Genomic DNA, 1,153,433 nt, shown 5'->3' on the forward strand with positions numbered 1-1,153,433 from the left:
TTTGTCCTAATATTTAAAGACCAGACTAGAGAAGTAATTTTATAAATTCAACTAGTGTCTCAGATTCAACTAGTGTCAGAATTCAACTGTTGGCTCAGATTAAACACACAAATATATTTAATTGACAAGTGATTTTGAACCTTTTATAGGAAACATGAGAATATTGCCATGGTGATGGTTAGTTTATAGAAGTGCGAAAGCAGGGAAAATAAGAATTTTGGCCACTCTCCCAAAGTACTGCAAAACAGGATGAAAAAGCTGAAGGCGTTTTCACTCTTTTAACAAATAAAGGATTTCCCTTTAAAGGATTTGCACCTTCAAAATTAGAACTACAAGCCTTCTCTCTCTCTCTCTCTCTCTCTCTCTCTCTCTGTATGCCTATAGATATGATATAGATATAGATATAGTTATAGATATAGATATAGATATAAACTAGATGATATCACAACTCAATTCTGATGTCATATAAAGCAAAGATATAAAGATAAAATGAATGATGTTAGAAATGATTTTCTGATATCACTATGTTAATGCAACATTCAGATCATGATAATAATGAGAATTCTTATGTGTAATACTGTGGGAGGCTGCCCTTCCCATATGCTGAGCATCCTCTCTCAGCCTTGAGTAAGGGGAGTGTTTGGTCTGACATTGCACACCATGCGCTGAGTGAAGCAAGTGGCCTCCACCTTCACTTGGCAAAGAAATGTGGTATAGCCCTGTACTTGGGACAACCTCCCTTTTGAAACCTTATTCCCTGCCTTATTTGGTGGAGAACTTGTGTGTCCCTCCTGTAAAATAAAGAGATTCCAGGTGCAAGTTCTCTTGCCTTCCATCATGGAAGACAACCCTTGAGGTCACAGAGCAGTCCCACCCTCGGCCTGAGAAATTCATGACCATGCATTGCATGATTTATTCTCTTCGCTGTTTTCTTAGTTTAATGTTGCAGCTGGCTCCTTTGAACCCAATTCATCTCATCAGCAAGGTCAGCTGGCAGGATAATATGTTAGTTTCTAATGATACTGATCATAGAAGATTCATTTTTCTGGTTTTGCAAGGATCTGCTGCTTAGATAAAAGTTAAGGATCAGAACATCTACAGAGCTTTCCCTACACTAATATCTCTCAAGATTCCCACTATGTTTTGGTTCAGTTGCATCTTCAGGAAAATGGCAGAAAACAACTTCTTTCATAGAATCGAGCAGGTTTAGGAGACGTGAATCTACCAAGGATAAATGATGGTGTTCCCATCATCCTAAAATAACGATGATCTTAGGAAAAGCCCTGTCATGCCTACGTCTGACCAGCAAAAGCCTATTTTCTAATGCATGAATGTGGATTTATTTTTGATGATATTCATTAAAATTAAAATTCAAAGCAGCAATAGCTATTCATGAAGCAAGAGGAAGGTAAGCACAAGATTAACTCCTGGAAGCAACAGCAAACTGAAGAAGCAAGGCTTTGGACAATATACAAATCAAGAATATGGGAGAAAACCCAAGGGGAGAGTTATCCATGCATTGTTTTGCATACTGATTATCAGAGCCTAGTGCCTGAGACTCAAAATGATTGTGGCATTTCTTGATATTGAACAAAAGGATGAGCTGAAATTTGTAGCTTGTTTCCCTAATCCAGTGAAGTTCTCTGAAGTCCTTACCATTGTAATTTGTAGTTGTTCTGAACAATTTTTTCCCCTAAAACCTCCTTTTAACAGAGAATTTCCCTAGGCTTTTCTTCCCCTCAAAGGGAAGAGTCACATCCAAACTTAATGTCCCATTGGCTCAAGGGCCTTTGTATTCTGCAGAGCTGGACAACTGACTTCTAGATGCAATTTTTTAAATCTCTAGAACCAAATATCAGGCTGCCTGGCTGCTAAAGTTAAATTATGTTTGGTCTTTCAAATCTCTGCAAGGTATCTCTCACTCTTAGTCTATGAAAAAGGGAGAATATTAGCAGGTGAAGCAGTGTCTTCTACTGTGATATACCTGCAGGCTAGATTCCACTATGACTAAACCTATTCACAATGTTCCATGAGACATCATGTAAATAGGAAATTCCATACCCTTGATGGTGCCTCTGACTCTGAGTTTATCTTGTATCAAGTAACAACCTATATTTCACCTTTGAAAAGATCCACCCAGGTCCAAAGTGTGATATTAGACTACTTTAAATGGGTTTTCCACAAAGAAGGATAAAGGAACACAATGCAAAGATCACATCACACAAAATAGCACACATGACTAGTCCTATTTGGTCGAGTAATTATTTTTCCTAAATTGATCTGAAAAATAAGATAGAAACAGATTTCTGTAAGGGAAACACTCAAATTTCACTAATGTGCAATCTTGAAAAAGTTCACCTTGGTTAAATAAAATAAATCATAAATATCCAATTTACTTAATTTGCTCATTTAGCTCCAATTATATGAAAAGCAGTCTGGTTACTGAAGATAGAGGGCAAGATAATTATAATGATTGAATCTTATATAGTTATTACATTAAGTATTTTAATAAATATTTATATATCCTTTTATATATCTTATATATAATATTATATACATTTATATACATAAACATGGGATGTGCATTTATGTATCTTCTAAAAAATATTCTACAGAATATCCATTTAGCCAAACCATAAAAACAATAAAGAGTAAAGACACCAAAATTATTAACAATAACATTTCTCACATTATTATAGAACTTTTAATTCTGTGTGTTTACCAAATTTCTAGAAATAAACATCCTTTCATTTTAAATTAATAATGTGACTATAATTCTCTTAAAAATAAATCCTATGTTTTTTGGATTTATTTATTTACACCCATCTTTGTGGGTGGTTCATTTGAGTTTGATTATGACAGGATAACCTAGTGGCTAAGCTGGATTAAAATCTCATTTCTGCTTGTTATTGGCTATATAAATTTTGAAAATAAAATTGGCTTCACAGAACCTTTATATTTTTATTTGAGATACAGGAAAATTAAGAACTTAAATATTGAATCTTCAGCCTAAAAAAGATAATTGGTCAAAATTTTCTCATTTAAAAGTAATGGAAATAAAAATATCTAAATTATAGGGCCCTACAGAAGGTTAAATAAGCTAATATACATATAGCAGTTTGTGTCCGACGTATAGTAAACCATCAGTATATGTTAACTGTCATTTTTGTTGACAAGTTTTAGGATCTGTATCAATCTATCATATGTAAAATTTAGATACATATACATGCTCATTTCACATTCAGGAAAATCTAAAAAGCCAAACAACTTGAGCTAAATTTTGATATTAGAACCCTCTCCTTCAGGTTTAATTGCCAGAAGTGAATTTTCCTAGGAGGTTCTCATCTACAGTGCTGTCACAGTGTGACACCGAATAGTCACCGTGATTCAGGTATGTTTAATTCCCTGTGTACTCATAATCATCCTAAAATAAGAGAGGAATCTTTCCTTAATCTTCAAAGAAAAGCTTTTATAACAGCAATAAGTAAGGCCATCTACTGCCCCCCAACACACACACCCAAAAAGAGTCTTGAATATATAGAACCTTAATAAGTATTTTTCAAATGAAAGGAAGCAAAGATTCCTATCTTGGGGCAGGGGATCCTGGGAATTGAACTCAGGAGCATTCAAACACTGAGCAACATCCCCAGCCCTGTTTTGTATTTTATTTAAGAGACTGAATCCCACTGAGTTACTTAGTGCCTCGCTTTTGCTGAGGCTGGCATTGAACTAGCAATCCTCCTGCCTCTGCCTCCCAAGCCACTGGGATTACAGGTGCCACCATGCTTGGCAAAGATTCCGATTTTATTCTTTATTGTTTTAGGATAAATACTCCTAATTAATTTTATAGAAAAGAAAACTTGACACCAGCAATTCACACTTGTTTGTCCAAAGTCAAACAGATATATAGGTGTCAGAGTCTGAATTTGAACTTTATTTCTCTAGTTCTAAACCTGCCCCCCCAAGATTCATGGGTCTTAGTAAAGGATCAGAGATTGTCAATCAGTATTGGTTGGACATTGCTGTAAGATTTTTTATGAGGTGCACATAGCAGAATCCTTTTCTGCTCTAGTAAATTTTAGGGAGAATTTATTTTAGAAGCACAAGCATGCTCTGCTAGTCTGAATTTCAAATTAAGATCAAGGTCCTTAATTCAGAGATAATCATTTTTATTTATTCCATTAAAATAACATTTAATGAGATTATGTATGTTATCCTTGTGAAAGTCTATTATGATGAAAATTTTTAAAAATGTATTTCAAAATACATTTCTTCATACCTTGATGCATTTATCAGAATATTAATGATGAAAAAACTCTTTGTCTAAAACAATCAATTCTAAAAAAAAGTTTACAGAAAATGGCTTTCATATTCAATTGCCTGTCTGTACTCAAAAATACTACTTCAATCACCTGATTTTCTTTTTTTCTTTGCTTCTCATCTGCTCTCTTTTCCATATTCCTGTCTCACTTCTTTATGTAGTGTCAATATACCATTCTCTCTCTTTTTTTTTCTTTTAACTGTCTTTGCTCTTTCTATCTTGCATGATTAGTAAGATCTGCAAACAGGACTGAAATACAAGTGAAAATGACTTAATAAGGATTTCCTATTTGCAAAAAATTTGTCTTCAGTGGTGTTTGATGATTTCTCCTGAGAAAAAGACATTCAAAGTCTTACCCTAATCATCTCAGAGCAAAACATTTCAAATTGGCCAAGCAGCTGCACAAATGAGAGCAACAAACAGACAGGAACAAAAAGATTTCCAGCAGTGGTAAACACAATGATGCTTTTATATTGGTAACACTCTGGGGACAATTTCTGCATTTTTAGCAAAGGCCATTTAAAGTGCAGGTTAACAAAGAGAAATCTAGTTCTTTTAAGACTGCATTCATGAATAAAGCCTTGGATGTATTCATCAATTTAAGATTTTTCTATTTTTAAAATAGACACAATATAGACTATGTTACTGTGTTACTTGAAATTCCTATGCAATACAATGAATTGTCTTAAAAAAGATTAACGAATCTGAAAGGGATTCAAGTTTTATTTCTTATAAGAAGTTCTAATTGATGTATCAGAACAAAATACCTCAAAAATATTTAACAAAATATTCTCCCCACTATTATTCTGGTGAGAAGGAAATGTCTCCCTCTCCAGGGACTTGGTCATGTACCCCTAAATAAATCTTTACTGTTTGCAAGAATGTTTTCTAAATTTATATTAACGATTCAAGTGAATTTGCATTTTATTCCTTAGCCATACTCACATGTAATAAAACTATGTTTTAAATAATTTAGCTTATTTTCTCCACTAATTTTTGAAAAAAAGCTTTTTGCTCAAAAAGGTGTTGTACATCATTTTGTTGCTTGCATTCTTCTGGGATGCCTCTTATACACCAGGTTAAGAGGCTAAAGAACGTTTGTTTTTCCAATTTTTTGTTGGTGCATTATAGTTGTACATATTGATGGGATTTTTTGTTATATATGCATATATGCACATAATATAATAATTTGGCCAATATAACTTCCCAAAATTTCCTGCTTCTTCTTGATTTCCACTGCTTGCTCCTTTTCCTTTACTGATCTTGCTTTGATTTTCAGGAGATCAACCCCATCTTGTTTTTTCCTTATTCCACTCTAGCCTCTGCCTATTAGAGAAGAAAACACAGGAATCTTAAAGTTCTGACTTTGAGTTATTTTATTTAACATGATGGTCTTTAGTTCCATCCATTTTCTTGCAAATGCCATAATTTCATTTTTCTTAATGGGTAAATAAATACATCACATTTTTTATACATTCATTTGCTGATGGATACCTAGGCTGATTCCATAATTTAGCTCTTTTGAGTTGTGTTGTTATAAACATGGGTATGCATGTATCACTGTGATATTTTGACTTTGATTCTTCAGGGTAAATACTGATAAGTGATACAGAAAAAAAGTGGTACAGAAATCTTTTTAAGAAGGCAAAGCCATGTTGTTATTTTAGACAGGATAAAAATTACCCTTTTTTCACTTTTTGGATTGGCAAATATATTTTAAAAGGAATTCCTTCAGTTCCTCAGCATTTATTTATTGAATTCTTACTATGGACTGCAGTCTATGAGTCTGCTGAACAAGACAGTCAATATATTTGCCCTCCTGATGCTTACATTTTTATGGTGACAAAATAGATAAATGAACAAACAAAATAGCCACTCCTCCAACCCACCAAAGCCAATCATTACTGATTCTAAAAGATCATGTAGAAAATAAATGGGCTAATGAGACAAAATGCCAGGAACAAATCAATTTGTTTAATGGAACCCTGAAAAGACTCTTTGAGTTTATGAGAAAGCCAAAACTATGGTGTTAAAGGAAAATGTTACAGCAAATTTATTTAGAGATCAAATCTGCTTTTATATGAGATTCATAATTCTGGGCAACCTCTGTTTTGCAAAATTGAATGGGATCTACTATTGGGCAACAGCAGTTAGAACCAAGGAAATAGTGGATTTTGTAAGGTGGAACAAAGGAAACAGAACGATAGAAAACAAATTGAATTGCCTAACATGAGATTTCTTTGTGTTACTTTTTTGTAAGGATTTAAAGCAGAGAAGACTTTCTTATTAAGGTGAGTTGGTATACTGAAATCTCTAATTCACAATAACTAAACTGAGGAACCAACCTAGATGCCCTTCAGTAGATGAATGGATAAAAATAATGTGGTACATATACACAATGGAATTTTACTCAGCAATAAAAGAGAATAAAATCATGGCACTTTCAGGTAAATGGATGGAGTTAGAGAAGATAATGCTAAGTGAAGTTAGCCAGTCCCCAAAAAACAAATGCCAAATGTTTTCTCTGATATAAGAAGATTCATAGTGGGGTAGGGTGGGAGAGCATAAGAGGAATAGAGGAACTCTAGATAAGGCAGAAGGATGGGAGGGAAAAGGAGGGGGCAGAGGGTTAGCAAGGATGGTGGAATATGATGGACATCATTATCCAAAGTACATATATGAAGACATGAATTGGTGTCAACGTACTTTATATACAAGAGATATGAAAAAAATGTGCTGTATACGTGTAATAAAAATTGTAATGCATTCTGCTGTCATATATAAATTTAAAAATTACATAATAAATAAATAAATAATAAAAAATAAAAATAAAAACCCTCTTCTGTTTGGAGGTCTTCTTTAAAATTTCAGTTCAGTTATGTGACAGACAGTATCAGTGACTTTATTGGTTTGGTCTGGCTTCTTGTGGCTCAGGCAGGAGCTCAATCCAAACCAATGGCCTTCACAAATTTTTTTTAACCATTATAATATCTGAAAGATAGGAAAAATTAAAGTATGAATCCTGATCACATCTTGTAGGTAAAGAAAGAGGAACTGGAAGCTAGAGACAATTTCTAATTAATTGATATTGGATCTCTTACTTCTTGATGTAGAGAAGAGTCAAAAGCTGGTCTGATTGTGGCTATTGTATTCCTGATACCTATATGAAAAACTGGGATTCCTGTTACTTTCACTGCTTAGATTTTTCACACTTCTTGAAGGAATGTCTCTAGGGATAACAGTTCTATACATTCCTTTTTTTTTTTTTTATGTAGATGGACACAACACAATGCTTTTATTTTTATGTGGTGCTGAGAATCAAACCCGGGTCCCGCCAGTCCTAGGAGAGTGCTCTACTGCTGAGCCACAATTCCAGCTCCTCTATACATTCTTTAGAATAGAGTATTGTAATTATCAGTCCCTCCAGCACAGATTTTAGTATAAGCTACCTATTTCAGAAAAACTTTATCCTTCATTTTCCCATATTCAGGTCATTATGAATGGTTTCCCAAACAAAATTTGGATAAACAAAAAACAATGTAGTTTTAGCATCCTAATAAAAGAATCATTTTTTACTCCTACTAGCAAAGAGTTAAGAATGCACACATACATGTACACACATTCCACTTCAGACAAATTTTTTAAATAAAATATCAAATGGAAGATGAATGCTATAAAAATGTTATAACACAACAATTCTGACAGAATCTAAAATTGGAATACAGGTTCCTTCTTAGAGGCCACTTTCTGCTATAGTTCTTTCTCTTCACCTGCTTCCTGCAACAGCTGACTCTGAGCAAACTTACACTTGTAAAAATCTACCTGCAGTTCCTGGGTATGCAATATGGACACTGTTTCCTAATTTAATACAAAGATTCAGAAAAATCTATTCTTCCTTACTCCTATGATTTCAATAGAAAATATCTGTTCAATGTTAGCAGATGCAGCAACATTAATGTCTTGATGGGAATCCAAACTACTACTGTATTCTAATTCTGTTAAGAATTTTAGTAATCCTTTACAGCATAATGTACCATGATATTTTTCCACCTACGTCTTGGGTTGAAACATTCTTTTTTTTTTTTTTCCTTCTATAAAGCTGTAATTCTGGTATTTGTTAGCTTAGAATACCTGATAAAGAAAATCACCCTTCCAAGACATGAAATTATTTCTAATCAGTCTCCTTTCAAGATAAATTTATGACAACCTGTAAAATGTACCATTTGGTTTAAACCAAATGTCCAAAAGTGCTTCTCATCATAATGTTATCAGTAATAATATGTATAAAAACATGATATTAAATATACCTTACAACTTACAAGTCTCTCAAGGTAAAAATTTCTTCCTGGAACTATTTAAGTTCTTTTTAGTTCCATGAATAAATGTTGGGTTTAAAGAAGACAGAAATGTTACCTGTTTCATTACTGTACATTTTCTAAAATTGTCTCTTCTAGGTGGGCAGTTTCACCAACTTCTACTGTTGGGTTCAGTTAGATGATTCGTGAGGTTATTTATGTTATCCATGTAAAACTCTATTATGATAAAAGTATCATATTACATTTTACCAAGTGTCTACAGGGGCTTCAAAAGAACATTTATGTTTAGAGCATCTACACTAACCTGAAATTGCTTATTGGTCTGTTTTATGGTTGTTGAAACTAGTCTTATGGAGGGACAATTATGAACACAAATTACTTTTCCAAAAAGCTGTCTACAGATAATTGTCAGCTTGATTTGTACCTAGGAAAAAGTTAAGAAGGTGCTCTAGAATTAACTTAGTCAATATTGCTTTATGCAAATTGTGTTTCTTTTATGAAAGCTATCTACTGTATGAAGTGAGTATTTTTTTACAATAACCATATTGCAATATAATAATTTGAATCTGATATTTAAAATCCACCACTGAATAATTAGGTCAAATATTAGTTTTCTGTGTTGACCACATACTTTCTTTATTTTGTCATAAAAATATATAAATTTCTTCTGTAGGGCCTTAAGAAGTACCCATGCATATGATTTACAATTGAGTATTTTACAAAGAAGGCTCAGAAAAATTCTACAAGATGAATAGCTTCTTTTTAAAATTGCTTTTCTTTTTCCTCTCAGATTTTCTTTTTATTATTTATTGCATGCAAAATGCTATATCTTATATACAACTAACACAAGCAAAAAAGTTAAAATACTTTCACATATTACTTTGGAAGAGTTTTCCTCCAAAATTTTACTTAGTATTTTCCAAAAAGAAAAAAAGTTGTACAACTGTCCAGTGTTAAAGTAGATAGAAAGAGTACAGTGGAAGAAAAATTCAATGTGTTTTATTCTTAATTTAAAATTCAATAATTTTATTATTATTGTTATTTTTATAGTAATTTATCTTCCAGCTGGTATCTAACTCAAAATTTTTATAGAATTATAGGATTCATGAATTAAATAAAGCCAGTTTAAGAGTTTGCTTTTAGGGAACAGATTGCAGCTCAATCAAGCAACATGAGCTTAATGTCAAAATTTAACAAAAATCAGATTTAAAACCTAATTTAAATCTGATATTATGAAAATGTTCATGGTATTTACTAAATTAAGTACCACGTACATGGTTTATTATTAAACTGAGAGTTTGTAAGACTTTTAATAAGAAACAAACAAACAAACAAACAGAAATTCCTGATCAGTTTATTTTTTACTATTCCTGTTCAGAATATTCCTGGTATATTCCCAAGGTCTTCATTTGCTATTTCATAAACTAGAAAAAGAAAAACACCTATATAATATTCTGAAACTGTATCTAGAATAGATTCATGAAAATAAATTTCTTTTCTTCACGTGTTTAAGACCCACTAAATGACATAGATTTTTAGAATAAATTTGACTCATTTAGAAGCATACACCTATTTCTGTAGGATCACTGAATCTGTTTTCCCAATAGAAAGTCATTTATTTTTAATTAATTAATTAATTAATTAATTTTGTATAAATGGAGTTGGAAGGCAGACAGGCAGTGAAAGGAAGCAGTTTGGAAATACTAAGGTGACAGGAAGCCTCCAGGAAGAGCTCTATTGCACTTTATATGAAATCTTATGACACTCTAGAAATAGACTCCCATCAAATCTATTCTCCTAGCAACAGTTTTAAAATCTTCATCAATGTTTAAATCTGGTTTATTGTTTTGTTTTTCTTTTTTCTTTCTTTCTTCCTCCCTCCCTTCCATCCTTTCTTTCTTTCTTTCTTTCTTTCTTTCTTTCTTTCTTTCTTTCTTTCTTTCTTTCTTTCTTCTTTCTTTCTTTCTTTCTTTCTTTCTTTCTTTCTTTCTTTCTTTCTTTCTTTCTTTCTTTCTTTCTTTCTTCTACACCAAGTGCTTAGAAATTCACAAACATGAATTTCTTTTAAACAGATGTTCTTGTTTTATGTAAAACTATTTGCAAGGATGCTGGCCTGGTACATAGCAAATGGAAAAGCACAAAGGATGTCCAGATAAGAGATTTAAGAAACAGCAACAAAAATTATTTTCTTATTCAAATTCTATTTTTTTATGGCTTATTATGCAGAAAAAGGGGGGCAAAGGATAGGATCACACTCCAAAGAGCCCAATACTTTCTTGTGACTTCCCAACAGGCAATTTTGGAAAAAGATGAAAACAAGTTTCATATATGGAAAAAAATATGAATATAAATGAAGATACCTTTTGAATCTAAAACTAAAATTATAAATTATGCAATTGTATAGGAAGATAAACAGCATACATATTTTCCAAAATATGTGCTTCTATCAATGTTTGGAATATAGATATTTTAGCCTTTAGATGTACTTTGAGAAAACAAAAGTAAATTTGCATTGAACTATTAGGGGTAGGTATATGCATTCTTTATGAAATTGGCTGATCATAAAATCGTGTAGTTCACTTTTTAATGGTAAAAGATTCTGAGAATTCACATAAAGATTGTAGAGTCAGAGATTTATTTAGGATACCTCTTGTAGAGTACTTTTGAGATCTCTTGATACAATATACATTGAGGAGATAAATGTACCTCTCTAGTTGGAAAAATCAACTTCTCTGATAACGAAATTATTATAACAAGTGATCTGTAAATGACTTTTTTTCAACTGTAAACTGAATGTTTAAGGTAAAATATCATATCATACCTCTGAACACCTAATCTTACTTTAATGATTTAATTACTTGGTAGATTTTCAGTAATCACATTCTACATAAAATTTGCAAGTCCGATAACCTACTTGATACTTTATGCTCTTGGTATTTATCTAATTTCCTAGCCTCATCCATTGTTTTATTCCTTTGTTTTCAATATGTTATAGTTACTAGAATCTCCTCAGTACCCTGTATATTCTCAGGAACAAGGGTTCCACCTCAACCAACCCTCTCCTATTCTTTCTCTCTCTCTTTTACACACAAAAACACACAGACAAACAGAGAGAGAGACAGACAGACAGACAGACAGACACACACCCTTATGATATGCTATGGCCATGCCTGGCCCCTCCTTCACAGCTGATTTCAGCAAAAAATAATATATAAAACCTACCATCTATTTTCTGCTTTTCTGCATTCAGTCATTGGGTATTTTGCTTTGTAACTGGAAATAATGAGATTGTGGAGAATAGGCAACAAAGAGAGCAGGGGGAAAAAAGTATACAATAGGTGTGACAGTATTGGTCCAATGCTAAATACATAAGCAATTTTTGAAAAGCACAGAGAAAAGTGATTGGACTGGGAATTGTTAGATAATTCCAGAGGAATTTTATCAGCTTCTAGGATCAAACAAAGCTGCTTTGGGAAATCTGGTAACAAATTGGAACACAAAGTTTTACTCTTTACTCTTTACTCATACATAAAAACAAACACAGACAAATAAACGTCTTTGTAGAAGTCAGCACACTTCTTGCAGCCCAAAGATTGAGAACTTCAGACCTCCAGAGACAGGAGAGGAGAAAACACTTTGACACTTGCACAGCAGGAAGCTTCTGTAAATAGCTTTCCAGAAGAAAGGAAGATAAATGAGAACTGGAACACCAGTTTGAAGGCTTTCACCATGAGAAAAATGAAACTGGCAGATGTGTACACAATATAGCATTCATTTTGGAAATTACAATAAGCAACTTTTTGATGAAGAAGGAGAGTTACTCTCCTGCCTCTATTCGAGTAAGGGCTTATTAGTAAATAAATCATTGGCTTACACAGATTATACATGGTTATCAGACATCAGTTTTTTTCCTTGCCACTTGTTTCATTTTGAGGAAGTAAATATTTAATACTCTCTGATAAATCTAGAGAGTATTGCCCAAACCCTATGTATCATTCAAGTTAGAATCTTTCCTTAATTTTTCCATGTGATATGTATTTCTGAAATACACACACACACACACACACACACACACACACACACACATAAATGAGCAAATACAGCCTCTGAAAATCTCTCCCATGGAAAAAACAGACAGTTTCTTAGAGTAGACTTTATGTCTTACTCATGTCTGCTGCATGATTCAGTATCAAACAAAGCAATTGTCCCTTACAACAGATAAAATGACAACCCAATTGTCTGTCTCATTAGACCTTGCCAGTTTGATGCGCTCCTAAACTTAGAATTACATTGCCTCTTATATTTTACCTAAAAGTTGCATTCTTTTGACAGCATCAGCCTAAAGGGCCAACATGCTACCTTAAAAACTATACAAGTTTACAGGTATTAAAAATCACAGGTTATTTGGACATTTCTTACTCTCTCTGAGCAGAGAACTTACAATGATTCTACACAAAACTGATCATGAAAAGTTAAACCATAGAATTTATGCTTATTATTTTATAATATATTAGTACTCTTTCATAATGCACATTATTACAATGTCTGAATTTTCTCTACATACCATGGGTCAAATTTTGTTATTAGAATATAAATGTCTTTTTGAGCACCAACTCTTAGAGTGGCATATTTTACCTTCTAAAAGTCACATTAAAAATGCATTGCTCATTAATGTATTCAACACAAAGTCTCACCAAATGTGCTCATATTATCAGATATAATACATTAAAAGGATTTTGTGGTTAAAAATGGGTAAATGTTATATGCTAGATTGAATTAAGTTAAACAAGTAGTATTTTTATCATAAGCTTTCTTCAACCTTTAATATAGCAGTGGACTCCATTTAAATTGGAATGATGAAAACACTTTTTAATATTCCCAGACTTAATTTCTGAATAAATGTGTTAGAATTATTATAAATGGACAGATTTTTATGAAGGCTTCCTAAATCTTCTTTGATTTTTTTTCATATTTTCATTCAATTGTATTGTTATGGTATGATTCTATGAAAATTATTTTATGTTGTGTCAACTTGCAGTTATCATAATAAATTTTGCAGGATTCAAGCAATGGAATCTAATTCTCAATTAATTATGTAGTCGTTTGTCTTCTCTGCATACTTTAGGTTGACTATTTTTATGCAATATCTTTTTTTTTAATAGCAAATAAAAATTTTTCATTTAACTCTGAAAGCATTGTTTTAAGACGCCCCTTCACAATTTTTAGCAGCCTGTTAGTAAAGAAGACAGATTATGAGGATTAGTACTCTGGAGGGAGCACAATGACCAAAAATGGAAGCTAGAGGGTATGATAGATCACAGGATTGCAGTTGGTAAGCAAGGGATGGGTAGGACAGAAAGACTAGGAGGACAGCAGAATGTGAAGAGCAAGGGAGATTGTAGGCGCTTTCTTCCCGAAACTTAAGGGTCTATATTTCTTGAAGTGAGCAGAAGGTTAAATTGCTGCTGATAAACTACTCAAGTACTGTGGTGATCAAGCTATCTCAGTGACTGCACAGAATCATTTAAAGGAAATGAGTCTCATTCCAGATTTGTCATGTGTAAGTAACACAAGGAGGTTGGATTATTATGGGTGAAATTTTTTTTTTCAGTGCTATATGTTAAGCTTTTTTACCTTGATGCTCCATCTTTCTTTTAATATTTTAGTTATTCATCTTTTGTCTTCTTTCTATGTCTTTCAGTTATTTTCTCCAATTATGTCTGGACAGATAATTTAAGATATGGGTTCAGTAGGTTTTCAATTAAGATGGCATGATATTTTACCTGTATTTCTGCATTTTCTCTGATTTTTTGACTACCATGCACAGTTAGGCCAACATCTCTAGGGAAATTCCAATAACGAATTTTGACTATAATTTCTGGGTTGTATGTGACAGATCAGTTTATTGTTTTAAGTGAAATGTTGAAATATAGAATACCTTTATGACTGAAATCTACCAGGATGTCCCAAAGATTCCTTTAGTCTCAAAAAATCCTTCCTTGATGTGTGTTCTAGCATCAAATTATACATTTTCCATCCTTCTCTTTAAGAGGAATTTTTGCTTGGCTCAAACATAGTACCCAAAGCATTGTACAGATTCTATACAATTCCAATTAAAATCCCAATGTCATTCCTTTTAGAAATACAAAAAGCAATCATGAAATTCATTTGTAAAAATAAGAGATCTAGAATAGCCAAAGCAATCCTTAGGAAAAAGAGTGAAGCACGAGGCATCATAATACCAGCCCTTAAACTATCCTACAAAGCAATAGTAACAGAAACAGCATGATATTGGAACAAAATCAGACAGGTAGACCTATGGTACAGAGGAGGAAACACAGAGACAAACCCACATAAATAGAGTTATCTGATATTAGACAAAAGTGCCAAAAACGTACGTTGGAGAAAAGATAGCCTCTTCTGCAAATGGTGCTGGGAAAACTGGAAATCCATATGCATCAAAATGAAACTAAACCCCTCTCTCTCACCATGCACTAAACTCAACTCAAAGTGGATCAAGAACCTAGAAATTAGGCCAGAGACCCTTCTCTTAAAGGAAGAAAAATTGAACCCAAATCTTAATCAAGTCAGATTAGGCCCTGACCTCCTTAACAATAAGACTTCTAAAGGGCAAGAAATAAAATCAAAAATTAATAAATGGGATGGACTCAAATGAAAAAGCTTCTCTTCAACAAAAGAAATAATGAGGTGATGAGAGAGCCTACATTTTGGGAGGAGATTTTTGCCACACACACACTTCAGATAGAGCACTAAATTCCAGGATATATAAAAAACTCAAAATTTAACCTAACACAGACACAGACACACACACACACACACACACACACTCACAAAAAAAAAACCTAATCAAAAAATTATTAAGGAACTGAACAGATATTTCTCAGAAGAAGATACACATTTGATCAACAAATATATGAAAAATTTTCAATATCTCTAGTAATTAGAGAAATGCAAATCAAAGCTATTCTAAGATTTCATCTCATGCCAGTCTGATTGGCAGTTATCAAGAATACAGACAACAATAAACATTGGTGAGGATGTAGGGGAAAAGGCACACTCATACATTGCTGGTGAGACTACAAATTGATGCAATCACTCTGGAAAGCAGTATGGAGAGTCCTTAGAAAACTTGGAATAGAACCACCATTTGTCTCAGCTATCCCACTCCTAGGTCTATACCAAAGGACTTAAAATCAGCACACTATAGTAACACAGTTACATTAATTTTCATAACAGTTCAATACAGAATAGCTAAACTGTGGAAGTAACTTAGATGCCCCTCAATAGATGAATGGATAAAGAAAGTACAGTATAGATGCAGAATGAAATATTACTCAGCAATAAAAGATAATAAAATTATGGCATTTGCAGGTAAATGAATGGAGTTGGAGAATATTATGCTAAATGAAGTAAGCCCATCCCAAAAATCCAAAGGCTGAATGTTCTCTCTGATAAGTGGATACTGATCGATAATGGGGTGGAGGAGGCATGGGAAAAATGGAGGAACTGTGATTGGACAAAGGGGAAGGAGAGTGGGGAGGGTGTACGGAGGCAGGAAAGATGGTAGAATCTGATGGACATCATTACCCTAGGTACATGTATGACTACACATATGGTGTGAGACGCTACATGGTGTACAACCACTGAAATGAAAGGTTGTGCTGCAGTTGTGTACAATGAATCAAAATGCATTCTGCTGTCATATATTCCTAACTACAATTAATTAACTAATTAAGAAAGAGGAGCTTTTATTTATTTACACTTGTTTAAATAAATAAAATGAGCCATAAAGAAATAATTCTGCAGTTAAGCTTCCATTTCGCCTTCTCAACATTAGAGAAAATACTCTGAGTGGTATAAGACTAATGGAATTCAATGAGATCCAAAGTCTAATCCTCCACGGATTTTGTAGAAATGTTGCCTCATACAGTAAAAGAGACTTTACTGTATGAGATTTACTATAGTGAAATTAAAGACCTTTAAATTAAGTAATTATTCTGTTTTATTTGGGGGGACAAATTTAAACATAAATCCTTAAGTATAGAGAACTTTCCTGCCTGCCAATAGTCAGAGAGGTAGAGAATGGGGAGTTTTCAAGTCACTGTTGATTTCTTGGTGATGAAGAATGTTTCCATGAGCAGATCAATGAGGAAGACCTCTAGATCCTGGATGTACAAGGAAACAGATTCCCACACAAAACTCCTTGAAAGGAACACAGTCATAGTGACACCTTGAGTTTATACCAACAGGACTCCATCATATTTCTGACCTATAGAACTAAACACGTTTGTGTTGTTTAATCTAGCTCATTTATGGTAATTGGTATAGCAGTAATAGAAAATAATATACTTCCAGAACCATAAACTAGTAAATATTTATTATTTTCTAAAATATAGATGGAAAAGCAGTATCCTCACAACTTTCACAAATGCAAAGCAATACCCATACTTCTGTGCTCCTTCATCCTCATTTCCTTAATATAATATGATATCTAGATATGCAGAACTTGTCCATCTATCTTTGAAAACGGAGTTGTCTATATAAACTGCCTTTTATTGTACATAAAGTGAGAGCAAATTCTTAAAGGTATAGATTGAAATTTGTTTTCATTACGTCTTTTTCTCTGAAAAAAATATAAGGAAAAAAATAGAAATCCTAGTTAATACCTTTAATCTTCTCTCTTTTGCTTAAACATCTTTAAGCAACAAAAGAGCAACCTTTTTTTAAAAAAATCATTCTAATTGCCTTTATGATCCTTGTATTGAGGAAAAACTGGAAAATGTTATAAACATTTAAATATAACTAAAATATTTTATTATTTTGTAAAAGAGATATTAACCAGTATTGACAGGTTAGCTAGTCTTTTTTTTTCATTCCAGTTTGATTGTGATATGGATGAATGAAATTCTGAACTGAGTTTCTAGTCATCAGAAAGTTATTTGCCTTTCTAGAAATGGAAGCATCAAGAAATAGTATAAATAACTGTACTTAAAAAAACATTTCCAAATATTCCTACATGTATTAGCATTTATTATTACCTGCCTGCTCCCTATGTAAGTACACTTGGTTTGCTTGTTTCTCTTATTACATAAATTTAGTTCTTATAAACTTATTGGTTGCCTAATTTCTTTGAATGTTTCATTTAATGGTGAAATAATCTTTAATGGAAGGGAGCATTCTCTTTCTGTTTTCTTCTCCTGAAACAATGAATGCTTTCTATATTGTTGGATAATATTCCAAGGAAAATAAAGTAGAAACCACCTTTCAGGAACCAAAAATTTCCCTGAAACATCAAATACTGCAACTTTGGCATTTATATAGCAACTTTACGTGCAGTATATAAAGCCAATCCATACTGATCAGCAATCACCTATACATATGTTTGGTATGTAATCAGAATGAGGGAACACACCACTTGCATATTTTATTCAACACCCTGAAGAAAACAGAACAGAAAGATCTTTCATATAAGGTTCCCAACTTGAATATGTCATAATCATTTGGAAAATCCAAATTATGCAGATTAAAGCATCTCCAGATTGATAATATAGTATTTTTATTGGTTATTTTTAGTTACATATACTAATAGAATCCCTTTTGATAAAACTGAGCATGCATGTAATATATTTTATCCTAATTAGGTCCTCGGTCTTGTGGATGTACACAATGGGATTCACTGTGGTGTACTCACATAAGAACATAGGATAGGAATAGGAAAGACAGTGTAGAGAATATGGTGTTTATTCTATCTATGGTCAAGGGATCACACTTTGATTACAAGTGAAAAAAAAAGAAATCTGAAAAAAAGAAAAGCAAACTGAGTGAACTGGAGAATTTTCTTCTAGAATTAAGAGGAACAATTAGATAAATCTTATCTAGGAAGCCAGATTTAAACTATGATGGCTAATTTTGGTCTCACTGGTGTTTAGAACAACACCATTCAAACACCTTAAGATATCTTCAATTTCTGCAAAGGATAGCCATGTTCCACATGGTCAGCACAAAGTCTCTTCTTTTACATACGATTGAATACAGCCTTGTCAAGTTTTAAAATATGACCATGGCTGAAAGAGGAAAATATAACTCCTGTAGTTGAAAATATAACTCCTGTAGTTGAAAATATAACTCCTGTAGTTGACATATGAACATGTAAGAGATACTTGGCCATCGCTCTCACCATGCATAAAGAAGCTCACCTGGTAAGGATAGCCAGTAATCAAAGACGGAGTCCATTTTCCTAGGGAATAAGAGAGTGACCAAAACCACCAGTGTTTTTATGTTTGGGCAAAAACCTGATTTGAGGTTTCTGAAAAAGACATGTCAGATCAGAGTCCACAGGAAGAGAGAAACGTGTGTGAACTAAAAGTCACTAATGATTTTTCTTGAAGTATATGTGTTTTCAGACTCAAGTTTAATATATAGACTCATATTCTGGTCAACCAATCTATCCTTGTTCCATTTCTTTTTAGTAACAAAGTACATGCTCTGTAGCAGATTGTTTAAAGTATAATTTTATTTATTGTAAAAACAAAGAATAAAATGTACCAGAGCATTTATCTGGGTGTCTAAACACTTGAAGAATTACCAAAATAGAATTATCCTAAATTTTTATACAAATATACTTTTACAAAAATATATTCAAGGTAACAGAGTAAGTGAAACTGGATTTTTCCCCTCTGTGTTTCATAAGTTTATTAATAGAAGAACAATTTTAAATACGTGGGCATGTGTATAATACATTAATTTAGAACAGGGTTTCTCCTTTAGCTATGCTGATTTCATTTGAGTTTATAGTTACTGCTCATTATGTGCAGCATCTGCTTTATTGAATAAATCAATTAGAACCATAGAGCATGAGCTAGCAAAAGAGAAAACTCCAAAGCTTAGGGACGTGTATATGAATTCTACTGGTTAATTGTAATGTAATTTAGTAGGAAGAGTACTAAATTGGGAGTCAGAGGACCTGAGTTCTTTATTCTAACATCTGTCATCGATTTTGCTTGACAAGTCACTTTCAACTAAAATATGAAACAGTGGTTATGTACAAAAATTTTTATTCGTTTTAGGAAATACTATTCTTTTTCTCCTAAAGAATCAAACTCATGTCTGCTACTTGAATTTAAAAAATGCAGGACAACTCTTCTCTTTGGATCTAGGGGTATGCCTTCTATTTATTGTACTTTACTCCTTCTACTACTCTCCTGCTATGATCTGGGTAGTCATATCCCCCAAACCTCCCATGTTAATGCTGAAATGTTCTAAGGTAAAAATGATTGGATTGTGAGAGTTGTAACCTAATAAGTTCATCCTGGTTTGAATGGACTGGCTGGAAGGTAATTCTAGGAAGGTGACAGTGTGGCTGGAAGAAGAGGGTCACTGGAGGTATGACCTGGAGGGCTTCATTTTCCCTCCATCCCCATCTCTGTGTTTCCCTGTTCAATCTGGAATGGAGCAGTTCTCTTTCACGGTGCCCTCCTACCATGATATTCTTGCTAAAATTGACACAGAGAAATATACTCAACCTATTATGATCTAAATTTCTGAACCCCAAGAACCAAAATAAACTTTTGTTCCTCAGATATTTTGGTCACAGTGATTAAAACCTGACTAACACATCCTTATAAATCCTCAACCCTCACTTTTCAGCATAAAGAAACAACTGGTTTTAACCAATCTAATCCTAGATATTTGAAAATCACCACCATTTTCTAAATGCTTTTGCTTATCTGACTTAAAAATGATTTGAAAAATTAAATAAAGTGTTTGTCTATCTTACATGTTCAGTTGATGCAAATTTATTTATATACCATATTTTTGACCCATCTATCATCTACATATTGATAGGGATACCTTTGCTCCTTAATAGCAGTCCCCCATATTAGAAGAAGGGAAACATTTATTGTGTGTTCACCTCAAGTCTACATTTTCCTTACACTCTTCTAGATAAAGTTAGAAAAGAGATATAAACTGAGTTCATGGTTGATCCTGGAAAAATCTATTCAAAATCCCATATTCAACTCAGTATTTCCCTGCTGATGTGACCTAGACAAAATGGACAAAAATTCAGTGACCATCTTGAAAACATTAAGTGAATTTGAAGATGACTGTGATATACTAATAACTAATAATGTGTGTGTGTGTGTGAATTAACTGGACTAAACTCAGAGGTACTCACTCCACCACTAAGCTACATCCTCAGCCATGTTTATTTTATTTTATTTTTTTTCATTTTGAGACAGGTTCCTGCTAAGTTGCAAAGGCTGGCCTCCAACTTGTTATCCGCCTACCTAAGCTTTCCAGATCACTGAGAACAAATACAGTTTTGTTAACTAAATGCTGAGATGCTTGTTAGAGTCTGTAAACAAGTCTGGATAGCGCCTGGCAAAATGCCAGAGGGAGTGGTTTGTGAAGTAACTCCAGCTAGCCATTAAGTGTGGAGATTCCTTATTGGTTGACTGCTGTATCTATTTTATGCTAATTAAGATAAGCTGTGTGGAATGTATAAATATCGATCCGGTCCTACAATAAACGGATCCCACTCCTGCTGTATCAAGGTACACAAGTTGCTCTCGTCACCCTCCCGGTTATTTTGCTGCAGCCGGACTGCGGCAGATGCTAATCTTAATAACTCATTCATCTTGCTTAGTGAAAATTTTATTATACGTATTTGACAGAAACTGCCATTTCTCACTTTCTTCCACAATTCTCTTCTCTTTCTTTAGCTTGGATATGTAACATAATCAAATAGGTCAAATCATTCAGTATTTATCCTTCTGTTACAACCTTATTTCAGTGAGCATAATAGCCTCTCGATTTATGCATGCTGTCCATACATATATGGAAGGATTTTATTCTTTCTTTACCTTTAATAATATTCCACTGTATTTATATACCATATTTGCTGCAGTCCGGCTGCAGCAAAATAACCAGGGGGTGACGAGCAACTTGTGTACATTGATACAGCAGGAGTGGGAGCCATTTATTGTAGGACAGGAGGGGTATATATACATTCCACACAGCTTATCTTAATTAAATAAACTAGATACAGCAGTCAACCAATAAGGAATCTCTACACATAATGGCTCGCTGGCATTACTTCACAAACCACTTCCTCTGGCAAAATGCCAGGCCAGGCGCCATCCTAACTTGTTTATAGACCCTAATACACATTTTCTTCAGCCATTCAAGTCTTGATGAACATTTAGGTGGGTTCCAAATCTTGCCTATTGTGAATGATACCACAGTGAACATGAGAATGTAGTTATCATTTCAAGATTCTTATTTCATAAAACTAATATTTACTAAGTGGGATGCCATCAAAAGAAAAAGTTTTAGCGTAGCAAAGAGAATGATTATGATCATAAAAAGACTACATAATGAGAGAAAATCTTTGCTACCTACTCCTCTGGCAGGGGATCACCTCTAACATTGTGCAAAATTCCAGTTGGTCCACCCTCTCACTCTCCCAGTACCATTTTTTGAAGAGACTATCCTTTCTCTATTGTGTATACTTGGCAGTCTTCTAGCTTCCTCTCTCCTCTTAATTTAACTTCCTCTACTCTACTGGTGTTCCTTCTATTTATTTGTAAATTGGTGCTTTACAGATATACATAGAGAATTTTGTGGAATTCACTCTGATATATTTATACAAGTACAAGCATAATTTTATCAAAGTAATTAGGGTTTTTTTTTGAGAATTTTAATATTTATTTTTTAGTATTTGGCGGACACAACATCTTTGTCTGTATGTGGTGCTGAGGATCGAACCCGGGCCGCACGCATGCCAGGCGAGCGCGCTACCGCTTGAGCCACATCTCCAGCCCCGGTAATTAGGTTTTTTCACCTTTTTCCCATTCCTCCTCCCTCTCCCTTAATCCCCTTATTCTACTCCACTGATATTCTTTCTATTTTTGTGAGGTACATCCTGCCCGCCCCCCACCATGTATTCCCTTACTTTACTACAGCTTCCACATATGGGAGAAAACCCTTGCCTTTCTGAATCTGGCTTACTTTACTTAGCATTTTATTATCCAGGTCCATTCATTTACTGTCAGATGCTGTCATTTCATTCTTTATAATGACTAATTAAAACTCTGTTGTGTATGTGTATGTGTGTGTGTGTGTGTGTGTGTGTGTGTGTGTATATATATATATATATATATATATATATATATATATATATATATATATTACATTTTCATGAACCATTGGTCTGCTGATGGGAAGATGGAGGATTCCATAGCTTTGCTATTGTGAGTTGTGCTGCTATAAACATTGATGTGACTGTATCACTACAGTATACTGATTTTTAATTCTTTTGAATAAATACCAAGAAGTGGGATAGATGGGTGGTAAGGTGATTCCATTCCTAGCCTTTGAGTAATCTCCATTTTGCTTTACAATTATTTTATCAACTCTTTATTAAAGTTTCAGATATAGAAAGCTTTTATTTCTTGGGTTAAATTTATGCTTAAGGATTTTATTTTTTTCGAATCTTGTATAAATGGAGTTATTTTCTTAATTTTATTATTTGATGAGTTCATTGTTAATGTTTAGAAATGCACATAATTTTGTATGTTGATTTTTGTATACCACTACTTTATCATGTTATTAGTTCTAACAGTGCCTGTGTGTGTGTGTGTGTGTGTCTGTTTGTGTGTGTGTGTGTGAGAGAGAGAGAGAAAGAGAGAGAGAGACAGAGAATGAGAGAGAGAGAGAGAGAGAGAGAGAGAGAGAGAGAGAGAGAGAGAGGAGAGAGGAGAGGAGAGAGATTGATTGATTTTGATTTAGGATTTTCTACCTAGAAGATCATGTCATCTATAAGAGGAATCTTTTTTTTTTTTTTTCTTTAACAGTCTGGATGTCTTTAATTTCTTTTCTGTCCTAATTACTTTGCCTAAAAATTTCAGTATTATGTTGAACAAAAGTAGCAAAAATAGAAGTCATTATTTTGTCCCTGATCTTAAATAAAAGTTTAGAGTTTTTGCTATCGAGAGTGATGTTCACAGCAGATTTTTCAGACATGGTTTCTATTATGTTGAGTTCAGGTTTTTTATACCAAGTTTTTTGAGAGTTTTTAACAAGAAAATGAACATTTTATCAAATGCTTTACCTTCATTTTTAAGAACGTCATTTAATTTTAATCCTTTGTTCTTATAGTATGGTACATCACATTAATTTATTTGTACATGTTGCCCATTCCTTGAATCGCAGGAATAAATACTTCTTGTTCATAGTATATTATCCTTCTAATTGTTCATTGAATCAGTTTGTTGGATTTTTATATCTGCATTCATCAAAGATGTTTGTCATCTGTGTCCTTTATTTGTATTATGTCTGTCTGAATTAGAGTGTGAGGGTGGTTTAGGTGTCATAAAACTAGTGGATATGTGCTCTTTTTGCTTCAATATTTATACACAAAATTTGTAAAGTACTGGTGTGAATTATTATTTTTTAGTAGAATACCCTAGTCTGATTCCAAGACTTGCTTTGTTGAGATTTTTAAACACTAATCAAATTCCTCACTTGTTTATTTAGATGTTCTATTTCCCTATGATTTTCAGTCTTGATAGGTTTAAAGTTTCTAGAAATGTACCCTTGTCTTCTACATTTTAAAATTTTTGTTTTGGTTTCTTCCTTCTCCCAGAAGTTTTTCAAGAGTGTTTCTTGCATATCAACCTTGTTTTGTTGCTGTTGTTGTTTAATTTTCCAATTTTCATCTGTTATTGATTTCTCATTTCATTCCATTTTGGTAACAAAACACAAAATAATGCATAAGTTATGTTACTCTTTCCAATCTCTCAAAGCTTTGAAGCTCTCTGCAAGACCCTTCCTTTGCCTTCTTAGGTGGCCCAGGTGCCCAAACCAGGGTGGTCCCATCACTATTCCAGCCAAGCAAAGACTCAAAATTTCAGAAAGTTGGAGGCTAGTGGCAAGCTCAATCCAATCTTTTTTTTTTTCTTATTGGTGGGAGTAGGAGAGTTGCTGATACTGATGAAGGGAAATTTCCCTTCTTGCCTATTTCAGTGAGACTATTCTTGGTTTTATGCTCATCATAGGTCATCAAAACAATTGTTATAATTTTAAAATTTTAAGGCTTATTTTTTAAACTAATATGTGATTCCCTCATGGAGAATGATGTTTGCACTTGAAAAAATAATGTTCTTACCTTTGTTGTTAAGTGGTATGTTTTATATAAACTTACATGTCTGTTAGGTCTAATTGGTGTCGAGTGTTTTTCAAATTTGGTGTTTAACATCTGAGTGTTCTACCCATTGTTTTAAATGAGCATTTGGAATCTCTTACTATTATTGCATTGCTTTCTCTTTCTTCTTCGTTACTTTCATTTTGTTTTATATATTCAGCTGCTTGGATGTTGAACATATGTGTATTTGTAATTGTTACATCCTCCTGATGGATTGACCCTTTTTTCATTTTAAAATAAGATTCTTTGTCTTTTGTGACAGTTTATGACTTGAAATCTGTTGTTTGCTTGTTTCACATAAGTGGTTATCATTTGCAAGAAATCTTTCCCCATCCCTTCACTTTTGTATGTCCTCAAGGGTAGGATAGAACTCTGTAGGTGTTATATAGCTGGGTCTGGTTTCTGTGTACTTCTAGCTCCTCTATGTTGTTTGTTGTCCTTGCTGTTGCTGCGGTTGTTGTTGTTAACTTTTTCTTTCTTTTTTGAGGTAACACTTCTCTATGTTGCCCAGCCTGACCTTCACCTCCTGTGCTGAATTGATCCTTTTGCTTCAGCTTCCAAATAGCTGGGTCTATAAGCATGGATGATTCTACATTTGATTCTGAGTTTAACTGATTACCTTAAAATAATTACAGGTGTGGACGGATGAACTATTTCTGTTTTGTTGTTATTTGTTTTCTGTTAGTCTCATAGTTCTTCATGATTTCCTCTCTCTGTATCTTACTTTGTGTCTTTTTGGTTTTGTATTCATATACTTTTCTTACTTCTTTCTTGCTGTGTAAGTTCTTGTGGTTAGCTTGAGTCTTATAGGAAATATCTTTAAATGGTCTATCTGAAGAAGAAAATAACTTAATTTAACTCACATACAATTACTTTGTACTTTTTTTCATGTTACTGCTGTCACTATTTTTATCTATTCATGGGTATTTCATTAACTTATTTTAGTTATAATTATTTTTAAAACTTTGTCTTTTAAATTTTGTACTCAAGTTAAAAATGACTTATCTAGTACCATCAGTGCCATATTCAATATTTAAATAATTTACCCCTCCCTACATGCTGCATGATATCTTAGTGTTCTTGTACTATTCAAGTCAACTGTTGTTAAGTGTTCTTTTGTTTAAATTCAAAGAACTACTTTGGCATTTTTGACAGAATGGCCTGGTAAAACTCCCTCAGCTTTTGTTTCTTGGAAAGGCTTCATGTTTCCTTCGTTTTTGAAGGACAGTGGGTTGAACATAGTACAATATTCTTGGTTGACTTTTTTTTTTTTTTCATTCAGCACTTTGAATATATCATCCCACTTCCTTCTGGCCTGCAAAGTTTTTGCTTAGAATATACTGCTAGTCTTTAGGGGGATTTTCTGGTGATGGGTTTCTTTTCTCTCATTCCATTTGGAATTTTGTCTTTGTGTTTGACTTTTTATAGTTTTTTTGAATAATATCTAAGGATTGACTCTTTCTTCTTCCTATTTGCTCTGTTGGGCTTCATAAATCCTAATACCATTTCTATTCTCAGACTTGGGGAGATTTCAGCCTTAAAGTAAGTTTTCTAGACATTTTCCTTTCTTTTAATTCAAGCCCTTCATAATGGGTATATTGTTTCTCAAGCAGTAAATCAATCAGATTTTTTTCACTCCTTTTTTAAAAATTCATTTATCATTTTTGCAACTTTAACTGGATAATTTCAAATAACCTGTCTGAGTTTTCTGACTCTTACTTTGCTTCATTAAGTCTGCTACTGAACCCCTCTCTCACATTTTTCAATCACTTATGTTCTTCAGCTCTAGAATTTCTGTTTGGTTCTTTATATATCTTTGTATATACTCTTGTTTTCTTCATGGTTCCTGATTTTGTTAAGTTGTCCATCTGTGTTTTCACTGTTCTTTTTAAAAATAATTATTTTTTATTGTCAGTAAATTAAAACATCTCTATTTCTTTAGGGTCAGTTATCTAATTAAAGAATGCTACTAGTTTCTTTTTACATTTTTTTCCTTTTTCTTCTCATTTTCGTTCTATTTATTTTTTTTTCCTTTTTCTTTTCCGAATCCCATAATCTCTTGCTCTCTCTGCCACAAAACGAGCTAAAATGTTGGAGTAAAACTGCACTCCTCTTCTATCATCCTTGTAATTCTTTCCAAACTCTCAAAGCTGGGAAGGCCTCAACAATACCCATCCTTTGCTTTTCTTCTTAGCTGACCCAGGTGCACAAAGCAGAGTGGTTCCATCATCATTCCAGCCAAGCCAAGACTGAAGAGTTCAGGAAGTTGGAGGCTGGAGGCCTGCTCACTTCTCTCTGATTTTTTTTTTTTTTTTTTTTTTTGATAGGAGTGCAGGAGTTACTGATATAGATGAAGTAAAATTTTCCTTCTTGCCTATTTCAGTGAGACAATTCCTAGTTTTGTGCTCCTCACAGATTCTGCAGTTTCTTAACAATAATTTTGTCTTCTCTAAACTTATTTTGTTGTCACATTATTGTTAAACCAGTGTTTCTGTATAGGAACAGAGGCTGGGATGCCTTGTTCTTCTATTTTTCTTACTGTCAACTCCTCATGAATTCTAATGGTTCCTTATATGTTGAATATTCTTGAATCCAGGACAGATGTAAATAATGAACAGTCTATACTAAATTACCTCCCATCTGGCTGCCTATGTATTTTATACTTAAACTTTAAAGTCTCTCAAATTTCACTAATTTGATTTAAAGTAATGGTAATTTAGAAGCAGTAAGATGTTATATATGTCAGATTACTAGGCATCAAATTTCTTTATTCTGGGATCTATTTACACTGTAAGCTCTTGCATTGTTTAATAAAAATGAAAAATAGGTGAAGAAATAAGAGGTATCAGTTCATAGAGCTATTTGCAGACAAGGGACTAGGATGAGCAGGTTTGCAACTGAATCTATTCCCTAAATAGAAAGAACTATAATAAAAGATTAGAAAAAAAATAAGTTATAAAACTCAAAATGAACTTATCTGAATAAGGATAAAAAAAGGTGAAGTTCCTCCTTAAACAACAATTTCCCAGATGATTGAGACTCTCTGAATTGTTCATTAATATACCCTCAGCAATTAACATAACACCTAGCAGGTGGAATGTCATCAAAATTTTTTGTGTGGGTGAATGTTCAAAAACGTCACCATTTCCACAATAAGGTTAAATGCCAGGGAGAACCACAGTCTTCTGATTGAAACACTAGTGCTCTTTTGTTTTTATTCCAATGCCTAGCACTCTAACAATGCACTGAGGAACAAATGAACAAATTGAGAAATATTCCACCTTGCTTTTGTAAACATGCTGTAATACAGAAAGAAGACCAGGTGATAAAAACAGCTCAGAGCAGAGAGCCAGCTCTATCCTTTCCTAAGCCCTCAAATTCACTTTCTCTCACCCCAACACCCACACCCAATTCAAGCACAATAAAAATAAATAAATAATCCCCCAATTCAAAAGGGTTGTGCAGGAATGAGAATGAGGCATTTGGCCTTGGTATTTTTATTTTAATATGTGTACTTGCAGAGGACAAAAGAAAGGCTAGAAAGCAAATAATGCAGAAAGTAGTTTTTAAAAAAAAATAATTGTCGGGGAAAACAAAGCTCTCACAGAGGTGACCAAGGAGGAACGAATGTTGAGCAGCTGTTGTCAAGGGAATTCATTTGGACCACAATATCCAGGAGAGTACCGGAGCTGTTTTATGACTAAATCCATGAAACACACACTGAAAGGTATGAAAGTAAATCGGGCATCCTTGCAGGAGTTCTACAATGTGCCCTCTGCTGCTGCCTGAGTCCAACTCACTTTACCACCCAGAAAAGGCGGCAGGATGCTGAAGAAATTGAATGATTTCCGTGCTTGATGGGGTGGGAACAATTCTCTAAGAGGAAGAGGGTTTCTTTTCTTTTTTAGCCAAAACACATCTATGTGGGAGTTCTGTGCAAAACGATCTTGCAAAAGAGAACAAAAATGAAAAGAAAAGGATGGCCCTTGGAAAAGAACACACCAATTCAGAAATTCAGAACAAAGATGAAGCTGTTTCAAACTGAAGCATTGAGCTTGTGGGAAAGTGCAGGTTTTCTCCCTGGAAGAGCTGTCCTCCCTCTCCATCTGTGCCCATGTTCAGTCTCCCACAGGTTCTAAGTCCACTGCACTGCTTCACTAACTGTCTGAAGCTCTAATATAAAGACTATTAAAGAAAGAAAAGAAAAGAAAAAGAGGAGAAGGAAGAAAATTTAGGAAACTCCAAACTCATTTTTTTCCTCCAGTTTTTAATAAACTCTACCTGATATTTTGCCTTAGCTTCACCTTTTATTTAAACAATGATAACTTTTACTTTTTTCTTATTACTATACAATTCATATTCTATAGAAAGGCAAAGTAGAGTTGGGCCAAAAGTTAGCCTGCCTAAACTATTTCTTTCATTGTGCGACATAATGCCCAATGACCCCAACTATGTAATTTTATGTTTCTTGACCTCAGTTCCCTCTGATGTTAAGCAAGCATATTAACAATACCAAATTTATAGTATTGCATTTGGATTAAATGAGTTAATTTATAAAAGAATTTGCAACAATGCCTTGTATAAAATGCAATACTACAATAACAATATTACAAAATTAGAAATAAGTAAGGAATAATAATTATACATGAAATCAAAATGGATAATAATTAAATGTAGCCATTGTAAAATTTTTCCCTGTTGGTTTGTACACATTTTGTAAGTCCCTCTTCCCAATATAAACGCCACTAATACTATTAATTATGGTAACTATAACATTGTCATCATCTCTTTATTAATACCATGCTAGGGGTTAAGATTCGTTATCTTAATAAATGTTCTCTAAATCCTATTAGATTGGAAATATTATTAGCGCAATTTTAGAAATACACATTAAGTATTAGAGTTCTTAATGGGCATAATTTTAAGATGATTCCCAATAACTCACACCCTTTTCTGAATTCCTTCCCTGGATTGGGGGCAGGGATATGATGAGATTTTATTCCTTTGATTAGGTTACTTTATAGGACAATGGTAAAGGAATTTTGCAGATACAATGACACAAATCAGTAGCTTTCATTGAATTAAAAGAAAGATTATTCTGGATGTGCATAAGCTATGTAATAACAATACTCTCTTATTGCCCTTTGGAGAAGTAAAACTGTCATATTTTCTACAGACATACATAGCAGAAAATGAGGAGCACACTCTAGGATTTGGAGGCGGGACTCACTACTACAACTGTTCAAAACTGAATTTTGCCCACCTTCAAGGGACTTGTAGGAGAAACTTAAAGTTTCACATGAGAACACATGTTTTTGAAGCTCTGAGCAAGACTTGGCTATGCTGGGCACAGACCTCTGACTCACAGAAGTCGTCAGATATTGAATGTGTTGTTTTAAGCCACTAAACCTGTGATAGTTGCCCAGTTCACTGACAGTCTAGAAAAGGAATGTATGAAGATTTAAGTACGAACAGCTCAATATGAGCAAGAAATAAGAACAACTCTAGAATGCAGTTCTGACTAATATCAATACAAGTGTCTTTAATAGCTACAAGAAAGGCTTTCACTTAGATGTAATGTATATGTCTTAAATTACCATATCAATTTTGTTTGCTGAGTTTTATACTACTGCTTATGTATTTACTTCTGTCATGAACCAACAGCCTAAAATTGGATATTGTGCCTGTTTATTATTTAGGAAAAATGTTCCAATAAATGCACTCAAACTAAATCATTTCTTGCATTTCCTCAGAAAATCCTACAGAATTCAATTCATCAAGTAGAAATTCTGAATTTAAAAGCATATGAATTTTTAAAACATTTATCCTATTTCTAAAAACATTGATATGATTGATAACCCCACTGGGATCCACATGAGTGTTGAGTTCATTTCCTCTCTAGAATATATTACATACTAAAATAAACATTGTTTGAAAATTCTTAAAAAACTAACTAGAAGAATATAGCTTACGAGAGTCAAGAAAATGTAACCATGATGAACTTTCCACTTCTACACAAAACATGCTTTAAAATAATTCTATGACACAAAATTAAAAAACAAAAACATAATTTTGTCTCTTAAGAAGAATATACCAGTCCCACTACAAAGTATGGCAGCCAATTAAGTAACTTTGATGACTGTGGGGAATTACTTTGTGCAGAAAAGAAATCTGTAGGCACTCTGAAAATACTATTAGAACAAAAAGTCTAATTTCTATGCCCATGATAAGTAAGAGTAGTCAATAGATTTTTCTAAAAACACATTTTATCCAGCCCCTAACCTTTTGGGGCCATCTTTTATTGACTATAATTAAAGAGGAGGGTCATTAGGTTGAAAATCAAGTTGAAATTAGAACAAAAAGGAAGAAGCTTCAAAATGGAAACAGATTATTAACACATGTAGTACCATAAGTATAACCTAGCATGTCTTAATGGGGAATCATTTAAATCAGAGAACTAGAAGCTATTGTGGTTCACTAGGTTGAAAGAATGAGAATTAAAAAATAAAAGGAAGGAAGGAGAGAGGGAGGAAGAGAGAAAACCAAAAGATGTCACATAGAATCCAATGGCAGGAAATACATCAAAAATTTATGTTGAAATAAACATATTAATTGGAAAACCACAGGTCAAAGTTACTCTTGAAGCTGTTCTAATACCTTCACTCCCCTCATCAACTCTCTTTTTGAAGAACTGTTGCCCCTACTTTCATGTACTATGTACAATTACCTCTGAACCAGAACTTTATAATTGCAGATAAAGTTTCTATGACAAATTCACCTGATATGAACCAAATAAAGTTTCTATGACACAATTTCAAATTCATAATAATATTGATTGGTGTGAATTCATGTGCAAAAATGTATCTGTTGTAACAGGTAAGGTCAGGAGATCAAATGTCATGGCTCAATATCCACTGGGCTACAGAGCAGGAACTCTCTCACAGAGAGCAAAAACAAGGAATTCAAAACACATAGCCACACTTCAATCAATGTTGCCACTGGGCAAGGTGGTGCAGGCTTGTAATCCCAGTAGCTCAGGAGGCTGATGCAGGAGGATCTTCAGTGCAAAGCCAGTCTTAGCAAAAGTGAGGTGTTAAACACCTCAATGAGACCCTGTCTCTAAATAAATACAAAACGGGGCTGGAGATGTGGCTCAGTGGTCAACTGTCCCTGAGTTCAACCACTGGTACAAAAAAAATTAATATTGCTTTTAAATAACTTATAAACTCTGCAATTTAGCATTTAAAATGGCTTTATAAGATTGGGGTGGTGTGGTGAAAGAAAACAATAACATTAACTTTAAAAAATTCTATATTCATAGGAAGTTGCAAATAAATGTACAGGGAATACTGTAATTTCTCTTCCAACATCAGAAGATATTAGCATATTATACAACTATAGGGCAATATTAAATAAAACCTGACATTGGTACAATGTATAACGTTTTTTCATGATTCATAAATTATACTTTCACACTTTCATAATTGTTTCTGCATATGTATAGCTTCATGTAATTTTAAAAAGGGGTAGTCATGTATAACGCCCACACCACTCAAGAAACTCAACTATACTGTACCCACAAGACTTTCTGCTCTAATTCCATTTAGCCATAGCCATCTTCAGCAATGGATTTCTTCTGTATTACTCTGACAAAATGATTTCATGAGTATTACAAAAGAAGTGGAATAATATAATATATATTTTGAGATTGGCTTTGTTTATTTAGTATAGTTTTCTTAGGATTAATCTAAATGTCACTGGTAACAAGTTTGGTTCTTATGTTATCAAGTGGCATTTCACTATATGAATTACTAAAATATGTTTAATTATTCATGCATTGTGGCAAATCTGAGTAGTTTCTAAATTGGGGGATTTTATTAAAAAAAGCTGAAATATATATAAAATATATATTATATACATTTATTTTATTTTATTATATATATTCATATTTAAGTTTTGCTTATAAATACTATTTCTATATTGATTGAAGTTTTAGACCACCTTTAGTTTCAGAAGAAACTTCCAACTGTTTTCTGAAGGGACTATACCACTTTATATCTCATTAGTAAGATACAAGTGTGCAAATACTTCTGCATCCTTGCCAGAATTTTCAAAATTTTATTTTATTTCATAGACATATATGGCATCTTATTGCATTTAGAATTTGTATTCTTCCAATGGGAAGTGATGCTAAATGTCTTTTTTCATGTTTGTCTACCATCCATATACCCTCGTTGGTGAAATGTGTGTGTAGGTCTTCTGTTTATATTTATATTTGATGTCGTTTATTTCATCATTGAGTTTTGATAGCCCTTTGATATCCTAGACACATGTTCTTCATTAAATAGAGAGAGAGAGAGATGCTTCACAAATATTTTCTCCAAGATTAAAGCTTCTAATTTCATCTTTTTAACACTGTTAACAGATCAAAATCTTTTTATATCTGATTCAATTTTATCAAGTTTATCACTTTTTGTACTTTTATGGATTATGTTTTTAATGTCAAATGTAGGAACCCTTTATCTAGTCCAAGGCCATGAAAATTTTCTCTTAAGTTATCAACTTCATAAACACCATCGATAAAATACTTACAACTAACTTCACACATAAGGACAAAGAATGAGACCTTTGTCTTCTAGTAGGCAAAGGCTCTCTGGTCTAATGCCTAAGTCTTTAATCTACTTTGACTTGAGTTTTGTGCAGGGTGAGATAAAGGGTTAAATTGTATCTACTAAATATGGATTTCCAATTTCTCAGCACCATTTGTTGAAGAGGCTATATTTTCTCTAGTAGGGGATAACAGATATATATATATATATATATATATATATATATATATATATATATATATATGTATGTATGTTTGTCACAGTGTCTTCTATTCTGTACCATTGGTTTTCATGTCTATTTTGGTACTAATAACATGCTGTTTTTGTTACTAGAGCTCTGTATTATGATTTAATGTCTGCTATTGTGATGCCTTCTCCTTCTCTTTCTTCAGGGTTTTATATATGGCTATTCTTTATTTTTTCAGATGAATTTTTGCCGCAGTCTCTGGCTGGGCACAAATCACGAGTCTCCACACAGCTTGTAGATTCAAACAGCAATTCTTTATTCCCGAACTCACACCGGCCGTCTACAAACACGTTCTGGGGGAATCCACGTTCTCTTTCCAAATCCACACTCTGCCCTAATCCACTCTCTCCCAAATCCACTCCGCATGGGCTTCTGTCTCCCAAAATATACTGTCTGACCCTAAGCACTCAAGAAGAACTCAGCAGCAGGATACGCCCTATTCCAAAAGAGGAACACCCTAATCTCCTATTATACTAAACCGCCCTATTCTAAAGGGGAAACACCCTACTCTCCTATTATGCTAAACTGCCCTATTCTAAAGGGGGAACACCCTAAACACGGATCCTGCCCTGGTCCTTGAGCAAGGTCACCTTTCAGAAGTCCTTCCACTAGACAGCATGGGAGTAAGCTGGCAAGGAATTTGTCATACCTACTTGGCTGATGGCTCCCAGCAAATTTTATAACTGCCTTTTCTATTTCTATGAGAACATCATTGGAACCTTAATAGAAATTGCATTAAATCAATACAGTGCTTTTAGTAGTATGGCAATTTTGACAATATTAATTCAGCCTATCCATGGGAGATCTTTCCACCTTCTAAGGTCTTTTTCAGTTTATTTCTTTAGTGTTCTATAGTTTTCACCATAGAGGTCTTTTAACTATTTGGTAGATTCATTACCAAGTTTTGGGGGGTTTTTTGAGACTATTGTAAATTGGATAGTTTTCTAATTTCTCTTTAAGCTCATTCATCATTATTGTATAGGAATGCAAAAGATTTATGGGTGTTGATTTTAAATCCTGCTACTTTGCTCAGTTTGTTTGAGTTCTAGAAATTTCTAGTGGAGTTTTTGTTTTTGTTTTTGTTTTGTTTTGTTTTGTACTGTGAATTGAACTCAGGAGCACTCCACCACTGAGCCACATACCCAGCACAATTTTGTATTTTATTTAGATACAGGGTCTGATTGAGCTGCTTCCTACCTCACATTTGCTGAGATTTGCTTTGAATTCAAGATCCTCCTGCCTCAGCTTCCTGAGCTGCTGGGATCACAGGAATGTGCTTCTGAGCCAGGCTTCTGGTGGAGTTTAGTGTCTTCTAAATATAGAATCATGTCATCAGCAAATAGAGGCTATTTGAGTTCTTCTTTTCCTATTCATATTCCTTTAATTTCTTTCTTCTGTCTAATTGCTCTGGCTAGGGTTTCAATGACTATGGCCACCTCTCCATCTTGTCAATGTAGGAACCAACTGCCTCAACAAGGCTTCCAAAGTGCAAGAAATAAAATCCAGAATCAATAAACAGGACACTATCAAGTTAAAAAACAGAATGTGAAGAGAGAGCTTACAGAATGGGAAAACATCTTTTCTGTCTGCACCTCAGATAGAGCATTAATCTTCAGGATATACAAAGAAATAAAAAAATTTAACATCCAAAAAATAAATAATCCAATTAATAAAAGGGCAAAGGAAGTAGACAGGCACATCACAGATGAAATAAAATCAGTCAACAAATTTTTGAAAAAATGTTCAATATCTCTGGCAACTAGAGAAACACAAATTAAAACTACTCTGAGATTTCATTTCACTCCAGTTATTTAAAAAAAAGTAACAATTAATGTTAGTAAAGGATGTAAGGAAATATGGGTCACTCTTACCTTGCTGGTGGAACTGCAAGTTGGTGCAACCACTATGTAAACCAATATGAAGTTTCTTCAGAAAACTTGGAATGGAACCACCATTTGATTCAACAATCCAACTCGTCAGTATAGACACAAAGGACCTGAAAACAGAATCTTACACTGACAAGTCACGTCAATGTTTATAGCAGCTGAGTTCAAAATAGCCAAGCTATGGAACCAAACTAAGTGCCCTTCATCAGATGTATAGATAAAGAAACTGTGGTATATAGATACAATAGAATGTTATTCAGCCACAAAGAATCAGAATATGGCATTTGCAGGTAAATGGAAGGAACTGGAGACTATCATGCTAAATGAAATAAGCTAATCCCCCCAAACCAAAAGCTGAACATTTTCTCTTACATGTGGACACTAATCCACAATAAGGGGCGTGGGAAGAAAAGAAGTTCATTGGATTAGACAAAGGGACATGAAGGGAAGGCAAAAGGAATGGGAATAGGAAAGACAGTAAATTGAATTGGACATAGGTCTCTTATCTTCATGTATGAAGACACGACCACTGAACTATCACATCATGTATGATCACAAAAATGAGATCTACATTGGAATGGGTTGCACTCCATGTATGTATAATGTCAAAATACACTCTACTGTCATGTATATCTAAAAAGAGAAAATTAGAAAAGAAAATGAGTGTTTTTGTCTACTATAGGGACATCCAATTCAACTAAGTACTATATATTCTCTTTCCTTCAGTAAGTGAGAAACATAAATAAAATGAAAATGAATAAAATAGATAGCTTATATCTGGAAATGACATGATTAAAGAAAATTTAGTGAATCTAGTAAGCACACAAACAAATTTATAACACATTAATAAGTTCCTAAACACCTCATAGTTCAAAACAACATGAAAAAATCAATTATATATTTATATACTCTATGATACTCTATGGGAAGAGTATAAAATATTTATAATGGAAATCAAAGAAGAACTAAACACTGGAAGAAACAGACCATGTTTGTATTTTGAAAGACACAATGTGCTTAAAATGCCATTCTTTCCTCAAATGATCTATTAGTTTATTTCAATAATTATCAATTGTCAGAAAATTTCTTTTGAGAGAGATAGCTTAGCCTAAAATCTATATGGACAGGAAATGTTCCAGTAATAGAATAATTTTTTGAGAAAACAAATATTAAGTCTCATTCTTCTCAATGCTAAGACATATACATAACCACAATAATTAAGACTTTTCTAATGGCAGAATTATGGGCATACAGAACAGAAGAACAGAATTCAGAATCAGAAATAGATTTTTAAAAAACATAACAAATCATTTTTTTTACAAAGGAACAAAAAGCATTTGAGTTGAGGAGGGGTAGCTTTTTCAGTATTGGTTCAAGAAAAATGTATATCTCATTTTTTTTTTAAAGGAAGAAGTTGGGCTTGGGTTAGGGCTCAACAGTAGAGTGCTTGCCTAGCATGTGCAAGGCCCTGGGTTCAATCCTCAGCACCACATAATAATAAATAAATGAAATAAAGGTATTGTGTCCAACTACAACTAAAAAATAAATATTTTAAAATATATTTTTAGTTACACATGGATACAATATCTTTATTGTGTTTATTTTTACGTGGTGCTGAGGATAGAACCCAAGGTCTCACATGTGCCAGGTGAGCACTCTACTGCTGAGTCACAACTCCAGCCCCCAAAATAAATATTATAAAAAAAGGAAAAAGTTGACCTAAACTTCACATCATATACGAAAATTAACCCAAAATGGATTAAAGTTTTAAGTATTAAATGAAAAAATTTAAATTTTCTGGATGACTTGCTTTTAATCATCAAAATCTAAAATGACTTGCAAGAAGATAAAATTATGAAGTATGACTAGATTACTTTGAGAGTCAGAATATTTGGGCTATTTTGAACAGGTGCATCATTTCTTAAAAATTGTAGAGAATGTTAGTGAACTCCTACATAAAAGAGCAAAAATGGAATAAGTCCAGTCTTTGATACATGAATAATCTAGTCAGAGAAACTTTCTTGATTATGACTCAGGGACAATTCTCCCATTATTTTTCTCAGAATTAGATAGCATGGCAGAAATAGACCAGGGCCCAGACTGTGAATGGCTTGCTTTGCCAAAACAGAGAAAGCTATAAAATACCAGCTCTGCCTTAATAAAATAGCACTAGTATATTGAACAATACCTCACCAGCATTGGGAACACTTTATTTTAATATGTGCTTCTAAAGTATAGATATGGCTAAGACAAATGGGAGGATATCAAAATTCTGTTTCAAATATAAAATTCAACAGTCATTTTTGATTACTTAGTGGTACAAAATAGAGAAAAGATTCTTAAAGTGAGGGTTAAAATTTCAGCTGTGCCATGTGGATATTCTATGATCTTTGGCAAATCATTAATTTATTTTAGACTTAGTTACTCATTGAAAAAATAGATAAATATTATCTTCCTTATATATTTGTGAATAGTAGGTGTTTAAAGGGTCATGTAGGCACTTGATCAATAGAGTTATAAGTCTATAATATTTTTATCACTGGAATTTTTAAAAAATCATATTTTAGATACATTTTTCATGAGAATCTATTAAGGGGCTACCATAAGGCTGAATTTAATTGGCACCTTTTCTCTATCTACTTGCCCTTTAACTGAGTGCTAATTACCCATATGCCTATATCAAGTCTCACTCTGAGACTTCAATTTCTCCCTTTACTGCTCAAGGTATGAGAACTGACAAATATCTGACCTCCTCTAGCGATCAGAAGTCTCTAATGTCATTTTCAGCTTTTGCTCAAATTAATGCACATCAGCTTTTCAAAGCACTGGAGTTCAAGCTTCTGAAAGATTTTGCTCTGATTACCACACAATGCCTGCCCCCAGTGAGAGCGTAGGGACCTGTCTTTATTTCTATTACTATTCACTTACTCACAATTGTTCTTTCAATCAGATGAAGGAAATTGTGTCATAACCTTTGACATATTACTTGACACTATGAACTTTTCATTTTCAAATTACTAATTTGGGGTAATGATTCTGTCTGCTATTCAGAAAAATCTAAAACATGGGGGTATTTTATGTCATCCATTTTTATAATATCATCCTTTCAAATGTTTCACAAATAATTTTACTCAGGATGCATGTTATCAATTGGGTACCTGGTTTCATTCATTCATTTAACAGTCATTCATTGAGAATCAAAATTTATTCAAGGAATGTGTCATATATAATAATATAGCAATCAATATATAAAGATCTCTGGTTTTTATAACATGCGTCTCTCTATCTATATCAATATTTTCACAGACTTTACTTCTTTAGAAAATATGAATTTATTGTCTCAATTTGTATGCATCAGAAGTTTGGACATTATACTTTGTGGTGTCATCTGAAAGTTAAAACCAAATTATTGGTTTCCTCAAGACTTCCATGATGGAAGGTCCACTTTTAAGTAGAGCTGTTGGCAGAACTCAGCTCTCTAGAGGTTACAGGACTGAGGGCTTTAGTTTCTTGCTTGTTGGCATCCCACAGTGCTTTGATTCATGGACGTCTATATAATGCCCTCATAATATAGTTATTCACTTTATTAAATAAAGCAAGGGCAGTGGAACTACTGGCAAAGAAGAAATCACAATTACATATAGCCTCGCCACAGACTTTGTATTCATCACTTTGCCATATTCTATTGGTTACAAGCAATTTACAGGTCCTTCTCACACTCAATAGACAAGATCAAAGGGTAGGAAATTTTAGACCGCAGGAATAAATTTTAGTGGTTATTGCACTGCAAATTAGCCACAATAAATAGTATATATTTTTAAATTGCTAAAATACAATTTTCAATTATTCTTAACATATAAAACATGGTAATATACTTAACCCATAAAATTTTAACATTTTTACCCATTGTGAAATGACAAATATGTCAATTAGCTTGATGGATACTTTTAACAATGTATACATAGATCACACCATCAAAATTTATTCCATTTGATAGCACTATTATCATTGGCCAATTAAAAATGAATAAGTAAACAAAGATGAGCAAGTACAAAATGAAAATATACCAGGGGAAATGAAAACCGAGGACCATGTTAGAATCTGTCAACCACAGAATATGAAATAGAATAGAAATTTCACAAAGTAAACAGATAATCAAAATATAATTTTAGGTACATCCAGTTTAGCATTTTCAATGACCTGGTGTGAAGTACTCTCACTTCATTTAACAGATGAAGCCAATAAGCCTCCTTGTCTCTAAAGCACACAGTTAATAATCAAAGTTAGTGCTACAGTTCCCCTTCACTCTGTTTTTATTTCCTAGGGATTCAGTTTCTGGTAGTTAACCATAGCCTGAAAATTTTAAATGGAAAAGTTCATAAATAAACAATTCATAGGTTTTAAATTATGTGTCATTCTGAGTAATTTTATGAAATCATGTAAAACCCATTCAAAGACCCCTTCAAAACTCATTTGAATAGAAAAAAAATAATCTAGGTAATGAAATCTTACAAGTAAATCTTATAAGGATATTGCACAAGGAAAGAATACAATAAACCAATTTCTTCCAAGCTCAAAAAATTGAGAATTGATCATAAAATGTTACCAAGGTTTAAGTACATTAATATACAAAAGTATAACATATTATAATGAGTAGGTTTATCTAAAAATTGTAACCTGTGCTTAACATTTAAAATCAATCAATGAAATTGATCATATTAACATAATAAAACACACCCTATGGTATTTCAATACACTCAAAAAAAAAGCTTGACAATATTCAATTTCAGTAGTAAAATTTTTGACAAATTGACAAAAGGGGAACTTCTTCGATTTGATAGAGGGCCTTTATAAAACTATCTACAATTAACATTATATTAAATAGTGAAATACAGAACATTTTCCTGCTAAGATTTTGATTAAGGCAGGAATGTCAACTCTTACCACTTCTACTAAACATTATGCAGTGTTTCCTAAGCAGTTCAAAAACTCCAGAAATAGTTGTAAAGTTTAGAAACAAAGTGAGTACATCTTATTTTCAGTTGATACAAATTTGTTGGTAAATAAATAAAAACCACAGAATTACTAAGATAAAGATATTCACCAGTATATCAGAATATAGTAAAATACAGAAATCTACTGTATATTTGCCAATAAACTATTAGAAAGTAATACTCCTAAAAGCTACATGTAAAATAGTATTAAAACATAAAATTCTAGAAATGGTTTTAATAAAAATTGTATAAAACCATGACTGAGAAATATGACAGACAGCAGTTAAATAGACGTAATAAAAGGAGATTCATCATGTTTATGGATTGAAAATATTCAGTATTCTTCAGTTATTAACCATTAACAAAATATTTAGTACTAATGCAATATTAATCAATATCTCAAGGCTTTTTACTAGAAATTATCAAGCTGATTTTAAAAAAACACTACATATTGAAAAATTCAAGGGACTTAAAATGGCTAATAGAATATTTTTTAAAGAGAAGAGTAAATTTGAGAATTTAAGCTGATTGGAAGCTATTAAGACATTTGTATTTGCATGAGAATAGATATATATCAGAGCATAGTCTAGAAATAAATGACACATTTAAAGATAATTCATTTTGACAAAGAAATACACAAAAACAAATCTTTTCAATAAGTTATGCTGAATCAACTGGGCAAACTTATTTGTAAAACAAATTTGGGAGGTGAGAATATAGATTAGTGGTACAGCATCTGCACAGCATGCGTCAGGCTCTGAGTTTATGTCCCAGAACCATAAAAATAAATACATGAATAAACAAAAATTTTGATCATTATTCATACCTACATAAATGATTTTTTTTCGAAGAAATGCTTTATAAACATGAGAGTTTAAACCACAAAACTTCTAGAAGTAAACTAGAGATACTGTGACCTTGGGGTGGGCAAATAAATTTCTGGATTTAAAAAATCACTAACCTAATGAAAAATTAAGAAGAAATAGTTTGAAATATTTTAAAATTTTGAAATATTTGAAATATTTGAAATACACTTTTCACTGTAAAATTTTTATTCATTTAAGAAACTATAAAGTATATGAAAAGGCAAGCTTATGTTGGAAAAAATAATCATGATATATATTTCACACAAAAGGCTTATATCAGCAATGTTTAAATTCAATAAAATAAAATTTAAAAATTCATAACATTTTATTTTTTAATGTTCAAAAACTTGAATGACCACTTCCCAGAACATGAAATACCAAGATCATTAATCATCTGAGATATGACAATGACATTCTGCAACTACTGGAATGGGTAAAATTTTAAAAATAATAAAAAAATATAAGCAATGATGTACATTGAAAAATCCATAGCACAAAAAGAACCCTCAAAAATTGGGAGGTAGAGTAAAATAATTTCAATACTTTGAAAAACTACAGAATAGGATTTTATGGTGGTTGGCACTCTTTATGATACTTCCCAATTATCTTTACTTCCTTGACTTCACATCCTGGTGTAGTTCCCTCACTTTGAGTGTATACTAGATCTACTAACTTGTTTCAAATGAATTAAACACAGCAAAACTGATAAACTTTCATTTCCAAGAGTAGATTCCAATAACACTGACTTCTGTTCTGCTCATTATCTCCACCTTTTTCTCTACTAGAGTATTCACTATGAGGGAAGAAAGCTGCCGATGGAGAGACACATGCATCAAGGAACTGATGTTTCCAACAACAGCCAGCAAAAATAGAGGACCACAACAGCCACATGAGAGACCTTATACCTTCCCCTGGCTGATGGCTCCCAGCACCCTTCTTGAGCCTTAAGATGCTTGCAGTTGTATCTAATTCCAAAATTTCAATCTCATTTCGAATATTTTGTCACAAGCACATCTAGGTTTTTTGTCCACATGAAAGTGTGATATAATTAAAAAATGTATTATTTTAAACCCTTAATTTTTTACTAGTACATTACATTATATTCATTGTGTATATTTATTATGCCATATTTGAATATGCACATATCAAAACATGATCAATCTAAATTGGGCGTGGTGGCCATGCCTGTAATCCCAGCAGCTTAGGAAACTGAAGCAGGATGATTGTGAGTTCAAAGCCAGCCTCAGCAAAAGCAAGGTACTAAGCAACTCAGTGAGATCCTGTTTCTAAATAAAATACAAAATAGGCCTGGAGATATGATTTAGTGGTCAAGTGTACCTGAGTTCAATCCCTGGTACCTGACCCCTGCCAAAAAATAGATTATTCTTCTTCCTCAATGCATTTCATTTCCCACCCCTGATCTATGTGCTATACTTTACTGATCTCCCTTCTATTATTATTATTATTATTATTATTATTATTATTAGTGCATCATAATGACATACAATTGAGATTCATTGTGGTATATTCATACATGAACATTACATAATTTGGCAGATTTTGTGTTCCTCAAATAATTACCCATGTCTTCCCCTGCTTCCTCCCTCTTAATCTCCTTCCCTTACTGTGTTGGTCTTCCTTCAAATTTTCATGAGATCCCTTTTATTCCTTTAGTGTCTTCCCACCTCCTCACCTCCCACACACATATCCTCTATCTATGAGAGAAAACATTCAACTTTGGACTTTCCAGGTCTGGCTTATTTCACTTAGTATGATATTCTCCAGTTGGTAAAATTGATGGCAATTTACTATAAAATTATATTATTTCATATATTTTTGTGGCTGATTAAACACTATTATGTATACATACCACATTTTCTTTACCTATTCATTTGTTGACAGGCATCTAGGCTGGTGACATAGCTTGGTGATTGTGAATTATGTTGCTGTAATCATTGGTATACATTACATGCACCACTACAGTGCACTAGTATGCTGATTTTGCTTTCTTTATTTTTATGGTTTTTTTATACTGTCGTTTTATTTTTTTTGTTTTTTTAATAAATATCAAGGATTTGGGATAGCTGGGTCATATTGTTTTTTCATTCCTAGTCTTTTGAGGAATCTCTATATTGCTTTTGTACTTATTTTCAGTCTTACCAACAATAAGAAAATACAATTTTTCCCATATTTTCTTTAGCAATTATTGTTTGTAGTCTTTATGATCATTATTCTAACCAAAGTGAGATGACATCTCACAGTAGTTTTGATTTGCCTTCCCTGATTGCTTAGGGTGTTGAACATGTTTTCATTTTTTGGCATTTAGTATTTCTTCTTTTGAGAAATATCTGTATGAATCTTTTGCCCTTTGGGGGCGGGCAGGGTACTAGGGATTGAACCCAGAGGTTCTTAACCACTGAGCCACAACCCCAGCCTGTTTTTACTTCTTTTTGAGACAGGGTCTCACTAAGTTGTTTAGGGCCTTGCTGATTTGTTGAACCTGACTTTGAACTTGTGATCCTCTGGCCTCAACCTTCCCTTTTGTGCATTTCTTGGCTGGGTTATTTTTTTACTGCTATTGTTGTTAATTTTTTTTAGTTCTTTATATATGATGAAGATTAATCACCTGTTATAGTGTTACAGATTTTCTCCCAGTCTGTAGGCTCTTCACCCTCTTATTTCCTTTGATGTGCAAAAACTTTTTAATTTAATGTCATTACACTTGTGGATTCTTGGTTTTATTTCTGGAGCTTTAGGAGTATTATTAAGGGAGTTTGTGTCTGTGTCAGTATGCTGGACTCTAGACCATATGTTTTCTTCTAGCAGTTATAATATATTGGGTCTAATTCCTGGGTCTTTGATCCACTTTGAATTGATTTTTTGTGCAGGATGATACTAAGAATCTTTTTCATTCTTCTACATATGGATATTCAGTATTCTTAGAAGCTTTTTTTTTCCCGAAAAGTTTATCTTCTCTCCTATCTGTTTTTAATCACCTTTGTCAGGGACCAAGTGACTATCTATATCTTTGTGTTTTTTCTCTATGTCTTCTATTTTGTACCATTGGTCTATATATCTGGTTTTATTCCAGTATCATGTAGTTTGTTACTATAGCTCTGTAGTGTAATTTAAGGTCTGGTACTGTGATACCTCCAGCTCTAATTACTCAGGAGTTTTTGAGTATTTGGGGTCTTTTATTCTTTCACATGAATTTCAGTCCTGTTTTTATAGTTCTGTGTCAAGGACTATGTTGAATAAGAATGATGACTGTATGCATCCTTGTTGTGTTCCTGATTTTGGAGAAAGTGCTTTCATTTATTCTTCAGTTAATATGATGTTGACTTTGAATTCTTCATAGATAGCCTTTATGATGTTGAGGTAGGTTCCTCTTATCCATATATATATATTTTCATGTTAAACTACTGTTTTAAGGTTATTTATTACATAGCAGTAGATAACTAATAGACTTATAGAGTTAAATATGCATCTAGCCAAGGGTCCAGAGATTTTATTCCTAGAAATTTATTCCAGGACCATAAAGACATACATACCACATATACATACAAACCTTAATTCTTTGTGCAAAACATTCACAGTTGCTTGATTCAGACAAACCAAAAGAATAAGGTGGGGGAAGCAAAACTAAAACAAGTATTCATCAAGAAGAAAATGCCTAGATAATTGTATTCATTAGTATAACTAAGCTAAAATAACATTAGCAATATATGAAATGCAAAAATGGATTAATTAAAATGTATTGATTCATGAGACATCATGTATTTGTGGCAAGGATGTCTGGTATTTTTTAATCAGCACCATCCAGTAGAACTTACGTAAGCAACTCTTCCAAAGAATTGAAGGAACTTTCTGAAGAAAAATGCATAAATTTCCACTATGATATTTCCTAAGTAATTATGGAACTACTCCCAACTACATTCATAGTCAACATCTCCCATATAGTTGCTTACCCATTTATTCATATATTTGTTTATAATGATCAGATGCTTCTCAAAGTAATGGTGCCCTCCTGCCACAAGGATTTTTCATAGGAATCTAAACAATGACTCATGAAAAGTCCTGGTGAAAGGGTATTAGTCAATAAAGTTACAGTAACTAACTAACTACTTGTATATAATTGACATCTGTACTGAGACATACAAAGATGACTGTATGAGATTCTATAAAGGAGAATACTGAATCTAAAGCTACCCTTTCAATAATACCATAATACCACGTAAGCATCATTTAAGTATCCATCTATATTTAGTAGGACCAGAGGGGGGAATGAGATTCTGCATTTATAATATTACTCCAAATTAAATTGATGATGCTTGCCTGAGGACCAAAGTTGATATGCAAAAATCTAACCTGCAATAGCTATTTTTCTTTTGAATTAGCTCTCCAGGACTTTCTAATTCCTGTTCTAAACTATTTATATTTCACCTACTTTTCTAAGTATTGTTTTCCAGGTTGCTTATTTATCAAGTAACTTTTTCATGAATTGTAATTCTGTATCCCGTAGAAACTGTATATAGATATACTAATCAAATGAGGAGGGGTTTATGAAAAAATTAAAAATTGTGTAGACACAAATTTTCAGATCATTCCAATTTCTATGGTTATTTAAGAGTCAGTAAATGAGAAATACTTAAATTTTTGGCTTTGTACTCATGTTATTACAATAGAAAACATCACATTTATAGTCAACCTACATCCATATATTTAAGCAGCTTAATTCACCCAGGAACCAAACATCAACCACATCATAAAAGTAAAAATCAAAATAAGAAGATCTAATAAATATATACATGTATTTTCTTCTGCTTTTCATCCTTACCTATACGTGCACCCAACTGTAAAATAATTGTACTTCAATCATCACTTTAACCCTGTCTCTTGCCTCTGAATATAAAATACTGTGAAATGATCTACTTTGTATTTGAATTTCCTTTTTATCATTGAACTATGCCTTACGCCCACAAGTCCTCTGCAATTCTTTATTTTCATTGCTTATAAAGAGTCTCAAGCTAGTTATGTGCATTACAAGTATTGCTTTAGAAATCCATATACTAAACGTGATTTTTCTTTGTCATAAAATTCAAATTAAACCTAGTGTCCTCCATTTCATTAGCTATATCTGGCAACTTTCCCCTGTGGGACTTGGGGTTATGGGCAACCAATACTAGTAAAGATAAAGATTAACCTGGATTTGACTACTAGAAATGTAGCTCTCCTAGAAAGCCACATACTATAATGAAGTGAACAAAGAGATCAACAGAATGAGTCCGAATTCCACAGAACTTTGTATCACAAACACATGAAAGTATACAGGAACTTTGCATGTTTTCTGATAATATAGATATATACATCCTGAAACACTGAAAAATATAGTCTTTCATAACACTGTATTCATATTAGCTGCACCCCATCTTCAAATGGCTTAGAGTAGTGTTTTAAAGCACGGGAGATCAGATAAACTTAGTTGAATTGTTTTGAAGAGACAGTGAATTCATGTATGCAGCAAATGGGTTTATAAATAAGCTAGAGATTATGTGTTACATCTGTATTTTATGATATATAATATAATGTATGCATAGCAAAAATCATTGAAAGTTACTATTGAATCGTTAGGGTCTATAAACAAGTCAACACGGCACCTGGCATTTTGCCAGAGGGAGTGGTTTGTGAAGTAACACCAGCGAGCCATTAAGTGTGGAGATTCCTTATTGGTTGACTACTGTATCTAGTTTATGTTAATTAAGATAAGCTGTGTGTAATGTATATATACCCCTCCTTCCCTACAATAAACGGCTCCTACTCCTGCTGTATCAATCTACACAAGTTGCTCGTCACCCCCTGGTTATTTTGCTGCAGCCGGACTGTGGCATTGAATTCACAGTAGACTTGTACTTATGGGTGAGTTAAATTATGATGCCATGCATCATCAAACTACTGATTTTCTCTAAAGCATCTGATAATATAATCCATTAAGAAAAAATTTCATGAAGTTATTTACAAAAATAGATAAATGTCTTCAACAGTATAAATATCATCTTTTGGGGGTATAGGTCCGAACAAGACATTAACAATACAGGAAAATGAGAAAAGTAAGGATTCATCTGTACTAATGAGAAGAGATGCATAAAACGGTATTTGTTTTCAAAGGAGCATAAAACAGTAATTTCAGCATAGGAGGCACAGGGTGGAACTGCATCTGTTCTCCATTGCTCTTTCCTTTTATAAGAAGCCCCACTGAAGTGGTCACAGAATGGGAAGAGTAAAGGAAGAATCAAGAGGGTGTTTAGCCTTAAAACTTGCTCCAGTTGTATTCTTACTTAAAAAAAAAAAAAGGAACAGGGACAGACAGCAATCAAAAACAAAGAAGCAGCAAAATCAAAAGGCAACCTTCTTTTAAAAAAGAACAGCACTCCACTGGAAAGACATAAGTGAAATCAATTCTGAGTAGCAGCTGAATTCACTTTGTAGAATACCCAATTGAAAGCCTGGTGTGCAAATAATATCTGACAAATAAAACAAAATGATAAGCCTACTTTATCAAAACTGCCTTCTCTCCATCCAAATCTGAAGAATATATCAATTTACATGTAGCAGGATAGAGGTGTGTGAGGAATTTCTGGCTTTTTAAGGTGCAGTGATAATTCTAGATGAATCTCCAATCTCTCCAGTGAAATGTCATTTGATGTCAGTCAGTCTCTCCAGTCCAGGAGCCAGGAGAGAACACATGGGGTATTTGTGCCTTGGTTCATGTGTGCTTTTCTCAAATAAATAATCTGGATTTGACACTGCTCTTCCCTGAAGCAAGAAAAAGAGGTTATTGAAAATTCTATTATTCCTGTGGCCAGTGACAGGTGTGCCCCGGATCTATGTATAATGATCATTGTAAAACATCCTGATAGAATTGTAACCTCAAAACGGGAGACTGTGAAGACAAGAAAAGAATGATATTCAATCTTGAACTTTGCTTTAAAAAAATCATCCAGGTTTGAATTTATCAAGAAAGGTTACCCAGGTGCTATTTGAAAGCTCTGCCTAACAGAGTATATCAGAAGATCCAAAGCAAGTGAAATCTTGTGAAGTTGTGTTTTTTGAATATTTTAATTAAAAAATTATCTTTTCAACCTGGTAGGTCTATGAGTTTGCTAGGGCTGCTATAACAAAATACCACAGACTGTGTGGAGATATATACATGTATTTTATATATATATATATATATATATATATATATATATATATATAATACATATATATGTATTTTATCACAATTTTAAATATTGTAATTCTAAAATCAAGATGTCCATGAGATTTCTTTCTCCTAAAGTCTCTTTCTTTGGCTCACAGATTATTGCCTTCTTATTCCCTTATGCCATCTTCCCTTTGTGTGTCCAAATTCTATGGCACTAGTTAGACAGGATTCTGCCTATCCTAATAGCCTCATTTTAAATTATTGACCTCTCCTATGACTCTCTCTACAAATGCAGTATTCTGAGGTACAGGGGTGAGGACATCAACATCTGAATTTGGAGGAGACTCTAATTGCTCCATAGTATAAAACCTTAAAAATGCACTTACTATCCTGGGTTTGAAAACAAACTCTAATGATGTCATTTTCTATAGCACTTTCAAAATGATTAGTAGTAGAATTCTGCTTTCAGAAGATACTTATAATTGCAAAGGCAGAGGGAAAAATTGGCCAAAAGTCACTGAATTCTTTTCAAATGCTTATTTCATCCATAGATAAGGATAATCCTGTTACTTAATACCTTTGAACCAAATGTTTCCCCACCTCAAAGTGGGATATTGTAATAGATAAACCTTAAGATATACTGAATATCAGGAATTTCTGACTGGATAAGAGAAAGTCCTTTTTACTTCTCATAATGTAGGCTTTACTGGAACTTATAAATGTGTAATTTAAACTAAAATATATATTTCCATGTTACTTCTATATTCATAACAAAAAGGTTAAAAAAGCTACTGCTTATGAATAAGGTATTATTAATAGGTTTTATATTTTTAAAGCTAGTTTAAAATTAAAGCCTGTATAGTAAGTATCCTGGTATGTAATGTAGTCACATACATTAACCTTGTATTTTAAGAATGGTTCTATGTAAATATGATTCATATAATGTATAATTAGCCTATTTAAAATATACAAAGCCTTTAATATATTTACAGATATGTTCAGATTTATAGCAGTCAATTTCAGCACCTGAAAAATGAAGTTTTGAGAAACGTTCATGTTAGAGATTCTATCAGTACTTTATTGCTTTCTTATGACACATTTATATTATATTGTGTGGCTATACCACATTGTATTTATCAATTTATCTTATGATAGTCATTAGCATATTTTGGTTATTATAAAAGACATTACATAGGGGCTGGGGATGTGGCTCAAGTGGTAGCGCGCTCACCTGGCATGCGTGTGGCCCGGGTTCAATTCTCAGCACCACGTACAAACAAAGATGTTTTGTCTGCCGATAACTAAAAAATAAATATTAAAATTCTCTCTCTCTCTCCTCTCTCACTCTCTCTTTAAAAAAAAATAAAAGACATTGCATAGACATTCACATACAAGTTTATATGTGGAAATATATCTTCATTTTTCTTGGGAATATATCTAAAGTTGAATTACTGAATCTAATGGTGATTTGAGTCTGATCCTTTCAAGAAGTGCTACATTGTTTTCCTAAGTGATTGCACATTTTATATTCCCACCAGCATTAATTGAAGATTTTGACTTCTGCATATATTCCCCAACACTTGTTATTATCTGACCTTTTTACATTTAAGATTACCTAATGAATATGGAGTGGTACTTCATTGTAATTTTGATTGATATTTCTCTGCTGATTAATCATGTTGAGTAGTTTCAGGTATCATTTAGTAATTTGCATACCATCTTTTGAAAATTTTACTCAGACCTCTTAATAGTTGTTTTTTTTTCACTTTTGAGTGTGAATTCTTTTTTGCATACTCTATTTTTCTAATCAGATATTACAATTTGCAAATATTTTTCAGATTTTTTCACTTTGTTGATAGTGTCCTTCAAGCATAGAAATGACTAATTTTTGAGTTCCTGTTCCTATATATATTTTATTGTTGTTGTTGCTAATACTTATGTGTCACATCCTAGAATCCATTGCCATTGCCATATCTGAAGTCAGGAAAATCTAACGGTTTTAATAGTTTTATACTTTTACATTTTACATTTAGATCAAGGGTAAAATTTGAATTAATTTTTTACAGAGAGAGTGAGATAATATTATGCTTTTAGTCTTTTGAATGTGATTATCCAGTTGTCTTAGTACCATTTGTTGAATAGACTGCTTTGAAATTAGTAATGGTCTGGTCACCATCAGTTGACTGTAAATTGACCATGGACTGACCCATGGATTTATCTCTGACCACTCAGTTATATTTGTTTTACTTTTATGTGTGTTGTTATGCAAACTCCAAAGTGCCTTGATCACTACCATCTCCTGGTAAGTTTTGAAATCAGAAATTAGGCGTCTTCCAAGTTGTTTTTGTTTACTGAGTTTGTTTTGGCAATTCTGTAACCCTTGATATTCCATATGAATTTTAAGCTCAGCAGGTAATTTTCTGTCAAGGATCCACTGGGCCTAATTCCTGGATTGATCTTGAGATTACTACTATTTTATCAATTTTAAATATTCAATTTATAAAACTCAGATTTTTTTTCATTTCTTTCAACAATGTATCACAATTGTGAGAGTATAAGTTTATCATTTGTTTGTTAAATTTATTAATTAACATTTTTTTTTACTATTCTGTCCATGGAATTGCATTCTGAATTTTCACTTTCGTATTGCCCATACAAATACATAGAAATAAAAGTGATTTTTATTTATTTACCTTGTTTCAACAAGTTTAGTGATTTGTTAGATTTTATAATGTTTCACAAGGTTCTGTGAGATTTTTCTAATGCATGATCATGTCATCTATGAACAGAGAGAGTCTTGCCTCATCATTCTAGTCTGGATGTATATGTAGTTTTTTCTTCTTGCTTAATTTTCCTACCTAAAGCCTTCAGCTCAGTATGGAACAGAATTGACAAAGTGAACGTTGTCATCTTGACCTCTGGAAGAAAGTATCTTTCACTATTAGGTGAGATGTTGTCGGTTGAATTTTCATAGATTTTTTTAAAAGTCAATTTAAAGAAGTTCCCTGGAATATACAGTTTTTAGAGTTTTTAATGTGAAATGGTATTGAGATTTAAAGAACTTAAAATATTTTGATATGGTCAATTCTTAATTATTTTTATTTTTCCTGTTGATATAGTATAAAACCCTGAAGATATTTTGCATAGCAAAAGAACTGTTGAACTTTTAGTGTATATTTACTTGGTCCTGGTGTTTAAGATTTTAACATGGTTCTGCATGCAAAGCTGACTCTCTTGCTGAACTCTGCACATGTCTGAACACAGAATACCAATCTCCTCTTCAGGCAGGGTGAGTTTTTCACCTGGATCCTTTGGGTCATGGAGATGATCACTTGACCTTGAGTGACTTTGGGCCTAGCTTTGTTTGCAGTTGCAATGTATTCCAGTTGCTTGCACCTGATTATCTTCATAACCAGACCTAACAAAACTGGAATCTGCTTTTCATGTCCCTTTTGGTAGCTGTGTGTTACTATGGGCTGCCACTTGTAATTTTTAAGTTGGGTTCATCACATTGTGTTATATTTTTATGATGGTATGGGAACAGATTCTGTACTGCCTCCTGGGGTTGCTGCTCAGTGGTAGATTGCTGGCCTAGCACTCAGCACCATATAAAAATAAATAAACAAAGGTATAAAGAAAACAAAAATCAAGACAAAAGGAAAAAAAAAATACTCCCCCAAATGAGTCCTTTTGTCTGCATTAAATGGTGTCATTCATGCTACAAAACAAAACAAAATAAATGGCTGGGAATGTTTGCTATCTTTATTTTAATGCAGTCAGCTTTGCTTTCAGATCATTCTTTGCCCAAATAGATTAAAGTCAATCCTATGAGCTGTTATTACAGTAAATGTAATGAATGTGTTCACTAAGTACAGTTAAATACTTCACTCACTGAAATGCTTATATATTTGCTGTAATGAAGTCTAACCAGTTTTTCTCATTTATTTTACTTTGCTGAATTCTACCTGTTTTTTTTGTTTGTTTGTTTTGGTTTTTTTTTTTTTTTTTGAAGTTTTGAGCTTGTTCTGTGTATGCAATTTTTTTTGAAAAAAGTTCTGAGGCTTTTAGTTGTGTGGATAATTTCCCTTTAAAAATAATTGAAGAAATTTCTTCTTAATTTTTTGTTTGATTGTATGGTTGTTTTTTGTTGTTTTTTTTCCAGTGCTGGTTATTGATCTCAGGGTCTGGTGCATGCTAGGCAAACACCCTAGTACTGTGTTACATCCCCAGTCTTTGTCCTTGGTTTTACTATGTAATACAGGAATGTCTTCCAGTGTTTTGGTTCCTATCCTTTCTCTATTAACTGTATGACTATTGTATTAGTATGTCTAATAATATAATTATTATATCATATGTTATATATTATATAATATATACTATATATTATATGTCTAATAAAATAATTCAGTATTATTTTGACATAAGCATATTAATATACTCCTAATAATTGATGAAATAAAACATATCTCTTGAGAATTCCTGGTGTAGAGAAAGGAAAAAAAATAACATGTTTCTGGATCCACTCTTTTAGTATTTGAATTAGGATTTTGGTGTCCATGCTCCTAAGAGGTCTGTAGTTTTATTTAGTCTATAGTTTTATTTCATTGCTTTGTCTTTGTTTGGATTTCGTCAGGGTAATACCTACCTCATAAAATCCTTTGGGAAGTGTTTCCTTTTTTTAAAAAAAAAAAAAAAACTTTTGGAGAGTTTGAGAAAAAACACTAGTAATTATTATTTAAATATTTGTAGAATTCAACTGTGAACATTTCAGATCTGAGGTTTCACATTTGGGGTAGGTATTGACTAGTAATTCAGCCTCTTGCCATAAATTCATTCAGGCTGCTTATTTCTTCTTGTATCACTTTTGGCAGTTTGTGCTTTATAGGAATTCACCAGTGTCATTCAAGTTATCCACTTCTTTGACATGCAGTTATTCTTACTGTTTTTTTGTAATCATTTGTATTTCCATTAAATTAATAATAATGTTTCTCTTTAAGTTCTTGTTCTAGTAATTCGAGAACTATTTCCCCCCTTAGTTACTCTAGCTAATTTTGAAAAATTATATTAAAGTTTTCAAAGAAAGAAATAGACTTTGGTATCACTTTAAGAATTTTTTTCATTAATTTATTCTCCAAACTTTATTATATATTTCCTTCATTCCGCTTCTTGAATTTTAATTTGATTTTTCTATTACCTAATGATCAACTCTTAGCCCGAAGTCTTTTTTACTTTAATAATATAGACTTGCTCCTATTAATTTCCTCTTAAACACTGACTTACTAGATTCCATAAGTTTTATATGTCATGTTTGCATCCACTCATCTCAAAGTCTTATTTCCCTTTTAATTTCTTCAACCTCTTTAATTGTTTAGGAATATGTTGTTGAATTCCACATATTTTCAGTTTTCCAAATTTTATATTGACTTCAAATTTTATTCAGTTGGAGTTAAAAATTATACCCTGCATTGTTTCTTTTTCTTTTCTTTCTTTCTTTTTTTTTTTTTTAATTTACTCAAGTTAATTCTAAGCTAAAATATGTTCCATCTCAGAGAATGTTCTATATTCACTGCAGAAGAGTACATATAAGGGTGTGCTGGTACTCACCTGGTAACTCAAGCTACTCAGGAGGTACGTGAGCAGGATCATGTTTGAGGACAGCTGGCTAGCTTGGGTAACTTAGTGAGCCCCTGTCTCAGGAAAATAAAATTTAAAAAATCCTGGGGATGTAGCTCAGTGGAAATGTACTTGACTAGCATATTTGAGTCCATGGGTTTTATCCCCAGTACTGCAAAAAAGGAAAAAAAGATAAAAGGAATATATATATATATATTCTATGGTTCTTGGGTGATCATTCTATAGATGTATGTTGGGTCTGGTTGGTTCATAATACTGAAAAGTGTGTTCTATTAATATTCTGCCTTATTATTCTATTTTTTTAAAGAATGTGAATGAAAAAATTATTTGCTCATTTATTGCATTTGAAGTGCTCTTCGATGACACCCTTGACCTGAGATTCTCTGCCATAGTCCTTAACGACTACAAAAATGCAACCCACCACTTTATGGTGTTTGCTCTCTCGGTCAATTTTACAGAGGCCTACCCATTATCCTAGTTTCTTGTTGTCATAGACCTTAATTGTTATTCTATCTTTTTTAGAAACTGAAATACGAAAGTCTTTTACAGTTATTTTTGAATGTTCTACTGTTGGCTTCAATAATGTCAGGTTTCACCTCATGCCTGTTAGAATTCTAGTGTTCTTTTCTTTTTTTCCCCTTAAGATTTTGTTCTTAGAGTACTTTCAGATTCATAGAAAAATTAAAGGAATGTATCAAAATTTCCCACAAAACCCCCATCCCTACACATGTATAGCCTCCTCTAATACCAACAATAATTGACACAACTTATAAACCTACATTGACACATGACAATCACCCAAAGTCCATAGTTTACTTTAGGGTTCACTTTTGGTATGGTACCTTCCATTGATCTTGATGACTACCTACTAGTAAATATCCACCATTATAGTAACACATAGCATTTCTGTTAGAGTCTGTAAACAAGTCAAGATGGCGCCTGGCATTTTGTAAGAGGGAGTGGTTTGTGATGTAACAGCCAGTGAGCCATTAAGTGTGGAGATTCCTTATTGGTTGACTGCTGTATCTAGTTTATGTTAATTAAGATAAGCTGTGTGGAATGTATATATACCCCTCCTGTCCTACAATAAACGGCTCCCACTCCTGCTGTATCAATGTACACAAGTTGTTCATCACCCCCCCCCCGTTACATTTCAATGCCCTAAAATTTTTCTTTGATTAGTGTATTCATCCCTCCCCTCACCACATCCCTTGGCCAACACTGATTTTTTTTTTTTTTTTAGTCAGCATAGTTCTGCTTTTTCCATAATGTTAAATAGTGGGAATCACACAGTGTGTGGCCTTTTCACATCAGGTTCTTTTACTGATTCTCATACATGTAAAGCTCCTCACTGTCTTTTCAGAATTGGTTGCTCACTTATTTTTAGCACTGAATCCTATTTCATTGTCTGGATGTATAACAGGTTTTCTACTCACCTACTGACAGACATTTTGGTTGTTTCAAATTTTGGCAATTAGACATAAAGTCACTCTTAATATCTATTTCTGGGTTTCTATGTAGAAGTAAGTTTTCAGTTCCACATCTGTATCTCCAGCTACTAAGGAGGCCAAGCAGGAGGATAACAAGTTTGATGCCAGCTGGGTAATCTTGACATGCAAGGGGCACTGAGTTTCTCACCAGTATCATTAAACCAAAGCAAAAACATAAACAAAAAATAGGAATATGGAAGTAAACACCAAGGAAAACAATTATTGGATCATGGGATAAGTATATTATTTTTTAAGAAGCCTACAAACTGTTTTCCACAGTGGTTTTCACTTTTACATTCTCAAAAGCAATTAATGAGAGACTTCATGTTGATACACATTCTTGTCAGCAATTTTTTTGTTCATGTTCCAGATTTTGACCATAATAATTAGAGTAATTGTAATAATTAGAGTATAGTGCTATTTCATTTTTGTTGTTTTAGTTTGCATTTTCTGATGATAAGTGATGTGGAACATATTTTATATGCTTATTTACCATGTATATTATATAAATATGTATGTATACATATATGTGTGTGTGTGTATATATATATATATATACATATAAATATATGTATGTGTATATATATATATATTTTTAATTAGTTATCAGTTCAGGTTCTTGCCCCATTTTTAATTGGATTATTTGTTTTCTGGTTGTTTAATCTTTTTAGTAGTTTTTGTTAAAATTATTTATCATATGTCTTTTGCAAATATTTTCTCAGTCTATGACTTATCTTCCGTCTCTCTTAATGTTATCTTTCATGAGGCGGAGTTTTTATTTTGATGAAATATGATTTATGAATTATATCTTTAATGGATTTGGCTTTTTGTGTTGTATCACAAAAGCCATCATCATACCCAAGGTCATTATGGTTTTTTATCCACATTAATTTTTGGCACTTTTATATTTTTGAATTTGATATTTAGTTCTATCATAAAGCCGTCTGACCTCTATGAAATAAAATCTGTGCTATTCTTCTGATGTAAAGTGCAGAGATCTTATGATATGCTTGTCTCTGAGTGACACCCTCCTTTAGAAATAGAAGACTTAGTGGCTGAAATCCAGCAGCCCCAGGTTTCCTTGGGTCATCTCTCTTGGCAAGAAACCTGTATCCCATCATTCAGAGCAATAATGATTGAGATCCAAGTGTTCTCAACAGTACTATAGCTCAGGTACTGTCTTTAGCCCTGAGTAGGGGCTTGGGACTAAAAGGAGACCTTGCTCTTGGATGCATTTACCTGAAACTTAGTATCAACGACAGGTAGTAGCAGGCAGGGTGATAAGTACTGATGTCCTCACCTACTGAGGACAGAGCCTCCCAGCTGACAAAGAAGTCCTCTGTTTGATATTCATTGCATCATTCTGAACTGAAGGTTTTACCTCAACAAGATGGGGAAAAGTATTGCGGGTTTGGGTATTATATAAATTTCATGGATTGTGTTAGAGAAGGGACTGAGGACCTCCTAATGTTTTCATGCTGAAATAAGAACCTCTTGTTTTTATTCTTTTGCTTCGGGTTTTTCAAATGAGTTTACAATTACCTTTGATAAAGAAAATAAAGAATAAGAGTAGCAGCAGTAATGATAGTAGGTCATATCTGGAGTACCATTTGCAAAGATTATGCTTATTATTTGTAATTTCATTGTTGCATTACAATTATACATAATAGTTGGGACTATTGTGACATTCATACATGCACATAATTTGCTCAGTTTCACTCCTCAATATCTCCCCTTTCCCTTCTGTCCTCTTTCCCACTCACTCCTTTCTTTTCTCTATGGATCTTCCTTTTATTTTCATGAGATCCCCTTTTCTTCCATTTGTCTTTCTCATTTCTATAAAGGAGTGAAAATATATGCCACTTGCACTACTGAGTCTGGTTTATGCTTAGTTTTTAGTATCACTATTAGTAGTTTTAACTATATTTTTACAGATAAGGAAATCAAGAGACAGAAAGTATTTTAACTGAATTGATTTTAGATTCTATGGCAGAGTCATGTAATTCACTCAAGTCTTTTGTTTAACAGCCATTTCTTACAAAAAAAATCTAATTAACAATACAGTAGGAAAAATGTGAATAATAAACAATTATTGTACCTAAAGTTACCACCCATCAAATAATAAAATTAGATTTTCAATCATGAGATCAGTTTTTGGAAGGTTTGCCAGAGTACTTTCACCTATAGTTGATTTATGTTTAGATGTGTGCTTCTACCTACATACTTAAATATTATAAACTATTTACCTTTTTTTTGGTTGTGAACAAATATTTATTTTAAAACATCACTGAAAGACCAAGAGTAGTTCAGCATAATGCAGCAGATTAGGGATTGCCTGCTACTTTATCTTTAATTGAAATCAGAGTAAGCCACATTACACACTTCAAATTTGCTGGCAGATTTATACATAACATCCTACTTATTTCCTCCCAAAAGTTTGTTGTTCCCTTCTTTTAGAGAAGGGAATGGATTCCTGAAGTATGAAGCTAAGGAATGTTTCTTACAAGACCTACATTGTCATAAGGGCAGGGCCAAAATCTGTCCTATGCAGTAAAAATAATTGTTCATAGTATTAATTTAGTTAGTGTTTTCTCATTTAAATGGAGTTGAATTGAACTGAATACAGCATGTTCAAGTCATACAACTAGGGACTAGATGTAGTTAGAATTCAAACTTAGATGTCTGCTTCTAAAAATTAGACATCATAGCTTGTAAAGTTAATATACCTAAATATATATCATTTTTTCATTTTTATACTTAACAGTGAAGTTAATTTAAAACAGTGAACCAGCCACCAATTCCTAATAAATTTCAAAACTAAACTATAGGAATAAACAAACAAACAAAAGTTAACAGAAACCAAACCCAACCAAACCAAACAATCTAAGTGACAAATAAAAGAACTTATAAGCTAGGAATAAGCTAGGAACAAGAAGATGTGGTATGTAAGTGCACAGTATGGTGGCACTATATCCCAGTAATGTACTTCACATTTCAAAAACCTAGCAAAAAGAATTTTGAAAGTTCACCATCTAGAAATATCAAGTGTTTGAGAAAACAAATATACTTAATCTAATTTAAATGTTACACAAAGTATGTGTATACCAAAGCACAGCACAGTACTCTACCAACTTTTTGATGTTTTTATATAATTGGTATATGTGTACTATCTTGCAAGTAGCAAGAAAAAGTACAAGAAGAACAATTGGTGCTGCATAAGAAATACAGCAGAAGGGTCACAGTTGAAATCCTGATTAAATCAAGCAAAGGATAAATTTAAAAAAGAAAATTAGGAAACAGTGATCACGATTGCTAAAGTAACTCAGATAAAGCATCAAAGTCTGTTTCTTTTCAAAGTGGCATTAAATACATCAACAGAAGTTAAGAACCACATGGATGTCTGGGTTCATTCATTCATTTTATTCATTTAGCAAATATTTATATATGGCTAAATGAATATTTGGAATGCAATGTTCCCTTTTCTAAGGACCCCATCTTCCAAGGAGAATAATGACACGATACAGAATATTTAACACTCAGAGTTGAGAGCTCTAGTTATGTCTACTAACCTGGGAGCAGCAAGCAAACACAGGCAGAACACATGTGGATGAGAGGGAAGCAGAGAAGGGGCATCAGTTGAGATCATGCTCAAATTGATTAGAAGAAGATGGCTGGAGGAGGGATTTTCCAGATTCAGAGAACACAGTTTTAAAAGAAGCAGGCATCTATCAGAGATTGCAGAGTAGGGCATGCATAAATACTTTACTCTGGCTGAAGCAGCAAGTTAAACACAGGTGATACATGCTGAAAAGCTTAGGAGACAAGCCCAGTGTGCAGGTATAGAAAGACCTGGAAATCTGAGCCATCTTGAGGAATGAGCTCAAAGCAGAGGGAATAGTGCCATCTATTGAATCTGCCACATATTTTTAACCTGTTTGAATCTTACAAATTGCATGCAGTTTGACCTTCGCAATCTTCTATAAGCCTAATGGCTTAGAATTATGTTAATTCAGTATAAGTACTTTACTTATGCCATTCTTAATGGCCCATGCTCATGTGACTGTTTTGTGAACTGTCACTTAAGAATGACAGCATATAATGGCTGAAAACCCCATATAAAATTTCACATCAATAGACAATTACACATCTTTTGTATAAGCTACTGAGACTGCTTGCTCTTTTTTGTTTTTCTTTTGTTTGTTTCTTATTGAATTATTTTTAAACAGTGACACAAAAATTCCTACCTTCAGAAAAAATTGTGGGAATGTTTTCAGGTACCTGCTTATTTGTAAACAGGCTTAGGCTTGAGCTTTTAAAACTGTCATGGACACCATCCATTTCCTGTAGCGTTCAGTTATGTTTGCCATCACTCCAATCTCATTTGCATTTTTCCCCTTACTCAATTTGAAAGTGAAATTATTTCTGAAAAACTTGATATTCTTTTTATAGGAAGAAGAGGAAGAGAAAGAGCAAAAGCCAGAGAAAGAGAACTTTATCATCATAACCAGAAACCTCCATGTTCTCTCCTCTCACCTTTTCACTGGTGAATATCCTCTACCACAGCAATGATATCCATTGTATACAAATACAAAAAAGAATATAAGTGGTCATTATTATTTTTATCATCACAATTATATTAATGGCACCGTGGTGGTACTAGATATTATTATACAGAAGTGAAGCCTGATGGTTTTGGAATGAGAATGTAGACATTCTGATGGATAAATGCACACAGGAGAAATGTCACAAGGTAGAAACCACAGAGACACTCTTGTCAATTTGCCACTGTTGAAAGCAGATTTCTGCTAGGCGCAATGGTGCATGCCTGTAATCCCAGTGTCTCCGGAGGCTGAGGCAGGAGGATCACAAGTTCAAAGCCAGTCTCAGCAAAAGTGAGGCACTAAGCAACTCAGTAAGACCCTGTCTCTAAATATAATACAAAATAGGGTTGGGGATGTGATTAGCTGGTCGAGTGCCCATGTACCACCCTCAGAAAATGAAAAAAAAAAAAAAAAATAGAAAAAGAAACAGATTTCTGCTTCACAGTTTCAAGTGGTCACCTAAGGAAAGAATACATTTGACCTAATAAAAGAAATGCAATATTCTTCTCAAATTATCTTTTAAGGCGAAGTTTACTTGTTTTGCATTGTTCTAAAGTATGAAAAGTATATATCAGCACTTAGAGTTTAGATATTACAAGGGTCCTAGCCAACCTATTTATGAATGCACACAAATTTTTGTTACTAAGGTATTTATTCTCTTGATTTTCAATATTGATTGTGAAATATTCTTTGTTGATAGTTTTCCAAAGTGAAATAGTCAATAACTATAAACAAATGTTCAAGGAAGAACATTTTATTTTCTCTTAAAGTTTTCAAAGTAGGCACTTCAAAAAATTAAATTAATATTTTGATTTACATAGATTATTTTTTTAAATTTTAGTGGTAGATGGACAAATGAATTTTTAGTGGTAGATGGACAAATGAATTTTTATTTATTTGCTTTTATATGGTGCTGAGGATTAAGCCCCAGGCCCTGCATGTACTAGGCAAGTGTTCAGCTGAGTCACAACCTCAGCCCCCAATGACCATTATCTCAATAATTACCTCAATGACCATTTCATTGCCTAAAAAACAGATGCTAAAACCTTGTGTGTGTGTGTGTTTGTGTGTGCACATGTGTTTTATTTAGAGATAGGATCTTGCTGAGTTGCTTAGGTCCTTACTGAGTTTCTGAGGCTAGCTTTGAGCTCACAATTCTCCTGCATCGGCCTCCCAAACTGCTACAATCACAGGCATGCGCCACTGTGCCTGGCAGACACTAAAATCTTTACTCAAATTAAGGGCGTAACTCCATGATCTGACTAGCACTAAGTCTTTATTCCTCATGGTTTCCAGAGACTCATCCATGTGTACTTATATGGTATTTCAACTCCCTTTAACCTTATTCTATTTATACCTCTGTCCTACTACTCAAAATGATTTTTCCAAGTGTGTGATCCTTTGTTTGCTTAGCCTCTCTCTTTTTCTCTTCCTCTTCCTCTCTCTCTCTCTCTCTGTCTCTCATCCATCATGTATTTACCTGTATATTAAGTGATGATTCAAGTTTTAGTTCCTCTAGGAATCATTTCTCCTTGTATCCAAGTTACTTTTTTCTTTTTAAATAATCAGATCATTTATTGCTGGTATTTTTATCGCTTCTTGCCCATGACTTTATTCATCAATTAAAAAATTAAAAATAACAAATAATTCCCTAAGTAACAGTTTGTTAAAATATGGAGATAAAACAAGTATGGATTGTGATTTGCTCTCAACACCAGGGGAGTGTTAGAGTCTGTAAACAAGTCAGGATGGCGCCTGGTATTTTGCCAGAGAAATGTTAGAGTCTGTAAACAAGTCAGGATGGCGCCTGGTATTTTGCCAGAGAAATGTTAGAGTCTGTTAACAAGTCTGGATGTCGCCTGGCAAAAATGCCAGAGGGAGTGGTTTGTGAAGTAATGCCATCAAGCCATTAAGTGTGGAGATTCCTTATTGGTTGACTGCTGTATCTATTTTATGCTAATTAAGATAAGCTGTGTGGAATGTATAAGTACCACTCCTGTCCTACAATAAATGGCTTCCACTCCTGCTGTATCAATCTACACAAGTTGTTTGTCACCCCCCGGTTATTTTGCTGCAGCAGGACTGCGGCAGGGGAGCACTACTGTTTTTTATAATGGAAACTCAACATAGTATTTAACACGAAATCTTTAAACATATTAAGCAGCAAGTACATATTATATAGCATTTTTAAAATGATTCTTCTATTATATATTCTGTATAAAAGTCTGAATGTGTTAAATCTTTCAAAATAATATTGCATAATAGTTCTACAAATTGTCATGTTATAGAGATTAATGTGAATCTACTCATAACCAAGGTATGAGTCATGGTATGCTGTGCTGTGGTAACCATAAACAAGCCTAAAATATATATAGTTCAAATTCAAATTAATTAATACCTCACTTGCAACATTCCAAGACAGCTATTCCTGGTCAGAACATGTGAAGAGTAAGGATGGTGTGGACAGTTCTAATTTGTGTGCACATTTAAGGAATTAGTGTAATTTCAGTTTGAACGTTTTTATTATGTTCCTACCTCGGTGGAAGAATCTTTATTCAGGTAAAGCAAATGAGATGCTTAATGGGGAAGTTTGCATGAGCAAGGCCTAAAAATGATATATAGATATCCATTCACAATCCTTGTTCAGAATTGACTTACTTAACTTCAAAAGGGAGGGTAGGGAATGTTCTTTTAAGTGACTAGGAGGAATAGAAACACATTTTGGGGAGACAGTTAAACATGATTTAGGGATCTTTAGAAAATATCTACTATGACCTATTAATACTGTAATGCTTTATGTTATATTTCATACTGTGTGTATAACATTCTATTATAATCATTTACATATATTTTATGACTTATAAGAAAGAGAAAAGAAATAAGAGCAGATAGACCCTGAAATCAAATTCCAGAATTCCTTTATCAATAATATTCAACAGTATTTTATTTTAGAATTCATAAAAGAAACTGTAGTAGTCAATGCTCTCCAGAACAGTGGAATCAATAGAAGGTGTAAATAGAGATACATTCACTTATTTTAAGGAATTCTCTCAGGTGGTTTCAAAGGCTGACACGTCCCAAGATCTACAGATCAAGTCAGCAGGCTGGAGACCTAGAAGAGTCAATGGTGTAACTCTGACACAGGAAGAGAAGATATTTCAATTTGAGTCCAAAGAAGGGAAATGCCAATGCCCTGATTTGAAGACAGACAGGTTAGAGGAGTTCTTTGAGAGACTGTCATTCTATTCTGTTCAAAGTATCAATGACTGGATGAGGGCCACTTACTGTAGGGAAGGCCATCAACTTTTGTCTGTCCCACTTAAATGTAAATCTCACCCTTCCATAACCAAAATAAATAAATAAATAGAACTCTCACAGAAGCACCAGTGTAATGTTTGATCAAACAGCTAGGAATCTCATGGCATCACTGATGCATAAAATTAGCCATCATAGACACTGGAGGATCATGTAACATTCCACACATGTGCCAGTATTAGAGGCAGCGTGGAGTTAAGCATCTTTTATGTCTTAAATGTGCATTTACAGAAAATAAGTCAACGTCATGTTAAGTAGACATGAAAACAAAAACGTTTGAATAACAGAGCTGCTTTGAAAACTCAAAACTAAATAGATCTAACTATCTCTATCTATCTTTCTATTCATCCTTGTTATTATGGTTCTTTTAAATCACTCACAAATCAATGCAGGAAGAATGAAGGAAAAAGAGCTCTAATGATTAATAAGGTTTAAATGTCATCACTCGTACTAACATAATAAAATGAATTATTTACACAAAATATTCTGAAAATCTTTTAACCAATGTTTGTGAAGAGAAATAATTTAAAAAATGTCTCTAGTAGGAAAGTCACAAATATGTTTTTCATTTTTTTTAGTAAGAACAAGGTTTGTCTTGTCCAACTTGCACCTTATTTAAGGGAAAAACATATTTTTGTATGAAAAACTGCTTGTGAGTGTAAATGGAACAGGAATGAAGTTCATAAAGGCATGATAACTGCTGTTATTTGCCTACAGAGTTTGAAAGAAGGCAGGCATTTTCCAAGTCAAGTGTTCATTTTAATTTTCATCAAGTGGTTATTCAATACACACAATCACAAAAGTACTTACTTTGTTGTAGTTTCTTTTTTATCACCAAACTTCCTCTTTGATGATGAAATGAACTGGAGAGTTCTAAGTGTGATCTCCCATTTACACTTGGTAAAGTGCTCATCATGACTGTTATCTAGCATATTTCTTAATAAATCCGTGAGAAAAGACATTTTCTTAAAATTATTAGGCCAAAGTCAGAAATCAGATAAAATAATCAGGGTTAACATCAAATGTTACACTTAGCTTTAAAAGAGAAATGTCAGTATTAAAAAATAAGAATGATGTTTAATTGTAATTAATGTTTTAAAAGAAACCTTTTAAGGATAAAATTAACCACAAAGTTTGTGTGAAAGATTAGTATAGCATAACTGTTATTAAAAGAAACAAGCAAATTATATTTCGTGCTTTCATGATTCTGTCAAAATGAACCCCAATATTGTGTATAACCATAATACACTAATGAAAAAAGAAAAAAAGTACAAGTATTGTTTTAGACAGAAGATTGAATCTTTGCAAAGTGGATCTGGATAGAGATTCATTGTAAAGAAGGTGTGTTAACCTATCTCATGAAATAAAGAATTACCTTCTAAAGAATTCAAGAATAGATTTTATGATAATGTAATATGATTAATATATGTGGCATTCTTCTTTTAGATATCACTAAAACATTTTAAATTAGCCCTGCTATAATAATTAACATTTTGTATTCCAGGCTGTCTTTCCAAGTAATTTGAAAATAAGCTTAGTACTTCCATCCAGGAAAAAGAACAGGTACACTTACTTTCCAATATTATGAAGATAATACTTTGGGTCCTCTAAGTCCAGGATTCTATTCTGTAATACAGCTCTTTAGGGAAATGATTATTTTTCAGTATTGATATCGCTTTGTACAATAAGTTGTTATTAATTGCTGCCTCAGGCAAGGAGTGTCTTCTACCCCTATCAATGATGTCAGGGCAAGTAACTTGCTAGTTTGCAGGTTAGCTTCGAAGTTCTTTATTCCTAACTGTCTAAAATCACATAGCAGTTTCAAAACTCTTTGTTTTAAAAGCAATACTTATTAAAATGTGAAAACCAGTTTTTAAGACACATACAGTGAGTGAAAGTCCAATGTAACTGTTCTGTGAACTTTTTCCTTGAACAATGGAGTTAATACAGAATAAATAATTTAATGAACCCTAATATATAATTTTATAGTATTTTGTACTTGCACAAGATAAAGTATGTTAGTGTGTATACCATTTAAAAATAGATTAAAAGTCTTAACACTACAATAAATAGCTTGTAGAGACAGATTAACATTAATGTAATAGCACTGGGATTGACTAGAGGCAAGCAAGGATGGGGGAGAAAACAGTGGGATCCCTTATCGCAGAGAGTAACTGGGGAAGTGCCTTCTAGGACCATACATCAAATCCAGATTAACTCAGAGCAAACTCAATCTCAATTTGAGCTGTTCTCTGGAATATTGGTTCTGAACTTGGAAGAGACATATGATACATGAAATACAGACTGTTGTCCTCTTTAGGAAAATAAAGTTCAGCGAATGTCCAGAATGTAAATGTTCCAAGAAGAACAAGAAAAAAAAATAACAAAATGAGTCTCAACAATTGGCTTCTGCAAAGGTTCAAAGTACTGAGAATAAGGGGAAAGATTAAAGAGAAAAAAAAGGAGAATATTTTTCTCCACCAATCCTGCTCTTTACAGGGAGGCAATGTACTTTAGAAGTAAGAATCCCTGACCATTATATTATAGATTGCTGTGATCCCAATATTTTTTATGGAATTAGGCATGACATGCAACATATATTTGGACTAATTATTGAAGTTCATTGTTGCAATACTTATGCAACAGATAGAATATTGAATGAACAACTAAAAGAAGTTGTTTCATTCAATTTGTCACCTTAGTGCCTATGCTAATACTTGGCATCAGAACAGACACCATATCTTTTTCTACTGAATTAATTTACATTTGCTTTGAATAAGAGAATTTTATATGGCAATGGATGGAAATTGTTCCATTTATATCAACCCTGCCTGGAGCCAGAGGTATCTTATTTATAACAGAGATGCACATTTTACTATTGTAATAGCAAACATTGGCTTCTCTGCATACCACACAATTCTGCTAGGTAACATTGTCAGTTGAACTCACACATAACCAGATTTCCCAAAAGAAATAGAATTTCATATCCAAAGTGCGGTAAAAACAGATGTATATCACAATTTTGTGAAACCGTCTCTTTGAATATTTACAATATTTATCTATTGTTGACATTTTATACTGATTTTTTCCTTACAAAATCCATTAGCTTACCATGCTATCAGGCAAAAAGAAAATAATAGTCTTTTGGCATTAAAATAACTCATAATATTAAGATGAATATCATTATAGTAAGGGATAAAAATGAAGAAAAGCGGCAATAGAGAAGATGTCCTACAGAGAGTAAGCTTCATTGAAGGCTGTGTACTCTGGGCATATAAATATTTGAGGAGTTTCTTAGTGCTATGAAGTATATATATGCACACATGCAAACACACAAACATCTCAGTTAATATTTTCCAAGATGATGACACCCATCATTTTCTGTTTCTTTGATTAAATGAAATCTTGTGAAGGCATGAATATCTTTCTTTTCTTAATATTAAATAATCATATTTTTTGTAATTCTCAGTCTTTATTTCACTAAGGGATTATATTTTTATTTACATTAAATACACATGGTTTTTCACTTGAAAAGCTTGATGAGAACACTTAACAAAAGCATCAGTGCCACTTATTGGTGGAAATCAATAGTCTGAGCTTGGCAGGCTCATTCTGAATTTTGTTCTATTCATTCTCCTCTTCAGAAGGAGACAGGATATGGATACAGAAACCACAGGAAGTAAGGTATGCATCTGAGGACTTCATCATTTTGCCCTTGGCTGTCACCTTGTAGTATAACTCACTTAATACTTATTTTACAAAGAAGAAACTAAGCCTTAAAGAAATTTAATATATATTCAAAATTATATCTTTGAAAATTAGATAAGCTATGATTTAAAATCCAAGTCTCATGTTCTTTTCACTGGATCAGAACACCTCCACAAAACCTTCATTAAACACTCTGTACTCAGAAAACATGGAGTTAAGAGTCCTCAAACAAAGTATATATTTGATTTTGCTACACCTAAGTTACTGGTTTGTTTTTTAATTAATCATAATTTTAAGAATTCTACAGAGTAAATCTTAAGCAGTACTGAGAATTTTAATAAATTCACAGAAATATTAATATTTTAGATTTCTTCATGTGTTCCAATTGTCCACTAAGGCCATTTTGTTTTTCTTCACTTCTGTATAAAAAAGTATTCTGGTTCAGAGTAGTTTCAATAATTTTATTTTTAACATTTTTCTGTTTTTTGCATATTATGTTTTTGTTAATATTTGGGTAATCTGATAATAGGATGGGGATATGATTTCCTTAAGTAAAATTGTTAGAGTCTGTAAACAAGTCAGGATGGCGCCTGGCATTTTGCCAGAGAAATGTTAGAATCTATAAACAAGTCTGGATGGCTCCTGGCAAAATGCCAAAGGGAGTGGTTTATGAAGTAATGCCAGTGAGCCATTAATTGTGGAGATTCCTTATTGGTTGACTGGTGTATCTAAGATAAGCTGTGTGGAATGTATAACTATCCCTCCGTTCCTACAATAAACAGCTCCCTCTCCTGCTGTATCAACGTACACAAGTTTTTCGTCACCCCCCGGTTATTTTGCTGCAGCCGCACTGCGGCATAAAATAAAAGCAGCAACAATAACCTAATACAACTACACACATACACACAAATAGTATGTCAACAGACTGATTTTTTTTTTTCCTGAACAACAGAAATTTATTTCTTACAGTTCTATAGGCCAGAAGTCCAAGATCAAGGTGTGAGCAGATTTGGTGTCTGATAAAAGCACACTTCTCCATAGACAGCTATCTTCTCACTCTAACATCGTGCAGCAGAAGATTGAGAGATCTCTCTTGGGCCTATTTCTAAGGTTATTCACGGGGGACCCCATCTTCACCATCTAATTCAGATAAATATACATTTTAATTCCAGTAACAATGATTATAACAGGATGATTGCATATGAGAGACTATCTTGCAGAACCAGGGACTAGCCTGAAAGTTTTGAGTGACTTATCCAAAGGTCTCCCAGCTACTCCCACCATCATGAAACCATCATTTCAACTCTGCATATCCAAATGACTTCTTTGTAACATGGTAGTGATCAATGGTTATCTTGATTCCTTCCCACTTTTGCAATGGAATTTCATTAATAAATACAGTGAGGGGTATGGGTGTATTATTATTATGTCTCTTCTATCTACATTAAATAATTTTACCATAAAAAATAATGAATGTTGGAGGTACTCATTATATTAAACCAGATTTAAACTGAACATTGTTTATATGCATTAAAACATCACATGATCCCACTGCAAAGTTTCTAAATATCAGTTTAAAAATTAAGTTCATTTAAATTTTAAAAATACAAAAATAAAATATAAATCAGAGTGACAGCTTAACAAAAACTTAGGAAAATTTTGGAATTGCTTCTGTTGTAATTTAAGGAATATTTTCTTCTAGAGAATATAGGTTCTGAAATGTCAATATCTAAGAACCTTATAGGGCAATATATATCCTACATAGTAATACTTAGAACAGTGATGCATTTCTAACTCTTTAAGAAACTTTATAAATCCTCCTTCCTAGATAATTATTCTGAATAAGCAGTCTGACTTCTCTTCAATAAAAATTTTCAGTTCCCTGCAATTATAATAAGAGATAAAACAAAAGAAAAATACTACTTCAAAATTTACAAAGGAATAAATGCTTGTGGTATACATTATGAACTGCCCAAATTTTGAGAAACACTACTATAGTTTTCCTACCCATTTTATTTATAGAACATGAGAATAATAGATATTATGATATTATCTAATCTGTGATAATGAAAGGTTTTGATTCAATTTTTGGATATAGTTCTTCATAAGCTGCATGATCCTAGTAATTTTTTATTATTCTTGAATATCAATTTCCTCATGTTCACAAAGAAACGTACTTCATAGAATCTCTAAAAGGAAATAAAATACTATAAAAAATGATGGTCATAATAAGTGAAAGCTGTCCCTAGTAGAATATCTAAGCTCTGAGTTAAGAGAGAATCAGTTAATTGACTTGCCAAAGCTCACAGCCTTATTTAGAAGAACTTCGACCCATTACCACATCTGATTCTGTCATTTCTGCTACTAGCTTTATAGATGTTATAAAACTGGCATTGTTTTAGATTTTCTTTTCAACCCTTCGTTCAGTCAGAAGTGAAATTTCATTCAGGCTATACTATTTTCAAATGTGTATTCATTATTTCCCTTGTTTGCAAAGTGCTTCCTCCCACTGATTTTGATACTGGCTGGGCCTATTTGTATTAGCAACCAAACTGGTCTTGCTAATACAAATATTATCTATTTTCCAAGTAAATTTATATGTGGCTGCTAAGTTATTTTTGCTAAAGTGTAGGTTTTACACAAAGTTTCTTGTTAAGACATCATCATCATTTAAATGTGTTCACTTATATCATGTGAGAAAGTATATTTCTTGGCATTGAAGTCCGTCTATAACATGGAGCTATCCCATAAAAGTACATAGCTCACCTTTGCCCATATAACTATCCCCATGTATCAAATGTACTCCTTGCTTTTCTCCTAGGGTGGCCATGCTTATACCAATTGCTTTATTTGTAATTCATACATAAAGTGTTTCATTGATAGAAATACTGTTTTTCAAGGTTGAAGATAAATAATGTCTTTATTATTTCCTCATTTCTGCAGCTGAGTTTTTCATAATGCAGGTATACAACACCTTATTCCTTAGTTTTGTCTTTAATTTTAATTCCAACTTTGTCCCTTACTAACTGGGTGGCCTTGGACAAATCACTTTATTTTCTGAGCCCACTTTCTGTTTAAGGTGAATATACCATACTTCATCCAATTTACAGAAAAATGGTGAGGACCAAGTGGAATAATTATGTGACATTAGGTTCAAATTACTTTGATGTTGGTGTTTTGGCAAGGTAATAAAGAGCTTGGATTTGGAATGATAAGGAGTCTAATGTCCACTGTGGCTGCCCTGTTCTAACCAAGGAAATGGAGACAAATGATGAAACCCTCTAAAGTATAGGGATTTTGCCTGTTCAATACCCATTTTAATATTTAGTGTGTTCAGAACTACAAATTGGATGGACCAATGAAAATGCAGTTTCCATGTAATTAGTGATTATTGAGACCCAGGTTACATAACATCGCTTTCCAGAATAATCATTAATCCCAAGGAAATCACATTATTCATTGGTCCATCCCATTTGTGGTTTTGAACACATTAGATATTGAAACAGATATTGAGCCTGGCATGGTGGCGCATGTCTGCAATCCCAGCGACTCAGGAGGCTGAGGCAAAATGATCAGGAGTTCAAAGCCAGCCTCAGCAAAGCAAGGCACTAAGCAACTCAGTGAGACTCTGTCTCTACATAGAGTACAAAATAGGGCTGAGGATGTGGCTCAGTGGATGAGAGCCCTTGAGTTCAATCCCTGGTTCCCCACCTCCTTCCTAAAAACAAGAGTGAAACAGATATTGAACAGGCAGAATCTCTATACTTTAGAGTGTCTCAACAATCACAGACTTGTCAACAATCATAACAATAACATAGGTTATTTCAAAAGAAATAAAAATTCCTAGTATGTTTGAGGACCTACTTTGTTTCTTCTATTTGAGTTCTAATTTACAGTTATAAAGTTACACAGAATTAGCACAATTTTCACATGTAGTACCTGTGGAATTTGAAATATTAAGGAATTAATATTACTCTTAAAGTTGTCTGTATGTATTTGTAGACTTAGTAAGTGTGAAGTGTGATATTGCTTTATAAAGGCATTAAGATGCCACTGGACATTAGCATTGCAATTATTTTTTATAACCTACTTGACATTATTTAGTTACATTTTAAATAATAAACAGACTGTAGTCTCTTAAATGATTTAAAAATTATTGAGGTAACTAAATGGTGATAGTGGTGACTTGGTTGTTAAGGGTAGAGGTAAACAAGATAGAATGTTGGTCAAAATTTGGCTACCAGTGCCTACCATTTAAATATTTTACTGGGCAAAGACTCTCAAATGTGCCAACTAATGATGATATATTTCAGAGCAATCAAAGATTATGTATGAGGTCTTCTGGATCTTTCTAAAGACAGAACATAGTGATGAAACACTTTTCACATTTGACATAATAAGAATGCTGACTAGATTTTTAAAAGGAATTAGGGTATATTTAGTAAATATAAATAGCACTAAAAGAGTAGAGCAAAATAAAAATTTCAAATAAAAAGTAACCCATGGTTACTTGAAAGAATAAAATGGATTTAAAATTTCCCTCATTCATTGAGAACTACATTTTGCTATCAGAGTGATTGGCAACTTTCTAATAAAACATATTCACTAGGCATAATTCAACCTTAAAAATTTTAAAGAAATGTTAAAATATTTTGGAAAAAATGTAGTTTTTAATCAAAATAAATTACAAGTTAAATATGAAATAATAATACTTCACTCAATGAAAGAAAATAAGAGCAAGGAAATAAAAAACATTTGCATAACTGAAAAATAGAGGAATTGCTGAGATTATAATACCAATTCCTGAGTGTTATATATCATGGTCTGATCACAAGCAAAAGGAAATTTGAATATATTGAATATCTTTCTCTTGATTTTATGTTTCATTATAAGCTATAAGCATTAAAACTTTGAAACACAACTTAAAACATAAGAGACTAGTTTGCAATATGTTAATAATTACAATTTAAATGATAAATTTAAATACTTTATAGTAATTTTCATAATAATTATAGTTAATCATATTAACACATTTTATTATTAAGCATCATAATAAATTATTGATTCACTTATGAATCAATGTGAAACAATTTAAAATAATTCCAGTTGAGATGCTATTCCCTTTGAGATTTTTTAACATATATTTTTTAGTTGTCAATGGATCTTTTTATTTTATTTATTTATTTACTTACTTATTTATGAAGCACTGAGGATCGAACCCAGGGCCTCACACATGCCAGGCAAACACTCTACCACTGAGCCCAACTCCAGCCTATTATATTATTTTTAATAACATAATTATATTATGTTTAATAATAAATTGTGTTAGGGATCTCTAGAAGACCAGAACTCACAGGAAGTATAATCATAATGTTATACTTTATTATAATTAAATATACTTATAATGTATTATAATAAAGGGGAATTTATTAGACTGGCTTTTACAATTAGAAGTTGGATAATCCATAATGGCCATCTGCAAGCTGGAGAACCAGAGGAAAAAATAGCTGCATAGTCCCAAATGCTGAAGTCAAGAGGCAGCAACAAAAAATTTGGTCAAAACTCCCTGAAGAATCACTGGCAGAGTCTGTATGAAAGACTCAAGGAGCCAGAGTCTGATTTCCTCAGGTGACTGAAGCAGCAATCAAAAACCCCCTTCAAAAAGATTTTAGCTTACATCTATTGCTGATTGATTGTTCTTCCAACTTTCATTCCATCCAAGCCTCCAACCTATTGGACCCTGTTGCCCAGGCTTAGGGAGGGTCTCTACTTTAGTTCCCTATCCCATATGCCAATCATTCTTAGACACACCCTCATTGACACACCCAAAGAAGCCTCTTAATCTTCTGCATCTCTTAATCTAGTCAACTTGACAAATCAAATTAACCATTACATAAACATTTTAAAGTTTGTTTTTTCTTAATTGAAGAGAGGTTGTCTAATTTTGCATTATTATTTTATCATAGAAGCTGTACACACATATCATAATTAATGTGTACAATTAACATGCCAATAAAAATGAAAAAAATACAATCATTGATTATCACCACATAATTGAGGACTTTGTTGAAACAAATCAAGAAATATAAATGCTTTTTAATAAACATTTAATAGCCTATTTATTGTGTATTATTGCGAAATTTCATTCAAAATTATTGAAAGTTCTTCAACAGAACACTCACATATGTGTGATTACAGTGTACTTCAGCCATCTTTTGCATTTATACAAATAAAAGCAGACATTATATTTATAGATTTTTAAAATTATATTAATTTTAAAGGAATATTGCCAAGCTAGGAGCACAGAGCTTATTTTATTTCAAAATTCATTAGTATGATTCATACTTTCAAATACGTAAACGATGGTAATGCTATTTGGAATCTTGCCACTGTCTCCAGATTTTAATTGGCAAGCCAATGTTGAGTTAGACCAAATCTCTGGAAAGTCTTCACTATAACAGTCCACCTGACTAAGCACATATAAATTATAAGATACACATTATATAGTGATGTTTTACGAACTTTTACATGTTGTAAAACTATCAGACCTGGATGTGCTTTAGTTTCTGTCTTTGTGATCATTTACTTACACTGCAGCAAGAATTACTCTTCCCAATTTCTGTGCTTTGTGCATAATTTCTTTGTTAATTTGGCCTTAGGTAATATGGTCATTCATATTACCTAACCTTTGTAAGTTAATCATCATACAAAATCAAGCCTGACATGTTTAGGAAGACACAAACCTCTCTTGGTTGCTCTGATATATTTCTTTCATTCTCATTCTGAAGCAATTATATGTGATTATCAGAAATCACAATGTAATCTTGGTTAGAACTTCTGTGTACCAAAAACTCTAGCAATCCAACCAAGATATGATGGTCAAAAGGTGCAAATGTTCAGTTAGAAAATAGATTTTTTAACAATATTTTTTAGTTGTAGATGGACACAAAGCCTTTATTTTATTTATTTTTATTTTTATGTGGTGCTGAGGAACCCAGTGCCTCACATATGCAAAGCAAGCACTCACTGAGCCACAATCTCAGCTGGGGAATAGATTCTTTTAATACCTATTAGAAAGCATGGCAACTACAGTTAACAAAAGTATATTTTTATAGACAAACATCATAACATCACTTTGCACCCCATAAATACAAGTCCTTATAATGTTTAACTTATAATAACAAAGATAAAAATGATTTCCATATTTTATGTAATGCCTTAAGATTTACAAAACATTCATGCCCTCTCTGAACTAGTTCATAAAATTATCTAATGAGGTAGGTAGCATATCCATTTTAGGTTCTTTTCTTTCCTTTTCTTATTGTAGTGAAATATATATAGCATAAAATTTACTGACTTAATCATGTACAAGTACACAGTCTAATGGGTTTGTTACGTGATACTGATGTGCAACCCTTAGTGCTGTCTATGTCTCCAGATACCTTTTCTTCTTGCAAAACTGAAACTCCATATGCAATAAACAATAACACATTCCCTACCTGCATTTCCTCAAAATTATCATTCCACCCTGTCTCTATGATTTTACTGTGAAGTACCTCATATAAGTGATGTCATTTTTGTACCGCTGTAAGTGGTCTTTTTGTGACTGGCTTAATGTCACTTAACATGACATCAAGATTTATCCATCTTGTAGCATATGTCAGAATTTTCTGCCTGTACAAGATTGCACAATGTGCTATTGTAAGAATGTACAGTATTTTGCTTGTCTTTTCATCTATCAGTTAGATGTTCCAGTTGCTTCCATGAAATGTGTTAGCTAATGTCAATAATACTTCCGTAAACACTTATGTACACATAGTTTTGAGACTCTACTCCCAATCATTTTCAGGATATATCTAGACATGGAATTGCTGAATCATATACTAGTAATCCTGTTTTCAATTATATGAAGACCTGACATATTGTTTTACACAACTGCTATGCTACCTTACTTTTCCACCAACCATGAACAAAGATTCCAATCTCCCTGCCTTCTCTCTGAGGTTTTGTTGATATTACTTTTCATAGTATTCGTTCTAATGTGTGATGGTATTTTTCATAATAGATATGATTTGCAATTGCCTAGTGAGTAGTGATATTAAGTATGTCTTCATGTGCTTATTGGCTTTCTTTTTTTTTTTTGATAAGCATGTTGAGGATTTACAATATTAAATGTTTGTTCAGCAAAACTCAGAAGAAGAAATAAAAACAAACATAATCTCTTTCTTTGAATAAGAATTGTTATAATTATAAATTTACTAACACAAGAAGAAGATAATACTTTTAGCAATATTCAACCTTTGACAGTAGTCATTTTCTGGCTTCATTGTTTAAAAATTACTGATTTTATGATATATGTTTCAGTCAATTTCAATGAATATCTTCATATTAAAATGATATCTGAAATTCTAGTGTACATAAAAACTGAGTGAAAAAAAATGTACAGGATGGAAACAAAATCAGAATACTGATATGTACATATAAAACCAAAATGTTCTCGATAAACCTCACATTATCTTATACTAGCCCTTTAAACCCAATTGTTCATAGGTATGCAGATAAACTGATTAATAGATAGACAGACTGACTGATCTAGCCAGTGGTGAACAAGGAGAGCTTGATACCTTTGGTCTTAGTGCTTCTTAAGATAATATCAGTTTTGCTTTCTTCACTGGTACACACCTGAACTATCATATGCTCAGCTGTTCTGTTTCCAGTGGACTTACTTGCTTAAACTCCATAATTCACCCAAGAAGAAACCAACATATATAACTCTTGAACCTTCTCCACAACTCTAAATAGATATGCAATGTAGGAAAACAGTGTAGATCTGAACAAGATGAATATGGATTTAAAATTGCTTCTGTGTCTCTTATCTGACCGCCTCTAAGTTTTCGCATTTATAAACATAGATTGCAATAACCCTTTATTACTACTGTAAAAATTAGAATTTATAACTCAAAGTAACCTACAACAGAATCGGGTCTGTAGTAGATGCTCAGTATTCATTAGCAAACAAAATTTACAAAACCTCCAGTGCATTTTAGAATCTCTATTTCCTTAGATATTTGTCTTTTTGTGCTTTATGTTTTTTGACAGTTATAATGTGCAAAATAAACATCTTCCTAAAGAACTACAAATTACTTATCTTAAATTCTCTCACAGAGTCCAACACAAAAGATTAGAAAAAAATGATGCTTATCGACCTAGTTTAATTTTATCTGTTAGACTGAAGATCTGTGAGCGTGATAACCAGTTTCTGACACAGACTAGACAACCAGTAAATATTTTTTTTTTTTTAGTGATTAGATTTTTTTTTAACTAAGATTATTCTATCATGTTCTTTCAGTTAGAACTAAAACAAAACACTTATTTAAGATATTCATGATATCCAACTTTAATTTTTTACCAAGTAAAATCTCAATTCTATTGAGAATTCAAGAGACTATAAGGATAATAACATGATAACAATGTGAAAACTATTTTTATTTCCATGGAATTTTACTTATATAATATACTTAGAAACTCTTATTTTGATTGTCTCCAACTTTTAGGAAGGGATAAAATCCTAAGATCAAAGAAGGCAGAATGGAATTATAACCCTATTTGTTTCCTTTTTTCCCAACCCACTGGACTGTGGGTTCAGCCTTATGTTTGTCTTCAGGGCAAACTACTGACTGGCCAAACCATAATTGGATGTGTTGCACCAAGGCAGCTTAGAAGAAAAATTCTAAATTCAGACCTTCATATGCAGGCTCACATTCAGAAGAAATGTGTAACACTAAAAATACTAATAAATAAAAATAAAAAATAAAAACTGTGAAAAGTCACTGAATCCATGTCATATCAAGCAAACAGGTAATATCTAGGATCAGAGTATCCATGAAAAGGACTCACCACTCTTCCTTAAGTTTGGATATTAAGAACAATAAACTCTAATTGATTTAGATGATTTATCAATCACACCATGATATAAGGCTAAAGCTTCATCTTGTGTGGTTCTTTTCCCCCCCACATTCTACTGAGGATGATACAGAGATGACTTAGAAGGTTTCTGCATTAATTTTTATGTGCATTTGAGTTGAAGAACACTAAGCTTTGGAGAGAGCTTCCAGCAGACCTTCCTTATGTTTGCGTGGAGAAAGACATCGCCTTCATAACCCTGGGATGTAAGCAACTCTCTAGAGAAAAAGGAGACTTTACCTTTTGGTTATGTAAATAAATTTGTTTCTGACTCAGAATGAAACACTATGTCTCTACTGTCCTCTGCTCAGAAACATTAACAAAATACCAGGCTTATCTCCCGGATTCACAACTACACAGTTTTAGGCAAAACAATTCCTAACTCATTCCAGAAACTTAATATTTAAGATTTTTAAACGATCAGGTGAGTTTACCTGTTTCTCTGCTGTGTTATAGTGATATAAGGAGTGAGTTGGAGTATTGCTTTCAGCAGTTCATAGTATATGTTCAACAATGTTATAAATTTAATCACTGCATTAATTACTATTGATATCTGTCAAGAAGATAGAATCTAAGACTAGGCACTACATAGAAAAAGCGGATTAATGAGAAAGGTACTGTAGTTTATTGGACTTCTATTTCTTAAAAGCTTGTTACACCTGACACTTGACACACTTTTTTTTCCCTCTCACAAGAACTCTTTGAAGTGTGATCCATAACCTCATCTAGGAGATTTTTTTTTAAATGGACAGAAATTAAGTTTATGCAAATTACTTAAATTCGCCTAGCTAGTGAGGGGCATAAAAAAACCCAAATATTTTTGCCCTTAGATTCTATGCTGATCTCAGGTTATCTTACTTGACTAGCTTATATTTGGTGAAGTAATTGAATTGCTTCATTGAACAGCTTTAAAGAAAACACTACAGTTCTGAGTTAAAAAGGAAAGCACTACATTTCTGAATTCAAAGAGCCCAGAATCCATACTAGCAAATGGAAAAAAATCTAAAGTTGAAATGAGAAAATTAATCTGGAACTAAAATTTTGCTGGCTTTAAACCATTCGCTTCACTTCTATAGTTATTTTAAGGAATGAGTTTAAATGTAACCTTGTTTTTTCAATACAGGTTGCATTTTGCTTTAAGAAATTCACTATTTGAATTTTTTTATATTGCCTTACATTTAAGCAGGTACAAAATAATTAATTATTATAGGACTGCACTGCCAGGCTTAAGATATACAAGAGAAACAGAAGATATGTAATTAAAGTTTTAAATACTGTAATGGGGCAGGCCATGTTCTATCTATAAGAAAATGATACTCCAAGATAATTATATTAGTGCTAATGATTTAAACAAATCTACCAAGAAATAGAATTCAAACTGCAAAAATAAATATAAAATTCTTCAGTTAAAGGTGTTTTAACATTCTAAACCTAAATATATAAAGCCTACTATAAATTGAAGTAAAATAGCCTGTTTATATTCTATAAACTCTATTGAGTAATATAAAAGTCAAACAATCTAAGATTGATTTTTTAAAATAAGAGACTGATTTTTTAAAATAAATTTATAACTGATCAATTCATTTAAATGCCTATCAGCTTAAAACAAAAGATCTGTTTTTTTTTATTAACTACATTTTTCTCTCGCCACCTATGTGACTTATAAGAGTATATTATAGATAATATTCATTTCTTGAATAATTTCTGGTATACAGATTATCCTGAATTTACTTTTAGCCAAAATATATGATAACAAAAAGAAGCCACAAGTTTTCTTAAAGTTGAAAAACAAAAGATAGAACTACGCAAATTATTGAAAACAGGTATGAAATAGATTCAGAATGAATAATTTTCCTTTTGACATAAAGACCTATATTTAGTATATTCCTCTTGAAGACTGTATATAGAGAGAATCAAAGCATATTTTAACTTCTGGAATGACAAATGTTGAAAACAGCAAAAATATTTCCAAATTATTTATGTATTTATTTTAAAGAGATGGCAATATTTATTTCTCATACCATTTTTTCCCTTATAATGTGCCAGGCACTTTGCAGTGCTGCATTCTATTCATTAGATTATTTAAAATTCACAAGAATCCAATGAAAGACACATTATTAATAACTTCATCTTTTACAACAAATAAAGAATGAGACTTGGAAAGTTCGAGGAACTTGATCAAGGCCACATAAATAATAACAGCAAACAAGAGAAAAATAAAATCTTAATTTGGAAGGAGATATGTCTGAGTTAATGACCCATTCCTGTAAATACTATGCAATATTTCCTCCTTGAGGAATCAAATTCCCTAGAATGGAAAATGGACAAATATACTATATGTAGGTCAGTGCTTTTACATAATAATAGAATTCAAGGAGCTTCCTTCTTAAGACCTATAGTCTTGAGACAACGGTCCAACAGCACATCATGCTATTAAGAAAAGTTTATGGAGCCTCAAAATAGGTTCTAAAGTTCATTTTCTACCCAGAGATTGTAAAGGAGGCAAAAATGTATCTTTATTTTTATATATTTAAATAGTTCTCTATCTATTTATTTATTGTTGAACTTGAGAATTAAATTCATGTAAGAAAAATATGTATATAAATTTAATAAAAGTTGAGATAACATGAAATCCTTCAAGAAAAAATGAAAACCCAAATGAAATTTTATAATACTAAATAAGATAAAGAATAATTAATGGGGAAAATATGGCAAGGCAAAGGGAGCTGGGCAGAGCAAGTTAACTGGGTGGAGAAGTGGCCAGGAAGATATAAAGTTGAGTTTATTAAAGTTTGTTACAGACTTTCCTCATCTCAGAACCTGGTCCTTCCAGGTTAGAAGACTCCTTTTCTTCCAGCATAAGAAGAACACGTTTCTGGTGGCAATTTCATCTTCTGTTAAAAACCTGAATGAAGATCAGAGTACTCTTCTCAAGTTAGCTGCTTTTCAAGTGCCTTTAACTTAAAATTGTCAACATGCCAGAGTGGCATATTTTGGGGTTGCATATTTCTAAAATTCTTTCAGGACACTCTAGTTTAATTACATTCCCACATTCTTACACATCTCAGCCATTTCCAGAATTCAAACTCTCCCCAAATTAAATAAGACTCAGTAGTTCATTTCTATATTTTTCTTTTCATCTTCCTTTCAGATATATTTCCCTAATCTTCCACTCCAACTCTGTGATCATCTCCTTTGTGGGAAGCAATTTTATTAATATCTTTGGAAGGTTTGTGCCCTTTTTCCCTTTTTAAAACTAGAATATGGCTGGTATTTCAGGCATAACTTTTACTTTTATCCTTTTAAAATGTGGCATGTGTATGTCTTCAAACTTTGTACCTCAGAGATAAGATTGACTTGGTTTCATGTCAAAGCATTCTTTCCTCTCTTTGCTATGAAAATCTTTGCCTCATTTTAAGCAACTGGAGAAAGAAAAGATGAAATTAATTTAATGATATATTTGATTTGTGTCCAAAATATAATTTTAACATGTGAGTAAAATATCTTTAAAAATATCACTATTTTTATTCTAAATCTGTAAAAAGCTGTTACAAAAGTACATTCCAATTTGGATGAACAGCATTCAAGTTTTTAGTTATTGCTGCCAGAGCTGGTCAACACAGCATAAGTGTTGGGGGGATCAGTATTGAGTTTAATAACTTTGGAAATGAGTAGCACTAAAGTAAGTTTCAGCATTTCTGAGCTTAAATACACACCACAACATCCTAAGTTATATTTAACTATCATATATACCAAATGCATCTTGCAATTTTTTTCTTATAATTTAAAAACATGAATGCTCCATGAAGGTAAATATCTGGGTTATCTCTTATTGCCTACAATTAATAAATGGCTAAGCAGAGTGTAATGGCTTAATATGTGCCTATTTACTTCATGTTGAATGATTTGATTTATATTTTGATAAGTTCCCTTATTTAGTTTTATGAAATAGTAGAATAGCTAGAATATAAATGTCACTATCAAGCCCATCTATCACTAAATTTCATTGACAAAAGCCATATATTTTTAAAAGAAAATTGAAGTCACCCTGATATCAAGGTATTAAGACTTTGTCAGTATTTAAAGAACCAGCTGAGTGTAAATATATCCTTAAGGTAAAAATAATATTATGAAGCATATCTTCAGCTATTTATAAAAAATAGAACACAAGGTTCATCCTACATATACCTAGATGTTAGTAGTACAGTCTGGTCCTTTGTAAGTTATAAATTGTCTTAAACTCCCTATCTCAATTCCAGCAGAATGAAAATCCCTTGTAAAGATTTCCAAAATTTCAGGGAAGTGGAATTCTTATGTCACTTTGATGATTAATTCTTACTCAAGCTAAAATCTATCACTTATTCTCTCTTTATATTATATTATTATTAATCTCTTATTATATTTTATTTTCTTTCTCTAAAGAAACACATAAGTGAAACAAATCTCTTTCTTTCATCTTGTTCCAGAAGACATTGATGAATATCTAAGACTTTAGTAAGACTGTGATCATAGGAATTGTATCATATAACAAAAAAATACTCTGGGTTCATTGTTCACATCTCAGGAGATAGGGCAGAGAAGAACTGTTGGAATCTCACACTTATTCATTTTCCTACCCAATAATTCAACTCCAAAGATGGAGAAATACAGCAATCTCCTTCAAACATTCATTCATATTCTCTCTCTCTCTCTCTCTCTCTCTCTCTCTCTCTCTCTCATCCTCTCTCTCTCCCCTCCTGCCTGTCCTATATTTATCATTCTCACTTTATATTACACTTGACAAGATAATGTGAAAAAGATAATTTGAAAAAAATTTTAACAAAAAATAATGTTTGATACTTGATATTTTTATAGTCATACAATAGTTTATTCTCTCCTTCAAATAACAATCAAGCTTCTGGCTTCTGGTTCGCAAGTCATCATTTCATCATAATATCATAGCAAAGCTGAAAAGACTGGAAAAATGTCTGTGCTAGGATTTGCAAGAGAATTGAGAACACAGAGCAAAAACCCTGCCTTCGGGATTGGGAAGCAGAGAAAACGTGAGCACAGAAAGAGGAACACGAGGAGTCATGGCTTACCAGAACAGACAATCTTGAGCATGAGAATCGGTGCCAGGGTAGGAGAACCTGAAGTCTAATTGGTAATTTTCCACTTTCTCAACTGTAAGAGTAACTCACCCATTAGAAGGCCTTCATAATGTTGTGATATTTACCACAAAAATATCTACCTGATTTTCATTATAAATATCAGAGAAAACTTTTTTTTTTTTTTTTTTTTTTTTTGCCTCTGACAGGGAAAGAGGAAAGGGAAGCATTGTAAAATATACCAGAGCACTCTGTTGTTCTTAACAAGGTGTGTTTTACAAAGAAGCTGGTTAATCACAGCCTAACCTTCTGCAGCATTAACAGAGCCCAAGTGACCCAAGAGAAGGAGAATATCAAACCCTAGTAAGTTTTACCCTTCTACATGAAAGAAGGGAAATGCTCTACTCCAGTCTGATTAATCCATCCTCCCCTACCGAGAAGAAATAAATCAAAATATATGTTCACTAAAAAATAGGACATAATCACAACAATATAATGCTTACCTTACCACAACAGTCTAGTATTATATTACTGTTTCTTTTACATAGTACTTCATGTCTAGTTATCAAAAATAAAAACAAGACATACCAAAGGGTAATGAAAATAAATTGAAGACCTAGATCAAGCAACCATAATAAGCATGATGAACAGAGTCATAATAAGCAAACATAGCAGGAATAATGGAATTTTCAGATGAGGAATTTAAAACAATTTCATGGGTCAAGGGAGTGATGGAAAGGGGATTTTTGTGGTAAGAGCATTGCTAGGGGGTTGTTAGAAAGGGTCCTTCTAGGTGTTTTTAAAGATTTCAGTACCAGATAACAATTTTCTTTCTTGTGGTGGTGGAGTGTTTGCATGATAATGGAGTACTGAAGAACTTAGGTCAGGCTGAGTCAGAGTGACCTTGTTCTAAAATGGAAGAATTGTTTCAAAAAAGTGTTGCCTGCATCAAGTTCTTCCTAACAAAGCCAAGTTACAATGGAGGGCCCGGAAAGTAAAAGATGTTGGGAACATGGAATGGCTGCTGAGAAACCTGAAGCTTGTGAACACAACCAGCCTAACTCAGAGGCAATATGGCCTGCAACAAAGATGACATGTGTTAGTACATGGGGGTGAGGTGGGGAGCTGTTCAAGCCCTTTGGGCCCCACATCTCACCACCACATGTTGCAGATGCTGGATATGAAACTACAGGTCTTAATACTTATCTGACAACTCACAACTGTATAGGAGAAAAAAAAAAAAAAAAAAAAATATATATATATATATATATATATATATGGATTTGCCTTTCTGAGTGTAATGGAATTAAATTAGAAATCAATAGCAGAAAGATGGAGGGAAAAATATTCAAAGTGAATTTTAATGACACTCTAAGTAATAACCAAGACAAGGAGAAAATCGCAAGAGAAATTAAAACTATTTGGGATAAATGAAATTACTGCTTATCACAAGTTCTCTGATGCAGTGACAGCAATCCTTATGACAAAATTTATAACGTTGAATGCACATATTAGAAAAGAAGTGCCAAGCACAGTGGCACATGCCTGTAAGCCCAGCAACTCAGAAGATTTAGGGAGGAGGATTACATGTATAAGGCCAGCCTCAGCAATTTATCAAGGCCCTAAGCCTTGATAAATGTGTGAGACCATGTCTCAAAATAATAAATAAAAAAACAAAAAATAAATAAAAAGGGCTGGGGACATGGTTCAGTGGTAAAGCACCTTTAAATTCAATCCCTACTACCTCACTCTCCTGAAAAATGTCAATTAATGTGATCTGCTATATCATAAAGCTTAAAAAGAAAAAAAAAGACATTTATTTTTCAATAGATGCAGAAAAAGAATTTTACAAAATTAAGCACCCTTTTATGATAAAAGCTTCTCCCAATGTTGGGTATAGAGAGGAAATTTATCAGCTTAATAAAGAACATCTACTAAAAAGAATCCTACAGCTAATTCATACTTAATGCCGAAAAACACAAAATATTTCCTGTAAGATCTGGGGAAATGCACAGTTATGCCCTCTCAACACTTCATCACTCCTTTTCAGTGTTGTACTGGACACATGCAACAAGACAAAAAGAAGAGGAAGGAGAAGGAGGAGAAGAAAAAAAGAAAAGAAAGACACACTGATTTCAAATGAAAGAATAAAGCTATATTTTCAGTGGGCAGAATACTTTATGTAGAAAATCAAAAAGAAATCAACAAAAACTTGAGGAATTAATAGGTAATTACAGCAAAGTAGTAGCATATCTCAATACACAAGGTTAATACAAATGCCATACAGAAGTCAGTTTTCCACACGCCAGCAATAAATAAATGACAGTAGAAATTAAAAAGAAATACTATTTATATTAGGACCACCAAATATAAAGATATTTTAATATACACATATAACTCTGAGGTTTTGTTTTATATTTATAACATATAATATGTATATATAACCTATATAATCTATGTTTATACATGTAGCAAAATATATACACAATATGTATAAGAAAAACTACAAAATATGATGAATGAAAGATAAGTAATAAATAGTCTATCCATGTTCATGCATAGACTCAGAATGTTGAGTCTTCTCAGATGGATCTATTTATTCAATGCAGTCCCCATCAAATTTCCAGAAAGATATGTTGTGGATATTGACAAAGAAATTCTAAAGTATATATGGAGAGACAAAAGATACCACAAAGACAACTCAATATTGAAGATGAACAAAATAAAAGGGCTAAAATTCCCTGTTCATGGGACTCATTGTATGATAAACAAGACACTGTGGGGTTGGTGAAAGAACAAACAGACCAAGGGAACATAGTAGGGAGCCTAGAAATAGACCTACATACCCATGGTTAACTGATCTTTGACAAAGAAATAAGGACAATACAATGAAGCAAAATAGAATTCAACAGATGGTGCTGGAACAACTGAATATCCACATGCAAAATGCAAACCAAAAGAATCCAGACACAGACCTTACCCTTGTCATAAAAATAGGACTCAAAATGGGTCACATATCAAAGTATAAAACATAAAAACATAAACATCCTAGAAGGTAATATGAAAGAAAAATCTATGTGACAGTGAGTAGGTAATAAATTTCTGCAGGTATCACCCAAAGCAGGATCCATGCAAAAATTAACTGATCAGCAAGAATTCATTAAAATAACTCCTTCTCTGTGAAAAACAATGTAAAGAGAATGAGATTCATTGTGTACTGGGAAAAATGTTTGCAAAATATATATTTATTAATAGAATATTATCCGAAATATACAAAGAGTACTTAAATCTTGACAGTAAGAATAGAAACAAGAGTAAACAGTGCATCAAAGGCCTAAACATACAACATGCCAAAGAAAATTTGTAAGTGAGAAATAAGAACAGTATGAAAAGATACTCCATATTTAAATTAAAATAACAATAAAATGCAACAGCACTCCTATTATAACGGCAAATATCTAAAACATTAACACCACTACATAAAGGTGAGGATGTATATCAACTGCAACTTTCACTCATTGCTTATGAGAATACAAAATGATACATAGTTTGGGGAAGAGAGTTCAATAATTTCTAATAAAACTGAACATAGTCTTACCTTATCATCCAGCAATACTACTCTCTTGAATTTACTCAAGGAAGTTGAAATTTTATTTCCACACAAAACCTCTACATAGCTGTTTTTAGAAGCTTTACTTATATTTTGCAAAACCTATAATCAACCAAGACATTCTTCAGTATGCGAGTGGATGGATTGTGATGTATTCAGATAATGGAAGAGTAACCAGGACTAAAAAGAAATGAACACTCAGGTCCATGTGAAGACATGGAGGAACATTGAATGGAGATTATTAAATGAAAGTATTCAATCTGGAAACATTGAATTCATGTAATTCCAACTATATAACACTTTAAAAAAAAGACAAAACTCCAAGGACTCCATCAGCCAGGTGTTGGGGGTCAGGGCTGAAGACAGGGGTTCTGAGAGCAGTGAAAATATTCTTACTGTATTGTGATGGTAAAAATATGTCATTATATATTTATACAGTTTCATAGCAAATAGGATGTCCAGAGTGACTCCTCAGGTAAACAGTGTGAAGAATTTCTATAGTGCATGTGTGAGGATAGGTAAATATATGAGAAATCTTGGTACCTTTCTCTTCATATTGCTGTGAATTTAAAACTACTCTACAAGACTTAATAATCAATATAGGTTTTCAAAATTCCCTGTAATTTCTGCGTTTCAAGTTAAACATTTTCCATAATTCAGCAATAATTTTATAGTGATCAGCGGTCTTTCTATTATATCTCTTGGGAGGAAGAATTAATTGTCTTCTTTGATATTCAATGTGGGTTATTTTTACCCTGATATCATTTTGTTTATTTCTATAGTTTTCTAGTTACTAATATGTAGATGTCTTCGACTATGTGTTTTTGATCACATATATTTTCTCATGCATAATAACCAAAATTAATGGTGCCATATGAGGAGGGATCTCTGGACCTGTGAAAATATTGATTAGTGTCTCTAGGTAAAATATCCAGATCTTTAATATGCAAACCAGCTGCACATTGTCATCACACACACAAGAAGAATGTCCATGGTGACGACTAAGGCATATTGGAGTGGAACCTCCATTTCTACACAAGGCACATAATGAATTTCCAAGACTTTTACATCTCAGTTTTAAGGAATAAATTTGTACATCCTATCTAGAACTATTATCCTCAGATGTTCACTCCTTCGGTTTCTCAGAGCAGTTTCCATTCCTAGCTACCTTATTAAAAAAAAAAAAAAAAAAAAAAAAAAACTAAGCTAACTAAAATCAAAATCATGGAATTCTTCAAGTTCTCAATTCAAAACTGTGCATAGCCTGCTAAAATTTTTAACAATCACCAATTAATCATTGTCCAACTATATCCAAGAAGTGATTCTTCAGCTCTCAACAAGGATGCATACTGAGTTTCTTGTGTGTGTGTGTGTGTGTGTGTGTGTGTGTGTGTGTGTGTTGCTGGGGATTAAACCCAGAGCTTTGGGCATGTGAGGCAAGTATTCTACCAACTGAGCCATTTCCCCAACCCCTGCTTATTGAGTTTCTTCAAGATCCCTGAACTATAATAAGTCTTCTGTTGAATTATGTGTGTGTGTGTGTGTGTGTGTGTGTGTGTGTGTGTGTAGAGGACAGAGATACAGATACAGGTTAAGATAAATCATATTACTCCCTGTAACTCAAGTTACTCTTTTTCAACTGAAATCTAGAGATACTTCTAAAGTCAAGACATGATCTCATTCATTGATGCTGATGCTAGTAACTAAGCCTGCATTCATCTGGTTTTTTCCCCCTCAATGAAAGTTGCAACCATAGACTTCTGATTTCTCCAGACAGTTTATGGATTGCAATTCAGTTTTATCAAGAAACACAGAATATGCTAAGCACCAAACAGGGAATCTAGTGGCTTTCATTTACTCTACCTCACTGATTTGAATGTTTTTCCCACATTTTATTCTTTCAGAAATTAGGATGGATTGTTTACTTCTTGTTTCCTGCTCTTTCCAAACTAAGCATTAGTATGTATTTGTTCTACTATATTTATATATTTAGCATTTTAGAGGCTTTACTGATGATCATGTCAGAAAAAAAGGATCATTTACAATTTTGCTTAGAGGCTTTTGAAATTTCATGATTATTTAATTTTTATTTTTTGGTCCAAACAATATTCTTTTCAAAATCCTCATATATGAGAAGTTTTAAAACTTCACTTGGGGAAAAAATGCACTGGTTAACATTCTTCATCAGGCAATCAACTGAGGATGGTAATTTGCATTTCTGAAAACCTCAGAGAGAGCAACACTAAATTTACCAAGCTTATGCCCCAGTATATTCTCTATCCTTATAATTACCCTTTTTGATCTTTCAATTTAGAGCAGTTCTATTTGAGCAAATTTCCTTCTTTAGCATTTTAGATCTTCTGCAGGTTTTTCTATCATTTCTTTCGTGATTTTTTTGTCAGTTAAGAGAATAAAAATTATCACTGAAAGCTGTCATTAAGCAAGACACCCAGCAAACAAGGTACAGAATTTATTTTACAATAGGGGGAAATCGTTTTCAAACTGGTTAAAACACACATACTCTTTTTTGTGTGTATGCAACCTGGCTACATCAGAGAAATATCTAGTTAAGTCACAAATTGTTAATAACTTCTCATTTGGACAGATGGTCAGATTCTTATAAATTGAACTAGTTGCCCAAGGCCATCCTGAATTGACAGGGAAAATTCTTAACAAGTCCCATTTCCCTCTTTCTCAGGCATCAACAGAACAGGGAGAGTTGATTAAGGTATATTGAATTCTGTTTTTTTGCTAGATATTGATTATAATATTTATGTAATATAATCACAATAACTTAACACAATTAATTTGCAAATTTTCTAGAAATTTCAGTTCTAATTCTGGTTTAAATGAGAAAATATAATTACAGCAATAATATATTATAATTATATATTTATTATGTTATATGTACATACATATATATGCATACATAATACAATATGTAATTTACATGATAAATGTATAACTTATAAAAAACAGAAAAGTTTTATAATTTTATTATTCTCACTTTATGGTTATGACAACTGAGTTTTGTAAAATATCAGTTTTCAAATAGTCAGTAAATGTTATTTTTATCCAGGACTATGGGCTGCTAAAATGAACCCAAGGACTGACCTTTACTTTATAAGCAAATGAAACTTGTGTTTTGAGCATAGGAATTTTTGTTTCCTTCTTAGATTAGGCTAGATTAGGCCTTGCCCTTACTTTGTGTGGTAATGAAATCTTCCTCACTGCATCTCATAATCTTTATATCTCTTTAGGTTTAAGCTCTCTACTTTGAAAACCTTCCACATCACTGGTCACCCAAACACCAGAAATTAGTTGGCATTCCATGACCCTCCCTCATCTCTTTCACATAATAGGTGAACTTTATGTTACTTTTTTTTTTTTTTTTTTTTTTTGCTGCTGTCCCTTTAGTGTTATTATTTACCCTTAAAAGGTAAACTTTTAATATAGAAGGTGGGTCTAGAAGAACATATTGAGCTACAATAATGATAACATAACATTGAATGATCTACAGTGTTTCATGCTCTATATTAATTAATTGATATTTAATTTAAATTCATTATAACAATGTATATACCATCATCTAATGCTATATACATGATTATAGTATTAAAAATTAATACAATTAACTTATACATTTTCCAAAAACCTCTATTCTCATTCTGGTTTAAATGACCGATTTTAGTTCTCTGGATACTATTACAAAATCCTTCTTCTCATCCAATTGTATATCTCTATCATATATATATATATATATATATATATATATATATATATATATATATTTTTTTTTTTTTTTTAAGAGAGAGTGAGAGAGAGAGGGGGAGAGAGAGAGAGAATTTTTAATATTTATTTTTTAGTTTTCGGCAGACACAACATCTTTGTTTGTATGTGGTGCTGAGGATCCAACCCAGGCCGCACACATGCCAGGCAAGCGCACTACCGCTTGAGCCACATCCCCAGCCCTCTATCATATATTTTGACCGAAAGGTATGCAGATGTGTGTGTGTGTGTGTGTGTGTGTGTGTATAAGTATATATATATATATATATGAAAGAAAATGTGTGAGTGTAAGAGTATGCGCATATGTCTGTTTGTATGAATCTGTATGTGTGTGTGTCAGAGTGAGATTTTTTCAGCCATGAACTTTTAAAATTATTTCCTTTATTAGGTGCCTATAATTATATTGAAATGCTTTTGCTGACAAGTAGACTATTGGTATTCAAAGTGTGGTTCTTGAAGCACTAGTTTCACATCGACATTCTAGAAATATAGTGTATTAGGGTCAAACTCAAATGTACTGAACGTGAATGTCTATTTTAACAGAATTCCCAGGTAATTTTTGTATAAATTGTATTGTGAGAAGTACTATTTTGGTAACCACTACTCTAACATTGGTTATCTTCATTGCTTTAATCAGTACTTTTCTATTCATTACCTCACATATTTAATGACATCATATTATATTGTCTTGGTGGGGTTTCTTATTTTTTAATTTTTTAATATATTTTATTTTCTTAAATATATGAGAGCAGAATGCATTACAATTCTAACACATATAGAGCAATTTTATTATATTTTTGTATATAAAGTATGTTCATGCCAATTCATGTCTTCATACATGTAGTTTGATTTTTTTTGCATTACAATTCTTATTACACATATATGCCACATTTTTTTTTTATCCATTCATCCACTGAAGGGCATCTAGGTTGGCTCCACAGTTTAGCTATTGTGAATTGTGCTGTTATAAACATTGATGAAGCTGTGTCCCTTTAGTATGCTGTTTTTAAGTCCTTTCTTTAGCCAGTGATATCAAAGTCCTTAGTGATTCCCTGATTATTTGTTTGTTCCATTTTGATTATTAACATGACAAACAGTATTTCTCTTTGGCACTTTACCTTAAAAAGTGAGTCTTCAGATTTCGAAGACCCTCCGCTAAGAGTACTAGATATCTGAGTCAATTCCATTTCTAATTCCTATGCATCATCCTGATCCTTTCAAACTAGATTACTTTTGTCTACCAACTTGCTTCATTTGTTTACCTCAGGACAAGCTATTTATCTGTCTTTCTAACATTTCAGTAAATCCCACTGAAATATAACAAGAAATATGTTCACATTTTGTACAGCTTACTATTGTTATTTTAGTTTTCTAGTTCCTGGAATATGGTAGAAGAAAAGGCCTTGGGACTCAGTTCCCGTTATGCTTTCAAACTAAATAGTCTTTGGCAAGTCACTTAACTTCTCTTAGTGCCAATCTTCAGAATTGGCATAACAATATATTTTGTTGCAAGGAGGAAATGAAGTCTGTAAAGCACCCAGAAAAACACTTTGTATACTGTTGGCTCTCAAACAAAACAGGTCTCCCACCACACGTTTTTTTTTTTTTTTTTTTTTTTCCCTCTCTCCCAATGATTTAGAACAAGAAATAAAATACCTAAGTTTCTTGCATTGCTGACTTACCCTGAACTGCTACCTCCTTGGCAAAGAAAAGGTTTTAAAGCTTCAGTTCTTTGGCTCCCATGTCTAGATTGTAAATGGCTTTTCATGGTCTAAGAACTTCTTTATTCACTGAAAGGTTTCTTCCCAGTTTTCCAGATTTCTGTGAAATGGCAGCTGTGCAAGAAATGAAAAGAAATTTTACTGAGGGACTTAATGAAAATCTGGGAATATGACCAAACAGTATGCTTAAGAGAGTAATGACAAACTTACACATAGTTGCATTTTCTTTTATAGTATATTTTATCAGTTGCTAGAAACCCTAGTGTGCAAGGAATACATTTTTTTTTTGAGACAGATGTGAGCACCTTTAATTTATTTAGCAAAAGACAATAGTTACTGAAAAGGAATTAGAAATACATAATACCAGTGAGTTCATTCATTTGTCTTATCATTACAAACTTTAATAAATATCTGGTAAAAAAAAATTTAGACCCTGTGGACATGGAAGTCATGAAAACTTAGAATCCCTCTCTTCAAGGAGTTTAAATTCAAGTGAAAGAAATTAGAGAACTAACAAATTAAAAGAAAAAATCCATAACTCCAGGGAGTGGTAAAGATTAGAGGAAAATAAGACACAGTGATATGGAGGATATTATATAAAAATTGTCCAAATTCTTCAGCTCCTTCTGCATTGAGGTTCTTTGCATTATGCCTTTGCAGTTCCTTGCACATTTAGGTATGGCTTATTTTCTGACCTTTTAATTTTGGATCGGCTTTGGGATTTGTTTTGGTCCAAGAATGTGACAGAAGTGACAATGTGCCAGTTCTGCGGCTGAGTGTTGAAAGCTCTCATTGGTTTCCAGAAGCTCTTTTGGAACGAGCCTCAGCTAACTTGCTGGATAATGAGAAACATACGGCCCAAACACCAGCATCATTCCATGTAACAGCCATCTAACAACCAGATATGTGAGTTAAGCCCTCCAAGGCTATCTAGCCAACTCTGCAGCCAACTCTTTGGATGATGCTGGAAAGATGCTAGTCAAGATCAGCTAAGCCTGCTTGGTTCAGAGCAGTAGAGATGCTCAAGGGGCCCACAGACTTGTGGGCAATAGTGAAAAATTTCTGTTTTCATAATCTAAATTTTAGGATGGTCTATTACAGTTATGTAGATAATTGATTGGGATGATATACTGGAAAACAGTGAGAAAGAGAGAGAGAGAGGGCGGAAGAGAGTTTGGGTGTTGGGTTCATAAATCAGAGAAGTGATGATACTCAACTGAGAAGTGAATGGTAAGAATATGTCAGCCATGCAGAGATGTGAAAGTTGTCCAGGAAAAATGTATAACAACCCCCAAGACACTTAGGAAAAATTACATGTAGTTTGTAAATAAAAGAGAAGGTCAGTGTATCATCGGAAGCCCAATTAAAGGAAGAATTAACAGAAAAATGTGATGGAAGAGATGTCTAATTGTGTTATTCTAGTCTTCCATGAGGAGTAGTAGACTATTTAGGTTTTAGGGATATGACTAAAGAGGACACACATATTTGAGGTCAATGATATTCTGGGTTTTAATGAAAGCTAACTTGGGAATCTGACTTAGCTTGTGCCATTGTGCCAATAAGAAGGAAAGAATATTTCTTTGTAGTACTACAGAGACATAAAACTTCAGCGGTGCATTTAATTCCAGAGATAAAAGTCTCTGTGGAGTTATAATTTCTTTTGATTAAAAAGACAGCAATTTCCAGAGGCATGCTGTGTGCTACTCCTTCTCCCTGACTTAAAGTTTGGCATCATTAAAATGATCTGGGTGATGTGATTATGGCTGATGATGTGGTTGTTGTGAGACATGGCAGGCAGTCCCCACTGAGAGCTACACTGTCTTATTTCAGGAGGCTGCTTATCCGTCAGCACACTGTGTCTGAACTTAGCTACCTAGATATTAATTTTGACAATTAGAAAAGAATAATTAATGCTTTCTAAATCTGTCATATGACCTGACATCATACAGCTCGTGTGACTTAAAATCTGTATTTAACCAATGTATTTCCATTGTAAAGCTGTATGCAAAGTCACAGCTGGAAATTCAGACTGAGAAGTCAACGTGGGTAGACTACAAAGCAATATGAATGCCTTGTGGTAATGGATCGTTTTGTTTTATGGTCTCAGCACATGCTCAAGATGGAATGAACTGATAAATATGAAAATTAAAATCCCATCTTTAAAGGTTCATTTGGATATTTTGAGTGAAGTTTTCTGATCAGTCATTCAAGAAGTACTTACTGAATATCTACAAAAAGCAAAGTACCAGAAGAAATAACATAAAAACCCATCTCTTCTGAGACTTATTCAGAATAAGCATGTAAACAGGCAATTAAAAAAAAAACTGTACCAAATTATAGTCACAGAAGTACAGATGCAGGTGGCTACCACTTTAGGACAATTATTTTTATTCATTTGTCCCATATTTAAAGTACAACAGAATACATGTATGTATATTTCCAAATTTATGTCTATATGTCTGTTAGTATGATAGTAGATATAATTTTCAGGTTTAGCAAGAGGCTACCAACCAAACCACTCTTTTTTAAAATTAGAATATTTCACCTTTAATCAGTAATATAGAAAATCGGTTCTTCAGATCCTTGACAAAACTTAATCTCCAATTATCCACTCCTCAGTTCTTATCAAATGCTCAGCTGAGGAAAATGATAATTAGGTAAGATAGTTTAAGAGACATGAAATCTATGCCCTAATATAAATGGCCAACATTCTTTGACTTATTACATAATTGGCTTCTACAGAATATTATTCATTGCAATGATGTCTCTGAATACTAATCACCATTTCTCTTTGGAAAAGTATGGATCTCATGAATATATTAGATTGAATTATTAAGCGTTAGCAAATAAGTTGTCAACAGATGAGCCATGAAATACTTGGAAAATGTAGTTTTTCATTTGTTAGAGCTTAATCTTTTGTCATATATTTCCAAATGAATAACTTTAGTGACTAGCTAGAAGGCCCCTTTTAGTAAAACTGGTTTCAGCAGAAAATACAAAATGCCCCACTTGCCTTGCATGCTACACTATTCAATGTTAACATAATGAATATAAATTCCTCTGCTTTCTTTCCTCATTTAACATCAGTTCAGCAGACTTGATGAAAGTGTCTTAGAGCAATGGTGGCTCTCAAAGTTTAACTTTAGATCAGCAGAATAGTGTCACTCAGGAATTTAGAAATGTGCAATTCCAGTCTCCACCTGCTAACTCAAGGTGGAATTTACAATATGTGTACTTACAAACCCTCCCAGGGATTTCTATGCATACTAAAGTTTGACTGCCTTCTGTCGACTCAGCTGAAGAGAAGTAGTGCATATTGGCATCATAGGAGACAGAGAAACAAAAGGCAGAAAAGAATGAGAGATATAATCCAACTGAATATCAGGAAAGCCTTTGGTACTTTTTCAAATTACAGTCCTATCAGCAATATAGGAAAATAAGGTCATGACTCCACAAAAATTAGATAGATTAAGAAATTTGGCAGATAACTATATTTCTAGTGCATAGTTAAAATCAATTCCAGTTTCTTACCTATGATCTTCCCTTATACTGCAAAGAGCTGAGCTGTTTAATTAAATTCCTCAAATAGATTTAAATTTCACCAATTCTATGCCTAATCCAATACTAGAATAAATTTTGGAATTGGCCTGTGTTCTAGATATACAAGTCCACCTGAGTATTTTGCTCTCAGGGTTAGTACATTATCCTCATGATTCAAGAGTTTATCTATTCCCAGTTGACTATGTGCCTTGGAAGAGGCTGGCTGTCTCCAGACTCCTGAATATGTACCTGCCTTTTGCATATCTTCTTGATCTGACTCATTGTATCTACATAACCCTCTCTTCTTAAACATATTTAAGACCCTCTGAGCTATGTTTTCCTTTGTACAGGAGAATAATTGTGGCATCCTTCCCTTGACTATCTGAGTTGCAAAAACTCAATCAATGGTATAAGTGATTAGGTCCTTAAAAATAATTAACACAACAAGCACAACAGTACTGATGGCAATAATAATGGCATTTGTCCTACCTAAATCTCTGTCCACCATACAAAAGTAGGCTTGTGTATGTTCAACTAGGATAAATTTCTATCTTCCCAGTTCCTCATTGTGCTCCTAATGTTTACTTCTTGATCTGTTATGACACATGACCCTGTTCGAGATAATCTTGAAAAATTAGAAAATAAAAGAGATTGATATTGAAACAAATTGAATAATTTTTTTGAATTAAAAAAAAAAAGTTTTCAAGGGAATAAGATGGGCTTGCCAGCAATAACAACTGCAAGGAAGTATGCAGGAAAGAAATGTCAGATTGACTCCAAAATAAATAAATCAGTCCTATGGTGCCATTGTTAAGGCATACAAGCAAATACTGAGAGATAGTTTATACTATCCAATAAAAAAGAACTCCCTGTTGTATTTTGTATCAAACATTATTCAGAAAATATTAAATTTGTACACTTTCATAAATCAACCTAGTGAGCTTTAAGAATACCGTTTATCTTTGTATAATCATCTTCTTTCACCTGTTTACAGTTCTTGAAAGAGGCAAATTCAATAGAGAAGAGAAACAAAGATCTCCCCAGACTTTTTGAGGGAGTACAAGGAAACAGTTTGTCATTTCCTTTTTCACAAACCTTGTGTGTGTGTGTGTGTGTGTGTGTGTGTGTGTGTGTGTGTTTTGCAGGAGATCAAACCCACAGCTTCATACAGGTGAGGGAAGCACTCTGTCACTGAGCCACAACTATTTTCTTTCTAAGAATAAAATAAATATTTGATTGACTTTGTTAGGACTAAGTCCTTGAGTGCAGGGATGGAATACATGAAATCTTAAATTTACTCCAAAGTTTCTAAGATCTTCATTCAGCTAAAGTTTCCTCTTTTTAATTTCTCCTTGTGTGTTATGGTTTGGATATGAGATAGCTTCCAAAAGCTCCTATTAATACAGAAATATTCATAGGTAAATGATTGATTGTAGGATCTATAACCTAATCAGTCCATCCTAGTTTGAATGAACTGGGTGGTAACTGTATGCAGGTGGGGCATAATTGAAGAGGTGGGTCACTGGGCAAATGCCCTGGAAGGCTGCATCTTTCCTGTGGAAAACTTTCCTCATTGTTTTCTCTGTCTCTCTTTCTCACTTTCTCTCACTCTAACTATCCCTCTGTTTCTTTTTTTTTCCAATCCCTAAAAAACAAATACCAAATGTCTTCTTTGATATAATGAGAGCAACTAAGAACAGAGCAGGGAGGAAGAGCAGGAAGAAAAGATTAACATTAAACAGAGACATGAGGTGGGAGGGAAAGGGAGAGAAAAGGGAAATTGCATGGAATTGGAGGGAGACCCTCATTGTTATACAAAATTACATATAAGAGGTTGTGAGGGGAATGGGAAAATAAACAAGGAGAGAAATGAATCACAGTAGATGGGGTAGAGAGAGAAGATGGGAGGGGAGGGGAGGGGAGATAGTAGAGGATAGGAAAGGTAGCAGAATACAACAGTTACTAATAGGGCATTATGTAAAAATGTGGATGTGTAACCGATGTGATTCTGCAGTCTGTATTTGGGGTAAAAATGGGAGTTCATAACCCACTTGAATCTAATGTATAAAATATGATATGTCAAGAGCTTTGTAATGTTTTGAACAACCAATAAAAAAAAAATAAAATATATGCCCCTTCAAAAAAAAAAAAATCCCTCTGTTTCTTCACCTAACCATGAGCTGAGCTGAGTTTTCTTCTGCTGGACCCTTCCCCTATGATATCCAGAGCAATGGAGTCAACCATTTACTTATAACTAGGAACTATGAAACCATGAGCCTCAAATAAACTTTCCCTCTTCTAAATTATTCTTGTTGAGTATTTTGGTCACAGAATAACAAAAGCTAAAATACTGTCTTTTCCTAGTGAAAAATAAAATAAAGCTTAACAAGTAAAATATTTGTGACAGAATTGGTGTGAAAGATTTATGTGTAAAAAAAATAGAATAGAAACTCTTTCTTACATTTAAGGCATTATAATAAAATGTGTTTATTTATTTATAGTACTAAAATGCTGTTTTCTTTATTAAAATTTCATTAGAGCATCATAGTTACACATAGTACCTGGGTTCATCCCAACAAAATCATACATGCATGGAATCTGATCCAATTCTATTTCAGCCCATTCTGCCCTGCTCCCATTTCTCCTTCTACCCCACTGAGCCTCCCCTTGATCATCAATTTATCCATCCTTGACTGGTGTTTTTCACATATACCTATAAGTGAAATTTCCTGTGGTATATTTATATATGTGTACAAAATGATTTTATTAACTTTATTCTGCCTTTTATTTTTGGTCCCATCCTTTTCTCCTTCCTCCCTCTGGATTTCTTTTATTTTATTTATTAATTATTATTATTATTATTTTATGTGTTATGTGTGTGTGTTTGTGTGTATGTGTGTGAGTGTCTGGTGCTAGAGATTGAATCCAGGGCCTTGTGCATTAGAGGCAAACACTCTATCAACTGAGCTATATCCCCAGCCATGGATTTCCTTAGTCTATTCGGCTATCTATATCTTTATGACATTTTTCTCCCCCTATTGTTTCTTCTTTTGTTTTAGTATCCACATATGGAAGAAAAAATTCAACCCTTGATTTTCTGAGCTTGGCTTATTTCATTTAACATAATCTTCTCCAATTCCATTCATTTACCAGAAAATATTATATTTTCATTCTTCTGCATAGCTGAGTAAAACTCTATGGTGGATATATACCACACTGTCTTAATCCATTCATCTACATATGGGCATCCGGGCTGATTTCATAATTTAACTATTGTGAATTGTGCTGCTGTAAACATTGATTGACCATTTCACTATAGTATGCTGATTTTAGATTTGGGGGGAAGTATTGAAGAGTGGGACAGCTGGATCATATGGTAATTCCATTCTTCGTTTTTTAAAGGAATTGCTATACTGATTTCCAGAGTGGTTTTACAAATTTTCATTCCTACCAACAATGGACAAGTGTACCTTTTCCCTACATTCTTACTAGTATTTATTTTTATTCTTGATTAGTATCATTCTTACTGGAGTGATATGAAATCTCAGTGTGGTTTTGATTGCCTTTCCGTGACTCCTAAGGATATTTTACATTTTTCATATATTTGTTGGTCATTTGTATTTTTGTATTTTGATGAAGGTCTGTTGACTTGACTTCTTTTTCCACTTACAATAAAATGCCTATTAGACAGAACCTCAGCCTCAATAAATTGTCATTGTTGCTTATGTTGAAATTCTATTCAATCAATATGAAATTCTTTAAATCATCTAAAAATATTTTTTAAAGAATGACTTTATAATTTTTGCTGGTAAATGGATAAATATGGAGACTATCATGCTAAGTGAAATAAATCAATTCCACCAAACAAAGGTTGAATGTTCTTCTGAGATGTGAATACTCACACACAACAAAAGGAGGAGGAGGAACATAGATGTTAAGTAGACTAAACAAATGGAAATGAAGGAAAGGTAGGAGTATAAGACAGAATGTGAAACTCCACATCATGTGCAACCACATGAATGAAAATCTAATTAGAAAAAGGTATACTTTATGTATGTATACTGGGTGAAGGTACACAGTATTGTCATGTATATCTAAAATAAAAAACAAATTAAAAATAAACAAAAAGAAGATTTTAAAAAATCATTTTAGGGCTGAGGGTATGGCTCAGTGGTAGAGTGCTCGCCTAGCACATGTGAGGCCCTGGGTTCTATCCTTAGCACCACAGAAAAAAATAAATAAATAAAATAAAGTGATTGTGTCCAACTACAGCTAAAAAAAATTTTTTTAAAAAATTAAAAATCATTTTAAAGGCTGGAATCATTTTAAATGTGTTGTTAATTCTGGAAAAATTAAATAGAAATAAACTGGATTTTTCCTTAAGTTCTGAATTATGACTTGAAGCAAATTCTTGTTATGGTTTATTTGTTTATATTTCTAGGACATCAATGTAAAAAAGGCATAGAAGAGATTTTGGTGGGATTTTATGGAAAAGAAGATGGAGTACCACTTGTCAAAATTACTTAAACACAAGCAACTTAATATATTCAGACATAAATCTTTAAAATATTTAAAAGGAGAATAGAATATTTTCTATACTGCTTAGAATTTTGCCAAAAAAATCAAGAGAATGCAAGTTAAATTTCATAATATCTCCTAGCTCTACAGTTCAAAAATGTTAGATAACATTGTTAATATATTTAAAAGCATCAATTGCTTCAAACAATAGAATACAGTCATATGTGTAAAAACATGGTTTAATAAAATTTGATTGGTTTCAGACCTCTGTCTTAGATAGCCATGACTGCAGTCATGAGCTGTGATGTTTTAAAAAGAATCTTTGTTGGACTATTAGAATACAGAAAAAGAAAAGTAACTGGGCCTAGAAAAAAAAAAACTCACACTTGCAAATAATAGTAATAGTCATTCACACATATGGAAAATGTCTAAATAGTGCTGGGAAAAGAAATTGACTGTTAAAACTCCAGATTCAGAGGCAGAGAAAGATGATAGTTGTATAAGATTTCTTAATAATCATCTCCCAGAGACATAACGATTTGAACAGTTACTCATTTATCAGACTCCTGTTAGAGTCTGTAAACAAGTCAGGATGGCACCTGGCATTTTGCCAGAGAAATGTTAGGGTCTGTAAACAAGTCTGGATGGCGCCTGGCAAAATGCCAGAGGGAGTGGTTTGTGAAGTAATGCCAGCGAGCCATTAAGTGTGGAGATTCCTTATTGGTTGACTACTGTATCTATTTTATGCTAATTAGATAAGCTGTGTAAAATGTATAAATACCGCTTCTGTCCTACAATAAACGGCTCCTACTCCTGCTGTATCAATCTACACAAGTTGTTCGTCACCCCCCCCCCCCCCCCCCCCCCCCCCCCCCCCCCCCCGGTTAGTTTGCTGCAGCCGGACTGCGGCAGACTCCCTTCAGAAGATCTAAGGAAACCAAGTGAAAGACCATTGAGATAATAAAAGAAAAGTTAATTGGAAAGGGAAGGAAAGAAAGAGTTATCCATGTCACTCTCCCCTCAATTCAAACACTGCAGTGTGGGGAGAAACACTTCCCATTTGGAGCCATGACAGGGAATTAAGTCTAGGCCTAAGACTGGAAATCTAGTACCAAGTTGTCCATGCCGGTTAGACCCCCGTGGCCCCCACTGCCAAGTCAATACCCATAGCATGCACCCTGGAATTGTTAGGTGTCAAAGAGACACCATCATGAGACCTCACCTGTTGGGGAGCAGGGCACAAAAGCTGGCACAGGACTTTTCTTAGAACTCCGTGCCAGGTCCAACACAAGTTGGACCTTTAGTATGGTGCAGCATGAGAAACCAGGGCCTCATATAGACCAGAGCTCATAGTTGAAGTCTCTGGATCTGTTCCAGCATCAAGCAGATATATTTGTGTTGGTTGGACGGACTCAAGTTTTCATCTACCTCACTGTCATCCTTAGAGTGAACCCAGGACATACTCAACTCTAAAACTGTGTAGGTCCCTGTAGATGTGAGACTCAATTAAGACTCATCTTAATATTAAACCTCAGGGCAGGACTCTCTCCATCACTTATTTCCTAACCTCAGTCAACACACCTATAATCACCCCAGTGCTCACAGACAGAGGTCTAGATCTGCTGCAGCATGAGACAGACATTTGTGCCACACTGGGATGATTTGTTTTTCAAACTGTATCACTGTGAACTATGGTGTGGGCCTTGGTGCAACCTTAAGACTATACAAGCTCCTGCTCCTGTGAGATTCAGCTGAGGCACAGCTTAATAACAGCTCAGATGGCCAAGGTACTGTCTTTATTGATACTTCCCCAAACTTGAACAACATATTGTAGAACAAATCTTTGTTCACTGGGCACAGTACAGGGTAATAATATATGACTTTGCTTTGAACATAGTTCCAGACTGGTGACACTTAACACTGGGAAGATATAAATAGCTTTCACCCACCTGCTGGCCTGGTAACAGAGCCTCTCTAACAGCCTTAGTACCAACACATCTGTTGGACTCCTAGTCACCATAACTGGAGGCCCTGAGTCCACATCAATAGGTGGTCAATAGCAGTGCCAGTTCTTATCCAGTGCTGTGCTAGTGTTTGTGAGCTGTGCACTCAGAGTGTGACAGCTTTGTGGATTGGGTCACCACAGATATGGCATATGAACCTAGGTTTGGTCCATTCATGATGATTCTGCCCACATCCAGGAAGAATCTTTCAGTACCTTCCTAAAGGTTGAATACTGAGGAAAGGGCATGTTGGCTAACCCATGCAGAAAAGACTTGGTATTATATGTTCTTCCTAGGTACTCCCTTGGGCCATTCTAAGGAACACATAAACTGTTTATTTGGCACAAACTTGCACTTAGATTGCCCTCTAGTGACGAAACTGTGACAAAACACCAACAGACAACATGGAAAACCAAGATTTGAGCACCATCCATTACTGACCTAAGAGGAAATGACTAAAGGCTCAGAGAACATTAGATAGCCTGCTTACAATTTAGGAAAGTCAGACACATACAATGCTATATTATTAAAAATGAAATAAAAACCAAATCCTAGCTTGACGCAGTGGTGCACACCTATAATCCCAGCTGCTCAGGAGGCTGAGGCAGGAGGATCATGAGTTCAATGCCAGCTTCAAAAAAAGGAAGGTGCTAAGAAACTCAGTGAGGCCCTGTCTCTAAATATAATACAAAATAGGGCTGGGGATGTGGTTCAGTGGTTGAGTGCCCTGGAGTTAATCCCTGGTACCCCCCCCCCCAAAAAAAAAAAATCACCAACAACAAACAAATTCTTCAATACTCAATTGACATTGGTGACATTGCACTTCTACAAGCATCAGCAGTTTGGGGAAAGCATGGATTACCTGAATAGTAAAAATAAGATGACAGGAATTGACCAGAGATAAAGCCATGTGGGAAAACTCACGAGTGAAAAATTTAAAACAGCTCTTTCAGACATGTAGATCAATGGAATAGGATAAAAGACATAGAAACAAACAAGCATAATGTTAAATTATCCATGACAAAAGTACCAATAGCATACATTTGAGAAACTGGATATTCATGTATAGAAGAACAAAGCCAAACGCTTGTGTCTTACCTTACACAAAGATCAACTCAAAGTGGATCAAAGACTCAGTAATTAGAACAGGAACTTTGCAAATACTAGAAAACATATGTTCAACACTTCAATATATAAATGCATGTAATAATTTCCTCAGTAGAACTCTTAAGGCCCGAGAAATAAAAGCAAGAATTCATTTGAGATGGCATCATATTAAAAACCTCCTGTAAAACAAAGGAAACAAGGGTTTGAAGAGAGACTGTACAGAATGGAAGAAAATCTTAGTCAGCTACTCTTCTGACAGGGGATAAATGATCCAGAATGTATTGAAATTAAAAAAAAATACCCATGAAATAATTAACCTAAGCCATAAATGGGCAAATGAGTTAAGTGGATATTTCTGAAAACAAGAAGTACAAATGGCCAAAAAATAAGTGATAAAATGTTCAATATATTTAGCAATTAAGGAAATACAAATCAAAACTATTCTGAGATTTCATCTCACTCCAATTACAATGGCAATTATCAATAATACAAATATTAATAAATGCTGTTAAGATTTTAAATTAGTGAAATTACTATAGAAATCAGTATGGAGGTTCCTTAAAAAACTTGGAATAGAAATGCCTCATGACCCTATTCTAAAGGGTAATGAGTATTTATTTAGTATCCTTTAGTATTTATCTAAAACACATAAAGTCAACTTTCTGAGTGATATGGGCATATTCATGCTTATATCAGAACGATTCATAATGGCCAAGTAATGGAATGACATTAAGTGTTCATCAACAAATGTAGATAAAGAAAATGTGGTACCACATTTTTACTCAGCCATAAAGAGGAATGAATCATATCATTTGCAGGAAAACGGATAAAACTGGAGAACATCATACTAAGTGAAATAAGCCACTCTTAGAAAGTCAAGGGTCATATGTTTTGTCTAAAATGTGCAAATTAGAGAGTAAAAATCTGGAAAAAGGACCTCAGACAGATAGAAGGGGAACAGATAGAAGATGAGAAAGGGGCCCAGGGGAGGGAGGATTGAAGGTAAAGAGGAGGTACTATGGAATGAAATTGACAAAATTATATTGTGTGCAGATATTAACATAACACAATAGATCCTGCTATTTTGCATAAGCAAGATGAAAAATAAATAATAGGAAAGTAAAACTATGCCATTTATTTTTAGGGAACTCAGTGAGCTTGACGAAAATACAGAAGAATGATTTAATATGGTAACAAAGGAATTTAACACAGAAATGGAAGCATTTTCAAAAACCCAAACAGAAATTCTTAAGCTGAAAACCACAAAAAAAAAACAAAATCTAAAATTTGATAGAAGACATCAATAACAGAATAGACCACACAGAAGAATTAATAAGCTCAAAGACATACTATTTGAGCCAAGATAATCAGGAGAAAATTAAAAAAAAATAATGAAGACTAATGAAGAAAACTTACAGAAACTTTGATACAATATTGGAAGAGCTAATCTTTGGGTTATTGTGATGCAAGAGGAGCTTGAGGAGGCCAAAGTATTAGAAAATGTATTAAAGAAAAAAGAGAAAACTTCTAAACCTTCAGAAGGATAAAAATGTGTAGATACAGACAGAATAAAGGTCATGAAGCAGATTTAACAAAACCAAGTCTACTACCCAAGGTAGACAGTCTCTTAAAGGTAAAAAATCAATAGAAGATTCACAAGATAGCAAGAGAAAATTAGAAACAAAAACAAAAGTAAAATATAAAGGTGACCCAATTCCCCTGAAAGCAAACTTCTAAGCAGGAAAACCAACCATGAGAGAGTGACATGAGATTTTCACAGTACCAAAGAGGGAAAAAAATAAAACAAAAGCTAAAAGCTGCCAACCAAGAATGCCGTACCCAACAAAGTGATCCTTTACAAATTCAGAAGAGACAGATTCCCAGTAAAAAAGGAAAACAAATCCAAAAAAAATATGTTTCAACCAGACCTGATCTATAGGAAATTCTTCCAAATGTAAGACAGCGATATTTTAAAGAACAAAACATGAAAGGGCATAAAGCTCACAGGTAATGGTAACTAGATAGAAAAAATAGGAATACTCTATATTGTATATATGATGAGGAAACCATTCATTTTAAAAGACTAAAAATGAAAATATCTACATTAAAATGCTAATAAATAATATTGATACAAGGCGGAATAGAATAACATTTAAAATTTGGGAGGAATCAAAGAGAAGTGCAGTGCTTTATTATCGTATTTTCTCTTTTCATTGTTCTTTTCTGTATGATCTTGTTAGATTTCTATTATCTCAAATAGCTTATTATAGTCAAAAGATTTTTTGGAAGCCTCTTATAGTCAAAAAGCAAAAATCTATAACAGACAAACCAAAAATAATAAGACTGAAGACACTGTACTAGAGTAAATAATCACATAGAAAGACTAAAATATTGAGAGATAAAGAAACTATAATACAACTAGAAAATAAGTTACAAAAGGACTGTAGTAATATCTTACCTATCAATAACTATTCTCAATGTAAATGGATTAGATTCTCAAATAAAAGTCAGAGTGAATGAATGGATTTTAAAATAATAAACAAACAAACAAACCAGTCCCAATTATATGTTGCTTACAAGAAATTCATTTTCCCCCTAAGGAAATGAATAAATTAAAAGTGAAGTGATAAAATGAAATATCCCATGCAAATAGAATCCAAAAGAAGACAGGGATATGCATGAGATGAAGCTGATTTCAATCCAGAAACAGAAGAGACTAAAAAAAATAATCACTACATAATGACAAAGGGATTAATTCAGCAAGAAGACAGAACAATTCTTAAGAGATATGGACCAGATACTGGACCATTCAAGTATATAAAGAATATGTTAGTATTCTTAAAGAGAGAAATAGACACCAATGTAATACTAGTAAGGGACTTTACAATCCCTCTTTTAGCCATAGACATATTATTCATCCTGAAAATCAACTTAGAAACAGTAGAGTTAAATTATGGACATAATGGGCATCTATAGAGCATTACATCGAATGACCAGAATACACATTTTTCTCATAAACTCATGGAACATTCTCCAGAATTAATTAGGTGACCTGGAAAAAATACATCTCAATGAATTTTTAAAAATTGAAATCATATTGAGCATTATTTCCAACCACAATTGATGAAACTAGAAAAAAGTTATAAGAAAAACTTTGTAAACTGTACAAATATATGAAAATTAGATAACTTACTTTTGAAGCAACCAATGAATGAAAGAAGGAATCAAAAAGAAAAAAATCTAGATACAAATGAAAATGGAGACTAAACATTAAAACCAATGGAATACAGAAAACAGCAAAACAGTACTAAAAATGGAAATATATATCAACTAAGGCTGACATCACTCTCAAAAAAAAAAAAAAAAGAAAAAGAAAGAAAGAGACCCCATCCCTTCTGCTCAAATTATTAGGAAAAACAAATCCAAAATAAATATAAGGGAATAACAAACATCATATCTGAAGTAAGTGAAATACATACTAAACACATTCACATGCATACAAGTCAATGAAATAAAAAGGTGGTTTTTTGAAAAGACTAATGAAAAAGACACATCTTCAGCTAGAAAAATTATGAATAAAGGAAAAAGTATTCAAATCAATAAAAACAGATTTAAAAAGACACATTATAACTGCCATCACAGAAATACAAAGGAATATAAAAGATTATTATAAGCAACAATTTCCCAAGAAATTTAATAATCTAGAAGAAATAAATAAATTCTCAGATAAATATCTCTTGTCAAGAAATGTGAAAAACAAACAGATCAATAATAAGAAACAAGACTGTGTAAGTAATAGAAAGACTTTTATCAGGGCTGGAAGTATAGTGCAGGGTAGAGTGCTTGCCTAGCAAGCACAAAGCCTTTGGTTTGATCTCTACTACTGTAAAAATAAACACACAAACAAATAAATAAATAATAGCATTTCCCATCAAAGGAAAGTCCAGGATCAGACAACCTAACTTCTCAGTTTTTCCAAAAATGTAAAGAAGTATTAATAATTATTTTATTTAAGTTATTGCAAAAATAAAACAGAAAGAAAGAGAAATGAAAAGAAGGAATGCAAAAATATAAATGAATAAAAAAAAATAAAAGGTAAGAAATTATTCCAAGTACATTCTATGAAGACAGCATTGCCCTGGTACTTAAGCCAATTAAAGATGTGCACAGGTGAGTGTGTGCACAAGCACACACACACACACACACAGACACACACACACATAATTACAGACCAATTTTCTTGATGAACACAAATTCAAAAATCCTCAACTCAAATACTAGCACATTTAATTCAACAACACATTCACCATGATCATGTGGGTTTTGGCCTAAGGATACAAGGATAGTTCAACATAGAAAAATCAAAAAATACAATGCAGCACATTTAGAGAATGAAGGGAAAAATCCATATGATCATGTCAGTACATATGTAAAATTAATTTTGATAAAATTCTACATCCTTCCATGATAAAAATTCCTAACAAATTGGGTTAGAAGAAATATATCTCAATATAATAAGGGCAATTTACTATAAGCAATAAATAGACCAAACATTATATGATTGAGTCAAAACTAAAACTTTCTTTCTCTAATGTACCACAAGATAAGGATGTTCACTTTTGCCACTTTTACTCAACAGTGTAGTGGCAATTCTAGCGAGGGCAACCAGGCAACAGAAAGAAATAAAGATCATCAAATTAGAAATTCTCAATGAAAGACAAAAATTCTTAAAACTAACACATTAATTCAACACATTTATAGGATTAGAAAAGAGCATGTAAAGACAAATAGCATTACTATATGCCAATCACAAATTAACTGAGACAGCTATCAAGAAGGAGACCCCATCCCATTTACAACATGTACAAATACGTACCTAAGAATAAATGTAACCAAACAAGTGGAAAATTTCCATAATGTAATTCATAACATTCTAATGAAAGAAATTGCAAAGGACACATTAAAATTGAAAGATACACAATGGATTGCAAGAGTCAATATAGATAATATAGCTGTATTACACAAAGCAATGCATAGAGTCAATGAAATCTCTATCAAAACATTCTTCAAAAAAATTAGGACAAAACTTCGAAAGTTAAATGGAACTGGAAAAAAATAGCCAAAGCGATTCTACACAAAAAGAACAATTCAGAAGGCATTATACCACCTGATTTTCAAATATACTCCAAAGTTATAGTAATCAAAACAGCATAATACTGCCATAAAGACAGACACATAGACTCATGTTACAGAATAGAGAGCTTAGAAGTAAATCTACAGCTGATTTTTGACAACAGTGCTAAGAAATTTCATTGAAGAAAGGACAAAAATTCCAATAAATGGTCCTGGGAAAATTGAATAGCCACAGGCAGAAAAAGGAAACCAGGTTCCTATTTCCACTGGTTACCAAAATTTTACTCAAAATAAATTAAATACTTTTGTGTAAGTCCTGAAACTATGAAACTACTAGAAAAATAATGTAAGGTAAATGATTTAGGACATTGGAATAGGCAAGGATATTTTTAGACAAGAATTCAACACAAGTACAGGAAACAAAACCAAAACCAGACTAATAGGATTACATAAAACTAAGAAACTTCTGCAGAGAAAATGAAACAGTCTATAGAGTAGAGATAATCTACACAAGGGATATAATATTTTCAAACTATATATCTGATGATTCAATTTGAAGAAATAGAACTCCAAAAACTTATTAGCAGCCAATTAAAAATGGGAGGTAGAAATTCAGAGACATTTATCAGAAGGAGACATAAAAATGACTAACAGGTACTTGAAAAAAATGCTCAAATACTACTACTACTAATAATAATAATACTTATTATCATTATTATTATTATTATTATTAGGCACCAGGGAAATGCAAATCAAACCACAGTGAAATTCCACTAAGAATGCCTATTATTAAAAAGACGTAGGATGAGAAATGTTAGCAAGTTTTAGAGAATAAGGAATACTTGCACATTCTTGGTGGAAATGCATATATATAAAGAACATGAAATCAGTTTATCAAAGACACATATATATTCCATATTCATTGCAGCATTATTTCCAATGGCCAAGAAATGTCAGCAACTTAATTGTCCATCAACTGATAAATGGATAAAGAAAATGTGTTGCATATAGAAAATACAATACTGTCCAGAATATGAAAATGAAATCCTGTCATCTGTGATAAAATGAATTGTATAGAACCAGAGATCATTATATTAAGTGGAATAAGCCAGGTACAGAAAGACAAGTATGAAATCATCTCATGTGGAATTTAGAAAGGTTGATATCATAGAAATTGGGAGTAGAATGATGGTCACCAGAAGATGAGTTTTATAAGGATATGTGGGAGGGACAAAGCTGATCAATCTTCAGTAAGTTAGGCAAAAGAAATTTTTATTTGACTTTGCACAGTAGGTTCACCATATATCACAATATATTTCAAAAAGCTAGAAGAAAGGATTTCCATGTTTTTCACCATGAAAATATGATAATTCTTTAAGAGGACAGATATGCTTAACCTGCTGGAAACATTACACAATATATACAAGCATCCATACATTGCATGGTACTCTATTTATATGTATAATTTTTGTTTTATGTATTAGCCAAAAATGAATTTAATTTTTTAAAATGTTATTTATTTTTATCAAAACATTCAATGTATTATAAAGTAGTAAGATATATTGTACTGTATATTTATAACAAGAATCCTTAGAAAAGGAACTGACATTTACTTTATACAGTAACTAATATTACATATTCTATTACAAAAAAAAAATCAATACATCCTCACCTAGACCTTTAGCCACCATTCATTTCCTTGTAGGGATGAAATACCTTACACTCCACAAATATACTCCTTGGTATTTTACTCTTATTGGTTTAATTATTGTTGCAAGTATCCAAAATATTCCCTGGAAACCAATATAGCCATATGTTAAATCATAGTGTGGTTGTGAGCATTTCATTGCACTCCACTATAGCAGCATCTATTAGGTAGGCTCCATCTTCTACAATGAAGCAACAATTAAAGTGGAAATTGTTGGCAGTATATAAAGTCAGATTGTATAATTTGATCTTCAAACTCATTTTCCTGTAAACAGTTTTTCATAGACTTTATTTTTTATGAAAATTACAAGATTTAAAAATACACTTATATATAATAAGTGAATTTAAATTGCTCTGTTTCCTATATAATTTGAATTATTTCAGTGTATCTTTCAATCATCTGTTGGCTAAATCCTTGTCTAGCCCATGAATTCAAGCGAAAATTAACCCTATTTATTTAAAATAAGGTATTTTTCATATCTTAAGTAGGTTTTCCCTGGTTAATTTGTAATCTAGTTACATGTGAATCTATTATTATAGTGATACTTGGTGTATTTGACAGGAAAGCTAATGCAAATTTTCTTGGGAAGATAAATTTGGAGTATGTAAAAAGAAAGTGAGAAAACAAGAGACAGGTGAGAGAGAAATGAAGGATGGAGACCAGGCAGAGTTCACACAAAAGTTTATTTGTTAAAGCTGACAAATAAAGGCCATCCCTCTATAGAGAGGAGAGAGATGTTCATGTTCTGAGTGTTTAGCTTTTGTGAGGTAGGGGTTTGGAGTTGGAGTTGTGGTGCTTTGGGATAGGCTTGGGGGTACTTGCATCAGAGTTAGGAGGGTGGGGAATAGCATGGGATTGGCTTAGGTTGATGGAACCATGGGCCCTTCCAGAGTCAAGGGGTAGTGTCCTTCTGGGATTGGCTTTGGGTTTGGTACCATGGGGTAGGTCAGTAATGGGGGTGAGGGGAGTTTGGGTAAGAGAAAGTACAGGAAAGTGAAACATCTCATAAGATGGCGGTTAACGTTTAAAATGGCTGCTCAGATGTTAAATGAAGACCCTATAGTAGGTATCTCTCAAAAGTCTAGATGGTGTGAGTAAATTCATCAACTAAAATTGTCTCCTACAACTTGAGTTTCCTCTGTTGCATTGGTCTTCATCTATTTTCAGCACCCCAGTACATAACTTTCCTTTTCTGTTTCACATAAATGTCAGCTGGAAGCTTCTCTTCATCATAAAAGAAGAAAAGATTCTGATCCAGAACTCAAATGCAAGGCTTGGTTCTTGCTCATTCCGTAGATGGAGTATTACAATTTGAGAACAAGAATTCTCTATGAAAGCATTTATGGTAACATGGAACTGACACTGTGTACAGAAGAATAGTAGTCAATTATTCCAACACCACAAGTAAATGATGGATGATTTCTTGGGTATTATGGTTTCGATCAAAAATGTTCCCCAAAGGCTCATATGCTGATGGCGTGCTCCTCAGTCCAGCAGTGTTCACACTTGTGACTTACAGGAAGTGATTGGATCACGAGGGCTCTGATCTTTTCAATGGATTAGTCCATAGTTGATGGCATTAATGGAAGTTAGTGAAACTTTAGGAGAAGAGACCTCGGTTTGGGAACTGGGTCACTGCGTGCACCAGAGATATATACCTCAAAATACTTTTTCATAGACCTCAAGATTCCTTAGAAATGTGCTCTGGAAAATCATATCATTCTTGACTTTACTCTCTCTCTCCCCCTCTTTCTGCTAATCTGGCTACCATGGGGTAAGCAGATATTCATTGCCCTGCCCTTCAGATTTGATGTTCTATCTTGCCTCAGTCCCAAAGCAATGGAACCAATTGACTATGTGCTGAAACTTCTAAAAACATTAGTCAAAATAAATATTACATCCCTTAAGTTGTTTTCCTTTGGTACTTTAGCATAGTGAGAAAAATGCTAACACACTGGAATTCACTAATATTGCATGCTATTTTACACACAAAAGAAAAAAACCAATATTGCAGAATTTCAGCAGGTTAAAACAACATACATTTATTTTCTAACAATTCGACATGCCAGATATTCAGATAGGAATCTCAGAGTACTCTCATTAGGGTATTGTGAATCCAAAGTCAGAGTATTAACTACCTCATGTTCCTATCTGGAGGCTTTCTGTAAGACATTATTCATTTTTTCTATGGCTTAGGGTATGTTACCATGGTATTATATATACATATATATATATATATAATTTATATATATACACATTTATATATACTTATATATATATATATATATATATATATATATATATATTGTATTTTCTTTATCAATATTTCTGTAGAGAGGCATGTAGGATGAGGCCATATCTTGCCTACTGTGAATAATGCCACAGTATAAAAGGATATACAGATGTCTCTCTTGCGTGCTGACTTCACTTCCTTCACATAAAGACCCAAGAGTGGGGTAGCTGGATTATATGGTAGTAGAGCTTTATGGATTTTGAGGAATTACCATGACATTTTCCATAGTGGCTATACTAAATTACATTCCCATCAACAAGTATATATAAGTGTTCCTTTTCTCCAGATACTTGCCAGATTGGCTTTTTCTTTTGTTTCATTTTGGGTCTTGTTTTATTTATTTATTGGTACCACTATTGAGCCACGTCCTTAGCCTCTTTTACTTTTTATTTTGAAACAAAGTCTCGCTAAATTGTTTATAGAGTCTTGCTAAGTTGTTGAGGCTGGTTTTGAATTTGCAATCCTCCTGCCTCAGCTTCCCAAGTTCTAGGATTATAGACATGTGCCACCACACCTGGCTTTATTTTGTTTTTGATAATAGGCATTCTTATTGGAATGAGATCAAATTTCAAGAAAAAAATTAATTATATGTCTATAAACCACATAATTTTGGTACCATTTTTCTTATCAACTCCACATATTACAGTTTTGCAGTCAGAAATTGGGAGGATAAAAGTAAGAAATTTTCTATTAATTTTCAAAAGTTTCTGAATAAGTAAATCATACCACATCCTTAGAAACTTTTTTAGCTTTTACAATAAAATAATTCACTTACCTATAATTTGATTGTCTCTTGTAATAATTTAAGTCTGATTTGCTTAATAGGCGGACCTCTGATTAATACAGGACAAGTTAATTGAAGTTTAGAATAACTAGAGAAGTAAAAGAGCTGAGTTGTATTCTGCGCTCGATTCTACTGAAAAGAAAAGCACACTCATGTTAATTTATATCTGAACACACTTACATTACTTTGAACTGAGTGACATATTCAAAGGTATGGTACCCTCTTTAGTTTATAGATATGTAGGAATGTGTGGTGTGCAAATATTCTTAGGGGATGATGTTTACACACATAGCTGTTGAACCTCAGTTTCTTGATATAATTTAACTTTTTGATGTGGTTAAATAGACTTTCTACCAAAAAAAAAAAAAATCTTCAACTGAAGATAAGAGGACAAAATACAGCTTTCAGAAATTAAAACTAGTCACATTAAAAGAACTTTATTTAACTTTTAGCTAATGGAGCTCTGTGAATAAAAAGCCTCAAAAAATAGTTGTCATTATTGTCGAGATGCTAGATGTCAGTTAGAGGTTCATTGCTAGATGTGGCTTTGGACTGAAAAATATTCATATAAGAAGTGGATACAGCAGCAAGAGCACTGTATTTCGTCCAGTTTCTTTGGTGCTCCTAATTGGGACAGCTGTGTCAAGTTCTGGTGGTTAAGAGATACAACCCACCTTTCTATGTGAGCAAGAATGTAGGTAAGGAATGTGATCATTAATTCTGTTACAGAAGAGCACATTATATTCTAGATAGCTACTTTCTCTGCTACCTATTATAATCTAAATATCCAGGAGTTTTCAAGTCAGGTAGTGAATTTTGCAAGCACATAGGCTAATTTACATAAAGAGTAAAAGACACAAACATACACACATACACACACACACACACACACACAGAGTCGCCACTTACTGAATAAAGTTATCTCCCCTGGGTATTAGTCAGGTGATACAGCTGGGTTGTAGAGGTCCAGATAGAGATAAACTGTGCATTCCAAGCTTTGCTACATATTAGAAAAGGTGCTGTTAAGAATTTCATTGCTATCATTGAACTCCATGCCATTTAAGTCAAAATGTCTGGGAATGGAAACCATTATATATATATATATATATATATATATATATATATATATATATATATATATATATATATGTACTTGATTACAATGTACTACCATACTTGGGACCCACTGTGGTAAATGTGCAAATCTGAGTAACCATGGTAACTCCCCTGGGTATATTCTTCTTAGGATTTGCAAAACTACAGGTGCTTGTAAATAAAAATTATAGTTGATTTGAAATGGAAAATTAATCAGAGGATGGTTAATGTTCATGCCTCTAACACTTTGGAAGATATTAACATATTTTGTCAGGTGTCAGCATAGGTAAATTGCCTTGGGAAAGAAATTTCTGGAGTGTAGCATGGAGAAACTAAAAGTACTGGGTTCCATCTTCTTTACTTCATAAGCAAGTGAGGCTAATATTTGTGAATGATCTTGTATTGGGTTATATTTACAGTACTTGTAATATCTATATGTGGAATAGGACTCATCTTAAATAAAAAGACTATTCTAAGGGTTATGATAGAGGACTTATCATACAATAATTTAATAGTTTGTTAGATGTTCAATTAACCTTTACTGAATAGAAACTACTCTCAAATCAAATTGCTTCAAATAACAACTGGTTATATAACTCATAATTCTGTTGATTGGCTAAAATATTTTTTGTTTTTTTGTTTTAAATCTGGATTAATTTAGCTAGTCTACCCTAGATTCTTCATGAATTTGGGGGTATCTTGTAGGATGTGTACAAACCTACCTGTGGTTGAATGTCTCTAAGACCCCGCTCACCTATCCAGTATTTGGAAGGCTATTGACCAGGATGAAAGGGCTTTCTTCACTATGTGTCTGTTTTCAAACTTCAGACAATCCAAGATATATTCATGTAGATTCTACAGCTTTCAGGGAACATGTGCACATTCTGTAAAGCCTCATGAAGTCTAGGCCAAAACTGTGACATTCTCAATTCCTCCCAATTTCATTGAATGAAATAAGGCAGGTTCAAATTTAAAGGATGAAGAATACATTCTACCATTTAATTCATAGAGCTTCACATTCACATTGCACATACATAAGCACCTAGTAATTAAAAAACGTTGGTGTCATTATTTATACTACATCATTATAGGTAAGATGTTTTTGTTCACACTTGTTACATTATTCTTGTTAGTGCAGGAATATTCAGAGGTAGAATGAACACATTGTGAGAACTATGACCTAATTTGTCCATCCTATTTTGAATAGACTGACTGAATGATAACCGTAGCAGGTGGTTTGTGACTAGAGGAGGTGGGTCACTGGGTATATGTCTTGGAAGGATTTTTCTTCCTGTGGCTCCTTCTTTGTCTCTGTCACTGTCTCTCATGAGAGAATACTACCCGATTTTATGTAAGTACCTTCTTCCAAAGATCTATGTCAGGATATATAAGAAGATTGATATTAAACATTCAGAATTTATCATACCCAAGAAATATTGTTATTTCTTTCAACAAGTTCCTCAGATTGTGAAAGGAATGGTGGATTTCTGTATTGTAATTTGTAGGTCTAAAGCTGGCAAGCAAAAAATATTATCATAATTGTTAAATAAGTTTAGGAGTCTATGAACACCATTAAACCTCAGCTCCCTCAATTGTAACATAGATTTGAAATAAATCCATATGAAACATTTATAAATGAGAACAATACATAATATGTAAAATAAATCACAAGTATATACTATGCAGAAGTAATGTTTGATATATTTGAAATGTAGAAGAAGTTACTGCTTTTTAGATAAATTGAGAAGAAAAGTCTTTACTATAGATAAGAACAAGAAAGATGGGAGAAATAAATCACTTAACTAGGTGAAGAATGCCCTCTTCAAAGACTGAACTTCAGACTGTCTATAAATTTCCTAAAATTGTGTGTAGAATTGCATTCTTAGGTATTGGTGGGAAACCAAGTGAGTGTGGGTGGGTGACTGTGCATTTTTCAAGGAAAAAATGTACATCATTGTCTTCTGAGACTCAATATACTCACAGCCAAAAGAATGCTAAGGTATCCCTCTTTGAAAGATTTCCTGGAAAACTTCTATGTCTGGGAGTATTGTAAATCACATTCCTCAGTTATTCTTCTCATGTAAATAATCTAGATAAATAATATCTTATAGCTGGATAAATAACAAAAACTATGTTTTATATGGAAATATAAGAAGATATAAAAACAATAAACAAAAAGTTAGAAACTACAAGAAAGATGAATCTATACATTTATTTTCCAAAGACATGCTGAAGAATATTTAAAATAGTATTTTTTGAAATAAACATAAACTAGAAATCACCCAAGTGATCACAAATAATGGAAATAAAACTTATTTTATTATATATACATTAAAATATGATTATAAACAAAAAACCCAGATTGTCCAACGTATAAGTTTAGAAACTGATATAACCTTTGACCATAATAATTCTTTAAAGATCAAGAGAGTTGTTATCTTCTGAGAGGGATCCCTGGGGCAGGTGTTCTAGAGTGCTATCATCTTTATAATAGCCAGATTTTAAAACTGAGGGGTGTTTTTTAGGTTTATCAAGTTTAGAATATATGTTATAATTCTTGTACTATATGTGTTTTATTCTCCAAGCCTTGTTTTCTTTTTTTCTCTTTCTTTTGGGTAGTGGGGAGGTTTAGGTTAGTAGGGAATAAGACAAAATTGAAAAGAGATAACAAACTGAAAGGTAGCCCTAATTAATTATTCATGTTAAAGGGAAAAGAGAAAATTTACTGGAAAAAAATAAAAGGAATTCTAATTAAAACCAATTACAAATTTGAAAGGAAGAGAAAAAAAGACACAAAGTTAATATTTGGAGAAGTAATGGCGGAGGATTTTCCAGGAGACACCTAAGCAGGAATACTCAGTTTTAGGAAATTCCATGAATTCTAAGCTGAGTACATAAATTAGGATTCCATATCTAGATACATCAAAGAGGTGCTTTATTAAGGTAATGAATAAATTAATTATGTTTTGTTGACATGTTAGAAAAAAATCATGACAATCTTGGAATGGGCCAGGGTAGGTAAAACAAGTAATAACTGGCAAGTCTGAAGGACACTGGAAACATCTTTCTAAAGCACCAGAGTTGCTGTTGTCAAAAGCTCCTCTAGAAAAGAACCCTTAAAGAAGCTGCATCTCTCAGCAATCTGAGATAATCCCTAAGAACTTTTAAAACAGAGTTCTTAACCACTTTCTCATCTTTCTTAACTTCATACACTGCCCAAGGGTCCTTCATCCATATAGGAAATGAAATTCTCAGAAATCTTTTTTTTTTATTTTAGAGAAGACATTAAAATTAAAAGAGAGTGATGACAAGTTAATATTAAACATTCCAAGAAACTATTCATAATTCTACCATTTTTGGAAGATAAGGAAAGGGAATTATCTTCATGATCTTAGAAAGTTGATGTTAAAACATAAAAAATGAGCCCCCAAAATGTTCTATCATTTATAATGACAAAATTTTTTCAGTAGCAATATATACCAAAAACTGAAAAGTTGCTCCAAGATTTGAAATAAGGTATTGAAACACTTGTCTTTGGAAAAGAAGTAGTACTGAAATTAGAAAAGAATTCCTTTGATCCATGAAGAAAATTCTAAATACCAGTCTTAAAACAATGGGAAAATATTTGAAAAAACAACTCATTTTGGAGAAGACCTAAGTACCAATATACATATAAAATACTGTCAGTCTCATCTTTTAAATAATTACCAAAAAAATCAAAACAAAATACTATCTTATACTTAATGGCTTGCCAAAAATTGTCAAATTACACAAATTCTGATCAAAATAAGTGGAGAATTTATGCACTGTTTGGGGAATAAAAATTGGCAAAAATTTCTAAAAAGTGAAAGATTCGTCAATAATGAGATGAATGAATGATGTTACACATAACCATGCCATGAATAACCATTCTGTATCAGAAATCCAATACAATAACTATTTCCAACAATACCTGAGTAGTGAGGTTTCAGTTAATTTGCTTTGATTTTTCATTCTTCAAAATTTCCTTTAAGGTGGCTCTATTACTCTATCAATTCAAATTAGTCTCTGAAAAATATTGTCCAGTATGGTATAGCTTTGTCTATGGACTACTTGCCCAATCAGAGTAAATTAACTATTCAAAAGAAAGAGCAATACCTAGACTGAGATAGGAGACACAACTCAGACTATTATTACATACCAGAGGCTACAAAGTTTAAACAACAGATATTTATTACTTATGTTTCTGAAAGACAGAAAATCTAAGATCAGGGTACTAGTGTGGTTGGGCTTACAGAAGATTGCCTTCTTGCTATAGCCTCATATGTTGTGCACACACACACACAGATACAGAAAGGGCATACTCTCTGCTATTTTCTTACAAGAGCACTAATCTCATCATGAGGACCCCATCCTCAGGCTTCATTTAAACTGACTCACTTCTCAAAGGCTCTGTCTTCAAATATTATTATATTGTGGATTAGGGTTTTAACATAAAATATGGTGGGAACACAATCCATAATATCACCTTAAATTTGTATAACATTCTGTAAAATGTAAAACAAGATCAAAGAAAACAATATAAGTACAATGTAAACTGTACAGCACCGGATCTGGATGTTAAGACATTTTGAGAAGAAACAATTTATATTATCTAGATATTATATATCTAACCAAGATATACCATCTTGGTTCATTATGTTATATAATCATAAATAGTTCTTGAACAACTAATATGTAACCATGTGTCAGGCAAGGTAGTAATGACAGATATAAATAAGGAAGAAATAGGATATGAAGTTCTGTTTGACTATAGGTCTACTTTGACTATAGCAACAGGAGTATGAATGGATACTTGGAAGCAAAAACAGTTTGGAGATCTAGTATACAAAAGGCTGCTTAGGGTCAATTTCAGTCTCTTAATCTCCCTGCCTAGATCCATGGCACTGTTTCACATGTACTTCCTCTTTAGCAGACACTTCATAATTAGTGGTTCCGGCAATCTGGAGCATTGTGTTCTTCTATCACAAGCATTTCATGTCCCTTTCCTGCACCTGATGTCCTCTAGCATTAAGTGTAACCATTAAAATCAGGAACTTAGAAATTTCCCCTCTCAGGTCCACTCTTCTTTCCCATGTCAACATATCTAAGCATCACCTCTAAACTTTCCAGCTCTCTTAAAGTCAGGACATTATTTTAATTGATTATTTATATATTTAAAAAGAGGTCTATCTTCTACCTGCCTTTGTCAGCACTATCCTTTCTTGAAGCCCCACTTTAACTGCCAACTATTCTAAGGCAGCTTTCCAAATTGTTTTAGACTGGAGTTAAATCCCTTCTCTGAAACCTGTAATATTTAACTGGAACACTTGAGAACCAAGACACTTTCTGTTTCTTTCACCTCCATAGAAATCTTGTTGAATAAATCATGTCCAGTTAACCAGAATCAAATAGAATCAAACAGAATTGGATTGTATCAAAAACAAATGGTTCTTTTAATATTTGGGCACCAGGCAGACCATAAGGAAAGGAATTTATTTTCTTATATTTTTTCAGATACTGGAATAGAAAAGCTGTACTGAATATTCTACAGAAAATCAGTAGAAAAGTTTGAGATGATTCAGCACTAATAGCCATATTCATGTACAGATACTAACATTGTCAAGTGAGTTTCATCTTCGACTATGAAAAAAAAGAGAATTCTTTAATTCTATTGTTAAAAAATAGGATATATTTAAAGCTGGACTAATAGGCTCTGTTTATAATGGGACAACTTGTATTCAAAGTTAATTGGATATTGGAAATTCCAGCTTATATTTAATATGTACCATTTTTCAGAAATCCCAAGATAAAGCTGCTAACTATTTTAAAAATGACAAAACTATACATTTCCCAAAGCATGGATTGCTGCAATCCTCATTCTTGTAATAAAGCCTTCTTTTGAAAAATTTCATCCCTATTTAGCTTATAGACAATGCTGTTCTTTCTTGTGTAATCGACTTAAGCATACTGCGATTTAGCGAATCCATCACTTTTTAATACCTGACCATTATAGAGTAAGGAATATTTGCAAAGACACATTAAACAGAAAATTAAAGGATAGACACTTGGCTTGGAGAAATTTGCTTAGTTCTTTTCCAATTCAAAGATTATACATGATATATCATCTTGGTTCATTTGTAAACAAAAGTAAAACAATAAAGTCTTTATGCCACAGACATCATTAACACTCATTTTTTCCCTCAACTTCCATTTATTAATATTAAGCTTGCAACAGCAGAATAAAAATAAGCTTTCCCATCATTACAGGCAATAGTACATGTGAATCAATAGAGTAAGCAATATTTGCTCAGCATTTTTTTATACAGATTTCTTTCTAAAAGCTAGGTTCCCATTATTACTCTCCTTGCTCATTTAAAAGACTCACAGACAGGCATACATACATAAGTACACAGTAACCCCTTGATCAAAAACTTTTACAAATACACAAATCAGTTTTTTTGTTGTAAAAAAGAACTTAAATTTGTATTCTTCGAGGCTTAATTTGATAAAATGAATGCAGTAGCTGGAGAGGGTTAAAGAAAAGGCACCTATCTATCATGGTTCACTATGTGTGTTTGCTTCATTAGATCTGCTTTTTTGAGTGCTTTCCTTTCAGGGTTTTTCTGACATTAACTAAATTAATTCTCAAAAGATCTTCACGTCGTCATACCCATTGATCAGACTAAGGTTTGGGATGAAAATTCATTTGCCCAAGTTCCCATGGTCTGTGATAGCATGCACCTAAGAAAACAAAGCCAAGATCCTCTGTGCTCCATAATCAGCAGCAAAGGAATGAGGTTCTAAATCTCCTGACTGCAAATCTCAAGCTGAACAACTGTCAGAGTTTCTGTTCAAGCTTTGGCTTCTACACTGTCCATTTAGTGAGATTCATACAGTTGCTATTGGCTAAGTTTGTCATTTCTAACATTTCAGATTCTCATGGTACACTGAAAACTATGTCGACCAAATACTGCATGAGTTTTCTTTGTCTTTCTTTTCTTTAGTGCCTCTCTTCCTTCCCTCTTTCTTTCCTAGCTTCTTTCCTTCCCTTCTTCCTCTCCCTTCCCTCTGTCATCTGTTTTGTTCAAGCATTGCCATTCCCACCTTATTCTAACTCATTCTTAGATCTTTTCCAATCATTGAATCAGATAATTTTAGAAATACAGCTCGCTCATGTTATCCAAATGAGGCACTGAGAAGACTTTTCAGTGTTTAAAATTCAGAGAGAAAACCTAAAGTTGTCAGTGTTATTTATATCCCTTTTCTACAACTGAGATTATGTAACAATGCCTGAGGGAAATCTGTATTCATTACATTCAATCTTCTTTAAAATTTTTTCCTTACCATGAATATTTACTTCTAAACATCATGCAGTCGGAGGAACTTTAGCTTTTAGTGGGCTTCTAACAGGTTATTTTGTACCATTATTACTCTTTAGTTCTAAACAAATGTTTTAAAATCCAAGCCTCTATGTGCATGTGAATATGCTCACACACGTGTGTATGGTAGTCTATAATTTATGGTTTCATTTTTTCATTTATTTGGTGCTAGAGATTGAGTAGGTCTTTTTGCAAGCACATGGTCTACCACTGAGCCATATCCACAACCCCTGTGCTTTAAAGATAAATTAGAATGTTCTTAATTATATAATCCAAATCACTTTTCATTAAATAAACCCCTTTTGCCATTGAATGTTCTTCATTCTATTGATGGGGTAGGAATTCAAGGACAGGTCCAGAGGTTTTAACCTTTAACCATTTCTCAGAAGACAGAAGCCTAGACAAAACAAGTCAATGACAGCCACACAAGAGCATTTTTGTAACTTCATATCTTTATAAGCTTTCAAATATTTTAGGTAGTCTAGTATTTAAATATTCTTTTATACTTCCATGCAGACTCATTATTTTGGTTTCCAAGACTTCTTATTTTTTCAGGTTATTTATGTTCCTGATTGTTTCACTGACTGTCAAGGCACTACCAATGTCAAACAAGGCACCAGGCTCCACAATGGAACAGAGTGAGTTCAGGGCAGGGACCATAGTTCCAAGGGCTCATTAGGATACTGTGGATATCTGCCACCTCTATGGTCAACAGTCACACAGTGGCCTGAACTTCTTTTCCTTGTTTGTAATGTGTGACTATGACTTTTGACGGCAGCCTCCCTGATGCCACAAACACTGTTGTGAGCAAACAATGGTAGTTACACCAGGAAGTCAGAAAAAATGCTCAGAGAAAACAAACAAACAAAATCAACATTTTTATGTAGGTTTTTTTAATCTTCACAATATTAAAACTAGGCCATCAGAGTTTCTACACAGGGCCACCTATAGGCAGATGATTGACTTTTACTGGTGAGCCCTAACTTTCTTAGAAATCATTCTCCAGAAGACCCCAAGACTCCATGTTCTCAACTCCAGGGTTGTGTGCCACAGTAGGTCCTCATGTGTAAGATATTTCCTCAATTAAATAAAATTTAGTTTGTATCTCAAAAAACAAACTGTTATGTTACACATAAAAGCAGTCACCAGAAATGAAAGAAAGTTAAAGTCTCCAGTCAACATGTGAAAAAACATTTTAAGGTTCTTATATAATCAACTTTTTTTTCGGTGTTCTGAATTACTTTGAGTAAAAAAATCCATTATCTTAATACTCAGTTTAAAGATGGAGATAATCCTAATCAAAGTGAGTATGTAACACAGAAAGATATTAAAATAGAACAAAATTAATATTGTTTCAGAAGTGCCAGGGAGATTTAATATCAGTGAATTGGCACTTAACCCAATGTCTAGCTTCTATTAAGCACTCAACAAATTTCAAGCTGTCATTAATGTTATTACCATCTCTGTATATACTATATCATATATAAATCAAAGGAGGATATTCAGAGGATTATCTCACTGAAAGACTTCAAAAATTCAAACTTTCTTTAATAAAAACTTTCAGTGAATTTCTTAACACTTCAAAATATTTATTTTAAATTAATGTAAACATAATTTAAAACAAAGCATTTCTTTTAAAATAACAACATCATTACCACATATCCTTATTGGCCTGAGAGCTATATCAGTATAACTCAAAGGGAAAAAGTAGTTTGTTTAGTAGGAAGAGATAACAGTTTCCTTTATATTTATAAATATGTAAATTCAGTAAGATATCTGGCTAAAATTATGCAAAAATGAAAGTCTTCTATTTTCCATATTTTAAAAATGAATATCCATAAAAACTGTCAAATTATAAATGTGTGTACATTAGTTTTATAGCACATATTGAGACCCTTTATGATGATTATTTTTAACACCACAGAAAATTACAAATAATTTTTGAGAAAATTATAATTTATGCTTTTGCTGGTAGAAAATTTAAATAGCATAAATTATCATCTCTCTCAGAATCTTAGTTTATAAAAAAATATATTTACAGCTAAAATTTTATTTACCTTACTATATATATTTAAGTCATCACAGTGAATGAATTTTCATGAATTTGCAAGAAATGTTCAAATTAATACTGTAGAGAAAATACTACATTGTGAATATTTGAAAAACATAAATAAATTATAATGCAAAGTAATAAAAACCTGATAAAGGTAGAATTATGTTTAGGACATCAACAGATATTTGAATGTACACACACACACACACACACACACACACACATTCAGATATATGAGTGGTTTTTATGAATATAAATGAAGAGGATGTTACAATACAAGATAAACCTAGAGTTTAATTTAATAATTACATTTACATATCAAAAAATATAATGTATAACATTTCTAATACACATAGAATACCAAAATTATAATTATAGGTGCTGAATAAAAAAAATGGTTGAAAGGTGTTTCTGTTATTAGGGTCACAATAGAAAATAAATGCATCTAAAAATTAAGATAATTCAACAGGGCTATAACCAAAGCATTTTTTTTAACAAAATTCTGGGCAAAGGATAGATGAATTAACTCTAGGCATTCTAAGAGCTGACAATCTAACATAGACATTAATTAGTGATGAGGAGAGAAATTGCAGGAATTCTAAGAAGTCAGAGCATGCATAGCCCACTGACTACATTTATTTGATATAAACTGTAAAGTTACAGAAGTTCAAGACACTCTTGGGTTTGATAATTCTTTAAAAATTTTCATAGACTCTCCAAAAGATGTGGTATAGACAGCCATTCACCACAGCAAGATGGTGGAGATTATAATCTGCCAATTTGTTCTAGAATGAGGCAAAACTATACATGACACTCCCAAACTAAACAAAATAGATCTACTGTACCCCTTTCAATATTTCTAGGAAACTCTCAGTGAAAATGAAATGCTATTAGGTATTATTATAATATTCTTATTGCTTATTAATTTATTGATAAAAATTGTTCTATTTTAATATTATCTCACTTATAAGATATACACATAGAAGTTTTTTGTTTGTTTGGTTTTGGTACCAGGGATTGAACTCTGGGATACTTGGCCACTGAGCAACATACTCAGCTCTATTTTGTATTTTATTTAGAGACAGGGTCTCACTGAGTTGCTTAGCACCTGGTTTTTGCTGAGGCTGGCTTTGAACTCGCGATTCTCCTATTTCAGCCTCCCTAGGTGCTGGGATTACAGGCATGCGCCACCATGCCCAGCCATATAGAAGTTTTAACAATAAAATCTCATGTCTGGTTTGCTTAATGTATTTCATAGGCATTCATATATAATTTTTAACTAAAACAAAATAAATTAGGCAATATTATACAACCTAATGGAAACATGAATACAGATAGACACAGATGTATGTCTGTAAATAAGAAATGCTTTCAATCCTAGAAAAGTTTTTACAATAATAATTTTGTTTTTCAGATCATATATACAATGTTGAGATAATAGCATTCAATATCATAAACTATGAAATAAAACGAGTTCTCTGTATTTTGCAAGTTGAGAAAAACCTATCATAAACTTTCTGGAAAAAAGTGTTGAATATGAAAAAAAGAAAAAAATAAGCATATGCTTTGATTCAGTAATTCCATTTTAATTTACTTATCCTAAAGAATTTAGCAGATAGAGGACTAAAAATACTTCATTCTTTCCTTTCTTCAGTCATTAATTTAATAATGATAATGAAGTATTATATGTCAGTTGCCAGATGTTGAACACTACCATAAAAACTTCTGCTGAGAAGATGGTGGAAAGGACCTAGGTAGCTATTCCTAATGCCCTCATCAAACAGAAAGAAGCCAGATAAGAGACGACAGATATGAAAGAACATTGTACAAGTTTATATCTAGACTAGAGAATTGTGAAGAATACTCTCAATAAGTTTTTCACATTCTATAAGGTTGAATGATATGTGGATTAGCTCTGAAGTGAGCACAGAAAATAAGAGTCAGTAATATCTGTCAAGTGGACCTGATATTGGTATCAACAGAGGCCACACACTTAGCTAAACTATAATGATATCATATAATATCAATACCTAGATATTAACCCAAACCAGGGTTCATAAGGCAAAAATGTTCACCAAGTAGTCTCTTGCTTAAAGGAATAGGCAATAACTATCCCAATAGATGAGAAGGCATACAAGCAATATGAAAAACAAAGGGAAAACACATCAAATAGTCCATTACACTTCAACAAAAATGGATTCCATTGATACCACAGTGGAAGAAATGTCTGAGAAAGAATTCAGAAAATGCATAGTTAAGATGCTCAGTGAGCTAATAGAAGACATACAGAGTGAAATTAGAGATAAGATGCAGGAAGTGAAAGATCATAACAACAATGAGATAAAGGTCCTGAAAAGAAGCAAACAGAAAACCTGAAAATAAAAGACTCACAAAACCAAATAAAAAATTCAATGGAAAGCTTCACCATCAGAAAAGACCACTTTGAATATATATTTTCAGGCCTTGAAGACAAAGATATAAATCATGAAGACTAAAGTTCAACATAAAGAAAACAATGTAAAGAGACCATGACCTGAATATTCAAGAAATCTGAAATAACATCAAGAGACCAAATATAAAAATTACTGGAGTAGATGATGGTACTGAAATACATACTGAAGGGATGCACAATATTTTTAATCAGATAATATTAGAAAAAATTTCAAATTTTTGGATTAAGATGGAAATTTAAATACAAGAGGCATATGGGATTCCAAACATACAAAAATCACAATAAATCTAATGGACATAAAATAATAAAAATGACTAATATAAATAAAGATAGAATTGTGAAAGTCACAAGATAGAAATGGCTGATGACCTTCAGATGTAAGCCAATTCTGTTTCTAACTGATTTTTCAACTCTGACCCTACACGCCAGGAGGGCTTGATATAAAATATACCAAGTTGTAAACATAATGACTGCCAACCAAGATGATTATAACCAGAAAAATCAAGCTTAATAAATGAAAATAAAATAAAAACCTTCCACAAATAACAGAAACTAAAAGAATTCACACTCGAAAAGCCTGCATTACAGAACATACTCAATAAACAGTTTCATGAAAAAGAAATGAAATATAAAAATGAAAACCTGCTTAGGGATCGATTACACTAGAAGAGTAGTCAATTATAGAGTAATTAAATTTGAATTAAACATCAGAAATAAATCAAAATGGCAGGAAATACAAATCATTTCTCCATAATAACATTGAATGTAAATGGTCAAAACTCATTAATCAAAAAACATAGATTGGAAGATTGAATTAAAAAAAAAAAAAGGTCCAATGATATGTTGTTAGCAAAAGAATCCCCTAAGAGGCAAAGACATCCACATACTAAAGGTTAAAGGATGGGAAATGATATTCCATGCAAATTGTACCTGTAAACAAGCAAAGGTAGAAATTCTCATATCAGACAAAGCGGACAAAGCCAAATTAATCAGAAGAGACTAAGAAGATCACTTCTACCAACAGGAAGGGAAGCATACAACAGCAAGTTATTTATGTCCCGAATAATGGTTCATCCACAAACATAAACTATTCTCAATATTATGAATCAAACAGACCACTATACAGTAATACTGGGTGACTTCAACACACCTCCCTCACCACTAGATATATCATTCTTATATAAATTAAGTTAATATTATTTGGATCTAAAAATATTAATCAGATGAACCTAACAGACATCTATAGATTATTTCATCCATCAATGCCTGAACTGTCTCAGCAGCACATGGAAAATTTTCTAAAATAAATCATATTTTAGGTCACAATACAAATTTTGGCAAACACATACAAAATAGAGATATTTTTACATTCCATCAGATTATAATATAGCGAGAAATTAGAAATCAAAGACAAAATAAAAACAGAAAACAATTCTAATGCCTGGAGACTAAATAAGACACTTTCAAATGATGAATGAATATCAGAAGAAATCAGGAGAGAAATAAAGAAAAATTCTTATAAACTAATGAAAAGAGTGATATAACATATTAAAACCTCTGGGGAAGCAAGAAGGCATTTGTAAGAGAAAAATGTATAGCACTGAGTTCATACATGAAAAGAATAGAAAGATAACAAAAAATAATCTAACATTACACATCAAGATCCATATAAAAGAAGAAAAACCTAACACCAAAGTCAGTGGAACACAGTAAATAATTAAAATCAGAGCCAAAATCAATGAAATGCAGGATTAAAAAAAATACAAAGGATCAATGAAACACGGAGATGGTTTCTTGAAAGGATAAACAATATTAATAAACTATTAGCCAAATTAATCAAAATAGAGAGGGAGAAGACTCTAATATATAAAATCAGAAATTAAAATGGACATATCACCAGAGACACCACTGAAATACAGAGGATTAACAAAAACTATTTTGAAAATACATAGTCCAATAAGCTAGGAAATATTGAAGATATTGAGAAATCCCTAGAGTCATATGACCTACATCAATTGAGCCAGGATGATACAGAGAACATAAACATATTCATATCAGTAATGAAATTGAAGCAGCTGTCAAAAGCCTTCCAAAAGAGAAAAGTCCAGGACTGGATGGATTCTCAGTTGAGTTCTACCCGACCTTTAAAGAGTCTTTCTCAAATTATTCCATAAAATATAAAAGAAGGGATCACTAACAAATTCATTTTATGAGCTAAAATCAACCAGATACTAAAAGCAGATGAAGATACATGGAGGAAAGAAAACTTCCAATCAATATCTTTGATATCCTTGATGGATACATAGATGCAAAAATTTTGAGTAAAATACTAGCAAACTGCATTAAAAAACACATTAAAATGATGTGTGCAACATGATCAAGTGTGTTTCATTCCAGGGATACAACATTTGTTCAAAATACATGAATCAATAAATGAAATTCACCACAATGATTGATTTTAGGATAAGAATCACAGGATTTTCTCAATAGATGCAGAAACAGCATTTGCAAAGCGTAACACCCACTCATCTTTAAAACATAGAGAAACTAGGGTGAGAAAAAACTTACCTCAACATTGTAATGGCTATATATGACAAAACCAAGGCCAATGTCATACTGAATGAAAAACACTGAAAGTATTTCCCCTAAAGACAAGAACAAGACACAAATGCTTATTGTCATCACTCCTATTCACCATAGTCCTTGAAACTCTAGCCAGAACAGCCAGGCAAGAGAAGGAAATTAAAAGAATACAAATAAGAAAGAAAACTTTGACATATATCTGTTTGCTAATGTTATAATTCTATTCTTAGAAAACCAAAAAAAAAAAAAAAAGTCTACCAGAAGACTTTAGAGCTGATACAAAATCATCATACAAAAATCAATCATATTCTTATACTTCAATGACAAACCTTCTGCTAAAGAAATCAGGGAAGGTATTTCATTCACAATAACCTAATAAAACAAAATACTTTGAAATAAATCTTACAAAGGATTTTAAGGAACTCTTCAATAAAAAATACAGAATTCTAAAGGAAGAAGTTGAGGGAAACCTTCAAAGAGGGAAAGACCTCGTATGTTCTTGGATAGGCAGCTTTAATATTATAAAAATGGCCACACTATCAAAACCCTTATACCAATTCAATGCAATTTCAGTCAAAATAGCAATGAAATTCTTCACATAGCTAGAAAAAAAAAAACAATTCTAAAACTTATTTGGAGAAATAAGAGACAAAGAATAGCCAGAACATATGAGGAAAATGAGTGATGCTATAGGCATCATAAAACCAGACCTCAAAATGTACTTCAAACTGACACTAGGATTGCTATATGTATACACATGGATGTATAACCTCTGTGATCCTGCAATTTATACACATGGAAAAATTTGAATCGAATGTATGATATGTCAAGATCATTGTATTGTCTTGAGCAACTAATAATAAAAAAAGGCATAGTAACAGCACCAAAACAGACATCAAAACTAATGGAAAAGAATAGAAGACATACAAATAAAAACCACATATCTACAATTATCTGATACTAGACAAAGTTGCCAAAAATATTCACTGAGAAAAGATAGTCTTTTCAACAAATGATGGTGGGAAAACTGGACATCTATAGGCAGTAGAACAAAACTATCTCCCACTCTGCATAAGTCAATTAAAATGAATTAAAGATCTAGGAATTAGACCAGAAACTCCATAATGGCTAGAAGAAAATATGGGCTCAATATTCTAACAGGTTGGCACAGGTACCAACTGCCTTTAAAAGATTCCTAAAGCACAAGAGATAAGACCAAAATCAGGAAACGGAGTGACGGAGTGAGGACGTCAAATTTTAAAGCTTCTGCATAGCAAAGAAATCAATTAAGTGTGTGAAGATAGAGCCTACAGAATAGAAGTTTTTTGCTACCTGCTCCTTATATAGGATGGTAATTTCCAGAATATTAAAGAACTCCTAAAACTTCTCACACACACACACACACACACACACACGCACACTAACCCCATTTAACCCAATTAAAAATGAGCAAAAAAATAAGCTGACACTTAAAAAAATTTTTTTTAGTTGTTGATGAATCTTTATTTTTTAATTTATATGTGGTGCTGATAATTGAATCCAGTGCCTCAAACATGCTAGGCAAGGGTTCTACCACTGAGCCACAAACTCAGCCTTAAAATGACACTTTTGAAAAGATGAACTACATTTGGCCAACAAATATGTAAAAAAAGATCAACATCTCTAGCAACCAAGGAAATGCAAATTAAATCTACATTGCAATTTCATCTCACTCCAGTCAGAATGGCAATTATCAAGAATACAAAAACACTAAGTGGTCTGGGGTTGTGGCTCAGTGGTCGAGCACTTGCCATGTACATGTGAGACCCTGGATTCAATCCTCAGCACCACATAAAAATAAATAAGTGAAGTAAAGGTATAAAAATTATTTAAAAAAAAACAGTAGTGATGAGAATGTGCAGGAGAAGATACACTCATACATTGTTGGTGGGACTGCAATATAGTACACTCTGAGAAGCAGTATGGAGATTTCTCAAAAATCTAGGAACAGAATTACCATATGATTCCGCTATCCCATTCCTCCATTCCTTAGTATATATCCAAAAAGATATATATTTATATATCCAAAAAATATACAGCCACATTGATGTTTATAGTAGCAAATTCACAGTAGCCAAACTATTGGAACCATTAAAGAGGACCTTTAACCAATGGAGAAATAGATAAAGAAAAAGTAACCTTATACATAATGGACGCTATAAGGAAGAATGAATTTATGTGATTTGATGGTAAATGGATAGAACTGGAGATGAAATAAGCAAGTGAAATAAGCTGAATGAAATAAGCAAGACTCAGAAAGCAAAATGTCAAATATTTTCTCTGATTTTCAGAAGCTAGTCCAAAATAATGGGCAGGGGGCAGGAGTGGGGGTATTAAAGAGCAAGAGATTAAAAAAAAAGTAGGGATATTTCATCAAAATAGAAGATCAGTGAAGAAGGGGAGTGAGGGGTAAGAGGAAGAGACAGGATAAGGGAAGAACAAGAGATCCAATTTTTCTATGCTATATATGTATGAGTATACAACAGTAAAGCTCACCATCCTGTATACCACAGATAGTAACTACAAAAACCAACAACAACAACAACAAAAAAAAAAAAACAAACAAAAAACCCCTAAAAGTAAATAGCAGAAAGATAGGTAGAGTAAAGGTAAGAGAACAAGGGGAACAAGTGGGGAGAGAAAGGGAAAATGACACTGACTGAAATAGAGTAAATTATATTCCACACTGTTATGATTATGTCAAAGAATATCTTAATGTTATATATAAGGAAAAAGAACCAAAAAAATAAAAAATAAAATAATACAGCTAAAAAATATAGCAGAAATTTCCAGAAGCTCTTTAGGTATGTTATTATTTTAAACATTAGGTGTTAAGAATAATATGTGATAGGGAAAATCAGAGGAATGAATCTGACCAATATGAATAAACCACAGTGAATATCACCATCATATGTATCGACAAGACTGGGACCCTAATTATAAAAATATAGACTTCATGTTTGTATCAATATGTAAAAATTGATTCTACTGTTATGTAAAACTAATAAGAACAAACAAACAAACAAAAATACTAACGTACAAAATTTTTTAAAAAGATCACAAAGCCTGGATTCAGACCTCCTGCCTAAAAATCTTGGCTGTACCACCACACAGTTGTGTGATCTCAGGGAAATCACTTAATCTCCCTCTGCTTCAAGCCTCTCATCTGTAAAATGGGGATAATGATCGTATGTATTCTGTACAGCTGTTGCAGGATTTCATGGATTATTTTATGCCAAGTGCTTCAAATGGCTAATAATAAGAGATAAAAGAATGTCAGTTATTATCTAAATTATTGTGTACCACTTTTGTATATATTAAAACTATCAACTCCCAGAGACCTAAGGTAATTTCTCAAAAAAAAAAAAAAAAACCCAAAAGAATAATAGGTGCTATATGAGATGGTAAACATATTATATATTGAAGTACATACCCCCGGAGGGGGCTAATACTGAATATGTTTATAAAATATTTCTGCTAATGTCAAGAAAAAGATTGAAAATGTCCCTGTGACTTGAGAAGTTTACATTCTAATTGATTTTCCAAAAACTAATTAAAATGTTATTATAAAATTTCAAATCAAATATATCAATGAAATTACTATATTATCATAATATGGTATTAATTATTTCCAAACAAAATAAAGAGTAAATAATGCATGGTTAATTAAAGCACAGCATGTATTATGACATTTTGTTAAATTAAAATTAGGAAATACTGAAATCACATATATTAAGGGCTTTATAGTAATTATTAGTAAGTGTTAAAATTATTGGAAAATATTGGTTTTTCTTCTCATAATTTTCAGAGTTTTTTTACAATGAGTATAATTAAAGCAACATTTATAATTAGAAATAAAATGAAATCTATATTTAAAAATAATTTTTCCTAAATAAAGAGACTTTATATTCCTTTAATAACAATGTAAAACTGCAATATTAACAGTCTCTTCCCATAAATAAATCTTGAATGGTGAGAATTGCCAAAGTAGTTATTTGAGAAAGTCAAATAGCTCTTATAATTACACTTACAAAGTTAAAATGTACTCTGATATAATATCAACAATATGCATTTTGGACAGAACAAGTTTAGTATTAAATTTGCTCATTTCTGTATGACCTTTGACAAGTTAATTCACCTGGCTTTGCTTAATTTATGCATCTATAATACAAGACTAATTTTAACTGCTTAAAAGCTTTGTTCTGAAGGCTAATGAAATAACATTCCTGGCACAAAGGATTTTAATTACTTACTTTGAAGGAAATTACAAAAGAGATATTTTAAGGGGCACATAATGTTTGGACATATTTGTGAGATATATTATGATAATTTCACACATGTATACTATATATATTGCTCAAACAAGAGTAATTAATATTCGCATGTTTTCTATTATTTATCATTTCTATGTGCTGAGAATCCTGAATTCTTCCAGTTATTTTCATATATAATATATAATGAATTTTTGCATACTATAGCTACCCTGTTTTTCTATAACATGTTACAATTTTCATAACTCTTATATAACCTCTCTCCATTTCAGTCTTCCTTCTTTCCTACTTGGTCTGTAGTGATGAATATTCTTTTTTTTCCTTTTTGTTTGTTTTAATTAGTTATACAAGATGGTAGAATGCATCTTGGCAAATTATACATATATAAAATATAACTTCTCACTCTTCTGCTTGTACATGATGTGGAATTACACTAGTTGTACAATCATATATGCACATAGGATAGTACTATCGGGTTCATTCTACTATCTTTCCTATTTCCATTCTTCCTCCCTTCCCTACATTCCTCTTTGTCTAATCCAAAGTACTTCTATACTTCCCTAACACTCCCCCTTATTGTAAATTAGCATCAACATATCAAAGAAAACCTTCAGCCTTTGATTTTTCGGAATTGGGGTATTTCACTTAGCACGATATTCGTCTGTTCCATCAATTATCAGCAAATGCCAAAGTTTCAGTCTTCTTTATGGCTGAGTAATATTACCTTGTGTATATAAACCACATTTCTTTATCCATTAATCTGTTGTAGAGCACCTATGTTGGGTTCCATAATTTAGCTATTATGAATCAAGCTGCTATAAAAATTAATGTGGCTGCATCACTGTACTATGCTTCTTTTAAATCCTTTGGGTATAAACCAAGGTCAAATGGTTCCATTCCAAGTTTTCCGAGGAAACTCCATATTGCTTTCCATAATGTTTGCACCAATTTGTAGTCTCACCAGCAATGTATGAGTAAACATTTTCCCCTACATCCTCACCAATATTTACTCTTGTTTGTATTTTGATAATTGCCATTCTGACTGGAGTGAGATGAAATCTCAGTGGAATTTTCATTTGTATTTCTCTAATAACTAGAGATGTTGAATATTTTTCATATATTTACTGACTGATCATATTTATTCTTCTGTAAAATGTTTGTTCATTTCCTTTACTCAATTATTAATTGGGTTATTTATTTTTATGGTGTTAAGTTTTTTGTGTTCTTTATATGTCCTGGAGATTAATGCTCTCTCCGAGGTGCATGTGGTAAAGATTTTCTCCCATTTTGTAGGCTTTCTCTTCACCTTCTTGATCATTTCCTTTGTTGTGAAGAAGCCTTTTAATTTGATTCCTTCCCATTTATTGATTCTTGATTTTGCTTCTTGCACTTTAGGAGACTTGTTAAGGAAGTCAGCTCCAAAGGTGACATGATGAAGATTTGGGCCTCCTTTTTCTTCTATTAGGCATAAGATCTGTGGACTAATTCCTAGGTCCTTGATCCACTTTCAGTTGAGTTTTGCTCAGGGTGAAAGGGGTTTAATTTTATTTTGCTACTTACAGATTTTCTGTTTCCCCAGCACCATTCTTTGAAGAGACCATCTTTTCTCCAATGTATGTTTTTGGCACCTTTGTTTACTGTGAGATAAGTGTATTTATGTGGGTTTGTCTCTGTGTCTTCTATTCTGTTCCATTGTGTGTCTTTGTGCCAATACCATGACATTTTTGTTGCTATGGCTCTATAGTACATTTTAAAATCTGGTATTGTGAGGCCTCCCGCTTCAAACTTCTTCCTAAGGATTGCTTTGGCTATTTTGGGTCTCTTATTTTTCCAAATGAATTTCATGATTGCTTTTTCTATTTCTATGAAAAATGTAATTGGAATTTTAATGTGAGTTGCATTAAATCTGTATAGCCATTTGGTAGTATTGTCATTTTGACAATGTTAATTCTGCCTATCCAAGAACATTGGAGGTCATTCAATCTTCTAAGGTCTTCTTTAATTTCCTTCTTTAGTGTTCTGTGGTTTTCATTTAAGAGGTCTTTCAATTCTCTTTTTATGTTTATTCCTAAATATTTTATTTTTTAAGGCTATTGTTCCTAATTGTTCTCTCAATATATTCATCACTGATATACAGAAACACATTTGATTTATGGGTGTTAATTTCATTCTATAAATTTTCTTGTAGAATTTTTTTTGTGTCTTCTAATATAGAAGTATGTTATTGGCAAATAAGGATAGTTTGTGTTTTTCTTTTTCTATCACTTTAATTTCTTTCTTCTTTATAGTTAAAGATGAGGTTGAATAAAAATGGTGAAAGAGGGCATTCTTGCCTTCTCAAATTTTAGAGGGAATGCTTTCAATTTTTCTCTGTTAAGAATGATGTTGGGGACTGGGGATGTGGCTCAAGCGGTCGCGTGATCGCCTGGCATGCATGCGGCCCAGGTTCAATCCTCAGCACCACATACAAACAAAGACGTTGGTTCCGCCGAAAAAACTAAAAAAAAAATAATAAATATTAAAAAAATTCTCTCTCTCTCTCTCTCTTTCTCTCTAAAAAAAAAAGAAGAATGATGTTGGTCTTGGGTTAGTATATATAGCTTTTGCAATGTTGAGTATGTTCCTACTATCCCTATTTTTTCATATTTTGAACATGGAGGGTGCTGAGTTTTGTCAAACTTTTTTCCAGCATCTATTGAGATAATCATATAATTCTTGTCCTTAAATATATTGATGTGATGGATTTATTTATTTAGGTATGTTGAACCAACCTTGCAGCCCTAGGATAAACCCCACTTGATCACGGTGCACTATCTTTTTAATATGCTTTTGTATGTGATTTGCCAGAACTTTATTGAGAATTTTCCCATCTATGTTCATTAGGGATAGTTTTCTGAAGTTTCCTTTTCTTGATATGTCTTTGTTTGGTTTTTGATCAGGGTGACACTAGCTCATGGTATGAGTTTGAAAGCATTTCCTCTTCTATTTTATGGAATAATTTGAGGAGTATTGGTAATAATTTTTCTTTGACAGTCTCATAGAATTAGGATAAATCCATCTGGTCTTAGGCCTTCCTGAGTTAGTAGGCTTTAGATGGTATCTTATATTTCATTGCTTGAATTGGACCTTTTTAAATTGTGTATGTCCTCATGATTGAGTTTGATTCTCTCTAAAAATTGGTTGATGTTATCAAGATTTTCTATTTTATTGGTATATAAATTTTCAAATATTTTCTGATTATTGTCTGTATTGTAGTAGTTTCTGTTGTGATATATCTTTTTTTGACATAAATTTTAGTATTTAAATGTCTTCTCTCTTTTTGTTAGTTTGATGAAGGGCTTATTAATTTTATTTATTTTTTCAAAAAAACACCTTTCTGTTTTTTCAATTTTTTGAATTGTTTCTTTAGTTTTCATTTCACTGATCTTAGCTCTGATTTCAATTATTTCCTCTATTCTACTGGTTTTGGTGTTGCTTTATTCTTATTTTCCTAGGGTTTTGAGGTGTCATGTTGGATTATTTATTTGGCATTTTCTATTCTTTTAATAAATTAGCTCAAGGCAATGGACTTTCCTCTTAGAACCACCTTCTTCATGTCTCAAAAAATTTTATATGTTGTGTTGCTATTCTCATTTACTTCTAAGCATTTTTTTAATTTCATCACTGATTTCTCCTGCTATCCATTGGTCATTCAATAGCATATTATTTCGTCTTCAGGTGCTAAAGTGGCTTGTGTATTTTATTTCATTATTGATTCCTACTTTCATTCCATTAATAGGATGCAGGTAGTATCTCTCTCTCTCTCTCTTTTTTTTTTTTTGTATTTGCTAAGAGTTACTCTGTGGAATAAGATATGGTCTATTTTAGAGAAGCATCTATGTGTTGCTGAGAAGAAAGTATATTTGATCATTGATGAATGAAATACTCCATATATGTGTGTTAAGTCTAAATTATTCATTGTATTATTGAGTTCTATAGTTTCTTTTTATAGTTTTTCTTTGGAGGATCTACCCAGTGGTGAGAGAGGTGTATTAAAGTCATCCAGTATTATTGTATTGTGCTCTATTGATTCTTCAAATCAAAAGAGCTTGTTTGATGTACATAGATGCTCCATTTTGGGGGTCACAAATATTTTTGATTGTTATGTCTTATTGACATATCATTCCTTTAAGCAGCATTAAATGTCCATTTTTGTCCCTTTTGATTAACTTTGGCTTGAAGTCTACCTTATCTGATATGAGGATAGAAACCCTACTTGTATACGAAACCCAGGTGAGTGATAGGTTGTTTTTTTTCCCCCATCTTTTCACCTTCAATCCGTATATGTCTTTGTCAGTGAGGTGAGTCTCTTGAAGATATAATATTTTGGGGTCTTTTTTTAAATCCAATCTGCCAGTCTTTTGATTGATGAGTTTAGGCCATTTATGTACAAGGTTATTATTGAGATATGATTTATATTCCCAGTCATTTTGGTTCCTTTCTGGTTATTAATTTGTATTGGTTTCTCCTTTGATTATTATTCTTTAGTGTAATTTCTCCATTTGTTGGTTTCCATTTTTTTTTTATTTCATGGAATATTTTTCTGATAGTGTTCTATAGTGTAGGCTTTCTAGCTATGACTTCTTTTAACCTTTGTTTAACATGGATTGTTTTTATTTCATCTTCAAATCTGTGCTTGATTTTCCTGGGTATGGAATTAGTGATTGGCATCCATTTTCTTTCAGAGCTTGGCATATATTATTCCAAGACCTTTTAGATTTGAGGGTCTGGGTTGAGAAATCAGCCAAGATATGAACTGGTTTCCCCCTAAACATGATCTGATATTTTTTCTGACAGTCTTTAAAATTCTATTCTTATTCTCTATGTTAGCCATTTTCATAACAAGTTACCTTGGTGTGGAACTGTTTTAATTTTGTACATGTGGAGTCCTGTAAGCCTCATGTATTTGATTTTCCATTACATTCTAATATGTTTGGTAAATTTTATGATATTATTTCTTTAAAATGTTTGTGCATTCCTTTAGTTTGTATCTCTGTGCCTTCATCTATCCCCCCAAATCTTAAATTTGGTCTTTTCATTTTATCCCACATTTCTAGAAATACTATTCATGTTCTCTTAACATATTTCCTCCATGGTCAACTTAATTTTCAAGATTATATATTTTGACTTCATTGCTTGAATTTCTGTCATTCAAGTGGTGTAGTCCACTGGAGATTCTTTCCATTGTATTTTCAATTTGTTTAACTGAGTCCTTCAAGGATTTCTGGTTGATTTCTTTTCAGAATCTCTATCTCTTTATTGAAGCTATCTTTCACCTCCTGAATTTTATCTCTAATTTCATTCCTTAAATCATCTTTTATGTCATGGATCAGTTTAACTATGTACATTCTAAACTCTTCTGAGACATTTCTTCCACTGTGGTGTCTTTAGATTCTATTATTGATGTACCTTGGTTGTTTGTGCCAATTTGTTCCCCTGTTTTGTTTTGTTGTTTAATTGTTTGTTCTTGTTTTTTTGTTTTGTTTTATGGCTATTTTTTTGTCTCTACTCATCTAGTAGTATGGATCTGAGGCAGTACAATTTCTACCCTACAGACTTATAATTTCCCTGAAGGTTTTCAGTACCTCGCCTTTAAGTGGAAGACAAATAATAACAGCAACCAATGCAAACAATATAAAGCCTTAGACCAAATAGCTGCTACTGTGATGTCTACATTCTGTTGTGATAAATTTCCTCCAATAAAAACAGTAAGTTTGCAAAAGGGTTTACAATTTCAAATGGTGAACAAAGACAGGACAGAATTGGTGTAGGATGGAATGATTATGTGAAAAGAATATAGAAGATAAAAATAACAAAAATTATAGAAAAATGTAAGAGGGGATAGTAGAGGTTGGCTGTTAGAAGGGAAAAAAATGAGAGAAAAAGAATCAAGGGAAAAAGATCTGTGAGAAAAGTAAAAAGTAAAAATAAAAGAATACAAAACAAACTGAAATATACTATTCAGATATCTCAGTGCTAAACAAACTGATTCGTGCAAAATAATTACTTCAAAAATGATAGAAATATGAGAGAAAAAAGAAAAAAACTCTATGGAAAATTGAACAACTGTTTCAAAATTTCATTGGAGTTCAAAAGTTTCTCAGCTTTTTTTTCTCAGAGGTTAGGTGGTGTTGTCTGGAGTTTGATGCTACTTAACCTCAGGGTGGGTGTGGTGGCCAGGGTGAGCAGGTTAATTCTGGAGGCTCAACTCCTAGAGACAGTATATAGTTTTAGGTATGCTCCAGTCTCTTCTTTAAATGCCAATTGGTCTGAAGATTTTAAGAATTGCATCTCCAAGGCCCAGCAATTTCTGGTCCATGCTGGAAGACAGCACCCCAGAAATCTACTTTGGGTTCCACTCATGTGGTATAGGAGCATTTTTTTTTAGCCAACTATATCACCTGCAGACCCCATGATTTCTGGTATCTGATTCAATCTCCAAACTCAATGTTTCCTGTCCCTGCCCCTTTGAATTTTGGGTCAGGCATTTCATTCCCAGAAGGACTGGCAAACAAGTGAATTAGAAGAAGAGGGGAAAGCTACATGTGTTTCCCAACCAGTATTCCGCTGTATAAACTTCTATCCAGGCTTGATTTTCTCCTGAACACTTAGGCGTACTCTCTGTCACATAGTATGTATTTGCCTGGCATGTTTTTCCACCCAGACTAGGTTTGCCAGAAATCAGCTCCTCCAGCTTCTGCCCCTATGCCATGCCTGACAAATGGTTCTTCCTGCTGCCTTCTGCCCACTACAAGGAGAGGTGGTGGCTTCTTTTCTGTACAAGGACATTGTGCTATGCAGCTTACAGTTTATTTGGGCAGTGACTCTGATCTCTAAACTCTCCGTATTCTGCCAGGCTTCTATCCTCCAGAAAATAGAAGTTCCTTTAGTTCCCTTATTTATTTACTGTGTTCATGGATGGACCCTTCTGGCTTATGCCTCCAGCTGCTGCCCCAGCTGTGGGGCTGGGGATTTTCTCCTTATTTTAATTTATTCAATCTCTGGAGTCCATGATCTGTTTTGAGTGTCCAGTAGTAAATTCCAGTAAAGTTCCCATTAATTTTTGTTCATTAACTTACCTTGATGAAAAGCTGCCTCTCTTTTTTTCTTGGTTTCACACCATACAGCCTCCAGAAAGAGACCTCTCTATTCCACTATCCTGCTCATCTAGTGACCAAAATTCTGTTTTCTAGTTCTACAAGATCAATTTGTTTGGCTTCCACAATTGAGAACATTCAGTGTTTGTCTTTCTGAACCTGGAATATTTTACTTACACAATATCCTCTAACTCCATTCATATAGCTACAATTGACTGGGTTTCATTCTTTGTATGGCTAATATTTCATTGTGTACATACAGAACATTTTCTGTATCCATCAATTCATTAATGGACATCTTGGCTGTTTTCATGTCTTAACTATTGTACATACTGCTACAACAAACTCAGAAGTTCAACTATCTCTGACATGATTTTATTTCCTTTGGCTAGTGAGAGTCTGGACAGGCGGGTCCTACATTGCTGTTGGGAATATAACTTAGTACATCCATTATGAACGACAGTATGGAGGGAAGTCCCTCCATGAATTGAAAATAGATCAACCATATAATCAAAATTCCACCACTGGGTTTATATTAAAAAAAAAAGTTATATTTATTTCTATTACCTGACTCATGTTAGCAATCTTAATTATTTAGTGTCTTTGCTGAATCTTTTTCATTAATCAAATCTACATTCAAAATGCTGAATTAGGGCTGGAGATGTGGCTCAGGTGGTGGCGCGCTCGCCTGGCATACGTGCGGCCCGGGTTCGATTCTCAGCACCACGTACAAACAGGGATGTTGTGTCCGCCAAAAACTAAAAGAATGAATATTGAAGTTCTCTCTCTCTCTCTCTCTCTCTCTCTCTCTCTCCTCTCTCACTCTCTCTTAAAAAAAATGCTGAATTAGCTCTTTAAAAGCCATAGACTTATTTCTATATTCAGTTCTACATGACTATAATATTTTTTTACTGCAGTTAAATTAATATCAATTCATTTGACCCACTATTCACATTGATATCCTATTTACCTTTATGCTTTCTGGAGTTTATTATTAGATTTTTATAAAACATGAACAACATTTACCACTACTGAAGAAAGAATAGTGTTCACTGGAGGGTAGGAAACATAAGAAAAGGGGGGATAAAATTTGGAAAACAGGTACAAAATCAAATAAGAAGATTAAGTCTACCTATTGTTCATAGCACAGTAGGGTAACTGCAGTATACAACATCATAGTGTATGTTATATGTGGGAATAACGAGAACAGTTCAAGGACCCCGAGCACATGGAAATGTTTCTCCACACCTAAAAAGTGATTTGTATACTTAACCAATGTTAGAGGGAAGCATGTCTCTACAAAATGGTCCAAGACATGCACTTCCTGCTTTCTTTTGCATCCAGATGGTCCTGTCACAGTTCTATTTCCAAGCTGAAAAATCTAAACAAGATTCTAATTTCCATGAACTTATGAGTTAAATATTTCTTTTAAATTAAATGCTCTTTCCAAGAACTCAGATTGACCCTCTTGATCTTATTCCTTTAACTCAGGAAATGAAATGGTTTTCTCTTTGGAGACATGTCTCCTGATCCCAAAGGGGAAAGATAGAAATAATACCACCTCCACTCCCCTTTTCTGAGTAAGAACTAACTGGAGCATTTCTTGTGCAGATTGTGATGATATGAAAAGGAAAAGTGAAAGATAAGGACTTAAATAAAACAGTCACAAAATAAAAATTAAATAAGAATATATATGCTTAAGTGTCTTTACTACATCTAATGATTTATGTAGCCTATGTAATATACTAATGGCTTATGCAATATAATTATGATAATAGAAGGTATATATCATTATAAAAAAACTATTAACAAATAGTAGTAATAACAACAGGAAAGCCTTTATTTGAACGAAATTGGTTATAAGATTCTTGCAGGAACCATTTAGTAAATGATAAGAGGAAATTAAAGACTTGAACTCTGTTCATGGTCTTAAAAAGGGAACAAAATCAAAGCACATCACACATGGTGTTTGGTCTTTTCTGTTCATACAAACCAATTGAGGACTAGTTTTAGTATTAAATACAAGTCATGTTGGAATCTCAGTGAGCAGAGCATAGCAATTCTTTTCTTATCTGATCTTTGTTTACTCTCTGACTCAGTATACAATACCTAGATGGAGTAAGAAAGTTTAATTGAAGTTAAGCAAGGAGACTAGAAACACTTGCTTCACATAGAAAAAATATTATATTTTTTCTAAGAATTCTTGGATTAATTCTTTGATAATCTAGATTGAAACAATTTTGATGTTTACTCTTATATTGGAGTATATAGGCAGAAAACTAAAGAAATCAAAATAGTCATCAAAAGTTGTTAGCGGACAAGAACAGTATAAATATCAATGAATTTTCCACTTTCAAGCTCCCATTTCTAAAAACATGATAAAGATAATTAACTCAGAATAAAGAATAATTAACTCTTTTGCTCCTGTAATTTCTCAGTGATGTCATTGTGAACACTCGCACTTCATTAATAATTTCTGCTATTTTTATGCTGTGTCTGTCCCTCAGATCTGAGAAATTCTAAACACCAGATTTACACAAGAGAAAGCTAACTAGAAACTCATCTCATTTTCGTACCAGAATTTCAAACCCAGAAAGATTTAAAACGTGAAATATAAGTAGGTCAGCGTTTTCTTTGACCTATGAGAAGTGAGGACATTCCATCATCACAGGCAGTAAATGCTCAGCTCAATAATGGCTTCATTACACCTGAAAAAAGCAACCACTAGCCAAGCCTGCCTTCTTCTTTTGCTTAGAATAATCATGAAAACTCACAGAGATATTCAGTGACTGATGATGAAATGATCATGAAAACTCACTGGCATATTCAGTGACTGGTATTTTGTTTTCTCTTTGAACAGTACAGTGTTCAATGTAGTATTTTTAAGAAGAGGAAACAAAATACCAGTCACTGCAAGCTAAACAACAACAATCCATGACTACCTTATATTTGTAAATCGTTTTAAAATCACAAATATTTAATGTGTCTCTGAAGCACCTCACATTTCAACAAATAAGCCACAGAGGGCCAATGGTGGTGTTTTGTTGTGGTTTTAGGCAGAACAGAAACATTTCTTTCATATTACTCTCTTCCCTTAAATTTTATTCTGAGAAACTTGCACAGAGAGCATACTACCTATCTCTTGAATATTGCTGAATGAATGAACTTAGAGAATGAGATGCAGTGTTAAAATAAGAATGGAAATGTCCTAACAACCAGTTTAGTTTTGTAACAGGCTCATTACTGGTGATTAACAAACAAATGTAGGGAGGAAGGAGAAGAGAGAGGGAGAAAAGAAAGGAGAAACAGAATACGTGGGGAAAAGGTGGACAGTAATTAAGATGATAGAGAAAACTGGAGATTCAACAGAGGTGTTAGAAGAAAAGAGTGTTCCCACAAAAACAAAATACTATATCAAAATGTACAGGAAATTACATCAATTTTTAAAAAAATCATCCAAAATCACAAATAAAAGTAGAGAAATGATTATTTAGGAGGAAATGCATATTAGTTTTCTTGATCAGAGGAACCTTCAACATTCACATTTATAATTTCTCATTTTTTTAAATATCCTTGGTAAGAATGATTCTTTTCTCTCCAGGAGTCTACTCCCATAGTTTTACATCACATCCTCCATTTAAAAAAAAAAGCTGTGATATCATAATCTTCTTTTCTTTCAGCTCACTTATTTTAATTCCTGACATGTCTTCTTGTCTATTTGTTTTTTCTGTCTCAGGCATGTTCAGTTTGTGCTCAAAGACTATCAATTGTTGCCTTGCGTTTCCCAGTACCATGGAAGTTAAGTAGATGGTGTGATTGGTTCTTAGCAAATTGGTGATACACTACTTTCTGCCTGACACACTTCTGAGTTCCTGTTCCACTGTCATGGCAAACTTGCAGCCTGGTGATGATATGGCAGTACTCTCTTACCTTTGAGGATTCAACAAATCAAGACATCTCCCCATTTGTCTCTTTGATTGGATGAAAAATAAACTTTGATTTTGTGAAGCCACTGAAATTGTAATGTGTGTATATTACTGCAACAAATCCAAGACTAATTATCTTAATGTAACACCCTTCCTTTGGTACTCCACAGAGACTGCCAGAAAAAAAGTATATAAATAAAAACAGCATCTTATTATACACTTACTGAAAATATTATTTTTTCATTAAATTTGGATAAAATTCAAATATGTGCTGTGTCTTTTAGGGCTCCTACCCTCTATCCTCTGTCAGAATTACCTCCTTGTATTCATTGCTTCACTTTCATTCTTTTCCTCAGTTATGACAATCCTTTGTCTTTTCTGCACTTTCTGCTTGCAATGCTCACTTGCAAGATCTTCGCATTTCAGATTCAAGTTTAAATACTCAAGCATTTGAGGCCCAATTAGTTGAATAACTATTCTCAAATATGACATACTCTTAGGGTTCCATTTATAGTTATCATTTCTAATTTTCATACTTAACCCCTAAATTACTTAGTTTTTCTCATATTTGTCATACTTATATAATTTGGAGTTCCCTAATGGCTGTGACAGTATTGTTTAACCCCTGTTGTTTGGAATCACAGAACATTATCTATTACATAGTGGTCACTCAACATATATTTCATAATGGTCAATGATTCGATAATTTTTCACAAAAATTCGTATATGAAAACTATAAATCGAGAGTAAGTAAATTTGAGGTGATAATTAAATTCTGAGTTATCACAAACTTATAATGTTATGGTGGTCAAAGATTCCAGTGAGAGTTGATAATAATTGAAAAGTCCTGGAGGCTGGAATCAACAGTGTTTTCCTGGAAGACAAAATCAATGACAACAGGGAATAGGGAAGAGCATTGTATTCTTGACTCAAAGTTGTTCCTTTGCTGGGAAGAGATCTGGTCCTCTCCAAAGAACTGATAGCAGTTATATAATTAATACCCACACATCTAGCCTAGGATGAGGGCACAAATGTTCCCTGCCCATGACTTTTTGGCTAACAATACAAACTGGCCCTAAGCCCAGAAACTTTTACATACTACCTCAGCAAAAGATGTTCTCAGATATATTATTGTTATTAAAAAATGGATATCATAAAAACATATTTATCCTCAATATTTAAACAAGACTTTTGAACATAAATTTTTTAAAATATAGTTTCAGAACAGGTTTATCAATAAGAGTATCTTCAGGAAGAAAGTAGAATACTTACCTCATGCCCTGCTTTTCCAACCATTGTGATAAGTAATACCAAATATGAACACATTAGTCAGTAGGTATCAGAAGAACTAGGAATTCCATAGAAGTCATAAACATGTTTTAATGTAGATAGAAAATTAAGAAAAAAATCTTTAGTTTGAAGTTGTAATTTTGTTGACTCATATGAGTAAGATAGTATGTATGAGAAATAATACCACTTAAACCCATAATGTAAAGACTAGAGATGCATAAAAAGTGAATCTATACAAATAAGTTTTATTCATTAATTGGTGAGGGCACAACTGCACTACAGAGGTTGGCTATTGCCGGTTTGTGAAATTTGGGCTTTTTCTCAGGACACTAGGACTATTTAGAGCTACCTTCAATTATGCAGTGTCAATGGCTCCTGTGCTTTTAATTTTTCTCTTCACTTTTTGTTTTGGACATGATTATTTCAGTCAGCTTTTTTGCCACTGTGAGTTTAAGACACTGCCTGCACAATGATAAAAGAGGAAAAGTTTATTTGGGGGCTCACAGTTTCAGTCCATAGACAGTAGGCTCCATTCTTCTTGGCTCAAGGTGAGAGAGGACAACATGGTGGAAGGGTGTGGTCAAGGAAAGAAGCTCACATAATCATCAATAAGAAGAGAGAGGGGTCTTTATTTGCCAGATACAAATATATCCGCCAAAGCTATGCCCTCAATTGCCACCCCCTCCAGCCATACCTTATCACCTCAGTTACCACTCAGTTAATTCCTATCAGGGGATTAGTTCACTGAATGGGTTAAGACTCTTAAAATCCAATCATTTCTCTTCAGAACCTTCTTGCATTGTCTCACATGTGAGTTTTTGGGGATACCTCACATCCAAAGTACAACAACAATATTGGTGTCTAAAATCAGTTTTAGGTCTAATGCCTTGAGATCTACATTTTAGTATATCAACTTGCTTAAGATCTGGTTTTAGCAGTTTGTGGAATTTTATTTTATTTTGAGTAGTATTAAACTCTGGCAAAATTATTTGTATTAACTAATCTCTCAGAAGACTTGTTTCAACTAGTATAGCAACTGATTACTTTTCACTTGGAAATCAGCCAATTGGACCAAAATATAATGTCAGCTGGTAAGACAATTCTGTATTCCTTGAGATGAGAGCACAATGAGAAACACAAAACGAAAGCCAAATGATAGATAAAATATCTGGGTAAGGGGTGTTCAAAGACTGGAATAAATTAGTTACCATGAGCCTGAGAAAAATGAATCTACTTCTTCTAGAATCTAATCTTCTAAAAATATAAGCTTGCCATGTTGATGATTTTTTTTATTTCTATGGTCAGAAAGCCTCAGGGAGTCTCATCTAGAAGCCAACCTGACAAATTTGCACTTTCCAATTTTTTTACATTTATTTATTTATTTTGCTTAACACTGACAAGAATTTTCTCCAATGCCTTCTTATTCATTGTATATATGGACTTTGGTTTTTAATTTGCCCAATCTGGAAAAATTTGCTATAGCTTTTGTATTGGGAGATTTCTAATTGTATTTGTATATTTCTCATAAAACAGACTTCTTATTGATTAGGGAGGCATTTTAATTTAATATCAAGCTATCTTCAAGCTTACACAGAATGGGTTATTCAGGGGACTAGTATGAGCTCAACTGTGCAGATTTTTTCTAACTTCAAAATAAGAAGATACAATTGAGGAATATCAACATATAGCTTAGTCTCTATTTGACATGTGTTTATTAATACACTCAACTGTCATTTATAGCTCAGTCCACTATTTGCCAAATTTGAATAGGTTGACTGTATTATTTCTCTTCCACAAAATAAATCTGTTGAGAAATCAACCAGGAAAAGCAAACATAAACCCGTATTGTCCATGAAAAATCAGGAAGAAACAATTTTGTTAGATGCTGGGAACACAAAACAATAATTAAAACTAAAGAGAATTGAGGCATATCAGGATGAGCCAGATGTGACCTTTTTTGATCAAGGATCCAGAAAAACAGTACTAGATGCATATTCAAGGTTTCTATACATGTCTGTCTTTACTTTTATGCACTCCATATTTTTGAACTATGTTCATTATTTTTAATGATTTTTCTTTCAGAGACATTATGGCCTCAATAAGTACTCCATACCTGGGAATATTTATTATTCTATTATTAAGAGAATAGAACTTCAGATTCAACAATGGGCATTCTTATACTCAAATAATCAAAAGAAGAGTGAATGAGAAATTGTCGTTTGATTTCACTTTGAAATTTCTTTTCAGAAGAAAAAATATTAAGGGATAATCAAAGTCAGTTTTTGGAATGTTAAGATTATGATTATTAATTTTATATTTACTTTAATTAGAAAGTTTAGACCCCAGTTTTTCTGTGATGCTTCTTAAGATGATCCTATTGAACTATGCTCCTGAAGAAAGAGAGCTTACATATGTCTTCAATTAATTATTTCTCTTCTCACCTCATGAATAAATTTTCTTTGCAGAACACAACCTTTATTGTTTACTTTGCAGTTTCTGGTATGGCAATGATAAAAGATCAAGTAGCCCTTTTGATTTTATTGGAATTTACTAAATTAATCTCTAACAGTATGGAACATAGCTTTGTATTCTATAAATACTCAATAAAAATGTACTCACTGTATCCACTCCTTTGAAAAAAAGAGAATTTGCATCAGGAACACTCATAATTCTTGATTACACAAAACTGTTATATTTAATGTCATTATTTTAGCATCTGATCTAGATACAACCACTTCCACTCTCAAATGCATTCTATTCTGGACCATGAATATTAGATCTTTCAATCCAAAACTTCTGTATTTACACAGCTAAAGTCTTTTCCTTCAATTGTGTTTTGAACCATTCAATTCAATATGGCATAAGGTAAGAATGCTTTCAATTGTCCTCTCACATTAACGTCCAGTTGTTCATATTGCATACTCTATTCATTCATACATTCATTCAAGCTTTGTACATATCTTCAATGTAATGGAGAACAAGGAACACTTGTGGCTGTCTGATGGTTAAGGTTAAGCCTACGGAACACAAAAGAAAACTATACTACTAACTCTAAGAAAGTAATTTCCCAGCCTCAGTCAAGTTCTCTATCATGCAAGAGAAAGAAAACCTTGTTCTCCAGGTTAGGAGAGAGGCTAACTATTTCCATTCTAATGGACTAAAATCATCTCAATATCCTGTACCTTCCAGAGCAGAATTTCATTTTATCCCCTCACAGACCAATTACTGAATACTGGATTTTAGAACTGTAATATGGCTTCTAAAGTGTGAGAAAGACAGAATTTCATTTTTCAATCTGGATAAGGTAATAATTGAAGAATATTTTAGTGATTTCCTTTTAGACCTTGAAATTCATTCCTGAATAGTTACTACCAATCAGGGCATATGTGATACGTTGTTCTGCCAACCCTCTGGTTCTGTGAGCCATTATGGGCTGTCATAATTTATGAATTTGTAATAACCTTTAGTGAGTAGGCTGACAGAGGAAGTAATGTAGGGTACTGAGATGAGTAGACAGAATGTGTGGGGAAATTGTTGGCCTGAGAAAGGCACCTTTGTGTAACAGGTCTAAAATGTTGAGTTACAGTTTATGTCACTTAAAAAAGGAAAAAAAAAATTACCAGGTACAGTGGTGCACAATCATAATCCCAGTGACCTGGGAGGCTGAAGCAGGGGAATCATAAGTTCAAGGCCTGCCTAGACAATTTAGTAAGATCCTGCCTTAAATTACAAATTAAAGAGGTCTGGAGATAGAGATGTAATTCAGTGGTAAAGTGTCCCTGTGTTTAAGCCCCATTAGGAAAAAAAAAAAAGATATAGAAAAATTTTTTAAAAATACAGCTCTCTACTTCTTTTTTTCCCTTTAAAATATTTCCCATCTAAAATTTAAAAATACGCAAAAGAGTTGTCAAAATGAGGCAATTTGATGCAAATAACATGAAATTTTACTGTGCCCAACTCAGTGGCCACACTGATTCTTCCTTGAATTCTTCAGCTGGAATTGATATAGGTTTATGAAGTTCTGACCAGCTTACTTAACATTTTAGACTCATTTTGATTTGCATAATAGATAAATGTTCTTATTCAGATCTAAATGAATCTTTAATTTTGCATAAATTTTATTAAATCTACAGTGGATTCATTCAACCATTATAAAACATGCATCGAGGTCTATATTGCATTGAAGAAATAAATGCTTCCGCTGATTTTGCTTATGATACAAATTGCAAATGAATAGCAGTAAAAAAAACTACTGTGAAATTAATGACATTTTGTCACTGAAAATATTCAAGTAGAAGACAGAATATAATTTGTTAAAATGACACTTAACTTATAGTAAATGACACTTAACTTATAGTAAATTTTGAGATTCTCTACACTGATTGGAAAGATATTGTAAATACAAGATGAACAGTTAAATTTTAAATCTTAAAATCTTTAATATTTAAATAGATTAATGGCACTCTTACCATCTCCATTTTAAGACACACACATATACTCAAATCTAATACAGAAACATTTGAATGGGTGTAGAGAATTTATTAGAATTTGATAGACCATAGTTCAGCAATATACCAAAGGAATTTTCTCCTACTCTTCCTAAGTCATCCAACAGACACTGAAGTAGATCTTCAAATTTACAGAAGATAGAAAGATCTTCAATAATTACATGAAAATATTTCAGACTGAATTATAATCTATACATTGTTAAGTCATTGTCAATACTTTCTAGCTTAAAGACTGATTAATTATAACTTTCTTTTATAAGACTGTCATAATTTAGCCATTACAAAGATTCATATTCCACTGTTACTAATATCTGTACCACTTCCATAGTTTATATTTTTTCAACTATTTTTGTCATTTCTGGCCAAAATACATTGATTTAGGGATCTTATGTATTATGTCCATTTTAAAGATAAGAAAATTGAGGCATAGACCATATATATATTGTGTGACTATATATAAAGTTATAATTTACAAATATGATGATAATCTTCAGCATTTGGTTTTCTCTCACTTGCAGACCTAAGGACATGAAACAAACTTTTTTCAGTATTAAATACGTATCCTGTCTTTCTTTAGAATTATTTTTCAGACTAGTGAAAACATAACCAGAGATTGAAAATGACAATCATAATAATAATGATTAATCATGACTGACATTTTGAGTGCTGTTGTCTTAAAATAAAACTGCATCAACAAGATTTCCTGCAGTTTAATTTCTGCTGCTAAAGGGAAGTTCCCTAATTTGTATTTCCTGCAGGCAAAGCTTGCAGAAGGCTGTCTGCAAATCCCAGCCTCCAGACACAGCAGTGCCCTATCTGTGGTTTTCATGCAAATGTCTCAATGTACTCAACCAAAATTACAAATTGATTACAAGTCACATAAACAGGGATCATCTTAGTCATTGCAGAAGTTTAACTGCCTCTGGGCTAAAGCATGGCAGCTGTTTAATCACAAGGCACTGTCCCCATTCAATAGTGCAGGACACTGTGAAAAATGGTCTGATTCATAAAGCCTGCATTCTCCTTTGTAGTGGAATACATGTCAAAACAGGGTAAATATATTAAACACTACCCCCCAAAAGAAAGATTAAAAAGTAGTGAAGTGATGAGTTAGCAAGCTGATATTCAAAGAAATACTAAAATGAAAATGAAATGGAATGAGAGGCAGAATTAAAATGTAATAGGATCCAAGCAGATGACTCCAGGACTCCATTAGCCCGGTGAGCGTGGGAAGATCACAGAAACATTGCGAAGCTCAGCTCTCTCAGGAAGGTACTGAGACTACATTAACTTGGATCATGTCCATAACAAGAATAGGGTTCTTTAGTCATAACATGGAGCTCTCTAATTGCTTCTCTTTATAATTTAATCCATCTTTTGAAAAATAATGCAAAAACAGAACAGAGATCTATAGATAAATCTAATAATGCTATGACAAAATTTGAAAAATTCCCATGCTCTATTATGTGAATTATTAATCTCTGTAAGTGTCCACATCTTCTATTTTTTTTAAGATGGTCAAATTATTTCCAGCTGTTTTTAAATATAGACTGTTCCTCAATAAGCTGGTTTTCCCCTGAGAAGTAAAAAATGTAGTCAATATCAAGTGGCTAACCAAAATTTCAAAGTGACCACTGTGAGTCTAGTATTAAAAAAAAAATGAAAAATCAGTGAAATAAAAATTATACTTCTGCCAAAAATAAGTGAATAAATAGTCAAATGCCTTTTGAAAGTCAATATATAGGCAAAGCCCTAAATGAGACTTCTAAGAAAAGTTGACAATACTTATGCTCAGTAAAATTTTTCAAATTATAAAAGGAGACTTCTGTCGCAGTTTTCTTTCCTGATCGTTAAAAATGGATCGTATTCATTTAAAAAAACAAAAATTTAGACATCTTTCTAAATTGTGATAAAGAAAAAATTGCACCAGCCAATGTTAAACAAGGAAGGGAGACTTTATTTTCAATAGGGAAAAAGTTCAATTTATATTAAATTTTCCTGAAATGAATGTTGAAAGAGTTTTGAAAAATGGGTGGATGGGATCTTAGGCCATCTGTGTTTATTAATTGGCCTTAACCAAAGTGAACTTTCTCCAGTCTTCCAGGCAGAGATAGTTTTATAACTAGGAGAGAGAAACTTTTATAACTAGGAGAGTGAAACTTATCTGAGCGAGCTTCTCCTTTCTCATCAAATAACAAACATTTATTTTCTCTCGTTTCTGGAGGCTAAAAGTCCAAAACCCAAGTTGTCAGTAGTACCGCTTTCCCTCTAGAGACTTTAGGGAAGATTCTTTTCCTGTCTCTTTCAACTTCTGATGTCTTCTGTCACTCTTAGGCTTGAGGTCTCCTCACCAATCTCTGCCTGAATCTTCCATCCTCCTTCGTCCAGATATATGAGGGTAATCTCATTTCAGACGTTTTAGCTTGCTTATATTCACAGAGATTGTTAAAATAAGGTAAGACTTACAAATTCTAGGAAATAGCATTTAACATCTTTCATTGTCCTTCATGTACTTTAACCTCAATCCATGCATAATTTATATACAAAACATCAATGGGATTAGTCCATATACAGTGGGTTGTTTTAATTTCTTAATATAAAACACATTTTATTTATTTATTTATTCTTTTTTCAGACAGGGTCTTGTCACGTTCCTGAGGGTCTTTCTAAGTTGCTGAGGATGGCCTGGAACTTGGAATTTTACCTCTGCCTCCAAAATCACTGGAATGACAGGCGTGTGCCACTGCATCTCACATGAAACATATTTATAATAACTAGGGACATAGGGACTTTTCTTTGTAGAAGTATATGGAAGACAAATGGTAACAAATTGGAATTGGTCTTTGAATAGACTCCACCAGATTCTCATTGCTGTAGCATTTGCCACAATTTGGAGGACTTCTCTATACCACATCATTAAGAGTTGCTATAATATTTTAGCCAAATACATAAAAATAAATAATATTTAGTGAACTAAAACTATCAAGTTCTAAGATAATGTCAGTGAAAACAATGAACATGAGTATTAGCATTTCTATTTTGGAAAATTATAAAGTAATTTTATAATTATACAACGCTATATTGTTTTAGTTGCATTTTGGCTTTCATAAGTAACATTTTTTTTGTATTTCACTCAATTGACCATATTATTACAATTATAGGAATTCTTAAAATATAACAGCTATTAAGTACCTAGGCTTTGGATTTAGATATATCCCAGTATGAATCCTATCTGCTCCTCAAAATTTTTGTTAACAGAGTAATCTAAAATTCTTCTAAGTTCATAATGCTACTTATACTTTTAAGAATTACTAAGTTTTTGAGATACTGCATGCTAAATGTTTGATACATAAACATCCAATAATGAATCTTGGATTAAGTCTGGAGATGAGCTATCTAATTTCACATCCAGATTCCACTCTTTACTTTTGTGATGTATAATTAGATCACCTGTCTTCCGGAATCCTTATGAGGATTAAACGATTTTAGTTATATGAAGCATACTCTGGCACATGCAAAATCCTCAGTGAAGATTATCACCATTGGAATCATAATTATCATCATTTATATTTATACAAAGATGATTTCTCAACAAAACTTAGAATTTTCAAATTTAGGACAATCTAAATTTAACTTTGATGTCAGAAAAATATTATGTGTGTTTTAATAAAGGATGATAAAGATGCTTGTAAAAAAAGATGTCTGCGCATACAATGCCTATGTTAAAATAAATGAAAGAAAATCTGCTAAGAGGAAACTCAAGGAAATGAATCATATCTGCTTTGATGACTAGAAAATTTAGAGATAACACAATTAACAAGTAAATATCTGAGAAAATGAAGGTCATTGTTAAAGCTATCAGAAACAAAAAACTTCAAAGGAAGGCAAACTTTTCGGGTAGAACTAATCAGAACATAAATGCATAGCATTTTTCAAGATGTGATAACAATTCAAGAACACCTGGGGAGAAAATTATACGCCAGGATGCATTAAAGAAGATGAGGAATTTTAGGAAAGCTTCCCATCATAATTAGACAACTTGTATACTATAGTGTTCTACCATGAGTTGATTTAGGGATTTGATCATTTATCTCTGATAAGATAAAATGATAGCTCTAAAATCCAAAAATGGTAGTTCACAAATGATTGTATATATGTGTTATTTTTATAAATTTAGAATCCTGCACCCAATGATGTTTATTCAAAGCCTACTTCCATGAGTTACACGATTAGAAAAATAATTATATGCACAAATAACTGTAATTTGTGGTTGTAAAACTTAATGGTTTAAGGTAAAAATAATATCTTTAATTGTGAGTTTGGTACAAGAAAGAAAAGGCAGTATTTAGGAGAGTTTCCATTGGTTCTGGTTTTGATAAGTACATGGATCATGACTGGAATACATGAATGATACTTCTGTATTTATTAAGAAATCATAAATTTAAAAATATGAACAATTGAAAAATGAAGATGAGTCCCTTGAATCTTGGTCAACATGGTTCTATTAATGAGAGATGGATATTAAGTGGAAGAAACAGGCAGGAACACAGTGTAATTCTGAACACGTTGACTTCAGTACTTGGGGGGAAAAAGGAATCTGAATTCAAGACAACATTTAGTAAGTTTTAAACGTTGAGATGATATAAAATTAATAGAAAAAATTCATCTAGGAATGCTAGTGAATTCCTACTCCACCTCAGGGAGAAGTCACAAAAATGAATGATAAGTAAGTCATCAATTTGGAGTCAAAATCAGGAGGACTGAAAAAAAAAAAAAAACCTATATTGTCTGACTTAAGAGAACTTGTTTTGCTGTTAAAATATATTTCCCAAGAGCAAAAGAAAGTGTAGCTCTCTCTCTTATACCCACTGTTTTCTAATTCTACCATGTGAAAGTCACTGAGAAATTGTAATGATCCTTCCTTCCCTTAATCCTTCACAGGAACAGTCACTGTTTTTTTCTTTATTTGTGGCTTCATATTCTTTGTGCCTAGCCAAGAATCCAAAATATTATGAATAGTCCATAAATATCTATTAAATATTTGCATATTTGCAGGCAGCGACCATAACTGTATAAAATCTTTCCTTCCCTGGGTTGTTTCTGTATATGGCCTTATTATTCCTCTCATCTTACCCAAATGCATGTCCATATGAAGACTATTAATTTCTCAGAGTCCTGCAGGTTGTAGGATTTTTCAGTTAGACCATTATGCTTTCCTGATCTTCTGTCTCTGGAGGGATCAATAGGCATGGAGTTATCACAGAATCACAGGGGATTAAATCACCTCCATAATAGATCCCTTTCTCTGTCTATGATAATCCTTCTAACTATAGCGGTCTAAGTTTCCTGGTATAATTATATCCATTTGGTAATGAAGAAGTCCATTTTCTTCAGGAATTATTACACTAAACTAATATACATCTCCACTCTCCTGCCACAGGAAAAGAAGTTGTGTAAAGGATGAGGCTTATAGAAATTAATATTTGAGGTATGGAGGGAAAAATACATGAAGGAATTGTTGACTCCATAGATAGAGCTGTGCCTAAATCAATTTCAACCCTGGGACTCATATGAGAACAAAGAAATACCTACATTTTCCAAGTTGTATTTGGTGAACATCCTATCATCTTTAATTAAAAAATGAATCAAGAAATTTGGCACCCAAAACAACAAATTAATTCAAAGTGGGGTCTGATCTAAAAGTAGCTTTAATTAGATAAAAATGTAAACAATACTTACCTGCCATTATTATTTGCTAATTGGCAATCATTAGCTTCTTTCCATTTAGTCACAGTGATGCCATATGCATTCACAGAAGAAAGATATTCAGGTGATGAATGATAGATAAAACAAGACAATTAATTACATATTACTTTGATATGATTAACATAAACAAATACTTTTCCTTTGTAAAAGAATAATTCAAACTTGCTACACCTTACTCAATGTTTGCAAACTGCATTCAACAAAATCTTTACTAACAAAATAACAGATGCACTTTTAATTAATTTTGTAGACCAGCAGATGAATTTGAATAATGAAATGGATAAATCCAAGGAAAGGCCATTTTTTTGTAAACCAATAAGGTAGTGAGTGATCTTTGGTGGAGTGGTATTTTATCAATAGATATGTGCAGGTCCTGGGGGAAAAATGTCTTTTGTGGGAAATGTGCTAAACAATGATGCCTTAGTAGAATTGTTGTAGTAAACCTAAAGAGTGCCCAAAATTATGAGGCATTTTAATTTGAAAATAAATGAAAATGTCAGAATAAGCAGGGGATTTTTTTCTTCTCAAAGTTAGATTACATTTTCTTTTTTCTTAAGCTTCAAACTGCTTCTTGAGCTTTTCATTTCATTCTAATTGTCATCTTAAAAAACAACTTTAATGAAATTGCTGAAAGCGTTAGAAAAATATATGGAGAAAAGCAAGGTGCTAAAATCATCCATTATTATGAGACTGTGAACTGTAAACATCATACAGGGCACCCATCACTGCAGAAGCAAATTGAAAGCTGAAAGAGGTTTGCTTTATTGTCTCTCTGATTTAAAATTGATTGAAATGCATATACAAATGGAAAAGCTGTCAAAAGCTGCCCATGGTAAGTTGATAGCTCATCTTTTCCTCCTGACCCACAGATTTAATGGAATTCCTTTCAGGTGGGGAAGGAAGAAGGTAGGTTTTGAACCTGTCATATAGAAGTATGAACTGAGATCTAGACATTGGAGACAAGCATTTCCTGGTGCTTTGTTGATCACACTGATCATGTGTGCCCAGGTTGATGAAATCACTGCTTACGCTACATTGGCTGAATTGTGTGGTATTTTTTCTTGTTGTTTGCACAAAAGAAAATGTTCTCAAGTCTGAAGGATATCCAAATGTCATATGAAAATAGGTTGACGATTTCAAAAAGGCAACTCTAAGAAAACATTGTTCACTATCTTCTTTCTTTTTTTCCTATTCAAACCCTGGTAAGAAATGTCTCTCTCCACCTCTGGCCTCATCTTTATTTTTAAACCACATTTCTATGTAAATGTATTATTTCCTCTAAACTAGACTAATATTTTGAAGGGATTAATTTTATTTATTTATTTATTTAGGTACCAGGGATTGAATTCAGGGGCACTCGACCACTGAGCCACATCCCCAGCCTTATTTTGTATTTTATTTAGAGACAGGATCTCACTGAGTTGTTAAGCATCTCACTTTTGCTGAGGCTGGCTCTGAACTTTCGATCCTCCTGCCTTAGCCTCCTGAGCCACTGGAATTACAGATGCGGACCACCCTGCTTGGCGTAATTTATTCTTATCAATTATGAACCCCCAAATATTTCAAGCACTCTCAAATGTCAATATCTTAAATAAAAATCACAGTGCTTCAAGAAGACATTCAGTGTTCCCAGCAACCCAGCTTTACATTCCTACATGGTGAACACTTAACAGTCCCCTAAAATTTCCCATAAAGATGGAGCTAGCTCCCCTTCCAAAACATTCCAACCTTCAGACAGCTATGATCCCTCAGAATTCACTCCAGTTCATTTCTAAAGCTTTTTGTGAAATATTTTTCTCATATTAAGAACCTATTCTGATTCTCATAGTATTTATAAATTGTATTCATTTTTGAGACTTTCATTCAAATCTGAATGTCTTTATGATTAATATGTTCCAGGAAGTATGCAGTTGTTTCTGTTGGAATAAGTTCTTAGCATAGAAAAATTGTCACTATTATAATAACAAGAACAAGTAAGATATAAGTTGCTTGTACCAGAGACAATACATAAAAAATTCAACGGTTTATATTTTTGTAGTTTTTCTTTTGTATGCACATGCATACACACATACACAAACAAAAACAAAACAAAACTCTCAGCTCTTTCAACATACATTCAGTGTTACCAAAGATTTTTGGTAAACAAAATTTAAATCTGTATAATTGTGCTTATGATATTGTTAAAATAAAGCTGCTATCTAACACACAGAAATGCTGGCTCTCAGAGAATATTTTATTAATATGCTGCTATTAACATAGTTACAAATGCATTAAAAGAGCAAACACCTATAAAAATGCAATTAGAACATTTTGCTATAAGAACAGAGAAAAGATATATTAATTTGAAAGCTGAGAATATTTGAATTCTTCACCTCAGATGGTTTCAAATATTTCTGTTCTCATAATTTTTCTGGTGATTATTTGTACCAAGAGTACTTAAATGTAATTATTTAAAAAGAAAAAAAGTTCTTTTTATTATTTGCATTTTAAAGTAATCTATCGCATTAGATGTAAAAAAATGCAACAAAAAATGCCTTGAAATTTGAAAATAATGTAAGAAAAGACACACACACACACACACACAAAAAAAAAACAACCATGAGGCCTTTAAAATTATGAACCAACACTGTATGTTTCATAGAGAAATAGCACTTGTTAAGGAAACATTTGATAGAAGTATTGCAAGATAATATCATTACTAACTGTATTTTTATTTAAGTTTTAAGGTAAATAATTTTAAGTACATTTTGTTCAGTTATTTGTAACCCTATCAAAAGTGAATTAAAATTATATTCATGCTGAATATATGATGTATTCTTGTGGAATTTTAAAATATAAGAATTTCAAGAAATAATTTAAAATGCTCCCCTTAAGCTCTAGATTTATAGAAAAAAGTTCCATATTTTGCTGCTGTTAATAACCTATATGAGTCAACATCACAAAGGATAAATAGTACCAGTATTAAAAAGAAGCTTAAGGCTGGACAAGTAGGCACATGCCTGTAGTCCCAGTGGTTTGGAAGACTAAGACAGGAGAATGGTGAGTTCTAAGCCAGCTTCAGCAATGGCAAGGAGCTAAGCAACTCAGTGAGATTCTGTCTTAAAATTTTAAAAAATGCAAAACAGGGCTGGGGATGTGGCTCAGTGGCCAAGTGCTTCTGAGTTGAGTCCCCAGTAATCTGCCCCCCTCAAAAAAAAAAAAAAAAAGCTTAAGGTTTAATTTCAAACGCTTAGAAAAAAATAATTTTGATTATGTTGAAATATTAAACTTTTAATTAAAAAGACAAGAAGGTAGGTAATTTTATGACATTTTTGAAAGATTTCTAAGTCATGAGTATGTTTGAAAATGTTTTTCTCGAACAATGTAAATTTCAGTTAGTGAAGAAGTATTTTCAGATTCAATATTAACCAATTAAGGGAAGCAAGTGCTGGTTACATATAGATGAAGTAGTGATTTAATTTAAAAAATAAAAATCACAGCTTGTCAAACTTCCCAAAGAATTTGATTGGCAAGTTCAGCAAGATAACACATAAATGTCTAAAAACCAGTTGCAAGTACTTATCTGTATAAATCAAGGATTTCTGTGCAATGAAAGACAAAATGAGAAATAAATTAAAAGCTGAAACTGAATTAAACATGAAATAACTTGTACCAACAAGAGTCTTGTGATTCTGCTTTACAGATTAGTATTCTGTGTAAGGACTCATTTGATAAAAGTGTGTCTGTTGTTAAAAGTATGAAACTGAGCTGGGGATATATCTCAGTTGGTAAAGTGCTTGCCTTGCATTTATAAGTCCCTGGGTTCACTCCCCAGCACCATGGGGGTAAGAAATGCATGAAACTACTAAACAAGAATGTCACCAAGGATACAGGACAGATGGAGAGGCAATACAAAAGTAGGGTGAGTTTTGTTTTTCTATAAAAGAAAGTGAAGAGTGTGATTGCCAAATTGATTTTATCACCAAACCAAGCCTAATGATATGTGTATCTAGATATTTACATAAATGAATGGGCAGTGTAAATGATTGTTAAAAGGTATTTACTATAAACAATTAAATATCTGTTCATATTGGTGAAATATGAACAGATATTTAATTGTCTTTGTTGATCACACGGATCATGTGTGCCCAAGTTGATGAAATCACTGCTTACGCTACATTGGCTGAATTGTGTGGTATTTTTTCTTGTTGTTTGCACAAAAGAAAATGTTCTCAAGTCTGAAGGATATCCAAATGTCATATGAAAATAGGTTGACGATTTTAAAAAGGCAACTCTAAGAAAACATTGTTCACTATCTTCTTTCTTTTTTTCCTATTCAAACCCTGGTAAGAATTTTCTCTCTCCACCTCTGGCCTATAGTTTTGTTTTTCTATAAAAGAAAGTGAAGAGTGTGATTGCCAAATTGTTGTATAGTCTAGTTGTATAGTCTAGTTTTTCTTTTGAATTGATGCATAGTTGTTTATCTATTTATCCAATATCTCAGGGTACAATGTTTCTATATTACTCTTTTTTATTAATGTGGTAAATGCTCTGAATAAGAAACTTATAAATTTTTTTTCTATTTTAATTCCAAGTTATTCTCTAAAAATAGGCCCAAATGACTCAAGAAATTTTTGTTTTGAAAATAGATTTTATTGTCCTATTAATGTCTATGAATTCTTTTCTTCATTGCGTACCATACTTGCATAAAAAGATCCTCTACTCTTTCTTTTTCCCTTTTTAAGTTCACAGGGGGAAAAAAAATCCTGAAATTGTCTCCCTTCCCAAGATATGGGCAACAATATCCATTCTCAGAAGACTTTATATACATTGATATGGCAAGCTCAATCCTTCATCCACTCTGGCTGCTATAACACACAATACCATAAACTGGGAAGCTTAACAACAACTGTTTTTGTTTTGTTTTATTGGTTTGTTTGTTTTCCTTCTGAAAGTTCTGGAGACTGGCTGGCCAAGATCAATGTTCTGGCATATTTAGTGTCTCCTGAAATTTAGTTTCTGTTTCCTTCTGGGAAGATAGACATCTTTTCTTTGTGTTCTCATCTGATAAACAGATGAGCTACCTCTCAGTTGTCTCTTACAAGTGTACAAATTCATTCACGTGGGTTCTACCATCATATCCAAATCACTGTCCAAAGTCTGTGCCTCTTAACTCCATCAATTTTAGTGATTATATTTCAACACATAAATTTTGGTGGATGGGCACACACATTCAGACTGTAGTACATGTCTACTGATATACAATGTTTTAATTTATTATTATCGTTATTATTACTATTGTTATTATTATTATTACTATTATTATCATTTTGGAGGTAATGGGTATTTAACTCAGGGTGTTCTACCACTGAGTTATACTTTCAACTTTTATTATTTAATTTATTTATTTATTTTGAGACAAGATCTCCCTAAGTTTTCCAGGCTGGCCTCAAACTTGGAATTGTCCTGCTTCATTCCCCAGACTATCTGGAATTATAGGTTTGTGTCATGATGCCTAGAAACCTTCTAAATTATTTTCTGTGAATAAATACCTATGAAACAAACTTAGATTTCATCAGGTGGCCCAGTTATTTTGCTCCATTATCAAACTTTCTGCATCATCATGGTTGGGAGGAAAACTCACATTGGAGTTTCCAAAAAACTGTGTTACAACTTCTGTTGAAGAAAGTAGTATTTAAAATCCAATTTTAAAACTTAGGTGTATTAATATTTTAACATTGAGTTTAGGCAGGCAAGTTTTTAGGATGCTGATCAAATATAAATACTATTTTAGATTAATTTTTTCCTGTTAACTGAAAACAAAAATCAGAATGATAATTGCTTTCATCACCCATATTTCTTAAGTTGATGAAGATCATCCAAATCTTTGCTTACTAACTAATGAGTGTATGTGGGGAAAAACAAGCAAGCAAGCAAGCAAACAAACAAAAACCCATATGACTGCAAACCAGATGAGTTTTTGTAACATAATGTAATATATTAGATGGTAACCTTCAGACTACTACCAATGAGTCTGGCTGTCTTACAATTAACTGAGCAGCTAATTAAAATGCACAGGTGTGAACATCTTGCTATGAGATTCAAATTTAGTAGATTAAAGGGTGAAGTTTATGCATATATGTTTTTTTTTGGCATGATTTCCAAGAAATTCTAATTCACCATTGGAAATGGAAATCATTAAGTAATTACCCCTATCTTTCCAAAGGAAATTTATACCATTACATTTCATTTGAAAAATGTTATGTTTGGTTATTTTCAAGCCTTTGTCCATTTGGTCAGCTGCAACAATAGAAAAGCAAATCTGAGCACTTGTTCAACAAGGAATTCACTTTTATTTAAGACGTATTATGTATCTACCACAGTGATAAATTTTATAGAGATTATTTCAAACTTATAGCAACACTTTCAGAAAGATTCTATTAATGCTCTCTTTAAAACATAAGGCCACATTCTGAAAAAAAAATGTTAAATATCTTACGCAAAGCCAAGAATAATACCTTAGTTTCCAAAACCCTTCCAAACAGTACCATGATTATAACTATACTTAAGAAATAGATGTTCAGGGCCAAAATATGAAACTTCAAAGTTATTCAACACAACAGAAAATCAAAGAAACACTGTGGTTGCCATGGTCTCCTTATTATGTTCTCAAGCATTCGGAACTTCACTTTGCAATCAAATGCATGTCAGTCTTTCAGTGGAACAGAATTCCATCAATTCATCTCTTTAAAATTGCAATAGCTTTAAACATGCTGCAAATTCATTCTTAGATGCATGCCTTTGAAAGGAAGAATCTATGTCCTTCCCTTTCATTTCAGGTGTGATTCTCCTTGAGTCAACCAGTAGAGTAATAAAAATATGTCACTGTGTAACCACAGAGACAAGAAACTAGATTGTTACAGAGCAGGGTTATCTGCAGAGTCAAAGCAATGGTAGATGTCCTTAGTTTCTGTTTCTTGTGATCATGTCAGAAAGATTTCAGACAAGGCACTCAGAGTTGTGAGCATAAGTTTATTAGATATTACAAAGTACAGGAAAACAAGAAAAGGGGACACTCTTAATCGAAAGAATGGTCCTATCAGGAGAGTAATGGAGCACCTTTGTTGCCCTCCTATTTTATTGTGTGGTCCCAGAGAGGTTTCCAGAGAGTCCAACTCAGATCCACCTCTTTATTTTGACTGACAGCAGGATTGCATCAGACTAATTCATCTACACTGAACATGATCTTACTCTGTGGAGCGGAGATTTTACTACTTTAATCACATGCTAAATGTTCAAAGCAACTCTGGATCGCTTTATACTACATGGAACAGATAAAATTGAAACTTATTCTTACAGATTTTATGGTTAGGGGCCTTTGATTTAATGATCATGTCTTCCTGAGTTCTGGAATCTAGTATGTGTAAAGGTCACAAAATGCCCAACTTTCAGGATAACCTGTGTTCTTATAGGCAAGAAGGAGTCTTTTTATCTGCATTTCTCCTGAAGATAGAAAGTTCTTTGCTGAGGCTGAGCAATGTAACATATTCTTTTGACTTAAACCAGGCAGTGACAAAGGAAATTGGTTTTCAAAGAAAGCATGGGGCGTGGTCAGTACAGTAGGCCTAATTTATGGAATCATCCTCTTAACCTCATGTTCCCACTGCTTAAGTCTGCCTGTCACCTATCAAGATCATAAAGAGATATATAGTTTCTATCTTGTTCACAGGCACATTGAACTGCAATATAAGAAGTCCAATACACTGTAGCTGCTACACTGGAAAAGTCACATATAGGAAACCTGGGTGAGAATTTCAGCTGAGATCAATGTTCCAGCAATCTTGTCAAAGTACAAACAGGTGAATGGAGATCACATTTTGGATATGGATCCTTGAGTCCAGTCCATTGTCTTCTCGGCACATGTCTTGGTCTTATGGAGTAGATGCAGACCATTTTTGCTCTGTCCTATTTTAAGTTTTGGTACACGAAGTCATTAACTAAAATGAAACAGTCATTGTTTAGTCAAATTAATTTTGCTATGGTTGCAACATTGCATGCGATAGCTAGTTGAAACAGGAATGGAAATTAGCTTGATTTGACTTTAGAGCTTGATTCCATTGTTCCCACTTGGCAGTCCAGTAGGCCCCTGCTTCACATGAATTGACATCCCAAATATTAACTGGTGCTTTACTTCACTGAGATCTTCCAAGGGAAAGATTTACCTAATTAGTCACATCCTATTTTATTACTCTCTTCTGCCCACTCAAGACCCAAATGGTCACTATTGCTAAGCCCAGGAGATCAGGTCTTAGATTCTGCATACAAATAAGAAAATATTCCTTCAGAATAATAGGGCTTGTTTCCAGGTTTTTCTTTTTATGTTTTTTTTTTTTTTTAACTAATTCAAATTAAAGAGTTCAATTAAAACTTTCCCCATAACAATGATGTTTAGACAGGATTTTTTTGGTGTCTATGTCCCTGATCTCCAGGTCATTCTGGCCTTTACATAATCCAGAAAGCCTAACCATGGGAATCCTCTTGTCTTCCCCTTTCTTGGATCATTTACTTAAAGCAACTTGTAATTGTAAATTCTTTACCCCTCAAAATGCAAATATTTTAATGAGGTCTTTCCAGGTTTACAGCTCAGGAATGTCTTTCTCAAGGCTCTGGACAGAAGTTCTTGCAAATGCAATATTCAAGGAAGATAGCACCACTGTGGCCCAGTCTTAGTGGGAGGATAGGAGTCTAACTTGAGTGAGTGCTTTTCTCCCAGTTTTAAAACTACCTTCGGATTTTATGATAGGAATTTACTTATTTAAACTTTGGGTGAACAGCATATCAAAACATGGTATGGTAAGTGAAGCACAGAATTCATCCTGAAATTAAATCACCTACCGGTATTTATGAGCTCAATGACACCAACAATCTATTAAAACTCCCTTTTATATTCATTTCCTTACATTTAAAAGGGAAGAATGTGATGGTTAATAATATAGCTCATATAAAATTATTAATATAATTTGTAAAGTAATAGAACTTAATAGGTATTAAAACTCTTTGTCTTTAGGTGTGTCAAATTTATGACTGGTTTTGAGAATCCTTGAAGAGGAACATCAACTGTAACAGAAGAATTCTCTAGGGGAGGCATTTTTTTTCTTAAACTGAAGATTGAACCTGAATAAGAGTAGATCAAGGTTAAGCAATGGACCCCTTTAAGATCTTATTCGAAGGCAGCTACCAACACCTGGAGGCTAATAAGTAGAAATATTGATGGGCACCATCAAGGTATATTTAAAATGTAAAAGACTATAAGTCTCACCTTTGGGAAAACTCTTAAGCCAGCTCCTTTGTCCCAGAGAGGAAGGAAAATGGAAGGTGTGGCTATAAGCCTTGATGGCAATAACAGGAAAGATTAAAACTTAAGGTAAAGCAAAGAGCCAATATTTTTCAATGACTGTTTAACATAGATTTTGATCAATTCTAATACTCCAAACCTATATAAGTCCCTAAGCTAACACACCAAAATGGGATCTCCTGCTGTTGTAACAGTGGTTCACTTTATGCTTTGAATACAACACTTGCTACTTTGCTACTCTTTCTTCCAATCCCCTTGGGAAGACGTTTTCTAAAAGTTATTTTCTTCCCCTCCATTCCCAAGATTTCCCCTATTTTGTGAAAATTAACAAGCCATTTTCACAAAATATCTAATTTCTACAGTCAGTTCTCAGAGATGCCTCCTCTTCTCCTCTGCTCAAAAAACTCACATATCTATCTTAAAAGAAATGCCCATGCTGTCCCTCGAAGTTAAGGTTCCCTTTGATGTGATGAAAAGGAAATAGTCTCAGAGACTAGGAGATGGAGGTGCTCTTGGATGTCCTGTCTTTCTTCCCAGTTTACCTCCTTTCCCCCTAATAAAAATTTTTCACAAATCCTGTGTTTCCTGAAAATGGAGATTTGAGACAGAAAACATCTCCTCTATTTTTCTCAGTGCTGGCTTTGAATAAACCTGGTTTCCTCTAAAAACAGTACTCTCTCTCTCAGCTTTGGTTAAGCAGGGAGCAGGAAAACCTTTGATCCTAGCAACTTTACTGCCCTGAAGCATAGTGTAGAACATTCCAAGTGTCAGAAGAAAAATAACTATTTATTAAAGGAGAAATAAAAGAAAAAGTTTTCTGGTGGTGATTTACTAGCTCCAGGAAAGTAGAATGAGCGCAGAGTGAATGTCATTGCCTTAATATTTTACACAGAAACTTAGGGAGACCAAAAAATAATGACCAGAAGCTCCAAGTGGATCTTTAATTTTATGATGATAAATATATTCTTCATCCAGAAATAAAATCTATGGCTCACTGAAACAATCATTTACAATATCTAATTAAATCATTTAGTAATTTTATTTCCGCTTTCCTTGGAAAATACAGTAGATTAAGTTGAGAGCATTTTTGAAAATGTGATAAAGATGTAAAAAAAAAAGTGAGAAAATAATGGAAATAGCACAGTTGAAGTATTATTTAAATTATTTGTGTGTGTATATACATTAAAATTTGCTGTAAGTTGTTGAAAGCCAGAAAAAATAAGGAGACTAAAATTATCATGTCTTGAATTGGTGTTATGTGCTAGGCCACTGCCTAGATATTTGTATACGTTAATTCAATTCAAACTGACAACAAAGATTATAGAGTAGCTTCAGTAGTCTCCATTTTGTTGATGAGAAAACTGAGAATCTGTGCAGTTTTGTAAATTGTCTTTGCTCACGTGGCGCTGGAAGGACATTATCAGCTTCTCTCATTACAAGGACACAAAAGCATTAAAAGGCACACCCCTTTTTGCTCTGATACTCTTTCTGTGTTGCAAGTCGAGGTGATTGAAGAGGCACACTTTCCAATTCATGAATTTCAATCTAGACATGAGAACTTTTCCATGTTCACTCTCCTTTCCACGTTCACTTAGAGACAACATATTCCAGATGGTACAGCGAGAAAACCACTGTAGCCCCTCTATTAGACTGGAATGATGTATGTCTACATGGACAATGCTCTGAGAAGTTACTCTACTCTCCAGGTGAACTTGCATTAACAAGAAATCTATCTTGGATACATTCAGGATAATGAGAGTGCACATTTGTTACTATTTTCCTATATTTTCTCACTTCAAAAACTATAGTTGCAGTCCTTAAATTGTATTGAGATTGTAAATTAGGTGATTCAGTTTGGGGAGGATCATGGGCAGGAGGATGTTTAGGCAAAAACATAAAGATGTTGTTTGGTCTCAGGCTGTTTACCATCATTTAATTGAGAAAAATAAGTCATTTTATGTTGCTATAGGAAAGAGACTTGTCATTTACCTTATTTATCCTATAGGAAACCACTCAAGGAATACATATGAAATTTTTTTTTAGTGGCAGATGGACACAATACCTTAATTTTATTTGTTTTTATTTTTATGTGTTCCCAAGGATTGAACCCAGTGCCTCATGCATGCTAGGCAAGTGCTCTACCACTGAACCACCACCCCAGCCCACATATGCATTTTTTGAAACCATTTTCTGAACAGTTGATATTCAGCTAAATGAAATTATTGTTAGTTCAAGGCTATCTAAGTCCTTTGATCTGTCAATAAGGGAGTGGATGACAGTGAAAGGTTTCTTTTATCCCTGAGTATTTCCACAACTAACTAAGAACAGCTTATAAGACTGATTTTGAAAAATTCCTGGTTGCAAACAGCAAAGCTGCAATAAATAATTCAGCCTATAAATATAGACTGGATTCCTTAAAGGCAAAGAGTGAATTTAGTCAGCATATTAATGCTTTTCAGATTTTGTTTTGTGAGATGCTTAGCAATTTCAAATGCATTCATAAGTGCTTTTATTTGAGAACTTTGAGCATTACATTTTTTTTCAGCATATCGAATGAAATACAGGACATGAATACAGATGTTGATCTTTGAGTTAAAAATATTCCATATTTTAATAATGCCTCCAGGGCTCTAAAGTACCTGGGGGTCTATAAACCTGAATCAAATCTCTGTTATGTTTTTCTGTTTGAACTTTTAAAAGTCACACATTATCCTGGAATTTGTATTTCTATTTGTAAAATGGGACTAAAATGTATCAAAGTATGGTGATTTCAGTAAATAATGTAGAGAAAAGACAAAAGGGAAGCATATTGAATGCATATTGCATGCACTGCTCTAGACAGGTGAATTAAAGTTAATTTTATAGTGCTTGTTATGACTGACACTATGCTAATAGTTCTTATTGTACATGTTCTTCTTAAGCAAGATACAATATTTGGGACTATAACAATTAAGAGTCCATCTACCTTCTCTGATTACTTAATAGGACTGTGCCCGTATAATGGAAGCAGATGCTTCTAGTATAAAAATCTTGAGACAAGAAGTCAGTGAAGAGCGGTCTGTGCGTTTTTGCACAAGAATAAAATAAGGACCTGCTTGAGGGAGAAAAGCCCTCTTCAGGCCATGGGGCTACATTGTTAGCAGGATACATTTTGTCTGAGTAATATTATTAGCCCCAATCCTTTTTGGGTTTCTTGGCAGTATCGGGTCAAAGGTTTTGGCAGTGGGTCAATAAGTCCTTTCCAATCTTGCATTAATCTTTTCCATTCTAAGGGGCAAAAGTCTAAATAAAAAGATGTCTGTCATGAGTACTAGAAATGGAAAATTAGGAGAAAATGCCACCACGTTCCCCTCTTAGCATTATGTTATGTTTGCTCAATTTTATTGTTTACATGAGTGTGTGATTTTGTATTCCTTTATCTGCCTAAAATGGAAATTTAAAATGAGCATGTATAATAGACCTAGAAATCCAGTCTCTGGGTTGAGTTGAAAGTAGAAAACACATTTGGCATAGAAAAAAGCTGCAAGTCCATTTTCAAGCTTGAACTAACAATTGCAAAGGCAAAAGTAGAGAAGATACTAACAAAAGCCCATGTAAATCACTTGGATACTTTCATTTCATAGATCCATTCAATCCTCACCACACCCATGAATTTTCTCTTTCAGAAGAAATAGTTCCTCCACAATCCTTATATTTTGTTTCCAACTCATAATTAGGACATATATCCAGATTAGGACAAATAGTGAGAAGGGGAGGGGAGAGGTGAGAGTTCATATGTAAATAATGGTGCATTTCCATGGCTCAACTTAATACCAGGTGATTGATATGTCACTGGATTGCCTGGTTTAGAGACACAAGGCTGATATGGACTTAACCTTTGTTTAGTAGTTTGTTCCTGATGATAAAAGCAGCCTGGATCTGTAATGAGGCTCTTGGCTGTACAATGAGTAAGTGAACCAATGAACCATTGAACCAGATAATGAATCTATGTTGAGCCTGATTACATTTTAAATGCATATTAACCATTTAACCTCGATTGGAAGTACTATTGAGAAAGAGTCTAAAATAATTTACAAGTGTGACTTAAATAAACTAAAATCTTTAAAATCTAAGCCAAAGAAGATAGCTTCTGCAAAATACAAAGCCAAATGAAGAACAATAGGTGTCTAATGAATCCTAGTTCCCTCCTACAAATTCCTGACCAAATTGGACATTCTGCTATGTAATAATAGTCATGTGTGCAAGATCCATGGCTGCATTTTGCTTACAAATGATCCAAATGTGCAGTCTTAAAAGATCATCAAAACTTGTATCACTTAAATTTTCAACATGCTGTCCTGTAAAGACACTGGAATCTTAATCCACATTTTAATGAAACAAATTTAATATTCAGGTTATTTCAATTTAAATAGTCAACAATTTTGATAAGACATATCTGAGTTTATTGATTACCATCAGTAATAAGAATATCACACCAGCAGAAATTTGATAGTGTTCCCGAGGAGAAAAAAAGGACAGAATTTATTGAGAATTAGGTAAGATATGGATTGATCAAAGAGAGACATTTTTTAAATTGAGTGTGTCAGAAAAAAAAAAAGTTTTCAAAAAGAAAGTAAGAATAATTATAAGGAATTGGTTAAAAAGATGTAGAGTTAATTCTCACTCAGGTATTACGAACTCAGTTAAGATTGGAAAAGTATCATGAAACATTTTGGCAGGGAGGGTAAAAAGAAGGACAAAATTTTGAAGCATAGGATTCTATCAAATTTCATTGAAGATTCAGGTTTCAAACAAGTTTCAGTAATGAATAATTAGGACATTTACCCACGCATAAGACTCCAATAAAATAATAGCAAATCAGGATGATATAGTTTCAGTTTTGAATGACTAGGCTGAGGGTTGAGATTAAAGATTTTGTTTCTCTTCAGAATTCTCATTTGTGTGTTCCTATGCAGGGAATAACACCTTAATAGAATTCCATTTCTTATTTAGCATCTTGCAGATTCATGAAGGTTTAAAGAGTAAAAACACTCATCTACTAATGGTTACAAACAGTAATTTAGTTACACAATAAAAGAACAAAAAATTCAAATAAAACTTTACTAAGAAATAAGAATAAGGATTTCTCTGAAATTAATATTTCAGCTTATTTTTGAAGGACAAGTAGAAGTAACAGAAAGTTCAAGAGGAATGGAAGGTAATATTCTAGGGAGAAGAAAGAGTAGGTGCAAACATAGACATGGAAAAGCTCCAGGAACTCAGAAATTTGTTTTTGCTTATGTTATATGCTTTATTTAAATAGGGAAGAAAGTTGAATCATGAAGAACTGATTCAACTTTCTTCCCTATTGGCTTTACAAGTAAGTAAAGAGATATAATTGTAGGAAAAACTGAAATTAAAAAGAACAAATTTTGAGTTTTATTCTTTAGTCCTAGAGCAGTTGGAATGAAGAATCACTGAAGGACATATGGACCTCAATATGATTTTTTTTTTAACATTTTACATAGTACTGTTTGTGTTTGTTTCAAAGCAGGCTGAGAATCTGTTCAGAGTAACAATAGTAATATAACAGTTACACTTGAACATAATGGATTTGACAAGTCTCCCATGGAGTTCATTCAGAAATAAGAGAATAATAGACTATCAGATTACAAAGGCTTGAGGAGACATTTTACTTATTTTGGAGTACTTCAAGATTAAATTCAAAAGGAAATAAGCAATAAGGGACAAGAAAAAAAGAAGTAAAACAGAATATAATACTATGATGAGAAACAACGTTTAAAAGTTGATTTTATTGACTTGAGATATATTTATTAAATAAGGTATTAATTCACTCAACAATGCTCATCAGGTACTTTCTGTGTTCCAAGGACTCTTGCAAAAATTGGGCAAATAATCATGAATAAATACACAATTGTTGCCTCGATGAATCTTATAGTCTTCAAATAGTAACAAAGAATCAAAAGCCAGTTATAAAGCATCTTCAACATTATGTGTATATCCCTACTGCCTGTGCATTAGATCCAATAATACATTAGGATCGAAAGCAAGCCTATGACAGGCAAGCAGAAAGTTAACATGGTCTACTGGAGGTATGAGAAAGATCAAAAATATTTTAATATTTAAGACTCTCAATGTTCTTAAATTTGATAAAATTGAAGAAGAATGTGATCTAGGGGAATAAGTAAGAGATGGATTGGTCAAAGATAGACATTTTTTAAATTGAGTGTGTCAGAAAGAAATGTTTTCAAAAAGAAAGAATAATGATAGGGAATTGGTTAAAGAGATGTAGAGTTAATTCTCATTTAGGTAAAGAATGAAGGAAATAAAAAATAGGATTGACATATAAATGAAAATAGAAGATTAAGTGTGTTGCAAAGTGATAATGACAATTCATTACCAAGCAAAGGATATTTAGGTCTGAACTTCTCAACCTGGAAATATACCAGCAATCTTTGTTACAGTAAGCCTAAGTTTTGAGGAATGGGAACACATAGGGTGTGATCTGATATTCAACTTATTTATTTATTTATTGGTTTACCTGTCTATTTTATATTGAATCATAATAAGTCCCAGGGGCTTGTTCTTTGAATATATAACTAAAGTATAGACAGTAATTATTACTGAGACAGTAACCATGTAGACTGTGAGGGTTTTCAAATTTCCAAATAGTTATTGTTTATTGTTTTCTTGATTCTGCCGTTAATCACTAAGCTTTCACTGTCCCCATTGAAATAAATATGCCTTAATTACTTGAATTTTTATCATCAAGGAAAAAAAAATAGCTGGGAATTGTGGCAAACTCCTATAATCCCAGAGATTCAATAGGCTAAGGTAGGAGGATCAGCAATAATTTAGCAAGACCCTGTTTCAAAAGGAAAAGACTAGGGTATGGTTCTCAGTGGAAAGTGTCCATGGGTTCAATCCCCAGCACACACACACACACACACACACACACACACACACACATGAGAGAGAGAGAGAGAGAGAGAGAGAGAACAAGAGCAAAAAGAAATACAAGACTGTGTTTTGGAATAGGTCATCCACTATAACATTTATGTCACCAAATATGATGGTAGGACTCAAAATAGGAAAAGAACAGGGATATAGGTCACAAAGTCTTCTTAAATTAAGAAATGGTTATCAACTTAACAGTGGATGACAAGAAGGAGACAGAATACAGAAATATAACCATAGAAGCGATTCCTTTCTTCATTTTTTAAAATCATTTAGAGGGAGTAGTGATGGAGCCTGAAGTATATGTGAGAACTTCCTGATCTCACTTCAAGTACTTAAGAGAATGTAGTGAAAGTGCATTCATCAGGGAGACTCATGTTTTAGTGAGTTCAGGTAGATTCAAGGAATATAGAAGATTCCAGAAATTCCAGGAAGCAGAAGAAAGGGTGAAGGGAAGGTTGAATTAAATAAAAACGAAGTTCAACTCAGATTTTTCAAATATTACTAATTACGGGCTCTAATCTTATAGTTAGTGACTAAACACACATTTTTTTTTTTTCAAAAGAGTTAACAATAGCAGCCACCTAATGCAGAGAGATAGGCAAGGGTTAGTGCTCAAACCTCTCAAAATAGGTCAGCTGGATCTTTTGTGGATTCTACTTTTGTACACAACCGCTCAGGTGAGCAAGCTGGAAATGCAAGTTCCAATTCCTGACCATTCCTCTATTTCTAGAGAAAGAAGATTCTTCTTTGGAAAGAGACAGCAGAGCTTCAGGGAGAGGTGGAAATGCAGGTGGCTGGGGAATGGGAAATGGGCTCTTTTGAATGTGAGTTTAACTTATCAGTGTGATATTGAAAAATATCTGTAAAAGTTAAAGCATGTCAGTCTCAACATTTTAAAAAAGCTATGTCTAGCAGAGGACACACATTTGCAAGGCAACATTTTTAAGTGAAAAATTGGAATTATGACAATGAAAAGTACCAACATGGAGAGAGAAGAAGAGTAGAAGGAAATGGAAAATGGGAAGAGGGGAAATTTGTTCTCCTATAATCAAGGAGATGGTTTCAAGAAGCAAAATATTAGCACTGTGAAACATCAGGACAATCATTTGGAATGAGATAACGGTCTTGACAAGAGTATTTTACACAAGTATTACATAAAACAATACCAGGTCTAGCTTTGTCTATCAGGCTTTATACACCAATGGGCTTCCTATACTGTGATGACATATGACAATGATTTAACTCCACAGGCAGGTAGCACTGAAACGATTAATAGGGTGTCCCATACTGAGTGAATATAAAGACACCTCTGTTGTTTATATGTTCTGTAGCTGCTCAAGCAGCATTATATTTGAGCTTCACAGCTTCATTTTTCTTTTTATTCAGTAAGCATTTATTGAATTTTTTTGTATGCACAAGACATAGGCTGGTCACTGTGTTTATGAAAATACTCTCTCTAAAATGAAGAGTTTTTTTTTTAACTTTTTGAGGATAATATAGGTGTTGTAGTTTCTTGTTTGATTTTGCCTATAACAATATTCATTATTGAAATCATTATTGAAATTAGTTGAATATTGAAGGTGTGTTTAAGTTATTTTTTTAATCTAGTTTCATCTAATTTCATGAAACTACCTTGATATATATCCCAATGTTACCTGGATGACCCTTATTTTGTTTATATTGGGCCATGTTTGTTTGCATTTTTGACAGGGAATAAATTTTAGCAAATAATAGCTTTTGGATAATTATTTTAAGGACTCTTGATTATTATTTAATGTATTTACTTAAATAATGAACTAGAATGTGGGAATGAAACATGCTCCAAAATTTTTGAGTATATAAAATATCCAAATAAAACTCAAATGATGTGTTGATGGAAACAAATCCCCCTGTCAAGATTAATTGCTTAGATTAGTATTTTCCATAATTTATTCTGCAGAACATTAAGAAGCAGGATACTAATTCATGAATGTTCTTCTGGTAAAGCAAGTTTTTAAAATGTGGGATTAAATTTCTCTGCTGCACGACTTCTCAAAGCTTTTAATTTGATAATTTCTTCATTTGCATTATGATCTTCAATCAAGGGACAGAATAGAGTTTTTTGACCTGAAAACCCAATCAAGTACTTCGGTGGAGGTAGTGTTTCATGGAATATAGTTTTGAGAAACCCTATCTCCATAAAAATGATGAACTTATAAAGTCACCTCTATAAGTTTTGAAAGAAATAGTTTATACACATACATACAACTGGAAATGGTTAATCATTTAACTTGTTTCTCAGTTAAAATTAATAAATTACACAAAAACCCTCTTGTAACCTAAAAGAGCAGGTTAAAATGTGATTTCAATAGCATATGATGTATGTTTCAAGTGGCTAAAATATGATTTACTAAAATTCAATTAAAAATAGTAGGTAATAGTACACTCTGATTGAGGGCATATATTAGGCAGATAAAAAAAAAATACACCTGTCAACAAATTGTGATTTGAGTGTATACTACTTCTAAACTTGGGTCGGTTTCAAAATCTTTTTATTCCTCAGTTCTCACAATTGGGAAACAGGATGTGGTGGTAGATAACTTTACACTGTTGATAAACATGAAATACAGTATCTTCTTGAATAATAAATGTTATAGATTTTATTATTATACACAAGGGTATTCCATTAAGCTGTATACTTGGGGAATACTATCAGTATAAATGTAAAAGTTTAATACAGAAAAGTGGTGTGTAAAATAAGTTAGTTTTCACATTTGGATACTTCTAATGTACTAAGACTGAAGAATTTGATGTATTGTTTACTTCAAATCATTTATATGAAAACATATATTATTTAAATAAATGAAATTTCAGCTGAAACTTAATGTTATTTCTTAATAAAAATGGATAAATTACTCCAAGTTTCTTACTTCTTTAAGCTCAATTTACAAATTAAGAAGATTAATATTCATATATGAAAGTGAAAAACGACATATTCATCAGCTTATCTGAAAGACGCAAGCACAATGCTTCATATGTTAAAATAAAAACACAAAGAGGGTAAGATTTACAGAACTCCAATTAGAAAATGTAAGATTTCAAAGTGAGTACATTGAACTACTTTTTATGATATGAAATGATATTTGTAATGCAAAAAGTTATACTAAAATTTTCAGGGGTAAATTCAGCATTACTAGGAGGAGGAGAAAGTCCTTTGCTTGGGGCCAGAGACTGAAAGTTCAGTAATGTGTGATCAAAACATTCTTTATGATACTCTTTTTTACATTTATCAACATTCAACACAAGGTCATAAGACTTTAGCTCATTTAAATTACAGATGAGATTCAAAACAATGAATGGCTTGAAAAATGTAGAGGCTAATTGGTTAAGTCTCCAGGTGCTACCTTGGAAAATTTAGGAGTCAGGGTCCCCTGGGAAAATCTCATCCAGCTGCCTTTGATTAGGGAATAGAGCAATCAAATTGCAAACCATCCAAAATGCATTCATGCTTCCTGACTTGTGAATAATTAGTCAATTTGGTTTTTGATGGTTGATATCCAGTAATAAGTTACAGAGAACAAAAGAAGGACAATTAGCACAGATACACCAGAAAGAATGATGGACTCTTTCTCAACTATATGGCCTTGAACAAGTCTCTGGTAGTACTGATCTTAATCCTAAGTACAAGTTCCATTAACCCGTTTTATATTAATATGATTTTTGAATACTTTTAACATTTTTACATAGTCTGAAATTGCCAGACTGTTACATATCTGTGCAAAAATAAGAGCATGATAGGCCGAATGCTTGTGGTTAAGACATGATATAGGAATACTTCTGTATCCATTTATTTCTTCCAATATACTATTAGTTTTCCTGCAAGGCTAGCATTTGATTTCAAATTGTTCCGGACTTGGAATAATTCATTTTACAAATTTTCAGTTTTATTATGTTGGGAAAAACAAGATAAATTAAGTATACATGGTACTTCGAATTTTGATCTTTTCCTGAACTAGCCATATATATAGTACAATACTCTCTTGTGATTCTGGGCAGAAACAGCCAACTGCAGCTCCCAGGAGTCATGCAGTCACAAAGCTGTGCAACTGATACTCCATAAAGTACAATGTTGCTCAGCTATGATGCCAGAAGATTATATTTTGACATAATATTTTTAACTTATGGTAGATTTACCAGGATGTAACCCCCTTATAAGTTAGGAAGTATATGTAATAATTTGCAAATGTAAAACATTTTTTTAATGTATTTTAGAGGGCTGAGGTTGTAGCTCAGTGGTGGAGCACTTGCCTGGCATGTGTGAGGCCCTGGGTTTGGTCCCAAGCACCACATAAAACTAAATAAACAAAATGAAGCATTGTGTCCATCTAAAACTATTTTTTTAAAAATATGTATTTTAGAGTTGTGGTTAACAAGATTTCTTTCTGTTTAAACTAATTTATTTCTTGCTAGCTAAATCCTAATATAGATGTGATCAGTAATTCAGGTTTTGGAAATATATTTTAATTTGTAATCACACCCTTTGTTTATTTACAAATTATTGAAGATCTTTACTAGGAATTCAATCTCTTTAATTCTATGATATTTGCCACACAATCACATTCAGATAATGGTGGCTAATTGTTAGAGTCTGTAAACAAGTCAAGATGGCGCCTGGCATTTTGCCAGAGGGAGTGGTTTGTGAAGTAATGACAGCAAGTCATTAAGTGTGGAGATTCCTTATTGGTTGACTGCTGTATCTAGTTTATATTAATTAAGATAAGCTGTGTGGAATGTATATATATACCCCTCCTGTCCTACAATAAACGGCTCCCACTCCAGCTGTATCAATCTACACAAGTTCCTCATCACCCCCAGGTTAGTTTGCCCAGCCAGCTGGGCTGCAGCACCTAATTCATTCTAGACTATTCAGCGGATAATAACATAACATATGTCTTTGAGGGAAGAAAGCCTTCATGTAAGGCTAATCATAATTAATAAATTAAGAGTATTTAATAAAAAGCTGGATGAGATCTATGAACTTCTTTACAAAACATCTTCTCCTATTTTAGCTGCTTTTGCTTTACCACTTCCACTGCTTTCTTTTAATTAAACACTCAGTTCATTATTCAATCTTCAAATTAAATATCTGTGTACTTTGGGCAGAACATTAGAGTTGTAGCAATTTATTCAGCAGAAATAGTGCACATATGTAGTAGTTAAGTGTCTGATTATCAATGAAGACTTGTCTATAACAGTAAAAAGATGGAAAATATCTAATGCCTACTTATTATTATTGTCATCTATATAATGGAGCTTTATAAAGCTAATTAAAGGAAAAGATACCTAAATCAACTAATATGGAAAAAGGAGTAAAAATGGTACTAGGTGAGGAAAAAAGAAAAACATAATATATAATGCATGTCAATATATATATATATGTATATATATATATATATATGTAATGTACATATTCCATACATATGATTATCTCTTTACAAAAAATATACATAAATTACAACTTTATATTTGCTTAATCCACATATTAGTTTATGGTTATCTCTGTGAAAATATTGGTTTTCAAGGACTTTCAAATCATACTGTATTTCTTCACTTGATTTTTTTAATATATCATTTTTTTAAGTCACATTATAAATTCAGAAAAAAATGATTAGAATAGGTGTTTTGAATTATATTCTTACAGTTAACATTTATTTTAAACATACATAGGGAATTCTTCTTTTATGCTTATAAAATATGTGCATTTTATTCTCCTTGACATAATAATGCTATGAAACATAATGATACATATTGGATAAAAATATTTACCTGTGGAATAAGTAGAGAATAATGTTTTTGATAGAGATAGATGTTGTGTATATGTAGATATATATATACAAATTTGTGCATATATGTGTGTGGATGAGATTATACATGTGTGTGTGCACATTATAATTTATTTCTGAAGTAAATAAGCATAGTTATCTACACTTTTTCCTAATCCTAATATTTATATGGCTCAGTTTCCCTTTAGGCCTGAGGTAACTACTTACCACTTACAACACTGATCAATTTTGAAGGCCTGTTGATGACATGTTAGACATACCCCAAGGAATCCAATAGCAACCTATAAGGACTTTCAGTCTGAGTACTCTTCTGATTCCAAAAATCACTTCTACAAATATATTTCTTGGCATCAAAGAATTTTTGAATGATTTAAAATATTTGTTACTGATGTGTTTCAAAAAGCTTCATCAGTGAGAAAGCCTGAAACTAAATTCTTTACTTAGAGGGGGAAAAAAATAATAATACTCTCTATTGAAGTATCACTCTGCTCTGTTAAACAGCCGCAGCCAGGCCTGAGGAGTTCAGCAACTCAAATAAATTAATTAGTGGAACCGGCAATTAATTTGCAGCCCATTTATCAGAAAAGCTTAATGACTCTGACATAAGCCCATATCTCATTTCACAACACGCTGTACCACCCCTACTCCCTGCAGCTGTTCCTTGTTGTTCTGTGGAACACCAACATACCCACAGAACCCTTGCCAGAATCAGTGTCCCCGGGTCCTCCACACCTCTGGGGCAGGAGCCTGGCAGAGAGCTGGGCCAGCTGATGTGGCTATGATGCCAGACATTTCTCCTCTGCCCAGTCCTTTTGGCCTGTTTACATGATAGTAGCAGATGGTTTCCTATTCTCAGATGTTTTGTAAATCTCAATAAATAAATAAATAAAAGTTTTATTGCTGTCATTCCATTTTTCATATTGAAGGAAGGTGAGATCTAGAGTGAGAGGTCCAAGGATATCAATGTGAACTTCAGTGAAAAGTGGTAAAGCATCAATCTTTACTTCATTAAGAGAGAGAGAGAGAGATAGAATGAATAGTGCACTAGGTAGTTTTTGCATATCATTTGTCTAGGCTGTATTTTTAGTTTGGTGCATCTTGGTTATTTTAGCATGCATATAGGTGAAAGCACATGCAAGCATTGCCTCCTTTGCAAATGCTTGTTTATATCGAAGCAGTTCATTTTCTTTAGGGACAAAATAAAACTCCAAAAGGAAACTCTAAAAGGAGGGGCTGAAGATGTAATTCAGTGGTACAGCCTTTGCCTAGCATGCATGGCAAAGCATGCATGAAGGCCTGCACCCAATCATCAGGGGGAAAACTGTAAAAGAAAAAACTAAGAGAAAGATGCATGCAACTTTAGCACTTTTTCTAATTAGGAAAAAATATTAATGTCAACCTTCTATACATTTTTCTTTCCAATTTCCTGTCTTTGCTCCTATGATTTCCAGCACAAACATGAATTTTGAATGTCAATTGCCAATCTGTAATATTCAAATTTAAAATTGGCACTTGTTTTCTTTATGTGGATTCACCTTAATGTTTTGAAGAATTGTAAATTTCAGGTCTAAAGAAAACCAAATTGCTAATGGTCGATTATAATTAAACTGATTTTCTGCATGAGTTGCTTAGAAGTGAAAGTTATGTTTTATATATCAACAAGGTAAGGATTTTTTTTTTTTTATTACAGTCATAGTTTTATCTGGTCCAAGAGAAATAAATCAAATTTATCCATTATATATAAGAGAAAAAAGGCAACACAGAATCAAAAACTAAGCATTCAGATAAATAAGAATGACTGTGTGTGTATAAGAGATAGAATGAGGAAAAATAAAAATAAATGCTGGCAAGAATTTTTGGGGAAAGGTACACTAGTATATCATTGGTTGGACTGCATGGTTTAGTAAATTTTTTTGCCACTCTGACCACAAAGACCTGACATGAACAATTACAGGAGGAAAAGTTTTGGGGGGAGCTCATGAGTTTCAAAAGTCTCAGTCCATAGATAATATAACCCCATTGCTCTGGGCTCCACATGAGGCAGAACATCATGGTAGAGAAAAGGAGCACAGAAAATGGCACCAGGAAACACTGACAAAAATCTTTCCTCAACATGGACAAACTGTAACCCCCAAAGTTATGTTCCCAGTGACCCACCACCTCATGCTATACCCTCCCTACCTATAGTTACCATGCAGTTAATCCTATCAGTGAATGAATGCACTGATTAGGTTAAGGCTCTTCTAATCCAATCATTTCTCTTCTAAATCTTCATGTATTTTTTCACACATGAGCTTTGGAGAACATCTAATATTTAAACCATAACACTGAATATTAGTACAACACTCTTGAAGGCAGCAAGGAGATTCTTCAAATATCTAGGAATGGACTCAGCTATCACCCTCCTTGTTATTCATCAAAAATTACTAAATCAGCAAATTATAGTGATACAGGCATATCAGTGTTTACAGCGATGCTGCAATTTATACTACCCCAGTGTGGAACCAGCCCACTGCCAATAAATGAATTAATGAGTAGAGTACGTGATACATATATACACATACACACACATACATACACACACAATGAAATTTTACTCACTTATAAAGAAGAATTAAATGAAAATTTAGAACTGAACAAAATCATGTTAAGTGTAATATACTGGACTCAGAAAGTTGAGGATTGAACGTTTTCTCTAATATCCACAAGCTAGAGCAAAATGAGGAAGAAAAGGGGAATCCCATGAAAATAGAAGAGAATTCAGTGGGGTGGAGAAAGGGGATTTAGGGGGCAGGAGTAGGGATAGGAAAAGGGAGGAACTGCAAAATGAAATTCAGCAAATTATGATATGTATATGTATAAATACACCACAGTGAATTGCACATATATATGTATAAAACAATAATTAATTTAAAAATACAATAAATAGAGGGAAAACCAGTATAGTAGAAGAATAGAAGAATAGGGATGGAGGTAGGAGGAAATGAGGAGAAAAGGATGTATTGGGGACTCAAATGGAGCAAATTATACTCAATGCATGTATGGTTCTCTCAAAATGAGCCTCACTATTATGGATTACTATAACACACTAAGAAAAAATATTTAAACAAAAAGAAAGCCAAGAGGTTTATAGTATGGCTCTAGCTGTTGCCAAATCCTTTTTGAAAGGGCTGAGAAATGAGAGAAACTTAACTGAACTTTCATCAACTAAAGGTGGTAGGGGTTTTGTTCAGATTGGTCAATGAGTACAACCTGTTCAGCTAATATTCATGAAGCAAAGAATTGGAATTTATAGGATCTGAATCCAGCCTTTATAGAGGTAAATAAATGGACTGTCTATGAATTTTAAGTAAGTACTATGGAAAAGAATTATCCCTTGCAATAATCTTTTCTGGAAACACAAAAGTGTGTGTGTGTGTGTGTGTGTGTGTGTATGGGGGCGGGTGTTTAACTGCTGCTATTGTCTCAGAGAAACTAAGGGAAAACTTGACACTGGTAGTATGATATTGTAGAAGTTTGTCTGTCCTACTCATGGGATGCCCAGTACCTGGGAGAGTGCCCAACTTAAAATTAACTTTCAATACTTTGTTGTTGTTGTTGTTGTTAGGGATAAAGTTAAAAGTAAGTGAAATTAACTGGGATAGATCTAGATAATCAAGGGATTCTAGTTCAAGGAGAATAAGTGTGATTTGGGGACTAGAGAATGAAGCAAAGGACCTGAGAAGGAAGAAGACTATAGTTCTAGTGAGTAAAGAGAATTGCTTCCTTTAGGGTTTTCTTAAGTTGATACTTAGGCAAACTTCTTTTAAAATGAATGTGTTAGTATACCTGAATCTGTCAAGTAGAAGTAACAAGTGTCAAGCTGATCAGCATCATAATCTCCTTCTGAAAATGTGTTGGGAAGGGAATTTGAATAGACTCGGATTTTTTTTTTTTCTCTCCAGAACTCTATTTTCTCCCTTGCTATAATGGGGTAAAGTGTCAGTAATAACACTTGATAATTCATAGTCACTTGTATACTTCAAAATATTTACAGAAACATTATCTTTTATGGTTTTAACGTGTGTGTGTGTGTGTGTGTGTGTGTGTGTGTGTGTTGCTGAGGATTGAACCCAGGGCCTTGTGCATGTGAGGCAAGCACTCTATCAACTGAGCTATATCCCCAGCCCAGGTTTTAACCTTATAATGTAAATAATAAAGTTTTCATCATGAGTGAATTCAATATAAGAAATGGACCCAAGGAAAAGTAATGTTTGCATGTCTAATGGGTATTTAGGGGATAAAACTAGTATTCTAAAAAAAATAATCTCAGCTAAAAGACAAAAATATGTAATCAAAGATGCCTATCTACTCTCCTAAACACAGTAAGGACAGGGATATTTATTCCATGTCCCATATGCTTTCTAGCACCAAGGCAGAAGACCTGACATTACAATTGTTTTTAGACAACATTTGTTAAATAGCTGATAATTGCCTGAGTAAATAATGATGTATGTCTCCTACATTTAAATAATAGGTTTTTCTTTCTTTTATTGTTAATTAGGGAATTTGTGATTCCTAATGGAAGAGAGGAGTACATAAAAAACAGAATGAAATGCCAAACATTTGTAGTTCTACATTAAATTGATGATAAAGATCTCCTTTAATGATGTTGTTTTGCCAGAAATGCCAACTTATCAATTCTTTATTCACCAGGTCAGAAGCTTTAGCTTTATAGATAAAATTCAGGGAGCCTAATTAGCATCAGAATAGTCTTTATCACTGGAGGTTTAATGTTCTCACAAGGAAATGATTCCCTTATAGGTTAGAAATAGGCATTATAAAACAATCTGCATATTTCCCTTTAACCATACTGAATTTTGACATATAACCTACCTGTAAGAGGAATAAAGTTCACAAAGCAGTTTCTGTGAACATAAAATGGCCAAGCTTGCAAGCTTCATTCCTGGAAAAACAGAAAACTAGAGAAAGACTTTGTGACATTCTAAGCCAGCTATGTACTACAAATAGGGGAAGAATAGAGAGTGACTTTGATTGTTTTATAGATTTAAAACACTGGTCCCAAAAGAATAAGATAGAGATTTTTATGCTCTTAGAAATAATAAACACAATAGCAGGTAACATTGCTTGTTCAAATTGTCATGTTCATGTCATTCTAGATGACTTTCCCTTTCTTTGGATAGTTCAAATAAAAGAGGAGAAAGAGAGTGAAAGAATTCTTTCTTACTCCAGTCCCACATGCAGAGCACAGCAGAAGAATCTGTACAAAACTGCAAACGGAATTTATGGAGAAAAAAGACTTTCCACCTAGAAACTGTCAGATAAACAGGCACCTTGAGTTGTAATTCAATGCCATAGTCAAAGCAATTTGAGTTGCAAGCGACAGAAAAATCAATAGAACTAGTTTTATAAAGAAGGGTAATTTATTGGAAGAATGTTGGGGTATCACTTGTAATTGAAGAAATGGTTGAAAACCAAAGAGCAAGAAGAGGAACAAATTGAATACAATACCACCAAGACTTATTCTACCCATTGGATATGTCTGCCTTTCACATCTCAGGAACATATCTCATGGTTGCATGTTTTCTGCTTCATGGCAGGCCACTGGACAGCACCCAGGGTCATCACTGATGAAACATGAAATGTATATTCCAATGAATTTTATGAAACCATTAGTTCTCTTTGCCCAACTTTGGCCTTGTTGTGATGAATTCATTGGGAGTGAAGAATAGAATGTGCACATTAGATGAGAAACTGGAACCACATAACTGCAGAAGTAGAATCCTGCAACCATCAATACGATGTGTGTGTAAATTACCTGGACAGATCAACTAACACAGGGTTAGAACAGAATTGCCTTTCTTGTAACATTGATACTAAAATGTAAGAGAGTATGAATATGCATATAATTATGGAGATAAAAAATTGAAAAAAACAATGAATGAATTGAAAATGAGATTATGGAAATAAGTGTTCAATTAATAGCAATTAATTGAAGGTTTCTTTTTATTGTGTTCTCTTGGAGTATGTGTTGATGTTAAAAATCATTCACTGCTGAGTTCAGGAACTTGGAACAAGGTAGTGTGAACAGTTGCCATCCATGGTTGCCAATAGAAGTGAGCATCCTAAGTATACTGGGCACCATCCTATTATTAATAGGATGTGGAACAAGAAGGATGTGGAACAAGTTTTCACTATAGAACCCCTAAATACCTGATGTATTTTCCCTAGATTTATTTTTCTCTCTAGAAAGTGTGCATTTGATTTACTCTTTAGGAACCCAAAACTAAATCACAAATTATTAAACCAAGAGAGTAGGAGCAGTTGTCAATAAAAGCAGAAACATTTAGTCTCTAGTGAATCAGAAGCCATGGCAAGGGCATCCTTGGTGGAATAGTTCTGGGCTGCAAAGGAAGCTCTATGTCTGGCTACTCCTTAGTTTTCTTCATTTTTGCTCAAGTTCTAAGGCTCAGTTTCCAGGCTTCAACATTTCCTGGCACTGCTCAATATTCTTTTAATAAACTGGTTTTCTGCTTAAGTAAGTTAGAATTGAGTTTTGATATGTGTGACCTAGACCTCTGCCTGGTATTTAAGGACTTTTAAATAAGTCTTAGGAACTACAACCTTCTAAAAATAAATTGCATGTGATGATAAATCCTCTTGTAATTTATTCTGTAGTCGATGAGAAAATAGGATATGACGTATGTGTAAGTTGTCAGAATTACAGTACTGCACAAAATGTGCCTGTATTTAGTCTTTCTGAATGCTATTAAAGAATCCTTGGGATGCAAGAGAGAAGACACATGTTGGTCACATTTTCTAGTCTTTCAGTATTTTACTTAAGCTAATTTTAGGTGCATCTTATAAATTAATAATGGGTTAGGAACTTAGTTAAATTACAGAAATATTCTCTTTCTTTCTCTTTCATTGTTAATGATAACACAAGCCTTACTTGCAATTTTAATTACAACTGAATAGAAGCATCAAAGAAATACTAAGAAAAACATGATATATTAAATGAGGAATTAAGCTCATGTCTGCAAAATCCAAGTAGGTTGCATTTATTATGTGGCCTGATCTAATCAGATAGACAAAGTTTAAAGTCAATACTCCTCCAAAGACTTCTGGGAGTTATTTAATTAATGCAAATGTTCATAACCTTGGTTTTAATATGATCTCAAATTGCTGTCCAGAGCCATATTGTTCAATGTCAGACCATAATTTTCCACATAACATTTACAAGCTACTCTACCTAATATTTCTGCTCATTAGAAGTTTACTTTTTATTTAATTCATAGACCTCGTAAAAAATTTACAATTGGATCTCCAATTTCAATATAAATTTTTAAGAATATATTCTTTGTATAAAACATGTAAAACAAAACATGAATAAAGTTATTTGAAAATATTCAAACAGCCTAGCTTGGTGAAGCCCTAGGTATCTTTGTCAGACCTCATCTCAAAACAAAAAATTTAAAAGGGCTGGCAAATGTATGAAATATGATATGTCAAGAGCTATGTAATGTTTTAAACAACTAATAATAAAAAAAATAAAAAATAAAAGGGCTGGGTATTTATTTCAGTTTAAGGCACCCCTGGGTTCAATCTCAGGTATCTATAAATTAATTAATTAATTAATTAATCAATCAATCAATAAAATCCAAAGAAGATTTTATTGCTTACCTTTTAAAAACTCTGTTCATGTCTTAATTTTAATACTTTATTTTTATTAATATTCAACAATTCTAGTAATCTTAATGTTTAGAGCTATAAACAGTCACAACTTATTGAATTCACTATATAATTCACTATACAATTTATTTAAAAGAAAAAAATACAATGAACAGTACAATTATACACTGGAAAATACATGATATATTCTAGTGAAGACTGAGATGTTCACAAGAGATTCTTTGTAAATCCAAAGGAAATTATATATCATTCATAGTACAGGACATGCGAAGGAAAATGTTAGAGAACCATTTATTGAGCTCTTCTTTGGGAATTTTATGTGCTGCTCATTTTGATCTTAACAATAGTTTAAGAAAAGAAAGATTATCCCTATTTCATAAATTTCTAACAAAAGAAGTTCAGAATTTTAAGTAACTGGTCCATCTCCTATAACTAGTAATTAGAAGAGTTTAAATCCTGACTATGATTTGTGAGAATTAAATATAACTTCACTCTTTTGACAGTTATTTCACTTGCAGTATACTAAGGTCTAGTGGGCATTCAGTATATAGTTCTTGAATAAATATTTAAAAGATTTAAATAATTTTAAAATGATTCTTCTTCCAATATATGTATTAATAACTTATCTCTAAATACTCCTAAAGATTAAAGATATTTCAAAAATACATATAAAAATTTTATAGTTCTTCTGGCTTGCCGATTCTTTTTGTTGTTGCTCTTCCTCTTTTTAGTTGTTCATGACATTAGAATTTTGACATATCATATATACATGGAGTATAACTTTCCATACTTGTGGTTGTACAGCATGTGGAGTTACACTAGTCATAGATTCATATATGAATATAGGAAAGTAATATCTGATTCCCATTCTACCATCTTTCTCATTGTGAGTCAGCCTACACATATCAGAGAGAACATTGCCTTTGTTTTTTGGTGATAGACTTATTTCACTTAGCATGAGTTCCATCCATTTACCAACAAATGCCTGTCTTGTTTATTCTGAGTTTACTGCTCTCTAAACATTTCATATAGCCAATCATGCAATCTTTATCAACATAATATTGGGCACTTATACTCTGATTTCACTATTTTTCACCTTTTGTTTTCTCTGTCATAAGTGGGATTATTTCTTTGATAATCTCTTTATCAACATAATATTGGGCACTTATACTCTGATTTCACTATTTTTCACCTTTTGTTTTCTCTGTCATAAGTGGGATTATTTCTTTGATAATCTCTTCTCTCTGATGATTCTTGAACTCATATCTGGATATTTAATTTTCCTCAAAATTTTTTTCTTTTTAAATATTTTTGTGTGGTTTCTTTTCCTTTTGCTTTAGTTTCTAGGTAATTTCTACAATATTAATTTCAAAACTGATTTTTTCCACCATTCCTATCATATTCCAGATTAGCAATCATAATTTTTTTACTACTTGAAAATTTAAAATATTATCTAATGTAATAAATTACTCTCTTTTTCTTCCTTGGTTAGTTAATAATTGTTTTGTGATATTTTTTCCTTGTTTTATAAACTTAACCTCTCTCCAAGTTGTTTCTTTCTTTCCATGACTGTCTTTTATTCCTATTTTTTATAATAGATGGTTTTCAAAGTACCTAAATGTGTAGTGAACCTTTGATTTTTGTTTACATTTTAAAATAAAGTATCAAAGCTTTGATACTTTATTTTAAAATGTATTTATTTGGAAGCTCTGAACCTATAGAGGAAAAATTTATAACTGTCCTCTATAAGGAAATCTGGCTGTGACAGTTTGTTGGCATTCTCTGATATTAGAATAAAATATTTTCCTTGATTGACTTTCTCATAGTACTTCCAGTTTTATTCCATCTTTATTAGAAAACAAATACCTAATCAGAAGTCTGGGAACTGAGTGGGAGTCTAATTCTGAATGCACCCCACATTTTCCCACCCACCTAAATACAGTTCACCTCTCAGTTCAGACACATTTTACCTGTCTCAAGAGTAAACCTTATCACTTTTCCAGAGAATGGGACATCCTCTTAAATTTTCAAAATTGGTGATATGTTTTAGAGATTCTACTTTTTAAGCAAATTTTTATGAACTGAATTGTGGCCTCCAAAGTTTATAGGTTGAATCCTTGTCCATGAAGCTGTAATGAGTGATAGAGTATTTAAGATGTAATTAAGGCTAAATGAGGTCATAATGATGAGAAGAGACATTAAATAGCTCATTTTCCCTGTCTCGCTGCCATGTGAGAGCACAGAGAAAGGTAGCCAACTTGGAACCCAAGAAAGGATCCCTTACTGGACATTGACCCTATAGGTAACCTGATCTTGAACTTCAAGTCCTCAGAAGTGTGAAAAAAAAAATGCATTTTGCTTGTTTAAGTCGCATAGTCTACCATATTTTGTTATGGTAATATAAACCAAAGAAGACAGAATTTAACAATGAGATGTGGGGAACTGGTATAATAAATTCCTAAACATGTGGAAGTGACTTTCAAACTAGATAATGTGTATAGTCTGGAAAGCATTCTTGAGATGCATGTTACAAACGATCTAGACTGATATAAAGAGAGTGTTGGAAGAAAAATAAACATTAAAGAAATTCTAGCAAAGTTTCAGAGAAGAGTTGAAAACAAAGCCTCTATATTCTTGGAAAAAACACATTAATAATGGTGATCAAAACTCTTGTAGAAATATGAATTTTAAGGGTCATTCTCTTGAGATCTCAGAAATGAGAAATTAAGCTCTAGACCTGTGATCAGAGAATAGTCTCAAATATCTCTTAAATGTCTTCTGGGTCATTGTACCATTGTCTGTATGAATACAGCCTGACTTCCATAAAAATGGTTAATTCATTCTAATCTCCTTATCAAACCAGAGGTTGGCGCAATTATTTTTTTCTTCCAAAATTGCTTGCTCATTCCTTTTAATATAATTAGGTTAAGCATTTCCTAACTTTTACTTTCTGCTTTCCTTTTGATTAAATATTTTATCTTTAAGTCATTTCTCTTTTTGTGCATTTTCCTATGTAAAAATCAGGCAACACTTTCACCATTTTTCTTAGAAAATTCTTCAGTAGAATATCCAGTTTCATAGTTCCCAAATTGTGCCTTCCAAACAATATAAAAGAAACAGAACACACTGAAGTTATTTGATAATTTATAACAAGGATAATTTTCACCTAGTTTCTAGTAGCATATTCCTTGTTTTTGCATGAGATCCTATGCGAATGGCCTTTACCATCCATGTTTTAACCAACATTCTCATGATAATATTTGCCTTTTCTAATACTTACGCTTTCTCTACAATTTCTCTTCTCCTTATAAGTCCTGGCTAGAACTCCCTGAACAGGGCATTTAGAGTCAGATAGGTGTTTAGAAAACAGGCACTAGAAGCAGGGACTTTAAAATTTATCCAGTCTCTCTACCTACTACCTGATAGGGAACAGATAGATCTGTGTGCTAGCAACATGAAGTTTAGAGAGTAATTCTATAAACTACACACACTGTGCTGACCTCCACATGCTTTCATTTAAAAAAAAAATAATTTAGCTGCAGCCCTGCCTGGCTTAAGTGGGTAGAATATGTTGCATTCTTCAGCAAACAGTATATTTTCTGCAGGATAATGCAGACCCCACAGGCTTCTCCCTGCCTCTTCCTTGCTGATGAGACCACAAGTTACCCTGTCTGAAGCTGGGGACTTTTGTGATCCTTACACAGACTAGATTCAAAAATTGCAAGGAGATACATAATCACAATCAGTCAACGTGGACCCAAGTGACCAAAGTTTCCCTTGACCTTCATCAGATATAGATGGGACTTGGAAGACTAATATAATCCTAATGTGAGTCAAAAGTCAGGAAGTAGATCTTGGCTGGACTCTGAAAACTTCCTTGTGGAATAACCTCTCACATCATTAAAATTGGAGAACAAAAAGGGTGTATCAAACCACTCTGAGTGGACCCACTCTTTTCCTGAGAGTGTCCCCTTTTTCCCTTTTGTTATCCATTCAAATAAACTCACACCTGCCACTCTAGGGAATATGTCTGAGTTCTTTCTGGCATGAAAGCAAGAGCTAATGAAAGAGGACCACTGTGGCTGCCTCAGCTCCGTGGTAGGCCCTTGCTCTGTAGCATTACCCAGTTTCAAAGCAGTATCTGCATTTTAGATCTTGTTACAGCAGCACCTGCCTCAAATCTCGGCAACAATTTTGCCTAAGTTCAAGTTAATATAACAAAAGTCTCTAAAAGGGCTAGTTTATAAATAATAAAGATTTCTCACAATTCTGGGGACAGAAAAGCAAGTTTAAGGTGACAACAGATTTAATAACTAATGAGGGTCCATCTCTCTCTTTCAAAGGCTGAGGCCTCTTTTCCTTGGAGGGCCTTGGTACAAATCACTCAGTGTCCCAGGGGCAATGCCCTGTCGAAATGGAGCCTCCAAACAGAGCTGTGATGATGACACTATCACTTACTGCACGTGTAGTGCAGGGCATCAAATCAAGGAAGACTATTCTCTAGCCTTAATATTCAATGAAATTTGTCTAATTAGGTGTTGGATTGCTTGGAATCTGTCATGCCTTCTTTCTAATTTCTTCTTTATGGAATGGAAATGTCTATACTCTGCTTGTCCCATTGATGTATTTTGGAAGCCCATAAATTGTCTAGTTTCACAGGTTCACAACTGCAAATGCATTTTTCCCTCTAGATAAATTACACTTCACATGTCATTCACATCTGATTTGGAAAATGTTTAGACAAGACTTTGGACTTTTGAATTAATTGTTGATACTCAGACATTGAGGCTGATGAAATAGAAGCAATTAATGCATTTGCACACAAGAATATAATGAATTGTGGGTGTCAGTTTCAGATTTCTATCTTCTGAACTATGTTATTTCCAAAATCCACATGTTAAATCCCTTACTACAAAATGTCTACATTTAGAGACAGAGGCTTTAGGAGATAGTTGTGTTTAAATACATCCATAAGGATGGGCTGATCTACTAGGATTAGTGTCATAAAAAGACACTAGAAAGACCATTTTCACTCTGCCATGTGAAAATACAGCAAGAAGGTGGTCATCTGCAGCCCAAGAAGAGAGTCCTCACCAGACACAATTTTATAGTCACCTTAATTTTGGACTTCCATGCTCCTAAATGTAAGAAAATAACATTTGGGTTTTAAACTACACAGTTCATGATATTTTGTTTAGGTAGCTTAAATATAATAAGACTCAAGTTTAAACCAAACCCTTATTTTTGACCAAGTAGTTATTCTCTTTTCAAAAAAAAATAAAAAATAAAAATGGGACTCCTTATGCTGAGATTTCAGTGAATTCTGTGATTTAAGCTATGTTCTTTCTTTCCCATCTTTTAAGTTAAAACTATATTTCTTAGCTAAAACACGCCTCTGTTTTATATTTTAAAACAAATAAAGTATTTCTTTTTACCCTCCCATTTTTTATTAACCTCTGTGATGTTAAATTACTTTCCTTGGATGGTAGGATTTTGGAACAGACTGCAGATATAAATGCATTTCTCTAATCTAACATTCTAACTATAAGATTTCTCATTTTGTGAATAAAATTAATAGGGTGAATCCTTTGTCTCAGCATATAAACAAAACTCAAACTTACATAACCACCGAAAATGCTCTGTTCCTATCTGTGGCAATTGTATCTGTGGCTCTGAGCATCTTTTCCCAGGCTCACAAATTCCACTCCAAAACTAATTGAACTACAGTCCGCATTCATAAACTTAATGTGCAACTTATGCATGGATTTCCCAAACTTCTATACAGATACCTTCAGTCAAACATTTTACTACCAAAATGTACTGAATTTGGCTGGGACTAGACTTCTTCCACTCATGGAATCAGTATGGTTCCAGTCCTCCTCCTCCAAACCCATGTATTTTAGCCTTCTTACTCTTTATCTCTAAGATGATATTCTTATCAGACCACTTGCTATCCAGGACAATTTAATTTTTTCACATCAAAGCAGGAGAGCCAATATTTGTTAATAAGGTTGATATCCTTAGGGAATATTTTAATGTGTTACTTATTGCCATATCAATGAGGAAAATACTAATATTTGGTGAGGTATGACCATATCAGATATTCTGCAATGAACTCAACATGGTGAAGGATGTCTTGCACACTTCATAATTTGTAAACAATGACAAATATTCACTTAGGTTGTGTGTTGATGGAACACTGGGTCTGATTTGTTCAGAACTTCGCCAGAAACATTGTATCATCAAAAACAGCATTTTTTGGAATATTTCTGTGGCAATTACCACACAATTATATTAGTATGCATTTGTATATGTGGTTTTAGCCACTGATTAATTTGTGCAATCTTTTAATAAAGCAATGCAAATATGTGCATATCACTTTATAATAAATAAATTTAATTTTCTCTATTTATTTTAATTATTTTGAATTGACTTTTAATTACATGTTAGGTGATTTATATTATCTGTGAATTTCTATTCAGGATAGCATAAGAGGTATAAAATTATTTTAAGTATATTATGACTCTCAGGGTATTGAGAATCAAAAGGCTTTGTCCTAAGGCAACCTCAAGGACTGAGTTCTATATATCCTCTTTAAATATAGAAGCAACATATACTTTTATTATTTATGAGAAGCTTCCAGGAAAGAAGTGAAGAAGTTAATTTCTTAATAAGGTTATTCTGCTTCATTAAATCGCTAATAACCACACTGCAATAATATTTAAAGGCAGATGTCTTTTAAAGTTAATATATTTACTAATTCAGCAAAAATTGATTGGATAACTATTAACTATCAGATAGTTGCATTTTTTAAAATATTTGAATCACTCTATCATGACTCAGTCTGCTTTCTTCTTCCTTTCCACGATCCCTTTCTTACTTCCTACGATTTATTTTGAATATTATGTGAGGTAAGTACATTCTTCATTAAAAAAAAATCAATAGCAAGCTTTACAGAGAGAAACACAATCCTGTTTAGCATTCTTCTCTTCCCCAGTTGTATTTTTTTTCTATCAGAATCTAATCAGTATTCTTTCTCTAGTATTACATATGTATATGTGTGTACCTGTTTTAATCACCTTTTTCTCTGCTGTGACCAAAGATCTGGCAAGAACAATATAACAAGAGAAAAAATTAATCTGGAGGCTTATGGTTTCATAGATCTCAGTCCATGAAAGGCTGGTTTCCTTCCTTGAGGCTGGAGGTGAGGCTGAACATCAGGGCAGAAGAGTGTGGCAGAAGGAAGTGGCAGACTTCACTGGTCAGGTACAAAATATATACCCCAAACGCACACCCCCAATGACCCACCTCCTCCAGTCACTCCCTAGCTGCCTTCAGTTACCACTCAGTTAATCCCCTTAGGGGATTCATTCAGTGATGGAGTTAAGGCTCTCACATCACAGTCAATTCACCTCTGAATGTCCCTGCGTTGTCTCACACATGCACTTTGGGAGGACACCTATTTTCTAAACCATAACAGTACCAGTAAGAAATATGTGTTTGTAATGTGGCGGGAAGGGTGTGATGTATTTATATGGTATGTGGGGGAGGGAATGTTAATATGTTATTTCATGCTGATGATATTTTGCTCTAAGTTCCTCCTTATGATTTGTCTCCTGCATCTTATTCCACAGTATTAGCATATTAGTCTTCCTAAAATATCAGCTAAATCACAGGTAACAGAGTCTCACTCTCATACCTAAACTAGAAAGGTACAGAGAAGGTGTCCCTGAAGGAGACTGAATTATATATTAAGGAAAGGGTCTGTGGTGTATTGAAAACTGGTTGGGAATAAACCATGGAAGCCTCCTACATTTAATTCCTGAAATGTCATTGCATGACATGTAAAGATGAGGTAGGCAGGTAATTGGATAGAAGAGAGAAAGGGGGTCAAAATGAAGAAACAAAAGAGAAAGAAAAAATTGCAGTTGGTGGACTGTCTTTTATATTTATATATCTGTGTAATGTATAGCAACACTGTGGCCTAAAGTCTTCTCTCCAGAAATAATTATGCATAATATTCTTTAGAGAGCACAAAAATGTCCAATTCTCAGACCAGAAGTCGATAATTTAAGACTCTCACTTGTACCTTAATAAGAATACATTTCCCTCTGGAATCTGTCCCTTCCGATAATATCAAAGACTAGAGTTGGTGACAGTTGAGCTTTCTTAAACAGAAGGCATAATGTGCTTAGCAGAGTTTATATGTTTCTTGACTGAAGAAAGTATAGTAATCCTAGGTAGATCTTTAGCTGGAAAGGAACCTACTATCAGCCATAGGACAGTCTATTTTCTCATTTAGTTGGAAATTCATTTTAAGTTCACCTAACCTAAATCAAAATTGCTATGAATTCTAAAAAGAAGAGAAACCAAAAAAATTAAAAAAAAAAACAAAATAAAATATTCCTATTTCTGGAAAAGTGCTCAGCTACCTTATATCTTTATGATTTCAGTTTTTAAAAAATTAAGACTAAAACTACCAACGCAAGGAACAGAAGTTTAAAAAGAAAATCAGAAACACTGGCATCATTATCATCATGTCACCTCTATAGCAACATGTACAGATTTTTAAATGGGAATTTTCTTTGATAAAAAATAAAACAATTCAACAGTATCATTCAATGTTTTGTAAATCATTATTTTAAGTCTCAGCAAGATGAAACTTCTTTAATTTATTCAGCCCTTCGACATGGTAATCTGAATAGCATTATCCATAATAATGGAATTTTACTTTCTTAATTTATCTTCCAGACTTACTCTATCCTTATTCTGTCTCCAAAGCTTTTACCATGGTGATTATCTAATGCAGAAGCAAAGCCACAGGATTCATGAGGAGAGAGATTTTTTTTTTTTTTATGATTTTAGCTGCTTATGTTTTATCAGCCTTTTTGGTGATTTGTATTATAATAACCCTAATACATTTCCCAGTGTCCTTTCTCTCTCTAATTCTGTTTGTCAAAATGTGAATCGTGATCCATGCATGCAACCTTTTCCCAGATAGAAAGATCATTTAAACCTGAACAGGTAAAAGTGAAAAATGATTCAGTAGGACTTTAACCATTCATGATTTTATCTTAGCAAAATTTAATTTTAAAAGGAGAGGGACATGCTATTTTTCAACAGAAGTTTTAGTGAATATCTAATATCTAATGTCTAATATCTACTATGCTTTTACATAATAACGTTACCAATTTCTGAAAAAAATTTGCTAATGTGGTAACTGTTGTGCTAATGTAATATAGATTTATATAGATTTATATTAGACCAAAAAGTTAAATAAAAGAAAAAATGAGTAATTTCACCTTTATAGCCTCCAAATTATCAAAAATTAATTATTCCCTGCTAGCATCATATTAACAATCATGCAATAATAAAGTAGAAATGATAATGTTTTCACTATTGAAGAAGGTATAATGGCTTAGTTATTATTTCCATTCTAATTGAGTGATCTCACTCTATATAGCATATTTTATAATTGTAAATATTTACACACATAACTGTAGGCAATTTGAAAAAATCTTGTTTGGTTTTGCTGTGAAAAGATTCTACTCATGTTATCTTAAATTCACAGATTACACTATCTTTATACAAGTTGTCACCAAGTTCTATAATATGTAAAAGGTCTTTATTTATCAACTTCATTCATCAAACACATTAACAAGCTCAGATTATTTTACAGAAATGATACTCAACTCTGGATACAAGGAAACATAATACAGATTACCTCGCATGTCTAGATTTCTCATCATACAGTTGGAAAAAGAAACGTTAAATGTCTTAAATATGACTAAAATGAGAAACAAAGCATCTAAGATATACTCTTAGAGATCTTGTGAGATAGAAAATACATAAAAAATAACACCGAAAATTAAAAAATCAATAATTGTGAATTACACTAGGCAAGAAACCATTTTATTTTTAAAAAGAGTAATGTGACATAGTAATATTTATATCAGTTCAAATATAGTTTAGGGAAGAAATTACATAGCACACATTTAATGAACATTTATAATGAGCAAAATATTGTGCTATCCATATAGAAAGACGGAAATCAAAGGTTCAACATATAGAACATACAGTGTTGCAGATGACTGAGTTCTAAAGAGAAACAAGAAGTGTGAAATAAAGATGAAGAAACAAGTTTCTGGCTCTTGTGTACTTGATATTTTAAATATGGTAGCCAGGAAGACTTCACTGTTAAAGTGATTTTTTGTTTTATTTTGTTTTGGTTTTGGTACTGAGGATTGAACTCTGAGGCACTTAAACCACTGCGCCACATCCACAGCCCTATTTTGTATTTTATTTAGAGACACGGGTTGCTTAGTGCCCTGATGTTGCTGAGGCTGGCGCTGAACTCACCATCCTGCTGCCTCAGCTTTCAGAGATGCTGGGGATTACAGGTGAATACCAGCGCACTTGGCTTGCAAAAGTTGACTATTAAGAAAGATCTGAGGGAGTGTTGAGGAAAAGATATATATATATATATATATATATATATATATATATATATATATATGTGTGTGTGTGTGTCTCAGAGAAGAGTATCTAGATAAGGGAAACACCAATTTGTTTTTAATAATCAAATTATGTTACAATATGTAGAATTGTCTTTTAGTAGATTGAATTTATATTCCTGTTGTGATGCTTTCAATATTGCTGCAACAAATAATATTTCAATGAACTTCTGACATATCTCTTTGTACATTTGAAGAAAGATTTCCCTTGGATTCAAAATTGCTAGACCACAGAGCATATGCATACCAAATGCAGAAAGTCCTTTGCTTATACTTCAAAAGGGGCTTCACCCATTAATATTTCTGCAGTAGAATGAGAAGGAGGACATCTGGTTATCATGTGACTTTTTAGTTCACTTAAATAAGAAAATGTATTAAAAGTTTTCCATTTTAATATTTTTAGTACTTGTCAAATATCTACTAGATATATGAGTTTCCTTTACTTTAAGTTATTGATTTATATCCTCCTTCTTAATATTGCTATGAGGTTTCTCCTAATAGAAAATAATGACAATAAAATTGTTCATTGCTTCACACACATGTTTACAGATGGAAGCTTTGTAGCAAGTCATTCTAAAGTAACGTAGGAAGTTTTTAACATTTTTGGTTTTTTTTAACATTTCAAACTGCAGAGTTTATTTCAATTTTAGTTTCTGAAATTTTTTTAAAAAAAGTTTTAGATCTTATGAATTCGTGGGGTTTTTCCTTGTTGTTTTTGCTTATGATTTTTTTCTCTTGTTAATGTATCAGAGTCTTTTGAGTATTCTAGATGTTTTTTACTTAGTTATGTTGCAAGTAAACTGCAAATCCTATAAAAATTCTTCATCTCATTTTCAGAGTCTTCACAGAGCAAAAATATTTAATTTTAAGGAATCATATTAAGCATTTTTTTGCTTCATATTTTGTGATTTGGAAAGGTTTTATTTAAGGAATCTTTCTTAATCTTTAAGGATTTAAGTCATGAATTCATTTGGATTTTTTAAAGTATCCTATTTAAATTGCACATTATCTATAAATAATGAGAATTTTCTTCCCTTAAATACCTTGTTTTCTGTTCATATTACTTTTTACACAGTTCTCTGTTAAGTACCTTGAACAATAAAAGTAGTAGAAGTATCTTTATACATAAGATTGAGTAATTGTTATTCTAGAAAAAATATCTATCTGTTTCTTTATTCTTTTCTATTATTTGCAAATCTTTAATCAATTACTTGAGTTCTTCTAAGCTGTATCTGAAGTTATTTTCCTGTCATTAGTATTTTATATGTATACCTCTAGAAGACTGCATCCAATTTATTTGTACTCTAAAAATTTACTTTAAAATATTTTATAGTTCAATATTATCTGTTAGTTCAGTTAATTCTGCTCAAAACTCTTACAAATTCCCCCACATTTCTTCCTTTATTCTTATTTATTTTATTTTTTATTTATATATATATTTTTAAATTCATCATATTTAATTACTATCTTATTTATTTTACTTTTTTCTCTTTTAGTAATAAAGTATAAGAAGATATGAATATTTATTTAAGTAACAATTTAGCTGTCTTTTATAGGTTCATTTTTATTATTTTGTTCCTTTGTATGTTATTTTGGTTTCTTCTTAGAACCAAGAACTAAAAGTTACATTTGTTTGCTTAATTTCCAAATAAATTATTTGCATTAAAATTGATATCTACTTTTGCAAAATCATGATTAGGTAATGATGTCTGATACATCCCACATTTGTAATTGATCATATTATTTGTTTTGGCCCATGGTGATTATGTAGTTGTTGATAATGTTTCATAGGTATCTTAAAATAATGATTTGATGGTTATAAAATTTACCTACTTGATTCATTAAGTTATTTGGATCTTCCATATTGTAAAATATTTTCTCTATTTAATTTCTTCTGAACTGAGAAAGTAAATTAAAATTTGTTCTTGCATACTGAAATGTTCTTTTTTCTTCAATATCTTGTGATATGTACTCTTTTTGATGCTAAAATTTACCAAATATTATGTACTCAAATGATATATTCATTAGGTCCTTTATTAGGTCATCAGTTTTCCTTTTTCTTATTTAGTTTTTGCCTAATAATTTATCTTTTGACATTAAGATATTGATTTCTCTTTAATTTATACTTATTTATTTCCCAACATGTCTTTATGCTTTCATTTTGTTTATTTCTTTATCTCTTGATTATCATGGAATTTTCTCCCTAACAATGATTGTTTTCTTACATATTTTGAAATGTATTAGTTGTTTTATTCATTGTTTATTTTTGTTTGCCTTCTAAGCTAAAAGCCCCCCCCCCCCGCCACCAAAGATAGATATTTTTCCTCAGAACTAGAACAATGAAGATTTTATAGTACATATAAAATATCTGTGGACTCATAAATGACATATATGATAAATAAAGTGGAATCACACTGTTGAGGGCAATGGAGATTTCTATAATATAGCTAGAAAACTAAGACTAGAACTAGAAAAAGTTTTCATTGCTGCAATAATTAACCAAACAGAAATGATTACTTATTGTAGCAGTGAAAAATAAGATAGAAAGTGATCTGTGCAGAAATCCTGGTTGACTAGAGGATCTGCATCTTTTTAAAGGTTTTCTTTATAAGAGAAATATACTGCAAAAGAGAGTGGTACTAAATTTGGAATATTTTAAGCAGATTTAAATATAAAACTAAAAATTAAAGCACTCATGAATTAATTTTGATAATATGACCACAATTATTGTGAAACAGCTCTCACTTAATGTTGTACTTATGTTCTAAGATATACTGTATTGTGTCAGAACACTAACTTATAACCTTCCTTTGGTTGCTATTCTTGATGGAGTAGACATGTTTAGCATATAATGATCATATGACTTGATTATTTTAATACCTCATCAAACGCTTTAATCTCTGCTATGTATCAATTTTATTTTCTTTGCTATAGTTTTTAAGAAAAGATGCCAATTCCCTATTATTGTGAATCCCTTGCTAAAAATGTGTTACAGAATTATCATATCTAAAATTGATGTTTGCCTCTGGTATCACAATTTACTATTCTCAAGTTGCTACCAATTGGTAGGAAATACTTCTGTTCCAGTATTGTTCTAACAAGCATAACCTCTGTGTACAGTTTGGAATTTTGTCAATTTGAACGGCAACGAAAGACCATTTAAGCAGCTTACAGGTTGAAGCATTTCATTAATTTGGTTTTTTTATGACTTTTGTTTCCCTTTAAACTGTGGGGAAATTGTAATCCCAAGTCTATTGAGGTGAGTTTATAATGACAGATAAAGCATGTCACTGTGCGAAATAGGTAAGCAAACTAGCAAACTGCAGTAAAATCTACTTCCAATAACTAGAGTTGTCTATGTCTTTGCTTCAAATATTAATCGTTGAGTTAACGCACATAAATGAAATATTTTTACATAAAACACTATTTATTTGTTCAAACATAATTAAAAAAAACTTAATGAAGAGGTTTCCAGGGGATGTAAGTGCTGATAATAAGGGGAAAAAAATGAGACATCCTAGAATTGCTTTGTGTTTTGTGCTTTTCTTTTCTGAGTGATGCTCAATGTTTAGCATCACTTTTCCATCTTTGTGAGTCAGTCTCCACTATTGCGGTAGCTTATTTTTCAAACACTGGCACATATCTCACTTATTTATTCAACTAAAATTTATTAAACATCTACAAAGTGCAAGGCATCAGCTCAAACACTAAAGACTTCAATTAACAGAAATAATAGTGAGTTACACAAGCTCAGTAAACATTTTAATCCAAAATGATGCTTCCTTCATATCAGAAACCAGAATAGCAAAACTCTTCTCCTTTTAGGAACTGATGAGGTTTACCTTTGTAACTATAAGAAAATTCTGTACCCATATATAGAGATTAGTACAGTTATCTGAACTGTGTAACTCTATAATTAGAGTTATACTGTTTTAAGAGGGAGAGGAGTTGTTGATGTATCTTTGTTATTTCAGCATTTGAACATTATCTCAGTCACCAATTAAAATGGTATTAATCATGACCAGAGCATATGAGTCGAGTCAAGAGGAATTCATCCTGAATGACACAAATATTTGGACTGCCAAAAGTCAAACATCTTCAATGTTGACAATTAAAGCACTTGTGAATGATATGCTGTTCATGCCAATGAAATTAACTTTATGAACAAGCCCCAAAGTTCCTAAAATGGAAAACTGTGTGATAGAAACTATACTATTCTAAAAGTCTGTAGGTTCATGAATGATTTTATTTATACAAGTATATTACACAAGACTATTAGTGTATGAGTATTACTACTGCTATCAGGATTCACATTTCATGTAGGTAACAAGAATTTGTAACCTTGTAGATGCTGCCATTAGTTGTTGCCATTCTCTTAATCCATACAGTAGTTGACTTTTCTGATGAGATATTTAAAATCAGATTTTAAATAAAAGTCATCTGACATTGCCAATCAAGATAATCCTAAATGAATTCTTCCTTCTATTTTAATATTATACTATTACTTTCTGAGGAAAGTAAATATTAAATAGACAAGAATTTTTTTCTGCCATCTAAAGTAAATCTCCTTTTAAATATAAGCATCCCATTTATACATTTCCTCTACTTTTTAGTAAACTACTCAGTAATGTCACACATAATTTTTTTAGAAATATTTTTTTACAATGAGAAGAACCTTTAAGTTTAGGTAAAAAGTCAGATAAAATTAAACAATATTGTAAATTATGGAAGATAAGAAATCAGAAAGTGTGTATGGTGTTTCAAAATGTTCTGTACAAATGTGGAATGTGTATTTTATTCCCTTCCATAAACTTGATGATATGCTGTGTTTTATTTGGTCTTTAATCTTTGTTATTGTCTCCCTTAGAATTTCTATCAATGTGGTCAACAAATACTTATCTATCTGATGAATTAACACTTACTGTTGGAAGTAGCAACTCTCAGGTTTATCTTTATACCTATCAATTTCTCTTTTGTATCATCTTTTATTCTACTTACAGAAATGTGAGAAAAGTATAAATTTTTTCTTATGAATTTAAATATTTTGCTATCAAGTCTTTTTTTCCTAAATATGAGACTATTTTCCTTACATAACATATTTATATAGTGCTGACACACTATATTTAAAAAGTATACTATTGTGTACTTTTCTAAAGTCATGTGTTTGAACAAAGTCCTGATCAGCTATCCACAAATTCTCACCTCAAATTTTATTTATTGATTTGTTTGTTTATTTGTTTTCTTGCTAATTTTCTGGAAATACTACAATTTGCCCATTGACCTCTCAAGTGAAATGCAATATCAGATATAATATTCATAATATTGAGGGTTTTTCCTTTTCTTATTTCTGCTTCTTTAAATGAGACCAAATGGGTGATCTAAATGTACAAAGACAAGTTTCTCATCAGTTTGAATTATGCCTTGGGTCACATTTGTTTTATCTGTTGCATTGGCCCTATTATAAGATACCACTCTTGGTAAATATTTCTATAAGACTTTCTAAATACTTCACAAATGTTTCCAAAATTTGGATAAAGCATTTTACCAATTAGCAATTTTCTTAAGAGTAGTGAGAGGGTAGCCTCTGACAGGATAACCTGAATTATATTTAGGAAACTATAATTTCACCAAATAACTATGCCTCTATACCCAGAGGCATGCCAGTTTCTGAAGTAATATTACAAATTAATTTCTTTGAAGGTACTTTGACTGGATTGTCTTCTGTGTTTCCAATGTACTATTCTGTAAAACTTCTGCCATTGACAATTAAGCCTGTGGATTGTGGAACTGGGATTATGGCTCAAAAAGTGTGTGAGGCACTGGTTTGATTCTCAGCACCACATTAAAAAAAAAAAAAAGTAACGATATTGTGTCCATCTACAACTATAAAAAAGTCTGTGGATTGTACCCCAGACTGAAGTTCCAAATACATGAACTCATTTATAGCTCTCCTAACTATGCTATGGTCTTGTTTATTATTTCACTGCTTTGGATTTCAGTACATCATCTGCAAAATGAGAGCATTGAAACAAATCATTTCCATAGTTTTCCATATTTAAGTTTAATGCTTGTAAGATGATGCTACAAATATCTGACAAAAATAGCCCAGACAACCTGAGTACTGTGTACTCTGATAAATGGCCACTTCAAAACATGAATACAGAATAGATTTGTAAGATAAAAGAAAATGTAAGCACACTTAACCATTGCACCCTTGAAATATCTCCCTGGAAATTCTACAGGTGTGCCCAATAGTGGACACAACACTGCTTCAATTTTCTTTAATGTCTTTTATTCTGAAGTTTTGTGCTTATATGAACAAAATCTTCAAATCTTCACAAACTTTGCATGCATGCAGGTAGAAACCATTGAACTTATTTGAAACAACATCATTTTTTTCCCTTATTCATGAGAAAGTCCACAGTCCATCATTTCAATTTTACACTTGTCAGTACCATAGCTTTCCATATCTGTTTCTTCTTTTAGTTTTCATATGAGCAAGATTCTCAAACCAGATAAGTCTATCTATTTTATTCCAGATCTATTGCATTCAGAACCAAAATAACTACGCTCCATTGGAAAAAGTCACACAAAGTGCAGATTGGTTCCACTTCAGATTTGTGATTGCCAAGCACAAATGCAATTTCAAAGAGGCCCAGCAATTCTTCTGTATTTCTCAGGTCTATTTGCTGTATCACAATTCACAACCATTTCAGACTTTTACAACTTTTTAAAAAATCCTGACTTCTGCAATTCCCTAGTTTATGCCAGTAGATGTAAGAATCTTGTAAGTAGCTATGTAAGTATCTTGAATTCCATTTTTCTCTACTCATGACCTCTATAGTGCTGGTTGTTCAGGCTTTCTTATATATTCACCGTCTTTCAATTGTATCCCTTTCACCCCACATTTGCCTCAATCACTGCCTTACTTCTTCTTCCATTCATAGCTATACCTCATGACACTATCTGCACTGTATTTATTTTCTCATCTCCTTTTCAGATAGCAGACCACAGTCCCTGAACTCACATTTTCTTTAGGAAGATTTCTCCCTACATCCACGCAGCATTTTTTCCCAATCCTCAACTTGTTGAATTTATAGCAGCATTTGGTATTACTGGTAACTCTTTGCTTTTGTTTTCCCCCGACTCGTGTTTTTTATTCCATAGCAATACTGTTCCTCTCTCTATTACTTTTCTGGTTAAAATTCCTTGTGATTCAGTTTAGGCTCTCTTCTGTTCTCACACTATATTCTTTCTTTAAGCAATATCATCTACTGTTGGCTTTAAGTTGCTTTCATGTGATGATGTACGGTAAATTATTAGCTTCTATTCTACTCATTTCTCATTTTTTCTTGGTTGGTTCAAGGCATATTGACATCATTATTCTCAGACTTAACTGATGGAATTGCACTTCTAATCTGATATTATGTGAGTGTTAACATTTCTTGAATGGGTCAGGTACATATTCAAACACAAAACTCAGAAAACTGAGTTTTTCAATCACTTTCTCATTCAATGTATAAAACACGGTGGGAAGGCTTTACTAAATCCCTCCACAGTTTGCATATTTTTATCCATCCAATTGTCCTTACTGCAGAACAAAGTATCATCATTTCTCATCTGGGGTACTTCAATAGCTTTGCATGAGTCACCTTCCAATCTATGGTTCTTGATTGCAGACAGTGAAATTCCAAAACAAAAACATCATGTCATCTCCCTTTCAAATAGCACTGACTTTCTATTGTATTTAAATTAAAGACTTTTTTAAAGACACGATTTTTTGATTCTTGCGTAACCTCCAAGGTTTCGGCTTTTGCTTTCTTCTTCCCAGTACCAGTAAATTTTTCTGTTTCTTAAATGTAGCATGCTACAGCACTTAGACTTACATTTTCATGTGTTTCTTCTCTGCATGCAGTGTTTTTCACCTTCCTTTAGACTCACTCACAGTTTTTCTTGTGAACATATTATTCTACAAGACTGCTTAACAGTGAAACCTCCATGTCATGGTCTCATTTTCCATACTGTTGAAATTTTTTATTATGTGCTCTGAGACTATTTTATTCACTATCTTAGAATCTTAAATAATCTTGATACATAATCTATTTTCTTGTTGAATAAAGGACCACATGATAAATAAATTTGAGAGCTGTGAAGATAGTTTTCCATAAAATTCCTATTCTCACATAAAGTTCACAACTCTTAAACACGAGGAAATCTGAATATGCCTAGAGAGTTCTAAAACTGCTGATAAATGTCTTTAGTGCTGCTTTGTTACATTCTCTTATGAGAATACACAGTCTGATATCAACCCAAATTTTCCCTGAGGGATGATCCCAACTATCAGGGCACACCTTAGGTCTATAATCCCTTTAATTAGATGGCCCACAACTTCTCCACAAAGGCAAATGCTCTCATTTTATGTATTCTTCCCATTTCAAACTTGCTATTTCTTCCTTCAATGATTATTACCCTATTTATCCATTCATGGAAATGCATTTATCCATTTATCTTAATGAAAATTTGCTCTCATTTTACATTTCTTACATTCTTTTTTTGACTAGGATAAGTAGTTAACCCTCACTACTCTCCTCATTTCCCACACTGGACCTTTATATTTTTTCCTATGTCAAAGTAACTGACAATGAACACCAAGATTTCTGGTGCAATTCCCAAATTATCCTTCTTTAAAAAGGAAAAAGAATTTGAAGAATTTACTACACTTTGAATATGTGAGTGTGTTGATTCCCTGCAGGATTAGGAACTTCTACCTCATGAATTTCCATATGAAATTTATTTTCTCAAGGTGTGTGCATATAGAACACATACATAAAAAATTCAAACTCTGTTATTTAGAGACTTGCTTGAATTGTTTTCATAGAGAAAAACAAATGGAAAACGTAAACACAAGTTTATACCAACACTAAGAAAAATTTTTTAGCCTTTTCTATGTAAACAGTATCCAACACTAGGCTTTCAATCCATTTTATAAACAAAAGATCCTAATTTTGCTTAAACTTTTTAACATCAGGAATAAAAAAACATTGAACTCCTTATTATTCCAAAGTTTCTATGTATTAAGAGTAAATACCAATGTCAGACTTCACAGAAATGGACAAAAAGTACTCATGGAATTCATATGGAACCATTAGTGATCCTGAATATCCAAAACAATCTTGAAAAATGGAACAAAGCTAGAGGAATCACACTATGTGTCTTCAAAGTGTACTGTAAAGCTGTTATAATTTAAACAGCATGGCATTGACATAAAACAGATATGCAGAACAAAGGAACAGAAAAAGAACCAAGAAATAATTCCATACATATATAGCCAACTTATTTATTGATTTAGTTGGTAGTGAGAATTAAACCACTGAGCCACAGCTCAGCCCTTTGTGTTTTTATTTAGAGACAAGGTCTCACTATGTTTCTTAGGGCCTTGCTAAGTTGCTGAGACTTGCCTGAACTTTCGATCTTCCTGAGTCAGCCTTCCAAGTTGCCAGGGATTACAGGTGAGTGTCATCATGCTTGTTCAACCAATTAATTTTTGACAGAGCAAACAAAAGCCAACAATGCAGGAAGAATACTCCTTTTAATAAATAGTGCAGATAAAACTGGATATACATATGCAGAGAATGCAACTAGATCCCTATTATTCAATAGTTACAAATATTGTCTCAAAATAAGTTATAGACATCAGTAGAAGGCTGAAAATTTGAAAGTACTAGAAGAAAATGGGTTAAATCATTCAAGACACTGGCATGAATCAATAATATATGCATATCTGTGTATGTGAAGATAGATAGATAGATAGATAGATAGATAGATAGATAGATAGATAGATAGATAGATGATAGATCCCAGAAACACAGGAAACAAAAGCAAAAATTGACAAATGGAATGATCTCAAACTAAAAAACCCTCATAGCAAAATAATCAGCATTGTTAAGAGACAATCTAGAAAATTAGAGTAAAATTTTTCAAATTCTAAATCTAACAAAGGGTTGGCAGTCAAAATTTATAAGGAAATCAAGCAATTCAATATTAAGAAAACAATAGTATGATTTTAAAATGTGATAAAGACATGAATAGACATGTCTCAAAAGAAGACACATAGTTTATATATGTGAAAAAATGCTCAACATCAATAACACTCAAGAAACGAATAACACAATCACAACAGCATATCTCCTCACCCCAGTTAAAATGGCTATTACCAAAAAGACAAAAAAATAAATGCTGACAAATATGCAGAGAATTAAGAACTTGCAAAGAAGAACTGTTTGCAGGAAATGTGAATTACTATAGGTATTATAGAAAAGAATATGTAGCTTCCTGATAAATTAAAAGGATAATACCATGAAATCTAGCAACCTCATAACTTACAAAAGAAATGAAGTCCTATGATAAAGAGATACCTGCCTTCTCATGTTTACTGTAATAGCATTCCAAATAACCAGGATATGGAATCAACTCAAATGTTCATTAATGGGTGAAAGGAGACATAAAAGATCACTCACACACACACACTTACACACACACACACACACTCTCTCTCTCTCTCTCTCACACACACACACACACACACACACACAAATTTGAATACTACACAGTTGCAAAAGGGAAGAAATCCTATCATTCAAAAATGTTGATGGAACTGGAAGACATCATATTAAGTGAGATGAGTCTGGTACAGGAAGACAAACATCATATGACTTTACTCATGGTGTCTGAAAAGGGTGATCTCACAGAAGTTGAGAGTAGAACAGGAGGTATCAGAGATTGGGGACAGTAGGGATAGTGAGGATGGGAGCAGTTGGTCAACAGACACAATCATACAATTAGGTAAAAGGAAGTTCTAAAGGTTTTTGGCACAATAAGGTGAATATAGTCAGCAAGAATGTATTCTATAACTCAAGTTAGTTTCAAGAGAGGACTTTAAATGTACTCACCATAAAGAAATGATAAATTTAAAATAATAGACAAGTTAATTACCTTGATTGGACTATTATTCAACATACACATTGATCAAAGCAACACATGGAACCTAATAAATTGGTACAACAATTATGTCCATTAAAAAATAAAAATAATGAATATAAAAATAAAACATTTCTTGTATTGTCTGCCTAATTGAAAGATGATGTTGAAGTGAACTCTTGATATTTCATTAGACTTTAAAATTTATTCAGAATTTAAAAATAAAATGAAGTGATATATAAACACTTTTGTAAACATAAACCTAAAAAAAGAATGAATGCATATTTGAGTTAAACAAAAAGTGAAATTTTTCCTTCATATTCTTTCAAATATGAAAAAAATAGGATGCATTGTTTCCTAATGCTAACTAGCACATTTGAATATCAATTTTTCACTTTTCTGCACTGAATGTATTTTAATCACTCCGACACTTTCTTATTTATACTTATAAGTGAACTTTAAGAACACGCAACATGTTCAGGAGTACTCAAATTATAAGGATACAGCTGGATATATTTTTTGATGAGCTTCATTTGTAATAATAGCCCAGTCATTAATGAGCTCCAGAATACCTCCTTTCATTGACTAAAGTATTTTAATATTGATAGTCTCAGTCTTTCTTTGTGACAACTCTTTCACTTATAACATTTTTAATTATAAGTTTTTATATATATTATTTTCAGCCTAGAAATTTTTAATTTAGTCCTTCATTTTACTCACTAATAAAAAACAAACAAGCTCAAAGAGTAATATAATACATATATAAAATAATGGAAGTCAATAATAAATAAGAAATGGTGACCCAGATAAGAATTGGAAATATACCAGGAATCAAACATTTCTTCCCACAGGAGCCAAGAAGAATCTTACCCTCTTTATTTTTGTGGTCTGGGGAATGAAATCCTGGCCTATAGGACAGGAATGCTAAGTAAATCCATTTGTTTCTTTTATTTTCTTTTTTTAAGTTAATAAAAATATGAATTTATTTAAATTTATATATTTTAATTCTTTTATTTTCATTTAACAAAAATTTCTTCCTAGTAGCTATTTCAGCAATTTGCTATTCATTATATTTAATAGCATTATATATGTAAAAAAGAAAATTGGGAGAATTTTGTTAGTGCAAAGCTAATGGTATTTATAGGTAAATATTTTTTGTGTATTTTTATTCAGTTCCTGATATAGATCAAAAGCTTAAGGAAATATATACTTTTAGGCATCATTGAAGATTATGAATGACTTAGCTCACAACTATAGATCTTTCTCAATCTTGGATTATCACTGAAAATAACTCTGCAATTCAACAAACACTAATTCACAATAGCCCTTTTAACTGCAATTCTTCATGTGAAACCAACTGGAAAAATCTTCTCATAAGAATTGTCTGTGGTGGGTTAATTATACAGGGTGGCATAAGCAGCAGCTTATTAGCCTGCATAGGAAAGAAAACTCTCTCAGCCAATATCGAAGAGTGTATTAAAATGTGGAAAATTATTTTCTCTTAACTTGCTTCTTTTAAATAAAACTATAGGTATTATTATCTTTCAAGAAGTCTCATTCAGGGCTGGGGTTGTGGCTCAGCAGTAGAGCACTCGCCTAGCATGTGTGAGGCCCTGAGTTTGATCCTCAACACTACATAAAATAAATAAAATAAAAGTATTATATCCATTTACAACTAAAAAAAATATTTCTTAAAAAAAGTTTCATTCATTATCTCTCTAAAGGCTGTAGCATTTAATTTTTCCTGTTTTTTTTTCACAATAAAAATAGGGATACTAAATTTCCAACATTTTTTTTTTCAACCAACAGCACAAACTGAAAAGAGAGGAAAGGAAATTTCCAAGAGATATAATCTTCACTTTTCCATTCAACAACTTTAAAGAGAATTCTCTAAAACACATAGTGTACAACAATTCATTTTAGAAAGGAAAAGTAAAGAAACTCAATTAAAAAAATAATCAGATCTGTCCTCACATCATTAAAAAAAAAATTGTCTAAACTGCTCCACTTAGGAAACTCCATTTGATAATGTACAACTCATTTACCTCCAACAATCTTCACCAACAGAGAGTTTTCTTTTTCTTTTTTTTTTTTTTTTGTCACAAATGACCCAAGAAACAAGGGAGCATTAGTGATAGAAGATAATGCATTCCATACTTTTTCATTAAGATAGTACTGAATTTTGTAAAGTCCTAAGACGACTCCTAATAAAGAGAAGGGGGCAGTGAAGAAGAGAAGTGGGACTGGTGTGGGGGTCACTTGGGAACAGCTACCACAATCATTCAGTATTTCTGCTAGAATTTTCTTTGAAATGTTGGGAGAAGCATTGTATGAGATTCCATAGCTACTATAACAAACTATAACATACTTTGTGACTTAAAACAGCACTGACTTATTTTCTTGCAATAGGCTAGAGTGGGAAATCAGTTCAACTAGGCAAAATCAAGGTATAAATAAAATTGTATTTACTTTAATTACTTAAAAAGGTAGTCTGTTTCTTGCCTCCTCATGAGTTCCTGGTAGCTGCAGTCAATCCTTCACTGCCTAAGTGAACACAGTATCTTTTCTACTTCTGTCTTAACAAATCTCACTCTCACATCTCTTATAAGGACTTTTGGTTGCATTGGAGGTCCAGCTAGGTAATCTGAGATCATTGCCAATCGCAAGATTCTTAGTCATAAATGAAATGACCCTTCTCAGTAGAAGACAACATTCAGAGTTTCCAGGCTTTATAAGGTAACAGTTCTTTGAAGGACATTAGCCAGTTTACTACAGATAGAGATTAGGCAAGAGGTTGAAAATGTAAAGATTTCAAGGTCAACAGCTGGCTATATATGATGACTCCTGAGGTAACAAAAAAGAAACATTTTAAAAAATGAAAATTTACATTTGCAAGTGATTCAAGGGTAGAAAAATGAAAGAATTCTGCCTTCCCCTCAAGTTCACCATAAAAAAATTAGCCATTCAAATTTAGAAGCAGGTAGGAATGATAATATTTCACTTTCTTTCACATATAATTACAATTACAATGTTTGAAGTACATTTTTTATCTCATTTTGTTCTTTTAGAAATTCTTTGAAGTAGATAGAACAATTAAAATTCCCATTTTGCAAGCAGAACAACCAAGGTTATTGAGAATATGAGTGGTATACTCAAAACAAGGCCACTGGTAAACTTCACCAAGTCTCCTGACCAAGTTCAACACTATTTCTCTTACACTCTACCACATGCAGTTTACATACCCCCGTGTTGTCCACCTTCCCAAACATGTTTCCCTCTCTAAAGAATGAAGTATCAAATCTGCCTAATATCAAATCTGTGACTCAGCAATTTTGAGGCACAAAGCCAATGCTATGGATCACCTATGAGATCCAGATTTGTTCAGTCTTCAGTAGGATAAGAAGGACTGACTGCTTTCTCACAGTTTAGAGAACTAAGTTCTTCTTGGAGTTGAGAAACCATAACCCCATCTGCATCTGCGGAGAAGGAAATGTCTGGCAGTAGTGAAGTTGTTGGTCCCTCTCAATTTCTCAGGACACATCATTCTTACTTCGCATGTTCCTGACCCTTTAAAGGAAGTACACATGTACCTTACACAAATGCCATGCTTTCTGAAAAATGAGAATGATTTCAGAGGCAAAAGATAGAATCCTGCATTTTCTTTGTAATGAAGGTAAAATAATATCTTAAAATAGATAATTTTCAAAATGATTTTTTAAAGCAAATGAAAGACATGGGAAATAGGTCATCCATACATAAAAAATGTCATTTCTGCTTAATACATTCTGCCTCTTGTCTTTGAGCATTTTGTTTCTGTCTATTAACTTAGGAATTAAAAGCACAATAGCACAGTAGACACGGTGGCTAATGTATTATTCTTCCATCATTTTCTATAACTGATTAACAGGAGAAAAGTAAAAGGTTAATTTTCTAATTACATACTCCCTTGAGGTAAATTATGCATGTTATCGCATTCATTGACACACTATAATGGGCACTTTATGGAAAGTGATTTTCTCTGCAGCTATGAACAATCAAAAGTGTATTTTTAGGGAGCAAGTAGGCAGCAAGCATACCAGCAAAAAGACCTGCCTCTATCAAAAATGTGTTCATGAGCAGCTTTGCCTTCAAAGAAAGCTCTGGTGTTTCCAGGTCACTCAATCCAATTACAAAAATCAAGAGCAAGAGTCAGTTCTAGGTTTGACTCCTGGTTCCTCCATCTATACAATTTATTTTCATATATCTAAGAATTGTTTTTTTTTTCATTGACAAATGGAACTAACCATGGTAAAGGTATAATTAAATGCAGAAGTATGGTGATATATGTATAGCAACTAATGCAGTGTCTGTCACATATCAGATTCTCAATACATTACAACTGTGATAATGAGTCATGAGAGAAGTTACAAATGGGGAGTTGATTTTATGTGTTAAGTACATCCATAATTAGAAGTGTCTGTGTAAACAGTGTCTTCCTAAACCATCTTCCCGTTTGTTTTATCCTTTGTGAGGAAAGAGTACAAGTTTTAGAGATAAAAATAATTTTCTGTGGTATTTTATTTCTGAGGTCATAGCATCCATTTTTAACCTTGATTGAAATGTCCTCGACATGCTTATATTTAATGTATACATTTTTATGAGTTTTAACATATATATGTGTGTATATATTTATTTTTGTGATAGCATCACTTTAGTCATGGTACTAAACCTATTCATCACTTCCAACATTTTGTATATATTCTTTTGTGTATATGTATGTTTTGTTAGCTTCTCTGTTTTTGACAAATATATGCTTAAAATGACTAAGACCACTTAAGAAAGATCTCTTCTTAAAGCAGAGAATACCACTTTGTAGAATATATGTCCTATGCTGTATAGCAAATTTCTAGAAGTTTCTCAATTGATTTAAATGTAACTTTATACTCATTAAGCAAAGATTCCCCATTTGCTTCTCTGCCCAGATCCTGGCAACTACCACAATTCTCTGTGTCTATGAGTTGGTCTATTTTAAGTACTTCATATAAGTGGAAAAGCTTCTTGACATTGGTCTTGGCAATGATTTCTTGGATTTGACACCAAAAGCACAAGCAGCAAAGCCAAAAATAGACACACGGGATGTCATCCAACTGAAAACCTTCTTCACAGCAAAGAAAACAATCAATCAAGTGAAAAAGCAACCCGTAGAATGGGAGAAAATATTTGCAAACCATCTATCTGATACGAAACTATTATCCAAAATAAAATAGGAATCTACTGAAATTCAACAGAAAAAAAAAATAACTGATTTTTTTTTTAATGAGCAAATAGGTGAAAGAAAATTTCCACAGAAAACATACAAATAGCCAACAGGTGTATGAAAGGCTGCTCAAAATCACTAATCATCACAAAATGCAAATTAAAGCCACAATGAGGTTTTGCTTCCTACCAGTTAGGATAGCTACTATGGAAAAGGGAAGAGAAAACAGAGTTGTTAGGGGTTTGAAGAAAGTGGAGCATTTATACACTACTGACAGGGCATAGAATGGAGTGGTCACTCTGCTCTACTGAGATCCCTCAAAAGGTAAAAGTAGGAATAACATGGTACAACAGTCCAACAATTCTCTCTCTATTTTTCTCTAAATGTGCACATGCACATGAGTGTGTGTGTGTGTGTGTGTGTGTGTGTGTGTGTGTAAAAGAATTAAAATCAGGATCTTGAAGAAATATCTATATCCCCATTCTCATTGCTACATTATTCACAAAAGCCACAAATATGGAAACAACCCAAATGTCAAATAGGAAATGAATGAATAAATTAAAAGTAGTGTATCCCTTTAGAACCCATTTTTTGGAGACAGTTATCACTCAAATTTACCAGTGTCCATTATTCTTGAGAAAACAAATGGTAAAGAGTCAAATAAGGCTACCTAGGAGATGCTGGTTTGGTGAAAAAGTAGAGTTTGAGACTATAGAAGTTGCAGTGTCTGAAATATATTTTTGTACTCCTATTTCAAGCTACAAGAAGACCACTCCAATGGATGTTTTAAATATTATAGCAACTTCACACCACTATCATTTAAAATATTTACATTGTTATCAATGTAATTTTATATGGCATTAACAGTTAAGAGAGGAATACTTTGGATAGGATTGCTTTTTCATTTCAAGAGAAAACAATTTTACTCTAAAAAAAATTGCTATAATTTCCTTGCAATTTCAGACAGCAAATTTATCTTTAGCAGAAATAATGTAAAGTCATTAAAATAATCTGGGATTTAGAATAAGATCAGGGTTCAAACTTTACTTTCTTTGTAATCACAGAGATGTTTCCTTTCTTTTGAAGTGGAGATAATATCAACAATACTGGAAGACTGTTAGGATTAGATATTAGCAGGAGTAATGTACCTGGCCCAATGACTAAACAATCGCAATCAATCAATAAATAGAGTTCTGAGTAAATGAATAAAGTGATGTTTGGTTCATCTTCCACTCACCCTATTAGTGAAGGACATATTCCTGCTGTAGTTTTATGGTGAAGTCCCAACTTACCTGGTAAGACAGAAAAATGTTCACAGATATCTTTAGTTGCTTATACTCACAAACTACAGGAGAGCACTCCATGTCAGGCGGAAGACCATAGGGGTGGTAGAAGGGAGCAGAGTGAACAATCAGTGAACAAAATCTTTATGATCCCTCTATACCTATTCCCTGCCATTTACACAAAACTTTGGGCTATGTCTGAATGTGTCTGTATTTGGTGGGAATGGCATGTGCATCTGAAAAGCAGAGGGATGCTTAGGCCACAGACATCACAGAAGACAACATTGAACAGTGACCTGAGCTTTCAGAGTCAACCTAAATCAAGTCCAGAATGAACAGCAGGTATCTGATGATGCAAAATGTCCCTTTGCCAGTGTGTGGACAACAGGATCTTCACCTCCCCTTACCATTGCAAAAGATTGTAAAAAGAAATACTGTTGAATCAGTGCACTTTAAACAAAAACTCAAACTTTTAAACTCAGGAAAGGGACAGTTCACCTTTAAGTTGCAGGACTGGGTTGCTTTTACTGAGTGAAAATTGAAGATCAATCTTACTAACTTTTTTAAGGCATTTATTTTGTACTTTTCATTAATGACTATAATCCACTACCTGCATAATGTTTTTAAAATATTATATTCTCCTTTAAGTTAGACCCATACATATACAAATATCCCATTCCTGAAATATTTTCACTTACATATAGCCATATAACTTGTATTTGATGCTTTCTCCTGAAACAGTATATCATGTTTCGAGTACTTGTTGCTTTGTGATTGAATGGATGACAGTGCAGGCTAATAGCTCTTCATAGTGTTGAGATAAATGAAATGTATTCTAGTAAGCATATCAGCTCTTCTCAAATTAAAACACCATATAATAATATATGATAAGAGTATGTTATGAGCCTTTCAATATGACAGGCACATTTGAGTACTTTACTGATATCTCCTTATTTGTTCTTTACAATAAAAAATATTAAAAAGTATAATTTTGTCTTTTACAGATGAGAAAATGAGGTGCATTATATTTAGCAATTTTCTAAATAATACTATTGAGTATAGTTTCTTGAACTCTCATGGCATTACCTTCCCAGTACAACATGCATTCTTATTAATGTTAATTAAAAGCATTTAGTTGTATTAGTAGATTCCAAAGGAGAACTGACCATATATAAGGGATACGATTTAATTTATCAAAATAAGGTACATGAATCTTTCATAATGAATGCTGTTGAATATATCTTGAAAATAATTGTAAAACCAGTGATAACAACTTGCCATTTTTTTATTAGAATCTGAGACCTATAAAGAAAAAATGGTGATTAATGCATTTATTTAATTTAGTAGTGATAATACTAAATAAAAATTTAAATCACCTTAACACTGATTTCTTGATTTTTACCATATTTGATTTTCTGCCATCAGTTATGACCTGCTAATATATAAGTATTTAATAAAATCCTTATCTGAGTTCATGAGCATAAACATCCACATGGAGAGGATATATATACCCCCCCCACACACACACACACAGATTTTCAGTAAGCTGTCATGTGCAACAAATACTCTCAGAGTGACATATATAAATGATGGGAAGAATTGTCAGATTTCTGCTGATATAATCCAAAATAACATTCCAGAGTATGGCAGGAATGGTTACTGTGGTAGGTTGTTAACAGTCAATTCATTCCCTCTGGATGCGCTCTAGCCAAATCAGTTGCAGAAAATTGGAATATTTATTTAAGATGTCCATCTGTAGCTCGTACTGAGCAATTCTCCCATTACTGCTGTTGCCTTAGTTACTATTTTTTCCCAGCATGTTTTATTTTTAGATGGTCTCCATCTTCACATACTTTTGTTTTCTTATATTCACTACAGGCAGTGCCCAGTTAAAATATAATTGTGTTCTTGGAGCCCTGTTCTTAAAGTAGATCAGTCAGGAAAAATCCAGAATTCAAAGGCTCTGACTGTGGTAGTGTTGTTAAATTCCTCTGATCAAAAACTGGTGGTAGTTACTGAGCAATGTATAAAGGTAGGAGAACTGAAGTGCAGGCTGCTTTTGATTTAGCAAAGCAGGGTAAATGAAGCTATCTGAATTTGTACTAGAGAGCAAACCCAGGTCCCTCTTTTCATAACAGAATTCTGTTGCTTTAGTTTTGACTGTGATAAAACAAGGTTGAAAGAGTCTGGTTTAGACCTTATTCTCTAGCCACCATAGTACTTATGCCTCATATTTATTTTTCCTCTAGAAGACAGAAATCTTAGCTTTCAAAGACAGAAATTTACTTTATATGAGTGAACCTAGCTGTTACCATATGGAGATGAGAAAAATTGTAAACTCACAAAATGATGAGGAAATATGTACTTGCTTTTTAAAAAAATACATACTAGGTTGAAGAAAATAAAAAAAGTATACAAAAAAATTAAATAAATTCCTTAACTATCCCATCCCTAACCCTCAGCAAAGAAAAAAAAAGTAGACAGAACAAATAAGTGCAAAATATTTTGGCAGAAATAGACCAAAGTTATAAATAGATAAGTAGGTGTAACACATGTAAATAAATAAATAAACTGAAATAATCATTCTCAATTTGAATTGAATAATTTAGTGAAAGTCATGATAAATATTTCATTAAGTATGGTAGTTGTGAAATGCTAGAAGAATTATTTTCATAATTAGTAATAAGACAAAATACTACATAATAATCAAGTTACACCTAATTCCAAATGGCAAAGATGGTAGAGTTTAAGTAAGGTAAGTCCTGTCATAATCTTTTTGAAGTTCCAAACAATTATTTTGTGAAAAAAGAGAATGATGTTACTATAGATTTAATGAACTATACTGTGTCCCTGGAGGCTTGCTGGCCTATCATTCATGGACCATGGATGCATTTGGTGCTATTTAGAACATCTTGAAGCTCAGATGGCAAAGGCAATGCTTCTGGGTATTGTGGCTGATTGTGACTATGGAGATAGAATAAAAATCCCAATAATCTGGTAAATGAGATATAATATTATTAGTCCAATGAGTCTACAGAGAACTCAAAGATCACAGTTTGCTTTCCTTTCCTTTCTAGTGATAGGGTTGTTTGTATTTCTTTATAAGGACCTGGTCCCTCTTTATTCCTCCCATTCTAAATATATATATATATATATATATATATATATATATATAGAGAGAGAGAGAGAGAGAGAGAGAGAGAGAGAGAAGATTTTGCAGAAAAAAGTAGACAATAGTTAAATCTCAGAAACATTTATCTTTAAATTTACATCATTACTAATTATTAACAATAAATGATTTGTCATATTTTTGTATGATTTTCTCTAATGAGCAAAAAAAATATGAACTATTTATACTAAAACCAAATTTTATTAAAAATACATGTTATATGTGACAGACCTAGACATTTTCTTAATCTGATAAGGACTATTCAAATTCTCTAGCCAATATGACTTTAATATATACTGAAATGTATAAAATATTATTTTCAAAATCAGGGGTTCCTTTATTCAACATATCACAGAAATCTTAGCCACTAAAACATGTAAGAAAAAATAATAATTTATTGTTCTTGCAAAGGAAGATTATAGATTTAATTTTCATGGTTTCATTATCAACTGCATAGAAAGTTTAACTTCAAACAATACCATGTTCAGAATATTAAAATATGTAAAGAGTTTTTAATAAGGAAGTTGAAGAAAGGATAAAAATGTGTTAACCACATTTTTATATCAGCAATAGACAGAAAATTATTAATTAGAATATATCTCATTTAACAGCAATAAAAATAAACAAGAGAAAATACTTAATAAAAATGGGATAACTTGAGAACAACTAACTGCAGTAGACATACAAGGTTTTCAACTATTTACAGCTATTTTCTTTGTTCAGACATTTAAGATGATTGCATTTTCTGAATATGTGATTTAATTTGACTAGTGAAATTGGAGCAATAATAATTTGTATCATTTCCAAGGGAAGCATTTAAAATCCAAGGTGTGTGTCTCTGTGTTTTTTCTTCACCATCATAAGCGAGAAAAATTTCTAATGAGGTGGCAATATAATAAGTAGGTAGAGTCAACATATATCTTCAAGAAACTACAATAAACAGAAATAGTTTGGAAAATATATTATAACTCCTCGAAGGCATGGATAATTTGGTGTATTACCAAAGCATAACCTAATCCCCAAGCATAATATTCACAATTATAATCTTTCCCAGCCCAGTTCAGTTCATGTACTTTCACTTGTTATTGAATGCTGCATAGACTAAGACATCTTCTCATCTATGAAGCAACTTTGCTAATCCACTTCAAGTTCATCAACTACAGTCACCATGACAACTCAAGTTTCATACCTCTCTTGTGAGGTCAGGGAAGGGGAAGAAGAATTCATTCTCTTTAGAAATTATATATACATATTCACACTCAAAAACTCTTTTGAGGTCTTGTATCCAGGTGAATTCAAGAATTGTTGGTATCTTTTCAGTGGTGATATATAAATCCTACTTGACAAACAATGGAAAAGAAAAGACTTCATTTCTACTAACTTTTATTAATCACAAAAGAGACTGGAATGCAAAAAGGAACAAAAAAATCATATAACATTTATTTTAAGTAGGTGTTTTAAGAAGGGCATATTCACATCTGATGTAAAATTGTACTGTTAAGGTAGATGACTCCAGATCATTCCAATTCCACTATGTGCGCATTTGTATGTGTGTGTGCATATATGTGTGTATGTGTGTATAAACCAGAATTATTGAATATTCAAGTTTCTTACGTAAAACAATAGTATTTGTGTACACCATACTCCCACATACTTTAATTCATATACAGATTACTTATGATATTTAATACAATGGAATGTTGTGTAAATAGTTATTAATGTCTGTACATATTTGGTACTAATGTTTTATATTCATGCTTGGTTGAATTTGTGAATGTGGAATCTGTTAATACAGAGGGTCTACTAGATATAAAAGGGATGGTTGTTGAGAAGGAGCAGGAGGAAGTGGAGGAGAAGGAGAAAGCTGAGGAGGACGAGAGAAAGCAAGGGAATTTTTTTTTTCTTTCTGAAAACAGGGACATCTGTAAGAGTCTCATCACTTACAGCATGTTTTGTAATTCAGTTGCATAAAATGAGACTTGATGCTTCAATATATGATGTTTCCTATAATAATGCAGATGCAATCAATAACTGATAAAATAAATAGAAATATAGACTTATTTCAACATAACTGTTGTCATTATGAAGAGATAATATAATGACAGTGATAGAATGAAAAGTGACAAAAGAGGGAGAAATTAGGTATATGCAGTTATAAGCCAATGCCAAAGATAACTGGGAACATCATAAACTGAAATTACCATAACTGGTTTCTAAAGAGTTTCCTAAAATAATATTCAAAACAAAAATTAATGGTAGAAAGATAAAATATATTAGGTAAAATAGTTTAGTAGACTTTGCTTTTGAAGACAGAACGCCTGATCCTCTATCATGGTTGTTTGACACCACTCTAATAACTCTGAATAGTGGAAACGCATAATGGATATTGGGAAGAATTCGACATTTCTAATGAAACCGTAAGGTTAACTTTCAATTGTGATCTTTATCATCTTTTTGCTGTTATAGGGTGAATTGCATCCTTCAAATAGATGTGTTGAAGTACTTCTGCAAATATGTCTGCATGTGAATCTATTTGGAAACAGGTTTATTATAGATGATGAGGTCCTACTGGAATAGGTGAGCTTCTATTGTGGACTAAATGTTTGTGTACCCCTAAAATGTTATATTGAAATCCTAATTTTCAGTGTGATGATAAATAGGAGACAAGACCTTCTGGATATAATTAGTTCATAAGAATGGAGCCCTCATAAAGGGGATTAGTGCCTTTTGAAGATGAGACCCTAGAGATGATTTTTTCTTTGGATCATATGAGGAGGTGTTTCTGCAAACCAGAAATTGTGCCTTCCCCAGACCTCATATCGCCTGACAACTCATTTTGGACATTCCAACCCAATCTCCAGAACAGTGAAAAAAAAAATGTTTGTCCTTTAAGTCACCATTTATGATATTCTATTATAAAATTTTGAATTACTAAGATTTATTTCAACATAATTGCTGTCATTATAAGGAGATAATATAATGACAGTGATAGAATGTAATGTGAAAACAGAGAGAGTAATAAGGTATATGCAGTTGCAAGCCAAAGAATGCCAAATATTACTGGCAGCATCAGAAATGGAAATTACCATAACCGGCTTCCAAATAGTTTCCTAAAAATAATATTCAAAACAAAAATTAATGGTTGAAAGATAAAATATATTAAGTAAATTTGTTTAGTGAATTTTATTTATCTGCTTTGTTGTATGAAGACTAGTAAAAGTTATTTAAACCAAATCAAATCTTATTGCTTATGAAATACAGAAACATATATAAAAATCTCAATCTACTCTGTCTTTAAATAATTTTTCTGAGTTTTCTTTCTTTTTTTTTTTTTGGTCTATTGTTGACTATCTACTAATGTTAGTTACAGAGGAGAGTATAGAGAAAATCTTAATTATTGAAGGATCTTTAAGATAATGATAAAGGCTAAGTTATTGTATTGATAGGTGATCATTATTTTCTTCACTAAAGACAAAGGGGACTATATATGCCAAATAACAACCACAATAACAACAAAAAAAAGACCCATTTGGGCAAAATATGTTATTTTTACCAAATATTGTAGAAATATATGGTGGGACTATCATGAGATACTGTATATTTTTAAATGGAATAATGAGTCCTCTTCTTTAATAAATCTCCAAATCCAGAAATTATATAATCCATATGTGTGGTGCCTGCCTGTAATCCCACAAGGCTGAGACAGGAGGATCACAAGTTCAAAGCCAGCCTCAGCAATAGCGAGGTGCTAAGCAACTCAATGAGATATGTGTCTCTAAATAAAATACAAAATAGGACTGGGAATGTGGCTTAGTGGTCTATTGACCCTGAGCACAATCCCTAGTACCAAAAAGAAATAAAAGAAATTATATAGATGTGTATATTGGTACCTCCTAAACATCAATTTTTTCCCCTGAATTTCCTTATATTTACAATGTCTTACTTGGCAGTTTTCAAGCAAAAGAAGTGATATTTAATTACTACTCTTAAATGACATGTATTTGTAAAACCTTGACATATTACAAAATTTCTCTCATATCTTTTTTTTTCCTTACCAAAATCCCATGAGTTGAATTTTATGATTACTGCCATGTATGCATTGGTTAAAAAACAACAATTATCTCCAAAACAAGTTTGGACCCCAAACACAATTAATCAGCTAGACATCCCATATATTCAAATTGCCTTGGCAATATAAAATAGTAAATCATCTAAAAGTGATGGGCTATTAAAAGGCAACCCTCAATTGGTCCTTTACAGTTTTTCAGGTCTTCTGTGTGCTTCCCCTCCCCCCAGCAAGGATATGTGAACAACAAAAGCAGTGGAAGATAGAAAAATTATCTCCAGTCACAGGGAAAACTTGTGTTCTGAATAGGATAATAAAAATGATATTAGTGTGCCACTCAAATATTTGTTAAGTTAGTTAGCAGTCCATTTCAAAGATGGGTTCATCTAAAGACATTGTTTTTATATGCTATGTTTACAGCATTCCTCTGGGTCTCTCTGTATCATCCTCAAGGAACTTTGGACCAAAGAGAATCAGTGTGAACATGAAGCTTATGTTTCCTGCCTCACTGTGAATAATAAAGTCCATTGTCTCTGATACAGGAGCCTCGTGTCTTTCACAAGCAACCATGACATTCTGGCAGTCTAGCTTGTCAGTTTTGATATGCTATAAAATAACAGGTTCTTCACAGGTTCTGAAGTGCACTACAGAAAAGGAGAATTTCACCTCAGATTCCCTGTAAATTCTAATTAAACTAGGGAAAATAAAGTCATCAAATTAAAATTGAGAGTTATTATAAATATTACAAACTCTTGACCCTAATCACTTAATTTCTGGGAATTTATCTTGAAGAAAGTACAAAATATTCATAGATGTAGGTACAAGGATGTCTTTATACTTCCTCCAGATGGTTCTCATCAAGGCAGTGAGTAAAAAAATTCCTGGCTTGGGCAAATTGTGATTCATTCAAGATCTACCTGATACAGGCTACTTTCTAAGATATTTTAATGCACCTACATGATGCTCTTTCTCATACTACTCTTCTTAAGTATTAATCTTAGCGCAGATACAATATTTAATTACACATTATAATATCCTTGAAGTTACAAGTTTGCCCTATAATAATTTGCTTTAGTTTAGATATGGCTAGACGATATACTTTTGCTAGTTTCAGAAGAAGACCTTAATAAACTTTAAGTCCTACATTTCATACCACCAGTGAAAACCCTTAATAATTTCTGAATTAGAAACATTTAATTTCCATGTACACAGTGAATAATTTAATACTTGTTGGCTTTTCAAAATCAAAATTTTATATTTGCAATGAGTTGGAAAACAACTTTCTTCAATCTTTAAATCCAGCATTCTTCAAATTGTAGTTTTCTTGTTCTTAAGAGTTACATATAGAAATTAACATAATTTTTCTGACTTAAGTTAAAGATGTTCCTTAAATTTTGGACTAGCTCCTTCTTAATGAACATGGTTTTTTTTAACATGCCAATGATACTGCACAGCAAAGAAAACAACCAACATAGTGTAAGGACAACTTACAGAGTGGAGAAAATATTAGACAACTATATATCTGATAAGGAATTGACATCCAGTATATATGAGAAACTCAAAAAATTAATACCAAATAAGTAATCTGATTTAACAATGGGCAGTAAATCTAAATATTCATTTCTCAAAAGAAGACATAGAAATTGCCAAGAAGTACATGAAAAAGAACAAAAAAAAAGATCAACAGTGCAAGCCGCAGTGAAATGCAAATCAAAAGCACAACAGGATATCAACTCATCCCCCAAAGAAGGGCTATTATAAAAAAAAATAATAACAAGTACTGGTTGAGGTAGGCAAAAGGGAACCTTTGTACACTGTTGGTAGAAATCTTGTTAATGTAATAATTATGGAAAACAGTATGGAGATTTCTCAAAATATTAAAAATAAAACTATCACGTGGTCCACTAATCCTTCTACTGAATATATATTTTTAAAAAATGAAATCACTGCATTGGAGAGACCGTTCCATTTCCATGTTCTATTCACAAGAGCCTAAAAAAAGAAACAACTTAGTGTCTATCAACTAATTAATGGGTAAAGAAAATTGGTGCACATGTAAAATGTAATACTACTTAGACTAAAATGGAATAAAACCATGTTATTTGCAGCAAGGATAGAAATAGTGATCATTATGTTAAGTGAAAAAGGCTGGGAACAGAAGGACAGGTACTGCAGGATCTCACGCATTAAATAGAAGCAAAATAGTTGATTTAATAGAAGTTGAAAGTAGAATGGTTATTAATGGTTACTACAGTTTGGAAAGTATTGGTGGGGGTAGGGAGTAGTCCAGTGAGGGAAGGTTGATAGATAGCACCAAGTGAGAGTCATATAGAAACAAGAGATCCTGTTGTATTATGGCACAATAGGATGACTATAAAAAATGATAATGCACTGTAATTTTCAGAAAGCTAGAAGAATTTTGAATGCTTTCAACACTAAGAAATGATCAAAGTTTGAGACAACATATATTGAACATAATTTAATCACTATGAAGTGTATGCAGTTATCAAAACCTTACATGGTACACTATTAATCTGTATAATTTTTAATATTTTATGAACCAGTTGAAATATAAATTTAAAAGAAAAATCATCTAAAGTCTCCATAAATTTCTCAAGTAAAAAATATGTCTTCTAAAAAACCAGTGAGTATGTTAAAATATACTTTTTATCTAGCATCTCACATTAAAATTTTTCAGCAGTCCTACTATAACTACATTTATAATACTATTATTTATCATGCTATTCTCTTAACACACACATATGATATTATTTTCTCAATTGTTGAATGTATGTATCTCATTTACATCAGAAGGCTTTTTAAAATTTCTAACTCAAATTTCCTTCATTAATTTCTGTTGTTAGAGATTTTGTTAGAGAATATACCACCCAAAAGTCCTAATTTATAAAGTACAGCATACTATGTAAATGCCTTTATATAACACTATCATAAATGAGAATCATATGGGTGAAATGGTTTAATAGTTTTGGTTTAAATTAAACAGTACAATTTTTATATTAGTTTGAGCAAAATAGAGACTCTATTTATGGATTATGTAGCCAACCAAAAAAAATATTAGTTATTTGTCATTTAGCTGCACATGAATATCTCTTAAATCTTTTAACATTTTACCAATTAGATATCCTTTAAATCTGGAATTTTTGACAACAAGTCTAGATCTTGGTGTCAAATGATAGAAAGGATAGAAATAGAAAGGATAGATCTATAGATCTAATAGAAAACAAACCACTTGTCTTGAACACCCTCTGATTCTTCCATTTTTCCCAATGCATTGACTTTTACTTCTTCTTTTACGTTACAAATGAATTTCCAGGATCAATTTGATTTGCTTCATTTCCTTATTCCAAAAATCATTTTGTTTGTCTAATACTTTATTAATAATCTCTACTATCTCCTTCCCTCTCCCTGCACTTTTTTCATGTACAGTAGATTTACTGAATGTTATGAGTTTTGGGGTTATAAACATGCATGAATCTTTGATTATTTATTTATTTTAAATTATTAGAAAGTTTAACAAAAATAAGGTTTACTTATCTCCAAAAAGAAAATTATTCTTGCACTACACTGTAAGCAGGTTTTTCATGAGCCATGTGTTATCACTTGTTAACATAACTGAATGATATCATTTTTCTGTGTTTTTCGTGTACTTGTTAGTATAGTTTTGTAATAAATAACGTATCTTCAGATGTTCTAAAGAACAATATACTTAAAACCACCACTCTTCTAATTTTCTTTTCTTGTCCCTTTATTTTTTTATTTAGAATTTTCAGTACTTGAATTTTGGAACTGATTCTAAGAATATTTGTAACACCTCTTAGTGTATATTTTTATTGCAATGCTGAGAATTTCAATGTTGCAAATAATAATATGAAAAAAAATAAACTCTCCCTTTGCATTTTTGAAACCCACCATACATTATTAACTTGATCAGGATAAGATCATATGCTATCAATCTATCTCTGCCTTTGAATGAGCATTTACTGAAAGTCTGTAGAAATTTTGAATTCTTATAACTTTTTTAAAAATAGTGACAAAAATTCTAAGAAAACATATCTATAAATTTGTGTTTGTCTCTCACATTAACATAGAGAAAGGAGGAAAGCTTATGTTTATGTTTACATATTTCAGTGAAAGGAACACATGATTGGAGATGTTATGTTATCTATCAACCATAACCCAGTAAGGTGTTTACAAGAGTAAATTTTACAAGACTCTAGAATGTTTGAAGTAGAACAGTAAAACTGAATCACTCATGAAGCCATGCCAGATGTTATTCATATCAGAAGCTGATTAATGTGTACACTTCATTTAACAGAACTTAATATTGAATTATTAATATGGGAGACTGTCAGTTTCAGAAATGATTTATGAGTGGACATATTTATGAGATAGGTTTGAGGAAGTATCTAAAATATTTCTTGCAGTATTTGTATAGTGAGAAAGCTACCAGTTTGCTTTTATTATTTACCAAAATTATGGTGGGTACCTACTATAGCCAAGTTTCAAAGATAGGTACTGTCATCTCTTCTGAGATAGGTACCAATTCAGAGCCAAATGAATTATGATCTATGCTGATGCGAGTCTAGATAAATTCATAACTGTGTAAGAATAAATTAAATAATTACTATAGGGAAAATAAACTGTTACAACTAGCAATATAACATTCCTTGGATCAATTGGTATTTAAATTTAGTCTTCTAAGATTTGGTGTTTTAGTACTTAGTCATATGCAACATGAATATTCTAGATAAATGATGATACTGAATTAAGGTGCATAATAGGATCCAAACACTTTTTTTATTGTTTCTGCATTGTGACATGGGTAAAGTTTGGACTTGGAGAATTAGATGGTTAAATGAGACAGTAGATGTCACATCAGAGAGATATCTGAATGATAAACTCAGAGGTTCAAATTTGACTTCATTAACAGTGGGGGTGGGGTACAAAAGACTTTTCAGATTGAAAGAACATATACAAATCTAAGATTTTCTAAAACTTCCACTGGAAAATACAGATACAAGGAAAACCAGATATGATCTTATCAGGGTTATTGAGAGTGGTGGTGTGTCTTGTTATACTCACTAAATTTGCATGTTCTAATTTATTTTCAAGCTACTATCTTTGTCTCCTCAAAACTAGGGTGGGGACTGGGGATGTGGCTCAAGCAGTAGCGCGCTTGCCTGGCATGCGAGCAGTCCAGGTTCGATCCTCAGCACCACATACAAACAAAGATGTTGTGTCCCCAAAAAAACTAAAAAATAAATATTAAAAAATCTCTCTCCCTCTCTCTCTCTCTCTCTTTAAAAAAAAAAAACACCCTAAAAACTAGGGTGGTTTAGAATATAAAGTGATAGGTATTTAGCAAATTTTCAACAGAATTTTTATGGCTTGATTAATATTTTTGGATGAAATTGCAATTGAGTTGACCTAGAATTGAAGAACTCTTCTGTGAGATTTGTTTTACAATAAGACCTTAATAAAAGTTTGATACTAATATAATACCTCTAGATATAATAGGGCTTATTGTCATTTGCATTCAATTGAAAACTGATATCATGAATATACAACTTTCAAAGGACTAGTTTTTAAATTTTTAGGAAAAAAATACACAAAATAGAACTTGGTTCAGTTTGCATTTCAGTATGTAAGCTCCAAATGTTTTAAGTATATCAGCAAAGAAGTCAAAATTGACATAAAATGATAAAAAAAAAATCCCTATTTTCCCAGTCTGAGTTCTGAAGTTAAACTATATAATTCATGCCTTCAAACCAAGAAGGAAATGTCCAGTTTGCCTTTAAATATAGCTAAAATTCTCATGGCTTCAACCCTGTCAAGTGCCTGCTTCCTGGCATTGGAAATAAGAGCCAGATGGCCACCCAGCATTCTCTGCACCCCACAGTGAAGAACAAGTGAGAATTTGTTGGGTGATCAAACATAATTTAAAGTCTTTTAACCTTAGAAATTCAAGACATAATAGCAACAGATTCCATCATATTTCTAAAAGTACAAACAATTACTTCCTTTGCCCCCTGCCTCTTCTCCACTGACACTAAATTTTGTAACTCACATTGTTCAGGTCTAAAATATTGCATGTTTCAGGTATATAGTGCTTTGTTACATATACTAAATGAGAAAAATGACACCCAGGGCATAGACAGGCAGATAAATAAAAACTCATGTGGTTCAGAAGAAAATACAAGTTATTGTCACCTACAAAATATTACAAACTTCAGAGTCCCTATATAGAGTTAGTTGAGTTTCTCATAAGGTATCAAAGTAATTTAATGGGGACAAAGTAATGTTTCCAATAAATGGTGTAAATATATTTGGATATCCTTTAAAAAAAATAAGCCTTGACTTATTCCTCACATTATATAAGTATATTATATGACATAGATCTTATATTTGAATTTATATTCAAATTTCTATTTGAATTTATATATATTTCATATATTTATATATAATATAAAGAAATCATATTGAGCTACAATGATATAAATTCTTGTGAAAACATTGGAAAAAATCCTATATCTTTAAACTAGGCAAAGATCACTTATAACATGCAAAGTCCATAAAAACTAACAAACTACAAGAAAACCATAAATAAGTCCAGGTGTTAATAGATTTATGACTCCTTCCGGGGCACTTTCTTCAGAGATCCAACACAGCTCATTTTATTCTATATCATAGTTCTAATGAAGCTTTTTGATTTGCTAAAATACAAGATCTCTTAGCATAGAAACAATCCATTAGACCTCTCGGCATTTTGCCATATGTTATACTATCCATCACTTTAAAAATAACTAGTAAATGTTACTAATAATCTAATACACTAAACTTTTATAAATTAGTTTTATTGTTGTTACTACAGAATACTGAATCATAATAAAATATGTGTGTATATATTTAGTGATTGACTTTTTAATTCATTTACCTGTAACTTGTTTATACCTGTATTACTCCCTATGTATCTATTGTCATCATCATCATCATCATCATCAAGGGACCCCATTGGAATCAAGGAGGGCATTACTTTCCCTTTATGCCCTATGTCCAATGTTTTCTTTGATATAACCAGGCTGATTCATAGTGGCATAGAGAGCTGGAGCATTTTTTTAAATTATTATAGCACATTTTGATTACACAGCCCTTTATGTATATGATGTTCAATTTCCTTATACAAATAAATATTCACACAAGAGCATGTGCATATAAAATTGTTTTGTTCTACCACATCCTATACCTATAGATTCACACAGCTAGAAAAGTATCACCTTCAGTACCAAGATAATCAGTCTTTATAAATTTTCAAATGTTAAATTCATAAATTCCTGACAAAATCTGCTTTCCTATAGAAGATACTGGAAATAATTTGATCCACTTATTCATAACACTAGTTTATCACTACCCATATTTTCTGTGCTGACTTCAAGAGCAGCAAGAAATGTAGATACACCTGGTGGAAGAAAGGTCATCAAGAGTCTTTCAATCAGGTCCCGTCTCAGAAGTAGATAATCACAGCAAACACTCACACTACTCATCTCAAAACACATTTTAAGTTTAAAATAAGCATAGAGCCTCTAAGAATCTCACAGGAGATGTCAACAAAAGAGTAAGATACACTCCAGAGACAGACAAATTCTTTCTTTTGCAAAGTTATTAAATTATTAAAGTTTCATGGTGTGTTATTGCAAGAACAAACTTGTCCCTGTAAACTGAATTAGAAGGATGTCACCTTCAAGATTTCTCTCATTATTATTTGATGTGTGTTGAACACCAACAGAGAGCTTTGATAGCTTTCAAGATCTTTCTGAATCGTCAATATCGAAGACGAAGAGAAGGCAAAAAAAAATTTCATGGACTCGCATACAAAACTGAACTAGCTGGTCCTCTAGACTCTATTGGATCTGCGGTAGTTTATACCAAGGATTTGATGAAGCTTTGCCCATGTTGTATAACACTTACACAAGTACACTGGAGAGACCTGACCTTGAACTAACCAACAAGGATACTAACAGTCTAAATGCTCTCTCAAGAGTTTATACACTACAGTTAGAAAACTATGTTTCCCACGATACTATTGCTTCCAAATTCCAAATCTGTAATATACTTATCCCTATCACTAAAGACGTTTGACTACTAAATCAGTACATTCCTCTGAACATCTTTCTAGTGAGATTCACCAACTTCCTGAAGGAAGACATTTGGCTCCTAGACTACTGCCCAGAAGTTTTATTCTGCTCTTTACTTTTTATATTTTGTCTGCTATACTGAAGTCCTTCCTGCATTTCTCCTGTTCCAGCTTGATATTTATATCTATATTAAAGAATGGATGATAGATACATAAATTAATAGATGATGCAGGTGTTTCCTCTTAATACACATGAAAGTTAGTGATTACTACCAGATATGTTGGTCTTTTTTCTTTGCTTCAAACATATTGTTTATTCTCATTTGTTTTCTCCTACTACTACCTCCTTGTTATAAACAATTGAATATTGTTTCTGCTTACTTTATAGGTTTTAGCTCAGCAGTCATTTCCTCAGATTCCTTTTAGAATCACCTAATCTAAAGATGTATTCACTTTCTAAGGATATATTAAATCTTTCCCAGCATAGCAGTATTGCCTTACATTATGTAGGCATGTATGATCTCAGCTTCTCCACCAAGCCCCTGTCCACACAATGCCATCTATAAGAGTAGAACCCTCATTAGCCTGCTCATATATATCAATTCTAGAGTTTAGGAGAACATCTAACACACACATTTATAAACATTTATTAACTGAAAAAATGATAAAACCTTATAAAATTTGGATTTTTATGATAATATACCATTTGTGGGAAAATACATTGCTGATATCATTTTTTTCTCAGAAAAGCCAATAATAAACATAATTAAAGTAAATAGTTAAGGCATCCTTATACTGCAAAAATCAATGCAACACTTCAAAAGACACCATCCACAAATCCTGAATTTCATGAGGATAGTGCAGTAAATTGAGAAGATGATATGGGTTAATAAGTGACTATAACATAATGTATTAAAAGAGAAATATGTATAAAATCCATGAGATTTGAGAAGTGGGTGAATTCACCTATGGTTGGAGGAAGCAAAGAGGCCCCATGTAAGGAAACTTCAAATGTACTCCAAAATAATGGAAAAGTGATTATAAAGATGATCCAGACAAAGAAAACTGGACACCTGAGAGTCAGTCAGGCTTAGCAGCCCTAAACAAGGCTTGGATACAGGAAAATATGAATTCCATTGAAGGTCAGGATAAAAGGTAAACTTTAGTCTACAGGCCAGTGTTTTTCAACTTGAAATAGCTGTATTCTTTGATTGACAGGATATGAGAGGAGAGAAATTTAAAAAGCAATTATGTAATTATGGTCAGCAAAATAATGCCCACAGGTAAAATCTAGCCTACTCTGTTTTGTAAATAATTTTTACTGGGGTATAATATATGTCTGCTTAATTTAGATGTTGCCTCTGGCTGATTTTGGACCACAATGGCAGATTTGAGCATCTATGTCAGAGACCACACAGATCATTAAGTAAAAATTGCTACTTCCTATCCCTTCACAGAAAGTGCCTGCAAGTCTCTGCTATGAGAAGTGGAAAGCCAGTTATTATTTTTCAGTGAGAGTAAAACAAAATCATACTCATGTTTTGGAGAATTTTATATTGTAGAAAATGTAAGGCAATATAAAACAAATACATTTTGGAAGCAAGGCAACAATTTAGAGAGAAATGAAAGGGGTGAGCAGATAGGAAAAATATTGCTACAATATAATTACATACCAAATAAATAATGGCATGAAGAAAATCAAAGGTGATTGAGACCTGGACCCTTGGTTAAAAGCTAACTGATGGCAATCAAAGTAGAGAATTCAGAATTAAAGATTCATATCGAAAAACAAACAAAAGGAAGTGGATGTTTCATTAAACCTTTCAGCAGGTCATTCTTATGGTCATATCCAATGAACTTTTACCTGCGCTAAAAATTAGAACAAAAAAGTAAATGTTCAATCAAAAATAGTTTATGTTAATATATTGGTAATATCTCTGGGAGTTGCTAAGAAAGAATTTGTAGAGAAAAAGGAAGAAGAAAATATTGACCTGGGCATCTACACCTACCACTGATCCTTTAGTTAACCCTCCAAAGAGAGGGTTCATTCCTCAATTTGTTTCTGGAACCTGGTATAGCTTATACCTTAGTGGACATAAAACACTAAAAAGAGAATCAAGACTTTTTTTCTATCAAAAGATAATATTATGGTATTAAATAATGCAAGATTTAATTATTTAAAACTCTTAGATCTAAATAAAGAAGTAACTTTTCTTAACATAGGAAAAAGAATATGCTATTTCTCATGCACTGAAATAGTATGAAGATGAAGCACAGAACATTGAAAGAAGAGAATAATCTCCTTCCAGATTTAGCAAATATCCAGCAGATATTTTATAGGGCATATGGAAGAGAGATGATCTTCATGAAAATTCACAATAAACAAAAGAGGAAAAGATTTCCTCAAATAGAATAATGTCCCCAAGAAAAGGGAACAATCTATTTCATTGTGGACTAAATTGTGCAAGAACAATCTGGAATACAAATCAGTGGAATATGGAAAAAATAGAAATTGAGCCAGAAAAGCAACACCTAACAGCAATAGCAAGAACCAGAAAATTTCTCATCAACTACTTTTGTTATATTCTTATCAGTTTACCAAAGAAATCAGAATTTTATAATAAAGTAATATAATATTTATAGTTTGTGAAACATATTTAGAATGAATTCTGGAATTACATTTGTGTCGTTCTCACTCCTGGTATAGATTTAGCTGCCATCACTTAAGCTTTTAGTTACTTTATACAGTTCAAAATTAAAGAAACCCTTTTTTTCCAGCAAAATATATCTAGCTGGAATAGATAAACCCAAACTGACAATTTTGGTATAGATATCCTATTCAGGATGGAAACCAGAAAAGTGGTACCAAGAGCAGTTTTAATGAGGATCTTTTCCTCTGTGTATCCTGTATGTTCAGTTGGCACAATCGTTTCTTATCACCCACCTACTCAATGGCACAAAGATTCTTCTGTAAAGAGAACTTAGGCTTTGAATGTTAGGAATAGCAAAAAGTATCATTGTGAAAAACACAAAAGGAGTCTGTAACAATAAGAAAATGTGTTTGCTAAGTTTGTTACCTTTTACAGAAATGTTTCAATCAATCCTGCTGCAACACCCTAGGTTTGTAAGGAGTTACTGGTTTTGTATTGCATATACAGAAAGGGAAGACCTCACCTAAAGATTTTGCACAGATAATAACCTTAACTTTTGTTTTGTTTTGTTTTTTACTTTGAAATGTATTTGAGGGGACACTTGACTTTCTTGTATTTCACTGCACACTATATTCATTTGTATTTTTCTAATATATATTTCAGCTAATTTCCTCCAGTTTGTATGAAACAATAACCTATGGAGATTCATGTATTTCTAAGAGTCACCCCCAGTCATGCTGATTCTCTGGGAAAGAAATGAAGACAGTATGCAATGTACCTATTAGTGTGAAATATGTGAGCCCAAACACTTGAGTTTGAGAAGATAAGATTAATATTTTAATTTTGACATGAAATGCAATGTTCCCATGTCATAATTGACCACAAATAACTCAAAATGCAACAATGTGGCAAACTGACATTAGATGTAGCTCATGATCAGCTCAATCCTGCTGGTAGTCCATTCTGAATCATAGTAGTGTTGATGTGAAGGTATAAATGCATAAATACACTCTAATTTTTATACTGCTTTTGAAATCTGTAGATTTTGGAAAAGGGGGTAAAATCAAGAAAAGAATAAATGGAATGAATGATATATACACACTTCCAATTGTATTTTCAAAGCAAGCAAAATCATCAGTCCTTTCCTTCCATTTCATTACTCAGCCCAAATGCCATCATGCTAAGTTGAGTGGGAATCACATACAGGAATGGAATTACCATGGCAACCAACTTAAAATTTTTTTCCCTGCTAAGAATTTAACTCACTGGGTAATATTTTGTTTTTACCTTTCTGGAAAATTAGATGGAAGATAATTTTGGAAACATAGATAAACCATCTCTAGGTTCAAGCTATACTTGGTTATTTTGCCTCGGATGGATATTAAAAAGTTGTGCTCCCTTACAAAACAAAATACAGAAATTTGAGGGATCTAAACATCTAATCTATTTAGATCTAAGTCACCAATGTCTAGACAATTTGTCTCATGCTGTTTTTCATCTATTGGTGTCCTCAAATTTTAAGGATCAGGGCACAAGTTAGGGAGCATGACTCTGACACACCTTATGGCTACAATAAAACATTTATAAACATCAAAAATAAAACTTTAAAAAGTATCTTGATGAAGAGTTTCACTGTAACTAGACAAAAATTTTACTGTAACAACTAAAATTAAAAGCAAAACAAACACAAAACATAATACATGAGATGACATTTCTCCTCATTTCAGCTTTGAAATCTAATCTGCAATATTTGAACTAAGGCAATTGTATAAGGATTGTGATCAACCACTTATTTCATGTTCACAGTTAAAAGGCAGGAGAAATTTTTTAAAAAGAGAGAAAAAAGAAAAGTAAGGAAGAAAGGGTAGAAAGAAGGAAGGGAAGGGAAGAGATAGAAAGACATGTTTGAGTTTATCTTATCAATTACTTTTACACTGAGACACCAATCTTGTAGGGAGATGTTTTGTTTAGGATAATGAGAGAAAGAAATTCAATTGTATAGATCTACATATCTTGTTTTTTGGTAAGGTAGTAAAGAATGTAGACATCTGAATAGTATATATATATATATATATATATATATATATATATATATATATATATATATATATAACTCTTAAGGTAAACATATATATATATATATATATATATATATATATATATATATATATATATATATTATATATAAACATATATATATATATTTACCTTAAGAGTTCTCAGACATTTAAGAGGAGACTAAGAAAAATTTATTACTAATTCACATGTCATGCATATGACTTCAGTTAAGTTTAAAGTTAATGAAAAGATATGAGATTGAGCAACTTAAAACGAATCATTATGAAAAAAATTGAGTAGTTTCAGACCTTGCATTCCTTTATTTCTCATTCAAAAAAAAATCCCGATTTAATTTATAAACCAGATATTATTGCTAGCCCATTACTCCTTAAGGACATAGTCTTATTAAACATAAATATATAACTCTGCAAACTATTTTACTTCACAATTTACATCAACCTCTATCATTTCCTGAGCGTATAATCAAATGACATACTAGGACAAGAAAAGATATTTTGAAACAATTAATGGACACACTAAAAATTAGTTTATACTGACATAGACTAATCCAAAGTGTTATATAGATTTACAGAACAGTGGTTAAAAAAAGTGAGATAGCTGCTTAAAGAGAAAGAAAGAAAAGAAAAAGAAGGAAAGCTAAGAGAAATCATGCAAAATTTACTAAATTTATAAGCAAAGAATAAAACATGAATTATTTCAATGTTACATTTATTTACCATTTTCATGTATTCTATAATCTTTAACTTGGGATGCAAACAAAGTATTGTCACATTAAGTGGAAAAGAAGTGCTGAAGAATTTCAGGAATTATTTAAAATTCTTCTTGCTCACATATGATCTCCCCCATACATACAAATCCATGTTTAACTTACAGTCACCATAGTTTAGGACAGCAACTAGACTGATACATGATACAAAAAGTCCTCTATCCAGAGTGGCTCTAATAAATATATATAAATTTACAATTGAAGAAACTCTCATTATTTATGGAGTCAAAACTTCAGGTAAAAGTGGATTTTATAATTATAAAAACTAAAATGAATTGTTTTTAAAATAATGAAAATAAGCTAGGAAGCCTACTGTTAATAGCAGTATATTAGTAGTTTCTTTAAACTAGCTATCATAGTTATCATGTCAGTTGGCTATTATGTAATCTTGTTATGAAAATCTGATGTATGCCTATACACATGTGTGTGATATATACACAAAATATGCATATATATGTACATCAAACAAATTTATATTGATTTATTGTTCATTTAGTTACTATTACATTTTTATAATAATTCAAAAATACTCATCCATTGTCTCAGTTTATAATTGATTTTAGATTACATTTAATTAATTTTTACATCTTCAAAATTTAGTGTTTTCTCTGTAGTCATATGGCCTATACTTAAAGAATTGACTATATTTATAATTATGAATATTTTTTAAATTTTAATCCTACCTTATTTTTACATATTTTTGAAGTACCAATATATACTTTTATTATCCAATCATTTTTTCTTTCAAAACTCTCCAAAGTGTATACTAGAGTAAGTCTCCATGTTTCTTTTGTGAAAGATCAAACACTTGGTAATCCTTACCTTCAAGGAATTTATTTAAATTACAAAGTGTGGTAGAGATGGTGCAATCTAGCTGAGTTAGAATGAGTGAAAATTTTTCTAATGAAATATAGTTTTGTGATATGATGTCATTAATAATTACTGGATGGGGGATGGGGTATGTTTAGAATGTGTACAATATCCGAGCATTAGAATAGCTGAAGGCTCTGGAAGCTTGCCAGTTAAACAACTCAAATTAAGTTTACCTCATCTTATAGTAACATAAAACTTTAAATAAAAACTATTTATACCTAATTTCACATTATTTAAATTCTATAATGTATTTATAGCTTTCCATTTATTTATCTGTGTAAACAGTCAATCTCTTCTATATTCCTAGTGGAATAAGTGATTTTAACTCTTAATTTCATGGATTTTAGAATTATGTTTCCTAAAGATATAATCAACATCAACGTGGCTGTATAATCAATGTGATCCTGCAATCTGTTTCTGTGGAAAAATAAGAATTCATACCGCATTTGAATCAAATGTATGATATGTCAAGATCATTGTAATGTTTTGAGCAACTAATAAAAAAAAGAGAAAAAAGTTGTTCCAAATACCCTTTGATGAGATAACAAAAATGCTATTTAATATTATACATATTAAGCACACTGAACAAAAGAGAGGCCTATACTATACTTTTTTAAGTTACCGAATTTATTGATGTAGCTCCATTGCTAAACCCACTTATTTATTTCTAAACTTCCATTTAAGTTTGTGATTAAATTTGAGACAAATTTAATTTTAGGACCTCCCTTCAAAAAAACCCCATAAAATAGAAAATTAATAAAGCATACCATTTGAATCAATTGTTTTCTTTCTGAAAATTTTACAACAAAGACAAGCATGCAGTATTCTCTTGAAAATACATTCTTCTCTGTGAAGGAGTTATGGAATTATTAAAATGTTTACATGAAATCTAGCTGAGGAATGAAATTTTTGAGTAGGTGGAAAAGAACTGGTCTCAGGATTAGAATTTATCTAATCTAAGTTGCATAATTAGGTTTTTCCATCACCAGCCATGGACTTCAGATATATTTCTAGCAGACTCAGATGCTTAAGTTTGCCCAAGTGATATTATTGGCCAGTTACCAAAAATTAACTCTGATTTGTCTTGAACAGATAAGACACACACACACACACACACACACACACACACACACACACACAAATATCTGTTTGGGAGGCACTCAAAGTAAGACTGGAAGACCTGTGCCACACAAACATCATGGAAGCTGGGGACATTCTAGTTGATCTCCCAGTACTGCCATAGCAGTGACAGCTAATCACTTCTTCCCATGTTCTTGCACCAGTTGCACATGGGATTTTTGAAGCCAATGGTGTGGAAGATTCAGAATCCCCCACATTTCTTTCATCAGGATTACATAAAATGAATTGTCCAAAATGGATATCATATATATTGTCAGAAGAAAGATGAAGATTGGGGTTTGTTTCCTCATCAATAAAATTTTAACAGTGTTTATCAGTGAAGAACATTACAGATAATGCTAAAAGCACACAGTCAGTACAAAAACTGGCATATAATTTTCTGGAGTCTGTTTCAATTGATGGAAAAAATGAGAGATTTTTAAAAATTTGATAGCAAAGAAATAGTCACTTTATTAAAGAAACACTTGGAAGACCAAAACTTGGTGAATAACAAGGAAGGGATCTGATCTTCTCCCAAGTGTGTAGGCTTACCTTTAAATCAAAGGGAAATGCAAACACAGGGAGATTTGATTATCACAGAATAATATGCTGGATCTGAAGCTCTTGTGTCAAGCCATTATTTATGAGGCATTTTTTCAAAGCAAATTTGAATGCCTCTTCATCAAATGGAAAGAGAATGTCAAAAGCACACAAGGTCACCATTAGAAAAGGAGATTCTACTGTCACATACAAAGTCTTCCTGTTGACAATGGCCAAATATGTAATCCTGTGACAAGGAAAGGAAATGCATCTGTTTGTCTCAGAGCTTATGTTTATATGGTGTGGCTTGATTCTGAAGGCATTCCTTGAGCTCATTTGAGATCTCAAGTAGGAATAAATGTCACCAAGTGCTGAGATCATGTAAATGAAATTTAATGTTTATTTATAAACACGACAGGCGGAAACTTGTGTACATTCTCTAACGAATTCTCAGAAATGTAATTATTTCAACCATAATACATTCCCATTTATTTAAATTGCCATGGTGTAAGGGGCATTATTCAGGAAGATGGTCAGAGTGTTCTTTATGGATTATCTAATTGCAGATCTTCTGATTAAATCTCAAAAATTGCATTGGGCCTCTTTATTTCATTGTAATGAAAATTAGAAGCTGGAAAACAGGCTCTTCTCAAAGATAACTATTTTATGTGCTTATTTGGTTGTTCACTGTTTCTCTGCATCTTTAGATCTCATACTAGTAGTTGGCAACTCCTTTTCCGGAATATAATATAATGAAAAGCCACTAAAACTGCTGAATAATGCCTTGATATTAGGGTATATTAGAGTCATGTGCATTGATAACTGGAGAGTTGATATTTTGTTTAGGATTTTTTTTTTATAGTCTCTCGCCCTTGTGTTATACTTGTTGCTTCAATAGATATAAAACCAAGTGATAAGTAATAGGGCAAATAAGTAGAAGTTGTAAAGATATAAAGCTCGCAAATAATTTAATTGGGTATTAGTATCCAGGGACATATTTCATCTCCCTATGTCCTTAATAAGTTAAATAAAAAAAAAAAGCAGAGTACTTGGATCTTTTAAGAGCAAAAGAGAACAGAATAATAGAATTGAATAAAAATTTATGGATAGTTGTTTTGAGTTGTGTATATTTAGATATTCCAATGCTGATTAAATTATGAAGAACTAAGTCATGAAGTAGGTTTTAGATTAAATTTCAAGTTATCCAAGTGTTTTCCTTTGCTTTAAACCATGAATTAAAAGCCTCATTAAAAAAGCTGAGTGTGATTATTGTTAAGACTCAAGCAACAATGAAATGCATTCATCTTTCTAACATTTAAGTTTAGTCTCATTTACTAAGGACTACAAATTACATGTGATCAATGCACAGTGAATTAGCTAAACAGATAATTGTTTTGTGGTTTGAGATAGAGAAGAAAAGCAGATTCTTGAAGATTATAACCTTCCTCCTAAATCTTATATCCAACTTGAAATTTTGTCTTCTCAATAACAAAGAAGCTGAGATTTTGTGGAACATGAATTGAAATGTAAATTTTGGGTGCAGAAAAGTGTAATAAATAATAGTTTTAGGGAGCTTATTTTAATATATATTCCTAAAAGAATATAAGCTTTTGTACTGATGTATAAAATAATCAATGTTTAATATTATTTGTCTTATTTGTAACCAATACCCTGCAACATAATTCAAGAATAGAAGAAAAGTAGTTTGTTTCATTTTGTTTTGTTATCATGCTTTCTCTTAGAAAAGGGACAGTAACCTACTTCTATTTATTTTCCTAACTCTTCAGTTTGGTTATATATTCACTTGACTATAACTATACATTTAAGGTATACATTTGCAAGGCTAAATTTAAAAAAAAAATGTGTGGCATATAAAAAATCAAGTGTCAGTTGACTACCACAGCAGAAAAGAATAGGAAAATAATAAGGAAAGATTAAAAGAAGAAGCTTTATCATCCTTTTATTGATGTCCTAATTTTAATATATCTCTTTTTGAGGTGTTGCCCTCATAATAGGAAACCCTGATAGAAGGTCACATCTAAAATAAATATTTTAAAATTTAACATTTTATTGTAAGGTTCAAAAAATACATTATCATTTAAGAACTATTGCATCATATTCTATTAATGTTAGAAGCACTTCGCAAATCTATGTCATTTTTGTTAAAGAAGCTACCATTTTTTTCTTCTGCATACATTACTTGTGGATAATATTGTCTCTGTGTTCTGCAATTTATGTATATAAAGAGTTTAAATGTATTTAACTGAGATTTAGTAGGAACTAGCAAATATAAAATGGTGACATATTTTGTCTTTCAGTTCATGTTGGTTTTAAATGAGATCAACTACTCAGTTGAAGTCAACTTACATCAGCAAAAAAGTATTGGTTTAATCATAATCAGTATATCAGATAAATCAACCATTCTTTCAACATGTATTAAATACTATGTAAAAAGATATGCCTATAGCTAATTGCCCTTTTATAAGAGATATTAAGGAAACAACTATGTAAAATGCATTAAAATTAGTTCTTGTTTAAAAATCATTTTATAATTTAACTACAGCATTTTTATGGTTACTATTTAGAGGTTAGGCATTATCAGAGAAATAAATAGAAGAAAATTTTCAAATGTCTTCTAGAAAAAATAAACCATATTGGATATGTGGATTCCATCTGTAGTCAGTGTTAGCATCTATGGAAGTTATTTCTAGATAACATTTATTAAAAGTATTCTTCACATTCCACTTGATTATATTATCAAGTAAAACAAAAAATCCTAGATTTGTTAAATTAACTTCTTTGTTCAAGGTGTATCTATCAGTGTACTGACACATTTGGACCTTTGGCTTCAGATGTACTGAAATAAATAAGCAGTTATAATAAATAGTCCTTCTGATGTATAGGGCTGAGCAATCATTGCATTGGCAATGTAATATGCATCAAACATGAGAAATGCTACAATAGCAGGAAAGGAACACAAACACACATAAGAGCTTGGATCAAGATGGTAACTGTAACCAGGGTGGAGATCCCCTCAAATGCTAAATAATGTTCACCAATTCTTCCCTGAGGAATCTTCTCAGAGAGACACTGCATGAGAGCACAGACATTCACCAAAAATCTCTCAAAAGATTTTTCTTTCACAGACCCCTGTGACTTTTTATGTCATTCAATGTTAATAATGAGTAATAATAAATATTTTATTCATGTTAGGCAAGTACAGTTGCACATCATTTAATTAACACATTACTGTATTATATGTACAATAGTTATTTTATAGATAAAGTAAAATGTAGAAAAGATAAGTAACTTATCTCAAACCCCATGGCATTTAAACTGAGGAGATATAATTTGAATATAGATACAATTTGAAGTCAGGTATGTATGGCCTCTGGATTTCTAACACCTCCCTGTGATACTTCTTCTTTTAACAAAGGCAAAGTGTCTGTTATGGGGTTTGAATGGTGATATGTAATTAATGTTTTATTACTTTCTTTTTTGCTATGTTTCAAGTAGTCTATATTATTTGTGAAATTTGTGAAAGCCTTATAACCCTATACTGATGTTTTAAAGAAATGACAACAGAATATTTTAAAGAAAGCATATAAGAATCATAGGATGAATATGTGTCAAGGTGTTGGTAAAGAGTGTAAATAGTGGACACAATCTAGACTGGCTATTCTGCATAAAGGAGGTTATACACAAGACACACTGAAGATTCCCATGAAAACTTAGGAGGTGTTTGAGAGGGGCTAACTTTAAGTTATGTAAGTATTTGAGAAGCTAACCTCTCATAGTTATTGCAGTAGTAGCTGGCATGTATCAAAAATTATCTACATACAAGCTATCATTCATACATTTATAATTGTTATTGTTTTTATTGCTAATATACTGGATTTGTGCTGTTTTTTATACATTCAAGAAAAGGGTTACCATGTAAAATTGGAAAACTTAAAAAATACATTATACATAGTGTAGATTTTCACAAATAACACCAGCCAAATTCCCCATTTTTGACTTAAACAAGTTGCAAATATGTATCTCATTGGCAATAAAAGCTTGAAAGGAATGAGAAAAATGATCAAAGTTAAAATTGTAACCATAACTTTACCACATCTGAGCCTTGTGAAAATAAATAAATAAATAAATTCTTGAAACCTCAGTTTCTTTTTCATGAGCATACCATGAAAATTAGATTCATTTACAAAACAATATTCACCCATGAATTAGTTATTCATTAAAAATCAATAATTTTTACCATAGCATTCCTTGAAGTATAAGAGATAGGACTGTAAACAATGTAGACAATGTCTGCCCCACTGGAGCTTTTATTCTAATATGGACAAAATAGAGAAACATGAGTAAGAATAAGTTAATAAACAAAATAATTACAAACTGTGGTAGTGTTTAGAAGAAAATAAAGCTAGGTGCTGTGGCTCACTCCTGCATCCCAACAGCTCAGGAGGTTGAGGGAAGAGGACTATGAGTTCAAAGTCAGCCTCAGCAAAAGTGAGGAGCAAAGCAACCCAGTGACACTCTGTCTTTAATTAAAATACAAAGTAGAGCTGGGGATGTGGCTCAGTGGTTGGGTGCCCTGAGAACAATCCTGGTACCACCCCACCCTTCCCCCCAAAAACGAAGAAGAAAATAAAGGACAATTTTCTGCTCAAATGGATTTCAAAAGTCACCCTTCTCTAAGGAGGAGGTATTTGAGCAGAAATTTGAAGGAAAAGGCAAACACCCAGGCAGAAAATCAGGAAGTACAGAAGCTTTAAATATGGGAAGCAATGACCTATTCGAGTATCAACAGTGAAATAATTATTGTTGAATGAAGGAAATAACACAAGGGAAGAGATAAAAGTAGAAATAAAATGGATCAGACAGGAGACTTGTATACTGTTTAACAGTCTAAGTTCAAGGGGAACCACCAAAGAACTTAATGAGGGCATCAGTAGAAAAGATATTTGATAAGTTTTAAAAATCACAGGGTCAACTCACCTTTAAATTTAACAAGGGTCAAAGAGAAGTTTTTAAGTAAAATTTTTAAAAGTTTTTGAAAATTATATGAATGTACCTTAAAATTTATAGGATACAGCAAAAACTCATTTTTAGTGGGATCATTATATTGAAGGAGAATAAATTAAATCCCAAGTATTCCAGTGAAAAGAAATAATAAAATATAAGCGGAAACAAATGCAATTCAAAATAGGAAATCAATAAAGGAAACCAAAAGCTGTCTTTTTTGGAAAGATTCATCATACAGAGCAGGCAAACCAAGAAAATGAAGAAAGAGTAAGAGGACTTAAATTACAGAGACCGGGTACTATAACTATAGATTCTGAAGACACTAAAAACATAATAAAAATAAGTTGTTGAACAATTTGGCACCCACTAATTTGATAACTTAGGTAAGTGGATCAATTTCTTAAAAGACATGATCTGCCAAAACTCACACAAGTAGAAATAGACAAGCTGAATAGGCCCGTATATTTTAAATAAAGTGAATTCATTTTAAATAGCATTTCCAAATATAAAATAGGAGCTGGCCTGGAAGAGTTCACTGGTGAATCCTACTAAATGTGCAAAAATGATTCTTATAAGTTCTTTATAATCTTTGAGAGGGTTACCGAGTGAATACTTGGTAATTCATTCTGTGATGATAGCATTGCCCAAATGATAAAAACAAAGCACCCACATTACAAGAAACAAAAACTTCAGTCTAATGTCCCTCATAAACTTGGATAGAAATTCTCAAGAAAATACCAACAAATCAAATCTAACAATGTATACAATTAATTATACACTATGATCAAATAGGGTTTATTCCAGGTTTGCAAGGCTAGGTTAATACAGTGAACCTGACCTAAATTTCATATATACATATGTGTGTATATATACACACATATATATATATATATATATATATATATATATATATATATAAAATTACATATATAATATATGTAATTTCATGTATAATATATAATTTCATATAAAATATAATTTCATATGTATGAATATTCCACAATGAATATCACCATTTTGTACATCCACAAGAAAGACACTAATTAAGAAAATAAAACTATTAGCAAATAGCAGAAAGATCAGGAGAATAGAGGGAAGGGAATAGAAGGAGAGAGGAAGAGACAGGAAACGGAAATACTGAGGACTGAATTAGAAGAAATTGTATTCCATGCTTTTATAATTATGTCAAAATTCTACTGTAAATAACTAAAAAGAACCAATAAAAAAGAAAAAAAAGTTTTTAAAAAAAGATTTGAAAGTTAATTAATGAACCTACCATATCAACAGGATAAAGAAGAAAACTATAAGATCACACTAGTAGATGCCGAAAAAGCATTTGGCAGAATTCAATATCCATTAATGATGAAAACTCTCAGCAGGATAGAAATAGTGGGGTACTTCAACACAAAAAAGAGTATCTTCAGACACCCTACAGTTAACATTGTACTTAATGGTGAGAAACTTGATTTTCCAAATAAGATCAGGGTCATGGAAAATACTATTTTTAAACTTTTGCTAGAAGTCCTAACTAATGTAAGACACTCAATGAAATAAAAGATACCATTGTGGAATGAAGAAAAATAGTGTCTATATTATTTCTGGTAATATGATAATCTATGTAGAATATCTGAAAGAATCAATATAAAGTCTTGTTAAACTAATAATTAGAGAAATTTTGTGATTATAATATTAATATAAAAAGATAATCACTTCATGTAAAACAGGAATGACAAATAAATTTTGAAATTAAAAATTCATTACCATTATATTAGCATTCTAAAAATTAAATACTTAGTTATGAATCTATTAAAATATGTAAAATGTATATGTCAAAACTATTAAACTTTGATAAAAGATATCAAAGAAAAACTAAATAAATAGATACTCCCTGTTCGTGGATAGAAAGACTCAATATTGTCAAGATAACAATTATGTCCAATTTGTTTTATAAATTCAAGACATTTTCAATCAATATCATTGTAAAGTATTTTGGGATATCAAAATATGATGTAAAAAAATTGTATCAAAAGGAAAATGAGCATTCAACATCAAAGAAGCTGAAGAAAGAGTACTGACGCTACCTGCTTTCAAGGATTATTATAAAGCTACAATAATGAAGATGATGTGGTACTGAAATACAGTAAGAGAAAAGATTACTCTATATAATAGAGAGTGTAGAAATAAACCTATATATAGTTAAATGATCTTCGGAAAATTAACAAGGAAATGTAATGGAGCAAATACAATGAAGGAAAATCATTACAAATTGTACTGGGATGTTCAAACATCCATATGCCAAAAGATCAATTTATATAAAGGCTTACACTTTTCACTAAAATGAACTCAAAATAGATCAGAGACAAAAATATAGAATAAACACAATGATGAAACTCCTAGAAGTAAGCAGAGAGAATAATATAGGTGAATTAGGATTTTGCAATGGTGTTTCAGATACAACCCCAAAGTATGATTCATGTAAGAAGTACTGCTAAGTTCGGTTTCATTCAAATTAAAAACTTCTGTCCTGTGAAAAACAATGTTAGGAGAAGGAGATGATATTTGAAAAGATATGTCTCATAAACAAAAGCACAATTCACAATATCTAAATCATGGAGCCAACCTAAAGACCTTCAGTAGATGAATGAATAAAGAAACTGTGGTTTATATATTCAGTGGAATATCACTCAACATTAAAATAAAATCTTGGCATTTTCAGGTAAATGGATAAAGCTGGAGAATATTATGCTAAGTGAAGTAAGCCAATCCTAAAAATCCAAATGCTGAATGTTTTTTCTGATATGAGGATGCTGATCCATAATGGGGACAGGGTGGGCAGGGAGAATGGGAGGAAACTTTATATAGGGGAAAGGGGAGGGAGATGAAAGGAGGGGGTAGAAAAGAGGATGAAATGAGATGAACATCGTTACCCTAAGTACCTGTATGAAGACATGAATGGTGTGTGACTCTATTTTGTGTACAATCAGACATAAAAAATTGTGCTATGTGTACTATGAATTGCAATGCATTCTGCTGTCCTATATAACAGAATAAAAAGACAAAACTTAGAGAATTGCTTTCAAAATATACAAAGAATGCTTAAAACACAAAATTAAGTAAAGGAACAGTCTCATTTTAAAAATGAACCACATAGGGCTGGGGATGTGGCTCAAGCGGTGGCGGGCTCACCTGGCATGTGTGGGGTGCTGGGTTTAATCCTCCGCACCACATATAAATAAAAATAAATATGTTGTGTTCACTGAAAACTAAAAATAAACATTAAAAATTTTTTTCTCTCTCTCTCACTCTCTCTCTCTTTCTCTCTCTCTCTTTAAAAAAAATGGACCACATAACTGAGCATGCAACTCTTAACAAAGAATACATACATATATATATATATATATATATATATATATATATATATATATATATATATATATGGAAGGAAGCATAAGGAAACATGCCCAATACCAGATAACATTAGGGGATTGCAAATCAAAATAACAATAACACATTACCTCATACCTATGAGAATGCCCATCATCAGTTCACTGAAAATATCAAATACTATTGAGCTTTTGGTACAACATCAGCTCTCATTTATTAATAGTGAAAATACACACTGGTATAGGCATTTTGGAACAAAGCATCACCGTTCTTTAAAAATGTAATATATCTACATAAGATCTGGCAATCATGGTCCTTGGTATTTACTCCAATGAACTTAAAAAATTTAAAGCCCACACAAAAACCTGAGATGGACCCCAACAACAGCTTTATTCATAATTGTCAAAACATATAAGCAAACAGGATGATCTTCAGTGGGTGACTACATGAATAAACATTGTATATCCAGACAACAGAACATTTTCAGCACTAACATGAAATGACTTATCCATCCATGAAAAGATATGGAAGAAACTTAAATTCATATTACTAAGTAAAACAAGCCAATATAGAATGATACACACTGTAAAATTCAAGATATATGATCGCCTAGAAAAGACAAAGCTTAGTAGATAATGAATCAATCACTGGCTGTCCAAAGCTGGAGGGGTGGAAGATATGAGTAGGAAAAAGATGAAAAATTTTTAAGGTAGAGGGGCTGTTGTATATGTTACTGCAATAGTGAACATACATTATTATCTATATTTTTTATAACTCACAAAATTGACAAACTAATGTAAATTTTGGACAATGATGTGTCAGTATAGGATCATTGATTGTAACAATTTTACCACTGTTGGGCAGGATGGGCAAGGTTTTAGTTTTGTATAGACAGCAGCTACATGGAAACTTGCTGTGATTCTAAATCTGTTTTAAAATCAGTCTGATATATTTTTTTTAAAATCACTAGTTATTATGAGGAGAATGTATTGTTAAAAGACCCAAAAGCAGGGAGTATCGGAAATATTTTGATACTAAACATTCATGTAGCAGCACTAGATATCAAGAAAAATAAAAGGAAACAATCTATATTCTGGAGGTAGACAACAGGAATAGATGATTACATGTGAAATTAGAAAGAGAAAACAAAGATGACTCAAGTTTCTTTAGTTTTTAGTCTAGATGCAATGATGATACCATTGACTAAAATGAAGAGATCCGTGGAAGGAATACATTTTGCTTTTTATATTTAGTTTTAGTGAAAGATGGGGGGTGGTGAAAACATTGACACATTATATTCATGGTGTTAGACTTCAAAAAGAAGTTAAATATTGCACTGAGAGCAACCTAAGGAATGTGACTTACATTTGAGAGTCAATAGTAAGCACATAACTGATATTATAAATTATAGAAGAAGATAAAATTGAAGAAAATGTATCAATAAAATTATATGATTGAACTCTGGAGGATTCCAAAATGTAGGCATCAAATCAAGAAAAAGAGGACAAAGAAGAAACAGATTAAATAAGAAAAATTATAAATATGTTACATGCCAACAGTTAGAAGTTTTTCCAGAAAGTTTGTGTAAGACAAATGAAAAAGTACAACATAGAGTTTTAAGATGATAGATTGCAACCCACACACCTGGATTCTAAGCCAAACTCCCCCATGAACTAGGTACCTGATCATGAGAAATTTGCAGTACTCACTTTATCTGTGATTTTGTGATAATACTATTACCAATGTCAGAGTGTTATTATTGTGAAAGTTAAATGCACTGCTATACTTAAATCACCCAGAGCAAGTGTGATATGGAGGAGATGTGATATGAGGGGCTACTCCTAAGGAATAAATGATGTGCTTCTTTAATTGCTACTGAGAGATTTAGAGGAGGGTCTGATTTCTAAACTATTGGTTTTGCCAACTATTGGTACTTGTTCTTGCATTCATGAGATGGTTACAGATGAGCAATGGGATGGGAATCAAATTGAAGTGGGTTAAAAACTGAGCAAGAGGACACCACCTGAAGATACTTTGTGTAGACAATTTTGTTGAGAAGGGATGTGTGTGTGTGTGTGTGTGTGTGTGTGAGAGAGAGAGAGAGAGAGAGAGAGAGAGAGAGAGAGAGAGAGAGACAGAGAGAGACAGAGAGAAGAGGGTCCATGTAAATAGAAACAAATCACAGGAAATGGGTCCAGATTGAGGAATAAAGAGGACTTTTTGTTAAATGCTGGCACTAAAACAGAAAATATGAATTCCTGAAGAAGAAAACAGGATTGAAATGTCCATTAAATAGTGGTGTTTTGGTGAAGTGAACCTAATTTTTTCATCAATATGTTAGTACCATTAACTACCAAATCATTCTTGATTAAGCCAGTACACTTCCAGTGAAAGTTCAAGAAAAAAATGGATACGATATCAAATTAGTAAGAAAGAAGAGGTTATCTCACACATCTGAATTCTGAGAAGAACCAGCTTTATCTATGAATACAAGGCCACAAATAATGTCACTAGAACTCTTTCTCTTCCAAAACTGCTCACGTATAGTACTCTTCAAGTAGTCTATGTGATGTGATCAAGAGTCAAACATTCTACTACTTGGAAGAACATGGAGGGGAAAATGAGCTGTCTTTAAAAATAGTTCAGGCATAGACCTGCTAAAATCTCTGGTCCCTACACACAGTCAAGAACATAGAATCTTTAATTTGTTTCGTACTGCATTGAGTGAGCTTTTCTGGGATTTAGCTTAGGTGAAACCAACATCAACCTTAATAACACACTAACTTTTCAATTCTACAAATATTTCAACCACATAAGTAGGTGCATTAAAACAGGTAACTCTTTGTTGCTCAATTTAATTTTGTATAGATGTTTCACATCTGGAACAATGAGACAAAATGGGCTTCAATTACAAAATGTGTTTACTTTAGAAGAGAGAGAATTGTTTTCTATGCAGGGACTGACATAGCAAACAAAGCAGAATAATAAAAAAAAAAAAAAATGTCTATTCTTGTCATCCCATAATGACCAGTTGGTTGATTGACCTGACTTTGCATTCATATCCTCTTAAACACAGTCTGTGATTTTTTTTGTCCTTTCTTGTGCTAAGAATATGACAACACATTCTGTATTTATTCTATCGTTATTATCTATGGCTTTGTTGCCCTGGCTATAAATCACTGTGCATTTGAATTCTCTTTTGTAATAAACAATATTTTTTTGCCAAACTGAATTTTTATTGCCTTCATCATACTTTCTTCTTATTCATTTATGTAGTAACGGCTTCACTCAATACCCTGTTTTGGGTTCCATTCCAGGGAAGCTGTATTTATTATGTTCTCCTTGCTTCCTGCCCCCTTCACTGCTGGCTTCCTTTTCATTACATTTTCTATGGCCTATTTACTTGTAAACAGAGGTACCAAGTCATATCCATGGTTTTCTGCCCAACCATTTCGTCGGATCAGTGAATAATTCTCTCTACATGAGAACATGTTTTTGTATTTGTGCTTCCAAAATAAATTACACATTTTGAACATAAAAATCTGATTTCTTGGTTAAAGGCCTCCAAGAGAAGGAAACACCCACACCGAATTTTAAGGAAATCGCTTTTAGTAGATAAAAAATTCTTTCAAATTGTAGTTTATATTTTCCTCATATTTTAAGTTCTGCTTTAACATTATTTAAAAGTTACCTGGTATGCTTTCAATGCCCAAGCAAAAAAAAAGCTTATCATGTTTTGCTGAATATGCAAAGGATTCATATACATTTTCTTCTCCTCAATATTACAGATTATTCTTCCTATACGAGAAATGATGGTGAGTGCAAATGGACACAGGCTTGATCTTAAACTTTCAACTTTCTCTCTGCCTCTTGACTCAGACCATTTCCATTAAAACGACTAAGTACTATGACTATAAAGCAAAATGCTCAAAAATAAGTGTATATTTTAAAAACACACAATTTTGAAAAATATATCCAGCTATAACTTTACATTCTTCAAAAGAGGCAACAGCATTTTTATGATTTTTTTAAATATACATCTTGTGATCATTTCTGACTTGTGAGCAAATCATGTTCCTTTAGAGCACAGATGTCAGAAATATTGAACTGATTCTTCACTGGAGGTGTTTTTAGTAAGTATGGCTTCAGTATCAAACTAAGACTGAGAGAATTTATTCAGAATTCTTTGAATACTTAAATTCTGGCTGGATAGGGTGGTTTATGCCTGTAATCCCAGAAACTCCAGAGGCTGAGGCAGGAGAATCAGAAGTTCAAAGACAACCTTAGCAACTTAGCAAGGTCCTAAAGAACTTAGAGAGACCCTGTCTCAAAATAAAAAATTAGATTTAAAAAAGGGCCAAGGATGTGGCTCAGTAGTTAAGTGTTCCTGGGTTCAATACCTGGTCCAAAAAAAAAAAAAAAAAAAAAAAAAAAGAAAGAAAAGAAATCTTTACCTTCAAATAGTACTTATGTATTTCTGGAGAAGAAAGGAAAAGAAGACATTGTTTTAAAGTATTTTATGGAAAAGAAGAGAGAAAGAAATATTCAAAATCACTTGATGATTTACACATCTTTTAGTTCTGTCAATAACATCTTCTGTATGTTCAAAAGAACCTGCCCAGATTATTATCACATTATAACAATTAAAACAACAATAACAAAAAAAAAAAAACCTTTTAAGCCCTATATACATTATTGCTTCTTTCCACCTTTAAAAGTAAAGGGAACTATGGAGATCAGAGTACAACACACAATTTTTGAGGTGGGGGGCACATCTGGGAGTTTGGGGATACTTTAATTAAAATTTAAGAGGCATATTATTTACATTTTACAACTTAAAATCCATTCAAACATATAAATTTGGAGGGATTTAAGATTGCATTAAACATTTGATTTTATTGATTATTTTTTTATGTTGTTGTTTGTGCTTTTAGCTCAATGTGGTTTCACTTACTTATTTTTGCTTTTGCTCACTGTGTTTTAGGTCAAATTGCCTAAACATGGGACAAGAATCACTTCCCCTGTGATTTCTTCTAGGTACTTTATGTCTTCACTTCTCATGTTAGAGTCGTTAGTGCATATTTACTAGTTTATACGAAAGGTGTACGTTGTATCATTTTAGTTATTATTGTTGCATATGGTTTTCTCACTAACATTCATAGAAGAGATGGTCTTTTCCCTTACAGTGGATTCTTGGCAACTTGCGAAAATTAGCCCACGTTGTAGGCGTGGGCTTATTTCTAGGTTCTCAGGTCTGCTTTGTTTTTGTTTTCCCGTTTCTGTTTTGTTACTATGACTTTATATTACAGTTTGAAATCATGAAGTGTGGTAACTCCAGCTTTGCTATTCTTTCTGAAGAGTGATTTCATTATTGGGAATCTTCTATGGCTTCCTGTGAATGTTATGATTATATATATATATATGCTAAGAGTTAATATGCAAAATTTGTAAGGAGTCTAGACAAATCGACAGCCACCACCATCACCACAACAACAAAAACAAAAGCAAAACAAAAAACAAGATAAACAAACAAACAACAAAAACCCACCAATAATCTCACTTAAGTTTAAGCAAAGGACTTGAATGGATATTTCTTCCAAAGAAGACATACAAATTACCAAAAAGTACATGAAAAGATGTTCAACATAATTTATCATCAGGTAAATGCAAATCAAAACTACAGTAAGATATTGCCTCACACCTTTCAGGATGGCTAATATTAAAAAGATGGGTTATAAGAGATATTATTGAGGACATGAAGGAAAAAGGAATGTAAAATTGGTGCAGCCATGATGGAAAACTGTAGAGAATAGTGATTAAGCCATGGCCTCTGACTCTTTCATGGTTGCATTTACAATGGGAGCTGCATGAGTGAAGATGCAGGTCCAGCCCCAGTTTCTATGGTGACGCTGGTCTGAGAAGGCTCTCCAAAAGCGCAGAGCTGTTATCATTTGAGTCCTTGAGCTCAGACACCAAATTCCAGGGATAAAGAATTCTGAGCAAAACTAGATGACCCTAATGTCCCACCAGTCCTGCATCCTTCATATTGCATGCTTTGCTGAAACATTCCCACAAATAACCTTTTGATGTAGTTTATATAATAAATACACCGAGGGGGATCCAACATGGCGGCCGGCGAGGAAGCTGCACTTTCAATATCTCCACATTAATGGGATCAGAAACACCAATTAAAACAGCTACATTCTACCTACTGAGGATCTTCTAGCAAAATTCCGTTGAAAGGAGACCTGCCGAGAATTAGTAAGTTTATTAGACGTGACAGTTTGCCCCAAACAAGTGAAACTTGACTGGCAGCGCGGGCTCAGAGTCCAATCCCGCGGCCACCCGCCGCTTCTGCAAGCGGCAGGCGGCCCAGAGCAGCGCGGCAGAAGGGTCCCCGCCCAGCCAGCAGACAGCGCCCGCCATCCCGGCTACCCTGGCGGCCCTGCTTTCGCCCGGCGAACAGCCACCCCACCCGGCTGGTTCTTAGCCACGCCGCTGCAGACACCCGGCTTTACAAGCACCCCCGGCGGCCCTGCTCGGCGAGAAGGGTCCCCGCCCTGCCGGCAGACAGCTCCCGCCATTCCGCTCTTGTTCTGCAAACAGCTAGCCCGCCCGCTTGGTTCTTAGCCACGAGGCTGCAGCCGCCCGGCTTTACAAGCGCCCCCGGCGACCCTGCTCGGCGAGAAGGGTCCCCGCCCTGCCGGCAGACAGCTCCCGCCATTCCGCTCTTGTTCTGCAAGCAGCCACCCCGCCCGCTTGGTTCTTAGCCACGAGGCTGCAGCCGCCCGGCTTTACAAGCGCCCCCGGCGACCCTGCTCGGCGAGAAGGGTCCCCGCCCTGCTGGCAGACAGCTCCCGCCATTCCGCTCTTGTTCTGCAAGCAGCCACCCCGCCCGCTTGGTTCTTAGCCACGAGGCTGCAGCCGCCCGGCTTTACAAGCGCCCCCGGCGACCCTGCTCAGCGAGAAGGGTCCCCGCCCTGCCGGCAGACAGCTCCCGCCATTCCGCTCTTGTTCTGCAAACAGCTAGCCCGCCCGCTTGGTTCTTAGCCACGAGGCTGCAGCCGCCCGGCTTTACAAGCGCCCCCGGCGACCCTCCTCGGCAAGAAGGGTCCCCGCCCTGCTGGCAGACAGCTCCCGCCATTCCGCTCTTGTTCTGCAAACAGCCACCCCGCCCGCTTGGTTCTTAGCCACGAGGCTGCAGCCGCCCGGCTTTACAAGCGCCCCCGGCGACCCTGCTCGGCGAGAAGGGTCCCTGCCCGGCCAACAGACAGTTTCCGCCATCCCGGCTACCCTGCCGGTCCCGCTCTTGCCCTGCAAACAGCCACCCCGCCCGCCTGGGTCTTAGACACGCGGCGGCAGCCACCCGGCTTTACAAGCGCCCCCGGCGGCCCTGCTCGGCGAGAAGGGTCCCCGCCCTGCCGGCAGACAGCTCCCGCCATTCCGCTCTTGTTCTGCAAACAGCCAGCCCGCCCGCTTGGTTCTTAGCCACGAGGCTGCAGCCACCCGGCTTTACAAGCGCCCCCGGCGACCCTCCTCGGCGAGAAGGGTCCCCGCCCTGCCGGCAGACAGCTCCCGCCATTCCGCTCTCGTTCTGCAAACAGCCACCCCGCCCGCTTGGTTCTTAGCCACGAGGCTGCAGCCGCCCGGCTTTACAAGCGCCCCCGGCAACCCTGCTCGGCGAGAAGGGTCCCTGCCCGGCCAACAGACAGTTTCCGCCATCCCGGCTACCCTGCCGGTCCCGCTCTTGCCCTGCAAACAGCCACCCCGCCCGCCTGGGTCTTAGACACGCGGCGGCAGCCGCCCGGCTTTACAAGCGCCCCCAGCGGCCCTGCTCGTCGAGAAGGGTCCCTGCCCGGCCGGCAGACAGCTCCCACCATCCCGGCACTCCTGGCGGCCCGCCCGCTCTGCGAAGGGTTACCCCACCCGGCTCTTAGCCACGCGGGCGCCATCTGCCTGGCGCTGAGGGAGCCCCCGGCGGCCCAGCGCAGCCAGAAGGGTCCCCGCCTGGCCCGACAGAAGGCACGTGCCCTTCCGGCTCTGCTAACGGCCCTGCCCACCCAGGAAAGGGCTCCCCACCTTGAGAGGATGGGAAGGAAATCTAACCAAGCCTCTATGAATTAGCGAACTGGGATCTAAAACCAGAGATTATATCAGACCAGAGACAAGCCAGTTCCACCTCTCCCTTCGGTCACTCCTGCAAGGAGCCAGGGGCCCGCCATAGCAGAGAGGGGAAGTCACCAAAGATCGGCCAAAGAGATTCCTTCCCAGCGGACTCTAAATTAGCAGGAGCGGCGAGGGAGCCGGACGGAGCTGGCGGGAACCGCGGCAGCGGCACGGGAACCGGCGGGAGCTGAGGCGGTGCTGACGCAGGAGCCGGCGGGAGCCGCGCGGCGCGGGTCTCCCAGCTACAGCCCCCACCAGTGCTGACAACTGAGGTCTCTTGCACCAGATACGGGGGCGTGGCTACCAGAAGAACGAAACGCGATCAGTATGAAAAGACAAGGAAAGAAAGGACCACAAGCAATGCAGGTCAACTCAACTTTAGAAGGGGTAATATCTGCAGCAGATGGAATGTCAGATAAAGAATTCAGGATATACATGCTTCAGATGATCTGGAGTCTCAAGGAAGACATTAGACAGCAAAATCAGACAATGAAAGACCACTTCGACCACTTCGACAATAAATTACACAAACAAATCCAAGAAGCAAAAGATCAATTATACAGGGAGATAGAGGTTATAAAAAACAAACAAACAGAAATCCTGGAAATGCAGGAAACAATAAACCAACTTAAAAACTCAATTGAGAATACTACCAGCAGAGTAGAACACTTAGAAGATAGAACATCAGACAATGAAGACAAAGTATTTCAACTGGAGAAGAACATAGACAGCTCAGCAAAGCTGTTAAGAAACCATGAGCAGAACATTCAAGAAATATGGGATAACATAAAGAGACCCAACTTAAGGGTCATGGGGATACAGGAAGGTATTGAGGTCCAAACCAAAGGAATGACCAATCTATTCAACGAAATAATACGAGAAAACTTCCCAGACTTGAAGAATGAGACAGAATCCCAAATCCTAGAAGCCTACAGGACGCCGAATGTGCAAAATCATAAGAGAGCCACACCTAGACACATTATAATGAAGATGCCCAACATACAGAATAAGGAGAGAATTTTAAAAGCTACAAGAGAAAGGAAGCAGATTACATTTAGGGGTAAACCAATCAGGATAACAGCTGATCTTTCAACACAGACTCTGAAAGCTAGAAGATCCTGGAATAACATATTTCAAACGTTGAAAGAAAAGGGGTTCCAACCAAGAATTGTGTATCCCGCGAAATTAAGCTTCAGGATGGAAGATGAAATTAAAACCTTCCATGATAAACAAAAGTTAAAAGAATTTGCAGCTAGAAAACCAGCTCTTCAAAACATCTTCGGCAAAATATTACAGGAAGAGGAAATGGAAAATATCAATGAAAACCAACAGCGGGAGGTAGTACAGTAAAGGTGGGGGGGAATAATCAAAGAGGAAAACAAACCATGTTTAGTAACATAAATAAACAAATATGGCTGGAAGAACAAACCATATCTCAATAATAACTCTAAATGTTAATGGCTTAAACTCACCAATTAAGAGACACAGGCTAGCAGAATGGATCACTAAACAAGACCCAACAATATGCTGCCTTCAGGAGACACATCTGATAGGAAAAGACATACATAGACTGAAGGTGAAAGGTTGGGAAAAATCATATCACTCATATGGACTTCGCAAACAAGCAGGAGTGTCCATACTCATTTCAAATAAAATAGATTTCAAGCCAAAGTTAATCAAAAGGGATGAAGAGGGACACTACATACTTCTCAAGGGAACCATACACCAACAAGACATAACAATTATAAATATATATGCCCCAAACAATGGTGCAGCTATGTTCATCAAACAAACTCTTCTCAAGTTCAAGAGTCTAATAGACCACCATACAATAATCATGGGAGACTTCAACACACCTCTCTCACCACTGGACAGATCTTCCAAACAAAAGTTGAATAAGGAAACTATAGAGCTCAATAACACAATTAATAACCTAGACTTAATTGACATATATAGAATATACCACCCAACATCAAGCAGTTACACTTTTTTCTCAGCAGCACATGGATCCTTCTCAAAAATAGATCATATATTATGTCACAGGGCAACTATTAGACAATATAAAGGAGTAGAGATAATACCATGCATATTATCTGATCATAATGGAATGAAATTGAAAATCAACAATAAAAGAAGTAAGGAAAAATCATGCATCACTTGGAGAATGAACAATAGGTTACTGAATGATCAATGGGTTATAGAAGACATCAAGGAGGAAATTAAAAAATTCTTAGAGATAAATGAAAACACAGACACAACATATCGGAATCTATGGGACACATTGAAAGCAGTTCTAAGAGGAAAATTTATTGCTTGGAGTTCATTCCTTAAAAAAAGAAAAAACCAACAAATAAATGATCTAATACTTCAACTCAAAATCCTAGAAAAAGAAGAGCAAAAAAACAGCAAAAGAAGTAGAAGACAAGAAATAATTAAAATCAGAGCTGAAATTAATGAAATCGAAACGAAAGAAACAATTGAAAAAATTGACAAAACTAAAAGTTGGTTCTTTGAAAAAATAAATAAAATCGACAGACCCTTAGCCACGCTAACAAAGAGAAGAAGAGAGAGAACTCAAATTACCAGCATACGGGATGAAAAAGGCAATATCACAACAGACACTTCAGAAATACAGAAGATTATCAGAAATTATTTTGAATCCTTATACTCCAATAAAATAGAAGATAGTGAAGGCATCGATAAATTTCTTAAGTCATATGATTTGCCCAGATTGAGCCAAGAGGATATTGACAACCTAAACAGACCAATATCAATTGAGGAAATAGAAGATACCATCAAAAGACTACCAACTAAGAAAAGCCCAGGACCGGATGGGTATACAGCAGAGTTTTTCAAAACCTTTAAAGAGGAATTAACACCAATACTTTTCAAGCTATTTAAGGAAATAGAAAAAGAGGGAGAACTTCCAAATTCATTCTATGAGGCCAACATCACCCTGATTCCTAAACCAGACAAAGACACTTCAAAGAAAGAAAACTACAGACCAATATCTCTAATGAACCTAGATGCAAAAATCCTCAATAAACTTCTTGCGAACCGGATACAAAAACATATCAAAAAAATTGTGCACCATGATCAGGTAGGATTTATCCCTGGGATGCAAGGTTGGTTCAATATACGGAAATCAATAAATGTTATTCACCACATCAACAGGCTTAAAAATAAGAACCATATGGTCATCTCGATAGATGCGGAAAAAGCATTCGACAAAGTACAGCATCCCTTTATGTTCAAAACTCTAGAAAAACTAGGGATAACAGGAACATACCTCAACATTGTAAAAGCAATCTATGCTAAGCCTCAGGCTAGCATCATTCTGAATGGAGAAAAACTGAAGGCGTTCCCTCTAAAATCTGGAACAAGACAGGGATGCCCTCTCTCACCACTTCTGTTCAACATAGTTCTCGAATCACTGGCCAGAGCAATTAGACAGACGAAAGAAATTAAAGGCATAAAAATAGGAAAAGAAGAACTCAAATTATCACTATTTGCAGATGACATGATTCTATACCTAGCAGACCCAAAAGGGTCTACAAAGAAACTATTAGAGCTAATAAATGAATTCAGCAAAGTGGCAGGCTATAAGATCAACACGCATAAATCAAAGGCATTCCTGTATATCAGCAACAAATCCTCTGAAATGGAAATGAGGACAACCACCCCATTCACAATATCCTCAAAGAAAATAAAATACTTGGGAATCAACCTAACAAAAGAGGTGAAAGACTTATACAATGAAAACTACAGAACCCTAAAGAGAGAAATAGAAGAAGATCTTAGAAGATGGAAAAATATACCCTGTTCATGGATAGGTAGAAGTAACATCATCAAAATGGCGATATTACCAAAAGTTCTCTATAGGTTTAATGCAATGCCAATCAAAATCCCAACGGCATTTCTTGTAGAAATAGAGAAAGCAATCATGAAATTCATATGGAAAAATAAAAGACCCAGAATAGCAAAAACAATTCTAAGCAGGAAATGTGAATCAGGCGGCATAGCTATACCAGACTTCAAACTATACTACAGAGCAATAGTAACAAAAACAGCATGGTACTGGTACCAAAACAGGCAGGTGGACCAATGGTACAGAATAGAGGACACAGAAACCAATCCACAAAACTACAACTATCTTATATTTGATAAAGGGGCTAAAAGCATGAAATGGAAGAAGGATAGCATCTTCAACAAATGGTGTTGGGAAAACTGGAAATCCATATGCAACAAAATGAAACTGAATCCCTTTCTCTCGCCATGCACAAAAGTTAACTCAAAGTGGATCAAGGAACTTGATATCAAATCAGAGACATGGCGTCTGATAGAAGAAAAAGTTGGCTATGATCTACATACTGTGGGGTCGGGCTCCAAATTCCTCAATAGGACACCCATAGCACAACAGTTAATAACTAGAATCAACAAATGGGACTTACTAAAACTAAAAAGTTTTTTCTCAGCAAAAGAAACAATAAGAGAGGTGAATAGGGAGCCTACGTCCTGGGAACAAATCTTTACTCCTCACACTTCAGACAGAGCCCTAATATCCAGAATATACAAAGAACTAAAAAAATTAGACAATGAGATAACGAATAACCCAATCAACAAATGGGCCAAGGACCTGAACAGAAATTTCTCAGAGGAGGACATACAATCAATCAACAAGTATATGAAAAAATGCTCACCATCTCTAGCAGTCAGAGAAATGCAAATCAAAACCACCCTAAGATACCATCTCACTCCAGTAAGATTGGCAGCCATTAGGAAGTCAAACAGCAACAAGTGCTGGCGAGGAAGTGGAGAAAAGGGTACTCTTGTACATTGCTGGTGGGACTGCAAATTGGTGCGGCCAATTTGGAAAGCAGTATGGAGATTTCTTGGAAAGCTCGGAATGGAACCACCATTTGATCCAGCTATTCCACTACTCGGTCTATTCCCTAAAGACCTAAAAAGAGCACACTATAGGGACACTGCTACATCCATGTTCATAGCAGCACAATTCACAATAGCAAGACTGTGGAACCAACCTAGATGCCCTTCAATAGACGAATGGATAAAAAAAATGTGGCATTTATACACAATGGAGTATTACTCTGCATTAAGAAATGACAAAATCATAGAATTTGGAGGGAAATGGATGGCATTAGAGCAGATTATGCTAAGTGAAGCTAGCCAATCCCTTAAAAACAAATGCCAAATGTCTTCTTTGATATAAGGAGAGTTACTAAGAACAGAGTAGGGAAGAAGAGCATGAGAAGAAGATTAACATTAAACAGGGATGAGAGGTGGGAGGGAAAGGGAGAGAGAAGGGAAATTGCATGTAAATGGAAGGAGACCCTCAGGGGTATACAAAATTACATACAAGAGGAAGTGAGGGGAAAGGAGGGAAAATATAAGGGGGAGAAATGAATTACAGTAGAGGGGGTAGAGAGAGAAGAGGGGAGGGGAGGGGGGAGGGGGGATAGCGGAGGATGGGAAAGGCAGCAGAATACAACAGACTCCACAATGGCAATATGTAAATCAATGTGCAACTGATGTGATTCTGCAATCTGTATATGGGGTAAAAATGGGAGTTCATATCCCACTTGAATCAAAGTGTGAATTATGATATATCAAAAACTATGTAATGTTTTGAACAACCTACAATAAAAATTAATTAAAAAAAATAAATAAATAAATAAATAAATAAATAAATAAATACACCGACCTACTTCTGGCATCAGTCTTCCCCCTTCTGGGATTGGCTGAACCATCAGCTCCCACATTTTTCTCTATATGTGTTTCTGTTTGCTTTTTCTTCATCTCCCATGCCCCCTTGTCTGGTTTCTGAATTAACAGCCCAGTCATGAGGCCTTGGAAGAAAACAGTTTTTGAGTTTCCTCAAAAAATAAAATAAAACTCAGCCATCTCACTTCTCACTGTATACACAAAGGGTATAACTTCACCATCCTGAAGAAATATATATACTTTCATGTTCATTGCAACATTACAACAGTCAATATATGGACACAACATAAATACTGTCAAAGAATGGAGGAAAATACTGTGTGTGTGTGTGTGTATGTGTGTGTGTATGTGTGTGTGTTTATAAATAGTTTTAAAATGATATCCAGATATTTGCAACAATGTTAATAAGCTTGTGGACATTATATAAGTCATGAAAGCTGGATATATAAATAAAAAAATATATTGTTCTTTATGAATTCACTTACATGAGGAATCTTTAAAAATAAAAAGTCATACTCACTATAAAGATAGTAGAGTGGTGGTTATTAGAGGCCAAGAAGTGAGAGAAAAGTTTAGTTATTGATCAAAGGATATAAATCTTCAGTTATAAGATCAATAATTACTGGTTGCATGATGTTTATAGTGAGAAAAATATAGAATCCATACTTGAAATTTACTAAGAGCATGTATTTGAAGTGTTCTCACCACAGGAAACAGATGGTTAGTATGTGAGGTGATAGACATTTTAATGAGTTCGATCGGTGGTGGTTTCATTTCACAATTTGTACATACATTTATTGAAACATCACATACATCCAAAATACATTCAATTTTTGTCACTCAAACTTCAATAGAAGTGAAAAAGAAATTAAAGAAAAATGTATACAAAGATTTTACTTCTGTCATCTTTTTTATGTATACAAATATGAATGATGATAAATATATTTTAAATAAACCTAAAACAATTGTTTTCATGAGAATAAAAAAATTACAAGTGATCAAATTTTCTTTCATAGTCTAATTATGGCAATTCTTTCTCTTTCACTAGTCCTTAAAGTAATAATGTAGCATGTCAAAAGTTTCAAATTTTGACTCTGCAGTGACTGCAAAATTAAACCATCACTGCCTAGCATTGTGACACATGCCTGTAATACCAGTGACTCAGAGGGCTGAGGCAGGAGGATCACAAGTTTGAGACCCTTCACAACAGCTTAGTGAGGTCCTAAGCAACCTAATGAGAACTTGTCTTGAAATAAAAAATAAAAAGACCTGAGGATGTAATTCAGTGGCAAAGCTTCCAGGGGTTCAATTTCCAATATTATTGATAGTTATATTTTTAATTTTCAAGAATACCTTTTTAATTTGTAATTCTATGGTTTATTTTTTCGTAATAATCTATTCTTGTTATGACTACAATATTGCCTCAAGATTTGCTTGAGAATTTTCTTTTTTAAATTAAAAAAAAAAACACTGTATTATTACTGTTTTCTCAAGGATACATTGTTTGACCCTAATATTTATTAATTTTGACCCTTATATTTTCGTTTTCATTTCCACAAATATCTTGTTAATTCATGTTTAGGATGTAAATATTAGGTTTATTCAAACAGTTACCTCTTGATACAGGTAGAATAATGACTTCTGAAAAGTATCCAGGTACTACTTCAAAAAACATTGAATATGTTATATAAAAAGCAAAGAAAAATTAAAATAACAAAAAGAGTTAAGAATGCTAATAACTGAGTTTAAAACAGAGAGATATTACTAAATTATCAGATGGGCCCAAATGTAACTATAACGGTGTGTAAATGTAGAAAAGGGAGGCAGAAAATTACCTGAGTGATGCAGTGTGAGAAAGATTTAGCTTTCCATCACTGACTCTTAATCTGGAAGGAATACCAGCAATCTCTATAACTCTGGGTTGTGGTTGGGAAGAATAGCAGCACCAATAAGTAAAAAAAAAAAACAAAAACAAGGAAATATTAGTTATTATCTTAGAACCTTTAGCAAGAATGTAGATCTGTTAATTCTGCTGACATAATACTTGATTTTGGCCCAGTGAGACCCATTTTAGCCTAGACCCATTATCATACCTAGAATTGTTTGATAATAATAAAATTATTTTCTTATAAGCCACTGTGTGTGTGTTGGGGGGAAATTCAGCAGAAGCAACAGAGATGGAGCACAGCTCTTTGCTAGTTGTTCCTGTAGTTTTTCTTTACTGTTCTATACATCTTTTGTTGAAGGCACTTAATGAGCTATTGTAACTTCAGGATGAATAGAAACAAAGTTAACTTTAGGTGTAATAAAATATGAGTGATTTTATTCTAAGGAACTAAAATCTATACTAGAAGCTGATATCCTAGACCAGGCTCATCGTTCAGTTTTTAAATTGCTAATTTTAAACTGATGGTAAATGCTGACAGTGAATTGAAGAGGGGAAAATAGCCCAGTTAAAAGCCATGTGGCACATATATTATGTAGATGCTGGCTAGCTGTAATCTCTGTTTAATCTTTTATATGTTCCATCTGCTTTTGTTTTCAGAAGTCACCAAAATCTCTGATATTCTGAGGTTCCACTCTCTAATCATATTCTTAAAGTTTTGCTCCTTTGTGTAAATTTTTGCTATAATTCAGTGGGATTTTGAATTGAGAGATAATACCTTGTCATCTGACTTGAATTGGAAATGAAATTTATTTAGTAAGTTCTTTTTTCTTTCTAGAGGTAACCATGTCTATTATGAAAACTAAGAGTTAGTTGAAAGAACTTAGGAACTGGCAGATCCTTTGTGTCCAGATGCAGTGGTCTCCGTTATCCAAGTTGCACTTCCCTTGGATTCAGTTATCCACAAGTATAGTCCAAAAACATTAAATGGAAAATGCCAGAAAGAGTTCATAAGTTTTAAATCATACATTGTTTTACAGTGATGAAATCTCACACCATGTAGCTCCCTTCTGCCCATGACATGGGACTTAAACCATGTCTGCATTCAGGCTGCCCACACTCTATACCCTTACTACCTGCTACTCGCACAACAATCTCTTGATCATCAGATCAGCTATTGTAGTAGTGGTGGTTGTGTTCAAGTAAATATTATTTTACTTATTAATGATCCCAAAGTGCAAGAATAATAATGTTCCCAATTAGGACATACCAGAAAGAAGCCATAATATGCTTTAAATAAAAAGGTAAAGCTTAATAAGGTATTTTGCAAAAGATAGGGAAAAAAGTTCACTCACATAAGTTTTATTACAGTATATTCTTATAAGTACTCTATTTTATTTTATTATTAGTTTTTGTTGCTAATCTCTTGTCATGCCCAAGTTATAAATTAAACTTTATCACAGATATGTGTAAGAGAAATCATAATTGTATATATTGAGTTAGGTGTTATACACAATTTCAAGCATGCACTTGAAATCTTAAGGGTATGTCCCTTATAGATAAGAGTAGACTATTATACTCTTTAACTTTCAGAAAATAACTTAAAGGGCTTTTTCTAGGTTTACTAATCTAGCAAAAATTTTGGACAATATTGTTTCTTATTATCTTTAATTACAACCAGAATTGCCTCTAAAACAGAAATAGTCATTACTGCCTAATTGTTACTGAAAGTGAAAATTAATGCTTAGAGTTTTCTAGGGATTACTGTATTTCCAGAAAGAAAAAAATTAAACAAATAAATCTTGATGTTAAGTTTAATTTAAAATAACACAATGGTCCACATTTGTCTTCATAGAATCAGTTCCATGAGAACTAGAGAATGTTATTATCAAAGAAACTTACCATAAAATGCAGGCATGAAGAAAACAGTTTGTGGTTTCTCTTGTCTTCAAAGTCTCTTTGGGTGAAACTAATACAGTTTCTCTCATGTTTGAAATTTCACAAGGAGCATGGAATGCTCTGCTGGATTATTGTCTATTTCCAATCTCTTCCACATTCCTGTAGATTTACACTGCCACCTCACAACTTAAACATCTTCATCTTGCATGTGTCTCCTGGATTCATGGTGACTGACTTTGTCTACTTCTCTTCTGCTTGTGATTCTAATGTTTAATCCTTCCTGAGGAGAAGCAGTGATCCTCCCAAAGCATTTCTAGCTGGCTGACTTCACTTCACTAATAATAACTGATCCATAGGTGGCAAGACAACATTAATGCAGACATTCTTTAAAACTACCAATAAAACCTTATTTGTATCAAATCTCATATGATACCTGAGTCTAAATCCTATACCTGTGAACAAAATATTTTACTTCAAAATTATGGAGGGATAAAACATTTATAACAGAACATAAGACCATTCTAACAGAACTGCTAGAGATTTTACATATAAAAACCAAACATGAATTACATTTGATCATTTTATTAAGGTTATTTAGATAAAATTCTCTTTCATTTGTCATATTGTTCCCCATCTTTATGAACTCTGAATAATAAATATATTTGCCTGAGAGTATTATCTGTCAAAAGCCAGTTTATTTTCCAAAAGACCATAAGGTCAAATTCTAGAATAAATTTATTCAAATATGTATTGGGACATCTGAAATTTATGTTTTATATAAATATATCTCACGTGACTTGATTATACTTGGAAAAATAATTATTATTTTCCTCAATCATATGAGTACTAATACTCATAAACAGATAAGATTTACCCTCCAAATAAACCAGCTACTTTGGTCAACTCAAACATTTAAAGAGCAAATTCTTGATGTCTGACTCTGTAAAACTTGACAGATTAAGTCTGCCTTCCTGTCAGAAAGCAACCTGAAATATCAGAACAATACTTCTGAGATGTGCCTTACATGTGGGAGTGCATTGATATTCAAGCTAGTTAATAAAATAACAGATATGCTACTTCCAACACACACACACACAAAAATGGCATTGCTAATTAGTCTCTGAAGTCAAACTACTTTAAATGCTGTAATATATGTGCATCTTTTCTGCAAAGTCTTGCTTGTAGAGTGGAAGATCACTGTCTAAGGACTCCAACATATGGTAAAGGCACAAACAATATGCTGGCACCTTACTTTTAGAATGCAAAAGAGTGAGAGACCACTGCATACATAAGAAAAAAGAATACATAAGAAAAAAGAAAAGGAATACTAATTGGATAAGGATCTAATGGAGCACACCTGACTGGCAGCAGTAGGGAAGGATGTTCCTGCTGTTCAGACATAGAACCTAATAACAGAATCATCTCTTCCACTCAGTCACTCGGAGAAAATGAATAAATGAGTCTCTTGGAAGAAATACCAGTGTAATTTACATTGAGGTTCCCAATAAGTAACTTATAATCAGGATGAGATCCCAGGTGCATGTAATAGATAATAAGAATCTCCACAACATAGTAGAAAATGGCAATGAATTTGCCTTTTAGGGTATAGAATTGTAATGATTTGGAGCAGAAGACAGAAAACAAGACAGTGTATGTGATGTGTAAATATCAAGGAAACAGAAAGGGGAAAAAAAAGACAATGGAGAGGGGGCAGGAAAGAGACAGTGGAGCAGAGAAATAGTGGCAAAGTTAGAGAAAAGAAATTAAGAAAAAGAAGATAAGTGAGTGGGTTTTTTTGTTTTGTTTTGTTTTTTCTTTCTTTTTTTTTTTTGTAATTTTTTTTTTTTTTTTTTTTATGCAGTGCTGGGATCCTGCATGCCAGGCAAATGTTCTATCACTGAGTTACATCTCCAGCTCAGAAAGTAGGTGGAACATGCCTGAGATCAAAATAACCTTAAACTATATCCAAGAACTGAAAGAAGATTGCCAAGCAGTACCAATTTTTTTGGGGGTGGGGTGGGGGATATGCTACACTAATCTACTTCTAGGCTTTAAACTTGGTTCCTAATGAATATCTATAGAAGTAAAAAAAAAAAAAAAAAAAAAAAAACTAGCATGAGGGAGAAATATCAGGGAAAGAGAATGCTCCACTGAAGACAAGAAATGAGTTTCTAACACCCATAGAAGAAAGAAGAAACAGTAGTTTCCTTTAATAAGACGTTAGCTCCATAAGAAGTTAAAACTACAGCAGCTGTGCCTCCATGTGTGCCAAACACTGACCAGTAATGGCTGAGCAAACATGTCATTTGTGTGGCTATGCTATCTGGATGAGCACATGTTATGTAGAATCAATAATTTTTAAATGAGTACACTGAAACTGACACAGCTGTACATAAATTTCTTAAATAATAGTGCTTATGGTGTTTTCCAGAAAAAGCCTTAAAATCCACTGAAGGAGAGTTTGAAAATGACTTTTCAAGAATGAATATGAACAGAAGTCAGATTTTCCAATCCATGTTCTTGTGATATAAAAATCTCAAAACCATGCTAAACATGAGCCTGTGTGTGTGGGGAAACATTAAGCCTGTGAAGATGTAGATGAGCACCTGCATCTGCACAAGAGATCCCAAAACTCCTCTCCCTACTCAAACAACAAGTAGCTTCTCCCCTCTCCCTTCCTATAAATTTCCTCTGAAAACAATTGTTCAGGGAGACAAACCTGAGCATGTACTTCTTGGCTTCCTTGTCAGTTAACCATGCAGTAAAATTCTTTGCTGTTGTTTTTAAAAAACCAGTACCATGGTATTGGCTTCTGTGCACATTGGACCATTACTCAATATCAATACTGTGCCCATAATAATTAAGTCAATTGTGTCTCTTCAATCACAGAGTGTTTTATTTAGACTAAGAGTATCCTTTCTCACAGAATGGATTCTATGGAGAAAAATCAGAAGTGTCGTGTTAAATTGAACACAATTAACATCAATTTTTTTTTTGGTCTGGAAATATAGTATTTATCAGAAAACTCTAAGCATTAGTTGTCTCACTTTCTGTGACAATTAGGCAATAATGATTAGGCTTGCAGTGAAACAATTTTGGTTGTGGTTAAAAGGTGACAAGCAGTATAATTGGGTTAGTTTGTTCATGGAATTATTTTACCAACAGGTTTTCTCTTATTTAACTTGTTTAAGAGTTTAATTTTTTTCTTTGCCAACGAAGATTTGATCTTATCCTTTGTCTTGAGGGTAGTCTGTGACTTTTAGAGCATGACAGCTTTATCAAAGTTGCTCAAATTTTAGTGTTTTTTTTTCTTGTTTTCAAAAGCAGGGCATTCTTATTTCTAAGTTGAAGTAAAGCTCTGTACTAATGTACTGTATTTGGCATAGTAGACTTTGGGATCTCTCTATAGCTAAAAATCTGTCCTCTTGTTCATTGCCTGACAGATATAAATACTGGCATTAGATATCTTATTTTTGGAAATAAAAAAGAATATGCTCAAAGACTAAATCTAGAATGGATTTGAGAAAGATTAGGTGCTCAAGATATTGTAATATAATTAGAAATAGATGCATTAAGTTTGTTCTCAGATCCTGATATGCAGTTCCTTAAATACTAGTAACTGCCTAAGTGATAAGAAGATAGGAGCATCTTTTTGTAAACTATTTGGTCTCAATCCAGTAACTTGCAAGAATAATAAACAAAATCCAAGATGTCATTTTAGTATGACTAATTAATAAACTGGGAGGAAGGTGAAGAAACTTAGGAACAGTTTTGGCATTTGAGTTTTAAAGTCCCTTGAAATAGAAAGTTATAATAATGTATTTGTATGCTGCTGAGATGATTTGGTGGCTTGGTTGCTATGTAGATTCAGCAAAGGGGCTGGTCACCAATAGAGGAAGGCATGGTTAGAAAGTTGGACTATGCTCTCAGCCTTTAGGAGGGGCTGGGAATAATTGCTAATGACCTATGATTTAATGGATTATGCCTAGATAAGGATGTCTCATGTGAATTCCTAAATGATGTGCCTCAGAGTTCTTCTGGGCTCATAAATGCATCGACCTGCTACAAGGGTGGTATGCCTGGAGAAGGCACAGGAACTGTTTACCCATCTTCCTTGCTCTATGTATCTCTTCCATTTGGCTGTTCCTAAGTTTCTTCACCTTCCTCCCATTTTATTAATCAGTCATACTAAAATGACATCTTGGATTTTGTTTATTATTCTTGCAAGTTACTGAATCTGGGAGTCATGGGAACCCCTGATGTATAACTGGTAGGTCAAAAGTACAAGAAGGAGAAGGGTTACTCAATTAGTATCTGAAACTAGAGCAATCTCTTGGGATTGAGCCCTTTAGCCTCAGAGCTGAGCTAATGCCAGATAGATTGTGTCAGAAATTAATTGAATTGTAGGACAAGTTGATGTCCAGAGAATTGAAGAATTGGTTAGCATAAAGAAAAAAAAAAGAATACACACGAGCTGATCCTTCGTAACATAAATGATCGATTGTAAAACTATTTTAATTCACGTGTAAAATGTTGCAGAATATACCACATGGAACTAAATCGGATCCTGAGGGACTTCCAACTCAGTGAACTTGTCTTGCTTTTCTTCTCTAAACCCTGAGGGCCCTGTTATAGAAATGTACTTCCCAGTCCAGAATCCTCTTTTCATTTGATAATTATCAATGTACTAGTGCAGTTAGGGGTTAATAAGCCTGAGATTTTTCGAATATTCCAAAAGTCTTCAGTGTTAGGTGGACAGGCAGTCATGAGCAGGTGGGTAAGGGAAGGGCGATAAAGGGCAGAATCTCACATGAAGCACATCATAAGTATACAACAAAGAGTCTCAGTACTGTCACAGGACTTGGAGATAACAAGGAAACCTTATCAATATAAAAAAGTAATGAGAAAATGGGCCTCATATATCAGCTATCCCCAAGCCACGATTAATTGTAACTCCTTGAGGAAATTACTTAAAGACCATATTACCTGCAACCAGGTCATCAAGGACTTCTGACGTCACTAAGTCATCACAACTCCCAAAAAGAAAGTTTGCTGAGGACTATTCAAAGGGTAATATAACCATCTGAGGAGGTATGTAGAATCTGGAGCAAGAACAAAGAAACCCAAATCTCTTGAAGCCCAGACTATGGAAAAAAAAAAAAAATGCTGCTCTTTCCAAAGGGGTAAAGTACCCTGTATTGTGTGTTTTTATCTCAATCATTTCTAATAAACTTCTGCCTGTTTCTCTCAACAATTCCATCCAATTTTTTTTTTTTTCCTGTGGAGTCTCACGAACTGGTCCCTGCCTTGCAACATTCAGGAGAAGTCCTTGACTAGATCTTGGGAGATAAACTAAGCTATAGAATCCTCACTGAAAAGACTATCTCTGTATGTACCTAGGGATTGATGCCATAACATATAGTTAATGCTAAGGTTGTATTGGTATGTTTCTTTATCCTGTTGGGGGTCCTGGGTCATGCTACTGCAGCTGAACTTCACAAGGGTCTTAAGAGGCAGTAGCCTATATGAGTAATTCAGGTGACGCATTGTGATTCTATCAGTGACAACTTCTAGAAGATTTTACCCCATTTTCTTTTGGTCAATGCACACTTGTCCTTTATTGAACTTAAGCTACATCTTTGTTTTGTAGTAAAACATAACCTTGCGTATAACACCTTTGAGTTCTGAGTTATAATAGACTGTCAATTCTGGGGGTTATCTTAAGGACCCCCAACACATATTATTTCCAAAAAGAAGATCTTGGCCATGCCCACCACAGTTTCTCTAATACTGGATCTCATGGAAAAATCAGGTTGTATATCACCCTTTCTTCCCAAAATGTCCCAAGCTCATTATTCTATTGGAATATCCCTTCAAACAGATGTCCAAGGATAGGAACAAAGTAGACACAGAAAAGAAAAATGTCATCTTAGTCTTTTCCAAGGAAAAGTGTTGATCATATACTTTGTGTTGAAATACAGGGGGAAAGATGCCCAAATTTGTTTTCCATACACACACACGCACACACACACACACACACACACACACACACACACATATATACTGAAGTTATCTCTTATGGCTACCTGTAAAATTGGCTAGATATTTTTTTCAAATAATGAAATTTTATTCTATATTAATTTTTTCAGAATATTAAAGATAACTTAATTCATAATTCACTGTAGATCCTTCCTTCCCTCCTATATCTTCTCTCTCCCCTAGATTTATACAAGTCAAATCACTGAATTCTTTTCCTGGCATAACCTAATCTTTTAAACATCCTTTGATGTATGATTTATATAGAATTTGCTGTTAAGTTCTAGAATACAACTTAAATCATATAGATATGATTCTCAAAGTTTAAGGAGACCCATTATTCACAAATTACTGCAGAGTTATGGACTGTCCCAAATCATACATGGTTTTTGTGATTGTTCCACCAGAGGCCAGTTTTTTTCTTTCATCTATGTACCAGCTCTATACAGGTATTCATTTCTCTGTAATAAATTACTCCAAAGTTAGCAGTGTAGATAAAAGCATTCATTATTGTATCTGTGCTTCAGATGTGGCTTAGCTGCATCCTCTGGACCACAGCCTCTCAAGCTGCAGTGAAATTTTTGGCCAGAAGTGCAGACATCTCAAGCCTCAACAAGAGTAGGTTTTGTTTCCAAGCAACCTCATGTAGTTGTTAGCAGGATCAATTCCTGTGAGGTGTTAGACTGAGAGCTTCAGTTACTTAGTGAAAATTAGAAAGAGTTTATCCTAATTCATGTTCTGTGTGGTCCTCAAAATATGGCAGCTGGGTTCACCAGACTGAGTCAGTAGTAAAAGAAAGAGGGAAATATAAGGAGAGAGAAAGAGGGAGACAAACGTCATAATCTTGTTAACATAATCTAGATAATGATGTCCCATACTATTACATTGTTTAGAAGCACGTCACTAGACCAAGCCCACTATACTCAACAGGGAAAGCTTTACATAAATATGTAACTGTCATGAGATAGGGGTCACAAGGGTCCCTTTTAGAACCTGCCTATCATGCAGTAACAAAGTTTCTTAACATTATTCCTCTTCCTTGAAAATTACCACAATTGACTCTACTTTTAGGGTTACACTCTCATCAAATTTTTCCTTTCTCAGTTGTGAAAGCACATGTACATTTATTCATTCAGATCATGTTATTCATCAAACATCTTTTAGGTTTCAAGCTTGGATGTGAATGTTCAGAAGACAAACATGAATGTGACCCATTTCTTGCCTCAGAGAAAGCAAACTAGTTATATATACACAATAAAAATTAAACATGAGAAATGGTTTGCAAAGATTTTGAAACAAGTTTTTGCAGCTTGTCAGTTTGTTTTCCTTTTGAGTTGGTATTTGAACCCCAACACAAGACTCCATTCAATCAATCAACTACCCTGTAAACATTTTCTTGTTTTTTCTGAAAAGAGAGATAAATAAAAATTAAAATTCCACAGTTCTTGATGCAGTTTGTTTATCATTAGCCTTAAATATTTATGTTTTAGTAGATTTTGGTATATACTTCTCATCCCTTTAAAGCTATACATTAGTTTAAGACAGTATATACTATATGTAAAAAGTGGAAATGATATAAGCACCCATCAATGGGTGAATGGATAAGTTGTGATACTTGCATGTAATAGAATGTTCCTCAGTCTTAAAATTATGCAGTATTGATAAATGGTACACTGTGGATGAAGCTCTAAACTTTAATCTGTTCGAAATAAATCACATTCTAAAGGCTGTACATTATATAATTCCATTGAACTAGTGGTTTGGTGTTTGATTAGGATCAGTTTCCTGGTTCAGTGATGGTGCTTTCGTTCTGTGTCTTCATGTAGTGGGATAATACAAGTTGGTTCACTCAGGTTTCCTTCATAAGGGCAATACTCTTTCTTCATGACCCAATCACCTTCCAAAAGCCCCACTTCATAATGCTGTCACTTTGAGGGCTAAGATTCCAAAATATGAGACTTGGGAATTCACGGACGTTAACATCATAGCAAATAGATAACATCTGTGGGGATAAAAAGCATCATTGGTTGTTGCCAGGGGGAAAGGGAATGTGAAATACTGTTGGATCAGTATAAATTTTATTTTGTATTGACGAATATGTTTAGAAAGTAGGCCAAGCAGTGATTGCATAACACTGTGAATGTACAAAATGCCATTGAATTATACTCTAAAGATAGTTGACTCTGTTCATGTGAAATTTAGCTAAATTAAAAATATGGAAGAAAAAAAACAGTAGAAAAACAAAACTTCATAGGACCTGATTCTCAAAAGAAGCAGCAATCATGCCTACCATTGTATTTCTTCTTTTCTTCAACTGAATAATTTGTCCATTCTGACATCATAATAGCAAGATAGAGCATATCTCAATCCTCAATACGTAAAAGAGTTAAAATGCTTTATTTTAACAAATTATGGACTTTTTCTTCTTAATTCAATCTTCAGTAAGATGTGACTAGTTCCTTAGCCTCCTGCCACTAACTTCAATTCATCTTCTGATAACTATGACACTCAATTAATTCCACTTATATCATGCTTAATAATCATTTCATATTTATTAACTTATTCATTAGTCAAATTTAAAAAATATTAACAAATGTCCTAATATCTATGCATGAAGTAGTTAACAAAAGGGAATCCTGTTCTCAGCTGTAAGAGTACATTGGAAGAATAAGCAAATAAGCAAAAAAAAAAAAAAAAAAACCAAGTAAATTGGTTATCTTTAGAAAAGAACCCATGGAACTTTAAAATAGATTATTGAAAGAAAATTTGTGTTAAACAACATTCAATAGAGTGGTTGACCCAGTCTCTCTGGACAGATTATATTTGATGGGAAAGACGAAAAATAATTAAATATGCAAAGATCCAGAGGGTGAGCATTCTGGCCTGCAGAAGAGTAAATTTAAATATGCCAAGAGAGGATTGAGCTTGCCATGTAGTAGGAATAGAAAGGAGGACAGAGCGACCAGAAACTAGTGACAGAGGAACAAAGTAGAAAGCAAAGATGGAGAATGAACAGAAGTCAGATCTTGCAGACCATGCTTAAAGGGTGATCTTGAATCGAAGTGTTAACGTTTCCATGAAAACTGAATGCAATGTTGTGGATTAATTACTAAACCTAATCATTATTCTGGGCCCTGTATGGTCTTGAGAAGAAAATTATATGAGGCAAGGAATAACATACTTTTAATACCTTCTTGTGCATAAACAGTGTGAAATTTATGATTGGCTATTAATTAATAATTTAGGGGAGGAGAAATATAAACTGATTTCAATATCAAGGATTTATTTTTCTTCTTTCATGTAACTTCCTTTTACGGTACCCTCCCTTTTGGAGGACCTTATATGTTCTATTTAATTTTCCACTGTGAGATGCCATGCTGCGATTCTGTTAAACTCCCTTGGAAACAGGTATTTGATTGCTGTTGCTTCATTCAGACGATTTCAGAGAATGAAAGACAGATCATTTAAGAGAACAGCTGTTAAGTTTTGCACCAGCTAAAGGACTGTTTTTTTTTCCAAGTGGATGCTCTTATCAGAAAGTTCAAGTCCTCTGTTTTCAGCCAGATCAAGGAAATGGTCATTAGATGTAGGACCATTCTTATCACTTCTCAAGTGCACATTTTACTCTCCAACCACTTCACCAGAAATCTCCATTTCAGCCACTCACAGTAAGTAAACACTTACCAAAATATTCAGTGCAAGTGACCTATGTGTGACACATGAAGGAGAGTCTTTGAAGATAAATTAGCATGCTGCATAACCATCAACTATATCTTTGATTTGGGGACACTGGATCATTTTTCTCAAACTAGGCAAAATCACACATTTATTTTTTTTAAACAGTGCATCATAGTGTGTTTTCAAAATGGATTTTAAAGTTCCTGTGAGGAGACCACCTTGACAGTATATGACTGATAAAGACATTGTCAGTTTGAGGTTTTTATTTCAATACAGGTCAGTTCTAATTTCATTGCATTTGCAATTTAGGGAATCACATAGCTCCTGTATATTTAATTTATATTCATTGTCAAAAGAAATACACTGCATGTTTCCTGTTAATTATGAAATAATTCAAACACTAGGCAAGTTCATAGATTTTAGAATTAAAGACTATATTCTCTTCACATTGATCGCCCTCCTGTCCTTTTACAATGGTATCAATTAATTTATTTGATGTTACTAGATGTTTCACATGCACATTACCATTTAAATACACATTCAATTACACCAGAAAACACACACACACACACACACACATGCATACCACACATATATGTTTTATTTATTACTTTTGAACATAAATAAGAAAAGTTATTTCAAACCATATTACATAGATATGTCTATGAAAGTAAATATAAAACTAACTCATTATTTCAAAAATTTGTTTAAATTTTTAGGTATAGATGTCTTAAAGATTCAATCTGTTATTGACTAAACTTCTATAGATAGACAAAAATACTGTTTTAATATTTTCTTCTGGAAAGATGTTTCTCATCATACATTCACAAAATTTAACTCCCAACAAGTAACATACAACCTTGAATACAATCTTCTCACTATAACCATACTTAGAATTTTCCTCTAAATATACAATTAAAACGATATAAAATGAGTCTATAACTCATACAAATTTCACAAAACAAGAAAACAATATCTCAATCTTGCTGCTTATATGATTAAATATAAAATACCAAACATAGAAATTCTATATTTAGATTATTTTAATTCTTTTATAAACAAGCTTATAAATACATTTCACTAATATTTTTCAGATATAATGACTTATGCTGAAAATAATACCTATTCATCTTTTACAGGAGAGTTAATTATTATCTGTTACCCTAATATTCAGGTGATGGGAGATACTGGACAATGAATAAGATGAGCAAACATCTTGTTCAATTTGGAAACAAATGGAAAGCTTACACTAAGAATTTGCTGGGTCCTATGTCAGTGCAATAAATAAAACAAATTAATTGTAAAAGGAAGAAGCTTAAGAAATTAATAAACCAGAATGCTAAACCTCCATAATACATTCACTTATCACTAGAAGAATAATATTACGGATTTTGTTTGCAAATATTTGGCATATGGTGATCTAATCTGGTGCAAAGAAAAAGCATTAATAAATATATGGTCAACTTTTGATAACAATAATAAAATTAATTTTAATTAGAAACATTTTATAGCTTTTATTAGATGATTAAAATAAATAGATGAAATGTTTTATAACTGCCCTTCTCAATTTAAGGGGTTGTATGTTTTCAAATTAAATATCAGAAAAACATTCAAATTATTTTCAAAAGTACATTAAAGTAAACAATGTAAAATAAAAGATAAATACATTGATCGCTCTACCCACCCCCAGAATCTCTTTGCCAAAATATATCACCAATAGGTATATTTGTTTATTCTTTAAGAACATTTAGTAGCATGGAAAGCATATCCACTCAGACACACAAAATATATATTTAAATATGTATTGTGTGTATGTATGTATAGAGTCCTTTAGTTGGCAAAAAATTATTATATTTTACATGGAGAACATAAAATACTTTAATGCATTATCTGAGAGCTCCTTTCAAGAATTAAATTGCATGAATTCTAAGAGTACAGCTCAGCCATTTTTTGTAATAATTTTGCAATTATCCAGATAATTCTAAGTTAGATTTTCTCAACCACCAAAAATTTTACCTAGCCCCTCTGCACTAATGTTTCCTCAAATTCAGTCACAGATTTGACTTGAGACATCCATTTTGCTTTCCTTGAACCCCATGTAACAGGATCATCTTGCCAGGATCTTTTTGTGTGTGTCTTTCATTCTTGGTTCATTAGATTCTGAGATTCCTCTATATTCTTATATGTACCAGGAATTTGTTCATTTTTGCATTTCATGTACGATTGTCTGACACAATTTTTTTAACTTCACTATGATGAAAATGATACGTATGTTTAGTAGAATCAATACTTCATATTTTAAACTGGGAATCTTTTCCTGGGCTAGGAATATTTGGTGTGATACTTTCTCATGATGCTGACCCAGCAAGCTGCAGGTCCGAGTCAGTCATGCAATGAAGAGAGTGAACAACTGATATCTTACAGTGCACTGTGCTGCTAGCATGTGATAGTTGGTGAAACAGGCATATTTAATGCATTTTCAGCAAAGGTTGTTTTGATTAGAATAACTTAGATGGTATACAATCATATCTACCATTAAGGAACATCTGTATTATTATTTTATAAAACATACTAATACATATGTATATATTTTAATAGTATTAAACATTAGGGTTTATCTTAGTCCATTTGGGTGGGCTGCTATATAAAAATACCTTAGACTGGATGATTTGTAAACAACAGAAAAGTATTGTTCACAGTTCTAAAATCTGAGAAGCTCTTTATCAGGTTAGTCTCCAGTAAGGACTCACTCTTTGTTTAAAATATAACACTCTGTTTACATGTCTTCAAATAGCAGAAGAAACAAACACTGGTGATCATAATTGGTAGATGAGGGCAAAGTTGATCTTTCAACCACTTTTATAAGCATGATAAAAATTTTAAGAAGGGAAAAGTCATCATGGCTTAATCACGTAGTCACATCATGACTCCATCTCTTAATACCACCAAAATGAGAGCTAAGTTTCAACTTAAATGTTGGAGGGGACCCATTCAGAACATAGCAACATTATTCCTGTTACTTAATTATCATCAGTGAAACTACTCTTTCTCTATTTTGTTTGTCAATTATGTTTAAATATAAACAAGATTTTTTTTTATTCATTAAATAAGCATATGCTTAACTGGAGGAAGTATGGGCAGGTCTCCAAATCAATGAGAGTCATTCACATTAACTTCAGGAATGCATGGATTCACTGCACGTCTATACTAGTACTGGGTATTCTTTTTTTAATATTTATTTTTTAGTTATAGGCAGACACAATATCTTTATTTTATTTTTATGTGGTGCTGAGGATGAAACCCAGTTCCTCACAGATGTTAGGCGAGTACTCTAACTCTGAGCCACAACCCCCACCCCAGTAATGGATATTCTTAATTTTTAAGTTTTAGTCATGGCAAATGGGTGGGTATGTAGCAGAATGTTCCCCCCGGTATCCCAAGGGAATGGGATTTTGGAACCACCTTCCACCTCAGAAAGGATACTAAATTTCACTAGAAGTTCAAATTCCTTTTAATCTCCTCAGGGTGTGGTATTTGCACATGATATAGACATTTTTAAAGGATAAGATCATTTAAATCATCTCAAGATTACTAAATATATCTAAAATAATGTAAATACTAGGCAACTAGTTGCATTGTTTAAGGAATCATGAGAAGAAAAAATGTCTGTACATATTCAGTTTCTATTCAAATGTTTTTTTATCTGTATTTGGTTGAATGCATGAATATGGAACCCACAATATGGAGGGCCTACTATGTTATCTTATTACAGTTTTAATTTACATCTCCAATAATAAATGAATAAATATGTTCAATGATTTCTCATATGGTTATTAACTAACTTTTCCATGTCTGCTCAAGTTTTGGCACAATTTGTATTAGATTTTATGTCTGTTTCTTATTGCCTTCTTAGAATTCTTATCTATTTTTTAAGGAAGTCCCTTGTTGAATATATGTAAAAGAAATAAATCTTTCCTTCTCTGGCTTACTTTTTTTATGCTCACAATGTTGCCTTTTAAAAGATACATACTATTTTTTTTTCATTCTAGTCATATATTTTATATATATTTCCAAGCAGAAATAATATATCTTCAAATATATCTTCACTAGGTTAGGTTTTACAGTTCACAGTGTATACCTCTCCATACAGATTCCCTCATTCTATACTGGGAAATACGCAAATGTGTATTTTCCGGCCTTTTAATTGTTTTCCGGCCTTTTCATTGTTCCTTTAATTTACTTATTTATTCTCAGGAGACTGGCGAACAATTCTTACAAACAATCCTCCCCTACTGAGCAATGCCAGTATTAATTTCAGCAACCAACAATGCTTCCAGAAGAGGGACTAGCCAATGTACTGAACTTTCTTGTATAGAAAAAGTCCAATCATTAGTCTCCATCCTCCAAATTCACTCTGAAAGGAATGCATAACATAAACACCCCTAGTAAACAAAACAGATGTAAATCCAAAGCTCTGACCACCACAACCGGGCTTATTCTTTGTGCTACTCATCAGTTCAGGAGGTGTCAAAGGATCCGCCACAACTAAAATTCATCAAAAAGCTTTCTAATGACAGCCCCAGAGAACTCCAGGGAGATTGGAATGATATAGTGTATGCAGAGACCCATCCTCAAGATTCTGTTCCTTTGGAAACTATTTCTAATATGAGAAAGAGCTTGGGTGAACATGCTCAAAACATCTTTCCTTCTGGCTCACTGTCTAACAGAACAGCTCCCTTGATGTCCATATACCAGCTGAAGTATCTAATATTCTCTTGAAAGATATATATATATATATATATATATATATTCTTAAAATCTAAATAATAATCTTTTCTTCATCCTATTTTTGTGAGCAGTTTGTAAATATTTTACTCCGTCCAATATCATGAAGCTATATTCCTATGTTTTTGCATAATTTTATTTGTCATTTATGTCTATAATAATTCTTAAATTTATATGCTTGTATGGCAGGAACCAATTCTTTTTTTTTCTGTGTGGATATCCAATTTGAACCATAATTAGTTTTTTTTTTTAAATTAATCCCAAAGGTATATTTATCATAAATCAGGTGACCATGTACATGTGGAATTCTATCTGAATTCTATTTCACTTAGTCTTTTTAATTCATACCATTACTGCACCATTTTAACACATCTTTGTAATAAGCCTTGACATATGGTGGTGTATATTGTCAAAATCAAAGAAATTTTGCACAGTAAAATCTTGAAACTTATTTATGACTGTGGTATTTTCATTTGTCTTATTTAATTGCTATCCTCAGTATTTTATAGATTTTAAGGTCTAAATGTCAGGCTTATTTCAATGATCAATCCCCAGTATTTGTCTCTTTTTATGATACTATAATTTTGTTTTACTATAAATGCATTTGTTTTAATTTTCACCTTATTTTTAATTAAAATTATGCAGTTTATCAATTTGATGATTTTGTTTTGAAGAACCACACTTTTATTTCATTGATTTTTGTCTGTCCATTTTCTATTGATTTTGTGATTTTTTTCTTTCCTTCTAATTGTTTTGGACTTGATTTGTTTTTCTGTTTCCTTGTTTTATAAGATGAATACTAAAATCATTAACTGTAGATCTGCTTTTCAAATTATATGTTTAAAACTATAAACATTCTACTTATCACTGATTTTGCATGCCATGAATTTAGATGTTGCTTTTGTTTACAGTCAGTTGAAAATAATTTCTAATTTCCCTTGAGATGTTTTCCTCCTGATTCATGAGTTACTAATAAATGTGTTGTTTAATTTCTTCATACTTGGGGATTTCCATATTTTTCTTCTTTGGTTAATTAGTTTCATTGATTTTTAGAGAACATGCTTTATTTGATTTCAATTGTTTTTAAATTATAGGGATTTGCTTTATTCATAAAATATTGTTTATTCTATTTCATGCATGCTTGAAAAAAATGTGTATTTTGTTGTTGTAGATGGAATATTCTATTTATGTTAGGTTCATTTGGTTTATAGCATTATACAAGTCTTCTATATCCTTAGTGAATATCTGTCTGGTTTTTCTATCAATAACTGAAAAGGGGGTATTGAAGTTTCCATCTACAGTTATTGAATCATTTATTCCTTCTTTTAATTCCATCAAATTATTGTGGAGATAAACCACTCATTCACTGCCAAATAATTCTTCTTCACAGCATAAATTTAAAAAGATATATATTTTCTAATAAGCTTGCTGCTTTTTACAGAACTAAATGGTGAGGTTTCTGTTTCCTTACTTGTTATTTCTGGCTGTAGATGGATATAATATCTTTATTTTATTTATTTCTATGTAGTACTGAGGATTGAACCCAATGCCTCACACACTCTAGGTAAGCACTCTACCACTGAGCCATAACCACAACCCCCTTGTTATTTCTCCACTGCAAGAAAGATGAGAGGGGTACGGAAGTGTAGGGAAGAGATACTTATTATTGTAAGCCCTCTATGAGAGAAAAGGAATAGCAAATTTCACTATTCCTTGCAGTCTCAAATGTCCCTATTTTTCACTTGAAAGAAATAAATTCTAGGGCTAAAGTCATTTTTCCTTCAGTAGATATAATATTGACACTTGGCAGAAAATAATTGACTTAGATGAATCTAACAAAGGATTCACAACAATCAAATATTTAAAAAAAGTGAAACAATATAAAAACAGAAACAGAGTCTTTAAAAGTGAGTAAAAGAGAGGGTAGAAGCATTTCCAGGAAAAAAAAAAATATGTACACATGTTCCAAAGGAAAGTTAAAAACTCTGAGTACTAAGAGACAGGAGCTTATTTTATTTCCCATTTTGTAAGTCATGAAACCAAATTAATATCTTTGCTATGTAATAAAAACACTATTATTAAGTTAATTTCTGAGTGCTTGGAATATGTCTGCTTTATTCATTTGAATAAATAAAGTGATTATTATCTTTTATTAGTATGTTTGTCTTTTAATATGCATCTCTCTTAAGGTTTTAATATTCTGAAGGTTTCATTTCTGTTGTAATTCACATTTAAATCAAAGTGCTTCCTAAACACTGATATTCAGAGGAGACATTCTGGAAAAATGATTCTTGTCTATGTTTAAAACTCTTTCATCAACATTTCTGGTTTAATAGATAGAAAACTATGTGAATTGAAAAAAAAAAAAAAAAGACTAGAAACAGGGAAAGAAACCCAGGGTTAATAGTGGTCAGAAAATTAAAGCTTGTCATGCTGATGAGTACATGAAATACAATCAGCAACAGCAAACCAAGGGAAGGCAATTTTACATATGTTATCAACCTATCAATAACTGGATGATGGACACAAAATAAAGTACCATGTAATCAAAAGAATGAAGAATTTTGCTTGCCTTTTTGTGTGTGTTCTTTGTTTTTTGTTGTTGTGCTGTGTATATTTTCTAATGTCACCTTACTTCCAAAATTTTTGGATGTAAGAAAATTTTCCAAGGTTGAGAGTAATATTTTTTTTTACTTTGTCTTAATTTAAAGATCCATTTCTATTAATAATGAACCAGGTAGAGATGTAGGGGAGAGACAGATGTCATTCTCAGTCACTACCATCTACTCAGACTGGTGTATTCTGTAATGAGTCATGTCTTTTAATCAAAATTCTGTCTATCTACATCAATAATTGTGGCAATCTAGATTTAATCTGGTATTTAATCATTAGGTTTTAATAATCTTTGACCTCAGACTCCTTAAACCTGGATTACTCCTAGGTGCTCAGTGTTTTCACTGAACTTACAGGTACCATCATTCAATACTCCAGTGGATGTGATGCTTGGGTGTCTAGATTGTCCATCTCTGTCCTTTTGCTCTTAAATCAAGCTGTGCATGTGGGTATTCTGTGGGACCAGCCACTTAGCTGTTTCTCCCAGGTTCTCTATTTTAAATTCCAAACTCATTTGGAATTTCTACCATCACTCTCCACTTCTTATCCTGCCTTAGTTGAAAAATAGGGCACATGATCCACTTTTTCTTACATTACTTATCCTTGAATCTCCTTAATGAATGAAAAAAAATGGGTCAGGTAGTCTTAGATATGTTATTAAAGATATAAATATCCTGGAAATTAATGCTCTATTTGAGGTACAGGTGACAAAGATTTTCTCCCATTCTGTAGGCTCTCTCTTCATGTTCTTGATTGTTTCATTTGCTGGGAAGAAGCTTTTTAATTTGATACCACCCCATTTATGGATTCTTGATTTTACTTCTTGCAATTTAGGAGTGGTGTTGAGAAATTCAATTTCTAAACTGACATGATGGAGTCTTGAGATTACATTTTCTTCTACTAGGTTCAGGGTATCTGATATAATGCCTATGTTTTTGATCCACTTTGAGTGGACTTTTGTGCTGGGTAAGAAATAAGGGTTAAATTTCATTCTACTACATATGGATTTCCAGTTTTTCCAGAACCATTTGTGGAAAAGGCTACATTTACTCCAATGTATAATGTATGTTTATGGCATCTTTGTCTAGAATGAGAAAACTGTATTAAAACTTAACACCAAAAATGGGCAGTAACAGAACAGACATATCACAGAAGAAATAAAAATTGTCAATAAAAATATGAAAAAAAAGTTGGAAATCTCTAGCAATTACAGAAATGCAAATTAAAACTACACTGAGATTTCATCTCACTGTAGTCAGAATGGCATTTATTAAGAATAAAAGTAATAATAAATGTTGGCAAGGATGTGAGGGAAAAGGGTACACTCATACACTGCTGGTAAGATTGCAAATTAGTGCAACCACTCTGGGAAGTAGTATGGACATTCCTTAAAAAACTCGGAATGGAATCACCATTTGATCCAATTATCCCACTCCTCCATATATACCCGAAGGACTTAAAACCAACATACTACAGCAATGCAGCCACATCAAAGTTTATAGCTACTCAATTCAGAATACCTAAGCTATGGAACCAACTTAGGTACCCTTCAACAGATAAACAGATAAAGAAAAAATCACACACACTTGAATATTACTCAGCCATTAAAAACAGGACATTATGTTATTTGCCAGAAAATGTATGGATCTGGAGACTACTATGCTAAGCAAAATAAGTCAATGCTTAAAATAAAATAAAGGTTGATAGGTCTCTCTGATATGCAGATGCTAACACACAACAAGTAGGCTGAGGGGAGAATAGCAGTTTAGTACATTAGACAAAGGGGAATGAAGGGCAGGGAATTGAGACAGGAATAGGAAAGACAGTGGAATGAATCTGACACAATTTTCATAGGTACGTATATAAATACACCACAGTGAATCCCCACATCATGCATAACCATGGGCTGTGAATCTAATTAGAATAAGATGTGTTCCATGTTTATATAAATATGTCAAAATATACTGTCATGTTTAACTAAAAAGAACAAATTTAAAAAATAATCAAGCACTTTTTTATAAAAAAAAATTGTTCATGTTGTATTCTTACTGTACTAACAAGAATAGATAATATAAAAATGCAGTCTAAATATAATGTTCAGGATTTGGGAACATAAATCCTAATACTTTAAAATTTTGAATTTTAATTACTTTTTTCTCTCAAAACTATTGTTTTAGCATTAACATCAAAAGTCAATCTGAAACACAGCCTATAAATTCAAGGATATGCACTTTTCGCAAAACTCATGACACTACACACTCCAAAAAGAGGTAGTATATTATATGTCATTTATAGTTTAATAATGTTGCTTAAATCTATGAGAGAATACAAAATTTAATAAATAATTCCTCATTTGCTTCTTTCTTCTCTTCTCAGAAGCACCCTAATTAGCAGCTATTACCCTAAGGACTGTCCCAAATATGAAATGTAATAACTTAAATAAGAGGATGCAAGAAGGAGGAAGACTGCAAGCACCATTTTATGAAATAAGGGCAATGGTAGTGGTCATGAACATTAACACAGAGGTTTCTACTGTGTGTCAGGAACTGGATTTGTCTATAAATTTCCACTGTAATTTTATAAAATGGGTCTGGGAATAAATATACTTCATAACAAAGACAGAGAAAGTTTGGAACATTAAGAATAATAAATTTATACAGCTGTGGCAGAAGATGGTTTAAAAGCAAACAATCTAATATCATCACACTTAACAGTGGTCCTATACCAACATTTAAATATAATCTTTTGTACTCAAAACGACAAAGCTCATGCAATTTAAACTTACAATGATGAGGTCATCATGGTGGTATTTGTGATGGAGGTGACTTGAGGTAGACATGCAGATACTGCTATTTTTAAAAAATTATATCAGGTATTTATAGTGCTGCTATGCATGTAACCATTACTTCCACCAATAGAATTATGACAATGTTATTATTACTATTCCCATAATTCAAATGAGAAAACCTAGATTCAGAGACAAACAACATGTGTACAATCATAGTTCAAATGTATTACAAGTTACATAAGTCTGTAAGTTTGATTGACTTGAGAGCTCCCTCATTCTCTGGTTTATTTTTTTCCAGTTCTTTTTTTCTTTTATTTATTTATTTTTTATTTATATATGACAGCAGAATGTATTATAATTCTTATTACACATATAGAGCACAATTTTTCATATTTCTGATCCTGTATTCACACCAATCCATGTCTTCATACTTGCACTTTGGGTAATAATGATCATCACGTTCCACCATCATTTCTAACCCCATGCTGGGCCTCTGTTCCCCTCCAAACCCATTCCCTATCTAGAGTTCATCTCTTCCTCCCATGCTCCCACTATGAATAAACCTCCTTATGCCAAAGAAAACATTCATCCTTTGGTGTTTTGGGATTGGCTAACTTCATTTAGCATTATCTCCTCTACTCTATCAATTTACCTGAAAATTCCATTATTTTATTCTCTTTTATTGCTGAGAAATATTTCATTGTTTATACCTCTCACATATCAGATAGAACAAACTAATCTCTAGAGTATATAAAGAACTGAAAAACTTAAACACCAAAAAAAAAACAACAACAAATAACCCAATCAATAAATGGGCCAAGGACCTGAAAAGACACTTCTCAGATGATGATATACAATCAATCAACAAAATATATGAAAAAAGTTCATCATTTCTAGCAATTAGAGAGATGCAGATCAAAACCATTCTCAGATTTCATCTCACTGTAGTCAGAATGGCAGCTATTATGAAGACAAACAACAATAAGTGTTGGCAACTATGTGGGGAAAAAGGTACACTCATACTCTGCTGGTAGGACTGGAAAATGGTGCAGCCAATATGGAAAGCAGTATGGAGATTTCTTGGAAAATTGGGAATGGAACCACCATTTGACCCACCTATCCCTCTCCTTGGTCTATACCCAAAGGACTTAAAAACAGCATACTACAGAGACACAGCTATATCAACGTTTATGGAAGCACAATTCACAATAGCTAAACTATAGAACCAACCTAGATGCCCCTCAATAGATGAATGGATAAAAAAAAATGTGGCATATATCATCCTCTGATTTAAACTTGGTTAAAATAGCTTGATTTCTCTCTTTTTAATATAAGCACATCACTTCTATTGTTACCATCTTTGGATCCTTATACTGAGTAACTGAACAGTATACTATTATTTTTATTCACTTGAGATCATTAACTATATAACAAATGTTATTACTTTCTCAAGAAAAATACATGCTGTCATCTAGTACATAGCTGGGGGCTAATGAAATAGAAAAAAAGATAGAACTACTTTTTGAACTTTGATTCATATCAATATATTTAAATCTTGTAAAAATCCTGATATTTGTCCACCTATCCCATATCTCCTTTCATCAATAAATTTGTTTAGATAATAGAACATTGATTTTTGGCATCTACAGGTCAAGATAGGATAGAAAGACAATTAAGAATTACAATATTTATAGGCTTGTTTCTTTCTGTTTTCTACAAATTAAAATTTTAAATATTATAATTATTTTTTTGATAGCACAAATACACATAAACTCACAAGCAATGCTTTGCTAGTCTACAATGGGTTCCTAATACTGCAAAAATAAACAACCTTGAAATTCATAAAGGTTAGGCAAAAAGAAATGTGATGTATAGAAAATAACTTCAGCCATGAAGTCCAGACACTTGCATGGAGTAATCATTCTTGTAGCAAAGGAACTTTGGCAAATGTTTGAAGGTCATAATGATTTGAAGAAAATAGTAGTCAGTAACAATATGAACTTCAGGTTGGGTGTGTATATTTGGTACTTAGGAATTAGGGATCCCTTGAAGGCAGACCAAGGCAAAAAAAGAAAGCTCAATAAATACAAGATGAGCTTTGATGATCTCCAGTCAGGCATAAAGTTAGAGGCAGTGGAAAAGTACCATTTAAAAGTTGTATTTTTGGAGCTATTTTCTTCAATACTGCTTAACACTGTAATTTTATTAGCCACTGGACTGAGACAAAGATAACTTCAGCAACTAGCTTACTATAAACTGAACATGTTTTAGCAACTCCCTGAAAAGTCACTGCTTTCTAAATGACACACTGTCACAAACAGCATCAGAAAGAAAAATAGTTTTGCTTTAAGGGGAAATTCATGCTCACACAAGAATATTTAATATTTACATATTATGGGAGATGTCATCATCACCACCTCAAAGGTAAAAAGGCTTTATCTGTCCATTAGTTTATAAAAATTGATAACCTCAAAACTGTTTCAACAATTTAATTTTACTTAAAATGAGAAAGCCTTCAGTTTTAATTTTTTTCCCAACTACTGCTAATAGTATAGAATGAATCAAATATATGGGGAACAGAAATTTGCATGTCCAAATTAATATTAATAAACTTATTTACCTAGGAAAGCTATTTCTATTCAAGAACCTAAGAAAAGCAGATTTGCAAAGATGAATGAATTTAAGTATTAGTTGAAACAACAGTAAGTTGAATATTTTATTCCAAACATAGAAATTAGACAGTCTCCTGCAACCTTTATATTTTACTACATGAGGCTTATGAATTTAAAACCACATCCAGAATAAATTAGAACTATAGGCTTATGAAAATCCATATTATTTAATTAACAAAGCTATCAGTGCAATAACTATATATGAGAAGCAGGGAGAAGCAACCTGGGAATTGAGACAAAGAATAGAGACATTATGAGTGCCCAGTTCTATTTACTGAATTGGCCTTAGAATGACCACCAGGTAGAAGTGGCAAAAGGAACATATGGACAAAATGTTAAGGACAAATTGCATACTGTTCAGCATCTAAGCCATAGAGTTCGGCCGTGCATCTAATATGTCATTGGACTGGGATGTGACAGTGATCAAGTATATGCATAGATGATGCCTCACCTAAGCCACGGAGCCTTGAGCATATGAGGCCCTGGAGCCCATGGAAGAAAACTCCATTCATTGTTCCTTCCTGCCTGCTTCTTGTTATACCTTTCTTTTCTTCCCAACTAGGGGCAAAAGTGAAAATCAACCATAATTATCTCAGGTCTGTGGAATCCTCACATCTCCTTCAAATCCTCATAAATCCCTAAAGCAGAGAGGTAGTATTCCAATAAAAATAATGCTTCATAAGCACTCAAGGAGAAAATAGAAATATGTATTCCAATCAAATGACTGTCTTAAATCAAAAAGGGTATTTACTTCTCTGTGTAATCACCTTCCGTTAGCCTAATAAAGAAAGTATAACAAATGGCAGGTGGTTGCCACAGCAACATCTTTTTCTTTTACATGCTGTTAGACAATATTTTTTTTAATTCTCTCTGCTTTGTTTTAATAGAATAAAAGCCTCTCCAATAAATGGAACTTTGCAATTTCACTAGTCCCAGTTTCTGTTTTTTTTTTTTTTTTTTTTTTTGCTTCACCATCATGAATACATTTGAAAAAGGATACATGTCCCAATACTAGACTATCTTCATACTTAATTACTTGGTGGTGTGATATTGAAAACACAATACGACTGACAAATATAGTGGTTTCCTGCTTCATGAGGTAATTAATAGTGTTGTTTATAGTTCTATAAGTTTTGTCTTTTGTCATACATAATTTGTTAAGTAAATTAGACAGTAAAATTCATATGGGCTTAACAGAAACCGAATAATGAAGTATTATCAAGGATGTAATGATACAGAAATAGCTCATGGGGAAAAAAAATAGTACTCCGATGCAAATAGTTGCCATGGTAATAGCTTGAAACTACTGCATGGATTTTTAAAAATATATTTAAGTACATATAAATTTTACTAAGATTAGCAAAATCTAGGCTATACCAGATTTACCCAAACAAAACAAAAATAAAAAAATCAACAAAACATAAATAGCAAAAATCATTTATATTTTGTGGCAGTTTGTCCCCCAAGGATTCATGCACTGGGAACTTGGTGGTCAGTGTGATTGATGTGGGAGCTGATAGAATTCTTAGCAGGCAGTGCCTAGTGGGAATTGCTGCGATCACCAGGGCCCTTGGAACTGATTAAAGGTAGTTCTCTTGTGCAATCTGCTGGTAGTTCCTGTGAGAGGGTTGTTATAAAAGCCTGTGCCTGACCCAGGTCAGCTCTCTGACTTCTAGTTTCCAGATATGATCTCTTCCTCTTGCCATTACCAGCTGCCACCAGGCCATGCAACAGAGAGCACTCTCTCCAGAACCCAGCCTTTGATCTTCCAAAACTGCAGGCTCAATAATCCTCCTTCTTCATAAGAAGCTGGCCTCAGGTTTTTTATTATGGTTTCAAAAAGCTAAAACAGCGAGCGTTTATTGGTCCAATTTATCATATGTTTTTATTTGATATCAACCAGTTAGATATTGAATTATCCCATCAGTGGAAACATTTCCTCTGCAGTTTACAAATTATCGTGTAATGGTAGAAGCAATATTTGTAGTTCTAATGAATTAATAATATCTATGAGATGGTAATACTACTGTTAAAAAATCAAGCATTTCATATAAAGAATAAGAATATATAATTGGTGGTCAAACATTACTTTTCAAAATGCAGACAATAATTCAATAGAAGCTGTTCTCCAATAATTTTGAATTATTCATGATTAGGTCAGATACACACACAATATGACCAACTTTATGTACTCATAATGTTTTAACTAATATCTTTATTAACTTGTAACTCATTAGTATTTACAAATCATTCTGAGCAATTAATTTATTTCATCTCCACAATAATCTTGAAAAGTATCACAATTTGGATATTATACATTTAGATTATGAAGAAAAAGGTTAACAGTCTCAACTAGAGTCATATAGGAATGTAAGCACCCAAGCCTGCTACATTTGACTACACAGCTCATAACCTTGCAGTTTTGGCACCTTGTTTTATGTCATTTCTCAATGAAATGTAATGTGCAGTTTCACATGTTCTATTTTGTGATTTGAATATTCACTCTGAAATCTGCTGTGTCTCTTTAACAAATTGCTGTATAACAGTCCCTTAGGCAGGTTCTAATATTCCTTATTCACTTCTGCTACATTGCTGATTCAATGGCAGGCATTGAGAAGCTATCCAATATGAAGGAAAAATCATAATTCTTGATTGATTAGGCAGTCTTCCAAATCTTCCCATTATGATTATTTTTAAAGAAAAAATGTATTGTTGTTAAATAGGCAAAAATACTATACAGAAATACATCTCTAAGACTCTAAAAATTTCTTCTACTACATTGAATAATCTCAGCCAGAGGCTTCCAAAACATGGTGCTTAAGGGTGAAGCAGAGATAAGATTAATTTTAAAGTGGAGAAAGAGAGAAATAAAATAATATTACTGATTGTCTAATATGAGCCCTCATAGTGGTAATCTCTTTATCTATAATCAATCTTTGAGGTGATCAATTTGATATCCCCTTGGTAGATAAGAAATGTGAGCAGAGTACAGGAGGTTAGTAATTTGTAACTAACAGTTTGGTTTCTAACTGTCCCGATAGCAGTATCTAAATTTTTCGGATTCTAAAGATCTTACCACTGTAGCTTGTTTACATTTTTTTCATTTACAAGAAATGAGTGTGTGTGTGTGTGTGTGTGTGTGTGTGTGTGTGTTTATGTGTGTGTGTACAAGTATCATGTATTGTGGGAGGGGAAAAGAGACATGTAAATAAATGAATTAACTTATATAATTTTCACAATAATACTGTGAAGTGGGTATTTTAATTGCCATCCCTAAATTATAAGTAAAAGATCTTAACTATAGGAATAACCAAATTATTTATAAATGACAGAGGCAAGAATTAATAAATATTTTCAATCTATTAATAACACCTTGATTTATGACCAAAACTAGAACAAGAATGTCTAATTTCCTAACCTACAATAACTATTTGGTGGAACAAGTATGGGAATAAGTAGGTATTCACAAAGTTTACATTGTGTTAATAAAGTATGTAAGTGATTTAAATCTTTAGCATATACAGATATTTTATATAAAAATATGAAGAAAACCACTGAAAACATATTTTTTGGTTTTATTTTTCATTATATGGCTAGAAAACATTTAAGACTGTTTCCTGATATATTTGTGTTTATTCATTCATTGCTCCCTAGAAATACTTATTCAACTTCTAAGATAATATGCATACATAAGCAAACAAAATAGACAAAAATTCTCACATGTCTAGAACCTGCATGTTAAAGAGAAGCATATGATAAAGAAGCAAATCAATAGCACTGATAACAGGTTAGGTAATTATAAATAATAATTTAAGTTTAAAAAACTGAAAAGTGCATATTAAGATCCAGAATGAGAAACGGTTGCTGTAAAGTTATACATAAAACCAGGTGACCTGCAAAATTATATGAAGAATTTGGTGAAACAAACCCTGGAGACACTTGAAGGAATAATTTTCCCAAATATTAGAAAGAGCAAATGAAAAACCCTTGAGAAAAAAAGATAAAGCATAAACCATTTTGAAATAGATTTGGCAATATAAAGAATAATAGGGTCATGAATCATGTAATTATGCAGAAGACAGATTTTTTAGAAACTCCTAGACCATTTACTAAAATTTACTCTGAATTAGATAAAGAGGCAATAAAGTGATTTGAGTAGAAGAATGTTATTTGACATACTTTGAAGGATTCACTCTGGATGCTGCAATAATTTTAAAAAATTAATATGAGAAATTTAAGAGACATGACCCAGCATAATAGTGATGAGATTCCAAAAAGAGTTTGAAAGTCTAAGTACATTTCAAAGTTAAAACTTAAAGAACTTATTGATTCACAAAAATGTACAGTATGTGAGAAAAAGTAGCAAGTCCCGGACATTTAGTCTGAGCAGATGTAAGCAAAGTTTGCCATATATCAGATAGAACTTAGGAGAAGAAACATTTTAATGGGAATAGAGAAAGCTTTTGTGTGCTTAGTTTTGAACATGTTAAGGGTAAGATGCACCTTATATATCAAGGTGGACAGTTGTGTAGGCAGCTGGATATATAAATCTGGAGTTCAAGGAATGAGTCAGAGCCTGAAAGATAAAGCTGGTTTTGTCAGTGTATTTCTGACATATAAGACTAGAAAACTAGATGAAATTGCTAAACGAATGACTTTTAATTAAAAAAAAATAGTTGTAATATGGTGCCTCATAGAGGTTTGGGAGACAGTGATGACCATCAAATTTTTTGACAAAAATAATTTGATAAAGGAGGAATCTGGGGGATGCATTGTCTCAGAAGCCTAGTGAAAAGTACTTCATGAGGGAGTAATCTCTTATGTTAAATGCTATGGAAGTCAGGTAGGAAAAGGGATATGAACTGACCAGTGATTTAGCTTTCAGGACACTATTAGTTTGGTTTGCTAGTATGGGTTAAAATCTGAGTAAAGAAGCTTCTAAAAAGAGTGGCAGGAGAGGAATCTGAGAAAGCACAAACAGGCAATATTTTTGTGCTTTGTTCTTAAAGAAAGGAAATGGATGGGGTTGATATGATGAGAATCAGTTAATTCAAGAGGGTTTGTAGATACGAGAGAGAATGTGCTAATCATGTTAACCCTAACACTAACCCTAGCCCTAACCCTTGTTTTATGATTTTCCCGGGGTGTGTAATGATTTGCCAAGAGATGCTATGATGTATGTGAAGTCCCTGCCTTCCCCAAAGAATGTATAAAACTGCTGCAAACCCTGGGCTGGGGGCCTCTCAGCATCACCAGTTGCTGTGTGTGCGGAGGACAGAGCTAGCTCACAATAGCCCTCTTTGCTGCTTATATCGATCTTGGTCTCCGGTGGTGTTTTGGGGGTCCCGAATTTGAGCATAATAATATGCGAAGATATGAAAAATTGTGCAACATATGTGTAATAAGAATTGTAATGCATTCCACTGCTGTGTATTTAAAAAAAATAAAATCAATTTAAAAATGAGTAAATAAATAAACCATGGTAGTAAAATTGAAACAATAGTAAAGACAACAGTTTGACAGGATAGATATTGTGGTGGAAACTCAGATGAATTGAGGCAGAAAACTATGAAAAAAATATTTAATAAGTGGAATCATCAAACTCATAAACCTATAATTATGGTAAATACATTTTTTTAACCAAACTGCTACAATTCAAGACATTTTTGTAGAATGACAGAGCTCAGTTGTTAGTTATAAGTCTATATTTAAATAAGACACAGAGGGCTGGGGTTGTGGCTCAGTGGTAGAGTGCTTGCCTAGCATGTGTGAGCCACTGGGTTTAATTATCAGCACTGCATATAAATAAATGAATAAAATAAAAGTCCATCAACAACTAAAAAGAAAAGTTAAAAATAAATAAATGAATAACACTCAGAGATTTTAATTAAAAATGGTATATGATATAACCGGTAAATAGACATTGGATAAGAATGGATTAATTACCAGAATTTCAAGTTCAAGTTTATCTCAACATCCCATTTATGTTTTCTATATCATCTTGGACTACAGCAATCTCTCTCTCCTTCGATGTTTATAAGTGTTTATTGTTTGTATTACTCTCTTGACTATTAATTAAATTTTGTCTTGTGATCTTTCTTATGCTGCTATATTAGATAAATTAAATTATTTTTAGCACTCTGCATGGCTATTCTCTCTTTCTTCAACCCAATTATAATGTCATAGAAAATTTAATTTACAAAGCCTGTCAGCATATACTTAAAACATGTCTATACTATGCCAGAAACCCCTCTAGGTAGTAATAGACAAACTGTTTCTATTTTAAAGGACCATTTAAAAAAATGTTAAGTTAAATAAGGGGAATTACCTCAATTCAATAAACTGAAACTAGTGGTACATATGAAATCAGGAAATCCAAGGAAAAGAAACCAAGACTACCTCAAAGGAAAGATGACATTTGATTTTTAGATTAAAGAACTGCAGAAAGTTGCACAGTTGGAAAATAAAAATAGAAACATTCTTGGTTAAGAGAGCAGAATAAGAAAAATAAGTGGATATTTGAGTAGCTGTGAATATTTCCATGTGCCTATAGCTATGAAACATTAAACTGATTCAGTTTTAATTCTCAATTTAAATTAAGTTCAATTTATCAGTCTACCACCATAACCCCCTGCCATGGCACACACAAAATATAAATTGTAGAGCCCTTAAGCCAGTTGATCCAATTCAAGAAAAATATTTGACCTTTAAGTAAGATGTGAAAGACTTTATCTCATCTTTAGCTAAGATCACCTTATATTAGCATATCAAAAACCCATTTTTAAGGATTTAGCTGATAGAGGTCTTCCTACTCTTAAAGAGAGGATCTTTGTGCATTAACTGGAATAAAGAACAAAAGATATAAGTTAAAGAAGGAACAGAAAATAAAATTCCACCTTTTTTTTTTTCATTTTTAAGGCAGTTTGAATAAAAAAGGGTAGGAAGAACAAATAGTCAACATTTACTGATTTCTCCTCTCTGAATATAAATTCAGAGGGTTTGGAAGAGTTTTTGTTAACTATACCAGGTAGTTAAACATGGTCAAACAGTAAGAATGACAGACCAGGATTTGAGACCAGCATTAGTTAAATTCTGTGACTGGGAAGTGGGGGGATTCTGAGTCCAGAGGCTGGCCAGAGGCCTTTGCTATCATTCAGACTCTTATATCTACTCAATGGTCAAAAAAGCTAGGAAGATAATGCTAGGGAGGGCTGTCAGGCCAGAAGAGATTAGATGACAACTTATCAGCCACAAATTCCAATTGAACAAGCAACACACAGTTGGACATAGAATCAAGACCCAAAGACCACCAGAGTAAAAATGAGGCAAGGATCCTAAATCATTGGCAAATAAAAGAAAATACAAGTCCCTCACTCCATTGATGGGGATGGCCTATAAGTAACAAAGGGAATGACAGTCTGTCTTAGAGTAGTTGTAGCCAAATAGCTAAAACTGGGTAATTTATAAAGGACATATTTATTTGGATCATGATTTTGAGACTGGTAAGTTTAAGATCTAAGGATCGGCATCTGGTAAAGGCTTCTTGCTGTGTCATCCCATGGTGAAAGATAAGAAGGTGAGAAAAAGCAAGTGATAGAACCTGCACCCTCAAACCTTTTAATAATTGACACTAATCCATTTAAATGGTGGGGTCCTCATGACTAAAACATCTCCCATTAGGTCCCACCTCGAAACACTGTGGTATTAGTAATTAAGTTTCTAACACATGCTTTTGGTGAAACAAGTACAAACCATAGCAGTGACTCCAAGTGAAATGAGGCCTCCCTGTGTGAAAAGTTTAAAGAATTAAATCAGACACAGCTTTATACTGAATTGTACATATAGTTGGATTTTTTTGTTGTTTCTGAGATGTTTGTTTGTGTGTGTGTGTGTGAGTGTGTATGTGCGTGCGCTAATGAAATGGTTGAAACTTGGGAGACAGCCTACATTCATTATTTATCAATAATCAAACATTAAAACAATATATATACATACATATATATATACGTGTGTGTGTGTGTGTGTGTGTGTGTGTGTGTGTGTGTATCTCAACTTTTTCACTCCTGTTACTAAAAGATCTGGCCAGAATAATTTTAGGGAAGGAAAAGTGGGCTCATGATTTCAGAGGTCTCAATCCATTCCTCAGGGCTCAAGGTGAGGCTGAACATCATAGTAAAATATTATAGTGGAGGGAAGCAGCTGACATAATCAGAAACCAGAAAGAGAAAAATTCCACTCTCCTGATACAAAACATATACCCCATAATCAATCCCCACCCCCCAGTGAACCACTGCTTCCAGAAACTTCTAGAAAGTTCACTTGCTAGAAGCTAGGAGTTGGTTAATCCCATGAGGGATTAATTCATTGGCTAGGGCTGTAACCCAATCATTTTTCCTTCAACCTTGCATTGTCTCACATGTGAGTTTTGGGGGGGACACCTCATGTTCAAACCATAACTATATTTGTGTGTGTGTGTGTGTGTGTGTGTGTGTGTGTGTCCTTTTACTACATTTGTAGTCTGCTTATTTGAGTTTGAGGACCAAATAGAACACAAGCATATTAAGCAGTTGCTGATGATCAATTTTGTAAAGGATGAAAAGCAAAAAGTGGGGTAACTAAAGATGGAAGGAAAGACAAAGGGCAACATTAGTATTCTGCATTCTTGTTTCATATTTTATTTAAGAGGCTGAGAATAGTTGTAAATTGACAACAAAAAGAGTCAGTGAGAGATTTATAATATAAAAGAAACTATAAGGACACAGTATCAGAAAACAATAGCTCATGCCTCACATTCATTGAGTGGTTAAGAAGTGCCAGAGAGCATTCTCAGAGTTTATATGTATTTCCTCATATAATTCCTACAATATCAAGGCCAGTGGATGAGTCAGCACTCACAATTACTATCAATATTAAACAAACAAAAAAAAAACTTAGATAGCAAGAGGAAAAAAAAAATTAGAGGGAGGGGGTAGTTTCCACAATCCTGACTCATTTATTGCTACCCTTTTAAAATAAGGGATTCAAGATGGCACATTAGAGAAAGACTGCTTTTCCAGTTGCTCCATGGTTTGAGATTCAAGCAGCAGGAATATCAATTCTCAGCAAGGAAGGCACAAGTGAGATTTCATTAAAATTCAATATTGGACAGTAAGAATATCTTAGGGACTCAGAAATCCTGGTGCATTAAACAAAGAACAAGAAAGTGCACTGAAGCGAAGCTGGTTGTGGTGGTGACAGCAATAGCAGCACTGGTTACTACAGAAAGAGAAACACAAAGAGGATATTTGGCATGGAAATACTAGTAGATCAGAGAAGCAGACTGAACTTAACTGATCCAGAGTCTTCAAAGTGAAAAGGTGTTGGAAAAGTGCTCTTTTCAACTTGCAAATGGAAAGCTGAGACAAGAGTCCTCCTGAGGAGGTCCTGCTACAGCTTGCTACTATGGAAACATGAGAGATCATGGCAAATACTTCCACAAGGTCCAGGACAGTGCCTAATGTGTGGGCTAGGGTGTACCTTAAAGAACAGGAGTGAAACAGGCATAAAGAACATTGGACCTGGGAGATTCAAGTCAGAAAAGTAGATTCCAACTTGCTTTACCTTTGAATCTGGGGCTCACATGACCAGTTGAAGATGGTTAGGAAACTGAACAGGCTAGTGCAAATACTCAGGAACTAACCTGGGAAGGTCATATTTGTGGGCAGCATAGTGTGTGTAGGATTGGCTCCTCTACCCCATGAGTAGAATTCTTGGGAAGCTCATAGTATCCAAACTTCCAGCAGGAATTGGCATCTGTCAGACCCTGGAGGGTGCTAACGTAATTTCTCCACAGTAGATACCAAGAACAAAATTCCCAAGGCCTGATTGGACCTATGCCTCAGCCAATATAGTTCTCCTAAAAGAACTCTGTAGCAATCCTATCCTGGGAATGTAACAATCTGGTCTTTACGGACAAAACTCCAATCCATAGTACTTCCCATTTCATTCTACAGTATAATGTGAGATGGAATGCTAAGAAATTTTTCAACCAGCTTCATCATGGACAGATATACGTAAATTTTCTTTTTTGTTCATTTTAAGTGTTTTTTAAAATGATCATTATGTTTTGGTCATTTGAAGGCTATGATTAGGGGTTTTTTTGGTTTAGTTTACTTTTGGTTTTGTTTGTTTCTCTTTCTCTCTTTTCTTCCCCCACTAAAGTAAAATTCTTTTGTTCTCAATTTTTCTCTCTCCCTTTACTTTGTTGTTGTTGTTTCTGCTTCCTTTATATCTATACATTCTTACAATTCTTGGCAATCTCTCTGATAATTTTTTTAAAATATTTATGTTTTAATTATAGTTGGACACAGTAACTTTTATTTATTTATTTATTTTTATGTAGTGCTGAGGATTGAAACCAGTGCCTTTCACATGCTAGGCAAGCACTCTACCGCCAGGCCACAACCCCAGCCTCTCTCTGATAATTTTTGAATATTCTAAAATCTCTCCTAACTTCATATCAAATTTTCTTTCCTCTTAATAAAATACATTTTTACTATCCTTTAGAATTATTTGGTTTATATAAATCCATCCCCCCCAATATTTGTGTTGCTGTAATTATTAGTTCTATGGATGACATAGTTCACACCTGCTCTTTTCTTTTTCTTTTTCTTTTTTTTCTTTTCTTTAGTAGGAGGCATTTAACCCAGGGTTACTTTATTACTGAGAAACACCCCCCAAATACATATATATATTTTAAAGACAGAGTCTCATCAAGTTGCTTAGGGCCTCACTAAGTTGCTGAGGCTGGCTTTGAACTCATGATCCTCCTGTCTCATCCTCTCGAACTGCAGGGACTACAGGTATTCATCACCACACCTGGCCTTGCTTTTCCTTTAATGCCAAGTCTAGTTTATGGTTTTATTGTTATTGCTGTTGGAAATTGCTGATCTTCATTCCTTTTTATGGTCATTACTGTCATTCATTGTATAGTAGGCAGGCACTAACTTTATTGTAAAACTGTCTATTGTTTGCATTAGTTGTTATTATTGTTTGTTTCCTCCTTTTCTATGATGTTCTAAAGGGATACTCCAAAGGTAAAGACTCCTCTGCTGAAGTAAAAGCTATTCAAAAACAGCACAACTTGCTTCATAAATAAATTACGACACTCAAACTTTAGATATGATTTAATGCGAAGAATACAGGAGAGAAAAATCTAAACTAATGACCAGGCCACAACTAGGAGTGGGTAAAGGTGGGTTCTCTGGTCCCACTCACAGACATACACTCCTACAGCAAAAACAAAGGGTTGACCTAAAGTCTGTGGATACCACTCCTTTCTGGAAGTCTCCACTCCTATCAGGAAGTCTCAATCTAGATAATTCTAGAACAGTTGGGCAAGAAAAGATTGTGCCCTGTACAGGCCCACACAAAAGAGTCAAAGAGAAATGCGTTCCAACAGATACATAAAACTTAACACAGGAATACAAGAGATAGGAAAAAAAAAGATAACAACATGCCTCCAAATGTTCATCATTCACAAGCACCTGAATCCAAAGATATTGAAGTAGATACAATATAAAATATTCAAAATAATGATTATAAAATTTTCAATGAATTTTAAGAGAACACAGAAAAATAACTGACTTAATTAAGGAAGATAGTACAGGATATGAATGAAAAAAATCAATAAAAAGGTAGAGATATTGAAAAAGAATGAAACAGAAACTTTAGAAAAAATGAAGTAAAATGGAAAGTTAATAAAGTAGAGCAAGCTGAAGACAGAATTTCAGAACTAAAAGATAAAATGGCTCACTTTGAACATTCTGACAGTATTAAAGAAAAAATAGGTGACCATGACAATAATATCTAAAAACTCTGAGACAACATTAAGAGAACAAATTTAAGAATAATTGAAATTGAAGACTTTTGAGATGAAAACTAATGGAAAATAATTCTTCAGGGAAATTCTAACAGAAAAAAAATTTAAACCTTGAGAATAAGATGGGCATCCAGATTCATTCAGAATCTGATAAAAAAGATTAAAAAAAATCTTTCATGACACATTATAACTAAAATGTCTAACATACAGAAAGGATAGAGTTTTAAAAGCCTCAAGAAAAAACATCAACTCACATTTTGAGGCAAAACTATCAAAATAACTTCCTATTTTCAACATAATTTTAAAAGCCAAGATGGCTTCAAATGGTATGTTCTAAGTTCTGAAAGAAAATAAGTGTCACCAAAATTGTTATATCCAATAAAGCTCTCCTTCAAAATTGAATGAGATACAAAAACCTTCTAAGATAAGCAGGAACTAAAAGAAAGCATGACTATAAAACTGGCATTACAGAAAATACTTAATGACATACTACACCCATAGGAGATCTAAAACAAAACCCAGAGCTCACAAATAAACAAATCTCAATTGAAGAGTATTGAGAAAATGATAGTAGGACCAAATTAATCATTAGAAATAAATTAAAATGCAGGAATCATAAATATTGGTCTACAATAAAATTTAAGGTAAATGGTCTCAAAACTCCAGTTAAATACATAAGCTGGAAGAATGGACTGAAAAATAAGACCCAAATATGTCTGTTTGAAACATTAATCTTAAAATCAAAGACAGACAGACTAAAAGTGAAAAGACAGAAAATAATATACCATGTGACTGAAGTCCCAAAATAAGCAAGAGTAATCTACATTCAACAAAGAAAGCTTATAGCCGAAATTAATCAGAAGACATACAGAATGTCACTTCACAATAGTAAAGGGAACAAATCAACTAGAAGATATAAAAGTTTATACCACAAATATTGGTGCACCTCATTACATAAAAGAGACAATACCCAAGTGAAAGCCTCAGATAGACTAAAATACTGTAACACTAGGTAATTTCAACATACCTCTTTCCCCAATAGATAAGCCATCCAGACATAAATTCAGTGAAGACTTTTTGGACCTGAAAAATATTATGAATCAGAATAAATATAAAAGATATATCCTTCAGATGAGCCAAATATGTTTTCTTCTTAGGAATTCATGGAACTTTCTCCAAATCACACCAAGTTTTAGGCCATAAAGCAACTCTAAGCAAATATAAAAAAATGTATATAATTTTTTTTGCATCTTATCTCATCATAGTGATATAAAATCAGAAAACAACACTAAAAAAAACCTATGAAAAAGAACTATATAAATATATGGAGATTAAAGAAGAAGAAGGAGGAGGAGGAAGAGGAGGAATAAGAATTCACTTCTGAATAATGAATGGTGATAGAAGAAATCATAGGATAAATTTAAAAATTCTTGAATTAAATGAAAATAATACACTAGAACCTCTGGAACACTATGAATATGGTTCTAAGAAGAATTTATTTAGCTATGAGTGCCTACATAGGAAAAATCAAAATTATCTCAAATATACAACATAATGGTACATCTCCAGAACCCTGTAAAAGAACAACAAACCAATTTCAAAACAAGTAGAAGGAAGAATATAATTAAGGTGAATTCAAGGAAATTGAGAATTAAAAGAAATACAAATGTCAATAAAATGAAGAGTTGTTTCTTTGAAAAGAAAAACAAAATTGATAGGCTCTTAGGCAAACTAATCAGAAGAAAAATAAAGAAGATATTAATTAACAAAGTTATAAATGAAAAAGGACAAACCACCATAGTCATCACAGTAATTCATAGGATCATTATGGACTTATTTTGAAAACTTACATTATAATAAATTGAAAAACAGAAGAAATTGTTACATTTCTAGACTTATATAACTGAGAAAATTGAATCAAGTGGTCATTGAAATAGACTAGTAACTTGCAATGAACTAGAATCAGTAATAAATGTCTTAAAAAAAAAAACAACTCAGAACCAGATGGCTTCTCCACTGAAATAGACCAGACCTTTAACAAAGAACTAATACAAACACTCCTCAAATTATACTCTATGAAATAGAAGGGGATGAAACTCTTACAAATTCATTCTATGAAGTCAGTGTCATGCTCATATCAAAACCAGATAAGCACTCATCAAGGAAAGAAAACTATAGAGCAATATCCAAGATGAACTTAGATGCAAAAACCCTTAATAAAATATTAAAGAATTTTATTCAACAACCGATTAAGTTGAATGTACTTCCATGACCAAGTTGATTTTATCCCAAGAATGCTAGAATGGTTTAATCTATGCAAAGCAATAAATATAATGCATCACATAAATAAAATCAAAGATAAAAATTACTTAGTAATCTCAATATACATAGAGAAAGCCTTTGACAAAATTCAACACCCATTCATGATAAAAACACTGGAAAAATTAGGGGTAAAATGAAACTACCTCAACACCATAAAGGCTATATACAAATAACCCCAATGCAACATCAAAGTAAATGAGGAAAAAATGAAAGCATTTATTTAAAATATGAAACAAGTCAAGATGTCCATTTTCATCACACCCATTTAATGTAGGACTAGAAATTCTAGCCAGAGTTATTAGGCAAGATAAGAAAATAAAAGGGAAAAAATAGAAAAGGAAAAAGTCAAAATATCACTGTTTATAGATGATATAATCTCTTACTTAGAAGTTCAAGAAAGCTCCACCAAAAACAGAATTAATAAACAAATTCAACAAAATAGTTGGCTACCAAATCAACATATGAAAAATTTTACTATATATAAATATGAACCTGCTGAGGAAAAAAATAATATTCACAATAGACTCAAAAATAAAAATAATAGCTAGGAATAAATCAAACCAAGGAGGTGAAATAGATCTACAATGAAAACTACAGAACAATGAAAAATGAAATTGAAGAAGACAGAAGAAAATGGAAAAACCTTCCATGTTGATAGGTAGACAGAATTAATGTTATAATGCTCAAAAGCATTTTACATGATATTACATTCTGTGCAATTCCCATCAAAATACTCAAGACATTCTAGAATTAGGAAAAAAAAACGATCTGAGAATTTATTTTGAAAAAATAAAAGGCCCAGAATAGACAAAGCAATCCTAAGCCAAAAAAAAAAAGCAATGCAAAAAGCATCACAATACTTGAATTCAAATTATACCACAGAGCTATAAGAACAAAACTTCCATAGAGCTTACATAGAAACAGACATCTAGACCAATGGCATCAAGTAGAAGACAGAGAAAACACACAGAGGGACAGATACAGTCATCTGATCCCTGACAAAGTTGCCAAAAGCACACATTGGAGAAGAGAGACGCTTTTAAACAAGTGGTGCTGGGAAAACTGATTATCTCCATGTAGAAGAATGAAATTCACCTATATCTTTCACTGTGCAAAAAAGTCAATTCACAAAGGGTCAGGGACCTTGGAATTAGACCAGAAACTATAAAATTCCTAGAAGAAAACATAATGTCAACACACCTACATATAGACACAGGCAACAGCTTCTCCATAAGACCCATAAAACTCAGGAAATAATGTCAAGAATTAATAAACGAAATAGCATCAAAGTACAAAGCCTCTGCACTGAAAAGGAAGTGATAAGAATGTGAAAATGTGAACATAGAACTTACTGAAATGGAGAAAATATCTCTGTCTCATATATATGTGTATAGAGAGAATATATAAGTTACTCAAAAAACTTAATGTGTGCCCACACAAACAATAATGGGTAAAGGAACTAAACAGACACTTCTCAAAGGAAGAAATAAAAATGCTCAATAAATATACAAAAAAAAAAATGTTCAACACATCATTAGTACTTAGGGAAATGCAAATAACTACGCAGAGATTTTATCTCACTCTAGTTAGAATCTCAGCCATCAAGAATATAAACAATAATCAATTTGGGAGAAGATATGGAGGTAAAGGAATACTTTCATATTCTTGGTGGGATTGTAAATTCATACAACCACCATGGAAATCAGTATGGAGTTTGCTCAAAAGACTAGAAATGGAACCAGATATGACCCATCTATACCACTGCTCATTATGTATCTTAAAGAATTAAAGCCATTATAGTACAGTGACACATGCATACCTGTGTTTGTAGTAGCACAATTCACAACAGCCAATCTGTGGAACAAGCCTACATGTCCTTCAATGGATGAATGGATAAAAATGCAATACACACACTCACACACACACAAAATAAAGTTTTATTTAAACATAACACAAAATGAAATTACCACCATTTGTAGGAAAATGAGCAAGACAAATCCAAAAAGTCAGGGGTCATATGTTTTCTCTTGTACAAGCTAGAAAGTATAAAGGAAAAGAAAGGTGAAGGTGGGTGGATCTTAGGATAATTGAAAGGAGATCTGCACAGTAGAGAAAAGGGACCAGAGGAAAAAACAAAACAAAAAAAAAAAAGGGAAAATATTGGAGATAGATATTAGCTTAATTATGTTGCTGTACTGTGTTCATGTATAAATACATAACAACAAAATACTCCATTAAGAACAACCATAATGCACCAATATAAAATATGGAAAAAGGTAGCCAATACTAACAAAATGTATATATTCTTTTTTAAAATTTGTTCTAATTAGTTATACATGAGATCAGAATGCATTTCAACTCCTTGCACACAAATGGAGCACAACTTCTCATTTCTCTGGCTTTACACATGCAGAATCACACCGTTTATGCAATCATACATGTACTTAGGGTAATAGTGTCCGTCTCATTCCACCATCTTTCCCACCCCAGATTTCCTCCCCTCCCCTCACTCCCCTCTGCCCAATCCAAAGTTCCTCCATTCTCCCTAGGTATCCCCCCCCCCATCATAGATCAGTATCCACATATCAGAGAAAACATTTGGGCCAGAAAAGTATACTCTTAATACATAATTAATCAATTGATATTCCCATAGTAAATATGACATAGGCATGTTGAAGCAACATTGACTCAGTGGGGTTGACTCCCCATAATGATTTCCCAGCCATCTCCTAGCATCAATACATTACCCAGACACAATTCTGGGTTTTTATACATTACAGAATTTTGGGTTACTTCATTAAATTACATTGTTGCAGTCTGAGTATTCTGGGAGATAAGAATGCAAGATATTTATTCAGGATTGCCCTTGGGATGAGCCTATAGAAAAGAGAGAAAGAAAACAGGTCCAGGCAGAGAGAGGAGACAAGAAGTTCTGTGATGCCTTCTGACAACAGCATCTGCTCAATTTATAGGCATCTCTGGAGCTAGACGGACCAGTAAGGAGGAGATGGCCAGGAGGCTGTCTTTCCGCATCTGTCACCAGATCTAGATACCATGTGATCTTGGGAAAGAGGCTCCCAGTAAAGTGCTCACAGCCTTCCCAGTAATGAAGGCAGTAAATCCTTCATGCATTTCTTTGTTTTGTTATTTTAGCAGTCTCTCAGTCTCCCAAACAATTTGTTATTACATAGGGACAGTTTTTAATTTTGAACTTCTCTGGCTTTCTTTCATGTGAAGTATGTCATTTCTTCCAACTCCAAATGGGACAGAAAACATTTTTTTTCCTTTGACTGAATAAGATTTTTCATACTTTAGAAAGAAGTGAAATGACTTTGTTCTGAAATCAAGATGAGCTACTAAAATAAAAAGTATTTTAGCAGTTGCAATGCACCCTCTTTCATGTTCTGGGTATGAATATTAGCCTACTCTTGCTGTGCCCTGATGCTGTTGAATCTGGCCCTTTCCCAGAAACAAATACATATACAGATAGATGATAAATATATACATAGATACAGATATGTGTAGATACATATAAATAGATTCATGTATATCTGTCCATAGATATAGCTATCTCTCTATATGTATATCTTACTAATTCAGAGGTTAAAAGTGGCTTAGCAAAAGCATTTGTTTCTTGCTGCTTACCACTCACTCATTATTACTATCAGTGGCTCTATTTTTGTATTTTCTCTGGTGAAGGGAAATCTATTCCTCTTAGAATTCTTTTTAAAATACAATAAAGAAGGCCCACATGTACATTTGATTTGTTCAGATTAAAAAATACAAAATGTCACATCCCTTGAGACCTATGTACATGGAGACAAATTTATCAGCATAGAAGCATGGTTTTAAATCATTGGTGTGCTTTTCATTGTCCAACTTAAGTTTCAAAAGTAATGGTGTTCGGTAATAACATAATCCCCTACCCCCATCCTCCCATGATAGAAGTACAACACACTAACAAAATGATGCTCATTGAAATTAGGGAGAAATGAATTCAATAAGATTCACATTGAATGATGAATATACTTAAATATTTTTCTTTTGTTTGAATTTAATTAGTTTTAATTACACTTTGGCTTGCTTTATCTAACAGTGGTACTTTGAAGTCAGACTTGAATAGGGAATTTAGAATTATCCTTTCAAGAATATCCCTATACATAAATCAACCTCAGTGAATTTGGACATTTCCTTTTCTCAGAATAAGAGATGTCCTACTACATTGGAAATTCAATTAAGTCACATATTAAATGCATACTATAGCTAACTGTATCCATCATGGGGTCTGATATTTGTAGAAGTCAAATAGAGAAAGTGATCAAAGAATATTGAACAAAAGTGACATTTTGGGAAGTTTTTCTGACATTTTACATTTGGCACTTTTTGTGCCAAATTTTCACATAAAGTTTAATTCTGATGAAAGTTAGATGTCTTGTGGAAACATTTCTTATCTTGGGACATTGTTCCTAAGACCATCATTTTCCTTTATTGTAAAGATACCCAATTTAATACTGGCAGCAGCATGACACCCGGAGATGACTTTGGACCAGAATATTAGACAGATAGTGTCTGGCAAGTGTTTCCATTGTGTGAGCCTCCACAGTGCACAGAAAGCTCTTCTTAGCTTTTTGTTTTATGAGCCATTATATGATTTTCCATTTCATGGACACTTATATCTTCTCCAACCTAATTGGATCATCAGTAATTAAGTGATGCCACAATAACATAATTTAATTTTTCCTTTTGAGTGATCAATTTTTAGCATCTCACTTTTATGTAATAATTTTTTTTGCAGGTTAGGAGAGACTATAGCAAAAACATTTATTGCAGAGTATTTACGAAATAAGAAATTAAATGTGGAAGTTTTTTCTTTTTATTACTATAAGTCTCTTTCTTAGGCATTATTTCTGTAAAGTGAATTGTTTGCATATGTCTTGATTTTTGTGACATTTTAAATACAAAATTGACAGTACATTATAGTTCTATAGTTTTCTACTTTTGTTTTTACCAAATACATATAGATTATTTCCCTAGTCATTGAGTAGTCTCATGAAGCTTAGTATTTAGTAGCCACAAAAATATCATGTGGTATGGCTTCTAATTTATTTAATAAATCTTTTGTAGCTATTGATTAAATTATTCCAAAACTTTTAATGTATTAAAAATTCTGTGCTAAGCGTTCCTGTAGAAAAAGTCTTTTCTTCCCTTCTATTTCTTTACAATGAACAACTAAAAACTTATTAGCTGAAATGAAGGATTATGAACAATCTTAGGCATCCCAAAGCATTTTTATATGTCCCTCAAAAAAAAGATGTTATTACTGTATGTACTCCCATTAGTAGAATTTGAGAATATCAACTATTCTAAACCATAATGTTAGACATAATCATTTTGAATATTCACAATTTGTTATTTGAAATTATTATCTAGATTTTTTAATCTTTATTTCCCTACTATGGAAATTGTACATATCTTGACTAAAAGTTCCAATTGGCTGTGATTTGTGGTAACAGAAAAACTCACACTGAGAAAGACACACATGAGAAATGTAGTTTTCATAATAATTCATGACAAGGAAAGCACAGTTTTCTGAGGGTCATAATTTTTAACACTTATTCATTCATTTGTTAATTTAGATATGAGCCATTTTTTTTTTTTCATGAAAGCTACAAAAACTTATGAGGGAGCATCTTCCAGTGGTGGCTTGGCTTTAACTCGGGTTGTTAATCTGTAGATTGACCCAGCATCATGTCTCTTTTTCTGTTTTCACAACCTCTTAAAAGATTCTGAGAATTTGGATGTTACATTCTCTCCTAGCTATTAGCTGTATGCAATGACTGTGAGACCCTTTTATTATATTCAGCAAAGGAAAAATAATTTTTCAGATAGAACTATTTCCTAAGAAGAAAGACTAACTTTCAAAAAAAAAAAACAACAACAACTATTCTTATGTTAATATCTACACATGTCAAAGAGCACAACCTTGAGAACAGTTTGGAGATAATTTCTGAAAAATATTTACTAGTGCATTACAATTATACATAATTGTGGGATTCATTGATATATGCACATGTAAGCACACTGTGTAACAATGTAATTTAGTCAATTTTTTTCCCAACTTCTTTCCCTTTTGTTCCCCTTCTCCCTCACCTTGGTCCCCTGTAATAGTTTTGGAATGCTATACTTCCTTCTTTAATATTTTTTGGAGTTTAAAAATGAAACAGCAACAAGAAAATAAAGTTGACTTGTATGGGAAAGTCATCAAGTAGGAATTAAGGCACTCAGACATTCTAAACAGGGTAAAAAAAATCCACATTTCTTTCTTATTCAAACAAGCTCTTTGAAGATTAGCATGCCTCAGAGAGGATGTGCCAATAGAGACCATTTTAGAATACATGGATTCATACAACAAAAGGAGAGAACTGTGAGACTGATTGGCTAAACCAGAGAGGAAAACATATGGGTGTGTAGGGCACATCTAATTCTACTACCTAGTTTAGCCAGCCAACAAAGGACTTGGTGGTAGTCAGGTGCTTATATTTAAGGTGGGTTGCAGTATTCAGAATCTTAGGGATTTGAATAATTTTTTTTTAGTTCTCTCAAAAAAAATGATAATCATTAGTTTGAATTTCCATCTAACAAAGATCAGCAATTGCTGAGAAGGGTTGCTCATCTTCAAAGAGGGCACACCTTTCTGGTTACCACCATCCTTACCACGGTTTACTGCCTCCCCAATACTGAGATAGAAGTCATTGGCATTTTGACCTTTTGCCCATGGCCCATTTTAATTCCTTTAAATGACTTATCAAATTCTATAGATATGTGAGTTTATAAACCAAGGCTGGTAATAATAGATCATTTATCAATGAATCTATAAGAAAAATACTGCAGGGTATCCCAAAACTGGAAGTAGCATATTTTGAGAATGCAATAAGACATAATCTAATTAGTGATATTACTCATGCATGCATTGATTCATTTATTTATTCTTTTTTTTCAAGATTTATTGAACACAAAGTATACAGGAGCACTGTGCTGGTTGTTGGATGCTACAAGAAACAAGATGAGCGTCATTACTCAAGAAGTGAAAAAAACAGGCTTGATGATGTACAGAAAGAAAATTGCAGGATGTTATAAAATCATTCAAAATAAATCTTTTTTTAAAAAAAAAAAGGAAGAAAATCATTCAAGTCAGAATTAGGTAACAGAATTACCATAATGTGACATTTGACAGATAGAAATGAGTTAAAACCGAATGAATTCTATAAATGTATTGAAGAATACATAAGGAGACACAGATATGAAAGTAGATATTAAAAGTTAAGAATTTACATATGCTTCTGGATGGGGGTAGAATACAGACCCCAACACACACACACACACACACACACACACACACACACACACATTGTTTTTCAGCTATTGAGACGATTGCTATTATATTCATCAAAGAGGGCACACCTTTCTTTATTCTATTAACAACCTTATGAGAAGAATAGCAAAGCTAAGTCTCAAACCCAAATTCTCTGATTTTAAAATGTAATTAAAATAAAATAAAATAAAATATCTCATCAGCTTAACATAACTTTGTTTTCATGTCCCTTAAATTTGCTATGTTAAAAATTTCAGCTTCATTAATCAACTTCAAGTATGCATTACTCAAATGCTCTTGTACTATAGCCTTAATCATGGAGAATATAGAGCCCTACACAGTAGATAGGCAGCCTGGTCCAAGAAAAGCCCACTGTACTGTAAATTATAGAATTAAACATTTGTTTGCATGTTAAGTTTTGGATTTTATTTTTATGTATTTTGTTGGTGGTGCTCTTTTGTGTCAATATCAATTCTGGATGGGTTGAAAATACTGAATTTGGGGACTTGCAAAGTTAATAAGTATTGAGTTTATTTTGATTTCAGCAATGAGTGAGAGTCAAAGATAGATGAGGATCAAAATGCCATTTCATTAGTTACACAGCATCCAAAAATATGTGGCTTTAGATCTGTATGATGTTGCCTTGAGACTCCTGCAGCCTGGATTTGACAGACCCTCCACATAGTTCTGAGTACAACTGAGCAACTATGCCACTTCTGGTAGGATCCAGACTCATTCCGCATGGTAAGCAGTCATCCAGTATGCAGACCTTCCACAGTGGGCTAGTTTCAAAAGACAGAGCCAAAGCAGTGTCCAGTCATACATTCCAGTTTATGTCTCCTGACCACCAACACCAGCTTCAACCACTCTTTGCTAACATCATGATGGAAAGCGTCACATGAAAAGAGTAAGAAGAAATTAATTTTGCCAAAACTTCTGAATAAGCCTAGAAACAGATTTTCCCACTAAGTCTCCAGGTAAAAGTCCAGATAGCTGCATCTAAACCTTGACCTTTGGACATCCCAAGCAGAGAACTAACTCTAGCCCACCTAAATGTCTTGCTTACAGAAACTGTAAATTAATAAATGGGTGTTGGTTTTGCAAAGTTTGTATTAATCTGTTACAGCAGCAATAGAAAAATAACACACATTCTAACATCCAGCAAGGATCATACCCTGAAATGAGGCAGCACAACTACAGGAATGGCAGCCAAATTGACCTGACTGAGAAGACAACATGTTTTGCTTATTGCCACTCTACAGCTTTGGTCCTGCAGCGATAAGAAATAAGTGATACATCTGAATGATAGAAATGTTTCTTTCTTAATATAAATATGATTGATATTTATGCTAGAAAATGCATGTCATTTCAACTGAATAAAAGAAAACAATGAAGCCCAACTTTAATCCTATTGCCTAAGGATGAACATTAGCGAGAGCTAAGTTTATATTTCTTTCACAGTATAAACAAAATTGAATGGTGTAGCCTACTGTGTAATCGTTAGTAAATCATGGCCATCTTTCCATACTACTTAATATATTTCTAAAAACATTATTTGCTTGCTTTTGTTAATGTATAAGATATCTAAATATTGTCCTATTTTTAACTGTATTCACTTTTATTAATATACATATATTTAACATACTATCCATACTTTAAAGTCTTAGGGAAGGGTTTTAAATTCAATGTGAAACCAGGTTTCGTGGTGACACAATTTCATGGGCAGACTTATGTTATTGAAGTTTAAAGTGACCTTATGGTCTTTGATATTAGTTGACATTGTGATGATAATATTTTATAAAGAAGCACAAAGACAAAACACTTGGCTTTTTTTTAACTAAATACACTTACCATTGTAAGAGAATGAGAAGACAGAGGGAGAGAGAAAGAGCAAGAATAGTCATTATGGTAAGACAGCATATTTGGTAAAATTGACATTTTATAGAAAAAGTTCAATATTTTTGTGTAGTTCGGAAATTTGCATATTTATTTCTCATTGCACTTCTCATGCATTATGTTTGTTACCTATTAATATTTCAATCCTCATACAGGCATAGGGAAAATATAAAGATAAACCAAATGCTTCATTTTATAGAAAAATGTGTTATATGTAGAATATGCATTTTTATACTTAATTTGATATTGAAAACTCTGTATCTGAGAATTCTTAATAATATCTACCATTATATATTCATGAAAGTTAGACTTGATTATAAATGTCCAAGTAATTTTGTTTAAGCACAAAAATACTTAGCACCTTAATGATTTGGTTGTAAATGTCTAAGTAATTTTTCATAAGCAAGAAAAGACTTAACACACTAATTCTCAGACTACACTCTTGTAGTTATTATTAGCTGAGATTTCTAAGTAACTTGTCTGCCTCTGTGGAATTTAGGTGTTTTGTTAATGTACATTTGTTGATAAAATGTGTTGTGCATAGCAGAGTGTCTAGGGAAACATTATACCTTATTGATTGACTCAACTACGATGGTGCAGAAAATAAATCTTTCACAATAAGGAATATTTATTGTCTCATCTACAGAGCAGAACCAACAGGATTAACAGCTTCAGAATCAATTTTGCGGACATTGTAAAAGAGAGGGTAATACATTATTTCAGTTCTTAAAAAAAAAAAGAAAAAGCTCCTTGAAACTCTTTTCTCTCTCTACTTACTATTGTCTCACTGATAAGACATTATATCCCTATGTAAGAGGCCCATATGTTGCTAACAAATTAGAATATTACCCAGATCCACTTAATACATCAGGCATATTTTATTGGGTAATTACAGAATTTGTAACTCACCCTATCCAAACACATAGATTTGCATGCTATCTGTGTAACAAAGTAATCTCTCTTTTTAAAATGAAATAATTATTACTCATCAGTACATATAATTTCCCTTTATTGATTTCTTTTTCTATTGGTGCAATCACAGTGTAGTCATATGAAAAATGCTTCAAATGTCTTTAGCCCTGTCACTCATAAATGGATGATGATATAGACATACATGAATTTATGAGGAAAAAATAACAGGATGAAAAATATGTAAAAAAAGTGCCGTGTCTCCCAACCAGAGAAAATAACAATAATGAACATAACCAATATCTCCCTGAAAAGAAAATAATAGAATGCAGGTAGTGAGGGAAGCAGGAGACATGAACACGGAAAGGCAGGTAAAAGAAGTGAAAGAAAGTAAAAGGAATTTCCTCTGCTTAGAATGACAATGGCAGATATGCAGAGATCAAAATTTCAAATATCATGAAAGGATGACCTTGGTATTGCACCCAATCCTTCCACACAAGGAGAGGATCTACTAAGCCCAATAAATATATTGAAACTGTATCAGGATCATCAAAATATCAGCAACATTCAGATGTAAAATATTCAGTGGATTATTATAGAACATTAACACATTTTAATTACATTCCATGATTTGGAATACTTAGCAATGTAATTTCCCATGTGTTGCTTCGTATCTACTTTGGAAAATAATACAATGGTGGAAAAAAAAGTCTGTGGCACACCCTGAACCCAAAGTGGTTACACATTCAGTTAGCTATCCATGTATATTTACTTGATTGTTCTTTTGACCAATGTTATACACAATAATAGTACCTAGTTAGGAATATATTTTAAGTTTTGTAGACAAGAAAAAAATTTCAAATGTGAGAATTAAAGTACTACTTTATCAGGACTAGGAAAAGAAATATGCTTTTATTAAGTCTTTTTATAAAAGCCTGACCCAAGTAGATGCAAAAAGGGTGTGTGTGTGGGGGGGGGGGTATGTGAGTGAGAGAGAGAGAGAAAAGAGAGAAAAAGTGAGGTTGGGTGGGGGGAAAAGAAATAGGATTAGCATTACACAATACATAAAATTATATTTTTGCTCTTTAACTTTACATGAATTCCAGAATTTTGTTGTAAAAATAAATCTGTATCAGTCAGAGTTCATTTGAGGAAAGAGAATAACTATTATGGAATCAGGGATTTATTATAGAACTAAGAGCTTACACAGTTATTAATGAAACTGAAGAAATAGGTGTTAGGGAAGTCAGGAGTTTCAGAGAACAGTCCATAAACACCCTTCTCTGGGATCTGGCACAAGTGAACAAGGGCACCTGGTCTGCTAATGACCAGATGCCAAAGTGGGTCTCAAAGGGGAGCTGGTTCAATGTGCATGGAGATCTGCTGCTTGTCTTTCTGGCCAAGGGCCTGGGGTGCTGTTGGTCACCAGAACACAGTTGGAAAGAAGAGCGGAATGTAAAATAAAGAGGGGAAGACAGGCTGGAAGCAGACATTGCCTATCCGCCTGTTTCCAACACTCGTGATACATCTGCTAATACAGAGTGGAGAGCTCTACTTCTCTTCCACTTTCACAAATCTCCCAACTAGTTCTCATTTGGACAACTCTCCCTGGAAATATTCAGAGAAGTATGTTTGGAGAAACTTACTTCAGCTTAGCCAAGTTGACACTAAACAAAAATCACCAGAAAGCATCACATCATAATCAACTTCCAAATACCTCACTTTCTCCCAATTTTGTTTTCTTTTCTATTTTTTACTTTTTACAATTAAAAAAACCTTACTAATCACTTTCTAAATATCAGTCGATATGCAAGATCTTATGATAAGCTATATGTATAGCTAGATTCTGTTATCAGGTAGCTTAAAGCCTAGTTTTATTCTGTTTATTTGAATCAAGGCTTCAGAGTGGGTTGTACCATATGGGACACACCTCTCAAGAAAACAAAACCATGGGTCATAATTTCAAACATTCTCAGGCCCAAGCATGTAACTAAAATATGTCAAGGGTTTGGGTATAACACAAAAGGGAAAGAATGCAAGAGTCTCCCCCCGAAGACTTGCAAGTATAAAACTCAGCTTCCAAAATCTGCAAAAGGATAGGTCTTCTGTGTGCTTAAAAAAAAAAAAAAAAAAATCAGCAAATCAGTGTGGTCTCTTTGCATGATTAAAATTACCTATGGGGAAAGCTGGTAAGTATTGCAAAGTATAAGTTATGGCACTAGACCCATGATAGTTATGAGCATATTTCTACAAATCTCTGACAATAAAAGGGTGGAAAGCCTTCTGTGCGTATTTAAAATATAATTGATTACAAGTTGAACCACTTCAGTAAATTAAGATGAAAAGACACACTACACTTAGTTTTATTAATCTCGTTTGACTGAAGAAATCTTTAACTATCCCCATTACCAAAAGTGGCGTTTCCTATACCATATGTTGAAGCATGAAATTGGGATGCAAATCTCTCTCTTTGCTGTTGGTTGTGCATTTACTTTTCCTGCTGCATAGTGATCAGATCCTTCCAATGTCATAACTTTTAAACCCACAGGCCAGTTGATAGAAACAGAAATAATTTCAAACGGCTTGGTTTATAGATTTGCACTTTGCTATTAAATCTCTGACAGTTATCTAGGGCCCTCAAGAATAATAACCAAGGGGAAAGAAATAGAGAGTCCTGGCTTTTTTGTTTACAGTGAGAGGTTACTGATGTGGAAAAAGCTATTAGGATCCAAACAGGGAGGTCTGATGTCTCTTACTTATTCCATGGGGCCTTGACTACATCTGATTCATATTCTAGTAGACTGGGCTTTTGTAGCCTGCTGAAAAGCCATGAGAGCTCTGACAGGTAGAATGACTGCATCACAAACGAGCCTTTCTCTCATTTCCATCTCTTCTCTCCCCTGAGAGGGACGTTATTATGAGAATGTCAAATGCACTAACTTCAGGTTCTCAACTCTTCTTGATTCCATGGTGTATGCTTTGACTACTATATTCCTTCTCCCCTTGAGTCTCAGATGTCATTATCTGAGCAACAGTCTTTAGTCATCGTTCTTTGCAACTTTTCTCCCGCTGATATGCTTGAGAAATCTGTTAGTTTTATCAAGTGTTGGGGAAAGGAAATCTTGACATTAATGTAATTTGTTCATTAGAATCCTAAATAATTCCCAGTCACTCACACACACAATCTCTCTCTCTCTCTCTCTCTCTCTCTCTCTCTCACGCACACACACACACACACACACACACACACACACACACAAACCCCACCACCACCACCACCACCATGGTGAGGATTTCTTGAAGAGATAGGGTTAATTTACATTTACAAATTATATTTACAAATTAAATTAAGTTTGGACTCCCCACCTGGGATGCTTCCTTTTTTCTGAGTTGTCATCCTTTAAAATTAAATTGCATTGAGCTAAATACTTTCCTTTTATAGTTTTAAAGGACTAATGGATGATTTTTTTTTATTATAGAAATGACTGTTCATTTAAGAAATACACATTTGTGCACACAAACACAAAATGAAAATTTATAAAATCTCGGAATAATTAATAATTAGCATTTGGTGTGTCATGTTCCAGTACCCTCTCTATGCCTACACACACACACACTCACACACACACACACACACACACACACACACACACCCCTCCTAACACTTTGGACCTAGTGTTACTTAAATCTAACCAAACAAAAAATGATGAAAAGTGGAGGAATGAAGGAAAATATTAAGGAATTACTGAACTCCAGAAAAAAAAATCATCCTTCATGAGACCAAACATTGTTTTTAAGAAAATTCCCCCAAAGGAAACATACCCTGAACTCTTTGCGAGACTGAGTAGCTAATGTTAAAATTTTAGAGTTATATGCTGAAAGATGATATCTGCATTCATCCCACGGGTCAATTACATTTGTATTATATCATGTTTGCATTAATTATATCATTATTACATTATATCATGCAGAGTTTAAAGATGTTTTATTTGTTCAAGTGTTGTTTTGTGGGTTCTTTACCACATTCCCTGTCTGATCTCTTTGTTTTTAATGGTAATGGTTCATTGGTATTTTTTGGCAGTTCAACAGACACATTGGGTGTTGTGATATCTTGGGTTTTATAAACTTGAACATATTTTCTATTGTCCCTGTAGTTTAAAGCTAATTTGACTTAATATGAAATTCTTGGATTAGCTGGGTCTGGTGCATACCTGTAATCCCAGCAGTTTCAGGAAGCTGAATAAGGAGTATCCCAAGTTCAAAGTCAGCCTCAGAAACTTAGCAAGATCCTAGGAAAATTGATGAGATCATCTCAAAGTCAAAGGTAAAAAGGGTTGGGGATGTGGTTCAGTGGTTAAGCATCCCTGGGTTCAAATGCTGGTACCAGAAAAACAAAAATTCTTGGATTGATAATAATATTATGTGTCAACTTTATTGGACTGAATGATGCTCATTGAGCTGATAAAACAGTATTCTGGGAGTGTTTGTGAAGGTATTTCTGGACCAGATTAGCATTTGATTTGGTATGCCCCTTAGAGAACATCATCCTCACCAATCTGATTCATTCAAGGTCTGAAAGAAAAAAACAATGTAGGGAAAGGAGAATCTGCTGAGTTGGATCAGCCATCTGCTACTACCCTTGAGCATCTGTGCTCCTGGTTCTTAATTCTTCACACTTGAAGGAAGTTTTACACAATAGAATGTCCTGGTTCTTAGACCTCCAGGTTTACTGTGGAATTACACCACCAACTTTTCTGGGTCTCCAACTAGTAGGTGAAAGATCATGAGACTTTGGAGCCTCCACAATTTCAGGAGCCAATCGTTTGTGAACTTATTAATATATACATATTACTTCTGTTTCCCTAGAAAAATCTAGTTGGACCAAACCGACTTTCCCTTAGAATTTCATCATCGTTCTATTTATCATGATGCCCTTGGGAAAGATATATCCCAAAGGCAAGGGTAGGAGGAGGTAGGTAAGTAGGGTAATTTATTGTATCATTTCTATTTCTCTTGTTTTTACTGTGCCTTTATTCTTGCAACCATTTTTATGTGCTTCCAATTGGTTCCTGAATTTTGTCACTTCATTTTTCATCTTTGTTTTCTCTTCTTGAAAGTTTATAATTTTTAGCTCTTTTCTGAGAAGGCCTATGCTGTCTGTCATTTTTGAGACAATGAAAAAAATTTTGATGTGTGCTTTCCACTCTTTCTCATAAAAATATTTAATTTTTGCAGGTTTGATTCATGGGACTTATGGGTTCTTTTTTATTTGTTAATATCCTTGAAAGGGTACAGCTGCCTGCTGAAAAATAATGCAGAAAATGGAAATACTGAGTGAGAAATATTTACTCAGATTTGTTCTCTCAAACACCCTCTCATTCAATATGTTATTTTTTTCACATCAGGGAAGAAAGTACATTTCCCATTCAAAGTTCTTGTTTAAGAGGTCAATGTCATAACAAAACCCTTTGTGCTTCAACTTTATGGTTTCAGTGTGATGCTCATGGCCTATCCTTACCTCTCTGCTCTCCTTTCACTCATATAGTCTTCCTTGGTGAGGACAATGGGTGGTAGACAAAAGAAATGTCTCTTGAGTACATTTCCACTGTCATCTTACAGCTCACCTGACATTCCCTGGCATTGAACTGCATATCTGCAGGGACATTTCCCACCTTCAGGGTGATTTTTCCACAGCCTTAGATCACCTGCTTTAAATCAAAGCATCATTGACTGTGTTTTACAGGATGGCGACACTTACTTTGCAGGAAATCTGTGCGCTGCCGGCCATTCAAGGTGCCATGTGTAAGCTCTCAGCATGCACCCTTGTCACAGACTTCACAATATTTGGCAGATGTACTTCAAGGTTACTGGCTTAGGGCTATAGCAGCTTCTTTGCTTTGACAGTTTCTCTTTTACTTTCTCAATATTTTGCTTATTTATTATTTGTTGTGGCTTCATCCAAAGACAACATGAAATAAAACGTCCACAGTTAATGATCATTAATTGAAAATTGTCATAAATGTTTTCAAATGAAGAATAAAAAAGAGGCTATATGTTAATGTATTAAACAGAATTGTTCTTTTTAAATTTGATTTAATGTGCTTTACTAAAGATCTACAGTGTTTCAAACACTGGAGATAGAAAACTGTATTAAAGAATGAAATAAAGGAAGTGGCAGGGTTTGCAAGAAAACAAGAGGGCTAGTTCATAGTGACAGTGGCTCTGGAAAAGGCAGAACAGTTGATGAAAAGGGATTTATAAGAGAGAACCTACTAGAAAAACCACCAGGGTCTCTATTTCTTGTTATATTAAAGATTTGTCACCATATACAGTTGTTTTTCAGCATTAAGCTTTGCAGATACCACAATCTGCAGATGATTGAGTTTCTTATATAAAATGGCATAGTATTTGCACATAATCTATGTACATCCTCTCATGTATTTAAATCATCTCTACATTACTTATAATATCTGTTATATTGTAAAAGTTATGTATATACTTCAATGCAGAATATATAGCTGTAATATTGCATTACTTAGGTAGTAATGACAAGAAAAAACAATCCTATATTTTATCATTTGGATTAAAATACATTAACTTGACATTTTTGAGTACAGTTCTATGAACTTTAACATATATAGATTGATATTATCACCACTATTATCGGGTTGAAGATCATTTTATTTCTACTGTGCCTTTGGATATTTGTGTCAACTATTCCCCCTCTTCTGCCTGCTAGGAACTAATGATCTATTCTTTTTCAATATGGCTTTGCCTTTTGGGACTATCATATAAATGACATTATATATTATACAACCTTTAAAGTCTAGATTTTCACATTCCTAATGATAATTTTAACATTCCACTAAGTTGGAGATGTATATATATTTCATTCCAGTTTATTGCAGACTAGTATTCTTTTGTTTGGATGTTCAACAATCTCATTACCCATTCTGTCACTGAAAGACATATAAGTTGTTGCCAGTTTTGTTGCTTCTATCCTGGAGATCACATACACAGTTAATCTCAAGAATCCTTTAAATGTTCTTGAGTGAACATATATTTTCATTTCTTGAAATAAAGGAAGTGGCAGGGTAAATTCCAAGGAATATATTACTGGGTTGCAAGGTAAATACATGCTTAATATAAAGTTAAGGAATCGTTCAACTGCAGAAAAAAAAAATCTTTCTGAGATAATGAAGGATAAAAAAGGAGTGTGGGATGTTAGACACCAGCACTTCTCTCAACTTATATCTGTATGGCAGACCTTTGCCAATGGAAAGCATGTAATGGAATTAATCTATAAGATTATGAAAATGGAAGATGTGGGTAATTTAGACTTGGCTTACTTGCTGTATATGTCTCTTAACTGGGTACAATATTCTTCTACTCCTAGAAGAATTTGTCATTTTGGTGGTGGCAGTAAGTAGAGAAGGTTGTTCATTCCCAGCCTTGTCACTTTGGACAAGCAATAAATTGCATTGACTGCTGCAAAAGCACAGGATCTCCACAGATTGTCCATATTTTAACTATAATATTAAGTCACTGACTTTGATTGACAGCAACAGTAGTTGCTTATTCTAGGTCAACTTCCAAACACATTTGGAGTACTCTGCCCTGTATCTATGGGACATGATGGAACTATAGCTTCAGGGAAATGTTAAGGAAAATACTGACAAATTAGTAAAGAAAATACTTAGATATATTAGAAAAGGAGAGACTACATTGCCTGCAAGACTATAAGGATATTGTACTTTATTATATTGACAGGAAACTGTTTAATTTCTCATCTAAATATAAATATTAAGTCAATCAATAATTTTAAACATAAATTTTGTTAAAATTTTGATAATTTTTCGCATTAATTTTGTTAAAATTTTGATAATTTTTAACATAAATTTTGCCATACATCGTTTTCTCTTATAGTATTGGGAAACATGTGTTGCCAAAGTAAAAGAAAGATGTGTTGTTAATTTCATCATTTGGGTCAAAAAGGATTATTTATTAAAGACTGCATGGATGGATTATTGCTATCAATATGTTACTCAATTCCTAAGAAGTACAGATTACACTGGATACCAAAACCTTACAATCATGCACACACAAAATAATTTAATTCTTTCAAAAATCTATAGAAGAGATTGGTTCTATTTTCATTTACAAAATATTCATTGATTTTACATCCACTGATATGAAACCAGAAAGCTAAGGTGCAAAAATATACCTAATTCAGGTACTATCATGTAGGCCTGTAAACCCAGTGACTCAGGAAGCTGAGGCAGGAAGATTTCAAGTTCAAGGCCAGTCTTGGCAACTTCTGAGACCTAAGCAACTTAGAATTGCTTAGTGATACGTTGTCTCAACATTTTAAAAAAGAGCTGGGAATGTGGCTCAGTGGTAATGTGGTGTGCCTGGGTTCAATCCCCAGTACAAAACAATTATATTTATAAATATGTATAATATTTTGTATAAATGTATGTGTGTGTGTATAGTATAAGATATCAAAGCAAAGCAGCATGATTTCAGATAATATGTTTTAATCCATGAAGGTATGTGACTTCTATTACTTCAATATTTATAGGTCAATCTTCTTGGTAACCACACTCCAAAATGATCCCCAATAACACGCAAGGCTTTGTAGTTCTTCCTGACCTTGAATAAAGCAGCTTTGTGTGACCAGTTGTAATGGTTAACTTAAATGTGAACTTGGCAATATTAAGGGAAATACAGATAACAGGTAAATTAATGTTTCTGAGAATATATTTAGGGTATTTCCAGAAGAATTTGAGATTTGAGCCATTGGGCTGAATATAGAATGTCCATTCTCAATATGGGCAGTTACCATCACATTGGCTGAGGAATTGAACAGAAGAAAAATAGTAGAGGAAAGGTGAATTTTCTCTCTCTCCTCTGGAGCTTAGATACATTTTTACTATCTTTGGACATCAGAACTCCATGTTCTCTGTTCTGTGGCTTTGGGTCTTGTACCAGTGATTCCCTAGATTTTTAGGCCTTCATTATCCAAGAGTCACATCATTGGCTCCCCTTGTTCTGAGGCCCTAGACTTGATCTGATTCACAGTGCAGGCTTCCCCAACATTCTAACTTACTGAAATACTTTTGAGGGACTTCTCAGCCTTTATAGTCACATGATAATTCCCCTAGTAAATCGTCTCTGATATCTATGTTTCTATCAATTTATATATCCATCCACCTACCTCTGTGTCTCCTATTGGTCCTACCACTTGGGAGAATCCTGTCTAATTATCCAATAAAATATAGCAGCTCTGAAACTATATTATGCTCCTCTTAATCACAGGATATATTTCAGTCTCTGCCATGGTCAGAGCCCTGGAGGAAGCCATTTGCTGTATTGAAGAACCCCAATTAACACAGAGCAGAGTCCCACATGTAGAGAAAACAGTTTACAATGCTAATCTGGCCACCTTGTGGATGGACAACTGGAAATCTGTCCTCTAGCCTCAATTATGCCATCAGATACCTGCAGATCAAACTGACATCTGACTCCCAACATCTTGCAATACCTAGAATCAGAAACATCCAAGCAAATTGCTCCTGAATTCTTGAAATTGTGAAAGATAATAAGTGACACTGTAAGAGAAAATAAGTTATTATTGTTTGAAATCATACATCTTTGGGATAATTTATTAACTGGCAAAATATAACAAATACAATCATAAATTCATCGTTCATTTATTCTAGCCCGAGACCTGCGCTGGCTTCATGAAAGAAGGTTCGAATCATGAGAAAACGCTAGGGAGTTTTAAATTAAAGAGACAAGATGCTAATTACCTTTAAAACCAGCTCCAGGACAGCTCCTCCCAGCTCCAGCCTCAAGCCACCGAGAGAGAGAGAGAGAGAGAGAGAGAGAGAGAGAGAGAGAGAGAGAGAGAGAGAGAGAGAGAGAGGAGGGAGGGAGGGAGGGAGGGAGGGAGGGAGGGAGGAGACACCAGGGAGTGGACTTTTATTGGGAAACAAAAAATTCTGGAGAAAATCCTATCCAGTGAAGATTAAGGGGGGCAACATCCCAAGATCAGGGGTGACGATTGGGTCTTCTGGGCAGTGGCCAGACACGCCTCTGCATGGACAAGCCCTTGGACCTGGAAAAGGGTGGGGAAAGCTCTAACACAGCTGTGCCTAAGTGCCTCTCACCCAGCCAGGGAGGTAACTCAAATCACGTGTGAGGATGGCCTCCCACAATTTATCTTGAAGATTTTGTTGACAATAAATAAAATGTCTATTAAATTTTGTTCAATTATTTTACATTCTTCCCTGTGGCTGCTATTTCAAATTATGATACAAATAGAATATGTTTTTTTAAAAAAAAATAGAACCCAAAAAAGCTTTCATCAACAATATAATTTAATTGATTTTAAGATCACAGTAAAATTTTAGTTTCAACAGGATTTTTGTTTGTTTGAAAAGGCTTCTAAAGTTTATGAAGAGCAAATGTGTCAGCCAGCTTTCCTGTACATTGACCAACCCTTTAGGGATGTTTGTTTGTTTGTTTATTTTTAAAGAATGGAACCTTTATTTTATTTGTTTTTATGTGGTGCTAAGGATTGAACCGAGTGCCTCACCCATGCTAGAGAAGTGCTCTACCACTAAGCTATAACTCCAGCCCTAGGGATGGTATTGTTTGATTCTTGTATGTTGTGGAGACACAAGGAGTGGCCTTTACATCTAAATTGAGAAAAGCTGACATGTACTCTTTCTCTTCTGTGATTCCTCTACACATGAAATTTGCCTCTCCACTAGGAATTCGAGCATATTACTGCTATAATTTTTATATCAGTATCTGATTTTGGCAATTGTGTCTTCTTCCTCTAAAACTGTAGTAGGAACATTTCTTAAATACGTGAGAAATTCAGTAAGCAATATTGAGACAATGCATGAATAAATGAATAACCAAAATGAATGCTTTCTCCTAAATGGACAAAAAGAGGAAGGCTCTAAGATTGTATTTTCCAACAAAATGGCTGCAAAAATATCATTCATTACACATGCTCTTCTAAAACCATGTATGCCTCTTATGAAATGGAGACCTAGATACTCTCCCCTTGAAGCAGGGCAAATCTTTGCAAATAACTTTACTAATAGATTATGCTGAATGCTATTTTAGTAAGTTTTCTTCCCTGCTGTGACTAAAGGACCCTACCAGCACAATTGTCGAATAGAAAAGGTTTATTTAGGGGCACATGGTTTCAGAGGTTTCAGTACACCTAAAGAAGGCAGGCTCCATTCCTCAGGCCTTCTGGTGAGGCAGAACATCATGGCAGAAGAATGTGGCAGAGGGAACCAGCCTACAGGATGATCTGCAAGCAGAGAGAGAGAGAGAGAGAGAGAGAGAGAGAGAGAGAGAGAGAGAGAGAGACACTACACTGGCCAGATACAAATATATATCCCCAACCCCCCAACCCCCCAACCAATCCCACCTCCTCCAGACACACCCTTACCACTTCAGTTACTACTCAGTTAATTCCTATCAGGGGAATCAACCAATTAGGTTCAGGGTGTAATCCAATTATTTCTCCTCTAAAGCTTCTTTATTTGTCTCACACGTGAGCTTTTGGGGGACATCAGATCTAAACCATAACAAATGCCAAGTTATGCAACTATGAAGTTATGTCAGAAAAGAGTAATGACAATTTTCTCTTTGCTTAAAGACCTCAACCTTGCAATTCAGTCACCACTTTCAGGATCTCATGCAGCTGCAGCCATAAAACTGCTGGGATCTATGTTGCTTTCAGGGTTGGTGGTTGTTTTATGAGACCTTAGGGGATAACTGGCATGAACACTGATATGTGATCTCTCCAAATAGCCTTCTGACATGATGCTTCTGCCTTGAAGCTGGCTGACCATGGACTGAATCTTCTGAAACCATGAGCCAAAATAAAACTTCTCCTTATGTGAGTAATTCTTGTCATGCATTTTGGTCACAGCATCATACCTGTTAATCCCTAGAATTATAAGAAGAATAAATAAGAAAAGATGAAACAATACTGCATTGTTTCTCTACAATAGAACTTTAATTAGCTATTGCTATTATTTTATTACACAAGCCTCAAGGTTGTGTCTTACTCTTTTAGGAAACTGACATGCTCTCTGTATCATAATAAAAAAAATCAATAGGTATTTAATGAATAAGTAAGGAATGAATATGTGCTTCTTTATATAGAGACCTCCAAAAGAGTTTTGGTAGGTTATATTTTTAAAATAATTTTTATAGCAAATTTGGGGCAGTTTATTAAACAAGAATAAGTAGTTAGAATATTCCTATTTGTAGTCTCAATTAATTGTATTTCTTTAATTTCTTTTTAATATTTTCATTGTCTTTATTATGAGATCATTAAAAAAAGTAAAAATCAATTCCAAAATATTAGAATGTACTTCCTGAAATTGTCTCTTCTTCATTATGAACATCAAAGCCATACTTTCATTGTTTGGAAACCTTAGACAAATATAGCTTAGAAAAATATTACCACAAAATGTTACTGTATACTTCAAGGCAAAGTTCACTGCAAGGCTGGCTCAATGGATATGTAGACAGGAAAATACTATATAGACAGATATATATGGATTGACAGAGTATTGTCAACATTTAAATTCAAAACATTTCAAGCAATATCTAAGTTTCTAGGTTTTTTTAAAAAAATTTAAATTTGTTTTAATTAGTTACACAGCAGTAGAATGCACTTTGCTATACCATATATGATAGAGTATAATTTCTCATTCTTCTGGTTATACATGACATAGAATCCTACTAGTCCTATAGTTATATATGTACATAGGTTTCTCTCTCTTTCTCTCTCTTTCTTCCTCCATCCCACCCTCCCTCCTGTTCTTTCTTCCTTTCTTTTTCTTTCTTCCTCTTCCTTTCTTTCTTTCTTTCTTTCTTTCTTTCTTTCTTTCTTTCTTTCTTTCTTTCTTTCTTTCTTCCTCTTCCTTCCTTCCTTTCTTTCCCTTTCTTTCTTTCTTTCTTTCTTTCTTTCTTTCTTTCTTTCTTTCTTTCTTTCTTTCAATTACAATGTTCTCTTCAGCTCAGCACAACCTTTCCAGTATTTGTGTTCTCTGAATCCAATCTCTTCCACTTGTTGCATGCATTCCTGTATAGACACTTGAGTTCATGACCAATGTGCCCAATTGCTCAAGCCATATTACATTATTTTTATCCCACTGGGAAAGTTATTGCCATAGTTGCAATATGTCATTTTTTAAGCTGATTTTTCTAGTTTTGATATAAATTTCACTTTAATTCATTCACTTACTTAGTCAGTCATCCAGAAAATATTTTTAGAGCTTCTATATGTGTTAGATGTTAGTTATTCTTCTGAGTGTTTATACATCATTTTGGAAATATTTGTTTGCTCCCTTAACAAAAAGCAGCATTTTTTAAAAGTTCAAAAATACTTTACAATTCCCAGGCACAAAGTTGTCATTTCTTTCTGAAGACTGAGAAAAGATTCTTCATTGGTTGAAGTATGGATTGATCTAAACATTGTTGTGTAATATAATGGTCTTCAGCATGCAAATGTTCTGTATCTGTGTCATTCAGTATGTCAGCTCTTAGTTCACTTGAGGCTAGTACAATTGAGGATATAAATATTTAATTTAATTTAATTTAATTTCAATAAACTTCGATTTAAATTTAAATAGTCACAAATAACCAGTGGCTAAAGAAGTTCAGCAAAATAGATCTGGGTTTTATTGATTTCTTCATAAACAACAGAGAATTAAATGAGCAATTATGTTATCACTGGCCAGAGTGTTCTTTCAGGATCTGGCCACAATATTAGAGAGAGAGTATTAATCAAAATGGAATAGGATCACAGAGAAAAATATTGCCCATTCATTGATCATAGGCAGAAAATCAGAAACAGAATCAATCATTCACTAAGTAATCTCCAACTAAAGAGGGAATGAGAGAAAATTAGAATTAAAAATAATCCTATTTAGAAATAATCTTGTTTCCAGGTGAGAAAATTGAGCCCTTACAGACATAACTTGACCAAGATTATAACTATTTTGTCAATAATGGAAACTGGGCAGAAACACTTGCCTCCTGCTTCCTAACCCAAGGTTGTCATTCTCACTTCAGTTTGGAATTTGAAATACTTTGATTAAATATTTCAATTTATTCATTCATTAAAACTGTGCAGATTACACATTTGACTAACATGATATATGGGTATCTTAATTACTTGAAGTACCCCACAAAATCTGGAAGAAGAAATAATAGAGGTTTCTGATTAGCAATAAGCAAATGCTGTACTATATGTTCTTTTTTTATTTAGAAAAAAATAATCTGAGATAACTAGAAATATAGACAAGAATGTTATATGCTAACTTAGGTAAAGGCAGCTTTCAAAACACTTCAGCAGAATCCCAGTGATGCTGTTACCGTGGAGACAGCAAGTACTGGGAGAAAGCTTTAAGAGGAGGGTGCAAGAAGAGACGTTCAAGAGTCCTGTTTTACATGCAGAGCCTTCATTTCACTCTATTTTATGCAGTACGGTTGCAATTTCTGATCATACAAGTGCAAAATGGTAACAGTCTTGACAACAGCTCTGCACAAAAGGTCAGGCAGCATTTGACTATGTTTCCTATGTTTTCCCTTTTCTTAATCAGAAGCTATAGAGGAGCTGGAGAGATTTTCTTTTGGGTAGCCATAGAAAATACTTCAGGAGCTAAGTGTGTGCTCATTTTAATCAGATATAATATTAGTACTTTCCAGCCTTAAACCCTTAATCTTAATTCAGCGTTGAATGGAATAATAAAACCATGGACCTCTTTTTTTGTAATCATTAGTGTCCTTAAGACATTGGGAGAGAGAAAGGATGGATAATGTGTCTCTTTATATTCATAATTAATTTTGTCTGTAACTATCAGTTCATTCAGGAAATACTGAGCAATTTCATAATATAAGCATGATATTCACAAGAGGAATTATGGAGGGCACAGAGTAGTACTCTACATTGCTCATCTGGCTATGACAGACTGCAAGTCCTCACTGGGAGGAATAACAATGGCATATTCATCTTTGTATACTTAGGGCCTAGTACAGGAAGATCATTCCATAAATGTTTCTCTAAAGGCAGGTTACTTAGATACAGACATTGTTCCTATTTTCACAGCATTTACTATCTTGGTAGAGAATGTCTAAGTCTGTTTGTATCCCACTTGATGATTTTTATGTGTGCTGCCTCTGAATGATTTACGGAGTGAATGAATGAACTAGAAATCATCATTCATCTTATTCATGGATCCATTCACTCAGTGCCTAAATTCCAAAGCTGTGTTTTCAAAAAACTCCTTTTGGTATCCTTGGTATTCCACCAAAACTAGCAGCATGAAACCTCCTTTGTAGAGAAAATGCAAATAAATTGTAGATCCAAGAGAAGAAATAAGACAAAGCCTAGGTTTTGAAATGCACATCACCAAGAAAATGGCACTCGACTCATTTTTATTTCATGCCCTAAGAAAGAATAGGCAGCTTAAATTTAGGTCTCCCAGGGCAACGGGGATATGAATTAGCACAGTACCACCTACTCAGGCTAATCTCTACCATCAGAATCACGATGGCTTCTATGTAAGGATAACACAATAAAAAGAAGATGGCTCTAAGGCACAGTTATAACCTGCTTTGTAATTGCAAAACCTAATTTTAAAAAGTAAATTTAACTCCTACTTGACGATTGCAGCAATGGCTATCTTCTGGGGACCGACAAAAGTCTCATCTTCACAGAGTAACATTTCTTAATCTTGACCCTGAAAGAAACACATCTGCAAAACAGAAGCTGTTTTGGTTACAAAAGATCTGTAAACTTCCAATCTCCCTTGTGGGCACACTTCATAAAGATTTGAAATTGTACTGTCTATGTAATACTTTCTTTTGAGACCATATAAACCAGTTCCTGTTAGAAGTCTTTCAGAAGGTCCTATCATCTTAATAACCACTATCCAACCTGTCTCCACCCAGCCTTGTCTACATTACTTACTCTCTAGTGACTAGTATTCTACTTTTATGAAATAACTGTATGTAGCATCCACATATGAGTAAAAACCTATAAGGGATAAGTTCTAATGTTCTACAGAGCAGAAAGAATGATTGTACCTCCCAACCACTTATACTCAATAAATATGTTCAATTATTACATGTCATTTAAAAAGTAAAATAAATTTTTTTAAAAAATGATCCCTGTCATTTAGTGTGATTTTTAGTTATAGAAAGGCAGGGTCTTAAATCAAGATTCAAAATTTACTTCAATATAATTATATCTATGTATAGTATTCTGATTAAAACATTAATACTAGGAAAATGCTTTTATTTACTGTATATTTATAAAAAAATTCATTTATTTAGTGTTTTGTTTATTCTTTGTTCAAAGAGTTTTCAGACACTGGTTTTTAAATTAAGTTTTGATTTACAAGAAAGACAGCAATGCTTTTTCCTTTAAGTAATATATTATAAATGGAACTGGAGTTTCTATTGCCCATTACTCACTTTCAAGTTTTCCTTTGCCCCTATCTCCCCCTGGATTTGAAAGAAAGTAGATAAATGAATATATATATGTGAAAATAAATGACTTTTTATTTTTGTGGTTTTATGTAAATCTGTGTTATTCATAAAGATATTTCAGCCTGTCACTCTTTTTCATACCCATATCTATTCATAGAACTGTGTGATTTTTTTCCCATTTTTTGACTATCACATAGTATATGTGTGGTCAGAATGTCTTTAGGTGACACATCTTTCTCCTTTTCCTTCTTTCATTTCTTTAAATATAGTTTCCTTCAAGAAGGGCTCCTGACTGAACACAACAGAAGCCAATTCTGGTGGCTTGAGCAGAAAGATGTTTTCTTGAAAGAATACTGGGAGGCTCACAAAATAGTGGGAAGGCCAAGAATGTCTTCCTCCTGAACCAAGCCTACGCTTCCAGGAGCAATGCCCCAAATTGCTCTGTAGAAGGGGCCATAGAGTGAACTCACAACCAATCCAGTTGCCCCTCAGAGAGTGGAAGGGTGTTTCACTGATGTCTTCTCTGTCCATGAAGCTTGACCCCATCCACTGTGTACCCTTCCAGGTAGCCACTATTTCCACTGTAAGGCAGAGACCTCGTTTCCAGCTGAGCCTGGTTGAGATGGCTGAGTGAGAGAAAGAGAAAGTGAGACACAGCAATAGAAAGGTGAAAAGAGGGATGGGGTGGGGGGTGTATGAAAGTCCCGCCCATTGCCTACCTGCTGACTCTTCTCCTCTCCAAGCCAGTCTGGTACTAGTGGTTCTTATTACAGGCATCAAGGTCAGGAGCCTGTGCTCTTTGCATGCTGAAGGCTAGAAGTCTGATTTGTGACATATATGTAAGTTCCATGTTAGGTGAGCAGAATGAATAAGGTTGAAATATCCCTTAATGGGAAAAATCTATTCCTGACTTGATTGGTAGCCATGAATATGAATTTCCTTCAATGCCTAACTGATCTCCAAAGAGTTGAACTAATTCATATCACTCACCAGGAAGCAGTAGTACTAATTTCCCCATGGCTTCACCAAACTTAGTTTAAAGCATTTTTATCTTTACCGATACCAATGGAAATACTCATCATAATTATTTTTTAACTTTGAAATTTAGCCCGAATACCTTTTTTTTTATATTTGTAAGGTAATTATGAATCCTCTGTGAATCCTCTGACTCTATCATTTGCACATTTTTTAAGTGCGATAATACTGTTTCACATTAATTGGCAGGCATTCTTTGTATATTATTAGAATGATTTTGCTGTCTTTCAGGTGTAACTTTTATTATTTGAAAAACTGAAAATTTTGATGTTAAATGGCTCAATAATTTAATAATTTTGATTTTATAATATTGTTTAGCCAAAGGAAAAAACATCTATTCTTCAAAATTTTATCCAATAATATTTGCAAAAATTAGTTTGGGTTTTGTTATGTACTTTTTTTGCTTTAATTTAGCGAGAATCAATTTTGTCATTAGTGCAAGGTAAGTATAAAGTTTAAATCCATTTAATTTTCTAAATGATTATCCAATTGTCTTAACATCATGTAATTTAATATTTCACTCTTGTTGGTTGAGAATTCTCTCACTTTATCGAATATTTCTTTTGGATTTCACTGAAAATCACTGAATGGTCTTTCCATCTAATTTCTATAAAGTGAAATTTAGCAAGCACTAGGTTTCAGCTTAAATTATACTTCCTCTAAGAAAAGGTTCCTAAAAATCCAGGTCAAACTTTTCTCTCCCTACTTTAGATTGTTATGGTGTTGGATCCATCTTATAGAATACAGAAATACAGCGTCCAATATAGAGGAAGAATGTTTAGCAATGTTTGTCATCTCCTATAAGAGGTGACATTGAGCTGGGAACTCAAATATATAGATATATATGTACATACACACATATATACACACACATACACTCTTACTAATAATGAATACTTACTTGCTAATTGATTTTCTACTCAAAGTAATCATTCTATTTAAAATTTTTAAGACCACAATTCATTGCAGGAAAGTATAGAAAGAAAAAATATTCCATATACCTATACCATGACTCCTTTTGGTTCTTAGGCTATGGGACTTTAGTTAAACATAAAACAGAATTGACATTATTAGAAACATTAAGATGTATTTTATATATTTGTTAATTAAAGGGACTCCCAATTGACTGGGCACTTAGAGTAACAAAGAAAAAAAATATGTGTGTGTGTGTCTCCATTACAGATTACTTGTTCTGTGATAACTGTATTTATTTTCACCTATTATTTCATAAGGATCCTTAGTATTTCCAAAGCCTTTTCTTGCAACCCATAAAAATGTCACTTAAAATCATCGTCTGAGGGAATACCACAATGCAGGATGATACTTACTTAGAAGAATCTACCTCATTTGGGTGCTAGTCCCTCATTCTTACCCCAGTAAAGCAATCTTGATAGGAGTTGTGAAATAGAAAATTTCACCTAACCCTATGTACCTCAAATGAGGGATATATTTTAAATGAAAGCTACATCAGTATGTGGCTGACTAGAGACACAGAAAAATTAAGGGGTAATTCACAAGTGGAATTGGCTATTTATTTAGGTGGTAGGGATTGAACCTTGGGCCTCCCACATGCTCATTCGACCACTGAGCTACACTGCCAGCCCAGAACTGGCAATTTACATGTACACTTCCAATTGCCATAAAAATTTATAAAATTTGATGATAATGTCCTAATATTAAATCTCCAAGGGAGAAAGCTTACTTATAGTAAGATTATATTAACTTATAAAACTTCCTGATTAATGTAAATGAGAATAAAAATGTGCTCCATGACCAACAGGAAAAGAAATGTTCTCCCTTTGGGCCAATATAACTTATTCATTAGTCAGGAGACTTTTGTGCAGTCAGTGGCTATTATATCTTAAATCAACCTTTTCTAAGTAGACACTGAGACATGGTCACGTCAATTACTGTGATGTATGAAAAGTCTGATTGTCACATTTTTTTCCCCTCCCATAGGGTCAACCTTAGGTGGGTTCTCAGGAAATGTACCCTTTTAGGACCCAAGCATAGTGAATCCATTGCCAACACATAATGAATCACTGCCAATTGTTTTACAGATGCATATCTGGGCAATTGGTTAAGGGTGTTTTCATGGTGATTATTACTGTACCTGTTATTTTAAAATTGTCCTTGGGGAAATGGCTTCTGAAAATGCAACATCTCATTTTTATAGGAGAGTTTAGAGACGGAAAGTGCACAACCACCTTTACACCAAGCCATCAGCCTTAGAACAAAGGAACATGGGCTAACAATATAAATTAAAGAGCAGTGGTGGAACAGGAGTGCACAGCTGGGGAGGTGAAAAGCAATTAGTACATAACAAAGGTGGCTTTGAGGTTGTGAAGCTCACTTTTCGGCTCAGCTATGTAATATCGGCTGTGGAGTCTTAGTCACGCTTTTAGCCAGAGATATTTATAGTCTGTAACACAGGCTGTAATGCTGAGTATTCTTTCTCATGGTGTACTTGTATTTTCTCTGATTAAAATGTGGAAAAGTCTACAAATGAAGATAGACTCTATGCATCACTATCTTTCAGTAATTTGAGGGTAATACTCTGCATTATGCATTAATAAGACAGAGTGTCTAATATAGTCCCTGGACAAAAGTGGATTCTCTAGAAATACTGGCTAAATCAACTCATAAATGGATTATAAACAAATGGGCAAATGACCATGAGAAAGAGAAAGTCTGGCTCAGACCACTTGATATTAGGCCTTCAATATTTTTAAATTTTCCTTTTGCTTTATCTCATCACAGTTCTTTTTACCAACTTCTTGTCTTCTTCTTCTTCTTTTTTGCCCCTTTTATTTTTATTTATTTATCTGTTTATTTATTTATTTTTAGTTTGAGATAGGGTCTCACTAAATTGCTTAGAGCCTCACTAAGTTGTAGAGGTTGGCCTCAAACTTGCAATTCTCCTGCTTCAGCCCCGCCCCCCCATGACTGGAATCGCAGGCATTTGCCACTGCACACAGTATTGAGTTCAATAGACATTCCTTGAGGGCCTACTCTTTGCCAGACACTGTGCTAAGTAACAGAGGTATACATATGAATAGTATACTACTCATTTAGTTAGCTTTTTTGTTTCTGGAACCAAAAGACCTGACAAGAACTGTTAGAACAGGAAAAGTTTACGTTGGCTCATGGTTTTGTAGCTCTCACTCCATAGATGGCCAAATCTTAACTTTGGGCCCAAGGTGAGACAGAACATCATTCAGAAATGATGTGGAAGAGGAAAGTAGCTCAGGACATGGCAATCATGAAGGAGAGAGAGATAGAGATAGATAGAGAGAGAGAGAGAGAGAGAGAGAGAGAGAGAGAGAGAGAGAATATGAATATATGAAAGAGAGATTGAGAGAGCTCTGCTAACAAGGACAAAATATATACCCCAAATCATGCCCCCAGTAACTTACCTCCTTCAGCCTTACCCTGCCTGCCTACCATTACCACCCAGTTAATCCATATCAGTGGATTAATGCACTGATTAAGATAAGGCTCTTATCAACTGATAACTCACCTGTGAAAAATTTGCATTATCTTATGCATGAGTAACCAAATAAGTACTTAATTTTAATTTGCAAACTATGATACAATGTGATACACTATTTAGAATTTGGCACAAAATTCTGTAATTTGCATTGTCTTATGCATGAATAACCAAATAAGTACTTAATTTTTAAAAGAATTTACAAACTATGATACAATGTGATATACTGTTTAGAATTCGGCATAAAATTCTGTAGTGATCCAGAGGATGGGCTTACAAAATAAGTCAGATGAAGAAGTTTTGGCACAGAAAGTTTTTTGTTTTCATTAGAGGATATGCAAGTTGCATGATGATAGATTTGTGCTAAATAGTAAGATTATTCTGCCCAGAAAGAATAACATTTACAATGTCAGAAGATCCTCGGAGAGCATGACATTTTGACAAACAAAACATTAGGAATAAAAAGTTTGGAAAGCCATGAAAATTTTGGTACATTTATGGAACATTCACTTCTCTCCTAACTATCCCCACCCCCAAAGGACACACATAAAGGCTTAGCTCAGAAACAATGAACATCATAACAGGGATAAGTGGTAATGCCTATTGGACAGAGCTGAGCTGGGAGAGTTTATTAGATTGCAAAAGTTTTAAAGCTCATAGAGGCATGTTTATGTGTTAGACAAGCTTATCTGAGTCTAATAGAAGAAGTGCTTTAAGTTCCCCACTGGCTCATTCTGTTCCTAGTATGGCATCTTCATAGCTCAACACTTGATTTTATCCAAGTAGAACTATCTTTTTTTTCTGTTATGAGATGGGATTCATATTTTCATAATTTCTTTAAATCAAAAAGAAGAATTTTTTTTTCTACAAGGAAGGCATGGTACTCTTTCATTTCTGGTAGAGATAAAAACTCCACATAGTATTGCCCTATAATGTCAGTATCACCAGTTCCACATCTAGTTGTGTCCTGTTGTAACATTTTTAAGAAACAAATTTGAAAGTAAAACACCAACTCCTGCATCCTTATCACTGGTTAGTGAGTATATAATACCTATGAAAATGAAGAGTTAATTGTGCTGAATTGGTTTATTCAAAAGCTCAGTGGACTGGATTGAAAAATAACACAAACTCAAATGCCACTGCCTAACGTGTACAAAAAATAAATGCAGGCAGGAGTGGGACATTGTAGGCCCCTTGTGGATCTGGCTTAGGTGTTGCATACTAAATTAATATCACGATTATACCTATGATCTCAAGGTCTTTGTAGCCCTTGAAGAATCCGTTCAATGCATATTGATGAATACTCCTATGTGATAAAATTGTCTCTTGGAAGTTTGGCATCTATGGTTCAACTATTTAAAAAAAATATTTACATTAATACATTGTATATGTGCCCAAAACAATTGGTCTAGCTTCTTCCTATTTTCTTTTTATCTTATCAGATTTTTTAAATTTATTTATTTATTCTAATTTATGATACATGACAGCAGAATGCATTTCAATTTATAGTACACATATAATGAGCACACTTTTTCATATCTCTGGTTGTACAGAAAGTGGAGTCACACCATTTGCGTCTTCATACATATACTTAGGGCAATGATGTCCATCTCATTCCACCATCTTTTCTACCTCCAGCCCCCAGCCTTTCCCTCCCTCCCCTTTGCCCTTTCTAAAGTTCCTCCATCCCTCCCATGCACCCCCCCAACCTTATTATAGATCAGCATCCACATCAGAGAAAATGTTCAGCCTTTGCTTTTTTGGCATTGGCTTACTTCAATTAGCATGATATTCTCCAACTCCATCCACTTACCTGCAAATGCCATGATTTTATTCTCTTTTAATGCTGAATAATATTTCATTGCATATATATATACCACAGTTTCTTTATCCATTTATCTATTGAAGGGCATCTAGTTTGGTTCCACAATTTAGCTATTCTGAATTGTGCTGCTGTAAACATTGATGTGGCTGCATCTTGGTAGTATACAACTGAGCTATATCTCCAGTCCTCTTATCAAAATGTTTTAAAACAATACAAATTTGGAAAACAACAACAACAACAACAACAACTTTGTTGCCAATACTGAGACTTGCTTATTTCTCTTATATATAGTCTCTAGTTTTAGATTCATTTTATTTTTATATGACTCACTAAAAAAAAAAAAAAAAAAAAACAGGAAAACGTATTAATTAGATTTCTGTTGCTATAATCATGTGCCTGAAGTAGCCAACTTTATAAAGAAAATATATTTGTTTTGGTTCATCGTTCTGAAGATCCAAGACTAATGGGCTGTTTCTATCTGGTCATGACCTGCTTATTAGCAGAATTCCAAAGCAGCACAGGATATTCTACAGCAAGTGACAGGGAGAGAGAGAGAGAGGGAGAGAGAGAAAAGAGAAAAGGGTGTGTGTGTGTGTGTGTGTGTGTGTGTGTGTGTGTGTGTGTCCTCCAGTCTATATCCCTCTTCTTATAAAACCACACATATTTAGTCCTGGGGGCTCCATCATAATGAATCTATCTAATTCTAATGACTGGTAAAAGTTCTACCTCTGAACGTAGCAGGTGGATTAAGTTAGTACCCTCTCTCTTGACCTTTCTGTTCACCTTTCTAATAGCTATTTGCTTCACATGGTGGATACAACCAAATTATATCCAATTGCAGTACTGATTGTGGTACCAGCATTTATACCATGATGATTTACAAATTGACTCATTTATTTATTTATTTATTTATTTATTTATTTATTTATTTATTTATTTATTTTTGGTATTAGTGATTGAATCAGGGGCACTCAACCACTGAGCCACATAACCAGCCTTATTTCATATTTTATTTAGAGTCAGGGTCTCACTGAGTTGCTAAGCTCTTTGCTGTTGCTGAGGCTGGCTTTGAAATCACAATCCTCCTGTTGAAGCCTCCTGATACTTTTTTAAAACAAAAACATATTCCTACTAACAAAATATTAGTAGGAGTATGTTTTAAAGAAATTTTTGTTCCGTTAAAGTTTGTTCTTCAAGCTTGTTTTTTTATTGTTTTTTAATTCACTTTGGAATTTAAAAATAACATAAATTTTAAAAACATTTAAAAAGAAAGAAGCTTGTTTAAGAGTATCTCTTTTTCTATCCAGTCAATCCATCCTGATCTGACCGTAAAAATGCATTTTCATATTCTTTGTTCTTCTATACATACAACATTTAGAAAGTGGATAAAGGCCAAGTGAAAAACTCCAAACAAACAGAGACTAAAATAATTATGTCATTGCATCTTGGGAGTTAAATTAGTATTTAAATGGAAATTCTTTAGAATATGCAGAGTATAATAATGGGTATTCGGTAGAGAAAAAATAAGCTCTTTTCTCTCCCTACCTAATCGCATTTGAATAAAGTTGGGGTATACATTTTTTTCCTGGATGTTTACTCTGTCATGTTTTCAAAATCCTACATAAAATATAGAACCAGTATATTTTTTACACAGTTATTTGCCGAGTGCTTTTGTGGTCTATTGGAGAGTTTGAAGAATTTCTTCTTCTCTTCTGAGTTGTGTAAAATTGCTTCCAAGATTCTGAACTGGTGGTCTTGATTTCCGTTTATATCAGTAGTTATCCAGTGACATAATATGTTCTCAATTAGGACAAAGCTTCCTTCAGGAAAAACCTGATCAATTTATTTATTTTAAGGATATATTTTTTTTAAAAAAAAACCGTACAGTTCAAAGCACAGTTGAAAGCATATTCAAGACAGCTGTGCTGTCTTCTAGTAAAAGTCATTCCAGAGCATGTATAACGACAAATGCCATTTTGCTAACCATTTAAACTTAATCATTACTTCATAAAACCTACCTTAGTTTTTTTAGAAACAATAAGTGCTGTGGGTTGACATCCTAATCTGTAGGTACTCAGATACAATCTTAATTTGAAATGGTACATCATTGAAGATATAATTCATTAGGATAAGTTCATACTGGTGTAGGTGGATCCTTCATCCAATATCACTGTTGTCCTTATGAAAAGAATGAAAAGGACATTCAGAAAATGCTGTGTGAAGATTGTGGCAGAGATTACAGAGGAGCATTTTTGAGTCAAAGAACCTGGGGCCAAGAGAAGCAGGCAGAGGCAAGGAAGCATCTCCTCTAGAGATGCTTCAGAGGGATCCCAAACCTACCAGCATCTGTCTTCCAGCTTTGAGAACTCAGAGACTACGCATTTCTGTTTTAAGGTATTTAATTTATGGTACTTGGTTCAAGGTAGACCTCGTAAACTAATATGACCAGAAACTTTATATTTTTTTGTCTTTGTCTTTTCTTTCTTTCTTCCTGTCCTCCATTTCCCTTCTTCCTTTAGTATAACTGCACATCTTTCTGCTGATAAAAGGGAGGAGTGAAATCATACATGAATTATGAAACAAAAAAGCTGCAATCATCAGTGTATCATGTGTTTTCATTCAGTTCTCCAGAGGTCAATAGTTGTATTTATCAGCTTTCTGTGATTACAACATATGCCTGAAACAATTAGCTTAAAAGAGAAAAGGTTTATTTTAAATCACTCTTTTGGAGGATTCAGTTCATGATTGGTTAGCCCTGTTGCTTTTGGTTCTGTGATGTAGAAGCTCAACGTGGGGAAAATATATGGGGGAGCAGAACCTCTCAGCTCATGTCCAGGATTCAAAACAGAGGAAGAAGAAAGGGCTGGGATCACACTGTCTTCTTAAAAGGCACATAGTCAATGACCTGAGGACCTCCCGGTGGGTTCCATCTCTTAAAGGTTCTATTATCTCAATGGTGCCACAGGTTGAGGAACAAACACTGATCTCTTGGACCTTTCGGGGACATGGTAGATCCAATCTGTTACAACATTATTCTTCCTATTTACAGAATAAGTCACTGAGGCTTTGACTCTGCTGCTGTGATGTTCTCACCATCACAGAGGGGCACAGCACCAGGATTTGAAGCCAAGTCTGAAGTACACTCATCACATTGCAATTTGCTCTCCAGGTACAAAAAGTAGAAACCTGGATGTGGGTTATTTCCTTCCGACCACCTTTTGATCGACTTTTTGTCAGGGTAAATTCTCTCATTCCTGTGCTCAGTGAGATGAACCCAGGAAAGAGAGTAGTCATGGCTCTTCTGAGACTTCAGCAGCAAACACCAGTAGTGGGGGGGGGGGGCGGGGTGAAGCCAGTGACACAACAGGTGGTGAAGGCAGCCACCTGTGTGGCCAAGGGAAAGCAGAAGGCAGAATCCGCTCCATTTTTCTCCTTGGGGTAGGAGGAGTTTTGTTTTCACCTCTCATTCACGAGGACAGGCATTATATGCAGAGCTTATCACCACTGCAGTGGCAAAGCAGCAAGCGTTTCCTTCCCTCATTCCATACTTTCACATTCTATATAAAGTTATGCTCACATGGCACTGAAATAGACGTTTTTAATGTTCTACAAAAATACCACTGCAACATGGCAAAAATGCCATGACTTGAAATAGATTATCTTCTAAGATTAACTTTGCCTGAAGAACAGACCCCCCGCCACACACACACACACGTTCATTCTGAAAACTTTGAGTTCTGAAAAAATTGCCACTGATCCCCCAGGGTTCTATGAACTCTGAAGTAGTCTAACTTTGTCTTGTTTAGAAAAGATGTTGACAATGTGAGTTCAAAGCAAACCATTTTCTAGCAACATGACCTTGGGGTATTAAACTCTTTAAAAACCCATTCCAAATATGTAAAATAGAAAAAAAAATACTTCTTGAGTGGAAGAGTCCATAAAAGGGTGAAGAGCTTAGTATATTGTTAAGTCCTAAAATGGGATTCATGCATACTGGCCATTGGGCCTACTTTGGTTTTGCATTAATTAAATTTCTTCTGTATAATGGCATTGTACTGGGGAAGAAAGATCATCCAAGGATTCCCAAGACACAAGTTCCTAATAGACAGGTAATTGATAACCTGTAATAGATTTTGATAGCACTCTAAAAAAAAATGTCACTACTTGGGAAGCTCAAAGCAAGAACAAACTGATTGCTAAGAAGTGTAGGGCACAAAGCTCCAGTGGAGTGAAGAAGGATCAGACAGATCTTTCCAGAGAAAGTAAGAATTGCCAAGGATCTGTAAGATTTCAAACAAGCATGCATATTGTACAAAGAGAAAGGGAGTAAGGGACACAGAAGTTGAAACATGGGATGGTAGTGAATGAATCCGAAAAGTAGTTTAAAATAATATGGTGCTCTTCAGACACTCTTGATTGATTCAGATAAGTTTTTAAGGTAGTTTTTAAGTTTTTATAATGTGTAAACAGCATAAATAGGTAGTAGTAAAACTGTTTAAAAGGCAAAGTGGACTTACAAGCTATGCTAGAGAGTAGTGGAGTAGTTTTGGGGTCTAGAAATCATCAGAAATACAGAGCAACTTGGATTCCAGTACATATATCAATGGTTCACTTTTGACTGAGGATGGTGGCATATTTGTAAGTCATAGATAATTAAGCCATTTCCTCACAGAAATTGGCAAAGGAACATTTTGAGGGAGATTTTGCCATTTTCAGAGACCAAAGATACACTGATGACGATTATCAAGTGAGTTGTCACATTTCACATTACTCATGGAAACGCTACTAATGACCTGTCTTAGTGTGCAGCAAATAACAGCCTTGCTAAATTAGTAATGTTCGGCATGATTTAACAAATAGCCTTGACATCTAATTCCCTTACAACAGATGAATGCATAGACAAAAAGGGATTCTTTATCTTCCAACAATGTGAGTCCACAGCCATAGCACTTTGTTCAAGGGGTCAGCTCTTCTCCCCAGCCTCTGAAGTGATGGAGTGGCAAAACCAATTCCCAGCAAACACGTACTCTGAAGTGTCTTTAGAAACAAGTGTTGTATCAATTTTCTCCATAATTCAGATTTGAGGTTTTGGCTTTGGAAATATTAGAAAAGGAGATTTAATCTGTCATCAAGTGAAGAACTGCAATTAGTTAATTTTATTAGCTGGCAAAATAGCATCTCAAACACTCAATCTTGAAAGGGTAAAAGTAAAATGGAAAGTAAAACCTAAGCTCTTCTTTAGTTGGAAGCAACAACTAGAGGTTCTGAGAGGATAGAAGATTTATAGTTTAGCTTAGTTTTCTAGACAAAATATGATACAACATATGAGAAGGACAGATATTCTGGTCCTCTGAGATGGTCTCACCTTCAGTATTTTCTCTGTGATCCCAGACCTGTCAGCTGCCTTCTTTCATTTTAGATTTCTTACTTCTAAAGAAGAGGACACTATTAACAAGCCTGCTTATTATAATAATTAAATAACATTATATAAAATAGCTATGCAATTTCAGGTACTTTAATTTTAATATTAAAATTTTAATAGGTAAAAAATTTAGACATCCTAGCAGAATGTTTTCATTAATTCAATATCTGCTGAATGCTTCTGAGTCAAATATCCTTGTTACTACAAGATGGGGCCCTGAAAAATAAAACATTAAATACAAGATATATACATGCCATAGTATGATAGATTATTCTGAGATTACATATATCCATATATCTCTATATTCTTCTAATGTTGCTTCCTTGACTTCTTCAAATAAATTGAACAATTAATGAATGTGTTTGTGTGTGTGTGTGTGTGTGTGTGTGTGTTTCTGGCAAAACTACTTAAGAAAACATTTATTCAAGTATTGAGTTCGGGCCATGGTTGCCATTTTTCTACCCATCTCAATTCAGGGGTGAGACACACACACACACACACACACACACACACACACACACACCCCAAATTTGTTTTCTCCAAACCTCATTTTGCCATTCATTGACAGAATATAAAATTTTGACTGAATGTTCTCTAAGATCTCTTGACACATTGTCTTTCTTTGACTATAATTTGACTAATATTCCTAAACCTAACTTTGTTCAAATAGCTAAGTATGTTGTTAGGTAGCAATCTGAAAAGAAGGGGGGAAATAAGAAAAATATAAATGAAGGTTCTTAAGTAATATGTGGAGAAAAAGAACTAGAATTGAAATTGTAAAAGAATTGAAGCTGCAAAAGACAAATTGTTCTTGCTATCTCCTCTGTCAAATATTTCATCAAACTTCTTTATAATGACATTAAATATACTATGACTGCTTATATCTCAAACTAATCACAATCATTCTCTTACAGGAAGTTACAGAAATATAAATTTTTGCCTACAGTTTTAGAAAATTGGAATAAAATTTTCTATGAGAATTTGGATTGTACAGCCAGAATATTTATAAATTTTATTAATTATTTTATTTTCCATCTTCAAAATCCCCAGTTTTTTAGGTTCTGGAGGTTAAATATAGGATTATTTTTGAAAACAAAGTGCTATAAATCCACAAAATTTAAAATTCCCCAGAAGATACACTTGTAGCAGATGGGATCAATATCTTATGTATGATGCCTCTTTCCAGTGTGTAATTTGATATTGTCAGTGGGGATACACAGGAAACTCTGCTAACAGAAACACAGTAACTCAAAACAGAGCTTTGACTGTCCTAAAATTTAAAAAGCATTGAGTGTAACACCAGGGTGTTTTGACAAAGAGACTTCAATTAACTTCAATCATCCACTGATGATTCTGAGCTCCAAAACTGTATTATAATTATGCTCAACATTTATTTTTTTGTCATCATTTATTTTGCAACAGTATGGTTCACTGCAGTGGTTTGTTTCATACATGTGCAATATCATGTAGTTTAATCTCAGAATTAACCCCTTTACTTTTTTATAAGACAGATATTGAACTCAAGGCTATTGCTGAGTTTTACATAACTAAAATCCCTTGTACCATAAGGGAAAGAAAATGAAAGTTCATATTATTTCTTCTGTCTCCTTTTTAAGACAATACACTACCAGGAACAGAAAAGGCCCCTAAAACAACAATATCCACTAAAATATATAAAGTTCTGCAGGTGTTTAGAATCTGCCATGCCATAACAGAAAAATATTGGAAATATTATATGTGTATTAATTTCAAGATTATACATTGCATTTTAAATACAATTAGATTATAGGTATTATATGAGCATAATAGTGTATTTATATAATTTGTATAAATATACTATTATTAAGAATAATATATTAATATTTATATAAATTACATAATTTATATAAAATATTATTATTAAGCACACCCTTACTTTTTAAAAATTACTGAAAGAACATTTACGTAATAAAGGCATGTGTATAACAATTAGACTTTTATAAAGGTTTGAGAAAGTTGAGTAAATTTATGCCAAAATTACATGAAGAATTTAACAATGAACACTTAGAAATGTACATAAATTGTGGTAAGTCAGGTATTTACCTAATTATCCTGCCTAGGCACTATTATAAATGAATACTCTATAGAACAAGTTTTCAGACTGAATCTTTAGTAATAAACATTTTAATTTATTTTTAAATAGAAGTGAATTGTACAAAACATGTTTCCAATATTTTTCTTGGTAACATGTATCCCAGATTTGAATTGTGATATCTTTAATTTTTGTTTTGATACCAGGATTGAACCCAAAAGCACATAACTATTGAGCCACATCCCCTGCCCTTTTTATTTTTATATAGAGACAGGGTCTCACTTAGTTGCTTAGGACCTTGCTAAGCTGCTGAGGCTAGCTTTGAACTTGCAATCCTCTTGCCCCAGCTTCCAGAATCACTAGGCTTCCAGGCAAGTGCCACTGTGCCTGGCATGATTTCTCTAATTTTAAGAGCTAAGAACCAGGCTGGGTGTGGTAGTGCACACCTGAAATCCCAGCTACTCAGAGGCTGAGGCAGGAGGGTTCCAAATTTGAGGGTTGTCCGGATAATTTAGTGAACACTGTCCTCAAATCAAATCAATTAAACAATCAATCAATGAAAGTCTCTTGGAAAGATTAGCTGAAACATTACCTTTTCATGTTCTATGGAAGATATTCATTCAAACAAATTGTGAGAGATTCATATGTACTTAAAACAAGTCCTTTTAAAACAAGACAACCAAATTTTATCCTTCATTCCTTTATCACAATTGAAAGTGATCCTTTAATTGATTTGTTGACTTAATTTTTGCTTGCTCCCACATGTCATTCCCATTAGAATGTCAGCACCTTGAGAGGAAAGATCTTATCTCTCTTGTTTCCTGTGGTACCCTCAGTGGCTAGCACAGTAAGTAGTGGTAATGATCACTATTCATAGTCACTGCAAGAATGCATGGCCCTCTCTCCCAAGACTTCTGTATTAATAAAGTACTGTTGCATGCATGTTCTTTATTTAAGTTTCTTATTAATGTAAACTATATGAAGATATAAGAAACTGAGCACACCCTTACTTTGTAAAAAAATTACCGAAAGAACATTTACGTCATCAAAGCATATGTATAACCATTAGACTTTTATAAAGGTTTGAGAAAGTTGAGTAAATTTATGCCAAAATAACATGAAGAATTTAACAATGAACACTTAAAAATTCTGAAAAGACTATCATTTATCATTTGCAATATGGTCTTTATTCATTCTCATTTCCACATATTTCTCTCCTAGTTCATTTTGAAAGAACAAAGTGAGAAAATGTTTCTATTTTTATATGCAGAACAATTCATCTCTCCCTTTTTTCATGCCCTCACATTCAGCTCTTGGATCAATCTGCATAGTCAAGGTTCAGCTAGAGCTCTGACATTACTATACACAGGACTGATTCTATGGAATGCAATAAATCCTCCTTCTTAATGCCTGTTATATATTTCAAAGTGTTAATTTTTCAGTTACAGCGCTAGGCATATTTAAAATATCCACTACCATAGACCATTGATATTTCATTAAATAAATACAATTTTAGTAAAATATAAACAGGATGTTTACAATCACAAAATTAGTTGAGCTTCATGGTAATATAACTTGTCTTTTTTTTCTCTCAATTTTCAAACAGTATTGGACGCCTCATCATGCATTGACATTCTATTCATGGAATTGCATATTGGTCACCATTTTTCTGGAGAAAAACAGAAGAGTATGGGATAAGATTATTATTGTAAATATGTTGACCAGTATAACATCATAACACAATGGTGTGTTTTTCAGTTTGCTGTAGCAAGTGTCACACATAATTTTCATTAGTAAAAGCAGAAGTCCATAGTTTGTTAATTATGATATTTCAAAATGTAAATTAGAAATTATACAATATACATTTCTCATTTGTATGCAAATGTTCTTAGTAGGATTAAAAGATGAAGGAGTTTTAAGTTAGAATTCCATAATCTTTAAATAGCATTCAGTGTACCAATACATTCAGCAAGAGGATACTATTTCTCTTCTATACAGAAGAAAAATAACATATCATAGTCATTTATTAAATATTGTGTAATAATCATTATTTCAAAACACTTGCTTTGAAACATTATTAGCTGTGTTTCAAAATAGTCTAATTTTTTTATAGTAAACTTAATAATCATCAAATTATTTAACCAAATAATTCACTATGGACAACTCCTTTTATTTATTACTAAAACTATTAACAGTTAAAAGAATTTGAAATTATAAATAAATTTTGTAGGGAGTTAATTATACAATCAATTGAAAATAGACAATAAACTTAAACTTTCAATAGAAACAAGTGTGTATCAGCTGCACAGAACTGCTATGTAAGAAATAAAAGACAATATATTTTGTGTGTGTGTGTGTGTGTGTGTGTGTGTTTTAATATTTGGTGGTACTAAAGATTTAATCTATGGACTTGTAATGCTGAGAAAACACTCTTACACTGAGCTGCACCCACAATCCAAAACTATGTATATTAATGAACCTTTTAGTTTACAAAATGAGATTGAATAATTGAAGATATCTCTTTCTCAATCTCTCAGATGATAATCCAACACATTTCAATATGACCCCAAATTTTGATTCTGATTCTACATACAGAAAAGAGAGACACATACATCCTATGTGTATATTCAGACATGAAACTATAATGATAGAATATTTTAATGTATATGACAAAAAGCTGAAATGTTTGTTTTATAAAAATCTGTTTTGTTTCAATGGGAAAATAACAAAAACACCTTAGTAGAAAATTAACAGAGGGATGGATAATAATTTGCAGAAAGTAATCAATGATCAATGAATTTATTTAAATTTGTTTATCCTTATTAATTATCAGACATTTAAATGACAACACATGGACTTTTTCCTAAAGCAAAAATTTGATTGATAACAGTGCTCTATATGGGAAATGATCACCCTCACACTTTACTGACAGTGAGTTAAACCTGGCCATTTTTTACATTCTACTTTTGCATGTAATATACAAGTAAATGCATCCATTAGACATTAGAATTCCACTTACAGAAATTCATCTTAAAGAAATAATTAGATGATTTACAAAGATGTCAATGAAATGAAAATAAAGGCTAATATTTGTTGAGTTTTAGTACCTATAAATTATGTAATTTCATCTTAAAAACTTGAGTGATTTCTTTCAACTATTATCCCAGATTTATAAGCAAAGAAAGTAAAAATGAGAGGCATTGAGTAATCTGAAACATCTGTGACATTGAAATCAGGCTGTTTATCTGCTGAGTATACTTACGACAATGTAATTTTAGATTTAATAAGGCAATTGGGCACTTATCATTCATTTCATCCTTCACTTTCCTTTAGTTGTTTCAGGAAAACTAAACATTCATCTCACAGACTGACTTGTAGTTAGGGTTCTTGACAAAACCTAGGCTCATCTGCAGGTGCACTCCCATGGCATTTGGAAAGGTGGAGTGAGTGACCTGGAGGTCATTTATGAGCTACTTCCATGTTCTGCTGGCTAGTGCAATATTGTTGGCATTTTCTTTGGGCAGCACCCTAGACAATAATAATTCATGGGTATTGGGACAAGTCCCAATACTCAATTTTACACTACAATGTGAGGAAGACTTGGGTCCACAGTTCTTGTGCCAGCAGCTTCCTGATATATGGATCATAATTTGGCAGAATTTTTCTGGGACCAACATGTGAGGAGGCAGCAGTATGTCTCTGATACTGAAGATGATATCTAAAGTAGTCCATTCCCTGGGCCCGAAGTTTCAATGGTGGCTGTTTATTGATCTATGGACCATAAGTAAGGAATTAATGGTACTCTTGGAATTTAGCATAATAAAAACTGCTTCCTGATAGCCAGCCTACCAGACTGGAAAAAGATAGCTATTATCCTACGGGACTTATTCTATGGTGCTGTTCTAGAAATTATTTCTGCAGGCTTAGATTAGAATTCACTTCTGCAACTATACTAACAATGTGAATAATAACTAAAAATATTCTCTTTTAGACAATTAATCATTGATATATCCTAGATCATGCATTAAGGAAAATTAAAATATTTAATCTTAAACAGTTCAAATACATACAGAGAAAAACTGGATAAACAGGTATACATCTGTATATTGGAATAGAAAGCAGTAATTAAAATAAAATTCAACATACCTTAGTTAATTTACATGAAAATACATTTTGGATATAGTATTAAGTAAAAAGGCAGGCTATAAAAAAGTTTGTATAAGTGCTTGTATTTAGAAAACTGTGGTAGGATTCTTGGAAAACTGGGAATGGAACCACCATTGGATCCAGCTATCCCACTCCTTGGTCTGTATCGAAAGGACTTTAAAACAGCATAATACAGGGACGCACAGCCACATCAATGTTTATAGCAACACAATTCACTATAGCTAAACTGTGGAAACAACCTAGATGCCCTTCAGTAGATGAATAAATAAATAAAATGTGGTATATATACACAATGGAATATTATTCATCATCAAAAGAGAATAAAATCACGGCATTTGCAGGTAAATGGTTGGAGTTGGGGAATATAATGCTAAGTGAAGTTAGCCAGTTCCAAAAACCCAAATACCAAATGTTCTCTCTGATTTAAGCATGCTGATTCATAATGTAGTTGGTGGGTGGGGGCCATGGGAGGATTAGATGAACTCTAGATAGAGCAAAGGGGAGGGAGGGTGCATGGGGGTAGGAAAAACAGTGGAATGAGATGGACATCATTACGCTAAGTACATGTATAAAGACACAAGTGGTGTGACTCTACTTTGTTTACAACCAGAGATATCAAAAAATGTGATCTGCATGTGTAATATGAATTATAATGCATTCTGCTATCATATATAATAAATTAAAATTTAAAAAGAAAGGAAGGAAGGAAGCAAACTGTAATAGAATATGTAAAAAGTCATCTTTAAGTATTAATATGTGAATAAATATCACTTTCTTTTTTAGTTTTTTTTATATTGTGTAAATTTATAACAAGTATAATTGCTTTAATAATAAAAGGTATTTTCACATTGGGCATAAAAAGACAACACTATTATCTTATATTAGATGTTATTCTCACTGGTCTTTTATCATCTCTAATCTTATTCATTCATAATCTTATATTAAACTAATTGCATAAGCCACATTCAATTATTTTGAAAGAATATGAGGTTTAAAACATAGGATTAAAATGAATACACTTGTTTTGCAAATTCTATTTTAATATGAGGTTTTCTGCTTGTCTTAATACAGTAATTCCTCATGACAATGGTGACAAAACTTTCCACATAAATTGAATATAGAATGATCTTGTATTTAATTGCACAATTAAGTGTTCTTGATATCAGATTCAGGGTTAGAGAGAAGTTCAACAACCTTCAACTCTTGCCATGTCCAATTATACCATGTATCCAGTGCAATCATGTTCCTCTCTTCTCCATCCTTTCCATTTGCCTACTTGACATTCTGTGGGAAATAAACATAAAATGCCAAACCTCTGCTGTCTGGGCAGAGATAAGGGGAAATTGCAAACTTGATAACACTTGAAAATCTGAAGTTTTGATTCATATGGCCAGCTGAATAGGATCATTATTATATCAAGTGGAGATACACATTGTTTCTAGGTAATGCAGTATATTATGGCATAATAAGATGATTTGTGCAAATACTCCTTCTATGAGTACCTTCAAGACCATCAAATTTATGATTTTTTTTTTTAGTTGGCTTTTTCAGTGCTATGACTAAAGGACCCAACTAACGTAGTTGTAGGGGAAGAAGATTTTATTAGAGGGCTCATAGTTTCATAGTTATTAGTCCATAGAAAGCCGGCTCCAATCTTTGGGGATCAAGGTAAGGCAGAACATCATGGTAGAAGAGTGTGACAGAAGAAAACAGCTCAGATGTTGATCAGGAAGCAGAGAGAGGTCTCCATTTGCCAGATACAAATATATACCCAAAGCCATGCCCCAATTCCCACCTTCTCCAGCCACACTCTACCACTTCAGTTACCATTCAGTTAATCTCTATCAGGGGATTAAATCACTGACTGTGTTAAGACTCTTACAACCCAATCATTTCTCCTCTGAACATTCTTGCACTGTCTCACGTGTAAGCTTTTGAAGGACATCTCACATCCAAACCACAGCAAGGGTTTTGTGTGATCCAGTTATAGGAATTAAGGGAGAGCTACTTATACTCAGCTCTCTCTCTCCCATGCCTACACCTTAACCTTCAGTGGAAGGTTCTCATAGATTCTAGCCACTAATCAAATTTCCCTTCAACTTCTTACCATAATAAAATTCCAAACCAGTGTTTTCAGCTCAGTCAGAAGTATAAAAACACTTATTCCATGCTGTTACCATAAACAGTTATAACAATAAATACTTAAGATATTTCTTTTCAAAGGGAAAATGTATTCAGGTTTTTGAGCTTCAAACTATCTATCAAACATACTTCCTCTATGCTCTGGAAGCTTTTAAGAGTATCGCACTTGTAATCTTTTATTTTATCTTGTTTATATCCATTTTACTGGTCTGCACAAATTGTGCTCAACCAACACATTTAATGCATTTTTATGTCCTCACTTTTTAACTCAGTCCCTGGATAATCATGTGAAATGTGGTTAGAATATGATTTGAATGTGTCCCCCAAGGGTTCATGTTTTAAAATTTAAACCTCACTGTGAAGTATTAACAAAGTAACAATTAATTCAAATATAGTACTTAGAACTAGGGACTTGGAGAGAGGATTTAGATAAGATTAGATTATCAGCATAGAGCACCATGATTTAATTATTGGAAGTTTCATAAGAAAGGAGAGAGACTGAATTGATATTCTCTCTCTCTCTCTCTCTCTCTCTCTCTCTCTGTCTCTCTCTTTCACACACACACACACACACACACACACACACACACACACACCACATACACTCACATATACAATCTGTCTTTTGCAATGTGATTCTCTATGCTACCTTAGGACTCTTGTTAGCAAGTCTGTCATTAAATACAGTCCTTCACTCTTAGTTCAGAACTGTGAGCAGAGATTAACCTCTTTCCTTTATCAAGTCAATTCCAAAACCCGTGGATTATATTAGAATAATAAAAAACAAACTAATACAGAAAAATGATACCAAGGACTGTTGCTAATAATAAATATTTGAATATGTAGAAATTACTTTGGCACTGGGCAATGGACAAAGGTTAGAAGATTTTGAAGAATATCAGAAAACTAGAATACTGCAGGAAGAGCATAATGAGTGAATTGAAGAGGTCTCAGAAGATGAGGAGAATAGGAACTTAGTTTCAGATAGATGATGGCCCTACTAGATTGCACATAAATCACATGGAGCATCATCTATGTTTTGATGTTGGCTAACAATGAAATATTAAAAGAAATGGAAACAAGAATAGATTCTTTGGATCAAGAACATTCTTAAAACTCTTCAAATAAATTACTATATAAAAATAAGAAAATGATGATTCTGTTTGAGACTAAATGATATTTTTAGATCAGTTTGAATGTCCTTCAGTAACAATAAACAATCATTAGAAATGATTACAAGAAGTGTCAGGAAGTAGACAAAGTTGAAGGATCTCTGAATGTTTCTTTCCACATTTTCCTTGTTCCCCACATTCTTTCAAATTGTCTCTATGGATCTGACAGGTTCCTCAAAGTTTTCAACTCAGAGAATTTAGGCATTCACATGGATGATGCTATAGTACCTTATTCTACAATATCTATTTTTTCTTTTTTAATTAACATAACTCTAATATTTCTAGAAAATACATATATCTGGGAAATTTTCCCTTGCAAAAGGATACTCTTTTATGTTTAAAAATGTTTGTTTTTATACATATACTTATACATGTTTAATTTTTATACATAAATGGGTCGAATGTCTAGAAATATTTTTTTGGTCTTTACTTCTTTTTCTTATTTTTCACCTGAAACACAGTCAAGACGGCTACAGGCCTAACAGTTATTTTGTCCTGTAAGGTGACCTTCAATAGAGAAGATACATACAAAGCATTCTAGAGTAGAAAGATGAAAGGAAAACAACTTAGGTTTTGTTTTGCCATCATAAAAACCCTAGACTATTTTCTGGAATAGAAAAAAAAACAACAACAATAAATGTCTAGTGTGCTTGAAACCATTTTTTTTTTTCAGTGTTGTGGTCTCAAGTCAGCCAAAGTCTAATGACAGAGTTTTCACTTATATTTCTCTTTTTTATTGGGAAGCTGAATTTAGCCAATCCTCATCATCTGGATTTTAAAGTCACCAAATATTTGAGTATTATTAAGCTTTTCTTCTATTTTTCCTTATTTTATACTTATACTTCAACCGTGCTTTTGCTTTTTTTTTTTTTTTTTAATCATGATCTAATTTAGGGATTCTGTTTTTAAGTCTTCTAGTTTTCCAAATTCTTCTAATGCAATTGTAAAATTAGTGGAAAGATGCCAAACTTTTCTGATGAAATAGAAAATATAATTATAACTGGGTACAATTCACTTAAACTTTGTGTTAAAAAGAAAAGATAATCTGTGTGATTGAAAAAGAGAATGATTTCTCTTGAACTTAACTTTCTGATTTTTCCTTCTATATAAAACAGTCTTTTCATTTCTGCAGAAACATTCCTCCAAAGTCCCAAAAATAAAGTACAAATATTAATTAAGACAAGATGGAAAACCTCAACTCACCAACCCATCAATCGATGTGTAGAAATATAAAAAGATTTGTTCAGGGTTATAAAACATCCTCAACTTCTGTCTCTGTGCTCACACACAGACAACAGCAATTGACAATTCCACATTCTGTCTGCATGCTAAAGGCTTTGTTTCCGCCAGTCACCTCCATGCTGGTATTTAACTCATCACTTTGAAAACCACTTTGATAAGCAGATACCTCGAACACTGAGGGAGCTATAAAAAGGTCTAAATTTCGGTTTCAGCTTTTTAAAATTCCATTACCGAACAGTTACTGAAATGGAAAATGTACCAACTGCTTATACGGGAATTTTCTTAGAGAAATGGGAGAATAAAAATCTTGTTTTTCATTTAGATTACACAGAGAAATACATGTTTATCTGTGTTCCCTTCAGAAAAGACAATAAGAAAAAGTAGTGTTGTGGCTATCTGGAGATTCATTGCTCTCTAACCCTTTATTAAGTGCCTGCTACAAATCTTAGTAAGAGATTATGCACATATCAAACCCATTTATATAGTGATCAAGTAGATTTAAGAACATGAAATTAAGATAAGAAAGTCTCAGGTAGCATATCTATATATACACAAAAAATGCTCAGTCTCTGTGCACCCACAACAGAAGGTTATATTCAGACACATTTTAAGGTTCATCAAAGGGATGTGATTTTTTTTATTCTACTTACATCTTTACTACTTCAAATTATCTTATTCTCACTTTTTTAGTTTTACAGCATGTTTCCTATGTTTAAATTTGAAACAAACAGATTTTCACAGTATTGACTTCTATATTGGGCCTGTTAGCAAATAACACCTGTTGGTTCATTGATAAGAAATCAAAAGGAAAGCTGACAAACTTGGAGCAAACTTCTACAGTAGTGTGGCCAGAGAAACTGGGTTAGAAAAAAGACTGGAATTCATAGCCTCTTGACTTATATGAAAATAAACTATACATTTTTCATTTTTTTCTAATTGTCCTATTCAGAGCTACCAACACCACAGGTCCTCTTGCAGTGTCCATGGATGGCAAAGGCTTTAATTCACATGATGTCATACATTGCTTATATTATTCTGTGGATTTAGACACAATATAAAATTTAACCTATTAAAATACCCATTTGGGGATGAAGGAAATGTCTGCCACCGACCAACTGCAGACATTGTATGTTCTCAACATTTTCTCCAGCAGCAGCTATCTGTTTATTCATCCACAATTTCAGTAGGTCGATTTAAACTTCTTTTTTTTTTTTTTTTGCCAGACATCATTAAAGGTTCTGTGCATACATACATTAAAGATGTTCCTAAACACAATAGCTTAAGAAAATCTTTCCAACTTAAAATCTACTTTTATTCCAAAACAAGGATTTGTTTCCCTGCCTTTCTTAGAAGAAATGTGCTACTTTATTAGAGAAAGTAGAAAAGATTTAGTATGCACAAAAAATTTATAAGAATAAAAAGAGGAACCACATGTTCTTTCTCTATATTCACCAATTGTCAATATTTTACTTGATTTTTCTCATTTCTCACTATTTTCATATTATTCTTGTGTTACTGAGATTCGTAAGATGAAGAGCATGTATCACATCCCTTCACTCCTTAATACTTCAATGCAGTTTTACTTATAACAGGTTATTCTCATATATAAATATAGTATAATCATCAATTTCATTAAATGTAAGTGTGACAAATTTTGAGAGTTTGTCATCCATATTCCATTTTTCCCCCACCAAATCACTAATGCCCCTTAAGGGTTTTTCCTCCTAGCATAGAGTCCAGTCTAGGATCCCGCATCCCATTTACTCAGCATGTAGTTTAATCTACTTCAATCTGGAATTCTCCCTCAGACTTTTTCTTTCATGAAACTTAGTTTTGAATCTCTCAGATATTTGTGAATAATAATGCATATTTTTTGTTTGATTTTCTTTGTGGTTAGATTTAGGTTATACTTATGTCTTAGCCATGGCTCCTTAAACTACACTGATCTAAGTAAGTTTCTCAATCTTTCCTTGTTTTCTTTGCCTTAGAAAACAAGGAAATATTGAGAAATAAGCTTCTACAGGTGGGGGCTTCTAGGGTACGTTTGGGTCATGGGGGCAGACACCTTAAAAAATGGATTAATATTCTTCTTGCAGAGATAGATTAGTTCTCAAATAAGTTTGATTCCCTTTTCTTTTCACTGCATGTACCTGTTTGCACTGCCTCTTCCTGCCAAAACCTGAAGGAGCAGGTGGCCCTCTCCAGAGGCAGCAGATGCTGGTACCATGCTATTGGACTCCTGGCCCCTAGAACCATCATTCTAAATCAACTTCTTTCCTTTACAAATGTCTCAGTTTCAAGTATGTTCTTACAGTGAGAGAAAGTGAAAAAAAAAAATTAGAAAGTAAAATATCCGATTTTATCTCCTTTCTAAATTTACTAATTTGTTCTTTCCATTCTGTCAGAAGATGCCTCTCTCCCCACTGACTTCTACCTTCATTCGTTTATGGTTGTTATGTATTGATAGATTGATATTTTGTAAACGGATGGTGCTTTAGTTAGCTCCACATCACTGTGACCAAAAGACCTGATGAACACAACATAGAGGAAGAAAAGTTTGTTTGGGCTCATGGTTTCTGAGTTTCAGTCTACAGTTGACTGACTCCATAGCTCTGGGCCTGAGGTGAGGCAGAACATTGTGGCAGAAAGGTGTGGCAGGGGAAAGCAGCACCTGACTAGGAAACCAAGAAGCAGGAAGGGTTCTGCTCACCAGGGACAAAATTTATACCCCAAGGGCATACCCCCAGGAACCTGATTCCTCCAAACCCAATCTACCTGTCTATAGTCATCACCCAGTTAATCCATATCAGTGGATTAATCCACTGATTAGGTCACAACTCTAATAATCTAATCATTTTATCTCTGACCATTCTGATATGGTCTCACACATGAGATGCTGGGGGACAGACACCTCATCCAAAACTATAACAGACTGTAATTCATTAACTTTGTAATTCATTAATTTTATCTTGGTGATAAAAATGTACAAGATTTATGCCGAAGGAGCCTTTTTAACCCAGATCCAGAATCCTCTTGATGTACCCTCATCTACTTCAAGAATATTTCCTAACTTCTGACACCATAATACAGTTCAAGTTCATCTTATCTCACTCCTGCCCCAAAGCTTAAATTAGTCATTCTTCTAGAAAAGTCTTTTCTCTAGTCTTTCCTGTGACCAGTAAAATCAATGCTTCATAATCGAAGCTAAAGTAGTGGCATCAAATGCATTTTCAGTGTCAACTCTTGTTAAATTTCACCTGCCTAACAAATATACACTAGGAATTACACACATGTTTCATGCCCAGCCATCAGTTGGAACCTTTATTCATTTGTATTTTATAGGAAACCACCTTTTCTTTCTTCTCAATGGCAGATGTCTCCATTCTCCACCACCCAGTCTGCAAATAAGCTAAACCATCTGGAGCTTACCACGTCCACATCCAGACATAACTTTCTGTACATTCATCTTTCCCTCTCAACTCAAAATCACATACTATATTGTATTGTCACCTTTTGTTTACTGTTAAACACTCATTCATTCATTCACTATGTTGACTCCTCAATTTTATTTTTCTTTTCATCTCTAATTTCCTCACAGACTTACAGATTTTAAGGACTATCAGGAGTCATTTCAAGTTTAACCTAGAATATTCCACTACTTTCAACTACGTTTGAAGTCAAATGTATTTTATTAGTTCTCAAAAAATAATCCTATGAACTTCTCATATTTAAATTTATTAATGTATTGAGTAAACTCTAATAAATAACTCTTTTATGACGAATAGTCATTTGTCTTTAGAGATGTCTCTCTCTCTTTTTATCTAACTCCCTCAGCTCCTTTTGTTCATCCACCTATTTCTTCTTTTTCTCCTACTCTTCAAACAGCCATTTATTAATTAACACTTTTTTCTTCCTGTACATTAGCACAAGTTTTATCTTGCATGTTAATCTATCCATAAATAATACCATAAATATATGACTTCTATTCTCAGATGTAACTAAGTCACACCTTGAAATAATTTTATTTGTTGACTAGTTTCTTCGATAGCTATTGTAAGGTTTTACTAATGTCTGGTTCTTTTTTTTTCCTAGCATGTAAGTTATCTTTGAAATTCAGAACATAAATAAATACTATGAAGCATTATCACATTTCAGTTTTCCCCCAATCCCACAAATACATGCCCACCTTCACAAATCCTTATTATTAGATATTTTCAATATATTTTTTCCTGTATAAAACCATTCTGTCTACCTGGGCTCATGGTCATTGCCAGAAACTTTGGTGTTCCTTCAGCTTCTTTCTTTAAGTTGACTCCATCCCTTTAGACTCTAGAACTGTCAACTACTATTTCCTTATAAAAATATCTCCAAGAAAATTAATTGTTAAAAAAAGTAATATGTCCATCATTTTCTCCCCTTCTAACCAAGCATTAAAAAAAAAAAAAAAAAAAAAAAAAAAACCATCTGTAATCTCCTTTCCAAATCTTTTAGTTCAGGGTCTTTGTGGCAGCTCTCAGGAGTCTGTCCCTACCATTACAGGACAATAGCTCTTCACACAGTCACAACTGGCCATCTGATAGGAAATGGATTGATGCTTTGTCCTTTTTGTAATTTTTGACCTCTCTGACATTAGCTGCTGTCATTACTCTCTGTCTCTCCTCTCCCTTAGCATTTTCCATCCTGTCTTTTTGTAGTGCTTCTCTACCTTTCTGGCCATTTGTTGATTTTCCACTGAGTGATCACCATTAGTCACAGAAATGCTGCTGCTCTCATTGATCAATAACTAGCTTTTTACTTTCCTTTGTAATCTATATTCTCTTCAGTATTTTATCTAATCACTTTTACGGTCTTAATTACCACTCTGTGTTCCTGACCACAAAGGACTTGTTTTAGCTTTAATTCTTATCCAGAAATTTGTACTTTCTGTCTAAAATGCATACTAATTCAAATAATAGGATTTAAATGCACCATTTCTTAACCAAATCCGTTTACCCTATTCCCATTTCCCCTTTCTCTGCTGTTTTTGTGTAACCTATTTCAGAGAATGATTTTCAGGAGGAAAAGTTACATTTTTTCTTTTTCTTTCACTCCCAAATTCAATGCTGACTCTTTCATGAACTGCTGCTGTCATTACTTCTGTTTCTTATCATAACTTGGACTGTTTCAGTTTACAATCTTTCCATTTTATTTCTCAGTACTTTAAATCCATTATTTCAAACCAGGAACTTAATAATGTATCCCCCATTTTCTAAATATATTAATTAATTCCATTATGACACATTGATAGGCACTGATACACCTTGACCTGGCCATCTTTCCTACTGAAATGAATCTGGACCTGAGTAAGTGTTTCCGGCTTGACACACACTTTTTATATACGTAACCGAGGCAGCAGAACAACACAACCTCATGGATCTCCCACCTCTGCAGAAAATCACCTCTTGCCAGCATAGTGTTCATCTAACCAACAAGTCCACACCTCTAATCAATTAACAACAGAGGCTTTGCATTCGTAGGATGGGAAAGAGACTCTGCTCTACTAGGTTCGTGGCTTAACAATAAATCTACTCCTTGCAGTGTTCAATATTTATTTTAATATGTCTTTCTCTTTAACAATAGCAAATACCAAACTCTATTTTAAAATATTTATGATTTGCCCTATGATTCTAATTTCATCTTTATGTCCCAAACTACTGTGTGTGTGTGTGTGTGTGTGTGTGTGTGTTTGTGTGAGCACGCACGCCCGTGTGTGTATGCGCACACGCACTGGGAATTAAACCTAAGGGTTCCTTACCACTAAGTTACATCCTCAATGCCTTTTTTTTTCATTTTGAGACAGGGTCTTGTTAACTTGCTGAGGCTGACTTTGATCATGTGATTCTTCTGTCTCAGTCTCCCAAGTAGATAGGATCACAGTTGTGTACCATCTTGCCTGTCCTCAAACCACTTTGTTCTTTGTTGTTGTTATTTTGTTTTGATACTGGGGATAGAACCCAGGGGAACTTTACCCATCATTAAAAAAAAAAAAAAAATTAGACAGCATCTCCTTATTTGCTTAGGGCCTCAGTAAAATTGCTGAGGTTGGCTTGGAACTTGTGATCGTTCTACCTCAGCCTCCTGAGTCGCTGGGATTACCAGCATGCACCATTGTACCCACTACTTTGTTTTTGATCCCACTCTTCCATAACTTTTGCTTCCTTTCAAAGGTAGTATTAATATCTCCTCCAATTTTCCACCATGACCATGCCTACACCTTTACTTTGTTGGCTACAATCCCTTCTTTAAAAGCTAACACATGCATCTACTCTGTTGTCTCCTTGCACTCTGTTCTACTGCTCTTTGTTATAAAAACATTTATTACTTGACTTCTTGCTTTATATGATCAGACTCTATATCTATGGGCTTTGTCTTTGCTGATTGAACCAAGTATGACTTGGAAGTATTGGAAGAGCAGTTGCATCTGTATTGAATATAACAGATGTGTCATGATTCCCAAAACAATATAGTATAACAAGTATTAAAATATAATTTACCTTATATTAAGTATTATAAGTCATGTAGAGTTTAAGGATTGTATACTTTAAATGCAAAGAGTATGTCCTTTTATATAAGGGACTTGAACATCTTTGGACTTGAGTGGTCCTAGAAGCAATCCACAAGGGATAAGGATGAATGATTTCATTACAGTTTACTACATTGTATGTCCAAATTCTTTGAGAGGAAATAAAATCATATAAAGCAGGGTACATTGCTTATACAACTCGGTTTCCCTATCCATGAAACATGCTGTCTATCCAATAAATGTTTATTTAGTAGTTTTCAATAATCCAGTACAATCAGTCAAGACACATGTTAGAAAAGAACACTTTTAGCTAAAGCAAAATGTACAGAGAACATGGCGCAATTTATACTCATATTCCTTCTTTATTTCCTATCAGGACTTAGCACAATGTATTATTTAACCACAGAAAGTTTATTGTCCCATTTTATTAAATTTGATTTAATATACCTGGGAGTTTGTGTTTGAATGGAAATTATGGAGGGCCTTTCTGAACATAAATGTTCCTAAGTAACACTTTAGTTGAAACTTGGCATCAACCTAAGAGGAATTTCAGAATGACTTTTCCTCCTCCCTATTTTTCTCATCATACCTCTTATACCTTTCCATTTTTTCAGTATATTCTTTTACTACTTCTGATTCATCCATTTTATTCTTTGTCATTCTTCTTAATAGTAGCTTATCAAAGATTGCACCAGGAATTCTCTTCTGTAATCTATCATCTTTCTGATGTTCAGAATACCTATAGTTATCTCCTCATTTAACCCAATCAGTTCTTCTTCATTGCTAATTTGAGAATTCCAAGCTCCATAAATTCACCATTTCCTACACATTTTTATCCCTTTGCAATTTTCCAACCCCATTTTCAGCACATGATTCTCCAGACAATTTTCTTGTGGTTCCACACTTCATTGCCTTAGTGGTACACAGTTTTCTCTTCCTGAAATGCTTTCTTAGCCATTCAATTTTCCCTCTTCTGTCTTGAAAATTAGGAATCATGGTGCAATGGGATGGGAGTAGAGAGTCAAAAGGCATCAAAGGGAGAGATTTCTGACATCAAATTCTGACTTTAATACATCAATTTTATGGGTTTTGCAAGTTTTTAGTGCCTTTCTTTCTTTATCAGCAAAATGATTATAATGTCTAATTATTAAGTGAGGGTTACAGATTGGGTAACACATCTATCATCTAAAAGAAACTCGAAGACTGGTAGTTTGTTAATTATCAACACTTTGTACAAGTGCTCTTTAATTTTTAAGCTGTGGTCTACTCACATTAATCCTTCCCTTCTGCAAGTACCTGCTGCCATTTTCCACATATTTCAAATTAATTACTAAAATTTCATATCAAGCTTTTATTTTGCTCTCTTCCATTGATGGAAGAAACTCCCCTTATCTGTCACTGTACTTCCTGAGTCTATCCAAGAGGCTGACATTTTGTGGTGGTTCAACAAGTATCTAATGAAGCAAAGAAAACTGGCCCTATTAAAATATTCAATTCCAAAGTTCAGAGAGGTGTGGTGAGATATAATGGAGCAAGTGTACATCATTTGAAATGCACCACAAATATGGAGATAATTTATCCTTATTAAATGTATTGACATTTTATTGTGGCAAGTGCATGTTTAAAATACGTGAGAAGTTCTGAGGATTTTAGTGTTCCTGATGGTAGTTAACTCTCATTCAGGTCAATACTACTCTCACATTCAAGAAAATGTCTTCTGAATTAGGTGAAATTGCTAATGGATTAGACATTATTTCAAGACCATTTTCTCAGCACTGGGCTGAAATCGGATGCTCTGTTGGATCAATTATGTTCTAATTGCTCATTGCCCTTTGAAAGCATAAGCAATAATTTGTTTTGAATGAAAATCACACAGGGTTAGTTAAACAGAGGGAGGCCCAGCATAGAGAAGCACACACAGTATATGCTGTAGTTTAATAACAAATGGGTACATTTAACTATTTAGGAAATTCAATGTATTCCATAACTGTTCAAATAACAATGTTGCTGTCTCGCAGAGTAAAAACATAAGTGAAATGGTGTTTTGACAGGAGTTTTGGTGGTAGGAGAAAGAGTGTTTGCAAAATTTTGTAGCACTACTTATAATTTTTGTTGCTATTCATTAAATTTAATTTGTTAATTAATTTAAAGCTTTTTAATTCTATATCTGATATTCTGCTTAAAATGGGGATACTATATTTATGGACAATTTTTTCAAAATAGAAAAAAACATTTTCTTGGCTGTGTCCATTCTTTTTATTAAAAAAAAAACAGAGGAGACGGGAGAAAAAATGTGAAGGTTTATATAATAAATCGAGGAGTAAGAACTGCTAAGACACTGATCTATAAAGCCATTTATCCACTGACTTTAAATGAATATTTCCACATATCAGCATATCTATGAAGCCAAGGCCCATCTTCTATTTAATAAGCTTCAATGATCATAGGTTCTTTTATTTCTTTTATATATATAACTATTAACTTTTATTGATTCCAATTTAGGTTTCATTGGCTCTTTACTCTTTAGTTTATGCTAACATTTTAGTCTTATAAATAATTCTATTGCTGCAATGATATTGCATGTATTATTTCACACTTCTCTAATCACTTCAGCATAATCAATTTAAGAACTAGAATTGCTAAATTGATTTTTTGAAGAAAATTTATCTTTTGTATGTATTTTAATTTCTAAGATAATTCCTATATCCCTAGAGCTTATTAAAAACATTTGCATTTCGATTATTATTTCAAAAGTAAAAAAAACCCACATCTTCATATTAATTAAAATAACCATATTTACATGTCTAAATAAGTTGATGTTCTTTGTTATTTTGTTTCAACTTTGTTATGATATATTTTCCTTACAAGTTTTACTCATTTTCCTGTTAACCTGTACAGAAAATCCCAACACAACCTGCAGATGCTTAAAATTGCAGATTGTACTAGACACTATATATGTTCTGTTTTTCATACATGCCTAAGAGAGTTAAATTTATAAATTTGGTTCAGTAAGAGATTAACAACAGTAGCTAATAAGAATACAACGATACAAATATACCACAATAAAAGTTATTTAAAACATGAATTAACATTAATTGTTTTTTTCTGTAATGTCCCACTTAATATTTTCAGACTATGATTGATCCTGAGTGACTAAAAGCACAAAAAGTGATTCTGTGTATGAAAGGAGCCTACTCTTCATTTTTCTTCTGGGCTTCTACATTTGTACTTTTCAAATCCATTAATTATGGTTATAAATTTATTTTTTATTCTCTTCATAATTACTAGCATCTCCACTTCTCTAAATCACTGGACTTCAAATTTTTAAGACAGATTTTTTTTTTTTTAAGGAAACATAGATTTCATCCAGACTTTTATGTGGCATTTAAGGGTACTTTTCAGAAATATCTGGATTTCTTTTGAAAATATTAAACTGGTCTGTTTCTCTGAGAAATAAACAATTACTATTTGACTACTGATACTTAAGATTGCTTTTCACTTCAGCATGACCTAGCCCATGCTGACTGCAGATGAGAAACTGCTGTACCCAGAACACTCAGAATTGATGACTCTAGCACAAGGGGCAGGAAGCAGTCAGGGAAGAAACAGTGATCGGAAGCTGGAAGGATGGTAATTTGTGTCATCTACTGGTAAAACAGTAAAACCATGACTTGCAATAACTTGAAAAGAAGATCTTAAAAACTTTAACCCTAAAGAAGGGGACAAAAAGAATTTTTATAGCATGTGGTGATTGCTGATGTTGGCAGTGTATTAAATGGATGAAATGAACTGAGAAAAGAATGGCTCGATTTGTAAGCAGAAATGATGGGGATGAGAGAAGGTTCACAAATGGAGGGATTTTGCACAGTCGAAGAGGTAGGTTCTGAATCCCAAATAATAAAAGGCAAAATTGAGAAATGTTATGGGTGAAAAACTTGACCAGAATCCTACTTACTAAAAAAAAATGCAATCTAGGGTATAAGCTTCACTCTCCATGTCATAACATCTGGATGGATTAAAATCCTTAAGTGGGGCAATAGAACTCAAGAATAAATAGATAACCATGGCTCTTCTACTAAAATCAAAAGACCTATTATTATGTACGTGTGAGATAGAGGGAAAGATAGAGAGGGAAGGAGAGAGAGAATAAATAGGAGAATAGTTTAAGTGTCATACATATGTATATATACATATACATGCTATGCACATGCCCACACACATATAAAGTCTAAAATATTTGTCTTTAAGAGAACTATAGATATGACTATAGGCATATGGAGATAACTGAATTCTCCTGATGGATTTTAATTGCTAAATACTGCCAACCTATGGTTAAAGATGCTGTGATTGAGAAAAAATGATAGTGTGCTCACCAAACAATGACATCACAGGAAGGCTAAGAAAATTGTTTCTCTCACAGAGAAGTCATCTTTTTAAAAGCACTCTAAATATGACTTTCAAGAATAGGAAAATTAATACATTTTAAAGACCATAGAGAATGAATGCATGAATTTCTTAAGGGGAAGAGATCGAACCAAATAAAGGATAATTTATCCACCCTAGAATAAGATATCCTGGAAAAATCTGCCTGTGATTTAAGAGTTACTATAAACCAATAACCTCTGTGTCACCTTTTATACCCTTTTATAAATGGCAGGTATTATCTATTCCACAGCATATTTTTGGTTGTTTGAGTTTTACTTAACTTCCTTCTTAGTACACCAATTCCTACATCAAGATGATTCAGAGAGAGAAATACCATATGCCATCCCCTTTTATAGTGAGTTCTATGAACCATCTAAGGATTTTGAAGGAATTAATTCTGACATTGGGTATAACTTTATTTTTTTTCCCTTAGTGGGAGCATATATTTTGCAGGAAGGAGAAAGAACTAAATATTTGTTGATTAAAATGGTGCACTCTAATAATAACTGTGTTCTTCAACAAATATTTTCCCTTTCCTTCTTACAGGGGCCACTTGGATTCAGTGAGGTTTTGTGACTTGCTTTGACCAATGCAACTTGAGCTTTTGTAAAAATCAGCACTCCAGGCCAAAGCCTAAAACATAACATGCACATTAGCATGTCTCCACCCACTAAATCAAAGACTGAGAAGGTACTGTTGAGATAAAGCTTCCATAGCAGGTTCCCTCTGTGACAATGATATGCAAAAAACTCTCCAGCTCCTCCCACTGACCCAAATTGGACAAGTGTCAGAGCAAGAAAATAAAATCTATTCTAAGTAGCACTGCATATAATACAAAACATTTTTTGATAATTTTAGTATCATCTTAATCTGTATTTACATCTAATTATAGGGTATTCTAAAAATTCACTGCAGTATTTCTGTGTATCCGTGTACTGCAGTTTCTGGCACCCATGTAAGTCATATGCAGATCTGTTTAAATCTAGAAAGAAGCATACAATATACTTCAGAAAAAAAAAACAAAAAAACAAAAAAAAAACACCTCTCCTGTCTTGAAGACCCTCAGTTATACAATTTCCCTTGTCTCTGACCATGCTTTAGCAAAGTTTATTTGAGAGCCCTTTTAAGCAGGGAATAAGAAAAATCCCCTCTACTTGTACTGAATGGGAGGCAATGAGTATTACCTTGATCTAGTCACTTTTATTTCACACATAAATTGCTGCATTGGTCTAGATGTTCAATAGCACAAATCATGTGCTTTAGTAGTCTATAGTGCTGGTCCATGAACACTATCAACTTTATACTTTTAAAACTGATATTCTTTCATTCCATACCATAATGATTCTATTCTATAATGTACTGTTCTTCTTTTTCTCTTTTCATTCTAATTTTTTTTTTTTACTTTTATTTTCATTTGTAAGTGACATTTAAAGTTGAAACTTCTTTTGTTTAAATTTCTCACAGGTTCTTAGTCAGTAAATTTATCAATATATTTATGGTAGTTTAATCATCCAGTAATTGTGAACCAAATCAATTATTGTTCACTGAGGGAAGAAAATATAATCATAAAATACTGAATCAATATGCCAGAAATAATATATTGTCCGGAGTAAGGAAATTTGAAAAAGGTGGTCATTGTGCTGTTTTAAAGTATTGCAATGTATTTATGAAATTAGCCAGAAAGATTTAATCAGAATATTATTGTCTATATGCTTTTAAATTGTGTCAATTAAGGATGTAACAGGCTTTTGTTTAGTTGTAAAAGATGGAAACTCAATTCAAGTTGGCTTCTTATAATTGGAATCCAGTTGTCAATAAATAAATAAATAAATAAATAACTTGACAAAAGTCAGTATCTAGCTCCTGCTAAGATTTACTCTATGTTAGCTACATTGCAAGTAATTTCTTAGAGTGTCAATGTTATAAAATTATCGATAGTGAGTAGAAGTGTAACTCAATTACAGATTTTCTAATAATCAGTAAAGTATCTATTAGGTAATAAATAACATCTTGAAAGCTCACAGTAAACATTAGAGAAATCAGAATCCTCCTATTGGCATTTGCTTTTAGGGGATATAGATTTATTATCAATCAAGAAAATTGATAAGTACATTCTTTATAGATACATTACAAGGTAGTACAGCAAAAGATATAAATAGATATATAGACACCAGCATGCTTTGTGCTTTATAAGTCTCTGATTTGGTAGACAAGATGAGCTCCACATGATAAAAGAGTTCAAGAAAATACCATGTATGGTTTTTGTGGCAAAGAAAGAACAGAGTGTTATGTTAATATATAGGATAAAGTCTCTGGTGGGAGGAGCAGAATTCATGTTTTTAAATTTCATTTTATATTTTTATGGAAATACAAAACCTTCATTCTTTGAGTATAAGAGAAAAAAAAAAGATTTTGTTTTCATCATCATTATCAGTGCATATCTTTTTTCTTTACTTCTTATCATCCATAAACTCAATGCTGGAGTTTATTTAACTTTTACCTCCTGGTGCGATGCAAAGAAAACCTAACAATCTTAATAGAGAGACAATTATCTCATTCTCCTGCCTTTCAGTACTTCCTGTAGTGAAAGTGCTCAATATTTGTGAAGAAAAAAATTTATTTAGACCCAGGTCCAGCGTTAGTCTATTGTTCATTTTCCATCTAAGTAACATTGGAAAATTTTATCCAAGATAAAGCACAGTGGTATGGGAAGCAAGACAGAATATTTGGTGTATGGTCCTTAAAACTGTAATTCCTTTCTTAAGCTTAATTTTCTCAAATTTAAATTTAAAAAAGTTAAAAGATGAAATCTAAAGTTACTTTTTCACATTAGAGGTCATATATCCATTTTGAAAGGATATTTGTTGATTACCAGTGGAGAGCTATGACCAGCGCTCAGGATCTGGGGATGCAGGTGTGAGAGAGAATACTAGCAGAGGTGCTTTTATCTTTGACACTCCTGTGTAGCGACACCTATAATAAATGAGTAAAGTAATGTGAAGTTTTGTGCTGAAAGGAGGGGAAATGTCACAGGAAGCGCTTCTCTTAGTGCCTGCTCTGGCTAGGATGTTCAAGGACTCTAGGTAAAGGAAATATTGGCATTGAAACCTGAAAAGGACCAGAAGGACCTACGTGCATATTAGATGATTATTTGAGTGGACTCATTTCATTAGCAAGCACTCAGGTTTATTTTCCATACCTCTGTCTCTTTCATCTAGTTGCAGTGAGGACAGATACTTCCTCCTTTGCAGACATTCCATTATTATTCTTCACACACAGCATTATGATGGCAGCTTACTGTCTGTTGGAAAGATTTCACATTGCAGAGAGAACAATAGAATTACAACTTGGTGACAGGTTGACTTTACTGCCAAGGCAGGTTGGACCTCTCCACTAATTTCATTGTTTTTTTTTTCTATTTGTCATTTTTCAGGGGAGGTAAACAAAGTAGATGCTTTCCATGACAAGCAGACACAATGAAAAGAGTTGTTTTATATATATATATATATATATATATATAAAAATATATGTATGTGTGTGTGTGTGTGTGTGTGCGCGCGCGCACGCGCACGCATGTGTGTGTGTGTCCATCCTAGTTCTTAAAAATCCTTTGAGTCCTGATGGTTCAAATTTTAAAAAAATGCTTAAACCCTTAGGATTCATTATCAAATTAAGGATGTTACATAGCAGTCGTGGCCTCTCTTATTTTTGATTCTTCTAAAATCTGTTTGTTCTTGATAATTTCCTTGTAACAATCCTAAAAGCAGCACAGCATGTGTCTATAAACATATAACTCTGAATGAAAAACTGAGTAAGTAAACCATTCATGAAAAAGGAATGAATATAGGGGTTTTGGTGACTCAGCAAAGAATATTTAACAACATTGGAACAAATAATTCTATTGTCATCAATATTATATAGCTCCAACAATACAAATTTTTGTATCCTCAACAGTGGACGTTAATTCTATCATGTGAAAAGAAACCTGATATACTTAAGGGGTGTCCTAACCCAAAAATAAAGAAGAAACAATATCTCAATTGTATAAAAAGGTAGAAGTAAAACAAGCATGGGAGAGGAAATTCCATACTGGGAAAGATGAAAAATAAAAGATTCATTTGGAAAAAAAAAATCTGTACTCTGAAGCTGCTAAAAGAACAGAAAAACCAGCAAAGTTGACATGGATTCCTCAAGTCAGCACAAAGGGAACTAAAAGTCACTGAAGGTGCTGAGTAAAACTGGTGTTATACTATATGCCTCATAATATGTTGTGAACCTTTTAAAAAAATACTCAGTTAACCCTTACCACTGTGAAATATTAACTAAAATTGGCTTTCAGAGAACTTAGGTGAATTTCTTAAGTAATTAGTCATCAGAGGTGATAAGGACTAGAAGTGAGATATAAGGCAGATCATTATCTCTATGGTTTTTCAGCTATACCTGACTGTCTTTCATTGAAGGATTTTTGATGTATAGGACAACCCAAGCCCAATTGAACCTGCCACCATCTTTAGAGTCAGTCAATTACAAGCTCTAACTTGTGCCAGGCCTGGTGGCCACCAGAGAAGCTGGTGAATTTGATCATACAGTCAATATCCTCTTAACTCCTATCTCACCTATTTCCCTCGAGATCACAGACATTCCCATACATCTAGGCCTTTTGAATAAGAAAACTTCCATGAGTGCTATCAAGGTGATAGTAGGGAAATGGATCTAATTTTCTATATATATTTATGAATAAAACACAGTGAACATAACTATTTTGTATGTCCACAAGACACTAAAAAAGAAGTAAAACAATAAATAAATAACAGAAAGATCAGTAGAATAAGGAGAAGGGCTGGGGACTGAATTAGGACAAATTATAATCTATGCTTTGATAATTATGTCCAAATGAGTCCTGTTGTCATGTACAACTAAAGAGAACCAATAAAAACAAACAAACAAGAAAAAAAAAGTTCAGTTCAGTACAAGGGTTTTTGAAGCCATATGCAGTCTGAGAAAACTATTTTGAGAATTTGCTTCTATTAATAATTCAAAATATTTTAGCTAAAATAATGGCACAGATTTCTGTTTTCTTTAATCTTAAATCCCCTTCTAGAATAAGAGTAGGTTATTTGGAGGAAATGTCTTTAAGAAAAAAAAAAAAGAAAGAAAGAATACAGAAGATGACAGAATAAAGAGAAGAAATTAAATAAAGCTTAAAACGTTTATGTTGCTTTTATGACAGCCTGTCCTTCTCTAGCATTCAGTATCATTTCTCTTCTCTCATCATTTACTTTTACCAATTAGAGAACACGAACATGAAGACATAGGTTTAAATAAGCACTCTAAAACATTGCAACACCTGAAAGTTTTCTTTGCTCTCTGCCACTATCTATGTGTTAGAGCAGTTATTGGGCTCATTGCTAGCATCTGCAAGCCTGTCAGTGCATGGTTAGAACATGATTGGGGAAGCTCCATGCATTATTAGCTTTACTTTCCAAGTTTGATTCCTGAAGAAGGGATGTAACTTTTTTCTTAGGTTGTTTTTATTTGCATTCAAATAATTTCCACTTCCAACCAATATCAAAAAAGCCCTCTTTTATCAGCTGGCAAAAATTGTACTTTGTATGCACCCTAAACTGTACACTAGTTAAGAGGAGTTCGGAATAACAATGTATGGTGAAAACAAATGGCTATTTATCTTCTGTGACTAAAGCAGAAATTATTTTTCTTGATTTTTTTTTTTTCTGTATAACAAAAATGGGCCAGTGGGAACAAATAGCTTTTGGTAGTCAACTATTATTGTCTGTTTCGTTCAAAGTCAACTTGCCCATTTTAATTCACACAATTATTTAAGAAAAGGAATAAGACATTGTTATGCTAAGCTTATTCAAGAAATCCCAATTTTCAACTTATTTCAAGAAAAAAAAATTGCAGCATGAATGAGAGCCACAGCATGAAACTGTTGTAGTTACGCTACTACATTTAAGAATACATCATGTTCCTCAGCACAATTTGTAGAAATCATTTGAACATGAACAAAAGCTAAGTTGTAGATCAGGGATCTGGATAGAATGAAGCAACAAAATATAATTCATGAGGGCAAATAGACTCCCACTGATTTCCATGTTTGTAGATGCTTTTTATATAACACTACCATTAATCTATCAGAAACTTGACAAAGAAAGTAGTATTATAAAATAATAACAATAATAATGTACTTGGGGAGCCTCAGAGAAATTAGCTATGTAAAGATCCTTGAGCTGGGTAATGTTCCTGTAGCTATTGTCCTTCCCATGCAACTAAATCTAAAGCCTGCCATTTCTCTGTTCTACCTGCATAAGAAAACCACTCACACTACTCACCACTATGAGCAGCTACAGTGGAGTCTCCTCAACTTTTCTAGCAATCTTTCTAATTACCACCTGCTTCTGGAAGAGTTGTGATAGAAACCAGCTCAGCTAGGATGCAGTTGAAGATCCCAAAGTGTGCCAAAATGATTCCAATGAAGTAGGAGCCATATTCCAATATTTGATATCAAAAATGGAGGAGGGGGAGAGTAGAGAAGCATGGAGCATTAATCATTTCTGTCAACAATGATGAAGTGACTAAGTGTAGGCTAAACAAAACAACTTTATTTCCCCAGCCGGAGTCCTTGGCAGCATCCTGCCAATACACAGTTCTTTTAACAGGAGTGCATCCTTTTGCCTTAGGCGGGCTCACAACTTTCTGCTCTCTTGATCTCCACTCACCTTTCCTTTCTCTGCAGGAAACCGGGCAGGATTATTCAAAGGGCTGAACTCAAGCTATGTCAGACAAAAGAGTTTAAGTTAGTATGTGGTCAAGAACTGATTCATCAGTCCGTTTCCTTTAATCAGAAAGATCATATTGCTCTTATGTCTGAATTTTGTAGTCCTTATTAAAAAAGCCTTTAGGATTTTCTTTGACTTAGCAGAATTGCTTATTCACTATCACAAATCTTTCCAACTGAAAATATATAGAAGGCAATGAGGGACAATACATGCACATATAAACAAGGTAAGATTAATCATTTGCCAAAAAAGAAAGATTTCTGGAATCTTTTATCTAACTTGCCCTATTGTGAATTCCCCTTGACTCAAAGAAGGGAAAAGGGGGACAGTGTATAAAACAAATCTTTGAAACAGACCCACCCCAAATGCCTCCTTTTCTCTTCCCTTGGGTCACACTGAAGACTGTACTTTCTGATGACTGGAAGTGATGTTTAAAGTGTTATCATGAAGGTGGTTGTATGAATAAATATTACTTGCACCCTCAAAATTAATTCAATAAATTATTGAAAACAGACATTCTTGCTTATATGGCTCCTATTTCATGTCTGACCATGATAGTTGCTGTGTGTTTTAACCATTCCAAACAACTAGCCATCCCCAGGGTTTAGAAACAGGATTTGTACACCTCAAAGCCTCTCTACCCTTCCTCTTTCAGTCCTTTTCCCTAGCTAGCACATATACATGTAAAGACTCTTTTGAATGAAATATGCCTTAATGCCCTTCAGTAAGGAGTAAGCACACGATGGTTGTATTTCTATGAACCTCTGATCTGGACTTGTTTTTCCCATCACAGATTTGTCTTCCTCAACAGACTCTGTCTGTAGAAGCACAAACTGTTCATTGTTCCCTGGTGATTGTATAGTCTAAGGAAGAACCTAGAAGACTGAACTCTCACAGATTTGACTGGATGAATGAAAGGTGATGCATATTCTTGTATTCCCTTATGGGGAGAACTATTTGGTACAGGAAGTACTTTCGGCCACCTGTATCCATACTTCTCCTATTCTTCCTGGTGATAAAGCCTCTCCATGGTTAGTAGGATTCTCAGACTAGCTTGAAGCAATAGGATTTCCAGTCTGAATCTGAAACTTTTAGAATTTTTTCTCTATCCTCATCAGTCAGCTATATGTCAGCAAATGGTCCAGGATCAGACAATGGCAGATCTACAGGATGGAGGAACTCTGATTCCTGGAGTTAATGAAAATATCCAGATCCCTCAGCCACTAAGTAGAAGAAGCCTAGGTTCCTCAAAAACTCAGTGGAATAGAGCTCTGTGATAACAGCTTTGAACCAGGATGTGATAAAATTAAATGTTCATTGTGTGACTATATAGACATTTGAGGGCTGTTTATTTTAGATACTAAACCAATAAAATTAATAAAAAAGATATTTAAAATACCAATACAGTAAGATTAGAAAGTTAACTATATGCCTTTTTCTCCTGTTGCATTGATTATAACATGTACTGTAAAATTTCCCCATAAGAGGAAAGTACTTCTCCATGGGAAGAAGTACTTCTGTGTTCATATTGATTGGGATAAACAGTCTGGAAACTACACTTATGGGCTAAGTACAGTGGCACTGGTGGTTCCTCTGTGACAGAATTTGAGTTGATTTCAACATAAACAGTCTTTGTGTTTTCATTAGCAGCTATAAACCAATTAATTTCACATATCTTTTTCCTCTCCATCTTTGGCCCTGTAACTAATTAGGAAATCTCAGAACTTATTTTTATCAATACACTTTGCTATTTCTAATCAATCTTCTCTTCTTCCACCATTTCAAATGACTATAGAAAGGAACTTTTATACATTTAAATTGTTTAATACATGCTATTACATATGCATATGCACTTATATGTATGTAAATAAATATAATATGTATATACAGTGTATCTTTATGTATGTGTGTCTTTATTTGTAGACTCCTTTATTTCAGAGAACCCTTTGTTTCTTGACTTTTAATTTCACAATATCTGGGTAAAAGTGATAGTGATGGTGATGTCAAAGGTATTGATCAGAAACTTGAGAGGAATCAAAGTATTTGAGAAATATTTGGAAATAATATTGTTTAGGTGTGGGTTGAATACAGAAGTTAAGGGCAGGAATATGTTTAATATGGCCTGTATTTTATTTTTCTGGAGCCACTGGCTTTATTAATGAATCACTGCAACTCAGATTCACTGCCAGTAAAATACTTTTTCCACATAGATGTTTTTTAATCCCTATATAAAAAGATTCTATCCAACCCTAGGCTCACTTCTAATTTACCACATCCTGTTTTACTTTCTATACAATACTTATCACTGTTTGAAATCATTTTACTTACTTAGTTGTAAACATTTTTATTGACTTACACTTCTGCCTGATTGTAAGCTTCCTGGCCAGAGGTGAACTATTTGTCTTGTTAAATACTGTATTACAAGCACCTGACAGAGAGATAGTATACAGAAGGTGCTTGATAAATATTTAAATGAAATCAAGAAGGAAAAGAAGATGACTGACAGGGAAGTAAGGTTACTTACTTCCTTGTCAGGAAAGACATGTAGTTGGGAAAGAGAGATGAACCACAAAGAAGGAAGTAAAGAAGGAAGTAAAGAAGGGAGGGGTGGAGGGAAGGAGGAAGTAGTGCCAGGTCATTAGAGAAAAGTGGCAGAGCTTAGTGAACCCTATTTAGAGTGCATAATATATTTTGTTCTATACAGTCCCTAGTCTGACTCTTTACCACTCTCAGATACAGGTATTTTGTTTTTGTTGTTTTTTGGGTTTTTTTCCTGACAATTAACCCAAAAGGGATTACAATCACTAATAATCCTGTCTTTGTATGATTAAAAACTTTATCCTAGGTTGCTGTTATCAGTGGTTTTATTCATGTCATAAATTGATTAAATCTTTCATTTATAGTTTATAAATTGAAAATTGAATGATAGCTGAAGTCTGCTACCAATTAATTGAGCAACCACTTTTTTTCCTCTAAATTATCCATGTAAAGTTTTTAAGTATATTTGGGAAGTCAGCAGGATCCAATTTGCCTTCTAGAAGGAGCAAAGTCTGAGGGTTTTCCCCAGCTTTAGCAATTATTCCAGACGAGATCTGAGAGGTATAATTTTAAGAGTAGTATTCTTTGCTCTCTGGTGTTCTTCTGGATATGGTGTGTACTCCTCACTGGCATCATGACACACTTATGAGCACCCCTTCTGTATACCATAATTCCCCAAATTTTTCTTTTTTTTTTTTTTTTTTTTGGTTGGACTGAATCCTTCTCAGCAAACTCAGGCCTTGGAGTGCACAGGCAGGCTGTTCAATCTCAAGACTGGCAATAACAACTAACACTGGTTAGCTCTAACACTATACAAATGTCTAAGAAGTTTACAAGAATCACAAAACTTGTGAGTTGCCTGTGCCATACATTCTGGTAAATCTTATCCTGACAGTTTTTGCTCAGAACTTCATTTGATTGAGATTTCATTTTTGAGACTCAATGAAGAGTGAATGGTGAACAGAATTTCTAGATCAAGAATATACCAGGGTTCAGAACATGATGCACCATATCATGGCACCTTGGCAATTGAGACAGTTAAGTTGCAGAAGCAAGTTCACTTTGACCTTCTCCTGGCTTGGTGTGCAGTTTACCTGAAAGAAGATTAAAAGATCCTCATTGCTGGGGAGTTCTGCTCTACATATAGGATTAAAAATTACTGTAAAGACAAGCCAAGAAGAATTTAAACAAACAGACCTTCCTAAGTTCACTTCAGTTTACTACTATCAGGTCATACATCCCTTTGATCCAATTAGTTTCTACAATTTCTGTAGGACTGTCCATTCTTCATCAAATCTAAGCAGAAAACTACACAATCTTCCATGGATGTTTGGATTTTCAATTCTAAAACCTCCCATACTACTCAAAAACTTCCTTAATATATTTGTTAGGCTTTTCTTTTATAAATCTCTCTTTTGTTATAAAAGGTGCTATCCATGACCCTTGCAATGGATAAGAATTAAGTATCCCTTTCTTTGTTGGTCAAATTTCATTCACTGTGACAAAATGCTTGAAATATGCCAGAGTGGGAAAGGTTTAATTGACTAATGGTTTCAGTCCATGGATGGTTGGTCCAATTGCTTTTCGGAATATGATGAAGCAGTACATCATGGCAGGGAGCACTTGGTAGAATAAGCTTCTCATCTCCTGGCACCCAGGAAGCAGAACAGCTGAGGTTCTACTATTCCCTTCAACAAAAGCTCTCAATGACATGTAGCAAAACCAGTTAAATTATGCAAAGGATGGAGTTGGTCTAGATTCCCAATGAAAAGGAAAAGGGAATCATGCTCATTTGGCCATAATATCCATAACAAATATGTATATGAATAAAGCAATCAACAACAGAACTCTTTAATCTCATACTTTCTAATGCCTAACTTCACACCTGCCTTGAGTCCTTCTATCATGTGATCTTTACTATTTTCTTATGGCCTATTATGATCTCTGTATTTCATTTGCATTAGAGCACACAGTGCACTGAATGTATAAACACTAAGAAATTTTATAGATCTTCTGTAGGCCAATTCACCCAAATCATTCCCTATAACCTGAGACTACTGCCAAGGGTTTGACAAAACAACCACTTCACAGAATGGATACATTTATTTTTCTGTTCATGTGTTTTCTGTTCTATATCACAATCCTTGTAAATAGATTTTAATACAAGAAGGAGAAAAGATTTGCTATAGCAGGTTAAAAGGAAGAGTGGTGCATCTGGTTCAGTTCATTCGCAATCTAAATGTTATATACTATCAACTCCTTATGAAAATCCATCATTTTCTGTTTCATATATTTCTTCAAAGTCATTTAAGCACCTTTACTGATTTGAGCCAGGTATTTACCTATCTCCTCCCATTTAAAAATTTTCCAGTATATACCTGTCTCATGGATTATTATTATTATTTTAAAAATAAACTCTCTACAGCTATCTATAGGGGAGGAAATTTTTCCTCAACCCTATTGAAGTTCATTGTTAGGCCAAGAAAGAAACTTGACAACAACAGATTAATTAGAAAAATCATAAAAATTATTTAATTAAAGTTTTGTGTCATCCAAGAATGTTAATAAATGAATATCCAAGAGTCCAGGGAAAGATGTACATTTTATGCTTAATTTCAATAATAATGAACAGCTGTTTAGAAATGTGATTGGTCAAAGTGGTACAATCAACAGGTAATAAAATGAGGGAGAGAATTCTCAGATATGGCTCTCAGAATTCTTGGCTTCTCTGTCCATATAGAACAGGAATAAGGGTTTCTTAATGTCAGATAAGGTGGGTCAGAAAATTTCTTTATGACCAGCTCTTATATAGAAAGGTGGAAGAAAATTAACATTACCAGGTTTTAAAGCTTACTTTGGGGAGAGTGGTTCTAGTTTCTGTGAACTGCCAAGGGGAATTCTTTTTTTTTTTTTTTTTTTTTTTCTGGAGAGAACAACTGGCAGAGACAGGAGATAAGAGGTGAAAAAAACTTGCTTCTGAGGCTGCTTCTATACTTTTTCATTGTCTGTTTGTTTAAAGGACTCAGCATGCAAAAGTGCCATACTTCCTATCTCTTTCCAAGCCCCAACACAACCAATCAGAAAGCTTCTTTGATAATTTCTCTTCTGGCTTATTCTCTATTCATCTATGCTGTCACTGTGCACAAAGTGTGTTTATTTCCTCCAAATTTTGTTGAGAGGACATATTTTTTCACAATTAGTTTCCAATCGCTAATATCTTGGATGAGTAGGTTGTCACCTTAACCTCAGGTCCTTCTGAGATTTTTCCCATTGCCCCATCTAAGAATAAAGTTTTCAAAACAGACTCATGAGAATTAGAAATTATTCTGCATCAAGATTTAATAATAACTTTAAGGATATAAATAAGTTTTGAGACAAGAAATAAACGGAAAAAATACAAACGTATAAGGACAACATCCCTGGTTTCTTGTAACTACATGAAAATGTACTCTGGACAGATTGTTTGTAATTACGTGTCTTACACATAAGAGAGACATTTTAAGCCATAAAATTTCTCATTAATCCATTGATAGTTCCATTGTTTAGCTGACATTTTCTAAGGAACATGTTCCATGAATTCATAGACTCCATATTTATTTTTCATATGCAAAGCCAGGTAGAACAGATGCATTAATTTAACGCATCCCATAAAGAAGGATAATAAAACTAGTATGTACAGTTCAGTCATCATTCTATTAACAAGTGTATTTTACAGGGCCACCACCTACTATGTAATCATTTCTTTCCAATAAATTCAGAAACATCATTATTTTGTAACATTGCCTCCCTGGAATTCTTTCTTTTACCCAAATAGCACACCAATAACTTAGCAAACAGTGTCTAAAATAATGAATTAGGCATGAATGGAAATTATTCTTATTCAAGTTGTGTGTGGTTGCTCTAGCCTGTAATCCCAGTCGCTCAGGAGAATGAGGTAGGAGAATCACAAGGCCATCCTAGGCAATTCAATAAGACCTCCTAAAAGCAGGGGTGGAGGAGGGGAGATTATTAGTTTTATTGCTTCTTGTGGTCACCATATGTTTTAGTCAGTTTTTCTGCTCTTGTGACCAAAAGACCTGACAAGAAAAATTTTAGAGAAGGAAAAAAATTTGGGGGAGCTCATAGTTTCAGAGGTCTCTGTCCACAGATGACTGACTTTATTCCTCAGAGATTAAGGTGAGGCAGAATATCATGGGAGAAATATGTGACTGAGGAAAGCAGCTGGGAGGGTAGCACCAGAAAACAGAATATATACCCTGAATGCAGGTGCCTAGGGACTCACCTCCTTCAGCCACAGCCTACTTGCCTCCTGTAAGTTATTCCGTGTAAGAGGTTTAATGCACTGATTAGGTTAAAACTTTTATGTTGCCATCATTTCATCTCTAAACTTTCTTTCCTTCTGTCACACATGAGCTCCTAGAGGATACCATGTATCTACACAATCATGTCATAAATAAAGGCCATACAGAAATTAAGACTATTGAGCTCAAGATTACATTTTTCTGCAGAAAGTCCACAGGTATCATGTGAGGTTACATAAATGATGGTCCACATGTGGGCAATCAAAATAAGCAGGTGACAGTGAAGTCAATGCAGAGAGATTTCACTGCTCTAGAGGGCACCTGTTTTACATGGTACCAGAAAGTTGCATGGCTCCAAGAGCTGGACACTATGTTGACAATTCTCATGTGTCTTTAGAGAATGGATGTGACTTGTAAGCATAAGTGTAACAGAAGATTAGGTTATGAGTAAAGATGTAAGTTCTAAAGCAAATAGCTTTCAGTAAAATAACCTCGGAACTATCTTAAAAATTGTCAATTTAGACCAAATGGTTTAAAATATGAAGAAATTTATTATTTAAATATATCTTACTTGATTATTTAATAATATTCCTCATCAGAATCTATGATATTTAGAGTTAGTCAATAGAAGAGTGAGTTAGCAGCATATTCTACATTGAAATCATATTACTTCATTTTACTTAAATATTTTCAGACAAATGTGTCTTTATCAGCATTCTTTTTATGACAGTGTAATAATTTTAAATTTCTTTTAGGTGTCTTGTCAGGAGACAGACTCAAAAACTTTTACTAACAAGAGGGGAGATTTTTATTTAGGAAATGACATGTATGTGTTGTATAGTGACATAATAAAGTTTAAAAATGCAAATGAAACCAGTATCTGTGATAATAGCCTAGTTCTGACTTAAGATTTCCTTTACTTTCATTCTACACTGCTTATTTTATCAAGGATGGAATGACATTTTGGCAACTGAATGTCTATATTATTTACAAGTATTAGTGGTTAGCATAGAACCTTTATTTTTTTTTCTTATAAATGCAAACTCACTTTAGAATTAAGTTGTGTTCTTAATAATGCAAGCTCCATGAGAACAAAGTCTAAATCTATCCTGCTTACCAAGTCATTCTCAAAGTAGTATACAGAAAGTTTCCTGTGAGTGAATAATATAATAACATTATGTGCAAATGTTTCTAAGACATTGGACAGACCTGTAAAAAGTGTATTTCTTGATTTTGAAAAAGTATGCTAACATACATTGGGTGAAGTAAGGTAGATATTTTGATTCAGTGATATTATTTATTGCTCTCTATATGAATTACATTAACAGGAAGGGCAACACACTGTCTCTGGATGATAGATCGGTTTTTCAGGTTTGATGCATTGATGTCAAAGTTGTGCTGTTTGGTGCAAAACCACTTGGCTTTATATGATAGATAGCATTTTTGTAAAATATATATATATTTTAAAAAACCCAGAAACAAATGCCTGCCTATATTGTGAAATTCAAAATGCTTTGGGAATTCAGAATAACTTACTGCTTTTAGAAGCACTAAGAGAGATGTAACACAAACAACATATTGGAGACCTTCTAATCTGTCACCTTTGCTTTGGGGATGAAAATAAAAAACAGATGCCTAACAATAACCAGCTGAATAGCTTTAAAAATGCTAAAACCTATTAATATAAAATTGGGAGAAAATAGAATGACATTAAAATTACACAATATTAAAGATTGGGGATTCTTTTATTGTCAGAAATTTCTATTAATTTTAATACTAAACAATCTTGAAAGTTTTCCTTTTAATTTACAAAACTCAATGCAATTTAAATTACTGGATCCTTAAATCAATAACATTAAGTAAAAGAAGTATAGTTTCCTCATAGTGCTACCCAAATGCATCTAAGGACATTTCTGTCATGCGTTAGAATAAAGTGACTTATATATTTAATTATTTACTAATTTATATTTTTATATTTATATTTTTACTTTATATAGGTGATGCTTTGTGAACAATTTCTAAATGGAAATCTAAAAATAGACCTCCTTTGGCCCACAAGCTTTGTCTGTTATAAATTTTAAATCTTTACAATTTATTTTATCTGCACTATTACCTATTAAACCTATGTGGCCAACATTTATTGCAATAATTCTTCTCTTCAAATTGTCTTCATATAACTCTAAAATTTGTCATTTTTTTGTATTCCTAAGATAATCCTCCCTTCTTAACATGCCATAAGACCATTCTCATTTAGCTCCCATTTACCTTCCCAACCTAACCCATGGAACTAAGTTCAATTGACCATATCATTTTCAATTAAAGTCTCACCTTTTCTCAGTTGCCATACTCTTCCTACCTCTGATATTTTTGCATACTTTTTTTCTTCTTTTGGAAACATTTTCCTTTGCATCTTTAGATATAGGTAATTTCTTTTCATCTTCCACTTTCAGTTAGGTCACATAAATCAAAAGCCCTCCCCTTCATCTGAAGTATGTGACCTTGTTCTGTCCATCAAACCCATATTATTTAGTTCAGTCCCATGTTGGAATCTTTATAACCTTTATCATATATTGTAATTTTTGTAGTTCTTATTTCCTCAAGTTGTGATTGCTTGTGTTTTCTCTAGAGTATTGAGTCTTAGGGAACAAAATTTGCCTCTGTTCATATCCACAGTTGTATTAAAGTTGCCTATACAAGAATATAATGGAAAGCCAATAAATATTTGACAAATAAATAATTAAATGTTTCAACATTGTGATATAGCTGTTCAGAGAGAGAAATCAATGAGCTTTATCATAGGCATTTCTCACTCCATTGATCAAGAAACACATAGTTTAAGGTTGAAGATTATTTTAGCTTTTTGCATTGCTCTGATCAAAACTCTTGATAAGAACAACTTAGAAGAGAAAAGGGTTATGTGAGAAGTTCTTCTTGGCAGATGATTCCCATTATTGGCATCTCTTAATCACTGTAGTCTTATTTCAGCTTTAGCTTCACCTTCACAGCTTCATACATTGCCCTCTCAAGCAGCATGAATACTTGCCCTCCTACACTTTGGCTGTCTTTGAAATCTTGGTGAAAACCTCCACGACCCCTTAACTCAAGTATACTGCATTCCTGCAGAGTCAGCAGCAGCACATGGATGACACCAAGTTCTGCCTCCAGCTTACCCAATTCTGTATTATGGCTTCAACAGATTCTGAGAGGCTAAGTGGCTCAGGAAGGTGGACCAACCTCCAAGGCAACTTTGTGCAAGTACATAGCTCCCATGATCTCTTCTAAAGACTTTTTTCCATCTGTACCCTGGGATCTATAGTGAGTATGCTCTCACCAATTCCTGAGATGTCCTCAAGCCATCCTTCTCATTGTCTTTGTGCAAAGTACTTAATATCTCTTTAGGGTCCACACTATTTTCAACAAGTTTATGTGCACTTTTCCTGCCAAATTGTTTTTAAAATATTTTAACCCTATTACAGCTCCTGTTTCTCACAGTAAAACTGGCTGTAAGCTAAAAGCAATGTTGATGCCACTGGCAAAATGCTGTACTGCCTTGAAATTTCCTCTGCCAGACAAATTAGTTTATTGCTTTTAAATTCAGGCTCACATAAAGTCTCAGGGCATGGACAAAATGGAACCAGGTTCTTTGCCAGAGCAGCCTAAAGCCCAATTTCCAGCAAAGTCCTCATTTCCCTCTGAAATCTCACAAGCACAGTCCACGTTTTCATTGGTCTTCTAGTATTCTGAGCTCTCACTAGAATTGCCCAATATGCTTCTTTACAATCTTCTTAAAACTTTTTCAACTTGCATCTCTAAACGTTTCAAAATTCCTCCCCCAAAAGAAGCTCTGAAGGCTTCTGAAACACCTGGTTAGGTTAGTCACATCAATGGCCCCACTTCTTGGTACCAAGTTCAGTTTTAGTTAGTTTTTGCATTTATGTGACAAAAATATTAACCCAAGAAAAAAATTAAAGAAGTTTATTTTGTGTGGGGCGGGGCACTCATGGTTACAGAGGTCTCATTTCATAGAGAGGCAACTCTTGGGCCTGGGGTCCAAGGTGAGGCAGCAAATCATATTTGATGGGGGCAAAGAAGTAAATTTGATCAGTTCTGGTGGGGTCAGAAAGTAAGAGTAGAGGGAGATGAGAAGAGAGAAAAGGAGAATAAAAAGGTAAGGAAAGGATGGGGCTTCCAGGAAGAACAACCCTTCCAGGACATATCCCCAGTGATCCATCTCCTTAGTTATGCACCACGTGAACCATTACCACCCAGTCAATTTATTCAAACAGGAAGTACTGATTAGATTACAGCTCTCATAATGTAATCATTTACCTCTGCATACCCCTTCATTAACAGTACTTTTGTGGAACACCTCATGTTTAAACTCAAATAAAGTTTAACCAAGCCATTCACATCTAGCCTCTAGAAGGTTTTATTAACATAAAACAAAATTAAAAATTTATTTCTTTAGTTTCATGAACTGCATTTCATATACGGAATTGCCATGTTCATATAAGGCTAATGGCAACTGTATGGGAGAGCAAAGAGCAGTTGTCATCAAATAAAAGCTTATTGAAAGTTTTACTTAGAGAATCCATATCAATGCTTTAATGCAATGTTTTAAAATGAGAAATAGAATGACCAAATATGCTAGGCATTGGAATATAAAAAGAATTCTATGTACACAATAATTTAGAAACTTAATACTTAACTGAGAAAACTGAAAAATACATTCGAGTTTTTGTTCTATATCAGGCTTTATAATAGATATTGAATATTAGTGGCAGATAAATAGGGAGCTTTCCCTCATTGTTTGATAATCTAGAGATGTAAAATAATTGATATATATAATATATTTGATACATATATCCAGGTATATAAATATGAATATAATATATACATATATATATATATCAATTGCATTGCAGTTTGTTCTTCTTAAAACTAGTACTTGACATACTAACTCTTCTAAGTTATTCACATAAAATAAAGCTAGACACACAGTAAGTGTTCAACACATATTATCTATTATTTGTATTAATAATTGTATTAATATTGTGATGAAGGTGATAAAAGGAAAAAAAACAATGAAATAATGGAAAATACTGGCAGGTGAGGAGGAGAGACAAAACAATCTACCTAGTTCTGGTGTTCTGAAACAGGTTTGTGAAGGGATGATATTCAAAGCATAAACAAGAGGTGCCATCTTGAGACAATGAGGATAAAGGTGGTCAAGGACTAAGACAATATATATTTTAAGACAAGAAAGAGTTTGTTGTATTTAAGGAGGTAGAAATAGACTAATGAAACTGGACCTTATTAGAATGGTTTAGAAAAGCATGCAGTGACCGCATAGAAGTAGAAAGTGTGATTTTTCATTGAATTCTTGACTATATTTAGGATTTTTAAAATGTATTATTCTTATTTTATGATTTCTGAGAAACCAATGGAGGTTTTCACACTGAGAGAAATTGTTATCTGACAACAAGCTTTAAAATCGAAATCTGCCTGCTGTAGATGATTGAAAGGTGGTTACATGGGATGCAGACACATTCATATCTACATATAGGAGTGTGCTCAGTACACTTAGTAGGCTCTACAGATATATTCTGAACTTTGTTACAATATACAAGACCCCAAACTCAGCGATTTAAAATATTATTTCTATTTCACATTATATAAGGCTGTCTCTCTGTTATGATGCTGCTAAATCTTAACTGTGGTTCTGAACAAGTCTGTGATACTTTGCAGTGTTTTCCTCATCTTTGCATTTCAGTATCTACTCTAGAAGGAGTAAGCTCATGTGGAACATGTCTATTTCTATAACAGAGGAAAGAAGTAAAGCCTAAAGGAAACATAAACTGACTACAGACGTTTCTGCTGAAGTCTAATTACTTTCCATTCATGAAAATAAATCACATGGTCAAAACCAAGAGTCATAAAGTGAGGAGGACACTAACTTCAGGAAGAAGAAGCATATTGACTAAGTCAGGACCTAACGTTTCCCAAGAGAAAGTAATGATATTTTGTAAAGTTCCTGTCCTTACTGCATGATGCTTTCTTTTAAATATAAATTTTATTTTTTCTTTCCACCTGCACCTTTAATCTAGAGATACCTTTTTTTATGAAAGGGTAAGAATTCAGAAAAATCCCATATCTCTATGTAAAAATTAGTATTTCAATTTTATGCTTTACAAAAATGTTTCAAATTCTCAACCTGAGTTGAGAGATAGCTCAGTGGCTTTTCATCTATTACCAATATACAATAATATGCCAATTATAATATACCACTGAATATTGATATATAACAATAAATGATATAATAATGTAATACACTACCAATATAATATATATATATATAAATAACAAAGGCCATTAATAAGTGACTACAGTTTTCTGGATTATTATTCCCTGCTGAGCACTTTATATATATTATCTCAAATCTATATTAACACCTTTTAAGGGGAGTGTTTCCCTCTTTTTTGCATTTACTCCAGGAGAAACTGAGGTTTGTGGACTTCCCATATTTGTGCAAAGTTAAAGAAAGAAAAGGATTGAGCTGGATCCAATTCTGAGTTCAAAGCCTCTCATCCAAAGTGCCACTAGCACTTCTTGGTCTGTACCTTGATGTGAACATGAACAGATGCTCTGGAGGAAAAACGGGCTGTTGCAATGAATGTGCTCTTTAATTGGAGTTGATGAGTATAAAAAAAGATTTATCTCATTAGTATTTTTCTTTTGTTATTTTCTGGCATGGCATTAAGTATGCTGTCTCATAATTAAGATGTTCACTATTCACTCAACATTAATTTCAAGTCCTGACAAGTCGTCCAAAAAACTTTTAAAAAATCATTTAGAACTTATCAAAAGGAGAGCAGCAATATGGACTCTGTTACAAAAAAAAATACATATCTAATGTTGTAGAAGAGAATACTTCCAATCCATACAACATTACTCCTGCAACAGATTCTCTCAAAACAGAACACATTTTAAGTCATAAATAAGATATTTTCATGAATCAAATACAACATATTAAATAATCACTGTCTAAATATTTCAAAATGCTCGCTCTAAATGTCATATTTTTCCTATGGCTTAGCAGGCCATTTTGTTGAATGCTCTTTATTTTGTCTAAAGCTTCTACTCCTAACCTAATCTTCTGTTACATTCATGCTTATAAATCACCACCTTTCTCTAAAGACACATGAATTGTTAACATGGGGCCTATGCTCTTGGAGTCCCTGTAACTTCCTGGTATCATTGCAGACTGGTGCCCTTTAAAGCAGGGGAAGCTGTCTGCTTTGACTTCACTATCACCTGCTTTTGTTGGCTGCCCACATGTGGCCCATCATTCATGTTCTCTCAAATAATCTCAGCTTGGTTTCCACAGAAGAACTGCCTAACTTTGAGACCAATAGCCTAAATTTCTCTAAGCCTACTGGCTGCATGTTGATCACAAGGAGCCATAATGGGCAGAGGCATCTGTTAGTCAGCAAGAGATTTGTTATCTCATTATAATCTTTTGAATAACCCACTGAGGTGTGATTGCCCTCATTTTTCACACGAGGATACTGGAACTCACATAGTTTACATTTCATGGTCAAGGTCAATGGACAATAACAAACTACCCTGGTGTGTTGGTCTAAGACTTCTAATACATCAACAAATCTGTAACTATAAACTGAAGTATTCGGCATGCTTAATTTTGTTTTCTGAAAAACATAGAAAGACTGCCAACAGTCTATTGTTACCTTTACCATATTTTACTGCAAATCTGAAGATTTTCAACATGACATCTTTCAAATTTAGTTATCAACCTAAAAATATCATGGCTCCCCTACACATAAAGATAATAGTGATACATCAGAAAAACACGTATAGCTGTAAATATCGTCAGTTATGATATTTGGGAGAAAAAAAATGGAGACTATCTTTTGAATTGTGCATTCCTAAGGGGATTTTGCATATTGATAACATCAATTTTAAAGAATTGGATATACACTTATTACTGAGTCAAAAATAAGATTTATGTAGACTTCTGTCTATTTTAATCAATTTTAGGTAGTACAAGAAAAGGTTCCCTTAGCCAATATAAGAGGGAAAACAATTGAAACCATGTTTAAAATTAGCTTTGCTAACAAGTCTGGTTGTTAAAAAAACTTTTCAAGTTTTTAATTTATGCTGTCATTTATCCAGAGCAGCACTTTTTGCATTTTCCAATTGCACTGTGAAGAAAGAGTTAACAGAATATGGCTTTATTTTGATTAAAATTATTAAATTTAGGGCAAAAGCCAGGCTTGAGCCTCACAGATTATATCTTGATGAGTATCTATTCTGGGTTCTTATCTACCCCACCGGGGTTGCATATGGAGGGCCCAGGAAAAGACTTCAAAGAGTTCGTGAACCCCTGAAACTTTAGAAAATATATTTGCATATTTCTCAGTGTGAGTTCATAGCTTTCATTAGATTCCAGCATGGCTGGAAAATAACCAGGCACTTGCCTTCCCCAGCACCTGTGCTAATTTAAAACCTCAATTAGCATTTTTAAGATGCTGACTACAAACTCCAATACCCAAATGTTGGTGTCATAAATGAATATTGCCAAGAGAATGGTTGCATTTATAATAAAAATCTGTGAATTCAAAAAAACTTTAAGAACAATCTATAATCCCAAATTGTCTGAACTAGAATCCTCTCTGCTAATCTCCATGTAAACATTTTATTTTGTTTATTTATTTTTCTATAGAAAGTTTAATCTGTATAAAATATTCTGCTACTTTAGGTAGTTGTTTGTGAAAACTGTTAGCATAATTTATTGACATAATTTATTTGGAGTGACAAACACACAATAGCAATCTCAGGAAAGGACTCCTAAGGAAAGATTATGTTGTTTCTGTGTATCTGCTCTGGTCTTTCAAAAGTCAGTCATTTAACCAGACAGTAAATTAGGACCAATTTTACCATACTGCCCTGTTATAAAATACCACTTCACTTAATGCTTTCACTCGAAAAATGAAAAAAAAAAAAAAGGCAATTAGCAAGAATATAAGCTATAATAAGTGTTGGCAAGGATGTAGAAAAAAAAGGTACACTCATCCATGGCTGGTGGCACTGCAAATTGGTAACAACTCTAGAAAGCAGTATGGAGATTCCACAGAAAACTTTGAGTGGAACCACTGTTTGAGCCACCTAACCCTCTCCTCGGTCTATACCCAAAGAAATTAAAATCAGCATACTCTAGTGATGCAGCCACATCAATGTTCATAACAGCTAAATTCACAATAGCTAAATGGTGGAACCAACCTAGATGCCCTTCAACAGATGAATAGATAAAGAAACTGTGGGACATATACAAAATGGAATATTACTCAGCATTAAAAGAGAGTAAAATCATGGCATTTGCAGGTAAATGGATAAAGTTGGAACATATCAAGCTAAGCACAATAAGCAAATCCCCCCCAAAATAAAGGCCAAATGTTCTCTCTGATAAGTGTATCCTGACCCATAATGGGGTGGGGCACAGGGACAATGGAGGAACTTTGATTGGGCAAAGGGGAGGGAAGGAAGGGGAGGGCAAATGAGTATAGGAAAGATGGTAGAATGAGATTTACATCATCACCCTAGGTACGTACATGTATGCCTGCATGTGTGGTACAACTCTACATAGTGTACAACCAGAGAAATGAAAAATTATGCTTTGTTTGTGTACAATAAATTGAAATTCATCCTACTATTATGTATAACTAATTAGAACAAATAAAAAAGAAGAAGAAGAAAATAAAAGAACCAAGAGCAGTGTTACATGTCTAAAATCTGGCTATTTGGGAAGTTGAGGCAGGATTGTCTCAATTTCAATACCAGAGGCACTATGATATCATCCTGAGAAACTTAAGTAAGTCCCTGTCTCATAATAGAAATGTACAAAAGGAAGGAGATGTAGCTCAATGATTGAATACTTTCCTAATTGTGGGATCAATCTCCAGTATTGTAAAAAAAAAAAATAATAATGCCAAAGTATTTGTGTGCACTATGAATATATAACAGAAAATCCCACAATTTTGTACAGCTAAAATGGCCCAATAAAAATTGTGGAAATAAAAAAAGAATACCTTAATATGATTTTGCTTGTTTAAGATTGCTTTCTTGATTCCCCCAAAGGTCATAATTAACTCAAATATAAATTTAGTTGTCATCTCTCAATCACCAAGAAATCTGCCAGAAGTTCAGAAATTAAAAGAAATATATTTGTCCATATATCTAAATATCAATATTGAGAAATCTCAGAATTATATTTCAGACAGAAAACTCAATTAAACTCTTGTTATCGTCTTTTTTTTGGAATCTATATAGTAATTGATCATGTCCCACTGTTAGGCAAATCTATGTGAGCATTAGGCTGTGACCCTAAAGGCAATGACTCTCCCATAAGAGAGGCTTCCCCTGGAAGGTAGCACATAAACCTAAATATGTCAAATCATGTGTATGTGGGAAAGATTTTCTCACATTCTGTAGGCTCTTCTCCACCAACATTGATGCTCTTCAATATATGAATGAATAAAGAAAGTATTGTATACAAACACAATAGAATATTATCTAGCCATAGAAAAGAATAAAATTATGGTATTTGCTGGTAAATGGATAGAACTGGAGAATATCATGCTACTCGAAATAAGTAATCCCAAAGAACCAAAGGCCAAATATTTTCTCTGATATGCAGATGCTAATTTACAATAAGGGTGGGTGCTTAGGGAAGAATGGAGTTACATTGGATTAGACAGAGGGGAGTGAAGGAGGGGAGGCGTATGGGGGTAAGAATGATGGTTTAATGAATCTGACATTATTAACCCATGTGTTTATATGATTATCCAACTTGTGTAACTTTACATCATGTACAACCAGAAGGATAAGAACTCCATTTATTTATGATATGTCCAAATGCATTCTACTGTCATGTATAACTAATAAAAACAAATAAAAATAAATAAATGAAAAAAAAACACCATAAATAAGCTATAAGAAAATCTGAAGTTTGGATCACTGAATGTGTGTATCACCATAAAAGATTTTATTAGCAAATCTGAATTTCCACACAGTAAAGTCTACCTATAAAAAATCTTTCAACACCTTGTCTTTGCTCTTAAAATGACAATAATATGGTTTTTCATTCTCCAAAGTTGGCCAATAACATACTGCATAGTAACATTAACATAATTCTGTCTCCACTTTCATTGCATGTCTCTATACACCTTGGCTATTACTTGAGTCCATCTACATTTGTCTCTACCTAGTTTCTCAAATATGACAAAGTTTCTTTTTTTCTTTTTTCTTTCCTGGCCGTATGGTCTCTTTGTTCCAGGCACACATTTCTCCTCCTTGGCTCATGGCTGTCTCCTGCTATTCACAGCTTGAATGTAACCTCTTCAGAGACCCATAACAGACCACTACACTTCAGGAAGTTTCTTCCATATCTCATCTTCTGAATTGTTTTATTACTTTTCTTTCTGTCTCCAGTTTCGTAATGACTTTAACATACATTCCAACAGGGTAAATGGAATATCTTAACCTTGCCCCTCCTCAAGGAGGAATCCGCCATAGAGAATTTGACAAAATCTAACTAAATTCTGATTAACCAGAACATAAATCTTTACATAATCCTCAAGGCAAATTCTCTATAATTTTATTAGTCTAGAAAAAACTAGTAATAGTTTAATTTTAACCAATCATTAAAAACCAATTTTATGCTATGTAAGAGAATGCATATAGACTTACATATATTGCAAAAGAGAGGGACAGAGAGAGAATGCTGTTCAGAAAATCTCAAATGAAAATCCTCAGTAATTTTAATATTTCCTGTTTCAGTTGCAATGTCAGAAGCCAGCAGAAATTGGAGCAAGAAATTGGTGAACCATAATATACTGTAAGTTATCATAGTGATAAAGGATGTTTAATAATATAACCTTAATAGTATCCAGGAGTCCAGTGGCCCACTGTCTGTAAGGCACATTTAAAACTCTATTTACAGTAAGATTAAATGAATGGTAAGTCCATCACTTAGCAATTTAAATGATTAAATTAGATTCATAAAGGTTTTTTTCCCCAATTCTCTTTTTTTAAAATTTTTCATTTGTTCTTTTTAATTATACATGACAGTAGAATGCATTTTGACATATCATACATACATGGAATATACCTTCCCATTTCTGTGGATATACATGATGTGGAGTTTCACTGGCCATGTATTCCTATATGAACATAAGAAAGTTATGTCTAATTCCAATTCCTTTTGAGAATCTCACAAGTTAAACTCCCCAAACTATGGCCCATAAGCAGCCTCTGAGGTTTTTGGTTTTTCTCCTTCCCTTAGCTTCTTGCCTGGTGCATAATCTTAAACTCTTAAGATTATATATTCTCTCTTTTCTAGTGTTTCATCTTCTTCTCTTTTCACTTCACAGTTTTATCTTTTCACCTTTTCCAGATCTTAGGTCAGCATCACAAAGTTCTACTAAAAGCTGGAAAAGAAAGAATATAAACCTGATTGGGCACATACTAGAGGTAAAAGGAGAAAATTCTCAGTATGCTTTATTTCCATCCCTGAACCAGAAATCATCCTGAAAATTAAATACCATTTGCGTGTCTGCAAAATTAATCTTTATGTTCATTCTATTACTACTCAGAGGGCAGATCACTCCATAAAAGAGAGACTAAAGTCCTGTTCTTTCATTGTTGCTGTACAAATACATACTAATAAGCAACTGAAAAAAAAAGTTAGCAGTTATGAAAACAGGCAAAAATGATTCAAGAAAATGGAAAGTGAGAAAAAATTTTGTTGAAAGTACAGTTTTTAGCTGGGAGTGTGTGTGGAGTGGCGGTGGAGTTCCAGCAATAAAGTAGTTCCTGTTTGAACCTACAAGTGCCTTCTGGCGGCTGGGTTATTTTGTGTCCAGCCAGACTGAGGCACCTCTCTCTCTCTCTCTCTCTCTCTCTCTCTCTCTCTCTCTCTCCCTCTCCCCGACCCCCTCTGTTTTCACTTGTTAAAATCTGATAATCCTGCTCCCTCTCACAAGCTCCCTTTGACTATAAGGCTCTTTTCTGAAAAGTCAACCCATTGCCCTCTTTCAAAATAAATTTCATTTCTTTCATGGAGCTGTATCTGATGAAATTGGAGAAAAGAAGATTTTCTTTTTCTTTCTGTTCATAAGACCCCAGGAGCAGTTTTCTTTATTCACGTTTTTGATACAAGCAGACCTTAGTTCTATTGAGACACATGAAAAGAAAATTAAAGCATTATTAATTTCCACAAGGGCTATAATTCTTCTCTAATTTACAAATTAAAATTTCACACATCCTTACAAATATATTTTGAATCATTTATATGCATATAATTTTTTAAAAGATCATTATCATTTTATAGCTAGTAGGTGAGAAGAGGGTGGGGAGCAGAAAGATGTCAATTGCTTCTCTCTTACTGAGTACTACTATTATATTTTAAATTCTAAATTGAATTACTCTTTGCCATTCACTATTTCTTTTGTTCCTTATATGTGCATTTTCAACAAAAGATGTTGCTTTGCCTATTTTATTAGAGCTGTCAATTAATTAAAGACAAAAGACTTCTTGGAAAGAGAGCAGCATTTTTTTATTGACTGAACCTCCTGAGAAGCATTATAGAGGAAATTAAGGTAACAAAAACAAAGGCAATAAAAACCTGAAGTTGTTAGAGAAATCAACTTTGTTCTCTCTACCTACACATAATGTGAAAAATATAATGAGGTCTGATTTCAGAAACCATTCTTGTTACTTTCACTGTCTTATTGTTATGCCCTTTTTTATGTCCTTAATTTAATGATGCGATTGCATAGGGCAATGTTTTACTTGTACCGTGGGCCCATCTTCTGACCTCACACATACAAACCACTATTAGAAGTCAAACCTGGCTGAATCTCCTTCTTGTAATCCCAAGAGCAACTAGCACAATGTCCTAGTATTCATATCCATTTCAATAAGTATCTGTTAAATGGATAAGTAGATTTAGAACAGTTACAACAAGTACATACTGAGTTTATGACACATAGCTCCAAGGAACAATTTAAAATCCTAAGTCATTTAATAAGTTTATGATTCAGACTCTTATCAGGTACAAGCATGTATTTACAAATTCAAAATAATTATCATATAAGATTTTATGAACCACATACCTTAAACTTCCTTTGATATTTTTTTTAAAGAAAAGCAATAAACAACAAAAGGAAAAGAAAACAGTATGGAATCTTGTCAGAGTAGAAAAAAATAAAAATCAAAGGGAGGTTGAATTCAGTTATAGATCAACAGTAATTACAACTCACATTCACCCAGTAACTTTTCCAAGCTTCTGAGAAAGTGTAGGTGGTCTACAAAAAGTATCAATCTATTAAATAGTCCTTAAGTTTATTGAGCTATTTCTCATAGGTTGCACTAATGTCAAATACAATTTTATTTTAAAAACATCAGTCAAAACGATCAACAATAACAAAAAGTCCTTGGAGAAAGAAACATGCCATGAAAGTCACCTGATATAAGGATGCTTATATTAATAATGGAGACTGAGAAAAAAGTTTTATGTCAAAAACTTTCCAAAGTCTTTGAACAAGAATCTCCAATGAATATTCATTTTGATTTTTTTAAAAAAGCCTATGACCTATATAGAGGACTAGAGATGATTGCTAAGACTTTCTCATGTATTTCTGTAGCTTGTGTGACTTGAATTATACCCACATTGAGAAAAATTTCCAAAAAATACTCAGATTAATGACTCTCAGATTTTAAAGGTTTGTGTTATCTTTCATTGTAAATAAAGAGTGTTGTATTTTCTAGAACTGGAGAGGTTCTAATTTTCTCATTATCTTACTTCAAGTTATTAATTTTTAATTTTCTTTTAGTTGTATGTGGACACAATCTTTTTTTTATTCATTTACATATTGTGTAGAGGACCAAACCTATTGCCTCACACTTGCTAGGTGAGCACTGGACCACTGAGCCACAACCCCAGCTCAAGTGATTAATTTTTTTAAATAAAAATGTTTAACATATTGTTACCTAATCATTATTTGGGAAACAGAGAAATTTAAATGAAGAGAAATTTTATTTTGTTACTTTTTTGCTATTGTTAGTTTTGATTGCAATCAACTCATTATATTGTTAATTTTGGTAATGTCTTTGAAGGAAATAATGCACAAGGAAGGAATGATTTCTTGTCTGATTTATGGAGCAAATTGATTATGTCTTAAAAGTCATGTTCATTCTTTGAAATCAGAAATCAAGAAAGTAAAATATGCTAAACGTTGTTCAAATAATTAACAAACCCTAGATAGAAATCTGTTTGGAGCATTATTGGTAATAGAAGTTTCAGAAACTACCACATTTGAAGTAATAGTGAGGCTAGGTGTACTTGAGTTAGCTTTTTAGATAATGGCTGAAAAATCATTCCAGGAAATGAAAATATGTATACACAAGAACATGGACATGACTTCTAAAACTGACCTGACTGGAGACAGATAAAAGATGAGCACCACATGCGACAGGGTGCTTTAAAACATCAAAGCAGTTTCAACCCTTTCCAGAGACATAATGAAGAGACACAAGCAGGAAAGTAGCCTGAGAAAATTTACATTTGAGAAAGATGAATGTGATATCAAAATAGGATTTTTTTTTGAAAGAAAAAAAAAACTGTTGGAAAAGATTAATTCTAAGCCTAGCTAAAAAAAAAGAAAAACGTTTAGATAAGATATGATTAGGAACTGAACTAGCACATTTTCAGTATGGAAACAGATGACAATGGGTTTGGAAGAGAACAAGATATAATTAACTGGTATTGGTGAAAATTTGTAAGTTGGAAGTTAATGAGAAAGAAGAATAAAACCCAAAACATGTTTGCACACAGAAATTTTAATCAGTTCTCAGGCAATTCAATTCACCAAAATGGATAACTGAAGAGACAATTCTAGTTTTCAAATAATAGAGTTCAGGTTTAGAAAAAAAAAAATTATGATAATGTGAAGTGCTGTAATTTATTTTTATTATATTATTATGAATACAGTTCTGATGGTCAAAAGGTAACCTTATGCTAACTGCAATAATTATTTATTTTTCTTAAAAGACAAAAAAATTAAATTTATTTCTTAAGATATTGTATCCACTAGATTGAAGATTTCATTTAGAATAACAGAAAATGAATATGAAGGTTAACTGGAAGAAAGATGCTGAAATTTCAATAACTGAGAATCTACTATGTATCATGTAGCAAATAAGCAATGTATTTAAAAACTAAAATAAAATAGTATTTTGATTAGTCATGTAAGTAAGTACAAAAACAGTTAAAATTGGAAAAAATTATTGTAAATGAACTACCTGTCATTTTAAATTATTAGATTTATGAATTTGACTTTTTCTAATGTTACTAAAATAAAATTTAGTGTAAAAATAGTTTAATATGAAAGTTAACATTAAAATAAAAATATAAACTTGTTCAGGGTTAATTTACAGAAAATGCAAATTTTAGAGGCTGCAGAATTAAAGATAGCTGATGCAAAATTTAATATGTCTAGGAAAAATGTTTCTGATGCTTTTTTACATGAGAAAGTAGTCTTTGATTAATTAAATTAGTTATTAGTTCAGAAATCGAAAGAAAAGAATAGCAAGTGATGGATTTATCTTAAGTTACAGTAAAAAATGATCCATTAACTCATTTTTAATCAAAATTACCAGCTTAGTTACATGTCATTTTAGGAGCAATAATCCTTCTTTAATGTAATTACATCTATTTAAACTTTCTTGGAGTTTTAGATTAACATCTTTTACCTAGAAGGATTTTGTCATGTTCAAATTTGTTCTAAAATGTAGCTTAAAGTTTGCAGCTATGTGGGAGGTTCTCAAGGCCATTTTGAAACTTTTAACAGCAGGAAAGAGAACTTTTGAAAAATATCTAAATACATGCATCCATAAAGGACACTTCATTCACAACATACGAAATATGAAATGTGTCATCATAGGAGATTGAATTCCAAAGTATAGATGTCCCAAGACTCATTTAAGGAATTATCCTTGCTGATGTCCTGAAAAACTTAAATTTAAGACTACCTTCATCAGCAATAGAACTCCATGCCTTCTATAGATTTATGTAGGCAACAGAGCAATTTAGAAACATTTGAAGCAAATGATAAAATTTCTCAGCTCTCTACAGGGGCTTCTTACTGACTTTCACTACATGATATGGGAAGTCAATCTAACCTGACTTTAAAATTTTACTGATAGCCTGATTTTGGACATGTGTTTTATTCTTGTTTGTGTTTAAAATAAGAAAATTGAAATCAACATTGCAAAGTTTTTTTTTAAATTAAATCTGTATAAAGTCTATATAGTAGCATTGTCTGGTATACAAATGACATTCGTTATATGTGGGTCTTGCTACTGCAGGAACTCAGTGTGACCAAAATTGGTCTGTAAATGTGGTATTTGTGTTTCACTATTACTAACCGCAAAATATAAATTGCTTTAAAATTCTTATCTGGCAAACTAAGGGACATGTTAGAAATTCCTTTAGTATGATATTAAACCCAGAGATATCTTTAGGTCCATGGAAGAGAAATGTGTTTGCCTGTATGGCAATTGTCAGTTGGAACCTTCAGAAGAAGGACATGCTTTATGGCTTCATAAAAATCAAATCAATTTATATAATATTATTGAGATTAAATTTAGTGATTTAAAGAAAAAACAAGCTGTTAAAACATTGTTTTGGTTTAATTCAATAGGTGAATGAAATTAATTTAATTTCTTTTTAAACCTTACTTCTTTAAAGATGGGATGAGGACTTTGATAATGGACTTACTATGAAATCACAGAATAGTTATTTAATAAGGGTAATTCAATAAAACAACTTTAAAATTAATTTTATCATCCTTAGCCACAAAAAAAAGCATCAAACATTTTCTGTGTTTATTATATTCCACAGATAATTCAGAAAGCATCTGGTCACTTTAGACTTAAAGTTACTTCTACTTCCAAAGGAGCTAGTCCTAATACTTACACTTTCAGTTTCAGAAAAGCATATGGAAAGAAGGAAACTGCTTGTAGAATATGTTAGTTCGAGAAAGGAAAACAATCTGCATGGACATAGGCATGAAGCCAACACATCAACCCTAAAAATAAATATTATTCATTAGTTTTAGCCACTCTCTTGTTAAGGCAAACATCAAGATGGTGGAACAGAAAGGTGAATTATTCTGCTTTGATATATGAGATGAGATCTATTTTCTATCCTTCGGATAAATTCTCTGAACATTTGCTTTCAAAATTTATTAGAAATCAGTTATGTTAAACACATATATTTCATTTGGAATCCATCAATTGAGTTCTACTTTTCCCTTTGGCAAACCCTAAACATCAATTTATTAAAAAAAATACTGTTTATTAGGTATCTATTACAGGCTAAGTACTGCTGTAGATAAATAATTGTCACTTAACTCTTGAAAATAGTGTCTTATGAAATTTAATGACACTGTTTATTAATAAGTGTTACATTGTTACATCGATCAAATATTTTCACAGTTTAAAATTCACATCTTCCATAAAATAAAAATAAAGAATAAAGATTATGTGGATTTTCCGAGATCCAAAAGATGGTGTAGACTATCAAAACCACAACAAGATATGTTCACTACTGTAAGAATGGCAGTCATCAGAAAGATAGAAGATAGCAAGTTCTGGAAAAAAATTAAAAACTTGGAGAAAAAGGAAAGATTGGTTGGAATGTAAGTTCATGCAGTTGTTAGTGAAAACAATAGGGATGGTCCTGAAAAAAAAACTAAAATAGCACTACCATAGGATCTAGTAAACCCAGTACTGTTTCTAAAGGAGATAAAATTAACATATCAAAGAATTATCTGGACACCCATGTTTATTGTAGCACTATTCACAGTAGCCAGGAAATTGAAGCGACCAAGTGTCCATTGACTGATATATAGATTATATATATATGGTGCATACACCATGGGACACTATTAATCCATAAAAAAATTAGATTCTTCATTGGCAGTAATATGGATAAAACTAGAGAGATTATTATGTTAAGTGTAATAATCCAAGCACAGAAAAACCAAAATAACATGATAGGTCAAGTATACCACAGTGAATCTCACCATCATGTGTAGCCACAGCACACTGATTTAAAAACATAACTATGGATGAATAGCAGAAAGATCAATAGAGGGAAGGGAGCAGGTGCTGGGGAGAGGGAAGGGGAAGGAAAGGTACTAAGGAATGAATTAGAACAAGATATATTCTGTGCTTGTATAATTATATCCAACTGGATTCTACTGTCATGTACAGCTAAAAAGAACCAATAAATGAATAAACAATTAAACAGAGTCTGGAGACAGCACAGCAAATATATGATATATTGGGGAGAGCTTACAATATATCAGTGACTCCTCCAAGATGAGTTCAGGGGCAATAAAACAGACAGCACCTCTGCCCTTCATGGTGCTCTGCCAAGCAGTGTCTCCTCTAACTCGCAACATTTTTTCCAAGTGTCCTGATGAGTGACACATATTCTTTCCACAGTGCCTTCAGTTCCACACTGTTCCCACTCCAATAAGGGTTCTATAAGTCAGGCTGCCAAAGCAGTGATGTCATCAACATTAGCTTGCTTGTATGACTAACATCCCAAGGAACAGTTGTCCTGGAGCATATGCAAACAAAACAAAACAAAACAAACAAACAAACAAACAAAAATGAAACTTGCTACAGATAACATTAGCTGCCGGGTTCTCAGTGTGCATAAGAAAAATCCAGTGCCCTTCAAGATAAAGTGTCAAGATTTCCTGACCATGTCTTATTATCATTTTTCCTTAACATGACTAGTTTTTGGGAACAGTAGGGAGCATTCAGAGACATGCATTTTATACTTCTCTTTTCCCATTTTACTTTACTGATGAAATCAAGACACACGCACACACACACACACACACACACACACACACACATATATATATATATGATGGAATACAATTAAGACATAGAAGGTTTGAAATCTTTTCATTTGCAGCCACGTGGATGGAAGGAGAGTGATCATTATGTTAAATATAAGAATCAAAGCATATAAAGACAAGTATCACATAATCTTATTCACATAAACAAAATTTAATACATTGATCCATAGATGTCGAATAGAATGGTGGATCTTTGAGCCTGAGGAAATTTGTGGGCAGGGAAGTTGGGAAGAGGTGGATAATGGGTACTAAGTTATTGTTAGATAGAAATGAGAATTTTCAATGTGCTACTTCATAATACGGTGAGGATAGATAACAATAATGTACCTTATATTTCAAAAATATGGAAGAAAGAATTTAAATGTTTTTAACATATATAAATAGTAAATTTTTGAGGAGAGATATATTTAAATTAAGTTAAATATTAAACAATGTATGCATATATTGAAACATGACCTGGAACCCCATAAATACATGTTTTAAGGACAAGCTTAAAATAAGTTTAATTGCAAGGTTAGTGCAGGACCCTCTCAAGAGCCAAGGCTCAGGCCCCTGACCAGGACTGTCCTGCCCACCAGCAGACCCCCACCAGAGCTTAAGCCCAGGCCTAGAACTGCCCCACCCACCCACACAGGAGCCTAGGTCAAGGTTATGTACAGTATGCCCCTCGGACAACCAGCAGAACCACACCCAAGCCCAGGCCTTGCCCACCTCCATAATGGGACACTGCAGCCTTTGCCTTAGCCTTCCCCACACAGTGGCCTCCACCTTGGGACAACAAACAGGCTTGGATGCAGCTCAATCACCAAACAGGCAGCCCAACTTTTCAGCCCCATATCTGAAAGTGGTTGTATCCATCTGGGGACATCCCCACTGCTATCTTGAGTTACCTCAGCTATTGCCAACACCACCTTTAGTTGCAGTAGCATTTTTTGTGGGACCTCAACCAGGATCTAGAAGCCTATCACCAAGGTGAGGTACAATGAATCTGCAGGGACACTACAAGATTACAGGGTAGAAACTGTAATACCTCAGATTCACACTGCAAGAAAGGAAGACACATAGACAACATGAGAAAACAAGGGAGGAAAGTGCCCCAAACAAAATAGACATTACAATAATAGAATCCTTGGACAACACAGCTGATGAAATATTAAAGAAGGTGTTCAGCATGTACATAATTAAAATGGTCTACAAATTAAAGAATGACCCAAGTGAGCAAATACAGGCAAAAATTGATCATTCCAACAAAGAGATAAGAGAGCAAATATAGGTAACCATTGATCACATGGACAGAGAGATAAGAAAGCAAATACAGGCAACTATTGATCATTGCAAGAAAGAGATAAGAGACCAAATACAGGTCACAAAGTATTACTTCAAGAAAGAGATATAGATTCTGAAAAAAAAAATCAGAAATACTTGAAATGAAGGAAACAATAAATGAAATTAAAATCTCACTAGTAAACATCAACAACAGACTAGTTCACTTGGAAGACAGAATGTCAGATAATGAAAACAAAATATACAATCTTGAAAATAAATTTGACCACACAGTGAAGATGGTAAGAAACCATGAAGAGAATGTCCAAGAATTATGGGATAACATCAAAAGACCAAATTTAAAATTTAGTAGGACTGAGGAAGGCACAGAGATTCAAACCAAAGGAATGCATAATCTCTTCAATGAAATAATGTCTGAAAATTTTGCAAGCATGGAGAATGAATCAGAAAATCAACAAGAGGCTTACAGGACACCAAATGTACAAAATTACAACAGATCTACACCAAGGCACATTACAATGAAAATGTCTAGAATACAGAATACAGAATAAGAATAAAATCTTAAAGGCCACAAGAGAGACAAATCAGATCACATACAGGGGAAGACCAATTTATATGTCAGCAGATTTTTCAACCCAGATCCTCAAAGCCTGGAGATCCTAGAACAATATATATTAAGCTCTGAAAGCAAAATGAATGCCAGCCAAGAATCTTACATGCAACAAAATTAAGCTTCAAGTTTGATGATAAAATAAAACTCTTCCATGATAAACAAAAATTAAAGGAATTTATACCAAGAAAGCCTGCACTACAGAGCATTCTCTGCAAAATATTCCAGGAGGAGGAAATGAAACACAATAATGAAAATCAGCAAAGGGAGGAACTCCACTAAAGAAAATTACAATCAAAGGAGAAAACCAAGTTAAAAAACAAAAATAAACCAAAATGACCAGGAATATAAATCATATTTTAATAATAACCTTGAATATGAGTGAAATAAACTCATCAATTAAAAGACATAGACTGACAGTTTGGATCATAAAAAACAACCCCAAAATAGGCTGCCTTCAAGAGACTTATCCCATAGGAAAATATATCCCCAGAATGAAATTGAAAGGGTAGGAAAAAACATTCCACTCACATGGACCAGGTCAACAAGTAGGGGTTTCCATCCTCATATCAGATAAAGTGGACTTCAAATCAAATATAGTGAAAAGGGATAAAGAAGGACACTTTATACTGCTTAGGGTATCCATGCATCAACAAGACATAACAATCATAAATATGTATGCCCCAAACAATGGGTCATCTATGTATATCAAATAAACCCTTCTCAACTACAAGGACCAAATAGACCAAAACACAATAGTACTGGGTGACTTTAATACATTATTGGATAGATCTTCCAAACAAAAAATAAACTAAGAAACTATAGAACTCAATAATATAATCAATAATTTAGACTTAATGGACATATATTAAATGTTACAAACATCAATGAACGAAAACATTTACTTCTCAGCACATGGAACCTTCTCCAAAATAGACCATATGTTATGCCACAAAGCAAGTCTTAGGAAATACAAAAAAATGAAGATACTACCCTGCATTCTATCTGACCATAATAGAATGAAATTTAAAGTCAGTGATAAAATAAAAAATAGAAGCTACTTCCACACCTGGAGACTAAACAATACACTATTGAATGATGCATGGATAACAGTAGACATAAGGTAGGAGACAAAAAAAAAATTCCTAGAGTTAAATGAGAATTCCAATACAACTTATTAAAATCTCTGGGACACTATGAAGGCACTGTTAAAAGGAAAGTTCATTGCATGGAGTTCATTCATTAAAAGAAGAAAAAGTCAACAAATAAATGGCCTGACATCACAGTTCAAAGCCCTAGAAAAAGAGGAACCAACCAAAACCAAAGGTAATAGAAGACGGAAAATATTTAAAATCAGGACAGAAATTTAAAAAATTGAAACAAAAGATAAAATTCAAAAAAAAAAAATGACCAAAAAAGCTGCCTCTTTGAAAAATAAAATAAAATCGGCAAACCCTTAGCCACCCTAATGAAAAGAAGGGGAGAAAAAACTCAAGTTACTAAAATTTACAATGAAAAAGGAAACATAGTGACAGACACTATTGAAATACAGAAGAGAATTCGAAATTATTTTGAAAATTTATACTCCAGTAAAAAGGAAAACCATGAAGACACTATCAAATTTCAGAGGCATATAATCAACTCAAACTGAGTCAAGAGGACATACACAATTTAAACAGATAAATTTCAAGCAAGGAAATAGAAGAAACCATCAAAAGCCTACCAACCAAGAAAAGCCTGGAACCAGACACATTTACAGCTGAGTTCTACAAGACATGCAAAGAAGAATTAATATCAACAGTCTTCAAATTATTCCATGAAACAGAAAAGGAAGGAACCCTTCCAAACTCATTCTACGAAGCTAGTGTCATCCTGATAATAAAACCAGGCAGAGACACATCAAGGAAAGCAAATTTTAAACCAATATCCCTGATGAACATTGATGCAAAAATTCTCAATAAAATTCTGGCAAATCACATACAAAATCATATTAAGAAAATAGTGCACCATGATTAAGTGTGGTTCATTCCAGGATGCAAGATTGGTTCAACATAAGGAAATCAAAAAACATAATTCATCTCATCAATAGACTTAAAGTGAAGAATCATGTGATTATATTAATTGATGCAGAGAAAGTATTTGACTAAATACAGCACCCTTTCATGTTCAAAACACTAGAAAAACTAGAGATATTAGGAACATACTTTAACATTGTAAAAGCTATCTATGCTAAACCCAAGGCCAACATCATTCTAAATGGAGGAAAATTGGAAGCATTCCCTCTAAAAACTGGAACAAGACAGGAATGCGCTCTTTCACCACATCTATTCAACATAGTCCTTGAAACTCTAGCTAGAGAAATTAGATGAAAGAAATTAAAGGGATACAAACACGAAATGAAGAACTCATATTATCATTATTTGCTGATGACATGATTCTGTAGTTAGAGGATAGAAAAAAACCACCAAAAAATTTCTAGAATTAATAAATAAATTCAGCAAAATAGCAGGATATAAAATCAATATTCATAAATTAAATGTATTTCTATACATCAGTGTTGAATCCTCTGAAAGAGAAATTGGGAAAACTGCCCCATCCACAATCAATAGCCTCAAAAAAAACTTGGAAATTAACTTAAAAGAAGTAAAAGAACTCTACAATGAAAACTACAGAGCACAAAAGAAAGAAATTGAAGAAGATCTTAGAAGATGGAAAGATTCCCCATGTTCTTGAATAGGCAAAATTAATATTGTCAAAATGGCCATACTACTCAAAGCAGTACACAGATTCAATGTGATTCCAATTGAAATCCCAACATCATTCATTATAGAAATAGAAAAAGAAATCATGAAATTCATTTGGAAAAATAGAAGACCCAGAATAGCCAAAACAATCATTAGTAAGAAGAGTGAAGCAAGAGGCCTCGCAATACCAGAACTTAAACTACACTACAAAGTTATGGTAACAAAAATGGCATGGTATTGGCACCAAAATAGACATGTAGACCAATGGTACAGAATAGAAGACACAGAAACAAATCCACAAAAATGCCATTATCTCATACTAGACAAAGGCACCAAAACACACATTGGAGAAAAGATAGCCTCTTCAACAAATAGTGCTGGGAAAACTGAAAATCCATATGCATCAAACTGAAACTAAATCTCTCTCTTATCATGCACAAAACTCAACTCAAAGTGGATCAGGGACCTAGGAATTAGACCAGAAACCCTGTGCCTAATAGAGGAAAAAATAGGCCCAAATCTTCATCATGTTGGATTAGGCCCCGACTTCCTTTATAAGACACTTAAAACATAAGAAATAAAATCAGGAACTAATAAATGGGATGTTTCAAACTAGAAAGCTTCTTCTCAGAAAAAGAAACAACCAATGAAGTTAACACAGAGCCTACATTTTGGGAGCAAATTTTTTTCCACATGCATGTCAGAGCATTAATCTCCAAGATAGATGAAGAACACCAAAAAAACAAACAAACCAATCAATAAATGGGCTAAGGAGCTGAACAGACACTTCTCAGAAGATTTAGAATCAGTCAACAAATATATGAAAAAAATGTTTGACATGTCTAGTAATTAAAGAAATGCAAATCAAAACTACTCAAAGATTTTGTCTCACTCCAGTCAGAATGGCAAGTTATTGGGAAAAGGCACACTCATGCATTGCTGGTGGGAGTGCAAATCGGTGCAACCAATCTGGAAAGCAATATGAAGATTCCTTAGAAAACTTGCAATGAAACACTATTTGACCCAGCTATTCCACTCCTTTGTCTATACCCAAAGGAATCAAAATCAGCATACTATAGTAATGCAGCCACATCAATGTTTATTGCAACTCAATTCACAATACCTAATCTGTGGAAGCAAACTAGATGCCCTTCAATAGGTGAATGGATAAAGAAACTGTGATATGTATACACAATGGAATGCTACTCAGCATTAAAAGAGAGTAAAATTATGGCATTTGCAGGTAAATGAACAGAACTGAAGAATATCAAGCTAAGCAAAGTAAGCCAATCCCCCAAAACCAAAGGCTGAATGTTCTCTCTAATATGTGGATGTGGATCCATAATGGGGTAGGGTATGGGAAAAATGGAGAAACTTTGATTAGACAAAGGGGAGGGAAAGGAGGGTGTATAGGGCAGGAAAGATGGTGGAATGTGATGAACATGATTACCCTATGCATATGTATGATTGCACATATAGTGGGTTGCTACATCATGTACAATCAGAGAAATGAAAAATTATGCTACAATTGTGTACAATGAATCAAAATGCATTCCACTGTCATATATACCTAATTAAAATAAATAAATAATTTTAAAATGTAAGTTTAATTCCTTGGGTGCAGTGGCACACACCCATAATTCCAAGAGGCTTTGGCAGGAGGATCACTAGTTCAAAGCCAGCCTCAGCAACTTATGAGGTCCAAAGCAACTTAGCAACATCCTGTCTCAAAAAAAAAAAAAAAAGTTAAATTAAAAGGCTTAGAGATATGACTCAGTGGTTGAGTGGCCCTGAGTTTAGTTCCTGGTACAAAAATAAATCATTAATGAGAAAAGATGATGACATAAACTAGGTGGTTTTGATTCATGTTTGTAGTCCTTGTGTCTTCTACGTATTAGGATACATTTGTGGCTTCCTAAGTTGAATCATTCCATGAATGTACAATATCATTGGATCCATTGTTAGGCAGAAAAAGATGAATGAAAAGCGAGGAGCACACATTTCAATTATGTAAATAAAAGACTAAAAAAAAAAAAACAGCTAAAACAATGTCAATGGCAGGTAAAAGTAGAGTCTAGACCAAATCAAAGACGTATATTAATGTGTGATGTCCCAAATCTAACTCAGATGTTAATAGAATTATGCTTGTAATTTAGATTTCTTTTTTGGTTATTTTATTTAAAAAATTCCCCAGTATTTTTAAATATGCAAATACTAAACAGAATCCTTGATTCTTGGAATATGTTTTGACCATATTATTTTCATGTTTTCTTCTTAATAATGCTTCAACTTGTTTGACATTATGAGATTTTTAAATATTTACTTCTCCTCACTCCTACCAAAAGCAAAATGCTAAGGTGCTTTTCTTATTGTTTCACTTAGTAAAATGAGCAAATAAATGCGAATGCAAGCTTATCGATACAATACCCATTGCTGACATCATTCTTACAGTGAACTGAGTATTAGAGAAATACAGCAAATAAGAGTTAACTTATAAGGTTATTATGCCAGAAAGAAATTTTTTTTTTTTTCAGTTTAACACAAAACTCCAGAAGAATCCAAAGAGAAAGCAATGTGTAAAATAGTTGGGTTTTCTTAGGTAGCAAACAAACTCTTTATTTGTCCAAAATTTATGCATTTATGATGCAGTTTTATAAATATGTTGGAAAATATCTTAATTCCTTTGAAACAACTTTATAAATATTTAGTAATTGTGATATGATAGAGTTTATAGAAGGTACAGCTGATGTAAAGAATATCATTAGAAATTTTTCCCTTGAAAATAGGATAGGAAATCAGATTTTTTTGTCTAATTAATTACTTTAGGAGGTGTTTAATTGCATGACCACCATGTAATTTTGCAATTCAGTAAGCAAGGAAAGGGAAATATTTCGAAATCTTATAATGTCAGTCAAATAAGCCTTTTGTTGCTGGATATTTTCTTTCTGATTCATGTAACTGATAGATTATGAAAGAGAACTCTTTCTCAACATTCTGATGTCTTGAACTAAAATATATGGAAAGGCTTTTAACAAAGAACACTAAAATACAAGACTCTGTAGAAATGTTGAATAACATTTATGCATTAATTTATTAATAATGCATCTTTAATGATGACATAACTTATATCAGTAAAGGGCTATAAAGTACTAAGGAATCTTTCTTAATATTTAAGTTTGAATCAAACACCGGGTTTGATGGATATTAAAAATGATTATATTTGTCAGAATTTTTTACTTGATTACTAAATTTGTATATGCTTATTATATATGGTTTAGAAAACACAAGAATTATGTATCTAGTATTTATATATTAACTTTTAGGGTTATACACATAAATTTTATTTTGTAACATGGAAATTGTGATTATTAATACTTATAGTAAACCCTAAATATTTCCCATATTATTAAGCAGTATCAAAGAATGTGAGTTTTAAAAGTCATACACATCTTCACTCTTTGGATATATAAAAATATATTGTTAGAAATTCAGTTTTCAAATCTGTCAGACATAAATTTTCTCCCTAGTATTAATTCCTAAAAACACTACCTGATCATAGGTAATGGCAATTTTAAACTTTATGTGTTGAGAAATTGCCTGATGAAATCATTATACAGGTTTAATTCAACAAAACATTTAAGTTTTTGCTAAACACATCATCTCATACTATTATTTTCATATTTTTGAATTTTAAAATATAATAAATACAAAATTGTAGTAGAAAATAATAAAGACATAATGTTGAAGGAATCATCAGAGTCAGGTTCAGAATATAACAATGACCAAACCATAGACAAAGTAATTTGCAATGGAGGATGTTATCAAAGATCAGTCTGCAGCTAATTAATAATGATATAATGAGTTGCAGAGGTCTGTGGAGTCAATATAGGGGTTATTCCTAGAGAAATTGCATTAAAAATTAATGCACCTTTGTTTGACTTGACTTTAGCATTGAGTATGAGAGATCTTTACCTTTTGCTAATAGTACTGTGAGTGCTGGACTCTGAGATATAAGTGAGTACAACAATTCTATTTTTATGTTGCAACTCTATACCCAGCAAATGCCCTGTCTTGACTATCCATGCATATAAAAAATAAAGGCAGTGATCTAAACCTAGGTCATATGACAGAAAAACATAGATATTCAATTTTTTTTATTAGTTGCTCAAGACAATACAATGATCTTGACATATCATACATTTGATTCAAATAGGGTATGAATTCTCATTTTTCCATTTGTACAAATTGCAGGATCACATTGGTTATACATCCACGTGATATTCAATTTTAATGATTAGCAGGTAACACAATGTATTAAACTTTAAAAATCTAATCAGTTTGAGGAAAGGGATCATTTTGAAAAATGTAAGAAAAAAATAGAATAAGGCAAATTCAATGAAGCAAAATATTTAAAGCCGAATTAATGATGTAAAAGTTCAAACCAAATATTACAACCGAAAGACAATTTCCCTAGAATATAAGCCCCCCCCCCTTTAGAATGTTAAGTTCTATAACAGCAATTACAGTTCCTGTTTGTTTTTTTTTTCATAGTGTTATTTCTAGAGCTGACATTTAGGAAGTGCTCAGTACATTTTTATTAAATAAATAAATATAACATGAAACAAAGCAATGAAGGAGGAAACAGAAGTTTAAAAAAGGGTAAAAAATAAAATTGCAGGTCATCTCTAAGTATTATTGAAAGAAAAAATATCCTACTGTATTATAATGACTATCAAAGACATGAATCTTCTGAGAAATACTAACCTATTTAATGAATATAAAATTGTTTAAATATGTATTTAATTCTTATTGATTATAAGAGCTTTATTTCTGTACAAAAAGCAAAGAATGCATTCTTCCAACTCTTTGTGGGTTATTTTCAAATACCATTATTTAACTAATAGAACCAGAAGAATATCAAGAGCATGAGTCACAAATTCTATATTATCTGACTAGGATCCAAACAATTTAGAAATTAACAATTACATGAGAGCTCAAAAAATCTACTCACTTGGAAATTTAAATGTGTCCAAATAAATTACTATCTGTATTAAGGCGGAGAGCAAAACAGTAACTGAAAATACTTAAAAAAATTAAATAAGAACACCTGTGAAATGTGCCTAAATAAGAACACTTGGGAAAATTATACACCTTCAATGTATATATTCAGATATAAAAAGACATTAAATTATGTATACAATCAAGTGCCTAGATTAAGAAGAGTAAGCGATGTGGAAGGAAACTACTAATTTTGATATCCACTCATCAGTTCATTCATTTAACCATTGGAAACAAAATATATGACAGGTACTAAAAACTGCTGACTGAAAAATCACAATATCTACCCAAAACAGATACCATTTTGACCTCAATTGGCATAAAGTCTATCAGGAAAGACAGTTACCACAGAAATAGACAAAAATGTAAATAAAACAATATTGATAGGTATCACAAAGAATAGTTAATGGGAGGTTTTCACTTAACTCAGGAGTTCAGAAAAATTTTTCTTAGTTTCATTCAGTCTGGGGTCTGAGGGCTACAGTGCAGGAATGAAAGAAGTCTTGTATGGCAGGTGGACAGCATGTCTTAAGGAGAAGCTTTAAAGATGGCGAGGTGCAAGTTGCAGGGGTTCTTGACTATGGCAGAGACTCAAAGCAAAATAAAAAAAATAGACACAGCTCTGTTACTTGCATCTTTAGACCCAGTCCACTGAAACAGAGCTCTGAGACAAGTAGGGCAAAGCAACTTGATTACTTACAGATCAACAGCAAAGAGGCACAGAAGCCTCTCAAGCTCGTGAGACTTGTCTCCCAAGGTGAACTTGTCCCCGAAGGTTCAGACACTGCTTCAGGCACTGTGAATGTCCAATATCACAGGTGAGTGGAGGGACACTGAAAGAACTCTGATCTGAATGGTAGACTCCAGACCCTTGAGCATAAGCATTGCAGAGGACCATGTCAGAAGAGGAACAAGTAAGTACACAGTATACGCAGGTCCCAACACTGAATCTTTATATAGGAATGTTGCTTCCTACAGTTGTTCCAAGAACTTTAAGCAAGATGGGAGAACTGTGCTGGCCAAGGCCATCAAGGGACACGTTCTCTTGTACAAGTTCACACCTATAATCGTGTTCTAGATCTTAAAAGAACTATGAAAACATAGAAATGGTATAAGTTGAGGAGGAGGTATGCTGTCATTACATTTGCATATTCAAAAAAAAATTCCCTGCAACTACATGTGGAGAATTGGTTGAAAGATGGGTTGAGTAGAGTGAACTCAGACTCACCAGACAGGAAACTAGTTACCCATGTCCAAAAACATAGAAGTTTTGCAAAAATGACAAAGAGGTAAAACAATGAAATCACAATTGAAGATTATCTAAATGGTAAGATCAATAATAGCAAAAAGAAATAAGAGCCAAAACAGAATAGGATTATTTGACCAAAAAACACAAAATAATTAGAATTCAGAGATATGAATTTTAAAATAGTGAGAAATGATTTTCATATATAAGATTAGCAAATAATGCTCAATAATACTAATCATTGGCAAGTAGCAAATTGGAACAGCTACTCTTTGATAGTGATTTGAAAAGATATGTTACATTTTTAAATATGCATAATTGAGTACATATTACATGTACTCAATATTATTCCTAGTGATTCTGTCATGTTTTCCCTACTGGATGCATGGGATCTAGAATCAAGAATTATTTGGTAGTAAAACAAGGGAAGCAAATTAAAAGTACATTAAAAAGGGATTGTTTGAATACACAAAATTGAATATAATTTGAATAAGGAAATATTTGTATTTTTACTTTTTGTTGTGACTGGGAATTGAACCAAGGGCCAAATGCATGATAAGCACGCACCACATTCCCCAGAGTCACAAAACACATTGAGACAGAACATGCAGTAGAGAGTACTCATTGCTGGCTTATAGTAATTCTTACACCCCTCCTCCATGATGTTCACTATTTCTCTTATTTAAGAATCATCAATTTGTAGGTGTTTTTTAATACCTGTTTTTCTGATTTTATGTCTTTTCATCATTGTATCACCACCTAGACCTGTACCAGGCACATTACATGTACTCAATATATGTGAATTATTAAATATATGTGGATGCTTGCTTGCATGAATGAATAAATTTGTGAATTAAGGCCTACTCTGACTTCTGCTATTAATTGTGTAGAACTCAAGTCACCTCATATCTCTCAAGATCCCATCTATAAAAATAAAGATATTGAGACCGGAGCAGGAAGCCGCGACAGCCGCCCAGCCAGACAGGAGCAGGAAGCCGTGACAGCCGCCCAGCCAGACCAGAGCAGGAAGGCGCCAGCCGCCAGCCAGACCGGAGCAGGAAGGCGCCAGCCGCTCAGCCAGACCGGAGGAGGAAGTCCGGTCCCGCCCCGAGCGCTAGTCTCCAGGAAGCCCATCAACCCTTAAAACCCATCAAAGTGGGTGTGGCTACCAGCACAGTTGCGGCTGATCCAGGTACCCGGTTTCCAACTCCCCCACCCTTAGCTGCGATAACTCAAAATATTTCCCACAAGCTTTTGGGGATTGTAGCTATCAACACAAAACAACAACTGTAGAGGCACCTGGTTTCTACCTCAGAGACTAGAGTAGGGAAGATACAGGTGGAAGCTCATTTCCCTTCACACTGGCTATACCCACCACCCTGAATACAGAGGCTCAAACTAGGAATAGACAACGCCACCTACTGGAAGCAAGGAAAACAGTGTTCTGAGAGACTTTTTTTTTTTTTCCCTCTCTTTCTCTTTTCTTCTCTCTCTTCCACAACTTCAGCATATGTGAAACCAAGAACTGAGCATGAACAACTGAATTACCAAAGTAATATAATATAGAGGAATTGCATATACCCCACCTCCCCCCCATTTTTTTTCTGTATTTCTATCTTACTTCCCTTTCCCTTCTCTTATTTCTCTTTTCTTCCTTGTTATTTCTTTTCTTTTCTTTTTTTTTTAATTCATATTCTCTCTATACCACTTTCAATCTCCTAACTTTTGCTATCTATACATAGAGTAACTATCTAAATAGGAGGTTGAGTCTATACATTCTTCCATAAATTACCAGTCGAGTGGTTAGAGTTCTCCAAAGGTGCTAAGTTAGTTTAACCTCATTCCCTCACTCCTTTCTCTTTAAATATAACATCCTTCATCTGAAATTAAGTTTTCTATATGCCACCAGATATGGTACGCCTTTTATGAAACTAAGGAATATATTCTTAAGTAATAATTAAATCCAACATCTATAGTCTTAGAATCTAACTATAAATGTATTAATAATGAAAACTTGTCCTTAGATAATGTACTATTGATATTGGGATCTGTTAACATTGTCTTTCTCCGAAAAAGAGGGATATTGGAGCTATTCAAGAACAATACAAATATATAAGGGGAAAAACATTAGCTCAACAGTTTCACAAAGCTAGAAAGAATCATGAGCAGTATGAAAAGACAAGGAAAGAAAGGACCACAAACAATACAGGTCAATTCAACATTAGATGAGGTAATATCTGCAGCTGATGGAATGTCAGACAAAGAGTTCAGGATATACATGCTTCAGATGATCTGGAGTCTCAAGGAAGACATTATTCATCAAATTCAGACAATGAAAAATCACTTGGACAATGAATTACATAAACAAATCCAAGAAGCAAAAGATCAACTCTATAGGGAGATAGAGGATATAAAAAACAAACAAACAGAAATCCTGGAAATGCAGGAAACAATAAACCAAATTAAAAACTCAAATGAGAGTATTACCAGCAGAGTTGAACACTTGGAAGATAGAACTTCAGACAACGAAGACAAAGTTTTTCAACTTGAAAAGAACATAGACAGCTCAGCGAGAATGTTAAGAAATCATGAGCAGAACATCCAAGAATTATGGGATAACATCAAGAAACCAAACCTAAGAGTTATTGGGATACAAGAGGGTACAGAGGTCCAAACCAAGGGAATGAGTAATCTATTCAATGAAATAATACTAGAAAACTTCCCAGACTTAAAGAATGAAAAAGAAATCCAAATACTAGAAGCCTACAGGACACCGAATATACAAAATCATAAGAGATCCACACCAAGACATATAATAATGAAGATGCCCAACATACAGAATAAGGAGAGAATCTTAAAAGCCACAAGAGAGAGGAAGCAGATTACATTTAAGGGTAAACCAATCAGGATAACTGCTGATCTTTCAACACAGACTCTGAAAGCTAGAAGATCCTGGAACAACATATTTCAAACGCTGAAAGAAAAAGGGTTCCAACCAAGAATCATGTATCCAGCGAAATTAAGCTTCAGGATTGAAGATGAAATAAAAATCTTCCACGATAAGCAAAAGTTAAAAGAATTTGCAGCTAGAAAACCAGCTCTTCAAAACATCCTTGGCAAAACATTACAGGAAGAGGAAATGAAAAATAACAATGAAAACCAACAACGGGAGGTAGTACAATAAAGGAAAAACTAAGCATAGGGGAAAAACTAATCATGTTAAGTATCATACATAACCAAATATGGCTGGAAATACAAACCATATCTCAATAGTAACCCTAAATGTTAATGGCTTAAATGCACCAATCAAAAGACATAGGCTAGTAGAGTGGATTAAAAAAAAAGATCCAACAATATGCTGCCTACAGGAGACTCATCTGATAGGAAAAGACATACACAGACTGAAGGTGAAAGGTTGGGAAAAATCATATCACTCATATGGACCCCGGAAGCAAGCAGGGGTGTCCATACTTGTATCAAATAAAATAGACTTCAAGCCAAAGTTAATCAAAAGGGATAAACAAGGACAATACATACTGCTCAAGGGAACCATACACCAACAAGACTTGACGATCATTAATATATATGCCCCAAACAATGGTGCAGCTACGTTCATCAAACAAACTCTTCTCAAGTTCAAGAGTCTAATAGACCACAACACAATAATCATGGGAGATTTTAATACACCTCTCTCACCAATGGACAGATCTTCCAAACAGAAATTGAATAAAGAAACCATAGAGCTCAATAATACAATAAATAACTTAGACTTAATTGATATATACAGAATATACCACCCAACATCAAGCGGATACACTTTCTTCTCAGCAGCACATGGATCCTTCTCAAAAATAGACCATATATTATGTCACAGGGCAAAGCTTAGCAATTACAAAGGAGTTGAGATACTACCATGCATTTTATCTGATCATAATGGAATGAAATTGGAAATCAATAATAAAATGAGAAAGGAAAAACCCTACATCACATGGAGATTAAACAATATGCTACTGAATGAACAAAGGGTTACAGAAGACATCAAAGAGGAAATTAAAAAATTCTTAGAGGTAAACGAAAACTCAGAAACAACATATCGAAACCTTTGGGACACTATGAAAGCAGTACTAAGAGGAAAATTCATTTCATGGAGTTCATTCCTTAAAAGAAGGAAAAGCCAACAAATAAATGACCTCATACTACACCTCAAAGCCTTAGAAAAAGAAGAACAAATCAGCAGCAAATACAGTAGAAGGCAAGAAATAATTAAAATTAGAGCAGAAATCAATGAAATCGAAACAAAAGAAACAATCGAAAAAATTGACAAAACTAAAAGTTGGCTCTTTGAAAAATTAAATAAGATTGATAGACCACTAGCCACACTAACAAAGAGAAGAAGAGAGAGAACCCAAATTACTAGCTTACGGGATGAAAAAGGCAACATCACAACAGACAATTCAGAAATACAGACGATAATTAGAAATTATTTTGAAACCCTATACTCTAATAAAGTAGAAGATAGTGAAGGCATAGATAAATTCCTTGAGACATATGAACTACCCAGATTGAATCAGGAAGATATAAACAACCTAAACAGATCAATATCAAGGGAGGAAATAGAAGAAGCCATCAAAAGACTACCAACCAAGAAAAGTCCAGGACCAGATGGATATACAGCAGAGTTTTACAAAACATTTAAAGAGGAACTAATACCAATACTCCATAATCTATTTCAGGAGATAGAAAAAGAGGGAGAACTCCCAAATTCATTCTATGAGGCCAATATCACCCTGATTCCCAAACCAGAGAAGGACACCTCAAAGAAAGAAAACTACAGACCAATATCCCTAATGAATTTAGATGCAAAAATCCTCAATAAAATTCTGGCAAATCGTATACAAAAACATATAAAAAAGATTGTGCACCATGATCAAGTAGGATTCATCCCTGGGATGCAAGGCTGGTTCAATATACGAAAATCAATAAACATTATTCACCACATCAATAGACTTAAAGATAAGAACCATATGATCATCTCGGTGGACGCAGAAAAAGCATTCGACAAAGTACAGCATCCCTTTATGTTCAAAACATTAGAAAAACTAGGGATAACAGGAACTTACCTCAAAATTATAAAAGCTATATATGCTAAGCCTCAGGCTAGCATCATTCTAAATGGAAAAAAACTGAAGGCATTCCCTCTAAAATCTGGAACAAGACAGGGATGCCCTCTCTCACCACTTCTATTCAATATAGTTCTCGAAACACTGGCCAGAGCAATTAGACAGACGAAAGAAATTAAAGGCATAAAAATAGGAAAAGAAGAACTTAAATTATCACTGTTTGCGGATGATATGATCCTATACCTAGAAGACACAAAAGGGTCTACAAAGAAACTACTAGAGCTAATAAATGAATTCAGCAAAGTGGCTGGATATAAAATCAACACGCATAAATCAAAGGCATTCCTGTATATCAGCGACAAATCTTCTGAACTGGAAATGAGGACATCTACCCCATTCACAATATCCTCAAAAAAAATAAAATACTTGGGAATCAACCTAACAAAAGAGGTGAAAGATTTATACAATGAAAACTACAGAACCCTAAAGAGAGAAATAGAAGAAGATCTCAGAAGATGGAAAAATATACCCTGTTCATGGATAGGCAGAACTAACATCATCAAAATGGCAATATTACCAAAAGTTCTCTATAGGTTCAATGCAATGCCAATCAAAATCCCAATGGCATTTCTTGTAGAAATAGATAAAGCAATCATGAAATTCATATGGAAAAATAAAAGACCCAGAATAGCAAAAGCAATTCTAAGCAGCAAGTGTGAATCAGGAGGTGTAGCGATACCAGATTTCAAACTGTACTACAAAGCAATAGTAACAAAAACAGCATGGTACTGGTACCAAAACAGGCGGGTGGACCAATGGTATAGAATAGAGGACACAGAAACCAATCCACAAAATTACAACTATCTTATATTCGATAAAGGGGCTAAAAGCATGCAATGGAGGAAGGATAGCATCTTCAACAAATGGTGCTGGGAAAACTGGAAATCCATATGCAATAAAATGAAACTGAATCCCCTCCTCTCGCCATGCACAAAAGTTAACTCAAAATGGATCAAGGACCTTGATATCAAATCAGAGACTATGCGTCTGATAGATGAAAAGGTTGGCTTCGATCTACATATTGTGGGGTCGGGCTCCAAATTCCTTAATAGGACACCCATAGCACAAGAGTTAAAAACAAGAATCAACAAATGGGACTTACTTAAACTAAAAAGTTTTTTCTCAGCAAGAGAAACAATAAGAGAGGTAAATAGGGAGCCTACATCATGGGAACAAATTTTTACTCCTCACACTTCAGATAGAGCCCTAATATCCAGAGTATACAAAGAACTCAAAAAATTAAACAATAAGAAAACAAATAACCCAATCAACAAATGGGCCAAAGACCTGAACAGACACTTCTCAGAGGAGGACATACAATCAATCAACAAGTACATGAAAAAATGCTCACCATCTCTAGCAGTCAGAGAAATGCAAATCAAAACCACCCTAAGATACCATCTCACTCCAGTAAGATTGGCAGCCATTATGAAGTCGAACAATAACAAGTGCTGGCGAGGATGTGGGGAAAAGGGTACTCTTATACATTGCTGGTGGGACTGCAAAATGGTGAGGCCAATATGGAAAGCAGTATGGAGATTCCTGGGAAAGCTGGGAATGGAACCACCATTTGACCCAGCTATTGCCCTTCTCGGACTATTCCCTGAAGACCTCAAAAGAGCGTACTACAGGGATACTGCCACATCGATGTTCATAGCTGCACAATTCACAATAGCTAGACTGTGGAACCAACCCCGATGCCCCTCAATAGATGAATGGATAAAAAAAATGTGGCATTTATACACAATGGAGTACTACGCAGCACTAAGAAATGACAAAATCATGGAATTTGCAGGGAAATGGATGGCACTAGAGCAGATTATGCTAAGTGAAGCTAGCCAATCCCTAAAAAACAAATGCCAAATGTCTTCTTTGATATAATGAGAGCAACCAAGAACAGAGCAGGGAGGAAGAGCAGGAGGAAAAGATTAACATCAAGCAGAGTCTTGAAGTGGGAGGGAAAGGGAGAGAAAAGGGAAATTGCTTGGAAATGGAAGGAGACCCTCATTGTTATACAAAATTACATATAAGAGTTTGTGAGGGGAATGGGAAAAAAATAAGAAGAGAAATGAATTACAGTAGATGGGGTAGAGAGAGAAGATGGGAGGTGAGGGGAGGGGGGATAGTAGAGGATAGGAAAGGTAGCAGAATACAACAGTTACTATTATGGTATTATGTAAAAATGTGGATGTGTAACCGATGTGATTCTGAAATCTTTGTAATGTTTTGAATAAAAAAAAATAAAATAAAATAAAGATATTGGTGTTAAATATTTTAGATTTTTAATAACTTTTCTGGTTCAAACTTTTGATTTTATGATGTTGTATGAGTTGTCTCAAATGTTTTTCATTAATTGTTTTATCACAGCATAACTTTCCCTCTTATTTTCCATGGACAAATTATAACTAATACAGAGTATGCAATGTTTACATTTATATGAATTAATCTAGGTTTAAATAATACAAGTTCAAATGTTGCTATTATACCTGCTTCTCATATTTTAAATTGCCCAATAAATCCACAGGAAAACAAGATCTCATAAAATTTTTAATGTAAGTGAACAATGGAATATACAATGGAGACACTCAAAATGATCAAAGATGGTCAGTTAGGATAGCATAAAAAAATGACAACTGGGGTGAATATGAACTGAGTAAAAGTTTACTTGTTTAGTTTCTCTGCTACTTAAAACTAACAGGATCATGAATTATATATAATATTATATATATATATATATATATTAATTAATGGTCAAATTAAAAAAATATATATGTTTTTCCACATTGCAGGAATGGCAAAGCTTATGTTTCCATGTGTGGATCACAGTCCTTTGTTGCAATCCTGCAGCACCACCCCAGATCTTCCAACATGATAGGAGGGAGTACATCATACTGAAATAATTGTGTTCTGTCTTCCAGCTAAACCACTTAGTGGCTCAAAGGTGTCACTGTGCATTTCATGACTTGGAGGAAAACTAGAACCTGAGGGGAACACTAATTAACCATGTTCTCCAAGTGGCAAGACTTTGAAAGCTTATTGGTTTATTTCTCTATAAACTCAAATAAATAATAAAGGACTCCATCTGTCAGTTTATTTTCACATCACATATTACTATGGTGAACTTCCAAATCATCCTAACCTTTTAACTGAATTATTGAAATGTTTGATTCTTTCCTGATACATTCTCTCAACAAACATCAATAGACACAATTATACATAACCTATAATAAAAATGCACAGTCACTGGAAATTATAGTATTGATAAACATATTCACTTTCACTCTTTGCCCATCTACTCTCAGAAAAATTTTACATCCCCAGTCCTTTTACTTCCAAGTTGGTTAAATGATGTGCTACATCCTGTGGAATGGGTGTAGATGTGAATCATGCCATTTCCTGCCAGAAACCTTACTAGTCACCATATTATCTGCCACCTTCCCTTTTCCCTCTGTCACTCTGTCATCCTGAAGCCAGGGAAGAAAATTTAGAGGACAGTCTGGAAGTTAAGAGCTGCTGGTGTTGCTGTTGGCTTATGAAATTGAATAAAATTGACAGGAACCAAGTAGTTCATTTATTGGAGCAAGATCAAGCTATTTGGGAAAAGGCAGTTTTCTTAATAAGGGGTAGAGGGCCATTCTATTTTCCTGCAGGATTGAACCTGAGTTCGATTCCCAGCACTGCAAATAAACAAGTGAATAAATAAATAAACAAAAAATTGGAAGGAACTGGATACCAATCTGAAATAGATCATGATTTATGTCATGAGGTCCTAGACTTTGGGTCTGAAGTATGGTTGAATTTCCTAGCTGTCTTGCAATAGGCACAAGGGTATTTTGTTCAAAGGAGGGAGACCAAAAGAAAAGCAGAGAGAGATTATATTACTTATTCACAGTTGTTTATTTTTGTCTTCTCCATTACTGTGTGGTCTTACAGCAGAATACATTTCGAACTTCATAACTGGAATTGGCCACATGACTTGTTTTCTCCAACAGAGTGTGATAACTCAAGACAGACATACACCTCTCAAAATGTCCCTGCATGGTTTTTCCTGTCCTCCTTTGAACTTATGTCCCTATATCATGAGGACAGCCAGGAGGGCTGGGAATAAATATGGGAATCTACATCAAGCCAAGATTAGCCTAATCCCAGTAGATCCCAGAGAAACAGAGCAGGATCTAATAGAGCTACAGCCAACCCTTAGCACTCATGGCACATAAATAAGAAATGATATGTGTTGTTACAAGAGAACAAAATTTGTTAGGTGATGGTGGCCACAAGGGGCATTTCCCTTACATCTTTTCTCTGTAGTTCCTACCCTTTTGTGCATCCTATGACATTTATCTCTTCATTTCTCATTCCATTTGAATCTGTTTCCCCCAAATCCTGAGGGTATTCTCCACTTTCTCTCCCCATATCCACATTTTTCTATGCAGATTCTTCATCTTCCAGCTCAACACCCCCATTTTGTTTTTCAAAAGGATTTTCAAAAGGATCAGGGATTTCCATGCTGTCTGCAATCCTTACACTTATATATTATTAAAAACTGAACAGAGTTTATAAATGTGTTCATTTAGTATGTGATTATTTTAAAAGTATTGGTCTCTCCAACTACACTGCACCCTCCACAAGGTAAGAAAAATATGTCTATTTCTTTCTCTACTGCATATCTAGTATTTAAAACAAAGTTAGGTACCTAAAGGAAGATCAACAAGCCTTTGTTGTTCTGAATAGAAATACCTTAAGTAAGTGTCTTAATGGATTTAAGATACAAATTCTATTTATCTACTTATGTTAGTATATGGTTATTATATTTATCTACTTATATTAGTTTATTGTTATTATCATTAATTTCTACCATTAATTTTCTAGGTCTGAAATTAGAAAGGTGATGTGTTCATAATTCACTTTAAATACTTCTCACATTTAATTGCTATTCATCTGTCTGCTGTCCAACATGCTTTCGCTTCTCTACAGTCTCCTATTACCTGGTGCTTGGACTTCTTTGAATAAAGACTTTGGGGCACCCACACGAAGACTGCAGGTGATATAGATGAATCTTCATGTGGAATTCTGCTCTATAGGAAATACCATTAGAATGTTTGCAGAATAACATTTAAATTAAATTTTACTCTCAAATGGTTATTTCCTTTTTCAAAGACAGTATTTTCTATTAGGAGCACACTTGCAATGGTCAAATTAAATTTCTTCATGGGAAAGTAATGGCCCAGGGCAGCTTCTTAATAGAAGATAAGAAAGCAATAGTCATTTCACTCTGAAGAACATACTCCAGAGATTCACAAAATTTTCTCCCCTCTCCTATTACAGTCATGTAACATAAATAAATTGTTTACCAATGATGGGCTTCATTTTTCTTTTCAGCAAAACAGTTTTAAGATACTAAAACATAAGCTTAGCAGGGTGCCATAGGTTTTATGTGTTTTTAGCTGTTATACCTTTAATAAAAATAACAAAATATTTTATGCTTTCTTCTGAATATTAGATTATGTACCAATTCAGATAATATTTGCTTTTAATTGTCTGATTTTTAATTAGTGCCTTCTTCCATCATTTCCCTGCAATCATTAGGATAACTAGGTAAGACCACTTAAACTGTGCCCAGCACATGATTAGTGTCTGATGAATGTGTTTTCTTCGTTTTTTATCACCTTGTTGTTATTTTGCATAAGGGATATTTATTTTTTTGTTTTGTTTTATTTTTCAACTCAGTTTTATTTTAATAACTATTTCATTGTTTATTTTTTAAATTCCTGCAATAGGAAGATTTTGATTCTTCTATTTGCCACACAAGATTGGTTTAGGCACCTGATCTCTAGCTTTTCTGGAAGCACTAGAATCAATCCCATATATCATCCCTCCCATTTTCACACTGAAACATAAATCCCATAGAAGATCAAAATACCCCACATTTATATTTGCAGACAATCAACGTATCAATATGCCTAGAAGCAAAAGATGAATGTCTCCACTGTGTGATCAATACAGTAATAACTACAAATGCTGTGGATGAAGATAAAGCTATCTCTTCTATTTTCATATCCAACCACATTATTTGACTGGACTTCACCTGCGTCAGAGAATTCTACTGCCTGACTACACACAATGCAAAGAACACGTTTCCTTTCATTGATTCTCAATTTCCTCATCATTAATTTCATTGACTGAGTAGTAGGCTTTCAAATTAGAGAAAAGTGAGGCTCAAACAATGAAACCCAGTCAGTTTAGTATTCTTTCTTTCTTTTTGGAGGGGAGGTTTAAGGCTTGTACTGTTGAGCATTTTTTCATGATTCCCAGAGGGAACAAACCAAAGGCAAACACATCAAAATAAATCTTCATGTTTGAAATAGTGTTTATCGACTATCAAATAAAATGCATATCTTGGATGAATAAATTAATCAAGATTCATGGGCAATGTGATCAATACTCAACTGCTATTCGCTCACCAGAGAGTCAGTACAGAAATATATATTTGCAGCCTATTTGTACCAAGACTGTGAAAAATGTTGGTGATATATGAATGAAAAATGTTGATTCCTCCCTCAAGAGCCTTATAACAACGTGGAGGTAATATGCTAATTATTAAAGTTGCACCTTCTTCCCAGTGACATGATGGCAAGAATAGTAGTGCCCTCCAGAGAAGTTAGGAGCCCCCTGAGGCTAACTGGAGAAGGTACAGAGCTTCTCATTTGCCCATTCTTATTTTGTTCATTCTCTTTCATAACCACATCATATTTCATTTATTGCCACACCACTCCAGTGGATATTATTAAAGCAAATCACTTTATTGGTTATGGGAATTAAATAATTTTAATTAACTCACCTTTGATACAGGTTGATAGAACTTGACCCCATTTCTCAAATTTGTTCTAGTCTAATTGAGACCTCTACTGATTAAATGGTTCTTGATTTTATAGTTTATGGATTCATTGAAAATTGTGGGTCAGAAATTTTAGTATCATATCCCTCATGCTTAGAATATTGTTACATTTAATAAAACGTGTCAAAAAGTCAAATCACCTCTTATGTGCCTTGAGTTCTAGTGGCAGGGGATTTTTTAAAAGATACATAAATTGCAAAGTACAGTAATGAGTTATGTGAAATTTCTTAACTAAGGAGATGCACTAGAAAAGGACTAGCTGGCTACTTTAAATAGACAGAACAAGGATGGCCCAAGGAAGGGACAATGGATGTGAGTCATAAAGGAGCTAGTTCCAAGAAGATGTAAGTTTAGACAACAGCCTATATAAAAGTTCTTAATTTGGAAATAAACTTGGCAATTTGGAGAATCGGAAGCAAGGTAAATGTGTAAGGAATATAATGAGAACAGGAAAGGATTACGTAATACAATGTGTGAGAAGTAGAATACAGACAGATCAGTGTGGGATTTCTGTAGGCTAGGATAAGAAGGGTGGAGTTTATTTGAGTTCAGTATAAATCTTTAGTGCAGTCATACTTAGTATAAATCTCTAGATGCTATGATACCCAGGGGAAATTGGGCAAAATGCATGACTCTTTGATTTTCACTAATGGGATACGAAGATGTTGCTGGCATCTAGTAAGTAGAGGCCAGGGATGTTGCTAAGCATCCTGCAACACATAGAACAGTTGTGTTCCCCACAACACAGAATTATCTGGCCTAAAATATCAACAGTATCTAATTTGGGAGATCCCATCTTAGGAGGTTTTAAAGAAATAACATAAAGCAACATATAGTCTAACATATTTTATGCTTGTTGAAAATTAAATTATGAAGAAGTGAACATGAATCTTTAATGTCAGAAACCTTTAGGAGGTTGAAAAATGAGATAATAATGCATAATAGCCTACATATTGATCAGATACTTATGGGGTTTTATTTTGGAAAATATTATTTTACCTATGTTTTACATAAATCCATCTAAAAAAATAGACTCTAACTAGATTCTAGTTCATTTGTATTTTTTTACCTATTATATCCAAAAGTCTTTCAACTTCAATATCTATGACAATAGAAAATGCAAGAAATCAATCCACCATTAGCAGAATACTTAACATTTCAGTGAAATCTCATATTGATTTTAAATCTCATTTTGATCACAATTAGGTTTTTCTTAAAATTTTGTTTTCTTTGAGATCATAACAAATATAATATTTCTTCTCATGAGGGTATATGTCATCAAAAAGATGAAATGTGAAAGTCAGGTATTCTCCTCTATTATTTAGATACTGTTTCTACTTGTCAAATATATTCATAGAAGATCAATATCATCTTGGGGATTTTTCTTCTAATTGCAGGCAATGTGATTAAGTTGCTCCACGTTCACACATCATGCAGTGAAAAGCAGTGTTTGAACTAAAGTAAGAAAGAGGTAAAATAGTCTGGATAGTTGGGAAAACAATTCAATTCTTCTAGGAATTGAAAATTTTAAAAGAATTTTCAAATCTGCCATATTCTTTCACTCTAAAAACAATGAAAAACAAAAGGGATCCTAGGATTCAAAGGCTTATGGTCCTGTCACTCAGCCTCAAAGAAGAATAAAATTATGGGATTTGCTGGTAAATGAATGGACCTGGAGAATATTATGGTAGGTGAAATTAGCCAGTCTCAAAGAACTAAATGCTGAAATTTTTCTTTGATATGTGGACCCTAATTCACAATAAGGGGTGAGGTCTAGAGAAAAATAGAGGTATGTTGGATTAGACCAGAGGTATGGAGGGAGGGGAAAGGATATGGGGTCAAAATGATAGCACAATGAATTGGACATTATTACCCTATATGCATGTATGATTACATGACTGGTGTAAGTCTACATCATGTACAACCAGAAAAGGCAGAAGTTATATTCCATTTATGTATATATCAAACTGCATTCTCCTGTAATATATAAGTAATAAGAACAAATAAAAAATGTTTTTAAAGATAAAAAAAAGATTAAGTAAAAAAGGGTTTATGGTCCTCAATGACCACTCATATCTAAGTAGAAATGCCACAGTTTAAATATTTGTGATGTTCTCAAAACCTCAATGAAATCTAATCACCAGTAAGCTGGTACCAGGCAATAGGAACTTTTGGGAGATAACTAGTACATGAGGACAGAGCCCTCATCAATAGGATTAGTGCCCTTATACAAGAGGCCATAGTGAGCCACCATGCCCTTCCATCATAGGAGGCCCAACTAGAAATTACCACCAATAAACAAGAAAGTGGGTCCTCACTCTGAATCAATCTGCCAATGTCATTAACTTGTACTTCCTAGGCTCCAAATCTGTTAGAAATATATCTCTGTTGTTTTTAAGTCACCCAGTTTATGGTCATTTGTTATATAAATACTTAACAACTAGGACAATGTTATTCGTAGATAGCTCTCAATTTAAATGTTGGTTCAAACACTCATATGATTCTCAACAGATACAGTTAAACCTCCCTGAGTCTCTTTGCATGCCTATAAATTGAGGGTAATATTTAGTATTCAATAGAAAAACAATAAGTAAAATGTGATATTATCAATATAACACTCATGAATTTAAAGGAATCTTCTTGTTCAGATTTCTATTCAAAAATCTGTGACCATTGTTGGATAGCCATCTAGGCAGGCATATGTGTTTTGACTAACTCTGCTTCAAAATTATAAGTAGGAATTGATTGAAATGCTGACTGTCACCTCCTGTTGACATCTAAAAGTGAAATAAAAATTCAGACATATTTATCCATCAAACCACCCTTATCCTAGGGTGCCCTGGCTCACACTGCAAGAATCAAATAGTCAATCTCAACTTGCTCAATTTGTAACAATAGAAAAGAACAACAACAACAGAACAAAATCCCCTTAGTTATATGAGGATGTGAGAGACTAAGGAGAGAGTGGAATTTTGAGCATACACAAGAAACAACCAGATGAATCACATATACCATTGAAGGAAAAAGATTCATATTATGGAAATAAAGTGAAAGGATGAGCTAAGGGAATAAAGTCAAAGGAAAGGAAATGTCAATTTTTCTATTATTTATTCTTTGTAAAAGTGTGTGAATATTTACAAGTAAGAAATATTAGGTTAGGAATTTTCACATTTTGTCAATGTAAAAAGCCAATGATATCTTGAGGTCTGAGGGTTTAATTCAGTCATAGAGAATGTACTTAGCAGATGGAAGGCCATGAGTTCAAACCATAAAAGACAAAGATCTCATGCTATTGTTTATTTTCTGTCAATTATGCTGTGTAAAATAAATTGTCAGTTAATAAATGACCTTAACATTACAAAATGTATTATGATTAAATTCAATCAACTACTTAAAATAGAAACTTAGATAAAGACAAATAAGGTGCTGTAGTTCAAACAAACAGCAAAAAGTCTAGCCATAGAAGCTGTGTATCAACAGTCATAATTTCTGGTATGCAGTAGGAGATCCATTATTATTCAACTCACCTAAATGTTTTAAGGGGGAGAATAAGAAAACTTTATTCTCTGAATATATTTTTAACCAACAATATTTTTAGAACAAATGTTTTTCACATAAAATGAACCCAAATTCAAAAGTTATGTGGAAGATGGAAAATGAATGAAGACAAAATATTTAGAAATAGTTTTGAACTATATTAAAATTATAAATGTTGCAAGGGAAAGTTGTTAGATTCATATTCCTCAGCCAGACATAATAGCATATAATTTTAAAGTGGACTTTTCTTAGTCTTAATTTTCTCAATTATGAAATGAACTAACTAAACAAGAACAGATATTCAAAGTTATTTATAAACCGTAATCCACCACAGATATTTATTATGAAAACAAATAAAAATACAGTTGCACTTCACTAAGGCAAAATTGTAAATGACATGAAAATTATTTAAAGGGCAGTTTTACAACATTTAAAAGAGGATTCTTTCGAGCAAAAATATAGTTAGCCAACTGTGGGTTGCTCTTCCTAAATGCACTTTTATGTGACTTGGCCATGACTTCTGATTTCTCAAACAAGAGAAAAAAAAAAAAAACTCTGAAGTTTTAATCCATCTTATTTGCATTTGCATTATTTGAAAAAGACTAATTCTAAAGTTACCTTATTGGATAAGCATCCTAATGTAAAAAGAAAAAAAATACTGAAAGGGGAATTAGTGAGGAAATCTTAGTGAAGATTCTCTTTTTGCTTTTTCATAACCATTATTTTTTTTTTCTACAGCAGTCTTTGGTACTTTGTCCTTTGCTTATATGCAAAGGGTAGAGAAGTGATTACAGGAAATGAAGACTCCATTAGCTTGAGTGGTGCCCTTTGGCTGATAGGCATAATATTCTTAAACTAGAGTGCTTCACACTGCCAATCTTTACTAATGGAGAATCACTGCACGCATATCTATGGCTGTCCTAAAATACTGTTCCTCTTTATAAAGAATTGGACAGAAGCAGGTAGAACATGAAAAGTCATTCATTAAGTGCAGCAAGAAAGCCATTAGGATCATAATTCCCAAGCATTAAGAAAGAGATAATGAACCTTGGAGAAGGGTAGTCTTAGGTATGTACATATGTCATCAGCTTACTCCTCATGGGAAAAAGAAGTTAAAATGCTGCAGTTGATATATAAAGAGTTTCTTCTTGGGGAAATGCTGTCTTCATAAATATCCAAATAAGGTCCCTTGCCAAAGTCTTTCAACCTATATAACTTAACATAAAATTTCAAGTGACTTCTCTTTGCCTCTCATGAAAATGTATTTTTCGTGTTTGAATTTCAGAGATTGATGGCTCAATTTTAAAAACCAATATAATAAAGACTGAGACAAGAAATGGATAGAACTAGCCAAAGAATAAATAAAACAAAAATTACAAAATTGTGTGTGCGCTTCTCGACACAAAATTTTTCCATTTGTAAGTTTAGCCAGATTTAAAGATCCTTGAGTGTTAATTATTAGATTAACTCCCAACAACGACTTACTTCTAGAAACCACTCTTACCTTCTTAAAGTAGCAGAGAATTGTTCGAGACTTCTGTAGAAAAGAAACAGCGATTCCTTGTCAACCAGGGAAGAAGATAAGCAGAAACAGAATGACAAGCTTGGTGTCCATTCCACGAATCTAAATCACTTATATTTGAGCCATATGGAGTCTAAACCAGCCTCATATTTTACACATCCAATATTTTACACATCAGGAGGACAGCTCTGTCTTAGCCTCAGTACCAACAATGGCCATTGAACTTCAGACTATGCTTACAGGACTTCAATACTAACAACAGTCATTGTTCATGGATACAGTGTCAATGATCAAAAACCATATGGTTTATTATGATACTGTGTTTTCTTGTGAGAAAAACTCAGATCTGTAGAGGCAATCGATTTAGAGGTTCAAAACAAGATGGGAAAAACCAAGAATACTAATATAAACAAGGGAGATAACAGGACAACTGATGGTTGTGAATCTCACTTGTAACCTACAACCAAGTTGTGGTGGACTTATTCCATATTATAATGTGTGATGATTTATTTTCATCCTCACTTTAATCAGACCTTTATGACTTAAAGCTTTTCATACAGATTATCTCCCTTAAGTTTTAAAATCAGGAGGGGCAATTTTTATATCCACATTCTGATTATAGGAACTAATACCCAGAGGTGAAAATAGCTTTCCTAATTTCATATAAAGGGTAAATATAGCTGAAAGATCCAAACATTGCTCTTTCTACAGCTCCACAGTGAATAATATCCATTGTATAAGTTCAGTGTTCATTATGTGTGTAATCAGCTGTATTTGCCCTGTGGCAGACACAGAAAAGTATGAAGTGGTTGAATTATTTTGCTCTAGTGAATTTTGTATGTTTTCAATATAGCACAGGATTGATATACCTCCTGATAGAACAAGCTTATTCAACTATTATCACAAGAATGTGTTCATCAGGCAAAGGAAATGGTATTAGCCATTAAACATTCAACACCATCACAAAATAATCATATTTTGATGAAAATATGTTTTTTATATTAGGAAGAATTTATTAAGAATCTAGTATTAGTCTTTTACTTTCCAGAGGAAAAACTGAAATCCAAAAGGGTTAAAGTGACTTTCCTAATATATAAAGTGAACCATTGAAAGCCAGTGTGCTATGGCACAAAACAAAGGTTAAAAAGCATGGATATACGAACAGTTGCACCAATGTTAATATTTCTATTTACGATGACTAGGTCATATCTATTACAGACAAGGTCAACTTTGGATTCTGAGTTTGTAGAGTATGTCTAGTGTACTGTAGAAAATTAGTAAATGTTGACATTACTCAATTCATTTGTGAGATGGCTTCTGACAGTTATAGAGAACTATCTCCACACAAAGTGTACAGAATCTTGTCACTGATGTGGACCGATAAAGCTTAAACTTTAACTAGAAAATTTGATTGCAATGATATTTGACTGGAAAACATAATTTTCATCAGCAATGCAAAAAAAATAAAATAAAAAGTGTTACTAAAATCTGTTCTTGTTTTTTTTTTTTTTTTTTTTCCCTCCCTTGCCCTCAACAGAATTCTTTTCAAGGAAATATTTGTAAAATGAAACCAGGGAAAATCATTCTGAAAAAATAATCTAGGAGGAAGAGGATGCTGAAAGTTTGTGTAGGAACAAAAGTGTAGAGATTTTTGACTCAAAGGCAGACAACTCATCAAGACTGATAGGTCCTCCAGGATGTAGGACTGCCCCTCGCACTACCATCACCTCATCTATCCATCATTTCATTTTGTGTCCTTTGGCCACTCCAAACTGCTTTCTGTTCTCTTAGGTGCATCAGGACCTTCATTTTTGCTTTCTCACTTCCCATGAATTTCTTTCTCCAGAATTTTATATGGCTAGTTCCTTTGCATCTTTCATATTTTAACTCAAAGACTACTTCTTGTAAAGGTGTTTTTGAGCACCTATTTAAAACTTTAATATCTTCTGTCCCTAACCAAAGCTATAGCTATGCAACACCATTTATTTTCTCCGTAACTGCTTTTCTTTTTATTTTGGCTTATCTTGTTAATTCCTTTAGTTTTTGTTTTCTCCCTAAATGATCATAAGTTCTTATCAGTAGGAAAACTGCTTTCTTTAATATTTTATCCTCGTTATCTAGAACATAACTTGGGATACAAAATATGCTTATTATCTTCTTGAAATATATAGAAATACAATTTATTTTTTTGATTGGATGTGTACTAAAACCTGTTCCCAATGTAGCTCTAAAAACTCCCTTCTATTGGCCAGTAATTTCTGAGGAATGATGAAAAGAAGATATCAAGAAACCCCCAAACAGTAATTTAAAGGAATGGGAGTGTAAGTGTAGTTAAAGCTGAAGATCAAGAGAAATAGAATTGAAATATAAGAATAATATTGTTGATATGGGCTAATTTATTCAACCCTAAAATTCATGTGTGGAAGTGCTAGCACTATATCTCAGAATATGACTCTATTTAGAAGTAAGAACTCAAAAGAAATAATGAATTTAAAATGAAATCACTAGAATGGACCCCAAAGAAATAGGGCTGGTGTTCTCACTGGAAGAGGAAGTGAAGACCCAGACACATAAAAACAGAAGACCAGGGACTGGGGTTGCGGCTCACCAATAGAGCACTTGCCTCACATTTGTGAGGCACCGAGTTAAATCCTCATCATCACATAAATAAACAAAAAGAAAGGTTTGTGTCCATCTACAACCAAAAAAAAAAAAAAAAGAAAGAAAGAAGAAGAAAAAGGAGGAGGAGAAGGAGGAGGAGGAGGAGGAGGAGGAGGGGGAGAAGGAGAAAAAGAAGACCATGTGAATACAGTACAGGGAAAAGCAGCCATCTACAAGCCAAGGAGACCAAACACCATTCACAGTTTGACCTCATATTTATATGATCCAGGGATGTTAGAAAAAAATTCAACATCTCTTGCAATTAGAGAAATGTAAATGAAAACTACACGGGAGATTTCACCTCACTCTAGTCAGAATGGCAACAATCAAGAATACAAGTAACAATAAACTTTGGCAAGGATGTGGGGGAGAAGGGTACACTCATACATTGCTGGTGGGACTGCAAATTGGTGCAAGCTTTATGAAAAGTAGTATAAGTATTCCTTAAAATCTAGGAATGAAACCACCATTTGACCCAGTTATACTACTCCTCAGCTTATACACAATGGGCTTAAAATCAGCATCCTATAGTGATGCAACTACATCAATTTATAGCAGCACAATTCACAATAGCTAAACTATGCCATCCACCTTGGTGCTCTTCAGTAGATGAATGGGTAAAGAAAATGTGGTATATATAAACAATGAAATATTATTCATCCTTATAAAAGAATTAAAATAATGGTATTTGTTGGTAAATGGGTGGAACTAGAGAAAATCATGCTAAGTAAAATAAGCTAATTCCAAAAAACTAAAAGTTGAGTGTTGTCTCTGATATGCGGATGCTAACACACAACAAGGGATAGGGGAGAGGAAGAATAGAAGTTCATTAGATTAGACAAAAGAGAAGAAGGGAAGAAAGGTGGTTCTGAAATAGAAAAGACAGTGAAATTAATCTGACATAAATTTCCTATGTACATATGTAAATAAACCACAAGAATCTCCATATCAGGTACAACCACGAGACTGGAATCCTAATTAGAATAAGTTGTACCCCATGTTGTATAAATATGTCAAAATTGACTCTACTGTCACGTATAACTAAAAAGAAAAAATTTCTAAAAATAAAATGAATTTCTTTTGCTGAAACCAACAGTCTGTGATACTTTGTGATATGAACCTTAGCAAATGAATGCAGTTGCTTTCTTGGCAGAAGGAGGGAAGAAACAGAGAATCAAGGAGCGGTAGCAGCTAGAGAGAGAGAAGGAAGAAAGTGAATGGAAAAAGCAAAGAAACAGAAGAATGTGGGTGGGACAATGAATTGTGATGAATAAATTGCCAGTTTGCCAGTAAGAAGAAAAGATGAGTGCTAACCCTTGCAAACTTTCAGCTTAATGTAAAAAAAAAAATTAATTGTTTTATATTAAATGTAAATGAATGCTAGCAATTCACTGGTGTTAGTATTATTTAAGTGTAACAATATCACAGACGTTTCAATGTAATTGAAAAGCAACAGAAGCTGTTTTAAGATATTTTTAATCAAACACTGTTTCCATACTTGGGTTGCAAATTCTCCAGTGCATAAACCACAATAAATATAAAACATTGAACACCAGGGAATTTTAACTATCTCATCTAACAATGTAAACACAATACTTACAGAGCTTTCTGAAAGAAGGAAGAGTTCCATTTTTAAATGAGCAACCAGATGTGAGATTACTGGTCTTTGTTTAAACCACAATGATGATGGAGAGGAAGAAATTAATTGCGATGTTGATGAATGGAGTGCATGACAAAATAATAGTTTTTAGCAGATCATTGTTTTCACTCTTTAATTTCTATCCAGCAAAGTTTTATTTCAATGGTACATCATCATAATTGCCATTTTTATAAACATCAAACAGTGCAGGTGCATTTGAAAACTCATCCTCTGCAGCAAATACAATGAACTAAAGAAATGTAGAGCATATTAGAGAATTGTAGAATTTCTTTGAGCAAATGGTGGTATGTATAATGCCAGCCCTACAAAAAAGAGAAAGAAAAAAAAAGAAAGAAAAAGAAACTAGCATCAAGAACTCTAAAATGTATATAGATCTTTCAACCTGGTAGCCCTCTACTTCCTTTCCCCAGATTTTGGCTGCTTCTACCTCTATGAGTATTACTTATATATTTGTTGCAGTATGCACATATCCTACAAATAAGCACTTAATCATATATCACTGTTGAATTTCTCATGACTAACAAGAAATATGCATTCAAGATGAGTTGGTTCAGGAATGAAACAATTCCAAATGTACTTTGGAATATTGTAGCCACATCAACTGATCAATGAGTCATGCAATTTTTCAGAAGTCATTTCCTTGAAACTTGAAGCAAACCAATAAGATAAATTTCTCACTTTCTGAACATTCCTCACTGTTACTAGGTTCACTTATTCCAGATCCTGTCTATATACTTGAAGACATTCTCAATTTGGAAATATGTATTTCAGGCATGACGACTCAGATTTTAGATTTATTTCATTAATTCAATTATAAATTTCAAAACTTCTGTTCAGGTATTGAATATTTATCATTGGTATCTTCTATGTGAAAAAGACAAAAGACTAATCAATTTATACAATCAATCTATTTATTATTAAGTACTTCAGATTAACGAAACTCAACATTATACATAACAATAGAGAAAATATTATAAATATAGTATTAATTTGAAATACCTCTGACCCAATGTATGCTCCTACTTAGCTTCAAGACTGCTAAAATTTTACCACTATGAATTCATTTATTTAGGCTAATAATGGAATTTTTCTTTGTTCTAAAACAATAGCTATATCACCACTCACTCTTATAGTTCCTTGCCATAGCTTTATATAATCCTAGATTTAGAAGTATTCTTAGTAGAATGTATTTAGTCAAACCAATTTTATGCATGAACCTCCATACCAACCTTGCAGTCAGACTGAAATGCATTTTCTCTTTTAAAATATTCTGTAGCTCAGAAGATATTTTGATGTGAGATACCTTTCCCTTTAGGAAAAAAAATTAAAAATTTGTAATTAAAAAAAAACAAACAGAAATTGGCCAAGATTTGCAATCTTCACTTGCCTCTGGAGTTCAATTAAAAAAAAAAAAAAGGACACAACTACCACCACTGCCATCACCATCTCAAGAGGTGGCAGCCTCTATCTTGGCACACCAGCCAGGACCTGGAAGTTCATTATCAAGTTGCCTGTTTTGTTATACCTGAAATTTTCCTGCTAGATGTGCTAATAGCCACCATCTTGCTGCTTTTTCACATTGTCATCGCTTTATGTGGGCACATATCTGGTAGTTTTAATTGCAAATTAAAACAATACTGAGATCTTGGGCCTGTGGTGTGGCAGAGCCTGTGGAAACTAAAACCTGGATCTTGAGTTGGCAGCTGGGGCTACATGGACCTGTCTGAGTCTAGCAATACTGTAGAAAGTCAGAACTGGGAGCATTTTAGCTAGAGGAACACAGGTTAGAGAGGCTGAGGACAGTCAGGTTCTCCACATCTCTCTGAGTCCTGGAACACACAGGTCAGATGAGTCCGAGTATGGAAGAGGCATCTTGCCTTTGGTTTATCCAGCTAGGCAGTCCGCTACCCTCCAGGTTCCTGTAGCCCACTCAGCCCAGTACTCGCTGTGCCCCTGCACCAGTCTGGTCCCCCAACTCCCTCCCCAAACCAGTATCATCTGATTCCCCGATCCTGCCAAGTCTGGCAATCAACAGGACCCTCCAGATTCCCAATTCACAGTCTCCCAACCCTTCCCCAGCTACTGACCTGGCCCACTGCTTGAAGCTATGTGGCTGACCAGCAGCTCTCAGTGCCTGGTCTTAATTCACCTGATACAAAACAGCACTCTGCAACAGACACACAAGTCCTGGTACTCAGCCCTCAGGACCACTGGGAAAAAAAGTGCCTAATAAGAAATTTGAAAGAGGAGGAATGAGAGAGATCAAGTTTGGAGACTAAATCAGAGACCAGAAATTATGGGATCTGCAGGTGATGTAGGGCTAAGATCAATCTCCTATATCACATGAGTGAAACCTAAAGGAGATTCCTGGTGGTCCACCTTCCCCTATGGACCAACAATTGCTATACCCTGCCTCCAGTTCTGTCTTTAGGATTCACCCTCTCACACTGGCACCTCTCACCATCCTGATGGGGGAACTACCTTCAAACTCCAGACAACACAACCAATCAACTGAGGAGAAAAGCTGAGGAACTTTTGAACTCCAATAGAAACAATTGTTCAATTTTCCATTGATGTTTTTTCTTTTCTTGCTCTCATATCTATACCATTTTTGATACCAAATATTTTTCATGCATCAGTTTATTGAGGACTGGGCTGTCTGGATAGTACATTACAATTTTGTTGTGTATTCTTTTATTTTTACTTTTTTATTTTTAATGTTTTTTCATATATATATATATATATATATATACATTTCTTCTCACTTATCTGTTTCCCTGGATTCTCATTCTCTCTTTTCTCCTCCTAACAGCCAACCTCTATTGACTCCTTTTTTTACCCTTCCTATAAACTTTTACTTTTATCTTCTCTCCTCCTTCCTCATAAGCAGCACATCCTATACCACTTCTGTTGTCTTTTTGTCCACCATTAGAAATTGTAAAACCTTCTTCAAACTTACTGATGATATTGTAGGAAATAATTGAACACATCATTTGCTTTATTCATGACAAAACTGCAGATGACTTCATAAGAGATATTTGGTTTAAGACTGTATATTGTTTGCATAGTACACTGTTAATATTGGTCTTTCCCTTAAAGATGAGGTACTAGAAACCTTCAGGGATACTATAAATCCACAGGGTACAAACTATACCAACTTAGATTCACATGAATAGATGGAAAGACACACAAACAACATGAAAAATAATGAGGGAATAATGCACCATAAACAATTCAAGATGTTTCAATAATAGAATCCATTGACAACACAGTAGAAGAAATGTCAGAGAAGGAATTTAGCACATAGTTAAACTGATCTGTGATGTAATGGATGATGTAAGGAGTGAAATCAGAGATAAGTTTCAGGAGGTCAAAGATCACTTCAATAAAGATAGATTCTGAAAAAAAAATCAAGCAGAAGTGAAATGAAGGAATAAATAAACCAAATTAAAAATTCAATGTAAAGTATCATCAATGGATGAGACCACATAGAAGACAGAACCTCAGGCAATGAACACAAAATATATAATCTTGAAAGTAAAGTTGACCATGCAAAGAAGATGGTGAGAAACCATGAACAGATCTTCTGAGAATTATGGGATAACATGAAAAGACCAAAAATTAAGATATATTGAGATAGACAAAGGTATGGAGATACAAAAGGAATTTATAATCTTTTCAATGAAATAATATCAGAAAATTTTCCCAATATAAAGAATGAAATGGAAAAGCAAATAGAAGAGACTTACAAGACCCCAAATGTACAGAATTATACCAGACCCACATCAAGACAAATTTTAGTGACAATGACTAATATAGAGAATAAGGATAGAATTTTAAAGTCTGTGAGAGAAAAAAAAATCAAATTATGTTTAGGGGGAAACTAATTGGGGTCTCAGCTGAATTCTTGATCCAGACTCTCAAAGCTAAGGATCCTGAAATAATATATATCAAGCTCTAAACAACAAAAAAATGCCAACCGAGAATTTTATATCTAGTAAAATTAAGCTTCAGATTTGAAGAAGAAATTTTGTCTTCTATTATTAAAACATCTTGATTTGTTGTGGTGCTTTGTTTCCTCATTTTTTTTTTTTCATGTTGATTGTGTGTCTTCCCACCTATTAGTGTGGATCTTAGTCAGTACGGTTTGTATCCTATGAACTTATAGTGTCACTGAAGATTAAATTAAAACCTTCCAACAAAAGTTAAAATAATTTAAAACTAGAAAGGCTGCAGTACAGAACATTCTCAAAAAATATTCCATGAGGATAAAATGACAAAAAAAAAAAAGTCAAAATCAGCAAAGGGAGGAACTACACTGAAGGAATAGTCAATCAAAGGAGAAACTAAATCAAATTAAAAATCAGAAATAAACCAAAATGACTGGGAATACAAATTACATCTCAATAATGACCTTGAATGTTAATGGCCTAAATTCATCAATTTAAAGACACAGACTGGCAGATTGGATTAAAAAACAAGACACAATAATATGCTGTCTCAAAGAGACTCATCTCATAGGCAAAGACACCCACAGACTGAAGGTGAAAGGATGGGAAAAAACATACCACTCATGTGGATTGCATAAAGAAGTAGGGGTTTCCATCTTCATATCAGAAAAAGTAGATTTCAAGCCAAGCTGATCAGAAGGGACACAGAGGAACATTTCTTACGGCTTAAGTGAATCATACATCAGCAAGACATAACAATCGTAAATTTTCATTCTCCAAACAATGGAGCATCTATGTACATCAAACAAACCATTCTCAATTTCAAGAATAAAATAAATTATAGCATGATAGTATTGGGTAACTTCAACACCCTCTCTCATTACTGGATAGATCTTCCAAACAAAAACTGAACAAAAAAAAGTTATAGTACTCAACAATACAATCAATAATTTAAACTTAACAGACATATATAGAATATTTCATCCACCAATGAGAAAATATACTTTCTTCTCAGCAGTACATAGGTCCTTCTGTAAAATAGACCATATTTTATGCCACAAAGCAACTCTTAGCAAATACAATTAAATAAAGATACTACCCTGCATTTTATCAGATCATAATGGATTAAAATTAAAAATCAATGATAAAATTAAAAAAAATAGAAACTACTCTACCACTTGGAGACTGAATAATTTTGTGATAATGAATAATGAATAGATAGCAGAAGAAATCAGGGATGAAATTTTTAAAAATACTTAGAGGTAAATGAGAGTAGTGATACAACATATCAAAACCTCTGGAAAGGCAATGCTTAGAGGAAAATTCATTGCATTGAACCTCTTCATAACAATAATAGAAAGTCAATGAATAAATGACTTAACATTACATCCCAAACCCCTAGAAAAAGAACAAGTCAACACCAAAATTAGTAGAAGACAGGAAATAATTAAAATCACAGCTGAAACCAATGAAATTGAAAGACAAATAAACAATTCAGAAAAATGGACAAAACAAAAATTGGTAAATAAAATTGATAAACTCGTAGCCATGCTAACAAAGAGAAAGAGAGAAAACTCAAATTACTAAAATTTGTGATGGATAAGACACTATTATGATGGACATTACTGAAATTTAGAAGATAATTAGAAACAATTTTGGAAATTTATACTCCTATACCAGAGAAAATCTTGAAAACATCAAGAAATTTGTAGAGACATATGACCTACCCAAACTGAATCAGGAAGATATACACAATTTAAACAGATCAATTTCAAGCAATTAAATAAAAGAAACTATCAAAAGCCAACCAACAATAAAAAACTCAGGACCAGAAAGATTATTAGCCAAATTCTACAAGACCTTCAAAGAAGATTTAACATCAAAACTCCTTAAATAATTCCATGAAATGGAAGAAGAGGGAACCCTTCCAAATCCATTCTATGAGCCAAGTATCAATCTGATACCAAAACCAAACAGAGAAACATCAAGGAAATACGACTTCAGACCAATAACCCTGATGAATAAAGATGCAAAAACCCTCAATAAAATTCTAGCCAATCACATACAAAAACATTAAAAGATATTGCAACGTGATCAAGTGGGATTCATCCCAGGGATGCAAGGTTCAATACATAAAAATCAAGACATGTAATTCACCATATCAGTAGCCTTAAAGACAAGAATCATGACCATTTCAACAGATGCAGAAAAAGCATTTGACCAAATACAGCACCCCTTCATGTTCAAAACACTTGGAAAACTAGGGATAATAAGAACAAACCTTAACATTATAAAAGCTATATATGCTAAAACCAGGGCCAACATCATCCTAAATGACAAAAAAAAAAAAGAAAGCATTTTCTCTAAAAACTGGAACAACATAAGGATGCTCTCTTTCCCCACTTCTATTCAACATCATCCAAAGCAATTAGACAAAAGAAATTAAAGGGAAATGGATACAAACTATCACTATTTGCTGATGACATGATTTTTTATTTAGAACATCCAAACATTTCCACCAGAAGACTTCTACAACTAATAAGTTTATTCAACAATATAGAAGTATATAAAATCAACACCCATAAATCAAATGCATTCCTATACATTAGGCAAGAGAATTTAGGAAAATTACCCCATTCATAATAGCCTAAAAAAACACTTGGGAATCAATCTAATAAAAGAGGTTAAAGACTTCTACTCTACAATGAAAACTACAGAATACTAAAGAAAGAAATTAAAGAAGACTTTAGAAGATGGAAAGATCTCCTATCTTCTTAGATAAGCAGAATTAATATAGCAAAAATGGCCATAGTATTAAAAGCCTTACACAGATTTAATACAATTTGTATTAAAATCCCAATGACATTCTTCATACAACTAGAAAAACCTAACATGAAATTCATTTGGAAAAATAAGAGACCCAGAATAGCCAAGCAATCCTTAGCAAGAAGAGTGAAACAAGAGACATCACAATACAAAATATCATGGTACTGGCACCAAAACGGGCATGTAGACCAATGGTACAGATTAGAAGACAAAGAGACAAAACCACATAACTACAGTTATATCATACTAGACAAAGGCACCAGAAACATTCACTGGAGAAAATATAGCCTATTCAGCAAATGGTGCTGGAAAAACAAGACATCCAAGTATATCAAAATGAAATTAAATCTCTCACCCTTCAGAAACTCAACTCACAGCAGATCAAAGATGTAGGTAATAGAACACATACCCTGTGCCTCAAAGAAGAAAAAGTAAGCCAAATTCTTCACCTTGTAGGCTTAGGTACTGACTTCCTTAACAAAACTCCTGAAGCACATGAAATAAAATTAAGAATCAATAAATGGGATAGATTCAAACTAAAAATTTCTTCTCAGCAAAGGAAACAATAAATAACGTGAAGAGTGAGCACATATACAGATTGGGAGAAAAATCTTTACTGCATGCACCTGAGATAGAACATCAATCTGCAGGATATATAAAGAACTCAAAAAAATTAACAGCAAAAAACCCAAATAACTGAATCAATAAATGGACTAAGGAACTGAACAGACACTTCACGGAAGAAGAAATATAATAGATCAACAAATATATGAAAAAATGTTCAACCTCTCTAGCAATTAGAGAAATGCAAAACAAAACTCCTCTAAGATTTCATTTCATGCCAGTCAAAATGGTAATTATGAAGAATACAAGCAAGAAACAATGTTGACAAGGATGTGGGAAAAAGTATATTCATACATTGTTGATGGGACTGCAAATTGGCACAACCTTTAAAGGAAGGCAGTATGGAGGTTCTGCAGAAACTTCAGAATGGAAGCACGATTTGACCACTAATACTGCTTCTTGATTTAAACCTAAAGTATTTAAAATCTGCATACTGCAATGGTGCAACCACATCAATGCTTATAATAGCTCAATTCAGAGTATCCAAACTATGGAACCAAACCATATGCCATTCAACAGATGAATGGATAAAGAAAATGTAGTACATTACACAATGAAATATTACTCAGCCTTAAAAAGAATGAAATTATGACATTTTCAGGTAAATGGATGGATGCTATGTGAAATAAGCCAATTCCAAAGAAACAAATGCCCAAAGTTTTCTTTGATATGCAGATGCTAACTCACAAGATGGGACAACTAGGGGATCATACAGGTATATTTTTAGACACAGGGGAGTGAAGGGAGGGGAAGGAGTATAGGAGTAAGAATGTTAATGGAATGAATCAGGCATTAATACCTTGTGTGCATATATGACTACATGACCTGTGTTATCCTATATCACAACCAGAAGAATGAGGAGTTATAATCTGCCGCAGTCTCTCGGCTGGGCACAAATCACGAGTCTCCACACAGCTTGTAGATTCAAACAGCAATTCTTTATTCCCGAACTCACACCGGCCGTCTACAAACACGTTCTGGGGGAATCCACGTTCTCTGCCCAAATCCACTCCGTTCTCTGCCCAAATCCTCTCCTGCCTAAATCCACACCGCATGGGCTTCTGTCTCTCAAAAAATACTGTCTGACCCTAAGCACTCAAGAGGAACTCAGCAGCAGGATACGCCCTATTCCAAAAGAGGAACACCCTAATCTCCTATTACTAAACCGCCCTATTCTAAAGGGGAAACACCCTACTCTCCTATTATGCTAAACTGCCCTATTCTAAAGGGGGAACACCCTAAACACGGATCCTGCCCTGGTCCTTGAGCAAGGTCACCTTTCAGAAGTCCTTCCACTAGACAGCATGGGAGTAAGCTGGCAAGGAATTTGTCATACCTACTTGGCTGATGGCTCCCAGCATCTCCCCCCTTCTGATTAATTAAACAACAAGTAATGTGGCTTAAGGACCGTGCCTGGTAGGTTGTCCAGTTCAACATATGGCTCTTACCCGTCATTGGAAAACTGACCTTTAGGCGTCAGCCTCCTGTCTTAGGTTGATACCAATGCAACTGGATCATACCCGTCACTGACTACCGGTCCAGCATACAGCCATACTTGTGGATAGGTCTATGCACCAGTGGGGGGGTGAGGTTCTTTGCCTCACCTCTGTTGGCCCCCAAATTTGGCCTTGGTGCCAGTGGGGGAGTGAGGTTAATGTGGCTTAAGGACCGCGCCTGGTAGGTTGTCCAATTCAACATATGGTTCTTACCCGTCATGGGAAAACTGACCTTTAGGCAACTGACCTTTAGGCGTCAGCCTCCTGTCTTAGGTTGATACCATTGCAATTGGATCATACCCGTCACTGACTGCCGGTCCAGCATATAGCCATTGGCCCCCAAATTTAGACCATCACTAGCAGAAGGGAGGAGGATACAGAAATGCCACGACACCAAGCCAATTGACAGTTCCTTTGGAAAAATTGCATCATTGGTGACACCAGCAGCAAAGATCACTGGTGACACCATCAGCAAAGATATGCCAGCATTACCACAATTTGCTGCACTAAACGTAGTTACATAGTCCAGGCAAGTTCTGCAAGCGGTTCAAAGTGGAGGAATCTATCAATCTGTCCGTCTCCTCCCAAAGTCCGTTGCCTCCCAAAGTAAGTTGGCTCCTTGATTGAGCATACTTGTTGAGTTATATTCATTGGGATGAAGATAGGAATTCTGGCAATGATGCTAAAAAGACATTATCCTGAAAAGAATTATTAAATATAATGAAAAGGAAAGGTGAAAGTAAACAAACAGATCTGTTAACCTCCTTAAAAAAAATTCTTAACAGCTGTTTACCTGATTTAAATTAGTAAACAAGCAGATCTGTTAACCACCTTTAAAAACAATCCTTAACAGCTGTTTACCTAATTTAAATTAAGCCATTTAAATCACGTGAATAAAAAAAAATAATAATAATTTGGATCCATTTTCTCATGAGCGCTCCTCATATATGAAATACGAACACACAGACATACAACACAAAACACAAATGTGCAAACAAACGTACAACACATAAGATAATAATAAAGGCCTTGTAGCTTTACCTAGGTGAAATCTCCATTGCAATGTTTAAAAACTCCACAGTCAAAAAAATAAAACTGATCAGAAAAACATTAACCTAGGTTTGTATGAGCTCAAAAAATAAAAATAGAACCTTATGATGTGGAAAAATGCAATAATAAAATAGATATTGAAAAAAGCATCCTGGTTAATCACTGTTGCAGATGTAAGAATGGCCAAGCTGGAGTTCTGGATATCAGCTGCTTACGGGTTTGAGTCAAATCATCTTCTTTTCGATCTGTAGAAATTGCTTTAGTTAGTCTTTCTGGAATCCAAATCGGCTGCTGTTCTTCCTGTGGAAAAACAAAAAGAACCCCGACTCCAGAAAATCACTGGGTCAGGATCTTTCCATTGTCCTGTTAGAATATCTTTCCAAAGTACCTTAGGCTTATGTACATTTTTTGGATACATATGTCTTTCCGCAGCATTAAGTCCGGATGAATCCAAATTTAAAAAGTTTAGAGTAAAAAGGGTTATTTTAAGTTTATCTTTGGGGGATATATACCCCTTTCCAATTCCCTCTTTTTGCTTTAATAAGCACGTTTTAATTCTATCTTGAATGTCTGTATCTAATAGTTGTCTTAGCTTTTTGTATTTTTTATCTGAAATACCTTTACTTGACATTTTTAACCATTTTCTAATTCTTGTCTTCCTACATCTTTTCTAACTTTTTTCTTTTTAACTTTCTATACTTCTGTCTTTAAAGTTTTTCACTTCAAATTTTTAATCTTCTTTATCTAAATATCTTTTATCCTATTATCTTCCCATTATCCTGGGTTTTTTTTTTTTTTCCGTCATGAAGGCATCTTAACCACCTTCAAATTAACCTTTTAAAGTCTTTTAATTATCATCTATACTGTACTTTTAAATGTACTTTTTCATTACCTACAACTTCACTCTTTTAAACGAGGTTTAGATTCTGTTTAAATCGCTTCAATGTAGTTTACATGGCTGCCCTTCAACCAAGGGCCTTTTTTACTCCATTAAGAAGCTTTGTCTCAATCTGCCATGTACAAATACCTTTTTCTTTTTCTTCCTTTCTCAAACTTTTAAAGTAAGTCTAGTTTCCTCAAAATCTTTTTAAATGGCATTTTACAACTTTTTACTTTACCACACAGAGATTATCTCATTTAGAAACATTTCTCTTTTTTTTAACCTTTATATTAAAATATATTTTCACATCTTGAATCTTTTTATATCTCTTTTTTAACCGTTAACCCTTTTTATAAATTCACATTCTGAAATAACCCTTATAAAATTTCTGATTTAGACAAATTACTCCACTTTAATAAGATGAAATACTTTCATGTTTTTTTATGGTACTATAATGCTGTAATTGAAACCCAACTGAAACTTCCTATACTCTTTGTATATAAATTACACCTGATAGAATCTTAACACTTAGTAACCTTGTTTCAGCAAAGACATAGACCAAAGCAATATTAAACATTTTTCCATTCACCAATTTATGAAAACACACATAATGATTAAATATATTATCTTATGTAACTTAATAAGTAAAGAGTACTTGATTTCATATTTAGTGGTTGATATTTTAACACTCTAGTTTTGTGAATTAATCAGATGTCTGTAAAAACCAAGATCTTAGACAAGCGTAGTAAACAGAACTAGCCATCTCTTTCTTGTTGAAGAAAAATCCTTCTACAGGATACCATGATGGTCCCATTGATATATTTAATAACTCGTCTTTAAAAAGCCATGGGCTACATTTTTGTATTGTATCAACATATGCCCTAACTGTTCTTGGTCTTACTGGGTTGCCTCCTTTCTCTAACAATTTCTCTTCCTCGGAGGCGAACAACTTCAAACTTTGAGCCAACCATTTTCCCCAGTTTGCCTGAGAAAGTTCTAGGAACAGGCAACTTGAAATAAAAACAAAATAAATCAAAACAAGAACACACTGTTTTTTGAAATGCTCACCCATTCTTTCGCTCTCCTTCAGGGGCGAGTAATTTCACTTACTTCTTTTCAGATGTTCCCCCGTACGGACCGCCAAATGCCGCAGTCTCTCGGCTGGGCACAAATCACGAGTCTCCACACAGCTTGTAGATTCAAACAGCAATTCTTTATTCCCGAACTCACACCGGCCGTCTACAAACACGTTCTGGGGGAATCCACGTTCTCTGCCCAAATCCACTCCGTTCTCTGCCCAAATCCTCTCCTGCCTAAATCCACACCGCATGGGCTTCTGTCTCTCAAAAAATACTGTCTGACCCTAAGCACTCAAGAGGAACTCAGCAGCAGGATACGCCCTATTCCAAAAGAGGAACACCCTAATCTCCTATTACTAAACCGCCCTATTCTAAAGGGGAAACACCCTACTCTCCTATTATGCTAAACTGCCGTATTCTAAAGGGGGAACACCCTAAACACGGATCCTGCCCTGGTCCTTGAGCAAGGTCACCTTTCAGAAGTCCTTCCACTAGACAGCATGGGAGTAAGCTGGCAAGGAATTTGTCATACCTACTTGGCTGATGGCTCCCAGCAATAATCCATTTATATATGATATATATGATGTGTCAGAATGCATTTTACTGTCATGTATAATTAATTAGAACTTTTTTAAAAAAGAAATAAAGATAATTAAAAGTTGGAAAACGGGTTAATTAAAAAAAAAAAAAACTTTTTTTCCCTATGTGATCACTTTTTAAGTATTTGAAAATGTCTATCATGTTTCAATTCAATTTAATTTGCTTTAAACTTTTAGTTTTTTCAGTGTTCCCTTCTATAACTTGGTCTTCTGATGATCTATTTTGCAAACTCATGGGATAACAGTAACAATTGACTATTTTATTTGTCAGGTACACTTTCAGTAATTGTTTATGCGGTAGTAAATAAATGCATGGCATTTGGATTTGAGTGAGGAGAAGTTGGGGGAGGAAAAAAGATAAAAGTCTGACTGTCAGTATGTACTAGGAAAGAAATTCTGAGAGGATCATGAAAGAGAATTCCAAAACCTTAACTTGCTAACAAGTTGCCAGGTAAAAGAAAATGGATTGGTGTGAAAGGAAGAAATCCGTTTCAAAGAGAAAGAATAAAGACAAATGACAAATTGAAAGAAGATCTTGGCAATTTATTTCACAGAAAATAGTCAATCACTCCAAAATTTTAACACTTTTCTCTGGTTCAGGATCCTATCTAGATCTCTTAAAAAGATCTTGACACTAAGGAAAAACTGATGGAATATGAGTCTGGTGTGTAGTTTGATAAAGTCTTTATTTATTGATTTCAAATTTATAATATGGTTATTTAAATAGTAACATCAAGGGTAACCTGCATGTGTACAGAATGATACTCTTATGTTGTTATTTATGACTTCTCTTGAATACTAAAATTAGATCAAACTAAAAGAAAAAAGTAAAAGAGTAAAGAGAACCAAAAGTATCTAACAATGATTGCACTTAACAGTAAATTTAAATAAACTACATTGGAATATATCAAAAGATAATCAAATTTACTCACAGGAGGAGATATGGAAATTACACTTTCATAACAATGACATTTTACACCTTGACAAGAGGATGGTGATTTTAAAAGAAGAGTAATAAGCTTGGGTAATCCTCTGAACAACTTATAAATCTCTGAAAAAAATGACTTTACTTATAAAATAAAGTGGTACAAATACCAGTGAGGCAATGTTTCTAGAAAAACTATACATGCATTCATCTAAGCATTGAGCTTCGGAGAATTTATAAGAATGACACATTGTGTTTGTGAGTCTTATCATGAAACTACATTTTCAAAAACATGAAGCAATTTATGCACAAGTCTATTGTGGAATTTCTTGAAAAAGTGGAGTATTAAAAACATGTTCATGACATTCACAAGACTAGACTGAAAGATCTATGGTGCACTGACATAATGAAGACCAGTGAAGCTTAGTGAAAATGAAGACCACTGCAAACTGACGTTATAGTTATCCAGCAGAATAAATGAAATGAAATGCTGGGAGCCATCAGCCAAGTAGGTATGACAAATTCCTTGCCAGCTTACTCCCATGCTGTCTAGTGGAAGGACTTCTGAAAGGTGACCTTGCTCAAGGACCAGGGCAGGATCTGTGTTTAGGGTGTTCCCCCTTTAGAATAGGGCAGTTTAGCATAATAGGAGATTAGGGTGTTCCCCCTTTAGAATAGGGCGTATCCTGCTGCTGAGTTCCTCTTGAGTGCTTAGGGTCAGACAGTATATTTTGGGAGACAGAAGCCCATGCGGAGTGGATTTGGGCAGAAAACGTGGATTCCCCCAGAGCGTGTTTGTAGACGGTGTGAGTTCGGGAATAAAGAATTGCTGTTTGAATCTACAAGCTGTGTGGAGACTCGTGATTTGTGCCCAGCCAGAGACTGCGGCAAATAAACATACTAACATGTTTGAAAACTAAAGATTTCACTGATTATGGAATTAGATACAAATGAAGAATGGGAAAAATGAGGAAAGAGACTAATGCTTAAGTGTGACTTTGACTTTTGACATGAGTTCTTAATTTGTCTTTCAATCTCTCTCCACTAAAATGGTTAGAAATAGAGGTAGTTTGGGGTCATAAAATATATCTATCTCCCAGAATGTGGTTTCTAAATGCCATTCTAAATGCCACTTTTTTGAATAAATGGATATTTTCAGTTCTACAGAGAGAAAGTAAAATGAGAATAGACAATCTTGTTCCTAAAAGCAAGGAAGAAAGAGCCATTGGAATGGAAAATCTATAAACAAATATGATCATCAAAATAAATAATGATTGAAACTACAATAATATATAGGATAAAAATAATACACAGGCCTAACATTGTTATTATTTTATTATCATTATTAAGAGAACCAAAGAGACACAAAGCAAGAATACAGACAAATTCAAGCTAGCAAATGCAGAAAAAAAATTATATAAAAAGAAAGATCATCTCAAGGAACTCAGTATTCACAATACCACTCTCTACAAAGAAAAATAAAACAGACTACTTACAAAATTTCTACTGGCCTTCACTATAATTACATAATTAAATCCGTTATCACTAATATTGGAAAAGTGAATGACATATGCCTTCAGAACTGATGCAAGCAAATATAGCATCACTATCCTCTGATTTCATGAAAAACATCGTTTCCATTGTATTGTTATTAAGAAATGGAGCTTTGGGGGAAGTGATTAAGGTAAGAGGGTTCCACCTTTGTGAATGGATTAACATCCTCATAAAAGAGGCTTCAGAGAGAAGTCACTATATTTTCTGCTTCTGTCCCTTTTACAATATGAGGACAAAGCCTTCTTCTGTTGGAGAGGATGCAACAATAAGGTGCCATCTTTGAAGCAGAGACCAGGTGCTCATTAGACAGCAACTGCCAACTTGATCTGAAACCTCAAGCCAAACAAAGAAAATTAAAATTATTTTCTTTAAAATGGTCCAGATTCAGGTAATTATTTAGAAAAATAGATTTTTTCCAAAAAAGTATAATCTAAATCTAGAAATGATATACAAATGAATAAATATGTAATTCAGAATATTCTTTACAATAATATAATATAAACCAGGCATGGTAACAAAAGCTTGCAATCCAGCAACTCTGGAGGCAGGAGAAGGAGGATCACAAGTTTCAGGGCAGCCTCAGCAACTTAGTGAGGCCCTAAGCAACTTAGTGAGATCCTGTCTCAAAATAAAGAGAAATGAGGATGTAGTTCAGTGGTAAAGCACCCCTGGGTCAATCAATCTGTTATAATAAACATGATTAACTACATATAATAAAAAGTAGAAGATACAGGAACTCTGAAATTTTTTAAAAATTAATAAAACATACAAAGAAAATTCATAAAGTTTTGCATTTTCATTTACAATAATAGTGAATAATGCATTTTGATCAGCTCTACATATTTGATGTCTGGAGAGCTATAGCAAAATATTGTTAGAGCTGCTAATAAATTAAGCAAAGTAACAGGATTCAAGCTCAACATTCATAAATCAATAACTTTCTGATACTCCAATAGTGATTGTGTTAAAAAAAGAAATCAGGAAAAATATCCCATTCAAAATAATCTCAAAAAAAATCCCTAAATTCTTAGGATTAACCAAACGAAGAAGGTTAAAGATATTTGCAATGAAAACTATATAACAATGAAGAAATACACTGAAGATCATGTTCCTAGATAGGCAGAATTAATACTGTCAAAAGGCCATATTACTAAAAATGTTATACAAATTCAATGCAATCCCAATAAAAATAACAACATTCTTCATAGAACCCAAAATAAAATTACAGCCATAAAATTCATTTGAAAGATCTAAAGATCCAGTATAGCCAAAGCAATCCTGGGCAAGAAGAGCAATGCTAGAATCATTACAATTCCTGATCTCAAAGTATACAGCAGAGATACAGTAAGAAAAACAGCATGGTATTGACATCAAATCAGACATTAAGACCAATGGAATACAATAGAATACACAAAGAAAAACTCACATAGATGCTGTCATCTGATACTTGACAAAAGTGCCAAAAACATATCTTTGAGAATAATAGATAGCAGTTTTAATAAAAGGTGCTTGGAAAACTCAATATCTTTATTTAGAAGAATGAAAGTAGATACCTATGTCTCACTCTGTACAAAAGTCAACTCACAGTAGATCAAATTAGAAACTTTGCAAATGCTGGAAGAAAACACAGATTCAACACTCCATTGTATTCACTCAGGCACCAGTTTCCTAATAAATGTCCAAAAGCTCAAGAAATAAAACCAATAACCAATAAGTGGGTTGGCATTCAATTAAAAACTTCTGCAAAGCAAAAGAAATGATTAAAAGCATGAAGAGAGAGCCTATAGAATGGAAGAGAATCTTTGCCAGCTACCCCTCTGACAGAGAGTTAATATCAAGAATATATAAAGAACTCAAAAAGCTTAACACCAAAGCAAGGAAGCAAAGAAACTACCACCACCACCACCAACAACAACAACACAAAAAACAAATACAAATAACATAATTAATAATCAATCAAAATAACAACATAAGTAGGCAGAAGACCTAAACAGAAATTTATCAAAATAAGAAATACCTATGGCCAATAAATATATGAAAAATGGTCACCATCTCACCATTCCTAGCATTCAGAGAAATGTAAATCAAAACTACACTGAGGTCGCATCTCACTTTAGCCAAAATGGCAATTATCAAGAACACAAATAATTATAAGTGTTGATGAGAATGTGGATAAAAATGTGTACTCACACAATGTTAGTGGACTGCAGAGTAGTATACAACCACTCTGGAAAGCTACACAGAGGTTTCTCAAAAAACCGGGGATAAAACCACCATATGACCCAACTATCCCACTCATTGCTCTTCATTCAAAAGACTTAAAATCATTATGCTATAATGACACAACCATATAAATGTTTATAATAACACAACTCACAATAGACAAGTTAAAGAAGTAGCCCAGATGCCTATAAGATGAATAAATTTAAAAATGTGCTAAATATATATAATGAAATGTTGCTCAACCATAAAGAAAAATGAAATTATACCATTTGTTTATAAATGGATGGAACTGAAAAATGTCATATTAAGTGAAATCAGCCATATTCAGAAAATCAAAAGTGGAATATTATCTCTCATATGCAGAAGCTAGAGCAAAGTAAGTGGGGGAGTAGGAAGGTGGATAGAAGGACAGAGGGAAAAATCAATCAGTGGAAGGGAAGAAAGAAGGGGAGGGATGAGAAACAGGAAAGAAAAGGATATGCAGAATGTTTGACAAAATCATGCTATATGTGATATATTTACGTGTATCACAGTGAATTACAAATTTATCTACATTTATGAAGCACAGATTAAAAATAAATAAATAAATAGAAGACCACTAGATTAGAGAAAGGAAAATAGGGGTAAGAAAGAAAGGGGGAAAAGATAAGGCACCATGGCTATAATGGAACAAATTAAATTCCACACATATATGATTATATCAAAATGAACCCAAGTGTTACATATAACTACAACGCATTAATAAAACCATACCCACAGAAAAAGTCATAAAAAGAAGTGCCCAATACTCTGAATTGAGCTTGGTCAATTCAGAGGTATTTGATACTGTGAAATTCTATCCTTGAGCACTAAAAATTGAAATATGATTATTTCCATTTAGAATCAGATTAAAATCAATTTATTTCCCCATACATATTTCATCTGTCCCTTACTTGTCCCTATCAATGTTCCAGCAAACATTGTACCAAAGCCCTATAGGTGATGTAAACTATGGGTAGAAGAGATAGTTAATGATTAGAATCAGGGGCATCAATGAAAAAGAATTTTTAAACATATCTAAAAAAAAAATAAAAAGGACTGAAGACCTCATTACATGTCTTCCTCTCCAATACCTGCATTTCTTCTCCTTTTGAGTATATATCCTCCTCTATTGATGCTTTCCTGAATAAATTCTGCTTTCCTGAAAATGCACATTAAATACATAAACTTTGGAGTTTTAATTTACAATAAAAGTAAAAAGTGCATTTTGTTGAGCACTACATATTGATTGTATATTAGAATGAAATATTGAATTCATGTTACTTTTTAATAGATGCAAAAATGATGCTGTGGATATCTAAGTAAATATGATTATTCTTATGAGATGCTTACAGAAGTATTTTGAAAAGTATTATGATATCTTCAATTTATTTCCAAAGTTTCATGAGAGAGATAAATACAATGGTAGGTTTTTTTTTTAAGAGAGAGAGAGAGAGAGAGATTTTTTTTAATATTTATTTTTTAGTTTTCGGCAGACACAACATCTTTGTCTGTATGTGGTGCTGAGGATCGAACCCGGGCCGCACGCATGCCAGGCGAGCGCGCTACTGCTTGAGCCACATCCCCAGCCCTCAATGGTAGTTTTTAACAAATGTATGTGGGTATAAACCATAGCATGCTTTTAACTTTTGTACAAGTTTGGAGTTTTTCAAAACAATAAAAATTGATGTGAAATAAATAAACTGAACAGACTGAGACCAACCTTAACTCCTAGCAGGAGCAAATAAACTACACTTGAATGAATTAATACATGCAGTGCAAAATCACCTCATCTGTATTTTAGCTGCCCACCATAATGATGATGTTCAAGCACGTTCAAACTGTCAGCACTTTGACAATTCTAAGTCAATGTTTTCATATATTTGATGCATTCATCAATTCAACTGGTTTTCTATAGAGGACATGTATTATGTTTTTATACACAGCATTCTTTTCACCTACCATTTCCCCTTAAGGACACTACCTCAATTTAAACTCTATGAAGTTCTAGTTAATTGTCACTTACAGTCCAAACATCCTATGACACAGAGTGGACACTATATTTAGGATAAAAAACTTATAATTTCTGTCTATTCAGATCATAGCCATCAGTCAAGTGAGAAGGTTATAAGGTGAACAAATCAGAGCCCTCTGTGATTTTCTGTGCAGATAGAGAATAAGAGCATTTTTTTTTCCTTTAACTTCACTGAAAGGATATATGCTTAAATCATGATTGTGATTCCACCACCACTTCCAGATCCCTAAGATATTTGTAGGTATATAAAGTATTATATGAGTATATTATCATATTGTTAAGGAACTGATCAGAAGCATTTCCTATAAATATGTAAAGGAAGCAGTTTAGACTCTGAGGACATCTGTTTCTATTTTATTTTCTTAATGTAGATTTAAATGGCACTTCTAAGGAGTATAAAATTTACTTTGCTATAAACTCAATATATGATATTCAATATAATGTTTCTATTTAATATAACCACTAGTGTACCTCATAAGAAATGCAAGATAAATATTAAATATGACCACAGCTAAGGCATTATCAAGCTACACAGATCAAAATGTTTCTTTCCTGGTGTTTCATATAGCAGATTTCAATAAAAACAGGAAGCAAGAAACCAAGATACTAAAGAAAAACTAGAAGTATAGCTGGAGAGAAAAGAAACAGTATGCACCCTCCTTGTACTAGGTATTGAATCTGGGGGCACATACCTACTGAGCCATATACTGAGAACTTTTTATTTTCTATTTTGAGATAGCACCTCACTAAATTGATGAGGTTGGCCTTGAACTTTAGATCCTCTTGTCATATCTTCCAGAGTCCCTGGGATTACAAGCAGATGCCTCCACACCCAGCACCTTTACTGTTCTTAAGGACATGGACACTCCCAGAACACAGTTTTATTAACATCCCCTTGTTGGCTAAAGCTGGCAGAGTTGAGCCTTACATAAACACAAATGAAAAAATTCCTAATACACAATCAAAGTTGGTAAACATTGTTCATGCCATGGCAAAAGAGTATCCCAAATGCTAAACATTTATCAAAAAAAATAAATAAATAAAAGACTTTATTAAGATGGGGAAGGATAATACAATTTCATTAGTACAAAACACATTAAGACTTTTTCTTGTTTTTTGCTCAAGAAACATTATCAATATATAGAGACATTAAATTCATACCTGAGTACACTGTACTTTATATTTTATACACAATATTTATATTTGAATTACAGGTCTTTGGAGTTTAATGGGACTGATCATAACTGGTTTGTTTTTGCCTTTGTTCTTCTGATTTCATGCAAATGCAGACTACCAGAAAAGAAACAATTTGGTCTTTCTGACTAAAGGATACGCCACAAATTTGTCTTTGCATTTCTTATGAGAAACAGGGGTTAAGAAAAACCAAGCAAATTAAATGCTGTATTTTAAGTTTACAACAAAGTAAACTTCATTCTTCTTAAAGGCACCATGACATCTACAAGATGAAAATATAATACAAACAAAAGCCCTCAAGAGTTTGGACTGCTTCTTTTATGTGTTTAGGGCACAGGTTTCTGATCTGTTCCTCACCAATATGGTGTTGCACTCAGAGGATAGTCCAGGAACTCTCAAGTAAATTTAAAGCAGTTAGTAATTTTTTATCAGAGTCAATTAACACGTATTCAGAGCATATTGTGAGTTTGAACAAAAGTCTAATCCTATACTAGAGGTATAAACTGGTGAATATAATAAATATAAACTGGAGGAGTAGAAACAAGCAAAATGGTCAAAAGGAAAATAGGAAGAAAATAAAACATTAAAATTTCTCATGATTTTGCTCTTCAGTGACATTGAATTTTATTTAATTTTTTTATAAGATGGAGAGAAATTGATATGAGCACCTGGAAGCAATTTGCAGATAAATTCAATCATTTGAGGATGTATTCTTGCATCATTTGCCCTTTTATGAAGGACAAAAAAGACAAAAACATTAAAAAAATCAAAAATCAAAAGTAAAAATGCCAGAAAATAGTTTCTGACATACCTAGTTATTAAAACCATTGTGTCTATAGAAATACGTCTCTCTCTCTCTCTCTTTTTCTCCATATATATATATGAATGTATGTGTATATATTCATATAAAATTTACTCTAACTATATCGGCTTTGGAAATAAGAAGGAAATATGATTTAAAACTGAATATTAAAAATAGAAGAAAAATATTATGTTTAAGAAATGGTTATGGGTTGTGTTATTTTCCCCAAAAAGATCTCTTGAAGTCCTAATCCTTAGTAGCTGAGAAATAGGGTCATTGAGGATATAACTGATTAAGATGAGGTCATACGGGATAGTTTTCATCTAATTCAACTTGTGTCCTTTAAAGAGAAGAGACAGAAAGCCAAAGACATGCAAGAGGATACTACCTGTGATAATGCAAACAGAGATTGGCAGTTTCAAGCCAAGGAATAGTGCCCAGAGTGGCTGGAAAAGCATAAGAGGCTAGGAAGAAAGAAGAATCTTCAATACATTTTTCAGACAGAGGCAACCCCTTGATTTTTTTTTTTAATTATAGCCTTTAGAACTATGTAACATTACAAAGTTTGAAGAATTTTGTAATGCTGAAATATCAGCCTTAGGAAACTTATTCAGAGACATATAAGCATTAATTCTATGCTATCCTTTTTGCATTTAGGCAACAGAGAGAGCCAAAACTAAGAGTGGGATGCATTCTGTAGTATGTCAAATATATATTCAGAAGCTATAGTTTAATGCTATCATCAAATACAGATGTTTTCTGTAATAACACTTCAAAGTGTTACCTCTGAGCTTTCTTCTGGGAAACTGCCAGCCTCAAAAACTAAGATTTTACTTTCATGAAACACAAGAGCTGCAAGGCCCAGCAATCAAGTCAGCCGTAACCTACATCTCTCCTTCACGGAGAAGTGCAGGACAAATCCTTTCCGAGACTATGAAATATCACTAGGTCCTTGTTTAGTGATTAATAATGATTTTAGTGCTCAAACATTCTTGTAATGCTGATTTTCCAGTTGAGGCAAAACAGATAAGCAAAAATGATATCTGAATAGATCAAAAAATTATAAATACTTATGTGGAATTCTTGTTCAAAGATATATTTGTTGAGGAGTATGGCTTACGCCAAGAAACATAAGAAGGATCATTGTGAACTATGACTTGAGAAGTATGGTAGAATATGAAGTACTGCTGGTATCCTCTCATAACAGCGATATTTTTACATCTTTTCATTGACAAAGATGTCAACAATTGGAGCTTTAGGATTCAGGTAAAATAAAATGTGAAACTCTGGTAGAGCTAAAGATCTAGGAGGTCCATTTAGAGCAGGTCGACATGAACTTAGGTGGAATATTTACTTATTCCTGGATTCAGACCCAGAAATGGCCCCAACCCCTGTAAATTTGGCTACAGCTTCCTTTGATATTAATCCTGCTACTAAAAATATCTGTCAAAGGACACAGGGACAGTCATGACCACTTGTGTTTCAGATAGCAGGCCCATCTACTTCAGACCTAACTCTAGAGGATCCTGAAATAATGTGGTAATTTGATCCCAGCCTCTCTTAAATGTACTCTGAAAGCAATCATGTCCACAGAGACATTTTCTAGAATGTAAGCCTGGCTATGTAGCTGGAGAAGGGCACAACTTGAATATCAAAGTTGTGTTACAAGGTTGTGTTACAAGGTTGTTACAAGGTTGTATTACAAGGCTCCAATTCCTCTCAAAAGTGGTCTGAAACAGTTCTGTTCACCCATGAATCTGGAGAGAGACAAGCCATCTTTACCCCCACAATTAGGCCACAAAACCTCAGTCCACAGTCAACACTAATGCAGCTATATGACTTAATTCCCTGACAACTATTACCCACCAAAATCCACTCTGTATAGATGGGAGGACACACAAATACCAGTGGAAATCTAGAGAGATGATGAAGATTCAGGTCAACATAACACTATCAAAGATTCTAGTTAGCAACCTCTAAAAAAAATGGAAACCCATAAATTCCCTGAAACAAAAAATACTCATCTGCAAAATGATCAGTAAGGTAAGAAAATACAGGTAGATAATGAAAGAAAATATTGAAAACACAATGAGAAGTTTATGAAAGAAACAAACAAAAATCTTGAAGTTGAAAAATACAATTACAGAACTGAATACTTCTTTAACAACAGATTTACCCTGTAGGAGAAAGAACTGAATTAGCAGTTCCAAAGACAGGGCATTTGAAATTACCCAATGAGAAAAGAAAAAAAAAATTGACAAAGACTAAAGAACACATAAAGAACATTTGGAATATCACAATGATACATATACATGCACTATAGGAATTCTAGAAGAAGTGGGTAGAAAAGTGGAAGAAAGTCTAATCAGAGAAATACTGACAGAAGCCAGGCATAGTGGTACATGCCTGTAATCGCAGGAGGCTGAAGCAGGAGGATCATGAATTCAAAACTGGCCTCAGCAACTTAGCAAGACCCTTAGCAATTTAGAAAGACCCTGTTTGTAAGTAAAACACAAAAAAGGGCTGTGGATGTGGCTCAGTGGTTAAGTGTCCCTGCCTTCAATTACTGGCACCAAAAAAAAAAAAGAAAAAGAAAAGAAAAGAAATACAGAAAACTTCCAAATCTTAAATTTGTGAAGCTCAAATAACCACAAAACAAGATGCCCCTCCCTCAAAAAGATTAGTTCAGGACACAATCAAATTGCCAAGTCAAACCAGAGAAAAAAATTTTGATAGCAGTAAAGAACAAGAGACTCATCATATACAATGAAACTTTCATAATTTTAGCAAGGGATTTCTGAGAGGAAACCATGAAAGTCAAGAGGAAATGGGATACTCTATTCAAAGTGCTGAAAAAACAAAACAGAACCAATAATACCATACCAGGAAAAGCTGTCCTATAGAATTGAAGGACAGAAGAAGAAATAAAGGTGTTCCCAGTTAACAAAAGCTTAAGTTTCTCACAAAAAGAGGAGACTTTTGTCAAGAGTGCTTTTGAGCTGAAAAGAAAGGGTGCATCACAAAAATATACAGAACTAGGAAAGAAAGAAAGAAAGAAAGAAAGAAAGAAAGAAAGAAAGAAAGAAAGAAAGAAAGGAAGGAAGGAAGGAAGGAAGGAAGGAAGGAAGGAAGGAAGGAAGGAAGGAAGGAAGGAAGGAAGAAAGAAAGAAGTAATGAAATTTGAATTATCTCTTACTATAATGGTTGTATATATTATACATTTATCTTCAGTAAAAAAGTGTTCTAAAGTACTTGTTTTAGTCAGATTTTTCACTGCTGTGACGAAAAGAAATGATGCAAACAATTTTAAAGGAGGAAAAGTTTATTTGGGGCTTACAATTATAAAGATCTCAATACATACATGGACAACACTGTTGCTCTAGGCCCAAAGTGAAGCAGGGCATAATAGTGGAAGTGTGTAACACAGGACAGCAGCTTAGGACATCATAGTAGGAAGTGGAAAAAGAGAAAGAGAATTCCTCTCACCGCATACAAAATATAAGGCTTAAATAGGCATGCCCTCAGTGACCCACCTCCTCCAGCAAAACTTTACTTGCCTACAATTATCACTCAGTTAATCCGTATCAAGAGATTAGAGCAATAATTGGGTTAAAGCTCTCATAACCCAAACATTTCACCTCTAAAATTTCTTGCATTTTCTCCTACCCAAGCTTTCACATCTACTATCTAAACCTGAGATATCACACCTAATATCGAAACCATAGAGTACTAAAATGGTTATAGCTGTAATAATTTGTTAACAAATGCCTGATATAAAATATATAAAGTTGATGTAAATAGCATAAAATGAGTGAGACACAGGTAAAGTAAGTGTAAGATTTTTGCATGCCATGTAAGTTAAATTTTTATCAACTTAAAATAGAATAACTCTAAGAAGTATTGTACAAGCCCCATGGCAATGAAAAAGAAAAAAAACTCTTTAGTAGATATAACAGAGATGAACTAAAAGTGATCAAACATATAAATAACCCGCAAAATCAACAAAATCACCAAAAAATGAAAAAAGAGAGAGAACAAACTCAGAAAAAAATAACATCACCATAGTAAATTCTTACATATCAACGATAGCTTTTAAGATCAATGAATAAAATTTACAATCAAAAGAGAGAATAAAAAATTTATTTTAAAAAAAGACATGAATATATGCCACTTATAACTGACTCATTGTACTAAGAAAAACAAATATACACTAAATGTGAATAGCTGAAAAATTATGATGCACACAAATGGAAACAAAAGATAGCTAGGTAGGGATAAACATATCAGACTAAATATGTTGAATTAAAAACAATAAAAACAAAAGAGCCATTATAGAATTATAAAGTGCTCATATCATCAATAAGATATAACAATTGCATTAAACTATCTCAATAATATAATACAAATCTGAAGATAACTGAACAAGTCAGTAGACTATAATAACACCAGGCAAATTCAACAGTATACTTCCAATGATGGATAGATCATATGGACTGAAAATCAATAAGGAAACAGCAGATTTGATTAACTATAAAGTCTAAATGGAACTAACAACATGTTCCATTCAACACTAAGAGAATATAAATTTTTCTCAAGCACAAAAAACATTCTTCAAGATAGATCATGTTTTAAGCAATTAAATCAGTCAACAAGTTAAAGAAAATTGAATTCCACCTTAAATATAATTTCTGACTGATAATTATAATAACAAAAATATGAATTTTGAAAATTTACAGAAATACACAAATTAAAAATCAACAAAAAGATGAATTTTTGATATTTTACAAATACATTTTTAAACATTTAATTGGTCATCAGAGAAATATAAAAAGGAAATCAAAATGTTTCTCAACACAAATGAAAGTGGAAATAGAATATAGCAAAACCTATAAAGCAACAGCAACTCCAAGAGAGAAATTTATAGCAATAAACACCTACTTTCTGAAAAAATGAAAACAAACAAACAAACAAACAAACTAATCCCAAGGAACCAGATAATCCCCAAATAAGAAGAAGAAAAATAAAAATTAGAGCAGAAATAAAAGACAGAACAGAAAATCTCAATAAAAATAAGTCTGGTTTTCAAATAGATAGAATTGACAAATCTTTATTTATACTAATCATGAAAAGTTTGAGGATGCTAATAAAATTATAAATAAAAGAGGAGATATTGCAATTGGTAATACAGAATTCAAAGATCATTAAAGATTAGTATGAGAATGGCATACCAAAATTTTTTATAATGTAGAAGAAACAGAATAATTATTAGAAACAAACATCATACCAAAATTAGATCTTGAAAAAAACAGCAAATCTGAACAGAACAATAATAAGGAAGGGGAATGAATCATGACTCAAGCCCTTCCAAGAATTCTAATGTATCTTTATAGATGTTTTCTACCAAAGAATAAAAGTAGAATGGAGACCAATTCTTCTTAACATTTTTCAAACAATTGGGGAAGATGGAACATTTCTAAGCTCATTTCAAGTTGCCTACATCACCCACAGATGAAAAGCCAGATAAGAAGGCCACAAGAAAGAAAATTATAGGCCATAGATGGAAAATTTTCAGCAAAATACTACCAAACTGAATTCAACTGTGCATTAAAATGGTCATATACCATCATGAGGTAAAATGTATGCATAAGAGTAAAGATAGTTCAAAATATTTGAATCAATAAATGTGCTATTGTTTTAAACCTTCATGATAAAAATACCTGACAATATTAACTTAGAGAAATATAAGATATTTTGGCTCATGGTTTTAGAAGTTCAGCCCATGGTCAGCTGACTCTATCTATAGCTTTGGGCCGGAGGTAATGTAGAACATCATGGCAGAAAGATGTGGTGTATAAAACCAAAACATGGTAACCAGAAAGATAAGATATAATTGTTCTTACCCAGGACAAAATATGAAACCCAAAAGCACACCCCCAAAGACTTACTTCCTCAAGCCACAAATCCTGGCTTCCTACAGTTATTTCATTTAATCCATGTCAATGCATTAATTCATTCATTAGGCTATGCCTCTCAAAATCTAATCATTCCACCTCTGAAAAATTGTGCCTTTTCTTACACATGAGTTTTTGGGGACTATCTCATATCTTAACCATAGCAGATATCGTACATTAATATAATGAAGCATGAAAATCATATGATGATGTGAAGACATGGAGAAAAAATTCTTCACAATTTTATGGCAAAAATTCTGAAAAAATTATATATGAAAAGAAAATACCTATATAACAAATTCTACATATAATAAGGCCATTGCTGTCCATAATAATCAATGTTGAATGCTAGAAGATTTTTCTCTAAAATCAGTAACAAGACAAGCATATTTGGACCTATTACTTCCAAAGACCACTGAAGTTTTAGCCTGGAAAACTAGGGTGTGGGGTTAAAAGAAATAGAAAAAAAAGGAGATTGGTGGGGAAAAGAAAAGAAACCAAAAGCCTTCAAATTGGAAAGAAAATGTTGAATTGTTTCTATTTGCAGATTTCATGATCTTATATGTACAGAACTTCAGAAACTTTACCATAAAACTGAAAGAACTAATAAAAGAAAAAGTTCAGCAAACTTGAAGGATATGAAATCCAAATAAAAAATCAGTTGTATTTCTATACACTGAACCAAATTTCTTAAAAAATATATTATGAAAGCAATCCCATCGACAATAACATGTGAATGAATGAACACTTGGAAATAAATTTAACTAAACAAGTGAAATATCAGTACACCCAAACCTGTAAGATATAAATATGTGGAAATACATCCTGTTCATGAATTGAAAAAATTATTACTGCTAAAATGTTTATATGACCTAAAGCAATATTCAAATGCAATTCCTATCAAAATTCCAATGTAGTTTTTCACAGATATAGGAAAAAATCAATCTTAAATCTTTATGGAAAACACTGAAGAGCTAAAATAATAAGAAAGAACAAAGCAGGAAACATAAACTCACTGACTTAAAATATATGTTAAGTCAACAGTCATCAAAACAGCATGCAACTGGCATTAAAAACAGACACAAAGAGCAATGGCACTTAACCGGAAAGAAATAAACTCATACATGTGGTCAACTAAACTTTGACAGAGTGCCGAGAATGCACAATGAGAAATATAAACTCTTGATAAAAGTGTTGGAAAACTGGATACCCACATGCAAAATAATGAAACCATACCCATATCTTTTACTATAGATGAAAATTAAATTAAAATTAAGGTTTATATTTCACTTCAGAAATTCTTAAATTCTAGAAGAAAACATAGCAAACACTCCTTGATATTGATTTAAACAAAACTTCTGAACAGTAAAAAAGCACTCAACAAAATAAAAGGGCAATCTACAGAAGGAGAAATATATTTGCAAACTATATATCCAATAAGGAGTGAATATTCAAAATGTGTAAGTAATTTACATAATTCAATAGCAGGAAAATAATCCAATTAAAAATGGACAAATGACCATAGCACACTCCCAAAGAAGATATTCAAATGAGCAACTATTATATGAAAAAGAGTTCAGCATCAATAATCATCAGGGAATATAAATGAATACCAAGATAAGATATTACCTCAATACTGTTAGAATGTCTATTATCAAAATGACAATAGATATCAACACATTGGCAGAATATGAAGGAAAAGGAATTCTGTGCACTATTAGTCAGAATGTAAATTAGTGCAGCCATTATGGAAAATGGTCTGGAAGACCCTCAAAAACAAAAATAAAGCCGCACATTATCCAGAAATTCCACTTTTGAGTATATTTCCATAGGGAAATAAATAAATAAATAAATATATTTATATATATATATAACTTCAATAACCTGATATGCATATATAGGCATATATATGCCTTTAAATATATATTTATTAATCATTAATCACAACAACCCAAATATGGAAATAAACCAAGTGTTTGCTTATGGATGAGTGGATGAATGAAATGTAGTATGTTCATCCATACAATATTATTCATCCATTAGAAAGGGCAGTTCTGCTGCATGAGACAGCAAGTGTGAACTTGAATGACATCATGCTGTGTGAAATTGGCTAGACACAGAAAGACAAATAATGCACAATCTTGTTTCTATGTGGGAATCTAAAGAAGTCAAATGCATAGAAGTAGAGAGTAGAATGGTAGTTGCCAATGACTAGGAATTAGGGAAATGTTGGTCAAAGAGTACATATTTTAGAGACAAATAAAAATACATTCTAGAAATTAAATGTACAGACTGGTGATGGTAGTTAATAACATTGTATTTTTTAGCTGAATTTGATTAAAGAGCAGACTTTAAGTATTCATATCACACAAACACATATACACAGAGTGGTACCTATGGGCAGTGAATAGATGAATTAATTTGATTATGGTAATCTATACCAAATATATACATATATCAAATCATATTATACACAGTGGATATATGAAATTTTTATTTCTTAATTAAATATTTTAGATGTTTACAAAAAGGTCTTTATCTTCCCAATGCCCACAATTCTCAGTGGAACCCCCTATTACTCCAAGATACTCTACACAATAAGTTCTTTAAATTAGCACACTGTTCCTCAATTGAAGAACATTGGTGACATGTTTCTTGGTGTGCTTCCTGGAGAAAGTGAAAGAAAGAATTCTGCCCCTGGACACAAATTTTTGTATCACAGAGATGTTAGCAAGTAGTAAAATGTTGCCAGTTATAGTCCAAATGTTCATTGATGAAATGTTTATGCTGAAACCTGCAAATGCAGAACAGAAGAGAATTTAATAGTTCTCACCAAAGAACTATGGACTGTCATGTTCTTTAATTCAATATGGAATTAATGAGGTGTAGATTGTTTCAAATTTGAGGATAAAGTAAGATATGGTAAATGTTTCTGTGCTGCTTTCATGTGTGTATATGACAATATATATTAATCAATTTAAAATGATGTATTAGAAAAAACATTTATTGAACACAAATCAGATTAAAGAAAGCAGCTCATGTTTTTTTTATTATTATTATTATCTTTTCAAGTGAAATGCTTGGTCTCAATGAAAATTCTTCCAAGCAGAGAAAACCAATGAGAATGAAGACATTTTCTAAACTTAACTGCCACTATATCCAAATGAATCTAATTTGTCAAGTGACAGTAGGACTAATCTGTTAGGTGTACATGTTGGTTTTGAAGTTGTATATGAATTTTTTATGTGTGTGAAAGAGAAATTTTAATTTTTCTTTGAAATGTTGTTGTTGTAGTAAGTTGCTGATGGAAATATATGCTTAACCTGAAAGAATTATTATCTTCTCAGAAAAACACTTACATTTTTAAAATACTCTAATGCAATCCAAACATATGGACCTTACAGAGAAAGCACCTTAAATATAATCAAGAACTTTGGCAATACTGAGAAAAAAGTCCAGATCATCTTTAACTCAAATAGTATAGACTCTGATAAATATTTTTACTACTTGGATTATTATGCTTAGGTCTTACATGTTATTTTTTAGAGATTGGATTCTGCCCTTATACTAGTTCCCTAAACCTCTGTCTAGAATTTTTTAAAGATCATTTCTCAAATTCCACGCCAAATTCCCCTGAGGCCTTGAGCCCAGTTGTCCACTACCAGTCCTTGTTGGCACCACCTCAATATGTCTTTGGAAACCCCTTAATGGATAGTTGTTCAATCACCTCATTGCCTCCTGTAGATGTGCTTAAATTTTGAGACTGTTTCTGTTACAAATTACTGTATGACAATATCCTATAACTTAGTAGAACGAGACAACCATTTTACTATGCCCACAGATTCTGTGGGTCAGGATCTGGATGAAGCATAGTCAACATGGTTTGAATCTGCCCTATATTTCCTAGGGCCTCAGATGGGGAGAGTCCAATAGCTGAATAAGACTGACTGGCTGGAAGCCGCACTCATCTGGAAGCTGACCCATTTACACATTCTGGCATTTGGGCTGGGATTATTTTGAGGTCTTGTCTACCTGAAAAATGTCTTCTAGAATTGGAAGTGGCCTTTCTAAGGATTTCTAAGGATTTCCTTACAGCATGGTTGTCTCATAATAGTTGAAATTCTCTTATGGTAGCCCAGAGCTCCCTGGGACAGGTCAGAAGCTACAAAGTTTTCTATCTGCTAATCTCAGTAGCCACAGAGTCAATTTTGCTGTGCTATGTTGGTTGAAGCTGCAAAAACCTCATACAGATTAAAGAATAAGGATATTATTCTTATCTCACTGTGGGAGGAGTGTCAAAGAATTTTCAAGTACATTTTAAAATCATCTCAGTGTCCCCAATCTCAATGAATACAGAGCTGATTAGTCATTTTTACTCCATTCTAAAAGCATGAAAGAGAAGCTTTGTGGGAGTGATAATGCCATTCTGTGAGGAAGAGATACACTGTTCACTTGGTAAGACTGGTCTTTCTGGGTAACCTAGTGACCCAGAGGAAACGTGGCTATAAGGGCATACTAAAAATGCCTCTGTATCCAAAACAGGTGAAACTGACCTTTTAATCATACTGTCAATATGTAGTAGATAACTTCTTGGAAAGAACAAAAATCATGAAGAGAATCTCTCCTTGAGGATATTAAGCATAATACTAAAAAAAAAAAAATGTAACTCCTTTGTCAAACTTCAATTATTCGTTAGGTATCATGTGAAAGCTTAATATACTTTATTATTTCACTAATCTTCTGGAATGTTTTTATGAGGTTGGTATGATTCCTGTTACATAGATTAAAAAAAATCAGCAAGGTTAAGAAATTTGCTCAAAGTCACACAGATATCTATGCTGATGTTCACCTAATACTTGGGGACTCTGGCTCTAGGAATGGATACATTCACCTATCCAAAGACATTTCAGTTAACTTCACATCAGAGAAAGTGTTGTCTTCAACTAAAACAGGAAAGAATGAGAATAAAATGGAAAGTTCATATACCTAGAAAGTGATACAACACAATTAGAATTTGATAGAACTTCAATCTGCTTTAAGAATTCTGTTCTTTAAAAAAAAAAAAAAAAAAAAAACTATGTCTTTTAAAACTTGACAATGTTTTGCATCAATTTCTATTTTCTTAGCATTTTCAATTCTGTTGAAAAACTCCCAACTTGGGCAACCAAGAAATTGGGAAGTTGGAAAATGAACAGACATACTCCAGGCTAGCTGGAGAGCTCAAAGTGCATACACAGGCCAGATGGGAGGGAGAACAGTAGCCATACCACCTGGAGATAAAGAAAAGCCTGAAAGCTTATGCAGAGAAACTGGGGTAATAACATGAGACCAAGAGAATCAAGATTGCTATGGCTGTGATTCCTCCTGCCTAGGACAGTCTTTAGTCACACTGAACTTCATTTTGACATTTATGCTTTGCTCATTCTGCCCCTGTGAAACCAGAACTAACTCTACTTAATTAGAAAAGAAACCTAAGTAAGCACAGGCTTTTATTTTTCCTAAATGGGAAAGGGGATGCCATGGATAATTGTTTTGTCATCAAGGCAAGATCAAATTGCTGACCCTCTAATTATATTGGGCCAAATAACAACGGATCTTACTGATGGCCTTCCTAACTCTGGAGCTCAGAAATCAAATTAAAACGAAAGATATTATGCTTACAGGCTAATTTTCCCAGAGTTCATTTTATTGGAGGATTACAAAAGAGCTTTATGACTAATTACTTTGCATTGTCTACTTCCTCAATATTAGAGATGATTTCATATATCTCAACATAATCAAATCAGATCAATGTCAAATCAATGAATTGACAGAACCAAGGGAGAATTTAATCCATATTCAAGCCTGAACAAATTTAAACATGTCTGTGCTTCAAAGTGTATGTGAGATATGTAGCACTGAGATGTCTTGTTCTAGGATTGCAGATTTATGAACAGTACACTGATATTGGCAGAAAATATAGCTCCTCATTTCCCCCAAATGACATATAATCCTCATGAATATCTTCCATACTCCACATCATCATTGTAAGAAGATAAAAGTAAAATTAACTTTGGGAAGATAAATGCTGGTCAGCTCTGTTTAATTTTGTAATTGGAGCTATGCTTTGGGGAGATTGGTACTTTGGGAATAAATATTTGGGCTTTCAGATCTCCTTTTTTGCCCCTTATCCGATTTAACTCAGCACCTGCTGGTCTGAGGAGGCTGATTATAAGCACACAATCAAATAAAGAGGCACTTAATATTGACTTAGGTGTGTTTTATGGTCGTATGGGCTGGTGACTCCTGGATGTGACCATGGGTACATTTTTATGTCAGTTACTAACATAACCTGTGATGTTGCTTCCATTCCCTGTTCCATGTTAGTGCTTACTGCTGGTTGACCATTGTTCTGGGTCTGACAGTGACATGCATAGCCCCAACCTGAACTATCAACTCTGCAGCCCTTTGACAATCCTGTGATCACCCAGCTAATTCCTATGTTACTGTTGTTCCTAGAAGAAACTGGATGCCTTTACATTATATGAGAATGGGAAATAGATAACCTCAGCCACTCTTTTAATTAAGAACTCTGGACCACTAAGTTTACATTAATTGATGGTCCCTAGTGCAGCAATCCTGTCTCCTAGAGCTCCACATCAAATAAGGGGAAAGCTCTTTGCCCTGTGTTCCCTTGTCTTAACAAATACATATCACCTAAAATGCCTGGGGATTTAATATCACAACTAACAGTGCTAGCCTTCTGACCTTATTATGGACAGAAGAGGGCTCTCATCCATGCCATATGACTTGAACATGGGGTTGGTTCTTGATGTGCTGAGTAGGGTTAGATGATCCTCAACTTCCTCTCAAATCTTGGATAACAAGCTCTTCTATTGTTGATTCACAAATTGTTTCTGTGAATGCTGGCAGCTAAATAGCAGCCCTCTATTTATTTTTAATGTTACCAGTAAAATTTCTGTATATTAACACATTCTCTCCCTTCCTGGGTCAAACCTGAAGATGAAATTACTCCTCAAGATGAACTGGAAAATGAGAATATAAACAAAATGAAAAACAGAAAGACACATTGATAATTCCCAAAATATTAATCTATTTTCTTGGCTGGATTCCATTGTCCTCTTTCCTGCTGGTTGCATATCCATTTTATTTATTTTGCTGCTCGGCTTGCCAGCCTCAGACACTGACCTCTACAATTACTACACCTTGCTCTCCACTGCGAATTCTTGTACCAATGTATGGAAGGTACTGAAACAGACTGAATTTGGAATCTCACTCCCTACCAAACTAAGAAGAATTCCTTCCAGCAGAGAGTGAAAACTGAAAGGCTGCTTCCGCAATGGCCTGGCTGGAAAGGCCAAAAGACTGGGGTTGCCCAAGCCCTTTGGAAAGTACATTGTGCAGGTATGTGTCCTAGATGTTATATATGGAGACAGAGAACTTGTTTGCATGCTTGGATTTTGTTCTTGTTTTGGTCTCATCTCTTCTTTCTATGCCCCTCTTCCACTCTTTGTGGAATGTGAATGTTTACTCTGTGCCACTGTATTTTGAATATATGTAATTTGCTTTGGTTTTTTTTTTTTTTTAACTGAGGATTGAACCCAAGAAGGGCACTTAACCACTGACCACATTCACAGCCCTTTTTTGTATTTTATTTAGAGACTGGGTCTTACTGAGTTGCTTAGGACCTTGCTAAGTTGTTGAGGATGGCTTTGAACTTGTGATCCTCCTGTCTCCCAAGCCTCTGGGATTATAGGTATGCGCTATGATGCCTGGCTGCTTTTGATTTTTCACAAAGGCTCACAGCCAAGAGTTTGTCTTGAGTTTCAGAGACTTGGGGTTTGGACTTTGAAGCAGTAACTATTAAGACGATAGAACTCTTGGAAATAGATTAAATGCATTCTTTATTGTGAAATGGACATGAGTTTCAGAGATTCAGGGTTCAGAAGTGTTATGGTTTATATATGAGGTGTCCCACATAAAGCTCCTGTGTTAAGATAGAAATGTTTAGAGGTAAAGTGATTGGATTGTGAGAGCAGGAACCTAATCAGTCCATACTGTAGGCAGGCATAGTGTGATGTAGTGTGGCCAGAGGAGGTAAGGCACTGGGTGTGTACCCTAAAAGGGTGCATCTTCCCTGTGGCCCCTTCTCCCTAGCTCTGCTTCCTCTCTGCCATGAGGGGAGAAGCTTGCCCCCACCACATTCTTCTCACATTATGGGCTCAAAGCAATTTACTCAGCCATCTATGGATCGAGATCTCTGACAACATGAGTCCTAAACAAAATTTCTCTTAAGTTGTTCTTGTCAGGTACTTTGCTCATAGTGATGCAAAGGCAACTAACTCATGCCTGCCTCTAATAAAGAACACAATGTTAGAAAATACACATTTGGTAAAACATGGATAATTCTATGAAGTTTCTACAGCGATTTCTTTGGAATTTTTGCAAGCATTTTTAAAATTTACAGTCAGAATTATTTTCATAAAATACAATTCACACAAATGCACAATATGAATGCTTACAAAACTATTCATTTCCTTTTATATTAACTATGTCATTTTCATACATTATTGGTTGCAAAAAAATTAAATTTTAAATTTTTAAATGATAAAATCATCTAAATCCTTCCTTAATGAAATTTTAACTTATGTCTTTCAGACTTTTTCAATGTCTGTATATAGTAACTATTCATGCTATCTGACACCAGCTTATAAAACTAAACTGATATATTATTCTGCATAGAACACTGTCCACATGATGTGGGAGGAGATCAGGAATCAGGAAGTATGTAGTAGAAATGCAGTGAGAAAGTGTGAAAATTACTTTCAAATTCTAAATTATGATTAAACTGAAACCACACTCAACTCTTAATTACATGAGAAAAACTTTAACCAAGTTTTCAATTAATTGCATTTATGTAGCTTCCAATATTTGGTACCTAGCTTTACTCCCAGGAGTGATCTTTTCCTAAGCATTGGCTCTTTGTTACTGGTTCCCACCCTATCCTTGCCCACTTTCCTTCATCAGGCAGGGATGTGATCTGTAGACTTTAACAACAGTTAATCTACCTCCTATAAGTTTAAATAAGCATCATCATACATTTTTCCATTCTATTTGGGGGTATTTCTAATCACTGTGAACACAGTATCATTTAACTGAGATTCTGATTCTTCTATTTGACAGGGCATGCATTAGTCTGGATCTACATAAGAACAGAGCTGGATACAAAAACACTGGGGCAGGTAAACAAAAAGCTATCCTAGAAATTAAAAGATATGGAAAAGCAAAACAGGTAAGGAGTAAAAGTTCACCTGAGGATGTTTTAAGGAAGGTATTATTGGAGGGTGCAAGATTTTGATCCTGCCAATTCTAAGAGAAGCTAGGGTTGTTCTAAAATTATCTACACAACATAAGAGGGCTGGATATATATCCAAAAGGATGTGACACAAGTCATTAAAAGTCACTGCCAGACTAATGTCAAAATCCAACCATTTATCACCTTCTGATGCAAATTGTACAAAAATAAAATGCAGCTATGTTATCACAGGAATACAATGAATTCACAGTAAACTATAAAGATCATCTCCTTAAAATCTTCTAGTCTGTGGTCTTTCCAACTAAAATTCAATTTGAACAATTCCAAACTTAATCTGGAAGCTTATCAAGGGTCTTAGTACTCTCTGGAATTGTCCTTAAACATATCCTTGCAAGATAGCTACAGGATCCTGGGTAATACATACAGATATTTTAAGAAAAAGGGATATTAGAGAAGTGTGATAGTTGTCATGGAGGCAGGTACAATATATATATATATATTGGTTTATTTAATGACACATGTTGGCAAGATCAAACTAGTATCAAAAATCTACTTTTATTTATGGAAGATAAAAGTTCATGCCAACACAGGAAATATTCACTTCTTGGTTCGAAAATTGCACTCAGTTTTAAACCACTATATATATATTTTGTGCTATTTTCATGGACATTTTGATAACTCAAAATCCAAATATAGACAGATATATATATATATATATATATATATATATATATATATATATATATATATATATTATCCAAAATGTAATTTAAAAGCCTCAGTACTTAAAGTCTCTCTCCCATTATGAATGGATGCCTTCCCTACTCATTATCCCTTCCAAGTCCCATATTAGCTTCCACCAGACATGTATATTTCAAATAAAGCTAAAGCAAAAAGCTAGACAATCATCTGCAGAGAGGATGAAGAAGCATATTTATGATTCATTTGCCTTTTTAATCTGGGCTCTACATTGGAAGCCTCTGATACTGACACTTTGAAGAGATAAATAGGACAACTGTGGTCATTACACAGAGATATACTGAAACACATCAGAATATTCTTGTCTCCTCTTTTAATTTACATAATTTCTAAATGTGCTAAGAATGGAAAGTATTGTTCATTGGTGGCAGTTTTTACTACAGAACAATCAGCAACACAAAACAAATTTTGGCTGAACTCGAGCTGAGAAAGTGATTGCTGTAAGTTTTTTCATATCTATCTTGTCAGAAACTTTCCTTTTGAATGCAGCTGTTTCCATCAACTATCACAGACACATTTAAAAGTGGCCCAAGCAAGAAATAGAAATAGCTAAGGAGAAAAGAGCTTGGTAAATACACTATGTGGAATGAAAAAAAAAAAAAAAAAAATATATATATATATATATATATATATATATAGAGAGAGAGAGAGAGAGAGAGAGAGATGCTTTCACTGAAGGGGGTAGGAAAGGTGGGGAAAAGAATGAAAGAGAAAGAACAAAAAAGGAGAGAGGTGGAGAGAGGAAGAGAAAGAAGGTATAAGAGGAAGGAAAAAGAAAATAGGCCAGAAGTGGAAAAGACTGTGAAATAAAACCATTGAACTACATTGGAAGAAAAGAAGAAAGAGAAGAATGAAGGAAAGTGTATTGGCAGACAGGCAGGTAGGAGGCAAGGGAAACAGAACTAAGTCAACATTCATTTCCCAGAGTCCCCTATGATGCAGGAGACAGGCCATAGGCAACAGAGTTTTGAACACAGTATGTCATCCCTTTATTAATATTAATGAGTCCTATCTGTGTATTTTCATTTTCTATTGAAGTATGTCATCAAAAGAAAATGTTATGATGATTGAAGTCATATCTTACTTCTTTGCTCTAACATAGCATGGAAAAAGTGATTGGTTTCAAATAGGGAAAATCCCTGAGATCCTAGTTTTTTCCTTATCTTTTTTAAAAAATCAGAGGGCTGGTAATCTCAAATTCTTTCTCTCTGAAGGGTCCCTATCAAGGGTTGCATACATAGACCTTAAAGAGACATTTTAGATCAGTGTAATTGAAGCTTCTGAAAACACCTGGATGCATTTAAATTTTAAAAATATGTATTTAAATAAAGACTCTGAGATAACATCAAATAGTTCAGTAAAATGAGCCTAAATGTTCAAGTCAAAAATATATGGATCTTATTTTTTCTTGCTGTCTGTGGGAATTTGAAGAAACCATCTTTGTACCTTTAATTACTCCATCAATGAAATGGATTTTATACCACTGATTTCAGAAATGTGAGAAAGACTCAGTGATGTGATCTGAACACACAGCTCAGGCTCCAGGCTCCAGGAGAAGTTGAGTTCTCTCAATGAGCAGATTATACATGGCCATTATTATATGAATCTATTTGTTTGAAAAGATATTCATCAAACACTTTCTAAGTACCAGTCATCATGCTAGATACTAAGAAGCATCTTTTCTGATTTCACCTGCATAAATAAATTTTTTTCCACTAGAGGAATGGACAATATATAGGACTTAATAAAAGATGCTTTACACCTCTGAATATGAATATATAAATATATATTATATATAATATATATATTATATAACTTATATAATATATTTATATAACACACATAAATATACATGTATATATATTTATATATTTATACATATATAAATATGTATATTCAAAAACCTGTGTTCATGCTTGAATATAAACTTTTTTAGGTCAGGAACTCTGAATTATAGTTCTTAAAACTTCCCACAATACCAGTGATTCTCTGCAGCATGTGGAGAAGCTGTTGATAAATTTCTAACAAGTCATTTCACTAATTCTATCTGAAATTCAAGACCAATAAGTTTATTATTACCCACTCCACTAGATAGTTTTATGTCAATTTGTGAAAAACCCTGTGAAAACTTCAAAAATGTCTTGCTTGTTAATACAGTCTGAAATTATTATTCAAGAGCAATTTATTCTATATCTTTGTAATATACCAAATCAAAAAGAAAGCATGTACTCTGATTTTTTTACATTAGATTTCAATTGACAGATGTTCCTTTAGAGCATGAAAGAGTTTCATACAGAAAAATGAAAATTTCTGGAAATACTGAAGGCAGGTATGATCTGAAGAACATTGTCTTACAAAGGGATAAAAACTGGAAATTCTATTTCCATCAAAACAATATTCATACACCATATTACATTTTATGAATTATAAATATTTAAATTATATCGTATTTAAAATCTTCTAATGAAAATTAATTGTAATACTTAAAATATTATGGAATATTTTTATATTATTTTTACTTTTTGCAAAAAAAAATCTATTATTGAAAATATTAAAATAAATTTATGATGACAGGCTAACTTTTTAAAAGATATAAAGGCTATAGTTGATAGTTATTTTTCATGCAATGATTTCTTTCTTTCTCTCTTTGTTTCTTTCTTTTTTACTTTTTTTCTTTTTGGTTTAGTACTGGGAATTGAACCCAGGGCCTTGAGCATGCTAGGCAGATCCTTAAGTGCTGAGCTGTATCCCCAGGTCTTGTTTTTTTAATATATGTCTTAATAGTTTATGTTTTTATCTCTTGTTTTCTAATTTATGTTGTGGACACTTTCTCTTTCTTCTGATAATCTACCTGTCATTATTTTCAAGATCAAGAGTGGCACATTGAAAGCACATAATAACATCACTGCAAGTGCAGTCAGGAATCTTTGGCTTGAAATCAACTCTTGGGTGACAAAGCCACGTAGTGAGACCTTGGTGACCTTCTAGCTCCCTGGAGCAGTTACCTCATCTGTTATAGCTACACAGCATTGCCCTGGAGATTTAATGAAGTAATTATTGGAAATACTCTTGAAATCTTACAGAAACCCAGATACTTCCATTTGAGAAGTATCTGCTCTTTAGTGTTAAACAAATAAAATAAAAAACAGAATTTCACCAATGTTTTCTCCTCTTTAATCTTTGAAATTTAAACAGAACGGTAACATTTCTCAATCTGAAGATCATAATTTAAGAAACCCTTAAACACACAACTCTTCAACTTGTCCTTCTCCTTGTTAAACTGGAAACAGGGAAACTTCGTTTTTATGCCCTAGCACTTGTAAATGTGGTTTAACTTTAGTCACTTTATTTTCATTAGAAACGCTGTACAATTTTATGTCTACAAATGCAAATTCTAACTGCCCAGTTTAAGAAGAAATTAAGGGTTTCAAACCATTTCTCTGAGTGACAGTCACTGATGTCAATTTTCCTGTGAACATATCTGTGTCTGAGTTTCTCCAGTGTACTGGGTGCATCTTGTCTTTTTATCTTTGAGACTGAATTCTAACCACTCAAAATCTAATCTTATATGTGATGGGGAGTAGAGGCTATTCCAATATTTCTTGTGATTACTGGGGTATTAAATACCTTCTAATTATTTCTAACTTTTTGTTTTTGTATCTACTGAATCATTAATATTTATTTTGCATTTTCTTCCTATGTGTATTGATCCATTCCTGTATTCACCCATCTCACAGCATTAAGATAAATTATTTCTAACTCAAGATCCCAAGAAATCCAAAGTTGTGCTTAATCATAGAGTGGGGAGGCATGAGTTGGAGAAAAAAGACTATGCATATTAAAATCTGTCCTCTTAGAAATGTCATAACATTGTATTGTAGCAACCATGATAATGAAAATGGAAAATGCTTATAGAGTCCATGTGCCATTGTTTTGCATCTAATAGCCCTGGGAAGTTGAGAGTGAATTATTTTCAGAATTCATTCTTCACTAGAAATAAATTAAGCTTCACTGAAATAACTTGTCCAAGTTTTAGAGTCAAGAGTCAAAATTTTGCAATGCTGTTTTCCATATTTGTTGTCCATTATGCATTAGCACCCTACATAAAAAGTTGGGCTGGGGTAAGGAAAGATGATACCTCTAGAAACCTTTTAAATCTCAGCATCACAAATGAAGAATGGCAATATGTACCCCATGAAGTGATGCTCTGCTGATGGCCACATATAATTAAACAAGCCTGAAAAATCACAATGTAAACTTAATCAAACTTCTGTATCTAATTGCCAAACTTCCCAAAGTTAAAGGGATAGAGGAACAAGTTAAGACATACATAGAAAAATCCATTAGTCAAATAAAGGTTGTGAAGATTCTTAATACAAATACCTTAGAAATTAGCAGGAGGTATCTGGGGGTGTAGCTCACAATTGCAACACATTGTGAACATATGAGAACTTGGGCTCAATCTCAAGCACTACAAGAAAAAAAATGAAGGGGAGAGGGAAGGAACGCTATTATAGTATAAAGTAAAGGAGACTTAAGAAACATACTGAAGAAATGTAATATTTGGAACTTGCTGGAATGCTGATTTGAACCTGGCAATTGTAAAATAAACTCTGTAAGTCACCTAGAAAAAGTTATACATGGGCTTTATGTTAGATGATATGAAAAAAACATTCAGGACTAAATTTACTCAATAATGTCCTGTTTATTGAATAGCAACAAAGAGGTGAGAGGAGGGGAAGAGAAGGAAGGAAAGAAGGAAGGAAGGAAGGAAGGAAGGAAGGAAGGAAGGAAGGAAGGAAGGAAGGAAGGAAATTTTGGGAGAGAGGAATACTTAAAACAAATTAGGAAAAGGTGATCCTTTTCATAAAATAAAATGAACAGTGCTTTATTTTTCTGCTATTTCTATTTTTTACATATTTGATCATTCACTTATAAAAAAGATTTTTAATGGCCCTAGAGAGATCTCACACAAAAACTGCTAATAACACAAATTTAGGGTAACCTATGGTGAAAATTACTGTTGTACAAATATTTTCAATGAGCTGGATGTCTCAAGCTAATACTAAGCCAACTCATATAATTTACATTTCAACAGTCCTTTGGAATTAACTGTAATATTTATACTAACTTCCAAAGTAAGTAAAAATAAAATCATATAATTGCGTTCGAAAATTGAAATGTATTTAACTTTGAGGTGACTTGTAACATGTACTCTAATTATAAATAATTCCAAATTCAATACTTGGAAAAGTTATCATTATTTATAAAAATATGGATATTGCTAAAAATTGAGAACTTCTACAGTTATCTATGTAAGTCTAAAATCTCCTTTTATCATTTGTAATGTGTCAACTTCTTTGATAAAATTTCTTCCAATGAGGATAATCATTTAATGATGTTCTTCCACCTACATTTTAGATTTGACAATGAAATACATACTTGTGGCAAGCAAGGAAGGCATCAACACACACACAAAAAAAATCTCTCTCTCTCTCTCTCTCTATATATACTTCATATATATGCTTGTAGGTGATGTGTATTCTTTGGAATTTCTACAATATTATTTAATATACTAAATTATAAGTAGCCTTTTTATGTCAATGGTATCAGGTAAATGAGTTTGAATAGCTTTATTTGCTTGTGAATCAAATTAGAAATCCTTGCTTTTTAAGTTTTACCAAAAGATATGATGGAAAGTCATACTGAATATTTGTTAAATTACTAGTTCACAGATACAAACTAAAAAACTAAAACTCTAAAAATTTTACTTAAACAAGTAAAATTCATACTGTCCTATTTAGAGTTTTATGTTTTATTATATTTGTAATTATGAGACAAATTGTTTTATTTTTTTCCTATTGATGTGTTAAGGATTTAAATAAGTCAGCTGAATTTAAGTGTAATACTTAGAAAAATAATGAGTCAAAAATATATATAAGTAGAATGGCAGTATAGGGCAAAGAGTTTAAAAGAATCTATTTTAATCATCAAAGTAGTCAAGAGTCAAGCAGCAAAAATTGATTTTAGATAAAGGTAAAGAGAGATCATTGTAAAGTCTGAATTAAAGTGTATAAAAGTTATCTTTTGTGCCCTAGTGATGGAACGAACATGGAAAGCAAAATATAATAAAAAGTTAATTAGTGGCATTTTCTGGAACTGTCAATTAAAAATTCATAAATTTCAATGGCTTTTCAGCCATAATAGAAGTGAATAGAAGGATCCTATAAAGATCAGATCAAAACGCATTAATTCACTCACCAAATTGTATCAAGCATCAGGACTCTGAAATATGTTGACTTTTTATCTTAGGCAAAACATCCTCTCTAAAACTTGTTAACTTTTGTTTGAAACTAGCATTCGTTATACAGAGTTGTAGTCAAGAGAAAATGGAATAAAGTTTGTTGCCCAGAGTCCACTAACTGAAAAATGTCATTTTTTTAATCTTATACATTATTATTTATCATCCACATATTTTGTGTGGAAAACTCAGGTAACTGAAGAAGTCTCCAACAACTAATGAATATCCAGTAAAGATTAAAGGCTAAAGAAGTTTAAATACTTTTTGATTAACTAACTAAAAATATTCTGAGCTTGTTAACACACCCTTGCATTTATGTTTAACAAAAGTGAAAAAAAAAATGACTATTTTCCATTTCACCCTTTTTTGTCTCAAAACTCTTAAAAAAAGGAAATAATAAGGTAATACTCTCTCAGTTTAGGTATGATTATTATGAATATTACAGTGATAGAATAAAAACACTCCTAGACCAAGCCTCGAATATTCTGGGCCTCCATTTTCAGTTTTTTTTGAATCATTCTCCCCAGGAAAGTCACTGGTATAACCTGGGTATTAAAGTTTATGGAGCAAAAGATGAAAAAGAAATCCCTTGTTAATGCATACTTACCAGAGGCAAAGGAGTGTCATTAAAGCTGAAAATTTTTAAAGTCATAATTTCTGAGGGCTCACTCATGTTAAAACCAATATTTTCATTTGAGCCTATTTCCTTCTCATCTAATGGGAAGTGCCTTGCCACTCCCCATTTCTGTAACATCTCTGATACAGTATAAAGGATGTTGAGGACAGAATGATTGGGCAATGTTAGCATGAATAAGAAATTCATTTTATTTTTATTGCCATGAGCCACTCAGGCAAATGATCCTTCCTTTCACAATAGCATTTTACTAAGGACATATCAAGATTAAACAACATATACACTTTTGCAAAAAAGGAATAGTAGCTTACAATATTTCAAGATTTTTTGTCCGTACATATTAAATTGTGGAAATTGAGGCAAAAATCATTTAGTTTATAAAGTCTTTACTCATTGTAATTTGTCCTAAAATGGAAAACTGCCTGATTTCTTCTTATGGCATATTTCTTAATAGTGAGAGTCTAACTTAATAAAAAATGACCATAATCAGATGAAGATATTTCTTATGGATTTATCAAGCATGTATATGTATTTCCAATTCATTTTAAAAGTAAGAGATGCATTGTGTCAACTTTTCTCCCCAATTTCCCTTTGACAATTACTGACCTCGTTCAGTACAAATGTCACAGTAATCAAATGAGGATTATTAAATTTTGGAAACAAGATTTCATTTCAGTATAGATCCTGACAACCATTAAAAGGAGTCAAAATAAAACTTTACTTTGCCATATACATTGTACATCACTGAAAATTTCTTGTGACCCCATCTTATCCCTGATTCCCTAATGATCACCTTAACTAATCATCAAAAGGAAGCTAAGGTGTTGTGTACTAGCAGTCTTCTCCCTGTGTTAGATTTGGTAGACAGTTCATACAAATAACTCAGCAGCTTAAAAAAACATGGATTTATTATCTCTGTGGCTCAGGATTCCAGGCAGTTTCAGCTGGGATGCTCAGAATCTCAAGAGATCAAAATCAAAGTCTCAGCAGGCCTATTCCTTTCTAGAGTCTCTGGGAAAGGATATTTTTCCCAATCATTTATGCTGGCTGAACTCAGTTCCTTGTGACTACTGCACCAGTCTCCATTTCCTTTCTTTGTCAGTTGGGAAGGAGGGGGTTCTCTGCCCCTCAAGGCCAATTGCATTTCTTCTCACAGTGCTCCCTTTATCTTCAAAGCCAGCCATGGCACATCAAATTCTTTTTACACTTTGTGTCTTCCTGATTTCCCTTTCTACCTTTGATTTTAAGGGCTCATGTGATTAGATTAGTCCCACTTGGATAATAGCCCTTTGCCATAAATAAAGAGTATTCAAAGAGTATTGGGAAAGGAAAAAAAAAAAAAAGGAATAGACAGGTATAATGGATATCATGCAGCCAAATTTTCTGCATAACTTTTACTCTACACTTGTCAAAATATACGCTTTATCACAACACATAATGGTTAAAAAGTAGTCTTTGGAAATCTTTGGATTCAATTAGTCTTAAATTCAAGTTCGGGCTCAGTTATTTACTACTTATTTACTACTGTTTTTTGAGCTTGGATATTTTTGAATCTCAAAAATAAACTCAGTGTTATGACCTATCTTACAGGATTATTGACTTCATGGGACAAAGCATATTAATTAATATAGTAACTAATATGTAAGAGGCACTCCATAAATAATTATCGCACAATGGAGACTTTTGCCAATATAAACAGCATTTACTCAGCAATTGTCTTATGTTCTAATTCTGTCTGCAGATTCACTTACGGCGAAAATCCTCTGTCCTCAAACAGACAGACAGGCAGACACACACACACACACACACACCAAGTTGCCTAAAATATTTTCGTACAGTGTACAACAGAACTTTTCAACAATGGAAAGAAGCCTACTGAAGCCTTGCACATCTGTATAAAGCCTGTGCTACCTTTCATAAGCTGCATGCATACCTTGCTAAAGTCACTGAGAAAAACAGCGAAAAAAAATCACATTTTAAAGTTTGATGAATCGGAATTAAACTGTCTTTGTTATGCTAAATCTTTCATGTTAGATTTGTGATATCTTGTTTATCAATGGGCCAGTTATCTATAAAAATCCACACAATAGCAGTAGCAGTTAAAATCTAGGTCAGTAGGGGGTTGAGTTTGGGCCATTTTATTAGCAAAATTTATTTTCTTTCCCAATGCCATAAAAAGAGAACCACCACCACCATATTCTCACCTCATATTTTCTGCATCTGGAGCAAATCAAGAGAGAAAAGTGACCTACATAATAATGTGCTTTAAATCTTGATCTTTGAATACTGACTCCTGACCCTGCATGAATTAATTATCCAGCACCAAGGATCTCTTATATTTTTGAACACTGATCACTACTCACTTTTACTCCTGGTAGCCACAATTGCATTTCCTGTGGCAGCCTTGATTATATAGAGTATTTTTAAGCTACCAATTTAATCCAAATGTTTATTAAACTCTTTCTGGGGAAACAAAATTAAATTATTTCAGAAAAACTAGACCTTTATTAGTACACCAGTAAGCATGTAATGTTTATTACAGCTCAGAGATTTCAGCAAATGCCTTTTAACTAAACTTGTTTTGTAGCTGTCCCCTAGCAATCCTGTTAAACTCTGCAGTAATTAACAATTAGGCACCTAGATAAACTGGGATGAACATTAGTGAATGATAGATGCATCAACTGTGTACAAATGCTAACACTGAGATAAGGAAATGTGTGAATGCACTGATGAAAATCACACTTACTTTCATCAATACCCTCTGTGCCCATGGATTTAAGTAACAAATATATACCAAAAACTTTCAGATTGACATCTTTTGCCAAGACTTCACTTGGGAACTTTTGGTAACTTGATATCTCCTCTTTAATAAGGATCTCAAATTTTATATACAAGAAATAACTCTTACGCATTTGTTTTGATGTGAATGTTTTCCTATTCTTTATCATCTCAAAAGAAGAAGAGGAGGGAGAAAATGCCTTTCACCCTAGTTGCTTAAATGAAAATCATGTTAATTTTCCTTGATTTATTTCTTTCCATCGCTTCTCATATTTAATGCACAGTCAAATGTTATTTGCTTAATCTTGAAGAGATATGCTGAAAGAATTGATTGAGTATACTCCTTCCTTTTAGCCTTACTATCCTACAAAATAATTCTGAAATAAAATTTACAGTGATCTTCATAAAACATATATTGGAAGATACTGATATTCTCCGTGACATTCTATCCAATTTGGAGTAAAACCCTCATCTCTAACATTAGCGTACAAGGCTTTATAATGAAAGTTCTAGTTCCACATTGTGCCATTACCTTTCTTGCACCTTTATTTGGGACTCAAGCGTGCCAAACTTATCTCTATGTCCTGGTCTCTGTGGTGGCTGTCTCCTCTTCCTGGAACGTTCTACCTTGGACCATTTATGCTGTTCAGTTCTTATCTTCAATATACCTCACAGCAATGTGAAATCATCTGTGATTACTCAATAAAAAGCATCCCCTCAGCCATTCTCTTTTATATCATCCTGTGATTGCACTCACCATTACCTTACCTTTAGTTGATTTTGTATTTGTTCACTGATTCATTGAAGCACACCCCAATCCTCTGACTAGAAATCAAGCTCTCTATCTCTTTATCAGTAAAGACTTTTTGATCCGTAGTGTCATCATTATCTTTACAGAGACAATACATACTTCATAATTGAAAAAAAATTCTTCTTCTCCAACTATTTATATTCATTTGAACTTGAAAAGCAGTCACCTGAATTGAAGACTAAGATAAATAATTGGATACTTCATTCCTTTTCATGTAAGTTTTTAATCATGAACTAAAAGGTAAAAGTTAACCTTCTTTAGTTCTATATTCAAGCTTTTTATAATGTTTCAAAGTACATTAATTCTCTCTGCTTTTCCTATGCAACTTTTATTCTATTCAAGCTGAACTAATCTGTTTCTCCCAGATGTACTCCTGTACTATGTTATCTTTGAACATCTGTTCTACTTGCTTTCTCTCCTGAAATGCACTTCTCATGCCCACGTGGTGATGATTTCCATCTTTAAAAGTAGTTGCAATGCCTCCTAAACTTATCCAATATATTCTCAAAATATTCATCATAGACTTCTGGATCCTGATAAGTTCATACTTCTGGGTCTCAATTGCCTCATCTTTAAATTAAGAGAGTGAAGTGATCTCTGTTCTGCCCCTAGTAAATCTGTTTTATGTGCACTGCTTGGACTGAAGGACTCAATTAGGAACCATTGTAAAAGTATTGTGCATAGCTCATTTTACAATAATTTTTAAAGCTGCTGTTGTTAAACATCACGACTACCTAGAATACATAAAATATCTTTGATTTTTTTTTTTTTTTTTTTTTTTTGGATATTGGGCATTGAATCCAGGGTGCTTAACCACTGAGACACACCACCAGCCCATTTTATTTTATTTTATTTTATGTTGAGACACAGTCCTTACTAAATTTCTTAGGGCCTTGGTAAGTAGCTAAGGCTGGCCTATGATTCGTGACCCTCTTCCCTCCAAAGTCTCTGGGATTACAGGTATGTGCCACCATGCCCAGAATATATATTTAACTTTAATCTTGCAAGACTATAAGTAAATCTTTTTTCCCTAAAGTTTCCTTTGAGTTATAAGATAAAACTTAAATGACTTATAAACCAACAATAGATCAGAAAAAATAAGATATCTGCATTCATTGAAGTTTGAATATACTATACATATAATTTACCTTGAAGGACAGAAAACTGGCAGTTTCTTAAATATTTTTTAAAGTGATTTTCATGAAATTCTTTGAAATTTATTATATACCAATGTATAATTTCTGAGACATTCTGAATAGCATATTACTGTTTACTTTCTGACATACATCACACTATTTATTTAGACTTAGAATTTGATTGCTCCACCCTAACAAACTTGCAATGCTTTCAGTTCTTGATTGAGAATGCCAAATATTGCTAACCTCTGAATACAGTTCTCTCTAGGAAAACATAGAAGCTACAATGTTCTCTTTATGTTGTGGTATATGGGAACAACATGAAGGAAACTAATAATAAAATTCTTTGCATTAACAAATATAAAAACAATATATAAAACATACACGCTTTTAGTAGCTGCAAATATTATAAACATGGAAACAACTTGAGAGATTCCATTGTTGGAACCTATATAACCGAAAGGCTTATACACTGAGAGATTGAATTATCAGATTTATTAGTTGGAAGACATTATTTTTGAAAGCTATGCTTCTCTTCTAACTTAGACTTAGCATAATCTTATTAAAAATACAATATAGCTGGGCACCATGGTACAAACTTCTAACTCTGGTGACTCGGGAAGGTGAGGCAAGAGGATTGCAAGTTCAAAGCCAGACTAAGCAACTCAGCAAGACCCTGCCTGAATAATAAATAAAAAGGAAAGGACAGGAGAAGTAGTTCAATGGTAAGTGCCTCTAAGTTAAATCCCCAGTATCAAAAAGAAAGAAAAAATAAACAAGGCCAATGTAAATGCTTGGGAATTTATCAAAATTAACCTTAACATTTATTTTTGAGTAAAAACCAACAAGAGCCAAAATATTCAAGAGCAGATATGAGAAGTCTTTATTTTCTTAATCTTTACATTAATTATAAAGTAAAATATGACAAACTGGTATTGGAATAAACATATAAAGCTAGAAAGTGGTACTGAATAAAAAACTCTAATGTGAAGTCTCATATATATTACTGTACAATGACAACAAAATAATAATCTTCCCAATAAAGGTACGGTAAAGTTATCCAAACATGGTGTGTTAGTAAGCTCTCTTTTAATGTGACACAATACTTGAGAAAATAAATTTAAAAATAAGAAAGGTTCATTTGAACTCATGGTTTCAGAGGTTTCACTCCATCATCTTTTAGCCCTGTCAGTTTGAATGTGAGTGGTGAGACTGAACATTAGAACAGGGAGGCTGTGATAGAGCAAATCTGTCAGAAATCAAAGAGGGAGAAAAGAACCAAGGCCCCAATGCCCTCTTCAAACACACATACTCAATGACTTAACTTCCTCCTACAGGTTCCACCACCTCCCAGTCATGCCAGAGGCTGGCAACCAAGCATTCAACACATAAGCCCTTGGGGGACACTTCATATGTAGACCATAACATGGGGAAAAAAATTAAACCTGATCTCCAGATTATTTGAAAGGACTAAATGCTGGCAAGTTTTCTAATAATAAGATATTTTATGCATTTTTAAACATTTCAGAATAGTCAAAGGGAGAATTTTAAATTTTAAAGGAAAGAGACAAGCAGCTAGTGTACATTAAAGTTAAGAAACAGAATGATCAAAAACCCCTCATTGAGACTGGGAATGTAGCACAGTGGTACAGAATCTGCCAAGCAGGGGTGAAGCCCTGGGTTCAATCCCCAGTACTGCCAAAATAAAAAATAAAAAAGAACCACCCACTAAGAAAATAGAAATGGAAATCATAGAGCAGGAGAAATTATTTGCAACAAATAGAGCTCATACAAAATATGCATATTATGTATAGTTATATTTAACATATGGAAATATATATGAATTTACAAATATATGGAATACATTTATATTCTTTTCTAATGTGAAGTGTCCCATAGATCAATTAAAATAAAGAAAATCAAATATTAAAATTGATAAACTATAGGATTTTATAAAAATGTACAATGGTGTTTAAAGATATAAAAACAATAATGTGTATAATAACATAAGCTTGAAGTATCATAAAAGTTTATCAACAAACAGTAGATGAAGGAACCATTCACATTTGTATATTACTCTTCAGTGTAAAGGAATGAATTATTGATGGATGCAAATATACAGATAATGCTAAGAAATATAATGCTTAGAGAAAATAAAGAGACCTTTTTAAAGCTCAGAATCAAGCAAAATTAAGCAATGCATCCTTTAATTATATGAATAAAGTGGTGCAATGGTAAACTGCCTCTTCAAAATTTAAAAAAAAAAAAAAGATTTTTAGTTTTTCAAATTCCCGTAGTGCACATATTTCTGCCATTGCCAATTTCTACCTACTGACATGTCGGATATGAATGTGAAATTGGGAAGGAATGCAAACAACTAGCTCTTTGGAGCCAATTCTTGCTGGCTTCAGCATACCACTATGCACATAGGTAATAAAGCAATTAAACTTTTTTGCAAAGTAAATATAAATGCAAATTCAGAAAAGTGTTAATATTTTCCAAAAAGGTAAAAACATGATTTTCATGCAAATATAGAATGAACACACAGCAAAGATTTTATTCAGCTCTTCAATGAAGAAGGGAACCAGTCATATGATAAACTGGTTAAAATGAGAATCAGTGTAAGAATGATGGTAAGTCCACCATAAAAGGTGTTCTAAAATAGCTTACCGAGTTAGAAACAAAACTGATTAATGATCTGCAGAACAGTATATAACCTTTGAGTTTATTTTTCCACTAGACAGAAAATATTTGCAATTCTATTGGGTAATATCTACATGGTTACATGGAATTTATGAGTGTAAGGCTTTTATTTAACAGCAGCATCAAACAGGTACATTTCTCTGGGCCATTAAATAATCTGTTGCAAATGTTTCAGTATAAATTTAAAAGAATATATTGCCCATACTTTTATTTCTACACTGTAAATAACTTTTCCTAATCACCCAGAAATTTGATAATAAATAATCTCTGTAGATTTTTGATCACAAAAATAAGAACTCAAATAGGCTTTGATTCACTTATTTATATAACTGCTGATTCCTTCAAAATAGAAGGAAGATCAGTGAAGTAGAGGAAGGGGATTGAAGAGCAGGGAAGAAGGGAGACATAAGGGAAGAAAAATAGAATGAATCTAACCTAACTTGTCTATGTACATATATAAACATATGAATATACCACAGTGTTACCTTCATGTGTATCTACAAAATATTAATCTTTAAAAAATTTAAAAACAAGCATAAGTTAACCATAAAAACCTCCATGATTATACCACATTAAGCATATTCTAAATCAAAATAACTTACTAATGTCTAAAATTTTTACTAAGAAATTATAGATTTAATATTGTAAAAGCCTTTATTCTCCATAACACTGATGACAGAAATTGAAAGGACATAAAAATGGAAAGACATTATTTTTTTCATGTATTGCAAGAACAAAAGTGGTTAAAATGTCCACACTTCCCAAAATAATTTACACATTCAATGCAATTTCTCTCAAAATAACAATGATATTCTTCACAAAACCAGAAAAAAAGAAATCCTGTGGAACCATAAAGACCTAGAACAGCCAAAAAAATTCTGGGGGAGGAAAAAAATAACAAGAAACAAAACAAAAACAAAGTGTGTGGCATTCAATATACTGCAGAGTTATAATAATAAAACAGCATGGTACTGGCATATAAACAGACACATAGACCAATGGAACACAACATAAAATTTAGAACTTTACCCACTGACTTTTAGCAAACTGATTTTTGAAGAGACATCAAGAATCAACATTGGAGAGAATATAGTCTCTTCAATAAAATTTCCTGGGAAAACTGAATATCCACAGGCATAGACTGAAGCTGTGCCCCTACTTACCTCTAATCATACACCAAAAAATATGAACTCAATATGTATCAAGAACATAAATATAAGAAAATATGAACTAGAACAAAACATAGGGAAACACTTCTGAATGTTAGGTAAGGAGTTTTAGGATAATATTGTAAAACACAGGAAACAAAGATAAAATACAAATAATTTTTTTTCAAACTCAAAAATTTCTTTACAGCAAAGCAAGCATTTCAAAAAGTGAAGTAACAACCTATAGAATGGGAGAAAATATTTGTAAGGCATATATCTGACAAGGGCTTATTATCTAGAATATGTACAGAGCTCTACAATAATTAAAATACATACACAGTAAAAATGAGCAATACATCTAAATAAACATTTCTCAAAAGAAGATATGTAATTGGCCAACGTGTACATGAATTAATGTTCAACATAACTAAGCTAAAGGGAAATGAAAATCACATGATATCATCTCACCCCATTCAAAATGGCCATTATCAAAAAGACTGAAGATAAAAAGTGCTGGTAAGAATGGTCAAAAGTGGAAATCATTGTACCATGTTGTTAGAAATATAAATTAGGATATTAGGATAGCAATTACAAAAAAAAAAAAAACAGGAGGAGGTTCCTAAAATCCCTAAAAATAGATCTCCCATTTCCCAGCAATTTCATTATCACTGAGTATATGTATTCAAAGGAAATGATTTCCACGTGTCATAAAGATGTCTGCACTCTTCTGTTTATTGCAGTGCTATTTACAATAGCTAAGAAACACAAACAAACTGAATGTCCATCAACTGATGTAGGGGTAAAGAAAATATGGTATATATGCATAATGAAATTCTATTTCACCTCAAAAAAATGAAATCGAGTCATTTGCAACATCATGGATGAAACTAGAAAACATTTATTAAGTAAAATAAGACAAGCACAGAAAGAAAAAAATGCATGATCTTACATATGTGTGGAATCTAAATAAAAACAAATCACCTCATGATTACCACAAGCTGGGAAGAATAGGGAGTGGTGGGAGGAATGGAGGAAACTTGGTCAAGGGATACTAACTTACAGTTAAGAGAAATAATAGCTGATGTTCTATTGCATGTAGGTGACAATGGGTAATGGTAATGCATCTTCTTTTCAAAAAAGCTACAATATCATTAATTAATGTTTACAGCACAACAAAATGACAAATATTTAAGAAGACAGATGTGCTTATGCTGATCTGAACATTACATAATAAGTACATGAATTGAGATATAACATGGTATCCAATAGATGCATGTTTTTTTTATGTGTCAAGTAATTGAAAGTATATATATAGTCTTAGCCTTTATGTCAGAAGAGTAAGCCTACAATATATCAATGTATAGAATGTGTTTTTATAAAAATATCTGTATTTTTCATGGTCTAAAAAAACTGTGGAAAATGGTGTCATTTTATATATTTGTATATCTTCTTCATGCATTCCAAAGTAAGATACAGTATCTGCTTGTCAATTCAAAAAGTTGATTGTTGAAGTTTATATAGAATATCTGGCCTCCACATTACGTAATTAGAAAAACAAAGTGTATTTGAATATACTTTTCATATCACTGTAGGTATATTTTTCAATACTACAAAAAAAATGACAAGTGATATTTCTTAAAGGTTATTTTCAATGTAAAAGTTTAAACTATATCATTAAACTTCTCTTACTGATTCCTTAAAATCCTTTGAAGTATATACATTTAGAGTGGATCTTTTATACTTGTATGCTTCAATAGGACCTTTCATTGGTCATTTATGATCATTTCATGGTCCTTAATCATTTAATTAATCACAGAAGTTGCATAAATCTTTTTTTAATTTTTATGTGTATTTTTGGTTGTTGATGGGCTTTATTTTATTCACTTATTTATATGCAGTTCTGAGTATTAAACCCAGTGCCTCACACATGGTGGGCAAGCACTTTAACACTGAGTTATAATCCCAGCCACTGCATAAATCTTTTAATTGTAAACCCACTTTATGATACACTATTAAAAAATCTTATTAGTTAATGTCACCAGTTACCCATCAGAAAAGCTTTCTAAAATTAGAAAGCTCTTAAGATTATGGTGACAGATATGAATTTTCTAATACCATAATTTTTGCTTTAAAGCTTGCATTTTATCAATGGAATGGACACTGCCAGTCTTTCTTTCAATATATAGATTAACTTATTCACATTACAGAAAGTGTTGGCTAAATATCCAAGTCTGAGTAACCATGAGCAGCCTATTTGTCATTCCATCAAGAAAAAAATGGATAACATGGATACAGAAGTCATAGCAAGATAGCTGACAGCAGCATAAAGGTACTATGAGAGCCCACCAAGTGGATCTTTAAATATAGAAGTATTTATATGCAAAGCCTATTATACCTAGAAAATTCTAAAGAAACACAAGAACTCCCTCTACTAGCTGTCATCATATAACATGCAGTATCTGACAAATCCACTAGACATACAGAGGGAAGGAGCTGATAAAAGAAGATCAGTACTTAATACTACCATGAAAATTGTTTTGACTTCATAGATGCCTCTAGGTGACATAGGACCATGCTTTTGAGTAATGCTACACTGGAAGAACTCAAGAATTAGCAATTTAGTTTATCATCTGGAAATATGGGGATATTTGATTATGTGCATTCTTATATACCCTAGAAACCAGTCAAAATAGATTTTTCTTTAAGTGATATTTAATGTGTTAATAACTTCTAAAGATAGAATATTGCATGCTCATATGGTAAGACATGAAGACCTTTCTATTCACAGAGAGCAAAGCTACAGAATCCTAGGGATTTAGCTCAGGTCAAAGTAAACACAAATATAAAGAGTAACAATTTCAAATCTCAAGGGGCTGCTCTGCTTTCAGTGTAAATGAATAGCGACTAAAAATAAGCTGAGAAATCTAATTCTTGATCACCTCTTAACCAACAAAGAATAGATATCATTATCCACTTGACCCAAAATACAAACACATGACCCCATACTGCAGACTACAATCTTTGCTTCCACAAATATGAATACTACCAGGCGTGTACAAATGAATTTGACATAAACACCTGGTGCTCTCTCTGCCATGCAGGTGAGAGGCCTCATGATTACTGCTCCCTGTGCACTGTTACAGAAAGACATGGATATCACCATTAATTAAGCAAGACAAAAACATAACATGCTTGGTCAGTAAAATAAATAAATACTTAAACACTCAAATCAGAAGGAAGAAAATATTCTTAGAGAAAAAGAAACTCAGCAAAAATGAAACTCTGGTGTAGCTCAAAAGTCACTTCAGGGACCATGAAAAGATATGCCTGGATGTAAAGAACCCACAAAGTCCACGTGTATGTTTAGCCACTATGGTCCATTCCAGAAGGTGAGGTTATTTAAAAATAAAAGTATCTGAAACGTTATTTATGCATATACTCAATTACTGGGAAATGGAAAATGTTTTTGCAATATTTTGAGTTCAGTCTTCAACAAAGAAAATGCCCAATTGCCATAAAAAAATTATACACACACACACACACACACACACACACACACACACATATATATATATATATATATATATATATACTTCTATTACATATTCTTCTATTGTGAGTGTATATAATAATCTTTGTTTCCATTGAACCTGAAAGAGCTGACTTAACTGTGATTTTCTTCTCAGCACTAATAGGAATATTGAGTTCACATCAACTAAACCTGGGATTGATTAACCAAAGATAAAATTTTTTGCAGAAACAGAATAATAATATAAATGTTGAGTTATGGAGAGAGAGGTTAAATTTAAATGTGCTAAAACACATCTAGTTTTATGTCATGCATTGAAATCACCTATTACATTCAAAAACCATTATAATCATGGACTTAAGGATTTATAACTCAGGATACAATTACATGAAAACAACAATAGAAAGGAATATTCTACTTTACTTTTTTGAGTGGTAAATGGTTTATTGCAAGTGATCAGTCTTCTAGCTTTTTTCTAAGATTGGTACAAGTCTGGGCAATGAAAAATATTAATTATTGACTTATGAAGAAAATAAACTCAATAAGTGATTACATTCCAATACCATAACTATAATTAGTATTGGGTTTAATCTGTTTTAAAGCTAAAATAAGAACCTCTGTGAGAGTTACACCCATTATCTCCATATGGAATATTCTTCAATCAGGCTTATAGTGTTTTGTCACTCTTAATAATCAATAGGATAGTAATCCCTAGCATAAATCTTGAGTATAATCTGCACACTTAAAGGCTGGCCCTTGGTCTTAAATTTCTTATCTCATTTTATTTAAATACTAAGGCAGAAAATTGCCTCTAGTGCTTTTGCAGCTACAAAACTTATTCTTAGAATAAGTTTTCACCAGGTGAAAACTGCCCATCTTTCCAAAGTATTATCCCTAAATTGCTCTCAGTTTTTCTTAAGAAAACAAGAAATTTTACGGAATATTACAGACAATTGGGAGAGAAAGCAAAGGGAAATATGTATGTGAATAGGAATAAGAAACACCATAAAATTAAATGAAACAAACAAACAACAACAACAACAAAAAAAAACAGAAACCTTTAGAAACCCTCCTCATATGCTTAGGTTACTTCCAAAAACTAGATGTGACATGAATCGTGTCCTCATCTATATTTTTAGAGATATAGCAGCTATTTGAAAAATCCAGTATATATCCAGATCCTTTAAGAAAATGAATATTTTGTCTCATCTCAGTATTTAGTTTGGCTCTGTCATTTCCATCACCCTCTCCTTGTCTTTCAACCTATCATCCACATCAGCAGGATAAACTAGAGACAATTGCACCAGTCAGTAAAAAAGGTACCTGCTGTAACAAACAAGCCTTTGTGGTTGTGTGGGCCTGGGGCAATCATAGAGTTACTTTATCACTATTCCAATCAGCTAGACATACTAACCAAGTTATCACACCATAACAAATAAAGAATGAACTGCACTGTATGAAGATTAAGAATATCAGTTCATCTAAAGAAAGTTTGAAAGTGAAAAGGAAATTCACAGAAAGTTAAGATAGTTACCACATTCATATATGACAAAGATCTAGCTTTCAAAAGATGAAAAAAAATATAAATATGATTAAAAGATCAGTAGTAAAAAAATTAAACTTGAGTAGAGACTCCTTTATTACAAGCCTGTGTAAGTGGTCAAAAATATTAGTGTTTCACTTTATTTCTTTTCAGGGAAATACACATTTAAATCAAAATGAAATTTCACTAAATAGGCAAAGGATATTCTAAAGTTTTGACAACCAGAGCCTTGGAGATCTGGAGTAACTGGGATCCTCATTATACATGACTTGTTGGTAAATAGATGGTTAACATTCTTTAGAAAATTATTTGGTAGTACAAATCTAACCTGAAAATCATCACCCACTCATTCAACTTCTAGGAATATTGCTATCATAAATATGCGCATATTTATACCAAAATAGACATGTACTAGGATATTTATAGAGGGAGTATCCACAAGAGACCCCCAAACCGAAACAACACAAATCCCTTCCAACTGTTGTATGAGCATATAAATTAAGGTGTAGTGAAACACTGGAGCACCATGTGGAAATACGTGACTGTATGACCAATGTAATTCTGCAACCTGTACACTCAGAAAAATGAGAAATTATATCCCATCTGATTCAAATGTATGATATGTCAAGATCATTGTACTATCATGTGTAACTAATTAAAACAAATAAAAAAGAAAATGAATGAAGGACAGCTATCCCCAACAACATGGAAGGATATCAGACTATTTTCAGCAAACGAAGCAAGTTACAATAAGATCATGTTCTCATTATTGAATATTTTTATAAAAGGCAAGTTCACCCATATTAGAAATTAGGTCAAAAAATAGATGAGTACACATTGGAGACTTTTTGTATGCTGTTAATATTCACATTCCTATATCCTAGTGCTAGATAAAGATGTATTCACTGTATGAAATTGATAAATCTATGCACTGAGGAATTGTGTCTTTTTTATGTATTATATACTTCAATAAAAGTATCAAAATGAAAAGAAAAAAGAATCTCTGTCATTTTCCCAAAATCTTCTATCAGTACTTTTCCAAAAATTGCAATATTCAGTCATAGAATATTCCCATTTTCAATTTGGTATATTGAGAGGGGAGATTAATTTCAGAAATAGAGTTGAAGAGAGGAATGATTATTTTCCTAACAATAATAATTCACAGAGATATTATATGTTAAAAATGAAAGAAAAAAGACTTCATATCATGTAAAGCACTTTACAACTTTCTTTGTAGCTATTATTAGTTTTGTAGACTACACCCAGAGACTACTCTGGGCTCTCTCTTTATGGTCTTAATTGTCTTCTTTTCTCTACAGAAGCTTTTAATTTTATGCCTATCAAGGAATTGCTTCAAAGGAAAAAGAAGGAATAAACCTATCAAATAATAGGACAGTTTGCCTACTGATTGATTGATTGATGCCAAGGATCAAACCCAGGGGCACTCACAACCCCAGACCTTTTGATTTTTTCATTTTGAGACAGGGTCTTGCTAACAACTTAGGGGCCTCACTAAGTTGCTGAGGCTGGCCTGGAACTTGCAATCCTTCTGCCTCAGCCTCTTGAGTCACTAGGATTACAGGTTCATGTCCACCATGTTCCTGGCTGCCTAATAATTTTTGTTTCTCATATATTACAGAATGTTAGTCATTAAGTATATTTTATTTTTGAATAGTAATACAGGCTAATGCTCAAGCAAATAATGAATTTAAATAAAATATACAGTAATGTACCTACAGTTGATAGGCATTGCCAATTTTATAAGCAAATATAATAAATATGAAGTTGTTTGTCTCTCTTGCTGTCTACATAATTTTTCTATAAATCTATTTGTTAACCATTCATGTAGTGAAAAAAAGTTTATGTAACAATATTACTCTCTGGGTGATAAAATCATCAGTTGTCGAATCTCCTTTTTATAAATATTTTATTGTTCAACATTTCTTAGGGAGTACTTAATCCCTTTTAAAATCAGAAATCAAGTGTTAAATAATAATAATGGAAATCAGTGAACTTGTACCTCAAATTTTACACCTTTGCTATTCCTATCACGCTTGAGTTGCCTTTGTATGTCTGTGCACAATGTAGCTATGTATTAAATAAAGCACAGATTAGAACAAGTATAAAGGACATTTTTACATTATTCAGTCAATGGGCTTTCTAGATTTCATTGGATTATTTCTCAATTATAGCCCCAAATAATTATGTACTTAAACTTCTAAATTTTCATTAAAGGAGGCTTTATTTTTTGAAGTCTCTCTAACTGGCAAATCAGTTTCTCAAAAGACATGGTTCTCAGGCAGACTTCTATTGCCAAATTATTATTAAAACCTAAAATTAAATTAGACTGGACCTAATGGGTCTGTAAATAACTGAAAAAATTATCAAAGATAAACAAAGAGTTTTAGGTAACTGAATATTGTTTGTTACAGATGTTGAAAATTATAAACATAGTCTCATACTAGAAAATCTTTTTAAATAACCTTTGATAGCTTTTACTTTCCTTTCACAACCCCAAAATAAATATTTGAGATGAAGTAACTAGTTACATGAAATGAATAGTATATTTCTTCTTAAATCAATAACTTTGGGCCTTAAATTCATGGACTTACCCATCCGGGCTCATCCACATCACCAAAATAAAGGAATACAGGATCTGAGATCAGCTCTCCAATATCCCCTTATTTATGTGAAGATCGTTTGCTGAACAACAGCCAATAAAAACAGAATGAAATTGGATATACACCAGGATTGAGTATTTCTGCCAATATTTCCATTCTGTAAATAGCACACACACCAAAAACAAAAGAAAAGAAACAGAAAAAAAAATCTCCATTCTGCTTAGATATTCAAATCAAGGGTCACCTGGAAACTCCCCTCTCACATGGATGTTCAGCAAAATGTGAATATTTATTAGAGAACTTTCCAAATGACTACATTTCTTGTTGCAAAGGAAATCAGAAGGGCCTGCTTGGGCTCTGCAGATTCTGAGCGGGAATCACATCCCTGCATAGTCATTTTCTATCTAAATGATTCTGACCCTTTGAACAAGGACCTTCCTCATTATTTGTTTAGTCAAATCTTATATTCTAATAAATACCTCAAAAGCCATCTTTCCTAACATCTTTTGCTCAATTCTAGCTGTTTAGTCTTTTTGTTATTGAATTTTGTTAATGAAAAGAGCTATTTGTATATTCCAAATATAAGGTCCTCATCAGATAACCGCTGGATAAACATTTTCTCTCATTATATGGTTTACCTTTTCACTTTCTTGATACTGGCCTGTTAAGCTTAAAACTCTGAAATTTGTGAAGTTCAAGTTTTATATACTTTTTTTATTATTTTGCTTATTTTTCTTGGTATCAGATCTTAAATATTACTGCCAGATCTAAAGACTAAAGACTTCCATGTATGTATTTTACCAAGATGGTTTTGGGTTTAGCACTTATATCCATTTTGAGGTGTGGTTTTTGTTTTCTTCCATTTCTAGTGAGGTCGGGGGTTTAAATCTTCTTTTTAATGTAAATATCCAGTTGATCCAGCACCATTATTTGAAAAGCAACACTTTCCCCATCAAATGGTTTTAGAACATTTGTCAAAAATCAAATGAACAGCCAGGAACAATGGCTCACACCTGTAATCCAGCAGCTCCAGGAGGTTTAGGTAGGAGGATCACAAGTTCAAAGCCAGCCTCAGCAAAGTCAAGGTACTAAGCAACTCAGTGAGGCTCTGTCTTTAATAAAAAACAAAAACTAAATTAAATTAAAAAAAATTAAAAAGACTGAGAATGTAGCTCAGTGGTTGAGTTCCCCTGAGTTGAAACCCAGTTATCCTCCCCCTCAAAAATTAAATGAACAAAAAGTGAAGGTCCAATTCTATTCACTAACCTGTTTGGCTATCCTATGTCAGTACTACACAGTCTCAATTCCTGTAGTTAATTTTAAGCTTTGAAATCAGGATGTGTGAGATCTTCAATTTTATTTTTTATTTATTTAGTTTTTGTGGGTACTGAGGTTGAACCTAGGAGAACTATTACCACAAAGTTGCATCCTCAGATTTTTTATTTTTATCTACCACATCTATCATGGAACCACTTTCCCAGCTCTTCAACTTTTTTTCTTTCAAAAGATAGTTCTAGCTATTATGGACCCCTAGAAAGTCCATGTTAATTTAAAGACCAGTTTTTCAATTTCTGCAAAGAAGCCAGGTGGAATGTGAGTGTTAATTATATCAAATATAAAGATCAATCTGATAAATATTTTTGTCTTAACTTATGTCTTCAAATCTATGAAAAATATTTTGTAACTGTGCAGTATGAACTTTAAATTTTATCAAATTATTTTTCATTAACTTCATTAAATTAATTTTCAAGAACTTCATTTCTTTTGATGTTTCTAATTGCATATTTTTCTTAAATTTAGACTGATTATTTACTATAAGTATATGGATATACAATACATATATATTATTCTTTATGTTTAGAATGTATTGAAATTATTTATTAATTATAATCACTTTAAGTGGGTTTTTTAATAGAATTTTCTACATGTAAGATTATACCATCTATAAATATCATTTTGTTCTTCTTCTTTTTTGGTCTGGTGGTATATAATTTATTTTTCTTATGTACTAGCCACACAAAGCACCTCCAGGACAATCCTGAATAGATGCAGTTAATTAGTACATCTTTTTTCTGCTCCTAATTCTAGGGAACATTTTCAGTTTCTGCCATTAAATATGTCAGTTGTATAGTTTTCATAGATGCCCTTGATCAGGCTAGAGACTTCTATTCTCGTGTTGTTCAGTGTTTATCTCCCTGAACCCATATGTTTCTGGATTCAGGTTACTTGTATTTCCTTGAGGATTTTTACATCTACAATTAAAAAGACATTGGTTTGTAGTTTTCTTTCCATGTGATGTCTCTGGTTCTAAAGTGAAGACAAATAGCAGTATCATGGAATAACTTGAACAGGGTACCCTTCTCTCTTAGTTTTTGTAAGAGTTTTAGAAAAACAAGTAAGAGTGTTGATTCTTTTTAAAATATTTTTTGGTGTTAATCAATGAAGCCAAGTGAATTTAGCCTTTTTGTAGTATTTTTATTTCTACTACAATCATCTTATTTGTTAAAGATCAATGCACATTTTCTGTTTCCTCTTAAACTTTAGTAAGTTGTGATTTGAGGAATTAGTCCATTTCATCTAAATAGTTTAATTTGTTGTCATATAATTCTATTAGTTCCTTAAGGATATCATAACCAACAATTATAAATTTGGGAGATTAAAACAATATAACTTCATTCTCTCAAAGTTCTTTAAGGAAATACCTAAAACCACATTGTCAGCAAAGCCACACTCTGGAGTTCTATGCAAGTTTTTGACTTGCCTCTTCCACCTTCCCATGGCTTCAGGCATTCTTTGGCTTGTGGTTGCATAACTACAATTTCTGCATTCATTTTCTTATGACCTTCCTTTTTTATGTCTTCCCTTCTGTTATTTCTTAAGGATATTTGGTCTCATTTCAAATTAATTCACTTAATTATATTGGCAGAAATCCCTTTTCCAAAGATGGTCACATTCACACTTTCTGTGGGTTAAGATATGAACATCTTTTGTAGGAACCACCATGCAATCCATTATTCATTGTATTTATGAACTCAACTGTTCATAGTATTTATAGTAACTTCAGCAATGGTAATTCCCCTTTTATTTCTGATTTGAGAATTTTGAGTCTTCTCTCATTTATCTTTACTACTGTAGGCAAAAAACATATAATCATTTTCTTCATGCTAACAACCAACTTTTAACTTTGCTGATTTTTCTCTATCATGCTTATGTACTTTATTTCATTAATTTCTTCTCTGGTGTTTCTTATTTAATTTCTTCTCTTTATATTACATATTCACTGTTTTAAAGAAGGAGGTTAAATTATTTTGAGGTCTTCTTTTTCAATATGGGTCTTCTTGGCTTTAAATTTCTCTGTAATCAGACTTTTATAGCATCCTATAAGCTTTCAGTGTTCATTTTTGTGTACCTAAAACATTTTATGATTTTTTCTCGTGATTTTGCTTTGACTTGTGGGTATTTAAGAGTATGCTGATTCACTTCCATATATTTTTGAATTTGCCAAATTTCTTTCATCATTGATTTTTAATTCCATTCTACTGTGGCCAGAGAACATACTTTAGTTTAAATAATTTCAAACACTATAAATGAATCAAAGTTTATAGTGTGATTAGCACATGATTTATTAGGGAAAATATTCTCTATAGCTGACAATAAGGTGTAGTCTGTTATTGGACAGGGTTTCAACCAGAACCCCTGTTAGGTTTACTTGTTTTATACTGTTAATCAGGTCTTCTCTTTCCTATCCATTCTATGTCTAGTTATATATTATTGAAAGTGAGATGTTAAAATCTTTATTGTTGTTCAAATGTCTGTTCCCCTTTCAAAATTGTCAAGTGTGGCTTCATGTATCATGGATTTTGTTTTTAATGCATGCGTTTGTAATTGTTAACTCTTCCTAATGGATAAATGCATTCATCATTATAAATGTCACTCTTTCTCTTAGCTACATTTTTTATTTTAAAATATACTTTGTCTGACTTTAGTATAGCTACCTTCACTTGTTATTTGCATTATGTATTTTTTCAGCCTTTTATTATCTCCCTGTTCATATCTTTGAAACTAAGTGTGCCTCTTTAGATGGCATAGAATTTGATCTTGTTTTTCACACAGTCTACCAGTGTTCAACTTTTGATTGGAAACCCATTTCCTTTAGATTTTATTTTTGGTATGGTTGGATGTATAGCTGCCATCTTACTTTTCATAATTTGTATGTTTCATAATTTGCTTGTTTCTCTATTCCCTTATTGTTTTCTTTATCACAATGTATTTCATAGTACAATATTTCAATCCTTTTTTTAAAACTCTATTTCTCAATTTGTATTGTTATTAGTTGTTCTGGGACTTACAACATATATATTAATCTATGAATATCTAATTCAGATACATACTTGCAATTCCATTGAGAATGGAAATGTAATACCTGTATATCTAAATTTCTTTCTTGGCATTTAGTTCTATTGCTGTTATACATCTGACAATGATATATACTACAAGCCTAACAATGCATTTCAGTAATTACCATCATGCATCACTTTACAATGGAGATATATTCTGAGAAATGCATTGTCAGAGAATTTTGTCATTGCATGAGCATCATAGATTATACTTACAGAAATTAAGATGACTGCATCCTCCCTAAGCCACATAGTCCTATGAAATGACAATCATATATGCAATTCATAATTCATTATGCATGTCATGACTTCATTTATTTACATAATTTCATATCTCCTAATTAAGGTAGAGGAAAACATTTAAATATTTATTTATAAATATTTCTAAATATGTATTTCTAAATATTTTATATTAATAATATAATAGTTATATTATTTATATTTTTTCCTATTAACCATGTAAGAGCTAAGTCTCAAAACAGCAGCTTTATGGGTGGTGGATTGTGTGGGAACCATTGACACATACCTCAGGAAAGCAGGAAAGATAGTTGTGACTTCATGACATCTCCCCTCACTTGGAGTATGGAACCACAACACACTAGAATACTTCACACACTCCAGTGTTGACATCAGTCTCACTCTCAGAGTGCACAGCCTAAATAACCTGGAGTAAGGTCTGACTGTGTTCTCTGCAGTTTTGTGTGCAAGACAATTGAGAGGTATTCCAGCAAGCTCCTGCCACAAACTACTCTGTTGATCACCTGAAAATACAACAAAGGATAAAAAAGAGGGCTGGATAGAAGCCAGGCTTTACTCTTTCCAAGGTATGTACCCCATAAGAAGATATAAAAAGAATCTCTGATGAGAATAGTATTTGATTAACCACTCTTCATGTGCATAATCAAACACCTTGTAGAAGGAGAAATTTTTACTTTTATTAACAGCTTATAATCACTGTTTTACTTTCTTTACACACATTATATCTGTATTTATCTTTTCCTTCTTATTTCCTCTTTTCTACTTTGGTATTTATTATTTTTTCCTTTTCTCCTTTTTTCACTACTTAGTCTTTCTCCTTCTTTCCCATTTTCTATTCACTTTTTAGTTTTTAAATGTTTTCTTTTTAGTTCCCCCCCTCTTCTTATCTCTTTTTTTCACTTGATTTTCTAGCTTTCATTAATTTTATTTTTATCATTGCTGAAGTTTTTAGTTTATTCTCCCTTATTTTGGGCCCTTTCATTTATGCTCTTGGTAATAGTGCAGTCATTGTTTTTTATTCAACATAAATTATTTTTTATCTTTTTGTGTCATTATTATTTCTATTTTTATGCACTAATGGAGATTGAACCTGACACTGCAAACACATTGGGCAGGTGTTCTGTCACTGAGGTTCATCTTACATCTAAGATAAGAGAAATACCACCTTATTTGAGCCACAACCTAACTCCACTTGAACCTTTCTTCAAATTAAAGAATAGAGGATATAAAAGCCCTCAACTGATCATCAGACTCAAAATAAGCTTGACTAAGGGCATTGGCCTAAAGTCCCAGTTCTGGATATTCAGTTCCTTAGCAACACCAGAGAGAAATGGCAACTCATGAAGACATAGCACCTACAATAGATATCGACATAGGTTGCCCCCATTCCCCTTTGTAGCACACATTGATGACAAGACTGGAGGAATAACCACAGAGATTGCACTGTCATCTCCTTTCAATAATATGTCTACATGAAATACCACTCATTTTTACAAGGCTTGCAGAGAAAGTGTTCCCTTTAGGCTCTGAAACCATATGCACAGCATCAAAGCCCAATAATCATAGCCTAAGAGGCCACAGGGAAATTAAAGTACATTTGAAATTAAACTCAACTATAAACAACAAAGCAATATTTCAAGTCTCATTGTCAAGAGAAGCCTACAAATTATTAAGAAGATCCTTATGTAAATCTGGGAGAGGTGTCCTTCCCAACAAATGTACAAATAGGAGCATAGTAAAACAAGAAACATAAAAATATAAGGCAATATGATTCCTCCAAGGATTCATAACCCTCTGGTAAACTGAATCCAGAGATATTGTAATGGATGAAATGCCAGATGAAAAATTCAAAAACCATGATTTTTTAAAAGCATAATAGATTCAAAGAAAGTAAAAATAAATGGTTGAATGAATTAAGGAAGACAATGCAGGATATGAATGAGCAATTCAATAAAATCATAGAGATTTTAAAGAATGATTATGGTTTACCTATGAAGTCCCCCACCCTGCCACAATCTGCAATGCTGGAAGATTCAGAGATAAAAATTATTAGTTCATGACAGCTGTAACTTAATCAGCCCATCCTAGTTTTAATGAACTGACTAGGTAGTAATCCAGAAAGATGGGTCACTAAGGGTGTGCTCTGGAAAGATTGTCCTTCCTGCAGTCCCTTACCCACTTCCCCTCCCTCTGCTTTCTGACCCTGCCATAAGCTAAGCAACTTTTCTCTGATGAGACCTTCCTCTGTGTTGTGGGCCACACCTTGGGCCCAGAACAATGAAATCAGTCATCTGTGGATTGAGATCTCTGAAACTATGAACCCCCCATAAACTTTTTCTACTCTAGTTTTTGTTGTGTGTTTTGGTCACAACAATGGAAAAGCTGACTAACTAATAACCAAAACAATAACCAAACAGAAATCATGGAAATGAAAAAAATTCGCTAATAGATGATATCTTTACCAATAGACTAAATTGGGTGGAATAAAGAATATTGGGGCTCAAAGAAAAGATTGGGGTATTATCACATTAATACAGGAATAAAAAAAAAGAGAAAGAACAGAACATACAACAACTTGGGAGCATAATTAAAAGACCAAATGTATGCATAATTGGAAAGGATAAGGGAGAAGAACCATAAGATAAAGACAAAGAAAACTTATTCAAAGAAATCATAGCTGAAAAAACAAAAACAAAATCTTAAAAGAAGATATTGACATCCAAATATAGGAGGAGTTTAGAATCCCATATGAAAATGAGAAGAAAAAAATCAATCTCTCAACAACCTATACAGTTAAATAACCAATGGTACTAAAACAATAAAATATTAAAAGCTGCAAAATACATGTCAAGTCACATTTGAAAGCAAATAATCCAAATAAAAACAAATATCTCAGCAGGAACAAAAGAACAGGAGAGCAGAGAGTGATGTTCTCTAAGTGCTGAACAAAAATAACTGCAACCTAGATTACTATATTCAGCTCTGATAGCCTTCCAAATTGAAAAGGAAATAAAGACCATCCATGATAGACATAAGCTAAGATAATCAATTCATCACTGTTAAACCAATATTACAAAAAGTATTTAAGGTAATCCTACACCAGGAATAGGAAGAAACGCAAACACAATCATAAAAGCACACACAAAAAAGACTAAATATCACTATAGTAGCAAGTTAGCAAATGAGAATTAAGACATAACCAAATGTTATTAATATAAAAAATTATCAAACCCCAAGATGTATAAGAGAAGAAGAAATGAACACAAATAATTCAAAACAACCAGAAGAAAACAACAAAACTACAAAAATAAGTACATACCTTTTAGAAAGTAAATGACAAAAATTCTATTATGTGCATATAAGAATATGTCTCAATAAATCCCACTATTATACATAATCATAATGCAACAATAAAAATAATAAAGAAAGAGAATGTTACTTCAAACAAACCAAATCCAAAAGCAAGCAGGACCAGCTGTACTCATATCACATAATATATCTTCAGACAAAATATTTACAAGGGACAAAGAAAGTTATTATATATTGATAAAGAAAATAATTTATCAATAGATAAAATGATTTAAAATTACCATTAATGATCAAATGGAATTATTAGATATTTGCAGAATATTACAATTACTAGGTGCAAAAAACATGCATTTTACTAGCACACGAATTTTCTTCCAAAATAGAATTGGTATTAGACCATAAAATAAGTCTTAACTAATTGAAACATGCTTAAAATGCTTCTTGCATCTTATCAGATCATAATGGAATGAAACTGCAAATTAAGAGCAAGATAAACTCTAGAAATTATTCAAACACATGGAGATTGAACAACAGAATTCTACTGAAACCAAGAGATGAATTAAAATATCCCTAGAATCAAATGAAAATGGAAAGACTACATATTAGAACTTGTGGATATACTGTAAAAACAACAATAAAAGGAAAATTTTGGGCTATGAGAGTCTGCATTTTTTAAAAATAGAGATCTTCAGGGCACAGTGGTGCTTGCCTATAATCCCAGTGGTTCAGGAGGCTTAGGGAGGAGGATTGCAAGTTCAAAACCAGCCTCAGCAAAAGAGAGGCACTAAGCAACTCAGTGAGACCCTGTCTCTAAATAAAATACAAAATAGGGCTGGGGATGTGGCTCAGTGGCTGAGTGCCCCTGAGTTCAATCCCTGGTATCAATAAATAAATAAATAAATAAATAAATAAATAAATAAATAAATAAAAGATCTCAAATACATAACCTAACAATACCTCTTACTGTGTTAGAAAAACAAGAATAAATTAAACCCAAAAGATGTAGAAGGAAAGAAATAATAAAACTCTGAAATAAGTGAAATAGTAACTAAAAGAATTGTACAAAGGTTCCATGAACCAGAAAGTTGGTTCTTAGAAAAAACAAACAAAAATAATAAACCTTAACATAAACTAACTAAAAGAAAGAGAGCAAAGACCCAAATAAATAAGAGATGGAAAAAGGCATACTACAACAGCTACCACTGAAATTCATAGCACCTTTAGGGTATATTTTTAAAAAACTATATTCCAATAAATCAGAAAATCCAGAAAAAAAATGGATGAATTTCTGGTTACATATGATGGATCAAAATTGAAGCAAAATGATATAAAAAACAAATAGATTAATATAAAAATCAATTACATTGGCACAGTAATAAAAAGTCTCTCAACAAAGAAGTGCCCAAAATCAGACAGATCACTGTGCAATTTTAACAGACTTAAAAACAAAAGTTTATACAAATGCTGCTCAAACTATTTCATAAAATAGAATTCTTTATACAAAGCCAGAATTACTCTGTTCTCAAAATCTGATTATGATACAAGGAATAAAGAAAAAAAATAGGCTGATAGTCTTGAAGAACACAGATACAAAAATCCAGAATAAAGTACTTGCAATTCAAATTCAACACCATGTTAAAATGATTATACACCATGATCAAGTTAGTTTCATTCTAGGGATGAAAGAATGGTTCAATGTACATTAACCAACAAATATAATACAGAACATAAATCAAGTTAAAGTTAAAAATCTCATGATAATCTCAATAGATATAGAAAAAAACCTTTTATAAAATTCAACATAAATTCATGATAAAATATGTGAATTAATTATATACAGAAGGATCTTACCTTGGCCTGGGGATGTGGCTCAAGTGGTAACATGCTTGCCTGGCATGCGTGGGGCGCTGGGTTCCATCCTCAGCACCAGGTAAAATAAAATAAAGATGTTGTGTCCACAGAAAACTGAAAAATAAATATTAAAAAAATTCTCTCTCTCTCTCTCTAAAAATAATCACTTGATAATCTCAATAGATATAGAAAAAACCCTTTATAAAATTCAACATCAATTCATGACAAAATATGTGAATTAGTCATATGTAGAAGGATCATACCTCAACATAATAAAGGCTATGTATGGAAAACCCATAGCTAAAATCATACTGAATATGGAAAAACTGAAAGCATTTTCTCAGAAATCAGGAAAACTGTAAGGCCATGCATTCTTATCTTTCTTATTCAATTTAATACTTGAAATTTCATCCAAAACAATTATGAAAGGGAAGGAAATAAAATGTACTAATAGAAGAGAGAGAAGTCAAAATATCTATTTGAAGATGAAGTGTCCTATATTTAAGAACCCAAAAGACTCCACTGAAAGATTCAGAACTGATAATCAAATTCAGCAGCAAAGTATCAGGACACAAAATCAATACATGTATATAAGTAAGTTTTGACACCAATAACAAACTTTCTGAGAAAGAACTATAAAAGCAAACACATTCAATTTCCTCAAGAAAATCCTAAAATAAACTTAACTCTGCAGGTGAAAGACCTCTACAATTAAAATTACAAAACAATAAAGAAGCTAAAGAAGATACCAGGAAATGGAAAGAACTCCTATGTTCGTGGACTAGGAGAATTAATATTGTTCACATGACCGTACCTACAGAAGTAATCTACAAATTCAATACAATCCCCATAAAAATACAGTGATATTATTCACAGAATTAGAAAATGACCAAGAATGCTCATATGTAACTGTCATGTGGTATTTTTCCAGGAACATAAAATGAAAAATAACTTTACCCTTTAGGTAACCTATATGCTGGGTTCAAAATAGCCAATAAGAAACCTGTTGCTTACCGCGCGCGCGAAACCTGCCCCTTGACCCTATAAAAAACCTGTACCCCAAAGCCCGGTGTGCCAGTTCACCAAAGCTCCGGCTGAGGTTTCGCTGAGCACCCACAGGCGCCTGTGTCTGAATAAACCTCATGCGTTTGCAGCCAGTGCCTCGTGCGTCTTTCCTGGACAGGGAATCGGTGGGTCTTTCATAATTAGTTTGTTTTTTTTAAAAAATGGATATTTTAGATACATTGTAGCAACTCAATGACCATCTCTCCTTAGGGTTTGCTTTTGCCATTGTTTGTTTCTTCCTTTACTGGCTTGGCTGACCTAGTTTCATAAAATCTACTTCCCTTTCAGGGTAAAGCCCCAGATATTTCTCTCCCTAAGCACAATCTTAGGCACATGCAGTCATTTTGAGACATCAGTAGTTTTTCCTGAGCTTGCTTTGTCTCTTTGCTGATCTCCCAGCTAAGTTGTCTATTTCCGTTTTTATCACATGGAGTTCAGAGGGTCCACTAATGGATGGTTGACTCATCTATGTTTTGACAGTCCTGGGGAAATAGATTATTCCAGAGTCTAATCCTATTAAATGTTGGCCTCTTTGTAAGGACAATTTTTTAGAACAGCTCAAAAGTTTTATTTGTTTAGTGTTTGAGTCTCTGGAAGCCCTTTTCAGCTGCTTCTTTCCTGGATCCTTTTTAAGAAACTTGCTGGTTTATGATTTACATTTATGCTCTCAAGGAACTTTCAATCTCCTCTTGAATGCTAGCATTGAAATCTTCATTGTTTCAAAATTACCATTAAAAAGCCAGGTATGGTGGAGCAAGTCTGTAATTTCAGCAATTTAGAAGGCTGAGGTAGGAGGATTGAAAGGCCCAGGCCAGCCTCAGGAATTTAGGGAAGACCTAAGCAATTTAATGAGACCTTGTCTCAAATCAAAAAAATAAAAAGTGCTAGGATTATGTCTCAGTGATAAAGCACTTCTGGGTTCAATTCCCAATACTTAAAAAAAAAAAAAAAAAAAAATGCCATTAATCTTGAACTTCCTCCACAACCTGTTTTAAATAAGATCAATGTTTTTAGAAAGAGCCCCAGAGTTTTCTCTTTTTATAGTTTACCACTCTGTGAACAAAATCTCGGGTTTACATCTTTTAGACCAACACATCTCCTTTCAGAACATAGTCTAAGATTCTCAGCTTGTCTCTGCAGATGTATACATCATCCTATTAGCAAGCTAGAATAAGGATAATCAAGAACAGTATTTTCAGCCATGGAAGAGGTATAGGAAGTAGGTGGAGAAGGAGACCTTGATCTTTTGGCCACTGTTGAATTGACTCCAGGAATGCAGAGGTGGGGCAGATGAGAAATAACAAAGAAAAGAAAGAGGGAAGAGAAATGATGGCAGCCTGTCCTCTCTGTGAGAAAGCATACAGCTTGACTGGGAGCTGTTGGGAGTAGGTGCCCTGTCTTTTAGGTCATACTTGGCAGGATTGGAACATTCATCATGCTTGGCTGGGAGGGAGTAGAGGAAGAAAGCAAGTCCCAGCTAAAATTCCATTACTATTAATAGTAGACTACTATTATTAATGACATTTAATAGAATATCTTAAATAAATAATAATTTTTCATTTGTTATAATAACTTGAGATAATTTCCAGAAACATCAAGTGCCTGTTTGGCTTCATAATTTTTTTTTTCAATGATGGTTATTTCATTGAAAAGATCTTCCAAGCTCCTAATACTACCATTCCAGAAGTGGTCCGACTCAGCTGCTATTAGTATGCTCAAAACGGAATTCTTAAAATATTGTAATATCCCATTTTAAATAATATGGATAGCACTGGACCATCTGAATGAGATGAGAAGGGGGCTAAAGAGGAGTGGAGAAAGAAGAAGACAGTTTAAATTTTACTTTAGTTTGTAGATTTGATCTTAAAATTACTTTGTTTAGAAATTCTACTGTCTACCCAAATAATGAACCCAATAAAATATACAGGTCCTGCTGATTATTTCCAAAACAGAGCAAAAATCTCCATGCAGACAAGATGTAAGAAACATCAGTATTAGATGTTTAGTATTATTCCCTTAAAGAAGGACAAGATAAGTTAATATCTTATTTATATTTATTTCCCATGCAAGACAAGTATTACTGTGAGCACACTGTAGTTGTCTGATAAATTTTGATGAGAAGATATTGATGTTGTTCTTTGTGTGTACCTATGTGATACTGAAGCCAGATTTAAAATTAGGTAGTCAGTGTAGTTAGGTAAATCGGGTCTAATATCCAGTGAAATCTAAAATGGAGGCCATGCTGGGAATGACTCAGGGAAAACACAGGACAACTCATGGAATGTTAATGAAGTCCCGAAAAGGCCCTAGGCCAAAGTCCACCTCAAAGAAAAGTTAATGGAGCCCAGGAAACAGCCCCAACAGATTTGGAGATAGCCCATCCCAAAAGGTGATAATTAAACCCACCTGTGTCCCACCCCTGGGGCCTCCAACTTACATTCCATCACCAAAACTATAAAAAGGGGAAACAACCGCACTTCCACGGATTCCCACCTCTTGGGTCCCCTTCTTCCTCCGGGAGAAGTCTTTTCTGCTGTCCTTTAATAAACTTCTAATTTCTATTCTGACCTTGCCTCGGCGTGCTTCTTTGGTGTTATTCTTCAACACTGGGGAAGCAAGAACTCGTCACCGGTCAACAGCGGTGTCAATACTGGGGATCAAACCCAGAGCCACACACATGCTAGGTTTTGGGTTTGATCCCACACACATGGTGCTTATCATACTAGTGGGCTACATACTCGGGCCACTAATCACAAAAAAAAGTGAATGAAATAACTCAAAAACCGGGACAAAAGAAGAGAGTCAGTCTTCTTGGACCTCATGATCAAATTAAAGAGAAAAAAATTATCTACATTGAAAATCAGAAATAACTATGAACAAACAATTAATGAACTGACCCACATGTTGTGGAAATACATGAGGATAGAAATGTTGAGAAACTTTCTATACAAGTGAAAATATTCAGTTTTGACCTTATATAAAAGTTTGCACTTTGTTTTCATATACAGAAATAAAAATAAAGGTACTGAATTAAAATTCAAAGTAATCAACTGCTGCCTTTTTAATGCAAATCTTTATTTTAAATGGTAGGCACATAGAAAAAAAATGGCCACCAGGTGAGCAAAAATGTGTAATAAAATAAAGGGGAAAAATGAAAGGATTTGAGAAATGATGTAAGAAGGTGAAATTAATCATGGTTTAACTAGCCTTGGAAAGACCATTTTAAAATGCAGGATCTGCCTGACAGTGGCCCTTTTTCTCTCTGAGGAGTGGCCTTTAGAAACCCATTGAAGTTAAGAAGTCACCTGAAAATGAGAAACTCTTTTTATTCCTTATTACTTATTTCACCCTCATCCTTACCACCCTCATGCAGGGATTCCAGGAGGGGGATAATATGATTCAAAATTCTCAGCAGCCATTTATCCTTTGTGGGCAGAGAAGGAAAATTATTGAAGGACAATCATTAAATTTACACAGCTTCACACATTTTGAAAAGCCAAAGCATTAAAAAAAAAAAAAATGGTTTTACATTTAGTGGTGTTTGTGTGTGCATGTGCATGTGTGTGTGTAGAAACTTTAAAACTAAGATATGTCCACAGAGGTGGCTTATGATTGAAACATATATTGTTTAAAATGAACCTGAGAATCACATTCAGGCTGTATTTTCACAAGTGGGAGATGTGGAGCTACAAGAACCAACACTAGGCTTAGGGGGTTAGATCAATGGTAGACTGCATGCCAATATGTATGAGGCCCTGGATCTAGACTCCAGACCACCCGAGAAATAAAAAGTGGTAAAAAAGAAGAAACATAAGAGAAATGAACTACAAAATAAAAAGACACAAACTCTCTTTTTTCAGCAATGTGAGAAAACAAAGCAGTCATCTGCAAACCAGGAAGAGAGGCATCAGCACAGAAGAACCAGCCAGCCCCTTGAACTTCAAACTCAGCTCCATCTTTCAGAATTGTGAGAAATAAATTTTTATTTTAAGGCACCCAGTCTGTGCTATTTTTCTTATAGCAGCAGAGCAAAGTGAGTAAGATAACCATCTAAAATGGTGTCACAATGTGGAGAAATCCTAAACAGATTATAATTTACTGGGCTGATTAAATGTGCATAAAATGTGTTCCACTCCACATGTATTTTTTCATTTAAAGTAATTTAATTTGGTAGTAACCTGGGACACAGATATTAATTGAAAGTTATTAATTGAACACAGATATTAATTGAACACACATATTAATTGAAAGTTCACATAATCAAGCCAGGTATGATAACACACATCTGTAACCCCAGAGACTCCAGGGGTTGAGGCAAGAGCACTGTTATCCTCTGTAACTTAGCCAGACACTACACAACATGGTGAAACCCTTTCTCAAAATAAGTAATTTTTCAAAGGACTGAGGATATGGCTCAGGTGTAAAGTACCCTTGGGTTCAATCCCCAGTACCAAACAACAACAACAACAACAACAAAAATTCACGTGTCCAAAACATAAGATGATAGTTATCTGAGAAAAAGGTCATTTCTTACTCATCTTTTGAGCATAAGAATAAGAACCAGGAAAAATGTGGGGCAATAAATAATTCAGTCATTACCTTAATGGCTTATTCATGTAACAAATACTACATTTCTCCTGTGAACAGTGGAGATATAAAGACAAAGAATCCATATTATAGTGACGGTGATATTTTTTGCAGCATGAATAAATGTAGGAACCTGCATAAATTCAAAGAAGAGGAAGACAACCAGCCTGAAAAAAACATCAGGAAGTAAATGATGTTTCCTTTTCATTGTATTCAATCAGCACTTTAGATTTGCAAAATATTCATATTATCATTACTAAGAATTACAAAACATTCTTACTTCATAGTCACACTGTAGGGATGCATTTAAATAACCATTCCACAGATGAGTTAAGACTTGAGATGGTTAATTATCTGACCCGGGGATCCAGTGAAAGCTGAACCTCTGTTCTAATGTCTTTTAATTTCTCCATTATGAAAGACTATGTCTTCTCTGTACTTGAAATAGAACCTATCAGGCCTCAGTCATCAAATCCTTTCCAGGAAAACCATTCCAGTAACCAGAATATTTTAACTGAATTTGAACAATATTAGGCTGTATCCAACCATTCACCAGGTTCTTCATTATTGAGGAAATTTCTTCAAGCTTCTACTTCATTCCCCTCAAAGGGCAGGCCCCTAGCATAGAGACAAGGAAAAGCAAGTTTCATTTTATTCTCTTCTGGAACCCTCTACCTTTCATTGTTCCTTGGTGTGTTCTGCTTATTACCTACCTACTGCTCCCAAAGTCTTGAAATGTAGTTCCCTTAGAATCAGGTTCTCTCCAGAACTCAGGTACAATCATTCCTCAAAAAAACTCTTGAAACTAATGGAGATATTTCTAAAGGCAAGATATATCTCACTTATTCTTATATATTTTCCATGGTACTATTTCATGAAAAATACAGATATAAAAGAGCTATTGAAAGGCTTCCATAAATGAAAAGTAATTAGAAAGCAAGATGAGAAAACTTAAGCAATGTGTGGCACATCAGCATTTTCATAGAATCCAAGGGGTTGTACTCAAGAAGCTTAACAAGTGGGGGAGGTTTCAGTTTATCTGAAAAAGACTATTTCAATCTTAATTATTTTCATTCATATTTTTCTTCATTATAAAAAGTTAATTTACTCTCTGCTATTTTACTAACCCTGTCTTTCACAAAAACTTTCCCTTGTGCCAAGATTCATATTCCTCCCTTCTTCTAATCAGAGTATTTAAAATGACTCACTATGGGTGTGTCAGGAGAGCTTTAAAAGTCTAATCAGGGCTTTCTGCTTGAAGAAAAAAGTATAGTAATTATGTACTTAAACATATAGGAAGTTTTACCCTGAGTTGATGGCAGTAAATTATATAAGACATCTCTGCATTTAGTAGTCTGAGATTCTAGAAATATTTGGCTTCATCCCCTTAAATATTATTTGTAATTCCACCAATCCACAGACATCGGCAATTTGTATTTTCCATGGAAATTTGCTCTCCAGATTGATCTTGGATTCTACAGAATCAATTTCTAACAGCAAGGCCTATGTTCCTTCTCATCTAGTCTTCCCTGAGATATATCTAGGACAGATAATTTTTATATGTTCATATTTTTCTGCTGCTCAGTCTCTCCATCCAGTGTTTTACACCTTCATCCAAGGTAATTCTTCTCTTTGGCATTGGCGTTGCTAATTTATAGCACTCTTTAGCACCATCTAACCTCTTATCTCTATTTCTCAGAAAGGTCTATGCTTGCACTTCTGTCAATGTTGCAAGTGCTCAAAAATCTGTCTAAATCTACCCATTTCTGGACATGTGCTCTTCTTGCAGCAAGTTTTGTAGTTGGATAACTCTACCTTCAGTTCTCTAATGCAGTACTTTTCCTAAGTAGTGTGGTCAATGTCTCCCTTACTCCCATTTGTATCAACAACACTTGGTGTCAGTCCTAGTATCAATACAATTTTAGTTTTCACACTTAAGCCCTTGATGGCCCTAATTTCCTACCATATACATAAAAATATTTGTCATCTTTTGTCATCTCAGACTCTTCTCTGAGCTAAGAGATGGAGGCTGAGTCAGCATTCTGTTTCATAGCTTTACTTTTTACTAAAGATCACTGATATTTTTGGTCATACCATTGTACAATGTGTCCATTGTGTATAAATAAGTCAAAAAGATTAAAAATGCTGCCTCTCGTTGATAGATCTTCTTCAGGATACTCTAGTTTCCCTTTTGTGACTTTTTTTTTAAATTCTACTTCTCTGTCTTGAACTATTATTTCAGTGATAGTTAATTATTTAGTAGACCTTGCCAGTTTCTTTTCATTCCATCTTTAGAATTATTTCATTTATGCTACTATTCTTCCCTGGTCTCTGTCCCATCAATTTTGGATCTTCTACAAACTTAAGAGGGAGAAATACATCTAAAAGATAGTTAATTCACAATTTCATGGAATACAGAAAATAATTTTGAATTCTTTGAAGTTCATATATCTTCTTACAATAGAAGTCTAATCACACATTTGGAATATGAAGTTAGCTTTACTGAGCTCTAAGTATTTCCAGAGAAGAGTTTATATTGATTTGGATTTTGGACTAACAGTCCTAAAGATCAATGGAAATTACTCTTTCTGTAACTGGAACTTTCAGATCCTAAAACCACAAGTCATGAGTTGTTATGAAGAAGTTGGTTCACATTTTAAATCAAGGAAACAAAGAATCAGTAGAGACCAGAAACTAATTTCTTATAGTTTCTAATTTCCTCTAAAGTCCTTGCTCTTGTAACTTGTGGATCACTGTTACTGCAATTACCTTATGTTAAAATGAGAAAGAAGTGTAAGCCCGGCTGCATCTTTGTGATGATGCCAAGAACCTCTGATGTCTGCAAATGGAAATGTGAATGATGTGAAGACACCCTTGCAAAAGCCCAACTACCCAACACCCAACAGTCTCCCTGACTTCCAATTCTTCCTGCAAACATTCCACTCTTTCCCTCCCACAACACACAGTGCTGGTACCTGAGGGCAACCAAGGAACTAAATGAACTCCTATCTTTTAATAATTACTGCTGAGGCTGGAGATGTACCTCACTGTCAGAGTGCTTGCTTAGCATACAGGAGGCCCTGAATTGTAACTCAGCATCACTAATACAAGTGGTACATATTTCTCTACATTTTTAATTTTTTTTTACAATTTTGGCAAATATTCCATTTTTTTTCAGAAATAGTAGTGATATAAAGTTTCCACTTTAAATAATTTCCATAAAAATGAATACTTATAAAATAAAAAATAATAGTCCAGGTGGCATCTGGCAAAAACAAAGATCAAAATTCAACTGAGAACACAAAATCAACTGGGGCCTTTATGAAAATCAGAGATTGATGGTTAGGAAATCTAAAATGAGGACACTGTTTCATTGTATCATGATAAGAAATTTCTCAAGAAAGACTTTAGAGGCACAGGGTTTGAAGTTCAGCATTACAGAGCTTGTTTGGCAGAAACAAGGCCATGGGTCTGATTCCCAAAGAAATAAAGTCCTAATAGTAGTTAGTAAGCAAACAATGTGGTCAGTGTAGTATAGACTCTGGCTCTGGGGTAGGCCCACTGCAGTTAAAATGCCATTTCTTTTATAATACCTGGGGCTCATGGTTCTCATTTGTGAAATAGGAATCTTACCTCATTAGATTGGTCATTAAGTTATATGACATAGGCATATAAAGAAAGGAGTACAGAGGGATTGCTTGTTCATTCCCTGACTTCCCCTAGAATAATGATATCAGCTATTTTTATTTTCTAAATGAGTTGTGTAGTGGAATTAGGTCACAATTATTTACGTTCCAATCATATGTATAACATACAAGCAAAATAGAGAAAAGTAAAATATTCAATCTCCAGATCACTGTGACTCAGAGAAACAGTTTTTATCATTAGTGTAGGGGGAAAGAAAAGAAAAGAAAAAACTTGAAGATCATAGACTGGGATGCCAGTGAACACATATGAAGGATGTATGTGTGAGGGCTGAGAAAGGCTTCCTAGGATGATGGCTAAGCTCCGACACCTCTTTTCTGGTTTCTAGTAGTGAATCCCAAATGAGAACATAGCTAAAATATTTGTTGACTCTATTTGTTTTCTCTAAAGACTTTATAACCATGCTTTTGTTTCTAGTGTGTAAACAGCCAAAAGTTATTCAACTTTGGTCATACTAAAATTTTGGTATTTGATATCACTATCTATACATTTGAGGAAGAAAAGGAAAACCAGTAGAATAGAGAAGAGAGATTAAGGGGAGGTAGGAGAAGAGGAAAAGAGAGAAATAGGGATTGAAATCAAATTTCTTGCATGTGTGATTTTGTCAAAATGAACTACAATACTATGTATAACTAGAATGCTCTAATAAAAAATTTTGTTTACTTTTAATTCATGGTTTGCATTGTAGAATGAAGTGGTAAGTCATCTCTGTGTCTATGTATGTGTGATTGAGTGAGAAAAGCTTTTACCTTTCAATGCAAGTCTCAAATATTTTCACGACTATAGATAAGGTACAAATTGTATTATGACATTTTAAATTAAATGACTTGTCTTCTGCTTTTATAAATAGAAATAAGGACATAAAAGTCATATATTTCCAAATTTTACAGAAAATAATTTAAATGAATCTATAACACTTTAAAAGTTCTAGGACAAATCTTTGTTACATATAAGGCTGTCTTAGAAACTTTTTTAGATCACATAATAAAGGCTAATTTTGCAAATTACATTATCAATAATTTTGTATTCAATAGTAAATAATAAATATATATTTGCTACTTGAGTTCTGACATAAAGTTAACACACATTTTATAAAAGCATATAAGGACTACATTTTTATATCAATATAAGTTTCTTAATACTATTTAAAATTTTTCTAAGAAAAAAATTCAAAAATTTTAAATTCATTCTGATGAACTAACATTGAATCTATATGTTTAAGATTATGCAAATATAAATGTTGATTCAATTAAATTAAATCTGAATTCTGGAGAGTTATTGATATAAAATGTAGCCATGTCTTGATGTAAATAATATTAAATATTATTTCTAAGATCTTTAGATAAATAAAATTCTTGAATTAATTTTAGAATGAGTTAGTAGATAATCATTTGATTCTTTTTTAATTTCTAAAATTGAATGGTGAAACACTGATTGTTGAATGTAATTATAAATATATGTTGCTTATTTCCTTTTTTTTAGAGAGAGACAGAGAATTTTTTAATATTTATTTTTTAGTTTTTGGTGGACACAAAATCTTTATTTTATTTTTACGTGGTGCTGAGGATCGAACCCAGCACCCTACGCATGCCAGGCAAGCGCGCTACCATAAATGTCTCTGGGTCATATTAATAAACCTGCACATTATTGCCATTTAGGTAAGCTGTAAATGAAATGTATGTGGCTATACATTTTAGTGAATACTTATAAGCTTTGTTTATCTGTTAAACTTATGCTCCTATTTGACAGACAAATCTCAGCACTATCTCCCCCTTTACTCTTTGCAATATAAGACAGTTATTTTAGCTGAGTAAGAACTAACATATTACTAAAACCATGGTAGGAAAAATGATTGTGGACCAAAATACTGTGTGTGCAAGTTGAGGGCTTTGTTTTTCAAGAAAAAAAGAGTAGCGCTATCTTAAAATGAGGTGCAAGTTTAATCAGAATGAGAAACAAAAACACAGAAAGGGAAGACATTTTCATGTGTAGAGCAGATAGCAGAAAGTCTAGGGATGTTAACATTTTTGGCCATAATTTAAAATACCTACACGGAAAGAGCAATATGAAATGATTCAAATTTTGGCAAAGTTAACAGTTTGAGTTTTCTCATTATATTTTAAAGAGAGAGAACAAAGGAGGGAGGGAGGGAGGGAAAGAGAGAAAAAGAGAGAAAGAGAGACAGAGGTAGAAAGACTTGTAAAAACATTGCCAAATATTTTAAAATATAAAACTAAAATATTTATTTTCCCTCCAAATTGCTAAGTGAGATTTAGAAACCCTAAAGGGATAATAAAATGACATTCTGTTTCTTCTGTGTGTATTTTCCACAGAGCAGTTTTTGTACTTGATTGAAATAAAATTCTCTGCTTAGATTTGATTTTATTATGTAATTGGTCAATGTTTTTAAAATGGAAAAATATTTCCTTACTTATGAAGAAGCTAAAGTTTCTTATAAAACTGTTATTATCTTTGTATTTTTAAAAACATGTTATCCTTTTGTCTAAAAACATCATAAAGTATTGTTTATCAACAACATCTCAAGTGATTAAATCCACTCTGAATTTTTACTTTGCCTGAAATCAGATGCCAAATTAAGAAAAAATAAAATAATATATTCAGGAAAGAACCCTTGGGTTTTCTAGACAAACACAAAAGTTTTCTACATCATCTACTAAAAACTGGGATCAATTAGGGTTGTTTCATATTTCATAATCAGGTCAACACTATTGGATAATCCATGTGCAAAGTATTGCTCAAAATGTAGAAGACACATCAGCATTCTTCCCACAAGAAGACTATACAGACATAATATTATAAAAATAAATATTTCAGAAATTTACAATTAGTTGAAAGGCCCAGGAGATTTTTCAGTTTCTTCACTGTCCATAATATGTTCTTTCCCTCAAGAGAAACATTGATCAAACTCCTGAAATAATTTTGTACTAAACCCCAATAGAGAATTTGTTGTTTCCCTTTTGTAATAACCTTGTACATACTAATAATTTAGCAATACACCAAGCAGGTTAGAATTTTTGCCATTAACATAAAATGTCAGTCACAGTGTCTTTGGAACTGACTACATTAGATACTCGAAAATTTTGGTGCCTCCATGGAGGAATGTTTCAAAGTGGCTTCCAGGATGACATTTCTTAGAAAACCTCCAAACAGTATTGGCTGGCTGACTTGATATTTCTACGGCTCTTTTCTCTCTGGAAACAGAACTACTTCGGGAAAACAGACTGTTTACCCAGGAACTATAACTATAGAATTTTCTGAATTAAATGGTTAGTGGAATTGATTGTGGTTATTATTTATTTGAAATATTGTTGCCAGAACTTTATTATCTTAATTTTACGTAGATACGAGGAAGCCCTTTTAACTCTGAATATAGTAGGCTGTGATTTTCCAAACTTAAGTTACTTTTAATGAATTTTGTTTTTAATAACTCTTCAGAGTATGGGGGCAACTACTATTTTGAATTTCCTTATTTTTTATGGCAATATAGGTATTTGCACAGCATTAATAAGAACCTATTATTTTTACTGAGAAATATAATTAGACAAATTAAATTATAATTTGACAAATTAATTATGTAGCTAACATCATAACTATAGTTATATTTCAGAATAATTGTCATGTAATAAATTATGATATTCTATTAAGAAAGCAGACTATTTCATTTGAGGTAGAGTAATACAAATAGAAATTACCTTCTGTCCTAAAACAAACAAAACCCCCACAAAATATGTGAACTATAATTTTCATGACACTGAACATCAGGAAATTTTGGTGTAAAATAATACCCAAAAGATGACTATCTATAATTGCTTCTTTTTCATCCCCCATTTGTCACTCATTTTCTAATTGCTTCTAAAACTTGCCTGTCTTAGGCTAGAACTTATTTCTTGCAATTGAATTCAAAATCTATTCAGCTTCAACACTTGTACTTAGCAAAGAGACCAATAGTGTAAATATGATTACCCAGAGAAGTATATTACAACAGAATAAACTTCAGTGAAAAATAGAAACATAAAAATAATCAATATAACTTAGAACAAAATAACTATGTTATTTTAGGTAAACAAAATATTACATAGAACTATTATGTGCCTTGTATTATTCAGAGATTGAGTGGAAAGAACGATATTAATAATCATGTTATACTATATAGACTCTAATCTGAATTATGGTGACTCTAGGTTTTGTTAATATATCAACTTGCAGTAGAATAATTTAGGCGCAGAAATGAACACTGGTAGAACTCAAGAGTGTGTACTCAGTTCCAGTTCTTACCATTTCATGTATCATCTATATCGATGTCTTCAAATGTAATCTACCCAGACAACAGTATATATGGTATGTATGTCAATGACATTTTAAGCTAGATAGTAAGTTCCCTATGAACCAAAGTGTTTTATACCTTTAATGAGAGTTTAAGAGTTGGAGATGTATCCCAATGATAGAATACTTGCTGATCATGTGCAAAGTACCAGAATGAATGAATGAATGAATGAATGAATAAATAAATAGATAAATAAATTTTACTGTGTTCACTTAAGAAAGTAACTTGCACAGCCAAGATGCATAATAAGCAGTTGTTGACTGACTGTACTTACAAAGAACCCATTTATTCTAGAACCAAGAACCTGACATATCTGAAAAATGTCATATTTTGACATGAATTAGCATATTTTCTGGTGTTTCTGATTATAAAGGCAAGATGGGAATGAGTCATAGGGCAATGACCATTTTTCATTCATAGTAAATGTTACTTTGAAGTTGGATCTTACATGCTGATTATAAGAAAGTATATTCTCTTGCATCTGAATTATGTTTCCATGGACAAGCAAGTTCGTATTGCAGAATTTCGTTATGCCTTCACCATAGATATCTTCTATTCATATCAGCTTTTGGACTTTAATTTAATAGTGTTCAATAGAAAAAGGTTAAAGGATTGTCTTCTCAATCTATACTAGGTAAAGCTATATTAGAATTTAGAAGTATTAGATGCTGCTTAAAATGGTTAAGTGATATAAAAACTATAGCACTAAAACAAAAAAAAAGAGTAGACAAATATTCTGGAGATAAAATCACAGTGAATGAGGGTAGGACACGGCCATTTTTGTATCTTAAAGACATGGAAAAATGTATGCAACAGTATATTTTTTCTGACTATTTTACCCCATACTACCATGCAATTTATACTAAAATATAAAAATAAATAAATAAGTAAGTAAAATTACCTGTGATTCCTATGAAAATAGGATGCATGTTATTAAATGAATTTTAACAGAAAGGTGACAAAGTCTTTCATCAGTAATCACTGTTGAGGCTGTCACAATTATTGGCAGGATAAAGAGGTATAATTTAGATCTTTGATGTGGTTATTATTTTTTTAATTGCTCTGTTTTTACCTGCAGAACACTGGAGGCTTTGAAATACTTTTCTCCTTTGTTCTTTGCATTGTTGTCTTAAAAAACATTTTCTTTCAAGTATGCAAATGCTTATGTTTCTAAAGAAACCTGGGCTTTGCTGGAGTAAGGTTCAACTCACCTTTATTAAATGCCCACCTTAATTTTTAAATCAAGCAGCATGAGTAAATGAATCCTTTTTGATCTAGGTTCTAGGCAAAATGTTGCTGTTTTATAATTGGCACTTGTCGAGTATACATTTTAAAAAATAAACTATATACTATGAAAAGGAAATAAAACTGAATCATATACTTCCTCAAGATTAAATAGAAAGCACTACTTGCTAATTAATTCCTCTGAGAAAGTATAGTTATAGAAAAAGGTCAGTTTGATAATATTCTAGACATTGAAGATTTTTGACTTAAATAATCTAACAAAAAAGAAACCATCGTTTTTTTTGGGGGGGAGGAGGATAGGAGGTTATGGGTAAAGTGCTAATTATCTAGCTTAATACCTATAACTCTGCTAGAAAGCAGTTTTCAGAACAATGAGGATATTCTTAAGATAAACAAGCAAGAATCACTCCAAGATGTATTTAACACATCCATAGTTATGTAATAAAACCTAGTACTCTATATATTGAATCTTTAAGAAGATAAAAGAGTTATCTGTATTTCAATAATAAAATCAACCATAAAATTTCTTCAATAACATAATAAAAGTTGTTGCCCACTTACACTGAGTATCCAGCAATGCTCATGTAACAGTTGTGGGATTCAGGGTAATGGAAAGTCTTTTTGTAGCACCATATAGGGCATTCATCTCTTTATTTGCATAGTCAAAGAAAGAAAGACAGGAGGTATATGACTGCACCGATCTTCCATTGGATTAGAGAATTTGGTAAGTCTCTGCTGTAAATACAAGTGATAATTATTTCACAGATGGGAAGACTTTAGTAAAAAATTAATGATGGGGTCATTCCTTCCTTCTACTTAATAAGATAAGATAGTCTAGAAATTAGGGGCCTCTCAGATCTGTTCCTGGACCAGAACAAAGGGTAAAGATATGGTTCTATGAATATAAATGTGTGTGTGCTTATATGTATTTGTATGCATCTACGGAGCTCAGCACTACTCATATGGTAAGAAGGAATCCAAATACACTCCCCTTAGCCTAAAGAACCTCTGTTTGTTAATGACAATATGTAAAAATTCTCAACCTAAGACTAACGGTACCACCCAAAGAAGTTGATTGATTAACTGATTGTGGTTGATATATTTTTGCCTGGTGGATGACATCAACAGAATGTAAATAATCATGATAAATTGTTGTATTCAAAATTATGTCAACTCCTTCGATCCTACAGTGAAGAGTAGGTCAACCAGCAGAGTCCAAAATTCACTTGCACTCCAAAATAAGCTAACAATTGAATGAAAATGTTTAGACTAGACTCTCAAATGTTTCTGTTATGTTTTACATATGAAGTATTCCTCAAAAGCTCATGTGTGAGAAAATGCAAGAATGTTGCAAGGTAAAATCATTGGATGATAAGTGCCTTAACTGAATCATGGATTAATCCACTGATATATATTAACTGTGGTAATTGCAAGCAGGTGTGGTTTAACTGGAAAAAGTAGTAGGAGCATGGCTTTAGAGTTCATATTTTGTCCCTGGTAAGCAGAGCTGTCTCTCTGGTTGCCATGTCCTTAGGTGCTTTCCTCTATCATACACTTCCGCCATGATGTTCTGCTTCATCTTGGGCCTGAAACTATGGAGTTGGACAACCATGGACAGAACCTCTGAAACTGTGAGCCAAAATGAATTTTTTCTCCACCAAGTTGTTCTCATCTGGTCTTTTGGTCATTGAGATGCAAAAACTGACTTACATGATTTCCATGTAACCTCTGCTGTCAACTTGGAAATCCAACCTGATAGTCTCATTTTCTGATACATTTAATTGGTTAAATGAAGAACACAAAAATGACATTTCTTTATAACCATCCTTTTTTTGTGTTTCCAACATTGTTTCAAAACTTTTTTAAGAATCCTGACCCAAATATTTCTTCATTCATTTCAAAATTCCATCTAGAATGAATGCCATTTATATACCTGACATAATCTCAGATGCTAAGAATATAGAAGTTAATGAGACAAACAAGATCTCTGCACATAAGGAGCTTAGAATATAGAGATGTTATTCATTTTAATTAACTTTTATTAATAATAATAATAATAATGATTAATAAATGAAAACATTCATCAAAGAGACCCCTAAATTTTACTGTATTATTTTTTTTATTTTACTGTATTATTTATTTGAATATTTTCACTGGATTCTCTATTTGAATTCTCTTGTCAATGCTGCAGGAAACTCAAATGCAAAATTACATTCTTAAAGCTCATCTTTATCTGGGGCCTTTTGTGTTATCTTTATTTAAAATATGTATGATATATCAAAGTGCATAAATGTATTCTACTGTCATGTATAACTAATTAAAACAAGTTTAAATTTTTAAAATATTTTAAATATAAAATTTCTTGAAAAACATGTTTTCCTAAGATGTAGACTCATCGCTCATATATGTAAGCACTTTTTTGAAATAATTTTATTTTCTCAGAATATATTGCCATTAATTTCACTTTAATTCATCTTTTTTCCCATGTTTAGCAAGATCCACACAAAATACCCTACCTTTTAAATTTTGATATTCCCCAAAGTAAACATTAGTGGTTCTTATATAAAAAGATAAATTCCTATGTAAAACATTATGAATCATTACATATTGCTATCATTAGTGTATATGCCTATAAAGAAAATCTTTCTAACACAAAAGTTTAAAAACAAAGAGGACATCGCAGTACACTTTTTTTTTTTTTTGATGTATCATGAAGTGTCAACTTTGCCACAATCCTCTAAAATCATCCATGCACAGTTTAATTTTACCATTTAATTTTACCCCATTTGGCATATGTCCATTTACTAAAATAGCATTATTTGATTTGCAGATTGTAAAACATCTATAGTTTTTCTGGTCTGTAATCCATCCCTTCTACTTTGGTGATAGTATCTTAATTTTCCTTCAGGATATCTACTCTTGCTTTTTCTTTCAAAAGAGTGATTCATTTTAGAGTTGCCTAAACAACTGAATAGATGTTCCAGCATTTACCTCCTTCAAAAAGAATGAATGAATAAATAAATAAATAAATAAATAAATAAATAAATAAAACTGAGGAATAGCTGCATTCAGAGGAAAGTGGCTGAGGGAGACACTAGAACTCAATAAGGGAGAGATGGAAACCCTCTAAGTTTTGAAGACTTGGGAAAGTATCACAGGAAGAAAGCAGAGCAGTAACTGTGATCCTGGTTTCTGAGCCAGAGGGCTCGTACTGATGGGAAAAAGAGTGATTATGACAGTCCCAGATGAATTCATTAACACAGACATCAGCAATCCTAGTATAGGAGGATTCCACGTAATTACAAGCTTGGCACCCAATTAAGGGATCTGCCAAGAGTTATCTTTGTAGCTTTGCTTCAGAGAAGTTCATATTTTTCTTCACAACTGCCAGAGCCCAAGCTTCTACAGCATAGTGTCATCTTGAAAATGGACTCATTATTACAGTTATATCTAAGAGGATAGAGTCTTTATATATCCCCATCCTTTAAGCCCCACAAATATCAACCACATTTACACAAAAGGCTGCATCTCACAAACCCAAGGGAACACAACTGAGCAACTATAACCCCAGGGCCAAACTCGAGTAATATCCCATTACGGGGAAACAGATAGATGGTCTGAAAGTATGCCATGGTAAAAACACATGAATAGAAATCAATGTAAGGACTGAAAAAATGTAAAGCAAGGAAATATTACACCCCCCCGATAAATACACTAATTCCTCAGAAACTGACTCCAGGCTATGAAATTTGTAAAAAAGCCTATAAATTAATTAAACATTGATCCTAAGGAAACTCTGTGGTATGCAAGAAAACAGAGATCATAATTCAACCAAATCCAAGAAAAAATTTACAATATAATTAAGAAATTCAAACAGGTATATACATTATAAAAATGAACAACACAAAAATCAATGAAATAAAAATATACTGGACAAATTTAAGCATGAATATTGATTATTAAACAAATGTTCACCTTATGGATAATCCCAACAGAAAAGTTAAGGGGAAAGACATAGAAAACCTAGGCAACAAAATGATAACCTGAAAACTTCCTGAATCTGGGGAGAGTAATGGACATCTGGAGCTGAGACTCAAAAGAACTTCAAATAGATTGGACCAAAAAACTGTACACTCCACAGCAAACAATAATCAAACTGTAAAATGTCCAAGAGAAGGCTGTGGGGTTAATTTAGTGGTAGAGTGCATGCTTTGCATGACAGGCCCTGGTTCAACCCCTATCACCACAAAAAATAAAATAAAATAACATCTTCAAGACAGAGAAAATTTTACATCCAGTAAGGTGAAGCTCATAGTTAACTGAACCCCATTCAACTAATGACAGATTTTTCAGAAGACACCTTTCAGGAAAGGAAAAATAAAATAATTTTTTGAAGTTCTAAGATTAAAAACAAAGGAAAAATAACAACAACAAACTGTCCACTAAGAACATCACACCCAGAAAATCTATCCTTCAGAAATATAGGGAAAACAAGATATTCTGAAACAATCAACATCTAAGAAAATACATCACCACTAGACCTGCTCTATAAGAAATCTTTACACAGGTCTGACATCTGGAAGCAAAAGGACAATAACTACCATCATCAAAACACATAAAAGAGGGAAATTCACAGGTTAACAGATGTAAATGAAGAATCAAATCACATAGCTACAGAAAACAACCAAACTACAAAAGTAAACAATAAAAGAGAAGGAAAGGAACAAAGAATATACAAAATAATCTTAAAACAAATAACAAAATGGCAGGAATGAATTGTCATTAGTAACTTCAAAAATTAATGGATTAAAGTCCCAAATTAAAACTTTTTATTACTTCACATAATAAAAACATTAATGGATAATAAAAAATCCAACTCTAATCTAAAAAATTTACTATAGTGTAGAGAAAAATGAATGGTTGTGAAAAATTATTCTATGTACATGAAGACAAAAATCAAAAGAAGAGAAGATGCAAATAAATAAAAGATAAAATGAAGATGTTACAATTGATAGCACAAAGATACAAGGATTTGCTAGGAACTGTTATGAACAATTTTGGAAACCTAGAAGAAATGGATAAATCTCTGCACTCTTACAATCTACTAAGTTGAACCATGAAGACACATTATAATCTTATAACCATTGTAATATAACCATGAAGAAACCTGAATATACCAATAGTGAATTAACAAGATTGAATCAACAGTCTAGTCACCCAAAAAATAAACCTTCAGGAACTAATAGCTCTACTGCTGAATTTTATAAAACATTTGAAAAACAATACCAATTTTTGTCAGATATTTTTTAACAAGGAAAAGGAGGGAACATTCTAAAATGCGTTTAACTAAGCATTATCTTGACACCAAAACCAGACAAAGACAAAACAAAAAATAAAATCAGAGAACAGTATCCCTGATGAATGTAGATGCAAAAATCTTCAACAGTAAGCAGGCAAACTGAATCCACTATCATATCAGATAAACTACACACCATGATCAAGAGGGATTTATCTCAGGAATGTAAGGGTAGGCAAACATATTCCAATCAAGAAGTTTAACAAATCACCTCAACAAAACAAGGACAAAAATTATGTGATAGTATCAGTTGATACATAAAAGTATTTAAAAAATTCAACAACTCTCAATGATAAAGCCTTCAGAAAGTTGAGAATAGAGGGAGCACACATCAACATAGCAAAGGATGTATGTGAAAAACTCATAGCCAACATCATAGAGAATGGGGACTAGCTGAAAGCTTTTAATCCAAAGCCTGGAACTAAAAAATGATGTCAACTTTAAACATTGCTATGCAACATAGCAATGGAAGTCTTAGATCAATTAAATAAGAGAAAGACACAAAGGATATCCAAATTTAAAAGAATAGTCAAATTATAGATGATAAGATATTATATGTAGAAAATTCTAAAGATACCCACCCTCCAAAATAAAGAATTAGAACTGATAAGCAAATTCAGTGAAGTTGTAGATATAGTGCATTAACATATGTAATTTTTAAACACCAATAATAAACTGGCTGAAAAAAATCACTAAAAGCAATCTCATTCACAATAAACACACACACACACATACACACACATACACACAAAATACCAAGAAATAAATTTTAAAAATTAAAAAAATTCTACAATAGAAATTATACAATACCAATGAAAGTGGTAATGGAGGATATAGAAAGAATGGAAATGCATCATCCATAGTCATAAGAAACATTAATATTGTTAACGGATCTAACATGTCTCTACTACCCAAAACAGCTCTGTACATTAAATACAGATTCAATAAAGTACTCCTATACTAATGACATTTTTTTCAAAACTAGAACAAAACATAAATTCATACAGAATCACATAATCCATGTGGTTCTCAAAAGAGCAAAAATAGCCAAAGCAATTCTGAACAAAAACAGCAAGTTTGGAGTCAACAATACCTGACTTCAGAATATCACACAGAGATATAGAAATCAAAACAGCATAGTTCTAGCATGAAAACATATATACAGTAAAATGCAACAAATCGAAAAATCCAGAAGTCAATTTTTGGCCAACTGATTTTTGACAAAGGCAATAAGAGTATGTATTACAGAAAAGACAATATCTTCAATGAATGGTGCTGAAAAAACTGGATATTTACATACAGAAGAACAAAAGTAGACTCCTATTTATCACCACATGCAGAAAACTCAAAACATATAAAGGTACTAAAGGGAAGATCTGAGACTATGAGGCCACTCACAGCAGCACAGGAGAAACACTTCAAGATATTGGTATTGGCAAAGATTTTTTTAGATAATATTTTGAAAACACTTTCAACAAAAGCACAAATAGACAAATGGAATTCTGTCAAACTAAAAATCTCCTTCACAGTGAAGAAAATGATCAGTAGAGTTAAGAGACAATTTTAGGATGGTAAAAAGTATTTGCAAACTATTCATCTGACCAGATGTTAAGGTCTGTAAACAAGTCAGGATGGCACCTGGTATTTTGCCAGAGAAATGTTAGAATCTATAAACAAGTCTGCATGGTGCCTGGCAAAATGCCAGAGGGAGTGGTTTGTGAAGTAACAAAAGCGAGCCATTAAGTGTGGAGATTCCTTATTGGTTGACTGCTGTATCTATATTATGCTAATTAGATAAGCTATATAAAATGTATAAATACCACTCCTGTCCTACAATAAACGGCTTCCACTCCTGCTGTTATCAACATACACAAGTTGTTCGTCACCCCCCGGATATTTTGCTGCAGCCGGACTGCGGCAACCAGACTCTATAAGGGACTCAGAAATCTCAACAGCAATAAATAAATGAATGAATAAATAAATAAATAAATAAATAATCAATCTGATTTATTTATGGGCAAATGTACTGAAGAGCAATTTATCAAAAGAAGGTATATAAATGCCCAAAAAACATATTTAAAAATGTTCAAAATCACTAATCACCTTTAAAAATGAATAGAATAGAGGAAGGGAACCAAGGAAAGGAAAGAAAGGGAAAGTAATGGAACTGAAATAAAGTCAACTAAGTTACATGCATTTATGAATATACAAAAACGGACCCCGTTATTATGTATAAATATAATGCACTAATAAAAATATTTTAAAATCACAGTGATATATCATCTCACCTTATTTAAAATGTCTATAATAAGAAAGTCAAATAAAAACAAATTCTGGTGAGAATGTGAAGAAAGGAGAACTCTTGTACACTGTTGATAAGAATGTAAATTAGAATAGCCAATATGGAAAACAGCATAAAGATCCTCAAATATCTGAAGTTAGAACTCTAATAAGATACATCAATCCCACTGCTGGGTACATATAAATAAATAAATACATAAATAAATAAATAAATAAATAAACAAATAAATAGATAGATAAAATCACTGTATCAGGGATAGCTGCACACCGGTGTTTGTAGTACTCTTCCCAATAACCAACATATGAAATCAACAAGAATGTCCAAATTGACAGATGAATGCGTATGCATATTTTAAGGAATATAGACACACACAAAGAAATATTATTGAGCATTAAAAGATAAATTCCTGTCATTTGAAGAAACATGGATAGAGCTGGAGGACATTATGTTAAGTAAGATAATCCAGGTGCAGAATGACAAATATTCTGTTCTCTGCCATTTGTGGACACTAAAATATTTGATCATGTACATGTAGTCAAGGAGAGATTGCTAGAGGCTGGGAATGGTGGGGACCATGGGGGAATGGAGAGAACGTAGATAATGGTACCAGAACAGAATTGCATTGGGGGAAGTAGCTCTCATGTTGTATAGAACAATGGAGTAACTATAATCTCTAACAACTAATTATGTATTTCAAAACAACTAGAAGAGTTGAAGGTTTGAAGGTTCCCGACACATAGAAATATAACATTTCAGGAGGTAAAAATGGTAATTAACATGGTTAGATCATTACATACTACATATAAGTTTCAATTATAATACTCTACTGCATAAATAAGTACAAATATTATGTTGATTAAAAATAAAAACTTTATTTTTTTTCATAGTACTCTTTCTAATTATAAAAAAATTGGAAATAACAACAATGCCCTTCAACAACAGAACATGTAAATAAACAATGGTACATTCATAGAAAGTAACACTTTCAACAGTATTAATATAAACTACAGTTGCATATAAACAAGAACAACATCACAACATCCACATTGATCTTGAAAGGCCTGTATACCTTTCCTCCCTCATCCAGTGTCAATAGTTTGATTTTACTCACTAATCAGTATATTTTACAGCATCTTTTCAAAATGTTTCATTTCAAATTGCTTATGGATCAACAGGGGAATCTGTAACATGACAAGGCGAAACATTTCTTATACTATACAAGACTTTTTGAGCTTTTAGCCTAGCAAATTCTGACCTAAAATTTCCTGTTATATACCAGACAGTTATGCTAACTTATGGTTTAAGAATGTGGTTGGCAAAGTGTTTGTAAATATAAATATAATATCTTTGCTTTTTGCATGCTGTAACTTAGTCTATCTTCACCATTAATCCCTCTCTGCTTAATCTATTTAATTCTCTTGGCAGTCCAAAGAAAATCTATTAGGGTTCTGCAGTCTTGTTCATGCAGCATTTATATTTATTGTCAAATAATGTCAAGAGTTTTATTTCAAGCACAAATGAAATTCTTCTTTTTAATGAAAACCATGCTTTGTAAAATTTTTATAATTCTTTCTAGGTATTCTATGGAAGAATTTTAGAGTAAAAAATTGAAACTGACCAAAAAGACCATACATGGTCAAAGGAATCTTTTGTCTGTTGATCTCTCTATTGAAACTGCTTTCAGATCCCATACTGGCTGGAAATAAGCCTCATGTAAATCTGCAGTAATGACAGGGAACAAAAATAAGGAAGAGTGCATGAGGTCACGTTACTCAGGCAATTTCCCTTGACCGAAAAGAGCACAGGCATGTGCTTGCCCTATGGCGTTTCCATTCATTTCAGAGGAGGAATTATCCTTTCTATTGTGCTTATTCCCAGAATGACTATTTCTTACTTTTGATTGAATGACTGTCTCGAGTACTGCAAAGAGCTTAACATTTGTTCTCCTCTTCAAACTCCTCAAAACTCCATGTCCTTCCTCTCTCATTATATGTTCTAACAACTGTTTCCTTAAATGAGCTTTCATATTTCCCAACACAGTTAGGAGCCAGCAGGATGCTATTTCATAAAGGATTGAGGGGAGAGAGTAGAACAGTTCATACTTCCCCTAAGTATATTAACTGGAAATCTCTTCCACTCAAGTGATGTACTGAGACACTTCAACCACTGCTCCTCTGACCCTGACTCTTCAAATGGAAGCTCGGCTCAGTTCCTTTTAAGAGAGACACATAAAGCTGCCATTGTCACAAATTCAGCCAGTAATGGAGAATGTGGTAATTAAATTAAGATGGCTGTCAGGGAGAGAGGTTACCTCATAACAAAATCTAACAGGACTGAAATTCATGTTCCCACTTTCCATCTGTACCAATTAATGTAGCAGCTCAAGAGCTAGTTATTTATATTCAGCCTCTCAAGTCACCTTGGTATAAGAGTCACCTTCAATTGCTCAAATATTTGTTAGAAAGAAAAAGAAAGTTATATATTTTTTTTTTCACAAACCTATAGAGAGAGTTTAAGAGGTCACAGAAAAATAACTCCAAGGAAGGAAGGAATGCTTAAAGTTAGTAAGCTCTGAAAGAAAAACCAACAGGAAAGTGATAAAACTAAGTCTCTAATCAATTATCTTCAGCTTTGTTCAACAATTGAATTTTTACAAAAGACCCAAGGACATCAAGAGAGAATCTGGTAATTTGGTCTGCTTAATAGATTCGCTATTAGATTGCTCAAACCATGCACAAGACCAATGCACAATGCTAGATATTGAAATCACCTGGAGAATCTGGAAAAAAAAATACTGTTCCTTGGATCCAACTCCTACAGATTCAGATTTAATTGTTCTTATGGGTAACCTTTGAACTGGGATTTTAAAATTCCCCCAGGTTGATTTTCATGTGCCTTGGAAGCAAAGAACCATTGTACTACACAGTCAAATTACTTCAGAATTTTGTCATGTTTTCAAATGGACAGAATGTGTGATCTGAATAATGTAAGAACACAAATATGAGGGAGTACTTATTTGGCAAAGAGAGACACTACATCAGTGTTCAAGGTCCTATAGCTTCTGGCTCCCGGTCTTTTACAGAAAGCCTGAAGGAATCATCCTGTAACCTCAACTTAGGTTCAAGACTAGCATACCCTGTAAAATAGAAAGTCCCTGGGTGAGATGTCAGTTTCATTGTTTTTAGCCAATATCAAATTTAGGGTCAGGTCTGTGATTTGCAATAGTCTTCACTAAACTGAAATCAGGAAATATTAGGTTGGTAACAGGAAATTTATTGAATTAAGCAAAAGGTTCTAGGCTATAGAGTCTATCACCTACAAATATGGGGGTGAGTCACTAATCATTCACATCAAGAAAAATAAAGGTAGGTCCTTGTTAAAGACAGAGAATAAACACACACACACTTTCACCTCAGTTTCCTCCCAAATTCTCACAAGAAAATAAGGATAAAGTGAATTTTCTAAGAGAAAATTATGTAAGAATAAATAAAGAGGAAAGGAAAAAAGTATAGAAATGTAAAGCAGATGGATGGTGGTAACAAATTTAGAAGACCAAAGAAAGCTGCAACTTAAGATAGCCAGGGAGAAAGAAAAAGAAGCACCTGTTTTGCATCAGATTATCCTAGAAATGTGCAAGAATTTACTGAACTGCAGACCTCTATAGATGGTGGTAGAGAGAGCTAACAGGCGAATGGTACTGAACACTGTTTATGAAGTTATTGGACAGTTAGTCTTCAATCACCTGTTTCTAAATAGCAACGACCCCTTTCCCACCCTAGGAAAAGAAGGAAGTTTATTGTCTATAAAAAGTCAGCAATACAGACTTTGGACTGGCAAATAAACACATAATGGAGGGTTATTTCTCTTAAAGAAAATCAGAGCTGGGAGACTAAACACATTTCTAGGTAAGAAACCAGGTATGCAACATTTAGAAGCCTAGAATCTTCAGTTGGGATCTTAACTTTGCACCTAACAAACTTTATTACCTTGGGTAGTTAGTTCTCTTGTTTATGTCTTAATTTACTGAACTGAAAATGGGTATAATCATACTTACCAGATTTTAGTAAAGATTAACAGAACAAATGAGTGAACATATGTTCAGCACATATTATTAGAGTGCTTGACAACCAACAGCACTAAGTGTGTTAAATAGTATTCTTGTCCCCCATATTGGCTCCAGGAATAATGATAGAGAGGCTTATGACCTATATAGCCAGAAAAATGAATATTCTTTTCAGGGGATAAAAATATTAATATCTATCTATTTACCTATGTTTATAAAAGGCACATAGACATAGATATGTACATCCATAATTCATGGAAACTTGAATCCCTCAATAGAACCCCATAACCATACCAAGCTAAATTCACCAGGAAACTGATCTCACTAATTCATAGAGCTTACTTTAAACTTTTTAGAGTTTTCTATCTTACTTTTGTATAACAGTCAAATATTAATAGATATTTGAGAAAATTTTCTCTCAAGACATATGGAAAATAAAACAAATTTCTAAGAGAAGTTTGAAATAAGTGGAAACAATATATGGAGAAGGTAGAAAGAGAGGCTACAATTACTTTTTCAAGAGGAGAAAGACACACACTATTTAGACAACAAAACAAATCCTAGCAAATAGAAAGGTATAATAAAAGAAGTAAAACCTCTACTGTATGCATGTACAAATAAAAATAAATTTGACTTTTTGTATAATTTTAATGCACAAATAATTCTAAGAAGAAACTCAATGTAAGAATAATAAAATAACATTGTAGAGGGCTGAGGTTGTGGCTCAGTGGTAGACTGCTCGCTTAGCATGTGTGAGGCCCTGGGTTCAATCCTCAGCACCACATAAAAATAAATAAATAAAATAAAGGTATTGTGTCCAATTATAACTGAAAAATAAATAGTTAAAAATAACATTGTATAAATCTATTAAAAGAAAAAAATGGGTTGGAAGTAGAAAGACAATCACAAAATATATATTACAATTGCCAAATAAGTAGTTTAAAATTTTTTCTAGACTAAACCAACTGAACTAATTTTTCTCTACAAAGTGTTGGCCATGCTTAGAATGAGTGAAAAGTAATATACATTGAGAGACATCATCATGATTTCAGCATAGTAATGGATTTGAAGACACTAAGACTTCCAGTGAGAAGAGTTAATCCCAGTATCTAAAAGTTATAATATAATCATGTGTCACATAAGAAAACATTGATAGATTCATAATGGTGGATCATAGGTTTATACCACCCAGGGATACTATGAGCATCTTAATTGGTGTGAATGTGTTTTATGTTGTTGATTTAATGTCAAAAATACCTAATCAAGTATTTTGTTCAGATTGTATCCCCATTATTAAGCAATGTATGATTGTACAGTTTTTAAAATATATTCTGTGTCCACTGAATTGAGTCCTAAATCTTTTTAAATTATACTTCCCTATGTGCATGACTCTACTTTCAAAAACTCTATTCTGCTTCATTTGCCTATTTATCTATAAATGGAAAAGACACAAAAATACCCACACATGAAAACACACACACACACACACACACACACACACACTTGGATAATTGCTGAAGCATCATACCATGCCTTGTTTGTCAACGTCCTCTTATTTAGTTTTTATAAAGTATAATGGTTTTCAACCCTCTGCCCATCTGGGTCAAGTTTTGAATCAACTTGTAAAATTCCATTACTATTTATGTTGGAATCTATTTAAGAAACATAATAATTTCAATGTGGCAGGTATCTTACAATATTGCAAATCCTTGTCTTTAAACATGATATACCCAAATTTTGTTATATTAATGAAGATTTATTATTTCTATCTAATATCTTAATATTCTCCATTATATTTATTTCTATCATTTTTACATTTTTAATGGTGTAACACTATTAAACCTTTTTTTGGACATAATTCTCAAAAGGTTACAAAACTGTTTAAGGAACTATTTTTTTTTCTAAACCTGCTGAGATTAAGTTGCCAACATGATTCTCCATATCCACAAAGGTATTATTACATACTTCCTACAAAAAAAGAATATTCTCTCATGGAACCATAACACAACCAACAAACTCAATAAATTAGCATTATCAAATTACTACAAGAGTATCAAGTACTGTACATAAACATCTGTATTATGGCTCATGATACTAATGTGGAAGGGCTTATGCAATTTTCTAAATGATCATTAATGTGATATTTCAAAGATATAATGTGTGCTATCAGAAGTTCCATTTGTTGTGAAATTACATAGAATGCTCAAATTTTCTTTCTAAAACAAGTGATGGCTCCGTGGTCTTAGAGGACAGTGATGGTGCCTCCATAGTTATTTCACACAAACTTCTCAGATCTTACCTTGATTACTACCTACATTCTGCCCTCATCTGCCTTCTACTGTCTTGGTGTATGTTATTACCAAATAATGTAAACCCCATACAAATAGAAATGCAATGTAGAAACTTTCATCTAATGCTATGAATACTATAGGAAAGAACATTGTGCTATGAAGATGTGACACCATGACTTTGCCCAAGAATCAATGCAATTTTGCCCTTATTTCTGCTATTTTAAGTATAGGTATCTCAGCATTAACATAAAAGAAAATGGATACTGATGAAATTAAATAAGGTAGTTAGGATAAATCTCCATGACTTCTGGCATCAACAACCTTTAAGTATTACTGTAATTCTACTCCTAGATTAGGTAAGGTGTGTTTCATGCTTATGGGACTTGCTTTGAGCAATGCATTTCAGTAATTTTTATTTGAGGACAATATTCAATTATGCCTCCTTTGCAATGCTCTGTTGTGTTTCTATTCTATGATACACTATAAGAACATGCCTTAAGTAGCTCTTGGTCCAAAAAGAACATGGAGGATTGTGGGAATGACATGTAACCACTGATTGTAGCTGAATAGAACCTCAGAATATCCTCAGACACAATGGGAAGAAACTGTAATAATTTACATTTGGCCTTCTTATTATGCATCTAGTTATACTATAATGTTAATAAATATATATTTCATACATTACCAGAAACAATATTTCACTCATATTTCAGATTTATCTGGGAATGTATAAATAAAGTATTAAGAAATAAGATGACTTGTCACAAAGCTTAAATTGTGATATTACTGTTATAGTGCTCATTCAATGTGAAGTAGAGTTTAGAAGATAGAGTAAGTTTCTTTTATTCATAATTTTTGTGTATTTAATATTTTATAATGCACAAAATTACAAGTGTAATAGAGATTATCTAGATGAACTGCCTATGTGCACACTTTCAATAAACAATGTGTGCATTTTTAAATTATTCTCTTGGATCTATTAAATGTAATGAGATGTATTAAAGTGTAATAATATTTCTGCTGTATCTAATAATGAAAATGTATGAGCTTCTGTTCAGAATGTATTATTTTTATTTTATGTTATCTTCATTCTTATATTTTGTAAAATATCATATTGAATATGAATTTTAAAAATTATCTTTCAACAGAGATATTTGAGAAGTACTGCCTTGACGAACTAAAGATCTATGTAAACACACCTCTCCCAAAAAAATTCCTGGTAAGAATAATGTCGCAAAAATAGAATCTATAATAGAAGGGAAAAAAGAGTCAGAGATGGAGAGGAAGAGGGAGAGACAGAGATAGAGTTTTCTACTTGCCAAATATCAGTCTGAATTGTTAGTAATAAACAATAATAACTATTCTGGCTACAAATAGCAAAAGCATTTGAAAAAAATATTAGTGTTTATATATCTGTGAGGTCCAATAAAACATACAGGGCACTAATATTAAAATGTCTAAGTATACCTTGGTAAATTCACCATTGCTACTTTTGCTTCTCAGCTATAATGCTAGAGGATGAATGCTGTTCCTGAAGAAGTAAATGCACTAGATTAAATAAACCTGTAAGCTCATGTAGAAGGGCTATAATGAGAAAACTTCTAGAAGAAAATACTTAGAAAAGTAGTCATATTCTTCTCATTTTAAAAACCTAATGCATTGATTAGCTATTCTTTTAATAGTATTGTGTGCATGCACTTTAAAATATCTGTGGGTTTAAATACATCTTACTGACTTTCAGCAATTTGGTTTATATATTTCTAGAATTCAGCTACATCTGGATCCCGGCTCTGCATTCTGTTCAGGTCCACTCCAAAGGTCTTCATATTTTTCTGGGACCCAGAGCCACTGGGAGCATATACTTTTGTAGCAGAGTATAAGAGCAAATGTGAGCTAGTCAAACCCCATAAGTTCCTTTCAAGCTTCTACTCACATTACCTCCACCAAAATCTTGTCCATTGGTGTAATTATATCATGTAGTCAAGCCAACATCAACAGGACAGACAAATATATTCCACTTACTCAAGATGATGCTACTATGCAATCACAAAAATGACAAATGGATATAGGTGGTAAGTAAAAAGTGAAGAAAACTATCCAATATTACTACACAAATATATGTTGGAAAACATTCATTTCCTGTTTGGTCATGAGACACACAGTATTGTTTGGTCATGTTCAAATTAAGGCAAAAGATGAGTAGCTTTTGAGAAAAGGAAAAGACTAATGGCAGGATGCTACACTACCCTTAAATATTGTGGAATTCATGGTAATAGTATCAAGAAACTTTCTACATTAAGGTTTTATTTTTTTTGGTGGGGGGTGGGGAGTACCAGGAATTGAATTCAGGGACACTTGACCACTGAGCCACATCTCCAGACAGCATATTTTATCTAGAGACAGGGTCTCACTGAATTGCATAGTGCTTCGATTTTGCTGAGGCTGGCTTTGTACTCATGATCCTCATGTCTCAGCCTCCTGAACTGCTGAGATTACAGGTGTGCGCCACTGCGCCCAGCTACAGTTTTATTCCTGTGTATATCATATGATATTGAAATGCTGTTAACAAAACCACAAGAAGGCAAAAGAAGGTTTAATGAAGACTGAATTCAAGAAGAACTCTAAAAAAGCATCTGAAAAGTAGGAAAATCTGTCCACCTGACAAGACAGTTCAGAAATCTTAAAACACTACTCACAGTAAATAATGTGCATATTAACTTCTTTATGTTGTGTTTTATTAATGCTTACTATAGAGAAACCAGACTCAAAGAAACACATTCACAAAAATGGAAGAAATCATTTTAAAGCAGTTTCATATATCTCAGAGCATTTATTTTATTTTATCCAAATTGAAGTAGTGATTCTGTATTTTTTATGTATTTTTTTTATTTATATATGACAACAGAATGGATTATAATTCTTATCACATATATAGAGCACAATTTTCATATCTCTGGTTGTATACATAGTATATTCACACCAATTTGTGTCTTCATACATTTACTTGAAGGGAGGGGGCATGGGGTAATTAATGATGGTGATTCTGTATTTTTAAAAATTTAGCTTCAATGGTTCACATGTAGACAATTCCAACAACTTACTCTATAAATATGTAGTACTAGTTTACATTACACTTTCGTGAAAGATATTAGTATCAGATTCATGAATTTTCTCTTTTTTTTAAAGAGAGAGAGAGAGAGAGAGAGAGAGAGAATTTTAATATTTATTTTTTAGTTTTCGGCGGACAAAACATCTTTGTTTGTATGTGGTGCTGAGGATCGAACCTGGGCCACATGCATGCCAGGCGAGCACGCTACCTCTTGAGACACATCCCCAGCCCAGATTCGTGAATTTTCTAATCTGATCTTCTTTTGTTGGAAAATAAAACTTAGGTCATTCTATCAAATGTTTGAAGGGCCGAAGATTACTTTCCTAGATACATGATATAAATACCATCAGCCAATTAATTATAGCTTTAAAATTATGAAACATGACATTATTTTTTTTTTAGAATTTCTGCACATACAAATTTTAACTTTTGTTTTTCCTCTGATCTCATCTACCATTAAAATACATATATGTGCATATGTATGTATGTATATATACATATATTTTCTCTATATTTCTACATACATATGTCTACTTACCTGATATGAGAATGTTAAAGTCATAATAAATAAATTTTAAAATCCACAAAACAGGTATGTCTTTTGTCAATTCATGTTGACTTGTGGAGAAATAAAAAATACTTATAGGTAAATGAGAATAGTGATACAACATTATCAAAATCTCTGGGACACTGTGAAAGCAGTTCTAAGAAGAATGTTCACAACATTGAGTCAATATATTAAAAGAAAAAAAAAGATAATAAATAATCTAACATTATAACTCAAGACCTATAAAAAAAGAACAAACCAACACCAAAATCAGTAGAAGACAGAAAATAATCAGAGCCAAAAATCAATGAAATTTGGAATTAAAAGTAATTCAAAATATGAACAAAACAAAAAGTTATTTTTTGAAAGAATAAACAAAACTGACAAACCCTTAGCAAAGCTGACTAAAAGAAAGAGGGAAAAAAATCAAATTGTTAAACTCTATTTGAAAAAGGAAACATCACCACAGACACTGCTGAAATTCAGAGGACTATCAGAAACTATTTTGAAAATGTATACTCCAAAAAAGCTAGAAAATCATATTGACAAATTCCTAGAGAATTATGACTTATCCAAATTGAACCAGGAGGACATAGCAAACTTAAACAGGTCAATTTCAAGTAATGAAATTGAAGAAGCCATCAAAAGCCTACCAACAAAGAGAATCATGGGACCAGATGGCCTCTCAGTTCACTTCTACCAGACTTTTAAGAAAGAACTAATATCCAAAGTGCCATACAAATTCAATACAATTCCAATTAAAATTCCAAAGTTATTCCATATAGCAATCGTGAAATTCATTTGGAAAAATAAGAGACCCAGAATATCCAAAGCAATCCTTAGCAAGAAAAATGAAGCAGGAGGCATCACAATACCAGACCTTAAATTCTACTACAAAACTTTGGTAAAGGGCTGGGCTTGTGGCTCAGTGGTAGAGCGCTCGCCTAGCATGTGTGAGGCCCTGGTTTCAATCTTCAACACCACATAAAAATAAATAAATAAAGGTATTATGTCCAACTACAACTAAAAATAAATAAATATTTTTTAAAAAACTTTAGTAAAAAAAAAGGCACGGTATTGGCTCCAAAATAGGCATGTGGACCAATGGTACAGAATGGAGGACACAGAGACAAAACCTTATAAATACAGTTATCTCGTACTAGCCAAAGGCACCAAAAACATACACTGGAGAAAAGATAGCCTCTTCAATAAATGGTCCTGGGAAAACTGGAAATTGATATGCAACAAATTGAAACTAAACCCTAGCTCTCACCATGCACAAAACTCAACTCAAAGTGGATCAAGGATCTAGGAATTAGACCAGAGACCCCACACCTAAGAGAGGAAAATGTAGGCCCAAATCTTCATTATGCCCTTACTTTTTAACAAGTCTTCTAATGCAAAAGAAATAAAATAAAAAATCAATAAATAGGATGGATTACAACTAAAAATCTTCTGCTCAGCAAAAGAAACAATGAGGTGAAGACAGAGCCTGTTTTGGGAGCAAATTTTTGTCACATGCACATCTCATAGAACACTAATTTCCAGGACATATAAAGAACTCAAAAAAACCCTAACACCAAAAAACAAAAAACAAACAACCCAATCAAAAAATGAACCAAGATCTAAACAGACACTTCTCAGAAGATGATATACAATCAATCAACAAATACATGAAAAAAATGTTCAACATCTCCAGCAATTAGATAAATGAAAATCAAAACTATTTTTTCATTTCATGCCAGTTAGAATGGCAGTTATCAAGAACACATACAACAATAAGTGTTGGCAAGGATGTGGGGGGAAATGTACAATCATACATCGCTGTTGGGACTTCAAATTGGTGCACTCTGGAAAGCAATATGAAGATTCCTTAAAAAACTTGGAATGGAACCACCATTTGACCCAGCTCTCCCACTCCTCAGTCTGTACCAAAAGGACTTGAAATCAGCATACTATAGTAACACAGCCACATCAATGTTTACAGTACCTCGATTCAAAGTAGTTAAACTGTGGAACCAACACACATGCCCTTCAACAGATGAATGGATAAAGAAATTGTGGTACCTATACACAATGGAATATTACTCAGCATTAAAACAGAATAAAATTATATCATTTGCAGGTAAATGGATGGAGTTGAAGAATATCATGCTAAGTGTAGTAAGCCAATCTCCAAAAACCAAAGGCTGAATGTTCTATCTGATAAGTGGATGTTGATCCATAATGGGGGAGGGGTACGGGAAAAATGAAGGAGCTGTGATTGGGCAAAGGAGAGGGAAGGAAGGGGAGGGGACATGAGGGCAGTAAAGAGGGTAGAGTGAGATAAACACCATTACCCTAGGTACATATATAACCAAACATTTGGTGTGATGTTACATCTTGTAAAACCAGAGAAATGAAAAAGTGTGCGGCAGTTGTGTACAATGAATAAAAATGCATTCTGCTGTCTTATATACCTAATTAGAATAAATTAATAAATTAATTAAAGAAAAGAACTAATACCAATCATTTTCAAATTATTCCATAAAATAGAAAAGGAGAGAACTCTTCCAAACTCATTCTAAGAAGCTACTATCACCCTGATACGAAAACCAGACAAAGACCCATCAAGGAAAGAAAACTTGAGACCAATATCCTTGAAGAACATAGATGCAAAAATTCTTAATAAAATACTGACAAACCACATACAAAAACACATTAAAAAGATAGTTCACCACAATGAAGTGAGTTTCATCCCAAGGATGCAAGATTGGTTCAACATATAGAAATCAATAAATGTAATTCACCAAATAAATAGACTTAAAGACAAGAATTACGTGATTATTTTAATAGGTGCAGAAAGCATTCATGAAAATGAACCATGCATTCATAATAAAAACAGTAGAAAAACTAAGGATAGAGGAACATACATAACTTTGTAAAGGCTATATATGACTCAGGGCCAACATTATTCTGAATGCAGAAAAACGGAAAGGATTTCTTCTAAAAAACAGGAAAAAGACAGGGATGCCCATTTTACCACTCTATTCAACATAATCCTTGAAACAATTAGGCAAGAGAAGGAAATTAAAGGGATATGAATAGGAAAAATAGAGCTTAAACTATCTCTGCTTGCAGGTGACATGATTCTATATTTGGAAGATCCCAAAACTCCACCAGTTAATGTGTAGGACTCATAAATGAATTCAGCAAAGTGGCAGGAAATAAAATCAGCACCCATAAGTCAATTACATTCCAATGATGAGTCCACCAAAAAAGAAATCAGGAAAACTATCTCATTCACAATACCCCCCCCCCCCCGCAAAAAATAAGACTTGGGAATCAATCTAACATAAGAGGTGAAGGGCCCCTACAATGAAAACTATAGAACACTCAAGAAAGAAATGGAAGAGGACCTTATGATATGAAAATACCTCCCATGTTTTTGGATAGGCAGAATTAATATAACAATGGACAAACGATCAAAAATGCTATAGAGATTTTATGCAATTCCCATGAAAATTCCAATGATGTTCTTCATTGAATTAGAAAAGGAAGCCATGAAATCCATTTGGAAAATAAGACACCCAGAAGAGCCAAAGTAATCCTTAGTGAGAAAAGCGAAGCAGGAGACATCACAATAACAGACCTAAAATTCTAACAAAAACAGCATGATATTGGCATCAAAGCAGGCATGAAGACATTTGGGAATAAACTATTTTCACATCTTGTGGAAATACTACAAGATTATTGCATAGTTCTAAATTATGGGCATAAAATACCCTCTAATAAATATCATATGTAAATACTAAGTATAATTCTCACTGCTGATGTTTACTATTATCTTTATTATCATCATTTATATTTTTCTATACTAAAGAAAACAGTCTCTAATTTAACACTTTAGCCACTATTTTATAATTCACAAATTTTGCTATGTCACTGAGTACCATGGTCAGATAAGCCCAGTTTCTTTAATCTTCTTTATTTTTGCAAAATGTCCTCTGTTAAGAAAAAATAGAAAATTTTTAATCTGAGTAATTACTCAAATGCCACCATGTTATTAAAGCTGCACCATCAGATCATACTTCTACACAAAATTTGTTGACAATACTTCTTGTTAGTTTTATACAGTTCAGAATTTATGTATCAAAAATATGAATCTGAAGAAAAATATTTTTCTTTCACATAACTATTGTTCATAAACTGTACATATAATAAGTCTGCATAGAAATATCTATGCTTGCCTCATGCTGCAACGAAAAACATTTTGCTCTCTTTGCATTCTTTATTACATGGCTTCAATTTCATTAAGCAATTCCTAATGATGAGCTTCAATGACAGTGGATTATGATACTTCTTTATCTCAATCACTCACCACCAACATTTATAAGAAAATATTTTTGGTGTGACTCTCAGTAATATCTGATAGATAGTTTTGAATACTAGTGTGCTACTTGAAAAATAACAAGAATAATCATACTATGACATATTCAATATATTCTCTGTCTGGTTTTTAATTCTGTTCACCACCTTTCAAATAATTCTTTAGGTTTTACATAATAAATATACATCTTGTATACAAGTGCTTTTGACATTTTATTTACTTAATAATTTGCACACATTTTTAAATAAAGCATGGTGGTTTTATTTTTTTTATTTTTACTTTTTAATTCAGGTACCTTTGTTTATTTGTAGGGTACATTAGAAAGGGATCAAAAACCTTCTGGATGCAAGAGGATATTTTTAAAAATAGCACACAGCTTTTAACAGATGGAATAAGTGTTATTTACAAAAGTTTAACCCTTGGATGGGTGGGGCTCTGCTTCTTTAAGCACCTTTACACCTCAGTTAAAATCCTAAACTCAGGGGCTGGTGCTGGGGCTCAGAGGTAGTGCACTTGCCTAGCATGTGTGAGGCACTGGGTTCAATTCTCAGCAAGGCATGGTGGTTTTAGCATTTAATAATTAAATGACTACAGAATCATGAGCAACACATTAGTTCAATTAATACAGGTTCTTTTGGTCTTTATGTGAAAAGATGTCTACCATCATTTGTTTTGTTACTCTATCTTATTCAGAAAAAAATAAACATAAATACCTGTTTCTCAGCAAAATTATCAATAAAGTACATTTTGCTATTAGTAAATTAGCAATTCTTTCTTTCTTTTCTTTTCTTTTTTTTTTTTTTTTTTTTGACCCTTTGTAGGTCAACTTGCTTCTTTTTGGGTTGGGGGTACCAGGTATTGAACTCAAAGGTACTTGGCCACTGAGCCACATCCCTGGCCCTATTTTGTATTTCATTTGGAGAATGAAAGGGTTCCACTGAGTTTTGCTTAATGCCTTGCTTTTGCTGAGGCTGGCTTTCAATATGTGATCCTCCTGCCTCAGCCTCCAGACCCTCTGGGATTACAGACATGCAGCACTCTTCCTGGCTCAACTTGCTTTTTTATAATTAGAAAATGTACTTTTCATAGTATTCTGTTTCATTTTGACAAAATTATGCGTTTGAGAAACTTGATTTAAATCTCCCATTTCCTGTTTCTTTTCCTCTCCCCTCCTCTTCCCCTTTTCACCCTCTTCTGCTCTAATGATCTTTCTTTCACTATTTATTTATTCATTTTAATTCGTAGTTTCTACATGTACATAAAGGTAAAATTTCCTTCGTACATTTACATATATATGTAACATGTTTTTATTAAATTCATTCCAGATTTCTTTCCATTACTCTTCCCTTTGTCTTTCCCTCTCATTCTCCTTTTTCTACTCCACTGACCTTTCCTATCTATATGATATCTAGTCCCCTCCCAGATTCATCTCCTCATTTTGTTCTAGCTTCCACATACGATTTTTTTCTTTCTTTTCTTTTTTTTTTTTTTTGTATTTTTTGTTTGTTTGTTTGCTTTTGTTACTGTGGATTAAATTCCGGAGTCCTTAAACACTGGTTCACATCATCACACCTTTTCATTTTTATTTTTATGTTTATTTTGAGACATGATCTAAGTTGCTTAGAGTCTTGCTAAGTTGCAGAAGCTGGTCTTGAACTGGCAATCCTCTTGTTTTCACCTTCTGAGCTGCAGGGATTACAGGTATGAACCACCACATCCAACTCCAAGCTTCCACATATGAAAGAAAACATTTGACTTTGATTTTATGGGTCTGGTTTATTTGATGTAAAATGATTTTCTCCATTCCTACCCATTTACTGGTGAGTGCCACTATTTTATTCTTCATGGCTCAGTAGAACTCCATTGTGTATATAATTCATATTTTCTTGATTCATTCTTCTATTGACAGGCATCTGGTTTCATTTCATAATTGAGCTATTATGAATTGTGTTGCTAAAAACATTAAAGTGGCTATATCCCTGCACTATGCTGATTTTAGTTCTTTTGGATAAATACCAAAGAGTAGAGTAGCTGGATCATATGGTGGTTCCATTCTTAGTTTTTGGAGGAACCTCCATTTTCCAGAGTGGTTGTGCTAATTTGCAGTCCCACTAACAATATATGAGTATACATTTATCCCCACATCCTCCTTGCCAGCATTTATTATTATTTATATTAATGATAATTTCAATTCTGACTGGAGTGAGACGAAATCTAAGTGTGGTTTTGATTTGTATCATTTTCAAATAAGGATTCAGATTCTCTCTTTTAGGAGAGTTCTTTGGTTTACAGTCCAGTATCCTATTCAGTATTAGAAGACTTAAGCCTATTTCCCAAGGCTGCTGGATTTTTATGCATCACTTCAAATCCACTTGACTTTGCCTTTTATTCCTACCACTCTTGCAGTATCCATATCCACCCAGGCTTCAACCAGAATCATTCAGCTGCATTCCAGAACTGCTTGGACTCAGGGTCCTCCACACTTACCATTTCTCACTACCACAGGCAGCTTGGAAGAGCACAGTTATCAGCCTGGGAGGAAACCCTTTGCCAAATTAGTACTAGGGATTAGGATTGACGGTGTCTCTTTTCTGTTCTAGGGCAGAAAGTCCTGAGACACATTTTTTTTAAGACTTTCCCACAGATCCTCTCTGCTTCAGTGGTTTTCTCTAAAGTTATCTGCCACAATACCATTCACTTGCACTGACTCTTCCTCTTTCCCATTTCTTCGAACAATTTTTCATTTCTGATCCTCATGATTATGTTCCCAAATAAACTCTTTTCATTATTTGCACATAAATCTCTGTTTCTTACTTTGTTATTGGGTGAACCAGACTAAGAAAGCCATTATTCAAAAGTAAAATCACATGGACTTCTCTCATAGATACCCATAGCTTTTGTTCATCTGCATTGTTCTTCTATTTTAAGAAAATTCACATAGATGATGAAATTCACCAGTAAATATTTGGAAAATATCATTTTTACAGTTCCCAGGAGTTAAAAATTTTTCCCTCTGACACTAAAGATATTATTACATGCCAAAAATTATCTCTTTTTTCATGCTTATATTGAACAAAGTTATTCTTGTTTTCTCATCTATTATAATCAGATTTTCCAAAAATACATTCTGATTTGGCAATCTAAATAGGAAATAAAGCCATGACATAATAAAGAGACTATGAAATAAGCCCAAATGCCTCCTCCAAAATTAACTTATATTGAAAGCAAAATACACCTTTAGGTGTCATATAAGTGATAAATTTGTAACCATTGGATTGTCACAATTTATTCAATACCCTCTATATTCTAGGTGTGTTCTCATTAATGATGATTATCATTAGTTAATTCAAAAGTGAAAATTTTTCTATATTCATAGCACTGACATTCCAACAGAAGAGACAAATAATTTAAAGAGTACCTAACAAAAGGATAAAATAAGTTTAAAAATAAGATGACTACTAAGGGGAAAAAAATAAAGCAAGGAAGCAGCTAGGAAGTTGTTGCTGCGGTGGTAAGATGTGAGGGAAGGAGGTGATAATTTAGGTTGGTTAGTACTTACTTTATTTAGTTAGTAAGACTTTCAGGTACAAAGTCAAAAATAGAAGACCTCCAACTCTGCAAATAACTTGGGAAAGAATATCTCTGACAGAAAGAAGGGAAAGGACACAGGAAAAATACCATGTTCCACAAGAATGCCTGCTATGGTGCAGGAGTAGCATGCTCATGAGTGGAGTGAAAGAAAGTAGTGAGAATTAACATCAGCACTGCAGCCAGCAGGGTAGCTCAGGTGTGAGGTCAGAGTTGGTGAAAGGTCTTTTGCTTCTGCTCTGAAATGAGACCAGGGGTAGATTTAAAGTTGAGAAGGAGTGTGACCTGACTTCCATTGTGTGACTCTGTTTATTTTGATGACAACAAACTAAAAGGAGGACAATAATGTTAGCAAGTAGGTCATTTAGGAAGTTAAGGTTACCATCTAAGCCGAAAATAATTGTGTCATGGTCAAAATAAGAACAATGTATATGGCAGAAAAAGTTAGGGTTCTGAATAGTATTGGAAATTGAAGAGGATTTGCTGAAGTTTGGCCCCTATATGATGAGAAAGAGAAGTCAAGTAGCCAAGAATACCATCCAAGTTTTATCCTGAGGAATTTGAAAGGTAGATGCAGGATTTACTGGGAAACACTTCAGATTTGTGAACATTATATGGATACTTTTGTATTAGAGCTATCTGTTGGATACCCAAGGAAATGTGTCAAGTAGATATCTGATTTTTCCAAGTAAAAAATAATTTTTAAAAGTTTTAGGAAATTTTGTTTACTACATTTAAGTATTAGCATATAAAAAACACATAATGCATTACTTGTGTTAAATATGCTTGACCATAATTTCATAATGACCATAATTTCATTCATCGCTACTCTTGGAAGAAGCAAGAAGTAAACTGATAAGTTATTCGAATACTCTCACCCATCTAAAATCAAGTCAAATCTACCACATTTTTTCCTTGTATTTCAAGATTTTTATGCATAATTCCTCCAGACTTACACATTTTAAAAATAGTGAATAACTTTTTAAAATTCAGGTAATTAGTTTTTATTGGACATGGTGAATTTTAATTTCTAAAAATTCTGTCCAAATATATGCAAGGACTATCTAAATTTAAAGTTTATTTTCCAGCAAAATACTTATAAAACACAAGAACACAAACATTAATGAAGTAGTTGGAGTTAAGTAATATGGTTTTTCATCTCCTCAAATAAAGTTGCAAAATTCCTGGAAAGCACTTTCATAAAACCATTTGCAAGATTTTTCAGTTGTGGCTGGGCATGGTGGAACACACCTATAATCCCAGCAGGTTGGAAGAGGATCACAAGTTCAAAGCCAACCTTAACAACTTAGTGAGACCCTTAACAACTTAGTGAGATCCTGAGCAACTTAGTGAGATCCTGTCTCAAAATAAAAAAATAAAATAGGGCTGTGGATGTGGTTCAGTGGTTAAGTGCCCCTGGGTTCAATCTCTGATACCACAAATTTAAAAACTAAATTATTATTCAAAGGTAATAGTAACACCAGGAATTTATGATAGATTGAGTAAAACTGTTAAATGATAGCTAAAGAATCTGATGTTATTAAAATATTCTTTTTGAACTTACTTATATTTTACAAATTTTTAGTATTGAAGACCACTAGGTAATTTTTTTTTAATCGAATCTACAGTTGCAACTAAGAAATCTCAGCTAATAGCTACAAGTTAAGAAGTTTCCCTGACGAGTAAGGGAGAAAATGAAGAGTTGTACACACCCCCCCCCCCATTTAGTATTAAATTCAAGAGTGCCTCGATCACTTTCTGAAAAAGCATATCAGTATAACTTAATTAACAAATATTCAGAAATTAGTAATTTTAAGTTGCAGAATTAAATACAGTAGTGCAGCAAAGCATAGCTTCTTTTATAAGCAGGCACGATTCCCTTGTGATCTCTGGATGGCTGCAGGGTAAGTGTGTGGTTCAAGAATGCTGAGAAGTTTCTCTGTCTAATTCCTAGGTCTTAGATTCACTTTGAGATGACTTTTGTGCAGGGTGAGAGACAGAGATCTGGTTTCATTCTTCTACATCAGGATATCTAGGTTTCCCAGCATCATCTATTAAAAGTGCTCTTTTCTTCAGTATGTTTTTGGCACTTTTTTTGAGTATCAGAACACTGCATCTATGTGGGTTTGTCTCTCTGTCCTCTATTATTTCAATGCCTGTCAACAGATGAATGGATAAAGAAAATGTAGTATAGTACACAATAAAGTTTAAACTATAAAGAAAAATGAAATGGCATTTTCTAGTAAATGGATGAAACTGGAGAACATCATGCTAAGTGAAATAAGCCAGACTCTGAAAGTCAAGTGTTAAAATATTTTCCCTCATATGTGGAAGATGGAATAAAATAATTGGCGGGGGGAAGACAAATGAAATAGTGGGATTTCATGAAAATAGAAGAGAGATCAGTGGAGTTGAGGAATGGAATTAAGGGGGAGGAAGGAGAGATGGAAAATGGTAGGAATAGTGGAGTGAATCTGACCAATTTTGTTTATATATATGAATATATCACAGTGAATTTCTACTTTATGTATGCCCACTAATAAAAGACATAATAAATAGAAGAAACATCACTAGAGTAAGAAAGAGGAAATAGGCGGGGGCGGGGGGGGGAGAGAAAGGGGAAGTACTGGAGAATGAATTGGAGCAAATTATATTCCATGCATATAAAATTAGGCCAAAATGTACTCCAATATTATGTACCTCTATAGTGAACTAATATATATTTTTTTAAACTCCAAGAAAACACTTCATTCAACACATGGAAATGTGTAAAACTCAACGAAGGAAAACAAGAATGATTCCAGCAATCTAAGCTCTCTGTATAAATTGTTTCACAATATATCACCTTGAACAAAGAGTTCAGTAACCATAAAGAATAGAAGAATTTCAAATCATTGATTCTCTGCATCTCACTTCGCATGCAGGGTCAGGGGTGGGGGGCGGGGATGAAGCTAGAGACAGGATACATTTAAAAAAAGAAGAAGAAGAATTGAAAAACTTGAAGAAACATATACAATGAGCCCTATGTTTTTATGAGATACATCTCATACACACACAAAGTAAACAACATGTGTTTGAATGAGGGCCTGCAGTTTTGCAAGGGGCTTCAATACCCATGACGTGTAGCTGTGATAAAAATACACTTTATACATCTCAGAGGAGGAAAGATTAAGTAAGGCAATACATGTCAAGCCTGAGTTTGAATTGCATGTGCTGCTCTGTTGCCCCTAAGCAGACAGAATCAAGTAACTAGACAATGAGTCGGGGGACCCCATGATATTTGCATCCCAGGAAGATCTGCTCAGACACTTTTCCCTGTGTTAAGAATCTATGATCCATCTACTCACAAGGAACAATATTCTGCTCACAAACAGTAGAACTATTTCTGCACAGGATGAACAATATCTATTCAGAGATGAAGAATATGAAACTGCTAGTTTTCTCAATTAACAAACTATCACCTTGAAAAGGTCATTTCTGTAGCCTTTCTGAGCAGGTTTGGAATTTCAGAGATTAAATCTTTGACACTTAGCCACAGGAAATGACAGATTCTGATTGCAAATACTGTCACATAACCCTGGACAGAAAAAAAAATGCATATTTTTTTATTTGCATCTTCACTCAATACTGTGGGTTATACCTTGTCTACTTTCCAGTTTTTCCAATTATAAATTAAAGTATATGGCATTTAACTATATAACCCAGAGAATTTGTTTGCAAAATATTTATGTGTCTTTTAATTTTCAAAGAACTGACAGCAAGTAGATTGGAGTGAGATAATTATTCCAAATAATGCTAACCCAACAATTTTCTATCCCCATGGAAGAGACTTGTGCCAATTAATAAGAGAATTTCATCATGGAAGAAAATGATAATGTTTCGGGTGCCAAATGTAGGCCAAGTGTAGGCAGCATCCATCCCTAGGGTGTGAAGAATCTGGGTAATTGCCTCATGTATCTTGCTTTGTGACTTTCATAGATCGAGCTGCTTTAGGGAGCAGATATTGTGGTAGAAGAAGAGGAAAAAGAAGTCTGCTGAGAATTGCCCTACGAACTACACTGTCCCCACTTAAAAAATGTCAGAATATGGACAGGATTACATATTTGCTTCTGAAATAATTAAACGTGTGGAGGTAAATAGTGCTACTCACAGTTTTGATCAGAATTTTAGGACACATTCTTTTTGAACTTAAGAATGAACGTGTACTGCTGAACACCTGTCAAAAGGTCGAAAATTAAATTAAAATCGGGTACCTTATGAGATTATTATTTTTCCCAAGCCCTATACCTGTAAGTGCTAATTGTTAAAATATTAGAAGAAATGTCAGAAAGACATATCATTGTTATATAATTTTTACAACTGTCAATATTGAATTATTTCAACAAAAGAGGAAATAAAATCCATTTTGAACACTGGATGAAGTCATACAAGTGACAAATGCCTGTACATTAAATTAGCCTGACTTTGAAGACCAAGTTTACATAATGCTACTCAGCCAAAACCCAAAACCCAATATTTAATTCTCTTTAGCCAATGAAGTGAAGGCACAACTCATAAAAGAAAGATGGCATACATAAATATGTACTTGCTGAGAACTGCAACTGCAGAGTCATAAATTCAAATTGCCTACGCAGTCTGTCACCTTGATGTCTCATTGTCATTCCAGCCTCAACATACCCCAAACCAAGTATCTATAATGCCCAACCCACTGTGGTTCAGCTCCTTCCACATACTTCTGCCTTCCTACTAACAGCTTTTCAATTCTCCCATTTCTTAGGCCAAAGAAACATTAAAGGACTACTGACTCCAATTTTTCTTTTATGCTCCACCACAGTCCTTAGGAAATCTTATCTCCTCGATGGTCAAAAAATAGCCAAAACGAATCTCTTCTCACTATTTATAATAGTGTCAGGCTTATCTAAATCATACTCATCTGCTCCAGGAGTTAGTTCCTATACACTAGTCATCTTCCTTGGCCTTTTTCATCCTATTGTGGATACAGAACTGAGACATTATTACTATGTCACTGTTCTGGTCAAAAGTGTTCACAGTATTCTCTTATAGGAGATATAGTTATCTTTAATTTACAAAATCTGTGATGGTTAATTTTACCTGTCAAATTGACTGAACCAGGAATACCCAGATATTGTGTCAAGCATTATTATGAGTATTAATTTGAGTGCATCTTATGCAATCATTTAAAAACCTAAATGAAACAAAAGTCTGAGTCTTTCCTGAGTAAGACAGAACTCCTCTTTTATGATTTAGATATGAAGTGCCACCCCCCACACACACAAAAAAAAAAATGCAAGAAATCTTAGAGGTGAAATGATTGGGTTTTGATAATCTTAAACTAATTAGTACAATAATCCACTCAAATAGATTAACTTTATCATAACTAGGTAGGGTGTGGCTGGAGAAGGTAGGTCACTGAAGGTGTGCCTTGGGATATGTACTTTGTTCCTATTGATCAGAGCTCTCTCTCTCTGCTTTCTGAGTGTCATGTCCTGAGCTGCTTTCTTCTGTCATGAAGTTTTGCCTCACCTCTGGCAAAAACCAATGGAATCAGGCTGTCTATGGACTGAGGCCTCTGAAACCATGAGCACAAAATAAATGTTTCATTTTCTAAAAGTATGTTTATGGGGTTTTTCGGTCAAGTGAAAAGTTGACAAGAACAATACTATGCGCTCTCCTGGGTCTCCAGCTTGACAACAGCAAATCTTTGGACTAGTTATCTTCCACAGACATGTGAGCCAATTTCTTATAATAGTTCTCTTAAATCAGTCTCTTTCTCTAACCCTCCTCTCTGTCTCTCTCATGTGCACATGCAGAATATAGTTCTCCCTTGGTGTCATGGGGCATAGATTTTTTCAGAACCCTCAGATACCAAAATACATAGATATTCAAGTCACATCTATAAAATGGAATAATATTTGCATAAAACCTACATGCATCCTCCTTTATACTCTAAATCAACTCTAGGTTATCTATAATACTCAATAAAATGTAAATGCTATGTGAGTAGTTTATATACAGTATTGTAAACAGAATAATGGCATGAAAAAATTACAAGTGTTCAGTAGTAAAGCAATTATTTAAATTTTTTTAAACTTTAATACTTTTTTGGTACCCAGGATAGAAGCACTGATCTACATCTCCAGCCCATTTTTTAATGTTAGCTAGAGATAGCCTATTGCTAAGTTGCTTAAGGCCTTACTAAGTTGCTGAGGCTGGCTTTGAACTCACAATCTTCCTGTCTCAACCTCCCCTGTCCCTGGGATTACAGGTGTGCTCTACCATGCTCGACTTTCCAAATATTTTTTATTCATGATTGGTTAAATATGTAGATGCAAAACTAGCAGATATGGAGGTCTGACATTATGTGAGTGAATGTGTGTTTTGTGTGTGTATGTGTGTGTGTGTGTGTGTGTGTGTGTGTGTGTATTTTTTGTGTCACTAGAGAACTCTGATTAATGCAAGGCCTGGGATAATCAAACTGTTGTGACCTTCAGATTTCATTCCATGCCCTTCTTTTTCCCTGTATTATTTCTTTCTTGCCTCTGCTGGCCTTCAAATTTTCCAGGCATAGTCCAATCTATGTACAAGTGCTATTCTTCTGGACAGTTGTCTGCCTGTCTAGATGGGCATTTCTTCTTATATCTGCATAAATATCTTTTCTCTCTAATTGTAAATGCACTCATTTAACTGAGGCTTTTCTTGCTATCCCATCAAATGTAATTTAAGCGAGGATTCGAACACAGCCTTTTAAAAATCTAAAGTAAACATTAGGACGTTTCTATGGAAATAATTTTGCACTTTCATATATGACATAAATAGCTATTTACTCATGCATGTGGCTCTTCACCTTGCATATACATGCACATAGTTCTTGCCCCCTTACAGACAATAGCCTTCTATTCAGCATTCTCAATATCTAGCCTTCTGTATAATTTAGTATCTAGTTTATTCCTTCTCTCACTTCACTATAAAATAAGCAGTTACTCCCTCTTTAGGGGTCACCACAGCAATACAATATTTGTTCAGCAAACATGGATTTCGTGATTCCAGGAATGGTAAATGTGTTTGTAGAGAATGGTTAACAGGGTGATAAAATGAAAACATGTAGAAGGGATAAAAGAGAAAAGAAGATGTATTGTGAAGTAAAATTTAAACAAGATAAATTTAAAAGCATTCGTATATACCAAAAAATGAAATACTTCAAACTTTTACATCTATCATCTTTACTTTTTTTGTTCAAAATTTTATGCCCTACTTTCCAAAGCATTTTTCTATATGTTATGTCCACATCAAAATTTCCACACATAAAAAATTGCACACGTATAATCCAAGATGATGTTAGAATCATTTACTGAGTTGATCCTTCTTTATTTTTGCTATAAAATGCAGAATATAAAAGTATATGCTTTTTGTTAGAGTGGCAATTTTCAATATATGTTCTTTCTCTCAAAATTTCTCTTGAACAATATCATGCATTTTATTTCTAAAAACAAAAGGCTATCAAAAGTTCTTCACTTATTTGATATTCTAATCAAATCAATGTTCCTTTCTAAGGTAGATACTGAAAATGCCAACTTCATTTTAAATTACAAATTGATTTTATGAAAAGTAAGACTTCTTTTAATAAAATATCATGATTTAATGAGTTTTATAAGAAGAATGATAATCACACTTTTTATTTCACACATTCACCAATTGAATCATAAGTTAAAAGTTCATTACCTCATAAATGTAATTAAAGTAAGGATTCGAACACAGCCTTTTTTAAATCTAAAGTAAACATTGGGAGGTTTCTATGGAAATAATTTTGTACTTTCACATGTGATATAAATAGCTATTTACTCATGCATGTGGCTAGAGTTGATATAAATTTACCATAATGCCTGAGATATGTTTGGATTATTTAATAAAACCAATTATTTCACCTTTTGATTCAGAGAAGATCTAAATGTTATCCTGTATGATTATCTATTATGAGCTGCATCCCCAGTCCTTTATTATTATTATTATTATTATTTATTTTACAAGGTCTTACTAAGTTCCTGAGGATCTCACTACATTGGTAAAGATAGCTTCAAATTTGCAATCTTCCTCAACCTACTGAGTCACTAGGATTTCAGACCTTTGCCACCATGTCTGGCTGTCAACACTTTTTTTTTTTTTTTAAGATAATGAAACAAGTAATTCCTTTTTAATTAAATGATTGAAATGTAATAAATTACATACCTAAATGATAGAAAATGCACAAATGACAGGTGTAAGTGAATATCTAAGAATGTTATTTAAGGTGTTACTCATAATAACGAGCTATTCTTTACTGCCACAGCTTCTGTCTTAACTATATGACTCCTAGAGTTTATTCTAATGGCAGTGGAAGAACAGTTCCATTGTGAAAGCTCCAGTTCTAGCTAAAACTACAATTGTCTGTCCTTTGCCTTTTGGTAATTGTACAATGGGGCTCATTACATAAAAAAAGATTTTCTCAGAAAAGCAATTGAATATATTAATTTAATTGCCATTCAAAGTTTATGGTCATATTGGTCAGTCTTTTGAAGTGAAGTCCATTGAAAGAAAAGTGGATTGTTCTTTTAACAGCATTCTAGATATTCTACCTCCATTTGAATATATTTTTTAAATGATTTACATTTCCTATTATAAAATAATAGTAAAATAGATAGCAAATGTATAAACTCCACATGTACAAAATTATCTCAAATCAAATAAGCAATATTTCCTTCAAATAATAAATAAAATATTAATTTGATACAAAAGTAAAAGACCTATGAAGTATTTTTTTTTCTGTTAAATATTTAAATTCACTGTTGCCCTTCACTTCAGTGAGCACTATTTCACAACAGTAGCAGAAGTTGTTTTTAGTCTTAAACACATAGATCATAATTAGAAAGATATTTATTTCTCTCTTTGATATTTGTAAAACAGTTTTATTTCAAAATTTTTACCTTGCCTTCAATATTTGAGAAGAAAAAAAAATGTTTATTGTTAAATATTTACTTCTCTTCCAGCTCAAAACTCACATGTAAATTCTGACACTTTTTTTTGGGGGGGGGGCTTTATAAATTCTGTTCCGTAAACCATGGTTGTAGCTTCAGTTTGGAGAAATTAATTTGAGCTACTAGAGAAAGACTAGGAAAAAATTACAAGAAGGTCTATAACTTACCTGGAAATAAAAGATAATTTCCTGCATCTTGGGCATTTCCTTCTCTTCTCACCGCCTCTAGAATTTCCTCAGCACCATCCAAAAGCAGAGAGACTGAGTCATTCAGCAGAAAGCACAAAGGTGCAAGTATTAATACAAAAAAGTACCTTAGATACCTGAATATAAAATAATCCTAAATAAAAGGCAATATTCCCCATAATCTCAGTAATAATACTTTTATAATTTAATACTGATTGATATGTTTATATAATACTTTTAAAATAATATAAAAAGGAAAATAGTGTACTTAAGATAATTAATTTTTAAAAATGTTATAATATGTGAAATGATATTACTTGTGATAAAGTAGTATAATTTATAAACATCACTATTTTTATACTAATTTTTAAATAAAATATTTTATTGATACTCTCTAGATCTCTTCAAAGCTAATGAAAGGTTTTTTACTGGGTTCATTTTTTGAATCAATTAGATTTTTTAAACACAGCATTTTCACTTTCAACAAAGTTGTGAGTTATGTGCATAATACATGTTTATAGCACCAGAACTTTTATACAGAGCCACAGGTACTAAATAATATCATATTATTGCATGTGTATACTTTTCTTATAATGCAAGCTTACACTTCTGAGGTTTTCCAAGGAACTGCAAAGCCTATTATGTTTATAAGAAGAACATTGAAAGATTTATTTATAATTACTGTCCATGCTTAGAATCATGAGACATGAACAAAATTTATTCTGTATTTTTTTCCTCCTTGGTATCTCAGTTGTGTTAAGTGGCTTCTCTAAGCATCCTAAAAAAAAAAAAAAAATGTAAATTAAGGTCACTTCCCATAGAGACATGTTTCCAAACAGAACTTCAAGATTCAAAATAAAGCAACAGAAATATCACCATATAATGTCAGAAATGTATAAATGACACTCAAAGATAAAAAGGGCACGGGGATCTGGAAATGGTATACTATTAGCCATATGCTAATTTCTTGAACTTCTACATACCATAACTTCCATTCCTACCTCAAAGTAAACTGTACTATTGTGATTAAAAAATTAACAATTCATCAGGAAAGTTAGAAAGAAAGCAATTATGAAACTTTCTTAATTGCTAAGTATTAATGTTATTATATTGTAGAGAGATTGAAACTAAATCTTGCACAGGTGTAACATTTTGGGCCCAAATGATAACACAATAAATTCAGGTAGATACTTTTGGTTTTCAATGAATCTATTCTGAGCTAGGTTAATGAATCTCTTTGTGTGTGTATATGTGTGTGTGTGTGTGTGTGTGTGTGTGTGTGTGTGTGTGTGTTTGTGAGATAGAGAGAGAGAAATAAAACCTCAAACAGAAGAAGATTTTTAAGTCTTGTCTGTTCTAATCAACCTCTACATATTGCCAGGAAATATTGCTGGCAATATTTTATTTCACATTATCTTTAGAATCACTAAAACGATCTGAGTTTTCTACTTAGATGAATCAAAATCTGATTCAATTTATCTTTGGCCTTCTAACAGGCAAAGCAATTAAGACCAACTTGGAACATTAGCAGTAAGAAAATAAAATTAAGCTCTACCAATTTGAGTCAATAGTATGAATGGTTAATGATTTTAAGTGTTTGTCTTGACTTTAAGTGGCAATGTTAATCAAATGGACTTTCTAATATTTTCTAACTACAGGCAAAAAGTGTCTCCTTATTTCTCACCATTTTTCCTCTTTTCTTTTAGGTGTGATGTAAATAAATGAAATAATTCATGAAAGCATCTGAAAAATGAAAACCAGTATATATAGCTAACAACCCGATGAGATGTGGTAAGAAAAATAAACAAAATTTGTCCAGTGTTTTCATTTGAAAAGGCTTTAAAAACACAACTCTCAGAGGAAAATGATTGCAGAAAAGTGTTTGTGTTTACAAAAATGTGAAGTGCCTGGGAATGGCCTAAATTCTGGATTCTGTTCCTCTTATTTTACATCCTTATTGACCAGAATGCTGTAATTTTCATGGAACTGAAGGAAAAATAAGACAAGCAAGGGATAGTGTGGTAATTCAGAAAGGAGGTTTGGGAGCAATTTTTGTAATCAATAACCTAACCCTAGAAGGAATATAAAGTAATATATAAAACTGTTCACAAGAGATTCAGTAGTATTGATTTTATTCTGTTTGAGCACATTTCCTAAATTTCTATTGTCAGTGAATCCTATGTGTATAATTACATTGTACTTTTTTAAGACTTCCTTTATTAGTTCAGGAGAAAACAACTCCCCAAATTATATATGTTAGATATTTTCCTTCACTAAAAAAAAAAAAAATTGCCATCATGTGTAGGATGGCATTATCATTGTTGTTGTTGTTATTATTTAAATCTTTGAGCTTGTGCTTAGGAAAAAAAAAAGTAATTATTAAAAGTACATAGCTCTTAACTGTTTCCCAGTAGATATAAATCTTACATTAAAAGTTCATTCTTTCTGGCCCTAAATTACATTACAGATGCATGCCTATAATCCCAGTAACTTGGGAAGCTGAGGCTGGAGGATTTCATGTTCAAAGCCAGTCTCAGCGACTTAGCAAAGGCCCTGTGAAACTTGGGGAGACCATGACCCAAAATAAAAAGAAAAAAGGCTGGGGTTGTGGTTTAGGGGTTGAATACCCCTGGGTTCAATTCTTGGTGCCAGAAAGAAAAAAGAAAACAAATTGAATGGGGTTAGAAATGATGGTGGAATGTGATGATTATTATTAATCAAAATACATATATGAAGACACAAATTGGTGTGAATATACTTTGTATATAACTAGAGATATGAAAAGTTGTGCTCTATATGTGTAATAAGTATTGTAATGCATTCTGCTGTCATATATAAATAAAAAATTAATTAAAAAAACAAGTTGATTTTCACATTTTCTTTCTGATTCTAGGTGTTTTTAATTTAAAAGAAATAAATACAAATTATGATGAATTCTTTGTAAATTAGAGTTCTGTTTATGATATCCCAAGCATAGAGAGATCTAAAATGTTCCTTTTCCACCTTTCTTTTTTAAGTTTAATTATCAGTCATCTCTTGTGAAAGTACTAACATATGCAGAGGAAAAATTGAATAATACAGTAAATAAAATAAATTAATCATGCACTTGACAAACTCCTGAATAAAAATAGCTACTATCAATAGTCTTCTCTTTCAACTGAGATTCTCTCTGTCTCTATAGGTTTTACTTGTTTTCTTTCATAAATAGGAAATATACACTTAATAAAGTTTTATACTCAAGGTCCAGAAGCATCAAGGGGATTATTCACAAGATCACTAACAGCTTTGTTCTAGTTTGAGGAGTTGGATGTTTTTTTCTTACTCAGACCTATCAATAAAGTCCCAAAGAAATGTATACCAAAGGCATATAAGCATGAATTAAAAATGGGTGAAGTCTCACCTAGGCCAGAGCTTCCACTCACTTCATAACTGGCCTCCACCTCCACTGCCACTCCTTCAATCCTTGGTGTAGATAACTCACTTTCTTCTTGTGCTCTTTTACTAAACAGCCTCATCCATTAAAAAAATTAAAAGCAATAAAATGCATGAATGCTTTTATATCTGAGGTTTCCCTGGCTTCTATGTTCTACAACCATCTATGATTTATTTCTACTTTGAAGAATAGGTGGGCATTTCTTTTACCATAAGAAAATCCCTGGGTGGGCAAGAATTTCTGCACTGTGCTTTCATTGGAACAAATTTCTCAAAGTGATATGTGGAAGTGAAACTGAAGTTTTAAGATGAAATTGGATTCCCCACTTCGGGTGGCAGATGAGATTGAAATTTCTCCACTTCTGCTGACTGGTGGGGTCTGCATAAGGTTGCAGGCCTCTGCAACTGAGAAGTGTTGCAGCTCTTAATGGTGGGCCAGGTTCTCCAGTGTTGGATCAGACCCCAGTAGCTCACTGTCAATTTTTTCTTGTTTCCAGGTTCTTGTCTTGTGAGTTGGAAAAATGAAATCCACAGACCAGGTTGGATGACTCTAAGAGCAGCATTTATTGAAGAATAGAAACAGGAATAGATCTCTGGCACTGCAGGAGGGGACCCCTATGGCAGGTTTTCTACCCCTGAGTGTGCTAGTCTAGGGGTTTATATAGCATTTGGTTAATTGCTACTAGTCCAAACCTATAATAATTAGGGTTTCATAAAAGCACCAATGCCATTGGTTCAAACTTATGTTAATTAGAGTTTGGAAAAGTACTCTCAGTCAACTTTTGAGTCCCAACTTTCACTTTGAGTCCCCTCTTCCACTTCTTCTGTTGCAGGTCAGGAAGCTAGAGGTTGAAATGATAAAATGGTCTATGCTCACAGGTTCCTGGCTGTAACACTGTGTAGAGTGGGCTTCTGCAGCAGGTGTCAGCTGGGTGCCCAGGCCTAGCCAGAAAGGGAGACAGGTGGCACACCTTGTTGGGCAGTGCCTGGTTTGGAAGTGCCTCAAGTCCTCCATACCTACACGATGGTCACCACATTGCTGGGGTCATACTTACAGCCAGTGCTCCAATCCACCCAGGCCACCACTTTGTTACACCACTGCTTTGCTGCCACTTATCAGCAGGGACAAATACCCTCGCAGCCAGGGAGCTGAGTCAGAAGGAATGGTAAAATATGACAGTCATTCTCTCAAGAAAATGCAAACTATTATTCCAGAGACAGAAAGATAAATTTTGCTTCTGAAATTTAGTAAAATGAAGCCAGGGCTTAGGTGTCCATATATGTGAGTTTGAGTTCTAGCTGTAATATGTGTAGATTGTGTGACCTTGATAATTTGTATAATATCACATCTGAAAAATTTGAGGATTAAGGTAAACTACTTTCAAGGATGCTCTGAGAATTAAGTGGAATAATCAATGTGGAAAGGCACAAGAAACTTACTGTAAATGTTCATCACTACCGTTTCTCTCCTTCGACTGATATTAGCTACATGTGTCAATCTAGATCTTTTCTACTATCTTATATTTATAAGCCTATGTGTTATATGTACACCCTAATTTAGCAAGATTTCCTAATCTGATTACTAAATAATCTTGAGGAATATTTCAAAATAAAGTCTTCCACTGCAATTAATAATATTTCATGCTGTTATACAATTTTATTTTTTGAAATTCTTTTCTACCTAAATAGTATGCTGTCCTGGAATCTGGTCTTTACCAAATTACCTCTGCAAAAAGTATTATTAATAAATTGCACTTAGTATAGTGATTTGTTCTACTGTAGATAATTTAATTTGGGGCTCTAAGTTTTGTAAGTAGAAAGAATTAAAGCTGCAACTTCTGGATCTCTGAACATATATTTTCTTTTGGCTTACTAACAATGCACCTAAACTATGACCCATACATTTTTGTCCTCACTAACTGAATTTCTTTTGCCTTAAGATGAAGTGATGCCAAACAGGATAGCAACGTTGCTTGGGAACATGTGGCCTCTGAGGAATGAACTAAGGATCCCCTTCCCCAATTGAGGGCCACAGCAGCCATCTGTTAGCAGTTGGTACTGAATAATGAAATGTATCCTGTGAGGCAGGAGCATTGATTAGATTTTTCACTAGATAAGACACTACCCATCCCAAATGATCTTCCAATCTTAATTTATTTTCGTCAGTGTGACCTAAATCAAGATCTCTGAAATTGGAAAAAAAAAAAAAAAAAAAAAAGAAAGAAAGAAAAGAAAAAAAATGTGGTGCTGTCATAGACTCTGGTCTAATATTCAGGTTGATTTAATAATGAAAACCAACATAAATCAACCACATTTACCTGAACATTGGTTCATCTGAATATGCTCTACAATGTGAATTTAGAAGCAAAAGAAAACTCCTAGTTTCTTTAGAACATCACTTATAATCTTTCTAAACTGCTTTTACATCTTAGATAAAGGTTTTCCTCATATATTTAGAATCCTAAAGGGGATCACCTATGATTTGGGTATTTATTTCATAACAGTCTTTCAGATAACAGTCTTTTTTTCTTTACATTTTCATTTAAGCATTGATCAAAAGAGCATCATAATTAATTTAAAAAACCTCAAGAAATATGTTAATAATAAATAGAAAGTATATTGAAAATGGCCAAGTATCAAGTGTGTTTTATGAAAATTTATTATGCAAGTAATAATAAATTATTCTATGAATATAAGCTTTGTCAGATAATGGATACTACATGTATTCTTTGGGTTTACACATTAAAATGCAATAACTCACACTTATGAGACACTTAACTATGCAAGTATTTAACAATCATTTAATGGTTAGGTACATTTCTCCACCCAAAGTTCCTAGATGAAGCTAGAAGATATTAATTAATCATTAAACATTTTAAGTCAAAACAACTTCCTGAGTTGGGTATTAATAATAGTTCTAATTCAAAGATGAGGAAATTTAGATTAAGCAAAGGAATCTACACCAACATTTGTTAAAGCCTGGATTTGAATTCATGTCTGTCTGACTCCAGAATTTTCTTACTCAACCCACTCCTCAAGGATATTTTTACATTGGCCATATCCTACAAATAATCCTCACCAAATATTCATTATAGTTTTCTGAGAAAGCCATTGAGTAAACTGCCAATTAATAGACATAACACTACCATTCAGCAAATTTTATATCACTTTATTTTAATTATGTAAGGTATAAAAATACATAATAATTATATTATTCTGATTCACAAATCACTAAAAATAGTTTTTCCTCAGAAAATAGATAACAAAGAAATTGCTAAATAAAACAAAATAAAACTGATCAGATGAGTTTCATTTAAAATATAATTAAAACAATCTTGAATATTAAATGGAAAATCAGCTTATAAAATCTTTATTCTGATAAATAAAATATGTATACTAACAAATAAGATTCTTCTGTAACTTATCATGCTTAAGTTGCTTCAGTAAAATAGTATTGGTGACTTTTATTCATTACAATTAATGCTTAATAATACCTGTTTTGAAAAAATATAAAATTCTACACAAAAAGTATTTGGGAATCAAAGGCCTGCAACATTGTAACAATTCCTGGCTTCAGACCTCCTGGAAAGCACAATTTCATGTTCCTTCCTTGGTAAGTCTTCCTATAAGCATCAAAGGATGTCAGAACTAGCCAGGATTACCACAAGAGCCTTTTAGAAGTAGGACATAGGAGTAGAATGTAGCTGAAGCTTCTCTTCTACTGGATCATCTTGATCCATTTAAATAAAATCTATTTTTAAAAATATATTCAACAAGTGTGTGATTTCACAGGCAACCCTGCCAGAAGAAGGAGTGGTAAGAGTGTTTTTAAAATGATAAGTTTTCACTCATTCAGCAACTTCTTGAATGCATTCTTTAAATCAAGCATCCTCTAGGCTCTGGAGATCACTGATCTGTGAACAAACCAGCGTTAATATTTCAGTACATGAGGCATGACTGGGAAGGTGTCAGAGAGGAATGTTTCTTATGTTGAGATATTCATTGATTGCTTCTCATGCCCAGTGAAATCCAATGTTACGTCTATCTTTAGAACATACCTGACCTGACCTGTGGCTTCCTCCTATCTCTCATCCCTTCCTTCCTGCTATAGTCTCCAACCATAGTCTTTTTAGTTTACCTCAATTATGTCAGATACTTTTCAGGGCTTTTGTACTTGCTTGATGAAATCCAATCCTTCATTAGAAGATTCATATGCTGAAGTTTTCCTACTATCCTGATAAATATTATGTGGACAAGAGTCATGGAGTTACGCAGCAATAGAGGGTCCTGGCCAGTAAGGTTACAAACTTAAGTTATTTCTCTCCTTCCTTTCTAAACCTTCTTGTGTTTTAGCTTAAGATAGGGAATCACTATATAGATTCTCTCTCTCTCTTCCTCCCTAAAAAATTCATGTAAATACATAGCAAGAAGACATCCCTCTACAGCCAGAAAGGTAGACTAAATTAGCCAAAGCCTTGGTCTTGGACTTCTAGCCACCCAAACCATAAGAAAATAAATTTTCGTTTTGAATTCACCCAGTCTACAGTATTTTGTTAAGTCAGTGGAAGGAGAATACAGCAAGGGAGACAGAGTTGCTCCTTTGGGAAGAGAGTGCCAATTTAAAATAGGTCTCAGATTACTGAACTTCTAGCTGCAACCTAAAAGAGTTATGCAAGTGTCTTTTGAGGTTATCTGGAAGAGGGGTGTTTGCAAGGGAGAGAATAGAAAATACAAATGCTCTGAACATCAGTGTTTCTGAAAAAAAAAAAAAACTGAGGAAAACTGAAGAAAAGAGAAGAGCAAGAGAAGGGAGGGATGACAGCCAGAGGAAACCATAAGTCAGATCCAATAAGTTCTGTAAGGCGTAGAGGAATGGGAAGGAAACATTAGAATATTTTGAAAAATTAAAATATGTCCAGGTGGCTTGATTTAAATTGACCAGGAGAAGACAGCAAAATACTGGAAATGAAATATTATTTTAGAGGTCATTAACATTAACTCAGGCATAAAATGATAGTCTTGGAATAACATTTTAGAAGAGGAGGTAATATTTCACAAATACTTTAGCTGTATCTTGAGAATAAAATGAAAAGCATATCCTGACAGAATCAATGTGATGTGTGAGAAAAGAGAAGAGCCTATGAAGACCCCAAGGATTGCAATCACTATAGAGTATAAAGTTAAAAAAAAAAAGGTGAGAACATGAGAAGATGTTCCAGTAGGAACATTAATGTTAACAAGACCAAAATAACCAAAATTTGATGTGTTCATAATTGTTGAACAGCTCCATAAAGATAAAACATATTGTAGTTTATATACTAGAAAAAGTAATCTAGGAGAATAGCAAGTGACTGTTTGAGCTAAGACTTTGAGTGATGAGCATTCCTTGTCACAACCCCATCCGGGAAGGAGTAGGGAGTGGGTTGGTTACATAGTATAGGAGAAAATTCAGAGAGTTAGAAAATTGAGATATAAAGTTGCCAGTGTATTAGATAAGTAATGAATATAAATATGTTATGCCCTTTAAATGCATTATATTCACGGAAGAAATGCCAGAATAGACATTAAGAATTCTGTCAGCCAAAATATGCATTCTACAGCAAATGGGTGGGAGTGATGACTGGGAATCCTCAAGATGTTAGCTCCCAAATGATGTGACACAGGATGTCATCAAATCCAAAGTATTTTCTTTTTCTTTCTTTCTTTCTTTCTTTCTCTTTCTTTCTTTCTTTCTTTCTTTCTTTCTTTCTTTCTTTCTTTCTGTTTGTTTGTTTTGTTTTGTTTTTTAGAAGAAAAAAAAAGAAATGTCTGGAAATTAAAATTACTAAAGCTTTGTGTCCCTCTATAATTCATATGTTGAAATCCTAACTCCTAATGTGATGGTTGCAGCTGGGGCTTTTGGAGGTTATTAAGCTGTTATGAAAATGCACATCCCAATGAAGAAGTTAGTATTCCTGATAAGTAAATAGGACATCCCTACGACACACAATTATGACAGAAAACCAGAAGAGATGCAAAGTAGTTATATCATAGAAAACAATAGAGGACGAAACTATCTCTAGTGCTGATTGAACAGTACCTGGAGATTGAAAGCCATGGGTTCAATTCTACGCATCCATAGAGTTCCTATACTGTGTCCTGAAAACCCGATTAATCTTTACATTTAGGGAAATAAAACAATAGCAAATAAACATGCAAAGATACCCAAAGGACAGAAAAAGATACACTGATATATTTATTATTACTAGTGGCACATTCCAATATGTAAGATTTTCATTCTTTATTGCAGTTCATCAACCCTGATTAATATTTTTCTTCAGTTGAAGGATTTTTGTGTTTATTCTAAACAGACATATAGGTTTTGAAGAGATAAATGGAATAATGAAGCTCAGATTAGAATTCTTAAATTTATGAGAAAAGGTCCACAACATCTCTAAAAGCATATTCTCTTAACAAGACTTATTTCAATTTAGTTATTCCACATTTAAAATATATACTAAAGCAGTTAGGATTTTATGAAGTATATACTAAAAATTTGACTAAAACTCAATAAATTATTTCTTAAAACTGTAAGGTCAGAATTAGAGTAGGTGCCGGAATCTGCTTGAATAATTGATTTGGCATTCAACTTTCCAATTTTTCAATCCCTCTGCTCTGATATGCCTGTTATCAGCATCCTTCTCTTCTCCCCCTGGGTCACAAAATGACTGTCAGTATCTTGGCTATTTTTTTCTTCCTCTAAGTACATGGAGGAGTTTAAAGAGTGAAGGAGATTCCTTCTACAAAATCCCACAGCAAAGGTCTGGCACCTCATTGGCCTTCACTGGGTGATACCTGTTTTCTCTGAACTAATAATTAAAATTGACATATGAATTAAAACTGAGGCTTTTCCTCACTTAAAGATAAAGAAAAAAAAAATAAGAGAGAGAGACAGGGAAAGAAAAAAACAGAAAGTTCCCAGAAATGATTCTCTCACTGCCTCTATCTTGCTTGTTAGGGATCCTCATAGTCAACTTTTCTTAGCTTCCTGACACAGTGAGTGTTTTTCCTGTCAAACCCATTTAGTCAATAGTGGGTAAGACAGAATAGTGCTATTAAAAAAGCTGCTACCAGAAACAAAGTCCCCAGCAAAGACCTTTGTTCAGGACTCATTTTGGTGTTAACATATGAATCCACAGAGACTTTAAAGTCAGTCTCAGTCTTTCAGACTTTCTTTTCCATGTTATTTTCATTTTGGCAGATACGTAAGTGTTGACTGTTGTCCATGCACTATGATTTTTACCATTGTAGACATTTTATTCTAGAGTTGAAGCTGATAGAGAATATAGGGGAAAAAACAGTACATTTTCTTGAATGTTTCTCAACCTGCCAACCTAAATCTCAATTCTTGTTGAATGACTACAAAACAAGTAGGTTTTTATGTCTGTCTCACTTGCTAAAAGTTGAATCTGAATTGAATACTGGGAAATCAAATCCTTCTTTATACATTAGTGGTTTCTATCGTTTGTGGTAAACTCAGAGTGAATTAATTCCAAAGTGCAAAATACTCCTTGCAGGAGAGCTGCTAACCATAGCCATGTTTTTCCCTCCTGGTGATGGTGGGAGTGGTAGGGAAGTTTCTGCAGCAAGGCATATTTTTGGTACTCTTATTTTGCAGAGAGCTCATTTGAGTCATAGAACTCATGGCACATGGCAGGAAGGCAAGTTATCAGGAACAGAGAGAATAAAATAGACTTCAGGAATCTCTTACCAGCTTGGTACACTTTTAGTACCTTCTGTTCAAGAAACCAGCTCTTTCCAGTGAAAAACCAGATTACTGTGATACACTCCTTCCATATATGATCAAGAGAGAAATGAATTACTCAATATGAATCCAACAAAAAGGAAAAAAAAGTTTCTCAGTTCAGTAATTAGCTTCTTTAAAATAGTTGGGAAATTTTTATTCATTATTATAATATTTGTAACCCCAATGTGAGAAAACAGACTTTATGATCTTTAATGACCTATTTATGACTGTCTCTTATTCAACTATTCTTTTTTTTTTAATATCAGTGAATGACCCAGAATTTTGCCAGTGAATTTCTATGTATTTCATTAAACATAAGGCTATAAAGGTTATAAAATATTTAAATATTTTATTAACCTGTAAGAAAGAATAAAAGCTGCAACATTGATCATGATATGGTGTTTCATAATAATTAGAATTTTTAATTTAAACATATATTAAAAATGTCTTCCATACACCTCTTTTATACTAAAAATATCTATCTATCTATACCTATCTATATCTATCTATCTATATATATATATATATATATATATGGAGAAAAAATTGTGGTTTACATAAAATTTTACATATATTCTTTCCTCTACTCTTCTAAATACTTTTCAACTCAGATCATATCCACATTTTTCCACATGATGTCTTTCCTTGTTTTGATGATGTGGTACTTTGCAAAAAAAAAAAAATACTCCAAAATTTTTTATATTCCTTCTCATGCCACTACTGTAACTTTTTTATACACTTTCAACAGAAAGTTTGAAGAAAATAATAAGGATTTTATTACTTCTTCAAATTAACCATTAGTAGCTTATTGAATAAAAAGTCAAGTGGTTACAATTGACTTGTAAACAGTAAAAGCAATTTTCTGTAGTGTCTCTCTTGGCAACTATGATGTGAAAGCCACCTTGCAGAAAGTGACTGTGTAAGACATCATCAATTTTAAGGTACATTCTGATTTATAAAACATTAAAATATTTGTATTTGAGGGGTACCTCAGAACAACAAAATATATTATATCTCAATAAATCTCAGTCTTATATACAGACATTCTTTGGTCATTCCTTCATTAAATAAATAAATATTCAATAAACTTTCTCTCTCTCTCTCTCTCTCTCTCATACTGAACACATGGATGAGCAAAAGAGAAATAACTGAGAGAAAAGACTGATGTAATGTAGCCCTTCAGGAGCAAAACTGAAAATGTGAAGATGAGAGAAGAAAAGGGTACCTATCAATTCTGGCAAAGAATCTGTAGAGAAATCAGAGTGGGAGGAAAAAAAAGAGGAATTGTATTGGTAGGTTTTCTGTTAATATAACAAATATCCATGACAATCAAATTATAAAGGAAAAAGATTTATTTGGGCTCACATATTTGGAAGGTCCAACTGTTGATTGGTTGGCCACTTGCTTTTGGGCCTGCAGTGAGTCAACACATCATGGTAGCTGTGTGTGGTGGAACAAAAGCATTCACCTCATGATCAGCAAGCAAAAGAGAATGAGGACCAGTCCAGGGTCTAACACTTCTCTTCAAAGGCACACTCCAATTACCTAAAGACCTCCAACTGAGCCCTGCCACTCACGATTCTACACTTCCCAGTAGTACTTTCAAGGGACATGCCAGATCCAGACTAATAGGAAGACAGGGGTCCACATGAAGAGGAATGTTTAGGCATTGAAATAGTCAAAGAGTAAAATAGAAAGATTGACATTTACAAAAGAAATCTTTTGTTATAGTGTCCACATGGACAAGAAGGGAGAAAAGGTGGAAACTGGATTATCAGGGGTCTTATATACTCTATTTATGATAAGAATTTGGTCTAGAATCATTGCTGTGGAAATAGAAATACACAGATTTAAAAGATAATTACAAAGTAAAATCTACAATGTGCAGGTTCATATAAAAATATAATAGCTAGAAATGTAATAAGACATGGTCAAAACTAAATTACTCTCAGTTCTATGGTATATTATTTGCAAATTTCTATTTGTATGCAAAATGTGAAATATGCATATGTATTTTCAAGTCCAACTGTGACTTTTGTGGTTTTCAGTTATTTATTCTTCCAACCCAATCTATTAAAATGCAATGGTCCCAACCTACAGTAGCAATTTCAAAATGGGTTCACTTCATCAGCTTATGTTACATGCCCTGAAATACTTTTCATTCGGAGTCTGTGAAAATCTCCCCCTTCTCTGTGTTATAGAGGATATTGTGCTGGGCCATTCTCTGGCAGCAAGAAAAAACTAAACCATTTACACATTTACTTGCTTTAATTCAATTACTGGGACTATCATTGTCTCTGTAGAAAAAAATGGCTAGAGAATTGTCAAGTATTTTTTTTTTTTAACAGATGAACCAAGTAATACGTAACAGAGCAAGAAATGAAGAAACTGTAGAACTAAAGGGCTAAGAGGTAGAAGTGAAAAGGACATAGATGTGGAAATGAGGTAAAGAAGAGTTGGATTGGACATAATCAAGTTTGGAAAACGGAATCTTTGGGCAAAGTTTAGAATGCTTGAAATAATGTGTTTGGAGGATGAGAATTTACAAAACTGACAGGTTTAAGAGTAGGAATTTGATGTCTTATGTGAATACAGTGGGGGCAACAGGCTTTTGAGAATCAGGGTATCAGAAACTGAAAGGCTGAAACCTTGGGAGAATTAACCTTATAGACTTGAAATCAATAAAAAATTATGCATGCTTCAATAGAATATCAAGAGCAGGTGCTGAAGCTCTTTATAAACAATGGATAAAATAAGCGACAGAAAACAGAGGTGGGCATAACTAAGTGGAGTTTGTAGGTACAGAGAGATCAATTTTGCAGAATGACATGAATCTCAAAGGGATATATATTTTTAAAAAATCAGGGTAGAGTATTAATACTCTAGAAGCATAAATGGAAAATAATTTGACTCTACTGTGAAGTATATTTCCTCTCTCCTTGAGAGAGGCAAAGATGATTGGGGAAAAAAAAAAAACAAAACTAAAATACCTGATAGATTCTATCCCACCCAATCTTAACAGCTTCACCTCCAGGTCTTAGCTACCATAGCCATCTGTCTTAGTCCATTTGGACTGATATAATGAAATATTTTACATTGGGTAATTTCTAAACAACAGAATTTATTGTTCTCAATTCTGGTAAATAAAAAGTCTAAGAAAAAGTTATCACCCCATTAGGTAGGTGCCTGTCAAGTCTGGCTTTGCCTCTCATAGACAGAATGCTTTCTTACTATGTCTTCACATGGGAAGGGCACAGTTTATTATCCTCAGGCCTCATTTATAATCCCATTTATAAGAAAGAGTCCTCAGGATCTGCTCACCTCCCAAAGACCACCACTTATTACCACCATATAGCAGAATATGTTTCAACACACAAGGTTGGGAGGGACACATCAGCATTCATATCACAACAATATCCAATACCCCAGAAATACCATAACCACAGTTTCACTCACACCATTAGCTGTGTTTATAGTGCCCATTCTGCAGTGTCCATAAGACTTTATCTGAGGAACTCTGTATCCCAGCAGAAAGGAAACTTACTCTGCATAGATTTTTGAACTTGTCCTTTTATACTGCCATCACTAATCGCCAGCACATCTGACAGTTTTATGTGCATCCTCATAGTTTTTTTTGCACATAGTTCCTCTAACACCCTTTCCCCACTTTGTAACAGTTATTTTAAACATTTTACTCACCCACTAAACAGTGTGCACCTTGCAGGCAAGTTTCATACCTTATTGATCTTTGTATTATTTCTAGTATCTAGAATAGAGAATGGTACAGAGGCAATGGTAATAAATACTTGCTGAAATAAATTGAATTTTTAAAATACTTTTGTTCCCTAAACAGCCACTTTCCTCTACCATGTCAAACACATCGGGTTTCTTGTCCTTTGGCAATGGCATATTTCATGTATACCCAAGAGATTTAAAGGCATACAACACAGAGAGCCAAAATGAGAGACTCATTACAGTAGTGCATTAGAGCCACTAAGTCATATTTTGCAACCATACTGTGCCACTGATATAATTAGAAGATATTGAACTTTCATTAGTTAGGGAAGCCAGCCACCCTTTAATTGTCATTATTTAAATTTTTTGCTGACTGTAATAGCCTCATGAGATAGACATCTCATTTCTGTGACAGACCCATGGGTCACCAGTGGTGTAATTTTATTTCTCTGTAGTTGAATGCAGCTGAGAATAGTGTTCAACATTCAATCCACTCCTAAATTTCATTAGTAACATTCGTCAGGTACAAATTAATTCAGTTTCCCATTTTAAAGTCAGAATTTCACTATGTTGGAAAGAACAGTATTTCATAACACTCGAGATAATGTACAAATCCCACCAAATGTGCTCGACCTCATGCACAAACATCTCTAGTGGGAAAGAACACTCTGCTTCCCAAGACAGCTCATTGAATATGATGGAAACTTTGATTAATTTTAATATATAGAATGAAACAACTACTGCAGCCTTATTATTCCATTTCTATCATATACATTGTATATTATCTGTGATCTAATATCTTTTATACCATTGAGAAATAATTGTTATGTTACCTTATATGACTTCTTTTACTTAGGCTATATTATGTCCAGTTTTCTCTACCAACTTCCATATTGAATTATCTGTGTTCACTGTACTATTTGCATATTCTCTATATCTTCAACATGTTTATAACTCTTAAGGCGAGGTACACATAAATGTAGCCAATACCTTCAGGATTGTGGCTATGTAAGAGGAAACCCAGAGCTTCACTCTTCTTTCATAAGGTGTTTATATTTCCTTATATAAAAGCTGAATGGCTTTAAAAAAAAACTGTTCTGGTTGAGAACAATGTTACACAGATTTCTATGACTGGTAACTTCTTACTTAGGTCTTTGAAACTCAAAATAGGTAAAGTTAAATGTAAAATGTAGATAAGTTAATCAACTTCCATCTCTAGTATCTCTGGCCATCATTATAGGAATTTATATATAATTAAACAGAAGCATAAAAGAAGTTTCTCTTACTTCTATATTTGATACTTAAAATTATTTCCTATTGTATGTGTTTAATTTATTGTAGTTCACAAATTATGTGTTTTAACAGTTGCCCTCAGTTCACCTGTCTAGCACACTGCTTAACACAATAATGTTCCTCTCTAATTCTGTCTCTTCCAAACTAAACTGTGTATGGTACACAGTTGGATCTTGTCTCACTCCACTCTGTATTCCTAGCACTTAGCACAATGCCATTTTTTGAATAAATGGTTATCTTTGTACCCGATAGTAATTTTTTAAAAATATATTCATGTAATATGAAACATGGATATGAAGTACAAAAATCATATTCCACAAAATATATAAAAAGGTCACCAAGAGGAATAATGATTTATCACATTCTATAATGTAACCAACGTAAGTTAGCTCTGTAAGAAAAATTACATTGAATATATTCTAATTTTTATTATTCTCTTGGCAGAGAATTTTCAATAATCTTCAGTAATGTCAAATTCTAGCTAATATAGCAGATTTGTTCACTGTATTTATAGTCACAAAATTCACTATTACTCTATGATTTCCAATTGGCCTCTCCCAAGAGAGGTTAAAAAGAACTCAAGTGTCTATGAAAGTATTTGTATATTAGCACAGATGTTGAGGAATTTGCGGATAAACAGAATCATGATCAGGATTATTTTTTTCCTAGAAATCCTTAGCACTTATCCAGCATTTACCCTATGCCAGGTTCAATTCTAAGTGTTTTGCCTGATTTATTTCAATTAATCCTTGTAAATAACCCTATGAAGACATTTCAAGTATTGGCCATTTCCACAGATGAGACGTCCAGAATCACAATTAATACTCAGGCATTCTCCCCCACAAGAGGGCCAAGGATGCATCCATTTTTCCTACAAAATATAAAATACAAAGGCCTATTTCAAACAGTTCCTAAGAAAAATCAACCTATTCTCTGTTTGGGCTATTTGTAATGAGCAAGTTGTCCTTTTAAATGATGATTAAATACAGGAAAAAAAAATAGTTGACTTCCCAATTCTGAAGGGAATGGAAAAGACAAGAGATGGATAGAATAACCACAGTTAGTAAAATTAGATTTATTTCTGTTAAAAAATAATAAACAACAACAAGAAAAAACAAGCAATTAGTGCTTCCTAACCCTAAAACAGCATTTCTGGTCTCAGTGCTGTTTACAGGGTGAGTGGTAGGCTTCCTTGCTGTGAGAAGCTGTCCTGAACATTTCAGGCTGTCTAACAGCAGCCCTGACCTTTACCCACCACATACCAGTAACATTCTCCCACCAGCGTGACAGTGAAAATGTTCCAGGATACCACCATGTGTCCCCTGTGGGTAAAATCACTGTCTAATCATGAAGCAAAGTAATGTGAACTTAAAACCCTATCTTGCATTCATTATCTTTTTCTGTATGAACAGATTTCTCATGCACTATATACACTAAAAGTATAAAAAAAGAAGCAACCTTTTAAACAAGAGAGAAAACCTGATTAGAAATAACTATTTCTTGTAAGCATGCTGATAGATATAATTTGTTTTCTTCTCCCTCGACACAAAATGATTTTTTACATTCCTCCACAACACACCTCTCAATGCACAACAAGACTCCTGTTGGCCTCAATTATCCCACATTTCTCACCCAATGCTTCCTTGTTTCCTTTCAAATGTCTTTCTATAGCTTAACTGACAAAGACATGTCATGACCAAGAGGAACAGGATTGGTCAGGAAGCATCTCACTGTCTTCAATGATTCTCCACATACTCCACAAACTAAATTGCATAGAAATCAAACTTAACTGAATTGTAAGAAGACAAGACCATCACATCTTCATTAGGTGCACTGCTTTTTGTTTTTCTTTTTTTAAACTAAGATAGAAGCTGAACTTTTATCTTAGGCTTATTGTATCTAATTTACATAAAATAGTAAATCTTTTCATGGAAAATTAAAAGAAATTACTCCAGACATTACAGTTTAATAATGTACATCACAATTTATGATATATGCATATTTCACACACAATCTGTATGTTTTATGAGCTCAGCATTGAGCTTTGCCATTAAGATGGATTTCATTGTATATTGAATAGACATTTTAATGAAAACAACATTATCATTTTCAATGATCTTAATATTGAAGCATATGCCTCCTATCTTAGAACAAAAGAAGACAGTTAGAAGGTCTCCTGGCATTTTCCCTTCCAACTTGTTCCCTTCAACTCATCTCAAATTTAATTAAAAGCATTCCCCTCCATACCCCAGATTTCACTGTCAATTTGTAGGCCAATACAAATGAGTTCATATCATAAATACTCTAAGTCCAAAACTTCAACCAGAAATAGTAATTTCAGGAAACAAAGTGCATTTGCATTTTAATCTATCTGTCAGTTATCTGATCCAACTGGACAAACAAGTCTACTTCTAAAAATATTCAAGCAAAAGCTTTCTTTCCAAAAGCAAAATATAATTTGAAATCTGAGAGCAATTTAAATTTATTTATACATACCTACTTCAGCAAAATCTAAGTGTATCTGAAAAAAATAAAACTACTTCTTTCAGCTGGCAAAGCTCTAAATATTAGCTCCTGTTTCAAATTTATTGATAAATTACAGTTGTACATAATAGTTGTATTTATTTTTAGCTTATTTACTAAATTAATGTTAATTTTGTAAGAAGTCTGGGAATAATTTTTAGGGGCTTTAGGAAAGAAATATAATTTTAGAACCTATAATTTTATTTCAAATTGTCTTCTCTTAAGAGACTTTAAAAAGTAATGTAGCCCAGAGAAAACTTCATTAATTCGATCTTCACTAATATGAGGTATAAATATCATATTTTGATTAATTTTACAAGTAATTATATTTTTATGACATTGACGATAGGGTGTTTGTCATGAGTGTGATCTCATAGATTTTTGCATAATTATGCATGTTCTTTCTCTGAATATGGTCACTTGTTTGTGAGTGGTGATCCTTACTATTTTTTGTTTTGTTTTATATCATAATACACTGTTAGCATAATAATAATGAAGGCTTAATATGTGCAGGTCACATTTATGAATAACTATAAAGCCTAAGAAAGCACTGTGCATATATATTCTTTGAATTTTCACAACATTTGTATGAAGTGGGGTTAATATTTTACAGAAACTTGAGACTGAGAGAATTTAAGTACCTTCCCAAAGTCTGCCAAGAAGTAAGATTTTTGAATCCTAGAATCTCTGTCCCCCACTTTGAGACTATGGATGACTATCAAATACACCCTCAAAGAAGAAACTCTGACGTCTTACTACTCAGAGTTCTGTGGGTCTACAGCACTAATGTCACCTGGGAAATTGTCAGAAATGTAGAATCTCAGTCTCCATACTATAATTGTTGAATCAGAAGCTTCATCCCAGATTATTCTTATTACATTAAAATTCCAATCAATACTATTCTAATGCACATTGGTAAATTGTATTCTTAATATCTATTAGAACTCCATGCAGTTCCAGCAAAGGTGACTCTGCTTGTAAGTTTGCAGTACATGTTAAACTAATGCATGCATTAAAAATAGGGTAAATCTCAGGAATTTTGCTGTAAACTGTAACATTAAAACTCTATTTTGAGGCCAGTTGTTTAAAAGATAGATATATGTGCTTAGATATAGTGATTTTAGAGGTAAGAGAGATCCATAGAGGTCAGGTTTTTGTGCAACAAAAAGCCATTGAATATATTTGATAATTTCTAAGAGGAACCTTTTAAAGGAATGGATATTTGCATGTGCATGTGTGTGAGTATGCATGTGGCAGAGTAAGGCAGTAATTTGGATTAACATGATCAGATTTTGAGGATTATTTTGGCTGCATGTTTTACAATTAAGTAAAAGGTAGAGTGTGCAGGTGGGTGCCAGCCTTTTCTGCAGGGCTCATAGTTTAGGCCAGAGTGAATAGTTGGGAGTAAAAGAGAAGTGAACAATTTCTAAAGATATACAAGAATATGATCAAGATCCAAACTTCTACTGGTTGGGATATAAATATTGAAGGAGGTATTAGGAAAAGTTGTGAAATATCTGGCATAAGCAATTGGGAATGCCAATGATAATAAACCTTAATAATGATAACATCAGAATACATGTAAAGAAGGGGGCAAGTGAAGTGCTGTTCTGCACAAGCTTCATTCCACAGCTGCAAAGTTAAGGTACATGTTCCTGACTCTTCATGACTTTTATCATTCATCAGTACATATATCCGGAGTGTATTTCTTCCTTTAAAAAATGAAGCAAAGATAAGTAAAAGATAATGCAAAGTTTCTTCCTTTCTACATTGACCTTGTTCTAAAATTTTTCTTAATATTATTGAGGTTTTATTGATATGTGATACAACTAATTCTGAAATGCAGGTATTTTTTTCTGTATTAAGCAAAATTTTAATATGGGTGAATTTTCTAAAAGGCAAACACAACCCATAATCAGGTCTCTAGAAAAACAAATGTTGACTTTTTCTACTGTTACATTAATTGCTAATTTTGACCAATGAAAAGGAAATAGGAGTTGGTTTACTCCTGATCAACCCATAAACCAAAATGACCAAGAAAGCTGATCACATGAGTATCAGCCAGGTCTCACCAGAATAAAGCCTCAGTCTAGTTGTTATTTTAGCTGTTATGAGAGGTTTCTAAATGCTAAAGTGCTCATAATACAGTCTACTGAATTCTGGGCTCCAAATCATGGAGGATTAGAGTTGGCTGAAGTAAAATTCAGGGATACTTTTTTTTCTTCTGGTGAATGGATCCTAGAGGGGATTTCTGAATATCTACAAAACCTTCCACAGAAGGATTATGTACAATGACCTCAAAATCTCCACAGAAACCAATAAACACATTGGTGGGGATTTCACCATTTAATTTCTTGTTATTCCAACACTTTTCAAATTGAACAAAAAAACATGATCAATTCATTTATTTTTGCTTATATTCCTTTTTTCTTTATATAGTAGGCGATAGCAAGGAGAAAAGAAAGTAACAAAATTGTATTCTGACAAATAATTGACAAATAGCACATTAATTTTAGTAGTTCCAAGTACTTTCAATCCTCAGCAGACACAACTTTTAAGGGAAACATAATTATGGGGTTGCATAAAAACATAAGCAAACTAAAATTCATTTCTGACTCACTATGTTTCTGAGACATTAAAAATGGTTTAAACCCATATTAAAGTGCACACCCACCATGTTCTCACTCTCTCTCTCTCTCTTTTTTTTTTTTTTTTTTTTTTTACTATTTCAGCTGAAAGGCTTATTCTATGCCGTAAATGAAAAGACATCATATACATGGAAATAAATACATTCATTTGAGATTGTCAAAGAAAATATCATATATACTACTCCTTTCCATATAGTTATATGTTTCAGGGGACTGATTTTTAGTTTCTATTTTCAGATATGAAAGATATATGAAGGTGTAAGACCCAACTCTGCATGTATACTGAGTGTTCTGTCTGAATGTTGATATTTTCTGTTCAAGAATATAAATGGAATGGCTAATCTGTCTGCTGAACTGGGTAACTAAAACTTCCCTCATTAAAAAAAAAAAAAAAAAAAAAAACAGAAATGGGATATTAAACCTTGGCATTCTAGAAATATTCTAGCATTGTGTTTTCTAATACATGGAAAGGAAGAAAATTCTTGCATATTCTAAAGCTTTTTTAATCATTGAGGGAAAGAGTAAAAGTCTGAAAAAGTTGCTCTAACTTTAAAAATCATTTTTAGTTTTCAAGTTAAATGTGCTCCTAAACACTAATCTTTTATATTAAAATTATTGTTTTAAATGAATCAGTTTTATAAATATTCTGGCTAATTTTAGGTCTGAAATTGCATTCAGCAGAGTTTAAGTCTTCATCTTGATTTTTATTTTTTTTTAGATTAAAATTGGAAAGAAGGGAATTGAAAGTAAAGGGTATTGCTTGTCTCCTTAGACTAAGCTATTCATATGTTATATAATCTTCATGGAAATCCTGGGTTTCAGTATTATCTCAATTTAAATAATGAGAAAATTGTCTTAGAAATTAACATCTTGATCTAAAATTACACATTCTCTAAGAGGCAAAGCAATTGAGTTGGATTTAAATCTAGGTTTTTCTGGAGTCATGTTTCCATCTATATTGTTTTAGATGGTTAAGCCAACCTGGGGTCAAAAGATGCATCTTCTCACTAATAAAATTCTCTTAGAGCATCAACTAAGGTCATATGATGAAAAGAAGCTGAGAATGTTACCATTAACCAATTCCACCCAACAAAACAAGCATTATTCTGGCCAAGGCTTACAAGCACATTTTTAATTACTGGGCAAGATGTTATGCAGATCAAATGATCATGGAGATTGGCAATAACACCCAATGTTCATAATTTTATTCCTGAGGCTAATTAATAATCTATTTCTTTATATTGAATGAAGTACAGACAATAGTAGTTCCAAGCACCATTTTTGCCTCAGTTCCTACCGAGAACAGAAAAGACCTACCAGTATGAAGAAACTAATGAGAGGTAGCTAGCATGTCAACCAAGCATTACAATTTATAAGAAAATATGAAACTACTATAAAAGATTTCTGGGTACTGTAGCCCGACAACTATGTACCTTTAAACACACAACCCTATTGGTTATCTGAATCTAGTCTTTCACTGACTTCAAGCTATTCAAAAATTATAAGAAACTCTTCAAGGTTAACATGTTGAAATGTGAAATGATTTTTAATAGGCATGAGCATAATTGTTTTCTGGTAAAGGTTCATTTTATTTGCCTCCTTCACTGATAGAAGTCAGTTTGCTTCCATTTGCACATTTTAACATTTCTGATTTAAAACATGTCTATTCTGGGTATTCCCTTTTGAACTAATTGTAACGTTTTATCAGTCTCTTCCTTAATAAAGAGTTCACTCGATTTTTATCATAGATTTGTCAATCTCTTTATAAGATTCATGATTTTATCTTTTTCTGAAAATCATCCATTAGCAGATGTGATATAAACATTCTTGCTTGGTGCTAATGCACAGGGACAAATAATTTTCTCTGTGTGTGTGTGTGCAAGAGAGGTGATAATATAAATCCTCATGTAGGCTGCATATCTACAAGGATATCATTGAGATGAAAGACACTTTTCTTTGTAAACAAACCCATCAGTAATCTACCCAATATGATTCAGTCAGGCTGCACATATTTTAATGATCTGCACCTGTGTACCAGAGCAGAGTGAATTTATACAAATTTTCCCTGAGTTAGATTTGAAAACACACACACACACACACACACACACACACACACACATATACAAAAGAGTTACAAAAACAAACTGGATCACCTTAACTATTAAGACTTTATCCTTTCACATTTTCAAATGAAATAGAATAAGAACACTAAATCATTCTGTCAACCTGTTAGTATTAATAAGATGGAGTCTCCTAGGGAGAGTTTTTATTAATACTTTCAAATTTCTCTTTGATTTGAGAAAAACACAAATATTTTCTCATCATTACCTTCTCCCTCTGTTCTTTAGATGTTGGAAAAGTTGATTTTTTTTTTTCCTTTGTGAGCCTTTGAAGAAAGCAGCCCTGTCTCTCTCAAACGTCAGACCTAAAATGACTTGGCAACACCAGAGGGCTTTGACAGACAAAAGAAAATTTCTTCTTAGTACTCATCTATTTAATAACTGTTTCCAATACCTCTAGCACTATTTCCATCCCTTTCTTTCTGCACAGACAATATCCTGTGGAAGTAGAGAAAATTACAACAAATTGGTTTATTTTTCTCTTATGGAATCTATGTGTCTATCAAACACTGAGTTATTACTTAAGAGTTCAAGGGCATTTTTCAGACTTGAAGTTTATGACGTACTCCTGTGCTGGAACTCAAGTAACTGGTTAGTGCCTGCAATGGTTCTGATCTGGTCTGTTCCCCAGGGTTCACAGGTAGAAGAGTTAGTCCCCAGGGTGTCAATAATGGGAAATGATGAAACCTGTAAAGCTGGGCCTAGTGAGAGGTCCTTAGGTCAGTGAGTGGGCAGGGACAGATGTTGGAAGGAATTAAGTTAGTTCTTGTGCCACACTTTGGTCACTCTTGGAAGAGAGTTGATACAGAAGCCTGAGCCTGGCTCTACTCACCTCTCTGCTTTCTGATTCAAGAATATATGGTCCTGTACATGCTCCCCCTATGATTGGATGCCTGTCATCTGTTACCCTATCCAAAGGTTAATCTAACACGGCTGCCCAATCTGAAACTTTGAACCTCCTGGTTGAGCTAAATAAACTCTTTAATTATAAGATTAATTGTGTCAGGCATTTCATTTTACAATAAATAAATAAATAATATTATCAAAAGCCAAAATATTTTGGCAGATAACTCTGGGAAGCCTAAGCTGAGACAATTTAGCAGAAAATGCATGCATACAGTTAAAAAGAAATGGGAACATGAGTTTAGTCTATGTGCGGGGGCGGGAGGGGCCCAGAGTTCTGTAGAAAATAATGAATGGAACCATGAGGAGAGAACAATGATGTCTCCATTAGACACCACCACATCTCCATTCTATAATAAATCAGCACCAGAGTTAGAAATTGCTCATCATCTTTTTTAAAAAATTTTTGTATATAAATAGTCAACTACTTCTTAAAATCTAAATGTTTCTTTTAATGGACTGATTGGCCAGTTTGTAAGTTGAAATGACTCATTTTCTGACAAACTGTCAAATTAGATACGTAGAGATAGATACAAATACATTCACAACATATTTAAACTTAAACAGTTAAGCTGTAACCACTTTACACGCAATGCCAGGGGTATAAGGTACTAAAACACTGGCACAATGTGAAAGACATAGATAATGTTGTTGCTTCATGAAACATTTAACCAAATATATCTTCCTCATTTGTGAAGAAGGTTTAGACTGGTTCAGAGATAAGTCATCTGGGTGCTGCAATTGTGCATCCCCAGAAAAACAAACTCTTTCTTATTCCAGAACAATACTCAATTTCAGCAGGTTTAGCACCCCTTATTAAAAATTATGTTTAAGACATTAGATCTTTGAAGAAATCTTCAAAGCCTTAAGACATAAGCCTTCACCACATTTATAATCTAGAGAAACTGAAATTCCATTAGATATCAAATCATTTGCATCATCTCTCCATGGAAATTTAAATATTATAATTAATTATTAAGAGCTCAGATATCTGATAGCCCTGAGATATATTTTCATCTCTAATGAATAACAATTGTATCAACTCATGAAGGACCCATTAGCCAGGAAGCCAATTTCATAACGCATGAAAGGGATAGTCATAGCAAATTTCCACCCACTGAGTCCCACCTCTATCCAATATGCTAGAATCACTTATCAACTTTTAAAAAAAATTTTTCATTTTTAACAGATACAGCTCTTTTAGTTAGCTTTTTCCACTTCTGTGAGCAAAAGACCTGACAAGAGGTCAAAGGAAGAAAAGCTTATTTAGGAGATTATAGTTTCAGAGGTCTCAGTTCATAGATGCTAACTCCTTTCTTCAGGGTCAGAGGAGAATTAGAATATCATAGTGGAAGGATATGGCAGAGGCAAGCAGCTGGGGACACAGCTTCAGGAAGCAGAGAGAGAGAGAACTCCACTCGACAAGGATAAAATATATACCCAAAAGGTATACCTCTGAAGATCCATTCTCTTCCACACCCTTAGTTACCCATCAGGGGATGAATACACTGATTAGAGTAGGGCTCTCACAATCCAGTCATTTTTTACCTCTAAACTTTCTTACACTGCCTCACACTTGAGCTTTTGCGGGATACCTAATCTAAACCATAACAATTGCTTATAGAAGCAGCCATAAAAACCACTCTGTCTTTAGGGAACAGGCTTAGAAGTAAAAGATTTTTTATAATTGTTGTTTGTATCTAAAGTAACACATGGAGAAATCATCTGTAGTAAAAGCAGAACCCTCTATTAGGATGTCAGTTGCAGTCACCGAACCAAATGGTGTTCAATAAAAAATAAATAAAAATAAACAAAGGACAGAGGGAGAGTCAGAATGCAGAAAAGATAAATAGAGAGGGTCCATGAAAACTGAAGAGAATCAACAATTTCATGTGGTTCAGTGCCCCTCATCAAAACCATAGCCTGGTGTAAGAAAGGGAGAAAAGATGATACCCATTATCTGATTATATTGAAAATTTCTTGATCAACTTTTTAATTAATCAATGTGTGTCCTCTGTCAAGGATTTTATCAGTTCTGTTTTTGCTCCAAGGCCTAAACACATACTCAGATCTCTTGCTGAACCCACCTTCAAGAAGCGGAGACTTCATTGACGAATTCCTAATTACAAAACAACCTGAAAGTTCAACTGCTACCCCAAATTCTTTTTGTCAGTGAAAGCATCCACCACCTGCTTGTGTATCCACTGATACTCAGAAATATCACAAAATAAATAATGGTGACTATAAAATGGATTTGTTAAGAGAATCACCATCAGACCCCTGTATTTCACATTCAGATATGTCTTCGTAGCATTAGGCTAAAACTTTTTCATAAGGAAACACAGATGAGCAAAGAAGTAGCAAAAACTAATGAAAGAACATAGTCTATTGAGAAAAATCTGTGCCTTATATTTACCAAAGTATCTGGTATTATGCAAGTAATAAAAAAGGGAGCTGTTATCTTCCTTCCTTCCTGAAACAACTGGCAATAAATTGAGAAAACAGTTACACTGCTTTTCAAATGCCAGTACAAGAGTATTTGAGAAAGTGTAGGCATTTCCATTATAGCAATTTAGACTCACTCTCAAATCAATGCAAACATCATTAATTTGGATTCTCTTATTGGCCTCTTCTGGCTGAATGGATTCTTACAATGGTGTAAGGCAAAGCAATTCACTTTGGTTTGCAGTCAAAAGTCATGGATTACCTAAAGATAGGGTCATTAAAACAGATCCTAAGGGGGGAAACACACACACACTTGACATTAACATTGTTCTTTCAGTGAAAGCAAATAAATTTAGCCATGGGCAGTGATTGCATATGTTTCTGAAAATGATTTAGGAAGGTTCTTGAACTGTTTAACATCACATGGCAAAAATGAAATGGAAAACAACATACACACACAAAATTAATTAGGAATAAAAAAAGACTTCAGTAAGTGAATGAGATATTCAATCTAATAGGCATGGAACATAACGTAAATTTCAGGGCCAAACGAAAAGCTTTACTATGATGAATTAATTAAAAATTGGCATAAAGAAATTATTTTTAAAAAGTTAAAATAGATGATCAAAGAAGTTGGAAATGACAATCCTTTGGTGAAAAATGCAACTTACTCTGTGACCAGATTTCATTTCCCTTTGCTGTTTTTACAAAGAACAAGGATGCTGCCCTCTGATTTGGACAAGGCACCCAGATGCTATTAACTGTGGGAGCCTAGTTTCAATATCTTATTCTTAGCTATTTCTTTTTTATTTTTAATCCGTAATCCAGGAATAATTATGATAAAATTGCAGTGTTACTGAGGAATCACAAAAGACAAAAGCAAAGCACTTTCTATATGCTCAAAATTAACTCCCTGTCCCTTCTCCTTCTTCCCCTTTCCTTCTCTTGAAATCACTGACCCCTCTTCAAATTATTCTTCTAGATATACATATCCCATCCTTGGTTCTTGCCTGTCAATAATTGTGGCCAGAAATCCTTAAAAATCTGATTTCAAAGCCTCTTTTTACAAAACTCTAGACAACCAAAAGACAATAATGACAGAAACACATAAAATGTAAAAACCTAAGCTTCTAAAGTAATGTCTTATGTCTTGAAAATCCCAGGAAAAATAGGAAAATATTTAACAGGATCCAAATTTCTTCATTCTTGTGTAACAATTGTTTTTTGCCTCAAATATACAACATAGCTTTATCCACATGTAGACTCATGGTCTTTTGGGTCTCTGCCAAAGGCAAGAAAGTTGCAGGTATCACTCTTCATCTTGACAAACAAAAAATGTTTGAAGTATGCTAATTACCCTGATTTAAACATTATACCTTATATGTATGTATTGAAATATCACATTTCCCCCCTCTATATTTACAATTATTTTATCAATTAAAAATTACATTAAAAACTCCTCTTTTTGCCTTTAGAAGGTGCCTCAGATACATGTTATCTTTTCCTAAAAAAAAAAAAAATTCCAAAGAATGAAGCCAAGGATGTAGCTCAGTGGAGTGTTTGCATAATATTCATTAGGCCCTAGGCACAATTGCCAGTACTACAGGGAAAATAGAAAAGAAAAAAAATCAAACCTTTTTATAATTCCAATTCATAATTATCAGATATAATACCCTAAATCCCAAAGGATCTTCAATTAATTTAAATTTTCAGAAAATTTTCATAAGCTAAAAAAATAATAGGAAGAGACTGGTCAAAATAAATGATTCAAATTGTTTGATAAGGTTAATGATTTTTAAATATGATTCAAATGCATATATTCATTTTATCACAATTCTAAATGTATTAATATACTACATATTTTAAATTAGAACAAGCTAATTTTTATGTTCAAGGACTAAATTCTCTCCAGTGCTATAAATACATGAAATATATACACAAATTAATTTCAACAAATTCTACTTCTGAGTCTCATCCACTTATAATATTTTGTAAATTTCTCCATATTTAAAAGATTCTCATGTTCTAAGGCAAAAATAATGTCATCCCAAACTCATTTGGAAATCATTTCTAAATGACATGTGATTGAATAAATGAACTGCTATATTTTTCAGTATATTAACAAGAGGCATATTAGGTCCACTGCTGAGATAAGATCTTATCATAGCTGCATTTACATTAAATATTTTCTAATTAATCATCCTCCATACTAAGATCTGAGACCCACATCTAGGTGGCTATTTCACAAGACAAAATTTCACTTTTCTTTACTCTCATATTTAAATAATCTTTAGGCTCATTCTTGAACATTCCAGAACTTGATAAAAATGTTTCCTTCTTTTTATATTTTACCAGTTATGCAGGAACAAAACTCTTAATAATATCACACTAACATCTGATTCCATTCTGGGTGGATTTCCCAATTTGATTTGATCATGAGTTTACACATTGTACACTCGTTCTGCTGACTGTGATAACAACTAGTACTCACATTGTGCTTACCATGTAACAGGAGACACTACTCCAAGCACATCTTACTCTTTTTATCATTTCTGCAAATCTAGCATTTATGAATCTAATGTTATCCTCCATTTTATTAAAAAAAAAAGATACTGAATCAAGTTGTTTAGTAGTTTATCCAACATGATACAGCAATTAAGAGGTGAAGTAGGATAAGAAGCCAGAGTCTGGCCTTATAACATGTATCTTTACAGAATACCTGGGGCTGGAAACCAAGGTTTAGAAAAGTAAATGTGCTTTTTTCTTTTACTCTTAAGGACCCCCTCAAAAAATCCACTCCCATGACCTTGGGACTATTCTGTTAATTGTCTTGGTTTTATTTTGTGTTTTCCTGCATTTGAATATTTTTCATGGTTTACTACATAGTGAAATTTTTACACCAGTGTCAAAAACTGGCAACTTGTCTTCCCCAACACAGGGAAATGGCTGTCAGTGTTCTTTAGATGGGGAGAAATGCAACTCTGCCAAAGCCCTGGACTAATTACAAAAGGAGCAAAACAGATTACATGTAGGCCTTTATTGCATAGTTTTAACTTTAAGTTATTCAAAGTTTAAAATCTGACAAACATATACATCAAAGGAGAAATGTTTGATTGTCATTGACTAATAAAAACACCTGGTTTAGTGGCCAATATTTGAAAAAATCAATTTTATTAAACTTGGGTTATGCTCCCTAGAGAATAAAAGATATTCTTCTCAAAGAGCCCACACAAAAGCAGCGGAAATAAAATGTCATTTGTAATTAAAATGAGGGCTTTGGATGCTGTTTGAGGATAAAAATGCAGTACACATTTCTCCAAAATAACTTAATTACAGAGATCATATGGGGGATTAACTGAGTTTTGAGGACATTCTTTTAGAGAACAAAATGACAAGAATGAAATATTGCAGATGTGCAGATAGTAAAAACTTCCATGGAAACAAATTATCCATTGATAATCCAATTACCTGTTGCTTGCAGATCTCCAATCTGTTAATTACCTCCATTTATTTTGAATCAGCTTTCAGCCACTGAAATTCGTTATGGTCCATTCAAGTCTCTGCCACAATTCAACACTTTAACATTTCACTTTTTTTAATGTAAAAAAAAATAGCCTATCATTTCTCCAGCACTTTAATTTGTAGTTTGTTCTATTTCTGATGCTTTGTTGTGGATTAGTACTATTTCCTTATGATATGAAAACATGGCCAATCCCCAGCTCAAAGAGCACTGCAATTACTGAATATTCTAAGCCTTCATTGACAATGTTTATGGGAGGAATCCCCTAACTGTATATACTATGTTACAGAACACATAAAAACCTAAACCATCTCACATGGTGTTAGTATCCATTTCCATCCCAGTTCACATCACCCCGCAATTTTCTTATATTGGTGTGGTATTATTATGTATTCAGAAAATGGCACTAAAAGAATGCAGAGAAAAATGGAAAGGACTGAATCAATTTCTTTTTATTTTTTCAGTCACTCACACTGACTTTGCCATAATTGTACAGGCTATCATTTTCACTATCTTCCCAGGGTAGCCAAAAAGTCACTCTTGGAATCTGGAAAACATCTCGACAATAATCTCATAGATCTATATGCCCAGAATAAACAGTAAGTGCTATGCTACTAAATGGAGGTGATATTGAAAGGAATATATCATCCTCTGTAAGGAAAGACAGAGCAACTAAATGGACCCACAATGTTTGTTTATTAAACCCCTCATCGAGTCTCCGTTTTTTGACTTGTCACAAATTTTCAATACTAACATCCATGTCTTTCTTCTAGCTCAAATTTTTAGTGGGGAGACAGGTGAATCTAATTGAACAAACATATTCAAAACTGACCCAGTTAATTATGGCATTACCAGAAGGCATATGATACCACACCTGGGATTAGTTTGTGTGAATACAAACACAGGATTGATTGGGTATAGACATAGCAATTAAACTTAGCCTTTACATACGGCATGAAGTGCTTGTAAAGAAGAGTGTATAAAAACATTAACTGATTTGGGCAAACTGTTTTCTGCAGCACATCTTTGATATCGCCTGGCATTTGTGTCTTTTTGTCAGGGATGCTATTATGGCAATGCACATGCAGCCTGCTTCATAAACCTTTCAAGAGTGAAGTCACAGGCCCTCTCCTCTGTGCAGATATCCTGCTTCCCTAGGTTCTGCACTAACATGGCAATTGGTTTCCTTAACCACAACCATCAGTTGTTACATCTGTTCCATTTACTGAGAATTTTAATTAAAAGAGATAGCCAGGTTGAATCATAATGCAAAACCCAACATACCTTGTCTACCAGAGAAAAGCTTTAACGATAAAACATGAGGAAGTTAAAAGTACATGGATGGAAAGGTATAACTTGAAAAGAGGAAGCACAAGTTGAGAAGGTCTTATGGGCAACCACTTCAGAAAACACTCATTCAAATCAAGGAGAGCTTTATTTACCTGGCCAGGGACTGTCACCCACCCTTAGAGACTGAAGCTCTGTGGGAGAACAGCAATTTCCTGGCCTGTATCCTGGGTACTTAAAGACGAAAACCACAACTCAGGGGCTTCCCTTAGCACCATGCATGTAAGCCAATCACAGAAGTTAAAATAATAGTAAGGGGGACCAGCGAACCCTAAGCAGGACCAGAATTTTCCAATTAGCAAGCAAGCAAATGCAGAAGTTAGAAAAAAAGGCAATCAGCTTTGCAATTCAGTTAACCACATTTCCAGGTTCAAGCAGGTGTTAGACAACAGTATACTGAGTTTGAGCAGCAGTCAGCATGAGAGAGAATCTATTTCAAAGTCATGTAGAACCACAAGTGCACTCAAACCCAGGATGTAGCTCATCATGACCACTGCTACATCCTGAGTAGGGTACAATTTGTGGGGAACAAAGTACAGAAAAATAATCTTTATAAGAAAATATCTTTCATTTTTGTTTCTCAGAAACAGCTCTTGTAATAATTTTTTTAATAGAAGCAGCAAAATGGAGTCTTAGGCCTGTCTATGCAGTTCTTGCTTTATAATTATCTTATCTCACCTTTCATATCTATAATCTATATTTGTTACTAATCTATAACCTATAACTTACACTCTTACTGATTTTGTTGATTACTTTACACCACAACAATGAGTGTGAACAATTAAGCTTTTCCTGTTTTGCTGTTCCCAAGATTTTGAATGTGTACAACTGGAAAAACAATAATAACTAACAAATAAGGTTGTTGAAAGGCTAAAATGAGAAAACCTTGAAAATATTCAGGTCATACTTCCTGTCCTAAAAAACGATTAGGTGTTTTATTATTATTTACAATATGGTAATATAAACATTATAAGAAAGATAGGGGCAATGAACTAAGTGAAATCACAGAAAAGGTGATCTGAATGATTTTGCCTTGGGTTTATTGAAAAAATTCAAGAAGAAAAAAATGTACATAAGATCGTGAAAAAACTGGGAGCATAATTAGTTAAGAAGAGTGGAGAGGAAACTTCAGGATGTGAGTAATATATAATGGAAAGTAATGGCAAGTTTGGGAAACAATATGTGGATTCATATAGTCAGAGGATAAAATACACAGTGAACATACGTTATGTACAACCAGAGATATAAAAAATTGTGCTCTATATATGTAATGCGAATTGTAATGCATTCTGCTATCATTTATTAAAAAAAAAACTAAAAAAAATACACAGTGAAAGAGGATTAGATTGAGGATGTAGTATTGTCCTTGCTGGCAAGAGGGTTCAGTGTGGTATGACATCAAGAGCATGTGATCTGGCTGAGTCGGAGTCCTGCCCCAGTAAGCTTTAGCTGTGTAAGTTGTGGCACATAATATAGCCTATCTACACTTCAGTTTTCTTAGTTATTTTGAAGATTTAGATTGTGTAACACATAAAACTTATAGTGTTTTGGGAGTAAATATGTAAGGCCATCATTTAGAAAGTTGCTACATCCCCAAACTTGAGAAAGACATCTAACCTGACAGTCTCAGATTCTTTATATGTAAAAAAAGAGAAATTAAGTGTGAAAAATATAAATATACATGAGAATAATACTTATAAGCTATACTGTGCTATGTATACTAGCAAAGTCAATGCTATCTAGTATTCTAAGTAAATATAAATACATATTTATTTATTTTTAGAATAATGAAGTAACATAGACATTATTAATTCCATTTTCTTGACAAACAAGTTGATGCCAAAAATATTAGTCAATATTCACTAATTCACACAGTAAAACTAAGCATAAGTTTGTCTCATTTCAAATCCATATCCTGCTCTTTTTATTGTATTGTCTTAAATTATTGCTATTAAAATTATTATTTACAACTAGGGATGTAGCTTAGTGGGAAAGCACTTGCCTGGCATGTGTAAAGCCCTGGGTGCCCAGTACCAAAAAAAAAAAAAAAAATGTTATCTATAAACTATTCATAAATTTTTCCTCTGATTCTCTTAGTATATTTAAGATTTAAAAATTAAATTAACTATGCAAGTTATTATAAGTAAAATTTTTTATCAAGAAATAATTCCTTATTTACCCCTGTTTTTGCTTGAACAAAACTGCCCAGAGTAAATATTTGGGATGCTAAATTTGGTAGAAAATTAGAAACATTTACTTCCTGAGGTCTTGTTTCCAGAATGTGAGGGAAAAGCTGACAGTATTAATGCAAACCACATGAAGATAATTAGCATCTGGTTACAACTGAGTGTCCATCTACACGGTTCTATCAAGACTGTGGCATTCAAGTCTTTTCTAACCCCATGTTGAGAACTGCAACTTGCAGTGTGAATTTGTAAATATTGACTAATATTTTTGGCATCAACTTGCAATATGCTATCCAAAACCTCCAATTCTAGAAAGACTTCAGATAGATAGCAGGGGCATAAAGGTATCAATTTTGGTCCAAAAGGACAGGTTAACTATTATCTCAAGGAGGCCATAAGCTCTAAAGATTACATGAAAAACAATTTCTCTAATTTTCTTTCATGATTGCATAACCAGACTTTTTTCCTCAAGTGTATACATATTTTTTTAATCTTCAAAAATACCTCCACACTCTAATAAAAAACCATTTCTTCTAGTGGGAGGCACAATTAAAGTTATTAGAAATTTGACTTTCCATGGTTTGTAAATCAGTTAAAGTGTGCAGAATGTGATGTCCTGACACAAAGAATTGCTTTCCCCAGAATGTGTGATCACAAATGCCTCCAGAGACAGTGTCACAGAGTATTTCAGACACCCAGGAGTTTACTCTGGTATCAAAGGAAACAGACTCATTGGAATACAAAAGACCATTCTCTCTTCTTGGTTTACCAAGTGTATAAAAAAGGAAACTAAGCCTTTGTTTTCCATAATCAGATTTATTAAAGTGTGTGTGTTCCATTTATTTATTAGAACATTTAACATGAGATTGACCCCCTTAATGGATTTTTAATTGTATATTATGATATTGTTAACTCTAGGCTCAGTATTGTACAGCACCCCTCTTGCATACTTGAAATTTTATATCTGAGGAAATGAGGAAGTACTCATCATGCTTTTTTAATATCTCTTGCTAGGCGTGGTGATATGCACCTGAAATCCTGCAACTTCGAAGTCTAAGGCAAGAGAATGACAAGTTCCAGGCCAGCCTATGTAACTAAGACCCTTAACGACTGGGGATGTAGCTCAGTGTTGGAGCACCCCAGAGTCAATCACCAGTAGCCTCCCCCAGCCCCACACACAAGACCTCTTTTTGATTTAAAAAAAAAAAAAAAGCATAAGTTTTTGCAATCAAAACAATACTATCAGCCTTTTACTACCTATTTGATATCCGAAGACTTAAATTCTTAATTAGGCTTCAGTTTTCTTTTTGTCAAACAATTTTGGAGCTGTGCAAATATTATATGGGTTAATAAATGTAATATATTTGAAGCAATGTTTCTACACTTTATTTATTTTTAATCATTTTATTATTTTTAAATGACATACATTTTCAGTATATATCCTTATCAGGTGTTTAGCTTGTGAGACTGTTCTACATTTGCTAATATATCTTTGTAGTATGTCCTGAAGTCATGTACTGTGATGTCTCTCCATTCTTTTGCTTTAATATCATGTTCTCTGGAACATGTAAATTCCATGTTAAAAAGGCCATGTAAATTCCATTATAATTTGGATGTTTTTATTTCTTTCACTTACCTAATAGGTAGAATTCCCAGTATTATATTGAATAGATGTAGCAAAGGTGAGCATCTTTCACTTCTTTCAGGACTTACAGGAAGAACTTTCTAGTTCCCCCATTCAATATGATGTTACCTGTGGGTTTGTCATACATGGTCTATACTGTGCTGAGATATATTCATTCTACACATAATTTGTTAAGAGCTTTTAGGACATTAATTTCTGTCAAAGCTTTTTCTCCATCTATTGACATGGTATAATTTGTCTTTCATTCTTTTAATGTGAATTATTATGTTTGTTGGTTTACACACATCAAAACCTCCTTGCATTCCTTAAATTAATTTAATTGATCATGGTTAATGATATTTTTACTGTGTTGATGAATTGAATTCAGTTAATTTTGTTACTAGTATTTTGTTAAAATGGTGTTTGTTTGTATGTGTGTGTGTGTGTGTTTACGAGTTTAAGGGATTTGAGACTGTAGTTACCTTTTTTGATATTAATCTCACTTGGCTTTGGTATCAACATACTATAGGCTGGAAAAGAATGAGCTTGAAAGTATTCTCTCTAAAATTTTTCAGAAGAGTTCAAGAAGAATTGGTACTAGTTCTTTAATTATTTTAGTAGAATCTACATATGAAGCCATCAGGTCCTGGAGATATAAATAGATAAACTAATTGATTTTTTTAGATGGTAGCCTTTTATTATTGATTCATTCTCATTACTTGCTATTGGTATGTTCAGGTTTTCTATTTCTTCATGATTCAGTTTTATTCAGTCATATGTGTCAACTAAATGGGTCAATGTCTTCTAGGTGATCCAGTTTGTTTGAATAACACTTTTAAAGTGTTCTGTGTTCTATATTCCAAACATGGATGAATCTAGTGAATATGCTCTTTGTCCAGGATGCTCAACTGAAAGGACAGAACTCTGTAAGGTCATTTGCCTTGGAACTGTATACACAGATATGCTATTGAGTCAGCTGTCTAGTTGCTATGTCATGGCAAGCAATTTGTTAGTAAAATAAAGTACAACACAAGGCTGAAGCAATCATTTAAAGCACAGCAAATAATTGATACTGATCTGTTCCTGCTTTTAAGATGTTCAGGAACTTGAAAATTTGATGACATTTTTCAACAGTTACCTAATATGCAACCTTCACTGGCTGAGCCAAACCATTTACATTTTCCTGACTTGTGCTATGAATGGACTAGAATGGACTATTTTCTAATATTTTAATTGAAATTAAATATTGAAATAAATAATTCACATTTAAATTTTAGGTACAGGAATACTACACTATAATATTCAGGTGATAAAATATAAAATGAGAAATTGTCATCACCTAATATAGAAATCATTCATATTTGAGTAAACTGGAGTTTGTTGGATGGTGACACTTTGGACTGCTTATTTTTTTTTTTCTTTTTAAAAAAGCTATATAACATGTTTCATTTTGCTGAATCCTTGACTAACACATTGCAATTCACATTGTCTTTATCTTGTAATACATAATGTGAAAGTCCATTTATAGAACAAAAATAATGGGTACACTTTACCGCTAATTAAGATTGCTCATCATTTCACACCCACTGAGAATTCTACTGTGTATTTAATTCATCACTGCTTACTTTAGGATACTGAGTTTTAATCACAGTAATGCCAGAAATTACACCATAATAACCAAAACTGCAGTAAAGTAATTCAATCTTGAAAAGGAGAAATTGGGACATTTTAAAAATTTTGGAAACCTCATATGTGTGTATGCTTAAAGTTAAACGTATTAAAATGTCTATGTCTCATCTAACATTCGATCCTCATTTCTGTCATCATGCAATCTGATGAGAGAATCTTGGAAAATATGGTTGCCTTCTCTCCAAAGGGAAATTCATTTCTACTTCAATATTATTCTATCCATGTGGGCTACATAAACTGTAGGTTAAGCCTATCGATTTGACACTCCAAAATATAAGAATAAAATTCTCAAAAGATTTATGTTGCTTAGTAGGAACTGAGTCCTCTAGGAGGAATGCAGATACTGCCAAAATTCAGACTGAGAGGGCTGCCTAGAAGAAATATGCACTGATCTGTGCCCCTCCTGTCCTCTGATATGCCAACTCCTCACATTGCCTGTGTCCAATGGGAAGCCACAAGTCCATGGAACCTGGTTGTCACAGTCCCCACACCATCAGCTGACAGAGGCAAAATAGTCTGAAGAGGATGAAAAGTGTCTCTATAAGGGAAAACATACAGCCCACCTTTCTTCCCTGGGAAAGTTCTCTCCTACCTCTGAATGTACAGCTCAAATATCCTCTGACCATCAGGTGAGATTTCCAAGCTCATTGTTTCTTTCTCTAGGTTTCTGTATGTGACAAAGGACTCTTATCTTTTGATTAGCAAAAGACTCCTGTGTCTGATTAGCAAATGACACCACAATGGCAGTACATGTCCTTGGAAATAGAAGGTGTACTTGAAATTATATAGTTCAAAAGTCAAATCTTGACTGTAACTTACAAATGATGATGATGTTGATATTTAATCAGTAGATTATATTTGTGAAGTAATGGAAAAAATTTTTTTTAAAAAAATTACCCTCTATATATCTTTAACATTCTTACGTCATAAAATTATCTTCCAAAAAATTTCCCTCATTCTAACTATACCCCCTTCCAACATGAATGAATGTCTGGAAGAGCATTAGCCTTCAAATTTTGGTTCAAGAACAAATAAAAATGAGCATGGGATCCTTTGACCTCTTCAGAAGATAATTTTTGGATGGAAAGCTTTGGAATGTATGTTTACAAAGTAAAAAAAAAAAAAAAAAATCTTGATTTAGACAAAAAATTATCTGGCAATATTTGGAGCAAGACTTTTCCAAAGTGCTGCCTGATTCTCTCCAACTCAACTGAGTTCACAATTTGACTACATAAGAATCTTACAATGGTTGTTCTATATTCTGCTGTTGGAAGATTACAAAAAATCGCAATGAGCTTTCAGACTAGTAGTTGTTTAGAGATTGCTCTCTCGTAACAAGAAATAGTAAACACAGTTCCCTCCCAGTAAATCTAACAGTATTCTAGACACTATTGAATCTTTCCTGCCACGGTGAGTAATAAAGCCAAGGAATTTGTTTTGTGAAATGATTTTGAAAAAAAAAACGTTTTATATTAATAAGAATATTAAAATAAAAATTGGGAGAGTGCATGTGTGTGTGTGTGTGTTTGCATTTGTGGGTAGGTGGTTCGGTAGGTCACACTTTCCCACATATACAAAACCACATTTATGTATACTAGCACAATTTTTAAAAAAAAAATAAGACTATATATTTCATGGAAGTTTGTATTAGAAATACAAAAAAAAAAAAAAATAGAGAAAGCAAGTAACAAAGGGTAGAATGGGTTTGAGATGAGCCTTGAAGGCTGTGAAGAAATTAGACTGTCAATGGAGAGCGTAGAAGGCAGGATTCTAAAGATGACTCTTTAAGATTCCCATTCTCTTATTATGTAATCAGTTACTAATCAAGATATTGCTGTGAGAGATTTGAAACTGCTGGGGAACATCCAGATGTGCCTGACCTAAACAAATAACCCGTTTAGGAGCAGAATTAGAGAGACAGGCAGTCCCACTGGCCTTGAGCAAGAAAGCAAAGAGATGTGTTAGAAACTTGTGAGGACAGCCTATGCATGCTGAAAACAGCCCCTTTCCCATGGATAGTCAGGAAAAAAAAAAAAATAGGCATACAACTACAAGGAAATTAAATATTGCTACCACGGTGAGATGGAAAAGGATTAAGACCTCCACATGAGGAATGTAGCCTAGCAATAATCTTGATTCATTCCATGAGAACTAAATAGAAAATCCACCTAACTGTGCCCTGACTCCTAACCCCTGCCGGGGTGGGGGGGTGGGGGGAGAGATAATAAATGTCGCTGTGTGTCATGACTTGTTACACCATCAATAGAAAGATAATACCAGAAGGATATATGGGAATAGAATGAAGATTAGAGTAATCTAATATAAATATCACTTTGCCTAACGTGAAGGTTCAACAATGGTTAGCAGTGGTGGTCACTCTGACTGAGGGGATAAAAGTATTAAAGAAGAAAGACTTTAATACAGAAAACGAAGAAAGGTATAATTGCAGGAACTAGAGAAATGAGAAGCTTGTCCAAGGAGGCAACTCTGAAAGACAGTGTTAAAATAGTGAATTTTAAACAATTCAATACGATTCGCAAACCAGGATTCCATGCACTTAGTTCTATGAGGGTGTGTTCACTTATGAGTGAACTGAGGTGAGAGATACTGGTTAAAATTTTATGTCAGTTGATATTCACTTTAATTTCTTTTGAAAACATATCAGATGCTTGGATTGTTCAAAGGAGAGGTGAGGATCATCCATTGGCTTCTTTGCAATAATTATGAATCATCCATTTAGGAATCACTTTTATACAGATGGTAGAGAACAATCTGGAATATAGAGAAATTATCAAGACCATAGATGACAATGATTGAACTTTTAACAAAAACTGAACTTTTAAAATATTTCAACTTTAGAAAAGGAGAGTTTGGCTCACAGCTAAAGAGAAGTCAGTTAAAAAATTCATGTTGGAAGAAATACCTTGATTGAAATTTTGTGAAGATTTAGCTTCTCCATAAAGCTTTCTTGTATGTCAATGAACAAAGAAAGAAATAGACTCAGTATTGGTAAGTGCTCTTAGGCACTATGGTTATCATTTTTCACATGACTACTTATAAATTTCAAAGAGAAATACATTAGTATTCTCATTTTTTTAATCAGGAAGAAACTGAAATACAAGGAAGTTAATTAATGAGCTTCTAAATTGACAATGCTATAATCCAGGTAATCTAAGGTAATAATCTTATATGATTTCAAACCTGAAACTGCACTCCATTATTTTATATTACCTCCTTCCTGCTTCAGTCTATTGGGATTTACTGAACTGGAGTTTTAATAAGTAGTAAATACATAGTTTGACTTAAGGAAAGAAAATTGTTTCTTTACTTGGTCAAAAGATTTAGAAAGCACAGCTAGATCCCAAAGAAGATAAAGAACACTCATTAAAATTGATTAGTATTTCAGATATATAGCTGATGCATATATTATATACTGGGAAACTTAGTTGGAAAATTAATGTATGCACACACATACACACAGAATTTGGAGTAAAAAAATCCACATTCATATATTCAACAGTTACTGATGGTCTGACATTGGGCATGATATTTATCTCACAGTGATATAGATCAATAATTTAACAAAATAGAAATATATATTTAAAGAATTTAGTAACTTAATTCCTAAAGTACAGCATAAAAAGCCTCAAAAAATGTTTTATCTCTATCTCTATTTTTATTTGTAAGCAGGGAATTGGTTGAAATAATTTGCAATTCTTTCTAATAATAGAATTATCTTTCTTTCAGTCAATCAATTATTAGTAGTAAATACATAGAGAAATGCAACCATAGTCACAATCTACATTTGGAAGATTTTCATCATGTCATGAAGAGATAAATTTGGGTCCAACCACAGTCAATTAAAACTTCCATACCAAGCCCAGTCAATCAGATCTTCTATGTCTTTATACATTTTTGTTTCCTATGCATTTCATATGAATGGGATTATAAAATAATATATATATATATATATATATATATATATATATATATATATATATATAATTTTGTGACTTCCTCACTTATCAAGTGTTTGAGATTCATTCATCTTATTGAGGTACAATTGTATATGATCAATACCCCATTGCATGTATAAACTATTTTTGTTTATCTATTCACCAGTTGATAGATGTTTGGATTGTTTCTAGTTTGGGGCCATTATAAATAGCATTGCATTTACATACAAGAATTTTTGTGGACTATTTTTTTCTTGAGTCGACTCCTAGTATTGAAGTTACCAGGTCATATAGTAAATTTACTTTTTAACTTTTTTAAGAAATTGCTAAACTATTTTCAAAGTGACTACATCATTGTGCATTTCCACTTAGCAATAGGAGTACTCCATTGAGAGTCCACAACCTTACTAACAATTAGTGTTGTCTCCCTTTTTTATTTAAGCATTTCAGTCAGCGTGAATTGCTATTTCATTATGATTTTAGTTTGTATCCCCTAATGATTAATGGTATTGAACACTGCTTCATATGTTCACTCACCACTTAGATCTTTTCTGTGGTGAAATAAATTATCTATTTCATCCAGTATGTACTGTATTTTGTATCTCCCCAAATTCATTTGTCGAAATCTTAACCTCAATAAATTTTAGTAAGTGGGGGAATTTGGGAGATAATTAGATGATGAAGGTGGAACCCTCATAAATGGAATTTATGCCCTTATAAAAGAGAACCTAGAGAGCTTACTCAGTGTTTCTACCACATGAGCACACAATGAAAAGTTGGCTGTCTGCAAACAGGAGAAAGTCCCTCACCAGAAGCTAATCATACTAGATGTCATGACCTCAGACATCCAGCCACAAATACTGTAAGAAATAAGTTTCTATTGTGTACTAGCCACTCAGTCAATGGCACTTTGTTGTGTCAGCCTGGACTAGGATATAATCTTTGCCCATTTTTAAATTAGGTCATTTGTCTTCTCATTATGGAGCTGTAAAGGTTTGTTACATATTCAAGATACCAATCATTCATCAAAATATATTATATGTAAATATTTTCTCCAACCTATGGCTTGTCTTTTCATTTTCTTAATGATTAATGTGCTAAACTCTTTTTTATCTTGATGAAATTTAATTGTTTATTTTATAATTTTTATGGTTCATGCTTTTCCTGTTGTAGGTAATAACTTTTTACCTAACACAAAGTCATTTAGATTTCCTGTAATTTTCTGTGTAGATGATGTAATTTTAACACCAACATTTATTTGTACAAAGTATTTTATGTTAATATTTGTGAACAGTGGAGGGCAACAGTCACAAACTTTTTTTTAATAAGGATATTCAATTCCCCAGAAAAATTTGCAAAAAGAGCTATATAATTTTATCATTAGAATTATGTGACTCATTAGTATAAAAATAAGTTATCTTAGCTAGGTGTAGTAGTAGCACATGACTATAATTCTAGTGACTTGGGAGACTGAGGCTGGAAGATTGCAAATTCAAGGCCAGACTTGGCAATTTAGTGAGGCCCTATCTCAAAATTAAAAAAAAAAAAAAAAGAAAGAAAAAAAAAAGAAAAAGTAGAATAAAAAACTATTGATCTTAAGTAGAAGAGTTGATTTTGCATTCTTAATACTCTTCCACTGATCTGTATAACTATATTCAATCAATTACCATGTATTTTAGATTGCTATACCTACAAGCTGTCCAACTTTATTCTTCTTTAAAATTGTTTTGATTATTCTCAGTCTTTGGCATTTCTATTTAAATTTTAAGATTAGCTTGTTAATTTTTGCAAACTAATAATTTCTGGAATTTTTATAGGAATGGCACTGAACCCATATAACTATGTGGAGAGAATTGCCACTTTAATAATCTTGAGAAATCAAATTCATGAACATAGAATGTTTCTTCATTTATGTCTTAAATATCTTTCAGTGGTACTTTGTAGACTTCAGTGAATGTCTTAGACTTTTGTTAAATTTATTGATATGCATCTAATTTTTACTCTATTGTGCAAAAAAATATTTTTCTGGTTTTGGTATTTTGCTGTTTTTGGTAAGTGTGCTGATAGTATATACAACTTTTTCATCCTGTGACCTGGAGAAATTATTTATTAGTTTACTAGATTTGTGATATGATGTATGTGGTTATGTCTATGTTTATGAATGCATTCCTTATGATTTTCTACATAAAATATCATGTTGTCAAAGATTAAATTTTGCTTCTTCCTTTCCAATATGATTATTTTTTTCTCTTTCCCTTGCTGTATTAATGGCATAGTATTTAACAACAATTGCAAGAATAGACATTTTAACTTGTCCTAATTTTGAGGGAAAATCATTCAATCCTTAACCAAATGTTTAAATTCATATATTTGTTTTCTACATATCTCATGCTTTTTTGATTCTGTTTTACTGTTTTATATTTTGTGTATGATTGTTAAATATTGTACAATGTATTCTTTATTTAATTACAGTATATTCTTTAAATATTTGATTGCATTTTTGTAAGATTGTTCTAACCACTAAAATGTGCCTTTTAATATGACAGAAGTTATCTGGAGAAGTAAGAGGTCATGGGGAGAAACAGTGAGTTTTAACTATGTTAATGTCACAAAAATATGTTCATTCATTTATCAAGTTTCTGTTAAATCTCATCCATTCATCTCACTTTGATAAGTGGAATAAATTCGTTTCCCTATGAGTGCACCTCATAAGGGCATGAAATTAAAATCAAAAGATGAGCAATTTCACAGTATCTTGGTGTTTGATGTAAATACAGTGATGTCTCCCTCCCTGTTCTCAAAGGAAAACTATCTATCTTCATCCACAAAATATATTATCAAAAGTAGAACTGCCTTCAGATATCTGGAGAATTCAACATGATCTCAGACCTGAGGAGGGCCCCTTAAGGACTCTTGAGAACATTAATTCCACTTCTGACATTGGCTTCAGCTATGAATCAAACATCTTTTTGTTTATTTACTTACTTTTACTGATGCATAAAAACTTTAAAAAATTATGCACTAATGGGATGCCAAATGATATTTTGGTACATGTATGCATTGTGTAATGTTTAAAACAGTTTAAACATATTCTGTTTCCTAAAACACCAAGACATATTTTAAGACTTTTCTAAATTCCCAATGTCAAGATGATAGCTTCCATATGTTAATATACTTTTGAAGTAGATTAAATGATTATTTTTCTATGATTTGTAGAAATAAGCCCTCACTGATAAGGCATTTACTCTAATTCCATTGTAAAACTAAGTAAGGACTTTCTGCTGCCTAGTTTATGGCTCATATGTGCCTTAATTGTTAAAAGACCCTCAATTTACCTACTCCTATCCCATCACTACCCTATGAAGAAAAGAATCCACAGGTCTAATAAAACCAAACTTCCCAGAACCCTGCAACATTCTCCAAGCCTGGATAATGCTTCAGGTAGCTGAGATAATGGACCTCCTTGCTTTAATCCCAAGCCCACTTTTGGAACAGGCAGGTGCATCTACATGAGGTCTGTTTCCCAAGCATGGTTCATACCAATGATGGATGCACCCATTGGCCATGGAATAGTCAGAGGACAATTGTTTGTGGATTTGTAGGCAGAGCATTGATGGCCCTGGTCTTCACACATGTGTGACTGAGGTCTTGTGGGGTGGAAACTGTGCTGGAAGAGAAGGAAGATGGGCTCTTGGCTAGAATCTGCAGACCACAGGCAAGTTAACTAGAAATTTGAGGAGTTCAAGAATTTTGAATTTTAAATTTGATTTTCAGGTAATTATGAAAATATCAAGGTAAAACTAAAAACATTTTCTTTTGATATGTGAACTTGCCACACTCCTTTTACATATTTAGACATGGCATGCTCAACTCCAAATATATTTTTGATCTTGACCAGCAATTGCCTGGGATGGAGCAGGCCATTAAAGCCTGAGATTTAGAAATGTGGAGTATTTTTGGCCGAGATTACAAAGCCAGAAGTAGAAACTAATCTGGTTCCAAAGACCATATAAGAAGTACAATGTTATCCTCTTCTCATGTTGTAAAATCACACTGCCAATATTTAGAAAATCTTAAGTTCAGGTTCATTGACTTGAAAGTCTGCAAATTGACAGTGACACCATGTTACCATGATAGAGTCCAAAGAATGTAAAATACAAAGTTAAGCAAAACAGAAGTACTCTCTTTCTTGTTTTCCCGTATTCTTAGCACCTACAAGTATGTACCTACAAACTCATGGTAGACATTTAGTAAACATTTGTGAAAGGAAAGAATGCATTTAATAAATCTGAGCTGGCATATGCAGCCACAGTGCTTGACCTCAGATATAATGTATGAGTGTAATCCACCTCTGATGGAGTCCTGCCAGAACAGAGAGTGTAATGATGGAAAAAATCTCTAATGAACTATCCGTTTTACATGTGGGCAGATAACTTGTGTCTCTATAGTCATTATCCCACTACTTCCTACAAGGTGATTCATTAAAAAAAAAAAATGAAAGGAGATAGAGGATAAAGAAAAGAAAGAGAATGATATTGCCTGTTTTCATACAGACTTTTATCTGGGAAGGTTGTATTGTCTATGGTTTATAAAAACAATCTATAAACACAAAAGGAAAATCAAAACTAAAATCTGTCAATCAATGGATCACCATGCAATGCAATAGCATCTTTTCATGACATACATCCCTGGGTGAATCAGCAAAAGACAAAATCAGCAACTCAATTGATTATGAATTATTCAAGTAAATGGGTCATAAACTGAGATTTAAGAGGTGAAAAGGAGCCAGTGCTACAAATTGCCAGAGAGATATGATCTGCTATGGGAGGTGCACTACAGAGGCAGCTCTCACTTTAGAGGACAAGCACCTGGAGACAGAAGCCATGAACCATGTCAGGAAAATAAATTTGAATCCTGAAAAAGATCAGCCTGTCAACAGATAAAAACCTCCACTCACACAGGGGGCAAGCCATTGGAAGGGTCAAATTGAGGGCTGGCTCTATGGTTGGTGCGCCCAAAATGGCTAGTGATAAATGACGCCTGAGCTTGGCTCATTCCAGTGCTGGTGGGGCTGATTTAATACAGAAAGTGACATCAGTTGTGAAATGAGACTTCAGCAGCAGCAAGCATTAATAATCCTTTGTTTTTATGCAGGAGGATTGTATTATCTTTACTATGGGCTTAAAAATCTCCTCTAGGATTTCTGTTGCTTAAGTGTCTCTTGCTAACAGGAGCCTGGTTAAATTGCTTATAAGAACAGAGGAGAGAGGTTGTAAATTGCAGACTTCCCAATTCCCAGAGCTACTCAAGAATCTTTTACAGTTGAGGGACATTAATATCTCATACAACCCTACTGCAGTCTTGAAAAATAATAATAATAAAAAAAAACCCATCCTTCCTCTCTGCCACATTTTCTGCTCTATTATGTTATGTCAAATAAAAATATTTTCAACGCTCGTTTTCTTTATGACCTTGGTGACTTTACCTCTCCAGGCAGGATAATCTTTTATCGCTGTCAGCGTTGGTTCTAACCTTTGATGACTTCTGGGCTTTGCTGGGATAGTAAATACTTCTGAATGACACTGGAGTCTTCAGACTCCCGCTCTTCTTCTGAGGCGCAGTTTCAGCTGTCTGCAGGAACTCCAGTATTCTACAAGGACGACTAAAAAAAAACAGGTAAGTCAGCCCCCAAACAGTCCAGGACTATTAGGGAGGATTGGAGGAGCGTTATTGAAAGGCTGATGAAAGGCCATTGTCTGAAGAAACAAATGCAAGATAGCAGAAGGATATTTTTGAGTTGAGATCTCCTCTGCTCCTAACAGGGGATGCCTGCCTGCCTGTGTCTGTTTTGAATACTGCACAGGAATTAAAAGCTATACTTAAACCTTAGAGACCCGGGTGTTCTATATTGATGAAATTTACCAAAATAACTGCACCTTTATAACTACTCAGTTAATTAATCTACATGATCTGGTCAGTTACTATGGCAAGAAATTAAGAACTTTTAATAATTTAAAAGAATATATCCAAAGGACATCAGCAATCTATTTACACCTAACATCCCCTCCAGAGTTTTCTGTGTTGACATGGTCTCTTATTCATTCAATATTCATTCCACTAATATTTATTAGAAGCTAGCTACATGCCAGTCAATGTGGAATACACCTGGCGATGAGAGGACCCAGACCTCACCTCAGACAATTCATTCTAAGATGAAAATAGCTTCCTGTTCTGAAGAAAGGAAAAGAAAGCACGTGTGTAAGCCCCAAGGAAAGAGTTTCTGACTCTTCCCAGAATACTTAACTACATTTGAGCTAACACCTGAGGGACTAACAGGATGAAAGAAACGAGTGCATTTTAGGTCAAAAGAAGAACTGTGAAAAGTCAAAAATTCAGAATTCATGGCCTAGAGAATTGAAAATAGAAGACAAATGACTGAAAAACGTGAGTTAGGTCAGATTTTTAAGTTAATTTGTATCTTAAAATCAGAAATTTGTGTTTTATCCTCCTGGTAAGGGTAAATTCATAAAATAGAAAACCACAAGCAAATTTCTATATAGAAATCATGTAATGTGATACAGAATTGACTATGCTGCTCTTGGTTCTGTTCATCATGTATCTTCCCATCAGGAACATGTAGTTTCCAAGGCTGTCAGAGAAGAGGAGAAGACTTGAAAATATAGCTGAGTTTTTTTTTTAACCCAATACTGGGGATGGAACCCAAGGGTGCTTTTACCACTGAGCTACATCCACAGTCCTTTGTATTTTTATTTATTTATTTTTAAATTTTGAGTTAAATTTATGTTGCTAAGGCTAGTCTTGAATTTGTGATTCCCCCTGCCTCAGCCTCCTGAGTTTCTGGGGTTACAGGAATGGACCACCACACCAGGTCTCAACTTGTTTTCAAGAACAAGGCTTAATTATGTTACTCCTGGCCATTCCATTGATCAGAACAGCTTCTTTTGGCTGAGGCCTAATTACCTGTGTAGCCAGAAGGAGGAAATAGTGGGTGGATACACAACATTCGATCTGCCATCAAACATGGAAGATGGACTAGGAATAAGTAAAAGAGTAAGAAGAGAAAGCAATTAAGAACAGTGTATTAATACTTCTAGAAGATGCCAAAAAAATTTAAGGCAGTAGAAATGGATAGATGTGAATAGATTTTTTTTTTAAGAGAGAGAGATTTTTTTTAATATTTATTTTTTAGTTTTCGGTGGACACAACATCTTTATTTTATTTTTATGTGGTGCTGAGGATCGAACCCAGTGCCCTGCTCATGCCAGGCGAGCACTTTACCACTTGAGTCACATCCCCAGCCCAATATATTTGAGTGACATTTAATGAATCAGAATTCAACTGTAATGAATAAGGAAAAACCCAGATGGAACCCTGATATTTCTAGCTTTGGAAGAGCATGCGAATCTTGTTGACAGTCCAAGATGAAGAATAGTACAGGAGCAGTTTAAGCAGGATTCATAGAGTCACCCATGTAATAGTCCAAATCTGTGTTCCATGAACCTGTAGAAGATATCCATTTGAGAGGTTAAACACCAGGCTGATAAATCATGAGACAAAATTACTTGATTTTATAATAATAATGATATGAAAGTCCTCAGAAATTATTACAATCTTTTTGTTTTATCACAAATGCAAAAACTAAGTCCTGAATGTTTAAGCAGTGTGTCTAAGAACACTAACATTATCAGAGTTGGGAATAAATTTAGTTTCTCCTAACTTCCCTATACACTATCTTTTTAAACCCCTAGGGGCAATTGATTTTTTAGGGATAGTAATTAGTTATTAACCAAAAGATAAACAAAATGAATGTCTCTAAGAATAAATACTGTATAAGCAGAAAATTAATCTGTGTCAATCTTGAAAGCTTTTTTAAAAAATTAGCCCAGCTAACAAATAGAAGGAAGTGGCAGAAATACACCTAAGTATTCATCCAACTAGTTCCCGAGTATTCCTGTGAACACAGGTGAAATACATTTGCAAACTTCTCTTTGCAGGTATTCAGGTGTATTATTCTATTAGAGCAATCATAACAAAGTACCACAAACTGGGTAACTTTAACAGAAATGTTTAACACAGTTCTGAAGGCGAGATGTCTAAAATCAGGGTGTTGACAGAGTTGGTTCTTTCTAGGTTTGGGAGGAAGGGATTTGTTCCAGATATCTGTCCTTGGCTTATAGAGGGCAATCACCTCTTCATGTTCTTTACCTCATCTTCCCTATGAGTGTGCATTCTAAATTTCCTCATCTTAAAAAAAAAAAAAAAAAGGAAATAGGATGTAGGGAGATGTCAAATAAACCATGTTCACACCTCAGACCTTACATCCTGGTATGAACTTGAAACTCTTACCACCACCTGCTCTCTTGAGAAAAATGAATACAGTGACTATGGAAGTCACAACCTGAAGTTGCAACACTTCAAGATGGAAGATGGTTAGGGTGCTTGAATCACCCCTTTAAGGAGACCAGTCAGTTTTGGGGGGAGTTGGGGTAGGCATAGGGGATTAAACTTAGGGCACTCAACCACTGAACCATATTCCCACCCCTTTTTTGTATTTTATTTAGAGAGAAGGACTCACTGAGTTGCTTAGGGCCTTACTTCTGCTGAGGCCGGCTTTGAACTCCCAATCTCTTTGTCTCAGCCTCCCAAGCCACTGGGATTACAGGCATGCACCACTGCACCCTGCTGCCAAGATCTTATGTCTTAGACATTACACAAGCAAGAAATAAATACATACCATGTTTGAGTCATTGTAAATATTGAATTTTTTCAGTAAATAGCAAGTGAATTTGTAAAACCCACAAAATGTTCTTAAATTGACAAAATGCAACAGACATTCACGCATGCATACACACACACATATGCATACAGAGAACACTTAAAAACCCAGTTGCTTATCTTAAATGACACATTTTTCACCATGATAGAGGTAATGGTTGATTTGCCTTTATTTATAAGACAGAAGACGTCTAAGATTCTCAGTAAATTCTCTATTAAAACAGATGAGAGAATTCTCAAAAATCTTTGGAAAAAAAGTGTCTTTATATCCCATCTCTGGTGGTTCCTAGAAGACCATCCAAATTCTTCAGCTATTCTAGGTCTCAGACTGTATCTTCGGCTATATCTCATCTTTTAAGATACATTCCTGAAAATTCCATTAAATGTTGATGAATTATTACTAATATTATCTTAAGGAATTACCATTTTTGAAGTTATCACAACTGGAACAAAATCCTGAATAATTTTAAAATCTGAAAGCTTCCATTCTAGTTTATTTACAAGCTAGATATGTGATTGAATATTAAATAATATTAAATATTTAAGTTCACCTAAAGTTAAGTGATCTTAAGATATACAGACTGGAGAATTTTGTTTTATTTTTTTTCCACTGGGGATTGGACCCTGGAGCCATTCACTTATTTATTTTTTGAGAGAGTGTCTTGCTACATTACTAAGGATGGCCTTGAATTTAGGATCTTCCTGCTACAAATTTTTGAGTTACTGGAATTACAGGCAGGCACCACCATGCCCAATTAAGATTGGAAAAATATCAGAGTTTTTAATAGTAAGAGTCACATAAGTTTTAAAATTTGAATTATAATTTAAAAATACAGAGATAAATTGTCCAGCACCATTAATTAGCTGAAGGCTATATCTCTAGGCCATTCCAATTCCACTCAAAGAGTTGGCTTCTAAATTCTCATTATTTGTTAAAATTTTCCCTAAATTTAATAGCCAAGTGATTTAACGGCACATTTAGTGAGATACAATACCAGCACTCATTTGATGATGACTCATATTTGTCATTTATCACCTGTAATAATGGAGATAAGAAATATCATAGAAATTAAGCTGTTGGATATTAATTCCAGGAATAAAATTAGAATTTGCACTTTAGGAGAAATGCACAGGCAAAGAATTGCATAATTGCTTAGAGAACTTTATTAATAACCAAATGTTCAAATTATCAAGGTAACATTGTTATTATCTTGTTCTATGTCAACATGTCACCCGTATATTTACCAATTTCATTTTGCCCAACTGTTCACTGGGTTTACTCTCTGACTTGTTTCATTTTACAGAAATCTTTAGGACATAGCTAAAAACCAAAATTGACTAAAGAAGTCAAACTGGGACCATTTGAAAATGGTCAAATTTTTTCCTCTTGATTTTATTCATATATTTCAAAACACATTTATTTTATGAAATTATTCTTCTCTCTGCAATATTTTTTCCTTCCAACATTTTTTGTTGGTGCATTATACTGGTACACAATGATGGGATTTGTTGTTGCATATTTATACATGCACACAGTACAACAATATAATTTGACCAAATCACTCACCAACACTTGCCCCCTTCCTTCCCTCCTCCTACTTCCTGGTCCTTTTCCTCTACTCATCTCCCTTTAATTTTAATTAGGTAGCCCCACACCTTTCTTTTCCCTTTTCCTCCCTAGCTTTCACCTACAAGGAAAGCATGTGACTCTTCACCTGAATTTGGCTTATTTTGTTTAATATAATGGTCTTAAATTCCATCCTTTTTTTTTTTTGCAAATGAGATAATTTCATTTTTCTTTATGGCTGAAAAAACTCCATTGTGTTTGTATACAATATTTTCTTAATCCATTAATCTACTGAGGGACATCTAGACTGGTTCCACAGTTTGGCTATTAGGAATTGTGCTACTATAAACATGGGTATGTATGAATCACTATAATATAATGACTTAAATTCTTTAGGATAAATACCAAGAAGTGGTGGAGCTGTATCATACAGTGATTCCCCACATTTTTAATTTAGTTATATAATCAACAACTACTGATCATGTACTATGTGTCCATCCTAGTGAAAAATGTAGACTAGAGTTGAGAGAAGCCAGGTAAAGTTCCTACCCTCATGTAGCTTAGTTTAAAAAGGAAACAGGTAATTAAATAATAATCATAATGCAGCTTAATCTAAGAGTACAACTTTTAAATGACTTGGTTCAGATCTTGTAAGTTTTTGATGGATTCCAGAATTAGGTCTAAATTGCTTTAGATTCTTTATCAGGCAACATTGTTTGTGTGTGTGTGTGTTTGTGTGTGTATGTATCCTGGAAACATGAGAATAAATGTGTTGCTAAATACATGGCATTTCTACTTCATTTTGTCAGACATAATTTAGAATAACAGACATCAGAGAGTATCAGGGAATCTAAATTTAAGCCAAAGCTTTATAAGTTGCATATCCTTGAGGGAAAAACTAGATCTCATCTTTATTTTATTTTATTATCTTTTAAATGGGGACTGTGCTAGCAGACTCATAAAACCATGGCAGGAAAATAATTCTTTGGATGATAATTAAAGAAACTCTTCCTCACCAAATAAGACATTGGGAAATCCTTAGATATTTTGGCATATGTTATAAACATATTAACTACTGTTTATACTAAATCCTCCTACTTTTCTAGAATAATGATTGCAGTTATATAATGTTAGTAGCTCATTCCACTAGAAAGGCCTCTTTTGTTGTGTAAGAAAACAGGGTAGGAGAAACAGAGATGAGTAAATCAAGGACAGAAAAATAGGTTTGTGCTTCGACTATTCCATCAGAGTATTTGATTTTCCATTCCCAGTAACCTTGGCGGTAAGAGTTGCTTAATTTTATATAGTGTTCAATAATACAGTCATAAAGCACATTAGAAATTTCATATAGTACAACTTCCTTTGCATCATATTTTGATTTTGAAGGGACATCAGAAATGGCAACTAAATAAAGAAAACGGAGTTAAATTGATTTGTTCTCATATATCTGCTTTCACAAACAGTGAAGGATTTGTTCAAGGCAGTCTTAGGGAAATTTACAGTACCAGCAAAACACGTCATATCATGTTATACAAAACATGTTCTCTACATGCTGCTATGTTTACTTCAAAACCATGATAAGATGGATCATTGAAAGAAATTTTAATTTATAATTAATTGTTTGGTGACACATGAAGAATTAACAGTCTGCACTATCATTTCATGGTAGATCTCCATGTGGGCATTATGTAGAGAAACACATTTCATAGAATTAAATATGTCTAAAATGTAAATTTTCTGAGAAATAAAACCAGACAAAATGATTCCAAATGTTGCCCCTAAGTACTTCAATGGATGTACTTCAATTATGTTTGTAACAGTTAAACTATTTAACTGTGAAAAAAAATGAAGTTTTATTGTTTCTTAGAGTAGAACAATTTGTGAATATGACCACCCATCAATTATAGAGCTTGAAAAATATGCAGACCCCTCAATCAACTAATAATAATATCATAGTCATATGTCTCCATATTTTATTTAAAAATGAAGTATTACCCAATAATTGTTTTACTTCCAAATAAAAATAGTTTGAGAATATATTACAGCCATATTAGCTCTTGCTTAGAGATATGTGCTGAGATATTAATGCATATCCATAAAAACATGTGCTAAAATATTATAAAGGGTTGTAGTTAAGTTACTATAGGCATAAAACATATCATTGACCATTTATTTACCCATTCAGCCTTCTTTTCTAAATGAGTGATGGCCCTACATTTGAGCATCTTTTACAACTCTTCTATTAAACTCTTCCATGAGGAGAATGCAATAAATTTGTACAAAATCCATCCAAGGTATTATTGTCCTCATAAAAACATTCCTTATGAGTCCCAAATTATAAGTGCCCTCTCTGCCCCCACTCTGAAGTTATCCAGTGTCTTAAGACATAAATATGTACAGAAATGCATGTAAAAATTAATTTACAATCCAATAACCACAGGAAATGCTCAGCATAGCAAGAGTTGTCTATGCAGTAGATATAATTATTGTTTTTTTACTTTGCATACAATACAAAAGTTAGATTTAATATAAATTAATTTATTCATTTAACACATAAAAACTGAAACCTTACTATGTCCCAAGACACAGAGACTGCAGTGAAAGTAAAGATAACCATGTCTTTGGTGTTGTTCAAATATCAGACACAAGCATGCACATAGAAAGAATTACTATTGTACTGTTGTTGGTGGCATTATTGTTTTCTTTTAGTACTGGGGACTGAACCCGGGTGTGCTCAACCACTGAGCCACATCCTCAGCCCTTTTAATTTTATTTATTTATTTATTTATTTATTTAATTTTTAGATAGGGTCTCACTAATTGTGCAGGGCCATGGTAAATTGCTGAGGTTGGCTTTGAAGCTGGAATCCTTCTGCCTCCCCCTCTGGAGTCCCTGGGATTATAGGCATGTGCCACAACACCCACCCAGTTTATAATGTTTTTTATCACAAATAGATTCATTCTTCCTCGATCCTTCTATTATACACTCTTACTTCTGCATTTTCTCCTCTAAATATTATGTGAATGTCTCAATTTTCAAAGCCTTCAATTTTGAGGATGAAGGGAAGGAATATAAAAATGAGACAGACAAGATTTATGACCTCAGGGAGCTTAAAACTCCAAAATGTTGTCCTACAATGGTCACTTTTAAGAGCTCTATACCTAAAATAATTGACGAGAATAAATCATCAAATAATAGAACGTGAGTTATATGTTAGACTAATAGCCCCAGCCCCATGGAGCAAAGTAGTGACAGGAGCAGTTTAATTTCCCTTATCATGTCCCCAAATATCACTTCCAATCAAAGAATGACAAGGACTGGTGATGTAGGTCAGGGGTTGCATTTGCCTACCACAGGAGACCCTTGGTTAGCTCCCTAGCAAGAGACATGATACTAGGTAATAGGGTTGTTTTCTTTTTGTTGTTGTTATTGATGTTGTTTTGCCTGGGATAAACCTATAATTTTAGGAAAACATGTTTTTCTTAGTCTCTGTGTCTCTGCTAAAAGATAAGAAATTGTACCATGGAATAAATGGAAATAATTGAAATACACGAGAATTGATCCCAAATCAAGCTACTAAAAGGAAAATCACAGAATGACCTTGGATAAAGTATCCAGAGTGAACTTGAAAAATCCCTTTGATCAAAACATATCCTGCTTCTAAGAGGACACAGGAAAAACTGAAAGACGGTTTTTCCTAGCAAGGTAATTTTGAGGTTGCTTTTAAGGTTAGCGACCTGGGCACGGTGGCGTATGCCTATAATCCCAGTGGCTCGGGAGCCTCAGAAAGGAGGATCTTGAATTCAAAGCCAACCTCAGCAACAAAGGGTGCTAAGCAACTCAGTGAGATCCTGTCTCTAAATAAAATACAAAAAAGGGCTGAAGATGTAGCCAGTGTTTGAGTGCCCCAGAGTTCAATCCCCAGTACCGTCCCCTCCCCCCAAAAAATGATTAGCAATTGAGTCTGTTAAGGAAAAACAAAAACTAAAAATAAGAAATGTGAATCTGTTGAAGGAGAAAGAAAAGACTAATGATGACTACATATATGTATTTGATTTAAAAGAATGGATTTAAAAATATTTGAGCAAATGAATGCTATATTCAAATAATATCCATGTCCAGTATATAAATCAATAATCAATGAGCTGCTCTGGGAACCTGAGATAGGAGGCCTAGTATGGTAGCCTCTCCTTCACTTCACCCTTCCCAATGCTGGTGCAAAGTCTGCCTTGGTGTGATGAATACCTTTCACTAAAGACCATTGGAAAGGTCTCAGAAATGAGGGCTCTCTCCCTTCCTGTCTGCCACCTTTTTTTTCTCCCCAGAAGTATGTCACAGAAACCAGAATTCCTCTACCCCAACATGGTTCATAAAACCTAGAACTCCTTCTCCCCATAGCAAGCCATAAGACCTGGACAGTTCTTGTCTCTTTTCCCTTGAAAACTTTCATTCCTGAGAGTCTTACCCCATACTTAGGGGGAAGGAGTGTTTCACAGAGAGGCCAAGAAGAATCTGCACAAGCCTTGCTAGGTTCCCCCATAAATTTATTCCATTAGATCATATCTTCTTTTTTCAATCATATTTCTTTTTATGTGACCGTTTATTCTTTGTCAAACTTGATGCCTAAAAATAGTTTCCGGTGTCACAGAAAAAGTTGATTAAATAAATTTGTTGTGCTTTTCTCTTATTAACCTGTCTTTTGTTGTAAAAGGGTCAATAGTGGCCTGGGGAAGTGGCTCAATGATAGAGTGTTTGCCTAACATACACTAGGTGTGGGGTCCATTCACAGCACTGTAAAAGTAAGTAAGTAAATACATACATAAATAAATAAATAGCAAGTTTCAACCATAAAACCTTCAATAGTTAAGGAAATATATTACACCTTTTAACACCTACGCCATTCTAGGGACTCCTGAGTCATGTTCACATACTCCCTGTGCATTCAAGAATCATACATTTGGAATCAGACATACCTGTATTTGAATAAGGTTACTCTCTATTATCTTTAGCACTGAATCAATCATTTCAAATGTTTCAGCCTCAGCTTTTCTATGTGTAAAAATGCATGTATGCCACAAACTTTGTTGGAGTATACAATAAGAATACATGTAAAATTCTAAGCATATAGTAAGTGCTCAATAAATGAGAGCTATTGTTGTGATCACTTTCACCAATAGAGTGGGTCTTGTAGTTTATACTTTATTGTGTTGTGTGAGAATTTGTGACATGATATCAAATTATAAGCGTTTTCAAGGAAGTGATAAATTATATTTATTTGCATCTAACTTTATAAATCAAATCCAAAATTAATAGCCAATTCTAAATATGTAGGTAGAGAGTGGTGTTTTTGCTTTGCTCATTGTTTGTAGGAAGGGAATTTAAAAGAACTTACAAAAGAAAACCAATTAAAATGAAGTTGACTAGCTCAAAAGATTTCTGTGTCCTTTTTCTACCTTGTTCTTTAATTTATACTTTTTGATGATACAGAAAATTTCATACCTATTCAGCATTTTTCAACTTATTGAGAAGTGTTCCCTTAGTTTCTTGTGGCTATATACCTTTGTGATTACTTATAGATTAGAAGACATGAAATTGCATATTTTACCTCTATAATATATGAAATTTACATAGTTTGGATTTAATCCTAAGACCTGAGTGATAAGAACATACAAGGAACCTGTTAGGATCCTGTGTATTCTACAGTTCTAAATGTTTACATTAGTTCTTACTCTAGGAATATGTTTGGGATTTTTAAATTTAATATCCATAATCTTTTGACACAATGATACAACCAGGTCTTGAAATAATTTTGTTTGGCTTCCATGTGGTACTAAAAATTTTTTAAATTGACCATTTTTATAAAGGAAATTTCTCTCCTCCTCCTTTGTCATACATATTTCATGCTACAATACTTTGTTATTTTTCACACGATTTTATTAGTGCATTAAAGTTATGCATAATACTGGGGTTCATTTTAACATAATCAGTCATGGAATATGATTTGCTCCATTTCAGTTCCTAATACTTCCTCTTTCCGTCTCCCCTCCCTCCACCTGTTTCTTTTCCTCTATTCTCCTACTCTTCCTTCTATCTATTTGCAGGTTTTTTTTTTAATTTGGTGCCTTAAAGTTATACATGAAGGTGGAACTGACGATAGTGTATTAATACATGTACATAACAAAATATGTCAATTTTATTCCATAGTTCCTCTCTTTATTCATCCTTTCTCCTCTACTATCTTACTCTACTCTGCTGATCTCTCTTCTATTTTATGAGATCTCTTTTTCTCTTTCTTCTTATTTTGCTTTAGCTTCTGCATGTGAGAGAAAACATTCAACCTTGGATTTTCTGAATCTGAGTTATTTCACCTAGAATGATGTGCTCTATTTCCATTGATTTACAAGCCATGATTTTAATCTTCTTCATGGCTAAAAAGAAAACTCCCTTGTGTGTGTGTGTGTGTGTGTGTGTGTGTGTGTGTGTGTATCACATTTTCTTTATCCAGTCATCTGTTGACAGTCACCTGTACTGGTTCTATAACTTGGATACTGTGAACTACACTGCTATAATCAGTGATACGACTGTATCAGTATGGTAAACTGATTTTTGTTCCTTTGAATAAACACCAAGGAGTGGGATAGTAGGGTCATATGGCAGTTCCATTCCTAATTTTTTGAAAAATCTGAATACTTCTTTCCAAAGTGATTGTAATTATTTGCAGTATCACTAAAAACATTTGAGTGTATCTTTTTTCCCCCACATCCTTGTCAGCATTTATTGTTTCTACTAAGAACAATTGTCATTCTAATTGGAGTGATATGAAATCTCAACATAGTTTTGATTTGCATTTCCCTGATTGCTAGGGATATTGGACACTTCTTACATTTGTTGGATATTTGTATTTTTTGAGAAACATCTATTTAGTTCTGTTGCCCACATATAGATTGATGTTAAGGTTTTTTGAGTAGTATATATATTCCAATATTAGTCTCCTATCAGAGGAGCAGCTGAAAAAGATTTTCACCCAGGTTTTGTCTTCACTCTCCTATGTTCTCTCTTCACTCTCTTCTTTCCTTTTTTCTGCAGAAGCTTATTAATTTGATTTCATCCCACTTATTCTTGGTTTTGTTTCTTGAGCTTTAGGGATCTCGTAAAGAAAGTTGGTACTGAACCAATATGTTGGAGTGTTAACCCTGTTTTCTTTTGGCAGTGACAAAGCTTCTGGTCTTTAATCCATTGTGAGTTGATGAACAGTCTTCCCAGCATCATTTCTTAAAAATGCTATATTTCTCCAGTGTATGTTTTTGTCACTTTTGTCAAGTAACAGAAGCTGGGTCCATGTGAGTTTGTCTCCTTGACTTCTGTTGTATTCCATTGGTCTCCACGTATGTTTTGATGTAAATATCATACTGTTTTTCTTACTATAGTTCTGTTGTATACTTTGAGATCAAGTATTGTGATGCCTCTAGCATTGCTCTTCTTGCTCAGAATTGATTTAACTATTTTTCTGAATATATTTTAGAACTATTTTCTCCACTAGTTCTGGGAAGAACATTATTGATACTCTGATAGATATTGCATCAAATCCATATAACACTTTTGGAAGTATGACCTCTTGGACAAGTTTAACTCTGTTTATTCAAGGACATGAAAGATCTTTCTGTCTTCTAAGGTCTCAACTTCTTCTTCAAGTAATATTTTACTTTTTAATTCTACAACAATAACTAGTGAAAGCACTTAAAATTGAGACCTTTCACAGAAAATCAACTTTGGTTTCTATAAACGAGAATATATGTTCCTGTGTGATATTATAGAACCAATTCTTTTTGCAAAGTGCTCTCTTACCAATACCTTCAGTTATCAACTGGGCTTGCCATTAAGACACTTAGTGGTATACATGTTTAAAAGTACCAGAACTTTGGCTAAGCTTGAAGTAGTATCCAAATTTTGTCTGTCACACAATTTAAAAAATTTTCTCTTGAGTGTTCTTTTTTTCCTGAGAAAATTTCTGCATGTGTTAAATCCTGTCTTTTATATTGAAGACTTTGGTTCTGGTCTTTAAATTATGTGGTTTTGCACATAAGAATCCATTTTTAAGACACTGATAATTTGATCTTGAATGAAGTAAGAGAGAAATATCCTTATCTTACTCTCCACAACATGACTGACTCTAAAATAGATAAAGCACATTTTATGATTATCATTTTAAGCATGATAATATTTCCTTAAACATAGACACATTCAAAAATTTTGTTATAAACTCAGGGTTTTTTCCTCACTTGAACACATAGAGCTTTATGGTAAACACACACTGAAGAAAGACTTGTTAAAATCCATCAAATCTAAGTAATGGCATAATCTCACTGGAAGAGTGATATATCTCTGAATCCAAATTAATATATATTTTTACCATTGATAAATTATAAGTCTTTTACATGCAGGAGACAGAGTAAGACAAATTGTCAAAGGTTACTGCTTGAGCAATAAGAATGTATATTTATTGAGATTACATGATGTGTCATGCAAACTTACTCACATAAACAAAGAACTGAGACAGGTGCTAATCCAATCTGCATTTCATTGGTGAAAAAAAAATAAAAAGGCTCAGAAATCAAATAACTTGTTCAGGGTCAAGCAAACTGCAGAAGTAAAACCAAGGCTCTGATCCAGGACCTTCGATTTTCTTGTAGTCCATGGTTCCTCAAGGCTCTTATATTGTTTTTATCTCAATGTTGATATGATGAACTCCTGCCTAAATGCAATTCCAATGACTATAAAGAACACCACAGAAGATTTTGTCATCATTTTCTATTTTCTCACTTGTGCAATCTGCCATTTTCCTAGGTATTGGTTTTCTGAAATTGAGATGCATTGTGGCTAACTGCGGCAGTCTCTGTGCTAGAGAGATAAAGGATAATTTAGATATGTAGGTAACAATTTGCATTTATCTCCGGGAAAATTATTATAAGCAATGGTCTTCATGTGGTTCCTATCACCTCATTATTCAGAGACCCCTTGCTCAGATGTAATCTTCACTTGAAAAAAATTACAGATCATGAGTCACAGGAAAAAAGCAAACACGAAACCATGAGGATCTCTTGCTTTTGTTGTCATTACTTCATTCCTCATCTAAATGATTTGATCTCTTATTGCTACAGCCAAGTGAGTCACAAATGCTGATGGAGATATACACAAACAATAAAATTGTTTCTAGTGTTATACACAGGTGACAAAAAATGCTCTCCAGCTGAAATGACCAGAAAGAGAATGATGTTTTTGTTGCCAAAGAACGAAGCTATTTCCTTCATCTAAACTACACATTCATCTGTCATCTGAAGAAAGGAAGAGAGATCTCCTGATCTCTATCACTTTACTACATAATTAAATTTTAGACTTCTTTGATTGCCCCATTAATATGAGAAGCAAACTAAGTTCTGAAATACACTGTTAAGTACTTGAAAACAGTATGTGAAGTCATTTACTACTGGAGAAGAAAGTGAGGAAATAACAATGACGAACAGCTTATACTCTGACAAAGAAAGAACAAATTAATCCTCCCAGTTGGATGATAAGGAAAAGAAAAAGGGCCTGAGATCCTACTGGAAGAAACTGAAGTTCACTAGCAGAGTATATTATACAAATTAATGGCTATCCAGGTGTCTAAGAAAAAAGGTGTAAGAAACTCCATTGACCATTTCATCTTCATTCAAATGCATTCAAAATGCTTCAACAATAATAGAACACAGACTGTTGCAACTGAATGCCTATTGTTTTTAAAAAGTCTTACATCATAGATAAAGTAATTAAAACTCTATGGGTTATCTAAAGTAACTTTTCCAAAGTTATACTATGACTTTGCTACAGGACTTGTAGTGATTCAGTTCTCTCTCTCTCTCTCTCTCTCTCTCTCTGTATGCGTATGTGTATGTGAGTGTGAGTGTGTGTGTGTGTGTGTGTGTGTGTGTATGAAAAGATATCTCAAGGAAGTCATTTTAATAGATCATGAACTGAAGTTCCGGGGCCTATGTGTCATAACTTACAGAATCATTCTTACTAATTCTTGTGACAGACTTATCGCCTGTTGTCACAGTCTTGAATTGACAGAGGAGACTGTGATTCTGCAACTACTCATGGTCTAGGAAAAGATCCTGCTGTATTGAAGCATATTGAAACAAGCAACTACATTTCAGCAGAGTCCAGGCCTGTAAATCTAGTGTGTTGTCCCTGGGATAGTAGCGTCAGCAATATCTGAGAAATTGGCAGAAATGAAGATTATGGTGTTCTAATCCAGACCTTTGAATTAGATACTCAAGCGTGGGTCCCATGCTTTTTGTTGTATAAAGCCTTCCAGTTAATTGTGATGTACACCAAAATTTGAAAGTCCTTGGACCAAAGGATAAACTATCATGAAGCTAAAAGTCAGAATTACAGCCATAATTGTAGTACTAAATGTTTGTGCTATTTGAGTGATTTCATTAATTTCCCTAAGATTTTATTTTTCCTTTTTGTAAAATATGTCACCTATTTCATAGGGTTCATGTGACATCAATATCTGACAAAGTTTAGAGAAATACTGAGAAAAACTATCATGCGCTAGAACAGTAGTTATGAACTGTGTGTAATTTTTATTCTCCAAAGGACATTTCATACTGTCTGGATATTTTTTATGGTTATGACTGGTGGAAGACATTGCTACTGACATCTGCTGGGTAGAGGACAAAGATGTTATTAAATTCATGAACAGACTGTCCATAACAAAGAATTATTTGATTCAAATATAAAATAATTCTTATAGTTTTAAATAATTATAATATTTATACATACATATAAGTAATTATAAATTTATAATTATAAACAATAAGTTTCAAAAAACTGCACTGAGCCAGGTTAATAAACTAGAATATCCTTTTATCCAATTTCCCATCATACCTAACTCTTTTCCTTTATACCTAACTTGGAAATAATTGAGCCAGATACAGTAGCACATACCTGTAATCACAGGGACTGGAAGCATGATAAAGAGAATTGCAAGTTCAAAGTCAGCTTTGGCAACTTAGTGAGACCCTATCTTTAAAAAGTTCAAATAATGGATGGATACCGGAAATGCTAATTTATATGTATTTTTATTTTAATTTATTTTTCAGTAATTCTCACATGTAATAAGAATACACCATATACACCCCAATGCATAGGAATTAATGGTCTAGAGCTCCCTACTGCATTAGATTTCATGCCTCCCATGGAAGTAACAGAGAATAAGAAATATTCAAATTGTGTGTGTGTAATATATACACACATACATACACATATATGTGAGGATATTAAATGCTAAAGGGTAGTAGATATAAAGTCACCATAAAAATATAACTAAATAAAATCTTCAGACTGCATTTATTCTTCTCAGTAAAAGGTTCTTTCTCTCAATGTGTGACTTCCCATACTTTATATATTTTAGCATATCTAAGCATATCATAATGCTGGATTCAAGTAATGAGATAATTATTTAAAACATTAATTTTAGCATTTACACTCAAGACTCAAGAATGACCAAGAGTAAAAGAAGAAATAATTGGGAACTAAAAATAGAAAAGAGAGACTGAGCTCTAAAATTATTACAATACTAATAGAAAATAGTAGGTAACAAATGCTTATGTTCTTAAGATTGTACTAGATCCTCTCTAATCCTTATAATAAGTTTTTAATTTAAGTTACAATAATATCAGTTTTCAGATAAGGAATTTAGAGAAAATAACTTGTTACTGATTAATTTTTCACACTTTCTGTTGAATTTCTGGAAACTTCTGACTTATTTTAATATCAATTCAATTCAATTGTTTGTAACTTCTTTCCAACTTTCTTCTGAAACTCTTCACTTAAGAGCATAGGCCAATTTTTTGTACCTTTTTTCATTGTTCAATATTTGGCTTCCCAAGTAACTAATAGCTCTTTAAACTCTCCCTTACACTCTCTCCTCTTTCAAGGCTCCCAGATGAATGTTTAACTATACTCTTTATAGCTTTCTATTCCTCCAATCACCCACTAATTATAGAAATTCCTTATAGAAGTAGGAAAAGGAAATACCTCTTATATCTAATTGTTCAGGCCCCAATTTATGTGGTTGAAAGGATGACATCTCCTTCTCCATGTAGCAAATAGTATTTTTACTTTTTCTATTCCCCAAACAGTTGAGCTAATATCACCCCTCCTCTTTTTTCTTATCATTGATCATTAATGTTTCCATTAAAATAATCTTTGACCCCCCTCTCTTACAAATTCCATTAGTACTTAGACATTTTAACTGATCTTCAAAGATGTATTCCATTACTAACAATAGGGATACAAGTCTTCAAAATGAAAAAGAAATAGAAAAAAGAATGTTAGATCCAAGCCCAAAGCAATGGGCTGAGTTGCATATTACAGGGGCTTTGATTTGCCTTCTAAAGCATCTGGAAGTCTTACACACAGAGGGGATGCCTCACACTTGAGCACCAATTTTCTTACAACTCATCACACCATATTGACCACACTATGTCTATTTCATTGTTCAGGTTTTATTTTCTCTACTATTTTTAATTTTCTTGAACACAGAATATTTTTAGTTCCTTCTCTTGATATTTTAAACATCTATAACCTCCATAATGACTTGCAACTTATTAATAGTCATAAAATATTTGCTTAATTGAATTGGCCTTCACAGCCATAGCAGAAACAATAAACAGAATGAAAATGTTGGCTTAGAAGTTGGTAGTCAATGATGATTTATTAAATACAGGCTTGGTTAGATTGCACCTACAGAGAAAAAATGAGGGCAATGTAGTCATTGCATAATTGTCTGGTGATATTCATCTAATTCAAAATCCAGTTAAGACAAATTGAGTCTCAAATACTGCTTCTTTTCCATCATGTGCAATTTTGGGGTATGAGCCAATAAGAAAAAATGTCCTCAGTGTTCCAATTTATGCCTACAGATCCATTCATATGTACTTATGGGAATAAATAAATAAATGCATAAATTCATAATCTTAAAAATATAAAAGTCCAACCTGGATTTTAAATAGATCTTTTGTCATGTTTATACAACGGCAAGAGAGATTAAGTTAGATCCAAATTTGAAAATTATGGCAATATAGTGAGACAAGTAGGGATCTCAGTCCTGGGCTACATGCAAAAGAGTGCTTAATCATATTAAAAACTCTTCATCGCTGTGACCAAACTGAATTGGGTACTTACACCCTGCTTCTGGGATTGCCATGTATCTTGTGTCACAGTAAATGGAAATGTTTCCACTAGGGAAGTGTGTGATATACCAACATAGCTGCAGTCCAAGCCAGGCTCTGCCAACTCCAGAAGGACATCAAGCTTGGAAAGAAAGATACATGGTCCTCGTGGGAAAGCATTAGCATCATGACCTCATAAGAGTTAATGGACAAGAAGAACAACTGCAATGGGCTGTGTAGAAAAACCTGCTGTTTCCTTTCAACACTTGCAAACCCCAGTGAAACTTTACTGATTCATAGTGATTGGATTCAATAATGATTAGCCTAAAGCATCTGCCATGGGCAGCTCCTGGGCACTCACATGACCTTCTGTGTCTTAATTAAAGACATCATTGATCCAAACAGCCTCGTATGCAGTTTATAAACCCACCACATGCAGAAGACACTGCCCTGCTCAGGCAGCCATAAAGAAACAAGTTAAGACATGCTCTCTCATCAAATCAAAATATAAATTTATTTTAAATCCAAAGGTGACTGTTAGGTTATTTGTACTTATGACAACTTTAGCTCTATAAATAAGCACACATTGGTCATTTAATTGGGTAGGCCACTTAACCCAAGTACAAACTGTTCAGGCATACACACACATATAAATACACATCAGGTTCCTTATTTGGGCATTCTCTTAAAGAGAAGTCAAACTTCAGAATGCAAGCAAAAGTATATTATAATACTAAAGATTGTAAAAAAAAATTGTTGGTGGGATTGATAAACCTGTAAGGTACTGATCTGATTTAGCCAAAGATTTAATTAATATTTTATTATATTTTCAAAATTTCAGCCTATTTAACAGTATCAAATATTATCTTCCTCATGACTTGTACACGTGAACCCAAATGCATTTTAGTTTATATCTACTTAGTACAAATATTAAGATGAATTCTATTTTACTAGCATATCAGACATGGAAGGGAGCAGGTTTGATTTATAATAAACTTGATTTATAAAAAACTCAAAGTATCTAAGCAAAGTAACAGTGTCATACTAGATTTTCAGACTGCACTTAAAACTTCAAAGAATTCACCAAAAAATCATATTTTCTTCCTTTCATCCAAGATACCATATTAAAGCCATGAGTTTAGAAAAATGTCCCTAAAAAGATTAATTAAAGAAGAAAGAGTTCCCTATATTAGTTTGATAATGATGTCAAAACAAAGTCCCCAAAACTGCGTAGCTTAAACAATGAATATTCATTTTCTTATAGCTCTAGTTAGATAAACAAGACAGTATCAGCAGGGATTTCTCTCCTTGGCTTGCAGATGGCCAATTTCTCCCTTTCTTTTCACATGGTCTTTTTCTTTACCTGTCTGTGTCCTAATTCCCTCTTTTTATAATGACCTTTGACAGAATGAATTGGGACTTACCCTACTGACCTCATTTTAACTTTTACTTTAAAGATTCTGTCTTTAAATATAGTAACATTCTGTGGCACTGAGAATAAGGACTTCAACATATGAATTGGGTATAGATCGCATTCTGCCCATCACAATCTCATACAAATATTTTGAATTCAGGTAGAGAAAGAGGCTTCAGTATGAAAGAAAGGGAGATAAACAGGAGTGACTGTGGTAGAAGAGAGAACACTCACCATTGCAAGAATTATCTAAATTCAGACAGTAAAATAGCAGATTAAGTTGACCTTGATGATTTATTCTATCACTAAGGAATTAGTTAGGTGAATGTATTGGAAAGTGCGGAGATCTCAGTACTGAATGTGGTATTTTCCTTATCACAACGTTTCCTGAGTTTCAAATTCTGTTTATACAGATCATGTAGATAAGTTTGAAGTATATGGGTTCTCACATCAAATCGTGAATAACAGCTTCATTCAAAATACTGCAAAAGCTGGGCATGGTAGAGTACCTGTGTACCTGAAACAGGAGAGTTGCAAGTTCAAAGCTGGCCTCAGCAACTTAGCAAACTCCTAAGCTACTTAGTGAAACCCTGTCTCAAAAATGGATGGGGATGTGGATCAGTGGCAAAATAAAATAAAACCTACAAGGAATTGGGGATATAACAGCATTAGTGCCAGGCAACTGTACAACCCAGGTCAAGTGAAGAGGCATTTTCTACATCTGCCTGAAAGGGAGAGTACCCTCAGCAAAATAAAGTCCATGTAACATAGTGCTACTTCAGGACCTCAAGGAATCTAAATGTATGTGGCAGCTGGCTTTGGAGAAGATCTGCCCTGGGAAATGGCTACTGCAGTAATGGACACAAGCTGCAGGAATGCATGGAAAGAATCCATATCAAATCAGATTCATCTGTGGAGGTAATTTACTTGTTCACAATGGTGAACTTCACAGAAGGGACTCCAAGCAGGCAAGAAAAGAGAACATGAGGATGCTGCCTGGCCTTGTTCTTAAGCATGCATGATACTCAGAAATAACTGGGAAGTTGTTGGTGGGACATAGGTTTCCACAATAACCACTGTATTAAGAAACAGTCTAACATGGACTATGTTTTTCTTCATTTGTTCGTATGATTTAATGAGGGTATAAATTAAATGATAAGAAAAAATACCATACAAGGATATGTCTTTGTATAAGAAATACTAATTTATTTTCCCAAATATGAATGAAGAGCTTGATATGTTTGTTAGAGGCTGAAAAACAAGGAAGAATAGATATTGGCCTTGATTTATAACAAACTCACATCTGCTCAGGTATGCATAGTCCTTTAAGAGGCCTCATCAAACATGTTTGATGAGTATAATATGCTGAAAAAAAGTATAAGACACCTTTAAAATTAGCATAAAAGAAAATGAACATTAATAGCTACTACAAAATTGCCCCTGAACATGAGAGTTGTAATTTTACATCAGAAATGAAAAGTTAACCATTTCTTACCGGAAGTAAACACATACATATATGTGTCTGCTTCTCAAAATTCCTATCTTGGATCACATTACAATAAAGCAAATTCACAATTCTAAATATAGAATGTATATCTTGTTTGCATATTTTTAATAATTTTTATGCAAACATTTTTATGATACTAATCTCTTCAAAAAGAAATATTTTTCTGAAGAGAAACCTTAGGTCATTAAACATAAGTAAAGTAAATGTAGTCTGAGAATGTTACTGTGAACATGAAAAAAAATCCAGATTTCTGGAATCATTTTTAGCTTAGTGGTGTATGATTATTTCAAATTGGCAAATCCATTATGAGAAATCTATAGCATATAGTGAAGTTTTATGTGCATGTAATACTTCCTTTTCTTTATACTGAGGCAGAAACTCTCAATACTCTTCTTCCTATTCCCTTCATATTGGAGAGGACAGTCAAAAGCCACATCCTTCTATTCTCATTTGTTTTTTATGGATAAACACACGACTCAACTTAGACCAATCAGACTTCTTCCTCTGTTTTTTTTTTTTTTTTTGTAAGGCAAGCTGGCATAAAAGTGTTCTCATTCTGTTCATTAGGATGTATTGCATAAAAATCATAAAATGTACATGTCAGTGATCTTGGATTTATGGAAATAGTGACCCAAGAGAATGAAAGCAAAACAGGGGGAAGTGTTGATGAAAATCAAAGAAAGAAAGGGAGGGGAAAAATAGGGTGAATACAGATTCCCTGTAAAAGCTAGTGGCTTGATGACTTTTACCTCTCTGCATCCAGTCAATAATGAAATCAGTTCTACCCATCTCTTCAAGTTTACTTCTTGTATTTCTTCCACTTTTGACTTGTTGAACTAATTTTCTGCCACATGGATCAGAATGAGTTTTAACACATTACACATTTTTAAAAATAATATAAATGTGTAGAATTTATATGTTCAACAGTTTTCATTTTCCGTAACATTGCTTCTCTAAGCCTGTGGAAGAATATAACTGCTGTAACTTTCTAATCATTCAGTCTCTTACACATCAGTTATATACATAAAAAATTAGATAAGTAATCTTCATGAAATTTAAAACAAACAAACAAAAACCTGTGATAATTCATATGTTTGGAGCTATGGTGGTAAATAGATCTATGAACATACTGGATTTTTGGTTTTTTTAAATATTGAATGTTATTTTTGCATTACATATGAATGCCTTTTTGAAACTTTGACTTCACATATTACTGAAACCACTTGCAAACAATTTCAAAATCCCCTGAATTTGCATTGAACAAGTAATTAAAGCTACTTTCTTGCATACAGCAATGTTATATCAAAGTGTTTTAAAATGGAATTGTTCAGCCTCATCGAAAGGTTGCAAAGTACATATCACTATTTTGAATTCTACCATTGTGAGAACAGTCTCGTTCAAGGACACAATGTTGGTAAGTGGCTTTGCAGAAGGATAAATTTGTCTGTACTTCCAAGTTGAGCGTTCACTGCAATGATCCTGAAGTTTGTAACACAAAGAGACACTTGAGATTGTTTATGTAGGTTCTAGCCAGCTCAAAAGGTTGAAATAAATGCATTGACAATTGTAAAAGTTGAATGATGAAGACTGAGATTCAGATCTCCTGCTCTTCATATCATTTATACTGTGGTATAACATCAAATCAGCTGAAGTGCAATTACTGAAGTCAATTCAATTTTCAGTTCAAAAAAACCCTACATTTTGAATTGAAAGAAAGTTTGATAAGATACTGGGATGAATCAAAGAAAGTACTGGATAATATTAGGTGAAGATCTGAGTTAGTGACTTGAGCTCATGTTTGTTAATTGTTGGGCTTCTACCTTCACACAAGCTGAGAAGGGATGGCTTCCAGGTCTTGAGAAAGCCATCCCTTCATTGTAGAAAAATTCACATCTCCAAGTTTCAGAAAAAGAATTTATAATTGTTAGTTTTCTAAAGGGAATGATTTAAGAAAGGAAGGTCAGGACCTGAGGTCAAGAAGCCTTTCAAAAGGTGGGTCAGGTAAAGGGCAATGCTAAGACTGTCCTGGTCACCCTGCTTCTTAGATTGTTTGGATCTGGAGTGGAAATGAAGTTAATCAGCTCACATATTTGCTGGGAGAATGAAGTATGCAGCAGATGTGAAATAACAGGCATATGGTATGCAGACAATGTACTTCCTCTTTCTCCTATAGATATACAAAAGTCAATCATTCCCTAAAATTCCCTTTCCTGTTCTCTATGCCAGACTGGGTCTTCGTGACTTGCACTTCTTTAGCATTACTTCTTCAACTTAGCTGTCCCCATCAGTTTCCTTCTGATTGAATTTTATACTTCTTCTCATCCTTCTATCCTGGCACCACAATAGGCTAATAACTTTGACAGATAATAAATCTTAACAGAATCACTAATAATCCAAAATATTTCAAAAGCAAGCATTTTTTTCCAAAGATTTAAAAACATAATTCACATGATATATAAAAATAGTGGAAAGTTTTTCAACTCCTATTAAGACTCTGATATATATCTGAAATGTAAATTGAAAAAATTATAGCTAAAAATAAAAGTATTACATTCATACTTTTATAAACATACATAAAACACTGAATCAAAATTGAATTGAAAGGAGTAATTGATAAAGTTCAAAAATGGTTGATTTACTAAATGCCTAAATATTATAAATCACATAAATATATCATAGAATAAAAGACAGACTCTGTAAAATATTATTTAATCATTTGATGAAATATCTTATCTTTCTTTTAATTAAAAGCTCTAACTAAACTAGGATTAAGAACAACAGAGACATCTTTAATATAATAAGTGAGAATTCAGATGGGTTTGATTTACTATTCTGATGAAGGTCTTACAAAGCTAAAATCAAAGAATTGACATGGCTTGGTTTTACCTGGAGGTTTGAACAGCATCTTCTTTAAAACTCATGCATTCAGCTCCTTGAGGATGTGGGACTGAGATTCCTGTTTCTTTGTTGGATTACAACAAAGAGATGTTCTCAGCTCTTAGAGACTACTTTTGTGGTCCCTTGAATGTGGGTCTGTATAACAAATTAAAAATGAAAATAAAGTTGTTTTTAATAAAAAGAAAACTTGTACATAATAAACCAACAAATGTACAGGAAAAAAAATAATCATAAATTTGGTACTTAATAAAAATAAGGGAAATCATCATAAATCTCAATAAAAAATTAAAACAACCTATATTGCTTTTGTATCCATAAAAACAAATATAATAGAAAAATTTGTAATTTTTCAAGACCTTAAAATGGTGCCTAACTTTTGCTCAAGAAATTTTACCCCTAAGTACTTAACCCAAGGTATGATCAAATATCATACAAAAATGCAGATAAGCTCCACATTTTTCTTTATTAATAGCAACACTTCAACAACTTAAAATGCCCAACCCTTAAAAAAAAGTTCACCACTTCAAAGATGACTCAACAAATATACCATATGCCTGGATGTCATTAAACTGAAGACCTAGAATACATCATTTAATAAATGAATTGTAAGTTGTAAAAGCAAGCAATAAAAAATTTTGAATATATATTCCCACTTGGACAAAGTGTATCTATGTAACTGCATAGGAACAGTATGGAAATATATATATATATAAATTTTTTTTTGGTGCTGGGTGCTGGGGATAGAAGCCAGAGCCTTGTGTATGCAAGGCAAGCACTCTACCAACTGAGCTGGTGAAATGTGATGGACATCAATATCCAGAGTACATGCATGAAGACATTAATTGGTGTGAATATACTTTATATACATAGATATGAAAAATTGTGTTCTATATGTGTAATAAGAATTGTATTACATTCCACTGTCACATATTTTAAAAATAAAAGCAACTAAAAAGAAAAAAGAAACATATATTTTGAGAGAGGGAAAATATATAAATAGTAATTGAATTTATTGGTATTTCCTTTATTTTGCTTAATTTCAAACCAACAATACAGCTTGACTTTTGAATTGCAATTTTCTCCCCTAGATAAGGAACAAATTAAAGACAGGCTTTGGCTCCTTTTCAAAAACCTCCTCAAGACTGAGAACCTGTCTCAGTAGTAAAGCATTGGCCTAGCATGCACCTGTGGCATGGGTTTGATCCCATGTGAAGAATGGGTTTCAGGCCAAGGAGACGATTCTTCAAGAGTCCACATCTCAGAGGTGCTCGGGAAATGGACTGTAGAAGCAGCCACACTATTGAGAAAGTTCTAGTTACTCTTTAAAAATAAGAAAGATTAATCCACCTCATTTTTAGATATTCTGTCATCACATCTGTCTTCTTCTGTTGGAAAACAGCTCATCTCTTTGGGTGTTACTTGCACTAAAGTAAAATTTATAAGGTACTCCTCCATAGCCTGCAGGGTGTAAACAAAGTACAGCAGAAATGTGTGATGGCATTTGTTACTCTGAAGAATTTCTAAAAACAGTGTTTGATCAAAATACTATGGAATTTAAATTATAGACCACAGGTTGATTTAATGCAGGGGAAAGATTTGGGGTTTACCATGTTTGGAAAGGAATTGAAATGGGCCCATGTTTTCTCCTTCAATTTTCAAGCAACACTAAATAAGTGTTTTGAAATGAACCACATTCACCTTGCTACTCATTTAGCTTATTTTGTTTGAAAACATTTAGGTAGTGAAAAGCTGTTAATGACATCCTGATAACCCTGGAGCTATGAGTAAAGAGATTGCTGCGTTGTGCTAAATGCACATTTCACCCTTTTACTTCTTCTAAATACCTCTATTGCTAATGACTTTCTTCCTCCTGAAATTCATATTTCTCATGCAATCTGCAAATGTAAGAGAGTCATAGAGGGACAATCTCTATTAAAATTAGCTGTCTTCTCCAATCAGCAAATGAAGAGAATTTCATTCAGGGGAAAACTTACTTCTGTTAAAGGAAATTGAACTGGAAGGTTTTATTGCCTGATGGGGTATTGTCTTAAAGGTGATCTAAAGGACAGTTTATTCAACAAACTCTGTGCTTATAGTGTGTCTTTTTCCTTCTTGTTCTTGCCCTGAAATTGACATCTTATAGATTTTTTTTTTTTTTTTTTTTTTTGGTGTGTGTGCATGGGTGGGGGAGGCTGAAAAAGGCTAAATGCAAATCTTACCTAAAATTTCATGTGTAAAATTGATGTACATATATATTATGGTTCTAACCAGTACCAAAACTAGGCCAAATAATCTTAAGTTTGCTATCTTTATTTCCACTGTGTTTCATTCTAGTGTATTTAAAAGATACAATATTATGGTTTTTGAAAAAGGCTTTTAGTACATGGTCCAGAAATTGAGGTAAGGGGTGTGTCTGCTTCAAATAGGCTCTTTGCAGGCATCCATGAGAAGTGCCTCACCCAGGTGGGGCTTTGCTGTGCACTAAAGTTTTTAGCCTCACTGTTGGCTCCAGTTAGAAAGCAGGGCATGTGTTTTTTCATGTTTCTGTGTCCCCAAACATAATTGAGGTAATTTGATCATCCTTTCATATATGAGTATTAAAATTAAGCAAGAAGTTTTCAGATACCTTTTCAGTTTACTCCTATGACCAAACCAAGCTTCTTCATGGGGAATATTTTTCAGTTGTCTGTTCTGGGCTCTAGTTTAAATAAAGTGCTTCTCGTGTGAGCTGTAGGACACTGGTGATTTCTGATAGATCATATACAGACCAAATAATCCTAACATGTAGTTTGCTTTACTACATATTATGTACCTCCTGTGTGTATTTCAGTCAGCTTTTTTTTTCCTTTCTGTGAACAAAAGATCTAACAAGTAAAGCCAGAAATTAGACAGGCTGTAGGTATAGATAGGTAAATCCACTCAGGTCAGATCAAGGAGGCCAATTTGAGTGAGTCTGGGAAGTTGGAGTCTGCCCACTGAGGGATTGAAATGCCTTCAGCGCCCTTCTACCACCCTTATCAAGAAAACTTGCCCATTCTAACTTGTTGCCAAGGTAACCTTCCCAGGAATTGCCCCTCCCTACAGGGAGTTATAAAAGTTGTTAATTACTGTGTCTGAGGCTGCTCCATCCTGCCCTTCCCCCTTTAGCCCACCTGATTCCCACCTTTTGGACATCCCACCAAGTGTTTCCTGGGCCTAGTCACAGGAAGGAGAAAGATAAGGGGAAGAGGACAGGAGAACAAAGGAAGTCTAAAGACATATAAAAAGGTGGCACACCTCTCTTCATAGGATACAAGGATACCAGCTATGGCCCCCTTCTACTTCCTGGGAGAAGTCTATGTTACTACCCTTTTTAAAATAAACCCTGCTTTATATGCTTGCCCTGGTGTGCTTCTCTAATGTTATACTTCAGCATTTGAGGAAGAAGAACTGGTAACCAGCTGTATCACAGAAAAAAAAAATGTAGAGGAGAAAAAGTTTTATTTTGGCTCATTATTTCAGAGGTTCATTCTGTGTATACGGCATCCATAGCTCTGGGACCAAGGTGAGGCAGAACATTGTGATGGAAGGAGATGGAGAAGGAAAACAGCTAAGGACAGGACAACAAGGTGGCAGAGAGAGAGAGAGTGAGCAACTAACCAGGGACAAAATACAAACCCAAAGTCCTGCACGCAGTAATGTACTTCTTTCTGTCATACTCTACCTGCCTACAAGGACCACCCAGTCAATTCATCTCTGGATTCATCCACTGATAAGGTTATGCCTCCCACTCTCATGATCTCATCATTTTACTTCCCAGAATTCTTGCATAATCTCACACATAAGCTTTTGGGGACAACTTCTATGAAAACTATAGCAGGGCATACACACACGCACACACACACACACACACACACAAATTGTAATACATAATTTAATGTACATACTGTACATTCAGATTTTGCAAATATATTTCACAAATTTGAATTGATTATTCCTCAGAATTATCATTTTTATGATCATTAATCCTCTACTATTCATAATCTGTAAGTACCACACTGGTTAGATTATCTCACCTGAGATACATTTAATGAGTGTAGATGAACTGTGTTAAAATATTTTCACCTCATATGGGCGTTTTTCTTCATTTTTACTTTACATTATTCTTGGCACTAATGTGAATTTTACATTTTTATGACCATTGTGAATTGAGTGGTCAATTTTTATCTTTATAAGGATGAACCTCTTGGTTGTGTCAAAATTATTAAGTGAAATTACATATTTTCAGTTTTGGGTAAAACTTGATTGGTGTTCACTATGTTTGTTTAAAAAACGTATCTAAATAGGAAAGCTCCAAGCCCTTATTTCACAAATTAACAGAAAAGGACTTCAGAGTTAGGATCATAAGAATTAAAGTCCCATACAATCCAACATTTCATTTATTCAACAAATATTAATTGAGTACCTGATGTGTGCCTGTGTGCCTAAACTGCTCTGTGGTTTAGAATGAGTACAATAAATACATATATTCCAGTAGTGTTTGAAAGGTGATAAATGCTGGGATAAACAGAAAAAGACATAAAAGTTAATAGTGATTGTGATTACAAATACATGTAACTTTAAATAGAATTGTCAGAGTAGCCCGTATCAAAAAGATGACATTTGGGGGCTGGGGTTGTGGCTCAGCAGTAGAGCGCTTGCCTAGCACATTCGAGGCCCTGGGTTCTATCTGCAGCACCACATAAAAATAAATAAAATAAAGGTATTGTGTTCAACTACTTCTAAAAAATAAATTTAAAAAAAGGTCCCATCTGAGGAAAAGCAAATAAAAAGCAGATTAAGGATTTGGCCATGTAGCAATCTGGAGTACATCCCAGGCTGAGGAAACAGATACAATGCAGGAACTAGGTAGAAACTTTTCTGCTATGTTTGTGAAAGATCAAGAAGAAAAACACAGCTGGAGAACATTAAGTAGGGGGAGAAGAATAGAAGATATGATCAGAAGATAGCACAATAGGTAATATGTCATGTGGGACTTGTGGGCTATTACAAGAATTTAGGAAGACGTGGAGACTACTATGGCTTATTTGTGAGGTTTCCCCAAAACATTTACAAGAAAGTTTACAGGTGAAAGGATTGGCTTATGAGAGCCTTAGCCAATCAGTGCATTAACCCAACTGAATGGACTAATTGGGTGGTAACTGTAGGCAGGTAGGATGGCCTGGAGATGATAGGTCACTGGGGGGTGTCTTCGGGGTATGTATTTTGTTCCTGGTGAACCCAATATCTATCTATTTCTCTTTCTTTCTTTCTCTCTCTCTCTCTCTCTCTCTCTCTCTCTCTCTCTCTCATGATGTTCTACCTCACCAGGCCCAGAGCAATGGAGTTGGCTGCCCAGAGCAACAGGCATTGGCTATCAGGATTGAGAGTTCTGGGCTGGGGTTGTAGCTCAGCGGTAGAGCACTTGCCTCACAAGTGTGAGGCACTGGGTTTGATCCTTAGCATCAGATAAAAATAAATAAGTATAAATAAAGATATTATGTCCATCTACAACTAAATTTTTTTAATAAAAATAAATAAATAAAAGAGATTTAGACCTCTGCAACTATGAGTGCTAAATAAAGTTTTTCTCCTCTTAAATTATTCTTGTCAGGTCTTTTGGTCAGAGTGGGAAGAGGCAGGGAAGAAACTAAAACAGGGACCATAACAGAGTTTTAGAGTTTTAAACAAAAAGAGAAACATGACCAGTTTTAAGAATCACCCTAGCTGTTGTGTTGAGAATTTTATGGATGAGTGAGGAAGAAGGTGTAAAAATCAGGAGGTCAGTTAGGAAACTCTCACAATAATTCAGAGAGAAATAATGGGAACTTGGAACCTGAACCATATATTATTCTCTAGAGAAACAGAATCAATAGGAAGTACATTTATAAAAATGCAATTTACCTGATTGGCTTACATGATCAGAAGCTGAATAGTCCATAATGGTTATCTGCAGGCTGGAGAGCTGAAAGAACCAGTAACTGCACAGTCCAAGAAGCTGAAGCCTCAGACTTAGAGGGATCAACAGAGCTGAGACCAAAGGTTTCTGGAAACTCCCTGGAGAAGCATCTGCAGAGTCTGCTTTGGAAGAGTGAAGGAGTCAGAGTCAGAGATCCTCAGGTGATCTCAACACCAATCAAGAACCTATTCAAAGACAATCAGTTTAAACCTGCTGCTGCTTCCTGGTTCTTCCTATTTTTATTCCTCCAAGCTGCCATACTATTGGACAGTGCTACTCATGCTTCGGGAGGGTCTCCACTTCAGTTTGCTATTCCACATGCCAATCATTCCTAGACCCACCTTCACTGACAGGCCCAGAAGCCTCTTAGTCTTAGGCATCTCTTAATATAATCAAGTCAATTTGCTAATTGATTGTCAATTTGACAAGTCAGATTAACCCTTGTTGGCCAAGATGTAGTAAAATAATGGTGAAAAGTAGTCACTCTGAATACATTCCATCATTCCTGCTAGATTGGGTATTGGGAGGAAAAGGCAGAAGAAGTTAAGGATCCCTCCAAGATTTTCAGCCTAATGGAGTAGAAGAATGAAGTGAGTTTGTAGCAGTTAAGTTGGAAAAGATCTTAGGAGTGCCATATTTACCAAATAAAAAAAAGAGAATACCCTGATAAATTTGAATTTTAGAATATATTTAAATCACACATGTACTTATTTTTCTGGAATCAAATTTAACTGTGTGTTATATATGTTATCTGGCAACCCTAAGTGAGGAGAGGATTATGAGGTTGGCTTTAGATGAGATGAGTTTAAGATGCCTATTAGGTTTCTCAATAGAGATGTTAGTTGGCAGTTTGATAAGAGTTTCAAGTTTGTTAGAGAAGCCTGAAGATTTGAGTTTGATACATTTATACATGCAAGACTTGATGAAATCAGCAAAGAAGTGATAATAGAAAAATAATGGAGGAAAGCAAAGAACTGAGCCCCAGAACACCAACATCAGAATGTTCAAAAAAGAAAAAAAAAAGAAAGGGGAAGGAGTAAGAAAATGATCCTGATAAGAAACAAAAACAAATTAAGAACCCAATCAGGAAGAAAGCCAAGTGGACAACAGAATCGAGAAGGCATCAGCTATTGGTCAGGTAAGATGAGGACTAGCTGCCAAACATCAGATTTCTCCAAAGGAAGATTACTGAAGACATCAGAAAGCATTATTTTGGTTTAAAATGAGAACAAAAGTCTTACTGGAGTAGACTTATAAGAAAATGGAAGGAATTGAATTGGAGATACCAAATCCAGCAACTCTTCTGAGGTATTATAGTAGGAAAGGAAAAAGAAAGAAGGAAATGGGGAATGAGATGATCCCTAGCTATTAAGTGAAACAGGATCACAAATGGATTATCTATTCATTCATACCATTCATTTCTACATTTTAAATAAGGAAATTTTCAATGTGTCTGTCTTCTGGTGGACATGACCTAGAAGGGAAAAGGTAAAGAGTAATATTTTTGAGTAGATGAGAGAGGATAGAATATGGTGTGTGATACAGGCATCTGACTTTATGTAAGATCATGAGCCATCCCTCACCCTAATGATGGGTATCCAGGGTGACACTGTGCAGATGTCGATGATAGAAAGGATGGTGGGAGATGGTATAAAGTTTCCTAAGATGTTTCATTTTATTTTGAGAATTAGGATGTAAGTTATCAACCACAACTGAAGATGGGAAAGAAAGCATTGTGAGTTTAAGAGAAGGTATGAATAACATATAGGAGAATGGGTTTAGGGAAGTGTAATGTGATTGTCTGATAGAATTAATGGTTCACTTGAGATACGAGAGAACGAGTATAAAATGAGCCCAAGAGCAGAATCAGATCCATGGGTGAAATAATAAGAATTTTATTACAACTATCATTGTGGCTTTGATAGGGAAATCACAAAAGATAAAGGGAAAGTATTGAGGGTGTGTGCAAGAGAAAGAGCATAATGCTTATCCATAGGAATTTAGATGGGTAAGGAGAACAGAAGTATAATCAGTCAAGTCGGGAGTTAGGGTTGTTGATTGACTACATAAGTGATGAAGAGTAGTTGAAAGATGGTTGAAGGTGAGATGAGGAGTAAGTGAGTTAGGAAGACAGAATTTTGTCATCAAAGAATCACAAAATATAGTCCATGAAATGTGTGAAATAGATTGACATTACAGTGATACTGGTTATTGATAATGACAAGATCAATAAGGGAAGATAGGAGTAGGTGTCTGAGGTGGAGTCATAATGACATTTCAAAATTTTTAAATTAAATGTGTATGTCTTAGAGCTTAAAGTAATTAGGGAGTTTTAGGAGTCCATTTAGTGTTATTTTCTAAGCTGAAACATTGACACTGCCAGTTTTTAGTTGTGAGGTGATAGTTGACCTAAGTAGCTGAAAATGTGATACGAATAGACTTAGGAAGGATTCTTTTCTTGGCCTATGTTTGATGTAAGTTCCAGCAAAGTCATGTAGTTATTCTATTTTGAAATTGGATTTTCTAATTAGTAGAATTAAAAGTGAAGAAAAAATCAGAAAGTAAGATCAGTCCTGTTTTTCAAGCAATTCTTCAATTAGCTAAATGTTGTAGATTGTTAAATGATTGTAAAAAAAATGATAATATCTCTAGGGCAATAAAATAAGTATTACTATTACTACTATTATCATTTAAATTATTATTACTTTTTTAAATTATTATTTTATTCTAAAATCTTCAATTTTATTATTTCAAGTTCTAATGAATCTTTCCCTTTAATGTTTTACCAAAAATAAATATGGTCTACATTTTCCATGAATGCCCATTTTATTGCCCATGAATAAAAATTTTTGAAACATGTCATTCACTATATACCTTGACAATATTATTTACTTCTATGAACATAAGTAACTGTCTATATGCCTATGGAGCCTAAATTAATATCTTCTTCCCAGATATTTTTATAGCTATATGCATACACATCTTAATGATCAATTGACCTTACTTTATTGTCTCACAGTCCTCTCAACAGTTACAAACTTGACTGTTGAATTTCTTCTCCTACTAACCAAATATAAAATCTTGTAAAGCTTACTTACTACAATTCTAAAAACCTAAGTCCAAGGGCAAATGATCGAGATATCTCTTTATTCCTGCTTTTTCATAAATCCACATTTAATATATGAAAGAGTCATATCTCTACTAATTTTTAGGGGGGGAAAGTCTAAATTAATCACTTTATTTTTTATTAACAATGCCAATTGTCCAAGTGAGAGTTGTCTTTTGACTGGCTGTTGGACTAGCTAAGTGAAGTCACTAACCTTTGTCCTTCTGTAATACCTTCACACTCCCCCCATTCAATTATACCAAACTTTAAAAAGAATGTGTTGCTGCTATGGTTTGGATCAGAGCTATTTCCCAAAGCTCATGTGCTGAAGGCTCTGTCCCCAAGATAGTAGTGTTCAGAAGTGGAGCTTTTGGAGGTGATTGGATCATGAAGGCCCTGACCTCATCAATGGATAAATCCATTTATGAATTCATAATTTAATGGACCATGGGTAATGGTAAAAGTTCTGGAGATGGAGTCTAGTTGGAGAGAGTGGGTCCTTGGGGATATGCCCTTGAAGTCTATATTGTCCTCAGCCTCTTTCGGACTTGCTCTCTGGTGTGCCCACACTCTGCTTCTCAGCAACATTGCTCTGCCACCCTCCACTCCCTCCTTGCCATGATGTTCTGCCTCCCCACAAAAAAGTGATGGTAACTATGACTATGGCTTTAAATCTCTAAAACTGTGAGACAAAATAAATCTTTCTTCTGTTAAATTGTTAAATACAAGCATTTTACACAGTGAGAGAAAGTTGACTAATACAACTGCCCTCTAACGCCTTATATAATATGAACTTTGCTTACATCTTTATAACAGTATGATACCAATCACGTTATAAACCGAGACCAAACTGTCCCTTTCTCTGGTTTCTCAAATGTAGCTAACTAATATTCCGGTTAGCAAAGGCTCTCTTTGCCTAACAATTTCTTCGGTATTTTGTGACTTCCCAGTTTAAGTTAGCTCACCCTATTACACTCATGCTTAGCTTTCAGTACTAGTACTTCATCATAGTTGCAAATAATTGTTTATTTCTGTGTTTAAATTTATTTTTATCTTCTTAATACACTTTTAGCACCCTGAAGAAAAGAACAATGTTTATTTTACTTAACTCTGTATTTTCAGCACCTAAAGAAATACTCAATATTGATTGAATTAAGAAATAAACTTTTAGCAACCTCTACTTTTCAGTTCCAACATTTTAATAAGCTGAGGGAATAGTCATGGCTGTTGGGACACTTCGCTCAAATCCTACCTCTCCTCCTTTAATTTAAGTATGCAATTAAGTTAGAGACATGTTGAGCCTTTTTTTTTTTAATCACTAATTCCTTCAACTGGAATTTTGAAAAAAATTGTATATGCATACCCCCACTGGTTATCACAGCTTCCTCTTCTGTCAGTTAGGTTTTATTCTAAAGGTGTTATCATGTTCAGACACTACTATGAATTTTTGATTAAGGAGGACAGATTTATGTTTTCCTTTTATGCTATTCTACTGAACATAAAATTATTAAAAAACACTATTCAAAAACAGTAATATTTTTTTATTTTCTTCTGAATTTGTATATGTAAAATTTATACAAAATTCTTAATTTTATTAATAAGAAATTACTATAATATGATCTAAAAACTGTAGAAATATCAATTAAAAATTAATATCCCTCCTTTTACTAAATTAAGAAGTTTATTGCATGGACTCATATATGTTTGACAATAAATACCTTGATAAAAAATGTGAGAGGTATTTTATTTTTACATTAATAAATAAAGAATCTTCAAAGAACAATGGCACATATCTGTAATTCCAGCAAAATGGGAGGCTGAGGCAAGAGGATCTCAAGTTTAAGGCCAACCTCAGTAACTTAACAAGACACTTAGAGAGACCTTGTCTCAGAATTAAAAACTAAGAAAAAGGGCTGGAATGTGGCTCAGTGGTAAAGAAACCCTGGGGGTTCAATTTTATTGATTTTTTTAAAAATAAATGACAGTGGAATGCTTACAATTCTATTATACATATACAGCACAACTTTCCATATCTCTGGTTGTATATAAAGTATATTGACACCAATTCGTGTCTTTATACATGTACTTTGGAATATGCTACTGAATGAACAATGGGTTACAGAAGACATCAAGGAGATTAAAAATTCTTAGAGGTAAATGAGAACATAGACACAACATATCATAATCTCTTGGACACTATGAAAGCAGTACTAAGAGGATAATTCATTGCATGGAGTTCATTCCTTAAAAGAAGAAAAAGTCAACAAATAAGTGACCTTACACTGCATCTCAAAGCCCTAGAAAAAGAATAACAAATCAGCAGCAAAAGCAGTAGAAGGCAAGAAATAATTAAAATTAGAGCTGAAATCAATGATATCAAAACAAAAAAAATGACAAAACAAAAAGTTAGTTCTTTGAGAAATAAATAAAATTGACAGACCTTAGCTAAACTAATAAAGAGAAGGAGAGAGAAATAACCAGCATATATGATGAAGAAGGTAATATCACAATGGACACTACAGAAATACAAAGGATAATTAGAAATTACTTTGAAAACTTATATTCCAATAAATTAGAAGACATTGATGGCATCAACAAATTTCTTAAGTCATACGATCTGCCCAGATTGAATCAGGAAGATATACACAATAAACAGACCGATATCAAGTGATGAAACAGAAGACACCATTAGAAGCCTGCCAATCAAGAAAAGCCCAGGATAGGATGGATACACAGCCGAGTTCTACAAGACCTTTAAAGAAGAACTAATACTAATACTCTACAGTTTATTTTGGGAAATAGAAAAAGAGGCAGCACTTCCAAACTCATTCTATGGGTTCAATCTGCAGTAAGAAGAATGAGAAAGAGGATGAGGAGGAGGAGAAGAATTATGTGGTTTCAGAAGGTCACTTAAGTAAGCCAAAATTTAATGAACCTAGATTATGTATAGTTTTCCAGAATTATTTTCTTTATTTGTTTTTAATTTTTTTTCTTTTTACTTTTCACATACTTAGTGGATATATTTTTAAAATAAAAGAAAAATTAAAACAAAAGAAATAAATTAACACACATTATAAGTTCCTAAAATACTATAGAGAAAGAACATACAAAATGAAATGCCTTAATTTTTATGATGTGCACAGATAGCTATAAAATTAGCTGGAGAAAATACAACAAGGATTCATGAGATCAGAAACACATATCTGAGAGCAAAGAATTCAATTAAGATTAAAAGCTCCATATGTCAGTTCTTAACAAGAGCATCTTTGTCTTGGCTGTCTCACAACATAGGTGAGTTAATGAAATAAAGAGAAAATCCTATTAATCCCCTTATTTCTCAGCATTTATTTAACTAAACTGTTATTGCTAAAAGGAGTTTGTTTTTGCTTTGTAGCTACCTCAATACAGGACTAAATTTTGGTGTCTGGGTCAACTGTGTATGACAACAGGGAAACCCACAGGGATATTCTGTAGACAGCAATATTCATGTTATTATGCTGCTAAATCAAATTGTGAACTCTCAAATATTTCTATTAATTCATCCCCATTTATTTATTAACTTTAACAGCAGAATGCATTTTAATTCATAATACACATATAGAGCACAATTTTTCAAGTCTCTGATTGTATACACAAAGTAGAGTCATACCATTTGTGTCTTTTTATATGGACTTAGGGTAATGATGTCCATCTCATTCCACCATAGTTCTTACCCCTATATTCCTTCCCTTTCCCTCGCTCTCCTTTGCCCTATATAAAGTTCCACCATTCCTCACATGCTCCTCCCCCATCCCCATTATGGATCAGCATCCTTGTATCAGAGAAAACATTCATCATTTGTTTTTTTGGAATTGGCTTAGTTCATTTAGCATAATATTCTCCAATTCCATCAATTTACCTCTAAATGCCATGATTTTATTCTCTTTTATTGCTGAGTAATATTCCATTGTGTATATATGCCACATGTTTTTTTTTTTTTATCCATTCATCTACTGAGGGGCATCTAGGTTGGTTCCACAGTTTAGCTATTGTGAATTTTGCTGCTATAAACATTGATGTGGCTGCATCCCTGTAGTATGCTGTGTTTTAAGTCCTTTGGGTATAGACTGAGGAAAGGAATAGCTGTGTCAAATGGTGGTTCCATTCCAAGTTTTCCAAGGAATATCCATACTGCTTTCATATTAGTTGCACAAATTTGCAGTCCCACCAGCAATGAGTGTGGCTTTTCCCCCACATCCTTGCCAACATTTATTCTTGTTTGTATTCTTAATAGCTGCCATTCTGACTGGAGTGAGATGAAATCTTGGAGTAGTTTTGATTTGCATTTCTCAAATTTCTAGAGATGTTGAACATTTTTTAACATGTTTGTGATTGATTGTATATCATTGTCTGAGAAGTATCTGTTCAGTTCCTTGGCCCATTTATTGACTGAGATTTTTTTTTTTTTGGTATTAAGATTTTTGAGTTCTTTATATATCCTAGAGATAGTTCTATATCTGATGTGCATGTGGTAAAAACTTGCTCCCAATATATAGGCTCTCTATTCACCTCACTGATTGTTTCTTTTATTTATTTATTTATGAGGCTATTGTAAATTGGATAGATTGTCGTTGTTGTTAGAATCCATCCCATTTATTGATTCTTGATTTTATTTCTTGTGCTATAGGAGTCTTATTAAGGAAGTCAAGGCCTAATCTGATGTGATGAAGATTTGGGCCTACTTTTTCTTCTACTAGGCGCAAGGTTCTGATTTAATTCCTTGGTTTAATTCCTTAATTCTTGAGCTTTGTGCATGGTGAGAGATAGGGGCTTAATTGCCTTTTGTTGCATATGGATTTACAGTTTTTCCAGCACCATTTGTTGAAGAGACTATCTTTTCTTCAATATATGTTTTACACTTTTGTCTAATATGAGATAACTATATGTGGGTTTTTTTTTTTTTTTTCTGTATCCTCTGTTCTGTACCATTGGTCTACAAGTCTGTTTTGATTCCTATATCATGCCATTTTTGTTACTTTTGCTCTCTAGTATAGATTAAGTTCTGGTGTAATGATACCAGCTGCTTCACTCTTCTTGCTAAGGATTGCTTTAGCTATTATGGGTCTCTTATTTTTCCAGATGAATTTCATGACTGCTTTTTCTATTTCTCTGAGGAATGTCATTGGTATTTTGATTAGAATTGCATTAAATCTGCTTAGTGTTTTTGGTAGTATGGTCATTTTTAAAATATTAATTCTTCCTATTCAAGAACAAGGAAGATTTTTCTGTCTTCGAAGGTCTCTTTAATAACTTTCTTTAGTGTTCTATAGTTTGAATCATAGAAGTCTTTCACCTCTTTCTTTGAGTTGGTTCCATGTATTTTATTTATTTATTTATTTATTTATTTATTTATTTATTTATGAGGCTATTGTAAATTGGATAGATTCTCTATCAGAGAGTTTTTCACTGATATATAAAAATGCCTTTGATTTACGGGTGTTGATTTTATATCCTGTTACTTTGCTGAATTCATTTATTACTTTTAGAAGTTTTCTGGTGGAATTTTTTGGCTTTCCTAGGTATAGAATCATATTGTTGGCAAATAGTGATAGTTTGAGTTCTTCTTTTCCTATCCACATCCTTTTAATTTCTTTTGTCTGTCTAATTGCCCTGGCTAGAATTTCAAGAACTATGTTAAATAGAAGTGGTGAAAGAGGGCATCCCTGTCTTGCTCCAGTTTTTAGAGGGAATGCTTTCAATTTGTCTCCATTTAGAATGATGTTGGCCTGGGGCTTAGTATAGATAGCTTTTACAATGTTGAAATATGTTCCTGTTATCTCTAGTTTTTCTAGTGTTTTGAACATGAAGGGGTGCTGTATTTTGTTGAATGCTTTTTCTGCATCTATTGAGATGATCATATGATTCTTATCTTTAAGTCTATTGATGTGATGAATTATATTTATTGATTTCCATATGTTGAACCAACCTTGCATCCCTGGTTTATTCCAATTTTTAAGGCGAATTAACAATGGAGCATCTTAAGGAAATATTCAATAACAATAATCAGTAATAATTAAGTAATTCATTTGACTGCTTCTGTAATGAGAAGTAGGAACTGCAGTTGCCCTTTGTAACCCTGAAAGAGGAGTTAAGGGACCACCTGATCTGCAAAGGTAATCTGCTCAGTGTACAGTTTAGCATTAGAATTCTCACCACTCCACAGAAATGCACAGCTGAACATGCTGAATTTCACATATTTTTCCATCTCTTAAAAATTTGCTCTAAGGAGAAGAGCATAGATACCAAGAACAACAGGGCTCTAGATTTCCTAAAAACAGTCAAGCATTTTGTTCAGATTTCAGGTGGAAATATGACACTTTTTTAAGATAAAAAACTTAAATTGCAGTCATCTCACCCGTTAAAATTACTAAAGTTAATAGGAAAATTAAAGACTTTGTATTTACTGGAAAATATTAAGATATCTAAACAGTCACATGGCCTGATTGGTAGTTGTTCTTCAGGATGTCATCAATAAGAAGTGCAATTATTTTTATTTTAATATTCTCAGGAATTAATTCAGGGCTGAGGAAGGACAATTTTACTGGGCGATGTATTTCCTTAAACAAATGAGATGCTGCCTTCTACAAAGCTGGAGCAGTGACAATTGTTAAGAATTCAATCTATGGACCAGTTTCACACAAGGGGAGATCTAAATCTTCTTTTTATTTGTAACCTCATAAAACTGATGCACCTCTTTCAAGGTAATTAAGCTCAAATCACAAAAAGATTTGGCCACAGGGCTCAAGGGAGCTGGTAATAAGATATTCAGCCTTTTATCTCCATGCAGTCAGCATGAGTGTCCTGAGCTGATAATGGATAAAGCAGCAAGTGTACACCTACCAATTCAGGGTTTCTGTGAGCCAAGTTCAGGATTCCTGCTTTGTTTTCATGTTTCACTAGCTAACTGGCTTCTAATTAATCATTTGAAAGCCTAAATCATGCTGGTAAATACTTCTCTACTTTTAACATTGGATGTCCTTTAAATTAAAATTCATGTTTATCCACACCACCAACCTTTACAATAGTCAGATATTAGGATCCCTGAAGGCTTCACAGACTAATGACCACACGGCAGGATTCATAACTATTTGTTGCTAAATTAGTACTTGACCTAAAAGTGGCTTTTCTTTGGCAATTGCTATGGTCAGTCACAATGAATGAGAATTGTTTTTTGATAAAATTCCCAGTGCTAAACTCCACCCTGCCCTTGTGAGGAAAGATTATGACAAGAAGGGTGAGCACACATGAAGGGAATTCATATCCCCTGGTGCATACCACAGAGTAGGTAGTCTTATAAAATTTTTATTGGTGCATTCTAATTATACATAATAGTGGGATTTGTTATCAGATTTTCATACATGCACACAATCTAACTATATGATTTGATCAATTTTGTTTCTCACTACCTCCCCTTTTTCTCCTCTCTTCCCTCTCCCTGATTCCTTTCCACTACTCCACTGGTCTCCCTTGTATTTAGACCCCACTATATATATATATATATATATATATATATATATATATATATATATATATATATATATATATTTTTTTTTTTTTAGTTAGTTTCCATCTTTGAGAGAAAACATGTGACCCCTGGTTTTCTGAGTTTGGCTTTCTTCCTTTCTTCTGATCGTACACATATATTTAACAATAGTTTCACACAGAATGTTAAAAGTACCTTTCTTTATATTTTACAATGGTGTGAAACATACAGACTTTCTATTGATATTCATATCCATAGTACATCCAAATCTAACTCTTAAATAGTTGCATTACAATTTGCTAAGAATTTAAAGTCTTAATGGCAAAAACCAGGGGAGGAAAGAGTATGTAAGTTTATTTTATATTAGTGGCTGAAAATAAATTTGAGAGGTAGTAAATAAAATTTAATATGGTCGCAAACGCCTTGAAGGAGGAGGTTCGTGATTTGGAGGGGTAATTGCTATGCCCAAATAACCACATATTTGGAACTTCTGCAACTGCAAGGTCATGGAATCCTCAGTACTCTGCTGCCAGACATGGTGCTGCCAATCTCCTTATTTCAATGGCCAGGTCTTTTAAGATCCATAAAAACAATTGCAAAATTAAAGTGTGTTCACTGCTTCTAGCTTCTGGGTAGACTTCTTTTACTAAACTAGTCATTTTTTTCAAAGTTGCATCCATCCAGGTATAAATCTCCAGCTTGCTGGAGGATATGTTTTCGCAGGAGAGTTCATCCATTGGGTGGTAGTGGCCATTATTGGTGGTCAAGACTCGCAGCAGCAGCAGGCATGTCTTCTCGGGGTCAATTAGCCTCTCTGGCTCTTTCTTAATTTCCTCCTGGGTAACCTGCAATTCCACCTCCATCTTCCTCCTTCAACCTGCAAGATGCTGGTCCTGACCCCTGACTCCCGCAGCCAGCAAGAGCATGAAGTCACTGACTTATTTCACTTAATATAGTGCACTCAAGTTCCACTCAGTTTTCTTAAAATAATAATAATAATTTCATTTTTCCTTAAGGCTGAGTAAAATTTCATTATGAATATATATATAAAGTGATATATATATATATATATATATATATATATATATATATATATATATATTTTATATATATATCACATTTTCTTTATCCATTCATCTGCTGGTTCAATAATTTCTGTATTTTGAATTGTTCTGCTATAAATATGGGAATGCATGTATCCCTAGCTGACTTTAATTCTTTAGGATAAACACCCAAAGGAATGGTATAGCTGAGTCATATAATAGTTCTGTTCATGGTTTTTTGAGAAGCCTCTATACTGTTTTACTTATTGTTTGTACTAATTTACAATCCCACCAACAGCATACAAAGTGTTCCTCCCCACCACCTCTCCAGTATTATTATCATATGTATTCTTGTTGTATGCCATTCTAACTGGAGTGAGAGAAGTGGAGTTTGGATGTGTATTTCCCTGATTGCTAAAGATGTTGAACATTCTTTTTCATATATTTGTTGACCATTTGTATTTCTTCTTTTGAGAAATATATGTTTAGTTCATTTGCCCATTTAGTGATTGGATCATTTGATTTTATGTGTGGTTTTTTGAGTTCTTTATGTATTTTGGCTGTTAATCTTCTGTTAAAAGAATAGCTAGTGAAGATTTTCTTGCAGTTTTTAAATTATCTCTTTGTGTTCTTAATCATTTTCTCTGCTATTCAGAAGCTTTTTAAGTTGATGCCATCCCATATATTAATTCCTGGTGTTATTTTCTGAGCTTTAGGAATCCTATTAAGAATTGTGTTGCCTGCAATTATATGTTTGAGTGTTGACTATATGTTTTCTTCTAGCAAAAACAAAGTTTTCTAATTCCTAGGTCTTTGATCCATTTTGAGTTCACTTTTATGCCGGGTGAGATTTAGAAATCTAGCTGCATTCTTCTACATATGGATATCCAGTTCTCCCCATACCATGTGTTAAAAAATCTGTCTTTACCAAAATTAATAAATTCCTTGTGCATCTATAATGAATTTGATGAAGAATAAATTGGGAAAACAATTCCATTCATAATAGCCTCAAGGAAAATAAAATACCTAGGAATAAATCTAACCAAAGAAATGAAGACCTTCATAATAAAAAGTATAGAATACCGAAGAAACAAATTAAAGAGCACAGAAGAACATAAAAACACTTTTCATGTTCTTGGATAGACAGAATTAATATAGTTTAAATGTCCATATTACCAAAAACAATCTTCATATTTAATCCAATCCCCATCAAAATGTAAATGACATTCTTCACAGAACTATGAAAAACAGTCCTAAAATTCATTTGAAGCAATAGAAGACCTAGAATAGGCAAAGCAATTCTAAGCAAAAAAATAAATAAATAAATAAAAATGTAATGCTGGAGGTATCATAATACCTGACTTCAAGTTATACTATAAAGTTATAGTAACAAAATCTGTATGGTACTGGAATAAAAATTACACATAGCCCTAAGGAACAGAACAGAAGACACAGAGACAAAATCATACAGATACAGCCATCTTTGACAAAGGTGTCAAAAGGCTTTGAAGAAAAGACAGTAGGTAATTTTTATGGTCTTATGATTTTTTTTTAAGTTAGTATGTTGACCATTGTTGACACTATGCTTAAGAGATTTCATTCTTACAATTTCTAATTAAGGCATTATTAGTTTCACTTTTAAGTGAATGAATTAAAATTCTGAATGGCTTATATGTACTTCTTTTCTTATTAATAAGAGTTTTATTTCTTGTGTTTTTTTAATGATGTGAATAGATATTTGCAAGACTAATTGAAAGATACCCTTTATCTATTGGTAAAAAAATGTAGTTTTGTTTCTAAAATACCAAAAAGAACACTTATGCTTTCCTCTTCACCAAAAATAAATGTTTTGGCATTTTAATTTCTGTCAAAATATCATGTCTTTATTTTTTCCTATTTATCATTCAGGCTTATTTTGAAAAAAAAATCAAATAATATGGAGTATAAAAGGAAAAATGTAAAATTCAATCCAATTTATAAAAAAAAAGGTAACCACTTTTAACAATCTTGCATGTCTTTCTAGCCCTTTAAACAATAAATTTTACTTTGTACTCTAATTTTAAGTGACTGATTTTCAAGTAATTTTAAGAATTTATTAGTAACATATTTCTGTGTTAATAAATATCTTTCATGGTGATATTACACTTGGTGTGCAAAAACAAGTAGTGAACATTTAAAATTTTAGTTGACATTTAAAATTTTGTTTTGATTTTTGTTATTTAATACTAACATGAACATGCTTATAAATACTCTTGCAAATTTATCTGACCATTTTCTCTTGATAACTTGCTAATATTGATGGATCAAATCATCTAAGCATTTATAGATTCTCTATTTGTTCACGCGTGCTGTATTCATGCAGCAAACATTGGTAAGTTCTGAATATTAAGGAAAGTTTAGGTACTCAAGATATAGCAGGGAACCAAAGAAATTAAAATATATGTGTTCAGTTCAAAGCAAAAATGGAAAAAAAAAAAAAAAAAAACCTCTGCTTAAGCAATTGTACATCACCACCTCCCAGGTGTCATCATTGACTTGGTGTAAAGCGAAGCAGGCTGGTTCTTAGAGAGCCACCTTTACAAACCTATCCTCTACCCTAAAATTTCTCATATTTCCCTTTCCTAAGCTTTCATGATGGCAGAGTCCACAGTGTCTTGGCAAGGATAGGCAAATATTGTCCTCTGCCTTTGACCTCCTCCCTTCTCTAAAGCTCCAAATTCCCTTGTAACAGGAATTGAAGATGGAACAAAACTCATCTTCATAACTAAAGCCTAGAATGAGGTAGAAAGATTGGACTTGAGGAAGGGAATGCTTATTTGAATGAGCTGTGCATCCATGGAGTGACTGATCTGTACGCAACTCGTCCAAGTCCTTTGAACAGAACGAAGCTTCAGACCAAAATGGATGGCTGTGATTCCCTGACTCATTGTCATTCTAACGGGAGTCAAAATAATCCCTGTGGTAATGTGGCATAGCACTAAGCTGAAGAACATAAATTGGCACACAGTTTTATTTACTAGAATGTTATAGCAATAATTATTAGTAAAAATAACTAATAGTCTTCATGAAACTTTTAATTGGATAGAAGAAGAACAACATACCAAAGTATGAAACTGTTTCAATGTATTCTACTATTTCACTCTTTGCAGTCCATATGTAATCATTTGCTTCATAATTTCTGATTTCTGTGTAGCTGATGCTCCAGGACCATGTACTTAAACTTGGGTAACTGACATTGTAAAGACTGATCCTAAGTATTTCCTGGCTGCTCTTGTTTCATATTTTCTATCTACCATGCCTAGCTACCTAACTTCCAGAACCAGGGAGAACTCTAACACTGTTTCATTTTCCTGTCTCCCCCCCTGTGCAGCTGTTCCTCAGAGCTCAAGTGCACTGTTCATGTTCTTCTCAGACATCCATCTTTCTCATCAAAGTATCATTTCTGAATCCCTTCTACAAAGCAAACACTATGCAAGGGATGGAGAATGTGGCATTGGATCATAGAATGTCATTGTTTCCAGTGATTTCATCATCTTGAGAAGAAGATTGGCAAATGAAGGTGCAGTTAGAATACACTGCCTGAAGAGCCATTAGGATTATCTGAGGGGTGCATGGGAGTGCAGGGATGCTGGAGGTCAGTAGTAAATATAGAAGAGGCAATGCTGGAAATTAGTAGAGGACTATGAATGATGATGTGCGCAAATGAGTGAAACTCCCTTCTCAGCTCCGCTGCTGTAAAAATTACTTTCTCACTTATTTATAAACTCCTATTTTTTTAACAGTTATTTTTGGGATACTTTTCTGAATATTATCTTATTATTTATTACTTGTTTTTTTAAAAAAAATTATTTTGTTTTATTGCTTTTAATTCATAGCCAGGACATCCCTTTTTGTTACTGCTTATTTTCTTGGTTCACTAATTTACCAATATAAGCCACCTAACCCACATATAGTGTAAACCTGACTTAATTTTTATTCCCCAGTACTCAAACAGCACAAGTATTTAAAATATGCCTTCTGACAAAAAAAAAAAAAAATCTTGTGCTCCACTACTTCTACCTTTCTGTTTTAAGCACAGCTGGCATTGCTATTAATAAACACAAGGCATTATTTTAGTTGCATTCCTGAGTACAGACACTGACACATCTTGTGTTCACATTTGGAGTTGCAGCATTCTTCAGGCTCATAATATAAAAAATTAGAAGAAAATGTTGCATACTTCCCCCTTGTTTCTTTGTTTTGTTTTGTTTTAATATGCAACTGCATTTTTAAAAGAAAGTTGAAACTTATTTTCTCTTCTACCATTTCAATTTTTTTGAAAATAAAAGTATCAGAATTTTACTCAAATCTAGCATTATCCTCCTAAATATATTAATTTGAAATCTAACCAAACATTAGCTAATGTGTACATGTTTTAACATTTGCATCATTCCTTTATCTCAAATCGTTAAGTAAAAACATTTAAGCGAAGAATTAATAGTGGAGTGTGTGTGTGTGTCCCTTTGATAAGTGAAAGCCCCTTATTTGTAGCTTCTGTATTTACTCATGACATGAGTCTTATACAATAAAAATTTTAAGCACACACACACTCTTATCTTCATGGGCTATGCCTTTGTCCAGTTGCTCAAACTAGTAATATTCTTACCTCAAGACTTGAATTATGATAAATTTGACCTATTGGGCAGTTAGAATTTTAGAGAATAACTTTCTATTTCTTCCTAACAAGTTAATACATAAAGTACCTGATAGAGGTAAAGATATCACAAATTGGACACTGTGTATTGCCACCAACATTTTTTCCAAGAAAACACCCCAGACTTCCGTGGAAAGCAACATGGAACATTTAGTTTTGCTCACTGTCTATGGGCTATCAGGACAACTCTGAAAAGAACTGAACTCTGATGCAACTTCATGTCAGATGGGCAATTTTGCTGAGCTCAGCTTTGCTTGTTATGATTAGTACAGTGGGAAAAAGTGAGTCTACTTAATTTTTCATCCTCCTCCAGCTAATCTCCAGGTTATCGTCATGGTGAAGATAGATTTTACAGGAGATGGCAGAGGTGAACATGCCCTCTCAAAGTCTAGCTTCTGGACAAACATTATCCTTTCATCCACATTCTGCTGGGCATGGCAAATCGCAAGATCAACCCCAGCTCAAGGACCATACTCTACATCATGATGGGATTCCTATAAAGTCACATTGCTGGAGGACTGTGGAAAAGCAGGGCCTATCACCAAAATCGATGCACACATCTGTTGAGAGTCTTCAAAAAAATAGTGGGCCTGGGGGCTGAAGTTGTAGCTCAGCAGCAGAGCACTTGCCTCGCACATGTGAGGCACTGGGTTCCATCCTCTGAACCACATAAAAATAAAGAAAATAAATAAAGTAAAGATATTGTGCCCAGATTAAAAAAAAAAAAAAACTAGTGGGTCTGACTAATCGGACCAAAAATAATTAACAATCTTGACAATTGCTTATAAACATTGATAAATTAATAAACTTGCTAATATATAATTTAAAAATTATACAAAAACACATGAAATATTTTATGTGAAAATACTGTCTTATTATGATTGTTATTTTTAGAAGTCAAATGATTGAATGATCAATAATGCAAAACTGAATAATCTCATTGATAGCCTGTATCATTCTTTTAGTAATTAAATGTATAGAGAAACATGATGGCAAATATTTATAAGTGTGAAGTAACAGTCATAATCAATTAAACATGAAAAAAATCCTAAAATAATGCAGAACAATGAATAATCATTTCTTGTTAGAATTTTATTGAAGTACATGGACAGGATGTCTTTGACGATAGGTACTTAAACTTTTATTAAAACGCCCTTTTAAAACTCTTAATTGGCTTCTTATTTTCTCTTTAAAACTTCAAATTAACTTAAATATGGTAAAATTCTAAAATGGGAAATTTCTTGTGGCTTAATAGATAGTAACAATGTAGGTATTTTTATGAGTCAAATTAACCAACCACCACCAAACTAAGTGACTAAGTAACTTTGTCAGAATATGTTCAATAATTGTGTGCAAACATTTTTAATTTTTAGGTATTCAAATTATCTATTTAGAGTTTTTTTTTTAATAAATGTGCACAGTAACTGCTTCTCCATCACGTGCTGCCTTTACATGAAATTGCAGCATATGTATATTCCTGATACCCACACAGGAAAAAGAATTTAAGGGCATAAATTTGGAAACCATATTGTGCTGTGAAAATGTTTTGAGATTAGTGAAGTTGACATAAGGATAGGATCCAAGAAAAGCTACTGGCATTTGATCACTGAAAATTACGGAAGAGAGGAAGAAATGATGAAATGGGTCTAGGACATCTCTCACACAAGAGCCAAGCGAAAGGGGTGCTAGAACACCAGAAATGAAATTCCCTAAATGTTTGGATCTGGGTGGTTTACCAGACGAACTTTTTTAGATTGTCTCATTCCTCTCTCTGGTTCATATTCTACCAACCCTTTTCTGAACTGAGATGAGCTTATAAATAGATTACTCTGATGCATACAAAACATACAGACCAATCATAATGAAAATTTTGTTTCTGGTTTGATGATCCTAACAATGGTGACCTTGAGTTATGAATCTGTGTTTACTGGATTTTCACGTGAGAAGATATTCTGGTCAATGTTGCAGAATCTAATTGTTAGGTTTCCAGACCCACAGAACTGAGTCCCCGGAGGAGTAACATACATTTCTGAGGTGTATCCAAACACAGATTCCTTACCACCGCACAAGCGGAGTGCTCAGAATCAAGTGGCTGTTACTGGGTATTGTAGGGGCAGATTCCTTAAAATTAAAGGGCCTGTGACTTTTGTTTCAAAGCATTTATAGCTAATGTTAGCATTATCATGAGTGATTTTTTTTTAAAGAGAGAGAGAGAAAGAGAGAGAGAGAGAGAGAGAGAGAGAGAGAGAGAGAGAATTTTAATATTTATTTTTTAGTTATGGGCGGGCACAACATCTTTGTTTGTATGTGGTGCTGAGGATCGAACCCAGGCTGCACGCATGCCAGGCGAGCGTGCTACCGCTTGAGCCACATCCCCAGCCCGTGATTGTTATTTTTATGAGTCAACTTGGCTAGATCAAGATACCCAGATATTTGGTCACATGCCAGTGTAAATGTCATGTAAAGATTTTTTTTTCTTTTGTTTCCAGTGTGAGAGAGTGGGAATAAATATTAACATCAGTAAACTTAGAGTAAAGCATATCTTCCCCAATGTAGATGGTCTCATCCCATCTGCACATTATTGACTTTCATAACCTGTGTGACATTCTTTGGAAAGCTTGGCATGACGCAGAGAGTGTTGACTTGATTTTGAGCAAAGTTAGGATTTCTAATTTGACAAATGTGTTATGACCTTAGGTGGTTCAAGTAAACTTTTTAGGGTTCAGTTCTTTAGGTGTATGTAAAATAACAATAATGAATATATTACAACAAAATTCATGGGTTTGTTTTACTTAAATAAAACCCACTCCAAGTTTATCAAAAAAGAGAGCTTAGGTAAATTATTGCTGATGGGGCACACTGATCAAATATTTATGGTGTAAAAATTAGTGTGTTCATTAAGATAACTTTCTCCATTATTTAGTAATTTCCAGCTTCAAAACTATACCCTTGCTACCACTTGGTTCCTAATAATGAAGTGCCAACTATATTTAAGGTAGTCGGGAAAGGATAAAAGTTACAGCAGCTTTCATTTTATCATGAAGTTTTGGCGATGGGTAACTCTCCTTACTCACTAATGAAAGAAGGTGCCACCTTCATTGATTTTATTAGGTTGGCAAAAGCACTCAATTCAAAAACAATTCTCTCTGATATATGAATACTTACACAAGATAAGGGAAGGGGGATAGAAGAATAGCAGTTCATTGGATTAGACAAAAGGGAATGAAGGGAAGGGAGGGGGTGAGAATAGGAAAGACAGTGGAATGAATCTGACTTTCCTGTGTACCCAGCAGCAAAACTCCATATCAGGTACAACCACAAGAATGGGATCCTAATTAGAGTAAGTTACACTCCGTGTATGTGTAATATGTCAAAATATACTGTACTGTCATGTATATCTAAAAAGAACAACAACAACAAAAAAGCAATACCTAGGAGTGGTGAACAGATTTTCCGGGAATACCAGAGCTTTCACTCTCCCTACCATTCTATTTATGACCTGCACATTCTGTAGTCAGATTTCATTAGTCCTATGCTAAACTCACAATCACATTCCTCCATTAACAATATTGATGCACTGCTTCTCTGGACTTTACAAGACCAGAGACTATGGTTATTTTATTCCTTACTGACACCTGTAATATCATACCTGGCACATGAAGCCAGTACCTGGCTCTGTAAGAGGTACTGAGGCATGATTGTGTAATCTGTTCAGTTCTGCTCAAAGTATCACCCTCAGACTAATAACCTTGGCGTTACTGGGCTGGTTTAAATCTTAAATTCATGGATGCCTCCCATACATATTAAATCTAAATAGATAAGGGTGAAGCTCAGACATATTTTTTTTTAGCAAGATTTCCAAATGATTTATACCCGGATAAAAGTTTGAGAAGCATTCATCTAGATAAAATTCTTGAGAAACAAATAAAAGATTTAGAACTAATAGTTTTGAACACTAAAAGTATAATACCATATAAAGGAAGTATTATCATCAAATACCTGAATAGATAACAAGTGCTGAATCAGTACCTGTCACCTAAAGATGAACACTTCCATGTTCCTTGTGTGTACATCTTATTTTCATCTTTCATTAAATTAAGTTACCACTTATGGCATGTTAATCATATTAATGAGTGTCCATGGAGTATAAAACAACAAATCAGAGACTTAGCATATATCTGAGATGGATCCTTGACCTGTAATCTGTTAGGCAAGATAGACAATGAGTTTGTCATAAAAATAGTATCACGCTCCAGATGAGAACAAAATGGAGGAGACAAGTTTTGTTGCCTCCTTGATAGTATTGTACTGGCGCAACTTTGGACTAATGCTGATAGTGACAAAACTTTCTAGAAGAAAGCATACTGCTAGCTTATTTGAGGCAGATTAGTAATGCTTTCCTACAGAGGAGAAAAAGGGGGTTGGGGAACTTAAGAGAATATAACCAACAGCTTTGTAAGAGAGAAAACTGCAGTTGGGAAGCCATAAGGCAGAAACATTGACCAGAAGGGAAAATGTAGACTGAGACATAGAGAAAAGGAGGGGAGGAGGGTAGAATGAGGGAAGAGAAAAGAAAGAAAGAAAAAAGAAAAATGAGAAATGGGAAGAAGGAAGTTAAGTCAAAAAATAGACAGCAGAGAATCAATATTATACCTGTGTGCCAAGGATATCTGTGAAAACATGAACTAATCAGATGAAGACAGACCCCCTCAATGAGGGACCCAATTGTTAAAACACTCAAACCGGCTGGATGTGAGCACAGTAAGATGCCTCCCCCCTCTTCTGTATCTATAGCCAAAAGTAGAAAGATGAGACTTGAGTTTGGAACTCTATCCCAATGGTATTTTCGTCCTGGTGTGTAGGAAGTGTTGGAAATAATAAAACTATTCTTAAGATACCATTCCTTGGCTTTCTATGGAAGAAATACCATTTCCAGAGTAAGATAACAATCTTTATTCAAAAGAATTCAAAATTTTACCCAGAACGGAAAAAGCATTAAAATTGTCATAAAACACCCAGTAATTATAAGAATTGTCTTTTCCCCTTAAGATACAGAAGTAATGTCACATTTTGGGAATTTAATTACTTTGACAAATATCACAACAAAAGGAGGTCATTGTTTTTTCTGTCTTCTATTGTTTCTGTCTGCGTGTCTTTTAAAAGAGAATCAAACCAAGCTAAGGCTACATTAAAATTGAGTAAACTGGGCAGCTTTCCTCTGCTCAAACCACAATCTATTGACATCTTTACTTGGACACGTTTATGTGCATGTGAATTTTAGAAACAAGCTTCTAGGCTGTACCAATTTTAGAGCCAATCCACCAAGTAGCTACAATCATTGCTATTTTAATAACTGTATTCATTTCAAAGAAAACCAAGTAATGCGTTCCCTGCAAAAGCTTTGAAACTGACTAAGCCCTTGGGATATCAGCATTTCTAAAGGAAAGAGGTTCACAGTTTACTATGCTATTTATAAGTATATTGAAAAGGAAAGATTAAAAAACAACATTGTAAGTGTCTCCCTAAATTTTATGCCTGCCAACTCTTTACTCACATTATAAAAAAGAAAAATATAAGAGTGTAAACTATCATCTACTCTTATCTTGATCTAGCGAAGTCAGAGAAATCCAAAACTTTCTATGTTGCTCTGGCAAAACACTGTAGAGGCAATCAGATGAAGTCAGTTACCCTGTAAAGACCCTCCCATTGTGGAGGCTTTATCCATATGCTCCGCAAGCTGACCACCTCCACAAGCCTTCACAGATCAATCCAATTCCACCCCGACTGCTTCTCTGCTCATAAACACCAGATTATCTTCTCAGATAGCATGTATAAATCTCAGCGTGGGTTGATGCTGCCCAACTAGATCATTCGAAGAAGCTTCCTTTGCAGCCCACCTTGGACACAATGTGGTGTTTTGTGCACAGGAGGTGCTAAATATTTCATTTCAAGCCTGATTCATCATGCCAAATGTATTTACCAAGGATTCCATATTTGTCACACAAGGACATTTGACTCAGCCCATATAATTTGTTCAAGAGTGAGTATTTTTATAATGGTTGCTTGGTATAATGAATCCAGGCAGAATTCAAAACCCATATTTTGGGTTCACTACAGATCTTTCTAATGTAAAAAAAAAAAAGAAAGAAAGAAAGAAAAGCTGTATTTTTTGTATCCTGAACCATTCCAGAGAAATCATTCCAGGTTTTGAGATAAATAAGATAAAAGAGAAGAAATATGTAAACCAACATCCTTTATTTTAACCTTCAAAGCTATTGGATTTACTTTGGTTTTAAATGGGCATAAGTTTCTGGACCACTATTGTCAAGTCCAAAAGTGCAGAAGTGAACTGCTGACATAATTTTTACAACTGAGAAAGTCAAAAAAATCGGAAACAGTGATTCAAAACAGGAAACTCATTAGACTTAGAAGAAGTTACCTCATAAGCACTAAAATTCAACCTGGTCAAAGAGAGATTAAGGGAAAAATAATTTTTACTCTTCTGAGGAAAAAGTCTACTTTTTACCTTTAAGTAGTTATCTAACAGACAGGGACAGAACCAACTGAACAGAAACTTTCAATGTCTACATTTGTCACACTGTGCAGGGTTTGATTGTTGCTTTTTGGAAATTTTTCATACTTAGATTCACAATACCTTGCCCATATCACCTTAAGCACCCAGGAATAAAGGAGCAGTTCCACTTGATGGTTATTCCTGAAAATAATATCACACCTTACATCTGGGTACCAAGGAGTACTTCCTCCAGGGATCTAATGACTTGAATATACTTCTAAAATGCCTGGAGTATTTATCAAATGCTTTGTCTTTCCAACATTCCCAAGTAAATATCTCTTCCTAAACACAAGATCATCACAAAGTTTAACTTTTCAAAGTGACGTATTAAAAAATGACCAGGATTGGGCAACAATCATCTTAACATCTGAATTTTGAATCCAACTTGTGAAACAGCATTTCAGGAAGTCTCTTTGCAGCTCTGAGTGTGTTAGTCAGCTTTTCATTGCTGTGACCAAAATACTTGACAAGAACAATGTAGAGAAGGAAGAGCTTATTTGGGAATCACACTTTCAGAGGGTTGGCTGACTCCAGTTGTTCTGGAACCTGAGGTGAGGCAGAACATCATGGTGGAAGAATATGCCAGAGGAAAACTGCTCAGCTCTTGGAAGCTGGGAATAAAGGAGGATGGAAGAAAGTATAATAGGCAAGGGCACGTCTCCAGTCATGTTTCACCTAACTATAGTTACCGCCGCCCCCACCCCGTAGTCCTTTCAAATTACAATTCATCCAGTAGAGCTGCTGAGAAGCTTACAGCTCCCATCATTTCCTAGAAACTCTATCTCTGAACCTTTTTGCATTAGAGAACATTATTTCAAAATAAGAACTTTGCAGGAACATTTCTAGATCCAAGTCGTAACAGTGAGATTGATATGCATTGACTGCACAAACAGCTTTACCCATTCTACTATCAGGGAACACAAGTAGCCTGCAGGTAGCTCGAGGCTCTCTTGACCATTACCATGATAACATACAATGTTAAAAAATGTATTTAAGTTCTCCCTTTCTTTCACCTGAACAGTATTATCTGTATATTCTGCCAGGTATGTAACCTGGGCATTGATGGACCCTGTATTAATAAGGATTTTTCTGAGTGGGAATAATAAAAAAATGCTTAAATTTGTCCAAGAACAAAGCAGAATTTTTTTCACAGGTATTTCCTGAATAAAATCTGCATTGTCATGTAGGCTTATCAAGGTACATTAAAAGAATATGATCAAGCAATCAAATTTGACTATTGGTAAAAACTAATTCAAACTTTATTGGAGTCCTTTAAAAGAAATTTTAGGAAGTCATGTTGATAACCAACAAAAATATTTCTTAAAATCCTCCATGTCAATTTAAAATAAGCAAACTATGTAATATACATTCATGATTATGTCAAAATGAGCCTCATCATTATATATAAATATTGCACAGTAGTAAAAACATAACGTCTCACTGTTTCAAACTTCTCTCAATAACTCTCACACACTAAAAACATTTTGCACCCACGTTCCCCTTCTTCAGAGTCAGCTCCAAACATTGTCCAAAAACAAAACCTTTGTCGGCTTTTATTGTTTCTCCCCTTCTCCTCTCTTGTGGTTTTTCTTTTTTTAAATTTTCCTTCCAATGTGAAACAAAATGTTGATTCTTTCTAAAGTGTAGTCCCATCTATTCGTCACTCAGATTCAGAAATCAGAATTAGAAAGCCAAAGAACTAATCAACGTTAGAAACTGGAAAAAAAAAAAAAAAACATTAGGAAAAGAAATGGAATTATCTCAGTAGAAGTACAAAAATTGCAAAGTTTTTAAATCTTTATAATTTTACATATTTTCTTTTACTTTCTGTTCTTTCATATGTGTGGTACCTCCTGAAACTATAAGGCATTTAGCAGAGCTTTTTGGAAAAAAAACCCTAAAAATTATAATAACTTAAATGTTGTCACCTATCTTTTTCCATCTCTGCTTTGCTCTGTCCAGGCATTTTTCCTCCTTTCCAATGTTTTCCACATTTTGTTTTGTTTTGTTCTTTTTTTTGGGGGGGCGGGGGGCGGGGGAGGCAGGAGGTTTGATTTTGTGGGGGGCTTATATATGGTAAAAATCATTTTTTTTAGTAAGCTCTCCATTGAATGTTATATATCTACCTACCCATGGAATGACTAACTTCTTTGCAATGAAGAGGAAATTTGACTCTGTTTATATAAGATACTTGTTCTGAATATAAAGATGGCCAATGTGGGGCTGGGCATGGGGTTGTGGCTCAGCAGTAGAGCGCTCACCTAGCACATGCAGGGTACTGGGTTCTATCCTCAGCACAACATAAAAATAAAATAAAGGTAATGTGTCCAACTACAACTAAAAATATTTATATATATTTATATAAAGGTGGCCAGTGGGACTTTTATATTTTATGGGCTCTATATTAATTACAAAAAGAATTTCTTAAAGTGAAACAGGATGTGATCTGAGAAGAGAATCCAGTTGCCATAAACTATAGAACCAACTATAAATTCCTGCGCTCAATGTAAGAGTGTATGACTGATGTCTGAGGAAAACCTAAAACATAATATGTCTCCCTTCGTTGTTATTTCAGAGGATTTTATGTCATTTATGTTTCAATGGCATATCCCTTATTGTAGAACAAGATGCTTTTAAAAATAATTTATAGATATCAACAAATATATGAAAAAATGCTCATTATCTCTAGCAATTAGAGACATGCAAATCAAAACTACTAAGATTTCATCTCACTCCAGTCAGAATGATAATTTCCAAGAATACAACTAATAATAAATATTGGCAAGGATGTGAGGGAAAAGTTCACTCATACATTGCTGGTGATATGCAAATTGGTGCAAGTATTATGGAAAGTGGTATGGAGATTCCTCCGAAAACTTGGAATGAAACCACCATTTGACCCAGTAATCCCACTCCTTGGTTTATATCCAGAGGACTTAAAATCAGCATACTACAGTGACACAGCCACTTCCATGTTTATAGCAGCTCAATTCACAATTGCTAAACTATGGAACTAACCTAGGTGTCCTTCAATAGATGAATGGATAAAGAATTTGTGAGATATATATATATATATATATATATATATATATATATATATATATATATATCTGATGGAATATTACTCAGCCTTAAAGAAGAATGAAATTATGGCATTTGCTGGTAAATGGATGGAACTGGAAAATATCATGCCAAGCAAAATAAATCAATCCCAAAGAACCAAAGGCCAAATGTTTTCTCTGATATGTGGATGATAAATCACCATGGGGGTGGAGGGGAGAATAGACTTGCTTTAGATTAGGTAGAGGGGAGTGAGGAGAGGGAAGGGGGTATAAGGAAAGAAAGAATAGTAGAAAGAATCAGGCATTATTGCTCTATGTATACAGATGACTACATGACCAGTGTGATTCTACACGATATACAACCAGAAAAATGAGGAATTATATTCCATTTATGTATGATGTGTCAAAGTATGTTTTCCTGTCATGTATAATTAATTAGAACAAATAAAAAATAAGAATTTCCAGGTTTACCTGCACCATTTGTTGAAGAGGCTATCTTTTGTCCTCCAAGACATGTTTTTGGCACCTTTGTCTAATATAAGATAATTGTAATTTTGTGGGTTAGTCTTTGTGTCCTCTATTCTGTACCACTGGTCTACCAGTATATTTTGATGCCAATACAATGCTGTTTTTGTTACTATTGCTCTGTAGTATAGTTTAAACTCTGGTATAATGATGCCATCTGTTTCATTCTTCCTGCTAAGGATTGCTTTAGCTATTCTAGGTCTCCTACTTTTCCAGATGAATTTCATGATTGCTTTTTTCTATTTCTATGAGGAATGTTATTGGGATTTTGATTGGAATTGCATTAAATCTGTATAATGCTTTTGGTATGTAGTATGGTCATTTTGATAATATTAATTCTGCCTATCCAAGAGCAAGGTAGATCTTTCCATTTTCTAAGGTTTTCTTTGATTTCTTTCTTTAGGGTTCTTTAATTTTCATTGTATAGATTTTTCACCTCTTTGGTTAAGTTGATTCCCAAGTTGGTTTTTTTGTATGTGTGTGTGAGGATCTTGTAAATGGGGTAGTTTTCCTCATTTCCCTTTCAGAGTATTTGTCACTGATATATAAAAGTGTCTTTGATTTTGTGTGTTGATTTTATATCCTGCTACTTTGCTAAATTCATTTACTAGTCCTAGAGTTTTCTGGTGGAACTTTTTGGGTCTTCTAAGTATAGAATCATATTGTCAGCAAATAGTGCTATTTTAAGCTCTTCTTTTCCTATGTGTATCCCATTGATTTCTTTTGTCTGTCTAATTGCTCTGGCCAGTGTTTCAAGAAGTATGTTGAATAGAAGTGGTGAGAGAAGACATCCCAGTCTTGTTCCAGTTTTTAGAGGGATTGCTTTCAATTTTTCTCCATTTAGAATTATGTTGGCCTGGGGCTTAGCATAGCTAGCCTTTACAATATTGAGATATGTTCCTGTTATTCCTAGTTTTTCTAGTGTTTTGAGCATAAAGGAGTGCTATATTTTGTCAAATACTTTTTCTGTGTCTATTGAGATGATCATAGATGATTCTTAGGCCCCAGCTTCCTTCATGAGACTCTATAGGGGAAAAATTAAAATCAAGAATCAATAAATGGGATGGTTTCAAACTAAAAAGTTTCTTCTCAGCAAAAGAAACAATCTGTGAGGTGAATAGAGAGCCTGAATCTTGGGAGCAAATTTTTACCAGTCTCACATCAGATAAAACACTAATCTCTAATGTATATAAAGAACTCAAAAAGCTAAACACCAAAAAAAAAAAAAAATCAAATAAATAGGCCAAGGACCTGAACAAACACTTCTCAGAAGATGAAATACAATCAGTCAACAAATATATGAAAAAATTTTCATCATCTCTAGCAATTAGAAAATTGCAAATCAAAACTTTTCTAAGATTTCATCTCACTCCTGTCAGAATGGCAGCTATTATGCATACAAACAGGAAGAAATGTTGGTGAAGATGTGGAGAAAAAGGTACACTCATACACTGCTGGTGGGACTACAAAATGGCACAGTCAATATGGAAAGCAGTATGGAGAATCTTTGGAAAACTGGGGATAGAACCACCATTTGACCCAGCTATCCCTCTCCTCAGTCTATACCCAAAGGACTTTAAAACAGCATACTACAGGGGCACAGCCACATCAATGTTTATAGCAGCACAATTCACAATAGCTAAACTGTGGAACCAACCTAGATGCCCTTTAGTAGAGGAATGGATAAAAAAAAATGTGGCGTATATACACAATGGAATATTACTCAGTACTCAGCAATAAAAGAGAATGAAATCATGGCATTTGCAGGTAAATGAATGAAGTTGGAAAAGATAGCCAATCCCCCCAAAAAACAACAAATGCCTAATGTTTTCTCTGATATAAGGAGGCTGATTCATATTGGGGTAAGGAGCAGGAGCATGGTAGGAATACACAAACTCTAGATAGGTCAGAGGATTGGGAGGGGGAGGGATGGGACAAGGGGTTAGAAATGAAGGTAGAATGTGATGGACATCATTATCCAAAGTACATGTATAAAGACATGAATTGGTGTGAATATACTTTGTATACAACCAGAAATACGAAAATTGTGCTGTATATGTGTAATATGAATTGTAATGCATTCTGCTGACATATATTTAAAAAAACAATAAAAAATAAATTCAAAAAAATAATTTGTAGAGAGAATTTTTTAAAATTTTACATTTTGTTTTCATGATATGTTCACGTATTCATTTCCAATGAAACATATTAATACTTAAATTTTTTATCTAGAAAACTGCTTTCAAATATGTAAGATATTAAAAGTTTCAATGTACTAGGGGGAATTACCCAAGACCGGAGCCGTTAAGTGACAAAGAAGATCACAGCAATTATGTATCCTCCTTACTGTTCATTTAGTTTAATTCTTCAGCTCCTTCAATGTCAGATTAAATCCATCCCATGCATTGAAGAAAGATTAAACTGAGGTTTGTTGGATTAGAGTTGTCTAATATTCAAAAGAAAACTGAAGATAGAAGCAGTAGCCTTGTAATGTAATGTGCTGGCTAAATTAGTTTTTAAGCTAGGTCTAAAGTTATAAGTCCCAGAAAATTCATTAAAATATGGATTTTCTCTCTATCTTATTACCTGGAGTAGTAGTAAATTTTTCCATGGCTTTAACTCCACGTAAGTGGTTTAAAAACGACCTTCGATTAGATACCTACATTCCAGGTGCTCAGCAAGAATTCACATAAAGTACAAAATGGAATTGTAAAGTTTCTTGATATATTCACTTAAAATTATGCATTAAAATCTTTGTATTTCAACAATAAAGAGGCACAAAGTGACACAAATCATGATACCTAATTTGATCGAAATGAGACTGAAGGGAAGATATATACAGATAGTGTCTAAAGATAAATACACTGGCTACAGAGTCTCTCAAAATCACACGGCAGAATCCAGCAGGCCAAACAAGATATCTCACTGATCAAGTTGTATAGGCCTTACAGACTTAAGAGAGTTAGATTCCTGAGAGACATCAGATCAAGCAAGTCTAGGGCAAAATCCTTGGATCACAGCGTTGGGTTGAGTGAGGTTGATGTGGTTAGTAGGAAAAGAAGATATGAGAGGTGAGTGTCACTATCCAAACACAGATGCATTGGCCAGGGCCAAGCAGCTTTGAGAAATTAATTCTACAGTAAAGAAGCCTGGAGGAAGTATATGTGTTTTGGTTTTGATTTTGACTTTGGTTTTGTTTGGGGCAGAGGCGTTTGAAGTGTTAGATGACCTTTAGGTCACAATCTTTCCAAGTACTAGAGGAACAGAAGGTCTCGAGGAAAACAACAAACAGCAGAAACCTCAGGTTGACATCTGACGTCCTAGACCAGGCAGATTAAAGGCTGTGGATGCTTTGGAGTGCAATTGATTCATCACCTGTCAGTGATTCATAGTGTACCATTAAGAGTAATTACAATTTCCAATGGTTGACTTGTGATAACAGTCTGTTTATGAATATCCATATCTTGAAATGTCTGATTTTTTTAAACATGCTTTTCCTTGGTATATCTATTCTTTGTGCCTTATACCTGAAGAATAAGAGGTTTTCCTTTCCTTACTCAGTCCATAAACTTTCAAACTAGCCTAAAAAACAAAACCTCTGGGGCTGGGGATGTGACTCAAGCGGTAGCACGCTCGCCTGGCACGCATGCGGCCCAGATTTGATTCTCAGCACCACATACAAACAAAGATGCTGTGTCCGCCGATAACTAAAAAATAAATATTAAAAATTCTCTCTCTCTCTCTCCCTCTCTCACTCTCTCTTAAAAAAAAAAACAAACTCTTTTTTTTAAAAAAATATCATTTTAGAATTGGACTCTAGAATAGAAACAGTAAGAATGCCAGAAAACTGACTTGCAAATTAAATTAAGACTCTGATCAGCTGACTTTGAGATGGAGATTATGCTATTACTCAGGTGGGTCCAAATGGTCCTAAGGATCCTTATAAGGGGCAGAAGTAAGAGAAGAGTCAGTGTCAAAGAGACTAATTTAAAGATGCTACACTGTTAGTTTTGAAGATAGAGGAAGGAGCCTTTAGTGAAGGAACAGAGGAATCCTCTAAAAGCTACAGAACACAAAGAAGTGGACTCTCCAGAAAGAAATCCAGCTCTGCCAACACCTTTATTTTAATCCAGTGAGATCTATTTCTGCACTTCTGACCTCCAGAACTATGAAATAATAAAGTACACTGCTTTAAGTGACAAAGGTGTTGGAAATTTGTGGCAATGGGAAACGAACACAGTTATATTATCTTTAGATTCAAGGGGTTTTCTACATGATTTAATTTTATCTGTGCTGACACAGGACTCACCATAACTTTGTGGAGTAAATGTTGAAGAAAATTCAGGATTAGGGAATTTAAGTAACTTGCTAAAAATTGCACATAATTGGTATGGAAAATATTCAGATATTATTTCCACTGAGCCATTGAGATGGTTAGGATTCCTTATTAGCTGATTGCTGTATCTGGATGATGCTAATTGAGTCAAGCTGTGTGTAATCAGTTAGGTATATATACCTCTGCTGTTCCACAATGATGCAGTTCCCACTTCAACCTTGTTGTTACCTCCCGGTTATTTTGCCCAGCCGGACTGCGGCACTCAACTTTGTCATTGTGGCATGAAAGCAGCCTTAGACAATATGTAAATGAATGAATGTGGCTATTTTCTCAAAAAACTTAATTTTAAAAAGTAGTAGACCAGAGTTAGCAACATAGTCCACCAACTACTATCCTAGAAAAAAAAAAAAAACTTAATGTGGGATCTTCTTCAGTTAAATCATTTAGCTAAATGAAGATGATTTTCAGTGCACAGACAAAACTATTAATGAAAGGTATAACTCATAATGAATTGTGATTTTTACACTGATACTTTTTCATTGGCTATTCTTTTCTAGAAATGCTCCTTCCAAGTCCCATATTACAGTTAATGCCCTATTCTTTCATTTCACTATCAAGTCTCATTTTCCCAGTGAGACTTACCCCAATCAACCCATTTAAAACCATAAGTTACCAGCATTGCTGCTCTGCTAATCCTCTTTTCCTTGTTCTACTTTTCCCCCAATATATTAATAATCTTTTGATATATAACATATCTGTTAAATCCATCTGCAGTTTAGTACCTATTCTCCCTTGGAGGAAAAAAAATGATCTTTGCTCGTTATGGTGGTGCACACTTGTAATTCCAGTGACTCTGGAGGCTGAGGCAGGAGGATTAGAAGTTCAATACTTTCCTATGTTTATATATGAATACATAAACAGTGAAATTCCATATCACATACAACCACAAGAGTGGGGTCCTATGTTATATGCCATGTATTTATAATATGTCAAAATACACTCTACTGTCATATATATCTCAATAGAACAAATTTTTTAAAAAGAAGTTGAAGGACAACCTCAGCAATTTAGCAAGGCCCTATGCAACTTAGTAAAACCCTATCTCAAAATAAAAATAAAAAAGGGGACCTAGGGTTATAGATCAGTGATAAATTGCCGATTGGTTAAGTCACCAGTACCACTTCCCCATACAAAATTATCTTTGCCTGTTTTGTTTGCTAATATTTCACAAGTACCCAATATAGTACAAAGTGTAGAGAACAATTTTGGTAGATATTTGTTGACTAAATATTGTCCATGGCAACTTATTTGATTTTCATTAGGACAAATTTATAAAGTTTTAGTTTTATAATATTTAAAAGTGCATAATTGATCATAATTAATCTCCGGAATCTTCCCTCTTTCAAATGCATATGAGATATCATATTCCTAAATAATCTTACCTTCCAATGGAGTTTTAAAAAATTGTTGCTTTTTTTCCCCAGAGATTTTCACGTCAGTGATCATCAAGTACTTTGAAGATATTTCAGAAACAAGTGGCTATTTAAATGCAAGCTCCAACATGATAATGAAAGAAAGGAGAGATATTGCAAGACACGAGTGAAAGATAGAGCATGCTTGTGTTTACCCTGGAGCTGTATTGGGATTCCTGTAATGATTAATGATGCAATAATATAATAGGAACTCAGTGGCCATGAGGCAGTGGCATTTGCAAATAAAGAATGAGATCGGAAAGTAATCAGCGGCAACTCTGAACTTAGTTAAGGTTCCAAGTTATGCACCATCTTTTATATCATGTTAGTTCATTTCCTTTCATATTACTACCCTAAATCATTTTGCTCTAAGGAAGAAAGAACAGCTGAATGGAGTATGAAGATGAACGGGCAGCATATCTATCCCTGTTTGCTAGGATGAACACCTAAAGTTGAGAAAGCAGATCAGAATTTCTTGGGTTTGCAAATTGGACTAGAAAATTGCCCAAGAGCAAGTCTGCTTCTCAACACACTTTTCCACCCAAGACATACTGGAAATAAGGCACTGCTGGTCCTCATTAAACAAAATACAAGCTGTGAAGAAACTACAAAGGTTTAACTAGAAATCATAGCCAATTGAAATAAACTGAGCCTCCTGAAGCCTTCAATCAAGTTGAAGGTGTGATTAATTGAATAGGGGCTATTTATTAATTCAAAATGTATTCTTCTAGATTTTTTCATGTCTCTTTCTTGGTATTGTTTCCCTTGGGGAATCTCAGTCATGCTTATCTAACTGACTGTTTGACTTCTTTATCAGGTGATTTTGCACAAAGGCCACAGATAGCACAAACCCATCATATTCAAAATGGAATTAGCCATCACTTCCTTAAAATGCTCGTCAATAGTATCAATTACACAAATTCTGTCCTCCTTGTGCACCTCCCTCATCTAATCACTATCCAAATCACACAGATATATTCTAGTGCCCTTCATATTTGCTCATTCTCACCTGCATTACCCTAATAGGAGCCTTTATAACGTTTCTACTTTGTCATTGTAATAGCCTTTTCACTGGTCTACTGCTTTCTCTCTCTCCAAGGCAACATTCGGCAACCAGATTAATCTTCCTAAATTATAGCTCTGACAATAACCTGCTCTCACACTTCCTGGCTCTTCAATTTCTACCAAATTAAGGATGAATTTCTTGTCTTTTAATTCAAGGTCTCCAAGATAGTGTTGAACTTCTTTTCCAACCACATTTACACCTCAACTCTGTGCTGCTGAACACCAACCTGTGACAAAAACCTCCTTTACTTTCCACATTGATACTGGTGCTTATAATACACTCTTTTACTGGAATGTGCTTCATTTATCTTCTATCTGTGAAAACTATGCATTAATCTCACATGTGAATCAATCAGTATCTATCTATGTCCCCCTCTTTCCCCGCCATCTCTGTCTTTCTGTGCCAGGGATTGAACCCAGGGGCACTTAACCACTGAGATACATCCCCAGCCATATTATTATTATTATTATTATTATTATTATTATTATTATTATTATTATATTATATTATATTATTATTATTAATTTTAGGCAAGTTTTACTAAGTTGCTTTTGAACTTGAGATCCTCCTGCCTCAGCCTCCTGAACCATCAGGATTACACGCGTGTACCACCCCACCCAACACATGTGAATCTCTTTGTTAACATATTTCCAATTTTATTCAAAATATTGCATCCTACTTTTGTTGAACAGGCTTATACCTTTATTAATATTTGTCTTGTACCCTCACCCTATTCCTAATTAGGGCAAAACTGTGTTTCATCCAGTGTTTTTAGACTTCTTAAACTGTATACCAGACATTGTGAAAACTCATTGTATGCATGTAGAAATAAATTACTTAAAACCAGAAATTCAAAATAAATAAATAAATAAAAAGACATGGCTAAACATTTTTAAGACTGTATTAGTGGAGTGGTTTTTACTAATTTCAAAATGTATTTTCTATTTGTTTTTTAACCACATTTTTAAATATTTTGAAGCATATGATGTTTACATATACATGTTCAAAAATATATATACATATTGTATGTCTCTCTCTCTCTCTCTCTCTCTCTCTCTCTCTCTGTGTGTGTAGGTCAAATGTAATATAATTAGTCAAATATCAAAACCCAATATGTGATATAGAAAAATCTCTTTCCTTATGAACATATTGAATAATCAGATCTAGCAACAGCTACATTCATGACTATAAAGTTGGAAGTGATAAACATGAACATTACAGCAAGATATCTGCAGCTCCTGGAATAGAATATGAAAATATGTTAGTGACATCTTTACCAAATGACAGACGCTGATATTTCTTCTGTGATTTGTCACATAAATTCATATATAATAAACAATAGGGGTTTTTTGGCTTACATTTATAGCCAAATGTATTAAAGAAATGCTAAATTTCAGTTAGAAATGGATGAAAATAAGATATAAATGTTTCACTCAAGCTCATGGACTCTTTCCTCTATTTGGAAGAACATTCAATTTTAATTTTTCTTAGAAACATGATCTTCTCATACTGAAGTTATATCTTTATTATAACATTTGCATATTCATGATTAATTTAAAGTAAATTTTAAAATATATTTTAAATTATCTTAAATTTTTCTCATACTGTCTCCTAACACCTTCTTAAGTCAATCTAAAATGTTTCAAAGCAATATTTTTTGCTCCAACATCCAAAATCTACAAGTAATGATTACTTTTAAGAGAAGAAAATTACATAATATTTAATTAATATTTCTCTTACATCTGCAAAAGTGCTCCTGAGGTTTTAGGTAAACCTAAGTACTAACAGTTCTTTTCTCACTACAAATAATAAAATAATTTTTTTTTTTTTGAGAGAGAGAGAGAGAGAGAGAGAATTTTTTAATATTTATTTTTCAGTTTTCGGTGGACATAACATCTTTATTTTATTTTATGTGGTGCTAAGGATTGAACCCAGCACCTTGCGCATGCAGGCATTATGGCTTGAGCCACATCCCCAGCCCATAAAATAATTTTTTTATGAGTTACTTTCTATTCAAGTTGCCTCCAATGAAAGCTTGGCAAGATAATCTCCAATGTAAAAATAAGAATGGTGATAGCTATGATTATTGTTCTAGGTGGACCATACATACAAAGCCTGTGTCCTTATAGAAATAGGAGAGAGTGTGCAAAGACCCATATAGAGAAGGCCCTGTGAAGATGGAGTCAGAGACTGGTGGAATGCAGGTCCAAGTCAAATAATGCCAAGGACTGCAAGAAGCCACTAGAGGCTAGGAAGAACCTCAGAAAATACTGCCCTAGAACCCAAGGAGGTCCTGTAACACTGTAGATAGTCGGATTTCAAATTTTCAGTCTCCAGATATGTGAAAGGATAAATTCCTATTGTTTGAAGTCACCTAGGATGTGATCATTTACTATAGCATTCCTCAAAAAATAAGTAAATTGCATAATGTTTCAAAGATGTTTCCATATTCTATTAAGGTCATGAACATTCATCTTTTGACTCTTTTAAAACACTTTAAAACCTAAATGTCACAAATATTAATAACACAAATATTTTACTTCAAGCCTATACAGTTTTTTTTTAATATGTAGCATATTAGATGGTTCAAAGCTTACACAGTGCAGAACCGGATTTGAATTCCAGTTTCTCTTCTTATATCTGAGTTTGTGGGTAGGAGAGTTAAGATTGTTAAGCCTCAGCTCTTTATTGACAAAACTGACAAATAATAATTACTCTGTAATAAGAATCATTTGGGAATTAAAAGAAATAATACATATAAAATGCATCTCAGTTGCTAACTCATAATAGATACCTCACAGACTTCAGTTGTCATTGACATTGTTAGTTTTATGCTATAATTATTACTATGCATTGTGATTATCTCCTGGGATTATAACTTCTCCCATACAAACTCCTTGCTGTTCAATGAAGTTGGAATCCACATCAGTGATTTTCTTTCCTTTGTTGGAGTGAAAAACTACTCCTCAGAGTTTGAAAATTGATTTATCTTTCTAAGATTGTAAAGCCCTCTGGTAGTCAGAATAGAATAGACTGTGTTATAGTAACAATTCAACCCTAATTCTCAGAGGTTTAGAACAGCAAGGGTTTACTTCTCACTCACCCTGGGATTGCTGCAGATCAGCTGGTTCCTCTACCCATGTCTTCCACACATAGGGACCCAGGCTGACCCAGTAAACACCAACTATGTGGCAGAAGGTAGGGAGTCTTCCTTCAAAAAATGATATATACCAACCAGACTCACTTATCATTGGCTAAAGCAAATCACAGGGCCATTTCTAACTCCATGGGGCAGAAAAGCATGATTTTACTGCATGCCTAACAACAGTGAACATTCCTAATGACCGAAGTTCGTATGGGCCCATGGGTTTTACTTGGCAAGAGTAATGTGTTAGAGTCTGTATGTATCTTCCACAGGCTATAATACCTGGATGGCTCCGACCTGGATGTGAAAAGACAGGGCTTTTTCTACCCGTGTTGTCTTTGCCTGCATTGCTTAATTCATAAACAAACTCAAGTCCAAGATACATTATTGAATTCACTTTTGTAAATAATATGCCATATGTTTGGATCCCTATTTAATTCCAAATGAAATCTCCATTTGTTAAAATTTAGAAAGATGAAAAGTATAACAAATAATAAATTTAATCCTGGAAAAAAAAACCTCAACAGTTAAGGGTTTGCATCATTGTTGGTATTTTTGTTAAAAATTCATAATTTGAGTTTAATTATGAGAATGCATCAGACAAATTAAGGATACCTTACAGAATCACTGACCAATCAACTGAGCATATATTGCAGAATGACTGAACAGTCAGAATTTTACAGGATTACTGGCCATATAATGGAAGACAAAGACTGAAACCTCTGTCAGATGACAAGAGACTAAGGAAATTTTCATAGAAAACTATGAGGACTGTGATATTCTGAATTGGAACCTATTAAAATAGAAATTGCAGGGTTCTAGGCACTGGAAGGGAGGAGAGAGATGCAAAATGGGTTCTTGGCTTGGAGTTTATTTCCGGTTCCAGAAGGTAGTGTATCAAGAACATGCATCATATGTGAAGGTCATGTCTAGATACAAGCCTCACATTGTGCTGTCTCAAAAGAACACACAGATTAGAGGCTTGCAGCAGGAAAATGGAGGAAATTGAAGGTCAGATTGATAGAAACTATGAAATGGGAGAAGTGATGAAGACAGCAGTTCAGGTAGATGATGATCAGTTTTGTAAAATTCAGGAAAAACTAGAGCAATTTGAGCTTGAAAATAAAGAACTTGAGAATTATTGTTCCTCAGCAGTGATTCTTTTCAGGTCATAAAGGAAAACTCCGCGGACACTGCTTCCCAACCCATCAAACCACTTCCAAATGATGGCCAAGGATTATCTAGTAAGGAATTTATCTTTCCATCTAAGTATTATCCACCCAGTGTCTTACCTGAGATTTGATTTAGTGTTGATTATAGATATCAGGCAGCAGTTTAGAATTCCTAGTCAAAGTTGGTGCCCACAAAATAGTTTTGGGGTATATTGTGAGAATATACAGAGTTTCACTATTCCTTTCTCTATGAGACTACTTTTAATTTTCATTTCTGGGACCTCAATTTATATAAACTGTCTTCTGGTTTTTTTTTCATATCTCTGAAATTTTGATCATTTTATTATAAGCCAGTTCTTTTATTTTATAGAAGATCATAAAGTATACTGCTAAATATTTTTAAGAGATTTAACTTTTTAAAATCTTTTTGGCATAAACCTGGATTTTTTTTTCCCATTTGACAGAAGTAACATGATTTCATAGAACTAGATTGGCAGAACCTCTGATTGTAATGTCATTCACCTGTGAAGTTTTGATTCTCTCTGATAGTAGGAGTTGGCACTTTTTGGTTGGGTGTCTTTACTCTTAATTTGAGAGAACTTACTGCTAAATCCCAGGAAATATCCTTGAAACTAAGTAAGCCAACTATTTTTCCCCCAGTGGTAGTATAGTCATCATATCATTCAGTGAATGCTAAGGAATTTGTCCTGTGCATGTGTACTCACACACATGTACTTTGTTCAAATGCCAAAAGTAACTTTTATTTATTTAATTAAGTATAAGTAGTCAGTTTTCAATTTTGTTCTGTTAGGAAACCTTCAACTTAGGTAGTTTACCTAGGGTAAAAATCATATTGTGTGTTTCTCCATATCATAGTTCTTAGATACTATATTTAATTTATATAACTTTTATTTTATAGTTAAGAACCACCACCTACTTGGATGTCTCATTATTAGCACTGGTATTTGGCTCTTTTTACATATTTTTTTTACATCCATGCATTTTTATTACTTAAGGAGAGTCATTACCTTCATAATGCTGCATAGGCAACAACAAAGCAACTTTGAGATTCAAATTCTGGGTAGTCAACCAGGTTCACCCATTCATTCATTCCTGTTTCAGTTCAGTCACATTTCAAATTTCTAAATTACCTATTATACTATCTATTCAAGTTTTCCCAATAATGGTTCAAATAAACCTGCCAATATTTTCCAATATCCTTAAACATCATAGTATTGCATGGGAGAGACATGATATTAAAGAGTTATTGACTAGTGAAAAAATGGAAATTGCATGGCTAATAGAGAGAAGTGGAAATACTATTGCATAAATATTGGTTTCCTAGTTTTGATGACATGTGTTTCTGTAAAATGCTATCATCTATGATGCTGGGGTTATAGCTCAATGATACAGCAATTGCCTCACACATGTGAGGCAATGGTTTAATCCTCAGCACCACATGCAAATAAATAAAGGTATTATGTCCATCTTTAATTTTTTTAAAAAAATGTGGGCATCTATGAAAGATGGTGTAAAGAGTATGTGGTAATTCCTTGTTCTAGTTTTGTGATTTTTCTATACAATTATTTTAAAATCAGAAGTTTAAAAAAGAAAAAGAAAACAAAAGTACAGTTCAACAAAAATACAGTACTCTGAGGAGCAAAAGCACTCACAATTTTCCAGCCAAATCTTTGCTTTCTCAGAATCCTTATGTTTGCTTATTTGACCTATCAACCTTTTCTGTACTACCAAGTCTTACACCACTGAGCACATTTTGTATTTGGTCCTCTTTTATCCCTGCCTTTTCTCTTTTCTGTTTTCTTAGCCTTATCCTTGGGAACTTATTGTTATTTCTAAGGCTTCTAGTTAGACAAAGCCATGTGTATACTATTGGAATTTATTTGCTTAAAGGAACAGATTCACATCTAAAGAAAGTGATGCCCTGTTTTATTATATTAAAATGCCAGTATTAAATGAAACTATTAACAATATATCATTTAACCACTGGAATGCAAATATTTTCTCTGACCTAGTAGTATCTTGCAAATGATCACTCATTTGAGGGAGGAGTCAATAACTAGAGAAGGAGGGCTCCTGTGAGCTTACTTAGATATACATAAAAAGAGGGTACAAGTAGATCTGATGTTTCAAAAGGAAAGATGATATCAGTGTCATTGCATTACACACCTATATTACTTTGCTGCTAAGTATGAATCTTCCCTCTTACTCGTCAGTATCTGAACAAAAGTACTTAGTAAGATCCAACCAGCTGTGTTTCTTCACAACCCAATAACCATTCACCTTAGAGGCTGCAGTACTTTCTACATAAAGTTTTGCCTTTTAATTGACCTACATGAACATGAACAGAGACTTGTGTGACTTCCTGCAAACACACACAAGTCACACATTTACAAACTGTTTATCTACAACATATGTATTTATGTTGCTCCCTTTTTTAAAAATTATACAAAAAAGTCTCTAATTTGCATAAAGGAAAAAGGTCCACATATCCAAATGTAGATGGCATTGTTTTGCAAATCCTTTCACTTTCCTGATCCTCTGCCTTATAATTTTTTTTTCACACCAATCCAGCTTTTACTTACTATTGTAGAAATACTCTGCTAGCACACCTCTGCCTGGTGCCGGTTTCTGCCTGAAATCTCAACCACTCCAGTAGCATCAATGAGCAAGTTTGTGCTAGAGAAATCTGCATCTCACTGTGGTCCCGTTTTTCCCTTCAGATCTCCTGGTCATATTTTTAAATATTTACTGGATATATTTGCTTTGATGTCTCATCATTCTTCAAATTCAGACAGACCCCAGAAAAGTTACCACCTTCTCTACCCCCGAACTCATTTATTTGTTCTCTATATTAGTGGGATGACATTGCAGTAATTTTTCCCAAATCAGATACTATGTTTCATTCTTAAATTTCCTTTCTCTTGAAGACCTAAATGCATTATTCTATTATTCTATACCTTGTTGAATTAGCTAGATCTAATAATTTCTTGAATTCATCCATTATTTTCTATTTTTACCCTAATGATCCAAGTGGTCATTATCTTATCCTCTCAAGATTGTCACAGCAGCCTCTAACCATAACCCAGAACATCATCATCTCTACACCCCAGCCACATTAACGTTCTAAAACGCAGATATGACGATGCCATGCCACTCCCTAATTAAATACTTTCTCTTACAATGAAAAATCAACTTGCTAACTGGAATTCCAAACCTTTGCAGTACGGTTTCTGTTTAGCTTACCAGTGTAATTTATCCTTACTTTCTCACCATCCATGCTGCAGATAAACAAATTTCTGGTTCTTAAATATACAATGGTATTTGTGATAGGCAGCCACTAAAGCAGTACGTAATGATCTCTGCCTCATAGTGGAATGCTGTATAATTTCCTCCTCTTTAGTGTTGGTTTGACTTAGTGACTTATTTGTAATGAAGAGATTATGGCGAATGATGGGATCTCACTTCCAAAATTAGGTTACAAAAAGACTGTGGCTTCCATCTGGATTGCCTTACTTTCTGGCTTTCTTGACCTGATGGAAACCAGTTATTACATTTTGGATTGCCCTGTATAGTAGCTCATGTAGCAGAGAACTGATTTATCTGCACTTTAGCAGTCAGAGAAAACAGAGGAACTAGGTTCAACAGTTCATGAATAACTGACTATTGCTCAGAACTACATGAGTGAGTTTGGAACCGGATTTGGCCAATCTTGGCCAAACCTTTGATTGCAGCATCAAGAGGCCCTGAAATCACAGACTCACTTTCAATGTCCTTGGATTCCTAACCTACAGAAACTGAGTAGTAATAAATATTTGTATTGCTGTTTTTAGTTCTAAGTGCTGAGATAACTTGATACACAATAATAATGATCCTTACCTCAAGAATTTGCAAAGCCCAGAGCATTTACATTCTCATATTTTCCCCACACTTTTTCATACACTTCATAGTCTTTCTTCCCTCTGCTGTTAACCCCTCCTTTCACTCTCCCTTTGCAGTTATTCTTTGAATATTATTTTCTTCAGAGTCTTTTCTGACCCCGTAACCATGAGATGGAAGCATTTTCTATCTACTTTCCTTAAAACAGACATTAACATTTTCCACTAGACCATAGCTTTATAATTTCACAGTTGCATCTCTCTTTCTGCACAGCCTTGTTCATAATGTATACTTATTATATTTCTGTCATTATTAATAAGTGTGTGAAGTAATGGTAAAAATTAAAAAGTGATTACAAATGGTTCCTGACTTAGGATGGCTTAAGTTATATATATATATTTTTAACTTCAAGATTGTATGAGAGTGATATGTGTTCAGTAGAAATTATATTTCATATTTTGCAATTTGATCATTTCCTTGGCTAGCAATAGGCAGCATAGTATATGCTTAGGACATTTTCAACATAAAATGAGTTATCAGGGCATAATTTGATTATGAGTTGAAGAATATCAGTATTTTATACACCATGCCAAAATGTATAAAAGTCGTTCGTGAGAAATAAGGAGAAGAAAGTGATTACTTCACAAGAAATAAATCTAAAACCGATTGTTTTTTAAACAATTTATGGTGATAGAGCAATTTGAGACTATCATAGCTGGACCCAGAGTCATCATTTGTCATTTGCATGTGTTTATAATTCTCAGTTCCCTTAATGTCATTTAGTTAGTTCTTCACCTCCAAAAAGCCAAAATTGGACTTGCTAGTTTGTTGGGACTGTCTTCCATTCTGGGCGTTTGACACATCAAAAGAGTAGAGGGTCACCTACATCAAAGAACTCTGATGATAAAAGAGATTTTTTCACCTAGATAAAACCTAAAAAGCTCCATGGGATATTTATTTATTATTGGACTCTTATTCCAAGATCAAACATGTCCCAACTCAGCCAGATATCCGTCTAAACTAGGTATCAATTGATCAAAAAGTGAGGAGCAAGTAGATGAAACCAGTCAAATGCCAGGACTTAAAATTGAAAACCAAGGTTCTTAAAGGACTTTTCATTCACATCATCATAAAACTGAAGCAGCCTCCTGATTTTGTAAGACTGAAGCTGTCCACTGTGACTCAAACAGAGGAGTATGAGTAAAGATTTACAATGAACAAAACAAAAACAAGAAAAAATTAAAGTCACTGTAGTTGATAATCAGTAAATCTACTGTGGGATCCATTAAAAAATTAGATTGCCATTATTGTTTCTTTGCAGTAAGATTTTCTCAATAAGTTTTTGTATTTGTCATAGCACAAATTACCCCTACCTCTTGTAAAAGGACACCACACCCCTTCGTGCATGTAGGCAGGAAGATTATTTGCCACTCCTTCAATCTCATATCATTCAGTTGCAACAAGAATGGTCAGTTCTTCATAGGTCTTTTCCTTTAGTTTCATGCCATGTGAAAGCAGGTGACTTGTCTCTTTCTTCTTTACCTCCACTTTGAAGCACAGTGCCTGGCACACGATCAACAGTAACCTCAGTCTTGACAAATTGAATTGCTGAGTACACCCTCACAATCTTTTGTACTACTGTGAACTTCCCATTGAAAAGAGAAACATTTTTCCTGCCAAGAGTTCTCAACCTTGGTTGCAAAATTAAAATCAGCTGGAAGGCAATTTAAAAACAAATATAAAGACTCTTCCTCTGAACCAATGAAATCAGAAAAAAAAAAAAAAAAAGACTCAAGGGTCAGAGGTAAGAATGAATAAAAATTATCCTGGAGCACTTTTTAATGTTCAGATTCCTGGATCATATAATCAGAGAATCTGATTCATTATGCTGGGGATGGAGCCTAAATTTTAAGAAGTGCACTCTAAGTTTAGATCGCTAGAGTTCACTTCATAATTGTAATGCTAGATTTAGTCTCTTGCATAATTTTTTGTTGTTCAACTGAGTACAGATTCAATACATTACTTAAAAATTTAATGGAGTTTGGACAAAACTTCACAACACACTTGTATTAATTAAACTCAGGGAGGGGGTTCATTCCAGGAAAAAAATATTTTTTAAGATGAAAATAATGCCTTTTAACAAGCAAATATTATCACCTCTATGGAAAAATTTAATAGCTGGGCTTGCCTATAATAAATGTAATAATTATCAATTAATGTTTTCTTGGTGATCTGCTTTATTTTAGCCCTATACTTTTAAACTTCTTGAAGTTATGAATGGTTAGAAATATGAATCTGGGACTTAGACCTGAATTTTAGTCCCAGTTGTACTATATCTAACTTATTTAGCCATGTGGCCACACAGTCTGCTCATTTGTAAAATGTGAATACAAATGCACTTAATTCATAGGGTTAATTTGAGGACATTATTGTGAAATGCTTAGCACAGCACATAGCAAGCACTCTATATGTAATTTTGATTTTATTTTTTTTCCAAAAGCTATCAGCTACTTTTAAAAAATACTTTGTAAACTAATTAGCATGAGGCATATAATAGCAGGTATATTTTATTCATTTGCTTACTAGTTGCACAATAGTAAAAGAAATAATAATATCTTTAAAATGTCTAGCAGAAAAAAATAAAATAAAATAAAATGTCTAGCAGATACCAAGCACTGTGCTAGACCTTTTAATCCATTATTTTAGTTAAATCTCACACCAAACATATAGGTACATAAGGAAACCAAGGCTTGGAGACTTTGGGTAACTTGATCAGCGTCACAGTTTCAGTGACAAGGTGAGATTAAAACGTACTGATGAAATTGTTATCATCGTTCTTTCCATTACACCCTACAGCACCACAGGCCAAAGTCCTATGGATTGCAGAGCCCCATCTTTTGGTATGCCTTATCATGGAATGAGAACACCACAGGGTCATAAGAACAAGCCCATCAGAATCTGCACCCACATTTTAGTTCACAGTAGTTACCTAGGACCCCAGATTTTTGCTGTTGTTGTTCGAACATTCCTGGAGTAACTTAAGGCAGATTGTGGAATATCCCAAGGCCCTGCAAATACAAGCTTTTATAAATAACAATAAAGGATTTTCATGCAAATAAACAGACTTAAACTGAGAGTCTTAAAAGTACTTAATATTAAATCACACGGCTCTTACAGTCCAGGAACTGTATTAAGTGACAATCTTTTCACACATTGAGCGTCATATAGCATGAACTTGGAAAGGCTCCTCCTCCTTGGTGGTTTCATTAGCATAATTGCATGCCAAATTTTCTCTACCTGAAAATTTTCAAGAGTAAAAGGGAGAGGAAGTCAAAAGAGGCGCTCCCAGGTAAATTTCAGGCTTGGGAAAAAAGCTTTTCTGTTTCTTAAAATCATCCTTCATGTGATATCTGCTTGAAGAAGTAAATGCAGCCAGAATCTCAACCACAAGACAGAGAATGATGTATCCATATAGATAACTAGAAAATAATTTCTCATTGTATATGTGCTATGTTTCTGAATTGTTTTGAATTTTTTTTCATTTAAGAATAATTTAGACATATGGTCTTGGGGATTGGACCCAGGTGTGCTTAACCATGAAGCCATATCCCCAACATTTATTTATTTTTATTATTTATTTTTAAGGTCTTGCTAAATTGTTGAGGCTGGCCTTGAACCTGCAAACCTCCTGCAACTGCCTCCCAAACCTCTGGGATTGCAGGCACATTTCACCATGCCCAGATAATTTAGACATATTTTTAAAACAACTTTTCACATATTGGTAAAATTTTTTGTGTCTGTTTTTGTGAACTCTTGATAATAAACATTTTTCCCATTAAAGAGTAGTGAAAGTGATATTAATATAGAACATATTCACATTTATTGTTTGGTTCATTCCTTAAATAGTCATTGGGTGAGTGTTTACCATGTGCCAAAAAGAGCTGGAGAAGATAATAGTAAATGGATGAGACTTGGCCCAACATTCCTGGGGCTTTACAGTGGAGTAATGTATGCCTTTTCTGCATAGAATAATATAATAAATATTATAGATTTTTGTGAGTCAAGAGGAAACATCAAAGTTGTTACATAGTTACTTAGCTGGTTAGAGAGAAAACAAATCTATAACCTTTGTATCCATGTGACTCATACTAGGACAATGGTATGGGACTGTCTTTGGATAACTTTTGGTTTAAGTGTGTAAATAGTAATTCTTTACCCAAAATTATGGACTTTGTGTGAGTTAGCAGATGCTTGACCCCAATTTAATCTTATCAAGATATTTTTATCCACTCATTCATTTATTCATTCACTCACAAAATATTTCATAAAGCTCAACTTTTACTGCATGATACCACTCCATTTACTTTTCATAACATGTTCCCATTCAATAATAAGTATAATATTGGAAAATAATTCACATTCACGTTATCTCAAGTAATTCACACACCATAATTCTAACTCCAAGCTCTAATTTGGAGAGGAGAAAACCTAAAAATGTTCTAAGGAGAACATCTAGAGAAATTCTCCCTAATACCAAAGATGTTTTAAGCACAGCGTTGTATGGATTCCCTTGGTATTTTTTAGTGGATTGCAGGAATCTGATAGGAGGGCCAATCCTTTCATTCAGCCATCCATTTATTCACCTATTTGTCCATTCACTCATTCATTCATCCATATTTATTGAGAAGCCACTATATATTTACCATTAAGAATAACATATATACCTAGCCACAAATAATACTTACCCAGGACAATGGATGTCTCTGTCTCTTAAAGGGAATGCACAAACGTTTCTCAAATAAATAAATAAAACCATGAGAAGATGAAAAATGTTTGAATACTTAGGCTTTGGTGGGCCACTGTGTTTTCACTAGATCTCTCATTTATTCAGGTGAGCTGACCACTACTCACCCATTCACACAAAACCTGTCCCTTGTCAAAAATTTCCTGAAAACTAATCACTATGCAGTACCATAAGCACCAGATACTACATGGGGTCTGTGTGTTCTCATCTATAGAAAGATTATAAACTACCTGTTCACATTTAAGTCAGGCAAATCATCTCAAATAAGTCTGTGACAGCTGTGGTCCCACTCAGACCCTCCAAGCTCTTCTAGGCTCCTAGCACACTAGAAAAATTATTTTGCATAGATTGGAAGGAAACTACTTGGAAACTTTCTCTTTTCTAAAATGTAAGTTAATTAGCATTAAATTTGAGCAGTGATAGTGATGATACTTTTATCTTGCAAATGTCTAAGCGCCATACCACAATTTAGTATTATATGCATATAGTATTCTTCATCTTTACATAGATCACCTTCATGTATATAGGCATGTATTACTACATATATATCACATCAACATGTGTGCATATATGTATATTCCCATTGTTACCATATTACAGATGAGGAAACTGAAGCTTCCAGGCTCCAAGTGATCAGTGGAGATGAGATTAAAATAGGCACTCCAAATCCAGAGCCCTCAACTCTAAGTGTCTCACTACAGAGACATCTACTTAGTTGCTTTAGGAGAATCCTTTTTTCCTGAAGTAATTAAACAAACAAACAAACAAACAAAACAAAACAAAACAAGAAACATAACAAAAACAACATAACAGCAGTTTAACCAAACTAACGTTGTGTAAAGATGAAAATTAGTCTTTTAATGTTTGTTACTTGGGACCAATGGATATTAATTAATATGCTTTTTGCATATCTTTGTATTGAATCAGTTTATAATTTTAAAAATGAAAAAGAAAAAATGGAAGAGAAAAGCAGAATTGTTTTTAAAAGCAGGAAAGAGGCAGAAACCAAAGAAGGAAAGAAGATTAGTACGGGTATTCAAATATTTTCGATTTCAATATTGATAATGAAATATATTTAGGGAAAGCATAATATTTTGAAAATAGTTACAGATTGAATTGAACCCATGAATAAATAACTTCAGATTTACATACTTGTTTTCTTAAAAGAATTAACATAGTGAGATACTAGAATTAATTTAATTATATTTGCGAAAGACTAAACAATTGGGAGATCTTCATCCTCTGGCCTATGATAGCTTGAAAATATAATTCTTTAAAGTGTTACTAGAAACATCTTGGAACTGAAAGAGAAGATCAGAGTACATTGCTACATCTAGAAGTGAAGTTTTTCGTTCTGCTATAGTCTACCTTTCTCTGTCCCAGGAGAGATATGTGACAGGAGGAACCTTGATTAGTTATCTATGAAAATCAACACCCTGTCTTCAGTGAAGTTTTTATCTTTCTTATTACAAAAAAAAAAAAAAAAAAAAAAAAAGGCACATGATTGCCTCATTCTTAAAACTTTCTACTGAAGGGAAATCAGAACTGTATTCATACATCCTAGATCCCATCTGTGTTCCCAGTCTAAAATGCATTAACTTCTATCCTCAGATTGTGACATCCATTTAAATTAATTCTTTTTTTTTTAAAGAGAGAGTGAGAGAGGAGAGAGAGAGAGAGAGAGAGAGAGAGAGAGAGAGAGAGAATTTTTTAATATTTATTTATTTTTTAGTTATCGGCGGACACAACATCTTTGTTTGTACGTGGTGCTGAGAATCGAACCCGGGCCGCACACATGCCAGGCGAGCGCGCTACCACTTGAGCCACATCCCCAGCCCTTAAATTAATTCTTAAAAGCACACAGCTGACAACCAACCAATTACTATGTCCTACACAAGTACTTTAAATTTGTATCTATTTATATTAAGTCTTCCACAAGTAGGTGAGTATGAAATCACATGGGAAATGGTATAACACATACCTGTATTACCAATGTACAGGTATTTTTAAAATATGAGTGTTCTCTTGATCTGGGAAGTAAATTCTAATCATCTTCTCAAAGGCAGTATTAGAAACTGTTTCCACATATTGCTTTTCTATTTCAAGTTTATTTTATCCTCCATCAGAAACCTCATGCTTCGTTTCTACTGAGAGTCTATTGGATTTGTAGATAGTTATTATAGTATTTAAACCAGCAGTTTTCAACCCTAGTATACATTACAATTATGTGAATATCTTAAAGATATATGTTTTGTCATACCAGACCAAAGCAATTAGAATTTCTGAGGTTTACATACTGCTTGAGTATCAGCATTTTTAAAAACCTTTCAAGACACATCTAATTCAGACTTAGAACTGCGAAAGGCCAAGTTAGACATTTAAATAGGAAACTATGTCAAAGGGTAATATCTTTATAAGGGAATGATGTGGATAGAAGTTTTTCTTATCTATACCACTAGAATACTAGGCAAATAAAAATTATTTTATGTCATTATTTCAAATGGAGATCTGGAACTTGTTCAAAAGCAATTGGAAGAAAGATGGAAAATTAAAATATACGTCAAGTCAGAAATTTCAAAATATTAGTCTTAGTGAATTTTGAGCACATTTCAACTGGTCTGCCAAATTTCAATCCTCTGCAATTATTATCCAAAATGTACTTGAAACCAGCTTAATTTATTCTTTTATCTTCTCTTTGATGTAACTATAGATGGAAGTAGAACACAATGTAATTGTGTTATTTCAGACAATAAAACAAATCATCTACCACAGAGAAGTAATCAAGCCATTTAAAATTTTCATGGTTGCCTGAACACCTGTCTTTTTTTTTATTTTTAGGACCTGACTATATTCCTGTAATTATACTAGTTGAGAAAGAAAATCATCAATATAGTAAAAGAAATATTTCTTTAGGAAAATAGAGTTTAACTGAAGTATCTAATCAACATAGAAGCTCAGAATCAGCTGACGTAAAAGTTTCTGGGACACACATTTCAGAAGAATTAGCTTTATTTCTTCCTTTACAAAAAGAAAGCCTTGTTGATCAAAAGGTCAATGGATATTTAGTTTTGATGGGATCCTTGTCAATTTGCTATAATACAATGGAAAAATGTTGAAGGTGGTTATAACTTCTACACCCAAAAAGTAACTGAAGGAATCTCAAAGGTAATATTTTAAATTATGGGGGAGTATCCTATGTGAATTTTCATTCACTCATAAATAAAATGCTGGTTTGACCAAACATAAAGGATAGTGGAAGAATTGGTGGTCTAGAGGAATGAGCATGGAAATTCAAAGCCGACTTATTACAAAATATTTAATATGAAAATTTAATGCCCAGGAGTGCAAAAACTAATTGACTACCATCTTCTACACCAGGGATCTACAAATTTCCTATATAGAACCAAACAGTAACTAATTTAGACTTTTTTAAAAAACACAGAATCTCTGGTGCAACTAAACTCTGTCATTGCAGCATTAAAGCAACCACAGACAATGATAAACAAATTGATATGGCTATGTTCCAATTAAACTATATTTACTAGTAGGCACCTAGTTGTTTGATGCACTTAAAGTTTTTAAAAACGGGAATGCTGACCCTTAGAATTTTTAAACCTCTTAAGAAGTGCTTAGGACACATTTATGAATAAAGAGTAAGTAGAATATTTTGGGGAGACATATGTATAAATTATTGGTAATAGTTTGAAGACATGAAATAACTGAGTTTTGCAAAATATTTAACTTTATATTCACTGATATAATTCTAGGATGTTTGGTAGAACCTGGGGCATGTGTTTTACTTTCATGGCATCTTTACATGTGACCCTTTGGGTTTTAGGAAAATGGAATCATATTTTCCACTTTTTAAGACCCCAAACTGTAAAGAAACACAAAGTAAATGAAGACCTCTGTAAGATGCACTATATTAGACATTTTCTAAAAGTCTTCAGACTAAGAACACACTGCTTGGCAAAAATATGATTGAGGCCAGGAGGTGAAGTCCCAAGAGCCCATATTAACTCAGTTCTGTTTAGTAAGATCGTCATTAGAAGTATCTAGAAAATAAGAGGGTTTGGCAGTTTTTAAGAATTATAAACTCTCACTTTTTACATTTATTTCTTTAACATCACTAATGGATTTCTTCAGGGCTACATTCCCAAGGTCTCTGTTTCAGGTCACTGAAAGGGTTCTGTAACTGTGAAACACATTTTCCAAGACATAGAAATAATTTTGGACCTGAATTTTTGTGTGTATGATTAACCTTTGTGCAACATGTTCTCTTTTATGGACCTATGAGAGGCTGGGTAAAATTAAATTGTGGATTTATTAACTGCTTTCTTCAGGTCTGTCTTTAAGAGTCTTATTTAACAACTGGGATTTAAAAAGAGATTTATCACAGTAGCAAAAAGTACAGAAGTGAATTTCTATTTCTTGAGAATAGACACTGGGAGAAGAGAAATAGCTTAAAAAAATAATTCAGATCCTCATTTTCCCTAGTTAGATGCTATGTTCAAACTATGCCTTATTTTTCTTAAAATAATATTGTGCTTGGTCTTAACATTGAAGACTGTTGGGAAGGTTGAGGAGTATAAAATAAAATTCATGAACCTGTGTAACTGTTCTTCTAAATTGTAAATTTGATTGGATTAAGAGATGTCTAAGATTAAGGGGCTTCTGGATGTGTCAATGAGGGTGTTTCTAGGGATGATTGGCATGTGGAATAGTGAACTGAAGAACTGAAGTGGAGCATCCCCTAAGTGTAGTAGCACCATGCAATAGGTTGGAGGCTTAGATGGTATAGATATTGGAAGAACAAGGAAAAAGCAGCAAATGAAAGCTGTACTCTTTTTAAAGGAGTTCTTGATGCCTGAAGACATAAGACTCCAGCTCCTACACTATTACAAGCAGACTTTGCCAGTGACTCTCCAGGGGAGTTTCCAGGTCTATAGCCCCTGACTGGGGTAACATCATTGATCCCTCTTATTCTGAGGTTTCAGCATCTTGGACTATGCAGCTACTGGTACCTCTAGCTCTCCAGCCTGCAGATGACCATTATGGACTATTCAGCTTCTGGTTGTGTAAACTAATCTAATAAATTCCCCTTTTTACCATTATATATATATATATATATATATATATATATATATATATATATATATATAACTATATGTGACTGGAACTCAACCACAAATATATATCCTGTTGGTTCTGTTTCTCTAAAGAATCCTGACTAATACAACCTGTGATGGGTCTGTGCTAGAAATTCAATAAACTATCACGATGATAATTTTATTAAGATTATAATCAATAATAATCACTACTGATGCAATGTACAATTGACATATTGGAGAAGACCTGTTACTTTCATAAGAAAAATAATATATATAGAAAAATATATTGAAGAATAATATGGTTTTAAGCCAATACTATAAATACTTTAAATCTGTCAGAAGCAAGAGGACAAATTGATAAGAATGAAAAATAAGCACATATTTGGAAGTTTTAAGCTATGAAACTACTAAAATAAAATGAATAGTGTCATACGTATTTGTAAAAACTTTACTGGAAATTATGTCACCAGAATGTCACTGACAAAGTCTGCTTTGAATAGTGTAGGAGCTGGAGTCTGACGTAGTGGGAAAAAAAAGAAAAATGTAATGTGATTTACACCTATATATATGCTCACAAATATGACAGTCATACAATTTAAAAGAAGTTAAATTTTGACTAAAAATTTGGAACCCAAAATAAAGGATAAAATATTATAGTGATTAAGTGTCTACAAAAATCAATAAAAATATTTAAAATTGAAAAAGTAAACAGTTGGAAGACATGCTATGGTTTTATAATGTTCTACCTCTTCCCTTTAGGCTGTTATGCTTATTCAAAAATTCATGTGACTGGAACTCAACCAAAAATGGGCAAATTTAAGAGGATATAGCTTGATTGAAGAAGATATGGCCATGTAAAGAAACAGTTTGTTCCAAATTTACTTTAATTAATTGCATAAAACAAATATGTTTAAATGCAGAAGAATTTCCAGAGCTAGAAGACAGTGGAACAAAATTTCCAGGTTATGTTATATGGATGTGCAAATATGCCACAATGAAACTCACTGTTATGCATATTTTTTAATATTTATTTTTTAGTTTTAGGTGGACACATATCTTTATTTATTTTTATTTTTATGTGGTGCTGAGGATCGAACCTAGTGCCTCATACGTGCTAGGTGAGCGCTCTACCTCTGAGCCATAATCCCAGCTCCTCACTGTTCTAATTGATATTCATCAACAATTTTCTTAAAAATATTTTCCAGGTATAAAATAAAACAAAGAAAAATGCAAACGTATTTTTGGACACTTTTTTAAGACTGAAAGAATAACTTAAAAAAAAGGTAGTAGTAAAAACTCAATGCATATGTTAGATTCATTGGATACAAACAAATATAATCAGATGCTCAGTGGATTTTAATTAATCAATTAAAATTTGGACAGTCCAGATCATAAATTCCAGGCAAGGAATCAATCAAAATTCGACACTAAATTTTTGTTTTGTGACATGCTAACAAAGCATGAAATGAATACTGATTGTCCACCTCCTGGATGATTTGCTAGTAAGCATCCAATCAAAGGTTCCTGAAAGAAGCTCATTAAGAAGCAAAACCACTAATGCTAGATTTACAGATTGAAAGGTTGCAATTTTTTAAGACCTGCATCTGACCAAAACTGTTCTCTCTTGTTTGATTTCTGATGTGTTACATTTTTCAGATGTTCATAATCTTGATCCAGGTAAGGATACCTGCTCAAGACTCTTGATGGTTTTCCTTGCTTAATGTCTAGTATAAAATGTTTTACTTGACTTGCTCCCAAACTAGAGGCTTCCAAGTGCCCTTCTATACGTATGTGTGTGTGTGTGTGTGTGTGTGTGTGTGTGTGTATTTAAATACTACTTACATTCTTCACAGAACTAGGGGGGAAAAACAGTTCTAAAATTCATTTGGAAGAATAATAGACCCAAGAAAGTCAAAGCAATCCTGAACAAGGAGAGTGATACTGGGGACATCACAAAACCAGACCTTAAATTATACCTCAGAACTATAGTAACAAAACCAGCATGGCATTGGCACTAAAGCAGATATGATGACCAATGAAATAGAACAAAAGACATAATGAGAAGCTCACATAGATACAGTTACCTGATACTTGACAAAGTGGACACAAATATACACTGAAGAAAATATAGCCTTTTAAACAAATAGTGCTGGGAAAACTCAATATCCATGTGAGGAAGAATAAAACTAGATCCCCCCCTCACCCTGCACAAATGTCAACACAAAGTGATCCAGACAGAATTTAGACCCAAATCTCTGCAACTTCTAGAAAAAAAAATATGGACTCAGCACTCCAAAATATTGACACAGACACCAACTTCCTTAACAAGATCTTTAAAGCAAAAGAAATAAAAACAAGAATCCATAAGTAGGACTGCATCCAATTAAAAGCTTCTGCATAGCAAAGGAAACACACATGAAGAGAAAGCCTACAGAATGTGAGATTTTGGGCAGCTGCTCCTCAGACATGAGATTAATATCTGGAATATATAAAAAACTCAAAAAAATTAACACCAAAATCACAAATAACCTAGTTAACAAGTGGCCAAGATAATTAAACAGATACTTCCCAAAAAGAGAAATACAAATGCCCAACAAATAGATGCAGAAAGGTTCATTATTATATATTAACAATCAGGGAAATGCAAATTAAAACTATATTGAGATTTCATCCTACTTGAATCCAAATAGTAGTAATCAAGAACAGAAACAATAATAAATGTTAGTGAGAATGTAGGGAAAAGGGTACACTCATACATTGTTGGTGGGAATGCAAATTAGTACAACCACTATGGAAAACAGTATGAAGATATCTCAAATAACTAAGCATGAAACAACCATATGACACAGCAGCTATTCCACGCCTCAGTAATTATCCAAAAGATCTAAAATCAGCATACTATAGGGATACAGAATATCAATGTTTATAGCACTGTAACTCACAATGGCTTAGGTTTGGAACTATCCCAGATACCCATCAACAGAAGAATGGATAAAGAAAATGTGGTGTGCATGTGCATATATATGCACACATAAACATATATATGTGTATTATATAAGTGTGTGTGTGTGTGTGTGTATACACAATACATTCACATAAGCACATTCATACATACACATGTTAAAATGGAGTATTACTCAGTCATAAAGAAGAATGAATTCATGGTATTTGCCAGCAAATGGAAAGATTAGAAAATATCATACTAAGTGAAATAAGCCAGACTCAGTAAAGTCAGACCAAGAAAGTTAGGGGTCAAATGTTTCATCTCATAAATGGAAACTAGACCAAAATAGGAATAAAAAATGTTGGAAGGATACAGTGGAAATTGAAGAGTAATCAGTGGAGAAGAGAAAGTGAATACGGTGGAGGGAAGAAAGAATCAGAAAATAGAGGAAGGGTATCTTATGTACAAATATGAATATGCCACAGTGATTTTTCATCTTTATGTATGTCTATAAAGCACTGATTTAAAAAACTGTAAATAAACAGAAGGAAGATCACAAGAATAGTGGAAAATTAACAGGAGTATCAAGGAAAAAAGGGAGAGGGTAAGCACTAGGGACTGAATTGAAGAAAACTGTATTTCATTCTTTGTATAATTATGTCAAAATGAACCCCAATATTATATATAATTACTATGCACTATTTTTTAATCTTAAAAAATGTTACTTTCTGTGCTGCATATGCAGCTTAGAATTAGAGTGCTTTAGGTGCATAAGACCCTGGTTTCCATTCCCAGTGCCACAAAAGAGAAAAAAAAATGCTTACTAATAAAATAGTAAATTTATTATTGTATGATAAATATAATGCTATGTTTTCCCATACTATCATGAGCAGAAAGTGTGTAAATGATGTTCTATGAAAAAATAAATTAGAAATCGCTGTCTTTTATTTGCCAATTTGATACTATTTTTCTTTGAGCAAGGATTAAGACATTCAAAATAGCTATTGCATTCTTCCATTAATAATACAGTGATGGGCTGGGGTTATAGCTCAGTGGTAGAGTACTTGCCTAGCACATGTGAAGCACTGGGTTCAATCCTCAGCATTACATAAAAATTAATAAAATAAACATACTGTATCCATCAACAATTAAAAATAAAAAATAATAATAATGCATGTGATATAACTGAATATGGAGTGAGTGGTCCCAAAGATGAAAGGGATGGATTTCCCCACTTCTTGTCTAGGCCATGGTGCTCACAAGGTGACTATTTATAATTCCATCTCTGGTGGTTTTCTTCATTCAGGATTAGGGCATATAAGGTTCTCCTTAATATTTTCTTCTAAATTCTAATCACAAATTTCAAAGCCTGCATTTTTCCCAATTCATCAAGGTTCTTATCTGACTGCATTAACAAATTGCGACAGCACTCTTTAGCTCTGAGCTATTACGACATCAATTAATACATTATTTAATAGATGATAACCTAATTTCATTCCCCTAATGGACTCAATAGTATTTTGAATTTCATGTTTCTTTGTTCTTCCATTAAATGCAAATTTTCTTACCCCATTGTATATCAAGGGATGAGAGAACCTCCTAAAAGGAATTAATTACCTATTCAGGAAACTTATCAAAAGAATTTGTTTCCTATTCTTTCAATCCATTGTAAAGTATAAACTTATCTGAGTGTGGAGATCGTGTGTCTGTGATTTTCCAGAAAATTCTCTTTATCTCCCACTAATAGTGGGTCACATATGTGATATACATCAGAAAACAGAGTTGGTTTTTAAACGAAGAATCTCATAGGCATTTTCTGTCATTTCATCCAGTCTAGCTAGATTTGAATTTATGTTTTTGCTGTTTCCCTTTCAATCTTTGTAAATCAATTCTTCCAGATACAAATTTGATTCATCTACATTTTTTATTTTCCATAACTACCTTATTGCTTATAGAACATAGTCTTAATCTTTAGCAATGTACCTTTTCCTGCTTTCTCTTTCTAATGAGCATAAATCATCACTAATCTCTCTATCTCCATTATGTTAAAAAAAGCCTTCTAGACTAGAACAGTTTTCCTTATTTTGCTCTCAATTTATTACAGTGAAATTTTATTTATAATAGTTATCACAGCACTAATTAAAATAATTATGTGTCATTTGACTTTGTGTTTAGCTTGAGACTCATTTGTAAACTGATGATCTCATATAATCATGCTTTGTCAATCAAAAACAATATTAATAATAATAAATAAAACGATAACTCCAAAATCTAGTCTAGTGTGTCGCACATAGGAAAGACTCAACTTTCTTTAATGGATTTCAAGTTAAGGTTTTCTCTTCTTATTCATCCCTATCAAATGCTGTTATTTCTCATACACCTATTTTTTACAAACTTGATTCTTGTATTGAGTACTAGGCATTTCCCCCCATTTTCACTTTTCACTACAAATTTTATCTTGTTGATTATATAAGTAATATTGCTAGCTCAGGAAAGCAGGCTGTTGGACAGCTCTACAAGGATTTCCCATAGGTATTCCAACTCCATATATGTAAAACATAGTGAAGATATCACTTTCCTCCCCAAATCCCCACTCAGAGAACAGTTTATTTACTTCAACTACTAATAAAAACATCATCCTTCCCCTCTTCCCTCAAAGTTTTATTCATTGACGAATATAGAAAACCTTGATTTCCTCTCCTCTCCTCTTTCAATGAGACAGTTAGTCAAGTAACAGGGCTTTTTACTTGAGGTTTCAACACATCCTGATTATTTTCTACTTGCTCCTGAAGTAGAGACACCCTCCCACTTTGCCTCAGTTTTATTAACCTTAGAGGTTTCTTTTTCTCTCATGCAAGTATCTTATCCAAAGCTCAATTCTTATAATGTCACTCAAGTACTTAAAATATTTACACTTCATCATCATCAATAAGCTAAATCCAATGGAGTAACCATGGGAAGGTATCTGATCATTATCATAGCTTTTTCTTTACCAATCTTTAAGTTGCATGTTTTGCTCTAGAAACACCAACACAGTTATAGTTAGAGCACATGATGTTGCTTGTTCCTTAACTTTGCTGTACATTGTGCTGACAAAGCTGGTATCTCCTCTCTTATCACCTGGCTAAGTTCAATTCATCCCTTAGGTCTCCACCCAGGTATCATTTCATATAGGAAGCAAACCTGACTCTCCTTCCCCAATCACACAGTCCTTGTTTGTTGATCTTCTCTCTGCAACATGCAATGTGCTGCCTGTTCCAATTTTATCATACAGTATTTTAATACTTCAAGCTTCTTGAAAGAAAAGACTGCATCCTTATTCTTTGTATTCTCAACAATTTTATAATTGTTGGCAAGGAACAAACACTCATTGGGTGTTTCCACAAATAAATGTTTTTATGAATTAAAAACATTGCATTTGGTCTGATTTAAAACAAACCACTCATTCCATGTTAAAAGGCTTACAGCTAGTGTCATGTTCTTAAAACTGCAAATTATGCATTGTATGGAAAGAAAGATTTCTATCCAGTTTTAATGCTAGTTCATATTAATAAAATAATTCTCTCATTTCTTCATTAATTTTATGGTATCTTCATTTTGGAATTATTATTTATCAAACGTAATGCTTTACAAAGAATAAAAACTAACAAATATTGAAGTATAGATGATCAAATTTGTCAAGAGATGTTGGCAGGGAAAATTTTTTAAAATTTAATGAGCATTATTTGTTAGAACCCTTGATTTTTAGAAGTAAATCCTTTGTCTTTTAGAGTTATGTTTGTTCTTTCCCTCTTCACTTCTAGCTACTTATCACATAACAAAAAAAAAAAAAAAATGTTAGTTTAACGGTGGCTTCTTAAATACGTTACAAAACTTTAAATAGCATGTTTTATTCTGAAAAGGATGAATTCAAAAATTTTATTGACTTTAGGAAAACAGTTTACATAATGGAATAGTAAGAAAATACTGAGGTTAGTAAGGAGGAATTTTTAATGAAAATGGACTGAAATATGATCCTTTTGCTACTGTGTTAGAGATATCCATCAGTGATATTTGATTAGAATATTAAAGTGAATCATAAAAAAAACTGAGTCATAATGCAGCTCTAAAAATAAAACGCCTAAAACTGAATAATTGTGATAAAAATAGATTTGATTGATTTATTTTCATCTTTGAATGCTAGCTGATCCATAATGTCTTCTATCGGACGTCCTTCTGTGAAATTCAATAAAAGTCAATACAAAAATATTTTAAACATTGCCACATTAACCAAGCCACTGCTTCAGAGGTGTCAACCTTCCAATTTCATTAGTCAACCTGAACGAACAAGAATAAACTAACATCAATTACTAAAATGTATCCCCAGAGAGAAGGCTGTTTCCTAGGAGAACAGGATCTAATAGAACACAAGAGATGAAATATTCTGAGGAGAGTGTTAACAATTTTCTGTTCTGAACAATAAATGCCATTGCTAAAACAAGGCTTGCTGTAGCCATCTGGATTCTACAATTCTTTTGCCCTTGGATTTCTTTCTCTTTTTTGTGTAGTGGAGATAATTCTTTCAATTTATTCATCCCTAAAATGGAAATAATGTGGCCTACCTTATGGGGCATTGTGAGCACTGTCAGAAATGCATGTAGTTTTCTTCCAAATGGTGGAGATGATACTGTGATTGTGACATCCCCACCTTTGAACTCCTCTTGAGGGTGAGCTGTGCCTTCTCTACTGTCAGATTGCACAGTGTTATCTAGAAAGCATTCCAGGACATTTGATATCACTAGCATTTGAACTCATTATAACCTTGCCTGATTTAGAAATAGGTGTTCTAGCCACTGGTTACCTGTGGTCAATAATATCTGGCATCGCCATTAACAATGAGGTAAGCACATTAATGTGAAACAGGGAATCAGGGTGACAATGATCAGAAAGTAAGGTTCAGAAGAGACTGAAGAGCCATTTCAATAAGAAGTTTCAGGCAGCAGGATTTTCAGTGCTAACATCAGGAAGATCCAGGCCAAGGTCATCAAAATAACCATGCTAACTCGTGGAACATAACTTGATTTTGTTCACCTCTGTGTATTCAAAGCCTCAAACAGTGCTTGGCAATATTTAGGTTGCTCATTTCATATTCACTCTGTAACTGAATCCATGCTAATATAAAAATAATCTAGTCATTTCTTTGTTTTTTCTATTTCTTTCTTTCTGTTCTTTAGTGTTCTTTCCTTGTTTGCAGGGTGGGGGTGGGAGGTTGCTGTGGGGTTTATACAGGAAAATTATAGCGAGATATATATATATATATATATATATATATATATATATATATATATATATATCTACAATCTATATTTATATCTCTCTCTATACACATACATACATGTATATATGCAGACACACATATACACATGCATGAATATGTGTGCGTTCACCAACACATATGTACACGTGTGTATGTATGTATGTATGTGTATTATATATGTGTAGGTACACATATAAAAACATATATGTACATATATGTTTTTAAGTAAGAAACAGGGTCTCACTATACTTCCCTGGGTTCCCTTGAACTCAAGGTCCTCCTGCCTCAGTTGGCTAAAGAGTTAAAACTATAGGCACACTATAGGCAAGGCCTTTCTTTCTATATATTTTGCTTATAACTTCAAAGCATTAATAATCCTACATACTGAAAAATACATCATGCAGGAAATATTTGATACTTGAACTTAAAACACACCTACCATTCTTTGAAGACTCGACAAATGAGAAAACAGATGAAAGCACTTTCTAAGCCATAAATGATACTAATTTTACTTTTGAATTTCTTTTGAATGCCTGATGGAATCCCACTAATTTTGGGAGACCAGAGTTTATTTCTGACGTTAATAGAATTCTGGATTGCTTTTTCTTTTACTTCTTAACATGAATGATTGCTATGATTATTAAAATGGCTTTCAAATAATTGTAGATAAGTCTCAGAATTTATTATAAATTGAGTTGTGTAGGGGTTTAATCACAATGTCAAAAACAAAGTAATATTTTTCAATAAATAATATTTTATCTCAGCATATACTTTTCATATGTACATGTACAACTGTCTTTCGTAACAGTCTATCAATATATTTTTTCACATATGTAACCTTTAGCTTTCTAAGCATTTTTCAATATTATGAAATTCTTTCTTTTTTCTTTGAGGTAGAAGTTGTATTAATCTGAATAAAAATATCAGATCTTTCAAGTGGGAATAAAATTAGAATAAAAGAGAGGCAGCACTCCTACAATGGCCAGGGAAAATTTACTTGCCTATGAGAGTTGCCCCAGTTTTGTTTAGAGTTGAATTTCAAGTTGCATAATTAAATGTTGAGCAGTAGTAACAGATTCTGATTTTATAGTTGCCTTGGAAAACATGCTGAGAAATTAACACCATGGATAAAATGTCCCCCTACATATGGAAGTACAGAAGGACAGGTACTGACAAAGAAAACCCTGATTGAGCAGACACTTTGCCATAAATTATTTGTAGAATGACTTGTATGCAAGATTCTCCAGCAATGTTTCAGGTGTGAATACGTAGCTACAATAGTATTTTTAAGGTCAGAATTACCTGAAGTTCATTCTCTAGCTCTCCGTTTATGCTGAGAAACATCGTTCAGCATGAGTTAGCCTGCTTGAGGGCTACTGGAAAGAGAAACTTTATTACTTCTCTCCTTCATTTTGTAAAACTTTATTTTTTTTTAAATAGAACTAGCCATGAGACTTGCAAGTCCATTTCAACATTTAACTTGGAGGCATTTTACAAATTTTATTAAGTTTTCATAATGATTCCATTAGTTTAAAAAAAAAAAACAAGATTTTCCTAGTATTACAAACTATTGGACTTAAAAATTTTATAGTAGCTACCATAAAAAGTAATACCATAAAATATAATTACTCTGTGTATATTTTTATATATTTAGTAAGATTGGGGTTTTACGTATTTCTCTTCAAGAACTGTATATTTTATAAAACTAGCAATTGTGCTTAAATAGCAATTGCTAAATTCCATTTTGCTTTTACCTCTTTTAATGTAGAACTAAGGACTGAAGTAAGAAGATTCACTGATTGTCACTCTGAAATCTTATTGACATATTGACACAATAAATGTTAAGGGTACCCATATTGAGTTTTCTCCATAATAAATACTAGGACTGAACTAGGTGAATGTTCCAGCAAGTTCTCAAGGTTGCAGGTCTTAAATCAGAATGTGTTACCACAGAGATCAGCACCTCTAAATATTATTGTATCTTCCCATTCATCAGGATATAAAACTTATGCTCACTATTTCTGGTAACCAAATAAAGGTAGAATTGATGTTATTTGAACAAGTCATCGTCAGTAATTCAGTGTCAAATATATAATCAAGTGAAGCATTAATAAATGTGAAAATTGAATTATTAAATGGAATGTTGAAAGATAAGGCTTCATGGTCTGCAGGTTTTTAAGTTCTTGCTTTCTGCTTTTGTGCAGAGGATATATGGATATTCTCACTTACTGCACAGCACAAAATTCACAAAACAAATAATTTTTTTTTTTCCATTGTCAGGTGCCTGATTAAAATAGCTTCATTTATTGTCTTTCAGAAATATTTTTTGTCTTTTTATTTATCCTTCGGAAAAGCAAAATAAACAGTAGCTATACTTACTACTGCTAAACACTAGTTATAAAATGCAGCCATATATTTTATATATTATTTGAATATATTTCTTAAATGATGCTGAAGTTGAAATCTTAGATGTTCTGTCAGCCGTATGTCAAGATACAACATGACATATGTTGTGAGACTGCTTCATTCAGAATCTAAATTTGGATCCTAATTGACAGTATGCTATATTAATTTTAGAAGTTTTTTTTCATAAAACCTGATGCATCTTGCTCTGTATCCTGATAGAGCATAGGAAGATAATAGTGTCACAGCTGTTTCCTACCGCAGACAGAGTTTTCAGGAATTCATGCTTCTTAGCGGAAGAAAAGAAAGACTATCAGGTACCTGGATTTTTGGAAGGTGTGTTTTTAGACTTACTCTTATCAGAAGAAGCTGTTGTACAGAAATCAAATTCTAATCAAATACAATGATGCATATATAGTTTTGTGAACACATATCTTAAAGAGATTTGTCTCTGTGCAGTCATATCTTATTTTAAAAATATAAATGGCTTCCTAGAAGAGTATGACATATAACACAGGCACTCATACATTGTGTCATTGGTGTTTTTCTTTTTGGTGATTCTGGGGATTGAACCCATGGCCTGTGTACTCCACGCAAGTGCTATACCACCAAACTACATCCCAACCCTTGTTGGTGATATTTAATAATTACATTATTCAAACTAGTAAGTGAAGCACCAAATAAGCAATTTAACACATTATTTAAAATGTATATTCCTACAGAGTACTGTAGTTTTATGTACTTATCTAAATCATTTAGTTACCTAAATGTATTGACAATTATTCCAAAAGAATGAAAGACAGGATTTTCTTTTTCTACCTTGGTAAATATTTACCTTGGAAATGTTGGGTACTCTGGTGCTACCACTTAATTTTTTTTTAATGTTTCAGTAAGTCCTATTTTAAACACAGTGTTTTATTTGTGTTTTTTTTTTTTCAAGAGAAACAAACCTTCCATTGTTGAAGTTATTTTCTAGTACATCTATATTGATAATTTCATGGTACACAGTTCCAAAAGAATACTCTAATTTTAAACTCTGTTTATAAGGCCTAAAAAGTAATCATCAAAACTAGCAATATTTTCTTCCTTAAAACAATTGAACACTGTTTTACATTAAAATGATTTATTTTAATCTTTTAAAAGATGATATTCAATTCTAGAATATTTGGAATCTGAGGGAAATTTGCTAACTGTATCGGTGCCTGTCTGTGTAAGCTGTACCAAATCCTTCTATCGCTTGGCCTATGCAAATGTACATGGACATGTTCAAAAAAGTTTGAGACCTCAGTCATAGTCAGATATAAAGGGTGATATTTTCCAACAGAAAAAGATGTGAAGAATCTTCTTTCTAAACCATCTCTGAATGTTTCTCTAAGCAATATGCATACCATTAGTAGAACTCTCTCTTTCTCTTTCTCTCTCTCTCTCTCTCTCTCTCTCTCTCTCACACACACACACACACACACACACACACACATTTGTGTTACCTTCATTTGAATAATTGCAAATGGCATATTTCTGGTGCACATATTTCAGAATACTGCCATATAGCTGTCCTTACAAAGAATAAAATAGAGCAGTGGACAATGGACATGGGATTGTGTTTTCCTATATGAATATCTCACATATGTAAAGCAGCATGTTCTGGGATCCAAGTAAGTCCACAGTGTATTTCTAAGATATTTAGTCAGGAGCTACTGTACTGAGGAGCAAATACAGACAGGTGGTTAGTCAGAAAAGATCTAGAATTCACTTCAGTTTTCTCCTAATAATATTTACACAGCACTCCATCCTCCAGTCCCAAAACCTGCATTGAGGACCTTTGTCAGAGAGTTTCTAAATTTACTGTAGAAGTCAAACTTGCCTCATTTAAATCTTACATCAAGATATTATTATTCTCCAAAATGTGTTTGTTCAGACTATGACAATCCGCTGGTAAGCTGAATCAGATGCTATAGATTATAACCTATATTTTTTAGTACAAGTTCTCCTTTTATTTTGTTTAATAGAATTTGTGTAGCTGCAGAGTTGCCCCTCTCAGCCAAGGGTAATCACTTACTGGGATTAAACTCACATACAAATTATGAACTCAAAAGAAACTAATAATAATTAAACAGGTGAGTCAGTAAACTGAAAAAGGCAGGCAAAAACAAAAGAGATCCTTTTACCTCTTAACTTACATCTCTCTTTTCTATACTTGCCTTTGATACCATTGTAGATATTTTCTGTGTGTGCGTGCGTGCATGTGTGTGTGTGTGTGTGTGATTTCTGCAGCTTAGAAATACTGTATTAAGAATTTTCAATACTAAATAAACCAACAAATGGCAGCCAACGTGTTTTTTCTTTTTTTCTTTCTTTCTTTTCTTGGATCTTCTCCACAGTTAAAGCAAATCTGAATTACATTTCTGACAAAGGGAGGGAGGAGATAAAAAAAAATGTCAGAGAATGAGTGATCGAAAAATAGAATCAAGACTTTTGTATGCTCCCATTCATTTACTATCCCTTCCTCCATTTCTCTGACCTACTTTGCTGGTAATGATTGGTTTTTCACACCTGGAGACCACAAAACCCTGGCGTGAGATCCCGCCTGCAGAATTAAATGTGAGTATTCAAGCTCTTCATCCATTAGGAGCTGAAGCTTTCTTCAGCTTTGTCGATCCTTGTTTCACCATCTTGGTGGCTAATTTCAAGACCAGTGATGAGATTTTTTTATATAGTAATTTTGCTTCACATAGATGAGACAGAATCACACACGTAATATATTAAAATATCAGGAGAGAACTGAGGTGTACAACCAGCAATTTCCTTTTTTACTTGGAAGTTTGTATATGTTTTCTTATCTCAAATTTCCCTAGTTCCTTAAAAAGCACCCTTAATAAATTATCTTTGTATTAGTATTGCTATCTACTAGTATGTATTTGTCCTTCAGAGCAAATCTATATTCATACTTCATTGAAGCTAAGCAATCAGCTTATGGAAGAAGAAATTCAACCCTTTCAAAAGGATGGGATGAACCACATGAGGGTGTTTCTATAATAACATAACCGGATTTTCTGAAATTTCAGAGTCCTAATATATAGCTTTCTACCTAGCAGAAATTAGAGCTGACACCCAGCAATAAACTGAGATGTTTTTTCTTGTCTTTCTATATAGATTGGGAATGAGTCAAGGACAGGAACCAAGTCTTATCATTTGTGTACCCACAATACCCAAATTATTATTTAGCACATAGTAGGTCTTTAATAATTATTGTCAAATTGAACTGAATTTGCTAAAACTCAGAATCAAAACATTTGCTTTCAACATCAGGTAAGGTAGAATACTTCTACCTTTTTATGATCATATTTCCTCTGGTCAGTGGAATTTTATTTAGGAGACAATATTTAAATTATAGTGATACTTCCTTCCAAGTGGAATTGAATTTATATCACAAAATCAGTTTTTGAAATCTGAGCATTCTATAAAGGGTAATTCTAATCAGAGGGAAAAAAAATACCACAACATCCTTGAATATTGATCTGAAGTTCAAGTTAACTACTGAAGCAGGATCCTGTAGAGATTGACACTGGGACTAAAGAATACTCCTGTATTTTCTTTCTTAGAAAGTAGGAAATCTAGTTAACCTTCATGTTTCTCACATTTGAGCCAAACTACAAATGAGTTGTGTCCAGGTTACAGAAAAACCAACAATATTTTATTTATAATCTTATTTTAAGCTTTTGAACTACAAATTCTGGTTCTAGAGTTGTTTAAAAGTCATGGGTTTTATAGATGCTCATATGTAAATTAATCTGTTGTTTGCTTACTTTGTTTTACTTTTCTTTTCCATAGAATGGTCCTCCTCATAAATACAGAACAGATTATTACATGAAAAATATAAGATCTTGCATTTCTTTCTTGTTCTTTCTTAAAAATCTATTTCTAATATTGCATTCCCCATTGGACTACTTCATAAGGGTATGAGGGAAAAAGAAAAAAGAAAATAAAAGAGAGCGAGCGAGAGAGACAAAATAGACTGGATCTCACCACTAGAATTCACCATAAAAATCTCAAAGTGTAACAGAATTCTTACAAAATTTCCTAGACCAGTTCTTTAGGGAATTGAGATCTATGAAAAATATGGCAATTGGGGAAGGGAGGGACGAGATGTGGGAAAATAGTAAATAACTGCAGCAAAAACAGGTTCTGAGGAATACACATCATTTTGTCTGCTTTAGATCACAATAGAATTTTTAATAAATAAATTTCTTTTTTGTTTTTTTTTTGTAAAGACACTTTTTTGAAACAGTAGATTTAGCCCAGTCATTTGTGTCATTTTTAATAAACTGTCTCTTTTTTTTTGATTGTTTGTTTTCTGTAACTCTGTAAATGTTTTAGATTTGAGTCTCTTGTACATTGTCTTTAGAGTTCATTCGGATCAATAACGGTTCATGCACTGAACTGTGTATTGAATTTATTGTGTTAACTGTTGTTGTGTGGTTGAAGGGAGATTTGTAAGAATTATAGTGGTTTAGGTGCTCATGCTCGATAGCAGGCATGGGCAGGTGGCTTTCCATGGGTGTGTCCCCTGTGATCTCATCATCCACATTAATGATTTCAACAGTCCTTGTCGGAGCATGATGGTTTTGCCTGTGGTGCTGCTTTCTCATCTTGTAGAAGATGACCAGCATCACTGCCGCCATGAGTGTGATGGCCACGAAACACCCAATGATGATTTTGGTAGTCTTCATGACCTCATCAATTCCTGGGATCCCACTGTTGATGTCAGTCACTGGGATGGTGAATGTTTTTTCTGTGGACCTTGTGCTCTGTGGCATGAGAGAGGTGGTCACATTAGTGGTCTCCCAATCAATCACTGGAGTGGGGCCCACATTGTTGTCTGTGGTCCGTGCCTCATCCTGAGAAGGTTCCATTGTCTCTACTGTGACAGTTGAAAAGTAAGAGAAGGGAGTAGTGGTTGCTGCAGTAACATTCAGGGTGGCTGAAGCAGTAGTGTTCCCAACAGAATTACTCACCATACACGTATACATGCCTGTATCTTGAACGGTTACATTCGTGAAATTTAATGTACCGTCACTGAGCACAGCTATCCGTACTTTGTAAGCCCCGTGTGTCATGACTGTTCCATTTGGAGTAATCCAAGACACGGACGTCAGGGACGTGGAGGCCCGACACTTTAGCTCAGCTGCCATGCCTTCAGTGACATTGAGGTCTGCAGGGGGCTCCACAATCACAGGAGCATAGCATGTGAAATAATTCTGGTCGAGCTCCCCGATGTACCTCCCTTTCAGATTGGGAGGAGTGTTACACCGGGCGCAGCAAGCTGTGTTGGAGGGGGCCATGTCTTTTATCCACCAGCTGAGCCACAGTATGTCACAGTTACAGTTCCAAGGGTTGTGATGTAAGTGTATCCTCTCTAGATGATGCAAGGGTGTAAAGAGGTCATGAGGCAGTAATGTGAGATTGTTGTGGGCCAGGTTGATCTCCACTAGGGACTGAAGGTTATCAAAGGCATTCCGTTCAATCACTTGAATCTGGGACTGTATCATCCACAGTTTTTGAAGGTGCATCAACCCCTGGAAAGAGCCAGGCCTGATTGCAGACAAGTGATTCCCAGAAAGATCTAGCTCATCCAGTTTTATGAGCGGTGTGAGGTTAGGGATTTCCCGGAGGTTGCACATGGCAAGGTTCAAATACCTCAAGTTGGACAGACCTTCAAAGGCACCTTCTGAGATATATGAAAGCCTTTTCAATTCCCCTAAGTCTAGTCGCCGCAAGGAAGGGATTCTGTTAAAAGCATAAGAAGGGATGCTTTCAATGGGGTTGTTTCGCAACCAGAGCTCCTTCAGTTTAGACAAATATACAAAAGCTCCATTCGGGATGGTAGTAAGACGATTGTCAAAGAGTTCCAGAGTGTTGAGGTTCGCCAGACCATTGAAGGCCCCAATTTCAATGGTTCTAATATGGTTCCTACTCAACTGGAGGATTTCCAAGTGCCTCAAGTGCTTGAAGCTGTTCACTTTGATGATCTGGATTTGGTTCTCATGAAGGTTCAGCAGCCGTGTGTTGGTGGAGATGCCATCTGGAACCTCACGCAGGTTTTTCCGAACACAAATCACCTTGCTGAACTGGTTGCTGCAGGAGCACACGGAAGGGCAGGTTTGAGCCCGCACCAGACCAGCCACCACAAGAAGTTGAAGAGCCAGCAGCACCACAAGCAGGGGGTCAAATAGGGCCCTGTTAAACCTAGGACCTATCATTATCTGCTGTGGATGTAAGGTCATCTTGTTCAACATTCATAATTTATCTGGTGTTGGTCCGTCTGGAGTTCAAACAATCTGAAAAAGAAGGAAAAAAGGGTATTAGAGCTTCAGTAGGTGAATTTCTGGAGAATGTTAGTGATACAGTATGTCAGCTGATACCATTATTTGCCATATTGAAAGAGACAACAAATCTAATGTCCCTTATTGAGCTTTGTGGTCCATTATTCATGGGAAATATCTCTGCATTCCAAATTAACAACTGTCCATAGCCAGCATTCTATCAGAAGTACAATCACAGAGAAATGGACCAATGATGGGAAGAGCCCTAATACAGTGCTCATCAACTGAGTGTGACCTAAGCTCATAAAGAAAGATGCATTGAATTTTACAGTTAGTTTCAGTGTCCATGACAGACTGGAAAAAAATAGGACTTGGGGTTATACCCTTCAAAAAATTAGTAAAGACTGATTTTTCATGGGAAGTCATTGTATATGCCAGGCACCATGGGCTGTAGAATTAAAAAATAACTTTATCCAGTAGTGGCTACATAATTCATGGGCCCTGGTGTAAAATTAGAATGTGAGTGTGTGGTTTAAAACTTATAAAGAATTTAAAATCAGTGATAGCAGACCATTAACCCAAATAGGCCCTTCTAAACATGGGTTACCTTGCATTGGGGGATAATATCAGCTGTAGGTTCTGGCATCTTAATTTAAAGTACCTTTGAAGATGTACTGAAATAGTGATGTGTATATATGTACATAAATTTCATGAGATTTTCACATCCATAACTCATTATTATATAGATAACTACTACCTCTAGGCAAACAAATCACATATTAAATCATTTCTAAAGCGGTATAATTTTTATTTTCAGGAAAAATTTTGTATAACAGGACTATTGTGCCTTATGTCCCTACTCTTACAGATTTGTAGATACAGCAACTCACTTTATTTCTTTTCGCTAGCAAAAGGAAGACTTCTAAAACAATCTGTGTTTTCTAGTATAGTCCTCACCCAACTAGATTATAATGGACTGGGTAGCTTTGTTTTCCCCCTAATTTCTCATCTCAATATGCATTGTTCCTTCTATAAATCTTTTAGAAAGAAAAAAGAGGGAGAGCTCACCACATTCTAACAAAAATGCAATAATTTAGAACCTACTTTGTATCACCTTGAGCAAGTTACTACTCCTTTCTCCAATCTCCTCTTCTAATTTGCAAAAATAGAGTGACAATTATATAGCCCTTAAGTGTATGAGAATAATAAAATGAGTTGATGCAAATAAGGAACTTAGAGTAACACCTCCCACATTGTTAGAACTCAATAAATGTTAGTTGTTGTTATCATCATCATCATCATCATATTTATTATACCAAATAGCCTGCTAAGGACTGGTCATGTAAAGATGAAGAATCTAACCCTAACCCCCAAAGGGCTTTTAGTTCAAAGGGTGAGGCAGATGGGCAAATATTTAATATACAGTATTATGTGTTTCTCTCTATGCAACAAGCCACATTGGCACAAGGGCATTAATGTCAGAGTAAATTAACCCAAACTGAGAAATCGGTGTGTTTTAAAGAGGAAATTCAGCTGCGCTTGGTTTTGCGGAGGCTTGGAAGAAAGTAAAGATGGGTATTTTAATCAGAAAAATCAACCTGAGTCAAGACAGAGACACATAACAAATGCTAGTATATCCAGGGAATAGGAAACATGTCCTCCTCGATAGAACAGAAGAATCGGAAAAGAGAGTGATAAAGGAAATGGAGATGAGATTGGGTCTAGACGTTGAGAGCTGGTTCCATCAAACGTAAGAGTCCCCATTTCATCCTGCAGGCATTTGTTTCTAGAAAAGAAGGCAGCTCTCAGCTTTGTTTTGAAGAATAATAATGTTGGATTAATATGGGAGAGAGTAGCTCTTTGGAAGGAACTACCAGCAAGAATTACTAGGAAGATCTCCCAGTTGTTTAAAGTAAGCCTTGGAAAGAAGCCAAGGACAGAGAAAGTCCTGTTCCATGGTCATCACTTCCATGATGTCCTCCCCTGGACATGGAGGGCTTTAGGAAAAAGGGCTATCTCCTCTTTAGGACCTAATCTTTCTCTTCTGGTGAGATTCACAATGTAAATGAACAGTTGTGAATAGCTACATTTCCATAACTTACACAAGATGCAGAAGTGGCTCTTTCCAATAATAGGAGATGTCCTCCACAGGAAAAGCAGCTGTCGTTAGCAATCCTTAAGCATATATTCACAAAACTCCTCAAAGGGACCGTGGTTTCTGTTTTGTTTTCTTTTATTTATTTTTTGTTTGTTTTGTTGTTTGTTTGTTTGTTTTTATTTTGTTTTGTTTGTGTAGCTTTTTTTGGTACTGGGGATTAAACCCAGAAGTGCTTTACCACTGAGCCACATCCCTAGCCCTTTATACTTTTATTTTTGATTTTAAGACAGCGTCTTTCTAAGTTGCTTAGGGCCTCACTAAGTTGCTGAGGCTGATCTCAAACTTGGGATCCTTCTGCCTTATCTTCTTGAGTAGTTGAGGTTGCAGGCATATACTACCATACCCAACTGGGACCTTGATCATAGAAGGTGATATTTAAAGTTCAACATTGTTTTCTGGTTTCAAATGCTTATTTTGGTCTTCTTCCCTATTGCAGCAAAGAAATTTGACTAATAGGTTCTGAGTTCCTATTTCTTTCCCTGGCCTTTTATAACAGACCACCCACTTTGCTTCCTTTTTCAGGGCTGCTGCTGTTCTAGATTGACTTTTCACACTATCTTTTGCTGTGATTATGTGAACCACGAAAAGACAGGCCACATCTGATGGTTTCCTCTTAGTCTACTGCCAACACTGTGTCTGGCTCTAAATAAAACGAGGTTGCAAATGTGTAGAATGGTTAATATCTTATTGCAGCTCTTTCTGTACATATAGTGATATGTTCTAATATAGTAATCATGTCTTTTAATTTTCTGCACTTGCTAATGTTTAGATATCTGGAACTTTGCTGAGCATGGAACAATGGGCTGTATCATCCCTACCCAATTTCTAGAAATAAGAAAGGACTTGTCTATAAGCATGACTTTCCTATGCAAACCAACCAATCCAGAGCCAAAATCCTGATCCTCTCCTTTATTGGGTTTTCAGAGAACCCTTGTATTTGACTAGTATCTCACTGTCTTAACCCCCTCAGGACCAGCTACCAGGAAACAAGAGGCAGCCCCTCTGTCCCAGAGGCTTTCAAAATTATCCAACCTACCCAATCATAATCTGCTTATCCTGCTTTGCCTTAAAAACCACATTGAAGATTCTTGTCCACATTTCCCCCTCATTTCTTCTACCACCTGATGGACCTTGGTGGTTTCCAGCATAGTCTCTGCATGCTATGGTGTGCTCTCTCTTCTTGAAAATTATAAGCAAGAGCTCTCTTCTCATCAGCACTCATCTTCTGAACTGCTAGCCTCTCCATACGTGAATATGAAAAACACCCATTTCAAACAACCATGAAACAACATGGCCAAGGCACATTATTAACCCAGTCAATGTGTTTTATAGTTCTACCCCATTGTATAGTTCTACCCCTTTATGTTGTGCCAACAATGTGGTTGGTGGGCTATACGTCTTGAATTAAACTGAATTTTCTTTTATTGTAAATTAAACATGACCTTAAAAAATCATTTTGGGCTTCCATTTCCAGTAGAAAACTGTCTACATTTCCAGTGAGGAATGCCCTAGGCAAGTTCTCATTTGTGAGATTTAGTACAGTTTTGCATATGTCACCCCCAACCCTCACCCCCAACACACACCTCTTGGGGTTACTGGGAATGATTTTTTTTCCCATGTAAGGTCCCTGATACAAAAACCAATTAATATTTTTGAGTTGAAGTCTCAAGTTTTTTCTCCTTCCTTTTTTTCCAATCACCTCCCATGCCTTGACCTTCCTCAGAATCCTAGTCTCTGACAATACAGGTGGAAATAACTGGTTGAATGGAAATAGCACAGGAGGGAAGATGGTAATTCCTTACTTGGCTCTTGCTACCTTTTCCTCTGTTCCAATAAAGACAGCCAGGCCTGATGGACAAGAGAGAAGGCTGTGATATGAGATTCCCTGTGTTCCTAGATCTGTATGAACCTCACTGAGATGAAATTGGTAAAGTTATTTTAACTCTCTATACTTCACTCTTCTCATCATGAAAGGGCCACAACTGAATCCACTCAAAAGTCTTTCATTAAGAAAGTTACTGCTTTGTAATAAGCAACATGCAATAAACATTTATTACATGTTAAAAATAAGGTGATAGGGTCCTCAGGTCCCTCTTGTTCTTTAAAATAGAAGCAGTAGCAGCATCTCTTATTCAACATTGTATTAAGGAATAACTGCTGTGATCAGGAATACGCTGTCATTAAAACACAGGCAAATGTGACATTATTATTACTCCTCTTTCCCAGGACTTAGTTTTATTTTCTGCTTCCTGCCTGTTTCAAGGTCTCTGTGCCATTGCAATTAATGAGATTTCCTATAAATCAGTCATAAGTAATGATTTATGAATTACAGCCAGTTCAAAGCCAATTTATAACTTACAGCAACTAACACTTGGTACATTGCACTGAATCAAATGAACTACTATCAACAAAAGGTTTTCTACTTTGAAATCTAAATTATGTTACTTTACATCAACAGCCATGCTTCAACATCTCTTTCATAAGATGTTTTTATCACATCAAAAGGAAATCAATTTAAAGGTATGCACTATCCATTATGATGCCATCTAACAGCATTTACTTACAAATAGATTTGTGTGGGTTTTGAATTAAACTATGATACTTTTAGCCCTGTCCCAGAGGAGATCTTGACTCTGTCAATAGACCTTTCTTCCTTCCCTGTCCATGCTTCAGTGCACTGATAGCCTAGCGAGAGGCAGTAGAGAGAACCGCATGTGGAAGTTAGCTAATGGAGATGCTTTATTTAGCTCAGGATTGTTGCTGACTTGGCATAGGCTGTGTATAGACATTAGAATTAGTTGAAAAGAGAGGTGAGATCAAACAAATTCAGCTAATCCCAACCACCTCCTCCCCCACACTCCCACAGAGCCTTAGTGCTCCTCCCTAAACCTAGAACAGCACAACCACTCACCCCCATTCCCAGTCCTCCCTGAAAATGGAGCGCCAGAACTACTGGCCCCAAACTCAGTCTTGACACCTGGCCCTGGCCATCCACATTCAACATGGCTTTGCTATTCTACCAACTCAATTAAGCATCTCTTTCCTATTCTGGGGCTCTCAGGCCTAAGCAAAGGATTTCATTGATCCTTAGGGGAATTAACCCAGAGATCCATCAAGGCTTTCTTAGAAAGGTTCCACCAGGTTCTGTGCTATGGGTTTCATGGAATCTCTCACCTCACCTTGGTTTTTTCACCAATCCTAGATTGTTGCATCTTCATCTTATGTGGTCCTAATCAAGTTCCTACAGTGAAAACTCTTCCAAAAATCAAATTTCTTTTTCAAATAAATTATCACCACACCTTCCCCACTGCCCTCACAGACACTGCCCTACACTGGCAAGGCACTGTCTTCTCTCATCAGAGTAAGCAATAAACGCATCAGTCTTTACCATTGGTCGTATAGGTGTTATTGTAGAAGGTAGCTTTTCACAATTCATTAAAATGTGCTTGAACCTCAAACAAAATACCCGCTGCATCTGTTGCTTGTGTAACATCCTAACCCTTTTCCTTCTTTTGGAAAAAAAAAAAAATATTCAGGAAATCTCAAGTCCCTAAAAAGTACTTTAGGCTATGCAGACTTGAGGTCCCTTGTTGTGACCCAGCACCGATTGTGCTATGGTAGCAACCATACACAAAATATTTATAAATAGGCATAGCTGTGCTCCAGTTAAGCTATTCATGGGCACAGAAATTTGAATTTCATGTCACATCTTTCAAAATATTATTCTCCTTTTTCCCCCAACCAGCTTGTAGGGCATACAAAAACAGGTGACAGGCCAACTTGCAGACTGTCATTTCCCTGGGCTCTTGTCAAAGCAAACATTGTTAGTACCACTCATGTTGTCAGAGACTACTTAATTCTGGACATGTGACACAGTTTGGCCAATGAAAAGTAAAAACTCAACAGAGGGAATTCTGATAGTATTTTTTTTTTCTTTCTCCTAAATATGAAATTGGGGGGGAAAGTACTTCTTTATTCTGTTTCTGGGAACTGCTGACAGTCTTAGACATCTAGAATTGCTGCAGCCATCTTGTGACCAAGAGGGAAACCAGCCTGAAGATAAAGCTGATGTGCCAAAGAAGGAAAAATAGAAAAATGGAAAGAATTTATATCCTTCAGGTTTGTCATCTGAAGTTTAATTAATGAATCTTGTAACTGTTCTAGCTCTAGATTTTCTTATTATGTAAAATGATCAAGTTCTTCAGTATAAAAAGGTTTATTTTTTCTTCTTCATGTATAGCTGGATTTATTTGGATATATTGATACACTCACATTCTTACCCCTCCCCCTTCACTCTCTCTCCATTCTTTAGTGGAATATATAAAATAAAAAAAGGACAAATAAGAGAGTGGAAAAAAATTCTGATTTCTTATACCATTTTAAGTCTTAGATCTTTCAAAAAAAGCAAATAAGTTAAGGCAACATGTTTTTCTTAGAAGAAAGTTGCTGAGGTTTATTCCCATAATGCTAAAAAGGCATTCTAGGGCTGGGGATTTAGATCAGTAGCAGAGCACCTGCATATTGTGTGAATCTCCAGGTTCCATAATAATTTAACTACAAAATAATAAGGAATAAAAAAGGAATGCATTCTACTGCACAATTATTTCCTTCAATACCCCCTTGGCTTTTATAGAATGACAAAAAATAAATAAATAATAAATTAAGTACCAGCATTACCAAAGGTAATTCACCAAAGGTATTCAACTTTTTTCTTTTGTACCAATATTTCTTCATATGGTTCATTGTTACACATTTTAAGTCTACTCTTGCAAATCTATTAAGAATTCTCTACCCCTCTCATGCAAGGGTAAGTTGTTCTGCAGTTTTTCAGGGGAAAAAAAAATTGTATAATGCTCAGGACTGACCCCTCTAGGCAAATGTAAAGGCAACCACTTTCAAATGGCTAGCTATAACACAAGGTCTCCCATGTCAGGTCAATAGGCAGCGGCAGGCCAAACACACAGACTTTGCAATGGCTCTAAAATAGTTTGGATTTTAGGAGTTGAGATTTGAAGAACAAAATTTGGCTTTGCCTTTGAGTTTTTTAGAAGATTTATCTAATAGTAGATGAATAAATGTTTAGAGTCTAGAAATGACTACATTAAATGTCATTAAATGAGAAGAAACAATAGCTAGAGAGAACTATGCATTAAAAAAATGAAGACAAAGAAAAAAAGAATCCATGTGATTTCACACAACATGGTGCTATCCTCTGGAGAATATAATTAAGAATCATAAAGGAGCTAAATTGGCCATGCCTTCTGGAACTTTCTAATCTGGTTAAAGCTGTAATGCAAACTAGAGATCCATGTATAAAATAAAATAATGTTTATACATGCATCTAGGCTTTAATGCAATTCTGTGTGAGCAATATTTAAATGACATAACTCATTGTCATAAATCAATGAAGGCATACCTAATCTTAAAGTTGTCAAAAGAGGATTTGGGGTTTTATGTGGGTTTTAAGGGAGTACAGAATTGCACTGAAGCAGGGTGGTGGTGGAGGAGGTAAGAAATTACTCATAAAAGCAGAGGAAGAGCACAAAATAAGAAAACTGACTTAATGAAAGTAAAGAACTTACACTGCAGGATTTAAATAGTTCAATTGGTCCAACTGAGGGCCACTGCATGCCTGGCAGAAGGGTTGGGATTTGCTTCAATAAAGACATTTAGGAAGAAACTTGAGGTCCTTAAGTAGGGAATGGAATTATAAGAGCTTTGTTGTAAAGTTTCTACCTTTGCACATGAAAGAAATTGGAAAAAGAAGACAGGTTGTTGAAAAAGTAGGTGATTTCAAAAATTAACATCACCAGTGATATTTTTAAAACTGAAGGGAACTGATCTTCAGGGTGATTATCTGACTGCTGACACATGTACAGGTTCAAGTTAATCCATCTCAATTAAAATCCTGTAGCGCATAAAACACCAACAAAGGCAAAATTTGCTTCTGTGTATGGTCATGTTCAAAGAGTATTAACATTAGCAAAGAGAGTCTACTATCATATTGGAAACTGATCCTCAAATTGGGAACGAGGTATGTCTGACCTACAGTGTTTCTCATATCTGTTTATGATGTAGATGGTACACACATGAAGGAAACATAAACATGCATCAGATTTTGGTTTTATTTCTAACTGGGAGTAATACTGAAGCATAGATAGAATGTTCAATCTATATCTGTCACATTAAAGGAAATAAAAACCAGATTTAGGGTAAAATGACTTTTAAAGGATTGGCTTAGTATTCCTAACTGTTCAATCTTTGTCCTTCTCTGAGCCACATCTTCTCAATTGTGAGTGATGTTAACACTTCATAAACAGACACTGTGAAGACTATACGAATTAAATGGCATAGTTTATACCAAAAATCGACTCCCCTAATCTGCTCCGGCACCTCCACATACCCAGTTAGAGAAGGCAAAAATGTAAACTCTTTACTGACTTTTCTTGTGCTGAATTCACATCCAGTATTAACTATTCTTTGACTTTATTTGTAAGATATAAGCCAGACCCTCCAATTTTTTCTCATTGTCCTTTTCATAGTCAAATTACCTCTTTTTCTCACTTGGACCACTAAAATATCTTCTTTATTGTACCATCTACTTTCACAATTGCCTTGGCATAATTAATTATTCATAAAATATTTAGCAAGAATTTTAAAATATAAATATGTTGCCAGATGTGTTAGCACATTCCTGTAATTTCAGCTACTCAGGATGCTGAGGCATGAGGATTGCACATTCCAAATCTGCTAAACAACTCAGCACTATCCTATATACACATACACAGACTCATATATATATATATATATATATGTGTGTGTGTATACACACACATATATATATATATAACATATACATATTTGTATATATATCCATATTTCCCATCTCTTTCTTCAGTTGAAACCCATATTAGCTCCACAACTTTTTATAACACAATGCCAACTGCATTGTTGTCCAATACGTGATCTGACCCCTGTTCAATTCTCCAACCTTTTCTCTTAACTTCTTCAACCTTTCTTCAACACTATTGACCTTCCTTCCTTCTTCAAATGTTCCAAGATTGTACCCCGTTAGACCTTGGTAGTAGTACTCCCTATGCCTCTCTCTATATCCTTTGATTTTTTGTGTGATTGGTTTTCTTTATTACTTAGAATTCCCTTTAAATTTTATCCTACTAGAAAGTTCTTTCTGATCCTCTGGGACTAAAGCAGTTCTTCTCTCATATTTAATAAATTACCATATTTCATTTTCATTATAGTATTTACTCTATTTGCTATTTCTCTCATATATTCAGGTATTTATTTTCCTACCGCCTGTCACATCTCAGTGGAACATTAATTTCCATGCAGTAGAGATTTATCTAATTTATAGTCTGTAGTATTTTCTTGAAAAAAAAGTACTCATCAAATATATGTTCACTGGGAATGCATGAATGAATGAGTTTTCAAGCAGATGGAGGCAGGTTGCACACATGTAAGGCTGTACAGATAAATTACAAAGTGGAGCCTCATTCAAAAAGTAAGAATTTCATCAATTTCTGTAATGATATCTGCCTGGTTTGTAGTTAGTTGCATAGAAGTATTTCCCACCATGAAAAACTGGAAAGAACAAAGAAATTTACAGAGCATTTCACCATCTCCTTGCTCTTTTTGCATGTGTTTTGGGGCAGGTAGAGGAGTAGAGGAGGTTTCCCTATTTTTTTTTTCCTTTATGTCTATGTCTATTATTATCAGGAGCAACCCGGTTTTATGTTTGACCAAACAATGCCCCCTGCTGCATGTGCCTAAAATAACATGATTGCCTTGAAAGTTCCCTCATAGAGGATGCATAGTTGTTTTCTTAATTTGTTTATTCACATGATACCTCCCTGGACTTCAGAACTGAGGAAATGAACTTCCACTACATTAGATCTGACCGCTCTTCCAGCAGAGAACAAGCATCCCTGTAGCAAACAAGTCAAATCTTCTGTATATCCCCTTTAAAATGGAAGACTTTCTTGGTCTTCACATGTCTGCCCCAGGGACAAATTTGAACCATTTAATTAAAAACCCATGGGTTAAAAAGATCTCCTAATACTACTATCAATATTCAAAGCACAAAGATGGAACTGGCAAAGGACACGGTGGCAGCTCCAATCTTGTTTTAGCACCAAAAAGTCAAATCTACTTCATGCTAAAAAATCAGACCAAGAAGTGCAGTTAACACTTGGCAGGTCTAAAAATAAAATTAATTTTTTTTTCCTGGCTTGTTTACCTTCTCATGATGCAGGAGAGATAAATGTACCTGGCATGAGGTTTCTGGCTGTTTATGAGTCCTTTTGATCATCTTCACTTTTTGAAGTTGATTATTTATTAAAATATGAAATATAGATGACTAACTTGTATCTCAAATTATATGGTGGAACTTGTGGTGTTCAGGAGGATGTTTGTATTTTTATGACAGCTATTTGCTTGAGCAAAATGCATAACCAAAGTAAAGAACCTTGAAACCTCCAGCTCAAAATACTCCTTGATATTTCACTCTTTAGATTACAAAATCAGAATGCTCCCATTATAGAAATGTGCCTCATTGGAACAATGCCTGCCTTCACCGCTTTACTAATATCCTAAGTCTGAGCCTAAACAATGCATAAAAACTTATTTTCCCATTCTTTATTCCCCCCTCCCTCAGGTTCAGGTGTCACCAAATAATCAATGCATGCCATTCCTTATCTGTAAAATTGGTCTTTATTTTAAAATATACTTTTCCCATGTAATATTTTCAAAACAACACTTTACAGGCTTGGTATAACAACACACAGGCACCTAGACATTCACAGTTCCAAAAAAGTAATTCACCAGTGCCACTAGAACAAAGCTCAAGTCTCTTACTGCCTCTACCCACTAGATGCCAGCAGCTTCCCCAGTTGTGCAAAGCCATAGAGCCTCTGAATATTGCCAAATGTCTGGGGTTGGAGGGGGGGTGAGTGTGTGCAATACTGTACCCTGAAAAACCAATGCTTTAGTCTGAAATGAAAGGGACTTCAGGATCCTGTACCTGACTGTTCCCAGTCTCATCTCCTATGACAATCCCTTACAGTCTAGGCGGCATTCTTTTCCTCACTCTAAAAATATGTCCCCTCCCCCTGCCCCCCCATCTTTCCCTCATCAGGGACTTCCTCCTTTCTTTGGCCTGGAATACCACACTCTGATTTTTCCACCAAAATTAAACCCTACCAGAGTCAATTTCATAATGACTATCTCTATTAGACTTTCATCCTTTTTATCAATCCATCTTCCCCCTAACTGTCCATAAGGCCAAGATTACAGCACTTACCAAATCCATTGGTAAACTGGTGAATGTAGATGGGCAGATGATCAAACTAATCTTGTTCATAAGCTTTTGAAGACTGAAACTGGATGATGTCTAGATATTCAGTAAACATTTGTTGAATTGAATTACCGAACGCATCCCCATATTTCAATTCGTAGTCTGGAGCAAGTTGATAGGGTAATTTTATAATAATAGACTATGAAGGTCTACTGATGAGACTTATGTAAACCAAAAAGATGTTAAGCAGTATACATCTTGTTATAAATTGTCAAGGGAGGCTCAACAATCACTCCTTACCACCACTCTCAACAGACAAACAACAAACAAACGAAAAAGCTTCTCAAGATGATCGAAAACAATGGTTTAGGGTAAAAAGTTCTCTTTACCAATAGTAAGCAATATCCTAACTACACTATCCAGAGAGCCAAGTATATCATGTAAACTCAACATATGTGTATTAAATGAAACAATTTATAACTGACTTCATGAAAGGGATGATTGTTGTAGATTACCAGCTACTTACACAGCTAAGCAGATGTATATTGTATATAGAGTTTTTAAACCTCAGATATATAATTTTGTGTAACTCTGGCCTGTCAAACTGCCTAGGGTTTGCATACCTTAATTTTTGTACTGTATTATTGTGTGGATACATGAGTTGATATAGAGAGATGGATTTAGAAATGATGTCTAGTACATAATCAGTATTGTATACATTTTTGTTCTTGTTTAGTTCAATATTTAGTTCTTATTACAATGAAGTCCTTATATGAAGAATGATCCACAGCTTGACTATTATCTAATGTTAAATCAATGTGAATCATACAATTAAGTTCTCTTAGCTTAATTTCTTATCAAGGACATTATTTAATTATTATTTGCTTTTCCATGAAATTGTATAGCACAATCCATGAATTCCTACAACATTTACTATGGGTTTCACCCCATTTGTGAACCTTTGACATTACATACAATTTTTTGTTCACTTGTGATTGCATATTTTAAATAAAGTTTAGTCATCAATTTTATCATCACATCCTCATGGAGAATTACACTAAACAAAGATTGTGAACAAATTATTTAAGACAAATTCCCATTGTGAAAGGTTTGGGATTCAGTCTACTCTGGTGCCATAGATCTTTGCTAAACACCTTAAATTCAGGTAACGGTTTGTCACTTTGTCATATTTTTAAGGAATTTGTGGTAAAGGAAGAATCATATACAGAAAGATAATATTGGGTCCTGAGCTTCTTCAGCAGAGAAGAAATGGGACTTTTCTACTCTACAACTTAACTTTATTAGGTATAGATTATTCCTCAGGGGAGAATGCACTACTGCATTATATAATGCATTAATGTTTATCTCTTTCAATGCATTCTGGATGATCATGATTGATACCAAAGGAGAAAGTATCATGCATATTAATGTAATCGTAGAACAGGAATAAATGAGAAAAGATAACATTCCATTAAAAACTACATTATATTTGTATTAAAAAAAAGCAGGAAATAAAAAAGAAAAAATAACCTCAAATCTACTGTTTAAGAGAAGTTAAATTGCAGAAAATGGACATATATTTTAACCTCTCGGGATTTATAGTAGGATCATTATCTCTAGATTCTCAGACTGAAAAGTGGAGGCAAGAAAAGCTAATAAAAGAGGTTGGACATCTCAAATTATGTTTAATCAAAATTATGAAATATTATTGTTCTCCTCATAACATTTTCCTCTCAGCCCATAAACTAAGAGTTGTTTTTCTATTTTTTCTTGTGAATAAATATATATATATACACATATATATATATTTATTAAGAACCTTATTTAATAAATGTCTTAGGAATTCATGAATTGTACTATAAAATTTCATGGAAAAGTGAATAATAATTAAATAAGGTTCTTAATAAGTGAAAATATATATATTTGCGTGTGTGTGTGTGTGTGTGTGTGTGTGTGTGTATTTTCTCTGTCCAGGTTACTAACAGGGAAAGTAATTAAAGAAGCTTCTGAAAAATATAACAAGCTCATCTGGAACATAAGTTCTCAGCAAGGCAAGCAGAGAAGGATTTGATTTCAAAAAGTTGGTAATGCGGTTAAAGGCCTGGCTTCCCATGTTTCCTTTGGATTGATGACTGGGATGGGAAGAATTGGTAGTCATTAACCCCCAACTGCTCATTAATCCTTAGGAAATGCCCTGTTCCAGGGTCATCAGTCCCTTTATATGTTGAAAACAAATAAACAATAGTACCCAAAAGGCATATGGATTTTTGTAATGAGAAATTCAATTTAAATTATCATACAAGGCAATATGAAGAGAATAAATATCATTTGTAGAGAGTCATTCAGACTTTAAAATCACCTTCCAATGTTTTACCAAGTACTTTCTTGTTCATTATTAAACAGTATAAAGTCTAAATTTCCTAGACTATAACCAAAAACGTGTGGTGTTGTGGAATTTGTCCTAAATATATATATATATCTCCAGGCCAAACACTAAAGGTATCTAGGAATCAATTTATAGCAGGGTGCTGGGACCCTCCAATGCCATTTGAACCATAATACCATATTATGACAAGTCTGCTTGCCAACACTTTACCTAGGAGGAAACTTCTTCAACTCAGTAACTTCCCATCATTGATCATTTGAGGCAGGGTACTGAAATAAGCCTAGCACAAGCAACGTAAAATCAAAGCCAAGACCATTTGATTGTGAGGATCATTGTAAGTCGTCAGGATGTTCAGAGAGAATCAGTGAGGTTTGACAGGAAGGCTGGCCCACCTCTGATCTGGTAGGATATGAGGATCTAGGTAAGCACAGGGGCTAGCATTCCAAGAGAGAAAATAACATGGGCATTTCTTTCAATAGTATTTGTTGGTTGCCTTCCAAGAATCATGCAAAGCATTTACTTCTTCACACATGGGACCAAGTGTCTCCTGTTAAAGATCCCACAGTGTACTATAATTCATAAATTAGTAAGTAAAAATGATAATAGAGTGAAAAGCACTAGAGAAGATGACACAGAGGGTTCATTGGAGCACGGAAAAAAGAGCACACAGTAACAAAGAGAAAAGACTGAAAATAGGCAGGAGCTAGGAACCACAGGAAGTGAACCTCAGCAGGAGGCAGAAGGCCTCCTGACTTCTACCAGGAAAGTATGCTGAAATGTAGTGGGATAGGTTGCTGGGAAAGTAAAATAACATCACATTGAGAAAAAAAAACAAACAAAAGAGTTGGATCCTATGTTAAGGCAGATGAATAATTGTGGGGACTCAATTTTTCTTTTTGTTGGAAGGGAAAAGGACATTGAAGAACATATTCAAGAAAAAGAAGGCTGTTGATGTGTACAATATGGATAGGAACAAATGAACAAATAAAACATCTCAATAAATAAGTTCTAAAATAATGAACTTATAGATAAGACTCTGATTTAGCCTAAAACATAGGCAAATATGCATCATGTTTTTTATAGCTCTACTACAGAATTTTCACTCTGTGAAACTCATTGGCTGCCCTGACTTCTGTTTATTTTACAGTTCCTAAAGCACAGGAGCAAGTCCTGCATATCTAACCCTGGCTCCTGCTGACTATCTCAGACCCACTGCCTTCCAGTTTTCAGCATGACTTAAGAGTTTAATAAATTCACCAAAATGACCCACAAAAACCTGATAAGGAAACTCTCTTTAATTGAGTCTGTGTTTATGAGATCTGAGCAAGGGGAGGAAACAGAGTAGACTCTTTCTGTGATTTCCAGGCAACGTCATTTAATCAGAATGCAGATAGCAGGGATGGCCTCCTAATTGGAACTGGAAACTGGTTTCAAGTAACCTCAACACTATTCGCATTGCATAATGAGGACGCCTTGGTGATGACATGTCAGATAATGGAAATGACTGGAATCAGAGATTTCTTTGTTTCTCCCTAATGACTACAAAAGAGGGAATTATTCAGCAAATGCAGACATTTGGAAATTGGATTCTTATTTATTTACACAAAGCAGTCCTCATTTTGCTTGGTGCCATGTTAACCATAGGTCATGTATATTGGAAAAAGTCATCTTTTTGCAGTCTCTGTATTTGCTCTAGTTACCGTGGAACCTTGCAAAATGATGACTGCTGTTCCAATATTAACAAACCAGTTAACATAGTACTATGCAAAGTAAAAACTCCCTGTATTTTCCTGTATTCATTTTGCCTACAAGGTATAATTTGCAAAAATATTCCATGGGGGGAAAATGAGACATATATATATATGAAAAGCAATAAGGAACTTGGTCCCCCAAGGTATGTTAAAGTGATGAGAAACAGGGAAAATTGAATATGCCCCTATTTAGGCCATTAGTACTTAACCTACTTTTTCCTTGGTTTGAATGATGAAGATTCCTTTTTGGTTTCTTCTCCCACCATCTGTCTTTATTCTCTAAAGGATACATTTTATAAAGAACAATTCAACTGAAAAAGCACAAGACTGACAGCCTGATTCCAATAGGGATATTAATTACAGTTGCAGGGTGACAATAATGTAAGTCACTTAAATGTACTACACCATTCTGTCAAGTGAAGACAGAATATGTGTCCTTTGAATGCCAAAGGCATACGAGAGAGATAAAGGTTAATGTTGAAAACACTTGGGAAAAAAGTAAACTCTACAAAACAAGGGTGAATTATGGTAAGGCTGTCACTCCTACACTTTCCATTCCTGCATTTCAAACTGTAAGTATCATGCCAACAGAAACTTGATGTGAGATGGGGATGTAAACAAGACTCTGGGATCAGTGTTTGGGAAATTCTGGTCTACAGGCAAAATCTAGCTCAACATTTCTTTTTGTAAACAAAATTTTATTAGATGATTCTATGAGAGCTTGTGTATGTATTGTCTATGGGTGCTTTCACACTGAAGTTCAGAGTAATTGCCATGGATAATAGGACTTACATAGCCTGAAACGTTTACTAACAGTCACTCGATGAAACAAATTTGAACTTTTCCTTCAGCACAAGAACATCTTTTTCTGATCTACTCCTTTCAACCTCAAGGTTGCCAAGAAAGATGACCTGTTAGGGAATGGAAGAAAAATATTGGGATATCTACTTATAATTAACCATCATCTAAGAAATAATAAAGGAAGTAAGCTTCGCTTGTGTGGAAGTGACGCCATGTGTCACATAATATATGTGAGGAATCCTGGGCAAAAGAGTGGCTTCCTGTGGTGTTCATGCTTACTACATGTTATGACATACTGCTAGGTCTCTATGGTTGTCTAGGGTGACTCTATGCATTCTATTATTTAGCTTTAACTAAACTAACACAAAGCAGATAAAGTGGATTAAAATGTTTTTTTTTTTTTTCTCAAAAACAATAGAGAATAAATGCCCTATTAAGGAAAGAATAAGCCCCTGGACAGAAAGAAAAGTGGAGCCATATTTTATCTCCAATATGAACTCCTTGAAGTTGAAAGGGGGTTAAATTTTAAAGAGACATTCATTCTTATTAATCCTGTAGTTGTGTGTGAGTTTGTGTGTGCACGTGTGCACACATGCACCAGTGAAGAGTGTACATATATGTGGAAAATCATTCTCACCAGCAATTATGGCCTCTCAGAGTCTTGTCCTAGCTAAACTCCATCCTTTCTTTTCTGATTCACTAGATATCCACCGACATCTCTGACTTACTCCTGGATTCTTTTTGATATTTTGCTCTCAGGAAAACTTGAGAGAGTTTATGAATTATCAGATAATTTTCAACTATAGGTATTAGATAGAGTTGGAAGACTGATTTTATTTTACTTTGAATCCATAGTAACAGAAAATCAGAAATGTGGGGGAGTGGGAGACACAGAGAAATAATAAAAAAAAAAAAAAAAAAAAAACCAGTGTGCTTTCTATGTGGTAGAGACTCTGAGTGACTTGCATATACAAGTTTATTCATTCCTCATAAACTCATGTAGTAAAAGCCATTATTCTGGTATACAGATGAGAAACCAGATGCTGAGTTTGTCACTTATCTCAAATCACTCAGATAGTATCTGAGCCTGGGTCTGTCTAACCCTCCCTGCCGCCTCCCTTCCCCAGCTTTAACCATGGTGCTATATAGATTGCTTTCTACTAGCTCTGTACACTTCGGATCAATGACTTATTCTTTCAGCAACTCATTTCTAAAGGCACCAAGAGAAATACTACTACTATGATGTAGTAGCTGCAGTACCATCTTCAATCTTAACAGAACCCATTGCTTAGAAGTACTCACATTCACTTTGCCTTGGAGAAACCAAGAAAGAACATTTAAGACCTTCTCCAAGATTCAGAGCCAGCCTGGGGTAGACCAGCAGCTTCAGATTGATTTTCCTCTATATAATACCTGGCTACGAAGTGTGAAGGATTAAGACAATCTAAGTGAATATACCCAGCAAAAAACCTGGTACACAGTAGGTACCATCTACGTAGTATATTCTGTCTTTCCTAAATCAGTTTCTTCATACTCCTGGAACATGACCAGAATGGGGATGTTATGCTCAAGTCTGAACACTCGGGGTGAGGAGGAACATCATCCTGTGCTGAATAAATCAAGGAAAAGCCATACCTGGGGACGAAGGTGGCCCTAATATGTAGACGGCAAACTTTCAACTGGCAGTGAAAGGTTCCTTCTCACCAACATGTGCTACCTTGGTATACTTCACTCCCAATTCTTTTATTTTTGAGGAAAAACATTTCCAGCTAATAACACAATTACACTTAAGTATCAGGCCCCATTTTAGTATTATTGCATTTGTTAAATCTAACTGAGTCCAAATTACTTCCTCAATGCTAATAAGAGAAAAAGGAGGAGGAGGAAACAGAGGAGGAGGTAGAGGATTTGCTGAGGGGGATGAGGTTTGGGAAGGTTAAAGGAAGAAAAGAAGACACATATACAAAGTGACAGAGAGAAAAACAGAGAGATATCAATGCTGCATATAGCCTCAAGTCCGATAAATGTCAGTTAAACTTGCTGCCTGCGGTTTCTATGGAAACCCCTTAAGTTAAGAGTGGAACACAGACATTTTTTGGACTGCAATTCACAAGCTGTTTATTTAATTATGATGAAACATGAGACTGTTAGGGACAATACTATTATCATACTGATAGCATTTAGGATTCAACAAATAGGTATTGAAAACTAAAAGGCTGATTTTTTTTTTTTTTTTTTTTTAAAGCATTGACTTCTTGTGAATGGCATGCGGTTAAAATGCATCTTGTTTTTACAGGACTTCACAAATTACTTCCCTCAGGCGAACCCCAAATTAGCAAAATGAAATTCGTTTAAAAGGGAGTTCTTTAGAGGCTTCATGCCAATTATAACCCCCTATGCCCAGTGAACAAAACCAAGGTCACAGCATATTTTCAATTAAACCCAAGATAGCACCAAAGTGCAGCACAGCTGGAAAAGCAAGCACATTATTACCCCATAGATCATTTGTGAGCAATGAATAGGTCTCCGGTGCTTTTCTGTTTTATAGGCATTTGAATATAAAAATAAAGAAAATCGCTTCAGATTTGTTCTTGCCTTCCAAAATAAACAGCCACTTTTTTAGGGCATTATTCCTTGTGGCCTGAAGAAAAACGATTTGAAGCCCTCACTTTTCTGTCTCTGATGGTTGGGAAATCGTTCACTTAGCCTTTAATTTAGCCTCGGAGAACCATCGGATTGATAGTCATTCATATCTTCATTAGTTCACTGAACAGACATGTCATTTTCCACCTACTATGTGTCAGGCACTGTGCTAGGGACAGGAAAGGCAAGAAAATTAATCCAGTTCCTTCCCTAAGGGTGGACTTTCAGGAAGGGAACACATTAATAGGGAGGGCCAACTATGACTCATAGGCACTAGATAGGTAAATGTAAATATGGAAATGCAGAACCTTCAAGGAGATTACCATTTAATGGATACAAAAAGACACATAATCATAAATCATCAGGCAAAGAGTCATTCTTGCCTGCCGCCTACTGATCTTATTTTCCTGTAGGTAATATTACCACCAAGGATGCTGTGCTACAGCCCAAGGTAAATGGGTATATGTGTATGGCATCTGCTGGTTGGTGGAGGGTAGGCGAAGAAGGGAGCTTCAGGAATAGTCCCATAAAATAATGACATTTCCAGTTGTGTCCATGTGCTCCAGTAGCCTTATAGAATCTTTGGTCCCTAGAAATGACTTTAGGAAGAGGCACAAGAGAAGTAAATCCCAAGGAGAGTCATTTCTGGAGTCAAGCTGGGAACATGAAAGCAATTTCTAAATTGGCAAAGAGAGACACACAAGAAATTTGCAAATATGACTCAGTGGATATGTTTTTCTTGCTATATTACAGCTTATCTTTTGAAGTTCAGTAGTGGTTTGCACTGGCTGGACTTCCCACAAATTGCTCATGCTAGCAAAGCCAGTCGTTGTTGTTATCGGATTTGACAGTGTATAATGAGCCACTTCACATTAGCTGCTGTTGTAGTGTTCAGCATATTGTGGGAACGATTTAGCATGAATCATCACCCACCTAGCTCTCCATTGGGGTCTCTGTGCTGCAAATAGGCAATGTCTTTGCCAATCTAAAAAAAAAAAAAAAAAAAAAAAAAGTATCCATTAGAATAATTCAGCACACTTCTTGATCTGCCACCACCACCACCACCACCACCACCACCACAGACACCACTGGTGACAATATTTATTGAATCACCACTGTATTTTAACACTGTTCTGGGAAGGAAGCCAAGGCAGCTATTTTAACCACTGGCCATTTTGAACAATGCATTTTTTAATGCCAATAAAAAAAAATGCATTTGAAGTCAAAAGATCTGGAGTCTACACTTGGTTACTTATTAGATTCATGACCTTATGAAAGTACATTTTATTTCTGATCCCGTGTCCTAATCAGAACTACCTTGTAAGATCAAATCAAACACTGTTTTATAAAGAGGAATAGGAAATAATTAAACAGAATACTCAATTATTAAAGTCAGATGAGATGTTCTGAGTTTGACATAGGCATCTGTTGGAAACTCCATTTGGGAATTTTTTTTCCCCACATACAAAAGGAAGAGAGATACTTAACATATAATCTTTCCTTTTTCCTCCCCTTCCCTCACTCTGGGATCACTAGCAGGATAAAAAATTAGAATCTAAGATTGAGGGCCACCTAGAACTTTGAGCCAAGGGACACAAGAAGATAGAATCTGGATTTTGCAAAGCGTAATGAAATAAAAGAAATATTCTTTACTTCCCACGGTTACAGAATTTTATATCCCCGAGCTTAAAAATACTGTTGTTGCAGACGTTACATAGGGGAAATCCTGAGCAACAGCAGATGGAACGATCCCACACAATCTGTAATCAGGATCAAGAGATGGAAGTGGATACTGAAATCACCAAGAGATGGAAGTAGATACTGAAATCACCAAGGATTCTATCAGGAGTAGGACTGGAGAAAACAAGAAGTAGGTGTTAAAAAGCTTTAAAGAATGAGGAAGGGTAAGTGTGTATCTGTAGTTGGTTGCAGGAAGAAGGTACTGGAAACAGGGACAGTCTAAGGGTACAAGCATCAAATTTTGGTATTTTAGCAAGGTAGGTGGTTCTACTGGGATATAAAATATGAAAATGAAGTGCTTTTCAAACCTCAGTGCATTATGGGTGAATATTATTTATCAAGTAAAACTAAATATAATTAAAATATATTTTAGAGAGTATCTATTGATTTTCTGTCAATAGCTTTAAAAACATCTAACTCAAACCTATAAAAATGTTCTCCAAATCTCATAGTTTCAAAAAATTTAACTACCTTTCAGTGCCACATGTGAAATATGAGTTACAATTTGATGAGCCTGGGATTCAAAAGAATATCCGGGAAGGCCATAGGTAACAGTATGCATAGAGGTAACAAAGAAAAGGTGACAGTGAAAGAATTATGTTCATGGCTAAATCAAGCAACTAATTCTCAATTCTCATTTTAGGCAAAACTTAGGAGCATCTGACACAGTAGCATTCTGAACTTTCTGAAAAGCGCCTTCCACTTGGTTCCGGGGAACTACTCTAATATTTTGCCTCCTTCAGCAGTGTCTGCTCTGCTCAACCTCTATTGCTGGTTCTACCTCTTCGTCATCTATACATACTCTCTAGGGAGATCTATGGTGACCATCTACAAATTGAGTACTGACAGACTCAAAGTCCAGCAGGCTTGTAGAGAGGTACATAACTGCTTAAGGAAGACCTGTACTTGGAAGCATTGAAAATTAACCTTTCCACACACACACACAAACACACACACACACACAAATAAATAAATAAATAAATAAACTCTTGATTCCAACTCAATTACATGCTGACAAAGACATTTTCTACAATTCCATTTATTCACTTATACAAGAGAATAATTCTCACATATTTTATTGGTGTGTTATAGTTGTACATAATGATGGGATTCATTGTCATATATTCATACATGCACACAATATAACAATATAATTTGGCCAATTCATTCTTGAGCACTTCAACAGACACATTTTAATCTCCTATCATGTACTAAACACTATTTGGGGGACTAATCTCCTAAGAACACAGGTCAAAATTACCCTTGTAACTTTTTTCCGATCTCATTTGTCTCACCTTTACATCCTATCATCTCTACACCTTATCAACTTTATACTTAACAAATGCACAATGGAAATTCCAAATATAAAAATTCTGGTCATATCTATGTAGCTCCATTACTACCTCCTGAATTTTTTCTTTGGATAGTTGGACTATATCATAGCCGGATCCAGTATCTTTCTCCTTGCTTCTATTCTTGCTTCTTTTCAATCTTTTCTCCAAACTGTGGTGGGATCCTATAAAATCAAGTCAGATTATATTTTTCTTCTGCTCAATGTTCCACGGCTACTCATATCACTCAAAGTAATCCATAGTACTTCTAGTGGCCTATGAGACCATGCATATTTTTGTTCTTCCTCCAACTACTCCTCTGATATCATTCTCTGAACATATTGCTTTTACTCCATTTTGGTCATACTGCCCCTTGATGTTTGTCCAACAAACCAACCTTCCTCAGGCACCTTACATTAAATGGATGTTTCTGCCTGGAATATTCTTCACCCAGATGGGCCTATAGCTATGCATGGGCTTCATGATAATAGTGCTATCTTTCATCCAAATAACCTGTGTACTCTCCTTCTTCACTTCATCTAAGACTCTCCTAAATTACACCTTCTCAGAGAGTCCTTATGTAGCTATTGTACATAAGATAAAACCACCCCTGTCCCTCTTCATTCTGCAACCCTTTATTGTCCTTTACATCATCTTTCAACATGAACATGTTAAAAGAGGGAAGGAGGTACTTATGCCATTAATCCTTCTAAGATTCTCTAAATTTGTAGGAATTTACACCTTTGTGTTCCTTAACACAACCCATGGTTCTTCCATGGGAAGACGAGAAAGAATATTTATTGAGCATTCATCTATTGCTCTTGCCTGCTCATGTGTCTTTCTTTCTCATTAGGCAATATGTCCCATCAGGATATGCAATATATTCTGTTTGATGTGCCCAGAGACTGCAATGTAGTATGTGTTCAACAAATGTTTCTTGAATAGTAAATGAAATAGCTTATTTGATGAAATACGTTTATAGAGAAGGGGGCAAAAGTGAAAACACCCTGAATTTGAAATACACAAATCATTCAAACCACATTGCTGATTAGAGAGAAACTTATAAAATTACATTTTTGAAGTAAAAAATAAACACACACACACACACGTTTGTTATGGTTCAAACTAAATTTTCAAAGAGAGAAATATCTTTAGAAATGCCTAGTTTGTCAATCAACTTTCTCAAACTTGCAGAAATATTCCAGATTACTTCTGCTTATGTGAACTTTTATGTAGCAACCAAGGGAAAAGGAAATACTTTGATTTCAATGGATAGTTTAATTTCTAAAGTGCTTCAATTCATAGAAAGATAATTGAAAGCAAAACCAGAATAAATGCATTCAGTTTCTAAATTATAAAAAAATATTATCTTTTAATTACCTGTAGCAAGGTCCAGAAGCTCAGAAAAAGAGAAAGCATCTCATTTGCTCTTCCATTGTTTTAAAAATCCAATAGTACCACCATCTATTTATTGTAGAAAGCTAAGGTGTCCATACTGTTTTCTCTAATATATCAGCTCAAATAATATCATTGTTCAACAGTTCTATTCGGACTTTCTCCTTTCATATTACATCTGACTTGCTCACAGAAAAAATTAACCACTTATTACTTTTCCCACAGCATTCTCTTCTTTATACCACTTATCACTGTGATGACTGGAACACTCTCCTGTTAATCAGTACATTGCCACTGAAGATCTGTATGTTTGGCATTTACTAGGAACTAGATATTTTAAATTTAAAATGAAGTGAGCATCTATAGACATAGATGAAATTATAAGTGCTATCCAGTGGTCTCCTCTCTATAGCTGCTAGTCATGTGTTAATTTGAGATGGAAGGTCAAGGTTTGTGGGGTGGAAGATGGTATGTGCAAAGTGTTCTTGATTTTTAAGTAACAGCACCAGGTCAACCTTCTGCTCTCTCTGATCAGAATCTCTGGTCTGAAAGGACATGATAGCTGAGAACCTTTGAATGTGGCATTTGTCTTCATGAGTATAGTGATGAAGGATGGATCAGGACTGGCACAGTCATGAGTGACTTATCCCACCTCTCCTCACAAGTGAAGATAAATGACACAAAGCATGAGTCACCATGCATTATATCTAGTGATTCCATGTTTATTCTCATGGACACAAACACACTGTAGACCTTTTCTCCAACCACGTTGTTTTTCATTTTCAAAACACCCAACAATAACAACAGGGAAGCCAGGGGAAAGTTGGAGGAAATAAAAACGCTAAAACCATTTCTAGGAGTCAAACTGTACCCTGTGAGAGGTGATTCAACAGACCCTGTCTCTGGGAATTCAAAAAGGGCTGTGAACCTCAGAATGCAATTGCCATGTGTCTCTTGCTGTTATCATTACGTTGATGCAATAAGAGTCACAAAAGGTCCCCAAGGATGCGGCACTAGAATGCTCCCCAACCTGTGGAAAATTCACCAAGATGTTACTTCCAACAAAATAGTTTATAAGAACTCCCAGTCCCATCATGTATAGTCTTCCTGACTTATTTATTCTCTGATGATATTCATTAGCCTCAGATGGTATACATTTCCTCTTTTTTGATTTGGAAGAGTACATTGCCCTAAAGCTCCTTAGATTTCTGATAAGATGGGCAAAATACAAAAATTTAAATAAAGCCATCATCCAGGATGATGACCCTGCATATTCCTCATAGTTCTGTGCCTGCCTACCATTTGGACATAGATTGCACTATTGAAAGCTCACAGGGTTAAATGATGTCATTGCATTCCAACTTGAACCTAAGCAACAGCTGGTCTTTTTAGGAAGGATCTATTCTCCTAAATGGAAGCAAACAGAAATTGGTTTTGTCTAGATCCTTTCCAAAAGTCAAGGCTCCTCTTTGCCAAAGTAATCGAGAGTTATAAGTCTTTCACATTGTTTGTGACTTTCCCCCCATCTTGCTTAGCCCCTCTCTTCAGTTAACATTGACCTCTGGCTTTGTCCTGCTGGCAGAACAAAGCCTGGCCATTTTATCTAACCTGACTCTCACACTCATCTCATTCCATCACGGATTCAGCTTTAGCTCTGATCATATGCTCCAAAATCTAATATTTTGCATCTACATTACTTTGGAAAATGGGACCAATTTGGTTCCAAGACCACATTTTCATAGTTATTATAGATCTATTATGGGATTCATTTCTTTTCCATGATCTAGGTCTTCTCATAATAATATAACTGAAATCACAGGTTTTTTGTGTTTCCTCCACAACTAAAAACCTGGGTTTTTCCTCAAATTTCTAGATCTTTAACATTTTACACTATCTCCAGAGTTCCTCATATGCATCTCATTCAACATTAAATTAATGGTTGCTAAATATCAGAGATTGTTCTAATCACTACATGTTCTCCCACTGCATGAAGCCTAATTTTGGGAGGAAAAATAGTAAACAAGGAAAGACCAAATAGATGTAAATATTGAGATGAAAAAAGAGTGAAGAGAAAGGGAATCACTAAGAGGAAACTTTAACTTGATTGGTCTGGATAGATCCTTCAGTAAAAGGTACATATAACTTCAAGAATGACAAGAAGGAACTCAGAAATAAAATTATCTGGAAGAAAAATGATCTGGGGTGAGGGCTGGGGATGTGGTTCAAGTGGTAGCATGCTCACCTGGCATGCCTGAGGCACTGGGTTCAATCCTCAGCACCACATAAAAATAAAATGTTTTAAAAAAATAATCTGGGAACTAGGCCTGGTGGCACATGCCTACAATTCCAGAAACATGGGAGGCGAAGGTAGGAGGATCACAAGTTCAAAGCCAGCCTCAGTAACTTAGTGAGGTCTTAAGCAACTAAGTAAGACCCTATCTCTAAATAAAATGTAAAAGGATTGGGAATGTGGCTCAGTGGTTAAGTGCCCCTGGGTTTAATCCGTGGTACCAAAAAGAGGGAAAAAAAATGATCTGGGAAGACACAATCATTTAAAGACTCCAACTTGAAACAGTATGTTGAACTTTAATAATAAAAAAGGTTAAAAATAGGGTAGTCTGCTGGGAACAGTGGCACACACCCATAATCCCAATGGCTTGGGAGGCTGAAGCAGAAAGATAGCAAGTTCAAAGCCAGCCTCAGCAACAGCAAGGCACTAAGCAACTCAGTGAGACCCTGTCTCTATATAAAATATAAAAGAGCCTAGGGATGTGGCTCAGTGGTTGAGTGCACAAGTTCAACTCCCAGTATCAAAGAAAAAAAAAAGAAAGAAAAAGAAAAAAAGATAGTCTGTTAGAAATGAAGTACTCAAGCAAAAAGGTAAATATAGCTAGAAGAGGTATTAGTTCCTGTGGCTTCCATAACAAATTACAGCAAACATGGTATACAAAAAAAAAAAAAAAGAAAGAAAGAATTTTTTTTACAAGTTTGAAAGCCAGAGGACTGAAGTTCAGATACTGGCAGGGTTGTACTCTCCTTAAAGGATCTAGGAAAGAATTCTCTCTTGACTTTTCCAAATCTAAAGCCTTGTGGTGTTCCATGGCTTGACTCAAATACTGGCATCCAACTTCAAATGGCCTTCTTCTCTTCTCCTATCTCCCTTGTATGTCTCTTACAAAGGGATACTTAATAATTTATTAGGGCCAACCTAGATAACCCAAATGATCTCCTCTCCAGATATTCTACTTAATTTTCTATGAAAAGTCCCTTTTCCCAAATAAAGCCATATTCCAGGTTCCAGGGGTTAGCATGTAGACTTCCATAGGGCAACTATTCAACCCTCTTCAGAGATATACCTTGTGGGCCAGAGAAACCAATTTCTCCATTCTTTTTGCCATAAGAATATCATGAAGAACTTTTCACTGGAAAATAATAAGGTCTGGTTTAGACGTTTAAAACCTCATTCTGGTCAGGTGTAAGAACTGATGAGGGGAGCAACAGTTGGTCAGCAGCACAGATGAGAAATGTCTTGACATTTGGAATAGAAAGAAGCAAAAATTCAGAATTGGTTTTGGAAGTAGAGTCAAAAAGGTTTTCTTAGGGATTATAAATGGGGGTGGTGGTGGTGGTGAAAGAAACCAAAAAATTGCCATCTGCCATTTACCAGTGCAGCTGTCTCAATATTATCTGCTCTTGAGCTTCCCACCACCAAGCTCCATATGCCTGCCAGAGTATTTAAGTCAAGGGATCACCTCTACTCCCCCAGCTATTCATAGCCTTTTGAAAATATTACCCTCTCTGCTAGTTTGTTTCTCTTCCTAATCCTTTTCCCCAAGTTTGCCCTACCTGGTGACATATCTCCTTCCCTTCCCTTTCATTCTCTTTCTTTTCCTATCCTTCCTTTCCTTTCCCTTTCCTTTATTTATCTTTGGTCTTTTCCTCCTTTCTTTCCAAAGCTGTTCCAATTCTTTCCTACTGCAATACAATTCTCTGCAGTATCCAAACCAGAACCCAGGTGATAGACACTGAAATGTTGGGGATTTCAGCATATTCCATTGTTGAAAGTGACTAAAATCTTTCTGGCAACGGAGCTAACAATGGTTCAAATCCCAATTTTATATCCATCAGCACCTCGGGGGCAAGAATTTACTTTTCTAAGAAACTAATTTCTAGAATGTCTTTCCACTTCAGGGACCTCTTCTAGAAAAGAAGAGATTAATCTAATCAAAACAATGCTGATTCTCATAGTTATGTCTTTTTAAGTATTGACTGTTTTACATCAAGTGTAGTTATCCTCCCTCATTTGTTTCAAATTCTGATAAAGAACTGAGACTTAAAGTGTTCTGAAGGAGTTCACTGAAGCTAAAGATAAGACATGGGGCAGCACATCTCACTTCATGAAGTGAGGTCCCTTGATGAAGAAGGCTACAATTTAACACTGAGCCATCATAACAGAACACATTGGCAGCCTGTAAAATACTCTGGGATTTTGAGGGGCAACAGGGAAACATGAGATCTTTGTCATCATTCTCTGACATTAGGCCCTCCCCTTTTGAGTTGGTCATATAAGACATTCCTGAGAATCTGCAAAGTTCTTCTAGCAAATGACTATTAAGCTCATTTTTGAATATGCTCAATTTTTTTTTAGGATAATTTCAACATCAAAAGTTTCAGTTATTTGTGCCTGTATTTTTAGTTTATCAATTTTGGGATTACGTACTTTTTTTGTTCCATGTGAACAACAAAAAAAAAAACTTAGGATTTATTATTCAAAACCCTACAGTATTTAAAAATAGCACTATTAGAGCTTAAAGCATACTTATAAAGATAATACCTTTCTTGGCATGTGAGATTTAGCAAAGGTGGAAAGAAGGGCTGGTACTCTCTGGGCCTGGATTACAACATTTGTGCATTCAATGCAATCTATCAAAGTAGCACCTTTTAGAAATACAGGTCATCTACCAAATGACCAACAGCAGACGGAAAAGTGTTGTAGAATTTTAAGCTGCCATTCATTTCTAATCTTATGTTGGGTTTGTTTAAATGAGAACTGCTATCTTCATCACCATATCAAATCAATTGTGAACTAAGAGTAGGAAAATATCATAAGAAGAAAACCAAAACAGAACAAAAAATAAGATATCCTAGCTGATAAATATTCATCTCCTCATTCACTTGCTCATTTATTTATTAGCAAATATTTAAAATATTTAAGTCACTTACATCTTTTTGAACATAAAACAAAGAAGTGGGAATTGAGCAGATGGTGGGGTTGGGGATGGATCATAATTAAGCTACACATTAAGAGAGTGAAATCTGTACTTCTACATAAAGGGGAAAATCCCCTTGCATTTGGAAATTTAGTGACATTTTTTCCACACTGGAAAATATCTCAAATCCTCCTCCTCTTATTACTGCTTGGAGAATCCCATTCAGAACAGAAGTATCAGATGTTGGAGAGAATTTTCAAATTGGAGTTAGGGAAGCCATCCCCAGGTTAATGAGCACAGAGCAGCAGGCATTTTGAAGAGTTTATTTGGAGAAAGGAAACGTCTGCAGAAATCAAGTGATTAAGATGTGATACTCAAGCGAACTCCAAGCGATCTCATTAGCAGAGACTAAGAATAGTCTACAAATGTAATAAGAGCCCTGATACAAGGTCACACATATGCTAGTGCAGTCCAGCTGAGTGGAACCCACCGAAGATGAAGATGAGGAAACCTCACTGGTCTGGATCGAGAAATTTCTTCCCATCTCTCAAGGGAAGATGAACAATAAATGTAAAAGAAACTTTCACGGCACATTACACATAATTTTCCAGATGTGATTACATATATTTTGTTGTGTGTTTTATACCACAATGTAGATTAGATCACTCAGTTGTTCTGAATGACTTCTATAAATGCCTCTTTCCCACAGATCCTCACAAACTTCCCTTAAAAGACCCCTATTCACCTGCATATAGTCACCAATCTCTTTTCTCTGAAATAACACTATTTGTCTGTGTATCCTCTTTTCAATATAATATCCCTAGCTTCATAGGAATGCACATTTCAGACATTATGATGTTATGTAACTTTATTACTTAAACGTTTATTGAAGGAAAAAAGGAAGACTGCTTTATATGCGTTCATAAAAATCACCACCTAAACTACACCTCACATTATATAATATTGAATATCAGAATTTTGAAATGGAAATTTTGGTTAAGGAATAAAGACACAGTGAATTATGCAATCTAAAATGTTGTAAATTGGCAATGGGACTGATCATAAGTGGTTGCTCATGATTTTTACATGTGACAGACACAAATGGATTAGAGGAGGATCCTGAGAATTGTTTTGGACAGAGTTATGAGTCCCACTCTTAAGGCAAGTGATGGATGATGTCATATGCTGATCCTCGGCTTAAAAGAGAGACTTCAGGGGCCAGGGTTGTGGCTCAGTGGTACAGTACTTGACTAGCATGTGTGAGGCCCTGGGTATGATCCTCAGCACCACATAAAAATAAATAAAATAAAAGTATTTTAAAAAAGAGAGACTTCAGAAAGATTATTGGATGAGGATTTTTGTGAGAACCCTCTGTGGATTATAACTTACTGCCCCCACCCCAGAGGCAAGAAAATCTTGCCCCTCTTATCAATACCAAAGATAGAGTTGAGATGGGAGTCTAGAGTAGACCCAGGAGGATGGTGTCTAAATGTCATCTGAAAAATCTCCAGAGCAAATCTTTATCTTACTTGAGAGAAGGAATTAATGAGAAAGCATGGAAGATATTTTGGATCCTTGAACAGGAGAGCTGACAGTAGGAATACACAGCTTACAGAGGGAATCTGAAATTCTAGATGTATTTCCAGATGCATAAGGGGCTGAGGAAGGAGTAATTGTGTGGGGGAGGAGACTACCACTCTCATTAAGGCAAAGTTAGGGGATAGTGAGAAGGCATGGGTGTGTCAGCAAAGGACTCATAAAAGCCACCATAAGAGTGAATGTCAAATCAAGAATCAGTAAATGGGATGGCATCAAGCTAAAAAGTTCCTTCACAGCAAAGGAAATAATCAAGAACATGAACAGATCGCCTACAGAATGGGAGAAAACCTTTACCGCAAGTGGTAAAGATTTACCTTAGATAAAGCATTCATCTCCAGGACATACAAAGGACTCAAAAACCATAACACCAAAACAAACAAACAAACAAATAACCCAATCAATAAATGAGCAAAAGAACTGAACAGTAACTTCACAGAAGAAATACATATGGTCAAAACAATATATGAAAAAATGTTCAGCGTCTCTAGCAACTGAACAAGTGCAAACTGAAATTACACTGAGATTCTATGTCACTCCAGTGACATAGAATGGCAATTATATGTCAGAATGGCAATTATCAAGAATACAAGTAACAGTAAATGTTGGCAAGGATGTAGAGGGAAAAGTTCACTTGTACATTGCTGGTGGGATTATAAATTGGTGCCACCAATCTGGAAAGCAGTATGGAGATTCCTTAGAAAACTTGGAATGGAACCACCATTTGACCCAGTTATCCCTCTCCTCAGTTTATACCCAAAGGCTTTAAAAATCAGCATACTGCAGTGACTCAACCACATCAATGTTTATAGCAGCTTAATTTACAACAGCCAAGCTATGGAACCAACCTAGGTGCCATTCAACATCAGATGAATGGATAAAGAAAATGTGGCATATATACACGATGGAATATTACTCAGCCTTAAAGAAAAATGAAATTATGGTATTTAGTAGTAAATGGATGTAAACTGGAGAATATCATACTAAGTGAAATAAGCCCATTCCCCAAAACCAAAGGTTGAATCTTCTCTCTGATATGAGAATGCTAACCTATAACAAGAAAGAATAGGGAGAGGAAGTACAGAAATTCACTGGATAGGACAAAAGGGAATAAAAGGAAGGGAGGGGGATGGAACTAGAAGAGGTAGTAGAATGAATTGGACATAACTTCCCTATGGTCTTATGTGAATACACTACCAGCACAACTCCATATCATGTACAACCCACAAGAATGGTATCAATGTTGTAATGGGTTGCACCTCATGTGTATAAAATTTGCCAAAATAAACCCTATTGTTATATATCTCTAAAAACAACAAATTTTTAAAAAAGAGTTAATGTCCAATGTCCACTAGACTGAAAGATAGTAGTGTCAATCCAACAGATTAACAGTCAAGTAAAAGCTATTCTGCTGAACTCTCTCCTACTTTTCCTAACTATGATCCATCAAAGAAGAGTCAGAGACAGCAGTAGGCCCATGGAACTGGGGGAGAAATAGAGTACTGTCTGTTTGAGAATCCAGCCATGTCCATGTCCCAGTCTATAACTTGAGGCTCTCCACCAGCATTCAGCCTGAAATTTTAATATTAAAATAAGTTGAACATTTTGAATATTACATATTCTGAACACTTTGATTACTATATGGTCTCATATTACCTATTTTCAGAAAGGTTTTTTAAGCTAAGAACAAAAGATATTAATTTCAAGTAGGAGATGAGAATTAAATTGTCCTATGATTATTTAAAACACATTATATTAATTCAATATAATAATTAAAATAATTTTACTGACTTTCAAAATCATGGGTTCCATGCTTTAAAATTTCAGGTAAGAATCTCCTCCTCAAATACTAGCCTTATTTCTCTCTGGCTATGCTTTATATTTTGTTAATGATTTATAGTGAGCATAGTAACCGTTAAATAAAGCATTAACTTGATAATCAGACTCTCAAATTGATACATACAAGTTGCTTTTTAAATTGGCAATTAATATTCCCCTGTATTTTAATATTTTAAGGTATCTATTTTCTGAAGAGTTCATGAAAAGAAAGGCACATTTGGAAGTTAGAAAATGAGAGTGAATAAATAAATTAGCATCAATAAATTATATTCTAAGAATATAATTCTGCTTTTTTTTTTTTTTTTTTTTTTTTTTTTTTTGCCATCTCTACATCTGACCTTTATTGTCCTCATCCGGCAGGCTGGCTCTGGGCCCTTCACACTTTTCAGGCACCACCCATAAGGGTTTATGAAAATACCCTTATTCTGTGAGGGCCCACAGCCTGCTGCCCAGTCTTAGAGCTCCAAGATGGTCTTCAGAGGGCTCAAAGAGGAAGGAAAGAAGCAGACAGGAGAGGCAGGCTTCTTCAATGAAGGGGTGATGTGGAGGGAAAGCTTCTGTCCAGCAGGGGCTCCTGAGGGCACACTGCATCCTGTGGAAGAATACTTGGGAATGAACGGAACAGGAGATCCATGTGCTCAGCAGCTCATGTAACATGATAACTTTGAGGAGGCGCTTGATGCTGATGGTAGGAAACATACGCTGTAGCCTTGGAAGAGGTTCCCTCCAACCCTATGAGGAACCTCTAGAAGTTCCAGGACACATCTGAGCAGAGCACTGGACTCCACATGATGATCTCGGGATTGGTCATGAGGGAAAACAGGTCATCAAAAGGGTAGGGGAGTGTGTCCTTCAGGTAGGCAAAGACAGGATGCTCATTCTGCCTATTTACCTCACATTTTGGACAGCAGTAAAAGTGGGCTGGTGTCCACTCCTGAGTTGGACATACTTAGGACTGTTCCCCATCTCCTCATTTTGACAGCTCTCCTGATGTCCAAATTGGTTGCAAGGGAAGCCAAGAACCCCCATGTGCCTGGGAAGGTGGCATTGCAGCTCTCACTACGTCGGGTGAAGTCCTGGGTGGTAGTGCCTCAGAGCAAGGCCACATTTTCAATGACCACTGCCATGCCTTAGAAGGTGTTCAAATCTACCTTCTCGCCATCCAGGGTGATGGTACTAAGGTCATAGAAAGACTTGGCAATGTAGGCCATGTCGAAGTTCACAGTCAAGCCTTCAGAGTGGTATGCACCCACTTAAGGGTCTCTCAAGGGAGTCTAGAATGTAATACTGCATTGAACAATTTACAGATGCTAGAGAATAAAAAAATAATGGTTTTGTATGTGTGAGTGTAAATTTGAGAAGAGATCTGTCTTAGTCCTTTTGAGTACCTATGTAAAAAGTACATGAGACTAAGTAATTTATGAATTAGAGGCATTTATTTCTCATGGTTATGAAAGCTAAGAAAAGTCCAAGATCGAGGTACGAGCAGATGTGGTATCCAGTGAAGGCCCAGTCTCTCTTTGCAAGATGGCACCTTATTGCTGCACACTCGCATGGCAAAAGTGGAAGGGTAAAAAAATGACCTAGAGGGTTCCCACCAGCCCATAATTTTTCAAATCCATTCATAAGACCCTGCTTTCATAAATCAATCATCTCATAAAAGACAAACAATACTATCACATTGATCTTGGGTTCCAAGATATATATATATATTTTTTTTTTTGCTAATTTCCCCATATTTTTTATTTGAGCATTGAAGATTTACATAATGATGGGATTTGTGGTTATATATTTGTACATGCAAAAAATGCAACTATATAATCTGGCCAATATCATTCCCCAGTGTTTGTCCTTTCTCTTCCATTCTCTCTGCCTGCTCACCCCGTCCTCCTGTGGCCCTGTCCCTTTCCTTGACTATACTGAATCTTATTTTGAAAGTGCAGAAACCATGCATTCAAACCCCAGCAGCAGAGGGAATACACAATAAGACATGAGGTTAGGACAACAGAAATAGTAAAATATTATTGGTGGAACATAGGCTTTTAAAGGAATTTCTCTCATTTTAGTAGAGTACTACCAGTTATCTTCAATGGGTTTTTCTGAGTTCTCATGTCTTTTATAAAATATTAAATGAAAAAAAATTATGCCATGATTTTACCATTCACAGGGACCACACAGCTATTTTGGCCTTTACGTTTTGTTGTTGATTTTTCCTGTGTGCCCATAATCTTCCCTTTCTTCACTGTTTTTATAGGCATATTTAAAGTGTCAGTTCCATGTACGACAGTGTAGTCAACTTATCTGACAAGATAAAATGTCAAAACAAAACCCAGTTCACCTGCCTATTCCAATTTAATGTTTCCAACAGGAATTGTATGTCTTGGGAGGCCTTTAAAAGCTTGCAGGCTAAGAAAATGCTACTTAGAGGCAAAAGTAATTAATATAAAATTTATTATTAATTGCTTAAGCTATATAGATAAACCTGAAAAAGGGTCTTTTGTGCCATCTCATATGTACCTATAGCAATACTCTGCTCAGATGTACAGAAAAGATAGAATCAATCTCCCTATCCTCCTATTACATTGAAATCCTCGAAACTATTCTTGACGGTGAGTAACAGAAATGAAAAGCAGAAGCAAAAACAAGGTAGTATTTTTTCCCCTAACATTTGTCCCCTGAGACTGTGAAAATTTCTGGTTTGGCCAAGAACTCAGTACTATAAATATTCATGAATGAATGAAGGCAGGCAGTGGATTGCATTCATAGTCCAATGACTTAACTTCTTACTCATTATCATCATCTTTTCATTGTCTTGAAAAATTGATTCCAGGAAAAAAAAAAAAAAGAAAAGAAAGAAAGAAAGAAAGAAAGACTGACCATTACATGATGCCAGACATCATTTCCGGTCCCAGCTTTGCTGTCTCCTCTCAGGGACTTAGTCAGCTTGACCTTTATTAGCTCATGAGCATCACAGTAGCAAACCCTCACCACCTTTGCTTCTATGAGGACATTTTTTCATGGGTAGAAAGGTTAAAGCAAAAATGGATTTTAATAATATTTGATGCAGAATTAAAAAGACACAGATCAAATAAAGAAATTCCTTCCACGGACACAGGGTACGAGAGAGAGCGAGCAAACAAGCACCTATTTGATTATTTCTGACCTCTCCCAAAGGCTGAAATTCCTTGCCATGCTTCCAGAACTTGGCAGAATGCTCTGTCATTCCTCGTTTGCTTGTGTGGGGCTCCCCTCACCCCATTAGGACTGAGATACTTGAAGAGATCCACAAGTTTGTCATCTTTGTAGCTTGAGGTTCATCTGCTTATGTCCCAGTATTGTCTTTATCAGGGCCAAATACTGTAGTAAACTCTTTAAGTGTGCCATTTAATTCTCTTCAATGATAAGGAAGCAGTGACTTATAAGGTTAAGTAACTCAGCCAAAATCAGAATAGTTGGTAGGTAACAAACCAAGGTTTCCTGCTCAAGCTGTCCATATCCAAAAGTAAGGCACTTTATATTGGACTTCTAAGCACCTAGTTTCAGGAAGAAAGATTTGGATAGTTTTTGCTGCAATCATTTTCATGATTTGGTATTAACTCTTAACTACCGCTTAGCCTTTCTGGATGAAATGTGCTAATCTGCCATCTCACCTCATCTACAAGCTCCATTATCCCACTAAGCACGTCCACTACCTATCCCTTTTGTCTTTTGTCTTCAATTATGATTTTGTTAAAGGGCACCAACCATATTGCACCTAGTCTCGGTTAAGCAGGCATGCCATTTGTCAAGGAGCCAAGCAAGAAAAGTCCTCCTAGTGGCCCCCTTAAGCCACAGCTTGGCACATTTCCCAGAAAGCACAGTGCATCCTATCCATGCTCTGCCCACCATAGCATGGATAAGGAAGGACATTTATACCCATTAATAGTTTCAGATGAATTTCCAACCAAATTTTATAACATTCCAGAAAGAACTACATTTCGTATTATCTTGAAGGTTTGATCTTAGAAAGGATCGGCTATCTTTCAGAGGGTTTTGAAAAATGTGTGCTGCTTTTCAAAAGACGTCACCACCACCTTTGATCTTTGGAGTCTTTTCTTATTTCTATTGGAGGTGAGAGTAAGGGGATAGAAAATCTCTTAGGAAGGAATCTCTAGGTTGTAAAATATCCACACTATAAAGACATTTGGTGTCAAGGTATCAAGTGAATAGGCTAAACCCTGGCTGACTCCAGTCCAATGCCAAGATGTGAAACAAAAATAATATGCTAATAAGTGAGTATGTGTGTATTTTGAAGTTTGATATGTTATCTGTGAGTTGTACTGTATGCTGCTTCTAGAGTCATTTATCCTATGAGTAGCAATTTAGTAAAATACATAACAGCAATTATAATACCTCATTAGAAATACCACAAAGAAGAAAATTCCAAAGCCAATTTTGGTAAAGAGAATTCTAAGATGACCCAAAGCCACACTCTCATAGAATCCTTGATCTCACACTTTGAGTATCAGTAGGAGCTAGAACTTGCTTCTAACCAGTGAAAATAACAAAAGTGGTGGAATAATCCCTTGCTTGAGAAATCTACACCATGTGCCAAAGGTGATAGGAAGTCATGGCTGTGATGTCATGATTTTATACAAGATCTGACTTGTCATACCAGAGCAAGCAGAGTAGAGGGAAGAGAAAGGGGGAGGGAGAAGAGGAAGGGATGGAGAGGGATGGGGACTGAATTAGAACAAAGAATATTCCATGTTTTGATAATTAGTCAAATGATTACTATTGTTATGTTTAACTAAAGAGAACCAATAAAAGAGAGAGAAAGGGAGAGACTGACTTTCCTGCTGACTTTGAAGAATCAAGTTTTCACTTGGCTGCCAGGAGGTAATATGACAGGAGCAGGGAGTGACCTGTGGGATATGAGTAGGTGGCCAAACAGAGAGCCAGCAAGAAAGCTCGGATGAGTCTTAAACCACCAGAAACTGAATTATGCCAAAAAAAAAAAAAAAAATTAAACTTAGAAAAGGGCCTAAGCTCCACCTAAAACCTGGTGGTCACTTTGATCACACCCTGTGAAACCTGAGAAGACCTAGCTAAGCTGTGTCTGATGGATTTATGATAATTTGTTATCCAGCATAGAAAAATAAAACTTAAAAGATTTTTTTCCCCTGAAGTCATAGGGTCTGCATTTCAATTTTTTGCAAAAGCATATTTTCTCAATAATTGAGCAGAACCTTAATGAAAAAGAATCTTCAGTGGGAGGAAGACCCATGAAACACATCATATTTTCCTGAATTAAGTGGACACAAGCATGTCCAGGAGATGCTCTAAAAAAATGAAGACAGATATCAGGCTGCTTATTAAACTCAGGACATTTTGTCAAAGGGGAGCATAAGTATTTTTCTTCAGATATTTAAAAGTTATAAAAGTGAAATAATTTTCATATTAAGTATACAGTTAAGTATTTAGTAAGAAATCATGAGTCACACAAATGTACCATCAAGGAGCTCATTCTCTTGTTGAAAGTTAAAAAATATGACATTAACCAAGTAGCGTGGTTATAGCCTGATTATAGTTCTTTGTGCTTATTTTGACATGTGTTTATGTGTCTCCAGGTGTGTCTGCAAGTGTCTCTGTCTATAGCTATGTGTATATGTGTGCATGTGAATACACATCTGTGTGTTGTACCTATGTGTATCTGGGTCTATATATGTCTATGTGCATCTGACTGTGTCAATACCTTTTTGTGTGTTTGTATCTGTGAATATGTGTTGTGAAAGTGTAAGTATGTATCTCATCAGTCACAGCATGTGTGTGTGTGTGTGTGTCTAGGTGTGTTTGTCTATGTGTATAAATGTCTGTGTTTGTGTGTCTGCCTGTGTGAGAAACTTGGAGAAGATGGAGAAAGAACCAATGAAGCCCTTCAATGGCCTTTGCAAGTGTAACGAGGAACAGAGAGAAAAAACAAAACAATAAAATGCATCAATTTTGGACTCTGGAGTCTAGTTTTAGTTTTAACTCTGTGATACATTAGTTCAATGACTTTGGTAACCTGCTTCAGTCCTGAACTTTGGGTTTCTCATAATAAAACAAGAATCATATCCTAAGAACTTTAACTAGCCCACTGGCAGGATAGTTTAGAAAGTTGTTTGGCTCTCTGTAATAAAACTGAATAGACTCATGCCCTGTGACCCAGCAATTCCTCTCCTAGGTATCTACAACCAATTCCATGTATTAATCAAAGGCATGCATTGGACTATTATAGCAGCACTAGGCCAAAACTTGAACTACCCTAATGTCTATCAACAATAAATAAATAGATAATCTATGGTATACATATTTAATAGAGTATTATACAGAAGCAATCTGTTGCTTACAAAAATATAGGTGAATCTCACAAATGTAATATGGACAAAAGAAGCCAGGTACATATGAGTTATATAAAGTACATAAATAAGCAAACCTAAGAAAACTTAATCTACACTCTTGGAACACAGGATTGTGTTATTCTTGACAAGAAACCCCTGGGAAAGGGTCATGTGATGTGAGAGGTGTCATCAGATTTCTCATTCTGAGTCCTGGTTACTTGTGTGTTCAATTTGTGAAATCTCATGGAGTTGCACACGTTTTATATGTGTACTTCTGTTAGAATATTGGATGTTGATACATTCTGAAAGCATAGTGTCAAATAACTATGATGCTCTAGTTAGGATGGTATACATGATCATGACTCTACAAAGTTCAGCATGGCATTTCTATGAGAAAACTTTTTTTTTTTTTTCAAACTGTGAACAATGACCACTAGTTAGTCATAAAATCAACTTATGGATTCTGACATATATTAAGTAAGTGAAAGAGAACAGAACAGAAAATATCACAGTGGATCTGAGGGTGTAACTCAGTGGTAAAATACTTAAGTGCTTGCTTAGCATGCACAAAGTTCTTTGTCTGATCCACAACACTGAGAGAGAGAGAGAGAGAGACAGGGGGGAAGAGAGAGAGAACATGCATTACATACAAAGATCATTTTGTGATAAAGACATACATATATGTGTTACAGGGCTCCATATGTAAAATATACTTTGTATTAAGCATCACTGTTAAAAAGCATCAATGTTACTGCCATGTAAGGCCAATGATATGCATTCATACAGACTGTCCCTGCAGGATGGCTCACTGAAGCAGTGAGCAGGTTTGATTTCACCTAGTGACATGAAGAAGCATTTCAACAGGGGAATCGTAAAATACAATTAAATCATAACAAGCTTATATTCATAAGTAAGAGCAACCACTGGTCACTCCTGGCCATTTGCCAGAAGACCTGGGCCTGTTCACACAGTGTGGGGCCTGCAGGCTATGGATTCCTTCCATAGTCGGGAGAGCTATGGTCTTCCAAGTGAGGTTCTTCAAAGTGCACAGACTTCGTCTCAACCATTTTTCTCAGGAACACTAGAGCAGATGCAGCAAGTGGTAGCACTGTGCTTGGGTGAAGATGTGGAATGGAAAATATTGTTCATTTGCATATTCCCAAAATAATGGGATGAAGATAATAATTAATAGCTATATTTATGGCCCTTGATTTAATTAATTCCAGCTAAGATGTTTGTAAACATGTGATTTTATGTTTGGGTAAATGTGTCAATGAGAAAATTAGTCACGAATACAGGCACTGAGTAAAAATTAAAAGGCCACCCACAAAAGCCGGGGGACTAGATAGCTTTTGGTTTTCTACTTCGGGACATTTCACCCACGGAAATCACTAGCACTGTTCTATGATAGTAAGGGTTCTGGAGAAGTGGTGGGGAGAACAGCACACACAAAATCAAGGGTGAGTAAAGGGTAGGGTGAGGTTAATGTTGGAGCCTGTTCCAAATTCAGATGATTGCAGCTTTAGAAAAGCAGGCGTTAGAGGTGGGGTCTTTCACAGCAGACCTACACACCTTAACATCTTTCCCAAGGAAAGGAAATTTGAAATAAGAATACCAGTGAGGGAATAGGATTAGAGATGAAACCTGCCTTATTTAGAGACAGAGATTAGCCTAACACTCTGTTTTTCAAAACCAAATGGGAATTAAATGGTGAAGAAGGGCTGTTCAGAGGGACAAATGTGCAATTTTATTAAAGACTAATTTTTTTTTCATTGGGCATAGTTATGAGATATAGTGTGATAAATTGATGCATGCATAATTGATGGGATCAGCATTGCTGTGTCCTTAAACATTTATTATTTCTTGTGCTAAGAAGCTTCAAATTCCTCTTTTCCAGCTTTTTATAAAATATATAATAAGTTATTGTAGACTACAGTCACTGTACTGTGCTATAGAACACTGGAACTTATTCTTCCTGTCTAATGGCATTTTAGTACCTGTTACTCAATCATGTTCCATTTTCTTTATACTTCCTAAGCTCTAGGGATCACTGTTCCACTCTCTACTTCTGTGAAATCAACTCCTTTTAGATTCCACATATGAGCGAGAACATGCAGTATTTCGTTTTCTGTGTCTGACTTATTTCATTTAACACAATGTCTTCCAGATCTATCCATAAAACTGAACATGATAGAATTTCATTCTTTTTATGGCTGAATAATATTCCATGGTGCAGAGGAAGAACTTTTGTATGGTTGGTGGGAATATAAATTAATACAGCCATTGTGGAAAAGACAAAAGGGGTCCCTCAAAAACTAAAAATTCAACTACCATATGATTCAGCTACTTCACTCCTGGGTATTTATTTAAAGGACAGTAAACCTATATAAAAGAGATACCTACATGTCCATGATTCTTACAGCAGTATACACAAAAGCTAAGACATGTAATCATTTGTGGCATCCTATGACAAACAAATGAAACATAATGAAAATTTTTGAGAAGCCATTTATGGACTGATCCGGCAAAAAATACAAAGAAAAGGCATTCCAGGTAGGAACATCCACTGACCAAAGTTACACAGGTGGTTGGAACTGACTAAAAAGAGAGACACATTCAGATTTGCTCCAGTCCTGACGCCTCAGGTCAATGAGCTCCCTTGGCCTCTGTGTAGGAAGAGACCCTGAAAATCTTCCCCCTGAGCTGGGGGCCTTCCCTTGGGCTGGTGAAAGATGGGAGCACAGAGGACAGAAACTCCCTGCCTTCAACTCTTCAATTGCCAAGTGCTCCTGTCCTGGGAAGGGTCAGGTGGAAAAGAGAAACTTCATATCAGAGATGATGATCATCGCCCTAATTAAGGCCACTGTCTCATGCGGTGACTGCAAACACAGCTTCAAAGGCTCCACATCAGGGAGAAATCTGACTGGGAAAGGAGAGGCACAGGGAATCCTTTACGTAACCAAGAATGAAGGAGAATCTTTAATTTTCTGTTAATTACATCTTTTAAGTCTATAATTTCTGAGTCGGGTAGATAGGCCAAATCAAATCAGTGCTGCCGCGACACAGCAGTTCCATTTTAATTAACAGCCACCACCTTCAGATTACCTCTAGTAAGGACAGAGACTGGAGTTACCCAGAGCCTCCGTCTTTACTTCAGCTTTTCCCTTTTAATTGTTGCCTGAGCAGTTTTCACCCTTGACTTTAATGAAATAACTTTGCAGTGCAGCATTTTAATTCATAATAGCTACAGAAACAAAGGAGAATGCACTCCTCTGAGTCGCGCGCACACACACACACACACACACACACAGGCACACACATACACAAACACAAATATACATACATCTATTCATAGACATGCATAGGTATATATTAGCATCTAAAATATATGCAATATTTAGACATTTTTTCTGAAATAGGATCAGCTATGAATAGGATGACAGTATTCTGAAAGAGTTCATAGATAACTGTTAACTGGCTCATTTTCCAGTCAAAATGTGAACAATCCACAGAAAATAAAGTCAGTATTATTCCATGTGGATGAAATTCTGGCCCAGGTAGAAATGCAAAGCATTCATACATGGACAGTGGCACGGATTAGCTCATCATGAGATCATGGGTTAATCAAGAAAACATGAATCAAACATTAATGAACCATGAGGAAGGAAAACGATGAAACTCATAAAGTTATTCTGGCTTTATTCAAATCCTAAATTTTCAAGTATGGAATTATATTAGTGTATATAGTATATTAATGGGTACTCTATGGGATATTAACTAAGCTATTCTTTTACTTGTATTTCTTATTTCCTTATGACTTAAAAGGTATAAGTAAAAAAAAAGTAATGAGGTGCTACTCTGGGGCATTTATAGTAGGAGGCTAAATAAATGTGAGTGAAGGTTAACCTCATCAAGGATGTGACTCAAAATATAGAGGTGGGGAAAAAAAAGACTATATAAATTTTTGCCTAGCCAGGTGCAGTGGCATTCACCTATAATCCTACACACTTCAAAGGTTAAGGCAGGAGGATCAGTAGTTTGAGGCCAGTCATGGCAATGTAGTGAGATCCTACCTCAAAATTAAAAAATAGGAAAAAAGGGGGATGGTATAGCAGTTGGGATGTAGTTCAGTGGTTAAGTACCCCTGGGCTCAAATTCCAGAACTGGAAAAAAAAATTCTGCCTCCAGGATGAATTCTTATTGTATATTAAATTTTTGATGCGAAAATATTTGGAGGGTGGGGAGGAAAATCAAATTTAAAGTATAGAGATGACCTGAGACCCATTTATTTACTTACTTCCCCAGTTTTACCACACAGGTTTGTTTTAGTAGACATATAAACACAGGGTATATAGAATTCACCTATATTTTCACATATTATTGGTATAATATTTTGAATTGATAAATGATAAATGATAAAGGCTGCTCAATATGTTATTTTTTAGTTGGAATAAACAATGCATATGTTTGTCAGTTCAGATTCTATTTATGTTTCTGTTTGTGAAGAACTATGATTTGATAACTATTATGGATCTGATCTTACTCTAAGACTCTTGGCCAACTCTGCTGTCCCATTTTTTAAAAAGAGGATATAAAATGCAGTATCACTTATAAAATCTCCATTTCACACCATGTTCTTATGGGCACCAATTATGTTTTCAACCAACCCCTGACCAGCATTGGTTAGCTGCATTACTCAAAATATTAATTTGAAACCTTTCTCCTTTTTCTTCCCTTTTGCAGATGTGAGCTAATATTAGACTTAGTTATGAGATGTATTTAATTTCTTTTGTGTAAAGGAAACCATGGTGATACTAGCAAGGCTTTACAATAATACAACACAGAGAGTTATCCCAGATGAAGTCTGAATTTGCAGAATTATTACAGAGTCCCATTTTGGCAGAGGGTAGTAATAGTGCCAGAATGCTACATAAAGGTCTCTCCACGTGACTGCGCTTCTGCTTATGGATATTTGTGTACTTCCTCTTGTAAACCCAACACACACATATAAACCGTTAAAAGAATGTAAAAACAGTTTAGCCAATGAGTCATCACACAACCCCTGCTTTGTTCCAGTGTAATCATAGCTGCACATTAATTTGGATGCTAACTATGCCCCTTTGGTAAACACAAAGGCAGAGGACCTTGTGCACCCAAGGAGATGCTTTAAAGGGCTCACTCAGTGAAAACATCTGCAGAGACTATTTTAAATCAGGGCCTCCAAATTACATCTTCAGGAAGAGTACGCTACTCCCTGCAGAAAATTAAAGTTTCACAGTGAAGCTACATTCAGAGAGGAAGAGGGAAAAAATAAACAAAACAAAAAAGACAGAAATAACCAGAAAAGAAAGAACAAAGGGATGAAAGAAAAGGTAAGAAAGAATGCAAGATATTCCATACCTATCTCTGGAGTCCAGCGAAAGCAAATGCTAACATCTCCAAAGTTAGATAGCTTCTGTGAGAAATCCAAGCTATGTTGTTAACTTTTTGTTGTTGCTGTTGTAAAGAAATTAGAAATCCAATCTATAAGGAGAGAGAAGAACTGTCCACCAAGTGGGAGTTTCCCTGGGATTTTATATTTCTTCCTCTGGAAATTTCAGGCTCACCTTATCTTCCCAACACACAAGTAACAAAGTGAGAGCATTTCTCTTTGGGATGTGAGAGATACAGTCCAAAGTCAAGATTGCAAACTTTGCGGGGGAGGGGGGGAGGTACTATAAACCAAAGCAGACTGTTCCTGCAGGACTTCTCAGAGCTTTTCACATGCTAATGAACATCACCATTTCCAATGTGAGGGAGGCATATTATATGTAGTGGGAAAGTAGATCAAGGCATTCTTTAACCAGAGCAAATACACTGAGAGAAATCATGCCCCCTAAAACTGATTCTGGAAAAGACTGAATCAGACATTTTTTTTTTTTCAGTTTTTATGCATCAGGTAAAATCATAACTTAAGAAATCTTAAAACAAAAATTTCAAACATATTGAATATGAGGTCAAGAAATTTTAAATTTAACTGCAGTTTGTCAATTTCTGTATCCTCCTCTGCCTGTTTTTTATTTTAATTTGTTATATATGATGGCAGAATGCATTACAATTCATATTAAACATATAGAGCACAATTTTTCATATCTCTGGTTGTACACAAATTATATTCACACATTCGTGTCTTTATACATGTACTTGTACTTAGAGTAACCTATGTCATTCCACCATCATTTTTACCCTCATGCCCCCTCCCTTCCCCTCCGAAACCTTTGCCCTATCTAGAGTTCCTCTAATCATCCCATGCTCACCCTCCCAACCCCATTATGAAACAGCCTCCTTATATCAGAGAAAATATGCAGCCTTTGGCTTTTTGGGATTGGCTAACTTCACTTAGCATTATATTCTCCAACTCCATCCATTTACCTGCAAATGCCATGATTTTATTCTCTTTTATTGCTGAGTAATATTCCATTGTGAATATATATACCACATTTTCTTCATCCATTCATCTACTGAAGGGCATCTAGGTTGGTTCCACAGTTTAGCTATTGTGAATTGTGCTGCTATAAATATTGATGTGGCTGAGTCCCTGTAGCATGCTGTTTTTAAGTCCTTTGTTATAGAATGAGAGTGAGATAGCTGGGTCAAATGGTGGTTCCATTCCCAGCTTTTCAAGGAACTTCCGACTGCTTTCCATATTGGTTGCACCAATTTGCAGTCCCACCAGCATTTATATATAAATGTTCCTTTTTCCCTGCATCCTCACCAACAATTATTGTTGTCTATGTTCTTAATACCTGCCATTCTGACTGGAGTTGAGATAAAATCTTAGAGTAGTTTTGATTTGCATTTCTCTAATTTCTAGAGATGTTGAACATTTTTTCATATATTTGTTGCTTGATTGTACATTATCTTCTGAGAGGTGTCTGTTCAGGTCTTTGGACCATTTATTGATTGGGCTATTTAGTTTTTTTGTGTTTAGCTTTTTGAGCTCTTTATATACCCTAGAGATTAGTGCTCTACCTGATGTACAAGTGGTAAAAATTTGCTCCCAAGATGTAGGCTCTCTATTCTCCTCACTGATTGTTTCTTTTACTGGGAAAAAAGCTTTTTAGTTTGAATCCATCCCATTTATTGATTCTTGATTTTAATTCTTGTGCTATAGAATTCTTATTAAGGAATTTGGGGCCTAATCCGACATGATCGAGATTTGAGCCTACTTTCTCTTCTAATAGGCCCTGGGTCTCTGGTTTAATTCCTAGATCCTTGATCCACTTTGAGTTGACTTTTTGCATGGTGAGAGATAGGGGTTTAATTTCATTTTGTTGCATATGGTTTCCAGTTTTCAAGCACCATTTGTTGAAGAGGCTATTTTTTCTCCAATGTATGTTTTTGGTGCCTTTGTCTAATATGAGATAATTGTAATTATGTGAGTTAGTCTCTGTGTCCTCTATTCTGTACCATTGGTCTATCAGTCTGTTTTGGTGACAATAACATCCTGTTTTTGTTACTATTGCTCTGTAGTTTAGTTTAAGGTCTGGGATAGTGATGCCACCTGCTTTGCTCTTCTTGCTAAGGATTGCTTTAGGTATTATGGGTCTCTTATTTTTCCAGAAGAATTTCATGACTGCTTTTTCTATTTCTATGAGGAATGTCATTGGGATTTTGATTGAAATTGCATCAAATCTGCATAGTGTTTTAGGTAGTATGGTCATTTTGACAATATTAATTCTGCCTATCCTAACAAGGGAGATTTTTCCATCTTCTAAGGTCTTCTTTAATTTCTCTCTTTAGTCTTCTGTAGTTTTCGCTGTAAAGGTTTTTCACCTCTTTCATTAGGTTGATTTCCAAGTATTTTATTTTTTTTTGAGGCTAATGTAAATGGGGTAGTTTCCCTTGTTTCCTTTCCAGAGGTGACTCAGACATTTTAGATAAGGTATCTAACAATATTTTATATTTAATAGAGCAGACTGTTTTTAAAAGTCATTACTAATAAACTTGTGAGAAATTTATTAAGAATTACTTTAGGAATGGACTTTTGTATTGTGGGTAGAGATTAATAATTTTAACAAACAAATTGATTAGAAACTGGTTCTTACAACCTTTAAGTTTGGCCTTTCTGCATGTTGGTATTTTTTACTAATACACAAAATAAAATCATGCAGGAATTCAGCATTAACTTGGCTTTAAAAAATTAAGATATTAGATCTTTGAGAGTCAGGTGAAAATTTGTAAATAAAAACACCAGCAATAACTGGAACCCATGTGGATCGAGATTGATGGGGGTAGGGAACTTATGATGTTTGCTAGACTTACTATTTAACATTAGGCAATATATATATTTTTTTAAAGATAGAGTGAGAGAGAGAGAGAGGGAGAGAGAGAATTTTAATATTTATTTATTTTTTTTAGTTTTTGGCGGACACAACATCTTTGTTCGTATGTGGTGCTGAGGATCGAACCCGGGCCGCACGCATGCCAGGCGAGCGCACCACCGCTTGAGCCACATCCCCAGCCCCTAGGCAATATATTAAAGTCACCTCCACTGTGCTTGACATATGATAAACACCCAATGCTAGTAACTATTTTCACATGCTATTGATATTGTTATTTAATATACAACAGAAAAAAAATGAGATATTTATGAGCATGGAAGAAACCTCTAGAAGAAAGAAGACGAAACCAAGTGATGATTTCTGACAGAGTGATCCTCAAGTACAGATGACAGAATGAGTTTGTTCTTGAACTAATTTAATCTAATCAATCCATTCCTTATTCTAGTCTAATGACCAGAGGTAGCTCAGTATTTGGATGGTCTAATTCAGCTGACATCACCAGCAGCTCCACACACTTACCCAATTATTTTTCTATACCATCATGTACAAAATGTTGGCCTGAACATCTATTTCCCCACAATCTAGACATTTCTCCTCCTACTAACCAGCCAAGTGATACTAAATACATCAAATAAATTAATTAATAAAAAAAAAATATGTCTTACCATCTACTTGGGTTTGAATGTGTCCCCTCCAAACTTTACTTCAAAACTTGATCCCCGTTGCAGTGTTATAAGGTATTAAGTGGTATTAAGGGGATGGGGACTTTGGGGAAATATTTACAAATAGTGCTTTATAAGAGGGTAATAGCATAGAGTTTCATACTCTTCCCCTTTTCTTGTCTCTTTTAAGACCTCTCTTAAATTGGGAGGCATGGAAGTATTATAAATAAAAACCCAGGTCCTGGAGGTGGAGAACCCTAATGTTCAGGGTCCTTTAAATTAATAGCCCAATCCCCCCCCCCAAAAAAAACAAGGAACATTGACATCTATCCTAAAGTGTTGATGGAAAGATTAATAGAAGATGCATGCATGGAATTAGCACACTTCCCGGCAGAGAGTTGATGTGAAGTAAATGTTAGATGCTGTCAACCTTATTTGACTAAGAACCCACTGACCAGAGGTTCCACTGGAATGATTGGCAACTTGAAACATGTGCAGAATACAAATTATAAATCGATTATTTCACTCACACAAGATTATTTTGCAGAAGTATAATGTAAACCAATTTTATTTGATTGTCCTGAACCATTGAAACACTATTCATTGATTTAAATGAAATTGAAAATCAGGAGTCACTTTAGCAAGTAGAAGCCATATTCATAGTTATTTTATCCCAATATAACTGATTTATCTAAGAGACTCCCTCTCAAAGTTATTACTCAAGTCTGTGAGAAGATGATGATCATCTACAATTCACGATGATTTAAGGAGACTGGACTTCAATCTGTGTGAATACACATGTGCCTGTATGTGTGTGTGTTCACATGTGTGTGTTGCCCTGCATGGAACAATTTTTTTTCCCTGAAGTAGCCATAGGAAGAGTTGTGTGTGTGTGTGTGTGTGTGTGTGTCTGTGTGTGTGTGTAAATTTTCTTCCTACCCTATAACCATAACAGCAGCTTAATATTTGACCATATGATTATACAGTACACAAAGGAAAAAGTACAAGAGCAATAATAATAACCAATGGATTTTTTTATTGCATTATAGCTTATAAAATATTTTCCCACTCATTATCTCACTTGATCCTCCCAGAGGACAGTTCAAATAATTGTAAGTAATATTTCCATTTCAAAGTAGAAGGAACGGAGATCAGATGTCTTAATTAAAGTCACAGAGCTACTCTTTGATACAGGTGGTACTAAATCTGTCATTTTCAACTTCAAATATCCTTTACATTATACCTTGCTATAATAATTAGGTAAAAGCTAGATGGACAGATTAATTACCTAGAATACAGTTAGAAAGAGAAACTGCATTAATGCATCCACTCTACCATGTAAAATAATTTCTATGAATCTGTTTTCAAAACACTCCATCTTTTCCATCTGGAGTACCAATATCATATACAAGAGGTTGCATAATATTTGATTGTGCTAAACTTATCTGATGCTATTTACCCATGAAACAAGAAATTTAATGTCCCTGGAAAATTTACCATTAAATGAAAATTCACAGCATTGTCTAGCTAATCCAAGTGTCTTTACACTTTGTAGACAAATAGTTGGTTTGCTGCCTTACTCAACATCCAGGCTGCCCACTGAATGAGGAAAGTCGAATTGGCTCATCTCTGGGGAATTCTCCACTTAGCCATTCACAGCTGAATTCTTCTATCCCAATGAAACACCCAGGCTAACAGGCCACAGAGAGAACCATTAGAACCCCATCATTCAGAGGGTGCTCATCTTATTTTACTAGCTTCAAACTTGAACCCATACTGTCCTCTACAGAGTGATGGGAGTTTTTTGTCATCTGGGCACAATATTCTGAACCTTTAAGGTGGCTACAAATATTATTAACTACAAAGCTGGCTTGTCCTAGATAAACTCACAGAAACAAAGCAATCTCAAAGAAACATAGACTCTCTTAAACCCTCTGGAACATAAGAAATGACCAAATTTATTCACATTCAAAGTGTAGACTGACATATTTGAGAATGTCAAGTGGTATAATAAGACCGGACCTTGATGATGAAAATAGACATCAGAGTGACGTTGCATAGTTAAGGAACTTAAATAACTTAGATTGTCATCTTTGCTGTAATGTAAGTTCACTGAGTCCAGAACCAATGTGTTTTGTCAACAGCATCCAGAATGTCTCCTGGCACTTGGTAGATATATAATAAACTTTAAAAAATAACTGTATGAATAAATAAGTGAAGAACTGAGAGACATGCATGATACTCAAGCAGGGAGAACAGCATGATTAGATTGGTCTTTTAAAAGACAACTTGCATCCTTCTGTGATTACTTCCTTTCATTTTTACAAGGATTCTTTTGTCTTTCTTTTTCTGGTACTAGGAATTAAACCCAAGGGTTTAGTTAATTAAACTGAGCTACATACCCAGCATTTTTTTTTTTTTTTTTTTTTTTGAGACGGGGTATCACTAAGTTGCTGAGGCTAGCTTTGAACTTGTGATCCTCCTACTTCACCATCCCAATTAGCTAGGATTGTAGGTATGTGCCCCTGCTGTAAAAGTAGTTTTTGATAATATAAATTGTAGGTGTGTGCCCCAGTACAAGTAGTTTTTGATAATATAAATTTATTACTTAATATAAGCCTTCTAGTTTCTACTCTTCTCCTGCCATGATTTTTTCTCAACAATAAAAAGACTTACCTAACACACAAGTTACATCAGAACCTTTTCCAGTTAAAACCCACCATTGGTTTCCCATCTCACTTAGATAAAAATCTAAAGTTCCTCCAGTGTCCCAAAGTGCTTTGCAGCATTTCTATCCCCAATTTTCTTTATTTTCTTCCCTGATTGCCCTCCCTCCCCCTTTCCCTTCCAGACATACAGGAACCCTGATACTCAATGCATAATCCAGGCACACTCCTCCCTAACCTCCCTTTTATCCTCTCTACCATATCCACAACCTCACCTCTTTCTGTTTTATGTTCAAATGTCACTTTCTCATAATGTCTCCCCTAAACAACTTACTGAAAATTTCTTTTCTGTGTCTTTCTCTGTTTCCATTCTCCCTTACCCAACTCTGCTTTTTCTTGTCATAAAACACTTATTTCATTTAACCATTCTCTATAATTTACCTTTATTTGTGTTTATTTTCCATTTTTTCTCACTTAACAAGAACACAATATTGTTGTCCACTGATGTGCCCAAATATTTATGTCTAAAATTAGCCCAGCACATATTAGGTACTTTATAGATGGTTGCTGAATTGCACTGAATGTCGAACTATTTGAATAAAGATTTAAGTTTTGATAAATATAAAGCAGAACGGGTGCATGTGACTGACCTAGTTTGCAAAGTGATTCTCAGAAATGAATAATAAAAGTGAAAAATCCTCACAAGAGTATAAGATTGAATATGCTTATAAGGTTATTTATTACTGACATCACAAAGAGCATGAGTCAAATAGGCCACCAGTTCATCTTTTTGCCATCTGGATGTTGTACTCTCCAAGGACAGGGAAGAAAACAGGAGAGTAAAGTGAGGTTCTGGAAATGAAAATCCATTCGCTTGGTAAACACAGATGGACAGATGGATAAATTGTGGTCATTCTGTTCACCTAAGCTAGATATAAATAAGAAGAATCAGAAATGTGGATGCAGGAAGATACAATGGCACCCAATGTCAGTGTGTAAAATTGCAGCTGCTGCCAACCAATGCACATGACATACACAGGTGCATTTAAAAAGTTATATCTGGGATTACTTATTCCATTCTACAACTGCTATATGGCCTTGTACAAATATCAAAATGTACCATGTGATTTATGTTTGCCCTCCTCCCCACCCCATCTATTCTCTCACTTCTCCACCCTGGCAGAACAAGGGATTGTAGTACAAAATCAATGGCCTCCTTTGCCTTCTAGTTCCAGATCTTCTTCATCCCAGGAAGAGACTGGAGGTAGGGAGCAAGATAAAGGCAAGTCAATTTTTTCCCCCAGTTCCCTCCATGTAGGGTCTGCTGGACTCTATGACTTTCAATTAAGCACCTTTGCTTTTAAGGTGACTTCTGCCTGATTCCCTCCTTCTGGCTCCTGGCATCCTACCTTTCTCTCTGTCTCTCAGGCCTATGAGTAGTGATCACCCTTCCCTTCCTAGCTGCAAGGTAGTTACTGTCTCCTCTGTAGTTCACCAAACCACCCACACTTTAAAAAAAAAAAAAAAATCCTTTCTTGAACTTCATTTTGATTATACTAATTTGAAAGTGCCAATCATTAAGGTCTTACTAAAACAATTTTTTTAATTTATATCAGTAAAAAAATAATATCCACCACCCAGGGTCAGCAAAATGTTTATAAAATACTCAGCATAGCATAGTAGCTGTCCTGGGAAAAATTCAAATTATCAGATTTTTTTTTTTTTTTTTGGCCTGCTTTGCTTGCAACGTATCACAGAGCACTCTAAACTTCTTATTTGTTTTCCTCTCCAAGGACTGAGTGCTCCTCAAGGCCAGGGTTACAGGCTCAAAGATCAAGACTTGTGCAACCAGCAGAAAACCTGCAAATGTCAGTTAAATGATCACTGAGGGAATGTGGCATACCAGCAGCAAATACAGGCCTCCAGAACAAGCATGCCCAGGTCAGCAACAGCATGAGAATTTATAATTTGAAGATGAAGATGTTAGAATTAGTTATAGGGCTGAAGAGTAAAGGCAACTTTGATCTTTCTAGTCATATTTAGTTAGTAACATGTTTGAGAATCTTTGTGTGTGTGTGTGTGTGTGTGTGTGTGTGTGTGTATGTACAAACATAGTAATAGGTGGATGGATATACGGATAGATAGGTAGACACATGGATGGAGAAAGACAGAGGGGGTCCTACTCTAGTTACTTGACACAATTTTCTTAAGAATGATACCCTGGAAATGAACAGTAACTGAATAGAGGGTTCCACCAATCCATTATCAGTTGACTAATACTGGGGAACACAACTATTAAAGGGGGTGATTAGACTAAAAGAAAAGTGCATATAATTTTTAAAATCTAATAGTGAAAATCCAACTTTTTATATATGGTCCAAATAACATAATTACCAAATCTGTTAAGGCATTATTTCTAAAGAAATTTTAACTGCTTAAACATCATGCATTAAAGCACAAACCTATTCATATTTGCACATATGAGAAAATTAAAAGACAGATTTTTCCTTCAAGTTGAAAATAAGATAGCTGATGGTGACCTCAGCAATTTCCATTTCCATTTAGATGCAGACATGCATATTATGAAAAACTCTATATATGCATCCTCTCCCCCTGGAGATCCACTGGTCTGTAGTAAAAAGGGGGCATTTGTTGAGTGGGAGGGATTCTGGCATAACAACTAGCAGTCTGTTCTGCATGTCAGGAACCAATTCAATAGAACTGGTGGACTACGTAACAGCATGTTTCTGGGGATAATTTCCTGTTGGACTACAGCCAGCCCCCAATTTTATCTCATCTCCCCGTTGGTTTCCTCTTTATTCTTACCTAGAGCAGCTCTCCCTTTTGTGTCTGTACCTCTGCTGACCAACAGGTGTGCCATCGTCAGTGATGGTTCCTTTGTTGAATTTTCTGACTGCAAGCTGGTGTTTGCCTGCCTGTGAGAGTGAGTGCATGTATCTGAGAGTTTGCGGCAGAACTAAAGTACACATGGGTGTATATTTTGTAGTATAATTTACATCTTATCATTTTTTATTTGCACTTTTCATAAAGTCTCTGCACATTTTCATTCTGTAACTTCAATAACCAAAGAACTGGGTTGGATCAAAGACAGGCAGCGTTTTCTCTCTGAATGTGTCCACAAGCGGCACAGAAAATCCATCAATGACCCTACTAGATATATGATGTATTGTTTTGTACCCTAGCAGAAACTTACATGAGGTGAACATGGACCTGGGTTTGAGATCTCTTTCTGACATTAACCTCTGGGTAGACTTGGAAAAATCACTTGTTCTCTCTCAAACAATCCCTTTTAAAAAAAACATATGCTATATAATTAGTTAGCTCATAGTATGCTTGGGGGGAATATAATATGTTTGGTGTGCTGAGGACATAGTGTGTAAGAGAATAGAATGAGAAAGAAAAGGAGAAAAAACAAAACAAAACAAAACAATGATCCATCATAATAGCCGAAGCTGGGAAGAGGCTAAGGATAAACAGAGGAACTAGGGGAGTAGAAAAGGGGTGGGAGGTACAGCTTCCTGCTATTCAATGGGGGTACCATTAAAGGAACCTCCAGGTAGCCTGTGGGTGGCTTCACACAATGCTCTGTTTATTCTGAACACAACATGTCTTTTAATAATTCCAGCCGTGCCCACACCTGAACGATATAATTATATCATTTCTCTCGGTCATTTCTTGCTAGTCACTGAGAGCAAACAGGCAAGAAGAAACATTTCCTCATTCTGAATATGCACAGCCTTTTATCTGCAATTCTCAAATGAGATTTATCAATTTCTACTTGGGAATTTTCAGAATTGTGTACATGTCTTATCTTGTCCCCTTAAATTCCATGCTCCTTGATGACATGTTCGTATCTGAATCATGTCCCTCCCTGTCCTCCTTGATGTGCCTAGTAGGCAATCTTCAGTAAGGAAATGCATAGATATATACCAGCAATTCCAGTTTAGGAGCAAAGCAACAGACTGCTGGGGCCAGAGGTTGGCTGACTGTGGGACCAGCAAGGAGGCCTACAGCAAAGTGCCCAAATTTTCTAATTCATACAACTAAGAAATAAGTTTGCTATTAGGAGGAACAAAGGGAGGGACATCGGGAAGGGTAGGGAAGAAGGGAAGGAGACAGAAGAGACTGGGAAGGAAGAGTCTATGACAAATAAGCTTTGCCTCTGTAGACAAAGGAAGTTAAGTCCATTTCTTCCTCTTATTTGTTCCTCAGAGCCATTAGTGTGCTTCTATTAACATGGTCACAAAGCGGATTTATATGTACCAGACCAGGAAGCCATTTTTGACCAAATAGTTTTTAATCTCTACAATCCTGAAACAGTAGTACTGACTTTATCAATATAAAAAACAATACACACTAATATTAATTTTTTTCTATTTTAATGGTCAACCTAAAAAAATCATCTTTGCAACAAATTAAAATGGTTTATTATTACTACACCATTACTTTTTCTCTCCATGACAAAATCAAAATCAGGTCCTTATTTCTACCTCAATCTTTTCCTCCCCCACTCTATCCGTCCCTCATTCCTCCTTTCCTTTTTTTCTTCCTTCTATGTGAGAGTGATAGACATGATACTATATACAACATGTGGTGAGAGAAAGAAGTGGTAGGAGGAGACAAAGAGAGTAAGGGGGAAAGTTACTGTGAATTTTTCCTCCTCTGTCTCCAGGGAATTTGAGGATAAAATTTGACACTCACTACACTTTATCTGAAGATAAGGCATATTGCAAATAACTCCTTGATACAACTTTCCTTGGATCTGCCTCTATTATTCAGATAAGCTAGAAACATGGGAGAATAAGGCAAGTTTCAGACTTGTGTTTCACATAGGCAATGTGCTTTCTACTGGACTTTTTATATAGATGGCAATCTTGGATGTCATGCAGAGCTAGGTAAAAGAGGACTTTGTGATCTTGCTGCACAAGACAGCTAGGCTGGTTCAGCTTCATTTGATATCAACCAAGCAAATAATAATGCGGGTAACTGAAGAGTGAGCAAATCCATTTCTGGTCCATTCTTACCCAACCATGAGGAGGAAGCTCAACAGGGAATCTGACGAGAAAGCTGGGGTGGCACTTAAATGAACAATGGGGAAATCAAGCAGGGTGGGAATGAAGCTTTGCCCATCCGGGCCAGAAGTAACCAGAGCTGGTCACTCAAGCAAGCCTAACCTGGACTCAGAAACTTGAAATGGCCTCCTGTGGCCAACCTCTTCTCCTCTCATATCCTCAAGTGGTAGAGAAGAAATAAAAGTGATTGAAATGTTCACTAATGCCAGGAAATGTAATTATCAGGAAATTTCATTCCTTAATCCCCCCTTCCATTAAAAAGTCTGAATCAGACTGAGGTAAATCCAAATATTTAAATTTATTTCTCCCTATTAATTTGGAGGCACTTAAAGTATAGTCTTTAAGGGAACAAGGAAAATTTATTAATATTAATAACGCTAATTACATTTTATTAACAATATGCTAAGCACATTATATGCTGGTTTTATTTAATTTAATTCTCATAACACTAGTATGAGATGGATATTATTCTGACCATCTTCTAAAACTCTCCCTTTCTCTTCCACACTGAACCAGTCCATCCTAATGAAAACTCCGAAATACATATTTCACATACCACCCTTGCCCTTAGTGCCGGAGGAAACAGATAAACTAGAGGGAGCAAAAGAGTATCGGCTCTTTAGGAGACACTAACAAAAGTGTAACCCTTAAATTTGTGCTTCTTTTAGTCCTCTCAACTCAAGGCATGGTGCCCTCACTTAAATATTGCAGAAACAAAATGCCACATAATAATTTTTCTAAATAAATAAATTAAATAATTTAATTTATTCAGTCCCCCCCCCAAAATAAAAATAATTCTATCTGAAAGCAAAACATTTACTGAATAAAATATATAGTTAAAAACATTCTGGGCTGAGGCTGTGGCTCAGTGGTAGAGAGCTTGCCTAGCATGTGTGAGGCACTGAGTTCGATTCTTAGCACCACATATAAATAAATGAATAAAATAAAGGTCCATAGATATAAAAAATATTTTTGAAAAATCCACAGCCATTTTTACAGTGTGATATAGCTATGATAATGCATGATGCTAATACAGTCTGAAATAGAATATATCCATAAATATTTATATGTGTATTTGTATATGTGTATTTGTAAACACATACAAATACATTACTTAAAAAGAAAGCATCCCAGATTTAAGTGTACTTGATTCTGGGTTGTAGGTGATTTGTTTGTTCTTGAGTTTGGTTTGTTCTTTTTGTCATGATCTCTTTGCAGTTATACTATTCTATAATTTTTATTTTTGACATTTACTGAACACATATGATGCACTATTCTAAGAACTTTCCATATATTAACCAATTTAATTTTTGGTAGAAGGTAGGTATTGTTATTACTGCAACTTTACAAATGTGAAACAGAGAGGTCAGGAGGTTTGTTAAGCTTATAAATGGAACCGCATGTCTGCGCTTTCAGGTGACTGGATTCAGTACCTGACCTCTTTACTGCCACATGGTACTAAAAATATCAGCTTTATAATTAGGGGGAAAAAATTAAATAGTTTGTAATTTTAACATGATTTTGCAAATTTGTTAATAACCAAGGCATATCAAGGATGCAGGTTTGAATGAGGACAGAACAAATTTAGACAAGTTTTTTTTTAGATTTTTTTTTTTTTAATTTTTAAACTCCTTATTTCATTGGATTGCACTAGCCATTAGATTTGCTTCAGTCCATTAAAAGGCAAATTGGACATTAATTTTTGCATTTGAGTGCTTTTTCCTTTGCAATTATCAATAATGAGATTACCATGAAGTTCCTGTTTGGGAAAAAAAAAAATATCCAAAATTCTTTTCATTTTTCTTACATCCCCAGAAATGTACCAAAGAGCTGAGCTTGAAGATTTCAATGTGTTTTTGTTTGAAACAGTCACCTCATACAAACTGCCACCAAAGGGAACAGGAGGGTCAAGTCAACTGTTTATGGTCCTACAACTATTCATGTGGATTCTTTCAGGACCTTCTGTTCCACTGCAGTTTATGGCCTGGAAAGTGTCTTCCAAGACATGATCAAGCTAGGATAATGATCTCATTATAAAACCAATCGGAAACTCGGTGCAGATCTTTTTGTTCTTGATGTTGTTCATCAGAAGGTTGAGATAATGAGAGGAAAAAAGACAATGCTGTTTCAAGCATTTGCATTTTGAAAACGTGAACCTCAGCAAAGACCAACTTGACTCTGTATCCCTCCCGAAACCTCATCCTCATCCCTCTTGCACCTGTTCTGGAGTTAGATACCAGTTCATGTGACAATGCTTTGAGAGTATGTATCACCCTTCCAGTAGCCTAGTTTTTTATATCATCAGTTCAAGCCAAAGTTCATGAAGGGGTAAAAATATGAGTGTCAGAGAGTTCTGAAAAGGACAATAGCATAAGCAGACAGAGCTTCAAGTCAAGAATAAGACTGAAATTGCATCACAGCTAGAGTACATCAGAAACAGGTAAAGAGAGCCACACAAGTTCAATGTTAGTCTATCTGCTGGCTATATTGGTGCTATTTGTGTGATAATGCACCCATTTCCCTGGAACAGCTCTGGATTGTAACAGCTATTCACTCCAAAGTGTCTTACATTGGGAGGGAAACTATGGGGACACAGTAGGAATCACTGCCATGTGAGCTCAGGGGATTCAAGTTGGTTCATAGAATCAAGAGGAAAGCTGGAGTCCAAGTTCATGGGAGTGATGGAGGTGCTCCTCAGGAAGAGTAATGCTAACATTGATATTTCAAATGTATCTCCTTATACAGTGAGTAAAAAATCCTCTATATTGGGTCTGTCTTCCGAATGGGATCCAAAGGAGAAAAGTAGAATCAAGAGAGTGTTTCAGTCAATATGCAGATGGATACTATGAAGAAACAAGAAATAATCACAAAATAATAGAGAATAAGAAAATATCAACACATTGGAAACAAAGAGCCAGGAGCCTCCCAGGAATGTAAATTCCACAGAAACGTGTGGTAGTCTTGGAAAGGTCATATGACTTCCAACATTTACAGAGGAGGAGTCCATGAAAGACAATGTAGATTTTAAGGAAAGTTGATCTCAGAATATGTCAGAGTTCCATTTACAAACTCACACCCATTTCTTTCTTCCCTATCTCCAAAGGAAAAGAAAGGTAAGAATGAGATAAGCATTTCTATGCATGTGTAAAGGAAAGGAAATCAATCTCATGGGCAAAATCTCAAATCAGAACAAAGAGATTTTCTACCTTTATGTCAAGAAAGAGTCAATTATCTCCACTTTCCTCCTGTTAGGACAGTTTGTGCTCAAAGGCTTCTTTTCTGTAGCACTTCCTCTTATAGATTCCAATTCATCCCAGGAGAAAAATTTTTTCACACAATAAAATTTAAATATGGTGTGCAAAATGAGTTTTAAACAAGTTTCATGACAGGTGTAAAAACGTACGGGGGAAACCATCAGGAAGAATCTGTGACTGGCTAACACCTTGGTTGATATCCAGCTGAGGACAGCAAGGGGACATAGTGTGGGCACTTCCAGGAGCGGGTTGAGTGATGTGTAGAGATGAAGAAAGAGCCTGGGAAGCTGCACAAAGGAACAGGCTTGCCTCCCACATAACCATTTTTCCAAGCAAGAACCAGCTACTTTGATCTTACGTCCTCAGACAGAGCTGAAAATCATGATTTCCAGCCTGCAGAGCTTAACAAAAAACGTAGACAGCTGTCAACATCATTTGATTTCAAGAGCCTGAGACATTCTTCCATGTCGTGCCACCCCCAACCACCACCTTGCCCAGACAGAGAGGACCAACATGGCACCATTAAAATATCACTATCTCTAGGAAGGGCTGTCACTTCTGTTCTACTTAGGAATTTGAAAGGAAGTGTTATGACAGAACTTAAGTGAAAAGTTTGGGAAGTGTGAAAAGGGAGCTAAGATTTGTTGCTACTACGAGGTACCAGGTACCATGGTGGTTTTCACTTTATGTTGAAATCCCACTCAAGCTATAGATCATACCTTTTCTATTATCCTCATTTTTTCAGACAAGGAAAGAACATGAAAGAGATGAAACTTGCCCCAGGTAACATTATTAGAAAGTAATGATACCTGAGAATGAAGATGGAAGAAGAAACAGCAGACGCACAAGGTCCCTGAGCAACTGAGAATATGGCCACACTGGAAGCCTAGAATGTTCTTCCTTTCTCCTTCCTGTGGTAGCTCACTGTCATGTTTCAATCCTCAATGAACCTCACAGAAGTCTTCTCCATCCTTCACTTCCTGTACTGCCCCAGATACCCTCTCAGCCTATTTATTTTTCATTTGGCACTTCCTACAATCTTCATTTTGTAGTTTGTGAATTTGTTTATAAAAATGGCTAGGAAGGCAATGACCTGGTTGTTTCCTGGTCACTGTTATAGACTCAGGACCAACCTCAGCATCTTGACCATAGGGGATGCCCAGCAGTAATTTATTGAGTGAATTAATGGGTGTTCTAATAAATACATGATTGAATAAAATAACAATCAAGGACACAAAACAGAGTCTAAGACATGACTAAGATGTTCTCCATTCCTCCTTCCATCTCCTTCCCAGACCAAATCTCCCTGAATTGAATATTGTTGGGGCTATGAAAAACAAAGCACAAAGCGTTTTCTTCCAGTCTCTGCAGCTGGAGGCTTTAGAAACTGGAAGGCCCCCTTTTGCATGCTATGATGACCAAATCTATGAGTCACCATCACCTTTATGTTTTCCTCTTCCAAAGGCACAGGCTACACAATCATTGCTCTGCCAACAGTTTGACAACACTGGGCTGTTGGGAGCTGGGTAAGTTTATACTAGATTGCTTCAAGTCTGCATCACTGCTAGGGGAAGGTTGGTTGCCTAAAAGCCTGGCTCTCTCTGACATTTCTGCAGTCACCGGTTCATAAAGGAAAGATGATGATGGACGGATTTAGTTTCCCCCTTTAAGCAAATCCTCTCACCTCTGCACCTTGCCACTTGATCTCTCCATGTGGCTGGGGCCCCGCTGTCAGGAAGCATTTTGTACAGGATGCCCCCAGTGGCTTGAGAGTGGCAGGGCTGTGCTAGAGGGATGGCAGCAACTGCTGCCACTGACACATTTCAGTCAGGCCATAGCAGACCTCTCTCTGCCAGGCAGGGGAACCAACAAAGGAGCCGCAGTGACTGCCTGGGGCTCAAATCGGATCATCTCTCCCTGTCTGGGAAAAATCATAAATTCGAGCCACTCAGCAGTGGGGGTGGTAGGGGGAAGCCTAAGGAAGCCTGAACCCTGACTTCTCTTTTGGCTTTGACAATTGGCTTTGTGCCAAATGTAAAATTACATCTGAACTCTTAGCAGCGCTCCGAGTAGCAGAGGCACACTCGGCTGATGATGAGAATCCTTCAAGGTGAAATGCCTTTCAGGAGGAATTTTTTTTTTTTTTCTTTTTAACTTCATTTTGTTCTGAGTGCTGATTCAATATTAGATACGAACTGTAGATCCCACATTGTCATTGGATCTTCTCTGTGTGGTTGGATTGACAGCCCTCCTGAGGCCAGTTCCGACTTCTCGATTATCAAACAGGAGCAACAGCCATGCCAGGTCACCTCCTATCCTCTGCCCACAAAGCTGTCTCAAATTTTCTCTTGAAAAGGAGCAACCAGTTCCCAGCACCACAGGATATCAGTACCACTGAGAAGTATCCTAGAGACTAACCAGCCCAGCTGTCTGTGGTATATGCATGAAGAAAGTGAAACAAAGAGAAGTAAAGGGGATTGGGTAAGTTGGATGTTTTGATCATTTGCCCTCCCTTCAGCATGCTGTCACCTCCTGAAGTGTAAAATCCATTCCTCCAGTGCTAGGTTGAGTAGAGGATTCCAAATGACTTTCATGGATGAGGGGCTTTTATACTCATTACCCTGGAAAGAACAGATGCAACTCTCTAAAACTCTAGAAATTAACCCTTGGGTGGAGGGGGCAGGGAAGATGCTGGGGAAGAGGGGGAGACAGGTGAGTTGGGGGAAAGATCATTTTCAAGTTAGTCACAAAGGAAGTGGAAGAGGCAAAGAAAAAAGAGAATAATATTTAGGTTATCTTACCTTGGAGCGCTTAGTTTCAAGGATCTACTGTGCACAGCCCACTGTTAACTAAGTAATTAGATGACTCTTTTCAAACAGAATACTGAACAATGATATAGAAAAAAAAATATAGACCAAAGCACTTAGAAGCCAAATTTATCAGTATCTGAATAGAGAAGATGAATGACTAGCAGAAATCAAATGGCATCATTTCTTAAACTGAACCTTGAATTATTTTCTAAATGCAAAACCCTTGGTTATAAAGAGAAAATTGAAATTCTGACTTCCTTTTGGCCCCACAGCCCTAAATTGTGCTTGCAAAAGGTTTATTCTACAGCTCTTTCCACATTTCAATAACTTTCTTTATATATTTGACTAGAAAGGACCCAGGCAAACATAATATATTTGGCATCAAGTAATGGAATTTTTAGTAAAATTCAGGATGGATATTTGTTCACAGAACTCCTATTATCAAGAATATAAAAAGAAATACAAACTGGTTTTTATTTCTGGGTTTACAGATATCTTACTGAATTGAGTTTGCATCATTTTTCTACCTTGCTTATCTCTTTTCATGTAGACTTTCATTGTTACCATCTTTATGATATCAAAAGATTTGAACAAAAAAACATTTAAATCAGAGAAGGATTTGCTCTTTAAAATTGGTGCAAAAGGCAGTAAGATTTCTTTCTCATACTCTATAAACCAGAGAACTACAAACTCGTTATAGGAGAAAATATGTCTATTTCCAGTGCCAAATATAAATTTTGGTCCTGATTCTTGGAACGAAAATTCAAAGTGGACCTTAATAACATGAAATGAAATGGATGCAAAGTTGTTGTCAAGGAAGCTTTCTTTGAGCACACCTGTGCACGTCTTTGATATTTTAACGATTGATAGCTTCTGTAAAGATTAAGTTTTGGCATTAAATTAAGTAAGGCAGTCACAGAAGCTTTCTTTCAATTTTTTAAATATTCATGCAGCAGGGAATATTTATTGCATAATGGGCATATAAGACTATTCTTCAACAAAACCAATCTGGCTCCTGCTCCTCTTTTAGATCTGGGTCAGGCATCTATTCTTGTGCTTGAGAGCTGGGTTGAAGCTCAGTGGTACAGTGCTTGTCTAGCATGCACAAGGCCCTGGGTTCACTTTCCCAGAACCACATACACATGAGAAGTATTCATGTGTTTGGGATCTAAGGTTTAGATCCTCCACCTGAAAGTACACCTTGACCCCCCTGGTTATCTCTTTTCATTTCTGCTGTGGCCTCACAAAATAAAAAGACTTGATATCTTTGTTTCTCTTCTTTCACTTTTCCTTTTAATAGAATCTGTTTGTTTGTTTATTTTTTTAAGCTATTTGTTTGGTCACTTTTTTACAATTCATCTGATTCTAAAATCTTGTTTCTTCACCTACTTAGGCTAAAGTATTGTGTTGTGTTTTATGCCTCTACACAGATTGCCTGGGAGAATAAAATATATATACATATAAAAACTACAACAATTAAGCATAATTTTTACTGTTAGAGAGATCAAGGTTCAAACTCCTATTCAATTCGACACACTGCTTATCACAGTGGGCCTCAGTTTCACTGACCTCTTTCATACCAGTCTGTAAGAAGTAGTGAAGGAATGTGCAAACATAATTAGCAATGAACTCAACCCATCACACAGTAAGTAGCTACTTGACATGAGGAGGTTTAAATTAAAAACTAGAAGCAAAAAAGATCAAACCATAACCTGAGAAAGAATGGTGAGAGAAACAAGAGATGAAGAACATAGGATTTAAATTTTATTTTATTTACCCAAGGCCTCTCTGTGATAATTTGAATACATATGTCAACTTGAGGGCAGCTTAATCTTTCGTACTCGAAGTATGAAAATGGTGGGAATATTTTTATGAACAAATACAACCGTGATGATAAAAACCAAGCAATTCAGGTTAATATTTTAAACAGATATACTAGTTAAAATGAACCACGTTGTTAGCATTATCATTATCATTTGTCAGGAATAATCATTGTTCTATGTGGGAGCTACCCACAGTTAACCACTATAAACTTCTCAGGATCATGCAAGAACTACAATAAGTGACATTTCCAAAGAGTAGACTATTATAAACAGGACCTTTGCATGTACCAACATTGAAATAAAGCCAGACACGCCTGCCTCTTCTGTGTAAAAAAAAAAAAAAAAAAAAAAAAAAAAAAGCTGTGTAAAACACAGCTGCAGTTTTCAACAACTTAAAAATTACCACTGGGAAGTCAAGCAAGGGGCAATAAGAAAACCAAAAGGACTAAATTGGGATTGTAAAGAAAAGACCAATGAAATTAAGAACTCTGGATCAAATAAGGCACTATTTTGATTTCATCAAAATACAAAGGACCTAGTACTATACATAATTTTCAATTCTGGTTGATGATCAATAATTTCATTGGGAGGTTTAAAAACAAATCTTTGGGTGCCAAAATTAGGGGTGGGGCAAAGACAGCACTGCACTGATTTTTTCATAGCTCCTGGTCTGAGATTTTGCCATATTTTGGAACCACTGACCGAGGGACAAATTATGCATTTATGCCATCACCAATCAAATCTGCCAAGCAGCTCCCCTGGTGCACAGCTGCACGGCTGAATTCTAGATATGTTTTGATTAGACACAGATGCATTTAATTAGTAGTTTGTGTCATCAATTAGAACATGAACCCCAAAAGCCACCTTCTTGCTTAGATATGCTTTGAACATGAATTTTAATATAAATGACAATTCCTGAAGAAAGGGGCAAGGAGGGAAGAATTCTAATGAAGTCATTAAAATATAAAAAGTTTTTACCTGAGAATACAATCTAGAAGGATTCCTTGAATAAGCAAATAGGGAGCATTATACCTCTAGTTTTAATCAGAGAATCTGGGAAACAAAGGAAAAAAAAGGATGGTACTAATAGAAAAAAACACATTGCATTTTTTTTTCTTATTTCCCCCCAAAGCATTTTCAAAAGACACCTCCCATCCTCCACCTTCAATTTCCATATGGAGAAGTCTTACACCAGAGAGCAAGCTCACAGTGTTTGCTGATCCAAGAGATCTTTCATTTCAGTGATGTTATGACTTGAATCTGAAATATCCCCTCATAAACTCATGTATTCAAAGTGTGGTCTACAATGCACCAAGATTCAAAGGTAAGGCTTTTAGGTAATGACAGGATCATAAGTGTTCTGACCTCAAAAAAATGTATAGATCTCTAATACTGTGGTGAGACAAAGAAACATCGTATCTCCATCCAAAGGATTCATCTATTGCTAGCTGAATGGACTACTGGAAGGTAGGACCTCATTGTTGGAAGAGGACATTTGGGACATGCCCTGAAAGAATTTATATTTTTCCTGGCTCCATAGTCTCTCTCTGCTTCCTTGCTACCATGAACTGAGCAGATTTTCTCATCCATGCCCTTCCGCCATGATGTTTCTGCAATGCAGTCAACTGACTATGGAATGAGACTTCTAAATCCGTGACCCAAAAAAATATTTCCTCCTCTACATTGTTCTTGTTAGCTATTTTGGTAACAAAGACAAAAGCTGACTAACAGAGTCTAAGTAAGTTCATTTACCTTAGTAGACTAGTAGGGGAAACAATAGCTACTACAATTGAATGAATTGGTTGGGCATTTAGCATTATATGAAGCATCTCAAATACCTCACATCAACCTAATTTTGTAAATGAGGAAACAGGAGCTGAAGAAATTTGCCTAAATTGGTGGGGACTAGAATCTGAACTTAGGTTAATGTAACTTCAAAGCCAGAGGCTGACCACCTCTCATGAGCAGAACCTTACAACTTTAAGAGACCCAAGTTTAAATGACTTCACCAAGAAATTACATTCCTGTTTCTCTCCATATTAACAATACTATTCATCTTTTGAAATAGAGTTTTGAGTTTCTTCAGTTCAAACTCCAAATGCACATTAATGACACATTCTAAACTTGCAAACTATATAAATTCTCTGTACCTCAGCTCTTTTGCTTTCATATTTGTTTATTTAATAAGCTATGTGAAAATCCCACACATGATTGCTAAACTTCCCAATCCTATCACATCAAAGACATCACTACTTAATTGTGGCATTCATTCCTGGTAAAGTAGATAGAGCCAAGAATCCTCCTCAAAGCAACTTAGATAATTACATCTTATCAATCAGAGTTGGCATTCAGGATGAAACCTACTGGCCATTTAGAGTTTACATATTCCCCAAAGTTATTAATAATTTTTACCAAAATTTCATTGAGCTGTATAAATCTGTGAATCAGTTTATATTCACAGGTTATGGTAACACTGTATGGGCACTTAATATCTCATGTGGCCATGTCATATTCTAGGGATAGTGAAATAGTTCCAAGAATTCCTTGACTCCCAGAGGACAAAAAAGCCTTTGATTAGCCAATCCAAATGTGTGTGTGTGCGTGTGTGTGTGTGTGTGTGTGTGTATTTAGAACTATTCTGAAAGGCAAAGAATAGGACTAAAATATGAAAACCTGAAGCATTTATAAGGCTGGGTGGTTTATCAAAAATCACCACTAATAAAATTCCAATGTACTTTAATAAAAATCTATACAGTGACTGAAGTAAAAGTAATTTTATGTTCTGGTTGCCAAAGACACTTTATCTGAACCATGGGTATCCTAAAATTTGAGGAATCCCAAAGCTTCTCAGAAAGCAGTTTGTCTTTCAACTCAGGAAGTTTGGAATGCATTGCACACTAAAATGTGACTAGTAGGAGTTTTTTGCTTTTTGTGGATAAGGATTGAATAGGCAAAGAAACTAAGGCTTTATTAGTGAAATCTTAGGATTTAGCACAGAAACTATGAGGAGGGGGATGAACAAAATACAATGAAAACCTAAGACATTTAAAAAAAAAAAAACCCTTAGGAAACAGATATACATATTCTACAACATTATGTTTCCTGTCCCAAACCAGGTGGACAGAAAAAGGAAATCAGCCAGTACCATTCTGGGCTAGGCAAGGAGATCAATGGAAAATCAACAGCAAAACCCATTGCATCGTGGAAGGCTGTCGAAGCCTCGATTCTTTCAAAGTGACCTAGTGGGTTGTCACCATAACCTGTGCTTTTATTCACCTTTTACTCCCCCTCCACACATGTGTATACATATACACATTCACATACATACATGTACAATGGAATAATGGCACACAAAATACAGCACATTTGGTTTTCACTGTAGGGCACAATTCTCTTTAGGGAAGGAGGACCAAATTTAAGATTTTACTGAATCTCAATGCAGATAATAAATATGTCTGGTAAACACAGTGCTCCCCATAAAATAATTTATTAACTATCATATTAAAAGGGGTATTTGTATATACACCTATGTATTTACATATATTTCTGTGAATCTGATTACATTTTTTAATGAGCCTACGACATATTAATTGTAGCAAAAATAGGCTTAAGTTGTGACTGCCCCAATGTCACTAGTGAAAACAGCCCTGCAATTAAAATCCAGGACTGTTGGACTCTGCTGCCTGCATTATATTCTAGTGAATTAAACCATATTTCCATCGGGTCCCTAAACATTACTGAGACATTGAAGAAATTAAAAGCATACCCCCCTTATGCCCAAAATGTAAAACAAAAATAATAAAACAGCAACATAACTAACCAAATCCAGATTTAGTTACTCTTTTATATTTATTAGCCTCACCTAGAAACACAAGCTACAGGATTGGTGGAGAAGTTTATTTCTGCTTGTAAATTTAAAACAGTGTATGCTACAGCTTCCTGCCCCAATAATCCTCTCACATGTGAGGTTTGAGTTTGAGCCTCGATGAATTCATGCCCTTCATTCACCTGCTTATCTGTCCCACGGGGGTTTATAATTAGACAGGCACTCGCCTATCATATCAGTACACAGGTTCACACAAACATGTCCTTTATTTGCCAACAGATAATCCATGCTGCACTCAGTCACCACATATTAACCTTATTAAAAGAATGATTCCATCACGTCCTTTCTTTGCTCAGAATGGACCACAGCTTCTTTGTAGCCACTGAGTTAATAGCTCCACAGCTCAGCTCACACCGAGATGAATCTATATTCGAATCCCATCACTAATTATTTACATGAACCCACCATGATGACGATTCTGAGCCATGCAAGGCTCCTGCTGTTCCACCACATTTTCCTTTTCTTTCCACCCAAATTTGGGAATCTATCTTTCCCTATAGTGCAGCCACAGGATCAGGCTAATCTCTGATCTCCAGCAATACTGATTAGAGCAAGCATTTTATTTCTTATAAACTAAGGCATTGCATTATGTTAGGAAAGTGTGTTTTATTTCCCCAAAAACATTGCAAGCTTTATGGGGGCAAAAATGATTTCTAATAATAAACATCTTTTAGAGTTTAGCAAAGTCCTTCATATCTAGCTGACACTGGATTAATTCACGTGTTCATTAAGCCAGTATTCTTAAGCACTTATTATACTAAGTACTGTTATTACTTCAAAAGAAATTATGAATAAAATAAACATAACCAGAACTTACATTTGATAAGAATGAGACTACTACAATATCAGCACTTTCAACAAAGAGTGTATGTGCTAAAGGAGGACATGGTAGCAGAAGAGATGGGAGGAGAGTTAGGAAGGACTTTTAGAACAGGTTTCATTTATGCCTTGGGTAAATAAAATAAATAAAACAGAAAGAGAGAGAGAGAGAGAGAGAGAGAGAGAGAGAGAGAGAGAGAGAGAGAGAGAGAGAGAAGAGAGAGAAGAGACAGAGTGACCTGTCCCTGAATTTTTATTTCATTTGGACAAATAGAGATATAGACAAAGACACACACACACACACACACACACACACACACACATTTACCACAATTATTTGCCTACAAACTTACAGAGAAAAGTAAAGTATGATCTAGTTAACAATTGAGATATATAGATAAACTCCACAGATACTCTTTCTTATAACAGCAATGTAAATGTCTACAATTTGCATTTTAAGATTCACCATACCATTTAATCAGTTTTTATAATTTTTTAATTTTTTTCTTCTAAGAGACTTAATGTCCATTTTGAAGCTCAAGTAAAGTCCAGTTTTAAACTCTAATTCTAGGTTAAGATTTTTGCTAGTTCTATTTAACATAGGCATCCATCCATGTCAAAAGACCTTTCTGGGCTTTCTGGATCTTTTTTTAAAATTAGTTGTAGATGGACACAATAATTTTATTTATTTTAATTTTTATGTAGTTCTGAGGATTAAACTCAGTGCCTCTCAAGTGCTAGGCAAGTGCTCTACCACTGCAGTACAACTCTAGGCCCTTTCTGGGTCTTCAAAATGGAATAATTCTGCATGTATTTATGTTCTTGAAGCCTGCTTATTTATCAAACTTTTTAAATGGATGCTGATTTGTGCTATGGTAATGAATAGAGTCAATGTGGAACTTTTAGGGGGCCTCAGAATCAGGACACAAGGTCAGACAGTAGCTGCCACAGATTAAAAATATAAGATATAAACTGGAGATTGGAATGCCTTCTGAAGAAATCCCCCGCAGAAGAAGGGGAGGAAATGCACTTGGCTGATATGTGGAAGATCATTGTTCTAGGCAACAGAAGGTATATACAAAGATCCTGAGGCAGAAACATGCCTGGCATGTTGGAAGAAAGAAATGGAAACACAGAGAAGTTGAGGGCAAGGGATTCTTTTTGTTGTTGTTGGGGCAGGGGAATCCTACTTAATAGGAACTTGCCAACATTGTCAAGAACAAGAATTTTTACCTTGGTTGAAAAATGAGCCAGTAGGGTTTGAGCTGAGAAGCGATTCCACAGACTTTTATTTCTAAAGGTTTCTTTTTTTTTTTTTTTCCTTCATTTAAAGGGCATGATTAGAATGCGTCAGAAACAACAAGGAAGAGAATACTTTACGTAATGAAATAGAAACGATTATTGAACTCTAATGAATACAAAGATATTAGGCTTCTAGAGTTTAAATATACAATATTGCTTTAAGAATAATGAAATATACCTGAATATTTTCTAATGTGTTATTAATTTTCTCTCCCCAAATTGTTTCCATCCTGAGAAATTTTCTCGAAGAGAGTGCAAGGATCTATAGAACATGATTGTCAGATTCTCAGATATTCTGCTGAATGACTCCAAGAATGTTCTTTTGCTTAACCCTCACAAGAACCCTGCAAAATGGGGTTATATAGATGAGAAAGAAAACTTGGCGAGAGTAATTGGCTCAGGTCCATGCAGCTAGTTCTGACTGCCTCAGAGGGCATTCGTCATTCTATGATGGTACAAGATTCCCTGTATGTTAATAATTCTTTTTTTTTTTTTTTTTTTTTTGGTACCAAGGATGGAACCCAGGGGTACTTAACCATTGAGCTTCATCCCCAGTCCTTTTTATGTATTTATTTTCTTTTGAGACAGGGTCTCACTAAGTTCCTTAGGGCCTCGCTAAGTTGCTGAGGCTGGCCTTGAACTTTCAATCCTCCTGTCTTAGCCTCCTGAGCTGCTGGGATTACAGGCATGTGCCATCAAGCCTAGCAAAAACTTTTGGTATAATTGTTGTTCAAGCTCAGAACACACTACCCCAAGATATGGCATCTTAAAAATTTAGACAACATCAAAAGCATTTAGGTCATTCTCTGACCTTTTGCTATGTTCTGTGTGAGAGGTGGTTATAAAGGAATTATCTGACCCATCTTCCTGACAGTATGTCATAAAAGCTTCATGTGACAGGTATCCTTCCCAATACCTGGAGAAAAGGAATGCTACACAGAAATGTCAAGAATTTGAAAAAAACAGGTTTTACTAAGTTTTCCATAATTTACCACCATTAGGCCAAACCTTTTTGTCTAATATTTTATCCCATTGTCCATTTGTCATGGAAACTAAGCATCAAAATACACAGTTTGCCCCCCACCTCCCTGGATTGTTTGGCCATAATTTAAGAAGGTTCTCAGGTTACATAAAACTTTGCTTAAAAAAATATGTATCATGCCTTTCTCTTGTTAATCTGCCTTTTGTTATAGGCTTGTCAGCCACAATTGTTGCAACTTAAAAGAAAATTTCTAGTTTTGAAAGCAGTCTTAGGCAATTTTGATAAGTATGAATCACAGGATCCTTACTTGGCCAGATGAAGATGAATTACTAGATACATGGACCTTGAGGGTCTGATATTTTTCTATGGTTCTTCAACCAAGTTTCCATCTCAGGCCACTCTTGAAAATATATGCCTACTGCAAAGTAACCAACTCAAATCTTTAATGCAATGAGTTGGATAGGAGTATAGTGGTGTGTATGTATTCATGTGATGTCTACTTATGTGCACATGTGCAAGGAAGAAGAAGGAGAAAAAGAGGCAGAGTGATAGAGACAGAGGCAGAAAGACTAAGAGACAGACTGAGATCGTCTATACAGAGAGACAGAGAGAAAGGGGTGTCATCTTGGTTCCAGTCTGGCACAAGTGTATGTATCCCACTGGTTCACAAGGCAGAAGGCACAAACTAGCCTACACTTGCCAAACAGACCTCAAACTTGGTAGAGAGAAATGCATAATAGGACCAGCCTCACCTTCTTCAGAATCCAGTTTGAAAATACAATGTATCAAAACAACCTATGAAACTTCCACTTCTTTCCTAGTTCCCTCTCATTCTTTCTCTGATTTGGTATTATTTGATTTGGTGGACACAACATCTTTGTTTTATTTTTATGTGGTGCTGAGAATCGAACCCAGCACCCTGCGTGTGCCAGGCGAGCGCACTACCTCTGGAGCCACATCCCCAGCCCCCAAAAGCAACTTTTTATATTAAAAGAGAGAGAGAGAGAGAGAGAGAGAGAGAGAGAGAGAGAGAGAAGGATCTGCATGGTTGTTACTGGATATCATAAACAAATATTTCCACCTACTTTGAATAAATGAAGACTTTCAACTTTTATCTTCCCAAGCAAAGAAATATTTCTGATTTTCCCCTCAGTAGTGGGAGTGAACCCCTTTAATTCATCAATTTCACCTATGCACGATCAGCTTTCTTGTCAAGGGGCAGTGAAGGCTAGATCCCATGGGAGAGGCATGCAGATAAGAAAATGACCCAAAGACCTCCCAAGAGCACTGAGATGTCCACTCTGATCAATAGTTGCTTTAAGGACTAATAATGAGGAATAGAGACAAATCCATTCTGGTGTCGGGTAGAAAAGAGGGAGAATTACCAGGCAGCAAAGGAAGCCTTGCATGGTGCGAAAAACATACCAGTTTGAATCACCCCTTGCCATTAGTTAGGTCATCTGTTCAGATAAGAATAAGAATGAGAGCAAGTTTGCATAATTTTGGCTAAAGAGGCAAATGTAAGAATCACAAAGATCTTTATTCAAATCTCAGTTCCTACACTTACGAGGTGTGCAATTTGGGGCCTGGTGTTGAATACCCCTGGCCCTTCCTTTCTCCTGTGTATCTGGAGTGGTAATCAGAGTGGCTGCAAGCATTAAGGAGAACAATGCAAAGGGAAGAAGTATTCAGAAGAGTACCTGAACAGTGTTTCTCTGAGGATATTTGTTTGATTATAATAAAAGGGACAGTAGACTGGCCAGAGGGAGGCTATCCTAAGAAGGCAGTATTTTGTAAAGAATCGCTGATCAACATGTGTGTTCCCGCTCACACATCAGTGACTTATCCCCTAACCTTGAGAAAATCACTCAATCACAAAGAAATGGTGTTGGTCCAGGACAAAGCCAGGCAGGGAGAGGACTCTGAGTTATAATTTTCCCTTTGTGCCAAACAAATTAAACTACCCCAGGCAGGTCACGTAACCTTTCTGGACCTCATTTCCCTTTGTGTAAAATGAACAAGTTGGGCTACAAAGAAATGAGAGGCCCCAAATTCTAAATCTCTTCATGGCCCTAATTTCTTCAATAGGGAAGGGACCATTTCTAACTCTGTAAGGATGACCGAATTTTACAAATGTCCCCAGTTACCATGTGATGATCAGTTATCAATTTTAATTATTAGACCAGTAGAGGAGCAATCTGAAACCAGCATGCAAGAATCTGTTCCTGAAGACTTTACGGGGAGAGGGAATTACTAAGACTAGTAATTAAAGCCTGACCATTTATTGAGGAAAACTGTTAGAAATGCAGTGCCTTTCTTCAGGGACATTTCCCATGGCCTAGCAGCTTGCAGGGCAAAACAGAGAAGATGGTCCAGTAGCCTCTTCTACAAGCACAAATGGGTCCAGAATGATTTGCACTGAGTAGTGGTTATGAAATCATCTATTTACTTTTTCATCTTTCCTTGCAAATTGTTCTAAAATTAATAATATCATTTAACTACTGACTTACTTGCTGTGCTAAAGTGAACTCCCCAGGGAAATCCCAACTACTATAAGATTTGAAACTGCCCCTCTAAATTAGCAAGCCTTACACAGACTCTATTGGCAAATTCAAATCATCACTCTGCCACTGAGTATTGTTATTTGTGACTCCCTTAAAGGTCTGGAATTGACCCATTCTTCAGTTTCAGTAAAAAAATGATATAAAAATGCTTCAAGTTTAGTGGTGGCAACTCCATTGATATTAATATGCAACAAAGAACCACACTGTAAAATAAAAACAAAAGTTCCAAATAATATCTGAAAAGTCTTGTAAAAGCAGAATGCTCTATTGATATGTTGAACACCACTTATCATCCAGCCTTTATAAACTGTTTTTGTTAATGCATTACAGTTAGACAGAGTAGCAGAGTTCATTTTGGCATATTCATATAATGTATATAATATGATTTGCTCCATTTCAATTCCTAATACTTCCTCTTTCCCTGCCCCCTTTCCTTCCCCCAACCTCCTTTCTCTACTTTATTGTACTTCCTTCTATTACATCATTGGGTTTATTTTAATTGGTGCATTATAAATATACATACAAGTGGAATTCATTGTGACCTATTCATATATGCCCACTGCATAATTTGGTCATTTTCATCCTGTATCTCCTTCATTTTCCCATCCTTCCTCCTTCCCCCACAGGCCCCTTCTCCATGTTATTGTTCTTCCCTTCTACTTTCACAGGATTCTCTTTCTTTTTTTGGGGGGGAGGGGTGTCCTAACTTCTCTATAGCTACCACATATGAGAAAAGACTTTTGGTACATGACTTTCTGAGTCAGGGTCGTTTCACTTAACATGATATTGTTAAATTCCATCCAAGACCCTTAAATGATAGTATATTATTGATCTTTACACTTTCTTTTTTCCATTCAAATGCAAAAGAAAACAAAACAAAAAAGAGGGCAAGTTTACTGAATTGAATTAGCTCCATAACGCCTGGGTTTCAGTGAGTGACATAATTTGCCACAAAATGTAGAATGTAGTAATTTTTTCATCAGAGACACCACCAAATATTTCTATGTAATGTTAATGAATAGAAGTGCAAAGAGATGAAATTTTCATTCCCTGAAATCCTCAAACAGAAAAAAAAAATGACTAGGTTCTTAAAGAAAAGTCATTTAGGGCTGGGGATGTGGCTCAAGTGGTAATGTGCTCTCCTGGCATGCGCGGGGCGCTGGGTTCTATCTTCAGCACCACATAAAAATAAAATAAAGATGCTGTGTCCACCAAAAACTGAAAAATAAATTTAAAAGTTCTCTCTCTCTTCTTTCTCTCTCTCTTAAAAAAAGAAAAAAGGGAAAGAAAAGTCATTTAGAAGCCATAAGGGAAGGGAAATGAATTATTATAAAACAGCATCTCACTTGGAGAGGGGGCTCTATTCTGGTGCTAGATGTAGACCAATAAAACCTCCCTCACTCACTAAAAATGTAGATGTTTCCCTAAATCATATGGAAGTACAGACTGAATGCCATTTAACTAAATAAGTGGAATTCCTGGTGAATCAGCCCGCCCATCCTGATTTTTTAAATTTAAAATCCTTTGTTATCTTTTTTTTACCTAATGTGAGGGCCAAGGAAGTCTCAGATTTGACCAGATACTAGTATGATTAATTCTAATTACTCATTCCACATTGACTTCCAGCAACAACACTCCTACTGTGTGTTTGATTATGCGAGTCTTACCCTTTCCTTCAACTTGGCTAAACTTTAGGCAGGTTTCCTGAGTCTAGGTCTCTAATTTTGCTTTCCTTAGATAATCTGCTTTACAAAATGTGTAATTACAAATCCCTCATCTTCTCCTTTGGATTCGGAATAAGTCCATATGAGTGGTGGAAACATGGAAATTGAGGAATTGATTCTGCAGACTGGTCTATGTGCCATTGATATGTTTTTTAAAAATCAATTTAAACAAAGTCCTTCTGGTCTTCCTCTGACTTAGGATAATAGCCTTTAACGAACAGCATATTATTTTCAGGAGTAAGAATTATTTGCCCAAGATTCCTCTTTCAATAACAGGAAGACAGATTTCCCTGACCAAAGGTTGGAGAGCTCAACAGTGTCAAGGTCTATAAAAACAATTCCTGATAAAATTGGCAATTGCAGATCAGTATGATCAAAAGTTCTCTGTGGGTCCTTAAGATGATTTCACTGTAATTACAAATTTTCTACCCTCTGCAGATTTTACTTAAGGGTAAAAACATGGGCATTAAGGATTTAGGACTTTGAGGCAATCCTACTGTCAGTCAAAAGTTCAGACGTAGTATCTGGGTGGAAGGATCTAGAAACATTCCCCCCTACCCTATAAAATTAAGTACACAAAGAAGTGAGTAGTTGATCTCCTCTCCAAGACAACACCCTCTCTTCCTTGAGAGGGTTTTCCCCAACCCTTCTTTCTCCACTAATAAATTTTGCTACACTTTTACTACATCTCATGTCTTGCTTGAAATCTTCTCTTGTGAGAACATTAGAGTGGAGAACGTAACACAATCACTGGTAACATTTCGATGTATAAAACTTTTTAAAAGCCTCTTGCCAGTTTTATAGGCTTTCTTAGGAACCTAGGAACCATTTATTTGAAATATAATCACAAAAAAAATAACAACACTCTTGCCCAGTTTCTGTGAGAGGGTAGGGGATAAAATTCCTATGGGTGTCCTTCTCTAAGTTACAGAGCTACATGTCTTAAAGATAGGAGAAGTTTGTTTTTTTCTTTGGATAAAGACAACTATCAAAGATAGATGGTCTATGACTACCTATTGAAATTTTTCATGAGCTCACCACAGCCCTTAGAAAACCCTTTTCTTCTGTTCTTCTGAAAAGTGGAGTTTAAATTTAGTTGTAGCTATTGTAGTCAGTCTACTATTGAAATAACTTTGCATAAAGCTGCCTTGCTCTGATATATTGATCTTACCAATGCTCAAAACTTTCCGATGATGAACAAGCATCCCAACACCTCCTTGAATTTCTATTTCTTCCTTAATCATCTCTTATCCTAGACAATTAATTGTCCTTTTTATAGTGCCAAAATACATTTTGCTGGGAATTCTACCCAGCAACCCTGGTATTGCCCTAGGGGTCTGTGTATAATAAACATAGGGCTGGGATGTGGCTCAGGTACCATGCTTTCCTAGCATGCTTGTGGCTCTGGGTTTAACCTACAGTACCAAAAAAAAAAAAAAAAAAAAAGAAAAGAAAAAAGAAAAAAAGTAGAATAAGTCAATTTTACATTTCCTTTAAATACATAAACTAAGTTTCTCTTCAGGATAAGCCCTCCCAGGGCCTGGATTGTCTCCCTGAAATGACCTCCTAGGGGAATGCCTGGATATTTACTTCTCCAGGTCTAGCAGAGACAATGAAAGTGTTTTCTTCTACCTCAAAAAACCCAAAATGTTATGATGTAATAAATCAAGTTACCACACACATTTCAAGAGTCATCGAAGAAATCATAAATGTATTCATCTTTCTGTGCTATTTTCTTAACCCCTCAAATAAAAGCAAGTATTTGAGGGTTGAGCACCCAAGGGAAGGATACCAAGACTCTTTGGTAACTTCATCTCCTAAGGCCCATCAAGAAAAAATGTCATGTATTCATCTGGGGGACGAGGAGAAGAATAATGGCTGGACTACAATCAAGACCTTGAAATACCTATGAAGTTCATTAAGTTTGTCCTTGTGTTATTCTGTTGAGACACATAGTCATTATATTTACAGTTCCTTCTTCACTAGGTCCAGCCTCCTCATTTTAGGGGATAGCCGTTTCCCTATTCTGGGTATTCCTCTACATCCTCACCCCCTATTAAAACTTACCCACCCAGTGTCCTATTCTATCTGGGCATGGTTTAAAATTAAGGAGTACCTAGTGAGGCAAGCAGTTAACCAAACTCCTTCATTTGATTAAGTTGGTTTTTCATCCTAGAAAATAATATAAGATACAAGGATGTAGGAGTTGACTCTGAGGCACGCACTTGGTATGTTCCTGAAGGAAGGAGAAAATTCCAATATCATAAAGGGCCTTTTCCTCCCTAAAGTTTATACATCCGTAATCTCTACTTCTCCTTCCTATATAACCTTATATTGAAAATCATATGTTTCATTTCCACAATCACATAGAAGTTTATTAGCATTCTTTAGAATATGTTTCCAAATAATTTTATTGTATTATGTAGTGATAGTACCTTCTATTTTAGGCTTAGAGCTGTACATACACAAAATTATTTACCTTCTTAGCCTATAATAACCAACACAGTACTTGGCTATTATTTTAATAAATCATAGTATATATTAATAAATATATTTAAGGTATAATAATTGAGAAGATAAATTAAGTAGATTATCCTAATAGTCATATAAGATAGAGAATGGTATTAAAAATTATTGCCACTTTTCAAAAAGTTTAAGTGATTTCTCAGTGCTCAGCTAAGAGGTCATCTCTTCTAAATATTGAAAGCAAATCTGATTAGGATGACTCTGGGTATATGATTAGGCCTGAAGTCCCGTAGTTCCAATTTATTGGGCCACGTGTCAATTCTAGTCATTTGGAGGTACAGACTAGAAGAAGCCTCAAACATGCTAATGTTAAACCTTAGTATGTGCCTGCACAATATGTATATGTGTATCTGGGAATGGGAGTCAAATTAGTATTTCACTAGTTCTCATTCATTTCAGGACTAATTAAACCTATGTATGCACTCCATTTGGCTGTGGGAAGAGTCAGTTCTTCATTGTAGGTTTGGAAAACAGACATAAATCTGAAGTAAAGGGGACACTGCCCATACTCACTTATAAGCAAATAAATAGACAAAACCCTAGTCAGAATCCTTGCTTGAAAGTAACATGGTAGTACTCCATACACTAAAAAATTCAGTCTCTAAGACCCTAAATCTTTTCATCTCAAAAAAAAAAAAAAAAAAAAAAAAAAAAAAAAAAGCCAATGTGCATGAACTCATTCTCCAAGCCCTGATTGATCTTAAAATATTGTACCAAATTGGCAGTGTAGTGAAAATGGCTTCTTTTCTTCTCCCTTGATATTCTTGAAATGGGAATTTATTTGATGACAGAAATGAGGAGTTTGGATGAACGAACACAGCTAGAGCTGATTACCAGGTTGTGGGAAATTGTGAATGTGGCACCATCATGCATAAAGCCAGATACTATGTTTTCAAAAGATAAGAGACTCGAGATATTTGTGAGAGTTACATTCTAATAATTAAAACATCCTTACTAGTCTCCTAAGAGAAAAAAAATATTTAAAGAATTATAAGAATCTATTAGTCACACTGGATATAAATAAGGTCTGACTTTATCAGCTAATTGTGTAGCCATAGATTCAACCAAGCTCCTGGTCATCCTAGGTTATTAATGATTCATTAAATGTTTCAATGACAGTGGATTGACACTCAAAGGGAAAGTTAAAACCAAAAGAAAAAAAAAGGATTAAATTTGGCCTTTATTTATTTATTGGTACTAGGGATTAAACCCAGGATCACATAATCATGAGTCACATCCACAGCCCTTTGGGCCCCACTAAGTTGCTGAGGCTGGCTTTGAACTTGAGAACCTCCTGCCTCAGCTTCCCAAACTGCTGGCATTATGGGCATGTAGCACTGTGCCCAGCTTAAGTTAAACTTTAAAACCAGTTCATTCAGTTAGATAACATCCTTTACAAATAGCAATCAGAAACTCTGAGTCTCCATGAACATTTCCAGTTGAAGGGATTCAAATTTCATACCACTAGCAGCTGGTTCTCCAAATTTAACAACACTCGTAGACGGACTCAGGGAAATCTAAGCTTTTATAGTTCTATATTCATCTATGTTCTACCCTCAGAAACTAACCAGAACATACCTGAACTCTGTCCTGAGCCAATGAACATAGAAAAATTAACAAGTGTCTAAGAATTTATTTCACTCATATTATATTAGGGAATGAAATAGATTTTTATAAGTTCAATGGAAAAGTCAAATGCAATAAAATTGCATGGAATAAAGAAATGCTGAGCTAAACTGCAAGTGAAAGAAAAGTCATCTGAAATTCTACTGAACAAGACTTAATTTGCATACCCATCAGTTATCTTCAGTTTACAGACTTGTGAAATAGCTTAAAGACAATAAACAGGCCTAGAATCAATAGTCTGGTTGGGTGTGCTATAGATCAAGAATATTTTTTTCCACTGAAGTTTTAATTTTTTAAAATGTTGAAGTAGAATCCTAATACTTTATATCCAATTCTAAATTGCAACAAAAGAAGAAAAAGCCCTGAAAACTAAAAGCTGTATTTTCCTGATTGTTGCTTATATATTCTTCCTAGTGTAAACATTCATTCATTTTGCTTCAGAAATATTAATGTATTTTATTGCAAGCATTGCCCCAGATACCTCTGAAGGTGTTACATAATGCATACTTCATGGACATGATAGCTTCTTAAAATCAGAATTCTTTTGAGGTCTAAAATTCATTGAGATTCCTATGCATGGTGTATCAGGGTCAGCCTATGTATTTGCCAATTTTACATTTCTCTTCCCAACTTCAGCAAAGTGACTCCAATTTGGCAGTTTAGCACTGGCTAAGGGAAGAGGTAGTCAAACAGTAGAATCAGGGCTTTCTTGTGTGGGTGTGTATGTTTCTAAGAGACAGTTGTTACACATTTGTCTGCAAAACACTACCCTGAGGGTTTTAGATGAGGGATTGTGAATCTGTACCCCAGCAATCTGTACAGGAGATGTGAAGATGGCAAGTTATATTCTCTAAGGAATTCACAATTAGTGAAGAGGCTGGGGTCTAATAATAAATTTACATACTTACAAACATAAGGTTGTCCTAGGGTTTATGCTTCCCCCAAAATAGCTGCTTCATGACAGCTATGCCCACTATCCATCATAAAATGAATTAAATTTAATTTATTTCAATTAAAGAAATATGCAGGAGTATGAGGTTTTCCATGAGATGCTTTAAAGAACATAAATAGTAAACCATGTAGAAGACTTTGTTGAAATATGAAAGCACATACATTTTACTCAGTAATAACTTGTGATAAAGGCTAAAAGCTTCCCTTCAAATAATGATCTTTGGAAAGAAGAGATTACATAATCAAAACACAATTTGTGAATTTTCTATTTACTCCATGCTGTGAACATTAGCCTCATCTTTAATGGAGCATTTTTTCATCTCACAGAAAATATTTTCAAGCATTGACTATGTGCCAGGCCCTTTGCTAGGTATCGGAGTTTCAATAGCAGATAAGCTTTGCATTCTACTACTAAGGAACTTTGATTCTTGTGGGAAATAAAAAATGTATGCATAAAATCATGATATTACACTCTATGATGCCTGATATAACAGAAGTACTGAGCTGAACACAGACAGAAGTAATTAACTCTGTGAGAAAGAGCTAGGGGAAATCAGTTTAAAGAAAATACCATGAAGGAATAACAGGAGTTTGCCTAAGAAGGGAGGAAGGGCATGGTAGTCAGAGGCAGCAATGTTTGCAGTTATGTACACTCACGCAACATAGGAGGCTGTGTTAACAGATTCAGAAATACAGGAGGGATATTAGATGAATGAATTTAAGAATCAAACTATAGTTTTCAAGGTGTTACATTTTATATAAAGATTCTACTAAGCAGAAGAGAAAACCTAAATTGAAGTCACCTGCATATATAAAGTTTAGGGCATAAGCTTTCTGTGTTGATCTAAAGTCTCTACAGAGTAAAAACGTGGATCTCAGAGAACATTTCTTATTCATGTTTTCTCTTCTGGACCTAATGAAGTATCAAGTGCAAAGCAGTCTATCATTAAACCATTGGTGTAGTGAAGAAGAGAAAAAGAAACAGTAAAACATCAAAATGGCCATCTTCACTTTATATTTCACTTTAGTGTTTGTAGTATCTGAGTTGTATTTTTCAAAGGGCTGAAATCATCTCTACTCTTGTCTACTTGGCTCAGATTCCTAGGCTGGTTGAATTCATCTCCTGCAACTCTCACTTTCTATCCTTGAACTTCAGCTTCCTGGACCACCTGACTCTTCCCAAGCAATGCAAGAACCAGCCCCTTCCAGGACATTCCCCTGAGGACATTTGCATGGGCATTCCCTACTGAAAAGCCTACCTTGATCACCTTGTTAAAAATAGTGTTCCTGTCTTCCTATATTCTCTAGCCCCTCATTATGCTTTATTTACCACATCCCCATTTACAGATGATTTTATCTTCCCATCCAATAGGTAAGCTCCATACTAATATATCCTTTGTGTTGTTCATTCTTATTCCCAGCACAAGAATCAGTACCCAGCACAGAGAAGGTCCATAGTAAATTTTTGTTAGATGAATGGAAGAATAAACTGCTCTCTTTGACATGTGCTTTTATGGGAAGATTTCTCCAATATTTTTAAATGCCAATGCTATATATCAATGTATCAATAAACCTGAATAAGATGCAAACCAACAAAAATCACTAATTATAAACAGGATATGAAAAAGTACTTCATGCGAAGTATATCTAAAAACTTAATTATTAAGGAATATGAATGAAATTCCACATTTTTAAAGAGTCGATTTTAAATTTGATGGTTGTCCACTCAGTGGCCATTTTCCCTTTCTTAATTAAAAAGTTAAATTTAGTCTGGGGCCTAGAATGAGCCCCAAATTAAATACTATATTTCCAAGAATCTTTTATATCTGGGTGTTGTTTTTATGACTGCATGAGACATAAGCCAGAGTATCTTGGGGGAATTCCAAGAATGAAGCTTCCAAGAAGTAAAACATAGATTAGAGAAGAGTTTATAATGTCCTTTCTCTAGGTTTCCTTTGTTTCCTGGAATGTGTCCATGATAGCTGGAACTTCAGCAGCCACCGTGGATCCTGTTTGATTTTGAGGCTGAAAGCTTTATGCTAGAATGTTGGAGAAAAAACATCATAAAAGAAGCCTGGATCCCTGGTAATTTTGTGTGACCATCATGTCTGCTCTGTACTATTTCCAGACTTTCCCATGGGACAGCATTACCCTTGTGTGCTGATGTCACTGTTGTTTTCAGTTTTCTATATTTTGCATCAAAATAAAATTCATGTTGCATGTGAATATCTTAAAATATTCTTATAGTCATGTCTGTTTGTATGAAAAGGTGTTTTTCACATTGGGGAGTAAAGTGAAAACCATGTTTATCAGACTCAGGAGTAAGTCTGAGATCTAAAGAAGTACTACTGTGGCTTTGTTGCCTTTATTGCCATTGTTGATATATGCACCACCTGCTTTAGGTAAGGACATCTGCTAATTTTCATGATTCCCCTAAGTCTTGCATAAATATTAATTAAGCACGATAGCTCTGAAAACAAACTAAATGCTCACTGTTGTGGATTTAAAAGCAAAACACTCAGGGTAATTACATGCTCAGATTAGAAACTTTCAGTAGTTTGTAAAAACACACAACTTATTCAAAGACAAAGGCAAACACAAGGAAAATAAGAGACGTGTAAGAAAGTTAAAAAAAAAAATCTGTGAAACTACAGTAAGCTGAATATTTGGGAATAATACATGAATTGGTATATCTCTTCCAGTTTATACAAACAACCATATTTGAGCTTTTCTCCCAGGGAAAAGAGAATGTTACATAGCCAACACTTGTAACAGGTGGTCACTTCACATGGCATTCTACAAAGACCTTTACTTATACTGAATCACATAAAATCACTGTCATAGCCATTGTATGAGGAGGATACTATTATCTTCATTTTTCTGATGCAGAAACAAAAGTGCAGAAATGCTAAGTAACTTGCTCCAAGTACCATATCTAGTACACAAGGGAGCCAGGACTAGACTCCAAGTGCTTAACCATCCATCTTGCATTGTGACCACTGCAAGATGACAGTGAAGAAACAATAATTTGGGGAGAAATCAGTACAAAGTCCTTTTGAAATACCTGACTTGGAAATGCTGCAGCTAACTAGAGAACGATGCCCAGGCTGGAAAGCTTGGGATTTAAATCTTAAAGTATAGGTCAAGCATCTTGGAACCATGAGGCTAGCTCCACTGGGAAGTGCTTTCTTGTCCTGCACTGGGAGAAAGGTTGAAGGTATGACAAAACTCAAAGGCTAAACACAGCTTAGCACAACGATTTTCTACCCATATCACTAAATAATAGTGGATGGATATATTGGGGAAAGTCTCAAGTAATTTGTTATAACAATCACTAGAGTAACAAAGTTTGGAAACAATGCACTTATAGTGAGAGCAAGTTCTAGAACATATCTCTTATGATTCGTGCGAGTCACTTGCATTTTGAACTTCTTTATTGAGTAAGAGCAAGCAGAATAGCATTTTGATAATAGCACTAGGCATTGCTGGTACCCATGGAAATCATTAGTTTTGTTTGTTAGGGTAGATGAGTATTTGAGAAACACTGATTTTAGTCTGTAGTCTAAAGCATTTCATACTGATGTCAGAAGGCCAAGAATCTTGGTTCTGCTGTTTAGTACATGAACTATCTTATGTAGGTTTCCTCAAACTATGGTGGCTTCCCTTTCCTAGTAGGCAAAACAAAAGGGCACACCCTGATCACCAAGATCTTCTTCATTTCATAAAACCATTAAATAATCAGATAATTTCTCTTCTCAGAAAGCTATGAGCATAAGTATATCTTATGTCAAGCAAGAGTGAAGTTGAACCATTAAGAGATTAGGATTCCTTCCTACTGATTCTATATTCATTGTTCCACCTGGTCTGTGGTATTTTGTTTTGGCAGCCCAGGCAGACCAATACACTCCAAGGTTTCCTTTGTTCTCTAATTTCTAAGACTTTCCTAGTCATTGCAATTCAAATATGCCTAAAAATTGAATGAAAAAATAATTGAGGCTTAGTGAGCTCACATTTCATCTTTAAGTTGCTACTGGTACCCCCTGGAGTTATGCTGGTACAGCTTGCAATAGAGATAATTTGTGGCTTTTGCTTCCATCTGCATAATTAATATTAACCAATAACAATGTAGCTGGGCCACTGAGTAACAAATATTTGAATTGTTATCCCCTAAAACTAGTATTTGATGCTAGTACTATTTTTTTCTACTCTTCTAGTCCATGTCTACTAGTAGTACCCCAAATCTGAATAACTATTTTTAAAAATCACACTTTCACAATCCATCTCTAATTAAAATTCTTCACTCTGTCTGCAACAAAAGTATTATCTGCACATTACAGATGAGAAAGGTGGAGTTCAGAGCTGCTGAGCAGTGCTAAGATAGCAAGTGGCAAAGGTAAGGCACACAACAAGGTCTCTGGAAGCTATTTAATGCTCTCCACCCCACACCTTCAAAATTTGCTTGTGCATTCATCTATCTAAACTAAGCACTTTCACATCCAGTATTTTATCATTTTTTTTAAAAAATATGTGTCCCCAAATCTAATAAGTTTCCGATTAGTAGGAATTCTTCCTAGTACATGAAATGGCCTCTCAAGACATCCCTAAGCAAACTAAATTCAACCTTTGGGGGTGCCACCAATTAGCTTCAATGACTGTTGTCCTGATAGCTCTTAGAGCTACAACAGTTGAACTACTTCAGAAAAATTCATTAGATTGATTAGTCCAATTAACTCAGAAAGTGACATACAAAAACAGGCAGGAAGCCCCTGCTGGGTCCAAGAAATAAATAAAAGACATGCTCCTGGCCTTGACTGCATAAATAATAATGGGCCCATGGAAATTTCCCCAAGGAGTGCAAACACAAAGACAGTCTGGGAAAGGCTCAAGCTCAGAACTGGCTCAAAGAAGAAACAAAGGCAAGATTAAGAACTGCTAGGAAGGCAAAAAGTCTAAAAAGAGCTCACAGAACAGGCACCCCTTTGGCAGGCCCAAAGGCCAAAGAGCCCAGAGGGAAATTTGCAAAGTATTCAAGAAAACTGAGAGAGAAAAGGTCTGCAAGTTGAGAAACATAGCCTTCTTCATTCAGAGCTGGTAATGACATTAATCTGGTTTTCTTGGGAACAAGTGGAACAAATAAGAAAAATAAGAAGGGAAATTCTTTGTGTACACTATCTTGGGTGCCATTCTCATTATCTACTATTTTTGGCAAAGCTTTAACAAACATAGTCCTAATTTGCTTTCCTTTTCTGTTGCATGTCTTTTCTTGCTTACTTTTTATTATTATTACTTTTTTTTTCTGTTTGTGATCAAACCCAGGGCCTCATACATGATAGGCAAGTGCTCTACCTCGGAGCTACATCCCCAGTCCTATTTGTTTATTTGAAGAATACGTAACTGTTAAAGCTGTAAGATTCTGCGATGTTTAGAACTTCAGCTGTACTGTGACATTCCTAGTTGCTGCTAATAGTTGCATACTCAAAACTAATCTTATTATTTTATCACTTGTGATGGGGAATGGAAAAAAATCCCCCATATACTTAAGCAAAAATGCACCTAGGTTAGCTTCCAGTTAGCCAGTCAAGACACCCAAACACCAATGAATACCTTCTTCTTGATTGTTGCTGCATGCTGTGAAAGAGGTTTTGACTTAGGAGGTGGCACAAGTGAGGCCAGAGTTAAAGACAGGCAGTCAGTGTAAATAGGCAATCCTTTCAGATGGAAGAAATGGGGCCTATTTGGAAGTTGGAGACTACCCTGAGGAATTGAAATGTTAGTGTCTTCAGAGCCCTTCCTCCACCCTTATCAAGATAATCTGCCCCTGCTCCAACCTATTGCTAAGGTAACCTGTCCCAGGGATTGTCCCTCCCTACAGGGAGTTGTAAAAGTTGTTAATAAATGCACCCTGGGCCCCCTTCCTGCCCAGATCACTCCACCTCCAGTTGGCCCCTCCAGCCCATCTGCTTCTCAACTGTTTGCCATTCAACCTGAGCATCTCCTGGGCCTAGTCACTTAGGCAGCAAGGAGAGAGATAAGGGGGGAGACTGCAGGAGAACAAAGAAAATCTAGAACGTATAAAAGAGGCAGAACACCTTCACTTGTTAAGATACCAGGATACCAGCTATGGCCAACTTCTTCTTTCCAGGAGAAGTCTATATTAACCCTTTCTAAATAAACTCTGGGTTATATGATTGCCTTAGTATGCTCTCTAACGTTTTTCTTCAGCATGTGAGAAAGCAGAACTCATCACTGATTACTGGTGGTATCACAAGGTGATACCTTCTAGAGTTTAAATTTTGTACCATTGGACAATTTCTTCTAGGAGAAAAATAAGGTTTTCATGAGACCAAAAGGATCACTTAATTAGGCCAGGCTAAAATGACACTAAAAAGTGGAAGATGAGAGACAGGGGAGGACAAATGGTCCAGACAGAACACAGCATTCCAAGAGAAGAAGCCAGGGGAATCCCAGAAATAGGAAGAACAAGCATAAAACCTTTCTGTGAATGTTGCCAGTTAGTAAACAAAAAGTGAAAGGGAACACCAAGAGTATCATGAACATGCCTGTCGATATTCTGTACCACAATGGAACAGGGTTTGCTAACAAGTCACAAGAGCAATGGAGAGTCATCAAATTCTGCAGGGTATGGTCAGTGCAGGAGTAGAGAACAAAATGCCAAAGTCAATCTTTCTGAAAACACTGATTACAGACAGAGAGCAGCAATCACAGAGCATCCGAGAAAATCCAGGATCATTTTCAGTCCTGGGAAAGGAAGTCATTAGGATGTTAATCAATTTTCCTTTAAGCTCATTAATAATGGTATCTGGTTGCACATAATCTGTAAATTATGGAAGATCAAAATTAAGTAGTGTGTGGTTGCAAAGACTGAAGAAGCATGAGGTTTAAAAGATCTGGTCTATTAAGCCACATGGAATTAACAAATTTATTTCATTATTGTATGTACATAGGCAGAAACTTGGTTAATAACATCTAACATTTATTAAGTACTAATCATTTAAAGCATTATCTGTGTGTTTTTACAAGAATTATATCACATCAGAAAATTAATTTATAGCATCATGATATTTACCTCCATTTCTAGATAATACTTTAAAATAGTATAACATAATTAATAATACCATATTTTGGAAATAGAAACAAAGGTTCAGCAAGATCATTACTTTAGTTAGAAATAATAAACACAGCTAAAAAATGGCAAAGCCAGGAGGTAAATATATTATTTTTCAGATATTAGTAAATTATGACTAAGAAAGAAAATGTAACAGGAAAAAACATTGATTTTTAAAGTTAAAAAGACTTTTGATTAAATTCTGATTGTATTATGTACTAGTCATATGTGGGTGTTTTTGCAAATTTCTACATCTTGTTAATTTCCTCCTTCTTGAAAATAAAAAGTATTACTTGCTACCTTGTAAGTCTGGTTCATAAATGAAGAGATAATGCTTATGATGCTTGCTATATATATATAAAGTAATAGTAATAGTCATTCTTAACTACTTTTTTCACTCAAAAAGTGCAGACAAAAATTACTTTTTTTACAGACTTTTGTATGTGTGGGCCCTTAAATGTTAGTGCTTTTCTTCTTTTTTCCTATTTCTCTTTATATATTCACAAGTGACCTAACTTGCTAACTAAATAAATAGCATGAAGAAAGTAAATTAAAAAGATAGCAATTCCAAAATATTGGAGTTTAATTCAAGAAGAACAGGGCCCTGTTTAAACATTTTCTTGATTAAAAATAAACTTTGGAAAGAGGGCATTATAATTATGCTTACAAAGCCATCAGATTCTTTTAAAAATGAGGTCATAGATAAAGCCAAAATCAAAGACAAAAAAAAAAAATCTATTTTATGGAGACTAAATAGAAATATGAGCTAAGAAGTTTTAAAATGTGTCAAGTATATTTCAGTGAGACTAAAATTCAAGAGAAACATGAATAATTGAAATTTCCTTAATATTCTGTGCAGTTTTATACGACTATTAGTTTTTATTCTAAAATGTTTTGCTTTCAAAACTCCTTCTGCACTATGACCTGTAATTCTCATTACTTTTACATAATTATCTGCCTATGGAAATTGGCACGTTTTCTTCCGTATTGCATTTCCTCTATATTTAATGTTGAAGGTGAGCTCAAACTCAAGAAAGGAAAAGAACAAATGTGCGAGGCAAGCAGAGGCCTAAAGAGGGATGGATCTGTAATGTCACACACTAGGGTGGAAGACTGCAAGCCTAGGAGGTGCTTAGAGTATTAGAGAACATTTAAAACTATAAACTTCATAATTGGAAGTTAAAATATTATATGATTAAATATTATAGTACCATCCACATCAGGAAAGGGCTTTAGAGGAACTAAGAGTTTCTTGTAAATTCTGAATTATAAAGTTTGAGATTGAGAATACACATAACCAACAAACCTAGGGTAGCGTCCTGCACCTTCACCACGGGCATGGTCCTTCTTGTCTCATCCTTTCTTGTGCCCAAGTACCTACTCACTCCACTGCATCTGTACGGGTCTCCACATCACCTCTTTCAAGCCTTCAAGCCGTGTGGCACCCTTCATGTTCTCTATACTACAGTCTTTCTATCCAGGACAGTTTTCTTCTAGGTATCTATAGTGCTTGTTCTTTTATCTGTCTCCCACCTGCCACCTCCAGTACTGGAAATTGAACCCAGGGCCTAACATACGATAGGCTAGGCAATCGTTCAACCACTGAGTTAAGACCTTTTTTTAACCTATTTTTCATATTTATATCTCCTCAAGATCTCTTTTTTAACCAGTCCTTAACTATAATCTCTCGTCTCAAATAGATCCAAATACATATCTTTTCTTTTATCTGTATATTTATATAGATCTGTATAAAATATATCTATATAAATATGTATCTATAAATATATTATATATGTAATTTTATAATCCATCCCCTCAAATACATGTCTCTATTCTTAGCTATGTATCTACATATTTATATAGATGTGTATTCTCCAATATGGTAGGCACTAGACCCATGTGGTTATTTAAATTTAAATGAGTTAACATGAAAGTTTAAAATTTAGCTATTTAGTCAAACTTAACTTATTGCAAATATCCAGTAGACCTCTGGAACCAATGGCTACCATATTGCAGAGTACAGATCTACAGCCTTTGTCACTGATGGGACTTTTGTGGGATACTGCTGCTCTTGACACATATCTACTTTGTATAATTGTTTTCTTTCATATATTTTCCCACTAATCCATCCAGGTTCACTCTATATTATAAACTCTGAAAAGGGAGTTTTGTCTATGTTGATTCTTGCTGTGTCCCTAATATTTATAAGAATCCTTGGCCCACAGGAAATACTTAGTTAAATATCCATCAAATTAGCAAGCGGACTAAAACGGAACCACTCGTTATTCCTTTAAAAAGAAAGAAAGAACTGAAGTAAGGGAGAAAGAAAGAAAGAGAGAAAGAGAGAGGAAAGAACAGTTGCATCACTCTTCCATCCAGGGAATTTCAACATGCCAAATTACCCCCAGCTGCATTCACCAGAGCCACTGGTCTGTTGCTTGTAATTGTCCAAATACCTCTGAATGGTGAATCTTTTAAGACTACGGCTTCCTGTAATCATTTATCTTCTGAGCTGGAGTGAAAATCGCTGAAATGTGTTGAGTTTTATGGTAGAAAGCCTGCAGGCCCCGAGCCTGCCAAAAATTGTAACCCTCACAAAAGTTTTAGAATTCCACAGGCTTTTTGTATCCATGCTATTGCAGATAGCTAAAAGATTACTGCTGGAGAGAGGGCACCAGTCAGTCTATTTGATCTTCCAAACTCAGATATGCATTCATCTTGTGAAGATCATTTTATTCCTAATTGTATTAATTAGAATGAATGCCTGGCTACTGTGTGTGATCGCTACCTTTCTTGGATGACCTTGCAAGGAACACAAAGTGCTCCTGGGGTAGGAATTCATCATTGTTAATACTGTAGAAGATCATTTGATATGTATTAAAGATTCAAAGCAACAGCTTTCAAGATGAATCTTAGCTTTAGAAGTTCTAGATCCACAGCTAATGAATTCAGTTCTTTAGGCTTAAAGCCCTGACATTTTTAATCATATTTTTCTTAATATAAAGATAACAGAAATTAGAATATTTAAAAGTGCACAGAAATACTTAAAACGTTTCAAAAGGAGATTATACATAATTTTATTATCAAAATATAATCTCTCTTAGCACTTTGGTATATTTCCTAGTTCTTTTCAGTCAACCTTTCTCTATTTTTAAATTTTAAAATATTTTGATTCTTCATTGACACATAGTAGCTGTACATAGTTAGGTAGCACAGTATGGTAATTCTATATGTGTATACATTGTATACATGAACAATACAATGATGATCAAATCAGCATAATTACCATTTTAGCTCCCCAAACATGTATCATTTCTATGTGTAAGGAAATCTCTAGATTTTTCTTTTCTATTTTGGAACATATATAATAAATCCATCACTACAACTCCTCCTAACTGCATTTGGTGCACATCATCCCACTTTTCTATCCATGCTACCCCTGCTAGCCTCTGGTGACCATTGCTCTACTCTAGGCTGTGAGATCAACACAACTGTTCTTCAAGCACACATTTAGAATCCTCTGTATCCAATATACTTTCAGCTTTCTCCCCTTAGCACTATAGTAGTCCTTAGAATTCACATATTAAACTGCTTGTACTTTTTTCTAAATATGCCTGACATATAATGTTTTGTATTTTTCTAAGAGACAAATCTGAATCATGCAGGATGAACATAGTTTAAGCTGATGAACAAATCTATTAGTTTGACCTTAATTTGGACAGCAGTGTGAGATTCTTGTTCTATAGTCTTTGCTGTGTATGTAGTAACTCACCAGAATAGTAAGGTTGTCAATAAGAAGAAGATGGGAAAGCCCAGTGAAGAACACCATCCAGATTTGGGTTCCAATACTACTTCCATTTCTTCACTTAGTCCACAGATGTTTATTTAACCAAGTATGATACTAGCTTATGGATTTATGAATAGCTAATTTTACCTCGAGCTTTCTACATTCTGTTGTGTTACTTATTGGATGTTCACAACTGTATTATCTCCCTTATATACTAATAACTCATAAATTGAGGACAAGTAATAAAATGAGGGATGGAACAATTATTTGATTTCAGGTGTTCCAATTTCAGTGTCCATAATCATAATATTTCATTATTTCACTTAAAGTACTTGATCTTGGGGAAAACCATTTAGCTGTTTTGAGCCTCCATTTATTTTTCTATATTAAATAAGGTGCAAAATAACTAAAGATACCCTGGCACATTATAAATATCTACCAAGTAAGATTCAACAATTATTATTATACCATTATTAAAAATTCTGGGACCTCTGAAGGAAAAAGAAAGAATTTATTGGGTATATCAAGAATGTACTTTAATCATGTTCCCAGGGCATTAAAATTTTTTTTTGCAAACTTAATTTTAATGACTGAAGCAAAAATCCATATATATATGAATGTATATAACACATTTATCCCTTTCTACTATCTGTGGACATTTTGATTGCTTCAGAATTCAATTTTCACTTGAATAAAGCTATGTGTTCCAAAGAAATAATTCCTGTACATTCAATACACATTCATCCATCACCTAATATGCTGAAATTTCTGTGCTGGAAATTTGAGGTAACCCAGTAATTGCTCACAGTGAGTTAGGATGTGTTCACAGGGAAGATAACCAGGTAATGACATGCAGGCTTAACACAGGGAAAGGGTTCACTTAGTGAGAAAGATCACGGTCTGTTGTTAGAAAGTGATGGTGGAGTTTCAATATACTGATAAATGTGAACAGACCAGAGAAAACCACTTGAGTGAAAGATGAAAAATAATGGAGCATAAGCTGGTGTTTAGGAACAATGAATAGTTACCAGTCTGACTGGAGGAAAGGCATATTTAGGATATAACAGAAAATCCCCAGGCACAGGTATGTATGCCTGTAATTCTAGCTACTTGGGAGACTGAAGCAGGAGGATCACAAATTTGAGGTCAGCCTGGGCAACTTAGTGAGATGCTGTCTCAAAATAAGATGGAAAGGGCTGGTAATGCATTTGCTTGGTCTGTAAGAGGACTGGAGTTTGATCCATAGTACTGGAAAAAAGTTAAAAACAAATACAAGAAAAAGTTAGAAACACAGACTGTCTTTACACTGTAAAGACAGAATGGGCTGGGCATGGTGGTGGCACAATCTTGTAATCCCAGCCGCTTGGGAGGCTGAGGCAGGAGGATCCTGAATTCAAAGCCAACTTCAGCAACTCAGCAACTGAGCAAAGCACTTATTAGCAGCTCAGTGAGACGCTGTCTCTACATAAAATACAAAATAGGGCTTTGGGATGTGGCTCAGTGGCTGAGTGCTCCTGAGTTCAATCCATGAACCCCACTACCACCCAAGGGAAAAAAAAAAAAGACTGAATGAAAGGATTATAGATCCAACTCTCAGCATGGGTGAATCTGTGGGTATCTGTTCACCTGGCAAAAACAGTATCATGTTTTCTCATGTTATCAGAGAGGGTATGAGGCCTAGGCTGGTTGAGGGGCAGGAACAGAAAATGGAAATAAACCATTAAAAACCAAAAGGAGAAAAGATGCCAGACTTAAATATGCATTAGGCAGGAGAAAATGAATACTAGTATAGCTCAGGGATTCAGAGCAAAGTACCCAAAAGTGTCAGGCAAGCTGGATGTTCCCTTTCTATAACATGATTTTTTTTTTTTCACTGCTGAATAAGGAGCATCCAGGGGGATTGGGCAGAATATACTTACATCGTGAAACCTGAAACTTCTACCTACCAAGTTTGAGTAACTACTTTGGCTATTTCCTTTCAGACTTCTTCCATAAGGGCAATCAAGACTAAGCTCTCCAGAGTGAAATATCTGAAAGATAACTTACTTTTTTTTTTTTTAACTAATTATCAACCTTTTGTTTAAAAAAAATATTATTTTAGTTTTACATGGACACAATATCTTTATTTTGTCCTTATGTCGTGCTGAGGATCTAACCCAGCGTCCCATACATGCTTAGTGAGCACTCTACCATTTGAGCCACAAACCCAGCCCATAAAGGTGACTTTCTTGATTGTGATATTGGACAATCATTAGCACATGCTAATTCAAAATGTCACCCAAGAGAACAGTCAAGATACCAATAAGGGATGTATCTGCAGAACAAGATGTGCCAACCACAATTTTACCTACAGGGCCTTCTGGGAAATTAATTCTTTGCCTCCTTTCCAAGACCATCCATTCGTGTTTTCCTTTACAAAACTAATTATTTTAAAATGACTACATGTTTCCCAACTCACTCTAAGGAGTCTTCAGTTTCTAAAACATATTTTATAATAGTTTAGCTTCTACCTGAAAATTAATTTCTAAAAGATATCCTCTTCTAAATGTTTTCCTTCTTAGATTAAAAATCATTATTTAAATGCATTGAGATATGTATTTTATAAAAATTAAGCCTTTGAATGATACGTGTGTTTGTGCATACATTTGAGGCAGAGAAACCATTTCAGATATCAGAGACATGTTCTATCTAATTTAACTTTACATCCTCAAGTGATTAAGTTTTGAGTATTTCCCACAAGATAGCTTTGAAAATACCATAACTTTTTATTCTATAGAGGCTGTGAAACCTTTGAAATCATTAAAATCCTTATTATATAATAATCTGGTTATTTATAACTTAAGTTACATTTAGCATTCATGTCTTTTGCCATGTATGTTTAAGTCCATCTCTACAAGGTGGACTTTATTCAATAAACTTTACTCTATCTGTATATGTCCCAAATTCTTTCATTATCTGTCTTACTTTTCCAGCTTCCTCTAATTTATGCCTTAAATAACTTATGGAGCCCATAATAAATGCAAAATGAAAAATGCAATTGAACATAAAGACAGGACAATATAGCCCAAAGATGATGATCTTTCGAGTAAAGTAAACCAGATTCTTAGTCTCAACCCCTCGACTCAAATCTGTATATATCTAATTTCCTGTAAGCTTTTATTGATTGATTCATTTCTAAAACTGGCACAATTTTGAACTCATAATTTTGTTGCAGGGGTTAAATAAGAAACGCTATATGTGTTAGCTTTGTGTGACAATGACCAAAAGTACCTGACAAACTTTGAAAAGAAAAGTTCATTTTGGGCTCATGTTTTAGAAGTCTCAGTACATGGTCAGCTGACTCCATTTCTTAGGTGAGACCAGATACCACAGTGGAAGAGCTATTCTGTTTAAGACATCAGGAAGGGGTGTGGGGGTGGGGGGAGGTACACAGATATGGCCCAACACTCCCCACCAGACTACAATTACCACCCAGTAGTCCTCTCAAATTATCAGTCCATCAAATTGATTAATCCATTGGTAAGGTTACAACTCTCACCAATCATTTCCCTAATGTCCTACCTTTGAACCTTGCTGCACTAGGGACCTTGCTTTCAACACACAAGTTTTGGGAGGGGTACTTCATATGCAAATAATATGTAAAATTCCTAACTTGCACAGAGTATGGATTTCATAAAGAATAGCTATATTGCAATTATTTTCACTCCAAAATACTTTTTTCCTTCTATATTGGCAGGTAGCCCTCAGTGTCTTAGTTCCTGATTCTAATGCTATAACCTGCTTTGTTTTCTGTTGCCCTCTCCCAGTTGTTATTTAAAAGGCCACCAGAAAGCGTAATGTTTTATGGTTTTCCAATGCTGGAATAAAAGACAAAAACTCCATGGAACATAAGTTAACAACTCATATTCCTTGAATTTTCCTTTCCTGGCTAATTCCTATTCCTTTAAGTCTTACCTTAAGCATCAGCTCCTTGGGGAAACAATTAAACACACAATTCCTCCCCAAGTTCAGTTAAGAGAATTTAGCAAAGCAATTAGTTCTACCATGATTTGCAATATACCCACCACATTATAACACAATTACCTCTCCAGGTTCTGTGCCCCCACAAATATTTAAAGCTGTTTCATAGAAAGAGAGAGTTTGTTTTAATTCATTTTGTGTCTCTATCATTAATTCATTTTGTGCCTCTATCATTTAGTACCAAAATGTTAGCACAAAAAAAATTAAGGAATTATTATGAATGGAAATCATCAATAACTTAATATGACTTCTGATATTCATTCATCTACTGATCTTACTCTTATAGGTTTAAAAAGTTGGAATGTTCCCAAATGTCAATTTGTTTATTATCTCTACTGTGCTCTTAGGCAGAATCCCACCAAGACAATATTAGACAGATGGAGGTCAAAACTGTGCTCTTAAAATCATATAGTCAATACAACAATTCTAAGAACCTGCTATATAGGCCACTATTATTGACTCAGAACAAGTAATTGTAAAATGTGGAGAGACTAATAAAACTATTGTGGAAAAGAATCCCTACAAGCTGCCTGCATAAAAGCATGAATTATCCAGACAGCTGGGTTACCTGAATCCAGTGCCTAAATTCATTATTTCTAGAGAAGCAAACAGGAGCTATTTGAATAGTTAAAACCCTGTCATGAGTGATCAGGTGTGGTCTCCACTGGGAGGGAAAAGAGTAGTGTTTAGTATGACTTCTTGGAAACTTTGGAATTAATTGATTAAGCTGATTCTAGTGCCAAAGTAAAATTTTATACTTTACTACAACAAAGTAAGCTTAGGAAGAAGGATTTTACCATAAAAAATGAAGTTTTAACAAAATGAGGTCTATTGTTCCCTTCCTGTCTCATGTGTTTAAAAGGTTTTATTTAGCCAACCAAACGTGAGGTAATGGATAGAAACATCTAGCAGTAAGATCATAAAATCTTAAAGAAATTCCATGATTACTAGAGGATACAGACATCCTAATTGGTAGCATAAAACTCTTCTGGAGGATTGTGTCTATGTAACAAACCACAAACATACTTCCTAATCCTTACTGACATCTTTCTTTAGATTTAGATGAAGATTGAAAGACCCAGAAAATTAACAATTTACTATAGTTATGTCATAAGCACTATTCAATTCAACTTACCCTAAATTGTCTCATTTTAATTCTCACTAAATGTACATGATCTGAAAAATCCAGTTTAGTTTTACAAAAGCACACATATAGACACAGAGAAGTTCTGTTATTTGCCCGAAGCCATGCAGTTAATAAAGAGAATGCTGGTTTGGATATTCTATCCCAAGTTATCGAATTCAAAATCTAGAGCTCATTCTATTATGACTCAAACTACTAACCTATCCTAATAGTAACAATTTCAGGCTAGATCAATTTCAATCCAATAAATTCAATCTTCTGGCCTCCATGTACTTCCTACAAGCAATTTTCAACAACGCCTTTTCAACACCACCACAATATTACATTCAATTACAGGTGGTTGCTGCCTGGGCAAATGACATGGGTTGTTGCCAGTAATATTTCCCTAACATAGAGCTGGCTTCAAATCCATATCATCTCCTATATCCAATGGTATGAAAAGTTATTCATGACATTTTATACAGCAGTAATAACCCTGTTTATATTTAAAAGTGGTTTGAGGCCAATCACAAACCATCTCTCTTTCAGGGCTTGGTCAGATTGCACTTATATATAGAATATCTACACCAAGATTATCTTCTATGTCATGCAAAGCACAGAGGCTAACAGATACCAGGTTTCTTCTAGATTGTGGTCCTAATATGCACTATGATCTTGTGAAATTCCTTCTGAGCCTCAGATTTAAAATTAGGTAACATGTGGGGGCAACTTTCATACATGAAATAAACAGCATTTTTACCCTGAAATGGAACTTTCAGGAATAAAATGCTGTTTATTTCATATATGTACAGATGTATGTACACATGCCGCACATTTTGCATTTCAATAGTTATTTAAATGTCTGTTGGCTCTACAGGAATTGATTTAAGAACTAGGGAAATGACAGTTCTCAGAGGTTATAGTCTTTTATCTCAGGGTGCTAACGGATCTTACAGAATTCATTAATTAAATTTCAGCCTTCCTGTCCTGAAAGGTGAGACCTAAAGGCTGTTATTCTCTGTCATTATGCATAGGGCACCATCACATGATATAAATTTTGGAACACAGAGCATTGATAAAGTAGTCCACTCTTAAGAAGAGTGATCCTTCTGAAAACAAAACTAGGTGGAGGACACCACCCATATGAACAGAACCAGGAAGCTACAGCCAGCCGGCATGGTGCATAAAAGTTATGGCGGGAATCTGTTTTTCAAATTAATTAAATAATCTTTGCCTGCCTCCCTGCTCCCCCTGAGTGATCAGGGGTGTGTAAAAGTCATCCTATATTTATACCTCCCATTCTACATAAGTAGATGATGTTCCTTCAAAGGCGATGATTATGACGGTGGTAGTCCTCAGCCTACCTACCTCTCTGTTCTCTCTCCTTTAAACACAGCTTCTTCCCCAAGTTAGAAATAGGTCAGTCAGTTTACCACTGACACTCTTCCCCAAAAATATTATTTCAAAAGGTCATAGAGCTGAAGCACAGTTTTGTTTGTTTTCTAGAAGGAGAGGAGGGAGGAGGAGGAGAGAAGGGCAGCAAAGTCTTCTCATTTAAATGCGGGATCACTCCCCTGCGTTCTTGAGTCAATTATTCCTTGTTGAGAGCTGGGGTTGTGGTTATGTAAACTTTAGAGACAATGGGTACTAAAAAGAGAAGGAAAAAGAACAAGAACACTGGGAAAAAGGGTGGGGGTGGGGGTGGGGAGAACCAGAGTATATCACAGATTTCTAAATAAGGATATTTGAAAAAATAAGAAACCTGAAACACAACAATAGACGGTGGATTTTTATTTGGTTGAAAAATTTAAAGGATTTGTTAGGAAGGGGGAAAGGTCCACTACTGAAGGCAGATCCGCTGCCTGCCAAGTAAGGAAGGAGCAAGATGAGTCATATGTTAAGCAGCGTCATCCAGGTAGCAATCTGTATGTTTATTTTTATTTTTTAAAAATATTTTTAGTTGTAGATGAACTCAATACCTTCATTTATTTATATGTGGTGCTGAGGGTTGAACCCAGCTCCTCACACCTGGTAGACAAGCACTCTGCCACCAGCCCCCAATCTGCATGTTTTGATTGCAGAGAAAAGCAGTGGCTAATAAGTGGGAGGATTCAAATCCAGGACTGACTCCAGAGTCTTCCTCCTCTGGCCAGAAGCTCTTTCTCTTTCCATTAACTCATGTCTCTCTCGTTGCTCATTCTTTTCCCATCTCCCTCAATCCTCTCTTCTAATTGCAGTCCTCTTAGCCACTCTCAACTAAGCATTATCAGAAAGGCTAGGACATCTACTACAAAAATTTCACATTGAAAGCATTGCATTCTTCCAGTGGGGCCGAATCTATTGGAGTTTTGGATCCCATGTATGCCCATGTTTCTGTAGATTCCAAATAAAGTGGCAAAGCGGAACAGACTATAGTTTGGACTTCATTCCAAGGAAACTACTAGATGCACTGTGACTTGCAAGCTTTTTATGAGAGTAGACTTCAAAGTGAAACATAATACCTCTTAGGAAGAAGGAGAGAACAGATAATAAACTGTCCTTCGACATCCATGTTAAAAACTATTATGCTATCCAAATAATCCCTCATTCATCTGGTTTACAGAAAGCAGACTACATGCCACATAATGACTAGCATTCATATTTATCTAAAACACCTCACTGTAAGTTATAAGCTGCTGCAAACAATGATCCTTGCTTGTTGTGAGGATGTGCACAAGGCATCCTTTCAGACAGATGACTCCTGTTTGCATCAACAGGTGAATGTGAATCAGGAGACTTTCCCTTGGTGCAATTTTTTCCTGTTCTCATTTAAAAGATATGATAATATATTGAAAAGGGATGTAGTAAGGCCCATTGTCAGTATTTTCACTTGAAACTCTGGGAAATGATTTTTTGGGGGGAGGATGGCTGTGGTAGGGGACAGACAGATGTGAATAGTGGGAACATGAAATTAAGCGAATAATTTTACACTATGCTGACCCTCACATGCTTTCTCTTCCAAGAAGCAATTTACCTGTAGCTCTGCCTGGCTTAAGTAGAGAGGATATGTCACATTCTTCAGAAACTATTCCTTACCTGCAGGAGAAATGCAGACCCCAAATAACAAGAGGAACAAACCCAAGTTACCCTGAAAGGGGAGACTTTTGTGACCCTTTTCCTAGACCAGATCTCAAAACTCAGGGAGAAAAGGATAATTCCTCCTAGCCATAAAATCTGTAAGAATTTATGGTTATGAACCCAATTAGAACTGATTCCATGGGTCAAGGTGACCTAGAGTTGTCAAGGCACTGGGGACTTGAAAGTCTGATGTCATGCTGCTGTCAGTCAAAAGTCAAAAGGTGGACCCGGGTGAGACTCTCTGGAAACTTCTCTGGGATCCCCAATAAAACTGAGTGCAGGAAATGCACCTTGTCCCCCTACTCTCTCAGATCACCCACTCTCTCCTGTGAGAATGTCAGGTCCTTGCTTAACATCTGGATGGTCACCTTAAGTGATAGCTGCCATTTTAAGAAAAATTTCACTTTCTGGCCCAAGGGCATATCACCACTCCCTCATACCAACTTCACCTTTAACCACACCAATTAGGACCCACCCAGCTCTTATCTCTGAGCTTGTCCCATAAAAGTCCCTTACCCCAAGTCCCTTTTGCCTCTCTCTGGAGAGATGTTCCTTTATTTGTTAGCTCTGACAAATAAACTCTCCCTTGTATCTCTGCCTGATCTCCATCTTCCATTTCTTGCTTGCCCATCTCCGGGTTCCTTGCTTTCCTTTCACAGAGTGTCTGCTTCTGCTTTCCCTTAACACCTCAGTAAACTCATGCCCATTACTCTGAGTGACATGTCTGAAATCTTTCTGACTTGATCACAAGAATTGGGGTTTGAAGGTGGAGTTTTTGCGTGTCCTCAGTTTCCCAGAAGGCCCCAGTCCTGTAACAGCTGCACAAAATCTTTTAGCTCAGAAAAATCTGATTTTACCTGAGGACCAATAAATATGCATATTGCAATGACACCACTGCTTGCTAACAATGCTAGGCTACCATGCCAGATCAGGATATGCAGGCAGAAAAAGATGTGAAATATTAAGGTACATCAGACATTTTAATATGTGCCAAAAGAGAAGGAAAAAAAAAATAGGCACTTGGGAACTCAAAAACTAATAACCCTCTTACTTAAGACATATTCAAGACAAATTTAACTTTTCCTATTCAAGGAACAATTGTCTTCTTTTTTTTTTTTTTTTTTTTTTTTAATTCCTCCCCCTCCTTGCAGCCTTTTCCTCTGTAGCTATGGCTCTATACCATTTAAAACCCACTTTTTAAAGATGTATTTGAACTGCTCTTTTTAGCTCATAATATTAATGTTAGTATCACCCTCACTCACATATTTGCCAGGACATCAAACTATTTAAAAACATGAAATAAAAAAGAAGAAAAAAAAGAAATTGTCATATTTCTCTTTCCAATATATTTAATTTAGAGACTTAGGAACATTTCCCCAGGTTTAGGGGTCTAAGCATTTACTACTATATCTGTATCTACAGATTGAGAGGAAATGGGATGTGCTAATTACTGTAACACTACTACTATGCTCCAGATCATTTTTGCATTTATATTTATGAATAAACAAATGATTCTTTAAAGAGTAGGGATGACAAAGAAATTTCCAGAATACTCAGAAACAAATTATGACCAGGGCCAAATTTGTGATATATTTCATTGTTATGATGGCTGGGATGTGAATCATTTCTTTTCTATGATAACATCAACAAGCAGTGTATTTCTCCCTAAGTCTGAGCTGCAGTACTAATTAATGTCCCTTCCCTATCCTAAGCAGTTGGATCTTTGAAAACGATGCCAATTCATAGTTGGAACTCCCCTTGGAAGAATAAGATACTAGTGATGTAAGAGAAAAACAAATGCAGATAAGAATATTGATGCAGAGATGTGTATGGGGCTGTTTTTAAGGTTTACAGATCAATAGAATTTAAATCTCTAATTCCATGTTAAATAGAAAAAACATTTTACAAGCACAGAAAAAGAGACAACAGAGTGATGGTACTTGACAACCAAGTCACTGACTTAATTTTCTGAGCTTTCTCTTCATCTGCCGCTGCCTAGCAACTTGAAAATTGCTTTCTTATCCTACTAATTTGGGGCACAAGGGGTGTGTTTGCATGTGTTTACCCAGGAGAATGAAAAAGAAAATTGGCAGAGGATAAGGAGGATTTGATGACCAGTCATCCACATGGTGCAGGCACTAAACATTGAACGAGATTCCTAGACTCCGGTTGGAGGAATTTTTCAGGAGCTTATATATTGAATAGGCATTAAACATATGGAAAAAAAAAAAAAAAAAAAAACACTTTCTGTTAGATGGAAGAACACAATAAATTTATCATAAGCAGAAAGAATTTTAGATACCAATGGAGCATCTACCTACAGATTGCCAAATATTAGATGGAAATAGGATTCTGGGATAAGAAAAGGTGTTAGCAATTACTGATAATCATTTGAACGTCTTTAGCAGCACGTAGGTGGTAGATAAAGACAAGGAGATAGATAAAATGTAGAACGGAATGCTCCTTGATGTTTGTTCTTTTTAGCTTCTATTCTTCTCTATTTACCTTAACTATAGGCAAACATGTCCACAATAATAAGCCAAGTGTCCATCTGAAAGAGTAGATACCTCCTCATTGTAAAAGGCCCATGTGTTGCCCACGTTCACATTGTTTTATTGCAATTGTTTGCTTCTATGTGTGTTCCTCTGCAGACCCTAAGATTCATGAAAGCAGGTGATAATGGCTGGCACAAAAGTGAGATCCAGTAAATCATTATTAAATGATGTGTAGGGACATGAGTGAGTAAAGGAGGAAAAGCAAGATATAGAAACCAGGCCTGAATCTCAACTCAGGTGAAGTCAGAACTTCATGGCTGGCATCTAATTTCTGATTTACAGTAGCTTCTGAGAGTAGAAATAACCAAAACAAAATGCAAACCCAAGCTAATTTCATCAAAGGTGGCTCTAGGACTATCTGCCTAGTGAAGCTGTCGTTGTTAAGAGACAAAAGCTAAAAGTATATATATGTGCATATCTATGTATTTATATGTATCCAAAAACTTGTATTACCAACATGCATGCTTATAATAAATTATATGATCAATTTGTGATAATGCAAACTATATTTAAACAGTATATGCATATTTAAAATTTACTGAATGCTTATTAAGTGCAAGGTGCAAAATCAAACACTTTGTCTAAATTATCTCACTTCATTCTGCCCTGTAAGATAGCAATTTTTAAGCCTATTTAGAAATGTAGTAGGAACACTCACTCAGGCACATTTTAGCAATGACATGTAAGCAGGCATTGTAGATGTTCAAAATGAAAAGTTCAATTTCCTAAAGTGTGACATTCAAGACCTCACACAATCGAGCATGTATATAAACACATTTATTAAATTTTTACATGGTTTGTATTTTGTAGAGCACATATTTGGAATGCATACATATAAGTCACTTTCTCCTTATTTAACTATCTGAAATTTGATATCTGTAATAAAGGCACTAGTAGTTAAAATCAAGAACAGATGAGTCAACCTTTTGTATAATCTCTTTCTATAATGCAAGGGACAAAATGGAAGATCACCACTATTTCTCTCAATTCCAACTTTCTCTGTAAGATGGGACAAATGAAATTCTATTATGCATCAAAGCTTATTGAGGAAGAAATTCCCTAACGTCAATAAATGTTCTTGGATATGTTCTTGCTAGAGAGAGTGGGAACAAAAATTACTTGAAAGGAAAATTTGCGGATCAATTACAGAAGTAATTTTTTTTGTACTATAGAGGTACATTTCAATTTTTTAAAAAATTTCTGTGCATTTGTATTTTCACTCTTTAAAAGAGATACTTATTCATTAATAGAATCCTCTGTTATGTGGACAAGAAGAAAGTTAAAGATAAAAAAGCCAAAATAATTGAAACAAGTCTTTGCAAGTTCAAGAGCCTTCCTTTTGCAGGAGAGGATATTGGTCTTATTTGTAGAAACTGATTTCTTCCATCAGAGATACGATTTTAACTACTTTCATACCATCTTGCCTTGACTGTGGCAGTTGCTAACTGGTATTTCTGACTCCATTCTTTCCTCTTTCCAAGTCATTCAAAAATCTATAATATCATTAGAAGCTAATAATATACCATAGAAAGCATTTTGTATGTTTCATAAATGTTCTTGACCACCCATAAAATAAAAATATATAGAAAAGACAAAATAGAGACTGCTAGACTCAGACAACTGAAGCAAATTTTAAAAATCAGACAAAAGAACTATGGCATAATTGATTCTTCCACTGGATATTTATGTGTAAAAAGTGAACACCTTCTCAGTGCTTTTAATAAACACAATTTAGGTTAGAGTTTCATATAATTATATTTTGGTTTTGTGGATTTGCATACATTTAGAAACCATCTAAATATTTTATAACAAGATAAGAGTTGACTTATTTAAAATAGGTCAGAAAGATGTGCTATGGTCACACGACATTATACATTTTCTTTATCATCTCTTTAAGCCATTATTATGCTGGATTAGTAATAGTCCCCATTGCACATAACTACAGAGATTAAATAAAAAAAATATGTCTGTAAAACACTTGACTAAACCTTGATTCTAATTATCAAATATGTTCACAATTATGTTATTATTATCATGAGAGCTATTTGTGTAATTTTTCACAGTTTGCCTTTCTAGAATATCTTCATGTTTTCAGAAACTAATAATAATAATAATAATAATTATGCTTAGTCTTCAAATTTGCTGAAAGTCTTTACCAAACCCTTATGTCTGAATGCCAGAGTAAACCCATTATATGGACATGACCTTGAAGTCAAAGAAAGTTGAAAATTAAGACAAATTATCAAGAAGAAACCCTTGACAGCTAAATCTAAATACACAAATCAATGAGTAAAGCATGGTATGGTAATAAATAAGATATAAATAGTAGAAATTCTTTTTACTACAAGAAAAACTTTTAAAAAATGGTACAGTTTTTTTTTCATTGCTTACAAATCAACATGATAATCTCTAATTGTGACACTTCTTTATCAATTATTTTTCAATAAAAAAGATTCAGAGAAACTTTTGTATCAAACACAAGAAGAAAATCTATAAACTTTCTGAAATAATGTAATCTTCAGTCTAAATCATTGGACCTGTTCATTCTCTGAAGTCTAAACAAAAAACAAGGACCTTTTTATAATTTTATTCTTATTTTTCTCAAAATGTAGATCTTTCCAAATTGCCTATGCTTTGCTGTTTTGCATGGCCCAGGCTACCAAACTGTCTCAGTATTTATCCACAGTATAAAGAACAAGTGCCCAAGAAAGAAAGAGCTATTAGGGTGTACAGCTTCATCTTGCCCTTCAGGGCTGTAGGCACAGTGGGGTAGAAAATTCCCTTCCTCCTATGAAGAAAGAAAGAGCTGCCCCTAGGCCACTAGCTCATTTTTATTTTATTTTTTCCAAAGCTCTAAGACCAAGACTTGGTTTTTAAATATGTTTGACCTTCATTTAACAAAACAAAGAAGGCAGCAGGAGCATATGATAAAATGGGCATTTTTAATAATCTCAAGTTAATTACTTCTGATGATAAAGGAACTCTCTTAAGAAAACAGTAGCTGCTGGCCTAAGGAACTATAGGCCCTGCCAAATTGCAATATGGTCCTAAATATTCCCCTATGACTATTATTTTCCTCACATGATTTTATAGTTCTCATAGAAGGAGATCATTTTAAAAATGTAAATCTTTGTAGCCTGCTGCGCTGGCATATGCCTGTATTCCTGGGGACTAAGGAGGCTGAGACGGGAGGATCTCAAGATTGAGAACAGCCTCAGCAATTTGGCAAGGCCCTAAGCAACTTAGTGAGACCCTAATTAAAAAATTTATAATATAGTAAAAAGGGTTAGGGATGTGGCTTAGTGGTAAAGCACCTCTGGGTTCAATCCCAGTCTCCACTACCACCACCACCAACAACAACAACAAATTTAAACTTTGCTCTCTCAAGAACTTGTAATATACCAACAGCTTCATGATATCTCTCTCTCTCTCTCTCTCCCCCCCCCCGTGTGTGTGTGTGTGTGTGTGTGTGTAAATGTAAATATATATATATATATATAGTAATATAATGTAAATGTAAATATAATATATATGTAATATATATATATATATATATATATATATATTTAAATATATAATATATTTTAGTTTCCTGTTTATTTTGTTTGTTTTCTTACGTATTTGTTTTACTGTAGTTCTGGGCATGGAATCTAGAACTCTGCCAGCACTAGGCAAGAGCTCTACCACTGAGCTACAACCACATCCTACTGGTATCTGTGGGTTCTTTCTTTAGGGTCAGAGAAGACTACACTTCCCAGAACACTCCCTTCTCATGATTATCCACACAGTCAGGTAGAGCCAGATAAATTTTTCTGAAAAACAAGAGTATGTGCCCATAAGCAGGTGCATGGAAGGGAGGACAATGGAAAGATACCTACAGGAAGGACATCGGACATATGCATCAAAGAGAGTCCTTAGTTCACAGGACTGGGAAATCCCAGGGAACTTTATCAAGGCAGGCATAGGTCTGGGAAATGGGAACAAGTATGCCAAATCTCCTCCAGCCATAATTAACGATAGCCCCTTAAAGGAATCATTGACTGAAGACCACGTTACTACATCCACTCCTTGTGACCAGGCCATTACCACTCTCACAAAGAAAAAGTACCAAGGGCTATACAACTGTAATAAGCTGATAAATCAGAAATGAGAAACTAAGGCGAGAACAAAGGAATCCAAACCCTTAAAAAATCCAGACTCTGTAAAAGTCACACCATTCTCTCCAGAGGCAGTCTGTTTGGTGCCTGTAGTGGACATCTATACTCTCACTTTTTCTAATAAACTCCTGTCTGTGGTCTGGGTAACTCATTTGAAATCCTTCCTGAGGGATTGCCAGAATGGGTTATTGTGTACCCCTGCTGTTGCTTTGACTTTGTAGGCAGGTTTCTTCTGTAACAGTGAACAGAATGTAGTGTGTCAATTGCAGGGTACTGCAGAGCAAAGCCCCTGAAGCATATGGAGCTCTTTCCCCATGGAATAGACATTGATTTAGAAACCACATATAGAAAACATAAAGCCCACAAATAGAAACAGACTGGCCTCCTGACACATCCCCCGAAAGGGAGATGCCTTGGAGGATAGCAAAGCCCACATTCTACTTCGCATTCACAGAAATTAAACTTCTATTATGTTATTCAGGGATGATTTGTTATAACAGCAGAACTCAGATAGTTCTGACTGATACAACTCCTCACATAGTAAGTGCTTAATATAGAGAGCTCTTTAAAGAACAAATGTGCAGAGCTGAGAACATATTTACTAGTGACACCAAAGTCTATATATGCATTACATACTTCCAATATGACAAAGACTTTGTCTAAAGCTATTTTCTGTGCGCAGGTACAAAGAAAACAAGGAAAGAAAGTGATCTTGATTTATTTTATAAAGCAATGTGTGCATACTAAGCATGTACAGACTATATATCAGCATTCTAAAGAGCTAGATAGTACCCAGTATGATTCCATGCCACTGACTCGGGTACAGACAGGTCATATTCATGTAAAAAGATTATTACTATTATAAAACACCTTACATTTGTTAAGTTCAAAGTGAATGAAGAGAATAATCTGTTTGGAAGGCAGTTGTTCTGTAACTTTTACTCAATTTTTACCCTCTGTCCTTTATCTCAATTGCTTATCTTGGCATAGTTCAAGATACTTTGTGAAAACGGGATAGAATGGTACATTACAGCAGCTACCACCATCTCACTTCTGGGCCAGGTGGTGAAGCAGTGGGAGATTCAGACCTTTAGCTAGGCTCTGCTGGGCATGGCTGCAGGACTTTGATTTTGGATTGGAATCTCTCTTTGTTTCACCCACAGATGATGTGCATCCAATGACAAACTCTAACTAACAGAAAGTCATAGCAAGGGTTAAGTACAACTATGCATATGTAGAAACTAGGAAAGCATTCAGAAGTGTTAGCACACAATAAATATTTGTTTTATTTCCTAATTCCCTTTCTTTTCTATACTGCCCATATTTCTTTCCAATGTCTTATTTTATTCTTTGCTTTTAACTGAAAAACAAAGAAAATGAATGCTAGATGGCCAGCAAAACTCCTGTCAGTATGAAATATCTATGCCTTCAAAGTTTGGTTATTATATAATTTGGAACTGACATCATGAGTTGACAAAAAAAAAAAAAAAAAAAAAAAAAAAATCAAAGTTTCCCAATTCCCATATTGCCAAACTTGGTGTGTTAGGGAGGAGATGAGTTAAAGATGGTAGAAATGATAGAACAAACTTAAAAGAATGCAAATAAAGCTGGGAAGTATTGTAGCTGAATGTAGTTTACAAAAAATTAGAGTCTCATAGACTCACACTTGTCTGTGTCCATGAGACTCTAATTTTTAATTGGATAAATTTTAAACAAATTTAGTAGGAGTGGTATATTATTTTGCTTAGTGAAACTCAAAAGAATCCAAAGTTTCTATTGTAGCACAAGTTCATACTGAACATCTGTGCTCTTAAGAGTGTATTTTTCAAGGGTGGACAATAAGGAGATACAGTGGCGCTTCCACAATTTTTTGCACTTCGACAATTTCCCACCCCCACACCCCCCCGAAGTTTTAAAGTACTATCAATCAACACAGTCAATATCCAGTGAGAACAAACACCTCACACTGTGAATCCCTGACCAGGTCTTGTTCTAGTCACTCTTTATTCCTGAATACTTCTGAATTCTGATTTTTTTTCAACTCATGAATATGACCCCAAATTTGCCCTTGGGTTTGATAATGGTTAATGATCTTCAGTTATCTCAGTTGTTCCTACACCTGATCCTGAGACTGCACTGGCTCTGGAGATAGTACATAATAAATACCCCAGACCCATCCTATCTAGGCAACAGCAGCAGCCAGGAAAATGCAGAATCAGAAAAGCACATCAAAGAAGGGGAGATACAAAAGGCTTTTCCTTTATCACCAATCAATACTCCAAAGAAACTGTCATGGCAAAAATTTATTTGAGAAAATTCTAATTCCCCTAAGTTAGAGAAATGAAAATCCTTATCAGATCTGAGTGGCAGAGTTGAAAAGAAAGAATGAAGATCTATTGAGTAAATACGGCAATATGGAGACGTGTTTCTTCTCCCTCCACTGACTCACGTGCCTACTGAAGTACTGTGTCCCATATGCTAAAGGGAAATGTTTACATAAAAGTGATCTTTTTCTTGCAGGGTCCAAGGCACATGGATAAATGGGGAACAATCAAAGTTTGAGTGAAGCCACAGTTAAGGCCTGGACCTGCTATATACCGATTTCCTCCATCTGTCCCTCACAAAACCTGATCTTATGCTGATTCCCAAGACATTTCAATCTCAGCATGGAGCTAGGTGAACTAACTAACCTGCATGTCTTTACTTATATTCTCCATTTATATACCTCCAATATGACAAAGACTTTGTCTAAAGCTATTTTCTGTGCACAGGTACAAATGACCAGGATCAAAATCCCCACTCGAATTCTTTCTCCATCACAAAGCTAACTCCTTGGCGGACCTGATTTCAATTTGCTTCAGCTTTTCAGATCTCCAAGTATGTTGTTTCCAAATCTAGTATTGTCTAAACTTCAAATGCCTTGTGCTTGTTTTCTTTACCTTTCCTTCTCTCACTCCCTCCCTTGTCTTCATCCTCTGTACATAAACTGAAAATACTTAGAAATTAACTTCTTGGTCATTATTAGCCTCAAAGTATCTTGTCAACTATGTGATAAATAAGTAACCAGTACCTGCTTGAGGAATTTAATTTCAAAGATAAAAGAAGAGGGAAAGTCTCACATCATTTCCTTCTGTTCATATTTATTTTCGAAAATTGAGGTATCTAACCCAATATAATAAATACAGGGAAAGAGAGGAGTTACAACAAGCAATCACATACTCAAAATGCTTGGGTTGGCATTCAGTATTCAATCCATTGCCTTCTCTAATAGTTTCTCTATTAGGTAAGACCTTGTGAAGAAATAAGAAGCAGCTCTACTGCCTTGGCAATACATAAGCTCTTTGGATCCTGATTATTCCTAATTCTATTGCATATAAACTCACACCTTGCTTCCATCAGCCAGAAAGCCCAGACAAGCAGAAGTCCAGCGCTTTCTCAACACATAATAAATTCTGCAAATACAGAAAGCTCCTTATGGTGTGGCAAGATGGGACTTGGCCAGCCTGGATGGTACTTTCTTGATAAACAAAGCCCCCCAAATGTGTGTATCTTTCATGGTAAGATACTTAGTTGACCTTTGATTATACCTATTAACCTGCAGGGATAATATTGTGCTACTCAAGGCTGTGACCAGCAGCAGCAGCATCACCCGTAAGCTTCTAAAACATGCAGGATCTGAGAATTTGTCTCAGATTTCTTGAATCTGAGTTCACATTTTAATAATATCCCCAAGTGATTCATATAGAGGTAATATTTTAAGAAGAATGAATATTGGATATTCTGGCAGCAATATTGTATTTACCCCTCCCCCCCACCTTGGGAAAATAAAGTATTTGCTTCCCATACCATTTCTTTCTTGATTCCTGAATTTTTTTTAATGCAGCCATCTATTTGTTTCAATATGCAACACAAAAAGATGAAACATTTCATTCACATGCTTCATATATCATTTGATTCTTCTGATGCCCCTGTGAATATCACAACATGTAACTATCACATGTCATTTATGTAACAGATGTCTAACACCTACATATTCAATCTTTGAATAAGCAGAAAGCTTCCCCCATTACTATCCAACTCTCCATCCCCAGGATTCTAGTTGAATTATACATGGAACCCAAAACTTAAAAACCCAAGTCTATCTTATTTTTGAATCTTTGGCTCTTTTGACTATCATAACCCAGTTTGTTCCATGTGGAGACACCAAACACACACACTATTGATGGAAGCTTTTATAAGTGCCATTACATAATTGCATTGCTGTCAGTCTGTCTAAAGTATTTGTGCTGCTGCCGATATAAAAAAGACAATATAATCCATGCTTGCAGGTAACAAAGTTCTCAATTAAGGCATTTTAATTCTTCAAAGCATGTCTTTTTTTTTTTTTTTTTATTGTTGTTGTTCCTGAGGATTGAACCCAGGATCACTTAAGCCCTGAGCCACATCCCCAGTCCTTATAAATTTTATTTAGAGACAGGATCTCACTAAGTTGTTTAGGGCTTCAAGAAGTTAGTATGACTTTTTTTAGGAGCTGTACCCATTCATGTGACTTGACTTTTCAGCAATGAATAAACAATAAATAAAACATTGGAGGCAATAATATGAAACCTGTATTACAGTGTCATTAGGAAATATCATATTAGGCTGCAATACGGTAAACAGTCAAACACGTTCAAAATCAGGGTGCATTCTCAGAATTTTTAATCCTAATCTAGGTCAAACTGAAACAAATATTTATACACAATGTAGAATACTAACCAGAATGTTAGCCTTTAACAAAATGCTTCATCACAGCCAGTGAGGCAAAAAAAAAAAAAAAGGAAAAAGAAAAGAAAAAAGAAAAAGCCTCTTGGTCGCTGCATCTAAAATTTTAAAGTCAGAGAAGCAGAATACTAAAACAAGAAGGAATCTTAGATCTTGATCATTTAGACCTATTCCAATTCCATTCTATAGATTTGTAAAGAAAGGCCAAAGAGCCTATACAACTTACCAAAAGTTCCACTGTTGTCTGTTACTGACAAGATGAGTAACTTTGAGCAAATCCTTTTTTCTTTCAGCCTCAGTTTCTAGATCTGCAAAATGAGGTGATTTGACTGCATGACATAAGGTCCATGGACCCCGAAAATGCTATTATTCTGCAAGACTAGAAACCACATGCTAGAATATCCCTGCTCCAAAAGCAATATACAAGATGAAAAGGTCCTTAAGTGACACTTGGCATCGCTGATGTCCCAGAGCTTGTTGATGGTATAATCTCAATACTGCAGAAGCACAGGGGTTGCTGCTACCCATCACAGACAAACAAAACCAGGAGAGACTGTCTGTTGGCATACTCTGCCTGAGAAGAGCTGCAACTGAAGATCTGCTGAGAGTGATGGTAAATCCTCCCCCTTCCCAGTATCTAGTGACTCCCTCGGTCTGTCAGAGTCCTGCCTCAGGAATTTCTCCCCAAAGTTCACTGGAGCCCTGGGAGTCCAACCCGAGCCTAACCCCAGACAAAGATGCATTTCCTCCTAGAAGACTCCCTGCCTGCCAAGTCATTCAAAATCAACTTTAAAAGGAACTCTAGGCTCCATGGAGCTGCACATTTTAGCATCTTTTTATCAGTTGTCTGGCATTGTCTGGTCTTTTGTGAAACCTTTTTCTTATTTTATTACAATATCATTATGTTAATAAACAAAGAGTTGGTATGCATAATAAAAATGATAAATTCAGTCTTTACGGGCTCTGTCATGATCATTGGTTATGCTTTAACTACATTTACTTATCTTTCATGCCTCATTCTTATATAGAGTAGTATCTTTAAAAAGGTTTCTATTTTTTTTCAAATGAGTTCCATCTTTCCCTTTTCTTCTTTTCATTATTACTATTTTTTTTTCTATTGGGAAATCATGCAGTCAGGTAATGGTGCAGCCTTTTAAAAAGGAGATGCAAATACAACAACTCAACAAAGTACAACTCAGATATTATGTATGCAAAAGTGGATACCACCAATGTCCCTACTAATTAAGCCAATCATTAAACCAAAGGTTAATTGATTGAACTCATTTTTGTGATACATACACAAATGAACCTGAAGTACTGTGTCTTATTAGCACCGGCATTTAAAGAAAGCTAGTGTCTACACCTTAATAATTTTATACAAAATTAGGTCAACCAGCAAATTAAGAATTCTAGAAAAAAAATGCAATCATCCCATAAAGAACAATTATGTTATTAGAATCATGAATATTGTCATCTACTAATTAAACAGCTTATTATGTACTGGACATTTTGCTAAACATTTTACATTATTACACAATTTTAACTTTATAGAAACATTGCAATGTTAAGCCTCCTCCTCTCCCCCTAAAAGAGACATGGAAATGGAATGGAACCAAAGAGTCAATTCAGAGATGGATCAACTTCTTGAAAACCATTGATAACAAATGTTAATTGGTTATATTAGCTAAAACTGTTTATGGATAGTACAGGGAAACAATTTGGTTCAACTTTCATCTATAGCAGATACCCCCTGCCTGAAGGGCTGTAGCTTGCTGCCAAAGATCTTCAGTAACAGACCTCTGCTGAAGCCTGTTTCAGGGAAGTTACTAATATTATTGATATTAGCAGTGGATGAAGATAGTGGAAAAGCTAAACATTGAAATTCTGTAATCAAAAGAATATTATGAATATTAAGAATATAGTAGCACAAATTGACTAAATCAGTAAGGGGAAATTGAACAACCTTAAAGAAAATATATGTGTCTCTCGGAGTATTTATTATATTCTAATTTACAAGCAATATATGTATGCCTTTTCATTTAAAAAATTTTCTTAGTTGTAGATGGACAAGATACCTTTATTTTAGTTATTTATTTTTATGTGATAAAGAGGACAGAACCCAGTGCTTCACATGTGCTAGGCGACTGCTCTACCACTGAGACACAACCTCACCCCTGTTTCTTCATTTTCATTCTTATTAAACTACAAGTTCATAGAATCCTCATTCATAACATATTAGGTATTATTAACCTTAAGAAAAGTGTCCATCTTCCTTTCCTATAGTAATGGAAACTGTTACACAGGGAAAGCATGAGAAATAAATTAGACAATATTTAGTGAACTGAGCCCAGTATGAGACACCAGAAAGCAACAAATAAAATTAACTAGGGCTCTTAATAATTACTATTATTACTATTATTGAGGTACAATAGAGGAAATAAGTAGAAAGGAGACATGGAAGGACAAGGAAATCAGATTGTAATTCAGAAGTTTGACTTGACTTTTCCAGACCTGTCACTCCCTAATTCCTGGAAAAACTACAAATCTACCTGTGTATTTTTAATTAACTCCCCACCCCAATAAATATTGATTGTGTGCAATTTTCCTTGAATGTTTACCTACTTCCCTAAATAAACCACTGTCTATACTTCTGACTGGCAAATGCTGGAATTCCTTATACATAAGCTATGGAACCCACTGGTCCTGAATGGAGTTCCCACTTCTCAAGAAACTCCTGACCAGTGACACTATTATGTGCTATTAATATTATTGTGATTCATACTAACCACAGATAAATGCCTCAGGCCCAGCACCTTTGATTTTAAAGTCTGGTAAACACCCATCAATTATCCTTTTTACATTCTAATGAAATAATCAAGGTAGCAAAATTTTGCTTTCATACTTGCCAATCTAAATTAGAGAGAAGGAAACAAGTCCAAAACACCCAAAACCTTCATTAAAAGAAGCAATTAATAAAATGTTTCCATTCTCCTCCTCTTTTAAGTAAAAAGAGAACAGAGAAGGATAAAAGAGAAAAAAAAAAGTTTTTTAACAAATTTTTAAAACATTTTATCCTTTGAAACTTCTTGTGGTATACATGACAAATAAACATATATTTCTTTCTTTTTGCAATAAAGGCACTGTTATGTGTCTTTATAATTAATTAAGGCTATCTCCAATATTACCATAAAAATCAATGTCAATTTATGTGAATGTGGATTCTAGAATAACAGGATCTCTCATCCATTGCTTTGTATTATATGGTCATATAATGACAGCAAGATAGATTTTTAAAATAGTTTTTGTCCCAATAGATATGAAAAAAAAAAACACAAAATTTTGCACTAGGAACTAGACAGATATTTTTCAATTTTAGCAATGTTTGATTACTTTTATTTTTTAATTCATGCAATTTCCATTTAATTAAGCACAGACAGTGTGTTTGGTACAGTTTTCTGACTTGTGGAAGTGGAGGTAAGAGTTGCTATCTGCCACAGACACTTTAAAAACTAGTACAAAGTGGACCAAAGACATAGATAGCTGTAGTAATTGACATACTGTACTTAATACCTAGGAAAGCAAGAAAATTTGATGAGTTAATTTAATTATTTTCTAGCTATACATAGGAAACTTGTATCAATAAACTGATTACCAAATGTGTACTCATCATGTAGCAAGGACAAAGAACGGGGAATGTTATCAGAAAAAGTCAATAGCAGCTAGAAATTTACAATCTGTTTATGGAGCATAGATGCAGAAACAGAAATTTGTTTTAAAAAGTCAGGATAATATTTAAATGCTAAATGCAATGCAGCAAGGTGCATGCTAGAAATTCTTAAAAAGAGAGAGCTTTATGGGCTGACAGCAAGTATTTGAATAGTTTTAAAGGAAGAGGTACAATTCAACCTCAAGGTATTAATTTTTGGCTTGCATGAGAGATAGTGACATATGCCAATGTACCTCGATTTCTTAACATATGCTCATTGGAATAACTGTATAAATTACTTAGAAGCTCCTAAACAACTAGAACAAAATAGCATTATAATATCAGTGGATTCCTAAAGAGTCATTCAACATTTAAATATTTCATTCTTCAACCTCTTTGCTTATGATCTTTGTTGTGACAATCTTGATTTTCTCATCCATTCATCTAGAAAGCAGGCTGAAATTCACCAAATGTTAAATAATCTTGGCCATATATTGAGATCACTTAAGTGTACTAAAATTCATTTCTTCCACAATTCCTTTACTTAATTCTCCTCTAAATCAAAGTTACCTTTACTTTCTCTTATCAATACAGTGTCCATTTTAGTTGAAAACTCTTTTAGACTTTTAGCCTATTTTTTTTTTTTTTAGGAATACATTTTTTAGGGATAAGTATCTTTCTTTTTATCTGTAATAGAAGGCCAAAACAGTAAGAAGCTTGGCTTAAACCTAAACAATAGTGTTTTGCCAAAGAAGCACTTAGTAAATCGTCACTTCTGTAATTTAATTGTGATGGGAGGCCCACATGGTATAGATGTAATAGTCAAGGAGTAGTGTTTGACAACCTGCAACTGGGTATTTCTGATGCTTTATTAATATGATCTTCAACTTCTAGGAAACAAAAAGGAAAGGAAAAAAAAGCAAGCACCTAACGGTAGTAGACTACTTAATCAGGACTTCACAATATGCCACTCATTTAGTTGTGCCACCTTGGATTAGAATACTAGTCCATTCAGACCTCTGTTCTTGTTATATAGCTCAAGGGAACTGGCTGAGATGGTGATCAAGATGGTGATCATTCTTTCTGGTCTTTAAATATTCTGAGTCAATAAAGAACACGCAAAATAATAATATATATTCATTCTGTTTAGATTATATAATAACGATATTGGGACAGTGTGGGCCACAATCTCCGCTAGTGCTGTTGCTCCAAAATTTCTGGAGCAAAATTTTGTGTTCTGTTTGTCGTAAGAAATCCATTTAACAACTACAACACAACTCACATTCCCCTACCTACCTCTTTGTTTTCTACATCCTAAAAACTCTAAGGAAAGTTTCATCAATCAAACTTTACAACAAGCAATGCAATTTAATAGTTTTCTGTTCTACTCTAGCCCATTTCAATCTATTTCACTGAAAGAAATAGCAGGTTTGTGGAACAATCAAATTGATTTTACCACCATCTCTGGCACCAAGAATCCAATCACATTATTAATCTATTCTAAGGATTATTCTCCTTACTTGTCGAATGTGGATAACAATAATGTCTCTTTCATAGTGTTGTTTTAGTATTAAATAAAATTCTGAAAGTAGCACTGCTTTGGGTTAGTGTTCAATACAGGTATATTGTATAGTTATTATTTTAACTATATTTTATATTATACCACTGTTATAAATCTATATATTTTTAAACTGCTAATTTATGTTGTTGTTATGTACAAGCTATTCATTTTTTTAAGTTCCTGACTGTATTGCAATTGTCAGGGGAGAAAAAAGAAAAAATAATAAATAAAATCGGTTCATACATTTTCCATATATCCAAATATTCATTATTATGTTTTTGGTCAACTCTGCAGAGTTTTGATTTAGTACTTACTTTTGGTATTGATTAAGGGAGACGGCATTTTGTTTAGATACTTCTATTGATGCAGGAGAAATGGGAACCTCAGAGAATTGGATCCTACAACCCCATATTAAAACTCTAAGTTAAAGCCTGTTTTCTTTTTTTTGTTGTGTTTTGTTTTTTTGGCCTGTTTGTTTCATTGTGTGGGGCTGCCTGACTAGAAGGTCCCACTCACACTTAGGTGCCCATACATTCTGTTGTTGCCCCAGGCTTTCTTGACTACTCTAATGTCAGCAACCCATAACAAGTATCTTGAACCCAAGCAATTCTTTTGCTTTAAGGAACAAGTATGTACAGGACAAACTCAGGTTCTCAAACATTAAACCATCCCTTTCTGGGAACAAGAAATTGAATCAGAGAAAGAGCTATCAAGAAAGACTCTTCAATGAAGGTTAGTTCATCATCAAAACAGCATAAAAACCCGAAGACAAAGAGCCACCATGTTGGGACCCCCTCCCATGTTGCAGGAGTTTTCCTTGCTTGCTTCTCATCAATCCACTACTGAATTCTCACCCTCCATCATCAGACTCCTGGGTATAGGAGACAAGAACCCTCTAGTGCTCACATGCCCTTGTATTACAGGATGAGGCGACATACATGACAGATTCATCTCCTAACCTAGCTGTGATGCAAGTCATCTCATCTTTTAGTAGAAGAATCAGGAACAGAAGTGTGTGGGCTCTCTCAACTCCAGTATTTGTACCAGAGAAAAAGATACTAAAAGGAACAAGTTATGTCTTCTTTTTTGCTTGTTTGTTTTGTTTTTAAAAATTCTGGTTTGAACTTTCAAATTACTGTTCAAAAAAGAGGCTATAAGTAAAAGTATCATCTTTTTAAAATCATGTATTTTCTTCATGATAAAATTTACTATAAATATAATTTTAAACTAAAAAAACCATCAGAAATATAAGGTATGTGTGTGTGTGTGTGTGTGTGTGTGTGTACATATATATATGTATGTATATATATGTATATATATATATAAAATATTCATTTATATTCCTCCTAGTATTTGTGCACAAAGAAAGTAGACAATAATCTGTTTGTCCTTTCTACCATGACTTATCAGGAGTCTGAATGAATTCAGACAGCAAATAGAGAAAATACCCACTACTCAGTGAAGATTAAGGGAGGCTGTTTTCCCAAGTAAAATTTATGGTTGTCTTTTAATCATTGGAGAAACTGAAGTAATTCCTCTTTGCTTACTTTCAACTCTACCCACCTGGAACCCATAACTCCTTCCTGTTCTCATTCCTTTACTAATTTAAATATGGATCTTTTTAAATTAGGCCTGCCGTGGGCATCAACATTTCAAAAGACATCTTCAGAGCACCCACTGAGTGTACCACACTTGCTTCATTTTGTTAATTGAATGGTTCTTAAACAACCTCATTATCTGCCCACAGCACTTGGCATTTTCCTATTGAAAAGCTATCCTTTGCCCTGTCTTCTCTGCCATCCAGGAAGGCTAGAATCCTTCCTATAGCATCACCACAACACAAACGGACTGTTGTTTGTTTGTTTTGTTTTGTTTTGTCTTTAAACAAATCCCCAGGCTTTTATACCTCCGTGGGAAAACTAAATGAACTAATATTGAGAACCTGCAGCATGTCAGGCTATAAATTGTGATATTTAATTTTCAAATGAATGACATGATATAGATATGATATGATTAGATCCAATTAATGAAGAAGAAAGTAGAAGTATAAAGAGATTCTATGACTTATCAAAAATCACAAGAAGTCCAGGCTCTTGAGATGGGCTTTCTAGAATTCATGCTGCTGGACCTGGGAGCTAAGGAAGAGATTGTTTTTGTCTGTCTTTTTCCCCCATCCGAAAAGCTTTGGAAGATCTTGACATTCTTTGTCCAGTTCTAAGTGTAGCGATCATGTCGTCTTCTACATGGCTCTGTTTGTTAAAAGCCCTTTCCCAGAGTTGCAGCCCAGGAAACTTGGGAGCATTAAGTCAATCTGCAGATAGAATGATTTTACTGTAGGGCAACTGAAACCATGGAGCTGGAAAGCTTCCTTCTTGTAGTATAAAATGATTTTATGTCTCTTCTCTTACAAGGTTTTACATATGTAATATAAAATTCACATTTAAAAAAAAACACCTTTCTATATAGAGTTATATTAACTTGATTTGTAAGTAACCATGAGTCCATGCCACCTCCATGGTAAGTACAAATAGCCTTGGGGCATAGTTATTTTTTAGTGCTTACCTGTCTTTGCACCTCTACCTTGAATGCCCCTTTGCCTTTCTCACTCCTGGCTCAAGCAGCTTCACTGCTCTGGGTCAAGTGCAGATGAACTTCATCCACAAAGGTTTTTTCAGCACCTTCCTTCTATGAGTTCCCCCAGCATATCAGTCACACCCCTAGAATATCACTTATCACAATGCATTGTATATTTATCACCTTGTAGACTAAGTTTTCAAACTTGACATTCTTTGACTTTTTGTACTATATATATATATGTAGGATTGTCTTCTGTGCTGTGAGATGTTTAGTAGTGTTCTTAGTCTCTGATTACTGGACAATAGTAGCAACTCTTCTTTGACTGTGAAATCGAGTATGTCTCTAGATACTATTCCCTAAGGGGAGGGAAAAGTTACCCCCAGTTAAGAACTATTGCTTCACATCATAGTACTCCCAAGGGTGGAGACAGCTTTTTCTTTTTCTTTTTTGTTTTCTCCCCATCATATAAATCCAAGAGTATCAGGCCCAAAGCAAATAGACGATTAGTCTGATGGTTGTATTAAATTAGTCTTATTACTCAGTTATAATACTACAGATTACAAAATATACTGAAATCACATCTCATTCAAAAGCAAAAACAGGTGACTGCTAAACTACACTACATGGTCTAAGAAAGTGAGCTAAAAAGTTGTTGGATTTGAGTGAAAGAAAATAATATTGTTTCTATATTTAATAAAATATAGATATTTCATTTATGAAATATATATTTATGAAATATATATGTTAGTGTGTACACGTACTTGTACACACACACACACACACACACATAAATAATGACCTTGTCTTGGAAACTGCTTTTAGAAAACTAGATAAGAGTAATTTCATATCTCTATATACACAATATCTAAATGATCTGATCAATAAAAAAGCTTCATGAATCTCTTAACTTTTTTTTCCTCAAAGACCCACTTATGAAAACAGAGATATTTGTTTTGAAATTTCAAAATCAGAGTTGATTCAATAAAGTAGCACAGCTAATTTGATATTGTCTTTTTTCCCTGATAAGATATTCACCTCTTCCCAATTTAGTGCAGAACAGTTCAAAGTCATCTAATTTTGCAGATTTCTATAACTAGTTAACCCTTTATTTGGACTGAAAACCAGAACCACTGGGATCTTCATGCCAGATTGTGATGAAAGACTTTTTCTCACCTCAGAAGTGAACAGGACCTGCATGTCTTTATTTATTTCCAGAGCTGATGTTTTAATTAAAAATTGAAAACTGAAATAGACTTTTCTTTTCATGTTTAGGGAGTTTTGAATCCACAAAGATTCTTTTACTCCCAGAGGATGCTACAAATACTAGTAATACATTTGGTAAGACTAAATCATTTGTGAGGATGAAGTTCAAAAACAAGACCAGCTCCTCTTAAACAGTCATAAAAGTCACTTAGAAATTGTATAATCTCTTATAAAAATTATAAAGGACCCTTATTTTAGCGGTTAATTTTTAATGGTTGCATCTTTTCAGTTTTAAATAAATTAGTTACTTTTCATGTAAGATTATGAACTATAATATTATGAGGTAGGTATTATTCTGGTTCTTATAAAAAGGAGTTAATTAAATATCAGGACAGTAAGAAACTATGTGATGTCATTTAACTATATTCAGTGGGTGAGGCAAAATTCATCCACTGACTCTTCTCTGATAATAACTGAGTCCACAGCAGTTCCCACTGTTTCCAGTCTTCTGCATATCAGTCACATTTAGACACAAACCTACAGAGATATTTCCAAAACTCCACGCTCTCTGACTCTGACTCTTCCCCCCAAGTCCCAGGCCCCAAAGGTTTGCTCAAAGGAAAGTAAAAATAACCAAAAAGCAATTCCATTTGTAGAGCTATTCAATTCAGAGGTCAAGGGGCCTGCACACCTGAGATAAGAAACAAACAGAGAAACAGCACCTTCACCTTCTTATTTTGCATCAAAGTGTCTTCTTTCTTCTGATCACACCAAAGACACTCTTGTCTCCAATCGTTTTAATTTAAAATAGCTTACATCATGCCTTTCACAAATTTCAGTCCTTAGGATGCATTGGCAAGCAAGGCACTTCCTGCTCTTTCCACTGCAATGTTTGTGTAGTGACACACACACAGACCACAGAGTCCTCTGGCCTCTGCCCTCTAGGTGTACCTGGGATTTCAGTGTTGGGAGGGGCACTTATCCTCGGACCTTGTTTCTCATCAGACACTTTGACCTATCTTCTTTGAGCTTTCATGAGCTTGCACATACAGCCTATGTACTTATCTCCCTTTATGTATGGACATGATACAGGCAAAGGCTTTGTGAGAAGCAACATGTAGTGATGGTAGTGATGTTGCTGACCAGGAATGGGCTGATCACCTAAAGAAGTGTCGTACATGCCTACACACACACACACACACACACACACACACACTTAACACATACACATATACACACAGGTATATATCCACATCATACCCGACACACATACACATCTATGTACATATACATAAAACACATGCCTATATAGACATACATGTGTTCATGACAAACACTCTTAATACATAAACACATGCATGCATCCTCCTAACACACACTTAACACACAGTACAAAAATACATATATCTAGGTCTCACATGCACTCTTAAGATCTATAGGTACAATATGCATACCTGTATCCACCGACAAACACTTAACACACACATATAGATATATCCTTACATCCACCTAATATACTTAACACATGCATACATATATCCACATCATACACACTTAATATACATAGATATATACATCCACCTAACATTCACACATGGATATCCCAAAGGAGATCTCAAGAGACAGAGCTCTCAAGACAAATGGATTTTAACCGATACTTTATAGCTCCAAGTCAGCACTAACAGACTCCATTTTATCTTGACAGGGTGTGAAAAGGTCAAGTATTGATTTAGGTTTCCAAGAGAAGACAAATAATAAAAACCCCCTGCTGAAAAGATTTGCTGCATTTTGCCTTCATTCAGGGTTTTTGCATGGAACAGAAATGATTTGAAAAGATAAAATGGAGCCGCTCATAAAGGTGGTCTTAAGATCAATTTTACTTATTCCTCTGACCTTTAATCCATAAAATGGAAAATTCCTCTATAGTTGCAATAGAGATTATATGATATGAAAGTAAAACAATCAAAAGCCTTATGTAATCCATATATTAAAACATATGGCATGTTTTATATTTATTCATCTAGACAATGTACTCTATAAAAGCACTTTTATATAGGCATATCACTTTACTAAACACCAGTACTTTCATTTTGAGAAATCGGAGACTATAGGATCATCTTCCCAAGTGCTCAGTCTCTCCCCATGACAAATGAATCGCTTTGTACAGACATATTCACGAGCCTGGGTGAAGTTTTTGAGATATCCATGATATTGGAAAGAGAAGAATTTTGGATGACAAGAAATTTTACTGAATCCTCAAATGATCACCCCATTTGGCATTTATACAGATTGTGGCAATTCCTCAATACATGCATGGTGTATAGATTGTCTACTCTTCTCCTTTGTCCAAATATCTAAGGCTACTCCTGGACAAGGGAATATTGTGAGTTGTAGAAGAGTGTCAGTCTCTGGAATATGTTTGACTCTATAATAGAGGAGTATGTATCCTGTCGCTCTCTAGATCCCACATTTGTTTGTTTACTTGTCATTTGGGCTAAATATCAAGCAAAGTGGCAGGTGGCATACTGAGCTGGTTTAGAAGCCAACACATTTTATTTTGAGTTACAGGACTAATACTTCATAGCTGAGGGACCTGAGGTTTATTACTCAATTTTAATGAGTCTGTTACTCATATAGTGAGAATAATTACTTCAAAAATATTTGTGGTGATTAAATGAGATGATCGATATACAGATGACTTCCACCATTGCATGTTTTGCATTTGTCTCTGTAAAGGATTTGGGTGAACATGGTTTGGTCTTTGTAAGAGAAATGAAGGAAATGCACTGATATTTGTATTATCATTCTTAACACTCAAGATGTGCAATATCCCCAAAAGATAATTGCAATGGAGATAATAAGATATATGAAAGTAAGAAAATCGAAAGCTTTGGGACTCATTGGTTTGGAACTAATTCCTGGATCTGACCTGAATCACCTGCAGAATTCCTTGTGAGTCATTACAACTTTCTCTGTCTGGGTTTTTGTTTGTTTGTTTTCCTGTTTTGGGTTGTGCTTTGTATTGAACCCAGGGCCTCGTGTTGGCTAGGCAGGTGTCCTATCACTAAGTTACACCTTCAACCCTTGTGTCTCAGTTTTTTAATGACAAAGTAGGATAACAATGAGGCTTTTCATTGTATTATTTTAAAAAATTAATTAAGTTAATATCTGTAAGTGCATATCACACTATGTTATTACTTTGAGGTCCCTGCTACATTATAAAGAGTTCATTCCCACCGTATAACTTTTCATAGTAAAATACATGCTCTTTTCCTCCTATATTAATCTTAAAAGCAGATTATCAAATCACAGGAAAAATTCTATTTCTCTGGATCTTATCTTTAAAGTAGATACCACAAATAGCTGTCAGCTACCATAATTCAAATACAAACCTTTCTGAACCTTCTGATACTCATTAGCATGACACTTGGATGTTGGATGTGTTTCCAGCCATGAGTGGCAATGCCAAGGAAGCCCCAAATGGCCATCAAGATTTGCCAAGGAAAATATATACATATATGTATTTTTTTTTTAGATTTTGTCACAATTTTTACTGAAAAGTAGGCAAGACTAATAAAATGCAATTGTGTTAGTCATTTACACTTTGGATAAAATAAGTATTTGAAAGTAGACTTTGATGGAAGATAGTGCAGACAGATCAAAGACCTTGAGATTCTGAATTAAGCATGGTGATGCATGGATTGGAGAGGGAGCAGAATGGAAAGGTGGGGCAGAAGAGTTTGAACCATTTGTTTCTTATTTACAAATTTATTTCAAATTTATTAGCCTATATCTCATATTGTCAAGGGTAATGAAAAAAAGAAATCATAGATCAATGTTTGAAGTTTTTATTGCCATATCACTTTTAGATTTGGTTATACAAGTCTTTTCCCAAAGAGTGAATGATACCATAAAATCAGTTGAATTATATAGTGTGCATACATATATCCACATGTATAACATTTCATAGAATTTATCAGTCAGCTTTCTGTCACCATAATGAAATACCCGAGACAACTAACTTATTAAGAGAAAGGGTTTATTTTGGCTCACAGCTTGGGAGGTTCCAGTAAATGATTGGTTGGTCTCATTATTTCACATGTGTGGTAACAATTATTCTGAAGGGTCAACAAAGCAAAAGTGATAAATATGGAAATTCTCAGGTACCTGTCCTACCACTCAATATCCATGAAATTCACACAATTTCTGAGAAAGATTTTTTTTTTTTAAATAAAATGATCATGCAGAGTAATTTACACAGGCCCAAAATGGTTAACCCAAATAGTGTCTAGACATAATGGAGAAAGGTTGAATGCACTTCTCTCAGGCTATTTGAGTTTACGAAGCCCTTGGGCCTCTCTCAACCTCAGCCTCTTCACTCAAACAATGAAGAGTAGACTCTTCCCTATGATGTCACTGTGCTTATTGAGCACTTGAGAAACAATTAACAATAATCTGCTTACTCAAATACAAAATATTTGGGCAAAACCTCATTGATACCAAGGTCGTCTGGCAATCTCTCTTGTATGGGAGATAGCTAAATCTTAAGGGGAAGTTAAAATATTTTGCAGAAAATAAATTTAATATCATAAATATACCAAATTCATTTTTTTTCTTTTACTTCTAGAAAAGTTGCAAAGGCTTTCCTTCAGAGTCTATTTACTCATTCCTTAAACACTATTCTAATATTTCTGCATATATATTTCTACTACTAACACCAGCTGAATTCTGCTCTGAGATGTATGATTCTTGTAGTTGTGGGTAAATCGGTGCTTAGGGGAGAGAACAAGTTCCTTCACTGTGCCAAGATTCGAGTTCTGGGATAGGATATTCTTGATTTCAAAAGCCAGGAACCTCATCAACCACGAGAGTCCCATTTAACAGGCTGCACAGTTTCCGAACCTCCATATTCAGATTATGATATTAGACCTGCCGAGTTGTGGGAGTGCTAGGATGCAAGTGTATAGAGGGGATCTTGGCAGAATCACATAGATCTCCTTGCTTCCTTCATGGACCTGCACATGACTCAAACCCAGGACCTTGGCCTCCCTTCACCTCCAACAGTCTATCACTTAAGTGTGTCTGAAAAAGATCAGCTTCTTAAGAAGTCATATAAATGTATGAATGAATGAATAAAAAAATCATTGAATGAAGGAATAAAGAGAACTTCATAAGTCAACCTATCCATAACTGTACAACGACAACTCCTAAATCCTTACAAATTCAGGAGAAAGAGACCATACCCATTTGTCATATCATCTCTTTCTTACTTCCCTTAGCTCACAGCACTCACAACTGCAGATGTGCAATCTTTCCAAGCTTCATAGCCAGAATCTTAATTTAGAAAAAGGCTCAAATATATCAGGCTGAGAAATGTGCTCCTAGGTACCCTGGCAGAAAGTAGGAAGTCATTTCCTGAGACTACAGCTTTAGCTTCAGCCACAGTTATTCATTCTCTTTTACAAGGAGAAATCCACTTATGTCTTCAGGAGACAGATGTATCAAGCCATGGAGCGTTTCTGCCAATCACCTCCTGCCAAAGTCTTGATGTTTTATTTCATTAGTGCAGGCACTTTCCATTAATTTAGTTACTGATTTAAGAGTGTTAGTTCCAAAGGACATTGCTTTTTTGGCTCTTGTATTTTGAAGGGTTATTTAATGCATTACTGCAATAAATTGACCCCTTGCCAAGAAAGAAGCAGTGGGCACCCAATGCTAATCAGTTTCTGACAATATGATTCTAATGCTTGGCCCAATGATATGATGACTGTGTTCTATCCGGAATTAACAGAAGAAAACCAAGTTCTATTGGCTGAGTAGAAAAGACTAAATAAACATTACACAAGAATTTCCATTCTCTCTCTTCCTTTAATCTCTCTCCTCTCCTTTTTTCTCTTCTTTCCTTCAATAAAAATAAGAGCATAAGCATATTTACTATATGCCAAATATAAAGATACAAGAACCTATGAGTACTTATTATATGTCAAGGGTAATAGACACCATTGATATTTAAAAATTTGCATCCTAATCCACATTCTTTCTGATTCCTGTGCAAACCCAGTTATATTCAGGCATTTACTCTCCTCCATGTAGTCACGTTTTTGGAGAAGCTTCTGAGGACAATCCCAAAAGGTAGGTCCTGACTCATCTGAGATAATTACGGTTGTTTCATTTCCTTTTTTGGTGATTGGTTTTGGGTATAGATTTCTAGCCAAGGAAACCTAAAGAATGATTTTGTGGGGATTTCTGAGAATATTTCCCTTAAAGACTTGAAGAAGCAGCCAGGTGCAGTGGTGCACACCTGTAATCCCAGCTACTGGGGAATCTGCGGCAAGAGGAATACAAATTTGAAACCAGTCTGGGCAACTTAGCAGGACTATCTCAAGTGAGTAAATAAATCAATAATAAAATTTTTTTTTAAAAAATGAAAGTGATTGGAAGTGAAGCTCAGTGGTACTGAAACAAAGCTCAGAGTACTGAAACAAACAAACCAACAACAAACCAACAAATAAAATAAAGACTTCATAAAGAGGTCCTTCTCACCTGAACTAGGTCTGAATTTGACAACTATGACTATTATAAATTTTTGTGACCACAGGTTTAGTTTGCTTAAAGACAAAGGTGGCAAATGAAGAACAGTGAAAAGAAATGATGGGAAGATTTCAGGATGCAACTGTTGATGTAGTGAGATAAACCACAAAGTGAGATAAGCCAGAAGTACTCTCTCAATGGACTCCTTGTTCTATGTGAAAATAAATTTCCTTGCTTTTTAAAAGCCCATAGAGATAAGTATCGCCGAAGGCTCAGGGTGGAACATCCACAGAGCACATGGTTCTATAATATAATTAGCCCCTCAAAATTCTAGAATTACAAAGGAGCTCTCTGCACAGTTAAATATTACTATGATATGCCTCTCTCTTAAAACTATAAAATGGAACATGATGCTTTATTTGCATCCTGCTTGCATTATCTAACTAAATTTTTCATTTCCATGTATAAATGAATAGGGGAAAACTTTTGTCCTGGTGATTCCTACTCTGGTCCTCAAACTTGGATTTGGATCCAATATAAATGTTCAGATGCTTGTATGAATTCACATCAGCCACAGCTTCAAGTTGGGAAAGTCAAAATTCTACCTGAAGAATAATTTCTGTCTAGACTCTGCAAGTATTCCAACCCTTATTGGTTCTCAGTTTTCCCAATGTATTTCTGGAGAGTGGTAATTATTTGAGCTATCTAACTCTGATGCTATGTATGTGCATATATATGTACAATTCATTTCATATGTGTTAGTCTTTTGGAATCTACTAAATCTTAAGATCCCTAGAAGCAATTGCCATATTCTTTTTGTACCATGTCAGCTTCTTGCAAAAAGCTATTATATAGAAAATATACAATCACATTTCATGACCAGTTAACTTATCATACATACGTGGAAAATGGCAAAAATCTCAGGAAAGTTTTCATCCTACCCTGAGTTTTCTTTAGTTTTTCATCTATAGAGGTACAAGAAAAAAAAAAAAAAGGAAAAGAAAAGAAAAAAAACCTTCTGGAATCTTCTTCAAACTACTCTTTACTTCTTTACCACCTGTCCAGATCAGATCAAAGTGGATGAAGCAAAAGAGTATTTCACTTGCTACAGCTGGACTTCTCTAATGTCAACTAATCAATACATCGAGAAACCAATTCATCATTGTAAGGAATAACAGAAATATTATTAATCAAGGCCACAGGAAGATGATGATGGAAAAAAAGATGAATACCTAAGCTGTATAAGATGCTTACCATGTGTCAAACAAAAAATATACATTCATCTCTGTCATCCCCATAACACCTCTTAAAGTTGAATCCAATTGCCGTCCCTAATTTTCAAATAAGGTAACAAAGAAAGTAGACTGACTTGCCCAGGGTCTCTTAGCCTACCAGTAGAGTGTTGGAGTTTTAGAAAAGCAAATGCCTTTCAGCCTGCACTTTATTCATATACCCTTCCTGCAAAAGTATCCTGTTTTCCAAGAAGGCAAATGATCTATAGGAATAAAAGCTGCCCCAAAATCTTTCCTGAGAGTGCACAGGGAACAGTATCAGAGACCATCATTGGAGTAACCAAATTATGAATTGAAAATAATACACAGGAATAGAATAACCCACTAATAACCAACCTTTGACATTTATCTTTCTTCTTCTACCCGTAAACTATTACTTTTAAAAATTTATTGTGCCTTGTTCCCCAAACAAAAAAGTCTAAAAGAAATGCAAAATGTACAGCATACACAAAACTATTAACAAAATACATTAAAAAATGTAATATTGTTTAAAAACACATAGCAAATTTAGAAAGAAAAAAAAGCAATCACTAAATGCTAGTGGTAAAAAGAGAAGAAAAAAATTAAACTTTACTATGATTTTTTATTTGTTTGTTTCTGATGATAAAGTATTCAAACAGCATTTAGATGAGGATTATGAAGGGAAGGCCATTTGTTGGGGTTGACACATTTTTTGGAGAGGAGAGAATGGCAGCTTGGTCCATTCTTCAGTGGGGTAGCAAAATGTGTGACCTTACCCGAAGATGACAGAAACCATTTTCATCTCTCATCAACAGTCAGCAAGATTACAAATCTGGGCAATACAACTGAGCTTCAGAAGTTATGAGATGTGGGAGGGTTGCAATATAAGCAGTCAGATTCAATTATGGAAAACACACCCCAAAATAGAGCAGCATCATGGATCACTAGAAGCAAAAATATCAGGCAAAGTTGAAGCTGAAGAAAGGGCCGCCTTTGGAGTTTAGAAAACTCCAGCAGAAACTCCACGAATTAAGCCACCCTACTCCCTGGCTGAAGCAAACAAATAAAACAATCAAATACTACCTAGATCCCTGAACACAACAGGATCTTAATGCTGATGTATCCACCAGCTCTAATTCCTGTAGTAATAACTGTAATATGAGGATCAGAGTTAGAGGGGAAATGGAGGGGTAATTCATTACACAAGTTATGTATCAGATAACCTGAATGTCCTGCTCTGTTGGGTCATGATGCAGTGATTTTTCACAACACTGTGAGTGAACAGTCTGTAGGAATGAAGACACATTGATAGTTTTCTTGAGAATTAAATAAGCTAATATGTTGAGAGTCATAATGTTTCCCTATATCCATTCTCGAACTCCAAGCAGTTACAATGATATGCCTCTCTCTTAAAACTATAAAATGGAACATGATGCTTTATTTGCATCCTGCTTGCATTATCTAACTAAATTTTTCATTTCCATGTATAAATGAATAGGGGAAAACTTTTGTCCTGGTGATTCCTACTCTGGTCCTCAAACTTGGATTTGGGGGTCAGCTTTGGAGGTCACCATTCAAATAGTAACTCATAGGAATGGAAGTTCCAGCAATCATACCATGTGGTGGTAACATGACCCACATTTTAGCAGAGGATAGGGCAACTGGAGCAGAGTCTAGATACTTGTCCTGCCCCATAGGGAACACTGTTTATATGACTAAATTCTGGGTGACAGAATGAGCACTCTTTCAAGGACAAATCAGACATGATGGGTAACAACACCACATGGAGAAGTGCATCTGCACCCTTGCCCCTATACTGACCCTGATCAGTCTATAGACCTCTGTGTTACTATGTGAAAAAGGAAATTCTAGATCTTGCTGAGCCTATTACCCTTTGGATGTCTGTATTATAATAGCTCTCCCAACACTGTGTGTAAAGAACTTAGAACTGCCCTTGGCACATAGTAATCTCTCAATAAATGTTAGCTACCAACTCAGGAACTGAAAGAGCCAGTGTTTGGAACTAGAGAGTACTGTGTGTCTCCAAATACTCTGTTCTTTCTTTTCCAGAAGGAAACACTGTCTTCAGGGCATAGAAACAGAAGAAGAGTTATTTTCTAGAAGCATATCAATTGTCAAAATCTTAACATTTTTTTTTATGCTTGGTGAAGTTTTTTTTTTTTTTTTAACTTCATTATCCCCAATTTTAAAAACTACTCTCAATTGAAAAATCATGATTTTGACTTTAACTTAGTGAAAATTAAATTCTTCAATGCTTGTACTTCTAACTCACTTATTTTAGTTGCCTTATAAAATATAGTGCAGTGAGAAAAATGAGGCGCTGGAAAAAACTACCCACATATTTTTAAGATGAATTCTTGGACTGTTAGATTTAAAGGACTTGTATCCTTTAAGCCATAAAAGCTTTTTTTTTTTTTTTTCCTTTCTGTGCTGATGCATATATCTAGACTCTTTGAAGAGCCAGTCTGCAGCCTGATTTGGATAGGAATTCCTGTGCCATTATTTTTTTCTCTCCACTCAGCACTTATCCCGGGCAAAGCTGCCAAGGAGAAGAATTTCACCCTCGGGATAAATTGTGCTTGATGTTTCTGAGCCTTTTCTCATTCTCCATCCAGTCCTGGGGAAGAGTGAGGACACTTCCCACATCTTCTTCCAGATATTCAGCTGCCATGGTCCACCTACCTTTTTGGAATGTCACAGATTTGTAACATGCGTACACCATCCATTTCTACATATGTGGCGTGACTAATGAGCTACTTCAGGGAAATAGAGAAATACACTGTTTAGTATTTCCTTTGAATTAGATGGCTGAAGGTCAGGGGCTTATGCCATACATTTAAAAGGGCAGTCCAAATGCTTTTGCATTCCACTGGGAAATCTGTTGTTCTGAAGGCCACATAGATTTAAATAAAACCTTCTCTTCCTATCCCTCTTCTGTTTCTACAACAATAAGTTTCCTCTTTCCATTTGCCCACAGCACCTTGTGCAAAATTCTATCAACATTTCTTGCATTGTGCTATAAATATCTTCTCCCATGTCTTTTTCCCTGAGTAGGCTGGGAAGCTCTGTCTTTCATTATCCTCTTGGCATGATTGATCTCATTACTTTGCCCTTTTACTTTGCCTCGTGTATTTCATGTTGGTACTTTCCAGTGTCATTTTATTATTGCAGCTGTTGAAGTAATTTAAATGGGCTTTGAGAATAGACATAATGTGGGGAAACTTATTCTTCAAAGTGAACCTCACAGTTTTAAACATTAAAAAGGGACATTAACTTTGCCCTGCTTTCTAAATCCTACTGAGCCTAAAAATTCTGTTATTGCTTTTGCAACCCCAAAGTGTCTCAAATTAAAAACTATACTTCGAAGGAAGTCACAGCCAATGAGGAAGATTGGATTATTCTCTTTGCTGGAGGATAGACACAGCAGGTATTAAATATTTCAAAAAAAAAAAACCAAAAAAACCTCAACCTCTAACAGCACTAATGGTGCCATTTGGCACTAATGCATTGTCAGGAATTAAAATCTGAACAGTAGAGTTAGGAGCAAGAAAAAAAAAAAAAACATACCAATAAAATTCAGCTCAGGCAGACAAGTATGTGGTCTGCATTTGACAGAGGGATTATATGCATACATAAATAAATCATTAAAATCCACCCGTTAGGAGTCTGCTCAATTCATGGTGATTTGAGTTGCTGCGGGGGCAACAGCAAATCTAAACATAATTTGTTTGTTTGTGAGATGAGAAGGAAGAATTTGACAGATTTTCAACATATTCAGACAGTCCATTTCTACATTTGGGGAATGGTTAATAAAATATTTCAGTAAAAATGTGAAGCACATTTTCCAATATGTCTTTGTTAGAAGCAGGAGGAAGAGGAGGGGAGAGGGTGGAGAGGAAGAATTAAACTGCTTTGGTAGAGTTCTAGTTCAACAGTTCCCAAGGCATCATTTAAATTCTGTGGCAAGTCTGTCATGTACTATAGTGCATACAATATTGCTCTTAGTGATTTGGGAAAGAAAGAGGCAAACATATACTGAATCTTCTGCATGGTTATCTTTTGAATCTTTATGGCTATCTATGGCAGGTTTATTAACTACATTTAAAGGTGAGGAAACTGAAGCTATTCCTATTTTGCCCAGTGAAATATACTTGGCTAATTTCAGTGACAATATTGATCCTGAGATTTCTTTGGTTTTAATGACCTTGTTCTTTCCATTACCTCATGCTGGTTACTATGGAATTCGCTTGCAGGATTTTGGATTTCAAAATCTGAATCACCACCTCTCTGTTGAACACACACTTGAACCCAAGTGTGTGCACACAGGCACACTCCTCATTTCTTCTCTCTGTCAATCTCTAGTGTAACATTTACTTTCATCTTTGGATGGATCATCCCCTTTTTGATCTTCAGTGGTGGGGACTGGTTCTATCATACAATTTTTATCTTAAAAATATATCATCACTGGGAAGGAAGAAGGGAGAAATAATAGTTCCTCAGAAGTTGTTTTCTGGTCTCTGAACAGAATAATTCTCAACCAAAGAAATATGTCAAACTTCATTTGTATCCTCAGTGGCATACATGATCTTATCTCCTAATAAGCATTTAATGAAAACTTGTTAATTTATTAAGTTGTAAGTGAATTACTGTATGATATTAGTGAGAAGCACTTTATTTCACACATTAGAGCTGCTTCAATGAAGTTAGGTCCAATAATAATTTTTATGAAGCATATGTTTAAGTGGGGTGCTTAACAGAATCTTGTGGGGGCCTTTTTGTGTTTAAAACTAATAACAGAAACTTAGGTATGTTTAAGTCTGAATTTGCAAGTATTAGCTTTGCTTCAAATGAAGGGGGACTTGTAAGCTTGAAAAGAAGGTAGAGGAATACAGAATGAAGTCTGATGAAAATAATATTAGGCTTATATACTGGAAAGTGTGATAGACTCATTGCTATCTGCAGAAACATATTTAACTTTCTGCAATTATTGGCTTTCTGCTTCATAAACTCGCAACTTCAAACCTTCAATGCTTTCCCTGTTTTTCTTCCTTCTGGAGATGAAATTATGTACAGACAGCAAGTCAATAGGAGAAAGGAAAATTCAATGTTTTATGAAAAGAGGAGGTCCCCAGTCAGCAAAAGGCTCTGAATCCTTGCTGTATCACTAATTTTCCAGTGTACAGGAAAGAGCAAGAATACCTTTCTAGGAGTTGGGTAGAGTCATTAAAACAAAAGTTGATCCTTCTATTTGGTCATCAACTTGCCAAATCCCCCAGGACACACCATTTCACCACGGAAACAAGTCAATACCAGCCTAAGACCCTTCAAAGTGAAATACAAGGTCACAAGGTCATGTTGTATCTCAGACCATCAACTTGAGAACACTTAAATATCAGGATGCACCCCAAATTGAACACAAAGGAAACTCAGAGGTTATATCAGGGAATTATTGCATATGACTTTACATAGAAGTTTCTACTTATATGACTTTTATAGAGAGTCTTAAAATTCATAATGATACTATATTAATGTAAATGTACTACGTATTTAAAAGACAAGAATATAGAGAGATACTGAACACATAAATGAGAATTCTTTATGAAAACCTCGTGATTTTCAGAGATTGGATGAGAATTTGTGTAATATCAAACTGTGGTACTGGTAAAGAAGTAAGTACAAATAAAGAAAGTTAGAAATTACAGCTTTTTAACACATGACATTTTGGAACCCATGATCCTCAATACAGTCTGTACGTACTTCAAACTCACCTGTGGAATTTGTGAAAACATGCTAATATATCCTGGAGCATCTGAATCTGCGGGGGGGGGGGCGGTCCCATATTGATGATTCTTAAATTCTTTAGGAGAACCTGATGCACAGCTGGGATCGAGAACCCACTGGGTTAGAGTCTCTAGGTAGAATCACTTAAGTATCTTGCTTTACCAAGCTTGCCATTGCCCCTCTATTTAAAGCTATTTCAAATTCTGTACTAGTCAGCTTTCACTTTCTGAAGGAAGAAGCTAATATTGGTACTTAAAGGCTCTGTGTTTTAGATAGAACCTTAGCTTACAGGTCTCAAATAGGATTATTTTGAATTCATTTAAAATCTACAGCTGATGTTGCTATCTTAAAGAGTTTTCAGAGTCTCCACTCAGCTGTACGTCCCTTATGCTACCAAGGCAAGGAGCAATAGCCATGGTGCCCAGCAGTGGAGTCAACATAAATATCCATCTTTATGCACTTCACTACAAAGAGCACGTTGACTGTAGACATAATGAATGATAACAATGGTTAATATTCATTGAATTATTACTATGTACCAAACAGGTGCACATTCTATTTAACAATAGGACAAAGTGGGTGTTCTTATTCCTGTTTATAAAGACAGTCACTATGCTTATTTACCATATCCACATTTAGGATGAGGAAAGCAACACTTAAGAAATTTAAGTCATCAAGTAGTTCTGTTGATAGCAAACAACTTTGATTAGATTCAAGGTCTATCTCACTTCAAACTAGCTCTTCATTGTCCAACACACCACTCCAAACCGACAATTGCCACTACACTATAACAACAAAAAAACAAAACTAACAAAATTCCACCTTTTCATTCTCCTTTATTGAGCCTGGGTACTGGGGTTGTACAGGTTATAGCAGAAGTGATAATGATAATGATAGTATAGAAATGATAATGATAACATAGATAATTAGTAATGAGACATACACTTGGTTTTGTGTAATCAGAAAAACAAGAGTTCTTATCCCTGGCCCTCTCCAAGACTGAAAGATCCCTGATATAACAGAGGTGGTTATAAGCAATGCTTATATTGGAGGCAGATCCTGGAATTTCTAGTTAATATGTCCCTTCTTAGGACTCAGAATTCCTTCTTAGAATCTACTTTTACTGGAAGAAATGCAGGATGGAAGAAAATTATATTACCCAAGTCATTTGAAACTGAACCACATGTAGGGCTTCCAGGGTTAAGCCAAGGCTCCTCCTCAAAGAGCAGTCTGTATGTGCCTCCATCTCTCATTCTAGTGGATAGCCAAGCTGAAGGTTAGACTCGCTGGAGGTGATAGCAGAATGTATCCCTCAGGAGATACAGAAATCAGACCATTTCTTCTGCCATTGTAACCAGAGCTCTCCAATCCATTTAAGGGAAGCACCTTACCATCACTGTATTAGTTTGCCAGGGCTTCCATATCAAAACACCAGTGTCTAGGTAGGTTTTAACAACAGAACTTTTATTTCCCCACAGTTATGGAGGGTAGAGGTCTAAGATCAGGAGTTGGCAGGTTTGATGTCTTCTGAGGCCTCTCTCCTTGGCTTAAAGATGGTCACCTTCTCACTGTTTTCTCCCATAATTTTTCTCTGGGTGGGCACCTGCCTGTGTCCAAATTTCTTCTTTTTATTAAAACATCAGTCATTTTGAATAAGTGGCTACCCTAAAGACTTCCTTTTGATTATTTCTTTAAAGATATTATCTCCAAATACAGTCACATTCTGAGGCACTGGGAAATCAAGACCTCAGCAACATATAAATTTTACCAGATACAATTCAATCTATAATATTCTTTCTCTCCCTCTCCCTCCTTTCTCCCTCTCCTACCCGCTCCATCCGTCCCTCTCTTTGAACAGAAAAAAAGTTCTTTTGTTGAATTCATAGGAAAAAAAAATTATAACCAACCTAAGGAGCCAAATCCCTCTTATAAGGAGAGAGAAGAGAAGGAAAGAGAAACTATCGACTTTTATTTTCACAGTTGTTCTTTGCACAGTCGATTGGAAGCTGGAAATTCAATAAACAAAGATTTCCACTACCACTGGGTCAACAGCTGCAACTAACCAGATCATTGGCTGTTTACAGGCAGAACAGAGTTAAGGGTTATCATGCATATCTGGTGCTTTTGATCACAGTACTGTGTACAAACAATCTGGGTGCACCAGCTCTCCTGTCTTTTCTACTTTCCCTTCCCTGATAAGGTGACTGGTGGAGAAGAGCTGGGTACACTAACATTTGAGCACTTACCATAAGCCAAGTGTTGCCACATGAATGTAGATCCCTAATGTGAGCAGCCTTTAAAAATCCTAAGAGATTTTCATACACTGAAGTAGATGCACTTTGGGTATTCCAAATAATTTTCACTAACCTCCCATCCCCAACCACCTTGACATATATATTCTACCTAAGGAAATACAATAGACTGCTATTCCTGAACCAGTTTCTAAGACTTCTTTCCTTTCTATCTCACCCCAAACCCCAAGCCCTAATATAAAAACAAGTGTCTGCAGTTTCCTCTGCTTTACCGTCTGTTTCCATCCTTTTAACAACATTGAATGAGGGAAAGAGAGCAGAGCAGCTACATTTTACAAATTAGAAGAGAGAGATTCAGGAAGGGTTAAATGACTTTCCCTAAATCACAGAATGCAAAGGTTGGAAATGTAAGTTAAATTTCTTCCCTTACTAACCTTTAAATTCTCTGTAATAGGAAAGAATCCCAAACTGGCATAATTTGATAGTGGCTAGCATGCCACATAGCAAACATTTAATAACTTGAACAGAACTGAATTACGTCAAATATGCTCAGATCCTGGTCTGGCTGAAACAGCCTCAATGAAAGTGAACTTTGAGTTTTTTTCCTGCCAACTGGAGTTACTAAGGCAGACTTGATGCTAAACCCTTCACTGGTGCATGGCACCTCGTTCTTTAGTTCCATGAACTCCAACTGTGGCCCCCAACTTGTCAGTGTAGGTGAGGGCATAAGAATGTCTCTCAGGGAAGTGTTTTTTTTTTCATGGTGCACATCTGTGGCTGACATATACTCAGGGAATTGCAGTGGATTCACTTCCTAGCCACATCCCAGAGCCAGGGAGTCACATTCTATGATACAGTGAGCAGGCAGCTTACATTATCTCCCATTCATTCAGTTATTAATAAAATTTCAGGCAGGCTAGCATTCAGTCTTGTTGTAAAGGGTTTTGTCTGAAGTTCAGTGTTCTAAATTAGCATGAAAAACTTTGTTAATTGTAATGTATAGACAGGCATTGACACCTTATGCCAGTCTTCAAATTGAACAGAAATTCAACAGAGCTTTCCTCATGAACTGCAGAAATTTGAGAGGTTTTCACCTCAAGAAGTTGCATAACAAAATGGAACCAATAATGAAAATAGGTTTTGAGATTTCTCATGAGAAAAAAAAAATGTGTAGTGGCCATTTTGAAGTCAATAAATTTCTCCAGTGATCATAATAGGTAAAAAATAGAAATCATTCACAAACTACTGAATACTGGGAGCCTGATCCTTCCCCTCAAGGAACAATATGAGATGAATGTATGAGAACATAATGAACTAATAATATCTTCCTTCATGCATTCAACTCTAAATGCTTGATTCAAAATTTGAATCTTTATGAAAGCTATGATAAAGTAGCTGTGAGTTCTGCTTTTGTAAATGCTCTAACTAAACCCATTCCAAGAGGGACTTGTGTTTAAGAAAGATACGTGAAAGGATTCTGTGAACTCTTTGCAATAATTGAAAGATTACAGGTGTGTAGGGGAAGAATGAAAGTCACATTGCTTTTGTTGTATCTCTAAGTGTATAAGACTCCATGAGGAAAAAAAAATGACCCAAGGGCTATTGAACTCTTAATGAATTAAAAGAATAAAATACTTGCTAGTGAGAAATCATAGTTTCATTGAAGCATCTTCTTTGAAATGAAGTATCTCCATTGAAGCATCTCAAAAAAAAAAAAACATCTTGGAGGAATTTTATTATGCAAGCATCAACTAAACCATATGGACTTCATGAAGAGAGTGTAAAATTAGGATTAATTTTCTTTTTTCTGTTCCTGCAAAGATCCCAAATAGAATCTTGCTTAATGGGGTGGAGGAAGATCTCTGGATAACAATTTCTCTTATTTATCTTTTATAAAAACATTGAGTATGAAAATGAAAATTCCTTGACTCAAACTTGATATTTGTGTATAGTACACCTCTTCTATCCTGAGATATAATCTTACCTTGCAAAATGAACCCATTTCCTTAATCCGCAATTATGCAATTGTATCAATATGGTCCAAGTGCCTAAAATTAATTTGTGATGACCTATTTTATTTTCATCAGTTTTAGGAAACTGCAGAAAAATATCAGAAACTAAAATGTATCACTATAAAGTATGTCTGTCTGTGTATGTGTGTGTGTGTGCACACGTGCGCACACACATGTGTGCATGCATACATATATTTGATACTGAGGATTGAACCTATGATCTGAAACATGTTATGCCAGCACTGAGCTACATCCACACCCTGTTTTGTTTTTGTTCTGTGATGAGGTCTCCATAAGTTGCCCAGGATGGTTTGAAATCATGATCCTCCTGCCTCAGTCTCCCACTTAGCTGTGATTATAGGTGTGCACCACCATGTGCCAGATTTTTTTTTTTTAACTTTGGAGTTACATTTTTATTTGGTAAGAAACAGTTAAAACAACAGTATCTTTCAAAGGAATGAGATTTTGAAAACACATTTTGTCAAATCATTGAATAAAAAACATTATATTACATTTAATTAGAACTCTCTCTCCATAAAAAAAAAAAAAGTGTCTTCTTGTACAAAGGCAAAAATTCTCTTCATTCCCTTCTTATCTTCTGCATTGTATATGTACTCTTAATTTTTATTTTATTTATGCATATATTGGTCCTGGAAATTCAATCTGGGTATTCTACCCTTGAGCTACATTTGCAGATTATTTTTTATCTTTTATTTTGAGACAGGGCCTTGCTAAGTAACTGAGGGTCCTGCTAAATTGCTGAGGCTGGCTTTGAACTTGTGATCCTCCTACCTCAACCTACATATTAATTGGGATCACAGGTGTGCACCACTCTACCAGGCTTTATTTATAGGCTGTATGTATTTTTTAATGACAGTATAATACCTCATAGAGGACAACACTGGCAGTATAACCTAGAACGTCTAAATTATTATCAAGGGATATGCATGATATCTGTCTGTATATAAATACACATATGTACATATATATTTTTATGACTGTATAAAAGACACATTTGCATACGTCTGTATATCTTAAATATGAATAAATGAGATATATTTTTAAATTTTAATGTAAAATATTAGGAGAGTCTTGAATGTTTTATGTTTATACTGTGAATTAGCAGGGACCTGACAATTATCAATTCAATTTTATCTACTTAAGATAAGCCAAAATTGCCATGTTTCTTCCACTTTTAAAAATAAACTGATAAATACAAAATGGTTGAAGTATAAGAAATTGAACTTACTGATTAATTTGGGAAATATTAAGTAATTTGGGGGAGGAAATATATGAAGCTTATTTGAAACTAAGTGGTTTCTTGATTTATATGGCTCCATATTTTAGAAATCATGAGGAAATATGATAAAAAACTCAAGACTATCTTACACATTTATAGAATGATTTTAACAACACAATCAGACATGATAATTCAAAATACTGTGATATTAATTTTTGCTAAGGAAAGATTTATTTAAATTTATATTATTATTATTATTATTATTATCATCACAAAATTAAGTCCTGCTTTAAACCAACTCTAAACTAAAGGTATTCACTATTTCATTCATTTTCTTTAAATACTGATTACCTACTGTGTATCAAAGAGGTACACAAAGAATGCATCTGGCTTTCTACACAAAGGAAACTCAGAATCGTGGGGAAAGGATGAATAATATACATGATTACTAAATGTGCAATAATAATAACCATATTATGCTATAGTATAGTTGTGTATGAAGTGCTGGAGAAAAACAACTGAGGCAATTATTAACATTGCAATGGAGAGATAAAGTCAAGTCATCCCAATTATCAGGTATAAAATTCCATGCAAAAAAATAAGGTGAGCATTTTTGCATGTGCAATGCTGGGGATCAAAGCCAGGGCCTAGTGCATGCTGGGCAAGTGCTCTACCACTGAGCTACATCCTTAGCCCCAAATAAAATATCTTGAGAAATACCACTTAATTCAAGACCTTTAACAGGACATAAAGTACAGAAAGTATAGAAAAATCAGAGAACATATATTTAATGCCACACTTTTCTTTTAATCCAATTACTTTATACAAGTAACTGAATTGTTTGGATGAACTCCAAGAAAACACCCCTTTACAAAGGCTGCTACTCTATTACAAACTATGTTCCACTCTATTTTACCACAAAACATATTTTATAAGCTGGATATTATTTTCAGGGATTTGAAAGAAGCCCATGAGTCACCACAAAAAAATGTGAAAAAATACATAAACAATTCCATGGTCACCATCCCTGTCATTCACTTATGATTATTTTTTTTGCAAAAGAAGAACATAAAATATGATTGTTGGAAACAAACAACAAAAAAAGTAGATTTTATGCCAATACTTTTCCTGAAAACTAGTAAATGGCTCTGATGTGGAATGTAGAACCTTATGACAGCTTTTAACCTAAGTTCCTCCTAATACAAAACAGGTGAAAATTTCATCAGAGTGTGTAAGTGTGTAGGCTTATTTTCCCCACGAGGTGGGTGGAGGTGGGCAGTTACTGTGGGGGTATCAAACTATGAAAACCTTTCACTTGCATGTCTTTGCATCCAAAGAGAATTCTTTGGGTGCATCAAAAGCAAAACTGGAGCTGTGGCTAGCAAGCTGGGAAAGGAGAAGAACAAGAAATGATTGTTTCCATGGTCACAAAGAATGGAATTCCTATTGGACACAGCTCCGGTCATTTGGCTGGTCCCCAGATGCATGAATACTTCTGAGAAATAGCACGATAGATGTGTGGTGTGGGAAGTCAAAGGAGATTTCTGGGGGAGGGAAAGATTCCCGTCAAGCCTCTGGCCACATCCAGAGCTTCCTTTTTAATGAGTTAATACAAACATCAAACCAAGTGCTGAATCAATGAATTCACCTACTTAATTTCCTAGTTAATTAGTGGCAGCAAGTCTGAAATTAAGTGCTTACCCTGTGGAATAGCCACACATGCACAAAAAAAAAAAAAAAAAAGGCAACTATAATATGAAGAAGGACTTGGCTAGACATATATGGAAGAGGAAAGAAATGCATTTGATAGCATGATGAAAAAGTAGACCGAGGAGGGCCTGATGATGTAAAGAAAGGAAATAAGCCATCCAGAATATATGAGAAGAGGAACTAAGAAAATGCATTTCCATTCTCTGTGGCAAAGATAGCCCTATTATCTGCAAATAGTTCTATGCAATGCCTCAGAATCTTACAGAGCTAAAAGGAATATTGGAGAGCATCTGAATCAAATCCCTCATTATACAGAAACAGAAGGCTCAGAAAATACAGGGCATTTGCTTGGAGTTCTACAGCTAAAGGGCAACTGTAGAAGCACTGGAATGCTCCCTTGGACAAAGGCATTCAGCTGTGGGAAACTTTCCACTGGGAAACCTGGGGTAAAATGGGTCCATATTTCCAACTTAACTTGCAGATACCTGCTCTAATTTTCCAGTAAGGTTCCTAATTTTTATATTCATGGCAGTGCCCAAGACTATTGAGAGAATGACAGACATGGTAGTCACTTGTCAAAGAGCTATGATAATCTATCTGTGTAATGCTGGGGTATGATACTGGCCAAATTATATTGTTATATTGTGTGCATGTATCAATGAACCCCTTCATTACGTACCAGCATAATGCATGAAAAATATGAAAAAAGAAAAAAAATTAAAATAACAATTACAAAAATTAATGATATACATGAATGACATACATATGTATATATAAATTATTTTTCCAAAGTAGTAATACCAGGAGATAAAATTTTTTTTAAATCTACTTTCGTAATCATTTGCCTTTAATATTGACATTTTGACACCAATGAAACGACAAAGGAAAAAAACATAATGAGCTAGTCTTCAATACTGTACACACTGAAGTTTGTGAGAAACTCACTATGCTGTGCTGTTTTCCCCCATTTGTTATTGCAAATGTCATCTGCTCATTTGATGGATTAGTTTTATTGAGAATCACTGTTACATATTAGAATAATAAGCAAACAGGGCAGGGGATTTGAAACATTAAGAATCATGGCTTCATCCTGCTCCTTAAAACATTAATAGAAGGGGAAGCTGGAAAAGCAAAACCCCTTGCGCACACAAGGAGTTGCTTTGGGAAATCTGTCCACCCTGTCAGCATTACAGAGCAACCAAAGCAGGCTCCCACTGAGGAAGATAGGGGCATCCTTTCATTAAGGAGCTACACGTCTCTGCTAGGCACACAGCTCTGGACACCAACAGCTCTAAACTACTACCCTCTGAAGAGCAGCTCTCTAAAGGACCCTACAGAGAACTGAGCCTAAGGCAGATCCTTTTATTTCAGTCATGCCACACTGCCAAGTTGATGCCCCTAATGCAAAAAAAGACTACAAGCCCCAAATAGAGTCTCTGAGGCCACTAGACAAACTGAACGAAATATAGTAAAAACCACAGTAATGCTTTGGTCTTAATTTTAAAAAAATATATATTAACATCACTAGGTAGAAGCTAGTGAAGAACATTTTTTGAAAAATTATGAAGATATATTGAGTGATGTGGACTGTGTGTAAATCAAAGGGCTGACCTCAGGGAGACTTCATGCTAGGTAAGGAAACAAATAAGAAGCATATAAAATGATAATCCATACAAAGCAGGATAGAAAAAAAAATGGAAGAAAACATGGTAGAGCAAAGAAATGCATGCAGAACTGAGATATGAAGGACTGAGAAGCCCAGGCCCTCTGGAGGAGAGCCAGGTCCCAGGGTCTGGAATCCTTTTCACAAGTAAGAGCTGGCTGGTAGGAGCACAGCATAGGGATAAAGATGGACTGGAAGGAAAAGGGCAAACCAGGGCATGATTATAGTTACCTGGGTTTGAAAAGTGCTCACAGCCCAGATTAGGGCAGAATGGAGCATATAGAGAGACAATAAGAAGCAAAGAGTCTGCTCTGCCTTGCCAGCCCCAAGGGACAGGAAGCAAGGGTTCCCACATTACACAACAGTGAGGAGCAGGAAACCTTTTTTTTTTTTTTAAACCTGTAGATTTGAGTAAAATCCACAAATGATGTTAAAGTCACTTTCTATTCTTTGTACAGAAGGTGTTGGGTCTAACATGTAGTAGGCCATAAGAAGAATCATCCTCTGGACAACACACCATGCCCTGAATCTACAGTGTATTGCCCCAAAGTGCAATACTTTCTCTTGTACCTTGAAGAGCAGAGAAAGATAAGTGGCACATGTGATTAGAAGGCACTCTGGCAGACATCGTGGGGGAATTCAGGACACAGAGATAAAGGGATGGTATCACACATGTGTGGATAAAATGGAGCCAGTGATCCTGTCCATAGATCCTGCAATCACATTGTGCTGTGGCCTCCTTTCCTGCTATTGCCCTACAGTGTGTCATAAAGAAAATAAAGGGTGGTATGCTGAAGACGGAGGACTGATTGGGGGCATTGTTCCTCTCTGGCCCTATGCCCAAATAAGCCAAGAATTCTAATTTTTCCCATTATATTGGTGGGGAAAAAAATAACAAGGGTTACCTAAAACTATATCTCTTTTAGCCGCACACCTCCACCACCAACATCCTGGTAGGAAAAGAGTAAAGTCTTAAGACCTATGGAAGAAGGACCCTTATTTCCATTTTTCTCCACATGAAGGAGGATGTCTTCTGCCTGTTAAAGTAAGACAATAAATAATTGGGACAGACTTATGTACCTAAGATGCTGACATTAGTAACACTCTATCTTAAGGAACAAGGCTTCCAACTGCTAATATCTATCCAGGTACTGAAAATCTCACTGTTACAGACCTTCAGGATATGAAATACTTCTTCACTCTTGCCCATGTAAGACAAAAAAGAGCTATAATAAACCAACAACAGAGCCTCCTACAAGACCCCTGTGGATTCTGCGTGGTGATCTCAAATGGGTGTTAGGTTTAACATACGTGGTACAGGGAAAGTTTTACTTTCAAACACACGGAGTCATGGCTGGGCAGTGACCCCATCAAACTAGAGGATGCAAAATACTAGAAGAGATAGTCAAAGCTGAGAACACCCGAGAAGACAGGAAGAAAAAAAAAAAAAAAGAAAATTTGGGTTTCTTTCAAGAAATCCAGTTATAATACTTTTGTTAAAGAGTCCCATGGGAGAAGCAGTACAGCAGAGTAGAAAAACCACCAGGATAAGCAGAGTCCTGTTGTTGACTGACCCTGTGATCCAGGAAAGTTATCAAGCCCACCCAAAGTTCACTTGTCTCACTTTTAAAAATGTGCTCTTTTGCATGTAGACTACTGATTATAAATGGGAAAGTATTTAGAATGATGTCTATGCATATTAGTCATTCAATAAATGTTATCCATTATTGGTTTTTCCATGTTATTATTGCAGCTGTTAGAAGGTTATAATTAGATAAAATATATAAAATAACCAACTACAAGTCCAACCATTTTACAAATGATCACAATGGAATTCATTTTTTTTTTAACTTTCCACGAAAATCTTACCCCACCATTTATTTGCTGTCCAATAGTTATTTTGAGAAGGATATGAACTTGGTATAATTATTAATTGTGATCCTATCACTATACCAATATGAATGAATTGTCTGTGGTGTTTCTAGTAAAGAACACAACAGTATTAATTCTACAAAAAGATAACTCCCAGTCTTTGAATGTGGTAAGCAGCCATGTGCTATGAAGAGAACTTCTTAGCAAGGATTTGACACCAAACACCAGGTAATTATTTCCTCCACCTGACTAGGAAGAAACAGAGGGCCTTGGGCTTCATTTGATCACTACCCTGGGTAGATAAAATGAAGAGAGCAACCTCTGCTTTGATCAATTGGATTGAATCCAGGCTGGGTGGGAGAAGCACACGCATGGCTGGTGATTCATCTACCCAGGCATGCAAGTGACCAGGAGTGTGCCTGAGGTAGTTTGAAAGACCTCTCCTAGCGGCCTGTAATTGACTAAAGAAAATTCTGTTTTGTTTTGCTTTTGTTCTTGTTTGCTCATTACCACACGACCTGCATATTCCCTTTAAAAAAAATAAAAATCTATTCCTAAGAGAAGAACAATGCCAAAATAACACGTCTGTAGATAAAGTTGACCCAATGAAAAATAGTTACAGTAGTTGATTTTTTGGGAAAAAAAAAAGAACTCCTTGGATGATTATGGAAACCTGAATATCTATATACAATATAGCATTACAGAAAAGTGGAAACAACCCTTGCAGCAAGTTACAGTGTGAAACAGGTTACATTGTTCTTGCCACTTTTCACTACCAGACATAAGGAAGATACTTGTGATTTTTCTCTCCAACACTTGATTTCTCTCTCTCTCTCTCTCTCTCTCTCTCTTTTAATAAAACTCTTAAGTTTCCTTCAGGGATGCATTTGGTCCTCAATTCCATTTCCTTAAAGACAATGGTGGTTCTTGAGTGGCATATAATAACCTAAGCTAGTCCAGTCATCTAGATCTTAGGATGTTCTCTGGGTTTGCTAAAACAAAGACTAAGCTAAGAGAATTACAGAGGAAATAAAGCAGGAGTCCCAATGTCATTGTGAACATCTGGATCAAACCATACCTGAACTTCATGTACAAGAAGACTTTCAAATAAGTTGTATCAGACTTTTTTCCTTACCCTACAACATTTTTTTTTTCTTTTACTTAGACTAGACTAAGACATCACTACTGAGTTAGGTCCAAGTTATCAATCCCACAAGAAAACACTAATATGGATAAGTAAAAATCATGTATCCAAAATGAAATCAACAAACATTTATTTTATTGGTCCTTTCAATTCTGCTTCCCAAATTATACAGCTTATATAAGAAACATCAGCAATTTCACTGTGCCAAATTCAGAAACTTAACAGATTATTTCACAGTATTGTAAGAAAAGATGCCATTTACATTTTTATCAATAACAGCCTGAGTATCTTCATGTGATAAGCACTCTGCTAAAAGCTTTACAGGCCTTATTTCAATTATAACTCCTCATACCCTTGTCTTGTAGCTATTTCCACATCACAGATGAGAAAGTTGAGGTTCACGATGGAGAAATTGCTCAAAACCACCATCGAAGATGGGAGAAGGCTCAGATCAATCTGGTTCTTATGTCCCTGTTTGAAATCACCAAGCTTGTTGAATCATGGGATGCTCTAAACAAGAGAAGGGCAAAGCATCTGACACGCAGCACTCAGCGTTTTGCAGCTGCCAGAACTCATGGTCGCTATGTTTTGGGAGGTTCGATTTCATTGTAAAATATCTATTCTGTGAGTCTGAGAACAAGTAAAGAGCTCCTCTGTATCTAATAACACAAAGGGCCCTGATGACTCATTTGGCCCTCTCTGTCAGAAGGGCATCTGTGCATATCTGCAGGAGCTTAGGTCCAGCTTCAACGCCAGATCTGGGGAAAAGACCATGTGAGGTCAGCAACCACGAGCAGTATCAAGCCCATCAGCTCCAAATCCTTAATATTTCCTCTCAACAAACACCTAAGGGATGTGCTGTGCCTCATCCCTGGCTGGACTGAAAGGCTCAGAGCAGGCTTACAATGAACAGTAGACACAGACCATGGGACCCAAGTCTTTAATACAGACAGAGCCTCTGTCCCTTCTTGGCTGCAGTGATCAGCAGCAGGGTTGGACCTGAAGTGATGGCCCTGTGCCGGCAAAGCACTTTGGCACATGCCGGGATGTGAAAGGCTCTAATGAGACCCATTTCACAATTCACTGGCCACGTGCATTAAGCAGGCAAAGATTTCTTCCTAACATCCCTGCGCTATATCCTATGGCCCAGGTCTGCAACAGGGTTCCCCCACCAGCCCAGGAAACCAGATCCCTTGCTTCTCTTTCCTTGGCAGTGAAATCAGCCAAGTGAGAGGCAGCAGTCTAGCTTTAAAGAGACAGGACGCATTTCCAACCGCAGATCTCTCTCAGGGTCTACAGGAACCTTCCAGAGACCTGCAGTGCATGCTAATCCTTTCCCTGGTGAAGAGAGTGGGCTCCTTCATAGTAAAGTCATTGTTCTTTCTAATTGTCAGAGACTGCTGCTCTGCACTTGCCTGGAGCGATCCAATTAACATATCACCACAACACCAACCATTATAATATGTTCTGTGTCCTACCAACAAGGGAAAGCCCCAACCCTGCCTCCATCCACAGCTTCCGTCTAATTAGGTCTTTAATACATAAACAGACGGGCAAAACAGAAACCTGGAGAGAAGACTGTATGTCTGCTTCACTTTCTGCCTAAAAGCAACGTCTTGGAGTTGGAATATTACTGTTGTCAATGGGGAATGAGTTAAAGGAAGTGAGAACAAAAGAAAGAACAGAGAAAGGAGGGAAGGGAAGGGGAGGTGAGGAGTAGGCATGGAGGCAGATAGAGAGGGATGGAGGGAGGGTGAGAAGGAGAGGGTAAGGCAGCTTGCAGCTTTGGGGAATTGAAAAACATGTAACTTCTGCTGGAAACGATTGCCATGGCAACATTCAAACAATACAGAGAAAGCCTTCAGAGTTCCATTCTTGCCTTCCTGAACACCACTGTGTAGACCTAAACTCTTTTAGGGTGGCTTCTGACTTTTCGCCTATTCAATTAGTAGACACCAGAGTTCCCTGGATCTCTCCCTCATAATGGATTTGAATCCAGTCACTCGTAGGCATGCTGTGGTCCCTGTTGGGGTGACTCTGTAGAGATAACTAACTGAACTCTCAACATTTCCTCTGCCCAGGTTAGAAAAGCCAGGGTGAGATCATCCTCCTCCCTTTCTTTCTTGCCCACCATCCCCTGCCCACCTCATGCCAAGTTTGGGAAAACCAACACACTCAGAGATCTGTCTCAGATTCAATGTCAGACCTTTCAGGAGAAAAACATCTTTACGCTTTCAAATGCCAGGCACCTTTGTTAGAAACTCCCTATCTTAGTTACTGAAGTTCCTATTATCATTATCAAGCAGGTCGTTTCAAGAAAACATGTCTAGTGTCTTTAAAATGAATTCCTTAGTACTACCGCTCTTAAGCCAATAAACAAACTACATACAAATGATCAGCCGCATTGACAACAGGATATCTATTAACACATCACAAATAAGTCAACCAACCTGGCAGGGCTACATCTACAGTAACAGATGAGTTTAATAATTAAGAGACTGTCTCAAAAGAAAAGATCCTATCATTTTTAATCTGTGAAGCTCCCCACCTTCCCCCACCCTCCCTACTCAGCAGCAAACAAAGAAATAAAATCAGATGGCTGAATTCTTACATTAACTATGATGACTTGGATAAGACTGGTGAAATAAAACAAATGGGGCACTCCCCCCACAAAACAGTGTTGTCTCAGCAGTTTGAAGTTTAGCAAGAACCAAGGACCACTTTCATCACTACCTCTTTGTAATAGGTCTTTACCCTTCTTCCCAACATCTTAAGCTTTATCATAGGGGGTATAGTAGTGAAGGCATCATTGCTTTGGAAGTTTGGAATAAAACTTGTTGAGAGGATTAAGAGGGATTTCAAAAGCATTGTGACTCTTTCTATTAATACTCTATTGTCTACTATTATTACTATTAGAGATTAATAATAACATCTCAGTGGAAAGAAATCATCTAACATGAGAAGAAAAACTTTTTTTTTTTTAAAAAGGACTTAATGAAAACCAGATATCCCAATTTAATCTTTACCTTCAAATATTGAAGAATAAAAATTAACGCATGAAATTAAAATTAAAGCATAACTGAATAGTATCTTACCATTTAATACTTTCAGTTATCTAATTTAGTGTTTTCTGCTGCTCCTTCTGAAGCATGAAGCCAAAGCAACATGAGAATGTATGGCTGGATCTCATAAAACCAGGTGTTCAGCCAAGCATGGTGGCACATGCCTGCAATTCCAAAGGCCCAGGAGGCTGTGGCAGGAGGCTTTCAAGTTCTCGCCCAGCATGTGCGGGGCCCTGGGTTCAATCCTCAGCACCACATAAAAATAAATATTAAAAAAAACCTGCCTCAGCGACTTAATGAGGACTTAAGCAACTTAAGAGAGATGGAGAAACCCTGTCTCTAAATAAAATATAAAAAAGGGGGGGCCGGGATGTGGCCCAGTGGTTAAGTGCTTCCCCGGGATTCAATCCCCAGGAAAAAATAAAGGATTTCATTTTTCATGAAATGTAGCTCCAGGTTACCTTTTCATTTTTTTTTTTTTTTAATCAAGGCAGTTTTACTAAAAGAAGATCTTTTTCCAGTTCCATCTTTCATGTGTCCATTTATGGGCATTCCTTAAACTTGCAAATCCAGTCTTTTTCTCATAGTCATTCATGAAGAGGAAGGCCTACCTCATACATCTGTGAAGATTGTGTAGGTCAAAACTCTAAGGAGCACCTTTATTTTTGTGAGCAATGGGGTCTTGCCAGAGAGCATTACGCATTGCAAAACCTGCAGTCAACTTATCAACAGCTGTAAATTAGAACATAAAATTGGCACTACAAGATGTTTAAACCACTACTTTTTGAAACAGCATCCTTAAAAGTAGCTATCACCAATATGTCAAAAAGTCAACCAGAAATCATACAGGCATGCATCGAACTGCATAAGGTAATTAAAGCACCTTGATTTTTGCTTCAATTTCTATCAACTCATGTTAACATATTCATCTTGTGTATTTTAAGAAGTGATGATTGGCAGCTATGCTTTCTGTTAGTTAAACGGAAAAGCAAATTGCAATGTGTTTATTACACAAAGTAATTCTGAGATATGGTCCCTAGTGGAAAAATAATAAAAGGTGATCTTAATGGCAAAAATATTGGAAAAATAATGGCCTACATCATAAAACAAACTGAAGGGATCTCTTCTTGCTAAAGATTGTTTAGATCATCTACTCATTTACTGGTTCCAACAAAATATTTTGGAAACTCCTAGTTTATTTAGATGTGGGCGATGATAAGGTTTATGAGATCCATACCCTTAAGGAAGTCATCATCTAGTGGGTTCTTGCCAAGTAAGTAGACATGCTGCAATCAGAGGTATTGCAGGTGCACAAACAAGATGTTCATACACAGGGCACAGGGAGACCCAGAGGACCCAGGGCAGCTGGGAAAGATTCTCCTGGAGGCATTAGCATGTTTTGACACTTAACATACAAAGTCTATGCTAGGCAAAGAGAGTGGCCCTCACAAAGTTCAAGACAAAACTAACCTGGCCTTTGAATACCATTCATATGCCAAATACTTGCATACCTCCAGAGTGAAACATTTAGTATAGCAGTGAGATAAGAGAGACTGGCCATTTGTAGTGTCAAGAGAATACTATACATTTTATTAATAAATACATTTATGGAATATAGAGAAAGGGATGTTCAGCTTCATTTCTTAGGAGGATATTTCTGGAAGAAGAGTGAATACTGAATTACACTGAAGAATAGTTGATGCTATCAGAAAGACCAGCTAGAGACATCTAGGACAGTAATGATGGGATCTGGACAATGGCAGTAATAGGATACACACAATCCAAGCTTAAGGCTGGATTTGAAGATGGGCTGGATAAGAGGGAGGCTAAAGACAAGGATATCACTGGAAAGAGAAACTATATAGGTTCTGGGAAGTGAAAAAAAAAATAGGTAGTAGTAGTTGTTTGAAATTTGAGAGGCCAGCAGGAGACTCCGGTGCATTGACAGGATTGAAGGAGATTTAGGAGCAAGGTGGCAAGGAGTTCAGTTTCATCTACAAAACCAAACTCAGATGACATCGCTCAAAAATGTGGAGAGACTGAGAACAGAAGAGTCAAAGGGAAGGCAACAGCATTTAAGGAGCACAACAGGAAAACAGAAGGAGGATAAAGTAAAATGAAAGGAATGATCATGATCAATGCCCAAATGCCCCAAATCTCTGGAAGAGTTTCAGGAAGCCAGTGGAGGGAAATGGTATCCGGTGCTACAGAGAGATCAAAGAGGAGGACGACTGCAATCAGGTGTGGGGTCCACGCAGTTAGGATCCCATCTGGGGTACAAGTGTCACATCCAAAGTCCAAACTTATTAGCACTGATGGTAATTCTCATTTTCTAGATAATATGACAGCATTTCCTCAAGTTTTTCTCTATAGTAGATATGGTGGGTCAGTTCAGGCCATTCTTCCTGAATCTTTCTTAGAAATTGCTCTCTCCTTACTTAGGGTCAAACTTGGATATTACTGAGGACTTACAAAATTATGCAAGGTATATGAAACTAAGATGCTAGAAGATTTTGATTTCAGGAAACAGGATGGAGGGAAACAGCAGACATCCCGACCCCAGTGAAAATATTCAGATCAAGCACTACTAGATTCTGTGATAGTGAACTGTCATGTTATTTGTTACCACTTCAACAAATTTGAGTCTACTGATTCTGATCTTGGGTCTTAAAGTGAGGAGGTAAGTAGCTTCCATTTCCAGCCCCAAATTTTTGTTGCTGTATAACCTCAGACAAATTACCCAGCCTCTGTTCCTTGAGTGAAGATTAAGGAGAAAAACATGTTATATTCTCAACACAATGTTGTGCATATCAAATGCTCAATATGTGTTAATTATTATTAAGTTATGCTTCTAAACCCCATAAATGTCGAAAACATCTGTAAGCATCGAAGGCTGCCATAAATCTGTACATAAGTTGAAATAAAATTGTTAGTCTTATATAAGTTATTTTTTGTAATTTTAGACTTCATTATGAATTTACTGACCATAATATCAACAATAACATCACCTACTTTGAAAGTAGATTTGGCAAAAAAAAAAAAAAAAAAAAATTATTTGCATGCTCAGCAAATGTAAGGCAAAACACAGACTTGATAGTTAAATGTTTCTATTTCTATAGAAAATAAGCACAGATTTTTTTTAAAAAGGCAAAGAAGCTATTACTTGTGATTGAATACCATTCATATGCCAAATACTTGCATATATTAATGCTCCTAAAATAACTAGAAAAAAAAAAGATTTATAATTTTACAGTTGAGGCACTGAGGGTTAGCAAGTTTAAATGGCCAAGGTAGAAGCCACCAGTTGGAAGGTGGTAACATAAAGGCGGAATCCAATGTTTGCATTTGTAATTCTCATAGTATAACTCTTACAAACCCTTCAGCCATTTACTTCGGTTTTTTACCCACATATCTACCATTGCAATGCTCATTCTACTTTTCTCCCATAATACTATGCTATTCTTCTTCACATTTTTATAAGCAGTTTCCTGCCATTAGGGATTATACATTTTTAATTCCTAGAAGTGCTGACTTCTAAATTGTCAACTATCAACTCAGAATCCTAGAATCTTAGTACTTGGAGCAACCTCAGTTTTTACCTCTAATTAAAAGAGGAGAATAAAAGACCTATGGAGGAGGTGAGGTGAATTGTACAAAATGTCATAGTCCGTTAATAACACCAAAATTCAGAAAAGTATGCCTTATTCAGACCTCAGCATTTTCAACATAAGGAAGACACACAATGGTGGTGGGAGTGATGGTGGTCTTGGTACTGTGTATGTGTGTGTGTGTGTGTGTGTGTGTGTGTGTGTACATGTATATTAATTGACATTTCTCAGGCAACTTCTATAGATTCCTAAAAACAAGACTTGTTTATATGTGTGTGCCTACAGGTATGTGTGTGTGCAACAGTGTACACACTCAGTTGAGTCCATTAGAGGGGGTGCTTCTTAAAATAAATTAAGTTAGTCATTCAAGGACAACTGATTGCATGCACAGTATCCATCAGGTACTCCTCTGAGGAGCTGAGGACATTCCAGTAAACAAAACAGTACTCTTGCCCTTAGAGAGTGTTATAAGCACATTGTCTCAGCCACAATATTTGTCTATCCAAATTTCAACTGTCAAATTTACATGTCTCCCGAGAAGTCATTTTGAAAACAAAGATGTGGCAGATTCTTAATCCCCTTAGAGAGTCTCCTTAGACACCATTTACAAATCATTCTTTTTTTGTGTGTGCCTATAATATAAAATAATTAACAATTGATAATCTCACCAAAGTTTACATGGACACAAAATACATTTTATAGAAATCACTGAGTACATTTCCCATTCTTTGCTGAGGGAATGACATTGACTGCACTTCCAAATATATGGTAAAACTGTAGGACCTTGCAAAAAAAATGGTTGTAAGGACTTATGTCCTACTTCAAACTTAATCCTGTCTACACATTTCGCCTTTTTAATCTCTGTCGGTGAAAATGTGAATTTACAATTACCTCTCAACAAAGACTATCTGTTTTTATTCAAACATGCATTTCATAACTAAAATCAGAGATGATCAATTTAAATGTGCATTTACTGAATGCTTGCTGTGCATGACATATGGTTTCTGATTTCATTCTCACACCAGCCAGTTCCAAGCAGTTCTATTTTACAGATAAGCAAACAGGCTCAGGGAGGCTAAATGGTGCATGTAACGTGTGGCCCAGTGAAAAAGCTCAGTATTTGAATCCACTTTGGTTGCTAGCAACCAAGTTTCACCTAATTTCTTTGTCATCTTTAAAAAGCACATAAAAAAATAAAATGTATCAAATGCTTATAGGATGTGCATACACAATTTCTATCTCTCCTTAAGAGAAAATGATCAACTTTGGAATACTTTTACAAAATTGATACCAATTTTAAATTATTTTCAAAAATATCATCAAAACACAACAGACAACTTCCCAGTCCAACTCTGCTATTTCACAGATATGACATCAAGGATAACAATAATTACAACACTAGAAGTCCTTTTCTCCATGAAGGGAGAAGAATTCCTTAGAGGCATATTGAGGAGATGGACAGAGCCCAAGGCTACTACTGTAGAGAGTGAAATCTTGAACAATGACCATGATTGGCTCCCTCAGAAAAACCACTGGCAAGTTGGTTTTGGAAGATTTGCACATGTAAGCAATAAGACGTGTACATATACATTAAATTATCTTGATCCCATGCATTCTATTCAGGTTTTAGCCTATCACAAAGTAAAGACAGTTTTTTTAGGTAATATAGGATTCATCATGAATAGCCTTCTAGTGAATCCAAATCGTGAACTTTGGGGTTTTAGTAGTGGTAATGGAATTTTACACCTTTAACTTAAATTATATAATTGCATAGACTTTGTCTTTATTTTGTGCATTTAAGGTACCCACTATGTCCTATATAGCCAAAAGGATACATTTAATACACAAGAGCCATGCTGTGCAACTTTAAGAACAAAACTATACAAACATGATTTTTATTTTCTCCTCAATTCTCTTCTATGTTTTGCTGATGGTTTTCTACACTTTTTAACATAAATTCATTATTCACAATTTCTGGTCTGGAACAACATTTTATACCTAAAATGATATACTTCAGACAATCTGTCCTGATAAGACCTAAGACAAGGAACCTGACTACTAATGTAAGGTCACTTGCACAATCTCAGGAAGCAAATACAAATTAATTAATCCAAGAATAACCATAACAAACAGCCATCCTTAGAGGGCCTATTATGCTTGGGTTTTGCATAACATTACTTTTAATTCACAAAACAATCCAACAAATTAGATATCATCATTCCCATTCCACAAATGAGAAAATTGAGGGCCAGAGAGATTCCAAGTGTTGCCCAAAGGACACAACAATTAAATTGCTGGAGGAACACATCTGCAATGTTAAAAGTAAATCTTGTAATACCTAGCAGATTTGGGCCTGTGCTTCTACCTATTCAAAAATGCTCCTCAGTGGGCACCAGCTTCTGCCTTGATATAAACTGGTCAGGTAAATCTCCAGTTCTACCATAGCCACAGTTCTTTCAATAGCCCATGAATAACTTGCTCTCAATGCAGGACCAGCTCTGGCTGCCAAGTCAAAGGAGCTTCAACCCAAGCTGAGTCTGCGTTCCTAACTTTAATGCTGGTGAAATGATTCACCACATGAAAAACATCCTTAGATGCCCTATTTGTGGAGGAGGGTGGGAGGACACATCTCAGCTCACAGTTTTAAACAGATTCTCTTTCCCTGTCTTCCCTTCCCTCCCTCCTTCTCGCTCAGGAATGTTGCATGTGTGTGTGTGGAAGGTTCAGTGACAGGTGCAATGTCAAAAAAAAAAAAAAAAAAAAAAAAAAAAAGTCTTTGAGGTCTAACTGGAATAAGCACTGAGGAAATGTTGACGTTAAGAAAAAAATTTAAAAAAACCAAAACCAAAACTAAAACCTCCACCAATGGGCAGACCCATCCTAATCCTAATCACAAGGCCAGTATCCCATATGAAGCATAGAGTTGAACTACAAAGTAGAAAGCATCAGAGTACTTTTTGTTCCCCCTTCTTACTTTTTAGTCTGTTGTACTAAGTTGTAGCTGATCAGGACCTTAACATAACTTGAGTCCTTCCATGACCACAAATTGTGAACTGACAGTGGTCATATAAAACTAAGCAAGCAAGCAAACAAACAAAATAATGCAGAGAATTATGGTAAAACTATGCAGAAGACTTTAGGGAAGAGCTCAAGAAATAAACAAGAGTCCTGCAGGAGTGTTTTCATAGGTTGGGAAAGGGATTACCTGATCTGGGTCTCAACTGGAAACAGGTGCCCAGAAAAATAAATTAGAGAAGCACTCAGCTGTTGGCTACTTTAGTTAAGGAGTAATAAAAAGGTGCTGTGAGCAAAAGAACAGAGGCATATGCTTATAGTGCGGGGTATTTCTGGTGTCTGTTACTGCCTCCCTAATATAAATCTAACTCCACAGTTTTTTAACAATCTACTTGGTCCACCGCTCAACAGGACTGAAAGTGCCCAACACTGAAAAGGAACCCAAGGGACAGCTGCAGTTCATCTCTTTGGGGATATGCCAGAGTTGTGGCTCTTATTTAAATAAATAAATAGTATCAAAGCTAGACTCATGTGAATTATGAAAGAGAGAAAGAAACAAGGAAAAGAAAAAAGAATGAGGACAAAGAGGAGGGAAGAAGGGCAGGAAGGCTGGAGTTTACAATTCTTGAGATCGACACTGGTAGAAGTTTATTTCATTCTCTTGGGACTAGTGTACCCTCCCCTGGCCCCTCCTAATAAAAATGGCAGCTGTGGTAACAGAACTAGCCATGCTGTGTATGCCTGACTCCTATCCAGTTTGGGTCTGAAACTTGTCTGCTGTTCTGAGGCTGTTGGTGAGTCACCTGTCTCATACTGTTTGGCCATTAACCAAAGAGTTACAGTTTCTCTAGGCCTCAGTTTCTGCTTTTATTGGCATGACATCTCTGAGGACTCTTCTGGCACTAGTTATATGAGTCCATGATTCTGATAGAAGGCCCCAGAGAGGAACAGAGAAGCAAGCGTGAAGCAGACTTTTGTCATACAGTTCAGCTCCAGGACTCTGGCAGCTGTTGGGGGAGGTAATCCTGCAAGCCCTCAGGCTCTCTAAGCATTTTCAACCTCTCTTTCATCTTTATTTATTGACCCCACCCCCCACCCCCAACAAAGCTGGCATATGACAAATATTGGTGCTCAACACAACAAACCTTTCCTTAGGTTTATAATTCTAAGTTACCACAGGACATTAGATTCTGCTTATTTCTCAAGAGCTCTGTCCTAGTGATGGCTGGGAAGATTTCTGGCAAAACCCAAGCCAACTGCCAAGTCCTCTACAATTATGTGCAACCTATTAGCCAAGGAAGCCATCAGTGAGAAAGGGGTTCTGTTGAAGAGAAGTGGGTCCTCCTTGTTTCATTCTTAGCCCTGGTGAGAACCCTGTAAGGTGAAGACCATATTTAGAAGTGTGTGTGTGCAAGAGAGATTGTGCAAAGTGCAACCACCCCTTTCCACCAGTTTCCTCCCCCATGCCTACTCTCCAGCCTACAACTCACCCACCAGGCAGAAGCCATCCTTCACCTTCTTGGTTTATTATCATATTTTTGTGTGAATACATTCTGTTGATCTGCAATGTCAGATTGGATAATGAAATTTAAATTGGGTCCCTTGGATTTCCAATATAGCTATACATTTGTGCTTCCAACTCTGGGGCTCCCATGTAACTTAAATATATTCTAGAGTGTCAATCACACAGTACCAGCACCCCACACTGCAGCAGCTTTCTTGGGGATATATATATATTTTTTTTCTTACTGAAGATTTGCAAAAGCGCTTCCCCAGGATGCAGACAACCTGCATCATTATAGCAAACCAGCTTATCGGTGAGCACAGCCTGATGGACCAAATGCGAGGGCCACTCTGTCCCTTATTTTCTGTGCCCCAGTAGCCAGGTCTTTAAAAAACCACAGGAGAGCGGGGGATAAGGAGAACAAGAACACCAAATTAATGAACATTGTTTTACAAATAAATAAGAAAATAAGGATCACTCACTGTATTTCAGACTCATCACAGCAACATCCAGATGGAAATCCAGGTGGTTAAGAACAAGAGAAAACGCATGATCTTGACACCAAAATGAGGGGGAGAAAAAAAAAAAAGATTGATAAAAAAAAATCCAACTGCAATTATCCGTCAATTTTAGTCAACACAGGCACAAATCCAACTGTGCTTTGCTGGTTTCTCTCCCCCAATCAATGCCTCATTCTGCCGCGGTCAACTTTTCTTCTCTGAAATTTCTTTGCAGATGTATTATTAATTTCCTCTCCTCTTGTGGGAAATTCAAAAAGAAAAAAAAAAAACAAGAAGAAGAAGAAGATGATGATGATGTAGAAGAAGGACCACCATATCAGGTCTTTACTTTCCTAAAAAAGCCTCAAACTTTTCACTCCAAAAATATCTCCTTGGCGCACTTTCTCCTTTATAGAGCAAAATGAACATACTTTTTCTTCGTGGATCCGCGTTTTTTCATTTCCAATCATCCTTTTGGGGAGGGGGAGCAACTGTCTTATTATTATTTATTTGTCAGAAACACACCAATCCCCGCAGGTCTGCCACTGGCTTATTTCATTTTTCAACGCTCCCGGTGTACACATACACACATTTGGGTTAAGATCCAGGTCTCAGAAGAAAAAGCTTCCTTCTTCCTTCTCTCTGGCACGATCAGTTTATCCACTGCGTTCGGCTCCCAGAGAGAGCTGCGTCCCGCATTCTTCATTTTTGCAAGGCACCCAGCAGCCACCGCCACCCAAAAAAGTCACCTCTTACATAGTCGATTCCTTTTTCTACAACCCCCCCTTCCAAGAATTTGGGGATAAACTCCCCCCACTCGCTACCCTTCCGGCCGGCCCCTTTGCCAAAGATCTGATTAGATTTCGCATCACAACCCAGTGCGCAATTGGATTTTTGATTTCAGCCACCCGGCCAGCCACCTTCCCTTCTCCCCTCGAAACTCCCGGTTATATCCTGTCTCCTTCCCTCCACCGCCTCTGCAATTTCATAATCTCACGTTAAATGGAGTGCGGGGGGCGGGGGCGGGGGCGGGGGCGGAGGTAGTGGAGGAAAATTTCAAGGCTCCGTCAGCTGTCAAGAAATCCATTCCTCCCCCCCACTACTTTTTTTTTTTTTTTTTTTTTTTTTTAAAGGCTCGGGGTGGCTTTCACTCTGTCCCCGCCCCCACCCCAGCACCCGGTCCAGATCTTCCAGGTGTGGCAGAACTCCGCGATCAGGGCCAGGATCACGGGGGAGACGCGTGATGCGGTCCCTCGCCGGTGGCCCCTGCCAGCACCCAGGTCCCCTTCTCCTCCATCAGCGGACAGCAGATCCAGGGGCGCCAGCGATGGAAGTTCGGACTGGGCTTTTATTTCAAATGGGGAAGGCAGTGGTGGGACCGACGCGGTGTGGAACAAATTTTTAAAAGAAGAAGAAAAAAAAAAAAAAGGAAAAAAGAGAAAGAAAAAAAAAAGAAAGAAGAAACAGGAACGAAGGTTTTAAAAAGAAAAAAAAAAAAAAATCCCTAATCGCTGGCTCCTCTCATCCTTCTCGAATGAAACTGCAGCTTTGATCTCATTTCCAGCTGCGTTGGGTACATTTTGGAGCCACAAGTTGGTTCCTCTTGGCGCAGACCTTTCCGACGCCGGCAGGTCCTCCGCGAGGAGACGCGTAGTCAGGCGCACAGCCGCTCCGCGCCGACCTTAGCGCCATCGCCCTGGTTGGCGGCTCCCTACTCCGCAGAAACCCTGGTCCCCTTCCATCCACTTCGGCCGGAACCCTCTTCTTACCCCTTGCTCTCCTCCCTCCCCTCCTTTTTCCTCCAAATAAATAAATGCGCTTCCTGCGCCGGCTGCAGCTGCTGCCAGTCTAGGCTTTCTCTCGACCAATTCTATGTCCTATCATTTAGGGTCCTTGCTCCCCAAAGGCTCCCTTTCGGACTGCAGTCCCCTTCCCTTCCCTTCTCTTCCCCTCTTTCTTTCCCCTTTCCCTTTCCCTTTCTCTGCTAGTGATCAGTAAAATACAATTACCCAATTACCTCCCATCATCTTAGCAGTGATTGGTCAATTGCATTAACACTTGAAGTCAGGGAAGAGGGGGTTGGAGCCTCTAAGGTGTGGCACTGCTGCCACCTGGAGGGCAGAACCGGAACAGCGGCATTTCAAAGCATCCCCCCACCACCACCTCCACCACCACACACACACCCCATGCTAGGAGGTTAGTATTAGGCAAAGAAATTCAGGCTGTGAGGGAGAAGTTGACAGTTTTTTTTTTTTTTTTTTTTTTTCAAAAAGCCTGCTTGTTTTCATCCGGAAAGCTAGGAGTTTTGAACTACAATGTGGAAGATAATGAAATCAAGTCACCATTAGGATTCAAAATGATCACCAAACACACAGAGCTGTTACTTTCAGATTGCAAGGTGAGAGCCTCTTCGAAATGAAGCAGGCTGGTCCCAAGGCAGGGATTAACATAGTCCTATTCTTTAGAACTGGCTCCTCAGAAAGAATCAGAAGTAGCTCAAATGCTACTGGGGAGGGAGCCTGTGGTCGGGCAGAATAATCTCACCAGAAGGAAGCAACTGTAAAGGCCAGATAGGAGCCTTCAGCCTATGCAGTGTTGCAATAAATTGGCCTGTTCAGTTTGTACAAGACATCCACGACAGCTTGACAACTCAATTCCACATCCCTTGCTCCTAGATGTGGGCTTTCCCATCACCTAGAGTTAGGGAGGCAGTTGGCACATTTCAACTTCACTGGTCTCCTAAGAAGAAGGGAAGCGGCCCACAAAACAATTATATTCACACTATGTTTATATTGCTTTCTCTTTCCACTATGTAATACTTATAAGGTCCTTTCTATGAACTATGGTTGTTCCTTTTATGTCATTCAAATAGGAGACCTTGAGATTAGAAGTGCATAAAACCAGGAATGATAATTCAAACAACAACAAAAAATTAAATCTGTGGAGAAGGGGGGGTTGATAAACATTTCTGTTTCATGTTTTCTATGTAATGATCTTTGTGCTGATTTTCTTTGTTTTTGAGAGATCAGAATATGTACTTAGTTTAAAAACACTTTAAAACAAAGAGAGCAAACCATTATGAGAAGTAGCATCCGTCAGAAAAGCCTTTTTACTAAAGGAACATCAGAGGCATATCCAAGTTCACACCAGATGTTCTTTCTACTTTTTTCCTGTTTCCTTTATAGTAAAATATATAATCCCATGCTCAGACTTAAAAAAATTTTCATCTATAAGTTTCTTAGGGGGCTAAAAATTTTCTGTGATATGGACCTTAGATATAATAACCTGCAAACAAAAGACCTTTCCTCACACATGGATTATAATTCATTAAAATCCCTCCACCTTTTTGAAGGTTTTCATGTAATTATTAATCATGTCAAAATGCATATCTTTTGAGGGGAATAGGCATTGCTTCTATTTTTAATAAATGCTGCACTGATTGAAAACATTAATAGGCAGCCGAGTACAACTTCAATTTGTGGGTTTTATTAAATATTTTTGTTCTGAAGGGCAATTTTTTAAAAATTTTAATTTTATGTGGTGCTGATGATCGAACTCTGTGCCTCCCACATGCAAAGTGAGTACTCTGCCACTGAGATACAACTCCATCCTTAATTTGTGTTTTTTGATTGCAGCTTATTAACAACTAAACCATTGAAAAGCATATTCACTATCTTCTCTAGATGGCTTCAGAGGAGTCTACACTCTGGTTCGGAACTATGCTGGAAAACATGAGAAATAAAAATGTATATTTTAGGAGTTTTGACTGCAAGGGAAAAGGCCAGTGATTTGTTTATTCAGAGCTGGTTAATAGCTATCTACCAGACATCTTTAACACCTCTTAGAATGAATTAATCTATTGAACAAAAACAGCAGGGAAGTATCAGTGTTAGTAAATCAAAAAAGAAAAGCAAAGAGTCCTCATTCCTGTTAGCTATCACACCAGCAGCAGCTGCAGTACCTTTTTCCCACATCTGCTATTTATTTGCACTATAAGAACTTGACTTAGTTATTTGACTTTCATTTTTAGATTTAGCTTTAACTGGTAATTATATGCACAATATGTTGCTAGATTCCTCACATTAAGCCCACTGTTAAGGATTGGGGCAGGGCATCCCACCCTCAATGGAAGGTCCCTGCAAAGTTATATAACACAAGAGAGTGAAGAACCAGGGTGGTCATCACAGTCAACCACACCCTCTATCTCTGACATCACCTTATTTAATACTCAAAGCCACCTCCTGAGAGGTTTTGAGGGTGTGGAAAGTGAAATGCAAAGTCACATACTTGGTAAATGACAGTCAAGCTTTGAACCCAGACCTATGCAATTTCTAATTTTCTAGTTTTGCTTTTTGACTTCTAGGTTGTGGGTAACATAGGGAATGCCTCTAAGATAGCCAGAATCACACAGTAATCAGCACTGATTCCTAGAGATGAACTTGTAACCCTGTGGGGAAACAGCATTGTCATATTTGTCACTGAATGACCTTACTCAAAAAGAATTGAAATAAATAATGAATAAGCTAAATGTCATAAAAATACATGAGCAAATTTAATCATTGTTAAGAACAATGTAAATATAGATCGTTATACAGTAGAGGTTGCTAGGTACTGTCAATAATGACAGGGTCTGTGTTCAGGTAAAATTCATCATAAAAGCTCTGTTAGAAGAAATAATTGTCTAATCAGTAATTGGTCACATCTTCATACTCTCAATTAGTCTGCCTAGTTATCAGGAAAAGGGCAAAATGCCATTGGAATGAGATGAGCTGGAAAAGGAGAGGCAGGGGTCAGCATGACATGCACATACAGAGCTCCACCCTGATTCTCTGATTTCCAGACATTTGAGTAGTGAAACACAATTATCAAATTATTTTACTGTGTGTTGGTGACTCTAACTGGTGTAATCTTTAGCAAACAGCAGGGGACAGTATCTTGTAATCAGAAATACAAAATAGGATATAGAATGAATTCAGTAACTTTGCTTAAAAATTAAAAATATAGAAGTGTGTATTGTGTTTATTAATTGGATTTAATAGTCTGTAGGCTACTCTATTGAAGAATAATACATTCTTAAGCAGTGAAGCTTTATTCTGTGTTATTAATTCTAGAAATTGATATTCACTTTTTACTTCCAACACTATTACACTAGGACCAGAAAATCCTGTAAAATAAGTGCATCAAGCTTGCCTCTATAGTTACACAAGATGACATGAGTTAACTTCATCAGATTCACTTTTACTTATTCATTTATTTATTTTGTACTAGGCCTTGAACTCAGGGCTACTCTACCACTTTATCTGTTAGTCTTTTTCATTTCTATTCTGAGACAGGATCTCACTAAATTGTAAAGGTTGGATTTGAATTCGTCATCCTCCTGCCTCAACCTCCTGAGTAGTTGGGATTTCAGGGATGCACCACTGTGCCTAGTAGATTAAATTCTTTTTTAGAAATTAATTTGATGGTAAAACACCAAAATTAGTGGGGATTTACAACATGTGTGGTGCTAGATAATATTTCATACATGTTGTATTCCAGAGCTAGAAGATCCTAACAGCCATCTATTCTTTATTCCTTGAAAATATGGATAAGGAGCCAAAGGTCCCAGTACATTTGCAAATCTCTACGTTTTTGAAAGGTCTACCCTTCATGATGAGTACCCCAATATTCAGTCCTCACCCCATGTAGTCTTACTTTACTGTGCTCTTATACTTTTAATATGTACCAATAACTAGCATTTAATGAGAGCTTACAAATACCAAGCATAGTTCTAAGTGGATTACAGATTTCAGCTCATGTTATTGTCCAACCATGTAAGGTAGATAGCATTCCATATCATTTAAGAGAAACTGGGGTTGAAGTTAAATAACAGCACCCAGCTAGGCAGTGAAGAAGGCAAGATTGTAGCCCTGATTAATACACTACAGGGACTGTGGGTGTTAACAAATACTTATAATGGATAGAAATAATTTGCTCCCAGCCTGTATTCCCCTGTAAATCATGATAGATCTCAAAAGTGCATTTTCACATTTCTAATGCTTTGTATATTTTTGAGTGGATAAATGTCTAAGATTACGATATTTGGAAATGGAATGGCCTACATCTTTTCTCTCTTATCCAATATTCTTTCCACTGCAGTATACAAAATATTAGAAAGATGAAATACTTTTTACAAACATTGAAATATAAAAAAAAAAAAGAGAGAAAGAGAAAATGAGACCAAAAGAGATGATTTCATCAGAGAAGTATATGACTTGTGAATCAGTTAGCAATTGATTCTCGATAAAGCAGGCCATGACTTAGTAGCTGAAAATAACAATCATTTATTTCTCATGAGTCTGAAGGGCAGAGACTGGTTAAGTGGCTCTTCTCATCTTGGCAGGCTCAGTGTTTGATGATCTAGAATGGTCTTGGCTAGGGTCACTGGGCCAACCAGTACAATCCATGGTGACTCACTCTCCCCCTTCATCAGTTTGGCGCAAGCATAATTCCTGTCACTGGCAAAATTTCTAGAGAGCCAGCAGAAAAGGGGATGAGTGTTTTTTCAAACTTCAGTGTGAATTGGATCAGTTGATTTCCCACTGGACAAAGCATATCACTTGATTAAGCCCACTGTTAACGATTGGGACACAGCATCCCACCCTCAATGAAAGGTCCCTGCAAAGTTATATAACACAAGAGAGCCAAGAACCAGGATGGTCATCCCAATCAACCACATCCTCTATCCCTGACAAAGGATAAAACATCCTTAGTGATTACTGGCTTTTACTGGCAAGAAAATTTTCCATGTTTGGCACAATTTAAACCAATTACTTATTCCAACAGATGAATCATAACTTTCCATTATGTGCAAGGTCTGATGGAAGACCTAACTACTCAGTTGTCCCAACTTTCTTGATGACATTTGTTGCTGTTGTTATAGGAGTGGTTCACACATCTACCTGTTGTTTTGTGTTATTTTGCAGAGACCAGTTTCAACTTCCTATGCAGATTCTTTGCCATTAAGTGTTTCTTCTTACTCATTCTATACCCTCTCTAATACCAGATAACTTGGGAAAGAGAAGAGCAGATGAGAAAGTCTAAGAGAATAAATGATAAAGAAAAAATCTGTTCCATATATAACAATAAACTACAACACCGGGGAAACTATTTGCAATGTATATTAAAAAAGACCAAACAGATTCATACTCTAAATACATGAATAGTTTTTATAAATAGCTAAGATGGAGAAAACTAGGACTAGTCAATTTGAAGAATAAATCTCTACTTTAACACTTATTAGTACCTGCATTGCTTAGCACAGTGCCTGGCCCTTGGGCCTCTTAGTGAATTTTATTGATTTGATGAACTGTCTTACTTGGTTGGGGGAGTTTCAATTGATAGATAGTAGTTATGCTAATTCAAGAAATGATGATATTATATGGTCCAAATTTTATCAGAAGTAAGTGTAAAGAGCAGGATCTGGGGGACAGAGAAGGCAGTCCAAGAGGACTTTATGAAAGGAATAGCTAATGTGATCAAAGCTTCATAAATGGGAACATAAAATGGGTGGATACAGAATTGCCCATTTTGCAATCAGAGAACAAAGAACAGGATACATGCATCATTAAAAACAACAGGAGGGAAAAAAGTCATTGACCAAAGATGAGCAGAGTTCAAGTTTAACTAACTTACATATTCAGCTAAGGGAGAAGTGATCAATTATTTGGTGCCACATAGAAATCCAGACAGTCCATATTTTGAAAGTAATTTTAAAATATTCTTTCTAGGAAAATGAGACAACAAAAGAAGTCTGGAGAGGAAGGCATTAGCAAAGCAGGTTTTTCAACAGAGGGGTCCTTCTCTTTCAGACCACACTAGGCAGCTTGGCAAACTCTAGGACTGACTTAATAAAAGATGAGAGTAACCAAGATATGCCAATTTGACAACTGAATCTGAATTGATTTAGACCTGATTACATTATAGCAATCCTTTTTTCTATCGTGACCACGGCCCTTGTAAAATACCATCTCCTTTATCAAATGTTTCTAAGGGATGTGGTATTTGTGGATTGATTCTAGATGGTGGTATTTTTGTATCATCTAAATTGGAAATCTTTGCACTGGGAAGAAAATTGCCTGTAAAGGTATCTTTAAAACTCCACCAGGAATTAGTAGATGGTGTGAATCCAGTTGTGTAATTTGAGAAGATAGCTGCATTTATCCAGCTAAATCAGCACTTGATACTAAACAACCCCTTAAAAATGTGAGTTTATTTCAGCTTTAGCCACACAACACAGATTCAAGCAATGGTCACCTTGTTTCCCAACCATTTCACTATTGTGCTTTCAGGAAACCAAGTGCATGGACTTAAAACTCAGTTCTCTCCATTAACACATTAGCACATAATTTAGACAACATCAAGTAATCTGAATTTTTAAACGTGCAGGTTGCTAATATGCACAACTTTTTCAAGGGAAGAAAATGACTACCCAAGAGATGCTGCAGACTTGTGAAAAAACAATCTCTCCTATTTACAATGAAAAAGAAAACACTGTTGCCATCACATGAATGAAATATTACACCAAGTAAATAAGCATAGTTTATATAAAGAAATGTGGGTTTTCAAAATGGGAGTGGACTTGGGATGGGAATTCTTTGACTCACTACACAGATCTTTTGAATCCATCAAAAAATGTGTTAATTTTATACATTCCATCAGAGTTAACATAAATATCCTGGTAGAAGGTAAGGAACATGAGGCATGTGCCAGACTTGTGGTTTCATTGCACAGAATAAACAGTGAATGACTTTTAAGTGATTGAATGCTTCACACTGTAATAAAATCTTCAGCTTATATTCTTCCTGAAAAGGATTTTTAATGAACTTTTTAGAATTTTTATGGGAATTCACATTTTCATTGGGATAACAATTATGCCCTGTTAAAATTTAATTTCCTGCTTTAATTAATTCTTGCAAATGATTCCACGTATTTTTGTGACTGTTCTTATGGAGTTTTAGGTTCGATGTCAAAAAGGCCATAGAGATTTCTTAATTCTTCAGTCCTTGATATTGTTTCTTTTATTTCTACGTTTAAAGGTTGGCAAAATTATAGGGACAGAGCTTCTATGAAGAGGCCCATCTCGCTTTTTCATCACTTTCCTTTTTTATTTGCCTTTGTATAAACCGAAGGCCTCAACCTTAGGTAACTTCCTTCTGCAGGAAGAAGGGTATGGAATGAGCAAGTTTGCACAAAAGTACTAGCAATTTAGTTTAATCCAATCCAACCTATTTATTTATCGAAGAAATATTTATGGAGTATCGATTTTAGAGCATTCTGTATAGATAATGATGGGCAAAATACTAGTCACTTCTCATCACCTCCCAGAGACACTTATATTTTTAGGAAAGGTTAGTGCATACTCAGATAAGGCAGATGCTTGGTCCACGGAAACAGCATGGAGTTGAGCCAGGTGCAGCAGCAGGTTAGAAATTTCATAGACCTGAGTTTGAACTTGACAAACATTCTTTGTTTGTGTGTTAGGAGAACTGCAAATACTTTGGGCTTGAGCTTAAAGGGAATGTGTGGCAGGGGAAGGAGATGAAATGCCAAGAAATGGACCCACTTATAACAGCCAGATGGAGCATTCTTTCTTTTTTTCTTTTGAAGGGGTTTGTGTGAAAGTAAAGGAACATTATTGAAGGATATTGAGTTGAGGGGTGACATGATAAATTTGGGGTTTACAAAAGACATCCCAGGGGCAGGATGCAATTGAATTGGAAAAAGAGGAACAAGGGGCCCCAGGAGCACAAATAAGAGGTTATTGAAAATTATGAGGATTCAAACAAAGGCAGCAACTTTGGGGTTGGAGAGACAGAGGTGGGTCTAAGGAATGCGAAGTGCCAGACCATACAAAGTTTTACTGATTTGCATATTTGTTATTTGTGCATATGTGTGAATGTATGTACATGTGCAACATTCTAGTTGGAAGCTATGCACAATTCTCATTTAATGTATTTAAATGCTTTCTGGACATTGAATAGACTTTCTAGGGGAGGTGGTCATTTTCTTGCCATCTGAGTTACTCAAACAAGGTCACCATGGGTCTTTAGGGTGGTTGGGTCTTTCAGGCAAACTTAAATTAGCAGTTCCTAAACATTTTTCTCTAGTTAAATATCCATGGGCCTACTAAAGTGAAATGCTGGTCAAAACAGAGTGGACATCCTATTAACTAGTCGAATGTAATGAAAACATCTTCAGTTGGTGACAAATATTTCCTATATTTTTACAATTAAATTATTTTTTTCTTTTTTTAATTTCTATTCAAAAATACAATCACTTGGCAAAGTGCTAAACTGCAAACACTATATTGAACCACTGCATATTTATCCATTTTTATGACATGAGAGGTGGTAAAGTCTGAGACCTGCTAGACGGATGACCTTTGAGGGCCCTTTGGACTCAGATTGCATGCTTTTATCAGAATATTTCTGCGTGGAGAAGTACTTTCGTGTAGATCAACAGAATGATATGATTGACTTTATTTAACCTTTCGAATAAAACAAATCAGTTGTCTCCAACTCTAACTGCAGAAAAAGCTCCCAAAGTTTTCAAGTACAGCCTTTTTCAAAATCCAAATTCTAAAGTGAAATTGATGACATCTTACAAACACTTGCTCAAATGTTCCTTTCGCAGTAAGATACAACATTGGAAAAATGTTAAGAGCCAAATTGCCAACATCTCTCACCAAAGTCAACTATTTTAGAAACCTTTCCACGTAGACCTTCAGACCTGTGTTAAGCCATTTTCCATATGTGACTTTGGGGCCCTGAAACTGCCCCCCTGCCCCTTTTCCTTTATCTTAAGGTACTGTTGACTAGCAATGCATTTAACTAAGCTTCCAGTCCTGTAAGGGTGCCTCTAAGTGTCTGTGCAGTCAAATGCCACAGGATTTCAAATGGAAATGACATGAATTAATTTCCTGAGAAGAACAAAAAGAAAAGGAAAAAGTCAAGAAGAACAGCAGCTCCTTGTAACACAGTATGCAGATTAACAGCACCCACTGATTGATTGAAGTGTCAGAAAAGTACCTTTCAAATATAAATGAAGGCACAGAGAGTGTTTGGGGGCTTTTTCATTCTCTCTTATTCATATGAAATATTAACTGATAAATTTTAGGTAAAATTAGTTTTCGTAAGTATTTAGCTTTTTTCCTATCACGAAAGTCACCTTTTGGGACAAGAGTCCCTTGAGAAAGAGGACAAGGTCCATGCAAAGGCACAGAAAAAAAAAAAATAATTAAAATGCCTCACACTGATGTATAAAAACCTTATTTCACTGGCTTCAACCTCCTCTCAGTCTTTCTCTGACCTTCTCCCATGTCACCAGCTCCTGCATTTTCGCCTCTCCAGTCACAGAAGCCTCTTTCCATGTCCAAATAGGGTCACCTTTTGCAGGTGATAGTCTTTTGGACCATCTCTTCCAAGAAACCTAAGTAGCCTCCCAATGTCAAGTTACATCACTATGTTTTAATTTTCTGCAGAACTGTTATCTGATGTCTTCTTTTATTTGTAGAGATGTTTATCTGCCTCTGCTAGATGTGCTGCCCCTGGAAGCATGGACCTTGACTTCCTTGCCCTCTGTTCACTGCATGGTCCCTGGCACAGAGCAAGTGGCCAATTCAAATATATGAAAGGATGAGTAAAACAGTACATGTTTGATCTGGAGCCAATTGTACAGCATTGCTAAGGGTAAAGGTAGGGATCTGAGAACGAGGCATGCCATTTCTTTAGCAAATGCTTCTGGTCACCGTTAGGGCTTAATTGAGTGGTAACTTTATGTCCAGTGTTGGTTAGATCCTGTCAAATACAAAAATGAAAACAAAAAAGGAAGAATATGTGTTTTTAACTTCTCACCATGTATATTTAATGTTGGCTAAAAGTTTGGATCTTAGACCCAACACCAGTGTTGAAACATTGGCTGTACTACTTCTTAGCTGTGCAGCCTTAGCTGGGTTACCTAACCTCATCAATAACAGGCCACATCTATTCCACAGTGTTAAAAGAATTAAAATGAAATAGTGCATGTGAAATAACACAGTGGTTGACATCTCATGAGCACTTGGTTATTACTGGCACCTGCTATTACAAATATGTTATACAAAGTGATCAGTCACTGTAGGTCCTCTTCCATATATTCTTACTTCACCAGCAAGATCACTGTTGGGCTCTCCCTTAACAATGCAGCAAAGGTGGAAAAGAAATCAGACTCTTGCTCTGCATTCTTTGGACAATTCTTCCTTGGTATCTTAACCTATCTCATCCAGCCAGACTTCCCAACTAGAGGTTAAAGTTAGTTTCTTCTACATGAATATATAGCAAAACAAATGTTAATACTGTTTCTGGAAGTATATTAAGGAAAATGTCATTTTGCCCTTATCTTTCCTATAAAGATTTAGTTATTGTATCTTTAAAAAGGTCAGCCTTTTCCTTTTCCCGAATGTCAAAAGAAATCTCCAAATGTGGTGTGACCTTGAACTAATTGCATTCCCTTTCTGTGTCTCAGTTTGTCTGTTTTAGGTAAGCATACTCATTCCTAATGCTGCAGCTGCTCACTTCACAGTAGCAAGGTGAAAATTAATGTATCTTGTTCTAAACCAGGTTCTCCTTTGAAATACCCCACCCCCCACAATCCTACATATTCATTCATTTGCCATTACCCCTTACAGGTAACATTTTTTGGAAGCATCTCTCCCTTTACAGTCCATCTGGTTTCATTTCAGTTTAAGTCCAGAAGGCTCTCCCTAGTCCCAGACTGTCTCTCAGTCTTTAGTTTGCTCCACCTTCAATTCAGCCCACTCACAGCTGATACATAGCTGACAGTGCCAGCTATCACACAAGGTTGCAAGGCACATTTATTGAGTACTTACTCTGTCAGGCACTGTGCTAAGCACTTCACAGGCACTGTCATTTAGTTATAGCTGCAATGACTGCCATGCCCACACTCAGAGACTCTAATTAGCTACTTAACTATATCTACATTCATTATTCTTTATAACATGGCCCTCAACTTGGACTGCCATTTACTATTTAATGATTTTGGTAAAGATATGCAATCGTAAGAGATATCAGTTTCCTCATATAAAATAAGGAAAGTAACTGTAAAACTTCATTAGGTTATACGGGTGTATGTGTGTGTGTGTGTGTGTGTGTGAGAGATAGGGAATTCTGGGACTTGAGCTCAGGGTCTTGGTCATGCTAAGCACAGAATTCTATCACAGACCCATGTCCACAGCCCTGTGGAACTTTTTGTCTGTGGCACCATTGGTATTTTAGGTGACATGCATTCCTCCTTCAGGGAGGACACCCTATCTTTGAATGATGTTTAGCAGCAACAGTGGCCTTTACCCACTAGATGGCAGTAGCACCTCTTTTCTCCCCTCCCCCCAAACTCCTGAGCCCCATTTTTTGACAATCAAGGTGTTGACCAGCATTACCTAACCCTCCCCTCTTTCCACCCCTTTGAAAACTACCAGGACATTATGGTGAAAAACAATATACTTTTAGACACTGGACATACTGGACATACACTGTCCCTTTCCAGGTACTGGTGGGTAATTTGTATGCTCTATCTTCCCTGAAAAACCAGAGGACCTGGAGTTCTCAAGATGAGTCCTGCATTTTTCCTCCTCCTCAACTTTGGGGTTGTTACTAGTGTAATGTTTCCCTACCTCACTTCTCCCTTATACAAATACCTATCTATCCTCCAAAATTCCTTTCCTGCCAGAAATTTCCCCTAATTTTTTTCCCAACTATATGATATTTCTCCCTCTAAACACTTTTAAATAATCACTTTCACACCCTAATTGTGACCTTCATATTCTGTCATATTGTATAGTTATTTTTATGATTGTATCATCTCTCCTGTTTGAACTGAAAATTCCATGACAATGAAATTCTTTGCTTCTGTATTTTTAGCCACCATAGAGGAAACACAGTTTCTGGCATGCATTAAGTGCTCATTAAATATTTGTTAAGTTAAATTAAAGATGCAAAATAAATAAATGAATTATTATAAGGCAATGACTAAAAATGTTAGAATGAACTCAAAATGATTAGAGAATAAACATTGAAAGTGTATGTAGGTGCTTTTAAAATAGGCAGATAATTGAGCCAATAGAAGTTTATTATTTAGGCTACTCATGAGATTGCCTTGGTTCTCTGTCTGTTTCTCTTTGCACATGTAGGAATAGCTGAGAAAGAATTATAGTTATTATTTGGAAACTATCAACTGATTTGCCTACTGATAGAATTTTTATTCTTCTGTAAAAAACAGAATTTATCAAATAAAGTCAGTACAAGCAAATTCACATTATTACCTTTAATAATCAAGAAGGAGGGTCAGGGAGGCCACTGTCAATGTGGAATGATGCAAATGAAATTGAACAACATTTTTTTTCCCTCTGTCTTCCTGTAGTTTTGTAAAAAGTACCAACACCCTCCCACACACACTTGTTTGCTATAGTAGGTGAAATTCTCTGTTCTCTTAGAGTTTCAAATACAGATGAGTCTATTCACAGCCACTGTTATATGATGCAGTTATAATAAAGTAGAAAAGACAAGCCCAGTAACATTAATACTTACTAGCATTTAGACTATGTCAGGTTGAACAATGGTACCCCCAAATGTCCATATTCTAATCCCAATAAGTTGTGAATATAACACCTTACATAGAAAAGGATTGTGACATAAGATGATTATCCTGGGTTATCTGGGTATCTCCATTGTAATCCCAAGGGTCTTTACAATAGCAAGGCAGGGTGACAAGCAACTTGGTCTATCAGTCAATGTAAGAGTGGTGAGAGGGCAACTGATTCAAGGCAGACCCAGCAGAGCTTTATTACGAACCCAAATAGGGAGGAGACACCTTGGATTCACTGATGTTTCCAGAGTGTTGAACATAAGCCTGCAGTTGTTTGGGAATTTCTTTACCACCAAATAGTAAAGGCTCACTGAGAAAATCCCAGCACTGAGGAATGCAGAGTTTTGAAATTACCACTTAACACCATGCATCAGTTGACAAGCTATTCAGCATCTTTATCTAGCCATGCCTGAAGCTATCCTCTTCAGAAATTGTTTGGTTATATGACCAATAAAATATGTGTTTAAGTATATATGGATACATATATACTTATATTTAATATAGCATGTTCATATATATGTATCATGTATGTGATACATTGATAAGCTAATTTGGTTGGTTTTTATTTGTTGGAAACATAAAAAGTGATGAAATGAAAGTGTGGAACAGAGAGCATGACAAATATATAAAATGTTTTTCTTTATGGATTATAAATGCTTATTATGGTACAAAGTCCAAATAATATTAATAAGTACATTAGCCAAAAAATGAAGCCTTTCAACACTACAGAGCACGACATAACAACTGCTAATATATAAGCTTTTTCTTTAATTGACAATGAATACAATATAGTAAGTAGGAGTCCGGGGGCAATTTTTAAAGAATGAGCCATCTAAACTTGATCTTGAAGGACTCATGGAAGTGTGCTAGGCAAAGAGAAAGTAACCTATACATAAGTGGGCAGTTTTTTTTCAGTGCTGAGACTTGAACTCTGGACTTCAAGAATGCTGGTTAAGTGTTGTTTAAGTTCTATTCCTACCCTAAAGTACTGATTTTTGACAAAGGTGAAAACATAATTCAGAGAAGAAAGGGTAGCCTATTCAATACAAGAGAATACAGCAATTAGATGTATATGCACCACTATGAACTTGAGTTCACATCACATGCCATATGCTAAAATTAACTCAAAATGGATTACACTTAGCTGTAGAATGTAAAATCTTAAAACTTCTAGAAGAAAACATAAGAGAACCATCTTTGTGATCTTGAGCTCAGCAGTTTTGTCGTGCATTTGTTGGACCCTCAAGGTTCTATACACCCCTGTATCCACAGTTTTTCTGGGTGCATGTGAATTGGAGTCCTGTTCCTGCAGCCCTTCTGGGCTGCACTTGCATGCTATATGCTCCAATGGTGTGGGATTGTGGCCCTGTCCCTGTGGCTCTAGTGGGCATTATCCTAACTGGAGTATTTGATCACCTGTCCCTGAATCTCTGTCTGGTTGTGTACCTGACTCTAAGTGGTTCCATCTTTGAAACCAACTGGTGGAAACAGTCTGACCCTACAGCTTCATGGATATAGCACATGCCGTGATGGAAGTTTCAGGAGACATGCCTGTGATAGCAAAAGATTGTGGCTACAGAGTACAAAGGAGTAGAGCTCACAATGAGAGGTGTACCTGAGAGCAGCACTCTCTTTGAAATGGCCAACACACAGATCCTTACACTCTGGACCTACAATAGAAGAGGCAGCCCCAGTTATATCTGAAATAACTTAGAAGTTATTCTTCATTATCTGGAACAATAGGTCCTGTCTTCTGCTTAGATGGCTGACTAATCTCCTTATCAGATGGCCATTTGGTCAAACTCTTGGTGTTCATTCCTGAACATTCCTTTTCATTCTCTACAACATTGATAGGCTGAGAATTTTCCAAATTTTTATGTTCTGTTTTCCCTTTGATTAACAGTTTCTTCTTCAAGTTATTCATCTTTTCCTGTATTTTAGTATAATCAGTCAAGAGGAACCGGGATCCTCAACACTTACATATTTTCTCAACCAGACATCTAATGTTACCTCTTTTATGAGGTAAACCTCCACAAAACATGAGGACATGAATATGATCCACTTAACACCAGGATGGCCTTTCCTCCAATGACAAGCTGCTTACAATGTCTGAGTCTTCATCAGAGTGGCTTTTGCCATCCATAATTCTAATAATATTTGGTTCACAACTACTTAAATATTCTCTAAGAATACTTTCTTAGAGAAGGGGATAGAACAGCATAGGCATAGAACTTAGTTAAGGAACACTTGACCAGCTTTCTATGTGGCTCACCTCTTCTCTTTCTGAGCCTCACCAGAATTACCTTTTGCATTTTATTCATAGCACTTTTGCTACCAGGCACCTCAGAACTCTTCTAGCCTTTACCCATTACCCAGCTCCAAAGGCACTTCCGCATTTTATGTATTTGCTACAGCAACACTCCCACTTCTTGGTACTAATTTTACTTATAGAAACCAAATAAGAATTTAGTTGATTCCCCATCTGTTTAACTTCTAGGGACACCATGATTAACTAACAAAGCCCTAAGTTCACATGAGTCAGACCATTCTGACTGCTGCTGTGACTCTACTGTCCATTAGAGCAACTATGCCCACCTCAGTTGTGGTGAGCCCCAACACCTGACCCCTGACATGCCAGGTTCCAATTGTGCCCACTGCCTTTAGTCTTTCCAATTGAGTAGTTGCTGTCACTTCAGGCCTACAGAAAAGGGAGATCACAGACCTCCTCAAGAATGCCAGGGCTACCGTCACAAATATAATTTTCCAAAGTGTCGGTCAAAGGTAAGTTCTCTGAACTATTCCCAGTATGGAAGAGTAGGGCTTAAATGATAAGTTTATCCTAACATCCCAATCTCCCCAAACCTTTGAATCCTTATCTCTTTATTAAACAAAGGGAATTTGGGTATTTTCAATTTGTTCAGAGTGGGCTTTTCTGTCCATGATTCAACCAACCAAACAAACTGTTGAATTCCTAACTTCTTGGGCTGGAAAATTAAATGCAGAACCTTTGCTTACTGAGTCCATATCAGTAAATTCAGTCCTATTATACTTTGTGTTCCTTCCACTGTCCATTCTCATACATCTTTCCTAGAATCAAAAATACTTATTTTGGAGTATATCATATGCCTCTTGGGTCATACTTGTACCTCACCTTGGGGTCCTGCTGGGACGTAAGTTTAATTATACCTGTAGAAGCAAAGGGAGATGGTGACGGTGTGTCCTAAAGAGTGTCATCCTTGTGTTTCTTGGCAGTTACTTCAGGGGAGATCCTTACCTCTTCCATAGGTAAGGCAGGGTTAATCCCCTCAACTGAAGGTCAAACAGTCAATACCATTGGGGTAGGAATGCTGTTGTCACCTTGGGTAAAGAGGCCACTTCCTCTGTGGTCACAGAGACCGCTTTGGCTTGAGGTGGGGATCCTAATTCCTGGGATTGGCTTTTTTTCTAGCAAGCATCTCAAAACTCTTTCCTTCTTACCCAAGATCCTATTCCAAAACTGTTTGCATGATTTAGGTATTTACTACGGCAGGACCCATTTCCCAGCAACATTTTCTGTCCTGGTCTAGTTATGCTTCTCTGATAAAATACTGCAAACTGGGTATTACTTATAAACAACAGAAATTCTTTTTTCTCACAATGCTGCAAGCTGGGAAGTCCAAGGTCAAGTCACTGACAGATGTGGTATCTGGTTGTTCTCTCTTTCCGGTTCAGAGATGGTGCCTTCTTTCAGTGTCCTTAGAGGAGCAAGGACAGTGTCCTTAGGAGGAGCAAATGAGCTCTCTTGGATGTCTTTTATATTTCAATTTACAAAGGTTCTGCTCCTATCCCCTAATCATAATCCCTTAAAACTCAGCTCCTCATGGCATCATTTTGGAGACTGGAATTTGAACATAGGGACTTTAGGGGTACAAACAGGGTGCTAAAGCCAAACTTCCTGAGTTCACATCCTAAGTGCCCTCTAGAAACGGTAAAATTAAGTTTGTTCTTCTGTTTCCTCATACATAAAATGAGAATTAAAATAACATTAATCTCCAAGTGCTGTTTTGAAGTTTGACTATATACACAAAATTAATACCTGCAAAGTTGGTGCGTGCCACATATAAGCTGACATAGTTAATATGATTTTTTTTGGTTATTCTGGTTATTATTAATATTTTAACAAGCTTTCTGATAAAAAAACTCACACAGTATGCAATTTAATTATCTATTTGTAAATTTACTGTTTTGTTTTGTCATATTCACAGATGTGTAACCACAACCGCTGTCCCATTTGAAAATATCATGTCAACCTAAAATGCAACTCTGCCCATCAGTGGTCATCCCCCAAGCTATCACTCCACCCTCAGCAACCACTAATCTACTTTCTATTTTTGTAGATCTGCTTATTTTATATTCAAATTCATATAGATCTATATTCATATCATATTCATATTCAACATTTCATATAAATGAAGTCTCACCATATGTAGTCTTTTGTGTCTGGCTTCTTTCACTCGGTAGAATGTTTTGAAGGATCATCTATGTCAAAGTGTATATCAGTACTTCATTCCTTTTTATTGCCAGATAATATTGCACCCTATAAATATACTGTACTTTATTACAGTATTATTTTTTTCAGGATGGTGTGCTTTAGAGTAACAAGGAGAGAGAAAACAGAAGCAGAGGTGTGTTCTTAATGGTGTCCAGTCTCCAGAGCAGCAAGGAGATATTTTTAACTAGAGAAGGGTTAGGGTATTTGAGAAGAAAAGCTGAACATTTTGTGGAAGCATGCCAGAGACATATCTGCTTCCTTAAGGAGGGCCCAGCCTAGAGTCCAAGGACTAATAGGTGATTTCTTCCATTAATGAATAGACAACATAATGCAGAAGGAAGTCCTGCCTTCTTACTAGCCTTGTTAGCTTGGGGAAGTGTTTAAATCCCAGGATTGCCAATTCTCTGTAATCCTCCCCTTTCCATTCCCCTGGTCCAGGCCCATTCTTACCTCATAAAGCCTACTCTGAGGATCACATCTTAATGATGGTAAAAGTGTTTTATGAACTGGAACATGATTTTTAAAGTTCAATTATACTTCCATAGTACAATGTATTAGTAGCATTTTAAAATGTTTTCTGATGGCAGAAAAATGCTTTAGGAATCCTTTAAATTCTTAGGAATCGACAGGTAAATACAGAAGAAAAATCAAAAGCCTCAAATAGTTATTTTGATTGGTGAAAATGGGTCCTAAGAGAGTCTGGGACCCTTTTAGGTAGGAGACTATCTTACTCATCTTTATACCACGTTGCCACAATTTACAGGATGTAGTAAAATTTCAATGAAACTACTTGGTTGAAGAAAAGTGTGTATTATCGTGTATTAATCAGTGTGTATACAATTTGAATGCTATATTCTTCAGTCATATGGAAGAAGCAAAGTATTATTGATACTAACCTGGCTTATATTGAATGAGAATATACTCTATGTCAGGCAACACGCTAAGCTCAACACAACAACCAAAGGAAAGAAAAATAAGACCTTTTTAAATTTAAAAAATAACTCATGAGGTTGGGACTTTAAGTCAATTTGATCTTAATTCAAAGCTTTTAAAAAGGACATTTTGTTTGGGTTGGAGTTGTGGCTCAATGGTAGAGAGCTCACCTAGCATGCATGAGGCACTAGATTCAATTCTCAGAACCACATAAAAATAAAAAAATAAAGGTACTGTGACCATCTACAACTAAAAAATGTATACATTAAAAAGGAATTTTTGTTTGCTTTTATTAATCAGTGTTAAGTATAATTACCTACGAACTCAAATCCAAAGACTTAAGATCTTAAAGAAATATTGAGTTAATGGAGAATGTATTGTTTTGTTTGGATTCCATTGGGAAATATTCTGAAAAACAGGCATTAATTCTGAATTTGATCTTCCACTAAATGGCTCACCTCTGCTGATTCTTAATTCATGATAGTCTTTAAACACACCTAGCAGTCCTCAGATTCTTTATGTCATTAACTCTGCAAACCCAGAAGATGCGTCCCTATACTGTGCCACCATATTTTATCTTGTCATTTTTTCCAAAACTTTTCAAAACTCAACTCATCCATGAAATCTGCAATTGAGGCGGAAGCCACCCAGACATTCTGTTAATATCCTCAGTGTGATTGATATTTCTCTCCTGCAGTGTGGCGAGATAGCATATGCGTATATGTGGGCAAGCGTATATATCTTTATGTTAATGTGCATCTGTTCCTCTCTTCTCTATCATATACCATTAAGGTATTAAGCTCCTAAGGTCTGCCCTTCTTTCCCTCCAGGAAAGGGAGCACTATTTTTACCCAGGTAGCCACAGTGCCTAGCTAGCGCCATGGCATGATGTACACGTTCAATAAACATTTATTGAATGAGCGAGTGAGTGCTCAATGATGACAGTGACAACTTTGAAGGAAAATCTCTTCTCGCACACAGAGAAAATAAGATCACGTACAAATATAACTGCAAATAACTTGCCTTCTCGGGTATTTTATTTTTAAGCATTCTCAGCTGAAATGTGCTGTGGAATGGCTGAGACATAGCAGGTAATTTTCATTTCACCTCTGTTTTCCAAATGGTTACCACTTACCAAATACACCATACTTAAAGTGTGATTTTTTTCCCCCCTTTGGGTATGATATGATGCTGTATTCTTTTCTTTTTCTCTTGCTGTTAAAGCTCTGGAGTTCATTAATGTCTTGCTATTTATCATGAATGTATTTCTTGACTTGGGCAAGAGAAGAATATTTATATACGTATCTATGTATATCTATGTATATATATGTATATAAATATAGAATATTTATATACATATCTATGTGTATATATATATATATTCATAATATATATATATATATATTCATCTAAACATTCCTATAGAACATGATATACATTTATTTAACTAAGTCCATATATATATCTCCAGATAGTTCCCTGTCTATACATAAAGAGCAGAGCATAATTATGAATGATTATCTAGTGGTTTATTGTCTCCACAGAGTGGAACATGATTTTTAAAGTCCAATTATATTTTTAAAGTCCAAATAAAATGTTCTTTATTTTTAGGCATTGTGGTTCATCCCAATATATTGCAACATTTTAAAATGCTCCAATGATCATACATATACATTTATCTTCCTTCATTTATCCACTGGTTTAGTGTGGGTAGGGTTTGAACCCAAGCCCTCATACATGCTATGCATGTACTCTACCACTGAGATACAGCCCAGACTTTCCACTGGTATCTTTAAGATAAATCTTTGAAAAGGAAATATTAGGTCAAGGGCAGGAACCTTTTGATATGTATGCCATATTGGTTTCCAGAAGGGTTATATCAAATTACACTCTCAACAGCAGTTTATAAAAGTGCTCTCTCACTCTGCTCTTGCCACTATTGGGTGTTTTAATTCAGTTTTTAATTTAAAGAGCAAGGAGGAGGCATCCCACAGGGCTTGAAACCTCCCTGAGTAGGGCTATATTAGATTTATGGTGAAAGATTTGTTAACCAGGGCCTGAGTCATGGGAATGTGGGCATGTTTGTTCTATTACCAAGAACTCTATGAATCAGATCTAATAACTATTTCAGTCACTACCAATACAGCCACATTGCAGAGACAACCCAAACCGGAAAAAGCTATATATTTTTTTATCCAAAAAATTCCCATGGATGTGATAATGGCAAATATCCTTTTAGTTCTCTTTAGATTGGGGCAATAATATTGCTTCACTGGAAATTATGTATCTCATTTTAGACACGGGGGATCTAATTTATAGATATGTTTCCAGAAATAAGTGAAGCTCTATTTGTTTCTAAATGAAAATGTCAATCATAAAGTAACAACTACTGCAACTTACCCATGTAGATGTCTACTGTTTGTATATAAACCAGGAACCTGACAAGGCTATTTAGAACTTTACACGTTCCAATCTGTTGCCCTGTCCATTTAACAACCACTCAGAGCACAATAATTCTCAGTATTTCCATTACCAAGGAGAAGGCAGAATAAACTTCAGTGCTGACAGGACCAATTCCTACTAGAGTAACAACTACAAATGGGTAAAAAAATCTGCATGCCAGTGCTTATACATCCCACAAGAGGAAGACTGATGACAGTTAATTAAATAATGGTTGCATTTTCTGATTTCCTCACGGTTTCAATAAATTTTTGCAAAAGATTCTTGGCAATTTTCTTTAAATATCTAAACATTCCTATAGAACATGATATGCATTTATTTAACTGATTCCCAATATAACTTGAAACTTCATAAATCTCAAGGCAAATTAAAGTTGGAGTGTTCCCATTATGATATGATTTCATTATGCTGTGATTTTATTGGTGCCTGGAAACTAGATAACCTTGAGTTTCTGAGTGTAATGTTTTAGGGTAGACCTAGTACAGATAGGTATAGGTTTCCCTTCAATTATCAGGGTTTTTAAATTATTTCTTTGGTTTCTTAATATGCTGAAGGAATGATGATGTATATGTTTTCAAAACATCAGGGAAGAAGACTTGTTCATTTCAAATTAGGTAGGCAAATGTGTATATTTTAAAAAATAGTGCCTAAGAGGTATAATTAATCTAATCTAACCAATTCAATCATTCATTCAATTAATATTTACTAAACATCCAAATCAATGTGTATTTGTTTATATTCAATTTAGAGAGATCCTAAATTCTTAAAATTAGGGTCCTGAATGAAGAATTTTATTCTTTCTGGAACCAAAACTCCTAATAGGCCTGGGGCTGCTTTATCCCTCTTTATAAGTCTTTGTTTTATGAATGACTCTTAGGTATGAGTGCACTTTCCATTTCTTTGCTATTCCTTATATTTCTTTCAGTGTAATATTGTTTATTTTCTAGGAGTAGGAAATTTCTCTTTACTTAATAGGTTGTAATTTCCCAAATACCAATTAGAGCTATGGGTATCTCTGATTGGCATCCTAGCAGAAAGAAGCTGTGCCTCTGAAATCTAGAACTGATAACAAAATTGCTCCACTTTTTTCCCCCCAATTCATACCTCACAGACAATAGTAAATGTTCTAGCCAGTTCTTCTGTGTGTATTTATACCAATAAATAATTGGTATTAATGCTCCCTATCTTGCAAACCCTTCTATATCTTCCATCTAGACACTGAGATCTTTGGTCCACTCTACATGTCCTTCCTGACCTCGCCTTCTTAACAACCATATTCACTTATCCTCTTTCATGGATTCATTAGTTCAAGCTTGCTTTTAGCCACTTATTACCCAAATTACAAAATTATGCTGCTTATTGGTAAATACAGCTAGCAGCATATTCTAAGTCAAAACTATTCCCATTCCATACTTGAATGGGCCAGATGAGCGAAACTAGGCTCCTCTTTTAAGTATCAGCAGTCTCTATTCTCTGCAGTAGCAAAGGCCTTCTCACCAGGAACTTTCCTTTCCTTTAAGAATGAACAGAAGGCCGGGTCAGGACTTTTATAGAGTTAATCCTACATTTCAGCTTCATATTAACATACAGGAGTTTAAGTTTTGAGTGTCAAATTGAAAAGGTTAGTCAATCTAGTAGGCCTTTGATATTCTTGAAAGATATACGCAAAAGACCTTTGCTGTTAATCAACTTTGCAAATGTCACTGTATCCATTACTTTTTGGAGATTACTCAAGTTTTTATCTGATACACCATCTATGCCACCAAGTGGTAAATCAAAAATAATACTAATACAGATTCTATCTCTGAGACTAGTTCTGTCTGGTTTTGGATAGTTAATTATTCCCCATGCTTTGTGCCTACAATGGAGTAGTAAATACAGATGAGTGACCTTTCATAGTAAAAGCTTAAAGGATTTGATCTGCTAGATTTTGTCCTTTGCTATTTCAGTCTAGCCAAGAGGACAAATCATCAAATTTTGACAAAATCAAACAACCTACATAAATTAAAAATTTTCTTGAATGACCTTGGATCTCAGATGAAAAAACACAAATAAGAAGTAAATAGGATTAGTATATTGTACAGGCACTATCCAGTTGAGAACATTCAGTAGGTCCTTATATTCTCTTGTACACTTGACTTAATTCATAGTCCTATACCAAGTTTATTATTTTTTTCTTTTCTTTAGGTTTATGATTTGAGTTCTGTACTCTTAATACATTATTTTTCCTTGTTTTGTTTTTACTCACAAATAAATCCAAGTGCATAAATTAATTACATTAGGGCTCCAGATAACCATAAAATCCAGTACACTGAGGACATAGTGAGTTCATATTCTACCTAAACTTCCACATACTCTTTAAAAAATAATTGAATTGTACTCCCAATTAAAAAATTATATATACAATGGACTTTTGTTAAAAAAAAAAGTTAAGAAGTTAAGACTACAAATGATACTCAACTACCATAAAATCAACTTGATGATAACACAAAGAATATACTCATGGGACTCTGAAATTATGTGACTTCTAATCTTTAGTTGACAAAAATTTTGGTTGGAATATTGCTCACTTTTTTTTTTTTTTTTTTTTTTGGTACCAGGAATTGAAGCACCCAACGGTACTTAACCACTGAGTCACATCCCCAACCCTTTTTATTTGAGACAGGATCTCATAAGTTGCTTAGAGCCTTGCTCAGTAGCAAGGTTGGCTTTGAACTTGTTATTCTCTTGGCTCAGCCTTAAGAGCTGCACGAATTACAGGTGTGCACTTCCTAAAGGAGGGAAAACCTCAGTGCTAGAGCTGCCTCTATCCTTCCAGAGAAATTTTCTTGAGTTGGTAGGTAGGATCTAAAAATCTTGGTGCAACCACTCAACTGCCCTTTCTCTTGGCATGTTTCTTCAGTGGTGACAGGAACAATAATCATCTTCCATATATATATATATATATATATATATTTTACCATGAGCTGATAACTCCATCATAGTATCTGCCCTGGTCTCTTTTGCTTTCTTTTCTCCCTTTTCTCTTGCTTCTCTGGGGCAAGATTTTACAATTAAAGTTGACCCCATCCTCTTCCCCCTCATCTTTGTATTTGCTGCTCACAGGAAGATGTACTGCTCCACAGAGGAGGTTGGGAGGTCTTCTCCTTGGGAGAGCCCACCATGGCTCAGCATTTATTTTGCTTCTGTGAGTAAATCTCCCTAATTCTGGGATTGAACATTAGAAACCATATTTTTTGCTACATGCTGAAATGACTTTTCCAAAAGTCATTAAGAAAAGTGCTAGCTGACTCTCCATTTGTCTATTCTTTTGGATTATTGAGCCTCGTGTTGTTCTTAACTTGAACAATTATAATGGAAGCCCCTAGAAAACAGATTAGTGGTGCTTGGAATTTACCTTATGAAAATGTATCCAACAGGTCCATGTCTTCCTGAGAAAATCCAAGGAAGTTAAATAAATGCTCCAAGTTTCTGCAGATGATGGTTCTTTACACCTGGAGGAAGATAACACAAACATTTTAAAATCATACTATACAAATGAGAACAAATTTAGGCTTAGACATTTCTGTTGGCTACACTCCCCAGTAGAAATTTGTAACTTGAATAATGGAATATTTATCTTTCATGTGCATATGCATGTGTGTGTGTTTGTATGTTATGACTAACAAGTATATAGATAAGTTAGACAGAAGCTATATATATTTATCCATAAACATATAATACATATTTATATTTGTATTTCTTTAGCTTATCTATTTTTAGATTTGTTAGTCTTTCTTTTTTTGTCAATGTTCATTGTAGTTGGTTATTGAAATGTACCATATGAATTTTATTGGGAAATATTTCATCCATAAATAGCTATATATATATATATATATATATATATATATATATATATATATTTGAGAAAATTCTTGCTTTTGCTTCAACCCTTTGGCCATGAACTCCAAATAGCAGAGATAATTGTCAGTTTATTTCAACTCTAATAGCTAGACTTAAAAATAAAACTAGAAAATATGCAGCGTAATTACAGATTCTCAGATTGATAAAAGCTACAAATAATCTAGGCAAATATTGGCATTAGATTTGGAATTAGAACTCAATTAAATTCATAAACCTACCACAATTTGCTAGGCAATTCCAAATCTGGCTGAGTCTTAATCCTTTCTACATGTGAAATGAAGGACTATGTACCATGTTTTCACTAGGGCCCTTCCTTCACTCAAGTTTTATGCTAATTTTCATTCTAAGAATGGGGTTCAATGAGGATAAAATGATCAAGAACAATCTGTGGAAACAAAGCCCTCATATTTAGATCAAAAGTGAATTTTTATAAACTTATATGAACTCAGTTACTAGCTTTTCTCTCTGTTGAGTGATTAGTTACTTGTATATAAATAATAGTAAAGTGATTAGAATCAATTAGTTTGAGGATCACCTATTGATTGGAAAAATCGGTGATCCACCTGATGGGACATAGTAACATTTGACATTTAAGAAAATAAATTAGTCCTTTAGGGTATGATAACTAGTGCTTCACCTGTCTAACCTTCAGCAATCCTGCTGTTCAAGGGAAGAAGTTGGAATTCTGGAGGTACAGGAAAGACCACAGGCAACTTGTAAAATACCTTATAGAATTTAGCATGTTATAATGATTCTTTTTTTCCTTACATTATCTTCCAAGGCAAAACACATTTCTGGAAAAAAAATATTTGTGTCTAGTTGATGTTTCATGTGTCACTGTCTCATGAAATCAACAGTTTCTGAAATTGAGAACTAAGTGATAGTTGAAATCATTAACTAATCTCAGGGATGATTTAAAAACTGACACATCAGATTTGTTTCTTGATGTCATTTGAATAAAGAAGACTAATTTAAATCTGTATTATACTTCTGACTCTGGGATAAACTCTCTATAATTTTTAAAAAACTAAGCCTCATAACTACTCAATGAAAATTTTAAAATATGTTTCCCATTTTGTAGATGAAGAAACTGAGGCATGTACTTTTTAAGTCAATTACCCAGAAAGCGGCAGAGTTGACAGGTATGTGGATTTCAGAGCCCATCCTCCTCACTACAGACTATTTTCTGCATTCTGGCAAGATACAGCTTGATGGCTACACATGGATCAGTGTGTCTTCAATTTCCGAAGGTTCTTTTAGACCTGTGTTACTTGTGCCTCTGAATATATCATTCATTATTCAGTTTTTAACATATTTGATAGCCTTGTATCATTGCTCTCAAGGTTCTGATTTTTATACTTCATTTTCATTTTAGGGTCAACAAATGATGTTTCTTCCATGTTTCATTCTGCTTTTCCTACCTGTCATTTAGCTTATTGCAAAGGTGTTGACAGCAGGATGTCTACTTTGCCTGTAATATGATTCAGAGAACTGAGCTAGCTAGTAGGGCTACCTGCTGGGGCACAGGACTCAAATATGAAGAAGCATGTAATGGGTGGCTGCTCAGAGAAGAACTGTGCGGAGTATTTGCTGACCAGAACAGAGTGAATATTATCATTGTACAAATTCAGAAAATGTGGCCTGGATAACGCCTCACTAATCAGCTAACACAAACTCTACAATGTGCAAGTAAAGGAGTCAGATACAACATGTTGACAATCTAAGAACTCAGATTCCGAATTCACCCACCCATTTCGTTTCTCAGTAGTAGCATTTGGTCCTCACCTGTATGTTTATACGCATCTCTTAATCATGAAATTCCTGATTCCAGGTGTTCTTGTGTCAATCAATACGCACTGTTTAATACCCCAGACACCATTTGGCTACCCAAAAGATCTCAAAATCAGAATAACCCAGGCCAGCATCACTACCTGGATGTGGAACTTTTGTAAACTGGCTTAATATCTCCATTGATCAATATCCTTTTTTATACCATAGGACAATGAGAGCTCTTCCCTCTGCATGTTACTTTGGAGATTAAATTATAAAGTTCTTATAATGAATTTTACATCAATGTCTGACTCAGAGTAAACATACAAAAATGTCCAGGTATTGCTATCATCATCACGATTTCTTTCATGTGGACTTAAGTAGTGGAATATTCTTTGTAAATTTAATAAAAATTTTAGAATAAGACACAAAATTTATAAACTAGTTTATAAATAAAATATAGACATAATTATTATATTTAAAAATATAAATATAAAATAAAATTATGGCTAAACTATTAACAAAAGGAACTCAGTAAACTAGCATTGTCATATTGACTTTACTTTTCTCATAGCAAAATGGAAAAGACACTAATCTTTCTACACATGTGAAATTAAATGTTCAATACCCTGAAAGAATAGATTAAAAAATTGATCTTTTGGCTCAGACTGTCCAAGGTAATTGCACTCTTCTCATACCTAGACATTTTAACTGAAACAAGTGATTTTGCATGACAAAAAAAGAAAGTAAAAAGGAAAGCCTCACTTTTTTTTCTTAGTTGTAACAACTTGCAAAAGGATGTCCATTTTGGATTCTGCTTTCAGAGAATTTGGTTACTCAATATTCATATAAAAATAGTTCCAAATCAATATGACATGTTTTAAATTTACATTAACATTTAAATTAATGAGAAGCTCAGTGTGAATTATGGAAGTTTAGTTGTTTAGGACGCTGTGTCTTCTTGCCAAATTGGAAGAGAGTCTATTGACTCACCTACTTAGTCTCATAAACAGTCGGCAGACTTGATGTATTTTCAGTGCCAAAGGATTTTTCAGGCTGATGAAAGGCACCATATTGACCTCATCAGGGAATGAAGCTGGGCCTGTCCACTAAACATGCAAATACTTTCAGCAGCTGTGCATACGCACCCGTTCTCCCTGCAAGGGTAGATTGCCATAGAACTTTGTCCCGTCTGGGAATACTTTGGGATCAGAACTTACTTCTTTTCTTTACCATGAGTTTTACTCATCAAACATTCGTAGAGCACCTACCCTATGTGCTAAAGCAACACAGATCCTACTTCAAGGAACTCATTTTCTATTGTATGATTGTACTTCTGTACATAAGCAGGCATAGAGTAATGAGACATGGTTGGTAATGAAAGAATTTTCACACGGAATGTTCTCTGAATAAGGTTGGAGGAAAATAACAAAGCAAATTTCTGAAGACGTGAGACTCAAAAGACAAGTAAGCATTAGTCATATAAGAAAGAGCAGAAAATCTCACCTTGAGGAAAGACTCTGTAAGATTGCTTGATACCTTCACCACAATGAATGAGAAATTCATAATTTATAGTGCTAGAAATAGCAAGGGTGTGTGCATCCTGTGTGTATGCGTGTGTGTGTGTATATATGCACAATACATGATGAGGATATAACAAATTGACATGCCTGGTTACTCAGGAAAGAAATTATGAATAATCCAAACTAGCAAGCTAAGGACTTTGGACATTGTCCTTAAAATTATGCAATTGCAGAGGTTCTGATGGGTTTTAATAGACTTGATTTAAGAGGTAAAGCCTGTGCAAATAGTGCAGCGAATAAAAGAATGGCGAGCCGGGCTCACTCCGTAACATTGTTGGATATCAAAATAGGCCCTAGTAAACCCATGCTTGAATTACTGTGATACTAGATGCAAAACACACATAGTGGAGAAAGTCAAGAAATTTAGCAATTTTCAGTTTTCCTTTTTGTCCTCTAGATGGTGGAGAAAAAAGGGTCATAAAAGTCTAGAATTAACAATGCTATGTCAGAGTTCTATCACCCCCACTCATTTTTCCAAAAGGTGTAAAATGAGCACCAAATCTGTGCAAGGACAGTATTAGACCCTGTGATAAAGTGATGAATAAGACAAGAAAGTCATGTGAAGTGTGAGAAATAGAACAGTTAAGTAAAAATATTTGTAGCTTATAGTAAGAATTATCAATAAGTAAACAGGGCACAGCAATAATAATTCAGATGGGGTCCAACTGGGTCACTTAACTGTGAAGAACTTTGGACTGGGACTATCGATTCACATCTCAACCATCACTCCCTATTTTGTCGTGTTGACAAGATCTTATGCCTATATTTTGTAATCCGTAAAATGAAGATAAATATTGCACTTTGTAGACACGTTTTGATGATGAAACTAATTAATTTATGTAGAGCTTGCCATTGCACACATTTTATGCTCGTAAGTATTGTGGTCATGGTTACCATTATTAATCAACTCCTTTCCTACTCCATGGATAGTTTGGGATGTCCCAAAGGAGGCCTCTTTGAAAGGGTGAACTTTGAGCTTAGGCCTGAAAAATGAAAAAAAATCTAGACATGTGAAGAGCTTTAGGAAGGACATTCACAACATTTCTTAGACACAGCCAGACTTGGTGCAAATAAAATGTTTTCAATTTAGTTGAAACTACTTCAGTGTAATAGATATTGTATAAATTCCAGCTTAAGCTTTGACTCCAGAAAAGAGGGACCATTTGTCTCAATTTGAAGATTATATGAAGCACTTATTAAATCACCTGCTGGGATTATGTAAGAAAAATCACATTCCAGAAATAGTAACCAATTTTTTTTTGTCTCATCTTTGACCAATGCCAGTCAGCTAATGACCATAGTTAATGTCAGAAACTTTTATTTTTAATCAAATAAATGTGGTACTAATAGCATTTAGAATAATTGAAGTAAGCCTTCTTTTCAAAAATTAATAGTATTTAACATCTGTGTGTTGACTTGCACATCTTTGAGACACTCTGCACACTTACAATGACACAACTTAGGAGGCTAGTAAGGTCAGAAGTGTGTATTACTAAGTTTTGGATGACACCTGAGGCTAGATCCTTGACTAGTTCTATGTCCTGCCATGGGTGGGAAGGACATATAATGATCTAAATGAATCCTGCCTCTGAAGTGCTGGGTACTGAAAGATAGAATTTCAAGAACCAAAAAGAACAAAAAGTGGAACTTTGTTGCACTTTCAGAACACATTGCAGAATTTTTTTTTAATTCAATATTGTAAGAATGTCTGTCTAATAAATGTCTCTGTGTTTGGCAAAATGAGGCCAGTGGTATTCCTTTACTATAAAATGGTGCTCAAATAAAGCTAGCCCTCACTTAGGCCAGTCTTCTTTGGAAATTATTTACAAAATCCTTCAGTAAATGAATAGATTTAAAAAATGTAGCATTTATACACAATGGAATATTACTCAGCAATAAAATAGAATAAAATCATGGCATTTGCAGGTAAATGGATGGAGTTGGACGAGATAATGCTAAGTGAAATTAGCCGATCCCCAAAAAACCAAATGCTGAATGTTTTCTTTGATAAAAGGAAGCTGATTCATAGTGGGATCGGAAGGGGGAGCAGAGGAGGAATAGATGAACTCTAGATAGGGCAGAGGGATGGGAGGGGAAAGGAGGGGGCATGGGGTTAGAAAAGATGATGGAATGTGATGGACATCATTATCCAAAATACATGTATGAAGACATAAATTGATGTGAGTATACTTCGTATACAACCAGAGATATGAAAAATTGTGCTGTATATGTATAATATAAATTGTAATGCATTGTGATGCATTCCACTGTCATATATCAATAATAAAAAAATAATAAAAAATACAAAACCAAACAAACAAATAAAACAAAACAGAAGTCCATTATCCAACATGTTGTGCAAGACCAAAAAGCAGCTTCTACAACTTTACAATGTTTTGCATGTCCAAGGAGCAGCAGGAAACTATTACATTTGGAGTGTGGGAAGGAAGATACTGCTAGAAATTGAAACTAGAGATGTAGACAAGAAACAAATAATGAGGGGCCTTGCGGATCCAGGATGATATTGCTGAATTTCGTTGTCTTCATTATAGGAATCCTCCAAGATATATGCAAAGACTGTCACTGAGTTGTTCTGAAATTTCTAAAGATGATGATAACCAATGTTTAGAAAATAGATGATAATAGTAATATTAAGGGCAGAGAGGGAAGTTTAGGAACATTGCAGAAGTTCAGACACCAGTGAGAAAGATTCATACCATCCTGATAGAAATTGACCCTGAGAAACTTAGCTGGATTTTGAGATATATTTTGGAAGAAATCCAAATAGGATTTATTGTGGATTAGAAGTGAGAAATATATCAAGAAAAAAACTCAAAGTTAAGAGCAACTTCTGGGAAATCTTAATGTTGAGTGCGGTGAGTAGAAGTGATATGATTGAGGGCTGATGTTCTCTGTTGTTGCTAAGGGACATCTTTAGAAATGACAGAGGAAGAAACGAAGCATGAGCCTTCTGTTGACTTCCATAGGGCCATTCAGAAAGCTGCTGATTTCAACAGGGCTTTTGCAGAAACTACCTACAGATGCACACATACACTTTAGGTGTGATGCCCCCCTCAAATAGGGGGGCTACTTTTCATGAACAAATAAAAAGATCCAAATGAGAAGTTTCAGATTTATTTTGAAAATATTGAAACCTTGCTGTTCCTTTCAAGAAAATGAAAGACCAAGAAGAGTCTTTTGTGTTAATATGCATCAAAAGTTATGAAGATTCACCATAATCATAGGCTCTTTGTACTCCCTGATTTAGTCAGTCCATCTGTCAGTCTGTCACATATTCAATAAACATTTACTATGAATTAGCCATGCACTGGTCAAGGTCTTAGAGATGACTCTCTTTAAGTCATCTTCTGCTTATACATTTTGCAGGTGTTTAAAATACTTAGCAACAACAAATATCCGAAGAGCAACAAGAAAACAAACTGACTTCACTCCAATCTGCATCAGCTCTGTGTTTTTGACAAAAATAAAGATTAAGCAAATAATCACTTCAATTACTTTTCCATTTAACTATGAAAGCTTCACAATTTTTAGGAAAAAAAAATTACACTTTTCATTTCGTTCTTTTTTTCTGAATTTCAATTGTGGATGTGCACAATTATCTTTTTTCTTATTTTTGGAAAAAGAATGGGATCAATCATTATGTAAAAATGATGTCATGGTCTTTACACATGTTAATGAGTATGTAGCACTGAAGCTGACTTGGTTTGTAGACAGATACTTCTCAAGATGAACTTTTTTTTACATACATTTTCAAAGAATTTAGTTTGTACAGGATGAACTAAAATGAGAACATTTATATCCAAACGTGATATTTTACATTTCCATGGCCTGTGCAGCTTTGAAAAGAGACAGCTCAACATTCTGTGCACAGTATTTTTATCTAAAGTGAAGTTAATTTCTTATGTAGTCACTATTTTCTTATTTAACATGGGAATGAGAAGCCTGGTGTCCAGGATATCTTCAAGGCTCTTTGGTTTTTAAATCAAAATAAACAGAGTATATCACTGTTGTTATCAAAAGCAAACATTTAAGCATCAAGAGATGAATTGTCCAGGAGAATATATTATATAATTATCAATTAAATAATATTATATGATAAATACACACAATAATTTTCTCATCTTTGAGAAGTCGAGAGTGTATAACAGCCCACAAATTTTTATGTTCTGTTGTATTTCTGCAAGGCAGACAAGAGTAGTCAATCACTGGAAAAGCTACTGTTGGATCAACATTTCTTGAGAATTTACAACCAGGATAAAAAATTAGTAATTCCAGGGGTACCTGGAGGTTATCACTTTGTATTTTTTTTCCCTACTAGATAGTAATAAACTTGAGGATTATTTTGGCCATAACTTAAAACTAAGAGCAAAATTATATTAGATTAAACACAGAACATTTTATGAATTATTTGTTTTAGTGTGCTCAGAAGACTAGTGATTTCAATTTAGACAACTCGTGAATGTGGAAAAGGTAACCAGATAACAGGAGAAGTCAGGGGAGGGAGGTTCCCCAAACTTTCTGCACTAAATATGGCTTCTTTATATATAGGTATATTAATATATCTTAATATTTTTAAATAACTTTAAAACTTAAATATTTTAATAACTTTAAAAAGTTATTAAAATATTTCTCAACAAGAACAAACGCTGTCATAAATATAAGTCTCTTTGTCTGGAGTGGGTGTGGGAATGAGGCTTCTATTTTGAGCCAGAAAGTAAGCTCAGTGAGAGAATGAGAGTGAGTGACAAAATGCTACTCTGCACGTGGGGCTGATTTTGTACCCCATACGCTCTCATTACGCATTCTGCTAATAGCACATGGAAGTGAAAATAACAGTTAGTTCTGTAGAGAGTGGGCACAACTTTTAAGATTTAATTAAACCTTGTTTCACTTGGGCAAACTAGTCATGCAGTGATGTGACAGGAGAACAGAGCCCACCACTTCCATGACTGGAAGTAGAGGGACTTGAAACTGAGATGCCTGCAAACAGAGTAAAAGTAAGCCAGGTGAGCAGAGCAACAGGGCAGGGCGGTGAGCTGAAGCCATGTCACGTGAGCTGGGCTGGAAGGATCTGAGTGTGTGATTCTGCAGAAAGCAGGCAGACTTGGTATGCAACGGGCAGAAAGGAGTCAGGATTTCTGGGTTATTCTGGAAAGGTTGATTAAAATTCTTTTGTGTGCCTTAAGGTATAGAACAAGACCCAAGGAGTAATGAGGGAAGATGCAATTAAAATTCTATGTTTTTAAAAGAAAAAAAAAAAAAGAAAGTTTCCAGTCCCCAAGACTATCCATGGGTAGAATGGACTGCCCTAGAAGATAGTTTATTATCACTTAAGGTTTCCACACGTTCACGGTCGTTACTTTCTGGCTCAGTAAAATCATTCTCAGAATCCAATGTATTTGTTGGTTCAATTAAATTTAATGAAGGAACAGTTGCATTTGCATTATGAGTATATATGAATTGCTTATGTTGCTTATGTGGTAGAGTGTGAGATGGTATGAGGGACAGTGTTACCTATCAACTACTTTAAAGGATGCCCAGATAGTTGGTAAAACATATCTCAAAATGTCTTTCTGAGGGTATTTCTGGAAGAGATTGGAATTTGAGTCATCGGACTAAGTAAAAGAATCCTGTGCCAATGTGAGCAGGCATCTTCCAATCCCTTGCAGAAAAGGGGAAAGGAGGGGTACATCCATCTCTGTGTCTGTATTTGTATCTGTTTCTCTCTCTCTCTCTGTCTCTCTCTCTCTCTGTCCTTGAACTGGGATATCTCTCTTCTTCTAGCTTCAGATATCAGAGCTCCAGGGTTTTGAACCTTCAGATTGTGGGACATAAAATACTGCTTCCTGTTCCCACTTCATTGTTCTTAAGACTTGGACTGAATAATATCATAAGCTTCCCTGGTTCTCCAGCTGACAAATAGCATATTTAAGACTTTGTGCCTTCCAGAATCATATACATCCATTTCCATAATAAATCATATATGTGTATATCCACACATGCCTACACATTCTGGGAAAAAACCTGACTAATACCACTGGGATTATCAGCATTAGCCCAAATATCATAATGTCTAAAGTAGTATGTGAGAGGTAGTTTCTGTTAAAAACAAACAAACAAACAACTCTTCTCCATAGTATGCAGTTTAAAAAAAAAAAAACTGAATATACTTTAGTAGTGCGTTATTTTCCTAAGGCTGCTGTAACAAGGCATCACAACATTGTAAACACAGTGGCTTCAAACAACAGAAATTAATTCTCAAAAAAAGGAGGAGCAAATAAAAGAAAAAAAATAAATAAATGCATTCTCTGGAGATCAGAAACCACAAATCAAGATGCAGCCAGGCCACAAGTCCTCCGAAGTCTCTATGAAAACATCCTCCCCTGTCTCTCCCAGCTTTTAGTGGCTCCTCCCCTGTCTCTCCCAGCTTTTAGTGGCTCCTGGTGTTCCTTGATTAGTGGCAGCCTGAGTCAACTCTCTGCTTCCACATCCATGTGCTTTTCTGCTCTCTGGAATTCCTGGAATTTCTCTATCCTTATAAAGGTGCAAATCATTGGATTTAATGATCCACTAAAATACTAATCTCATTTTCAACAGATCACATTTGTGAAGACCTCATTTCCAAATGCTAATCATTTGTTATCTCGAGTCTCATGAGGTGAAGGTCTGGTTCAAAGCAAGGCACTCTTGGGAGGTGGTGCAACTTTTAGGAAGTGGACCCAGTGGCAAGTCTTCAGGTCCCAGGGAGCAAAGAGTATTGTGTGATACTAGACCTTTTATTTCTCATTTTTGCTCCCTGACCATGAGGTGAGAGTCTTTTTCTCTGCCATGTGTTCCTGCCAGGATAAGCTGCCTCTCCACAGGCCTCAAGTGAAGGGACCAACTGATCATGGACCAAAACCTCCAAAATTATGAGCCAAATAAACATTTTATCTTGATCAGTTGATTATCACAGATACTTGCTATACTGTTGGAAAACCAGCTAACACACCAAATAAGGTCACATTCACCTCTACCAGAGGTTAGAACTTCAATATGTGTTTTTGGGGAAAAAACAGCTCAACTGTCAACAAGGTGTTTTGCTTAATTTCATCACTAACATTTAAATGTGTTCTCTTATATTTCTTTTTAAAGATTCTTCCTTCCATGAAACTTCATTCTTGACATCTGATCTATCTTATTTTCTAACAAAAGCAAGGCACATCAAGTTCCCTGAACACATGATCTTCCATCATGATTGTTCATAGATAGAAGTGTTCTCTGCTGTCCACCTGACCACACTCTAGTCTTTCATAGATTGTGTTTCCATGGCTGCTGTTGTATGTCTAATATAAAATATTTAGCCTCCCTCATCCTCTGTTCTCATTATATACAGTATGTATATATCTCCACTAAATAAATTATCAAACCATGTCCTGAGCATGAATTTATATTTCTCTCTGTGTATGAAACTTTTATTTAAAAGCAGAAATGATGTTTATCACACAAATATTTATTAATTCTAATATTTATTATTCATCATTGATCATGAATCTATAGATTAAAGGATGACCAAATGAATACATGAACTGATGACCCATGCTAATGTTCATATGAATCCAAAAATGCAGTGAGTGCTGAATATTAAAATGAAAATATATGGTCACCAAAAAAATCCCACCTTTAAAGCAATTTTTGGTAGGCTTCTCCTATGGGTATAATAAATCATAAGGCAATCCTTGCTCCATCGGCTCACTTATTTCTAGTAGGCAAATGTAATTTTTATGGATCTTCCTCATTATAAATACATTAATATTATTTAATTATATATACATATGTGAATGTAAGTATTACATTAATATTATTTAATTATATATACAAATGTGAATGTAAGTAAGCATAATTAAAAAATAAACCATGAAAAGATAACTTTCTTAGATGATGTAATTACTTGAGTCCATGGCTCAAGATGTAAAAAACCTAACCTGGTATTTATTCTTGCTGTGTTTCACTACGTGCGAAGAGGAAACCACCAGGGATCCTGTTCCCTTTGATATTGAGGGGCACCTATCAAGCATTTAAAGGTCTTTGGTAAGACTATCACACAATTTCTAAATATTAAGGCTGTGGCCATTGGGAACATTTTCTTATTACCAAGGATGCAGTTAAAACATTTTAGTGAAACTTTTAATAATGGTTTCAGAAGACAACAACAAGAAAAGCATACCACTGGGCACCATTATGCATAAGGACAGTAGGTTAGAGTTTAGGAAAATAAGTCGAGGACATAATAAAATGTGGTAAAAGCAGTTTATATTGCAGCAATACACCACCAAGTGTGAGTAGGGGAGGAAGGTAATTAACGTTTTATTTGGCTATCTACAGTCTATCTCATTGGGGGTGTGAACTTATAACTGTTTTGTGGTTACTTGCAAGAATTCAGTGATTATGAGTACATTAATGAACAGAGGATTAAGCAGAATACTGAAGTCACCAAATAAACATATATATGTGTGCACATATTTTTACATATGCATATACATGTATTTATAAGCAAATAATCCAATCAGTAAAGAGGGAGGTATGATAAAAGACTAATGTAATTGGAAAACTCTGTCTTAAATTTTTAATGTATTTTTTATTCTTTTCTCTCCCACCCTCCCTCTTCCTTCCTTCCTTCCTTCCTTCCTTCCTTCCTTCCTTCCTTCCTTCCTGCCATTACTCTAATTTCACTTAACAACATATTCTTCATTAATAATAGCTCCTTAGAATTGCTAGCAAAAAATATTTTTTCCTCTCCAGTTTTGAAAGAATTGAATATATTTTCAGACATGAAACATTCAAAAGGCTTAATATTGATGACATATAGTTCAGAGGTCCACAGTTAATCTACATCCCAAACTCCTAGCATAATTATGAGAGAACAAAAGAAGAACAATAGCTCAAAACATGGAGGAGTAATTCAGTGATAGAGGGCTGGAGGAGTAGTTCAGTGGTAGAGCACCTGCCTAGCATGCACAAGACCCTAGTTTGATCCCCAATATTTCAAAAACCAAAACATACAGGATTCAGTGATTTGGTCACTGGTAATCAATTGGTGTCACTGAAATAATTTTATTAGTCATTATCAATATTCACTGGGAGTTAGTTTCAGTATCTGGTTGCTCCAAAGATCCCATGTATTCATAACTTAAAACAACTAGGGAACTACCAATATTTCAGTCATAAAATATGCTTGATATTACATTTAAAATATATAAACAAAAAACTCAGGGCCTACCTAAATCAAAAAGTTGTACACATTTTTTGGTTTCATCATTGTCGTCGTTTCCTGAGTTGTTTTTCTCAGGAGAGAAACCATACCACATACACAGACATCAGAACGTGACCTGCGTCTATGCTAGAAGTTTAATTCACAGGTGTTTGTATTATATTGAGAAAGAGGTATGTTTCTATAGATGACATTTAAAGGCATATCCCCCAAATATATTTCTGAATTAGGATTTAGGCTTAACATTTCTCTTTCAGTCGATAAACCCTACATATAAGCCTTATTTTATTGGCATGTAAAACAGAAGATGAACTTTCTTATTAAAGGGCATTTCAAGCATCATACCAAATGGAAGAGCCAAAACAATAGAAAATTTTTTTTAAAAAACCGACTTTTAATAAATAAACATGAATGGACTCTACTTGTATTAATTTTCAATAGCATGAAAAATTAATATGTGGCCAGAATAGAGAAGCAGAAAGCCTTAAAACTGTTGGCTATTCCTAGTTCAGATGTCTACCAAGAGAAGAAAATTATATTTTATCATCCTTGTAAGATCACAGTCTTTTTACTGATTGTACACCTTTCACATAGAAGTGAATTTTATGAAGGGCTGGGGTTATGGTTCAGTGGTAGAGCGCTCACCTCGCATGTTCGAGGTCCTGGGTTCAATTCTCAGCACCACATATAAATAAATAGTTATTGTGTTCAACTACAAATACAACAATAAATATTTTTTAAAAAGGAAGTGAATTTTATGAGGATGCCCATCCCAAAGAGAATAGACCCATCTAAATTCCTTCCTTATGTGGTTATTCTTTCTTTATTATTTTTCTTTTTTAGATATATATGACAGTAAGGTGTATTTTTACATATTATGCAGTGTGGTTACTCTTTCAAAACATGTCAAGAGGGACTCTATGTGAAGCAGGTAAGAACTTGAGTTCTTGATCCAAGGACCCTGGATTCAAGTCACTTTTCCTAGCTTCATGACCTCAGGAATGTTTTTAGTTTCTGTGATGCATGCATGTGATCTGTAAAATGTGGAAACTATTAGTGCCCTATTTAAGTCTTCTGTAATGTGGACACTAATAGTAGCTACCACATAGGGCCATTTTGTTGGGCATTCTATGTCAGTCACATAGACCAGTGGCTCCAGTGGCTGCACATATGAAGCATTAGATATGAGGTTTTTAATATGCATTTATATGTGTATATACGTGTGTGTGTGTGTGAGAGAGAGAGAGAGAGAGAGAGAGAGAGAGAGAGAGAATAATATACACTAAGGAATTTTTGCAGGTCATGGGATACCAAAATAACATAATTTTTTTTCTTACTCCAATAAAATTTACCTTCTAACTTGAGTGGTTAGACCTTTTTTCCTTTTCTTATCTTTTTAAAACTGTACTGCAAATGGAAGAGCCCAGTAAGTGCTCCACTCTTTTCTGCGCTTTAGCCACTCCTTTTCCTTCTTGACAGATCTGAATTGCACATCTCAGTCTTCCCTGCAATGATATGTGTCCATAGGACTGAGTCCATAAGACTGAGTTTTGGCAGAAGGATTATGAAAAGAAGTGAAATGTGCTATTTTTAGCACTGTCCCATAAATATTTAGCACACGCCCACTTTTCTCTCTTCCCTGCTTATTAGCCATAAGAACACAGCAGGATAAACTTGAAACCCACCCTCTAAAGGGGCCAATATTGCTTCCTGCATGTATGGTGCAGAACTCCAAACTCAAATCCCTACTGCCACTGACATTCAGAATGTATTTACATAAGAAAACACTCTTCTACTGTAGTATGCTGCTAACATTTCAAAGTTTATCTCTTAAAGCATTTGGTATTACTTCCACTAATATGGAGAGAGTAAGTAAACAAATGTGCAAGTTAGTATCAGTTAGGGCTGAGTGTGGAAAAGCCAAGTCTGATAGAGGAGCAGAAATTGGAGGAGAGTGGTTAGGGAAGTCCTCCAGAAAAATATATAGAGAGACTTCCGTACAGGTATTGAAAGAACATCATAGGTAGAGAGAACAAAGAGCAAAGACACTGTTGTGTGAGTATGCTTACAATTTTCAAAACACCACAGGAAAACCACTATAAACTGGGGCAGTAAGAGTGAGTTCAGAGGTAATCAGAGGGCAGATCAGAAATATTTCACAGGCCGTCGTAAGCACTTTGGATGTCGTTAAAAGGTTTTCAGGAAAGACATGATAAAATGTAATTTATATTTTTTAAACAAATACTGTAACTCCTGTGTAGAGGATGGTTAGCGGGGAATGGAAGTTGACAAGTCATTTATAAAGCTATTATAGTAGCTTTGAATACAACAAAATGGCAGCTAAAGTCTTCTTATGTCAATGTTTTTGCTCCCTTGGTCTTTTGGTTCATTTATCATATAACAAAGCTTATCAGTCATTCATCATCATCTTTACTTCTTTCCAAGATGCACTTGAACCCTGGTCTGACACAGGGTTCCTAAATTGAGCCAGACTTAAATATACACCTCTAGTTCCACATCCCTTAACCTTGTAAAGTTAGACAACATACTGTTGCATAATTCATCAAACTGTGGAGATCTTTGCTTACATTTTCTACTTTTAAAACCTGTCACGTGTATTTTTAATTTCTAAAACTGATACTTTTTTTTTTAGTTGTTAATGAACCCTTATTTTATTTAATCATTTATACGTGGTGCTGAGAATTGAACCCAGTGCCTCACTCATGCTAGGCAAGCCCTTTACCACTGAGCCACAACCCCAGCCTCCCTGAAATGGATACTTTCAAAACAATTTTTTAAAACTTCTTTTGATATGGAGCTAGAATGATTTAATATTGACCATATCTTTCCATTTGAAGGTGTGGCTATTTGGAAACTTAGCTCAACTTCTTTTTATCATGATGACCAAATTCTGACCTCCAAAGAACATGTCCTTGAGGAAGTCTATAAGTTTGACATGAAAAGGGGTCTGTAATCAAATATATTTGGGAATTATTGAATGAAATAACAGGGTTATTGAACTATTTTGAGAATTCTGACTCTCCTTGAGGTGGGATAATATGGAAGTAATCAGATTTGATTGATAAGTGAAGTCTCCCCTCCTCCTTTTTCTTCTTGACAGAATATTTCAAGATACTAAAGTTCAGCTGAAAGCACGCTCCTGACTTCCAGAGGACAGTTTTAAATATATTTTAACTGGATATAACCCAGAGCAACAACTTATATGATCAAAAGTGGTAATTCAGTCTTGAAATGGGTATGAAAATTCCCTATCAGTTTGTAGACCCACAATAATTTTATATCTCAGAAAAACTTTCTTTAGTAATATTCTCATGAAAAAAAAAAACTGAGAAAGTGATTTTTTAAAAGAAGACAGTAGGTTAACTGAAAAATAAAATTGTTCCAGAGGTCTTCATAGAATACACAAGAGTTGAATCTAGTCTCTAATCTCTTCATTGGAAATAAAATTTGGAAGAGCAAGATGGGAAATTTGCTATTTTTTGGTCAGTACAAAGAAAGAGTTTCCTGTAGTTACAGATTTACAATGTGGCAAAGATGACTCACCCTTGTCACCTGGGGCCTCCAGGTAGCCACAGATGATTGTCAGGCACTGGGTTTACGTGTTCACTCTTTTTCTATTCCTGTCTCAAGATGAGTAACCAGGTACAGAGGACCAGAGGGTGTTTTCACAACTTTTTCCTCCTTATTAAAGCAGACTTCACAGCCCAAGTGTGACAGGTAGTGTTTTGGAACACTGGAGTCCTCACAGGAACACATTATCTAACTCGGTAGGAGCTAGAGACCTTAGATTGGTTCAGGAGTGATAGATACCACTTTGCCATCGGCAATCTTTGTACCCAGAAAAGAAGGTTGCATCCAGGTGCGCTGTGTTTTCTTTGGACAGTCAGTAGTAGTTATCTCAAAACACACAGTGCTTTATCTTTTCACATCACAATGAAAATGGCATGGATTATAAAATATGAAACACCTCAAATTCCACATTTGTTAGTTAGAAAAGGTGCCTTTTGTATGTAGGACTGTTATTCTATCTTTGAAATGGGCAAAATGATGGTGATGATGATGATGATGATAAATTCACTTCATGAGGCTGTTGTGCAAATTAATGTGACTTAAAATTTGTAATGTTTTAAATAATAGTCTAGAAGTGAAACTCCCTTCACCACATTGTTCTCTTCCCTACCCCAATGCTTTGGGCAGTAACTTGCATAGAATAGGCATCAGTTTATTTTAAACTATAGTGATTGAATGTAGGATAATGAAGTAATTTAGTCATGGGTTCCAATGAAAATAAAGTCATCAATGGTAAGACATGTTTCCAGCAGAACGTTTTTAATATCTTAAAATATTGCTTGAAATATTAGACATGTTTTAATTTAATAGCAGGTTTGTTACACCTTACTGATAGTAAAAATGTTAAGCTCTTCTCTGCCTTATTTTGTGAACTTTCATCACATAGGAAGGGTAGATGCATGTTTTTAGACAGAATTATAAAATGTGAAGTGATTTCAATAGTTTAAGTTGAAAAGACACTGACATTTACTTGGAAATTTGACATATGTGGTTTCCAGAGAATAAAAATCTGAGGATTGCCTGGCTTTATGGCTTTTATCACTCTTCACTGTGGTGTTTTTAGATGAAAAACTAGAAAAGATAATTGATAAACAATTTTATTAAAGATTTTTTACTGTTCTAGTTTGCAAATTACTGCACTTTAATTTTCCTTAGTATCTATTCTAAACCGCTTCCCATCCTGCCCAAGCTCATGTCTTATTTTTTTTCACATATAAAACCAAAAGCTAACAAAAGAAAGCAAACAACAACAAAATAAACACAGTGCATACAGAATTTTGATTTCTGTTTTATTCCCATGGCCATAAACACAAGAAATTAATCATTGGACCAGTGGAGAGTTCAAGTATTAGTATTGCTTGCGTTCTACTCTTATAGGAAACAGGAAAAAAATAAGCAATAGATTAGGATGCTATTGCACACCGACTCTTATCCAAACAAGCATGTTGAAAACTCTTCTACTATATGTACACTGGGATTGAGGAATCCTGTGTGATCAGGTGCCGGAGAATGAGAATGAATGATAGAGAGGTTTGGAAAGCTAAGTTTTTCCAATTACATACTTCCATTATAATATAATGTATAATTATAATGTCATAAAAGCGTCAATAATAATTTTATTGACTATTTTCAATGTTCAGGTACTCTTGCAAGTACACTGTAGACATTCTCTCCTTTCTTACAATGACACAATGCAGGAATTTTATCTTGACTTTACAAAAGACCAATTGTAGATTGCAGAAGGTTAACAATTTATGCAATTCAATGCTGCTACTAATAGTGGAGCTTGGGCTAAATCTCAGGTCTGTTTATTCCACTTCTCCTTCACTAAGCACAAATGAGATCTGTCTCTCATAAATACTGATAAGAAACAAAGGGAAGGGATTTTAATTTGCAAACATCAAAATTAAGCCCATATGGTGACCTGTCAATGATGGGGAAAATGTATGAAAGTTAAGATTTTACAATAGGGATTACCTAACCATCCAGGGATTTCTGTTAGTTATAATATTCTGGTGGTAGATGCTTCTCAAAACAAACTAAGAAAACCTTGAACTTGCCAAAGCTCCATTGCAAGTTGTCTCTTGGTGTCACATCAAAGGCTGCTGTATAGAGCGTCAGCTGTCAGAAACTCTAAAACCAAGTGATGCCTGATGTTTCTCATTTCTTTCTTCACTTAAAATATATGAACTGTAAAAAACTTTTACATTTATATTAATTTTTACCTCGTCTTTTTGCAGAGTTCAAAATATAGAAGCAAAGATAGGCATCACAGCTGATACATCACTTTTCATATCTTGTCTTGCCTTTGCCTGAGTGGCAAGGTTGGGTTTCAGTTGTAAAAATAAATATAAATTGTTGTTGCTTGTACTTGGAAAATGTAGGAATGATATTGAACATTTGATCTTCAATATGGAGCTTTTTTGTGGTTTTCTTTAAAAATTATAGCTCAGAGTTTGGTAGATATCATGTTACTGGCACTTTTTAAAAAAACAAGACAATTAAATCATTCTAAAGAAAGTATAGCTAGTCTTGTCTGTTTAGAAGCCATATGGTTGTGAAATTAAAGAGTATTATTATGAAAAATTAATCATCTTCAGTTTTTTTTCCCAACATCTTAGTGCACAAATTGGGAGCAAATTTAAATCTTGGCAATTCAATTGAAGCATTTAAAAAAGTAAAGTCTTATTCCCTATAAATCAATGAGGAAAATATCTACAGCTTAGCAGAAAAAAATAGGTGAGGACGAGAGCCACTTGGTGGAAAAAGAAAAAAACATGTTCAAAAACAATGCAAAGGTATATAACGTAATTATTTTAAAGAAACAAATAATAATGAGACACTGATTTCTTGTATCAGTTTGTAATTTTTGATGTAATTATTAAAACTTCAATTGAAAGCACCTTTTCAGAGATTACTTGTATTTAAAAATATAGATGCTATATAAAAAGTTGTTATAATGTATTGTTTATAAAAGAGTGTCAGGCAGTGACTAGGAAAAGGGAGACTCCTATTCCTCCATCTACACTGCATATTGCAAATAATGCTATATAACTTCCATATCTACCTACTTATCTCCCCTCTTACCTATTCATCTTTTGATCTATTCAGATTTCCATTCATTCATCTAATGTTCTGTAAGTTCAGTGTTAATATAAAGAAATGAGTATATGCTACAGAATTGAAGACAGTGTAGCTAAGCTGGTTTATTACTCTTGACAATGTTTGTTAGTAGAACTTGGCTTATACATGACTCTATAAGATTGGTTCCAGAACCCCTACAGGTACAAAAATCTGTACATGTTTATACTCCTTGTGTTAAATAGTGTAGTTTTTATGTACAGTCTATGAATATTCTCTTTTAAACTTTAAATCATCTCTAGATTATTTGTAATAGCTAATACAATGTAAATGTTATGTAAATAGTTGTTATACTGTATTGTTATGGAATAGTGATGAGCAAAAAAAATGTCTATACATGTTCATTACAGATACAATTTATTTTTTCAAATGTGTGTTATCTGTGGTTGGTTAAATCCACAGATGCAGAATTCTTGAATATAGAGGACTGCCTATACTTTGACATATTTGCAAATGATTATCACCTTGTGCACACAATGAAGTAAAATTTTTACCAGGAAACTATGGAATTAACCTACATTTTTTTAATAAGAGACTACTTAAACACATTACTTGGCATCCATTAGATAAGGACACTATTAAACACTAAAGTCAATATGCTTATCTATATGAAATGAAGCCTAAATATCTTCAAGTTCTATCGTTTAGTATTTTTAAAAGGAAGATGCAGCACAGTTTGCTATAATACTCATATTTGTTTAAATTTATATATGCAAAAGTCATTTTGTACATACACATAGATGTATCTATATGTACAATAATTGTAAATGTCTGGAATTATTTATATATAAATGGAATTATTTGTATATATATACTCATATATCGTATATATACATATATATGTATATATATACACATACATATATACACATTTGATAGTATGAAGTTTATTGAAAGGTGAAAAACAGTCATGTTTTGCCTTTTGCATTTTAGGCATTTTTGTAAAATTTGAATGTATCGATATATCCATGCAGTATTACTAATGATGCTGCTGCTGATAACTATAAAACAATACCTAAAAAACATAGGAGGCAGACCTACATATGCTATTGCAAAAGGCATCTCTTTCTCTCCATATACACAGACACACACACACACACACACACACACACACACACATACACACACAACAAAAAACTTAAAAAAATTAAAGCAAGTTGTAGAAAAAATACACTTAAAAAAAAGAAGCACAGAAAAGTAAAACACACACACACACACACACACACACACACACACACACACACACACACCATTCTATGTATCTTTATATAGATTTTCCAAAGTACAAAGGCAACCAAAAAAAGTTCATTACTAGTTAGCCTTACTGAGTTTTGGAAAATAAATTATAAGTTAAGCTGATCGGGGAGATTTTCTTGTTTTCATTAAGTTATATAAGTTTGAATATTTTAATAGTGAGAATATAAAGATATATTCATGCCTAACTTTGTAACTAAAAAATATAAAAGGAGGGAATTATGAGTTTTATAAAAACCCATTGTTGGAAGATCTTGAAAGTGTTCACCTCCTCATATTTTACAAATGAAAATAAAGCATCCTCATAAGGAAAAGTGAACTTAGAAGATAAATATTAAATGAGATGTGAGCTTAGAAGGTCAAAGTTAATTACTTTATGTCTCCAGCAAGAGATGTACTATCTCCTCATGCTAGGTTACTTCCCTAAATAAATGAGGCTCTTGTAATTCTCTGGTCTTATTCTCTGCTAGCCTTTCAATCCAGGGAGCTCACCCTACTTATTATATCAGGCATTTTGATGTTTCTTTCTCTAGGATAACTCCATCCTCAACCCTTCAGGGAAGAATTACTCCTTCCAGATTCTGGATTGCTCCAGGATTTATTAAAATGACTTGTTTGAGATTATTTAACATTATATTTTCTGAGGATCTTAAAGTTAAGATCTGTGTAAGAGACCTCTTGAAGTTCCCATCTTGTTTAATAATCCTTGATATATGGTCTGATTCTTGACTTCAGCAAGAGAAGCCTTCCAAAGGCAAATATTCAAATATCATTTCAATCCAGAAAACTAAGCATCACCACTACTTGCATTATACTGTTGAAGAGGTAGCCAGTATATTCATCTTCCCTGGACCTGAGATTTATCTTCCCATAGGTCCTACATCTCACAAATGGTACAGCTGAACTTGGCTCTTAAGCTGTGTGAGCCCCAAGTCACAGCCAGTTAGTGTAAACTAGGGGGAGAAATGATACTTCCACCACTGTCACGCTTTCTGTTTGTAGATTTATTTTCATCTGCAGCAGCGACTGGGATATTCTCAAAACCAGAATGGCCACTTCAGGTCCCAACAGCTCAGACAATAGACAATATACACTCCACTGCCTCCTCCTCCTCCTATGATACTAAGAGATGTCTATACAAAGCTGTTGCTGCTTTTAATGATTACAAGGTATGACAGAATAGTAGTAATTAAAAAAATAATTCATTCTTCAACATACAGAGTCAAGAAATAAGATCGAGAGATTAAAAAAAAATAACAGAAGGTAGATAAGCAATGAGAAAATGGCTTTTTCCATGTTAATAATAGCTAACATTTTTTGAGTACTTATCATGTAGTGAATTGAGCAAATGGCATCGTAGAAGGCTTAGTACATGAATTTAGAAATCAGACACAGAATGAGTTTGAATCTCAGCTCTGGCACTCATTAACTAGTCTGGGGCAAATTGTTTATTCTTTTAGTCTTTCACCTGCAAAATGGGGTTGATGATTATGGTACCTTGTTCAGTGGGTGGTGCCTGCCACTTTCCATGGTGTGAGCACTTCTCCTGATGCCTGTTACTAGCTATTAACAGTTTAACAAACAGCTCACAAAGTTCTTGAATATTTAATAACTTGCTGTCATGAGCCACTATGAGTCAATCCAGCAAAACCCTGTTGCAACGATGATTAAATCTGTTGTATCATAATCACTTAGAGAAATGCTAAGGACATGATATACACTGTATTAGGCAATTACTTAAAAATGCATTAACTTAATTTTTCCTGAAAATTATTCTGAGGTTGGTTTTATTATAATTCCTATTTCATGAAAGGTTAATGCAGTAGAGAGACTTTCAGGGTCTGAGAGCTAAGGGTAAAGGTAGAACTTGAGTAGCATGCTTTGCCATGTTGTGCTTGTCTTCTTCACTGGGGAATCCCATCTCATTGTGCCTATGTAAGGATGTGGCTGTGCATGATCGTGGGGTAGAGGAACACCGATGATCTGGTAAAACAACACACAGTGACATGTAGAGGGTTCCGTGGATGAAAGAGTTTTTGTATTGCCTTGGAAGTAAGTTACTGATCACTATGTTATAAGAAAACCATACTATTATGCATTCCCAAGAAAGGGGCAGGAATGAATGAGAACTTATCTTTCAAAGGGCCTAGTATGTGCTTGACATTTTCTTAATCATTTAACATGAATTACCTTACATAATTATAGAAACATTCTGAGGAAGGACTAGAATTGTTCCGTTATACAAATAAGGAATAAAACTCAGAAATGTTAAGTAATAAGCTCAAGATCACAAAGCTGTTATTAAATATCAGTTCTGTTTGAATTCAATGTTCATGTGTATACTAAAAACCATGCATTATCCATGTGTCCTTTAAATACATGCAAAATTGTCAAGAAATCTAGTACCATGTTATGCTCCTTGGAGGTGAAAATATTATTAAGAAAGCAAGGTTAATGGTGAAATTTCTTTGAGGGAGAAGGGAGAAATGTAAGACCAAAACTGATCAAAGAAAGGGCTGAGAGAAATTCAAGCATTCAGTGTGACTGATATTTTATTAAAAGTATCTTATTGTAAAAACTTCTTTACTTTTGAATCTGTATATACCTCTGAGACTACAGAAGAATAGGAACATGCTTTCTTTATCTGCCAAGGAAGTCACTTTAGGAGATAAGCAAGGGTCATCTAAAGGCTACTCTACATTCTGCTTGGCACTTCCATTGTACTGGAAGAAGAAAAAGGAATTAATTGGTTCATTTAGCCCTTCACTTAATTCAGCCTTTTATTGTGCACTTCAGTGCTTACCCAAATGAACAGAGACGGTGCAGGAAACTGAACACACTTAATGGAGCTCTCAAAAATGTTCAATTGTTGCTCTTGCTTCTTTAATAGACACAAATCATTTATTTCCATCTGTAAAACTCCATTAACCAGCAAAAAAAAAAAAAAAATAATAAAATAAATGTATATCTTACCAAAAATGGAATATCTCTCTCTTTCTGTCCCTTCAAATCATGGAGACACAGTCACAGTGTATGGCTCGTGACAAGCCTGCCCACCAAGTTCTACAAACTCCTCCTTGTACATGTGAATGTCATAAAGATTTGGGCATGAAACAAAGAATCAAATTACTTTAGAAGTAGAAGGGAACTTAGCTCAAATTAAATCCAGTTTTCTCTTTTAAACATAAAGAAAGTGAGGCTTAAAGGAATGATGAGATAAGTCTGGGGTCATGTCCTTAGTTTCCTGATCATTTTGGAGTTTAAATCCAGCCTCCTTATTCCAACTCTTAACACAGCCTTCTCCCTCACCTGCCAGGCTGACTGCTTAATACTGATTAGGGCCATGGTCCCTCAGGGTGATCTCCTCTGTGTCTATCATCTAAAGCTTTCCAAAATATGCAAATGAACCTATGGAAATACTGGGCGCCATTCTATCCCCATAGGTAGCCATTTCCTTTTCTTTCTGAAAATACTCCCTGCTCCTGTTCTGATGGTGATCACGTGTTAAGATCTGATCCCAGCAAATCACCGAGGAAGTGATGATTTTTTTTTTTTTTTTTTAAGTGGGGTCTTTCTATGTTATTCAGGCTGGATTCCAACTTCTGGGCTTTAATGATGCTCCTGCCTCAAGCTCCTGAGCGGTTTGATTTTTTTTTTTTTTTTATTCAAACAAAAGCTCACAAATAACATGAGCTAGAGGCTCTTCTGAGTTTCTACTGATTTTCCTGCTCATCCTTCTTCCCCACAACCACAGATAGTTCCTTTGTTTTGTACTAATGATTTTCATCAGCTTAAAGGGCCAGTTTAATTAATCTTATGTTTAATAAAAGTCTATCTCATAGAAACAGAGTGGAAAAATGGTTCCCAGAGATGGGATGAGAGAAGAAACAGAGAAATGGTAAATGTTAGTAATAGAAAATTTCGAATAGATGTCTATTGAATGATTGGATCTTGAATGTATACATAACTCAAAACATCACATTGTATCCAAAAAGTAATAAATTATTATTTGTCAATTAAAATAGAAAGAAAAAAATAAATTAAAAACAAACAAACCCCTAAAACATACAACCAAAAAAGTCAATATGATTAAAGAAAAGGGAAAAGGAAAGCTTTTGTTTCTCCTTTAGCTAATGTGTCAAGTAGATATAAGGAAAGGTGTTGGCTAGTGATACAGAGGAGTAATTCATTATTGATAAGTGGTAGAGATGTGTGCTCATCTCAAAGCTCAGTGCTACTAAACAGCCCTCATTAGAATCACTAGCCTGTGCATAACACAAACTGAATGTCCCATCTTCTGTCCAGAAACAGAGCACTGATCCAGTGGTGGGAGTGCATATCACATTCTAGTTGCTTCAGAAATAAGCTGTCATATCATTTAAGACTTGCTAGTGCTATGAGTCTAACTTTCTCAGTAGGGAGAAATCCCCACTCCTCAATTCCAAAGCCATTCATTATTTGCAATGAAACTGTGTTAATTTCATTGCTTGTCAAATAAACTATTTCTTAATTTAGTTGAGATATGTATGTGAACTATCATAATTAGGAAGAATAAGCTATATTTTTTTGAGTATTTTGCCTCTAGTTTCCCCATCTCAATGTATTCTATGTCTGAAATAATCCTTGCACATATACTTTTGGTGGGAACATCTGCCTGCTTCATTATTTCTTGGCTTCCCACTTGCTGCAGGATATACTCAAGTTCTCTAACATAGCACTGAAAGCTGCAAACACTCAATCAACCCACTCCAATAAGGCTTACCTCTTACATAGCATTTTGAAACCCTTTATGCCATCTAAAGTTGTGTGGCAGAAAATCAGAATCAGTATTAAAAGAACGTCTGTCTGACTAGTTGTGTTGGTGTGATCTTCACCAATTCTACACTATGTTTACATGATCCAGGGAAAACAAACAAACAAACAATTAAAAAATAAAATTTGCTCCTGGGGCTGGAGTTGTGGCTCAGTGGCAGAGTGCTTGCCTAGCATGCATGAGACACTGAGTTCGATCCTGGGCACCACATAAAAATAAACAAAAATAAGGGTATTGTGTCCATCTACAGCTAAAAAAGAAAAAAATTAAAAAAATTTGCTCCTCACCCATATCTAATAGAACTCAATTTTAAGCCTCTTAAACCAGAGTTTTATTTTTTTCAAAATGAAAGAAAGATTTCTGAAAATTAAGATGCTAATTTTCTAGATTTAAACAAACATATATTGAAAGCATAATTTGGTCTTAAAATCTCATGCATCTATAACTTTTTTGGGGGGAGGTACAGGGGATTTGAATTCAGGTGTACTCAACCACTGAGCTATATCCCCAGAACTATTTTGTATTTTATTTAGAGACAGGGTCTCACTGAGTTGCTTACTGCCTTGCTTTTGCTTTTTCACAATCCTCCTGCCTCAACTTCCCAAGCCACTGGGGATTACAGGCATGCAACACTGTACCAGGCTATCTATCACATTTTAAAAGAATTCAGAGAGTGAAATGGAGAAAATATATAAAACAAGGGTTTTCAGAACTCCGATTACAGGTAGTATAGGTTACTGTCTGAAGGAAGGTAAACAAATGAAATTATTCCTATGCCATTCCTAACTGACCACTTACAGGGAAATCCAAGGTCACAGTGCATGGAGAAGGAAACCAAGCAGAGTCTGCTCCATGAATTAAAAATTTGGAGGACTAAAGACTAGAATTTGAGAGCTACAATATCGAAAGGGAAGAGTGTTCTGGTGAGAAACAGAGCCTTCCTAAGGTTTCCCTGAAAGTCATACAATGAATACTGATTAGCCCAGGAGTCTCAGGGAATCAGCACAAAGGAACAGGTGGAGAAAACACCAGAGCTCACACAGGAACAGAAGAAGTTCATATTTCCAATGGACAGAATGGAAAGATTTCCTAACAAACAGGCATTGGATAGGGAACTCAGAGGTAAAGTCAAATAAATTCTAGGCACTTGCATAGCATGTGTAAGACTCCAGGTTCAATCCCCAGAATTGTAAAAACAAAACAAAACAAAACAAAACAAAACCAACAAGCTGGAAAGTAAAACCTTAACAGGGTGCATGGGGGCATTTGCTAAATATAGAACCTGAACTGACTTAAAAGAATTAATAAAGTTATTAAACCCTTGTCACAAATATATTCCACATGTTCAAGAAGTCAAAGAAGTCAGAGTTAAAACATGAACATGTGAAGAAATATAAAAGATTAAAAAATGACCCAAATTAAAGTTCTTTCTTTCTGTTTTTTTTTTTTGTTTGTTTGTTTTGTTTTGTTTTTTGTTGTTGTTGTTGTTTGTTTGTTTCTTTTTTGGAACTGGGGATTATCAAACCCAGGGCTTTGTGCATAAGAGGCAAGCAATTTACCACTGAACTACATACATCCCAGCCCCTAATTAAGTTTCTAAAGAAAGAAAATGTATTAACTAGATGAAAAAAATAAGTAAATAAACTGGCTAGTATGAAAATTGTGCTGCAATTATGTACAGTGAATCAAAATGCATTCTGCTGTCATATATACCTAATTAAAAATAAATAATTTTTTAAAAAAGATTAGACACTGTGGAAATAAATATAACTTAAAGACATAGAAGCTCTCCTGAATGAAATTTAGCTTAAAAGAACTTAAAATAAAAGACACTTGAACAGAGAATAAATTATATATATGATAGCTTAAAGTATGCATGTGATGATGTCTCAAAATGGGCACAAAAACTTATTTGTAATAACAATGCTCAAAAATTTCAAAAATGTAATGAGAGTTATAAACTCATTGTTTGAAGAAGCTCAACAAACCTGGGAAAAGTTGAAGGAAACAAACATCAAAATCGTATCACTGATGACTAGTGAAAAAAATCTTATAAATGGCCAAATGAAAAAAGATCCATTTCCTACAGAGAATCCAAAATATTAAAGAGAAAGAGAAGAGAGAGAGAGAGAGAGAGAGAGAGAGAGAGAGAGAGATCTCTTTTTGAGGACAATTGTAAGTCAGAAGAAAGTGAAACAATACCTGTAAAGTACTATACTGATAAATAAATAAATAAATAAAAATAAAAGAAGCACACTTAAAAAACCTGTTACTCTAGTCCTATTTTCAGTAAAAATATCTTTCCACAATGATGGTAAAATACATCATTTTCAAAAATAAAAGACCTGGAAGTATTTATTCATCACTATCAGATGGGAACCAGAAGAATTGTTAAAAGAGGCATATCAGGTAGAGGGAAATGGCAGCAGATGGAAATGTGGATCTACACAAAGGAATGAAATATGTTGGGAATGGTAGATATGGAGAAACTTGAGGCTATTTCAGAAAGCTCATAACGTTTACTTGAATCTATTAAAGCATTGTGCTGTGTCAAATACGTATATTTAAAATATGATTTAAAAATACATAGGAGATTTAAACTATTAAGGTGGCATCTTTCCGTTTTGCTGGTTTCATTTCTAGATGGGCATGCATATTTGAACCAGGAAGTTAGAGAACATGAGTCTCTCCAGTTCCACTTGCGAATATGTGTCTTTAAGAAAGATGCTTCTTCTGGTGTTTTGCCATTTCTCATAGGCAAAGGAAAGGTATTGGCTTCCATTAATTTTTGTGGTTCTTTCACCTGCTGATACATTATCCCTAATGTCTTTTCTTGGCAATCTCTTGCCACAGGGTGCTAAGGGAAAATGAAGGAAAACCTGGGGAAAGAGGAAGCTCAGAGATTTTTATTTTTTTTTTTTAAGAAGGAGGATATATTAATCAAAGAAGGGATGAGGGATAAACTTTCTTTTTGTCTTTCTTTTTTAACAATAGCACAAGAGAAGAAGTAAATGTCATGGGTGGTGACTCAAACTGATGATTGTCAGATCTTCACAATGCAGAACAAAAATGCCAATCTTGACATGGTGAGAACAATTAACTTCATTGTCACTTGTAATTTTTTTCAAATATTTATTCTATTTAAAGTACCTGAGTGGGTCGTAAGAGGTATAGACCTCTCTCTTTTTACTTATTATATCTGACATTGCAAGCCAATAATACTATCAATAACATTTAAAGTTTACCCCAGTATATGAGAACACACATTACATATACTCTTATGCATGCACTAAAAAAACTAATTCATTCCAACAAATATCTTTTGAATAAAAATTAAGGGATCCACTATATTGTATTAGAATTTTATGAGACCAGGGTTTTAATCTCATAAAACAACTAGCTCCACTACCTAAAACAAGCTTCATTTTATTTTTAAAAATTTTTCTCTCTCACAAAATGATGAATTTAAAACAGATTATTTTAAAGGTCATTTCCAGTTAAAAATTCCTGTTTGTGTTTATTTACTCAAACCTGTATCAGAAACTGTGGAGAAAATAACCTCATAAAATAAATGATTCCTAAAACATGCACACACACACACACACACACACACATATATCAGAATTAATTACTGAATGCTCATTGTGAACAAGGTACAATGCTTGGTACTGGTTGAAACAATCATAATAGGCTTAATGTCTGAAGATATTGTTAAACAGGATTTTAGGAATACATTTATAAATAAGTTGAAATTTAAGGTATAATTTGTAGAATAAATAACATTATACTGAGGATACTGTGAGGATGTGTATGAAGGAGATAGTAATAATTCAGAGACAAGTTATAAAAGACTAGTGTTTACCAATTGTGCATACAGACAAGGCTTACATGAATGTACTATGTTTCTCTGAGTGTTACAGCATACATATGCATCAAATATATACATTATATATATATCAAATATAGCTATCTATGTGTGTATTCTCATATACTGATACAAATTTAAATGCTAGGCACACACACACACAACATTTATGTACATCCATACAAATTTTTGACTAAGACATTTTAATGAGGAGAAAGAAAAGGAAGACAGATTTGGTGGTATGATGTGGTAGAAATAGCACCCAGATGTTCTCATTTCAAGTCCAAATACTGTAACTAGGTTGCTGATTTTAGGCAAGTCTATATACATTCCTCAGTTATCTATAAATATGATGGTGGGGGTAGGTAGACTAGATGAATTTTAATCTAAATCCAAGTTCTATTGTTCTATAATAGCAATTTGAGTTGCCATCCCACTCTATCTCTGTTTCTGAGATACAGAGAAACACATCTCCTTTCAGAAGAAGAATCTAATCTGGTTTGGTAACTAAGACACAGACATAAAATTAATACAATCAAACATTATTTAACACCTGCTTTCCTACTGTATATTATATCCCTATTTATGTTGCAACCATGTTTATCTTATTTGCTACTATATTTCCAGTTCAAACCATAAAGTCAAACTCACTGTAGATATTAATTTATATTCTGATTTAAACAATAAATTGATAAATGAATGAAAGAACACAAGTTAAGTTGTACTATATTTAGAGTTCTATTGACTGTTTTCTTCCACTGATATATACAACACAGATGCATACCAATTCAAATGCAGTCATTTCTCTAGTGTGGCAAATTCATTTGGTAGAAACATTTTCAATGGTAATCCACATACAGATCATGTTAGATAATATCACCATTAAAATGCACAATTTGCAGCATTTTGACATTGCAGTAATATTTCTTGAAGAATTATCCTCATAATTTCTTCCTTATTTTATTACAATGAAGTGCTTTGGGGCCTACACTGAAAATATGGATGCTAAATGAGAATGAAGGTGGTGTCACTACATAGAAGTACAAGTATGAAAAGTGATGGTAAAAGCCAAAATATTATATGTAAATTTCTTTGGCTGTCTTCCAGGTCATAAACTTCCTGGTTTTAGAACTTAGTTATCCACAGATTTTGCATCCTTATCTGCTTTAATCTATTTAGGAAATGGCATATTTTCATGAAGGCCTTCCCTGACTTTCCTACTTAAAATTACAAGTTCTTGTTTTCCCTTTCTCTATAGCACTTATCTTCTAGAATATTGCATTTGGTACAATTTTATTTAGTTATAATCTGACTGCTTCTACTGAATTGTAAAATTTTAAAGGTAAAATCTTGCCTTTAAAAAACTCTATAGTCTTAGTCTTTAGTATAATGCCTTCCACATAGTAAGAATTCAACAAATATTTAAAATTTCAAATATTAACTAATTAATTTCCCTCCAACCCTGTACACCTTGACTATCTTGGCTGCCACGTTGTTTTAGGATCCCTGCCTTTTGTTGTAGCTGACTGGTTTAAGACAGCAGCATTCTTAAAGGCAACCCAGATATTTGTATTAATTATAGAGTAGAGGGAAACAAATATATATTTTAAAAATAAACACATATAAATAATATTAAATCGTGCTAGAGATTGATACAAAAAAAGTATAGGTTATTGAGAATAATAGTAGAGATACTATATTATTTAGGAAGTTACATGATGATATTTTAGAAGTAGTTACTTGAGTAGAGTTGAAAAAGGGGTCTTTGCCTTGAGATGTTCTCCTCTGAATCCTAGTTAATGATTCTTCAATGTTCAGATATGAGCACATGAAATCTTCTGTAGAACCCCGAGTCAAAACTTTTCTCATGACATCTTGAAATTTTTTACAGTGGACTTAACGTAGGGTCACTTGTACTTATGTTTGTGTGGCATTTCAACTAATGACTTCATTCTCACTAGACTGAAAGCTTTATGTGAGAATGATCTCAGTTCCTGAGGTCTCCCAATTCCTGATTTTAGTTTCATTTAAGGCATGATAACATGTCTGCACATGGGTCTTAGAATATAATTCTGCATTAAAAAATCAATTTTTAAGTAAAATATTTTCACATGTTTAATGGGTTTTGGATGATAATTCCATAAGCATATCCAATATGCAATTATCAAGTAAGATTAATTGGCATTTCTAGCTCCTCATTTATCATCTCTGCATATTGGGAACCTTTAGATTCTTTCTTCTAACTATTTTGAAATACACAAAAATTACTGTATACTATAATGACCCTACTGTGCTATAGAATTCAGAAACTAATTCATCCTATCCAACTGTAATTTGGTAGCCATTATTTAATCTCTATCTGCCCTTCCCCTTCTCCTTCCTGGCCTCTAGTGATGACTATAAGAATTAATTCTGCATTTTCATAATATAATTTCTGTTGGTTCATTTGTTTTTATAAGCTAGCCTAAGTGAATTTCTGTTCTGTGCAAATAAGAGCTTTCTATGAGGTCGTATATTGTTCTACAAAGATAAGTCTGGGTTTAATAGTGCTAGTGTAATTGTACAATTGTCTCATGGGCATTGCAGACAGATCAACCAGATGTCAAATTCATGTTCTATCATTTATCAGTTTGTCACCTTGGGCAAGTCTTCAAACTTCTCTAGGCTACCATTTTCTAAGCAGCAACAGAATGATAATGAAGCTGACTTTAAGGGATACTGTAAGATTAATTGCATGTTATAAATAAAGTATCTACACAAAAAATGAGTAAGTCTTATGCAATGGTTAATGAGATAACAAGATAATGGTTATTCAACATAATAAGATAAAGGCAGTGGGGTTACTATTGACTACTTCCACTCACAATATGACTATTGGTCACCTAGTATGTATCAAGTACATATGTACATATACAGTGTGCACATTGGAAGATAGGACACAGTCTGCTACCAAAGGAAAAGCAGCTAACTACAAATCAAAATTCCTTAAAGATAGGTCTTGGGATCAGTTCTGCCTCCTTCTATATAATTGTTCATACTTCTATTCAGTTAGCAGGGCATTTCAAGGGCCCAACTTTCTCTTTTTTTTTTTTTTTTCAATACCTACTTTTCTATTATCCCATTATACTCCATAGTTTTGAAAATTAATTAATATTTAAATTGACAAATAAAATTGTATATATTCATCATGTACAACACTTTATTCTGAAATATGTACACACTGTGGAATGGCTATATCAAGTTTACTTAACAAATATAGTAACTCTTATACTTACCTCTATTTATTTATTTATTTTTCTGTGGTAAGAGCACTTACAATCTACTGGTTTTTAAGTTGATATCAGAATGGTTAAACAGAGGAAGTAAATATGCAAACAATACTTTTAAAATTTTAGTTTAAAACAAGACGTACCTTTCAAAGAGAAAAGGGAAAAAAATGGCAAACTTGCTGAATATTTTATGGGCACTCCATATTGATCAGTAATTTCTGCTTTATTTTTTGCACTTTTCTTTTTTGTATATACAAGTCAGAGAAATTATTTTAAGATAAAAATGGCAGTGTGTAGTCCCAAGAATACTTCCATTTGCAGGAGGAACTTTTAAAAGTAATTTACTTTAGAATTCTTATATCTGAGTAAGAACGGGGGTTTTATTGGATTGCTGAACCAAAATCAAGCCTGAGGGATCCCCTAAAGCCAACACCTGTGAAGACAGAGCTGGGAGCCAGCTTTCGATTCTCTGACTGTCACTAATGCTGGCCCAGGTGGGATCTCATACACAGACCTGGGTGGGATCTCATACACAGCATGCAAGATGTCAACCTAAGGCCCAGGGCAGGGACCTAAGCACTGCCTGCACAATCTGAAACATTCACCAAATGACCACTGCAGATGGCACAGCAGGTTCTTCTCATCCTCATTAGGATAGATGATAAGAGAAGGTGTCATTCTGTGCAAATTTTATAGTTAAGCCACCCTTAGAGATTAGATTAATTGGGGGAGGGATAATATGAAAAATAATAAGAGCAAAAAATGCATGAATTTTATACATATTGTAAACAACCTTAATATGCACAAAGAATATCAAGGTCCTCAAAACCAGCTAATAAAGACTCAGGGTCATTAAACTATAATTCATAGACACAAAAACCAGAATCAAAGAAATACATTGAGAAGACTTCTGCCAGGCTATGCTCTGCAACCACAGCTAAAAGAAGGTAGTACTTTCTTAATGCTCAGACAGGACACTATGTCAAGGCTATGTGAATAACTCAAAAACTTAGCACCAAAAATCAAATAACCCAATTAATAAATGGGCAACAGATCTAAGCAGACATGTCCCGAAAGACAAAATACAAATGACCAACAAATATATGAAAAAATGTTCAACATCTCTTGCAATTAGGGAAATGCCAATCAAAACTACTTTGAGATTTCATGTCAGAATGTCAATTATGAAGAACACAAATAATGGACTGGGTTCGTGGCTCAGCAGTAAAGCACTTGCCTAGTACATGCAAGGCCCTGCGTTCAATCCTCAGGTATTTTTAAAAAAGAACACAAATAATAATGAATGTTGGTGAGAATGTGGGGACAAGTTATACTTGTACATTGTTGGTGGGACTGCAAATTAGTGCAATCACTCTGGAAAGCAGTAAGAGATTCCTCAAAAAATGAGGGATGCAACCACCATATGATCCAGCTACCCCACTCCTTGGTATATATCCAAAAGATTTTATACCAGCATATTACAGTGATGCAGCCACTTTTATATTTATAGCAGCACAATTCACAATAGCCAAGCTATGAAGTCAACCTAGGCACCCTTGAATAAATAGATAAAGAAAAACGTAGTTTCTTTTATACACAATGGATAATGTGTGTGTGTGTGTGTGTGTGTGTGTGTGTGTGTGAGATACACACACACACATGCAGTGGAGTATTACAAAGCCATAAAGAATAAAATTATGGCATTTGCCAGTAAATGAATCAAACTGGAGAACATCATAGTAATTGAATTAAGCCAGTCACCAAAGACAAAGGTTGATTTTTTTTTTTCTTCTGATAGGCAGAACCTAATCCAAAAATTGAAGAGAGGAAGGAGGGACAGGATGAAGGAAGAATAGTGGAAAGAATCTCACTGAGCTTTCATGTGTACATGCATGGATCTGCCACAGTGCATCTCAACATCAAGTATATCCACAAGACATTAATTAAAAAAAAGTTATAAATAAATTACAGAAGGATCAATAGAGTAGAAGGAGGGGAGCAAGGAGAGGGAGAAGGAAGGAGGGAAGTGCTGAGGAGTGAATTAGAGCATATTATATTCAATGCTTTTGTGATTATATCAAACTGTACCCTAATGTTATATATAAATAAAAAACAATAAAAAAGAAGGTGGCAAATATTTTAGTAAAATGCTTTATTAAAATCATCTTTGCATGGGGTTTCAAGGAGAATTAAAAAAGTTCTCATACTGTTCATCAAGTGTTTATTTTCAAAGAGATGGAAAACTGTCTGCAAAATAAAATAAAATTGTCCAAAAATATCCAAATAATAAAATAAATTAAAATTTGTTTTTAATGCACTGGAGTTGCTTGGGAGTTTTATAGGACCACCTTTTTAAATGCATCCTTTATAAGCTCACTTTAGCAAATCTTTGCAAAGTTTTAACATGGGATGAATCATATTTAATTGCCACTGTACATTGTCTTTTTGAAGAATCTTGTCTAAATACAATCCTCAGACATAGAGACACTTTTTTTGCCCAAGATGTATTGCTTGCTAGATCACAAAGACATCAATGAAAATAATTTTTTAAAACCACTCATACTATAGGTACTGTCTCCCCATACACTGAAGCACAGGGTTGTTAGTTTTTATACTGCTTACTTTCTATCTTAAAAATTCCATAGACATCTGAACTCATGAGGATTTTTTTTTTAATTACAAGCCATTCACCAATATTGCAAACCATAGTTCACATCTTCTTGAGATTTTTCAGCTGAAGTAATAAGACTTCTGACATATCTTCTCTGCAATGTTGGGGAAATGGTTCTTTGAAGCTAAGTAAGATTTTTGATACTTATAGACATTATAGATTTCTGACACTTCTTCTAAAAGACAATGTCTCCTTCAGATCCAGAGGTTTGGACTCAACACCTTTGGTCTGAGTAAATATGTATTAGTTTAATCATCTATTCATTTTGTACAAATTAACTGTTGCCTACATCTTTAATCAGAGTATAAATGACTATAGATTATGTGAACTTTTTTTGTTTTTGTATCTAAACCTCAGCTTCATTAAGTAAGTAGTTTGTCACTTTCAGATACGATCACAGGTACCTGTTTACCAAGCTATGTACTTGAAGATGATTACATGAGCTAAATCAGACCAAGGTTCTACCTTCATGACTTCAGAGAAATTGTCAGAGAAACCTAAAACTATAAACAGTGCTAAGGTAGATGTGTATGCATAATAGTAGGAGATGATCAAATGGATCAGAACAAAGGTTTAATGAAGGATGAAGCTCCCAGCTGGACAATGTGACTCAGAAAAATATTGCTCTTTCATAGAATTTGCTATTAGTTGGATGGTTATATGGTATTAAGAAATGGGAAAGATGGCAGTACATTTCATTGTTATGTCTGGAAATTTAAGAAACATCTGTTAAAAACAAACCATGGTTGTGGCCTTTAGCTCATGATATTAAAAACCAATTTGATTTCTAAAATAGTTTTTACTCTCATGAAAACTACCAGTCTATAACTACCTGTTACTATGATTAAACAACAATAACAACTCTTGGGACCCAACATGCAGGAAACAGGTTGAAGAACTGCTCATTCCCAAAGGAGGACAAATTGTTCAATGATAATTTCTGATATTGCCAGCATAGAAGGAAGAAAACTCTAGAATATTTTAAGGATCTCTGATAAGTAATGGACACCTGGTAGACAAATTCACATACCTCCTTTGGATCTCCTCTCCTAGAGACAGACATTTCTTTTAAGAGCTTTTGAGATTAGTTTTGTCCCATTAGAGAATCAAATATGATCTGTGTTTTTAAGGTTTGCAATTTTAATACATGTACAAAATCTTTTGCCATGAAACTAGTCTGTTCACAGGTTCTGGAGATTAGGGTTAGTGGGATAATTAGTGGGGTGGGAGGAATGCTTTCAGCATTCCTATCATACCAGTCATCCTGGATTTTGTGCTTGATTCCAGCCTGGGATGGGAACTTTGAATTCTCTCTCTTGGAAAGAAAGAATATATGTCACTACCAAGAGGAATACTGAGCTCAATGTGTAGTGATTGGAAGAGCAGTCTGTTTTGTTATTAGTCCTATTTAACAAACATGCTTGACCTTTTGATTACATAGTGAGATTGGATATTTGGGTCTGACATGATTATTTGTAGGTCATAGGATTTATTTTAGCAGAAACTCTTCGTGAAACCACAGGGGATTCATTTTAAGTTAGAGAATGTGGGATTTTTAAGAAATTAGAGTGGGCTGGGGATGTGGCTCAAGCTGTAGCCCACTTGCCTGGCATGTGTGCAGCCCGGGTTCGATCCTCAGCACCACATAAAAAACAAAAGATGTTGTGTCCGCCGAAAAATAAAAAATAAATATTAAAAATTCTCTCTCTCTTTTTCTCTCTTAAAAAAAAAAGAAAGTAGAATAAGTTGAATAACCTAGCTAGTCATAGCTAGTTATGTTAGGTATGCAACTCTCATCTGTGAATAAAAGATTACTATGTCTTGTAATGTCTGGTAGTTTTCCCCACATGCATCTCTTACCTTTTCAAAAAAGATTATTTAATAAATAATATTTGAAAGGCAACATGAAAAAACTTTTTTAAGATAATGTAGGAAAATATTTTCATGACATTAGTTAGGATGGGAAAGTATATTGATCAAACAGGTATACAAAGCATTAACCATGCAAATTTGGTAAATTTGATCATAAATCTCAAAAGTGTCCTAAAAAAGGCAACATGCAGTAAATAAAATTCATGTGGTGAAATGAGAGGAGACATTTGAACACCTACAATCAGCAAATAATTAATATGCAGAATATCTTAAAATCTTTTCAAGAGGTTTAGCTCAATGCTAAAGCACATACTTAGCATACAGGAAGCCCTAGATTCTATCCCCAGCATAAAAAAAGGTACAAGTCAAAAAATTAACAAAAGCATTGCAAAATCCATATACAAAAAGAATCAATAAGTATACACTGCATTAAGCACTTTCTAAATTAAAAAAATCAAATAACCAATATACTTACAAAAAATGCTCTACTAATTAGCATACAAGAAAATTCAAATGAATGCACAAGAATGTATCATTATTCCTTAGGAAGATTGCCAGAGATTAAAAACGTTAACAATAACAAGCATTGGAAAGAATGTTGACCCAGAAAAATTCTCATTCATTGTTGTTAGGAATGAAAATCACACAACTATTTTGTGATAATGAATAAAAAAAGGCTTAATAGCCATCCTAGAACACAAAAGTTGCTAAATAAATGTTTGTGGTTGTTGTTTGGTGGTTGTAGCAACCATTATGCCTTTTCTGACCCTAATGAGTATAATTAATGCTATTCATTCATTCAGCATTCATTCATTAGTCTCCCACTCTATACAAGATATTGTATTAGACTCTGAAGAAACAGAAATGGATGATTAGTGTGTGTAGTTCCTGAAACTGAGTTGCTTACCATTTAATGGATTTAGTAACTTGTTACTTTTTAATTTCAGTGTTCGTTATGTAGATTCTTGTCAGAAAAAAGTAATATTTATAGTTTACTGAATACTTAACATGTGCTAGAAAAACAGAGGAGGGATTCACAAAAACAAAACAAAAACAAATATTCTGTAGGAGTTTAAAGTTTAAAAATTCTTAGCAAGTACTTCCACATTTTTATCTTATTCCTCTCTGAGATTTCAGATGTCTGTAGGTGTTCATTTTGTACCCAGTAAGCACAAGAGAGAGCAGGAGAATCAGAAAGGAGATGTGCTAATTCTAAGACTCCTCTTTCCTCTGTGGAACACACTGTCATGTTATTAGCCAGGTTACTATATTTACCTCTCTAAGTGGTTCATTTGTCATCAATGAATTTCACCATCTTTTGAAATTTAATGTTGGGGAAAAATAAAGCCCCCAGTTACTTTGAGGTCATTTATTCAATCCCTTTGTTTTACCAAAGATGGAAAGCCTGAATACAAGGTGGCTAAAGGAAAGGTCTGCAGTCACATATCCAGCAAGCAACTATGCTAAAGTTTTTACAATTTTTATGTTAATTTTTGAAAAATAGTAGGTTGTATCCTTATGGATTCCCTGAGGTTTTAAAGATATTATTCAGTTGAACAGAATTTCTAGTAATAGAATCAAGGTAACAGATTAGTTTCTAAGCCATATAGCTGACTGAGTTATGAAATATTAACTTTAAGACTCTGTAGTCATACATGGTAACACACTTTCCATTTTATTAGCAACATATCCTCTTAGAAGGGGAAAAATAACACTGGCAAACAGATTTCAATATCCCTTTCTCAACAGCAGTAATTACACTGAAGTGCTCTCTATAAATGAAATAGAGGTAGCCCAATTCCAAACAGGGAAGGGCTTGGGTTTTTCTGAGATCCATCCAACATAGAAAATGAACATTTTCTTTAACAACTGGAGAGGAATGCTAAAAAACTTCAAATCAAAACACCCTCCCTGACAATTGACAGTATTTGAGTGAAATAAGAGTAGCCAGGAATGTGAAATTAACAACTTATTATTTTTCTTTTAAGAAGCACCAGATTTACTACCAATAAAATGCAATAGTTTCACCAACCTATGACATTCTGTGACGTGCCACCAAATGAGGAGGGTCAGGTGGCTATTAAATGTCAAGCTTTGAATGTGCCAGGCTTTCAGGAAGTTTAAGTACTTAATATAAAATATTTTATTGTGACCCACACCACAATTATGTTTCTGGAGTAATTTTCATCTTTTCCTTGAGCATGTATAACCACACATATCGGTGGATCCACATTCCCCATAGAAATAGCACTGTTGTCCTCATTAGACTTACCAATTAACTATTGAGCAAAGATGGAGTCACAATAACATGGAGTTAAGGGCATGATCCAGTGGTCTGTGGGGCCATTGATGAAGCATTTATTTGAGAATTCTGAGCAGAGACTAATGATACACAATACTTGTCTATCATGAAGCCAACCTTCAAATCCCAACCTTCATTTCCTAAATGTGAATATTTGTCAAGTCATTTCATCTCTACATGATTCAGCTGCTTTTAAAATGTGGACCATATAAATAATCATTTTAGGATCCTACTTAAACTTGAAGTATTTATCACATTAATATTTTTAGAAATAATATTTACTTCTCTAAGCTTGTAGTGTATAGCTTATATGATTCCAACTAATGCACTTACGCAGGCAAGATAAATATTAACCAAGTAACAATTAATTAAGAGCAAGTTTCATCATGTTTACTTCTTGTATGTTTTTATAAATATCTTTAATGTGTAGTCAAAATATAAGATATTTCAAAAACCAAAATTAAAATATTATCCACTTACTAGAACCTGCCTTGTCAGCCCCTCTGAGGTTAAAATGGAAATTATAGCCTCCAGCACAGTAGCTATTTAGAAGTTTTCCATACTTCTAAAAAATTTCCAAAAAAGTTTTTTAGAACTAATCTTATAGATCTGATTCCCTGGTGCCCTTATATGGAAACCCAGAAAGGAGTGGAGCTGACCAGAAAAGAGATCTATAGGAATATCTTTGTCGTGTGAGAAAACCCAAGAAACAGGAGACATACGTACTCCAGCTTCAAAAGAAAACAAAACTATAGAAGTTTATGGGCATCTTATTTGCCATATTTTAGAAATTTGTTAGTCATGGATTTAAAACAATAAACTCACAGAGAGTTTAAACAGCTTTGCAGCCAGATGCTGGAGCCTGGTGCTGGCGTAGAAGGACTTGATGAAATACCAACTTTAAAGTGAGCAGAGAAATTTGCAAGTGTTCCTTTGGGCCAAGAGACAAAAGGGATCATGCAAGCATTTTTTTTTTTGTGTGTGTGTGTGTGTGTGTGTGTGTGTGTGTGTGTTTGGGGATGGAGAAGTAAAAATGTCTTCTCTCCACACAGTGCTCTGTGTCCTTCCACTAACCTAAAACGCCATTTGTACATAAGGGAAGGAGCCACAGAGAAGGAACAGAATAAATGCATGCTTAGAAAGGCCTTGCTTGGAGAGGCCTCTCATCTCATACATGATCTTTCTGGCTTTGCCTATATATATATTTTTTCTCCTAACAAAAATGCCATTACTACCAGACAGAATTCAAATTATATTTGGTAACAGATCTTATTTCCAAAATAACACTTACATACCTTTTCCATTTATCTAGTGTTCTACAAATAGCATAGCATAAGAGAAGCAATGAGACTGAAAGCCAAAGAGAAGGCAATGAATAGAAAAAAACAAGAGGTCCTTTCAATCGTAGCTTCAGGCTCAAGTGGATGGTCTTTGGGGCCACTAATGAAGCATTTATTTGAAATTCTTAGCAGTGTAATGACACAAAATGATTGTACACCAGAGGCTCTTATCTCATCTCTGTCTAGTATCACTCCATGTCACCAAATAGACAGTAGGCAAAAGATACAGCTCATTAGCCGATCACGGGGATGACAGTGAAATGTCATGTCATGTAGATCCTTATAAATAAACTGATTATTGGCACTTTGTGAACTGTTGATTAACTTATACTATCAGCAATATTTCTCCCATCAAGGTTTGGGGTACTTGCCTGTTTTTTATTGTGATTTCTATGCGTCACATATGTAACATTTCTTTTAAGTTTTGTAATCAGATAAATTTTGTTAAATTGTAAGGGGCAGGGAATAAGGAGAAATATTCAGTTTGAATTTTTAAATTCTTAGTTTATATTTTGGTGATTTGAATCTACCTTTTAATCATTTTCTGCAATAGAATAACCTACAGATTGGAATCACCCTCACACTCCCGCCAGCTCTGGGAGAAATTCTTGGATTCTAAAAGTTCTTGGGAGAATGAATAATTATGAAAAGAATCTTGAAGCTTTTTGAGAGGAAAAAAAATAAGAGGATACCTCATTCTTTAACACAGTAATTATCAATAAGCATCAATTTTGCCTCCTTTGGAACTTTGAAAATATCTGGAAGTATTTTGGGTTGTTACAGTGGTGGAAGTGCTATTGGCATATAGTGGTAGAGGTCGGTGATATTTCCAAATATCCTACAATGCACAAAACACCTTCCTAAAGAAAGAAGTATATATTCCAAAATGTAAACAATATCATGGTTGAGAAACTCTGTCTAACGTAAAGTATAAAAATCTTACGGGATAGCTGAGAGTTTCCATGACATATAATGAACTCAATAAATAGCAATGGAGAGAGTTTTTCCTAAATCTGGACCTATTAGGTTCTTAAGCATGATACTGTGGATTTACTTGGTAGGAACCAAACTGTAAAGATAGCCATCCCATTAGGAAGGCTATCAATTTAGCAGATTGAAGTAAAACAAATGAAAAAAAATTGATTTTGAAGATTTTGGTGGGGGTTACTTAATGAACTGACTTATTTCACTTGATTAACTTGACAGCTTATTTTCTTTGGTAAAACATTTATCATGAGAAACCTTAAGAAGTAATCACAGAAATTATCATAAGAAGAATAAAAGTTCCTGATCAAAAATATTCATTTTCGACTGGTATGGTGGCTCATACCTGTAATTCCAGCAACTCAGGAGGTGGGGCAGGATCACAAGTTCAAAGCCTATCTCAGCAACTTAGCAAGGCCCTAAGCAACTCAGTGAGACCCTGTCTCTAAATAAAATGTAAAAAGGGCTGGGGATGTGGCTCAGTGGTGAAATGCCCCTAGATTCAATCCCCAGTACCAAAAAAAAAAAAAAAAAAAAAAAGAATCATTTCCATGAATAATTAAATTATGACTTTTTTGCCTTGTAGGCATATTAGGACCATGTGGGGGTCATCCAAAAATGGCTAATTAATATTGACTCCTATGTTTTATATGTAGCACTTGAGCTATAGAGGTTAACTATTTCTATGAGGCAGAGATAATATTAATGGATAGGTAAAATTTAAATATTGCATTTCTAGAATTAATTGTTGACCATGGATCAGATACCCTTATGAAACAGTAAATGTGTCATCATATGAACTGTTAGTCATTTATCTATGTAGATATCAAGTTTGCCTTACACACCCAAACCTGTCTTCTCCAAGCTGGAATGAATGATTCTGGTCATATGCGTTTATTGTGAAAGGACACAGAACTAAACAGTAGGAACAAAAGTTGTTCTGACATTATAATTGATTATAGATCCTCTGTCATGCCTGAATGCGTGGAATTCAATGCAAATCTAAAGTAGTGTTGGAACTCATACCTGCATGGAGTCAGAAATAAAATAAATATGTGTGTCTGTGTGCACTTGTTGTGCTTCCCAATATTTGGTATGTACAAACCCATCATTTTTTTTCAACTCTTAGATAAGTAAACTTCAAATGAACATCAAGGAAGGAACTATGAATTAAAATCATATTAAAGTGAAAATGACTTAAATCAGAACCTTACCTAAAAATTGGTTGAGCAGAAAAGGAGATTAAAATGTGGAAAACCAAGATAACTGAAAGATATATGGAGATAGGTATAGAAATTGTAGGAGACTCTAACATAATGTTTGGGAAGAATAATTCCTAATGAGTAATGATAATTCCTAAATAATATTTATTCAATAATTCATTTAGACTACTTACAAAATACCATTCTAATTATGATATGAAATTACTGTATTAAAGAATACCCAATAGTTTTCATGTGGTTCCAAAAAAACTATTTTAAACCTAATGGTTCTATAATAAGCTTAAAATATATGTCTAATTTCTATGGTACACTATTTACTCACACCAAAATAATCCTAACTGCTATTAGTTGTTACATTTTTGTTAAGTGAATCAAAGTAACTGACTCAAAGCAGAAAAGAGAGAAATCTGAAGTTTCTTTTATATTTTAAAGCTGAAGATTTGCTTTTCTACTTCTTTCTCTTGGTTCTAAATAACTAATTAGGAAAATTGAAGAGGGAGACAAAGCATAATGCCTAATTCCTTAATTTCTCCAGATACTCCCTTTTTTTTCCCCCTGTGGAAATTAGTATCATATCAGATGGTAAGTAGTACATCAACATTAATCCTGCATACATTTAATTATAGCCAAATGTTCTAAGTAATAAAGTTAAGCCAAGAGTAAGGTATATTTTTACACAAGTGCTTCTCTAATAGTGGCTTCAGGCACTCGGTATTAATGGCAACTGAGAACTGTTGGAAACACAAATTCTTGGGCCCCATCCCAAACTTACTGCATCAGTATCTCTGGAGGAAGGGCTCATGGATCTATGTTTGAAAAGTTCTCTGGATGATTCTGAGAAAAGATTTTAGAATCATTGTCATATGGAGGTTAGAAAAGTGCCGCTCACAATCTTCACAGGATTCATGCATTATTAAGTTAATTGTGAGGCCAGGTGTGGTGGCAAATGCCTATAAACCCAGCAGCTCTGAAGGCAGAAGGATCATGAGTTCAAAGCAAGCCTCAGCAACTTAATGAGGCCCCAAGCAACTCAGCAAGACTCTTGTCTCTAAATAAAATATAAAAAAGGGATGGGATGTTGTTCACTGATTAAGTGTTCCTGGGTTCAATTCCTGATACAAAAAAAAAAAAGAGAGAGATAATTGTGAAATCACTTATATTTCAGTGAAGCCATGTGTAGGATGTAAAGTTTATATAAAGGGAAAGGATATGAGACTGGGATTCATATATATATATATATATATATATATATATATATATATATATATACACACACATATATATGTATATATATATATGAAATTACAAATAAAATATATATGTGTATATACATGTATGTGTTAGATTTGCCATATAGAGCTATAATGTATGTTGTCTCTGGAACTAGTGACATACATAAGTGTAGTGATTATTTACAAATATACATAGTAAATAACTGCTACAGTGAGATTCACATATGTATAATCAGCAATGTCCTCAAAGAGAAAAAAAGATATCCTTCTCTCCCCCTGACAAAACTTAACAAACTGATTGACAGCTATTTTTATGTGTGTTTGCACATGAAATACAAAGAGAAAGAGAGAGGTCACACATGTACATGCAAGCATGCACTTAGCTCAATATTGCTGCAGATTGGTTATTCACATTGTTTCCCTGACAACCACTCAAGCATTGTTTTAAGTATCTCATAGCTATGCGTGATTGTGCAATATGCATTTAATCCCATGGTTAAGAGAATGAACGCCCACATGATTTGGGAGAATTCATCTCTACTGAGAAAAGCATTAACCAGTTTAGTGATGAACTGATTTTAAAAAGGAGCAAAATTACCTTTTCCTCTTGGTAATAAGAGAGCAGGAAGCATCAGTGTGGATTTGGCAAAAAACTGTAGATAATGGATTTGGCCAAAACAATCTATAAATTTGCAGTTAACTAATTGGATATGCCTTTAAAGCCTATTTCATAATCCTGAGCTAGGACAACTGCAGCCAAGGTGATATTTAATACATCAATTTATTTAACACAACTATAGGGAAATATTGCATGTTGAAATTTGGCATCCATCTCAGCATTTCTTATCACTGTCAAATAAATATTGTCTCTGGTCTTAAAAATCGGTTGGACAACTTTATGTCATAACAAATTTTTTCATGAGAGCAGAAAGAGAGGGTAAGCCAATGTCAGGCTGCAGCAGCATAAACTGATCATCTGGGCCTCACAGAAATATGACATGTGTAGGGTAAACTGTTGTCTCTGAGCCTGGGAACCTGAGTCTTTCCTCATTTGCTGATGACAAAGCCATTTCTTTGCCATTGATGGCTCTCTCTTGGTGCTGTTGCTACTATTATATCCTTCTCCAGGCATCATATTGAGTCTAGTTGTTGTAAAGACATTAAAATTTTGAGCATTAAAACATTGGCTGAAAGTCTCACTGCTTTACAGATATGCATGACTGAAAATCATTCATTATATAAAGATCCTATGCAGAGTCTTGCCCTTTGATTTTAGGGAACAAATAACTGAGGATACCCAAAGAACTATCATAGCATATATACAAAATATTTTGCAAATATTAATTCTTAAAATTTTTGTTTACTTATTTATTTATACCAAAAATTATAATTATTCATGCCATTTTTTATTTTTAAAAATTTCTTTCTCCACATCCTTGCCAATACTTCTCTTCCCTCCTTCTTCTTTCCTTTATGGTTATTCATGTAACATACAAAAGGTGATATTTTACTATGGTTTCAATGTACATTTCTCTGGTCATTGAGGATGTTAAGCACCTTTCATATACATGTTGGACATTTGTATGTTTTCTTCTGAAAAAGTTCTATCCAGGTCCTTTGCTCATTTGAAAATCAGATTATTTGCTTTTTGCAATTGAGCTGTATGATTGATTGCCATATATATTAGATATCAAACATTCATAAAATATATCATTTCCAAATATTTCCATTTTGTCATTTAAAAAAAATGTTAATTTTCTTTTCTGTGGAGAAGTGTTTTAGTTAGATATAATCCTACTTGTCTATATTTTGCTTTTGTTTCTTATGCTTTGGAGGTCAAGTACAAGAAATCATTGTCTTGTGTTTTCTATAATCAATTTGTGTCATGTCACAGGGGAATCTCTCAGAAATATCTGTGTTCTGCAGTGTAAATAGGAAAGTAGAAATGATCAACAAGGAGAATGGAAAAATTAGGATTAAAATTAGAGTGCATTGAAATATTATTGTGTATAAAACATTACCACTAACAATAGCTAAAATCAGTTGGTAAATACTAAAATCATACCAATTTCTGTTTATTTGATTCCATTTGATTTTTGTCCTATGAGGTAGGTACTCATTAACATTATTATGCAGGTTAAAATTAAGTAGCTTCACATGTCATGTACCTGATGTATAGTTCAGCCATTATTAAATTGTTCTTATAGTCCATGCTAGTCTATTCTTTTGACTAGAATACTAGGAGTCTGCTCAAATTAGCTCTCTCATGTCCATTGAAGAAATAGACTTCATATGGACTGTTTCTTTCCATTATTCTCCCAAATTTTGACCTCTGTAGTCAGAACTGGAATAATCTCAGCCTTCCTTTTGTTTTTCTTCTTCAGCACAAGAGATTATTTTGATCAAATTAGAAACCCACTTGCAACAGGTTGTTTCAGTCAGCTTTGTGTCACTGGGACCAAAAGACCTGACAAGAACAATGTGGAAGAGGAAAAGTTTATTTTAGCTCATAATTTTGGAGATTTAGTCCTCGGTCAGTCCACCCTATAGCTTTGGGTTTAATGTGAGGAAGACCCTCATGATGGAAGGTGTGGTGGAAGAACACAGCTCAGGACATGGAAAAAAGGAAAAAACTCACTAGAAAAAAATATGCCCAATGGCATACCCCCAGGGACCTACCTCCTTGGCACACATGCTCCCACCCACTTATTACCATGTTCATGGATTAATCCACTTATTATTTTGCAGGTCTCATACTCTAACCTCTGAACCTTCTGAGAATTTGGGGTACATCTCATATAAAAACTATAACTCAGGTTTATTATATTTTTTTATATATAATATGACTCATTACCCATTAGAATTCTATTTGGTACCTTCTGAAAAATTGTGCAAATTACCAAGCAAAAGAACACTATGAGTGGCTAATACCTTATAGTTAACAAAATCTTTCTAAAAGCTATTTTTACAGCACTTTTTTGTATATTTGTGTTATTTTATGTGTTAGTCTATTTCCATAAGTCAGTAGTATAATATAAATAAATATATTAAATCACACCATGTGTCTACAATGTTGCAGTATAAGCACTTTGAGGAACACACTCAAAGTTATCCTCAGAGCCAGAGATGGGCTTCCATAGCCAGGTTTCTCATATATGCTCACATGGACAATGGTGTGTGGGCCTGCCATTTCGGGTGACGACTGAAGTTCTCCTTCTGACACTGAGAAAGAATCTGAAATAACAATGATTTGTTTTTCTAACTGGGAGGAAAAAATATTTAACTAAGTCATCTCAAGGAGAATTGCACTAATAATCAAGCACTGATTAAAATGGAAAAAAACTTTTTTCATCTGTTTAATAGGGCTTTTGTACCCAATGTAGTTAGCTCAGGTGATCCTGAACATGTGTCCAATGGGTTAAGATTCTGAAACATTTAGAAAATTGAAAACCACATGAGTAGACTATGTCAAAAGGCATGGGATAAGCATAGCCAAATGGTCCCTGAGATATTCTCAGTGTTTAGAACTTGCATTTGGTAAATCGTGACAGGTCAAGTTGTGGTGGGAGCAAGAATAATACAATAAAACCTTCTTAATCTTAAGAATCAGACCATTAAGCATTCCCAAATCTGCTTTTTATTTGTGATCTGGAGTCAGGCATACCAACCTCATGGAAGTACTGTGAAGATAAAATGAGGTCTCTCTGGCAAGTCTGTTCAGTCACATTAGGTCTCCTCTCCTCACTAGCACTTCTGACGGACTGCAAGTTACCATCGGGACTCAAAAGGTAATCTCTGCTAGCGATTTTTTCACTTTTCCGATTCTTTCTATCATTTGATTTTACCTTCCTTTCTTCTTCCACTCTTATTATCTCTTCTATCTTTCCTCACTTTTATTTTTATAATCTCAGATGTGCCAATGTCTCAGTAAAATACTCTAGGCTCTTTGGAGTAAAAACACCATATAACTGTAATCAACAAATACGTGGTAATAAGAGCAAAGTGTCTCTCACCAGATGGGGCTTTTCAGCTCTTCTTTAATTGGAAATCCCACATATATAATTTTAATGTGGGATGCTTCCTTGGGTTAATCATTCTGGAAAGCCCTTAAGTTCCACTGGGGTTAATTAAACTCTTCTGCATTATTTTGTCACATATATCTGTTTCTGTTGACTCACTGCTTTGATTCAATGTGTAATTAATACTGATGCACTTTGTTGGGATCCAAGACATCTTGGATATTGTTATTTGGATACATTTTTTGTTTTAAAACATAATTCTGCCTTTAGCCACAAGATAAATAGTCAGAGAAAGAGAAGCACATGAAATTGACCTTTTAAAATTCTTATTCTCTTACCCGGTTTCAGTTTATATATACGGATTTGCAATGCACATACACTCTTTATAATACTTAAACCTATCTAATAATACTCAAAAGACAAAGACTTTTGGTCTAGTTTTGAGTGGTAACTACTCCCAATCAAATATTCCCATTTTCTCATATGGTTGCATATTAAGAGAGCAAATAATTTAATTCAAGTACCCACAGGTTTGTGATGACATTTGTTACCTTTCTCTGGCACTTTCTTGGCAGGGATGTGTGCCCCTTTCACTGTGTACTCACAAGACCCATCCATGCCTAACTTGAAAAGCAACAGCTTATAAAGGGCCCCTTGAAGTTCCCCTTAGTTTTGTCAATTTCTAACTCTTTATTTACTCTTTAATGGGGAGTCCAGTCATGGTGATTGCTGTAGAAACAGAAACAAACCAAGGACTGTTTATTTCCATAAAGGTGAGAGTTTCCCTGGGGCTATGATCGTATTTGGATCAAAAGCAATAGTGCACATGTCAGAAAAAGGGATGGGAAAGCAAATTAGTGATTTTTCCTGCTAGCAACAGTACTACTCCAAGTGGAATGAATAAATTCTCTCTTTTTGCCTTAGCAACTTTGTAAATGGTTCCTGTAATATTTGCATTTGTTGTCCTTTTTGAATGCTGACCTTCAAATCTGCAGTTGAACTGCCTTGCTGTTGGCAGCATTTTGTTTTTTAAAGGCTCTTTTGAGGCCAGGCTAATTTCCACTGAGATTTCCTTTTGCCTCAAACATTCCATCTCATTTTACCTCCCATGCTTGGTGCTCATTACAGCATGATTGACTCAAGGATGAAATATGGCAGCTCATAAAGGAATTTTTTTTATCCCAATAAACCTCCTCAACCCTTCATCTGATTTTATATATATAGTAAAAATCTGCATTGAGAAAAGCAGCCTACAACTATCTGCTCCTATTGAAGTGCTTCTGACTTCTATAACCTTCATTTGAAAAGAGAAACAGCTGTTTTCTGTTGATGTTTTGTTTTGTTTTTCCAATTAGATGCATTCCTATCTTTTGAAGAGGGTGAAAAAGGAGACCCCCAGGTAAAATGTATTCTCAGGTTGTTTGTCTCTTGGTAATTTGTAATCCCTTGGGGCCTTTCAAAATGTGACACTTCTTTTAAAGAAGAAATTATGTCAACTTCAATTGCCCTGGTTTTATGGAGCTCATGGCACCCATAAGTACACTATAAAAGTGTTATAGGCTGATGGGACCAGTTCAAAAGCTATTATTACTGGGCCAAAAAAAAGCTAGATGTTCAGTTGATGCTTGGAGTGATGAATATTTTGAAGACACTCTTCCTGATAGGTCTTCACAAACTCCCTAGAGCTCCCTTGTATCACGAACATACAAGAGGCCAAGTATATTATGGAACAAGGAATTTACTGATATCCTAATGCCACTGCTGACAATTTAATGGTTCCGTGAGACATCCAGGTACCACATTCCAATGACTGCTTCTTATGTTGTATGAACACACAGATAGCAATCCTCTACACCATCTTGGAGGCAACCTGAACTGAACCTAGAGAATTGGTGCAAATTGGCCTCGTAAATTTGGGGCACATATTGAATCAACATGTAACTCGTACTTGTGTCAGTAAGTCTCATGTCTGTGTTTTTGGCTTTGCTGAGCTCTCCTTAATTGAAGATATCCTGAAATTCAGAGGACAAAGTGCTGCAAAGGGGCAGATTTCAGTGTCTCCCCATTTCCTAAAAGAATAAGATTTGCCCAATGTGTTTATTTTGAATTTTTATTCATATGTTCACTTGGTTAGCATTTGTTCTCATGCTATACTTCAATTTCTTAGGGTTTGAGGAGGAAGAGCTGCACGTTGTATTTATTTTTCCTTAAGATATACTTTGAGTACTACCTACTGGATGCTTATGAAAGTGGAAAAAATGAGTCATGTATTACTTAATAAACAGGAAGGTGTACAAGGGAGAAATTGGACCTGCAGGAGGATTTTTGAAAAGGGACATAAATCAGAGATCCCAACAGGTACATTGAAGTTGGAAGAAGTGCTGGAGTCACTGAAAAAGCAAAGCGAAGTGATAGAGACCTGCCAGGGCACAGTGGAAAAGCATCCTGTGCCACTGAGAACAGATCAGGACATCATGCCTAACTACATACTCAACCCCACCCCTACAACACTCAGTCCTGTTTATGGTACTCAGACAGTTTAGTCATTGAGAGCTCATAAGGGATTAGCATGGGAAAGCATGCTCTTTTTCATGTACTGAATGTTTGTAAATTGTCTTATGTATGCTTTGGAAAGCAGAATCAAAAAGAAAACAGAAATGCCCTTAATTTTCTACCACTGTTACTCTCATTTTAAATATTTAGAAAGTGGAAGATAAATTTACTTTGTCCATATTTCACCTTATAAGTCACAGAGGTAGGATTTTTAATAAAGGGGGGAGTAAAATATTCCTCTAGACCCAAGGACTTCTTAATAATTCCTGTGGTACCCCCTGAGTGTAGTCTTCCAAGGATAGAGTGAAGGGTCTTCTCATAAGAGCAATCAGATCTAGCCATACCGATGTGTTTGATTGATATTTTACTAATGTCTACCTGCTGGGACTTCAGCAGAACCTTGGTATGTGTGGCTGGATCAGGTGCCGTTTTGGAGGAGAATGAGTTACTGAACGTTCAAGTCATCAGGAAGGACTTCTAGTAAAAAGATCTGAGCAAAGAAATAAGATGTTCCTAGCACCAAGAATTCCAGACTTACAGAGTGTTAAAGACAGAAGTCACCCCTAAGTGCAATAAAATGACTCAGGGTCATTACATTTTGCTAGGATCAAAGGAACCAAAATGACAATTTATAATTGCATCAATGAACATTTATAATTTATGCCTCTATTTATAGGGAGTTATCACAAGGCTAAAATATCTACTCTGATCTTATAGCTGACATGTCGAAAAATCAAAACACATCAGCTCATGCCATGAATAATCTCTGTTTAAACAGTAAAGCAAATAACCTTTGATTAGTATGGCTGGCATTAATTTAGACATCACACTTCTGTCAGTGTTTAGCTGTACAAGACAGTTACAGAAGCATCAAACATGTCTCTTTAAATAAAAGAAGGAATTCAGCTAAATCTTAAATGTTAAACTGATTTAAATGAATCCAAAATAGACTTCTGATCTGTTGATCCCCAGCTCACAAGTTACTCAGAATATCCTAAACTTTTGTCTTTGAGGCTAGGATCTTCATGAACAGGAAACCTGAAAAATCAGTTGCTTTTTACAACTAAAAATCTATAGAAACTACCTGATGCAAATCCATGAATTATTAATATACAGCTAACATTTACACAGCACCTACTGTGTACTAGATGACATATTAGGAAAAGTCTATTCATTGTGTCAACAAATCTTCACATCTTAGAAGTAAATGAAATGCTACTAAAAAAACTGAAAAAAAAAATTGAATTAAGGTGTGGAATGGATAAGGAAACTGCAGAAGTTTCCACGGTGAAGTGGGAATAGGAGTCTGTGACTTCACAGATAGCTATGTGTCTTGTGCTAGGAAATGGACACTGTCCTCATGAAAACCAAGCCTCCTTCATACTATATGAATTTAGCCTCTTTCCTTATTGTTCTTGGGATTCTGTCTTTCCTATTGATATGTCAAATATCGGCCTAATCTGGCACATGTCAACAATAGTTTCCCAGAATGCATGAACAAATGACAAGCTTTGTTTTTGAGCATCACCGGTGACACTTTCCAGTTTCTTGCATTCACGAATTTTATTTCTGTAGGAAGATTTACACTAAGATAATAATCCCCATCTTTAACAGCTCACTCATCCAGTGCTCTTCTAAGCATTTTGTGTTCTGTTTTATCTTATATAAGTGATAGGCCACTTATCATCCCATTCTGAGTCAAAGTAAGAGAGTTGAGGCACAGTTAAGCACCAGGACCTTAGATTGAAGAGATAAAGAACCAAAACTTGAACTCAAAAATCTATAGGGCACATATTTTTTTAAGCTTACATTTTCAACCACTGCATGATATTTCACCTTTAACTCAAATCTATAGATGATAAACCTTTCTAGTATTGAAATATCTGTTTTTACTGAGCATATATTGACAAATTATATACGCAAAGCCACAACATTTATTAGAACTTGTAGTACATCAACAGGAGCAGTATTAAAATATTAAATAAACGAAAAAAGTAATTTCCCCAAATGTGCAAATAATTCTATGTCCACACAAAAACTTCTCCACAAATGATTGTAGCTTTTTTTTATTCATAATTGCCAAAGTTGGAAACAATCTATCCTTCACAAGGTAATAGACATTCAAACTATGGAAACTTCAATGGGATATTATACATCAATAAAAAAGGGATGAATTACTGAGCCATAAAATGACATGGGTTAATATTAAATGAGTATTGCTGATGGGAAGAAATCAATATAAAAAAGCTACATAGTTTATGGTCCCCATTTGAAAAGGCAGATGTATAGAGACAGCAAAAAGATAAATGGTTTCTAGGAATTTGAGGTGGAGGATATGAAGAGAAGGATAAATATTTACAATATAGAAGAAAAGGAGAATATAGAGTAGGAAAATGATTTCGTATAAAACTGGAATGGTGGATATGCGACATCGTGCATTATACAAAACCCACAGAGTTTATAACATAAAGACTGGATCTAATGTAAGCTATGAACTTCAGTTCACATTAAGATATCATTATTGACTCAACTCTTGTCAAACATAAATAATATACTATACTAAATAGGTGTAGTGGTATATGCCTATAATTTTAGCAACTGGGGAGACTGAGGCAGGAGGATTGCAAGTTCAAGACCAACCTCAACAATTTAGGGAGATCATCAGTAACTTAGCAAGTCCCTGTTTCAAAATCTAAAAACATGAATAAATAAATAGGAAGAACTGGGGATATAGCTCCTTGGGAAAATGCTCTTGGGTTTAATCTCTAGTACCAAGGAGGGAAACTACTCTAAAATGTTGATAACTGTCAATAATAGTGAAAACTGTATGTATATGACAGAGAAGGGGAATATGGAAACTCTTTTTACATTCTGAACCATTTTTCTGTAAAACTAAAATTGCATTGAAATAAAATCTATTAAAATTAAAAATTGAAGATAAAATGTTCAAGTGTTTTTGAAGTTATGAACCTTTATGTTTGATAATGTTAAGGAAAGTGAGTCTATCAATAGCTTATCATAAACACTTGGTTCTAATTGTTATTTGAATGTCCAGCTTTATGTAATAGAAAGGATGATACAACATCTAAATTGATTGTCCTGAAGAAAACATACACAGAAGAAGACAACCAAAGGGATAGAAACAATTATTTAATATCTACCAGGCACCCTGGTACAGAGACAATAAAAAAATGATTGCTTGCTTTCAACACAACTCTTGGACAAGAACTATTGGCTGAGTAGCTCAGTGAAATGAATCTGATATAACTTTCTTATGGACATACATGAATCTGCCACTGTAAATCTCACCATGGAGTACATCCACAGGAAATTAATTAAAAAGTAACTTTATGTAAAGAGCATAAAGATTAATAGAGGAAAGGGAAAAGGGGAATAGGGAGAGGGAAGAGGAAGGAGATGTAATGGGGTCCGAACTAGAACATGAGATATTCTATGCTTTTATTATTATGTCAAAAAGGATTCTACTGTCATGTATAATGAAAAAGAACCAACTTAAAAAACATGTAGCTGAGTGTTTCCTGATGAGATTAAGGACAAAGGTTCTGTCCTTATTCTGGAGAATCTAACCATCAGAAATGGAGAGCAGATACCAAGGCATAACCTACTATAGCCCATTTGATTAAAATAAAGGGATATATAAAAAGCTATAATGGTAGAGAAAAAGAAACTCTCAGAAGACATGTAGTCTTTAGAGGGATAAATGAAAGATTATAATTAAGATGGATTTTTCCCACATAATATCCTATGTACAATGCGTGTTTTCGACCAAATAATGTTATTGTATATCATTTTAGATAATATTTAGGTAGTTAATTTAGTAGCATTTTCCTTTATAAAATATCCAAGTGAGAAAATTAGGCTTTCTTAAGAGACACTGAAGATTTATGAAGAACCTGAAATGAATATTGACATATTAATAGTGCACTCTGTTTTGATTCTTTCAGTTTTAGCTCTCTTTTGAATGAATGATTTAGTAGACAAAATCTAAAGCCAGGAAAAAGAAAAATGATGCATATGCAATAATTCTTTGGAGAAAAAAATAAGGTGGCAGTGACAAAAGATAACTGGGTATTTAATTTCCAAATATGTTAACATTGACTTTCAACCTCCTGCAATAAAATCAAGGCCCAAAGAGTAACCTCATAACCCAAGTGAAAAGAGGATTGCAATGTTGATTATTATGACAGGATACAATGGTCCTTTAATGAATCCTACATTTAATCTGTCACAAACTATTGGAATTACATGAGATCAGTGCTGTGCCTTTTGTCCCCAAACAAAAGTTTTCAGAACAAGGCACTTCATGGAATTTGAGTAGGGATTCTCCAGGCAATTTATAGGGAATCTAAACTGATTTTTTTTTTTTTTCTGTACATACACAGGACAGGAGGAACTAGATTCATACATAATATTGAGAAAAGAGGAAAACAGTGAATCAAAGACCCAATTTGTGGATGTGTTTTTTAAAGATCTGGCAGTAGACAGGACTAGTAAAGAGTTGGAAAGAGATATTATTAAAGCAAAAAGAAAGGGTACAAATGCAAGTGAGAAAGATTGGGTAGATAATCCAGTATGGAAAGGGCTGGGGATTTCTATAGGAGATAAAAATCACAGCAATGAGGCAGGTCAGAATCCCATTGCACCAGGCTTCTAGGAATCTTGAGGACACAAAGACCATGACAAATAATAATGTTAGAAAACTAAGCACCCAGTCACATCCCACCCTGCCAAGGAGGAAAAGAGCTCTCATTTATGTCCACATAATGAATCTTCCTGGCAGAACCTTTTCCTCCTAAGAGAACAGGGCAAGCCACTGACCTTCAGTTAAGAAATATCTTCAAGAAGACAGGACAAATGAGTAAGCTGGAGAGGAAGGCATGGTGAATTAAGAGTAAAATCCTCCCTTTGAGAGTTCCTTATTTATTATTCTCGGTTGTAGATGCCTTCCTAAACAATGTGTTGATAGCTGGCCTCAGATCACTTCTCAGTCTTTCTTTGATGATACTTTCAGATAAAATAACCAACTGGACCCACCCACAAGGTGACCTCCCTGCTCCATCTGGATCTAGTCCCACCTGACACTTCAAACAACCCTCAGATACTCTGCAGTTGGTAGTTCACCTTCTTGACTTGTGACCAGGCAATGCAGAGCAGGAAGAGAAGAGAGGAGATGGAAGAGAGAAAGAGAGAGTGCATGACATAGAGAAAACCATGGTTTACATATTTCATGTTCTCAAGTGTGCCCCCTTGTAACCCCAAAATCAGAGAATTATGTACTTTGCATGGTACCGTGAGTTTGGGAAATGTGATTTCATAACTGTACCAATTTTTTTTTTTTTTTTAAATCTGTTCTCTATCAACTTTGATGGCCTCAATAGTAGCCTTGAGCCTTTACTAATTGGGCAACTCTTGGCCTAAAGAGACTGATTTCTGTTTTTCTCATCCATTTATTGGAGGTCTATAACGATACGATGTAAATAGATAAATTTTACAGATAACTTAAAAGAACACACCCCGTGCATTTTCATCAGTGATGTGTTCTAAAGTTAAAAGTGTGTCCAGTCAGGGAGTTCCTCTACATTCAATTCAGACACCTTAAACACCAAGCCAGCCTTCCTGGGCATAAGTATTTGGTGAGAAACCTTTGACGCTTTGTGTTTAAAATTACCTCTCTAAACTGTGACATTATCTCTTGGGCCTCTACACCATGAGACCTTGTGTTGCAGAGGTCTGCTCAGCCACTCCATTTTGCCTGGTACATTCAGAGTCTTCTGGGTGCCAGGCCCTGTACCAGGCATTTGCTTTCATACAGGTCACATTTTCTGAATAGATGGCATAAATTAGAAAAATTAGAGATCCATATCAAAGCTAAGAATATCTGAATATATATACAGTGTTGCATTGTAGAAAAATCAACTGACTGGAAATCAAAGACCTTTTTTTGGGTTTCAACTAACCACTTGGGTGTGTATACATTGAAGATACTGCTTAATATTTTTGACTATTTTCTAAAAATTGGAGTCCAACATATTTGTTTGTGCTTTTCAATTATTTAAGAATTCTCTGAAATATGGATTAAAATAGAGATTTCTGGGACCTATGCTCAGATATCTTGTCTGCTTGCTCTTAGGGACCATGGAGATGGGTTCCATGCCATTTTCTGATGGGTGCAACTCTGTTCACACACAGTTTTGAGTTATCCTACAGCAAATCAAGGTTCATATAAGAGCTGGTCATCCTATACGGTAAAAACTATTTATGTTTCTACTCCTGTTTCTTCCTCACTGTTTATAGTACGAATTAGCAGACGCCCCAGTGCAGAAATCTCCAAGTGATTTAACTCAGTATTATAAAATTTCTACTTTTCTTCCCCATTTTTTTTTTTACCATCTACTTTACTGCCAAGTAATTATAATACCACTGTTCCCTTGGTAGGTAATGTCACTTTTACCTTTATATTCAAAGTGAAACAATTTTTTTTTAGCTCTGTAACTATCCTTACTCTACCTAGAGTAAGTATTCATAAGTTACTCAAATGGAAAGAGCTTGCTGTGAATAAGAGAAGGTAAGAGAGAGGATTTAAAAGGGTATTACAGATAAAAGTAGTAACTTGCCAAAATATGAGAGAAGGTGTAGAATTATTTAATAGAGAAAATATTTTAAAAATTGAACATCTACTTTGCATGTTTACTGGGCATTTATGTTTTTCTTTTTATTTCTTTATTTATTTTTAGTTGTAGATGGACACAATACCTTTATTTTATTTATTTATTTTTATGTGGTTTCTCACGATTGAAATCAGTGCCTCACACATGCTAGGCAAGCGCTCTATCATAAAGCTACAATCCCAGTGCTCATGTTTTTCTTTGGATGATAAAATTAAATTAGATAAAGAAGAAAAACCTGACATGATTTTTTTTTTTTTAGTAAATCTTTCAGTTGTCTTTCAAAACATAATTTTAAGAATCTGTATGCAAACACATACCAGTGACCTCGAGATCATTTACAATTTGTCGAAGATGTAAAAATAAAAAAAAGAAATATAAGGTTCCCTAGAGGGCATTCTGTTTGAGTTATAATGCATCTTAATGTTATGTATAATACAGGTATTAATAAAAATGCAGATGTTTTTCTAATATTAATACATAAACCATGGACAGAACCAGCACCAATATATTAGGAAAAAATAATTTGAGATATAACATACCTGTAAATTGAAAATATGCTTCAAATTCAAAATATGTCTAAATCCCTTAAAGGTTTATTGGGTTTGCCTTTTAGATTAACTCAATCTCATGTACCACAAGATTCTGATATCTTGTGATTTATAAAATGGATTTAAATTATCAGGGTGTTAAATCATTCTCTACCCAAACTCTGGAAACATTTCAAATAGATACAATTTTAAAAGATGTTTTATCTTCTAATCTCAGTGTGACAAAGTGTGTTCATAATGTTTTGATGACGAGGTGGAGAAAAATTTTAACTTCAAAAAATGAATTCAGGAAATAGTGTAATTAAGCAAAACATATGGGATGATATAATATCATTGGCAGTCATCCTAGATATCAATTTTGAAGTTAAGTAAAAGCAAAGAAAGTGAAAGAGCTCTGCTGTAAAAATAAAGTTTTTAAAAACTCAAGAGACTGGGAAATTTATAGCTCTGATTAAAAGAACAATGTACTGAGGTAATTATCTCTCTATGGTTACTAAACAAAATTAAAATAAAATGTTCTTTGCCTCTTTTGTGTTAAAGGGTGATTACCGTCAAGTTGAAAAGTTTGGCAGTGGTGAGTGGACAAACAGAATATTTCATTTAGGGGAACTTCATTCATGAAGACAGAAAGGTGGGAGCCACTCTCATATGGGATGAAGGGCAATTTTGTTTGACTGGACAGTGTCCTAATGAACACTGTCAACATGACTGTATAGAACATCAACTACATGAGTTCTATGATTGTGTTTGCCTGGGTTACAACTGTACCCCAGTTTCTAATATGGTACATGCCTAGAGCTTAATAAGTTTGTTGTTGCTTTGATATAGATGCTTAGTTGTATAACCAATGTGATCCTGCAATCTGTACATGTGGAAAAATAAGAATTCATACTCCATTTGAATCAAATGTATGATATGTCAAGATCATTGTAATGTTTTGAGCAACTGATTAAAAAATAAATAAAAAATTAAAAAAAAAATAAATGCTCAGTTGATCTGAATTGAACAAACGAATAAACCAGCAATGTTGTATCTAGGAATAAAAGCACACATCTGAACCTCTTATGATTTTTGACATCTTATTTTGAACTGCTTCTGTCTTTTGACTTTTTAAAAACTCAGGTATTACCTATGATGGAGAGAAATTATCAGGGTCAAGCCAAGGACCAGTACAGATGAAAAAACTCAAGCATGAATATGCAAGCCAGGGCTCAGATTTGATTTTAGAAATCCTAAGACTAAACCAAAGTAAATGAATGCATGAATAGTAGAGAAAAAATAAAGATTCAGAAGACAATCTAATAATCAGTCTTCCTAACAAATCTCTAGCAACATTCTCATGATTATTGTTGTCAATAGTTGTGAATATTTCACCGATTTATAAAACTATCAATTTCTATTCCAATTCTTTATGCTGATCAAAGAGGCTTGTAAACTTTCAGTCTTTCAGGTAACTCTCTGATTAATATAGTAATAAAAATGCTATTTTCATTATTTGAAATTATATCCTAACAGCATTTTAAGGAATGAGATTTTTGAATTGCACTAAGAAGGATTAAAATGTATTCAGAAAACAGTAGCTAAGATGTTAGGGAGATTAACCGAGACCATAATTCCCATTAGAAGTTACAATAGTAGCTGCCTCCAGTGACCCATGCCTGCAGTAAAAATAAAGTTTTTAAGAACTCAGAGACTGGGAAATCCAGAGGCTCACAAGGCTGAGGCAGGAGAATCACAAATTCAAAGCTAGCCTCAGCAATTTAGTGAGGCACTAAGCAATTTAGCAAGACCCTGTCTTAAAAAAAAAAAAAAAAAAAATGAGGCTGGTGATGTGGTTAAACACCTAAGTTCAATCCCTTGCACCAAATAATGAATGAATGAATGAATGAATAAAGTTACAAAGGTAACAGCATGTGCTAATGACTTTCTCTGTCAATCTTTCACAAGTAATGGAAGGGAAATGATCACATGCTTTCATGTCATGAAAAATAGCTGGAAGAACTGGGACAGTTTACTCTATAAGACTCTAAGAAAATAATCATAAGGGACAATTCCTCACTTCAAATACACAGCAAGCTTACACATGGAAGACATTTTAGACTTTGTAAAAAATATAGCCACACTAGACAAAATAAAGACGGATGGTGGGAATCCCAAAGAAACTGACTAAAGTTGATGCCATGTGAATACTTTGTGATGCTGGAGTTATTTATAAATGCATCACATCCAATATTTCTGTATCTTCCTAGAGAACAGAAAACAATTAGCATGTCTTCCTCAGTAGGTTCACAGGAAACACTGAGAGAGGAAAAAAAATATAATTATTTGCCTTGGAATTCTCTTAGATGTAGCAAAGTCCAGAGCACCTCACAAACTCACACAATCAACTCAGGGCATGAGCAGAGGTTTCTCCATTGGTGTGATGCAGCTGCAACTTAACTGCAAAAATCACTCAGTGCCAAAAGTAGACAGGGACTCTCCCTTCAAGACCTAAATTAAAATTAAATGTTTATTTACCATAAATATTTCATCAAGATCGCGAAAAAGCTACCGGCTTCCACTTTTGTGTTCCTCTTAATTGCTTAATTCCTAGAAATTATAATATATTTAATGCATATGTGTATTTATACCATCTTTATTTATATATCTAATATATGTTTATTTACAGTGATTATTACTGTTACTGTACCTTATCTAACTATACCATGTCACAGTTCAAAATTCTTTACTACCTCCTCAGCACTCACTGGCTAAAGCTAATTACATTACCATCTGGGATGGGTCCTCTGCCTCCCTCTGAGGCTCTGCTTTCTGCTCTTCCTCTCACTCCTGCCCCCAATGACATTCTAAATATTTGCATGTTCTTTAATTATTCTGTTTTCTTATCAACATGTTTTCTTATCATCTGTACTCTGCTGACTATAATTGTGAGAAGTAATCATTATTTTACCAGTTTATTGGGTAACTCTTATTTGTCGTTTAGCTCTTAATTTAGGTATCAGTTCTTTCTAAAACCTTCATTGATCTAAAAATCTGGATTTCCAGGTCTGACAGCATCCTATACTTTTTCCATTCCATACCATAATTTTCAGATATTAAATCTTTCTTTCTCCCTTACCAAAGTATAAATTCCATGAGGATACATATTATATCTAAATTGTTTAATTTTATATCTCCAAAAGAGCTCAGCAAAGAGCACCTGCACATAGCAAATGTTCAATAAATATCTGTTAAATGAACAGCTGATTGTAGGCTGTTTGCAGGGCATGAGTCAACAAGCTCCTAGAATCTGAGTCTTTGTTGTCATCTTAAACCTTATTCTTTTTTTAAAGTACTTTTTAGTGATACATGGACACAATATCTTTATTTTGTTTATTTATTTTTATGTGGTGCTGAGGATCGAACCTAGGTTCTCATATGTGCGAGGTAGGCGATCTACCACTGAGCCACAACCTTAGCCCTTAAACCTTATTCTTTAGCACAAGAAACAATCCACATGGTGATTAGATTAGATGGAACTATTTAAAAAATATTTTTCTCATGTTTTGTGTTTTGGAGTCTGCCATCCATATACCATCAATCAATATCTCTATTTCTTTAATTCTCCCTTTCTCTCTCCTCTCTCTCTCACACACATACACAAATATCTTCACAGTTATTTTTCTGCAAACATCTGCATCTGCTCTGAGAACATGGTATGAACAGTGCACTCACCTGAAATGTAATATTGACAAAGTAGTCTGTCATTTGTCGTTGACTTTGAATTCACTAATAGGTATGCAGGATGTAGTTCATGAAATCATGTGACTTATTCTGGCTATCACTCTCACCCTTTGAGTACATTTGGTAATTGGCCATGTTGACAGAAGCAGTCAACATTTCAAATTCAAAGTTCCAGTGGGTGCATCCAATGTCTATTGCTTTCTCTGTCAATTCACTCTGGTTGTCCAGTAATGAAATCAAAATGAAACTATCACAAATCAGTAGCACATCAAATCTAAAGCAAGACAGACAGTTCATTTTCTTCTAACTGGGATATATTCTACATGTGTGTTTTGCCCTCTGTAGTCCTCTACATGTGCACATTTTCTGGTCAGAAGGGGAAAATATTAAGATAAAAAGAGTTTGAAATATCCTTTGGTATATGAGGATACTGTGTGTAAATTCACAATCTCTTTAGGAACTAAAATAAAATGTTTTATTGTGTATGTGTATATATATGCATTTTCTTGTTGAATTTGTTTTCTGCATCAGTGTATATATATATATATATATATATATATATATTAATATCATATTTTATCTCATATATCTTTTGGTACTCAGACAAAGAAGAGGGGACTTTAAAGAAATATGTAAAAATGGGTAAATGGACCAAAGGAGAAGTAAATGCATTTATTTAAACAGTAGGTACTGGATTTTCAGTGCTCACAGAATGTACAATAATTTTTCTAAAAACTTAAATAAGCATTTTGGAAAAGAATATTAAACAGAAATAGAACTAAAGGACACACTCAAATTTTAAGACATTCATTTTTCAGGGCCATAATGGCAAACTGGATGTCACTCTCTGTCTCCCTTCAGCAATATACTACATATTTCCCAGATTGCTTTCAAATTATTTATTCTAGCTCTTTAAATAATCACTTCATGTTTTTAGGATATTATTTTTCAAAATGATTTATGAATTCAAAATAATTTATAATAGTTTTTAAAATATATAGGTATATATGTTTTACTCTCACTTTAGAGGTGAAATCAGAATCTTACAACTACTGGGCTTATTCATGAAAGATGGGACGAGAATTTGTGTTTATTCATAAAAGATGGAACTAGAATCCAGCTCAGTACTCAAACTATTAATATTCCCAGAGGATACATATAACACTTAGGGGTGTTGTATAGATTCACTTGGACAGCTATCAAATTTGGAGCATAAAGCCTTCATTATCAAAATAGATACTGATAATTTATTCATTTTTACAAATTCTCCTCAAAGCTATAATCCAAGACCACACCATTGAGTCAGAGAGTTGATGTATATGAGATAAAAATACAATTTTTCGAGAAACTTTTATGGCCTGAGTTCTATACCAGGTGTTTTTTAAATGTTAACTTATTTAAACCTCATAAAAATCTTTGAAAGTTGAAAATATTTCTTTTAATTTTTTTTATATGAAGAAACACAGGCATTTGAGGACATTGAATAATTTTTTCTTGGGATTGTAAATCAGTGCAACCATTATGGAAATCAGTATGGAGCTTCCTAAATAGACTAGGCATGGAACTACCATATGACTCAACTATACCAGTCTTTGGAATTTATCCTGAAGAATTAAAGTCATCATGCTACATAGATATATGCATATCCATGTTTATAGCAGCAAAATTCACAACATCCAAACTGTGGAATCAGCATAGGTACTAGGTATCCATTAATTTATCAGCAAATGAATTGAAATAGAAAATATGATTTTATATATATGTGACACACACACACACACACACACACACACACACACACACATCAAACTCAGAGGGCAAATCTCCTGTGTTTTCTTTCTTATGCAGAAGCTAGAGAGGAAAAAGGAAAACAAAGATGGGGTCTATGGGTCTCTAGGGGTTGGAGGAGGGTAGGGAGGGGAGAAAAACTGAGGAGTGATGTTGGCCAAATTATATTGTTATATTGTGTATATACAGGAATATATAATGACAAGTCCCATCATTATGTACAACTATAATGCACCAATTAAAATTTGAAAGAAAGAAAAACTAATTTGTTCTTACAATTAATGGGTGGTAGGTCTGTAGTGACCAGTCCAATTCTTCTACACAACATTATTTCATATCTCCTCACAATGATTTGACCGAGCGCACTTATGCAGATCTTGATTACTATGGATAACTAATGTATTCTCAGTTATAAGTTCTAGTATAGGACTAGTTTTTTCAATAAAATTGAACTTGGAAGTGAGTTACAATACATAAGGCATTCTCAGCCTGTAACTTTTCCAAGATGTCTCCATGTTCTGGCTACTCTTTTATTTAAACAGAGAAATCACAATAAAATGAGTGATTTAAATACAATTATTTTCATAATCCCTTTTAGCTTATAAGTCAAAACACAAGATTCTATTATATTACCTTTACCTACACTAAACAATGTAAGCCATATCCCAGCAGCTGATAACATTATGATGTACGTATTAAATGCCAACTTTAGATAAACCAAGTCAGTTAGTCAAAGATTTATAATGAAAGTCACTAAACAGCCTGCAAACTATAATTTAGAAAAAAATGTTCTTTTATATTTTTCCTGTCATCTCAAACATTAAAGAACATGTGTTTTAACAGTGTCACTTATACAGTTTTTAAAATTTAAAGTAATACATAATGGATCATTTATGTGTTGAGTAATGCTGATTTTATAAAAATACTGCAATAACAACAAATTGCATATCACAGTTGGCCAATCAATGCCAAGTTCTCAGATCAATAGAATAGGAAAACTCAACATACACTCCAATTTTTTTCTCCTTTTAAAAATAAACCATATATGACAGTCCAAATTTCAAAATGGTCTTTTGTTTCTACACTGGAAACAAAATATTAGTCAATTTATATCATAGTGTTTGAGAATAAATACACTGGAGCTCATCAGGCTCAATTTCTACAAGTATAAAAATTGGAGTCCAAGGAAATAAAGTCATGTTCAAAATTATGCAGACTTGTCTGAAAGAAACACCACATTTACTTTCTCCAAAAGTCAAGTCCAATATGATTTCTCTACTGCATCCTGTGCATAGCTCCCTCCTACACATGGCCATGTGCTTTGCTTTATATGGCTTAATAAGACCAAAGCACAAAGGGCATAAGCAGAGATTTTAAAGTTATTTTGCAGAGTTTTTTTTTTTTTTTTTTTCTCTTTGTGCTCTTGGAATCTGCTAGCACCATATTAATAAGTCCATGCTAACCTACTGGTGGATTGGAGAATTTGGGCCAAGGTGCCCTTGGCGTGCCAGGTTCACAAGCAGGCAATCCCAGAATCCTAGCTGACCCACAGATGGCCTAAGATGCATGAGTCCAGCTGAGACCAGCAAGAAACAGTTCTGCCAAGCAGTGTCCAACTGACTCACACCATCAAGAGCTAAATAAAGAGTTGTTATTTTAAGCTACTAGATGTTGTAGTGATCTCGAAAACAGCACAAAATCCATGGGTATGATCAGTGAATGGCACCATCCACTCAGTTGCCAACTAGACATCTTGAATTTTCAATCTTTCATCATCACCCTCCATATTAAACTGTGCATTCAGACATGCAATTCAACTATATGGACTATTCATTTTACCTTATAAATTAAATACTTTCCTTTCACAGTTTTTCTGTCTCTATCCTAGCCCATGTTGTCTTTACCCCTTGCCTGAATTTTTGCAATAACCTCCCATCTGGCAACTTCTATTTCTATCCCTGCTAGACTACAATTCTTCTTCTATTTCCTAGCCAAGGATAAGTTCTATAATTCATATCTGATAATAATATTCCTTTGTTTAAAATTTTCTATGACCTTATGTAATTCTCAAAATACATTTTGGTCTCCATATCATGGTGACGTAAATATTCTGCTGTTTTTCTATTTAATATAGAATCTTAATTTCAGAATTCATGGTAAGATGCATTTGGTCACCCAACTAGAGATAGTGTTTCCCATAGGTGTCATGTGACCAAATCATTACTAACAGAATGAATATAATAATTTCATGCCAAATCCTCAAATAAAAATTGTGTGTTGTCCACATACTCATTTTTCTTTTAGATTTGAAACTAGATGTAGTACAGGTGACCTAACATGGACTATGTGCCATATAAAGAACACTCAGTTGAATAGATAATTCAAGAAAAGGAAGGATTGTGGTGTCTGGATAATTGGGTAGAACAGAATGGCCTACCCACAATGGGCCACTCACCTTTTTCTCTATAAAAGAACTCAATTTTCATCTCTTTTGCAATAGTTTATGTAAGGTCGCATTTTATAGAATCTTGGCCTGTAGCCTAATTCCTATATATTTATTTGATGGATTACTGTGTAATGGACACTATTTTTTAGTCCCACTTTCTTCAGATGTCCTGCTCACTCTCTAAAACTATAATGAACTTCTATGAATTTCCTAGAATATCCACCAGACCTTTTACCTGGGCCCTTACTCTGGGTCCATGCTTTTCCATTTCCTTTCTCCCTATTCACCTGACTAAATGTTATTCAGTCTTAAACAAAAGCTTAAGACATACTTCTCTTATAAAGCCTTCCCAGCTGTCTCCCGGGTCTGAACACATTTTTTTTTTTTTTTCTCCTGAGTGGCTCTTACACTTTCATTCTTTCTATCAAAGCATAAAGCATGTTATTTTCATTAATTTTTCTCTTAAACTAGATGATAAATTCTGTGAATGAAACAACATAATCACATGTATTCACCATCACCTTCCCCACTGACAGTATAGTACTTGATGTGTATGTAAATATATGAAATAATTGGATAAGTTAATAAAAATAGACTGGAAAGATGTATATTTAAAAAATGGAACGTTGTTGTCTCTGGATAGTAGGACTATAATTGTTTTTTTTTTTATTTCGTTGGTTTTAATACTTTTTATAGTCTCTAGATTATGTATATATTACTTTTACAATTACAAACCCAACAGAACAAAAGACATTTTTTCTAAAATATCATATTAAAAAAGTTTACATTTAATTTTGATTGACAATCAGGTATGTAAGCATAAACTGGAATAAAATATATGCCTAATAGTTGGGAAACTTGTATGCTCAAACCAGCAACAAGGAAATATGAAGTGCTGTAATTGACAAGTTCTGAATTTGTATCCCCAGACAGATAAAATCAACATGAACTGCTCCTCCCTCTCTTGAAGAAAAATTTATGTGCAATGAGAGAGACACCGAGAATGATGAATGTGGGCTCCATATATTCTCTAGGGTCTTTTTCATTAAGGCTTTTTTGTCCTGCCTCCCATCTACATTTTTGTAAAAGCTTTAAGGATTATGATTGTTTTGCAAATGAAAATTTACCCTCCAGAGAGATTACAGAGAAACTCTTGATCTACTCCCTAAGGACATTTGCATAAGATTGAATTTTATGTTCTAAAAGTAAAAATTCTTCCTAGACTCCAGAACAAAGTTGTAAATTTGCAGGCCATGTGGATTTGAGAGAGCAAAGCATCTATTGAAAGAATTGGCTCTTTAAACACTGGATGTCAGACATGTTGATTTCTGACAGAAGCTGGAAGCTACTCTGCATTGTCTCCTTTTTGTCCTTGAAATAGGTTGACTTGATTGATTGAGTTTGGTGTGCATTCAGTTATGGGATTCTCATTGCTAAACTCATTCTTCAGAAAGGTAATGTTTCAGTGCATGGGTATCAAAAGAAGTCTCCCTGAAAGTCATCAGTTTAATGGAGACTGGTCATTCATTCTGATGAGTTTTCCTCATCCTCTCCTGGAATGAGGACAAATGTCATAGGTATATTATACATATAGAAATGTTGGACTCAGGCAACAACAGAAATTAATTTAATCTCTTGTTATAGCTTCGACTACCTACATCATTCAAACAACAGCAGCAACACAAAATTAATAGTTTGACATACTTTTGTATTTAACCTTGAAATATGGGTTGGGCAACTTAAAGCAATTCAACACACAAATTCAATCAGTATAAAGAATCCATTAGTGATTAAGACTAATTTATTAAAGAAAGAAATATAAACTGAGTGTAATTGCATCACACATTCTATAGTTATAACTCAGCCAAAGAGCATGAAAGGAATTGGCAAAGAGAATAAAAACTTTGTAGGAGTATTTATTAAAAGTACAGTGTAAAATACTAATTTTCAATTTATTTCCTATCACTGGTTATGTGCCCAGATAAGATGAAAATAATTCATTATTAGTACATCGATAGCTGAAGGAAAAATTATACAAATTTTCTTACTATAAACTTACTTCTTTGTGTTAAAACCATACAGTATTCTACCATGAACATAGAAAAAGATGTGATCAGATTTGAAGTTACTACTACAGCTTTTTGATGAATTGATGATTTTATATGTTATAGACTATTTCTATGAGAGCAGTCAGAAACTATACCAAGATCTTTTTTTAAATTACCCCACACACATTTCAACTAAAATTGTGTCAATATGTAACAAAACAAATCCTATGTTTAGGATTTGGAAAGAAGTTATTATACTTCTAATTAAACCACACACCTAGTGTTTAATTTTCAGAAAAAAAACTTGTGTGGTATATACCCTATATTTAAATAGAAGGAGTATCAGAAAATTGCTACTTTTAGAAACAGTCTATCTGTAGCCAAATTTAGTCTTCATTTTTGGAAAATTATAATGTCACTTATAAGCTATATTAATTGAAAGTTCCAGGAGGGAATACCTCTATACCAAACTGTATATTAACATATATATATGTTAATATATATATATATATATATATATATATATATATATATATATATATAACTAAGAATTGAAACTTATAAACATATAACAAATGTTTAGAACAGAAAATGGCAAACTATTTCCATAGCAGCCTATTTTATATGCCAAATAATGCTTTTTGTTTTTTCAAATTATTAAAAACAAATTTAGAAAACCATAATATTTTGAGGCATGTAAAAACTGATGACATTTAAATTTCATTATTTTTGCTAACTATAAAACATGGCTGAAATTCATGGAAGAATACACAAATAAATGGATAGACTATGTTCATGGATTGGAAGTATCAATATTGGTAAAATGTCCATACTACCCAAAGTAGTCTATATATTCAATGAGATTCTTACCAAAATTCCAATAACATTTTTCAAAGAAACAGAAAAAAAATCCTAAAATTCCTTTAAAGCCACATAACACACAGAACAGTAATCTTGAATAAAAAGAACAAAATTGCAAGAATTACAGTATCTGACTTTAGTCTATACTACCTAGCTATAGTATTCACAATAAAATAATACTGGTATAAAAACTGACAAATTAATAAATGGGAAAAAATAGAGGCTCCGGAAATCCACATGTTTACTGTCAATTAATTTTTGACAAAGGTGCCAAGAACACACATTGGGGAAAGGACAATTTCTTTAATAAATAATGTCGGGGCAACTAGACATTCACATACAGCAGAATGAAATTGTACCTTTATCTCATATTACATACAAAAATCAGCTCAAACTGTATTTAAAACTTAAATATAAATCTTAGATTATAATCTAGATTATTAAACTGCTAAAATAAAACAAGGGGAAAGCTCCATGGCATTGGTTTGGACAAGAAATGTTTGAATATACTCCCAAAGCAGAGAACAAAATAATAGACAAACATGATTCTATTAAGTGACTAGCTTTCTAAGTAAACAATAAACAGAATTTAGAAACAACCTTCAAAATGGGATAAAACATACGCAAGCCATAAATCTGATAAGGAGATACTATCTAAAATATATATGAAATGCAAACAACTCAGTAGCAAGTCAACAAGTAACCCAATTAAAAAATGAGCAAATGACTTTAATAGGTCCTTGATCAATAGGTATAACATTTTCAAGGGCACTAGCAGGGAAAATAAAATTAAACTCACTATGATATATTACTTTATATTTGTTAGAATGGCTAATATCAAAAAGAGGAAAGATAAGAAGTGTTGGCAAGGATGCAGAGAAAAAGAAATCCTTACATACTCTTGGTAGGAATGTAAATCAGTTGAGCCATTATGAAAAACAGTATGGAGGTTCCGAAAACATCAAAAATAGAACTTCCATATGTTCCAGCAATTCCACTACTGGGTATGTATCCAAAGGAAATGAAACCAGTATGTCAATGAGATATCTGTACTACTTTTATGCTTAATGCAGCACTATTTTAAATAGCCAAAGTATGGTATCAATCTATGCCCATCAGTGAGTGAATAGATAGATACACAATGGAGTTCCATCTGGTCTTAGAAATGAAGGAAATCCTATCATTTATGAAAATTGACAACCTCAGAATAATTTTTATGTGAAATAAGAAAGGCATAGAAAGAAAAATTCCTCTTGAACCAATTAAGTGAAAAACCTACCCCCCCCCAAAAAAAAAAAAAAAAAACCCTTGAATTAATAGATTTAGAGAGAAGAATTGTAGTTATCAGGAGATGAAGAGGTGTGGTTTGGGGGAGATGTTGGTCAAAGGATGTAAAATTTCACTTAAGTATGAGATTCCAACCCAGAGATCTATTGTACCAAATGGTGACCATGTATTATAACATAGTTAATAACAATGTATTATATTCTTGAAAATTGCTAAGATAGTAGATTTAAGTGTTCTTACCACAAAAAAATTATTAAGTATGGAAGATAACACATATATTCATTAGTTCAATTTAGTCATTTTACAGTATATACATATTTCAAAACACCATGTTGTACAAGATAAATATAGGTAATTTAATTTTTCATTTAAAAATAAATTAGGAAAATATATTTCAGCACCCATGAAAATTTTTATTGCAGCATAGTTGCATAAATTTGTGTACATTGTCTGTGACTGCTACCACACTGCATTAAAAAGTTAAATAGTTGATTTAATGATAAAGCCTTAAAAACTTAATATCTAACTAATCACTAGAAATATGTTGACTACTACTGTAGTAAAGAAATGTACAATGGAAATATAATATTAGGTACATATATGTTTTAAAAATTTTCAGTAGGCACATGGTAATCACTGAAACATTATCATCTTAATATAAAATAAATATAAAAATTAAAAATAAAATATTTCACATTCTTTTCTTGGGCTAAATCTTCAAAATTTAGTGTGTTTTATATCTACAGCTCCTCTACATTCAGACTAAACATATCTCATGTTCTCAGATAAAACACCTGTGGATAGCAGCTAGCATATGTATTTCTAGGTGATAGGACTTCTAATGTTTAGTGAGGTCTCCAGCCACTGAATAGCATGCTTGCACTTTATTGTGTTCCTGTTTCCTGCCCTGTTCTCTCTTTTCTGCTTTCAGAAGTCCTGGCCAACAGTATTTGCTGGGGTTGGTTGTACTGATAATTGGAGACCAGGAATGAGGTGCCTCTTAGAGTCATTTTTCTTTATGGTAATTGTGACACAATCCTAAAAGTCTGTTGTTTATTTCTACCCAAGCTAACATTCCAAACCTGAACCAATCAAGTAATCTAGGTGTTTCCTTTCCATTTTAGAACAGGAAGAAATGTCATCTCTTTTGCTTCAGAGATAATTTTATTGTTACTGTAGTCTAAGTCCAATTAGTTTCCTTGGCAGCCACATCTCACCATTGATTCTTATTATACCCATGGGAAAATATCGCCTCCGTGTCTTTTTTTAAAGTGTTGCAATTAAAGATGCATAAACCTATCTTATTTAAGTAGGGCTTTTCTTTTGCTTTCTTAGTTGTGTGATGTGATTCAAAGGCTATGCTCACAGGGAACATTGTTGGTTGACAAGTAGATCATGTTCTCAGGCTACAATAAAAATAAATATTTTTATTTTGTAAGAGAGGTAAAAGAATATCATTTACCATACTGACTTAATTTTATATTACTTTACTACCTATTTAAAATTTTATTGCTGTTGAACATCTTGAGCATTAAAAGATAATAAAAAAATGTAGCAAAAAATGTTACTGGAAGAACTCAGAAAAAGTCACTCTTTGGTTCATTTATGTTCTTGTGTTTACAGAGCTGAGGATTTAGAGCTTTTAAATTTTTACATTAATGTTTTAATGTATTAAAATTGCTTTCAGATTTTAAAATGGAATTAAACACATCTAAAATGCATGTCATTAAAAAATTCCATTTGAATGTTTCAGATAGTAACATTGTATTTCCATGTGCTACATTTTCTGAATATGTGGAAGATGGACTGCTCTATAATATATTTATTTCCTTGTGTTCAACACTATTTATCCCTTCTTTCTTTACTCTTTCTACCTCAAATCATAAGATAAAGTAAATCTTTAATGTTATAGGTTTTAGGAAGAAAGAATTTTGGATTTCTGCAATTGTGGCTATAAACCATATTTTATATACTACCTTGAAATAAATATAAGCTACTCTTATGATTATTTCTCTAGAGAACACTAATTATTAAGAAATCCAGTAAAAATAAAACTGGCAATAATAATATAACAATAGTTGCTATTATTTTGATGAGCATACTATGGTCTAAAAGCTATGCTAAATATTTTATATATAATATCTCATTTTATTCTGTCAAATCCATGAAATTGCTCCAAATATTGTTCTCATTTTAGAAGTGAGTAAATAATTTTTTTTGAGTTGGAGTAATTTTTTTTTCAATATTACATTTACTTATATAAACAATGAATTATTTTTTAAATTAATTAATTAATTTTAATTAGGTACATATGATAGCAGGATGCATTTTGATTAATTGTACACAATCGCAGCACAACTTTTCATTTCACTGGTTGTACATGATGTAGCATCACATCATGTACAGTCATACATGTATCTAGGAGTAGTGATGTCTATCTCATTCCATCATCTTTCCTGCTCCTAAGTACCTTCCCCACTTCTCCCTCCCCTTTGCCCAATCAAAGTTCCTCCATTTTTCCTATGCCTCCACACCCTGTTATGGATCAGCATCCACTTATCAGAGAGAACATTCACCATTTGTTTTTTTGGGGATTGGCTTACTTTGCTTAGCATGATATTCTCCAACTCCATCTATTTACCTACTAATGCCATAATTTTATTCTCTTTTAATGCTGAGTAATATTCCATTGTGTATATATATATATCACAGTTTCTTTATCCATTCACTTATTGAAAGGCATCTAGGTTGCTTCCAGTTTAACTATTGTGAATTGATTTGCTATGAACATTGATGTGGCTGCATATACTATAAATAAACAAATAGTATACTGATTTTAAGTCCTGGTATAGACTGAGGAGTGGGATAGTTGGGTCAATGGTGGTTCCATTCCATGTTTTCTAAGGAATCTCCATACTGCTTTCCATATTGGTTGCACCAATTTGCAGTTCCATCAGCAATGTATGAGTGCGCCTCTTCCCCCACATCCTCTCCAACATTTATCATTGTCTGTATTCTTGATAATTGCCATTCTGACTGGAGTGAGATCAAATCTTAGAGTAGTTTTGATTTGAATTTCTTTAATTACTAGAGGTATTGAACATTTTTTCATATATTTGTTGTGTGATTGGATATCTTCTTCTGAGAAGTGTCTGTTCAGCTCCATAGTCCATTTATTGATTGGGTTGTTTGTTTTTTGGGGTGTTAAGTTTTTTGAGTTCTTTACATATCCTGGAGATTAGTGCTCTCTATCTGACGTGCATGTGGCAAAAATTTGCTCCCCAAATTGAGTCTTTCTTTTTCACCTCATTGATTATTTCTTTTGCTGAGAAGAAGCTTTTTCACTTGAGTCCATCCCATTTATTAATTCTTGATTTTATTTCTTGCACTTTAGGAATCTTGTTAAGGCAATTGGGGCCTAATCCAACATGATGAAGATTTGGGCCAACTTTTTCTTGTATTAGACACAGGGTCTCTGGACTAATTTAAACATTGAATTCTTTAAAAAGTATACTTTTTTTTTTTGGTAATAGAAACTAATGGTAAAAATCCTTGTTTTCCTAGGGTGGCCTGAAACTTTAGATTTCTTTCTAAACCTCACACAAAAAAAAAAAAAGAAAAGAAAAGAAAAAGAAAAACTTTTACATGTGGTGCTTATGTTTCAAAAATAAGTCAGTTTTGACTTGAGGAAAAAACTCTGCAAAACCAGAATACAAATGGCAACAATGGTAGCCATAATAAGCTTTATTGTAAATAGTTATTTTTCTCTATGAAGTAGCCTCACAAAAGGATGATACATTGATACATTCAGTATTTTGTAATTTATGAATCACAAATAATGTGTACTATTGATCACAGAATTACCATCTTCCCTATTGAACTTGCTTATTCTGTGCTTTTATGTCTTTTTGTGAAAAATAAAAACACCCTCCTCCCAGTTGCAAGAGTTCAACATTGAACAATCTCTTACTCCTATATTTTCACTTATCCTCATGTAATGACTTAGCAACTCCTTTAATTCTGAGTGAAAACAAACACAACTCTCCTTTTAATTGTTGCCTCCATCACCATCATTTAGACACTCTTTGTGTGTGTGTGTGTGTGTGTGTGTGTGTGTGTGTGTGTGTGTATGTGTTTTCTATTGCATTCACTTCCAAATTGAAATGCTTGACTTTGGTCTTCCCTCTCAGATTCATCTTGGGTATTTCTATCAAATTATTTCTTTTGAAGCACTGTTCTCCTTCATAGTTTGTGAGCATTCATTTATCCTATAGCCAGGTAATGAGAGTTTCAATTTTGTCTTTACTACTGAGTCACTTTGTCATTCTGGAACAGTCCCTGAATCAGCAGGACTTGGCATCCTTACTTTATCATGGGAATAATAATATCACCTGTATCATCAGGTTGTTATAAAGACTAGACTATATGAAATATTGTCTAGTATGAAATATGCATATCACTTAAAATAGGGACCAGAACAAAATGATTTGCTATTTTTATTATACTCAGGGATAGGGGGCATCATAGCTTTAAATTTTTTGACTGACCATGCAAAATTCTTGGTATCTAATTTCAATCCATTTTTACATTCACATTTTCTCTTGAATCCAAGTCAATTTAGTTTAACATTTATTTGGACAGAACCAATCTAGACAACGAAAGAGGATAGATACAGTGCTTGTCTTGAAGGAAATTGAAATCTAGTAAGACTAACAGCCTCATAAATAAATAGCCTCGTAATAATACAGTCATGCAGTGGCACAACACAGGAAATGGTTGGTTTCCTCATAAAAGCCCTATTGGGGAAAGGTAGAGACAGCTGTGTTGGGAGGGCAAGAGAGGCCTGGCCTTGTTGTCCATGCAGATATCAATGGACCATGTCATTAAAAGTATGCACACGAAGCATCCAAATCCCCTGTACTTAGCCATATGGGATTGTATCATATTCTTGCATGGAGTCTTCACAACTTTAAGTATCCTCCATTCTCTTTCCTTAAAATTCCCATTCTTCCTTTATCTCAACCTTCACTAATTGATTACATCTCCTAAGGACTAATTCAAACGTTGCATCTTCAAGGAAGCCTTGTTTTAACTCTTTCTTATTTAGAGAATATAAGGTCCATAAAATGAATAGACATATAACATTTTTTTTTACTGTAATACATGGAAGTTATGTTTACAATTAAGGGAATCAAGATGTTATGAAACAGAAGACTCGAGAGTGAAAATGACTTGCTGTTCTGGTCTGCTCCCTGATTTTGCCTGTCCGTACTCTAAAGAGAGAACTCATTTTCAGTCTTGTTCATTGATATGATCATTAGTAATTCATATTGGTGGATAACTAGCAACCAAATACAATCTTCACAATTCCAATGTCATTATACTCTCTTTTAAACGATACATTTCATTGTTGTTTGAAATCTAACAACTGTACACACTTTCCATTATTTTGTATTACTTTATCAACTAACATGTGATTGTGATCCATTAATTTGAGTCTACAGAGGTGATATTGCATCAGAATTTATACATTACACATGTTTGGTCTTTCATGGCTAAGAAATAATGAAAGAATATTGTGCTTAAGTCTATTATTTTCTATTGAAAATTCATGGAAATTCTAGACTTACATGTCTGGATGATTTTCTTTGAAATTATGTTGTAAAAGAAATGATACACAGGCAGTAGGTACCAGGGGATTGGTATTTAAATGAATAACTTCTGCAAAGAAAGTCAAAATGTGAGATTACAGAATTTGCTCAACATTATATTTGGTGAAAAAAAAAATCTCAGTAGTTTTGTTTATTGGAATAACATTTCCAAATTCACTTTCATTAGCTAGTGTGCTGCAGGATCCAGCAGTTCATGCAGGGAATCCATTCACAGTAGCTTAGAGAGATAATGATAAACCATCTTAAAGTCTAGGCTTATTAGAAATGACTGAAATGCATTACAGGGCAGCAGTAACTGTAATGGTTGGTTTATCAACCAGTGGGGTGGAATTAAAAATGCATTAAAATTTACACAAAAGAAAGTAAATAGCAATGAGTCTCTATTGGTTTTGACATAGTTAAATGAACTGTTATTTCTCTTTGTGTGGTTAATAAAATAAGACTTGTAAAAATAGAAAATGCATTCCCTTTCGGAACTTGAGCAATGTGACAATCTATTATTAATGAAATGGACAGCATTTTTCTTTATGTGTGTTAGTCATGCATTCATTAACACAAACACACACACACAAAGTGACTGTTAGAATGGATGGCTATCTCATTTTTTTTTTTTTTTTTACTATGGATTGATCAAGCAGAACATACAAAATTAGGAGGTAATACAACCCCAAAGAGAAAAGGAATTGACAGATAAGGACAGTATTTATCAACTCAAAGTGAATATATAAATATTAACCCAGGTTTTTAATTTCAAGTCATTCCTTGAAAGTTTGTTCAAGGAGATTTCAGACTTCTTGCCTACCAACCTATGTATGCTATGTATCTATTCCTATGATATTCCTATAATTTACTAAGAAGAACTGAATAGGAAATATACCTTCACAGATATATAATTGCAATAATTGTGAGGACTATCCTGGATAAGTTCAAGATGCAACAATCAGGGACAGCTTGACAGGAAGAGTGACTCTGAAATCACATGGGGGCTCCTGCTCAGAGGACTGGGGCCTTCCTTTATTGCTTTCCCTTGCTATCTCAGTATTATTAATAATATTACCTTTGAAATTACGTCTTACATATGTCATAAATTGTAAATAGAATATGTGCATGAGCAGAAGTGACAATGCAGTGTGAGCCTCCTCCCTTCATATGTAACATGGACTCCAGTGGACCTACAATATGAATATTCAGTGAGACTTAAAATGAGTACAAGGTAAGTGTGTTATATCAATGACTGAAGAGGCAGGAGCACTGACAGCTCACAGAGGCAACACCTCTCTTCTAACCAGTACTTGACTTCAGAAAGAGAGTAATACTATTGAAAGACACATGAATGATCAAAGGGCCCTATCATATTTCTTTGTTCTTACTTATGCTACTTCTTTGTGTTAGCCAACCACTTCTGAAAAAAAAAAAAAGACTTTGCAGCAAAGGGGAAGACAGGGCAACCCATAGTTCATTTAAGGTTACTTATCAATCAGTGAGCTAAAAATACAGAATATGTGCATTTAAGAAGTGGAATTAAAACACCTATTAGCTCTCTGAAGTAATTGCAATGTTCTGGTAGGAATGAAATAAACATGCTCATGAACTATGAAATAGGAGCTGCAATTCCCATTACCTCATGTGTTAAATGCTTTTATGATTCTATAAAAACTGCCATTGAACAATATAAAGATGGATGGTAAAAATCCACACTAATAAGTGAATGTTTAAATTTTTCTTTACCTGGGACAATATTACATATCAAACAAAACAACATGACAAGTTGAAAAAGAGGTGGTAAAAGAAAGGGAAAATGTTTTTAATCTAATACGATTAAGAAAGCTCATTCCTTTTTTTTCTTCTTCTTTTTTTTTTTTTTTTAGTGCTCAACTACTGAACCATACCCTCAGTGTTTTCTTAAATTGTTCAGGCTGGTCTTGAATTTGTAATCCTTCTGCCTTAGCCTCCCAAGAAACTGAGATTGTACATTATATCACCACACACAGTTGTGTTTTGATTTTCATTTTTTGTCCCTGGGGATTGAACCCATGCATGCTTTGCCACTGAACTACACTACCAGTTTTGTTTTGTTTTGTTTTGTTTTGTTTTGAGACTGGGTCTCAATAAATTCCCTAGGCTCACCTCAAACTTGGGATCCTCCTTCTTTAAGCTCCTACATTGTTAGGATTACAGATGTTTTCCTTTTTGAACACAGAATCAAACATTTTCATTTTGAAGTTATTTACACAAATTTTGTAGTACTTGGCCCTGGTTTTAAGAGTCTGCAAAAAAGAACTAACTCAGCCAAGGAAGTGAGAGAAGAATTTATTTTCAATACAATTAAACTGAGATAGAAACATGAATAGAAGAAGAGAAAGATGTGAAAACAGAAGATAAAGGTGAACATTAGGAAAGTAGGATATTCTAGGAAAAGAGTCATAGGCAAAGGTGTTAGAGGAAGGCACCAGAGTGTTTGTGGAAGAGGGTGAGTGTGGCTGCGACGTATAAGCAGGAGGGAATTTCATCACTATGCTTGTATCACACTGCATCTTTTGGAAGAGGAAAAATGACAGGACTGACCCCGGGATAACAGGAATACTAGAGCTGATGACAACAAAAGCCATCCTGTACCAAGTTTATTATGTGACTGGAACTCTATTAAATGATGCAGTGATATTATGTCTCTGGTTTTCCCAACCACAAAGAAAAGTGGATTACCTGGTTTTCTTATTCAAGTAAGTAAATACAAGATTATCTAGTCAGTGAGTGACACAGTTGTACAGGGAACCCTCTTCCTGAAGGGCAACTAGAATGTAAAGCCTAGTAGGAAAGGATCTGCCTTGTTTCGCTTTATTCTTGGACCACATAGTAAGCTCTCAGTATTTGCTGAATGAATGTGAGAATGTGTATCTTATTTGGCAAATTCCGTCTTCATGACTGTGGATGACTGATGGATCATGGAGATGAAGTTTCTATATTCTTTGAGAACCAGTAAATGTCCCTTTTCAAATAAACTATAAAATATGAGAAAGTAAAGCAGTGTGATTTAGTTTAGAATAGAAGAGTAAGAAGGAAGGAGATTGACTATACCCTTGTTGGTTATATGACCTGGGATCAGTCATTTCCCTTCAGAATTTAGTTTTTTTTTTTTTTTTTTTTTTTTAAGTCACAGAGAACATTTGCTGTGTGAGGATACTTCCAGTTCTCCCATATTATGATTTGATTGTTCTAGGAATTGTTTGTTAGCAAATGGACTTGATTCATAAAGATTCTCTTTTGTAACAGAGAAGAAACACAAATTATGATGCACAGGATTCAGAAAACATATTCACCAGACAAGTTTGCACATTTATTCATTTATTCCTTTGAAAAACCTTTTCTGAGAGGTATCCTATATGACTGCAAGAAGGCCCTTGCTAAAATGATAAAATGATCTCTGTTTCTGGAAAGAGGAAGATCATGAGGCAGTAAAACATGGTTTGGAGCTCATCTGCTGCTCAAAGATGGTAAAAGCCAAAGCTGTGTCAATGTTGGGTCCTGACTCAGGTATCGAGCAGAGCCAGTGCCCCTATAACATAGAGTAATGATGCCAGCACCCTTCAGAATAAATTCCAAAGCATGACTCATTTGATTACTTTCCTCACTTTGACTTTCACTTGGCAAAAGAGCAAAGGTGGACAGCTGAACAACTTCCTACACCAAACAAGGTCTGTGCCTTCCACTAATAAAACCAGAACCATTGACACACAGGTACACATGTGATCAAGAGGAGCAGGACAAGAATATTAGGGGCTCTGAATCGGGGCTTGAACCTCCCAGGTCACTAGAGGCAGGTACCTCCTGGCCCCCCCTCAAAAAAAAAAAAAAAAAAAAGAGGCAGGTCCCTTGGAGCCATGACAGGCACAGTGGCTCTATAGCTATGTTCAACTTTCCCAGCAGAGCAGCCAATGTTCCTCATAAGAAATGAACATCTCAAAGGACTGAGGAATGAGGTACCAGGTCTGGATATTTCATAAACTTCTGATGACTCTTAATGTTTGGAAGAATAAGCAAGTAAAGAAGGTGAATTTTCCTTATTAACTGTTTATGAAGAACAGAACACATGGGAAGGATGAAAACAAACAGCAAACATGAGCCAGCACCTGGAGCAGTCTAGCAAATATGATGAACATGTTTATCTTTGAATTGAAGGATTGAATGAATTCATAACAGTATGAAAGCAATCACAGTATTCAAAGGCAGGGAGATTGTGGCCACCAGATTGCCTCACAGATCTCCAAAAATTGAAGGCATTCCCTCTAAAATCTGGAACAAGACAGGGATGCCCTCTATTACCACTTCTATTCAATATAGTTCTCGAAACACTGGCCAGAGCAATTAGACAGACGAAAGAAATTAAAGGCATAAAAATAGGAAAAGAAGAACTTAAACTATCACTATTTGCGGATGATATGATTCTATACCTAGAACACCAAAAGGGTCTACAAAAATCTACTAGAACTAATAAATGAATTCAGCAAAGTGGCAGGATATAAAATCAACACTCATAAATCAAAGGCATTTCTGTTTATAAGCGACAAAACTTCTGAAACGGAAATGGGGAAAAACACTCCATTCACAATATCCTCAAAAAAAAGATTAAATACTTGGGAATCAACCTAACAAAAGAGGTGAAAGATTTATACAATGAAAATACAGAACCCTAAAGAGAGAAGTAAAAGAAGATCTTAGAAGATGGAAAAATATAACCTGTTCATGGATAGGCAGAACTAACATCATCAAAATGGCGATATTACCAAAAGTTCTCTATAGGTTTAATGCAATGCCAATCAAAATACCAACGGCATTTCTTGTAGAAATAGATAAAGCAATCATGAAATTCATATGGAAAAATAAAAGACCCAGAATAGCAAAAGCAACTCTAAGCAAGAAGTGTGAATCAGGCAGTATAGTGATACCAGATTTCAAACTATATTAAAGAGCAATAGTAACAAAAACAGCATGGTACTGGTACCAAAACAGGCGGGTGGACCAATGGTACAGAATAAAGGACACAGAGACTAATCCACAAAGTTACAACTATCTTATATTTGATAAAGGGGCTAAAAGCATGCAATGGAGGAAGGATAGCATCTTCAACAAATGGTGTTGGGAAAACTGGAAATCCATATGCAACAAAATGAAACTGCATCCCCTCCTCTCGCCATGCACAAAAGTTAACTCAAAATGGATCAAGGATCTTGATATCAAATCAGAGACTCTGCATCTGATAGAAGAAAAAGTTGGCTCCGATTTACATAGTGTGGGGTAGGGCTCCAAATTCCTTAATAGGACACCCATAGCACAAGAGTTAATAACAAGAATCAACAAATGGGACTTACTTAAACTAAAAAGTTTTTTCTCAGCAAGAGAAACAATAAGAGAGGTAAAAAGGGAGCCTACATCATGGGAACAAATTTTTACTCCCCACACTTCAGATAGAGCCCTAATATCCAGAGTATACAAAGAACTCAAAAAATTAGACAATAAGATAACAAATAACCCAATCAACAAATGGGCCAAGGACCTGAACAGAGACTTCTCAGAGGAGGACATACAATCAATCAATAAGTACATGAAAAAATGCTCACCATCTCTAGCAGTCAGAGAAATGCGAATCAAAACCACCCTAAGATAACATCTCACTCCAGTAAGATTGGCAGCCATTCTGAAGTCAAACAACAACAGGTGCTGGCGAGGATGTGGGGAAAAGGGTACTCTTGTACATTTCTGGTGGGACTGCAAATTGGTGCGGCCAATTTGGAAAGCAGTATGGAGATTCCTGGGAAAGCTGGGAATGGAACCATCATTTGACCCAGCTATTGCCCTTCTCGGACTATTCCTGAAGACCTTAAAAGAGCATACTACAGGGATACTGCCACATCGATGTTCATAGCATCACAATTCACAATAGCTAGACTGTGGAACCAACCCAGATGCCCTTCAATAGATGAATGGATAAAAAAAAAAATGTGGCATTTATACACATGGAGTATTATGCAGCACTAAAACATGACAAAATCATGGAATTTGCAGGGAAATGGATGGCACTAGAGCAGATTATGCTAAGTGAAGCTAGCCAATCCCTAAAAAACAAATGCCAAATGTCTTCTTTGATATAATGAGAGCAACTAAGAACAGAGCAGGGAGGAAGAGCAGGAGGAAAAGATTAACATTAAGCAGAGACATGAGGTGGGAGGGAAAGGGAGAGAAAAGGGAAATTGCATGGAAATGGAAGGAGACCCTCATTGTTATACAAAATTACATATAAGAGGTTGTGAGGGGAATGAGAAAAAAAAACAAGGAGAGAAATGAATTACAGTAGATGAGGTAGAGAGAAAAGATGGGAGGAGAGGGGAGGGGGGATAGTAGAGGATAGGAAAGGTAGCAGAATACAACAGTAACTAATATGGCATTATGTAAAAATGTGGATGTGTAACTGATGTGCTTCTGCAATCTGTATTTGGGGTAAAACTGGGAGTTCATAACCCACTTGATTCTAATGTATGAAATATGATATGTCAAGAGCTTTGTAATGTTTTGAACAACCAGTAAAAAAAATAATAATAAAATAAAAATAAATAAACTACATGAAAAAAAAAAAAGGAAACTTACTTGAACCAGGAATTCAAATGTTGTACACTGACATTGGCTGTCACGTTGGTGTTAAGGCTATGGCTCCTTTCAAGCTGCATTTCCCCTATGATGGAGCATGATATTACTATTTTTGGAAGGTAAGGGGCTCCTCTGGCAGCCAACTTTGTCTCAGTGACTACCTGATAGGCTTGCTGTGCCTCTTTTAGGCACCCCAGCCGTCTAGTCACCAATTTCCCTTCCCTCTATCCTTCTCTCGGCATACTATGCTGATAGTCCTCCTACTCTTCTGCTGAACTACATACTTATTCTTTCAAAAGCCCCTTATTAAAAAAAACAAAATCCAGCATTGGTTTCTTCTTCTTGGGAAACCAGAACTAATGCCAAGATTAAGACTAAGCTAAGTATTTTTATTATATATTCACAAATTATAGTTGTCTATATTTACAGGGCACAAAAGTGTTAGGATTTTTAACACAATGTAGAATGGTTCAATTTAGCTGATCATCACCTCAAATATCTAACTTTTTTTGTTTTGTGATGAGAACATTAGAGATTTGCACTTATTAATATTGAAATATACAGCCTTCAATTCTTAGCTATATTCATCAGGTTGTACAATCAATTTTTTAAAAAAGAAAGAGGACCATTTCTCCTATTGCACCTAGGCTTTGTCTCCTTTCACTATCTTCTCCCCACTCTTCCCACATACCAGCCTCTGGTAACCACCATCCTACTCTCTGCTTCTGTTAGTTCAATTGCTTTACATTCTACATATAAGTGAGAGAATGTGGTATCTACATTCCTGTATTGGGTTTATTTCACTTAGAAGGATGTTTTCTAATTCCATCCTTGCTTCTTTGAATGATTAAACTCCTTTTTTTTCAAGGCAAAATAGTATTCTATTTCTGTATTGATAAAGAAATTGTGAGCCGGGTGCAGTACAGTGGCACACACCTGTAATCCCAGTGGTTTGGTAGGCTGAGGCAGGAGAGTAGCAAGTTCAAAGCCAGCCTCAGCAATTTATGGAGGTCCTAAGCAATTCAGTGAGACCCTGTCTCTAAATAAAATACAAAAAAGAGCTGGTGATGTAGCTCACTAGGGTGCCCCTGAGTTCAATCCCAGGTACCAAAAGAAAATAAAGGAAAAGAAAAACAAGAAATTGCAATTCACTAGTTCATGAGCTTAGAGACAAAATTCTAAGCCTGCTATTTATTTTACATTATTTATTCAAAATTTAAAATGTATGTTTTTAACTAAATCATTATTCAAAAATATCCTTAATATACTTTTATATAGTAAATGGTAGAGCTTGTATTTGGAATGTCCCCCAAAGGCTCATGGAAGGTGGGACTTTTGGAAATGATTAAACTATGAGGGTTCAGACTTCATTAATAATTTAATTCACTGAAGGGTTCAATTCCATCAATGAAATATTGGGAGGTGGTGGTAACCAGGAAGTGTGACCTGGTTTAAGGACATGGGTCACTGGGGAAATGCTCTGGAAAGATATATCTGGTCCCAAGTCCCTCCCCACTCCCTCTCACTTTCTCTCTCCTTCCTAGTCACCATTAGGTGAGCAGCTATGCTCTGCCATGATGTTCTGCCTCACCCCAGGCCCAGAAACATGGAGCCAAGTGACTGTGGACTAAAACCTCTGAAACTGTGAGTCAGAATAATCTTTCTGACTTTAAGTTGTCTGTCTCAGGTAGTGTGTCTCAGTCATGGAAAACTGACTAACGCAATAAGAAAACATTAATAATATATTTGCAGGGGAAAAAAAAAGTTTAATTTGACACCATTAACACTATGATCATTCTCATCATGATTATCCTCATCTTCATCTTTAAGTTAATCAAGCACTTAAATATACATTCTGCCATTTAGTTCTCATTATACCCATTAGGCAAATCTTGCAAATGACCCTCAGAGATACCTTTCAACCTAAATCAGCTTTTTTTTTTTTTAATTCATTACTCCACTTCTTCCTCTATGGTATGTCTTTACTCAAGAATAAAATAAAGATGTTAGAAATTTGATACTTTTTAAACTGCCAGTAAGGACACTTGAAATCTTGGTTGAATAACTGCATTCAATAGGACAAATCTAATGCTCTTGTTGTAGAATTCATCTATAGGACCAGGAGGATTGGGCAATTTGGGTGGTATTATTGGAAACCTTCTGCCTCTGGGTCAAAGTCACTGGGCTCTGGACCAAGTCAGTAATGATCAAATGCTAGTCTGTCTGACAGCTGTCTGGTGGCCTTTGTGATAAAGCCTCCAGCCAGTCACTTGTCGGCAACTTTCCATGCCGCATTCTGTGCCTGTTGCCATTTGTAATGACAGGCACAGCAGAAAGGGTGGCAGTTCAAATAGGCGTGGAGACCCTTGGTATCCATCATTCAAGGCCAGCACTTAAACCATAATTTAATAACAGCCCTACAAACAGTAGTAATTTCCTTCTAAACGAAGGGCCTTTCTCTGGCCCATCTGTACCACTTATAGCCCCACAACTTTCTCTTTTCCAATAGTGAGATTCAAATTTACCTTTGAATTAAACACAAGGTCAGATAAAATAAGTCACTGTGAGTAGTCATTATATTTTCTGTCACTGGACCAATTAAGATTTCCAGCTGTCAGTTTCTGATGTTGCGGCTCCATAAAAAACGACACTGAGACGCATTGATCTGTGTCAGAGCTGCTTCAGAGGGAAAATTGGACCAAAAATAATGATAATTGTCATAGGATGTCACACCATTAAATGAAAACATAAAAAGCAAAATGCTGCGGAGAAACTGCAAAGTCACCCTCCTTGTCGAGGTGAAACCGTGTTAAACCAAAGCGAGCCCACTGTTTTAGTGAAGACTCCGGCTCTGCAGGGAATATCCTCCACATTCCCTCGCAAGGTAAATTCTGCCCAGTTCATGTAATTTAATTTCAATTGGGTATTCAGTCTGACCACATATAGTTTAGTTCATGAAGTTTCACATTCACTCACAATGAAATGAGAAGTAAAGGAAGTTGTGAGCAGATCATAATAAACATCACAAGAAGAAATGGAGTGTCACAAGGACAAGAGGCTAAAAGGGGATGCTTGCCCCCAACTGAGAGAAGAGACATGAAGTAGAACTTCGTGAGCAAAGGTATAGCAGTGAGATGAGATTGGTTTTCAAAATGACCAAAATCTGGGATAGGACCCTACAAGGCTTTTATTATTTGCATCTTTCTCTCTCGGAAGATTTTATTATTTTGCATTTTTCTAAGCTTGGAAATGGTCAAATTTTGAAATAATTTTAAATTCAATTCAGAAGTCCTTTTATTGTCTAAACACATGTCAGGTTCAAAGTTGGTTTCCTGTTGGAGGGTAGAACACAACTCTCCATGGGACAGTTTCCTCTGAGCCTACTCATTTCAGCCTCATTTTTCATATAATAAGAATTTGAACAAAAGAATTTTGTTAGCATACCAAGATCTAACCCAAATAGGTCCCCTTTTCTATTATTTAAAAACACAAAACCAAAAGATCAAACCTAACAAAATTTTAGCCTATTGTATACATTTTACCAAAAAGGCAAACACAACAAATCTGCATAATTAGAACTTAAAAGTGTTTTGAGCCATCTTGAGGGACATTGAGGAATATTACACAGTAGTGAAATTTACCCTTTGGAAAGTGATAAAATATAAATCACTAGTAAGCTGGTGCTCTTTGTATGGGCTCACAAATCCAATTTAATTTCCCAAGAATTTTTTGCATTAGTTTTGTATATAAACATTAATAATAGTGAAATTTTTTATTAGGGGTTAGTATTCCGGAGAAAAAGAAAAAAAAAGTAAAATTGTATAAAATTAAATTAAATGAGTTATATTAAAAACAAAAGTAATACATATTCAAAACACATCACTTCCTAACAAATCTAATGCTTTTTACTGTTATCTATGTCCCTTGTACCTGTTTGGCAAAAATTATATACAGTGGCCTGTTACTGCACATCTCTTCCCTGCTCTTTAGTGACCTCACCTTGATAACATGAAGTCTACCATGGTGGGAATATTACCAAATGCTGAAGATCAGGATTAACTTGTTATTTTGCTCATTTCTAGATTAATGGAAGTGATAAAAAATGATAGTGAAGATTAAATTTAAAAATGTCTCATAGGTGTACATACTACATTGTGAATAGCACATGAAATTGAGAATAATAGTGTTCCAGTATCAAAATGGTGTTATCTGAATTTATTCAGGAAGTCAATGGTTCATTTTGTTGGTGATCACAATGACATAGATTTTCACATGGGTGTTCATTGTTTCACTTTTGTATTAATTTTAATGTAACTATATATATATAGATGGACACAATATCTTTATTTACTTACTTATTTTTTTAGTGGTGCTGAGGATCGAACCCAGTGCCTCACATGTGAAGCAGGTGCTCCACCACTGAGCCCCAGCTCCAGCATGATAACTAAACTCTTAACCAATGTTTTTTGTTTAGAACTGTATTCATTAGAATTGCAAATATAAGTTGGTTACTGATACAACAGTTTAACAAAAATTTATGAGTACTGTATGAGAATAATTTGCTATTTGGAATAAAGCATAGTGAACATTTTATTAAATTATAAATTTTGTATAATAAAGGATACATGCAGGTATACATAACCCCTAACCCCTAAAGAGACATGTACCTTATGTATGATGTCCTCTGTATGCTTTACATCAATAAAATTTACAGTGCCCTTGAATATGTGTATATTCATACTAGATATATATTTTTTCCTTTTGGGTAAGGGGAATCTGTTGTTCAATTTTACCAGAAAACCACTTGATAAATTCGGCTTGCAAGGTAACATAATATGAAAGGCCTTATAAACCAGAAAGGTGAATCCATCTTACAGCAGAGAAGAAATCACCTTAATTAATCTTTATATAGATTCATGACATTCAAGTGGCCTCCAGGAAAGTGGGAACATCTGCTCTGAAAAAGCTGGAAATGCATTTCACTATCTCTTTCAAAACTGGTACTCCAGTGAAGCATGAACTAACAAAGATCTTCTGATGAATGGAGGAATGTAAATGAACTTCAAATTGAGGAGGAGTTATATTTTCATGTTTCCTTTTTGCATGTTAAAGCACCTTAAATACTTTCAGTTTACTGTAATTTGCCTCTTCTCCAAGAAAAAAAAAATAATTAGGAACAATCTGCCTGTTAGTGTCTGTATTTTTAGGACTACATGAAATCAGTAGTATTTTGCCACTCCCTTTTTATAGATTTCTATACAGTTCACTTTTAAAGAAATAATTTGAAGTGCTTTTAAAATAGATTTCAATGCATAAATATGTGTACGCAATAATTTTTTGCATCATTTGCAATAATGATAAATGGAAAGAACATCAAAAAAAGATCAGCTAAAATATCTTACAGCATGTCTACCCAAGCAATACTATGTAACCATTAGAAATGAAGTAGATCTATGTGCAGTGACTTGGAATGATGTCAACCACGTCTGCATAGCATGAATGGCATTATTAAAAAAAACTGTTAAGTACATTATATTTGATTATGCATAGAATTTTTTGAGAGTTGACTCCAAATTGTTAATACTGAAAATTCTGAGGAATGGGGAACTTTATTTGGGGCTTTTACATTTTCAATTTTTTATGTAGTGTTTGATATTTTTTAATGAGCAAGAACTAATCTAAAAAAATGTTAAAACCTCATTTTTATTATTATTTATTTATTTTTATTAGTCATTTTAGTTATAAATGACAATTGGATTTATTTTGACATAATTATAAAAATATGGAATATAATTTGTTGTAATTTAGACTCAACACTTCCCCATTTCTTTTCCTCCTCCACCCCCCTGTTCTCTTCTTCTACTCTACTGATCTTTCTGCTGTTTACTAATAGTGTATATAGATGTACATGATGGTGAGATTCACTATGATATATTAATAGGTGTACATAGGAAAGTAAAAACTCAGCTCAATAAACAAATGATCCATGCAGATTTTGATCTCTAATTCTTCTTGCAGGTGGAAGGTAGAGAACAATTATAATATTCACTCTCCATGTTTTCTAGACAAATAGTTAGCAAGGTGTGCAATATTATCAGCTCCTTTCAAAATCTTTAAAACCTTACATTCAGAAGATAAATGAAGAAATTTCACCTTTACACAAAACAACAACAAAAAATATCTTACACTGAGTGAATGGGGGATGTTCGCTCATACCAGGATTTAAGATCTCAAGAGACATAGTAAAATTCAATGATTTCCCTTTCTTTTTCATAATTCAGAAACAGCTGGACTAGAGATTGCTTCATGAAATTAGTCAATGGCAGATAAATTAAGAACCCACAAAAAGACCAACCCTGTGTTTATCAAACAGGGAGATTTGCACTCTCCTTCAAGGGCACCCTGAGACAAATAGAAAGGAATGAGATATTCTTGATGAGTAAAAGAAATTAGCTTTTTAGCTGTTAGCTTTTGAAATGTCCACAAGATGCAGTACAAATTTTTTCTACCTATTTCTCATGATCTCAGCTCTATCTTGGAATTCTTTTGGTGTTAATCAGAGACTCTATAAACTCTATCTTGGAATTCTTTTGGTGTTAATCAGAGACACTATTGCTACAAATTGTCAGCTCCATAAACTCAGACAACCATTGGATAAGAAGTTGGAATGGATGGGATCCTAATAAGTTATATTTTATGCATATATAATATTTCAAAGTACACTCTACTATAATGTGTAGCTAAAAAGAACAAACAATAAAATAAAATAAAAAATAAGTTAGAATGGAAGAGAAGTGGGAGTTGAAGTGAAGAGAACAGTAATTGAAGGGAAAGTGAGAATAGTGAAGAGCAAAATTAAAGCAAGAAATAACTCAACCAGATCAGACATTGTGACACTAATTATCTTACATCCTGTTGTACAACAGTGGAACTAAATTATTGTCTGATCACTTTCAGTTTAGAAAAAACTAAAATAAAACAAATCTAATTCATTATCATGTTGGTATATGCACAGATACTTAGTCATCTTGGACAGTAGATGGAACTCTACCCTACCCAGTTTTCCCCTTTAAATGACAGGAAGTGCTGTTCAATCCTTCTCCTCTTCCACTTGTTTGCGTGGTTATTCTTCTAACTCTATGCCATGAACCTGTCCTTAATGCTGGAGAAGAGAAAACTATGTCTGACACATAATCCCATGAGCTCATATCCTGCTGAAGCCAGATAGGCAAGGATCAGATCCAGAGAATGGTGAAATTGAAAGGTTAATGCCTTTCCTCCACCCTTATCAAGAACCTGCCCCTGCTCCAACATTTTGCTAAGGTAACCTGTCCCAGGAATTGCCCCTCCCTACAGGGAGTTATAAAGTTGTTAATTAATGTGTCCAGGGCTGCTCCATCCTGCCCTTCCCCCTTCAGCCCACCTGTTTCCCACCTTTTGGCCATTCCACAGAGCATCTCCTGAGCCTAATCATGTATGCAGAAAGGAGAGAGATAAGGGGAGAGAGCAGGAGAACAAAGGAAGCCTAGGACATATTTAAAAAAAAAAAAAAAAAAAGGCAGAATGCCTCGCTTCTTGGGATACCAGGATACCAGCTATCGCCCCCTTCTTCCTCCCAGGAGAAGTCTATGTTACCCCTCTTTAAATAAACCCTGCTTTATATGCTTGCCTTGGCGTGCTTCTCTAACGTCATACTTCAGCATTTGAGGGAGCAGGACTCATCACCAGTAACTGGAAGTATCACTGCCACTCTCTGCCGCAGGCCGGCTGGCTGCAGCAAAATAAACGGGGGGAGTGACCGAACAACTTGTGCAGATTGATACAGCAGGAGTAGGAGCCATTTATTGTAGAACAACAGAGGTATTTATACATTCCACACAGCTTATCTTAATTAGCATAAACTAGATACAGCAGTCAATCAATAAGGAATCTCCACACTTAATGGCTCCGGTTTGTTACTTCACAAACCACTCCCTCTGGCATTTTGCCAGGCGCCATCCTGACTTGTTTATGGACTCTAACAACTCTCCCCTTCCTCACTTTGATTAACCACTTTCTTTCTTTCATAATACCATCTGCTTTTGCGCCCTCAGGAGCTTGCACTTATTTGCTGTGATTAGGGTACCCTTTCCAGAGACACCACAAAGCTATCCCCCTCACCCCATCAAGTCTTTACTCAAATGTCCTATTCTCAAGGATGCCTTCCTTTTCAATGTACTTTATTCTGTGGCTACGGATCTCCTAGCACATTTTTTCCCTCAGCATTTGTCAAATTCTGATATACTATATACTTTAACTATTTATTCAGTTTGTACTTTCTAGTCTATTTCCTGACTTTAAAATGAAAACTCCTTAAAAGCAAGGATGTGTTGATTTTGTTCACAAATATATTCTGGACATTTTAAATAGTGCCTGGTACCTAGCAGCTAAACAATTAATAGTTTTAAACAGACACACTCAAGAGATTTTTTTTTAAATTTTGTAATCTTTTTGGTGACTGAAAGATTTTTATTCCTGTTTCTCCATATACTGACTTCGATCTTTCTCCATTAATAGTACCAGGTTATCTTTCTTCTGGTCAAGTGGTTTTTTTTTTTTTTTTTTTTTTGGTATCTAGATCTAGTGGTTTTGTTAACTGAGTGAATTGCCAGAGTCTTCACATAACCTAGTAAGTTTTAAATAACCTTCTGAGACATTTAGGTGACACAGCAGCAGCGTATACTGTACAAAGTAGATGCATACAAGAGCTAATTGGAGAAGATATGAGTAAGGTCTAATATTTGTGATAATAAAGAAGAAAGGACAGGGATGAGAGAAAGATCCAGAAAATTGGAGATGGAGAACATAGGAGAAAGCAAAACAATAAATTGTTATTAAAGGGAAGTTAAATCCCAAATTCTTAGACAAAATTACTTGTCTTAAATTTATAAAATCTCTATTTTCAAAGATTGGCTGATTAAAAGAAAATCTAATAAATATGTTATAAGGAGTGAAAAATTTCTAAAAATGTATCACAAGGACTTCTAAATCAGAAAGACTTCTTTCCCAAGAATTGCTCCCTATCAAAAAGTAAAATTCAAATCAATACAGGTAAGGGTCCAATGAACAGAATTAGAATAAGCAAATTCTATTAAAATTAGTTGTTTCTGAGCTATTATTAGATTTCAGCCTCAAGATGTTAATTTTTAGACATGATTTAGAAAATCTTGATTTCCTAAACTAGTACTCAGGCCTTTTCTGATTATAAAAGGGAAGTGGTATTGATGAATTGGCTTGAAATGTTAGTAGACTTTTATAATTTTGCTACAGGCTTGGTATATGGTTTTGGCATATGAAATATCCTGAGTCTCAGTTTCCCTAACTGTAAAATGAGTTTATTTGGAATAGCTGATCTCTAAGATCTCTCTAATTTCTGATATAAAATTTTAGAAAACCATTAATAAGTGCCAGCAAGATTTCCCATAAAACTAAAGTTAAAATACTTTATGGAAAAAAGAAGTCATGTGCATAAATGCCTGCATTCGTATTTCTTATTTGGAGAATCGAGAAACTATCAACTCTTCTATAGTTCTGGTAACACGAGCAGAAAACCTTCTTTCTTGAACAACAAGTTCTTTGAACAAAATCATTGAATTATATGCGTTCTAGGACCAGTGCTCTTCTCCCAGTTACTTTCCATCCATCACTGGATATATAGAGAGAACATTTTCTTTTTTTTTCCCAGAGGGGTGCAGTCTTCAGAGATCAAAAAGTAAAGAAGAAAAAACATCCATCTGAGCATGGGAGGAAAGGTAGTTACACTTAAGTCAAGGTTAAGAGCTTGTGTTCCCAAATATTAGGAAGGTTTGAAGCAAGGAGGAGATAGCCTGTGGGTAAGCTGCTTTCCTTCAGTTAATACATCTCTAACAAGTAGAAAGGATGGCCTCAACTGTGAAGGCTCTGGACTTCTTCTTAGAACCAGAGTACTGCAGGCCAAACAGTGCAATAATGAAGACAGCCACACATGCCTCGTGGGGAAATTTCCTCTTGGAAAGGAGGTTGAAAGTTCTCAGCATGAGGCTGAATGTGCCTCCTCTGGCTTCCTAGTTGCTGAGACCAAAGACTTCTAAAGTTTAGAACTAAAGCTAGTTCTGTTTTATGTATAACCTTTTGTCTCAAAGCAAGAGACCTTGAGAGCAAGTCTGTTATATTAGAGCCAAGTTGACCTTGGGCAAGCAAATTCCCCCGAGACTCTGTGAAATAAGAATGGTTAGAATAGAGTTTGGATAAAATGATTTTTAAGAGGACTTTCCTGCTGTCCCATTCTATGAATCTTGGAAACTTAATTTATGGTAACACCACCTTTTTCCTGTTCACAGTAAGAGAGTTTATGTTGTTGGCAAAAGGTCCTGGAGAACCCCTGAGAAGCCACCATCACTGGATCAGATGCCATCTCATCCCAGGTTTGGCTGCTCTGTGTCATGAACAGGAAGGTTACGACCCCATATTCACCACCCCTTCTGTACATCTCTGTCTTTAGGGCACAGAAAGCAAGTTCAGCACCACAGGCAGTAAATTGTAGAGGAAACTGACCTCGGAGGCTGTCTTTGCAAAAATCATGACAGGGAGCAAATGTCATTTCAAGGAAGATCTTGGAGACAGTAAAATGTCTCAATGTAAGAAACTGATCTGATTTATTCATTATAAATGACACAAAGGATATATTTTTTTGGAAATCAAACTGCCATAAAAAGCTACAGAAAATCCCACTGCATTACAGGAGATGAAATTGTGAAGTGCAATGTTGTTGAAAACACAAAGGGATGTTGGGGACAAGCCCTGGGCGGTTCCAATGCAAGACAGTCATTATGCTAAAGAGCTAAATATTTCACACTTTCTGCCCTCAAGCTTGCACACACAATTGCCAGCAGAGTTATGGGAAGATCATTAGGAGAATAAAGAAGACAGTATTCTATAAAGCCTTGACTCCTAAAGTGCTAGGTACCAAGACTCAATAGGTTTTGATCACAATCTTCTGACTCACACGCAGGCAGGCAGTAGTGATGTATGGTGCTGACCATCAGACTTAGGAAGATGACATGGACTAAGTCTATCTACTGGATTATGGACCAAAATTCTATAGTGGGTGTATGGAACTGAGAAAAGCAAAAAATCAAGAAGATAAAAACCAACATAAATCATTACCTAACATCAGGAGCCCTGTAAGGCTAAATATCCTGCCAGATACACAGAAGTCCCTATATTACTTGATGTCATGGAAACAAGAACATGCAATATGTACTAGTTGAAGATATTTTACTCCTGAGGCTGAGCATAGTCTGGCTTCATCAATCCTACTGCTGCTGAGGATAGCTCTTTAATAAAAATCTCATGTGGAATCCTTCATGTGGAATTCCATCTCAAAAGCTGGCTTTTCTTCTCATTTACTGGATAACTATAACTATGAACTGTATTATTTACATGTCATGCTATGAATTGCTGGAATTTTCTCCCATAAAATGAATTTCTCTCAAATAATATCAAGCAAGGTATGAACAAATTTTATTTCTAATTAATATACCCTTAACAGTTATGAAGTTGTTCGAATCATGGTTAATTACTATTTTCATATAACCTATTTATTTTAAAAACTTATAGGGAATATAATTAAGATTGATTTTTTTACTTTATAAAACAATAAACCTGTAAGCTCTTATTAATGAAGATCTTAAGTAAGTACAGATCAAATCATTTTTTCCCATGAAACTGAAGGTCCTTTTCAAAAACATTTTTCTAAATCTTTAAATGGATTAACAAAGTAGAGACAATGATAATAATAAGAAATAGAAAATACTAATATTGAGTTCTAGGCATGGGGATGACCACTTAAACTACTTTTACCTATTCAGTCTTTTGCATTCATCTTAAGAGTTGGGGACACTTTTTTTCATTCACATTGGAGTTACTTTGACACTGACTTGCTTTAGATTAGGAACCCTGAGACTAGCATTCAGGGAAGTAAGTATTCATCATGGATTTCTTAGCCTCTTCAAATCAGGTCCAAAAATATATAAGGAATTATATGTGAATTCCTAAAATTGAGGATATATGGTGTTATTCAGATTCACAAAATAATATTACCTTTCCCCTTCAAAAAGTGTTAAGTATCTCTTTGACAGAGATATTTTGGATTTTACAAGATGATAACACAAAGTTTGCAGAAGAAATGGTATGCATTGTTTGAGATTTTAGCTAGCATTTATTGCATTTTTGCAAGAACATTAAAACGTGTCCTTTGATTAGTGATGTGTGTAGGTTTTGAAGGGTATGCCAACTTTCTCCTTTTGTTCCTTTTCTCCAGTGTTAAATATAATACATGAAATATGACCTAAGCTATTAATCTAAACATTATTCTCATTAGTTTCAAAGCACAGTTATTGCTCCAAAGTATTTTAACAAATGGCACCCTGCTTCATCTAGGCTCTGCTTTCACATTCAACACCAAACAAAGCTCCCCCTCCCCCACTCTTCAATGCTGAGCCCAAAAGCAAAGCTTGGTATCTCTAATTCCAGCTGTGCTTTTGTTGTGCTTTACATCAATCAAAGCTTCAAAAAGATCATGGAAAGATTTTTCTCAGTTTTCACATCAGAAGGGTTAACATAAATTCACTGTGCAGTGGGGGGAGGGGAGCACTGATAAGGAATCTTAGAAAGAAAGAAAGTGCATATAGAATGGGAGTATCTGGAGAGAAGGTTGGTGAAATATTATCAAAAAAAAAGTTTTCTGATGGAAAAGCATTACAATATGAAATACCATGGAATTATTTACAGAGTTTTCAATATTCCAAGTACCTCTTGATTTTTCAGTGGGCATGTTAGGGAATAAGTAGGTCAGATTTACATGTTCAGATGAACCCATTTGAACTGGTGTTTTTGTCCTCCTGAAGAACTGGGGCCCCTGTAGTCCTCTCAAACAGGCAAAATGGTGTCTCCAACTGTAACTAGCCCAGTCACTGCAGGAATTCCCTCCCACCTTTCTTCAGGGATATATGAATGAAGTCCTATCTGTCATTGGTTGCTTTCTACCACACATCTCTCTCTCTCTTTCTCTCTTTCCTCTCTCCCTAATCAAAGTGTAATGTTATCTTCAATATTCAGACATCAGACATTTTCAATCATATGATACTTTAAAGATTTTCAGTTATTGCTAGGCAACCAGCCCCCATGATGCTATGATTTAGAATTATCTATTCCATTCCTTTATTTCTACCTTGATCACTTCCTTTGAGCCTTCATCTACATTTTCCCTCTCCTCTCCTTTTTTAAAAATTTGATATTAAAACCCTCCCAGATACTAATTCTTTGATGAAATGTTTTATCTATGATATATGGAATATCTGAAATGTCCCAAGAATTGTGTCAATATTTAATATGCATCATCTTTTTCTCAAAAGCAATACCAATATCAGACTCATTATCCTCATTTTACATTTGAGGAAGCTGAGTTCATTACGTTATAATAACTCAACAATCCTGAAGAAGAGCTACAGCCTACCTGAGTAGGCCGGTTACGAAGAGGTATGGCAGGGATCTCAATCTCTTGATTCTCAGCCCACCCACCACAATGGAGACTTGTATATGAGCACTAATTCTACAAGCATCTCCTTGGCCAGCAGTCAGACCACCTTAAGTTTCCATGCCAGATGACACAACAACTTTTGCTTTATCCATACAACATTGATACCTTGTCAGACTTATATCCCATTAACCTATCCACACACACATGCCATGCAATTTCAGCCTCATTGACATGCCCCTTGCTGTTCATTCTGCCCAGGATTACTCTTTTCAGGTTGCTGCAACTGTCTTTTAAAACACAGATGAATTTGCAACATCTCCTTGAAATCTCCTCTGATAATCCCAGCGCATGCCATCCCTTCCTCCATGCATTGAATAATCACAATGTATATTGCTGCAATGCATACCTGGGCATAGTTGCATAAAAATTCATCTTTGATAAAAATTGTGTCTTGAAGAAATCATTTTACATGCTTTAGTCTTTTCCTTTGGCTCTTAACATGGTGCTAAAAGCACACACTGACAGGACTGGAGCTTTCTCTCTGAAATCTCTGTTATTTTGGAAAAGACAAGTTTGCAGAAAAGTGACAGGAGCTGTCCAAGTGCTGAAACATTTTTTTTTTTTTTTTTTTTTTAAATTTTGGAGGCAGGACATTTAATACGAATTGATCTTCTTCACATTAAGTAATGTGCAGATACCTTCACGTTTCTCAGTATCTAATGATTTCTTTCTTTCTGAACCCCTTAATCTTACTTTTATCACCTGACTTATATCCTTGTAGCCATTCACAAAATAAATGTGCTGTCCGTTTTTATTTGGTTAAAAAATAAATAAGACCTTAATTGATGACATCAAACATGCAATGACAATCAAAAGTAAAAAATATTTTTCAAGTAGTTTTCATTTTCCCATGCAGTGTACTTTTCTTAAAACAATTGGTGGTTCCATGTTAGCACTGAATGTCAGATCAATGAGTTCATGTATTTTTTTTTTTTAAATCTTAGGTGGGTAAATAGTTTTAGCTTCATGCAATAATTAATAAATTATTGTCATAAAAATTTAGAGTAGTACAGTAAATAAAAGTAAAAACCCAAGGATAATTACCTTAATCGTTATATTGCATATATCTTCAAACATATACATTCATAAAACACCAAGCACCAAAGTAGTATTACATTATAGTGTGTATATTTTTAACTTTTATTTTAACTTACTATGCAAATAACACTCAAAATACAAAGTTAACTATAATTCCATAATGGTTTTAAAGACTGAATTGTGGCTAGAGTCTATTTTGATGTTAATTTGTTTACAACCATTTTATGTTACATACCATGACATATATTATATTATTGTGTATTATAAATAATACAGCAATAAAAAAGCTTGCTTGGCTGCTGTGCTTTTGAAATTGAGAAGAAAAAAAGTATTTTAAGTCATGGATTGGTGATATGATATATAGGACTGGGTGGAGAGATTGTTTGGAAGGACAATAAAAATACCAAGAAGACTATTTCAGAGCCTCTAGCAACAACTCAGGTAAAAGAATATAAGGGTTCATAAATCTTAACTTTCTGACTTCCCACAAAATCAGGTATACTGAGGAGAGAAAATAAAAAAGGTGAAATATGGAGAAAATTATGTAACCACTAACTCTGAAGATGAATTCACACTGACAGGGTCCTTGACCAATATTTGCCTGTCAGCAGATAGAAGACAGGAGAGGGAACACACACACATGTATACATACATATATGTGAAATTTGACATGTAAATCTATGGTATTTATACAATGGTCAACAGAAGATATGTGTATATGTGTGTGTATATATATTTCTTATTTATCTATCATCCAAGGATATAAAGTTTGTGGAGATAAGGAGGCTGATAAGCATCAATTAATGACATAAAAAAACACAAGAAGTGTGAGGTATGTTCCAAGCCTAGAAGAGACAAAAATATTTCAAATAGGAAGGGATGAATTGCTTTGTGAACTTTAAAATTGGGCCAGCGAATATGAGGACTGAGGGAATTTCAAAAAACTTAAAGATATGCTTGATTAAATACTTCTAAAAATTAAAGCATAATAGGGAGAATTAGGTTCAGAGTAAATGCAAACAGGGACTTAAACACCTTCTTTTCTTATTTCTTATCTAGTAGTTAGTTGAGAATTTCAGCAAATCTACCTCCTGTGATGTTATTTGTTTAGGCTCTGTCTTACCCAGCATCTCAGGGTTTCCCACCTATGACATGCTGACAATCATACTTGCCACTTAGGATTAGTGGATGGAATGTTGGCAGAGCACCTTGGAGTCTGAGGATGAAATATCCATGCAGGCACATTATTATTATTATACTCAGCACTACTCTCCTTCCTATTAGAAGATTGCTTATTTCTCAGCTACCCTGGAGCTTTAACAGGGGCTTTTGGAAGGGCAAGCTTCATTCTTTTTCTGTCTGGTAGAGTGTGATAACTGCCAACCTTGCCAATGAGGCAAAAATAGCCAAATCCAGAGCATTTTTTTTCATTTCCTTGCTGGTCTCCAAAAGTTGTAAGGCACATAATGGCTTAGTATTGCATAAGTGGAGAGGTCTAAACATGGTGCTTCAAGAAAACAAAGAATCAAAACCAAAAACTCCAGGGGAATCTTAGAAGCAATGGTAGTCCATGATTTTTAACACAGGTCCACAGACCCAGTCAGCTGGGGAAAGAACATAAGACTCACACTTATCTTTTATGCTATACCTGCAGGCTCCATGCATACATTCTTCAGAATGATTGTTGGCTGAACATAATAAAGCTCTGTCTCCAGAACTGTGGAACTAAAGGGAAAAACAAGCAAACTCTCTGAACAGTTTTGACTGCAGTATTATATTTGGTTTATCTCTACCTTTCCTGGAAAAGGTGTGCTTTATTTTGTTTGAATTTTAAGAGTTTCACGAAGAAACTGTGACCAGCAGAACAATTATAAATTAGTGGATATTTATTTGGTTTGTTTAAAAAAGTGGCGATATTTTAAAAATCCTTAGAAGCCTTATTAATTGACCACTATCCTATTTTTGCAAGGCATCAAATAAAAATCAACATACTTTCCCCTACTCAAATCACAAGGGCATTTTCTAACACCTTGTCTGCCAGATAAAACTGAGTGCCAGGAGAACTAAACATCTGGGTGGGAGCAGTATAAAAATATCCGGGACGCCACCACCATATGTTGCAATAAAATGGCCAGCCCCACACACCCAGGCTTTGTTTATGCTTTATATTAATGGACCCAGTCAGGGTAAGCAGGCAGCCAACTAGCAGCATATGCTGCTCAGACTGTGGCTGCCTCAATCCCATTTTCAGAGGCAGTGCATGGCACTCATCCCCTCTGTGCCCACCACCTAAGTTGCTATAGCACTAGGTACTTGACCGAACTTCTGAATCATGAGACATTTACTTTATCTGCTTCCAAAATAGGTAAAACTTTTGAATTAGTATTGATATTTTGTAAAAAAAAAAAAACTTGAAAGAAAATATGGGGAGAGGTAATGGGAGGATTATGCATAGTGTTTCATCTGCATTGATTTATTAGGCTTTCTCAGTGGCAACATCCCCAGTTCTTGCAGGATCAAGACCAAACCTTCACTGCAAGGACCATGGTGAGGATTTGGGCCTCCCTTTCAGAAGATATTGAAAGTGATTACAGGGTTCTGAATGGAGGAGATAGTCCTTGACTTAATATTTAGTAGAAATTGAAAAAATAGTTGTTGGGGCAGAAAGAGTGGGAACATGTAAAGTCATCAGTGATTATAATAAGTACATGAAAAAGGATTTGCACCTTAAGGTTAACCCAACTGCTAGAGGAGGATTAATAGGCAGTGGGGAGGGGAGAAAACCTCCAGAGATCCATATATATTTTGGTTTCATTTTGTTCATTTATTCTTACTTCTCTGGGCTCCCTGGGGTTAGTTACAATGATGTAAGACTCCTCACAACTTTCATTACCTTCATATGCCAAGACCATTCCCCACACTGAGAAGTTGTCCGTCTTATTCTTCCCACCTGAAAATCCTTTCCGCTGCTTAATTAAACCCCATCTATCTTTAATTTTCCAGCTCAAGCACTATAACATAATAAAATCTTACCTATCTGCTGCAATCTTGTTACCGACACAGTTCGTAATCATATCCATGCCTTATGTGTTGATCCCTCAAAGATAAATGTTACTGTACTCCAGCTTGAATTATCAACATGAAAAAATTAGGATATTCTCATTTACTCAGGAGCCTAAAATAATAATTAAGCATTAACAGAAAGATTTGTGAAGTTCCTGAGTAGGCTTCTCAGAAAGCTTGAGGCATTCATTCCGCAGTTCCTTTGGCTTTTAATGAAAGTGTATGTATGCATAACAGGGATACAAGGTACAAGAAATGCAGCTCTTGTCCAAAAGTCAGTCTAAGGAAATAGGAGTATGATCAGAGGAATGCAAAGCTTCCTAGAAAATGCTCCAATCTAGGCACACAGGGATAACAAGGGGAAATTAGAAAGAATATGTCAGATGTCATCTATTCTGTCCCATTTTTAAGAGTCTGGTATGGGATCCAAGAGGAAAAACTCCATCCCCAAAGCTCCGTGGCTCCACAGAGTTATCACAGATTGAATGCAAGACTGAGATGTGTCTTCAAAGCTTGAATGGGAAGAGACTGAGACACCATCTGCCAGAGGCAGCCCAAACTGTAACACACCAGCTGAGCTATAGAGAGTGGCAGCAGGGACTGCAGACTGCTACACCCAGCACAGTGATGAACTGCCCTGTCAGCCAGGGCTCACTTGAGGACTTCAACTACAGCTGGACTTCCCAGGGGAGGTTGGAGGTTTCACTTGCCCAGGTCCAAAGGAAGTGCTTGCTGATGGAAACCCTCAGTGAGACACTGTCAGAAATATAAAAGAAGGGGAAAAAAGACTCAGACCTCTGAGGTCAGGAGGATTAACATTTCCAAAGCTCAGGGGGAAGTCTGCTCACTTTGAGGACAGGGTAATCAGGGTAAGTAGTTGCTATGGATTGAAGGTAGTATTTTTTTTTTTTTTTTTTTTTTTTGAGGGTTGGGGATAGTTAACTTTCTGATAATTGTTTTTGATCTCTGTATACCAGAGCAAATCATATTCTTCCAAAAAAATAATGGAAGGAAGAAATGTAAGTGGGTACTGATCAGAAGGTCTTTCCTTTTTCTCCACTACTTGAAGTAACTCAAGACAAGGATTAGGTCAGTCTGCATAGTGTCGCCCCACAAACAGCATGGCAACTGGACAATTCACATCTGTCTTATCTTTCTGCAGTCTACTTTCCACAGAGAAGCCATGGTGATCCTTCTATAAGTCAGAGCCTGTCTGTTCTCTGCCCATAGCCTTCCAAGGACTTCCCATTTCCAAGTTTCCTTAGGGAAGCTCCCCAGCACCCACCCACGCTCACCAGCCCTTACACTTCACTGCTTGGTGACTGCACCTGTGGCTTCTCTTTCCTTGGCTCACTCTGATCCCAATACAATGAGCTACTGTTCCACAAGACTAAGCATGGTAACACTCTAGGACTTTACACCTCTTGTTTGCTTTGCCTAATATGCTCTTTCCCAAGCTGCCCTTGTGACTCAGTTCCTTATCTTCTGCAAGCATTTCTCAGATGTCATATTCTCAGTAAATCCTTCCTTAATGATCCTTTTAAAAAATTAAGGGAAAAAAAAACCCATAATAAATATCATCCAAACTCCAAACACCCCTCCAAAAAATATTTTCAAAAGTATCTCATTCTCTCTTTTATTTTTCTCCTGAGTCATTCTCTATAATAACTTGTATATTCTGTTTCTATCTGCATTCTTCCACTAGAATTTTGGCTCTGGAAGGGTAGGGATCTTTGCCTTCTTGTTTTCTCTGCTCCATCTCCAATGTCTACAATAAAAGTGGATGATGGTGGACACTTAATTAATATATTTAATAAGTTAAAAGCTTGTCTATCTGACCAGACTGGGAGAATTTTGTATCTTTCTTATGCTCTGCAGTGTCTCACACAGTGAAAGATCCAGATCCTTCATGAACGAGTATACCTTGCCCTATCAGGAAATATTCTTAAACCAATTTTTTTTTTTTTTTACCTACTCATTTTCTTAAATAAAAAGCAAGAAGCTGACTTTTATTATTTAATTTTTTCAAGGTTGTATTAAAAACTTAAATAATCATGTACTTTTCACATTTTTTATCTGTACAACTTGGAAATCAAGTTGGGATTAAAAAAAGTCTTTGGTTTTCAAATCTACAAGGTTATTTTGAACGTTGCTACCTTTTTATTAATAGAAGTTAAAAAGTAAGGAAACCCATAACTTCTAAAGGTTTCAAAGATGCTGTAGTGAAAGTTGTTTTCATTAACCCAGTATCCATCCCTGTTTCTCCTGGAAATAGCACTCTGGTTTCACTGGGAAAGTATACCTCCTCTGTTCCTACTCTGGGCTGTTGCTCTGGGTTTGATGCTACAGTAGTCTTTCAGAATTATTCCCAATATAGCTATTATTCATCCCCAGAATTTGACTGGTCAGTGGTGAATACATGACTTTGACCAAGCCATTGAATGACAAGTCTTAAATATTTGTTTAACAGAACTCTTGTAGTTTCAAAATTGTGATAATTCTGAAACTATTCACACTTTGCAAGTTTGGGTGGGGGTAGGATATACTTTTTGAGATTGAGGCCAACTCAGAGAAGGGAATAGATAATAAATAAATAAATAAAGGTCTAAAGGATGGGGAAAACCAAAATATGATTACCAGTAATCTAGTTTAAACTGCTGTAATTGAGTGTGCCTGCAGTTATTTCCCTAGACTCTTTTGTAATGCGGTAAATTTCTTATTTTAGTTATAGCAAGTTGATCTGGATCTACCAATTGCAACCCAAAGAGACTTGACCAATTTAGAACACAGATTCATTTGAGAATTTCCTGTTCTGGATAGTTCAAATGTTTTAAAAAGTTATCATGTTAGAATTGAACAAAATCTAAATTTAGACTTAGAAAACCTCATTTCAAAATTGTGGGTTTTTTTCCAATTATCTGAGTTTATTGAACTCTTCTTTGAGAAAAGTATAATATTTCTTCCCACCAACATTACAAAGTAACTGTGAAGATCAAACTAGAGAATGAATATGAAAATTCTCCAGAAATTGAGAGTATCATATACTAGTAATGGTAGATCAACTTTCTTTAAAACACATAGCAGATCATTGTGTTTCATGAACAGATGAATTACGTGAACACTTTTATTGGAAGAGTCATTAGAGAAGTATAAAGTGCCTCATCATTAAGTGTATGAATTTAATTAACGTCACCAGTTTTTTAACATGGAAAGAAAAGGTGGGAAATTTTCAGGATTTGACGCACATGAAAATTTCATTCACTCATTAGTTCAGAAAAAGAATTATGAGCCTCAACTACTAAGTCAGGTACTACAAAAGGGTCCTGGGATTCAGAGAGCAAAAACTCTCCAGGTACAGCTGGGGAGACGGACAGACCTATCAATAAATCAAATACAGTAACAGAATCGCTATGACAGAAGTAAGAATCAGAGAGAGGGAGTCCACTATTGATATTTAGACATACTGGGAAAAGTTTAATAAAAAACTCAACCTTTAAGTTGATCCAAGGGGATAAAATGTGGTTCTCTAGGGAGACAAAAGTGAAGAATATTCTTCAAGTTTTAGGAAACTGGGGGGATCAAATAATCTTTGAGCAGCATGTGTGTGTGGCCTTTCTCATGTTTTCTTACTTCTTTGCTCCTTTATTGAAATTTAGAAAGAGAGAGGACTCATCAGTATACGTTCCAGATAAAATAGCCTGTACATTATGTCTGAAATCTCACTTAACAGCTACAACATTTTGAATGTTAAAAAAAAAAAAAAAGTTGCCTTAAGAATGGATGTGAATGTAGAATATGAGAATGATTTTAGTCACGCACTTTAAGAAAAAGTACTATGGATCCTGAAATTATTCTATATAAAATAATTTTATGTATTAATCACTCCACAGAATTTTTTTTTTATGGTTGGTTGACTAAAGCTCACAAGAAAGGCTGGTTTAATCTGAGGGCCATCAGGTTTCTGAATGTAGTCTGTGTTTTGTATTCTTTGACAAATAGGAGAAATGATAATAATTGCCTGCTATCCAAGGAATTGCACAGTTGTGTCCTGGCACCTTAGAAAATTTCCCATAGGTTGTGAAAATTCTGGGAATCAGCACTTTCCATCAGATCCTTGATATGTCATAAATCCTCCAGGGATTATTTTCCCAGATGACCAGTTGTCCATACTCAGTATATTACCCTGAGGAGGTAGATAAGTTTTCACACAGCAAATTTTCATCATTAAGTGGAAGCTCACTGAATATTAATTTGAGCACCTATAGAATTTAGACTGCAAGGTAATGTAAATATTATATAAATAAATATTCTTTTTAGTACAGTGTTTTGCCAAACATCTTTCCGGTGTCATTCACATTTTGAGAGTTGGTATAGTTTAAGCATCATTAACTACCCTTCATCATTAAATGTTATGTTTATACTGTTTATTTTCTTAAGAGCATAATCTCTAAAATGTGAAATTTTGCAAAAATGTAATTTAGAAAATTCACATGATTAAAGTTATCTCCTGATGAAGATTTCCAATTGAGTTCTATTCAATACAACAGAATCTATTTAAAACCTTATTGTGGGAAAGACATTAAGGGATGGCTCCCACAGGATAAAAAGATCAATGATATACCTGATGTATACAGAGTGTGACAGGTGCTGGTGAAACACAATGTATTATTTCATCTAGTCTTCTGATAAACACTTTGAGATACATAGTATTTTTAACTTGTTTTTTTCAGGTGAGAAAATTGAGACCATAACTGGGCTTACATAAATTCCTAAAGTGTACGAGTACTGAGATTTCCTAGGCAGTCTGTTTCTAGAGCTTCTTCTCAACCTGTCTTAATGTTTCAGTGATTAATATTTATTAATTTTAGAATTTCAAGTACCAGGATTGTCTTACCTAATGACTTTTCATTGTATGTATTTTACTTGTTTTTAAGTAGATTATTTATCTGTATTAATTTGGCCTGAATTTAAAAAACCATTGCTGGCATCCAATTAATTTTACATAATATGGTTCTTTCAACAAACCAGGAATCAAATTTTGTTTGTTTGCTTACAAGGCAGACACAAAAGAATGTCATACTTGGTGCTATAGTTTCAATACCATTCATCTTCTAAGGTTAACATGCTGATTTTTGGTTAGTTCTAGTAAGCGTGAGTTGTTTTGAGGCCAACCCTGACCCCTGAATCACTTCTGGCTTCCTGTCTCAAAAGTGATCTCTTGGATTGCTCATGCTCCTGCCATTGCAATGCCATCTGCTGCTAGGCTCCCACTGCAGAACAAACGTGGTATTGCCTGATCTTGGACTTTTAGCCTCCAAAACTATACATAGCTTCTTTTTTTCTTTTTATTTTCTTCTCAAAAGAAGTAAATAGTAATGCAAAACTGACTAATGCATACGAGTTGAAAAATAAATGTTATAAAAATTATACAGTTCAAGACTCAGGAAACTTATGTTATTTGGAAAATAAGCAATAAGGATAATAACTGGTTAATTTTTCTATCTAAGCAAACACTTCTACTTCCAAGTATAGACTTCTGTAAGGATTTTGGCCCTATCACATATGGAGAAACTGGATCCATCTCAGTAGCTCCATTGCATAAGTTTGATTGCCAAAGATTTACACCAGCAACAAATTCATTTTGGATAATCCTGCCAAGGTACTACCATTTTTGTTCCACAAAGCATTTCTTAACTGGTTGGAATGCTTCTAGAGAGATCCATAAGATACATTTTACATAAAATTGCAGAAACTTTTGGTCTTATCTTCCTGTTCACCTCTCAAGAATTCAGTTCTACTTCTGCCAAAAATTGGAGTGCTTTTTTGTTTCTTTTGTTTGTTTGTTTCTCAACTAAAATATAAAACAATACAAACAAGCAACAAGCAATCAATTCTACAAAAAAAAAAAAAAAAAAAAAATCAAATCCTCTGGATTCCTAGAAGAAAAGTCTCTTTTGTTGTACAAATAAATGGTAAAACCTTTTATTTTTTAACACCTTCCATTTACTGTAAGAGAGTTCAAAGTTCCTAGCTAGGGGGTTAGGTGATTAATTGATCCAGGCACTTTTTTCAAAGGTAGGAAACATAAGGCCCTAAAGTTAAGGGAATTACCCAAAGTCATGTGCTTATTCTTACAGCTGACAACTGAACTCCTGCTCTTCCATGGGATGACTTGTGATTGTGGCCCTGCTCCCATGAGCATATGCTCCATGCTCCGCAAGGAGAGAGATCAATACACTCAGCTACTATGATTCTCCTGGTTTTATCTTTTCTTCAATAGCATCCCTAAAGAAAAGACATCAGTACTGTCTTAAAAACATATGTTTGATCAAAATAAATAGAGTCGGTACTCTTGAGAAGAGAATGAAAAACATCAGTGAAGTCCAATGGAAGCTCATTATCTGGAGAAATATATATTAATCTAAGGGAAAAGCTCTCAGAACTCCCCCAGAGAGAGACGAGGAGGACGAATTTCAAGTTTAATCTCTACTTTGGCAATTAACATGCATATTCAATAAAGCCTCGTCAATTATCCTTAACAGCATTGTGTTTTTAGATAGAGTATTTTTTTAAATGCTTCACTAATTCTACTTATCATCAGGAATAAAATAATACCAACAATATATTGTCATTATAGCAATCCTTCATTATTATGTGTGCAGAAGTAAAAGAAAGGTCATGGAGAAGACCCACTCATTAAATATGTCCTTCCCTCCCCCACCTCTTTTTGTCTATCTTTATGCTTGGTTAATTAATATAGACATTCTTTATACTCAGCAGTGTTAATAGGAAAATGTTAATGATGCAAATGAACTTCCAGGCCATAGCTTTTGTGTGTATGTCTTTAATTGTTAGGTTGTTAATTATGATTCTGGTTATATAAAGTATCTGTTTCTGGTAGAATAAGAAAAAGGAATAAACTTACTATAATATATATGCATAATATGTGTGGAAGTATTTATATACATGTATAGTTATATGGTGATAATATATAGACATGTTGATATAAAATTTTACTTTTATATTATTGATATAGATGTCAATAATACCAATACTGAAGAAATAAAAGCTCAGTGATCTTGAAATTGATTTTGCTAAAATTATTTTTTAAAGTTTAGTTAATAATATGTTTTCTGATGCATATATAAATATAACAATATTTTTTAGGGTTATAATCATTCAGCTAAGCACAGGCAAGAAGACTGATGGGAAAGATTAAGCATTCTTTGTTTCAAACTATTATATTTATAAGGACTTAAAGCATGCCTGAGGCTGGGGATGTAGCTCAGTGAGAGAGCATTTGCCTAACATAAGCAAGGCCTTAGATTTGATCTCCAGCATTGAGAACTCAAAACAAAAGGAAAATCCTTAATATATTTAAAGAATCAAGATCTTACAGACTATATTCTCTCAAAGTAAGATGAGAAAATCAATAACAGAAGGAAAGCTTGAAAATCCACAAATATGGTGAAGTAAAATAACGCATTTATGAACAATCAATGAATCAAAGAGAAATTAAAAGCAAATCAGAAGATATCCAGAGATAAGTGAGAATGTATGCAAACATACAGACCTCATGGGGTGAAAGATAACAGATAACAGTGCTCAGAGGGAAGCTAATAGGTACAAATGCCTTTTATTTAAACAAACAACAGCAACAACAAAAACAAAAACAAAAACAAAAACAAAAAAAACCACTCAAATTAAGAGCTAACTAAAACCCAAAAAAACTAGAAAAGAAAAAGCAAACTAAACCTAAAGTAAGCAGACAGAAGAAAATTGTAAAAATTGGAAAAGTAGATGCTGAAAAATAAGAGTAAAAAAATCAATAAATCTAAAGGCTGATTCTTTGAAACGATCAACAAAACTGATAAATAGTTCCTTAACTAACCAAAGCAAAGAGAATACTCACATCGCCTGAATGAGGAATAAATGAAGAGTATTCTTAATCACCATTACAGAAATAATTATAAAAAGTGAGGAAACACCACAAACAACTATATGCCAATGAATTAAAATACTGAGATGAAATAGATGGATTTGTAGAAAAACTCGACTGACCAAAAACTAGTCAGCCTGAATGGCTTCATAATAACTAAATAATAGAATTAATAGTTTTATAACTTGCCATGAAGATGAGTCCCAAACCATATGGCTCGTGAATTCTACCAGATACTGAAAGAAAAATTAATACCAATTCTTATTTGTTAATACTATACCAATTAAATATCCTCAAATAATAACAGGAGAAAAAACATTTACATTTCATTTTTTGTTGCCAGTATTACTCTAATAGCAAAACATAGAAAGATAATCCAGGATATCAATAGGCCTGAGTTCTTTAGGTACAAAGAATTTCAAATCATCAATGAAAGACTAGCAAATCAAACCCAGTAACATACAAAGACATTTATACCTGCACATTATAAGAAATGTCCAGTAGAGAAAATGTATATAGAAAGATTACTGGTTCCTTAGGACTATGAAATTACAGCTAATAGGTACAAAATTTCCTTAAGAAAATGTTAACTAATTGGCTATTGCTCAACTCCATAAAATATAAAAAAAAAATTAAGGCATAGATTTTATATTTTATTATTTTTATTTGTTCTTTTTAGTTATACATTATTAGTAGAATGTATTTTGGCAAATCATACAGACTTAGAGTATAACATATTCTGTTTAGAATCCCATTCTTGTGGTGATACATGATGTGAAATTACTCTAGTCATATATTTAAATATAAGACTAGGAAAGTTATGGACAATTAATTCTATTGTCCTTCCCATTCTCCTTTTTCCTCCCTTTCTTTCATTTCCCTTTGTCTATTTCAATGGATTCTACTCTTCCCTTCCTCACCCTGCCTTGTTTTGGGTTAGCATCCACATATAAGGGGAAATATTCAGCCTTTGATTTTTTGTGATTGGCTTATTTCACTTACCATGATAGTCTCCAGTTTCATCCATTTACTAGCAAATGCCATAATTTAATTCTTCTTTATGGCTTAGAATATTTCACTGTGTATATACACAACATTTTCTTTATCCATTCATCTGTTGAAAGGCATATAGGTTGCTTCCATAGCTTGGCTATTGTGATTTGAGTTTCTATAAACATTTGTGTGACTGTACCACTGTAGTATACTGTTTTTAAATCCTCTAGGTATAGAGCAAAGAGTGTGAAAAAAGGATCAAATGATAGTTCCATCCCAAGGTTTTAAAAAAATCTCAAGAGTGATTTTCAAGTGGTTTCACCAATTTGCAGTCCCACAAACAATGTATGAGTACCTTTTTCCCCATTTCCTCACCAACATATATTCTTATGTGGATTCTTGATAACAGCCATTCTGACTGGAATGAGATGAATCTCAGTGTAGTTTTAATTTGCATATCTCTAATTGCAAGAGATAAACATTTTTTTGGTATATTTTTGACCACTCATATTTCTTCTATGAAGTGTTTGCTTAGTTCTTTGACCCATTTATTCACTGGTTTATTTATTTTTCTGGTGTGAAGTTTTTTGAGTTCTTTGTATATCCTAGACATTAATGCTTCATCTGAGGTGCAGATGGTAAAGATTTTCTCCCATTCTGTAGGGTCTCTGGTCACATTCTCGATCCCTTTGATATGAAGATTTTCAGTTTGATATCATCCCATTTATTGATTCTTGATTTTACTTCTTGTGCTTCAGGAGACTTATTAAGGAAATCAGTTCCTATGCTTACATAACGGAGAGTTTGGTTTACTATATCTTCCAGTAAGCTCAGATTTTCTGGTCTGAGAGGCATACATTTTAAATGTGTGAATTTTTTGCTATGTAAATTACATCTAAGAGTTAAGATACTATAGCTATAAACATCAAAGGCCTCTAGTAACCTGGTTACTCTTCAATGAGTAATGTTAAAAGGGGATCCATGAGATTTTTTTGGAACTTTCACCTCTAACACTTCATACTACTCTTACTTAGCTGTTTTACCAGCACAGATTATAAAGAGACCACTTATTTTTTTTTAAGAGAGAGTGAGAGAGGAGAGAGAGAGAGATAATTTTTTAATATTTATTTTTTAGTTATCGGCGGACACAACATCTCTGTTTGTACGTGGTGCTGAAAATCGAACCCGGGCCACACGCATGCCAGGCGAGCGCGCTACCACTTGAGCCACATCCCCAGCCCCGAGACCACTTCTTTGGAGTTATTTTTGTTTAAACAATGAGTGATTTGTTCCCAGGTGTAATGCTCATGAGAAACTAACTTACTATAGTTAAAATATTGTTTTACATAAGATTTAATGATACCCCTATATTTTTATCAGCCTCTCTCTTTTGTACTCTGCTACCTTTTTTAATGTGAGAGCACTGTAGGATAGGTGGAATTATACCTGGTAAATACTGGGAAAATATTTTTCTGTTTTTTTTTTTTTCCAAGCATTTAGAGTAAGACTGTCTGACATCTTGCTATTTTTGAGAAGAGATTTATGTCCATCCTTCTAACTCAATTTGACTCAAGGGACTACAAGTAATTTATCTGAAAGGCAAAAATAGAAGGAACTCCTATCGCTTGTTGGTTCTGCCTTTGGAGCTTGCCTGCTGTGAAAGGATTAGTATTTCTTTTGATTCTTATTCAATGGGGGCAAATATATCTAGCCTAGACTTCAGTTTTTCTTTTATATGTAAGTCTGAGTACTCATCACTCTCTATCCCTAAAATCGCGGCTCAACACTTGAAGCAGATATTTCCCTTTTACCTTTCCAGGTATAGGTCTAATATACAAGATACCTTAAGAGTGAGCTCACCCAAAGATCAGGCATTAGGTAAAAAACAGAACAGAGAGAATTTTCTAAAATTCAATGTTTATTCTCAAATCTTTACCAGTAGTGAAGCCAATATTTGATACCTATTTTGATATTCAAATGCTTCCAAAATGGGAGTGGTAAAGTGGGTGCTATTCAGAATCCTCTTAATTGGGAATGGTGTGTCACAAGTAGCTCAGAGCCTTGCTCTTCTGGTGCATGGGAAGGTCATCTGTCATGTGTATCACAGCAACAAAAGTGGAGCTTAACTGACTCAATATCTTGTGTACACTTGAAAAAGTGGCGTGTGTGTGTGTGTGTGTGTGTGTGTATACACACATACACATACATACATACATACCAGATACAAATGCATGCCCTAAAATATAACTATCCTGGATCATAAGGGAAGGATAACGATCTCAAAGCATATCCCATAACAGCCATGCAGAGCATTATGTGAGCAGCATGGTTACTAACTTTGTACAAAAGGAAGAATTCACTAGTTCCAGATGGAAGCAGCCTGGCACGCAGCTTCTGTGTCCATCCTCAGTCCAAACTGTCCCTGCTCTCCCAGGATAGGCATCCATCTGTCCAGAATTATTTAACTAGAGCTCTGCCTGGAGGCAGGAAGCTGGGCAACACATCCAGCCTTATGTAATACTCCCAAAGTATACTTCTACCCTATTTGTTTCAATGCAAGCTTTGAAATTTCCCAAGAGAGGAAGGGAAGGTGAGATGGGGGAGGGGGACGACTAGGTTCCTATTTCCTGTGCACTTAATATTCCATACTTGAATTGTTCATTTGTCCTTATTCTTTTTTACCTGAGTCCTAATTTCATTTCATACTCCCATGACAGACAGGGGAAAAGGTCCATTCTATCACCTTTCCCCAGGCACAGTCTCTTTTTGTAGACACTGTTGCCTCTAGAATTCATCAAAATCATGTATGAATGTCTCCTTTAAATGTCCCTTTGCACCCTTTGTATTGGTGACATTAGTACTCCTACCTCAGACCTATAATTGAAATAAATAGTGCAGAACTGTATTCTGGGCATATTTCTTTTTCTCTGTGCAGGCCAACTCACTTTATCTGCAAAATTCAAACTGCATAGAGATGAATATTAATGTCCATATTAGTATGTAAAGGTGGCATTGAGATTGATGCATGGTAACTGTTCTAACTAGGAAGTGTGGAATTACCTATCTCTTTGATAATGCCATGTTTTCAGTACTTAACTTGACACTCTAGAGACTCATATCTTTTACTCTTATTCTACTCGCATATGACTTCCTCTCATTGAGGGTCTATTTGGGGGAAAAATGTCTATCCAACAGTGCCCACCACATAAATTAACCAGTCTGAAGATTCCCTTCAATTCAGCATATAAATTTTCAATTTAGGGTCACCAGAAATGTGAAGGAAGCCATTAACTTTAAAGAGAACTCTCTAGATGAACAAAATTAATTAACCCTGCATGAAGTTTGATTTAAATTAATATTATCTATAGGTTTATTACAGCAATTTATTAAACACAATGATACTATTATAAGACAGAAAATTCTATGAATCCAAATTATGATTTTTATCAGTATTTGAGTAGGATCTTGAATATGATTTTAGAGTTGGAGATCTGAAAGACAAAACTCGTGGAAAGCTAAAATTCAGAAAAAAAAATAGAGATAAAGAAGTAATTGTAGAAGAACTATAGATTTGAGAACTTCAAGGGACATCTATATGGGATTTTACAATTAGATAATATAAGCACGAGAGGGAAAGAGATTATAAAAGACAGAAATTTCCTATGTTAAAGAAAATTGTCACTGGGTGAGGTGGTGCACGCCTGTAATCCCAGTGTTTGAAAGGCTGAGGCAGGAAGATCACAAGTTCAAAGCCAGTCTCAGCAAAAGCTAGGATCTAGGCAACACAGTGAGACCCTCTCTCTAAATAAAATACAAAATAGGGCTGGGGATGTGGCTCAGTGGTCGAGCACTGCGGAGTTCAATACCTGGTACCCCCCACTCCCCCCTCCAAAAAAAAAAGAAAGAAAGAAAGAAAGAAAGAAAATTGTCTACTTCAGCATGAAATATTCTTACTGGGGCCTAATAGTATCAGGATAAATAGTTCTGTACTCTGACTTAGGTTGGGGGAAGTTTAATTGTGTAAAAATAATTTTAAGAGGTTTTAGAATAAGTATGCAAGAAGTGAGAAGAAAAGTGATGGTCTTATAGTTTGGAGGAAGAGGAAGAAGGAAGAGGAGGAAGAGCAAGAAAAAAGAAAGGAAGAAGAGAGGAAGAAAAGATTTTTATTTTCTTAAAGTCTTCACAAAAACTCATAAGACACTGTTTTCAAAGTTGAAAACATAATTCAGAATCCCGAATCCTACATCTAGTCAAAATGAGGGAGTTTAAAAAAGTCAATGGTTCTGAATGTTTGGAGTTCTTGTGTCAGTCTGAAAAAAAAAAGTTACTTGAGGCTATACCATGCAAATTTAGGAAATAAAAAAATACAGTGAAAATAAATCCCATGTTGATAAATAACAATCATAAAACTAAAGAGTTAATTATATAATGAATGCAGAAATACAGAATAAAGTTACTACCTTCAGACCTTTGATAATCTTCCACAAGAGAATCAACAAACATGGTTATAACCCTATGTCTTCAATGGATGTTCAACTTATACAGGGTTTTCTCTCCATTTTCCTAATTTAGTCACTAATTATTAATAATACACTGCTCCCAGAGCATACCTGTTTTATTGATGGGTTTCCCTTTTTAACTGCATCATTTATTTGCAAAGATTTGATATTGTATCATGTAACATTTTCTATGGCATTTTGTTGAAAAATCAGTAATTTTCTTGTAGTATCCATTTGCTTTTATTTCTACAGCAATATTACACTATTCTCACCTGGTCGTGTGATGGAATAGCACAAAAATTATCCTTATTCTTCTGTGTAGATAGGGGTAGCCATGTTCTGGGTAAAAGAATGTAAACAAAGGTGGTTTGTGTGACTTCCAGGATATGGATTTAAAGGGCTTAGAACATTTGCTCTTTTATTCATTTTTCAGAGACTGAAAGGGAAATATCACTAAATTTAAATAGCCATACAAGATAAACGGTTGTGAACCACACATTGAGGATGATAACTTGGGTCCTTAACGAACACTATCCACATGTTGCTTATGTTTGCACATAGAAGAAATTAACTGTTATTATATTTAAAACATTGTATTTCTGGACTCTGTTATTCATGTAAATATTTAAAACAACCTACTATGCTTAACTGAATAACATTCAAACTCTTGTCATGAATATCAGGGTTCTTAATAACCTTTTGTCTAATAACCTGGCTTTTTACTGGGACATTATGTCCCATAAAGAATACATTCTCTTTAGACATGGGGGTGCATACCTATAATCCAAGAGGCTTGGGAGGATGAAGTAGGAGGATGTCAGGTTCAAAGCCAGCCTCAGCAATTTAGCAAGGCTATAAGTAACTCTGTGAGACCCTATCTCTAAATAAATATATACAAAAGGGCTGGGAATGTGGCTCAGTGGTTAAGCACCCTTAGATTAAATCCCTGGCAGTAGTAGTAGTAGTAATAATAATAATAACAACAACAACAACAACATTCTCTGCATTCTCTTCACTGAAACTGCTCTCCATTTTTTTATTCTTTCTATCATTCATAAATCTTCATGATTCTTTCTGTGATCTTCTTTGCCTACTTCCTCTCTAAGCCTTTGGATTTCCCATCATTCTCAGGACACTATTCAATGGGTAAATTGAGTAAAAATAAAATAACTTTTCTCATCTAAATTATTTTCTTTCATTAGCATGGATTTCAGCTATCTACCAAAATATCCGAGAATCCAGAATTCCAAATCACACTAAAAACTCTAAAATCCCATTGGATGGGTATTCCATTGAACAATTAACTATGTTCTAGCACATTCACTTTTATGTGTTTAAAAAATTAGTTATCAGAGGTGAATTTATTTCCATGGCTTTTGTTTGTTTGTATAGTCAACTACATCATCTCTCTCAGAACCATGCTTCCTGAGAGTCATTATAGTTAATCAGTAAATTTTTGATAATTTAAATGTAGAGAGATAAAAACCAACTAGATAAAAGAGATATGTGAGGAGATGAACAAGCACACACACACACACACACACACATACACACACCCACAGGTAGGCAATACCGTGTATTAAATGTATTACACTCTTCATATTAGTTGTCTCTAGATGTGGAAAAATTAGCCACTGAATATTTTTAGCGACCATTTCCCCTCTGCGTGTATATACACGATCAATGACTCCTATTTCCTAAGTGGTCTCTTATTCAATATTTCAATACTAACTTCCTGTTACTATTGAGTCCAAATTCAAAATTTGATGAATACATTCCAATTACATCCAATTTGGAACCCTTACGCAATTTGTTTTAAAAATCTATCACTTTCATTGGCATTCATTTGCAGCATCATTGTCCTCCTTCTCATCTGCTGGAGCCGTGATTGTCAGCACTCAGGAATCTGTCAGTCGGCTTAAGGGTGCCCATCTCAATCAGAGGCGAAAATGACAAAAGGAAGCATTATGCCTCATTAAATGACATTACAGACACTGCCGTGCTCTAATCTGTAATTGAAAATAATTTTGAAGCCACACAAAGAATGGCCTCCTGTGAGTTTTCTAACACCTTCAAATTCAGACTCAGTTGAAGACACTTAATGATTACATGATACAGCCAATCCAGTCAGCCTGCAGTGCTGGCTCTCTCCATTCTTAAAGCTGGAACAGACACACTACAGACAAAGCAGAACCACTGGGAAAGGAAAAAGAAAACATGGTGACTCAGGAGGCTCTATTGGGGAGTCCGAATTTGAGGAGAAAGTGTTGCTCTAGAATGATGTTCACCACACAAAGCCTTCATAACCAGGGGTGTCTATTGTTGGTGCCACAGAACCAGAACAGCCCCCTTTGGTGTGCTGACTCCCCTTTGACCCCTTGAGTTGTCTGTGCGAGGTGAAAGTTGAATCACATCCCTGATGCAGCACGAAGTGTTCATTACCCCGGCAAAGGCAGTTGAGGATTGGAACTAGACAAAAGACTTTCACTATCTCTGGCTGACAATCAAGTTCCTTTCAGCAACAATGCACTTCCACGGGAGGAAAAAGCTAAAAGAGGAAAGCGGCAAGATAATCGCAGTAGTCATTTCAATAGCTACAAAATCTGGGTGCTCAATTCTTCCTCAAAAAAATTCCATCTTATTTTCCTCCCGGAGCTGCTGAGTGGCATCACTGGGACCAACTCCAACAACCTGAATTGCACTTCTCTTTCCATCTTGAGTTATTTGAGCAAACACTGTACATCAGACACTGTGCTATATGTTAGCGATATATGGCTTCTCTACAGGAGAAACTAATATCTGAAGGAAAGGGAAAAATATAAAAATGGTGGGGTATGAAAATGACCTCTTGATATTAAAATTTGCTCATGATACAGACATGAATTAAAAGAAATGGCATTGCTACTAACAAATATAACATGACCATGGATAACAAAAAGAGGTAAAGACTAGGGTGAAGTTTACTAAATAATATCTAGAGAAAGAATATCTGGATCAATCAAGACATTCCAGATGATTTGGATGGATCTTGTTATATTATTATAGGTAGAAGTCCACCACATCCAAGGAAAGTACTCATTCTTCAGTTCACAATCACACCACATTTTAAATAAATTACCCACAAGCTTCTGTAAGCAACAATAAGTTCACTAAAATTGTATCACTTCTGAAAGTTGTGATGAAATAAAATCTACAAACCTTTCCAAGAACAGACGTGTGCTAAATGATGCTCCAGAGGGAAGGGGCTTTGCTGTCTTTAGTGTTGGACTCCCAGGATCCAAAACACTAAGAGGCACATTTTGGGGTCTTAAAAATGAGTGAGTGAATCAATGACTGAGTAAATGAACAAATGGAAAAAAACCTCACTATAGAAAGCATTATAATGAGACACTGAAGCAGCAAAGTGCACTTCCTTACACTTGAAAAGAATGATAAAAATAACTTCTTTTCCAGTTCAGTTCCAGTAGCCACAAACCCAAATTCTATTTCCAACCAAATACACCTATCGTAATCACTGTATCCCCAACAGTATTTTCTATTATTAAATACTCAAGCCTAAACTTTGAACTAATGGGCATATGTTTGGATAAATTTTTAAAAATCCAAAAGTTGAAAAAAAAAGTTTCTTTCTAGAGCCTTTGTTTTTTCATCCATAAAATGGGATAATAAATAAAATTGTTTCAATCAGTTGCTGTAATGATGAAATAAGTTAATCCAACTAAGCATTCAGTATAGTGTCTGACACATGGTAAGTGCTCAATAAAGAACTAGAAGTAATTTGTTTTACTTCCCCAAACTGTTTGATAAGCAATGAAATCATCCTTTTAGATCCAATATCTCAGTGTCTAAGACATGTAATTCTTGTATTCTCTCATTATACTATAAAAATCTTTCTAAAAATCTCTGCTTGTTGTCTTACAAAGATCTTATATTGGGTGGAGATAATTATTTTAAATTATATAGTAGATGTGAAATTCCCAATTGAAAAGTCACCTATGAACTAAAGTAATTCTTCGGAATTGAACATGAGTTTTGTGATAAGCACATATATGAATTATATAAAGAAGAAAGCAGAATGAAATGACGGAGCAGTAAAAAGGAGGAGGAAGGGGAACAAAGGATTTGGTGTCCTATTTGCTAGAATCCATAATATCTCTCAATGTTCTCTTCTAACACTAAATGCTTTTCCTAAACAAGGAGAAGTTTTCAGTAAGTTTGCTTCTAAATGATCCAAATGAAGTGTTCTTAGCATTCATGATACAATTCTATGAATTCCAGTTATTAAACATTGACAATGCTAATGAAAGATGAAGCTGACCCATTTGATCCACAACTTGAGTTTGTTTAAAATCCTGTTTAGAAGCAATCACATAAAATACCAGTGCCATAGAAGGAAGAGGTAAGGCTAGGAGCACTTTATTGGGCTTATGTATTTATTTTTCAGGGATAACCAGAAGCATAGACTTGCTTCTGAACTTCAAAAAGAACAGAGTCTAGATGACTTGTTGTGACCTAAGTTAAAAGTGTAGATTTTAGATTCTTTGTTCTTTTCTCTTTTTTTTTAAACATCTTATTTGTTTTCTTAAGTTGTCAAATGAAATCCATCATTTATTTATAGAGAATATGTAGAGCATTAAAAGTGATATGAATGGGCTGGGGTTGTAGCTCCGTGGGAAAGCTCTTGCCTAGCACATGTGAGGCACTGGTTTCCATCCTCAGCACCACATAAAAATAAATAAATAAAATAAAGGTATGCTGTCCATCTATAACTAACAACAACAACAAAAAAATGGTATGAAGCTCTGATAAAGATGAACATTAAGATACATTAAACAAAATATTACCAAATACTACTAATTGTAGGCCAAGAATTGTGCTCTGTAATAATGTTGTGGTAAGAAAGAGAATTTCTGGTCTCACAGACCACATGAAATGCAATGGGAAGAGAAAAACTGACACACTAAAGTAAATATGTATTATACAGAAATAGCAGTTATTTCTGTTATGAGAATTTTTAAACCAATCATTAAACTAGGGATATAAAAAGGATGGAGAACAGAAAGGAAAACTAATAGCTTCTACATCCATAAAACCCAGATGTAGAGTTGGTATTAGCTAAGATTGAACCAATGATACCAAATAACAGGTTTAGTTCTTTCTTATCCTATCATTCTCATCTCCAGAAGCTCCTTAGGTTCTACCCCAAAACTCTTCAAGCTTTAACAACAACAACAAAAATAATTGGAAAAATGCAAGCTCACATTATCCTTATCTAGAATCATTGGTAAAAATATAGTGTGTTGTCCCATAATCACCAATGAAACCTATGATTTACTCTTTTATTACTTTTTCTTGTTTCTTGTGCCCATCAATGATCACAAACTGTGGCCAAGGGGAGGGGACATACTGATCAACCCCTGGAGCTGGGTGTGGCTAAACCTCTCAAACATCCTAGTGTTCAATGGAGGAGAGGAATGTTTATGTTGAGGTGTGACAGGTATGAGTTTGAATGTCGTGTGTGTATGTGTGTGTGTGTGTGTGTGTGTGTAGTGAAGGGAAAATTCTGGCAGCAGAATATTGTGATATCTTATGGATGTGAGGAAAGCAGCTGACAGATGTACACTGTAGCTACTGAGTTCAATTTAAAACAGTAACAGAGAAAGTGGTCTCAAGATTGGTAGGTAAGACTAAGGCCATGGGAGATTAATATTTAAGTATTGTTTTTAAGGATGAGTAGGACCCCATACTATTATTTTGAATGAAGGACTGAAAAAATAAATCAAGGCACAGAAAAAGTTTGTAAAAGTTTTGCCATTTATTTTCAAGAACAGCTTGCAAAATTTCCTAACATATGGGCTAAGGAACTTTAGACCGTCAAAAGGCTGGATGAACAGAAGTTCACTTGATCAAATGCATTAGAACCACTGCATTCTATTTCTTCTTTGGAGATTCATATTTGAAATTAGCCTATTAAAGGCTTTAAAAAGTCTTATAGTAAAGAAATGAGTTTAATCCACCATTTCTAACCTTATTTGACCATATAATCTATTTGAGGAATATCTGTAACACTATAGAAGAAGTGTTCTAGGCACTCCACTGAGCTTCACAATCCCTGTCTTAAAGTATTAGCTAGAGAAAGTATTCTAGAAACATTTTGCTATTAGACTAAAAGCAGACAGCTAATAATTATTAAATGCCTACTATGTTTACAAATAATATGCAAGTATATTACTAATAATTTTCCAATTAATCATTATAATAATTGTATGTATTCATGTGATTGTTATCACTTTACATATTATAAGGTATTAGAGATAGCAATTAACTTGAATACAATCACCCAAGACTTATATAATTCTGATTCACATTTGAATATATCTCTTAATGACAAGATAGCCATTTTTTTTTGTAATGTAAAATACCAATGTGTTGTTAAAATAAGCTAAAAGGCTCTTTTAAAAATGCCTTTGTCAAGAGAATTCAAGTCATTTTTATTGTATATTAAAAATAAAATTCAAGTCATATTTATGTATAGGATTCCTTAATTCCCCTTCTCTCTTTCTCCCAAACAAACTTTGTCCCTTTTAGTTTAAATCACAATGCTTTCAAGTCACGGGCCTGGACGTGTCATATTTAATTTACCAAATGAATATATGATCATTTACATTTTCATAAACTATGCTTTTGTTTGATGAGGAATGAACATTTAAGTTGATTCATATGAGCTTCAATTTTCTTAAAAGGAAAAAGATGTAGCGACAGTGCCATTACTGAGGAGAAAACATCTGTACATCATTCTGCACAATCTCAGCGTTGGCAGTGCTACCGGGTATGGACGCCGACACAACCTCTTTGGAGCTGAGCTGGGTGTGTGGAGCAAAAGTAGAACACTGTGTCAGAGGTGAGAAACCTCAGAGTTTAAGCTGAAAAGCCTCCTTCTTCTCCTTTCTCTGCTTAAAAATCTCTCCCTTCTCCACGTCCTCCTTTAACATTTTGTTGCATTCCTTTTGGGACTGATTTCTCCTCTTTAATCATGACCTGAACTAGATTGAACTGCCATATCTACTGCTACAGAGACTGTGTGGGGTTGATGATTATGCTGCATTATTTTGTTAGTACTAGTACCATATTATTAAAGAGTGGGAACTCACATGTGTTTTTGTAATTAATTTCTATAAGAATGAAGGGGTAGCTGAGAGAAGAAAAAGCTTTCAAGACACTGGAAATTAAGCACAGTAGCCTTAGTACTGACTTGGCTATATCCCCCAGTAGAAAATGTGGTCATACTAGGCCTCATTTTTCTTTCTCAAGAATGAAGAGAACTGAATGTTTGCAAACATGTCCTTACACAGAGAGGAGTATAATGTTTGTGTTAAATTTGCATAAACAGATAGTGATGTTGGAAGAAATGTGCTATTTTCAAAATTGTAGCAGAACTCTAACGTGCAGAGAATACCATCGCTTGGAGTAACACAGCCTGGGGAAAGCACAGAACAACAGAAAAACAGGCAAAGATATACCAGACTACAGTACTGGTTGATTGCCCTCCTGAGATACCACACCTGAAATCATTGTTTTGTCTTAATGCTTGTTTTGGCTGTTCAGAAAGTAGAAATTCCTGGAAGTTTACATATGATGAGGCTATGCACATTAGCTGTTAGCAGGCATTGGAGTGGACCTACACACTAGGAGTTTCTGCATAATCTGTTAGTCCACAGCCCAGGTTTAATTGGCAATACAATTGAGAGGTGTTAAAACTTTGCCCCTACATATTATAGCCACTTTGCTATTTTTTTATGTTTAGTTAATTAAGTTATGGAATGTATTTGAATTTTGCAGCGATAAGAAGCAATAAGGATGTATATGTAGAAATACGTATAAATGTAAAAATATAGGGGGTGGGGGATGAGGATTATCTAAATCTGTAATTTGCAGGGAAGTCCAGCAGCCTGGAAATTCTTATTGGAATTAGTGTTGCAGTCTTGAGTTCAAAAGGAGCTTGGCAAATAAAATCTTCCCTCCTCTGGCAGACTCTGGTTATTTTCTCTTAAGGCCTTCATCTGATTGGATAGGGCTGACGTATGGTTGGTAATCAGCTTTACTCAAGTCTATTGATTTATATTTTGACCTTATCTTTAAAAAAAATGCCTTTTCAGCAACATCTAGATCTGGAGTTTCACCAAAAACTAGACACTATGACTTAGTCAAGTTGACACATAAAATTAACTGTCATAGAAGCCAGTAGATGAGATGGGCCTGGGTGTGTGCTTGAGCCTATGTGTGTAAAAGATAATTCTTTACATATATGCTGAAATTATCAGTTATAGTTTATATTGTATATGGATGTCCTTGACTTATCAATCTTTTGAAATAGATTGCGACATTATGACTCAATTCCAAACTCATAAGTCAAAATAAGTGACATTTTTGTTTTGTTATTGTTATTCTTATTTTAAAGAGAAACATATTGTCTTACACCAGAACAGACTATGGCTGCAAACTATTGCCTGACCTCCGTGCCCAGAGGCTACTGGAACTGAAGGGGGTTGTACCATCCAGAGAAAAAAAGAGGAAGTTGTATAAAATACTGGGGGAATATTCCTGAGTATACTTACAGTTTACTTATCATTTTTGAAAAGGCTTATAATTTATTAGACTGTATTCTAATATGTAAAGATTGAACTGATGAATGCAGATTTTTAAAAATTTAACTAGTTTCAAATGTGTCTTCTCTGTCACACACTCTTCTTATTTCTGAGATGAGAATGTTAATACAGTATCAGGCAGTCAATCCCACAAAGCTGTGAAATGTAAAAAAAAAAAAAAAAAAAAAAAATAGGTACTCTTATAGTTTAGATATCCATGTCTCCCAAAGGCTCATACACTAGACAATGCAAGAATTTTCAGAGGTGAAATGATTAGATTATAAGAGGTACAATTTAATAGATGAATTAATCCACTGTTGTGGATTAACTGAATTTTAACTGCAGGCAAGCAGGTTGTGGATGGAGGAAGTAGGTACTGGGGGTATGTCTTTGGGATTGCATTTTGTTGTTGATGAGAAGAGCTCTGTCTGCTTCCTAGTTGCCATGTCCTGTGCTGCTTTCCTCAGCCATGCCCTTTGGCCATGACTTTGTGCCTCATGTTTGCTCAGAGCAAGGGAGAGAGCAGCCCATGAACAGGAACCTCTGAAACCGTGAGTCAGAATAAACCTTCCCTCCTCTAAATTGTTCTTGTCAGGTATTTTGGTCATGAATATTATAGTTTATTTAAATTCTTCTCCTCTTAGACAAACATACTACTAACTGGCTTCTAATTTTTTCTGTCCTGGGTTCAGCCCCAATTCATTTGCATCAGAGAATTTCAGCAAGCTTTGCCACCATGAAACACAAAGTGCAAAAGTGTATTAATGCTTTTTCTTTTTTATCCTTTCAAATTCCAGCAATAATTCAGTTTGGTTCAGCATCTAAGGCCAAAGTGATTTGATTTATCCAAGTCAGAAACAGCCTACTCTGCTCATGCATCACTTTCATTTTCTTCAGCTCCTTCCATTAATTTTCTGGGATTCATCTGTGAAGGGAGGAGTTTGAGCAGGGCGCCATTGAAAGTGATTTTTTTTTTTTTTACTTTGATTCAGAATTTGTAGATCTCAAACATGATACAATTTTAGGTGGAAAGGAAGAATGCTGCCCTCTTTCGCTTAAAGATGGAAGTACTGACATTGGGAGATGATATTTTAAAAATTTGGACTAAATCAGAATAGGCTGCTTGTCTCCCTTTTCATAGCTGCTTCCTATGAAAGACTAATTAATATGTAGATGGGTGACCGGGCTTGGGTGTAGCTTGTCTTCTCTGGGCAGTGCTGATTCTCTCCTTAATAGGGGTGTGTCAATGCACCCCTTAACACACCTGCCTTTATTTCCAGAAGAATCCAAGACTTTTTGTTGTTGCCATCCTTTGTATTATTTCCCTTGGAGACAAGTCCTCAAATTGTTCTCTTCCTTGCTTTTCTTTAAAATATGGTTAGATTCCCTTCACTTCTTTCCTTTATGTTGACTGCCATTTTATTCTTTGCTTTTCTCATTTTAGATCTCATGTGGTTCTGAAAATTCATAAATGAATCTGTCCTTGTGAAACACTTACTTAGCTGCTATCTCTACAGCACCTTGAAAAGAAGAGCAGTATTGAAAACCATCCGGAAACTTGGGATTGAGTCTTGGTTAGTGACTTAATGGGAGACTGAGAACAAGTTGCATTGTCTGGCTGGTTCTCCTATTAGTTATTAAATTTTGTTTTTCACTTTCCAGCCTATATAATAATGGAAATTTAGAAACATCGTTGATCTAGACTAAAGAAATAAATTCTCTAAGATTGTGCTTTTAAACTCCTTATAGTTGAGGAAAGTTATCCTATTAACTCTGGGAAGACACTTCTTCAACATGAAAGTCCTGGTTGACACTATGGCTTCTTTTGCTCCTTCCATGCAACTGATGTCATATGCTGCACAGTCAGGATTTTTAGCATCAGGTATGGCCCCAAGAATGAGGCTGGAAAGAATACAACACAATATTAGTTTAGTAATTTCAATCTTTAGTCCTCGACACAGAGAATCTGGGGAGAACGTATTCAAGATATCAAAGAAAAAGATCACTGGGCAAATATAATCTTCCCCAAACAAAGTCCTAATTAAAATTGTTATTTCATTCCTTCCTCCTTCTTCTTATTGTCAAGTAGTTGTCCACCAAGTGTGAGATGAAAGTTTTGGAGGAAAATGGCAAATTGAGTCTTGAACTATTAACAAAATGTTTGTGAGTTATACTCTATTCTGTTAATGCTGAGGACTTCAGAGAAGGAGAATTACGCTGCTTAGTATAACAAAAGGAAATTTTTAACTTTTAAAATACTTTTCAAAATATTTGCTTTATTGCAAGGAGGGATGACCATCCTCAATCTATTTTTTTTTTTTTACTTACAATTATGTGATCTATCTATTGTTATATATTTGCAAGAATTAGACTTGGACCAGTAGGTTCAAGGTTAAGCATCAATAAAGACAGTGAATATAAATGTATTCTGTGATTTTGTGTATTATAAAAATGTAAGAGTTTATTGTCCCTAGAAGCTCTTATTAAAAATATGGCATTATAATGTTTTAATTTCATTATATTATTCATATTTCCTGGAGGGTGATATATGAATTTTACTCATTTATTCATTTTTCTTTAAAATTATTTAGTTGTTCAAGTAATCTTCAAAAGGATCAGCTATGTAATGCAATATATTTTAGGAAAGAGGCACATGGTGAGCAGGCCAGACCAGGTTCCCATTCTCCTAGAGGTTAAGTCCCAGGGAGGAGAGTCAATCAATGTGCAGGTGGGTGAGTCTGATAATTACAGATTTTGTGAATGCAGCGAATAATGGTGTTGAGATAGGGAGGAGCCAGGGAGAACCACATATAGGTGTTATGTATGTGTTTGAGAAGAATCTAAAGGTATTAATACGGGCTGGGCATGGTGGTGCACACCTATAATCCTAGCTGGAGGCTGAGGCTGGAGGATCATAAGTTCAAAGTCAGTCTCAGCAACTTAGTGAACCCCTGTCTCAAAATAAAAAAATAAAAAGGCTGGGGATGTGTCTCAGTGGTTGATCACCCTGGGTTCAATGCCTCATACCAATAAAATTAAATTAAATTTAAAAATTCATGTGGTGAAATGAAGATAACAAGTTGGGATAAGTTTACCTACTAAAGGAGGTAATATCTTTCACTCACAATGGCATTTGCCTATCACAGACAATTGCTCTTGTATCCAACGAAGGTGTGTTCACTTAGAGTCCAGGTTACCTATTCATTCTCTTTCTCCAGAAAGAAAACTCTGTTTATTTTCTCACAAAACTTTAAAAAAATAATCAGCAGAGAGACTGAGGGAAGGTAGTTATGCAGTTTTCTCTACAGGAAGAGCACAGTTTGTGATGTTGAAGATCCAGGTTCAGGCTTGCTGCTTCTCTCACTGTGATCTTAGGAACAGTTATTTTCTGCATCCGGATAACGCAGGCATTTGAAAAGATGACCTCTATTATTCCTTGCTTCTACTGGATGTCTGAGTCTGAATATAAACAAATGGCTGTTCTGTTTAAATTGTTTTTCCTTGAAGAGATTTAATCCTATATCAGAAAAGCAATTAAGCTGAAAGCAAGGACCAGGATTAAAGCAGCCTCAAGTACCATAAGGAAAAGCACCCTCAATAAAAGAGAGATCTAAAGCTCACTAGAATGCTCTTTCCTTAAAATTGTTCATGGCTGAGACTACCCAATATAGAGGAAATACCAGGAAGGCTTCCACATCAAATCCTTCTGAGTTAAAACCTGAAATCATCACCTGACCAGCTATGTTGCAAATTGCAAGACATTCTGCATTTTTTTTTTTTTTTGTAAAGCTACTTGAGCCTCAGTTTTCTCATCTCATGTCCATCAACTAATTGCTAGGAATGAAGGAGGTGGAGTTTTACAATATGCCCTACACAAAGGTGGTGGTCAGTAAATGCCAACTTTGGATTTATTTCACTTAGCCCTGTGTGAAATAGTAATGTTTTTACTGCACTAGTCCGTGAAGACAGTATCGTTAACTCTCTTGTATGCTTTCATTTATCACAGCTAACCATTCTTCCTCTCTTTGTGTAGCATTCAACAGAGTGCTTCTTTATTTCAAACACAGATGTCTTTCTATCTGTCATTAACATTGTGTTTTCTAGTCAATGGCCATGAATATCAGCAAATATTTTGATGCGTTTCCAGAGTACAGGTTAAAAATAACCCTATTTTACTGCTTACCATATATACTGGATATGAAAGTCTACTCTTTTTATAGCCACAGAATCTTATCAATCATCTGACTCTCGATTTAGAATCAGTCACCATAGGGACAATTTTAATGAATGTTCCAAAAAGGCCAGGAACTAAACTCCTCCAAATTTCTGTTGAATATAGGTAGTACTTTTTTTTTTTTCATAGGGATTAGTTTTTATAGACTCCATATAATATTGATTCATTCAACAGTCTCATTCTCAGGAGAATATCCCCGTGGTAAATGAGGCAGAACCATTATCCTTTTTAAATGTGCCGTTTCTCTTTGCTATGTTTCTTTTTCTTAGTAGGAGTTTACTTTTGGGGGTTTATTTTTCTTTTCTTCTGCTTTGACTATTTTAAAAGAGCTATGATATTGGATGAGTCTAAAATCAGAACAAGTATAAGAACTTTGAAATTGGATGCTTAAAACAGAGACCTAGTTGGTTATCGGTGTTAGTTGGTAAACATCAAACAGGTCACCAGTTATACAAAAATTATATTTGCTGTTTACTCCCTGGTAGGGAGGAATATCATGAAAATGCAATTGAGTAATATTGGTGAAAATGTGTATAAATTAGAAAGCACCCAATAAATGAGTGACGACTCCCAAGAGAAAGAATGATATAAGCTCTATTACTGTGCTATTAACAGTTGGTTTATTACAGAAGTAAATTTAACTTTCTAGTTTGGTGATAATCATATATGATTTTTGATTCAGGAATGATATTCTATCACTAAGAAGTCTGTATTCTATGGGCAGTGGAGCACATTCAGAGGTCTCATAGAAATTAATGACCTCTAAAGAAAAACACCTTTGACTCAGGTACATTGGCCAAAGAACTTTGGGCCCATAATCCATCCAAAAAAATAGACTAATGCCTTAGTACTTTTAGATTAATTTTGAATCACAAATAGAGACAATTTTAATCCTTTAAAATAAATTCTCTCTGTTTTTAGATTGACTGTGGAAGTTGAATAAGGTTATTTATCCTACCCTAATAATTAGAAAAAAGAAAAAATGTTGAGACCCATGCCAGAGCTCAGGCCCAGGCCCAGGCCTAGGACCACCCCTGCCTACCTGCTTGGGAGCCTAGGCTAATATTTGCCCCAGGACCATCCTGCCAATCATCAGACTCCTGTAGGAGCCCAGGCCCAGGCCCAGTCCTAGGACCACTCCTGCTGACCTGCGTAGGAGCCATGGCCAAGGTTAGGTCTAGGACTGCCCTGACTGGCAGACCCTTGCTGGAACCCAAGCCTAGCACATCTACATCTTGGGACACTGCAACCATTGCCATATCCCTCCCCATGCAGTGGCTTCCACCTTGAGACAACAGTTAGGCCCTGGAGGCAGCTGCATCACCAAACAAGCAGCCCAACCTTTCAGCCCCATCTCTGAAAGTGTTTGCAGCCATCTTGGGACACCCCCACTGTTATCTTGAGTTACCTGTGCTATTGCCAGCACCACCTTTAATTATAGTAGCATTTATCGTGGGACACTGGCTGGGGACTAGAAGCCCAACACCAAACGGAGGTACAGGTAATCTTTGGGGGAACTACAAGATTATAGAGTAAAAACTGTAATGCCTCAGAACCACACTGCAAGAAAAGGAGACACATAGAAAACATGAAAAAAACAGGGAGGAAACTGCCCCAAACAAAGCAAGATACTACAATGATAGTATTATATACAGTGCAGTTGATGAAATATCAGAGGAGTTCAGAATGTATAAAATTAAAATGAGCTACTAATTAAAATATGACCTAGGTGAGCAAATACAGGCAAAAATTGATGACTCCTACAAAGAGATAAGGGAGCAAATACAGGTAGGAAAAGATTACTTCAAGAAAGAGAGATTCTGAAAAAAAAAGGTAAAAAATCTTGAAATGAAGGAAACAATAAACAGAATAAAAAACTCAATAGAAAGCTTCACCAACAGACTAGATCACTTGGAAGACAGAACATCAGATAATGAAGACAAAGTATACAATCTTGAAAATAATGTTGACCACACAGTGAAGATGGTAAGAAACCATGAAAAGAACATCCAACAATTATGCAATGTCATCAAAAGACCAAATCTAAGATTTATTGGGATAGAGGAAGGCACAGAGATTCAAATCAAAGAAATGGACAATATAATCTCTTCAATGAAATAACATCAGAAAATTTCCCAAACATGAAGAATGAATTGGAAAATTAAATACAAGAGGCTTACAGGACACCAAATGTACAAAATTACAACAAAGCTACACCAAGGCACATTATAATGAAAATGCCTAGCTTACAGAATAAGGATAGAATCTTAAAATCCACAAGAAAGAGGAATCAGATGACATATAGGGAGAGACCAATTTGTATCTCAGCAGGTATTTCAACCCAGACTCTCAAAGCCAGGAGATTCTGGAACAACATATATACCAAACTCTGAAAGAAAACGGATGCCAAACAAGAATCTTATATCCAAAAAAATTAAGCTTCAGATTTGATGACGAAATAAAAACAAAAGTGAAAAGAATTTACAGTGAGAAAGCCTGCACCACAGAGCATTCTCAGCAAAATATTCCAGGAGGAGGAAATTAAAAACAACAATGAAAATCAGCAAAGGGAGAAGAAAGTTAAAGAAAAATTAATTATAGCTTTAAAAAAATACATCAGAAAAATGAGGGCACAAAGAACTTAAAAAAAGCTAAATTTAAGAAAGGGACAAGATCTTCCTAGGAAGGAAAGACCTGTGTCTGATTTTACTTTTAAATAAAATAGTGCAAAGAAGAGGGAATATAGCATCAATGAGAATAATGAGAAATGAGGCCAACTTTTAGTAAACTATGAATGTCTCCTGGTTAGCACACCAAACTGCAATCTGAAGGGGCCTCATTTGCAGAGAAAATTCCACTCACACAAATTCTGTCTATGGGGCTTTGACTGAGTACACAGTCGGGACATGTACAAAGTGGGGCAGGAGGAAGTTCCTTTCAGATGTACGGAGACCTTCAAGTGGACCATGTCAGGCTGGGGCTAGGGTTAAGCTAAGAGAAATTCCTGAGGGACTATGGGGCCTCATCTCATACATGGCAACAGCTCCATGAAGCAGGGACAAATGAAGCTAGAAGTAGAAAAAGTGAGCTCTTGATGTAATAACAGTCAGCGAGAGAATGAAGAGGAATGAAAATTTCTTAAAAACTTGAAATATTTGGTTACTGTAATAGAGAGACAGAAGGAGAAAGAGACAAAGTAAAAGACTCTTAAAGTATTGGGAATCATGGGCTGGCCAAAAATATAGTCTCCCGTGTCTTCCTGCAAGATAATGTGACCCACGATTTAGAAAACAAAATCAACAGATGCAACCAGCACGAATTAAACTATTGCAGATGTGAAAAAAAGAGCACATGTCAGAAACTCAGTCTGAGTAAAGATGAATAGCAATTAGCAAGACTGAAATAGTTGCTGATTGATTACAGGAAAATATGAGGGAAGGAGAGATACAATTAATTATCTTTAAAATAAAATGTAACCAAGGGAAATGAGATGTTAAATTCATAATTAAAAGATGGTCTAATAAATGAAATAAAAGTAAGTAAATAGGTAAAACTTATTTTTCAATGTAACTTAACATAGAAGATAAGACACAGATATCCAAAATACTTATAACATGATTTTTTGGAGACAAAAAAAAATTACAACAGTCAAATAGAATTAATATTTAAAACAATAATCCAAAAACATTTCCAGAAATAAAAACCATCTACCATAAAAAAGAAAATGGTTCTAAATGTATGAAAAGATGTGCTTAAACTCATAATATCTAAAATAAAGTGATACTGAAATACACATCCAACATTTTAAAATGTTCTTATATCTAATAAAAATATTTTCTGCCTTCTGATGCAGTCCAACTTCTAGAAATCTATCTTTAAGTTACAACTCCACAAAAACAAAATATTATATGCATGCAGTCACTCACGGCAGCATTAACTGCAATTGCATAAAAGTTTTTAAAACCTTAATGTCCATCCATAAGGAACATGAAAAAAAAATAGCATATTATGGTATCCTAAGAAATAAACACAAACACAGACAAACAAGTCCAGGAAGTATTCTTTCTACTGTTTTGGTGTTAGGGCAAAGAGAAAGAGGGCAAAATGACCAACACATTTAATAATCTTTGTTTATAGCACAAGAAAATAATGTAAATACAAATATGCCAGTCAAGAAAGATTACAGGAAACATAAACAAAAAAATCCCAATAATCATTAGATACAGGAATAGGGTTGGTGGAAACTAGGATGGAAGATAAGGGATAGAAACAAATCTATTCTGAGTATTCCTTTCTGAACTATTTAAATGCATTATATAGTCAAAAATAAAATGAATATGGTACAAAACTTAGACTTGGAAACAAACTGAATAATTCATTCTAACTACATATCAAGTCTCTAATATGTTCATGAAAAGAAAAAAGAAAATAATTATTAGAAGTTAAATATAAATCTCTGTAACATATGCAAGAGAGACCACCTGCCAACAATTTAAAAAATAGCAAAATAATAAAAAACTTAACTTGGCTTAATTTTATTATGCTATTGATAGTATAATTATATTATTTTTTGAATTTCATGGAATAAATTGGATAAATACTTAAATATGAGTAGAAAACTGTTTTGGTGTAAAAGAAAACATACCAATTTGGTAGCTATATTTACTGGAAGAGTCTACAAAGGCTAACTCATCTCGGAACACCTGGAATTCAGAGATTGGATAAATCCAAGCAGGGAAAAGAGCAGGTGAACCTGGAATTTCTTGCTGTGTCTGATAACAGGAGGGGATCAGAACCTCAGGGGGGCATTTCCATAACACGCAGAAGCCAGCTTGAAGCAGTAATTCCTGGCTAAATTTGACATATTTTAGCATTAAAAATGACTGTACATTTTTAAACATGGAATAAATAAATATAGGTGATTTTTAAAAAGACAGAAACACATATATACACATATGCTTATCACCAGTGGGAGTGACTTTTATACCAACCTTTACTACAAAACTCAGTAATAGAAAAGTAACTTTTTTTTTCCCTCTCTGTCCTCTCAGTCATTTTAGGATTACATTTTTACCCTCAGTTTTTGTGTTAGTTCTTTTTCAGAAAAGAATCAGCTTACAAGGCTGGGGATGTGGCTCAAGCGGTAGTGCAGTCACCTGGCATGCGTGCGGCCCAGGTTCGATCCTCAGCACCACATGTAAACAAAGATGTTGTATTCGCCAAAAACTAAAAAAAAATAAATATTAAAAAAAACTCTCTCTCTCTCTCTCAAAAAAAAAAAAAGAAAGAAAAAGAAAAAAAGAATCAGCTTACATATAAAGTGAATATGATCAAGAAAATAATGCCATTTCAATTCCTTAATGAACTTACAGTTTTAGAAATGGATGGGTACTAAAACCAATGTAAATGTCAAACACAAGGTGCCTAAATAAATAAATAAATAAATAACCATATAAACCTTTTCAAAATGATGTGACAACCAGACCTTAACTAAAAAATCAAACATAGAATTACCAATATTGACACAACCATACATTATGTGCCTCCTGAAAAGATTCAAAGAGCATATAGGATTGATTTGAAGTCTTTTTTTTTTTTTATTACCAAGGTTAAAAATCAAGCCAATTTACAGTTTACCATATAGTAATGCCCTTCAAATAATATCCACATCTTACCAAAAACCTGTGAATGTTACCTTACATGCAGACAAGGAACTTTGCAGGTGGGTTTAAGCCAAGGATTTTGAAAGGAGGAAATGATCTTGGACAGACTTGGTTGGTCTTATTTGCAATTCTCTGTATTCTTATAAAAGGGGTGCAGGAAGAGATTAGAGAAGAGGAAAAGGCAGTGTGACTTTGGAGACAGAGATTGGAGTAATGCAATCACGAAGAAGAAAAGAAAGCTGGCAGGCCGCAGAAGCTGGAAGGCACAGAGCCTCCAAGGTAGCATTATCATGCTCCCACCTTGACTCCCGGCCAGTGAAACTGACGGTGGACTTCTGGCATACAGAACTGTGGAAAGAATAAATTTCTGGTGTTTTAAGCCATGAAAATTGTGGCAGTTTCTTACAGGAGCCTGAAGAAAGTAATACAACATTCATTTCCACACGTAAAAAGCAGTTAACCAGCTTTGCTTTGCATGTTTCCTGTTGATAGCCTCCCAACAGGATTGTGATGTTCCACCATCTGGTCAGCTGTCCAAACTAAGAGTAATTGAAGGCAAGTTCTAAAACAGACTTAAACTACTCTCTATTTTGTGTACACTTAACTTACAGCAACATCAGCTAACATTATAAGGTTTTTCTGTGCTAGTGTTTGCTTGTCCATCTTTACTAACATGAACAATGAGGTGAAGAGTTTGCTGGTTTCCTATTCAAAGATAACAATCATACAATTTAAAAATTCATGGTCACCGTAGTGGCAAAGCCTATTTCAAGAGAGAACCCTGTGACTCTATTGCCTACACTTAAACAATGAGGATGCACCATCTCTGAAATGGAGAGCTGAACTTGGAGTTGGGTTTCCTCAGCATACCTGGTACATTTAGGTTATTTTTCTCTTCCTCCAACTCTGGGGTATAAAGATCACCACATAGATGTTTAATTGCAATTTGGTCTTATTCTCTGACACATTCTCATTCACAAAATTTACCTTCTCATTTAGAAGATTTACCGAGTTCTACAGAATGATCAAATCTCAACATTTTGAAGACCTTATGAAACAATAATTGCAGTGTTTTCTCATAGGCATCTTTGGTGCATGGTTAATTGCAAGGGTAGCTAGAGTCTGACATCACAAGAGTCAGAGAACAAAATAGTTCCATGATGTAGGCGAAAAATACCTAATTATCTTTTAGGGAATTTGAAAAGCTTATCAACTAGTGAAACAGATTACAAACCTGCCTCTTCAAGTGAGAAAGACTAAGGAAGAAAAAAAAAAAGAAATAGAACTCACTAAGAACTAGAAGAATCTGTCTAAATGACCAATTTATCCTTAAATCTTTTGTTTATAAAAGTTAAGCTGTACAGGTTTTGTTTTTGTTTTATGTGTTTATTTTAAAGTTATACTGAGTATCCAATTGCAATTATTTCTCTAAGAAAATAATAGATTTGTCTTGTTTTATGAGACAATTACAGATTCTAATACTATTCATTTTCTTATAGTTTATGATAAGTACCATTTTTGGTAGTAGTTCACATTTTGCTAAGCATTTCCACAAATTATACAATATACAATTCAAAACACTACCAAGTGTGTATATTATTATCAACACCCACATTAAAGTGAGTTTCAGGATTTTAAGTAGTTATCCAAAGTCACATAGCAACCAAAATTGGTCCTTCAACTGAGATCCTTCAAATTTCATGGCCAAATTTTAGCTGCATCCTACTGCTGAGCCATAAGAAAGTCTTAGAAGTGGGGGAAAAATGCTAAATAGAAAAGGACAAAAATTTGCATGTTTGTGTGCCCATGACAGATATAATTCCAATTCTTCTGACTTATCTCCAGTCATTTGAAATCACAAGTGCACACATAATTTAAAAAGAAAAGGAAAAATACCTGTAATGATGTGCCTTGCATTTGTCCGATACTTCTGTAACTTGTACAGAAGAATCCACTAAATCTCTCTGGTCATTTGACCCTCACATCATGAGACCATAGTTTCTCATGATAGAAATACGAGATTCTTTTTGTGAGCAATTTGTTTAGAAAGTAACTGAATTTACTTTGCTACCAACTTTGGTATTCTGGCTGTCCAGGAATTGGGGCTTTTCTTATTTGGCACTGATTTGGTCCTTGTCAAGTATTTTGTGTGTCCAATAATGGCACTTGTCACCTTGACTCTGGCTTCCTGTAATTGAGTCTTCTTTTCTACTGCTGAAATCTCCAACAGTTGCCTATCTGTCTGTGTTCTTAAATTACTAAGTCTTAAGTGGATGCCCTGACTTACGGCTTGAGCTTCTATTCATTTTGGAATTCGTGCCTCCTGTGTTTCCCTCTTCCTGTGTCTTGAATTCATAACTGGAACTTCCTGTCCACCTCCATCTTTCTGCTCACTGGGTCCATGTCCTCCCCTAGTTCTCACAACCTTGCCAAATTTACCTCAATCCCTATTTGTAGCTTTCCCTGGTGAATGTTATAATGGCTGCCCAGTGGTGCTGTGAAGTTTCCCTTTATTTTTTTAAAGATATGATCTAAAGGAAGATAGCATAAAAGGTTTGGGGCTCACACTGTCCTGGATTAAATTTATGGCCCTATCAGTTATTCACTATGTAACTAAGGAAGTCACCTGCAAATGGTCCCTTTCTCCTCTGTGTTTACGATGACCAGGTTCTATTTCCCCTGTAATTCTGTAAGCCAATTTCCTTCCTCCACTTTCTACTGCATCAGCCTGGGTTCTTGTGCTTTTCCACCTGTACCATGCATAATTTCAACAGGCCCACTGTCCTAGAGGTTTGCCCCTTTGAAAGACCATTTTCTTTAAGGTTTCCATGACTTTGCATTTATATTTATATAACTCTTTATCTGGAATGCCACCCCCTACTCTCCTGCAAAAAAGGAAAAAACTCATTATTCTTTCTCATAATCATAGGTGACCCTCTTATAATCCTTGCTCTTACCCCCACATACTTCCAACTCTCTGGACTGGTGGACCTCTTATATAATTCACAAAATCCTGAAAAATTCTTCACATTAGAACTTCCCATCATGGCTTGTTCTTTTTTATGTATGCGTTTATCCTTGAGGGCAGGAGCTATTTTTTTTATTTCTGTTTTTGTAGCTCTTAACCCGGTACCTAGAACGCATTAACCACTTCCAAAATACAAGAGTAGGCGCTACCACTGCTATTCCCAGAAGCAATTGAGAATTCACAAAATGGAATTCCTTCATATCCTTTAGCAACATGTGCTTTTTTTCTACCATTCATTTTTTTTTAACTTCAAGCTATGAGAGTCTAAAATGTCATTTTCCATTTACTATTCTATTATGCTTGAAGATTATTTTAAGACAGGAACGCAAGGCAATTTTGTTGACTTCATTTTGTAAATTTCTGCCTCAATAAGTAGTGAGTAAACTGGTTGTGTATTTATATATTTAATGTACACTTACAAAGAACTCACTGTATGTCAGGACCTCTGTTAAGAAATCATGGGTAGAAGAAAAAATAATAGAAAATAAAAGAAAACACAGGTGTCAAACCTTATAATCCAGTAGAAATGTATTGCAAATATCATTCTTCCTCTCCATTGAGTTGGAGAGAAATTCATCTTTATCATTATAGTGTTCTTTCCAACATTGCCTGCTGTATAGTATGTGTTCAACAAATGTGTGTTGAATAAGTAAAATGTATAAATAAATAATATACAACTGAAAATAAAATGTAGTTTCTACATCAAATATTAAATCACAGAATTTGGAACTTATTTACAGAGTTATACTTTTAATTTTCCTTCTGGTATTCAGCAGTTCTTTGTCAAGCTTATATTGATCTTTGAGTCATTATTAGATAAAGCACTCATCTGCTTTTCACCACTCCTGCACCTAAGCTCATCACCTTGCATTAGTGGACATTGGACATGACATAGTGTCAAGCTGGGCTTCTCTAATGAAATTCTGCATGTCCCTTGGATGACCTCTAATTTGACCTTCTAGGGATGCATGCCTATTGTATATATCTCCTTCCAAAAATCTCCATCCATAATTACTTAGCTAGTTGGATTACTAATGGAAGAAAACTTTACAGGAAAAACAGATGAAAATATTTTCTTTCCTCACTTCTCTTATGTTCTCAACCCTCTGTTAATCCCAGGTCCTGATGAGTAAATTTCACTATAACTCCTCAGTGCAGCATCCATAGAAAATGGATCCACTTGATTTGTCTAGAGATCTTCTTTTAATAAATGGCACTATAGTTCAGATAAAAAATTGAAAGGGTTAGGAAGCAGTTTCCTATACACATAATAGAAACTGTTGACTAAACAAACAAGACCCTACTTGTTTTGGGTTGATTAAAAAAATTGTTGGATTATATCCTTCTCTATTTGTGGGGAAGCCAAAAGGAGCACTAATAAGGGAGACAATCTCTTCATTTCAAAGTTCTTAAATCAGGGATGGTCTTTGATCTGGAAGCACAATTTATAAGGCAATGACTTCTAGTATTATAATCCAGTAGAAATGTATTGCACATATTATACTTCCTCTTCATTGAGTTATGAAATAGAAATTCATCTTTATCATTATGGTTTTGTTTCCAACATTGTTGTTTCCAACATTAGTTTTTTTAAAAGTCTGTTTTAGGAAATTCAAAACAAGTTTAAAAGAAGAATATTTATTTTTTAGGGGAAAATTTGTGAATAGTATCATTTACTTTTTTGACACATGGATTACTCCTGAATGACTGCACTGATTATCTGAGCATAATATACTATTTTGAGAATCTGAGAAATTACATGTGGAAATAGTACCTTTAATTATAAAAGTGCAGAGAAGCTATGCTCAATAGCTCTCTGTTGCTCCATAACAAATTATAACAAATTTAACAGCTTAAAAAATACATTTATTTACTCACATTTATTTCCATGAGTAAGGATTCTGAGCACCTTCACTGCCTGCTCAGAGTTTTATAAAGTTGCAATCCTGATGTTGGCTAATTATGATCTTTATTGAACCTCAGAGTTCTCCTGCAATCTCATTGTTTTAAAACTCATTTTCTTGTGTTTGAAGGAGTTGGGTCCTTAGCTCCTAGATGCTGCCAACTTCTTCCTGCCACATAGCCCTTTCCAAACTTGGCTCTTTTCTTCTTTAAGACTGATAAGCACTCACATTGTTCATCGTGTTTCTTCCCTCTAGACCACTGTTTAAAGACTCCTCTGATTAGGTCAATCCCTGCTAGATGAGACTTTCTTTTGAATAACGAAACTCAACCTTTATTACACCTGGGAAAAATAAATAAATAAATCTTCCCCTGTGCTATGTAATGTATCCTATCACAATATGATATATTATCATATTCAAAATCCCACCCACCTTCAAGGAGAGGGAATTATACCTTGAGAATATGCTAGGCCTCAGGAATGTGAAGTCTTTTAACTTGCCCTACGACTCCATATTATAGCCCAAGTGGGGGTGTGGTTCACTGCCACCCAAAGCAGATAGATTTGTATTTTGGACTGATGCAATTCATTAGGTTGAGAGACCATAGTAATTCACATATGCACTTAATTTTTGTAGAGAGCTTTTTTAAATAAATGGTGCTAGAGAGTTAAGACACAACATTAAAAGGTTTAAGAAGCAGCTTTATAGAAACGGTTGACTAAACAAACAAGATCCTACCTTTTTTTTTTTTTTTTTTTGCTTGATTTGAAAAATTTGTTGGATTGACCCACAATTTCATTTGTGCTTTTGTCACTCTATGACAGTGTCAGAATTCGAATATCACTTGAATCGTATTTTTAGGACAATTTTATTCTTTAATGATAGGTTTGCTGTTAATATTAATTTTAAGTAGATTTTACAGATATACACATGACAATTATTAAAAGCCATTTTCCTTTGAGCTTCCATCGTGAATGTGCTTGATTTTGCAATTAATTTTTAAGAAGTTCTGAATAAACGTTTTATTTCAAAGTTGATTTGCTCTTATGTGTTGAATTTTCTTTAATACTAGATTTAATCTTCCCTCATACCTAAGACAATTTCCAAGTTATTTTCTATCTTCTAGCAAATATTTCATCCCTTTCTTCTGGACCTAGGGTATTGACTAGGTTTGTTTCAAAAGAGTTAATTATTTCCTTCCAGACTGCCATTACCCCTCCTCCTGAAGAGATATTTCTAGGAAGTGGAGTCAGATCACTGAAATCTAATTTCAGGTATGTCATGCACATGCACACACACACCCACAGAGCCATGAAATATTTAGGATATACAGAAGAAAACTATCAATAGCTTTTGCCTATGGCTCACCTGTATGAGTGTTTTTTTTTTTTTGTAGTTATTTATTCAGTGATGGTGAAATGATTCAAAACGGACTCTAAGAATCACCATGCAAATCTTTGACAGAAAAGCTGGTGGGTTTCACTTTCTGCTGGGCTACTAACATTTTATACTATCACCTATATCTGTTGAGTGTCACCTTTATAAGTGAAGAATGTCTTTTGTGAATAAAGCCACGCCAAGGAAAAACAATGGTAAGATAAAGATACAGATATAGATATAAGTATCTATTTATATAGATACGTGGTAAGAGTATAGATGTACAGGTAAATCAATGAATAGATAGATAATGGTAGGTAGCTACTTTGTCTAGACATCCCATTAGATAGAGTTCTTATGATATAAATTTTGAGCCTGTAGATTAAGATTTGTCTATCTCTAATTCCAAATATGCCTGGGTAATTTATAGATTTATAAGTCGATAGAGTCTTTTGTTTAAAGTAGTTTCAATTCTATTTTTGATATTTATAATGAAAAACTATTGCAATAATCACACCATGTGTCAGTCACTAGAACACAAAAATTTACTATTTTTAGAAGGAATACAAAATGAAACTAACACAAAGAAATTAAAGACTTTTTCTTGAAGATGAATGTGAACTTCTCAGACTGGGTAAAGATCATAAAGAAAACACAGGGTCACTAAGGTGCACTCAAACTTGACCAAGTTTACATAAAATTCTAAAATTCTCTACCAGAGAAATTCTTGGAGACTTGATTATAAAATATTAAGCCCAATAAATGGTAACAACCAACTACCACAAGTAATGACTTATAGTAATTCTTTCTAATATGCTATGAGATGACATCATCAGCAATATTTACTAAACTTACTAAGTGCATTTAAATGGAAAGCTAGCTGTATTACCAGTTAGAAAAGACGAAATTATTCCACATCTTCTTTAGCCTACTATAAATCTTCTCTTAAGTATTATCAATTCTACTCTAAATTCTGGGAGGAGGACCTTGCAGTTTTCCTTTTTTCCTTATTTTAGTTAGCTTTTTTGCTGCTTTGACCAATAAATCCAACAAGAACAGTTTTAGAGTAGGAAAAGTTTATTTGGGGCTTATAGTTTCAGAGACCTCAATCCATAGATTTGCCAACTCCACAACTCTGTGATGGGAGAAAAGGCAGAAATTCATGGTGGAAGGATATGGAGGAGGAAAGCAACACAAAACATGACTATCAGGAAGCTGTCCTTCACCATGGACAAAATATATACCCTAAAGACATGCCCCCCAGGACCTACCTCATCTAGCACTCACTACCTGTCTGTAGTAACCAACTCGTTAATGCCTATCAGCAAATTAATGTGTTGATTAGATTAAGACTCTCATAACCCAATCATTTTACCTCTGAATTTTCTTGCAGTATGTCATACATGTGCTTTTTCTGGACACCTCATATCTACACCATAACACTTCTCTTGATTTCTGGCTGCTTTCTGGATTCAGTCTATTAAAGTTACTAGAAGGATTTATAGAAGTATCAGGAAAATGAGATCAGGGTATTTATTCCTTCTATCCCTGTTAAGCCACGGTGGCTTACCTGCACTTATTTAATGAAGCTCAAAACTTCTGCTAGGCAGCCTTCTCCATATAGGTACTATCTCTGGGTTCTAGTCACTACCATATCTACTTCTTATTCTAGGCCTAGGGGTGGTAACAATATTGGTTTTTCAGGAAACATCTAAATTTCTCTAAAGCTTGCCAAAATTTCTTATATGTGTGGGCCATCTGTTTTCTGACACTAGACAAATTGTTCAAGTTAGGTTGTTAGGTTTTTTTTTTTTTTGTTTTGTTTTGTTTTTTGGTAATGGGGATTCAACCCAAAGGCACTTAACCACTGAGCCACATCCCCAGTGTATTTTTTATTTTGAGACAGGGTCTTGCTAACTTTCTTAGGGCCTTGCTAAATTGCTGAGATTGGCTTTGAACTTGTGATCCTCCTGCCTCAGCCATGCCACCTGCTGGGATTACTGACATGCGCCACCATACCTGGTTAAAGTTAGTTTCTATTAGTTTTCATTACTGAAATATTCAAATATTCTGCAAAGTGTGTATTTATTTATTTTGTTATTTGTTTGTTTTCAATACTGGGGATTGAACTCAGGGAACTTTAATCACTGAGCAACATCCCTAGCCTTTTATTTATATTTTGTTTTGAGAGAGGGTCTCGCTAAATTGCTTAGGACTGTATTAAATTGCCGAGGTTGGCTTTAAACTTGCAATCCTCCTGCCTCAGCCTCCTGAGTAGCTGGAATTACAGGTGTACACCACTTCTCTTGAGGCATGCTTTTATTTTTAAAATCAGAAGACAAGAGGTAATTTTTCAAAATATTTTTATAGAAAATACTTGATGAGCATTTGTAGAAACTTTCAATTTAGGATAGACTAGTGATATATGAGGGAAAGGAAATCATGCATACTGACATTTATATACTGGGCACCGCCTTGGAGATTTTGTATAAATTATCACACTTATGCAAATGTAATTTTCCACTTCCACATTTTATAAATGACATCATCCAGACTTTGTTATACCTTAAGTGAGCAGAAGCAGCAATTCAACACTGAACCACTTAGATTGATATAATTAGTTGGTAAATTGTATGCATAGATGAAAGAGGCAATAAATTTATTATATATGAAGTAGGGATCTCTACTTTCCTCTGAGAATTCTTTTTCTTCTGGTTTTAAAATAGTGAAGAATTACTAAGTAGATATTGCATATTTTCTGATAGGGATACCACACTCCCCAGCAATGTACCATGGGAAGCAGTTTAGGGATTCAAATAAGTACAAGAAATTTGTAATCAGAAAATGATAGTATCACCCTCATAGGATCTCTGAAATTGTGAAAATATGTATATAAAGTTCAGCAGAATACCAAGGAAACTGAACTAATATTTCTAATATAATAAGTTATTCTGAAATATCATTATTAATAATTGTGCTGTTTTAGTCTTATAATTTCTGCTCATCGTGCCCTGTGGAATTCTGAATCATCAATGGGCACTTTATTTCAAAGGTTATTGGAGATGTGAAAGTATAGGTTAATTGTGGTTCTACAACTATTTATAAACCAAAAACATATTTTTACATGTGAATCAAGGATAAAAATGGACAGATATATTTTCATATTTAGATTTCTTCCGAAAAATGTCTATTTAGATCATTTTCCCATTTTAATTGTATTACTTGTTCCATTTGTTGTTATTATTGTTTTTTCTTCATTTTTATGATATTCTATATGTTAATCGTTTGTCAGATGAATTGTGACATATATTTTCTTCCATTCTGTAGGTTGTCTCTTTACCCTGTTGATTACTTCCTTTGCTGTGCAGAAGCTTTTTAGAGTGCTTTGAAATAACACACTGAATCTTATTATCAGGTACAGTCAATGAATGTTAATCAAAAATAAAATAAAATATTAAAACATCTAAAAAGAATTGGTAGGCACAAAAACATGTTTGTTTAATTCCAACCAAATATCTTGCCTGCAGCATCATAGGTTTGGAAAATGACTTGGAGGTCAGAACTTGAAAAGATGCCATATCTAAATAGAGAACCTTCAAGTAGAATAATATGCCACTGTCTCAGACATGACACATGACTCACTAAATCAATAAGGTAAGACCATGGAGCGTTAAAAAACAAACAAACAAACAAAAAAAAAAAAAACAAAACTCTCTGAGTTAAGTTGTCACATGATAAGTTCTTTCCTAAGGAAGATGCTCAAGGATAATAAAAAATGTTGGTCAAACATATGGGGAAGAGAGAGGATGACTAAAAATCTTGAGCAATCCTTAACAGCAGCGTGTAGGACCACATCTAGTTGGCAGCCTCTTACTTGCCACCTCTAGGAACTGTTGCTGTCAGACTTGATTTCATATGTTGGGTGAAATAATATTTTTAGGTTACATCAAGATGAAATTCCACATCCAATACTGGAAAATATGTTACACTGAAGACATCATAAGCATTGAAAGTTTTAATAGGTACATTTTCAATGACTGTAAGCATAGATCAAAGGAAAGAAGGAAGAAAAATAATGACTCCATATTTATTTCCTTGACTTATATGAACTTTTTAGATTTGGGCATGATATCTTCCCATTAGTTGTCTTTGGTCGGAACAAACCCACACTCCAGGTTTGGGGAGGTAAAACTGATAAATATAAATGAGATATATTTGAATGAAGTATACACAATGATATTATATATGTAATTATATTTAAAATAAATGTATATGTGTTGTGTAATGATTATCATAATTGTTAATAAATGTATCTGTAATAATTTACTTTTTCAAATTATCATATAAACACATATTTTTTAACACTTTACATTGACATGGTCACATGTCTTTCATATTGTTTGTTCTCACCCGAGATGTAAATTAATAACAACTTCCTATTCAGAGGGAAAATCTATCAGAAAAAAAAACAAAGGAGTTCAATTTACAGTTGTCAATCATTTTCCTGCTCTCACATACACCTGGATATGCATACACATATCTTGAGGACAAGAATAATAACTGGAATAGTTCATTACTGAGAAGCTGGAAGCATATATATGATCTCTGAAAGGCAGTATGTTTATGTGTACAATTCTGTGGATTTGCGTTAGTCCAACTCCCCTCTGACTCAAGACGAGAAATTATGATACACAGTAAGATCCTAGGTACTTGTCTTCTGTGTGTTTTGAATTTGCTAGAAATCATTATCACGATATGTCTGTCCCATTTTGGAATGTTTATAAATGTATCTGTAATAATTTATAATCTGGAAACTTATGATTAGAGTTCTAAAGATGAAATACTAAAAACATATTTATATCGGTGTCCCTAATGGCTCCAAGAGACCATCATTTTTCTCAATTATTATTTGCTGTTCATTTCTTATTCTTAAAATATTGACTTGAAAATGGAATTGGGTGATTCAGAAGAAAAGATATGTGATTAGTGACATTGGCTTTAAATTATCAAACCTATATATTATTCTTTAAGGAGAAAACAAATCCCAGTTCAAGTTTGAGTTTGAGCATATATATGATTTAATATTTTAACCCCTCTTCGACATATTTGCCCCTAAAAAAAAAAGAAGTTAAAAATGTTGAAGCTGGAAAATAAATGGTTTTGTGGGAGTAAAGTCCCTATTCTGTATTACATGAAATCATGTCTTCACTCCAAACCCTATACTATAATAGGTTTTCTGGGTGCAAAGAATGGTTCTGTTAGCATGAATCCCATCTCAACAGTAGCCATCCACAGATTCTATCTAGGACCATTTTGTGCTTTTAACACCTGGGATTACTAAGACACAAAACACATTCCATTAACATCTGTTATTACCAAAGCAGACATCATCAAATGTCACATAGATTCCACTGATATTTGACTCCTTGTCTTCCCAAGATATTTGAGAAACAAAGACCAATAGGTCAGAAGTTAGGTATATGATCACAGGATAATTATTTTTGAAGCAGTACAGCAAAGATTAGAGTTCTTATGAAAACTGAAGGCAATCACTTTATTTAAAAAGATCTCTAAGAATGAAAACTATAATCATAGTCCAATATTTTAGTATTTCTAAATTTCACTAAAACAGCAAATATGAGGTTTAAGAAACAATTCTAGACTTATTTCCACCAGTGTAATCCTTTGTGATTATTAGAGTGGTTATGAAATCTACATAGTAGAGTTAAAAACCAAGGCATTTTTACTCCTCTACTTTGTACCATGAGTCAGAATGATCCTGGGGATGCTCAGTAAATAATTCATGGAACTAGACAAGTGAATTAATCTCTCTCAGTCACAAACTCAGAATTTACACTATAAGGAGTACATGGATTCTAGGTTACCTTCCAAATGTACTAACCAAATTAAAAAATACCTTTTTGTTCATCCTTACTCAATGCTATATCTACTGTCCATGAATGCCACAAACAACAACAACAACAACAACAACAACAAACTTAAAGAAGCATATTAATTACATTTCTGAGTAATACTTTGCATAATATAGGTTTATTAATTCCAAAAATAATTTAAGTTTTTGTTCACTTTAATGCTAAAATTATATAAAATGAGAAGGAAAGTAATTTTTAGTATTAGGGAAACTTGATAGCAATCCTATTCTTCTTAAGTCTGTGACCTTGGAAGAGAAAAGCAGTATATTTGGCCCTTTGTTAGCTCATAGGCAAAAGAGTGATATTTGTCTCTTAACCATGTTGTGATGAGAAATGACAATAAAAGCAAAATGCTCCCTTTGAAGCAGGTTCTCCAGAAACAATAATAATATTAAAAACAATAATGACAATGTCTTAGTTAAACTAATCCCCTCAGGGATGTTAATAATAGGATATTATTCATGAGAGATTTATGCACACAGTAGAACTTTGGGAAAAATAGAATTTATTGGAAAAATAGTTTTTAAGAGACCTCAATGATTATCGATGAAGTCAATCATCCTATGAAGTGAGTTAAGGAAACAACAACAACAACAAAGACAGTGAAAACTATGAGATGATATTTCAATTATTTTTTTCCCTTTGTTCATGTTGTCAGTAGAATTTTCATTTTGTATTATTAATTTTGCAATAGGTGATAGTATATCCAAAATTTATAAATTTTTGCCTGCCTCACAGGAGTTAATGAGTATCAGGCAGAACTGAAGGAGCTATTTTAGGTGGATTTGGCAGGGGAGCCTGCCTACTGAAGAGAGGGAGAGAAGAATGGTATGTCAGCCTTGGCAGAAACTGTGCACATTGATGCCAAAAGTGACAGGACTTGAGTAAACAGCAGGTCTTGGCTCTGATGTCCAAAGAAATACCCTGTCAAACCTCTAGATTGAACTCGTACAACCTCCCTATGGCCACCAAGAAGACAAAATATTCCCACTGGTAAGTTCAGAAAATTGATCCACATACTTACGCATCCTGTTCAGCAAGTGTCATATGATGAGCAGAGGGCACTGAATAGATCTTGTGGTTAGAATGACCCTGCAATTGACTATTGGAAAGAGTGAATCACCCATAGTCTGCAGTTCTTTCTTCAAGTAGGAAAGAAGCCACAAACCTGCCTTTTAAGTGAATGATTTTCACACAGTTGCCCATTATTGATATCAGCCAAAGGACTACAATAGTTGTTTTTAATATCTAACCAATATAATGGTGGTGATGATAGAGATACTGATACTGATTTTGATGATGGCTACAATAACTGGAAGAATGGACTTTAAATTTTATAATCCATCAGGAGCCTAGATAGAATCTAGCAAGTTGAGGAGACATCTAGCCATCTGCTTGAGTGAAAGCCAAGGAAACACGTAAAGGGCGGAGTGAGTGGATACTTAGAGAATTCAGTCAACACAGCAAAAATACCAGCCTCTGAAACTCATGATAGTGCCCCAGATGAAGAAATAAATCACCTTCATGTGAGAGAAACTGAAGCAACCTATGGAAACCCAGCTCAGGTACAACAGGGGAATCAGAGGGAGGGAGAAAACATGAATGTCCCACTGTGGGCCCTCAATTGTCCACTGACCCTGACCTAGCTTCCCAGATATGAGTGTCAGTTTCTGGGAATTGTGTCAGAAATGCCAATTATGAGAGTGATTCAAATAAAGAGCAATGTTCAACAGTGGATAAGGTCTTGGATTCTGAAATCAGAGACAACTGGTGCATGATTTACCAGGTGTGTATCAGTGTATATTTAATTTCCCTGATAACATAATTTGATTATGGGTGCTAACTTTGTAAAATTTTGAGATGGATTAAATAAAATAAAGACTACATATCACACTTTCTGATATGTATTATCTATGTTTATTAAAGAGCATTTGGGATTTTTTACATGATGAATGTATCCATTTTAGTATCTCTAAATTTAATATCTATGATGTTTGAACAATAGTGTATAATCTGCCTATAACACCTTTCCATCCTTAATTATAACTTGGTTTATTTCTTTTCCTGGATTAGATGTATTTCTTCCTTCATCAAAATTATAGATAAATAATTTCTATTCAGAAAAAAAAATAGTGTGAATTCGCCAATGGAGAATATTCATCTTTTAGACACAAGTGTTACTGGAAGCAATCTCCCTAACCAATGTATTAGAAGATATCAGAACACCACTGATAACTTTGATATTTTCTGACACATGAGAGGGTGACCTTGGAATTGAGGAGTCCTGAGCCTAGCACCAGGTGAGATATCTTTTATTCATAATCTCTAAATCTCTAAATAAAATCTTTTATTCATAATCTCTACCTGAGAAAAACTGAAAAGGTGTGCTAATGTGGCACAGACAGGCTAATACAATTATCACCTGTATATTCAGATGCTATATCACCTAGATACAAATTTAGATCTGTTTGTCTCAGTCTATGTTTCCCCAAGACACCACGCTGACTCACAGCACAGAGTTACTCTGCTGTTTCAAATTTTCCCCTTTTTCTCTGTACACATACTGTTTCTGCTTCCTGGTGGTTCCTAACTTGGCAAACTTCTGCTTCTGTCAAGATATATAAAAACATTACCTCCATGAAGTCTCTCCACAAACCCCAGGACAGAACTAATTGCTTCTTCAATTTCAAAGTACCTTTTCTTAAGCCTGTATTAAGGGATCTAACACAGTGTTCATGGCTGTATTCCCAGTACCTGGAACAATGCCTAGCATATAGCACATCGTCAATAAATATTGGTTGAATAAATGAATTGCATTTTAATGATTTATACATAGCCTTTCTGTCTTTCTAGAAACTCTGCTCCTTAAAAACAGTATATAACTAATTTGCTGAAAGTGCTGAATGGGATAATGTGAAATACTGAAGATTTTTTTTTATCATCTAGTCCCATTCTCAGATATGAAAAAGCCCAAAGCAATCTTATACCAAAGCTTTGATCTTCCGGTCAGTTCAAACCTCTGTCCTCCCCAGTTATAATTCTTTGCAGGACCCAGACCCCCAAAATTAAAAGAGACAAATAAACACCTTGTATGTGTGTGTGATGTGCCTACTCTCTTCCTAGATTCACCATTTTTATGACTGCTTATGGTTTGAATATGAGTGAATGTGTCCCACAAGAGTTCATGTGTTAAAATCAAATCCTCATCGTGAGGTATTAAGACAATGGAAACTTAATCTATTGACTATGGTGTTTCAAAGTGGGACCTATTGAGGTTTGATTAGGATAAAGTCATCAGGATGGAACCCCACAATTGAATCTTGATAGCTTTATGAGAAGAGGGTGAGACTCCAGAGGAGACATATATGCAAGGCTTGATTCCTGCCTCTTGCCATGTGATGCCCTGCACTGCCTGGAATTTTGGCAGCATAAAGGTCATCACCAAATGCATTTCCTCAACCCTGTACCTGTAGAGCCAGGAACCAAAATAAACTCTTTTCTTTATAACTTACCTGGTCTGAAATATTGTACTATTAGCAACAGAAATTAGACTACAGATATAGCTTTATTTCTTTCCCTTCAAATGTTGGGTTCACTGGGAAGTAAGGCCTAAAGAGATTAAAATACCTTATTTCATTGGTGCCCTTGTGATGTGAATTTAATGCTCTCATTGGATTATGCTCTCAGAATACCCCTCTTGGCTCTTTTGAGATGTATATGCAGATATCCTTCAGAAACATTCCATTGTGTGGGACACTCTCTCTCCAACCCTGTATCAACTCACTTTTCAGAGATTGCCTGGCTGCAAATCATAGCCTTTTCCAAACAAGTGGAGAAAGACATCCAAGGCTTCTAACCACTCTTTCCAAGAAGTTGCCACCATTAATCCTCTTTCTTGTCTGTTCATATAATGAAGATGAGTGACATTATCTATTATTTTTCTTGACAAAATTTGAAGATGGACAACTTCCCCTTGAGCATCTTATATTAACTTTTCTCCTATTTATTTTTTAACCTTTGCCATCTGGCATGATGTAAAAGTATAAATATTAGGTGAATAATTAATAAATGTATAGATAAATGGACAGATGAATGGCTGAATGAAAAAATCTTACCTTTATAAGTTTGAAGAAATATGAACATTCTGTACATTAACGTTTCTGGTGAGAGTCACAAGATGGTGAAGAGGGTAGTGGAGGTAAGGTTGATGGCAGAGAGAAGACTCCTGATGGGGAGAGTTGCAATTACCCATTCTCAGTTCCATAAGATTTGCTTTTGGATAGATAGGTTGTGTCAAAAGTCTACTCTCCAAGTTGACAGGAGCCGAAAAGACAGGGCTCAGATATCATTCGAATAATTTTGAATCTATACATGAAATTTGTTGAAAATGGTGCTTGAAACAAGTTTTAATAATCTTCTTTCTTGAGAGTTAATTCCTTTTTTCTGTAATTTGTAGGTTTTGTTTTTGTTTGGTGCTGGGAATTGAACTTCACACAGGCTAGGCAAGCACTTTATGATTGAACCATCTAACCCTTGCAGGCCTCATGAGATTCAGAATTGAGTGAATTCAAGACTAGGTTTCCAATTGAACATAAATAAATGATAATTATTTAGGAGGAAGAAAGAAGTTTTTGTGTTTTTCTTTAGGACGTCAGGATGTTTTAACTACATTATGTGTTGAAATAACTCTTTGAGGGAAGAGTTTATAATTACATACTTTTTCATTTGTAAATTCTTCATTGAACTGACTAGAATATAGTTTTCTCAAATTTCCTTTTTCTGGGCAGAAGCCATAACAAAATTCAGTACTTTTCTGGATTACTCTGAAACAACAGTAATCCTAAAATCACTTTAAAACATTAATGTTTTGTGTTTAAAACATGAACTAAAATTTTACATTAGAATTGCATACTTTTTTGTTTGTTTAACTTTCTTTATTTACACAGATCAGGCCATCTTTGTGTTTGAGTTCTCAATAGTGGAAAAGAAGGTGTTTTTTTATTTTTTTTTCTCCTTTGTACTTTCACCTCTTCCTTTATTTTCTAACCAATTGGTACTATGACATCAAATCTGGGTACTGGGAGGAGATGGAAGAAAGAAGAAATACAGGTAAGGAGATAGGTCACTTATTTATTGGATTGGTAACTACTGGTTCTTTGTAAGTCAGATGGTCAAGGCTAGTGATCTTGAGTGGATTGGCTTATGGTCTCTGATATGGTTTTTCATGTATAGAAAACAACATTGAAATTCTACACACAGATATTTGTCATTTTCACTTTTATTTTATCTTGGAGTTTTTCTACAACTTTATTTTTAACATGAGGTTATATATTGAATATATATATCTAATGTTCAACTTCAGATTTCCTTTAAACTGTTAGGTCTTAAGCTCTATGTAAGTAAAAGTGTTCCATGTTTAGATAAGTTAGCCATACATACATTTCTTTCTTTCTCTGTTTTTACTTGCATTTAGTAGCTCTTATCTTAAGAAAAACTGAGCTTAAGAGTGCCGGTTAATTCAGTTAATTCAAGTTAATTCAACTTGTAATTGAGATGAAGTGGGAGGCACTGCATGCTCTGACTCATATATTTCTCTTTGTAGGTTATTTCTTTCATTTTCCAGTTTCTTTGAGAATTCAAGTGCTAGCAGACCATAAGCAGCTGTGTGGCTTTTCAGATGAGCAAAAAATCTTGAAACTACTGAATGAAAATTTGTCTTTTTACTCTTCTTCATACGGTTTCAGCAAACTGAATTATCCTATTCATTACATGAAAATTCCTTCTGATCAGTGAAATAGCTACTAATGAATAAAACTGTAAACAATTAGAAAAATCAAGTTGTTGAAGATCTAAACTATTTATCTCCTTCAACAGCCAATGGGAATATGGCCAAATGAAACAGTGTTTGCTTTCTTCCACCATCCTAAGGTTTAGTTTAAGAATTGTCATCAAATTTTCATCTTTTTAATTCTTGAGAAAAATAACATTAACATTGTATGAAAAAATAGAGGCAAGAATAGCCATAATGCTAGAAAACAATTTGATAAATTTACCTTTTCTAGATATAAAATACCTCATAATATCATAATAATTAAGAACTTTGACATGAGATAAATGGATATTTGAAGGGCCAAAAAACAATTAATAGCTAGTATTCTAGCTATTAATTTGGGGAAATACACAGATACTTTGCACATATGGGTGAATCTACATAAATACAGTTTTAAAATGTTTTGCTTAACAATAAATTCTAATTAAAATCAAGACTTAAATAAATCTGAAAAACAAAATAATAAAACATATGAAAATAGCATATGAAAAAATAGGAATAAATATTAACTTATAGATGTGACAAAAAAACTTAAAAATAAGTGTACATTAAAAATTTTAAATTTCTCAACATCAAAAACTATATAAAGATGACAATAACTGAGAAACATGCATAATACATGACTGAACATGACATCTATTTTAGGTTAACAGAAGGAAAGCATACTAATCAAGAAGAAAGTTCTAGAAACCCAAAAGGAAATCAGGCAATGTTAATGTAAAGACAGTTTACTATGTATAAAATTCAAATATATCTACCTATATAAAATTATGGTCAACCTCAGACTGATTTAGAGCAAATTTAGATTATAAATGCTTAACTTGTATATCCCAATTCCCGCCCTTCTCATCCTTTATGAAATTTACTGCCATCAAATTAAAATTATAATATTATAAGTCCCCCCAAAAATAAAATAAATAAAAAATAAAACAATGAGATTTTTTAAAAGCCTCTGAGATGGGCAAATAAAGACTAATTAATATATTCAATGTCAGTAAAAATATGGGAGAGATACTCTAATGCCCTATGAACAGATGTGTTGGAAGTATATTTTTAAAAATGAATATGGGGGCCTACCAAAATTGTAAATATGAATTACCTTTATCTCGCCTTTTACCACTTTGGTTAATTTAACAATTCACTATGGAAACTTAATGTACATCTAAAAATGTTTACTTTCATATCGGCAACATCTTTACTGGGGGAAAACATAAATGTTCATCAATGAAGCAGTGGATTTGACCACTTATATCCCACCAATGTAGTGCTCTTAAGCAACATGGAACACTGTTGAATAACAAGCAACCAAAGCACGTGACAAAACGATAGGTATACAATGGTCCCAACTGAGTAAAATGTTTAAATCACAAGGTAAGACCAAAAGACTAGCACTATCCTACTAACAGTGAATTGCTGTGGAGATGGAATTGTAGGCAATAAAGGGAAAGTAGATTAATTCTATTATTTGCATTTTTAATTAATTGTTTTTGCAATGAGAATGTGTTGCTATTATAATAAAAATCATATAAAATAAAAGGGAGGTAGACAGAAGACTGGGCAAAAATAATGCCCGAATTAAATAGAACATAGCATTTATAATATTGTATTATACAATGCTATATAAATGGAAATTTTAAAAGTCTTGCCAAAAAGCTTAGCATGAGAAGAAGCAAGTGTCCAGTAAGTAGTTAGCTCAGGTCCTCACCAGGCCAGGATGAAAAAATACCTTCTCATCTCTATTCAAACAGGATTAGTTTTAGGAAATGAATTCCTCCTCCTTTTCCTCTTTCTCCTCCTCCTTTTCCACTTTCTCCTCCTCCTCCTCCTCCTCCTCCTCCTCCTCCTCCTCCTCCTCCTTCTCCTCCTCCTTCTTTTTTAAAATCAATTCTGAGAATGTCAGGTCCTACTGAAGAAATTTACCCTAATTTTGACATAGGGATATAAATACCTACAGGAGCTAATTGTTATGCTTTGTGACATATTTTAACAACTACTTGTTCCATTATTTATCTTCCAAGGCTGCTAGGGAAATTATGTGAAAAAATAAATGTGAAAATATTGTCAAAGTGTACATTCAGGGTAATTATTATTGTTCAACTATGTTGACTTAAGGCACAAAAACATCACCATATGTAATAACTATGAGTTTTAAAAATTGTAGCTATTAAATTGAAATAAGAAATACAGTTTGGGGCCTATCAAACTGACAAAGCATAAAAAACATTTTTGATAAATTCAGTGTTGTGGAGGAGTAAAATTGGTTGTCTCTCTTGAAGGCAACTTGAAAATATATGTTAACATGTTTTAAAATAAGCAGATCCATTGAATCAGTAATTCCCTTTCTAAGAATACATCTCAAGGAAATAATGTATAACTATTTCATCCCAGCATAATTATAAGATAGAAAATTAGAAATGATATAATAGCCAACAACAGGAGACTGGTTAAATAATTATGGTGTTCCATGTAGTCATTAAAGTAATTCTGTAGGAAATCAGAAATTGTACATAAAATGTTATTGAATAAAAATGATTAAACAATGTACTTTCAGTATGATTCAATTTTGTTTATTTTTTTTCTTATTTAGTCATGATAAATGGTTTAGGAGGAAATTTAATAAGTTGTTAGCAGTATATTTAAGTGGTATGATCATGGGTGCATTTTGTCTTCTGCATGATTCTCTTGCTTTTCAAATTTAAAGTTATTTTTCAGATGAAGGAAAAGGTACATGTTATTAAATATCTTGGATTTTACTGCACTTTGTTTTCTTCAGAAAGGAGCAGTGAGGGCATGTACCATTTTCACTTGTGGTAGGGCAATACAGTACATGATATTTTCATGACTTCATTCTATGGTGCAGTCCACAGAGCCTGGTAATATTGGGCTTAAATGAATTACAATTTTATGATTTTTTTCTCATTTTCATGGAAATTTTATTTGAAAAATGGAGACATTCTTGAAAGAACAAGAAATGTTACTTACAAAGCTGATTAAACCACTATTCTATTATAAACTATTGAGTACAAAATGAAACATATGGAACCATAAAGTTATGTAGCTTAAATTTGTTGATTAAGTAAAAATAGAGCCACAAGGTAGTCATTGGCATGTTACTATTGGCTGCCCAGAAGGTTAATCAGGTTCTTGTACTTGGCGGTGAAGGGAGACAGAATACAGGCAGTGGAAGTAAACCTAACCATACTGAATGCTCATTATACACAATGATGCTTCTGACACAACATGCATTTGGTGAGGTATTCTGCATATGCTATCTTCTGCAACACTTGCAGCACTTTTTCATTCCAGCTGTTTATTGGAATCATCTGAGGGGCCTTATTTTGAAATTTAAACAGCTGAGACCATGCCTTACCAAAGATACAGGAATAAAAACTATCTGGCATAGCACCTTACAATACATACTATATTTTAAAATAAAGTCTCAAGTAGTTCTGAACTTCTGGCCAAACATCTATATGAAGAGAGTTAATATTTCCACCTTACATAATGTAAGGATACATGATGTGATGAGATAGGTATAGTTACTTGTCCACATTCCTATTGCTGGTAAAGAGGGTCTAGTTGACTACCAAGTAAACACGCATGTATGGACACAACAAATAAATTATGTATAATAAGGACTCTTCAACTCAATATTAGCATGGGAGAATATATTTGTATGTTTCAGTAAATGCAATAACATTCATGTAAATTAGTCATGATTTCAAAGATGAATAGATTGAGATTCATTGAGTTTAAGACAATTACCCAAAGCCAAATACAATAAAAATTAGTAACCATAGAGTTTCCTTCATCTTGATATGAACTCTCTATATGAGCAGCAAAATCATGCTTATAGTTTTTAACATGTAATAGGAGGCTCCAGCAAAACCTAAACAGAGACTCACAGTGGAAGTGCCTGGAACTTGGTTAGCTTGGGACCCATCTAGGTGGCTTAGTTGATACATATGGCAAAACCATTAAGGAACTTTGGAGAGATAGTTTCACCAGGGTATTCAATATATATTCTAGAAAGAAAGTGGGAAATACAGAGAACAATACTGTAACACAGCCCAGAATGACTCTTAAATAATAAGCGCAAGATAAGCAAAAGAAAGAAAGGTCTAAAAATTCCAGGAAAATTAATGAAATGAGAACTTGCTGGGTTAAGGGAAAAAACACTGTTTTCCTGGCACCAGACATTCCTATGAAAGCATTCTTGAAGTAAGAAGTGACTTCAGGGCAAAGATAAAATCCAGGATGGAGGGGTAAAAACCTCTACTAAAGTCTTATAAATAAGAATGTGCCTCTTAGCATCTCTTAAATAATAAAGATTCTAAGAACTCTAAGGGCATTTTAACATAGTTACCTCACATAGGACAGAAAGCACAGCATGTTTTGTCTAAGAGAGAAGCACAATTTGATTCACAGAAAGCCCAGAAAGGTTGTAAAGAAATTATATCACTACATACTCAATGTGACAGAAATATTACAAAATGAAAAGAGGTCTAGGTCATCCAAGTTACTATGGTTGACAAGTGAGCTGTAAAAACTATTCAGTTACAAATGTAGAGCCATGCCTTTTATAGAAAGAGAAAGACGGCTCAGAAGCAGAAACCAAGAGCTCAATGAGTAGAGCCAGGAGCTGCACAAGATTATTCACAGGAAGCATGACCAGACCCTAATCGAGATACAGAAACTGTTCTGAAGTAGAGATTGATAAATGCTTCCAGTTTGCACTTAAAACAGGAATTACTTCCTGTTTCTACACGGAACACAACATGAAACCAATCTGGTGAGGACTGAAATCAGAACGATGCTTGCTTACCATCTCATATTAATTTGATAACAAAGAATACTAAGCAAAGGAATCTTGGGTAAGCAGAGTCTTCCCTAAAGACCAGAAAGTAATGCACAAGCAGAGTTTATATGACAGGTACTTCAAAGAAGCCATATGGGCAAGAAATAGTCTTCACTTGCATGTAGACAATGAAAAAAACACCCTGGAGACCCAAGAAATATCACAGGAAGGGGGTATACTTTGAGGAGAACTATGGGCTTACTATCCATAAATTTGGCATTAAAAGAATAAAATTTAATATTTTGTATTAAATTTACATTATTGAATAATTAATATTTGATACTCCATGTTAATAAAGTAAACAAGTAGAATTTTGAAATGGATAGCTTCTTTTCATTCCTTTGTATATACTAGTGCAGATTGAATACTGAGTTTCCAGAAAAAAGGAAAATTACTATCCTGACAACTTTTTCTACATCGTGGATAGCAAAAATTCAATCCTGAGAAAACTACAATATCTATGAATTCTACACTTTAAAATTATGTTTTCTGTTTTGATTATTTATTGCAACAACATGCAATAAATAAATTTGATTATTTATAAGCAACAACATGTAGCAGCTTTAAGCAATATCCACTGTATTATATTTCACAGTTGTGTGGATTGCTTTTGCATACCTAGCCAGTTCTTTCTCTAAACTAACTTGGGGCATCTTATGCAGATAAAATCAAGTGGTGGGTGAGAACAAAATCAGCCAGAGGTTTGAAGGAGACAATGGGAGAGTCAGGTCTCTATTTTTCCCCATGTACTCTCAGGGCCTCTCCCTTCCACATGGATCATGAATTCTTTGCCACTCCTGTGAAATATCTATTGCTGTGTAATAAGCAACAACATTTAGAAGCTTGAGGCAATATCTACTGTATTGTATCTCACAGTTGTATGGCTTGCTTTTGACATGGCATCTCAGGGTTCCCAAAAAGCACTAAAGTGAAAGCAACTTGGCAAACTCAAGGATTAACCCCAGCTCTGGTGCAAAGTCACTTCTGCCTCATTCAATTGATAAAACAATCATGGGGCTAACCAAGGACATTAATCCAGAATACAGGGTGGATTGAGAGTCAACTTAGAAGAAGATGAATTCCCACAATATAGTAGATATTCTATTTCAGGCAGACTGGTAGCATCTGATAACAATCAAACTCCCATAGATATGCTGCCTTGCAGGAATCCTACAAACTAGTGAAAGAGATAAACATTTAAACAAGAAAAGATAACAACTGCTCCAAATTAGTACCTTTTAAAACTTGTTCCTAGCTAAGAAGCTCAGAGAAAGCTTCCTGAGGAAAGTGAGTTTGAGGCTGATCTGAAGAATGAATATTAATAATCCATATGAGACAGGGAATGGGAGAAGTATTGCAGCAAGAAGGCAATAGCACAAATATAAGCCACAGCAAATACCAGGACATAGCAAAGATGGTGAGGCTTTATCTGAAAAGTGAGAGCAAGGGAGCAGGCTACAGGCATAGATAGTCTATAGGAGTCTTGCTTTGTCTTCATCTTAGAGTACTGTGAAGCTTTCAAATGGAGAAAGTGACAGGGTCGGACTTGTATTTGCATGTAGCTGAAGGGTAGAGTGGATTAGAGGGAATGCATCAGAGAGTTTATTCTACCTCTTCCAAGAGATGTGAGCTTCCTCCTCTGTCTCCTACATCTTAGGTTTGCCGGATTTGTGATGGACAGGCTTTCACAGAATTGCTCTCATTTCTTTTCTAATCAATTTTATGGCTTTCACTGCTTTTTCTTACTCAGATAAAAGCTGTACTGGATCCAAAAGAAATCACAAAAAGGGTGATTGAAACCAATCAAATGAAATAAGGAATATCTTAAAAGGCAGGCAAGACAAGAAACCAACTTGCTTCACTTTGAACTCAATTCTGGCAGAAAGACCTCACCCTCACTATGAATTCCCATGGAATTGCCAATAAGGCAAAATTGATGTCTTAATTTTCCTTTTCTATAGTTTCTTGAAACTCCAACTCTAAACATTCCTATCAATTTATCTATTCCTCCAAATTGAAGTGTGAATTGAGGCCAAGGTTGACACAGACCTACGTTCGAACTCTCATTTTGCTGGATGACCAGACATTAGCTAACAGACTTCTCTGAACTTCAATCGTTTAATTTAATAAAAAAAAAATAAAGAGGTTTAGAGCACACATTTAGAGTGTTGCAATAAGTCAATGGAATAAAGCATGAAAAAATTTAGTCCAATGCAGTACACCCTAGTGGTTAAAAGAGATAATTTACAGCTAAATCAATCTTGGTTCTATTCCCAGCTCTGTCATTTATTGGATATGGACTTGAGCAAGTTTTTTGCAATGCTGATGCATCAATTTTTTTCTTATTTATAAAGTGCATATAAACACATAACTTTCTAGTGTTTTATGAGAATTATTTGACAAAAGCTATACATAGTACTTATTACAGTATCTGGCATACATCCAATGTTTAATAGCTGGTATCTGATATTATTATCAAAATTATTGGCATCCTATAAATTTATATTAATACTTCTTTTGTCCTTCACCATGACTTTTTCATATATTGCCATCTTCTTACACTTGTTATCCACCTCCTTTATGTATTCTGTAGTCTCCCTCTGTTATACCACACACACACACACACACACACAACCTCCCTCTCTACCTTTGTCCCTTTCTCTCTTTCAAAATATGGACAACAAACACAGGGAAATAACATAAATTATACAATCACCTAAGCATTCATAGAGTTAACTCTTGGTAATTTTTTGAGATAGAGAAATAAATCACAATTTACAAAATTATCAAACTGATTCAGTTCTTTCATATAAGGCTAGAGTTTTATAAATTCCCCTAATTCATCTGTTCTCGGTAGACAAATAAAAATTAGTACTAAAACATCCCACCCTCTCATTCTTAGATAGACTGCAGAATATCCATCAGCCTTGAAAGGAAATTGATTTCAATTTTTATGGAGTTGGTGATATATTTGAATTACTCAAGGTTAGGCTAGTATTATTTGAGAATATTCTAAAAACAAAAACAAAAAAAAATCTTTCATTTTTATAAGCTATTTTGGTTTAAAGTAAAAGTCCTGCATTGAACAAAACTGTTATGTAAAATTTAATTAACATGTAAGAATAAATCATGTTTTACTTCTCCTTTCTCTATATTGGGACCAGAAGAGACATTTGACAACACTAAGCACATTTTTGCTATAAAGAAAATAGGGGTTCTGATATGCAGTTGATAAAAGGAAACCCTCAGAGGTCTTTGATTTACTATAAAAATTGGTAGAAACCATAAGGAATTGATCAAAATATATGAAATGCCTAATCATGATATAATGGCTATTTTTTCAATATGTGAATGGTAACAATATTTTCTGTCCTTACTCTGAAAACCTGTTCCAGTTTTGAAATGACACAATGTTCATGAATACACATTACCTGTTTCTGTCCTAAGGAATATGCTAATATGACTAAGGTCTTAGATGGTATTTTTCTTCACAAAATAAGCTTTTTCTTTCTACTTTTAAGAATATAGTTCTAATTTTGCTTAATTCTGTTATATTTGTACTAGATAGTAAGGCATACTAGGTTTAAAAACCAAAATTATTTATATATTATAATTTTCAGAAATAAAATAGCTCACATTTTCTGCACCATTTATAAATACAGTAGTTTCCAACAATTTTTGGAAAACAGCTGTTCTTTAGTTTCTCTTATATATTGTTAGTCACACTTGGAATGAAGTCACACTTAGACCTTATGCAATACTGCATTTAAGAAAAGGCCTTGAATATTTGTGATATCTAAATAATGGAATTTTATCATTAGGTGCAATGTGAAATTTATGTAGCTTTGTTCATATTATTAAAATTTCTCTTACTTATGATGATGTATATGAAATTATACCTCATTAACTCAGGTCCTCTTCATTCAGAATATGTGACAATTAAAGGGAAAAGATGTTTAAGATTATATTCATGGGTACCTATGAAGCAATTCTTCTACTGAAAGATATGGGGGAAGGTTTTCTTTTAATAAAAAAGTTGAGAAACCAGATTATTTCTTGTACTAGAGCACCATTTACTTGAATTCTGATATTAATTAGTAATATTGGCTGCTGTCACGGTGAATGAAAATGATCCATGTGGTTTATATTTAGCCTTATAAGGTAGGGACAATTGATTTTAGTTTATAAATTAAGACATTCTTGGAATTTCCACCAATTCTAAGGAATAAGGACTTGTACATTTATTCAGGACTTATATATTCATAAAGGAGTAATACTAATTTCAGGAAGGATTTTCATTTCAGATAATTTTAGCATGCCTTATTGTCAAACCATATCATCCAAGTCTCCATTTAAGAACAACATTGCTAAGCTAACTAAATGCAGAATTGTTACTAGTACAATAAGTGTGTCTGCTTGGTATTGTTGGAGCATTTAAAAATAGTTTATACATATGATTAGTTTATATCCACTCCTTGCCTCTCCTAATAAGTTCTAAAAGAAGGAGATGGTAGCATTCTTGTAACTAATATAGAATGAGTTTAAAGGAAAGTAGGCACATGGCTGGAGAATATTCCCTTTTTGCTTCTTTCTGCATAATTTTGCATGAAATCAAAAAAGTCCCATGGAAGAAATGAAACAGAGGTTTCAGATAAGGATGCAAGCATCTCTGAGAATCCAGCCTGATTTCCCTGCTGCATAAAATTACCTCTGAAATAAGACTAAAAATAAATTTTAGTGTAAAAAAAAAAAGGTTGGATTTTGCATAGGACCCCTTAGCCACATTTTAATTACCCCTCAATTCTATATGAAGTGTATCTTGTTTCTATATCACAGGGGAATTTGGTAAAATGTGTCAAGCAGGTACTCTGCAGGACATTTTGAAAGCCCATACTGTACAGAGCATTTCACAGAGCAGGGAATTGCCCCTTAAGTAGGACAGAATGAAAGGCTGGTTAATTGCTGCACATCACCAACCAACCAGTATGAAACACAGCTGCTCAGCCATCGGTTCCTGTTTGCTCTGTCTTTTGCTTCACTATGAGCAAGATTAACATTTCCCAAATTTAATCAGATAATGTTAATATATTTGGACCAACAGGAATAACTGTTTCAAAAGCACAGTCTTTCCATGGACATGTATAATTGACTGGCAGAAAATACAATATGCTAATGTATACATGAAATACAAAATGAGAGCATAACACAATAATGTTCATTCAGTGGTCAAACAGAAAAGGCAGATGATGTCAACTTCGTAATGTGTGGCGAAAGAAATACGAAAGAAGAGAAACAGAAATTTTCACAAAATTGATTTTACATCTGGGTCAGCAGACATGGGTAAGTTCCTCTCCAATTTTTTCTGTACCTGGATGTTTTATGGATAAATTTCACCTCCTAGAATATCCAATCAAACACACTGACTTAGGCCTTTCACAGTCCATCTATCTTTATACATGGGCTGTACCTACAAGGGAAGCCTGATAAAATAGAAATACCTGGGACTAAAAAGTCAGAGTGATCTGAGATTAAATCTTGGATAAGGCTTTCATTGACCTATGACACCTAGGTTTTTTGTCACTAAAATTTAATGCACTTTCCCTGAAGACACAATGACTGTATATTCTCAGTCTAAGTACATGGATCATTGATTGGTATTTTTGGAATATTTGTTGATATTGGTATAATTAATTGTTCAAAACCAAAAGATTCAAGTTAAATTCATTGCTTATAGAAATGCACATATGCATAAGCAGGAGAGACAAAAATAAGTCAATAAACATTAACAAAATTTGTAACCATTTGTGGAGTGTAGAAGAAATCATTTTTACCCTATTGGAGAATAATGAAACTTTGGTTCACAAGGAGCTAATGGGGGAATCAATGTCCAAAACTAATTATGCTAGCTTTAATAAAAATATAGCTCAGTAAGGAAAAATTGACAACATATCTGCATAGCTTGCACTTCAGTTATAATTTAATTTTGAGAGAAGGATCCATGAGACATGAAGCATTGTAATGTCATAGTGAATATGATGAGTCATTTAATAATTCTTAATGAAAAGCAAGTGATAAAGTAGAGTCAGTATGAAGGCTGGGTTTAGAACAATCAGCTCTTTTGAATATTCTAATGCTAGGAATATTTGCTATTCATATGTATTCACTCATGCAATATATTCATTTGTTTTCTCATTCATCAATTCATATTGAGCTTATGAGATGAATACTGAGCTAGGCACACCAGCAATGAAAGGGTGTTTATGCTCCTGTACCTCATGAAATAGCCAAAGAAATAGAAAATGTAAAATAGAAGAAAGAGAAAATAAAGAAGTAAACAGATACACGAATGAGACATTTTTGCACTGTGGTTCACTATGGTGCTCCCATTATGGTATAAATTTATAGAAAATTTATGGTATCATAGGCTAGTGAGTAATTGGGGCAGACCACTGAGGTGGGAGTAAGCATGAAAGGCCTCATCTTTAAAGATTTATTCATATTGATACCTGAAGGATACAAAAATCAAGTTATGTGAAATTATAGATATAAAGAGTCCAGCCAGATACAAGAAGAATGGTCACAATATGCAAGTTGAAAAACCACAGAGACCATAATGGCTGGAGATTAGTAAGTAAGGTGGAGAAAGTAAAGTTTAATTTGGATGGATGAGCAACTCCTTCATATGCTTTTACTATCTTGTGAAAAACATGAGTGGGAAAGAGAGTAGGGCTGGAAACAAGGAGGTCAGTAAGGAATCTATTGATGTTTTACATAGCAATGACAGGGACCTGAACTACGGTAGTAAAAATGGAGATGCTTTTTAGTGTAGAACAAAATTATACTTTATAAAATATAGAGTATTTAGTGATTCAAAAGAAAAGAAATCACAAGAGACTGCCTTTGATTTTAAGTTGAATAATTTTAAAGAAGATATTGTATTAGCTTAAGTATCAGTGACCAGTGGAGTAACAGAATGAAAGAACAAGAATGAATCAAGTAGTTCTTTTGGACAGTTTGATTGGCATATTCTGTTATAAAATCAAAGCAGGTTTCCCTGAACAAGTAGATCACTTTTTGTGGGCAAGGGGGCTATAAACAGCTATAATGTATTACAGTGTTCCTTTTGGATAGATGCTGCACACTCGGGACATAGTTTCATGTTTTAAAAGATTTGGTCTGAAACCTTGGGACATAAGCATTGGGACACTGGCCAGAATGCCAATGAAGTTCCTAATTTGGTTTATAAAGATCTTTATCAGCATAATTAACCAGGCACAGACAATTGTCTTTGCCTGGAGTTAATACAAATCTTATAAAAAATCCAGAAGTCATTGTTAATACTGGAAAACAAGGGAAAAAATTATAGAATGTTGGAGAAAACAGTTATTAGAGAAAAAGTCAAAATACATGGGATTAAATTAATTTTGTTCCACTTTAAAGTCCATAACTCCTCAACCCTGGTTTCTTTACCCATAAAACATATGTAAGTTTCTATCTCATTGGATAGTTTTCAAGATATGGCCAAGTATGCAAAACAGTGCTAAGACTGATGCCTAAATGATAAATTGGAAGCAATGCATTGGGTTGTATCAACTCTATGGCCCTGAATACACAAAGTATATTGCTGTATTATCTTGTTACTTCTCTTTGCCAGTGTGATACTAATTCATCTATTTGTGGTTCCAAGGACATGACCAGCCACTTACTTTTTTTTTCATTTCTGAACTGTATCTATTTATTTACACTGATAAATTGATAATTATTTTATATTATCAGATTTTTTTTTATTTCACCAAATCTTTCCTAACTTGTTGTTTATTGAAACACGTAGACTTCTCAAAAGAACTTCATTTAAAATATTTCCATGAAAAATAAAGACTTAGAAATGACTTTGGGGCAGGGATGTCTTTAGCATTTTTGTATGAACCCAGAATAATATCATTATAGCAGGGTAAGAAATGGTAAGCATTACCACTGAAAACGAAAACACACCAAACACTGCCTGCTTATACTCAGCGTTCTTGGTCCATGTACATGACCCATGCCATCAAGGAGCTGGACTCCATCATGCTCAAGAATCCTTGGTGTAAAATGCAGAGAAGCTGGGCTAAAATGAAGAGAGTGATGGTGCCATAGTGAAAATAAGTCTCTGTTGTTGCACTCCAAATCAGCTGAGTCTATATCCATTCTGAGTAAGGTACGCTTGCAGAAATCACTAAACATTATGCTCAAGTAAGATATTGGCAAAGCTAAATGTAAGCTGGGTTCTGAAGCTCTGCAAGTTGTCTTAGTTTATAGGCCCACATTTTGGATTGAATGCTGTCATTATCTTTTCAAGATTATGATGTTCTTTTATTCTGTTAAGTAGATAGCAAATGGGGTCTACAAAGTAAATATTTCTTATTGACTCTTGAACAAGGGAGAAGGAAGGACAAGGAGGAAGAAAGGGAGGTCTAAGGAGCATTTCTAAAGCAAAATATTCCACCTGTTTGATATTTAAACAGGTGACAGGGACCAGGTTTTGTAGTTCTTTCCATGGTCTATATCTGTTGAGAATAGTTTAGACCACATTGTCTACTTTTGAATTTTCCTTTACTCAACTATTCAACTTACCTCCTATTATCCCTCCAACACTAAAGTTCATATGGCCTAGAAAAAAAATTCTCTATGCTTTGATACTTCTCTTAAACATGGTTATCATAATAATTGAAAGCTAGAATGTACTTATTTATCTTACTAATTGAATTATCCTTCTATGTAATGTAGTATTAACATCTATAGTTTTAGATAAAATCATATGAATTAATCATATCCTATATCAAGGTACAAAGTTAAAGTCCAGCTACCACCAAGAAGAGAAAGGACATTTAATGGAAATTAAGACCCCATGCATTACAATTATGTACAAATTCTTGAGAATTTATAACATTGAGCCCCCTGAGCCTAAGCCTGACTCTATGTTGTGGTTACTCAGGGTTTGACTGTGGACTCATTGCTCTCCATAGTATCCATCAGTTGCCATCACTTAACTCCAGTCTTAGATGTTTCCTCAATTTATATCCAACTTCACATCCCTTCTGTAGACTCAAACACTTAAATACCTAATATCATCATTCAATAGACCCTTCAAACTTACCATGCCTAAAAATGTCTCTTGACTTTTCCCCCAAACATATCCCTGTCCCTCGCTTAGCCAAATCTACTATGTCTCAATAAACTACATCATTGTTTATCAAATTACTAAAAAACAGAACACATTGTCCTTTCGTTTTTCACCCCTCACCTTAATCTAATCCACTAGTAGTTCCTATTATCTACAGCCTCCCACATGTTCCCAGCAATATCTCAAATCGTGCCTCCTCTTACTCTTTCTTAATTTCTATCTGATCTGAGCCATAAAATCTCTTCCATGGGAGACTCTGAGGACCTCCTCTTACTCTGCTCTGGCTCTTACTTTTCTTCCGTGCATTGGCCAGAGAAAATAACAACATTATTTTCCTTGAATGCATTTTGATCATTCCAGGCTCTTTCATGTCTGAGTCTTTATTCAGGTTGTTTTTTTTTCTATGCATGGAATATTCTTTTTGTTCCTTGCATGGGTAGTTCATATCCTCTGTTTAGATTTCAGGTTAAAACCTCCCTCCTCCATTCAGAGTCCTTCACTGACCACGCCATATGAAGATTTTTTTTTATATTTGTGGTTTTCTACCTTAGCTCTGTATTTATTACCAAAAATACTATCATTGCAAATTGAAGAATTTATGTCTATATTTTCTTTGTTCCTGTGTCTCCCTCATGAATATAGACGCTCCAGACAATTGAAATGTATGCTCATTTTATTTACCACTGTATACCTCACAGCCCGGCACAATTCCTGACACATAAGTATCTGGTGGTAGAATGAAAGGAAGGCAAGACTGCAAAAATTCATGTGGATCCATGGTCCTCACTTTAATATATTTCACAACTTTACATAATTTTGTTTAAATTATATATTTGATATTAGCACAGGTGCTTGACCTCACATGCATATTATTAGTATATGTATGTTCATAAAATAAGCATTCTTCAAGTAAAAGCCTATAGAAATATAACTAGAGTGATTTTCAGTTTTCCTTATACTTGTCTGCCATTTAAAAAATTTCTGCTAAGTTCAACTTACAATAGCTAAGCTATGGAACCAGTCTAGATGCCCTTCAACAGATGAAAGGATGAAGAAAATGTAGTATACATACACAATGGATTATTACTCAGCCGTAAAGAAGAATGAAATGGATGGAACTAGAAAATATCATGCTAAGTTAAATTAGCCAATCCCCCAAAACCAAAGACCAAATGTTCTCTGTGAAATGCAGATGCTGATTCCCAACAGGTGGGGTGGAGGGAGGAGTAGATATTCACCAGATTGGACAGGGGAGAGTGGGAGAAGGGAGGGGGGATGAGGATGGGAAAGACAGTAGAATGAGTCAGACATAACTTTTCAATGTTATATATGATGACCAGTATAACTCCACACCATGTAGAATAACAAAAATGGAAAGTTATACTCCATGTATGAATGATATGTCAAAATACATTTTACTGTCATGCATAACTAAAAAGAACAAATAAATTTTTTAAAAAAATCTCTGTTAATATTTTTCAGTAGTGGTGTTGAGTCCAGGGGTACTCTATATTCCACCACTAAGCTATACCATAAAATTTATCTTTTTGCCATTTTGAAACATGCAGTTCTGCAGCATTGACTATATTCATAATTGTTAGGCAACCATCATCATCATCCATCAACAGAATTTTTTATTCTGCCTAATGAAATTCTGCAAACATTCAGTACTAATTTTCCATTTCCTCTCCCCCAGTCATGGGCAACCATCCCTTTATATTCTGTTTCTATGAAGTTTGCAACTCTAGAAACCTCTTGAAAGAGAAATCATATAATATTTTCCTTTCATGATGGTTTTATATCATCTAACATAAAATCTTCAAGTTTCATCCAGTTGCAGTATGCATCACAATTTACTTTGTTCTAAAGATTGAATAACAGCCCATTGTCTATATGAGATCAATGTATCTGTTCATGCATTGCTTCCAGTTTTGTCTATTGTAAATGTTATGGCCATGTATGTACAAATATTTCCAAAACCCCACTTTTAATTTCTTTGGGCATATATCCAAAAGTTCACTTCCAATGCTGTTTAATATTTTGAGGACTCAACATACTGGTTTCCATAGCAGCGGAAGCATTTTGTTTTCCTACTGCCAATGTAGACTGGTTCAGATTTCCCTACATCCTCACCAACGGTTTTTTTTTTCCTTTTCTTTTTCTGTTTCTTATTTGTTTTATTTTTGTTTTTTTTCTTTTTGGCAATTGCCATCTTCTCAGATGTAAAGTGGTATCTCACCATAGTTTTTATTTGGATTCTCCAAATAACTAGATGTGCTGAGGCTCTCTTTGTCTTCGTATTTGTCAATTTGTCATTTGAATATCTTCTTTGGAGAAATTATTTTTCAGGTCCTTTGCCATTTTTACAATGTTTTTCTGTTTGTTATTGTTCAGTTGTAGAAACTATGAATTCTGAATATCTATCTTATATCGGACACATAATTTGTATATATGTTCTCCCAATTCATGACCTCACTGGTTTTCAATAAATCTTGAATTATATTATAGGCAGATATATATATATATATATATATATATATATATATATATATATATATACACAATTATATACATTATATAGGCAGTTATATATATACACACAATTATATACATTATATAGGCAGTTATATATATAGGCAGTTATATAATGTATATAATTGTGTGTATATATGTACATATACACACATATGTATATATATACACATAATTATATACATTCATATAATATATAATACAGCATTTTGATATATATTTTAACAAAATAAATTTAATGGGATATATATTTTAATATTCATATAAAATATATAATATTTATCTATATGAATGCTGTATATCTTTACGTGGGTTTCCATGAAGAAATGCACATTTCATTCCTTAGATGAGAGAGTGTTAACATTACATCTGGATCTCTGTTTTCTTGCCATTTACTTCTTTCTTTACAAAGAGGATTGGTCTATCTGATGGATGAGATGTGAAGATCCAATACCCATTACCTGTTTGATTAGGATTAATTATCTACATGTTTTATGTATTCCTAATTTCAGCATAGAAAGTTTCAGATTTCTCAGTATTTTTTCATTGTGTTCTTGTATTCAGTGTCTCTCAACCAGGAGAAATCAAAGTTTCTGATATTCACGTTTGAACTTTAGGTGGGTCTAAATTTGGGGAAAATTAATAAGAAGACTCATTTTCATTGCAAATAAAACAATGGTTGCAAATTAGCTCTAATTGTACTAAAGTTGGTATTTTAATCTCTATCTGATGACTCTTCCTTTTTCTTGCTTAATTCAGAATCCAGGTGGGAAAGGGATGTGATTAATTATCACTCTTAAAAGTCCTAGCAAGTAAAACTGAAGTAAAGATTTTTCCTGTACTTGCCTCATTATCTCAGTCTCACTGTTGGTGATGCTATTTCCTGTGCATCTTTATTAATGGAACATCAATGTCATGTGCTTTGGGTAGGTATAAGCAAATGAGTTCTGTGATTTCAAATGTTTAAGTAAAGTCTTTATGATGTTGTGGCAGATACAGTATAGAAGGTTACCACAGTTGATGGAGTACTAGAATAGATGACAATGGTGTCACTCTATGCAAAGTTATTGAATGCGCCTAAGTTATAATTAAAATTACAATAATAAGAGTTCAGAGATTTTCTGGCCTTTTAATGAATACTTATGTCTCTTCATTTACTTACATCTTTAGTGTGAAATTCCTAATAAAATAATTATGCTTTAGCACGTAATTTAAAAGTTTGGTAGATTAGAGAAGAAACCATATGTTCAGAAAGGATAAAGTTGGGTATTATTAACATAGACTGCAATGATATTTTTTATTTGTAGAAAAGCGGCGATGAAGAAAGTTTGTGAAATGAAAAGAAGCTAAGAATCATATTATGTTTGTCTCACTTCAATATCCTCAGGACCTCACACAGAGTTTGGATCAAAGTTCATTCATTAAACCAATCTTTATTTGGATTTTACTATGAGCCAAGTGCTTTGATAAACCCTGTCGATAGTGGGTTGGAAAGAACAGATGTAGTTCTGCCCTAAGAATGTTTCCATAGACATAAATCAATTAATTAAAAAGACAAACATAAGCTTTCAGCTGTTATAAGTAATGCAAGAAGTAGTCAGGTTATTGCTATGGTAGGTTAGATAGGCAGATGGTATCTAATGTGAAGGTCAAGAAAGACATCCTTGAGGACATGAAATTAATCTGAGATAAAAAGAATGAATTAGGGCTTAGAGGTATGAAGAGGGTTATGCCAGACCAAAGTATTTCAAGAAAAGGAATAGTAAGAAACAAAAAACCTCAGTAGGAGAGAAACTTGAAGGAATGAAAAAAAGTCCAGTATATGTGCAATAGAGAAAGACATTAAGACCAGGGTACGGGCTGGACAACAATGAATCCCAAATTCTATTTTTAAAAATAGCATTCAAATTAACACTTAGATATAAATCTAATGGAAAATGTGAAAACCTGAACATTAGAAACTAAAAAAACAGTAATAGGATAAATTAAAATAAACCTAAATGAACGGAGGGGATAATTTGTTCCTGTAGAGGGGAATTTAGTATTCTACCATATACATTCTCTTCAAATGGCTCTATAGTATTAATAAAATCCAAACAAAATTTCAGTAATTTATTTTCAGATTGACAAGTGTTCTAAAATATTGATGGCACTGCAAATACTAAGGCAATCAGAGAAGACAAAAGTGCAAAAACAGTACTGAGAGAAATCAAGTTTGATTACAAAGCTACAGTGATCAAGCAAGGTAGTGTTGGTCGAGGGATATGTCCATAGACCAGTGGAGCAGACTCTAAGTTGAGAAGAGGCTCAAACACATACAATCGTTTGACACACACGAAAAGGTTATTAATGTTTTGTGGAACAAAGCAGTTTTTAAATAAATGGTACTAGGTCAGTTGTACATCTTTATGGAAGAAAATGCTTCTTGAATCTTGCCATACACCTTACATGAAAGTGAATTCTATATGTAGTTGAGGTACAACTGTGAAAACTAAAACATTGAATATTTTAGAAGGAACAGAACATTATATATATTATGTCGTTTAGAGAAGTATCTCTTGATTATGACATAGAGAAATGCCAACCATAAAAAGGGATGAAGCAGATTGCATTAAAAAATGACATATTCAGCAAAATATACTTATAAAAGATCAAAGAGGAAAGGCATTAATTGGAAAAGATTATTTGTAACAAGTATTTTCAATACAGGACTGTCAATCAGGAAACTATAAAATAATTATCCCAAATTCTCAAATCTATTTGAAATAGCCAATAGTACAATTAAAAAAAAAAAACAAAACAAAACAGCAAAAACCCGAGGTACATAAAGAAGGCTATCCAAAGGGCCAGTGAACAAATGAAAGGCACTTAACTCCATTAGTCACCAAAGAAATACAAATTAAGCTCAATGTAATATTATTGCAAAGCCAGCGTTAAAATAACAAGAGCAGAAAATACCAAGTGTTGGAGTGCCAAAACACTGATACAATGCTGTAAGGAGTGAAAGATAATAAAAACTACTTTGGAAAACAACAACTCTGTCTACTAAAGCAAAAAAGATATACATATCCTATATCTAGGTATAAGAATGATTTGAGGGGTTACTTTGTTCCTGTATAGAGATGGTCATCAAAAACAAGAATGCACAGAGTGGCTTTATTTATAATAGCTAAAAGCAGTAAACATCTCAGATTTCCATTAACAGTAGACAGGACTTAAAATGGGTGGCATATTCATACAATGAATACTATGGAGCAACTGAATAAATAGTGATTGCTCTATGCAACAACATATGCTGGTGGAAAAAGAATAAACAAATAGATCAGTGGAACAGAAAAGTTGGTATGGAAATAAACCCACATAGATGAGTCTCAGATATTAACCAGAGAGATACTTCAAAGTGGTTGAGACAACTTAATTGTAAACAAAGTAAAGACATATAAAACTATGTACTGTTTGCTTTACTTTATATGTAACTGAATGATGGCAAGACTAATTTTTAGCATTAGGTATCAAAAGAGTAGTCATCCTTAGGGAGTAGTGGCTGAGGTGACAGAAAAGACACATCTGGGTACATGGAATGTTGTGTTTTTTTTTTTTTTATTCTGGGAGTGGTTAATATAGGTACATTAATTATAAAAGCTAATAATCTTGTATGCAAAATGTTATACTTTAACAGAATACATATTTTGAAAATTAAAGAAAGATGTAGATAAGAAATGAAATAATCAGTAGACAAAGTGCTGTCATCAGGACTATGACAAGAAGATTTATTTTTATTTTAAGAAATAGAGGAAATATTTGTATGGTTTCAATGAAGAATGTTGATATAATTAGATGGCAATGATAGAAAGAAATTTTTTTTAAAAAAAGGACAAAAGATGAATATCTGGTATATAAAGCAAATGGGATTTGCTGAAGGATTCAGCATGGGAGGAGGCATCAGGACCCCTCCAGTCTGAGATTTGCACAAACAGATGCATGGCAGTAGCATACCTTTCAAATTCAGAGAGTCCCCAGTTTCCTGGAAGGAATTATGAGCTTGTCTTTGGGAAAACTAAATATGAAGTGCCTTTGAGTTATCTAAGTGCATGATGAGTAAATAGTTTAATATAGAGGTCTGGAGCACAAAGAAAATCTAATGCTAGAAATATAAATTCTAAGTTATCTCCCTATAAATATGAGTGAATTTGCATAGGTAGGATATAAATAAAATGTAAAACAAAATAGGGCTTATTTCTTGGGTGTGATATGAGAAGCATATGCAACAAAAACAGAAATAGTGAGTGGAACTGTATTAAAGCAAAAGCAAAAGTCTTCTGTAAAGCCAAGAATACAGTCAGTCGAATCAAAAGGAGACCTATGAAATTGCAGAAAATATTTGCAAACCATAAACCTAGCAAAGGATTAATACTCAAAATATATAATCAGTTCCTACAACCCAGCAGCAAAGAAAAATAAGAAATAATCCAATTTAAAAATGGTACCAGGGCTGGAATTGTGGCTCAGCAGTAGAGCTCTCATCTAGCATGAGCAGGACTCTGGTTTGATTCTCAGCACTACATAAAAATAAAGGCATTGTGTTGTGTCCATCTACAAAAAAAAAAAAAAAATTCTCTCTCTCTCTCTCTCTCTCTCTCTCTCTCTCTCTCTCTCTCTCTTTAAAAAAATGTTACCATAATTAGTGAGAATATTTTTCTTTTCTTGAAATTCACTAAGAGAGTAGAGGGCTAGTATTTTCATCACAGAGAAATGATAAGTATTTGAGGTAAATTAGCTAAATTTAGTGATGCTGCAAGGTATATAAAAGAACATACAATGTTTTATGTTAACTAAAAATAAAAATGAAACATATATTTTAAAGCTAAGGGCAAAGAACTTACATAGATATTTCTCCAAAACAGACCTATGTGTGTCTAAGAGATAAGGTGGTCAGCATCAATAATCAGCAGGAAAATACAACTTAAAGCAACAAGATATTACCATATAGTTGTCAAGATTGTTATTATTAAAAAAGAGAGAGAAAATGTGTTAGGATGTGAAGGAACTGAGACCTTTTTATGCTGATATTAGGAATGTAAAATAATGCCGTTGCTATGGAAAATAGTATTGAGATTCTTTAAAAGTTAAAAAATATAACTACCATATGATCCAGCAATCCCACACCTGTAGATACACCTAAAAGTATATAAATCAGAGTCTTAAAGTGATATCTGCACTCCCATGTGCATGCCAACACTATTTCCAATAGCCAAGACATGCAAACAACCCAGATGAATACTGATAGATAGATTAATAAAGAAAATATAGTAGGCTGGGGATGTGGCTCAAGTGGTAGTGCACTCGCCTGGCATGCATGTGGTCCGGGTTCGATCCTCAGCACCACATACAAACAAAGATGTTGTGTCTGCCGAGAACAAAAAAAGAAATATTAAAATTCTCTCTCTCTCTCTCTCTCTTTAAAAAAAAAGAAAGAAAATGTAGTATGTGTGCACAGTGGAATATGATTCAACATTAAAAGAGAAGAAAATTCTGCCATATGCAACAATCTGGATCAACTTGGAAGTCAATGAGCTAAGTGGGGAAAAAATGGTAAAAGAAAGAAAAAAGTCTAAAAAGTTTATCTTATGTGAGCTGCCCCAAATAGTCAAATTCATAGAAGTCAAAAGTAGGATGGAAGTTACCAAAAGCAATGGATAGGAGAAAATGGGGCATTATTCAATTGGTGTGAAGTTTCAGTTATGCAATATGAGTTAGTTCTAGATTTATGTTTTGCAACATAGTTCATATAGCCAACAATGCTTTATTATGTACTTAAAATTTGTTTATGGAGGGCGGGGGGAACCACTCAAGGTGATCTAAGAAAATATTTGAGAGTAAAAAATATATCTATTACCTTGATTATGGTGATAGGTTCTTAGTATGTGCATATGTGTAAACTTGTCAAGTTTTATACATTTGATAAATAGTTTACTGTATGTCAATTAGACATCAATTGAGCTTTTATTTAAAGTAATATAGAGGGCTTATGATTAAACCTTGAGGAACTTCAACAATGAATGTGAGGGGCATAGGATAAGCAAATAAGATACAAAGGAGGGGTTTGAAAAGTAAGGACAATAAAGACAACGAGATCCATAAGTTAAGAGAAAGAGTTGTTTTAAACAAAACAGAAGGTCAACAGTGTTGACTGCTGCCCAGGGGTCCAGTAAAAGGTGATTTAAATTATACATTTATTTATCAAAATGAATAATTGTTAAATGAGCAGCCAGGTTAGTGAAGGTTAGACAGTCTGCACAATGTAGAAGAAAACCAATGGTTTGGAAATTACTGAATGGAACATATTGAAGGTCAAATAACACATCATTTGCAAAGTGAAGAATGACTCCATTAATGAATCTTTTCATATCTTATCTAGTAATCTCACGTTGAAAATCTTCCAAAACCTCACTAAAGAAAGCAGTCTAGCTTGATATGGAAGAACCTGGCCTTCTAGATGTCTGAATATGATTCTGCTCTAGTTGCATAAAATAAGGTCTGATAATGAAAACATGCTTCAATTTTTAAATTAAATTAAATACCCTTAAAGTGTCACTTTGACATCCTGAAACTACTGGTTAATTTCAGAATGTGGAACTTCTGCTCAACAGTTCAAGAGTACGTCTATTGAAAAGCAAATGCTAAGAAAAGAAATCTCAAAAAACATTTTTTAAGGTGAAGGTTTCAGACTTTACTAGAATTCTAAAATTAGGATTTCATTAAAACAATTATTTTAATATCCTGTTGAGAAGATGTTTAGTAATTTGGAAATACTGGCCTGAATTTTTACCTTTGAAAATTACCTGATATTGAACTGAAGCTGTACCTCAGTGGCAGAGCGCTTGCCTAGCATGTGTGAGGCACTGGATCCGAGACTTAGTACATGTACAAATAAAATAAAGGCTACAACTACAAAAAACAAACAAAAAAACCTTCAAAAATTTAAAAAGAAAATTACCTGATATTGCACAAAAGTACTCAATGGCAGTTTTAGACTGAAAAATATTTGTTTTGGGATCATGATAGTTTCATTTTGCATGGTAGATTCATGCACATACATTCATAGCCCTGTTCTCTCATGAGAAATAAAGGGGTATCAGTGGGATATACCTAAACAAAGGTAAAAAGGAATTGATGAAATCCTGTTTGCAGAGTTTTTAGCAAGGGGTCCTGTCCTGAGAGACCTCAGTTAAGTACAACAAGTACTATCATTTATCAACTAAAACCAAACACCAACAGTGCTAATAGAATCTCATGAACTTGTTCATGCATTCAAAACATACTTATGTTCTTTGGACATATAATCCAAAGAACTGTCATAGATTCTGTGGAAGACAAGGTAATGAATAAGGCCCTGTCACAAATAATAACTATCATACAAAAGAATGAGTGGAAGAAGGAGAAGGAGTAGGAGAAGGAGAAGGAGAAAGAGAAGATGAAATAAGGAGATTCATAGAAGCTTGAGTCCTTTGACTTCTGAAATTGTGGAATAATCTTCACTATGAAGGGCAAATGTAATTGATTCACATGTGCAGGCTGAAGTTGTGGTAGGAGTTCTGTTAGACTTCTAACTTGAAAACTTATTCGCCATGTGACCCTGTGCAAATTACTTGTGCTTTTCATAACTCAATGTTTCCATCCATAAAGTGGGACTGGGATGAGTATCTAGTGAATAAATGAGGAAGCCTATTTAAATCATTCAGGAAAGTGTCTGGCACAGGGTACTCAATATATGTCAGTGGGTAATGTTAGTGTGTATATCTAGTCACCAGGCAGCTACTTGTCCTGTCTGTGCTACCCGCCCTTTCTTTTGAAGGAGTTGACTTTATTCTTTTCATTTTATTTTCTATTTTAGAAAAGTTCTAGCTTCACAACAAAATTGAGAGGCAGGCATGGCAATATCTCATTATATACCTCTCCAGTTATGAACACTGAGGGGGAACCTAGATACTGCTCATCTCATCCTTCATCAATGTCTCAGCCCAAATTAAAATTCTAAGGTTTTGGAATACCGAACAAGAGAGAGTTGAGCCCTTTTCTAAGTGTGCAAGGACTGAGAGCTATGTGCAGTATATTTTATCAATTGAACTAAGTTACAGAGAAAGAGCAGATAGAAAAAGAAATAAGCAGGTGTAAAATGAAGGGCAGAGATGAAAAAACAGAAAATCTTAGCAGTTATTTGGACTCATTTCCAATACTTAGGACAAATTGACTCTTTCAATTCAATATATATATATATATATATATTGCCTATAGAAATAAGAATTAATTTCTACTCTTGGCAACCAGTGAGCCAACTAAATCAAGATGTCATTTGAACTCTTTTGAGAGTAGATGAAAAGGTAGTACTGAGATGAAACAATAGAAATGAAGGATATGATAGCAGTAGAATCATCTTGACCAAAGAAACACTATACATAACTCATGTCACTTTGGCTTGAAACCATGGTATAGTAAAGAAGGAAATAAGTAAAAAGTTAAAAAGGGAGTTAGACTCGAGATCGTGAAGGGTCTAGAATAACATGGTTAAACATTTGGTTAATGATTTTGAAATCATTGGGTTTGTATTTTTTGATTCCAAGAATGATTAATGTTTATATAGCATCCAGCATGGATCAAGCATCAAGCTAAACTTCTTGTGTGCATTTCATTCCTTAATTCTTTAACAAACTGGCAACCAGCGTGATCATATATTCTACACAAAGAACCTGAAGATTGAAGAAGTTTGGGCATTTGCGCATGGTCATATTGCTAGAATACTATATTGCAGCTAGTAACACCAAGCAAGCTTTGCTGACTTTAATTCTGAGATTTGAATCAGTACATTATATTTTCTGTAAAATGTTGAATAGATTAACAAAATATATCACCTCTACAGGGATCAGATAGCTAGCAAAAATGAGTATAAAAGTTCTAATGTAAAATAACAAGAAATTGTGTGTGCTGTGGCTGATTCTGGTTAAATTCAAGATTTATTCTAAGACTATCCCAATTTTTCCTCCTTATTTTTTATTTTAATTCAAAATTAAATGTATAGAGCATATATTTCCCTTGTATCAAGACCAATTCTGCCAGGTAGAGCATAGGGGCAGGAAGATCAATTATATGATATTCTTGTGAAGAAGAGAAACAAAATGTGATTGTAGGACAAGGTAGGAATAGTGGGAAATAAGAGAAAAAACTTGAGGATTTCACCTCCAAATTACCACAAACTTCCTTCCAACTGTTTCATGACGATCTTTTGGCAGCAGAGCCAATGCAATATGTTTATTTTCCTCAGGGTCGTTTTCCCCTGTTGTTCTCCTCAGCTGATCTCTGACTGACTGTGGGAAGAACTATTCCCAAAGATTGCCATCATCATTCTCCAGGAGCTGACCATCATCTCGGGCTTCTTTATTCCCCACTCTATGTCCTGCCCTCTGGTCTCTGCTTCAGGAAGCAAATTTGTTAGGTTTTATAGCTATACTTTTCTTTTTATACCAAGGCATAATGCTTACCCTTTTCAGAGGAGTGTGGTGAGAGAAGTTATTTTAATATTAATCATGTGACACTTGTGACACAGGACAAGATGCTCCAAACACAACCACAGAACTTAGTTTTTCAGTAAGTTTCTGATGGGAAGAAGTACATTTGGAGGAACCATGAGGCTTTAGTGCATCCTGGCTCTTTATTTTTCACCACATGTCCCTGGATACGACGCTATACTCTATTCTCTCAACTACAAGATGAGTATGATGATAACACCTGTTTCCAAAGTTTACTTTGAGCACCAAGGGAGCATTTGTTGGTTGAGTGCCCAGTCCAACACAAGGGTATTCCATGAATTCACAAGCCTTAGAGTCATGTGTTCTAATGACATAGAATGTTCATTATGAACTTGCATTAGATGCCAATCGTAGTTCTACCACTCATTAGATACGTGAATTAAGGAAGTGGTGTGCCATTTGCCAAATAGGGACTATAATGTCTACTACTCAGAATGATTGAGACAGTGAGGTGAGAAAACTCCTGACATCCTACCTGACATATATTATATGCCTAATAATTATTATTATTGCTTGTGTGGTTACCATCGTTGTTATTACAGCTCCCAAAATTGTGGCTTTACTGTGTCACAAGTTTATTAATCTCATGGCTTGTAATTATATGTATATGAATATGTATGTGTGTGTATACTAAAAATAATACTATGGTTAAGTTTTTTTTCTAACATCAGTGTCCAATCTTGGTGTTTCTTTTTTCTTTTTGAGTTTTTTAAAGTGAATGCATAGAGGTTAAAGCATGAATTCTGGAGTCAAATTGTACAATAAGAATTGTTGCTCCTGTTCCTCTGCTTTGTAGCTAGGTGGCTCTGTCTAGACACTTACCTTTCAAAGTAGTTAACTCCTAGGACATGGGAATAAAATATAATAATGTTTGGATATCCAATGCATGTCACATAGTAAGCTCTCAATAAATGTTAGCTACTATTGACATTCTCTTTGGCTTTAGAGAAATTTGTCATTTACTGTTTGAAATTCAGGAAGTTTAAGAGGATAGCACTGATGAGTGATGAAGGAAGGTGGTGTTTAGTTACAGTTAAATATCACACGAGCCTTGTGAGTAGTAAAAACAAAGAGGAGACAGCACACTCTCAAAGTAAATAGTTCTCTAATGTCAGAGTTCCCTGTGTTTTCAGGGTCTGAGCATATAGTCCATGGAAAATGTTAATGCACACAGTAGAAATGTGCAGTGTGCTTATAAAGCAACAAAAAGGACAAATGCTTAAGGAAAAAATCTACCTTAGGAAACTCAGGAAATTAGGTGTGTGAAAAGAAGTATATTATGGGCTAAACTTTTATAACTATAAATATGTGTTAATAAGTTTTGATTTTTGTTTTTTGTATTGGTCACGATTGAACTCAGAGAATCGTGCATGCTAGGCAAGTACTCTATCATTAAACTATCTCTACCATTTTTAATTTTTTTTTTCCAATCTTGAAAATAGAGTCCCATTAAGTTTTCCAAGCTGTCCTCAAACTTAGGATCCCCAGACTGCTGTATAGCTGGAATTACAAGCATGAACCTGGAAATGTGGCTAAGTTTGGATTCATAGTCATCTTCTCTGGAGAAGTGATTTCCAAAGAATTCATTTTTTATGGATAAATAAATAAATATAAAAAAGAAAGAAGAATCATACTTAGGAAAGAGTGCTATAGTTTTCATCTGAAGTGTCCCCCAATGGCCCATGTGTTAAAGTCTTGTTCTCCAGTGTGTCACTATTGGGAGCTGGTAGAATCTCCTGTGAGGAATTTAGGTCATTGGGATTATGTCCTTGAAGGCAATATTGGGAACCCAGTTCTTCCTCTTCCTTCTCTCTTCATTTCCTGGCTGCTAGAAGGTGAGCAGCTCTCTCTGCTACATGCTCCTACCAAGGTACATTGCATTGCCATAGGGCCAAATCAACTGGCCAACTTAATACAGATATAAACATTCAAAATTGTGAATGCAAATAAATCCCTCCTCTTTTAAAGTTCATGTAGTTCAAGTATTTGTCACCGCAATGGAAAGTTTATTGACACAAGTAAGTTCTTGGACATGTAAAGGAATAAAGCTTACTGAAAATAGCATTGATCTGCAATTTTTAACCTAGAGAAATATTAATAGGTGGAAGTAAATATGGAAAACTGGAGGGCAGCAGGTTACAGAGACACCTCAACTCAGTGACAACCTTCCTGCCCTGGCTGGAATTATATTGTTCATAAAGGGGGTACTAGACCTATACCAGATTGCATAGCATTACCTCAAAATAAAGATACCACAAAAATACCATGGTGACCACCACTTTAAAATATCACATCAAACAGAAGAAAACTTTGATGAGACACTGTTTTATTTATTTGCCCTTTCTTATGAAAGCTTTCAATAGTAATGTGTCATTGTGCTAAAAATAGCATGAAAGTTCAATAAATGGATGTCCATAGTAAGATTTATCAGCATCACTCAGGGATATAAATAACATCAATGCCAGGATATATGAAAATGATAAAAGCTATACCATGGACTTGTCCATAAGGTGCTTGCAAAATTATTTAAAATCTGTTTTTTCATTGTCTCATTTTTTTAAACAGACAACTTGTTCTTGAAGTACTTGATTTGGATTTTCACTGGTTTATCTTTGGGTTTAAATCAGATGGAAATAATTTATTGTTATTTCTTTGATGTCAGCTCATTTGTCCATATTTGTAAAGAAGGGAAGACAACTTTACTGAGTATAAATGATAAGGCAAAATGTGAAATGTGATGAAAACTTTACCTTTAAGCAGTATCACACCATGTAGACCACAAGAGAGCAAAGACACCTAGCCTATCACACTTTTTTCAGAAAGATTATTTTGCAAAATGTGTGCATTTGATTAAGATACAACTCTAATGAAAACCCTCAGGTAACTTCACTTTTCTCTAGGAGTAAAAATTTGAAGCCCTTGTAATGTAAGACCAAGTGTGATGTGTCATCTCAATCTAATCTAGTGATTCTCAGAGTGATGTATTTCTTACCTTGCTCTGAAAATTTGCTAGAAATGCAATTCTTAGGCCCTGATCTCATGAATCAGAAACTGGCCCTAGTCTCTATCAGTCTGTTTTAACAACTCAGCTGATTCAAATAGATGCTCAGGTCTGATGATCAAATTTTTTCTTTCTCTCAGCTGGCCATGTTGGTCCTTGGTTTACACAACCCCTTTCTGTTTACACAATGGCTTTCCAAGCCACTCACCTCAGAACCTGTGCATTTGCTACTTGCACTTCCTGAATGTTCTTTCTTCAAATCCCTGTAATCCTTTCCTGCTCTCTTCTTTGTGAATGCTTTGTCATTTTCTCTGAGGGCTTTCCTGACCACCTTATTTAATATTGCTAACTCTCTCCCTTCTCCTCTGGTACTTGTTAATTTTCTCCATAGCAATTATGATTGGGCATTCTACTTGTTCTATTGCTATTATTATTTTTTATTTATTGTCTTGCTTCCTTTGTTTGCTTCATAGAAACAGGAATTTTGCTAGGTTCTGTTCATGGCTGGAACATCAGCAGCTACAAGAGACAGTCATGTAGTAGATGTTTAATATGTGTTTCATGTGAATTAATTCTGCCAAATATGACCAGCGAATATTGGCTGTAGAGGAGGATTATGAGAAATGAGAAAATGTATGACCTTTTTTTTTTAACAAAGAATGATCACATTTTTAATTCTTAAAGTGGTTCCCTTTTTGTGAAGGGCTGGGACATTGCCTTTTTAAGTTCTGTCTGTGATGGAAGTGAAACTGTAGTGGACTCCATATAAGGTTGGTAAGAGCCATGCTGTATTCTTAGTGCCATAGAAAGGAGGCCACATTCTCAGTGTCATGCAAATATCACCTCATTCAACCCTTACAGAAACCACATGAAACAGATCTTGATTTTTCCCCATTGTTAAGAAATTGAGAGAGGCTGGATGTTCTTGTACAGAAAGTATTGCATAGTCTAATTCTACTCATTCACAGTACTGTGTGTCTCAATTTACATGAGAGTTGTAGAAAGAGTTGGAGTCTTAAGAGAATCAGGCAAAATTCCAAAACGAATCTAGCTTACAGGGGCACTTTCAGAGAGATTTCAAAAGCTCAATGAGTCATAACAATTTAAATTACCAATTTCTATATGAAGGGAATTTGGCCTATAGTCATACCCAGTCCCCCCTGCCAAATCTCAGATGGTAACATTTCAAATAGGACATGACCAAGACCCTTTCAACTTCTAGTGTCAAATCTCAAAATCCCATGATACATAGGTAATTTATTTGGGAAAAAAAAAATTGAAAAGGAAAACTAGTTCGCAAATGCTCTATGACTATTCCCACAACTTTCCCTTCCATAGTTAGGGTATAGATTGGAAGGCTAGCAGTAGAAGTCTTATAACTTCTGAATGACTGCAACTTCTTCCTGTTCAATAGTGGCAAACTCATCATCACCTGAGAGCCTTTGGAGAAGTGCATTTTGGCTCCAGCTTCAGATCCAGGGAAGTAGAATCTGCATTTCAACAAGATCTCTAGATGATTTGTACCACATTATGCTGAACTATCACATTGTTTTCCAAACTTGGCTATCCACTGGACTCACAGTGGGGAGTTTAAGAGCCCAATCCTTAGAGACTTATTTAATTGTCTGAGGTGTAAAGAGAAACTTTTGTAATGCTCTCTAGCTACTTGTAATACACAACCAAATTTGAGAACTGCCACTCTGATTATACTGGATGTATTAAGCAACGATGTTCATTACTCTGACATTGTTCTTCAGTCCTTCCACAAATGCCTAGACCCCTGCCCAAGAGAAGTACAAGCTTTGCCTTCCAAATTGCAGAGTTATTCTTTTTTGAGGGTCATATTGAGGAACATGAAGCTGTTACTGTGACACAAATTAACTAGAGCTTTCCACAGTGAGTGAGTCATTTATCAGCACTCACATATGATTTTGCACACTGCTGTCTCCTTAATGTTGACTTTTAGACCAAAGTAAATTATTCCTCACATGTTTCACCATCTTAGTGTCCAGTTTGTCTAGTGTTGCTTGGACGTGGAAAGTTATACCTTCAATGCTCAGTACCCTATATTGATCTCTTGTCATATGCTTATACCTTTATCTATTTTCCTGTCTTTTTCATCTGCTAGAATCTTAAAGGGCATGCATTGTTGCATTTATCTGTTACCATCAGAGTCTAGCATTGCCCCTGTTCAATAAATGTTGGTTAAGTTTGAAACTTCAGCCAGTGATCAGATCTTAAAAAATTCCCATCTCTATTTTAGCTTCATCTCTCACATGGAGGCATAATTTGAATAGTCAAAGAAACACACAAAAAAAGATGAGGACATTTTTAAAGTCCAATTTATTAAATGTATATTGAATATGTAACTCCCTACAGAGAATCAGTCAGGTGACTGCAGATTTCAATATAGCAGAGAACAGGGTCATATACTCAAAAAATTGAAAACAAAACAAAACTGTGATATAATACAGATGATAATAAAGACTTATAATAAGCAGCCACATCAAACACTCATGGAAAAGTAAATTAATTTGGATTAATGACTTACAAATACTTTCCACGTTTTATTCCTGTAAGATAATGACAAATGCATCATCTGTTCTAAAAAAAAAATATTGTGAAATGTGTTGATCATTATGGTATAGTGGGAATATGAAAAGTTTGATTTTCTTTTTCTTAGGATGTAGGTTTGTGTCCAATTGAAACATCCCAGCTCGATTTCCTATGAGAATGCACCTTCCAATTCTGGAAGTTGGAAAAAGTTTTAGTGCCTGACTCTCCTTACTCACTGGGGCTCCCTGAGTCTTGGCAGTGGCTATAATGGAAAACGCTTCTCAGCACCAACTCCACTATTCATTGCTTTGAACATCACAATAAATAGAAAGGAGAAGAATTGAAAGTCTTTCTTCTCCCTCTTAGCTTTTTCTAAGTGCCGAGCTGAATAGATGTCAACTTTCTGTTGTGGCCCTGGCAGTTCTTACTTTCAAAAGAACAATCAGAAGGCAACCCTTTCAGAAAATTGATCTGCAAAAGTTTGAAATGCTTAAAAATAAACTGTCAGGTCTGTCTGTTTCCTCTCTCCATAACCTGTCAACCTCACCTCTGGCTTCTTATTTTCCAAACCCTAACAGCCAGGTATTCTATTTCAAAAGCCTTCCATGAATCTCCTTCTTTGTTAGGAGTATTGAAGACCCTGACCAAATATTTTATAAATTGTAGGGAGACCTGAATGGAGATAAAAGCTGACCAATGCTCCCTGCTGCCCTGACACCTCTACCTACAGAGTTCTGAGATTTGGGTTAGGAAAGAGTGTTCCTTCTAAATTTTGTTTGACAATTTCAATGCTTGGTACTTAGGAGAAAAATGGTATCAAATATACATGGAGTTCTCTCAATTTCTTGTTCATTCAGCACCCTAGATATGAATTTCTCTCTTGGGGGTTCCCAGCAGAAATAGGCTAAAATTGTTGCAGTGTGGGGTGGTTTTCTTTTCCCAAAACATGTCATTCCCAGAGCCTCTCTTCCATAATAAATCTCATAATTTCCTACAAATGGACACATGTACTCAAGTAGCTGCACTGAAATTTACATATAAAAACTGACATGTTGACTATGATCATCCCCTAGAGTCTTATTAACTCATCTACCAGGGAAGATTGTGATTTTATGACATTCCTGTATGTCCTCATCAAAGTACCTATTGGGGGCTGCAGTTGTGGCTCAGTGGTAGAGCACTTGCCTAGCATGTGTGAAGCACTGGATTTGATCCTCATCACCACATAAAAATAAATAAATGAAATAAAGGTATTGTGTCTATCTATAAGCAAAAAGTAAAAATAAAAAAACATTTAACTTGAATCTAATGTATGAAATATGATATGTCAAGAGCTTTGTAATGTTTTGAACAACCAATAAAAAATAAAATAAAAAAATAAAAAGTACCTATTGATAGGATAAAAAATCAACAACTTTATGACAAGTTTTTACTAAGAAGCATTTCTAAAAGCATCTTTCACTTTCTTCTTGGAAATAAGACAACAAAAACTTTTAAAATGGCAATAATTACTAGTTTTACAGAAGTCAGTAATTTATAACTGAAGGTTAGTTAATAGGTTGATATTTTGTTTGTTTTTAATATGTGGACCCTTTGATAGAAGTGAGAAAAGTTGGTTTTTTTTAATTTTTATTTTTTAATGATTTCAGACTAGGAAGGGTGAGCAAGTGTCATTTAAGAAATTCAGATCTCACATGTGATCTTTGACTGAACAATGGTGCTGCCTCTAGCCTGGGTTTGAACAGACTGTCTCCATCACAGGGTCAGGGTTCTGCTGGGTAAAATGGCTGACTTGTTTCATCCCTAGCCTGTGCTGCAGCCCAGCCTCCATCTTCCTTAATTTAAATCCCTGCTTGCTTGTGCACCTATTTCCCTCCTGATCTAAATGACATATTTCTTAAATGACAGGCCCTGACTCACTCAGTCATCCCTGCATCTCTGAGACTGCTGGAGGTTTGTGTTTTGCCTGTGATAGATGCTCAGCAAATGTCAGTTAATACATGAAAGCCAAGAATGCTCTTGATTAAAAAAAAATCGGCATGTGATTTTTCCCTGACATGATTTCCCTACAGTTTGCAAACAAAACCGGCTTCTGTAGACCTAAGTTCTTTAACTAAATTTTGATGATTCTTGATGTTTAACTCCTTTTTCTGCTAAGCTTATAAAACAAACAAACAAAACACCAAACAACACGGACTCTGGGCTTTCTTCCCTCTCTCTCTTCCTTCCCACATTTAATTCTATGACTGCCCCAACCCAGACCTCTGTGTTGACAGAAACAGATTTAAATTCGACAGGTTCTTGCATTTAGAAAACGGCATGGTTGTGAGGAAATCTTTTACTCCCTCCGGTCTTTCTCTCTATAAATGAGACCATTAGAGTTCCACAGGAAATATTGAAACTGACTTCCAGAATCACCTAATTCTTTTAAATGTTATATATATATATTTCAGTTTATTAAAAAACTACTATTAGCCCAAACTCACAAAACTCTAGTCCCACTGCCTCATGGCTCTGAAAATATTCCCTCTCACTATGATTTATATATTAAGACTGTGAGTAAACATTAACATTCTTTTTTATCAACAGGAATCCTTTAAAAGCTCGGATTGAAGGTTCTCCCCTGCCTCCAACAGAAGTAATAACTACTGGGGCCACTTTGCATAATTCCTTATCTTGGAAGTCTTGTGTTTACAGGAAAATCTCCCTTTCCCCCCCCCCCCCTCTCTCTCTCTCTCTCTCCTTTTTAATAAATAAGTAGATTTATTTTCATTCATTCCTTTGATGATCTGGCATTCTGTGTGTGCCTCAAGTCTACATTCAAAATCTGTGAGTGGGAACCTAATCACCAGACCCCACACAACTCTTCAAGCTCTGCCTCTAAAGCAAATACCAGCACAAACTCCATTTTCTACTCTCAGAACTTATTGACTCTTTGTTTTTGCTTGAGAATTTGTTTTTACATGCTTCTGAGCTAAGGTATGTATTTAAATCAATAGTTCCGATTCTTACATTTGTTGTTTTTGATTTATTTTAATTTTTAATGACCAGGTTTTTACGGAGTTGCAAATAGGAACTTCCAGTAGCTTCTTAAAAGGTGTGCCACCTTATTTTTCCTTGTTATAGGATACTGGTGTGCCTGGCCACCATAATGATCTGAAAATATCGTCTTAATCTTTTCTTTGATCTCCAAGAGAAAATAAGAACTTCCGAGCCAGTCATGCAGTATTGTAAAAATCTTGGCCCATTCTACACCTGACAATCTTACTTTCTAAAAAGTCGTCTGCACAAAACTGTGCTTAAGTGTTTTACCACTAAGTCATTGTGGATACCCCTGGCATATCTAAATTCACCTGTACTTGATCTGCCCTTAGACTAAATCCTACTCGCCTTCAGGGGTCATTTTAAGCCTTTTCTTTTAAAGAAAATTTCCTCATTACTCAGACAACCACTGTTATGGGCCAGGCTATATGGGCAATGAACAAACAGACTCCTTTTGGCCTGAGACTCCATGTCATGTAAGAAACACTCTCCCATGGGAAAGCCCTGCTTCTGTGCTCATCAATAGTTGCTTAGCATAGCACGTTTGGCAAAACAAAATGGCAATTCTTATACAATGTAACATTGTTCTCTCATTGGTTCCCATTTTTCTTAGACAATGTACCCTGTCAGAGACTGATTGTCTAGATGTTAGTAACCATTCTTTAACTTGAACTCATCTAGGGACATTTTGGCCCACTCCCTTTTCTGCTTATGATTTTAGATCTCATGATATTTGTTTATGGTTTTAAATCATAGCAACAGCCACTTATGACTACTATGGTTTTGGACTATAATAGGTGTACTCAAACCCCAGGAGGGGGTCAGAGGGTGTAGACTTGCAGCCTGCCCCCTGGCCCTCCAGCTGGTGGATCGGGACCACCAGCTGGTGAATAAAGGTTTTGTCTCTGACTTTAAGATGAACTCAGTGATTTATTGCAATCTCGCCTTAACACCACAGGTCTTGCCCTGACCTTATGAACTTATGAAATTATTACTGTAAAACGTACTCTATTCAAGGGCTTGCAGATTCCAATTTGTATTAGCCAGGCAGCTTACATGGAAAAATGACATGGCTTAGATATGATGGGTTAAATGTGGAAGCATAATAATAAATGACAATGGAAATCTGGCCACAGCTTAAGGGAATCATTTCGGAGAATGTTAAGGTGGTCAGTGTTGCAAAACCATAAAGGGCACCATAGCTGATCCTGAGTACCACTTTATTGTTCCCAGTAAGAAACACCAGATAATATTGTTAGAACTTCCAATTGCTTGAGAAAAATGAAAGCTGACATTTTAGATAAAAACCTAACGACTATTAATGCTACTGTTTTCCCCCAAAGTTTGTATGTTGGAAACTCGATCATTACTGCATCAATGTTGGGAGGTGGGTGCTGATAGGAGATATTTTGGTGTTGGGGACAAGGCCTTCATGAGTGCACTGAAGCTGTTATTGTTGGCAAGGGTTTATTATCTCTGCAGTGGGCTCCTTATGAAAGGACAAGCTTGGTTCTCTCTTTCTCATTTTCTGTCTGTCTGTCTTCTTTTTTATTGCAATTCTGCATAAGATGACACAGCAGAAAGGCCATCACCAGATGCTGGTTCATCAGTCTTGTACTTCCTACTCTCCAGAACCATGAGCCGATAAATCTCTGTGCATTAAGAATTCCCCAGTCTGAGATATCCTGTCATAGCAGCACGAAACAGACCAAGACACTTAATGTCGACAACCAATTTAAAAACTTAGAGCAAAAATCCAATACGAACAATGTTTCAAAGCCCAAAGTAGGCCATTTGCAGGCTCTGACGGTAAGGTCATTTTGCTTACATTGCATTCTTCTTCATGCTTCTGTCACACCAAAATGTACAATTGCCAAACGTATACAGACCTTGAAAGCCACATTGTTGTAAGTTCTGAGTTTGCTGACACACAAAAGCCAGCCATGAACATAGGTCCTCAGAAATCAATCACTGTATCGAAATAAATTATTACCAGTAAGGAAAGCAGGGTAAAGAGTTTTCTGAAAAGAGATCTTGATGATAAATAAGTGTAAAATCAATTTTTTAAAAAAAATTTTTTGAAGAATGAAGAAAATAATGCAGCCGGGTACAATGGCACATGCTTGTGATCACAGCTACTAGAGAGGTTAAGGCATGAGGACCATAATTCCAAGAAGATAATTCTCCAGAAGCTATTATTTAAGGGTTTCCTTGGCTTTTTGCCTCCCATGATGATCCGTGGCTGCCAGTCAGAGGGGAGTTTTCTAAAGAGACATTCTCCAGCTCCTTTGCATAAACAGGTGATAGAGAAGAAGGACCTTGTAGCCTCTAGCCTAGGGATTATGCCCTGCCTTCAGCAAACTTTGCTACGCTATCATTCTTGCAAAAGGTAGTTTTAAAATTGCCTATTGTTCAAAAACAGGCTACATTAGATGGCACAATATTTTAACTTCCCTGAAGCCTTAACAGTTCTGTGTTCTATAAACCAGGGGGCACCCACACTTAATCCAGAAGAAAAGAGAATTGGTCTTGAGATCTTTTCAAATGAAGCAGTCGTCATTTTCCACACGAACCCAGGTGAGAGCACACCCAGGTCGCATGAGGCTAAGATGATTGGGATCCAAAAGACGCTATTCAGCTTAAAGAAGTAGCTCTTTCCCAAGGCTGAAGTTTTGAATATTTCCTTCACACTCAGGCAATTTTCCTCCCTCTTCATGCCATAGACTTGAAAATGACTGACCACATACAGCCTTACAAATTCTCAGCACTTTTTTCATTGGTTGCCAAAGCTCTGCAGCTATCAAAATCAATAGCTCCTCACAAATATGTACATTCAGCCAAGATCTGGATTATTATCTATAACTAATTAGAACAAATAGAAATAAAAATAAGTAAACAACAACAAAAGATATGGATTATTATTTTTTCAAGAAGTTGGACCTGAATTATGGAGGTAGTCCAGTGGTTGAGCACTTGCAAGGCTATAGATTTGACTCCCAGCTCCACAAAATAAATGAATAAATAAATGGAGGAAGGAAGACAAGAAGGAAATAAATGAATAAATAAGATTACTGTCAATATACTTGACATTATATGCCTTTGAGGAACCAAATTCCTTTATTGTTCAATTAGGGATGTACATTTACCTAGGGCTTCAGCATCACCACATAATACCACCATAGCCATCAGTTACTTGCTTAGATATGCATGCTTTCCTGTTGAAATATGGATAAACGGAATACGAAGACATAGTCACATGTGTGCCAATGCATGTGTATTAATTGTGCATTTTAACTCAGTTGGAGGATCACTTTAATTTTTCCTTCATCCATTCTTTTCCTTTCCTTCAATGAAGGGTTAGTATATGGTCAGAATTGAAAAAAACTGTCAAACATTTCTCCAGCTAACTCTCTCTAACCTCATCCCTTTGGTCTCTTCCACTTCTTAGCAACATGCATTCCATTCTCCTTTCTGTAGCATTCCAAGAAACTTCTGTGTTCAATGACATTTACTCCATTGTCCTTGCTACAATACTCTTATCCTTCTTTCTACCTTTTAATTGCCTTCTGTTTTCCAAATACCCAGCTAATAGCACTTCATTTCTGTAAACTCCCATAGTTTCCTAAGCAGACGAAGGTGATCTCTGCCCTGTACTCTCAAGTACTCTGTAGAGAGATCAATTACACTAATGATCCTGTCGTGTTTTAATTATGTACTTGTGCATCTGCTCCCCCGGTCCCCCACTAGACCACACAGTGCTTGGCATAGTATTCACTCAATAATTTTCTGTTAAAGATGGTGGGAATGAAGAACCGAATGAAGGAAACAACAAAGAAAAAGCCAGCATCCCCTCTATTATTTTCAAGCATTTCTTTAGCATCCTTAAAAACTTATTTTTATTGCATATCAGTTATTTTTTAATCCTATACAGTTTACATATTAGAACATGATAGTGTGGGGAAAAGTAAAAGGAAAGAAATTGATTGCCAGATTTAAAAAATGTAGGTTAAAGGAACACAAATTGTCAATTCAGGCAAGTCATAAATACATATTAGCCTATTTTTCCAGAATGCTAGAAGCAGGATGAATCTCATTGCTATGTTAGAACAGAGACACAAATTAAATATAAACATGAATACAGAGGAAAAACAATAGTTCTCCTTGCACGTTAACCTCCAAAAGTCACTTTTATTGCTTGCTAATAAAGCAAGAGATGCTTTTCTGTAAATGGCAGTTTAGAATGTAGAAAGCCCGGGTCAACATAATTATGTCAAAATGTTTCAGGGTTCACCCAGGTGCTTGCTGGCTGAAGCGGTGTACTGGGAACTTTGGCAGTCATTAAAAAAAAAAACGAAGCAACTTTTCTTGTCATTACATTTATCTATACAGGCATACTGGAAAATGGCACGCTACCAAGAGAAACCATGATTGTTAATGGCCTGGCACATTTCACATTAATAGTTCCACTGACATTGTCAACAGGTCAGAAATCTAATGGCTGATGAATAAAAACGAACGTGCATTCATTTTATTCATGCATGTCTCCCTTTCTTCCTGCCTTCCTATCTCTGTTCCTTCCCTCTTTCCTTCCTTCTTTTTCTCTATAAGCATTTATTGTATAAGGCGTATTTAAATTTTAATAACAATAACCGATATACTTGTGGCACACTCCTTGTTCTCAGACATCAAACGTGGGTAGAGGACATTGTAGATGCAATGGGAGAATGGTTATGGCACTGATGATATTCCAACCTCACACGGTTGTGATAATACTTTGCATAGAGCCTAACACCTAGTTATTCCATCTCCACTGTTGTTAATTGCATCATGATTATCAGTGTCACTGATTTCTAACTTGGTAGATAAGAAAACTGAGTTTTAGAGAACTTAAATGATATGTTCCAACTTATCCAATCTGCAGAAATAAATAGTGTTAATGCAGATGTGCTGAAACGAGAATGTGAGCCAAAGTGATGGGGCTAAGGAAATGGCAGGTTTATAGCATCAATAACCAGAAGAGTAAAAATGGAACCCACCGTTCATGCTCTCTGAGAAATTAAACTTTCACACATATGTCTTGAGAGGATATTATTAATTGCATTTTGAAGATGGAGAAGAGAGAGAGAAAGTTAGGGACTTGAGTAACATCACTGACTGAGTAAGTGACTGGGCTATAATCGCTAGACTTACAAATGCAAGCTCTTTCCAGCACACCAGGCAGCCCGCACCAGAAAATGGCAGTAGTGTGAATTCACACCTAGCCTTGGCAGTACTCGAGTCCATTACAGATAGATGGTATTGAAATAATGGATTTTGCCCAGCCTTCCTTGTAAATTAGCTCCCAGTCTTACATAGTGTTCCTAAAGTTGAATTTTTTTGCTAAATGTTGCTGTAATATACAGAGATGCTATGTGTGGATTTGGTCCTCTCTGAAATGCCTTTTCCCCAGAGGCATATCGGCCAACAATAACAGCAGCTATATTCAGCTGAGAGCACCAGATAACTGATTTATTCTGTCACTGGCACCTTTATGAGCTTCATTTGCTAGAGAAGAGTTGGGGAAAAAAAATGAACCCTGCTTTTCATTTCTTTCTAAAATCATGGCACTGAGAGGTTAAAGCACTGAAAGTGATCTGGAAGCCAAATTATGGGTGGAGAAATATAATTATTTTAATGAGCCCTATTGCTAAGTGAATCCAGTACAGTGTTAAAGGCTTACAAGCCAGGAGCTGAGAGCTCTCCAGTTCCCCAAGTGAATCCCTGGAGCTGGAAAATGTCCCATATCATTTCACCACCACCTCATGTCTCAGCCCTAAATTTCATTCTCCTGCCTGTGATACTATGTAAGAGAATTGTTCTAATACCAAAAGCCTCATGGCACCTTTAAAGAAAATAAAACATATCATGTCCTGAAATCCCTGTTGCTTCTGCATTTCCAACTTAGAATTGTGCTTGGATAACACAGTGAACTTAAAGGTACTGCGAGACATGAATGCTACTCAGACATAGGTTGTTGAAATTGTACAAGTATGTTGAGCATTCTCACTCAGATGCAAAATGGGAAGATGATATGGATTAAAATGTGAGTTCCCAGAGGGCAGGCATTCCATATCTTTTCTTGCCATCTCCCCTAGAAGTCAGAGAATAAATAGAACATAAGGCTGAATCCAGCAAACATTTATTGAACATTTAGTGCATGCTGGGGATTGCTCTAGTGACTAGAGATAGAGCACTGAACAAAACAGATGAATGTTCCACACCTGAGACTTTTAATAAATAAGTCAGTGAAACACACCAATGATGGTAAAGGTTATTAATTGAATCAAAGCATGAAAGAAAAAGAAGGATCACGTATTTGTCCACGTATGAAGGTGTATTTTTATAAAGGATGGTTAGAAAGACATTAAATGCAGAGCAAAGATTTGGAGGAAGGGAGAGGATCATGTAGCATTTTGAGAACTATTATGAATTGAATTGCACCTTCTCAAAAAAGATATATTTGTGTCCTAACATCTATTACCTCTGAATGTGATCTTATTTGAAGAAAGACCCAATCAAGTTAAAATGAGACCTTTAGAGTAGGCCCTCATATGATATAACTGGTATCTTTACAAAAACAAAAATTTGGACACAGAGACACATATGTGTAGAGAAATGATATGCTAAAGAAACATGCAAAGAAGATAATTGTCTGTAGGCCAACTAGAAAGGCCTGAAACATATACACCCCCCACAGCCCTTAGAAGGAATCCACCATCTGGCACTTGATCATTTCACTCTCTTAGCCTCTGAATCGCAAGATGATAAGTTTCTATTGTTTAAGTCAGCAAGTTTATGGTACTTTATTGTGCAACCCTTGCAAAATTATTACAGGGGTGAAGAACAATTGGGAAGTTTCATTCTTGACATACCTCAGGAAGAGCAAAGGGTTCATCCCTGGCAGAGAAGAGGGTATCAATGGTAATTTAATTTATGACGGTGCTTCAGGGTTAGCAAAGAACTCCTGTGCTCTTTTTCCATTTGCATTTCATCACACCCTATGTAATAAATGAGATGAGTGTGGACAGGCTGTAGGGACGTGTGAGGGCCTATTCCCTGATGCTCAGTAGACATGAATCTATTAAATTCCTTCCACAACATCACAAATTTGGCAATTGATAGAAAGGGTTCCTGGAGCCAACAACATCTGATTCCAAAGCAAGCATTCCTTTTTTACCTCATGTGGCTCGGTGAACATCTATTTCTTAAATCATGTTTACCCTAATCAAAGCAACTCTGCTTCTCTCATTAGCTATCATTAGATAAGATAGAGTGCTCACGATACAGTCTGGGGAGGATATAGTTTGGTTAACATGCTGCGCCTGAAACAACATTTGGAGTCTGCCTGGACTATTCTCTAGTCAATTGCTGTATCATCTTGACTGCATTTGAGACAACCAGAAGCATAAACAGGGCACACACTTCTCTCTTCCCCCTGGCATGCACAGGAACAGAAAATAAGTCCTATGATAAATGTGTTTGGCTGTGTTCGAAAGGGGAGGGTAATGCCATTTTATCTGGGATTCTAACTGGATGGCCTAAAACAGATGACTTCTTTATAGTTTACAAACAAATTGATGTTTTGGTGTATGTGAAAGAAAAAGAAGCTTCACCTTCAGGAAACAGAGCTAATCAGTAATTAATCAACCATGTTTAGGAAATAACAGGTCCATATGCCCACTTCCGGGAGAATTTGTAAAATTGTAAGTTTCTCCATATGAAAAACATAACTTTGTAAATACTAGCATATGAAGCTCTAATAATTTCACGGAGACAGTGTCAACTGGTAAATCTAATATCATTGAACATAACATCATGGAGCAAAAAGTAAAAATATCTAGGGAATCAGAAGATTGGAAGATATATTTAAATGCTGGAATGCTGTGGAATCTTTTTCATTGCATAATTGGAAGCTCTAATTTCATTAGGTAATACATAGATGCTATTGATAGTGTAGCTAATCTTTCAGAATATAAAATTACTGTTGAAATATGTATTAACTGACAAAACTAAACCGACATGCTGTCTATTTGATAATAATAATGAAATGGCCATGTTTTATACCTAATTATCATCTTCCCATCATGTCTCCCCAAGACACATAGAACTTTAATTGAATAATAATAATGACATGCCAATAAAGCTAATAGGTTATAGATATCAAGGGACCTGTTGTGCAAATTATAAAGGAAGAGGTCAACAAGCTTATTCAGTCTAAATTAGTTAATATGCATTATTGAATAATATGAATCAGATAATTTAATAATGACACTGAGGCGGATTTTAACACGTAGCCATTAATTCCACGTCTTCCTCTCACCTAAAAGATTTTCTCTCCTTTGATATGGAGGTTTACCCAGATGTCAGCTCAAATGTGTCACATCTCAGTACATTGCATACAGATACAGAGATCAACTCTGATGAAGCCAAAAGTAATTTTTGTTTATATACTTTAGATTCAGGTTCATAAAGATCTTCCCTTAAAAAGGAAAACAAAAAGTTCTTGAATTGCACATGTATCCCAAAATAAAGGACTCTTTAATGTCCTGCCAGCATCCTGACTAATTGACAGTCTTATTTACATAAGTGGAAAAGCAGGAAGTACAGAGAGACAGATGGGTGAATATTAATTGATGTTCATAAACCTGAACAATGCCTTTGCATATCTCAATCCACATTCTCAAGCAGCAAGTCTTATTTATAGCAATACTACAACCCAGAGGTAATACACAGATTGCTGTTTGGGCAAAGGATTACTAGTGCTGCTTATGATTTATCTGTACAATAAGGACCACGATGAGATTATGCATATAATGCAGCTTTCTGATGAGTAAACCTCTAAATTTTACAGAAAAGAAAAAAAAAATAATAAAAGACATAAGACAAGCTTAGCATGCTTGCAGTTAAAGTTGGAAAAAATATTTTGATAAATATGTATAGCAGTACCCTCTTGTTCTTAAGGAATACATTCCAAGCCCTCAATGGATACAGAAAACCACAGATAATACTGAACCCTACATTTTAGTGCCTTTTCTATCTTAACTAAGTACTTGTCATGCACTGTGGCCATAACTTTTGAAGTCTGAGTTGTATAACAAAACTAGAATTAATAATTTATTTTTTCCTCTTCATAATTTCATGGATAGAAGATTCTTTCTTACTATAGATCTGAGCAAACTAAGCATACAATATTTTTCTTTCCTTATTAAGTGAATAACTTTCACTTAAAGCAAGCAGTTTATGGGGTCTCCTTGGCATATCCAAATGGACAGCACAACTACTTTTGTTCTCTATGAGAAAGAGTTGATTTTATAGCCAAGATACCTACAATGTGACTAATGGGAGGGTGGGGTATAGAGCGTGAAGACATCAGACAAAGGAATGAGAAATGTCCTAGGTAGAACACAGAATCCATCATGCTCAAGATTTCATCATGCTAATCAGACTGCATGTAATTCCATGCACTTCCATGTTAAAAAGTATTAACTGATGGATTCTGCCAATTGTGTTTTCCTCCAGAAAACAAAAAGAAAGAAATTTTTATTTTTATCTTGTATTACTGAATGTTTGATATTGGAGAAGTCACAAAAACCTCTCCTGGCCAAGCTCTTGGTTTCTATACTCTCTCAGCCTTTGATTTCTTCTATCCATATCTATCCATGCTACATCAATAGCCCTATTCCAATAAAAATATGTCATCTGGTTCTAGAACTTGCATTATACATTTATGGTTGAATGGATGAAATAAAAGTTCAGAAGTCAAGAATTAGACACATAAAATATGACTCTGCCATGAACAGAATTTTGAATTTGAGTGAGGCATTTTCCTCTCTGCACGTCATTTCTTCACGTAAAATGAGGCAGTCAAATGAAATAATCTCAAAGCTTTTTATCTGTTCCAATATTCCATGACTCTAAGCTCTATTAAGTTCATATTAAATCTTTAAAGAGAATAGGAAAAGTCACATTTAATGACCACCGGCTATCTGCCATACAGCATTCTATAGGGGCGGTTTTAAATGATTTAACTCACTTGTGTTGGTCCTTACCTCAGGCACTTTTCCCCTAGACACCCACAAAGCACATTCTCTTTCCACTTTCCTGTTCTTTCTCACATGATGACTTCTTCCCCCATGTTGCACATTCCTTACCTGCCTTATCCCTATCTGTTTTTCCATAGGATTCTCAAATGAATCAGAGAGAACTTTCCTATGCCCATATATAAATGCATGACCAGTGAAATTCCACATTACATACAACTGCAAGAATGGGACCCTAATTACAACAAGGTATACTCCATGTATGCATAATATATCAAAATATTCTCTACTGTCATGTATATCTAAAAAGGACATATAAAATATGTAACTTATTTTTTTTCATTTGATTTTTTTCTCCATTTGATAGAAAAATAAATTTTAAAAGTATAAAAGTGATCAACTCTCAGAGCTCAGAAACACACTCAATTCAAAAAAGAAGTTTGTGATGGTTAATTTTATGGGTCTACTTGATTAGATGCTGGCACCCAGATATTTGGTCAAAACATATTATTATTTTTTTTTTTAGGATGAGATAAAAAGTTGATTCAACAGACTTTAAGAAAAGCAAATTGCCAGCCCTTCATAATGAGAGTGGCCTTAATCTAATCAGCTGATGGCCTTAAGAGAAAAAAAACAAAAACAAAACACTAATCACTTCTGAGGAATTTTAGAAATTTTACTAGCAGACCGCATTCCAGCTTGAGCTGAAACATCAACTGATCCTTAGGTATCCAGCCTGCAGGGGTACTCTATGGATTTTGGCTTTTCCAGCTTCCACAGTCATATGCACAATATTTTTGTTGTTGTTGTTGTTGTTTGGTACTGGGGATTGAACTCCAGGGTACCAACCACTGAGTCACATCCCCAGCCCTATTTTGTATTTTATTTATAGACAGGGTCTCACTGAAGTGCTCAGTGCCTCACCTTTGCTGAAGCTGGCATTGAATTTGTAATCCTCCTGCCTCATCCTGGGGATTACAAGCATGTACCATGCAGGCTAATGTGAGTAAAGTTTAAAAAAAATCTCCCTTTCCCACCCTTCTTCTTCTCCCTCCCACCTTATACATCCTCTTGCTCTCTCAAAATCCTGACTAACAAAGAATTCAAAATACATTTGTAAAACGGGTGGGGTGAAAAAATCCTTAAGCAAACTCTTTGAACATGACAAAATTGAATGATTAAGGAATTATAGTACTGAGCAAGAGTAACAAAAATGACATGGCATTGGCACGGAAATAGATATGTAGACCAACGGTACAGAAGAGAAGACACAGAGAAAAATCCACATAGATATGATTAACTCACACTAGACAAAGGCACTAAAAACATACATTGGAGAAAAGATAGACTGTACTTGGAAAACTGAAATCCATATGTAGCAAAATGAAATTAAACTTCTCTCACCCAGCACAAAACTCAACTCAAGGTGGATCAAAGACTTAGGCACTAGAATAGAGATTTTATGCCTAATAGACGAAAAAGTAGCCCCAAATGTTCATTATGTTGGCTTAGGACCTGACTTCTTTAACAAGACTCCCAAAGCACAAGAAGTAAAATCAAGAATCAATAAATGGGATGGCAACAAAATAAAAAGCTCCTTCACAGCGAAGGAAACAATCAATAAAGTGAAGAGACAGCCTATAGAATGTGAGAAAATCTTTACCACACCCATCTCAGAGCACTAGATCCAGGATATATAAAGAACTCAAAAAACTTAACACCAAAAGCACAAATAACCCAGTCAATAAATGGGCTAAGGAACTGAACAGACGCTTCACAGAAAAAGAAATTCCATTAATCAACAAACATATCAAAAAATGTTTAACATCTCTAGCAATTAAATAAATTCAAATCCAAACTACTCTAAATTTCAACTCACTTCAGTCAGAATGGAAATTTAAGAATAGAAGCAATAATAATTGTTGGCAAGGATGTGGGGAAGAAGGCACACTCACACATTGTTGGTGTGACTGCAAATTAGTGCAATAATTTTGGAATGCAGTATGGAGATTCCCCAAAAAACTTGGAATGGATACAGCATTTGACCCAGCTATCCCATTCCTCTGTGTATACACAAAGGAATTAAAATCAGCATACTACAGTGACTCACCAACATTGATGTTTATAGTAGCTCAATTCACAATATCTAAACTATAAAATCAATCTAGATACCCTTTAACAGATGAATGGTGATAAAGAAAATGTGGTATATATACACAATGGAATATTACTCAGCCTTTAAAAAGCATAAAATTATGGCATTTGCTGGTAAATGGATGGAGCTGGAAGAATATCATTCTAAATAACTAAATTATATATATATATATATATATATATATATATATATATATATATAAAACAATATACACATAAAAATAATTTTATAATTATTTTGTTATATTTTGTAATTCTCTATGCTATAAACTTTGCTTCCATCTATTATAATTGAATAGTGGAAACAGTGAATAACAATGTCCTACCATACCACCCCTTCCAATTCCACATTCAGTGACATTATATTGGTAGTTAGATATCAGTCACAATGTGTACACCACAGAAATCAGCAAACACTGCAAATTGGGGCTTAGGCTTAAGCCCTTCTTCCCACCATCACTCCCTCTCTACTCTCCCTTCCTTTCTTCCCTTCTTCTTTCTTTTCAGTATTGGGATTTAACCCTGGAATTCTATACCATAGAGATGCATCCCAAGGCTTTTTTTTTTTTTTTTTTTTTTTTTTTAAATTTGAAGACAGGGCCTCTTACCGGGCATGGTGGTGCATGTCTGTAATTCCAGGGCTCAGGAAAGTGAGGCAGAAGAATCATGAGTTCAAAGACAACCTTAGCAATTTAGTGAAGCCCTAAGCAGTTTAGTGAAACTTTGTCTCTAAATAAAAAATATAAAAAGGCCTGGGGATGTGGCTCAGTGGTGAAGTGCCCCTGAGTTCAATCTCTGCTACCAAAACCAAAATAATAATAATACAAAAAGACAGGGTCTAAGTGTACACACTACCCTTGAACTTGTAACTCTCTTGTCTCAGGCTTCTGAAAAACCAGGATTATAAATGTGTGCCAAAATTCCTATGCAAGGCTTGATCTCTTGTTGTCTTGATTATTTAAAAATAGTTCTCAAATTTTTTACTGATTATTATCATCTCTTAAAGAGCCATTTTAGATCATTTTTTCATAAATGCCTCCCCATAAGAAATATTTGTATCACAGATGTATTATATTACTACTAAAGTGCCATGTGTATATCTGTGCCATATGTGTGTGTGTGTGTGTGTGTGTGTGTGTGTGTGTGAATTTTTTATCTCATTTTGAGAAATAATTTTTGTTCTTGTGGGGCCACATCACATTCCTTAAAAATATATAGTGTAAACTTTGAAAAGTATTTGAAAAATGTTAATAACATGGGTAAAACTAGTGTGTAATGTCTTTAGATATTACATTACAAATAACACAGCCAAGGGAAGAAATGTTTTTACATAATTTGAATACCCTTTTCCAATTTAACAAAAATGTTGTTTACGTCATTGATGAACTAGCTCCAGTTTTGACATTTCCTTATCATTTCATTTTTACCTTAAATTTTAATGTAAATTACAATGTTAATATTCATGTTAGAAATGCTGTTATTCATCAATTGCAACCAGGAGTTGATTATAGGTGATAGACTTCAGTAAAAATTAGCAAAAATATTCTATGACAATTGCTTGTTCATATGGAATTTATAATAAGACATATTGCATATTTTATTATTATTTGTAAATAGTATATTACTTATCTTTCATATCTGTAATTTTTTAAAAATATATTTATGCATCCATTTCCATTCTGTCCCCTGAGAGCTGGCTTTTCACATTTATCAGTACACTGATATATATAACCTATATTTAAGAGTATTTAAGATCAAAGCAATGTAAATATCCGAACCAAATTGATGAAAACCCATCTGTACACCTTCTAAGAGTCAGAAACAATAAAAAAAATAAATAAATGCCAACATGACTAACCCTGAAAGGAGAATGAGAAATTTTTGATTTTTGTGTGTGTATGTGTGTTGGTTTGTGTGTATATGTGGATGCGCGCACGTTGTGCTGAGGATTGAGCTCAGGCCTCTGTTTAGGGCATTAAGTTACACCACCAACTCAGGAGAGATTTTTCATCGTGTGTTTTATTCTTTCCCAAATTTTCTAATATCCTTTTATCTTAAACACAAAATCAAATTGTATGCCCCCCAAGACACACAAATTTTTATTGTATTTTTCTGACAGAAAACTGGTGACCCAGAAACCCTTACAGAGAATAGAAAGTTCAATTTGGGGAGGAAGAGGAAAAGTGATGAAAAAAGATCTACTTAGAGCAATAGGGGAGAGAAGTCTAGAAAACAAACAAATGAAAACCCTGCAGACATTCTGGCATTGTTCTAGAAATAAGGACTATAGAATGGGGAGGTCAGACAGCACTTGGTGCAGACATCAAAAATGCCGTATTTCTGGGAACGGTGGCACACACCTGTAATCCCAGTGGTTTGGGAGGCTCAGACAGGAGGATTGCAAGTTCAAAGCCAGCCTCCGCAAAAACAAGGCGCTAAGCAACTCAGTGAGACCCTGTCACTAAATAAAATACAAACCAGGGCTGGGGATTTGGCTCAGTGGTCCAGTGCCCCTGAGTTCAATCTGTAGCCAAACCAAGTTAGTTAATCTCCTCACTGAGGATGGTAAGTGACTACCTGTGTGAAGGCAATTGCCAGGTACTCAGGGAGTTAAAGTTCCTGTTAATATTGTTTTAATCTTGTTGATCTAACTTTATGTCAGTGGTGCTTACAGGATGTATATTCGGGGTAAAATTAGTCTTTGGAATGGTATTTTCAGGGATTGCATATCTCAATTGAAGCCTGATTTTGTGGAACATCATACTCTGGACCCTATAGCCTGGCAACAAGAAAAATACCTCCTCCAATTTGTAGAAAAGTACACTTTCTGAATATTTGTGCCACTGAGGTGCAGACATCTCTGACAAAAGATCAGGACACTTTTAGCAGGATTCCTGGCCATTCGCATGAAAAAAAATCAGAGTACTCTCTGCTTCTATTGAAAATTGAGAGAAGTAACAGACAATATTCCATTGGGTACTGGCAGTTAGACGCAATTCTCTATGGAAAACAAGAAATCAGGAATAAAAATTTTAAAAGCCTTGTGCTTCACATGCATTTATTTTATACGTTGTTTGTTTTTATTATTTTATTAGAACCAAGAGAGTAAAACCTTCATTTTGATGATCATAAATAGTTTCTCTCTCTTTAGCTATCTCACCCCAGATTTCTGTTATTTATTTCATGTGTCTCCCTCACTTCTCATCTACATAATAAGTAATTCTAATATTTCTAAAAATAATAAATAAATAAATAAGAGAACTAGCAATTAACGCCAAGTAGCAAGTCTGGCATATTTAAATCATAGCAAGAAATCATGTTCTTTCACATAAGTAATATGCTATGCTTTCTGACACATATATCCTATAGAGGTTTCTAATTGAAACATTTAATTTGTAGAAAACATATGGCTCTAGCTTTCCTTCCAAGTTCTGTTTGTTATGATAAATCTGAAGCCAGAGATATTTCTCTCAGAGTCTATAAAACTAGAGAATGAATGAGAAAAGAGAAAGAGTTAGCTGTAGGAATAAATTCTGAGACACTATCATTCACTGGTCTAAACTAGCCTAGTCCATAGCTTCAGAAAGATTATCAGTTGTTTGCTCCAAATGATATAAATCATGTGTGAAAGTAGGTTTTGTACATGTCTCAATAGGCTTTTGCGGTCCCACTGATCCGCCTGTTTCTATGCCGGCTGCAGACTGTAAATCACTGGCTCTCCATGTAGCTGGGCTTTGTGGATGAAGTACCAGGCAGTCCTGGCTCTCTCCTGGGCTGTAACATTCTGCCATGAGGAGTTAGCAGTGTGAACCACAGCCAAAGAAAAATCAGGATAGAATATTTCACACAAAGGAGGTGATATCCATTTCCTCAGTTCAAGTTAAGGGCTAATTGCAAAAGGCAAGAAATTTTTTAAAAAAATAAATAAATAAAAATGCTATAACAATGCTAACATTTGAAAGGCATATTTCAGCTCAGGAAGCACTTCCATATAATATGGTGATTGAAAATAGGAGCTTTAAGGTTAAATAGATCAGGGTTGGAAGTTTATTTCTGTCATATCTGATTAACTGTAAGTATAATGTGGGGTGTCATATGTTAACTAAGTTCTCCAAGCTTCAGCAACCTCATCTCTAAAAACAAAACAAAATCAAACTAAAACAGAAAAGCAGGAACACATGCTACACTGGAAGTTAGCTGATAGGATTTGTGTGCAGTCATCAGCACATACTAAGATTGAAATAAGATTGTGGCTATTCTTTTGCAAGACCATTTTCATCATAAAAATAGTACACCATTCTTCTCGTTTTCTATATAACAATTAGTTGCAGAAATAAGAATTAGACTGATGTTCAAGCAAAAGAATAATGTATGGAAGTACAGTGGGAATAATAATCACTCAAGAAGCAGATCTGGTTATCAAACTGAGTTCTAGCATTTATTTGATTGTGAGCAAGTTGGATGGTATCTTCTAGTTCCTCAGCTGAAAACAGAAAATGATGACAACCATCTTGATGACCTAAAGTGAAGATCTGGCATACTGTGTGTGAAGCACACACACACAATATCTCATCTGCAGGATTATCATATATCAAAATCATCTTTAACCTGAAAGAAACATCTTTGGTATTGGGAAAAAAGGAAGTTCTCAATAACAATAATTATACCAGCTTACGTTATTGGTAGGCTTTATAATTTCAAGTACATCTATCTCTACATGTTTTGCAATAGACTTGGTGAGGGGTTTGCTTTTTCCAAAGGATAGGAAAGTGATGTTATTTGTTATTATTGTACTCTATATAAAGGTAAGCATGTGTGTGTGTTTGTGTGTTTGTGTGTGTGTGTGTGTGTGTGTGTGTGTGTGTGTGAGAGAGAGAGAGAGAGAGAGAGAGAGAGAGAGAGAGAGAGAGGTGTCTCATTAGTGGATAATTATTTTCTAATGAAGTGGGGAAAGTTCCAACAATGACTGATGTTATTAAGAATGAAGATTGCCAAGAAGTGTAGAGTGTTGTGAATCCTATGAGTCTTCAACACTGCTGCTATTCTACTTCCATATATTTATGATTAAATCACTATTGTTTGATGAGCCATTTTATGCTAAGTGGCACTATTGAAGATATTAATGAGCCAGGAGACCTGGTGAGTTAAATTAATGTTTTTTAAAGTTAAAATTTACCCAGATTAATAATAATTAAATCCACAGAACATGCTAGCCCACTGTAAAAATATTCACTTTGTGTATTTGAATAACTCATGAAAAAAAATCTGTCTTTGTACTTCAACTATCATAATTATTTATCACTGCAATTATTGCTCAGAAATAAAAATTTAAAGATGGCAAACAGAATGGGATGCTAAATGAAAAACACACAACTCATTAGGAGTCAATTAAAATGAGTTATTGAAAGAGTAAAAAAATCATATTTGAGACAATAACACATTCTTAAAAACAGTCAAGCCTTTTAATTTACTATTTTAGAGACTACATCCTACCCTCTGATCAGTGCAAGGGTACAAGTTTGAATCTGCAAAGTATTCTCAAAATAATGTTTGGTTCATTTAAACTTTATTTTGTCTTATGGCTATTTCTACACTATTCAGACACCATTTTGAAAATACTGAAACCTAGAACCTTCAAAGTTTTTCTTTCTTTCTTTTTTCTTTTTCTTTCTTTCTTTCTTTTTTTTTTGGTGTATATGTGTGTGGTTTTGTTATTGTTGTTTGTTTTGTTTTGTTGTGGTCATGGAAGGAAAGTATTTCAAGGTGGAGAATAATCAGCTCATTAAGGAAAATTCCCATCAAACTATTGGAGCTTACTTCTCTTTCTTTTTCCTCATTTTGATAATTCTGTCATCTCTGCACCCTGCTTCTCCTTGATGATCTCATCTTGACCAGTGTCCATTGACATTGACCTTTGCTCACACAGATTAAAGACATAAATTTTTCAATGGACTGTAGGGGGTATAAATACACGAAAACCATCAAGATATCCTGTGTTTATGCCTGTATTACTTACTTCAGAATTTACTGCTGATGCAGTGGAGGTTTTATCTCTTGTATAACTTCCTACCTTCTTAGGGCAATGGCAAAAAACAGAATCAATCCTCCAAATGATTGCCTATTTTAGGGTCTTCTTTTTCAAACATTATAACTTGTCTGAAGAGCTACATTCTAGAAATGTTCTTGGTGACATGTTCTGGACATATTCTGATCTTCCAGCTGTCTATTCCACTTACTTTTAGGAGAAAATCCTCTTTTTAGAACAGTTTTATACTAAATGACAGTGTGAGCTAACGATGCACAGGAAGACAATAACTTCCACCGCAAGATAGTTACAAAATGCTGATATGCAAAACCAGGCATGGTAACCCTCACACCTACCATAATACAGTGAAGATTTTACTAACAAAATCTACTAACACTCAATGATTTCCTGGAGCAAGATCATGCCAACATTTGATTAGATTAATCTGTTAACCTAACCAACCAATGATTGGGCAGTGAGTATGCACTATACATATTCTAAGTCCCTAAAGAAAGTTTAATTTTCTTCTCCACCATATCTCTCACTTTATTTTCATGATAATATTTAGAGTAGGAATGCAATAGGAAAATTTGCTGATGGAAAACTTCGTTTGAAAACTACAAGAGAAAAATGGGAAGGGGGATTATTTTAAGAAAAGGGATGGAACTTTGGAGTTAGAAGACCTGAATTTGGGCTCTACTTCTTCCATTATTCAAAAGTTCAAAGATTATTTTTCTTGTATGATCTAACATGGAATCATTCAATGTTTGTTTTGTTTTGTTTTGTTTTTGTTTTTTAAATGGTAGGGAGTGAAGGCTTTGGGGTCTTAGATAATTTGAATTCATAAACTCTTATATCCTGGTACAAGTCACTTAATGTTCTGGGCCTCAGTTACCTTATCTTTTAAATGGAAGAAATGAAGCATACCACTTCAGAGTGTTACTTTAAAGGATAAAATGAGTTTAGGTATGTAAAATTGTTTTTAAGAAATGAGAGGCCAATAGATACCCATTGTTTTCTTCTTTTCTCATTTCAACATATCAGCATACTTTGATGGTTTTGTCTTCTTTAAGACTTGTTATTACACACAAAAATTCTATTTTTCAACTTGAAAAAGGAGGAAAGTGTCTGTGTTTCTTCTGCATTCCTTATATTGCTTAGCCCATTCCTAAGCACACAATAGATAAAAAAGGGGAAAGCTTGAGTCCAGGGTTCTCAGGACCTGACTTCATGTTTAAAATCTATTAGCCCATGAGTCAACTTTGGAAATTAACTTCCCTGAGCAATGAATGAATGCATCGGACTGTATCATCTCTAAGGTGTATTCCAGCAGTACCATGACACTGCCTGCTTTCTATTTGCTCACAGAGATTATCTTCATTCTTTGTTACCAGTGTTAACATTATTGTTTTTATTAATGTACTGATAGGTCCCTGAATAATCAACACATCATTATTTGTTTACAAAAGCATACACACAAAAGTGATTTAATGAAGTATTGATCGAAACTAAGTATCAGTTTTTTGATGGCCATTAGTTAGGATTTTCTTCATATAATCTTTAATGGAGCTGAAATTGACAAATAGGTCTAATCTGTTACTCTATAATAGAGTACACAATGTGATTCTTCATGGTCCTGAGACAGAAGACGTGTGTAAAACAACCATAGTTCTCAGATATTATATTGAAATTACCTAATAAACTGAGGAAATATTATACACATAGGTATTTCAGAGAATGTCCTTGCCTGACTTATGTCTTCCTATGTTGGAGGAATAGGTGATTTTAAAACAATGAAGATTTGAGCTAAAAAAAAAAAATTAAAAATCAAACCCACATCAACAATTAAACAAAAACAGTGAAATGAATCTGACCTAAATTCCTTATGTATATATATGAACCTACAATAGTGAATCTCACTCTCATGTACACCCACAAGACACTAATTTAAAAAAAAAACCCTAAGTAAATAGCAGAAAGATCAGTGGAACAGAGGGAAGGGAACAGGTAGAGGAAGGAATAGGGGAAATACTAGGGACTGAATTAGAACAAATTATATTCTATGCTTTATAATGATGTCAAAGTGAATCATATCATTATGTATAATAAAAAAGACCCAATAAAAATAACCTCTATGGAAAAGCATACATATTTCATAATTAACATTAAAACCCTTTATGGGACTGGGCATATAGCTCAGTTGGTAGAGTGCTTGCCTCGCATGCACAAGGCCCTGGGTTCAATCACCAGCACAACAACAAAAAAAAAAAAAAAAAAAGGAAAGAAAGAAAATCCTTTATGGATAGGTTTATTTAACCTAATCATCAAATACAAGCAACTATATCACCTAAATGCTAACAAAATAAAATGCATTTGTAATACTTCCTTTGATTTGTATTTTTGGAGGTCACTGATATTATCCTCAAATTGAAATGCAAATAAATTAAAATTGACTGGAGCCAAGAGAAATTTAAAGGGCAAGGAGGTAAGTGACTTTTTAAAAAGCTAACTATAGACCATTTATCACACTGGAAAATTGTATATACTTAACATTGAAGTATTAAGGCATGAAGTAGGTGACATTGTCTTTATTATACACGAGGAAGCAGATCTTGGTCAATATCAGTTAACTTGCGCTGATCACCAATTGAGTAAAAGTGAGTTGGGACAGAAATTGATAATCCATCTTTCCCTAGACTTCAGATCCTCCTTCTTTCTTTCCATTGTCTTAATCTATCTGGGAGTGCTCTGTGCAACTACCTGGGAGGGCATCACTCAGATCTTCCTGCTCTTCATATCAGCTTCACTATTCTTGCTAACAATGCTCTTCCAGGGCTTATCTAAGCCAATAACTTAGCAAAATGGGAGTATTTGAGACAAACCAGTTCTGACTGTTGACATAGACCTCTGCTGTCTGACTGAGGCTTTCTTAGTGTGACATTCTGTCTACTCAGTAATCACTCCTTCTATTGACCTTTTCATAGGTATCAGACTCATGCAATGGTGCAAAATTTCTCTCTTCCTACTCTTCTTTCCTCCCCTCTTTATTATTATGTGCAGGCATTCCCTTAATAAATATCTTGCACTTCAAACTCCATTATGGTTTCAACTTCTTGTAGGACCCCAAATCATATTACTGGTATGAAGAGTGATCTGAGAAAGCATGTACTAAGATGAGGCTTTGGTACCCCATCACTCACAGTGGGAAGGGCCTCATAATGAGCTGAATGTGGAACCAGAAGAGTCCTTAATCCAAAATCATGAACCCATTCGTGAAGATTACACTGTCAATAACTTGAAACACAGCCTAGTAGAGAGTGCAAATGAAATGATTCTAACTCAAGAAAGATCAGGGAATACTGATGTCTACAACAATAGTAGATTGGGCTGATTATTGCCAAGTAGGAGTGACACCAGGTATAAGGATAAGGAGTAACTCAGAAAATTAAAGAAACTGTTAAAAGCTAAGTGTGAGGGTCAGAGGGTCTCTTTGGTGGCATACAAAATCCTGAAGTGGAAAGACATACACCACTGCTAAAAGATCAATCTGTGAAGGCAAAATATTCAGGCTAGGCAGATCTGCTGTGCTAAGGTTCCAATTCTAATACAGAAAACCCTTGATCTCTGAATCATGGAACAGGGATGCCTAGAAAGGGTGACCTTTAGGAATTTGGCTGAAGGACTAATCTGAATCTTCTGAACTTGAAAACAAGACGTCCCACTCTCAGTAAGGACTTGCCCTAATTGCTTCCCCTGTGCAGGAGAATGCTGTAGAATCCTCTTGCTTCCTTCAGGCAGCAGGGATTGCTTTCAGGCACTACTGCTCTTTCATCTCCCATCTGCCAGGCCAATAACTAGTGTTACATCTCAGTGTAAATTGGCTGGGGATGTTCTGGGCCTGATAATAAAAGAAAGAGATTTTGCTCCAAAGAAGTTGCAGGAATTAGCTAGCATACCATCAAAAGCTAGATGATCCCTGGGGTTGGATTTTGAGGAGAATTAAGTTGGGCTAGAATGTATGTATGACTGGATTTCTTGACTTGGGGGAACTTCCTTAGAATTTGTGATTTAATATCCTGGCAAGAACTCTGAGGGATGGGCAAATTCACTGGTAGCATAGGCTTTGTATTCCTGTGGGTGGTGGGAATGTAGCAAACCACAGAAGGGCAGTTACCTAACTTCATCGACAGAAATGAAGGATAAGTCTCATTCATGGGGGTGAGAATGCGTGAATGGACATATTAGGTAGATTTGGGAGATGCCCCAGAGGATCTTTTTCACCTTTGAAAAGCCCAGAGTACATGTAATTCACCTAGGCCATCGTAAATGCTCTGGCACTTAAATTATTAAAAAGTCTAGTGGTGGCTGTCAAATGTAGGTACTGCTAATGATCAAAGAGGTTGAGTTAGGGCTGGCCTTGTTGATAGCCAGAGGAGTGATGGAGGTTTCACCAACCAGCTAAGCAATTACACTCTATCTAGGTTACCAGACCTTGGACCTGGAAAATAAGCAAAAATAATTCTGTGATCTATTTCTATAGGATCTACTGGGGGACTTTGTACTTCCCATTCTCTTAATATTATTATTATTATTTTTGGATTAGAAAGTGAGTTGAGAATAGTCTGCAAAGAGAGGATGATTTTTGGGGGGACCAATGCAAGTTCTCACTAAACTATTATCTGCTGTTAAGGTATTTGGTCTATTTGTGTAGACAAGACTATTGAGCATTTTGGTAGAGGTAATTGGCCCTGATTGACAAGAGGAAGTATGGCAACTGGTAATTCAATGAAGACATGGAAGACTATATATGGAAACTAAGTGACCCATTGGGTGTCTCTTGCTCAATTTTAATAATGAATGGAAACATAAAAATTCAGCCTGAGGAAAATGTGACTTCTCAGGATCTTAGATCATTCAGGGATAGAGATTTGGGTCTTAAGACCAACTAAGCCATGAAGGTATATGGACAACGAGGGAGGTTAAACTGTACAGGATGGAGGTGATAATGACATTTGTCACCCTGAGATTATAACTGAGTGACAACTATAGTTCATTCAACTTTTTTTCTTTCTTCAAAGATTTCCCTCAGGCAGAGAAATGTACAGCAGCCACGGATGAATTGCTGTCTCATTTATTTGGAGAAATGGGTCTATGCAGCATGAGATATAGACAGGCTGCCACAGGAGTGTGCCATGCGGATCTCCCTTCATAAAAAGAAACCTGGGATTTAATCAATAGTTATGTGACAATCTCTATGTCCACAATTTCAGCCCAAGTCACACTATCTCAAGGATGAATTTTTTATGTTTCCATTCATTATAAAATTTTTTTGATATTAATTGAAAAAGTATGTTCTTTGTGCAATAATGAGAGTGACTAACCAAAGAGAGTCTAGGTCTGTTACACTTCTTGGTGTATCTTATGTTCCCTACTTTATTATTCATGAATTTAAGTAGAAAACTTCAATTTTTTTCCTCCTGAGAAAGGTGCATGTGAAAGCCAGCATTGTCACTGAATTTTTAAATACTGTATTGAAATTAAACTTAGCTGTAATTTGTGTAACAGTCTCAGATGCATGGAATACCTCATGCAAAGGAACCTAATTTCTTTAAATAAAAAGAAATCAGAATAGAAGCATAAATTACAATGTGTCAGGCAGTGCTATATCTATAATTAGCTCAGGTATTAAATGTCTTTCTTAAGATAAAACACACAGATTCTTAAGTCATTTATACTAGCCATCTGTTTGCTTAGTACTTATTATAGTTCTGTAGATCTTTTTTTTTTTTTTACAATTAGTGGTGTTAGTTTTTTTTACCTTTTAGAGAATTTGTATTGCTTTTGACTAAAGGGTAAAAATCACTCAATTAAGATACATCTATTCAGTGTGTATTGTGTGCAATATGTTAACCAAATAGAAGAGAATTAAAATGGGATTAATTTTGTCCTAATTTTATGGCCCTTCTGCCTTGAGGATAAGCAAAGATGTCAAAGATTTAGAATGTTATAAATATGGCTAGTTTTCCTTGCAGGCTTTAAAAAAAACTTGGTAATCACATGGTTTTGGTAATAATTTAAGAGAATTTCTAAGTGGAGATAAGAAAAAGGAGAGGAAAAGAAATACAGGAGGAAAAAAAATCAGGCGAGGCAGGCAAGGCATACTGAATATCTATTGTATACCAGGCATTGAGCCACAGGTTTTCACAAATGTTATCTCCTTTAATTCTTCCAACAGCAGTTTGATGTAATTATAATTGCTCTATTTTATAGCTATGGACACTGGATTTAGCAAGGTTAAGTGACTTAGGCTAAGGCCTGATAAGTGGCCCAAATGGGATTCAGGTGTTTTAGATAGTGAGTCCATTCTGTTTCCATGAAGCAAGATAAGCTTCATGATTCTTTATAATGTTCTCCAGTCCCATGATTCTATAATGAAGTTTGACATACAGTTACTGGTCCAGAAAAATGATGTAGTATCATTTAGCTGCAATAAGAACACTGGGTTAATGGTCTTTTTGCTGAGAGTCAGATAAGACTTAAGATTTGTCCTGTCCTCTCACCTGACCAGGCTATTACTCTGACATATGGTAGTCTGAAATGTCACTGGAATGAATGAGGCCCAGAACTCTGAATTCTCTGTTCCTTTATTCATGCTAGTGAAAAATCCATTCCTTTCCCCTCATTTATATCTGTGGAAGGCTGCTTCTGACATGGACCCCAGTGATCCCCACTCTCTGGTACTTAAGTTCTGGTGCTTCCCCCACTCCCCACTTCTGCAGCATGGGCTGGACCTAGGGACTTGATTCAAATGATAGGCAAGAGCAGAAGTGTAATATCACCTCTGAGATTAGGGTACAAATACATTGTGCCTTTAGTCTTGCTAGCTAATGGCCACCATCTCTTTCAGAACCCTTATTCATAAGGAAACTCTTATGTTGTGAGTAATATGAAACAGAGGGCAATATGGAGAGAGAAAAATAAAGACTCCCACTATCAGCCAACAAATAACTGCTGTAGTCTCTACATCCCATAAGGAGTAAGCATGTGAGTGAGCTGGAGATGACGCCTCTCCAAATAAGCCTTGACGAGAACATAAGGACTAAAGTCCCAGCAGATAATTGATGTAGACTGTGAGAATCCCTAGGCCAGCAAAGCCAGATAGGCCCCATGGGAATTTCTGATTTGTAGAAATTTTGAGATAATAAATTTGTTGTAAGCCACCACAAAGTTCAGGGGTAATTTTTTGCACAGTAACAAATAACTGTTGTAGTCTCTCTATGAATATTAATGAAATCTAACTTACATGATACTCCTGGAGTCATATATACAGTTTGGGGGATTTGACTGATATCTGCAGAAACTCTGGTTCATACCAGAAAAACAATATCCAGCAATCCAGCACACAGTCACCACCACCCTGGAATAATATGCCTCGATTGGAAGAAACCTTTCAATATCTATTTCACAGATATAGTAACCTATGGGATAAGATGACTATAAGGGATTATCTTTCCATGAGGGAAGGGGGAAAGTTGTAAGAAAATAATTAAATGATCTTGTTAGAATTTATGTGGTAAAGGCTTGGTAAATTAAAAAACAAAACAAAACAAACAAACAAACAAAAAAAAAACACCTCCCCTTCTCAGGATTAACTAATAATGATGTCAATGATTCTTAGTTTATCATCAAAGTGAGAAAATACTGTTTTTTTAATACCACTACTAATTCACACACTGAATAGGAGGTATGTTTATTGTTCTTTGTTTTCCTAACAACTAACGTAGTGGCTAGGATTTGCACAGTGCATAGTACAGATTTCTTTAACATAAATACCTGAAGATAAGTTTTGAATTTGAGAACTACTCATCAGATAAATTGAAAATTTAGTCTCCATGGCTAGCAGGCTCTAGCATATTGTTCAATATGGACTAAAATCATGTATGAGTAAAAGGACCAATAAAATAAAATAAATGTTGAAAATAAAAGCATGAGAAGTGAAAAAAATCTTTAAATAAGTGATGTTCTAACTTATATACCCTGAATTAGAATTCAGATGGTAAAAGTTACAAAAATGTGATTATCTGATTCAGAATTTCTCATCTGTAAATCAGTAGGATTAAGTCAGGACAAATTAAGTTTCTTATTTAACAGGTTGTGAAATACTATGGTTCTGTACCTTCTACAAACTAACAAAGCTGTAGTTACTAAAAGGGAGCAAAAACTCTTTATTAATTTTTAAAGGCCAAATTATGAAATTTATAATTTCTCATTTAGTATTTGCGTGTATGTATGTGAGATGTATGTACCTACATGTGAATGTGTATGTGTTTGTCATTGGGAATCAAATCAGGGCTGGTTAACTACTGATCCACATCCTAAGCCCTTTCTAATTTTTATCCGGAGTCAGAATTTTACTAAGTTGCTGAGGGTCTCACTAATTGCTGAGGCTGGCCTTGAAATACTGATCCTCCTGCCTCAGCCTCCCAATTCACTGAAATTGCAGTTGTGGGCCACAGTGCCTGCCTTCTTTTTTCTTAATTGTAAAAAAGCATTCACTTTTCTTGACTAAAAAATAAAAACAGCATTACCTGTTTTACATGGTATTTGAAGATTAGATGTTATAACATATGTAAATCTTCTAGCACAAAGACTGGGATAAAGAAAGAGATCATTGTAAACTCAACACTTCCCTTACCAAGGGTTTAGGGAAAGTGGACTTCCATCTCTTATTCTATATTTGCAAATGGAACTACTTAGAAATCAACCATTCATAATATTTTCTGAAGCAATAAAAATGGACAAGTTGAAGAAATTATGATGTAGCCACCTAGTGAGATACTAAACATCATTAAAATCATCTTGCTGAAATATTTATAGGCATAGGGAAACATTACAGAGTGAAAACAAATCATACTTGCTGCAACTATGTTTGTACAATATAAAAATATTGTATAAAAATATGTGCATATGAATTGTATATATTTTCACATGACATATATAATAACATGCATATACAACATGCACATATATGAATGCATATACATATTAATACACTCATGTACATATGCATACTTATACTATAAATAAATTGATTAACATATATCCATATTTATATTATAGTACTAGTAAAGTATGTACCAAAATATTACAATGTCTGAGGGGTATATTTACACATGAATTATATTTTCTATGCGTTATTGTAGTTTCCAATTTTTGCATTGAATAAATACCTCTTTTATACTGGGGAAAAATCAATTTTTGCAAGCTAAAATTAGACAAAAAGGCCTTAGAGTGACAAGAGTCACTTCTCTGTATGGAGGGCCAAATTATACCCCAAAGACTGTCTATGGGTGTTCAAAGCTTTTGTACCATACTGTGTGGGCCAAGGACTGCCAGACAGACTAATATTGATCTAAACACACTCATAGGACAAGAGGGCTACACTTTTAGACTCTGAGAAATTATTGTTTCCTTCCATATTTAAGAATTTTGTCTTATATCTCTATATCCTGCAATACCATTTAAGGAGTGAAAAAAAATGCCTAACAAATATGTCTGTAAAGGGAGAAAACTACACATCCATTCAGGATACAAAAGTGCCTCTAATCCCATCATGATGGCTCAGTATATGTTATGTATCTATATCTCTTCACTGCATTGCTTTGGATCTGATCCTTTCTATTTGCACAATGCATACTTTTTTCCGCTTATCTTTTAAGGCCACAAAGATTTAAATATTTGTACTATCAACCATTGTGAATATCAAATATTCTAGAAAAGGGTATTATTTAATCATATGCCTGATTTGTTATAGTAAAGAAGTAAGAAATAAAGAAATTAAATAGAAAGAAATTCAAGGAATTCTAAAGACAGGAAAGGATTTTGGATATGGTAAAATACAATTTTCCTTAGGGCTTTCTTTATTTACTACCTTTTCACTGATGCAAAAGTATGCATCTTGGAAATATCATTATAAATTCTCATGAACTGTAGGTAAATAGTCTTTCTAATGTTCTCTCTTTTGTATCTAAAGTGGCTCATGAATATATAAATAGACTAGAACAAAATTGCACTAATGGTAATAATATAGGTGTATTTAGTTATATTTAATTATGTCTTCAATAAACAGCATAAATAGAATGAGTTCTGGATTGTAAGGACTGAATTACCTCTCATGGATGTATCCTTATTTTTAATATTCTGGGAAAGGCAGCTTGAACAGAAACCAGTATAAAAACTGGAGACACCTCAGTTATCGAGGTAAAGCCCTTGCCTACACAGGACTCGCTCTGTGGTAGGAGAAGACAGTAATCAGAAACAAACATATCTCATGAGTGAACATGAGTGCTATGTACAAAGAAAATAGGGAATATGGGTAGTAAGTTTTATTGTCCCTAAAGCAAAGGGGAACTATAAAACACATTGTCCCTGAAGGTCACCTATCTCTTCTCCCAAATCTTATCAAGTTAAGGGAGTAAAGAGAGTAAGTCTGGGCTAGGAAGTTCAGGTGCATATTATCTTAGAGGACAATGGCTTTCTCTTATGCACACTGGGAATTAGGAGAACTTAATGTAGAAAGCCACTTTTCTGCATTTATACCAGAATAGTTGCTCCTTGGGATGCCAGTTAGACAAGCAAACTAAGCAAGTTAATGCTGATGACATCACTGCTCCTGCAGCCTAACACATAAAAACCCTCTCTGAGTGGGGACAGGTACAGAACTGAGGGCACTGTGAAAGGAAACATGTCACTCATGTCACCATCTGCCAGTGGACAAAACACCATGAGGGAGAGGAGGCACTGTTTGGCAAAGCACCTTGAGGACAGAGATCTGTCTATCCGCCTGTAGCCACTGAATTCTTTTTGGAGCAGTCACTGATCTCTTGTAAGCTTTCCCTTTTAAGTCACATCTCTCTACTGTCTCTGTGCACTTTCTTGGGCCCGTCTGCAACCTACCCCACTGCCTTAGTACAACTGGGCCGCGCATGAGACAAGAGTAGTCAATAATGATGTAACATTAAAGGGCTGGTTGAAGAACAGAGTCTTTGTGAGATCACACTCCACAAAGTGAGTGTGATCTGAATGATGTGGATGATTCAGTGTTGCTAAGATGTCAGACAAAGTATCCAAGGTAAATGCAAAGGAAAACAAAACAGCAAAGCCCAAACAAGGCCAAACTACAGCAGCAACAAAACCAGTGTTGTAAAACAATCCTGAAATAAAATGGATTGGGGTTATTAGAAGTAGAGGTTGGTCAAGAGGTAATGGATTGCAGGCAATGAGGTAAAGGAGGTGTGGGGCTCTAAGGTGCTTGGATTTTGTATTCATTTGGAGGGGAGTATTATTCAGGGAGAATACATGGTCCTACTTAGGCTTTGGAAAAATTGCCCTATCTGTTGTGCAGAAGAAAAAAACAAAGAACTTTTGAAAAATGAGGATGGAAATAAGGCAGATATTCTACTAGGATACTGTGATATTTAAATATTTTAAAATTATAAATTAAAAGCCTAAATGTATACTGATATTCACATATGCTAATGTGTCTTTAAATTTTATTTTAAGTTTCTTTGTTCATATTATAACTTTCAGTATTCACTAATAACATTTACAGAGAATGTTCATGTGCCATCATATAACAGAAATCTCATGAATTGAAATGTCAAAATGAAAACTCTTAACTTCCTCTCACTATATAGCTGGACAAGCTGAGACCACACTACTCAAATGACTTAGTCAAAGTCACCTTCTAGAATTGGTTACAAGGAGAGATGTGACTGACTGGAACACAGACTCCTGAATCCCAGCCTAATGATCTCTCCATATACTAGGCTGTCTTATCTATAATTAGAAAGAGCTCAGAGGCTCATTCTAAATAAAACAATATCTGATCCTAACCTTTCCTTTATATTGTGTTTCCATCTGTTCCTCTTGACAATTATAGATCTTTAAATATTTCCTGTGGCTTAGAACATCTTCCCAAAGTGAGGCCTTAAGGTTTCTTTGGCAATTTTTTTCTTATGAATAATGAGAACTGGGCAGACTCAGAAGCACAATTTTAACAAGAAAAGGGGTAGTCTAACAGGATTTCCAAATTACTTGGCAAAAGGATCTTTTATCTAGAGGAATAACACATTTGTACTCTTTGGATAGATAAATGATCTCTATTCAACTGACAAGTTGCACAAAATGGGACACCCCTTAACCTCTACTCCCTGCATTGTAACTATTTAAAGTGGAATGTCAATCTAAAATGTTAACATTTAAATCCTTCTATTTAGAGTTAGGATTAGTTCTAGAAAAATACTACCCTGAAAACATCTTGCCACACAATCTCCTTTTTTTCTTCTTTAGGCTCTACCACTGCATAGTCCCTCTTTCACAAAGGGATCAGTCCTGTGTTATAGGAAGTACGCTGTATGTTATTAATTGTTCAATATAAGGCAGGCACATACAGTAGCAGTTATGAGTCTATGGGGAATACAACTATTTTTAAAATGTTTTGAAAATAAAATATGTTATTGATCACTGAAATTGGAAAGCAGAGGCTGGAAAGTGGTCAGACTTCCTCGTTCTAAGTACACCTGCCAGAATTAACCCTTACCTTTCCAGGTGACCTGGAAGTGAGTCTGAAAAAAGAGAAAAGTATTATTCAAAAGAAAGAGTAACAACAGATGATTTACTCAATATGTCAGCATACATTGGAGAGATTTAATGGAGAATACATTTATGTTCTAGCAGGCGGAGTGGGCTTATTCACTGGCACATGTTTAGAAATACAAGATGATATTAGGCTGTGTAATATAATATAAAATGTAATATTTTGGGAGAAGTTGAGGCAGAGGACAGACCTGGTCATAATATGGGTGCCTATTTTTCAGAATTGGAACACAAGACAGGGGCCTGGTTTAGAGTATGAGACATTTAAAGTGGGATGTCAATCTAAAATGTTAACACTTAAATCCTTCTATTTAGAATTAGGATTAGTTCTAGAACTGAGACTTTCATGATCAAGATTGGAGTGATACCAAGGGGAAAATCCGAGTCACACTGACTTTAGCAGAAGAGTTTACTTATGTTTCCAAAATGTATGTGCTATTTTAGACTTTGGGCAAATAGTACCTGTCTTTATAATAGCATTTATATCCACCAAGTTCAATAACAATTGAAAATGAAATGTTTATATATATGCAACTATTTCATGTGTGTGTGTGTGTACATACATGTGTACATATACACACATACTCATATAAATATATGTATACATATATACATACACACACCACACACACACATATATATACACATATACAAAATTAAAAATTGGATTAACTCACCTACATTTATTTGCTTTCTTAAAACAATATATTCATTAAAATCTTATCTTCAATTATAGAATATTCATTCACTTGAATTTAGAGGTATTTGTTAGGTTACTTAAAGTAAAACAAAATAATGTCTCAGATCTGACTCTTTTTGCCATGAGAATGAGGATTCAGAAGAACTGGACTGTACTACTTTTTCAGTCTCAGATTGAGCAAGTCAATTAAATATATCCAAGTCTCACTTATTCCTCTTTCAGACATTATAAGGAATGATTAAGATTTAAGTGCTCTTCCTGTGGTAATACTCTATACACCTATGAGCCATCAATTTTTCCAGTGTTTTCAAGACTGTGAGGATTTTCTTTCTTGTCACAATCTTCTCTAAGTGCATTAGCTTCACCTGTTCCTCCTTCATACCTCTTCAGACCATGTCACATTCCCTGTGTCTTCCAGGAACATTTGCGCTTCCAAGATGTTGCATGTGCTGCTCCTTATTTCTGCCCTCAGGTCTGCCTTCTTCAGTCTTAGAAAATACTTTTCTTTTTTTCAGACTTGCTTCCAGGTTTTTCTATATGGAAACCTTTTCAGAGATTTTCTCTCCCCAGAGTTAAATTCAATGCTACTCTTCTAATTTCCTTAAAACTCTGAAGTCGATATGATAGGAAGTTCCACAAACAACTGCTTTGTAATCCATTTAGTCAATAAACTGGATCCACATAGCATAGGCAAGACACATGGAAGATTTGCAATAAGTGTATACAGGACAAATTAACAAATGGTTTGGCAGAGGATGAATTGCTATGCATAAGTGATTTGGGCAAGTTACATGCTGTAAAGCCTCAGGTTTCTATTTGTGTAATGGAACTACAGGATCATATGTTTGTTGCAAGAATCAACTGTGACAATGGATAAAATGATTTACCACAAAGTTGGCACATTATATATGCTTAATGAAGAGAGGCTGCTGTTATTAGATTGTTTTAATGCTCATATCTGAATCTATTATATATTGACTACTATGTTAAAGCAGCAAAGTAATTTACTGACATAGAAATGTGTAGAAGTTAAAGAATGTGAGTATATGTGTGAGAAATTTTGTGTGTGATATGAAACATGTCTTATTTGCACTTGAATTATATTGAAAAAAGTCACTCTCCCTTGAGAAATATAATTCAGTTTTTTATGCTAGATTAGTTTCAAAACAATGACCCCATCTCTATTCTAGAAAGAGTCTGCAAGTGAGGGAAATAACCAGAAAATAGACTAAACTTTCCTCCAACTCTAACAGGTTTTCTTTTTTATCTTTTTTTTTTTTTTTAATTTTATGTGGTGCTGAGGATGGAACTCAATGCCTGATGCCCGCGAGGCAAGCGCTCAACCTCTAAGCTACAACCCTAGCCCTCTTAACAGTTTTAAGCAACTGGCCAGCCAAGAGAATGGAGTAGGGTCCAAAAGAGAATGGAATGCACCTCAAAACCTTGATTTCAAAGCTAGATTAATAGATGTCCATGCATTCTAAGTGTACTTTATTATTGTGTTGTCATAAAGCCAATGTTTCTAAATGCATATGGACATGGACGTGATACCAGGAGCAAATTTGACCTGAGGGAAGACAACACTCAGCCTTCCCATGAGTTCCAGAGCCTGGCACAGTAGTACAATTGCAGACCAAATCATCATGTGGAAAAATATTATAAAATTGTAAGTGAAACCAATCACCTGTGAAGTAAAATGTGTTCAACTCTCTTATTTTGACAAATGTCCCTTCATAGTAATCTAGAATGCCAGTTTAAATATAACAGTTTCAGGCACTAAAAAGGGGAGTGAGAACTTGAGGTCAAGGGGAGGGAAGGGCTGTCTCCAATTGCTGGCCTTACCGTCCCCTTTCCTTCCATCCCTGCCCTCCCCACTCCACCAATATATGTGCACACAGGCATGCAGACTCTACAGCTCACTTATTCAAGCCCCTATTTCATCCTCCTCCCAGGTTCCACAAATAACTGCTCTTGGCTTGTGGCTGAAGGTAGAGATAAACATACAGTGGTGCACATGCTAATGCATGTCCCAGAAGGCTGTATATAATCTTCAGGACCCTTGATGGCTGGAGTGTTGTCTAGAGGTGGGCAAGATCTCTAGAGGGGCACATGGTGTTGACTGCAGGGCTCATTACTTCATGAACTGAAGCCAGAGTCCTTTCTTCCAAAGAATGAGGCCAGGAGAGGAGTCCCTTTTGCCTGTGTCGGAGAGCAATACAATCCACACTTGTCAGCATAATAAATAAAAAATAAAAAGCAAACACAATGCAGCTTAAGAAAATCTTGGGTTTCTACCCACCAAGTGTGTGAAAAACAACAAAATAAGTGTACGTGATAGGGTGACCAAGCATGCACAGTATCCCTGCTCACATCCTCATTTCATTTTATTGCCTTACAATTTATCTTCATTTTCCTACTTTAAAACAGGAAAATAGATGACAAGACTCTGGAAGTTGGTCTGTGGTTTTAATTTTTACAAAAAAAAAATAAGTTTTCCTAAATAGAGTGTTTTTCTGGGATATGAGAATTTCAGTGCTAATGTCAATACATTTCCAGGCAAAACAGGCTATATATGTCAGTCTCTCATTCTACAATTTCAGGGTAGGATCCAAATAATACCTTACTAAAAAAATCCTAGGCAATAAAAAAGACACGACTACATTAAAAAATGCATTATTTCCAGTTTAAAGTTTAATACTAATCAGCTATATGCATTTAAGCCTGTCTATTTGGATTTCATCTGTAAAATAAAGAATTCATTTTCCTGCAAGAAGTAAGATTTAGTATTTCATAAAAGCATTGATGATTCTTATTGAGAAGATAGACTATTTTCATCAATGGAAGACAATGATAATAATAAGAATGACATATCTGTCTAGGAATAAGCAATATTTGTAAGCTATACCACTCATACTAATCCATGGAAAGTATTTTTTCATATGTAGTGGGCTGGATAATTTTTATGGACAGATTGCAAAATGTGACTGCATTTCCCCCAATCTAATTTAATGGGTATATTTTTCTTCTAATAAAATTATGTCACAATCAATCATATGTAAAATATCCAACACAGAAGAAAACTCGCAACACCCCTGCTCGTATTCTCATTTTCTTTCTATTTATTTTCCTTCTTCTGTATAGTAAAGCAAATGACAATAAAAAATATGACCTTTTAAATTTGTTATTTTAATTTATGAAAATAATAAAATACACCAATATATAGTTTAGAATAGAAGGATGAAGAACATTACAAAGTGGGCTAATAACTATTCACCTTTACTGGGTTTCTTACCCATAAGGCCCAAGGACAGATTCCTAAACCACAGAGCCATGTTGATCAATGAGTGTAGTATTTGATAGTTGGAATCAGGACTTTCAGTCATTGTCTTGCTCTTATGACAGTGTTGTTTGCTCCAGGACTTAAATGCTTCTAAATATTGACCTAGAACCTTGGCCTATAGCACTGTAAATTCTTATGAGTTACATTTATATCCACTAATGACCACATAAATCTTGAAGTGCACTTAGGGGCACTAATTGGTCACTGAAAGTGGTGCAGGCATATTGCTGCCTCTGTGCTTCCAAAGAGGACCTTATGACTGACTGTTCAACCTTCAAATGAAGAAAGGCCGTAGAATTTCATGCATATATATGACTATTTATAACAATCGCTCACCGCCATTCAGTCCCAAACTGACTATTCCTTCACCTGTTTTGGTAGCATTGTTATTTGTTTTACAGTGTTTTCACTATGCTTGGCATCTAACCTTATCAGGGAAATAATCACATTGTGCTTTGAGTATATGTTCTTCTATTAAGTTCCGTTTATAGAAGGAGACACAATTCTCTAGAGCAGAGGTCATAATTTTGCATCTTTGTGAGTTTAGCACCTAATTAAATGTTTAATACAGAGTAGGACCCCATTGTGTATTTGTGAAATCAATGAATAAATGAATGGATGGATGACTATAGCTGAGACTTTGAGGCTATCATGGTAAGCTCGCTCCATTTTTATAGATTTGGGGATTTCACTGCAGGATACTTTTAACGCTAGACTGAACTCTCCAGATTGAACTCTAACACAAACATGAATGCATTTAGTCTTATGGCCTTAAAATGATAAGGCATTGGAGAATAACAGAGATAGATGTACACCAAGCTGGTTTTTATCACAGTGTGGTCTTAAGTACATCCTTAGGACACAAAGAGAGAGGGGTGTTTAGGTTTTTAGAATAAGGGCAATCCAAAACAAATACTGCCAAACTAAAGCTAACAGAGCCAGCTTTTGCTTGACCCACTGGAAAATAAAGGCTATTGAGGAGCCAAGCTCTCTTGTCTATTTTGCTATAAACATTACTCTTCTTGCATAAAAATCACCATGTGGATGGTGGGGGTTGATCTATTGTTAGACAGATCACAGGGTCTACCCTATAAACAGGGCTAATTTTGGAAGTGAAGAGTCCCTAGTAATGATATGCAAGTTTATCAGGTACAAAACAGGTCTTTGCCAGCCAAACCTGGACACACAGGTACCCACAATCCACAACCTGTCTTCATTCTACATGAATAGTTCTCAGTAGGAAAGAGAGTGGAACAGGCAGGGGTGGAGTTGCTTCTCAGAATGCATTTGGCTATGTCTGGAGACAGTTTGGATTGTCACAAAAGTAGGCAAGTGCTCTTGGCCTCAAGCCAGCAGAGCCTAGGGATGTTGCTAATACATCCTACCCTACGGGGAATAGCACATCCCTCAGAATAAAAAGAAATGATTTGAGCATGAATGGCATCGCGCTGATCTTGAGAAACTGTTCTACATCGAAAACCCTTCAAAATATTTTAATTGCAAGATCTTTTATTTTCTTGCTTCCTAAGTAGATGTTTGTCCTTCTCAAATATTCCTCTTTCCATCTGTTTTCCTTGCTCATGTCTGAACTTGCTTCTGAATATGGTCCCTGGCAAGCTGGGGATGCTAACATACAATGTATACTTTATATACAGGTGGAAGGATATTTTTGGTCAGGAAATACACCTATAGGATAGGCAGTGTTCTGTAATCTCAGGTATATTTTAAAATCCTAGATATACTTACTTTTATTAAATCTACCTACAAGTATTTTTGTCCATATAGTTTGGGATATTTTTCAATCCCATTGCCATAAAGTGCGGTACCTCTTTGTTTTGTACCCAAACACTTCTACATATATACACCAACTGTCTTTCTCTCCCCCCTCCACATTTCTTTCTCAAATAAACACCAAAGAAATGAAATGATTAGATGCAAATCTCATTTGTTGTAGAGACATCAACTAGGACAAATGCCACCACAAATCCTTTTTCCTCCCAACTGTTCTATTTTAAAAGGATGTTTAAAGATAAGGCAAACTTTGGCAGCATCAATCCAAACTTTCAACACCTATTTTACAGAGGTTACAGATTAACAAATGATTTCTGTAGTGGATAATTTTAATAAAAGCAAAGATTTTTTTTTTGTGTGGTTTGATCATTGCTGTTACTCAGTATCCAGTAAGGAAGCTTATCCATGGTAGGTATATGGCATGTATTCATTAGTGTCCTTGTTCTTGTTTACCCTAGAAGTGTTAGATGACAATTGCTTATTGAAAGTAGTAGTTATCTTGCTGGGTGTGGTGATGCACACATGTAATCCCAGCAGTTCAGGAGGTTGAGGTAGGATGATTGAAAGTTGAAGGCCAGCCTCAGCAATTTAGTAAGGCACTAAGCAATTTAGTGAGACCCTGTCTCAAAATTTAAAAAAAAGGAATAAAAAGGATTGGGAATGTGGATCAGTGGTAAAGTGCTCCCAGTTTCAATTCCCAGTACCAAAAAAGTAGCTATCTTTAAAGAAACATAATTATTAGAAATTAACTGACATAATTAAGCTTGAATAAATATAGTAATAGAAAATAAACTACATATTTTAGGCAAGCATTAAAATTAAGTGTATAGAAATATCTAGAAATTAAGTAGCAAAAACCTATAATACTTTCTCTATATTTATTTTCTTTTACATCTTTCTTGTGGTATAATTATATCCTATAAACCTCACTTATTGAAAAGAGCAAAAAAAAAAAATCCTCTAAAACTTTTAAAAATAAATTCCTAGAATTGTGCAACCTTTACCATGATCCAGCTTTAGAACATTTTTGTCAACCCCAAATATTGTGTGGTGCCTATTTCTAGCCAATTCCCACTCACATGTCTCAACTCAAATTTGTCTTCCTTATGGAAGTTGACAAAAACTTACTCTCCAAGTCTACATGGAATCACTCTCCAAAGAAAGAGTGCTCCAAAAGCTAAAGTAATAGCACCCTCATTTCTATTCCTTTTGCTTTCTGTCCTAAGTTATGTCAATTACAGTAACTCACCCGGGATTGGCAGAAACATGATTGAGGAATGGGAGCACAGAGTTGAAGCCAGGCCTGAGACTAAGATAAATGGAGGTGACAACTGCTTTGCTCAAGGGTGCTTTTCTGGTTGGTGTGTGTGTCCATGAGTGTGTACGTGCATGTGTTTCAAGATGAAAGGAAGTGGAAAAAATGATAAGAGTAGTATCAGCTTTCGGGGAAAATGAGTCCTAAAATAGAAAGTTCATGAAAGATGATTTGCAGAAATTGGTAACAAAGCATTTTTGATTCTATTCTGAATCCATTTTTAAATCATTCCAATTTTACATTGTAAATATCCTTTTAATCTATCACTATTCCTCCATCTCCACCACTTCTGCTTTAATCCAATGAGCCAATATGTTCAGTCAGGCTTATTATCACATGCTTGGAGGTTTTGTTTTATTTTATTTTATTTTATTTATTTTTTTGGTGTTGGGGATGCCTCTCACATGCTGCATAAGTGCTTTATCACTAAACTCAACCCCCAATCTGACCACAAGCTTTTAAATCTATTTTCACAAACTTTAGGATTGCTTTTGGAGAGAGAACAATAATGAGCAATGTTTCTATAAGTCATATTTGTGTCTCTCTGCCTAACACCAAGTTGCTGCTCTGTTTTTCACCTCTTTGCCCCCCAAGGGTAACAGTTCTGATCCTATTGAGGAACTCACCTTATCCCTGGTAGCCCCCTTCCCTACCTACCTTCCTATGTTGGAATATTTCGCTTTGATATATCTATATTTCACTTTGCTCCACATTTTATAATTTCGGAAATAAGGGTGTTAACCCAGACTACAGAGTATTTTTTCAAACCTGGTTTAATTTAGTATTGTCTTGACAGTGTCTTTAAAATAATAAGCACCTTCCATCTCTAAAAATTTTGATTTTTCCTTCTTCAGTCTTTTCCAATTGTTATCTATCCCCTCACTAAGATGCTACATGCAGCCCAGTTTCACTAATTTTCACTGTAAAATGTTTTTGATTTTTAAAAATCCAACCCAATGGCAAATTCTCTAAACAGATTTTTTCTGTATTCTATGTGAAGTACACTTTCCATGTTTTATTCTCTTTTGTGTATTCAAACTCATTCCCATACTGATGCAGTAACTCAACTCAAATGCATGAGTGAACAAAGCTAAGAGTATTCAGGTAAGCTCAACTCAATTTACTGAGTCACAGAAGTGTGAGCTACATAAATGTTGAGTATTTTAAGCTAGTAGGTTTGGGATGATTTCTTTGGTTTTAAAGGATAACTGGTACATCTCAAAGGTAAGAGGCTCTAGATTATTTGATAGGATTCCTTGACCTGGGACCTGAATCAGGACCTAATGTCAAAGGAAATCCATTATAATTTCCCAAGTAAAATGACTACTTGTAGAAGAAACTCTTAGAATATCAAACTATAGACACTGAATTTTAAAGATTATGTATAATTATTGGTACTTCAACTGGGAAGGATGATATTCCATGTTCAATCAAAGGATACCCATCACTTTTAATATCCTAGTGGAATATAATTACAGTCTCAAGGAAGAAATATTTTATTATCTAGGTCACAGAATTAATAAGTAATAAATTAATTTAATTAATAAATTAATTTCCATCTATTTAGAAGCCAATAATATGGCCTGTTACTCTGCACAATATCATGTAATTGTTCCTGTCATTTTGTCAATTAATTGGAAATGTAGAGAATCCTTGAAAGCCCATTTCCATCAGAGATACCCTTTCTTGTAATAGACAAGAAAAGAAAGAATTGATCAAGGCCAACTCCTCTAAGAAAAATATGTCACATTTCTGGTTTTGGAAATTGCTGGCAGATAGGTGAGCAGAAACTGTATGTTCAATTTAATATTATTATCTAAGCCAGTATTTATTTTCCTAAGAAGAAAATGAAATGATTATCTAGTTGTTTATAGTATCTTTGGATCATGGAAAAACACAAGAACAGCATATTATAAAACCAAGATAGAAATTTAGCAATATATTTGAGCTTGTAATAATCTCTTCTTTATTTGTGGATAAAAGTCAAAAAGGACTCTTGTATTGTCTTATTAAGCAAGAAAACTGTAAATGCTATATAAATATAGTGCCAACACTTTTATATTGCTGATTTTCCATTATTATTATTATTTTTCTTTTTTGGAAGGGTAGGAAAGGGATAAAGAAAACCTTACAAAATGGTAACTGTCTAAATTTCACCAGCTGCTCTGACAGTTCACTCATTTATTGTGTATGAACTTAAGACTGAAGCAAAAATAAGTCAGTAATAATCTTTATTCTTTCCATTTCGTAAGAATCCCTACCAAAGTAAATAAATAAATATGCCAACCTTCTTCATAAAATAGCTCAGTGAAATGTTTCATCTGTACAATGGAATGCAGATGTAGGTTCCCCATCAAAAGGCAAATCCTCAATTTTCAAATATTGAATAGCTCAGTACTTCAAAAAGAATTGCTGCTGATGAAATTATGGCATTGATAAGAGTCTAATTCAAAAATCTTAACTTGGATAAACAGGAATTTCATTTGATGAAGAATTGGATAAATGGGCATTCACTTTAAACCCTTGCCTCTCAATATTTTGTTCTGAAGTAGTTAAACAAGTTTTGATAGCTACCTTGGACTCAGTAATACTGCTTTTCTTTGTTAAATGAACTATTTCAGATGTATTATTGCCACTTAAATATGACCTTGTCCTTCCAGATACTGTTCCTGTGAATAATTGTGCAAGCAGGCATTATTGATATTTTTCTAAATTGTTTATCTTCTTTGTACATTAAGCCTAGCCTTTTTTTTCCCCTCCTCATTACTTTGTGTCCTTTCCCTTTCTTCTCTCTGAAACTGTTATCTTTGGGGCATGAAAAATGTGCCAATCTAAATGTGCCAGTCTAAACTGGCTAATTACACTAACAGAAATTGGCCCCATCAAATGTCAGTGTGTTCAACGATAGAAGCTCCAGTGAAAACCATAACTCAGGGCAATTCTGTGGCAATTTATTTTCTGTAAAACTAAAGTTTTCTTTTGAAACATTGGTGATTAAGACACTGTCAGTGCATTGGACCATAATGTTCCATTAGAAATATTTCTAACAGTATTGGTCAAAGACTACCCATCAGCTGAGCCCACTCTCTATATCTTTCACCTAGCTTATATTCTTAGTGGGTTGGAGCTCATTCTTGTTGTTTGTGTTTTGTTATTTTTCTGTTTTATCAATATTAATTTCTGCTACTGATGGATTGCTTTCCCATTATAAGAATGATATGTTGCTTTGTTATTGCCTAACAAAACAGTTACTTGTAAAAAACTCAAAGTCTTCTTGACATTTTATCTATTCTCAGGAATGCCAAGAAAACGAACTCAATTTTTCAACAGAGAAGTTTAGAAAAAGTATATCCCATGTATTTGCTGGAATATTATATAGCCATAAAATGGAGATGAAGACTACACACACTGAAAGGAAAGATGTAAAATGATTATATTTCTGTCTATGGTTTTAAAATGTTCCTCTTTCAAACTGATTTTTAAGTGACTTTATAACAAAAAATTATAATCCAAATTCATCTCTTCATTAGATTGTTATACATATGTTGCAAGAAATAGCTTTAAACAATATTTTTCTAACACTTATTATTTCACATTTTATTTTAAAAATGACTGCTTCAATCACAGACACAACCTATAGATTTTATTTTATGATTGGAAAGCTGAACGTTCTTCTCATTCTGCCTAATTTAACCCTTTGTCCAGTTCAATGTTTTCTCCTTCCCTGTATTTCCCCCACTCTACACACTGCCCCATTTACCTCATTGGACTCCATTTACCTCATGGCTGAAAACCTAAATGCCTTCCTAAATACCTAAATGCCTTCCTCATGACCATCTGGCGAGGTGCCTACCTATCCCTTTCCAGACAGTTTAAGCCACCTATTTCCTCTTCATTGCTCTTCAACTTTCCCTCTGACCTAAAACACAGCTGACATAGGAATAAATAACAAACAACATCATTTAACAGTTGCCCTCTCCTGCCTTTTGAATAAAAGATCCATGGTTACATTTTGCAACTAACTCCCCAAATTGTTCAGCTGGCCCTGCTTATCTTTAAGCATCTTCCTCACCTCTTTGTCTGGGCCCACCAAAGCTTGCCTGGGTACATCCCACTCCTCTTGTCCTAAAGCATCTACTTACCCCAGCCCAGCACTGTCTCTTCCCTCTCCCCTTGACAGGTCCTACGGTGTCTGTGCTGTGTATGTTTACAGAGTGCCAGTGATCTTCTCTCTCTTCTCCTTAGTACTTAGTACTTAGCTCTCTCAACAATCTCATTGGACTCTATCTTTGCAGTATATTGATTTCCCTCTCTTATTTAAGTGTGAGTGAGTACACATCAAAGTCAAATGTCAGTCCTCCCTACTCTGAACTAAGCAGAATGTTGCCTAATAAATTAACATGCCACCAACGAAATACATGGTTTCATTTATAAGACAAGAAGAACAATTTGGACATATGGTATATGAGTCTTTTCAATAGAAATACAGAAGAAGGCTAAGGATGGGTCCTGAAGCTTAAGAGAGTTATCAAACTACTAAAATCTCTGACTTGCCAAGGTTGCAAAGATATCGGGGATGGAAGAAAACAAGATTTAAAGTTAGCAATCGTTATTGAACACCTCCCTTGTGTATATCTCCCACTGAAGCAAGTTTCTCAAACTTGGCACAAAACTACTGAAATTCTAGACCTGTTAACTCTTTAGGGAGGGCAGTGTTGTACATTTGGGGATGTTTGGGGGCATCCATGACATTTACCCTCTAGGGTGTCAGTAGCACACCCTCCCTCTTAGTTTAGACCATCGGAAATGTCTCCTGACATTATCAAATGTATTTTGAGAGTTGCTGATGTGGAATGCTATTATTTTGGTGAGAGCATTTTCCCCCCATCTCAGGTAGAATAATAGAGAGCACGGACTCAGAGGAAGGATGAAGCAAGATGAAAAATTAGAAACACCTGCTGGTTGTCTTGCTTCTTGTTTCCAAAAGCATACATCTCAGAATGAAGAAAGAAATTGTTAGAGAGCAAATAAAGCAGAAAAAAGCAAGGGAAAGACAATCCAGGGACTGGCTGAAATCATAGGTGAAAGAAACAAGGATAATAATAATAATAATAATAATAATAATCCACTTTTTTACATACTGCCATACTAGTGTATGTTGTATTCTGCTGCTTTTCCTATCCTCTACTATCCCCCCTGCACCCCCTCCCCTCCACTCCCAACTTCTCTCTCAAACCATCTACTGTAATTCATTTCTCTCCCTTGTTTTTTTCCCCTTTCCCCTCACTTCCTCTTACATGTAATTTTTGTATAACAATGAGGGTCTCCTTCCTTTACCATGCAATTTCCCTTCTCTCTCTCTTTCCCTCCCCCCTCTCATCCCTGTTTAATGGTGATCTTCTTCTCATGCTTTTCCTCCCTATTCTGTTCTTAGTTGCTCTCCTTATATCAAAGATGACATTTGGCATTTGTTTTTTAGGGATTGGCTAGCTTCACTTAGCATAATCTGCTCTATTGCCATCCATTTCCCAGGAAATTCCATGATTTTGTCATTTTTTATTGCAGAGTAATACTGCATTGTGTATAAATGCCACATTTTTTTTTTTTATCCATTCATCTATTGAAGGGCATCTGGGTTGGTTCCACAGTCTAGCTATTGTGAATTGTGCTGCTATGAACATCATTTAGCAGTATCCCTATAATACGCTCTTTTAAGGTCTTTAGGGAATAGTCCAAGAAGGGGAATAGCTGGGTCAAATGGTGGTTCCATTCCCAGCTTTCCAAGGAATCTCCATACTGCTTTCCAATTTGGCCGCACCAATTTTCAGCCCCATCAGCAATGTACAAGAGTACCCCTTTCCTCACATCCTCGCCAGCACTTGTTGTTGTTTGACTTCATAATGGCTGCCAATCTTATTGGAGTGAGATGGTATCTTAGAGTCGTTTTGATTTGCATTTCTCTGACTGCTAGAGATGGTGAGCATTTTTTCATGTACTTTTGATTGATTGTATGTCCTCCTCTGAGAAGTGTCTGCTCAGGTCCTTGGCTCATTTGTTGATTGGGTTATTTGTTCTTATTGTTTAATTTTTTGAGTTCTTTGTATACTCTGGATATTAGGGCTCTATATGAAGTGTAAGGAGTAAAAATTCGTTCCCATGGTGTAGGCTCCCTATTTACCTCTCTTATTGTTTCTCTTGCTGAGAAAAAACTTTTTAGTTTAAGTAAGTCCCATTTGTTGATTCTTGTTGTTAACTCTTGTGCTATGGGTGTCCTATTAAGGAATTTGGAGCCCGACCCCACAATATGTAGATTGGAGCCAACTTTTTCTTCTATCAGACGCAGAGTCTCTGATTTGATATCAAGCTCCTTGATCCATTTTGAGTTAACTTTTGTGCATGGCGAGAGAAAGGGATTCAGTTTCATTTTGTTGCATATGGATTTCCAGTTTTCCCAGCACCATTTGTTGAAGATGCTATCCTTCCTCCATTGCATGCTCTTAGCCCCTTTATCAAATATAAGATAGTTGTAACTTTGTGGATTAGTATCTGTGTCCTCTATTCTGTATCATTGGTCCACCCACCTGTTTTGGTACAAGTACCATGCTGTTTTTGTTACTATTGCTCTGTAGTATAGTTTGACATCTGGTATTGCTATACCGCCTAATTCACACTTCCTGTTAGCATCGTTTTTACTATTCTGGGTCTTTTATTTTTCCATATGAATTTCATGATTGCTTTATCTATTTCTACAAGAAATGCCATTGGGATTTTGATTGGCATTGCATTAAACCTATAGAGTACTTTTGGTAATATCGCCATTTTGATGATGTTAGTTCTGCCTATCCATGAACAGGGTATATTTTTCCATCTTCTAAGATCTTCTTCTATTTCTCTCTTTAGGGTTCTGTAGTTTTCATTGTATAAATCTTTCACCTCTTTTGTTAGGTTGATTCCCAATTAAAGATTAATCTGTAGTGAAAAAGAAATGCCTGTGGGCTAAAGGGAGTGGAGAGATGGGGCAGAGAGTGTCAGGAGGTCTCTGGGTTCCAGTGCAGAGAAAATGCTGTGTACTGGCAGTGCCCTGGAGAACCAGCAAGATCCATGGACACAATGGGTATAATTTGGCTTAGGCAGATAGGATTCTAACATTTGCAGGCAAATTTTAAAGAAATAAATAACTCAAAAAGAGACATCAGAGAGTCTCAGATTTTTGAAGTTGTAGAATATGGGCATTTCAGCTTCTCCTTCCAAACCTGAAAATCAGATGACTAAATATCTTTGTTGTTTTAGGTCATCTTTTTAGCCATTGCCACTAAAAGATCAGCCAGGACAACTGTAAAGGAAGAGGGTTTTTATAGGGGCTCACAGTTTTAGAGCTCTTATTCCATAGAAGGCTGGCTCCATTTCTTGGTCTCCAGGTGAGGATTAACATCATGGCAGAAGAGTAAGGCAGAGGGAAATTGCTCACATGGTGATCAGAAAGCAGAGAGAGAGGCAGCCACTTGCCAGATACAAATATATACTCCATAGCCAAGACCCCAATGAACCACTTCCTCCAGCCACACCCCAACTGACTCTAGTTACCACCCACTTAATCCCATCAGGGATTAATTCATTGATTATGCTAAGGGTATAACCCAATCACTTCTCCTCCAAACTTTGCATTGTCTCATACATGAACTTTTGGGGGACACCAAAGGTAAACTATAACATTTGTACACTCACCTTGAATCACTCTGACTTTTCATAAAATATTAGAAAGCAGCTCACCTCAGTATTGTATAGGAAACATAAGAAAGCCCACAATTAAATTTAACATCCAGCAGTTAAACAGAGTTTCCAGTGAGAAAGTAAGTAACATTTTAAAATGCATGTATGAACTAAAAGGATGACCATGAGTTGGCTGACTAAGGTTTTATTATCCCTTAGCTCACTTATGTGCTAACTTCCCAGATATGTTTTATTGAGTCCATTTTAAAGAGAAGCACACGGAGTCTCAGTGAGTACAAATGGTTTGTTTGAGGTCACCAACTTTCATCTAAATAGCAAAAGATTATTGTGTTTCTACTGTTAAAACAAATTAAATGAAGAGCAGGCCTGAAGAATTACTGAGCAGCCAAACCAGTTAGGCCTCACAAATGACCTTAACTTTGCTTGAATTGCAAACATAAGCAAAACTTATTTTGAGCTATTTCTTCTAAATACAAATCTTTAAGATACACAGAACTTAGGCAACCAAAGAGTCAACTAGCTCATATAACTAGAGACTTTCCATCAGGATACACCAAATCAACTAACTTTATAATTATAAAAAATCAATATTTTCTTACCTCTGGGTTGATCCTATGAAAACCTATCTCTTATGTTCCCTCAGTAGAGCCCTGAAACCACTACTGATTTATGGCTTCCCGATTCATGAATTGCTGTTTGCTCAAACAAATTCTTAAAAAAAAATTCAGTGTGCCTCAGTTTACATTTGTAACTCTGTGATATGACAGATTCTTTGCAGATGGGAATACAGAGATGAGTCAACCCAGAAAACAGCCCTGCCCTCATGGAACAATTAAGTAAGCACACAGTTGATCGTAGATGACAACTCTCACAAGTGCTATAAACAAGTGCATAGTGCCAGAGTGTGCCAGAATGGTCCATAATGGGAGAATAGAATCAAGTGGGAAAAGACAAAGCAGGTTTTTCTCTATGAAGGCATCAATCAGAGTTTCAGAGGATACCGATCCCCAAATATTGGAGTAATAAGCCTGATTCCCAGAGTTTCTTATGGATAGATCAGGGGTGGGGTCCAAGAACTTGCATTAATAATACTTTCCTGTACAATCAGTTGTTGCTGATACTGATGTTCTGGAATCATACTTTGAGAATATCTGAATGTACCAAGCAAAGGAAAAATTGTAGGCAACAGCCCTGTCGGAGAGGAAGTAAGGATACTTTGTGTTATTACCAAGCCATATGGGAAAGTACTCCCTCCACCTCCCCCGCTTTTTTTAACAGATGTGGAATCAACAGGTAAAAGTTCAATGAATTGCCTTGGCCACTTCTCATAAACAGCAGCGTTGGGACTCACATCCAGGGCTCGGTGCTTCCAGCCAGGCAAGCTCTTTCTCCACAGTGGGTCAGGCCACTCTGCCAACCCCCACACTGGGATGTACAGACAGCTTTCATGGTTGTGATCCAGTGAAAGGGACACAGCAGTCCTGTTACCCAGAAAAAAAAGTGAACTGTTCTGCTTGTTGTATCTTGTCTTTGGTTGAGAGAATGCCGACTATTTTAAGCAACGCTTCAGGCCATTCTTCCTCTTCTTTGAGATAGAGGACTTAATCTTACTGAAAACACATTCCTTCTCTCAAGAGTGCCCTTGAACCAATACAGCAGAAACTCTGACTCCAGTGGGGCTTTCTGATGTCCCTTTGAAGAGGGTGAATTTACTAATCAATACAAATTATAATTTTTCAACAGGCAACACGGCAAGCACGGCACAGTGTCTGCCAGATTATTATTCAGATCCTCAGCTCTCAGGACTGGAACGACAGAGAGAAAGTACAGAGAGAGATGCTATGCAAATACATCCAACAAAGAAACAGTGTTTTAGGGGGACTAGACATAGGGGTATTTATATGACTGGGAATGAAATGGACATCTCAAGAGCTACCTAGACTTCAAGAGTTTTAGAGAAAACTATTAAATATCATGCTTTAGGGTACAGACTAATAAATTCTCATAGTCAGGAAAAAAAATCGCTTTGTGTTCTTTTCTACTACCTAAACACACTTACACTGCCACAGTTTGTATACATAGAAAGACACATAATTATCTGTTTCATGGATGTACACACATAATATAGAAAGACACACAAGTATCAACTATATGGACACATGTACACAGTGAATTAGAGAAAAACACTGAGATGGATGCTTTCGGTATTGTTATAAGAATTGTGCTATCCAGCGAGTTTATAGTTCTTGCATTCAGTTACAGTGTAACTCTGGATGAAACAATTACTTATTCTAGAATTCGGTTTTCCCATCTGCAAAATGAGGTGGTTGGATATGATATTTAAAGACTTTTCTGGACAGACATTTCCTTTATACAGACACTAAAAAATTGCATAGGGATGTATTTTCATCTTTAAAAAGTTTTCCCCCTGCATAATAAGATTGAAAACTCTTTTCTACACATTTTTAAAAACCCAGGCCATTTTAATTAACATGAAAATCTCACAGTATCCTTTACATTTATTTAAAATTTAAAAATAATTTAAGTGTGACTAAAATGAACCAAATATAATTTTAGAAGAACATTCTATTTTAAAATATACAGAATATATATATATATTCCAATTACATAATATCACTAACAATGTGGAGCATGGTATTTGCTGAAGCTTTGGGAGCTCAAATAATATCTAGGTTGTTTTCAACGTCATCGTCTTAGTTGTTTCCAAACAAAAACTCTTGCTAGTTCCTTTCCCTTTGCAACATCTATAGTAGAATATATATATATATATATATATATATATATATATATTTTTTTTTTTTTTTCTTTTTCATTATGTTACCTCTTTAATGGCTTGATAGAGATAAAGTTAATATTTACAGACTCTTTGCTATGTGCCCAGTCCTGCATTCTGTTGATTAAATAGGTACATCATCTTACATAATCCTTACTATTTCCCTAAGAGGGAGGTAAAACAATTATTCTCATCTTATAGATAAGGAAACAAGAGCTCAGAGATACTAAGAACCTTACCTTAGGGAATATCTAATATTTAGAAAGCTTTGATTCAATTCTAGTTTCTTTTTATAGGAATCCTGTGCCAATCTTTCTCCACGATACAATTGTGGTTTTTGGTATTTGAGCCAGTTGATACTATAAAAACTTTTTATAGGTTTAATCTAATTTAATTCATAAAATAAGGGCTGGAAAGTATGATCCCATGATTTTAAGGTAAAGAGAGGTTAAGTAACAACTGAAATAATACACCCAGTTTTAAACCAAACAAGAAGATGCACAAAGGTTGTCTCAAAGATGACCAAGTCTCTTGATTCAGGATGGCCATAGTGTCTCCAATCATAATAAATTCTGGGTAATTTTTAAAGTAACATACAGTTTTGTTATTATTTGCAGTATGATGTTTTAAGGGGCATTTTAGGAAATGAACAAAGAAAAATGTTCATTATACTTGAACTGACTAGGAAATAGTTTTAATAAGCACACCTATGATATTCAATATATACATATACAAATACAAAGGATTGTAATAAATTCAAGTTTATGTTTTATTTAACCATTCTTTTACAAAGTGAATTTTAATGAATGCATAGTTTTTCCTCTCAAATGGATTTATAAGAATGTATTCATTTCCATTTAATTAGCTATACATCATTTGTTTTCAATTTTCCCTATGATAATAGTGATGAATTGAACTCTGAGATACAAATAAACTGTATAGTACTTGGGAAGAAGAGAGGCATGTATTTATGAAGCCAAATGAAGGATAAAATGTTGCAAATTCAAAAACTTTAAGCGTTATCTGAGCAAGGTACCAGTTGATTATGATAAATAAGAATTGGGGTGGTAGGGACTTTTCCAGATGCTAGAGATTGACTTAATATAATATGAAAATGTTATAAAACAACACACAGAAGAGACAGACTGTCATAATAATGGCACCATAGGAGGGAACTGAAAATCCACCAGACAAGTCCACTTTTCAGAAACATGTCAGTACTCTTCATAGGAATCCAACAAAGAACTGGGCAACAAAGTATGTTGCTCCACTTCCTCCTCTGCCTGATGCCTCCCACCCTGCTTCCTCCCTCCTTTAATTAGGCTTATTGATGCTGGGACTAGAAGATATGACCACAACTGTAAAGGAGGAAAAGTTTATTTGAGGGCTCATGGTTTCGGAGGTCTTAGTCCACAGAACGCCAGCTCTATTCCTCCGATCTCCATGTGAGGTAGAACATCATGGCAGAAGAGTGTGGCAGAGGGAAACAGCTCACATTGTGATCAGAGGGCAGAGAGAGAAGTATCCACTTGCCAGTTAACAAATTTTTAACCCAAAGCCATGTTTCCAGTGCCCACCTCCTCCAGACACACCCTACCACTTCAATTATTACTCAGTTAACCCCTATCAGGGGATTAAGCTTGGATTAAGACTATCACAAAACAATATTCTCTTCTGCACCTTCCTGCATTGTATCACACGTGAGCTTTTGGGGGACATCACCTTCTCCTTCTCTTTCTTCTTCCAATTCTTTCCTTAACCACAGAAACATTCTTTTGTGCATGATCTCAGTGGTATTTTAGTAATAAAAGAGGCCAATATATTTTGAAGTATTAAGATATCAGGTTGTTTCCTCTTTCTCTTATTTTCCCTTTTATTTCCACCAATTCAAACAGCTGCTTTGTGTTCCACTGACTCCCAGAAGTACATAGCAACAAGAAGAAATAGACTGTGTGAATTTCTGACTGTTGTTTTCTAAAAATCCAAGATCTTAGAAGAATATTAAAACCCTGATGGAGAGGTACAGGGGAATAAAAAGGTGTCTCTTGGAAAAGGGAGCATGTGAAGAAGTGGGGAGAGGAGAATACTACTGTGAAGAGGTACTGGAACAGGTAAGATCATAGGGAGATAGCAGGATGGTTGTGGAGTGCATCAGATTTGTGGCAGAAGAGATTTGTCCTTAGCAAATATCCTGCATTTGGCAGTACACCAGCTGTCCACAGACCTGAAAGGACCATGGATATGGGGGGGGGAAGCAAGTCTCATGGTTATTGATAGATAGACAACAAAATCTGCCTGGACACCAGCAATATCTTGGCTTGACTCAGGCCCCATAACCATGACACAATCATAAGAGGTAGTCCTAAAAATGTGGAAGGGCTTCCTACTATTCCAGCATAATGGAAACTCAAAACTGGCTTGTTCATTAAATAATCATGGAAGTCTGGTAGTGAATGTTCCATATTTATAAAAATAAAAATACAATTGTGATATTGCTTACGGAACTTGGGGATTAATATTCATACTGCTAGGTGTATTCATAGAAAAATCACCAGCTTCAGATTATGTTTGTCGTTATACCTACATCTAGGCAAGTGTTATGATTGGACTCAGGATTTTAAGAGGAAATATTGTTTGGTGATAGACATTTTTGTGTATTTTGTTTGATATTTTTATATTCTTGATCTTGTTGATAATCTAGCATAATCTGCTCCACGGATCAAAAAAGTAATTTTTAGACAAAAGGCGAGTAAATTGGTTAGTCTATGATCAGCATGGTACAGTTGTGGCACATGGATTCCCATCCAGGTAGGACTTGGCTATAAATCCCTTGTGTGATTTTTCTATTCATATTCCCAAACACCTAAGATCCACATCCTGGGAGGTTTGTCTAAATTTTTCTTCATAGTTTCATAGTCTTTACTGTCTCATCATTAACCTACTCTGAGTATTCACTACACCAATTTTATGAGTGTGTTACAATTATACAAAGTAGTGTGATACAATTCATTTTGCTATATATATCTGTACATGCACATAACATAATTTCATGAATCTCATTCCTCATTACATCCTCTTTCCCTCCTCCCTTCCTTTCTTTGAACTTCTTATTCTACTCTGATCTCCCCGTTATTATTATTATTATTTTAGTTTGTGTCTTACAATTGTATATGTACATATGTGTGAATACACATATACACACGCACATATATATGTATATATTTTATATATGTAGTATCTTCATGCATGGACATAGCATAATTTGCTACATTTTTGTATGTAGTACTTCTTCATGTCTTCCACTACTCCCCCTCTCTCAATTCCCTTCTTCTACTCTTGGTCTCCCTTCTAATTTCATGAGACACCTTTTAAAAACTTCATTTTTTCCTTTCTTTCTAGCTTCCACATATGAGAGGAAACATTCAATTTTTGACTTTAAATCTTGCTTATTCACTTAAGCATGGATTCTCCAGTTCTATCCATCATGAGCAAATGATAGGATTTCTTTCTTCTTTATGGATGAATAAAATGTCATTGTGCATATATGCCACAGTTTACTTATCCTTTCATCTGTTGATGGGCACCTGGGTTGATTCCATAAATTGGCTATTTTGAACTGCAGTGCTAGAAACATTGGTGTGCAAGTATGATTATATTACGCTGGTTTAGTTCTTTTGGAATAATACCAAGAAAATACCACCATTTTTAAGTCAGAGGTATTAAGTTTCATAGAATGCAATATACATATGCAACAGTGATTTGAGGAATGTCCAACAGGAAGGATAAATGTCACTTCCATAGGTTTAGTTTCTCAAGCTTTTGTCATTAAAGGAATAGGGTGGAATAAAAAAAGGAGGAAGGTCAATTTTTACTGGGGCTTCAGAAGAATTGATTTGGCAAGTTCAACCACTATGGCTCTTGCCTTGGTTGATGAGACTTGTCCATGTTGATCTAGCCAGTTCATCATAATAAGTTCCCCCATAAGATGGTAAGGAAAAGAGATTTTTGTTCATTGCATTTCTAGTAACATGAGCTAATTTAAGCCCCAATTTGTATCTGCTTTCTCTGAAAAGTTTTTAGTGCCATAATGCCTATCAGCATGCACAAAGTCAGGATGACTACTCTAAGGCTTCATCAACTAATGTTTGAAAGCATTTTTAATTTGCTTGGTTGCATGGTTCAGAGTGCAGTCCAATATCATTTGTTACTCATAGGTGCTTTTTCACAATTTCCCTGTGAAGTAGCAAAGCAATTATTCCTTAGAGAAAAGAGGCCCTACAAGACATTTGAAAGTCTGGTTATTTTTAATAATGTTGAGTGGATATTTCTTTATGAAACTAAAAAAAAAATATATCACTTTTCTTCTCTTCCCATGAGCTAGGGAAGGAAAAAAAAAAGGCACCTTTGCTTTTCTAGCCATCTTCCATTCAATCACATTAGGGTTTATAACAAAGAAAAAAAAACCCTAAAAACTAAAAATTATTCTGTTAACCATATAAATGATAAAGATTATAAGAAATGTGTTTTTATTATAACAACTCTAGTTTTGGGGAAAAAAGAAATATCCAATTTTGAGTAGACATGTCAAAAACCAGTCCGTTGTATACACTTGGGCAAAGGACTTAGGATGATACATGGCACATCAGAAGGTGTGAGCTGATAATGCCAGGTGAGAAAGGTCATACCATAATAAGCTGTCCATTATCAGAAAGACCACATGGGATGGTCTATACTGCATTCATTGTGATTCAAATCCATCATCTCTGTCCACACATCTTATGAAGCTTATCCTTAACAATCCCACATCCAAAGATTCTTGTTTCCTTTAATTTGTTATAGAATTGGGACCTTTATTCTATATTTACATAGAATTTTCTTTATTATAAGCCAGATTCTTCTTATAAAATGGTATATATATATGTTTTTCCTATTGGTTACATATTTTCTCAAAGTTCTATTTTTTGTTTTTATTGATTCTTTTAAGTTTCATATAACATTAGGATTCATTCTGACATAATCATAAAAGCATGGAATATAATTTGTTCTAATTCATTCCCCAGTAATTCCCCTTCCCCTCCCTTAATACTTCCCCAGTTCCTTTCCTTTTATTCTGCTGATCTTTCTGCTGATTTACTTAGTATTTTTTATTTTTAATTAGTGCCTCGTGGATATACATAATGGTGAGATTCACTGTAGTATATTCATATATGTACATGGGAAAGTTAGGTTAAATTAATCCCTTTGTTCTTCCCTTTATCTCATCCCTCATTCCTCCTTTTCAACCCCCTTCCTTTACTCTGATGATCTTCTATTTTGATGGAATCTCATATCCCTTTTCTTTTTTCTTTTTTCCTCTTTATTTTTGGACTAGCTTCCTAATATCAGAGAAAACATTCACTCTTTGGCCTTCCGAGTCTTGCTTATTTCACTTAGCGTGATAGCCTCCAGTTCCATCCATTTGCCAGCAATGGCTGAGTAATACTCCATTGTGTATATCTATATACCACATTTTCTTTTTCCATTCTTCTGCTGACAGGAACCTCAGTTGATTCCATAGCTTGGCTATGATGAATTGTGCTGCTACAAACATTGATGTGTCTATCTTAGTATGCTTATTTTAAACCTTTTGCGTATATACCCAAGAGTGAGGTAGCTAGGTCATGTGGTGGTTCCATTCTTAGTGTTTGGACTAATGTCCATACTCTCAAAGGTCTATTCTGGCTTTGAACGGGGAAGTTGTTAAAGTGGAGGTGCCAGTGTGAAGAAAAAATGAGAACAGTACAATGGCCACAGGATCATTCCTCTGCAATCCATTTTGCTCTGGACTTGTGGGCTGCATGTGGGGGAGGGATTGATGGGAAAATGAAAACATGGGGTGGTTCTTTTTCCCTCAGCAAGCTAAAGCAGATCATACTGGGGAAATAATGGAATGAAGATGGAGTTCTATTTGCTCCAGGCTTTTGAACAAAATCTAAACCCCTCAATCATGCATGAGTGGGCTTCTGCCTATACTGCTGACCTTGTCTACAATTTCTCCTTTACTTTGTTTTAATGACAGTATTGATTTTTTTTTCTCTGTATCTTGAACCTTCAGGGCTACAGATACTTGCCTGTAAATCATTCCTTTCCCCACCCACACACCTTGACTTCTATGGTTCAAGTTTCAGCACACATATCCCTAAAGAAGCCTTCCTTAGAAACTCATTTCTACACTTTTACCATGTTACAAAGTACCCTGTCTTACTCAGTTCACCATGTCTGCCTCTCAGAAATTACTTCTTGCTATTTATTTAAGTTGTTCCTTGTTTGTTTTCTCCACTAGAATGATACTGAGTAAGGAGAGATACCTGTTGTTGTTGTTCTTGTTGTTGTTAACAGAGCTATAATGTTGATATCTAGAATGAAAACTGGCATATAATAGGAATCCAATAAATATTTCTTGGGACAAATGATGAATAAATAAATGAAAGGATATGGATAGAAGTGCTGAATATATGAGAGTGGAGGAGAATATTAGGATTTTTAAGCAGAAATATGACTAAGAGAAGAACTTTTGCTTAGTGTGTCTAACATGCCTTTTGGGGAACAAGGGCAGCATTGGTAGGTGTTTAAGTGATATATAGGTCCAACAGAGAAGTGACCAAGAAATTTCAGCTCCCAGGATTTTATAGAGGTTTAGAGTTGAAGAAAAGCAAAAGTGGTTAGACCAGTATGTTCTCAAAGAGTACCAGATGCTCAATAACTGGTCTGCAAAATCCCAATATCTGCATGTATTGTGCTGGGAAGAACAAAATCATCCTGAAATAAACGTGAAGTTTGAGGTTTATTTTGGAATTTGGGCTCAATTCAGAGACTACAGCCATCCAAGTCCACTGATATTGATACTTTCTCTTAGCTACATACTATGTTCCAGGGACTTTGTTAAATCATTTAGAGCCACTGTCTTATTTGATCCCCACAATACTTCCATGTATAGATATTTTTGCACACTTTAGCAAGGGTTAACTGAGGTATACAGAGATTATTTATGTCAGCTGTGCAAAGTATTACAGGAAATTGTAGTATATACCTTGAATTCAAAACCAGGGCTGCCTCCTTCCAAGCCCACACTCAGAACTACTTACTTACTGTTTATCAGGAGGACACTGCTGACATTTTGGCAAGCAATTATTTGTCCAGCAGGGGTATCTCTCACATGACATCTCTGGCTGTCTGCACTCAATGCTCTGGACACCTCCACTAATTCTGCTCTATTTCTCTTGAGAGCCACTGTGTTGTTAACTCTAATAGGACCCATGGAAAACTGGTTGCACTATCAGGCCTAATGTATATCATTTTTTCCCCATAACCACCACTAGAATGTCCCCATAAATAAATATGAAATTTGAGATAATTAATAATAACACCTTCTTTTGATTCATTCAATGCATGTACTTTCATGTTAGATTCCATCATATATTCAGGAACATTTCAACATAAGCTCGTGTGTATATACATATGTGTGTGTATGTGCATGTGTGTGTGAGAGAGAGCATAACATGGAAAATCATATGCAAGGTTATAGAAATATCAAGATAAAAATTATTTAGTGCATGAAATAGAAATGCAAGTTTGATTTTGACTACTCTGACCTGTAGAGGACTATAAAGTAGACCCCAATATTAGTATCAGTTCTCTTATAATGTAGCTTCTCAAATTTTAGAGATAAATCTTTCAAAAATTATGCTTTCTAATGATAAGCCTACAGCAAAATATGCAATGGTGTCCAAGTAATTAAATCCTTCCTTCTTTCCCTTTCATGGTCTCTAGGTCCCCACCAATCTAGACTTCATCTAAAGTACTAGCTTTATCCTTCTCACCAAGTGGCATTAATTCTTATCAATCTAGTCTCTTTATTATTCTCTGATATATTTTACCTTCTCACCTTTTCTCCATTTACTTTTTAAAAATAGTTTTTCAGCTGAGAACACCCCCTTTAATACTCAGTTTATCCAAATAGTATCAGTTCTTCAGTAGCCAAATATGCCCTTCTTTATGGGCACAAAGCCAATTCTCTTTCCTTTCTAAAGGACCAAAGGCCATTTTATCCCTATCAGTAATTCTCCCATCTGGGTGATCATTAGACTTATACATGCATATTTCTGAATGTGTTATTCCTATGTCTGTAAGTTCAGAGGCTCTGATTCAATTGGTCTGGAGTAGGGCCCATAAATCTGTATTAGTAGGAAAAAAATGGCCAGGTGATTACTAATGATCTACTAGGTTCAGAAATCACTCAACTGGCACATCTAATTATTTAGCTTTAATGGCCTCATTTTCATCTTATCATCATTATCATCATCATCATTTGGTAATTTCATATATCTCCAAAATTTCTTAATGGGTGGATCCAGGTCTAATCCATCAAGGTCTTAATAAACAGAAATGTTATGAGTATGCTTGATTTACTTGATATGATTCTATTTGATCGTGATTTTTATGATAAAAATACATATATTAGAGCATATTTTATTTTAATAATGAACAAAGTTCCATTTTATTTCTCTGTGAATGATTCTAGATTGGCATATAAAATTGTACAGCTAGCATAGCACTCAAAAAAAGTAAGAAGAGCTACTAAGTAAACTAACTTTTGGTAACTTTTAAAAGAGCTTTGTTCTTGTATCCTGCTGGTCTCACAAAATATTTTAACAGGTACAAATATTGTGGGTTCCTTCTTGAGAAACTCATTTGAAATCCCAGTTGGAGATGGTGTATTCTTTATAGCTTTGATACAGGTGAAAATCCACGTGTGCAAATTGTGTTCATGAGAAAGGAACCAAAGTGAAAATGAGTGCTAGTCTCCCAAAGGTTGGATATTTTTAGCCAAATAATAAATACACTGATTGTAACCATGGAAGTTGTTTCCCCCCCCCCCAAAAGTCTTAAATTATCACATAAGATAGAAAAAAAATGAAAAAGGGGTAAGAAAATTAAAAAGTGGAAGAGAAATGGGGATGAAAATATCAAGAATTCCTTAGGAAGTGGTGTATTGGAAGGAAGCACGAGGAGAAAACAAAGAAAGACATCATTAAGGATGTTGATGGACAATGTCCATTCACATGAGGACTAGATCTTAAAACAAGTATAGTTTATTCCAGCTGGGAGTAGTAGTTAAGAAAACTAACAGACACGGTATTGCATTTTCATACAACCCTGTGAGTAAAGTGTTTTCCACTAAATTTTGCTAGCTACATCATATATATCCTTCTGATCATGATTGTTGACATTATTCTGGACATGGGTCCCAAGAAGTCCTGAATCTGCCTTTGTCTGACATCCCATCCACTTCCCATGAAAAGGTAGGCACACAAAAATAAAAGATAAAGGGATTCTTGATAGGAACGTGAAAAAAGGTGATTAGAATATATCCTTAACATCAGGAGATCTTGAAACCCTAAAGTAACTCTTTTTTTTTTTTTAAGAGAGAGAGAGATAATTTTTCAATATTTATTTATTTTAGTTTTCGGTGGACACAACATGTTTATTTGTATGTGGTGCTGAGGGCCGCACGCATGCCAGGTGAGCGCGCTACCGCTTGAGCCACATCCCCAGCCCCTAAAGTAATTCTTAATAAAGGATATTGCATGTTGGTCCAAGGCAAGGGAAGAGAAGGGAGAGGGAGTGAGTCTGAGGACAATTACTAACAATGCAAATGCAGTCAAATATGCCATCATGGTGACACCAAGCCACCGAGGCTTAATTATTCCTTCAAAAACTACATCAGCAATGAGTTTTGATAATCACCAAAGGAATCTCATGTGAAGATTGATGTGTGAGCTGAAGTGGGTTGCTGAGCACCTGCCAAAGGAGACAAGGAAAGAGCCACTTTCTGCCAAGACTGGCTTCCTGTGCTTCAGTCACATCGTATGACTGCTTTGGCTCCTGTCCTAATATTCAAGTGAGCTGAATTCCCAGCAATACCACATGTAAGGTGTGCAGATGCAAATTTGGAATGCTAATATAGAAAATTCAATACAGATCTTAGCAGAGTTTATGGAAAACGCAAAGCTCGTGTACAGAGCAGATGGTGGCTAAATGTCAATGCAGACTTGTGAGCGGATATGGATTGTGTACAGAGATTCAGGGCAACCTCAATTCTCTAGAATGTGATGAAAAACTTAGAATAAGACAAAGACCCGTGTTGAGTTGCTTCACTTTACCACACAGAGGAGACCCAAAATCCCTCACTAAAAAACAATTCATTTATAACCGAGTCACATTTCAAACAAATGATTATTAGATTCTCAAGCCACAACAGGTCAAAGCAAACTGGAAGTTAAGTGGAAATTGGAGCTTTTATATGTTACTTGCCACTAAATTTTATTAGCTATTATAGTAGCTAATAAAATTATAGTTGAGCCACATCCCCAGCCACTAAAGTAATTCTTAATATAGGATATTGCATGTTGGTCCAAGGCAAGGGAAGAGAAGGGACAGGGAGTGAGTCTGAGGACAATTACTAGCAATGCAAATGCAGTCAAATATGCCATTATATATATATATATATATATATATATATATATATATATATATATATATCTCCTTCTGATCATGTTTGTTGATATTCATGACCTGGACCCCAAAAAGTCCAGAAGAAGACACAAAAATTAAAGATAACAAATAATTACATCAATATTCAAAAAGTTTGGTCCAATAATTCAAAATATAAGCAGCCTGTATATATTTGCTGAGAATACTAAAAAAAATCTTTGAATCCTCTCTGTTTTGTCCATGGATATTAAAAAATAAAAAATCTATCATATTTTACAACTTGATCACACACAGAAACACATATAGATAGAAAACAAGGGGAAATATATATCCAAATATAAATATCCAGCCTGAAATTAAAATTGCAATATTAGGGAATAAATCTAAATATCTACAAAAAGAATTTTTGGAAAGATGAATAGTATCTAAAACTTTGTTTTCTAAGAAAGTTTTCTCTAAGAAAGTTGTCAGTATAATAGCTTGCCAAAAGCACCATAAATTTCTCCTATCATCTTTTCTTCTCTGGGACACATAGAGTACCTCCCTCACTGTTCTCCTCTAATATAGCTTTAAATCATATTGTGATATTTTGAGCAGTTATGATGCATTGAGTACAATAGCATATCACATGAATTTCTACTTCATTTAAGAAGGTGTACATAGGAATCAATATAGTTCACAATTTACACATGAAGAAATCCCTTCATTTCTTCACTGAGAACTCATTTCACATCATTTTAATAGTGGAAAGAGTAGGTGACTTGTAGTAAAGTCCGATTTGAGTTTATGTTCTATTCACTCTTTTGATAATCTTAATGAATTGCTTGTACAGTGGAACTTAAAAATAATAACAACTCATAACCTGATAATAAAAGAAAAAGTATTTTGTATCTTAAAATGAACAATATGAAGCAGCTATATGTTTTAACAAATATTCAACTTCAGAAAGAATCTTAGATAAGAGAGTATGATCAAGAAAGACGAGAGAAGAAGGAACAAAGAAAAGATGGAACGAGGTGGAATGAGGGAAGAAAAGCAAATAAAGATAATAAGAAGAAAAGGAAAAGAGACTAAGCTATTTCCTCACTTGAATATGTATAATCATATTTTCCTGAATTATTTCTATGTGCCATCTCTTGCAGGAAGGCATTTGCTCACAGATCCTGACCCTTGCTACTCTTTGCTCATAGAGTTTCCAGACAATGTTCTGGAAAACTAAAAGAAACTGGAGTGAAGAGGAAAGGGAGATAGGAAAACTACAATTGCTGAGTGTCAAGAGAATTGCATGTGTGTGTGTGTGTGTGTGTGTGTGTGTGTGTGTGTGTGGCAATTGAGGTGGATTTAGACACAGGAGGCTCCTCGTCCTCTGGAAGAGCAACGTTGCAAAAAGAGGTAAGTCAAAGAGATTTTTTAAAGAAGAAATGAGCTTTAAAATTAGATCAGTTAAATGTGCTTTGGAAGGCATAGGTAAATATAAGAATTTTACTGTTTACTGCAGGATTATGATTTAATCTTATGCCATGTTCAATGTGAGAATGTGAATATAAGTCAGAGTGACAAGAGGAAGATGGCAGAACAGGAGTCTGAGACCGTGAAAAGAGGAATAAATGATGGCAGCTTCATACTGCCCAATTTCAAGCAGATGGCAAAGCTATGGTAATCAAAAGATTATGGCACAGACATAAAGATAGATATGTAGCCAAGGTGTAGAATAGAGAGTCAAGAATAAATCCAGAGTGCCTATACAGCTTAATGATCTTTAATATGGGTACTCCGACTCCAGAGTGAGGAAAGGATTATCTCTTCAACAGAGGGTTTTAGAAATACTGTATGTCCACATGGGACAGAATGGATTTTATTATATCCTATAATATGCAGCAGAATTAACTCAAAACTGATAATAGATTTGAAGATAAATCCCGAGTCCATAAAACTTTTAGAAGAAAACAAAAGGAAGAGAGCTTCATAACATTGAACGTGACAAATGATATTTTAGGTACAACACCAGAAGCACAGCCAAAATATAAAGCAAAGATAGCAAAATGAAACTACAGCAATCTAAAACATTTCTGAACAGCAATGTAAATATCAAGAGGGAAAAGACAACCCGTAGGGTGGAAGAAAATATTTGCAATCATGCATCTATAAGTGGTTAATATCCAAAATCTATTAATAACTCAAAAAATTCAATAGTAAGGAGTCAAATAACCCAATGAAAAAACTGGCAAAGAATTTTTAATAGGCATTTCTCAAAAGGAGAAGTACAAATTGTAACAAGTATACAAAAAATGTTCAACATCACTAATCATATAGGAATCATACAAATCACATGTAAAATCTTACCTCATTTGTGTTAGAATGACCCTGATAAACAACAGGAGAAAATAACAGAACATACCAAGCATTGGCAAGAATACAGAAAAACTGGAACCTTTTGACACTTTGTTAAAAATGTAAATTCATAAAGCAACTATGGAAAATAGTCCAGAGTTTCTTTAGAAAACTAAAATAGAATCACAGAGTGATTCAGTAATCATATTTCTGAGTATTTTTCAAAATATTTAAAATCAGAATCTAAAGAGATATTTGCACCCCCATATTAATTGCAACATTATCACAACATCTAGGAGAAGGAAACAAACCAATTGTCCATTACTGCATGAATGGATAAAAACAATACAGTATATGCTTGCAGTGGAACAGTATTCCTCTTTGAAAAGGAAGAAAATCTTGTCATATGCTACAAAATAATTGAATCTTGAGGACATTATTCTAACAGAAATAATACAGTCAGAAAAGGGTACATTCCATATGAATCCACTTAGACAAAGTATCTGAAATTATCAAACCGACAGGATTTTCTAATCACAGAAAGTAGAATGATTGTCCTGAGGAGCTAGGGATAAGGGGAAAATGAGAAGACTTTTAATAGACTGAGTTTCAGTCATGCAATATGAAAATGTTGTAGGGATCTACTGTAGTAAACAATACTGTACTGTACTGTACACTACAATAACACACAAATTTGTTGAATACAACTTCAAAAGAGCAATTATTAAAATATCTACTTGTAAACAAAGTTTAATATGTGCACAGTAAAAAATGTTGTGAATATAAGATAGTAAAACATTGTATTTTTTTCAGTATCAGTGGTCTGGATACACATACAAATCTGCAAGTGTGCATATGTACACATACATACAAAATACATATTTTTAGCCTTTTGATTATTTTGCTATATTTTTTTTCTGGATATGTTGCAATCTTTCTTATTAAATTTGAGATCTAAAATAAACATAATAGTTGATAGTGTATGCTGAGTGCAGAGCAATTTCTGGCTATATATTTCTCTAAACTATCCATAAGTCAGTGGTATATGTTCATGTTAAGCTTTTGGTATAGTTCCGGCACACAGTATTCCACCAAATTGAACTCCATTCCCAATCCCTTTACAAAATAGAATTTTTAAATATTGATACTGATCATTAGTTTTATAAATATCAGGCTAGAAATTTTCCTCCATTTCTCTATTTCAAGCAATTTGGGTCATCTTGCTATTATCCACCTTCATATTTACAAATGACCTTCATCTTTATTTGATTAACATAAACCCCAACAAACATTAGTCTTCCTTTCTCAGTGGAATGAAATGTTTTCACAACATTAAGTAAATCTACCAAGTTAGAAAGCTGAGGGCATTTTAATTTCTATGACTGACAGAGCCTGTTAAAATTGGTTGTAATTGGTACTTTTCAAAAATTACATTAAAATTTGCAAGTAATAACTAGCTCTACAAGATAACACACATTCTATATAAATTCAGAAATTTAAAGAGATCTGTTCTATTTGGTTTTAGGGGCACTTTGGATATTAGGGATATTTTGGGTTGTCAATGAAAGTTGCTTAACATAGATGTAGCATCAGATACTAACCAGCTGAAGAAAATGCATTATAATAATCTAAACATGGAGTTTAATTCTGTTTTTCATATAAATTAAAATACTTATGTAAGCTTTCTTTCTTTTTTCTTCCTCACTATGCAACCTGTTTCAATGTCAGCAGCCTATGACCACAGAGGCCAGATAATGGCTCAAACTCAGTTTGCTCTGGCATGGGATTCCATGAAAGACCCAGGAGGACAGGCCTACTATAAATCCAAACCTGCTCCCAGTGCAACCTTAAAATATGCATGAACTTTTCCAGGAATGAAACCAACATATAAATCAAAGAAAGTCTATATTTTGTTCTGTTCAGACCTTACCAAGATTTGGTCATTATTTCCAAAAAATATGTACCAGATTTAATTCACTCAGGATTTTTAATCCACTAAGACTATGGAATTGAATTTGCAATTGTTTTAATTACCACAATTCTATTTGTAGGTGGAGGCATCTGCATGGTATATTATGTTTTATACTGTTGAATAGTTGAACCATTTACATATCAATTACAAATGTTAAAAATTACTTTCCTCTTATTATAGTTAGATGCCTATTTATTTCTAATTATAAATAGTATATATATGAGGTAGAGGACACTACTTACACATTTCATTAAAAGACAGCAAAGGGGGCTGGGAATGTGGCTCAAGTGGTAGCGCGCTCACCTGGCATGCGTGCAGCCCGGGTTCGATTCTCAGCACCACGTACAAACAAAGATGTTGTGTCCGCCGATAACTAAAAAAAATAAATATCAAAGAAATTCTCTCTCTATCTCCTCTCTCACTCTTTCTAAAAAAAAAAAAAAGATAGCAAAGGAAGGGTTTTATAAAAGACTTGCTATATAAAGCAGGTATTAGATCTCAAGGCCCTAGAGCCCTACTGAACCAGTGTTCCACAGCTATCCTGAGAGGTGGAATTTGCACAGATTTATTCCGGTGTCCTAATCAAGGAAATTACCAACTCAACATTGCTCCTGACTCTGGTGTAAGTTATTGCATATATTGAATTAAATGGGTCTGGACTATATTTCTGAGAATATTTCCCTAACTCAAATCACAGTTTTATAATTGCATTCTTTCTTGATATCTCAAAACCTTTTCCTATGGGTCCTGTTTTGTTTCATCTATTTTTATATTCACCTTTCTCCACATCAGATGGTTAGTAATATGGAGAAAGAATTCCTTAAATTATGTGATCTATGTACCAAGAAATTATTTCTGAATTCTTCTGAATTCTATATTCTTGGGATGATTGTACATAAGATCATGTTTAACTACAACAGACTGTTAGTAGCTCTTGTAGATAAATGAGCATCATTAATCATTTTAGAATATTCATTTATAGTCATGAGGGTTCAAATTTGAAAGATATATGTTAGAGTCATTCTTTATCTTGAGAAATCTAGTTATATAAGTGAAGAAATTAACTTGTAGAGGAATCAGAAGACTTTTTGCAATAAGGAGTTTGACTAGATATTTGATGTCCAACTGGAGACAGCTTCAGAATTCCCATCTCTCCCTCTTTCCTTCTTGCTCCATCACTGAACAAATCAGTAAGAAAGTTTATAAGTTGTCCTATTTGGTACCAGCAAGAAGTTCCTATCATATATACTGGATGTGAGTGTCCACCAAACATGAATGTCCATTTGGAACCTCAACATGTGAACATATTTGGAAATAAGGCCTTTGAAGATGTAATTACTTAAATTAAAATGAGGCCATGCTACATTAAGGTGCTCCTTTTATCCAATATGATTGGGGTCTTTATCAGAGGAGAAGATGCACAGGAACAGGGAAGAAAGCTCTATGATGACAGAGGCAGCAGCAGCAGAAAGGCAGCTTCTACCCAAGCAAAGACAAGGATCAAGGGAACTAGGAGAGAGGAACAGAGAAGTGCCTCTCTCAGGCCTTTACAAGGAACCAACTCAACTGGCACCATGTTTTCCCTCTTCGGAACCCTAGAATAATGACAGAAGACGTTTCTGTGTTTTAAAGCCATGTAATTTGTGCTAACTTTTAAGAACTCTAAAGATACTAGTGTGCCATAAAACCCAGGCTGGTTCCTGGGAACCCTCATCCTAGCCCTATATGCAATACAATTCAAGCCAGAGGGGGCCTTGATTGTTCTTTCAAGCCAGTTTTGGTCTGGCTTAAGATATTGTGTAATTACCCCAAGAAAAATCTCATTATATGAATAATAGATTCCTTCCTGCTGTCTCAGTGTGTGTGTGGCACATCATCCTTAGTACCTGAACCACTTTTTTGGTTGTATACTTTTTGTATCTTCTAAGTCAGATGTGTCACTGTATGACTCCCTGGGTTTTAGAAAACTAGGTACCATTTTGGGATATCTATTTTTCACCTATACATGGGAGAATTGAAACATTATTAGGGTCCTGACTGTTATAACTCCCAATTCCCAGATCCACGATCACTATTCTCCATTAGATCATTGCACTACTCCCAATTAACTGAATGGATTCTCATTTTGCTTGTCAACTGAGTACCTTAGAAAGCTATTCTTAGTAGCTGGTAAATATCCAAACATCTATGAAAACTGTGCATATAACTAGAAGTTATTTACTCACCTTTTGGCTATTATTTTCTTCTGATTTAGTTTATATTCCCCAAATCCAGTAAGTGGATTTTATATTCCCTACTGTTTTCTTCTTAATGTGGATGACCTAATATCTCACTTGGACCCTCTGACTAATACTATTATTATTATTTTCTTCCAAGTTACTATGTAGAAATGTGCATTTTTTTAGGATAGATAATCCCTCCCTTCTGTCATAGTTCAGTAATTCCTTATCTCATCCTGGCTTCCTTAAACACATTTTCTCCATTTTGTGGGACAAAGCACTGGAGGATGCACAGAAAGAGTCAGAATGACTTTATTCAACTCTTCAGGCAGTGCTTTTTGTTTTTATTCATTACAGGTGGTTTACATTTTATTTAAAAATGATACTGTTATGAGAGTATAACACCAACACATGAAAAAGTGCTTATGTAAAAAATAAAAGTTTAAAGGAAAACATACATAAAGGTAAAAAGCCACACTGGGAACTGAGCTGATTCTATTCATCAACTGTGCTCTTCAGAGCTGAGCTACAGGTCTGGCCTCCAGCTCCTGCAATCTGCTTTTGCATTTAAAGGTAATGACAGAAGTTTCTCTATTTGATGTCCTCTATGCCTTCTTTCCAATGTTATATTGCTCCTAAAAGCATCAGCAATTGGGTAGTTGCTGGGGAAAACAGTAAGTAGAGGACAAATTTTAATAAAACAAAATAGTAGGACAAGGACTCTTGGGTTCTCCTTTCCATTTCTCCCGGTCAACACCCTTAAGTCTGTCAATAAACCTCTCAGAGCCATAATTGATTCTATAACAGGAGAAAGGTATACTACAAAATACTCTAAGACCCTTTACAGCTTTCTGAATGTCTTTGATTTAATTGCTGTTATATTGGGATCATTGAGAGATTGCATGTAATAAAAATACCTTCTGCTCAAAGCTGATTTTCATTGTGGAGTATGAAATAGTACGTTGCAGCTACAAACAAAATGATAAAGAAGTGTGAATATGTTTTTGTCACTTATTCCGGGATAAAAGGAATTCCATCTTGAGGCAGCTCCATTCAAGCTGCTACTTATTATGTATGCAGTTAACAATGTGTATTTAAGACAGAACAATATTGTCATCCTCTGTTATGCATGGAACATTTAGCAAATATCTTCAGTCATTAAAGTTTGTATGAAAGAATCCTAACCCTACATAACTTTCTCTTTTCATTGGTGGAAGGATACAATAAAATCTGAGACTTTGAACTTTTAAAAAATGGGAAGATATAACAATATCCTCAACAATACTTATCCGAAATCTGTAGTTGTCTCTAAGAGAATTCTATGTCTAGGTGAACTTACACTGCCTGGGCTTTACAGGTCTGCTTTTTTGGATGAGAAAAAAACAAAAACAAAAAACAACAGTCTGAATTGTGTATACCACCAAATTTAATTAAAAAAAAAAAAACACTGAAGCCATAATTCTTATATCTTTCTTCTTTCCCCTTCTTTCAGTTGCCCCTTAAGTTCTTTATAAATCAGAACAATGTATTTGTAGACAGTCTGCTCTCTTTTTTGTTTTCTTCATTCAATTCAAGCATAATCAGAGTGATCGTTTATTTTACAAATATGATCATTTTTTTGTATTTAGATTCATTTAATGTTTCTATTTTTATCATGAAGATATCAGGTATACTTTGTAATAGGACATTTCATAGAAAATAAGCTTCAGAAGAAGACAATTTTAAAAATATTGAAGTACACAATTCTTTATCTCCATTTTAAGTTCAAATGATTACCATAATGTCACTTTAAGAATAAGGAAACTATTTGACCCTGTATTTTTATGTGCTTAATTATCCAGACATGAAAATAAATATATTTTTTATATTGATTTTCTTTCCAGTTTCTCAGATTCTAGCATAAGTTAAAGTATCATTATTTTTAGAATCTGCCATCTTTGTTCACAGCGGCCCTAAGCTCCTCCTCTTCCTCCTCCTCCTCCTCCTCCTCCTCCTCCTCCTTCTCCTCCTCCTTCTCCTTCTTTTTGGTACAGGAGAGTGAACCCAGGAATACTTTACCACTGACCTAAGGGACCCAGTGAGACAGGGTCTCACTAAATTGCTGAGTTTGACCTTGACCTTGTGATCTTCCTGCCTGACCCTACAGAGTCACTGGTATTACAGGCATGGCAAAGCTTAGTTTCTCATTGACAAAATTAATTTCTTCTGGTAGTTGAAGGTTATATGAGTGCTCCATACACTCACAAATCCTACTGAGGTGCCACAGTGTTCCAGTAATGTCTTGGCGACTTGATAATGAGGGGAGCATGAGCAGCACACAAGTGTTGATGGTAAGTCACTTCTGCACAGGAAGTACATGGGAATGCGTTTCTTCCTGAGGGGTTCTGCTTTCCAATGATGGCACTGGAGTCTTCCTTCTTTCTTAACAGAGAGAATCAAAACTAATTTATGATAGTCCCCCACATAAATTAAAAACAAATGCCTCGAAATGGTAAACAGTTGTATGAAATGAGAATTAGTTTTTGTTTGTTTCTAAACGACATATGTGTGTATGTGTGTGTATAGAGAGATAGAGGGAGAGAGGAACCCTGCCAGCAAGGAATAGATAGATATTGGTCTTCTGCATTTTAGTACATCAAAGCCACTGGAATTCTCAAATGTGAATATACTTTCATCCAACGATGAAGTACATATACTATTATGTTTGGTCAAGGGTTCCCACTTTTAATCAAAAGTTAGGAGCATGTTCTCTGATTACACAGCTTCCAAAAGCCTATTCTGCATCTATGGATTTATTTTAAACCATATTTAGTAATGTACATGGAGTTATAAATGCAGTTAAGGGGTGGCCTTGGTGTACATAGTTGAATTCCAGTCTTTATTTCATCTGGTCCCCATAACTAATATGGAACTGTATTTTAAAATATCTTACGAGCACAAACGAGTAATTAATTTATTTTTTATCTGTAGCAGCCTATGATCAAAACAAAATTCCTAGATTTTGCAATGAATACTATTTCTAGAAACTTGCCTCAATATATAATTCTGAAATTACAGCTTTAGTTGAGTGATATAAAGTCAATATTGATTCATCCAAATGGTTTTGAACTTGAAATTTTCTGAGTCTCCAGCTTGGTTTGCTGAAGATATGCCACCAAGATTTAGAAATGTTAACTCTGTACCAAAAAGTGAGACTTATTTCTTTAGTTATTCTTGAAGATATCTGAGCAATTGAGAATAGATTTGGTGGACTTACTATAGGATATCCTACTTAGGTAGGGTTTTGAAGTCTTGTTCTAGTACAACACATGTTCCTTGGAAATTAATAGCATAATATAAAAAAAAAACTTTGCATTTAAATTGTGAGGCCTGAAAAGCTCTGATATCTATAAACTCTAAGGCTAGATAAATGACCACATTTGAACCGAGGACTTTTAACTTCAAGTCTAGAGTTCTCCCTTGTTCTAACACAAACCCTTAAAGACATACATTACCAACAAAGCTCACAACAAAGTCCATTATAAGATCAATTGAATGAATTATAATTACAATGTGAATAGCTTATATTTAGTCAGCATTCAATATAGTCTAAATATTGAAATAAGAAACTCAGATCATTTCAATTCAGAATGATATTGAAATATTAGTATCACTGCCTTCTCATATAGATGAAGAGAATATTTTAAGTGAGGGATCAAAGGTCACATGGATAATAACTGCAATATCTAAAATTTTAACCCACATATAGGTATCTAGACAAGCCACGCCCTTATTCACTATTATACTATATCCATTTCTAGTTACAACTGCTATTGCAAAGTTTAGCTATCACATGTTCTCTTAAAACACTCTAGAATTTTGTGCCTCTGTTACAATATTTCTCATTTTTTTTCAAATTTCCTTATTATATATCAAATAGTTAAAATAGCTGCAAAAAAGGGACTCACTATTCTGTAATGTAAATCCACTTATCTCTACCTTCAGAAATTATCCACAGTAGGACCACCCTCATTTCCCCAACTATAGCAAATCTTATCCAAACTCACCTTTCCTTTATGTGGATCATTTTAATATTCTTTATGTGGTCTTTCTTAGAAGATCTTTCTCTTTTCTCTCAGTCTAATTTCAAAAGAACAGCTAACATAATCCTACTAAATCATCATTGGATTATTGTTGGCTTCTGATCAAAATTCTTTAATGGCTTAATTTTTTTTTTTGCTTCAAATAAAAGTGAGGAATCCTTTTCAAAAGAGTTCAAACCTGTTCAGACTCCTCCTTACTCTACATTGTGGTATTCCCATATCCTCTCTGAAATCATCTTTGAATATACTCTAATTGGTTTACTCTCAAATATGGCAATACACTTCCATTCTTCCACATCTTATTTCTTTTAATGGGTGGCTTCTTTCCCAGGTATCTCCATGATTTTCTTCTTCACCTTCTTCTGGGGTCAAATGCCATCTTCTCAGTGATTCCTTTCCTAGCCATTGTATCTAAAATTGCAACCCCAAGACTCTTTTGCCCTCTTTTAATTTTAGTTATTATTGACATGAAAATGGTATTTGTTCCATTTACCTTATCTATTGCACATACTCGTAGGTAAGCTTCATAAGAACATTTATTGATTGCTTAATTCCCAATGCCTATAAATGAGCCTGCCTATCATCAATTTTCAATAAAAAATTGACATATGAATGAATGTATGAATGGATTAATAAATATCTCCTTTTTTGCCCCATTAGCACTATACAATACCAGTATGCTGTTCTTCATCCCCTGCATTTGGCATCGAGCATTTGATGCTAGAAAGGATGCTATAAGATTTGTGCATACACTTCTGCTCAGGCCTTGTTGAGATCCACGAGTGACCTTCCAGTAAACACCCCGACCCACATACATAAATTTTTTCTTGTTTCTACTTTGGTTGTTTCTAGAAACCATTCACTTCAAATGACTGCAATTTGAAATCCCTTTTACCTAATTCTTTTTGTAAATTCTATCCTGTGTATTCTATCCTGATGTAGCACAGATACTCTCCAGCTACGTGGCTATCCATTTGGGTGATACATTCCATTAATTTGAAACAAAAAAATCATATATCTTTTTTTTTCTTCATATAACAACAATGTCTCCCTTTTCCATTTTTTTGTTTACTTCATTTTATTTCATTTTTGGTATTAGGGATTGGACCCAGGGGCACTCAATCACTGAGCCACATCCCCAGTCCCTTTTTATTTTTTACTTTGAGATGGGTCTTGATAAGTTGCTTAGGGTTTCACTAAATTACTGAAGCTAGCTTTGAACTTGTGATCCTCCTGCCTTAGCCTCCTGAGCTGCTGGGATTACAGGCATTCAGACTCCCGTTTTTTAAAGCCATCAACTCTAATGTGGGTTTGCCTTATTTTGTTTGTTTGTTTTCTTTTGTTTTCCTTCCATGTACTAGGATGGTTTGCAAATTGCTGAACAAATGTAGACATTTCCCTCTGGGGTTACATTTTATCCTAAGGAATATTCTTAACAATAGAAGAAAGGCAATCAGAAACTAGTTCCTTTCAGAAGCAAGCTGTGTTTCACTTGAAAGAGATGAAAAAGAGGGAAATTCAGTCATCATTAATTAAATGAGGCAGAGGCAATAGCTGATGTTAAAACATATAGTTTTCAAAATTGGAAACTATAGAGTCCACAATGGAATGCCTTTTGCATGCATGAAAAGGAGTATGTGACTTTGGCATGAAGTGAGCTATGTCTCACATGCATAGAAAAAATTATTAAAGGACTTTATACGTAGGAGATACAATTCTGACTAAGCTGGGGACTAGATTTATGGGGAGAGAAAGTTGAACTCTGATACGAAGTCTTCCTTACAAATGGAACATGAAGAAAGCTACATACAATTGATGTACATTATTGTCACAGTTGGCCTGAGACTTCTTCTCTGGGAATGATGTGCAGTTAAGAGAAATATTGTTTTCGTCTTTTCTGATTTTTCCATTTGAGCACTTAGATGCTATGAGCTTCAAACAGTAAAACAACAAAAAAAAAAATCTGTAAAGTCCAATTCATTTCTGAATTTTACCTCCACAATCTATCACTCTGCTTAAAGAAAGGCTTCCATTCTATTTTCAGCCACAGAAAAGCACTAAGGAAAGCAGAAGTCACTTTTGTAAGGACATCCCATATTGGCTGTTAGAAGCTACTTGGCCACTTAGTGTATTTTAATTTTTCAACTTAGATAGGTTTTAACCATATCTAAGTTGATTTGAGAATCAAATCTGCTGAGGGACATAGTGGCACTTGAAATGTATGAAGCTCTCTAAAAAATGTAAAATCAAATTGAAATAGTCATTTCCTGTGAAGGGTTACTTTTTTACTACAAACATGTTTAAAAGCCTGTTTAGTATTAGAAAAGATCATGGGATGTAGAATCCAAAGACTATCAGACCGAACTCATCTTCTTTTACAGAGTTGAGACCAAAGGAGAAATCACTAAACCACATTTGTTTTATTCCTCATATAAATTAAGGGTGATGGTACCACCTATCCTAGTAACAATGTTTGTGAATGTGCTTTGTGAATTATCAAGCATCTAGGACACATATTTTCAGCAACACATTGCAGTTCTTAACACCACCACCAACAAAACACTAAGAAATTTCTTGACAATTTTAGGCATCTTTTCAATGTCAATGCATTACTATTGTTATTTTATTTACCTTGTAATAGAAAAATCTAGTTCTAAAGAAGGTAGAGGATCCTTGGAAGAATTTGAGTCACCACCATTAAATTTGAAAAAGTTCAAAAATTTGATTGTTAGTCAGGTGAAGTAATCCCAGCAGCTCAGGAGGCTGAGGCAGGAGGATAGAGAATTCAAAGCAAGCTTCAGCAAAAAGCGAGTCCCTAAGCAACTTATTGAAACCTTGTCTCTAAATAAAATACAAAATAGGGTTGGGGATTTGGCTCAGTGGTTGAGTGGCCCTGAGTTTAATTCCCCAGTACAAAAAAAAAAAAATGAGTATTATACTAGTGAATTTTCTTAGATATTTGTATGAAGTGGGAAACCATGCATTTTCTCAAGTGCTTATAAAAAAATTTACTTTGATTTTAGTTGTTACCTAAATAAATATTTGCCTTTTGGGGTAAAAATTGCAAACTACCAAGCAAAAACCTCTTATTTCTTACTGAAACATTTGGCCATTTCACAATATTCCCTTATCAAATCATAATTCAACTATTTGTGTTATTTTGTTTTTAACTTTAGAGGATAAAAATAAGAAAAGTTAATTTTTATATGATTGTGCAAAATTCAATTCCAAGAATCTAGGAACCATATCATATATTATCCAAATATTCTTGTTGAAAATCAAAACTCTGACTATTAAAAATAAATGGCTTTTGGTAGTATTTCTCTCAGAAATTATTGTAAAACTTTTACTGGACTACTTTGTAAGCATCATAAATTGATGCTTACACTTACAGTTACCTTTGACCAAATATCCCCATCATTGTCCAGATTAGATTTTTCATGTAATCTGGGTGTTTTCAATCTATATTTCTTACCATGTCCTCATTTAACCCTGTGATTCCCACACTAAAGCCTTATGTTTCTAAGTAATTTTTATAATTTAAAATTTTTTATTTGTTCTACTTAATTGTTCAAGACAGCAGAATGCATTTCAATTCATCATACACAAACGGAGCACAACATTTCAATTTTCTGGTTGTACACGAAGTAGAAACCCACCATTTGTGTAATTATACTTGTACCTAGGATAATGATGTCCATTTCACTCCATCATCTTTCCTACCTCTATAAGAATAACTAAAGATGCTCCAGGATGCACTTTGGTGAAAAGAAAGGATTTGCTCTGAGTTATACACATTTACTTGTGATTATAGCTCTAATTGGAAACTCTTGAGTGTACGCACTTGGCACAGTGCACATTTTGCATCAATGTGCAAAAGGAACAATACTGATTTCATTAATTCTTTCCCTGTCAATCAAATAATCCACTGCTCACAATAGTTTAGCTGATAGAGCCTGATATTATAGCACCATTGGCCTTTAATTCTGTTTTAATATGTATATGTGCATATGTGTGTGTGTTTGTGTTTAAATGTAATATCGATATATAGTCTATATTGAAATTTACATGGACATATAGATATACATAGAGTGAACATATTTAAATTTATTTTATATATCTGATGAAAGTATATCAGATATCATATTGGTTTTCACAAAATATTTCCTTAATATTAAAATCACTACTACCTCTCATACTGCATTGTGAAAACAGGTTTTCTTTCTTCTTTTTTAACTCAAAGTTGTAGATTTTGCAAATTTTCTGATTCATTCATGTTAAGAATACTCTTACCCATGAAGAAAACCAAAGCTATCTTTGGGAATATCTCAAGACATTTTTTAAATTAATACAAGCATAACAATATCAGTGGGACTGCAAATTGGTGCAGCCACTATGGAAAGCAGTATTGGAGATTCTTTAGAAAACTAGGAATTTAACCAGCATTTGACTCAGCTATCCCACTCCTTGAATTTACACCCAAAGGACTTAAAATCAGCATACCACAGCCACATTAATGTTTATAGCAGCTCAATTCGCAATAGCTAAACTATGAAACCAACATAGATACCCTTCAACAGATTAATGGATAAGGAAAATGTGGTATATATACAAAATGGAATATTGGCCTTAAAGAGGAATGAAATTATGTTATTTGCAGGTAAATGGATGGAGATGGAGAATATCATGCTAAGCAAAATAAGCCAAACCCCCAAACCAAAGGCTGAATGTTTTCTCTGAGAAGCAGATGCTTATCCATAATGGGGGTGGTGGGCAGGTAAGAATGAAGGAACTTTAAATTGTGCAGAGGGGAGTGAGAGGAGGGGAGGGCGTGTAGGGATGGGAAGGACAGTGGAATGAGATGGACATTATTACCCTATATACATGTACGATTACACTACCAGTGTGATTCTACAGCACATATAGCCAGAGGAAGAAGTTGTGTTTCATTTATGTACAATGTGTCAAAATGCATTCTACTGTCATATATAACTAATTAGAACAAACAATTTTAAAAAAGCATATTAGTAAAAAAAATGAAAACATGCACACATGAAGAACTTTATCACCTGCCCTTAATTTTACTACTTGCTTTTGCTTTCTTCTTTCTCTCCTTACTTCTCTCTCTCTCTCTCTCTCTCTCTCTCTCTTCTCTCTCTCTCTCTCTCTCTCTCTCTCTCTCTCTCTCTCTCTCTCTCTCTCTCTTGCCATTAGCTGACATTAGTTGTGAGGTCACTTTCCAGAAAACACTGAATTACTTTATGTGAAGTATGTACTGTCATTATTGCCCTTTGGTAATTCGTAATCCTGAGTCTTGGATTGAATATATTATCTCAGTTCACACAACTCATAGGTGGTTAAGCTGAGGCTCTGACTGTAGATCTGCTGCACAAGTCAAGTCTCCTTACAATTCAAATGACAGTGGATGCTCTAATTCGCATCCATACCAAAACACAATCAACTTCAGCACTATGGTATATTTCGTCTCAGAATCTAGACCGGACTCTGCCTACACCGACGAAAGTGGTATTAATGCTCACAACCACTTATCACAATTTCAAGCGATTTCCCTGTATAACAGAAAGAGATTTTTATGACACAAAAATCTACTTTTTGCCTCCATAGTCTGCTCATGAATATACTCACTTTCCCTTCAGGCACAGTTCCCATGCATCTTGAAACAGATAAATTTAAAAGAAGTTTCATGTTAGGGAGTAATTTTCTAATGTGAAATAATAATAATATAAAAAATAGTCAAATATAAGCCCTTTAAAAGGAGAGAAAGAAACTCACTGGGCTTCCTATGGAGAGTAATGGAAGACTTTTCTGGCTTTCCTAATGCATTTCCTGAATGCCTGATGTGCCCCCAACGTGGAGAGAAAGCAGCTTTTTTGGCTTTTCCTCTGAAGTGAGCTAGAATATTTTCCACCTATAAAATGTTCTTTCCTGGACTCTTGTCACTGTTAAAAATGGGGATGAAGCTGATTGGGTTTTAATGTGTTCCAACTGTTGCCTTCTTCCCACGAGTGAAATCACACTAGAGATGTGTCCATTGTGGAGAAGCACAGGTTCTCTTCAGCTGCCGGTGACATGGAGGACAGATGAGGGTGGTATCTCTGTAATTGGGGGATTCGTGCCGGGCAGAAGAAGTCAGTTTGAAATTGATGAAGATGTCACACTGGCAATCTCAATATGTGACAGCTCAATATTGTGACAGACTTATGCCTGCAAAAGGGGAAAGGCAATTGCTTTTCCCTGGGAACTTTGCCTCTGTGGCTCTTTCCCCAAATACTTCACTATATTATTGGCATATGGGAGGTTTCAGAAAGTGTGGGGACTCTCTTCCTTTCTCTTCACTCTATTCCAAATCTGTGCTAACACATAACAGGTTGCACAAATATTGTGTTAAGACTGTAACAAAAAAGCAATGGTAGAGTTAGGAACATGTGACCTGGAATCGCACACTCTGTGTGTCCAGAATCTGAAGAAATTTAATTAGTTTGGGAGTCACTAGTCCACATCTGTCTTATATGTTTGCAAATAATGACTTTCACAGAAAGCATATTTTCCCCCCAAATGTAATTTATTTGATTTTTTAAAGCCCATTAATGATCTTATTGGCAGATATAGAGTATGAGATATTATAATTTGTGACTAGTATTTAATATAAATTCATCAATATTTCTCATTAAATATTATTTTATTTAATGCTCATGACATCCTCTCTGAGTTTCCAAGACAAACGTGGTTTAGCCAAGGTGACATGTTCAGTAAGTAGCAGTACTAGATCTGTCCCTCAGAATGACTGATGTTAACTACATTCCTTTCTTTATTACCTTTTGCCTCTCAATAAATATTTGTTAAGTGGATTTATATTACACAAAAATACAGGTGAGTATTAGAAGAATGAATTGAAAAATATTTGTTTTGAAAAGTTTGACCCAAACTCAAAAGTGAAATGTTTTATATGATCTTTGGGGAAAGAGACATATTATTGAACCAACCAAAAAAAGCATCTTAAAAACTGTGCATACAGAGTGATTTAGAAATTGATATGTGATTTTGGGGACTCAATTAAAACTTCTGAAAAATTGCTGGAGTCAAGAAGGAAACAGATCCATAAAGTTGTTCCATGACACTTCTCATATAGACACTGTTATCTTTTTGTTGACTTCTGTGTGTGTGTGTAGCTCTCTCTCTCTCTCTCTCTCTCTCTTTCTCTCTCTCTCTCTCTCACACACACACACACACATACACGCATACATTCTGGAGATGTGGTATCTCCCCATTGTAAGCACCATGACACTTGGATTTTGGAAACATTGTTAAATAAATAAAGAGTTATCTGAACACATGTGAGCAAATACTATGACCATTGATGTGACAACTGATATGACTATGAAATAACTCATGGGTGGCAGCAAAGACAGCATGGATAAAGGAGAAAGACATGATTTATATCCAAGGCAAGATGGAGCAGAGTGTCATGAGATTTCCTCATACTATGCAGAAAGATAGGCAAACAAGAATGTATGGATTGTTTATTCATGAAATTTTCTCTTCAATAGTTTTGGACCATGGGATAATGAAACCATAGGGGGAAAAAAGCTACCTACAAGGTGATGGTGGTGATGGTGGGATGCTACTGAATCAGAATTTACTCAAGCTATAAATAATAAAGATAAAAGAAATATAGGAATGAAGTGGGGCTATAGATGGAAAGACAACCTGCATTTGAAACATAGCTTTAAATGCTATAGAGAATAAATCCATAATCCAACAAAACTGTTGCAAAACCTCACAGTCACAGGATGTGGGCTTCGCTGATGAAAATCTGGGAATTCATCTTATTATTCTTTGAACCTAATCCCCAGAATACAAGGTGGCACTTAGCAAGTGCTTCTTTCTCTCCAGTGGGCTGTGAGAGGGTCTGTGCAATGAAGATACTTTAGTAATGAAAACCTCCAGGGAAACACATCAAAAAAACAAGCTCATCAAAGGTAAGAAGCCTTACACAGTGTTTAAAAGCACATGCTTTTCAATGGGAGTTTGTTTTAATCCCGACTCAGCTCCTTCTTCCCTAATTGAAATTCAGTCCCTTTATCTTTGCCAAGGCTACTCAGCTCCATTCTCTCAATGGTTTTATGTCTTTTTTTAAAAAAATGTCTTCTATATTCTTTATTTTTCTTATTTTTCTCTCCTATTTATTATTCAATAAATGATAATATGAATGTATCAATGAATAAAAGAATGAATGAGCTAACAGAATCAATGGAGCCCTATCAAGAAGCAAAAGGAAGGCATCTTTGTCTACAGAACATGAAGGAACAGGAGTACACACACACACACACACACACACACACACACACATGCACCAGGCCTCTGTCATGGGCCTTGCAATAAGAGCTCTTGATCTAAATCACAATTCAATCTAAATTTGAGCTCCAGGTACCTTGTCTTCAAAACACTGCTAGGAATATTTAATAGAAATAGACAAATAATATACGTTGTTGTGAAATAATGAGTAATAAGAAAATTTTTACCTTTCATGTCATTATTTCTACAGTGTTTGATGTTTTTATATGTGAACATTTTATACAGAATTAATGAAGTTATAAAACAAATCAATTAAAGAATTCCTAAATCAAAATTCCACTTTGTACACTAAATGAAGTGGCTGCCAGGTCTGTAAAGAACCACACTTATAAATGTCCTTTCTCCTTTTCCATCCTGTGTACAAGAGCAGAGAGGCTATTGTACCAGGTAATAGTTACACTCTGAGGACCCTGTTTCTCACAATTGAGTTGCCACAGTTTTTGTGAGGTTTGTTGTTGTTTCAGAGTTTTTTTGTTTGTTTTGTTTTGGTATTTTGTTACCCTGAACTTCAGGTGTTAATGATAGCATTAGGAAATTAAAAGTTTCAGAATGAAGGGAGACTAGCAAAGACTAGAGAAATGCAGGAAGCAGAACAAAGGGAGCCGCCCTTTCCATAACAGTTGTTACCTTAGATTCTAACCTAAACATCACCAAATTGGAGATTTTACTGGTATATTGACAGGCTCTTGGTTTCTCACAAATCAGAATGCTGATATATATACATATATATATGCATATGTATGTATGATATATATACATACATATGCATATATATATATATATTCATGTGAATTACATAGTACATATGCAAATAATATATTATTTGCATATGTACTATATATATTATTTGCATATGTACTGTGTAATTCACATGAATCAAAGAATCCTTAAGTTTATTATATGTGAAAGAAAGTTATTTTTAGAATTTATTAAATGTATTATCTCAAATAGTCTATGAAAAATGATCAGAATCAATTTTTTAAAAAGTATTATACTTGAAATTATATGCTGATTTCTGGCAAGTCTTAAAACTAATGTTTTTGCTTGCACTTAGACAAAGTTTGTATCACAAATAAAGGCTCTATTTTTTTTTTCCATATAGAACAACAACAACAAAAAAACCTGGATTCCATTTCTCTAGATTCACTTACTCTCACTGTAGCCAACTATGAGAAATATAGGTCACAGGCTAATTACATGTTCTAAAACTGCTGCAAATTAGAAGTCTTTATTCTTTGGCTCACAGACATTTTCTCCCAGCCTAAGGCAGTCCTTTTTTTTTTTTTAGAAAAAGGAAAAAGAAGGTTTATTGCTTTGCTTGCAAATGTTTCCTAAGGCAGTCTTGTAAAGAGATTCTCAACATCCCTACCTTTTCATACAAAATAATAGTAAAATAAATGAAGCTGCAAAAGCTTTAATACGTAATAATTATCGGTCTTTTCTTCTCATTTATTTTATTCCATAGAATTCATAACCTTGAGCTGTAGCACCCCAAGTGGATGTACATTACAGAAATGAATTTAAATCTCAATTATAATTAAAGCAAGCTGTCTTCAGAAAGATTTTTCCTTTAGCCTTTCCTAATACATCACAATCTCCTAATCTATGATCCTCATTAAATTTCTCAGCTTCTCCAGGGATTCTCAGGCTCTGGAGAACTATGTGATACTTATTCTACATGTCTTACTGAAGGAACTCCCCTTTAAGTAGGACAGAAAGAATAAAATGGTATGACACAAATAAAATGGCATGTTTAGGAAATTGCAAGAAATGTCCATAAAATGCTATGATGGCCTAAGGAACTCATATTCATAGTGGGAAAGTCTAAAGAAGCTACATAATATTACTGTTCATTTCATCTCTTAAGGAAGAGCCTGAAATTTGTAAGCAAAAGTGGGATGAAGGTAGTTTAAAAAAAGGAAAAATAACAGGTACAGTGGTGCACATTTGTAATCCCAGCAACTCTGGAGGCTGAAGCAGGGGGATTGGAAGTTCAAGTCCAGCCTCAGCAATTTTGTGAGGCACTAAGCTGCTTAGTGAGACCCTATTTCAAAATAAAAAATAAATAAAAAGTTCAAGGGCTGTAGCTTGGTGATAAATTGCCCTTGGATTAAATCCCAGGAAGGAAGGAAGGAAGGAAGGAAGGAAGGAAGGAAGGAAGGAAGGAAGGAAGAAAATAAATCAAGAAAGAAAAAATAGATTGAGAACAGAAGGGCATGATCTCATGCCTGAAGTGTCTTCACTTAGAGAAACAGCAAAACAGGTTGACCTTACACCTTGGGACAACAAGTAGGGTCTATTTATGGTGGTCCTGCTCCAGGTAAAGCACTGTGGGCAACCTCTGATGCTCACTGATTATTCACCTGAGTTGTGTAAGTGACTACTAGGAGGTGCTCTCCAACTGGACATTCGTTTCAGTGGCCAGATGCCGACACAGCACTACCCCTTGTGGAAAATTGTACAATTGGCAGTGGAAGCAGAGTGCATTGCAGGAATCCAAACACTCAGCCCAAGGAACGTGGCTTATGGGAGATGCAGATGAGAGCATTAAATCTGCTTTTCAGGAAGAGCAAATAAAATTAAAGCTGAGATAACCACACCACACAGGTTCAATTTTGAGTACAAAGACCTTGATAATACTATCTCAGAAAGTAAAGGAAAACCAATTAAAGCCTGAAAGTACAAGAAAGGCATAAATGAGGCAGGAAGATAGATTTCCCGTAGGCAGCCAGGATAAGGGCTTGGCGAAGGACTGGAGAGAAGGGGACATCACACCAATCTGAAAGGAGAGAGTGGGTCTGAAATAGATCCTGTGACTCTCTACAACCTGCCAGCATTAACCACAATAACTTCTTCTGAGTTAGAATACCTGCTTCTCTTCCGCACAGCTTCAGCCACAGAAGCCCTTCCTTAGTTACCCTTGTCCCTACTCCTAGCAATGGCCGACCTCAAGCAGACCCCTACCCAACATGCTTCTTCTCCCACAAAAACCTGCCAAACCACAAGATTGGACCCATTCTATTAATTACATAAATAAGCAATTGAAATTATGTTCTTCTGATTGGCTTATTAACCTTGGAACTTGAAGAGCTTGATTGGTCCATGCTGGCATCCCTCACTTCATCCCTACCAATCATCTGTGCCAGCTGAAAACAGACATCCACTGGCATCCCTCTCTTGAGGTCCCTCCCCTTGGGAGCTGTTTTCTTTCTGTTATTCTAATAAATCCTGTTTCCTTGCTCTCACCCTTGTCTGTGGATTTCATTCATCAAATTCACGGGAGAAAAAACTGGACTACCTAGATTCATGTTACATAAATAGTATAAAAGGAACAGGCTCTGGATAGAGAAAATGTGCTGGGTTTTAATTTTTAGTCTGCCCCTAAAATCTCAAATGCCTCCAGATGAGCGGGTCACCACCTCAGGGACACCAGATTTGCTTGAAGAGGTTGTGGTAGAATGCTGGTAACAGAATAACTCTCAGTATCTCCAACCAGACATTGGAAATAAGACTACATCCGTGGCCCAATGGATAATTATTATTAACTCACTTAGATCCCAAGACCTGCTCCTTCCTACCTTTGGTATGTGTGTTACTGGGGATTGAACCAGGGATGCACTACCACTGAGCCACTTCTCCAGGCCTTTTTCTTATTTATTTTGAGACTAGGTCTAAAAAAGTTGCTGTGAAAGTCTTGCTAAGTTACTCAGGCTGGCCTCAAACTTGTGATCTTCCTGCTTCAGCCTCTCAAGTCCTTGGGATTATAGGTATGTGGCATTGTGTCCTGTTCAGTGTCTTTTATTATTTATTTTATCAAGATACAATGATTGGACATCCTTATGGAGAACAGTGAGGGGCTTGCTATATTTATACATTGCATTTTGATTATCTCAGAATACTCATGTTATTACACTGCTCAAAAATTTGTCTTTTTTGTGCCTTTATGCATCACAACATACATAATGATTTTGGGAATCTCAGGCATGGCTCATTAGGAAATGTTCACTGGCTTTGTTCTCATCATTGAGCTCTGCCACAGTCTATGTTACCAGCAAGGGTGCTGAGACTGAGGTCTGAAGCATGGTCATCTTCTCAGGGTTCTTCAAGATCCTCAGATGGGAAGATGACACGTGCATGTAGGTGAGAGGAATATTCCTCCTCACCGATACAACTACTCTGGATCTCTGACTCCCAGAGCACCAGGGCTCATACCTAGAGGTAATGACTCCTTCACTCACTTAGTTCTTCAATTTCCGTTCTTAACAACTCTACAGACATTTAAAGTGACCTTTGGCAGGACCACCTCCCCACCATCTTCTTAGTCTCTCTTCACTCTTCTTCTTTTCCTATGAAAATCTGTATCTACAAGTACATTGCGTTTTGATTACCTCAGAATACTCATGTTATTATCAGCCTCTTTTATTTTTTGAAGACAAATAATAATAATAATAATAATAATAATAATAAACTACCCTAACTCTGTACACAAAATAAGTTATCCACAAGCATCAAAGCTCACCAGTTCTAAGACAGTCGGTCCCTGTATCTCAACCTAGCCACAGTGAAATGTCCCTGCTGAGAATAGAATGAAGAAAGCGAACAAAAATTTGCGGAGTGCTTTCATATAGATTACCTTCTTTAACTTTATAATTATACTTTGAAGAGGACAAAATTGTTTTTCTCACAACTTCTCCATCTTAAACTTAGCACATTTAAAAAGCTCCTTATCTTCCCTCACCCCCAAACCTCTCCTTTACTGTTATTACCCATCTCAACAAATTTGGTGCCTGCATTTACTCAAATCAAAACTCTTAAATCCCTCTCTCTCATACACATCGTACCTGTAATCATCCCACAAATCATATTTGCTCAAACTATTTCAGAATCCAATTCATTATTACCACCCAAGGTATTAACATCTTTCACAAGAAGTATTGAAACAGCCTGCTATTGTTCTTTCCTCATCCAGCCTTCCATCCCCTTGTGCTATCCACATGATAGAAGTCAGAGAGGTCTAGCACTATACTTTCCATTTCCTACCTTTAGGACTGCAATCCCTTATTTCTAGGACCAGCTGGTTTAAAGACCTCTGTAATCTTCAAATGCATAAAGCAGGTCCCTCAGGGATCTCCACTTGTTTCCTCAACCTGGAAAGTTTTTCCACCAGATAATAGCATGCCTCAGCTTCTCCCTACCTTCCAAGCTTCCTGAGCTGTAAACCTGCTGGGAATATTGTCCTTGACTAGTGATTTAAAATGGCAACACACTAACGCACCAACACTCTCTATTTCTTACTCTGTATTTTCATAACCACTGTAAATATTTATTTAATATTACTTTGTTTTATTATTTGTTTACTGTCATTTCCTACTAAAATGTGTGTTTTTGAGAGTCAGAATGTTTATTTTTGTTGATCTCTGCTCTATCTCCACAGAGAATAGCATGTGACTCCTAGTGGGTGATCAATGAACATCTGTGGAATCACTGAATTAATCAACACATAGTAAGAATAAATGTGGAGAGAAAGGACTTGTGATCCAGTTACTCCCCTATAATTCATTAGCTTTTGACCTTCAGCATCACATTATCTTAATTCCTGTCTCATTTACCTCATCTGTAAAATAGAAATAATTCCAAGGATATTAACTTACTGATAAAAGTGAAATGGTTAGAACCTAGCAAATGTGAAAAGAAAAGGTGATTGCTATTGTTATTAAAATATTTTTAGTAATCTGTGGGATGCCATTTTCAATCTTTATTAAATGGAAGAATTTTTACTTTCATTCCAAAGAATGAAGGCATATGAATTAAATACAAGGTATAAAATAATATATGAGAAAAAGTCCAGGTCAGGGTCTAGACCATTGAAGGCCTATAATGAATAATTGTTTTGATCATCGTTTAAACTATCTTCTAGCTTCTTTTCTGTTCTTATATGAACTAAATTTCTGAACTTCAAAAGTAGTTCAAATTCTGGAGGGATGGAAGGATTTTATAAATTCTAAGGCTTAATATACCAGGTTGCTAAAAGCCTGCTTTGCCTTGGGCCTCCCTATTCACTTTTAGAGCTTGCAATGGCTAAGAATAAGGATTCTTCAAGGCATGCATAACAGCTCCCAGGCCCTGAAGTAGGTGGCCCTTGTTAAAGAGATTTCTTTTTCAGCTTCAGGAAAATCCTCAAGGCTTTCCCTGGTTTTTTTATTTCCCATCAAAAGCACAGGAACTCCTAGAGAGAAATCCTTACAACTTTCTACCTGTAGCTAACATGCTTGATTAAAAAAAAAAAAAAAAAAAAAAAAAGCACCTTATTATCATAGTAGGGGAAAAATAACTCTAGCTGCCATCAAAATTATTTTAACTAATTGAAATTATGCAGCATAATTTTCTTTTGTCACATCATATGAAAGAAAGGATTTTGCCCCTCTGGCAATAGAGTCCACTTGGACCCATCTGGGAGAGAATATTCTGCACCTCTTCTCCTTACTCTGTGTTTATTGATACCAAATGGTTATAGGGACAGTGTTTATATCACAGAAGCAGACAAATGCTATAAATTTAAGCATTTTTTTCTCCCTCAGGGAGATAGTTTTCCAGGACACCATTGGTTCTACCTTGTCATTTCAAACTGTTTGAAATAAACATCTATTCATTCCTCAATTTATTATTGCTGTGCCTTCTCTATGTGAGGCACTCAATTTAGGAGTTGCTCTCTGTAATAGATGCATACCATTCAGTTGAATAGAATGCTTGTCTAAATTGTTTTACTGCCTTGAAATTTCTCCTTTATGGTTTGGTTCCTTGAACAGTAAATGTATGCTGTGAAACATTTTGCTTTACTGCAGAGATATTTCATTGTATTTGCAACATGAATATGGAATTTAAAGTTGTAAAATGTGAGAAATCAAGCATATGGAATTCCCACAATATTCAGTACATTTGTCCCTGGGAAAGAAAAAAAGTTGAGAGAAAATTGATGTACTGCCAATAATGTGATCGTTTTACCTAGTGGGACAGAAGATATAGAAGCCTCCACAGATAAAGGCTAATTTCTCTTTGAAAAGGTGCTTCAGATAAGTTGCCTACCTACCATCACCTCTCACACCACAACCAGGTCATGTTAAGGCAGTGTAGGAAAATTGGATAAATCTTGTATTACACAGTCAGAAAGACTTCAAAATCACATTCAGGGTGATGGCAATAATACACACCTTTTTCTGTTTTAACACGTATCTTTGATAATTTTATTTCTATTAGCTTCTATATTTTGAGTTTGGCTTTGGAATTAAAATTATTATCTTGTTAAATAATTTTATGAGCTCTCAAATACCCCTTTCCCCCTCCCTGTCTTCTTTTATTCCATGCTAATGTGGGAAAAATAGTCTAAAATGAAAATATTTAGATTCATCTTTTTCCGTAAACTTTTGCCTCCATTTTCCTAGATATCTTTGGAAAGATGCAAAGTTATTCTTCCAGAGATAAATCTTTTAAAATTCCCAGATAAATAGAGGTAAAATGCATTCTCTTTCTGTTTTTTTTTTTTTAAACAAACAAAAATCTACGATATTCTACATAGGTTATAACACATAGAAAGCTCTTCCCAACAAAATGATTATCATCTTTGTATTTGCTTCTAAGTTTCAAATAATAAACCTTATTTTATTTTGTAATAATATGAAGATATATTTTAAAGATATTTTAATGCATAGTATAATCAAATAATATTTAATAGATATTATAAAAATACATTATAGATTTTTAACACCTAATAATATTCATAAAATTAAAAACTCAAAGAATAGGGTAGTTTTCTATTAATACAAACCATTTGTTGCTATATGGCCCCCTGACCATTGCAATTTGTGGCAACAACAAAATTTATATGACAGATAAAATCCTGCTGTTAGAGTCTAAATTTTCAAAATTTTCTATATAGGAAATCTGTTAATGTGATTTCCATAAAATAAGGTGTAATAAGCATACATAAGTCTGCTTATTAACAGTATACTATCCTTATTCTGATTCTTTACCAAAAAGTGGTCATAAATATAAATCTATTTTAAGTACAAAGTAAAACTCACCCTACTCAAACTTCACTTTTGCTATTTATTTTGCAGGAGTGGGTACTCATGGAAATAAGTTTTACACCCAATGATCAAGCTTTTTATGATGTATCAAACAAAAACCAGAAATCTCTTTTAAAACTACTCTTGTGAATGTTCTTCATTTTGAAAATCCTTATGTGTCCTCCAGTACTCTACAGCCTAGGTCAGAAAGAAAAAGTCTCTTCCTCTGTCGCCAATGAGGGAACCCTCCCCTGCCTTGCAGCAGTTCCCCTCCTGCCTTGGTCATGCCTGTTTTCCACTAGGGTCTTAGCAATGGGGTTCATGCTGCTTTCCCTCAGGGCTCTTGTTGCTCTGCCTAAGCCTCTGGCATCTGCTGTTCCAAGAAAGAAGTACTAGGAGTTTATAAGCTGTGAATCTTTCTATAAAGTAGCCTGCCCTCCACCCCGCCCCCACTCCAACCTATGGATAAAGTCTCTTTTTTAGGTAACTGCATGGTAATTACTTATGTGATTCCCTGCCTGATAAATTTTTCAGTTAACAAAATTCTTAAAGAACAATTGTGGTAAATCATCTTGTCACCATATAATGCTTTACTTATTCATTTGTTATCATTTTACTTTGTTTTATTGATGCGAAGACTACCAGTTTATGAATGCAGCGTAGCATGATGCTTTTATGGTTGGCATTTGGGGCAAGAGACTGTACAATATGATAAATGTTTAATCTTAAAATGTGTAAAATCATATATGTAAAGAATAGTGCTTATCTTTCCTCTTCTTCTACCAAGGCCAAAATAATAGTCATCTCAGTTCTTTTGTAAGGGACAGGAATTCACTTAAAGAGTTCTCTAACTTTGTAAAGAAATGTGAAATGTGAGACTACTTCATGTAGAAATGCTACAAAATTTCTTTTCTGAAGAATTTCTTGAAAAGAGAAGACAGATTACTTCCCAGGAACTGAAAGTGATCTCTCTCCCTCTGATGAAGTTGTGTAGCAAGTCAAGTGTGATGAGTGATGTAGGAGTAGCTGACAAATATGGTGAAGTCAATGCCTTGCTTCGAGGAGAGGAAAGACTGTTCTATGCAGTGTTATAGTTGCACTGGTCTTTCTATTTTATCACTATAAATGACTCTTATATCACGTGATGCTTATGTCTTTGTCTTATATATATATTTACAACCTTCTCAACATCTAGAATACTTAACACATAAGAGACAGCTTGGTAAATTAGTTCATTTAGTAGTTGTTCATTCATTGAATAATTATTTTTGTCTACTATGTGAGGCAATCCTTCGTTTAAGATGGCTTTGCGTGGATTCCTGTGTTAGTGATAAGAAATGGACTTAGTATGTAAATTAAGCACATGCAAGAAATAGGCCTTGTGCTTATCATTAAGTTAGTATCTCTAAGTTCAAGTCCACCCTCCTCTACTGTGTGTTGAGATGCTGGGGCTAGGTATCTGCTGAGTGCATTTCTCCCTTTCCATCTGGCTCCTCATTTCTGTCAATAGAGGAAGCTACCTGGAGACTGGATGATTGAGGAAGAAGGTACTTTCATCTTACTTCTAACAAGTGCCATGCTACACAGCTATTGCTTCATTTTGTGTTGTTTTTTATATTCCCAGAAATAGCTTAATTTCCCAGTTTTCCCAGTGATATAAGAGCACTTATCTGGCTGGTATCTTTTCTTCTAATTCTTTAAGTCACAACATTGGTTGAGCTGCATCTTTTAAGAAATTCTGAGTCTTAGCTTTATGGAGTACTTTTCTTAGCTACTAGAGGATTAGCTGGCTGGTAGCTGCTCCTTAAAAACATGATTTCCAGCTCTGCAGAATTCCCTCCTGAGATTTCAAAGTTTCGCTACCTTTTGGGGAACACCCCTACCCAAGACTCCTGCATTCCAGTTCTGCAAAGCACCTTCTTCAATATTCCAAATTCCAGGAACCCCCCAACTCCTAACTTTTGTCCCAGCAGCCAGGGTAGACAATTCATGCAGTTGCTACCTCCATAATTACTTTGTATCCATTTTTGTCTTTACAATTCTCCAATGACTAGTTAGCAATTTTTACTTAACTGTTAAAATCCCAGAGTGCTTTCTGTCTCCTAACTGACACAGGTAGGTAATAACAGAGGTTGAAACTGATAAAAGGGAAAATGACTAGAGAGGCCATGGAATGCTACCTATAAAGCTGAGAGCAACAAGTGTAAGAAAACTAAGAAAAGCAACCAGAAGGAAAACAAACCAACAAAAAAACAAAAGAATACAATGAAGCACAAAATAGAAGTCCAGGACTCTAGGGAGAAATAAAGTTGCTTCTATAAAAGAAAAAAAAAAATATCTCTGTTGCTCTTGAGAATGATACAAGCATAAAAGAAGTTTCTAGAACTGCCATTTTCCTTCTTTCTTTCCACTTCTGTTTCATATTTAGCTTGCATGTGTTGCCAGAATAATTCCGTTTACTTAGGCCACTTAAATTGAGTCTTTCTTCCCATAAACACAAGAGTCTAATTGAACCAATATCCTCCTCTCTGATAGACTAGAGGACTAACCTTAAAGATGAAGAAAGTGGACATATGCTTTGGAAAAAAGCTTGAAGCCTTTTCCATATTTGCTTCAGTACTTGGTACTTTATCTTTGTCTTATCATTGCTTCTTCCCACTCTGTAAACTCCTCTGTATCTCTGCTCTTTTATTACACTCAAAACAAAATCGTTTCCCTGAAGATTGGTGAATATAACTTCCATTTAGCTTAATCTATATAACATGATGAAATTGATGAAAGAAAGAGGAAAGAATTGCTGTCTTTTGGGAAAATACCTTGAATTAAGAAGGCACCCAGATAGCCATTGTGCACGCAAACCAAGGAAAGCTAAATAATAACAGGAAGATGCACCAGCCATTCCTTTCATTTCTGTTCCAGATTCACTTGTAACATTATCCCTTTAAAAGAGCATAAATGATTTAAATGTTTTCCAATTAAAGTGGCAAGTACAAGGGTCTCCCTTGCCATGGATGGTACTTGGTGTCACTATAATTTGATCTTTTCCTTCTTCCTGAACATAGTGAAACCCCAGATGAATGAACAGGTTGTTTGTCTTTGATGGAACTTGTCTTGATTCTCGATGGTTCAACATTTAGCTACAGAGGATCTCACAACCCCTGTCCCAGTACACACACTGCATTTATTTTGAGTCACCTGGACGGTTATCCTTCCTCATTGGTTCTTTCAGACAAGCACAACTTTCCCAACAGTACAACAGAAAATATTTTCACATTGTCAATATTCCAGTCTCACCAGGTTTTCAAAGAAATAAGAATAACAAGCCAGTTACCTTCCCTATACATTCTCTTCCATATTAACGACCCAGCCAGTGCCCCAGTTTCAAAAAGCAAAGAGGGAAAACGTCACCATTTGTCTGTCTGTTTCATTCTGAATCCTAGGCAGGCCAGTTTGCCACTCTTTTAACTTCCAGCTCACAGAAACATCTGTTCCAGGAACAGTTTGACTCCCACCCTTCTGCATAAATCACTACCTGTTAAAGTTTTATGAGGTGAGGACTCTTTCCTCCTGCTTCATCCTTTTTAACTGACTGAAGCCCAAATAAACAAGATGAAATGGCCAGACATTTAGCCATATGCTGGAATCCACATGTGTATGTATGGGAGGGAAGAGAAGCTGTCATCTGTATCAAAGGAACATTATAATTATCTGAAATGTAATTAACAACCCCATAGTCAATGAATCTATAAAGAATTCTAACAGAGTAAATTATACCTCTCACTTACCTGTAGCAAATTGTCCATGGACCAGTATCCCTGTTTGCCAAACTTGAATCCAGTTAATTTATGAGATACCAAAGTGATTTCAGGATGTTTCCATATTGTTACATAGGTTATGCTTGCTCTTGCAATAGCTCCTATATAAAAAAGAAAAAGAAAAGAATATTGTTAGGATTATAGTGCTCAATAAATACTGTTGTTTTAACACCCATGACTTACATGAAAAATAATCTGACCATTCTTAGTATTTGTGTAATAGAAAGTGATAGGAAAAACATTTTAGAAATCTGCATTACTTGTAATGTGTTTTAATAAACAATTATACCAAGTAGAATTCTAGATGAATGATAAGAGTTCAATCAAAGTTTTTGATTACAGATTCAATATCATAGATTTGACTGAACTTTGTCATTAGTGCAAATAATTGCATAACCTGCAAAGAATTCAACATCAAGAAATCACCATGGCCTGCCACTGTGCTAATTGCTTTACTCAATCTGCACAGGAGTTTCAAGCACTTAGTCCCCATTCTTTGTCTGGTGAATATTTTTATTAGCCTTACCTTTCAAATCACAGGGGAAAGAATTACAATTTTGAAAGTTCAGATGTTAAGACCAGTCAAACTAAATTTCCTTACTCAGATGGTGAAAGAAGACCAGTGACTATTGTTTTGATTTAAAAAAATGTCAAAATATTACATACGCTGAATCTGACCCAAGACAAAAGAAAATAATTATTTGTGCATTCATTGGACTATGGTGAATTTCAAGGAAAAATAAGTTTAATGTCACAATATATTCTAATATAGTCATATTTCTTTACTACTATTAAATAAAATTCATGGAAGGCTACTGTTTTTGTTCTGAGCTCCTGAACAAAGGCCCTAGAGACAAAACCAAAATGGAATCACTTCTGTTAAATGCCATACAGTCTAAATGAAACTTTAAAATCAGGAAAATTCCCAAATAGGCCAGTATTTAAAAAAAAAAAATCTATAAGTAACACAGCAACCATTCAAAACAAGTGCCTTTGTTCTGAGTTGGCATGACAAATGTCAAAACTTTAGTTTTTAACACTTACCAGAAAAGTAGCTTGCAGTAACTTGATGTTAACCAACCTAATTTTTTTCTTATGCTGTTTTCTTATTCTTGCATAAACTATCCTACAAACTATTTTGCCATGCCCTAAAGAGCACTTTTCCATTTTTTTATTATTTTTTTTTTTTAGTTCTAAATGGACCTTTATTTTATTTATTTATATGTGGTGCTGAGAATTGGACCCAGTGCCTCACACGTGCTAGGCAAGCACTGTGCCACTGAGCTGCAACCCCAACCCCCCTTTCTATTTTTATAAATCAATGCTGTCCAGTTCAAAAATCTCTAATTTTACAAGAGCAAATTAGGCCTTCAAACTCAATGCATTAATTTTTTTTTTTATTGACACCATATAATTTTGCTTTCCTCCATTACTGTTGTTTTGAACTTCAGAATTTCCCATATCTATTTTGGATTCACAGAGCTTTTCTAACTAAATTCAGTAAAGTAATTTTATATCCACTTAAAGCACATTTCTTTTTAAATTCAACACTATCCCTTATATTAACTAGTTTTTATTAAGAACTGTCAGCTATAGTAGTCCTGCTCTCCAGCCCTTAAGAATCATTTTTTTTATGACAGAATAAAACCCCCTATGTATCCCTTCTTGTTCCAGAAAATATCAGCCACAGAGTGTCTTCTGTTCCTCATATGAGCAAACCTTCTTTTGAAATATCCTCTAACTGGGCACTTAATCCTTGTAGCCAATCAAGACTTGTCAAATGTACTAATTAGAAAGTTCCCCAGGTTCAAAAATCTCATTTTAATAGAATATTGGCAATTATAAAAAGACAGTCTGAGTATTTTCTCCTTTGATGGCATAAAAATCATTTCCTTTTCTAATACCTTTAAACCTTTTCTTAAACACAGCAATAGGAAAGATGGCCCTTGCCACCAGTTTATTAATAAACAAATCTTATTATTTTTGTCTTGGACTTAGTTTTGTTTTTTGCCATTCTGTGCTGGTGTAGAAATTCTATGCATATACCAGGTAAGTGTAGGGGAAATAAACAAATGTGTTCATTACTTTTCAGACCCTTCATAGTACATGATAAGGGAACATATTAAAGTTGATGGTTTAAAAAAAGAGGTGGATGAGGAGGGGACAGAGAGGAGAGGAGAGGAAAGTACAGGAAAGGACAGAAAATTCAATTACAGAGGGGATAATATCAAACCTCAGAAATGATTGAGAGTGATTATTCAAGCTCCAATTCCAACTCAGTTTATTAAGTATCAACAAGATAGTCTATTGATTACTGACAATATGTGATTGACAATCTAATAAAATAATTATTTATTGGAGGTCCACTACGTGCTGGCAACAGTGAAATGTCTTCCAGGCAGTATCTCCTTTATTCACATAGGAAAATTTTGGTGCTTCGATGAAAAACTATATATTGTGGTTAGCACATCTTAGTGTTTATTTGATTCCAATTCTAAAAGAGGGATCTGCACAAATTACAGCTTTTTAAGTTGTAAATAATTGATAGCAATGCAAAATAATTTTTCTTTGTAGACAGACAAATATTCTCCTCTCCAGAAGTGGTTCTACCAACTTCCTTTCACACTATGCAAAACCAGATTTACTTTCATTGCACATTCATTTTAGTATTTCTCACCTGTAAATGATTATTTATTTGGGTGTTCTTTGGACAGGTTATAACACTCCTGGTTCCCCCAGCAATTAATGATTTATGAAATCTTTAACATTGATTCATTTTCTTTCTTTGTGATTTTATCTTTTCGAATATGGTCTTTGACCATTTTTACAAATCTAGGGGGTTAGTTATTGTTGAGCACATTTTACAGACAAGGCTTAGGAGGTTTCCTGACTTCCTTGAAGATCAAAGACATCCACTGGGTGCTTCTTGACTTGAAGCAGCATGCTAGATGCCATGGCTATACCACTGACAAGTGTTGTCTCTATCTTCAAGGTCAAGGAGACTAGAGCAAATCTTTATTGAGGTTGCCTCCAAGTAAGTTACTTCCATAGATATCCAGGAACCAAAATAACATTTGATAAATCCTCACTCCCCCAAATTCACTTGCCATATGAAATACTGAACTCACATAAATTCAGACAGTGCTATCTATACTCCCTACTATCTGAACACACTCTGTAAACTCTTGCTAACTGAATTCAGGAACCAAATAGATTTGTATAGGGAGAGATACTTGATTACTATCTTTTAATCCTTAAAGTCACCTTGTGAGGTAGGCATTCTTCCCATTTTTATAGATAAGAAACGTGAGGCTCAGAGTAAGTAATGCTTAAAAAGAAATCCTGGCACTTTAGGGTGGAAAGAGATAACAGGATCATACAGCACAACTTCCTCATTTTATAGAAGCAGAACAGAGGGATACAGAACAACTGTAAATCCCACATCCAGACTGGAACAGGCCTGACTCTCCACTTATTGCTTCTACCTTCTCTGCATCTTCTTGCTTATTTGAGACCAATAATAAAGAAGAATGGACCAATTATCAGTCAGCATCCATGAGAAAGAAAGGAGCCACATTTTTAAAACTTGTGCAAGGTTTTTAGAAGGCCTCAAAGATTTCTTTCTAACCTCATTTATCTGGTTATGTATTCATTCAACTGATCTGAATATTTCTATCGAAATTCATTTTTTTTACCTTAATATTATAATTTTATATGTTTATCAATATCAAACTTAGGCAATACCGAGGATTAATTTTAATATTTCAAAAAGGCAGTCACTATTGAGACTGAGACAAAAGGACAGTCAGTGTAAGTAATGAATGATCTGACCCAGAAGATGGGGGCTGATTCAAAAGGAAACAAAATGCTAATACCTCCAGAGGACTTCCCCCTCCTCCTCACGGTTGCCAAGGTCACCTGCCTCTTAGGAACTGGGTCTCCCAACAAGGAATAGTTAATGAATATCCTGGGGCGGCTCTTTCCCTGCCTTTCTGGCCAACTCCTCTCTGGGCTTTGGGTCACTGGTCACTTAGGCAGGGTAAGAGGAAGAGGGGAGATGAAAAGAAAGGAAACCTGGAATCTATAAAGGGGCAAGATACCCGCTTCCCTGGGGCACTCACTTTGAACCCCATTCTCTCTGGAAGAGTCTCCCCGCCCCCCACCTCTCTGTCTTCTGTCCTTTAAATAAAGCTTTTTGCTCTTGCCTTGGCATTTCCTGGGTGTTCAGTATTCCACACCCGGGGAACGGGACCCAACCCTGGTTTCCAAGACTGGTCTCAAAACCATGCACAATAAGACTAGGTGATCTAAAAGGTTAAGTGCCTTTGTGACTGGATTTAATTCAACGCAAGGAGGGAATCATGTTTTGTTTTTTTTTTGTTTTTTTTTTTTAATGTCAGTCTGGACGAACAATAGAAGGATATATCTGTGCGATTGATAAGAATCTGGAAAATATTCTCAATATTATTAAAACCATGGATTCTGTTGAGCAGGAAAAATTCAAATTATGGCATTCACATGATTGAAAGAAAATATTAAGTTCTTTAGAGGTAGGTGTGGGAACCACTTTTCTATGTACACCTACTGCCAATAAATTTTGAAGGTCTTTACAGAAACTGCTGTCCTGGGTGGCTTTACACTTTGCTCAGAAATACAGGTACAAGTGCCCACTGTCAGCACGGACAGGTGGATAGGAGTAATTTCTAGTATGTTCTTATGCAGAATGCAGCCGGCAATTTATGCAGCTCTTGAAATCCATAAGCGCTTAAACTATCTTTCAGTGCAGTTTGGACTCATATTCTAGAAATTTTGGGACCACAGCCTCATGAATGATAA

General features: G+C 34.3%; 1 protein-coding gene, 1 non-coding gene and 2 pseudogenes across 2 annotated transcripts; all 4 read right to left on the reverse strand.

Moving 5' to 3' along the window:
• Positions 1-633,299: 633,299 nt before the first annotated feature.
• LOC143389894 (histone deacetylase complex subunit SAP18 pseudogene) lies at positions 633,300-633,822 on the reverse strand (annotated as a pseudogene).
• A 54,911-nt stretch (positions 633,823-688,733) lies between these two features.
• On the reverse strand, positions 688,734-690,735 carry Lrrc4c (leucine rich repeat containing 4C). Its single transcript, XM_076844350.1, has one exon. It carries the CDS (start codon positions 690,733-690,735, stop codon positions 688,813-688,815), a length of 1,923 nt encoding a protein of 640 aa, XP_076700465.1. The 3' UTR covers positions 688,734-688,812.
• Positions 690,736-723,342: 32,607 nt separating this feature from the next.
• LOC143389902 (glutathione peroxidase 2 pseudogene) lies at positions 723,343-724,133 on the reverse strand (annotated as a pseudogene).
• Positions 724,134-1,121,772: 397,639 nt separating this feature from the next.
• On the reverse strand, positions 1,121,773-1,121,904 carry LOC143393265 (small nucleolar RNA SNORA42/SNORA80 family). Its single transcript, XR_013090562.1, has one exon. It is a non-coding gene; the product is annotated as a small nucleolar RNA SNORA42/SNORA80 family (small nucleolar RNA).
• Between the last annotated feature and the right edge of the window lie 31,529 nt (positions 1,121,905-1,153,433).

This window comes from Callospermophilus lateralis, chromosome 2 (genome assembly GCF_048772815.1).
Source record: "Callospermophilus lateralis isolate mCalLat2 chromosome 2, mCalLat2.hap1, whole genome shotgun sequence".
NCBI lineage: Eukaryota > Metazoa > Chordata > Mammalia > Rodentia > Sciuridae > Callospermophilus > Callospermophilus lateralis.

Coding starts and splice junctions, on each gene's coding strand:
- Lrrc4c (XM_076844350.1), bottom strand. CDS start 690,735: ATGTTGAACAAGATGACCTTACATCCACAGCAGATAATGATAGGTCCT.